At 46.8% G+C, this 1,099,153-nt stretch overlaps 80 protein-coding genes, 3 long non-coding RNA genes and 1 pseudogene across 232 annotated transcripts in view; 42 read left to right on the forward strand and 42 right to left on the reverse strand.

The window, feature by feature from the left end:
- The first annotated feature begins 788 nt into the window (after positions 1–788).
- On the forward strand, positions 789–3,153 carry LOC1269373 (signal recognition particle subunit SRP68). Its single transcript, XM_308003.6, has 2 exons — positions 789–1,082; positions 1,187–3,153. The coding sequence occupies exons 1-2, from the start codon at positions 962–964 to the stop codon at positions 2,941–2,943; spliced, it is 1,878 nt and encodes a 625-aa protein (XP_308003.5). The 5' UTR covers positions 789–961; the 3' UTR covers positions 2,944–3,153.
- A 148-nt stretch (positions 3,154–3,301) lies between these two features.
- Positions 3,302–10,735, forward strand: LOC1269372 (uncharacterized). The gene is made up of 6 exons (XM_061640591.1): positions 3,302–4,608; positions 6,388–7,806; positions 7,883–8,559; positions 8,648–8,822; positions 8,902–9,102; positions 9,177–10,735. Exons 1-6 carry the CDS (start codon positions 4,245–4,247, stop codon positions 9,779–9,781), a joined length of 3,441 nt encoding a protein of 1,146 aa, XP_061496575.1. The 5' UTR covers positions 3,302–4,244; the 3' UTR covers positions 9,782–10,735.
- Positions 10,736–10,799: 64 nt separating this feature from the next.
- Positions 10,800–12,550, reverse strand: LOC1269371 (developmentally-regulated GTP-binding protein 2). The gene is made up of 3 exons (XM_308001.6): positions 12,242–12,550; positions 11,279–12,144; positions 10,800–11,215 (listed from the first exon to the last, which is right to left on the reverse strand). Exons 1-3 carry the CDS (start codon positions 12,303–12,305, stop codon positions 11,054–11,056), a joined length of 1,092 nt encoding a protein of 363 aa, XP_308001.3. The 5' UTR covers positions 12,306–12,550; the 3' UTR covers positions 10,800–11,053.
- Positions 12,551–17,541: 4,991 nt separating this feature from the next.
- Positions 17,542–172,729, reverse strand: LOC1269366 (low-density lipoprotein receptor). Of its 47 annotated transcripts, none has more exons than XM_061644683.1 (18): positions 172,686–172,729; positions 169,179–169,930; positions 134,697–134,834; positions 77,092–77,211; positions 71,830–71,952; positions 45,935–46,161; positions 45,517–45,790; positions 45,209–45,431; positions 44,800–45,132; positions 44,503–44,721; positions 44,281–44,425; positions 43,988–44,197; positions 43,706–43,904; positions 42,161–42,421; positions 37,046–37,447; positions 24,617–24,738; positions 24,045–24,194; positions 17,542–18,813 (listed from the first exon to the last, which is right to left on the reverse strand). In XM_061644683.1, exons 2-18 carry the CDS (start codon positions 169,450–169,452, stop codon positions 18,769–18,771), a joined length of 3,465 nt encoding a protein of 1,154 aa, XP_061500667.1. In that variant the 5' UTR covers positions 169,453–169,930; positions 172,686–172,729; the 3' UTR covers positions 17,542–18,768. The 47 variants fall into 47 exon arrangements, 46 of the variants coding, with proteins under 46 accessions (XP_061500667.1, XP_061500666.1, XP_061500665.1 ...); XM_061644682.1 differs by lacking the exon at positions 172,686–172,729 and adding an exon at positions 170,226–170,331; XM_061644681.1 differs by lacking the exon at positions 172,686–172,729 and adding an exon at positions 170,143–170,296.
- On the reverse strand, positions 106,356–119,284 carry LOC133391322 (uncharacterized). Its single transcript, XR_009764826.1, has 2 exons — positions 116,039–119,284; positions 106,356–111,159 (listed from the first exon to the last, which is right to left on the reverse strand). It is a non-coding gene; the product is annotated as an uncharacterized LOC133391322 (long non-coding RNA).
- Positions 123,700–125,419, forward strand: LOC1269368 (general odorant-binding protein 45). Its single transcript, XM_307997.3, has one exon. It carries the CDS (start codon positions 124,327–124,329, stop codon positions 125,185–125,187), a length of 861 nt encoding a protein of 286 aa, XP_307997.3. The 5' UTR covers positions 123,700–124,326; the 3' UTR covers positions 125,188–125,419.
- On the forward strand, positions 125,434–127,642 carry LOC1269367 (general odorant-binding protein 45). Its single transcript, XM_307996.3, has one exon. It carries the CDS (start codon positions 125,474–125,476, stop codon positions 126,443–126,445), a length of 972 nt encoding a protein of 323 aa, XP_307996.3. The 5' UTR covers positions 125,434–125,473; the 3' UTR covers positions 126,446–127,642.
- Positions 172,730–174,626: 1,897 nt separating the features above from the next.
- On the reverse strand, positions 174,627–180,571 carry LOC1269365 (isocitrate dehydrogenase [NAD] subunit gamma, mitochondrial). Of its 5 annotated transcripts, none has more exons than XM_307994.6 (5): positions 180,357–180,571; positions 179,288–180,121; positions 179,002–179,188; positions 178,832–178,907; positions 174,627–175,048 (listed from the first exon to the last, which is right to left on the reverse strand). In XM_307994.6, coding segments are annotated over exons 1-5 (1,155 nt in total). In that variant the 5' UTR covers positions 180,414–180,571; the 3' UTR covers positions 174,627–175,047. The 5 variants fall into 5 exon arrangements, with proteins under 5 accessions (XP_307994.5, XP_061500716.1, XP_061500715.1 ...); XM_061644732.1 differs by having other exon boundaries at positions 174,627–176,647; positions 180,357–180,537; XM_003436006.2 differs by lacking the exon at positions 174,627–175,048 and adding an exon at positions 176,072–178,209 and having other exon boundaries at positions 180,357–180,544.
- Positions 180,572–181,051: 480 nt separating this feature from the next.
- LOC1269364 (nuclear RNA export factor 1) lies at positions 181,052–186,636 on the forward strand. Its single transcript, XM_307993.6, has 7 exons — positions 181,052–181,242; positions 181,363–182,258; positions 182,343–182,452; positions 184,370–184,406; positions 184,481–184,719; positions 184,816–184,984; positions 185,070–186,636. Exons 1-7 carry the CDS (start codon positions 181,167–181,169, stop codon positions 185,529–185,531), a joined length of 1,989 nt encoding a protein of 662 aa, XP_307993.6. The 5' UTR covers positions 181,052–181,166; the 3' UTR covers positions 185,532–186,636.
- Positions 186,637–188,761: 2,125 nt separating this feature from the next.
- Positions 188,762–194,099, forward strand: LOC11176158 (transient receptor potential cation channel protein painless; annotated as a pseudogene).
- A 582-nt stretch (positions 194,100–194,681) lies between these two features.
- LOC11175956 (transient receptor potential cation channel protein painless) lies at positions 194,682–202,895 on the forward strand. Its single transcript, XM_003436009.2, has 6 exons — positions 194,682–195,614; positions 195,692–195,877; positions 199,442–201,314; positions 201,544–201,674; positions 201,750–201,850; positions 201,929–202,895. The coding sequence occupies exons 1-6, from the start codon at positions 195,570–195,572 to the stop codon at positions 202,359–202,361; spliced, it is 2,769 nt and encodes a 922-aa protein (XP_003436057.2). The 5' UTR covers positions 194,682–195,569; the 3' UTR covers positions 202,362–202,895.
- A 943-nt stretch (positions 202,896–203,838) lies between these two features.
- LOC11175476 (uncharacterized) lies at positions 203,839–244,054 on the forward strand. 3 transcript variants are annotated; one of them, XM_061646586.1, is made up of 3 exons: positions 203,839–204,594; positions 214,496–216,755; positions 243,939–244,054. In XM_061646586.1, the coding sequence occupies exons 2-3, from the start codon at positions 214,818–214,820 to the stop codon at positions 243,963–243,965; spliced, it is 1,965 nt and encodes a 654-aa protein (XP_061502570.1). In that variant the 5' UTR covers positions 203,839–204,594; positions 214,496–214,817; the 3' UTR covers positions 243,966–244,054. The 3 variants fall into 3 exon arrangements, with proteins under 3 accessions (XP_061502570.1, XP_061502569.1, XP_061502572.1); XM_061646585.1 differs by lacking the exon at positions 243,939–244,054 and adding an exon at positions 237,140–237,222; XM_061646588.1 differs by lacking the exon at positions 243,939–244,054 and adding an exon at positions 220,232–220,622 and having other exon boundaries at positions 203,841–204,594.
- LOC1269360 (inositol-trisphosphate 3-kinase A) lies at positions 237,535–249,883 on the forward strand. 2 transcript variants are annotated; one of them, XM_003436011.2, is made up of 7 exons: positions 237,535–237,799; positions 247,141–247,317; positions 247,400–247,472; positions 247,668–247,798; positions 247,879–248,019; positions 248,747–248,857; positions 248,933–249,883. In XM_003436011.2, exons 1-7 carry the CDS (start codon positions 237,536–237,538, stop codon positions 249,491–249,493), a joined length of 1,458 nt encoding a protein of 485 aa, XP_003436059.2. In that variant the 5' UTR covers position 237,535; the 3' UTR covers positions 249,494–249,883. The 2 variants fall into 2 exon arrangements, with proteins under 2 accessions (XP_003436059.2, XP_061502566.1); XM_061646582.1 differs by lacking the exon at positions 237,535–237,799 and adding an exon at positions 244,049–244,882.
- Positions 249,884–250,923: 1,040 nt separating this feature from the next.
- Positions 250,924–255,079, reverse strand: LOC1269358 (cytochrome P450 4c21). The gene is made up of 5 exons (XM_003436012.2): positions 254,568–255,079; positions 253,072–253,269; positions 252,815–253,000; positions 252,136–252,750; positions 250,924–252,066 (listed from the first exon to the last, which is right to left on the reverse strand). Exons 1-5 carry the CDS (start codon positions 254,737–254,739, stop codon positions 251,711–251,713), a joined length of 1,527 nt encoding a protein of 508 aa, XP_003436060.2. The 5' UTR covers positions 254,740–255,079; the 3' UTR covers positions 250,924–251,710.
- A 1,297-nt stretch (positions 255,080–256,376) lies between these two features.
- Positions 256,377–258,608, forward strand: LOC1269359 (cytochrome P450 4g15). The gene is made up of 4 exons (XM_307987.6): positions 256,377–257,304; positions 257,375–257,444; positions 257,527–258,092; positions 258,163–258,608. Exons 1-4 carry the CDS (start codon positions 256,713–256,715, stop codon positions 258,501–258,503), a joined length of 1,569 nt encoding a protein of 522 aa, XP_307987.5. The 5' UTR covers positions 256,377–256,712; the 3' UTR covers positions 258,504–258,608.
- Positions 258,609–261,499: 2,891 nt separating this feature from the next.
- On the reverse strand, positions 261,500–264,877 carry LOC3290579 (cytochrome P450 4C1). The gene is made up of 5 exons (XM_061646590.1): positions 263,435–264,877; positions 263,013–263,210; positions 262,747–262,932; positions 262,064–262,678; positions 261,500–261,990 (listed from the first exon to the last, which is right to left on the reverse strand). Exons 1-5 carry the CDS (start codon positions 263,607–263,609, stop codon positions 261,641–261,643), a joined length of 1,524 nt encoding a protein of 507 aa, XP_061502574.1. The 5' UTR covers positions 263,610–264,877; the 3' UTR covers positions 261,500–261,640.
- Positions 264,878–265,016: 139 nt separating this feature from the next.
- LOC3290580 (glycine N-methyltransferase) lies at positions 265,017–267,333 on the reverse strand. Of its 2 annotated transcripts, none has more exons than XM_565619.4 (4): positions 267,192–267,333; positions 265,809–266,170; positions 265,471–265,727; positions 265,017–265,391 (listed from the first exon to the last, which is right to left on the reverse strand). In XM_565619.4, exons 2-4 carry the CDS (start codon positions 266,146–266,148, stop codon positions 265,122–265,124), a joined length of 867 nt encoding a protein of 288 aa, XP_565619.1. In that variant the 5' UTR covers positions 266,149–266,170; positions 267,192–267,333; the 3' UTR covers positions 265,017–265,121. The 2 variants fall into 2 exon arrangements, with proteins under 2 accessions (XP_565619.1, XP_061502581.1); XM_061646597.1 differs by having other exon boundaries at positions 265,809–266,184; positions 267,192–267,326.
- Positions 267,334–267,790: 457 nt separating this feature from the next.
- On the reverse strand, positions 267,791–302,972 carry LOC1269356 (uncharacterized). 3 transcript variants are annotated; one of them, XM_061646579.1, is made up of 9 exons: positions 302,289–302,972; positions 287,686–288,853; positions 281,816–282,332; positions 272,339–272,550; positions 272,082–272,265; positions 271,687–272,005; positions 271,110–271,594; positions 270,006–270,385; positions 267,791–269,927 (listed from the first exon to the last, which is right to left on the reverse strand). In XM_061646579.1, exons 2-9 carry the CDS (start codon positions 287,862–287,864, stop codon positions 268,949–268,951), a joined length of 3,255 nt encoding a protein of 1,084 aa, XP_061502563.1. In that variant the 5' UTR covers positions 287,865–288,853; positions 302,289–302,972; the 3' UTR covers positions 267,791–268,948. The 3 variants fall into 3 exon arrangements, with proteins under 3 accessions (XP_061502563.1, XP_061502564.1, XP_061502565.1); XM_061646580.1 differs by lacking the exons at positions 287,686–288,853; positions 302,289–302,972 and adding an exon at positions 282,643–283,790; XM_061646581.1 differs by lacking the exons at positions 287,686–288,853; positions 302,289–302,972 and adding an exon at positions 282,786–283,789.
- Positions 284,896–287,650, forward strand: LOC11175789 (uncharacterized). Of its 2 annotated transcripts, none has more exons than XM_003436015.2 (2): positions 284,896–285,115; positions 285,178–287,650. In XM_003436015.2, the coding sequence occupies exons 1-2, from the start codon at positions 285,093–285,095 to the stop codon at positions 286,226–286,228; spliced, it is 1,074 nt and encodes a 357-aa protein (XP_003436063.2). In that variant the 5' UTR covers positions 284,896–285,092; the 3' UTR covers positions 286,229–287,650. The 2 variants fall into 2 exon arrangements, with proteins under 2 accessions (XP_003436063.2, XP_061502578.1); XM_061646594.1 differs by having other exon boundaries at positions 285,204–287,650.
- On the forward strand, positions 286,260–287,650 carry LOC133391568 (uncharacterized). Its single transcript, XM_061646595.1, has 2 exons — positions 286,260–286,401; positions 286,461–287,650. The coding sequence occupies exons 1-2, from the start codon at positions 286,364–286,366 to the stop codon at positions 287,560–287,562; spliced, it is 1,140 nt and encodes a 379-aa protein (XP_061502579.1). The 5' UTR covers positions 286,260–286,363; the 3' UTR covers positions 287,563–287,650.
- Positions 302,973–317,911: 14,939 nt separating the features above from the next.
- On the reverse strand, positions 317,912–328,011 carry LOC1269354 (AT-rich interactive domain-containing protein 1B). 2 transcript variants are annotated; one of them, XM_307982.6, is made up of 3 exons: positions 327,870–328,011; positions 326,152–327,152; positions 317,912–321,444 (listed from the first exon to the last, which is right to left on the reverse strand). In XM_307982.6, the coding sequence occupies exons 2-3, from the start codon at positions 326,867–326,869 to the stop codon at positions 320,171–320,173; spliced, it is 1,992 nt and encodes a 663-aa protein (XP_307982.6). In that variant the 5' UTR covers positions 326,870–327,152; positions 327,870–328,011; the 3' UTR covers positions 317,912–320,170. The 2 variants fall into 2 exon arrangements, with proteins under 2 accessions (XP_307982.6, XP_061502568.1); XM_061646584.1 differs by having other exon boundaries at positions 327,828–328,011.
- A 1,804-nt stretch (positions 328,012–329,815) lies between these two features.
- Positions 329,816–335,950, forward strand: LOC4577452 (cytochrome P450 4c21). Its single transcript, XM_001230596.4, has 5 exons — positions 329,816–330,249; positions 333,213–333,468; positions 334,132–334,258; positions 334,354–334,590; positions 334,679–335,950. The coding sequence occupies exons 1-5, from the start codon at positions 329,907–329,909 to the stop codon at positions 335,255–335,257; spliced, it is 1,542 nt and encodes a 513-aa protein (XP_001230597.4). The 5' UTR covers positions 329,816–329,906; the 3' UTR covers positions 335,258–335,950.
- Positions 335,951–336,738: 788 nt separating this feature from the next.
- LOC1269351 (uncharacterized) lies at positions 336,739–338,285 on the forward strand. Its single transcript, XM_061646593.1, has 3 exons — positions 336,739–336,836; positions 336,905–338,005; positions 338,082–338,285. Exons 1-3 carry the CDS (start codon positions 336,783–336,785, stop codon positions 338,283–338,285), a joined length of 1,359 nt encoding a protein of 452 aa, XP_061502577.1. The 5' UTR covers positions 336,739–336,782.
- On the reverse strand, positions 338,280–340,494 carry LOC5667658 (cytochrome P450 4V2). The gene is made up of 5 exons (XM_061646592.1): positions 339,711–340,494; positions 339,387–339,642; positions 339,203–339,329; positions 338,975–339,124; positions 338,280–338,908 (listed from the first exon to the last, which is right to left on the reverse strand). Exons 1-5 carry the CDS (start codon positions 340,054–340,056, stop codon positions 338,318–338,320), a joined length of 1,470 nt encoding a protein of 489 aa, XP_061502576.1. The 5' UTR covers positions 340,057–340,494; the 3' UTR covers positions 338,280–338,317.
- A 133-nt stretch (positions 340,495–340,627) lies between these two features.
- On the reverse strand, positions 340,628–344,356 carry LOC1269350 (cytochrome P450 4C1). Its single transcript, XM_061646591.1, has 5 exons — positions 343,930–344,356; positions 343,578–343,836; positions 341,738–341,864; positions 341,493–341,660; positions 340,628–341,420 (listed from the first exon to the last, which is right to left on the reverse strand). The coding sequence occupies exons 1-5, from the start codon at positions 344,279–344,281 to the stop codon at positions 340,839–340,841; spliced, it is 1,488 nt and encodes a 495-aa protein (XP_061502575.1). The 5' UTR covers positions 344,282–344,356; the 3' UTR covers positions 340,628–340,838.
- Positions 344,357–348,039: 3,683 nt separating this feature from the next.
- Positions 348,040–349,573, forward strand: LOC11175895 (uncharacterized). The gene is made up of 3 exons (XM_003436016.2): positions 348,040–348,124; positions 348,193–349,293; positions 349,370–349,573. The coding sequence occupies exons 1-3, from the start codon at positions 348,071–348,073 to the stop codon at positions 349,571–349,573; spliced, it is 1,359 nt and encodes a 452-aa protein (XP_003436064.2). The 5' UTR covers positions 348,040–348,070.
- Positions 349,300–350,671, reverse strand: LOC5667663 (cytochrome P450 3A19). The gene is made up of 3 exons (XM_061646192.1): positions 350,498–350,671; positions 350,270–350,419; positions 349,300–350,203 (listed from the first exon to the last, which is right to left on the reverse strand). The coding sequence occupies exons 1-3, from the start codon at positions 350,669–350,671 to the stop codon at positions 349,613–349,615; spliced, it is 915 nt and encodes a 304-aa protein (XP_061502176.1). The 3' UTR covers positions 349,300–349,612.
- A 6-nt stretch (positions 350,672–350,677) lies between these two features.
- LOC133391516 (cytochrome P450 4V2-like) lies at positions 350,678–351,466 on the reverse strand. Its single transcript, XM_061646193.1, has 2 exons — positions 351,005–351,466; positions 350,678–350,937 (listed from the first exon to the last, which is right to left on the reverse strand). The coding sequence occupies exons 1-2, from the start codon at positions 351,348–351,350 to the stop codon at positions 350,678–350,680; spliced, it is 606 nt and encodes a 201-aa protein (XP_061502177.1). The 5' UTR covers positions 351,351–351,466.
- A 326-nt stretch (positions 351,467–351,792) lies between these two features.
- On the reverse strand, positions 351,793–353,953 carry LOC1269348 (cytochrome P450 4C1). Its single transcript, XM_307976.6, has 5 exons — positions 353,484–353,953; positions 353,132–353,390; positions 352,776–352,902; positions 352,531–352,698; positions 351,793–352,460 (listed from the first exon to the last, which is right to left on the reverse strand). Exons 1-5 carry the CDS (start codon positions 353,833–353,835, stop codon positions 351,879–351,881), a joined length of 1,488 nt encoding a protein of 495 aa, XP_307976.5. The 5' UTR covers positions 353,836–353,953; the 3' UTR covers positions 351,793–351,878.
- A 2,530-nt stretch (positions 353,954–356,483) lies between these two features.
- LOC1269347 (uncharacterized) lies at positions 356,484–368,175 on the forward strand. The gene is made up of 10 exons (XM_307975.6): positions 356,484–356,835; positions 356,934–357,316; positions 357,383–357,562; positions 357,644–358,234; positions 362,121–362,604; positions 366,005–366,403; positions 366,490–366,872; positions 366,945–367,124; positions 367,211–367,759; positions 368,164–368,175. Exons 1-10 carry the CDS (start codon positions 356,484–356,486, stop codon positions 368,173–368,175), a joined length of 3,513 nt encoding a protein of 1,170 aa, XP_307975.6.
- On the forward strand, positions 360,882–363,016 carry LOC4577450 (cytochrome P450 4c21). The gene is made up of 4 exons (XM_001230594.3): positions 360,882–361,246; positions 361,337–361,719; positions 361,786–361,965; positions 362,052–363,016. The coding sequence occupies exons 1-4, from the start codon at positions 360,895–360,897 to the stop codon at positions 362,652–362,654; spliced, it is 1,518 nt and encodes a 505-aa protein (XP_001230595.3). The 5' UTR covers positions 360,882–360,894; the 3' UTR covers positions 362,655–363,016.
- On the reverse strand, positions 363,255–365,269 carry LOC3290583 (cytochrome P450 4c21). Its single transcript, XM_565608.4, has 5 exons — positions 364,886–365,269; positions 364,536–364,788; positions 364,341–364,467; positions 364,088–364,270; positions 363,255–364,013 (listed from the first exon to the last, which is right to left on the reverse strand). Exons 1-5 carry the CDS (start codon positions 365,232–365,234, stop codon positions 363,426–363,428), a joined length of 1,500 nt encoding a protein of 499 aa, XP_565608.4. The 5' UTR covers positions 365,235–365,269; the 3' UTR covers positions 363,255–363,425.
- A 12,145-nt stretch (positions 368,176–380,320) lies between the features above and the next one.
- LOC5667661 (ecdysone-induced protein 74EF) lies at positions 380,321–416,061 on the forward strand. Its single transcript, XM_001687781.3, has 2 exons — positions 380,321–382,346; positions 414,988–416,061. The coding sequence occupies exons 1-2, from the start codon at positions 381,073–381,075 to the stop codon at positions 415,208–415,210; spliced, it is 1,497 nt and encodes a 498-aa protein (XP_001687833.3). The 5' UTR covers positions 380,321–381,072; the 3' UTR covers positions 415,211–416,061.
- LOC1269345 (HEAT repeat-containing protein 5B) lies at positions 386,170–455,311 on the reverse strand. Of its 8 annotated transcripts, XR_009765596.1 has the most exons (8): positions 452,407–453,115; positions 449,609–451,696; positions 449,268–449,541; positions 448,886–448,918; positions 444,234–448,155; positions 444,094–444,108; positions 443,320–443,983; positions 386,170–386,180 (listed from the first exon to the last, which is right to left on the reverse strand). XR_009765596.1 is itself a non-coding variant. In XM_061652713.1 (7 exons), the coding sequence occupies exons 2-7, from the start codon at positions 451,567–451,569 to the stop codon at positions 443,613–443,615; spliced, it is 6,576 nt and encodes a 2,191-aa protein (XP_061508697.1). In that variant the 5' UTR covers positions 451,570–451,696; positions 455,250–455,311; the 3' UTR covers positions 443,132–443,612. The 8 variants fall into 8 exon arrangements, 7 of the variants coding, with proteins under 7 accessions (XP_061508697.1, XP_061508693.1, XP_061508698.1 ...); XM_061652713.1 differs by lacking the exons at positions 386,170–386,180; positions 452,407–453,115 and adding an exon at positions 455,250–455,311 and having other exon boundaries at positions 443,132–443,983; XM_061652709.1 differs by lacking the exon at positions 386,170–386,180 and having other exon boundaries at positions 443,132–443,983.
- Positions 438,993–443,122, forward strand: LOC1269346 (protein starmaker). 2 transcript variants are annotated; one of them, XM_061652717.1, is made up of 5 exons: positions 439,009–439,213; positions 439,281–439,654; positions 439,743–439,817; positions 441,255–441,302; positions 441,384–443,122. In XM_061652717.1, the coding sequence occupies exons 2-5, from the start codon at positions 439,309–439,311 to the stop codon at positions 443,000–443,002; spliced, it is 2,088 nt and encodes a 695-aa protein (XP_061508701.1). In that variant the 5' UTR covers positions 439,009–439,213; positions 439,281–439,308; the 3' UTR covers positions 443,003–443,122. The 2 variants fall into 2 exon arrangements, with proteins under 2 accessions (XP_565605.5, XP_061508701.1); XM_565605.5 differs by having other exon boundaries at positions 438,993–439,654.
- On the reverse strand, positions 439,824–441,248 carry LOC133392280 (uncharacterized). Its single transcript, XM_061652718.1, has one exon. It carries the CDS (start codon positions 441,215–441,217, stop codon positions 439,829–439,831), a length of 1,389 nt encoding a protein of 462 aa, XP_061508702.1. The 5' UTR covers positions 441,218–441,248; the 3' UTR covers positions 439,824–439,828.
- A 1,622-nt stretch (positions 455,312–456,933) lies between the features above and the next one.
- Positions 456,934–458,324, forward strand: LOC1269344 (putative glutathione-specific gamma-glutamylcyclotransferase 2). The gene is made up of 2 exons (XM_307968.5): positions 456,934–457,585; positions 457,663–458,324. The coding sequence occupies exons 1-2, from the start codon at positions 457,382–457,384 to the stop codon at positions 458,137–458,139; spliced, it is 681 nt and encodes a 226-aa protein (XP_307968.4). The 5' UTR covers positions 456,934–457,381; the 3' UTR covers positions 458,140–458,324.
- Positions 458,325–458,618: 294 nt separating this feature from the next.
- On the forward strand, positions 458,619–462,741 carry LOC1269343 (pyruvate dehydrogenase phosphatase regulatory subunit, mitochondrial). 3 transcript variants are annotated; one of them, XM_307967.6, is made up of 5 exons: positions 458,619–459,567; positions 459,669–460,512; positions 460,588–461,372; positions 461,461–461,651; positions 462,307–462,741. In XM_307967.6, exons 1-5 carry the CDS (start codon positions 458,944–458,946, stop codon positions 462,560–462,562), a joined length of 2,700 nt encoding a protein of 899 aa, XP_307967.6. In that variant the 5' UTR covers positions 458,619–458,943; the 3' UTR covers positions 462,563–462,741. The 3 variants fall into 3 exon arrangements, with proteins under 3 accessions (XP_307967.6, XP_061497155.1, XP_061497156.1); XM_061641171.1 differs by having other exon boundaries at positions 460,588–461,360; XM_061641172.1 differs by having other exon boundaries at positions 458,620–459,567; positions 461,476–461,651.
- Positions 462,742–462,868: 127 nt separating this feature from the next.
- Positions 462,869–464,007, forward strand: LOC1269342 (large ribosomal subunit protein uL29m). Its single transcript, XM_307966.5, has 3 exons — positions 462,869–463,071; positions 463,148–463,415; positions 463,487–464,007. Exons 1-3 carry the CDS (start codon positions 462,977–462,979, stop codon positions 463,928–463,930), a joined length of 807 nt encoding a protein of 268 aa, XP_307966.4. The 5' UTR covers positions 462,869–462,976; the 3' UTR covers positions 463,931–464,007.
- Positions 464,008–465,051: 1,044 nt separating this feature from the next.
- LOC1269341 (GTPase HRas) lies at positions 465,052–471,107 on the reverse strand. The gene is made up of 5 exons (XM_307965.6): positions 470,958–471,107; positions 469,498–470,587; positions 468,483–468,623; positions 468,179–468,294; positions 465,052–468,048 (listed from the first exon to the last, which is right to left on the reverse strand). Exons 2-5 carry the CDS (start codon positions 469,634–469,636, stop codon positions 467,872–467,874), a joined length of 573 nt encoding a protein of 190 aa, XP_307965.4. The 5' UTR covers positions 469,637–470,587; positions 470,958–471,107; the 3' UTR covers positions 465,052–467,871.
- A 536-nt stretch (positions 471,108–471,643) lies between these two features.
- On the forward strand, positions 471,644–472,820 carry LOC1269339 (U6 snRNA phosphodiesterase 1). The gene is made up of 3 exons (XM_307963.5): positions 471,644–471,721; positions 471,998–472,209; positions 472,273–472,820. The coding sequence occupies exons 2-3, from the start codon at positions 472,023–472,025 to the stop codon at positions 472,812–472,814; spliced, it is 729 nt and encodes a 242-aa protein (XP_307963.5). The 5' UTR covers positions 471,644–471,721; positions 471,998–472,022; the 3' UTR covers positions 472,815–472,820.
- Positions 472,773–474,598, reverse strand: LOC1269338 (protein Notchless). 2 transcript variants are annotated; one of them, XM_307962.5, is made up of 3 exons: positions 474,314–474,598; positions 472,965–474,244; positions 472,773–472,881 (listed from the first exon to the last, which is right to left on the reverse strand). In XM_307962.5, exons 1-3 carry the CDS (start codon positions 474,461–474,463, stop codon positions 472,869–472,871), a joined length of 1,443 nt encoding a protein of 480 aa, XP_307962.5. In that variant the 5' UTR covers positions 474,464–474,598; the 3' UTR covers positions 472,773–472,868. The 2 variants fall into 2 exon arrangements, with proteins under 2 accessions (XP_307962.5, XP_061504633.1); XM_061648649.1 differs by having other exon boundaries at positions 472,773–474,244; positions 474,314–474,578.
- A 38-nt stretch (positions 474,599–474,636) lies between these two features.
- LOC1269337 (myosin-G heavy chain) lies at positions 474,637–477,404 on the forward strand. Its single transcript, XM_307961.6, has 3 exons — positions 474,637–476,858; positions 476,935–477,092; positions 477,167–477,404. The coding sequence occupies exons 1-3, from the start codon at positions 475,085–475,087 to the stop codon at positions 477,290–477,292; spliced, it is 2,058 nt and encodes a 685-aa protein (XP_307961.6). The 5' UTR covers positions 474,637–475,084; the 3' UTR covers positions 477,293–477,404.
- Positions 477,405–477,477: 73 nt separating this feature from the next.
- Positions 477,478–482,179, reverse strand: LOC1269336 (putative ATP-dependent RNA helicase DHX57). Its single transcript, XM_061648642.1, has 4 exons — positions 481,905–482,179; positions 481,606–481,770; positions 479,453–481,518; positions 477,478–479,375 (listed from the first exon to the last, which is right to left on the reverse strand). The coding sequence occupies exons 2-4, from the start codon at positions 481,671–481,673 to the stop codon at positions 477,640–477,642; spliced, it is 3,870 nt and encodes a 1,289-aa protein (XP_061504626.1). The 5' UTR covers positions 481,674–481,770; positions 481,905–482,179; the 3' UTR covers positions 477,478–477,639.
- A 7,098-nt stretch (positions 482,180–489,277) lies between these two features.
- On the forward strand, positions 489,278–504,847 carry LOC5667673 (open rectifier potassium channel protein 1). Of its 6 annotated transcripts, none has more exons than XM_061648648.1 (8): positions 489,278–489,416; positions 495,616–497,118; positions 501,176–501,355; positions 501,438–501,559; positions 501,645–502,000; positions 502,074–502,221; positions 502,540–503,049; positions 503,159–504,847. In XM_061648648.1, the coding sequence occupies exons 2-8, from the start codon at positions 496,977–496,979 to the stop codon at positions 504,374–504,376; spliced, it is 2,676 nt and encodes an 891-aa protein (XP_061504632.1). In that variant the 5' UTR covers positions 489,278–489,416; positions 495,616–496,976; the 3' UTR covers positions 504,377–504,847. The 6 variants fall into 6 exon arrangements, with proteins under 6 accessions (XP_061504632.1, XP_061504630.1, XP_061504628.1 ...); XM_061648646.1 differs by having other exon boundaries at positions 489,284–489,426; XM_061648644.1 differs by having other exon boundaries at positions 489,296–489,593.
- A 2,563-nt stretch (positions 504,848–507,410) lies between these two features.
- LOC1269334 (diacylglycerol kinase eta) lies at positions 507,411–557,079 on the forward strand. Of its 4 annotated transcripts, none has more exons than XM_061648639.1 (17): positions 507,411–508,644; positions 508,715–509,722; positions 512,413–512,523; positions 538,408–538,488; positions 543,550–543,701; positions 543,790–543,985; positions 544,076–544,573; positions 547,699–547,844; positions 548,290–548,556; positions 548,634–548,759; positions 548,844–549,046; positions 549,137–549,987; positions 550,062–550,205; positions 550,276–551,524; positions 551,613–552,173; positions 552,256–552,689; positions 552,771–557,079. In XM_061648639.1, the coding sequence occupies exons 2-17, from the start codon at positions 509,600–509,602 to the stop codon at positions 553,302–553,304; spliced, it is 5,676 nt and encodes a 1,891-aa protein (XP_061504623.1). In that variant the 5' UTR covers positions 507,411–508,644; positions 508,715–509,599; the 3' UTR covers positions 553,305–557,079. The 4 variants fall into 4 exon arrangements, with proteins under 4 accessions (XP_061504623.1, XP_061504624.1, XP_061504622.1 ...); XM_061648640.1 differs by having other exon boundaries at positions 507,411–507,716; XM_061648638.1 differs by having other exon boundaries at positions 507,411–509,722.
- LOC133391910 (uncharacterized) lies at positions 518,755–519,434 on the reverse strand. The gene is made up of 2 exons (XR_009765346.1): positions 519,149–519,434; positions 518,755–519,048 (listed from the first exon to the last, which is right to left on the reverse strand). It is a non-coding gene; the product is annotated as an uncharacterized LOC133391910 (long non-coding RNA).
- Positions 557,080–560,390: 3,311 nt separating the features above from the next.
- LOC1269333 (pyridoxine/pyridoxamine 5'-phosphate oxidase) lies at positions 560,391–561,732 on the reverse strand. Its single transcript, XM_307957.6, has 3 exons — positions 561,594–561,732; positions 561,361–561,517; positions 560,391–561,243 (listed from the first exon to the last, which is right to left on the reverse strand). Exons 1-3 carry the CDS (start codon positions 561,637–561,639, stop codon positions 560,721–560,723), a joined length of 726 nt encoding a protein of 241 aa, XP_307957.5. The 5' UTR covers positions 561,640–561,732; the 3' UTR covers positions 560,391–560,720.
- A 3,061-nt stretch (positions 561,733–564,793) lies between these two features.
- LOC1269332 (arrestin domain-containing protein 3) lies at positions 564,794–568,079 on the forward strand. The gene is made up of 4 exons (XM_307956.6): positions 564,794–565,488; positions 565,591–565,770; positions 566,508–566,693; positions 567,585–568,079. Exons 1-4 carry the CDS (start codon positions 565,033–565,035, stop codon positions 567,759–567,761), a joined length of 999 nt encoding a protein of 332 aa, XP_307956.4. The 5' UTR covers positions 564,794–565,032; the 3' UTR covers positions 567,762–568,079.
- A 730-nt stretch (positions 568,080–568,809) lies between these two features.
- LOC5667641 (uncharacterized) lies at positions 568,810–589,488 on the forward strand. Of its 8 annotated transcripts, none has more exons than XM_061645069.1 (7): positions 568,810–568,894; positions 570,641–571,132; positions 574,532–575,228; positions 583,792–584,024; positions 584,100–584,452; positions 584,652–584,819; positions 587,736–589,488. In XM_061645069.1, exons 3-7 carry the CDS (start codon positions 574,697–574,699, stop codon positions 589,174–589,176), a joined length of 2,727 nt encoding a protein of 908 aa, XP_061501053.1. In that variant the 5' UTR covers positions 568,810–568,894; positions 570,641–571,132; positions 574,532–574,696; the 3' UTR covers positions 589,177–589,488. The 8 variants fall into 8 exon arrangements, with proteins under 8 accessions (XP_061501053.1, XP_061501050.1, XP_061501057.1 ...); XM_061645066.1 differs by having other exon boundaries at positions 568,827–568,970; XM_061645071.1 differs by having other exon boundaries at positions 568,830–568,970; positions 570,781–571,132.
- Positions 589,489–595,458: 5,970 nt separating this feature from the next.
- On the forward strand, positions 595,459–598,389 carry LOC1269330 (histone acetyltransferase KAT6B). The gene has a single exon (XM_307954.6). It carries the CDS (start codon positions 595,558–595,560, stop codon positions 598,225–598,227), a length of 2,670 nt encoding a protein of 889 aa, XP_307954.6. The 5' UTR covers positions 595,459–595,557; the 3' UTR covers positions 598,228–598,389.
- Positions 598,390–613,786: 15,397 nt separating this feature from the next.
- Positions 613,787–639,832, reverse strand: LOC1269329 (D(2) dopamine receptor). Of its 4 annotated transcripts, none has more exons than XM_061644196.1 (8): positions 639,607–639,832; positions 627,362–628,778; positions 620,518–620,742; positions 620,228–620,426; positions 619,925–620,158; positions 618,121–618,406; positions 614,510–614,733; positions 613,787–614,418 (listed from the first exon to the last, which is right to left on the reverse strand). In XM_061644196.1, exons 2-8 carry the CDS (start codon positions 628,482–628,484, stop codon positions 614,232–614,234), a joined length of 2,478 nt encoding a protein of 825 aa, XP_061500180.1. In that variant the 5' UTR covers positions 628,485–628,778; positions 639,607–639,832; the 3' UTR covers positions 613,787–614,231. The 4 variants fall into 4 exon arrangements, with proteins under 4 accessions (XP_061500180.1, XP_061500182.1, XP_061500183.1 ...); XM_061644198.1 differs by having other exon boundaries at positions 627,362–628,792; XM_061644199.1 differs by having other exon boundaries at positions 618,121–618,403; positions 638,218–639,832.
- A 26,177-nt stretch (positions 639,833–666,009) lies between these two features.
- LOC1269328 (uncharacterized) lies at positions 666,010–730,352 on the forward strand. 3 transcript variants are annotated; one of them, XM_061643707.1, is made up of 16 exons: positions 666,010–666,991; positions 684,178–685,333; positions 687,887–688,050; positions 692,219–692,318; positions 701,237–701,347; positions 704,391–705,678; positions 712,250–712,340; positions 712,500–712,709; positions 713,038–713,161; positions 718,400–718,985; positions 719,063–719,239; positions 719,311–719,675; positions 719,810–719,902; positions 723,027–723,204; positions 723,703–723,714; positions 723,981–730,352. In XM_061643707.1, the coding sequence occupies exons 2-16, from the start codon at positions 684,706–684,708 to the stop codon at positions 725,071–725,073; spliced, it is 5,220 nt and encodes a 1,739-aa protein (XP_061499691.1). In that variant the 5' UTR covers positions 666,010–666,991; positions 684,178–684,705; the 3' UTR covers positions 725,074–730,352. The 3 variants fall into 3 exon arrangements, with proteins under 3 accessions (XP_061499691.1, XP_061499693.1, XP_061499694.1); XM_061643709.1 differs by having other exon boundaries at positions 666,010–666,640; XM_061643710.1 differs by having other exon boundaries at positions 666,010–666,620.
- A 1,558-nt stretch (positions 730,353–731,910) lies between these two features.
- LOC1269327 (nuclear hormone receptor family member fax-1) lies at positions 731,911–734,616 on the reverse strand. The gene is made up of 4 exons (XM_061643711.1): positions 734,452–734,616; positions 734,127–734,351; positions 732,209–732,392; positions 731,911–732,118 (listed from the first exon to the last, which is right to left on the reverse strand). Exons 1-4 carry the CDS (start codon positions 734,588–734,590, stop codon positions 731,968–731,970), a joined length of 699 nt encoding a protein of 232 aa, XP_061499695.1. The 5' UTR covers positions 734,591–734,616; the 3' UTR covers positions 731,911–731,967.
- A 2,428-nt stretch (positions 734,617–737,044) lies between these two features.
- On the reverse strand, positions 737,045–772,039 carry LOC1269326 (GATA-binding factor A). 7 transcript variants are annotated; one of them, XM_061642414.1, is made up of 6 exons: positions 771,284–772,039; positions 740,873–741,127; positions 740,576–740,680; positions 740,020–740,192; positions 738,841–739,105; positions 737,045–738,769 (listed from the first exon to the last, which is right to left on the reverse strand). In XM_061642414.1, the coding sequence occupies exons 2-6, from the start codon at positions 741,084–741,086 to the stop codon at positions 737,922–737,924; spliced, it is 1,605 nt and encodes a 534-aa protein (XP_061498398.1). In that variant the 5' UTR covers positions 741,087–741,127; positions 771,284–772,039; the 3' UTR covers positions 737,045–737,921. The 7 variants fall into 7 exon arrangements, with proteins under 7 accessions (XP_061498398.1, XP_061498397.1, XP_061498396.1 ...); XM_061642413.1 differs by having other exon boundaries at positions 738,841–739,108; XM_061642412.1 differs by having other exon boundaries at positions 740,014–740,192.
- Positions 772,040–779,873: 7,834 nt separating this feature from the next.
- On the reverse strand, positions 779,874–794,861 carry LOC4577427 (transcription factor GATA-3). 9 transcript variants are annotated; one of them, XM_061643927.1, is made up of 9 exons: positions 794,594–794,860; positions 790,911–791,016; positions 782,613–782,863; positions 781,928–782,537; positions 781,354–781,857; positions 780,994–781,281; positions 780,666–780,906; positions 780,325–780,601; positions 779,874–780,221 (listed from the first exon to the last, which is right to left on the reverse strand). In XM_061643927.1, exons 3-9 carry the CDS (start codon positions 782,861–782,863, stop codon positions 780,128–780,130), a joined length of 2,265 nt encoding a protein of 754 aa, XP_061499911.1. In that variant the 5' UTR covers positions 790,911–791,016; positions 794,594–794,860; the 3' UTR covers positions 779,874–780,127. The 9 variants fall into 9 exon arrangements, with proteins under 9 accessions (XP_061499911.1, XP_061499910.1, XP_061499912.1 ...); XM_061643926.1 differs by lacking the exon at positions 794,594–794,860 and adding an exon at positions 793,536–794,545; XM_061643928.1 differs by lacking the exon at positions 790,911–791,016 and having other exon boundaries at positions 794,594–794,861.
- A 2,931-nt stretch (positions 794,862–797,792) lies between these two features.
- LOC133391087 (uncharacterized) lies at positions 797,793–803,326 on the forward strand. The gene is made up of 3 exons (XR_009764579.1): positions 797,793–798,252; positions 798,310–801,896; positions 801,976–803,326. It is a non-coding gene; the product is annotated as an uncharacterized LOC133391087 (long non-coding RNA).
- Positions 799,964–823,101, reverse strand: LOC4577423 (box A-binding factor). Of its 10 annotated transcripts, none has more exons than XM_061641344.1 (8): positions 822,503–823,101; positions 810,765–812,562; positions 806,216–806,420; positions 805,957–806,131; positions 802,459–802,553; positions 801,949–802,113; positions 801,742–801,874; positions 799,964–801,589 (listed from the first exon to the last, which is right to left on the reverse strand). In XM_061641344.1, exons 1-8 carry the CDS (start codon positions 822,522–822,524, stop codon positions 800,838–800,840), a joined length of 3,345 nt encoding a protein of 1,114 aa, XP_061497328.1. In that variant the 5' UTR covers positions 822,525–823,101; the 3' UTR covers positions 799,964–800,837. The 10 variants fall into 10 exon arrangements, with proteins under 10 accessions (XP_061497328.1, XP_061497325.1, XP_061497322.1 ...); XM_061641341.1 differs by lacking the exon at positions 802,459–802,553 and adding an exon at positions 803,585–803,757; XM_061641338.1 differs by lacking the exon at positions 802,459–802,553 and adding an exon at positions 803,573–803,757.
- Positions 823,102–823,184: 83 nt separating this feature from the next.
- LOC1269322 (thialysine N-epsilon-acetyltransferase) lies at positions 823,185–827,994 on the forward strand. 4 transcript variants are annotated; one of them, XM_061641356.1, is made up of 6 exons: positions 823,185–823,595; positions 823,652–824,637; positions 824,742–825,033; positions 825,172–825,507; positions 825,585–825,823; positions 827,060–827,994. In XM_061641356.1, exons 4-6 carry the CDS (start codon positions 825,427–825,429, stop codon positions 827,370–827,372), a joined length of 633 nt encoding a protein of 210 aa, XP_061497340.1. In that variant the 5' UTR covers positions 823,185–823,595; positions 823,652–824,637; positions 824,742–825,033; positions 825,172–825,426; the 3' UTR covers positions 827,373–827,994. The 4 variants fall into 4 exon arrangements, with proteins under 4 accessions (XP_061497340.1, XP_061497339.1, XP_061497337.1 ...); XM_061641355.1 differs by having other exon boundaries at positions 824,742–825,029; XM_061641353.1 differs by having other exon boundaries at positions 823,652–823,685.
- Positions 827,985–829,265, reverse strand: LOC1269321 (uncharacterized). Its single transcript, XM_307944.4, has 3 exons — positions 828,658–829,265; positions 828,369–828,566; positions 827,985–828,297 (listed from the first exon to the last, which is right to left on the reverse strand). The coding sequence occupies exons 1-3, from the start codon at positions 828,742–828,744 to the stop codon at positions 828,055–828,057; spliced, it is 528 nt and encodes a 175-aa protein (XP_307944.4). The 5' UTR covers positions 828,745–829,265; the 3' UTR covers positions 827,985–828,054.
- Positions 828,949–830,817, reverse strand: LOC1269320 (zinc finger protein 883). The gene is made up of 4 exons (XM_307943.5): positions 829,908–830,817; positions 829,476–829,829; positions 829,346–829,404; positions 828,949–829,259 (listed from the first exon to the last, which is right to left on the reverse strand). Exons 1-4 carry the CDS (start codon positions 830,709–830,711, stop codon positions 829,055–829,057), a joined length of 1,422 nt encoding a protein of 473 aa, XP_307943.5. The 5' UTR covers positions 830,712–830,817; the 3' UTR covers positions 828,949–829,054.
- A 1,026-nt stretch (positions 830,818–831,843) lies between these two features.
- LOC1269319 (trafficking protein particle complex subunit 10) lies at positions 831,844–835,980 on the forward strand. The gene is made up of 3 exons (XM_307942.6): positions 831,844–832,117; positions 832,224–835,415; positions 835,484–835,980. Exons 1-3 carry the CDS (start codon positions 832,093–832,095, stop codon positions 835,717–835,719), a joined length of 3,453 nt encoding a protein of 1,150 aa, XP_307942.6. The 5' UTR covers positions 831,844–832,092; the 3' UTR covers positions 835,720–835,980.
- Positions 835,981–836,140: 160 nt separating this feature from the next.
- On the forward strand, positions 836,141–849,128 carry LOC1269318 (rabankyrin-5). The gene is made up of 7 exons (XM_061641346.1): positions 836,141–836,406; positions 836,978–837,298; positions 837,368–837,783; positions 845,888–846,022; positions 846,093–846,331; positions 846,401–848,572; positions 848,663–849,128. Exons 1-7 carry the CDS (start codon positions 836,403–836,405, stop codon positions 848,796–848,798), a joined length of 3,423 nt encoding a protein of 1,140 aa, XP_061497330.1. The 5' UTR covers positions 836,141–836,402; the 3' UTR covers positions 848,799–849,128.
- On the reverse strand, positions 837,785–844,713 carry LOC5667558 (uncharacterized). 2 transcript variants are annotated; one of them, XM_061641358.1, is made up of 3 exons: positions 842,738–844,713; positions 838,352–838,584; positions 837,785–838,285 (listed from the first exon to the last, which is right to left on the reverse strand). In XM_061641358.1, the coding sequence occupies exons 1-3, from the start codon at positions 842,805–842,807 to the stop codon at positions 838,070–838,072; spliced, it is 519 nt and encodes a 172-aa protein (XP_061497342.1). In that variant the 5' UTR covers positions 842,808–844,713; the 3' UTR covers positions 837,785–838,069. The 2 variants fall into 2 exon arrangements, with proteins under 2 accessions (XP_061497342.1, XP_061497341.1); XM_061641357.1 differs by having other exon boundaries at positions 837,785–838,584; positions 842,738–844,579.
- Positions 849,129–849,270: 142 nt separating the features above from the next.
- On the reverse strand, positions 849,271–850,250 carry LOC1269317 (cytochrome b-c1 complex subunit 6, mitochondrial). Of its 2 annotated transcripts, none has more exons than XM_307940.6 (3): positions 850,125–850,250; positions 849,847–849,988; positions 849,271–849,754 (listed from the first exon to the last, which is right to left on the reverse strand). In XM_307940.6, the coding sequence occupies exons 2-3, from the start codon at positions 849,934–849,936 to the stop codon at positions 849,581–849,583; spliced, it is 264 nt and encodes an 87-aa protein (XP_307940.5). In that variant the 5' UTR covers positions 849,937–849,988; positions 850,125–850,250; the 3' UTR covers positions 849,271–849,580. The 2 variants fall into 2 exon arrangements, with proteins under 2 accessions (XP_307940.5, XP_061497344.1); XM_061641360.1 differs by having other exon boundaries at positions 850,105–850,194.
- Positions 850,251–851,252: 1,002 nt separating this feature from the next.
- Positions 851,253–858,844, forward strand: LOC1269315 (histone-lysine N-methyltransferase SETD1). Of its 2 annotated transcripts, none has more exons than XM_307938.6 (5): positions 851,253–851,439; positions 851,517–851,670; positions 851,908–852,181; positions 852,257–857,822; positions 857,924–858,844. In XM_307938.6, exons 3-5 carry the CDS (start codon positions 851,910–851,912, stop codon positions 858,095–858,097), a joined length of 6,012 nt encoding a protein of 2,003 aa, XP_307938.6. In that variant the 5' UTR covers positions 851,253–851,439; positions 851,517–851,670; positions 851,908–851,909; the 3' UTR covers positions 858,098–858,844. The 2 variants fall into 2 exon arrangements, with proteins under 2 accessions (XP_307938.6, XP_061497317.1); XM_061641333.1 differs by having other exon boundaries at positions 851,274–851,439; positions 851,517–851,766.
- Positions 858,845–859,027: 183 nt separating this feature from the next.
- On the reverse strand, positions 859,028–860,025 carry LOC1269314 (mediator of RNA polymerase II transcription subunit 21). Its single transcript, XM_307937.6, has 2 exons — positions 859,884–860,025; positions 859,028–859,790 (listed from the first exon to the last, which is right to left on the reverse strand). Exons 1-2 carry the CDS (start codon positions 859,923–859,925, stop codon positions 859,368–859,370), a joined length of 465 nt encoding a protein of 154 aa, XP_307937.5. The 5' UTR covers positions 859,926–860,025; the 3' UTR covers positions 859,028–859,367.
- Positions 860,026–860,775: 750 nt separating this feature from the next.
- Positions 860,776–863,701, forward strand: LOC1269313 (protein claret segregational). The gene is made up of 3 exons (XM_307936.5): positions 860,776–862,638; positions 862,721–863,373; positions 863,453–863,701. Exons 1-2 carry the CDS (start codon positions 860,995–860,997, stop codon positions 863,363–863,365), a joined length of 2,289 nt encoding a protein of 762 aa, XP_307936.5. The 5' UTR covers positions 860,776–860,994; the 3' UTR covers positions 863,366–863,373; positions 863,453–863,701.
- Positions 863,702–863,849: 148 nt separating this feature from the next.
- On the reverse strand, positions 863,850–865,232 carry LOC133391086 (uncharacterized). The gene is made up of 3 exons (XM_061641359.1): positions 864,498–865,232; positions 864,208–864,433; positions 863,850–864,111 (listed from the first exon to the last, which is right to left on the reverse strand). Exons 1-2 carry the CDS (start codon positions 864,792–864,794, stop codon positions 864,230–864,232), a joined length of 501 nt encoding a protein of 166 aa, XP_061497343.1. The 5' UTR covers positions 864,795–865,232; the 3' UTR covers positions 863,850–864,111; positions 864,208–864,229.
- Positions 865,233–868,091: 2,859 nt separating this feature from the next.
- On the reverse strand, positions 868,092–952,746 carry LOC1269312 (calcium/calmodulin-dependent protein kinase kinase 1). 5 transcript variants are annotated; one of them, XM_061641350.1, is made up of 12 exons: positions 952,182–952,746; positions 944,126–944,929; positions 906,662–906,696; positions 891,877–892,005; positions 876,251–876,338; positions 875,396–876,156; positions 874,248–874,549; positions 872,692–872,865; positions 872,330–872,510; positions 871,311–872,037; positions 870,650–870,836; positions 868,092–870,163 (listed from the first exon to the last, which is right to left on the reverse strand). In XM_061641350.1, exons 6-12 carry the CDS (start codon positions 876,138–876,140, stop codon positions 870,125–870,127), a joined length of 2,355 nt encoding a protein of 784 aa, XP_061497334.1. In that variant the 5' UTR covers positions 876,141–876,156; positions 876,251–876,338; positions 891,877–892,005; positions 906,662–906,696; positions 944,126–944,929; positions 952,182–952,746; the 3' UTR covers positions 868,092–870,124. The 5 variants fall into 5 exon arrangements, with proteins under 5 accessions (XP_061497334.1, XP_061497333.1, XP_061497336.1 ...); XM_061641349.1 differs by lacking the exon at positions 906,662–906,696; XM_061641352.1 differs by lacking the exon at positions 891,877–892,005 and having other exon boundaries at positions 875,837–876,156.
- Positions 952,747–955,573: 2,827 nt separating this feature from the next.
- LOC1269310 (ubiquitin-conjugating enzyme E2 G1) lies at positions 955,574–959,176 on the reverse strand. Of its 3 annotated transcripts, none has more exons than XM_307933.5 (4): positions 959,025–959,176; positions 957,921–958,373; positions 956,607–956,709; positions 955,574–956,051 (listed from the first exon to the last, which is right to left on the reverse strand). In XM_307933.5, the coding sequence occupies exons 2-4, from the start codon at positions 957,964–957,966 to the stop codon at positions 955,697–955,699; spliced, it is 504 nt and encodes a 167-aa protein (XP_307933.4). In that variant the 5' UTR covers positions 957,967–958,373; positions 959,025–959,176; the 3' UTR covers positions 955,574–955,696. The 3 variants fall into 3 exon arrangements, with proteins under 3 accessions (XP_307933.4, XP_061508709.1, XP_061508710.1); XM_061652725.1 differs by having other exon boundaries at positions 958,960–959,100; XM_061652726.1 differs by having other exon boundaries at positions 958,495–959,100.
- A 2,132-nt stretch (positions 959,177–961,308) lies between these two features.
- Positions 961,309–968,027, forward strand: LOC1269309 (WD repeat-containing and planar cell polarity effector protein fritz). Of its 2 annotated transcripts, none has more exons than XM_061650957.1 (7): positions 961,309–961,441; positions 963,437–964,178; positions 964,265–964,471; positions 964,578–965,400; positions 965,471–967,257; positions 967,336–967,516; positions 967,605–968,027. In XM_061650957.1, the coding sequence occupies exons 1-7, from the start codon at positions 961,359–961,361 to the stop codon at positions 967,694–967,696; spliced, it is 3,915 nt and encodes a 1,304-aa protein (XP_061506941.1). In that variant the 5' UTR covers positions 961,309–961,358; the 3' UTR covers positions 967,697–968,027. The 2 variants fall into 2 exon arrangements, with proteins under 2 accessions (XP_061506941.1, XP_061506942.1); XM_061650958.1 differs by having other exon boundaries at positions 967,339–967,516.
- Positions 961,315–985,728, forward strand: LOC1269306 (uncharacterized). Of its 4 annotated transcripts, none has more exons than XM_061650965.1 (3): positions 961,315–961,441; positions 984,151–984,794; positions 984,878–985,728. In XM_061650965.1, the coding sequence occupies exons 2-3, from the start codon at positions 984,645–984,647 to the stop codon at positions 985,670–985,672; spliced, it is 945 nt and encodes a 314-aa protein (XP_061506949.1). In that variant the 5' UTR covers positions 961,315–961,441; positions 984,151–984,644; the 3' UTR covers positions 985,673–985,728. The 4 variants fall into 4 exon arrangements, with proteins under 4 accessions (XP_061506949.1, XP_061506950.1, XP_061506948.1 ...); XM_061650966.1 differs by lacking the exon at positions 961,315–961,441 and adding an exon at positions 982,722–982,863; XM_061650964.1 differs by lacking the exon at positions 961,315–961,441 and adding an exon at positions 982,847–982,968.
- LOC133392147 (ribonuclease P protein subunit p21) lies at positions 968,319–969,030 on the forward strand. Its single transcript, XM_061650968.1, has 2 exons — positions 968,319–968,594; positions 968,673–969,030. Exons 1-2 carry the CDS (start codon positions 968,329–968,331, stop codon positions 968,905–968,907), a joined length of 501 nt encoding a protein of 166 aa, XP_061506952.1. The 5' UTR covers positions 968,319–968,328; the 3' UTR covers positions 968,908–969,030.
- On the reverse strand, positions 968,989–983,810 carry LOC1269307 (3'-5' ssDNA/RNA exonuclease TatD). 7 transcript variants are annotated; one of them, XM_307929.6, is made up of 5 exons: positions 983,669–983,810; positions 981,039–981,569; positions 971,116–971,464; positions 970,917–971,028; positions 968,989–970,833 (listed from the first exon to the last, which is right to left on the reverse strand). In XM_307929.6, the coding sequence occupies exons 2-5, from the start codon at positions 981,169–981,171 to the stop codon at positions 970,522–970,524; spliced, it is 906 nt and encodes a 301-aa protein (XP_307929.6). In that variant the 5' UTR covers positions 981,172–981,569; positions 983,669–983,810; the 3' UTR covers positions 968,989–970,521. The 7 variants fall into 7 exon arrangements, with proteins under 7 accessions (XP_307929.6, XP_061506947.1, XP_061506945.1 ...); XM_061650963.1 differs by having other exon boundaries at positions 983,304–983,791; XM_061650961.1 differs by having other exon boundaries at positions 983,295–983,782.
- A 263-nt stretch (positions 985,729–985,991) lies between the features above and the next one.
- LOC1269305 (RNA-binding protein 7) lies at positions 985,992–987,528 on the forward strand. The gene is made up of 2 exons (XM_307927.6): positions 985,992–986,462; positions 986,533–987,528. Exons 1-2 carry the CDS (start codon positions 986,379–986,381, stop codon positions 987,214–987,216), a joined length of 768 nt encoding a protein of 255 aa, XP_307927.6. The 5' UTR covers positions 985,992–986,378; the 3' UTR covers positions 987,217–987,528.
- On the reverse strand, positions 987,515–990,566 carry LOC1269304 (tetraspanin-33). The gene has a single exon (XM_307926.6). It carries the CDS (start codon positions 989,972–989,974, stop codon positions 989,141–989,143), a length of 834 nt encoding a protein of 277 aa, XP_307926.5. The 5' UTR covers positions 989,975–990,566; the 3' UTR covers positions 987,515–989,140.
- Positions 990,567–990,746: 180 nt separating this feature from the next.
- On the forward strand, positions 990,747–993,793 carry LOC1269302 (mediator of RNA polymerase II transcription subunit 31). 4 transcript variants are annotated; one of them, XM_061644931.1, is made up of 4 exons: positions 990,752–991,020; positions 991,092–992,389; positions 992,738–992,827; positions 992,904–993,793. In XM_061644931.1, exons 2-4 carry the CDS (start codon positions 992,359–992,361, stop codon positions 993,587–993,589), a joined length of 807 nt encoding a protein of 268 aa, XP_061500915.1. In that variant the 5' UTR covers positions 990,752–991,020; positions 991,092–992,358; the 3' UTR covers positions 993,590–993,793. The 4 variants fall into 4 exon arrangements, with proteins under 4 accessions (XP_307924.6, XP_061500915.1, XP_061500917.1 ...); XM_061644932.1 differs by lacking the exon at positions 990,752–991,020 and having other exon boundaries at positions 991,091–991,118; positions 991,884–992,389; XM_307924.6 differs by lacking the exon at positions 991,092–992,389 and having other exon boundaries at positions 990,747–991,020.
- Positions 993,794–999,167: 5,374 nt separating this feature from the next.
- On the reverse strand, positions 999,168–1,009,907 carry LOC133391545 (uncharacterized). 2 transcript variants are annotated; one of them, XM_061646470.1, is made up of 2 exons: positions 1,009,199–1,009,907; positions 999,168–999,588 (listed from the first exon to the last, which is right to left on the reverse strand). In XM_061646470.1, the coding sequence occupies exon 1, from the start codon at positions 1,009,536–1,009,538 to the stop codon at positions 1,009,200–1,009,202; it is 339 nt and encodes a 112-aa protein (XP_061502454.1). In that variant the 5' UTR covers positions 1,009,539–1,009,907; the 3' UTR covers positions 999,168–999,588; position 1,009,199. The 2 variants fall into 2 exon arrangements, with proteins under 2 accessions (XP_061502454.1, XP_061502453.1); XM_061646469.1 differs by having other exon boundaries at positions 1,009,193–1,009,903.
- A 298-nt stretch (positions 1,009,908–1,010,205) lies between these two features.
- Positions 1,010,206–1,012,729, reverse strand: LOC1269300 (structure-specific endonuclease subunit SLX1 homolog). The gene is made up of 4 exons (XM_565552.5): positions 1,012,368–1,012,729; positions 1,012,241–1,012,292; positions 1,011,980–1,012,174; positions 1,010,206–1,011,894 (listed from the first exon to the last, which is right to left on the reverse strand). The coding sequence occupies exons 1-4, from the start codon at positions 1,012,550–1,012,552 to the stop codon at positions 1,011,202–1,011,204; spliced, it is 1,125 nt and encodes a 374-aa protein (XP_565552.5). The 5' UTR covers positions 1,012,553–1,012,729; the 3' UTR covers positions 1,010,206–1,011,201.
- A 248-nt stretch (positions 1,012,730–1,012,977) lies between these two features.
- Positions 1,012,978–1,016,209, forward strand: LOC1269299 (DDB1- and CUL4-associated factor 12 homolog). The gene is made up of 3 exons (XM_307921.6): positions 1,012,978–1,014,596; positions 1,014,685–1,014,873; positions 1,014,968–1,016,209. Exons 1-3 carry the CDS (start codon positions 1,013,529–1,013,531, stop codon positions 1,015,124–1,015,126), a joined length of 1,416 nt encoding a protein of 471 aa, XP_307921.5. The 5' UTR covers positions 1,012,978–1,013,528; the 3' UTR covers positions 1,015,127–1,016,209.
- A 443-nt stretch (positions 1,016,210–1,016,652) lies between these two features.
- Positions 1,016,653–1,046,992, reverse strand: LOC1269298 (GTPase-activating protein). The gene is made up of 6 exons (XM_061641335.1): positions 1,044,356–1,046,992; positions 1,027,156–1,029,311; positions 1,026,086–1,026,336; positions 1,024,351–1,024,549; positions 1,021,500–1,021,654; positions 1,016,653–1,021,421 (listed from the first exon to the last, which is right to left on the reverse strand). The coding sequence occupies exons 1-6, from the start codon at positions 1,044,408–1,044,410 to the stop codon at positions 1,020,749–1,020,751; spliced, it is 3,489 nt and encodes a 1,162-aa protein (XP_061497319.1). The 5' UTR covers positions 1,044,411–1,046,992; the 3' UTR covers positions 1,016,653–1,020,748.
- Positions 1,046,993–1,054,453: 7,461 nt separating this feature from the next.
- LOC1269297 (adenylyl cyclase 78C) lies at positions 1,054,454–1,091,204 on the reverse strand. 11 transcript variants are annotated; one of them, XM_061643379.1, is made up of 13 exons: positions 1,084,839–1,085,060; positions 1,064,574–1,065,015; positions 1,062,236–1,062,654; positions 1,061,709–1,062,035; positions 1,060,880–1,061,072; positions 1,059,322–1,059,548; positions 1,059,071–1,059,232; positions 1,056,978–1,058,990; positions 1,056,612–1,056,908; positions 1,056,313–1,056,538; positions 1,055,739–1,055,802; positions 1,055,054–1,055,199; positions 1,054,826–1,054,965 (listed from the first exon to the last, which is right to left on the reverse strand). In XM_061643379.1, exons 2-12 carry the CDS (start codon positions 1,064,953–1,064,955, stop codon positions 1,055,112–1,055,114), a joined length of 4,398 nt encoding a protein of 1,465 aa, XP_061499363.1. In that variant the 5' UTR covers positions 1,064,956–1,065,015; positions 1,084,839–1,085,060; the 3' UTR covers positions 1,054,826–1,054,965; positions 1,055,054–1,055,111. The 11 variants fall into 11 exon arrangements, with proteins under 11 accessions (XP_061499358.1, XP_061499357.1, XP_061499360.1 ...); XM_061643374.1 differs by lacking the exons at positions 1,055,739–1,055,802; positions 1,084,839–1,085,060 and adding an exon at positions 1,091,061–1,091,204 and having other exon boundaries at positions 1,054,454–1,054,965; XM_061643373.1 differs by lacking the exons at positions 1,055,739–1,055,802; positions 1,084,839–1,085,060 and adding an exon at positions 1,091,027–1,091,204 and having other exon boundaries at positions 1,054,454–1,054,965.
- Positions 1,091,205–1,098,149: 6,945 nt separating this feature from the next.
- The window catches only part of LOC1269296 (choline-phosphate cytidylyltransferase B), a gene marked incomplete in the record, with an annotated part of 19,668 nt that continues 18,664 nt past the window's right edge, over positions 1,098,150–1,099,153 (reverse strand). For both annotated transcript variants that reach the window (XM_061640786.1, XM_061640787.1), the window contains 1 exon segment: positions 1,098,150–1,099,133.

The following is a 1,099,153-nucleotide window of genomic DNA, read 5'->3' on the forward strand; positions in this document are numbered from 1 at the left end:
AGCATCATGTAAGATGGTTTATAATGACGATAAAAGAAATTTTTTGAATGTGCTGAAAATTTTCTGGTATTTCCGGGTCTCGAATCACTTATACACACAGCGCAAGGAATGTGACCTCTATGTGAATGGGAATGTGACGGCCGGTCGGGAGCGAAAAGGCCGAAACTTGTCACTCTCTCGCTGATAGCACGGAGCTGCCATTGGCCGTCTGGCGCACTAATACAGGCGTCTCCCGAGTTACGACCCCGTCGAGTTACGACGATTCGCAGATACGACGATTTTGATTTTGACAGTTAAAAGTTGTCATTGACAAGAAAGTGATGTATTTTTTTGAATTTCTAGGCTAATAACCGTTATACACACATTTCCAAAGATTCCACAACTACTCTATCTTGAATATCTATATTGTGTACGTCTTTTAAAATATAATTATTACATTATCGAACATTATTTTGAATAAAATACACGATATCATAGATTCCAACTCTTCAACTTCAGCTATAAACTTTATATTCATAGATATTCGACTTACGTCTTGCTTTGCGACATTTTTTCGATCCCAAATACAGTCGTATCTCGGGGGACACCTGTACATCTAAACCTTCGACAACGCCCTCAGACGAGGGGTAGGACGCGGAGCAAAGGACGGGTAGCTCGACGAGCTGATTGACAAATTAGCCGTAGGGGGGAAAAAGAAGGCATGAGAAAATGAGCGAAAGGCAACGAGTTCTTCCGTCGCTTTGCACAGCGGGATTTCCTTCGCAGGAAACTGCTCGATTTTGCGCAGCGGGCGCGCTTGAGCTGTCAACAGTTTTTGTCAACACGACAACAAACTGTCAAATGGGAAGCACGGGCCGATTTGTCTTCGTGTCCGTATAAAAAAAACATAATCGGTGAATTTGGTGTGCTCTCAGGAAAAGTATCAATTTATTCCATATTTACCAGCCAAATCGGATAAATTATGGTTGAATCGAAAGCAGAAAAGGCGGAGGTAGGCCGAGAAGATGTCGAAGCCGACAAGGAAAACATGGACGTGGAAGAACCAGCGGCGGATGCCCCGATGAAAGTGTTTACGGTGGAAAGTAAGGCAGGCACCTCTGAATGGTGGCATGTGAAAGGTTTCCCTCCCCCCGGCAACAAACACTAATTGCCCTTCTGTATCTCTGTCTCTTCCCCGTACCTCCAGTACTTCGTCTGATCAAGGACATGCAGCTACAGCACGGTCTCCGGCATGGCGACTTCCAGCGCTACCGTGGCTACTGCTCCCGGCGCGTCAAGCGGCTCCGCAAAACGCTCAACCTGCCCCAGGGCGACCGGCGCCACTACAAGAAGCGCAACGTGACGCTCGCCAACCTGGAGAAGCCGAACTCGGACGAGCGGTTCCTGCACATCCCGCTCATGCTGGCCGAGCGGACCTGGTCGTACGCGATGCAGCTGCGGCAGGAATCGAACACGGAACCGCGCAAACGGTTCCATCTGATCGAGAAGCTGCGCAAATCGTGCGTGTACGCGCTGCAGCTGCAGGACCTGTGCGCCTCGGAGCGGTGCGACGCGCGCACGAAGCTGGAGGCGGAAGCGTACTCCGCCTGGATCCATGGTTCGCTGCACTTCGAGCTGGGGCTGTGGCAATCGGCGGCAGAAAACCTGAAGAAAGCGCAGGTAATTTACGAAAACCTCGCCCAGGCCATGCCGGAGGAAGAGCAAACCGTTTACCGCGCGAAGGTGGAGGAGCTGCAGCCCAGCCTGCGCTACTGCGCGTACAACGTCGGCGAGAACGCGTCCGTGAACGATCTGCTCGAAATGCGCGGCCAGGCCGGGCTGCTGGGCAATCTGAGCCATCTCGTGGCGCAGACGAAGGCGGAAAGCATGGAAGCGTTCCAGATGATGGAATGGCGCGGGCGCAGCGTCACGGTGCGCCCGGAGAAGGTGCGGCTTTTTCTGCTCAGCATACAGGAGCTGGGCAGGAGCCTCGAGAAGGCGAAAGACTACCCGGCCAAGATCGAAATGCTGGAGAGCGTGCTGCTCGACTGCAAGGACGCGATCGCCGCGATCAAGGACGAGATCAAGCAGGACCCCAAGCTGCGCCAGCCGGCAGCCGGCGAGGCTGGTGGTCCGGCCGGCGGCGGACTGATCGGCATCCAGTATCTGCTGGCGTACATGTCGTACACCCGGCTGAAGCTAACGCTCGAGCGCAACCTGTTCCTGGTGGCGCAGGCCAAGCTAACGCTCGACGATCCGAACGTGGCGGAAAAGACGCCGCTGGCCAGCGGCGGGGGCAAGAAAACGAAACCGCAGGATCTGTCCCGGCTGTACGAGATCATACTGCAGAACGTGACCGAAATGCAGCAGCTCGGCGGGATGGAACACGATGCCGCGTATCAGGCGGAGATGGAACAGCTGGCCCTTTCGTTCCGCGCCTTCCGCTGCTACTACATCGCCATCACGCTCGTGGCGATGAAGCGCTGGCGGGAAGCGGTCGCCATGTACGAGCGGTCGCGCAAGTACGCGAGCGATGCGTCGAGCAGCAAGACGCCGTGCAAGGATTTCGATCTGCGGGGCGAGCTGAAGCAGCTGATCGCCACGATCGAGGGCTGCAAGTTTTCGGCCCACGCGTACAGCGTGCTGGAGGACGACACCGCCGACGATACGGTGCTGTTTGGCAAGAGCCAAAAATCCTCCAAACCGCTGTACGAGCGGCTGTCGCACTACAAGGAAGACGCCACGCTGAACTCGCGCAACCCGAACGTGTTCAAGCTGATCCCGGAGATGGAACCGATCCCCGCCAAACCGCTGTTCTTCGATCTGGCCCTCAACTTTGTCGACTTTCCCTCGCTGGACGATAAGATCGAGCAGAAGGGCTCGACCGGCAAGGGTGCGACGGCCGGCATGTCCGGCTTTGTCAAGGGCCTGTTCGGCTGGGGCGGTGGCGGCGCCAGCAAGTAAAGGGGGGTGTGTGTGTGTTCCGCGCACCATCCACTTGATTTTCGATTCCATTTTTTGTTTGTTCGTTATTTGCTTCGTTTTTTTAGAAACGCCCTCACCGTCGTCGCAGCAGGAGGAAGCCACAGCCGACGACATATGGTGGTCCAGCTACCCTTCTACCATACTATTATTATATATCAATAAATAACGGTCGGTATGTTTGAATCAAAATAGCAAATTGACCGAAACAAGCGAACAATCCGAAGCAAAGGCAGAAGATAGAAGATTGGGAAAAGGGTCAAAGAACAGACCGCCCCGAAACGCGAACCGGCCACCCAAACGGTTGATGCGATGATGGGATGCGAACTCTCCCTTTCACCCACCGAGACACACAAAGGTGGTCACATGCGCAGTGCGCAGCAGCTCGGTGCACTTGAATGTGTCATCTTCCGGAATTCACCAGCCGCACTCTCGCTCCCTCTCCCCCCAATGTACGTGCGTGTGCGTCTTTATCAACAGAAAGCGTTTTTCACCACGATGTTTTCCACTGTTTGCCAACCCGCACACGGCGAGAAGGTGAAGCTTTTTTCGTGGTGATTTTTCCCACACGCCACATTCGCTAGCGAACGTTGGTCTGGTGCGGACCGATTTTCACGTGTGCGCGCGTGTGTGTGTGTGTGTGTTGCCAGTGTACTTGCTGGGTGAATTTCGAGGAAAGAAAAACTTCTCCTCCCCCCGACGGCTTCGCTGTATGCACATATTGTGCAGTCAGAAGTAACGAACTTTGAATTTCCCCCATTTCTATCGGGTGGTGGTGGAGCCTGCAAGTGAAAAGTAGAAGCAGCTGTACGAAAAGGTGCATTTTCAAATCGTTTCGCGAAGCTTGTAGAACATTGCACGGACACACGGCCATTCCGTCACATATGTTAGCGAAAAAGCACCCTCCGGATAGGGGTTGAAGTTCGCGCTAAACCATGGTGTGGTGGCTGCTGGTGTGATTGGACCACCACCCTCCCCCCCCCGGAAGAAGGTCACAATACAACGCAGGCAACAGGCATTCTGCGTATTTATAGCATTGTTTGTCCGAATTGGAGCGGAAAATCTGCTAAAAGCGCAACAAAGCTCCCCCACAACACGACATCGTCCTTCGGCTGCTGCTGCTGCTGCTTCTGTCTCTTTCCGGAAGATAAAGAGAACGCCTTCGGCTGAAGGATAGACGGCCGTCCAACCCGTTATTGGTGGTTTTTGCCAAGTTGGTGCACCGGGTGCTAAGAACGCTCGCAGCGGGACGGAAGGGCGGCCGTGCGGTCCAGGCGGCCACGATGGAGCTGATACGGAAGAAGATGAAACCGTACCAGCCGTCGGAGCAGCTGGTGGTGCGCGACAGCGTCAGCCTCAGCATGGACGAGGACCTGAGCGATGACGTGGAGGACGAGGTGTTCATACGGGACGGGCGCACCTGCCGCACGTACGAGGATCGGGGCGCGAAGCGGCCGCTCATGGCACCGAGGCGCACCCGGTACGGCAAAGCAACAAGTGGCAACGGGAGCGGCGGTGTGGGCTGCGGTGGCAGCGCGGGTGGCGTGCGCTCCTCCAGCCCCATCCTGAAGAAGTACCGCCGCCGGAAGTGCTGGAAGTGTTGCGAGCCGTTCTGCTACGGGCTGGCCGCGGTGACTGTTCTTATCGGTAAGTGGGTGGTGGGTGGCGGGGGCATGGGGGTGGATGGGCAAGGACTCCAAAAACCGTAAGACGCAATAGGGAACGCAATTTGCAACCACACAAAAAAAAAATGTGAAAAGGATAAACCGCAGAGGTTAACCACGCGGGTGAGCCCACCTAGCGCCTCTCAACCCCAAGCGGGTGCGTGTTTGCACCCTCGGGGTGGGTAGTCTCGGCAGAGTGACCACATATTCACACCGGTTGTTAGTTTTAATGAGTTTATGAATTATTGACACCCGCTGTGTGCACGATGACGACGACGATGATGGTGATGATGATGAAGTTTTCTGTGTTCCGGGGGCTATTTTTGCTGTTGTGAATTTTCCGAACTGTTTCGGATGAGTTGGCAGAAGAGAGGAACCACCCATAGGACTAATTTAACGGTCCTTGAAATGGAAGTGTTTGTCCAGGGCACGTGGTAGAGCGCCGCCGTCTGGCTACATACATTGTCCAAGCGCGTTATTAGCGCACGAGTTCACGCTAATCAGCCGTCTTTGTTGTGATCCTGTGGTGACTCCAACGTCCAGGTGGTTGGTCTAATAAGCTTAATGATGGTGGTGGATGAAACAACTATTGGTCTTTGCTGCGTCTCATGTTCCTAGCTAGTTTGCCAACTGTTTGCGGTTAATAGGAGCATGAATAGACCAAACATATCTATCAGCGTATGTCTTCTTCTAGGTTGATGCTTATGCGATATGGGTCCTGTGGCTTCAACCCAGGTGCCAAGGATAATCCTTTTTAGGAAATATACTAGGACCATTCAGTTTGAGCAAATCTTTGAATTTATCCTTAACACAGACAGGATCGGAATGCCTTAGAACGCAGCAAGGAATAATCGTAAGGAATCGAATAAGGAATAAGCTTTGGGTATCAGCTCCAATTCCTGGATGATTTTTAGAAGGACGTCCTGCATCTAGATAAGGCTGAAATGATATGTAGGAACAATATATGTTCAGCCTCCAGGACACTCAGGGCCTTTGAGATACGAAAGTGGACGTACGAGGCTCATGAATAGCTTTCAATAGACTATAAATAGATTCCGACACTTTGGGATCAATTCCAACACACTCATAGGTTTCGGAAACAGTATCTCCATAATCAAGAGTTACGTGCGAAATTAGTGGAAGGACCGAGAGAAGTTAACTTTAGTTACATCTTCACTTACTTGAAGATGTCTTTCAGTATCAATATCAGAACTGGGATAGGTTTCGGGGTTAATTTCAACATCACTGTAGACTTGATAATAATTCAAGAAACTATGACATCAATTAAATAATCGAAATATGTAAGTTAGTGTTTATTCTCATGGATATGACTGATGCGGAAACAGTTCAATTAGTGAGATAGTATTGTGCCTCAGTAACTTAAATGGAATAGAAATAGGATCAGTTAAAAAGCCGCAATTGGTTTAAAATTGTTTTCAAGGTCTAGATATTGGATTAAAATCTAGGGTCAGAACAGGGATGGGGTTGAGATTAATTCTAGGTTCAGCATAAATTCGTCATAAGTTCTATATTCGTGCTAGTTTCGGGATTAGTTCCAGAAGCAGAATTTCAGATTCAACATGAAGGTAGGCCCACAATCCATTCTAAGACCTAGTGTGACGTTAAGGATAGTTCTGCCTTTACCTTTGCTCGTACTCCAGAGAGTTTATAGTTTCCCTGGGTTCACTATTACATACCCGAGAGGGTGTACGAGGGGCCCCAAACCTACCACTCACATCAATCATCCTCCCCCTCCCTACAGGACTCATCGTACTGGCCGCACTGCTCCTCACGGCTTTCCCGCAACCGCTGCAAAAGATCAAGATTTGGTTCCACAAGGAGTCCGCCTTCAGCAGTGCCGTCATCCGGGACAAGTTCAGCAGCCTAATGTACACCGGTGCGGACGGGAGCGTAAGCTACGCCAACCCCAGCACCCTCAACGGCACGCTGGAGATGGTCCCCTGCACGCAAATCACCGTGCAGAGCGTGTGGACGCGGGTCATTGCTCGCGTCAACAGCGAAAGCCCACTCCGCAAGCTGGACGTGAACCGGGACGGCGTGGAGGACGTGATCGTCGGGTACGGCATCGACGAGCTGGTGGACGAGGGTATCCGCGGCTACATCCCCCAGTGCACGTCGCGCAAAACCGGCATCACCGATCTGTGCGGCGGCGGGCTGCTCGCACTGAACGGTCTCGATGGCCAGACGCTCTGGCAGCGGTGGACCTCGTTCACGATCTTCTCGCTCAAGTGCGACATCGACATCAACGCGGACGGTGGGGCCGACTGTGTGGCGGCCGGGCGCGGCGGCCTCATACTGGCACTGGACGGGCGCAACGGCCGCATCCTGTGGGAGCTGAAGGACTACTCCGACCTGGAAAGCTACGCCGAGATCAGCATCGACCTGTACACGATCAACGTGGTGCCCGATCTGAACAGCGACGGCATCGCCGACATCCTCGCCGTACACGTGGAGGAAACACAGCGCGCCCACGGTGGCCACATCAAGCTGATATCGGGCGCGACCGGTGCGATTCTGCGCAGCATCCCCACACCCTACCGGGAGGAAATGTTTGTCCCGATGCAGGTGCTTACGACCGGGCCGACCACCGGTGCGGATGCGTTTCTGGTGGTAACGGGCGGCCAGAACTCACCCGGCGGGGTGTACGTGCTGCGGCGCGAGAACCTCATGAAGTACCCGGGCGAGAGTGCGTTCGAGCCGATCGTGCGGCTAGAATCGTCCGGCTTCATGGTGCCCGCCGTACTGACCGACCTGAACGGGGACGGCGTGCAGGACATTGTGGTCAGCTCGTTCAACTCGACCGTGTACGCGTTCGACGGTGCGAATCGCACGCAGCTGTGGTCGTTCACCATTGCCGACTCGGAGAGCGTCAGCTCGATCGTGCCCGGCCACTTCGACCACGACAACGTGACGGACTTTATGGTGAAGTACAACACGGGGCCCGGCTTCCCGATCTACTACTACTCGCAGACGACGATCGTGAACGGCACGAACGGGAAACCGTTCCTCGACAGCACGATCAAGGATTCGGGCGGCCCGAACGGGCTGCTGGGCGGCGTTACCATCTCCCAAACCGGGGGTGGCGATCTGTTCCTACACTGGCAGACCCAGTGCCGGAATCGCACGGCCGACACCACGGACGAGTACCAGTTCATACCGGGTAAGTAGTAGGCGCTTTACTGTCCTGTTTCTGTTCCTCCAGTGAACCGTTGTTTTCTTACTCCAACTTACTCCAGAAAGCGACGTCATTCAGCAGTCCCGGGCGGACACGTGCGCCCTCCGCTACAACCAATCGTCCGTGCTGAAGCTGTACGCGATCACGCGCCACGTCGAACCGCCCGGTGCGGTCATCTTCTCGTCGGACGACTTAACGATCCGGCTGAACGAAACCGGCGCCGGCACGGCGGAACAATCGCCTCCGGGCTACGCGGCACCGATGAAGCATCCCAAGATGAAGCTGCGGAGCCGCAACGACGGCCAGAGCAGCGCAACGTTGCGCAAGAACTCGGTCGAGGCGGCATCCGCCGGCGGGCAGCCGGCGAACGGGCCGGGCGACGATGTGCATATGGATAAAAAGTTGGCCCCATCGACCGCCGCCCAGCGTCCGGCTGAAGCGGTCGGTGTGGTAGTGGACAGGCCGGGCCAGGCGGCGGCGGCGGTGGGAGGGCACGGTGGTGGCCGGCGCAAGGACATCTTTCGCGAACAGCAGAGCCAGCCGATGGGCCAGTCGATCGATGCGCTCGCGGAGGAGGAGGCAAAGCGACAGGAAAAGCTGGCCCTGAACAATGTGTACAAGAAGTACATCTACAACGCGAACGATCAGGAACCGGGCGGCGAGCTGGCTGAGGAGGGAAGGGGGGAGGAGCGCAAACCATACATCTATCTGCCGTACGATCAGATCGATCAGGAGGCGGTAAGGAAGGCGTTTGGGGAAAAAGGGGGGAACGAAAAGCATTTGCAACGGTGATGAATGTTTGTTTTTTCTTTCTTCGGCTTTTCAGCGTGACCCATACTTGACGAATCAAATCCCGCCGGCCCCGGCGTTGGGTGGTTTGGACTATGACTATGGCACACCGCCCCTGGAGGTGGACGAGGGCCGTCCCATACCCGTACCGTACAAGCGTCCACGCTATCGCTCCAACGGGCGTGACGTTCGCAGCAAGTTTGGAGCATTCGGTAAGTGGTGGTGGTGCTCCCTATGGCCTTTTTTTCCTAGAAGCGATAAACACATCGGTCTTTTGTTTTTTTTTGGTAGACGACATCGACCTGCACGATCGTTCGCTGGAGGAGCAAGTGTTCAACGAGTCCAACCCGACCAGCTCGCAGATCGTGAAGAAGGTGCTGCTGAACGACGAGATCGTGGACGACCTGAAGAATGCGGACCCGGGCAGCAAGGGCTCGAAGGAGACGCTGTGGGATCTGGAGATGGAAAAGGAAGCGAAGGAAGCGATGAACGGTAGTGGGACGGGTGGCTTGAGTCCAATGGCGTGGATGGTAGTGTTGCTGAAATGTTCCTCTTTCTATTTCTAGACGTCAACGCCATGAACTACGAGTACAGCAACAGCAAGGCACGCCGACAGACGGGAACGGTCGGGTCGGTCGTGGCCACGGCGGTCAGCTCGACGGTGCCACCGCCAACCCAGCCACCGCTATCCACGTCGACCAGATCGTCGGTGCTTCCAAATGAAAACATTCTTCCCTCGATTGCATCCTCGGGCGTGTTGCTGAAATCCATTCCCAGCGCAGCTGGAACGGCCACTCCCACCACCTCATCCCCGACGCTCGATTACGTGTTTGTGATGAACGTGCGCGAATCGGAACAGTATCCGCCGCTCTTTCTCGACTCCGATCTGGCCTGCGTGCAGGAGAAGATGCAAGCGTACCGTACGTACCGCAACGAGGACATGGTACAGCTGGAGAAGAAGTTCTTCGCCCAGTGTCTGAAGGCCCGGCTGCCCGAACTGGCCCCCCAGTACCCACGGTACGAGACGCAGATCATCGTGACCCGGGTCGAGATTGGCTGTGCGTGCAGTGCCGACCTGAATCCGGCGCGGGAAGTGTGCTCCCAGCTGCACAGCTACGACCAGCAACGGTGGACGCAGTACATGGGGAACGAGGGCAACGGGCGGTACTGAGGCAGCGACGGGGAGAAGGAACAGATCCGCTGAATGGGGTGCTCTTCGTCTCCGATTGCTTCGAACTTTTTGGGGGGTTTCTTTTCTTCCACCGGATGGCTTTCCGAATGCCGGCGCTGAGTTTGACACGGCGTGCCGAGCATTTGCGTATTTACCAGCGTTTACTAACTATTCTTACTGTGCACGTTGTCTCCCGTGGCAACCACCTCTCGGTTTAGGAGCAAACTTATATCGTACAAATGGGGATTCGGGGAATGGGTGGACATCCACTTGCTGGACTGAAAGGCACTCAGTAGGCTTTGGCAGGAGCAGTGCAGGATCCTCCTTTTTACGTTTCTTTCACAGCATTTCCTTCACTGCAAAGTAGGATAGGGAGCAGCCATAGATAGGGTGGTGTGCTGCAGCTACATTGGTAGTGAATCGCGAACAGATAGGACAATCCCCTTTATCCAGAATTGAAAAAGTGTTGACAGGCGGGTGAGTTATTTGTGTACATTAGCGGCAACATCCCAGCCTCTCCCCTTGGTTCTACAACACGAGCTGGGCCGATTGGAGGGCCCACTCAAGGGGCGGGGGAGCAGGAAGGTGCCGCAAATGGTAGAGTGGAGTTTGTGGGTGATTAATTTTGCAACACACTTCCTGCGCATACTGATATATCATTCATAATCGAGCAAAAGTATTATCAGATTAGATAAAGAAGAATGAGATATAAAGAGAGAGATAGAGAGAGAGAGTGATTAGAACAGAAAACTAATTATGGAAGAGAGATAGTAAATGAAGGGGAATATTTACAATCGCGGTACAGCTATAAACTATCTATGTTTGGGGGGCTGGGAAGGTAAACGGAAGATAACGAGAGAAAATCGTCTAAGGGTGGGGGTGGAGGGGAGGCATTGATGTAGAGAATAAACAAAAAAAAAAGGTATGTAAATATAATCAGGAATGGGAAACGAATCAGCCGTGTGCAGCCGTGGCAAAACGTTACTTTCGCCGGTGAGTATCACAGACGGCGGGGATGTTTAAGTTTTAGCTGTTTTTATTGTAACGATTAGGCGGGCCCCCACAAAAGGGAACTTTGCCATTTGGAGAAAGGAAAATGGTTTCAGTCACATTCTTTTCACGCGTCCTTTCCGCGGAAGGATTGCAGACGACTAAGACGACTCATCCAGACGCTCGAGCGGGGCGGAACAGAGAGTGAGGATACAACGGCACTGGAAAGGAGGACGCACCAAAGAGGAAAGGGGGCTCTTACCGGGTGGTAGATAGGGGCGGTTACTTTTTGACGACCTGAATAACGTCCTCGTCGCTCATGATGTGCGAAATGCCGACCCGCTGGGGCGAATACTTCGTCGACGTGCCCCACACCAGCGCGTACTTGAACTGTGCCGCCAGCGTGCGATGAATGGCGTGACACACGTGCTCCACCGAGACACCCTGTAATTGAAGAAATGGTTACTGTCCCACTTCCACCACGAGGACAGTGCGTCAAGAACTTACCCTTCGCAGAATCAGACCATCGTCAAAGTCGGGCGGTGCGCCCGGCTTCTTCGTGTACACGCGGATCAGCTGCAGGTGCTCCCACAGCACCTCCAGCAGGTAGTCCAGGTTGAGGTGCATATTGCAGCTCACCACCACCGAGAACGGCTGGCGGGCCAGCCGGTCCACCTCCTCGATCGAGATCTGGTCGATCTTGTTGTACACGTAGATGCACGGCAGATAGATCCGGTTGCCGGTGACCACGTCGATGAACTCGTCCTCCGTGCAGTCCTCCCGGAACAGGACCTCCGCGTTGAAAATCTTGAACGAGTGCAGTATCGTCTGTACCATCTTTTCGTTGCACCGGGTCAGCGGGCAGGTCGCGTTAAAGCTGACGCCGCCCCCCTTCTTGATCTTGAAGTAGATGTTGGGCTTGCGCTTGTTCAGCCGCAGCCCGACCGACTCCAGCTCGTACTCGAGCAGATCCCGGTGCACGTTCGGCTTGGTCGCGTCCAGCATCATCAGCACCAGATCGGCGGTGCGCGCCACCGCTATCACCTGCCGGCCGCGACCCTTGCCCTGGGCCGCCCCCTCGATGATGCCGGGCAGATCGAGCAGCTGTATGTTGGCGCCCTTGTACTCGATCACGCCCGGGATGCAGGTGAGCGTGGTGAACTCGTAGTTGGCCGCCTCGCTCTCCGTCTTGGTCAGCGTGGACAGCAGCGTCGACTTGCCGACGGACGGGAAGCCGATCAGGGCGATGCGTGCGTCGCCCGACTTGAGCACATCGAACCCGTCGCCCTTCTCGCCCTTCTTCGACGGCTCGAGCAGCTGCGACCGGTACTTGGCGAGCTTCGCCTTCAGCAATCCCAGATGGTACTCGGTAGCTGTGTTGAGCGGCAGAGTGGGGGAAACGTGTCAACAAAGGGTTTTCTCTTATCTTTTGGATAGTTTGGACGCACGGAAAAGCCACCACAAACTTACCTTTGTTTTTCTGTGTTTTCGCAATTTCCTTCTCGATGTCCGAGATTTTCTCCAAGATACCCATGATGAGGACCGGGCTCGTGAGGCTTTCAGCTGTTGTCTAACAAAAGTACGATCGCACAGACAGATTAAGGCAGATGATTTTTGTTTCTTTTCCGACAGTAAAAGGTGCCCAACTTTAATCGGGGCAGCAGGAAAGAATTTGGTAAACTCTTCCTGCGTGGTATTTTGGTGGAGAGCCTGCCGGAGCTTCGGAAAACGTCAGTCATAACAAATGCTCCCGACCAAGGTGTGTTTATAGAAGGTGAACTATTAGCGCGTTTACCGGGCGCCAGCATTTGGCGCGTGGCCACGGAGGTGACAAAATGCTGAATTTTTTTTCAACTTTTGTCAAAATTTAAAAAATATACACAAAAACGACAAAAGGCTGACACCTCTAAATATCATCGATATTTTGTTTAAGAAGTACTAAATAGGTACATAAATCAATTAGAATCATGCATTTTAGCATTATTATCATAGCAATGGGTCACAACAACATTGTCAATATTTTGTAACCTCCGTGGCCACGTGATAATTCGCACACATACTTGATCACAAATTTTAGATCGGCAGTGCTGCCAGAAAAATCCATTTGACTTTTAATTCCCAACTGACAAAACAACCGCAACCAATTCAAAATGACCGTTTCATAACCCTTGCATTCCAACAGTATGTGTTCATCTCAAGCACTATGAGTTCGCTGTTTCATTTACCATTATTTCTCCTTTGTAGTCTATTTTACCCCAAGCGATGCGGAGGGCATTGAAATCTCCGGTAATTATTACTTTTTTGGGTAAGTTTGATATATTTATTGGTTTGGTGTTGATATAAGGATTAGTTTTGTAATTGTGTCTTTAAAATCTCTGCGATTGACTGGTGGAGCAATGTTGTTGTTGTTGTTAGTATGGTTTAGAGAGGCTTTGGCTCCTGCGGAGTTCTTTCGCCTCTTAAATGGAGCAATGTATATGGTAATGATTATTAGGTTTTCGTTCAAACCGTTAATGGGTGTCTCCAGTCATTAAATGACAATTTAACCAAACACCAAAACACCTTGGTTCAGCTATTTAACTTTGGCCAGAATGCGATAGATATATGTATGATGTAATTATGGATGTCTCTCTCACTCCGGCGCTTTTTTCAAAGCTTTCGAGCCAAAGCTCATCCAAAGCTCGCTCTTAAACTGCAGTAATTGCAGTTTTTACCATCGCCTGCGCCTCCAAATCGGTGTGAATTTCCCTCGCCGTCGACGTTTTTTTAAGTAATTGTGACGGTTTTTTGACGCTTAGCGACGGTTTTGCGACGGAAAAAGCTCGCCTGGTGTGTGTGTGTGTTGGTGGCCAAAACATCCGCTTCCCCCATCCCCCACGTTAACCACACGGTAGAACATTTCAAATTTGTGGTTTGTTTGGAATTAGTACAGTGTTGATGAAATAACTGCGACATACGGGACTAATATCTTTTAACAATTTGAATGAAAGTTTCTTTGAATGGAAAATGTGGACTGCAATTAATGAATTAAGAGATTAAATTTAGTGGCGAGGGGCCGTAAATATGAGCGCTCTCAAATGAGTTCTTGAATGTTAAGGCCGGGCTACATTGATCGTACTCGCAAGCGTAATTTTGATTTTCACTAGCGCAACTGGCGGCGGCTGACCGAAGCATTTTGCCAAACAATTTGGAGCCGCTTCAGAAAATACGTTATTTTTCCATGTTTTTTACTAAAAACGGAGGAGAAAAGTTTTGTAAAACGTAGATACACATGTTTTGCACGCATTGCATCCATTTTTGCAATGGAAAACGATGGAAAAACTACTTAATTTTGAGATCCGGCATGACCATTCCCTGGATGACCAAAAATAGCTTCCACCAGTCGCCGCCAGATGCGTTAGTGAAAATCAAAATTACGCTTGCGAGTACGATCAATGTAGCCCGGCCTTTACATTTGAGCGATCAGTCTTCAAACTGAGAATTCGATTCCAAGAACCAGAAACTATTAAGACATTTACGAGTCATCATATTTCTGGCCCTGGTTTTAGCCTACAACTTTCTGTCCCAGACTTGTAATTCTTGCCCCAAATCTCGTCAGTAGCTTACAAGATGTAGTGCCTGCACTACTGACCGTCGAAATGGCAAGATCGCCCAGCAGAACCACCACGACATTGTATAATTGCATAATATTGAAGAATGAACGACACATTGCTTTCGTTGTTTGGGGAAGTTAGTTTTCATAGCTCATCGTTTTCGTCATCACAATTTTCTGCATTTCTCAAATCTTTCCAGTACCGAAATTATAAATAGAAAAAACGAAATTCAAGCCTACGAGTTGTTGTGTGTGTTTGTTGTTGTCTTTTTTTTTTGTTTATTTATTTAATATAGTACATAGTTCCAATCTTACCACTAACGTTCCTTAGCGACTGCCAAACATGTTAGTTCCAGCCGACCGTTCCAGCCTGCAATTGCCCTTATCCCCAAAACTATTCGAAGTCAACTTCTTGGCGTTTATTTCGCCCACCTCAACCCCACTGTCCGCACGTGTCTCCGTCTCCATCCCTTAAGCGTTAAGTTGTATGTATATAACTAAGATTAAATCTTGTCTCTTTGCTATAGTCATATTTGTATATCTGTATGTACAAAAAACCCATAATTAACGTCTGTTTTCCCATCTGCCTTCACTTCACTACATTCTGCTGTATTGGGCTCGTGTTTTCCATCCGCTTTCTATTTGCTGTTGAGCGCATCCTTGCGCATTCTGCTTTGAGCAGTTTGTGGTCTGTGAGTCTGTGTGCTGGTAGTGTATGCATGATCTTCACTGTATAAAGTCGCCTTTCCCCCTTTTTTTGTTTGTTGATTGAGTTAAAGAAATGTGTTCAAAAATCGATTGATCATGATTGAACTACCATTTGAATGAATTTCGATTGAAAACATTGAAACATTGAATTCTCGGCTTGTGTCACTGTTTTGTTTTCTTACTTACGTTTCAGATGATGAATTGGACATTTTTGCATTGTTTTAACGTTCTTCATTGAACTGCGGTTGCTGTTTCTTGCAATGTAGTAAACGTCTCTATGTACAGGTCTCTTTTTTTACTCTCTTTTCATCCTCCGTTCTGTTTCTACCTTTGCATGCCAATTTTGTGTGTTGTTCTTTCTGATTTTATATCTTCTTTCCCCCACTCCATTTGCTTCGAATGCTTTACGTTACGTATTTATATTAAAGTGATGAAGTTGTTAATTTATCTATATTGAATTTGTATGGTTGGTTGCGTTAGGCTTCCGTTTTTCGTTTGTTTGATTTATTTACTTATGCTTTCTTGGGCTTGAACGATGGGAGCCGGAATTTTGCTTAGAGCGCTGGACAACATTACGTGTTTTAAATGGGAACATAATGTGGTTACGCTCCGTTTTTTTGTGTCTGTGTCTGTTAGTTGAGCGTGAATCCCAGTGAAATGTGTTTAGTGTCCAGTGTTTTGTTTTGTTACTGTGTAGTTTTCAGGCTTTGTTGCTTTCTGCCCCTGTCCCTCTCCTTGCCCTGCTTGCCTTTTGGTTCTTAATGTTGTTCCCTTACACGTCGCCTGCCCCAAGATCGTAGTACAGATAGCGCGCGCACACACACCATCTTACTACACACGGACAGACAGACAGACGGACACAATCCTAGAGTATCTAGAAAAAAATGATCTAAAATTAGATTAGAGTAGCTACAGATGATCGTTTCGAGCAAAAACAAAACGATACATTTCTTATCGCTTTGCACCACCCACCGCTCCTTATGTAGTGCAAAATATCTTTCACAATCTCCTTGCCCTCTTGTTGAAGTGTGTACCCCCCCTCTACGGACGATAATGGGCCGATTTCATTGCGAAACAGACAGACGGTAGAGCTAAGACGGTGGAGACAGGAGTGGATGCAATTGGATGGATTGGTTAGTTTGTTTGGCTGGCTGGGAAAGAAGAAACTGGCCACCTATTTTTTCACCTCTCCCATTTTTTCCTGGTCGTTGGGTGCATTTTTTGTTTTTACGTGTTATCTTTGTGTGAGCGTGTGAGCAAATGGGGGAACATTTCTGTTTAAAATGTAGCGATAAAAATATATTTGGCCTTACATGTTAGGTTTCGGTTTTGGCAAACGGGTGTGCACTCTTTATAGTGTTACAGGGAGTTCCAGGAGTTCTCATAGCTGTGGGACACTTTATTGACTCTTTCTTACCTGAAATGAACTTAATGTAATGGGAATTCGACTCTATAGCATCCTTGTTGGACAAATCCAATAGGAATTTCCAAGGAGCCTGTCCCAATAGGATGCCATGGAGTCCAATTTTCATCCTATGAAGTACACTTCCGAGAAGAAAGAGTCAAGGAAGTGTCCCACAACTATGAGAACACACCTGGAAACCCCTGTACTGTTGTTGTGTTTTTTCCCCTCCCCGCAGGAGGAGACTATCGTTTGGGAAGGAATAGTATACACCGGAAGTTGTGTGGACCTTGTTTGGGGGCTCCTGGTGACACTGGGTGACACAACTGGAAGCCTTGGGTTGGGTCAGAATTCCACTACAATACTATAGTTTTGAGCAAATGTCTATGCAACCCGACATACACACACACACACATGTACGCCCACTGGTGGCGCTGGTTGGGTATTAGAAATGGACAAGAAATATCTGAGCAAACGAACGCAATGCATTTCTAATTGATATCTTACAGCCATCTCGCCCCCCGCCACTACTATTCTACTATCTTCACTTTGACTTCATTTCTCTGCTCAAATTGAGACAAGTTCCTCGTGCTGTGTGTGTCTTCCATGATGTTCCTAAATGTTAAACATGAGTGAGTTTACAAAGCTCCTAATAAATAATGCGCTCTCGGTAGGAAACGTGTTTCAAAACGGGACGCTGTGTAGTAGGTTCAAGTACAAAGTTGCATTAACGGGTTTCGCGCTACCATACCACTGACTTCTAACGTAACAAGTGGCGATGCCACAACAGGTGAAACAGGAACGGGCTCTGTTGATAGAGTTTGCTGGATTTTTGTATCCTACTATGTCGGAGTTAAAACAGGTTCAATTTTCACTATCTACGCGCTGTGGGAGGGGTGGAAATGTGGTGCTACTTTGTTGAAGAGATGGGATGGAACGCAAAAAAATTAAAAAAAAATGAGCTCAAACAATGAGAAAACGATTGATAATCAATGTCATCTAAGGGAGTACAGAATGAAAGAAGGAAAGCAAAACAGAAAAGAAGTGAAAGAAAGAAAGGCAACAGTGTTCAACCAAAAAAACATAAAGAACTACGTGTATTTACAACTACCGCTCTAGTTAGTCGGGACTATTAATTGGACGCACCCGATCCATCCAGGTGGATCGTCTGCCTTCCCTATCCGGCGTCGGAACTTCTAACTTCCTGTGGGAGTTTTCTCACCTCCTCCTTTATACAGCCTTTACTTCTGCTGTACCTTAAAACACGCTGTAAAGTAACACACTTAAATAAACGTCACCGCGCTGGAGCATAAACTGCCCCCCCACACACACACACCTGATCACCGTTTCCCGAATAGATTTTGCTAACAAACATTGACCACCGCAGCAAAACCGGACCTCAGCGTTTCGAGCGAGCTATGCTTACTGTCAACCGTTTTCCACTATCTAAATTTAAACTAACTTGAAGCTGAAATTTGACTTTACAATGCAAGAGTAGAGCTGTTGTGAACCCTTTCCTTTGGTCGATTTACTGCCCTCCCACTCTCGTGGGTACAACAGTGCGTGATCGTTTGATCGGTCGCAACTTGATAGCAGCAAATCATTCGAAAAGGAAAGGAAGGGGAAAACCAATTACTAAACTTGAAGGAATTTTCACATTTTCTGAAACAGTTGGCGTACTTTCTTGCGTATAGCTCGAAGCCTTCGAGCGACTTGTACACTCCAAACACTCCACGATCATGTGCGCCAACTGTCTTAGGGAAGTGTGTACAGGCATTAATCAATCGTATTAGAAATTAATCGTATTAGAAAAAAAAGGATCATAAATCGTATTCGTCGCCTCGAATGGTCTTCCCTTACTACTACTGTTGCCGTTCCTGGTTGGTGAGTATTTGTATGTTTGCTTTGCTTTGATTTTAACTTAATATTGCACACAATTACACAGGTTTAACTGGTTTTGATTGAGAGCTTGATCGGAAACTATTTTGAGTTGTTGGTTGGTTTGACTTCCGTCGCTCGGTTAGGACAAAGATGCAGAATTGTTTTTGCTTTCTTCTTAGTCTACTTCTAGTTCTTCTTCTTCTTTTTCTTCTTCTTCTTCTTTTTCTTCTTCTTCTTCTTCTTCTCTACTGCTTACTACCACCGTTTTTAATTTAGCTTAATATTTGAGCGGGTGGGGTTTGTTGTTGCTTCACTCTTTGCTTCTGCTTATCCGTTTAACTGCTTACTGCTTAACAGCCACGTTGAAATTTTGTGCGCATTTTGGTTTTTGGTCAGTGCCGCGGGTCGCATCGCTCACACAAAATCGTTGGTGGCCGGCCGGGTCAGTGGTTCCTGTGCCTGTGGGGGGAGAAAACCAGAGAGCGCATTAGCAAAGTGTGGTACCTTTTTTTTGGCAAAGAAATCTAAAGCTATCGAAGAAAAAAAAAACGAAGAACTATAGAAACACTCATGCGAAGATGTGAAACAGCGATCATAGAGCTACGGTAGACGGAAAATAGCAATGAACTTTCAACAAAGCTACGGCTACGGCATCCCCCTTCAAACACCGAGTTTTGCTCACGAAGCAAAAGTTTAGAAACCCTCTTTGGTACGTACACTCAGCGTCTCATGCGTTTGAACGTCGAAGCAGAGGGAAGTATTTTTTCAAACAATTTATCGGGTTTTTTTAATCTGTTTTGTTAAGCACAAAAGTATTGCACAAAAACTCCCTCAACAGATGGCAACGGAACTTTCAACAAATACAAAAGAAAACCATCGAAAATAATACATTTTAACAAATGATATAAAAAATAAGGAAAAATCATGCAAACTAAAAACGCGAGGAAGCATGCGTTCCCCGGGTTGCATACATCTAGGCGCATCTAGCTAGCTCTAGCTAGCATCTCCAAGAACAACGAACAGCGAACAGTGAATTCAAAAAGCACATCCGTTACGTTACCTTCCCGCGTGTGGTCGGGATGAGCGGGGACACATCCGGTGTGTGTCCTTCGGTAAGTGTGCGCGATGGTGTTGTATGTGAGTGTGTGGATCTGTGAGCGCAGGCTGGTTGAGCAGTTAGAGCGTGCGGCAGAAGTTCACCAACGCCGTCATTTGTGCTGATGGTTGTGCAGTTTGGCGTGGTCGTTTCGTGTCGAAGAAAAAGCTCTAACCACACACACACACACCCACGCACACACACAGACAGCACACACATAAATTACGTGCAATCGAGGGCAGATGATTTTTGTGGCAGCAGCGGATGATGACGATCTTGCTAGTGTGTGGTGGTCTTGATAGTGGTCTTGATAGTGGACTGTACAGAGGTGCGTTTTTGGAGGAGGCAGGCCACGCTTGGCCCGCGTTGCGCTTTGTTACTTTTTTGTCTTTCACTCCCTCCCTCTCTCTTTCTTTCTCTCTTTTTTCCGTTCGGAATTTTTTTTTTTGCCGCAGTTTCCCTTACATCCTTCCGCTGTCCTAATCCGGATACTTTTAATTAACGTCTAAGCTACTGTTCCGACAAACACAGCACACACTGATTCATGTGCGATAGTGAAACGTATTTATCTGGTTTGTTTGTTTTTTTGGGGAGCAAAATCCATTTACAACAACAAGATGGTAGTAATTGTTTCCATATCCAATTGAATTTTTGGTTGTTGGGAAACGTAAAAGAAAAGCAACATAAAACACACACGCACACGTAAGCGAACCGATTCCAATTTTGCCCGCAATTCATTCGGGTGAAGGTATTAAAAATGGCAATATGTCCCATTGGATTGCATACATTTCAGGCGTTTGCGAGAGAGAGAGTGATATAGAGAGCGAGAGAGAAAGAGTATGAATGGAAGAAGGAAGTGAGGAAAAAAAGAAAGAGAAAGAGAGAGAGAGAGAGAGCAATTGTTGAATCAATAACCATCCAAGTGTGTGGGTTAAGGGTGCGTTAGCTGTCTGGTCCAAAGGGAAGGCCTTTCCTCGGAACATCCCGTCACTTCCCGTCCCAAAATCGAGCCGAAACTAAACTAGAATTTAATCCTTGTGCAATAAGACAGGAAGATGGTGGCCGTGTTCTAAGCTCACCGTAGAGCAGTACTTCCCTTTTCTTGTTCCTGTTTGTTTTTTTGTTTTCGAAAGGTGCTTGAGACTGTTAATTCTACGCCTGTTGGAGCCGTACCAAGCGGGAAGCGCCATAATCTTGATCCTTTACTAAGCATTCCCCGAAGAAGAAGAAAAAAGAGAGCGGGTATCTCCTTTCCCGTGCCAGCACCGTTCCTGAACCTTCCTTGTCAATGTGTCCCGTTTCTGCTTTTATCTCCCTTTTTTCCTGCTTTTCCATCGCCATCGCCAGCTAATCCTAATGCAGTTGAGGAGCATCAGTATTTCGGTCGTTGTTCCGATATTTGCCCGCTGCACTGGCACTCGACACCGGGGGCGAACGAGCACACATGCACACGGCTTCGTTTTATCTGTTTTATTGTGCTCCCTTCATTTCCAGAGCATTTCATTTCCAGAGCCGCAAACACAAAAGCACTGCGAAAGATGGCAAGCATGTGCGCGGGTGAAGCCTTAATCCCCTCTTTTTTCTGCTAGGTGTCAGCTGCAGCTGGTGTGTGCTGGCGCTTTTCCACCATCCTTTTCCTACTGTTGCGTTGTGCGAGGGGACAAGCAAAAGTCTTGCAGCCCGTGGGATAGAGGGAGGGGAAAAACAGTACAGACGGGCAAGCCTTTTGCCAGCACAGGGCTCGGCTTAGCGTGCACCGAAAGCTGGCAGCTGCTTCTGCTCGGCTCTGCACTGTAACACCCATCCCGCTTTTGTAGGCGGCCAGTGACATTAGACGGTCACTTTGGACGCATCCGTTTGCCGTTCGCCGTGTCCAACAGGAAATGCATTCGAATAAGAATTTTCTGGCCCTCTCTATTTGTTTCTCGTCAGATTTTTTTTTCTGTTTCTATCTCTCTCGCCTTTTCTTCTGTTTAGCTTTTGTGTGCGTCAAGCCATTCAAGTCAAGTCCTGATGCTGCTCCTGGACTGCAGCAAACCTCCGGAGAGGAAACAGATGTCAAGCGAATCGGAGTACAGTGCAAGCCTGTGTGTGCGTTTTGCGATGCACCAAGCTGAGCGATGCACAGCCCAAGGAAGCTGGCAAAACAGCTTTCCCGAACGGGGGCCACTTGAGCCTTGCGCTAGGGGAGCCACATACACGACAAATCACTTTTGTTTCGCCACCTGCTGTTTCTCTACTGTTTGTACTGCTTCTCCATCATTTACTGGTCGCTTTTGTTTTGAAGATAAGCATTTTTGGTTTTGTTTTTGGGTGGACACAAACACGGAGCTGCTTTTCTGCAATGCAAAAGCCTCGCACAGCCTAATTGACCGGAGTGTGGGGGAAAAGCACAAAGCGCTCTAATCGGGTTTCGCTCGCACAAAAGCAGAAACGTTTCTGTGGCGCGCAAAGAAGGGGCAGGAGGAGAGGAGGAGTCTCACTTAAAAATCAAGGAAAAAGTTGCACTCCACCCAACCCGCAGTCCGTTAGTTTGACTGTGTTTGCTTTAAAACTTAGCTCTCCGTAGGTTAGCTTATTTTATTATCCATCTGTGCCGCTCGGACGGTTGTGAATAATTCATACGGCTTGGTACGCAGGGCGGGTAACTGGAGGGTTGTGATGGAGGTTGTGGGAACAACTTCTAGAAGCACGAAACATAAACATACACACACACACACAGGGAGTACAAAAATCGAAAGCATTCTTCTCACACCCTTGGCAGGCGTACACACATACACAGCCGGCAAATGGAAAGGGAACGGAATCAGGTTTGGTGGAGGTTACAAAAAGTTTTTGAATCCCTCCACACTCTGCACAGGGAAATGGGATGGGTGAGAAGGTGAGAAGAGAGAGGCGGGAGAGAGAGGCGGGAGAGTGTGCCTTTTTCTGTGTGCGCTGACACTGACCCCCAAACACTTGTTCGCGAGTGCCGTTTCCCTGCTTTTGGTGTCGCTCTTCACACACACACACACACACACACGCAAGCACGAATCGGGGCATCTCGCAGTGCTTTAGTCGGGAAATGTGCCCTATTGTGTGTGTGTGTGTGCTACTTGCTCAAATGGTACGGTGGTGTACAATTAAAACAAAAAAAACACCACTTTCACACACGTATGAACAGCAAATGAATAGCGGTGAGCGGAGCTGTTTGGCAAACAAAAAACTTTTAGTTAGTGTTTTAGTTGTCCTTCCTCTGTCTGTGTGTGTGTGTGTGTGTGTGCTTCCAACACACCAGCCGGTCCTTGCGAGTACCGAGAAGCCGTCTACCGGCGGATTTAATCAGGTTAATATGCGACTCATATTCACCCATATGCTCGGAGCGCCGCCAACCAAGCGCCCAGCAATGGGTTCCACTTTACGCTCGTCCTTTTCCACCATTTTTCCAGTGTGAAATTAAATTTGAAAGCGTTGACGAGTGGCTTTCACCTTTGCGCCGGGTGGGATGTGGGTTGTGCTGGGGCGTGAAGGGAATTAAAAGGAGCTTATAAGCGACCCTTGAACCATCCCGTAGCCCGCAGCAAAAGACAAAACAGTAACACACACACACATTCACTCGGCACACAGAAGGGCTGGCCATTTAATAAATAGCTCTCGTAAGCGAAACCCACTGGCTCACCTAGACAGCTTGCAGCAGCAGCAAAAAAACTGTCCCTTTTGGTCCATTTTTGCATTGAAGTAAAGCTTGCTCCCATAACGAGCAAATAATAAACTCGGTCGAACACACACACACAGAGACAGATACACCATGGCATGCTATGATTTAATGGAGCTTTTGCCTGATTAAAAGATGAGTTGGGTTGATCCCAACCTTTTTTTTGGGGTCACAGCGTACAACCAAGCGTTACCGTTACCAAGCGTTACTATAGAGACGATCGAACAGCTTTTTAGGATAGCCCTAGGCGGGGGGATCTAATTATTTGAATTGTCCAATTAATTTCCCAAGTGGGCACAGTCGTGCTCACATAATAATACAAAAAAACAACAACACTTTTTGCTCATTTTTCAATCCACTCACTTCTTCAGCTTCATTGCATCCTTCTCATCTCGCGTTAATACTCTCATCTCCTCGCACTGCTGGCATCGCGGTTGCAGCAAGTGTCACATGCGGAAACATTCGGGGATATTACTTCGATCACTCAAATGTCCAACCAAGTGGCTTGCTTTTGTATCAACAAAGTCAACAAACATAAGCATAAGCCAAACCAGGCACCTTTTCAAGCGCATTCCCCACCCAAAAAACACGCACAACACACCTGCCAATTGGCTTCACTTCAACGGTGGCAGCCCTTTTTTCCCACCGACTAAAAAGTGAGCATGTAGTATCTACCGCCCCTACCCATCCCAAACCCATTTTCTGCCTTAATTTTTACTTTAATTTGTTTCTTTTGTTTTCTCTCTAGTAATAATTTAAAGTACTGTGGTGAGGATGATGTGACACGGTTTGCCGCTGTGAACCGTGGGCTTGCGCCTGGGACGTGCGCGCAGTGGCGCATAGAATGGTCGCGCCGTCTTATCGTATGCAGACGGTGTAGTCCCGGGCTAGCGCTCTTACCTCTTCGCCGACGGTGCTCGGGTACATGCGGCTCTGTATGTTCTTCTCCAGGCTGAACTGGTCCTCGGTCGTTTTTCGGTACACCGGATTGTCAAAGTTCATCGTGGTCGAGTTTCGATGCGTGTAGTGCCGGTAGAGAACGAACACAATCTGCAGAGACAGATAGAGGAAGGGAGAAAAAATAGAGAATTTAATGAGAAAATCAGTAAAACGAAAGTGCCAAAAAAAAGATCGTGTTAGCGTTTTTAAAACTATCAATAAGTATGAACAAAGGGGAAGAGATAAACCGATTAAGGTATAATCGAATTTGGAAGCAGCATACAGGTAAGAAGCGTGAAAAGTTGCGGCAAAAATAGATAACAATCGTAGAAGCAAAGGAACAAAAACGAAAAGCAAAAACACAATGGAAAAATAGAAAATTGAATTCATTGCATTAGAAATTGAAAATTCCCTATCAACACAAACACCTCTCCGCAGCCGAACGCGGTGAAACAATGAAATGAGAACAGGGTGGCGATAGAGATAGTTTGAGTTTACAAAAAAAAAAAGAAAAAAAGAAGCAGTTCACTTACCAATCCGACGATGACCAACACCAACGAAACGATGACGATGGCAACGAGGGCCACCTGGCCGGAGTCCTTCTCGACCACGCCCGGGTGGATGATCGTACCGTCCGTACCATTTCGCATCGTCGCTATTATAAATATCCATTTATTAAACGGGCGGGCGCACAGTGCAAAATTGAGTGGAGCAAAAAGGGGGAATAGACAGAGAGAGAGAGAGAGAGAAAAAGAAAGAAAACGAGGAAAATGTTAGAAATGTCTTGATTAAAACGAAGCGGTACCATCTTCGGTAACGAGGGCCGAGAGAGCCTTGCCTTGGTGGTGGCGTTGTGTCGTGGTGGTTTGTGATGGACGGTTCAGTTTGTTAGAACAATTACAGAACCACACACAACCACACACACACACACACCATGGGTCTCCCGGCCCAGGACGGTCGGCGACATGAATATGATAGCTAACAGGAACAGGAACAGGTTCGCCCCTCCCCGGGAGGGTTTCACCAGGGAAGTGACAGTGAACGTGGTACACATGGAGAGGCGGGGACCACCACCACCCAAACGAAAGTTAGTAAAAGTCTCGAACTCGAAACGGCACAATACACAACGTGAGAGCACAATGTGACGATAAGGTTAACGGTAATATGGCGCTGTGGCGCAAGAATGTGGAATGTGCATTCTCCGGTGGGTGAGAGGCGCGTAATGAATTGTTGCGGTCGTTGGTGGCGAGCATGGCGAGGATTATGGGCGGTGGGGCATCCATTCTTAAGTGTTAACCCAACACCTACGGGCGTGTAAGGAGTGTTGGAGGTGGTTAGTGTAACGTGGGCCGCGCCTTGCCGCCCCGGTTCTTCATTGAGGTGGGCTGCATTATCTCCACCGTGCTTTCGCGTCACGCCGATGCGAAAAGAAAACATATTAAAAAGCGACATAAATAACGACAGTAATGGAAACCATTAGTGACTCCCGTGATGGGACGTGGGAGCGATGAGAAGCGAGGGAGGATTGCTTTCGACGCGAATTGCTCCCCCCACAAAAGTGTCTAGAAGGGCGCACTTAAGGCGAAGAAAAGGCGGTTCCGCTGGCGCTTGTGGACCAGGCAGGCGAGGAAGTGAGTGGCGCGGTTGGCATAAAATGTTAATCACTAAAAAGTGCTACCGTACCGTAGTGGGCGCACCAGTGGTACCGGTGGTCAGCAATATCGGAGTTTGTACGGGTGCGGGATGCTTTCTACCGACGGGCGAAATAGAGAGAGAGCGGAAAGGATGCGTTTTGCGTGGCCTCCCCATGGCGTCTGTATAGATCATAATTAGCTTCAATTAGTGGGTGGAAATATTTTTTAATTTTAATCCAACTTTTTACTCGATGGAGGGTAGGAGCAGTAGCACTATCCTTGGGAGGAGACGGTTCGTCTTGTGTTTTTGCTATTTGTGCTAGAACCACAACGTTAATCATCTGGTTTGGTTAATTTTCCGGAATAAACTCGTCCACGTTCGGGGGTTGGCGTGGCGTTTCCTTCACTTCTTTAGTCCATAATCGCGATGAGCCGTTAACGTTCCTTAATTGCTATGTTTTTAATAAGTATATACTAGGAATTTGCGTGCTATTTTTGCGTTAATTATGGAGCATTCTTCTATTCTTATTGGCCATTTGTTGTTCCCATTGCATGGTCTTATCAGATTATCCATCTTAGGGCTTTTAAAATTGTGTGTTAAAAGCACCAATAGGAGTTTGTTATTACTGTTGATCCCAAGGTGACGATGGCATTAGAATCAAAATGGCACCACCTCCCAGTCCACTCCCAGTTACCACTCCCCCAAAACGAAAGCTTGAGAAGTTTGACGCATTTCTCCGTCCAAAGATAGACAAACTATTTCGGGCATTTGCTATTTTTGGCCGTCAAACATAACACCGAAAACACATTCCCAAGGGCAATGCGAGGCATGTCTCAAGGAAGTATCACTTTTCCCTCACACCTCGCTCTGTTGGCGGCTCTCTTGTGACGCCCTATCTCTCCCTCTCTGCTCCTTAATAATATCAACAACCAACAGACGGTTTGCAATAAAATGCAAAAAAGCCCAGCTGCCGGCAGCGTGATGGATGAATTGGTTTGCCGCCTGGCAGACACCCAAGTAGGGCCGGAGCCGGGCAAACAATGCGGCCGTATGTTATTTGAGGAATTTTAATTAAAAACCTGCAATCGAAACTCAATCCTCAATCGTCGTACGGAGATCCACCAGTACCCGGATCCCGCTCCCCAAACCAATGCGGTCCTCCTCCCTGCATACGTTTTGCGATGGTGTATGGGGTGCCGCAAAACGCGTTGGCTACCATCATTAGAGTGTAAATGTGTGTGTGTGTGTGCGTAAAAAAGACGATCGTATTGTTGCAGCGAGGCTGAGGAAAAGGAAAGCGAAGCCATAACGTGATGAATTATTATCGGCGGGAAATTTGATCATAATTTAGCGGTTTGTTGAATCCCGCAGAGACGGACGCGGATTGGCGACAAAGCGGTGAGGTTTTGAAACGTCGCCATCGTCATTTCCCGGGTCTGCCTGGGTGGGGAGGAAAGGTAGCCCGTGTCCAAGGCCGAAAGGCTCCCCTTACCCTCATGCGAATGTCCCATACGGGTGGTACGGAATGGTCAGTGGAGTGTGGCAAGAATTAAAAAGAAGAAAAAAAACGGAACCTGCAAAAACTGGCCAGTTTGTCGACTGCAGGTCGAAAAATACCGTAGCGTAGCAAAGTAAAATTGGATGTCTCATTCTGGAACCATCAATAATGCGAAATGATTCGCTCATTCGGAGTGAAGAGCAAAAAAAAAAAACACACAGCAAAACGAAAACCTCCCGAAGCAATTCTACGCATGAAAAACTTTCACCTCGGCCCGGCTAATGCCGGTGCAGGCATCATCGTCGAACCGTTTCGATACGGCTGATCGGTTCGTTGGGCGAAAATATATTCGCAACGTTTCGCTATATCCCAACGCCCCCCACGCCGCTCCAAAGCAGCAGAATCCCTGGACCACGGTCGATGGGGACGAGCCTAATTTCGAGCCATTTAGTTGCCGTCGGCTGCCTGCCATCAATGGGGAGGGTTGGCCACAGCATAGGATTGCACAATCTGAAATGGTGGTTGGGGTCCGCCATTTTCATCACCCCATGGACAGGCCGCCAAAGCAAAACTTGCCAAACACAAATTAACCACTTCGGCCCGTTCGCTGTGATTAAAGCACACAGACCTGCGCAAGCTCGCAAAAAATAAGAACAGAACTAGTACCAATGTAGTAGAGCTTTTCTAAGGAGCACTTCCATCACCAGGTTGATGCGTTTGTGTGTGTGTGTGTGTGTGTGTGTGCACGCTCACGGGTGACTGCACGCGCGCTCGGATGGTAATAAAGAGCAACAGCCATAATGAGATTACAAGTCTCGGCCATATTTGCGACACCGGTTTCCGGGTTGTGTCGTGGCGTAAAATAAGCTCGTCAATTAGAGCGTGTGGGCGAGGGCAAGGACAGGGCGTAAAACAGGTGGGAAAAGCGCTGATAATATCGCAACCGCTCGGAAAAGAATAAGGTGGAAAACCCTCGAGGGAGAAAAACAAACTTGTCTCCTTGTCGCGGCTGTGATCCACATTGATGCATCGCGCGTTTGCGAAACAGCAAAGCACACTGGCGTATGCACAAAATCCTGCTGCAGCAGAGGGTAGTGCATCGTGCTGGAAACAAATAAGTGCATCGCTTCCGGCCCTACGGACGGTTGCAGCTGAAATTGCATCAGCTGCACCAAGTGGGTGCAGTTCAAAGGGAAGCAAACTTTGCGCAAATAACACAAACAAAGGGAACGATTTTCTCCTTCGGAAAATAGTGCCTAGGCACCGCAAAGCTGTTCTGAGTTGCTTGTGTGGGGCAAAGAATCTATGGTTACCCGGGCAAATGTTTTATAATAGGATTAAAATTGCTTGTAAATAAGTTTAATTGATACCGATGGAAGTTTGCTTCACAATGTTCACACCGCAAAAAAAAAAAAATCTGCTCTAACAAGTTTAAACATTTTCCCAACAAACCAATGCACCGTTTTTGTGACTTGATTTCGGCCATTGATGCACCACCGTTAATCAGCGCTAAGAGCTCATAAATTATGGGCAATTTACGATACCCACTCCATTAACACCACCCCACACACCACTCATTTGCAGTTTGTGACGGTGTTTCCCACAAAAGCGTTTCAGATTTGCCCTGCCCCTGACGAAGTGTATCGACACGTTTGCTCGATGCTCTGATGGATGGAATAAATCACAAATAGGCGAAAGGGTGATGGAAATGAGTTTACCAACACACAAACACACACACACATACACCTATTGCCTTTGCAAAGCGGCTTCGATTATGAAAGTTGCTCCTGTCCCCCGGCATTACGTATGCAAACTGCGCACAGCTCGTTTCCCGTACGCGACCATTCGTTTGGTCGCGCCCGCGCGCGTAAAAGTTACATCAAAAAGTTTACCGTTCGCCGGCCGCAATTTACCTCTACCCCACTCTTCCTGCTTTTTGTCCTGTTATATCCCTTCCCATTTTTTTCTACAGTACCAAAAGTGCCAGTTTGGTACACGACAAACGCGGATCAAATTCGCACGGCCCAATCACGGCACAATCATGGAGGCGAAATCGCGAAAAGCCGGACAGCGCCATCAACATTCGGGCATTGCCAATTGGCTCTCGCTTCAGAAAGTTGGAAGGGAGATTCACAAAAATTACCCCCCCCCCCTCTCTCTCATCTTTCTTAACTAGACAAAACCCGGCTAGTTTGCTCGCCCATTCTCGTCGCGCTCGGGAGTCAAAACTTCCGTGTGCAAAAAAAAGGGGAATAAAAAGCTTTCCTTTGCACGCTCACTTTATATCACACTAGTATGAGTGAGTGAACGAGCGAGAGGATGAGAGTAGAGAGTGGAGAGAGAGAAAAAGAGAAAGAAAGAAAGAGAATGAGGGACACAAAAGGTGAGCAAACTGCTTTTGGGTCGTTATTATTGTTATTGTCCTGCTGCACTTGTGGCGCCAGCGCCAACGGATCCCCGAACGGATGCTGGCAAGGAGAGGGGTTTTGGGGCTGTTGGTCGCCGACATTTTCCCCTTGCTCTCCATTCTCTCTTTCCTTCCTCCTCCTAAAATCCACTCATTTCTTTTGCTTCTGTTGCGCAAAGATAGTGGTGGCAAAAATGCGTTAAGCAAATTTTTCGGGATACGCAGCAGCCAATGCATGGTGAATGGCACCGGAAAACTGCACCGTGGCAGAAGTGCGCGCAGGGAATCGTGTTGCACCGGCTTGGCAATGGTGCGCAACAAGGCAACAATGGTTTCGGGAGGGGGTGGTTTGCGCGGGATGACAAGCGCGCCTTGGGAGTTGCGGTTTACGGGATTCGCATTTGCACATTTGCATTTCCGTTGGCCGATTCCGTGATGCTTCTCGTCCTAGTAACTCTCCCGTGAGCAGTGAGGGGAAAAGGGGAGCGTGGGCAAACGAAAAACAACCCGTCTTACGTACAGCGTGCACGTGGCGCGCTCGTGTTCCCTTTTGCTTTGGCACTGGGGGGTTTTTTGTGGCGTTCCTTTTCTGCTATTTAATATTCAAGAAAGTCTCCCCCGATGGTTCGCAGCGCGGCCAAATGGTTGCTACCCGAAACGCTGCTGGTGGTTGGTGGTGGTTTTCCGGCGATGAAGTAAACTTCATCGGATGGTAGATTTCACCCCAAAACAGTCGCAGCAGCCATTGCCCCAGCCACTGTTGCCGGGCCGACCAACCATTCATTGCAATCGACCGATATCGCGGTGGCTTCCGTGGCTCTTTCCCACCACCGGTCACCGCCGCACACCGGGTCTGTGTGTGTGTGTGTGTTTTCTCACCACCACTCGGCGCGCCGTCTTCCCGAGTTCCGGTGCTCGTTAGTCACCGTCGATTTCACCCGAATACGACCGGAAATTAAAGCCAGCGGGATAGTAGCGGAAAATTGGGCAACCGCGCGCACACCGTCTTGCAATGTGGCGTCCGTCGCTGCCGACTGTGTCTGTGCCCGATTTCGTACCCGATTTCGTTACCCACCCGATTCTAGCTTGCCTGCCTGCTTGCGAAATACATTTTTAACTCAATATTCTTTTTTTGTTCTCTACCCACCACCACCGCATCTACCCACCGAGCAAACTGGGAAAACACGATGGGGCGCGCGATTTGATCGCGCCCGCAGCAAGATGAAACTTTCGATGCTTGTTGTGCGGAGTTGTGTGTGTGTGTGTGTCTGCGTGCGTCTGCGTCCCTGTAGGCGGGATTCCGTTCCCGGGCATTCCCGCGGGAAAAATGTTGCTTTCGCGTGTGATTTTTGTGTTTTTGAGTGGTGCGCGCGTTGTGTGTGTTTTTTTCTCTCTCTTCATTTGTAGCATGAGCGTTCCGTCGTGAAGGATTTGCATTTTGGTTGCGCTTCGTTCCAGGAAGAAAGCAAAATAAAAAACAAGGTACTGCTTTAAACTGCAAGCAAACACTGCACAAAGCGTCCGGTGAATTATGTTATTTCAGCAACGAGCTTTGTGCAGAAGTAAAAATAGTTGTATTGTGGTGCTGCCGCAAAAAGGTACACAACTGGGCAGAGATGGATACATACACAAACGCACACATACACACACACTAACACTAAACTCTGGCATTTGTTATGACAAAAACTGTGCCATTTCCCTGGACAGGAAAATTTTCACTAGATAAGGATGGATGTTTGTGTGTGTGCGCCATTTGCCCCGCTTTGTCCGCAAAAAGAGTGGAAAAGCAAATGGGCAAGAATAAAGGTCTTTAGGATAAAAGCAGGATAATGCATATGCATTACAGAGACGGAAACTACGTTACGGTCAATTCGCGGTTTCGAAACGCCGAAATCTAAATTTAAGCCATTTTATGTTTCGTCGTCATACAAAAAGGGGGCGAAAACAGTAAAACATTTAAGGTACAGAAAAATGCAAACCATGGTGTAAAATTTATAGTTTTTGGTAGTAAATTTTGTTCAATTTTAGGCGAATAAGTGATTTTTTTTTATCTGCGCCACAAAACAATTTGTACAACCATAGAACATTATGGAGACGCCTAGTACTTTGATCAAGTAATCGGCTGGTGTTACTGAGTGTCTGTCTAGTATGTTTTTTTGGGAAATTTATTGCACTACATACAGGTTTTCCCACGATTTATTGGTTGGTTCTAATCAATTTTTGGTGGGTTCCCATATTTTTTTGGTGCGTTCCCGCGATTTTTTGGCCGTTTTCCAGAATTTTTTTGGTCCAATTGTATTGATATCCAATCGGAAAATGGGAACGAACCAAAAATCTATGGGATACGATCAAAAAATCGTGGGAACGCACCAAAAAATCATGAGAACTGACCAATAAATCGTGGGAAACCCTGTAATTAACATGGAATCAATGGTATCAATAAACAGCAAATAGCGAAAATTTACTATTTCTCCGATATTATTACAGCTGTTCAATACTGCGACTTACCCTAGTAACAGCAACATATTAGTAAATAAAATAAAACTACTGCCTTTTACTGTGCCCCAGAACTCATTGGCAAAGAAAACACCTATTGTAGCATCGTCCGCCCAAACAAAGGCTCATCATGGTAAAATCGCTTGCAATACCTGCCTCTCCCGTGGCAGGGCAAGGTGACGCAAGGCAGCCAACCGCAAACAGACCCGACACTGTGTAAACGTTGCGTTCCAAGTTTTAAGACGGATATGAGCTGACCGAACTACGCCGCGAGCCCGCAAGCTCACCAATAAACTAGCTGTATTGTTTCCGGGCCCATGGTTGCACTCTGCCATCGCGAGAGACGCGGGACAGACAGGAAGTAGAGTAGATCCTTACTTAAGCTTCTTTGTTTCGCGTTACGCGAAAAGGGAAAGGTGGAAAGCAGCAACCACCTGCAGTCGCTGGTGGTGCACGGCCACTGATAAGAACAGAACAGAGCCGGCAAAAGTCAATCTCCTGTAAGTGTGTGTGTGTGTGTAGCAAAAACAAGAACCGACAAAAGCGTGGTTTAACAGCGCTTTACAGTACAATAGAAAAAAGGGCCCCGCAAAAGCTTCGCTTACATCCGTGCCGTGCACGTCGCAAAGGTCGGAAAGGCTGGGCGAAAAGAATACACCATGTTGGCTCGATTCTCCATTCATTGCGGAAATCATTTCATCTTTGGTCACAGCTTGCTGGAGCAGAGTTAGACAGAGAGATATAGTGAGAAAAAGCACAAAAGGGGTAGGAAAGCGCACACAAAAACGCACCCATTGGAACTGAAGATTAAGCTGTGTGCAATCCTCCTCACCACGCTGCTGGAATGCAGTGCTGCAGAATGTGCATTCACCTTGTGTGTGTGTGTGTGTGTGTGCGCGTGTGAATGGCAGTGCAGTTCACCGGTGCCAGCTGCAACAAATAGAACTGTCCTTCCGAATGATATATGAACTGCTGGCCCGATCGGTTCGCCAGTTTTCGTTCTGCCAGTATAGAGCTGTGTCCGCTTCTAAAGCTCACTACTACGCTCCCTCGACCGTGATGATCCGGGCGAAATAATTGTATCTCGTGTGTGTGTGTGTGTGTGCGTGAAGCAGGGATCGGAGGAAGGCGCTGAGGTGCAATGAGGTTTTTGCACCTATTTTGTTGGTAATTGGATTTTTCGGTTTGGTTATTGATCGACTGCATGCCGCATGATGCGATAAGAGGGGTGGGGCGACCTGTGATGGCTAAAATCCACTCCACTGGTGGATTCAAAAGGATTCTGTGTGGTGGTTTCTGAGGTTCTGCTACCTGGGGATAGGGGGAGAGGATCATGCTGCGAGCAACGGGGGTGTGCAAAAGTTTTAATTAATAAATGGTTGAGGGATGATAAATATTTCAAACTGCCGGCCAGAGCAGTGCGGTTGCCCACTGGTTGGCTCATTGTTTGGAGCGATTTTACCCCATTCGCCGGGGCTGTCTGTGTGCGTACACGTACGTGTATATGTGTTTTGTTTCATTTTTTTTTACACTGCAATAGAAGGTTCCTGTGTCTGTGCTGCTGAAGCAGTGCTATTTTCATTTCCAATTACTAGAGCAGATTGTTTTGGCATTCAGTGTGCCGGGTTGCTACGTACGCTGTACTTCGTTGCCGCATTGATGGGCATTGAGAGCAACACGTGCGAAATAAAAGCGAAAAACAGATACTTCCCCGAATGCGTGAGTGCTATTTTTCTTCCTCCATCCTGCGTTGAGTGGCCGTGAAAAAGGTACGGAGTGACTATCATTAACAGTTAATAAATCATATCATAACGCTTAACACGAAACAAGACATGCTGGCCCACAGCAAAACCGAACCTCCTCGATCTTTTTTTTCCGGCCTGTTTGGATCGAACATAATTTGTTTGCATGATAAAAAGGATGCACAAAAAGGGGTTTGGCCAAACCGTGTAAAAATAATGGTACGAGGGGCAACAACAAAAAACCCCGATTCACACCGTAGTAATGAAACGATAAATACAGCAGCAAATATTGGCGCGATGGTTTTACAGGCAAATCAATAGAAAAAAAGAAAAACCGGTTCTCCCGTCCACTTTGAACGGTCAAAAAGCTTCTGGCTTATACCGATAATTTGTGGATTTATTGAGCACTTTTACGCTGCTGCTAATTGAAAACGGTGCACAGCTCGAGCAGTGGATAAAAGGGGGTACTAGGGGGACAAACAAAAGTACTGCCAAGGTTTACACCGTGCACGCTGCTGTTTTCATCACTTTTCATCTTGAAGCAGTGGCAGCGCTGGCTGCAATGCAAGGGTTTTGTTTTTGCTCTACTTGTTTTCCAATTGTTGCTACAGCATGCTGTGTGAGGAGCGCTGGTCGCTTTTAATCTTTTAATTAATATTCTGTTCGTACCGAGCGGTCATTCAATCGACGGTGACTAAAGCCAACAGCTCCACTCCGGGAGTGGGAGGAGAGCTGGAAAAAGGCTGAATCGATCGCGGACTGCCAACCAACGGGGAGAGGAAGTGAACGGCAAAATCCATGGTAATTGCGTTGTTCATTCAATTAAAAAACACCGGCACAGAGACGGTTTTGAGGCCTGCCGACCTGACATGGAACAAAAAAGCACGATTAATTTATTAACATGTCACACTACTTCAGCGCGCGCGTGTGTGCCCGATTTTTGGTGGGAAAGGATTGTGGATGTTTTTCCCTTTTTGTTCTTTTCGTTTTACGTCTGTTTGACCGAAATGTTTTGTTTTTATTACACATCGACACACACACACAGACACAAGCCGAGGCTCACTCACATTTCGCTGATTGGGGGTAGCACACGGGGCGTTTCGATTTTACTTATCATGAATAAAGAATTCACTTTTTATTCGCTTTTTCACCCATTTTCGCTTAGCTTAATAATTGAAGTGGGACTATATGGCCCAGCCTGCTACATGACCCCGCCAACCGGAAAAAATACTTCACTCAACGGATTAACTAGGTGGAGGGGTGGTGGTAGGGAATTGAAACACAAAAAAGGCTAGTTTTCCACACCACTTGTTTGACTTTTGCGCATGCTGATAGCTGATAAAAAAAACGGTGATTGTGAGTGAGCGCTGAGAGCTGAATATAGGCCATTCCCCGTACCTGCTGCCCTCGAATAGCCCGTGCGTGCGGTGCATTAATTTGGTTAAAAGCAAAAATTATACGGGGCCTATAAAAATGTCATCCCAAATCCGCATTGTTAATGGTGCACTGTCATGCACCCGGGAGATTGCATCGTGAGTGCGTGCACTTTCGCGAACGTGTGTGAGCCTTAATTTATCAGCCAGCTCCGCACTGTAATACCTTTTCGCTCGTGGTTGTGATGTTTCAGCATAATCCAGGTGATGTTGGTAAGACGCATTGTGTGCGTTTGGGACGCGTTTTTTTTTAGTTTGAACAGGTTTTTTTTTGCGATTGAAACCAATTACGCTTCAATAAGTAATGTAGCGAGCAAATGGGCAGTCCCATAAAACACGGCTTGAACTAACAAACGATAAAACTGTTCCAAAAACGTAAACACACACACACACACGAGCGCGCGCGCGCGCGCAATATAATAGAAGACTAAAAATAGATAATACGATTTTACTTTGTCCATGGAAAACTGATTGCCCATGGCAAATTCACCCGAATCACCCGCAAACAGGCGGCGAGAAGATGAATTGCCCCCAAAATGCGCGAAACCGCATCGAACGCGAACGCGTGCTTGTCTGATTCGACGCGTCGAAGAGATGACTGACCGTGAGCAGAAGTGGAGAACTACTTAGCATCTTACAACCGTCCAGGGAGACGTTTTCCACGCCGGCCACCAGATCGTGCTTCGTCGGTTCGTGTGCGGGCGCGTGTGTGTGTGTGTGTGATTGTGCACGAATGAAATGTAAGAACGGGCAAACTATGCTGTTGATATAAAGGTTCGCCAACGCATGAAGCGTTAGAGCGTAAAATTAGCACTGCAATGGATGCTGTGGGGGAGGCTTGTCACTGTTTTGGTTTGCGATTAGTGTAATCACTTTGTTTTCCAACAGCAGTATGCACAATTGTTTATAATAAAATGTATAAATTATGGGCAATTATTTCCCATATTATTTCCTCATTCCAACAATATATTGTACGCTTGATAAATACTATTGATACTGAGTCTAAAATGTAAAAATAAATTAGCAAACTAAAATATCACCCCGTAGAATTTCACTACTTTGATATTAAGCACGATTTTTTGCTTTGCTTATTTTAAACTTTAATCTTTAGTTTGTGAACTGAAGAAACAATTAGCCAAAATACATTTATGTACCATGTTTCAGTTTTTATAGTATTCATAGTGTTCTTTTACTGTCAGTTTATGTCTGTAACCTTACCGCCACAATAAAATGGCACAAAAATGAAGACTACGCTAAAGATTGGATTAATAATTCAAACTAACTTATTAAATACGACAACCGATTGGACAATGAACGCACATACACACACGAAAAAAACCACTAGTTATTACTAACTAAAACGGATAACGACGATCCACCACATCGTCGTGTTTTGTAAACATTCATCGTTATGCAGCACGGGCAAGTGCAGGTGAAAAATTAATGGCACTTGCATAAGTCGAAAAGTCCACACGACGATGACGACAAAAAGCCGTCCGCCCTTGTGTGTGCAGCTTACCCTGGATTTCGACAAACAAGCAACGGCTTGTGGCAACTGTACTTAAAAAAAAACAATGCTCAGAACCAATCACACGTGAGCACAACAGTGAGCGAAGGTGAAAGAACAACAGCACAGGAGAAAGAAAAAGCTACACAGGAAGAACGAAACATAACCACGAAACGTACGTTACTGCACGATGGACAAAACACACAGACATGCACACACACACACAGGTACACGTACACGTTACCTCGATACTTTTCGCAAATCCACCTCACATACTGTAGCGAGGCGGACAGCTCGTTATCGTAGAGCGTCCGGTGGTCGGTCGCGGCCGCATCGTTCGCCCGCTCGATCGCATCGACCGGCGCCCGGGGGAAAAGGTTTTCGAGCAGATTGAATCGCTTGCGCTGCTCCCAGTACGAGTAGCGTGCCGGGTGCTGCCCCGGCCCGTCCACCCGGTTCATGTAGGACCGGTGCAGGGCGGCCCGGTCCCGCACCGTACCGGGGGACGATTTTAAACTCTCCATAATTGCCACCGTGCGCGTGAGGTTGGTACAGATGGCGGCCAGGTGCAGACTGTTGGCGATGCTGCCACCGCTCGGCAAGTGCCCCGGCCGGCTTAGCCCGGGCAGCCCAATGGTCGACTGCCCTGTGTGGGGGGGTCGTTTGGATGTTGCCCCAATCCCAATCCCACCGGTTCGATTTGTCCATTCGATCGGTCAGTCGATATTGTAGGGGAGGGGGTAAACGTTGCGAAGCCGCAGGAAGGGGAGGCACAGACAAATTCCCATCCCGATGATGTTGCCGAGGGGTGGAGGCAGGGAAGGAGGAAGCCAAGCGCCAGGGAAAGCCAGGAAAGTAGCAGCGGTTGCGGATGACGATGATGGTAGAAATGATGATGGTGATGGTGATGATGAAGCAAAGCGGAAAGGATGAAAAAGCAGGTTCAGGATATTTATGTTTAGTTCGTGACTGGTTTGCTTTCTTTTTGCATGCTTCTTTTTTGCCCACCCCATTTGCCGTTCGGTTGCACTCGAGAATGCACTTAGCACGCTCACGGTCGGGGTGTGTGTGTGTATGGATATTCGGTGGGGATGATGTTTGGATTTCTCAAAGGAGTGACTACTACTGCTGCCGCTGTGTGCTTTGAGCTGCTGCTACTGCTACTGACTGCATCGGCCAGTTACTCTGCACCGATCCGGTTCCGATAATCCCAAGCTAAATGGGAACCGAGGGTGGGACGTTGAGCCCCCGTTCGTGACCTCATGTTCGATGCATCAGCAAAACCCGGTGCAGTAATTGATTTGCCCAATGTAGCTCCCACGATTCCTGGAAGCTTTCTGGGGTAACCAGGGAGGGCAACATACAAAAAAAAACCTCCAACCTTCTCCCGGGTTGCGTATAGCCAGCCCAAGCCCAATTTCGAGCGCTCGATTAGCTGCCATCGAGCTAGAGAAGGGACGGGACGCAAAGGGATGGAAACGTCCGCCAGGTTGGGCAATTATTTATGGTCCCAAAACTTTTTGAGGCTTTCGAATCCCGAATCCGTTGCCGTCCCCTCGGGGGAGCGGAGATAAATCACACAGTGACCGGAAATAGATTTCCCTCTTGCCAATCGGGAGGGAGAAACAAAACAAAAAACAAATCTCCACCCACTCACATTAGCCTCCGGAGTCGAAACATCCAAGTCGGTGAAGCGTTGCAATGGCACAGGGACGACGACGACCACTGCAAGGGGGAGAAAGGTGGATAGACATTGGTTACCAATACCAATCTATAAAGTTAATTTTGCGCTATAATTCACAAATTGCTTTGACACCGGAACCGAGCTTGACCGCCCGACGGGTACCGGAGCTACCGGTGTGTGTGTGTGTGTGTGTGTGCGTGTGTTACTGCACAGGATGCTAACACGCCGCCAGTAAAGCGTATCGACGAGCGTAGGCAAATAGGCCTAAAGGTACACACATCGCTTTGGGTGGTATGCATGATATCCCTAAGCCGGTGCGAATGTACACTGACGGCAGGCGGTTGTACCGGCAGGGCACCCCCGATAAAGGAGGGTTCCGCCCAAATCGCCCCCCCCCCTCGCCCTCTAACATGGTTCGATAAATGACACAAATTATATGCACGGGAGCGTGTATTGCACGCCTTTGTCGTTTATTCAGAATCGAGATTAAAGTGCAGTTCAGGAAGTTAATTCAACAAACATGCACCCACACAGTTGCAAACACTTCCCCTGTTTTCCGGTTGACCATCCGGTCGAACCAACGATAGGGAGCCACAACCGGAGAATGGTGGAGTTTGTATAATTAGCCATGCAATATGTCCGATCACGTATCAATGGTTCGGCAGCAGTCGTTACGCCCGGCAGACATAAATTATACGTTCGCGTTTGCCTGTTGAGCACCGCTGGACAAATACAACCACACCACTGGCTCGGGGGGTGGGCCGGCCCAACCCAAGGGATTGGTTGGGTTTTAGATGGATGAGCATCGAATAAATCAACCATATTTTCCAATCCGCATATATTCCGTATCGGTCACACTAAAACCCAAGCACGGTGCTCCAGCAGACTGTCGTCCTGGAGTTTGTTTGTTTTTAGGACCATTTTTTGTTACGCTTGTAACTTCCCCGCCCCTGTTTGAACAACTGTGAGTGTGTGTTAAATTACACAAATGAAAGCACCGTAAACGAACCATGCTGTGTGGTTGAAACGCTATCTACCACGCGCACATATGACATCATGCACGGCGGAATGGTTGATGGGACTATGCTCGCTATTTGATCGATCGACATTTTCCAACTCGCGGGACAATTGTGTGCCGCACATTAAACTGCACCCTTACGCACGGGCGCATCATGGCGCAAGGTAGTAATTAAACCACGTTCCGTAGCCGCTGGCAATACTTAATGTGTCGTGTCCCCGATGCTCATAAGCACGCCACAATTGCATCGCAATGTATATTCAACGATACAAAAAAGCGCTTCGAAACCAATCCACGGTTAAACGGTAAATCAAATTGTTTTAAATAAACAGCCGTTGCGTCCTCCTGACCTGGCCCTCCAGCAGAACAAACGCGTTAAACACTCATTCCGAGGGGTATTTAAATGAGCGGCACAGTGTTCGCTTGTGTAACAATAAATAAAACAAACACACACAGGGACAAGTGCATCGGAATGGCACCTGATAAGTGCTGTGCAAATTGAATTGCAACGAATGTCAACCTGGTGCAGCGCGTTGATCAGTTATCGGAACGATTTAAATTGATGGCACACCGCAGAACCGAGCGGTCAAAAGGACACGCCAGCGAGCACGGGAGGGCGAGATTACATAAAGAAGGATCATCAAATTGTGGCAGAGTTTTTCGCGTTGCTCTCGCCATTGTGGCATTGATGGTGGAGAGCCGAGCGAGAAGTTACTGTTACACATGTTTACCTTTAGCTAATCAACCACAATGGTGCGCTTGTAGCGCGCAAAATAACCCATGCCACAGTGCCTGGGTTTGCTCATAACACAAAAGCCATCGGCGGTCGGCCGTGTGTTTGGGTTGCCACTGTGCCAAAGTGTAAATATTTGTTCGAAAAATTTCAATTGTATCGAGCTCACCGAGCTGCTGTGAGCGGCTGCTGAGCGTGTGGTAGAGAAAACGGTGCCATAATTTAACTGGCGGCTGTAATTTGGGACTGTTAAGGGGGGGCTAACAGTGGCCAATAACCAACATGAACCCTTCCCAGAAAGGCTACTAAAAAGGATGATTAATCATTCAACCTCGAAAGCATACCGAAAACCAATTCGGAAGCACCGGTTGGGCCGGCCGCACGGTTTGCTTCGAGGCGCGTTCAAAGGCATCAAACCCCAAGCAAGCAACGGTTCGAGCGGGGTTAGTGAATGTTGAATAGGGAACAAGTTTTACCCGATTTCCCAACCGGGGTTTGGCGCACAAAACAGCACCAGCGCTTGGCTGCAACATGGGCAGTGTGCTCTGTTTTTCTTGGCAAAACTTTCAAGATAGTTGTTCGGGTGTGTGTGTGTGTGTGTCCGAGGAAAGGGGATTGGAGAAGCGATCTCGCGCACCGTCTGAAGCAATTAAGTTGAAGCATTTTTCCCATGTTCACGTTCCATGTAGTCCGGGAATTATGATTCAATTTCTGCCCTGTTCCTCTTTTGTGCCCGAGACAAACCCCCCCCCCGCCCCCTCTTATGCCACTGGATTGCACACAAAATGGCCGTGTTAGTGTTCTCTCCCTCCCATCTTCTTCGGTTGAACTTTATTTGCCTTTTGGCAAATATGGCGCCGTTGCCCGAACATGCAACATGGAGTTTGAATCTGAAGTGAATCCGTGAAGCGATGCTCCCGGATTGCCGGGTTCATTCCCCGCCCCGCCATTTTGCCGCGATAAGAAGATAATAGAGCGGGTAGCTTGGAAAAGTGGTAAAGCGTTTCGGTGGTTTTACGTCGAGGGCCAACAATTTCTCCTGTGCTACTCGTAATCTGTTACAAGTCCCGGGAGGAAAATTAGCGCAGGCAAAATTGCACTGAAGCTGCCGGCGATGCCGGTTGCGGTAAGCAGTAGGTGTAGGTGAGTAGGTGGCATTATTAATTACTATTAAGATTCTCGGAACGGTGCCTGTTCTGGTAGGGCGGGGTGGGGAAAGTTTTACCACTGCTGGCAAAACCCGAACAAGGCCCGCTGGCAAAGCGAACGTCTGCATCACGTGCTTCGATCAACGTTCGTTACTGGAAAGTTTCCCCGGTGTGCATGTGCGGGCATGGTGCGCAAGGAGGAAAGATCAAATGATTAGCTAGTTTCTGATAAGAGAACAAAGTTTGTGCCTTCCCAAGTTGCCGATTGCAGGCAGAACACACAGCACCGCCAGGGTGAAAGGTAATTACACCCACGAACAACAGAGGCGGCACAATGGTGCGATGGTGCTCTTTTTCTTTTGTGAAAGGAGGTGTTAATCGAACTATTGAGTGTCAGCAGCTCTAAAGAGGGATAAAAGGATCGATTCAGCTGTGCCTAGCGCGAATGCAATCGATGCGAGACAATTGCTACCAGCGGTTAGAGCTGTGAGGGAGTTGAGTCATTTCCGTTAATAAAACGAATAGAAGCAGCAGCAGCAGCAGCGATCGGCAGTAATGAACCGTTGAGTGTGTTCATTTGAATAGCTGTGAGTTAAGAAGAGTGCATGCTTTTCTTTCCATTACAGCCGTCACCATCCACCGATCATCAAGAGAGAGGGAGAGAGTGTGTACACCTGAGACCAGCAACGGGCGATTGGTCCCCATAACGTGGCTAAACGGTCGTGCAGCCGCTTGCCACCGCACGGGCACGAACCGGAACGGAACACCATACTCACAGTTATTCTTTGCGCCGGGCGCCACGGAGGGGACAGAGCTAGACGAAGACGATGAAGATGATGATGGTTGGGATGATGTTGTGGAGGAGTTGGAGTTGGGGAAGGTGGAGATGTTTGCGATGATGTCCTTATTGCTATCGTAAATGTTACTCGAGTGGTGCTCGATGTGCCTGTTGGCACCGCTACTATTCATACCATTGTTGCTATCGATCCGGCCGCTGCTCGTGCCATCCTCGCCCGCCGGCCCGGCCGTGGGTTTTTCTAGAGAGGTCACACGGAGAGAGAGAAAGACGACGGAAAAAACGAGCCCCATTTCCCATTTCACGCGGAACGCGAAACACGTTGGCAAGCGCAGTATAATGGGGTTAAATGAAGGCGTCGTTTTTTTACGTGTTTTCCGCAGTATTGTGTGTAGGTGTGTTGTTTAACCAATTTCGTTGACAGAAAAAAAAACACGCGAGAGCCATTTCGAGGAAGAAGAATGTGATTATCACACGTACGTGCGAACGCAGCCGCGCATAGCAATTCATTCGGGCGGTGGGTGGGCAGCCGGGCGTGTGGGAGTAGTTTGTTGCACGGTGATTGCACGGCGATGACATTCCGGCGATGGTGTCGGGAAACAATCGAACACACAGAGAAAACGGAACCGAGAACGAAAGGGGAAAAAAGCATAATGGGAAGAAAGAAAATAGAGAAATGAACAAAATCAACAAGCAGAAATAAAATGAATTTATAAATAAATCAACAAACTCAAAGTGCAATCGTAAACACACATATATAACACACACACAGAAATATAAAAGGACGAAATGAGCGAACAAACAAGAGAGGGGGAATGTTAACAAACAATAAAAAAAACGAATCAAACATAAAAACAAATTAAAGAAAAAAAAATCGGAACTATAAAACCACCACGCGACGCAACAATGCTATTGACCGGCGCCATTCATTGTACCGATTCCCACGCGTGCACTGAACGCGTGGCCGGGTGCAGACAGCGGGGTAAATCGGTCGACGGGTTGGGCGAATGAAAAACATTTAAAATTCATTAAAAAACGAGCGCACAACGCTGTACGAAAAAAGGAAAAGAACAACGCCGTGCGCGCAGTAAAACAGCAAACAACTGAAGATGAATAAATAAAACCTCGTTGCAGCCGAACTGGCGAACTGGAGGGGCACGGGACCGGCATGGGGAGTTGTACACAGGAAGTTCTTCAGCCGTGTGCCGGCCACCACGGAGTGCTGGCAATGAGGACGATTTTTTCAGTGCACGATTGAGCGCTTGATTTTTTGCTCTGTCTCGCCAATTCTCTTCTCTGCTGCTTCTCCAGCACTGGTGTTGACTTTTTGTTGACTGGGACACGCGGGCATGAACCCTCCGGGAGGAAGGAATCTTCACGCCAATCCGAACCCAATTTGATGGCACCGGCGTGCCACGGACGGACAGCATACACTTAAGGCTTTAATGTGGCGGGAACCCGATTTGGGAAAAGGGAGGGCAAATAGAACAAAATGACGGCACCGTCTTGCCGCGCTCGCACTTACCGTCCTCCACGCACATCAAGCTGTCGCTCATCAGCTTCAGGCCGGTCGGGCAGGCGCAGGAAATCTTCGGACTGTTGGCGTTAATTTGGGGCGCCGGCAGGCACAGATGCGAACAGTGGCCGTTCACCGCCTGACAGTGGTTGACGCCGTCCGGCTGGCGGTACGGGTGGTACACGTGAATCGTCATCGGGTGTTGCAGCTGTATTGGATAGAGAGGGGGGGACAACAGATAGAGCGGTAATTAGCGAGTTGGTAGTGAACGGTACGAACGCCGAATATTACCATATGCATTGCCGTTACCGGCTCGACGTCTTTGCCGGTGAATTTGTTCGCCTTAAAGACGGCCTCCTTGTCCCAATCGGTCCAGTACACGTAATCCTCGAACGTGGTAATCGAGAACGGATGTCGCAGATAGTCGGCCGAGTACAGTATTACCGAGCGCTTGGAGCCGTCGTAGTTGCAGGACGAGATGACGTTCAGCTTCGCATCGACCTGAAAGTTGGTAATTAGGATGAGGAACTTGAACGGTTTGAACACGCACGCGGATAAATGTGACGGCTTCAGTAGCAACATACCCAATACACACGCTTTCGCACCAAATCTAGCGTGATTCCGTTCGGCCACTTCACCTCGTAGCTGACAATCACTTGCCGGTGGGTACCGTCCATACCAGCACGCTCAATTCTTGGATTGGTGCCCCAATCGGTCCAGTACATCCAACTGTAGACATGAAAATTAACAAAGTTAACAAGAACTGCTTCCTCATTTACGTATTTACAGCTGCACTTGAAACGTACCCGTCAATAGGGTCCAGCGCAATCGCACGTGGAATTTCCAGATCGTCCTGGATCAACACCTTGCCCATGTTGCCGTCGAAGTTCGTCAGCTCGATGGTTGACTTTTTGATGTCGGTAAAGTAGATGTGATTGTAGATCCAATCCACCGCCAGTCCGTCCGAGGTAACGAGCTGGTCCTTCACCACGACCGTCTTGTCCGACCCTTCGTCAATCGGTGCCCTGTAACGGAACCAACCAAACACACCCCGATAAGTGTCCGTACTGTGCGGCTTACCTTTCCCGCGATTGTAAACTCACTTGTAAATGCGCTTCTCCGACACATCGCTCCAGTAGATCATGCCAGTACGAAACACAAAGTCTAGCGCAGTGGCCGACTTGGTGTCGTTCACGATCGACGTCATCTCACGGTGGTCGAGCGAAATCTTGCGAATGTCGTGGCGGCGGGCAAACAGTAGCGAAGCGTGACCCTCCTTCGGCTTGCACCGGGTGTGATCGCGCGGGTCGCGCAGATAGTTGTCCATACACTCGCACTTGAACGTGCCGATCTCGTTGATGCAGCTCTGGGAGCAGGAGCCGGGCTCTTCGCACTCATCGATGTCGACACACGTCCGATTGTCGGCCAGCTTAAAGCTGTGAACGAAGGGGAATTTAATGTAAAAAAAACTACTACAACGCGCACGGTGCAAATATAAGCGCCACAACCTACCCCGGTTTACAGTCGCAGTAGAAGCCGGCTGGTGTGTCCACGCAAAGCTGCGAGCAGCCACCGTTACCCTGCAGACATTCGTTCTTGCCGCACTTGTCGGCCGGCTCGTCCTGAAACTCGGGACAGTCGGGGTTCTGGTCGCAAACCTTCGCCAGCGGTATGCACATGCCACCGCCGCAATCGAACTCTGTCTTCGGGTTGCATTTCTCACTGCGAACGTTCACTGTGGAATTTATGTACGGACATGAGTTCCTAGTACGAACAGGCTGAACATCAACAAAACAGGTACGAAGCCAAACCCAACTTACCACCACAGTTCTGCTCGTCGCTACCGTCCGAACAGTCGTTCTTGCCGTTACAGGCAAAGTGGCCGTTGATGCACGTTTTGTCCTTCTTGCACTGGAACTGGTCCGAGCGGCAGGTCACATTCTGACAGATCGGTGGCATTTCATCGTCACCGCGCGGGCAATCCTTCTCCCCGTCGCAGATCCAGCTCCGATGGATGCAGGTGATGCGATCGTTGCATTGGTATTCCAGCGGCAGACAGGTGGAGAACGTAGGCGGTGGTGGATTTGCACATCCCTTCGGGGTGAGGTAGGAAAAGGCGCCCATGAAAAAGGAAACTGGCCGGACCACACACACACACACACACACACACACACACACACACACACACACACACACACACACACACACACACACACAAAGCATCTAGCTCAAACTTACCCGCTCGTCGGAACCATCCGGACAGTCGGGTTCGCCATCGCAGCGCCACTTGCTGGTGATGCAATAGTTCTCCGCACAGGCGAACTGTTTCAGCGGATCGCACGTCGTGGTTGGGCAGTTGTCCTCGTCCGTCTTATCGCCACAGTCGTCATCGTGGTCGCACACCCAGCGCTTCTGGATGCAGCGCCCGTTGCCACAGGTGAACTCATCCGATCGGCAGGTTTCATCTGAGAAAGTTGAGTGTTCGAGAAGACGGAAGGTACAGTTTAGTAAGGGCTAGCAAGGCTAAGGTAACGCTGAAATGGTAAGGTAAACTGTTATGTGTCGTATGTGTCTGTAACCGTTTCGATGCTGGCAGTATCGTGGTGCGTGTGTTGTGCTGTAAGTAGATAAATGCTGAAAGTAAGATGCAACGTTTATGCAGTGTTCCGGTTCCGCAAATAATCCAATTACATTAATCATCATCTACCGGTAGAGAATTCCATTACATTCCCATCACATCAAACGAAGCCAAACGAACGGCAAGCTGCTAACGTTGTGAATGAAATTTACAAAATGAAACACTAAACGGCTCGTATTTCACATGTGCACAAGTAAATGCATTTTGCACCAGGTTTTAGGTTCGGCTATTAGGTTCTAGACGCTAGCTGCAACATCATAGCAACGGTGTAAGCATGAACTCAATCTTCCGCTCGAAGAAAAATTGGAAGTAACGACCATCATAACGCAACCAACTAGACACACCCCTTCTCAACCGTAACGTACCGTCCCTTGGGGCCACTGGTGGACTCGAGCCACACTCGGGCATCGGGGCCGGCAAGTTAACAAGCTAGTGCAGCAAATGCACACACGGCGAAAAACATACATAGAAAATGATAACGTTTTATTAAACTTTGCACGAAACTTTGTTTCATGTGTGCTTTGGCTTCCACGAAAACGAGTTTATCTGGGCAAAAGTGTCATCTCTGTCAGATTCGTTGCAGGGGCGCGGCGGTCTTCTTGGCCTCAACATCCTCGGTCTCCTAACGCGTGTTTGTATCGCTGCCTCAAAAATGCCGGTTTATGGTTGCATTCGGGGTAGCCGCGCGCACAGTGTAAGGTGAACACGATAAGAAAATTTGTCCGCTCCTTATGGCTCTTTCCGGGAAAGTTGGTCGTGTAATGTTGTCGAGGTGAGTTGTTTTTTTGTAGTAGTTCGCTTCGTCATGGCAACACAATGAACTAGTTGTGGAAGTAGCAGGTTTTAGGTCGTTCATTCGCTGGACTGGAGTGTAAAAGGGAGCGCAAAGTTTTGTTACATCTTGTAAAATATTGTGCGAGCATCTACGGTTGCCGGAAGTTTCGTCCGTGTACCGTGAGAGTCGCGTGCACCAGCTCCCCCATCATTCCGACCAACGATGCGACACACAAGTTTCGGTCCTCGCTTCACGCTCTAGCGATGTCAAATGATTGACACAATCGAATTGTTTGATAACTTTGTTACGCGAGTGCAACAGTGACGTCCTGAAGAACATTGCCCCACTCCTGTCGAGCTGCAGTTTTGAACAAATTTGCTGCGCGACCCAAGATGAAAAGCAGAGCGAAGGCCGTGCTTTGGGAGAATGTGTACGGGTTGTTGTGAACGTTCGAGTAAGCGTGTCACGCGCGTTCGGTGGTTGCGTTGCCATCGACAGTAAACGGTAGCATCAGAACTTAATTTATTGTTTTTCAACTTTAATTATTACCACAGTGCAAGCCTTTGCGGTTGAGACCCTGTTTGTTTGTACGTAAAAAACAGCTTTCTCGTTTGTCATTCCATCGTTCCCACTGCTCGCTGGGTGAAATTCAATTGAAAAGACAAAAAAGAAACACCGACCAAAGCGACGCATTGGGCATACCAACTTGGGAATAAGTATCATTGAAAACGGATAAACATAGTCCTTTTTTTCTTCTTTCCAGCTTCTTCTTCCTCGATCTCGCTGCGTACAGCTGTATCTGTAATATTGGTCGGTATGCATTTTTTTGTGTGTGTGCCCTTAACGTTGTTCCCAAGACCCAACACCCGAAGGTCGTGTGAAGGCAAAGTGAAGTGAAAAACATGAACATTTTGAGCCGGGAAACAAGGCACCCTACCCTTCGGTGTGTTCAAAATGTGCTTCACCGAAAGGGGTGCGGGTCCGCCAAGCTCTTTCACGGGCTGTTGGCGCAAAGTGGTTGCGTTGTTCATAGGAGATAACTTGAGCGCCACCGAAAATGGTTTACAAAACATGTGCACATGTGCTTGCGCGTGAAGAATTGTCGGTACGTCTCAATAGGGGACGCGTACGGGTGTGGCAGTGGCAGCAACAACAACAAAAAAGTTGAATGAACGGATAAGGAATGAGGCGATAACTAAAAAAAAATAATACACATAGATAAATGGATTAGGGAGTGCCTGTGTTGACCACGGTCCGTTTTAACCTCTGCTTGGTTGTTGATCCCTTTCAGGCACTCTCTCCGGGGCTAGCTCGTGCTTACGTTGTGCGGAAGACTCGTGTCGGAACATACTTAGCACCATCACACACAAACATTGCTGCCAAATCAATTTGATCCTTGTGTGCAGGATGCTCGGATAGCATAAGAAGTGTTCGAGGTCAAGCTGGTACAAAAACGCTACTGAAAAGGCAACTGGAACACAAACCCATCGAAACCCCCGATGGGTTGGCTGAGAGAATTTTAGAATTATCCAAAACGGTGTTTAGGTTACACACCAGCCCGAGGTGGGGGGTTTTTGTAGGTTGTTATGGTTATTTCATATTTTTGGCAGCAATAAAATAGGAGATGTTGTGTAGCTGGCCAGTTAGCCAACACGGTAAACCTTTCACTTTGAAGGATTTAGCTGGAGTAGTCTGAAGTGAAGGTTATCTTTGGACGTTGGATGTACGCGGTAAAATAACAGTGAACAATCTGCAGCGGGTTGGAAAACTGTGTTTGCCGTTGTGCACTTAAAAGTGTTGAAGAAGGAATAAAAATGCTTTTTATTTCGAAAGTATTTGGACCAAGCGATACACCAACAAGATGCCCACTAGCATGCGCATTAATCACTGAAGTTTGTGGAGCACACGTTGCATGCTTTTCAGCAAGACACACACGCACACAGAAACGGACGATTTTTATCTCCCAAACACAAACCCGTTGAAATATCGCACACAACACATCAATATCTGCACATGGCCAAAGCTAGCCCCGTGAAGTGCTGCGACCACATGGGACGCTGGTGAGGCCAGCTGGTGCACGCCGTTGCTGTTGTTGCCGGGGAATGGCAGGATACGTTTTACGATTGGAGCTCTCTTTTCTTTATTGTTGTTGTTGTTGCTGTACACTCAAACTGTCGCCCGACGGCGCCATTGTTGTTGTGCTTGTGCTGCCATTGTGTTAAATGATGTGTACAATCGCCGTAAGGCATTCGTGGCAGGTTCGCGGCCGTCTCTATGGGTGTGCAAGAGGAGCTAACATCTTGCAGCGATGCGACGCGCCACTATGGCGGCCATAGTTTTATGATAAATGTCTAATAAAATTCCAACTGTCTCACCCAACCCCCACCAAGGGCTGTGAGTGTGTGTGTATGTGTGAGAGCATGTGTGTAGCTTAGTCAATCGCGCGGTGCTTCCGACCTTGGGCGGTCCTTGGTAGTACACGTACCCATTGCCGTGGCAACGCGTGCAATGACAGCGAGTATGTGGTTCAGCACATTCTGCAAAACATTCCGACCAACAATGCGGCAGGAGAAGAAGCAGTGCGATTTTATGCTTCCGCTCGCGGCCCAAGCCAGACAGCTCGGGCCGGGCCGGTGGCCGTCGTTTGCAGGAATGAACTGCTTGCAAGAAGTTCTTGTACTCGGGACCCGGGGACAACCGCCTTACTGTAAGCAATTTATTTTTCACTCCAAAATTCCTTTTGAAGATGACAAAACAGTCCACCCCAGAAACGGGGCGTGACACGGGGTATGGCATGCTTATGACATGAGCACACAGCCTGCGCGCCGTTATGCAATGCGCGGGGGCGGGACACCGAACGAGGCCGACATTGTGCACAGGTACTGGAATGACCAGCCACAGGCTTGCAGCATCTTCTGAAAGGGCAGGTGTTTTAAGCAGTGTGTTAAGACTTTGTTCGGAATCCTTGGACTTTGCCGTGTCCTGCACACGAGCGACGTCCCTTCAGCTGCTAAGCCAATGATGAGGCAGCCCAACAATGAAACGGATGCTGACGGTTGCAAGCCAGAACCTTCCCGGAGGAATCCCGGAAATGTCGGCTCTATAAAGTGTGCCCGTTCCTCAAACATTTGCTCGGAGTAAAGCCCGTGGGTGGTACAGCCGGGCTTCAATGCATGACGTTTATAATGGCCTTACCTTCCTGTACCGGTTGGCCACCGGTTTGCACACCGTTGCCCTTTACCACATTTTTCAACATCATCTTCATCTTTCGGGTTACGGTGGACTGTTTTGAAAAATTGTTTTCCAATGAACATCGCTACACTTCGGAAGGACCAAAGCGAACCCCAGCTCAGCCCGGGATAGGTGGTCAACGCTTGATAAGATCCTCACCACAAACGTGACATTATTGTGCCCGGGCGGGTGCGGGTGTCCGTAATCGTCAGGAAGGCTCTATAAATTGAGACGGTTATCGTACGTGTCCGAACGGTCGTTGGCAAACCCCCCGCACACTCTCCTACCCCCCCACTTGGTGCGCAATCGAAATTGGAGCATAAATTTAAACGCTTCTCGATCGAGAGCGTCAGAAACAATTGATGCCCGTTCCACTTCGGTGCGTAAATCGTTCGCACCAAATTCGACATGGACAATCATCGGACACCGACGATCGCCATCGTCACAATATTGCCATCGTATGCCGTCATGTTTTCGATGTCATTTTTTTTGTTGTTTTGTTTTCGAGTTTTCGGTGTGTCGGGGGGGTGTACTGTGTGCAATTTTTGCATGTGACTGGTATTTTGCACACTCAACGCAAGCAAAAGAATAAAAAAAACGCTCTCGAATTTTCACAAAACATGTGCACCATATTCTAGAGCCAATGCCAATCGACAGGATGAACATCTTTTCGTGTTCGTGTATGTGTTGGTGTATGTGCGTGTGTGTGTGTGTGTGTTATTTGACAGATCCGATAGATAGGCAAAAGGCAACGCCGTACCAGCCGAGCTTACGGTACACGACAGAGGCACCAAAATGACACCACCTTTTTCCCCCAGGGGGTGAGTAGGGGACGCAATCCCGACGGTGTGCTTCCGGCCAAGTGATATGGCCCGGTCCTCTTTAGCTGACAGCGCCGGCTCTGGGAAGGGAGCATATTTGAACGCTTCCACGCATCCAGCGTGTGTGATGGCTTCGTGGAGGAGACTGATCCATTTAAGGCTTGTCTGATTCGCCCACTTCACCGGTGGGTGTTTTGCTCGGACGTCCCTTGGCCGGGGCCTTCACTTTGATGGACGTGTGGGTTTTTGGTCTGGAGTGTGTGTGTATGTGTGTGAGTATTGCGTGCAACCATGACCTGTACATACACACACACACATACATGCACGACAACTCACTCCAGCTGTGCCCGGGTGAACTTCCAAATCCAATTGGATCCCCACATGCCCACGTGCCCGTTGGGCGCAGGGAGCAGCAAAAGGGAATACACCTATTTCCCTGCATGCCTTCCTTCGCCGTCCTGGCTCGCAGCGAAAAAGTGTTGTGGTGCGAATGTAGCTGTAGGTTTTGCAAACCTTCTCCTCCCTCAACCTTCTGAGAGCATTTCCCCTGGCGTGGGCTGGTGGGTTGCGCCTTGCTTGCGGTATCGTAAAATAATAAATTGATTGTTAATGCATCGTCAAGCTTGATAGGATTTTGACGCCTGGACGCGTCGGATGGATGACAGAAATGTGTGCCCGTTGGAAGCGCATGAAGCACCGTGTGCGTATGTGTGTATGTGTGAAGGATGTCAGGAACGAACGAGAGTGACCGGAAGACCGGTGAGAGTCAGTGTTCGGGAGTGTGCCTGTGTACTCGAGAATCATGTAGTGCTCGACCATCGAGGCAAAGGGGGAAAAGGATGAACGAGAACCACCGCGGACTAGAGGTGCGGTGGTAACGAAAATAAATTCTACCACCAGACTTTTCCAATCGTCCTTCGTACACAGTGTGTGTGTGTGTCATACACCGCCCAAGTACACCGCGCTCGGCAGCTGCTGGTGTTTGATTTATGGCCAGTGCTTCATTGATCGCTGTCACAGCGCGTCGAATATGATTTATACGTGTTGGGAGTGTATTATACCTTGCAGAAATTTATTCATTCCGGTCACATTCATACCGGACCGTTTCGTTTTTTTGTGTGTGCCTTGGTGTATTCAAAACAAAAGACAAGCGGCTCCTTGACCAGGAAAAAAAACTCATGTTTACACAGCATTAAAGCGTTTGATCGAATGTATGATGCACGCGCGCATCTACGCATCTTGTGTGCCGGGCCGAGCCCGATTCTTTCCACCGTTTTGGGTTAGTGTTGTGGCCATTGTGGTGCAATTTCACGCACAACACTCCACCCACAATTGCCAAAGCTCATAAAAATTCGCCCAACCGAACGAACGAATGTAACGCGCGCATAAATGTAATATTGTCGCGGCATACCAACCCACCAACCCCGTTGTACACCGCCCGGGAAGGCGTGTACGTGATGCTTGGTAACAACAACGCAGGCAGGAATTGGTATGCAGCAGCAGCAGCAGCAAACAGTAGCAGTACCAAAATGGGGTGGCCGATGAAGGGAATACGGCAGAGCCGCTGGAAGCAATTTAGCGAACGTCTTAGGAAAGAACAACACAACACTTTCCAGCTTTTCGCAAGTTGCAGATCAATTTCACGGTGTTCGCATTGCCATTAGTATGCAGCAGCTTGGCGGCGCTATAACTCCCTGCCAGCCAGCCAGCCAGCCAGCCAACCATCCCAGCCAACCGTTCACACGTCATGGAAAACAAATAATCATCAACCATCGCCAAGCGGGTGGACGGACAGGAGGAGCACGATGTCGTTCTGGTTGAACGGTAGAGCCGCGCCCACGCGCACGCACCCGACCATCATCATTAGCAGCCGGTAATTATGAGCATAGCAATGATAGCCGAAACCCGAACTGAACCGGCCGCAGTCATCCATAAAAGTGGCACTCTTTCGAATGTGCCGAATCGTTAAAATTAGCCCGAAGGCTGGTTTTGGGGCGAACAGGCTGAATAATACATGTGCCGGATCGCGCACACCTATGTGGATGTGAGTATGGTGTTGCTGTTTTTTTTTAATGTTCTCTTCGTCGAAGAAAGGCAGAAGGATAGCATTATATTGGAAAAGTTTTACACAGTTATTTTAAGCGGTGCTGCGTGTGTGTGTGTGTGTGTGTGACATCAGCACCACCCGCGGAGAGGTATTTGTTCTTGGCGTCGAATTATTTGAGGTAAAATTTCGTATTCCATCGAAGGATAAAGCATACTTTCAATATGAGCCGCCGGGGAGAGCGACCACGAATGGAGTCGAGTTTTATTTCGCACCGATTTCACCTGCCACCGTTCGCTGGAACGTGAAATTGGTTTTGCGTGAGGAGCGGCGAGCTTTAAATTATGGCAACATTTCTCAAACGCTACGTTGTTCTTGGGAATGGGTTTAGCCGATCTGGGATGTGCCGGGTAGCACAAAGTGCAGTCAAATGTATTTCGGGGCAGGTGTTTCTAATCGATGTCGGCGCCTGCTCCTGCCCGGTCCGGATTGCCAAAAGGCAATTTTTTATTGCAGCCCATTGCGAAAAGGGGGAGCGTGGAAACAGATCGCTGAAATCGACAACGCGTAATCGATTTCCATTGCTGCTCAAAAAGTGTACGTTTGGGAGCAGGTGACAGATCCGTTTTCGCTGGGGCAAGCTTCACACCGTCGTGGCAGTTTATGGCTGCCAGGGGAAAGGAAATGGATTGGATTTACGTTTTTTATATGCACCTTGGGATAATTGATTCACGTGTAGATACATATACATAAGTTACTAGTAAGAGAGGGAGAGGTCGTAGGAAAAAATCACTTAATAGAGAAAGTTTCATCATTGTACATTGCCAAACAGTCGACACGCTACATAAAACACGGACAAACACTAAGCACTGTCTCAAGTAATTACGATCTCAAATCTATCGTACAATCACTCTTCGGTTGTTGTTGTTGTTGTCCTTCTTACCGGTGCATTAAATCAAAACACTCCTATCCGGAGACCAGCCCTTTTACCTGGCCGCTGCTTCTGTACCATTCCTCGTCCCAAAAACCTGATTCAATTCGCTCAATCTTTGTTGGAATAAATTGCATTATGTTCTTCGTATCTCCCAAACTCAACATGAGTGCATGCGACAGAACGGAACGAATTGCTTTTGCCGCTGCTTTCTCTGCAACTACTGCTACTGGAGGAGAACAAATTGCAAATGCAAATATTGAATCCATCCGGGCTGCACGGGACAAGATGGAGAGATGGTTCCATCAGTGTTGCCAGTGTGTTTGCAAAAGGTGGACAGCTTGTTTGGAGCAGCAGAGAGCTAACGCTGCTCTGCATCAAAGCGATGAATCTAGGTTTACTTTTTTTTATTGTTGTATTGCTTTGCATTATCTCGGTGCTTATGGTGCTTGCCTTCGAAAAGCTAATCCTCGTACACAATGAGGTCGGGCATGAATATTTTATTTATGGAAAGGTAAACATTCGTAAATAAAAAAAAAAAGGAAACAACGAGGAATGGGCAAACAAATTCATCGACTGCATAAACATCATTCATTTCCCAATGCTGCTGCTGATGATGCGGCTGCTGCAGCTTTTGCTGCCGAGCGGCCAATGCATCTGCTACACGTTTACCGTTGGGTTTCGGTTCGTTCGTTCGTTCGTTCGTTTCCGGCTGCAACGCTGTCAGAAACTTTCCGATCGGGCGGCACAGGCCGGGAAGCGTTGAGGTAGCATAAATTTTGCATCAATAACTTGTTTACCAATTGTGAGAGCATTCTTTTAACGTTCATCTCAATATCTGGATGGCACTGTAGGGTTGAGCTTTCGTTTGCATTGGAAGCCCGTTTGGAACTTTCGTTTGAATTGGATGAACAGAACGAATTGTATGCTACTGGTCGAATCAACAGACAAGCAAGCAAGCAAAAAAGGAAGCTAAGAGAGTTTCTAGCATCGATAATAACTTTTGATAGGCACTTGATGGAAATTGAACTGAAGCGCTTGAGATAAATGATGGGCACCAGTTTTGAGAAGAGATTTTGAAATTGTGAACATCGAAGAAAAAAAAAGGATTTGATTTCTTGACAGTTTCAGTCGAGTAACTGGAAAACGTTACGTTATCATCATCATTATCATCATCGTCATATAAAACAAAACCTATTAAATTTCGGAGCTAAATCGAAGGTTTTTTTTTAAGTTAATGCAAGTGCAAAAACGGTACCAGTAAAGATTTGCAGAGTTTGGCGCTTGTTTCGCACAGATCTTTGAAACGTATGTTGGTGATAGATGGCATCGTGACAAAAGAACAAAAACTCTTTTACATGCAAAAAGATCTCTCCAGCAGCATTACATCAGGCATGACCATTTGAGCTGAAATTGCCAATCTTCATTAGAAGAAAATGCCTTTTCCGATTTTCCGAATTTCGATAAAATACTTAATGGTTTACAGTCGTTGCAGAAAAACAATGCATATTAAATGTTTTTGAGGAAAGTGAATTGATGCATTGAAAATTGATCCTTTCACACATTGGACGATTTCTTCATAAATCGCCCCACAGCTCAGCATCAGCAGGCAAATAAGCTTTTCAATTCATTTAGTATGCTTTGTGACATTTCCATTCGCGGGAAATCTATCCTTCATCGATCATAAAACACAATTTCCGAAACACAGCCCCACGCAGCAGACTGAAAATTATGAAAACAATTGAAATAATGTTTTCAGAATTCAGCGAAGCAATACCTGTTTTTACCCGTATCGAACCACTATCATGCAGAACCAGATAGCAGCATCGACGGAAGGTTTCGCGTGGAAATCAGCACACATACAAATACTGTTTCGCTGATGCTTTATTTACACTGTTTTCAGAATCGTGAGACAGCTGGACAGTGTACGGCGTTGGAAAATGGTGAAAACACAGAAACTAAACCATCAATTCATTGATTCGCCGATGCCGCTGAGCAAAGCGGATTAAATCGTCGCTCGGCGGGGCAATACCATGCTTGCAATAATGGGAAACACGGTAAAGACCAGCAGCCGTATAACGGGTAATGCAAACACGTTTCTGAATAGTACCGACATGAATGTGGACTACTGTTAACTTACATTGCACGTGTAGTATCTTTTGACGGTATCAAACACTTTTAAAATAAAGCTTCCAACAATCAACAGCCCTACATCGAGCTGGGCGCTGGTGAGTAGTCATCGCATGCATCCTCCTTGTAGTGCATTTGATTTATTCTCCTGCTGCACTTTGAAACAAACAACAACTTGTTTGTGAGCATGTGTGTGTGTGAGTTTTTTTTTTCGAGAAAAATGGAGCATCATCATCCCGTTGCAGTGTTTCGCAGTGAAGCCATTTGCTCTATCGTATCGGCGCATTTGAAAACATTGCTGCATCGATTTAGTGGAACCTTCAGTTGCAGCAGCCAGCAAGCAGTGGACAGCACGCGAGTGTTGTTGTGTTGAAAATGCACCCACAAACACACGACTGCAAGTGGATGGAAGTGTTTTGAAATGTAGTGGTTTTTAGATTTTTTTGTATGGCGTTCGATTTCCACCGGATCTGTTTGTTCGTAACAGCATTCGTAGTAACGAGTAGCGGCAGGTAAATGAATTATCTTTTAGCTATGGAAAAAGAGTGAAATCATTCGCCGGGCAGTTTGCCAATTGATCGAAAAATGATGTTGAAATGTTTAGAGTAACATTCCATCCTTCCCTTGTTCGAACGGTGCTCAATGTACAAACGCACAAAGCGGCAGTCCTTCGGCACAAAGAAATTCGCCGAACTCATTCAAAATATTCACTCAATCGAAGCAATTTCTTCGTATCAGTCATTTCCAACTCGATTAGTTTGTTTAATTCGATTTCGATGAGCAGAAAGCATTCGTGAAGAGGAAAGCCATGTTGGGTGGTGGGATCCGATATCCGTACGCAAACTTCTGACCATTTCATGGTTCAAACGTTCTCCAATTCATTGAACCGTTTGAATAGAGCGATGCGCAAGAGAGCTGCGTCTTGTTGTGGTGTGGGTTTTTTTTAAAGTGCTGTTTGTTATGCTGAATTTCTTTTTACGTCATATCGTATCACAGCAAAACAGCCAACAGCGTTGTCCTTTTCATTGGCCCCGATTGGCCATTCCTCATTGACACTGAAAACCTGTGAAGCTCAAAACTGATAAGGCAAGTCACATTCTTCCGTCGAAAAATGATTGCTTCCATCACTTTTCTGTTTTCTTCGTTCACAACATCCCATAGCAACGTTTACGTCATTTTTGCCGTTCCCGTGTGATACACAAGCAACGGGATTGGGAACACCCGCTGCTTTGTTATTTGGGACGCTTAACGCTCGCACTGCCAACTGGCGTGTTTATGGGCGTTGGGAGCAAAAGAAAAAAAAAACCTAAAACCCTTCATTGAGACGTACACATACAGCTCCAGCTCTATTGAGACTTCTCACGGCTGGCGATGTAATCAGCGAGCGCATTTAGCTGACTGTCAGGGCATTTTTCGCTTCGCTCTCGACACCAGCCCTTCCTGTAAAAGGGAGAAGATCTCCCATTTGAAGCAACCGCTACTGGTGCAGCAACCCCCGGACGCAATAGACGGTTGATGGACCAATTTGTGGTCAATTTAATTTTCTTTTCTACCTCGTCGCCCATTGGCGGGGAGCCGGTCAAATGGAGATGGTGGTAGCGCACACTGACCATCAACGAGGCAGTGGACGATATTTTTCATCGTTTTATTTTTTTTATCGCCCTAGTCACAAGCACCTAGTCTTGCGTTACTGCAAGACAGCGCCTTCTTACGGCTAATATTGATACTGCTCAGCGAATAAAAAAGATCTGGTAGACAGAGAACACATTCCCGGTGCGAGCAGTACCACCACTCTATTCACATACGAGGGAGGTCTTTTTTATGTTTCCACAGCACTCAATGGCGACTTACCTGTGAACTCAGCATCGGCGAGTGCATTGAACAGCTTTACCACACAAACAAACAGCAATGCAACGGGTTTAGCCTTTTGTGCGAGAATCAATACAGCGAGAAAAGATCGCTTTAAGAGCGCCCGGTACTCTGCCGGTCTGAAGAGTGGATAAAGAAGGGCGCGTTCTGTTTCGCACGACCCAACAGCCCAACCCGGATCGATCGGCCGCCGACCGCCGGGGTCGTACACAAAGCGCAGCCGGCGAGAGCGCAAAAGGAACGTGGTGGGTTGTGTAATCGTAAGTAATCGAGTTTGTCATTGAACGAATTGAATTGAATCTCTTATAAACCAATTCAACAAATAAGCGGTTCGTTCGCCTCTGCTGTGGCAACGCAACGGAGATGGCGGCGCCGTGCAGATGGAGACGCCTGGTGCCTCTGGCCGCCGCCCGGTTGGTGCTTCCCCGCCAGAAGCTAAATTTGATATCGCTGCTAATATAATGCTTGCAACAATAGCACGGGCAACCATCAAGCAATAATTATTCTACACCATGCTTAATCCCCCGACCCACACACACATCAAAGCGTGTGATTAAAGCGAGCCTACAATGCAATCCCGATGGCTTCACTGGTACGACACGATGACACTGAGCAAAACAAAGCCCTCTGTGTAAAGCTAATAGGCCGTATTGTGCCTTGAATTGGTGGCCTAATCCTTTAACAATCGGGCTCTTTCATGTTGTAGTTTTTTGTTCCACTCTCAATCCCTCTCTTTCACGCACTGTGGCACACACACACACGCCGTAAAGCCTGGAAGGATCCATCAACCAAAGCGTGAGGCGCTCACCGAGGCCGACGTTCTCGGCGGCATCCAAGGATTTAATTGTTTCCAGTAGAGAAAATTAACTTCCATCCAGATCGGTAGCGCACGATGGTATTGAGGATGGAGGTCATGGGTAAGGGAAGGAGCCATCAAGACAGAGCCAACCAAACGCTGGAGGGCACGCGGTAGCACCATCGTAGCGCGAAACCGTACCCTGTCCCGGGTACCGCCAAAGTAAAGCATCATGGAGCGCGCTGGAAATAAAGCATATAAACCCGCGCTTATGTAAAGCAGCAGAGGGCACATAAACTTAAAAGGCGGGAAAAGTGAGAGACTTTATGGCAAGATTGCGTGAGGAGAAAAGAAAGGGAAAGAAAGATAGAGCGCGAAGGAAGCCAGCAACCCACTGGAAATATGCACTTATGTGTAATTATCGTTACAAATTATTAATTCAATTTTCCACTTCATCACAACGACCACCAATCCCCTCGGAACGGCGCAAGGGGAACATTGCGCTTGCTTTGGATGGCCGCAGCCCGTGGCCACCCAACAAGGGCGCACACAACTTATCACGCCTTGCAGCGAAAGCGCCATCGTTCAGCGCACAGTCGGGGGACAGAGAGGGAACGATGCCGCGGACAAAATTATATTTCATTTTCACCGATGCATGGCGAACGTGAATAAGATAATTAACTTTCACTCCCAGAGCGCGCGCGCACACACACAGTTCCCCGAGAAGCACACAAGCTGCGAATGAGTGAATTGGCTGGAAAATAAAAAGCTAAATACACTGCTGCAGGTGATTCGCTCTAAGCTGTGTGCTGTGTGTTTAATTCGCTCCCTTTATATCCATCGCATCCTTAATGGGTGATGCGTTTTGCGCCAACCACAGGTCCGAAGGGTGTTGGCAAATATTTTACCACCCTGCAGCCCGCAAGTAAAAGATCGTTTAATCGGAAGCGGGCGAACGCGCATAAGTGGGTGTAATTGAATTTTTACACCCAAACACTCAAGATCTTGCAATGAAGCGTTTGTTTTTTGTGTGTGTGTGTGCGGTCGCCACTCGTAGCTTTGTTTCTTGCCGTTCAGTTTCGTAATTGTGCTCGTTTCGATCGGTCCCCGATACATCCGGGAGCAACCAAAACGGTCCTATACACCATTCCCCTGTACCCTATACCAATATGCACAAAACGGCAAATGGGTTCGCAGCAATCAGCAAACTTCACGTCCGCAGCAGCCGGACGAACGCACGGGGACGATCCGGCAAGCGTACGGAATCGAATTCCGGATCATAATGTTCGACCATAAAAACAATAAAAATTAATAGGCAATAGGATGGCTTTGGCGAACACGTGCGCAGTGCGCCACTCACACACACACACACACACATACAAACGCACGTGTCGAATGTTTAGTGTATTTGTGTGGCAGTGCACATCTTCGTTCGGTTTGTGGTGAACGGTCTCTGGGTGGCTGCCGAGCGGCCGCAGGTGAAGCAAACGGTTACGATGGCCACCCGTCTAAAGGCTCACGTATGCTACTGCCCCTGGGTAGGTTCCCCCTATTACCAGCGCACCGCGTGTACAGTGCCGGGCATTTCTCTCTGGAGGTTTCTGCGAAGCCGTGAGGCAATCTTCCCTCAATGGTTCACTATTTTCTGAAGAGCTCGAAGCACAATACAATCCGGCGGCAGTGGAGGTGCTATTCCTGAGGAGAAGGATGACGCATCGGAGAGTAAGGAAAAGAGCGGCTATGTAGACGGAACATGTCATTTTCCTATGCGTGTTTCTTCCAGCGATAAAAGATAAAGCTCAACCTCCGAGCCGGTTAGGGACGACGGTGGTGAAAAGTTTCGCCGGTAAGATGCTGGAAAGTTCTAATTTGATTTTGTGCCGATGTTCCGAGACACAGCTGGACACCCTCCCGGTGTGCAGTTCGCGTTGGTACGGTCGATTCCATATCTTAATCGAACGAGTAGCAAACGCACGTCCGATGAAGACATTTTCGAATGGCAGCCTAAAGCACACAATACGACCCTATAAATGGAAGGTCCCGCCGGAGAAGCGTGTGTCGCCCGGTGTCGCCCGGTACGCATTAATCGAAAATCTCACAACACACACACACACACACACATTTGGAAATGTCCGGTTTTGACTTTAATTGATGATTTTCCATTATGGCTGGTAATCCTCATCCCGCTTGGTACAGGCCCGGTCGGTAGTTGCCATATGTTTCGTCTAACCCAGCTTACTGGGTTAATGGTAAATGTGTATGTGTGTGTGTGTGTGTGTGTGTGTGTGTGTGTGTGTGTGTGTGGGTATGCGTGTGTGGCAAAAATGCTTTTACGTCCCGTGGTTCCTGATCGTGATTTGATTATTGAAATCTTCGCCATCCGCACGAGCGGAAGAGAAAAGCTATTTTAGTTGAACCCCGCCGCAAGCGATGGCTCAAAGGATCATCGGCATGGGTTGCGACGAGCAATTAACTAAAATGTTCGCACGAAACCCACGAGGACATCAATGGTAGGCTCGCACAAGTGTACAAACACACACACACACACACACACACATACATACAACACTGTTTCGATATCTCTTCCTAGTGGTCACCGGGCTATTCGCAGAACCACAATCGGAGTGTGAGCTTCTAATGGATTAACAAGTGCTGCCGGGACCGTTCCTAGAATCGTCTCGCCCGAAACCCCCGTGGCGTGCAGGGAAAGGGGGTCAATGGAGGATGGATAGAGCCCAAACCCCGAACCGGAATATGGAATATGGAATAATGCAATCGATGCGCTTCCCGGGTTCCGCTTGGGGACATACGGTAATGTGGTCAGCGAGAGAGACAGGGGAACACCGTCGCCTCCGGAACAAATGGCCAGTTCGGCGAAACTTCCATTATCGTAAAATAAGGTTAATCTTGACGGATTTCAAAATTTCCATCCTGTGGCTTTTGAGGCCGTGTTCGCCCTAATCGCTATCGATGGCTATCGTTGTTAAAGGGGAGGTAGAGATTTCCAAACAAAAGGCTACTTAGGCAGATCAAGTTGGCGTGCGCCCGGCTCGGTGTCGGCCGTTGTCATTGCGCTAGCTTGTTGTTTGTGCCAAAACGGGAACGATCAGCTTCAGCCGAACGGCATGTGGTGGTTTGCTGAAATTAATTTCGCTCTGATGGAAACCCATACTGCAAGTGGCCATTAGTTTGGCTTGTTATTCTCGACGCTGCTGTATCCTTTATTCTGGATGATTGTATCCGCTGTTTTTTTTTTCAAACCACACTGATGAACCTAGGCGATGAACCAGCCACGCCACGGAAAGGGGCGTACACACGGCTACTCGCGGGTTCGGAACAGTGGGCGATAAATCTAGCGCCCAACCGCGGACACACTCACACACTCAGCCGGAGTTGATTCGCTTGCAATAAAAAGCGTTCTCGCTGTGCGTCTTGAGTGCTGGCAGGCGCACGAGGCGTTCCCGTTTCTTTTAAGCGAGAGCCCCTGCCCGACCAAAGCCGCAATCCAAAAGTCATCATAAATTGTTTCAATTCACCGGAATTTATGGAGATTTCTTATGCTCGTAGACGTTGCCGGGAGTGGATCGTCCTTCTCCATCGCCACCAGCAGCACCGCGCGGTGCTGGTCTAAACGCACAGGCGAAGCTTTTCATGAAGATTTACTTCCAGCTGCGGTTCACCATGCGGTGGCGGTAGTAGCCGAGAGTTGGGTGTTTGGACCGGCGCTACGACCCACCGAACGTAAAGATAACACCAGACGCGGACCCACTTGTTTGCCCGGCCGGCCAGACCACAATCCGGGCAAGGCTGGCAGGTCTTTTGAATGCTTGAATGGAAACCGGACCGGAGGAGGATTTTTCCTGTTTTTCGTTGCGCACGGTGCGGACCAGTGCGCGGAGGGAAATGAGATCCCATAAATCACCGCGTTCGAACCATTTTTCATACCTGGTGCCACACGGTGGAAGCGTTTGCAAGCCCGCCCGCTCTAAATCTGTTTCTGAAAGCTAAATTAGCATGTTTTGGGAAGCTTAAATGTAGAAGAATCTCCCTCGTTTGGGTGTGAACTGGCCCGGAAAACGGCACGGCGCAGCAGGTAGGAAAATGGCAAGTCAATTAGACCGAGCTTCAGCACAAAACAGCGCCGGCACAGGGAACGCCCTTACGCGAACGGAACGAGCTGCACCGCTGCCGACCGCGAATGCTGTGTCCAATACTGTCCGATTGAATCTTCCCAATATCTGAGTTCTTCCCGCGGCGAAGATTGATGGGACAAAATAAAGAAATAGCTAACCGTTCACCGATGGCTCCACATCGTTACCCTTCGTCCGTCGTTTCATCGTTTCGGTATCGACGTATCGCGAAGGGGAGGCAGGAATTGACAAAACGAGAATCGTTTCACTTGCTGCCGGTAGGCTTTGCTTTCGCCCGAGAAGTCAACAGAGTGAGTGGCGGGCCTCTCTCTCTCTCGAGAAGTCCTCGCCTTGACCTCAGGTGGCGCCGGAAGCGAAACGCAATATCAATGATTGATGATCCAAATCATGGCAGAGAGAGAGAGAGAGCTTGGTGGTGAATACCAGCCGGCCGGCAACCGGCCAGGTGGTGGTTTACTTTTCGCAATCGCAATGGCTTCGCGCAAAGATTTGCTCCGTTGCCGCCATTGTTGTAAGCTAAATGAAGCCTGTGAAATGTTATAAATCAGTTTGATACGCTCTATTTGTCAGCGGTGAGTCGCGAAATGGTATCCAGGCAGGGCGGGAAGTGCCACGGAACCTGTAGAAGACAGTTGCCTCGCACTGGTACAGCCAAACCGTGCACACCTTTTGGGCCGTGGTGGTTCGGATAAAATATTAAATCATTTGTTTCGTTCGCCTCGGAGATGGTACAGCACCCGGGGCAAGAATCCGGTGCGACGGGTGGTGTGCCTGTACCGACCGTTGCCGTTGTGTGTTGTGGATGTAATGATAATCTTTCCTAATGAGTTTTATTATTTGCGCTGATAGCGCAAACACTGCGTGTGGTAGGAGATCCCGCGACAGCTTCGGAGCGTTAATGTTAAGCCGGGCGGGAAATATTGTCATTTATTTGCAGCGTAATCATTTTATCACTTGCGAAAGCTGCATCCACCGTGCTATTAATCGCATTTCATCGTACAGATTAATGCTTTACATTCTGTTGCATGTTCTTGAGGTTGGGAAAGTTTCCTCCCTTGAAGTACGTCAGAACATTGGATTGAGATAAGCAATTAGAAAACTCTGCTCGGTCCGTTGTTAGCAACTTTCAGCAGCTTCCAGCAACATGGGAGGAAATTAGAAAACTTGCCAAGATTAGGGTAGCACAATTCTCTTCTTATCTGGCCTGTTCTTGCAACTTTGATCTTGCAATGTAGCGAAATGGACAACATGAAAAAAAAAAACATACACCCTCCGCTGTTCTTAGTAAAGTTTTCAGATTCTGGCCACGGTGAGAGACGGTGAGTGCAGTACAAGTTTTTTTGTTTTGGTCCAAGCTACGATCAAGTTTGGTTTGATTTTTAAAGCAATCGTTGTGAAGTATAGTGTAAAAAATCGTCTTCATTTATTAGCACCAAAACTGTTGGCGCTAGAACAAACATCGTAGCAAAACGTACGTACTTGGAAGGCCAACAAGTTGGAGAATTTAGCTGCTGGAAAAAATAGAAGAAAAACTCCACACAAACCTCAACGTGTGGAAAGTGTCAAATATTATTTGAATTTCTACGCCACAATTTCGACACCAGGGACACCCGGTCAGTGGCCAACTAGCACGGCTGCCTCCTCAACATGCCGAATTCTATCTCGGCCCGTCGCACAGTTACGGTACTCTTGAAGTCTCTCACATCACATCCCCCCGCTCTGATGCTGCTCTGATGGCGAAAAGCGTAGCTCTCGGTCAAGCTCGGCCGGAAAACGAGATGAGTAATTCAAAAGTTAAATAGACGACGCATAGTAACGTAGCGTGTCGGGCCGCTTCGCTTTCGTTCAAACGATCGCATCGCCCGCCGGAAAGTTTTAATTTGATGCCAAACTTCGTCCTTATTTTTCGTAGCTGTTGGGCTGCAAATATCAAACATGAAAACTTTCGCCAGCCTCCCTGTAACGATTCGGACGGCATTATGGGGCGTATACGTAATTGGAGAGACGCATGGAGAGAGAAAAAAAGATGGAACCAACCCTCCAACCCAAAAGCATACACACAGGGATGTAAATGAAAAATGTTCAACTCGTGATGGTTGAAGGGCCGACGGACTTTTCCATACCAGTGCCGATCGAGCTCGAGTGATTGGAGTTCGATTTTCCGTTCGGTCAGCGCATAAATTGGTCTACGGCGAGACCAACCGTTGGTCAAGTTCTATCGTCCAGTCCAGCAGCAGCCAAAAAAAAAACAAGCGATCGAAAGAAAGAGGGAGAGGAAGAGAGAGAGAGCTCGCGGACGAGAGAGCTAAAGCCCTTGGAAAATGCATTTGACAGCAACTGCCTGCTGGTGGCTTTTTCACTTGGCCTCTCGGTTAACTTGTGGGTCTCCCATTTCCCGGCACACATACACGGCAAAGGACTCAATTGACCGCTCTTGAGCGCTTTGATGAAGTTAGTCCTACATTTAATTTTGCTCGGATCATCATCCTGTACTCCCTCTGCTGCGGCCCACCCTCGCCCCAGTGCGGCAAATCCGGTTCGATGTGAGGTGTTATGGGGGGAGGTCATAAAGTTTTCACGTTTCCATGAAGTCACCTGGCCGTTGGTTTGGCATGCATGGAATGATGCCTTCGGGCGATCCGAAAAGCTTCTCGCCAATGGAAAGAGCTGCCATGTGCGGTACGGTGTGAGGTTCGGCATCCTTTGGCACGGCCATGCGCTGGTACGACGCAAGCTGGCAGTTGAGTAATCTTGTTTGCTCATTACATTCTCGACACGAGACCGCACACAAGCGCATACACAGTTCATCATTATTCTTACCGGAACGCAGTCAAATGCCGGAGCTGTATTTTTGGGGGTGAGTTCGGAAAATACCTGCAAGAGTGGAGGCAGCGCCACGAGAACGAGCAGTGGCAGCAAAATGGGACTTACACCTTTTTGGCCCCCACCGTAGCCACCGTTGGAGCGATTATCTGCATACGAGAAATACACATGTACACACACACACACATGTAAGAAAACTTTCATTGCCCTCGACTGACTGGTAGACGTGCGGTAGGTTCACAACCCTTGCACTACCCGGTCCTAGGCAAGCGAACACAGGGTCAACTGGAAGGGCGTTTATGTAGGGATAATTTTGACGGATCATGCCATTGGAAGCCGAGGGATATAGTGAGATTCTTTTGCACAGCGTACGGGACACGTACCTCCGGTGTTGTGTTCACGATTCCGAACACGTCGTCCCAGGGTGGGGCAAATCTTTCGACCGGTAATGCCGAAAAAGTATTTGATCCGACCGAGCGATGGTAATGAGTTGTGCTCTGCTGGCAGGATCCGTCCCTTGGGGGGGAAAGAATCTTTTCTACTTACTACCCTATCCTACGCCGCAGGTTATTATGCTCCGTGAAGTGACGTAGCATCGAAATGTGATTGGTTAGTTGAGAAGCAAACGGATGGGAAGGGTAAGTTTCCAGAAGATTTCAAATAATCTTTTTCTTCTGTGATGATCGAAGTTCCTCTTCTATTTATGTGCCTCCTTCATCTATCTCTCTCTTCATTAAACTAATGTACGTTTTTTGCTGCCAAATACACATCAGCATATGCGCTGCCAAAGCTCCACACTGTACTTTTTGCCTTTTTCAATTGTCTTCCCGATAGAAAAAGCATATTTATGCTCTATTCAGAGTTAATCAGCCTTAAAAGCCGTGCAGCAAGAAAGCTAAAATTAAAAAAATGCCCAAAAGGAGCATCTCTTCTGGCACGGGGGGAAACCCGATGCGGAGCAGTTGAACATGGGTTCAATTAGGTAAATGAAAAATCACTCATGAGATTTGGCTCGATTGCAAAGGCGAATAAGTGTGCTCAGCAACAGGTGTGCGACGGTGTGAGCAGTATAAGCAGCTGTTGTCTTATTTAGCAGAGATCGGTCGGAGGACTCTGTGCTGAGCTGGTGAAATCGTGCCTACGCTTTCCGCTGAATCAATGGGATGGTTTTCCCGGCGGATGGAAATCAACGTAAGCTTGTGCACAGCTGACCGCTTTCGAATGGAGTTCCTCGGCGAACTGAAGTAGGCGCAATGGCAGGTTTTGCGATACATGCTGGGACGATAAGATTGATGTGGGTTCCCGGTGCGCTTATTGCCCGAGATTATGCACGAGACCTGAAGTTGATTGAGGTTCAAGGTTGGCCGCAGTTCATTGCAACGCATTCGAACAGGCTTGAATGCTTCGCTATAGTTCATGCTTTAGTACAAAACACATGACATTCGAAAAAGTAATCTCAAATATCAGCTTCTTTTACGTCACAGGCAGTTTGCAACTGTTTTGAATTAAATATTTACAGCCATTGGTTAGGACATGAACCGTGGTCTAGCCTATTCCATTCATGGTCTGGAGTTACATTCGATTTAAGACGTGTAGGCATTATTATATCTAAAACACCTTGATAATGTTTTGCTACGTTTGGTTACGTTTTGAAAAGTAAACACTTAAGTCCAAACGGCATAAAAGAATCCGTCACAGAATTCATAGAAATACATAAACGAAAACTTCTTTCTGGCAATTGATTCCAAAAAACACATTTAAGAACTTTAGTTTTTAAAGCTAAAGATGACAAAAGAGTGTCGTGCATGCTCTGATTTACATTTCACTACGTCTAATCTTATTTCCTAGACTCAAAAAAAAAAAGAACTTGAAACTGTGACATGAAAGGACAGATCTCGTGGTGTTTTCCGGTAAACTTAAAAATGTTGGACACCACAATCTTGGTGCTAAAACTGAGAGCCAAAAGCATTAATAACTACGATAGGAGCAACAAAAAACCAACCGTAGCGTGCAGTAAGAAACGGCAAAAATGTTTCAAAGTTAGATTTTTTGTCCTCCTGTGTCCACACATGAAGCTAGAATATCATGGAAGTGCATCACACACAAACGTGTGGATGCAGCACAAGAGTGCTACCATGCACAGCTGTCCCAGCACACACGGTCATTCATTCACTTGCATCTTGGAGAAATGGCTGCCGGGTCGGCTTACCGATCGCCAGCTGGTGAACTGGTTTCAGGTGCCTCTGACCCGACCGAATCCCTGCAGCACCGCCGGCATCACAGCAGCAGCAGCGTGTGTGATATGAATGATATATTAATACGGCTAGCCGTATGCTGATACTATCCAAAACACCACCGTGCCACTGTACAACTGCCAGAGAAAGAGAGAGAGAGCTTCATCTTGTGGTGGTGTTGGTGGTTGTGGTGGTGATGAAGAATTCGGTCTACACCCAGAGAGTCAACGCATTGTGAATTCGAAGGTGCCATCTGGTGGGTGCTTTTCACCGGCGCCCAGGCAAAGGTGTCACACTGTGGGGTTGAAAATTGCACAACCCAATATTCGTTCGGCGTTCATATTCTGCATTCAGCTTCATCACTTCACTGCTATCGGGAGACCAGGTTGCGAAAGGTTTCATCTTTCCGGCAGCATGGTCCGCTCCGTTCGCGCCCGGAATACGAAATATTGTCTTCCACGGAACGGAACGGAACCGAACGGGACGTGTGTAGCTGTGTGTGTGCTGTGCATTTTCCGGAAACACTATCTGAAATGTTGAATGCGAGTCAGTGCTGCAACTCAGTGTTGCCCCGTGTCATGACACACCCCAGGTGAAGCACATCCATTTTTCATAACCATGCTCCTTTTGGTCGAGCTGCGGCGCGCGCGCGTGGTACGGTCGGAGGCTTTGGAAGGATTGTTCGAACCGGCCTGTCGTCCCAACAGTGTCGAGACGTTCGGTGCGGTCACTCGGCTTGGCATGGGAAAACAATTTGCGCCATTTATAGGACTGTTATATCATCTTCACGATTCTGCACTATCTTCATCCGAACGTGGAGGCCTGTCGTGGTGCCTTGGCGGCTGCCGTACAGTCAGCCACATCGCTGACTAACGCGATGTGCGAAGAATTGTTTTTGAACGTTTCACCTGTCAGGTGACTTCAACAAATCAACCCGACTCACAGAACGACATTCACTCGCAGATGGCAGCGGGCAGATCTTTCCTTTCCCGGTGTTTTTTCGGTGATACCTAACACCGTGCACCGTCGCTCAGGGTGACGGAACCGAGCAAGCCGAGTGGAAGATAGCATTTTTATGGGGTCATTAATATGAAAATTTTAAAATTTATGACTTTTCATTACTTTTATGGCCAGCAAGCAATTCCACGGAGGCTTCCAACAACCAATGGGAGCGAACTGAAGAGCTGAAGAGGAGCGATGGCTGGGGGCATACCGGGGACCACTGTCATGCAAAAAACCTGACAGTTACGTGTTTCTTTTTCTGGCGGAACGCAGAGGCTCATCTTACGTCTAAGCCACAGCTGATTCTCCGTCGTAAGTCGAGCCCGCTGCCACTTTGATGGCGAAAGATTACGACCCTCATTTTCATGGCTACGGCGACACGGCTAACGCTAGGCAGTCCCGCTGGAACACTTTATCGCGAGTGTCGTTTCGTGCACGATGATGGGCTGCTTTTCTGTATCCAGTACCCTGAACAAAGAAGACGGCAAAAGTCAAGCCAACGGGTGCAGTAAGACAAAACGACACTGCCTATCAGCATCGGAGCACGTCCTTAATCTTTCAGGAAGGCGCGACACCGCGAATGCCTCGGCGATCTGACGGTCAGTATCATAAATCATGCCCAGCATCCGGGCGGGGCAAGTTAATTAGCATGACAAAGGATTTATGCCCTCTCAAAAACGAATTCGACGTGAGAATGGTGGGCGGTGCGGGATAAAAAGTGAAGGAGAGAGAAAAAAAAATTAAAACTCAATCAACTCGTCAGTAAAAGAAGCACAGGGGTTAACAGGATCCCTCTTCCCGCCTGATGATAAGGATTATGCATCGCAAATTGAAACAACCCGCTTTGGGTGGCGCTTGACCCACTGACGGAGACGGTGGTTTTATCTATGGATCTTAAATTGTTTTAAACTTTGCTTTGATTTGTTAATCCGTTCATTTCAATTCGCTCATTTAATATGATACCAATTGAAAAAGATATTTATGACATGGCGTTCTATAAATTCACAAGAAGCGAGCAGCTTTCGAAAGGTAAGGATTCGAAGAATTGCGGAGGAAAAGGAATATTATGGTGGACAAAAAATCAAGCCTAAATCGTTGTCCGTACAAAGCTCTTGCCAAGCTCTTAAGAAAGTAAAATAATGTAACAACAGCTCAAAACAACTAAACCATACCTTTTACCTAGAAAAACAATTTCAAAGAGCCATTCTTAGACTCTGGACAATCCATCCACTGGTTCTAGGACTTGAATAAGTGGCAATTATGAACATCAGAAGGATTAACTCAAGCAAAGCTTTTTTGGTAAAACAAAATGGAAGAAAAACGAGTAGCTTTCGCAGAGATGACTAAACTAGAAAAACACCAGCATTCATATTTTGCCGCAGTCACTATATGATGGCTCATTACGAATTTGTCTCTGTTGTGGATTATTAGAACTTTTATCATGATTAGATATTCTATCGTTAGCGGCTTATTGGTTTTGTCTGCTGTAGAAACCCAGGCAACGGGTAATGCTGCTACAAACAAAATAAAACCTGTTACCCTCCCTTCCCCCAGTCCATTGGCGTGATTAATTTGCAGTCCCGAAACTCATCGATAGCATCGAGTATCGTTGGGAAATTATTCTTCCCAATACGCCGCTCGGGCGACAATTTCGGTAATGAGCCTGCCTAACGAGCCTCGTCAGCTAAACCCTACCGGCAGGATAAGGGCCCACCGTCGTTAAAGGACCACCTAGTAAGTAAGAGAGAGAGAGAGAGAGAGAGAGTAAGAGATGTCAAAAGCGCGGGCACCGCACCGACGTGGTCAAAAACGCGGCTCACACAATCACTGGCAATCAAACGGCCTAACCGTGCTGATTAAATGGGCAGTCAGTGCGGCGGCATCAAGGATGTGCGGCAGGTGTTGTTGTTTTCGATGTCAATTCGACTAAAACGCGAGAGCCCCGACGGGAGCCGCGTACTGTAAGTGGAGCCGATTGGTAAATGAGATGTTGAGTTTCCAATCACGTACGCGCCCGTCGAGCGTCGGGCTGGAGGTCCTTTTTGTCCTTTTCGATTGCGGGCTTTGCGACCTTGGAGCGCAGTTTTCGCTTCCAGAAACATTGCCCACAGTATTGATGGTTCAAACAGTGATGGGTTGAGTGAAAGGGGAAAAGGAAAGGTATGAATGAAGGAGTTTATACAGCGCATGGCAGCATGCGTTACGGGCAACTTATGCCATTAAATTAAATTATCTTTCTCATCAGGACGAATATTGATTTCATCCTGCACGCCTTTCCATCCCCGCGATAATGTACGAGGGAAGTGACTTTTTTTTCATTCACTATCTGATGCGCCCTGACCGGGTCAAGTGGGACCATAACACGTCACGCTGTTACTATAGCGTGATTGATTGAGCGCCGAATAAAATTAACTCCCTTTTAATTGATTAATGCGATTTACGGGCGGGGGCATGCTGTGGCAACCAACAAAAAAACCTCCTTCGCATTGACCGGGGTGTTGAACCGATGAATAAAGCACTGCCCGATGCATTCATCTACTGAGCAACACACTCACACAAACACACTTACATATAATACAACATATCCGAAATCTTCTCCACAGCTGCTTGGCGAGTGTTAGTGGATTGAGTTATGTGTGTAACAATAATACAAGTATGGAATGTTTGAAAGGGAAAGGGAATACTCACTGCAGGACATCTCATCGGACCCATCGGCACAGTCCCGGTTCTGGTCGCACATCCAGCCCAGCGGGATGCAGTTGCCGGTTCCACTGCGACACGTAAATTCCTCCGACGAGCACACTTTGCTCTCTGTTGCGGTTGCGGTTTTTGTTCAGCACAGCACGTCCAGCGGGTCGACAGATCGAGTTCAGTTTTGTTTGCATGCAGTCAATCCGTCGACGGAGCCGGTTCAGTTTCATTCGGAGGGTTTCGGAGATTGCGGGCATCGGAAAGGTGGCAGCATCCAGGATATTCAGGTCCGTAACGGTTCGGAAGATATGGTTTATGTGTATGATGAAAAATGAAACACCCAATTAGTATTTTATTTCATGATACCCCATTAATGTAATTATGCGAATGTGTCGTGTTTGGAAAAAAAATGGGGAGCGATGGGTAAGAAAAATGAAATCATCAGTAACCCAGATAGGTAGGGAATTAAAATGTAGGAAAAAAATGTGCAAGAAATCATGAAATGAAAAATTCACTACAGCGCGTTGATGAAAGCTAGGTTATATGGTAATTAAATACAGGAGGTCAATTTATTTAATGAGCAGTCGATGCAATTAAAAACAGAGGGATAACGCAATCAAGCAACCAGAAATCCAACTAAAACCAACGGGTAAAAATGGTAGATACGTGGAGTAATTGTTAAAACACTATTTACATTTGTACATTACAAGTAATAAGCTAACCTTCCATGCAGTTATATTTAAAGATTATTGGTTATAAGAACACACATTACATGTTATTAGCATATGTCTACACACTATTTATTTGTAAAAATGGATTTGTGGGACTACTTACTTAATTAGTGGTTTGCTTTGTTTTGCTACGTTTAGATATTATGATATGATGCCAGTTTAAAATTGGAAGCAGAATTTGAAATGAAATGAACACGTCAAACTTCGATCGTATCATCGTATAATTCATTGAAGTATGAAAGGGTAAATTGAGCGAGTTGTACAGAGCGTAAACCAGCCCCAGGTAAGCTTCCTGGGGCCATTGTTGGTAGGAAATTGATTGTAAATTAAACTGAATGTTTCTGCACATTGCCTTTTAATGTTTCCATGCCAAAGGTTACTCAATATCCAATCACATTGGCAGCATGTTATGACATGAGTTGATTAAACGAACCTCTTTTGTGTAGTCGCTGAGGTATAGATAGCCTCATCCGTACCGATACCCGGTCTAAAGTTTAACTACCATAAACTGAATGTATCGACTGATTCAATAAACGATACGAGGTGCAGGCCCTGTGTAGAGTAATATTGCAATGTAGGGCTTTTGGTACGCCAGCTTGTTGGATTGTGCAAAAGAGATGAATGTGCAGCCGAAGTTCAATTTGCATCTTATTTTCTGGGCAAGAAAAAATTAAGCTATTCAAGCGTAGACATTTAATGTTGATATGGATCGCAACGGTGTAGATTGCAGCGCCGATTCGAAGAGTTCACTCACAGGCAAGTGGGTACGAACACAGGTGGAACGGACAACAAATTTATCCGGTTTATCTTGACCATCTAACTGCTATGTTCAAGATGCCGACTTAATCGTATGGCTAATGCTTAACTATAAAGCATGTATATTGATACATATGAAACTCCTAGCGATTCCTCCATATTTGAAATTTACCTAAGAAACATTCAATTACCACAACTTTCTTTGTCAACACTTTAATAATCTCAAAATATTAGCTATACGGCTGTTCAATCTGTTTTGGCTATGCACGAGAGCAAACAAAACTTGAAAAACAGATGGCCTAGATCTAAGTTCTTGCATATGCTTTATGATATCTGATGCCGTGTTGTATGATTCGAGTTAAAACAACTTCGATCCTTCGCAATGAATTCCAAGAAAAGATGCATATAAAGGGAAACAAACAAGCCCATCTAAGCCATCTGCTGTTAGTCATTTGTAAAATTCACTTCTCGGCATGTCATTGAGCCTGGTCGAAAATATTTTTGACGTTCCTTGGTTCATATCAAACGGTTGCATCGTTCCTAACCCGCCCGGAGATTGAATCGCAACATAGTACCGAAATAAAGGATAAAACCCGAAACAATCTGTTCCGCCATTAAACCAAACAAAACAAACACACACACATAGACACAAACAAAAGACATAGATTCTCACCACTCCACTCTTTTTCACTCGGTCAGTCGCCTGTGGCGCGATTGTTGGCTGAAACTTTAATTACAAACCATAAAAATGTCGAGCCATCAACAAATGCCACCCCGTAAAGTAGCGCCAGAGTAAAATGGACCCCGCCCAACAGCAAATGGGCGGTGGAATGGATAAAAAAAGAAGACTAAGAAAAACAAAAAAAAAATACTCGCGACCCATTACTGCGGACCGTCTGTTACCGTCGCCATTGCCGATGACCGGACGGCGCACATGCTGGCAACCCGTGCCAAGTCCCTTTGTTCAACGGACGAATTAACCTAACAGAACTTTTAAACAGTGCGCTTCTTTGCTACGGTTGGGCACCGTTCTTTGAGCGACCGTTAAGAACAAAACAACGGGCGGACGGCGTTGGTGAGTACTCGGTTGAGAAAACCCGGAAGAAATTCTATCATCGCTGATCCCTTTTCACCAGTGGATGCCTGGTGTGCTGGCTCGCTCTGCATTGATTGTGCAGGCACTCGTTTACGCAAAACCGTGTCCATTCGAAACGGAAAGGATCACGTCATTCAGATGACCCTGTTTTACAACTAGCTGCGGGCATTTTTTACAAGTCTCGTTAGGTGGAGGACAAGACGAAGAGGCAGCGGACGTTGTTGATACGCTGCCCGGAGTTTCCTGGCGTACCATTATCGCAGTGAAATCTCCTTCCTGTGAAACAACAGTAAGGATGGACACAGTTTGAAGCTGTTGGCAGTTTTTACGACTTTACAGTATGACTCTTTTTTACTTTCTTCTGGCCAATGGAGCTGGTGGTATACAAAAACCATGGTTCACAAGATGATACTTGTTCGGTAAGGTTAAAGCTTTGCTATTCATTTGCCTTTTAGTGACCAAAAGTGTTTCATTTAGATACCTAACCTTTGTTTTTTTGCCGTGTTCGGTATTCTCTGCACCCTAGGTTAAACTCCGCTGGCTTATGCCAACAAATCACGTCTCAACCGTAACGTTGGAGCTTGCGGAAGTAAGCGATGCAGTGAATGGTTTGAAGCAGTGAGCAAATATTGCAACCATAATAAGGATGCATACAGTCATTAAAAGTTGCTGTTCCTGCAACATCCGCTCGTTCTGGCAGGAAATGGTGGCAAAAGCCAGGTCACACTTTGGGAGCCTCGAGGACAAAGTTTGAGAAAACGAAAAACAAAAAAAAAACAAGTGAGGGAAGTAAAACAAACTTCCCATTCTGGGATGAAAAAAAGATACCACTACAGTGCGACGACACCAGCAACACCAGCAGAATGGTCGCATGTAAGCTAGGGTTGAGTGAGTGTCCTGCTGAGTACATCCGGTGTTAATTCCGTTACGGAAATGGTAGAAAGGTGTGAACATTCCGGATGGATTATCTCCGGAGAGGGTCACCGGAACCGCTCAAGACAAGATGAGATGCTCGACGCCCGGAATCGGGTAAAGGAAAAGACCCGGAGGTGAGGCCGCAGTGAATTTGGAAGATTGGTGGTGCTTTGGGCACAATGTACCACAGGCAGACCCTCCTCTTCTCCCACCAAAACTCAACTGACTAAATTAGGCAACATAGTTTAGGGGATGTACCGGTAGACAGGAATAGATAGTTGAAGGGTGCGGTAAAGGTCATCCGGTAAATTGGTGATCCCTATATATATCTATATATACCACACCCAACTAAGGGGCGTCGGGGTAATACATTCTCCGGGGCGGCTTAACCATTTTCCGGAATAAGGGAAAGTAACGATTTTCGCCAAAGGTGGTCAAATTTCAACCAGCCTATGAGGGGCAGAAAAGCGCTACAGCAACGAGAGCGGTCCGGGCTATCGGTGCGGGAAATCGTTCCGGATACTCAGGTAGAACGGCGTGCGAGTTTGCGGGAAACGAACGAGAAGGCTCGAAGATTTATTTCCTCGAAGATATACGGGCACCTTCCCGGGAAGTTTCCAAATCTTTCGTTCCGCAACGGGTCGGTTCCGATTTTCTCGGTGTTGTCGAAATTTTGAGGACGGTTCGATCGTGATTTAAGCTAAGCCGAGCCGACTGGGGGGATTGAGTTTATGTACTGCCGGGTTGAAGATTCGCAGGAGGGACAGCGGGTGAGACACAGAGATGGAGGCGGCAGAAACGGAGGTAGTGTGTACGAAGGCGTCTGACAGTTTGGGACGGATATTGATCTCCATCAATTTGTTGCCGGAAAGCGGGTGCGATTACGTGCGTATGTATGTGGGTTTCTTCGATTATGTGCCATAAGTGGGAAGTAACGGAGGTCATGTGTAGTGTACAGCAGGTCGAGCGCCTCCTGGGATGTGTAGGCTTAGCTAGGATGTGCTACATTACCGCCCTGGCGGTGATGCTCGTCGTGCGGGTCCCGATGGCTGGCAGCGCGTTGTTTGGCAGACGACGATACAAACCAACATCGAAACGATTTGTTGGTTTTTGTTGTTACGTTTGAGGTAATGCCGGGCTACGTCACGATTAACTTACCACAGTTCTGCTCGTCCGAACCGTCGGGACAGTCCGCCTCCCGATCACAGAGCCACGTTTTGGGGATGCAGCGGTCCGCCGTCTTGCAGAGCACCTCGTTTGCCGGACAGGTTTTGACAACTATACATACAGCGACAGGCACAACACGATCGCAAAACCATAAACCGCAAGCATTACACAAGCATTTAAGCACGAATTCCAAAGCCAACATAAAGACGGTGGGTTAACATATTAAAGTACAAGAGAAAGGGATTAGAAAGAAGAAAAATGCATACGAAACCACAACACAGAGTAAAGGATAGTAGTAAAAAGAGAGCACAGCGAATAGGAAAAGCAAGAAAAACCGATCAACGCGTGAGCTAAAACGATAAAGCATCGATCTCATCATGCTGTAGAGCTGTTAGCAGCGGAAGCACGGCATGATACTAAAGCGAACGTAAAGATGTGTGGGTCGTTTGGGAGCAAAAATTATAAAGGTGAAGGTGTCACAAGGCTGTCCCAAAACATAATCTCCACCATCCAACACCGCGGTACAAAAAATCACAGCGAGCGTGTAGAAGGGTCGATAGGACATGGCGACGACACTGATGGATTTCTACTTACGGCATTGCTGGGCGTCCTCGTCCGATCCGTCGGCACAGTCTCGTTCACCGTCACACTGCCAACGCTTCAGGATACACCTACCGTTCTTGCAGCGGAATTTGTCACCGGGACAGGAGCTCTCTGGAGAGGGGAATAGAAATAGAAAAGGGCGTGTATTAGAAAATGCTTTTCACATCTGTAAGCGCGATAGCCGAGAAGCTTCCCACAGATTCCCACAAATAGGACATTGCAAAGTGAAAACCGAGGAATAGAGGAAATATTGAAGTAGTACGTAAGAATTAACCCCCTAACGGGACTTAGGTGGCTTGTGAACAATCATATAGTATTTCCTCGTATCCGCAATTATAACAATAAGTCATTATAGTTTGTTGGAATCTCATAACAATGGCTCAAAATTATACCCCATGGAAAGATAATCCCATGGAGGAGGAATGCCAACCTGCACACCGTGCTGCATGAGATGACAGAAACACAACAGAAACAAACACATCAAAAGACATTGATGCAAACCGGCACCAGTTTCCGAACGTAGGCGTTGTCCTAGATCAAGCGAAAATTAATTAGCAACAAATGCTAGCCCGGCCCAAGCACGACTTCAAACGGATTTCCAACCCCCGCAGTCTCCGCTCGTGTCGTATATTGATTCACAAAGTACCCGAAATTGATACCGACGCCAGGGAGAAAATCCTTTGATAGCGGAAACCGCACCGCGGGCAGATTAAAGGGGTTACACTGCTCCAAACCGCAGACCTGCAGCCGAACGGCGCAAGCCGAAGCACACGTACGCTGCCTGCACACGTGCTCCCGTCGCAATAATGGTGGCAAATTGTCACTTTCAGCTGACAAATTGGCGCGAGTTATTAACGGGGCTTACATCAGCCGCTGCGACAGGAACATGCTCATTTCAGCCGGCATGAAAAACAAAAAAAAGGACGAGCACATGGCAGGAGCGCTAGTTACGCGTTAAATGGCGCATGAGAAACGTACGTTTGATGTTTGTTCGGTGGAAACGAGGATGTGTGGTGTGGTTTGCTTTATTTCTCGTTTGAAGGATGGACATTGTATACGCTTTATTCGTGCGACTTTATATGCTGCTCCAAAGTGTCATTCAGTTCACATTTAATGAAAAAAAGAAATATAACGATCATTCGATTACTGTGCAATGTGTGCAACCGAAATGACCAACTTACAAAAGCCGAGTTTTCCGAGCGCATGTTTATGGTTTTCAATTTTTGCTGACAACCAAGCAATTTAGTAGCACGTAACGCGAAATGCAAGCAAAAACAAATGAACCGAAAGCCACAAATACATTTTGCTTCGTGGAAGGTCCCGGTGCCAAAATTGTTCCCCCCTTTCGGCAAGTGGTGCGGTTCGCCGCTAACATGTGGCAAAATGGGAAGCAGCGTTCGTCAACGAAAAGTGACACTAAACTGTCGGGCTGTTGCAGAAGCATTTTGTCGTCATGTTGCCACGAGCGTCCCAATGTATCCGAACTTCTTGCTCCGGTGCCTTTTGGCCATGGATATGGGCTATGATACTGTGTTGTGTTGCCCTGTCCATCCACACAACAAACGGTCGCTCTTGACGGTCTTTGGCGGCAGCCAACAACCAACCAACTAACACCGTATTTAATTAAAAACTGTACTGTTCTCCTCTGGCCACAAGTTACATGAGCCCGCCCCGAAAGCCCAGCACGTTGTATCGCTAGCCCGCGAACGTTGTATGTTGTGGTGTTGCATTTTTTTACACATTGCCCCTTAGTTGGTATATCATATCGGGGCGTACGGGCGTACGAGGAGTGAGTGAGTTTTGATTAAAATTTATGATAACATAATAAGCATTGAGCGTCAGAGAGGGAGAAAGAGTGTGAGGAGCCAATTAATTTTTGGGGAAAAATAGGATACATAATGTGATAGCGTGCAAGGTTATAACATAAATTAAAGTCTTTTGTTTTAAAATCATCAATCGAACAATTGAAGTTCCATTAAGTTGAGAAAAAACTTTTAACATATCATATTTTATGTCGAAACACTAAAAAATTCATTCATACATTTACAATTAAGTTAACAAATTGTATTAAATGTAATTAAAAAAAAATTTAAACCTTATCTATTCTATTTAATTAACTAAATTCATTGTTAAATCGCACTACAATACGTCTTCAGCTCATGAAACGTTGATTGGCGCTAACCATCAGTAGAAAATAACCTACAAAAACAACTATATCGTATGGATAGAGAAAAAAAGCAAGGCATCCCCCGTATCTCATAATATGCACCATTGTCAATAGCATCTTTTCCATAACTACATTTCCATCGGTGCTGATTCAGATACGAAACCATCGTAGATCCTTGCAACAAACTGAGCAGAGTACAGCAGCGTCCGAGATTTATAGAACTGCTCGGTGTTCCCCGTGTGCCAGCGCACAGATAAACTACCTCTCCCTTAACCGTATCACTGCCGGAGGTTATCATTCCGATGGTCTTTCGGTTAGGTCGATGAGTCGTTGCGCTCCGGTTGGAGAACGTGCCGCACCAAGACACGAACGTTGGCCCAATCAGACGTTGGCCGCTCGATTCAGGGCGGCCACATCATGTGTTCGTAATAATCAAGCATTCTTTCGCCCGCTAGCCCTGCCTATGTCCAGCACTGGCAAGGTACACCGAAACGGCCCCAACCACCAATGGTGTATCGTATTGAAAGAGAGAAAAAAGAAAGCACGAAGACGAAGAAAGATTGCCAATTGCCGGTGGCCAGACAACAAAAGCGTGCGCCACTGTGTTTGGGGTTATGATTGATTGCATTTCCGCTGGCTTCCGGTCGGCTTTGGCAGGGCGAAGCATTGAATTGATGGCCCGATGCTTTGCACGCACTACACTGCCCGCCGTTGGGCGGGATGCGGGTTCGACCGTCTTATGTTTGACGGGCGGCCAGGAGGCAGGCCACGTAGGCGCACTGTCAGTTGGGTTTCCACATAAATCTGCTACAAATTGGTTTTCGGGGGCAGATATTTGGAGCGGTTGCTAACAGGTTTCGTGATTTCCTAATCGGACCGCTGGCGTGCGGTACCAATCAGGACGGTGCATCGCAGAGGGTGCATCTCGTCTACCGGCTAATGGTTGGCTTTTGTTTGGCAAGCCTGTCAGTCGAGAAGCTAATAAAAACAAACTTTGATTTTATGCCATGCCACGAGCCCGCATCCAGTGCCGCTAAAGATAACAAGGGTCGATGATACATACACACACACACACACATCGTACCGCAGAAAACCACAGATCGTTTTGCGTGAAATAGCATTGTTTGACCTCTCCTTGGCTTTGATGAAATGTTGCGAAAAGCTAGAGCAGCTCTGTATCTATATTTAGCAATAAAATTTGTTTGAAGAAGAGCTACCAGTGCTAGATTATGAAATGCTAAACATACTGCAACCTCGTTATCGCTGGCCCTCTTACGTTGCACGAGGGGAATAACCTACCGAGAAGATAAGAGTGCCCAAAAAGATTGCTACATATATTACTCGAATTTTTTTACAATTTCATACATAATGACTCGTTGTCGGACTTTCTTTTACGGTTCTGTCGACAATCAGCGAATAAACCATTCATGTAAACGCTTTGTTCCGTGTTCGAAGAACTAAGGTAAATTCCTTATAAGTCATTCCTCACGGTCGCTCACGAGTACGTATCAAAACCTAGTTTTCGCATCACAACCTTACTTTTCTTTCACAAAAACACAACCTCAAGCGACAGCCATTCACATTCATGTGCCTGAGAGTTTTTCTTTTTCTTTCTGGTTTGCTCGTCCTACATCTAGCCGTCACTGAGCTTAAAGCGTACCTTCCAGTGGCATCACACATACCACTTTTCCACGTGGTTTAGCAACATTAAGTCCCACCGTCACGTGGCTCCACAAACACGAAGGATACACATTGGCCGTGTTCATTGGTGCTGCTGGTGCTGGTTGCATTATTAAATACTTATTTTCAAGATGTCAGCGGGATTAAAACTTCACCGTAAATTTTGCCCCTCACCGGTAAGCCTTCCCTTTTGCAACTGACTGCCCTGTTTATCTGGGGCAGCGTGTTTATCATCAACCTCTTGGAAAGCCATGAGACCGGAGCTGACAAGTTTGGGGAAGAAATGTTCAAGCTTCCGAGAATCTCCGTGTGCAAATGAAGCTCGGTGGTACTAACTTCGCGAGGGAACAGTACGCACGTACTGATGGAGGCGCCTAATGATTTTTAGCTGTATGTTTAAGAAGAACTTTATTTAAAATGACATTCTTGGGCCTGCTTCGGTAAAGCACCACCCTAGCAGGTACGCTCGGGCACAGTACTGGTGTTTGTCGATTGTGCTACAATTTCGTTACGACGATTGCATAAACGCCCCGACGGGCACCGTTGTGAACAAGGCTGAGCGTTGCGAAGAGGTCACAAAACAAGTTTAAATTAACCCTTCAACACATCCTGACCTTCAAGCCTTGTAGTATGGAGCTGGCACAAGTGTCGGGGAAACCGTACCTCAACGGACGATATAATAAAACCGAAACGTAACACCTTTCGATGGCACTTGCTTCTACATTGCGCTCGCTGTAAATTTGCTAACCTGTTCACAGTCAATTATTCGGTTGCTGGTTCGCTGGGAAGGAATGTTGGGCCCCTTCCCTCCTCCCTTTCCATCATGTGCGACAAATTTGTGCTAACAGTTTCGTTGCGGCAGAAAACTGAATAACCCTGTTAGGGGACGTTGATGGCACCTCATCTCCGTTTTGTGGTGGGCAAGAGTCCTTCGGGTTGAGAACGTTCGCTCTGCTCTGTGAATTACTTACAACGCACGCCATCCTCCCCCCGACCCAGCTCCCAGCGGTTCCAAAAGCTTCACTTGGGTATGTTGTAATGCGCTTGTCGAAGAAGCGCTGCGTTGTGTTTTTGTGCTAGAATTTTCCTATTGTTGTGGTGTACCTTTGAGAGAGGGGCCAGGAATGGTCGTAGCTCCCCCTCGGGATGCAGTTAGACCTGCACGAGCTCACTGAGCGAACGGCACAATAATAAAATCATTAGATTCTATTCTCATTCCAGTCACGTACCGGTACCAACGACGACCAGCAATGACACTGTGGGGTGAGCATTTTACAGCGCGAGCGCTTTCAATGATAGCATTTTGAAGTTCTTCGCCAACTTTACGCACACCCAGTGGAATTAGGCCGGTTGAGTGCTGGAACAGGCCGAGAATAAATGGGAAACAAGCGCGAATGTTCGTGTGATATAACAAAAAAAAAACCCCACAACACAATCACCTATGACCCAAAGGAACCGAATGTCTTGCGAAAAGAATTCCTCCCCGAAACTGGTTCACTATTCCAGCGTGTGAGAGGAAAATTCGTTTATTGGTTTCATTTCGACGCTTTTACAAAACGGTATGGCAAACTTCACTCGAGTGCTAAGGCTTTTGGGAGTAGGGGGCACAACAGAGGGCAGTTCGCCGTAGGCTTCGGATGCGAGGACTTCGCCACCTTTCACCGCCATCCCAGCCGGCCAACGGGAAGCAAAACGGACATCCCGTCTTAGGCTCCCGTATACGAAAGAATCAATTTTGTGCCACTTCACAGACACGATTCCCTTTTGCTTTCCTTTCCTAATCCCTACCAATATTTGGCCGTCGGCTGTAAGAAGTGAAAGGAGCAAGATAAAAAAATGCCCGCCCGTGTGACCTGAGTGTCGTTGAGAAGTTTTCATCTCAACGCTGGCGCGTGGTTCTAGATTGTTGCAATTTTACACACCAGCAGCTTGCAAGGGAATGGTCCGATCCTATAGGGCGGTGGTACAAGGGGAAATGTTGCCACTGCTGGTCGGATACTGCCGGCGGTGTTTCAATTTTCACCAAACCCGATAAACACACTAACGGTCGGCAAACAGCAAACTACACGAGCAAACAAACAGTCAAATAAAATGTATCAAACGATGGGCAAAAACTTCACAACTTTTTACCCCGCGGAGGGAAAGTTTGACCATTCGATTATCAAATCAAATCAAACGGAAAACAAGTCCTACGGGAAGGAAGGATTGCGTGCACGAGGGCAGCTAATACGAGTATTCGCCTCAAGATCACTGCATTCAAGAGTTGTGTGTTGTTTACTTCGGATTGGATTTTGTTTTACTATTTGTATCTCTCGCATTGATATTTTGTAACTTAATATCTTAAATGTTAGACGCTAAAGGGTTTAGTTTACCTCAAAACGAACATCTTGACTAAGCATATATCCTTGCGTTCCTTAGCGTAGCTTTCGAATTATGTTTTTAACAAATGAGCTTTCAATTTACGAAAGTACGATTCAAATACATTTTGAGCAAAAACTATGAAAAGGAAATCAAAGAATAACATTTTACAACATGTGCACTTTTCTCTTAAAAGGAAATATATTTCAAATGTTTATATTGCATACCTTCCGGCGCTCGCAAAACAACCTACTGTAGGTAACGCACACGCCTAGATTAAACATCAAAATCCTTTACTGTTTCGTTTTGTATCAGATATATTCTTCTCCCTCCATTGACAACCGGTTAAGCCCAACTCTAGCCGACCGTAATCCGCCTTATAAAGAAGAAGTGTAACGAAATATCCTGAGCAATATTTTCCACGCTCCTAGAAACAACAGCACCATTTGAGCCTAACGCAACGGTACAAAATACTATTCAAATACTTTAAACGAAAGCGTGCTCCCGGCGCGTACACTACTCAGGCGGCATCGTATAAGAAAGCAAATACCGAATAATCTCCCACAAATCTCTTTGATGTAGCAGTGCAGGGGCGCGCGCCCGCTTCACACAATCTATTTTGGGGGAGTTTTTTTTTTGTTGGTTCCACATGGCAGTCCCTGCGTCGGCTTACAGACAGGCGGCGCATTTTTTTCTATTATTTGTATTTACCCACTCGCCTCGCATGGGAACCTTCGTTCGCCCGGTCTTAACTGGTGTTTGTTTTGGTTTATAAACTTTTATCTAGGAGAGATTCGTATGTCGCTAAAAGGCAACCTCCGTCCAACGTAAACCCTGCATGCTTATACGAGGACAATCTACAGGCAAAGCGCGCTGTGACGACGGCTCAAAATCCTCAGGTTTTGTGGAAAAATATTGTCCAAATTTACGCACAATGAGCATTGGGATGGAGTTATCGTTTCCAATTTAAAGAATACTGCATTACATTTCTTGGCATAATTTGCAAATGGAGGTCTTTTTGTTTGGGAATTTTTCGTAGGGTTTTAACTCCCGGAAAATGATGCTTTTTGACAAAGTTTCGTTTCAAATTAATTTACTCTGTTTTAACAAATAATTGGAAGTATATTGTATCAAATTTGTACCGGCAACCGTCAATGCCTCGGAAAATAATGCGCAAAAATCTTGGCTCACGATGCGCGACTAAGTGTTGGAAATCAATCCCCGCCACCCCCTGTACGAGTACACGATTAAGGCGTAACGCAATCATGTTTGATATTTTTAATCGTCCAATTTGATGCCACTCATCCCGACAACAATAACAACAAACGCGGCAAACGGGGCAACGTGAAAAACAATGGATATGTGTTTAAATATGCATTACCTCCCAAACGCCAGATTGTTGTATATTGACGATTACATTGAGTTTCGTAGCGAGGTGCCGAAGCTTGAAACATTCTCTAATCACCAATGTACACACACTGACACAAACACACTCGCAGATCAACGTCAAAAAGCTTACCGAAATGGTTGAAGGTGGCTGGGCGTGTATGCTTTACCCCCCCTTCCAGCAAGCTCATCCCTTTTCCCTCCCAAACTGCTTGCTATGCTTGCTCAACGATGAGAAATGTCAGCTTATGTTTTACCGTAAGCCAGAGCGCGCTGTTTACATATCTTCTCGTTACGCGTTGGCAGCAAGATGAGCGCACCCACCACTACACGTTCGCCATCATAGGCAGCTGAAATTTTGCTCTTTAAGCTGATATCCACTCCAGGCTGGAGCTTTCCCGCACCCTCGCCTCGTTGTCAGACGGGTTTGTACTAAATTAATTCATAAGTGACACTCTAACACGATGTCCTTGTGACTAGCGCTTCACGTCTCGTTACGGCACGATTCGGAAGAAACAGTAAGAACCTTCACTTTCAGTCGCTGCTGCTGCCGAGGTGAATTTGATCCTACGCCGTCAAGAAAAACCGCTCCGGGACGGGTAAGTGAAACATGCGGTGATGCCATTACAAAGCAGAGTGTCACAGTACGCCACGTTTCATCACGATGCCAAGAAAGTGCTTGCGAAACAGCCAGCATTGCGTATCCTGTTACACCTGTCACGTGTGTGAGTGCGCGTGTGGGTTTAGACAGTTGAGCAGCGATTGAGTGAAACGATAAAACCTCTCTCAGTGGCTTCTTCTTTCACCCAAAATACCAGATATGTGTGTGGGTATATGTGGATGAAGGTGCTCATTATCATTATCGGCCCCTGCGACATGATACTCATCGCAATCGACACAAGAATTTGCGAAAGCCATGATGCATGAACGCTACCACGTAGGGTAGTGCCCAAAATTGGTCCTATTAGCTGACATCGATGACTTTTCACTAGATTTTCTTCTCCCCGTCACTCGTGCAAATGGGTGCTTGACCGCAAAGTATCCATTCCATCAACAAGCATTTACGCCCCGAAAAGAGTAGCCTTAGTTTGCTGCCATGCTGAACTCCGGGTTTCTTGCTCTCCCGCAACGTAGGCTGGCACTGTCCCCCCAAGCCAACCGGTGCCGCTGTTTCTAGCGTGCACTTTTATCGTGCACTTCATCATCTCTTTGCCGGCACCTCTATAGGGTTCCGTTCGACACGATTCGATCGACCATCAAAACCGCATCATACCGGTTCGGGTGTCCCTTGCGCCCCGAAATGACCGAGGGCACGTGAAACGATAATGGACTATCATTTACCACTGGCTAATTGCTCGTTGAACCGTGCGCCTGGGACGAGTACGTACGTGTGTATGTTTGTGTGTGTGTGTGTGTGTGTGTGTGTGTGTGTGTGTGTGTGTGTGTATATGCAGCATTATGCAGCGATTTTTCTTGCTCCATTCTTTTGGCGTTGCTATGCTGCTAGGAAATGGGCAGCTCTCCCAGCACGGCAGCAGGGCTACACTTACAAGGGCATCTGGTTTCGTTGTTCGGGGCTGTGTTTTATGCTTCTCTTTTGTCTCCTTCTTCCGCTTATAGACGTCTTCCTCGGAGGGGGTCGGTGGTGAATTGTTTTCTTTCGCCACCGATCTGCATCCGACGTTCGATCGCTGGTTGCACTTAACCACCGGTTGCTCTCGGGGAAAGGCTACCACCGTACGGGCGCGAGACAATCATCTCACAGTGGTTCGCAACCCGCGGACCAGTATGTAAATGAGTATTAATTAAAACATTGTCCCGACACGCCGTCAGTTCACTCGCTGTGTAACGCGCCCGACAAGATGTGCCATTTTGCGTGGTTGTGTGCTTATTTTGCACCAGTTGACAGCGGCACGGAAGCAAAAGCGTGTACACTTGGTGGCGGTAATTTATGTGGAAAAGAAATTCTTACACTAACACATTAACGTCACTCGTCTTGTTGTAGTTTCTTAAACACTTCAATCCATATCGTTTGAACTAATTTTCAACACAAATTAGTGCATCAATGTTTTATAATGCAAAATTGCTTATCCCACACCAATTAAAAACGCATGACAGCTCCTTATTCAAAACAGTTTGCATCGCTACGTCCTGAACATGCGTTCAGTTTGTCAAAGGAGAGACGCTTCCAGGTAGAAAGAGAGAAATACTAAAGAGCAGAAGTTCCTCTTTCAGTTCCTCAGTTCCTCTTAGAGGCGGTATGAATATGAATGGAAACGAATTAATTTATATTTATGCTTAAGATAAATCATTCACAAACGATTCATTCGCATCCGAATGGTCGCATTGCTGCGCACCGTGATTGCGTGTGAAGTTTCGAGTGAAATGTTTCGTAAACAGCCATAAGCCATTGGATGAACCGCAACTCCTACACGACGTTTGCTGCAAACGAACATCTTGCGAACGACGACGAACGAAAAGGAATGGAAACGGACGGTGTGGGAGGATGCAATATGTCATTCGCACGAGCGCATTCGCAACGCCAATGCCTTGGACTTTGTCGTTGCACTGCCATCCTCTGGTTCTGGTTGCCTCATGCCGCCCACTGCCAACAGCACACTCGGGGAGCATGATGAGACCGATGAGCCGGTGGCTTGAAATAATTCACTTTTCAAAATTGGCCATTTGATCGGTTCGTGCGGCACACACCGTTGCTGCTGCTTTCTCTACGAACTAGAGTACTTTTTACTCTGGCCGACCGTAGCGACGCTACTCAGTGGCAACGTCCGAAGAAACGCCATCGATTCGTTGCGCACCTTCAGTGCCGTTCGGTTTTTGTTTGTGCCGAATGCAATTAACAATAAACAAATAATCATAAAATCACCTATCCCCGATGCGCCTTTATTTGAGCCACCAGGATGCGGGTCAGCCTGCGAGGATGTGCCTTTTGTTGAGCAGCAAATTAAAACGACAGCTATCGTGCCGCTACGTGACGTACCTGACACGGGCCTACCGAGGTACGAGGTGCCGGAAAAAGGATGCACAAGCAACCGTTGATTTTATTGTTGCATGTTTTCCTGCCCTTTTTTCCTGCCACCGTCGCTGCTACTTTTAGTACGGAAAACATCACACACCGGCACCGTTTCGGTTGTACATAAACAGAGCGGCACATGGCAAACACGGTCGCAAAACGGTACCGCCGCCTTTGCGGATCTCTGCTTCCGGAAGTGCGACACATTGGTCAATCATTATGCACAACAAGTGCAGGGTAGACGTTGCGCTCCCCACAGCTCTCACGCAGGACCCTCTCTGTCGCTTCCGGTACAAGTAGAGTGATCGGGAAACATTTCCGTTTGTGTAGGCACATGCTTCAGTGATTGCTTCTCGATTGCATCCCGGTGATGCAATTATTGTACGCTGCAATGTGCGCCTGTTTTGCGTGCGGCACGTTCACCACGGGCCAATCTGTTCATTAACACCGGAAAGAATCGAGTTCGGTTGTGCATAAAGCAAACAGTATTCGGGGAAAGAAATGTCAGCCCAGGTTTGGTCCGGTACGGCGTATAGACATAAAAGCCCTGCAAGGCAAACAACTAAATGTTGATTGTATTGATCATGCATACAGCATGCGGATAGGAAGTTTCTTTTGAAATTTTTGATTGGGCGTTACATTTATGACCATTTTGAATCTCGGAATTTAAATTACCATTCTTAACGGGATGTTTGTATAGTAATGAAGTACTTTGTTGCTCGTTTATGTAATGAAGTTATGCTATATAACATCACAATGGTTTAAGAAACGATGCCCGAGACAGACAATAAGGCAAGGATTTGAGTGAAGTAGAAGCTAGCTGTAGAATGTTACATTGAAACAAACCTTAGCCGTTAATAAACTGTTTCCAGAGATGTTAAGTTTTTCTTAACCAGTTATAGATGCAGATTTCTAGAAATTACCACCTCTTGTCGAAACGATAAGCCGCAGTGCTTCATTTATCGGAAACTGTTGTCATTAAAACTGCAACAAAAACACTCACGACACCTTCGCAGTCGGCTGCTTAATCGTCCATACGGTTCAGCGTAGTTTGTCAACACTGAAAGTCTCCCACACCATTGCAATCGACTGGCTTACCTGCAATGAAAGAAAAGCACAAACAGTCGGTTAGAAACTTTATCTTCTGTTGGCAGCAGCATTCAGGGAACGGTTTGCGTCTATCGAACGGAAGCTAAGCACTAGTTCTCGCAGGTAATTGTTTTGTCAGTACCACACAAATCGATGTGCGGTCGCCGCAAATAAAGCGATGTGTTGCTGTGAGTTCCTCTTTAGCGGGAGGGAGAATATCTCCTCGAAACCGCATCCAGAAATGCATTGAACAACGCGTGATCGATAGATCGGTTCGAAGCCATCAAACTGTTTCGGTGTTTAGGAAACGGAACCACAAGGATACGTTTGAACGCACCCGCAGCACGTCTGGCGGACACATATTGGTGTACGTGTTGCCCTTCTTATTTTTGTGTTGGAGGAGCAGTTAAGCAGGCAACCTCCCTGGGGGCGTAAATGCTGGTCGTCAAAACGGTTCGAACCACGCCAATGTGGCCCAGAAAATACCGAGCGGGTAGACTGATTGGTCGCGTGAACCGTTTCCTGTGTTTGTTTGTTTGTGTGTGTGTCTGTTTCCTTTGCTTTCTTTGCCTCGGGTTCGGATCAAATATTTATCAAATTCACCGCTTTCACACATAAACACACATACCCACACACATATGTTGACACAATTTCCGAGCAGGCAAGCATAGAACGCTGGCCTAGATCCTTCCCAGTAGGGGGGAGGGGGGGGGGGGGGGCGAGCAAAAATTCTCCCGTAAAAGAATGAGAAGAATTTCGTCCGACTTTGGCCAGCGGCGAACGGAAAGATGCGTAGGCTGGGACAGGAGCGAACCCAACGAGGTGGTTTGCAAACAATCACTCTTCTCCTAACTAGTATGGTACGAGATGGTACCCTGCCATAGTGAGTCAGGCGCTCTAATAAAACCCTCGGATATGGTGTACTCTGCTGCCGGAGGGAAGTTTTCAAAAGACGCACACTGAAGGACGACAACGAAGCGATGCTATTTGGCGAAATGCATTCCAGCCATCGAAAAGGACGACGACGACGCTGTCGTATTCAGGGAGCCGTCATCCGAGCAGTACCCAAATCCGGCGTTGGAAGCGCGTTGGATCGCTTAAGTGATCAAAACCATCCATAAGCGACGATGCAAAGTGTGTCCCGCGCCTTACGTCCTTCGTGGGGGCCGCGCCTTCTTGTCGCACGACTGAGCATGGCTCTTGGAATCCTACTCCCTCCCACATCTCATCGTACCCAACGGATATGCGCCATTGAAATGTATCCGATATCTTCGTGTCACGCGCGCCTAGAAGAGGTTTGCGTAACGCTCACACGCCTTACTCGCGAGGCAGAGGAAATGGATGTGCCACTTTTTTTCTGAGAAAGCACTTTTTCACCCACCCGCACCGGAAGCTAAACGGCGGCTTTTGCCACAAGTCAGTGAGCGAGGGATGGGTTTGCGCGTACAGTTTCGGCGTACAATGCGCTCGCGTGTGCAGAGCGTGTATCTAACAGCAATGGGACTGTGCACGATGTTTCAATTGCAGTGATGCTGAATTCGGACGGATACTTGAAATGGCATTTTCCATCAACACTAGCACTTTCTTGCAGAGCAACAAGAGTAAACCGAGTAAGTAAACACATTGGGATCTGGAGAATAAAACAAAAAAAATCAACGAACTGTCTCATTACAAAGAGTGTAGCAAAACTTATTCAAGATGCACATCATCGGTATGTTTCTGTCGCTTTCCAAAGAACCAAACGAACTTTCTTTTCAAAATATGTTTGCACATCTTTGGTGTTGATATTTTTGATATCAGCACCTCTTGGTACATGCTGGCCTTGTCACCGTTCCAATGAGTGTGGGTGTTTAGCAGCTACTGTGTGTTTGCTTTTAAGAAGATAGCTGTAGACGATTTACTGTAAAATGATAGTTTCAATTTCGATCTCTTCGTACTTTCTCTCTTTTTATCACTGCACTAAAAAACACATTTTCGTTTGAGAAATGGGGTTTCTCGTGAAAAGCAGCCAGATCACCAATTCAAGCGAAAGCGACAATAAACCAACTTTTATCTACGCAAAGGAAAACGATGGGAAATTGAACGAAACTTATGCCAGCACTATTTCTCCGACACAAAACTACCGACCTGTGCTACGTAGTCAAGAAAGGACCATGGAAAACACGGGCAAAGAAAATTTCGTCCCAAGGCAAGCAAACAGATGCGGTAACCTTCACAAATGGGGCGAACCGGGAGTTCACCAATCAGTGCCAAGCTGCCAACCGCCGTCCTAAACCTAAACGTTCGATCACACTCCAGTTCGGAATGGCTTCACACAGCTCGGGCAGCCCCCATCACCGGGAATCCCTTGGACCGCCAGTACACGGAGTGTAGTTTCTTGCGATTTCAATTAGACGACTGCAGGAAGAAGGGACAGACAGTGAGACGGTGTGCCCGCACGCTCGGAAGATTGATTGGCGAGGGTGAGAGTTTTCGCCGGAATCACCGGAATACGAAATATCTCGCTATGCCCGCTGGATGTTTCTCAGCGCAACCAAATTGATGGCATCGATCGGGTACCACCGATACACCCGACACGCTTCGGTGACAGTTTGGTGGATCGTTGCCATTTGCCGAAACTTCCGAAACGCCCAACCTTCTTGGAAAAGTTTGCCAAACATGCTCCGATTGCGCAAAGGCGTTTCCCGGGAGCGCAACGAGTATTATCCTTAAATTGGTAGATAAGTGAACCAAAAAAAAGTCATAGACACTGTATATAACTTCATCCCACGTCGGGAGTCCACTCGCCACAGACGGCACAAACGGAACAGGCCGAACAGGCACATACATCTTGCGTTAGTGCACGCACCGTTTGCCCCGCTAACTTTGCACAAGTTCCGATTTTAATAGCCTTCACCACATTTCGTTCAATCTGATTGCACAACGTATTCGGGGTGGCTGTCCGGCCATAGTCTCGTTGTTCCTACCGACGCCCGGGGACGCACTCAACCAGCTCTCAAAGTAACTCTCGAACCCTGGCACACCAGAACAATCGACCCATTGCCGCTAGCACTATCGATGGCTCTCGTTCGATGTAATCTACGATTCATTATCTGATAACTGTCATTAGGATTACGACCCAAAATCCAAATTCGACCCAGGTGACCCGGACAGAGCATGAGACTTTGAACGTTCTATTCACGGTGGGACGGACGGTGAGTGGAGATCTGCACTTGGTTCCTGGTTTAAATCGCACTTAGTTGGCAAATATTCCAATCATTGCGGGCACTGTCAATTCGGCCATCATAACTACGTCCTTATCGATGCTCTCCACCACAGCTACAGTTCCACCGCAAGGTATCCGGAGCTGCACAAGGACGACGATCTACTGTAATCCACTAATAATAGTTTTCGTTCTGTTTTGCCTCCCTCCTCATGCCATTTTCTTTGCAACTAAGCTGCTCCACGGCGGATGCACTACTTTGCCTCTCCCGTACTCGGTCGAGTTTGTTGGTTTAGCAGGATTTTCGATGCCGTTGCTAAAGAAAGACCACATCCCGTACCCCTTTACTAGTGCCTAATAAAGTTCAGGTGTTCGCCATCGTCGAAGATGAAGCAGCATTTGCGTTGGTGGTCTTCGCTGCCGTTCCGAGTATCGGATGCGAACCGTTGCTTCCTCTTTTCATGCAGAAAATTAACAATTTCTACACTGCAGAGTCTGAAGCCACCACCGGTAAATGGGGTACGACACGGGTCAGTGCCGTCGAGCTTATAGAAGGGCACATCGGTGCCCCGAGTCGCAATCCCAAATGATCTTCTGCTGCCCCGAATACTGCCCTCGTCCTCGCTCCAAAACCCGTTCGCTCGTGTCCGGTTCAGTTCGCCATCGGTCGTGTCGATATAACGCAAGAAAACCGGATCAGATGGCTAACGCGCGTTCAGTCCACTGATAGCGTACCAATGATCGGAGATGACAAGTAGCCGAGCGAAGAGTTCCACCCGTCCTTGGCGCACGGTCGCTACCCAAACCGCCAGGTGCTTCATTATACGCGACCGTTTCGTTCCGCCAGCGCAACGGTACGTGGAACGACCGGAGGCTGGTTGACTGATTGACTCAGGATAGGATGGCCACCACGGGCGAGCTTACCGAGGGTTTCTCGACGTTGCGCTGTGGTGATTTGTCCGGTCGCGCTAGCGTCTACACACGAAAAGCCAACGCTTTTCGCGCCACCCGATATGAGATGCATGATAATGACCTGTTCTGTAACGTGATGCATTTCAGTGGTAAGCTCAGCGTTCCATTCCTGTCGTCTAATTTTCATCACCCCCCATCCTCCATGAGCCTTCCATGTAATGTGGGTAAAAGCTCGTGTTCGCGAGTACGTCACACCTAATGCGAAATTAATTAATCAAGATGGTAAACTTGATAAGACAGGTCGGGGCTTGGTCTGGCAATGAAGCTTTAATCAATGGTATGCAACGATTGCATCGAATGCAGATGTATTCATGACATCCATGCATCGCACATTCACATACAAAACCCTCTTATTGCGCTCTTGAAAACCATTTTTCTCCCATTTTCAATTTCAAAATTCCCCATTCCGCAATCGACGTGACGCTGGTTAATGAGATTTGCATTTGTTCGATTACAGGGTTTCCCACGATGTATTGGTTGGTTCCCACCAATTTTTGATAGGTTCCCATATTTTTTTGGTGCGTTCCCACGAATTTTTGACCGTTTCCCAGAATTTTTTCGTCCAATTGTATTGATATCCAATCGGAAAATTCCAATAAATTATGGGAACGAACCAAAAATCTATGGGATACAATCAAAAAATCGTGGGAACGCACCAAAAAATCATGGGAACTGACCAATAAATCGTGAGAAACCCTGTAAACATAAAACGCCAAACCCACAGCCAGCACAATCATGTAAAACGATTGTTCCCCAGGGGTCGAACTTTTATTGACCGATTTTATAGCCGCGGCAATGGTGTGCTTATGGAGTCGGAATACGGTGCCTCCGTCAACCGAAGCACCGTAATGTTTGGTTGCGCCGGCACGATTAATGAGCCCTGACGCGGTACGAACGGGGACGGGGGGTTTTAACGCCCATCAACTGCTAAGTGTTTTGTATGGGGCTCTGTTTTGTCCGTAATCGATTCGAAACAACTTTTTTCCAAATAAGTCAATAAACGCCGACAAAACACTCAAACACACGGTTTGGCAATCAAATAAAAAAGGAGGACCGTAAAGTTTGAGCACTTCGTTACTTATGCGTAAGAGGGTGCGCGCCACTAACACGGAAAGTAAAACACGCAGTGGAAAGTTTTGCACCGATTAAGGAGCAGCAGTTACGCGAAAAGTGTTGAATCGGCTTTAAGGCAAATACAAAGAGGCTTTTTTACAGTGTCAAGTAATCACTGGGGATGCTATGTCCCTTAGAAGGTTACGTTTTAGTTAACAATGCTCTTAAACATTGAAGCACTCCTCGTCCAACCGCGTGAGATAAGTTGTGCGCGTTGCACAAGCTAGCATATTGCGTCGACATTAATGCACTGCAATTTCGCTACAATGTATCGATAGACTATGCTTTAAAGTACCACACACACACACACATCCCAGCTGTAGTTGCCCGTGTGCAGCATAATGACAAAACCTGCCCCGCACTATTTGTCGCAGTGATTGATAAAAGCGTTATTAAGGGAACCGGACAAGGGAAGCAAAAAATAAAAAAATAAAAGTATCCTCCATCGGTGCCCAAGCGCAACCCTATGCCCGCGTTAATCTATGTAATCAACGGCAAAGCTTGCAGCAGACCGGTCCTGTTCGACGAGGGGTCCAACAATTGCGCAAAACGGGCCGAGCGTGCGCCCTGGGCTCGTCCCATTCGCCCCACCGTTTCGCGCACACAATGGCACGCAGGTAACAATGGTGTAAACGAAACCCGTACACGGTGTTGCACCAGTGACCTTCACCGGAGTGCACCTGCAACACAGGTAGCTTGCATGACATTCATCATACGTCGTCCGCGCAGCGACTGGCTTTGTGTGCATCGTTCCCATTTTGGGGAGTGCAAGATGCATCCAAGTTACCCCAGAGATGGCTGTGAGCCGAGTTCGGTAGCGGAACCGGTCCGCGAAAATGGGTGGTCGCTCGGTCATGGCACACCGCGTAAGGTCACCGGGGAAGTTGATGAACTCCCTTTGCCAGTGTCGCTTGAGATCGATCTGCTTACGGCGGAAGCACGGAAACCAAAACCGGTACGCGGCAGCTCCGTCGTCAACAGAAACGGGTCAAGATGAAGGTACCGGCTCGTGCGGGATTCATCGAACTCCCGGAGGTCCCGAACGGGCTCCATTAGATGGCGTAGTTGGTGGGGGGGTTAGGCTGGGTAGTGTAACGAGCTCATCGAGTTTCAAACAATGGCAACACGGTGTACGGGTACGAACTGTACCACGATAGCGTTTGGCGCCTATGGCGTTAAAGCGAGGGCGAGGAAGCGTTTTTCGCTGGTTTTAAATGTCACCACACCACCGCCACAGTACCGTCGGCGATAAAGTTTTAGTTGTAGCTATTTCGCTTTCATATAGCCGGGAGATAGTGCGGTGATAAAATCAACACACCAAATTTACACACACACAGACAAACGCACACGTGGCGAGGGTCTACGGGAAATGGTCCAGCCATTCATTTTATGAGCGATCCGACTGCCAGAGATTCCGTTCGCCGTTGGTTTTGCCATTTCACCGGCAAAATACATGACTCACTCATGCCTTCGGGGCGGCAAAGCAGCGGTTGGCACCAGATAACCGCAGAAAACTGGGCACACGAAGCTGCTGTATGCTGCCGAATCTACGCGCGTTAGTTTTCCCACGGGGATCACTAACTTTCGGCGCGAAAGTAGTACAAGTTCGGCTTTCGGGTTCACAAAACGCTGCACAGCGGAAAAGGTAGGTCCGTGGAGATGGATGTACACATGTGTGTGTGTGTGGGTGTGTGTGTGTGTCTATGTCCGCTTGTTTAGCCCACGTTGGTGGTGGCGGTGAAGGTAGAACCCGGGTGGCACAAGATCTCGGTATTAACTGCTCCACTATCGTACAATGGCCGGCGACCATAAAGCCCGGTACCATAATACCCGCAGTCATCCAATAATTTATAGCAACTCATTCCTTCGGACACCAACGGGAGAGGAGGCAAAGAGGACGTGTCCAGGGATGCGCTTCGTTCGCTTAGCACGATTACTTTCGGGCGATGTTTGGTTGGTGCAGCTTACCGGTGTGTCGCCAGCTTCGTTTGTTCCCGTGTGTGTATGTGTGTGTTCATTGCAACCGGTGTCGTGCGGCCGAGACGGCACTTCTTTGGCCAGCACCGGTGGCACACGGTCGGGTGTGGACGGTCACACAAAAATCTTCCCATCCGAAAGCGGAGGGATTGTGTTTCGCCACAATGGAAACGACATCGTCACCGTCCGTAGCCGTTCTTCTTGGCCGACGCCCAGAGGGAAGGAGGGCATCGGGAAGACTCGTTGTTCATTTGCGGCTAGAACCGAGGCCATCGTCAGACGACGGGGACTCCGAAAATAGAGCCCACAAAACGATAACAATAGGTCCTGCCCAGGTCCACACGGCACGATGACGGCGATGATGAGCGAAAATTGGGCACTCCGGTACTCGGACGCACCTCCTTGGGTCACCTGCAAACCCCCGCTCTCCAGTTCCAGGCTCTATTTAGCGTAATATGCAGGGAGGGGTAGTAGGGCACTGATGAACTGTGCACGATAACACCGTTCGCCAAGTGCTCTATTTGTAGCACATTCCCGTAGAATGCTACCTACACTCTTCGGACCGCGGTGTAGGTCCGGACTCGGATCGATGTGCCGAGTACCATGTTTATTTGTCGAGCGTTGCGTTTAGGACATTGTTTTCTCTTTGTTTCTACTTTCGTTTTGTTGCCGGTACTGTTTTCCTTCACAATTGTTCCCCACTTTGTTCCACTCAGTTCTCGCCCCCGGCCGAACAACGTAGGTAACAGTGGTGGAGTGTGTTACATACCACATTATTGTAAACTTCCTGGCTGCAATTTTGCCGTACAGTGCAGCAGCTTGAAATAGACCACTTTTCTGGGCTCTCCGTACGTGTCTGCGCGTGTGTACATGTGTTGTTTCAAACTGCCCAAATGCCTGCAAACATGGCGCAAAGTTGGAGTAGCTCCAATTCAATGGTTGTCATGCCGCTTTTCCAATGCCCCGGACATTCCCTGCCGTCCCGGCGTCGAGCCGGAGTGCCGGAATGTTCGTTGTGCCAATTGTGTTTGCGCGCCTTGTTTGATCCCCCTCGGCCACGCATACTCACACACACACACACACACACCCATACTTACTGTGGACTTTACTGTTCCGAGCAATGTTTATTGAGTGCGGAACTTTCACTGACTTTGATTTATTTCCGGACGCCGGAGCTGGCCACAAACGCAGCTGTTGCTGAGCTGGGCCGGCGGTCGGACCATGTTGGTCAGTTTCTTCTGCGGCCGTGCACTGCTGCTGGCTGCTGGTCGGTTTCCAAACGAGCAATCCTCCCACCCTCCAAAACGTTTGGTATGTGCCTTTGAAGAAAAGAATGGGACGAACAAAAAAGAAAAGCAACCGAGCAGACAAGTTCCGCACAGTTTTTGATAAACGAAGCCGCTTGCTAGGCCGGCGAAAGCTTTCTCGCTTCGGTGCTGCTCTTCTGTGCTCCGATGAAAGCCGAAAACGCCAAGAAATATGATATTCTCGAGCACCGTTTCGCGTACCTAGCAGGGAGACAGGCACGATGTCTCGATGTGCGTGCGGCAACGGCACGGTTGCCATCAGCGGAAATCTAATTTGGCATTTGCTTTTCGCACTGGACGTGCCCAGTTTCGCCCGTCATCTCGTTTAGCGCGGACTCGGCTTTGACCATCCGATATTTTTCGCACATCGTACGATAAAGTTTTGCGCACTTCATGAGCGTGCGTGCTCTGTTCGTGTTGGACGTTTCCCCTGTTTCCGCTGGACTGCCTTTGGTCTATTCAAATGTATACTTGGCGTAGGCTGGGTGTTATGTTTTGCGTTGGTGACATGTATGGATAGTGTTTTGTTTTGGCGCACATTTTCGTGGAAATGTTTCATTCTATCTAACGAGCCAAATGGTTATGGACAGGTAATTCAACCACATGGTGTTTAAAACATCTTTCGCCTTCCATGTTTGTTGTGTTTCGTGTGCGTCAAAACGATACGTAAATATGATTTGCGTGAGTGCAATTTATCGTGAAACTCGTACATCATCTCCACTTCAGCTCGACCGTAAAAAGATATATTTACCAAATGTCCTATAAACCCTGCCGGGGACATTATGAAAGGACCATTTGCTATTGTTTTGCCGTGCTTTGCCCATTTCTCACACCCTAAACACTATTAGGAAATAGAGCAAAAACCGACGGCTACAAAACACGGCCTGTTTGTTTAAGGGTCTGAATTGGCCCTTCCCGACACTTCCTAGAAAAACCGTTCGTCTTTCCTTCATTTTTTTCTATCTCTCTCTTGTTTGTTCGACCGCACCAGCCGAAGCTGCTTGGCTACAAAACTGGACGTCTGTCATTGCCAAGTTGCGTCTAATGGAGTGAGTGAACGGCAGGAGCCGGCCATCGGTACGGTTACTCAGGCAGCAACATCGTGAAATATGCTTTCCCGCATAATGGGAATCCGAAAAATGATAATGCAATTTATGTCCACGGTATACGCCACGTGTCCCGTTTTCCCCCTTTCCATTCCAGGTTATCGTGCAACGGTGGCATTCCTTTTTGTGCTGAAAAATAAGGCGCCCTTAAGAAAAATATTAATTTAATCAATCTCACACAAACCGGACATCTATAATCTTAAGCTGGACGGCATTCGATATAGCAAAAAACATAACCACAATTTCATGGTTTGGATGATGAGAAAACCCTTAACATTGTTTGGCGAAGGATTTAGTAGACCGGTACGACTTCGTTTCCATTTACCAGAAAATCAAAATGTTTCATCTTTGACAACATTCCAGTTTGGGGCCGTAAGTAAGTGTGTCCAAAATCCAAATACATTTGTCAAGACAACGCATCAAAGTTCAAAGCGAACAGAGATTTAGTCGGGGATGACGATGAAAGATTACTACTTGTATTACCCTTCCATCCTTTCTATCCTTTTTGACTTGGACGACGAAAGCTTCGCATTTCGATGGTTCGTAATGTACTATTTAAGAGGTTAATATCAATTTGATTAGTTGAATATTTAAGAAACACGTGTAAAAAACAATGTATACAGTATATGTTTAAAACTGGTTTCTAATTCATACTTTTATATCGTTTCAAAACAGTTCCACTTCACGTATATCATGCAAATCTATGTACTTAGGTTATGCATGCTATGATGATAGCGCCTATGCTGCTCCAGCAATTAAATATTCTTCCAGATGTGGTTTGTGAACAAAGTGCTCCACGTCGGCTGTAGTAATGTGCCACAAAAATGTTGATATAAACCCAGTCACAGCTTGCAAACCAACGTCCAAAGGCATTAAACTGTCTAATCCGATGGCACCGTTTCCTACTCCTTCATCCACATAGGGACAAATGTGAATGCGTACCCCATCACGGTTCATTGCTAAAAGGTTGTATCCGATTTTCCATCGGCAACATCCAACCGAGTGCTGCTGCTCATAGCTCTTTCTTCACAGGGTGCAAGGGATGATGCGCTCTCCGTGCATGAGACAGCATCACACATTGAGGCCGACAATGGACACTATGGAAAAGAGATGCATCTCCGAGTTTCCATTGTAGGCACCCCGATGCGTGCAGACACGGGCACGATGGTACGGTGCTTAAAGCACTGATTTATGCATTCAGCCAATGGCTTTGTGCAAATTAAAAGCTTAATCCTCACACACTTACACACACTGCGAGGACGGAGCGACCGAAGTGGGCCACTCGAACCAATCTCTCTTGCCGGTCGTGACCCGAGACCCTGTTGCGATTTAATGGCTTCGTTTGCGCTCGGTGCGCTTGGGATAGTTTGTTTTATGACACATCTTGCAGCACAATGCTCCTATTGGGTTTCAGAGCAAGTGACAATGATGTAAGTCTGCTTTGTGTAAGGATACACTCGCAGGCAATTGGTGCGACCCTTCGCTTCTAAGCATTCCTCCTTGACTGTTGACAATCGAGCTGGAAGGCAATCGGGTGTGTGGTACAATCGGTATGCTTGGAATGGTAACAATTATGCGGATCTGAGAATCATATTTACGACCCGTGCTCTCCACTATAATTACTTTGTAAATATTTGAATCGTATCAGAGAAATGGTTCATTTGGCAATGTTAACGCGGTGAATGGAGCGATTTTTAAAGGGGAAATAAGGTAATTTACTGAAACTATGCACAATATTTTAGTGTGTACCGTTGTTTATTGAGCTGAAATGTGCGTGAAAAATTATGATAATATGTTTAAAAATGTTTGCATAACAATGTCACCTGTTCAATAAGCCAAAGGAATGCATATGCATAATCCTAAAAATAGTTCCAGTAAAAGTAAAAGCAGCAATATTTCATGCGTACCTGTACCATGGCAACTTGGCGCTGGATAGCAATCCCCATCGCAAAGGACAAATTTGAATGAGCTCCAATTTATGGGCTTCACAAAGGGAGGCAATAAAAGAATCCTTTATTGTTCGCAGATAACAATACGCAATGGGTAGAATCAATAAAAAGCATTGCCGCGAAAACCACGTTGCCAGGTGGAGCGAATAAAACAGCTTTTATTATATTCAATCCACAATCAGGAAACCAACCAAAACCAAACAAATAATATCAATCGATCCAGCAAACCTCTTACTACTTCAGCGTCATTCGGGAGTGAAGCTGAAGGATTGAAGACAATAGATTTGTGTTTTCCCCGATAAAAATCAGCTCGAAACGTCATTAATTACACAGGTTACTAAGGCGAGCGTCTCTCGTCAGCCGAGCTAAACCGTAGGATGAAAAGATTCCGGACTTCCGGTTTGCTCTGCCACAAAAACTGCTTCCTTAAAATATAATCAATATTGAGCGCTCCAACCACACTGCGACGGCCGTGTCCTATCTAGCCCGCACGCTTTTTGCAAGTCACGCCCAACCAATAAACGATAGTGACCTTCACAGTGCTCCACACTCCGGCACAGTGCGAAAACTTGCGAACCTCCAAACGAGGAAACTGGAACGCGGAAACTGGATTCTGCAAGGGATCGATGAGAGTGCAGTAACGCTTGCGAGAAACCAGCGTCACGCCAGAATCGATGGATCCGTTGATGGGCACTCCGCGGCAGACGGGGCAGAACGAACGAATGAATCCATTACCACTAAATGGTTGTCAGTGACTGAGTGGCGACAAAAACGGGTTGTGAATTTTATCGGTCGTTGTGCATCTCCTGGCCGGGCCCGGGCCAAGAACACAATGGTCGGGCAGAAGATAAGGGCAAGCAAACGCGCTCGGGAAGCGAATGCGTCCGCACAGGGGAAAACTTCAGTTCAGTTCGACACTTAGCTCGCGCGCAGCATTCATAACGATCGGGCCTGGCAACTTCATCTTCATGTTAACTGGTTCATTAGTTCCGCCGAGATGCGTTTCAAAAGTAAGTCCAATATCGAACGTTTCAAGGTGTTGGACAGTTCGCTGCCAGTTTGCCGGGTGGTTTGGGATCGATACGATTGTTCCCGGCGCGCGACGTTTACGTAGGGAAGTAATGGGTAAAGCGGACTAGGATACTCAACTGGTGGCAAGAATTACATCAGTCCAGCCGGTCTCGCCCGCAAGGAGAAGTAACACTGGCTCATTACACCTCGTGTCCCCTCTTTCGAATGCTCCACAAATCCGCGCCCTCTGATTACATTCCTCGTAGGCTCTTTCAATATTCATCCCAATTGTAGTTTGCGTCAGGGGCGGTGTGCTACCACGGTTACGCATACAAGTGCTATTCTTTCATCCAGCACTATAAAATGCAATTAAGTTCAATGAATTTACACTAACGACTGGACAGCCGCCGATTGCAGGTACGTCGGTACGAACCTTGCACAGCGACGTTGAAGTGACTGCCCTAGCCCGAGCTACACCGGGGAGCCTTCACACTTCCCTTTTGTGCGTTTCTTTGGTAACGTTTTAAATCGAATATGATTAAGTGCTGCAAGGTGAGCGACAACTGTCACTCTTTGCTACTCATTGTTTGGAGCGCAGAAAGAGACGATTGGCATTGAGAATCAGCGTTGATGGAAATCATTTGTCTGATGCAATCACCGCGCCGGCCCTCAGCGTTTGCATCGTTGCAGACGATACGACCATTTGAATATGGACAAAATGATCTTCCTGCGATGTTCCTACACCAAGTACCAGCAAAAGCCACCGCCGGCGTATTCCCGCGAGAATACTCCAACCTATGTACACTGTTGTAGCGAAAGTCGCTTCAGCTTGCCAGTGCCATGGTTGCAGCCTGTTCTGAAGCGCCGTATGTTTCGAGTATTTGGTTTACAACATGGAAGAGAAAGATATCGTACAAATCTGTACCGGAAGCAGGATGAATAAACAAATTGATCACTTGAGACTCGCAACAGCAGGAAGCAGTGTTTGGCCCTTGGTGGAAAACGCAGGACGTTCGCTCGAAACGGTCTCAAAACGATGACGGCTTGTTGTGATTTATTGTGCAGCATTTCTTCCACCCGTGCGCAACATTCAGCCAGTATGGCTTGGTGCAATATTTTGCTACACCTTAAAACTATACGCGCGTACGACACTCGCGTGGCTGAATAATAGCAGCCGCACTAAGGTTGCACACAGTGCAACCGGTTATTTTATAACAACTTTCCTACCCGTGCTCACACACTGTGCAGTCCGCCGGTGCAAACGTGGTCCGTGGATTGCGGGTGGCAACGTGTAAACTCCTCTCATTAACCTAGCTAAGCGCTAAACTTTACTCGTTACCTCCGCAATCAAATTAGACAGCTGTGCAAAATGAGAAAACTTTTTTTTTTTTTTGCTCGATACACCCACCCACCCACATACAAACACACATTAGAGTAGTCCGGCATGCGCTAGAATGGGAGCACAATTTAAAATGCTAATCCAAATGAGAGATTTATACGAACAGCGCTGCTTTGCTAAATTGTATTTCCGTTTCTATTGCCAAAGCAATGGGAAATCTTTAATAGGATTTCGTAGCGGATTTGGGACGATTTCGGGTCTGGGTCGCTTAGAGTAAAAATAAGAAGAAAAAATATAGGACACAAAGTAAGGCGCACAAATTGCTCCAAGGTTTTACGCACCGGACGTTTCGTCACTGGCATTACCGAGAGCAGTCTTCGCACCAGGATTTGCCCGCGATGTAGATTATCCGCTGTTTGTAATAAATGTTGTGGTGGTTTTTGTTTTTGCTTCTTCGTTCGTTTATCGCTATCGAAGCTTGCCACTAGCGGAGCCGGGCTGGCAGCGCACAAGAAGTAACCGTATCACCATCTATAGCACCGTCTCACCCAAAACCGGTGTCTTAGCGAGCGACTTTATTTCCATCATCGCGCTTGCTTTCGTCGAACGAAACTTTGCACCGCGGGGACCGGAGAACGGCAGCACGGTAGGAACCACATTACGCGGCAAGTTTATGGAAAAAAGTGAGCGTAAAAAGCTAACATCGCACTGCTTTTCCCAGCGCACAGAACCAGAAGTTTTGCAACAACAGTGTGCGAGCAGTTGCTGCGGCTCTTGGACTGGTCACCCGACTGGAGCGCCACCAAGCGTAAGATGCACAAACAGACACACACAAACCAACACAGATCTCCTTCCTTCCATTCCATTCCTTCCATTAGCTGGCACGTGTTATGGTGCCTCGCCGCCCCCAGTCTGTCCTGTTTCCAGCTGCCGGTAGCTTCGGCCAAAACTGCGAAAAGCCAAATCATGCATTATGTTTAATATTGAAGTTTTTCGCTTACCACAAACCACAAAGCGCCCCCCGTACCGATTGATGCGCGTCCCCGGATCGTTGCAAGCCAAGACGGCGATGTGTAAAAACGAAAAAAAAAAACAAAATGGCAAGTATGCTATCGATGGAACTGCGGAGCGGAGATACGACGCTTACGGTCGGAGCGAAAGTGGGATATGAGCCATCTCGACGCGCCAAGAAACGCACAAAGTTTGTGCCGCGGGCAGCACCACGAAGATGGCGGTGATAGCGCTACCATCGAGATATGCATTCTGCGGACCGTTTCCCTATGCAGGAGCCCGCGAGTTTCATGATCACCACGGCACGGCAAAGCTCCCACAAGAGTCCCGAGCGTGACACTGTAACGATGACTAATCACTTTTGATGAAGTGATTTGTTGGCAAATGTCATCGAGAAAAGTTCGAGAAGCAGCAACGGCAGCGCTAGTCAACCAGCGCCGCACACATGCCCCGGGCGGCCCTCGGGGAAGGATATGGTTCTTGCCGCAAACTTTTCAATCACCCTCCAACCTGGCACACTGGGTCAACCGGACCGGATGGAAGATTGATCACAGCCCAGTCGAGCCGCAAAACTTCTTGGCCAACAAATCAACCACTCGTGCCGCCGCACCTCTCAATAGGCCGCCTGATCCAGATCCGACCTGCAGCAACACACACACACGCCGCGACCCTTTTCCGTACCCGGGAGAGCTTTCGCATTCCATCCGTCCGCTTTCGGGGTTTGTTGGCGGCTCGGACGGGGGAAAGGAAAGATCGACAGCAACAAAAAAAAAAAAAAAGTTGTCCGACATTGCCCGGGCGACGACGGGGCGGCATGGTGTGTTTGTTTTAATAAAAAAGTTTTTCGATTTTGACGAATTAATTCATTGCTGAAGTTTGACGGCCGAACCAGTGCAAAAGGGCAATGCGATGGTGGCTAGACGTGCTAGAGGGAGGGTAGCTTACGCCTGTCCGTTTTTCCCTGGCTCTATATGCGGGTGTGTTGTGCCGATGTAACGATGCGAGGGAGAGCGCGAGACGGACTATCGAACAACGACAGCGAACTACACAAGGAAGAACTCTTCACTGCCATGCATCAGACCAGACGGAGAAGAATAAACATACGTGTAGAAAAAAATACGAGGATAAAAACGGAGAAGCATTTACACAAATACCGAACCAAGCGGGAAATGGTTGGCTTAGTTTTGGTGGCGTTCAGCGTTTTTTCTCCCTTTGCAGCTGTTGGGATAGTGACTCCAACCAGCGCATTTATTTCCAGCTCTCCGTATCTGCTCAGCCATTGCAGCCATCCCGTTTGGCTGCTGCTGCTGTGGTGTGCCGGGAAAGGAAACAGGGCAGACGGAGAACAGCATAAAACAACAACATCGTCCTTCCGGGGGCCGCACCGAAATTTCTCCCCCAAAAACAAACCACCAACTCTCTGGTGCGGATTTGCTGCCCGGACTCGAGACGTTTCGGGAGGGAAAACATGGTAGGAGAAACCCCCTAAGCCAGGCGGGCGCAAAGTTTTGCTTTTTGCTTGCCATGTTTGTTTGTTTGCCGCCTTCGGTATTAATTCGTAGCCGTTTTGTTTTCTGATCCGGGTTGGTGGACGCGGCAAGCGTGGTGGACAGACCAAGATAAGAAACTTAACTTAGCTAGCCAAACCGCTTCTTCCCCCGACTAGGTCCGATTTTGCAATACTTTTACTAGGCTGCTGCTCAGTTTCTAACAAGCTCGAAACTTGTTTAAAAGGAAAGAATCACCATCGGGCTTGCGCTTGGGTAGCTTGGAAATATCGTACGATTTTGCTTGATCACTTCGAGCAGAGTTTGCCCTTGCAATGCTCACTTTATATCTTTTGCCACTCGAAGAGCGTTAAGGGGTAAAAGCTTCCTGCTGATGGGAATATTCACAACTGCTTGATGTGGATTACCTTCACTCGATGACGATGGTTTGCCAAAAACCCTAAGCGATGGTACCGCGGACGTAGTCGCCAGTACGCTCTTCGCAGTGGTTGTCGTCGTCGTCGTCGTCGGTTGCACGGGGATGGCCGATTGGACGTAGTTCACCAGGATGGCACTGATCAGCCCGAACGTGACTGCCACACGGAGCTTCATCGTGCTGGCCGGTTTCGATTAATCTTTCACACTGCCAAGACTGTCCCCCTCCGGTAACAGGGACCCGGAGTGTACTGCAGGACGGTTCGCAAACACCTCTATTGGTGGGCTGGTGCCGGTACACTTTTCAAACAGCCCAACTTATCGGCCCAAATCGAGGATCACCTTAGCGACCCCTCTGCTATATTTTGCTTACGGCTCGGTCAGTACCACAACACATATGCACTCATGCAACAATCACTTGCCACGGCACGGGATGTCGAAATGTTTCGTGTGGGCTAATCAATTCTTACACTCTGCTGTAATCTTGCCAGAACGCTACGATGCTAGGATGATGTGAAGAAAATACTATAAAATCATTTATACTTTTAGCACCTTTCCGTCTTATGGTCAAAGTGCCGCCGCATAAATTCACTCTCTTTCTCTTCTCTCTCTCGCTCTCTCTCTCTCTCTCTCTCTCTCTCTCTCTCTCCCTCTATCTATCTCTCTCTCTTTTTATTGATAGCACACACGCTCACCCAAGCGCTCAGATACACTTCAATCACCACAACACGTTCAAACAGCAACTTATCATATGATGCAACTGAGCCACTGCAACCTATCAGTTGAATTGCAACGGAAGACGAGGTCGGAGATCGTCAGACTGGATTGGAACGTTGGCGCGAATGTCACGTTGCTACGGGCTGACAACTTTCACATAATTAATCAATCTTTCTTTGCAATGACACGGCGTCTACTGTATGATGCAACAAACTGCTCGCACCAGGAAGATAAAACAGATTAAACAACACAGGACAACTCAACGCTAAATATCTTCTATCGTCTTTTCAGTTTGCAGTAACAGATTCTCGCTGTGAGAAGCGGAGATGCTGCTGGAAGGGCTGCATGAAAAGCCACTTAAAATAGTTTTACATGCAGTTATAGTATTACAACACACAGATAAACACTTGTACTAGTGTTGTTGAATTGCGTTTGCCAACGTTCGTAGCAAATCTCTCCCAAACGTACCCACTTCTCACCATCAAAACACTACACTCACAGTTTTACAGTCCTACCGTGCAGCTAGTTTTATTTTCTTCTGTTGAAATTGCAACGACGGAGTCAGCACACGACTAAGGACCTCGCAGTATGAAGCGACCGTTCAGACTCGCAGTCATTACGCCACGAGATGCACTAACATACTGAATCGGTCCTTTCGTTGCAAACTTCTGCTCTCTGCTCTGCAGCGGGAGATACCCAGGTCCGAAGGGCTAGCACTCTTTCAGGGACGACGATTATCATCGATTTTTCCCCAGCATCTCATTCCGATTCGGGCGCTCAGCGATAGCTCTCGCGGTTTTGATCTCGCACGGCGTTGGATGCTGTGCCTGGTCTCGTCTCTCTTTCTCTTGTGCTCTCGGGGTTCAGAATGTGGGAAGGCCTTCTATCCTCCATGCTTATCGGTGGGCGCCTTGGACCTTGTTGCAATTCATATTACTAGGGAATTTCGTGTTATCACTGCAGGAATTGAGCGACTGGGTACCGTGTCGCTTCCAATGTCAGATTGGTTAGCCACCACTCAACGCGCTGGAGATGCCTGTGGCTCGCGGCAGGTCTCTTCAGCTAATATAATCGAGTGACTCGACTTGATAAGAAATGCCCCAGTGGAAGCGTCGAAATGAGTGGTAAGCTTATTCTCACTCATACTTTCTATGAGACCTATTCGTGGCGCGGGAGCCCTTTGCCGTCGGCATCTATTATTGAGCTTAAGGACAGAGGGTTACGGGCTATCAGTTAAGAAAGGTTACACGATATGAACACCGGAAGAACCATACGTCCTTTGCGGAGCACAACGAAACATAACTGCAAACTTTACGGTAAAGTGTGTTGAGGTAGGTTTACTGATTAGGAAATATTTTAATTATGAGCTTTTGAAGTGTTTAATATCTGTAAGTGCTACTAATATGCCATACGCAACGATCATTATATGCCAACAAATATATTTAACGGAGCTCGTCACAAGATCGGCTTTTTCTTACATCAAGAAAATCATAATGAAATAGAAAGTTTTATCGCACTTACAAAGACAACCAACGAAACTCAGAGCTAACAAGCTGTTGAATCTAATTATTTATTCATGAACGTACAAACGCCAGCCACCCATATCACGTTCGGCCCGATAAATACCGCCCAGCACCACGCCATCAGCTACAACTGCTTCACTGCACGGCTTTTCACTATAGACAGCAGCCAATCAAAACGAGTTCCCTGCAGCCCGAATTGGAAGCTTGTCAACCAGGTTTTCCCAAGCGTCATCTCTGCCATGTGTTCATGGATGCTTTTTTATTCTCCCATTGCAAAACAGAACAACAAGAAAAGTGTAAACCAAGTCGGGGCCGTGCATTGAAGCAATCAGGTAATGGACATTTTTCACAGTCCGCACGCTTTCCACACGTGAAGGTAAATACACCCAGACGAAACGTGCTGGTGAATGATGGCGGTACAGGTGCTGAGCGCGATAGTTGTTCCACAATTTCCCCTGGTGAATGCATTGGCTTCAGGCAACTCAGTTTCCAGTGAGCGGTGGTGCCTTTAGATAGCCTTTTTGTGAGAGTTTATCCATGTATGCGAATGAAACGAGTGCCATAAGCGGAGATGCTGTACAATAAAGGCTCACGTTGCTCCCGTTGCGATAGCAACCTTACGATAAAGAATGAAAATAATAGTATCCTCTCCAGAGATTCGTTTGAGCGAGAAGAGAGGGTGGAGAAGGACCTGCTACCCCGAATGTTTAAGATATTTTGTAACGTTCGTGTCAACTGGGATAAAGTTGCGAGAGGCCGTGAAAGCTTTTTTTAGAGCATCCTAGTATTCGACTAAACGATTCCCCTGCGCATTTCGACCCGGCATGGTATTATATTTTCCATAGTGCCCATGTCCGTTGCGCGCTCTCACCCTCCATCTCTTTCGCTCTCACTTTTGCTCTCTCTCTCTATCAGTCGGTAGTGCAAGAACACTTCCCAGTTTATGACCCTTGAATTTGGTTAAATTGTCACATTTTGTCAGAGTTTCGACATGTTGCTCGCTTTTAAGATTGCTGAAGTATGCTCTCTTGTAGCTAGTGTAATATGTTTAGGTAATTAAGTTGTATGATTTTTTATTGTTAAAAATTCTTCAAATTGGCATGTTTCAAACCTACTAGCGTCTTACTTTATATACGTACTTTTAAGGGGTTTCGAGGCTGGCTAGATGCTCCGTAATTGTACTCCCTTTTCCGTTTAGAAAAGCAAATGGATGAATTGATTGCCTATTGCGCAAACTGTGATCTTTAAAGTGCACACAATATTACCAAAAAGTAAACTACACGGCTATAATTCCACTACTGGCTGTTTGTTAAGAATCAAGTTCTACTTCAAGCTGAGAGCAAATGTTTTACAAATGGCAAATGATGGTACGGTCGTCGGTGACCGTCGGCACTTATCGAATTTCCATTGCGTGTGAAAAAGGTAATGACGCATTTTTGAAGCACCCATCACCAATCTGTCTTCAGATCGGTTTGTACAGTCGGTACCAAGATAAACATAGCACCAGCAAAACTTTAATCTGCAAAAAGTTCCGTGCGAAAAGCAAGGAACAATAGCAGCCGGCAAAGAACAACAAACACCGGTGAAGGAAATCGGATCAGGTCCTTGAAATACGCGGACATGTTAAGGCATCATTAGTGGGAAAACTTTGGATCCCGCGCTGAATGCTTTTGTTCGCCGTCGAACAAGACAGATGATGTGCACACTCGCGTGCGCCTAACGAGTGCGTGTGTACAGTGTGCCTTTTTTGTGGCCTTTCGCTTTTCGCTTTTGCTAATAAAACCGTAAAACAACTTCGGACTTTTCTCCCTTTTTCTTCCCCAACACCCCTTCTCACCCTTCAAATAACGCCCATTGGAACTGAAATCACCTCAACGCGGACGAGGACAGTTTCTTCTCTTCAGCACCGAATATGTTTCCCGGCGATAGGCACAAATATGTTACCCTCGCACTTCTTCGTCCCACGGTACGCACGTGCTGAAGTGGCAGCCAAACGTACGAATTCGTTCTTCGGTCCAACCCGCAACTCCACTGCTACAGCGACATCGACCAAGGATAAAAATTCGAGCTTCGGCCCGAAAGTTTTTACGCGGGTGCACACGGGGGGGGGGGGGGGGGGGGCTGGCTGGGAGGATTATCTTTTACGGAACAAGAAATTCAATCAATGTCAACGACGCTTCCACAACGTGCTCGGTGGCGCTGCCTGCCACCGTGACGCTCTTTGGTGTGCCTTGCGTACGTATCGAGACAACTCGGTGAGGTTGTCTTTTTTGCCATCTTCAGGATATTCTATACCTTAACACTTCAGCCTGCTGCTGCCGTTGTGTGTATGGGATAGGTTGAAGAAGTCAACCCAGAATGAACTTAACCACACCTTACATGTGCTTGAGCACGGTCCTCAGCCGGTGTTGTTAAGCTCGTAGGTTTTTTTTTTTTTTTTGCTCTTTTCCACGTGCTTCAAATGTCAAATATCATCAGCCACCTGTGTGTTCCCTGGTGCAAGAGAAACAAAATGGAAGCACTGCGAAGAACGGTGATGATAATGTACAGGGCAAATATAAGTATTGAAGATACATTTGGCACCTAGGTCGAACATGGGCTGATAATGCTGGGTGACAGCGAATGTGAATTAGAATTATGTGTTTGTAATTTTAATTATAGCACGCGTGAGATGGGCTAATAGGTGCATTGATAGAGCATTTTGTGAATATTACAAATAAAATTGAAGGTAAGGCTCAACAAATGCCAAGGATCGCTAATGTATTAAATTTCAAAATACCGGTATGAGCTTTCAGACTACAACATTTCTTTCCTTATCGCAACACATGGTCATACACCAAGGCTACAAATTAAAAATTATACCAACGCCTTAAATTTTACCCTAGTGCCGCCTATACATAAAACATTCTTTAGGAACTTACACCGTAAGGAAAGAGACAAAACAATCCTCAAAAATATCAGCCCCCGGATCGTTATGAAAAACCCTCCCCCGGTAATAGTGATAAAGCATAAAATATTCACAACATGACGGCACATCCGCTTGATTTCATGTCTTTAAAAATCGGCACGAGCTTATGTCCAACGAACCATGCCCACCGGGGCGATTGGGGGATGGCATGAACCACCGGTCGTATCTTTTTCCATTCCTTTTTTTTACTAGCGCCTGAATCCATCAGTCGGCATAGGTGTCACCTGTGAGCTGTAGCGAGGAAAAAAAAAGGAAAATTTCACCACCAATGTCACACACTTAGATTCTCTCGTGAGGGTGTCAGCTTTATCTTTTTGTTTGCGTTTTTTTGTTGTTGCTTTATCGCATACCACTGAGTGCTCGTTTTAGCTCTCGCAGCTTGTTGCTTATTAAATTTCCTATACACTGGTAATTTATTCCAACATATGCTAATCATAGTCGCAGGAAATGGATCTCCCAAACGAACTCCCAAGGAAGGGGAAGAAAATAAGCAACAACAAAAAAACTCATCCCAACAAAAGTGTTTTGTTGAAACTGTCAGCTTCTGTGAGGCGTATAGGCGTCTTGGGGGAAAAGAACGCTCATTTCTTAAACTCTTGCCGACGGCATGGGAGGGAAGAAATCATGCAAACGACGCGCTCATGTTTCACGAAGGGAGATTGAAGACATTCTTTTCGAATTTTTGCCACGCGAGTTCTATGTCGACGCTTTTTGGATGTGGAATATGTCCAGCATCAGGTGAAACGTCTCTATTACCACGAAAGGGTAAGGCTATAGAAAGGCTTTCTATGTGTCTAAAAAAAATATTTTGGCGACATGATCAAATGCACGAGAGGGTTGTTCTTTTGCTGAGCGAATAAGTAAAATCCAATGAGTTTTCCTTATAAATTCATAAGCTCTAATTCTTGTCACATTCAGGACAATACTGTACACGGTAAGGATTTTACGATAATCGTACTAAATCTTTAAACCATACATACCTTTCATCGATAAAACGATGATATGTATTGAATCGGTACGAGCCTGTGGTTAGACGCAAACGAAACCCACGAGATTCTCTTTTCATTCGCATGATAAAATCTGATAACCAGTAAGTCTCCAAATTTGACATTTCAATAGTGCGCCTGGTGGAAAAGCTTTCCCGCAGAGGGCGCTGCTGACTAGAGTTTCGTTTTTGCTCGCGGGGGTGTACGATTAGAATTTTCAAATGCCTTACAACACGTCTTTGTGTAAGCGTCGATGCTACTTGAATGTCAATTCTTTCTTCACATGAATTCAACACGCATCGTCAGCAGCAACACACACGATTGATTGGAATGCCTAAATGGAAGGTTGTGTTGTGATGGGATGGATGATCTAGTTGTATTATAGGATGCTACTAGAGCACATGATTTTGTATTAGTTTGTTCAACAAAGGTTCTGATTAAACACAAAATTACAGAAGCTTATACTTCAAAGACATCAGAAGATAAGTGAGTAGGTTTAGACTCTGTTAGTAACGTAGTAAAATGTAGATGTAAACATATCGATCACTTCTTCCACGTAACTATCTTCACATAACATTATCAAACTATAATTTTTCTTCTAAATTTCCTAAGAAGCTCAGTTGGTTGTCTGATCTACGGAACAGGTCACATCTTTGCTTGATGGCTATACAATCATGCGCGACCCATATATATTGCGTTTCAGTATGTGAGATAGACAGGACGCTAATCCAGCCAACAAGTAGTACAACTTTAACCCTGATCAGGCGGATTCATCAAATTACACACACTTGTGAAACGAAAACAACGTTCCTCGTAGAAATCACCGCCTCTGATTGAGGGTTAGGACTGAGTGATTAGCCGCAAGTAATAATTGTTTTGCACACTAAGCGTTGCTTGTTGTTTAGCGCATTAGTTTGATGTGGCGATGTTGATTGTAAAAAAAAATATTCCATCTACGTCTGATGTTGTTCTACGTCTGATCTACGGTGAAAAATGTTCTGATTATCTTTGTTGGGTCAGCAAACAAACCTATCGTTTGCCTAGATGTTTGTAAACATCAATTTCACACGTCCCGTTGGTCAATTCTAAGCAGGATGAATAGGATCTTTTTTTTATTTTGAAAATAAAAGTACATTGCAGGGAGGAGAAAAAATCCATCTGATGACTAATACCATGCTCTCAATTTCAAGCCAGAGTGCTCGTTCGCATAGATAGTACAGTTTTTTTTTTGTTTATTTTGCTATTGCATGCCTCTAACGGCAACTAACAGCATCTGAAGTTTCACGCATTCCAGCGTATATTGTAATTGGCCACGAGACGCGCTTCATTAAAATCGCGTTTGAAGATAGTGCCGCGATTCTGCAAGCCGACACATCCCGTGTTTAGCCCGGTGGCAAGTATCGCAGCTGGCCAGGACCTCCACCAGCTGATCCGCCACCGGGTGCTTGCGGCCATCCCTACCATGGTGCACGCTCGCAGGATGAAACTTTTCGCGAAACTCAATATCAATTACGCACCGACCGCACCACAGTCAAGACTGTGTGCCTTTTGCCGCCACCGACCGCAACACGCAACCATTTGCCGGGGGGGTACTTTTTGTGGCATACCAGGCCTTGGCTCGCCCCACACAGCACCACCGTATGCCGGTGGTGGCGGCACAGCAAGCGAGCACAGGGTAAAAGTTTGTCCCGTGCCTGCTGCCATCTCGCCCACTGTGGCGGTTGTCGTCGATCCTTGCGGGAAACCACCGATGGCTAAAACTGAACATTCGAGTGGTAAAATTGGCGGTGCGGGAGTGGCATGAGCGGGCGTTTGATGATTTCGCGAAAGCGTCATTTAGGGAATTTGAATTGATGAAGCTTCACAGCGCGGCTTGCGTGGAAAGGAGCGCGGACGGTCAACGGGACGTCGTGCAGAATGTCGTGTGGTTTTAAAAGCCAAAGCAATTCACCAAGGCTATCCCGAGAATTGGTACGAGGCCGGGTGGGGTCATGATTATAATTCCTTAACGCCCCAATGTCTGGTATAATTTCTCGTCAAATCTTATCAAAATTATGATGATAAGAATGTGGGACTATAATATGGCGTTTTATGGTGATTGTGGCATAGCAGGCAATCATCAAAAGTAACCTCAAATGGCGAGTTATGTGTTGGCACCATATTCCAGGAAACAAAATTATCCATTGGTACCCCTTACATCAACACATGATAGGACGATACTTTTTGTTTCATCCTTGGCTGTATTTCTCCTTCACTTTTATTCGTATCAGGTAAAGCAACGACTTTCGGGATAACGAAACATTATTATATAGTAATCCAATACAAACTACGTATAAAATTCCATACATCATTGCTCAAGTTTTACAAGCGTAGCATTACGTGGAAACCTTTACGAAAACCGAATTATTTTAAACTAGCAGAGATGATGTTTACATCCCGTAGTATAATTTATTCTCTCAAAGGCACTCGCTTGACACTGTAGCTTCGCTAATTTCAAATATTCCTCAAACCCATCAACTGCTTCAACAGTGCAGAGCATTCCATTTTCAACGCACTATACTGCTGTGCTGAGAGCTCTGTCCTCACGCAGTGCACACTAAATTGCTGGTAAAAGCTTCCTATCGCAGACACAGTGCTTCGGAGGGAATGTTTACCTTTCACGCTTTCAACAGGCCAATCCATCAACTAAACTACCATCATCATGACCTGTCTCATCTTTGTTGTCATCGACGTCCCTCGTTCCTTGGATAGCTTAATTGTGAAGCCCATTTTGAAAGCCCAAACCACCAAACACCGTCTCCCGCTCCGAAATAGTCGGTTTCCTATTATGACACGTAATTATTAGGCCTGCAGTCCAGGGTGGGTGGGACGGGCCCGTAGTTCTCCCACGGGAACCACGCGCCTGTGTGGCTTCGAAGCGGAGCCCCGGTGGACCATTTTCATTTCATCAACGCAGACATCGTCCATGCCGGCGACCAATGCTGCCGATCCCCGGGCCAAATTGGTTCGGGAATGCCCCATAGCTATGGTAGTGCCAATGATGGCTCTTCTGCCAGCAGTGAGATGCTACTGTCCCCAACACGGAAGGACACAAAAGTACCGACCCGAGCAACAGTGCTCCTCCTTCGCGACGTTTAGTTTGCTGCTTTCCATACATTATCTATACACACCGAACCATGCCACCGGACTAGACAGGCATAAGTCGGCCGTGTACCGTGCGAGACCAGCATCTTACGCCCTCGCTAGTCCGGTTACAGAGCTCACGGATGTTGACCGACGACATATACCGACTTGGGTCCCGGGGCTGATGTGGACAGTGCATTCCTCTCGCCTGGTTGGTATGCTATTTTAGGACGCTACTGCGTCTGTTGATGAGTCATTAGAAATTTAGATAGAGAAAGGATTGAATTGACGGATGGTAGAAGCATATACACACATACACCGTCAGAATATGTTGTTCCAGTCGAGGCTAATTCCAATTAGCCGACGACATGTGACACACGGTGCCGCAGCGTTTGCATAAAACATCATCTCATACCTACCGACGCAGTGCATGAAACTAATCGCATATCGGTGGCGAGGCTGATTTGCCCCCGCGTTCTCGGTGGTTTGTCACCCGTTTCGTTGGAAGTCGCATCATAACGGCCTATTCACAAGCACAGCTCCCTTTCCGAATGAGGCTCAGTTTCAGCGTTTCTGCCAAAGGCAGGCCCAGAAGCAGTGCTAAAAGCGACAACGAGTGCTGCTAATTAATTTGCACGTCTTACTCACGTACTACCGCACACCGGAAAACCACACACACACATACGCGCCGATCGCTGCAGATCATAATTATTTCAAACCCAAATATGATGCTTACGGAACTGGGAGCGGCGGACGTGATCGAACTGTGCACCGAGGGCTGTGCTGCCCTCGCCTCGCTCACTAGAAATTGACCCACATTACGAGCCCGTGGCTCGTTTCGCCCTTCGCTACAGCTACAGCAACCGTAATGAAACAATGCACACACGATGCACCGATCGGTCGTCTTGAGCGTCGCCATCGGCGCGTGCTGCTGACGTGAAAGGTTCGCTTGCCCACCGGAAATTTCATTGCGATTTGCCGCTGCCCTTTCCCCTACTAACCTACAAAGATAACACACCAGTAGTTGCAATCTGCGCACTTTCTGCGCCCGTCGGAAAGGGCGAGCGGGATCGCTGAATTGCGCAACAGCTCGGCCGGAGTAGCCGTGGTCCAAAATACGCGGAAGTTAACTGGAGTGTGCCGCGCCTGCCTGACGACGCTAGACGTTAGAGATTGATTGCGGGACTGGTTAGAAAAGAAGCAGCTCACAGAAGACTGTCAGCACAGCAGTTGGCGCGTACAGTGCGCCCGTTTCGCTCGCCAGCTTGCGATTGCGGGCTTGAGATGACTGTTGCTGCTGCTACTGCTGCTGCTGATAAGTGATTAGCCTAAGCAGTGGACTGGACTGGGCAGGTTTACAGGCGTCGGCACTCAAACTGCAAACGCTGCAGAGCTAGTCGCTCATCAGCTGAACTATGAGCAACGATAAGCAAACGATCATATTTTGCTTGTTGATTTGTTATTATTATTCAGAAGAAGTTCGAAGAACATTTCAATCAACAGGAACCAGAACCAGAACCAGAAATGAGTATGTCATCACAACGCACAGCCTGGAGCAGCATGGAGATCAGCGTGGAGTTCTCTGTAACGCAAATTTATAATGTCACGAGAACAGAATACCATTATTTGTTAAGCATTTTGGAAAACTTTTGCAGTGAGAGATATTTTGAAAAAGTCAAAATACCTGTTCCACAAGAGTGTTTCACCTGCATTGCAACTCATCTATCGATTTATTTATACACGCTGAAATCAATTGCATTGTTTGAGTACACAGTAAGAGCTCCAAATCTTGTACGGATTCACACAACGCGAACAGTTCATGGGTATGTTTTGCGCTGTATAAAAAGTGTATTTATTTTTCATTAGATCTTATGTCAAACACCATACATCATCAACAAAGCAGTTCGCCAGCGAGCACAGATACACGTGTCACAAAGCATCAAGCAAAATTCAAACCTACTAATGTCGACGCGATCGTTTGTGCCTTATCTATGACTCGCTTTTAAGCTTCCGGCTCTTTGAGGTGAACCGCGAGAGGCGCGAACTCTAAAGAAAGCGAACACTCCACAAAGAATACATCACAGTTCGCTTTCCGTGTGTGTGTGTGTGTGTGTGTGTGTAGGGTCGCTTTGAATCGTTCGAATCAAATGGCCACACATTTGAATAAAAGAAACTCCATTTTCCTTTTCATCGCACAAGTTGCTTCCTTAACACACAACACGCACATATAAATACATACACACATACATTCTCAGGAAGGTTTTGCTCCAAAAATTCTATACCTGATAGGGACCGCTGCCGTTCCACTGTTTTCCACCATAAACCCGAAGCCTATCACACTGGCAACTGATTCTCGAGGAAGCACGGCGCCCACTACCCACACATGCTACATATATGCTAACACCCCCCCCCCCCCCCCTACGCTCCCACCAACCTTCACGGTAAAACGGATGCAGAAGGAGCATGGTTAAACGCAAATGAATTTTAATGATGTTCGATTCGATTTCGCCTCTTCCCGCCCGGTTGCCGAGCTCGTTTCAACGTACGAGCACGCTAAACAGTTTTCACTCGCATGGAAATCGAACTGTGCGGAAAGAAAAGTCGAAGCGCTTGAGATGCTTCATGGTTTCGGGTGTGCCATTTCATGTTTTCCTCCCGTCGTTTAGCTCGCCGCAAATCGATTTCCTCCGCTGCCAAGAAGGATGGCACACATCTGCATATGCGAACCGAACGTTTCAGCGCGGCGTTTTTGCTAACTGCAAAGCAGTACAGCGACAAAGACATCGTCCGAGACGACAGCTATAACATTTTTTTTTAATACAGAAGTGAAAAATTCTTGCACGTATCGTTCAGGAATAAAAAAAAAACAAAATCGTCCACTCACTCGATTGAAGAATAAAGTAAGTGTTAACCTATCAAAGAAGACATGAGAAACGCTACGTTATTGTTCATTATTTGAGTAAGCGTCTCCAAAGATGATATAATGAACGGATTTATCTTTATCATCGTCTTGTTACACCCAAATGTAAAGTAAATGGAGTATAACAAGTCGAACTTTTCATCGCATGAAGCATTGAAATAATTACTAAAGTTATAGGCTCAAGTTGATAATCCAGTTAGTAAACGTTCAAGTCGTCCTGCTGTAGTATTATAAATGTCATAAAAACATAAACAATAATTCCATCACTTCAATCCTTTCAGATTGCAGTTATAGAGGAATGGCTCTCAATGAAAATATTCATCGCTTTCAAAAGTCATCAAGTTCAACGCTTCCCAGCAGCAGATAAAACACGATAAAACAGAATTGAAAAAGGAGAATCGAAACTTTCACTTTACATTGCGGCCGCGCTACCGCGTTCAGGCGAACGACGAATACGTATCGCCAAAAAGCTATTTTACTTCCAGCAGCGATCGTAAGAAAATGCTTTCGTCGCCCATGATGGTCCTTTATAAGTGGCCTACTTTAATGTGTGCCGTTCGAGGTTCGCATTCGCAGACCCAAGATTTCACACCAACGCGCGTCGGAGGTGGGAAATGGAATAACTTTACGACTGCTCGTGAAAGTTCACGGGCTAGCAGCAGCACGACCTGTCTAGGCAGTTTCGGTTCGGAATGGCTCGAAAAGAAGTCAAAAAGTGCGATTTGCGATTCTTCCAGCGAACGGATTTTACTGCTGTTGCTATTTCAGTTCACCGGCATCTGCTAGCGAAATGGTGAACCTTAAGAGCCAACCCTCGAAAGGGGAGGTGAAAAGAAATGATGAATTCAAATTTTTGAAAAAGATTATGCCGACTGCAGTAGCAAATAGCCTCGAGACGAAACACATCCCGAATTCTGTGGAATGATTCCGAGGCAAGGACGACCACCTACCTAATCAACAATTCTTTAGTCTGTGGTACGTGCTAGCTATGGTAAATTTGTTTTATTTTCAATGGGTCTTTTAAAGTTTATCCTCTCCACTGTGGGGTAATTCCCGATTGTCAGGATTTCTAGTAGACTTTTTTATTTATTTTTTCAAAAGAGAAAATAAAAAATATGCTTTTGAATCAGGTAACTTGAATGCAATGTGATATAAAAAGTAAGCAAATTTAGCAAAACAACATTTGGTTCGCCCAATTTTTAGCCAGCTTCGTCAGTATTTCGTGCCAATGAATGGCTAACGCGTACAGTCACAATTACAATGCACACATTGCATATCTTCAGGCGTTTAAGATAAACTCATGCACATTAGCATTACAGGCTGCTCTCACAATTTGAATGCAATATTAGCCAAACAAGAAACAGATATTTCATAGAAGTAAAGGGGTTTTCGGTAATAGCTTTGAAACATAAGAGGCACATTTGAATAAACTTTAGTGTTTTTCGTTTACCTACACTTTCAAACATAAGAGTATTGCAAATTGTACGCCAATTACATTACTTAGATCATTCATAATAACGACGAAACGATGGACCCTCATACGCAAAACACAGTGCCTACAGTAAACTTGTTTAACTTGATTAACTTGTTTAACAAACGAACTGCTGAAACCTTTTGTCTTACTAGTGTTGTGATACAATAGTGAAAACAAAAACAAAGATCCAATTTCTAACAAAAGAAACAACCAACCACCACACACAACAGAAACCATTTGCTTCAAGAGAGAAACAATTCAAAACATATTTAATTACAGCGTATTTCGTTAAGTTGCTGATTAAGGCTATTGGTAATGGTGTTACCCTGACACTGATTTAAGATTAGGTAAGCTTTTTCGCAGTTGTTCAGCGTACGGCCTCGCAGTACATTCCTGATGCAGTTCTTAACGCCACGCTTGTATGTGTCCTCGTCAACCGACAGCCGGTCTTTCACTCGTTCGTACTGCTTATCCACGTCAAATCCTTTGACGTCATCGTAGATACCAAGCCGCATTCCTAAACATCGGAACACGCAGCATGTTAACTGATCGTCGGGAAAGATGCGTTTCTTGTACAGCTCGATTAAATCCTCGGGGACAACCAAATCGCGAGCACAACCAAACAGGGGATAGAATGCGGCATCCAGCGTAACCTTAGATATGTCCAAGCACTCGCCAGGCGGTACTAGACTACTAACGCCAATCAGAATTAATAGCCACAGCAAGAAATGATATCTGACAGGTGCCATGCTGTTGAATAAAAGTCTAAAGTGTCACTGCAACTATTTTTAGAAAACCCCTCATATTATATGGGTAAAAACTCGCCTGGTACTGGTGCGGGGAACAATAATGCGATAAGGCACGTTATGGTTTGATTCTTTGTTTATGTTTTTATTGACAAACTAATGCATAGAAGACAAACATGTGTTTGTCTAGGGGTTTATCAAAAGTTTAAAAAAATATGTCGAAAATTAACAAAAACACAATGGCACACAAGAAAACAAATGTGTTGCTGTGCAAGCTGTGACGGTAACTAACATGTTGTTATTTAAAAATAATTTATATTCATAATGTATAATATAGGTAGAATGTAACAAGAGTCCTCTAAACTAAGATTTAGTTTCAGACGAAAGCATGCTATTAAAAACAGAAATAATGTCGAATGTATTATACAATTAAATTGTCTTCTACTGCCGAATAAAAGAGAATTGTAAAATTTGGTAGCTTTTCTCAAAACTTCCATCCAATCATCAAATCATCAAACCAAAACAATAAGCAAATATAGCAAAACTGTAAGCAAAACTGTAGCGTGTGGCATGCTTTTACAGCATACGTTGTACGATGCAGCTTTTACAACAAAAACTTTTTCCCATGTAACACAAACAAGTGTAAAACATTTTATCAAAAAAATACTCAACGGTCCTTCAACTGGCTGGTCATTATTCAATCACAATCTGTACGCCCTAACAAGCGGAGTTTAACACACGCTACGCGCGCCTGCTGCTGCATTGTGCGCTTACCATCGGCTGCTCAGTGCGATCGTTACGTACGGATCGAACATGACAGCTCCAAAGCTAGATTGCACTATCATGCGACATCAGTTAGTGTTTCGGTCCAATTTTCTACCAGGAGATTTCAATCCGATAGAGTTGCATGCTTGGAAATGCACGCGCGGGGAAGTGCGACTTTACTCAGAAGGAAGTGGATAGTTTATGCTGCCGCTGGCCCATCCAAATCGCAAACCATCGCTTTTCCCTCATGCACTACTTCTAAGTAGTGTTGCCGATCTCACGCCATCTCGTGTTTTTGGGCTCACTTTCCGGCCGAGCGTTACTACTGCACGCTACACAGCGCCGCACCTACGCGGGGCGCTTCTTAACGATGGATGCTTTATCACTAAGCTGTGGACGATTTTTCAAACGAGTATTTTCCAATAACCGTCAGTGCCAGACGGTTGCTCGTGAGTGCAGAAAGCAAGCAGAAGAGAGCGAGCGTGCGGACGAGGAATGTTCGTTTCTTGCGCTTCCCGAACCTTTTTACAAAATTGGCCCTCTTTCGGTGCAAGATCATTCGCTTGCCAATCCCGTTGTCGCACACTCCGTGCACTGCAATCGCTACGAACGACGCTGATGGTAAATAGTGCAATGTCACCATGGCTGCTATCCTAACGAGCTGAAGCGAGCTCTGGTGGGTTGCTTCTTTCGACCGAATGCTCTTTGTGCCGAATCCTAACAAATGTGTGTTTGGCACACGGTAGCTTGTTAAGTGGCCATGTGTCGACCGGACCGAAAAGCGAGACAGATGAACATTCATCAACCACGTAGCATTGCTCCGTGCCGGCAAGAATCATTTTTAATACGTCAACACACTTCGGTGCACATTTCGATTAAGTTTCTTTGCCATTCTCGGGCACTTATAAGTTGGTTTGAAGAGTGATTTTTATGTTTGATTGAATAATAGTGCTTACATTTCGATTTAATAGTACAGCATCGCAAAAAGGGGCTTCACGTACCTGTAAAAAAAAGAAGACGCTCAAATTAGTTACTACTGGCTGTTTGGCTAATTAGCGGTATTCAAAACTTTATCAAACATGAAATCAAACTACCAAATAAAGTTAACACACATCTAAACCCATTCCAATTTCAGAACATATCTACCAAAAGTTCAACGCTCTACAGTATGTACATAATTAGGTTGCTAAGTGTTATGGCGCAAGGGTTGTCGTAACAAAGGCAGCTGAAACTGCACGGGTACGAAAATTGCACTTAAAAATTGCAACAATTTGTGATACTTATAAAAAAAACGCTTCCTCATAACTTATCCGTACACACAGTTGGTATGCCTGCTGCAACAAAACCCAATCTAGGTTACGTCTGACAACGGTTGAGAGAAACTCCGAACAAGCGCAAGTTCTACACAGCGAGCGGAAAAACATGTACGAAACAGTAACTTGCGGTCTCGGCAGAACTACTGCCCCCCTTTGGAAAGTGCTTTCGCCAACAAAGGCTCCGACGGCCACATACAGCACATTGGCACACCGCTGTACTGGAGCACCGGTACGGACCTGGTTTGGCGGGGGAGATGCAGCCGTTGAAAAGTTATACAACACAACCAAGTTTCGTCTGAAAAGTTATTTTTTACACAACAGGTGCATCTTCATTTTTCTTACATTGTGCAAGAAGCCAAAGCGATGGCGTAGACACAGATTTGTAAGGGAAATGTTAACAAAATTTATTTATTTTATAATTGTCAGAGATTAAACAGTTAACCTAAATTCACCGCACTCAATTAGCACGGCAGAAGAGCTGAGCAGCTCCTTTGGTAGACAGAGTCGAATGAAGTGCCCCTTTGTTCGCGTTCACGACACAAGCCAAAGTTTCGAGTTTTGTTAGCAACAGCACGGCGCGCTTGATTACCGCCCCGTAAGTAACTCCTCAGCGAAATATTGGCTGAACCAAATAAAAACCAAATAATGAACCACCACAAAACGGTGGCAGGCATTTGGTGGGGAGGGCCTGTTTATCCGACACGCGTTCGACTTCCTGGCTGGATGCCTGGGCGCGCTACGATAAGTTGTTCGCCCCAGTACCACGTCTACATCGACCCGGTTAAATGATACCAACCCGTGTGGCGATGCCCCGAACCCGCTCAAAACACCGCTCAAAAGTTACGCTATAAATATCCTGGCCCTGCTTCTACGATCGGTACTACAGCTGCGGCAGCCACCAGCAAGCGAGGCAAACACACGCTAGCAAGCCAGCTTTCCGATTCATCAATCAATTCTACTGCCCAAACATGAAATCGTTTCAAATCGCCACCCTAACCGTGCTGCTGGTGCTGTTGGCCGGTACCGCATCGGCCAAGAAAGCGTCCACCATCTTCGGCATGCCGCTGCAGCAGGATCCAGTGCCCGCCACCTCCACCTTCATCGTGTCCGACTTTCTGCAGTTCCTGCAAACGGCCGTGACCTGCTTCAACAAGCTGCGAATCCCAGAGGAACGGTTCCCGCTCTACCTGGCCGGCGTGTTCCCGAACTGTCCGGAAACGCAATGCTTCGTGCGCTGCCTGTCCGCCAACCTGAACCTGTACTGTGACGAAACGGGCTCGGATATCGACCGGCACTACCTGCAGTACGGGCTGGGCCAGGACTACAACTGCTTCCGCCAGAAGGCCGAGCAGTGTCTGGCCGCTAACACTTCGCCGTGCAACGATCCGTGCGAGGCTGCGTACAAGCAGGAGCTCTGCTTCCTCGACGAGTTCCGCAAGTACGTCGACTCGAACATGAACTCGCTCATCGCGGCCGTCGCTGTGGAAAAGGCCGAACAGAACCCGGTATACTACAACATGCTGGCTCACAACTAAGGTGACGCACTGTCGAACACAGGAAAATAAACTATAGTTCATTAAAGTAAAACAAACCTTTCTGTTATTGCATTCATTTACTTTGCGCAACCCGCTGTTGTTCAGCTGGTAGTCCATGCGGCAGGTCGATCGTGTTTATGTCAGGGAGGCTCGACCAATGCGAGTGTTTAGCCCACGACAGGCATGTTGAGCGATCACTGACCTTAACCGCCGCACCATGGGACCTCCGGGACCGGAAATACCTTCACCAAACATCACCTTCACCAGGTGTAAATATTTCTGCTAGTAAACTGTTTGCTTGACGCGGGATGTCATCGGTGCCGCGAGCAGGGCAAGTGACGCTTTTTGTCCGTCAGTTTCTTCCAGTAGTCATGTTATGATACAACGTTTCAGTTAGTTGTCTACATTGAATGTATGGCAACAACACCTTGGCTGTGTCCAGGACCGTCAAGCTCAATGGCAAGGTTTATTATAAAAACTCTCCCAATGTGTTGTAAAGCGTTCAGTTACAGCGCAGTGTCTAGCCTGTACATATGATGGCAAGCAGTGGGCAGGTAGTTGCCGCGGCAGCAGTGCTGCTGCTGATGCAGCTACAAACAGTAACTTCCGCGACATTCGGTGCTCGGGATCCTCCTCCACCGGCGCTCCGGGAAGCGCAGGCAGCGTGTGTGAAATACTTGGGCATCTGCGAAAACCGTCTCCACCAGTACAACAACAGCGTCTACCCAACCGACCAGGACACCATGTGTATGGTGCGCTGTGCCGGCATCATGGTCGGGTTCTGGGACGACTGTCAGGGACTGAAGCTGGACGGACTGGCTAACCTTTTCCCTGCGCTGGCAGCAAACGATCGCGTTCGGTATCAAATTATGAGCTGTGCAGAAAAGCGCATCGCCACCTGTCCGCCCCAAGATACCTGTGCCAGGGCGTACAACGGGTTCCGCTGCTTTCTGGATGCACAGAAGGGTGGATTCGGTGCGAAGGATATGCAGCCGCAGCAATCGACTCCACCGCAACCGTTCGATGCGCAGGAATTCATTCGCTCGCTATCGATTTGTGCCAAGCTGCAGCGCATACCCAAGGACCGGCGGGACCTGTACGTGCAGGGCGTTTTCCCGAACGACGACAAAACCCGCAGCCTCATTCGCTGCGTCGGCATCCGGACCGGGCTGTACGATGATGAGCAGGGTCCCAACATCGCACTGCTGTACAGTTTGTTCGGCGCTGGTCAATCGGAGAGCGAGTTCCGGCGCAGGGCAAACCTGTGCATCGACGCCAACCAGCCACTGCTGGAAGCGCAGGACAAAAATGCTCAGGCGTACGTTAAGCTGTACCGTTGCTTTGCCGACCAAATCAGTGCACTCGTACGGGCCAACGCTAATGCCATGGCGTAGAGCTGACGGTCACTTGTGTGCAAAACAAAATAAACAACACTTTTACCGCCGGAAACTACCGTATCGCGTTTCCTTTTTTTGTTTGTACCTTGCAAGCATTATTTCCTACCACGCTGAACGTACTACGCACTCACGGTAGCCGAAAACGTGTCCTAGCCTCCATCTTTGCGACGCAGCGCGTGTCTTATCAGGCGGTGCGCAGGTAACGCTTTTTACATAACATCCGCCTTTAAAACCAATCCTAGAAGGTAGCGTATGCCCAGTACTGTACCGTCCATCAGCCACCATGGAACGTGACCGCAGCAGCTCGTACGTAGCAGCAGCCCTGCTGCTGGTTTGCATTTCGCTCGCCTCCGCGCCACGCGGCACCGAGGCCAACATCTTTGGCGGCAAGCTCTACCAGAAAGCCCAGCAAGACTGCATACTGTTTATGGGTATCAATCCGCTCCGATTGGACCAGTACAAAAAGTTCGTGTATCCACCGGACCGGGACACGATGTGTCTGATCCGCTGCATCGGCATCTCGCTCGACTTCTGGGACGATATCTTAGGGTTCGACGTGGACCTGGCGGAGCAAGAGTTTAGTCCGCTAGTTGACGCCACCTTCAAGAAGTATCTGGCCGGCAACATTACGCTCAAGCTGGAGCTGCTCGATCCGCTCGACAACTGTGCCCGGGCGTACTACGCCTTCCGGACGTTCCGTGCGCAGATCCGTCAGTTTATCGGCACGGGCACCACCACCATGGCACCGAGCGTTAATTTCCAACCATTGACGGCGGTGCAGATCCTGGACATCATCGTGGATTGTGCGCGGGAAGTTAATCTGCCTCCGTCATTCCTGACCAGCTTAACCAAGGGCATCATTACCGACTGTCCCGAGGTCCAGTGCCTTATTCGCTGTGCCGCCGTCCGTACTGGGCTGTACACCGATAAGGACGGAGCGCTGCTCGCCAATTTGCACCGTCAGCTAGACCCACCGGGAGAGGATCTGGCCAGTTTCAGCCTGCGCCAGGGGATGTGTTTGCAACGTAACCAACAGCCGCCGACGGCCGACTGCTGTACCCGTGCGTTCAAGCAGTTCTTCACCTGCCTGCGTCCCGATTTTGAGCAGTTTTTCATCAGAAACCGAGAGACCGTGATGCAGCATTTCTTGTATAAAACGGACCAGCCTGCCGAAGGACAGGCAACCCCCGTGGTGCAGAACAATGTGTTGGATCCGTTCGGGGGCAATATGGGTATGATCTTAAGCTCGTACTAATCGTAGTCACCCTCACGACTTATCCGCTAATTTATCCGTTAGGCTTTGTAAATATACAAATTTTGTCTGAGTTTATAATTAGAGCTGATAACTTAAATTCTTACTAGATTTATGTAGTGGGGATGTTTTCGAAAATGAATATTTTTTCTTATTTATTTATCAACTATTCCAACAACCACCTGCTTGCCTTGAGTAGAAATAAAAATTGGCAATTAAATGCTTATTCCAATAAACCAACTTTCTTCAAATCCCATCATGTTATAACTGTCAACGTGTTTCACACACAGCTGTCAGAAATATTTTACTTTAGCATATGACTGTAACCAAATAGACATCCTAACGGAAAAAGTGTCGAAAAAACCCCGTCAAAAGAACAAAAAATTTACATTTAATGCAAACAAAACTCTGAAATGTGGTTCTGTGCAGCGGGTGCATCTTCCGGGAGCGGTTTAAATCCTGCATTTTTCGCCTTTGTTCCTCTCGCCCACTACCGGTACAGTGTGCCCAGCAACCAGACCCTTTGAATACGTAATCGGAACCCGGGAAAGCTGCTGCTTCTAGACTAACCGTCGGAAGCGGATAATGCACTTGCACGGCGCAAAGTATGAGCCAATGTGAAAAGCGACGGTAAGATATGCAAAGGCACACCAGGGGAACCACCCGGACGCCCAAAACGAGCGGCCGGTGCGAATTGTGAGCGTAGCAAAGCTTCAACACAATGTTGCTGTAGCCGTGCAGCGGGTGTAGCTCCACACCGGGGGGTTTTGAGCGCACTCATACAAACATACCGGTAAGAAAATAAGCTGGGCAAGAAAGAAAGAAAAAAGTGCTTACATTTACATTTCATTACACCGAGTGCTGCAAACCGATCATGGTGTGTACGGTATGAGAGCAAATAAGCTCGCTAACGAAAACTTTGCTACCTTTGCCTAAAAATAACGATGAAGAAAGAAACAAAGAGAAGAAAAAAAGAGAAATACCCTTGAGCATGCCGGCATCTTCACAATAGAGGTATGAATTCAAAACTGCTGCGAGGGCTAACGAAGTGCATGAAGTATGTCTCTGTGCGCAGAAAGGATTCATCGCTGATAAGGGGCAAAGTAATCTTGTTGCGAAAATTTGAGTTCGTTTAACAGGTGTAAGGATTTTACAGGTCAACAATCTTTATTAGTGAATGGAACATACTTTCAATCTATCGTTGACAAACTCAACTCCAATACGACAAAATCAGCATAATTGATGTATGTAAAGCAAATCGCTAATATTTGTATGCCATTTTCAGATTTATATAAACAAAATCATAAGCAAACATCGCTTAAATGAAGGTTTCAACTTTGACGCTATGCTGGAAATGATGTTGTGATATTCATGTGTGTGTGTATCAAAGTTCAACAGTAACAAAAGATAAACCAAATAAAACCGTCTTACCCGTGCATCAATCAAACTGACAACACCAAATTTTCCCTGTTTGGGCTTTTTTATTTTCAGTTACTTCCTTATGATAAGACTTTAGCCCTTTCATTGCTCTATGGTGGGTTGGTTGGATGGTTACGTATCTGCTGTACAAATCAAATGGATGAAGCAGCTTTCTCAAACACGTGTTTTGTTGCCAACAGCCTATACTTTCTATCTGTTTTACCAGCGTTTATGCCTGCCGTAAATTATGTTTTACGATACACCGAATCCTACGTGATCCCTACGAAAGTCAAGTCATGCAATGCGATGATAAAAAAGATACACGTGTTTCCAGCTGCACAGCACAGCCTTGTGAATGAAACGCCAAATCTGTTTTAACCATAAGCGATCAAAGAAAAAAACAAACCACCACATATTTTTATAGTCAAATACGTTCAAAAATATGTGCGCAGTTTGACCAATTTTGCAATGATATCAAATGTGTGTGTAGTGCAAAAATGAAATAATATAAATTAAAGCTAAATAAAGTTATATGCAACATAAAAGTAAGAAAATGAAATTAGGTCACAATGAAGTACTTTCGATCTACTTCAGTTGGTCCCTTACACCTATTGCAAAATGATGTTCATTATGCGTCAATGATAAAGGAAAATGATTTTGCTCGTTCAGATGCCTCGTTAACATAGTGAAATGAATTTCTCGTCATATCTCCTTGCCTAGTTAGCTACTGAGCCTCTACACAATAGAAATGCTGGAGCATCGACGGTCGAACATTACCATCTGGCTGGTCGGAAACCCTGACCGAACCTACTGATTCCGAATGCTCACCCAGGCCAACATTTCGTTCGATCTAGTTTTCAATTCGATAATATTTACTCGACCATATGTCAGAACTGCTGCACCATGCACCACATTGCCGGCGGCATCAAACGCAACGGCCAACGCTACCGTGTGGTAGACAAAGCGCAACGGAACCATTTGGAAAGGGTTCCGGAATGCATATAAAGCAGTGAAAAGAGCCGATAGAGAGAGAAAGAGAGATAGAGAGAGAGATCAATTTTCCGACCAAATGCGACTGACCTGACCGTGCCCAGTTTCTACGATATCCAAAAAGGCCGGTACGAATACACCAAGTGATTGAGTAGGCTTTTTATCTGCATCAGACAGCATGGGCCCAAGGGAAAATACCAAAAGGATAAAGCTTGTATTTATGCAAATTCCAAATAGGCACTAGCCAATTTTCGTTTTGCTACTGCTCCGTTCCCAATAACTCACCACATCTTCGCACAACGAACGGTGCCGACTATTCGTGCATCTATACCAACCGTCGGCCCACGGACAAGATTTGCTGATTGAGAAATCGTTGCAAATATGTTACCGTTATGTCGACAATGCACTATACTAGACTGAACTGCGCAAGAAGAGCTTGGTGCTAGCATTTGTTTCTTATTTCCTGAAAATCGACCATTCTCGGGATATTTTTCCTGCAATTTTTTCGATTCCTGTTCGAGTTTGTTGAATGGTTTCAACATTTCGAAAAAGACCTACACAAATTTCATTTGTAAAAGCTGCTGCTCCACGAATCCAACTGAATTCAATACAATCAATGTTTCCTAAGAATCATGACTATCACAAGAAAAACGTCATTCTCTGACAAAATTTCGAACGTTTCGTGGTATGGTCTAGCAAGAAAAGTATGGAATCAGTTAAATGCATTATTTTCAAGAATAAACGTTTCTTTTCTGAAATAGAACAGCTGAGAAAGGCAAAAAAACATTTGATTCCAATGAACAATAGGAACACCTATCAATTGTTGCCAGGTTAAAAAGTTTTTTAAGCTTAACGAAAACTTTCACAAAAGAGCTCACAGAGGAATTTCATTTCAAGGACAGGAAGCTTCAAACCTGAACCAGAGTGCTTAGCTGGTAGCGGTTCGATAACGGAAAATGAATTTAAAAAAATCAACCAGCATTATCACAAAAACTCGCCAGCTAGCCGCATGGTAGTGGTAGAACATATAACTTCGACCGACGGTTCAGTGTTTTATGAATTTTTGGCTTTGAAAGCCTGAAAAAATCAAAAGAAAGGATTATCTTTGCAAACTTAGAACATTCAATATTCAAGGAAATTTGGTAGACAAGACAGCGCAGGTAGAAAAATGCCGAACAATTTTCAATTTCCAAGCGACAGTTGAAACTTTCGACAGACGAAACTATAAGGCTTTTTTACTTTGAAACTGGCAGAGAAACCAATTGCAAATTCGATTGAATCAAGAATGCGATAAAAAGGAAAAAATCTTGAAAATGAAAAGGATAATTTAAGATCAATTGATTTATGTTTTTCAAGCTGTGCATTTTCGATCCGGAACTAAGCCAAAGGAAAGGTCGAAACAACATATAGAAATTCCCTACAATCAATCCCAACGTGGAATGTTATTCTGCGAAAGTTATCAACAAACGGAAATGTAAACTTCAAGCAATGTAAGCCACTTTACAACATAAATCACCGCTCAGGGTTTCACGAGCGTTCGTAGGGATGGTATCCGACCAGTGATCAACATTCCTGTGGCACATCGTATTGTTCAAAATCACTAATCATCATCACCGGTGTAATCGGTTCTGTCAACTCGCCGGTTCAGCGGTATGATCCGACCGTATCGAAATCGTCGAAATGTCACAATTATTTTGATTACCGATTTTATGGGTACGGCAATCAAGCGCCCACCTGCGTAACTGGAGAGCAGGAGTGCACGTTATACACCGAAACGTAACCGAAATGCAGAAATTCAGAACATTTGCCTAATTACAGCGAAACACGTTGCTAGTCGGCCGTGTTTGCAGTGGTTACTGCACGGTACACTCATCGGATGAAAATTTCGGTTGATCACTATGTTCAATAGAGCTTAAAAGCGATTGATTCAACATGAACGTCTGTGCCGCTTTGAGCGCCCACCGTTGCAAACAGCTCATGATGATGAGTTTTAATAGGTATCTTTTCATCGGTTCCATTAGCCGATGAAAACCTTCTCGCCTCCTTTGGCTAGAACTTCTGACTATTCAAATGGAATTGAAACTATCGCGTTAGAAGATGAATCATTGCACTCTGGGTTCAAGTACGAACTAAACCTCGGATTCAATCGATCCGCTCAACCGTGATGGCAGTATCTTGGCATTCTATATGCAAGTAGCTTCATTCGACCCATTCCTTCCAATCTTGTAACATCCTTTGTTCTTTTGCACTGGCCCTCGCTGGCCACCAATAAATGCTTAAAGAGAACGTGAAAAATGTCCTATCCCTTTCCTATTGTTTCCATCCCGATTTGATTTATGACCTACTTTCAGTTGTGTTTGCTATAAATATTTACGACCGTAAAGGGTACCGTTTGAAAGATTTAACATCAGCACGGACATACATCACCTGTTATGCCATCGCTGCTGTAGCTTTCCTGCAGCCACCTGCCTGTGTGCTTCTTTGGGAAGGACATGATCTGAATTCAGCATTCCAACGATGCAGCAGAGGGCCGTGGTGAATTACTTGAAAAATGTCTAAAGCTTGACAACGGTAGCCAACCAAGGTGGTACCGCATAGCAGCAGAATTGTTGGAAGAAAGACTCCGGATATATGATGGAATCATAACAACTTCATGTAGTTTTTACAAATATAGCAAGAAAAATTATCTCTACGCTTAATCACATTTCGGGAACGTTCACCTGCGAGCAGTACCGCAGCTACTCAGGACGATCGTCCTCTGTAATGCTCCCTCCTCCCGACTGTGGTCCCAGACTGGGCTGTTTGGGCCAACTGTTTCATCACGGTGGTGTCAGATGTTTGAACAGCGCTTCGCCGGCGTAACCACGAGCTGGAAAAACATGATATATCGGTGTATTTTCCAACGGTGGCGAAATTTATGCGCCCATTCTTTTTCGATTCCGAAGCGCTTTACATTCGTTGCCGCCATCCTTTACGTGCCCAACAAAACGGATGCACGCGTAATCTTCATAAGCTGCCAGTTGCGAGGAGGTAGTACTAAATGTTTCTTACGCAAGGTTTTTTTTTATAATGGTATTCCATCTACCAACCCCCATTGTTTACAAACCGCTCGCTCTGAGTATCAGCCACAGGAACGTGCGGTTTTGTGGTGAGTGATAATACAAAAAAGGCGCAACCCTCATTCAAACACAACGAAATGCGTAAAAACATATCAGTCCACTTATTTCTATTTTCCCTCTCAAGAACACTTAAAGAGCTTTTGTGGAATCGTTTCCACGGCAACCACTGTCTGAGGCAGTAGGTGTCGGTTGGGTGTATTGAAGCACTGCTGCTTTTAACAAAAGCAGCTTCAGCGCACGTGGCGAGAAAGACATTTTCCAAAATCATACATTTCGCATCGCTTTTCCTTTTCCGAGTGGGGGCCCGCCCATGATGTGATGGTGGAGCGAAACGAGAAAAGTGCTCAATAAAATGTAATCGCCAGTGCAAACTTTTTCGAGCCACAATGCGGTGCGCAAAACCTCCTAAATCCCATAACTACCGATTACGGCCGAGTTGCCGATGACAGGGGAAAACAAGTCCGTGGAGAGTTCTTCGCGTCAGCTGTGCATACAAACCCGCATTGGGTACGGGAATTCAGAGCCGGCAATTGAGATGGCCTACCAAGGGAAACTGTGCGATGGAGAACGACGAGTAGCATCAAACACACTAACACACACACACAAACACAACCCGGCAAACGAAGCGATAAACACGAGCCTTTGCCAAAATAAATAAGCGTCTTGTTTATCCTGCTCGTTATCTCCTGGCGGAGTGTAGTATCGGCGAATAAACCACACGCATATTCGAATAACCGCACCGCCACCACAGCAGGAACCAAACGCAGCATCCCTCCCCGATCATGCTGTTTGGTATTCCCACCAATTTGGACCGATTCGAGGCGATGCAAGCGTTTGGCCTCTTTCACAGAGTCGCTTGTACACATACAAATCTGCCTAAAATTATACTAAAAATGATTACACTCATCGCTCAACGAAAGCGCACGGGCAAACAAAACAGAAATGTTCCTCACGCATACCAACCGTTCGGTAGCGAATGGGTGCAAAGAGTTTTTTTTCTTGTTTGTTCATTTTCCTTCCCGGAAGCCGCCTAGTTTCCACAAAAGACACACGCAAAGCTCTGTATATATGTGTGTTTGTGTATTTTTTTTATCTCTAGATCTCTATGTTCACAAGATCATCATTTTGTAGGAGACTTTTTCTGTTCGTATTTTTTTTTTTCGCCCATATATAGTCGATTGGTCGATAACTGTTTTTGTTAACGAATCGATTTGGGGGAGGTAGTGTTTTTCTTTTGCATTGGATAGTACTTTTTCCCCAATGCTATCCCCTCTTGCCCGGTGAGCAAGACGGTGGACGAGCGAAGAACAAATTGACGCAATTAGGGCCACCACTTATTCGTTATCTGCAACGCCTACGTCGGTTGGTGCGGGTGTTTGGTGAATATATTACACTTTTTTCTTTCTCATTACCACTGCCCGGGGGATTACCGGAAGATTGAAGATGCTATCCAATATCGATTTGAGGTGCAAAACCCATTAATTTAGACGCCGTTTGTGTAAGGATAGCCCGTTCGAGCGAACTATAAGTCAACCAGGAGCCGTAAAATCGTATGATTAATCTGGTGGTCTGTAATTATTATTAACAAGTTGTATGCATGTCATGAAACCCATGTAAAATTGTGCAGTAAACTTATTTGATTTCAAGAACTAGACTATAGAAATTAAGTTAAAAAATGTCATTAATATAGATAGAGCTACACATGCGTAATCTTTTTTAGCGAGTCTAATCAAGCTATAACCAATAATAATAAAACCAAATAAAATTTAAATATAAATCTATGACATATTAATAACATTCGTGCTGAATGAATCTTTCGTATTCATTCAACGAAAACTTATCCCACCAAATGTTACAGCTAGAGCTTGAACACAGCTTTACTAATGAAAACTGGAAAATTAAGTTACTTCGAGTAAACATAAGACTATTCGGATTATCTTAAGAGTCTCAAGGCGTGATCTACCATCCACAGCAACTAAAGTTTATCAGCGCTCCAAATATTCTTTCAGCTTTTCAACCCAATAATGCATTGGTAGCTATTCTGACCATCCACTACTGTAGCTAGCTCTATCAGCCAGCGTAAGATAAACTTTTGGCGGAATGTTTCGGTCTGGTTCAATAATTAACCGTAAAGTTCCATTTGCAAAATCAAACCAAAACTCAGTGGGCACCAGCCATACGTAACCTAAAGGCAAAGGCCAGGGAAGACAACTCGATTCATCGGATCTATGGAGAAGATCAACCAAAACTTTCTCCAAGTTCACTACCGACGTTTGAAAAGATAGCCATTCATGCCCTAAGTCCATCCGGCTGCGTTTGAGGCTGTTGAGATTGTGGTATAAAATACTGTAAACAGTAGCTACACATTTGTAAACAATTTGAGCGCTGGTCAACCATCTAGTCAGTGACCATCTATGCAAAGATCAATTTCGTATGGAATACTAATTGATTAGAGAGCTTCTGGCTTCTCCGTTGAACTGTATGAACATTTCAAAAGCTGATGAATTTTGTATAAGCTCAAACCTCGTTTCAGTTGTCGGTGGGAAGCTTTCTTTGTAAAGCATTGCTTGCTTGAAGCAGCTTATTTATCTTATCTTTAGTATGGTTTACTGATTTTGGATTAAAATTCCCATAAATAAGGGGGTTTCTAGGGCCTAAAAGTTGCTGCACTTTATACAGAACACATGGTGTTTTTAATTTATATAACAACGCTTCTTCCGACTTACCTGTAATTTTGCACACGTGTACATCCTCATCACTACCGTCGTTACAATCATCTTCGCCGTCGCACACGAAACTTATATGGATGCATTGGCCACTGCCGCAGCGAAATTGACGTTCAGCGCACTGGAGAGTCATATTAACTAAAATAAAAAAAAGATACAAGAACAACGCGTTAGATTCATATAATTGCTAACTACATGTAACAATCAATATATATGGTCCCGTATTTTAAATTACATTTTTGCTTTACGATTTCACTTTATATGCATGAATGTCTGTAGTGGAAAGTGAATTTAAAATATTTTCCGTAAAAGCTAAAAAATCAACCCCCCCCCCCCCCCCCCTTTAATCGTCGCACTTCATAATTGGCAGTGAAATTAAACTCATCTGTTAGAACCACCACATAATGCCATCACAATATTTTATCAAAATATTCCTTCTCTCTTGTTCAAAAAAAAACTAGTGAAACTAATAGATGTTGGCTTTAAATCCCACATGATGAAACGGACCGTTAAATAAAAATACGGCTTTAATACAATGATTCTCGAGAGGAATTGGAGATGTCATCAGTAACCGGACACTCAGTGAGGTTTCTGTACGTTAAGTGGCATGGTTCAATATGTATTACGGATGCATGAAGTTAACGGAAACTCACATATTGTTATCAAACAATCAATCCTGCTTCTGCCATATAATATAACGCAATGAAACACAGTCAGAGCAAAGTCAACTCCAACATGCATGTCAATTCCATGTCAACTCCATGTTAATGGTAGTTTTGACAAAACATCAAAACAAAACCAAATAAAAGATAATTAAAAATATGTATTGTCAAACCATTGTTTTTTTATAATGATGTGTGTATTATACAAAGAGCTTCAATTATTTTTTGATAAATTTTATGACTAGATAGATAATTCTTTTTTCGGGTGTTATAACGCAAACAGCAAATCAGTCAAATTATTTTTCTGTCTCGCTACATACCGCACACCATACAGTGCTTCTTGAGCAATCATGGATGGTTTATGGTGTTGGTACGTTTTGATCATGCTAACAACATTCCCCCATCCCACGGAAGCCATTATGAAGGTTTGCTTGAAGTTTTTTTTTTGTACCACCATTCCAATGTCAGTGTAGAGATTGCGCTAATTTAATCATTTTCAGGACATACGAATCAAGCAGTTTCAATGTTACGATCTTCCGTATGCTCTCACAGAGTTGGAAGAATGCACCGTGCATACACCTCGCAAAGGACCTCAGCTGCTGACACTTTTGCTGAAGACGCGAAATCTAATACATCGAGTGTTCATGGACGTTACGGTCTTCTCGCAGTATCAACACACGCGAACGTACCTGTTCGGTACCACCTTTGACTACTGTGAGTATATGTCCTCGACCGAATCATATCACAATCCCGTTGCCAAGCTCATTTACGCTGTGGCAAAGCTAAAGTTTCCTCAAGCCCTGCTCCAGTGTCCTGCTTCCGGGGTGGTAAATATTACCAACATGAAGATTGACGAAAATTTGGCACCGCCGATAATGCCGACCGGAAGGTTTCGTACCAACTTCCGAATGTACAACAAGCGCAACCAAACACTGCTCGCTTGGCTATGCGATTCAATTATCTCGGAAAAGCCGTTGAATTACAGTGTTGCTATTTTAGGTTAGAGTTTTCGGAAAACGGGCAATATTAGTTTTTATTATTTTCTATTTTTCTTCATGAACATAAAGAAATCAACATTAGAATATTGAAACGACACATTTATAGACTATAATGGTAAAACATTATGTCCGTGTAAAATGTTCGTCTGCTTGAATAATTTTTTTTTATTTTTCCCAAAACCGCTAAATATACCTGATTTCTATCTAAATTTGGCTTAATAACACGGTAGTTATTTCTCAGGGTTCTCTAATTGCATCAACAACAAGGTAAAACGACAACGATCTGTTTCATGGACCGTGGTTGTCATTTACAACTGATCCAAGCGATACCGATATTCAATGCGACTGCTTGCCATCAGCTGCAACATCTCATATTAGATTAATCACTTAAATTCTGGTTCTATTTTAGCCATTAGCTAAGCATCGGTGAATACCAAACGACACTACCAAAAATTCGAGCACCTAAACAGAGCAGTTTATACTACGTTGTCGAAACGAACTGCAATGCTACGGTGTTTAGTTGTGTGTTTTATAACAATTAGTATGTTTGCATCGAAAGACGCATATCAGAAAAGCTCTAAAGTAAGATGTGAATTATTGAACCGAAAATAATTCAACTATTACTATATACTCTCGTTTTCTAATTTGTGTAGCCAGTCTTTTTCAAACGATTCGAATGTGTTGGACAACCTATCCCCACTGTAAGACTAGTGAAATGCAATCTAGACAGTCCTCGTCATGGCCCTCAGGTAATAAACATCGTCGCCAACGTGGAACAGCCACTTCAAAAGCTATACGTCAGCACGAATATATACGTAAAGAATCGTCAAAGTCTTATAATTGTTTACGGTACCACATTTGAGTACTGTGAGTTTCTGATGCGCAACGAGTCCCGATCAAATAATCCTGTTGCTGTGCTCATCTACAACTATGCCAAGCACAACTTCCCCCAAGTACTTAAACCCTGTCCAATAGTGGGCTGCTTTAATGTGAGCGGTCTGGTGGTTGATAAAAACCTGATTCCTCCGTTCATTACGCCCGGCGGGTACTTCGCATCGCAACGGTTCCACAACAAACGAAACGAAACTGTGTTCCATTACGAAACAGAGTTTTCCGTTGCCACACCATCAATATTCAACAAAACGATGTCTTTATTCACATTATAAAAGGAAAATTTAGCGATTTGAATGCAGAAGTGGTTAAACGCTTTTTTGTAACAAACCGAAACGAAGTTATCCAGGAAGTACAAAACTGCTACAATACTATACACATCAACAACATTGTTAAACATTAAAAACAGGGAATTCCAGGACATCCTAAAATGAGACATATTTCAAAGCATCGAAAGAAAATATTGTTATAGTATGTGCGCTAAACAGTAATAAATATTTTCCATTTTCATCAAATAAACCCCTTACAAAACAAATAAATTTTAAGCAACAACCCAAATATCTATCTATCTATCTATGTATCTAAATATCTATCAGACGAGCTTTTAACGTTTTCCACTATGATTGTTCATTCGCATCAGAAAAAGAATACAGTCTAAATTTACCAAGGCCAGCATTAATGTATTATTGTTTCACCTATTGCGGAAATACAGTAATTGCTATCATCGTTTACTGATTATTATCAATAAAAGTGTAATCACATACAATAGTGCAATTATTTACTAATTTGTTAATAAAAAATTAAGATTAAGGAAAGATGTCCGAAGAAATGAGAAGTAATACAAATTATAAATCAGTCCAATATTAACTGCACATCATGAAATATCTAATATTCTTGGTTACAGTACAGGCAATCTTTTACTTCCCTGTCACAGTAGTCAGCACCAGAGTATTACAGAGCATTTTTCATACTTTTGGCTATTATAATTTATGCAAGAGGAATTTTTAACTTCTTACTTCCAGGTCAATTTGAAACGTTTCCAATGCATCGATCATCCTTACGAGATAAGCAAACTGCATTACTGCCATATGGAAACGCTTCGCAACGGTTCGCAAGTGTTAGGAGTGATACTGGAATTTTTAAACAGCTTGCAAAAAGTAAACGTCGCTGGCGGCTTGTACATACAGTACTTTCGCACCCGTACTCCACTGCTAGCGACCACTATGGAGTACTGTCAGCAAAACAAGGACATACTGTCGATCAAAAACCCGGTCAACAAATTTGCGCTGGATTACGCGCAGAAACATCTGCCACAGTTGCTTACAGACTGTCCGATCCGGAAGGGCAAGGTGTTCAACATTACCGGGCTGCTTGTTGATGACCGACTAATTCCAAGCTTTGTCATGTCAGGCACATACTACGTGGAATTTCGTGCATATAACAAACGCAACCAAACCGCTTTTAGTGCATGGTTAGAAGCTGACATAAAATGATAGAAAAAAGGTAATGCTACCTAGTTGCTTAAGAAAAATGATACACCAGTAGATTTATTTTTTTGAAGCAATAAGTATTTCATGAAAAATTAAATTTTAAAATTAATTCGCTTATCTTAACGACTATCACATCTCACTAAAAGCATGTATACGCGTTGGATTTGTCATTGATCACAAAACTCATGAAAGTCATTTTGAATTGTTATAGTATTTAAATACGATATATCCCTTGAAAGTCGATAGGTATAAAAATTGTCAAAATTCGCATTGAAAAAAGGTTTAAAAAATGATAAAAAAGAACGAAAAACAAATTGGAACTTCGTAAACCCCTCAAAATACCGGCCCGCTTATAATTGTAATTGATAAAATCTGACGCACTCGAGAAACAAACTATGGACTATGGTAATCAGTACTGTTTTGCCCCAATTACAACTATTTGCTGTTCTCGTTAATGCTGTAAATGTAACCGACATTGATGGAATATTATAAAGGATTACTCTCAATTCCAAGGGAGACTTCAACCAATCCGTTTCAGAGTACAAACAATCGATTGCGAAGTTAAAAATAAACACAGAAACAAACCACAACTCAAAACAGCGATTTGTTAGGGGCAACATAAGAAGTGGTAGCAGAAATTAGAAAAAGTTAAAATGTTTTTTAAACTCCCTACATGTTTATCCATCATCATCCTATTTCTAGCGACGGCCGTACACAATGATCATCGCAACATTACTCGTGTAAGAACATAAAATCCACATCGTTACGAAAGGTACTTTCAAACCAACTATGCTCGAGACAAAATAATCTGATTGCAGCCACTTCTTATAAAACGTTTGGACTGTTCGGATGAAAATTCCAAAGTGAGCACACTTATGCTAAGCCGACTCTTAACGCGTCGTAACGAACCGCAAGTGGTCGACGTGATGCTGGACATTCTAGAACCCACTTCGAAGCTGCTGATCATCTTCAATCTCTACACGCAATACTTTCAAACGAAAAATCTGCTGTACGGAACAACGTTTGAGTATTGTCATCTGACGAAAAATCTCAACACGCAAATAAACCCGGTCACTAGAATTGCTATCAACTTGGCTAGGGAGAATTTTCCCCAGGTGCTGAAACAGTGTCCCCTCTACGGGCTTGTTAATGTGACCGGTCTGGAAGTCAACAGTAGATTGGTACCTCCATACGCTCCCCAGGGATCGTACTACTTTAGCATACGCGCGTCAAACAAACGAAATCAAACGATTGTAGCATGTACGTCTGAGTTTCACATCGTGCAAAAGGCACTATTCACTCGAACTTTCTCGTTGCTGGCTTGAAAATAAAGGCTTTTGGTTTGAAAAAGAAAAAAAGTTCGTTCCAATATTTTTATCTCATTTGTTGTATCGCCATCTAACAAACTTTCATATTTTTTCTAATTTTTAATATTATTACTATACCGCAAAGCCAAAAATGTGCTCACCCTTTGTACCAAAAAAAAAACACCATAAGCAACACCAACCACCATGATACGACATAAAAACACATTACCCCATGGGCAAACTTTAGCAAAGTAAATTACATACCTCTCACATATCGCACCACATCGACCGCCATAAACTCGGGCGAATTAGTGTAACCACACAAGGCACATTTTCTTCTCTCGAATTGCCACGGCAGAGTACGAAAACTTCAGAGCTAACTGAGAAAGGTCCGAAGTCGATAATAGTAAAGATCCACAATAAGGGACCAGGAGCAATGGAGGGCCTCCGTTTTGTAAGATACACACTGAAGTTGCCCCAACGATCCCAATCCGTACGTACCCTGCCATCACGGATTGTGCCGCGCACCGTGCTCAAGAAGCTTCTTTCCCGGTACGAGTGGCACGATTCTTGTCGGCCGGTACCATCATTAAAATCAAATTAACTAAGCACACTGGGCCGGAGATCCAATGAACTTACGAACTTGTCTACTTTTAGCGGTAGTTTGCCCAAATATGTTGCTCCAAACAGCCGACACCGGGACAACAGCACAGCCCCGTGTGCCGATATTGGCTGGGCAGTGGACATCTTCGTCCCGGGATCGAGACGCAAGACGTTCAAGCTGTACACTTAGCAGCATAATGGCGTTAGTTTTTCCGCTCTCCCAGACTTCCGCTGATGGATGATATAACTTTGCGCTGGAATATCATTATTCCGGTCACGTCACAGTCATCCGTGAGGGGGGAAAATAGTTCGGTTTCATCGATGCCAACCCTCGATCTCCTCGCAGCACCGTAGACAACGATGAAACTCTTGTGACGGCGTATGCGAACGAAAGACACACAAAAAATTATACGATATTAGTAAAATGCAGTGGTAATTTTCCACTGAACTTCCTTGCCGAACTGTTCCGCGTTATGTTCGCTGTTAGACTTTACTTGCTCTTTTTGTCATGCTGGAGATCGTAAGAAGGTAAAAAGTTTTTTTCCGGTTTTACTGGGACAGCAACGTACACTATGCAAGGTAAGTTTTTGATCCATCGTGTAGCATTAATCCGTAGAACTGCTAGAGCAAAAGCAAATCACACTCTTCCCCTTACCATTCTTAAATAAGGTTTAAAATGTAACGGCAGATTATTCAATTGAATTCACAGATGAATTCAATTGTGATGATTTATTTTGACTTTACTGGACATAGATTTTCAGCCCCATACGTGATACTAGGTTTAAAGATTATGTGAAACATGGAAGACTTTCTCTTTTGAGATCATAAATTATATAAAAAAAATTACCTGGGTGTTACAGTTTCAGATTCCTTTGTAACACTTTGTATTGAAGGAATGTGTAATTTCAAAACAGTAGTGTGATAACTTAATAAAACAATCAACCGCCATTGTAAAACGTTGGTACGAAACACATGAATGGAACTAGCTCGTTTCACCCACCGAATAGTATTCATACCTTCTTAGTGCTCTTTTCTCAAGTCATTACGCCAACAACCAAACATTCTCCATTTACATGGTCATAAAAAGGGTCGCTACTAAACACACCGTGTAGCATGCTCTTAGAGCCTACAACTGACAATATTTCTTCGTTTCTGTCTCCAGCAATTCTCGATGATAAAGTACGAGGTAACTCCGAGGGTCTTCTTCACGGTTGCAAAAGATTGCACGGTACGTATCAAGCATACTTAACTCATTCCAAACAAGGCTAGCAAACAGACGACGGGTATTGGTTGAGATACCATCCTGCAGGGTCGCGCAAGCAGATCAGGTAACCAGCCATGTTTAAGCGCTGAGGATTCTGCACAGAAATCCCCAATCGGTTCGGAAGAGCAAATACAAACACAAACAAACTTCAACGCGTAACCCACCCAAACTTGTAGACAAACAAGAACATTCTGTTATTCTGCAGATCTCGGGAATCTCCATGTTTGCTACCATGCATTCTTCCAGTCCAAGTCTAATCCCTGTCCCACCTCGGACCCGGCCAACTACCTTCCCTGACTGAACAATGTTGTTATAGCTACTACGGCGAACAGAAACTACTAGTGGCAAGTCGAGGAGATACGCGTGTATGTAACCCCAGGACTCCCAGTCTATACAGTCGCCCGCAATTCACCTAAGCTCCGGGAACCAGGGTCATGTGCCCTTTCAATTATTTCCATTATTTCAATGATTGCTTGTCCCGACCAATCCTTCCCCTGAAACTGGTTGCTTCTGCTCCGGAGCCATCGTCACCTTTTCAAGCATATTCTACCCCTCGACCGTCACCACGTGTGCGATTTCATGTGGGAGACCACTCGGCCACGTAGAGCTGCAGTCACAAAGAAAGACAGAGAGAGCAAAATCCTCGCTCCGGCACATCCCCTGTGCCGTGTTCCACCTGTTTTACACCCCAAACCGTTCCACCATTCCGTTCTGCCAGTGCAAAAGCACCAGAAGCCAGGAATGTACACACCGAAACCATTCTCTCACGGTACATACACATAACGACCCCTCTCGATGTTTGTTCAACGAGCTATTCCATAATTAATGATGGAGCAAATTTGTTTGTCGAAGACGCGTAACAATAACACCGGTGTTCCATCCCTTTTTGACCCTTCTTTCTACACCCAGCCTCCGGCTTTGCTGCAGTGCACTCCGTTTCTTTGAAGCACTCGTTAAAATGAAAACATGCGGAAAACCGTCGGGAAACTGCCAGCAATATTCCGCTTTGCCTTCGGCAGCCTATTATGCCCGGTACACTACCGGGCCCACTTTGCTCAGGGGTACAGGGAATGCTTTGCCGGGCGCTATTAGCACAGTGCTCGTGTGTTTGTTGATTGAAGAAAGCATTCTGTTCAGTTGATACAATGTGAAATACTCACGAAAGAATCATCGCACCGTTCCAGGCATGCCATACCGTCCCAAAGGGTAAGGGAAAGGTATCCTCAAGCAAGAATTCGGTCGTGACACTGCCGGCTACATTCGATGTATGAAGCAGAAGAGAAGCAGAGGCGGAAAAGTACACTCATTTATCATGGTACCTAAGTCGTGCAAGTGGCAATCAAATATTGCCGCCAATTTTGAGCAATGCTTCAAAAAGCGGTCTGTAAGTGCGTTTTGCCTATTCATGTGCTTTCGAGCAGAAAAGATTACTCTTTGAATTCCCCATCCTCTGATTACACACAGCAGGAATGAGGCTGAGCTTTCTGATGTATTTCGGAATAGCTTCTGCACACAGGTTGGCAGGACAATTTGAAGCGTCTTGACTTAAACCCACTGTGAAATGATTTCCCGGTAAGAGCAATTGTGCAGCCACGTGTTTTGCCAACTTATTTCCAACAACGCTAAACTGCCACTTGCGCAATACCGCGCACCTTCGGTTATTAATAATAATATTGGTTGGAAATGGAATCCTATTCCAAAAATGAGGTCTTTGTTGATCTCTGGCAAATTAATCATTTTCAATAGACTCTAATGTGTTACTATACCTATGAAATTCTCTTATGTAATATGTTATACATCTGAAGAAATGATCAGAGCAACTGGAATAGATAAAACTGAATCTGTACGGCTAAATAAATTGAATGTGTTCATGCATTTATATGAAGCGTTGATTCGAAAAGCTATTGAAACGCTTATGAAATCACATAAATCCCTTAATTAAGTGAACTGCCGTAAAAGTAAGATTCAGTACAACATTATTTTTGCAACTGAATCTGCATTTCATGAACGGAATAGAAGATTCGTTCGCAAGCGGATTTTAATTAAGTTTTTTTGTTGCTTCTCTTTACACTTTTCCTTTTAGTTCTAATATTAACAAGCCTCGCATAAAAAATATATAAAAATTGAGAGACATGCCAATCGTGTCAGCTGAGAAAAACAAATCTAATAATTCAAAAAAACTTTATAGCAAAACGTACAGCAACATCATGCTCAGACCAAAACAGTGCTGTTGCCTGCACCAAACAACTAAAGCGAACCATCTTGCTTCTTCCGCAGCTCTAAACAAATACAAGCTTATTGCTAAGCTATGCAAAACGGCGAGTCTTTGCCATTTCCAGTTGATTCCCCTGCTGTTTCGCTCTAAGCTCCGGCGGAACAATTCCTCGAAACACCAGCACATAAACGACTTTTGGAACATTTTGACACCAGTCCACGGTTAATTTGCTTTCCTTGCCGCAACAACAAATTCATTTCTTGCTCGCTTTAATGTGTACAAAGCTGTGGTTTTCACTTCCCATGATGCACGAGATAGAGGGAGAGAGATAGAGAGAGAAACAGCGACAAAGCGAGAAAGAACAGTGGTTATAAATGAGAAGGAATCGTGTGCGAATAAATTTCATTCCCTCTGGCTTTCCGGGGCAAGGTTCTTGCTCGAGAAGGTTGCCTTTCGTTGCTGTCCGGATTTGCCGCCGCAACAGAAAGTCTCAGTTAGTTTAATCAATCAGCTCACACAATGCTGTCGACCGTGGTAGGTACAGCCAACATTGCCTAGTTTTGTAATAAGATTATTTAAACTAAATTACAGAAGAAAACTGTTGCTGAGCAAGTAAACGTTCTTACTTGTCAAAGTGTGACGGTAACCAAAACAGTGAGTTCGTTGTGCTACTTACTTTTTCTTCCTTTATTTTGAATTCCAAGAGTGGTTCGGTTGAACATAACATTTTGAGAGAAAAACTTTTGACACAAACAAGGCTTACGTTTACATTGTGTGATTTCCAGCAAATACAAATCTTAAGCATTCCACTTCGCATTAAACCTAATAACATGTACAATATTTTTAAAGCCGTACATGCATCATACTTCTATGAATTTGAACAGTTCCATGGACTGCATCACTTTAACGCAATAAAGTTATGGCACGGAACACGAAGCTGAACAGTTAACAGTACAGACAACGGGTAAGGTAGTGAACATGGCATGAGAATCGCATAAATTTTCATGATACTTTATCTCTATCAAGGTGCGTTGTAGTGCCTTCCTTGCTCAACGATAGGGATCCCGACCACGGGATGCTACCCAGCAACACCGGCTTTTCCGTTCTTTTCAGCTTGCATTTTCGCCTTCATTCCAACTAACAGCGCCCTGTCCAAGGATGTCACTTAACAGATTACGTTTTTATCTTACCACATTCACCCACAATCTTCTTACCCAAGGAACACACATAAAAAAATCACGATAAAACTTCCATTTGCGGAACCAATGCTCATCCAAAGCTCATCAGCTACTGAAAGTGACAAAAGTTGTTAGTGAAAGTATTTTCGTAGTATAATAATACAGCCACACCAGAAAAGCCCCCGTTTCACCCGAATTTGTTGACCAGTGTACCCACGGCGATAGGTGTTAAGGAAGTCTGCCAAGATGGAGATAACGAGAAAATGGCACGGAGTAAAATAAAGCAATAACCAACGATGACCTTTCGATCCTTACTTTATGCCGGGGAAATAAAACGCTAAATGAAAGCGAATAAAAACTCGGTCAGGTAATGCAAATTACGTCGGTTTGAAACCGTCACCCGTAGCAGAGGCAGAGAGCAAAGGTAATACGTAAAGCATAAATAGACGGCAAAGGCAACCATCAACGCAAACGCAACGCCATGAACGGATCGATAGGTGCGCGTCAGTTCCTTCAGACCTTCAGGCTCATTCGCAGAGAAAACTTTTCGTAAGCAGCATAAGAAATGTGCACCGCCTCGAAAGAGGACTATCACGACCGTTGCCAGGCCCCAGCAGTGATGAAATAACGAAAAACGGCGACAAAGTAGCTGATAAACGCACGAGCTACAAAATGGGTAATTTCTCGCCATTTTTGTCATTAATGTTGATAGCCACGGCAAACCAGTGCTGCGCAAGGGCTTGGAAAACGGGCACACGGTGCGTAAAAAGTTGGCCAAAGCTGTTGTACAGTAGCTCGAGCGGTGTGAGGTTTCCATCTGTTCGAGGAAACTTCGCTACGCTCATCATCTTTTTGCCTTTTGCCATCAAAACCAACTTCGGCTTGATAATTTCATCGACCAGTACCTCACCGAAGATACTGACAAGCGAACGGAATGGAAATCATTAAAAATCCATCTCGCTGAAAAAATATACAATAGACAACATTCTAGTTACAACATTGCACAAAAATATACATTTTGTGCTAAAACAGTTTGTAAACTAAGCTTACTTCGTATAAGAAAAGAACTGTGGTGACAAGTACCAAGAATTGTACTGCGTTTTCAAATTTGCGGAAACGTCTCTATACCAGCCCTACCCTTGATATCTCAATATCAAACAATATATGAATGTGTATCATTTCGCGCGTATGAAAGCAAAGTGGCCGTCTTTATTCACTCACGAAATGTTCACACTGCCATCATAGCTTAGAAACATGTTGAAACATTAATCAGTGCCCGTTGTAAGCTGATGACATTTGCTCGTTTCATGTTCCTTCCACGGTGCAAAGAAGTACATGGCAGAGCACCTCATGACCAAAGTGCAGAATATAAATGATAGTAAGTTGTCCTGGCACAACCGGAATAGGTACGATAAAGAATATTCTATTAGCAAACAGACCGTCTCTACCAAATTCTCCAGCCTTTTTGCGCTACCTTACAAAATGAGTCTACAGCAAAATCACCATTTTACTCTACGCGTCAAGAAAATTTCGAACTTTGCTGGTATGAAATTCATGTTCAGTTGAACATCAATAGTCATGATGAACAACAGTAGTAATCATGAAAATCTTCATTTTGGAGAAAACCATACTAAATGGCAACTACAATTACAATTACATTACATTAACACAATTATTAAACATGCATAATCGTGGAGACGCCTTGTATCTCACGAGCTCATGTTTAACGCGCTGAACTGAATGAAAAGCAACCATGTTGGCAAGCTTAGCGAACATTCCTTTGTTGTACATTTAAGTGTATAAAATAAACAACTTTCAAAAGATAACTTGCTGGTAAAACTCTACGTCTCAACGAATATGATTTTACAAAAACTATACTTACATTATTTTTTTAGCAACATTATTACTTTTATTACTATTAAGGCCAATTTTTGTTGATTATTAATTGATACTTGGCAGGGAAAGCAACATATTTTAACTGATAATCCCCAAATTAAGGCCAACACGTTCCTTTTCAAAGTCATCTTTCAGAGAAAATACAGGCCAAGTGTGCTCCACCATTTTATACATCTGTTCAAAGCAGCACCTCGTTATAGTTAAAATCCTTCAATTAAGTGAAAAATCATTCATCACGTCAAAGTATCACACCAACAATCAATCAACCCATTCCAAATTCCGAGCTGAACCCAGAAATTCAGCTTTCGAGTTCGAAATTTGCAACGTCATTGCATGTCAGGAAAAACACTGAAGCTGTGAATTAAATCAAATAAATTGTTGGACGGGTTTGATATTTTTGAGCAGCTCTGCCTTTTGTCCTTCATTAAGATGTATCAGAACCACTACATCAAGCTAAATTAACATTGTAAATTATTCCTTGAATAAAGTTTTCCAGTCTGCTAATTCCTCAAAATAAAAAAAGCGAACAAGTTTTATTCGAACACTGTGGAAAACATTTCATATACAGTGAACCCTCTCTTATTTGACACCTCTCCAATTTGAAAAATCTCTCTTATTTGAACATTTTGCACAGTCCCTTGATTTCCAGTACATTTTTGTTCCTCTAATTTGGAAAACCTCTGAAATCTGTGTCCCTCTTAATTGTGTATGGTGTTGCCATGGTTATTGAATGATGTATGCTCAAATTGGCAATCGTATGCACAGTTTCCTATAACAACAGTTAAGGCTGCATACTAAATGTTCTGTCTCTTTCTTGTTTGTATGGACCTTTCATTCACTTTCAACCTCTCTAATTTGAAAACCCCTCTTATTCAACAGTCCCATCGCCTCTCAAATAAGGAGGGGTTCACTGTATCTACTTTAGAGATGATTTGCAAGTTAAATCTATTTAATTTCGCAGCAGTTCTTTGTTGTTCAATCTTTTTAACTCCATCATGCTATGGTGTGGTGAAACTTTTCATTTATAAAATATAAAATTGTTGTTGCATGACGCAAAGCAAATGCTTTACCCAATTTACTGCCTAATTAACCTTCCGTTTGAAATGTCTGTCTTTCATAAGGCATGACGAAAGGAAAGTACATGCAAAGAATTTTATTACTTGCATCAGTGACAAACATATTTCACACGTTTCAGTTGACCGTCAGATGAACTCGGCACAACGTTTGGCGAGACAAAAATTCAAACCATTTTCCATCAAAAACATCGATTGCCTGCAACATCAAAAAGCCAACACTCTTTGATGTTATTTTGGCGCACATATGCGAACAAAAAGCCAAAATAAATAATTCAACATACGCATCCCTTCTGTCGGGACTGTTGTTTCATTCTTCCGTGTCAATAATTTACACGTGCCGAACCTAGTCAATCAGGTACATCATACAGTGCTATTATTGTCGTCATGGCAAGCATTTATTAATTCTCACAACACAACACCACTGGGGTGTAAAATGCCGTTTCATATAAAGTATCGTGCTTCGCTTGATCTTATTTCACGTCCCACCGAGGCGCCGACTATCAGGCGTTCAAAAGAATGCAATAAATATCGTGGGTGAAATCAAACAAAGTGAAACAAGTGCCTTTGAAAAGGAACTAACAACCTTTTCAAACGCATTGACAAGCGGTTGTGTCCTAAATGCAAAATGTCAAACTACTCCAAACTACAGGGTGCACAAGTAAATCAGACCTTTTATTATATTAGAAGAAACGTTGTATTAAACGTAGGAAATGTGTGAACAGCATAGCTGAGTTAAAATGTGTCATTCTTTCATAATATTAAATAATATATTAAGCTTAAAGATACTTCCCTAGTCCCTAAATCTAAATCTCAACTAGATAAAAAAGAAGAGAGCTATTAACGGAAAATATAAGACTATTCCTAGCAAATAAAATGTCGTCAATAGCGAAGAAATCTAAAAACTGTTTTCTCCCAACAGATAACCAGTTGCCGTGTACTGGTTACGTTTTGTTTTTCTTAATTTTTTATGCATCGACAGACGCTCTAGCAGCTAGCTTACCTTCCGCCTGGCGGAAATTACTTTTCATCAATCGAAGTTTCCGGTTCAACAATCAGTCCCGCCCGCCGTGCTGATCGGACTAAAAGTTCAGTGTTTTATGATAACGGTACTGACAATTCCACCGCTTCCACTTCAGGTGCATTTTTTTTTTATATCGCGCTTTTTTGGTGGAGACTTTTTTTGGTTTTGTGTTTGCGCTGTGCTTTGTACTATATCTACTCAACAAGATTGCTGTATTTTTAATGCAACCAAGCAGGAGCAGCAGCACGATCCAGCATCAAGAAGCATCATTTGAATTCAATATCGCCGCGAACCCAGTCCCCGTGACACCAAATCTCCACAACCGGAAAAGGCAGTAAATTATTTATCTTTCCGCGATCGTGATGGGATGGTTATTTGGTAGCCATGAATTGACAACAGCGAGTTTTATCCTGCCGGAAACCGGCATACACAACCGTAGCGCGCCGGAAGTTTTGCTTTCATCTCGATTTATATCTCGACTGTTCGCTGGTACACCGCGCGGGAAGCGGAAGCCTCCAAAAAGTCGGGAAGCGTTTGCTCTCTCTTTTTATCTCCCTTGCTCCCCCAGCCACCCACTTTTGGTAAGCGATTCTTTCACTCCGGTAGCCGGAAGTCCGATACCATGGTTTCGGATTTTCCGTTATCATTGTTTTTCCGCACCGGTCCCGCCAAAGCTATGGCTCCCAGCAATCACTCTAGCGGAAGCAGGAGCACTTCCACGGACATTGCCCTTCTCTTCCCTGCATGCTGGAAGCCAATGCCGTGGGTTGCGTGCGCGTGCTGCATACCCTTTCCCGAATTTTCGTTTCTTGACGTAGAACGGGCACTTTCCACGCGGTATTCGAAGAAATTCGATACTCCCACAAAACTCACTACCATCATTCACTTTGATGCTTCTGTTTCGCGTTACAAATTGGGTTAATTTTATGATCGTCATCGAATCAGCCGAATTAAGATTGATTGAACTGGACCTCCCCTTTCGCCCAAAGCACCGATTTTGTCTGTGCCCGGGCAGCGCTGCCCTGCTCTGCCGAAACGAACCTAATCAAGGCGCTGCCAACGAATTTCTTCTCCTGCTACAGCCAGCGAGTTGTCCAACAAAGTCGTAAAAGGACAAGGATTGCTGGCGCTGCGCTTAACTCTACAGCTCTACCCTAGCAGCAGCGAGGACACGGCAGCCATTCACGTAAACCGATTCTTTCATCTTCTTTTTGAAGACTGGATCAAATGTGATATGAGTCACCGGCGCGCGCTGTGGGCGAAACGAGGCAGGCACGGAAATCCTTCTTCAAAAGTTCCCGCCGAAAAGCAATAAGAGCAGACAAACTCATAATCTCAACCCACGGTGTCTCGAACTAGCATCTCGTTTTGTGGGGCGAGTTTGCAAGCAAAGTCCTTTTTCGATTGAAATCTTTCCCCGTAAACGTCTGCCTTCCTCATTGTGTTTTCAGTTTTAATTGGCTTAAGTGAGGCCAGCGGATTTGAACCATCTCCTCGCCAGAATTCGAAATGAGATCCTTTTTGTACCGCTCCCTTCATCATTCTAACCGTGTCTTCCCTTTCTCTCGGCTGTACGAAAACTTTTCACATGCACACCCCTCCGTTACGTGTACGAAGAGCCTTTCGAAAAAAGGTAGAATGTTTTCATACTTTTTCGTTTGTTTGTTTGTCATCGCAGTTTGAGATTTTGTTATCAATTGATTACCCCAGTCGTTGAATGGTTTCCGCCGGGCTACATTCCGTTTCCGTTTCCTTTATCTCCCGGGAACACTGGCGCAGCATTACGTGGTGGAAAAGCTTACCATAAACAAGTCCAAAAACGTGACAAAAAAGACATTATTATAACAGGACTGAAAAGGACTAACGCGAAATCTTCGCACGCGCACCCACATTTGCCATATTTGTGTTTTCTTCTTCTTCTTCTTCTTCTTCTTCTGTTGTCAGTCATTCTCATCAAAAGAATTTTCTACAAACATTTGTGAGGAGCAACCGAAATAAAAAATAATCAGAAATACCGATCCTGGTGTTAAAGTGGCAACAGTATACCCCCCCCCAATGCCCCCTCTCACTAGGGGCGAGCTCTTTTAATCTGATTAGGAGATTGAGTCGTCCAATCATTTTCACCGCCCTATCGCAGGCCTGTCGGAATGGTTACGCGAAACGGAAACCCCGAAGACCCCGTGTACACGGGGATAAGAACAAATATTGAACAAGTGGGAACAAGCGCTTAGCAAAAAAAAAGCTCCAAACCGAATAACCTTTTTCTCTGCTTCTTCCACCTCAAAATCCCCCGCCTCCCACCATCATTGGCTTACCGACTTCGGTCACGAAGGAGGCGGGGGGAAACTGTACTTGATTGATTTTCATTTCCGCTGCCCGGGGTTTTGAAGGATAAACAAAGAATCAAAACCTCTGGCCAGTGCGGAAGAGAGCGAAAGCAAAAGCGGGCCAAACGAACGCTCGCACTCCGGAGCGGAGCAAAAGATTTAGCCACAGCTCCCTGCCGCCACAACACCGTCCGTTTGACTGACGTGCCAGACAAACACGGAAAGTGGTGAGCGGGCGAAGTGGAGGGAGGGGGGAGGGCGGTTGAGAATCACCGACCGTTTCATCGTGGTTTTGGCTTGATCAATATTGACCATTGCGTTTGCGAGAGCGTTTGGAGGGGTGCGAGAGTTCGAGGAGCGCTTTCCTGCAATCACGATGATAATTTATTTTCATTGAAACGTTATTACATTATCAAAAACATAACCCCTAACATGGTCGGCGGTGATTCTCTGCATGAGGGCATTTTTCGGAGGTGTATCAAACATAAATAAAGCAACAGTTATGAACAATATAAAGAGAAGATTATATCGTGGGGAAAAGAAAAGCGAGCAGGCGACTGTACGTACTGTGCTTTTGAATTCCGAAATTCCGTGACCAATTTCAGATGGATAAAACAAGACAGTTGACTTAGATTGGTTAGTAAAGAAACACATTGTGCAACTGTAGTAGAAGTTTGAGAAATTCTACGTTCATAATTTGTCCACGCCGTATCGCCCGATCATTAAACATGCATACAACTCAACGCTTTCGAAAGTACGGTTAAAGTAAGCTAGAATATAGAATGTAGAACTCACCCAAACCGTGACTCTTGTTCTTGTTTTCGTCGCTCTCTTTTTTTTCGCCAGAGACTGAAAATGCCCACTTATACGGTCAACTTTTGCTTGCTCGGTACCGTTTACCTACTTCTCCACGCTATTATGCGTGGTAAACAAATTTTTCAAAACATAATCACGGTACTGTGGGAGGCAAATATTTACCATTATGCTCGCCGGACTGCGACCACCAAAGTTGAAGGAGCAGGCAGGGAAGGAAGATGTTTTGGAGGCAATGGTTTGTGAGGTTTGCTCCAGTCCGTAACCAGCAACCGCTGACGCTAGACCAAAAAACCAAAACCGTACCCAAACAAAGGCAACAAGAAGCAACAGAAGCGGTGTGCTAGCAAAAGGATTCCATTAAGGTTTCCTTTTCCGTTTGTTTAAAGCTAGAAGTTTTTTTTTATCAAAGTATTTTGTTTTTATCATAGCTAGCTAACTAAGTTCGGTACATTGCCTTTGTTATACATTTTCTAAGCACACAAACTCTGGTAAACAGGGGTCGCTTCAAATGCGCTAATCAATTTTTTATTACACCTATAACATTCTTAAGGAGTATAATCATTGAGAAATGTTTAAATGTCACCGAACCCATTAGGATGGTGACGCAGATTATTTTTGAAGCAGCTTAGTAAAAGACAGAAAGAAACAAATTAGCTCATTCTGTATACAACTCCCAGCATATCATATTGTAAGATAAATACAACAGTTCTCAAATATTAAAAATAAACTAACGTGTAGAAATCAGACCGAGTTTCCGTTCTGCCAACACCGATTTTGATGTTTGCCATGAACGTCAGAAGTAAACGTCACGACATTGAAAAGCTCTAATCCTCAATCCTCAAACCCTTATCTTGCCGTATGTATCTAGTCCTATACATAATTCTAGATCCCGCCCAACACATAAAAGGGTGTTGGGTTTTGGTTTTTATATTTGTATTTCACAGTACGCACATACACCTACACATACATTTCGATATCCATCACTGCGACAGAGGCTCTATGCAACGCAAGCTACGGAAAACTATTTCTGTTAGCGCTGCTTAAAACCGGCACACTGCACTGCTACTAAGTACCATAGTGTTGTTATAACTGAATTTGTGGCACTTAGTCAACAGTGCCCGGAAAAGCTATCGATGCCACGGCAGCCAACAGGATGTGAAACACGCTTCTGCCGGCCCAGACCGACGGAGGACAGACCATATCCTGCCGTGAACTACAAGCGGTAAAAGCCAGTGCCCCAGTTTAGTTTAGAACATATGCGTGTACGTTCCAAAATATTTTGCTACATCATAGCTTACAATGTCGAGCTAACCGGGGCACTATACTCGCAACATATTTTGGCAAAATATATGCACATAAATGGTCCAAGTGCTAAAGCACTAACATCGACCAGGACATCCTTGTCCACTGTAAAGCGAACGTAAAACTAGCTCTTTGCGAATGTTGCTCTGTTTTTTGACAGTTTGACAAGTAGAGAAAACAGGTAGCAACGGTGTGGAAACGAAGTAACGTTTTAGCTTCGGATAAATAGCAATTTTACAACATAAATAGCAGCCATCTTCGGATGCCTTTACGTTTATGCACGATTAGAGGCCAAACGTTTGAGAAATGAATGCTGCCAATGTATTTGAACTAGAGACCTCACACATTGCTATTTAATCTATTCAACATTGCTATTTAATCTATTCAACAGAAATGTACCACAGAATACCGTTACAATAAGTAACATTTGACCTGCATTCTTTAGGCAACACAGGTTCAAAGTGCTCTCAATTTCAGAAGCTTCAGAAGCTTGCATATAGCAAAACTTTTACAACAATCTATCTGCAGCTGATTGGAAAAATGCTAATAGGAATTAAAATTTACAGTAAATCAAGAAAAAGAGAGCAAATTCCTTACAACTCTACCAGTTACAGACGCGTGTCCTCCGAAGTTATGATTGGGTGATTTGAATCGCGATACTCACCTGAAAATAGACAACAATAACAAAAAAAAACAGTATTAAAATTATGCAAATCAAGGTGGTACAATAACTAGAATACTTTCCACACCTCTATTGGTCCTAAAACTTACATCGGTATGCATTCGTCTTACTAGTGGAAAATTGTTATATATAATAGAAATATTTCCACTAAACAACATTCGAGACAGGAAATATACGAACGAAAACTGTCCAACAATTACTATCACGAGCTATTACTAAAATGTCCATCAGGCGCCAAATCGAAGGCAAAGGGCATGTCGTAACAAGTGACACACGTCACTCCATTTGTCACCTTTTATTTCGGGGCTATTTTTTCGAGCGTGACCTTCTGCGCAAGAAATACGCAGCGCACTCTCTACAACAGAGTAACTAATAAAATTCATCTAAAAAAGATTCCCCACGTAGCATAATCATGTTGCTAGCACAATGTGTCGAATATATAACCTTATCTTGCATTACTTATGTTGTCCCAGTTACCACGGAAGCTATGACGTGTGCTTATAGAGGGCAAATGTCGCACGAATATACCGTAGCACACAGTAAATAATTTGACACGTACCGGAAGACAACATGCTTCCAGGGCAGCCAAAGATGGATGGATCGTATAATTAACCAGCATTGATTAATTTGTTACTTTGTCAAGCTTACCACCGGCGATGCGGGTTCATAACCCCATTAATGATCGTCAATTAACCCATGTCAAAAATCAATTAATATGGCCCAGTGCGAAAGCTACTAGGTAAGCGACGTGAAAGTGTCTGGTACGCGTCGGATACACTTTTTAACACATATAACGTTGCCACTAAGCCGTTCTGCTCTTTGATCCAATTTCGCTTATCAGCCTATAATTTGCGTATGCTTTGTTGGTGAACATAAATTCATTAATCATGAACATAAACCATACAGAAGCCCACCCGAAAAGTTTCATAAAAAGTTTCAATCAAGGCGGATAAAATTACGAAAACCCGAACATGACAATGCAGTTCATGAAAATGTACTGAACTTACATTTAAACAATGCGTGGGGCTTTGAAATGTGTATTTGTTTCTATTCCTAAAATCCTAAACGCTCAAAGGATCAAATATTGTTCTAGAGAATTAAAAAAGACGCAAACAATTTCGGCAACATAATACTAGATAAAATGACGAGAAAACATAACGTCGACTACATTGGAACAATACGCAACGGGCTACCAAACCAGACAGCATAAATTAGGTCAAAAAATAAACCTACCCATAATTGTACGCAATTTCGTTGCGGTAGCATATAGTTTTCGCGTGTTTTTGTTGTTGTTTTTATCCTATTATTAGGAACACACGTTATTTAATGGTTCACAAAGCCGCGCTTCGGTGCTTCAGAAAAGCGTGCAGCACAGGCATGAAGCAACGAAAGTTTCCCAGCCATTTCTACCGCACAATCAAACCGAATCTAAACATAAAACCATGACTAAGCACATCGAACAACAGCAGACAACACTCGAACATATGCAAAAGCTTTTGCACTGCAGCTCGCATAACTTAAAAATTCTGTTTTCGTTAGTAGCGCTCGCTCAGTAGCCAGGTATTTGAATATGTACTTATATGTACTGCATTCCGAAACATGTGTTTTCATTTTGTTCAATGCTTAATATGAACAACCAACGCAAAAATCTCTTTCTCTCCCTATATGTCTATAATTCTCCCTTGCGCTCTCCTACTAGACAGTTAGCAGGAATTTGGGCAAACTAAAGACGAATAACGCTTCACCTGCCCACATTAACGGAAAAATAAATCGGTTTATCTGTACTAAACACAAGCATTCTCACTCCGCCACCAACACGCACGGCATTGCCTTCCACGCGCGTACGCTAGTCTGCAAATATTACTATGTACCGAACTGCTTCACATCAACACCTTGTATACCCTCGAGACCACTTATAGCTGTTTTCGAAAGCCGACCAATAGACGCCTTATGAATTTTCCCGCTGCGACCCAACGTCACGATCGTATGGCTACAGAGCGTGAGGCGTGGTGCCGCTGCGTTACGGCTACCGTGCTCGGCGAAGAGAGAAAAATCAGCACCACTTTCCTTCGCTTCCGTTGATTAATCCTCCCGAGGATACGCGTCGCCATCGCGATTGTCCGCATCGTTCTACTGTCCAGTCCGGTAGCGCACAGCGGCGTGCCGAGTGGAGCCGTGTATTATACAGCATCGTGCCGAATAAAGAACGCAGATGTCGGCTTCATTACGGCAGCCTTGATGGATGGTCTGTGTATGTAGTGCAGAGTAAGGATTCAGTTGATTAGAATCAGAAATGCTATTCCCACAGTTACGTTCATGCCGATTGACAATGTGAACGCAAACCTTGTGCTGCTGTTTCTTCAGGGCTTCATCGCCCAATGAACCGAAGTGAAACCGTACGAAAGGCGGCCGCAATATTAGTACAACAACTACACGCCTAAATGTAGGCAATTCGTAAAGCGTACAAAATAATGAAGCACGGTCGAAAAGCGCAGCGCACGCTTTACCCGTAACCAGCGAATTAAATTCAACGCCAAGCTACTCAGCCTTCATCTTTCATCATCGCTCGCAGAAAAGTGAAAAAAAGAAGTAACGACTTTCCTTTCTTCGTTGTACTGTCTCGAATACGCCCGAGCACGTGCACGCAGCCTTCAACTGTAACAACTTAATTTGGGCCTGTGCACGTGTTGTTCAAATCATTCACTTTCGGTGACGTTGAAAGAACAATCAACCAGAACTGGATGTTATTGCGCTGGACAACAGCGGACGACCTTTGATCAGTTTTTGCCTTGCTCTTTTCTCGAGCGGAACACGTGCGCTCCATAAAAATGGCGCATTGAACTCTGTCATTCGCCAAACAAAGCTCCACTTGAGCCGATCGATCAGCATCGATTGTCCGGTTTGCATTTGGCGATAGAATTCCTCTATCTTGTAGGCGTAGCGCATCGAGTAATAACCCGTGAAGAAAATGAATAAAGTAAGCACAGCGATTGCATACCTTTCGGGCGTTCATCTAACACCAGCCGGTAGAATCACAATGCGTTATCGCACGTTACGGCCGTTATGAACTTGAAGCTGCGATGAGAAATAGTTCTGTTTGACTACTGTACTTTATCATGCGCTCATGCTATTTCTTTCCATGGCAACATTTTCTTTCTTTTGTAAAAGCACAATTGTTGATATCAATAAAAACTTCATCAAACAATCAATCCTGTATTCTCAGTGAGCTACATCTGACAAATATGTCCCAAGTGAGTTAGAAATTTCTATTCTGCCTTAAACCTGTCACTGTCTCGCATCATCTTTTTCGAGTATACTAGCTTTCCTATGCTGAGGTGAAAAATCTAGCACACAGGGTAAGTGATATAATACAACGAAGCATGAACAACATTTTTGCCAAGTTTTCAATTGAAACAGAATGATAAATTTGATTCTTTTTAAATCTACGCAAGGTTACAATCGTAAAAATTTAAGCGTGGTACTGACAATACTTCTTAGATTTTATTTCCTTTTGATTTAACACAGTACACACACGCAGTATCTCATTTTAAAACCAATTTGGAACCGATAGTCTATCAATTTGAGCAAATCAGGCAACGGATCATCAACTTTAGATCACCATCTCAGTGGCGCCACTCTTCTCATCTGTGTGTCTTCGTCGCAAGTCGTTGATTTTTTCAATCTCACTGTAGTGTGATTGAAATCCTGTCATGCCTTTGAGCTTTACTTGATACAACAAAAGAAAACACCTCCTAGCAATCATCCTCCCGCAACAGCGATTGAACAAATATGACCGTAGTCTTTCTATAAGCTTGCGTTGCAGTATTTGCTCTCCAGCCATGCTATCTCGAAAATCCAAAGATTACATTTACAGAAGAGCACAAACTAAACCATAGACCAACAATGACCACTGGTGATGATAGCACGGGTCAACCATAAAGGGATTGTTTTTCTTGCACTCAACACACACACGCACCATAAGCTACTCATTCGAACCTCACTATTGAGCTGGTAACACCTTTTGCCAAGAGTACATTCTTCCAATAAGATTAACAGAAGCACTTAAAAAGGTTGGGGTTTTGGCTGTCTTTTGTTTAGCTTAAAGCACCATGATTGCATGTGACAATGAAAGCTATGCAAAGCGTATTAGATTTTTATTTCAGATCTATTTTTACATGTTTATATCTATAATTTTTAAGCAGTTGAGCAGAGCTTTACTGATACATGTCTTGCATAGTAGAAGAATTTTGCAACTGTTACAGGTGTTCTTTTCATATCCTACTTTTAACATTTTAAAATGTTTATAGCAATCAAACCGAGAAATGCGATGATATTCGCATGCTAAAACCTATAGGTAAGCAAAGGCAGCAAAAAAAATATTTCACGACCCTGCCGATAGTTGTGACGCGCATTCGTTCGATACTTCCGTAATTAAAGTCAAACGATCAATTGAACCGATACAAAAAAGTAATGGCTAACGAGCAATTGAGTTAACAAAAAAACAACTCGGGACCTAGAGAGTGTATAAAAAACACGAAATCAACTGTTACACGAAGCTCGTAGTGCCCCCAAAATTCTTTTTTTGCTATGAACGTGAGGTTAGTTACCTTGTGTTTCCATTTTTCTAAAAAATCACTGACGTGCTTTGCCTCGCATCTTTTCACACTGGATTTCCTTTACAAAAGACTTGTCAGCTATGCGCTCTACATGTAGCAAATAAGCTAAGAGTAACGTGAGTTATATACATCGAATTCGATTAGAGTAATTTCTTATAATGTTGTATGATATTTGAAACTATATAAACCAAACGACTTTTATTTGAAGCTTCTCTGTCCACACGAAACTCAAAACGAATAACAAGCGCCTGTGCGTCAGTGTGTGTATGTTGGGAAACTTTCCTAAGAATGTTGTTTGGCAACACCTAATCGCTTCCAATGTATCAAGCAGGCGAGATGCTACCTGAAGCTGTCACCAAAGCAACTATTATCGCCATCAACAGAGCCATTATTATCGTCATCATGGCAAGAGAAGCTCTCATCCTCGTCCCACGCTCGCACATCCTTATCACACGAGCAGTATTTCTTGTCACACTTCGGAACGTCATCTTCACACCATGTAAATAATAAATCGAGTGGCTACTTTTCATCGCACCGCGACGTACAGTAGCGAGCACATTTCGCCTCAAGCGACCATTGAGCATTTGTTGGCAGCATTCGACAGGACCAGCACTGTCGTTTCTTTCGATTGGTGTGTTTTCTTATGACTTTAGAAAAGGTGGCACAAAATTCCAAACAAGGATTTTGTAGAATTGAGCCAGCAGAATTGAGACTATATGACTGTTTTGGTGTACTTTAAGAAACTATTTTTAAAGCTCTATGGCATTAAATTGTGTAACGTCTTTGCACTGCTAAACACTGTAACACGGGTAATATTATAATCATTCTTTCTGAGATAACTTTCATGCTACCGTGAAGTCTTTATAATATAACTTTACATGTTAAAATTAGGAAGAAGGAAAAATGTTGTGTCATCATAGCAGCTGAACCAATACTCTATATCTACCTTAGATAAAGTGGCAATCCAAGAGGAATTGTTATTTCACATCACAGTGGTAATAGGCATGGACAATATGTGCAATGAAGCATGGGAATGATCTCAGCATTACTCGAGTGTCTGTCTGTATACAGGATCAAGGACCGGTCATGATGGTAGCGCCCCTCCAAACAATACGCGTTTAATGGAGTACCTTTTTACGATATCCTTCAAAACGGTTCCAATCATCGCAATACGTTGCAGTCCTGCACGGTTCCTGCTGTTACAGCCCTTTAACGAGAGAAATAAGCTGCTCATACGAATAAAACTTCTTGACGATTCCAGTAAATCCGCGCGCAAACAAACTTTCGCCCAAATGGCAATCATGAAAGAAAAGGTTCCCCACTTTAACTGATCCTATTTTTATTGCAATGATCTCTCTAACCAGCTCACATGAACGAACGCAGAGATAAAGCTAAATCTAGCTTATCAAGCCGATTGCAGAAGTAGCATATCGTGCTGGAAAGGGATTTTTATTTTTCTAACCCACTGGCTGATTTGCAACACATTGTACCATTACATATCGCTTGGTTACTAGTTCTTATTGAAGTTAGTGGCTCTAACAAAAAGTAAAGAAAAGCTCTTCTTGATTCGCAAAGGAACATGAGTGCTTCAATGCAGCCACATGTGCTATCAATTAAACTATGTATTATAATCACAAAGACTCACTTAATGTGTCGTTTTGCAACATATTTAAATGTCGAAGCAGCCTATTGGAAAGCGTTCCAGTATGTCACGCGAACAATACAGGATAGTCGTCTTGAAGGATAATCTCTCCACAGGCACCAACCGTCCAAGAGAGCAGTTAATTGACACAACAAATTAATGATCCAGATTACACCAACATCAAACGCATCTTGAGACTTTTTTCAAAGAAAAGATTGAACTGAAATTGCTCCTATTTTCACAATCAAAAGGAAGAATGGTAAGCGGTAATTACACCTTGCAAAGTAAAATACTGATCAATTAATGAACATCGACGATAATACGACACATTTCTTTTGCCCCCATTAATACGCCGCTGGCCCCGTTGTGGGACAAGTTCTCACAGCAACTACCAACAACCCACAACGCCGCAACAATTATAGCTGACCTGGCCATTCAAATGATGGCAGTTGTTATTCCAGGAATTTTCGCAACATGAATAACAAACACTCCCATCACGCACTCATACGCACTCGCAAGTGTTCTGGTGCTGTTATTGGCTCTGATTGACATTTTAATTAAATTGGCCCGATTGACAAGCATGCAACGCCACAACTCGTCATACACACTTCTGCCCATTTATGTGTACCGCAAGGTACACGCCATGCTTCGACACCTCAGCTGTCAAGGCATCGAGAATATGGCTGCACGAAAACCATTGCGAAAATGGACGCATGAATGTAACGTCGCACGGTTATCGTTTCGTTCCAATGAATTTCCTATACGAATTTCACAGTGCCAATTGATGTCAGTTGTAGTCAAACGATTGCCGATTTCTCTTTCATAAATTAATGCACACTACCTTGCTAATAACTATTAACAACCTTTAAAGCAAACTATCAGGTCCGATAATCGTCCAGGTCACCAATCGTTTAAATTTGTTTACAAAAACATTTTTTCATTGTGTGTGGCATCGGTTTTTTTCCAACGGTAACTAAATTAAGCTACAGTATAAACATTCGTTGGGGCTCAACTGCTAACATAAACATGTTTTACAGCGACACTAGACACCACCTCAGCACATTCTGGAGGTGAATCAAACACTTGCTCCCCACACAAACTGCACGCTACCATTGGAGCTCGTATTCAGTGACATTTGATTAATTTGATATACAGAGAAGATCAAGTGCCACCGTGTCGTCTAGATCAACTTGAAGCCTGCTGAAAACAATCGATCAAGCACAAATTTCCCTCCAAACAGCATTGTCTAGAGTTCTGCGTGATAAAAAGCCATCTCAACTTAGTCTGTTTTGATTAAGATTGTAAAAATTATGTTTGAAGATGTGTTTTTCGAAATTAGATAGTTTACTTTTCATGTTAAAAGGAATTAAAATAATCACCTTCATATGTTAACGATAACGATTTAAACATTCGAATTATCGATCAGTCGGATTGGTTTCGTATTGTATTGATATGTACACATTGACCGTGTCAATGTCAATTGCATGATGCGTACACATTGACTGATTAAAAATCTAAGTTCTGCTTTGAACGTACGTTTGATCATTAAAGTTTTTATTTGATTTTTTCCAGTAAATGACAACTCGAACAATTAATTTAAACGATGAGCATTTGATAAGCGTATACGTCAACTGAACCCTCGTTGTTTATTCTTCACTTCTGCACAAACTCTTTGATGAAATTGCTGTAAATATACAATGTTAGTACCATGGTTTCAATTACACTCCAGTGATCCAGCTTTATCGAACGCATTTTGTTGGGAGTAATGCAATGATCAAACACTGAGCTAATGAAATTGGATGAAATCTCTTTTTGTGCTTTGCATTGAAAAGCTCGAGTCCTTTGATATGCTTCTGGCACAAACCGTGAACAAAAATAAACTGATGGCTTGTTTTTCTTCCAATGCCAACAGCGATTAGATTACATCGACAAAGCGTAATGATAAACATTTGCAACCACAGACAACCCGAGCTAAAACACGTTGTTCAATCTGCAGACGTGTCAAATGAAAATGTTTGCAGCCCTTAAGGGAGCGAACAACCTTGTTAGCTAACAACCGTTAACAACCAACCAAACTTCAAAGCTCAAATGTTCAAGTCTAACTTATTATTTGCTCTTTGCCAACTGATTACAAGTTTAATGGAAATTATAATTTGATTGGATACATACTTGACTTTCTTTTCTATGTCTACTGTCTTCGAACATACCTAAAATCCTGACTTCTTACACAAGAAATGTACGAATCGGAGCGATACATAAATAGATCGACTTTTCGACACCTATTTACGCACTGCAGCAATAGATGATGAACGGGGATTTTACAAAATATTTTTACACAAGATTTAGATTTGAAGTTGAGAAGCAATTTCGTGTACAATTTTCATATAAGCAGAAGGTTATGGTTTTTTTAAACATATTTTTAATTTGCTAAACTTCATCATCATGATTATAATCTACCCATTGCATCAATTCATATACAATGCTCACCACGCAGCAGATTTTCAACTAAGCTAGCTTGAACCGGTTCGTTAACAACCGTTCCCTCTTCAAGAATTTTGCGCAGTGTTTGTTAATAATTATCCGAACCTATCCTTATCATTCCCAATCGTCGGCAAACGTTAAGTGCTAATCTACCTCGATTAAGCCACGATTAAACGGTGTTAACTGGGAGCCGCAGCTTCGATGATGCGCGGTTAGGGATCAATGCTAACCAAAGAGCGGCGAGTCACAAGGCACCACTTTGACGTGTGCGCACCCATCCTCGGCAACCCATAACAACAACACCAACAATCGTCCTTCAAATCGTGATTCAGCCCTTCCTCCGACCGAAAATTGCATCAGTTCCCGAACCGTATAATCCTTCCGGTGCGGCTTAGCCACGGCGACGACCTCGATGAATTGGATTAACCGATCCCGAGACCCCAGAACGGTGCAACCACGGACTGTAGATAAAGATTGTTGCCAAGGCCCCTCGAACTTTCTCCAGAAACCCCCCGCTGCTTTCTGCTTCGATGGCGTTTATAAACGATTAAGGATTACACTGTTGGCGTGAGTGACAGCTACCGCAGAAGAAACCCCGCAAGAACATGGTCAAAGCAACAGGACAGCTTGATTGAAGCGATGGACGATGATAAAACGCTGACATTTACCAAGATGCAGAATTTATGTCTTTTTTTAATTCGTTGTCTGGTCTGGTCACTGTGTTCCGTTAATTGTCCGATCGTCAAAATGATGAACCTCAACCCTCATCAATTGGAGTTACCACGCTTACGCTATGGCACTTTCGTTGTAAACTTCTCCCCCGTCTCTGAGTTTTCTTTCCACTTTGCGCCATCACAAATGGGAATTATGTGCTGTGCCCCAAGATATCATATTAACGATTTGAACGAAAACTTAAAAAGTTATAGTTCATGCACTAAAGGCAGCATCGGTCGTGACGTCGGCATCAAATCGTACTCGGACGTAATAAAAAGGACATCAAATCTACTGTCACTCCTGCCTACCAATTCCACCGTACAAATAATCTTAATTCAATGCTTTAGACCCACATTATGTCCTACATTTCCATGCCATCGGACAATATCACTCCCATTGCTCGCAATAACAAAAAAGAAAACAATAATTCTCCATTCTGTACCTTATCTTCTTCCCTGCGATGCTATGGTTTATGCATTGCGGCGGAAACCGGCGCCGATAATATCATAAACTGGCGACAAGCAATTTGTGACCATTTCTCTAAATCGTCCCCTAGATCCAGCACATCCGATAACAATACACGATCGGCATATTTTTCGCAGACAGCATCTTTCCGTCATCTGTCGCACATAACCACCACCACCACCAGCATCACCATCATCATCACCATCATCATCAATTAATTGTACCACAAAGTTGACCTATTCCCACAGAAACTATTTACAACGACGACTGGGCAGCCGTATGTCACAGAAAGCAAAGAGAGAACTAGCAAATGAGGAAAGAAAAAAAAATCAATGGGTGGGACACGAACCAGCAATCCCTCCGCTTGTGAAGAAATCGATGATGTGTGTTTATTGTGTCCCGATGGGTATGGTTGCTGACGAAGCAAAATGCTCCTGTGCGGACGATACGATACATTTCATCAGCCGCGCCATCAACCACTGTTTGAATTCTTTACCGATGCGAACATTTGCCGCACCGACCGGAGTTGACACTACGCCAAAAGGGAGAGGAGTGCCAACGTCGGGAAACGCAACCTAGCACAACGTGAACCCTCACTTCCGTACGGCTCCGGGCATCATCCGGACATTGGCACATCTCAGTTTACATCCATCTTCCGGGCCTCAGAGGGTGAAGTTTAGCCTGCCGCTATTTGTGCAGAGAAACCGCAGAGTCTCAACAAGCCACAGCCACAGACCGCTACCCAAGTTTGCATTAGAGAGCTAGTTTCCCGTCCGCCGCATGGGATGCGATGCGTTCGTTCTTGCACGCCAGTAGCCCCTGCTGTACCCTAACCCAACTCGGAAACTATCCGAAGGGGAAGCGAAAGTAATGAGACAACTAAAAATAACTTGTGAAACTTAGAGCACATACACATGGTATGTTGGATCACTCGCGTGAACCATTCGTGAATGAGCGAAGTGCTCGGCACGCTGACAGAACGGTGGCGTGGTCTCTATCCATCTCGCCAATCAATTACCGATTGCTTCCGCACACTTTTAGCGCTGCCACAATTATTGGCCTTGAAACTAGCGCGGTCGGTCGATTGCTTTTGCAAGGCACCGCAACATACGGGAATAGCGGCAGCTGAGGCTGGTAAAGCATCTCTGGGCCAGGTAAAGCATCTCTTCCCGCAATAGACACTGCTCGTCAACAGTTTACTGTTTTTATACTTTCCAATATGATTGAATGTACCGTTCGGTAACATAACGCAAAGCGCATCTTCTAGCAGAGCCTTAAATATTGATTGAAAAGAAAAATCGAACGTTATTTTGTACATTTTTTCAACACACACACACATACACAAAACCTCCCCAAAAACTAATTGGATTATAACCCCGTCATGCAGCGGGCTATGCTTCATGCTCGATGCGGATAAATCAAACGCCAGTACCAAATCGTGATACATAACTAAAATTTAATTAATTTCGTACTGCGTCAGGACAAACCGCAACGGGAGCGAACACATCCCGTGCCCCAGAATGCAGACTGGTGAAAGCTGGGCAGCAAAAATGGCTAGGCGAAGCATAATTTTTCGCCTCCGGATTGCACAAAAAATATAAATCAAATTCTTCTTAATTTATTCCAGCTCATCCACTGTGGCGCAATTCATCTTGCCAAAGGTTTGCCTCCGTCCAGATTATCAGATCAATAATGGTGAAAAATGGATAAGAAAAATTAAATATGCGCTAGCGATTTTCGCGGAATGGATCAATTCTACACCAATATATGCGTCAATCAGAAGCCAGCATCCGATTTCCTTGCAATTTTCATAACAATGGGAAGAGGTCAAGTACAAATAAAAGAGTGTCTTATAAATGGTTGATGATTTTTACACGAAAACTCATTTGCCTGCCACCGGTCTAGAGAGACCAATTGAGAAAACGTCTTTAAAAATTCAGTTTGTTCCATTTAATAAGTGGAAGCATAACATTCCCGAAAAAAACCCAAGTTTTACAGCGAACATGCATTCATTATGAATTTCAATGAAATCCTATTTATATCAATGACCTTGGAACGCAAAGTGCGTTGGTGCATTGCGTGCTTAACATCACGAATTCAAATGAAAAATTCCACGTAAAAATGAATATAAACTCAATTCCTCCAGCATTACAAACACACAAAACGAACGAACAACGATGTTAGAATAGCCTGATGCCAGCCTCACAGCTGGTGGCGTACAGTGGAAATAAACTCTCAATTCGGCACGATATTAATGAACCTGCACGAGTCCGATGCACCTAACATGGGGCAGCAAATGAGAAGAAAACGGTCTGTACGGCGTTTTGCAGCATGGTGCAACATATGGTGCATCGAGTGGAAGCGAGTGGAAGCGAGTGCTTGCTGCCAACATACCGAGCATGTAAACTGAGATCTCCCGCGTTCTTTACGTTCTGGAGAGGAGGCACCAGTAAACCATAAAGCATACGATGCGACGAGCTGGAACTGAAAATATCAGCAATAAAAAAAATAAATAAAACTCGCACGCACTCGGGCCGAGAATGCTGATGCGCTGCACCAAACATTAATAAGTATATACGAAGGCAAGTTATTGTGTGTGTGTGTGTGTGTGTGTGTGTGTGTGTGTGCGGGGGGAAACTAAAGTTGAGGGTTAAAATTCCAGACATAAACACACACGTGCTGCGTTTCGGTGAAACGTGAATAAGGAGAGAGAAAAAGGCATTCAGCCACGCTACTTATATTGCACCGTAAGCAGCAGCTATAAAGAAACAAACCAAGCTGATGGAAGGAGTGTAATTTTGCTTAGCATTGGAACAGAATGTTTCATTCCTATTGATGATTCTGATGATCAATGAGCTGCGTAATGAGCAACACATCAACTCGACCCGAAAAAGGAGTAAATTAGAATTGATGATGAATTGATATTTGGTAAAATATTCATGGTTAGAAATTCAGACTTTTTAATGCATTTCAACATCGCTATGTTCACATTATATTACACAGCCCAGAAAAACGCTTCTATCCACTTGGCAGTGATAATAAAAGCCTGCGCTTTAATTCGATCGATACTGCATCCTTGAACTCGTCGAGAACCCGTCACGCACGGGAGACGATAAAGAATTGGAAGATTGTGCCTAGTTTGCTCGTTTCAAACGAAGGTAGCAAAATGCAGCCTGCACTCAAGCAACCGCACTGGAGTGGGTAAGCATACGAGTGTAGTGTAGTGGCCAACCACTACAGTCACCCCCTCCGAAGCGACGAGTATGAAAATAAGCATAATTAAAGCGCAACCAAGTTTCGTGATATGAGCTTGCCTGTTATGTTACTTATTATGCTGCAGCAGTTTTCCCTTCCTATCCCACCGAGTACCGAGAGACGGGCTCGTCTCGACTTGGGCGAGAAGTTAGACTAAGCAACAAACACAAAAGCTTCACATTAAGTTCTGCGCCATGCAGATCCGGCAGATGCGGGCTGCACGGGAGCGTAAAGTTTGCGTTGCCGCCTGGGCCAATATGTGGCAAGTGTACATTTCAAGGTTTGCAAGCATTAAGAATGAAAGTATAATGAGTGGCGGGAAAGTTACAACAATCACGCAAGAGGACCGACGTTGCTGGTTCCTCTCTCAGCAGCACATCGATGCTGCTAAACTTTCTCTATCCAATTCAAACTCATTAAAACACTCTCCCGGGCACCGAAAAGGGATGAATTTTAATATTTTTTACCCAATTATTTTGCTTCGTTTGTCGGGACGGGATTGCATTATTTGTGGATTTAATTTATCCCGTTTTGGTGGTGCGAAAGGAGACTAGACCATTTTTACATTAGCTAACAGAAAACTAACCTTATAGAAAAGAGCCTAAATGATTTCAAGTAAAAGTCCAATTTTACCACATTATGTCTCATTACTGCCGTTGTACTACTTTCCATAGCAGAAGCTCTCATAGCGTTTGTTAGACTGTTAGTTCAATTCTAGCCTGAATTGATCGCTCTTAGCTTCTTCTTCTTCTTTGGCACAACTACCGCTGTCGGGCAAGGCCTGATTGTACCACTAGTGGGCTCGGCTTTCAGTGACTTATTTATTATCATAGCAGAACAGTCAGTCCTACGACGTATGGGGCCACGTTCTATTCTGGGCTTGAACTCATGACGGGCATGTTGTTAGTTGCTCTTAGCTAAAAGATTTAGAAATGTGATAAAGCACATGAATTGATACAGGTTATTTTAGGTACTCATCATTATCCTCATAGCTCATAAGACTCATAGCTTGTTAAAGTTCTAATTTCTAAGAAAATCCCAACAAAACTAAGAACTTTTAAGATTGATTTGCGCAAAGCCTTTGTAAACGATGTTTTTTGGAAAAAGAAATCCTAACTTTTGCGATGGAAAACACCAATCCAGAAAACCCCTCCCCAAGTTCTCAGAACCGTCATCCTTGCCACTTCGTTCATCACATTACATCTTTTGCTTATAACATGAAAAATTTTACCAACCCCCTCAACAACAACAAAAAAAGTAAAACACAAATCTAATTTAACACACGAATAAACAGCAAACGCAGTGCAGCACAACCGTGTATACATCAATCAAGTTCCGGGGGCCGAGTGTTCGCTGCTCGCTAAGGTTTAGGGAAAGATTGTGCATGCCAAAACAGCATCCACTGGAAGGCGATGCTCCATCCAGCGCCTGGGAAAAGATCAAACGATAGCGGACCGATACCGAACGCCCGGAGGCGCCGCTGGTTTTACGGTACGAGGCTGTGTGCTTGCTGGAAACATTCGGAAAACGCAAGAAGAAGCAGCAGAGCAGCAAACGCCATGCCCACACATTCCGACTTACATTCGCTCGGGAGTCCTGTCGTCGATTTGGCCGCACCCGCGGCCCCACCGGTGGTACCGTTGCCGGACGCCAACCTGCCTGCCGTAGTGATGGTGGTGGTTGTGGTAAGTGTCGGCTCCAGCACCATGTTGTTCTTTAGCACATGCTCTTTCGCTTCTTGCATCGCCAGCTTTTCCAGCTTGTCGGTGGCACCGGCACCGAGCGACGGCGGCACAAGGACGAGCAATGTCAGAAGCCACGCGCTAGTAACCTTCATCTTCTGGTGGTGCCCCATTTTGCACGGCCCGCCAGGAACTGTCGCTAGCGTGTCTGGTGTGCCCTCCTCCTCTTCCTTCCTCCCGCCTGTCGACCGTGCCACGAACAACACCCCGTCGGGTTAAACTGTGTTAACACACACGCCGCCGCGCACACACTCCGAACCGAACACGTTTTGGGGGCAGTAGAGGAAATTTGCTTTGAAAGCCGGTACAGCTTTTCCGAACATTCACACAAAGTAATACACAAACTCTCTCGCACACACACAGGTACACACGTACACAAGTACACACTTAGGTTTTCTTCACAAAGCACATGTTTCAACCGCAAAGCATGGTAACCGAACGACCAGCCAAAATGGATGATGCATTTCTATTGTCGCCAATTTTCTTCACGATTGGTGACGTTGTACGGACACATTGAGGTGCGGATGGATTCACAGTAACAAACTACACGCACGGCACAACACACAAAAGCGAAGGACTTTCACTTTGCCACTAAAAAAGAAAGAAAACGGAACACTTATTTATCCTCTTCACGACACGGCGTAAGTTTTCCACCGCAGCACTGCACAGAAACTCGGATTTGGACAGGCAACGTGGCCTACTGAAGCGGCAGTACGGCCAGCACCTCCAAACACGGAAGCTCTATCGGGCCGAATGGTTGCTGAGATGTATTTTGATGTTTAATATCACTGCCTTTCACCCACCACCACTCGCCCTCGGGCTCCTCAGTGCGTTATCGTAGCTCTCAATATATCTGCATATATCTATCGCCAAACTCTTATCGTACGCCTAAAGGATATCGGCAACTTTCCGCCTTGACACACCACCACTCGGCACAGCCGGACCTTTCCGAATGAGACAAACACGTTCAGCTGCGAAAGCACAATCCATCCATATCCCCAGGGATTCTTTCCTATTCTGCTCACTAACACACTCACCCCAATACTACCACTAATACTAGCACTAGCTTGCGGAAACGTCTAGCACGGGGCTGTTATCAGTCGGTAACGATACGGGGAAGAGCCAGTCGCACAGCACGCACACTCGCACACATTTCGCCCGTACCATGGCAAAAGGATACACAGCATCCTACGAGACGGGTCAACGGCAGATGAATGCTCGCGTGCTACGAGATGCATACGGTTGCTTCCGCGCATGCTTGGATGAGACAGGGTTTCCCATTCCATGTAGTCAGATGCGTTATTTTGGGCACGGTTTTTAATATAAAAAAATCAACAATTTTTCCAAACATGCTGGGGTTTCCATACAAACGCATGCTTTTTAATTGAACTAAATCGAGCGTTCTAAACTAAAAAGTTTCTCAACTAAAAAGTACGCCAACTAACAAGCGTTCAACTATTGAATTCTAACTGTAGTGCGGAACCATTTATTGTGAAATACACAGCGAAATGAACGGAAATGCGAAGCGAAACAGGTGAAATATCTGACGACAATCAGATGATGTGAAATGTGAACAAATGATGTATACAAAAGCGAAACCAAATCCATTCCAAGAACTTAAACACCAAGCATTTTGTAAATTTTCGAAAAATAGTTATCCATTTTTTTCCTATTTTGTGAATGTTCCGCTTAAAAAGGTACGAAATGATTAGAATGATTAGCGAAAGCAGATGCTGTATACCTCAAAACCCATTAGCAGTGCTTATAAGATATATCACCAGTCATTAAAAAACCAGTCATCAATAGTTCATTTTGCTGTGTATTTCATCGTTAAAAGAATGATTACCCATCCCTCATAAACATTAAAAGGATTAATTAGGCGTTAAAGAAAACGATCGGCGGATAAAAATATTGATTGAAGTTTTTACAACAAATATATATTGTTATCTCTTTTAAAGAAAAAAAAATAGAGTAATGATAGTTCTTTATTATTCGTTATTCCTTTTTTTAGTCCTTTTATTGTCAGCTTTTGTATTCTTTTTTATCTCTAGTTATTTGATAGAAATTAACAGCGAATATCCCAGAACTAGTTTGAACACTTTCCGATCCGACTTTCCGAAAGAAAGAAAATTCCGAAGTCGATTTTACAAAAGGATATTAGCATTTTTAAGTCAATATTTACACCTTCCAAATAAAACGAACGGAACGCCCCTGCAGCCACGCTCGATGTGGTAGTGGGTGATACATACGAATGCCAATACACGCGCTGTAGAGGACACTTTATTTCTTTTATAACGCTAGGTGTCAACTACGCAATTTAATTACACGGCAGTGGGTAGTAGTGTGTGCAGAAAAAAATAGAAAAAATCACATTATTTTTTGGAGCACCATTTTTCACCACCAAAACGAAAAGAACACTTGTTACTGGGTCATGCACGTTTGTAAACAATGCCGAAATCTCTATTCCTACTCTTCGCACATATCCACTGTTTCATGCACAGGCCCCATGGTTACTCTCTTTCGCTCTCCTGCCTGGGGGGGGGGTAAATAACGAATAGCAACTATACATAAGGTACAGGGCGCTGTACGCATTGAGCGAAGTAAGCGCAGAACGCACTGCCAGTCGCTTGGAGCATGCTGTCGGATACGCACGGTGCACGCCGCCGGGCAGGGTGCATGAAAACAATCGTATCACACGTAAATGAAACGTAGTTCCGTTCTCTTTCTTTCCCTCTTAACTAGGGGGTGTATATTTTCCCCTATTTCTCATTTGACAGCAGCAGCAGTAGCAGCAGCTGCCTCAGGTAGGCCGCCTTCGGCCATCGGTATTTCCGGACGGCAATCGCCAATCAATATCGAAACGTTTAAAAGATAGCTAAAAATTTCACATTTCAGCAACCGCAAGAAGAAAGTATGATTATGCGATACACTTTATGATTATTTGGCATTCCTTTTTTTTTCTTTCTTTGAAAACACCGCATCATCCGACTCTTACGCATTCACGCACACGCACGCACACCTTTAACAGCATTGCATCGAACCACCTTTTGGGGGGCGAATATGCTATTGACATAGCAGTGGTGTGATCGGCCACAACACAATCGTGGCTCAACCCGAGAACCTTTTCCTTGCGATACTATCCCACACAGTGCTATATGGTTATTTGCGACCAGCCCGATGTGGTGCTACTAGCCGTGATAATAGATTTGTTTTTCACACATTAACAAATAAATGCGCACTAGAGCCCTAGAAGGCCGTGTCGCGATTTGCCCGGTTTACAGGTGTATCGAAATTACGCAAACCCGGACTTGGACGGATGGACTTTAGCCGAACACTATGCACGTACAACACACGGAACCATGACAGTTGTTTCGCCGACCTGGCTACGAGAACTGAGCGAGAGTAAATTTGGATCTATATATTAAGGGTGCAGAAATACACAGCCGAGCAGTGTGTGGCGAACAGCGTTCACCCTGCTGTCCACGGTATAACCAGCCAGTGTGTAATTGACAAAACTAACTGCGTTTCGGATATGCTTATTCGATAAATAAGTTGTCTAAGGCGCCACGGCATATTGGAAACTTGAAGTAGGAGTTAAGGATTTTTGTTCGAATTATATTTTTATAATATTTGATTACAAATCGCATGATTCAATGCTCGCAGTCGCCATGGCAACGATCCACAGGAAGGGAAGGATCGTTATTTTGCCGACAGTGCCTTGCTAGTTGTAATACAGGTTAATCTTGTTCAACGTGATAAAACATGTTCTAAGAGTACGTTTAAGGCATATTATAAATTTAGAATACATAAAGTTGTTGCGAACAAAAAAGGATATAACTGTAGTACAATTTGAGCTAAAACAATTTTTTTTATTTAATTCTATTTTTACGCTTTACGATATTCTATAAACAAGTTAAAGTAGTTATAAAACCGATTTGGTCTGTAAATGACAGCGGGAAGAGCCATTTATTACGGTGCGATGAAATTTCTTCCTTTATATCTTGACAACCCAAAACATCAGCCGAGCGCCGCATGCAGGTAGAAATGATTTCAAACTTGTTTTTCATCGAATTTCATCGCCTGCGCGTCTCTGCCGTTTACCGATCTGTTAAGCCCATAGGCGGCTACGAGCCATTAAGCTGTGTTAGTGTTGAGTAAATCTGATTCAGATTCATGAATCTAAATCTAATTCTAAATCTCGATTTCAAAGATTTATGAATCTCTAAAGATTTGTGGATATCCAAAGATTTATGAATCTCAAAAGACTCATGAATCTCGAAAGATTAATACATCTCGAAAGATTCACAAATCTTTAGGGATTTATGAATTTCAAGAGATTCATATATTTCCCAAGATTGATAGAGCTTGAGCTTTTCATTATTCTTCTTCTTGGAGTAACAACCTACGTGATCATGCGAGCCTATAAAGGCTTTAGAAACTTCTTGGTAAGTACCACGCAGTCGGATAGTTTGTTTTACTACGGGGAAACGGTCCAAGCGACGCTCGAACTCACGAAGGGCATGAAATTAGGCGGGATCGCAAATTCAATAATTGTGATAAATTCATAAATCCCTGGAGATATAGGGATTTTAATGGATTTATGAATGTTATAGATTCATGAATCTTTGAAGAGTCGATTCAAGATTCGAATCACTCATCACTAAAGATTCATATGAATGAATCTCAACGAAAGATTCTTAAAACCCAACAATAGTTAGTGTATCTATTTGAGACGTTAGTTCAACTGCTAATACTTAATTCATGGACGGTGAGTTAGTTTTGCTTTCATGTTCTTGTTGGAGTTTCACTACTATGTAACGCATTCCAACATGCTTAAAAGCTGAGCGCCTATCCGTGTAGATTTCAAATTCGAAGTTGATTTTGGTTGATAGTGCGCTGGAGATTACGAGAGAGAAATCTACCTTGGATGCGTCATAGCGCCAAGCCACGGGGCCGTTAGGAGCTGTCTTTAACAGGTATCGTACGATGTATGTCTATTTGCACTTCTTAAAGTACACCTTGAGGATTGCGCAGCAGTTACGCGAATCCCACCACAAGAGCATGATAAAACGTCAACTCTCTCTCTCTCTCTCTTTCTCGCATCTCGAGCGCGATAAAAAAACACGTGTCGGAAGGTTATGACGAACAGATAAATCCAATATTGGCAAAAATCATATGATTGAATATCAGCATGTTAGTAAATTTATTCCAAAAATTAGAAGCTAAAGGCATGGTGGATACCTATTGTTCTTTCAACATTATTTTGCAATCAAACAATTACTAATCATTTATTGTATCTTACAGTAACAGTATCTATTTCGTTTGCAGCATTCATCCTTCTCGGGGCAATAATGTGTTTGTTTAATTGAAATAAATAAAATTATCATGATTTGTGAATCATTTTTTTGTCTTGCTTCCCTTCCAAAATTAGCTTGCCTTTGCGGTTGACCATACAACTCCTTCACAATTTTGGGGGTTATAATACTAAAAAAGAAAACATTTCAAATCTGCCGAAAAAAAATCCAAAAACATCTAAATACAGAACAGTGTCCTTTTGCTTAGGTTTATGCATTCCGATCGAAAGAAGATCTAATCTAACGTAAATAAGGCAACATCGATCATTTCCAATTCCGCGCTCCACTTTCTCTTACTCTCTTGATGCTCGCCAGCTCATCCCTCGGCGTTTGGGATCCCAGTTTGCGCTCTTCTCTGTGCATTCATTTCCGCGTTCGGCAGGGGTACACAATTTTTCGTTGGTAGATTATGGATGTATTTTTTTGTTGTTTTTTACAATAAGTTCAAATACAAAACATAAGAAAAGAAATGTATCAAAATAAAGAGAAAATCAAATAAAGAGTCATAATTTCACAGAAAAGTGAGCAAAAACAATTTTTTCGTAGTTACCGAGCGTTCCTTGCCAAACTGATACTAAACGTGCCAATGTTGAGAGATAGGTTCTCGCCAATCGGTTGCAAATTAATTTTGAAAAATTCAAATTTTGATACTTCCGAAGGATACAACACAAGCTCGCTTTTCCAATTACAAATAAGGTACATAAGGTATAAACAAAACGTCGTAAAACCAAGACAGTGAGCAGACGCGTCATAAATCGTCTGCCGTATCGAACGCTTTAGAACGCAACGGCACAAAAATCCCACACGCGCACACGTTCAATGGCGTTCAAACAAACCGTAACAGGAACCAGGGGATGAATGATCGAAAAACACGCACAATAATGATCAATGATCGTCGCAGGATGATGAGCAAACATTTCTTTCCACGCGCCACTAGCTTGTATCAAACTGGCTCTACTTTGTTAACTAACACTTCAGGCTGGAGCCCGAGCCCGAGGAGAGAGCGTTAGTCGGGGTAACAGGGTAAAACATTATTAAATATTTGATTGCAAAGATTAAATGATCGCTTTCACGATGCTATCATTGATCATCGGGGACACACGGGACGGATTAAATAAAAAAAATAATGGATCACACACCCACACAGAGTGCAACGAAAGAAACTACAAAAAATGTACCAAAACAACATAACGAAAACGAACAACAAGATACGCAGACGGTCATTATTGGAAGGTGTTTGTACCAACGCATGATGATGATGATGCAATTGTTGGTCGCGGCCAACAACTACCGTTCCCTCAGCCCCCCCGAACATGATGGAAATGAGCAGGTGAAAGGTCCCATGGGTGGACACAGATTTGGAAACAGAGAATCTCGGGTTTTTGTTTGTTTTACGCCAAATTTTGAGCTTTTATATTGTGTTTTCCATATTCGTTTGCCGATTGCCTTAACTTTTTACCTAATTTTGCCAACTGGTCCAAAACATTCTCAAACGCTCTGCTTCCTCACCTACGCACACACCGCGCACGGTTTGATCGTCTAGCTTCACAGCATTATGCTTCCTGATGGGGTAGGGTTTTGTATTGTGTTGTGTTTGTTTGTTACATGATTTTGAAGTTGTGTTTCCTCGTCTCGCAAAAGGGGAAAGAAAGGAATGGCCCATCCACCGAGAGAATGCCCCCTCACAACAAAACAACACACCGACTTGCAGGGGGGAGATTAGGAGCTGTTGGCATGTGTGTGTGTGTGTGAGTCAGATGTTACAGACCGAAAAGGGAAAGAGAACGGAAATCGGGATCGGAAATAACAGTTAAGCAGTTAAAAACGGGATGAACGTTTAAGGATTTACGCTTGGAAAGGAACTATTTTGGCTTTGGTTTAGGGGTGTTTGGGGTTGTTTTTTTTTTTGTTCGGTTCTAGCCTAACTTCTCAGATATACGCATACGCCGGGAACCTGTTAGAAGAAACAAAAACGAACGATGAGGGAAAACGGTTGGTGAAAGGAACAGAACACGGAGGTTTTCCGTGCCATTTGCGTTTAACAGAAGCGTGCGGTGGGCAAGTGGGCTTAAAAAAAGGTGGCAGAAAAAAGAAGCAAATAATAAGCTAGATTTGATAATAAGAGCAATGGATTTGCGCAGTGGTGCGTGTGCAACATTCGACGATTAATGCGACAGTGCAACATATTACTATTACCGTATTGTCACGGGCTGCAAGCTTGAGTTTTCGAATATCAATCGCTGTTTGCAAACAGCTGACCGGTTTATAACAAAGCGTGGTTTAACACCCTTCTTCCTCTATTAGATCTAATTGCGTTTGCTTCACATCGATCGTGCTAATAATGTGTTTTGCTGTTCTTGGTATCATCCGCAGCTGATGATGCATGCCACATGCCGTGTTATTGACGTTGCTTTCCCCTTTTTTGTGTTCAATTTTCCTTTATAACACTCCTGAGAGAAAGATCGCCCAAAACAGGGGTGAAGGATGGTTGTGGGGCAAACACAAGGGAAATGTTGTGCAAGTGCGCCAGGCAGGAAAATCAGGAAAATAGGTAGGATGTTGTAGGACGGTGGGGGTAAAGGGGGAGATTAAAAAAGAAAGTTTAAAGTGTAAACATTAGTGCCGATTCGTACGCCCGAGTGCATTCTACTCATCCAAACGACCGATCGCTACGTGGACATCTATCAAAAGCAAAACTTGATTCACACAACAACATTTCGTTTCGCTACGGGTGCTTTGTGCTACGAAGAAAACAGTGAATACAGTCGATCATATAATAGCTATAACATATTCTATCCTAGCATTGCACGTTGGATTGCAAATGGAGCAATAGAAATCATATTGTAAAGTGAAATTGTTCCTTGCAACTGAACAGTGCAAATAAACCACACAGCATTAGCACACCTAATTGATGGATGATGGTCAATTAATTGAAGTGGAACATTATTTACAGAACCAAACTGCTAATCTCAACACTCTAACTACACAGACGGGTATAGTCTGGGTATACATGATCTATATCACACCAATCGAAAACATAAAAATCATAATAAATATACATTTTAAAATGCTACAATACAAAGCAGCTATTAAAAAAGGAATGGTTTGGGATAAAATAAACCCTGTGTTGCAATTTGTAATTATTAAATCTCCTTTCTATTATAGATCGTCTCAGATAAGTTGTAAGAAATGACTTTATAGCTATGTATTTGTTTAGAAACGTTGTGTTTGCTCTCTTTCATACAGATTTATTCCTTGCATAAATAGAAAAGAAGCCAATAGCTCCAAGTTGTTGCCTTCCTTTTTTGTGTTATTCACACACCTCAATTCCAGTACCAAATTGGTCATCAACATTGCATAAGGAATGGAATCCACCGTACGTAGCGATAGTCGTGGTTGTGAGTGTGATTATAAGCGTATTTAAATTGCATGATTATTGAGATCGTTGCGCACCACACGTTTTAGTCTGCCAGTTTAAGCGCCTGCGATTAAATATTGTACAATAGTCCATGTTGCCTAGTTAGAGCAGGTTGTTGGTTGGGTGAGGGTGTTGGGTTTGTGTGTTTGTAAGCAGTCGAACAACACGGTGTTGCAGGTGACGGAAGAAAAAAAAATGGAAACATACAGTTACAAACTATGTTAGCGCAAATTCACAGCAATGTCACTACACGGCTAACGAGAAGCGAAACGGGAAGCGTAAATGGTAGGGAAGGAAGCGACGATAAACACATGGGAACAGCGTGGCAACTAATCTACTGATCTGTATAAGCAGTATTCGAGCATCTTTCCTTTTTTATGCTGTTATGGTTTTGTCCTACAACTAAATATGGATATTGGCAGGTGGGATGATTGGATGGTTGGCATGAATGAACATGAACTATAAACAATAAATCCCTACTAAATCTATACCCGAAACATAAAGTCGTACGAACACTTGACGGGCATACACATACACACACAAACACTAAACGAACGACAGCGATGAACGCTTAACGAAGAAAGCGTAAGTAAATCAACATTAACTGCTAATAGTAAAACAAAATAAACAAAAAATCTGGCAAATAATATATGAAACGAATAGACGAGCAACACAATGCAACACGCAGACAAGACGGCAGGCACATGCGGCCCCACTTACCAGTACGTTCTCTTCTCGGCCAGATGCTTCAGAACGTTCTGGACAATGTCGGTGCTCGTGTTGTTACCGCCAAGATCTAGGCGAAAGAAAGACAAAATACAGCTCCGGTGAGTTCCAAACTGTCGCAATCCCATACAAACGACCCACGGACGGGGGTTTTGATACGTTACCGGGCGTGTGGATTCCATCGATGTCGATCGTTTTGTGCAGCGCATCCGAGATACAGTCGGCATGGTAGCGGTGCCCCAGATGGTACAGCATGTCCACCGCCGCGTTTAGCATGGCGACCGGATTGGCAACGTTCTTGCCGGCAATTGCCGTACCGGTGTTACGAGTGCCCGGTTCAAACACGGCGTACTGTGGGAAATGGTGCAAAAAACACGCTCATTGTTACTAGCAGAACAGTCCCCTCCCCCCTCTCTTTCCCCATAATCCCAAAACAATATCAGTACATACGTGGTCGCCATAGTTACGGCCAGAAAACAGGCCGGCACCACCGACCAGCCCGCACAGCACGTTCGACGTAATGCTGCCGTACAGGTTGGTCGTGTTCATCACGTCAAACTGGTGCGGGTTCGACACGAGCTGCATGCAGCAGTTGTCGATAATCATATCGTTGTGCTGGATGTCCGGATACTCCTTCGCGATGTCGCGCGCCACCTTCAGGAACAGCCCGTCGGCCAGCTTCATGATGTTCGCCTTGTGGATGGTGGTCACCTTCTTGCGGTTGTTGTTCTTCGCGAACTCGAACGCAAACCGGGCCACGCGGGCCGCATTCTCGATCGTGACCACCTTCATGCTTTCCACCACGCCCCGCACACTCTCGTGCTCCAGCATCGCGTACTCGCCCTCGGTGTTCTGCCGCACGATCACCACGTCCACGTTCTGGTGGTGGGCCGGGATCGCGTTGAACGATTTGCAGTGCAGCACGTTCACGAACAGATCGAGCTCGTTGCGCAGGGCGACGTTACGCGACAGAATGCCGGTCGCCTCCGACTTGGTCTCGATGTTGCCCTTGATCGCCACGCCGTTACGCTTGATGGAGGTGATGGCGTACTCGAGATCGTCGTTGCCCTCGCTGGCCGGATCGATGTCGACGATCTCAAAGTCCACCGGCACGCCGGCAAACCGGAACACCTCCCGCACGTAGCTCATCAGCTCCGGGCCGATACCGCCGCCCGGCAGCATCGTCACCGTGTGCCGCCCGCCATACTGCGCTTTCGGGATCTGCTCCACCTTCCGCTGGACGGGGTTCTTGTGCTGGAGCTCAAACGCTGACACGGTGCAGTTCTGAAATCGGTACGCCCGGGCACGGAAGGCAGCGAAAAGCGCTCGATTAGAAGCAGGTTCGATCACGGTTTTATCCACCCACAAACGTATATCCCAATTATGTAACGTTTGTCCGCGATGTCTGATGTCCGCTGAACGACCGTCAACACAAACAGGGTGCTGCTGCCCTGCTAGCCATCCGGTGGAATATTTTGGCCTTCCTCGGGAGCGAAACACTGACGCTTGTTTTACTTACACGTTTGATCAGTGGCGTAACCACATCCTGGCTCAGGCGGAACAGTCGGAGCGCCATCGTAGCGATTTCGTGTACACTTTCTCTGGGGGTGGTTTTCACGAAATAGTGATACGATGGGAAAACTGGATGCAGCGGTGTTTTTCACAGCGACAGAGAACGTGAGCTACCAACATCAATAATAACGTTGACAGCTGCCTGCCTGACAGCAAACGCACACGATGTCGACATTCGAATTTACAGGTTGATATTTTTTGCCAGCTATCTGTGTGACTAATAATAACACAATATTAGGGCAAATTTAATAATCTGTACAATTATTTTACCATAAACACGTTAAAGGAAGGAATAAAATGGTCAAAAGAGAAGCATTACATTTAATTTATGTTATTTTTTTTGTCAGTCACTGTACCTCGACGTACAAAATTGACAGTCGACATAATCTTGCGCAGATAACATGCCAGGCTGTACGAAACAAATGCCAAACATTTCAATAACCCTTTGCTTTGCATGAACGATGCTCATTGTTCCAAGAGTTTATAAATGATTGATCATAAATGTTTCGTTATTAAAACTGTTCAGCTTTTGCTTTGATTTTGAGTGCTTAATATTGAACCGTACACAGAACAGAATTTTCTACGCCAATCTGTCAAAAGTTCTTTGCAGCGACACACTTGTCAAACTGATGAGGGCCCAACCAGGCCATCACATCGCATTTGTCACTTCGCTTGCAAAAAGTGAGAAGTGTGTCCGTAACGTGGTGCAGGATTTGTTAAATTTCGTTCTTGTTTTCCGTTCTAATCGTTGTTAACCATGCCTAAAAACACGCGCAATGGCAACTTTCGTGGCCGCGGCGGTCGCAATTACGGGGGAGACCGGTTTTACGACGGTAAGTGCAAACACAGGCCAGGATTTCGATGCTGTGACGCCGCCATTTTGGTGGTGGAACGAAACAAAGCGATCGGATGGTGAAATACGGAACTGACCCCTTGTGGTTTGTTTACCTTAGCCAATGCACCAAAACACGACCACGACGATCGAACGGACCGTAGCGGCGGCGAGTGGAACGACCGGAACAGAAACGATCGCATGACGGACGTGAAGCGGCGGGTCAGCTTCAAACCATCGAACGGTGGCCGTGGCAAGGGGCGCATCACAGAGAACCACCTGCGGGCGCACATGAACGACGACGATGAGGCGATGGGTGGCGACATGTTCGACGGGGGCGATCTTCGCGTGCGCATGAACAATCGCAACTTTGATCGGCAGCGGCGCAGCGGCTCACCGATTCCGCGCGGCGTACCGCGTGGTGGCGGTGGCGGTGGTGGTGGCGGCAATCAGCGCAAAAAGTTGCTCCCGAATGCACCGTGGTACGAGGTGCGGATACCGTACGGCAACAAGTACGAGAAGGAGTTTATTCTTCGCTCGATCCAGCAAGCAATCACGCCGCAGATGTTCATACCGCTGTACTACAAGGCGAACGAGTCGGGCGCCGTGTTCTTTGTGGAGGACTTCCAGGCGGCCGATGCGATCATGCGGGCCAACCGCAGCATTCAAACGCCCGATGGCCGTCGGATGATACTGGTGGTGCGCAACAACCCGCCACCGACGCAGGTGAACGAGCAGCTGAAGATGCGCATGAAGCAGGCCATGGTGAAGCGCTACAACCCGCAGACGAAGGGGCTGGATCTGCAGAAGTTCCACGCCGATCCTGACCTGAGTGACATCTTCTGCGCACTGTTCCGGCCGCAAATCATGCTGGCCGCGATCGACATCATTGCGGAGCACATACCCGAGATAGAGGCACTGAACCTGAACGAGAACAAGCTGTACATGTTGGACCATCTGAAATCCATGACTACTAAGATGCCACACCTGAAGGTGCTCTATATGGCCAGAAATCGGGTAAGTTATGCGATGGCTTTGCCTTCTGCTGCTGCACAAAACATGCTCGTTAACGTCGTGTGGTATCCGTTTCCTCCCCTCCAGATACCGTACCTACACTCCTTGGACAGTCTGAAGGGGCTGAAGCTGTTGGAGCTGAATTTGCTGGAAAATCCGCTGTGCAAGCACTTCGACGATAACACAGCCTACGTCAGGTATATCAATACATACGAGATCACGTGAATAAGTGCTGTGTTGTCTTATATTTGGCAGAACCTCGTGGGCCTGAATCGGAGCTGCTTCAAGCCTGCCATCCTTGCACACTTCCCATCGTTCGGTGTTGTGTATGTGTGCGCGTGTGTGCGTGCAAGTGCGTGGTGTGTGGCGCTGCCCCCGTTCGATCATCCTGGATAGGGACGTTCGGCTGACGGGTGTGGCGGAGCAAAACGAACAGGTGACACTTGCTTCGCGCAGGAAACACAATCCCGCAATGAACCGGCAGCGTGTTGGGAGTGAGGAAATGCATTCCATCTGCACGGTGGTCGATCGAACAGGCCGAGAAGTGAAATCCGTTTTGTGCCCCACTTCACCTCATTAAGCTCACCAGCGACTAGCAATCTAGCATTGTTTAGTGCCTTATCGTGCATCATTTTATGAATTTTAAATATCCCTTTAACCACAATTTCAATATTGACTATAATTGTAACATCAAAATAGTTATCTTTCTTTCAAAAAACACGTTTGATACATTGATCATGTCGTCGGTAGTGGACAGTATTTAATTATAAAATTCAAGAAAAGATGGCATTGTCGTTTGTATGAATGCGATCGCTCTGAGACAGGAAACGATCGGGTTTCGGGAGTACGTAGTACAGTTTGAGTGCAATTCGCCTTGAGACTTGTAGCTAAGCGAAAGATAGCTGGAAGAGAGTTTCAATTTATACTTTCAATCACAATTTGTGATCAACATGAGATTGATGCGTGAATTTCTTTTTGCTGTTTCTCAGCTCATAATCTCATAATATTTTTAAAAAACCCTAGAAAGTTTTGTCAGAGTAGACATGCGGTCCAATGTGCCATAAACACTTGCGAACGGTCAGCATTTCCATCGTATCACTACAGTACAGCATCAACTGTGTAGTGAGAAACATCTCCAACAGCTGCACAAACAAACGTTTCAAGTAAAGCGCTAAAACCTACCCGGCCGGTACCGCGGAACTTCTTGTGGCTTGGTATGAAACGCGGCGCTGTACGGCAATGCTTCTACAATAGCTCACATGGATTATGCGGCCGGTTGCCACTCTCTCACGGACTGGTGGATTACGATCCACTCAGCTCATTCAGATGGGCCCAACGAAAACAGCTGCAAAATGTCGCCCCATCCCCATAAATAAGACACGCTACACGTAATGTACGCGTAATAGAACGTGTGTGCCGAATGTCATAGCGAGAATTTCTCCTATGACGGTTTAAAAACGCACCCAACACGCCTTTGGCGCCTGTCGTCGACCAAGTGCTATGGGGAAAGCGCTACAAACAAATAGGACACTGAAATGCAAGACGTTTGCGAAGGTGTTCGCACTACACCGATTGGCGCAACGTTTATTTTGACAAAACGAAGCAACTATTCAAAGGAAATTGTTTACTTTTGTTCAACAGAATTTGCCTCGGAGAAGAAAAAAACACGCTTCAATCTCTGTTTATACTTCAAAACGAAACCTATATTGTACCTTTAAAAAGGACACACATGTCGGGAAGTGTGCATATGAATGCACTCACACTTTCCAGCTAGCTTCAACAAAACGTTACATGTCTCATCGGCGCAATCGGGTCGTTCCACGGTGTTGCTTATAGTCCAACTGGACTGGTCCATATCGTTTCCATCTTGTTGCGTCGCTCGTACAAGGACAATTTAGCGACAAAATACTTTTCCGTATGACAATTCACGTCTACGGTCCTGCGTGTCCTGCGTGGCTACGGTCGGTACGATGCTCCCTTACCGGCTTCATAGGAAATGTATCAAACGCCCTCCCCGTTTTCTCTGTACTTAATATTTTTTCTCCGCAAATTGAACATGCTTTGGCAATATCAATTGAAATGGATAATATACATTTTGTACCGTCTATTTATAGTGAAGTGCGCAAACGCTTCCCGAAGGTTATCAAGTTGGTAAGTAGCTTTGATCGGCTTTAACTATTCCTTTGTTACTCTGTGCTTAATTATTCGGTGCCCATTGTCGTTAGGATGATATCGTTCTGCCGCCCCCAATCAGCTTCGACGTGCCGGAAGACGATACGAAGCTGCCGGAGGCGAAGGCCTCGTTCCTATGCGACACGTCCGGTGCCGATCTGGTGCGGCAATTTTTGGAACAATACTTTACCATCTACGATTCCGATAATAGGCAACCGCTGCTGGAAGCCTATCACGAGCACGCAATGTTTTCGCTGACGGTTAACACAACCTACCAAAGCAATCAGCAAAAGTGAGTACATCTTCCACTGTTCCGTGCGTTGTCTGTGCTTTGTGATACATTTTAGACTATAAATCCACCCTTTTTTTATTGTTGTCAAATACTTAGGTTGGGTGCGTACATATCCGGAAGTCGCAACATTAAGCACAAGACAGACCTGGACTCTCGCTGTCGGTTTCTGAAGCAGGGACGACTGCAGGTCGTATCGCATCTGTCCTCACTGCCACCAACCAAGCACGATCTGACATCGTTTGCCGTAGATCTAACCCTGTTCACGGTATGTAAGACTTGCGGTATTAGCTCCCCCAACATTCAAAGCATTTCACATTTCGTTTCCAACTGTTCGAATGTTCACTTCACAGCCGCACATGCTGCAACTAACCGTCACGGGCGTGTTTAAGGAGCGCAAGGGCAGCGGCAATATGGAGCAGATACGATCGTTTCAGCGTACGCTCGTGATCGTACCGTCGAACGGTGGTTTCTGCATACGCAACGAAATGATGCACGTGAACACGGTGACGCGGGCACAGGAAAACAAAGCGTTCAAGGGGGCAGAAAACGGCATGCCGCAGCAGCAAGCGGCACCATCGGCCGCCCCCACCGTACCGGCCGTGGTCGGCGTGGCCGCGACTGTCCCGCTGGTGCCGGACGACAACACCAAGCTGCAGATGATACAGGCGCTGTCGGTGCAGACCAACATGAACGCCGAATGGAGCAAACGCTGCCTGGAGGAAACGAACTGGGACTATCCGCGTGCCGAGTTTGCGTTCGCCGAGCTACACAAACAGAACCGGATACCGCCGGAAGCGTTCAGAACGAATTAAACCATTTTTGTAGGCGGAATGTAGCGGAAAGTAATTCATCAATCATAAGTTAGTTTGTTTTAAGGGTTAGCAGACGTTAGCGGACAAATTTGGTCGGTTATTACAATAGGTTTTAGGCTTTCTCGTACAGATCATGCGTTGTACTTTTCCCGTTGATTTTTTTTTTCTTCCTCACACACACACACACACACGCAGCCCAAAGTAGTGCGCCCCGGCAAGCAAATATGTGTTGAGTTAAGGAAGAAAAAAAAACCCACAAAAACAACATATTACACGCACTTTGTTCGGGCCGGAAAACGCACTACAAGGTCGCTCGTTTGCTACACATATTTTCGTTACCCAAAGCGCAATATCTCACGGAACATGGTTCGCGTAAGATATTGCACTTCGGAGCAAAGGACAAAGCAAAGCTAGTTTTGTTTTGTCTCTCAACAACCGAACGTGACGAGCAAATGTTGGAAAACAGATTGTTTGTATGAATTATGCTGAAAAAAAAAACTTTCACCTTACCAGCCAGTCACGGTGATAGGAACGTTTTTACTCTCTACGTTCCAACGTAATATGTCCGGAACATTGCAATCATGTCGCAACGAGTTTGCTTTTCGGTTTCTCCTATACTAAGATGTACAGAAAGTTGATTAAAGATTCACAATTTCCACATATTTTTTAATGCTAGCCAGCAATTTATTCTCATCACATCACGGTGTGTAGTGCGTGTGTTACGGAGAGCGTAGCTTTGTTAGTTGTAGACCGGTTGCGTCATGATTACCAGCTAGGACCTGAACACCGCCACAGACGACCCAGGTCAAGTCAAGGTTGAGCTTTGAATTTGCGTCTGTTCTGACATTTTTCATTCGACTGGAAAGCAAACTGTGTTAATGTTTATATAATATGCCTAACAAAATTGAACCTGAGCTTTTGAGGAATTTTATTTTTATCTTTTTTTGCGTGTATTCAAGCAATTCGTTAGCGGAAATAGTATATGAATTTTAACTACGGCACACACTACATTGTACAGCTTATTTAGAACGAACATGAATGAGGGTGAATATGAAAAAAAGTAATATAAATAATACATGGTAATTCTAGTAATGACAGAAGCAAATGCTGATGCGGATTTTTTTTTCATTGTTTTATTGAAAGAAATTATTTAAGTTTGTAGGTGTATTTGTGCCATTTTCAGTATGAATACTGCTTTAACAACTTGTAGTTAAGTTTGCAACAATTGTTTTTGTTTTTTTTTTTTACTTTTAGTTTTACGAAATTCTATAACAACATTAGCAATGTTACCAATTTGATTAAGTTACATTTGTTCTTTTTTTGTTTCTATAACAGTTACCATTATTCATGAGGCATTCTACTGGTGTTTTTTTGAGCTTTAGCTTTTGACTTCATGCGTTTATGGTTTCTTTTAATGAATTTGAATCCGCAATTTAAAGATCAAGTGAGATGAATTGTTTCCTCAGTTTTCAACCATTTTTCTTTTTTTTCTTCCTTGCCTTTTCTAGCCTAATATTTGAGGGATACCTATACACCAGACTATCTTTTTATGTAATCTAATGTCTCTGGGATAATCCAAAAGTTATTACCCGTGTATAACGACCCCCTTAATTTGATGTTGGACATTTTCGACCTAAAGTATAAGACACTAAATATTGTTTTAATTATTTGCCTCTTTACCTGCGATCATACCTGTCGAATAGGAGAAACCGGTTGAAAGAATCTACTCAATACGTCTTTTATGTAATTCTATTTATTTCATAATTATACCCGTGTAGAAATGTTTTTCAATTATTCGTAAAAACATAACATTCAAACACATGCACATCAGCCTTTTTCTTTGGTTTACTGGCTCAATTTTTCATCGGTATAGACAGACAGCGAACAAATCACTTGCAAGATTTACGTATTTACATAATGCATATTTAACATATCTACTTTCAACTAATCTTATTTCACTCAATCATTTTGTAAAGCAATTGTGTCTTTCCATAGCAAAATCCTCTATTTAAGTGAAGATTTAAAGGCAATGATCGGAAGGACATGCACCATCGCTCCACTAAACTTGTTGCGTTACACAGTTGCCGTTACATGGTAGCGTTACAAAAGTTATCTTGCGTGTTACAAACATCAACGCGCGTTACTGCTTTGTAATGAATAATTAAAAAAACAGTGAGCAAATATCTTTACTTTAAAATTCCTACCAACGAAAACAAAACCAATCTCATCAGGCACATTCTGAGAGCCTCGTAAGCCTCGTCAGGGAGTTAAACGGTAGGACAACAAGGGGCCACATTTTGTCGACTACTGTAACTGAAATTACATTGGTTGAGGCAAAGCAAGTGATAAATGGACGATTGTGAAGCCACCGTAACCTAACAATGATAAGCGATCGCAAATAAAAGCGAGAGCAGGAGCGCAATCAATCAATTGTCGTCCCGGTAAAAGGGCGTAGCCTAACGGGATTTCAATGCTTAATTAAACGCCCAATGGCGGAAGGAATAAGATAATGGCAACGAGGGGCAGTTCATAAAAAAATAAATTTAGTATGATTGGTACGAAAAAAAAATATCCTTGGAACTTAAACCACAGCTTCATTGTCGTTTAAGGCAGCGTTTACATTAAAGCCAGAAGAGGCTATATAAAATAACCAAGTAATGGTCGATTATTAAATGGATATTCAAGAAGATTTCAGTTTCATGTAAAAAAAACACACGTAATGATGGCAGTACACGTATACTAAATCCACTAATTATTTAGTGTTGCTATTTGGTTTATGTGATAAAGAGAGCTCTTACAAGCTGCAAGCTGCAATTGTAGAATGGAAGACGCTTCAAGAGGATACATATTAAACACAAACAATTGCATTAAAAATAATCACTTAATGCATTACACTAATTTTACCAATTTTCCACAAAAACGTACCAGTTAAAATAACGTACACCAAAAGAAAGTTTTTCCCTCTCCTTGTTTTAAGAACACAACGACCAAAAAGTCCTCCCTCAATGCATGCAGGATTGCCTACCGGTAGGCGCAATTGAAGCTGAACTCTCTTGAACGGCTGAGTACAAAATCTGCTCTTCCCAAAAATGTGCCTTCTGTCGGAAGAAATAGCTACGCACGCACACACCAGAACGATATTATATACTTCTATCTACCAGCTTACCCTCTGGCAAAGGGTTGGTCAGTTGCCGGTAGCAGAAATGATATCAGTCAATGTGCGACCCGGTGTTAGAACACACACGCTAGGGCCCGAAAGTGAACCGACCCGCGCCTTCCAAATCAATTGCGAACGTGCTGTAGAGCGCACCTGTGCTATCTGTTGAACAAGTCGTACCGAGAGCCAATGTTTGACGCTGTGAAACAATAGTGTGTTGTAGGTTGTGTCCACAAGTAGCAGCTACTTGCAAAAGGGTGCCATCGAATTAGTTGAATTGTGTTTTAGTGCAACCGTACAGACCGTGTGGTGGTTCGCCGATTGTTCACTGGTGTCGCAGACAAACGATCCGATCCAATCAACATGACCGAGCGACGCTGGTCAGGCAGTGTACAGCTAGTAAGGAATGATTATCCACTGCTTTTCATCGTGTACGCCACGTGTACTTATCCCTGCCCTGTTCGATGTAGAAAGCTGAGCGGAGTTTGCTGGAGAACAACTTGAACCAGTTCATCAAGGCGCTGGCGAATGAAGCCGACGTTAATGGGAAGATGAGTAAATTTCCGTATTCAAAGTATTCGCTGTTTGAGATGGCTTGCAAAACACCGGGAAGAGCCAAATTTATTGCGGCCTGCCTGCATCGTGGTGCCTTTGTGGCGCAGGTAAGCTACAGTTGTCGTATTGATTCGTACCTTAAGCTGTACCACCTGCTGTTCAGGAGTCAGCAAGCGTTAGAGTAGTCAAAGAAGAATGCTGGGAATTAGTATTATGTTATACTGTCTATCGCAAGCTTTCATTAAATAGTGAAAACCAAAACTTCTGCGTTTATGTAACTAATCTAGAAATTAGCCTGCGCCATAACGGAAACCTGCTGAAAACCCAATGAAGGCGTGGTTGTGACCAATCTTACACATTAGCAAGTTTCTGTACCGGTTGCTCTATTCGATTAAGATTAATCAACATGAATTTGGTGGTTTAGATATGTAATTGTAATGAGATTACGGTAGCAGCAGGGGAATTGCCATTTTATACTACACGTTTATCGCCCGTAGCTATATCTGTAAGATACCTTGAGACACATTAGTTTTTGTATGTGTTTATTTCAAATGTATCGCTAGCAGCTAGATCAAGAAGGGTTGATTGATTTACTTAATCTCAAAAAGTAATACAGCAAAAATGTCTTAGAGCTAGACCACCTCTAAACTGTGCTGATGGAACTCTTCTCCTATGCGTGATTATTATCATCATACCTTCGGTTAGGCTTTACAGACTACCCAGAAATGAAACGTTTTATCTAGCCATTAAAGTAGTGGTTTGAAGAGAGCGGATTGATGCGTCAGTGTTCCTTGATCGTCTATAGCAAGCGGCATCATCGGAGTGACACATCTCCTGTTTTGATAAGAGGAGCATGGTTTTCCTTTAAATGTTCATAATTTGAAGTCCCTCCATTAAAGTACCTCAAATATTTTATTGTGAAAATGGCAGCAATTTTTGTTGAATATACGCGTGCACTTAGCATTTAGTTCATTTCACGGCCCTGTTTGGAGCACATCTTGGACAAATTGTTAAACGGTCGCGCATGCAGTTTAGCATATCATGAACATTATCAGCAGGCCATTAACGACGTTATCGGTACAGTAACACACACTCAGGCACTAATCCAAGACACTGCTTTTGAGCAATGGCCACAATAGCCACAAGTAAAACGTTGGAATGTTTCCTTCTGATACTCAACGAACCAACATTGCATAATTGAGTCAACATCGTAGCAATGTATGCAAGTTGTTCCGTGATAGAGTGATTTGCAGTAGAAAAATAATAATCGCCAACTTCTTCTTCTTCTTCTTCTTTGGCGCAACAACCGTTGTCGGTCAAGGCCTGCCTGTACCACTTGTGGAGTTGGCTTTCAGTGACTTATGTATTGGATTACCCATCCATAGCAGGATAGTCACAGTCCTATGTATGGCGGCACGCTCCGTTTGGAGCTGGAACCCATGACGGGCATGTTGTTAAGTCGTACGAGTTGACCACTGTACCACGAGACCGGCTTCATCGCCAACACTTTTCCAAAAATAATCTGCAGAACCAGTACGATAAGTAGGTCGGAATGTCTTGATCGTAGATAATTGCTTAGTGCACTAAGGGTCGGACAAAATTATACATTACGCTTTTTAAAATACATACTTTCCTCCTAGAAAAATCCCTATACCAACGAGTATCCTATCCACCTGGCCGCGCTATCCTTCGACTGCGCAAATCTTTCCGCACTACTCAGCGCCCCGCGCATTCAGGTGGACCAAAAGTACGAAGATCGCACAACGCTGTACCTGTTGTTCGAACAGATCGACAGTGACAATTGGAAACATGTGTTTGAGTGTGTTAAGTTGCTGCTAGAGTACGACGCCAACATAAACACAACCGATGAGAACAGTGTGTCACCGATAGCTCTGCTAGTAACAGCTGGATACGACGATTGGAGAAAGGAAATTCTTGAATACTGTTTGCAGAACTACAGCGTGAACGTAGACTACCGGGGACAGCAGGCGAGAAAAGCGATCGTGAAGAATTTCCCTGGCACGGACATTCCCATCTACGACATGGAAAAGGTTACCGTGGATGTGTTGCGGAATAACCTGAATGGCGAGACGGAGGACGAGTTTATTGCGGCATACGAGAAGTATTGTCAGCAAAACAATGGTCACGTGCCGCCCGAAGAAGAACGCGCCGAGCTGCTATCCGTGGCCGTGTATCGAGCGAAGCTGACCGCCGCTCAGAAGCTCGTTGAAGGGCAGATAGTAGAGGGCAAGTTTACCGGTAATCCAAAACTACTTTCCGGTCTTCTGGCTAAGTGTTGTAATCGGGGGAACGTGCAGATGCTCGAATGGTTGCTGCAAATCATACCGGATGATGAGGTAGCGCTAGTCAATGAAGATCCGTTGCTCTCGCTGCTCGTGAAGCAGATCGACGTGTACACGGACAAGAGCTCCTACATCCGCATCATGCGCATCTTGCTGAACGATCCGCGCCTAGATATCGACAAGATCGATGGGAAGAAATGTGCGGCGATGCATTACGCCGTCAAGTACCAGATCGATCACGCCCAAGAGCTGCTGCTGGACGAGGGAGCGTACATCTGGGGCGAAAATATATTCGGCGATCTGCCGATCAGCGAGATGGACTCGTCCCTGCTGGAGAAGCATCTGGACTCGTGCGTCACGAACAACGATCGCAAGCCGGGCGACGAGGACTACGAAGTGAGGATCAGCTTTGCCAACTTTATACCGCCAGCCCTCAATCCAAATTCCGAGGACGAGATGCGACCGATCGTACGCATCGCACAGTCACCCAATTCTAAGCATCTCCTCTGGCATCCCGTCATATCGAGCATCTTGTTGCTTAAGTGGATGAAAGTGATCCACCTTCTCTACCTAAATTTGGTCATTTGTACCGTGTGTTTCGTTTCGTTTGCGATATACATCGTGTTTTGCATTGCGCGGGAAGATACCATTCTCAAACAATTGCTGTATTGCCTGTCAGTGTTGGGATGTGTGTATTTGATCGTCCGTGAAGCGTCCCAGTTTAGACTAAGCCCCGCCACTTACCTGCTATCAATGGAGAATTTAATGGAGCTATTGCTAATCGGCGGGTATGTTGCGGTGCTGGCGCACGAGTCAGCCGATAAGACATGGTCAATGGTGCTGGTTGGAGTGCTTCTGCTGCTAGGGGTGGAGCTTACGCTGCAATTTGGCATGCTCCCGGTGAACTCCATTGCCACCAATATGGTCATGCTGAAGACGGTTACGAAAAACTTTCTCATCTTTTTGATCTTGTACTCGATCATATTGGCGTCGTTTACGTTAAGCTTTTACACAGTGTTTAAGATGAAGGATATTGCTCAGCTGCGCAAAAAAACGGACTCGAACAAGCGGCAGTCCATAACCAGGACATTGAAGATGAGCATCTTTTCCACAATTTTGGTGAGATTCAGCTGGCGCTGATAAAAACTACAGTAATGTTCACTGGTAAGTACACGGTCGAATTATGAACGTAAATGGTCAAATATATCAAATTTCGAATGTAAATCGAATTCGGTAATAGTCCCATTCAGCAAGACAACACGACCTAATGTTTCTGTGTAAATCTTTAGGAGAGTTTGATGCGGCAGACTTACCATATAAATCATCCTGGCCCATGTATGTGCTGTTTCCAGTATTTGTGTTCTTCGTGACCATTGTCATAAACAACCTGATCAATGGTCTGGCCGTCAGCGACACAACGGTTCGTAATGGCTTGCTGTCGGGGACGGAACTCATTTCTAATAACTTCGCATATCAATTACAGACCATTCGGGCAGAATCCGAATTAGTAGGCATTACGGAGATGGTATCCATTATCTGCCGGTATGAAAAGGCACAGAAAGGATTTGAGTTCATCCATTCAACGTAAGTCGTTTTTGACAGTTGTTTCTTGTTCATTCTGGTTGTATTGAAGTAATCGGTAACATTGTACACGCTTGATTAGTTATTAACAAACAAACGTATTAGATTAATTGTTGCATGCTGGCTGAACTTCAAATTTATCATTTCCCCTCCCTACAGATTGGGCAAAATTAAGTTCCTGAATCTGGGATGGCTGTTTCCTAATTTGAAACTTTTTTGCAACGAGAAACCGCTGCATCAAATTGTGCTGAAGCCTAGCGATCAAAGCCTATCCACAATCCGGCAGGATCAACAAATCATCGAAACGGTTGAAAATGGTGGAATGCGAAAGAAACGTACGAGCAGCACGAATAATACGGCTGCAAATAGTTCGGAAATGAGAAATGGCCAAGAAGAAATTCAACTTATCACTACGAATGAAACTATTTCCAACATGGAGAATGGTCAAGAGCGAACTAGACGTACTAGCAAACATTGTCAGCTTCAGACGCATAAGACCTATCAGGCAGAGAGTTTACTTTACAAGCCTTTTAAGGGAATGCTGAACAAGATAGTTACGAAATCGATCGAGATGTTGAACTCCCGCCAAGTGCACGGTGAATCACAGGCGCATCGCCTATCACGCATGGAACAGAACATGACAAATATGATGCAGGAACTAAAGGAGTTGAAGGAATTGGTACGGGGCATTGGGAAAGGGCGTCGTGGAGATGATAAGAAAAGCTAAAATGTAGCTCCTGAGTTTTGTGAGAACGGCCTGGCCGTGTTATCAATTATAGTTACATTCAAAAACATAAACCTCACCTGACGGGTAAATAAAACAAGACCTTGGGTACAATTCTACACAAATACTTGCAAGGATTTAAATATTGATTAGCTAAAACGATACCAGAAGTTAGGATACGTTTGCATCTATCTGTCAAGCACGTTGCATACTGTTAGGCGCAAACGCATCATGATTTTAGATCAAATCTTTCTCGCAAATTAAAAATTTGTATTGTTTTATAAGTAAGACACGAACGGCAATCGATACAATCGATATGAAGCATCTAGTTTAAACCGACATGGGACACGTCCCGCAAAGAATAGTTATATGTGATTCAATAAATAAATATAATCGAATCACAGAACAGTGTTATTTGCAAACTACCAATCGCAGAAATTAATTAAAGCTGACTCATAAAAGAATACAGCGCCTCTCTGCCATCAGTATGGTCGCTGTAAATCAAGCAACAAGTGGAGCCAGCATCCTCCGGGCGCAACACGCGGAATGATGACGTAAACATTCCGTGCCGAAAGAACTCATACCAAGTGAAAGATATCATCCGGCACGATAGCATAACCGCATGAATGGGGAAACATATGAGGGAAACAGACAAAAAAAAAATGGGGGAAAATAATAAAAGAAAGACGAAACAAAGCAAATGTGTGCGTGGGTCAATCGCGACCATTCTGTCGTGGTGTTGGTTTTATCTCGCGGTTGACATGTCGGCTGAAAGTCATGACGCAGCATCCAATGCGTCGAAACCGGACAAACGGCTTTTTTCCTCCCGGTTGAATGTATGGTCGCGATCAGTCAATGTCGAAGAGAAGAGATGGGTCCTACCCACAATGCACAACAAATGTGTAGTATGTATCAACAGCGACTCTAACGCCAACCTTTCCTGCTCAGTCATCCCTCAGCTATTCCAAGCTATTGGACCGCTAATCGATGGAGTTTAGTTGGTGTCGCCACGGGTCCCCCATATCGAAGCGAAAACCCCTTATGCACAAACACATATGAGCGCTGAGGTATAGCGGGTTAAGTTTCAAAGTGCTCCTCATATGGTCCCCGATTGGCGTGGTTAGCTGGTCCACTGCATTCGTTCGTTTATTCGCTCTGTGGCCGTGCGGCGAGAAGCAACTGGATTTGCGTGCCCCCGCGCTTAATTAAATCAGAGTGGGTTTTTTTGGGTCTCTGTTCGTTCATAAAGATTCCCAATTCGTACTGTGTGGTGCATTGTGCGGTTTTTATGTACAAGTATTGTGATAACAACTAAAACAGTGAATCCTTTGAGAAGCGATCCTCTGACAAAAGCATAAAGTTTCGAAGCAAAAAAATCATCCGAAAAAAAAAACAAAAAGCAAAGTGCGTCTGTAGTTTGACGATCGTTTCAAAGTAGTGGTGATAGATGCGTATGGAAGACTCATAAAATTGACTGGACCGTGTCCACATATGGAACGTCGTGAAACGGTTCCTTTCCCTTCACGCCGCCACCACAGTCTCTTGCTGCTCTCGTGGTACTACACACACTGAGTGTGTCGCCGTCCAACAACGGAAGTCGTTCCGGTGTCGTGCTTGAACTGGTGTCATTTATCGACGGGCTGTGGTGGCTATTGTAGCATACATTCGACAACCTACCACGCAATTCTTCATCGCCCTGTGTACATCGACAGCACAACATGAGCTCTCAAAAGTTTATGCATCTAAGCCTCACTAGCCCGCAGGTACTGCAGTCAGCATTGTCAGCAAAATGCGATGCAACCGCAACACGTTACTCTACACGTTCAATTCCCAATTTTAGCTGGCGCTTGCTGCAAGCTTCGATGCGAACGACCTGTCGGAGTTCAACCGAGCGCTTCGCAACGGGGCAAACGTGAATCTCCGCGATCGTGACTCGCGGTACACGGTGTTCGAATTAGCATGCAAAACTCCCGGCAAGAAGCAGTTCATCCGAGCCTGTCTGAATCATGGAGCGGTACTGTCGGAGGTACGTATGGCGTGGGTTTTTTGTCTTTCTTTTTTTTTTTGTTTTTTATTTGACATGAAGTGACTTTAATTTTACGACTACTAAATGCTCGAAGGTGCGATATGCTGATGCTTTTCCAGCACGTACTGGAAGAGATCGTTTGTGACCGGCCCTCAAAGAGATTTTTGGGTGGGGCCGCTGGGTTGGTCATTCGCACTTTGAAACGTTGGCTCAGCGTTAGGAGCAGCGCCCAGAGTAAACAATGCTATCGAAAACGCTAGCCGCCGTTCCGGAACAGCTGCAAACATTTGCTCAAAGCTGCCCCGGAGTAGTAGCCAATGTTTGTGCGATCGGAGTGTGGGCGGGCAGCAGCGTTATTAGTTTAGACGGCGGAAATGCGCTTGCCAGCTCGAATTGTCTACATATACGGTATGGTGGTTGGTACATGTGCCGTTGATTGTGGAGGGATAGATATATTGAAACTCATCTTGATATGGTGCTCCAGTAAGGGAAGCAACGAAAACAGCACTTGCGTTTGAACTAGCAGCTTTGCATGTGCAGCTTTATAGTTAAAATATGAATTCGATCTAAATTAGCCACTAAATTGAGAAGGAAATGAGTCATTCTAAGGAAAAATAAATAATTGTAGGCGGAAATTATTATTTGGTAAACATTCGACGTCGATGAGCCAGTGATCAAGTGCATGTCAGACCGTTAAAAGTAGCTATGAAGGGCATTTGACAGATAGAAACATGTCTGGATGCGTCCATCAAATTTTTAACAAATTTTGAACATGTTCTGCCCGGCGAAGATAATAATCTTAGAAACAATAATAAGTCCAACATTCTCTGATGTACATGTGGATTTGTAATTATAACTAGAAATTCTTCTATTTGGCGTAACGTCCTACGCGGACATGCCGTCCCCTATACAGAATAGAATCTAATTTGAAATTTCTGATGACGGGTTTTCCTGTTTTTTTCCTAATAGATTATATACCAATGATAACGAAATCTATAACGTTTAAAGTGTTATTTGGAAACAATTGTTGGATATTGGATTGAATGCCCAAATGGTTTGATAGTGTCTCATAATGTATACCAACTAGGCGATCGCCTGGGGCTTCGTCGATTGAGGAGCCCCGTAGATTGATAGTCCATAGTATGCAGTATGTATGTATATTGACAGAGCACTAGGTACTAGGGCCCCTAAAGGATGGACGGTGGGGCCCCGAGACTTGCGAAACATATGCACCTCTCTCCCCCCATCGCTCGAAAATCATTTTGGTAGGACCTGGGCCCAATGGCCATCACTCCATGAGCAACAATGGTCGACATTGCAAAATATACTGATTTATAGGATTATTTCCAATACAGGGCAATATAAACTAGGGATGGTGAGGCAAGCCTATCTTTAATAATGAGGAAATCCAAAAAAATACGAACAAGATTTATTGAATTACTTTGTGAAATGTTTCTCCACAAGGCCTTCAACCACATACATCAATCTAGAAGCATAGCGCATTGGTTGTGATTTTATTTTGAGCACAGCCAGGATTAGAATCAATGTTTCGAAACGCTGCCTTATGAATAGGACGATGACAAATCATTTACAACAATAGCATGGCTTGTGTGGTATACAGAAAAAAGTGTCATCTAAGCATAGTGTTTTCAGCATAAGTTTTATCGATAGCATTTATCGTTGCTCGCAATCGCAATCAAAATATGGTTGAATAACAAACGCCATTATTTCAATTCAGAACGAATAGACCTATGCGCTTGCGCATGTGTGTGTGTGTGTGTGTGTGTAATGGGTTTGCCCCTCGGCTTTTGACTCTTTTTTTTACATAAATCATTTTAAACTCACTTGTTTAAAAGATCGACGGTTAAGTTGATCAACAGTCACGTCTGAGGTGCTGAACACGATCAAGAAAAAGACCAGAGCGACAAAAAATAAATTATTCGTGAGAAAGCTATTTGTTCTATGTCATCGTCTGGCAGTTGCTATTCGTTATAAAAATCAAGGAAAACAACCCAAGCGCCACAGATTAAGCTTAAACGACTGGAAAATTTAATATCCATAGAAAAAAAATGAAAGCTCCACAGCTTCATTGGTTTGATCAATAGATGGCGTATTAAAACTGATTATTATATTGCTATCCTTTTCTTGCAATGTGTTTCGGCAAGTTTCATCTTATCATGACCTATATAGCCTTCTAACTTTCCGTACAAAAATCTATATAAATGGTCGTGTGGTCAGATGCGTGGGTATCAACACCAACGACCATTACTCAAATCTCACTTGCTTCAGTGCTGATGGTTCCCATTGGAGTTTAGTATTTAAACAATTGTATCGCCGTTCTAGTTCTAGCGATGCATAACTTCAATGCATAACCATACAACAGTACAGAGGAAATGAGAAAGCTCTCCTCCAAGCGATGAAGCTCAACTAGTTGGGGTATCCCACCAAGAGAGAGCGCCACCAGCTTTTTCGCTATTTTTAGAATGCATGAGTCGTTTACCGTCTGCTAAACGAAGTCTTTCTATATTCCGTTTAGGTAGAGAACTTAAGTCGTTTAGAAGCCGTTTAGTGGTCGTTTAGTGGATTTGTGGCACTTCCCAAGTGACATTTGCTCGAAATTGTTTTACCATATCTGCTCGATTAGTACTCGATACGCCTGAAATTGTGGATTTGTATGTGATCAAGTGTGTTGAAAGCGCCAAGATTTGGTGTGATCGTAAATTAGACGTTCCTCTATCGATGGATGATGCCGTCGAGCTCATTTTTCATTCATAGCTATGGTTTTTTGATGAAAAACAAAAGCTAATTTTATGTGACGTTTTTCTATAAAAATGGTTATTATTTAAGTATAAAATGGGTACATGACCAACTATAACGATAGGAAACATCGTTTCCGAGCGAATCTAGAAGAAAGTTACGAAAAAGCCGCATCACATTTGATTTAAAAGGACTTTTTCTAAATTCCCTTAAACTAGTGCAGTTTAAGGGAAGTTTAAGGATCCAGTTTAAGGAAATTTGCTCGAATTCCCGATTAATCGTGCTATAAAATGTCAGTTGGGTTGGGAAGTGCTTTGTTGTTGTTTTTCGTAGAATATCATTTTAATAATTTACATAGTATAAATGAATAACAAAGCATATTTTTTTCCTAATCGAAGCGTACAAAAGTTTTTCAAAACATTTCAATTCACTCATGTATGTAATATCTAGGAGATAAAGCATATAATTTAAATTTATTCAACAAATTCAACATGATTTAACAAGAATACAAACAAGAACTTACAATAAGAAAAACATTAAAATCTTTTATTTCTCCCATTTCCATAAAAACATAAATCACTTCGTTTGTAACGGATCATTTTTGAAAATGTGCCTCTCGCACGAATAACACTCAAAACGCGATGCGTAACGCACGAATAAGCGGGTTGCGGTAGCTTTGTTGCTTGGGTCTCCATCCTCCAAGCAACTGGTAGGGCTTATTTACAAAACAAACCCTTTAGGGCAGTGTTTCCATAGATACGCATGCATACAGACGCACGCTAACGATACGCTTGTTTTCTTCGGCAGAAAAACCCCGAAACCAGTGAGTATCCCATCCACCTGGCCGCGCTATCCTTCGACAGTGAAAATCTTTCCGAATTGCTCAGCGCCCCGCGCATTCAGGTGGACCAAAAGTACGAAGATCGCACAGCGCTGTACCTGTTGTTCGAACAGATCGACAGCGACAATTGGAAGCATGTGTTTGAGTGTGTTAAGTTGCTGCTAAAGTACGACGCCAACATAAACGCGACCGATGAGAACAACGTATCACCGATAGCTCTGCTAGTAACAGCTGGATACGACGATTGGAGAAAGGAAATTCTTGAATACTGTTTGCAGAACTACAGCGTGAACGTAGACTACCGGCGACAGCAGGCGAGAAAAGCGATCGTGAAGAACTTCCCCGGTACGGACATTCCCATCTACGACATGGAAAAGGTTACCGTGGATGTGTTGCGGAACAAACTGTCCGCCGGAACGGAGGACGAGTTTCTTGCGGCTTACGAGAAGTACTGTCAGCAAAACAATGGTCACGTGCCGCGCGAAGAAGATCGCGCTGAGCTGCTATCCGTGGCCGTGTATCGAGCGAAGCTGACCGCTGCCCAGAAACTCGTTGAAGGGCAGATAGCAGAGGGCAAGTTTACCGGTAAGCCGGAATTATTTTCCGGCCTGCTGGCCAAGTGTTGTAATCGAGGGAACGTGCAGATGCTCGAATGGTTGCTGCAAATCATACCGGATGATGCAGTGGCGCTGATTAACGAGGATCCGCTGCTCTCGCTGCTCGTGAAGCAGATCGACGTATACAAGGACAAGAACAAGTGTCCCTACTTCCGCAGCATGGGCATCTTGCTGAACGATCCACGCCTGGAGGTGGACAAGATCGATGCGAAAAAATGTACGGCGATGCACTACGCCGTCAAGTACAAGATCGATCACGCCCAGGAGCTGCTGCTGGCCAAGGGTGCGTACATCGGGGGCGAGAACATGTTCGGCGATCTGCCGATCAGCGAGATGGACTCGTTCCTGCTGGAGAAGCATCTGGACTCGTGCGTCACGAACAACGATCGCAAGCCGGGCGACGAGGACTACGAAGTGAGGATCAGCTTTGCCAACTTTATACCGCCGGCCCACAAGCCCAACTACGCCAAGCCGGAACAGGTGCCGTTTAACGGGCTGCCGTACGAGGACGAGATGCGCCCGATCGTACGCATGGCCCAGTCGTCCAGCACCAAACGGCTGCTGCGGCATCCCGTCATATCGAGCATCCTGCTGCTCAAGTGGCTGAAGCTGATCTGCTTTTTCTACATCAATCTGGTGATCTGCACGATATTCTTCGTCTCCTTCACGGCGTACGTTGTGTTTTGCTACGGCCGGGAAGATGCACCGTTCAAGCTGTTCTTCTACTTCCTCTCGTTCGCCGGCTGGATATATTTGGTCGCACGCGAGCTGATCCAGTTTCTGCTGAACATGCGCGTGTACGTGCGGTCGATCGAGAACGGGATGGAGGTGCTGCTCATCCTGGCCTCGGGCGCGGTGCTGATGCGCGAGTTTGGCGACGAAACGCGGCGTGTCGCGTCCGCCTGCGTGATTCTGCTGTCGGCGCTAGAGTTTACGCTGCTCGTCGGCACGCTGCCCGTCCTATCGATCTCGACCCACATGGTGATGCTGAAGACGGTGTCGAAGAACTTTCTCAAGTGTCTGGTGCTGTACTCGATCATTTTGCTCGCATTTGCGTTCAGCTTCTACACGCTGTTCCGGGCGAACGGCGGTAACGGCGAGGCGGGCGAAGCGACCACAGACAAGACGGCCGCCGGTCAGGACGGCGATGGTGATGACGATCAGTTCAACCAGTTCGGGGAGGTTCCGCTTGCGTTGATGAAAACAGCGGTAATGTTGACCGGTGAGTAAACGGGCGTGGGAAAAACGGGGGAATACCCACTTGGGGTGATTATTTTTGCACCCTCCCCCTCCTCTTGCATACCATTAGTAAAGCGCCATTGTAGCAGGTGTACATATGGGAACGCATATGTTTAATCGATACAGCTACGCGGTCAACGCGCACTCGACATGTTATAAATAGCATTTATTGTTGCTGAAAATGTGTTGTAATGTGTGAATTACACTTTCAGGGGAATTCGAAGCGGCGAACATAAAATTTCAACAGTCAAGCTTGAGCTACTTCGTGTTCGCGCTGTTTCTGTTCTTTGTTTCGATCGTGCTGTTCAACCTGATGAACGGTCTGGCCGTGAGCGACACGACGGTAGGTGGCTTGTTTGCGCTACACAGCCCGTGTAGATGACGTCTTTTTTATATTCTTCTTTACACTATTACACAGACCATCAAAGCGGAATCTGAAATCATCGGCATTACGCAGAAAGTGTTCCTCATCAACAAGTACGAAAATGCACTGAAAACATCGAAGCCCATTCGCTGCATGTAAGTAGCAACGTTTGCCGGTGCCTGTTTTCCCAATGATGACTCATCTGCTAAACGATTACCCTTTCCGTTTCGCAGCACCGAGCGAATGGCGTGGCTGTTCCCGTCGAACAGTTTGCAGCTGTTCTCGAACAATCAACCGCTGAAGTACATCGCGGTCAAGCCAAACCAGTCGAACGCAATCATGGTATCGTCGCTCGTGCCCCGGTACGCGCAGGACGTCGAGATGGGTGAGTTGGTGGTGCAGGACAAAAAGCTGGAAGTCGAAGGATTGCTGGAGCGCAACACCAAGTACGGTACCGAATGCTGCATCATGCCCTGCCTCAACAACATGGATGGGAAGATAGTGAAGTATGCGCTGGAGATTTTGCACTCCCGCCACGAGCACGTCGGCTCGATCGAGTACCGGATGTCGCGCATGGAGCAGAACATCGAGCGGATGGCGCAGGAGCAGATCGAGATGAAAAAGTTGCTGCAAACGCTCGTTACCTCGTTGCATGCTAAGGCGTAGTCGTTCTGTATTGCGCACAGGATGGAAGTTGGGATTAATTTATGTTTTTTAATGCTTTAACTGACTCAAATGCATTTGGTTTGCATTTTGTGAACGGCATTACTGTACTGCTTCATTTGCACCCTTACCTCACGCAGCTATTATTGACATTGAAGTTTGTAAGTCTATTTTAACTAGCACTCAGTTTGCTTATAATTGTTACCTTTTTAAAGCGGAAACAAGCAACGTTCCTGTTCGTCTTAAATCGCGCATGAATGCTAGACTGAATCAAACCGATCAGTCAATATAACCATCACAATGATTCTATCTGAATCATTACGCCTTAACGATACCTGCAAGGATTTATGAAATGTTATACCTTTTTACACCTTTGAATCTCTACGGTGGTCGTTACACATGAAACGATTGCACTTATTTACACTCATTTCCACTGTTTGTATAGGACTGTTGGCATTGCATTGTTAGCGAATTGCGTTGGTTGTATTAATGTAATTTTAAGCCCCACAATAAACCATTCAAGTGTAACAATCATAACTATTGAATATATTTAATTTACAAATACTTGCTCCTTTTTAGCTCGAACGTGTAAAGCCTAACCTTTGCCGAATTGAATTTCATTCGATTTATTTCAAAGATTAATTGAAAAGACTCACCATTTTTGTGGAAGCTATCAGTATTATTTCATTTGACATTTTATTCACTAAAAAAGATGTAAATATATCACTCATGTAAGGAAACACGTTTATGGGGATCATCTATCAGTTTGTTAAATAAAAAAAGATTGTTCAAATAAAAACTTAAATAGGGAAGCTTCTACTGTTTCTTGATGAACATATCACAACAATTGAGCTATTTGAACGTGTTATATTAATATTATTTTAACGTTTTATTTTTTTTATGTTTATTTCCATGTTAAATGCTTGTAAAGATCTATACATTTAAAATCTCAGCTTATTTGTCATTATTGAAATTATGACGCAGAATAGTAAAAATACATTTGTTAAACAATTTGTTAAACTATCATTTTAATTAATTAAAATATTTTATATTAACACAAAAAGTAAAATGAAACCAAACACAACAGCAAATTGAATTATAGTACAAACATATTTGAAACGTCAAAAAATACATACCCTTTCAAAAAAGGATCTTTAGAATATGAAAATGAAATAAAAAAGGAGAAAATTAAGATAAAATATTTTTTTCATCACATATTTGCAAACAGTTTGTCCACCGGGTGCACCCACGTTGCGCGATCGCGCGCAATTTCGAATTAAGGGTAGTGCGAAGCGTAACAAGCGATGGTGGGGTGTGATTCCAGCAAGATCACCGGCGCGTGAGTGATTGGCCCCTTCCTCGGTAGTTGTTGGTGGGGGGGTGGGGTGAGCAAACACAAAACACAAAAAAAAGAAAACCAGCCCACCAACCAGTCACTCAGAGAGCGGGAGAGTGCTTGGCCGGTTTCGCACAGCCTGCACAGTCGCGGCTAGTTTCTTCGGTCTCGAGTCATCGGATTCGATGCACGTGCTTCCGTAAACGCGCCCCTCGGGTCGTTCGGTGCGAATTGCGGCTGGGCAGCAAACCTTTACGGTGTATGTGCGGTTCCAGTACTTACGTACGCAGCATCTATCAGCCAGTGGGGGAAGGGAGCACGCATCATAGTGTGTGTTTGATGTGCGAATGCTCTAAGCTGGCCAGGGGAAAAAGTAAGGAAAGAATAAGCGTGTAAATTTAGTGTGAAATTCAAGCTTGGCGGATATTGTTAGTGACAGTGTGTGTGTGTGTGCTACATTGTGTGTTTATGGAGTTGCACCAAAGGAAGATGAAACGTGGCCGCAGATCGCTTTTACAGTGTAGTGACGAAGGCTAAACCGTTTGTTGATGAAATAAAACGGGGGAAAATACGCGGTCCTAAGTGAAGTAGTGCGGTGTAGCATAAGCATTGATTTTCTCGTCGGTGAATTAAGCCTACAGTGCCGTGTCCAATCCAATCAACCGATCGAGTGAGCAAAGTGTAGATACAGAAACCATAGTGCCGTTTCTAGTGGATCGTTCCCTTGAGGGGGTTTTGTGCTAGCAGGCGCACGTGAATACCAGATCACTCATATTATTCAGTTAGTGCAGGTGGTTTACTGTGTATGCAAAGTGACACGGCGCAGCAAACTTGCGTGTTTACATCAGCTTGGGTCGGAAGGGGATCGCGTACTGCATCAGTAAGGCTGCTTTCTTCAAGGTAAGACAATGCGCTACAAAAAAAGCTAGGTGCATAGGGCAGATATACAGACATGTGTTGCGATGTTCCTTTAAATATTATTTGAAATGTTCACACTTACCTTCGAGCCTTAGTACCATAGCATACACTACTTTTCATGCTTTAAAATAGCTCAACGAAGAGACAATCCTTATTGAATCATTGTTCTTATCAATGATGCTTTTTAAAAGCGTATTGTTATTGTTCAACAACCCACCCAGCTCCGTTTCTTCCTTTTGCCTTCTTGCAACCTTCGTTGACCTTTACCTCGCATCGTTTGCGAATATGCTGCTGGATGCTAACCCGGGCCTTCTTCTACTCCCCTACCCTCCCCCCCTCCCCCCCCCCCACCCATTGATTATCTTGCGCTGCACCTTTGCGGTTCCAATCTCACCTCGCGCGGCGTGTGCCGTTCTCGCGCAACCGAATGTGTTGGTTTTTTCACCATTCGTTTTTGGAGCACCATTCGATGCACGACCACAGTGTCACAGCCGGGTGGTGTAGTGGTCTCCCCTTCGCCCCGAACGCCGGTCGCCTTCCAGCCCCATCGAATGCGTTAATCATATTCGAGCAACAGGCTCCGTAAAAGGACATACGCACACGACACGACGGTACACGGCGGCTGCCCTGCTGCACAGATACCTGCTGATCAATGTCACCGGTTTTGGAACGTCACAGCGACCACTCCACTGCAGTTGCCTTCCCCATTTCTACTTGTTGCTCACTTGTTTGCACCCTTCCACGCGGGCTCGGAACACCCCGATATCGGATTTCAGCTTGTTTGGTTTTGGAGTCGTGAGTCGTTGGTTCCCCCGTTGGTGCCGGTGGTGGAGTGATCCGTGCACCGTTTTGCGCCCCAAAAGTGTCGGCAACATTCTGCAAGCCGCACGGTGGAAAGGAGGCAGGCTGGTAGGGAAGGCCCTGTTGCGGCAGGTAGACGACGAGAAAGAGACTTTAATTACTTCCACTTCGCGTTAGCCAATTGGCCGTGCTGTTGTTGTTGTTGTTGTCTCCTCCAAACCCCTCTCTGTAGCACGGGCGAACGAAACCAACCTCCAAGATCGATTGGGCCGGATTTATGTGGGAACTCTTGGTTGTGTGTGGTTTGCCACTCAACAGGAAACGAAGAAGGTGAGAAGAGTGAAAGAGCAATAGTGCGATGGAACTGTTGCCGAATGAAGGAAGGGAGCGGAGGTGGGGCCGCCCGAGCGGTAGCAGGAGATCCTCCGAGAGGCATATCCTTGAACGGGCAGCATCGACGCTCACGCTCCACATTGGCAGCGGCGTGCAGGCTGCTGCGAGCGTGGCGCAGTCGTGGCGCGTGAGGCGAAAGGTTGCCGTGATCGTCCATCACGGCGGCGGCGATGGTGAATTTCAGCTCCGACACTCTGCACAAACCTGCGAAGTTGTTTTGCAGTTTTCCAGTTGAGTCGAAGTCAAATAATTGCCGCTTACTGAGAGGATTTAATTTTGCAGTGTTTTTTATTCAAAAGATAAATCATACTATTTTTTTTGTTTTGCTTATTTGCTGTTTTGCCTTTTTGATACGTTTGTTAGCTTTTAACATTAATTAATTAATGATTAATTATTCAAGAAAATTCGATAATTTTGCAAATATGTTTATCTTTTTTACTAGGAATTGGAGCGTTTTTAAAGGATTATATGACTAAAATTTGCTCTGTAACTAAATTCTAAACATGATAGACTTTTAATGTTGCTTCTATGTTCTTCTAGTCCCTTATTTTATAAAGTCCTAATCAAAATCCCAACTGATGTTTCTGCTCTATATATGTTTGAAAGTTAATGTATTCGCAAGGATGAAACCTTATGCTTATTATTGTTTTAGTTTATTATTTTAGTTTATAAGCATTTCATGTGAATTTATCCAGGTTATTTTTTTCAAAACAATTTGAAATAGTTAGAAAAAAGTTCTTGCTACGTTGGAGTTTTAAATTTGCTGTTTTGTAAAAAAATTCCAACGAGAAGAGCGTTCAACAACGCGTCGCTCTTAAGGCTGTAACATGCAATGTTTCTCTAGCCAGCTCAACATTGTAAATTTCATTTCCAATACGAAAATAGGGAATAGGGATATTCAACATTGTCAAAAGTATGTCGAGCGTATACCAGAGCAACCAATGACAGATCATTCTAGTTTCCATTTTTATTGCCGCTATTGTTGTTTATTGTTGAAATGTATTTAACGGGGTTTGATTTGTTCGCTTACGATGTTAAGCTGGCCAAAGAAACCCTGTAAGTTCATTCGTAGCAAGGACTGAAGTCCCAAGTAGCAAGGACTGACTGTCGTGCTGCGTGGTATTAAATGAAGTGCCGAAAGCCTTTATGTCCGCGTAAGACGTTACGCCAAATAGAAGAAGGTCTTTGGGCAAGTCTTATGTTGCCTTACATCTAGGGTAGATTTAAAAGCATCTCAAAATCAAAAGTATAGCAAGAATACACCAACGTGCATTCTTTGCGCCGGAAATTCAAATGGGAATCGAACTTCTCCTTGCTTTTACAGAGATCGGTTTGATTATTTAGGCCGGTAGTCTCTAGTCAGTTTAAATAGCATTTGTTTTAATATATGCATACAAAGCAGTACTGCCTTATGACAAAAGTTGCGTCAACAAGATATGGAAAAAGCTATTTTGCTGTGTGATTTGGTACACACTATTAACTGAACAATATTCTATGTAAAGCAACATGTGTGTTTTTTTTTCGGATCAGTTTACATAATGAATACACACGATTACAACAAAATAACAATTAGCTAACCCTTCTCTTCCGTAGTGCAGCCACACATCGAGCAATGCCACACTTAATCCCCCTCCGCTAATTGTGTGCTATCGTTTGCCATTGGAAAAGAAGAACAGAACAAGAAGTAAAACACATTTTCATCGCAATCAATCGCCATCAAACGTCTCGTACGTCGTCGGCCAGCACCCCATCCAGCCAGCTGGGTGCATCTTCCTGTGCCGCAAACCTGATGCACATGCTGCTACCAGGCCGCTAATTTGCGAAACGCTTCACACCCCGTAACCGTTGATCGTTTGACAGCGGGGTTCTGATTTTATTTTTTACTTTTTTGTTCGCTGCTTCTTCCCATTCCTACTGCCCGTTTTGTGGCGGGGTGGAATGTACCTGGTCTGGCTTTTTTGTTGCTGCTGCTGCTGCTCATTACTGTCAAGTTCACACGTGACGCGCTGCGACGTTCGACGTGTCGGTGTCGGGCGGGTATACCACCCTATACCAGACCGCAAAACCGCTCCACTGCTGCTCGATTGTGGCCACAGTAGCCCCACTTCGGCGTGCCTCGAACGGTTTGGGTTGACGTGGTGGTGGTTGTGGTGGTGGTTGAGGCGCTGTTGGCACGTACAGATTGACGTACAGCGTTGCCCGCGCCGGTCTCGCCGCTCGCCCACCCGGCCCATTTACGAGCAGGTGGTGTCGCATAATAAATCGCCAATTGATATGTTAATGTGGGGTGCACGTCAAACACATCGGCATCCACAATGCCACACGCCCGTGTCGTGACGTGTTGTGAGCGGTTCGTTTCGTGCGGCCCGGTTGCAGACTACTGACTACTGCTGCAAGATGTCTTTAAATTGGCTGCACTTAAACAGAGCCGCACTGTGTTTTGGTATCGTGTCTGGCCGCAGCTGCCAAGCAAACACTGCTGGTGGTATTTTGTCACATCGCGATCAGCTTGAAGCGGTCGTTGCTAGATTGAGCAGTGCCGTGTGGCCTATATTATTCCATTTGCTGCTGCTGTTGGTGCCCCAATGGTGCCCGAGTAAAGTGAGATGAGCGCCCGGGTGGAACGCGGACTCGCCCTAATCTCGTTGCTGGATGAGAATTGGATGAACGATCACATCGGTCACTGGACTGTGACCCCGCCGCCAGTTTGTATGTATGTGTGTGTGTGATCAACGACACCAAGCCAAGCTGCAATCGCCCACACTACCCATCCCACCCAGTACCCACAGCCGCGACTACACGGATTAACGAATAAATTACAATTAGGCGTAAAGATCGCGCACAATAGATAAATTACGACCGCGGGAGGGACGGATTGCGTTCGCTTCATATTGGTCGAACCACTTTAGCACGATGCTAACGATGCCGCGAATGCCGTCACAGGGTTTCCTTTTTTTTACTTTTTAGCATAACGACCAAGAGTGGCTCGCATCGTTGACGCCGCGTATCGTTCTCGTGTGTTTTTTTGCTTTCACAGCAACAGTAGCAACAAGCCGACATTTTAAGAGCAATCGCGCCAAGTGCCTGCCTGCTGCTTCCCCCCTTTTATCGCCCGGGACGGTTTCGGAAGCTGGTTAGCGGTAAGTAAAAGTGACATTGCCGCTACCCGTGCAGGCTCCAAAGATGGAGCCGAAAAGGGGCAAAACATGACCGGTTTGTTTTGTATTTTGTTTTTGTGTCCCAATCACATCGATGCTAGCTGCTCTTTCATGCGCTGCCGCACGTCGGTGCACTGGATGCAAAGGGATACACACCAATCGATTACCGATTCGTGCCGATGCATTTGCATGCTTTCGATCGGTACAATGGGCACTGCGCATGTGCGGCTGCGTGTGTGTGTGAACATGCCGGAACATGCGATCGGCATTGACCCATTTTTGGAATGGGGAAGAGCACCATTGGGTACAAGAAGGCTCGCAATCATTGGTGCCGTGGGTTTCATCTTAATGCCGATGGGTTGCACCGTGAGGCTTAAGGGTGTACACATGTAAGGTTGTTGCGATACAAGGGTTTGGGATGTTATAATTCATTGGGAATGGCATTTTTCCTGAGCATCATCATGAGGGCTCACGCAATGTATGCGGATGTTGTCATGTTCCAGTTATTGTTCTTGGCAAAAGAATTATATTGTGAATTAACATGGCTTATAGTTGTGAATTAACATGGCTGAATAGTTCGATGATATTTATATTATTGAAGCAATCCTTTGCTTGCAAATAAAACAATTACTTCTGAGGCGTTAAATCATACAAGGCACAAAATTTATGCAGATTATAAATTAAAGTTAATTTTATTAGGTTCATTATCAAACTCTTTAGGAGTGTATTGTTTATCATCAAAATTCTCTCGGTTTTGGTATTAGTTCATAATACTGCCATACGCGTAGGACTGCCCAATTAGTTGGTTTAGCCGTTATACAATTACGAGCGATTTGAATTGCATGGAGTGGGGAATAGGGAGAATCTATTGGACGATGTTTTTATATTGTATGTGATTCAATGATCCAACTCATTTGAAAAGTATAACAAATGGTATAAATTATCAATTTACATACATTCTAGAAAAAACTATCTTCGTTTGTGAATGTTGAATTTTGGTCTTCACAGTCTGGTTTTTGGGTTATGGTTTTGCAGAAGTTCCTTAGCGCTTCTCAGTTCATTGTTTATCTTTTCCGGTTTTACGAAACCGTACACCTAGACCATCAGATACTCGAAAAACTCGAAGAAGTTGACTTATCTTCAGCACGATTAGAGAAATTGAAAACAGTATGTCTTCAAGATTCCGGAAGACTCCTTGTTTGAGTACTAATCTCTATAATTAAGTTGAATAAAGGATAAACAAATCGTATCCTCGGAGCACTTCTTGCAGTATTTCCACTCATCTTTGAAAGGGTATAGTATTTCGAAGTAATGGATGTAGTCTATGAAATCAAAAGTCATCAGTTATGTCATATAATCTCAAAGTTAAACCTCAGATTCATTCAAGAGGCACAACCCGCTCCGAATCTGTTTTCATCTGTTCGTTGTGTAGCAAGGCTTATGCTTATAGGAATAAACTCTACATTTTAGGGATTGAAAAGATGCTTATTGAAATAAAATAACAATTTACATGCAATTGGCACCAGTTACTAATGCACAAAGAATAGCGCACGGTTCAAGGAGAATCAAAGCGCAACTGAAGTGATCTTGTGCCACATACGAGCGATGATTTGTACAGATTGCGTACGCATTAGCCTCCAATGCCACGCCGATGGAGGGGGCCAATTGGGGGATTCGCAATTTGGCGTAACGGCAGCGCCATTTGCGACCACCACCAAAAAATGAATTCCGCCAAAAAGGTGAACAAACAAATCGATACCGATACAGGCCCCATCTGTCGATCGTCGACGTGATCGAACAGCACAATACAACAGATTACCATCAACAACATGTGGGAATAAACAACAACACACACACAAAACAGACACACAAACATCTCCACTACACCCATGATCGTTTGGTACTTTACAGTCTCGTTCGCGCCAATGTGCCAGCGCTGTGCTTTGGGTAGGCCAATAAAATTGAATTTAAAACACCAATATGCATTCCGTTTGGTGCGCTGCAAGCAGGTGGCAGGTGAATGGTCTGGGTACGCGGCTGTGGGATTGCCGAGACCAACCAGCCAGTCGGCCAGCCAACCAGGCTCGGTTGCGCGTGCCTTTGCCCGAGCGGCTTGATGTTCAATTTCCTTGCCCTTCCCGCAATGTTACGCTTTCGAGGGGACCCTCGGTGGTGGGTCCATTGAATTCGAACGTTCCACCGATCGATCGATTTGGTCGTAAATATTTTGGCGACAACGAAACGGTCCGGGTCAGGTGAACCGGGGGTTTGCCGAGAATGAACGAAGAATAAACAACGCGTTTCACAATCACCTCTGTTCGATTGTGTTTCCCCACCCTTCAGATCACGACAGGCGACGGCTTAAGACGCAACCAGTAACATCTGTATTTCTTCCAAATGTGTGTGTGTGTGGATAATTGAATCTTAAATCATATAAACAATAGGGATTTACGATTCGATTCGATTGTACCACATGGCGATTTCGTAGCAGTGCGCTGGCATGGAAATGGAAAGGCATTGCATGGCTTTCAGTGAGGAATTTATCATTCCACGCCACAGATTTGGACAGCATATCGTCACTAAACTGTGATGGTTTTTTTTTTGGTGTTTCGGTGTTGCCAATTTGGACACGAGCAATTTTTCATTTTTTTTATGCTCCATGATGCGTCGGAGGAGATCGATACTTATGATACGCGTAACAGTTGCGGTTTTAATCGTATGGTTACGATCTCCATCATTGCACATGTGCTGCACAATTAAATAGTTAAAAGTAACTGGATAAACTGATGTCTTTATTTGTCTTTTTATCTTACCAGGCTGCTAATAAAGTGTACAACTTTAATATATATTTTTTTTTAACTAAATTTCAACAAGAGCGCAGCGAAAGACACTGAAATAGAAGCAACAAACGCACCTAATGGTTCAATATTTAGTCATCAAAATGTTTTGGCGTCATTGCCCACTAATGCATGGTTTGCATTACAAATCCCCACAGCCGTGGGCTGTGCACAACCGTTCACACTCCCTCTCTCCCTTTCTAACTCTCTGTTCTCCACTCGACTTAGTCATGTTAGATTCTCCTTGCCGTGCCTACGCTTGCCCCCTGCAGCCGCCTAGTCTCGGTGGTGGCAAAACATTGACCTACATATTGGGGGTGCACATGATCGGTGTGTGCCTTTTTGCCAGAACAAAACTCACCCCACGGCATGAGGCACCGGGCTGACCGGGTGGTGGTGATGCTGTGAGTGTAGTTACGTTATGTTAGCCGTGTCTCTCCCCCGGTAAACGTCCGGCACGAGCGGTTCGAATGCGAAATGGGGGTCCGCTGTGTCGGTGCGCCGATCTGTCTCTGCGCGCAATGTGCGTAAAGCTCCAGCGAGCGATGGGAGCCGTCTGGGAACTCAATCTCTGAGTGCTTGGGAGAGTGGGGCGACACAAACAAAAAAAATGCTGCCATAAAATTTCTCTTCTCCAGCACAGCTGTCTTTGGGGCTAACGTTTTTCTGTGTGTGAGTGTGTCCGCGAATGTAGCAGCACAACACTGGAACGGAGCAGTATCCACATGTTTTGTGCGAGCGTATAGTATTATGCTGCTGCCTATGCTTGCCTCCGTCGCTTCCGAACGCCAGGGCCGTTAACCCGACCCGGCTATCGGATAACCGTTAGATCCGATTCGGACGGAAGAGAAGAAAAGCGAGAATGGGGTTTTGGATTTTGGAGACGGAAATAATGCTGAGTGGATTAATGTAGGGCTGTGGATATATTTTAGAAATGGCTTGAAATAGTTTTTGTGTACCAAAATTGGTGGAATATGCGAAAGTACTTCCAAAATGCAACGTTTTTAACATTATTAAAAAAAAACATATAAAAAACAATATATTGAATGGTGTATGCATTTGAACTGAACTTTGCACGTCGAGCTGTGCAGCAAAGCTGGACAGACAAAAACAACAACATTTATAACAATAATTACTTTAGGAACATGTAGGTTTTGAACAATAGATATTGCAAAATAACATAATGTTAGTTGCTAAGCAGTCAGGCAATGCTTTAATAAAAAAAAATGTCGAACTGGGGATCGCTGTCGAACACCTTCTTGTGGGGCATGAGTCCGGCATCCTCATGACATGCCCCAGGCATCATATCCTGCCAGCCTTCGCCACCGTCAGGATGCTCGGTTCGCCGTACAGCTCAGCAAGATCGTGGTTAAGCCTTCTTCTCAATGCTCACCGCCAAAGATGGTCCGGAGGATGCGTCCCTCAAACACGCTTAGAGCGTTTACATGCTCTGCCCGAATGGTCCAGGACTCGTGTCCATAAAGGACCACCGGGCGAATCAATGTGTGGTATATCTCATATTTCGTGCGGACTCGAAGTCTTCTTGATCTCAGAAGTCGATGAAGCCCGTAGTATTCACGATTTCCCTGCACAATGCGTCTCCGGATATCGCTGCTGCTGTCGTTTTCCAAAGTAACAACCGTCCCAAAATAGCAGAACTCCTTTACTACCTCGCGATTGTCGCCGTCAACTAATACACCGCTTCCTAGATGGTCTGAGTCTCCGGCAAGCAGGTACTCCGTCTTCGTCGCATTGATTCTCAATCCAATTATTGCTGCTTCGAGCTTTTATCGGGTGTTGTGAGTTTTTTATCGGGTTTATTCGCTGTTGTCCTGCTGATGATGTGGATGTCATCAGCGAATCCAAGAAATTGGAGAGATCGGTAGAGGATCGCACAACGGATGTCGTTGTCTAGCCCCGTACTTCGAGCTTCAAAACGGGTGACATCTGAAGCTATGAGGTATAAAATACTTACAACATAGTGTACAGGTTTGACCACATCACATAAGGGCGTAATTGATGTTCTGAACGGCTTGAAAAAAGCTATTTTCTTCTTCTTTGCACAACCGACAAAGGGGTCAAGGCCTGACGACTACTCAATCACTAATATGTGTCTTCACTTACACTGACTTATTGATTACCCACAGCAGGGACACTGTTCATATGTATTGAGACACGTTCGGGACTTGAACCCATGACGGGCACGTTGTTAAGTCATGCGAATTGACGACTGCACCACGAAGAATGTGATACGTACTAGGATAAATAACATTATTGAGTTTCATTTATTGCTTTTACAATTTTTAGTGTTATTTTACCAATATTACTTCGATCATCACTACACGTGTGTCTACTCCATATGTACTTCCAGTACTCAAACACAAAACATGATTGTTTTAGAAGGAATATTCATGGTGAGGGCTTCCTTAGCTTTTAAACCTTTTATCAAAATATTGTGCTTTTACATCACAGAAAATCACAAATAAGGGGTTTATTTTGTCTGAGTAATTGGCTAGTGGCGTCCTTTTAACATTTACCGAATTGTTGTGTATTTATTCAATTTGATTGCCGTTCGTGATTCCAGGCGCTGCTGCCACAGCTCTTGACGTACGATCGATTTGTCAATAAAACATTTTAATGAGTTCTATTTCATGTGTTGTGTCTGTTTTTTTTTCTCTCTTCTCCCTTTCACAGAACCCCTTCCGGCAACCCTTATCAACGGCGACAATCGGCAAGGGCAAGGAGTTATTAATGTCACACCGCCCCCTAGCCCCCGCCCGCCATTGAGTAATCCCGCTGACAATGAGCAGAGCGTGCAGGGCGCTGCGTACACACCTCGGCTAAGGCAATTCGGTGTCCCAAGCCAAGTGACTAAAGTTCAGCGGAACGCGGGCTTACGGCACAAGGTGACAAGTGGTTCGCTGCTAACGGCAAGGATGAGTCCCTCGTTCGTCATCAGCCAGATAAGCGCTTGGAAGCAGCAACAACCACAACAACAAAACCCCCGCAAGCCCTAATGCCGGCGATGGCCCACAGGTGCACCACACCCGCCGCCACATCTTCACCACCAAGCGCACCCAGCTCATCGCCGTCACCGTTTGCCGCCCAGCGGGAAGGGCCAGCGTTGCCAAACGGGGCCGAACACGTACCAAAGCCTGCCAAGGGTTCGCCGGTGGGAGCGGAGGTAGGAACGGTCCGGCCTGCGGTGGGTACAGTGGTTGGCGGCCTAATTGGAAAGTTTGAGTGCAGCAGGGAGTGCGCGCCCGCTGACGTCAAAGTGACAGCAAACAGTGGTCGAGCGGGCGATAGCGCGCTTATCGCCGATAGGGACAGTCCCATCACGAACGGGCGAGCGGGCCCGCCCGCGTACGACGGACAAGTGCGCACCGCTCGGTACCGGGCGAGCGTGACCGGCAGCGAGCGGCCCGATAAGCCGGCGATGGGCGCCCGCGGTGCCACGGGGAACGCTGGGCGGCTGTGTTCGGGCGACACGCTGAACGCGGAGATGAGCGCCGCCTGTGTGCGTAGGGCGGGCGGGCGGCAGCGCAAGACGGTCGTCTACAGCCGGCTGTGCCTGGACGATGCGCTGCTGCTGGAGGCTGGCAATGGTGCCGACGGGTCCGGGCGGCTGGACGGCTGGGCCACCCGCCAGGCGGAAGTGATCCGCTTTCCCTGCGTGGAGCGACTGATCGAACTGTACGCAAACATCATCCGCCAGAAGGAGGCTGAAGTGCAAAGATTTATGAGCAGTATTGTAAGGAGCGGCGATAAAAGTCGATTAGATAAGGGTGCGCCGCCGGCGGAGCGTCGGTGGCAGGGGGAAGCGGACGAGCCACACGGCAGCAAACGACAGCGACAAGGTGACATGGAGCGCAAGACACTGGCAGCGCTACCTGCGTCAGTGTCGCTCGAATCACTGTCGCAAGCGAAGACGCCCGAGCCCGACCGCACCAGTACGATACCGTCCGGCGACGACGCGGCACGTGTCAGCCGCACCAGCACCAGCCCGGCCCAGTCAGACGAAGGTTGGCGCAGCGACGACGAGGAACGGGAGCGCGCAGCCCACCAGGACCCGGCGATGAAGAACCGCGACAAGGTGACGCGCTCGGCCAGCTCCGATTCGGCCCTCGGGCTGGACGACGAGCTGAGCGCACAGGAGCAGCAGCAGGCGATCGCAACCGTCGGCAAGGTGCGGCGCCTCACGCTCGGCGTGTCCGACATACCGCTGCGGGCGGCCCTGCTGCCCGTGCCGGAACCGGCCACCCTGCCCAGCCTCACCCTCACCGACCAGCACTGCCCGACCGTGGTGCGCAGCAAGATGATACTGGAGGCGCAGCTGATCGAGCTGCCGCTGGCAGGCGGCGAGCTTCCGGCGGAACAGCAACCGGGGCAGCAGCAGCTCGGCTGCCCGCCGAGCACGTCCGTGTCGCGGCGCGAGTCCGCCCAAAGCTACATCAGTGACGCGGGGACCGAGGGCGTCCGGTACGTCCGCACGCCGTCCGTGGTCGTGTCGGACTACTCGGACGACACGATGTGCGGCATCACGCTGGAGGAGATCGAGTACTTCCGGCGGCACCGGTTGCGGCGCGGCTCGGCCGACTGCGAGTCGGACATCAGTGCGGCCTCGTCCTGCAGCAATCTGAACTACTGCGGCTCGTCCATCAGCGCGCTGGACGGGTGCGAGTACCAGTGCGGGCTGCGCACGCCCGAGCGCAAGGTGTCCGACTGCTCGACCTGCTCCACCGTCAGCTGCGACGAGGACGAGGGCTACTCGCGGGTGGTGCGCGCGAAGCTCGCCACGCTCAGCTGTCTGCCCGCGGCCGACACGGTCGCGGAGGAGACGGAGCAGCTCCCGGCGGTGCCCGCATCGCCCGTCAAGCCGGTGGCCCCGGTTGCAGCAATCGCCGAGCCGGACGAGACGGGAGCGGACGTTCGCGTGTGCAGCAAAAAGAAGGTTAGTTCCGTTGGCAACAGCTGTGGATAGGGAGGGGGGGGGGGGGAGGGGGTATTACCTCTGCCTCGTAGGATTAAGTTAGTTAAGCTATGTTTATTCCAGACACACACAACAGCGAGTTGTTTGTATATTTTGTAAGCAGCTTTAACGCAATAAACTCAAAACTAGTATTACAATGGTACAATGGTAGCGGAGTTAAGGTACGAATGCAATCGGTGCAACATTTTGCGCATACACTACCGAACGCATTATGCATTTTTTTTTTCTTCAGCCAAACAAATCGGGCCAACCAACATCCCAACAAACCATCCCACACAGCCACACAGCTAATGATTATGCGCGGGTTTTTTTTTTTGTATTCATCAATCGTTCCTTCCAGTCCCCGTCCGCGGCGGAGTCTGTGTACGGGGAGAGGGGGGGAGGGGGTTTCGTCTTCTTCTTATTGTTTTTATGTGTCCGAAGCTACCTAATCAGTAAATCGACCGCCATTGACGTCACGGTGCGGGGTGTAAACAGTGCCCGTACCGGTAATGGAGATCGGCTGTGGGCCGTTCCAGCTCCGGGCGAGGGTTTTGGAATATTTGTGTCAATTAAACCGCGCCGTTTAGGCAATCGGGGCCAACTGGGGAATCATGGAGATGGACAGGCGACAGGGTAGCTAAGCACGTGTCGGCACGGGCAGAAGCGTACGATTTAGAAGTGTAACGAAGATTCTTAGCACCAACTGATGGACCAAACAGATCGGTAACAGCTCCATCTTGGAGGTAGATTGTGGCGTCCAATATCTATTGTCAGCACTGTCAAATCAATGTGTGTTTGCACCACTACCACCGTTTGCACAGTGTTGTCGTACCGATAATGGTTGCTGGCAGCAGTCACGAAGGAACATCATGTAGTGTCATAATATTTGGACAGGCGGTCCACGAGCGACGGAACAAGTAGCAGCACCCGCGTGAGGCGACGGTCCCTAGAACGGCCTGTTCCGTTTTTGGTGTATTTATTCCGGCACTAATGGCCCCGCCGTGTTCTCCAATAGCAAAAAGGTAGAATGAGCCGTAAAAGCATGTGTATGTGTGTGAGCATCGCGCTATAATGTTGCAACGAAAGTGAGAAGCTCGTACAGCGGGGGCTCATGAGCTTGGTGAGCAGCGTCCGCTACCGAGCAGCGCGGTGATTCGCGGTTCCAAACGATTTACTTCTTCGGGGCGGCCTCCGCTTCACCGTCTGATCCGTCTCTCCTTGAGCGCTGATTCCGTGCGCGGTGGCGGAATGACGTCAATGGTGTGGCCGCTACATGCTGCGCCGCAAAGTTTCGAGCTGCACAGCACAGTGTTGAGTTTGGCCCATCAAGTGGCATTTGATTGGAGCTTGTACGGGGAGGAGGTGGGAGCGAGCCGCCAGTGGGACTTATGGCCTTTATCGCAAGCGTAACAACTTAATGACCGATGCGAGAAGGAAGCACACACAAACGAAAAAAAAAAGCACCAGAGAGTTGTAACGGGTGATGACGGGATCAGCCAACTGTAATGTGGGCACGGCTTGCACACTGGATCGGGGTGTCGAGTACATCAAGAGCTGTTCGTCGAGGAGTATGGATTGATGAGTAATCGGTACCGAACGGTAATACAAAAAAAAAAAACGATTAGATGAGTTTAGTCCACGGCCGGCTTAAGCCACCATGGACACCTCTTATGCTGTGATCGGGACTGGGCAGAGTCATTATGCTGGCAGTAGCTGTGTGTGTGTTCCGCTTTTCTTGGCCAGAAGTGTAATAAACCTAATCCACGGCGAGAAACATAGCACCCGACCAGAATGTTTGCAAACACGGGCCGTTATCGCGTTAAAAATAGAGAGCGTTGTCATGGGATGGTAAACGATTCAGTCACAAATGGCAACCGTGGGACACATTTACATTGTTCCGTGTTGCGATAAGCCCCAGCACAATTTCAGCCGTAGCAGCCATGAGGCCCATGCCTATCTTATTGCTCCCACAGGCCCGGATTGACAGCAAGACGGGGTTTTCGTCTACTAGCACTGGTTTGCCCAAAAAAAGAAACGCGTTATCAACCGATACGGTTCCCCGTTGTATCGCCAACGATTTCGTTATTTGTTTTCGGGTTTGTATTGGGTGCGTTTGTGTACTAATTCTTTGGTTGGCACGATAGCTCATAATTGAAGCAAAACAAAACAACTCTTAAAGTAAAAGAACACAACCATCACTGGTGGTGATGAAATGAAGTAAGTAATAAATGAGTAAATAATAAATAAATTACTTAAAGCAACAAAAATCGAAGGAAAACAGTCGCAAGTCAATAACTTTGTTATACTAAACGTTTCCCAATCACCTTTTTGTGCAAATCTTTGAAAACGAAAACCGATCATGAAGGGGCAACGATCAAATAACAAACAAACAAACAAACACTGCAAACCGAAAAACGGAGGCATGTAAAGTGAGAGGGCGATGTTAACCTGATTATATCCGCCAAGTAGCCAAAATGCGAATGAAGAGGAGAAAGCGAATTAGCAATGACGCAAGCAACAGCGCACTGGAAAAAGGATTGGAAAAGATTATAGAATTAGATTGAACTAACAGAAAATGTATTTCATCAGCTGTAAATTGACCAGCGTTGACGTCAGTATCGTCGGTCGGTTACGGACGATGGGTTGAGGCCGTTTTGTGCATTTATAAGTGCAATCACACTTCAAACGAGTGTTTATACGCTACCATCATAAGAAAGTTTCATTGAAAAGGAAATATCGTACAACAATCGTTGTAGCGGCTAGTGTGGTGCTATATGTATTTACATATCTTTTACTGATTTTGCATACAATGTTAATGGTTTTAAATTAAGTAAATAAAATCAGTTAAAAATGAGGTGTAAAAATACCAAAAAAACTGATTTTGGGAATTTATTGAAATGAAACACCATTAGTGTGTGTGTTCGTTTTTGTCAAGCCCTGTACGGCTCACAAAGCTTTTCACGCTTTTGAATTGCATACTTTTAGGGGCTTTAAAGCTCGCGGCTTTGGCGAGCCATGCAATATATTTTACTGAGCAGAATACATCATATCAAAGAGTAAATCAACATTTGAAATAGTTATTTTGAGGTTATAGAGATATTAAATAGTAAAGAGCAAAATGTTTACCTGTTCAAATATTCCTGAAGTGTTCCCTGAGTGGAACCTTTTGTTGAGCCGTAAGCGTGCTTTAATCAATACTACCATTGCATATCTGTAGAGCATATTGCTTCGACAGGTGTCAGATCATTCACCACCGAATGGAGAAAAATAAATATTTGTTGATTAATGTCCTAAAATATGGAGCATACGATTTAAATTTTGTATTTATGTATTAATAGGAAACCATTGATTTATTAATTATTTCGTACCGATATCGAAAAGTGCAATACATTCAAAATAACGTCAATGCTAAATTGTAACATTCACTTTTCTTCTTTCTCCACCCTTTTTTCCAGGTTAGTATAGCTAATATGAGCTGAATGCGCGCTCGATACCGGGCAAATCGAGGGTTCGTAGCTACACGCCTTTTGTCCGTGGAAGTCTTTTGTTCCCGACAGATAGCTGAATCATGAACGATTGGCGTGAACCGTTTTCATTCATTGCAAGTGAACCGTAAGTAAATGAGAGTAAGGTGCTGTTGTGCTGTACAAGCGAAACATTCCGGCAACCGATACAGCCTTGACATATGTGTGTGTGAGTTTGCTGAGTCCCGTTTCGAAACGTGGAAAGGTTAAAAGCAATTGAAAAATATGTAGATTACTTGTGTTTCGGTTGCACCACATCGCAGTCGGTTGTTACACATCGCTCGAACAGTTTTGAATTTTGTAAAAAAAATAATAATAAAATAAAAATATAATCCGCCCAAGTGAGGCTGGATAACTCTGGAGATCCGGCCAAACTGAAACACTCCCGCGCTGGTAGCGTTACCATACCGGTCACAGAAACAAATGAGGATCAGCCAAGGCAAATACAGCCACATTTTTTTTCCTTCGCCCAGGACTATGGCAAGAAAATGATAAATCGATTATGTCTGACTCAGTCTGACGGGCTGTGCGTTTGCCTTGTCTAGCAAATATTTGACTTTCTTTTGCTGCCTGCCTTTTGCTTAGCTTGCAAACTCTCAATCATTCATTAATATGGGTCAAAACAGGGACACTAAGGCGGTACTGAAAAGCACGTTATAAGCGTTACAGATCACGGGACGGCGATGGTGAGCGACAGCACAACATCGTTTGATTTGTTTTTTTTTTTTGCTTTGAAAATGATCTGGATGAAAACAAAATAAAGGGAGGGGGGGGGGGGGTGAGGAGGAAAGATAAACAAAACGGGCGTCGATGTTAGTGCGACATGTATAGCACGGGTAAAATTAGCCACCCGAAACGATTAATCTTTCCTTCTAATGGCAACGCCATAAATGACTGCGAACATTAATGAGATTGATTAATCAAATTAGATGAACTAAATTACACGTTTCAGGCGGTTTTGCTGGGACAATGCTTCTTCCCAACTTAATGGTTGTCTTGTGTCAAGATGATTTTGCACTTTAGGCGTCAGATATAAGGACTATAATTGATGATAATGATGTTATTAAAAAAAAAAATAACGAAAACAAAGCAAACCATGCTAAAAACATTGTCTGCTGTTGTTGTTCAACAATAGAGAAGATAGTTGCTGAAGATTGTTAGAGCACGTGTGAATATAACATACTATAAAGCACCTGATGCTTAGTTTAAACGATTCGAGTAGTTGTGTCCTTTAATGCAACTTGTGAGCAAACTTTAAATGTTACATACAGCACTCCGAGATCTATTTCAGATAACTGTTTGTGTGTGCATGGTTTTACAAGATCTTTAATTATTGAAACAAAACTCTTCAAGCACTCCTCAACCTCCTAATCTAACACCAACCTTCTGCAAGCAAGATGGAGCAAGAGAGAAAACGAGCCCAAGATGCACATTCAAACGTATGAGTGCGTAGTAAATATCGCATTGTATCCTGCCATACCACCACGCAAGGCATACACAGAACCGAAGCGAAATAGAGAAAGGGAGAGCAACGTTGCGCGTTGATACGGGGGTAAACAATCCGCTTTCAAGAGCGGCGAGAGAAAACATCGTGCCCGAATCGTGAAAAATTCGTTTCCATTCTGCGGGATGCTGTGGCACAAACCTGGTCGCCACGATCTTCGCAGTCGCAAAGTCATCGCCCGTGCATCCAGTCGCGCGTTTCGCTCGCGGTCGGTGAATTGATGTGAGTGTGCGCGTCACGTTCATGATAGTCCGGCTGGTTAAGCGGACTAAGTCGTGGTTTTTTTAGATAATGGAACAACAAGCTCGACGATGATCACCATCGTAGTGTACGTGTTGATTTGGTGTGATGTTGTGTTTGTGTGTGTGCGTGTGGTCTATGGTGTTAGACGTGCATAATTTGTGTATCAGACGATCATTAGCCTGCTTGATGAGCTGCTACTGTTTAAGAGAAAAAACAACAAACCACAAAAGTGACACAAACAAAAAGGAGTGCTGCGATGCTTCGGCATTGTTGTTTTCCGTTTGGCGTGGCCTGCTGCATCCACCAGCATGGGTGCTCTCTCGGCTCTCCACCTGCCACCGCTGATTATTAAGAGCGACTCGAAACCCAACCGACCGCCATGCTTCCCGGTGCCACCGCCAAATCAACGCGAAAGCTGCAGCTGCCCTGACGTAACGGAGGGACAAATTGAAATAGATTTAGTGATTAGCCGACCGACAGCCGCATGTGTGCCGGCTGTGTGCACCGACGATTGCTTCGTGGGGTCTTTCTTCAGCGCACCCGCCCGTGAAGGGTTTAGTGCGCTTATTTTTTTTCTTCTTGTTTGCATTGCTGCGATACTGCGGGTGAAAGAAGTTGAAGAGGTTGTGGGCAAAAACCGACGGGATCACGGGAGGTGCAAAAGTGGCTCGCGAATCCTTCGTTTGAGGCTCAGGCTTTCTTTTTCCTTTCCTTTCCTACTCGTAATCGGCCTCCCTGCGCATTCGTTAGCGTCTTTATTTCGAACCTGTCGATCGTGTGAGTGTGTATCGATCGTAATAATCAATTTACATTTATGAAATATATCAACCAGTTTTTGCCTTTGATTGATTTTGATCCAGGTGCGAGCGGGTCGCGCTCATGTACACACACACACACGCGCGAGCCCTTCCACGCTTCACGTTTGTCCTGCTCGCCCCCCCCCCCCCCCCAAAAGCTCGCCCTCTATCTCTCTCGCTCGGTGTATCTCGCGCGATCGTAGTGGTGGCGCAGGAGATCTCGTCGATCTGTTCAGCAAAACTGACGCGCCGAAGGTGCCAATGGAGGAATGTATGCAGCAGTGCTGCAGGGACCTGGTAGGGACAGTCGGCTGGCAACGCCTAATACGGAACGGAACGTATCGAATGCTACAAATTGTTTACATGCCAGATGGATGGCTGCAGTAGAAGAGGTTGTGCACGGTAGAGGCAAACGAATGAAAGAGAAAAGAAAAGCGACTAGTTGCAGTTGCGGTGTGATTTGTACCTACATGTACGTGAGATGGTACGACAGTTTTTGCTAAACAAATTCATATGGTTCACGCGAACCTGGTGCAAGTTCGAGTGTGCTAGAATAGTTGCTGACAGGGTAAGAGGATCTAATTTGCGTCCAATTAGCTACCTCACACAATCTTAAATGGGATGGAAGGTCTTTGCGCTATGTTTTGTTAGCATCTTTAATGTGCTTTAAAGCATGAAATATGAACATCTCGTGATTTTGTGCTTAATCTTCTTGCTTAACCCAATGTGCACGAACAAACACACAACCATTCGTATACAAGCAGATCACATTGAAACCGAAGCAGGCACACAACAAAATACAATTAAATCCTTTGGCAAAAGGCAACGACAGCTTGCGACGCAGAAGGGAACGTGTTGTTGTTGTGTTGCTACCTTGTCTTAGGTTGTACCACAAAAAAAGAAGCGAAACAAATGAACTATTTTTCTGCTCTTTCTCACCTCCCCAAAAGCCGATCACACTACTGTTTAGCTTTTGTTGTTGAGCCCTGCTGTCAGAGCTAGCGCGTGAACCGCGTGTAGCGCCTTGGCGGCACACTAATTTACCATAACAAAAGTGTTCCTAACAATCGTTCGAGTGCGTCACTCGCACCTCTCGAACTAATGTTGGAGAAGCTGCTAGAATAATGATGACAGGCTGAGTATACAGGGGGGCCTAAGGTAGAGCCGTACGGTAGTGATCGGAACCATTAAACACTATTGTAAACATTAGTAGACAATTTAGTACATTCATAATTGGATGCAAAATGGGCTTTAAAATTTAAAATTCTAAACGATTACCATCAACTTCCTCCATAAAAAATGCTTACTGATAGGTATCAGTGAAACGAAGGTATCGTAACCTTTGCCGTCCACACTGTTTACGCACCCAGAAGGACAAAAGGGCTGTGAACTATCATTCGAGTATCTACGGCGGTGTCATGGATGTTGGAGCAGTTTCAAGATAATGTAGCCCGTATGACCAGCAACAAAAACAGAGCCCTCCCGAGGCACCCAGCAGCACCAACAAACAAACTAGACACGTCTAGTTTCCTACCTCGAGTGGAATAATTTTAACCCCCGCCCCGAGCATTCCGCCCTACATCAATGGTTACATCTGTTTGTTAAAGCCGTTCGGAGGCCCCCAGGTTTTGGGGTAAAGATCGTTTGCATACCGCGCCGGATCTTGAGCTGGGCTGTGACGTACGTTCCCGTTGGCCGAGCTGTCGAAAATGTTGTTCGGCCTGCTGCCGTTGCCTCCACAGCTTTGTTTGACACAGCCGCACACCGACGAACGCAGCGTGATCTTTCGATGCTTACGACACAACCACTGCAACCGGAGCCCAAACGCTGCCCCGTTTCGTCGCGCTGGCAAACTATTGTTGTTGTGAGATCCCTCCTAAACTGAGCGCGAGTGCGTGTAATATAGCGCGTGATCAGTGCTACTCATAAATCCTGAGCATAACGAACCATGCCCAAACGTGTGTGTGTGTGTGTGTGTCTGTGTACCATAGTGCGATGGTTCTTTGCTGCAGTCGTGACGATGTCGATACCGAGTCCAAGGGCGTCCTGTGGATCACGACGAATTGGGTGATTGTACGCACGATGTGCGATCGGATGGCTTTGCAGGCTCTAGTGCTAGGTCTCCTTCTTCAATTCCCGCGAAGCGTGGTGGCCTGCTGGAGGGCAAGAAGAAAAACAAAAACATAATGAAACAGTTCGCCATTCGCTCAGTCGTACGCTACGGGGCAGTGTGAGACCGATCGGTGCCGATCATTACACCTTTCGAGCCCTTAATGTGGCACGGTGCGACGGTACGGTACTCTAGTGCGAGTTTTTGGGGGTACCGTAGATTTTGGGGCGCCCAGCGTTGAAACTGAAAGGCTTCAACACGGCCCCCTATGATTGATTGGGGGCAATTTGAGTTCGGGTTTGGAATTTGGTCGATGCAAATTAAGCGAGTGGAGTTGTACAAGTGAAGCGTTCGATCGCACCACGAGGTGAAGAATTGCACAGTTATTAGCAGCGATGAGTGTTATTCGAAGCACCGTCACCAATTGCCATCAGCTCATAATGACAATGTTGTAAATCAAAATGGCACCATGGCTGATGGTGCCATGGATGGCGGTGCTGCGAGCTGCGGCCACAGTGACGCTGATTTCACGCACCAGCAGTTGCGAGACATGTGTCAAAGGATCCGGTGAAATGACGGACAAAAGCGCTGACCGTGTAGGACTGACGGCGCGTTTCGCTGACAGACTAATTTACGTCTAGCTGCACCAGCCAGTCGGTAGTAGAACCGGCTAATGGATGGACATTGATTTAGGCTTTAATTTCTGGAATGCCCATATCGGGCGGATCGTGGCGATCGTGGGATGCCGATGCCAAACCTCCAAACCGTATGATCAAAAAGCCTGCGACTTCAATCTGCCTGCAAAGCGGCCCAAGGCTCGAAATAAAACGATCGAACCCGCCGACTGCTAGGCAGTGACGGCGTCCTTCATCAACGCTTCTGGACGGGTCTGTAATTTGGCGCATAATTGCTCACACCTGAAACAAAAAAAAAGACATCCATCTGGATAAACCTTTCCCATTACGCGGTTGTCACCCGGGCCGGCGCGAACAGACGAAATGGGCCTTTTGGCACTTTCGGGATGGTATCAATTAAATCAGTCAAAACCCTCTTTCCAACCACTGGCGATGCAGATCTTTGGACAGTTAACGCTGCCCGCGCGCTTCATTTGTCACGTGCACTAAACGATAAATTTGAAGATATAAAACACACACAACACGCCCGCGAACAGTAAATAGGCACACGCTGGAAACGTTTCAGGCTCACTAATTACCATTTTGGTCACCGCCGTTGTGTCCGGACCGACCAGATTTTGGGCCGGCTTGTTTGGGTGGAAGGGTTTTCTTTTTTTTTTGTAAAGGTTCTGTCCACCACTTGATGACTTGCGACCAATCTTCCTGCTCGCGTTGGTTACTTTTTTGTGCGGTGTTGCTTCTAGTTCAAATGCACAAGCGATCCTTTTCGCGCCAAGTTTGGACCCAAAGGCAATAAACTGCGGCACGGCACTTCGACTGGGGGAAGTTGTGCCACGGCTGTACGGCCGTGCACTTATTTCATCCTAATTTGGTCATCGCGCGATGAAGGTAGAGGCATTTGGTTGCCGCAGCCGTTGTTTTGGGACGCCGCGCGAAAACCGCCGAACCAGCAAAGGACAACCGTGCCTGTGGCTTCTTGATGACCAGCGGGTATTGCTTTGTCCAGTGTTGGTCCAGCTCGTTCGGTGTACACGAGAGTTGGATGTCACTTTGATTCGGCTGTGGTTGATCTATTGCTGAGTTGAATTTGGTTTTTGGGGCATCGCGTTAGTATCTCTTTCGCTCATAATAGCTGCATTTTATTGGTCAATTAGGAAGTACACAGTTACATACGGACAGACAATTTATGAGCAGAGTCGCAGTAGTTATAACATATGTATACGACCATTGACGGGAGTCACAGCGGGTTATACTTCATGACAGATCCCAGAGACGAACAAACAAAAAACAACTTCATCTTTCGTCTACCGCTTCGTCCAGCAACATAACGCGGGATAGTTTGACAACTGAGCACGGAAGGAGCAGGCTGCCTGCAATTGTAGCAGAGCACTGCCGGTAGTAGCCGGAGTTTGTCAGTTTAAGAAGATAGTCGCGCATGGACCGCGCATCACGCATTGAGCAAAACAGGGCCTGAGGTCCCACTTTTTTTACTTGCCTGTTTGTCGATTTACATTTCGTACCTTTTTTCACGTTTGCTACTGCCGATACCGTTTCCGTTTTAACATTAAGTTGAAAGTGGAATTGTGTCCTTTTTGGAGCTCGCCGGCTTCCGTCGTCGCACAAACCAACACACGATGAAATGTGCTACAAAATGTGTCCGATCGCTTTTTTGATGAATGTGTTTTCATTCGCTAAGGAAGTAAAAGAATCGCGCGCCAACTTTCGGGAGAGATTTTATGTGACGAATGATCGTTGTGTGTTTAACAAAAAAATGGGAATGTACTTTGGTTTTTTTTTGTTCTCCTTTCCTGGTACGATCCGGTGGCAACTGAGCGCTCCCAACTGGAACAGTTTATCGGACTGCGATAAACGATCTCAAATTAATTCATTTACGGCCTTTCAACCGTCGTGCGGAATGTTTATTGATTTATACGATGAAATTTATAAGGAACGGAATGACCAAAATAAAAAAAAACAACCAACTTCCAAAACAAACACCGTTTAACTTCTTGCAGTTTGTTTGTGGCGCTTTTGGGGGGACCTTGCAGCACAGAGGCATTCAATTAAGCCGTTTCAGAGCGGTGCGCTCGAAGCGATCGCATTTTATGCGGCACAACTTAACCGTGCAAAACCTTTTCCCCCGTATGGGTTAAAAAGGAGTTTGCATTGCAGGCGGGAATTGTGCTTTTGTGAAATAAGTATCATAAATAAGGGTTATTACATCGTTGTCAGGGTGTACAATGCATTATTATTACGGTGGAAATTACGCGTACGCACATCCCCCCGTCTCTTCACGGATTGACGACATTATTATGTTGATGATTGTTGTATTCCCGCTACGTCTCGCTACGGTGTTCATCCCCGGTGCGGTGTTCACAACAACCATCGGGAAATTCTTGCTTAGTTGATATCTTTATTCAGGGAGGGGTCCTCATGTTAGCTTGCAGGGGCCCAAGGAGGAAACCCAATCCGTCGCACAAAACCCCATCGCCCCACAGCGAAGGTTACATGGGCGATCGCCTTCTCTCGCCCGCTCCTACATGCCGTCTGTCGTCTACATGCATGCAGTGTACGCATGGTACGCCCGGTACCGGATTCCCATATTGCATGCCCTGGTGCCCTGGAACGCACGAAGCAATTCCGATCGGTCCTCCGATGGACAGCGTTGATTAATGGCTTTTTGATGAAATTGACATTTTGCAGCTGTCAACAGTGATTTTCACCGCAGTTTTGTTCGGGTGATCACTTGACGGGTCCATTCACTTTCCTGGCCAATGGTTCACCGAGGGGAGGAGGTAAGGAGAGCGCACTCGCGAATCCCTTCTCAATCGAAGGTCCCGTCGGCACAATATCCGGAGAGAGAAGGAGAGAGAGATAGAGAGAGAGAGAGAGAGAGAGAGAGAGAGAGAGAGAGAGAGAGAGATAGAGAGCGAGAGCAAGAGCTTTACTCTTGTCACCCCGGCAGCGTCAGGCTACCAAAAGCGGATGCAGGATCCTGTTTTCGGCGAACGAAGAGTGAACGATATCTGGATTTTTTGTTGTAGTTTTCATCATTTCTCAACTGCAAAGCTTCCAAGTCACTCGGTTCGGTATATTAATGAACATACACGTTGTGCACTGTGTGTGTGTGCGTGTGTGAATCCCGGGAATGGTTGTCCGGGAAGGGCTGGACCATGATTGATGGGTCAACACTCAAACTGCAGCGCTGATGCGCTCTCAGCGCTCGATCGTTGCTACCCTTATCGGGACAGCGAGCGCCTAGGGTTTATAATTTATTGGCAATAGTGTGTGCGTTATTTTCCTCGATGCTGTTGCGTTTGGTCGATCACTAAAAACATTATTCTAAAGCCTGCAAATGACTCGCACTCACGAACGGACCGAACAGAAACCGGCGGAGGCGATAATTCTTTGGCGGGGTTTACGAGCGCGCTGCCGTATTTTATGGTGACTTCGACGGTTTCGAGCCTTCATCCTGTCCCATCTCCTTAGGCGGGAGCTTTCCGGCACCGAACCACACGGTGCACGGTGTGCGATGGTCGAATTTCGCCGGAATGCGTAATGATGGTCGTAAATTATGATGGGAATGTACAAAATGTTCATAATTTTGATATATATTCGAGCGGTGCGATGCGCACGGGGAATCCATTTTTGGGAGGGCTTTTGGCACGGGAGTGCTGTTTTCTTTTTGCTACGCACTGTTTTTTAGGAATAAATTTGTAATAAAATTGAAGCGTGGTGTTCGCGTTCCGGTGTTTTGATGCGCACAGGAACAGCTTGAAAGGGTTGAAGTAAAGGTTTGCAGAGACAAACGATAAAAAAACCCGTTATGGTGATATGTCATGAGCTCTTACAAATATTTTTGAACTTGGTAAAATGTGACAACAATAAAAAAACGCAGGTTGCATGGTAGTTTTGAATGTTTGCAAGCAAGTTTTGTGCTCTTATTGTAATGCAACTAAATGAAACTTAAACTTTTAACTAAAAATATTCATTTGACTCAGGGAATGATCTTAAAATCTGGTCAAATTGCATCACCGATTGGGGTAGAACCGGATAGACGGCCACTCAATGCAACATGGAAACCCCTTGTCACAGCGTCCCGCAAGAGGCATACAAACAAAACCAAAAACCTTCCCTGCCTCCCGTAAAAGGACACCAAACACGGCGGAGAACGGAATTCCGAGCCCGTAAAATGGATTACATCTGATAGCGATTTTGTCATAAGTGAGCGTAATTTTCGCTTCCCGGCAGGAAAGGAGATTCTACGATTACTGCGACGGGGTAGCTCTAGTGGAGCAAAACCTTTGGCAGCCCTTTTACTAAACTCGACGCCTGTAGTCCGTGTCCTTGGTCCCTTTTTGCGAGCACATGTGTGTGTGTATGTGTGTGTGTGTGTGGCGACACGAAGCGAGCGTGATCATCAACACTCACCGCAACGGTGGGCAACTTTCTCGCACAATGGCCGCCGATCGTCGTCACGTGAGTGCGCGAGGTCGTAAATTACAACAGTCAATTAAGTTTAAATAAACGAGTTAATTTAAAATACGACCCGGCGCATGGGCAGCGGGCAGCTGATCCGCGAGCGATCGATGCACACAAACCATCACGATCGTTCGTGTGTTCGTGTGTGTGTATATTGGCATCGTACAAATTACGGGCAAATCGGTATTTGCAATGGGAATATTTATTGCATTTGTTTCGCGTGCCGTGGTGGGACAATTTTATTGGCGGACGACGCGGTTGTAGCGGATGGAAAGCGACAACGGGAAGGGATGTTGGGGCGATGTTATCCTGCTGGTGCATTGAATGCTCGTACAAGATGCAACCCGTCGGTAACAGCCCGTGCCAATTAGTGATGGATACGGTTGCGCATCGGGATCGAGCGCGGGTCAGGTGTTGGTTTTATTGGCAAAAGAGCGGTTCCCCGGAAAGGGTAAACAAAGTGCGCAAATAAACTGTGCACTTATCGTATGCACAGAGTTGCACAGTGTCGTCGGCTTGAGAGTGATGATGAGGTATGCATTTAAATGGAGCGGTGAAGCCATCGATCTGTGTGCACGATTGTATCAACTCAGTGTTTGACGGTGCGGTTGGAGTATTCTTCAAGCGAGAGGGAACTTCGGTCAAGCAGTGTTCACTTAACTGTGTGTGTTTTTTTCTTCTGGTTTGCACAGACTGCGCATTGCTCAATCACAGCCCCATAAGCGATTGATGAGTGATGAATTATTCAGCGCAATGCCAGTGCAGCTGATTGCGGAAAGATGCAGGCAGTCCGCCTTTTAAGATGAGACCACCGTTCGTGCGGGCTAAGCCACGAGCTGCCCGCTAAGATCGATCGAAGCCATCCAATTTCGCTTCCTACTCCCAGCGCTCACTGCACCGAGAACTCGGAACACCGGGATTTCGGTTAGCGTCAGCTGTTGGGTTGATAAATTAATTCAAACCCCGCAGCTTCAACGACCAAAAACGCGCGCTGCGATCGATGTCATTGCGCTGCGCGAGGTACGCAATGGCGCGCAGATCGATTATGCTGTCACCGCGGTTGGTGCGGCGCGAAGAGATTGACGCCACACCTCTCGGAGTGGCATCGCATTCCCCGTGGCTGGTGGGACGGTGCATGGCGAGCCTTGAAATTCCCCACGTATCATGTTATTAATTTCTCTCACTGCTGCCCTGCTGATGCTGTTGCTGCTGCTGCTTGTAGTGTTTGCCAGGTCGAGTTGCGATGAAGGAACGTTACCCAACCTGGCCCGGGCTGTCACGATCGTGGATGAAAGTGGCATTCGATGCCGAGGCGCATTTTGTGCGCCCTTACCAATACGCACCGGGAAAGAATGGTATGGAACTGTGCGGTTGTAGCGAACGTAGGATCCCTCCACAGATCACTGGCTCGCGGAATTCATTGAATGGCATCTGAAACGTTCGATTCAAATGGTAATCGGCCCCGAGGGCGAGACAAACTGCGTAAGGGCAAACGGCTTAGGCTTCTTACGATCGGACGGAATTGGGAATGCTTTGGGGGAGAGGGCACAGTGCTCAATACCCCCAACCAGGTCGAACAACGGATCAGTGGAAGGCGGTCCGAGTATGAGCAGGCGTGTGAAACAACGATTGATGATGAACCAACTGTTGAAATAGCTCCGATGCGTCCAATCCGTTCGGTTCAATGATCCTTTGGAATCGTGGCTGTCGGAGAGCTTCGGAGAGGCTTGGCCGTATGATGAATAAGCATATGCTTTTCTTCTCGGTTTAAGTTGCAGAAATCGGTATGATTAGGTCATCCCGAATGTTGACCCACGGGGTCCGTTGTATTCGCTTAATCAGCGAATGAAATTGCGACTAACGAAATTGTTTGTGGTGAAGTTTTAATCAAACTTTGTGACGAACGGAATTGGTAGTGCTGCATTCCCTGATTGGAGCTGATTGTTGTGCACTAATGGATTTGGTGAGCGCACTGACAGGCTAGGCATTAATTAATTCATTGATGGGATGGGCAGAGTTATGGATCATTTTCTGCACCTCCAGTGTACTCTGCGCCGACGATACTTCTTCATTACGCCTTGTTGATTACCTACCCCGCCAAAGGGGGCCGATCCACTCCGAGGGGATGCAGGCTCGCTCCGATGCAGACGTTGGGTAATTATAAATAATTATTTTCATTTGCCTGATAATAAAACACCGATGGTAGAAAGATATCGCCCGGCCTATCATCTTTCGAAAGGATTTATGAATATTATATGATTAATCAGGGGCGCACGGCACAGGGTTCCAGCGCACCGTTCTTGGCGCTCCACGCCCGACCGGCCGGGCATTAGGCCTGCAGCTTTGAAAGTTAAACCTTGTTAGCGTTGATCGGAGATTGTGCTATCGCGATAAGATAACACGACAACCTGACAAGCGTTGTAGCATCGGACGTATCCACATCCTTAGGCTGGCGCAACGGTCGCACCCGCCGTCCTGCGGCGCTACGAGTGAATAAGTTATTAAACGAAACAATGCGCGAGATGGATACTCTGCCGGCCGTTATGTTGATGTTTTTCCCAGCGTTGAGTTGCATAAAGATGCTCTCCGTTGATGGGCTATGTTTCGACCCATCGGTTGGTCGTGTTTGTCGCTGCTCAGGTATTAGCTCACCCCGCCACTATCGAACATATGTTTGTCAATATGTTTGCTTCTTGTGTTGTTGGCTGTGTACTACAAACGCTTCCTGTGATAGGATTACCAGTGGAGCGTGCTGGTTCCCGCTCCAAAACCGTACACGGGAAACACATTTGCTACATTTGCATGTTTGCGGTTGGTTTCCGTTCGCATGAATGGGAAGCCAAATGGCAAAGCGGAGAATTGATTGGTACGGAATCCAGATGCGAACGCCACGGGTGTCTGGCCGCTAGAGTGTGTAAACATGTGTGGATTACTCTGTAGCTGACACGGCCATGGGAACGAGCACGAGCACGAGCTTGTACTAACAGCTTTTGCTGGCGGATGATACATGTACTTGATATTGGAGCTAAAATTTTAGCAATGTTAGTTTATCGGTCGTTTTACACAGGATTAAGGACCAGAGCTTGTAAATCATTTCCCCTATCATCTGCTGGTGGTACAAGAGTGATTCTGCCATGCGTGTGAGCTCTGCACTTCGAATCCTTTCGTTGTGCTGAATTTGAACGAATGAAATTACGATTTTGCTAATACACGATGAAAGGATTTTATTTCAAGCATTACCGTAGGAATTATACAATCCCAATTCTTTATATTTGGCAGAAGTATCAAAGAATTTCAAGCCCACCATCTTAAAAGCCACGATTTTGTTCCTTATTTTATGATTTTAAAAACAAATAAACAAAAATTGTATAAAACTGTAAATTCCATCGAGAACCCTGTAATTAAGTACATTGCTGATTTTATTCAGAAAGATGTCCCAATTAAAAACACTCCGAGTGTAGCTTTGGGGTTTATTCTATGGCTTTATTCAACCCCAGTTTCAAACCAAATCGGTCTCAACGCTTTCATCCTGACGCCATCAAGTAAATCTTGAAAATACCCATTCTAATGTATTGTTAAACCGATAACATCAATAATACCGCACTAACCTCAGTACGTGTGAAGCGGGCCGTTCGCTAGGTAGCACTTCGTTCAGCTTAAGAAAGTCATAAAATGCAAGAGTTTATGCGTTATGGGCAGCAATTTTCGGCGCTACTTTAATGCCGCACTGCCTGCTATCTCCAAAGCTGTTGGCGTTCGTTCTCCCGCAAACCGACCCGGCAGTTTCACCAACTTCACCAAGAAGTGAAAATGTGCCAACGATAGCTTTAGCTTTGTGGCGTTTTACGCATGTTCTCAACAATGGCGTGAAGACAGAGAGCGAGAAAGAGAGAGAGAGAGAGAAAAAAAAAGACCATCACGAACCAGCGCCGGGCCCTGCGCAGCAAAGCCGTCGTGCAGATTTAGTGTTTGTTTATCGTGCCAACCGATTGTTAACCGGAACCCGGCAAACGGGATCGGCCGGTCTCGGCTACCGTTACGCACGGATCCATGGTTAATCATTAATTAAAAATGTATCGCTCGGTCGTCGGTGCGACGGGACGGAGCTTCAAGAGGAGACCTTGGGGCCGGAGTCGCCGGGTATGCTTTCTGTCTGTGATTTTCCCGGGTGAAATCAGTATTTGGACGGGCCGCTCGCGTTGTACAGTCGTTCATACCCGCGTACCCATTCGTCCGAAAGGGTGGAGGGGGAAGGGGTGTCAGAGAGAAGAGCGGGGGATTAGAGTATCGTCGCCCGGGCCCGTCAATCGATGACAGTCGGCAAACATGGCAAACCGTATGAAGTCGATCAATTTATGCAAATATGACAAGCGGCTTCCAGGCGTGAGCAGCGAAAAGCTCTTAAGTGTCGACCGTTGGGTCCGGGGCCGGATCGGGAGCGCCTGGGCGGCGGCGGGACGGACGGAAGCGGTCATTTTGTTTGCGATAATTTTTCACACCATCTGTCACACTGGTGGTGCCGGTGTGCGATCGTGGCGTACTAATGCTCGCGCTGGTTCCTCTTCGCGGGCCCGTGATCGTGATGGAACGGGTCGCGTCCGGGCTGGATGAGCGTCACCGATGTCAGCCGCAGATAGATTTACGAGCTCACACTTCCATGCCCTGCCGGCAGACTGGCAGGTCGGGCAGGTATGCTGTCACTGCTTACGGGCCGCTCCGGTGGATGCCTTTTTCTTGACCCACCACTCGGGAATCACGGCTGATACGAATCTGGTTCATAAAACGTTTTTGCTAATTTTCTGTCAAGTTGTCAATTGTCTGACTTCGGCTCTGATCGGGACAGGGGGCAGGGTCGCAGTTACGCTGATCCCTCAAACGATTGCTACCGGTTTTATAGTTTGATTTGCTATCGTTTCCCAACCCTTTTGATGCTCACCTAATGGACTTGCATGATGGTTTTTTTTATAATATTGATTTAATGATCGAAAAACTAAAGAAAAGTATGGCTGGATGGCGATCTAAACTGTGCCACCGTTTTAACTAAGTAATACACAAGTCAACAGTTTGGTTGATGCGCAAAAAACACACACCACTGTGTACGTTTAATCAACATTCCTTAAGCGCTCGTCGCAAGCCTTTTAGCCAGCCGCTAATGTTTGATGTTTTATGATTAGAAACATTCAGCCGGACAAGAAGTCTTTTAAAAGATTTTCTGCTAAATGAAGTGGAAAAAAGAACATTCAAAAAAACGATTGCCCCCGGGGTAAATGAATCCGCACTTTTAATGGTGTGTTTGCGCATGCTAATACACTTTTGGGGTGCAAAATGATTTGGCAAAAGATAGCCGATAGGCGCCCTCTGGCATTGGCACTGCATAATGGAGCTGATTCATTGGATGTTAAATGGATTTTTCTTTCAGTTGAAAAAAGCTCATTTAATCTTTCACTTTCGATACCTTTACGTTCGATTTGAAAAGTTCCAAGAGCCTAATGAGCAGGTCTGCTCAATTTCGGTGATAGTTATCAGGACATTATAAAGACTCTCGCATGCTTTTTGTTTGATTCTTACGTTTGGACTATAAATTCAAAATGCCTTGCCACAAGAAGCTTAGCTCAATGCAGTTTTGAAATCGGCACAACATTGTTGTTTGACCCGAAACACATCTTTCAAGAGAGCAGAATAACAGACCTTACAGACCTCAAATTGTTGTCCGTTTCATGTCGCTGAAATGCAAATATTGCAATTTGCATGCATTTGCCCATCACGTTTTATTTGACAAAATTTGTAAAGTCGTATCTTTTATGACAGTTCATTTGAGCAGCAGTAAAAGTAAGCACATTGTAAACACGTCATTGTAATCTGTTCGGACATAAAAAGGCAATACACAGGAAAACGGTCGGAATTTTTCAGCCAATTTCAATAGCGCACACCTACCTCACATACGAGCTCAAAGTCGTTACGAAACAACGAGCATGCAAACCATACTGCTTATGTATGGACAGGGTACTTACGGGTTAAGGTGACTCAGAGACTCGCTGCCAATTTGCACGTTGGGTTTCATTTTATGCTTCACATGGGGTGTTGACAATGCCTCTGAGATTTTGTTTATTTCCGTATCAATGCGATACAAAGAATTTTACGTAGAATGGGTGCAGTTCAAGGCGAGGGTGCAGAAAAACGGACAAAAAACAAGTTAAACGATCATCGTTTTAATGTATCCCGTGCTTCAAAATTTGTAGACGGAACATAACTGAAACTTATGGAAATAACTAATAGCGCAAGAATACATTAGATATAATAATCTTGCATCTTCCCCATGCTCACACAACTTCATATACGCTTCCATTTCTTCATAATTTAAAGACGTACGTAAAGACGAAACCCTGAAGCAAAACACGAAGCCAGTAAAGCACCATTCACGATTAAATTGATATTAACTCAAGCCGCGCCCGTCCGCATTGTCGGGTATACGAAAATGAGGTTACGGCGTCGTTGCATTTAATGATGCTGCTGACAAACGTGGTCTCTCGTCTCGTAGTTTCCGTACAATTCCGCACCGAGGAACGATGTCATGCGCTCAACGTGTTCTGCAAACGATGCACACAAAAAGTAGGAATGAAATCATCAACATTTTTTCGTACCGCGACTAACTAAGCGGTAGGAGCAAATGTGTGCCGAAGTATTGTGGTGCATATTGGGGTGCTGCCACTCTTGCTGGTAATCTCACGATCAGGAAGATATGTTCAGTCTACAGACGATCAAAAGGTAACCGCTCCGGTTGTTCGTCCTTCTCCCCCATTTGCAGTAACGAGCCGACCAGTCGCCTCAGTCGCTTTATGCTTTCTGCCAAATTCACATTGTTAGCCATTCGGTCGCTGCAGTTGCCGTTATTTCTCAATGCTTTCGCCGGTTTCGTGTAACGGGGAGGGCCGGGGAGTTGCATCTTTGCTGAGATAGTAGGCCACCCTTAGCGATTGTTGTGTTATCAAGGAGGGGACCCACACCGAGGGCCGATCCCGACCGTTAATACCCATTCGCATCCAATCTTTTTTCTCCTCCCGTCGCTAGGTTTACGGTGTGCAATTAGGTGTGATCATCGATTAACCCTTGTGTGAGAGTGAGCAGAGCCGGGACGTTAATTACACAACGACGGTTAACGATTACAATTTAATTAATTGCTTGTGTGATGTGTGTTTCGTGGAGTTACTGTTTAGCGTGCACGCACTGGCTGTACACTTCCGGTGCGTCGTAACGCCGCCCGGAGAAAACTGCACCACGCTCCCGCCCAAGGTTTCCTCCGGCGGTGCCCCACCAGATAAAGCATATCGAAATAATTCAGCCATTGGGTGCATTTGTGCGAGTGTGCGTGTGTTTGTGTGCGTATGTAAAGAGAAGATAAAGGGAAGGAGTGCCGCCGTTGAGAGCAGAGTAGTGTGTTGAAACTGTGATTGCCACCGTCGCACAATGTCGCTGTTTACGTCGAGCAACAGCAGGCCGCGATCCCTGATGGAGGCGCTGCTGGCGAAGAAGATCGAGGCAGCGTCACAGCAGACGGGCCCGGGCGGATCGCGGCTCATCCGGACGGATTCGATGGATTCGACCAGCAGCATCGGCTCGCACGGATCGCTCATACTCGGTGACGATGTGTGCCGGTGCGACGACTGCCTGCTCGGGATCGTCGATCGCTATACCATCGGGCCGAAGGAAACGGCGAGCGGTATTAAAAAGGTAGGCGAAAACGTTTTGGCAACCGGGAGCGAGGTGGTTGTGATTGATCTGCGACAGAACGATGCGTTTGCGAAGTCTTGTTACTTTTGCAGTAGTAGTACAAACATTGTGGGCGAATTGTGCCCGCCGGTAATACTGGCATGATTGATCATATCCATTTGAGCAACATTAATGTACATGATGTACGATCGCAGTCTACATAATGTTTGGAACGATTTCGGTCAGATCTTTTACACTGATTTTCTCATTTAGGCTATATCCAGTATGCCAGGGTGACGACAGGTCGTTGTTGCTCATTAATTATGGCGTTGATATGGGATCTATTCATTTTGAGTAGCCATTTTTATGAAATTGAATCCTCCACTAGATCACCGGGTACCTTTGCATGAACATTTGGTAGCGTAATAAAATGTCGAAACATCGTTCAAAACTAATAACAACGAAAACATATGTCTGCTTGGAAAAGGTCAAGATGGAGGAGAGCAAAAATAAATTAACAGTTTCATCTGGTGTGAGGTAGATATTAATCTGTTGTTGTTTAAAGCATCAACTTGCATTGATGTTTCATATTTATATTGACTCAATTTATTTATTATAATTAAAATAATCCTGAAACAACAGAGTATGGCATTCATCATAAAATGAATTTGTGGAGCGTCTTAGTTTTGTCTTATTATTTGCTTGCAAGATTTATTTCGTCGAATGCATGCTACCCAAGCTTGCAAAGTGGAGCTTTTTCATGACGTCATAACTGTACATGCTCCCTCTAGCGGGCGCTTAATGGACCAAAGGCTTATTCACCACGGCAGTCATGAGGTGAAAGCCCAAAATAAGATCAAGAGCTATGCTCATACAATCGAAGCTGCTTTGAGCATACATACATTGTGATGAAAGGTGTTTATGAATGAATGTGAACTGAACGTTTGAAAATTGTGTGTAATGAAGCTATTGCAACACAAATTTAAAAAGCTTTTCGTTTGTAATAGCTAATTGTATGGAAATCTGTAAAAATAACAAGTTCTGGAATAAGATGCACAGCCATGTAGTTGCAAGGAAACAGATACAATGTTCAATGAAGCACAGTGCGATTATTCTATAAAATAAATAAATAAAATATAGTAATTACTGTTAGACATTACAACCAAAAGTATTGGTTTTATGTTGTGAAATTCGAAACCTAACAAAAAAGGCTTTATTCATTTCATAGTAATAAAAGCTTTCGAACAGGGTACGCAATAAACTCTAGCGATCAATAAATATTATTTCCAGTTGTTATCAGAAATTTGAAATAAATGCTCAAACCGATATGTCCGCACCGTTTTCACTGTGGCATCCCCGTTGCTATTGTTTTGAACGTGCCGGAATCGAGCGCTCCATCGACACGCACACAAACGCAGCAGCAAACACAACCCCACGGCGCAGGGCAAGATCGGTGAGCGTGAAGCAGCTTCTGGGGCAAACAAACACCAACACCAACGGCCCGCTCCTATTGCTGATAAAGTGGAGCCCAGTGTGTGAAGCGAACGCAACGATCAGCGTCACCATCGCGATCGTTCGCCCTACGCCGCACCGAGCGTCGCTCCGAGTCCCGCTCCGGTTCCCTTCGGCGTAAAGCCCGCCTGCGCAAAACTCGCCCGCAGCCTGTGCGCGCTCGAGCGCTATTGTTGATATTTCAGTCTAATTCCGACCACCGTTCGCAGCGAATGTGCGTCGCGCGTTATCGCAGACGAGACTTTGTGCTTTGCATCATCATCCAGTCGCGCCCGCTCGCCTGCGTGTATTCCCCAGTCCCCGTCGCGTCTCCGAGCCACGAGCTCTCTGTCGCGTTTTCATCAACCTTAAATCGAATCTAATTCTCTAGACACACATACGCACACATGAGTGCGCGCGTTTTCGTGTCGTGAAGTAGTGTTAGCGAACGTCTATCGATCCCCGGGGACGGCGATCGAACCGAGAGTTGTGTGTATTTCGTACGGTTTTGCCTCGTGTCGCAGAGCATCTGGACACGTCCAGCAGTTGTGTGCAGTGTGCCAGCGGTGTATTCGCGTTTCCAGGCGCGGCCAAGATCTCGAGATCTCTCGATCGTGTAACTGCGTGTCGGTCGGTTAGCCCGTGGGTTCCTGGCCGTTTTTGGAGACACTGGAGGCAAACTTTCACTTTTGCATCCCATTCCACACGTACACAAAAAAGAGCACAGAAGGCGAAAATTTGGACGGAAACGTCGCTACCGGTTTGTTAGTTTTGCTCACTCTCTTCGACCCTACAAAGACCGTCCGGACAACGATCGGGCAGAAACAATCTTTGCGAAAGATGAACATTCCCGTAGTGCGCGATTGTGTTGCTCTTCGGCGGTGCATGTGTTAATGCGCGACCGTGTGTAAGCGCCAGTTCCAGTGTACGTACGAGTGATTGAGCTCAATGAGTTTTGTTGTTGTGTGCTGCATCTTGATGCAATTCCCTCCCACCTGATGCAGACTCATCTTTCCCCAAATCTTCCCTCACCAAAAAAAAAAAAAACAAAACCAGGCAAAAAGGGTGTAGTAAACATGGCCGTAGGCAACCAAACGCCAACTTCTCCGGGTTTCAAACGCTCTGCTTTGCTCATACTCTCTCTCTCTCTCTCTCTCTCTCTCTCTGTGTTGTGTACAGCACTCCGTGTATTTATCTCAACAAAAGCCAGCCAGGCTAAATATTTGATCTGGAGATTAGGGTGGGTGGGATTGGTGCAAAACAATACACGCCGCCCTGTCCGGAATGTAGCGTTACTACTACTATTTCCCCATCGCAAAACTACATCGCAATAGACCGGTGTGCAGTGCGGTGGGAAAGTCACTGCCTAGATTTACGAGCATCCACCGTTGGTGGTCGGAATCGGAACTTTAGCGTGTGCCTTAGTTTCCGTGCCAAAGTTTGACCGACTTTTGTGTTCGAACGTACACGCGTTGGCTCCCGCGCGAATGGAATTATCTGACTCGCAATGGGCAAAGGTGCAGGGTCGAGTACGAATAAAAGAAAATAAAACTACAATCCCAACGCGATTCAAGTAGCAGAAAAAAACCCTCCCCACACTCGGCGCCACTCATACTAGATTGTTTAAACAACGCTGACACTATCAGTGCCCGGGGGCGGCGTTAGACTGGCGAACGAATAAAAGGTTACGTATTTGGCAAAACATTCTTCCCAGCCTTACACCTGATCTGAGGACCTGAGGAAGATAACGAGGCGAAATCGTTCTGTTCTAGAAAGCGTTGTATTCTAGCAGAACCTGACAGGTTGTACATTATTTTGTATATTTTGGGTCGCTAAGATTACTTCTTTAGGCTACTAATTCCATATTGTATAGAAATATCACTTGAAAAATATAGCAGATCCGATGCGTAGGCAATAATGTCATTGGATGTTCAAAAACTGTATCAAATGACATCGAAAAAAGTGTGAAATCTTATAAATGAGTTCACACCTCACCGAATTCAGATGAGATGCTTCTGAATGCGGTGAATGTATGTTAATGACTTCCGGCTAGCTTCTTCACCAGGAACCATTCCGAGCGAACGAACTTCCAATGTCACCGGTCGGCCAACGCATTTCTCGCAGGGTATACTACATACATTTTCCAGCATTTAGAATGCTTCGCTAGCAGTGTGGCGGACCACACTGGAAGAGCATAGGGAGCCACATCTCCCAGACACGTCAACTCCTACGGGTTAACCTTTTTCGTCGTTGAAAAGAAGCGCAAACGAAGCATGGGCGGACGGCGGTCGAATCATCTCGTCAGTGTTAGGTTTTGCCCCAGTGCTTTTGGAGTATTGGTGCGTTGGAAGTCATTGGACATTCCGTTTTCGGGTCAACAGTAACGTCTGCCAATCATTAGAACGCTCTTGTTCTGGTGGTTGCTTCGGTATTCTACAGTTGCAATTGCGGTGATGACGTCAAGATGAGTCATACGCCATACTTTTGCATCCAGTTTTGTTCCATTGTTGTTCAAAAGACACGCTGCCCTGACTTCACATCTCTGGCTGTGTTTCTGCATGGCTGTGTCACAGCTGGGGGGCGTAACTACGTTCGCGACGCGACGTCATCAATTAGCCATTTTCACACCACACTTGCTAACAACCAGTTTTGTGGTAGACGCGATGTGGACGACGATCAACCGTTCCGTTCCGAATCAATGGGTCACCGAATGGCTTTTTGCCTGGGTGCCGTGCTGGTTCGGCTTCACCATTCTTCACCTGAGCAGCGACCGAAGCTTGCGTCAAACGGGTGTTTTAAAATTCAAAGCATTTCAATCGCTCACATGCTAGCAACGTGTATGACGCACAGGAAGTTGTTCTATCGGTTCGCATGTGAGCAATTTCCCATGATATCTCACAGGCGAAGGTTAGTAGTGTTTTCGCCAGTTTTCGACTGGGATTTTGTATCTGATTTACAGTTCCTTTGAATGTTGCCACCGATGGGGGAACTACTGTCAGTCCCGACTTCACTCTCTGATCTTCTGTTGAATGCTTAAATTTTCACGTATCAGAAGGTCGATTAAAGTAAAAACTGAAACTTCACTATGGCATGTGCTGTCGTTGCAACAGTTGCACATTGCACGCAATAGCCAGCGTTCCGTACCAGCATCGGAACCGGTCGGCATCTCTCTACTGGTTCACTAATGGCGTCTGTGACGTTTCCTTATCATCGTCAAGTTGCCCCTCGCCCCATATGCCAAGCGCACGAAACCGTCTTTCATCAAACGACCGGGCTAGAAGATACTGGTTGCGGGTTGGGAAATAAAAACTTATTGCCCCAGCCTAACCTCACTTGTCGCACAGCTTGTTACACAATAGTGCGATGCTCCAAAATGGAAGACTCGTTCGATGTTCAAAAGGGGAAGGGACTTCGCGCGCGCGCGCGAGCCCTGCTGCAATCGTCCAATGCATTTGCCCTGTGGCGCTCCAAACCTTACCCAGCCCAGCCCTTTACCAGACACAGAGAAGAATGTACAGCGCATTTTTTGCGAAGATGGCGTGACGCCGCAGTGACGTCCGCCGCAAAATGTCATCAAGATTGCGAACGTTGTGAAGATGGTTTATGAACGGGTCTCTGCTAGCGCTGCGCTAGAACTCGGACACGGAGACACAAACGCGGAACGAACAGTAAGGAATCCGGCGAAAGGAGGCAGGCCGGGGCAGTACAATTTGCTTTCTATTCGTGAGAGCAGCGCTGCACAAGTGGCGGGCATGATCTTGCAAGATAAATTGAGTGCCTTTCACTTCACCAAGAAGCATTGTGCGAAGATTTTGTTTTGTTTTTTCTGTTGTTGGGATGATATGGTATGTGGCACGGATGGGCTGATGGGTTATGTTCGCCTGCAACAGGTCCGAAGACAATGCCATATTTTGCGCAAAAATAACAAAAAACCTTCCATTGATCGATTATACCATTCGTGGGGGTAATTTCAATGAGTTACAATAATGCAAAGCTGATTACTGCTGATGCCTGCGCGCCTCGTAGCACATGATGGCCCGCGTCTCGACCATCGAGCAGTACAACCTCCGCCATCATTCGGTAGCCCGGCCATGGCTCCTTGCGATGCGGTTTGATTTGCAAGTACGCGTCGCCCGGCAGCCCATCCGGTGGCCCAGAGCGACCGGTTCGGCGCGGCAAACTACCAAATAAGTCCTTAAGTACCGCAATAAATTTCCCTCGCTTTTGACCTGCCACTCGGACCGGTGGTAGTTTGGGACGGTGTAAAACAGGAGCCAGCGGAACGGCGTCCAGTTTCCTGTACCAGGGCGTGTGTACCGGTACGGTGAAAAGCAATTTTTACCCCCGCACCGATGGCCGGTAAGGTCCAGCATTCGATCGATACGGTTATGGAAACTTGCTCCGGCGGTTGGCGTGCCTTCGCGAAGACAAATTAACTTCGGAAGCAGGTTGAGATCAGATTGGAATTTGTTGTTTTTTTTCTTCTTCTGTCGTTCGAGATTGATAAGTGTAAAAGAGAGTGGAGCAATGAAAAAGAGTGATAGAGAGAGAGAGAGAAAAAAAGAGAGTGAGAGAGTGTTTGTGACATGTTTTGGAGCCCAGTTTTGCCTGGTGAATTGGGTACCGATGGTCCTGCAATTGATCTGACATCTTACCCCCATTTTTGCAGTGCTCCTCCGAGCATCTCCCGAACTGAGCAGGCGGGTTTTGGTACGAACCGCCCAACAAAACACCCCATCACCCCAAAAGCAACGTTCGTCACCGAGGATCGACTGAACGATGCCTATCTGTACGCTACCGACGGTGACAATTTACGAGGACTTTGACAAGCTCAGCGCAAAGGAGGTGTACTTCACGGAGTCGGGCGACAAGGTGACGGTGAAGCTGTTACACTTTCCCAACCTCAGCCCGGAAGAGCAGGACCATCTGAAGACGATGTCGGACAGTGGGGACGAGCACGGTGCGGCCAACGCCGGCACGGCCGGCCATGCCGGAACGTCCGCGGACGCGGTGCCCCGCACCCGCAAGAAGTCCTTCACTCGGAAGCTCTCGAACGATGCGCGCAAGTTTTCCGCCCTGGCCGCCAGCCGCAAAAACTCCAAGGACGCCGACCTGACGGCACTGCCCGGTGGGGCCAACGCAGCCCAATCGAGCCAGCATGCGGCGGGGCAGCATCATCACCATCATCACCACTACCATCACCATCACCATCAGTACCAGTACCAGGCGGCGGTGCCGGCGGCACACTCGCACAGTGGGCCGCCCCATGTCCAGCAGCAGTATCAGCAGCAGCCGGTGCGGGCGACGCAGCGCACACACAGCACGTCCCACTCGCAGTACCACTATCAGAGCCAGCTGCCAATACTGCAGCATCCGGCCGACGGGGCTGGCCGGTCGGAGTGTGCGGGTGGCGGCTCGCTGCGTCACCGCATCGGGGCGCACCGGTCGCCGTCGCCGCGCCAATCCGCCAGCCTGTGTCCCGGGTACGAGCAGTACCAGATGTCGCTGCTGGAGGTGCCGATGCCACGTGATTACGGCGATGCATCGAGCGACGATCTGAGCTCGGAGTGGGACTCGGACGTACCGGACGTGCGGCATGAATCGGGCACGAAGGTAAGCCGTGGTTTGGAGCCCGTTTCCAATCGCAAACGCCCCTGCACAGGCGGGCGCAGTGGCGACGCTTGTGACGGTGGACGACGATGCCACAAAAAAACGTGATGCTGGTTGAGGGTTTTGTGTTGCAAACGAAATGGGTTGTTAGCGAGCATTGTGCTGGTAAAAATGGACTAAGAAACAGTAGTGAATGGTTTGCTAAGTGAGTATTCAATGTCACACTGCTCTGTCGTCATAACATTCGTGAGCTAGTAATCAAATGCGTCGATTTCGTCACAACGATGACGCACAAGACGAGCTTCACCAAGGAATAGTTTGCATTTGAATCTTCATTCGAATCACTTTCAATTTCGAGGCCATGTGTCACGATCGTAAAGTTGTAAAGAAGGATCGTAAAGCTGCTTCACGTTTCGCGCCAGCCACAAGAGCGTTTATTTAGACTGCCAGCTCGGTCGAGCGATAAGCGTACGCCCAGCACAGCTTCTTCCAGCGTGCTAAATCCATCGAAGAGACAGCTTGAGCCTGACAAGCAGGCAGATGTCATGGCAATCACTTTACTGGTTTGACCCTCCCTGGTACATTGGGTCAATGAGCTAACGATTAGTTAAACGATGCCACATGACATCGGCAAATGGTAGTGATTTCACGTTTTCTTCCTCTTGCAAACACTAAAATAATAGGCGAATTGCACAAAAGCAGCGCTCAGGGCATAGTATCGCAAGCACGAGCCCAAGCTGTCCCGTTAGCGAAACGCGATCGACACGTTCCCGCCGCTAGCACGTGCTGCGGTTTGAAGCGAAAAGAAAGACGAAACCCGACAACAGATATCAAGAACCGCGTGCAAACTTCAAACAATCCTTCCCTAGCTAGCATTTATTTACGTGTAAATGTCATCTAATGCACTCCGAAATAAGAATCGAACCAATTGTGCCCTTGCCACAAGCCGTAACCGACCCATAAGCTTGTACCAGGTGTCACGCAAATCGATCGCAACGTCCTGTCTGTGTGTCGCACAAGTCTTCCAGCAAAGGCTAACGAGCTTAATTTGCCAACAGGTGGTGAAAATAGCAATCCACCCTCTCTCGCTCTCTCTCTCTTTTTTTGAGCCCTCACGCCGCCAACCCAGATCCCCGAAATGGGACATCGTCAGTTGACGGTAATCATCGGCATATCGGCATATTTGCTACGCACGACGGCGCCGGCAATCGTAAACGCTAAACGGGCTCGGTTGGGGCGCAAAGGTGTTCGCAGTCCCATCAGCGCGTCAGCAAGCCAAAGAAATGTGATATAGCATCAAGTGGTATTTACGTAACATCGATGCTCTTACGCATATACGCCCTTGTGCTTGTGCGGGGAAGGTGAGCGCGAGGGAAAGGTGCCCCGAGCAATTGGCGCTACAGCAAACGCGTTAATAAAAATGCTACACAATTGGATTCTTGGGTGAAGCCAACGGAAAGGGGCGTAGGGTGTAGGTCCCCACGCACGACACAATGGAGGGTGGTAATTTAAAATCTGTCTCATTTCGTCACATTAAATGCATTTTTAACATATTGTTTGGACGTGCAATGAAACATGCAAACAGTGTCGTAAACAATTGCCGGGCCGGGGTGAGCGGACGTTTGGCTGCAGTGAATATATTCACATGTGGTGACGTCAATTTAGGGGGTTTGGGTGACAAAATGTTCACCGAATGCCGCAATGTGGCGGGAAATTTGAACCAGCGATCGAGAAGAAACCTAACAAGTTGTAGATTTGCAAGGAATGATTGAGGATGATAAACAATGTTAAACCGGTTCCGAATATTTCAGGCTGAATATTATGGGTACGGCTTTGGAGTTGCGTGCTGTGTGTTCAGGAAACCGAATACGACCCATCCCACTCAGGTGGGACCACTCAGGTGAACCGTAACGAATGTTGATCGATGTGTGGTTCCATCGCGACACCTTCGCACCAGAAACGCAAAGCTGCGGTGCGGTATGGCTTTACAGCACCGCGGCAAACAGAAACAACGGTTTGCGATTACTGGCTGGTTATTGCGATAGGGTTACACTCAAAAACCGAATCGTCTATAACGTATCTAGAAGATTGGAAGCTTCTGTGCTCTTTGCAAAGCAACTTTAAATGACACCCTTACATAATGCGCTCCAATAGATTGCATCTGTGGCTTCGATAAACGATTTGACATCTATATTTATCTTCTCCGTTTCTCTCCTTCTCTTTCCATCCCTCTCTCTTTATGTGCCTTCGCTGATTGACAGCCTTCTGGATGGCGTAAATTGCGCAACATCGTACAGTGGACACCGTTCTTCCAGACGTACAAAAAGCAACGCTATCCGTGGGTGCAGCTAGCCGGGCATCAGGGAAACTTCAAAGCCGGACCGGACCAGGGAACCGTACTGAAGAAGCTATGCCCCAAAGAGGAAAAGTGTTTTAAGGTGAGTGAGACAGCTGGTTGTTTCAATGACTGTTTTTATATCAGTATGTTTTTTTGTGTTTATAATCTGTCACATCTCGCAGGTACTGATGAAGGATGTCCTGAGACCCTACGTTCCCGAGTACAAGGGTCAGGTGAATAGTGAAGATGGCGAATGTATCCTTTTCGAATCAAATAGAATTTTTTAACTTCAAACGCTTGTGCCACAATATTCAAACATATATTTTGATAGATATATTGGTACAGTTTTAAACATCATTTAAACTTGTCTATGCTTTCCAAGGGTTTTTATATGCTTGGAAATTGCATATGTATCGTTTTCCTTAACTCTCTAGTTTTGCAAACTATCAGCAACCTATATACAGCTGCAGGATCTACTCAGCGATTTCTATCAACCGTGCGTGATGGATTGTAAGATAGGCGTCCGGACCTACCTAGAAGAGGAACTGTCGAAAGCCAAAGAGAAGCCGAAACTTCGAAAAGTGTGTATTGTGGTTTGGTCACTTGGGTCCACCAGCACTCTAGCACTGTGATACTCATCACATCTCGTCGTCTTTTGCAGGATATGTACGAAAAGATGATACAGATCGATCAAAACGCCCCCACCGAAGAGGAGCACCGTGCTAAAGGTGTCACCAAGCCACGCTACATGGTATGGAGGGAAACCATCTCCAGCACGTCCACGCTCGGATTTCGAATAGAGGTATGGTGCGCAGCGACGCCGTTACTCATCAATCAAGCCAAGTGTTCGATTCTGCCGCTTCTTCCGTCTCTCTCTCTAAGTCTCTCCACCATGCCATGATAGAACCAGGATGTGGGAACAGTTTTGTTTTGTTAGGGGTGTTGTTTAGCTGTGTCATTCATATCGATCTTACGTCTAGCGGAGCGGGGTTTTCCACACACTGGATAGAAAGTGGCAGTTTAATTGTTTGAATAGTTGTTCAGTACAAACATTTGCAGCAGCAAAACGAGGGCATATCGCGAAGGTATATACAGTATTGGTAAGCTTTGAACAGAAGGAGGTCTTGCTGGTGCTGATAGTTGTATGGGAAAGTTGACGAAAGTCTGAGATCATGTTGTATCGTTTGGAGAACTAATTACAGTTATGTGAAAAATTACTCAAAAACGATGATAAGTTTCTTGGTAAATAATACATTTATGCATGAGGTCTATTTTTGAACGGTCTGAAAGTTAATAAGCTGGATAGTTAGTTTTTGAAATGGCCCAGCGACTCTAGGCTAAAGTTCTTCCTTTCTCCGTTGCAAATCCTAATTACCAGATTGGTCTGGTTACGTGGTTAAAACCTTCATCGCTTCGTTAACATAGCGTCAAGTTGATCGCGTAGTTTATAAAGAACGTACAATTATATAAATTAACACCAAACTCCATTGATATTGCAGGCTTACTAATGCTTTCTTCCATACTTTTAGGGCATCAAAAAGAGTGACGGCACGAGTTCAAAGGATTTCAAAACGACAAAATCGCGTGATCAAATCTGTGAAGCATTTCGCGAATTTACTGACGGGTTCCCGCATGCAATGGTAAGCAGCTAAGATGAAGTAAAATAAATTAATTCAGGCTAACATATTTATATCTTTCCGCTTATCGCTCTCTAGCCTAAATACATTCAACGGTTGAAGGCGATTCGGGCAACGCTCGAGTATTCCGAGTTTTTCAAAAGCCACGAGGTGATAGGAAGCTCACTGTTGTTCGTGCACGACCGTCACAAGGCAAGCGTCTGGCTGATCGACTTTGCCAAAACGGTCGCGCTTCCGGAGAGTGTGGCCATTACGCATGACAGCAAGTGGAAGGTGGGCAACCACGAAGACGGCTACCTGATCGGGATCAACAATCTGATCGACATCTTCAGCGAAGTGCACGATCGGCAAACACTGCAGTGCCTGACGGAGCGAATACCCCGGCTTTCGCTACCGGACGACATCAACGGTATCGATGCGAATTCGGATGATCCTCTGCGTCACGACGGGTGCAATCGGAACAGTGAGATCTCGTCTGCTGCCGTACCCGCCGTGCCGGACCGATGTGTCGATAAGATCGGCTGTGTGAATAACAACAACAATTACGACTGCAAACCAGAGGATCAGCAGCTGGTGGGCAACAGCACGGCGGACACGAGCACAGGCCTGCGTGACTGTATCGGGTCGAGTTCGGGGTAGTGCTGGCAGGTCTGGCCGGGCGGGTACGCTGCCAACCAAGGACTGAATCGAATTAGTATGTAAGATTTTTGTTTGTGGTCAACCACGAAAACACATGCAGTTGTCGAATGATTGAGAACCGTTTGTTCATACTCCGGCATCGAGCGAGTGAGAATCCTTTGTTAATTTATAAAATACTACGATCAAACACTCTGAACATTAGGATAGTAATGGTAGCGTAAAGTACAGAAGACGAACATACAGTTTAATATATTCAACTCTATTATGAAAAAAGTTTATGTTTGTATGTGTATGTAATCGGAATTGTAGGATGTAGTGATAACTTCACATTTTTGGTAAGTAGCTAATAAGTACGTACGAAAAAATATAGTAATTGTTAATATTTTGGTATACTTTTTTGAAGTCAGTCATGCCGGCCTGCTCAGTCATGCCGGTTCTATAAAGGCTTGCTGTACTTATCTGAGTAATACGCCAACGGATAGTCCTTGTTATGTGAGGTCAGTCCGAATGAGGATCGATCAGGTTTGCGATCTTTATTGTGTCTGCCCTACAATGTGGTTCATGTTTCTGCTCAACAAGTTTATATAATTCGCCAAAGATCGCTTGTAGAATGTAAGCCTTCAAAATCCAAGAACCTAAGAACTTGTGTGACACAGTAATCCATGATCTTAGTAGCGAAATTTGAGTTCCAGGGGTTCTAAATGTTGAATGTGGCATCTCCTTATGCTATACTTTCTTTCTTCGGGAACCCAGATTAACGGTTTAGTCAGCTTGTCATCGCTTACGTGATCCATAGCAAACCTCCAGGGTACATTTATTACAACTCAGATGTCCCCAGATCTCGAAGGCTACATTTTGCATGCATCCTGCTCAAACGAAACGGCTGCCTAGGTGGTTTTTAAACCAATAGCCTATTTGAGTAACATACTATTTTTCCTATTTTGCGTAACGACCTACACGGTCATGCTTGCCTATATTGGCTATCGAGACTGATTTAGTACCATACCCACCACTAGATAGTCAGTATTTCGTATAGAAGGACAGTCAATATGAGGCTTGAACCCAGAACGGGTTTGTTTTTAAGTTGTGTGAGCTAACGACTATACCACGGGACCGCTATGTCTAACCATAAACAACTATGTTATAATAGCTTATGCCGGCTCTAAGCTGTCAGCTGTAGTAGCGATTTAGTCAGTTGTAAAGTACGCCTTGGGCCAGTCTGGTGGTACAGTCGTCAACTCGTACGACTTAACAACATGCCCGTCATGGGTTCAAGCTCCGAATAGACCGTTGCCCCATACGTAGGACTGACTATCCTACTATGGTAACAATAAGTCAAAGAAAACCAAGCTCACTTCACTAGTGGATACAGGCAGGCCTTGACCGACAACGGTTGTTGTGCCCAAAGAAGAAGGAGAAGAAAGTACGCCTCAGTTGTAGTTGTTTAATTGCTAGAGATTGTAGATGGTTGATCATTTAACAAAATATTAAATTTCTGATTAAAGGCATAACACAGCCACTGATCTTGGGGAATTCGTCAGTTGTTTAACGAATCTGTGAACCTGATTCTCAATGCTGGTAAAGTCTTTCGTGCGTTCAAAGAAGTACTGAATGAAACCGATCGTACCTTTACATACAAAGCAATACCATGCACAAGTACGTGGTATACAGTTTAATTTTTTTCTAAAATTACATTTATTTTATATAAGCGAGAGCTTCGATGACTGACTGCATTAGATTTAATGATGATATACTCGTTTCATACACGGATATTAGAGTTGGTTTTAACATATTATAAAGATTTATAGGAAATTCTAACAAATTAATTAACCACACTACGAATGGTTTATTGCACATTTGGAACTTTTGTATGTATTGCAAACGAATTTAGGGTTTATTGCATGTAACTTACGATCTGTACTTATTTCAAGGTGTAAATTATTAGGATGGGTTTGCTGTGCCTCTATAGTAGAAACGCCTTTTTTCGTTTTGAGTTTCATTTTCATCAGCCATTTCATAACGCTTTGTCACCGCTTTGTGCGATCACAAGCCGTTCGTTTCTGGTTATAGCGATATAGGATATCAACTCAAGAAGATCATCTAGTTCGGAAGTTAGCGTTTACACAGTAGCTGTAACCAGTACGTATGGCATATTACATTATGCTCCTGGACACAATTTAATCGAGCCAGCTGCTACAGCTGGTTCAGGCATCCTAACTAAACAGGACTACAGCTACGATCTTCAATTGACACGAGACAGCCGTTCATGATTCTTAGAATGATTGCAAACTTTATCTCCAAGTCCTCCATCTTGAGCGTCGTCTTGAAGCGATAGTTTCGCACCAGATGTGCGATGAGAATTTTCATCGACAGCCAAGCATACCGGATACCGATACAGTTCCGAGGTCCTCCACTGAACGGTAGATACGCGTACGGATGTCGCTCAGCTACCCTTTCCGGCAGGAAGTGATCAGGATTGAACTTTCCCGGCTCGGGTCCCCAGATCGTCGGGTCTCGATGTATCTGATAGATGCCGAGCGCTACACAGCAGCCCGCCGGTATGGTATGTTTATCTGTAAAATGGATTATCCAATTAAGGCTGGTATACCTGGCCCAAACGAATCAATGTTTCAATTCCTTACCATCCAGCTTAACATCTGCAACACACTTTCTGCCGATCAGAGGGCCAACAGGAAACAGACGCATCGTTTCTTTGCACACCATCTCCGTGTACACGAGATTGTTGACATCTTCCATCGTCACAGGTTTCGATTTGTCTGGACACACGCTCATCACCTCCTGGTACACCATTTCCTGCACCTCGGGATGCATCGCCAGCATTAGCAGCAGGTTCGACATGGTGGTGGCAGTCGTATCGTGACCAGCTACAATCATCGTATCTATGTGGTCTTTTATATGATCTTCTGGTAGGGAGGGATTGTTTTCTGCCAACTCAAACAAATTTTCAGCAAAATTCAGAGCCGGCTTGCGCTCGTACGCATCTTCTTTCACTGTAGCCTTAGAGTTTTTGTAATTTTCTTTCAACTCTTTCATAAGGTCCAGCGACATGTTTCTGATGATGTTTACACAGTTCGTTTCAAGCTCGTAATCCTTCGTAAGGCGATATATACTTTCTGAATAGCGTTCCAGATGAAGAATGCGCTTAAACACTAGCGAGAAAAATGTGTCTAGACAATGCAGGTACTCGTCAGCGCCATCGTTTCCTTGCGTGTTGAGATCCTTGCCAAAGGCCGTTCCTGAAACACAACAAACAGACTCGTTATCCCTGTTCATCTCAACAGCAGACCTGCTTTTACTTACCAAATATCGAATCGATGGTACACTTGGCTATGTACAAATGTAAATCAACTTCACCATTTCCGACGAATTTCCGCAGATTCTCGACCATTATAAAGTCTTTATCGTTGAAAATATCCACAAAGCTGGACAGCATCGTTGGGCTGAATGAGCGATTTAGCAGCTTGCGTTCATTTTTCCACGTATGATCTGGGAAGGAAGACGGTGGAAACAAGTGTTTTACAGTGGTCGGACAGGAAAAGTGTGAATTCAAGACCTACCTGGCGCAGCGAAAAGTCCATTGACAATCCGGAAAAAGTTGTACTGATCCATTTTGTTCAACATGTGCGGTGAGTTCATGACCGTTTGGAAATAATCAGGATTGTCCTTGATACCAACAATCAGCTGTGGTCCCATCCATATTCCGATGGGGGATTTATATCGCGGTGCGTATCGGTCCAATACCTGTAAAATATCTTCTACAATGTCCATAAGAGAGATAGTAAGAAAGAAAAAGGGGGACTGTTATTTTGTTTGGCTCGTAGATTAGTTATAATAAGGTAAATGGGTTTCAATATAAATGTGCAGCTTGCTTAAAGATCCTTAAATTAGTTACTTTAACATGCAAAAGGTGTGAAACTCTCGTAGTAGCTTTCGAATAAATATTAGCTATTAAAAAAAAAGCTTTAGTGGTTGCGACGCAACAGCTTTTCTCCCCTTATTATATGGCGCTAAAACGTCTAGGCTTGCCTTACTCACTATGGTATGTTATTACCAAATCGTGTATGTTGATAGTACCGCAATATATTCGATATAATAGCCGATACAACACAGTTCATGGTAATTAAAATGTGAGAATACATGAGCATACAAGTATCTGCGGTCAAGGCTTGTACCTACAACTAACACAAAAAATAAATAAATCCGTTGTTTACTGTTGTTTAAATACTGTGATCTAGTTAAAAGAAAAGTTTGAGCTTATCCAGATGCAACAATGCCATATGCTTAGGATCGTGAGCAGAGTTCAAGTTCAAGGTTGTTGTAAGTTGTTCTAAATACCCTGAAAGAAGAACTCATTTTCAGAATTATAAAAGTTCACGAACGTGAAAACAAATAGTGCTCTGATAAGTCTTATAAAACACTCAGATAAAGAACTTACTAACTAATACTAGAAAACACGGGATTGCTCTCAAAATCAGTAAATTGAACTAAGACTTGTATGCATACAATTATGGGTGCAATTTTGATTGATTAATACTTTCACGGACCTTCACAGCACGGATACCACTAATTAGGCGTGTATATACACACACACATTAATATCTGTACACATCACATGACTAATATTAAAGGGATTAAATTCTATGTTTGAAATTTTGTTTTTAAAGCTTCTGTTGATGGTGACCGTTTTGCATTTTTGGAGGACATTTCAACTCGCATTTTATGTTGCACATTTTATACAATAAACTGTTATGGGTAACTTTTATTTGATTCATATTTAAAACCTAGTGAACTTTATTCTAATATTAACTCATACAATTTTGGAAAAAATACAAAAATAACATGCCTATATCTGTTTCACTTAAAGATATATCAATGTTTTTTTAACAAACAATAACAATTTGCCCCGATTGAATAACCATAGCACTATCAAAAACTCTCAAGACTCTTAAATTTGCAAGACACGCACAATACACACACACACGCACATACATATACACACTCACAACCGTTGACATTATGTGCCTTTTGGCCTTACTGATACGGTAACACACACCTCCACATCTTTTGCCGAAGATAAGATACACATGACCTAGCAGCGGCAGGCACGGTGGTCCATCCATCGTGGCGGCCGCCGCGTACAGCTTCCGCCGTTTCCATCGCACGCAAACCAAGGTGGCCAACGCCAATGCCGCACTAATGTACAGCAGCACCAACTGCAGCGCCATATCCTCTGTTTCACTAGCGACACTCCGAAACGACCATAAACACACACCAGCCTGCCTTTGGGGGGTTCGGTGCACAGTCTCGTGAGCACGGCCGATTTAAACACTCCGTTCGCACTATCCGCACTAACACGTTCACCATGCACTACACTGTCTAGCGCCTCGCCAAGAACTGAACCGCACGAACAGCAACGAACCTCAATTTATAGAACGCTACTACGAAATGGAAGGAAGCGCTCTCGCTACGATTTGCAGGCGAATTACTGCGTCTCGACTGCGTCAGCTGATCTTGATGCATTTGAATGTGCGATAGCATCCGGAGTGGGCAGTCCGTACACACTTTTACTGCCGCGCCACGTTTGGCGGACGGTGAAGTTTGCTCCGTGCGACAATGGCGTTCGGGGGTGGCGCCCCTTTCGCGCCCCCAACCTTTTTAATCACTTAGGAAACGAACGCTAAATACGCCGTTCGCCGTCTCGTGGACCGGTACGTTGGGCTGGTGCGTCCGGCACGGGATGGGCTTACATTTGGTGCGGTTAATTGGGGTGAGGAATCACACAGGCAATAAAATTGCCGTTCATAAACACACAATGGAAGAAATTCTTCACATGCAAGCTGGTTGGAAAGTGTTGATGGTTTCAGGAGCTGAGTTCGAAAAGTTACTAGTAAAAGCCCAGTCGCGGCTTATTGCGCGCATGCAATTGTGCTCGAGCTCAATTGTGCTTGATTTGCGTATTTAGTTATGCACATAAACCGGCCAGCTTTGATTGAATGTGCAGTTGTGGAATGATCTTTAAACATGTCAGTGTCAAAGCTAAAGCCTACCCTCAACTTATGTACAATTAGGGCTCAAGGATAGCATTCCTGTTCGTTTACAAAGTGCAAATAAAATTCATCCTTCGATTTTACACTGTTTTATGGTTTATTTCACAAGTTGCATGTGCAGTCGCCGGTAATGAACCTTTGTCACACCTACAGACTATAAGCTTTAACATCGGAAGCGAGGCACAGTAAATAAAACATCAAACTCGGCTAGAAATCGTCGGTGGTTTTTCTGTAATAAATTATGTGCGGTTTTAGCACAGCAACACAACAAAGTGTGAAAATTGTTCGTGTATATTTAAGGTCACATCACATGTTCCACCGCTAAACGACGGGTATATTTGGCTTATTTGAGTAGTAGATTTACCTGTCAGTGCGATTTTCCCTATCATTAGTTGAGCAACAAAATGCGCATTTGCTAGTTCTGAAATCAAAAGTTATTTGAATACTGTCGCTTCGTCCGTGTTTATGCTGCTCGTTTTCACACGAAAATATATGTTGACGTTCTAAATTATACGGTTCACGGGTAATTTTGTGCGAGCTTCAGCTTAGGCAGAACCACGCACGAATAACTAGATGTAAGGGATAGCAATTTACGATGCAATTTGGTTTGTTTACTTACACGCGTGTACCCGCACATGTGAGTAAATGATGAGTGTGTGAAATTTAGCCGTGAGGTGTATCAAAATATGTCGTCTCACCGTTGTAAGACATGCTGTAGTAGCTGAATGAAAATGAAAGTTGATTGATTGGATTGCAATTGCATTAGTATTAAATCGTTGCTATTAGGTAAAGATCTGATTTATTCAATATTTAACGCATATTGACTCAACAGACGATATGTCAATTGTCTTTTTTTGCACATCGTAATTTACAAGAAGCATGGCAGCTTGTAGTGTAGTAACACTTCTCACCAGAACGTGGTGTTAATTGCATCCACTGGGGGTGTAGCATCCAAACCCGATCCAATAACAACGCATGAGTGGGCAAATATCTAGACCCATCTGTGAGAAATTGCTCCATCACTGAACCCGCGGGGACAACTTCAACAACACTCAGCATTAGGCGGATGACTTCCGGGAACTTTATGAGCCGTAAAATCAGCCTATAAAAGCTACAAACAATTAGAGGTCCCGAGTTTAGTGTGACATTGAATGTCCGTGCCCGTAGTACTCCTGCTCCCGCGATCGACGATGATCGACGCATCGGTAGTGTTTGTGCTTTCAATTGCCATATCGGCACTCTGCTGGACCGCATGGCGGCTCCACAAATGGAAACACTACAAACTTTCGGCCGATTTGGATGGCCCGCGCGATTTCCCGCTCATCGGCAGTGCGCATCTGTTCTTCGGGAAGAACACGGGCGAGCAGTTTCGGTGCATTCTCGACATCACCAAGGCGCATCAGTCGCCGTGCCGCGTGTGGCTCGGACCGAAGCTGTTCGTCTTCATCGACAATGCGGACGATCTGCAAACCGTGCTGAACGCCGGCCAGTGTCTCGAGAAGGCGGACGTTTATCGGTTTTTCCAGTGCGAAACGGGCCTGTTCTCGGCACCGGCCCCCGTATGGAAGGTGCACCGGAAGCATCTGAGTCCGTGCTTTAATGCGAAAATATTGGCCAGCTTTGTGGCGATCTTTAACGCGAAGAGTACCATCCTGGTGGAACAGTTGAGGGGGTACGTGGAACGGGGCGCGCTGTTTAATGTGTACGAGTACATTGCCAAGTGCACGCTGGATATGGTTTGTGGTAAGCGCGGTGTGGTTTGCAAGATTCGGTCAACCGTTTTGTGTGTGTGATACTATTCTTCTCTGTTCAGCTACAACACTCGGCACTAATATGCAGCTTCAGAATGAGCAAGGCGATGAGTACATTGCCGCCATTGAGAGGTAATGGTTGATGGTGGAGGTGTAAAACGTTGCATTACGTTAATCGGAACGATTCTCGTTCACTGTGATCTTCATTTTTAAGAGCATCGGAGCTGCTGAACCACAGACTGTACAAGGTGTGGCTACATCCCGAGTGGATCTATCGCCTAACGTCTGACTACAAAGTGCAGCAGCAGTGTTACGCGACCGCATATAAAATGTCCCGCCGTGTGCTCGCCTTGAAAGGAGCCGAGCTGGCGACGATTCGAAACCGTTCCACTGTTCCGGTGGCAAAGTTGGAAGCGCCCACAACGACGGACGAATATCGCAAGCCACAAATTTACATCGATCAACTGTTTCGACTCGCCAAAGAGACGGGCGTGTTTGACGAGCGCGCCATCAGGGACGAGATCGATACGATCATACTGGGTGGAAACGAAACGTCCGCTCTGACTCTGTCGCACGTAGTGCTAATGCTGGCCATCCATCAGGACGTTCAGCGGCGGGTGTACGAAGAGATGGTGACAGTAGTAGGCAGCTCCTTCGGCGAGGTGGAAAACGATCATCTCGCCCAGCTAACCTACATGGAGATGGTGATGAAGGAAACGATGCGTCTATTTCCCGTCGGCCCAATCATCGCCCGCCAGTGCACGGACGACCTGAGGATTTGTAAGGTGTCGCAATATGAGCTATTGAATCGTGGATTGTCTAAATAGTCCCTTTCTCCCTACCACCGCAGCTACCACAACCATCCCGAGCGGTGTGACGGTGGTGCTGGGGATCTACAACGTGCAGCGCAGCGAGCAGCACTGGGGACCGGCGGCGAACGCGTTCGATCCGGACAACTTCCTGCCCGAACGCACCGCTCACCGACATCCGTACTGTTTTCTTCCGTTCAGTGCGGGGCCACGCAACTGCATCGGCTACCGGTATGGGCTGATGTCGATGAAGGTAATGCTGTGTCATCTGCTGGCGGCGTACCGGTTTTCCACGGACCTCACGATGGACCAGTTAGCGCTGAAGCTGGACATTACACTCAAGATAGCGAACAAGCACATGGTACGGATCGTGCCACGTTAATGCATTAATTGCAAATAAATCATTAAAGATGGAGGTTCTTTTATAAAATAAAATCAATAAATGGTTAAATTTACAATTATTGCATCAATAAATTGCAATTAATAAGTTCCCACTGCATAAAGCATTTCGTTGCGTAAGATGACGCAATCAAAATCAGCCGATCGTTGTGTTAAAATTGGTCAAAAGCACGCCAACACTTCACAGCAAACAGTACCGTCACCCGCTTTGGTTTAAAAAGCACAGCCTTTGCCGTCGATAGCAAATCCGTTTAACCCTGTGGAAAATAATCATTGCTATCGAGTGCAAGGTTGACGCGCTCGTACAAGTTCGGCGACGATGGCTTAGCCTTAGGACCAGTAAACAGCCGGACCCGAACGGATAGAACGTTTGGGAAATCCCCCATCGCAACAACAGTGAGTATCTTTTGGCCCACTGCAGTGTCGGTCGGACTCTGAGTGCCTGTAAACAGGCGAAAGGATCGTCGATAGACGCGTACATTGTAGAAGGTCGGTTAGTAGACGCTAGTCGGATAGTAAATGTTAGACCCCAGAGGCTCATGATGGATTGGCTCTCCGGAAGACTGTTAGCAATTTGTTCGAGGAAGGTATGCTGGTCAACAAATATTGAACACATCCTGGCCCTGGACTTTTGGTTTTATGTTTGAAAAGTGTAGCTTGAAGCAAAGTTGATCCAGCGCAACTGCTCGCAGTTGAAGCGCTGACATGAGGTAATTAGTTGTCGTGGTCATTATGCTGGAATTAGTCATGCCACTTAGCTGGTTAGCTTTAACAAGTTCGATAAATTACACTAAAATGAATTCAATAAGGTACGGCAGCTATTGATTTGACAAATATTACATTTACGAACATTTTTTGTAAGAAAAAAACAGAACTTGAGAATTGAAAAGCCTCTTTTTGTAATGTTGTGTACTAACATAGCTTTGGGGTGAACCTAAGAGATGTCCATATCCTCACCGATTAGTTGTTCAACCCAATTGATTTGTTTATTTTTTCTCTATAAATTCAATGTAACATACTTATCATAACTTTACTCAATAAGCGCAATGGTAATTGTAATGTGTTTGAAGTGTTTTTTTTCTAATTGGAAAAAAGGTTTACTTACGCTAAATAGGGCAATAAATTACAGCAAATAATTCCACCGGTCAATACTAATTAGAGGTCAATTTTCCAATCAGTGCATGCATTGTACACCTGCAACACACACATCACATTCAATCATCTTCCCTAGTTAGTGTACGGAAAACGTAACAAACGAGACCGAGGATCTGTGAGAAAGAATTCTCATTTACGTAATATGCATGTTCTGTGCCAGCGAAACAAAAAAAAGTCATGTCTAGCGCGTAGCAACATGTTTAACATATACCGATCCGAAGTGTACGAGAGTCGCTGTGCGTGCTTTTTGCCTTGATGGAGTGTATGAATCGCCTGAGTGCCTAGGTGCTAACTGTTTCGAAATAAAACGTGCATTTCACGCTAAACCATCTAGCGCCAATTTTCTCCTCCTTTGTTCGAACCTGGCGGCTACACAATTACACATTACACAATAGCTACAATAGATCTGTTTAATTGTTTGTGGACGTCCGATTGAAAGTTCTGTTTTGTGCTTTAATTGTAATTGCCTTGCGGGTGTGTGAGTGAGGAGTGAAAAGTGCATTTCAACGCGGAAATCTAGAGTAATTTGAAACAGTTTTCTGAATACAGACAGGCGTGCTGCTCCCGATGGTGCATCCACTGCTAATCTGAGCATGCCGTCGCATAGCTGACGTGTGCACGCGGTGCACAACAAGATGGAAGATACTACTATCTGGTTTCCCACGTGCAAGCGTGCGACAAAACGACCGACCCGCGTTATCAGTATCGACACGCTGGGTCCCAGCCGCCGACAGTAACGGTAAATGTAGTGAAAACTGAGCAACATCACCCAGACGCACGGGCCCGGTAAACGATTAGCCGTATCGTCCTCGTCATCGTCTTATTATATGTGGCCTGCGAAAATGATCAACTAATCGGCAGCTTTGATGGCTTGCTGCCTGTGCCGTGTCAGAAAGAGAGATGGGTAAAGCGTGCACTTTCAATGAATCTATCATAGCGCATCGCTACTGCACGCGGAAGTGCAGCGGCAGTTTAAAGCCCACCTCCGTCAATGAGCGGTAAAAACGTGACGAAAAAAAATCCCAACGATGCACCGCAACGCGTGAAATGACTACTCTTCTCGGATAACTATCCCTTTTAAGGCTCGCACTGTAGGCACACTTCATGCAACCGGTCATTAGTCGTTGCCAGTTATTGTACGAGCGCGTGCTACCGCGTGTGTTGAGGTGTCTTCTTTGCACGGTGTGCTATAAATTATGGCGGGTGGAATTTGATTTACAGCATGCGTTTCATGGCTTCTCAGTTTGTTTTGCATCTTTCTGGAGGCGTGGAAAGAATTCGTAATGCTAGTGGAGTTAACCCTGACATGCTGCTTGTGAACCAAATTTCCTTCAACTGTAGACCTTTGGGCTTGATCGAAACCTCCTCATTAGTGGCTTAATGAAACATACATGTGTGGCATCATTCGCGGCATCAAAACTGTGGAACTAGGCAATTACATGTAAAACATTTGTTGAAACTATCATCTTGGAAACTATCTTGGTATTAGCAGCAAATGCAATAAAACTAGCTTGACGATAATAGTTGAGTGAGGATTCAATTTCCTTTGACAGAGATTGCATAAGCCAAAAATGAAAAAAAACCCTCCATCATGTTCGTTTGTAGTTCCTTGACTTGAACGGGGATTCTCCTGATGCCTTACCGCACGTACTTGATTTAATTGTGCACTGCGGAAATTTCTATAACCCGATCTGGTGTTTGTGTCTGAAATAACTGCACTGTTAAAGCATCGCGTTGGGTGGAGTAAGCTCGAAATGACCTGCTTTAACCCTCACCTCGGTCACGGTCAAGGATCGAAGGGTAGGTAAGAGACATTTGTACATGTTTAGCAGTTGCACAAGTTTCCTTGTGTGAGCAGTGCACTTTCTTACCACTTGACTGTGCGTTGTACACACATGGTTCAAAGCGAGTTGTCCAGTGTAATGTTTGTTGCGTTTTATTCCCTATATCTTTGATGTTTCACTATTAGCTAGAGGGACGATCTTCAATCGATACGAAACACCCATTCGTGATTCTGAGCACGATTGCAAACTTCAAAACTAAGTCCTCCATCACGAGCGGCGTCTTGAAGCGATAGTTCCGCACTAGATGGGCAATCATAATCTTCATTGATAACCAGGCATACCGGATACCGATACAGTTCCGAGGTCCTCCACTGAACGGTAGATACGCGTACGGATGTCGCTCAGCTACCCTTTCCGGCAGGAAGTGATCGGGATTGAACTTTCCCGGCTCGGGTCCCCAGATCATCGGGTCTCGATGTATCTGATAGATACCGAGCGCTACACAGCAGCCCGCCGGTATGGTATGTTTGTCTGGGAGGTATTCGAAAAATTATACGCTTTTTAAATATTGTGCTACAGTTTTTGACGTCGCACTACTACCTACCATCCAGCTTAACATCCGCAGCGCACTTCCTTCCAATGACTGGTGCTACAGGGAACAGACGCATCGTTTCTTTGCACACCATCTCCGTGTACGCGAGATTGTTGGCATCTTCCATTGTCACAGGTTTTGATTTGTCTGGACACACGCTCATCACCTCCTGGTACACCATTTCCTGCACCTCGGGATGCATCGCCAACATTAGTAGCAGGTTTGCAATTGTGGTGGCAGTAGTATCGTGCCCAGCCATGATCATCGTATCGATATGATCTTTGATGTGGTCTTCCGTTAGGGATGGATTGTGCTTTGCCAAGCTGGATAGACTGTGAGCAAAATTCAGAGCCGGCTTGCCTCCGTACGCTTCTTCCACGGGTTGCTGTTGAGCTTGGTGTGCATTTTCTTTCACTTCTTTCATCAGATCGAGTGACATGTTTCTGATGATGTTTACGCAGCTCGATTCGGTTGCATAATCTTTCGTAAGGCGATAGATGCATTCTAGATAGCGTTCTACATGAAGAACTCGCTTGAACACGAGCGAAAGAAACGTGTCCAAGCACTGTAGATATTCATCGTGTCCGTCGTGTGCTTGAGTGCCAATATCTCTGCCAAAAGCATTTTCTAAAAATAAACAAAAATCGGTATCACCAAGACTTTTTCAAAATTAAGTTTTAATCTATGACACCAACCAAATAGCGCATCGATGGTACACTTGGAGATGTATAATTGTGAGTTAAACACTCCAGCTCCAACAAATTTCCGAAGATTTTCCACCAATACCAAATCCTTCTTGTTGAAAATATCCACAAAGCTGGACAGCATCATTGGGCTGAACGAACGATTGAGCAGCTTGCGTTCGGTTTTCCACACATGTTCTACAACGAGATGGCGTTTGTCGGATTTTTGTTACAAACGTTGCATGTTACAAATATGCTGAACAGGTTGTCACACATACCTGGAGCGGTAAGGAGACCGTTCTCCGCTCGGAAAAAGTTATACTGATCCATTTTGCTCAACAGATGGGGTGAGTTCATAACCTTTTGGAAATATTCGGGATTGTCTTTGATAGCGACAATAAGCTTCGGTCCCATCCATATTCCAATTGGAGAGTTGTACCGCGGTGCGTATTTGTCGAATACTTCAATAATGTGTTCTGAAAGAATTATATCCATTATAATACAAGTTACAATTTATTTTGCCAAAAAGTTAAATAACAGCGGAACCTAACTGGCTATATGAGAAGAAGTACGGCCATAGTTTACAAACATTGAAGATAAATGAAAGAAATAAAGAAAAACGCCGTAGAAACAGTTTCCGTTTGGAACACTCAACTGATTTTTCGTTTCAGTCAATTCATATCTTATTCAAATATATCACCTCCAGTTTGCTTGCCAAAAAGAAGATAGGCATGCCCGAGGAACGGCACACACGGTGGTCCATCCATTGTGGCTGCCGCTGCGTACAGCTTCCGTCGCTTCCATCGTAGGCAGAGGAGGGTGGCTAACGCCAACGATAAAACAACGTACATGAGCACTAACTGGATCGTCATCATTATGTCAAACACTCGAGCCTGCCATTGAACCTGAATCAATTCAAAACACAATTACGTCCGACAGAGCCTTGATGCACTACTTGGAAGGTGGTAAAAATTAACGTGCGATACGACACTACTTGTATTGGACACCCTTTTCTAAGGTGTACAAAGAACTGACGCGTGTGGACAGTGACGAACCTTAATTTATAGACTTCAAAAAATGAAAGGAACCTTTCGTCGGGTGGGACTAGGGCTAATGCTAATGCAAAAAAGCTAATGTAAAAAGTGCATGTGCAGGTGCGTGCAGAAAAACTTTACTCTCGGGTCACTAAGTGCTTAAAATCAAGTGCTGATAGATGGCTTATAGAACTGGGTGGTACTTTGATTGCTGCATTTAATGTTCTTGAACATCTGGTAGTTTGAGTCTATCTTTGGTGCATAAAATGTTTTTGCCATAAAAGACTTATTTTATTGATAATCAATTAAAATCACCTAGTATAATTTACATTTCAATAACGCCAAATGTACCATATTACCCGACTGTCATTATCTTGGTTAAAAAAGAATCATTGTCGAACAATTGTGTGGCTATGCTCCTCCTGAGGTTCCCACTCTCTGTTGTTTGTCAACAAAATAGCACGCTACGTTCCAAAGTGCGTTGACTTTCATGTCAACACGACAGATGACGCAAACCCTGTTTGCGATACGCATACCGTACGCATTATTACGCGCACTTGTTTGTGGCACACGCTCGACACTATGATCCTTGCGCAGATAACCAGTAAAGCATGTACTGTGCCGTTTCAAGTGAAATTGAAGCGTACAACAGCCGCGCAACAACGATGATCGTTGTGATACTTGCTCTGCTCTGCGCAAGATTTATACTAAAGTAGGAAATTAATAAAAACTGCATTAGAAGGCAATATTTAACTTGGTATGATTGAAGTTGCTGAAAAAAGACTTACGTGAAAGGAAAGCTTGTGAAAATTTATTTTGACCATTTAGGTAATTAAAAAGCTGTTCCAGCGTTATGAAATATAGTAAATGTCGCAAAATTTTCTTTAAGCTATATTTTGAAATAATATACTGATTTACTTGTATAAGAAATTTGCGCGTTAGTGTAATGTAACACATTGTTGTTCGAAAAACAAGTGCGCAATTAACATTGTCCAAATACTCCTTGAAGATACGTTTATGTCAAAACAGAGATACCAATGGGCGTCATCATTGATCTAAATTGCAGCGAAGCGCTTGCAATGTCGTCCACCCGTAGCAGTGTTGAAAATATTAATCACTATCGAGTGCAAGGTGAACGAGCTCACACATCGGTTCGGTACAACGCCCGTTAGCCACGTAGGTCGGAGCCTGCACCATGCTCAGCTAGCGTTCGAACCGAAGCTGAAAACGAATGCTGGACACGCAGGGTTTTGTAGGGCTGGGGAAAAAACCCACCACCCAGTAGCAGTGAGTTACGTTTATTAAGGAGACCGTTGCATTGGAGATGCAAAGCTAGCAAATACCTAATGAGCCTTATGATGACGCTTTCTGCACTACATGGATGTAGAATGCCGGATTCGATACACCGGTCAGTGGCTTGAAGTCGCCGTAGATTTCGTGCGACTTGGCGCGCTTGAAGATGGTCTGCAGGATTTCCTCGAAGATGCGCAGCTTGTGCGGGTAGTATGATAATCGGAACTCGCTCACATCGCTACCCGTGCTGATCTGGTAGTCCAGCGTGACGAGCGTCGGCTTGGAGGCCACGTACAGTACCGACGTTTTGATGTCCGTCGTGTGGCTGCTCTGTAAGTGTCGGAGGCAAAACGGTCAGTGGGTCATTAAGTTTAATGGCGGGGGATTAATAGTGGATTAAAACACGCACATTGTAGTAGATGCACTTGGCCGGCGTTGCACCAGTGTTCATGATGTTGTCGTAGTTGCGATGATCGATCAGCAGCAGGCCGCCCGGCTTGACGCACTTCTCAAAGTTACGAATGGCCTGGATCTGTTCGCGCTGGTCGCCAAAATTGTCCAGCAAGTGGGCGAAAGAGTTGCCCAAGCACATGACCGCATCGAAGCCACCGTTCAGCAGATGCTTGATGTCGTCGTACAGGGTGAGCCAGTTTGCTTCCTCGATAACTGCGTCGTTTAGATTTTTGATTCAACGAAAACTGTGATTAGTGTCGGTTAGCGATTTCAAGTCCACCGCCATCACCTTACCCCAGTTGTCAAAGCTTGGTTCTTTGCGGCGGTTCCAACGCTCCTTCAGTGCGTACTTGAGCATCTTGTCGGAGGCATCGATCGATACCACCTCGAACCCTTCCTCTAGCAGCATGATCGAGTCGACGCCCGTTCCGCACGCAACGTCCAGGATGCGCCGAACGCCATTCTCCCGCAGCTTTTCCACCAGAAAGTTGCGATAGTTCTCGGTGCGGGACTTTTTGTCACCGATGAAAATTTCCCACACCTTGGCCGCCTTACCGTCGGCGTACTGGTCACGCACACCCTCCGCCGAGATGCCGTCCGAGCGGGACTGGAAAACGGTGTCGGCCTGCGGCATGTTGAGATGGTGCTATACGGTTCTGTAGGAGGAGGACTTGCGATGAATCATTGCATTGCGATTATTATATTAACGACTTGTTTTAATCACACCATAAGTTACATGGTTGTTTAGTTGCGTTAATGTTGAAGTTTGAAAATGTGGATAATTAGAAAATGGAATAAACATCGTAATATTCTAACCATGAATCATACATCTTTGGATGTTGTGGATTGTACTAACTGATTTAGGAAAATAAAACCATCACAGAAACTAAGGAAACTATTGTACACAACAAACATCTTTTACAGGCAACTATTGACGTTTTCTAGACAAAAACATGTTGACATCCAGGCAAAACTTCAAGACTTCATTGCTAAAAAAACTAATTTGCCTTGCTCAGCTTATCAATCTACACGTCAACTTGTTGTTACTATGCTGAGTAAATAAAAAAAAACATCCTGTTTGTATATAAGTTGTATGACTTTCTGGGTTTTGTACAGGATTCCAAAGCAAGTTTTACTATCGCTGTATGATTCTCGCTCCAGACTACGAAAGATAACCTGCCACAGAAAGGTCAGCATAAATCGTCCCTTTGAAAGCGTTACTATTTGAACAAAAAATTACTTCAGCTCCTAAAACTAACTCCATATACTTGTACTACACGACTAAAACAACCACAAAATCCTTTCATAACCCTGACGTGTCACAAATCACACTGTAGAGACCGTCCCTCCTGCAGGCAACGGTTGCATAAGCAAAAATCACACCATATCCATACGCGCACAGTTCCTTCGCAGCAGTTTGTTCTCATGACTCCGCCTATCTACGATTTGCTAATTGTATGCTTGTCATTTGCACGATCTATTCAGCACGAGCCAGTTTGGCCGGCATCGGAAATACCCGCACTGCCACAGTGCATTCGTGCAAGGTGGGGTGACTTTTCGAGTAAAAACCTGTGTACAACTCTCCGTCATGGTCACGGTCAAGGATTGGCCCAAGTTACAGCACCATGCTTACACGAGCAACGGAAAACCTCCGGCGGCTTCAGCGACAGTACTTACCACCTTTGTTTGCGAGGAAGAAGTGAGGTAATGCTAGGACCAAAATCTTGACCACTCGCGACCAACGACACTTGCCTACTGCCGAGTGGCAAAAGACTACCCAAGCTCCTGTGCAACGTTTCCGCGAAACCTCTTAAACCACGCCACGTACGGATCAAGACAGGATGGCACTGGCCGCACACTGGACGAGCTCGTTATCGCACCAAAACAACGACAAGCACAACAACAACAAAAAAACACACAAACCGAGACAAATAGCGTGATAGGGCAGAATTCGGCTCCGGCAGTTCTGTCCGGCCCCTGGCGGCTCAACTATGTACAAACACGCGGCGTTCGCAAATCTGAAGTAACAGGAATTAAAAATAAAAACGCATAAGAAAACAACAACAACAACCACTTGCTTCCATCAGCTGGCTCTGTTCGCGGTACACATCGCGCACGGTGATAATGCGGAGCCGGCACACAGCACCAGGTCGGCGATACCCTCTGAACTCCTCTGAACGGAGCAGGCAAAGCAGTAGCGCTTGCCGTACGAGTGTGCGTGGCCAAAGGTGACTTACATTTGTATCCAGGGCTACTGGTAAGGAAACACAATTCAATTGCTTTGAATTAAAGTTCTTTATTGCACTAAGATTGTCTTTCCATACGATTAGTCCCATCCGTCTACTGCCTAGCTTCGCTAACAACGCTTCGTTCGCCTTCCGAATAGCATCGTACATTGCACATGAATACCTGTTAGTTTCTAATTATGTATTGCACCGCTCCATTCTCTTATATTGCACATATGGGAAGAGAAAGAGAGCAAGAGAGACAGAGTGTGTAAGTTTAAAAAAACAAACAAAAGTATTTCTAAAAAATAAATAGTAAGTCTTTTTCTTTCCTCGTTTCATTAGTGCTGTGGAGACGCAAAAAAGTAAACCTTAACGCTAGAGAGCTCACTTTGTCTTTGGACAGTGATGCTGCTGCCCAGAATGGAATGCATTACCGTCGCCATGAGAGACACAACACAGTGCTCTGCACGATGGTGCTGCTTTCGGTGCAGTGTGGAAATAAAGTACCAACCCCCCTGAACGTTGTACCATGCTGGAGGTCCTTAATCTACTGTGGAGACACCGCTCATAACCTACATTGCCTTGCATCATATTGCTACGTATATACGCCTATTGCCCGTTCGATTCGCCATTAAAATAACTCAACCAAGCTAGTGTGTAGTGTATTCCCCAGAAAAACTGTCACCTGCCATTGTACAGCGCTTAGCAGCTAGTTTGTCTAATACGGTTAAAACCATCCCCACGAGGCGCGTTCCTCTCTCTGACACACACTCACAAATTTCGGTCTCACGCACGACACCGTTTCTTAGTGGGTACGTTAAAAATGAAACACACAATAGCGCAGCAGCGTGTTGATGCTGGACGCCACTTTTCCCTTTTCTTGTGTGTTTGTGAAGGAAACGTTGTCAAACGTTTTCCCTTCACGCCTATAAATGCGCGATACGATAACGGTGTGTGTCCCCGCAATACATACGGACAGGGTGTGTAGGGCAGTGCAGGGCGCAAATGGTGGGTGAATGAAACAACGAAACAAAAATGGACCACATAAACCTCGGAAGCTCGTCTTCGCTGAGAGTAAACACTGAGGCTTGTTCTTCCTCGCCGCGAGGTGAAATCGCTCGATTTACTTTCAGGAAAAAAATATAGCTACATCCTACCTGTGCCCACAAATCAACCCGACTGTAACCCGATTACCATCAACACCCCCTACGGCAGATAGCCCAACGAGTCCTCGAGCCCAAGCGACGAGCTGACTGGCCGACCCGCCTGATAGTAGCTCTCCGATTTGGTCAACCGTTTCGGGGTCTTCAGCTCCTGCTTGGCACCGCGCACGATCAGCTCGGACTGCGTGGAGTGGATGTACTGATAGTCGTTGCCCGGCAGCTGCACCGGCAGGCCCTTCTTCTTCGTGCTGGTACTGTAGTGGTGCCGGTGGTAGTGCAGATTACTCGTGCTGCTGGCCCCGCTCGACCCCCCATTGCCGAGCGCCGGTTGCGGCCGGTGATGATGGTTCCGCTGCTCGCTGCGGTGCGCATGGTGCGTGTGGTGATGGTTGTGGCCGTGATGACGACCGGCCGATGCACCCCGATGGTCGGCGGACTTTTTCGCGGTGGACACAAGCGACGAGCTGCCGGACGTAGCGCTGGACTGTGCGTCCGCCTTCAGGTTCGTGATGTCCGTCGTCTGGCTGAGCTTGACGTCGGCAAACTCGGCCGCCACCTCGACCGTCTTCTTCACGCTCAGCGCCTCGGACGCTTTGACCGGGCGGCCGCTACCACCGACCGTGAACAGCTCGTAGTCTAGCGCGAGCTTGTCCACCTTTGCCGATTTCGCCGCGCAGTGCTTTTGGCCGTGGACGCCGGCAATGGTACCTTTGCTGGCACTACCACCGGAGGCGGCAGCGGCACACTTTGCGACCTGACCGTGGCGCGTGGAGCAGTAGCACTTCTCGTTGCTTATGCAGCTGTCCGTGTCGCACCAGGTGGTGGAGCCTTCCTCGTTCGGCGTTTCGCCCATCGAGCAGTAGCACTTGTCCTCGCTGCGGCAGCTCGGGGCCGAGCTGCGGCTGCTCGCCTGGTGCAGCTTGGCGTTGATGTCGTCCCCGCCCAGGCTGCAGTAGCAGCGGTCGGCCGACGCACAGGTGCACGCGTCCGAGTCGTAGCTACACTCCGAGCACGACACGTAGCTGGAATGGTGGTGGTGGTGAGAAGAACACATTCGCAATTAGTACACCGTTAAACGGGGGGTTACATTCTGGGCTTACCCGCTCGAGCTGTTACGGTTGTGCGCGGTCAGCGTATGCTCATGTCGAGCGTCTGAAACTTCCGAACCACTAGTCGCAATTCGGGATCGGTCCTTCTTGCCGGCCGCCTTAAGATCCAGTGACAGCTGGTCCGCGAGCTGATGTGCCCGGCCACCCGGTGCCGAACCGTGCCCGCCGGTCCCGTGCCCGGCAGCAGCTGCAGCAGCGTGCCCTGCACCTCCGTTTCCAGCTCGCCCGCCACCGACGCCATGGCTGCCGCCGGTGCCGTGCGACCCGCCGGCTCCTCCGCCGCCGCCGGCGCTCTTTTTGCTGCGAAACTTACCGAACCGAAACACCTTCTTGAGCCCTTTCGCACCGATCAGCAGCTTGCGGCGCTGGTTCTAGAGAGGGTTGAAGGATGGGTGGGATGGTAAAGGGGAGAGCGAGAGAAACGGGAAAAGTGCAGAAAATAAGCGGAAACCGTTTAGCAAGATCGGACAGACACGGGAAGGGTGTGCTTTTGCTTGTTTGCTACAGTTTTGGTGTCAACAAAATCGTTCACTACGGAAATGAGGTTAGCAAAACAGCGATAGAGAGTTTGGTTTTAGTTTGAAAGATTTGGTAGATTTATTAGTTTGCCGTTCGTTCGTTTCTACACTGGTAGTGGTGGTGATAGTGGTCCAGTATGTAATCAGTGGGAGTTGAGTTTTTTGTTCTGTTTTGTTTTAATGTTTTGGTGCGTCACGCAGTCCTTCCTAGCCCCGAATGCCGAACCGTCGGGCAAGTCGGATTTGCTTATCATCCTAACAAACTACGGCGGAAAACGCGGGTCGCAAAGTGTCGTAATGTTATGTTAGCCTAAATCGCGTTCGTTAGTTGCCATTTGGCGCTCTCCGCGCGTTCACTCCGACCCTCTGCGTATGTCTACAAGTCTACAGTGCAGTTTGAAAAGAAGAAGAAGAAGAAGAAACCCGCCTCCCGGTGCGTCGCTGATGCGTACTACAACCAACACTTGTACTAGCTAAAAATGTCCCCCCTCCCCTCCCTCGGTCGTGCGTCGTGCGGTCGGTTTCATGTCCGTATGCGTAACCGATACCTACTCTCGTACACCGCCTCCCAGCTTACCTGCACGTTACTGTTTCTTCGCTTCAACTTCTTCTTCTTCTGCCGGCGCATGATGCTCTTCGACCGCTGGTACAGCTCGTCCTTGGTCAGCGTCACCGCCAGCTTGAGCAGAAACTCCTTGTAGATCGGCTTCAGATCGTTGAAGGACATGCCGTCCGAGTTGATTATGGCATTCAGGATCTCGTCCAGCGAGTGCAGGTTCTCCTGCAGCCGGAACTCGTTGAACAGCTCGCTGAACCCGAGCGGCGACCCACCGCCCCCGCCCACCTTGCCCGTGTGCCGGCGGGTGGCGCGCGATTTGTACCTGGTCAGGCCGGCCGTGTTGAGGAAGCTGCCGGAGCGCGGTATGGCCACCCGGGTCAGTATGTCGCCGGTCGAGTTGTCGGTGAGGGCCGGGTACGGGCCCTCCTTCCCGGCGACGCCCTGCTCGTCCGTCGAGTGGCTCCGGTCGGTGTAGATTTCGTCCAGCAGCGGTCGGTTCGATACTGTGTTGGCGAGAAAAGCGAAAGTGAAGCAGACGGGAAGGGAGAACCGATTAGGATGCTGTTGCGGTGTGCGCGGATCGCGTGCCACTTACTTGCCCGCGGCGGGTTCGGCGGTATCGGTGGTGGCCGCTTGCTCTTCACGTTCTTCTTCCTTCGCTCCTCGGTCGACGATTCGTCCTCGTGCGGGCCGGCGACGGCATCGCTTTCGCCGCTCAGCGAGCTCGTCGCGCTGCGCTTCATGCGCGGCGGCCGGGGCGGCGGCGGCAGCATGCTGCGCTGGCTGGCGCTCGATCGCCGCGACGACAGCTTGGTCGAGCCGCCGGGCAGATGGGTGTTGGTGGTGACGGTGCTGCTCGCGATGCTCATGCAGCTGACGCCGTTCCGGTTTTTGGGTCGCTTGGGGCGCTGGTTCTGCAAAGGATGTGCACGGTATGAGCGACACAGTACATCGTGGCTATACATCGTAGGGACTCGCAGCATTACTTACATCGCCACTGCTCATGTGCGCCATCAGGCTTTGGTAGAGCGTCGCCGCAATCACGATGGCATCTTCCGGCGTCTGGCAGACGAACCCGTGGCACTCCAGCTGCCGCGGCACGCTCGTCGATCGCATCACGATCGCAAACAGCGGCGAATGGATGCCGGACGACAGGCGGCGCTTGTCGGCGGCACTGTGAACGGAGGGTCAGTTGAGCACACAGTTGCAATGGTAAGCAAAAAAAAAAACAGACACCCTTTTCTTACCTTAGCGGACGGAAGAGCGTGCTCTTGTCGATGTTCTCCGGATCGGTGATGAGCGGCAGAAAGGCAGCACCGCCCTCGGCCCCCGACACGACGAACTTTACCGCCGACCAGACGGCGATGTTTTGAAAGGGCGTTACGGACGGTTCCTTGCCACTGCCTGCCCGCACCCGCAGCCCGATCGGGCTGATGTCCAGCGAGCCTCCGGTCTGTGTCTGTGTGTGTGTGTGGCAATGAAAAATTGAGAGTGTGAAAATTCATTAATCTTCTCTGTACGATGCCCGCGCTTTGACAGGTTCATCCCGACCCCGATCGGACACTACGGTTACTTTTCTTTATCTCTCTCTCTATCTCTCTCTCTTTCGCTCTCTGTTTCTCCCCTTGCCCAATCCACTCGAGTAAAACGGTTGACCCCGTGTAAGCTGACCCATTTCCCGGTGTGCTTTTTTTATCGTGTACAAGGGGCCTGTCTGATCGATACCCGAAACATTGGCCACAATCATTCCAATTTTGGGCACTTTAATTGAAGGAGGCTTCGTACAGAAAGTTAGGGAAAGGAAAGGGCATTGTATGCGAAAACACACGCACACGCACAAATGCGATCTTTACTAGCAAAAAACCGTCCAAAACGCTGCACGAGATGCGCACGAGGTCAGCTTACGCCTTAAAATGCCAAAAAATCCAGGTTGGCTCGAGTGCGCAAACGGTTGCGTTGAAGTAAAGAAAAGAAACCCCCCCCCCCCCCATCGAAACCGGACCGCACGTTCGTTCGTCCGTTTTTTTTTGGTTTTGTTTTTGTTGTTGTTATTGGTTGGAGTTTCTCTTCACGGACGCCGGATTTTATGTTTTCCTCGTGCGCTTCTCGGCTGCTATCGAAAACGGTTCGAACGGCGCTCGAACGCTCGCCCAGGGTAAGTGGCACAGCCTGTTGATAATTAACGTTTAACACAAATATTGGGCGCCCTATAGCTGTTCAATTAACCGGCCGCTGCACCGGGGTAGCCGCATGCACACGGCGCAAAGGGCTCACACGCCACCGGGACTGTAGTAACGTACGGAGATAATACAGTTGGGAAACACTAACTAGACAGAGTAACGCATGTAAAGTGTCCAGCTAGTGCAGTTAACGGTTAGATGATTACTAGTTTTACTCGAAAACGGACTACAGGAAAACGGACAATGAATCAAAACCTGCAGGTGGGCAGAAAACCCCGCATCTACCTTCACTCGACGGCACAAAACGTTTCGCGCATCGCGCTAATTTGATAATGCGTAATAGTGCGCCAGTACGCCACACAGATTCAAAATGCGCGGTTGTAAATTTGGCAAATTTGGCCACGCTTAGCCGGCCTTAATGAGCACTGCACACCATTATCACGTTAGCAGTTTGCCAACCCTCCCTTCCACCCCCATATTTCGATCGAGCCTGGGAGCGATGATTAGCTGGTTAGCTTTTGGCACGCTCACCCTCCACCGCGCTTTAGACTGTGCGGTGAAATGCTTAATTTGATAATCGGTCAATTAATTAAGCTGGCTGGGAATGTGCTTTTTTTGCTCCAGAACGGTGAGATAATGCTACACCAGCCACATACAATATGCGCACTTTCAGGCGCGCTCGGCGCTCTGGGAAAGGGTGAAATTTGTACAACCGAGCGAAGGTGCTTAATTCGTCCGCCGTGATAACTGTATTTTCTCTATTTCCTTACACGATAACACGCTGGCCAGCAGGTTCCCGAAACACCACGATATTGACCTACGCCGGTCTACGCAATTATGTGATTCTTCCAATGCAGCGCGCAGGAATCGTTATTATCGCCTAACCATGTCTTGTTGGTACGGCCGGGCGAGTAACGGGTTCCGGCTGCCACTCGAAGCCCATAATTTGGGTGGATTGGGTTCATAACAAAGTAAAAAAAAAATGAGCAAATGAATCGAACGATGAGATGAGTGTTAGTTGCGCCTAGGAAGTACAGTGGTTTGCACCGATACGCCGATACCGATTGGACGATGGTCGAACAGGAAAGCGCTACACAAAAGGTGCCGGTTCGGTGTTCGCAGGGCTTGAAAATTGCTTAGGAAAAACATAATTTGAGCGAAATGTGGGTCATCATTCTTTTGAGTGGTTCCCGCTTTCGATGCGGCTAGGGTTAAAAGGCAAAAGTGTAGTGTTGTTGGTGTAGTTATCGGTTTGTTTCGATCTTTCATTGACGTATTTTAAAAGGTGTAAATATGTTTTTCGAGCTCGAGTTGAAGAAGTGCTTCCATGTACTGAGCGTTGTACTATTCTTTAGATACTGGATAGTGGATAGTGCAAAGGAGTGAAGCTGAAAAACAAGATCATCCCATCTACATACAAGAGGCTGTTGGGCACTCTTTTGCAATTTTTTGAATTATTACAACTTTAAATTGATTTGTTATTTGTTATTTATTAATTAAAATTGAGTACTTTTTGTGCTTGAGTAACTTGAGTACCAATTTTGATCGATTTCTGGTTAATTAGTGATGAAGTTTTCGAGTCTGGTCGCTTGGCACATCTCGACTACTAATCCTTTAGGTCTGAACGAATGATATGCTTGGCCTAAGCCGTTTAATTCGATTAGTATTACAGGGTTTCGAATCATATAAGGGAATAGTTCAATCACTTATGGGAATGTTGCAAATCGGTAGGGAAATGTAGCAAGAAAGCTGTGGAAGTTTGCAACCATATAGGGAAGTGTTGGATACAAGGAGGCTTCGAATTGATACCGATGATGTTGTCTAAAAAACATCATTTGAAGTTGTTTTCGTCTTGCCTTCAGCTGTACACATGACAAACTAAATAAATCCACTAAATCCAAGATGACAGCTCCACAGTATGCTTTCAAAATTCCCCTAGTCTATTGCAACACTTCCCTACATGATTGCAAACTTCCACAGCTTGCTTGCAACATTCCCCTACCGATTTGCAACATTCCCCTAGGTGATTAGACTATTCCCCTATAATGATTCGAAACCCTCTATTTTTCCTCTTTAGTTTTCCGCTGGAAACGTAGCAAAACTGTTAACAAAAGCTGTTCTTTAAAAAAAAAAAGTCAAATAGAAAACACCCACAACCCCAAGGAGATAATTTAGAGAGGCGCTTTTGTTCATTGAAACGCTTGTACCGCCGGTTCGGGTGACAATCGCCCGTCATTAATCTGCTGCGTCAGTTCAATCAATTAGAGACTCGACTCAAACTCATTTACGTTTTGTTTTGTTTTTTTTCTTCTTGTGTTTTTTGCATCATGATACTTAATAGCAATCTTCTCGTTAAATAGCACTTTCACTCAAACGCGGGCCACTGGGATAGTTAAAAACGGGGAAGAGTAAATTTCTTTACAGGCATGAAAAAGGCACCGTCGAGGCTGGTGATCTTTCCCGCCTGGTGCCGCTTTTGGTTTCACTTTTTTTCTGTCTTACCCGCTTGCACTTGAACGTTAGTGCAAAATCAGTAATTAAACCAAAGCAAAAGTCATTTTAAAGCAGGAGAAGGAGGCGCGGCGAAGGGATGACCGAAGCTTCAACGCATTTACCGTACCACCCGACATTGATCCTAAAATGTTCGTTGTTATCCCCCCCCCCCCCCCCACCCCTCCCGGTTCTTGTGCAGCCCCTTTTTCATTAGAAGAGGTTATGCACAAATTAAAACCGAAAGCACGTGTGCCGGGCACACCGCGCGCTCATTAAACCAAACGCACTGGGAGGAGCGAAAGTGTAATGCTTCGCTTGGAGTGATTGTGCAAAAGTGGGCTCTTTTTTTGGTGTTAGTGTTTAGTCAATGTCTATGCGGCGCTCTAGTGCACGATCATCATCTTTTGGGCACGTATCGTGTATGCAAATGGGGCATGGAAAATCGTTTGATGCTCTTTACCCGCGCTCCGCGAAAAGCGCGAGTACTTGCAGGGCCAAGGGAGGAGCGAATGCTGCGGAAGAAGGTTATCGTAATAGGGTAAATCTAGCGCAATTCGGGGAAATCGCTGCTTCGCCGCAGCTGAAGATCGGTTATTGACATAAAACCCGCTCCGAAAAGTGCGGCACACGCACAGCACAATACGCGAGAGAGTTTTGCGGTTGGCTCGTTATCATGTGCCCAGTGCCGGACATTGTTTTGGCCAGCAAAGCGAGAAACAAACCCCTATGGTCCGGATTGCGGAAGGCACTCTTGTTGGGACGGTTTGTTTGGGACTTGAGCGCTGAGTAAACACTGATACCGTGTGCTGTCCGAATTCAAAACCACATACAGCAAACCCGATCCCATAAACTACCCCTTAATGAAGCATTTTCCACCACCATCGCGCCCGCACTAAGCAGAGCTTCGGCAAGGAAACGGAACGAGAAAATCACAACATCCCAAAACTGAAATAAAACTACCACTCACGAGGAGACTCGTTGGCAGTTGTAGCGCCAACACGGTCCACCAACCGAACGCGCAAACGGATTCGACGTATCACTCTGTCGGTGGCGCTTCGGTGCGTATTTGGGTGAAATTTTGGATTTCAAATCAAAAACCTTCGTCTGCTCTGTGCCCCTCGCGATGGTAGGTTCGCCTTTCTCCGCGTAACCATTTTACCATTTAATCAGTGCAGCCGGATCAGGGTACGAAATCGTACGAAATAGTTGTGTGCTCGGGCGGGGAAAATGAACACTGGCTGGCAGTTTCTTCCGCCGCGCGCAGGCAGCCGGACATTAAAAGGCCTTTTTCCCCGATCGATCGCAATCAAATTGTCAAACCGTGCCGCTGCCGTTCGGTAATCGGTAAAATGATTTAATAATTAACAAACCATATTTCGAACCAAGGTGATCGTCATGGACAAGCAAAGCAGAAAAAAACCTTAAAACTGACGCCACACACTAAGCGGTATCGGTCGTTATATGGAGTGAAGCAGCTATTTTTATTCCCCCAAATAATGTGCCATTAGAAGAACAGCAATATCATAAAAAAGGCTGCAATTGGCACACTCAGACCCACGCACACACACTAACAACCTTTTGCCGTAATCTTTCCCCACTGTTTGTGTGTGTTTACCATTGCAAATACTGTAATTAGAGCACGTGCAAAAAAAAAAACAAACACACACCACCGCTTTGAAGCTCGGCTCGGGGAATGGTCCCTGTTTGGGAAAAATGGCTACGAAGGAAAAATCGAAAACCAGACTGCCGTTAGTGGCCGCGGAGGCTGCTTCTTGCACCCGGTCTCCAATCACAGCCCCGATGCAGGCAGCACCGTCTAATAGGAGCAGCGCCGAACGGAACTGGTTCTGCATTGATTTGGATCTTGATTTTTCCTCACCAAAGACCGACTCCGGGAGGGAGGCTGCAGAAATGATTGTGGGGTTTTGTGCCTTTTTTTGCGCACCCGTGGTGCAAGTGTTGACTATCTCAGCGGGAAGGTGTACAGGGAAGCTGAGCTGTTTTATTTGCTGTTCAGATTCACTGGTGGTTGTTTTTTTGCGCTACCCTATGCGCTCTAACCTTCAATAAGGTTTCCGTTTTACTTGCACCACCAGTTGGCAAAGTGGGTCGTGCGGCCGGTGTTGAATCGCCACCGTTTACTTTCTTGCAAACGCGGATGCAACCCACCCGTCCCGGGCGTGTGGCCGGATGGATGGTCTTCGGACCGACTGGACGAGTTTTCCTGTTCCGTACCAGTTTCCAGTTCCCCGTTTCCAACGAATTCAATGCCACATTCGTCGCTGGTCTAGGATATCGCTATGTGTTTCGCCGATGAACGGAAGGGGAATTGTAATTGAAAAATTGTTGCAATTAAAGTGTGTCAAACTGAACCAGTTTGAGGAAACGGACCCCCGGTGGACCCGTGGCGCTCACTATCAGCGTTTGGATCGCTGGACTATCATCGGGAGCGTTCGCATTGGGGGTGGGGAGCAAAAAACATGCGCACATACGGATGTGTTATAAGCAAGATCTCCGTACTGCATGCTGACCTACTTTGGGCCGGTAACACAAAGAGCACAAAAGTCCAGGGCAGATAGAAGTGGTGCACACGCACGCACGCTGAATGTGGGTCATCTCTGGTGAGGGTGAGGACACCTAGAAGGGCCCTAAGTAGGACCCCAGTGTAGTTAGATTCTCCTTTCGCTGGTAGATTTAGTTCACGGCGCGCGCTGTTAAAATGATACCTTTGCCTGAGGAAAATGCTTTTGCTCTCATTTAAACGATAGAGGGATAGAAGTTCGGGGGAGGTCAAACACATCCTCTGGACGTGAGTCAGAGCTCCTACAGCTTGCTGCAATCTTTCAAATTGATATTGATGTATTTACAACACACCTAACATTCCAAACCCACCTTTTTAGCTGTGCATGTAACCCACTGTAACACCTTCTTTTTTGTTCCTCTTCTACATTGACCAAAAAACTCTTCAAGGTTTGTTTGTAGTGGGAGGAGCTCGCTAACTCCATGGCACTTGCGTCAACCCCTTAGGTCCGTTACACGGCGGGTGATGATTTATGCACATTTCACAGTTCGTTAAGCAAAGCTGGCGCTTGCTGGCCACCACAGATGAGAATGTGTGTAACAGAGCTTTACTGTGTGTGTGTGTGCGTCTTCTCTATGTGCCACCTTCAGCGAGCGATCATAATTAGTCGCATTATGAGATTTCTTTTCGGACCCCCAAAACACTCTTTCCCTCCCGCTATCCGGTAAGGCCCGAATCCTTCCGAAACGATAGGATTTCACACGATTGGACCGTGTTAAACCGTCCCGCCGAAAAAAGAGAAGAAAAAAAAACCGAGCACTACCGATAGGTGTGAGCGGCCAATTTCACTTTCCACCAATTTACGCTCAACGGCCCGCTCCACCCCGCTGCCCATCGGGCATGCGAGCGTGACGAGTCGTGAGTCGTGAATCGTGCCCCGGTGGTGACGTAGTACGTGCGTGCTGCGGATGGTGGTGCGATGCTGAGGTGCTTACGACTCTCGCGGGTACGCCTTCTGCCTCAAACCCCCCCGTCCCACCTTCGTTTACAAAGCACGCGCCTCATTCACATGCAATGTGCGGCGGGTGCGCAAATGAGGGATCACTTTGACGGTGCGCATGAATATGCGAAATCGTTAAATTACCCCCACGGGCCGAAGCGAGACGCCGGCGCACTGGAAAGCAAACGCTAAAACATTAAGATATATATATATATTCACGACGATCTTGTTTCTTTCTTTTTTTCTTTTTTTTTTTGTTGTTGTTGCTTTGATTTCATCTTTTACATTTTATGGATTTTATGACTATTTAAAACAGGCCCACTCATCGGTGGTGCGATGGTGGCGAACGAGCGGGTTTGGGAATTTTAATGATCGCCCGGGAAAGCTGATGCAGCAGCGGGCCCCGGTTTGCTCGATGCAATCATGCTCATTGCAATCATTGTGTTGCGAACGGCGAAGCTTTACAGCGGAAACTTGTTCGATGCAAAACTCCCAGTTGGAATTGCTTGCAAAATCAAAATCAATCGCTTATATAACTTGACAATGTGGTTTTCTTCATACCATCTCAAGCTGACAGGAATGATATCTCTTCAGAAAACGAAGATGCTCGTTTGGCATCTTCTTTTGCAACGAAAAAGAATAGCGGCTCAAGCAGCAACATCCAAACCAACCTTTCCCCAATCGGCAAAACAGTACGCGATGGTGCGGTTATGATCAGCTGAAGTAGCACGCCAACCACAGGCAACAGGCCATTTGTGTCAGCCCTGTGACATGCCCATAAAACACAATGTACACCGCAAGCACCTAAAGGCCATGCAAGATTGTGGGTCGTTTTGAATGGTTTTTCTTTTTGCATCTAAAACATTCCTCCAGGAGCGATTTCTTTCACCTGTGGAGGATAGATTTTCCTTCCCGGCCGCTAATTGCTTGGCGAAAGATCAACCGTCAGCATTAACGATGGTTTTGTACCAAAAAAAAAAAATGGTTGCTGTGGATGAGTTGTGGAGGAAAAAAAACCCCTCCCCGCATCTACCAACAACGGCGGACAACGGCAAGTCGTTTCCGTTACGGCAAGATGAATTTCTGTGCTCGAACCTCTGTGCCCTCCGGAACGGCTTGGCACGGTTTTTTTTTTTTTTTTTTTGGTTTCGTGCTCATGGTAGCTGTATTGTTTTTGGACCTGCTTTGGGGTCAATCTTTAGGAAAACGAACCTACTTGCACGTTTGGAGGAAGCGGCAGGGAGCGGACGGGAGCGTTGAGTAGTCGGGAGATGAGCACATCGAATAAAACCCAGCGAACGGAACTATCTATCTGGTTCGAAATGAGACGATCGGTCTAGGGTGAGTGATATACTGAGGAAGATATTTCAATCCGTTCCTCTTGCATTCGCCCGGCAGCGTGCGTCGCAGCAGGTGAGCAAAGGTGCAAATATCTTCATCCACCTTGTTCGTTGTCTTAATCGTTTAATACTGTACGCGAAAGAAGACACATGTGTTTAACCATCAAACACAGCAGCACCAATGTGTAAATGGTTAAAGCTGGTTAAAAACTCGCCTTTTCGCATCGCTTTATTCCCCGCGGTTCGTCGCTTTAGCCTTTAAATCCCTGCACACCGGTCCATGGTCAATGTGCTTCGTGGCTTGCATGCGCATCGAGGCAAACCACACACTCTAAGGGGCAGTTTAATTAACACGCGTAATTTTAAACACGCACACCGCTTCCTCGTTCGACCGAGAGATGTTCAATTGCATCTCCGCTTAAGGAAACAAAACCAGCAAACAAACAAACGAAAGCAACTTCAGACGAGTGTTTGTCGACGAATGTCTCTCCGGTACCGGTGAGCATGCTGGAAAATGAAAAAAAAATAAAAAACGATTTAAAGCTGACCGATGCAATGTTTTGCTGCACGCGCCAGTTCCATACACACACACCATTTGCCCCGAACGCTGCGAGCAAACAAACCACGATCGGGCATCCATCTGCGCGTGATTGGATCGATTGTTTTGAAAGGAAAAGAAATTTGTCGAACAATCAACACCGTTTGTGCGCTTTGTTGTTGATTTTGAGCTCGCGATTCCGAATGATTTTCACATGGTAAAATGGGTGGCCGGCCAAATACACTGCCGAAAAACATGCACACACACACACAGCTTTTCCTCATTAGCGAACGTGCGCTGGTGATAAAATCTTTGTTTGCAGAAATGTGCGATCCGTTAATAAAGGTGTGCGTTTGGTTCACTTCCGGAACCAGGGTCTCACACGGTGCACGCGTATATGTGCGGCTGATGCAGCTGTAACAGCTGTGAGATCGAAATAAGCCAGCCCGTAAAGGGAGGGGGAGGAGGTGGTTAGGTAATCGAGCCACCAATAACACCGGGCTGCAGCCGAAAACTGATCCGCTAAATTTGTGTTAATAAATTCGATCATTATTTAACCATGCGAATGATGTTAACGATCAGGAGTCTTGTCAAGTCGTTACAATCGATCACTCTGAGGTTACGGTAACACGGTGGAGAGGTGGTTACTTACCCCGTGTCCTGCACCGCTCAGGTACAGCTGCCTCAGAGGCTCCTGCAGCCCGACCAGGCTGGTCACCTTATCCTTCAGCGGCAACGATCCGAGACACCGGACGCTGAAGCTTTGTACATTGGCCGTGCTGCCACCGTTCTCCTTCGCCACGTCCGTAAACATGCGCTCGATCTGGGCCTGCACGCTGTTGCTGATCTCGCGCCGGGCATCGCTGCCGTGGCGGGACACTCCGCTGGCCGCACCGCCGGCCGAACCGCTCGCACCGGCCGCACCATTGCCGGCGGGACGTTCGGTCGCCCCCGGTGGTCCACCGGTGGCCGGGGGCTGTCCACCGGTACCGGCCGCACTGACGCCACCGAAATCGCGCAAACTGCTCGCCACCGCGCTGATGTCCAGATTGTCGCGATCGTTTATGATGGCACCGGCAAGGCTGCCCCGGCTCAGCCCACTGATCGACGAGGAGCGGCGGCGGCCGTTATGCGAACTGCGATCATCCAACCGCTGGCTTATGATCGATCTGCAAAGAAAGACGTGAGTGAAGGGAAGATCATTGCAATGAGATAGATGGTAAGAAGACGGCAGTGCAGTATCGGTGGTAGTGTATCCTCCCAAGTCCTCTAGTTCCCAATCTAACCCCACAGGGAAGGATTCAGTTAATGGTGGACCGTTTGCTACGATTGTTGCTCTACCCCGCATCGCATTCTACTGCAACGACGCGCTTCTTCTCGCTACAATTAGTACAGCTAGGCTAACGCGCAAATGGGAAGGAGTGGGACGTGGTTAGTGGACTTAGTCTGGGGGCACAACAACTACCGCTTCCACCGTACCCAGTGTGAATAGGATCATCGCCGCAGCCGTAAGGATAGTGGTGGCTACTGTTGCAGTTAGGTTCGCAGCCGCCGGCGTTACTGTTATTGTTATGGTCGTAAAAGCATAGCTGGTGGATTAGGTACACAAAAAAATCACTAACTGTTTGCCACATTGAACCGAAATGTTCGGATGACGATCATCGAGCACGCACTGCTGGTTGCACATTTAAAGCTCTAACGCTCGGCGGGATCGGGCGACAGGCGGTAAGCGACTCGCGACGTGTCGCTTGGCGTTTGGGCACACGGATTCTGTTCTGGGAGGTGGCTGTCTGGACCTGACTTTTACTGCCGTTTCTGTGGGGTCAGTGTCAGTGGGCTGTGGTGTGCTTTCGGGATTAGCCTGAACTGAAGATTAGGAGGAGCGAACACTACGTCAAGTTTGTGCAACACTTATCCACTATGACACTATGGCACTGCGACACGTTGCTTCGTATCGATTCGTACAGCTGCGCATCTTTATCTGCAACAGAACAAAACAGGACCCCTTTCCTCAGGTCATTTGCACTGCTGTCAATGATTTCGCGAGGCACACTTCGCTCCGAGGGAAAGCTTCACCCTTGTTGCACCACTGTACTACGCACTTCGCGGACGCACTTACAGCCGAACACTACACTTTCGCACACTGGCCAAACCGTACTAACAGGAGCGTAACCCAGTCCAGCGTCCAGTGCTGACCCGCTGCTTTCGATGAGGTCGGAAAATTTTAAACATTTATGAGCGATCCACCTTAGTGATGGTTTCGAGGCTTTCGAGGTGTGCCGCCAGTCACGGAATCTCGGTCAATGAAATGCGCTATCAGTTCAAGCTGAAACACTGGCGTAAACTGTAAATTTTGGTAGTGCTGGACGCTACACCACTCGCCCTTGTGCTGGTAAATGATATCACGCCAAACTTTTCACAACAAATTCTGACCAAACAAATGTACAGCAATCCACTGGAACAATGCACTACGCCAATAAATTGTCCCACCAAATGCAAAGCACTACAAATGCCCGTAGGAAAAGATGCAATTTTCTAATCTTCTCAAAAAGCCGCAAAGCAGGAGAAGCACACCCGTACGGTACCGCGCACTGTAAGCTATTGAGCGTCGGGCATCGGAAGCACCGTACCCTAGGTGCGAATAGATCTTCGTTGCGCTCGCTACCACCGCACGCTCGGGCCTACGCTGCTCGAGCACGCGCCACCGACCAAGGATTGTCCATTTCTTTTCCTCTCCATCTTCAGCACACTGCGTGGAGGAGGGGAAGGATGAGGAGGGGGAGGGGTGGGCACTCAGGGGAGGCATAGAAAGAAAAACTACTTTCTAATGCACGAAAGCTTTCGCGAAGCGTGGGCTTTTGGGCTGGCTGTGCTGCGCACGCAGCAACCGCTTGCCTACCTTCAGGGGTTTACGCGCGGTTCGAGCTCGAATTCCAAAGCGCAAAGCGCGGCTTTGATGCGGCCGTTGGTGCAGCGAGGGCCGCGAACGAGGATGTAATGCAACCAGTTTTTCCGGCCCGATGCGATGCGGTGGGGGGGGTGCCCGGAAGCGAAAAATGTCGTTCTCCTCGATCCGAGACCCTATTCCGAGCGGGTTATCTGCGCTGACCCATATCGCGAAGCGGGCGGGCAGCAAGACCTGGATGCTGGCACAAGTGTACGCGCTGCACGCGAAATGACGGTAAGTGTCATTGAAACACGAGCGTAATGAAAATGGGTGACCCACATGTTTCGGCCGCACTGGAGTGGTTTTCCACCAGTCTCCCAGTCCTTGCGCGAAGGACTTTTTGCGATAAACATATGTCACTGTAGTGGCAGCGCACCGAGCCATGTTCACTGCGAGCAACGGGACCGAACGTAGACGCAGACTTACTTACAGAGGAATGCCATTAGAGTGGCATGACACCTCCGGGGTAGAGGGAAGGAAAAAAGTGGCTGTCAGATCGAATGTCTGTCGAGATTTATCTTTATTGCTGTCGAGTCAGTTTTTTTCTAGCGGTGAACTGATTTATCCAGGTCTGGACGACAAACGGCACCTTCTCACTATCAAATCGAGTTGACAAATTAGGATCAAATGGATTTGCTGAGCTCGTCTTTCTGCTATAAGAAAAGAGCAGTTTTTCGTCCTCGTTGAATTGATATTTTATGCGAAATTATTGCTTCATTTAACATAAAATGTATTATAAATTGAAAAAACATACTTCATTTTCGTTACTACCACTTCCACATCAGAACGTTAGTTGGGAATTGCTAAAAGGTAATCAAACATTACCAATGCTATGGTTCTGTGTTTGTTTCGCGCTAGTGTTTGTGAGCTCGCACGTTCAAAACAATCCATTCGCGTACAGCACTCGTGATCAGCCTGACAGCAATCTCTCGGGGAATTTAGTTCATTATCAACAGCCCCATTCGTGGCAAGTGTCAGGAAGATGTTGTTTCTTACCCCGATCAGGTAAGCTTTTATTTATTGTCAAACCATTAAAAAATCATGTCATAGTAATCATTTACTCTCAGTGCCATCTTTCTGATACTTTTTCCAGTGTCCAGCGATGCTCTAAATCTCAGCTGCAGCATCATCCATCCACTGCCGATCCCGGCCGAACGTTACATGTGGACACCGACGCACGGTGTTCCCGGCAAGCAGGAAGAGCACGAGGAAGTTTGCATCATCGCGAGTGCCCGACTGAACAGCACCACCGCCACCAAAGTGCGCTTCCCCAAGCAGCAAACGATCGAACTGTTCTACGCCTCGATCCCTTCCTTTGGGCCCGATCTGTTCGTCCAACTGCACAACGCCACCCTGGCATTGGAGCTTCGCAAGGGCACCGTGACGGAGCTGCGGTACGGTAGCAGCACACTAAACCACTTGAAAATCAGCGACACCGGTCTGGACCATTTCGAAGTGCTGCCCGAGCGCGGCATCCCGCTGCAGACGCTCATCATTCACGAGCGGCTCATTACCGTGCTGCCAGTGAGTGTGAACGTGCTGGCCGGCCTGAAACTGCTCGACCTGTCCGGCTGCTCGCTCACAACGCTTGACCTGAGCGAACTGTTCGGGCTCGATGCACTGATCGCCCTAAACGTTGCCGACAATCAGCTGGCCACGGTTGGAGCGAGCGGCCCAGTGAATCTAACGGCCCTGGCCAAGTTCGATGTGCACCAGAACGAGCTGTCCCAAATCGACCACTTTCCGGACCAGTTTCCCGCCCTCCGGTACACGCGCATCCTGCAGAACCGGTGGGACTGCGAGTGGGTCAGTGCGGTGAGGGAGAAAATTTGGCACCGCAACATTACCGTGCTGGGGACGGACTTTCGGTGCGGCGGGCGCCGAATCAACAACGGTGGGCTGTGCTGTACGTACGCCCACCCGTCCCGGGCACGGTTGGCGATCGCGAAAGCGATGCTGTCCGTGCTGGAGGAGCTGAGTGCGGCGGCGCCCGATGCGCCAGCGATCGGTCCGCTGATAACGTTCAAGGTGTTCGAGAACGAAACCTTGGACGGGGTGGTCGGGGTAGAGATGGAACGCGTTGGAATCTATTTGCAAGATCCGATCGGTGCACCGTAAACAAGATGTCGTTGGTTGTGTGTGTGTGTTTGAGTGCGTTCGGTGTGTTGCTTTTAGGTTTTATTCTTTCAGTCACGATAAGGGATCAGTACAGCGCACCAGCTTGTGATCGGAATCGGTCCAATCGTTCTTGAAATGATCGGTTTCACTCCATTGCCCTTTTTACTATTCATGTAAGTAGTACGCATACACACACACAGTAATCATTTCACCCCTTCTGGTTTCTAATTAGCTCTCTTCTAGCGATCCCACCCTCTCCAGCCAGCAGCAGCAGCAGCAGAAATGCGATCGAATGCTCCCGTGTGCAGCCCAACTCCACCTGCTTCATCGAGGGCGTCGCCTTTGAATCCACCGCCGACGAGTACCTGGCCATCTTCCCCCCGGCAACGCACATAATTATGCAGGCGAGTGAAATTCTACACTTCGCGCCCCATCTGTTCGATGCACTGCCCGGGACGGTCTTCCTAACGCTGAAGGGCAGCATCATTCCGGCGCTTACCTTCCGCTCGGACGAGCTGCGCTCCCTTCGCATCGACGCCACCGAGCTGCGGGAGCTGGCCGTCGCTCCGCTCGTCAATCGACACCTCAACACGCTCATCATCACCGGAAACCCGCTGTCGGTCATTCCACCCACCGTGCGCTACCTGACCGGGCTGTCCATGCTCGACCTGTCCAACAATCGGCTGCAGCACGTGCAGCTCGGCTGGTTCGAACCGATGGCCGGCCTGCTGGTGCTCGACCTTTCGGGCAATCGGATCACACGGCTCGACGTTCACGCGTCCCTGCGGCTGGTGCGGCTGGAAAACTTCTGGACCAACCACAACCAGCTGCGGCGGATTGAGTTTTTCCCTCGGTTTGCACCGGCCCTGCGCCGGGTACGGCTGGTGGAGAACTATTGGGCGTGCGAGTGGGTGGCGCAGGTGCGGGAATTGATTTGGGCCAACCAAATCCAGGTGCACGGTGCAGAGCATGCGTGTCCGGAGGCGCAAGATGGAGGGCTGTGCTGTTACGAGGGTCAACAGCCGTTTAATGAGCTGGACAGTGGTTTGGAGCAGGAGGCGAATGGTGACGATGAAAGAGGACAGTTTGGGAAGACATACGCACGTGTGGAAAGTTATCAGCAGGCGCGGGACCAAAACCACCGGGACAGACAGCCGGGCAGAGCGTGCAACGTGCTGGAGCAGAAGTATCGCACGCTGGTCGATGAGAAGGAACTGCTGGAAAGGCGTTTCATCAACACGGTACGGGAGCTCGAGCGGACTGTGAGACGTTTGACGGCCGAGCTGACCGAAGCACAGGACAGGCTGCGCACGCAGCACGTTCGTTTAGCATGATTAGGTTTGGGTATGGTTACCCGTGTTACGATAAGTCTACAAAAAGTACCAGCCAACACCCCCACTAAATAAATGCACCACAACCACATACCACCGCGAAGCGTGCCAATGTTTCCCACTCACCTCGTGTCGTCGAACATTGCGTCTATCCGCAGCTTGTAGATGCTGTTGCGGCTCACGGTGGACGTGGTGTCCAGCTGGTCCGCATCCATCAGCCGGAAGCCGGACGAGACACTGGAACCGCGCCGCGGGCGGCTCATTCTTTGCGAACCGTCCATATTGTACGTGACCATCGCTTTCATCCAGGGCGTGGGGAACCAATGCACTATTCACACACCACACATGACTGTGAGGCCCTGTTTGGGGTTCGGTGGTCAGTAACGCTTACAACTTTATCCACCAAAGCGCTCCAATCAACACTTTTCTCGTGTACAGTATTCTTTAGGAACGACTTGAAATGTAATCATGTCAAGCACTTCAAACACTTCTCTCCAAATTTTGTTGTACTCACTTCAGTTTAAATCTAATTACACACACCACTTTGTGCGATGATATTCGGTAAGTAGTAGTACCACTTGCACAGCCTTGTTTTTTCGCCTTCGGAACACGAAACAGCTGCTCGGTCAAAGGTAATCGATTAGCGCGTTTGACACGTTAGTTAACGCACACCGAACAACTGCACACTTGACCCATTTAGTATCCCCATTTGCTTGCAAGTTGTTTCCTATTCGTTCCTACTGTTTGTTCGTCTGCTTCTCGCCCGGCAAGCAGCGCACGCTTCGATCGGTAATCAATGCTTGATCGCGATGAGGTCGCACTATCAGTCGAACATGCTGGTCAGCACCGCGAGTACGAGTACGATTGCGCGAGTTTTGTTTTGTTTTTTGTTTTTTTTTTTCTCCACAGTACAATCCACTTGTGCTTTCCCAAATGGGCACTGTTCAGAGGCTCCGGTCCGTGTAACCCGTAACGGGAACGGGTTTAGTGTGTCGCCGATGCTCGCCGATGCTCGCTGTAGGGCTCCGGTGTTTCCCGTCTTTCGTACGCCCTTGCGGTTGCAATAGCTGTGGTTAGTGGTTATTTCAATGCTCCGCGGAACGAAGCGGTTGAAGATCCGGCCGCATCCAATTGCGGGGCGATTGGGTGATGCTCAAAACGCGCGAAGGCGATGAGCCGCCGAGAAGCGCACGGGCATAATTTTCGGTACTGATCGTGGACGCGCTCTTGTTTCAAGTTCAATGACGCAAACGGCTGCTGGCGCTGTCGATGATGGCGACGCCGAAGGCCTCCGCTTGATTGATGGAAAGGAGAAAATGGCGAGAAAGAGGAAGAAGGTTACTATTGCGTTACGTCTGTCCGGGTGCCACGGATGTGCACGAGCCACGAGCCGATCGGAGTCGGTTTTTTTGTGTGTCTTCGCGTAATTTGTGTTTGCCCACGGCGTGTGGGATGGCTTGTTTGGGTTGCTGCTCAGTGGGTAAGCCGTTTTGGTGGCAGCAGAGAAAATTGTATGGAATCAAGCGATGAAGAAGAAATGGCACACGCTGACCATGGCGCCCCAGCGAGCCGTCGGAAGTTCGAACGAGATGGTGCTTCTCTCCCTGCCTAACCTGCTCAATGTCAGTCAGCTCGGAAGTGAGCGGCGGTCGATTAAAACATCAACACTGGCTGGGTAATGAATGAGGCGGCTTTCTAGAATTGGTGGCTGGGCAAGTGAACACGGCGAGGTGAAATTTGTAGGTTACATTGCCCAACGAGTGTAGCGTTCATTAGTTAGCGGATAGTTCCGATCTCTGTTCCATCGCTGCGAACTAGGCACGTAATTGTTTTTCTGGCCTTCAATTAAAAGGAAATTCATTAAAATATTGATTTAATACGATGGTGGATGTTGGATGTTTTTGATTGTTTTGAACATTTCAGATCAATAACATTTTCACCAAAGTATAGCACTATTGCATAGGTAAATGAAAGTTTTGATAGTGACCTTAAAAACATGAACGTTAGACAATTATTGAGCTATAGAATTGACTCGTTACAAACAAATTTGTCTTTCTTGATCACGATTTACGCAATTTAATTTAAAAGAATGTTCTTCAACATGATACCATTGGTTTACTCGTGTGTTTGTGATAAATAGTGAAAAACTCATCATGCAATTCTTCTGAACTATTTCCCTCCACAAATTGCGATTCAAAAATACTTTGTTGTTTTTTGCAGTTGTTTTTTTGTTTGTGACATTATGATTTTCGTAGAATATGTCGGATCTATGTTACGTACATATCAGACGCATACTACTGATCAGATTGTACTAAGTTTGTATGCTTCATGCTGTTTCAGAAATTCCACTCAATATTCGATTCCTGGCAGTGGCTTGTACTAAAGGTTCCTCTATCAAATAGCGAAATTTCTACCACAACGATTCTAGCTACTAAATTTTAGCTACCTACCACAATTTATTGAATTACGTAGTTTGATAGTCAACTACTTGCTAAAAGGGAATGAAAGGCGGAAATGGTTAGTTACTTCAACGTTAGTTCTTCAGTAAAGCCTACAGTTGCTTTAAAGAACGCTGCCATTCTATTAATGTTTCATTGCAACGAAAGCCATCGATTGAATGGCCTCCTACTCTCCATTTTAATTCACTGGTTTCCTTCGTTCTCATTCAAACGAAACGAAATCCCGCAGCGTTGACTTTGAAACCGGGTATGTAGGTTGCGTCCCTCGCAGCTATCCACACCAGGCTCGCGTGTTCACGCTTACACAAATACAACGACACACTCTTTACCCATTTCCCTCCCAGATGACCACAGCCACTGTCCTACGTCACGGGAACGAGTTTCACGCTGGCCAGAGCGATGATCATTCCCTCTTTGCCGTAAGTACCGTTTTAGCCTGGTTTTGATTTTTATGGCGCAACTTGCGTTCGGTGCGCAAAGAACCTGTTTGTTGCGCCGCAGGGAAGAATTCACAGTGCGGACGCCGGTATGTAGAACCCAATCGGGGAAAATAGGCCAGCATCTGTATCGATAGACCGATCGATTGTGGTTGAGAGTGGTTGCGTTTGACAAGCGGTAAGAAGAAAACGAAAGTTCCGAAAGACAGACAGGAACATTGCGCTAGGAGAAATGGAAATCTGCAAGACTCACTTTTGTGCTGGCATCGTGTTTGCCCTTTGCTTGTCTGACTATTCGCACTCCTATCATTGTTTAATATGGCCGACCTTCCCTCCCATCCTCGGAAACATTGAGCATTGAGCAGATTTTTTTATTCACACACGCTTCACATAAACACGGTGAGAGACTAAATGGTGTTTGACATTGTATTGCCACCACCCACCTTCGCGAGCCCAACTTCTACGGGGTGACACACGGAATCGCACTGAATGCGCATCACATTACGCCCTTTTTTACCGTCTCCACCCCCTATGCTAGAGAAAGCTTTCGTAATGTGATTGAAAGCGTCATTATATTTCCCTCGGCGTCGGAGTTGATCGTTTAACTAGTCAGATCTACCAGGTGTACTCTTCACATGATGGAGACGTTCCAGACTGCGAGACAATATCTGATGCACCTTTTTGCCTGGTGCTGTCGAGATGCCGATTGTCCGCTGCTTTCTCTCAAAGCACCAATATCGAGCATGCATGCATTCCGTCGACTAATGAGCTAACCGGAGGGTGACGCGGGCGTCAACAGTCGGAAAACAATCAAGCCCTTTTTTTATTTCCCCTCCATTTCCTTTCAAAGCACCAGCCAGGTCCAGGGCGACAATAATGTCTTCTCGGTGGTTTAAGACCTCTCTCTCTCTCTCCTTCTTACTTCTTACTTTTCCCTCTAAGCAAGTTTTTCCATCCAAAGAGTTGGGAAAATAGGTCCAAAGCGACGCTATGCGTTCATTACTATTACCAAACGCTTGGCCGAAGGAAATTTGGATTTCTACGGCTATCAGCTGAATACAATTTGTGTAATCGACCGATGTGACGAAGCCAGAGAAGCCGAAAATTGTATTCACCAGCTTGCTATGGAGCCCTGCAGGCATAATAAAAATATTTACTACCCCAGCAGCAAGGTAGTCCGATCAGTTGCCACCGGTATAATGCTCTTGTAGCAAAACTCTCGAACGACGGGAGAAGGAAAAAAAAGAAAGTCTTTGCGTAATGTGGACATTTCTGCCCAAATTGAAGCTACGCTGTGCAAGCTTGAACACTTCAGTTTAAAGCCTCTTATTCTCTGGAAGGTAAATCTCCAGAAATTCCTCTCGGTACCACGTCCCGGACAAGCCATACCACCTGCAAGGTCAGGAACGGGCCTGGCCCAAAAGGGTGCTTATTACGGCATAGTCCACCATGATCACCGATCGCTGGGTAACGAGCATGTTAGAAATGACCCCTATATATAGCCAACGGGGCTTCGCCATCGTGCAAGATGATCAAGATGCGCGGACCGAACCCTCTCAGCTGGAACGCGAAGCCGCTGATGGAGCAATCGGGCAGCCCGCGAACCATATCGTACCGCTGGCTGGCAGTGGCCGAGGTTTGCCATAGCGGGACCCGCTCAGCAGCACCTGGCCTGCGTGTGCGTCTTCAGTACTAATTAGCTATTTATACGGCACCACCAGTTTATGACTAGTTCGCGGTGGGCTGAAACCGTTTGCTGTGTCAGAATTGTGAAGACGTAAACATCGCTCATGGGTCGTGTGTGGGTTGAACCGTTCTTGACTTTCGAAATGCTGCCGAGCCGATTAAAGGCTGGGTGCACCGGATGCCCCTGATAGTAGGTTAGTAGTTGATGTGCAACTTAGAAGCCTGCGGGTATCACTGGCCGGAGGAGGGCTGAGGGCTCATGCATAATTCACCGACACACCGGCTTTCCCTGTAAGTATGGGGAGGTGGGTGCTGCTGTGGCTACGCTTGCATAGTTCGCATTACTCAAATTGCATCAGACGGCAGACGGCGTATGTGTGCCACTTCAATGCCTGGATATGGCCAAGAAGGGTTCGAGCTGGCAAACGGTCGGAACTGTACGCGTTGCGCCTTGTCCACTTCATGTTGCAACCTGCCGCTGGTTGCAAACGCACCCCGCTATATGTGGAGATCGTGAAATGCTGGCGTGTTGTGGCGTCAAAGTGAAATGGCCAGGTTTGTTTTTTTTTGCGCGCGCACGATTGCCGAGTGAGCTTGTCACAAACAAAAAAGAAGCGTGACGGCGCACGTTATGCAACGCGGCATACCACGCACGGTGGCCACACTCTTGGCTATTATCGGGGCAGACACTTCCACGTTTGGATTGGAGCTTTCCGCGTATCACAACAATGGTGCGTGTTTTATTTAAGAGCTGTAAGGTTTATCAAACTAACGCGCCTTTGTTTGGAGAACATACATTTTTTGATTACCTCGATTACTCAGTATCGAGTTGAGAAAATTCAATGTGATTGAAGTTGTCAAATCATTTCAAAAATAACCTTCATATCTCACAAATTACAACCGACTTTGAGTACATTGTATCAATTTTGAACACGTTTTAAATTAATCCTCCTGTACCCTGGTGCTTTAGCGGTTCTTTGGCCTTCTGAGTTATCGTATATACCCGCCGGATTCGTAATCCTGTTCTTCCCACTTCAGGTTCCATGCGAGAAAGCATCTTCACCAGATTTCCATTTGCATACTTATCATTTTTTTCCCAGCAAACAACTCCTAACCGTCTTCGTCTTTTGTGTCTCTTCCATGATCTAATAAACTGCATAATCGCATCGTTGACCGATTGAGCTAATTTTAACAACCGGCAGGTATCATCACTATCGCCTTTCACCAGCCACCAAGAACCAGTGTCATAAAATCTGGCCAGGAACAGCAGAAGATATTGCATGTTGGTGCCGATGGAACTGGTTCCACAAACAGGCAGCCGTCTGTACCAATGCAGGAGAGTTGAGCGGGCAGGTTCTTACCGTAAGTCGGCGCACCGTGAGACTTATCAAGGCACAAGCAGCGATGAAAACAAAACCTGCTCGATGGCGTTTCGCTGAGAAATGCTATTATTTTCCAAGAAGAAGCTAATGCCATCGAACAACAAACTAAACTTGTAAAGCTTGCACAGCTGTCCGTGACATCGTTTGCATGGTGGGGTGCAACACAGTCAGCTGCAACTGCTGTTTGCTGAAAAAACAAATAACCAGATCCACGCATACCCGACACACCGACACGCGCATCCTAATCACAATGATCACAAGCGCAAAGGGGAATTCAATGCTTGTGCGGCGGCAGCTACCGCAAGAAAAGCGCAAGTGAGAAATGGCCAGTGAAAGGGGCATGCATCAATGCGCGCCAAAACGTAGCCGATCGTGATGAACGACGGGGATGCTAATGCAGCCGCTGCACAGCTCCGGAGGAAATTGCACACCACGGTTCTATTGTTCCGTACGGCAGATGCATTCCGTCGGATATGAGGCAACGAAAGTGCATCGGACTTGCAACAAACGCGTGCGATTGTTGTGAAAAAAGGGGGGCGGAAAACGCAGGGTAAAGAAAGAAACAACCAACTGACGCTGATTAATTGTCGCCCGTACTCGTGTGGCGGCCCGTCCCATGGCCACCTAACCGTGGCCTAACGCTGGAATGGATGGTGGTTTTCTAGTATTTAAAGAAAAGCTGGCTAAAGAAAAGCAACGTTTCGGTCCTGCACTTGCTTGGCATTGGTGGATGCACCGTTGTGTGGGTGTATTGATCGCACAGTAAACAAATGGTGATTCTTTCCACCGATCTATGTCGGCTCGGAAGTAGCCGCTCTCGTGCTTACCCTCAATCCCAGCGCTGGCGGTTAGCGGGTTTCTCCATAAGGAAGCCATTAGCCACTCGATTTACATACGCTCCATCTACTGTGATGGTTTCATTGAGCTTTAAGTACACACCCTAGGCACATTTGCTTCCACCTTGGGAGGGAATCTCGCCGCACATCGTTACCGCAAAACAGCTGATAACGGCCTCCGCGGGAGGCACTTTGAATGCTCCGAATATGCTACACGTGCAAATCAACACATTTACAAAAGCCCAAATAACAGCATGCCATCATCGACACACACACACACACACACTCACATACATAAGCACAGCTGAGTGCAGTTGGGTACCTTCCGGCTCTTTAAGTCGTGCGTGCCCACATCTAAGCCCACCAAAAGGAAGACGGTTGCATTTCTCCGAGGGTAAATTAGTGGCGCAGCACACCTGATTAGCGATGAAATCGTGCCAAAGCAGAGGCGGTTCGATAATCGCCGACAGTGATGTATGTGTCTGGGCGATAACGTAATTACACTAATCACGATCAAGTTTAGCGCAATAGTTTCACTGCCATCAGTCAGCGGATTAAGCAAACAGCCGAAAGCGGGATAGCTTGCTGAAACATTTTTGCAGCTTTTATCTCACTGCATTTCATAGCTTGAAAAGAAATACAAACAAACAAAAAAAGATTTTGTTACGGTCATGGGATGGGTCCAAATTGTAAAGAATTTTGATGAACTACTGATTTTTGTGATAGCTAACGAAAGAAATATTAAACAATTGTATTATAATCTTTACTCCTTACAAATTTGTCAATTTCTTTTTGAGTTGTTTGGGTACAAGATGACACAAAAGAGTAAACTATAATATTGTTCAACTTTTAATTTAATATTATCTTCTAATTTTACTACGTTTGCTGGATATCTGTTTTCAGGTGTTATTAAAAATTGATATTTTGTGTATAGAATCAGAAAGCATTCACAAAATTTGTTTATTTTTACAGCATCTACTGTAAGTTGAGTCCATACGATGAGGTAACAGCTTTCCCTGACAATGAGCCCGTTTCTATTTAAATTTATTTCTTCTTTTTACCATCTCAACCAGCCCCACCATTCCGTATCGAACAGCCCGCTTATTTCACCTCCGCTTTCCCCCGCCCTCCACTTCTTCCTCCTCCAAAGCAGATAAAAATCCCTCCCACCGCCATCGTTATCACCCCTGATAAAGGTAAATTAAAACTAGTTTACGCATCGTGCGTTTCGATCGCGCTTATGCAGCTGTTGGGCGCTGATGGTGGTGGTGGTGGTGGTGCGAAGCGATTACGCCAGCGGCAGCGGAAGTAGGTGAAAGAAATTTAATTAACGTACCCCAAAACCCCCTTCTACGAGCTCATCCTCTGTTATCAGGGCGGTGGTTTGCACGATCAAGCAGCCCCGGCCACGGTCGCCGAGTGACGAGAGTGAGCAAAATTAGCAACAATATGCATACACCGCGCACCGGTACCAAGCCGTACCGTTTTGTTGCCTTTGGGTTTGCTCAAAGATTTGGCCAAATTTCACCACAAACACTTCCCGGCACAGCCCCGGGAAAAGAGGTGCCAAAAAGGAAGTGCTGTTTTTCGCACAGCAACGCTATGTGCGCGTTTTGCGTTCAATATCTTCATTAACTTTCGACGTTCCCGCTACGACCCCGACGTGTGGCTCGCCGGGAGCGTACGCGTACGGGGTGCAATCACCGGCCAACAGCAAATAGGAACCAACTTCAACCAACTCCCCTCGCTCGCTAGCGGCAGCACCCCATCGCGCGATGGTTTACGATGCGTCAGCATGTGAACGCCCGTTGGCTCGAGTGGCCGCCCGGTGCGGGAGATCGGATGAAAATAAATCGTTTGACCCACTTCCCTCCGAAGATGCGCCATCGATTGCATGGATTACATGGATCATCCGTGGCTGCCGGTTCGATCAGACAATCAAAAACTAACACAAAATAGAAAAAAGAGGTGGAAGGGAATGGGGGGAATACCATCACTACATAGCTCACACGCATCTTGAGGAGGGAAGCAGTCGAAAAGCCCTCTTTTCTGACCACTTGTGGGCCCGGTTCATCAACTATCATCGAACCGCTATTGGTAAGAGCTATTCCCAATCCGGGATGCTTCATTGTTTGGAGGACCTAGAAAGCTGGTATGATACACTGGAAAAAAGAAGAAGAAATTACATACACCTGAAACGGTGCCTCCGCATGTTCCCGAAATTCAGCACCCAATCTGGCTGCTGCTGCTGCTTTCGAGCATGGAAGGAGGGATCCATATGTGTGATCACAAGCTGGGAGAAAACTCATCATTTGTTCGGGATGATTTGCTGTTCGATTAGTGGCGCGCAGGAACGAAGAAAGACGGCAGCGTAGAGGGGCTGCGGGTTGTTCCATTTTTTTTTGCTTTGGCCAACAAAAAGCTAACGCTGCTTTACCCGTTGGCTCACCAGCCAGCATAAATTCTGGTGAACATGTTTTTTTTTTCATTTTTTCGTTGGGGCAACCTACCATCGCAAGAATGAAATATCATAATCCGTCGAAGAAGCGGGTTTGATTGTGTAGCGTGCCACAGCATATTTGGGGAATAAAATTCAAATCACCCAAATCCTTTCACCTGTTGCTGCGGGAAGAATGTAGCCCAAGGGCAAATTGATCCGTTTAGGAAAACGGCTATTTACTCCATCGATTGCGCCGCCATTTCCTGGGGGAGGCCATTATCGATAAACGGGATAAACGAACGATTTGCATAGGGGGGAGTTTGTTGAGAGGATTGCGTTCCAAATTTACAACAAGTGGGCTCAAATTATGGCGCCTATTTGGGAGGAAACTGTTTAGGGGGAATAATTCACTTCCCCGTGGTGTATTGCACCCAAACTGTTAAGTTATTAGTTTCTCGAAGTTATATGATTAATGATTGCACTTAGGATGGAACTCTTTTCCTTTTGATATGAACACAATTCAGTTATTAAAATAATAAAAAACATAAGTGCGTACAATAGACGTTAGATTTTCTTGTACATTTAATCGTGTGCCAATAACCAGCGTGTTTCAAATAATAAATCAAAATTAGGTAGACATTTGTAATCATTTTCAGGATTTTGCAATAAATACATCCATGAGACACGCTCCGTTACTTTGATTGAAAAACTTTGGCTCACAACTTAGCGATAAATTGGAACTGGTCGCACATAAAGATAGTAAACATAAGAGTAATTTAGGGTTTTAAAAAACATTTTTGCGGAACAAATCGTAAAATTATCCGTCTAGATAAGATTAATATGTAAATAATTATCGACAACATGGGTTGAAGCTACGGCGTGACCGTGTCCCCCGAGTCCCCATCGCCCTGCAATCCATTCAAGTTACTGATCATCAAGCCATTAGTGTCTAAGACACTAAGGCATGGATTAGAAGATTAGGAAAAACTCACGCACATTCCTCCTTTTTACACCAGTCTTCATTATAATCAATTGATATCATTACTCATTTTTGTGAAATCACAATGAAAAGCTTACCGTGTTCCCTCTAAATTATCACTTTTGATTGCTTTTCAAGATTTGCCCGCAGTACCACCGACCTGTCTGCCTACAGAGTTGCAATGCCCATCTCGGCACACATTAATCAAAAAAGATTATTTCCCCTGCAAACACACCGGGAGAAGCACATATATCGCGGAAAGGGTGTACCGTTATCGAGGAGGGAAAACAAATTGTTTTGATTAAACTTCCACCGGGAACAAAATTTGCCAAACAAAAAACGCTCGCCACAGGTGCGCTGAGCAAATAGGTACGCTCGGTGGCGTTTACTAAAAGGTGTCAGCATTCCGTTAAAATATTTGATCTAAACCACTATCTTGCGCATCAGCCGTAGGGAAGCTGGCTAATCGTCGTTAAAAAGCCTCTTTTTCTCTACAATAATTGCATCGCTTCAGGTACCCCGCTGGACCCCCGCTGGACAACTGTGCCAATAGCGTTTACTACATCTGCAAAATGAATGACCATTATTTTAGTTTCATTTCGGCACAGATTTTCATGAATATTATAAGCCCGACGGCGCACATGAGGATGATTGATGCGTTTCGGCCGGGGCAGATGTTTCGTAACCCTCGTCCGCACCGATAAGCACCGATTAGTATCGGAACGTCGAGATGAGGCAATCAAATGTCTAGGACTTAAGCTGGGCTTTCCACTCTCCTTATCGTGCTACGCAAGTGCGCTGCGGCCGCGTATCGCGATTTCGGATCGTGCATTAGTCATCCGAATTCAGATCAACCGAATTCCGAGCCAAATCAATCATAGTTTCAAGGGGAGTAAAAGTAAATCTCCGATTTCTTGTCCCGGCTCGCGTCGCCTTTCGTTGCGAGACCCACATTGTTGTGACGTCTGTTTCTTTGGGGTTCGGTTTTGGGAGCGAGTGTCGTTGACCGCTCTGCTAGGTTCCGGTTAGCACGTGTAACCTGTTGCTTAATTTTGACGCCCTGCGGTGGCTTGATCAGCTCCAGGATGTGGTTGGATGCAAACGATCGGTTTACAACACAAACTTTCTCATCCCCAGTCGCGCCACGTGTTGGTATTAAATTGAGGCGACAATGTTTCAAATCCTCATTCAATCCCGCTTCATGCTCAACAGACATTGGCTGACAACCTCTTTTTTGTAACAATTGCAAACAGGAACATCTTTTGGAAGCACTCCTACTGGCCACCTCTGCCTTCCGCGAGGCGAACCATTCCATCTCTCGCTTCGGGCTTGTAGCTTAACGGACCAAATCTTGTCCGATTGGTGTTAAAAAACGTGTAATCGGCGGGTGTTAGCAAACCGTGAGTAAGATCGATCACAACGCCCAGCGGCACCCAGTGTGCGAATTAGTGTTTTAATACTGTTAACCGGCTGCAACAGTGTCACGCTGCAGTGATCGCTATCTGCTGCTTTCCGCCCGCAAACAAACAGGCGGTCCGGGGTAATGTACCGTGCCCAATTCAATAGGCAATTCCAGTGCCACACAAGTGAGTTCTCCCTTTTTTTTCTTGCGGGTGCGGGTGAACGAAACAATGCATAAGGACAACGTCATGCTTACGGCGTGGCTATGGAAGCATTTCCAGCATGAATGCTTTATTAAGTCACTAGCAATGCACGTGTAAGACAAAATGGTCCAGAGTACATAGACTTTAACTTTACTTTCACAAAAGAGCTCATATATTATCTGCTGTCGCTGGTAATGGGGTCAGCAGCTTAGCAGAACCATCGCAAAACCAAAGCACTAAACCCATTAACTATAATTTTGTGCAGCTGCCGGGTTTTTTTGTTTTGTTTTCTCCCCCAACTATAAACAAAATTCTTTCCCCATTCACCAGCTTCCTCCCGGCACTGCTTAATCCGTTACATCCTTGGTTCATCGATAATGAACTCTCGGCGATCTGTTTGCTGTATACCACCCCTACAAACTTCACCCGATGTCGAGTGGGCAGGAAAATGCCCGCGAAGGGGTGCGCGCCGAAATTCTTGGACCGAGCTTGATTATTTTCCCATCCTGTGTGGTTGGAGGTTTTCTTCCCCCCCCCCCACTCTTGCGCTACCTCTACCACACAGTTATTCTAGGTGCACCAATACTGTTCACACACACACACACACACAGTGCAAGAAAAAAACAATATTCACACCCCAAAAAGCGGTAATGAATCTTCTGTTTTCGACGCCTTTCATCGATTGCGGGGGAAATTGATTATTCTCAACGATTAAAGTTTCCGAACCCGCTTCCGGGCCTCCGGGCAGGCTAGTTGATTGAAGTTAGCGGTAATGGAGCCTCCACTGGATCCACGTTGGGTGGAGGAGAACCACACAAATCTAGCACGGCACTTGTGGGTAATGGCGAGGAAGTGGTTGTGTAAATAATCGTGAAGTTTCCACTGCAAGATGCTGGGAATACGTACACACATTTGCCTTTGACCTGCTGATACCAACCGAAAGGTGAATTAGCTTAGAGCAATGGACGCACCAAGAATTTGACCTTTCGGAGAAGGCATTTGATTGCCTTTGGTTCGTGTAGTTTTTTTTTTTTTTATATCTCTTGGGCTTTGGCATGTGTACTGACTCGACAGGTGTTTGTCAGAGTTCGGGCGCCTGTTGAAGGTCAGAAAGCTGTGAAATTGCTTAGGTACTGTGTGAGATTCACACCTTCACCTAAGCCATCTTCTCAGTAAATGGGCTGTAGAAATAACTTTCATTTGTAGATGACAAGCAAACATGTTGTACTGCAACAGCCAGGGCCTTTTCTTACACGCACTGCTTACTTTCTGAGTGTGTCTATCAATCCAGTATCAATGTATTGTTTTAAACATCATTTTCTGCCCCATCCATACTATGAAAACCAAAACTAAAACACAAAAACTAAACTCTCTACATTCCTACCTTTACATCGCTTGTCCGAAAAGTTTTTCGCTTGCAAAAACCTATAAAGCGCACACAAAAAAAACAGCTGCCCAAAAATTAAAATGTTTGCCGGAAAAGTGGTTTCCACCGACCCCCGCAGCACACTAACACGGGTCCGGTATGGTTCAGCCTCCCCAAAATTCGATCACGTTGACAGGCGCAACTAATCGTTTCCGGTTACGAGCGGCACAAAGTGAAATTATTTGCCCGGGCGCTTTGTCGACGGTGTTGGTGTGCGGCTAAGAATTTCGACACTTTCCTATCGAAACAATTTTCTATGTGTTTTTGAGTGTTTTTGGAAACGGCCGTCGCTAATTGCGAGACCACCGGACCAGACGAGCTCACCAACCCGTTCCAGCCGCCGCCTGGAGCCGAAAAACGGGGCGGTTAAATTTCGTGAAAGCGCCTAGACACTCGGCCACAAACACGCGCTCGTGGAGCTGTCAGTTTGAAAACGGTTTGACGGGTAGCGAGACTCCCCAATCGAAGCGATCTTCGGTTTGGTTCGTTTTTTTTGTGTTACTGCTTTTGCTTCACCCTTGTTTTGGTTTCTCCTTCTATCGTCACGACGTGCCAAAACCGGCCAGTGGCACGCCCGAAAGCTTCCAGAGCAGAACCCCACGCGCGTGTGCACACACACACACACACACACACACACACACACACACACACACACACACACACACTGTGGCCCTGCCGAGTGAAACTGGCTCCCGCCTTCCCATCGCGAGGAAAACGTCATCCATACCCGCCAGCGCCAGGGGAGGGCGTTTCCGGCCGGGAGTAGCTGCAAATTTATCGACCGAATGCGCGCCGCCACCGCGCCGCTGATGAACCGATAAACAGGGGCAACGAGCGGGGGCAGAAGAAAAACGCCCAAGCTCGCCCTGGAACGCCGGAATCAGATCGTAACAGTGCGGGGCAGGGGAAACGAAAGCGAAATGCCTACCCCGGCAGGCGAGATTTGCAAAACAGCTCGATCGGGCAGATTAGCGGCTACGATGGCTTGCGCAGTGGCCAGGCTAGGCCCTATAATAGAGTAGGCAAAGCGGCGCACAACACCGTATCATTCGCTCGCAACGTTTGTCCAACGATCTGCAATTCAATTGGCGGACGGTGCGCTGGGCTGGATCTTGCCGGTACGGTTCCGTCCCGCACATCGTCCCGTATGGTTGACAACGAAACTTTCGACCAGCCAGCTGCTAATGGCTGTAAAACTTTATAGAATACAAGATTGTGTGAGTGTTTTTCTCGGCCAGTGCAGGTGACATGGATGGCCGTTTTCAAGCCTCACTGGCTTTGCCGGTGGTTTTTAATGCCCCCCCAATAAACCGAACATTCCGATGGAAGATCGAACACGAAACACAAGGTTAGTGGAGCTGAAACACGCACTGGCAAGGGTCTGCGAAAGGCGTTCTAGCGGGAGAAAGTAGGTTAAAGGATGCACGCAACCATTGAGCAAAGCGTTTTTTTTTTTCTTCTCATACTAACCAACACTTACAATGATGTTTGCTAGCTGTAGCAGCAGCTTGTTTTTGCGTTTGTTTTTGTTACACGTTGGTCACACGGATGCTTTGTTGGATCGCCGATGCTTTTTGGAGATTGCAGAGCACTAAATTTTACACTTGTTTTTCACCCGATCTGTTGGCATGAAATTTCTATAATAGAAAGCCCTTCACTAACGACATGTTTGTTTTCCCCCACTACAACACACGAGCGCAAACACAAATCCCACTCGGAAGGACACTCGGGGCGACGAAAGGCGTGTGAGTTCCTGTTCCCGCACACTAGGAAGCACGATGCATAATGCAAATACACACTGTCACAAACACGCAAATGGGACGCTATAATCGAGGCAAAAAAAACTTGATCTAGCTGCCCTGGGCGAACCTTGGTTTTGTTTGTGTATAGGCTCTCACTTGATCATCACACTGCCCGCCACTTTCCTGCTGCAACCGGATACATTGGCATGGGCGCAACGGATCACCACGCTCGACGCAAACGGGATTGTCGTAGTCGCTTGATGAAGCAAAGCAGCAGCGACGAGAAGAAAGAAAAGAAAAAAAACTCTACGATCCGTCCCTTCAAGCTAAACAAAGCTCTCGTCACCGTACCGAACTGAAGCGCAGCCCGTTCCGACCGTGCAGACCGATCGCGAGACGCGTTCGAGGAAGACTGACGCAACCCCCGTAAGTTGAGCGAGCCGGCAGCAAGCGCGAAGAAAGTTTCCCCCGTCGGTGTGTGAGAAACGGTTCACCACACAACAGCAAAACCACCCCGAAGTTCGGGCGAGTGGCAGACAGGTGAGTTTAGGTAATGCATGCGCGCTCTCAGTATGGTGAGCCGGGGAGTTGTGAGATGAGTGAGCTGAAATGCAGCGTCGTCGTCGGAGGGAGACGCATGTTGATATTTTGGCCGTTTTTTTTTTTTTTGTTGTTTCTTGTGCGCGTCTTATACCTGATGTAAGAAAATGATCACCGAGACGTGTTGTTTTGGACCAGCAAACTGGTGTCCGCTGTCGTAGCGAGATGGAGCCGTCGTCCCCTCGCAACCACTTGAGCGGTGTGATAGTCGAGCGTAAAAATGGTCCAAAAAAGTAATAAAGAGCATAAGCCTGTTCACCGTTTTATTGTCTATCTCGGGGGAATTACAATTCAGCAAACTTATTTCCTCTCAATTGAGGAAGGATGGGAGTGGGGAGACGCTCTGTTTTGCGTTAAAGCAATCGATCGATTCCCCGGTGCTGCTGCTGCTGAGTGTAATTTCCTTGCCTGCCTTAAACGACCGCCCGGGCGGTAGTATATTGACCTGCTTTAGTTTTCGGCGCAAGTAACCAACCCGATTACCGCGGTAACCTTGCGCACGAGAGGAGCCGGCGGACGAGCTGAGGATAATTATTTCTCGGGAAATTTGGCCCGTCCCGAACGAACGGATGCCGCGGTTGGGGTTTTCCGACCTGCCTGTCTGGGCGATAATGGTCTTACGCAAAACTGGGATGCTTTCGGGATGCTGTGAATGAACTGGTGGAAAACCGATCGGATCGATATCGTTCGGCATTGATCGGCTTGGGTGTGTGGAGTAACCTTTCCGTGGCAATCATACTGCCCGGGGGACGCTTTCCACTCCGGTCCGGTTCCAGCGCGACGTTTAACAGGCAGTCCCGGGGCCTGGGGTAATGATACCAATTACTCAATCCTCATCAACATACTTGATTCGCGGCAGAGTTGCACTCGCCTCAAGTCGCTGTTCCCCTGCCTGTGTGCTTTGTAGGGGAAAATTGTACCAGTTCGTTGGCTTGCATTTCCTCCCTGCGCATGCACCGTTTTGCTTGCGTTGAAACTAAGTATGCGCTGTTGTTTACATCGATCATCGGGCCTGTCGGAAGGGCTGCATAACTTCCCCGAATGTTCCGATCTTTCTCTCGCGCGCCGACGAGTTTGTCATTGCGCTTCTGGCCACCGTACTGGCGGTAATGTCCGCATCGGGTCCTCCATTCCCATTACATTCCACCGATTCGTGCGGTGTCATTGTGTGCGATCAAAGTGTTTATGCCAGCCGTTGGTAGTTGGTTGGAGGAGTACCGTTTTTTGTGCTGTGCTGTTGTTGCTGTTGCGAGGAGGGCGAAAGAATCAACAGCTGCAATGGAACGGGACCAAGCGGCCCATCGAGCACGGAAACGATCGATCGCAGCTCGGCGCAATCCGTGTGCGCATCCCATGGACCTTGACACATTTCACTGCAACTGCACTGCGGCAGCGCGCGCGGTACGTATTACGACAGCAAGGGGACTCGGCCCATCCCTCTCCCCCCCAATCGCAAGGGTTGCCTCATTGTTTGGCCAACCCCTCCCGTCGGCCTTACTTACCACACCGTAACGGTGGCGAACGGCACCCAACCACACGGTTTCGCGCATTGCAATCACATAATAACTCGAAAGGAGAAGGAAAAGGCAGCAACACTCCACCTTACGGTCGGCTCGGGCATATGGGCATACCCAGTGGTGGTGATTTATTTTGGGGCGGAAAACCATAACTTTGTCCCGGGCAAGAAAAGGAAAAACGCAGTAAACATGTTGGGCCACGAACATTGCTCAATTGGTTGACAAATTTTTCAACACGCTTAAGGCTAATTTAATTTACAATCTACTTTTGGGGAGAGTTTTGTCTTTGATGGAGTTATATAATGTGTTAACCTTGCTCAATCGTTAGTCTTAACCATTTTCCGGGGTTGGATTGGCACCCGTTACCGTTTCCAACTGCTTGCATTAAAACGGAGTCATCTTTGCGCTTTACTAAACATTTACGTTTAGGTACGTTCTGAGTCACTCGTGTGAGTCATTGGGATAGAAAATTAAAACAATTCCCTAATGGAAAATGCTAGTTCCGTCGCTCCCGAATATGAAACCGTTCGGTCGCTTCGATGCTCATTAATGTCCACGGTCAGCCACGGTCCAGACCCAGAACGGTCTTTTTTTCTTCAGTTATTACGCAATTAGCGCGGGCGATAATTAGAAACCACCAACATGTGTCAATCCGGAATCCGGCGGTACAGCGAACGGTATCAGACATGAGTTTTCAATTAACGGCCTAACTTCTAACTCTAATTTCTTCATTTTTGTTTGTTTTTCAACACGGGGTTCTGTTGATTTGAAAAAATCGAAGAAAAAAAAAACGAAAAAAAGAGAAAAACAACACAATTCTTCCACCGAATCGTATCGCCTAATGGGGCTCTTCCTTCATTCGCCAAAAACCGAGCACTGCTCGACTGGGGAGCCACGGTGCGATACTGTTATAATCAGATATAGTTTGCTGCCCTCCCTGCACTGCCCCTCGTGGCAGGTGAAAATGAACCGTCCGGCGCGATAAGAACGTGCAGAAATAAAAGCTTCTTCCCGGTTTGTTCCGGGCACACACATTACACCCGTGGCCGCAATCAACGGTACAGACGATTACGCCTCGGCGGGTCCGAAGATTTAAGGCCGATGTGGGCGCACCGATGGCGCAAAAACACTGGCAGAACGTACGAATGGGGTGCAATTAGCATTTGGTTGGTTTACAACAAGAGTTGGGGAGTTGGGAGAAACCGGTACTGTGTCACCTTTTCGGAACTAGGCTACGCTGATCGTGGAAAATGCAGATATCGAGCATTACGGGACATATTATCACGTGCAATCGCACACGCAAGCCATTTTGGGATTGCAAATGCGATGCGATGGTTTATGGCAAATTTGTTCCAGTGTTTACTCTCGTTCTTTCTCTTGCGCTTTATGATCAGTAATGGGGCCCAAAAGCTGCTTAAAATATCACTAAATTAGCAAGAACTTACATTGTACCGCATACCGCTGCATCAAGATCTCATTTGTTAATCGCATAATGGAACCGCGCTGCTTACAAAAGCCGTAAAACGTGTTAACAAAAAAAAAGGAGCTTGTGCCGCATAAACAAACGCTCTTATTCAGATCTGTTCACGGGATGGCACAACTGGAATGGAGAAGAAAGAAAATCGATCGATGGAAAATGATTAATAACAAAAAACAAATAGGCACAATTTAGGCTATCGCGCTAAACACGCCTTAACAATACCATTAAGCAATGTGCACGCTGGTTTGTGAGTGTTTGGGGTTTTTGTTTTCTTGTTTTTGTCTATGTGAAAAGGAGGGAATCATTTCCCGAAAAGCCAATTGCTTCAACGAGAGATTTTCTCCTGCCCAGCAAACACGCACGATTGATTGACCAGAATCAAGCTATCGGTACATCACACGAACGATTCCCGTTAGTGCGCCGTAAAGAGGTGCCAAGTTGGGGTGCCCCGCTCACTGTGATCGCATTTCACTCTGCAGCGATCGTTTTCTTTTCCTCCTCTAGCGTTTTACTCAGAGCTGAAATCTAGTGGGAATCGAACGAAACAAATCCTCCCCCCCCCCCCTTCTCCCAAATTCCCCTCAATCAAGGGCGGTGTGAGAAAGACCGAGCGCTGACAGTAAATGAGGAAGAAAACGCCAAACTCTGCACCGCTGGAGGCTTCCCGCTGCGGGTGCTTCTTCGGGGAGGAAAATAAAGAAACGTAAACAACGCTGCACTTCGTCAAACAATATGAATGCTTAGCTGGGCCGGCGTACAGCGGCGACCCCTCTCACTATCGACGCGAAAAGTGTTTGTGGCCTGCAGGAAGGAATGTGTAGCAGCGAGAGCGGAAGCATCAACCGTAAGGGCAAGCAGTTGCTCCGTCGAGGTAATGCAGTTGCCCGCGGGGTAGCGGATTTGCCGATAGGTTTGCAGTAGAAGTTTTAGGAGGTGCGACACACATAGTTTTGCTCGCTCGCTCGTAAGCATTGCCGTGCCGTAATTGATGAGGAGCTTGTTGGGTAGATTGAAACTGTTGGACTCTGTTGGCATGTTTTATGTTTGATTAGAAAAATATGAGCAATGAGCAAAAATTAAAGAAACTCCGTTTGACACGGTTTATTTGATAGTATACATCCAAGGGGTTCGTCGCTTAAAAGTTTGCGCCAAGTCTTTGGTATTGCGGACTCGTTCGGGAAAGACTTTCAGTGGTTTGCAAAACTTGTTAGAGATTTTGCTTCAATATATTTTAAAGACATTTCTCGTTTTACGTTTTGCAACATAAGAAACGTGTAGCTTGTACATTAATTATCAGATAATCAGAACACGCCTTATGCTTAATGCTATTTAATGAGGCTTAAAATCAATTTGGTTACATCTATGACAGTTTTGTTTTTTAATCCCATCGTTACACTAGTTTCTGGAGGTGTAATCGCAGTTTACAAAGATTTGTTTCTAATTTTAAACATTTTTTTAGAAAAAGGTTGCCACTCCTGAAAGCGTTCCGTTTTACTTGGTGTGCAGATGCAATCCGCAGCACACGTTTATTTCTGTAGTCCGCAATATTATTTATACAAATTGTTACACAAATCCATATGGCTTGGAATACATAATGAATTATTTGATTTTATATTCAATTTAGGGAATTGATTAAAAAGAAACGCATGCAGATATTATAACAAAAATCCCAAAATCGACCACTGTGTATAACGATCAAAGTCGATGTTTCTACGTTTATTGTTGTTCTAAAACCAATACGCCCAAAGGTATACAATCTGCAACACACGCAAAGTAGCACAACGGGAGGCGAATGTGTCATTAACGCCATGCAAGTTTAAAGAAATCAATAGAAATTGTTGTTTAAATTATTAAAAAAAGGGCTATTCAGTTTCTATATGGTTTTGTTAAACAAAATTCTTCTTTGTTTTTAAATTTTATAAATATTCATATTCCTATTTATTTAACGAAGAGCTTATCATCCCCGAAGAAAATTCTCATCATAATCAAGCTAGTGCTAGTCAAGCTCTGCTTTCCCAGTGCAAGCGTGACTTACAAACTACTTCAAATGGGGATAGTAATGCACTAGAGCTTCCCAAAATCCGTCCTTTACGAGAAATGGCGGTATCACTTCGGTAGGGGATTCTTGATCGAATGTGTACAACTCCCGTGTATCCGGTCGGAACACTCTCCAAGCTCTGACAATTTCGCAGAAGCAAATTCATCAATACCTTAGGCACGTGTATCATCTAGTATAAATTACTATGCCGAATTTCTCTAATCTGATCCAGTAGTCGGTTTGAATTATTTACTGTAATGATCTTATTTCATGATTCGAACAACTTGCTGACAACTTATCGAATGATGGCCACCTCTCGGTGACTTTTTTTTCTTTTTTTTTACTTTTTGTCCAAAAGTACAGCAAAATGAAAACATCCAACTGGCTTCTTGCCACACGCCACACAAACAGCGATCTTGTTTGCCATCGCCCAAAGCAACATTTTGACGGTACGGTGTTAATTACAGACTAATGCTGCCGTTCTTACCTCGCGCACGGTGACCACGATGCCCCTTCACGGCGACAGGTGACATAATTTCTTTGAGCCAGTTTTCATCCCCACCGCGGCTTGCTTAACTGTTCTGCTAATTTCAAACTGCTCAACTGACCAACATCTTGCCTGCTGGGCCTCATCGTCTCGGGCCTGCGGGCCGGTTCACGAAAGCGGCGACTCGGAATGCCGTTCCGAGTAAACCAATACAAGCAACGACACGCGACCGCGCGCACAGAACATTCCTGCATGGAAGCACTGTACCAACCGACTGCAGTTGGCCGTCGCGCCCAGCGTAGCTGGTGCACCGAATAATTGGATCACGATGGAGTGCACTGCTCAGAGGGTTTTTTTCGAAATTTGTTATCTAATTTCTGATGCCGATTCGTCCAATGATAATCGAATACATTTCAGCTATCGTTTCGATGCGCTCGAAATACAATCAATGGCATGCAGGAATTGTGGCGTGCTGACGAAAACATCACCGAGTGAGTGATTATTGCTCGGTTGCATCTATTGCCCAACCACCAGCCACCAGCGCAACCGATCTTTCCGACTGATCTGCATTGTTTCACTTTCAAGACAACGATTAAGGTTAAACTGTTGCACGCGCACGGCACGGAGGAGTGCCTCCAGAACGTTAAAGGTTGGGTTCGAAACGGAATGTTGGCTTGTGTCGCCGGAGCAAGCGGCGAACCGGTAAACCACCGGCTCAATGTTTTAATTGAGCCAATCCTTCTGCCAATGCTGTCACTTTCCAGCCAGGCACATATTGTGCTGGTTTTACATTCTATTTTTACGAAAAGAAAGAACCACACCTGCCACACACACATACAGCAAGCAGAGGAAATCAACAAATGATCTAATCTTAAAAATATGCAGCTTCCAATCGAACACAAACACATTCCATACACTCCTGGTTCTCTTTACAGCTCTGATGTCCCCCTTTTCTTGGGCTTTGTGTGTGCGTGTGTTTTCTTCGGCACAGGACACGTTTACATATAAGTTGGTGTCAACACACAAGAAGACGCATCGAATCGACCCGTTTGAAAACTTGTTTTCGAAATCGTTTATTTTTTTTCATCCCCCTGAACTCTTTCGGCTGAACGTCTCTGCGACAGCGACGACGACGATTGTGACCGGTCGCAGTCGAGTCGGCATGATATCATGATTAAAATAATAAAAATAGTAATCATCAGTTTCATCATCAACCCCATCATCATTATCATCGTCATCATCGACAATCAGCAGCCCAATCATCATCGACGAATTGGGGAAGACTATGTAGCGGCCCTCAAAGACCTGCCCGGTCTGGGACATGGGCTTGGCCAGTCGTAAATTGTAAGCTCGACGCCGATAATTATACCCAAGCAACCCACAGTGGGATGAAAATTAGAACAAAAATGTTCTCAAACTCGGTACGGTGGGCTGGTGGAGAAGTTGAGCAAGGGCAGCATGTTGACATGAATATTCAAATCAATGCCATTGCTGCTTTCAATCGGTTTGATTTGCATGTCTTGGTGGTAGAAGTTTGAACGTTTTTCTTTCTTTTTTTTAAATGATTTATAGAAAAATGAAAGAGAAGAATCAAACCAAAACGCTGATTTAAATTTGATTATCTTTATTTTTTATATTATCAACAAACACAAATAATTTGATAAGATGTAATAGCTTAGCTGTAAAAATATATTAAAGTTCTTCAAATGAAAGTAGTTCAATGTAATAAAGGGTAGTTTAAATCAAGACTATGTCATATTTATCAGTTTAGTGCGACATTTCATCCCAAGAAAGACGTTAAAGTTAATCTTTAAGAAGAGGATGCTTCCGTCTTACGATACCGTCGCTCACATAAACCATATAAAAAGTACTCATACTTACGCAGACACCGATGCGGCCAATAAAAGTCACTTTTCTTTCTATATTGCAGCATCGCCCAACCTAAGCAGCTGATTAATAAGGTGCTTTGATCGTAAAACAAAACTTTCTGCCAATAAAAGTGACGATAGAAAGTACGGAATCTTCCTCCTGCAAAACACTACCGATCGGTTAGATGAGCGATGGTCAATCAGCTTCCTTCAAAGCCGGCCAGTGAGGACTGGGGGAGTGTTGCCACTGCCACGTTTACGAGCCCGGAAAGGTTTGTGAATCGCATCTGACTCGAATGCAGCCAGACAAATGCGTTTCGGCGGGTCGAGCTTCCCAGCAACGCGGTAGCCACAAGGCAAGCACAGGTTGGCAATGCTCTTGAACGCTTGTTTTCCGACGGTCAAGGTTCTTCCTGCTGGGTGGTTTTTATGGTTCAATTAACTTTAAAAAAAATGAGACTCAAAAAATGTATATAAACACATTTACCACGACTTTCTGCGTTGCCGGGTGCGAACCGGTGGGGGACCGGGAGGGGTGATATCTTCCACGCAGGTGCTGCAATCAAGCGCGCAAGTTCAGGGGTGCGTCGTGCTGGCAGTGTTCCGGGTGACGGGTGGAAAAATCTCAACATTCACTTGAGCACCGATCCGTGTCGGTGGGTCCGCCCGTTGACCGGTCAGTCCAACAAACTCGTGAGAATGGTCTGCGCCGGGGTCACGATTAGAATTGAATCGAAAGCTATCTAAAGCATGGGAGCTTCTTGGCTGAACGATGGGGATGATCTTGTGATTATTTTTTCAAAAGTAAGTTGAGCTGCATGTTTTGCAGAAAGAAGTAGTTCAGTTTCCGTTGCCACTGGTGCCTAGTGAGGTGCGGAGAACGAGATGATAGATCGCTAGAATTAAGCAACAATGTACGAAAATCCGTGATTAAACATCGTTGTTCTGTTTTCCTTTTCCTGTTTGTTTTGTTCTTAGGTTTTGTGGTATGCATAATCATGTCAAATCATATAATAATGCAGCAAATGTGTTTCTAGATGGCTGGAGAAGGAAATACTTATGTTTTCATGAATTTGTATTGTTTTCAATCATGCACTAAATCCTGTTAAAAGTATACTAAAAGCCTTAGGAATATTTTCATGGATTATGTAGTCACTTTGTAACATTCTTCGTTGCATATGAAATAATTCGAATATGTTATTAAATTTGCACCCAACATTTTCTGGATCAACTATTAGGAATTCATAAACATTTGCCATACTTACTAGTTACTTCAAGCTCAGCTTTTCAGTTACTTTAAGAAAACCGATAATCTAGCATGCTAAAACCTGATCTCTTGGAGGCATCCGATTGTAAGCTGTTATGTTAAAACATTGCCTCACCGAACCCTCCCTATACCCACGCATTGAATATGTTTCAATTAACCGCCACGCCACTTATCATCAACCGCTTGTAGGACAAGCAAACGCATCACTGGAAGGGAATTGTGAAATGAAGTACAAAAAGCGAACAAAAAAACAAACCGCCACTGCCAATAGACACGAGAGGTTGTCTCGTTCTCGTCTACTCGGATGGGCTTGCTGCCATAATCCTCCCGATCACCTCGCCCAGCCCCGATCATTACACTTCAATGTATCTTTTTTTCCTCCCCTCGCCCTGCTCTAAGTCCGGCCAGCTTCGTTGCGATCCGCGGTCGGTGCTTCTTCGTTACCGATCCAACCAGACGCTCCGGGCCTATGCTGTGCTTGGATGGGGTGATGCTTTTTTTGTGCTATGTTTTTTTTTTTTATGAACGCTCTATGGTCCCGCAGACCAACCGCAGCAATGTTATGATTGAGTACCATTTGGATTTATTATGTATTCGATTATCGGACAAGCGTGCCAATGACGTAGAAGGTGCGGTTTGCGCAAGCCCTTCGGCAGAAAAGGTTTGTTGATAAATTGGAGCGCTACAAGTAATAAAAAAAGCTCTACTGCTTGCACATACGGATAGGAGTTTTGTTCGTTTGATTGGGGCAAAGAATGTTGCTGCTAATTAAAACGCTGACCGTTTGGAATTGGAGCTAGTAGAGCTAACTTAACTGTGGAAGTTTGGTTGTTTATTCATGATATGCTGTTTTATGTTCCCGTTGAAACTGTGATAGTTGCTTTGTTGATATAGATCTTTTTATTTTTATTTTTTCCGATAAAGATCCCCTGAAAAAAGTGGGCTAATTGTTGATCGCCAAATTGATAGTGATGCCCTTGATCGCTCCGATGCACAGCAATCTTTCAGCCAGGCAAATTCTACCTCTTGAAGCCAATGTACAAGCGCACCTGCACGATTACAATTTGCAAAGAGGATCGTGATCGAATCCACCTGTAAACACTTCAACACTTCGCTCAACAGTAGCGGCGCAAAGCGTAAACAAAATAGCAAAGCCAGCTATTTACAAACTGAACCGTAAGCGGCGTTCGGCGCAATGGTAGCTACCCTTTTTGTGGGGGGCCGTTCGGTACCGTTGCGATGTACCGAAGGAACGCGCTCGCACATAGCTGCACGTTTGCCAAACAAACGCGCCCGACAGATCGGGGCAAGTAGAAAGCTGCCGTAAGCGGTTCCTAATTTTGGAGCTATTAATTGCTTTCGGAATCGACCGCCGGTGGCCCGCCCCGTACCGGGCTCGGCGGAAGCTTCTTTGGTTGAAGGAAAGATTTCGGTTTTCCTCAAACCAGCGATCTGAAACTAGTCGCTCGCGTAGTGGCTCGACTGCAGTGACAGGAAGCACACGCATACACATGCTCAGACCACCCTAATTAAAGCTCCACTGTGTGCACTGTTCTCTCCAACCTGCTCTTTGAGCCACAGCAGCTTGTTTTCGAACAAAGTAGTTTTGGGCCTATTGCTCTTGATTGGAAGAGTATTTTAAATTTCCCTTCCGTGTGCGGTCCAACACGTGCGGCCGCGTTTCGATTTTAGCCCGGCACGGATTGCTTTTGATGCGCGGGAACAATTAACAAAAAAGGCCCACGTGGTGTCTAAAGGAACGAGTACGATTAATAGAAGCGAAGCTACAATGCACACAGGTTGTGGCGGTGGTCAACGAAAGGGAAAGTGGCACGTTGTAAGCAACTGTCTCACACCGTGCCGATGTGTATGTGTCTCTAAAGCTTACTGCTGTCTGTAAAGCCATACATATTCATCGCAGGTCGTTTACGAAAGTAACTGGCCAATTTGTGTGTTGCTGGTCGTATGCAATGAACCACATTCTCAATGCAATATCAATACAGTTTGCATATCTGCTTGCCCAAAATGCTATCTTTCCCTCCATTCAAACTCCATCTGCAAGAGAATGCAGTTCGGTTTTCCGTGGCATAACGACGTCTTCTGGCACCTTCGCTTATCTGTGCAGCCCAGCATACAACTTAATAATCGCGAGCCCTGCACACACACACACGCGCGCAGACGCACGCCTGCGGTCACCACATACTCTTGCCACGTTCAACCGTACCGAACGTATGCAGACTTTAGCCCGGCGGTTTCGCCACGTCATGGTGAGCGTATGTTTTTGCACACCGCAGCAGCGAAGTACACAAGAAGAAGAAGAAGAAGAAGCAAAAGAAGAAGAAAAATCTTTCCACCAGCGAGAGAAAAGCCCACTGCCATTGCAGAAAAGTAAGCCAACGGGTAACGGCTGCCCGCGAACCCTGCCCTGCCACCGACAACATGGCCGGGCGGCTAACACGTTGCTAAACCGGTATGTCGTGGCGTTCCTCACTCTCCCGTACGACTCGAGGGCACGGGAGGGGGAGGTACAGGCACAGTGCAGAGCAGAGAGGACAGGTTCAAAAAGGCGAGACTAACGTACACACTCACACACACACATACTCACACGTACACACTGACACACCTCACAGATCGCGCACAGCTCTCTTTGAGATCGTGGAATGTCGTTTGGTATGTTTTCCGTTTTGACGGTGTATACACCCCCCTGCTCCCGAGCTCCCGAAGTGTTGCGTCCTTCAGTTTTCGAAAACCAAGCATTTTGAACGACGCACCAGACACCAGATCTTCCCAAACTCCCCCCGATGGGTGGCACATCGCTCCTAGGGGATGGGGAAGACTGCGGACGATCATCGTACCGTGATGGTACGAATGTCGCACGCTTAGACGCACGCTAAAACAGTTTTGCGGGCTTTTCTCCCATCGGGCGGGTGCGCCATAGCGTGTGTGTGACCCTAACGCTGTGCTGAAGCGAGACGCTTGCGAACCCGCAGCCTGGAGCCGAGAAGTGAGAAGCCTTCAAAATGTGCAAAGTGTTAGGCTTGTCGGGTGGCAGTGTCAGTCCGGGGGGGGGGAAGATGAACAGGTTCCACATTCCACAGGTTGGTCGCTTGCTTACAGTCTATCGAACTCTTTCTATCGCTTGCCCACTAAATGTAGCTGTCTCACTGTCTCTCTTTCACTCTCTTTCTCTCCCTTTCTCTCTCTGTTTATCTTTAAACCTCGTGACATTCTCCCTTCTTTTCACTATTTTTTTACAAATCCCCGAAGCCTTTTAATTGTTGACAGTCGACCAGGTTGGGAAGCAACAGGTTCATAGGCCATTGGGAATAAAATTTATTTTATTACTTCTTATGAAAATTTTCATATAAAAAAAGATTCACATCCATTAGTTGAAGAGTTAGCAACTAATTCTTTATTGTTTGAGCGGTGTTCATTTTCGGCAAGCATATTTGCAGGATCTGAAGGTTTGTTGGGATGATATGTTAGAAAGATTATTTGCTTTAATTCGACTAGACATTCCAACAGTCACCCAACTCTGCTAATTGAATTTGACAGCCTTATTGAGAGCCTGCTGAGTGCAGTTTCACATCTTGGACGTCAACACATCTATCAGGTATCATATATCTGTTCACATCAATGCTTAAAACAAAATTGCAGAATCTATCAACAAAAATTATTCACAATTAACTTTTCTAGTCAAACCTCTACTACGATAGTCCCAATATACAACTCACACTGATATGAATGACTTGATCTTCGTCGCTGTCAAACATTTTTGGAGATCCTACAACAACAAAAAAGCGCCAGTACCTTTTGCCCACGGGGCCTGAACGGAATGCACAGAAAAAGAAAGCGTTTTCCCTTCGTTGCCGATTTCCTGCCAGAAAGAGAAAGGTGCAAACACACACACACACACACACACACACACACACACACACACACACACACACAGGAGATACAGCGGCCCGGTTTGCCCCGTGTGCTCAGCACCGACAACAGCGGGAAAATCCATTCGGGGCGACAACATGTGACAACTGCGAGCGAATCGAATGCGCCCGATTGCCGACCGGCTCGAACAAACCTCGACACTTTCCAATTTCTTTGGCCACTCTTCAAACAAAACTCAAATTCTTACCGTGCGGACCTTTGCGGGGGGGGGGGGGGGGGGGTTGAGGTAATGAAGTAGATATTCCAACCGTCATGGGCCGCCCGAAAACCGTACGCATCGATTCGAGGTCGATCATCGATCGACGACCACCTGTTGAACGATTTGTTGACGATTTCACCAGCCGCATTTGTCCGGTGCCGGTTAGAGGGGCGATGAGGGGAAAAGAGAAAAAGAAGCGGGCGATGTGTACGAAAGCGAGACCGAGTGCTTGAAGAAAAGTTTCTTCTGAGAAGCTTAAGCGTGTGTGTGTGTGTGTGCAAGTGCAAGAAAGGAAAGGTAGCGTTTACTTCCCCGCAATTAATCACAGCGTACATTCAGCGCGGCGATCCCCCCCGTTTTGTCACCACGGCTTGCTGGACGGTTCATTCACAACTTTCCGAACGGCCGATACGGCACAGGGAAAATGATGCCACACCCTGCCGCGCCGTCGTTGCTCCATCCCGACCACCGGTTGGCGTTTTGTCGTCCCGATCGGGTCAGAGTGAATCGGGCGGTAAGAAAGTATCCAACGGGTGAAAATGGTGTTAAGTGACAAACACTCTGACGGACGGACGCTGACCATGACCAAAAAGGGTTTTGCGCGACGGTGCCGGAGAATGCTCGGTGCGATATGCTCCGGTGGCCAATCGTGGGAGAAAAAGGGGAATGGGAAAACAATGCCACTGGGACAGGAATGCTTGTGTGGTATTGAAGGGTTTTGTTTTTTTACTTCTGCTGAGCGATGTGAATGGGCTGGACGGTTGAAAGTAAGGTTTCAGGTTCGGCCCCATCGGACACTGCTTTTGGAGGAAGAAACGCTTAACTAAGGGGTAGTAAAATAGCATACTTTCTCTCACGAGAGCGTGTTCTCTACAATCGACGATGAAGAGATCGTTTAACACAACCAAAACACCACTTTTTGGAGCAATTGAAAATAGCGATTCGCATAAACACTACAAGAGAACGTTCTAAAAGCACTTCTGGGAGCGTTGAGGGCTTTCATTGCTTTGAGCTTTTAGATAAGGCAAATTGTATTGAGTGAAGTAGATGTAAACACAATCTTTCTTTTGAATGTTTCTATCCAATCAGAGTGAACTCGGAAAACTGGAACGAGATCGTTAAATTTTAAGGAAAATAACGTTTAATGTTCATACAATTTTAATTTATGTTGTGTCAAAATTTGATCAAAATGAGTAAAACATTCCCAAAATTGCTCGCCAAATCCTATGATGCCACGACGCAGTGCTATCAATCGGAACCTTCCGTATGCTGTTGAAGATGAAATTATTAATCGAGTGTCGAGTGCACTTACCCCGAGCGCCACCGATAAACAAATTGCCCACTCATGGCCGGAAACGTAGCGCCTGGAAAGTGAAATGCATTATCATACCTACCCTACCGGCGGCAGCGTACGCGTACGCTAGGCGGAAAACAAACACGGCACCCCTGCACGCCGAACAGCTGCGACTGTACGGGTAACCATCCACCGGTTTGGGATGCAAATTGCTCACACCGGCAGCACTGCTAATGCCAATTGCACTTTATGCGGAATTTCCTTCACCTTTTATCAGCCGCGGGGCTTCCGGATCGGATCGGGGACGGTTGCCCATCATCCAGTCGCTGGATCCGTGTCCGTGTCGCGGTCGCTTTTGTGAGCAGGGATGCGAAACGTACCCGGCTGGTAGCAGAGACTTCACTTGGCGTAACAAATTGCCATGCGAACAAGGTGCAAGGTGGCGAAGCGGCGCATGAGAACAAACCGTTGATTGCAAGCTTTGGAAGAGAAACGACCCGAAAAAGTGGATGGGAACGCAGAACGGTGTGCTTCGTTGCCTTCGGCAAGTTTATGCGACGTTGCGATGGAGAACAATTACTGAACCCTATTTCAAATCAACAATCATAAACCGGCGTTCTGCACTATACTTAGCGTTACGAAAAACAAAACACAACACAGCCATTTATTCGTTGTATTGGAGTATTTTTGTATTTTCATGACATTAAAATGATTGGATAACAATTCGTATGTAGGTTTCCTGCTCTGCTGTACGGTTTAGGTTGTTTAATGATAATAATAAAAAAGAAGATTTGGCAAACTGCCGCTTATCTGTCTAGCGATAGATGTCGCCCCCAGGTTCGCTCCACCCTGCGCAATAGTGTGCTGCTGATGCTGCTTCTACCGTTGCTGTTACTGTCTTTTGAATGGTACTAGTTTCACTCTAAAACATCTCTCTCTCTCTCTCCCTCTCCCTCTCTATCTCTCTCTCCCTCTCTCTCTCTCTCTCTCTCCCTATCTACTGCTCTACCGCCATTAAAGTTCGTAGCGTTTCGAATGTGAAGAACGTCAAATCAAAAGTAGCTCGCCTGCAGTGTGCCGCGGGGCGTGTGTGTTTGTGTGCGGTATTTGTGTGGCTGTTACCTCTCTATCGCACCTAGAAGAAGAAGGAACGCGATGCGAAAAAAACACACAAGAAATGTGTCGTGTTGGCGTTTGAAATGGCGAACTGAGGAGTTTTTTTCGCTGCTACTTTTCAGCATCTCGCAACTCCCAAATTGGCTTGATGGAGAAATTTTCTACTACCTTCTCCACCTTCGCCGTCTGTCTATGTGTGTGTCTTTATCAAACACACTACACTTGTTTTGTCTTTCCACCATTTCTGAGGATTGTTTTTTTCCCTTCTTCTGTTGTTGCTTTGGCGCGTCGTTCATTTCTCTTTCGAACCATGCGACTGCGAGTATTTTCTATTGCCTTCATCTTTCGCGATTGATTGACGATCGCGACTCTATTGACGCTCCCTGTATGTGCCTGCTCCTCATACATTCTCCATTACCCGCACACACACACACTCACACTCACTTTTCCTCTCACCAATGGGTGATGAAGGTGTTTTTTTGTTGCCTTATAGCTTTATTTTCTTCCGTTTTCACTTTCCAAGCGCACTTTCGGCTAATGGCAGAAGCGTACCCACCCACCGCGAACACTTTTCACCCTCAAACCTTGGTACACGTGCCGCACTTTTGTTTTCCGTGTGCAAGAAAAGCTCTTATCAGGTGTGGCCACACCAGGGGCACTTATTCGTCACAACGTTCTTGGGGTTATTGCCCTCGGTAATGATAACAATTTTCCAATATACGGCTATGAAGCTGCAAATTGCTCTCCATGCGATTGTGCAAAAAAAAAACAAAATCGCCATTAAAGTAGACTTGTAAATTACAGCAAAGAAAGCTACACCATCACTATTTCGCCCGCTTCCCCGCTTCGGGCTGTCTATTTCAGGGTTCCCAAAAAACACCGAGAAAGTTTTTTGTTTCGGGTGGAGCAAGATCCTCCTATTAGTGCAGCGCCACAGTTTCACTTTTCTCGCGCTTGTTGGCTAGGGTTCACTTGGCGCCGACAGGGGGGGGGGGGGGGAGCGTACCTGCCAAGGGCTTGATTATAATTAAATTATCTAATTACCTAATAAGGCACATTCATTTCTTCTTGTAATTGCATTCATCTGCTGCTTCCTTCCATTCCTTGCAATACTCTTTACAGGGGTGCTGGTCAACAAACCCGCTCGCTCTTCGGCATGTGTGCGTTTTGCAGGGGGGGGGGGGGGGAATGGGGTGTATGTGTTGGTTACTGTTATGCGGTTTGCGTACGTACAACTAAATCTCGAGACACGTGTTAACATAAAACCAATTAAAACGATAAACGCTAAACAAACGTTTTCACCTGTCTGGAGCGGCGAACAGAAGTGAACAGTTTCTTTCTCTCTTTCACTTGCTCTTTTTCTCGGTGTAACTGTTAAATTCATTGATGCTCTACCACCATGACTACAATGTGAGAATGGGTTCGTTTTGGTAATAGAGGAAACCGTCTGCTAATTTCGCTCCACTTCTGTCTGTTCAACTGTCGCCTGCTGCCCATGTATCATCTAATGCCATTTTGCTGTGATGCTCCATGTCGTCCCTCTTGATCTGTCACCTATTTTACAACCCTATCGATTAAAACCTCTCACACACACACACATCTAGCCGTATATATGTACTTCGTTGTGCGATAAAATTCTACATCTGCTTCACCTACCCTTCCCCCAATCCCATTTATCGCTCGCAAATTAATCGGTTTTGTGATTGCTCGCTTGCATGTGCATGTGTGCTGCGCGCTGATTCGCGTGCAGTGTGACTTCAACGCAACCTTCAGCGCCGAACCGGACCGGAGCGCGTCACGCGCACCTCATCGTCTCGGCTTGCCGAACGTGCCGGACGAGCCGGCCACCTCGGACCGGCGCCGCAGCGTCGAATCGTCGCTCAGCTCGAGCCCCGCCACCATCTGGGCGATCTCGCGCTCCTTCTTCAGGTCGGGCGGATTGAACTGCAGACTGGCGAGCGAACCGTGGCTGCGGCTGCGATGCTCCTGCCGGATCGAGTAGCTAAATGCCCGCTCGTTCAGGTGGCCCTTGCGCCGGTAGATGCCGGTGCCGCCCGGCGACTCGGCGCCCGAGTTGCCCGACAGCTCGTCCAGCCCGCCCGCCGCCGACTGGGCCAGCTTCCGGCTGCTCATCGACAGCGGCCGGCTGTCGGCCAGCGAGCCGGGCGGCGGCCCGCCCAAGCTCCCGTTCGACTGCGGCGGGTAGGCAAACATCGGCGGCACGACCGGCACACCGATCGGGATGCTGCCGTTGCTGCCGTTGAACGTTTTGCCCTTGTCCTTCTTCTTTTTGCTGGTGCGCGGATGCTGCAGGGTCGCGTACTGGGGTGCCATCATCATCGCCGGCAGCGTCATGCCGGCGTGCGGATGCATACCGGGATGCGGGAGGCCCATCGCCGGATGCATCTGGGCGTGGTGGGGATGGAGCATGGGATGGGGAGGTAGACCGGCGGCCATGGCCGCCGCCGCTGCCGCCGCCGCACTGCCGTTCATGCTGCGGTGACCGATCGTGTGAAACTGGCGGCCCGGGACCGGGGGCGGACCGCCCGGCCCGGGATGGCCCGCCATCGGGTGGTGCGGATGGTGGTACATCATCATGCCGTGATGTGCGGCTGCCGCGGCGGCCATTGCTGCGGCAGAGTTGGCTGAGGCTGGACCGGCAGCCGGCCGACCTAGTGGATTCATGTGCATGGGACGTGGTCTTATAAGCGTACCGGATAAACTTTGACTGCCTACCTGCTGCTGCTGTTGCTGCGGGGAGCTCTTGGCCGCTTTCTTGTCTTTTTTCGACTTTTTCGGTTCTTCTTTCGGTGGCGGTGGTACCGGTACCGGCGCACTGATCTGGCGCACGCGGGCAGGGCGGCCCAGCGTGGAACCGCCGCCGCCGCCGCCGCCGCCACCGCCAGTGCTGCCACCGAGCCCACCGGGGCCGGAGTAGATATCGTAGTGACCATCGTTACCAAAGCCGATGCCATCGATCTGATCGGTGGAACCGTTCCACACTTTGTGATTTTCGTCGCCATTGTACAGTGAGCTCTCACCGTCGTCCACCACCTCGAGGTCTGCGCTGCTAGCATAAACTGTTTAGCAGTTCGGAAAACACATTAAGAGAGAGAGAAAGAGAGAGAAAGGGAGAAAAAGAGAAAAAAGGGAAGAGTGAGAATCCAGTATTTAGTAAAATACTTTAATAATATTAAGCAATTGATAGCAATGCTCTATTGCTTCCAATAGGTCCTTGAGAACACCCAACGACTCTGCCCATTATGACACTCTACACAGCATACGTGGTAGTGGTTAATTGTAATGTAAAAAAAGCTCACACGATATGCACATTAATCACTGCAGCCGATATTGAAACTGAAAATGAATTCATTTAAATTTTCCTATTACATCTCGTAATACACTTTCATCTATCCGAAACTTCCACTGAAACGAACCAACAACAAAAAACATGCCCAAACTTTCAATCCCCAATTGCCCAACCATCCGACGCGAAAAAAGGGAAATTCAACCGGAAGCAACCCTCGAGCTCGATCGAATTCGGCCTCTCAGGTGGCCAATTTCACCGGTCGGTATGGCTTGTGTGTGTGTTTGTGTGTGTGTGCGAGCTTATGAAAGAAGTCAGGGCCTCGCAAAAAAACAATTCGAAAGGTGTTAAGTACGTGTACACACACGTAACTCTCCATCGCAGTGGGATGCAAAAAAAATCCGACTCCGAAGCAAAAGAAAGCGCTTGTGCGATCGGACCTTTGTGCGAGCCTGCGCCATGCGCCCCGAGGCATGGTTGTGTCGGCAATATCAGACGAAACTTTCTTCCCTCCAGCCCACGGTTTCGGGCGAATGTCATCTCGACAATCGCTGTCAGCATCTGAGTAGTGAAATTCGGAGTGTTAAAATGATTTTTTTTTAATTTTCATGGAATTTTTGCCTTCAAAATATGACGTTGTGACTGATGTTTGACTGATTCCCACGTCTCGTGGCACCATAGCGAATCGATAACGATCGATTGTAATCGCTGCACAGTGCATTCCGAACCGGCGGTATTTAGATGCATCCATTCCCGCTTCCAATTTTGCCTTTTTGCACACACACACACATACACACACATCTATTGTTGTTTGGAAGCAATCCCCATGCAACAATTGCCCATCATTACGGCAATCGGGAGCACACGGAGGGGCGCGCTCGACAACAATTGAGTGATGAGCGGTTGCTTCACCGAGCTGCCCGCCCCGAGTGCATTCCACGTTTGTCGTTAAACCCAATTCTTCCCATGCATTTTCCCCGGACCCCGGGGCGTCAAGTGCATGAACTTGAGGCGTGCTGACGAATCCGCACGAGATGGGAAACTAGAAGGCGGCCGTCAAGGGGACGTGTGCTGCCGTGGCACACCACACGAACAGTCGCACACTGCCACACAGCGCAAAGCGGGACACCAGAGTACAATAGAGCTGGGCGAACGAATCTAGATCACAAAACTCAAGACTCATCGCGCAGTGCCGCGGTTGCCCTTTTGCGCGCGAGCGTGTGTGTGTTGTTTCCCCCCATCTAATGAACAACGTCAGCAAAAGCGCAGTCGCTCGACCCGGTGTGCGGCGTTCCACTTCCGCAGCCACTTGTTGTGCCCGGCAGCACCACCGCCCGGGGCCTCAAGAGCCGCTCCCAAGAGCTCGATTCTGTCGCCTCCGTTTGCTTTGCGACGACGGTCCCAGGGGACTGGTTGCGATCGCAACAAGGTCAGCATGATTCCCACTCGCAGGCAAATGATACAGACGCTCAAGGGGAAGGCACTCGCCGTTGTTCCACCGGCTTCGGTTCACAAGACGCTGTCAATCGGGGACAGAAGATGGGGGAGCGAAACGAGCCATCCACCCTCTTTGCTTCCGCCCTGTCCTGGACGTTTGCTCCTGTTACGAAATTGGTCACGTCATGTTGGATTTTTCACTTCACAGTTTCACTTTACCGTGTTATCTTTCCTTCTTCCCCGGCTTGCTACTAGATTGGATCTAGTTCGGGTTTGATTTAGGCGTGTACGACGGTGAAGCCAGTGGAGCCTACTTTTCACCAGCCCCAGCGCTTGATGGAGCGGAAATTATTAGCTCAATAGATTGGACGTTTCTACAATTGCATTAGCTTGTCAGGCCAACAGGCTAAAGCGGGACATGTTCGATGCTATTTTAAGTTAATATACATTGTACAAAACAACAGACTAAAGTGTGAAAAGCAAACTCCTGAGTGAGAAACTGTCCAACTTTTGTAAGCATGATTTATACTTCAATTAAAACACGCACAAACGCGAGGGCGCAGCGTGACACAATTTCGCTGACGAATGCGAATCATATACCGATCGATTCATATACTTTAAATTCATTTTTGATTTCACAACACGCCGCACGGTACGGACCATTACTTTGCGGGCGATTTAATATGTAAAGCACATTCTTGCATTGCTCCAGCACGCTGCGATAGTTGGCTTGACGTAAGGCGCTTGCATCATACGCGCAGCCACAAATAAGGTTCGGCAACCATTCGGGGAGACTGTTGTTGAACCAAACCTGGCTGGTTAAACATTACCTATGGGCGATGCTGCAGCGAAACACTCTAAAAATAGGAAGCAATTTTGTCAATTAATGTGTTGTGTTGTACTTTATTGCACAAACTGTACACTATTTGTAGCACTGTAGCACCAGCATACGCCACTTAACACGTTCCACCGTCCATTAGCGTGCAATGTGTAGAAATGTGCTAATTGTTTGTCCCTTTCGAATCCATGCAATAGCAGTTGCTGTTGTCACTCTATGTACCCAACTGTTGCAAGCGGCTGGAAGGCAGCCTTAGACAACCTGTACACATATTGGCTGCACCCCTGCACAGGCCACGTGCTACGGTAGGGGACACGGCGAAGGCTCGTGAAGGCTCGTGAGCAAAAAAAAGCATCCCAACGTGCCGATTGGAAACAATTTAGGATGTTCGTATTTGCGTGTCCATCTCCTCTACTTACAACCCCCACACCAGCCACAGCACAACGTTTGTGTGTGTCCGCTTCCTGTGCCACCATCACTGTGGCCCCTTACGCGTTGTCGGTTCGATGTTCGGTCGCTTGGAAAGCTTATAAATGTCCGATTTGTGTTTTATGGCAACCCGTTTCGAACGATTCCCTATGCAACACGTTCAGTTCGGTTTTCTGGGCATGGGCTCTGCTGGTACCCTCAAACGTAGCCACATACACACACACACTATCCGCGGATCGTCTTCAGTTTGATCGATGTTGTGCGCTGTTCAGCGATGGGTGAAGGACTCGCCCGCACTTTGGTAGGCGAGTTATGAAATTTGCAGACAGCCCCAAAACAAAGCCCTCGGCTGCCCCTCGTCTCGATTTCACGGTCGTGCATTTCGATCAACGATTCGGAATGAAGGTTTGCTGCCGGTTGCTTACAAAGCGAAATGAGTCGTGTTGCGGTCTAAGCTAATCGGCGGCTAAAACAACGAAAATCAACACACCAGCGATGGAGATGGAAAGTCGCAGTTGCTAGAGCGGCGCAAGGGTCAAGGCTAAACTTTGCGTACGGCATTTAAATGCGGTTCGTTTGGGCTCGGAAGCAAAACGCTTCCTTCGCTCTGTGTAGCAAACCGCTAAACGTACTAAGCGTACCCACCGATTGCACAAATCGTGTGGCTGGCCTTCACACGGTACGATGTTAACCTTTTCGGCAAGCGGGGTAGCGCAACCAGTCGCTGCTGCAAGATGCTGCCGTCCTCAAAAGACGCCACTTCGAACGGAACGGTTCCACGATGCTGCTAAAGATCACCGATCGCACGCAACCGCCATCATTCGCTGGCTGTGTGACTTTTGAAATTCAATTCGCATTCAATTGGTACCACCGGTACAATTTGTCGATCACGAATGAAAACCTCGCCGGCGGAACATCTTCGCTTCTCGTGGCATCTTCGGTGATCATCACATGCCCGTCCTTCTCATCGTACGAACAATACACGTAGCCAGAAACAGCGTGTCCACGAGGGAGCGGTAAAAGCGGTGCGTTCATCGCGCCGTCAGCCCTCACAGACCGCGGGAAACCGGTTTTTTTTCGACACAAACCCTGGCCCAACCGGCTGCTGACAAAGTGAATCTATGTGTGTGTGTGTGTGTGTGTGTGCTTGTTTCACTGTCCACCACCCGTTGACGCACTTGTTGATCAGCGAGAAAAAGGTTTCGAAAAAAATGGTCTCAAACAACAAAAAACTCAAAGAGAGAAACCTTTTCGTAGTTTGTTCTGCATGCAATCGGCAAGATTCGGGGTACGATTGTTTCTGGTTTATTTTTTTCAAACTGTAAATTCCACTTCCAATGACGACGGAAGGTCATGTAGTTGGAAGTTTTGCACAAAAAAGAGCATAGCCCGAAACAAACACACACACACACTCTTACCCAGTTGAGCAGCGTTTGCAAACCACTTGCGGACCGTGGCGGAGCTAGCTCGTGCAGCGATGCATTTTAATGCGCTCCATAATTTGGTGTTTCGTGTTTTTTTTTTCGGCCAGTACTGTGATTGCCATTTGGTGCTGACACAAGCTTCGGAACGTGTTGGAATTCGATTACCATGCGGCAAACCGTTTCGTTTCAGGGGATCGATACAGAACGGTCGACCCACACAACTTTCATAGTTAGCCTAATTTCGCTAGCACCCAACCAACCCACGACGGTCGCGTATTGAGACATTCAACTTCAACCCCCCCCCCCCCCCTTCCCTCGCCCCCTCCCGCCCATGGACAAGGCCGATACTTACGATTTTTCACCGTGTACGCATCGCCGACGCCATTAATTGCCTGCCTGCTGACGCCGACACTGTTGAGCGTGGTCGTGCTGCCGGCACGTGATCGCCACCCCTCGCCGGTACCGTTCGATTTGCCACCGATCGTGCCGTACACGCTGTTCGAGCTGCCACTTCCGGAGCCGCCGTTGCCGCCACCGCCCTCGAGCTGCCGGGCGTACGAGTTGTCTGCGTAAGCGTGGAAGCAGCAGCGGACCAGCGCATTGGCGGCCGCCTCCCGCTTGCAGATGAACGTGTGGCACTCGAGCACCTTGATGCCGGTCGTCCGGCGCAGGATCGCGGCAAAGATGGGCGGATGCTGGGCGCGCGGGGTGCGCGCGAACGGCGAATCGAGCGGCAGAAACTTCGGCTCGGGATTGCTGTTGCCCCGCTCCGGGATCAGCACCTGCCGGACGGCGGCACAGTAGTGCAGGGACTCGATCGGGAAGAAGCGCGTCACCTGCTTGCGGTTTTCGTCCACGTTCTCCAGCAGTATGCCGTTGGACCAGACGCTCAGCCACGAGTCGATGCCCTTCGCCCCGATCGCACCCTCGGACGGGTACAGGCTGCGCAGCGGCTCCTGTATGCCCTGCAGCCCGTCCTTGCTCTGGCGGGGCACGGCACTGCCCAGGTACAGTACCCGGCAGCGGCAGATCGGTGTCGACTCTCCCATCGCGTTTGTCGTGTCCTTCATAAGATCGCACGCACGAGACTGTCGGTGTGTCGGTGTGTTGGTGTGTCGCGGAAGGTTGCTTGGCAAAGCAAACCCCGTCGCTGGCTTACGAACCGTGCGATCCCAGAAGACTGGTCACCTGTTGCGCACCTTCACCACCGCAGTCCCACTCACACGCACACAAACAGATACAAAGATACACGGTACACTGCAGATGCACTTTACACGTTCAAAGGCTACAGAACTACACAGAACACATTCTCCGTTTCGAGGGTTTTACGCCTGTACAATCTGGGTGTTTGCTCTAGAAAATTAATAGAAACGAATTATTCCCCGACACACACACACACTCACACAATCTTAGCACACTTATATTTAACAAACCCAAACATACCACCTGTATTACTTAAAGTAAGAAAATAAGTGCAACAAAAACGAATAACAAAGCCAAACAATGGCTTGGTTGTAGGACATTCTCTCTCCCAGCTTATGACCGAGTCTTCAAGCATACGCTGAAATCTCTAGACCTTTTTCTTCCCACCGTCACGACCACACTCAAGCGGGCAAGATCTTACTACTCTCACATTCACACTCACACGAAAGCACACACACACACCCTTACATCGCACCATTTATCACCAGCACCGCATTCCAGTTACTGCTGGTTCCGTCTCAAGATAGCTGGCCGCCGCTTGCGTTTCCTCGCTTCTGGAGGCATTGAAATCTTTTGACTTCCAGACCATTCTACGGGCGCGCAAGACGGGCGCTAGCATTTTCAAGACGAATGGCACACCACGTCAGCAAGCATTAGCCAGCTGCATAAATCAAGATGACATTTTATTGCCTGTCTTGTGCTGTAGCTCCTTCCACCTTAGTGTAACAATTAAAACAAAAAGTTTGCTTCAGATTTTGCACCCAGCGTTAGCACTAAGCAAGTTTTTGTTCTTTTTCCGACTAAATATTCACTTCCAACAGGCACTGGCAATGCACGGTTGTGTTGTCCACCTTCCACACAAATCACCTTGTGATATCTTGAAGTGTATTGGTTTTCACTCAGCCACAGGGCTCAGCACCCGGGAGGCTCCCCTACTTTCTAGGTTCACTCTGGACAACACACGCAGCACGCGCGGACCGTGTGTTGCCACGGCAAAGGCTCACAGAAAAATGACGTGGCTGTGATGATTTTACCTGGCGGCTTCGCTGGGTGGTTTGCGTTCGGCTCACCGTCGGAGATACTTTCAAGGGGTGAACCGACGAGTCACTTTATGCTATGGCTGAACATAAACAATATAACAATTTAGATTCAGGATGTACAATGTTAGTTAATGTTAAAAATTCATTCAATTTATATTATAAAAAGCATGATTTTTGACATTGTTAACAATTTCGGGCAAACAAATTAACAACTTCTTTAAACAACGTATGTATACATAGTAAAACGCCAACTACGTAAAACCGAGCAACTCTTTTATTTTAGGCTGATAGGAATGATGTTTGTTAAAAATGTTTGTCCAATATAATTGTGATGAATAGTATTCAAATAGTTTTGTTAGACATTTAATTCAATAAAACGATGCATGATGGAGCTAAGCGTAATATGAGTCTGAATAAATCTAAGTTTATTTAAATATTTTAAAACTCTAAAACTTCTACGAACGCTAGAAAGATTATTTTGTTTCCTTTACGTGCGACATAATTTGCCCATAGTCTAGGTGTGAAGCAGTACGATAAAAACCTACGGTACAATTGGGACTGCCTTCAGACACCGAAGTAAACCGATGTTAACCGAAGCATGGGCGACGGTTCGAACATGGTGGCTACATGTTTTCGAATATGCATTCAACATTTGAATGTGTAAGATTCCTACCCCTCGGAGCAGACTTGTTGGTTTGCCTATAGTTGTGTTGTACTTTTCAATTTTATATGCTACAACAGAACAAGTTTTAAATCGTTTTTTTTTGTCTAGTTTGATTCAAATAAAACTATTAGTTCCATTCGAAAGCAAAGACCTAAGATTATTCCATTTCATATTTAGGTATTTGTATTTGTATGTATTGGGCTTCATTCGATCTTGTAAGAGTAAATCACAGAACTTTGAGCCGCCCGATGCACTACGGTAAGCATGTATATTCTGAATAATGATAACTCCTAAAGAACTATGCAGAGTTCATTTCATGATCGGCAAAGGGTATATTTAATAACATAACAAACATTGCTCAAATACATCAATATATCTCCCTAATTGACAAACAGGTATATAATTTTCGTTCATAGCTAAATTCTCATCATATTCCACATAATAAACAAACCCTCATATTAATCCAAACCATGTCATGCATCATTACTGTCCTAGGTGACATATTAATCGGAGACTTTTTCTACAATTAGCATATGAGCATGGATGCAGCTGATCACCTCCACTAAGCAACGCTTAGTGCTAATGTTTGATCACACACACGTACATCACTTACCCATAAGTAGCTCAATCGATCGCTTTACATAATGCGCGACACATGTCAAACCACGCAGAAAGCTTCGATTTCGTACCGAACGAAACGGAGGGCGTCGCCGCAGGACAAGCCGCGCGGCACCGAACGCGCACCGAACCGTTTCATCGTCGCTGTTTTCCTCGAGTGGGGAAACTCTGGTCTGGCTGGTGGCGCGTACGCCTCTTCTTTATCGTTTGCGGTACACGCACTAGCAGTTTTCCGCCTGCCTCACACCGCACCGATTTGTACAATTGCATGAAACGCAGTAAGGACCGCTTGTACCGCGTGCCGGCACCGTTGGGTCAGTGTGGGGCATTTTTTTCTTTCTTTCTCATACTTCTCTGCTGCCTTGAATTGCACTTGCAGGCAGCTCCGTCGGGTGCAAAGGGTTGGGAAAATCGCCCTTCCCTTCTGCGAACGGACGGTTGCCGCGTTACGTCGATTTATTCTGGGGGCTCGCTCTGAACGGTTGGAAATACGCTTTCCGCGCATCAGTTTTCCTTGCAATCCCGTCGAGTGCAGGTCGGTGTTGGCCGGTTAGTTGCGTGCGTGCAGTTTTCGGAGCAGCGATGATAACGCTTCTGTTGCTGGGTTTTGGCGCCCTGTCGCTGTACCTGTACTGCAAGATCAAGTTTAAGTTTGCGGAAAAGATTCCATGCGTTGAGCCGCTGCATCCGATTTTCGGCAATGGGCTGGAGTTTGCGCAGAAAAATTCGTACGAAATTTTCAAAAGTCTCACGCGTGCCTACAAGGATAATAAGCGCATCTTCAAGCTGTGCTTCGGACCGATCCCGGTCATCTGTCCGACGCATCCGGATCTGATACAGAAAATTATGACCGAGCAGGCCAGCATGGACAAACCGTTCGTGTACGATTTTATGCGCGTGGACCACGGATTGCTAACGGCGCAGTGTAAGTTTTGAAAGATGTGTGCTTGTGTGTAGGGTTTTCCTTCGGGTCACGCAGTAGACGGAAAGTTCTCGTGTTGTTTCGTTAGGTGTGTTAAGCTGTGTTAGGGTTGTGAAAGCCCAAAACGGTAATTGGAAGGTAGAAAAGCGTTTGGAACAAATAGTATTCTGTTCGATAAGACGAAGTTGATTTTGGTTGCTGCAAGCTCAAACATTCCAATACAAAAAGAGACACAATTGTAATGTGCTTTTTCAGGAATTTTATGGTGAAAAAAATGCTGATTTGTTGAATGGTTGAAATACTTATCGATTAGATCTTTAAAGTGATATTTTAACTATTTCATTTGAGTATTTCAATCAATTATTATTTCTTGGAAACAAATCGGTCAGTTTAGTCGCGTGTAACTACTCACATTGAACGACCTAGCACAAAAATGTTTATATGGAAATGGGTCATAACGGGTCATAATGGAGAATAGCAGTCAACACTGATTAAGTGATTTTTTATTCAAGAGGAACGGCTCAAAAAGGTCGTAAGTAAATTTAATTAAAGGAAAAAAACTACTCATCTCATGTACATACTCTTCGTTGAAGAAAATTAAAACAAATGATCTCTAAATTTCATCAATCTACCACCGTGTTTGCTCTCAATCAAATAATATGAGGAAACTTTTTACAGCTCTGTATATTTATTTAAACTTCGGCAAATGATATAGATATAAGACTAGTTGCATGGTAATGACTGCTATCTAATACAGACCCATAGGACTAAACAGTCAAAGTGGCTAAAGTGTGGGGTTATTAGTGGGCTGGCAAAAGATCTCGATTTTTGTTTGGGATAATTAACCTCTACAAGTCGCTGATTTCACCACACTTTAATTTTTGCATGTTGATTCTATTTCTTGGCAATAAAGAACAAATTAAAAGGCTTCAGATATTGCAAAATCGTATTATGCTGTTGGGGTGTGGCCGACGTACACCGTCTGTTGTTATGCTAGATAATCTTCGATGGATGTCGGTAGAGCAGAGGATTGTGTATCAGACCATCACCACCTTCATATTTAAGCTTTTGGGGGGCCTTTTGCCAGGGTATTTGGGGGAACGCATTGTTCGATCATTTGATGTTCATCGGCACTGTACACGCAGAGCAAGTGAGCCGAGGGTTCCCAACTTAATTTCACATGGCGCCAGAAACTCTTTATTTTTCAAGGGGATTCAATGTTACAACAGATTATCCGAAAAAATCAAGAATGCGAGTAACTTGTCAGACTTCAAACGTAGGTGTGGGGCATATGTTAAACAAACTGTGTAATGTCATATTTGTGTAGAAGTCCTATGCCACTATGTTATGTACAACTGCACTTGTCATCATGAGCTTGGCGATGATGATAAGATTTTTCTTAACATGTTAAAACTAATTAGAAATAATATATAAGAAAGAGACAACATAAGTTCGAGATACGCGCGCGTACAAGTGTACAATCGGTTTTATTTTTGAGGAGTTTGCTGGCTGCATGCAGTCTGGGAGGTCACAGTGAGATTCACTCATTGATGATAGTAAGTAGCCAATTCCAGACACATAAGGTTCTCCTGCTTCAGAAGATAGTGCCCTGGAGCCATCGTTGGTACCAGCAGAACTGGCCATATGCATGTTGCAGTGTCCTGATAATTTCCAATACATAAGGTTCTCCTGCTTCGGAAGGTAGTGCCCTAGAGCCGATGTTGGCACCAGTGGAACTGGCCATATGCAAGTCGCAGTTGTGTCCTGATGTACTCGATGGAGTTGACCCATTTTTTCTTGATGAAACTACGTCGGTCGTCTTGGGTGTGTGTATGACTCGGTGGATTCTTTTGAATGACGTCCGATGCCACCACTTGATCGTAAATTTTTATTTTATTCTAAAACTGCCTTAGAGTAATATTATTGTAAAAATACTTGCGTCCTTCTCAAACCTGTGCTGGGTTAAGAGGTGAGACTTATCATCAGAATCACATATTCATTAGTCGCTTTTGTATCTTACTCATTTCGAAAAACAAAACTTTAGCAATACTATAAAAAGTATACTTTCCCCATAGACTACCATAAAAAGTGCTAAGGAAATCTATCCAGTTTTTTACACCATCCACGCATACTGCCCATCTCTGACAAATAGCTGAAATCCAGTTTCTGACATGGATAATCAACGCTATCAAGGTGCACTTTCACACCGCTGTTACGTGCATAGAGAATTGCAGAGGTTTGCACCATTTATCGAAGCCGTCAATGCTCGCCAAAAACAAGTTTTCACAAGTGCTTAACTTTATATTGCTTTGTTAGCCTGATGTTAACATCCTATGGGATGATATCGGGGCTAATAAACCATTCTAATCAACTTTATGAGCCGACTCCGTGGAGCAGGCGTCAAGTAGAACGAATTACTAATATGCTCATTTTAAATACAAATCTTGAATGGACCGAGCGTAAAAATAACTATCCTGTCATGAGTAAATACAATATCCGATAGCTTCCCATGTCCAATAATAGCTGACTTCGATGACCTTCGTCCGACTACGGTCTTGTTGCGCCAAATAAGTAGAATCAACTAAATGTGCAGCGTATTGCTACACATTGAACCACATTTAGTCACGTACAAATCAAGCATAATCTTCCTTTACCAACAGCTCATAGTAGAAATATGCTACAACAGCTTATCTCACCCAACTAGTTTGTATAGATTTGTGAAAGGAAATGAAGGCTTGCTGCATTTGGCTATTGATTTTATTGCTACACCAACTGCGTTAACCGTAATTCACCGTCGTTTGATGGAGTTCTTGCAAGGAAAACTGCATCGCTGGACTAGATTTTCATTTGCAGTAAAACATTTTATGACAGTTGGCGTGAGATAAAGTGTTGCTTCACAGCTACTTTGTGTATGATTATTGCAATCCTTCACCATTAACACAACTCTAAAACCATTCCCCCAACAGACGACGAATGGCGCGTACATCGGAAGGCACTGAATCCAACGTTCAACACGCGCATCCTGAACAGCTTCATACCGATCTTCACCGACTGTGTTGCGAAAATGATCGCCAACATGGAGAAGCACGCTGGGGACGAAAAACCGATCAATGTGCTCGAGTTCACCTCGCCCTGTACGCTGGAAATGATCTGTCGCACTTCACTCGGCGGGAAGGTGCTGGAACGGGAAGGCAAGCAAGAGTTTATCGAAGGGCTGGAAATGTAAGTGAACACAGTTAGTGTATTTTTGTTTTATATACCACTTCAAACAACACCTAGAGGTGCATTGAAAAGCTAACGTATTTAGTGAAAGGGAATGGATGCAAGTACCATTGTTTCGGTGAAGATAGCGATCTCGATACAGTTTGAATTGAAATGATTTATGACCGTCCTATTAGCATTAGTGTTATTCCACTCAGCAGTGAGTTTTAGAAAGAATGCTACATAATCAAAGCGAGTAGCGCCAGGTTAGATGAATCCACTATCGTTGAATCTAGTTGTTCTATTGCAGATGATTTTATTTTTTTTTTTAACTTTTGCATTGCAACCGTTGTTTGCTAACAAGCATTGTTCAGCACATCGCAGCTATGAGTCAAAGATTAGCTTGCTATTTATTTATATCATTCATTTTATTGTGTATTTATAGCAAAGTCTCTTTGTTATGAATATTTTATTTCTAGCAACGTATTCGTTATATCTTAACATATGTGTTGTAGTTTCGAGGACCGTCCAGGAGCAGTTAGGTACATGAAGGCTGAAGTGAAATTCATAGAATCAAACTTGATAGATAAGAAACAAACACATGATGTTTGCTGTTTTCTATCAGCCTTACCCCAGTTCAATCAACTTACCAGTTCTCGTTGGCATTCGGTTTTCCCTTCACAGTATCCTTCACAATGTAGGCCTTCGTATGTTCAACGCAAATCTCTACCCCGACATTGTGTACAGGAACACACGCTTCTACAAAGCGGAAATGGACGCCCGCAAGATATGCTACGCTTTTACGGACAAGGTAAAACTCGGCAGCGATTTTCTCCTCCCTCGATTGTTCTAGAAAAAATGCTCATAGTAAGAATTGGAAAACACTACCATGCAAAACTCCCACAGGTAATTCGCGAAAAGCGTGCCAAGTTCGAGGAGAAGCTGCGCAATGCGGTCGACAGCAATAACAACAGCACGACGGCCGACGAAAATGGCAACGTCGTCTTCGCCGACGAAGAAGACGATATGCTGAGCTACAAGAAGCCCCAGATCTTTGTCGACCAGCTGCTAACCATACCGAACGATGGTAAACCGTTTACGCACGAGGAGATTACTGATCACATCTACACCATGATTGCAGCGGTAAGGCAAAGTGTTTTCCCATTTGTCTTGACCCTGTTTCTAATGGTTGTGTTTGGCTACTTTTCGTTTGTTTTTGTCGATTTTGCAGGGCAATGAAACATCCGCCACCCAAGCAGCTCATGCCTGCCTGCTACTGGCCATGCATCCCGAGATACAGGACCGAGCGGCGGCCGAGATTTGCGAGCTGCTGGCCGATGACGTCGAGTACACGCACGAAACACTGAAGCAGATGCAATATCTGGAGCGCGTGATCAAGGAATCGCAGCGGCTCTGCCCGGTGGCAGCCGTGTACGGGCGCAAAACGATCGGCACAATCCAGCTGGATGAGTACGTCATCCCGAAAGGATTCATCCTGCTGCTGAACGTGTTTGCGCTGCACCGTCAGAAAGAGTTCTGGGGCCCGAACGCGGACAAGTTCGATCCGGACCACTTCCTGCCGGAACGCGTCAAGGCAAGGCACCCGTACGCCTACCTGCCGTTCAGTGGCGGTCCACGCGGCTGCATAGGTAGCCGCTACGCAATGATGAGCCTGAAGATTATACTGTCGCAGATACTGAAAAACTATCGGCTCACCACCGACATACCGTACGAAAAGATGGACTTTAAGTTCAAGGTCTCGATGCATCTGTCCTTCGAACATTTGGTCAGACTGGAACGGCGGGTCTAGTAGTGCTTCTAGGGTCGTGCCAACCACTCTTAGAATTCGATCATCACTTTCGACTCGCATTCGACCATGACACACGTGTGTGTATGTGTGTGCCTTAGTGAAACTTTATGCTTGGTAAATGCGTAAAATCGAATAATACCGTTTTGACGCTTCTCGAACAGGCGATACCGCGGCGAAACAATCAACCTAGACGAGCATAGTCATGTTATGTAGTGAGTGGGTGTTCGTATAACTTCCCCCTAGCAGTACATGCGCTTTGAATGCAGTCGAATGAAAATTATACACCCAGATGGAAGGCGCGAACGTGCGATGTGTTTATTGTTCAATGCTTTTTTTCTGTTACATTTTTCATTTGTGTAAGTGTAAGCAACACGCAACAGAATGCGGCTTCAACTCACACAACCAGACCCAAATGGATTCGATCATTCTATGATTGAGCATTCTGTGTTTACAGATTCGTTATCAAAATCGGAAGTACGTCGGAGCAACAGATTTCAATGTTTGAGTTGCGTGTACTTCCGATAATGAGATGCAGCTTCCTTGTAATTATTGTGATATTTTTTCTGCAAAAAAAACTCGTTCAGCTTTGATCCAGGTTTGATCGAAATGTAGATTGAATATATTGGAAAACAATGTATCGTTTATTGGCCAACTCCGTTCTTTCTGAATAAAAAAATTGAAAAACAAAACAAACTGTATCTATATTTATACAGCAACAATAAAAATATATTTCAAAAATACATCATAAACCCATAACCAAACAAATTTGTTACATTGCCGCGTTCACTTTTACTTTCACACCGCAAATGTATGATTTGAAGCTTCTCTCGCTTATTGGATTTAGCTAATTGTTGGTAAACTCCGCCCCGCTATCGAATTAGACATGCTCATTTGCAAGTCAAATAGGTTAAACTCTGGCCAACGGGCGTTGTATCAATATTAGCTACAACAATCACACACACGTGCGAGCCTTTTACTGAAGTGTTTGAACGCGCTAGCATAATGGAGATGGTGTGCTTTTACACAATTCACTGGACGGCTATTAAGCAGGTTATAAATTATCCAACCATGACAACAAGGTGTCTGGTACAATATTCACCTTCTATTCCAAACTTGTTTACAGCAGATGTTGTGTTTACCTAAGAACTTATCCATTCCCAATGCTTCGTATTGATTTTATACGCAATTTGTGAAATAAAGCAATCACTGTACATACATACAAACCTCACTGATGCTCCACCAGAAACACTCACTGAAGAATGACAATTGCTCATGATGAGCTTCGCATTAAATACATCCCAAACCGCAATAGCTCACGTTTGCACCACTCACCGTTACACTTTCGTTTCGAAATGTGCAAGTAATTTCTAGCAACGCGCTAGATGATCCTATGATATTATCAACCACCCCTGATTGCATGATGTCGATGCAGCATTTGTTTCCGGAAGTCACTACCGTTCCATCAAAACTTGATACACTGGTGACAAACCGGCCCACTTTACGGTTGAGCAGAGCACCAGCCGCAATGGATCACCACAAAGCATTATCCGTATTGCTAGTGCTGCTGCTACATGGAAGTGTAAGTTGTCAAGTCGTAATTCTACAATTCTTCAATGAAAAGGGTGCCATAATTCCTTCCAATTTTAGCTACAGGCATACGGTACCATATCTCCCAAGGTCATCGCCCTGCAGCAAGTGCTCTCCAGCGAGCTACAGACACTGGAACGTAACGCACTGCTTACGGGTCCGTTACACGCCGAATCATCCTCCGATGGAAGTGCGATTAGTCGCCTCCGAAGAACGTTTCACGAATTTGAACGTCAAAATCAGGAAAGTATTACTGCGATTTTGAGGGTACTGGCACTGATCGATCATACGCTGGAGAACACCATTCAAGACTGTGAAAAAGTGTTCCATCTTCCGTCGCTCTACAGTGAGAATGTATTGTTTCGCGACGTTACCCGACCGCTGCTGCTGCTGGTGGAACAGCTCTGTCAGCAGATAACCTTAGAGGACTTTGGCCAGATAGAGTCATCGTTGGAGGTGGTAGAACAGGCAGCCACCCTTTACCGATCCCGGTTGGATGAGACGAAACGCAGCATGCAGGTTGTGTTGGACGAGCTGGATCACATTATGGGAACATTCTCAGCCCCATTACAGCAGAATGCGCTGTTCGATCAAATAGAACAGGTAAATGCAACAATCCGTAGTTCGATTGCAAGGGCGACAGTCAACTTGCTCGATAGGCAACACGCTATCAGTGACAAGATACTTCCCACATCCGAGGGGAATAACGATATGTTTGTGATTGTTGAGAGCTTTATGACGTTTTTGGCGAACGAAACCGATATTTTGGCGGAGGATCTAGCCGAACAGCTGGACGATTGGTTCAATGAAACGACGAACTTGATTAACATCGTAGCGGAAGAAGTGTCCGCCATACCGCAAACGCTAATGGAAGCTCCCATCGAAGCGTTTCTGAGACAGGAAAGCTCACTCAAATGCTTGGCGGAGTACATCAACAAAAAGGCTGTGGAGAAATTGTGGATTGGATTGGATCGAATTCTGCAGTGCTTCCACGTTGGCAACGACACCGAGCGCCCGTTTGAAATGGCGAAACAATTGCTCAGCTTAGCGGACAGGAACATTCAGCTCACTTTGGAAGAGATTTTGGAGTGTCACCAGAGCACTTTGCGCGTCGGTTACGATGCGAAGGTTTATGACGAGATGGCAAGCTGCTACGAAATGGTGAGCATGCATATTTAGTAGCTGAACCAAATCACCAGAACTGAACAATTTTACCACCAATTTGAACTCTTTTCAGTCCAAACCGATTCTGGAAGCAATGCAGGAGTACGTTGACTCAAAGATGGATGAGATTTACTTCCATGTTGAGCTTTCAATGTACTTTAACGAGCTCAAAATGGAATCGTGCGTTTACTATCGGGCGAGAGAGATGATGTTGGACATGTCCGAGGTCAACCAACGCTATCGAAAGTGTAACGAAGAAGGCCAAATAGAGTTGTAAGGAATAACTGATGGAACATATTTATAATTCCTTTAATCACTTTCAACTCTACGCTCGAACCGTATTAAGTATCCCTGCTCCTGCTTTAGAGCTATATCGAACCGAAACTGCATCTGCTCCATAGTTAGCTCGGTGTGGAGCTCATATCTCCGAATGATCTTGCACAAAATAATCTTCATAATCTGCATGGCGTACCGTGAGCCAATACAATTGCGACTCCCTGTGTTGAACGGCATAAAGGCACAGCCCATTCTATTCTTGCACTGTTCGGGCAGAAATCGATCGGGATCGAACCTCTCCGCATCGGCACCCCAGAAATCCTTTCTGCGATGCAGTGCAAATAAGCTCACGACTACCGTTGTACCGCGCGGAATCAACTGTCCTTCGACTGTTAGGTCTTCTTGGGCTTCGCGCGCCACCGTGGCGCCCGGAGGAGCTAGCCGTAAGCTTTCCTTGATCACACACTCCATGTAGCTTAGTTGTTTCAGCTTTTCCTCGGTAATGGGCTCATCGGCAGTGTAAAACACATCGCGCAGCTCTTGGTACAGCCTTCTCTGTACTGCAGGATGCATCGCAAGGAATAGGCACGTGTGACCGAGCGAGTGTGCCGTCGTATCGTTACCCTTGAAAGGAAAGGCGTCAATCATTAGAAATTATAGGAATACACATCTCTTACGTCTGCTACATACAGCACCGACGATTGAGTAGATGTTTTGTACGATTTCTGTATCCGACAGTGGACCGTCCTCATTCACCGAAAGCAATCGATCCAACATGGCTGGCGAATCGTTCGCTTCGTAGAACTCATTTTCTAAGGCGCTTCTACGGGACGCAAGAACCTTTGCAAAACAAATATTTTGTTAGTAGTTTTTCTCTACTGCTTACACCAAACTAAGCAGAAACAGCATACCACCTACCTTATCTACTACGCTATAACACGCCGCCCTGGAAGCGGATTCTATTTTGCAATTGTTTGTATGCTTGTAGACCCAGTCGATGTGGTGCAGTGCATTTATCGCTCGAGCAGATATCATCTGAAATAATCTATGGAAAAAAAAAATATCGATGCAAGTGTGCTGATGCATCCGCATGCGTACTCACATGTCTAGATTGTTTAAAATATGCTTCGCCTCGCTCTCTTCCACTACATTCGCTCCCAGAGTAGTGGAAAATATCACATTAAGCAAACACTCGCTCAAAACCGGAGCCAGCGAAACTGTTGAATCATTCGCCACCATTGCCTCTAGCTTGGACATCAAATTTTCCGCACACATTACGAACAACGGTAGCGCATTGGTCACCTTGCTCGTGCTGAAGGCAGGACTCATCACTTTTCGGTACCGCTTCCAGTTTTGATCTAAAGCAATCGAATAAAATCGTTTAACACCATTCCCCTATGCATCTTCCTCAGCGACATTCACATACATTTGCGTGTCAAAATTCCCTGCTCGAGCTGCACAAAGCTGTAGAAAAATGGCTTATCCAAGCACTTTGGATGGCTCAACACCGACTCGGCCAGCACTGGATGCGAGGTGCACAGCATCAGCTGTGGTCCGAGCCAAACTTTGAACCACCGATCGAACTGGTTAAACGGTTGCACCACATTCTGGAACAGTTTGACCGGTGACTTTTCCAGGAACGATAGGCCGTTCCCTATCAGTGGATAGCAAGGCTGAGCACAGGGCACGTCCTGTGCAAACCGAGCGCGCACGACACAGGTGTAGTAATAGCAGCCACACGCGGCGATGAGGAACAGTACGATTGCAAACATTCTGTCCCAGTCGACGGTTCGAATGCAACTGAATCGTAGTAGTTGCGCTACTGTATGCGCTGTAGATGCTACTAGTGGGTTAAGGATAACAAGCGCATGAATGTGTGTGCATGCATGTACCGTTGCAGTGCGTGTGAAAAGATCATGATTTATCTCTTTATTAGAATGCGTACGCTAGCGCACTGCTGAGAATATTCTCGCAACTGAGATTTAATCAAATCTTCAACCAGATTCTAATGTCTAACATTCACTCACGCTAAGGTTGCTGTTTAGTATCTTGGTGAATTTCTGACGTGTTTTAACAAGTTTCCACTCGACATTTACACACACGAGGATTGCACGGTTGTTTCTCAACATGAGCATAAATTATTTTTTTCGCCTAATTTCAGGAAGAGAGCAGCGGAAGAAAAATCGAATCGTTGATATTTTTCTGTTTTGATTGTAAAATTATTGGAAAATGTTAAACAAGAAGGAAATTATACACGCAAAAATAGAATGCAAACTAATGAAACAAATGAAGTACACAAACACCCTTTTATCCTGTTACACGATGACAAAAACACATACAAAATCCATTGAAAGAGCAATTTTTTTTGAAAAATACAACTATAGTAGATTACATTACTACCACAATGCAACGTTTTTGCTCATGTAAATGTATATTACTATTATATATTATATATTATATAGTGTAATATTACTCTCTCTCTCTATCTCTCTCTCGAAAAAAAAAAAAAACACACACACACAGACACACGCTCACACTCACATACACACTGCACCTACATCCGCTTCTCTACCTGTACAAAATATTCAGACTCAAGCTTCAGCGTCAGATCGAACCGAAACTGCAAATCATTCATTTGCAGATCCGACCGAAGCCGCAACCGGCGCAGTATGCTGGACAGCATCACCTTCATGCTGAGCATGGCGTACCGCCCGCCGATACAATTGCGCGAACCGGCACTGAACGGTATGAACACGTTCGTGCTTCTGCCTTCGCTTCGCTCCGGCAGAAACCGATCTGGGTCAAACAAGTCCGCGTCCGGGCCCCAAATATCCTTACGGCGGTGCATTGAAAATATGCTCATCACTATCAAACTGTCACGCGGTATGTGTACACCAGCTATCTCAATGTCCTTCATCGTTTGACGTGCAATGTTCGGTCCGGAAGGGGCCAGCCGAAGGCTCTCCTTGATTACACGCTCCATGTAGGTCAGCTTCTTGAGATCCTCCACCTCAATGTCCTGATCGGGATCGGGAAACACGTCCATCACCTCGCGGTACACGCGCTCCTGTATCGCTGGGTGCATGGCAAGGAACAGACAAGTGTGTGTCACCTGAAGTGCAGTAGTATCATTGCCCTACGGTGGAAACCATTGTTGAGCACTTGTTGATAAGCATAAAGATTTGTAACATCGATTCTCCACACTTACCGCCGCTATCATCGAGTAAATGTTGTGCGTAACTTCGATGTCGGTAAAGGGATTTCCGTTGTGCTGCGCCGCCAACAGCTGGTCGGCAAATATGAGTGGCTTTTTGTAGTCCTCACACTCATGCTCAATTGTGGTAGAGTTTTTGCGAGTCTTTGCCTTTTCAATTACCTATTCAATAAAGTATACAGTCCGATGAGATTATTTTTGTGAGTGTCAATTTCACTACAACCATTAAGAGGCTTTACCGTTTCGAAGAAACGATAGCAAGATGTGCGAAGCTCAGACTCCTCAATGCAGTCACGCGAGAACCGATAGAGCAGCTCGATGTAATGATGAATGTTGAGCATACGTTTTGCCACCAGCTCGAAGCATCTAAATAAGCTCGCACAAAATGACGGAACAGGAAAAAAGGAAAACGAGTTGTGGATGAGTAAACGACAGCAACAGGAGCCGTAAAGTATATGTAAATGGAGTAATGTAAAATTGTAAATGTAAAGCAATTTAAAAATAGCATACCGGGAAACAAAGGAAAATGGATCGTGGTTGAATGGTATATTTGTCAGTAACGGCATATTTTAATGAGTAATAAATACCGTGGCATGTCTTCAGGCCCGGACAACATTGGTTATCCAATGCTTCAAAATGTCTCCTACCGATCCAAAACAGTTCTCCTTCAGATATCTTCTTCTTCTTCTTTTGGCTGAACAACCGTTGTCGGTCAAAGCCTGCCTGTACCACTTGTGGACTTGGCTTTCAGTGACTTATTGATTTCCCCCCATAGCAGGATGGTCAGTCCTACGTATGGCGGCACGGTCTATTCGGGGCTTGAACCCATGACGGGCATGTTGTTATGTCGTACGAGTTAAGGCTGTACCTCGGGACCGCCCCTAAAGTCTAAAGTCATACATACTGAAAAACGCCCCCCCCCCCCCTACAGATATACAATACTTAATATTTGGTGTCGTGATCGAACATTAAAAGATTTCATTGGAACTCTCTCTTCTAACCATTTTTGAATGTTCAAGAGCATGGTGTTACCTAGGGTGGAAATTCTCTCTCCCACTATTTTTCTGATTTGTGTGTTAGTGTATCAGTTTATTAGTCTCTTCCAACTCATGCCTAGTAACATTAAATGTGTATGTATGCTGATGATATTGTTATTGTCTTTGCGTCTAACAATAAAACTGAATTACGCAACTGAATTTTACAGGAAGGAGTTAATGTAGTACAGAAATGGTCACATTGGACAGGTTACACAATTTCACACTACAAATCCAACATACTTCAAAACTACAAGAGCAAATATCATATTCTAAAACCCGTCACATACTTGTAACTTAGCAAAACCAAGCACACGCACCGCTGATATCTTGGAAATGACTTTTGATCGCCACTTAACATTTAAAGCACACACTACACGAGTTAAAACAGAAGCGAAGAGTCGTATTAATTGTATTACCGTAGTACCGGTCATCATCGCGCCTCCCGTCAAACACAACTTCAAATCATCAATGGCTGGCTTATACCAAAATTACTCTACGGCATTGAAATAGCTTCCAGGCAACGGGAAAATTTCCAAAAACAAATAGCACTACTCTACCATTCGTTACGCTGCTGGGGCTTTCGTCGCAAGCCCCATAGCATAACTTCTATGTGAAAGAACTCTCTTCAAATGTGAACTTCAAACTCTCCTCCACATCATAACCGACAAGATAGTAACAGCTCCAGGATGAATTATGGAGAAAAACACCTTCCCCCAGGTACCAAACTCATCCAAATTGATAGTCACTCGTGGTACTACCACCCCTCACAAATCTAAAATCAGCCTCGGGCTAGTTGCAATAGTCTCACTGTCAACCGTCATATGGCTGAACTTGTTCTGCAAAAATACCATAACCACTATCTAATCTACACTAACGGATCAGTACACTGTTCCACTGGCTATGAAATCTACTCCAGCATCAACAAAAGTGCCATCCAAAAAAGAAGTTTATAACTAATTTACTGCTTAAAAGGGACGAATGAGAAGAATTGGCTCACAGTCTCTATAAAAAATAGTAATAGAAAATCCGACGTATCGCTTACCGGTCGACATTCTCAATGAACGTTTCCTTGCCTGGCTGCTCCATCACATCGCAGCCGATCGTCGTCCCGCACACCATTTCTAGCGTACATTTGCTTATGAAAGGGAAGATGGATATCGACCGGCCGACGTCACCCACACTTTGCTCCATATGCTGCACCATCTGCCTGGCGCACTGCACAAACACCGGAATAAAGCTGTTCAGTATGCGCGTGTTGAAGGTCGGATTGAGCGCTTTCCGTTGCGTTTTCCACGGATGATCTACGAAGGAACGGAAAACAAACACACGCATCACTTTTATCTTCCTTTTCACCAATGCTCCCACTGCCACTCCTCATCACGCTCTGTCCCTACAGTGTCCCGCAAAGATCCCGTGCTCCAGCTTCACAAAGTCGTAGAAAAACGGTTTCTCCAGACAATCGGGATGGCTAAGTACTGCATTCATGATGTCCGGATGCGAGGTAGCCAGCACCAGCTTTGGACCGAGCCATATCTTAAACCAACCATCATACTGCCGGAACGGCTGCAGTAATTGATTGAACAGATCAACGCGTGACTTTCCGATGAAAAGCTGCGCATTCCCTATAATGGGATAGTACGGCTGCATCACCGGCAGGTGGGATGCAAACCGATGGCGCTGTACGATCCACACCTGCCACAATCCGAGGGCTGCTAGCACCAAAGCCACCAGCCAAAGCCACCACATCTTGTTGATCCTTACACTTGCACTTCTTTGCACTGACTGGCATGTAAACAGGGCGCTACTGGGAATATATATTCTCCATCTATCTGGCCGCAGCCAGTTCCACGGGTTCTAATAGTACCACGAGCGAACGTCGCAATGTCGCACCAAAGTTGAACAGCATTGTGCGTCTGGTTCTCGGCGACAAAACGGTGCAGGCACAATGCCGACACTGAATGCATTTGCATTATTTTGAGACGCGCTCAACCTACGCGGGGAGAGATGAGAGGGCTGCAAATTAAATAGACCATCAACCCTTATGAACTTCCGCTAATGTTGGTTGACTGTAGGGATCAGGGTAAGAACATCGCTGCAATGATGCAAACCAAGGGATCAACAGTTGAAGGTAGAGCGTGGAGAGAGTGTGTTGCATCTAGGCAGCAGCATCAGCAGTAGCGTGCACTTGACGAAATCAGAATTGTTGATTGCGATACAATAGCCGGTCAAGGTGTGTATCAACACATAACAAGTGTTAGTGCTCAATCTCCTTCGATTTGGGCACCGAGTTATTCATTATTAGTTTTCACAATCGAATGTGTTGTTCGCCTTTAGCTTATCAACCTGCTTGCCTTATTGTAATACCCGAACGACATATGGCAGCGGTGCATTCCGCCGCGTTTGGCGAGGAAATGTAGGCGAGTGGAAACAAATCGGAATTCATTCCAGTAGCTCAGTGTAACCAGGCAGTTGGCTTACGATAAAGTTGAATTATGATTCTGAATACCGGATATCGCTATTTACATTTGCAAATCGAGTGCAAACTCTTTCCAGTGAGAAGGCATCGCACTGGGTGTGAAATGTAAGGCACAACCCATTAGAATATGTAACTGTAATGCATAGCTCTGAACCGGTGTAGTATTACTCTTGTGTTGTTGTTTTGCTTTCGATGTGGTAATAGTGAGCAGTATAACAAAAATGCAATCGAACTGTTTTGCGTTGCAGCAGAACAATCCGACTAGCAAATGGAAGCTTAAGTGATCGGAACATTTTTTTTACGCAGCTGCATCAACTCTACTATTTGCTTATTTTTGTAAATAACGCAGGCGAATTAAGTTTTGTACAGTTCTTTTTTCGGTGTGATCTTCACAACAACTTCCGATCGCGACTGACCGCTCCGCCATTGTTCCCCTTTTTATAGCTATCATATCGTTTTCTCTTTCGCACACTCCACTCTTTCTTTCTCTTTCTCTCGATATCCTCAGTCCTCTGAGTTTTCTTTCTTTCATAACCAATCTTAAAATGACTATAGTTTATCATCGATCAACCATGGCGATTAGTTGTTTTGGTACAAGTCAAACAAAGTTTTACTTTTGAAACAAAACAAACGAAAACAAACATACTTTCAACGTATCAGCAAGCGTTTAAGTCTTTCAAACAGAAAACATGAAAAAATCCATTTCTAACACCCTGCGCGTTGTTAAACTAGATTTATTCTAAAGTTATATAGCTCGCTGGAATCTACTTTGACAGCCGAAGTCGGGGAGGCGTCCCTTGGTCTTGAGATAAACAGGCCTATCATATACGTCGAACGACTGTCGAATCCGTCGGAAGCTCCAGCATCGAACGGGAGAATATTTGGAATCATATTCGCCGTTCTAACCAACGCAGGTTTCGTCGACTTTTTTGTGCTTGTTACAAACACAGTTAGGTGAAGCAACCGGTAGACGACGTAAGAGTAAATACACTGATCCAGCACTTCTTTTAAATCAATAATTTCAATATTTTGGTTACAAATGGGTTAAATGTGAGACATGAAAGTGTTATTGGACATGTGTTGAGTATAATTACAAATGAAGACTGCTGTGCATCTAATGATTGAATTTGCGTGTTTCCGACAACTTGAGCTGTCGACAGAAAATCACTTGAATCTGCCTCGATCGAGATATATGATACGAATTTAAGTTTCATCAACTCGGAACTGCCGGCGGAAAAACAATTTGTCTTATGATAACAATCTGTGGAGTGAATTTTCTTGAATGCCGAACGGAATATGAAAGACATGATAGTCTAATAAAAAAATAGGAGTTGATGAGCAACGGTTCCGGTTGGCTCCAACGTTTCCGGTCGTCTCTGGACGGCTCCGACGGTTCCGACCGGCTCAGAGCGGAAACGTCGGTTTTATTAGGCCATGAATCTGAGACAGAGTAGCAATGTTCGGAAGCGATTTCGAGCCGTGGATGCGATTCCGATAACCCATCACTAGTTTGGATGCATTTGTCCTTCCGTGCGGTCCATCTGTCGTACCAAACACCCTTAGAATTCGATCATCATTTTCAACTCGCACTCGACCATAGCACACGTGTGTGTGTGTGTGTGCCTTAGTGAAACTTTATGCTTGGTAAATGCGTAAAATCGATTAATACCGTTTTGACGCTTCTCGTGAAGGCAATACCGCGGCGAAACAATCAACCTAGACGAGCATAACCATGTTATGTAGTGAGTGGGTGTTCGTATAACTTCCCCCTAGCAGTACATGCGCTTTGAATGCAGTTGTGAATGAAAATTATACACCCAGATGGAAGGCGCACACGTGCGATGTGTTTATTGTTCAATGTTTTTTTTCTGTTACATTTTTCATTTGTGTAAGTGTGAGCAACACGCAACAGAATGCGGCTTCAACTCACACAACCAGACCCAAATGAATTCGATCATTCTATGATTGAGCATTCTGTGTTTACAGATTCGTTATCAAAATCGGAAGTACATCGGAGCAACAGATTTCAATGTTTGAGTTGCGTGTACTTCCGATAATGAGATAATGAGGTGCGGCTTTCTTGTGATGATTGTGATATTTTTTCTGCAAAAAAACTCGTTCAGCTTTGATCCAGGTTTGATCGAAATGTAGATTGAATATATTGGAAAACAATGTATCGTTTATTGGAAAAATCCGTTCTTTCTGAATAAAAAAATTGAAAAACAAAAAAAACTGTATCTATATTAACACAGCAACAATAAAAATATATTTAAAAAATACATCATAAACCCATAACCAAACAAATTTGTTACATTGCCGCGTTCACTTTTACTTTTACACCGCAAATGCAGGATTTGAAGCTTCTCTCGCTTATTGGATTTAGCTAATTGTTGGTAAACTCCGCCCCGCTATCGAATTAGACATGCTCATTTGCAAGTCAAATAGGTTAAACTCTGGCCAACGAGCGTTGTATCAATATTAGCTACAACCATCACACACATGTATGCAACTTTTACTGAAGTGTTTGAACGCGATAGCATAATGGAGATGGTGTGCTTTTACACAATTCACTCGACGGTTACTAAGCAGCGTTTAAAAACAATCCAACCATGACAACAAGGTGTCTGGTACAAGATTCACCTTCTATTCCAAACTTGTGTGCAGCAGAGTTTGTGTTTACCTAAGATCTTATCCATTCCCAATGCTTCGTATCGATTTTATACGGAAATTTTTAAATAAAGCAAACATTGTAGATACATACAAACCTCACTGATGCTCCACCAGAAACACTCACTGAAGAATGACGATTGATCATGATGAGTTTCGCATTAAATACATCCCAAACCACAATAGCTCACGTTTGCACCACTCACCGTTACACTTTCGCTTCGAAATGTGCAAGTAATTTCTAGCAACGCGTTCCTATGATATTATCAACCACCCCTGATTGCATGATGTCGATGCAGCATTCGTTTCCGGAAGTCACTACCGTTCCATCAAAACTTGATTCACTGGTGACAAGCCGGCCCACTTTACGGTTGAGCAGAGCACCAGCCGCAATGGATCACCACAAACCATTCTCCGTACTGCTAGTGCTGCTGCTACATGGAAGTGTAAGTTGTCAAGTCGTAATTCTACAATTCTTCAATGAAAAAGGTGCCATAATTCCTTCCAATTTTAGCTACAGGCATACGGTACTATATCTCCCAAGGTCATCGCCCTGCAGCAAGTGCTCTCCAGCGAGCTACAGACACTGGAACGTAACGCACTGCTTACGGGTCCGTTACACGCCGAATCATCCTCCGATGGAAGTGCGATTAGTCGCCTCCGAAGAACGTTTCACGAATTCGAACGTCAAAATCAGGAAAGTATTACCGCGATTTTGAGGGTGCTGGCACTGATCGATCATACGCTGGAGAACACCATTCAAGACTGTGAAAAAGTGTTCCAACTTCCGTCGCTCTATAGTGAGAATGTATTGTTTCGCGACGTTACCCGACCGCTGCTGCTGCTGGTGGAACAGCTCTGTCAGCAGATAACCTTGGAGGACTTTGGCCAGATAGAGTCATCGTTGGAGGCGGTAGAACAGGCGGCCACCCATTACCGATCCCGGTTGGATGAGACGAAACGCAGCATGCAGATTGTGTTGGACGAGCTGGATCACATTATGGGAACGTTCTCAGCCCCATTACACCTGAATGCGCTGTTCGATCAAATGGAACAGGTAAATGCAACAATCCGTAGTTCGATTGCAAGTGCGACAGTCAACTTGCTCGATAGGCAACACGCTATCAGTGACATGATACTTCCCACATCCGAGGGGAATAACGATATGTTTGTGATTGTTGAGAGCTTTATGACGTTTTTGGCGAACGAAACCGATATTTTGGCGGAGGATCTAGCCGAACAGCTGGACGATTGGTTCAATGAAACGACGAACTTGATTAACATCGTATCGGAAGAAGTGTCCGCCATACCGCAAACGCTAATGGAAGCTCCCATCGAAGCGTTTCTGAGACAGGAAAGCTCACTCAAATGCTTGGCGGAGTACAACAACAAAAAGGCTGTGGAGAAATTGTGGATTGGATTGGATCGAATTCTGCAGTGCTTCCACGTAGGCAACGACACCGAGCGCCCGTTTGAAATGGCGAAACAATTGCTCAGCTTAGCGGACAGGAACATTCAGCTCACTTTGGAAGAGATTTTGGAGTGTCACCAGAGCACCTTGCGCGTCGGTTACGATGCGAAGGTTTATGATGAAATGGCAAGCTGCTACGAAATGGTGAGCATGCATATTTAGTAGCTGAACCAAATCACCAGAACTGAACAATTTTACCACCAATTTGAACTCTTTTCAGTCCAAACCGATTCTGGAAGCAATGCAGGAGTACGTTTACTCGAAGATGGATGAGATTTACTTCCATGTTGAGCTTTCAATGTACTTTAACGAGCTTAAAATGGAATCGTGCGTTTACTATCGGGCGAGAGAGATGATGTTGGACGTGTCCGAGGTCAACCAGCGCTATCGAAAGTGTAACGAAGAAGGCCAAATAGAGTTGTAAGGAATAACTGGAACTGAATGGAACATATTTATAATTCCTTTAATCACTTTCAACTCTACGCTCGAACTGTATTGAGTATCCCTGCTCCTGCTTTAGAGCTATATCGAACCGAAACTGCATCCGCTCCATAGTTAGCTCGGTGTGGAGCTCATATCTCCGAACGATCTTGCACAAAATAATCTTCATAATCTGCATGGCGTACCGTGAGCCAATACAATTGCGACTCCCTGTGTTGAACGGCATAAAGGCACAGCCCATTCTATTCTTGCACCGTTCGGGCAGAAATCGATCCGGATCGAACCTCTCCGCATCGGCACCCCAGAAATCCTTTCTGCGATGCAGTGCAAATAAGCTCACGACTACCGTTGTACCGCGCGGAATCAACTGTCCTTCGACTGTTAGGTCTTCTTGGGCTTCGCGCGCCACCGTTGCGCCCGGAGGAGCTAACCGTAAGCTTTCCTTGATCACACACTCCATGTAGCTTAGTTGTTTCAGCTTTTCCTCGGTAATGGGCTCATCGGCAGTGTAAAACACATCGCGCAGCTCTTGGTACAGCTTTCTCTGTACTGCAGGATGCATCGCAAGGAATAGGCACGTGTGACCGAGCGAGTGTGCCGTCGTATCGTTACCCTTGAAAGGAAAGGCGTCAATCATTAGAAATTATAGGAATACACATCTCTTACGCCTGCTACATACAGCACCAACGATGGAGTAGATGTTTTGTACGATTTCTGTATCCGACAGTGGACCGTCCTCATTCACCGAAAGCAATCGATCCAACATGGCTGGCGAATCGTTCGCTTCGTAGAACTCATTTTCTAAGGCGCTTCTCCGGGACGCAAGAACCTTTGCAAACCAAATATTTCGTTAGTAGTTTTTCTCTACTGCTTACACCAAACTGAGCAAATCCAGCATACCACCTACCTTATCTACTACGCTATAACACGCCGCCCTGGAAGCGGATTCTATTTTGCAATTGTTTGTATGCTTGTAGACCCAGTCGATGTGGTGCAGTGCATTTATCGCTCGAGCAGATATCATCTGAAATAATCTATGGAAAAAAAAAATATCGATGCAAGTGTGCTGATGCATCCGCATGTGTACTCACATGTCTAGATTGTTTAAAATATGCTTCGCCTCCCTCTCTTCTACTACATTCGCTCCCAGGGTAGTGGAAAATATCACATTAAGCAAACACTCGCTCAAAACTGGTGCCAGCGAAACTGTTGAATCATTCGCCACCATTGCCTCTAGCTTGGACATCATATTTTCCGCACACATTACGAACAACGGTAGCGCATTGGTCACCTTGCTCGTGCTGAAGGCAGGGCTCATCACTTTTCGGTACCGCTTCCAGTTTTGATCTAAAAGAATCGAATAAAATCGTCTAACACCATTCCCCATGCATCTTCCTCAGCGACATTCACATACATTTGCGAGTCAAAATTCCCTGCTCGAGCTGCACAAAGCTGTAGAAAAATGGCTTATCCAAGCACTTTGGATGGCTCAACACCGACTCGGCCAGCACTGGATGCGAGGTGCACAGCATCAACTGTGGACCGAGCCAAACTTTGAACCACCGATCGAACTGGTTAAACGGTTGCACCACATTCTGGAACAGTTTGACCGGTGACTTTTCCAGGAACGATAGGCCGTTCCCTATCAGTGGATAGCAAGGCTGAGCACAGGGCACGTCCTGTGCATACCGAGCGCGCACGACACAGGTGTAGTAATAGCAGACACACGCGGCGATGAGGAACAGTACGATTGCAAACATTCTGTTCAAGTCGATGGTTCGAATGCAACTGAATCGTAGTAGTTGCGCTACTGTATGCGCTGTAGATGCTACTAGTGGGTTAAGGATAACAAGCGCATGAATGTGTGTGCGTGAATGTACCGATGCAGTGCGTGTGAATAGATCATGATTTATCTCTTTATTAGAATGCGTACGCTAGCGCACTGCTGAGAATATTCACACAACTGAGATTTAATCAAATCTTCAACTAGATTCTAATGTCTAACATTCACTCACATTATGGTTGTTGTATAGTATGTTGGTGAATTTCTGGCGTGTTTTCACAAGTTATCACTTGACATTTACCCACACGAGGATCGCACGTTTGTTTCTCAACATAAATAACGGAGGAAAACTCGCTTTTGCTCGATTCTCTTTTTCTGTCTCACTCTTTCTCTCTATATATATATATATATATATATATATATATATCTCTCTCTCTATCTCTCTCTCTACCTCTCTCTCTATCTCTCTCTCTCTCTCACACACACATACCCATACACACTGCACCTACATCCGCTTCTCCACCTGTACAAAATATTCAGAATCAAGCTTCAGCGTCAGACCGAACCGAAACTGCAGATCATTCATTTGCAGATCCGACCGAAGCCGCAACCGGCGCAGTATGCTGGACAGCATCACCTTCATGCTGAGCATGGCGTACCGCCCGCCGATACAGTTGCGCGAACCGGCACTGAACGGTATGAACACGTTCGCGCTTCTGCCTTCGCTTCGCTCCGGCAGAAACCGATCTGGGTCAAACACGTCCGCGTCCGGGCCCCAAATATCCTCACGGCGGTGCATTGAAAATATGCTCATCACTATCAAACTGTCACGCGGTGTGTGTAAACCAGCTATCTCAATGTCCTTCATCGTTTGACGTGCAATGTACGGTCCGGACGGGGCTAGCCGAAGGCTCTCCTTGATTACGCGCTCCATGTAGGTCAGCTTCTTGAGATCCTCCACCTCAATGTCCTGATCGGGATCGGGAAACACGTCCATCACCTCGCGGTACACGCGCTCCTGTATCGCTGGGTGCATGGCAAGGAACAGACAGGTGTGTGTCACCTGAAGTGCAGTAGTGTCATTGCCCTGCGGTGGAAACCATTGTTGAGCTGTTGTGGATAAGGAATGCTTTGTAACATCGATTCTCCACACTTACCGCTGCTATCATCGAGTAAATGTTGTGCTTAACTTCGATGTCGGTAAAGGGATTACCGTTGTGTTGCGCCGCCAACAGCTGGTCGGCAAATATGAGAGGCTTTTTGTAGTCCTCACACTCATCCTCAATGGCGGTAGAGTTTATGCGAGCCTTTGCCTTTTCAATTACCTATTCAATAGAGCGTACAGTCCGTTGTGATTATTTTTGTGAGCGTCAATTTCACTGCAACCATCAAGAGGCCTCACCGTTTCGAAGAAACGAAAGCAGGATGTGCGAGTCTCAGACTCCTCAATGAAGTCGCGCGAAAACCGGTACAGCAGCTCGATGTAATGATGGATACTGACCATACGTTTCGCGATGAGCTCGAACCATCTGAAAAAACTCGCACAAAACGTCGAGACGGCAAACAGGGAAACAAAGGAAAACGTTGCGAATAAACAGTAAATGAGTAAACGAGAGCAACAGGAACCGAAATGTAAAAAATAGCACACAGAGAAACAAAGGAATATGGATTGTGGTTAAAGAAACAGGACAGCATCAGGAAACAAAATCTTAAAATAGCAAACAGGAGAACAGGTTGCAGACCATTCGCATCGCTTACCGGTCGACATTCTCAATGAACGTTTCCTTGCCTGGCTGCTCCATCACATCGCAGCCAATCGTCGTCCCGCACACCATTTCCAGCGTACATTTGCTAATGAAAGGGAAGATGGATATCGACCGGCCGAGGTCACCCACACTTTGCTCCATGTGCTGCACCATCTGCCTGGCGCACTGCACAAACACCGGAATAAAGCTGTTCAGTATGCGCGTGTTGAAGGTCGGATTGAGCGCTTTCCGTTGCGTTTTCCACGGATGATCTACGAAGGAACGGAAAACAAACACACGCATCACTTTTATCTTCCTTTTCACCAATGCTCCCACTGCCACTCCTCATTACGCTCTGTCCCTACAGTGTCCCGCAAAGATTCCGTGCTCCAGCTTCACAAAGTCGTAGAAAAACGGTTTCTCCAGACAATCGGGATGGCTAAGTACTGCATTCATGATGTCCGGATGCGAGGTAGCCAGCACCAGCTTTGGACCGAGCCATGCCTTAAACCAACCATCATACTGCCGGAACGGCTGCAGTAACTGATTGAACAGATCAACGCCTGATTTTCCGATGAAAAGCTGCGCATTCCCTATAATGGGATAGTACGGCTGCATCACCGGCAGGTGGGATGCAAACCGATGGCGCTGTACGATCCACCACTGCCACAATCCGAGGACTGCTAGCACCAAAGCCACCAGCCAAAGCCACAACATCTTGTTGATCCTTACACTTGCACTTCTTTGCACTGACTGGCATGTAAACAGGGCGCTTGTGGGAATATATATTCTCCATCTATCTGGCCGCAGCCAGTTCCACGGGTTCTAATAGTACCACGAGCGAACGTCGCACTGTCGCACCAAAGTTGAACAGCATTGTGCGTCTGGTTCTCGGAGACAAAACGGTGCAGACACAATGCCGACACTGAATGAATTTTCATCATTGCAAATTTAATGATCTTTGGAGACACTGCAAATTAAATGAACGTCTTGTAGTATGAAATTTCATACCACCCGAGAAACATTTCCTACACCTTTTTACACTTAAACTTAATCTTTAATGTCTTAAAGATGATCTATTATGAGCGTACTAAGCCACATAGTTTAATACGTCTTTTGAAGGTGCTAAACAGTCTTTAAAGTTGTAAAACCTTTAACCTCTAAACGTTCTGAAGATACTTATAAGACTATTTGTAAAAACTAAAATTAAGGTTTTGATGGCTGGCTTTAATCAACCTGCAAACGTGTGCTTAAGCATGCTCAAGATTTTTTTGTTTGAGAGAAAGGCATCAAGATCAACTGATCTTATAAAATGTAAATTAAGTATTGGATGAAAGGAACTCGGAACAGACTATACAGACTGTACCCGAGATACGCTATTAACGCAAAATGTGGAGAAACCGAGAATTTCTAATTTCAGCGTAAGTTGTACTTCCTTGTTCCTTGATTTAATTAAGATATTTAATTGTTTCGAAAGTGAAATTTTCATGTCATATATTTCTACTCATAGACGAGCGATTTCAACAAACAAATATCCAGTCAACATTTAGCAATCAATCAGAAACATTATTATAACTTCATTATCATGACTTCATTACCGTCCCAAGAACATATCTATCAATATAAGCAACAATTTTGGTTTGTTATTTGTGCTTCACATCCTAGAGGTCTAGAAATGGTTATAACTAGTAGTCTAAACAGAGTTCTGTAGATGGGCCCTTTCAGTCGTAAGTAGATTTTATAATAGTCTTATAAGGTCATAAAAAACATCCCTCTGAAAAAGTAAGATTTAATGAAGTAGGTTGAACTTTTCCCACTTTTATTATCGAAATATAAATTGACGGACGGACGAATAGGTTAAATTTTCAATACGTAATTCAAACATGAAACCAATGTTTTATAAAAACTAACATAAAACCACGACATTTAGATGAGCATTTGGAAAAAAGAAACGAATATTTAAAAACCGGACATCGGATTGTTGTTTTTACGGCTATGACTATTAAACACTGTTGCTTTTTACGATTGTAAAAAAGCTTTTTCATAAGGAATCAGCAATTTGACTGATTTGACATCACTTCATAGTAGCATATTGTACGCTTGTCTCAATAATGTTTCAGCCGTCAAGGCTTTTGTACTTTTTTGAGTACCTACAAACATTTTTGGCACCAGGTACGATGGACATAAAGAAGCGATATTTTTGCTTTTGCTTTGTCGTTTTGGCTCATCACACTTTTGCGCACTCTGTTGCCGATTCTTATTGACTATGAGTAATAATAATTTAATAATTTTTAGTACCAATTTTTGCCTTTCTTGGATGATATAATTACAGAATATAGACAACAGTAAAGCACACAATATAGAGTATGGACAGTTTTTCGATTTCTTAAAATTAAAACCGATAAACCATGTACTGATACAAGTCCGGCACAGTTTTACTATTGAATTAAAACTTGTAAAATTTACCATTAAGTAAAAATCAATTAACGGATCGACTTCAACATTTTCATCCTCACGATAGTTTTCGCGTGACATCAAACTTGGCGACCTTGAGGTTGACTTTGAATTCGAGCAGGAACCCGAACCTGTTCCGCATCAGCTCCCCTCACATCTGTTCTTGCTCTGATTGTACAGAGCAAAAAAGTAAAAGTAAAATGTTGTACCTTTTGGTAAACTGATGCTGATCACCTCAGTGGCATCAGTGAAAAACATAACTGCAACCTGCATGAGTGCGGACTTTTCATCAATCCTCGACCAAATCTTGGTGAGAAATAAATTTATACTTAACGGTGCTGCTCTCAATACTACAATTTATGTTTACTTCTTATTTGAAGACAGTCAGACGATCAATACGAAATCCAATCAAACGTAATACTAAGCACTTCTCTCCCTCGATAGTATGTAACACTTTAGTTAGACTTCAAATAAAACACGAAAAGCTAGATAGTCATGTAAAAGCTATGTGACCGAATGTAATTTATTCAAAAGTTAGTGTTCACAAGATCTTTTTTTTGCAAACCCCTATTTTACATGCTCATAGGACTATGCATAAGCACATAAATGCATCGACTTCTGTCGATAGCATGCAATATATATTTTTATTTCTATTTGTTCGACCTGTCCGTTCAACTTCTCTGCTTCTGTTCTCTTTATTCTCAATTTATTCTCTCTCTCTTTACATGTGGAAAATCACATTCCTTGTGGAAGGACTTCTCCGCATTTTAGAAAGGCCTGTTCCCATATCTGCATTCTGCTATCGGATGCTGCGGTCGTGCCTTACAGAAACGATACAGAACACTTCAAGACACCGTTGAAGCTCGGTCGCATTTAGTTTGTGGCTGTCGGCCGGACGAGAAGGAGCAAAAATGTTCTTCATACCTGCACTCATCGTGCTGCTCGCGCTTGTACTCTATTGGAGCAAGCTTTCCCGCAAAACCAGTGCCCAGTTGTTCGGCAGAGATATTCCCGGTCCCCGGTCTTATCCGCTCATCGGTTCGGCCCATCTATTCTTGGGCTCAGACGAGCGAACCTTCAGTGTGATAAATGAGCTGTTCCGCAAATACGGTAGCTTTTTCAAACTATCGCTCGGCCCCAAGACGTTCTTGTGTCTGTCCGATCCGGATCTTATTCAGCAAGCGCTCACATCGAGCGCCTGTCAGGATAAAGCGTTTTTCTACCGTTTTATGGAGCTCGACTATGGATTGATTTCGTCTCGCTGTAAGTTTCGCTCTCAAGTGTGCGTGTGTGTGTGTCATGAAGTGATTGCAAGTGAAATATTCTAAAACACACAATCGTTGTGCCGCTTATTCCTCCAGATACCGATTGGAAGCTGTACCGAAAGTCGCTTAATCCTGCCTTTAACCAACGCATCCTTATCAGTTTCATATCGATCTTCAATCGATGCTCGGAAGTAATGGTAGCACGCATGGCAAAGGAGGCAGATCGTAGACAACCGTTCGATGTACTTCATTACACCGCTCAGTGCGCGCTGGAGATGGTATTCGCTAGCTCCCTTAAGAGCGACATTACGGACGATGCGCAGCTGCAAGAGGCTTGCGAAGCTATCCAAAATATGTGCACCATCATGAGTAGCCGTATGTTTAATGTGCTGCTTTACAGTGACCTGCTGTTTACGTTAACGCATAAGTACCATGAGCTACAGAAGATGAAGGTAAAAGTGGAACGAGTGGTAAATCCGGTGAGTGTAACTTTGATAACATACATGGGTTTGCAAATTTAATGTTCTTGAATGCTACCGATTCAGATTTTGTACGGAAGAAGAGAGAAACTTTCCAAGCAACGATTGGAAAATGCACACTCAGAGGACGAGGAGCATTACCGGAAGCCGATGGTTTTTCTTGATCAGTTGCTGCACATGCAGCGAGGTGGTCAAGACTTGGAAATCCAGGAGATTGAAAACCATCTCAACAACATCATTGCAGCGGTGAGCCATTGTTTGTGTACATGCAAATGTGCCAATGTTGCTTTCATTTTCATCGTAAACATTTTTACATTGATTGTGCAGGGCAGTGATACGACAGCCAGCCAAGTTGCATTCATTCTGTTGATGCTTGCAATGCATCCCAAGGTGCAAGATCGGGTCCACGAAGAAATCGTCTCCATCTACGGTAGTGCCGCCCCGGACTTTTCGTACGAAACCATTTCGGCTCAAACGTATCTCGACCAGGTGATCAAAGAAACGATGCGAATGTATCCTGTGGGTCCAATCATCGGGCGGCAAACGATCGAGACGGTGAAGCTGGGCGATGTGATCGTCCCACCCGGGGTAACGCTGCTCATCAACATTCTAACAGTGCATCGCAACAAGGAGCTGTGGGGTGACCGAGCGCATATGTTCGATCCGGATCGATTCGATCCTGCACAGTACGATGCCAAGAAGCAACATCCCTTCAGCTATATTCCATTCGGTGGAGGGCCCCGAAACTGCATCGGCTATCGGTACGGGATGCTTGCCATGAAAATCATGGTAACACAGGTACTTCGCAAATATCAACTGTCCACACCGCTCACGCCAAGCGATTCATTAAGACCCTTCTTCGCGATAACACTCAAGATTGGTACAGGCCACAGTATATGCGTAAAGCGTAGAACAAATGTCTTACTCTAGCTTTTAATCAAGAACAACATACACCGCATGTATGTTCATGTTAATGCTTGTTTCTGTATTTGTTATGTTTGTGTTTCATCTAAAAAGAATAAAAAAAATCAAACAATAACAACAAATTATTTCTCAAAAAGCATATTATTTTATTCTCTAGTTTTACTCAGTAACAATGACTGGGCCGTTTTGCTTATTAAACTATCATAATATGATAACTGCTTTATTTTAATCCTAGAACGCAAAGGATGAGTAATTGAAATATTTATGGGTTGATTTCCTTTATTTTTTAATCCATCTAAAAATGGCTATGGTCCTTCAACGATAAACAATGTCGTTTAGTTGTATAAGTACAAGTCAGGTGCAGTTTTACTATTTCAACAAAACTTGTAAAATTTATCATTAAGTATCAATCGGTTAACTGATCAATTTCAACATTTTCATCCCCACGATAGCTTGCCGACCTTGAGATTGACTTTGAGTTCGGACAGGAACCCGAATTTGATCCTCATCCGCTTCCCACACATCTGCTCTTGTTCTGGTTGTACAGTGCAAAAAAGTGAATGTAAACTTTTATAGCTTTTGTTAAACTGATGCTGTTCACCTCAGTGGTATCAGCGAAAAACACCACTGCACAATGGGGCAAGGGCGGTCGAAAATATTATTTACTTTTACTCAAAAATAAAACAACAGTATTCCATTCTTGTTGTAGCATCTTTTTTATTACAAACAGAAAATAATCGAACTATAAACAACATTTTTCAACTTTGGAAATAAATTAAAAAATGTATACATTTCTATATCTTTATTTTTTCTCCAAACCTCTTGTCCAAACCTCTCCAAGCTTGTAGTCAACATGCTGTCAAAAATTCAGACTTATTATTTAACCTCAATTGTGGAAAAAATGCATTCAAACATGTTTGGAGCGCGCGCTGTTGTACGGTACAGAAATTGTTCATCTGCACTACCGCACAAACCATAGAACGCCCTGTACTTTTAAAAATTCCACAGTATTTTGTGTATACATGACATTTTGTAACAACAAATCCAAAAACCGTAAAACATGTTTTGTATCTAACGTGGGAAATTTCAGCGATAATGACGAAGATATATTCAATAAACTATACGACTAAAAAGCGTCTAAGCGGAACTATAACCTTAGATCATAGAGGATTGACAATATTGGATAAAATAAATTACTTGAAATGTTTTTTTTTCCTTAAAAATGTCGACCGAGTCTTTTAATTTTTAAATAACGAATTATCTAATGAAGGGTTCTATAAGTAATTGTAAAATGGATGATACCTTTTTATTTTTAACTACTTGATTTATGAATGTTTGAAATTTTGTGTTGGTTATTTTGATCGTTTTTTATTAAAACCAATACAATGATTCTCAATGATTGCCGGTCTCGTAGTACAGTCGTCAACTCGTACGACTTAACAACATGCCCGTCATGGGTTCAATCCCCAAATAGACAGCGCCGCCATACGTAGGACTGACTATCCTGCTATGGGGGGGGAATCAATCAGTCACTGAAAGCAAAGCCCACAAGTGGGTACAGTCAGGCCTTGACCGGCATCGGTTGTTGAGCCAAAGAAGAAGAAGAACAATGATTCTCAAATACAAAACTATGTTGATGACGATTGTATCCACTGATTGAAATACGTGTCTGTGGCGATGTACAGCAATGTGATACAGGGTTTTTACTAATTAGAAATACTTTGGCACCCAATATAAAGACTTTCTCTAGAGCATGAAGACCAACACCTAGAGTATGACGCAATGACCCCCTTGCTCAGCCTCGTTATTGGGTCGAATGTCTATATATTGTGTGCCAAAATATTTTTAACATTTGACAGTCCCTGTAAAAACGCTGTACAGTGCCATCTAGATTTCCAACGCTTAAAATCATGAACAATTTGAACAAGATTCGATATAATACATATCGTAAATAGTACAATAATGACTTATCACCGCGGTTTGTTCGAGGCCGCTCCATAGTGCACTGCAGCCTGTAAGTGTGGTGCTAACTTTTCATCAGTCCTCGAACATACCGTGATGAGAAATAAATTTAAAGTTAACAGTGCTGTTCTCAAGACTCGAATAAATTTTTACTTCTTATTTGAAGAAAGTCTGGTGCAATCAACAAGTTCGTAATAAGATGCACTTCTCTCCCTCGATAGTATCATGTAACACTTTAGCTAGACTTCAAATAAAACACGAAAAGCTAGATAGTCATGTAAAAGCTATGTGACCGAATGTAATTTATTCAAAAGTTAGTGTTCACAAGATCTTTTTTTTGCAAACCCCTATTTTACATGCTCATAGGACTATGCATAAGCACATAAATGCATCGACTTCTGTCGATAGCATGCAATATATTTTTTATTTCTATTTGTTCGACCTGTCCGTTCAATTTCTCTGCTTCTGTTCTCTTTATTCTCAATTTATTCTCTCTCTCTCTTTACTTGTGGGAAATCACACTCCTTGCGGAAGGACTTCTCCGCATTTTAGAAAGGCCTGTTCCCATGTCTGCATTCTGCTATCGGATGCTGCGGTCGTGCCTTACAGAAACGATACAGAACACTTCAAGACACCGTTGAAGCTCGGTCGCATTTAGTTTGTGGCTGTCGGCCGGACGAGAAGGAGCGAAAATGTTCTTCATACCTGCACTCATCCTGCTACTTGGGCTTGTACTCTATTGGAGCAAGCTCTCCCGCAAAACCAGTGCCCAGTTGTTTGGCAAAGATATTCCCGGTCCCCGGTCTTATCCGCTCATCGGTTCGGCCCATCTATTCTTGGGCTCAGACGAGCGAACCTTCAGTGTGATAAATGAGCTGTTCCGCAAATACGGTAGCTTTTTCAAACTATCGCTCGGCCCCAAGACGTTCTTGTGTCTGTCCGATCCGGATCTTATTCAGCAAGCGCTCACATCGAGCGCCTGTCAGGATAAAGCGTTTTTCTACCGTTTTATGGAGCTCGACTATGGATTAGTTTCGTCTCGCTGTAAGTTTTGCTCTCAAGTGTGTGTGTTTCAAAGTGATTGCAAGTGAAATATTCTAAAACACACAATCGTTGTGCCGCTTATTCCTCCAGATACCGATTGGAAGCTGTACCGAAAGTCGCTTAATCCTGCTTTTAACCAACGCATCCTTATCAGTTTCATATCGATCTTTAATCGATGCTCGGAAGTAATGGTAGCACGCATGGCAAAGGAGGCAGATCGTAGACAACCGTTCGATGCGCTTCATTACACCGCTCAGTGCACATTCGAGATGGTGTGTGCTAGCTCCTTGAAAAGCGACATAACACACGATCCTCAAGCGCGCGAGGCTTGCGGAGCCATCGAGAAGATGTGCGCCATTATGAGTAGCCGTCTGTTCAATGTGCTGCTTTACAGTGACCTGCTGTTTACGTTGACGCAAAGGTACCGCGAGATGCAGAAGGTGAGGGCTACGTTGGGACGAGTGGTAAATCCGGTGAGTGTAACTTTGATAACATACATGGGTTTGCAAATTTAATGTTCTTGAATGCTACCGATTCAGATTTTGTACGGAAGAAGAGAGAAACTTTCCAAGCAACGATTGGAAAACGCACACTCAGAGGACGAGGAGCATTACCGGAAGCCAATGGTTTTTCTTGATCAGTTGCTGCACACGCAACGAGGTGGTCGAGACTTGGAAATCCAGGAGATTGAAAACCATCTTAACACAATTATTGGAGCGGTAAGCTATAGTTAATGTACATGCGAATATGGTAATCAATCATTGTTTTCATTTTCATCGTAAACATTTTTACATTGATTGTGCAGGGCAGTGAAACAACAGCCAACCAGGTCGCTTTCATTCTGCTAATGCTTGCAATGCATCCCGAGGTGCAGGAACGGGTCTACGAAGAAATCGTCTCTATCTACGGTAGTGCCGCCTCGGACCTTTCGTACGAAACCATTTCGGCTCAAACGTATCTCGAGCAGGTTATCAAAGAAACGATGCGAGTGTATCCTGTGGCTCCACTTATCGGACGGGAAACGATCGAGACGGTGAAACTGGGCGATGTGATCGTCCCACCCGGGGTAACGCTGCTCATCAACATTCTAACAGTGCATCGCAACAAGGAGCTGTGGGGTGAGCGGGCGCATGTGTTCGATCCGGATCGATTCGATCCTGCACAGTACGATGCCAAGAAGCAACATCCCTTCAGCTATATTCCATTCGGTGGAGGGCCCCGAAACTGCATCGGCTACAGGTACGGGATGTTTGCCATGAAAATCATGGTAACGCAGGTACTTCGCAAATACCAACTGTCCACACCGCTCACGCCAACCGACTCATTGAGACTGTCCTTCGCGGTAACGCTCAAGGTTGGTACGGGCCACAGCATATGCGTAAAGCGTAGAGCAGGTGTCGTACTTTAGCTTTTCATCAAGCAAAATTTACAACGCTTGTATGTTTATGTTACTGTTTATGTCTGTATTTGTTATGTTTGTGTTCCATCAAAATAGGTATAAGAAAAATAAAACAATAGAACCAAATTATATCTCAAAAAGGATATTATTTTATTCTCAAGTTTTACTCAGTAACAATGACTCGGGCGTCCCCACGATAGCTTTGGGGTGACATCAAACTTGGCGACCTTGAGGTTGATATGAGTTCGAACAGTTCGAACCCGAATCTGTTCTGCATCAACTCCCCTTATATCAGTTCTTGTTTTGATTGTACAGAGCAAAAATGTGAAAGTCAAAATTGTGCATCTCTTGGTAAACTGATGCTGTTCACGTCAGTGGCGTCAGCGAAAAACATCACTTCTTATTTGAAGACAGTCCGGCTCAATCAATAAGTTCGTAGTACGATGCACTTCTCTCTCGTGGTGGCATTTATTTGTGTTTATTGTGGTCGTTTATATGTAAAACTCTTAACTTCAAATTCAACTAAAAAGTATCATAACATAAGTTATATAGACAATGCCGTCTGATGCATGAAAGATTTTTTTAAATTATAATATTCAATAATCCAAATGGGTTTTATTCATTCATTTGTTCTTAATGTTTTTTCAAGAACGTGAACTGGCAGGTTTTAACATTTATATTGTATACCTAATTACATGTTTAGCATCCACTATTTCAAAATCAGTACAATCTAAGAAGTATTCCTTCCATACTACCATACTGAAAGTCATCACTCAACACTCAAACATCAATTGATTGGATCTTAAATTTATAGCCCTGCGACAGCTTCAGCGTGATATCAAACTTGTACTGCACCTGCTCGTACTCCAGGTCGGTATAAAACCGAAAACTGCGCAACAGATGGACCAACACCAGCTTCATCCCTTGTATTGCATACCGCTTGCCGATGCAATCTCTCGATCCCATACTGAACGGTGCGTACGCATGCGGGTGGCGACCTTGCGACCGTTCGGGCAGAAACCGATCCGGATCGAAGCGTTCGGCATCCGGTCCCCACACGTCTGTTCTTCGGTGCAGCGCAAAAATGCTAAACAGAAAGTTCGTCCCGCGCGGAATAACGTTACCATCCACCTCGATGTCTTCGCTGCATACCCGACCTAGTAGTGGCCCAGAAGGACACAAACGCAACGCCTCCAGAATGCATCGCTCCAGGTACGGTAGCTGGCTTAACGCTTCCGGTGTCGTCTCTAGCTCCACTCCGGTAGGAAAAACGGCCATAATTTCCTCACGTGCTTTCTCCTGTACCTTTGGGTGCATTGCCAGTAGTGTAAGGTGATTGCATAGTGCTAATGCCGACGTGTCATTGCCCTACCAATGATAAGGTTGTATAAAGTGCGAGAATAAAAACATACTTCACACCGTAAAAGTTAGCAAATGCTTACCCCCACAATTATTGTAACAGCGTGGTGCAGTATTTCGAGATCTGGAAATGGTTCACCCGCACGCTTTCCCTTTACCAAATGTTCGACGAATATCTGTGGCTTACGATACTCGATGTCATCCTCTGCTTCGTTGCGCTTGTCAGTATTTTCGTCTGTCAAGGAGGCTCTTTTTCTGTTGATAATCTACAACAAATCGAGTCACGGTGTAATTGTTTAATGGTACTCGATAGGCACTCTACATTACAGCACTTACCGAGTACACATATTCGTAAAACGTCGATCGTAGGTACATTTCTTCTTTGTAGTCGGAAGTGAGCTTGTATATAAATTCGGGATACTTCGATACAGTCACAACGCGCCTTGCGATTATTTCAAATGCTCTGCAAATTATCCAAATTACTATGATTAATCTCTGCCGAAATTTGATTGTTTCGTCGCTTGTACGCACTTATCTATCATAGGAACAAATTTGTTCGCTTCCGGATCGTCCAGAATGTTCGAGCCAAACGTTGATCCACACACCATGTCCAGCGTGCAGCGGCTACAGTGCTTCATCACATCCACTCGGGACAGATCGACCTCCTGCTTGATTGCGTTAACCATTTTCCGCGCACACTTGTCAAATAGCGGAAGAAAGCTATCCAAAATTCGTTTGTTAAAGGACGTGTTGAGCGTTTTGCGCTGATGCTTCCATAAACCATCTTTAAAATACACAGACACACACACACATATTAGATTATTTTGATATTGAATTATCATTTTTCTCCTATTTTTTGCTATTTGAATTCGTTCACTTACAGGGTGTGGCAAACAATCCCTGGTCGAGTTTGAAAAAATCGTACAGCATCGGTTTGTTCATCGACTTTGGATTGTCCAGCACCGCATGCATTATATCCGGATGAGACGAACACACAAACAGCATCAATCCCAGCCGCAATTGAAACAGACGATCATGTTGCAGGTAAGCGCTTTTGAATATTTGGAACACTTTTTCGGGCAATTTGCCCAGCAGCAGCAATGAGTGGCCAAACACTGGCACGTAGGAGTGAAGCATCTCTATCTTCTCCGCAAATTTAAACATTTTCTGATGCTTCCGGTACAAAACTGCACCGAAAATAACGACAAGCGTCAGCAGAAATAGCTGCATGATCACACTTTTCTTATGACGACACTCGCACACGTACCACTACTGAGCGACGAGTAAATGATTGCAAAGCCTTATATCTATTCAGTACAAGCTGTTTAACAAGCGAAAACAAATTAAGTCTTGGATCGGAAGTGGAATTAGGTTACATTTTTAGCTCGTCTTCAGACGGAATTTTTTATATCGTTGTTCTCATGACGTGGAACGTTTCGTGCCTAAACAACATCGGTCGTCAGAACTTTGCCCTCAGCGTCATTCGATGTCCATTACCGTAGATTTTACAAGCTCGTTACTACCCTGCCACTTTTGTACCGCAGTACTCATTTCATTATCATGGTTATTCTGCTAACCCTGACGCAAGCTCGGTGTCAACCCTAAGAGTAGCAAAAAATATTAGAATAAATAAGAAAGTTTTCGCGAAAAGAACATATTTGACGACAAAGTCTGGTGGTATGGTTTTACCCAAAAACAAACAGAAACCTTCAGCATCAATGTAAAGATGAAAAAAAAACAACATCAGAAAGAATAACCTCACAGTGAACTATTAAACCTGCCGCCATAAATGTTTCTTTTTTGCGACGGTACTTTAACTCGACCGGTCTTTTATGATTCAGGGGAATGGCTACTAAATCCTACAGCATCTAGTGCGGTAGACTGCTTAAAAGAGATGACCAATGTCTCTAACCATTTTGTTGTCTGATGGAAGATTGAATGTTAACTCAATTAACAAAAAATAATAACATTACAGAACACTTCAAGACACCGTTGAATCTCATCCGAAATTAGTTTGTGGCTGTCGGTCGGACGAGAAGGAGCGAAAATGTTCTTCATACCTGCACTCATCCTACTGCTCGGGCTTGTACTCTATTGGAGCAAGCTCTCCCGCAAAACCAGTGCCCAGTTGTTTGGCAAAGATATTCCCGGTCCCCGGTCTTATCCGCTCATCGGTTCAGCCCATCTGTTCTTGGGCTCGGACGAGCATACCTTCAGTGTGGTGAATGAGCTGTTCCGCAAATACGGTCGCCTTTTCAAACTATCGCTCGGCCCCAAGACGGTCCTGTGTCTGTCCGATCCGGATCTTATTCAACAAGCGCTCACATCGAGCGCCTGTCAGGATAAAGCGTTTTTCTACCGCTTTCTCGAGCTCGACTATGGATTGATTTCGTCTCGCTGTAAGTTTCGCTCTCAAGTGTGTCATGAAGTGATTGCAAGTGAAATATTCTAAAACACACAATCGTTGTGCCGCTTATTCCTCCAGATACCGATTGGAAGCTGTACCGAAAGTCGCTTAATCCTGCTTTTAACCAACGCATCCTTATCAGTTTCATATCGATCTTCAATCGATGCTCGGAAGTAATGGTAGCACGCATGGCAAAGGAGGCAGATCGTAGACAACCGTTCGATGTGCTTCATTATACCACTCAGTGCACACTCGAGATGGTGTGCGCTAGCTCCCTCAAGAGCGACATTACGGACGATCCGCAAGCACGTGAGGCTTGCGGAGCTATCGAGAAGATGTGCGCCATTATGAGCAGCCGTCTGTTTAATGTGCTGCTTTACAGTGACCTGTTGTTTACGTTAACGCAAAGGTACCGCGAGATGCAGAAGGTGAGGGTTAACCTGGAACATGTAGTAAATCCGGTGAGTGTGGCTGTGATGACATTCGTGGGTGTGCAATGCAGTTTTTACATTGTTTGAACGCTATCGTTGCAGATTTTATACGGAAAACGAGAGAGACTTTCCAAGCAACGATTGGATAACGCACACTCAGAGGACGAGGAGCATTACCGGAAGCCGATGGTTTTTCTTGACCAGTTGCTGCACACGCAGCGAGGTGGTCGAGACTTGGAAATGCAGGAGATTGAAAACCATCTTTACACAATTATTGGAGCGGTAAGCTATTGTTAATGTACATGCGAATATGGTAATCAATCTTTGTATTCATTTTCATCGTAAACATTTGTACATTGATTGTGCAGGGCAGTGAAACAACAGCCAACCAGGTCGCTTTCATTCTGCTGATGATCGCAATGCATCCTGAGGTACAAGATCGGGTCCACGAAGAAATCGTCTCCATCTACGGTAGAGCCGCCCCGGACTTTTCGTACGAAACCATTTCGGCTCAAACGTATCTCGAGCAGGTGATCAAAGAAACGATGCGAGTGTATCCTGTGGCTCCACTTATCGGACGGGAAACGATCGAGACGGTGAAGCTGAGCGATGTGATCGTCCCACCCGGGGTAACGCTGCTCATCAACATCCTTACCTTGCATCGCAACAAGGAGCTGTGGGGTGAGCGGGCGCATGTGTTCGATCCGGATCGATTCGATCCTGCACAATACGATGCCAAGAAGCAACATCCCTTCAGCTACATTCCGTTTGGTGGAGGTCCCCGAAACTGCATCGGCTATCGGTACGGGATGTTTGCCATGAAAATCATGGTAACGCAGGTACTTCGCAAATACCAACTGTCCACACCGCTCACGCCAACCGACTCATTGAGACTGTCCTTCGCGGTAACGCTCAAGGTTGGTACGGGCCACAGCATATGCCTAAAGCGTAGAGTAAATGTCGTACAGTGAGCTAGCGGAAGGTGAAATAGATACGGAACAAATACTGATGTGAATTTTTTGCTAAACACAACAAATCAAGCAGTATTGTGGAGTACAATGTTATTTTAAAAATTTAAACACAATTAATACTACAAGAAGTAGGTAATACCAATTACTCAAAAGTAATAACAAATGAAGAATAATGAATAACTTAATAAAGATTTACTTAAAAAAAACCTGTTAAATCTTGGACAAACGATAGATGATGAAAATAACAATAATGCTCACATGAATCACTGATTAGTGGAACAAACAAAGAAATTGGAAAATCCCACACATCTTTTGACCATGTGATCGTTTTCATTTTCATTTGCTTGCAGTGCTTGCCATAAACGATATGCGCCTGTTGCTAGGCAATCCGCATTACATTCAGCATTTGTTCAGCAAACATGTCTTCAGTGGAGGGCAATCGAGGAGAAATTTTTAAACAATTAAAACATCGGCATAAAAATATATAAATAAATAAACAAATATCGGCATTAATAAGGCGATTATTACTTCCTGCTATTTTTTAGGTGGATTTGCTAACGATTTAGTTATACACATTAAATGCTAAATATGCTTCAAAACACTGCTTTAGCAGGAATAGTACCAGGAAATTATAAAAGTTCTTAATACAGCAACAAATATTGTATTTTACCACAATCTATTAGGTATCTTTGACGATGAAATAAGAGTAGTCCGCTTGTGGACAGAGTATTCGCAAATCAACCCTTTACAGCTTTGTGCTCTACACTTAATGTCGACCTTGAACTGTTTAATTTTTGTTTGTCCCCTTCAATTTTTGGAGAGTTCGAGTGTTAATGTGCAGTTGATTAGATTATATGATAATTACATTTATGCATCAGTTTCATAAATTTCTCATTTTACATTACCATTACCAAATTACATGTGACAGCGTATTCGTATCGAAAAGATCCGTGCAGAACCCAAAGGTACTTTCGAGAATGACTTCATTCGTCGGATCCAATTGCAAATAGGTTAAATTTGAGCACAGCAACGCCAACCATGTTAACCTAATCTGATAATCATCTGTATTGCATTTCACAAGTGCCCATTTTGTCAGTCTGATCCAGATTCTCTTTCCCCGAAACCAACCACGATCAGATCTGTCAGCCAGCAAACCAGCCAGCCACACACTAGCACGTGTATCTCCGTTCAACCACGCCACCACCTGTGTGCACTTTGCTGCAAGCCACAAAATAAGCCACCGCCAACAATATACGCACTGCCTCCGCCGGCACACTTCTACCGCTGGCTCGAAAAGAAAGTATGCATCGGATGAAAAACTACTCAGACGCAGCAAACAATGCAATTTACTGCGTCATGTCGCGCAGGGAAGGTCATGGGAAAATCGGTGACAGACGTGTTAGCATGCGGATGCAGCTGCAATTGCAAGACACTGCGCGACACTGCACACATACACGCACACGTATACAGGTCGCTCTGATGCTGCTACCGATTTGACACACATTTTGGCCACACATATATCATCTGACGACTCCGCCGAACGGCTGCATGTGCAGGCAGAGCGAGATCTGTTTTTCTCCCCTAAACGTAGTGTTAATTTTTTAACAGATTTTAAGAAACCACTATCGAAATAGAGTTTCATAAAAGCTCAGCAGAACGGTAACGAAACTCGCAGCTAACAGCTTCGATTTCATTTTCAGCAAACTATTTACATGTTTACCAAACCGCCCCGATTCCAGACACGTTCCAACGCCCCGGCGATGCTCGATTTTTTCCACTTTCTTGCTGCGAACTATCCGTGCGGAATCCGTAAATCCCCACCGACACCCAGCGCTAACATATGCATCAACAATGTGCAATTAACCGTTGCCGATGGCTCCTCATCCTAAGCACCTGCCGGTGCAGCAGTTGCGTGGAGAAACAAGAAGTGAACCAAGAAATGGAGGAGGGGGCGGGGCGAGGGGTGAACCGCTGATGAAGAAATGAAAGTGAAATAGCAAAACAGCAACACCAGAGATGCATCTACACAGACAGAGGGGTTAGGAGAAGTAAAAAAAACCGAGTGGTAAAAAAAGAAACCCGAATACAAAACTCGACCCAAAGCACACAAAATAGCCCGCTCTGATGGGGAGGAAAGCTTTCGATGCCTCGATGCGTACTGGTATGGAATGAGGCGCAGAGAACAAACAAATACACGTCGAAAAAGATGTAACAAAATGTTGAGAAAAGCTCGGACATGCCGCCCCCCGGCAGCCTTAAGGCCGCACTACTAAGCGAACTACAGGATTTGCTAATACAAAAACACCAATCAAACGGCTAGTCATCGTCCGAGACTTGCCAAACCGGTCGATCGATAAACTTTGATGAGTGTTTCGTGGTGGAAAAAGAAACACGATTAATCGAAATGCAACTAAAGTGCAAACATTGGGCTGTAGTAGCAAAAACGAAATCAACTAATGTGTGTGTGTCGATGTGGATAAAGGCTATTGGAATTGGGCAGGATGCACCTGTGTGCTCCTGTGTGCGGTTTTTGGCCCAGTGGATGCGCTTGAGCCGCGTGGTTAATGATGCTATTGCATAATGCCTGTGGTCTGTGCTGGAGGGGTCAAACTAATTAAGAGCCTGTGCGCCGGGTTGATGGGGAAAGGATGGTAGGAGCGTCTGTGTTTGACGGACGGTTCCATGTTTACCTCACGTTTGTTTTACTAACGCCCTTTAGCTAGAGTAATGATACGTTTCATTAACCGCTTCGGACAGCACTTGAGGGGAAAATAAAAAAGAAGCAGACAGGTTGAAAATCTCAACTACTGAAATGGAATCAAAGTATCGAAGAAATATTAAACAAATATCGAAAATTAAATACATTGCTGTCATGATCAGCCTGAATTTTTCATGTCTTTTGATTTTAGAAAACATAAAAAATATCTTCCATGCATAGGAATTAATAACAACACGCACATATTCTTTCTACACGGATTTAAAGATACAACTGAAAAGTTACTCAGAAAGTATCGAAGGTTTCACTCGTAACACCAATCTAAACCGCCTCAACGAAAGTATCTTTGCAATTGCGTTGTTCTCTCGTCATGACTCGTTTCGCAATGACCTTAGCAAATGAAGTGGAGCAGCATGTGGCTCGAAACCTTTTTTAATGTTATTTAAAATATTTTAAAAATAAACATCAATCAATATCAAAGGTAGGGTACAAGTCAGGTGTTGTGATGAGATAAAGTCATTTCTATTTTCTACGCAAGATCAAACCTGTGCAACAAGCAACATTCCAATACGCAATGATACGGTTTATCAGGTCACTCAGGCCACTCACCATCGCTACACAAAACTAGACGGGGAATATGCACCGACCCAAGCCCATTTGGGGGGGAAAGCATTTTGCTGGACTGGAAAAGGGCACCACAGCCAGCCACACAAAGCAAGCAAGCTAGCGGGCCGGACAGGCAGGCTGCCAGCACACCAGCAGTACACGTTCCAGAAAGAGGCCACCCGTGTTCCGGGTTTGCCGTGGAAGAGTGCCGTGGAAGAGTGCCGCATTATGTAAGTGCCAGAGAACGTGCGTTTGCCCGCGTTTGGTAAGAGCCAGCAGCTAGAGACAGCAGCCCCCCCCCCCTCCCCTTGGTCGGCATGTCGACACAAACACCGAGAAGCGAAGGTTTGGCCCGGTTCTGACCGACGGGCGATTCCGACCGCGGCTGACCTGAATTGCGTTTCGGTCGGCTACAACGCTTCCGACGCCCGGGTTCCCTCTAGCTCCGATTCCGTTCTCAGCCGCACTGGCAGTGGGCTGGCAGCGGAAGGCAGCAAACAAATGAGATCTTGATTGAATTAGGTGCAGCATCGCATGCTAGTTGCATTTGCACCTTTCAGCCGAAGCCGTTCGGCCGGGTTTGGCCCACTCGCAAGCGTTCACACGATCGAACCGGCCGGCCGGCCATATCAGAGCGTGCACCCCGCGCGGATTGGAATGGATTGGAATTTCACCCGGGCATGCAGCGGCCCCCACTGCCCACTGCCGCAGCGGTATGCCCCGGCCGGACGATTGACCTCGGGGATCCCGGGAGAGTATGATTATGCGCTGCCAATGGTTGCCGTGGTCGCCGTCGCCGTTGCGGCATAAAGAAAGCACCCAAGGAAGTGGTGAATTATTAATGCTTCCACATTTATCATACAACGGGGGCCTGCCGACATCACTGCTGTGTACCCGGTGTTGCGACCGTGCCGGCGTAAGAGAAAGAATGAAGCCCCTCCCTTCCCCATTCACGCGATCGACGCGATCACGAGGCGTGAAAAAAGGGCCCCAGCACCGCCCGCCCCGGAGAAGAGTCGAGAATGCGGGAGAGAACGAGATCGATCCCGGCGATCCCTTCTGCGAAACCCTGGTGCTGCGCAAAACCAACGGTACCGCAATCGCGGTACTGACCGCTGACAAACGGCTCAACACGCTTGTTTTTTCTTGTGCCGCCAGCCCACCATGAGAATGGAGACACGAATGGCAGAATAACAAAAAAACGAAAGAAAATCTCACCTTTGCCAATTTTCACTTTTAATAGCATCGGCGCATCATAGTACCACCACCAGCTGCCCGACGCCAACACACACACACACACTAAAAGTGCACCGTTTCGGTTGCAGTTTAGTACCGGGCTTCCGTCGCTGGCAATGCCTCAGCACACCGTCTCCGCCCGCCTTGGCAGTAAGATAAGCTATCCTTTTTTGTGTTTTTTATTCGCGCCCGCTTATCGCTTGCACCATACCGGTGTCCCGCAATCGGTACCGTTCTACCTACATATGCCCATTTCTTTGCCCTGCTGCTGCCCATCATTAGGCTGCGGCCTAGTCGTTTTGCGCCTCCTTTCATCCATTGCCACCCGGTGCTGCGATGGTGTGCGGAGGAACAAAAACGCACCGGTAGAATATATTACGACCCTCTCCCGTCTCGCTGCCGCATCATTACTACGGCCAGCGATCCAAAAGTGCATTAGTGTGGCATTATCATGGGCGAAATTTATTTGAATTATCTTTCCCGCTTAGCTGGTACTATTGAGCGGAGCTTTTTAAGGTTGTCCTTTATCCTACACGGTAAGCTAACGATGGAGCAGCATTTAAACTGTACAAGTGTTTTCAACGATTGCCTCTAATAGCTGTTTATATTAATGGAAAAAGCTGTAATTTAAATTATGTTTCGCTAGCTGACTGTTTGCTGCACCGACTCAACTCGAACGTTTGTATTGAATCCGGTTCGAAGGACCAAAGTTTTGATTCCTATTATTTCGTTTAAATGGTATTGGTATACAACCTTAAAAGATACCAAAACTGTACCCAATCATCTAACTCACTTCAATTGTTCGCTATTTCTAGCGTTCTTAATACAGCTTTTACTGTCTCACATGAATAATTGTGTTGCTTTGTTACACTATCAACAGACGTGAAGCAATCGGCCGGGCGTCTAAGCTGCGAAATGAAAGTGAAACGATAGGTCATCCACTGATCACCGGTATGTAAACTACCGCAATCGCAAGCGGGGGGGAAACAGACACCCTGCCATTGTCGTCACCAGGCCCAGCCGTCACCTGACACTTCAAGGAGAGGAGGGCGCATCCGTAATGTTACGGCTGACGAAACAATCAAGCACAGCGCCACCTGAAAGCCCATAACCGAACCGATCCATCCATTGCGGTGTCAACCTTACGGTAGGTCGTGTATCGTTACAACCCCCATCAACCTTCGCTGTCACTAATCACTCGAATCGAATTTCGATCACTCTCAGCCGCGAACGCAGATCGAGACCCTTTAGGACAAAGACACACTGTGGCACGGTGGCTTTCAACTGATGCGCAAAGGGTACAGATATCGGGTTAGATGGGAGCTGAAATGGCAAACATGAACATGGAAATTGATCCAAGGAATGTTTGCCCCTACCGACTGCTAGTGCCACTACCCATGATGTCCAGGCCATGCTGCTCTGCCTGCCTTCCACGAACCGAGTCCGCTCACAAGTCGGGCGATTACTTTCGACATTTTCCCGTTCGCTACGTTGACCTCTAGCGCTCATTGCGGATCATCCCTAGATTGATCCCGTTAGGATTGAGCCATGTTTTGTTTTTTTTTTTTGTTTTTAGGCATAACAGCAACCACAACGAAACCCATCGGCAGTCCCCTGCGCAGCATCACAGTGATCAAATATAAAGCAAAACCATGTTCTACAGGCCTACTGAGCGCAGGCGGCTGCCCAGAATGTCCGGAATGATCGCTTCATCCGAAGTCACAGACCACTGTCGTCCGGCTGATGATGATCCGCTTCGAAAGCTCCGCTCCGAAACCCCTTAATTGGGTCCCATTAGCTTCACTTAGCTTTTGGTTTATTGCTTTGTCCAGTGTCCACCCGGGGTCGGTTTTCATCCTCCCACCAAGTCACCGTTTCTCCGACGAAAACCTCTTTCATCTTGGTTGGTTGGTTGCCATTCTTTGGATTCTACTTCCGCCTCGCCAGCCGAAAGGCAAATTCTTCTCCAAAAGCCACCCAAACGGTCGGCCGGAAGAAATCCACCCGGTCTAGCTTTGTGGCACACCGACACACAGCCGGCGGACACAAAATTTCACTTCACCGCGGCAGTTTGCGCAAAGGTTCTCGGTAATGTGGCCCCCCCAGAACAAGCACCGTTGAGGGGTGCGATGGTGCGAGGGCGCATAGGGCTAGCTGTGATAGCTATCACGGAAACTCATCTCAGCCACACATATCGGCTAATAATTTGTTGTGACTAAATATGTCCCAAAACCTTTTAGGGGAAAGGGTGCAGCTAGTGGGGCGGGTTCGCTGATCGCCCACCGCGGAAGGTACGAACGAGGGCTAATGGCCATCAGGCGGAGAGTTATGGCCCATTTAGCAACTACCAAAGTGGCCCGTTAGCACCGTAAGCACCGTACGGAGGGAGTGCTAAAAACATATCATGTTATCGTGAGCTTGAAGCTGGATGGAATAGTGGATACACAGTAAGCGGTCGAATGCTTGGAAGGAATGTGAGTTGTTGAAACACACACGTTTAAAGGAGCTTTGTTATAAAAGATATTCCATATCTTCTTAGTTTCCTAGGTTTCCAGAGTCTTAACAGTGTATAGTTTTTGATTTTTGGAATATAGTATTGTGTATTATGAGAGTCATATTTATCACAATCCAGAATCTAAGCTTTAATATACATATTAATACCATGGGAAATGTACATTAAGCTTTTGAAAATCTCGATACTTTAATAACCAGTTTTTTCGTCAGACATCTCTTCAACATAGCGATATAGTACTCTCCCAATGAACCCCTTTATCGTAATGTAGGATGCGATGCTGATGCATTCGTTGCTAACAGCTAATAATAAATATCAATTACTCCTTGTTTAGCTCGTTGTCTACGAAAGTCTGCGGCAAGTTAATGTATGCGTCTGAACTTCTTTTTGCACGATTAATTAATTTCTATTATTAACATTTATTCCCTCACTACTTATCAGTCGTGCGTCAACGATCATCGATAATCATCTGTCTTGGTACCTGGTTGGGGAACGTTACGTTCTCGAACCAACCAGTGGCCTCGCAGCTCTTCATTTATGAGGCGTTGATTCTCGCCTGAACCACTTACTGGACCACTTTTTCGTGAGTTCCAAACGAGGCAGCAACACAACGCACTGGGTGCCACTCGACATGCCCCCCGAGCGCTGCAGGACATTGCAGCGAACGGAGAACAAATAGCACCAGCACCAACAACAAACTGTGCTCCCAATGTGCATGTCCCAGGACAAGTTCAACTAGTCGCTCGTTCTGCAGAAAGGTTGATCACCACGCATACGCCTTCAAGGACATTCTGTTTGCGTTCTGCGGACATTCTGATATGCTCCGTCACGATGCAATCCAGTTGGTGAGATAGGGAACAGCACAGACAAGGCCAATATGCAGCAAAACGAGCAGAAAACAAAACCGGCTAGTAGCAGACCGATTCTTTCCATTTACGGACTTCCTGAACGCAGCCCCGGAGCATGTATTTTGCTCTGTAATCACCAAACTGTTATCAACTGCTGCTTAATAAGCGCGAAACGATAAGCGCGACTGGTTGCAAACAGCATTCAAGGCCCGGGGCAAAGGGCTGAATCGCTTACCATGTGCCTTTTGTCATTCTGTAACGTTTGCCGAGCTAGGCGAAGAACAGTTTCAAATCTCCACATCGACACTTTCATCATTCGAAAGCCTTCCCAGACGCAGCCACACTGTTGACAGAACGCAGGTGAAACCGTTTGCCATACCCGCCTGTCCGCACGTTTGACTTAATTCAATCCATCCCAATGCTTTGCTACTTTCCAACTATTGTTTGCTGATCGGTAAATGTGGCGGGAACGTTTCTGAAAACAGCTCCGTCCTCGGTCTCGCAGATGCGCTGTGACGCTTCTTTCCAGCATGAAACATTCATAAGCCACCCCTAGGTCGGTGTGTATCTTTTGGCTGCCATACATTAACGAACTGAGTTTGAGAAGCTCCTTCTAAACAATATCATTGACAGGGAGTATTGAGTTTAAAATAAAGCGGCGCGTTTCTTCATGTTTAAACATACATCTTAACGAAAGTTGCTTCAGCAGCTTTGATTTTGGGAGAAAGTGCATCGCACCGACCGAGGATCGGAACCATAATTGAAGCCAGCCATCGCGCTGGAATTTAGAAATAAAATCTTAACCTTCCATCGCATAGGTTACGGGGCAGACGGGTTCGTCAATGAAACGTGCCTCGTGGTTAACAATAAAAAAGGAAACACATCTGTATCCCATGCTGCGTCCAAACTCCAAACCCATTGCAACGACCCGGCGCCGTGCTTCCTATCGTGCTTCCGCCAGGACTCATCGCGATTCCGTTCCTCCTCCATACACTTGGCCCGCAGGCATCATTCGGTAAATGTCACTTCCTACCGAAACCCTTGGCCACCATAGGGCCACCTGAACCCAACCGCGTCGTGTTTTGTGTTTATGAAGATCGGCTTGACATTTCATCCCGCCGCTCGCCACGATCGTGCGGAGTGGCGAAATTTGAAGACGAACTCGCAAAACGAGGATCACGGATGGACGGGAGAAGCACAGCACACAAACAAAAAGCAAATCTCCCAACATATACACGAAGAAAGTTTCGCCGATCGTGGCCGACGCAAAAACGTCCGAACGTATGCCATTAAAAGTCGTTTCCCTCATTACTCATCGCGGCAAACGCGCGCCACGCTGATAGCACACGGCCGGGTGTCTCGCTCACCGACCGGCTTCGTCTATCCTTGTCTCTTTCGGGACTTTGGGATTTCGTCTGAAAGGGAGGAAAAAAGGTAAACTTGCACAATCTTAGTGGATGCATCCTGCCGTTACGCTGAAAGCGAGAGTTTGATTGCGTTTGATGTGTCGCAAATTCCGCACAAATCGCCGACGGAACAGGTGTCTCTTGCACATCACAAAGCCTCCGGTTAACCGTTATTGATGCACGATCGATCGCTCGCCTTGCCGCATAGAGCATACCGCAGCAGCAGGGAAGTGCAATAAGCACACTGACGCGTCCCGCTGTCCTCGGCGACAAACATGCATACACCAAGGGGGGAGTTCAGAATTCAATTATCCATTGTGGAATGCATGCGCACTGCTGGGCTGGGAAATGCATTGCCCCCTCACGGCACAGTCGGTAATAGAAAAGTAAACCCCACTTTAGGCACGCAGACAGGGGAGCATACCAAACGGTTTCGGAAGAAGAAAGTTGTAGCCCCCTCCGCACGAAGCTATCATATTGTTTGCATGATTTATTAACGACAACCACAGGGCTCTGTAAACAGCTTGCCTAATTGATTGTCCAGCCGACTGCCGGCTGGCCAGCTGGCTGGGACGGCACACGATCGCGCGGCGCCAGGAGGGAGGAGAATATTTAGTGTGAGAAAATTCGATGGAAATCAAACAATTTGCCCCCTCCTTTGCTCTGAGCCTCTGGTAACAAATGTATCTTCCAAAAAATAACATTGGTCAGTACGGAGAGTTTCCCCGTGGTTCAGCTGGTTCAACTTTCAATTTGAGGTTATCATCATTCGCTCACGCAAAAGAGATTCAACACTGCTGTAAAGCTTTAACTTGAACGAAAGAGAAACTGTAGCCACTAACAGATACTTTATTGAATTTCACGCCCAAGAGAGGGCTTTTAATTAGAACCAGCGAAAAATTAGACCCACTGCCAGGCAGCCCGGGCTCTCAGGGTCACCAGACGCACATTTTCGGTGATTAGTGAGTGAAAAGTTTTTCACTTTTCCTCCGGTACGGCTTGAGTTTGTTGTTATGAGCTGAAGGTAGGAAAAATTCGACCTCCTATCATAAAATTAAGCCCAACCAACCAATCGTACGCGGTGAAAGTGACGCTGTGATTGTGGTGGATTTGTGTGTATCATAAATTCTAGCATCAAAGCTATGAGAGCAGAAACTCTGACTCATCTTAAACGACATTCGATTTTCTTCACCGCCACGAGAACGCTTGATACATCCAGCCAGCCAGCCAGTAAGATGCACTTTCAATTTTCAATCACTTTTCCTTTCCAAAAAGGAACCATTCCCGCCAACGCCCATTTCCGTGGTGGACGATCTTTTTTTTAATTTGTCTTTTCACTTTTCCCACGTGTCGCTTCAACACCCTCTGTCGGCGCTGGAGCGCGACACCCCCGAATGTCCCGTAGTGAGTGGGGCGAAAAAATCAATTTCCTCGCACTTTAAAACCTCACCTGCGATCGATCGTGTCGGTTGTGATGGGACACACACACACACACATGGTTAATGGAAAGTCATCATCACCCGAAAGCGCACACCAAAGGGTGGAATGATTTTCAATTTCTTGTTTGTTTCTGTCTTTTTTTGTGTGTGTTCTATTTTGATGTTTTCAAGGAATCGCCGTACATTTGTACTAAAGTTCCGCTCACGATGTGGCGTATGCTTAGTATTTAAATGTTATTTCCTTTCGGTGTTTGTGAACCGAAAATGCGCGACACATCTTCCTCATCATACCAGCACAAGGGGAGAGAGCGGGGTGATTTAATTCAAGGTCTTGCTCCCTGCCAACCCGGCTGTATCTGCAACGCCCGTCTGAAATGTCACCCAATGTCAAACAGAATCAACTCAGGTCCCCGGTTTGCAGCGGCCGTTTTTTGAACCGCACCCGCACCCGTATGAATATTCAAATTTGGAAACGGTGAGTGTGGCTTTTTCCTTGTTTCAATGCTCACCATGGCTCACTCGAGCGTCTCGTCGATGCTGCATCATTGATTAGGATCCGGTTGTGCGAAAATCTAGCTCATCCGAACACTACACCCTCACAGTTAGGACTGACGATCAGCCGTAGCTATCGAATGGTGTCGCTACAACAACAAATCCATACTCAGCTATCTAAAAGTAACCGAAGGAATTCAGTTTAGTTGAGCAAAATAGCTTCATTTGTTACGAGTTTCGTAGAAGCTTTTGTCTAGTAGATTCGATCCATTTCATTTTCATAATTGCTTTTATCTAAAATTATGGCTAAGCAGTTAATTAATTAAAGAATAGTTAAAATACAAGCAGTAAAGCTGTAATCAAAACTCTGAGAAACAATGTAACATACAATACTTAGAAAAACAAAACATAATTAAATAAATAAACAAATAAATAAATAAATACATAAATTACAAACATGGTATATCCAAAAAATAAATAAATAAAGGACAGTATGATAGCAAGAACATTGTTTAATAAAACTGATTAACACGATTGTTAAAATATGATAGAATAAAATAATGTAATGTATTTAAACAGGTTTCATTGAAGTCAATCAGAACTTTTTTTACTCTCGGCTGTTGTCTAAAAGAAAATGTATTTCATAATACTCCGACTGATCGGCAACATTCCACCAGGATCACCTATTCTTCGTACGACCCATTCATGCCCTTTCAGGCCCGAACGATCGCATCGATAGGTCCCGTGCGAGCCCATGGATGCCCATTCATACTTATCTCCCGGGTTTTTTTACACTTTAGCTTTCTGGTTTTCAACCGACTGCTTTCTATCTGTGCCTAACATCGCGATCACACCCCACTTCGCTTCCCCCCTGCGTAACCCTCCATTGGTTTTGCCCTACGTGATAAACATTCTTTTCCGCCTATAATGTAACCTTTTCTCTTCTCTCCCGCTTACCTTTCTCTCACTCTCTCTCTCTCTCTCTCTCTCTCTCTCTCTCTCTCTCTCTCTCAGTATCTCTCTCTCGGTATCTCTCTATTGACAACCATCCAAGCTGGATTGAGTACTGCCCTTTCTCCAATTGAAAAATTCCAAAACCTCGCGATACACGCTCGGTGGAGGTCTCTCCTAAAACCCAAACGCTCTCGGCGCTCTCGGAGCATCCGGATAACCCGTTCGGCGTTACGCTCTCTCGGCAGGGAAGGGGGGAAACCGCGAAGCGCAGCAACGGATCGCAGCACTGCGTCAAGTGGATTCACGCGCCAGCTAGTTTTCTTCCAGCAGCCTTCAGGTGTGCCTCGGCGGTCGTGGCTACAGTCGGCACTACGCCTGTACGTGATTTTTCGCCGTCGTTTCGACGTTTCGCAAACGAATCTCGTGCTCTCCACGCGGGAACGAACTTACCTTCGCCTTCCGCGGCTGATTCGCGTTCGGTTTGTGTGTTTGTTGTAGTTTTTTTTTTGTTCACTCTTCTCTCGCACCAGACGCTGTGTGAAAGTGATGCGTTTAGGAAAGTGACGGCGCAATCAAATATGTGCAAATTGGGCTCCCATGGTGTTGGCCCGTGCGTATCACGCAAACGAGCGCTGAAGAATGCATGCTAGTGTAGGGGAGTGAGTGTGTTGCGTGCTGTTCAGCGCAAAGTTCAGTTCAGATTTGGCTAACGTTTCGAAACTGTGTCGTTTGTGCAGAAGTGCGCCCTAGTGCTTTCATGATAGCGGATTGATCGCGGAAGCTTTCAAAAATTTAGCAGCAAACAGTGAAATCTCATTTTTTGCCACACATAGTGACGATATTGTGAACGGTGTGAACGTGTGAGCGTCTGCAGTGTCGTCCTGTTATTTGTCTTGTGTGTGTGCGCGTCTAAACCTAAATTTAACGATGATCATGTCAAGTTCCGGTGGTGACACGGGCAGCCGCGAGTGATCCATTTCTAGCTCCACTTTCGAAAAGTTACATACCGTGTACGTTCAGCGCATCCCCGGGGATCGCAGCGGCATCACCATGGACTCCAAGACCGAGGTCCGCTCGAAACCGATCCTGAGTCCGACGCGCTCGCTGGACGAAGGCTTCGAGAGCGACCCGGACCGCATCTCGACCGACTCGGAACTAGCGACGGCGCAAACGACACCGGCCTTCGATGTGCTGCAGCGTACCGATCGCGATGGGGTGCAGCACACGCAGATCGCACGGCGAACCTCGCCCACCACCACGCAGGACTCGCAGGGCTCGGCCGGCTCGAAGGACAGTGGCCCAGAAAGTATCCTCTGCCTGGAGGGTGAAATCGAAAAGGAACTTCGCACCAAGCTCGAGAAAACGACCCTCGGCCGGCCGCCGACCGGACTGCCGAAGCCGAACACCGCCACCGGTGGACAGCAGATACGGTACCGGCGAATAAAGACGCGTGCGCCACCGCCCCCAATCGGTTCCTACTACTACCAGAAGCGTTCCGCATCGGTTGACAGTGTGAACCGGGCGGGCGGTGCCTCCGCCCACCACGGCCCCAGCAGCCTGTACAATCTTAGTCTCGATCCGGGCAGCACGGCGAACCTGCACCTCGATCTGGCGTCGGGCCCGGTTAGTGTTGGGCCGCCTGGCACCCAGACGGGGCACGACGTCCTGGCCGGCCGGTTCGTGCGCGTCACCGTCGATCCGCGGCACCATCAGCCACCCGCCTCGCTGAACCAGTACCGGCTGGCATCGCTTTCGACGAACAACATCTACAAATATTGTCACGCACCGGCGCCAATGACCGGCCACTACCATCATCTGCACCAGCAGCAGCAGCAGCAGCACCAGCAGCAACAGCAGCAACCCCTCCCGCATCATCCGCTGCATCCGCTGTCCCATCATCACCATCATCATCCCTTGCATCATCACCATCACCAGACGCAGCACCAGCAGCAGCTGCAGCAACACTCCGGCCTGCACCATGGGCACCACCATCTCAGCTACATACCGACCTCGGTTGCATCGGGCGGCGGCGCGGTCGGCAGCGGTGGCAGCAATCGCAACAATTTATACTCATTACCACCCCAGTACGGATTAGGCGCGGCCGGGATGGGTTCTGGGCTGAATCAGTCCACCGCTGCTGCTGCTGCGGCGGCCTCCTCGATCGCACCGTCCTCGATCGCGCCGTCCCACCCGCAGCCGGGCGCAACCGGATCCGTCGCGATGTCGGGCGTCGGTCCTGCGGCCGGCTCGGCGGTCCGGAATTATCAACATTTCAATCATGTTCCAGTTTGCTGGACTCAATCGATACCCAGACAAACGCGAAGGTAAGCGCCCCGGCGGAAAGTTCCGCACAAAGTTCTCATACCGCTCTGGGTCCACGCTCGCACGACTGGGAGAGGGGAGGGGGGAGCGCACACATTGCGCCCCTAAGTCGCACACGCACTTGACATTGCCGGTTTCATTCCATTTCGTTTCGAGCACGGCATGCATGGGATGCATACAAACGAACTCGCTCGCGCGCTCGTTTGCGATCTGATTTCAGCAGCCACGTACGGAACTAGGGCTAGTCCGCCGCGAGTGTAGCCGATTCGGTTGCTTTTTAACCCTATTTTTAGTGCACTGTCGACCACACACACAAATTACACGCTAAAAAGTGGCCTCCGATGGCCGGAAAAGTTCCAACCTGTATGCCTGTGGCCTCTGCTTATGCTGTGCGCGTACACCACCTAACCCAAATTTCGTGAGCTAAGTGAGCCGCGATAAAGCGCGTTGATAAAGCGCTGGCGTACAGTATCTAACATGTGAAACAGGAGCCGTTTGCTGGCAGCAAGGGATTTCTGTTTGTTTGCCGTGCCCCATCTCCCGGTGCAGTCGTGAGTGTGTGATTAGCACGGCGCACAAGGGCAAACTGCTATCAATCTCTTTCACTTTATCGGACGAATCGAATTATAACCCCATTTTCAGTGCTTCTTTAATGATGTATAAGTGTCCTGAATTGACTCTAGACCTTACTACACACACGACACACACACAAGCTGAACAATAAGGCTTGCATTATTGATATTCTTGGTAGTCTCTGTCCACTGAGTGCGCTACGTCAAACGGATGTTTCTCGGTCGCCGTAAATAGCATCTTCACAGAAAACAGCTAAACACTTATCGTTCACTTAGCAACTCGCCTTCATAAAACGAACCATCCGTTCTATTGTGTTCCTGTTCACAGCTGAACGCGGCAGCTCGATGTACCGTCCTGTTGTCACTTTGGGAGTGCACGCAATTGTCAAGCGGTTGTCAATAGGCTCATCCTCCCTGGTGGCAATAAGCACAGTACCGGTGGTAAGATAGCAAACGGGTACGAAACTACCGGACGGATGGCAAATTTTAAGCCAAATAGCGACCTAAGCCATAAAAATACCCATTATCTGTTCATTAGCCGTCATTCGCGCATCTTGCATTCCAACCTGGGGGAAGGTCGATAATTCGGTGATACTCATCTTCGAATCCTATTGCTGGAAACCACACTACTCGTTCTAAGTCTCATCACACTGCTCTTAAGCAATCCACTAGGCTACATGAAGCGCTGCGAAAGCGATTGCTCCCTCACATCGTTCTCTCTAGTTTTTTTTTCGCCAAATGCTTATGGCACGTCGTTGGTCAATAAAACCGTAAATTATGTTCACCAACCGGCGTAACAGGCATGGTTTGCGTTTTTGCTATTGCCGCGCGCATGGCACTCTTTGCCTTTGATCTATGCAAACGTGACCACTTGTGCGCTGCCGTCCGCCATCGCTTAAACCGTCGTAGTGCGTCCGCAGAGCGTTGTACGCAAATCGATACGGTACGAAAGATTCCACGGTGACATCAAGCGACGAACCTGTCATCTGAAGTCGGTATATGCGGGAACCAACATTAGGCCATCGTCACTATTCCCTGAGTGCTTGCGTGCGTGTGTGCGTGCGTGTGTCTATTTGCTGATGACATTTTGGGAAGAGTCGTACGTTGCGATGCTTCTCATGTTTAGTGCTTTTGTTGTTGTTGTTGTTTTGCTTTCGGTTTTGCTAATGAAAATGCCAATCGAAGTCTGTTGAAGTGGTAGCAAATATGTTGATTTGCTTTCTGTAAAGGTTAAACTATGAACCGTACCGTGCATTGTAATTTGTATGTATTTGTGCTTATTACACACTTTAATGTTTATATTATCTTACGGATAATGTACGGCACAGTAGATAATAGTAAACATTTTATTACACGTTATGAAAAGATTTACCCCTTTTTTGTGGTTTATTGGAAAGCTATATCTTTTTTTAATAAAAATTACTCTATCATAAAAAGTAAGGATGAACAACAATCGTTGAACTGGTTCTTTTCAAATTTCAACCATCAATCTTCGAAATAAATAATCGTCCCATTCGAATTGCCTCTTTATGTTTTTTTAGTTCCATTCTGAACATCCCACGCACGCAAAGCCCTTTGCTTGCCCTGAGCACACTCACACACGTATCTACCGGCTAGCACAAATTCCCACGAATTTTGGCGGCCACTTCCGATCGGGCGATTTGGTGTGAAAATCGCAGCCCCAAACGATATGCTGAAACGATTGACCACCAAGCGGACCACCCTGTAATGGTTGTGTTCCTGTGCTGCCATCGTTAATCTCACCCATCCCACACTCCTGCCCCTGTGAACGTTCTGTCAAGGGCAGCTTCTACCCGGTGTCGAGAGTCGGACCGATAATTGCCATCGTTCATCCCTTGCGGGCACACTCAATAATGTACGACAGGCAGCAACAAAGCGGCAGAAGAAACACCATCCCATCCAATCGGAAAACAATTCACTCCCCAATCGGATCGAAATCTCGCTCTCGGGGGGGGACACCGTACAGCAAGCGACGAACCCTCCGCGAGCTTGCCCAGCGCTCAGTGCACACTCAGGGCAAGGCAGACGAATGTGCCCAAAAGCAAACAACTTTTACTTTCACGGCCCAAAGCATCCGATCCAATCGATCTCTTCAGGCCTTCTCTTTCCCTTTATGGAAGCGTTTTGCGCGCATAAACATATACACACACACGTATATACATACGATCGAAGAAACAGATGGGAGTGAAAACTGTGCAGCAACTCCAACATCACATCACATCAGTCATACGGTTCTGCAATGGCTCACTGACCAGCAACAACATGCTAATGGCTCTGGTGGGCTGCTCCCCCGTTCCCCCATCACCGCTCCATCTGCAGTGGGACAGGTGAAATGTTTGCTCAGCCGCCAGTCATGCTTGAATCAAAAGCCGACTTGCGATCACACCGATTCGCGCAGATCATTTCTTATAATGTACCGCGCTCGGTGAGGGTTAGTACTTTTGTTGTTTTGTTTTTGCTGCCGTTTCGCGCGCCCATCGGAGATAGTTGCTGCCCAATTGTTTAATTTACAACCATAACCTGAATTTCACCGGCTCGCACGCGTGTAGCTCACCAGCGGCAAAGGGATGGCTGCGAGTGGAAAAGAAGTGAGATCGGCCAAGGCGGTTAAAATGGCCAACACCCATCATTCAGTCATCCAAAACATCGCCAGCGAGGGGAGCGATGGAGGGAGGCATAAAACACGCATTTCCATTCCGAAAACAAAAAACTACAGACGCACCGTACCAAAACTCGATCAAGTGTACGAATTATTCGATTTTGCCTACGCACGCTACACTCTCTGGGTTAGCACGGCCGGGCGAGCCATTTTCGATTTTCGCTCGTTTTTTTTTCATTTCCCTTTCATCCTCCCTACCGCTGCGCGCAAATTGCACCAAACACGAGACCGAGCGCAAAGAACAAGCGCAATCGAGTGATAATTAGACCGGGCAAACCGGAGAAGGGGGTCTGGGTTGGATGTGGCCGGAACGATGACGAACCGAAAGATGCGCTTGGAAAAATTTACACACAATCGACACTGCCGGGCCGACACGCCGCCCGCTGCCGATGCTGCGCAAACCATCTTTGCGGCCAACCATCGGGCTCCAATCGGGCAAACTCCCCTTTGAAAAAAAACACCCCATTACAGACAGTTTTTCGAACAGTTCGCGATGGCACCGCTCGATTCGGGCGCGAAAATGTGCACGCGGGGAAATTTTGTATAAACTAATGAGGAAAAAAAGTGAAATTAGCCACCACCAACTGAACCATCCCATCCCCCTCGGCGGGCAGCGCCGACGGAAGTTGATTGCCGCCTTGCTTTCGATTTCGTTTAAGGGCAGGCAACCGAAAACAAGAAAATGAACACGCGGAAACTTCTGCACCGGTTTCCGCCAAAATCCAATTTCGTGGGGTGGGTTTTAAAAATAAGATTCCCATTTTATGCGCCCCATCACACGGCCACCATTACTGGGGCCGTAAAACATGGTAAAAATGACGATTTAACGCAGCTTTTCACCTTCAGCGTACGGAGGTGGAGTTTGTAGCTTGTTTGAAGCTGTGAAGATGCTGTGCTTTTATTTCAGATTGTTGTTGACCACTACTTCCGCCCAAACAAGAGTGCAATTAGAAAAACGTGATCATAAAACGCGGGTGCGCACAACACACCGGCCCCGCGCATTGAGCGCTTCATTTGCAGACACTAAATTCCGCATACACACCAAACAAACAAAAAAACATACACAACAGTTCACCCCCGGGCGGTAAAGTAAAAGTAAACCAACCTGATTCTGGGTGTAGCGTTTGATCCTTCCGCGATACGGCTTGGCCACTTACGGCACGCCGGGGTGGTCGCAGACACAATCGCTTCCCCCCGCGCATGCATGCCGCTGGCTGATTTCCGGTCTTGGCGCAGCGCGCGCGGCAGGGAGAGCCCGATGTGCATTGAGCAGTTTCCTCTTTCCGCGCTTATTAACCGGTTGGATAAGACATTCGGCCGCGCGTCAGCCGCCGTCATGTAAGTCACGACGGCATATGCATACGCGCCGCTCACCAGCCGGAGTCGGGGTGTCTTTGGCAATCGTTTGTCAGAGTGCAGTAATGCACAACAAACGACCAGTACAATATCGGTTTCCTCAGGGGACAAGGGGGAAGAGCAACCGGTATGCAAACGTGCTTCCTCAACCAGCATTACCGGCTGGTACGTCAAATAATTGCACTGTTTAGGCTATTGGCAAGCCTCAGCTACTACAGGGAGACCAAGACGGCGCGGAAGAAGGAGATCGCAAACAGGTTGAAGCTTCACTGCCTTCACCCATCCTTGCAGCGAGTCAAATATTCGTCCCGAAAACATGGTATAATAAATGTGTTTAAAGCAAAAACATAACCAAACCAGCTGAACCAAAAAAACATATCCCCAAGTCCCAAAGGAAACCTGAAAGTAAAAGTTTCTCAACGTGCCACAACCACCACCATCACGGCATGCAGCACACACACACTGGGTCTTTGAGACTGCACGCCGTAAAGATGTAGATGTGTGGATTTTCCATCAAACTTGCAACACGCAAGAAAAGTGTTACAATCGTGAGTGGAAATGATCATTTTTCTCTGGAGCTTTCTTCAAATTTGCGCTACCGTCCGGGCAGGAATAGAACTGTCTTCCCTGTTGCATAACGTCCCGTTCGTGCGCGTTACCACTGCACTACGGTCGACGGCCCAACACCACCATCGGTGGCTGCTGGGTGGATAGGATTCCGGTTTTTGTTTTTTTTTTATGCTGTGGTGCGCCAGCGCGAGGAAGTAAGGAATTTTTGGACTCGCGCAAGCAGGTTTCGTGCAGCGAAAGTGTGTGGAGCCGAAGGTTTTGGACGGACGGTTTTAGGATGTTTTTGTTTGCGAGCTGAAATCGGAAGCAACTTTTGCCCCCAAAACCGGTTCACGGCCGCTCCACCGGTAACGGTTTGTTGCATTATGGGAACACCGGCCGATTTGGGAAGATCGCACTTGGCAGTGTTGGCCAAAACGATAGCGAAAATGATACCGCTTCGCGTTGGTTGCGCTGTGGCTTTTGCTACCATGCACCGTTGACATTTAAATCACTGCACTGTAAATGTTAATTTTCCCTAATTCTATTAGCGCTTTCGTTACCAACGCCATCGTTACCCATCGTTAGCCGTCGACCGCAACATAATTATTATTTGCATTTCGTTCTAATCTAACCGATCTAACCCTGCGATGGTTATCGTGCCTAATTGTTGTTTGCTGCTGCCCGGACGACACAACACGCAATGACTTCAGCCATGTAAATGATTCGTGTTACGTGTCCACCCCTGTCCGCTAGCACACTGAACGACAATAAAACCATATAAAAAAGCCCCGTTGCATTTCACGTAATTAAACATGGACCGACCGACCTCTGCCACCTTCCGTCGGTTCCCACGGGCCGCTCGGGTCGGTGTGGACTGGTGAGTCGCACCGTTCCGTTAATTATAATCTTATTCCGAACGCAACGAGAGGAAAGCATAGAGGAAAGGAGGGTGGGGGGAGATTTTTCACCCGGGCTTTACATAAACTCGCAAAACCTATACGAAAATTACGCATCATTACGCTTTAGCTGCAGATAAAGTGATATCGTACCGGCTAATTAATTGCCTGCGTTTGGGTGAACAAGGGGAGTGTGTGTGTGTACGTCATTTGGAATTCTTTCACCCGATGGTCGATTTCTTGCAATGCAAGGGAGCAAAACAGAAACGAAAGCCAACAACAAAACTGCCGAGGGCAAACCGAGGATGAGCGGGAGGATGAGTTTTTCTTTTGGGAATGGGCACTTCTCGCTGACTCTTCGAACCCGCTGGTTCGAGCAGTGGTGATGATCATCCTTCTTCCTCACCGTGATGCACTTTCAGAATCGTGCGCCCATTCGCCCATTCTAGACACGCGATCTTAGCTATTTTAATTAGCATTCCATTCACCATTCTCTCCCACCAAGCGTCGGGGGTCCTGGTGTCATCTAGTGTGCGCGTTCGGAATCGTTCGACCGTAGCATTCAATGAAACAATTTTATTGGCTGCCCTCGTGCGCTCTGCTGCTCTCTCTCTCTCTCTCTCTCGCTCTCTCTGTATGTCTCTGTGTGCGTTTTTCAGTGCCCTTGCACTTTAAATGGTCCCTGCTCTGTGGGACAACAGCTTAAGAGCGGCTAATCTTTGCCACTTCTACAGCTTCAAGTAACTGCGGCTTGGGAAGGAAAGAAGTAGGCCAGCGCAAACCGATTTTGTTTGGTTTTTTTCGTCGTTGTCAGTTTCATGTTGTATGTATTGTAAAGTTTGGGACAATTATAATTTTTACGTACGATATTGAATTGAAACATTCAAACAAACAAGAGAACCAGCTCAAGTCCGATACCATGGGCCATTGACCATTGAAAATTGTTAACTTAGACTAATACGAATGTGTGAGGTCGTTTGTCGAGAATCATGCTGGGTACAAAAGAACTAGAAGTATCCGTTCTTAGATTTGCCTAAAAATACAAAAAACCAAATGCAATCACAATACTCAACAATGCTTGTTTTAGCTCATTTTTGTATAAGTGAAAAGGCTGAAAGTACAAACAGATCGCGCAGCGACTGCCGCGACATTGTTTAAATTGCCAGTCATGTGCTTCAGCGCCTTCATCGCCCTCCTGGCCCGCATCAAGTGCTGTGCAAATCCGGTGCAGCACTACATTAAATGCATAACCAGCCAGCCACAGTTACGACGCGACCCTTATCCTACTTACTATTGATGATGTAAACGCTCTCAGCGTGCACCCTCCAGCACCGGCAACACTTGTTGGCACTTTCTTACACACCCACAAACGCACACACACACACACACACATACGAGCACATCTACAGGAACAGCGTAAAAGTATAAAAGGCTTGATTCAATCTGCCTACTAATGGTTCGCCCTGTTCCGCATTGTTTATCGAATCCGAACCATCGGGGCCTGCTCGCGAACGCATCACCCCAAACATAAGGGCGGTTTCGTTACAATTTGCGATCGCGTTTTACCCACCACCTGTCTGCGCGGACTCACTTCCCCTTTTTTGTTGTGGCTTTCCGTTGCACTGTTTTGTTTTGGGCCGCATTCAGTCGTCTGTGGGTTGTGGTTTTTTTGTTGCCTTCCGGGAGAGTTTTTCCTACAACGAAAATGTTAATTAGTATCGCGATCATCTTTCAGCTCGGGTCGGGCTCATGCAATCTTGCCGTCGTCTTAATCTCGCAAATTCGGTTCCCCGGCTAGGGGTTTTTGCAAGCTCTGCAAAAGTGTCCCTTCCGATTCAGAGGAAACATAAAAGCCACCCGGCATGGGAGAAAGGCACCGGGGCAACAATTACCCAAAAGCAAACGATCGGACGTACTCTGCGGCAGCGTTCAAGCAGCTTTGAGGACAATGTTTTGAGATGATCCAATTTTGAGGCTAACCCATCTTATCCGGGTACACTACATCGCATCTCGATGCTGTGGGGATGCAACGGGGATGCGTGCTGCTTGTTGAGGGTAGAGATCGGTTAGCGCCGGCAGTTTTGTGGACAATGTTTTGAGATGATCCAATTTTGAGGCTAACCCATCTTATCCGGGTACACTACATCGCATCTCGATGCTGTGGGGATGCAACGGGGATGCGTGCTGCTTGTTGAGGGTAGAGATCGGTTAGCGCCGACATGGATACACGGAACGATGAAACCTTTCATCAAAACCACTCTCCAACCACGGCGAAACATATCCGCGCCAAATGGACATTCACCACGACCACCACCATCACCAAACCGGCCGATTACAGAACAGGAAAGGTGACGAAGATGATTATTTTGCACTCTTCCCGTACCCATCGCCCGGACGATGCTTTTGGATGATGTAACGAAGAGAAAGGCGACCGTATTAACTGGATGCACGAAACGATATACACATACCCACCGCACGAACAACAACATCAACAAAAAACGAAATGTCGTGGCTTTCGCTTGTTTTATGCTTTTATAACAGCGTGCAATCATAATTTGTGCATGCTGCTTCTTCCTCGTTTATTGCGCTAATAATGTGCTCTTCTGATGGTGGTGGTGGAGGTGTGTGTTTATGTGTTTGTGCGGATTGGACCTTCTTCAATTCACAGCAATTCTTGACGGGGCGTCAGTGTGCTCCGGTGCGTATGCTCCAGTTGAAACTGTGCGCGTTAAATATTCTTACGCGTTGGCGAAAGAGATGGTTGGCTCAGTTGGATGATTTTGGCACGTTTTGTGACCACGATGTGTGTATGCATCGAGCGCTGCTATTGTGGGCTTCGAAGCGTAACCTAGCCGAGTGTTGAATTGTAGTCGAAATTTACACCTCAGCGTGGGGCTGTTTCTTTGCAGCTCTGTATCGAAACAAACTACTCCCTCGAGGTGTCATAAATACTGGCGTGATCGTCAGAGTGTGGTACATTGAATGGGAAATAAGTAATCAAGTTGAACAATTGGTTGAAATTAGCATTATTTAATTTTATCTTGTTCAATATAAAAAAACATGCAGATCTTTAGGAAATAATTAAAGGCTGAAGATGTGTATGATATTCCTTGCTTATTAAGGGGATTCCACTCAGCTTATGTGTTATTTTCTCTCATAATTCTTTGAATATAAACTTCCTTACATCAAACATTGCAAAATTTACGATACGATCACTTTTATCTGCAAGGAAGAATTCCCGTTTAGAATTCCCGTTACGTACTCGTAATGCAATATTTAAAAGCTACTCTACTGTTAGAAACCCCCAATTATTTGGTTCCGGGGCGATCTTCAAATTCCGCTCATCAAATTGTTCCAAATGTCCACTCTGTCTGACCATACACCGACACCGGTGGTGAGATAATCGCCCGTTTAATCAGCGGAAGAGCAATCGTCCAACCAAAAAGGCCAACTGAACCACCCCAACCCCGAACGTCTGCTCGCGTGTGCCATCCATCTTCCTCCTGCAGCCGCTGCCGACACTATGTCGAACCCGAAACAACATACTCTACCAATTACCTTTAAGATGTCTCCCGAATCTATGCTTCATCTCTCGTGTACCGGGCTCGTTAAAACACCGCTAGAATTCAACCGTACACTTTGCCCCGTCCCGCAAGACTGTTGCCAACTGCTACTACCCGCCCGTGTGGCGGGCGGAAGCAAGATGAGCCTATCCGCGCGGGCGCCTTGGCAGCGTGGCGTGAGAAACCATGATCCTGTGCTGCATCTCGCGCTCGCTCGCACACGGCAACCCCGGCGACGACGACAACGACGACGAAAATGGGCATTGCTGTCCGCCAAAGCTGCCGGCAATGGGCCAATGAGCTGACGTCCCCGGCACGGTGCGGGTATGCCCACGAGCCGGGTATACCGAAACATACAGCATACAACAATGTTGCGTCGCTTAAGTGAGATGTCCAAATGAGCAATTATCGGGCAAACGGTTTTCTATTGACCCAGTCCCATCGAGGATCTCGGGGACGTAGAACAAACACGAACCTGCGGGGCGGCGCGGATCCGAGAATGATCTGCCCCGGCCTGGCTCGCTGAGCTTTTGCCGGCTCCGCTATACCTTTTCCCCCACTCTAGTGGCAGCTACAATTGGGCCACAGCTGATGAGACACGCCATACCGGTGCACCGCACGAAGTCATCAAGTGGTACCGAAACCGTTCCGTGCACGCTAACGGAACAGGAATGCACTCGAGAGGATCCGGCGGATTGGGACTGGGAAGCAAGAGTAAGGAGAACCCATTTCGTTGAGGCAACATTTGCCATGCGCTGTGATCTTGCATACCGTTTCGAGGCAGAGCTGCAGCATCGTATCGGAAACCGTATCGAATCGAACCGATTTGAACCGAGAATCTGCCTAGCGTCCTCGATGACGATGACACCGAGAAGTGGCGGATAACGAACACAAAATGGGATCACTTATCCCGATGGTAAAACAGGCTGCAAACAGGCAAACGATACAATCTGGGCCATCACCATTGGCGTAACAGAAGGTACCAACTATCTGCTAGCGTTACCAGATAGCTGGCGTTGAAAGTGGCTGACCGTACCGACTACCGCAACCACGGGACAATCCCGACCATAGGCATAATAATCATAATGTTAAAAGGGGGGGTAGCGAATCCCGCTGTTCATTATATTCGTCAACGATCGGAAGCAGTCAGCGGAGCGGGGCTGCGAGGATAAAATTTAATTACAAGCGGTTACGGAATCACGACAATTTATTTCCCACTCGTGCGACATGCGGCACCCATGCCGATATGCATGTGAAGAAAGTGTAGAACATGCTGGGTTTTTTTTTCGCTAGCAAGCGGACAACAAAGCTGGGCGAGAGGCCCACCCCATGGAGGTGGTAGTATATGGGCAATAAATTTATTCTAGATACCGTTAGCTTTTACCGTGCGCCAATGTGCTACCGAGGCTCGGTTATATCCCCGGAGGTCACATGACCGTGGGGTATGGCACTAATTTGCCTGTGGCATGCCTAAAAGATTGGACGATCGGTACTCTGTACAGTCACGCCACCACATTGGGGTTGTTTTTGCTTCTAAAATACAAATTGATTACCTGCACACATTTCGGATACAATATCTAATCATTGAATCTTAAAAAAGAGGATCTCCAGAAGTAAAATTGAAGCGCTCTGCACTGAAATTCGATGTTCGGGGCCATTGAGTATACCATAAAAGGTACTGCTAATCATTTAAAAACGATCTTATCTTCACCTTGAAGGGATTTATGGTTTAAAAACAACCGCTTCGGTTGTTTTTAAAATAATAAAAAGTGGTCTCATTTATTTCATTTCACCTGCTCGCCAAACAAACATAACCTTCATTGTGCCGCTGGCGTTTACAGCACCAGCGAAAGCCCACCAAGTTGATGCTGTAAACCCAGCCCTCCTCTCATTAATCGGATTCTTAATATGTTCTTAACGTGGTGAGATACAGCTATCTAGACATCTAAGCCGTTCTTCTTCACACAAACACTAGAACAGAACTCACGACTCCCACTCGCCGCTTCTTCACTGTCAACCAACACACTCTGAAAAGCGATACAACCTCTCAGCTGCATATAAATCACTGTTCATTAAAATTATTCAATAATTTTATCATTCCATTTCGCTCGAACGTTCGGTGGCTGTGTTCGGCGGCTGGCGAATTAGAAAACGGCCAGTACCGTTCCATTTTGCTAACGACCCCGAACCCGTACAATGTTTGAAGCGCACGATGCCGGCGACAAAAGGGTGGTAAGATAATTATCCTAACATCGTGTCTTCTGCTCTCGGAAAGCGAACAGTGCCATTTCGCTTGGGCCGTGTGTGGGAGCAGCATTCACAAAATCAATACAATTTCCGCACATAAACTATCCCGCAGCTTGATTATACATTAGACGTTCTTGTGACATTGTCTTTAGTTCTATCATCAATATTTTCGTTCGTCGGCATGCTTCCTCCCAATCAATGAGCTGGCAAAAGTCCCGGTTTGCGTCGCTGAGTGGGCATATTTTTCATCTTCCCAAAACGTTCCAGGAAAGTGGTGTCCAGCTGGTACGGGGTTGTTTCTATGTTTGGTATGAAAATAATCATTCCATTTCGTAGCGGTTTTCATCTCCAAACGCAAAAACCTCTCGCGAACGAGCCAATTGAGCTTGGCCATAAATCAATTACAATGGTCGAGAGTCTAGACAATTGTCTCACTTTTTTGTGTGTTGCTAGAACTCACAATTCTATCCTTAATGAATACAAAAGAGGGAAGCGTATTCGCACTATCCGGATGCAGGAACGGCCCGAATCTATCGGGCAAGGGAAATGCTCATTAAGCTGGTTGACTCGGTTTTTGTAACATTATAAACCATTTCATCATTCCTCTGGCTTCATGTTAATGTTAGTAGTGTGAACCTTATATTAGGTTAGAAATTAATGCTTTGTTGTTCTGATTACTCTGCGTCTTTTCAATCGAATCTGAACGCAAGCTTGGAAGGAAGTCTTTCTTCCACTCCTCTCTGATGGTATTTAATGAACTTTAGACAGTTTGAAGGAGGGTGGGTGAGCTAACGACGAAAACAGTCATTCCCTTTCGACCGACCGACCAACCGACCGAACACACAGCAAATTACGTCGCAGTATCACACTCATTAGAATCTCATCCAGCAGAGACCATCGGCGGAACACCCATGATTCCCGTGATTCTGGAACGCGCCCGTAGTCGCTGAACCTGCTGCGAAGATGCTCACCAGCGACCGAGAGAGAGAGAAAGAGAGCGTAAAGAGAGAAGATAAAATAATCCACTGTGAAATTAATCTGATTTTCAGCCATTTTCGCTAAGACGCACGACCTCGCCCTCTCAAGGGCATCTCGTAAACACGGCGTCAGCGTACTCTGGTGCTGTGTGTGGTTCAACATATCTCGTGCTGATTTCCCTCCCGGACGGGGCATTTCCCCGTATGGAATGTGCGCGGGAAGGAGATGGTTACGGTGGTTCCTTTTGTACACGACAAAGAGACAAATATCATTCGAAGAAACCTTTCTTACGCACACGACGCTTAACACGCGGTTCTAAGCTGCGGTGTGCCTGTGCCCAAACTCTTGCCAGCGCTCAACGGACAGAGTCATCGAATCGACAGATTTGCCGGATCATTGAACCCGCGGTTTGACGTGTGGGATCTGTTGGCAGCGTTCAGAAGATCCGCGCGAGCGCCTGCGCTGGAAACACGATCCCATGGCGACGTCATTCCCGACGCCCCAAAGTAGCTCCGATGGCGTTCCGTCCACTCGAAAATCAATCCACCATGGCGAACACCCAACAAGTGGCCACCATCGTCCAAAAGCCCAAACACTCCCCTTCCGTACACGCTAAAAGGGTCTTAGCCTCCCGACTCGACTCCTCCAGCAGTTGCCTGAGCTGGCGATTTCGATCGACTGTTGTTCCGGTAGGTTTGGGGCTGGCGCGTCCCACGATATGCCATCGGAGTTCAGCGTAAACGGCCTGCCAGCAAAACAAACCCAAGGCCCCGAACACCAAACAAGCACACGGGCATGGTCAAACAAAAACACTTTCAATTTGCAACGCCATCGCCAATTGCTCGCTTCCTCATTCTTGGCGCCAGCGCTAGTTCAATATCCGGATCAGGCCGATGTTTTGCGAACGTTCACATTCACCTGGCACGTTGTGCGGTTGGGCACCTGGGCACTAACTGAAGGAAATGTACTTACTGGTCTGTTCGACTCCGTTCAAAGTCGACCGTTTTACGGTCAAATAGAGAAATCAATTACAAAGGCTACATGAAGGCAAATAGTTTTGACGTTTGCTAGGTTCCATCCGCATTTCTCTCTGCCGAAATGGGAACTGAAATGTATTGCAACGACTCCCACCCAGCACTGATCACTCAGCTCAGGTGTCGCAACCCAGTCTTCAACTTTTCGGACCGGTACAGCACGCACAGTTTGCAGCGTTTGCGCTGCGCCAATAATCATCATTCCATCCACGGCAGGCGGGCATTTAGTTGCGCAGACTACCGCGACCCCAAACCCAGGGCGCCCGTTTGCTTTGTAAACGTAATTAGATATGTTTTGATTTCCCATGCGCCAGCGGACGTATGATGCAACCTTGCGCCGCCACACACCGTTCACCCCGCCCATCGTGGACATCTTCGCTCACAGTGCTCAATGTGACCCTTCTCGATGCGTACGACAACATCCCTTTACAAGCGGCAGCTCCGAAAGATCCGATCACATACAGACAAATCCGGCTGTCGAGGTTTCGATCTGTTCCAGGGAGAGGAGTCGATGGAGAATGGCAGTTTTACGATGCCCACTTGGGGCAGCATACTTTCCCACGTGTGTTCAGAGGCGCAGACAAAACCTTCAGAGCCGTTTTGGCCGAATGTGTTGCAAAAGCCGGGTACAACATTAAGCTCAACGGCTGGTGCAGCCGGGCAAGGTTGCCAGGCTTTTGCATCGCCGGGTCCACCGGTGCTCCGATCATCAGCGCTCAACATTTTCTTAATTTTATTTTGGTTTACCGAAACTGCTTACCGAACATAAAACGAGCGACATGCAATCGATCTACGCTTTGGTGGATTTGCTGCTAACGTACGTGGTTAACGATTTGTTGCGCCTAAATGATGTAGCGAGCTTCCAAAACAACAGCCAAGACAGTAGCGGTTGGGATAATTTTTCACTCACTCTTGTCTCGTGTGTATGTCTATCTTTTTTTTTTTTGCTGTAACCGCTGTCACTTTTAATTAACTAATGCAATGCCTTTTTTTGTTCTTCTTCTTCCACTTTTACTTGCACGCTCTGCCCAACTCGTCCCATAAACAGGTAAGTGTTTCGTGCTATTTCAATGTCAAATTTACATCTCCAAAAAAAAATGTGACCTTCAATCTAATTGACCCTAGTTTAACTGTGCAATATGATAATGGATGATGATCATCCGGTTGAGCTTTTTTTTTTGCTACATCTATACATGATTGATGGCAGCGTTATTCGCATAGCTTTGTACAGGTTGCCCCAAGTTCACTCAAGTTCACTGAGATCACGTAGTGACCTTTCCCAAATAATGACCCTCCGAACCCTTCCAATTCCGAATACTGCGCAAACAGGCCAGTGGATTGACTTGTTAATCACTGTGTTTAATTAAAATAGCTTCACGTCTGGTACCCACTTTTACCCGCAAACGATCCAAGAACAACGCCGTGTTTAATGCCAACCAATGTTCACGCTGCGTTTTAACAACCTCGATCATCATTTAGCGAACGGTTAATTGATTACGATCACCTTCGCTGTTGTGCAAAAATTACGCCAAAAACATACCTCCACGAAACAACAGCTCGACGAATGGTTTGGGACCATTAAAACTCGAGACTCCTCCCTGCGACGTGCCGTGACGATGGTATAATTTTCAATTCGTACCATTCTTTTCGTCCAGCCCCGAAAACAAAAATATACGCCGGGTGCGTGATCTCACAGTTCTCGTTAAGGCGTAAGCCACCGTACACGGTATGACCCCGTCAACACCGGGCGTCCCGTCATCGGGCGTCCCAGTGTCAGTGAAAGTTTTTGAAACATTTTCCCACATCTCTCTCTCGCTCTTTCTCTCCCGGGTGCGCTGGTGCACGATCGCGCTCGCCGGTACAGCGGTACGGAATGAAAAATAAAGGTGATACATATACATAAAAGCCGGTGCAGCTTTCTTTGCCCAGCCTTCCTCCTCAGCACGAAATGGTCGAAAGTTATAGCCACCAAATTAGTAGCAATGGCAATCGTCAACCCATCATCAGCCAGTCGTCGACACAGCGGGAAAGCTGAGCACGGTGCCTAGCCTCACCACTCTCGGCTACATTCTAACAATTGTGTTCGCTGGTGGTACACCGTCGACTTCTCATAAAATTCTCATTATTGTCTGGCCCCACCGAGGGCCTGCTGCCGATGCTCAACGATGGCAATGGTGACAATGAAGACGCGACGAAAAACGCATACGCGATTCAACGCTGACAATGTGGACGCGGGAGTACATTGACGCGATGCGCTACTCGCTCAAACACACACAAACACCGTTGACAGCGTGGCCACAGACAGCGGTGCGGTTTGTTCGCAATTTCACCCCGAAAGGGCGAAGGGGAGAAGATTTATGCGCGCTTAGCTATAAACTCCGACCGGTTAGAAAACGTTGCTACTGTTCCCCGCCCTCCCTACAGCCTACGGTTGTCCCTGCTCGGTTGTCGCTCGACTGAGCCCCACCGGCGTAGGAAATGATAATAGTTTAAAAAGGAAAACCACCAACGCGCCAACGAGATGCTCTAATGATGAATTGTATGGAAGCGCATTAATGCAACTTTGTGATTTCCCACGATTCTGATACAGTTTCACCTGCATAGATACGGAGCGATGCATAGCGCTCTATTTATGCGCTTGCTTTTTTTTTTTTTTTTCTTCAACACGTACCGAGCCCGAGCGCGATAATCTCTGGCGTGCGGAATCACGCACAACTTTTGGGGGTGCACTCGTGCTGTGCGGGAGAACCCTGCACATACGCTGAAACGTGCGGCAATTCGTCTAGCGCTGGAATGACTTCCAGCTGCCCGGTTTAGGATGTTTCAATTTCTATGCGATTTCACCGAGTTCATCTCACCCGAGTTCACCCGTTCGCTTGCTCGTTAGCCGCCTGCAATTAAGCGTTCGGATGTGATTGGGGAAGCAGTTAACAAACGGGAGCTGTTTTGCAAAGCTACAAATTGGGGGCGAAATGCAGACTTTTGTCCATTGTTCGACTGGCTTTCCGTTGTACTCGAACTGTGAAAAGCTGCACGATTGATAAGGAAACGGAAGCGATGATTTTTTTTCTTTCAAGCGGCTTAATTATGTGATGAAAGATGAAAATCCATTTTAGATGATCGATGTTGGGCCACAGTTTGAAATTTATCTATACTGGATGACATGGAACAATAAAATTGAAGCATGTTCTGGACCATAGAGTAATTCGATGATTGGCCTGTAATTAGCTAAGTGGCAGTGCATGTTTGATAATGGTTCTTGATGCTGTTTTGAGACCAACTTTTTATTGTTTACGTGGACATGTTTTATCAGCAGTCAAATTGCTTCACACCAGGTATGTCATCTGCATACCTACATACTTGTACAAAAACCTTACTGTTAGGTTGTATTTAAGGAAAGTCCAAAAAATATCTAAATTAATCGTAAATTGCGGACAACACGCTGAATAATGAATGTGTGGTAAGAGAGCTCGATTGGTAAGAAATGTTGAACATTGTTGTATATTACATCAAAACTGTAAGAGGGGTGAATCTAACACCTGATTCTGGAACATGAGAACCAATAAGTGCTATCATAGATTCAGTTAACATGGTTCATTTCCAATTTATTATAAAATCTTTTGGGAAAAGGGACATAACGTCCTCTCTTTCCAAAGTTATGTAAAATGTATCTGAATGTTCATAGTTCAGTACAGTAGCTGTGAAGGATGCTCAAAGTATCAGCATGTTCTATGTACTAGAGCAAACTACATGACTCTGCAATGCAGCAATTATCATCCTTAGATATTGTGGTAATTTGTTGCAAAAGAAAATGTTAAAAAGGAATAATAATAAATAATAAATAATATCCCGGATAAGTACTTCATCGAAAACATTAATGAGCCTTAACATTTTAAACAACAGAGGCTCTATATTTGAAGACCTACTAATATCAGCTCAATACCGTTCCCAACGTAACTTTGAACAGTTGTCTCACGCAGTCTCCATGAACTGACCTTTCGGTGTAAATAAAAGAAACCTTTTTGTTTTGTTTTCTTCGCTACCAATGTTCCTCTCGTTTCACATCAAGGCCCGCCCCGTTTATACAACCCTAAGCACACATCCGATAGTCCATCAAAACGCTTTACAACCACCGTGCACTACATTACCACCGGCGATAAGTATCCGGTTAGCGAAAGTTACTGTTTGACCCTTCCATTGATCATGACTCACCGTCGTCCGAGTTTAGGCTAGCCTCGCCCGAAGGTCGAAGCCTTCAAAGTTGCCGCTGAGTGGCCGCGTCAACCAGATGTGTGATTTTGTGTCGCATTGCGCAACGCCCTCGAGCGATACTGCAGTATCATGTTTCGTTCGCGAGCGGCTCAAAACACCAAGATGAATGCATTTTGGTTTTAACGAACCTGCACCTACGGACAGCTTTTTTCCGACAGCTGCATGAAGTTTTACACCATTCTTGCTTTCCGGTTTCTATTTCTTTTTTTTCGACAGATTTATACTTCCGATTTACGAGCCCTGCTTTGCATCTATACCAACACGCAGCTTTATAGCTGTTGAAGGGAAGCATGGGGTCGGCGGTGGATGGGGCCACAACACGCTACGTTTTCGTTTCATATCCTCACACATTCGCATGCCGGATATATTAATGCGCTAAACACTGAAAATAACGAAAAACTTTCACTAACAGGCTTGTTAGGCTCTCGCATCTCGACGCCAGCGCTGGGATGGTCGTCGTCTACCCCATGCTCGTGCTGGACATTCCTTACTGCCGGAGAATTTCATCTCCTGCGGCTGCTTCTAATTTACATCAAATAAATATACACACAGCACAGCAGCACGCAATGAGGGAGCGAGCGTGCGAGTGCTTTTAACCTTTAGCGGATCTAACTCTCGATTTCATTCCCCAGGGTAAAAGGTGAGATAGCCAGAAAAGTGTTATCGCTTGGCATACATGCAGGATACAGCATCAAACCGGTTCCACCATTTTTGGTGAACATTTTTGCCAAAACATATAGCGCCTTTTACGTCAAACGAACGCCATTCTGCCTTGATGATATGCGACTACGTCGACGGTTCGCGAAATTCACCCAGCACCGTGCCGACATTAGCCACCGTGACCGCGAATTACTTAGCGCACTTCGCGCGGTAATAGGGAAGTCATAAACCCCACCTCCCGCATTTGAAGGATGACTCCCCTCAGGGTAGGCTCGCGTTTTGGAAGGCCGCACCGCAGCCCCAATCAGCATTCCGCATGTCACTAGGTCGCTAGTTTACGCGATGCGATAGAGCTTTTGCCAAACCGAATGTTTGCTAGAACGGATCGCTACGCCTAACCATCGCTTCGATGCTAGAGAGCGCGCCGGCAAAATCGACCGTTGAGCTGTCGATGGAAACGATTTATAGCCATCATTAAAACTTCCATTCCTACAGCCAGCGCCGCGGTGCATCGAGCTCATCCACCAGCCTGCTGCTGGTGCTCCGTCAGTGCCGGTGCTTCCAGCTACCGTACACTTCTCAGCACTCGGGAACTCGTGTGCTCTAAATTCTACTCCACTCGACTTCTAGAAAGTGGCCCAACGGCAACTCGCGAAGTGACTCAACGTCATCGGACAGCCAAAGCCACCTGGGTCCTGGTTTGGTATGTCGGACCGCCAGAGGTCCGTCGCAGGTGTCAGAAGAGGTAGCCGTGCTGCTATCTCCCCCATTGCATCTTGGCATGATTTATTCCGAAGCAATCGTTATGTCAGTCGGACGTCGGACGGTTAGCTTCTGGTTCCAGCGGCATCCATCGACCGCCGCCAACCCGCCGAATATGTTCGCCCGGCCAGCTGCCCGTCACCCGGTAAGCCCTGCGGCTCGCCGTACAATTCGGTAACGGGCTCTGTCAATCCCCCGAAAGGCATCGCTTTGGTCGCGCAGAATGCAGACATCCTAGGCGGTCTCACGCGGGCGGTTTGAAATATCTCCATGAGGTTTTTTTTTTTCTTTCACCCCTCGGCTATTGCCAGACACTCCCACTCACCTACCCGAATGCTTCGCGTGAGCCACGCTGGATGTACGGGAAATCGATGGGTATCAGCCCATTCCGAGGTTTGAATATTTATGCCAATTTTCAATCCGATTCCCCTGGCACACGCTCCGTCACCTACCGCTCCGGGAAGCTTATCTGGATCGTTCTCTGAACAAAAACTAAAACCTGGTTACGCCGGCACTAGAAAAGCATCGGGAGAGGGAAGGGAAACAGGCAAGCAAATCCCAAACTACCATTAACACTGACCGGTCCGGTTCTAGGCTACAACTAGGCTGCAGATTCGGGCAGACGGTTACATAACCCACTTCCATGCTGCGACGACCGACCCCAAACACACGAGCGAGAAGACAGCCCATATCCCCTGCGGCCCATCAGGGGCAAGAGATCTCGCAGTACGATTCTGGGCTCGCTAGCAAACGAGTTATATGCTGGTGCTGAAAGGGAAGTGTGGAATCACAGGAGTGACCGAGCGGGAGAGCCGGGTGAGAATCCTTTCCACACGAAACTGTGTCAGGTGTAACTCAGCTGACCGTTTCGTAACGGTTCCCGACCACCGACCAGTGCCGCTTGCACTTGCACATCCGCTTCAACGGCGTGGATTAGCTGACGATTGAGCTTTCTGCACGATTCACGCCCGATGGCAACGGGCCAGAACTGTCCTACTTCTTCCCGTAACGCAAACCGGCATCCCGGGCCCCTGAATGATGATCGTGTGGTGCCGGAGCGGTTTCGGAGCCCAGTTTTGCAGTTTTTACCTCGCAACTAAATGGTCATGGTACACGTTTTGTGTGGTATGCTCTTGGGTTGCACCCCGTGGCACTTGTGAGAGAATTCCAGGGACAAAATGGGACAAAATTAATACAACATTCCAGACTCTCCTCGGAAATCATGAATTAGATTGGGATTTTTAAAGTTAAAGCATAAAGCACCTCCAGCAAATACGTTTTTTGTTGAAGTTGTTGTTTGACTCTCCTTGCTCCAAGAATCAATGCACTTTAATGTTTTACTTCTATTTGGCGTAACGACCATTGTGGTCATGCCGGCCTATAAAGGCTTTCTAGACTTATTAAATATCACGGAGTCCTTGCTCCTGGGGTCGGTCCATATGAGGCTTGAGCCCATGGCGGGTAAGTTATTAACTCGTAAGACGTGACGACTGTACCACGGGACCTAATTCTATATGTGACATTTTGGAATTTGTTATGAAGATCAGATAAGCATTCGAAGAACATGGTAAAAGAGTGAGAAGAGCTCTTGCCTATGCCATACGATCTTTCAAAAGTTCTTCTTAATTCAATCACATGTGGCAAACATTATGTATGGAAAAATGTAACATATTATAAGATATAATTCCTCACAACAACTAGCGGAATAGAGGCACTTTGTAATATTTGGCACATTTAAAAACAGTAGGAGCACTAGTAAAATGATAAGAATCTATTTATATTTCACTTTTTTTTATAAGGTCTCTCTTTAACTAATCCTTCATTCGATAGGATTCCAATCTTAAACATGATACAAATAAATCATTTGCAGATTCATTTAAAGACTTGAACAAATCTAGTTATAGCTATGAAATAGCTTAAACAAATATGCTTACGATAAGACAAAAAAAGGCAATAAATCAATAAAAAGCTCTTCAAAAGCAATTAGTTCTTTTGAACCTCCTGATGTTAAGTAGCAGTGCGATGGTTACCCGATTATACAGTTTTTCTGACCGTATCCACCATCGCCGGCATTGCATCGGTTTTCTTACTATCTCGCGCTCATTTAACCATTACGATCGTTTATTACGATGCTCGCCAGTGGGCACTCACAATCTTCCGAACCGGACTCTCGTTGCACCGTTATTCAACTAATGCCTGCGCAAAAATCCCATTCAAACCGCCTATACCCCACCGCAATTGATCCAGCGCCGGCTAATTTCTGTTATCTAGCTCAATCTCCTAAAACATCACTTCACCAAAAATCATGCCGACTAGCAATGATCGCCTGTTATCGCACCAGCTCACCGCCACATGGCTACCGCTGGTGCAGAACAGCAACTACTACAGCAAAAAACAGCACCACCATCAAAACTATATGTCTCCAAATTGAAGGGTGAAAAATGACTCCACACGCGCCCGAGTTCGACTGGCTCTGCATGACTAATGGTTTCATTTGCTGTCGTCTAAATTACATCGCATTTGTCTGGCAGTACTTTGTTGTGTGTGTTAGTGCTGCCGAGTTGGTTGCTTTTTCTTTTCCTTTTCCTCCTGTTTGGCTACTGTCCAGGGGGATGATATTTCGTACACAAGAATAGTCAGCGACACAATAACAACAACAAAAATCCCAACAGCAACCAAAAAAGCAGCGCGACATAATTCCCCTTTAGACGCCAGCCCGTGAGAAAGTGAACGGATTTAACTTTTATTTTGGTGGTTCGGTGTTTTGCTATTACCGTGATGTTTTTTTTTTACCCCCTAGCTAGTCCAGTAAAGTTTGTCTTTATTTCGGGACATAAAAGATCGACCCTAAGACAAAAACAAAATGCGCGCCGAGCACGAAGTGCGAAGAAAGTTTGGAGCAATTTGTGCTCGGGGGCATGCCGGAGACACCACCGGCCAGCCCCAGCAAACGCTCGGAGAACGCCGGGAGGACATAAGCGCTGGAACCTTTCCCAGGTGTTGATAAAAATGATTGAAGTGCGTGTGACGCAAAGAAACGCTTGGTGGGGGAGGGGTGGTCTGTACCTTACGCAACACATTGCTTCTTACCGATCGATACGAAGATGAAAGAGGCGAGCTGAGAGGCAACCAACGGGAAGCACATAATTCAACCTAAAACAGATAAAAAAGGGAAAAAGAAAGGAGCACAACACAAACTGTCACTTTCATAATCGCCACCGGTACTGCTGGTACTGGATTACACGGGTGAGTTGCGTCCCCCTGCTCACCCCCACTGCACGAAAGGTGCGGCATTAGGCCGTGGCGGAAGACCGCACACGGCCGCTTACATTGCACCAATTGCGGCGCCGAAGTTATACCCGGCAGCCCGTTTGTGGCGCGTTTCCTGGGCCTACTACCGCCGCGGCCACTGGCCCACGGGCAGCGCGAGGCGCGTAAGACGCGTAGACGCGAACGCGCAATTGTACGTACGCTATAATTAGGTGCAAGCGATCGTCATCGGCATCGAGATGAAGACACGCGGAGAAAGAAAGAGGTTCACAGGCAGGGAGCAGGGTAAAAGCACGGTGTGTATTACGTATCGCGTTAGATCGCATGATCGAAGATATCCGACCGATGCGAATCTTCAATTAAGCCTTTGCAACCGATCGGAGGCGCGCCGCCGCAGCATTTCGCGGACGATCGATCGATTGCCACCGGGTGTCCGAGAGCCCCGATAACTCAGTCCCCACTCCCCTTTCGTCGCTGATAACATGCACCGCTCGGAATGGGTGCGATTGATTTATCGCTTTACCAAACCGCCCATCGAACGGCCTCCCAATCAGGAAGAGAGGTTGAACCGTTTAGGTTATTACGTTTTGCTTTCGCACGCTACGCCCGAGCTTCTTCGCCATCCCCCAAGGGCAAGGAAAGAATCTCTTTGAGCTAGCCGAAATCTCTCCCAGCTACCTCCCTCCCCCATGTGTATGTGTGTGTGTATTAAATAAATTGCAAACAATCAAGAGCCAACAGGCCTCGCCGGCACCATTTAACATTCCCCGAAAACGGTGATAATAGTGCAACAGAAGTGCAACTGCACCCGTACCTATAGTACGCAGTCAACCGTAACCCGTACAAAGAATGGCCGATCTTTTCCATCCCAACGTGGTGGGCAGCAAAACGGTACCAGCGCACACGTTAAAGGCACGGGAAACAAAACAACCATACAAAACAAAGCAACGGGTGCAACATCGGACGGAAAGATTTTAAGCCCCACGGCTTAACGACGGCCAGCGCCGAATCGCCCTCGAACAGCATCTGTGAAAGTGAAAGCCCATTCTGTCGAGTTTTGTTTGCCGCCCGGCAGGGATCTAGTTGGCTTTTGTTCACTTTCCATCCATGGCACGTAGCCAAGGTGTTTATCCGGCAAGGTGTACCGCTTTTTGCGCTAGTTTTGTGTTTAATGTTTCGGGTGCGCCATTTGTCGAGCAGAATTAAACACTTTTTTGAGCTGGCTCAATGATTTGGTTCAATTCTGTCACTATTGCTGTAATTTTTTTACTGTCTCGAATTATCCAAAATGTGCCAAAAAAAACTGATGAAAAAAATAGCAAAACTTCATTTACAATTACGAGATGATGATAAAATGTTCAACATTTCGGGGAGAAAGGATTTCCTGCCGCGCGCTCGTACAATGCCGGACACTGTCGGCCGTGTACTGCATGAGCCACGAAGGGCGCAAGGAGGGTTACACCCATGTTTCGAGCTCCCCAACCAACTATAGTGCGCTATGAAACGAAGCATTGTTCAGCCCGCCCAGCGGTAGCGGAGTCCTCAACCAAACCGATCATGTGTTTCGGCTTCTCCCTCGCGTGAAAGGCGCCCTTACAAGTGGTGCCTGTTGTTGTTGTTTTTTTTCTTCTTCCTTCCCTTACCACCAGTTCATCGTACCATGCGATAAACTTGAAAGAGAGCGATTGCACTCACATTCTTGCACCAAGACGGGGTAGTAAAGCGATAAAGCAACAAAACATGTGCCAGCTCCCGATTGCATGCCCTGACAGACAGCATGAGTGCGAAACGTGTGTTACCATCGCAACCGATTGGAAGTCGATGTCGATCGACACCAGGCTAACACGCCCGGGCCGAAAGCGATCGATCGAGGGCTCGATCGAAAGTGAAGCATGTAAGGCGCGTGTATGATTTATCAACCACGTGTCGATTGTTTCGCACCGCCCCCGGGGGTGGCTGTATGCTCGGCGGATTTTCCCCTGTCTCAACCCCATCGGGGGATGGACTAAGCGCTACACACATCGGAGAAAGACCGTGTCCGGGGCCCTTCCGCACTGCGTGTACACCATCTGCTGGTATTGCTTAGTACTAGCCCCGTTGCGGTAGGTCGACGATCTGAAGGTTGGCTAGTACAATCGACGCCTCACCAGTACGGTACGGACGGTACAGTGGCTGTAGGAGCATTTGCGTTGCTTTGACCTGCTTTCTGGGGCCGTGTATGCTCAAGTGCTCTTTCCCGCCTAGCAAGAGCTAGTTCCAATTCGTACGCATGCTAGCTTAGACACCTTTAAACGCGCTGCCAGCTTGCGCCGAAAGCTTGCGCAAAGAAACATTTCGAGCAACCAGAATTAAAATAAAAAAGACATTAAACCTAATTGCTACCGATCCGGGCAGATTGGGGGAATGGTTTTGTGAGTCTTTTTTTTTTCTTCTTTCTTCATTTACTATCGCGATTGATAAATCGATTTTCCACCGCCGATTACACCCATGCACTTAGCTGCACGATTTGCGCTCCGCTCGGTGGCTAATGCAATCAGCGTGCGGGGGAAAAGAACGATTAAAAAGTGGTAATTTAAAGGTGTGGCTGCCATTCCGCTGCATTCCGGTCAGTTTTACATTTCTCTCTTTTAACGGCCACAATTAATGGCCATGGGAAACGGAGATGTAAATGTGTGCGCACACTTTGTGTTCGCTTTTAAGCTGAATTTCCATCGATAAAATGGCTTCTTTAAAGTTTTCAGTACAAGCAGGCAGTGTGAGCTGCTTTTCTCAGACTTGCACAAACAATTTTACATACTTTCATTTTCCTCGCTCGCTTGATGGACAATTCGCCAGAGCGAGTGCACGAGCCAGTATGTCATCAACAGTTTAGGCACACTCCACCGACCAACCAACCCAGTCTGTCCCAGCCGTGTCTGGCACGGCCGATACACCGTGATTGGGGAGCGTCTGTGGCCCCGAATCGAATAGCTCAGACCGAAAAGTAGGTAATGCGAGCTGCACTTACCGTAAGCAAATTACGGTTGTTCCTGTTTTTATTTCATCTTCGCCTAGATTCAATCCCAGGGGGGTTCGGGGGAAGGTTTCAACGCGTGTGCTCGCGTTCCTTCTCGCCAGCACCGACACCTGTTCCAAGGCTACGGATGGTGGCTTGAAGTATCGCACGCCTTACGGCAAGAGTCACGCGGGAGAAGGCCGAAGGCCGTGTAAACAGGCGAAAATGATTAAACAAGAATTTACAATTACCCTCGCTCTCACCATTGCTTAGCTTTGGGGTCGAAAAGGATCATATTACCCCCAGCCGGGTGACCGATTCTATGGAATCGGTAAATACTTTGTGTGCTAACAACTGGCATAATGTATTCAGCAACTTCTCGACCAGGCTGGTATGGGTAGCGTTGGGTGCCGGATAGGAAAGAACCATCGGCGTAGCATAAACTTGTTTCGCTTGTTGCTGGTTCCATCGCTTTATAAGCTGCAATAAATTGAAGTGTTTGGACTGCAATCCAAACCGTCCGCGTGTTGTGTGACAACGCGCCAGAACCAATCAATGTTTGTCGTATTCTGCGCGCTTCTTGTTCCACAGCACCAACAACACCACAACAACACCGTTGATTGTTTAATAAATGGGTGCTCTAGGGTGCCGATTTGCATAATCATATTCGCGCAGACACACCATCGGCACGGCAATATCGATATCATTTCAGAATCATCGTCGACACATGCCAAACCCTGGAGCTGGATTTATAGACATCCACAAGAGCCATTCTCGGACCAGTTCCATTTGGGCTGCCCGGTACAGTTATGCCCATAAAACTGATACGAATGGGTACTTAATGAACCATTTTGACAATCTACAGTTAGCGAGATTGGTTGGCAGAATGTGTGTAAAAGACTGGAGAGGCTGTAAATGAAAACGGCACCTGTAGAAGACGGTGCTCTGGAATGTAGCTGGTAGATGGAACAATCGTAAACGTGTAGATACAATCGATGCTGATCAATATGCCACTATCCCTTTTATAGGTTTAAAGAAGTCATTTCGTCTGCGCGTCACTATCGCACACCAAACAGAGGGGTATAACATTTGGCTCCTCAATGTGGCACCTTTTTTCTTGTGTGAGATTTTGTAGCATTGGCCAATCCGACTCTCGGCTCGCTTACAAGCTGGCGGAAAAAAGCAACAGGAGCTGTAAATATTCAGCGTACACAGAAATAAGTTTAGCCTCGTTTAGCTTTTGCCCCCTACTTTTTTGTGCCTCACTCATCCTCTTTGGTGATATAATTGCAATCCTGGTGATGGAAGCCACCATTCCCCAGTGGCCATACGGCGCACGGCTAATACTAAACTGGTACGACAGCAAAACAAACACCATTTTAGCACCTACCGGTCAAACACTAATTCATCATCATTTATTTCCAACATTACTCATCACTCTGGCCACGCTGGTCGGTCCCTGGTTTGCTGGACGCTGGTGGGGTCTCCCATTTTTTGACACCTTGCCGCGATCTTCAGCGCGAAAGCTCGATTGTTTGAGCACCAACGTGCTCACGTACCGTCCAGCTCCTCATGCGGCGAACTTATGATTTCATCGTGCCATTATGTGCTCGGCACGACACCTTCACGGCACATGGCACAAGTGCCTGATAGTGCTGTGTGCCCTCCGCCTGGCTCGATAACCAGGCGCTTCTTCTCCCGTACGGCTGTCCTCCTTGGCGTTGGAAACGACTTTTACTTTCTGACACCGGTCTGCACGCCCAGCTTCCCAGCAGCTAATCGCGGTAAGTTGGCAGACCAAGCCGACGGACTTGCATTACCTCACACAAGTCAATGAGCCGTTGACCGCCGGAGGGACGGCCACTCGATCATTCGCACCGCCGCCGTTACGCTGGTACACCACGTGTGCCGGAGGACGCATCTTCGCAAACAGAAACGCGCGCTCTCGCCCGCTCCAGAGCTGCTCATTAGCAGCTGGTCGGGCAATAAATCATGGGTCCACTTGGGGGTCCCACCGTTTCCCCCGTGGCCGGGCCTATTATGCCGCCGCAATTATCGCATGAAGGAAGAAGCACCTAGGAGCTGGATTATTACAGCCAAGGGAAGACACACACACACACACGGCTTGTGATGTGCAGCTGGAACAGGTAACTTGCAATGATTGTTCAAATCTTTTCGCCCGTTCGATTGATCGCTCGATAAACGGCGCAGGCGGAGTAGTGGTACTGTTAAGTGTGGGGTTTCCATTGCACCGGACAATTGATGGGCGGCTCGACATCCCGACGGGCCAGTCGACTTATCAATCCGCTCGGTTTGTCTGTGGGCGCTTATCGAGCGTAAAGTGTGCGTCATAGAGCTAATTAACGTCCCGTGCCATTGGTCTGGCCATTGGAGTTAGCTATCACCTTGGGAGAAGGTAAACGCTTCCTGTCCGCTTCCTTTCACCATCAGGTTATGCAATTGGATGGCGCAGATGCAACGATGTACGTTGAAAGTGCCGCTTAAGTAACCGTGTGCATGCTTAAAACATACAACTTTTCTTCACCATTTTTTACATTGGTCAATCGTCAATCAAGTCTCGAACGCACACAACACACGACAAAGCTCTTCAATTCTGCCGCCAAATCTTATTCACCCCGATACGTTAAATGTGATTCAAAAGGTCACTAATCTGCCATCTGGCCCGACCGACTGAATGGTGTTCAGATTCAATTACGTCCCCGGCAGCACTTTTCACTTTTCATCTTCACTAAATTGCGCCGATGTCACGGCGCGAAACCATCCCGAAAACGGGGGTACCAGTTTGGTCACGGTGACCTGCCCCCCCGAGCCCCCGCGTCCTCCCTCAAGTGCAATGCTCCTAATTTGCATTCGATGCGAACTGTGACGTAGTCCGGCACTGTCGGCGGCGTCGTCTGTAAGCGAAAATGTCACGCAGTTTGTCACCTGCCATCCGTGGCCGTGCCCGTTACGGCTGAATGCTGCGGAAGGCGAAAACGACACCGTTAGCGACGGCCGCATCACTAACCTTAGGGCGCCCGGCTCCGCCACAGCCGCAGTTAAGCCGGCTTACGCGCGGAGCCGTGCCGAGAAAGTGTGAAACAGTGGTGACGGCTAATCGTCGTTCCCCGCGTGCCGAAGAAATTGGGACAGAACGGAGCCACTGGGTCAATCGCACCGACTCACCGACTTATGCACGGGACGCTTCGTAGTGTGGGGTGCCATTTTGTGCGAATCGGTTTCATTTTTCGGTCTGAGGCTAATGAGCTTTACTTTTCAACACCACGCTCGCCCCCCACGGCTGCCAAAAGGCGGGCGAAAAGCGAAAATGTTTCCAATTTTGTTTTCATTGCCGTGTTTGCTCATGCTCGGGGTTTTTCTCTCCGCTGCCTTAAAGCCTTTTACAATCCCGTTTAAAGTAGTTTATGTATTAGTTTGCAAGATTGGAAAATAAACAACAACATGCGCGATCGCAACCTCAGACGCAACGGATTGGCTGCTGGCTAAAGCTACTTCCGATGTTACTCGCTAACCAAACGACCTCTGCCACCGTAACTGCAGCCCGTGGCGTGGCACAAAGCAGCATGAGCGGAGTTAGAGAGCAAGAGCGAGGGGAGAAGAGACCCCCCTCCCCACCGGTCGGTAAACTGCACTGATTATGCAAACCGTCAATCATGCGGCCTGCAGCAGCTGCAACATGCCAAATCGTTCGATCAGTAGCCAGCCTCCCAGCGCGAAGGAAAGCACTGACTCCCGTGTCTGGTCTAGCTACCTTGAGCCGGAGGACGCAGTGATGGCGGTAAGAGTGGCGCTGCCACGAAACGCAACGCGATGTTGTAAAAAACTGTCGATGGATTAGTCAGCTCAGTTCGTGACGCCCGTCCGTCCCCATGTCCGTCGCCGTCCTGTGCCGCTCACTCGGCTAGTGTGATCGGTAATTTGCATACCTGGCGTGAGCCTGAGCATGCAATAGCCAGCTTCTTCGCACAGTGCCACCTACCCTTCGGGTCACGTCAGCTGGTCGGAACAGGTAGTCTGGCGCTGGACGGACGCCACCACGTGAGCAGTTTTCCTCGCGCGATTAGACGGTTACGCGACACCTCAACGGAGCCCCCCTGCCCGCACTCATTAACCGTCCGCAATGAGCAGTTTCGAACCACTTTCCTTCGCGTGGTCCGGCTGCTGCTGCTGCTGGGGTTCATGGTCCGTCCATGAAAAGTTGGCCGAAGATCGTTGCACGTCTAGTGTAGTGTTGGGCGAGCGAACGGTTTGATTTGAAGCACGGTTTTGAAGAAGCCCATAACCGCTCGATAAATGCAGCCAATTGCGATCGATGGCCGTCCACTATGTTACACAGTTACACCCACCCAAACGCTCTCTGAGGTAGCTTGAGCGTGGTAGGCGCGATAGTCAATTAGCCATTATCCGAAGCGTCAAGTGACCCTTCTTTGGCAGCCACTCGTGGTGTGGTGTATGGGGCAGTAGTATTACCACCACGACAAGTGATTTTTCAACCCCCTCCCAAACGGGTCCGTGTTCCGTCGCTCGAGATCCAGTCAATCACACGCCACTTCGCGATCAGCATCCAGATCGAGAAGGCTTGCGCCCGAGGCTGTAGGACGCGGTGCTCCGTGGCCGGAGCCATTCGATGTCACAATTCACTTTCACGCTCACGCGCAAAGGAAATTAATAATTACTTATTTTTGTGCGGTACAGCATCGGCAAACTGTATAAGTGATCAGCAGAAGGTGGTTGGTGTTCGGTTCTAGCTTCGGGCCGCTCTGTACGCCGTGGTTTAATTAGCCATGATCCAATTTCTTCCACACTACACAAGAAGAGTTTAAGCAAATAAAAATACAACTCATGCCGTGTATGCTTTCCTTTTGCACTTTGCTGTCCTTCGCTTGGCACATCCATTTATCAACCATTTTTTGACAGCGTTCAGTGTCATTGGAGTTAAAATCTTTAACAACCAATCGAGCTGGCCAGTCAGACAGCGATTCAGTTTTCCCTTCACGTGACTAAAATAACTCTTCCTTGTGTACAAACCAACAAAGACAGTAGACAGCTACGTTGCGCAGTGTGTGTAATTGATTCCCAACCAGCCGACGACTTTGTAAGAAAATAATTTAATCTCACAAATCGCAAAGAGCAAATCTCTCTGTTTCGAATGTTTCGGGCTCGTTGTGTTGTGTTGTGGCTTTGCTTGCAAATAAAAAATAAACACAACTCGCCTGCATACAAAAGGTCCTACCCAATGACATCGGTTTCGTGTGTCGGGTTTCAGCTTTTGTAACAATCATTTCACTGTTGGGAGGTGTTTCTTTTTTTTCTCTCTCTCTCTCTCTCTCTCTTAAACAAACCTTCAGATGCAATCAGCTTATGTTTCAAGGGATTGCGATGAATCATACACCTGTACCGCCCGCGGGCGGACACCCGAATATTTTCAGCAACCGGTCGGAAAGTACGAAAAATAATCACCCGTCCGTCAGATGGATGGAGGCTTTTGTCATCGTTACCAACGATGGTCATCGTCACTGTTCAGGGTCGGTCAGCTGCAAACAACGTTGGCAACCGCAAACTTTTTACTCCCAGACGCATCCTTTGCACGCGGCCCCACTACGGCTGCCCCTCCTGTGCGTCGGTTGTGCGCAATTTGTCAATGCAATATTACCGATCAACCTTTTCCGTGCTTGCTCGCCACAAACAAATCACGCTTTGACATTCTTCCCAAGGTCCGCGCTTGAGTGTGCCTGTGCCGTGTGATGAAACCTTCACAGGGAGCACGCAAAAAACCAATCGAAATCTTCCATCCGTGCGGTTGCGGTAGAGGGAAAGGATAATTTCTTAATTAAAACAACAATGGGATGCTCACGTTCAGCATTCCCCTCCGAGCGGGGGGCGAGCGATCAAACATGAAGGATGATATCTACGAGCGGATATGTCTAGCAATTGACTGTGTACGCTGATGTCGATCAGCGCAGCCAATAGATGAACATGGGAATCGCGCTCGACTAAATTGCCTTCGGAGCAGCGGTGGTAGAAGGAAAAAACTGCTCCTTGAATCCACACTCCCCTCCAATGATGTCGGCGCATCCGCGTCAGCAAGATTACGCGTTCGACATGATCTTCGCCATTGGGACACATCAACAAACAACACACAAAGCAGCCCCACCGTAATGAAGACGACAGAGTTAGCATTTACACGCTAGCTACGCCATACGTCTAATGATCAAATATTTAGACGCTCATCGACGCACATTGCTGCTCTTGCCTGGTGGGGTGGCGATCTAGCGTGACCGTTCGATTAACATCCAGCGGGCCAGCCAGAGCGGGCAAGCCACATTACATAGTTGGGCAACGATGAATAAAGTTCACACTGTCGGGGGTCAAACCCTTCGCGAACCGATCGGCTGTCCAGAGACGCATCCACATGTGTTCCGGTTGATGGGAAACTCCGGTTCATGAATCACAGGCGTACAAAACGATCTAATGATCAAGATTTTTTTAAATGCCAGCTTGCAATCTGATTAGAAGTATATAAAAAAGGGACTTATGCGAACAAGTTTTATGTTTATTTTTGTTTCTTGAAGTTTAACTACTAATTCCTGTTTTAATCGACCTTACTGGTTGTTTTCCTTGTAACACATCAGGCGATTGTTTTCCTTTCTTGTTATCCTGGCTGCATTTACCTTTCAGCCAAATCGCGCCAGCAAACGGCCAAACTACTTTCCCAAACCCACCCAAACCCAATGTCACCGGTTTCTAATCTGTTTGCTTTTGTTTTCTTTCCCCTTCTTACGCAGATACATCACTCCGACGACGCTGCCGCAGGTGATTGCACCATCGAACAAATCCACCAGCACCGGCATATCGCAGAAGCTGCGCGACCTGGCGACCTCGGCCGGTTTGCTCACTGCCAAACCGCGGCCACCGCTGAAACCGGTCATCAAGACGCGCGGCTCCAACAGTACCGAGTTCCCGAAAAAAGTCACATTCAGTGCTTTTGCAACCGTGCAGGTTGTTTGAGAGGACACGCGGAGGGAAGGGAGCAAGACGGGGGGACATCTCCGCCCCGGATCAGCACACACACACTCCAGCACATCATCGTCACCGTCATCCCGCACCAGCACTGGCGTCATCTCATCCCGAGGACTCCACGCCCGAAACAACCCACAGAACGGAATATCAACTATTTCTACCGCAGTGTGCCAGCGCACCATGGAAATAGTTTCGTTATTCTGCACCCCCAAAAAATCGACCCGCAGCCCGCAGACCACACAACGAAATGAGCAAAAAACCAAAAGATGTATAGCTAAACCCTCTGTGGTGAGAGTTGGATTAGCTGGACATGCATCCTGTGCGTAGTGATGAAAAGACTGTTTTTTTGTTGTTTTTGCCTCCTCTAACATACTCTCACACATCCTCACTTGAGTTTGACGTTTGCTACTAGTAAGCGTGATGTGGCTGGTAGTCAAACAGGCCAGAGAAAAACGAGCGCAAAGTCTGCACCTAACTCGATCGCAAATCGATCGCGGTAGATGCGTGCCGCGCAGATTGGCTCCTTCGGAACCGACGCGTTACATCATGCGCCAACCTGGACGGGCACCGTACCCTTTCAGACCGGACTGGCTCTGCTGCATGGCACTATCAGCAGCAGGTTACACGGTGCAATCGATCGTTCGATCGCGTTTCGCGCCACTTGTGTAGCAATTTGTGATGTGTTGTTTTTTTTTTCCTACCACTCTCCTCTCTCTGAGCTTCTCTCGGTTGCCCCGTAGACCTTTTTTCTTCCTAATTTGTCCCAGTCTGCAGCTAATCTTCAACATACTGTTCGGCGGTGTAGAATGTAGTGTAGCACCAACAACAACAACAAAAACTGAACCAATGAAACAATCGACGAAAAACTAAAGGCATAAAATTAGCTGAGATTAGCGAGCAGGCAAGCGGACTTGGGTAGTGATCTAATCTACGGCAAACGTTGTAAATCGTAGCCGTTACACTGGCTCATGTTGATGTGTGTGTGTGTGTTTTTTTCTCTCGTTTTTACATCGTGCAAGATATGAGATACCTTCTTCGTGTAAATGAACAGCTTTTTTTATTATACACATAAACAATCTCCAGCCAAAAGCCATCAAACTATTCGACATCTTTGCGTTGGTTTAGCAAGCGAAGCACAATTAGAACCAAATAAAACGCACCAACCAATGGACCGCATCCAGCAGCATCTAGTCGGCATACGGGTTGGGCAAAGTTAGTAGGACAACAATTTTGCACAACCAGATCGAGATAGGAAAATGAAATCTTGCGACTGGAGCAAAACTCGAGCACTTCCCGCTCGCAAGGCGCTACGCGCAGCGAACAATTAGATCAATTAAAGATAACAGGAAACTGACGATCGATATTTTTATTGGGAAGCATGCATGGGTGGAAAAAAACGGTGAACTACTCCAACCGAACCATTTCGAACGCATCCGCGCGGTCCACGATGAACAACCAACGGGCATTTTGAAATGGAACCAGGTTCACCGAATACACCGTGACGCAAAAAGCGAAGCACAGCGATTGATCGATCACCCAATTATTGGAAACGCGCATTCGGTGCGATTGGGCAATTTATGTGTGTGATCTACTGCCCTTAATGTTGCAGCATTGTGTCTTGGGACCGTTTCCAACCCAAAGTGATTTGTCCGTTGTCATAAAATCGGAAGCCATCAAAAGTAGAATCGAGACGACAGATTGTTTGATGAGGTTGTAAAAGTGTGACAACTCTTCGCACGCAGCAGTTGTGACATACAAATTGAAATAGCGCTCGGAGAAAGCTGATGCGTCTTAAGGTCTTACCGTAAACAGGCGTTTGAGATTTGAGTAGAGTTTTTATCGTAAAATATTCTAAATAAGGTTGAAACTCACATTCCATAATGCATCTGAATGCACAATCCTCCAAAGCATCACCACACATTCGCGTGGGCCTCTGTATACGAGCTGCTGCTACTCAAAATAACAACACAACGATTTGCAACATAATTAGCTTTAAATCGTCGTTTAAATTAGATGACGCAATCATCCTCCGCCAGATGTGTTTTCCCAGCAACTTACCCATTACCAAACTGATTCCGATAGGTAAACAAAAAGCGCAGAAAAAAAAATCACAAAATGAACTAATTCCAAACACAAACGAAGCAAAAGGGTGAACTCCAAAAAAAAACAATCAAATAACGAACACACAGCTTACGCACTGCACAGCGTACAAACGCGGGCGAGGGTGAAGCAATAGCGTAAGCGATAGTGGGCCAAGCAAAAGGAAGTGAAGCCGACGATTAAAACCCTATTATCTCTCACGGTTTTATTTTATGTAAATACTAATCTACACTAAGCAGAAGATAACCGCTTGATAATCGTGTGCAGTGGGAGTCGAGGCGCCCGAGGGCACGGCTCAAAGCCGTTTGCCGTCTTGCGCCTTTCCCATGTGTGTAGTAGCTGTGTAGTAGAAGTTAGCAGAAGCGGCTTCCGATTCCGTGTAATAACACTGTCTGTAAAAACAAAGCAAAAACTAAGCAGCGTTCACTTACGTGAGCGTATTTGAAATAAAACTGAAAATATTTCAAGTGGCTACAACTGAAGATCATGTGTGTGTGTGTGTGTATATATATCGCCTATCGCCTCCAAACATCCGAACATCTCAAGCGCCCCCAAACTTGTTCGCCCCAACGTCATTAGCTTCCAAACCGTGTGAGTGTATGTCAATCGTGTTCCGCTTCCCTTTCCACTACAGTTTTGTACACGAGAGCAACCAACAACCGTTTCGTATTACATCCATCAAGATGTCATCACGCTAAACGAATCGCGTTTGCGTCGTACCACCTGCCACACGCCGCGAGGCTCGTCGCGCATACGCGTCCCATGTCCGGATATTAATATTCATAATCTGCGTACCGCTTTTATTTTGCGTAATCTACATTTACCCCTAGCGTGTCCCAGCGCGCCCGCGCGCCCCTGTGTGTGTGTGTGTATGTGCCAAACCGCCCGAAAGCTGTAACCGAAAACTTCCCCCAAACAACCCTAAACCGGGCAAAGATGTTTCGGATGGTGCAATGACATTTGGAAGAAACGCTCGAAGCGTAAATTGTGCTGGAAACAACGATGACCAAAGTAGCAGTGGAGTGGGTGATATTATGCTTTCAATACACATATCCCTATCCTTTTCCTCTTGGCAGCACGGGGCATGCGCTGGTGATCACCGTCCAATTGCACACTGTTAGTAAGGTTGCCATACCAACACCACGAAAAAAAAAACCACTACTCTAGCTGCACATACTACTAACGATCCATTGCAGAGGTTTCTCGGCATATTTGCTAAGCGTTTCGGGGTCTTGAAATCTTCAAAGCGCTAAACCCAGCGATCCTGACCGGGCGGTTGCCATCGGTTGCCAGGGCGTGCAAAAACGCAACCACAGAGACACAATCACAGCCACAGTGGTAGGAAAAATGGTCGCTCGGTATGCACATGCCCGCGGGGCGTATCATTACACTTGTTCCAGTGATCTTTTCACCAGTGATCCAGTTTTTTTCTTCCTCTCCTGCCATTACGATTTCTGCTCCCAACCTGCATGCAAAGGGTACGCGAGAAGAGAAAAGCATAAAAAACACACGTACACACTGATCGCAAAGCGGTTCGTACAGTTCGCACGGAACGCCGATCGCTAAATAAGAGGGGGACGGGGGGGGGGGGGGGATTTGGACGGCATACAGTCGCACAATCGTTGGACGTACCGTGACTGTGCGGACTAGGGGAGATGTTTAAAATTTTGGCAGTTTTCTTACGATGACTTCAGCCGCCCTTCCGACGGTACACCCCAATTCGAAACGGCCAGGCAGGGAATGGCATCGACCGTTTGCTGATGAGTTGAGCAGTGCAACCTTCGTCATTTTTGCTGCAATAATGGAAAATGGACCAATGTACTGGGCTGTGTATTATGCCATAATAGCTTCATCATTGAGGTCAGCTGTAAGCTAGATGTTATTACATGTGCAGATTGGAAAAAATGGGCTTAAACGGTTGGTGACGATCAGGGAAGATTCGATAGGTTCGATGGTTTACGGTTTGTGTATGTTTTTGATTTATTCTAAATCTGTCCCCAGATTTAAGTTATCTTTGCTGTCTTACCGTTTGACAGGATTCAATGTCTTTGTACCGTTATGGTTCAAATTACGGACAGCTTCAAATTCCGGACATTCGGCTTGTTTTTTTTTTCGAATATCTTCATACCCAGTCCCTGTACATGCTGCTTTTTAATTTTAGATATTTGCCGTGATGTACTAGACTAAATTAAAAATACGTCTGATAATGTGTGATGATAACAAGCAAACCACGATATTTGATGGATGTATGTGACAAATGCATTGATGGCCGAACGGGAAAACCCGTCAATTCGCGTAGCATTTCTTCGGTTCTATGCATCTACGATTACAAGCGAAAAACAGCACCCAAACCCCGATGTATTTAAAAGACCATCGTTCTGTCGGTCTAGCAGGACACCAACATCCAGAAGAAAGTGTCCAGACCTTTAAAAAATTAAAAAAGTAGAAAAGGTGTAGTGTGTGTGTAAATTTGAATTTTGAGGCTGTCCGGAATATGAATCAAATCGTCCGTAATTTGAAACATGAGCCCAAAACTGTCCGGAATATGAATCAAAATATCGTTGCGGTTTTATGATATTTTGCATTGTTTCTAGTTAAATTATTGTTTTTTTTTTTTAATTTTTTTGTCAAATGTGGAAGGTTTGCTTTAGTATATAGAATAGAATTCTAAGCAATACGGTATACATCTCACCAATCTATACAAATTCTAGTGTTTGTCTGAATCTCAATAAACTATGAAGTCTTCAGTCCCTGTTAATGTTTTCTTGTTAAGGTCCATGTCGACAAGAGTATTTTTAAAACAAAACCTTCTAGTCCTTCAATCCTGGGTCCGTAAATTCTCTACATGGTGTGCTTCTAACGGTTTAGTCCTGTGTCCTGAAAAATGTTCTGTCGTGTCTTTCTTCCGATCCTCTACAAGTATAACTCATGCTTATAGTGTCTGTGATGCCCCTATTCCCCGTGTGTCCTTGTCTAAGGATCTTGGCGCCTTCTTTGACCCGAGTCTCTCATTCAAAGATCACACGGACTATGTCATCAACAAGGCCAACAAAAGTCTTGGTTATATTTGTTGCATGTCCAGTGAAATTCGTGATCCTTTTTGTCTTAAGTCCCTTTATTGTTGTTGGGTCCGTTCCGTACTAGAATATGCCTGTGTCATCTGGTCTCCTGTCCAACTATCTCTGCTCCCAAGGATTGAGAGGATCCAGAGACGTTTTACAAGGATCGTATTTCGTAGGTCGCTGGGTCATCACTCTATTCCGCTTCCTTCGTATGACGATAGATGCACTCTATTAGGCCTTGCCAAGTTGGAGCACTTCAGGCTTCTTTCGTTGCTGGCATATTGCTAAATTCGAGTGATACTCCTTCCCTTCTATCGCGCTTACATTTGTATGCACCTTGTCGCACCTTACGTTATCGTTTTCGTCTCCAATTACCTATATGTCGTACACGTTTTGCTCGCAATGAGCCTTTTTGTAAGAGCTATGTCGTCTTTTAATAGTACTTCAGATCTGTTCGATATCCACCTATCCTATCCTGTCTACCGATCCCGTCTTCGCTCCTTTTCCGTACCATAAACTCCTTCCAACTCCTTTGCGAATAATTGTATACTACAGTCAGTAAGCACTATTGCTGTAACCCAACGTGGCCGAGCAATTAATACAATAAAATAAATAAATAAATAAAATAAAACGTAGCTAGGTTGGTGTGGATTTAAAAAAATAAAATCATTCCTAAAAAAAACAATATCTTCCTCCAATTGCCATTCCTTGACTACGACCTTTCATTCAACACATATCACAGGTCTGCGAGTTTCAACATAGATTCATTCACTGTTTACGCATCTCTTGTGAAGTGATCAGGTGTTTGTATTTGTTAGAAAACGTGAAAAATGGCTAAAAACCTTCTCGGAGCAGCAAAACGGTACAACGAACCGGAATCATGCCTTACCCGCACACACGAGCACACACACACACATTCTGGTCCGGTACGCCAGACCGTGCCCGGATGCGTACTTGTGCCACGGTTAGTGTGGGACGCCGTGTGCGTCGCTAAAAACAACTTGTCACTCAAGATAGCTCTTCACTTTCTTCTTGCCCAAAGCCGTGCGCCATCCATCTGCCGAAAGAATCTGTGCGGTATCAACAACATAGACCCGCACGGCGACCACTGCGAAAGGGAAACACCGGAGCGGCCCAAAGCGAGCTACGAAGCTGGACAGCCGTTGCCGTTTCCAGCGAAAGAAAAAAAAAACACACACACAGTCGGTGCCTCACACGACCTCACCGCTTGGCGGCTCTGCTGGGCTCGTGCCTTTGGCCGTGCTTCATCGTTGCTGCTGCCGGTCAAAAACCGGTCGTTTTATTGATCCTCAGTTTTCGCTTTCGTTCGCCTCGGCCACCCGGGCTTTGTGGTCCGGACCTGGACTGCCGGACATGGTCATCCGCGGATGTCCAGTCAGTGAGCGGGAGCTGCACCGAAAGCTGCACCTTCGGCCGTGCGTCAGTTTTTGCTAGTAGCTCCCAACCACCGAAGCCGCACAGTGAACCTGTGCCAGTGTTGTGTTGAACGAACGATCTGGAGGCACACAGTATCATAGAAAATGGGGGTTTTAAATGTGTCTCTTGCATCGATCACTTGTTGTGCTTTTGTGATGTATCCCGCGCCTTCCGATGAGTGCGTTAAAGGGTGTAAAAGGGGGAGGGAATGGAAATACTACTAAATCCGTAACAAGACTCAAAAACGGAAAGACTGGATAGAAAGAGAAAGAAAACCTCACCCGCTCGAGTGCGGAGTCGCAAACGGCTAGGTGAGTGAGTTAGCGTAAAACAACGACACAGGGCAAGACAGCACACACACGCACAACGCCTTCCGTTGCTGTTCGATTGCCAATTTGGTACATCTACTATCACTTCTACTTTTGGAATGTAGGTTAGCTGAAGCCCGCTGCTGCCCATCGGCTGCCCAGCGCTTGATTCCGGCTCCGGTTTCCAGGGTCATCGAACGGTTGATCGATTTCTGATGGATTTTCGAGCTGCCTGGTGGCTTCCAGCTGAATCGTTCACCCAAAACTGGGGTGATGAAGGGATGGGTCAATAGGGAAGCTTGCCCGGATCGTGGATTGTCAACTGGCAACTGGGGTCACGCGTGCGGTGCGAACTAATTAATCACCCGTTGGTCTTTGGTGCATGGTTCGTCTTCCCGAGTACGTGTTATCATTATTTCTGGGTCTGTACAAGAAAAATAAAACGGAATGAGAAATAATTCCTCTCAATGAATGGTGAATCAGCTATCTTCCACAGATGAATAGTTGGAGAAGTTAAGAACTTCACCAAAAAACCACCGGATCACTTCACAGCTTCACACCAATCGTCTGAATCGCACGCAATGAGGGTATGAATGAAACATACAATAAATAGCAAACTTACTCCGGATTCAACCAACGTCCATCCAAATTTGTCATTCCCCAGTGTTCGTGCCCTCAAGAGAGTCATACATCAGCTCTTTCGCTGACGATGACAAACTGTTCTGTTCTAGGAATTTGCCCATCCGCCACCGCAAGATTGATGGTTTCGTCCGTTCCTCTAATGAGGCTCTTTAGATAAACGGAAAAAAGCACTACGGTTTGCGGTTTCACGTGCATGACCCCATGTCCAGTTTTGAAAGTGTCTCTTTTTACTGTGGCAGCCAGCGAGAATGAGAATGTTCTGTTATGAAAAATGCTTTAAAATTGGTGTTTTGTGTACAGCACAAAATGAACAAGAAACCACACGCATTCCAAATTTTGTACGAACTCTTTAGCTTTTCAGCGCAAACGGCGGCTCAGACTCTATCGCGCGCGCTCACAGTGTACCGCCAAATGGGTCCAAATTCGAGTGCATTTCTTCCACTTTTCTCACACATTTGGCGTTATGTAAAATATCACACTTGCCAACTTGCCACCGAGGCGAACACGTTTGCATAAATAAGTGATTCCAGCTCGCACGGACTGTATGTTCGACTGTCGGGCGCCCCTCCGAACAACGCATTCCTGCCAGCGCAGTGTGCTGCTCAGCACCTTTTTCTCACCCAAACCTGTCAACTCCGTCAAAGCGGCAGGTTCAGCGGCGCAACAACGGCAGGCCCGAAATGCATATCATTTCCAATTTTAAGTAACGAGAGCGGTTTTCGTTACGAATTCAAATTCTTTTGCTTCTTCGCTAGCGTTTTGTGTGCAATTAGCAGATCGTTGGTAATGTACCGTGGCGCCCGGTAAGCCTCCGCCAAATGCTTCGATCACGAAATGGCACTTGTGGCGAATGAGCTTCAAACGTCACGAAACGCGTCCCGGACGGCATGTACCACGAGGGCGAGTGTTAAATAGTTGGAGACCGAATTCCAAAGAAAAAAATGACTCAACGCTCACGTGTGTCACGGTTGCGCAGTAAATGGTAGGGGAAAGCGGGGCAAAATGGGCATGTGGGGCAAAATGGGCACCCTCTATTTAAGCATTATTTCACTACAAAGCTACTTTCCAATGCTCAAAATGTATTCATTAGAGTGTTTTATGAACACCATGTAAGTTTCATAACCCTAACACAAAAAATAACCAAGAAAAGTGCAAAATAAGGTTTAGTAGCATATTGATGTAATTTTTGTCACTTCGAAAATAAGCTTAACCCAGTGTCACAGGGATGCGTTGAAGTTGTAAATGATATATTCTTAAAGATATGATTTTTCTATATAATTTGTCTGAAGAAAGCAAGGCGATTGAATGCGTATTTTTACTAATATAACAAAAAATACAAAAATGCTTCATGTGGGGCAAAATGGGCAGTTACGCTTGGGGCAAAATGGGCAGATGCTTTTGACATACGGCGCTTGGTGAGGCTATGGTGTTGTATTTGTCGCCTCAATAATGATATCAGGCACAGATTAAAAACATTCGATTTTGTAGATTGAACCGTGTAAAAACTGTTTTAATTTTGATAACATATTTTTGGAAGAATTTTAAGGGCTTTCCTGACCAGCAAAACAAAAGATAGAACGAAAATACAATTCACGAAACGGTGCGCAAAAGCATAGACCATTACCTAAGCGCAGTTGTTGTGGCCCATTTTGCCCCAGTGTTTTGACGTTTCACAGTTTGTTTACATATGCCCATTTTGCCCCAGGGCTATGCCCATTTTACCCCGCGTGTCAAAAATGCTTCTCGTAAAACATCAATTTTTATTTTACATTATTTTCATGTTTTTAAGTTGTTTTCATTCTATGTGGCAATTTAAATCCATAGATAAATGGTGGAGGCATGCAATAATGAAAGAAAAATTGTGTTTTGTGGCATATTCATAGGAATATCCAGTAAACTGCTTAACATGCCCATTTTGCCCCGCTTTCCCCTACCATTGTACGATCGTTATTTAGCAGGTGGATCATCGTTTAATAATTTAGTATAAAGATTTCGGGTTCAGGGATGTTTAGAATAGAAGGATTTACATTATTGACATTTTAAATGAAATGCAAATCATTACAACAATGTGAACAAAACTCTGTAATTTAACTTTCCTCGTGCAAATTAAATTACAAAAAGTAGGAAGCGTCTAGAAGTACTTAACCCTGCAACGGACACCATTTTTACTACCGACAGACGACTGTGCTGCCGGAGAAAGAATTGCGCAAGCCGCCAACAGTGATTGCCAGTAGACAAATTGTTTTTAGCCCCCTATCAATATCTTTCTCTCTTTCCTCCCGCCTATTCATACCCTAAATGAAGCTGCTCCGGGACACGGAAAATGGATAATCTGTACCGCCGTGCGCACTATTCCTATCGGCATTCCACACGCACTTTTGACGGCGGCCAAATTGCATGGTCAATACCGCTTCCATGCGTGTTTCAATGCGCCACCGTATTACCTCAGCATTAACCACTTACGTCCATTTTTCCTGCACAGCATCAAGCTTAATTTACGAAAATCGAGGCCAATGAGTATGCCGTGGAACACGGCCATTGCATAACCCTTGCTCGCGAACGCTCAGTTTTCCGGCACCGGGCCACACTGGCGCGGTGTGTTATCAGTGCATTCCTGGCAGGCGGAAAGAGTTAAATTAACTTGTTATTTGATAGGTGGTTTTGTGTGTAAGTGTGTGTGTGTGTGTGTGTGTGTGTGCTCTCTTTTCATTCATTTCCTTTCAGTGCGTACGCATGAAAGCAAACTAATGATCAATATGTGTGTGTTTTTATTATTTAAATTGTATGTTAGGAAGATTTTATCAATGTTATGTTAGGAAGAGAAAAAATACATTCAAAAACAAGAACACAAAAATCTTCAACCGATTCAACACATTTCTAGCTTTCCTGTTGAGAGAGGTGCAGAGCTTTGCTTATGCAACTGCAAGCCGGCAACTTCCTTCGCTTTCGGTAAAAACGGATATCTAGGGGTTCGTCGCTTCGAGTCTTTCGTGTTTTCGCCACCATCCAGTCCAATTCGAACGAGACTTGCGGCCCCAGTTTAACCGGATGCCGGGTAAGCTCCCGCTAGCATTAGCACTTGTGCTGTAAAACTGTTGCTGTTACTGCTGCTGCTGCTGCTGCTGCTGTTGCTGCAACATTGTATTGGAACGGCACGTTAATTAACATCTCCGGTGTATGTATTTGAAGTTAGTATTTTCACATACTAGCCAGTAAGGTATAACATAACGCTACTAATTATGTTGCATCGTTATGCTAAAGCAATGCGGCAAAACATACAATCGTTTCAAAAAACATACTTTTACTTTTACTATTTTCCCTGTCTCACCCTCTCTCTCCTTCTACCAGAGTTAATAACGGTCAGTTTTACTGTTTGGTATTAGTTTTCAGAAAATGGCCAAAACGATCATTATCATTAATTAGCAAACGAGAGGCTTGTTGTCTTACTTTTCTGCGGTGTGTGATTTCTTATCAGCCGTTTATTACAAAACGCTGCGACATTTTGCTTCCTTCATCCTATTTCTTCTGTGAATGTTAATATATCCATTAAAATAAAACATCTCCTCGCTATGCGAAGCTACACAAGACAATAATCAAACTCATCCAACAGGGAGAAAGTCATAGGTCAACCTAATCAAGCCGCGTGGCGTGTGATTCGTTTTGCCATTGCTATGCACACGATTATGCACGATCTGATCGTTGGCTAATTTGTAGCCGCGCGAAGATCCACTGATAAGACCAGGGAGCCGACTTTCGCCTTCCCCCACCCCAGTAACCCAGGCAGTGCCATTTCTCGCACGGCTGCAAATCCTGTCCCCTGTCTGCGGATGACGTGAGCATGTCGCATAATTCACCTTCGCCGAACGGCCAATGTGGAAAAGCAGCCAATCCGGACACACGAGAAACCTTCATCCCGTACCGCAGGCTGCGACGGTCCCTGGTCCCATGGTCCGTAATCGCGCAAAAGGTGGCGGTTATTTTTTTTTGTGTCTAATATTTATCATATTCGATTTCACCTTCTCCGTGGTACGATCGGTGTGTTTTGGCCTTTTCCCATCGGTGAGCCCGGGTACGTAGCCGCGACCTGACGGCGCGAAGGATTAGCGAGCCAGCAGTGCAGTTACGTGAGTGCATAATCCAACCGTACCGGCATTGCCGTACGCGTTTTCCTTCCCGATCAAATGGATCCTGCAGACGGCTTCATTCAAACGCTCGAAAAACGCTCATCCCATGAATTTCAGGTGAATTCCTTCCTACACATCCGAAGCATTCCCTTTCGGAAGCCAACTGCCGGGACGACTTTGGTTGCTTCGATCGCTGTCGCACATACTAGAAGGGCGGCAGGCAGAGAGAAACGCAACCACGGTAGAGAAAACAGGAGAGATAGCGAGCGAAAGAGATAAGGAAAAACCGATCATAGCTAGCTAACGTACCCACCACCGTACGGCCCCCGGTGACCGGTCAGTGAATTAGAAAGTCATTGAACTGCCCACGGTGCGATGTCTCCCGGTGGGCCCTTGCCGGCACCGGGACCGGAAGGAAGGAAAGATGAGGCAAAGATGCTGCCTCTGGATATGCGCGAGCTAAAGGAGCAGGGGGGCGGCAGGGATCCCGGCGACGGTGCAGACGCTGGCAACGACAGTTTGCACGCAGCCAACGGCTTTTGGGCCGGCCAGCAGCTCCAGTACGAATGGCCCCCGAGGGCTCCCATCGCATGGCACTCCGCGGAGAAAGGAGTCCTACCGCTATCGGCGTAAGAGAGTGAGCCTGCTGGGGTTTTTCCCCTCTTCTTCGTTTTGTTTCGTTGCAGGGGAAGCAGCAACATTGGCCATTGGCGGCTGTCACTTGAACGGGACCGTGCCAGTAACTTTACATCGGAACTTCCTGATCGCTGCACCTCGATCGAGGATGGCTTACAAATTATCAAACACCTGGCAATAACTCCTGGTGAAGTATGAGAGCTGGAAGGCAGTTTGATTTGCAACCATTTCGAATTTCACTTTGCAACGAAATGTAGCATAGCTTTGAAGAAAAAACGATGCACTTCATGCGTGCAGAAGCATACACTCGATTAACACACTCAACAGCAAATAAACGCATTGTACCGTGATACATCATTGTTGCTTGTACTGGTGTACGATGTTCCGATTGCAATCAACCAAGCTGCACTTATCGTGCATGCCACAGGGAAATGTTGATAAATCGATCGGAAACTGTGCAGCGAAAATTTCCCTGTTCGAGAAAGCGATTACAAATCCGTGTTCGAACATCAAACGGCCTGGCCGATTGGCCTGGCCGCGGAACCATTCACCAGGAAGCAAACGCTAGAACACATTCAAACCACCACCGCTGCACATACATTTGCCCCGTTTGCCAAGCACACACGCGGGATGATGGCACACACCACCCCAACCCCCCCCCCCCTCCCCCCCGTCACAAATGCGGCAAACAATCGAAGCATTTGTTCGCATGACATCACACACCCGGCACCCGGTTTGTGTGTTTTGGTAAACATTTCGGCACAACCTTGAATCCATTTCCTTCACCGCGCTATCGCGCTCGCGCTTGCCACCTTCATGCTTTGCGTAATGGAAAAATTAAAACGCTTGCGCAACGCGCATGCGCATGCGGTGTCACCGAAATGGAAATGCACTGCGCGCAGGTACACGACCATTTGCGCGCGCTGCTCGACGGGAAGTCTAATTAACGGCTGCCCAGTAATCAGGATGATGGTTACGCACGAGCGTTGGTGTGGTGATATGCAGCCGGCGCATGTCGTCGACGGGTGGCTATCGATACTCTGCCCTACCCGGCCGTCCAATCGACAAGGGAATCGGACGTGAGGCGAATTCGGTCACCGCTAAACGGTAGCAGATCTAATTTGGCAATCGCATTATGTTAAAGCGCATCGCGCTCTCCGCAAGGTGCCGAGGTTGCGTCAAAGCAGTTGCACGTTGCAAAAATTGCACATCGTGCGTGTGTAAGCTCAGCAGGTCGCAGTCGGTTACAACTCAAATATAAAAAAAATAACAGATTAATTATTTTGTAAATTTGAAGCGACTTTTTTTAGTACACATTTACACATCGTTTAGTTTTTTTGAAGAAGAAAATGCAAATAAATATAATTGCTATTGTAGATATTATAATGATTATATATACAATTCGCATTGGGTGTTTAATTAATTGTTAACTACTATCTGGGCAAGAGCAATAGTTTATTATTAATCATTATGATTTCATATCGGAATATCGGCACAAACATAGCATTTGGCGTACAAAAGACCTATATTCTGCCACCTCTGAATTCTCGGCTAGTAAGACAAATTCATTCAACAGCACGAGCAAAAAAAAGGCCATAATGCTTGTGCGGTGGTGCCACCATACCGTTGGCCACATTCGCTCTCAAATTGACCCGGAATGTGTAGTCCCATAAATGGACTGCTTCCATCCCGGTGGGCGATTATTTAACGGGCAAAGTACTTAGGGCATTGTAGCATAACTTCAGCACGCAACAGCCATAGACAGCCAAAGTGCAGCACACGCACGCCTGCCGCCCTAAACATTCCTTCGCCTACACTCACACTGATAGCACGTACCACATTTCGCTCCGCTTTATTTCCGTTTTGTGCACTTATTTTCGCAAATTTCGATCTGGTTCTATCATTGCACTGTGTTTTGATTATCAGTTGTGCAAGCCTCAATAAACTGTTCATATACTCAAGTGCTCAAAGCCTGTATAAGTGATATAAAGTGTATACTCCTTGGCGCGGTGAGCCTGTTGAATCGTCATGGCTGATCACTGTTTGACCTGCGCCCGTGCTTCGTCATCCGAGGAACTTACTTACACTTGCGACGGCTTCTGCAAGCGATGGGCTCATCGTTCGTGTCTTGGTGTGAGTAGTGCCGCAGTCAAGGATCTCATCAAAGAAGATTCTCAAATTCTGTGGCTTTGCCACAATTGTTCGGAGAATCGCCGCAACGGACACTCAGTGATGATTGCTGAGCTAACGGCGGCACTCACCGATCTCAAATCTCAGCTGTCAGCTGAGTTCCAAACACGTATGGATGCTGCCGCGGAATCGCTAAAACGCACGATGCTATCCTCACTCGATCAACACACAGATACTCGTCCTGCTTCACACACTTCTACATTCACCATTCAACGCAAGACATCGACATCCAAAGCACCAGTTCTTTCGTCAACACCAGCCACCGAACTTAGCAACCCGGCAAAACGTCGTTTAATGGACCGTTCTCCGCCGTCCGTTGTCGCCACCTCTCCGCTTCTAAATGGCACCGCACCCATCGCCACTTCAGCTCATGCCACATTGCTCCTACCACCAGAAACGCCTAAATTCTGGTTGTACCTGTCGCGCTGCCGCCCGACAGCCACAATCTTAGAAGTGGAGACTTTCGTCAAGGAGCAAATCGGCATCGAGGATGTCACCGTTTTTAAGCTGGTGCCACTTAACCGCGATGTCCGCACTCTGACTTTCTCTTCGTTTAAAGTCGGTTTGTCGCCGGATTATAAGGAGAAAGCATTATTATGCTCATCGTGGCCGATCGGAACTGTCTTCAAAGAGTTCACGGATCGTAGGAATGCTCCTATTTCTACATTGTCGACAAATCCCCTGACCACTACCACTACAGCACCAACAAATACACACGTACCTGTCACCACAAACACTGATGTATCTATTCATATGGAAACAAACAACAACATTACTGCCTCCACCAACAACACTGCAGTCTCGACGTCACCTCCTCGATCATCACAGCAGCAATAGCAACACTACTTACACACTCGCACTCTAAATCTCCGTTAAAATTTTACTATCAAAACACTCGCGGTCTCAAAACCAAACTTTCGGATCTTCGCATCTCTCTCGAAGTTGCGAGCTATGATGTCATAATATTAACTGAGACATGGCTGGACGATTCGATTCCTTCATCCCTCTTCTGTGACCGAAAGTATACCGTCTATCGTTGTGATCGTTCAAGCGCTAACAGTACCTGCTCTCGCGGCGGTGGTGTACTCATTGCCTGTTCCGCTAAGCTCTTGTCGCTGCACATTGAAGTATCCCAATGCTCGTTAGAACTTTTATGGATTCAAATTAAACTGAACGGTCATTCACTCTTTGTTGGTGGTGTGTATTTACCTCCAAACCTCAGCTCGAATACTGACACGTTAGACTCATTCTTCAATACAATTACATTAATACAATCTCGCATGAAAGATAGGGATTTGTTTGTCTTATGCGGTGATTTCAATCAACCTGGACTATCGTGGTCTCAAAATGAGGATTATTTCGCACCGCTTGCCGTTAACCCTGCCTCATCCTACTTTATAGACGGATTAGCTGAATTCAATCTGCGTCAACTTTCAGGGGTCGTAAATATTTTTCGGAGGCAACTAGATTTAGTTTTTGTTAATGAGTTAGTGACATATTCATGTTCACCAGTTTCTTGTAGTATTGACCCTATTGTTAAATTAGATCATTATCACCCACCTCTGGAATTCGTAGTAAATGTTCCTTTACCGCATAATGGTAATAAGAGATAACAAATCTGAGTTGAATTTTCGGAAAATGAACTTAGAAAAATTTAGGGAAATCATAACCAACTCTGATTGGAATTTTTTAGAAATTAGAACCGATTCTCCCTCCACTGTGGACGTAGCGGTGGAGCAATTTAGTAATATTGTTAAGGCAGCTCTCCCTTTATGTTGTCCTCGTTCTAAACCCTCCTCTCGCCTTCCTTGGTATGATGCTACATTGCGGTCATTAAAGGCGGATAGGACACGTGCCCTCAAAAAACTCGGTTCAACTCCTTCTGAGTATAATCGTAGAGTTTTCAAATATGCCGCTTCTGCTTTTCGTATTTATAATCGGGCCAGTTATAGGTTGTATCTTGGAAGGCTTCAATGCATGTTATACCGTAATCCTAAACTTTTTTGGTCTTATGCCAAGAAGCGTCGTAATCCCTCTTCCCTTCCTACTTCCATGTCGCTCGGTTCGGTCACTACGGACAATGCTGCTGACACCTGTTCTCTATTCGCTGAGCATTTCGCCAATGGTCTGTCTAGACCGGAGAGTCAACCTTTGACAGAATCTGAGGGCATATGGCCTAGTTTAAACTCCGTCGCATGGGCTGAGGGTATTGTCAATGTTAATACAGTCTCTGAAGCTCTTAAAAAACTTAAGCCATCCTTCTCCCCTGGACCGGATGGAATACCAGCCTCGGTTTTAAAAAAGTCACCTTTTCTATTCGTCCCTCTATTGGTAAAATTGTTTAACCTATCTTTGTCCTCGTCTTCATTCCCTTTATTGTGGAAGCGAGCATGGCTAGTTCCCATTCACAAAAAAGGTAACCCGTCTGTCATTTCCAATTACCGTGGCATCTCAATACAATGCGCAATAACCAAGGTATTTGAGCATATTATCCATACCTATGTGTTTAAACTCACCTCTTCTACTATTATCCCTCAGCAACATGGCTTTTTTCCTAACCGTTCTACAACAACTAACCTTATGTCCTTCACCTCTTTCGTATCATCCCAGTTAGAGTCAGTTAAACAAGTTGATACTATTTATACTGACTTCAAATCTGCATTTGATCGTATTCCTCATTCCTTACTTCTAAATAAAATTTCACAACTTGACGTCAATAATCTTTTTGTATCTTGGTTACGTTCTTTTCTATGTGATCGTTCCTACAGTGTTAAATTTAATTATATGTTTTCGACTCCCTTTTCATGTAGTGCAGGCGTACCGCAAGGTAGTGTTCTAAGTCCTTTGCTGTTCATAATTTTTATTAATGATGTCCGTACCACCCTCCCTCCTGAGTGTTTCCTCTGCTACGCAGACGACCTCAAAATCTTTCTCCCAGTTTCGTCTCCTAGAGATTGCATTTCCCTACAAAATATTCTTGATCGTTTTTCGTCTTGGTGTTCTAGTAATTCCCTCACATTATGTCCTGATAAGTGTAACGTCATTTCGTTTAGTCGTTCGCAGTCTCCAATCACTTACTCGTACGTCCTAAATTCTGTACAAGTCAATCGTGTTTGTGTCGTAAAAGACCTCGGTGTCTTGCTTGACAGAGGCCTCACCTTCAGCCACCACATTGACTCAGTTGTCAATCAGGCGCGGAAAACATTGGGTCTCCTAAAGAAAATTGCGTGCGATTTCTCCGACCCAATGTGCCTGAAGACTCTGTTCTGCTCTCTGGTCAGATCGATTTTGGAGTACTGCTCAGTAGTCTGGTCCCCTACAGCTCGAACCCACGTGGAACGTATCGAGCGGGTGCAGCGATCGTTCACCAGGTTTGCTATATGTAAAATCCTGGGTGGATTGTCCTCCCCCATACCTCCTTACGAGGACAGATGTCGGCAGCTTGGCCTGGAACTATTGGAAAACCGCCGTTCCCATGCCCAATCCTCCTTTATTGCCGCATTACTCCTTGGTAATATTGATTCTCCTTCCCTTCTTTCTTCTATCCCTTTCTACGCCCCTAACCGTGTTCTTCGAAACCGCCCTCCCCTAGTGATCCCTTCCCGCCGAACTGCAGTGGGCCGTAATGACCCCCTTCTTCGTGCAATTCGTCGATTTAACTGTGTATATTCTATGTTTGATTTCAACCTTCCCTTATCCTCTTTCCGATCCCGCATCAGAACCCTCCATAATCCCGTGCTGCCTTAATTTTTAATTTTTAATTTTTAATTTTTAAATTTTAGACTCTAATTTTCTAAAAAAAAAATTTTTTTTTTCTCAAATTTTGATAATTCGTGTTTATTTTTGTTAGGTTAGGAACATAGGTAATAAGTATTATTTAAGCATTTGTGTAACCAAAAGGTAGACAAATAAATATGAATATGAAATATGAAATATGAATAAACGGGCCGATGGGTCGAGTGAAATTACTTCCTAATTAAAATATAATTACACTGCCCCCTCACGTCCAGCGAACACACACACACCCCAAACGACGGTCACCATTGGGGGTGGATGTTACATAGACACATTCACACACGCACACGGGACCGTTTAGCGATGGCATTAATTTTGTGACATATCGATCGTGTAACGATCGCTAACGCCACCTTTGGCATTCTCACGCTTCGATGCAATGGCGCAATGAGCAGACCAAGCGGCAGCGTGCCTCTTCCTATATGAATGATTATTCCAAAATGATTATTTGTTTTCCGGTACTAGTCTCTGATGCAATCACAGATCAAACTGCATTGAAAAAATACCGCAAAACATTACTTTCTAACGCGTTAAACTATTTATTTAATTATGATCGTTCAACCGTTTCATTTTACTTTCAGCCACAACACAGCGACGCATTCCTGCGGCCATTCTCGTTCACTCTAAAAAAAATAATCGATAAAGCGCTCATCACTAGAAATGCGCGACCAATGTTCTCACGGACAATCCGCCCCGGCCCAGGCTCTATCCATTAAATCGTCCCGCGATAACGTTATTTGCTGGCGCGCGTAATACGTCATTAAAGCAACTTACCGTGCAGTTTACCTACCGTATGGCCGTCATCATTCCGGGAGCAAAAAAAAAGAATTCCACCGATCGATCGCGATCGCACAAACCCGGGCGATCTAGCACTAATTCACTCACTTACACCTTCGACCGGGGGTCAAACGGGGCCTGCGCCGCCTTTGGCCGCGACCAGTTTTCTTACTTTCATTGCGAACCGCGAACGGTAATGGCTCCATTACTGGACACCGGCCCGCGGATTGTCCACCCCGGGGGATGAGGTGGATGGAAATGGAGAGGCATCGCTAATAATCTTCAAATTAGCGTCGCTTCGCCACCAGCGAGATCCCTTTTGCGAGTGACCGACCAAAGAGACCACCCTAAGCAAAGCCAAAGCCATTAGGATATTCTTGTCGCGTTGGGATGGCAGAACGTGACACCAAAACACACACACACACATCCCGGAGTACGTTGGCCTTGGGATTCATGCGCAAAGTCCATCGCACGGGACGGGAATTTACGTCGCGGCGGCGAAAGCGAAAAAAAATTAATTACTCTCCCGTACCGGCAAGTGTCGTCTCCCCACCGGGGCCGGAGTGTTAAGCGCCGATCGGTTCTAGACGGCAGTGTGGAAAAGCGGTCGGGACGTGTGGGGAGAATCAGTCGATCGAAACTGAAGATCGAAATAGATTCCATCGGTCTTTCGGACGGAGAGATGATTCTCCGATGCTTGTCCGAGCGATCGACGGCCACGGCACGGGGTGGTCACTCTGACAGGAACTGTGCGAGGCAGGACTTTAGATAGACAGTTGTTTTTATGTCCCTCGATAGACTCCCTTCGGCAAAGCAAGGGAAAGAAAGAGAGCAAGAAAGCGGATTTCCATTAGCTCTCGATCCACAACTTTCAATTACATTCTGGCGTAATGTTGGAGCGTTTTTTTTTTTTGCTTTGAAGCATTTAATTTTTGCTATGCCGTGGACGTCATCCAGTGTGACTTATCAAGCAGCGATAGCATTCCGATGTTTTATATCACCCTGAAATATTCTACCAAAACCCTCATCCTTCCCTCGCTTACGGATGGGCGCAAGGTGTGATGGGCGAATATTCTAACAAGCGCCGTCACCGATCGCTGAAGCCATCGGAATGTGCTGCAGAACTCGCGCTATGCCGAGAAGCACGTGTCACACTTAATTAGGCAGCTCCATTTTCACCTCACCGTACGTAAGGTAACACGTGAGCGTCTTGAAAAGCGTTAAAAAAAAAGAAACAGAACGATCCTGCGTTGGATTCGAATCCAAGAGAAAAACTGCCCCAGCCCGGCTGCTGACAGCTTGGCTACGAGGCTCCATGGGTAAGAGAGCAGAGAGTTTATCCTTTAACTTTGAATTACACATTCCCTCGCCCGTCTTAATAAAGCTGTCAGCTTTCGTTCGATGTCAAAACACTAGCGCAGGCGCGCGCGGGCACTCTTGGCAAGGGTGCGTTCACCTTTGGTTGCCGGGGAACTGCACCAAGCTGGGTGAAACCCGGCTGAGGGAATATCTCCAGAATGCAACGGCAAGAACTCGATCCTGGTGAGGTGTAGAGTGTGTGTGCTGCCCATCATTCTGAAGTTTGCCCAAGTGGAAGCTGAATTGCTGAAATAAAGCTCAAGCTGTAAGGTGATATCATTTAATTAGCGTGCGGCCAGAATGGAACGAGAATTTGACCCATCGTGAAGAAACGCATCCGAAGAAAATGCGTGGTGCGGTTGATTACTATAATTTGCAGAACGCTTTTTTGCCAGTACTCGTACTTGCCTTTTTTACTCCCATACAGACGGTTTGCCTCCCCCACGATAGCAACGATCGCTTCGCGCCACCTTCTGCTATCAAGGCAACGAGGGGATGCGGTATCCGCCCTTTCGATGCACAAATTTGACACCCGCGCGCCCTCTGACGCTACGTGCATCGTAGAAACAATGTTTCACTTTATGCCTTTATCGTGCATGAATTGTATTTAATCTTTTTTTTTTCGTTTCGGTCTCTCGGTTGCGACCGTTTCTGCTGAAATGTGTGAAAATGGCTGACAGTCTCGCCGGAAGGTAGAAAGGTATGAGCATCCCAATTAGCGCTGCTAAAACCGGCGTTGGACAATTTAATAACACACACCCCACGCACGGTAACACGTTCTAGGCCTGCAAGTTTGTAGCCACGCGTTCATACACACGCAGATTGACAACATTACCCAGGTCTATTCTGGAGATCGGGCCAGCGAGTGAACAACGGGATTAAAAGGATTTTTGGTTTGTTTTTTCTCTTAAAGATTTGTTTATCAAAGCCACGAGATGCAGTGTCGTCTTTTGTGATTCATTGGTGCTGTAACCGCGACTAGATGTCTCGATTTTGACTTAAAACATGATCAAACTGATGATCAACATGATGAATGTTTCTGAATAGGTATGCAAACGCTCGATACGAGAATTATGCATGAGCGTATTCTATGATTTCTGGAATCGGAATCGGCTACGGAATCAGAATCGGTTTCAGAATCGAACTTGACCTGAGAATCGCAATTTGCTCCGGTAACGAAATCAGAATTTACTCCAGAAGTGGAATTAGCTCCGGAATGAGTATCAGTTCTTGAATATAAATCAGAAGCTTCAAAAGCAATATCAGTGCGGGAATCTCCATGAGAATTGATCGTTAACAAGTAAATTTAGATTCTTTGCGGCTATCAATAGGTAGCATCAATGGATCCAAACGCCTGTTCTTATAGAGATTTCGGAGCCAATTCCGATTCTGGAGCCGATTCCAATTCCAGAGACGATTCTGATACCGGAGCCGATTCTGGAATCCATTCCAAAAAATATCGGAGCTAGTTAGAATCGATTCAGATAAAAACTTCATTTTTCCCATCACTACTATGAATTCATTGCATAATTTGAATAATTCCCCATGCCCACATAGTGTAACCAAGCATAGAACCGTTTTCGGTTGACTGGCCCATATTTGACAACTTTGCTGGTAATGATAATACTTCAATAATTTAATAGCAAAATTTGAACAAAAATATACACCATAAAACTGTTCAATTGTCACCAGTATCGCATCAGCTGCAGTTGCGCGTTAACAACGAATTTCAACCGGCAACAGCACGCGATGATTTGCGAGCGATTTGAAATACCACCACAATAGCGCCCCCTCTCTGTCAACATTTGCACTAGCGCCCGACAACAGCGCTTGCGGATGATGGCTGTACCTCCTGTCAGTGTGGCCAGATTATTTGGGCGGTTTTCGGTAGGCGCATCAAAATTTTATCGGTAGTTTTCGGTAGGTTAAAACTCGAAACTTAAAAGAAGTAAAAGCGAAAGAAATGTTAAGCGAGATGGGGGAGGGAGGGGGGGGGTGCTAATGCGCAAAATGAAAGTGCCATCTCACGAGAATATGCATCCTTTATCTAGGATATGGATTAGATTTGGTTCAGCGATTACACAAATGAAGATTTTTCTGAAGTGTCGATCTGAAAATTGGAATTCTAAGCCAAATCTAAGATGCACATTTTTTCTCAGTGGTGACAAGTTCTTTTTCTCTAGGCTCCACGCGACCGCAGCAGTGCTCCATTGGATACGATTTACCCGGCGCTCTAGCAGCAATCGAACACGACATCGAACATGAAAAATGTATGGGATTTGACATGTTCGATTTTTTGGTTATCAAATCGAACATGTCAAATCGCATATATTTTTCATGTTCGATGTCGTGTTCGATTGCTGCTAGAGCGCTGCCTTAATCGTACGTGCTGTCATTTGATTTTTGCTGGATTATTTAGACTGATCCCAAGCGCCACAGATTAAGTTTAAACGACTGGAAAATTGAATATCCATAGAAAAAAATGAAAGCTCCACAGCTTCATTGGTTTGATCAATAGATGGCGTATTACAACTCATCATTATATTGCTATCCTTTTCTTGCAATGTGTTTCGACAAGTTTCATCTTATCATGACCTATATAGCCTTCTAACTTTCTGAGCAAAAATCTATATGAATGGTCGTGTGGCCAGATACGCGGGTATCAACACCATCGACCATTACTCAAATCTCACTTGCTTCAGTGCTGGTGGTTTCCGTTGGAGTTTAGTATTTAAACAATCGTATCGCCGTTCTAGTTCTAGCGATGCATAACTTCAATGCGAAACCATACAACAGTACAGAGGAAATAAGAAAGCTCTCATGCAAGCGATGAAGCTCAACTGGTTGGGGTATCCCACCAACAGAGAGCGCCACCAGCTTTTTCGCTATTTTTAGAATGCATGAGTCGTTTGCCGTCTGCTAAACGAAGTCTTTCTATATTCCGTTTAGGTAGAGAACTTGAGTCGTTTAGAAGCCGTTTAGTGGTCGTTTAGTGGATTTGTGGCACTTGGGATTTAATTGTTTGGCTGAGTTTTTAAATGATTTTCTTTGATGAGCAATTCTCGGAGTCCACGCAACTGACATTTTCTACTTATTATGAACATTAAATTTTAACGGATAAAAATAAAAAGTGCCAGGCAAACAAACGTGCATCACCGCGATAAGTAACAAATGAGGTTAGCAATCCTTGAAATAGCATCCCAAGCGCTACAGATTAAGCTTAAACGACTGAAAAATCAAATATCCGTGATTTTCTGTAGGATAAATGGAAAATCGGTAGTTTTAGGGCTGTGAATCGGTAGGCATATAAAAATCGGTAGGAATACAGATAAATCGGTATTTCTGGTCACTCTGCCTCCTTTATTGGAGGTTTCGCTCTTGGCGTTTGATAAATTGGATTTTGTTTACAAAAGTTCGGCACAAGCTTGGCCAAGAGATTTTCCTCATTTTTCGGTGCAAAAAGTGTACCTTGTAAATTAAACATAAACTGCAAAGGGCTATAGTGTTCACACCAAGCGGTTACACAACTTTTCCATTAGCTTGTACACGCTCACTTGCACTGTAAGCATCGGATTTCTTTCACCACTGTGAACTGCGCTGAACCGCTCCGTGATATTCCATTCGGCAGAACTACTCTCGTAAAACCAGCCTGCAAAATGCCAACACAGAAGAAGAAAGTGAAAAAACCAAAAGAGGACACAGAAAGCAAAGCGCCAGCGGCCAACGTGAAGCAGGAACCGGAAGAGCTGAAACCGCTGAGCGCGTACGTCGACGACCGGCTAGAGCTGATACGGCAGGTGTTTTCCTGCGTCAAGCCGAAGGAAATCAAGTATCTGCTGCCCGACTTCCTGGAGGGAAAATCGAACGACGTGATCAAGGAGCGTTGCCTGGACGAGCTGCTCGGCATCTCCACCAAGCGGCTGCACTCCATCATCCAAAACACGAAATGTCCCACCGACACGGAGTCCTCATCGGAGGGGTCGGACGTGGAGAAAATCGAAGGTATGTATTGCTACAGGCTCTACGTTATCTACGCAATGAAGTATCTATCTATTTACCAGTAATTTATTGTCACTCTCCACCCTTTTAGAGCACATTTCTTTGGATGAAATTTCGTCCGATTCCGATGTCGACTCGAAGCGCACCGCTAAGCGGAACAAAAAAGGTAAGCACCGTTCAGACGGTCGATTCCGACTGCAGAGCTTCTGGCACCTGCGGTACATAGCGCACTTCCATGCCAACCACATCCGTGTCCGATTCTAACTCCGCTCCGCTCACGATACAGTTACCAGCGTGTAAATAACCGAACCGTCTGCCGTACGCAATTGCGCGGCGAATAAGCCGTTGCTGTGGAATGGTAGAAGCGGCCAGTTCGAGAATCGGCACTACGTACTTTCGCAGCAAAAGTGTGTTCAGCTCCTGGTCGGAATTTGTGATTACTAGGATGTTACAAAGCGGGTTAATTGAGCAGATTTCATTGGCAAGCTTTGGGCTTGTAGCCGGCAAAATGATTGCACTCGCGTTCGCTTCCTTGGAGGAAAAATCTAAACAGTACGGCAGTGCGCTATCGTCCGGTGAGATGGTTCGGAGTGGCTGTTGGTTTCTTTCTAGCTGCAATCGGTTCACATCCCTTAGGAAGTCTTGTACGCGTGCAAGCTCCTTGCCGTTAACTATTATCACATCGGCCGCTTCGATCGGTGGTGGTGTTTCTTCCTTGTCCAAATGAAACAAAACAGGTTTACCGGAAGCTTTCATGTGCTCCAATAGTTCGATATTCTTCGTAAGGTATGAATTAAATGATTCTTCCAGCTCGCTCAAGAGTTTAAATGCTGAAGAATCATCTGCCCGTAGTATGATTTGAAGGTCCTTATAGAGATCGCTGCCTTTAAACAATTCTAATAATTTGCGCAATGTTTTTACATTCATTTCTGGAACTATAACAAATTTACACCCGTTTTTCGTAACACACTCCAGTTCAGTGAGGCTTGAAGAAAGATTCAACTCCCCATCGTCTTCTGTGTTACCGGCATTGGGTGCACGTGTAACGATACTAAACGGCTTCAGCAATCCTCCTTCCGTTACTTTGCATGTTAAAAAATTAACCACAATTCTTTCCACCGTCAGCTTCACCGAACCAATCGATAACACGTCTCCAACGCTTGAGCCGGTTAGCTGCTCGAAGTTTGTCACATACTTTACCTCATCAAAACATTGACTATCATACCGTGTATCACCCGTTAGTGTAATTATTTGTTCTTCAGTTACACGGACATCCGCTTTGCCGACTGTAAACCACCGTACACGTGGTTGGGGTCCACTGAGCTCACACATAATTCCAGTGGCCATCTTCCACGGGTAGCACAGCTTGGTGTACGCATCGATCGCTTCGTTGCATCGCTCAAGTATCGTGATGCATTCCGGTGGCGTGTAATTACCGCAACGAATGTGTAAAAATGTGGCACCACTCTTCAGAGCATGCTGGAGCTCTTCCACTGTAGTATCACTCTCCACGGTCACGGCAAGCTTTTGCCAAAGCAATGCGTTTCTTCCAATAAAGTGTTCCATTGCTTCCTTTTCTAATCAAATTGCTTTATTCTTCTAGCCGACGGTGGCAAGCAAGGAACGGAAGAAAGGAATGGTGAACCAAAGTGTAAGTGTAAATTCTAATTATTCCCTTCCCATGGCAAGTGCGATCCGCTAACTAACAAATTTGGCTCCTTGTTTACTGCAGCGGAAAAGGAGATGACTGTGCTGGAGCTGCTCGAGCTGCAGGCCCGTGCACGTGCGATCCGTTCGCAGCTGGCGCTGGAACCGGTAACGAAGATAGAAATCGACTCCGAGCATGAGGCAGAGGACGGTCGCCATGGTGACGTCGATACGGACGACGAGACGAAGCTGCCCGCAAGAGCTCGCACTGGCTCGAAAGCGTCGGACGGGGCGAAAAATGGCACTCAGTTCAAGAATGAAAACAACGCGCAACAGCTCACGAAACGGGTGCGGCTGAAACGTAACTTCCGCATACGCAAGGTGGGCGACGAGGAAGATGATGAGCAGGAGCTGTCCAGCAATCCGCCCGACACTGGGCGGGAAAAATCGACCGAACTGGCGATGGAAGCGATGGTAGAGGAGGAGCAAGAGAAGGCACCGGAAAGTTCCCCGCAGCAGATGGACGAAAAGATGGAAGAGGATGGAGAGGAAAAACGCGCGCCAAGCGTCACACAAGCTGAGGAGGAAAAGCAAACCGAGCCGGACAGTTCAGCGGTAGAAAAGGAAACCGAAACTGACACCGCGGAAGCGAATGCGTGTACGAACGTACCAGTAACAACAACGGAAGCAACGGATGCTACTCAAAAGGATGATGCCGACGCTGAACCACCTCAAACCGTCCGTGCTGGCGAGGAAGGGGACCGGGAAAGCTCTCCGGAAGTGATCCCCGTGGAGGCGAGCCCGGAAACGCTGTGTATTTCGTCCGACTCGGAGGAGGAAAGGCTAGCGAAGGAGCGTGCATCGATCTTCGTGCCCAATATTGAGGAGCTGGACCGGCAGGCAAAGAAACCGCCAACCCCGGTGCCGGCACAACCGGCAGAGGATACGGAGCCGGAGGAGGGTGAAATATCGGAGGATGAAGAACCGGAACCGGAACCGGAACCAGCAGCAGTGCCGGAAGAGCAGCCGACCGAAGACAAGGAGCAGTCGGGTGAAGCGGAAGACACCGTACAAATGGAAACCGCGGAAGGGGAGGAACCCTCTCCAGACGCAGCAATGGAACAAGATACAGCAAAAGCAGATACGATGGAGGCGGGGGAAGCAACGGTAAAGGACAAAAGCGTGGTACTGTCCTCGGGTAGCAGCGATGAGGGTGACAGTGGCGGTAGCTCATCATCGGACAGCAGCTCGTCCTCGGAGGCGGAGCAGGACGACGCGAAAGATGACGCACCGACAAAGCTGGACCACTCAGCCCAGGACGACCACGACATAGTGGAGATACACGATTCGGGCGATGAAACGCTGCTGCTCGAAGACAAGCCGCCCGAGGAGGAGGCCAAGTCGTGGAACTCGCGCTGGCTGAAAAGCAACCGCGTGGCGAAGGTGATGGCCGCCTCCCGGCTGGGCAACAAGGTACGGGAGAAGCTGAAGAAAAAGAAGCAAATTCAACAAGCAGCTGAACAGCAGCAGCAGCAGCAGCAGCAGCAAGAGAAACCAGCGGACGGTCCAGAAGTCTCGTCGGAAACGATAGCAAACGCGGGCGATACGACGACGACCCCGACGGAGCTGCCCGCAAACGTGGAACTCGGATCGGTCGAGCATTATCGCGAGCTGATAGCACAGCAGGAAAACAAACAAAACTAGACCACGCAGGCTGCTCCACCGTCTGTAAAGCATGCAAAAGCAACCCATTTTCCCATGTCGAGGAAAATGGTTTCAACTCGATTGAAAAAACAAAACAAATAAAACCGAAATAGACCGAAACGGAAGATGTTTGCTAGATTCCGATACATTACCGGGAAAGGGTTTAATACTTTATTGCCTACCATGCCAATTTATATTTAACAAATTGTTCGTCTACTTACGGAAAGGGGAAATCGATTGACGGTTAGGAGAGGGGTGAAAGCGCGGCTATGTCAATGCTCTTGTCCCTACGAATCCTAGAGGAAGCATACTACCACCACCACCACATCCGCCCATTGTGTATGGTTGCAGGAGCGGTTGTGGAATTGACTGCACACATCTAAACAGCCGGGACGCGACTGGGCGACATTTATAATTGCATAAATAATATAATATACTAACGTACGAATAGGATTAGGAAGGATTGGATGACGGGGGACACACGTTTTAGGTTACATTAGCACATCATTACATCCTTTCACCAGGCGAATTTGATCGATTAACTGTATGTCGCGCGTGAGATAGTAGGCCATTCCATTTCCATCCGCTCTCTCTCTCTTTCTCTCTCGCTCTATGCGAAGCTAAAATTGCTGAAATCCGTCTTCAGCTGTATCGTCGGCTTCTGCTGCTGGGCGGCACTGTTCCGGGCGGCCGCATTGGCCGCCTCGCTCTTGCTCTTCTGCAGCGTGGCGTTCATCTGGTTGCGCTTGATGGCCGCTTCCAGCTTGCGGCGCAGGTCGGGCGCTTGTGCCATGAACGTTTTGAACTCTTGCGGATACTTTAGCCCGATCTTCATTAGCCACTGTATGGCGTGATCGTTCAGTGCGGTCACGTACTTCGATTTGGTTCGTTGTTGTTGCTGGGGCGCTAGCTGCTTCGGTTCCTCTGGGTCGTCCAGGTAGTTGATGAGGATGGGTACGAGCAAGGTTAGCATCTGGATGCCTACGAAAACGGAAACAGAAGATGGATTAGCACTTAGTAAATTATAATGCGAATGGAGAAGCACTCCATGTGTATGTGGCGACTATCTCCTATTCAACCACCAGTACTACCTTGCATCAATTCTCCTAATGAATGCGTGAAACGGGGCAATTAAGTGACTCAGTTAGTGGAAAATCAGTTTTACAAAACTAGCTCCATATCACCAAGCTTCCCAAGAAAGAAACCTCAATCCCCAAATGGCAATACTTACGATTCTGCGGTTCCGCCAGCGCAATCAGCGTCTCCACCGTCGTTATACCTTCCAGCACCAGCGCCAGCTCGTGTTCGTTGGTTGGGTTGCGCGCCTGCTCCGAGTACAGCTGCTCGATCAGCCGGGGTGCGAGCGCGTGTATGTACGGCGTGGACACCCGCAGCTCGCCGTTCGCAAAGATCGAGCGCATCGTCTGCACACACTTCAGGCGCACCGGCAGCGAGGCGCTCTGGAAGCACTGCCGGAAGTGGTTGATGCACGGGTACTGCAGGTTCAGCACCGACACGACGCCGGGCGGCGAGTGCAGCAGAAAGACCGCAATCGCCAGCATCACCGTCACCTCGTCCATCTTCGTCTCCTCGCAGCCCGTCTTGGTGAGATCGATCAGGCGGCCGAGGGCGCTCTGCAGCAGCTTGCACCACTCGTCGCCGGACAGCTCGTGCCGCCCGTACCGGTCGGTGGCGAGCGTTTTCAGCAGCTGCACCGCCGCCTGCACCACCACGTTCGTGCTGGCGATCGGCGACTCGTCGTGCACCGATTTGGTCGCCACCTCCTTGATGACGCCCGTCGTTAGGTATAGGATGGTGGGCAGGATGGACAGGGCGCCGAGCGGCGAGCACAGCTTCGGCAGCTCGTTCAGGCTTTGGATTGCGTTCGCCACCAGCAGACAGTTGTCGTCGCCGAGCTTGATCAGCCCGTTCTGGGCCTGGGCCAGCTGGCGCTGCAGCTGCTCGTTTGCCACGCGCGTACTCTGGGAAGGATTCATGCCCGGTATCTGGCGCGCTAGCAGGCACAGAACGACCTCCAGCACCGCATACACTAGCGACTTGCCGGGCAATATTTCGCCCTCTTCTCCGCCTTCGCCGAGGAAGTCCAGCTCGTGGGATGGCTCTTCCGCCGGTTCGTCGTTACCATTATGTTCACCCACTGGCTCGCCCGGCTCGCCGCCAGTAGTGGTGGTGCGTGCCACCTTCTTACGCCGCTCCACCTCCTTCTCCCGCTCCAGACACTCGTTGGCGGCCGCTATCGTTTGCTTCAGTATCGAAATGCACAGGTACTGTACCTGCACGCTGTCCCGCGTCAGTATCAACCGATGCAGCACGTTGCACAGCTCCACGGGGAGCGTTTTGTTTTGCATTAGCATCTCGCGCGACCAGGCCGAATCGAACACCGTGTAGAGCGACTGCAGGCAGGCGATCACACTGTCCAGCTTCTCGTTCGTGCGCGTACTGCACAGCGCCTCCATGCAGATGCCAAAGATGAGGTGGAACCGGTCCGCGCTCGGGCTACCGTGCGATATCGCAGTGGCGGCGGTGCCACCGTTCGTGACGGACGCCGTTTGTCCCTTCGCGCTCGGCACATCGTTCGCGTTCGCTCTGTCCTCTTCCTGGGCGCGGGACAGCTGGCCCTCGTCGTCGCCCTGCCGGAATCCTTCCGCGTTCAGCCACAGGGCGGCCGCGTACAGGATCGATGGCCACGAAATCAGATAGTGCGGTTTGGAAAGATTCATCGTGTCGTTCGTGTAGAACGCTCCGCCGTCGTGGGGCAGCTGGCTCGCGTACTCCGCCGGCAGCGACAGCAGTGCGTAGTCTTTCAGCGCCGCCAGCCAATGCTTGGACAGATTGTCCAGCTCGGGCTGCACTAGCGAGAGCAAACTTTCGCCCCGGCTCTCGAAATCGCCAAACTCGTCGTCGAACGCCAGCCGGCTGAACTCTTTCGGCTGGGCGGCGGACGCACCAGCCAGCTGCGAAGGGGAGCCGGCGGACGAGCTGAGCGCCTTCAGCATCTGGCTGGCCGGGGCGGCACCGTGCCCCACCATCGCCATAATGTACACCTGGCCCCAGGCCTTCAGGATGCTCAGCTTCTCCAGCGTGGCCATGCTTTCGTTGTACAGCTGGGTGCTGTTGGTGCGGCTGCTCAGCTTGCTCAGGTTCGACACGAGCAGCTGATGGACGCGCCGCAGATCGTTCAGATCGCGCGCGACACCGGACCCGATCCACGCGCTGCACACCTCGCACGCAGCCGCCGTCACGTGGGACGGCGTGTCCTGCGAGAAGGCGGGCCGGAGGGCCGCCCCGACCTGCGCCTGGAACTGCTCGAGCAGCAGGTGGCCCGGGAACTCGGGCTCCGGCACGTGCGCAAACTTGTCGATGATTTCCTGCAGCGTCTTCAGGCCCTCCAGCCGCAGCTGGTCCGAATCGCTCGTCGCCGCCATGAACGCCATCCGGATCAGATCGGACAGATGCAGCACCAGGAAGTCGCCGCGCGACTTGGTCATCTGCATCTCCTTCGCCGCCAGCAGATCGAAATGGTTCGCGCTGGCATTTTCGCACGTCGCAATCACCTTGCGCACGCACTCGGCCGCAAACACGCGGGTCGGCCAGCGCGGCTGCACCGCCGGGTGCGTTGCCTGGTGGTCCTCCGCATGGAACTCCATATTGTCATCGTCATCGTCGTCATCGTCATCGTCGCCATCGTCTCCTTCGCCCCGGTGGTCCCCGGCAGCGCCATCCTTGCCGGCTGCCCCACTACCACCACCACCACCACCACCGCCAGCACCGCCGGCCCCTCCGCCTCCTCCTCCCGCTGCACCGGGCAGCGTGCCTTCCGCGCCGACCGACGCATCCGACGCGACGGTAAGCACATTCTTGCACATGCTCAACCACTGGGACAGATTTTCCGCGGCCAGTATCTGCAGCATCGAGGTGATGGTGTCGTGAATGTTGCGCACCATCTGGCTGTCGCTTTCCGTGTCGAGCATGCCGAACAGCACGCCCGGCAGCCCGTAATCCGACAGCGCGTACCGGTCCTCGTCGCTCACCAGGTTGGCCGCGTGCTCGCACACCTCCTTCGCTTCGCGCGTCGTCAGCTGGCGCAGGCAGGAGACGGCCGCCTTGCGCAGCATCAAATAGTTGCTGCTCAGGTTCTGGCACAGGTTCGGGACGAGCGTCGACAGGTTGACGTTGCGCGGCGCGAACAGGTGCAGCTGCTGCAGGCAGCCCGTCGCCTCCGCCTGCACCAGCGGGTCCGAGTGCGCCTGCATGATGGCGGCCGCGCACAGGAACGACGAGCGCGCCGTCGCAACGGAGTTTGCGTCGCCCTGCAGCTCCGGCCCGATCGTCGTGATCAGGGCGCTCAGCACACGCCCTATGCACTGGTGTACGTCCACGTGCGATTGCGGCACGGTCAGCAGCAGCTTGAGCGCGAGCGACAGCGACGGCTCAACGTACCCGCGGAACATGGGACCGCCGGAATCGGCTATCAGCGACAGTGCGTAAAGCGACCACACCTGTACGACCGGCGAGCTGCCGTCCTGGGCGAGCGCCAGCAGTATCGACACGCTCGTGTTCAGATGCTGCGACGAGCCCATCCCGCCGACGTACCGATGGAGGCAGCCGAGGGCCAGCGAATGGCCCGTGCGCGTCACCACGTCCCGGGCCGACTTCAACCGATCGAAGCTGGTCTGGGCCAGCTCGGCCGTTACGCGCGAATCGCCCACCACCTGGGCGATGCGGCCGAGCGCCTCTCCCGCCGCACAGCGCAGTATCGGATTGGCGCTCGTCAGCGCGCCGATGATCAGGTTCGTTGCGCTCTTGCGCACATCGTCCTGCCCGATCGCTGACTTCGTCTCGGTCAAACCCTTCAGCCCGCTGAGCAGGGCTGTGAAGATGTTCATCTGGACCGCTTCCTGGCGCGAGCTTTTCGCGTGCTTGATGCACTCGCCAAAGTGCTCCAGCATCTGGAGCCGGTGCTTGTTCGCCACCTTGGGGAAGATTAGCCCGAACAGTATGACGGACATGTCGATCACGGCGACGCCGAGCGGCAGCGGGCCCGGGCACTGCTCACCGGCAGCGATGCCACGGTACAGGCAGCAGGCATCGTGTTCCAGAGCACCCGAACCGGCGGCACTGTTCGGTTGGAGCTGGAAAAACACACACACAAAAACAGGAGATTAATTGCGCGTTTCCGCTGGGTTCCATTGTGTCATTGTCATTGTGCCAGGGATCGTTTCGTTTGCCTGTGAGTGAAGCACGTACACTACCACACACACGCACACAAACACACACACTCTACAGAGGTAAAAACATAATAAGCTGGACAGTTTGTACAAGCTGCATGATCGTAATAGTGATTCAATGGTGAAGTAATAAGGTTCCAATTCAACGTACGGTTGCAACACTGGTTGCGATTGAGGTTTGCCCATGGTACTTTTGAGGTGCAGGAAGGTGCAGAAGTTCATTATAAAAAGCATTAAAAAAGGGTTTTAGCAGAAATGGAACGGTTGTGTTGGGCAGAAACCAAAAAACAAAATCAAAATAGATGCTTCTTTGCAGCAACTGGGCCGTATTGTACAGCATAATAATGAAAGGCAACTAAATACGAGTTGATCAACACAAACAGGGACAAGCCGAACGAATGGCATGGACAGCGAATGAGAAAAGAGAGCAAATGGATGTGATGGATGCATATAGCGCAGGAGTTCAGGAAAACAAAAAAAAAAACAAAACAAAACGAGCGTCAGTCCCGTCAGTTCGAGAGACCGAATTGGAATTGTGCACTGTAAAAAAGGTACGCATTAAAAAAGATGGCAAACGTTTTGGGACAAGCAAAAGTCACAGGGGACTAGAGGCACTAGAAATGGTCGCACTTACATAGTCACCGTCAGCCTTACGGTTCGGTTCCATCTATACATTGGGGCGGGATGTGTACGGTTTAGGTTGCATTGCCATCGCGCATTTGTACCACACAAAAATAAAATAGGAGTACACATACACACAGCGATGACAAAAGTAAGAGTAGGGATCGCAAGTAGGGTGTGGAGGTAAGATAGGAAGAAGGAAGAAAACATTTAAGTTTACTCGATTGTTTAACAAGTTGCACCCTCCCATTGAATCGGTTGTGATAACACTACCCCCCACCGTTGCGATGCTATCACACACCCACGATCCCACGGTCGGCTTCATTAAACGGCCGGTTAAGCCGTTTATCCGCAAGCCCGGGGACGATACAACCGTCGCCGCGCGGAAAGCTCACCTGATCTTCGATCGTGCGATGGTCGGTGTCCTGCAGCCAGGTGCCCAGTATGATCGAATCATCCCCATGGCACATCTGCCGCAGGAAGGAGGTGGTCGTGTTGGCCGGATTCTCCGTCAGCGTAAACTCCGACACCAGCATGCGCAGCAGGTGCGTGTACGACGATTCTAGCGCGTTCGCGGGCAGCAGCGATAACGTTTCGTACAGCCGCAGGCGTACCATCGCCGTCGGTGCTTTCAGATGCTGGCCGTAGTTTTTCAGCACGGACGTTATGCTGCAACAACAAAAAAACACGTATTCAACAACTCAACTATAGTTTTCTTGCAACAGGTTGAACTCACTTGATCAGCATCGCCAAAGCGCTCTCGATCGGTGTCAGCAGCCGGCGCGTTATATCGTCCGTCACGAGCTCGGGACAGTGCAGCAGGAAGCTGTGCATCACGGACAGCGCTCCGGCCCGGCCCTCGAGCGTCACCTGCCAGGTGAAGGCGTCCCCGCGTGCCTTCTCCGATTCCAGCTCCTTGGTCGAGCGGGGAAATGCGTTCCTCCAGAGCAGCAGCATCCGGGGCAGCAGACCCTTCACCACCGGCACACCCAGCGTCATGATGGCTCCGATCAGCAGCCAGCCGGCCTGCGTTCGATTGAGCGACAGCCGGCTGTTCTGGCTTGCCGTACGCAGCAGCTCTTCGGCGGTGTTGAAGATGATTTTTCCGCGCGTGTGCGGTATCCCAAGCGGTGAGTACCGGACGCCACCGAGCACGGCCGCCAGCGCTCCACTGTACCCCGAAATGGCGTCCGGCGAGGTGCGCATCTTCTCGATCGCATCGATAAACCGATCGATCAGTGGCGTAATCTGCCCCGGCACGGCAACGCAAACGCACCGCAAACACCAGGCGGCCGCTAGCCGGGCCGCCATGCACGGATGGATCAGCACGGCGCAGATGGCGTCGATGAAGTTGAGCGACTGGTCGGCGAGCAGGTTCTGCGCGGTGGTGCCGAGCAGCAGCACCAGACTGCCCAGCTCCTGCAGCGCGCACACGAGCAGATGCTGGCTGAACAGCGTCTCCTGGTTGGAGTCTTTCGCGTTCTCCGGATTGAAGTCGATCGAGTTCATCTGCTTTGCGATCAGGTGGATCAGCTCCTTGCAGGCGGACGATTGCGCCTTCTCGCCCAGCATCTTGCCGATGACGGAGCGCAGTATGAAGTTGATGCACTTGCGCGAGTACACCGCATCGACGTGGGACGAGGCCGCCTTCGGGTTGGCCACCAGGTCGAGCACGTGCACCAGGAACGGCTGCAGGTTGCGCTCCAGCCACAGCCCGCCCATCGTCTGCACGAACACCACGTACGCGTGGGTGACGCCGACGCGCACCTCCCGGTTCACGCCCGAGCTGCCCTTGATGATTTCGCCCGTGCCCTTCAGGAAGGAGACGCCGCCGCGCAGAAAGCCCGCCATCAGCACGCCGAGCGCCTCGTCCAGCGACACCGGCCGGAGCGATTTCGTGCTCGAGGCCGACGCCGTCATGCTGCTAAAGTTGCGCAGGCTGCCGTTCTGCGTGCAGGCGATCAGTGTGCCGAGCAGCCGGGCCACCGCGCACCGCACCTCGTAGTTGCAGCCGTCGAACGCGCGGAAGCACAGCGAGGCCAAGCTTTCCAGCTCGGTCGTGTACAGGAACGGGGCGTGCCCGGTCATCTCCAGCAGACAGTTGGAGGCGGCCACCCGCACCGCCATCACGCGATCGGTCAGACAGTACCGCACCGCCTTGTAGATGTCCTTGTGCACGTTCGCGATGGCCGAGCCCATGCCGGCGCACACCTTCTCCAGCGTCATCATGATCTCGATGCGCGACTGCGATTCGGCGTTCTTGAGCGACTTGAGCAGGATCTGGACCGTCTCCTCGTACGAGCGGCCCATCATCCGGCCGAGCTTCTCGTACATGCAGCCCACCACGCAGATCGCGGCCAGCCGGGTCGGTAGGTAGCTCGGCGAATCGTCCTTGTTTTTCAGTATGTCATTGCACTTGTTGACCGTTTCGAACAGCAGAAACGTGTCGCCGACCGAGAAGAGGGTGGCCAGACAGCGGGCGATCAGCTTGCGCGTGGGCGGCCCCGGCGCCCCCTGGATATGTTGCGTCAGCTGCTCGACCAGCTTTTTCTGGCAGCCCTTGATGTCGGACTTTTGGGCCGCGACCAGCACCTTGTCCAGGAAGCGCAACCATTCGAAGATGAATACGGGCCGCTTCTGCTCCGGCAGCTGGCTGAGGGCGGCCTCGTTCAGCGTGAGACTGTGCGACAGCTCCATTCTGGCGCTTAGATCCGCCTCCGCTTCCTCCTCTTCCTGCGCTTCTGCGCCGTCGGGGCTGCTGCTGTCGAACGGGTGAAGCTGCGGGAAGTGTTTTAACGACTGTGTCGCCGCGTCGCGAATATAGCTGCCAAAGAAAGAAAAGGGGAAGCAATTGTATTAAACAAACTCTTTTAATCTGGCGGTAAACAATTCGTATTGTAATATTGATCGTTCTAGACATAGAACAGGCAGGTGAAACAATTTGTATCTAACGTTATTCGAATGGATGCAATATGGTTTTCCGTTTACCACCAATGTCACCGACGCGCACATACACAAGCGCTAGTTGATTGGTCAGTTGGCGTGTTTCACGGAAGCCTTATAAGGAGTTTAATGTCCAGCAACTTTCCTTATATTGCGCTACCATGTGTTCGGCCGGCCGAACTTCTGGACATGGGCGGATTCAAAGCCTTGACGTAACGGAATCATTCCTCTGCGCATGATCTCATCTCACGCTTCAAATCTTTATTGCAGCCAGAACCAGATTGAACGATCGCTTGGAGTGATGCTATTAAATTACACGACTTTTCGAAACACCTTATGTTACATAGAAAATGTCTTTACGGCTTGAGGAAGGGATAGATAAAAGTGGTTACAAACAAACGGATCAAATTGCATCGCCTAGTCTCGGGCAAAGGTGCCACAAGCCGATATGCCCATCATTGATGATGACCATGACCATGTGAGCAGTGAGCGATTCCATGTTTTAGGTCCCCCACGACCTACAATTCCATTTATACGATTCAACTTCATTTGTTTACGATACATTTGTGAGCACGCAGTTGTTTTATTTACCGAAATAGCGACAGATTTTCGATGTGCCCCATTTTGCTTTTGGCTCAAGCACGACATGTGGTGTGAACTGCAATTCGAACCGTTTGGCAAATCGCTTATGCCAGCACAACAAATGCCCAGAATAGCGGACGCGGTGCGACTTTTACAGTATGGTGGTAGAGTTCATGATCAATCCGTCCCCGTTGTGGAAACGATTATTTGCGATTTCGAGATGCGGCCGAGAAATGAGAACACGTGGACGCGCACATGCTGCACGATCGCGCGGTCGAGAGATCACGGCGTACGGCGCGCGCGGCGCTTTTTGTTTACGTTTGACCTCTTTTTTATTTGCACTTTTTGAAAACTTGCAGAGCACCAATCTAGAGCGCGCTTCGAGTTTTATTTTAACTTTTGCACACAGCACCAACTCGGCAACCTTTCGCGGGATCCTCCTTCTGCTACAGGGCAGGTACACGGGGAGAAGAGGTTGCACACACAATTTCGCAAGACAAAAAAAAAAACCGGTGTTCCAACTATTGATCCTGTTTTTTGTAAAGATTTTAGTGGAACAGCCCGAAAGAAACACTGAACCAACAAAAAGAAGACAAAAAAGGAAACAACCGAAGAAAAAAAAACGTGATCCGAAGGACAACCGTGTGCAGGCCGCGAAAGGCGAAAGAAGAGTTGCGTTCGTCACGCGACACCGTTCCGGGGCAGACTGAAAGGCAGAACTGTAAAGCCTGGCAACGCGCGCGCTGTCCCCGGCAGCCGGGAAAAATTGACCACGATGCATTTATTACCGGTTCCGTCGGTGTGCTACACATTGTGCTTCGGGGGCACTGGGCAGCTTACAGCTTTGGAGCAGGCGAAGCCTTCGGGTTCGTTCGTTCGCTCGCTCGCGCGCACCCGACAGCGAGAACATCCGAAAGCGAAACGTGCGAGCATAGAAGGAGAAGTCCGTGCTTATGCTGTGCATCTTTAGCGGCTGTTTTGCGCGACCCGGGGAAAGGTTGAAGTATGCTGGAGCATTCCTTGTTTTTTCCTCCCGCTCTCTCTCTCTCTCTCTCTCTTCCTAGCGAAGCCATCAACCCAATAAAGCTTTGGGTAGGGATTTTTCCTTCTTCTGTTCTCCTGCACGTTCGCTTTATCATTTAATCGTCTGCTTCTCTCGCGGTGCTTTTGGCTTCACTCAGGAACTGTGCGACCCGACCGTTTCGTCAGAGTAGCCTTTTTTGTTTTTTGTTTTTTTTTTGTACCTTCACAGCCTTACTCCTGCCCTTCGGCGGCAATCGGTGCAATCGGAGCACTGTTTGCTCTTCATGTTAGTGCGTAAAGCGTAGGAAAGCCATCATAATCATCGTCCCTTTTTTTATATTGTGTAACAGAGCGCGTGTTAACGCCCGCACGGTACAGATTCGTGTTATTAATAATGATCCGGGGGTTCGGAGGGGGGGGGGTTTAGCTGTTTGGTATGATATTTAACGACATTAACATTCCACAGGATAAATCAAAATGTGTTTCCCAGGAATTTATATGCCCGCCGAAAAGGCGTTTGTTATCGAATGAAAGCAGCATTCTTGTCGTATGCTGGAATAGTTGCTTCGCTTCAGAGTTATTGTACACCTGTGGATCCCTTTAAGGTCACGTAAAAGCCATTTTCACAGTGCTTACATTAACAACCATTTCTGCTTTGCTTGTGAGAAACTACCTCAACACCTAATGAAGCGGCCCTGACTGTTTGTACTGCCCCCGCCAGTACATGAAATACAACTACCGAATTAACCAAAAACGATAAGCATATTTCTTACTAATTGCCCTCACTAACGTTACACGAACACGAAAGTTCGTTTTGCTTCTAAGGCCGCTCGACTTGAGGTTAACAATCGCTAAACACGCCACCGATAACAGGAACAAACTCTCCTCTGCGGGGAGGGACGGATCTAACTGCTGGCTCCGGTGCCACAGCATCCCTTTCCTTCAGCCGGCACCAAACAAGCCGGCATCAAAGCGACATTTCCGTACAGACAGTGCTGTGCAAGACGCCGAAGAGAGTGTGTAGAGAGAGTCACTTTAATAGTTATCTTTGCTGTGTAGCCACTCTTCGCTGTCGCTGTCTGCCAAACGGCCCATAAAAGCAGACTGACGCCGGTCGGTCGGTCGGTGGCCGCCGGTTCAGTGCGCGTGTCTTTGCAGAAGCTGGGCCTGGAGGGAAAAAAATGTCGACGGAGACGACGGAGGCCATCCATAAAAGTGAAATCTTCCTGCTTTTTGGCAAATGGAAAAGCAACCACCCGGCGAGCCCGGCGAAGGGTGGTCGAGAGGATGCGATGTGACTGACTGACTGTGCGTTCGAACGGGCAAACAGTTTTAGCAAAACAGTTGCCGAACTCATAATTCACCGGTCTGGCGAAGGCGCATTTAATTTATGCGAACCAATGGTTGCATCGATCGGTAACGCGTAACGCGCAGCTATCGTGTGTGTGGTGAGGGAAATTTCGCATTCAGGAAATGTGAATGGAAACCTTTCCGCGTTCGAGCTTTTCAGCGGCTACACGGAAATATATTTTTTCATCCTAAAAAGAAGCATTTTTGATTATAATTTTTTTTAATAAACTTTGTTTAAATCTGGCTCCCGCAAGCTTTTTTTTTTCTTTTGCTTCGGCCTTCTTTTGCAATAACTATCCATTGCTTATGGCCAGTATTCTGTTCGTGTTCTTGTAACATTTTGCAATTGACCGTGACACGTTCGCATGTATCATCCGGCACCTTGCCACCCCCTCCTTTTCCGAACCCTCTCTCCTCCCCTCTTACTCCGCTTTACAAACACCAACCAAACGCTTCTACTCTCGGTCAATACCACCTACGCGTTCGGATCCGTTCTTAGAACCTCCTCCCTCAACACTTTGCTGCCCAAATACGTACACCAACTGCGCGAAGGAAATGGACAACGCAATCGTGGAGCCCCCCCGGGACACACACACACACTTCTGGTTCTGCGCCCACACAATCTTTTTGCTTCTCCTATCTTTTTTTTCTCTCTAGCTTCCTCACGGACTGGTCAATCAGAGCAAAGCAGTGAACGGATGGTATGCGATTAAAAAAAAGAACAAAAAAATGATATCATCCGGAAATGGGTCACCAGCTAAAGATAGTGGAGAAAACGCACTGCCCTCGGGCCCACCCCACCGACCACCACCCAGCCCTTACACCACCATGGAAAACATGCAAAATAACAAGCAAACACCCTCGTCCTACTGCACTTACTGGTTTCACTACTCTTGCAACATAATTTTCACCAAACTCCAGCTGATTTTAGCAACACTCTGCCACAGCTCCAGCACACACACACGCGCGCACACGGGGACTGGAGGTAGAAAAAATGCGTGCGCTTCTTCTTCTTCGTCGGCTTTCGCTTCTTCTGCCTGCCTGGGTGATGATGGTGACACGATGCACACAGTTTGCTGAATTTGCACCACCTTCACTGCACCGTGCACGCTGCTGCACACGTATCGCGATGGAATGGAACCGAGCTCTTTAGGAACTGACTTCGACACATTTCACAACTCCCATTTTTGGGGGAAAAAGTGACTATTTTTTCGCTACTGCTTCGACTGTGGCTTTTTCCAAAACATTGATTTTGGCAGATTTTACCCGTAAAACATGGCGGGGATTTTTGACGTTCGAATACATTTCGCTGCATCTCGCTCATTTTCTCTGCCCTTCCTTTGCTCGTCTACAGTGGTCGTTTCAGGCCGCTGCCAGACAGACCAAAATACCTCCGCAACGAAAAAATTGGCAACTGAAATATAACGCATTGTAACGCCCCTCTTTCCGGACGATCGATCTCGGTCCACCCGTCGGTGGGTGAAATCATCTTGAACCCTCAAAAACCCTCACAACGCCTTTCAAAAACGCTCGCCAGCGATACGTGCATTGCATTGCACACGAGCTCGTGAAAACCGTTACACCGTTTTTGCCTAGTGAGGTCGCAGGGGGTAGGACAGCTCGGCAGCATCACTCCTGGCGTTACATGCGTTACATGCCGAATAAATTGAATTTACAGGCGGTCCCCGAGATACACGGTTATTGGGGACCGAAAACGGCCGCAAAATACCGCGTATCTCGAATTTCCGCGTAAGTCGAATCTCGTGATTTCCAGCCAAAATATCACTAATTTTCGTGCAATTTTGCAAGTAGGGGGTGGTTTTAGCCACCAAATTAATCATTTGATATGTTTCTAATGAATTGAACAGTTTTAAACCTTTTTAAATGGTATTTTACATTCGATCAATACGGAAATTATTTGGTATTTCACAATGGATGTGACAAATCAGTACAATTTGCTCAAAGAAATGTCAAATTTTGAAAACCGCGTATCTCCGAATCCGCGTATAAGAGGTACCGTGTATCTCGGGGACCACCTGTATTTGATTTTTGTTTATTGGAGATCATTTTTTCTGATTCACTTCAAACCATCAAAAAAGCAACAAAAAATAAGACACCTAATTGGTATGCTACCAAACTGAGGGGCTGGAAACCCAGACCCGCAAGCGTTACACGAGAATAACGCCACTGCACACGAAGCGAGGTGCACAGTGAGCGACTTTGCATTGCATTGCACAATGTGAAATTTCTAGTCTTTTTTTGTTGTAATTTGTCTTTCACGTTGTACATACATTATTTTCTTGCTGTTTTTTAGTTTTTATCGCGAATTTTTACTCATTATTTGAGAGAAAACGAACACACGTTTTCAATGTTATCCTTGTTTGTCTGTCCCTTTACTAGCCCGCACTGCGCATGTACAACCATCGCAGCAAACAGCTGATCCGGTGTTTGCAAATTGTAGCGACTCGCGTTTTGACACAAGGCCGTAGCGAAAAACCCCCCACCACAACAAAGAAAGCTGCACACAGTTTTCTTCGGCAGCTCTCTTCTACATCCCACAGTGGCGCTAAATTTCACTCGTTTACTTAAATCCGCAAAGCTTGTACGCACGATGAGCGAGGCGGCCCACGGAAACCGGATACCGCAGGCGTTCGAGGGCGAGGAAGACGGCCAGCAAGACATTTGGATCTTCGGGTACGGATCGCTCGTATGGAAGGCCGACTTCCCGTTCGAGGAGAAGCGCACCGGTTACATCAAAGGATTTCTGCGGCGCTTCTTCCAAAACAGTATCGACCATCGGGGCACACAGGACCGGGTAAGTGCAAATCCGTGGGAAAGTTACATAAACGAAAAAAAAAACATAACTCACACACTTACCTTGGTTTGTTGCAGCCTGGCCGTGTGGTGACTTTGGTACACTCGGACGACCCGGAATCGAAGGTGTGGGGCATGGGCTACCGTATCGGTGCGTCAGAGAAGCAGCAGGTACTGAGCCACCTTGACCACCGGGAGAAGAACGGCTACGATCGGCACTGTGTGAAGTTTTATCCCTACCCGCCGTGCACGGCACAGTTGAACGAACCGCAACCGATACTGCTGTACGTGGCCACGCAGGACAATCCATCGTTTGCCGGGCTGCACGACACGCTGGACGAGATTGCGGACCAGATACTGGGGTCCGCTGGGCAGAGTGGGAAAAACCCGGAGTACGTGTACAAGCTGGCGGAAGCGATGAGGCAGCTTTACCCGGGCGAGCGGGATGACCATTTGTTCGAGCTGGAGCAGTTGCTGCTAAAGCGTGAGTGTAGGCCAGAGCCACCGACGACGGATGGGGATACCAGCCGGTCGGAAGCTAGTAAGGAAGGCTAGTGGGAAGTGGGGAACGAGCCTTGCGGTGCATATGCTGGCAGTGCACAATAATTAGCCGGTGATCTCGTCTCCGTTGCCGCGCGCAGCACCAAACACGTTCCGAACGGTAATGTTTCACAATAGATCGGTATGGTTTTTGAAACCAACATTTTGCTGCACAATACATTAAACAATTGAGCTGCAAATGCGTAGGATGTCTCGGTGCGTAATGTGAAAATCGAAAGAAAGCAAAGCAAAGTTCAATAGATCCTATAGCACGTCCTTGAGGGTTCGTTTTATGGGTGAAAGAGAAAAGCACCCTTCGCGGGAAGGGGAAGAGGATGTAAACAACATCCCACATGGTTTTGTTTACAAACACTGGCTCTCACACATACATGCACGTCCTTGAATTGCACGCGGTAGTATGATATTTTGTGGCACGAACGAGAGACCAAATCAACAAGAAAAAAAAAACAAGATCCACCAACTGCGCATGTGCCTCGCCAAAACCAGATTTTCTTCGACAGTTGACTGACGATAATATCGGATATCGATCACTGTCAGGCGGTCCGTGAAGCAACCGACCGTGTTTTTCAACGCACCGTGCACAATCTCGCGTACCTCGCGTACCCCTGCCTGCTATTAATGAGTCAATTCGCGCGACAGCACGCGATCAGTTCGCGCCGCTCCGTCCAAAGGCACTAGGTGGAAGATTTAAATTGCATTATGTAAGCCCCGAAATTGTGCGATTGGCAAGATACGCTCTCGCGCTGGTGAAGCCAGTGGATTAGATAGCAGTGCAGCACAACCGGAAAAGTCGTGGAAATGTGGAACAAACTACTTAAAACCGTCCCTGGGCCACGGGCCACGGGAAATCATACGTGCGGAACCGTGGTTCGGCTGGGCAGCAGCGAAGCGACCCCTCAGGTCAGCCGCCAGGCACGTGTCGTGGTGGCAGGGGCAGGCCTGTTGGGCAACTCGGTTGCCTACCACCTGGCGGACAACGGGTGGAGCAATGTGCTCGTGCTGGACCAGAGCAAGGTGGGCAGCGGGACGTCCCACTTCGGGTCCGGCACGATCGGGCTGTTCAAGCCGACGCCCGAGCGCAACATTGTGGTGGAAAGCCTGAAGCTGTACCAGCGGCTGCAGGACCAGGGCCACGACATTGGCCTGCGACGGTGCGGCAGTCTTAATTTAGCGCAAACGCACGATCGCGTCATCGCGCTGCAGCGCCGGGCGGCTTACATTCTGCCGACCGGCATGGCGGCCGAGCTGATCGACTCGGAGACGGCCCGGAAGCTGCACCCGTTCCTCTACACGGACGATCTGCAGGGGGCGGTGTACGTGCCGGACGACTGCATTGCCGATCCGGCCGCCGTCGTGCAGGTGCTGGCGAGCGAGGCGAAGCGCAAAGGCGTTAAATACTTCGAGGGCTGTCAGGTGAAGTATGTAAGTAGGCTGTGGCTGTGAAGGGGTTTAAAATCGTGAGAAAAGTATAGCGATGCTGCAAGATCGTGTAATCTTAATTTATCCTCCGCTTTTGTTTGCAGATCAATACAAAAAATGAGCGCGTCTACTCGGTCGAAACGGACGTCGGCACGATCACGTGCGAGTACTTTGTCAATTGTAGCGGCATGTGGGCGCGCGAGCTCGGCCTCAAGTGCAAACCACCGGTCCGGGTGCCGGCCTACCCCGCCCAGCACTATTACGCGCTCACGCCCACCCTCGACCTGCCGACCGACGACGACAACCTGCTGCCCTGCATCCGCGACTACGATTCCAACCTGTACGCGCGCCAGTACGACCAGTCGCTGCTGGTCGGCTGGTTCGAGAAGGACGCCAAGCCGGCGTTCGAGGAGACGAAGGACATCCCGAAGGCCTGGCAGGAGCATCTGCAGGACGATCCGGGCCACTGTGCGGCGCTGTGGGAGAAGGCGGTCGATCGGTTGCCGGTGCTGCGCGATCTCCGCATGCCGACGGTGCGCAACAGCCCGGACAACTTTACGCCCGACGGGCGGTTCATCTTTGGCGAGTCGGCCGAGGTGAAGAACTATTTCGTGGCGTGCGGCATGAACGGCAACCCGCTGCAGGGCTCGGGCGGCGTGGGCAAGGCGCTGGCAGAGTGGATCGTTAGCGGCACGCCGACGATCGATATGTTGCCGTTCAATGTGCAGCGCTTTCTCGACCTGCACAACAACCGGCAGTACCTGCAGCAGCGCATCCGGGAGGTGGTGGGCCGCCAGTACGCGATCCTCTACCCGAACCAGGCCGAGTACAAGTTTGCGCGCAAGCTGCGCTGCTCGCCGCTGTACAGCGTGCTGGAGGCACGGGGCGCTGTGTTCGGCACGAAAATGGGCTACGAGCGGGCGCTCTACTTCGATGCGGACTATCGGCGTAAGTTCCCTTAGGGGTGCAACATTTGCATTTGAATGGAATTGGAATTACAATACTGCTTCCCCCGATTTGCAGGTGGTGATCCGCTGCCCACCCTCCCAGAGGGTAGCTTCTACAAGCCCAAGTTCTTCCAGCACATGGAGAAGGAGTATCAGGCCTGCGCGCAGCACGTCGGCATCATCGACATCTCGTCCTTCTCGAAGATCGAAATTAAGCCCGGCATCCAGTCGGACGCGGCGGGATCGGGCGGCAACGCCGTGCTCAGCTACCTGCAGTACATGTGCGCGAACGACGTGAACATCGCGGTCGGCCACATCGTGCACACCGGGATGCTGAACGAGCGCGGCGGCTACGAGAACGACTGCATGCTGATCCGCCAGACCGAGGAGAGCTACTTCATGATATCGCCTTCCTCGCAGCAGACGCGCATCTACGAGTGGATGTCGCGCAACCTGCCGACCGACGCGTCCGTCCAGCTGAACGACGTCACCTCGATGTACACCGTGATCAACGTGGTCGGACCGAAGTCGACCCTGCTGATGAGCGAACTGTCCAACTCGGACGTCCGGCTGGCACCGTTCAGCTACCGGAAGCTGAACATTGGCTACGCGAGCGACGTCATGATCATGTCCTTCACGCACACCGGCATGCCCGGCTACTGTCTGTACGTGCCGTCCGAGTACGCGCTGCACGTGTACGATCGGCTGATAACGCGCGGGCGCGACTATGGGGCGCGCGACGTCGGCACGCTTACGCAACGGTTGCTGCGCATCGACAAGTTTATACCGTTCTGGGGCGACGAGCTGACCAGCATGACGACCCCGTTCGAGGCGGGCGTGTTTTACTCGGTACGGTTGGATGTAAGTACCGCTCGTATGTGTGTATCCGTCTGCATGATGTGTGTGTGTGGTGTGTGGGTGTGGTTTTTGTGTTCTGGTCGATTCACAGATTTCCCAATTGAAGAAAAAGGAAAACTTTATCGGCCGACAAGCGCTGGAGCGCCAGAAGCGGGACGGTTTGCGGAAGCGGCTGGTGCTGTTCCACGTGGAGGACATCGACATCGACAAGGACGTGTGGCCGTGGGGTGGTGAGCCGCTGTACAGGAACAACGAATTTTGCGGCACCGTTACCTCGGCCGGGTAAGTTTGGTGTAGTGGTGGTGGGAGCTCGGAATCGGACCTACACGATTCCAATTCCGTGTTCGGAATCAATTCCGGAGCCGATTCCGATGCTGGATACGATTCCGATTCCGGATTCGATTCCGATTTCGAGGTCGATTCCAATTCCGGCTACGGAGTCGCCGATTCCAGAGTCGGAATCGGCTCAGGAATCAGAATCGGCTTCGGAATCGGAATCGACTTGTTAATCGCAATGTGTTCCGGTAACGGAATTAAGATTGACTTCAGAAATGGAATTAGCTCCGGAATCTTCATGAGAATGGATCGTATACAAGTAAATTTTAAAGTAAAGTAGCATCATTGGACCCAAGCGCCTATTCTTATAGAGATGCCGAAACCGACTCCGTTCCGAAGCCGATTCTGATTTCTGAGGCAATTCCTATTTCGGAACCAATTTCGATTCCGAAACCGATTCCGGTGCCAATTCCGGAGCCGACTCCGATTCCGGAAACTGATTCCGGACCTACTATTCGGAATCGATTCCAGAAAACTTCGGAGCTAGCCGGAATCGATTCCGACAAAAACTTCATTTTTCCCATCACTAGTTTGGTGATCGATCGCCCATTCGAAAAAGAGGCCTATCTATTCACTCTTTCTAATCGATGTTCTCCTCCAGCTATGGATTTGCGTCGGAAAAGCTCGTCTGCTTGGGCTACATTAGTCGCCCGGACAGTAACGCGGTGCGCACGATCACGACCGAGTTCATCATGGACAAGGATGCGGTGTACCACATCGACATTGCCGGCAAGCGGTTCCGGCTGACGCAATACATCCACCCGAAGGCGGCAATGGCCAGCGCGAACGAGCGGCAGGATATGAGCAAATCCTATCGCCCGACCGTTGTGAAGGAAAAGAAGCAGCAGAAAAGTTAAGTTTTTTTTTTCGTTGGAAATGCAAACGGCCTGGCCGAACATCTTATTGTATACTAAGGGTGATTTGAGTGAATGTACAAAAACAGCTCCTCGCAACTAGTACATAGTAAATATTGTTAAGCAGTGCACAATAAAAAAGAGATAATTTATTTTACAAATAAAGCAAAATACGAAACGAAGGAACGAAGTGGTTGTTTTATTTGAAAAAGGCCCTGTCGACTGTGATTCACAGGGCCGCGACACAACCCTCGCGAAAGGCAGACATGCAATACAACCCTGCACAATGATAGAAACGTCACAAACGTCAGGCCGCGCGCGACGGCTGTCAGCAGAACGTAAACATAAAAAATACCAAGGCAAAACACATTTCGCTTCTCCGGAAGCCTTGGCAGAAAGTTTAATCGCAAAACTAAAATGAATATTTTAAAACACATTCTTCCGATTTCACAGCAGCTTTACAAATGCCTCGCAACAGTCAACACACAGCAAGTGTTTGCCGCGCTGCAAAGGTACGATTGGGGGGTTGCAAAAATCCACCCCTCCTAAAGTTACATAAAAACCGACCGGTGCATTTTGTTTTTGCAGGCACGCATCACCATCAGCAGTGCGGGCGATTTCCACCACCGCACCCCGCCACGATTTGATGCAGTTTTTCGACGATAAAAAGAACTGGGGCGAGCAGGAGGTAAAGCACGGGCGCGGCTGGACGAAGGACGATCTGCGCATCAAGTCGAACAGTGACCTGCACCAGCTGTGGTTCGTGCTGCTGAAAGAGCGCAACATGCTGCTAACGATGGAGCACGAGTGCAAGGAGAAGATGGAACTGTTCCCCAGCCCGGAGCGCTTAGATAAGGTACGGTACGCGTGTTTGTGTAATGGTGCAGGCGGAACGGTGTAACTAAACAATAAATCCCCTCCCCGCAGGTAAAGGAATCGATGGAAAATCTGGAAGAAGTGGTGCGCGAGCGGAACCGTGCCTACTACGAGCTGGAAACGGGCGAGACGGGCGAACGACCCGGTAAGGTTGTGCCCAACGAGCTCGGCATACGGTTCTACTACCGTGCGTTCGAGCACGTGATACCGAAGTACGCCAACCGGAAGTGGAACGAGCGGCACAAGTTCACGTTCGGCGGCTCGGCCGTGTGGAAGTTTCTGCGCCTGTACCGCGAGCGACTGTACAACGAGAAGCGCAAGCTGCGCAACCGGGAGCGCAACGAGGTGGTCCATCTGTTGCGCCGGTTTCCGAACATCGATCGAGAAACGCTGGCCCAACGCTTCCCCACCGTGGACGTGGAGAAGCTGTACAAGCTGGACAAAATTCGCATGAACCATTCGGTGAAGAGTGGCAGCAGCAGCAGTAGTACGTAATAGTTCAAATAGCTCCCTCTGGTCAGTGGATGCGCCATGGGTGAATAAAGCGCATCATGCAGTGCCCCTCGATCGTACGATGATTGTTGTTCGCGAGTTCGCGAGAAAATCCGAATGTAGAATACAGTTTGTTATTCTTTTTTTGTTTATTTGTTATCTTTACTCCTTTTGACCACTCCTTCTCCTGCGACATGCTACCTCCCCGCACACTGCAGTTCGCAAATTACAGTCCTTTTGTTTTTTTTTCTTCTATGCAGCGCAGAACGATTGTATTTTTAATGCTGAATATGATAGGCGCCTGCTTACGCCTCACCATCAGATGGCAGAAAATAGAGGAAACACACACACACGCACATGTCTTGTCCCTTGTTTAAAGGCAATGTTTTGTTTAAAGAGATCTTCCTTCACCCCATGACAATGAACAATCCGGTACGGGCGGTGGTGGTTGAGAGGATCCATTCCATTCCTCATGGAAAAGCATGGAAAGTGCAACTGCTCTGGGCTTATTGCAATCACTGGCCGTTGCAAATAAACCCCTTTAAGCCTTCGCCTGCGGCGTTCATTCCATCCACCACATTGGACATTGTCCATTTGCCCTGCAGCTTGAACTACTGTAGGTAAAACAGTGAGCTTGGTAGGATGTAGTATTGCGTACAGCCACCAACCAAACTCCTGTGTGCTGTTCTGCTCTTGCGGAACACAAACTTGAAAGTCAGAAGATGTAGCAGGAATCGCTCTACCATACACCTGCACCCTTCAGGGAAGCGTGTGTACTACCTACTGCGGACAAAGCATCACTTCTTGTTTTCCTCCAATTCTTCGTTTTTACTTGTCTCGAAAGAGTAGTATTGATCGCTTTTTGTTTGTTTGTTGTAATTTTACAAATTTAATCTATCCTCTCTCTGCTCCTCTCTCTCTCTCTCTCTCTCTCTCTCTCTCTCTCTCTCTCTCACACGCCGGCTCTTCCCATTTCTTCTCACCTCCTTCTATCTAGCCCAGGTTTGCAGTATGTGTTTAGTATATAATTCGTTTGTGTGGTTTGCGTTTGCCATTTTGGTGGTATGCGGATTAGATACACATTTTCTGAAGATTGCAAAACGTTCACATATTTTTGTTATTTATATATATATATATATCTCAATATTATGATTAACCCTGAAAGATTTCTGCAGAGGTTTCACACACATACACACACACATGGACAGAATCTCTCTGGCAAAGTACCACCACACGCCCATATTCCTCCCAGCTTATGTTCCGTCCACGTCCGTCCATGAGTACACGTTACCTTTGTTGCCATTAGTTGAATTTTTGCACATAATATTCCTATATCCATTGGAACGCACCTGGCATGTGTCGTGCACATGGGGCCCCAATGCGGCCTGAGTGTTTTGCTCCTACTTACAGTAGATTCTTTCCCTCTACCTTCGCGGTTCATGCTTGTGGTACACATTGTTTCCCCCTCACCCCTCTAAAACATTGCTTCATACCAACTGGAGTAACTGAGTGCAGCCAGAAAGGGCAGTCCTAAACGATCACGACGAACAAAATACCAATCATACCAAAGGGGTCCCGAGTTCCCGCCTCGAGTGTGGGGGTAGGTGGAAGCAGCGGGTACAATTATTCCGATGTGTTTTGTACAAATTGACATACTATAACTTTTGAATGTGCAGCTAAAGATGGGGTGGGTTTCTTTCGAACCGACACCGCGAGTGCGAGTTTGAACACAATTGTGATAGTGTGAAAGGAACGATTCGAAACACAACGACAAATCAGACATAAGCAATACCACGTCAGTTTTGTTACATCGTACCCCTATGGCCAAAAACCACTATCCCGCCCCATCCCATCTGTTGAGTTCTCTCCCTCGTATGTAATAGTTATAGTAAAGCTGTAATTGTGCTATCCACGTCCGGAACCGATACCAACGATCCGGCATCATACGAGATGCGAATAGAGCGAACCTTCTTGCTGCTGGGAGTGGAGAGTTATTAGTGTCAGCCAACGCACGAAAAGTAAATGATGTAATTAAGGTCAACTTTGTTGTGTTTGTTTTGTTTACTGTCATACTTTTTTTTCATCTGCTTTTCGCGTTCATGGTTCGATTAATATTAAAACCTAAAATATCGGATTATTTATGGATTGCGTGTCTGTAGATGTGTGTGTATATGTATGTCGTTTGCTTCCCGTCTCAATTCTCTTTATCTAACACACGTCGGAGCACTGCCTGGCGGGTTTTCTTTTAGAAATCTTACTAATCTATTCAAACGCATCCGTGCATTCTGCACAACCCGGGCATAACGGTTAGCCTGCACACCTCGCCCCGGTCGTCCTTACCGTATCCCGGTCAAGGATACCACCCCTACCCGTGGTGTGTGTGTGTGTGCTTGCGTGTGTTACAGTGAATGTGTGAATGTTTTACCGTAGCTGTTCGTTTTCATCCTCCGGACAGTGAGTCGTAATTGTTTTTGCTTCTTCTATGTATGTTTGCTTGTGAAATGCATCGTCCTTGCATCAGGTTAACCAAACCACATACACACACACACACATTTGCGCGCGCGTACGCACACACCATTGGCCTATACTACCACCGTCCGGATGATTTCATGTAAAGGAACAACAAACAACATCTTCATCATCATCCAGAGAAAAAAAAAGCATTTGGATTATTTCGCAAATTCGTGCATACTTTCGTACTTCATTACACGCGTTCGTTCCTCGGGTAGTAGACACATGAGTTTAAGAGCAAAAGAGATATCTAAGATTACCTAAATGGTCGTAATTAATGTTACACCACCCCTTCCTTATGTTTGGCGCTCTTTACAGGCAGAAAAGTGAAGAAACGTTAGCTCCCGTGTTGCTGGGTACAAAGATTAGATACAAACATTGCCTATACATATCGCCAGCTTGTTTCTTCTTATTTGTTATATTTTTTTCCTTCTTCTGCTTCTTCGTTTTGTAACATTAGTGTTATCGTAACTGCCGGCAAAGGATGTTTGCCAGAGAGAAATAGCGGGCGGGAGAGAAAGAGAGAGGGAGAGGGAGAGAGGGGAGAAAGTTTCAGCCGTCCACATTCCGCACCTTTCGCGTTTCAATGCAGGTATATACTAGCGGAATTATTTTTCCCTCATCCACAAGTCTAAAGCGCGCACTGTTGGATGCGACTCTTGTAAGATTCCCGCTTCAAAATGTATACCCCCAACTCCCACCCTCCCCCTCCCCCTCAAAACATGTGCATTGCACTGCCGCTCCCTAACGCGACCCCACACTTTATGTGGCAAAATGAAACTTCTTGCTGCTAAATTTGTAACCACGGAACTATCTGCTTTGTGCGTATCAATCACGGTAAAATGGCTAAATGTTACGAACGAACGCTCCACGAATCCCCCTCGCCCCTCCCCTCCCCTCCCACTGGAAGCACCTGTTCCCGGGGGGAGGGGTGAACCTCTCTCCCTTTAACGCTCCCCCTGCGACCACCTCGTCGCACGTCGAGTTGGTTTGGCCGAATGTTGTTATCTAGCTACTGCGAAACGCGGTTGGCGATTGGCGGCGTTTTAAAAGATGTGTGTGCGTGTGAAACTTCCAACTCTACCCTCTGCTCGAATGAAGCATTTCGCGCTTTACCCTGTGCCCTGGCGACCAAAGCGAAATAGTGTGGGACCCTGCAGGACAGGGTTGACGATGCACCGGAAACGCAGGACACAACGTCCAGGCTCAATAATAGGCGGCTTGCCGTGTTCTGCTACTGCTGCTACCTCTGCTTCCTTTGTTTTGCTACGGCCATCTCTTACACACGTATCGAATTGAATAAGTCGAATATTAGAAAACGAGGCGCGGACATACTGTATTACTGCTGCTGCTGCTGGCTTGCTAGCTTGCGGTGGCAGAAAAGGGGAGAGAGGGTGGTAACGTACGGTGATCCCTTTTTTTCAAGCGGCCCCTTATAGCAGCTGGCACTTGAATCGTCTGCTGGATACCAGTTTGTGGTGCTTTCGATTCTTCTTCCCCCTCTCTTTGTCTTTGCGAATTTCGCGCACTAGCGTGTAGAACGCGTCGTCGACGCCCATCCGTGTTTTGGCGGAGGTTTCTACAAACGGGACACCGTACTGTTTCGCCACCTACAAAAGAAGAAGAAGAAGCACAGTTTGGAAAGGGAGCGGAACCATGAGTATAATACCATTGGCATAAACGATATGCTGCTGAAAAGCCAGTGCTACGGGGCGATTGGGGGAAGAAAAAAAAACTTACATCTCTGGCCTGGTTCATATCCACTGCCCACGCTTGCAGGTCGCACTTGTTGCCAACTAACACCATCGGCACCTCTTCTGCGTCTTTAACGCGCTTAATCTGTTCTCTGTAGGTTCCTGAGGTAAGGAGGTATGAGAAAATGGAACAAAAATCCGTGAGTGTGAGTGTGAGTGCGTGTGTGTGTGTGTGTGTGTGCAAACAAACAGAAGACACCCCATTGCGTCCCCATCACACACACAGCCCACTGTGTGGTGCTAATAATACCGCCGGCATTCCGCCTCCCTGCGCAGCCACGCATACATACCTATATCTTCGAAACTTTTGGCACTGTTAACAGCAAATACTAGCAGAAATCCTTCACCCGTTCGCATATACTGATCACGCATCGCGGAATACTCCTCCTGACCGGCTGTGTCCAGAATGTCCAGCAAACACGTTTCGCCATCTGAATGGGGAAGAGAGAAAAGGCAACGATGCGGAACGATGGAATTATTGGATGCGATTTTGCAACAACAACATCAATAGAGGGTGGGGTGGAGAGCTGAAGGGTGGAAGGTTATTAGAATTTGGTTAGCGATAAGATTAGATACGCGTGTGCCCTTAGGCAGATACAATAACACGCGACGGTTTGTAGTCGGCGCGCAATCGTTTTCTAGGAAGTTTCATGTGTTTTTTTGTTGTTGCTCGGCCTCGGCCTTAGCCAGTTTTAAACGAGCAAGAGAGAAAAGCACCGATGAGTAAGAGATCACCATCATCATCGGCATGCAGAAAAGAATAAATGCATGCATTTAATTGAATTCAATTAATGTGAGAAACGCCATGCAAGCGCACCACCAGCCGAGATACTCTTGATTCGCTGATTCATTGCTTATGAATGCAGTAAACACAAAAAATGGAAGACTAGTGGTGTTGGTGCACCATACTTTGTGCTGAAGTTTTATCGAATAAATACACGAGCACAATGGGACGCCACAGCAACAGCAACAACTGCAATTTAATAAACTGCAAAAGTCGTTATAAAATTAAGACATTTTTCAATGAAATTCAACCCATACATTGATATTATTGCTGTACAAGTGAGCCTCCCTCTCTCTGTATTGGCGCAACAATACCTTTGCGTTTAATTTGCGTATATGCTTTTTTTTCTATTTCAATCCTATTTTTTGCTTCCCATCCTTCGCTGTTGCATCAGAAGGGGGAGGGAGCTGCATTTGTGTACATACTTTCCCTCCTCCTTCCCTACCATTCATCCTTCACCTGCTGCCGCCGCCGCCGCCGCTCCCTTTTCGCAGTGCTAAAAATAACAATCCAAAACTTACCTATAACTACTTGCTTCCGGTAGGAATCTTCAATTGTCGGATCGTACTCATCTACGAAATGGTTCTGAATAAGCTGTATGGTCAGTGCCGACTTGCCGACACCTCCAGCGCCTACTACCACTAGTTTGTACTCCGTCATCGTACCGACCGGATTGGTGGTGGTGGTGGTGGAGGTGGTTCGCGGCTTCGATTTTCAGCAGGCGCACGCACGGTGACGACGACACACGGAGGAAAGCGCGGAGAAAAATGCTTCCTCAACAAAGCACACCGCGGCGTGGCTGTAGCAACCAACTCCCCAGTGCCTCGGCCAGGTAACAGATGATGACGATGATGTCGGTGATGATGTAGATGAGTTTGGCACCCTTTGGCCGTCTAGTTTAGTTAGCACCACACGCGCAGTATGGAAAATTTCGCTCACTACAACACACCACTGCCGCTTCCTATTGCCAAAATGACCCTTTGGGCGTGAAAGGACGACTCGTTGGAATTCGGGGATTTTTGTTTGTACTTGATGTGTATCACCGTTTTAATGACACTTGCACAACTCCTGCCGGTCTCGCCTTCTTCCACACTTCTCCCGTGCACTCCGAGCAGGGCTCACTCACGTCACTGTAGTTTGCACACTTGCAGCTACCACACACACACACACTCGCACACGGCTGAGCCAAACGATGCTCACTTGATTTGTTGCTGACACGGGAATGAAGAAGATTGTTGCTAGCACTACGTTCTCTCTCCTCCTTTATTCTTTGCAATTTTCGCCAGCCACCACACCAGCCTGCGATGACTGCGATCGGGTTGCTCGATGACCGATGATGACAATGATGACGATAATGACAATGACGACGATGAAGTACAACGCCCGTCGTTCGACGTTGTGCTCTTGCTCTCTCTCTCTCTCTTTTTCTCTATCACACACACATACGCACGCACACTTCTTTCTCTGTTGGCTTCTCTCTCACTTGTTATACCACCCGTCAGCTATCCAGCTCGCTCTGGCTCACGCGCGGTTTGTTTCGCCCTCCTCTACACACCAGTGTGCACTGACTGCTGTTTGGCTCGGGTGTGTGTGCGGATCTAGAATTGAGCCCTGCGGAAGATGATGATGGGAAGAATTTGTTAGCGTAACTTAAATTGAATATTTGGCACTACGGGCTGCGTGATGGCAAAACAACTTCTTCTTCACACATCATAATGCTATGGCCGGGACCATGCCAGACCGCAGGCAGCTAATCATTTCTGAGGTGGCTTATTGTGCATTTTACTCAGACAATGGTGATGATGACGATGATGATGCTGCTGCTGCTACGGCTGCTGGTAAATCGCATCTTCTCTGTGCACAAAAATCTGCACCGAACAGCAGGGATAGGTTGCCTTGTTTTGGCCCTGTTTCGTTAGCGTTTTCACAAGCACTACGGCATTTGCTGCGCACTCTTCCTACAACACACTTGGTAACTTACCTAGGCAGCACGAAATACACCAAATGCAGTGTAATTTAGAGCCAAAGAACTTCTACATACGGACCGTGCAGTGTCTCCGACTTTTACGATTTCATTGAAAATGGCGTCGGCGTGTTAAGAACTCGAGTCCAGTGTAAACCTGGGAACCGACCAACAGAGTGACCAGAAATACTGATTTTTGATATGCCTACCGTTTCACGGTCATCTGTGACCCTAAAACTAACGATTTTTCATTTATCCTACCGAAAATCACAGATTTTCTCAAAATACTAACCGAAAAATCATGAAACTACTACTCAGGTGATATAATGCATTATATTTCATATAAATATATGGAAATCATTTGCGACCAAAACCATAAATTCAACACTGACAACTAAGGCCCGGGTCTGTACTTCATGAGATGCGATGTAATCGGACGCTCTGATAAAATTGTATATGGGATTTTGTCATATGTTGGAATAAAAATAAATATATCGATAAAATTGCAATTAATTTAGCACTCCCACGGTCCTAAGCGGCCGCGTGGAGCCCCGAGAAAAGGGAGTCGCCAGGGAAAATAAGTATTTCAATTCTTCGTTGGATAAAAATCCCCTAGTATTAAAATCTGGCCACACTGCAGAGCAACGCCCGAAGTTTGACGTTTTGGGCCGAAAATTCGTGTTCGCACAATAACATCAAGGTTTATAGATACATTTTCGAAGAGTACCATGAACGTTGGTGGCGCATAAGTTTGGCCAAATTTACGGGTGCCAGAAATAAACGTAAGTCATAGCTATTTTTTACTAAATTTTCTTCAAAGTATCGTTTTATTGTACTAGAAATATAATATTCTTAAGAATATGTAACAAAGTAATGCAATAAATTCAGCAATTCAGCTGGTAAAACTCAAATAGAAGAAGGATGACATTTCATTCGACCGGCTTGAAAGCGTGCCAAAACAACACGGCGCCATCCAAGCGCTTCTGCCGTTTCTCGCGCTTCTGATCTCAAATAATGAACAAATTTGTATAACCAGTGAAACTTGAAAATGCTTTCAGTCCAAAGAACGTAAATACATTTGCAATGGAGAACGAAACGCTGAAGAAAACTACCGCGATCGTCCCTGCGTTACCCTCGCCAGCACTTTGCATCCCGGGCACCACAGACGACACGGAACCGGATGAACAACAGGGCCTCAGCAAACACCAGGGACGAACACGTTCCTTTCCCCACGAGCGTGGCATCTGGGCCAGTTACGTCTTCATAGACTGTGAGTAGCGACTTGCAACCCGACGACGATAACCACTAACGTCCCCAACAACTGTTCCAACAGATGGCGACTCGGACGGTTGGCTTGAAATGCAAAACGAGTGCAAAACCCTGCTCAACGATGCTACCACCACGCTGGAATTCAATCCAATCGACCGGATGCATCTGAGTCTCACGAAAACCTTCACCATCCGGCACCACAACATCAACCCGTTCGTGTCGAATCTGCGGGAGCAACTGGCAGGTCGGCGACGCTTTCGGCTCGAGTTTTCCGGCGTACAGGTGTACGTGAACGAGGAACGCACCCGCACATTCCTCGGCGTACGTGTGGCCGAGGAATCGTACGGTGCGCTCAACGCGCTCGTCACCAGCCTGGATGAGTGTTTGCGCGAATACAAGCTGCCGCTGTACTACACCGATCGGGCATTTCACGTCAGCATCCTGTGGTGTTTGGGTGATCGAGAAGCGGAAGTGCGGAAAGAGCTGCCCGCGCTCACGGCCGTGTTCGAGCGGGTGTACGAGGAGGAGTATTGTGATATTAGCCAGCAAGTGAAAACACTGTGGTTCAAATGTGGGAATAAATCATTTCATTTCGATCTTATTTAACATAAACCGGAGCGGTATGGAAATGGATGTGGACGTAGTGTGTTGGGTTGTGGCTTAATATGCCCACCTAAAAGAAAGAAAAATGGAGAAATAATTAAAAAAATAACATCGTAAAAGCTCTCGACTAGCATTCCCACAAACAATACGTACAGTTTTAACACCTTATCTTTGCCACCGGAAGCAACGCGGGAACCGTCCGGTGCCCAATCCACGCCGTACACTTCGTCCGCGTGTCCGGGCAGCTCCTGCACCAGCTTGCGCTCCTTCACACTCCACACCTTGAGGGTTGAGTCCTTGCTGCCGCTAAGCACTAGCCGCGAATCGGCCGACCAGCTCACCGTGTAGACGGCCAGCACGTGACCGCGCAAGGCACAAATGAACGCCCCATCGCCGGCCCGCCACAGCCGGATCGATTTGTCGAACGAAGCGGACGCAATAAACTTCACGTCCGGCGAGTACTTCACATCGTTCACCACATTCTGGTGGCCGGTCATGCGCGTCACGAACTGTTTCTGGTTCGCGCGCCACAGATACAGCGTAAAGTCGTCCGAACACGAGACGAACGATTCCACCCCGTCCGGGCACACCTGCTCGTACCGCTCGAGCGCCAGCTGCTTGAGGGCGTCCTTATCCGCGCCGTCCCCGTACATCTTAAATTTGTCCATCACCGGGTGAAACGGGCCCGTCCGCAGCACGTAGTCCGTGTTGAGCGCCAAATTATTCACCCAGTGCGCGTGACCCGTGAACGTTTTGCACAGTACGCCGTCCTCCGCTCGCCACATCTTGACCGTCCGATCGCGGGACGAGGTGTAGAGCAGCCCGGAACCTCCCCAACGGACGGCCGTGACAGCCGCTGTGTGTCCAGCGATTACCTTCACGCACGTGCCCAACACCACGTCCCATATGCGCGCATCGTTATCGTTGCCCGCGCTCGCCAGATACCGGCACTCCGCATTGCGATGGTACGGTTCCCAGGACAGGCAGCTGATCCACTTCTTGTGGCCTACGAGCGGTCTGCCGAGCTGCTTGCCTGTATCCGGGGACCAGATGCGAATCTCGCCCGCCTTGCAAGCCGACGCCACCTTCAGCGAATCCGGTGCCCAGGCCACACACATTACCCACTGCCGGTGGCCGGTGCAGGTGTAGTGGGGCGTCTCGGTGTTCAGATCCCACAGCCGTAGCGTTTTGTCGCCCGAGCCGCTAGCCAGATGTATGCTGTTCGGGCTGAAGGCGAGCGAAACGACCGCCTCGGCATGGCCGGGCATGGTGCTGGTGCAGCGCGACACGGCCCGCACCCGAAACACGGCCTGCGGCTGGTACACGATGTCGAGCACATCTTCCGCATTGAGTCGTTTGCTGTCGACGGTTTGCTCAACCGATTCCTTGATCTCGTCGTCGTTCACGAAAAACAGGTACGGCGTTTGTTGCTCCTGGAGAAGAAAAGGAATACAAAAACAATGGTTTAGTGCTGGGAGGATCACCATTGCATTCCTTCCTACATTCTTCAATAGTGCGTTGCAGATCAGTTCCAGCTGCTCCTTGGTGACGTTGATCGGCAGCGCCAACGGTGGGCCCGCTTCTTCTCCAACATCCGACACGAACCGGGCCTGCACCGTGCGCGTTGTTGGTTCGTTTTCGTCCACTTCCATCGTCGTGCTCAGTACTACACGAAGTTTACGTTCAAAAGTATTCAAAAGCCTCGCACAAAAATATGCTCCGCCGCACGTGCGTGCACAATCACGAGTCGACAAATGTCAAATGTGTTTGTTATTTACAATTGTCACAACACGCCTGACAGAGCGCACCGCAGCATCTATGCACCTTGCACAATGGGCATGTCATATTGCATGACATTTGGGTGTATTTTTTTTTTGGGGAACAGCAAAAAGAGAAGAAAATATTTTCATTCCAACGTAAAATTCTGTCTGTGTTGATGAGTTTTGAGTGAAAGTTTAATCCAGTTTCTCGCCAGTTTTCGTTTGTAGAATATCGCATTCTGTTAAGTTCACTTATCCACCCAAGGTTTTGGCTGGATAGAAAGAAAGCTTTGCGCACTGCAACGCTGTGGCCACTGATGCAGGTTCTTCTCGCTACAACAAAAAATATGAAGGCCACGACGACCAGTGCTGGACGGTGTACAAAGGATGTATGATAATTTAATTTGCTTCTCGGTCGTGCTCGCTCGGATGGAAGCACGGTAGAGCAGGGTAGGGTTTTGCGTGATTTTGGTGGGTGCGCCAGCAGTGGCAGCAGCAGCAGCAGCAGACGCGATGTCCCACAGTCCGCCCAACTACATGGACGGTGTTCCGGTGAAAATATCGGAACGGTTTAAACCGCCGCCGAAGATAGTGCTGCCGCAGGGGGTTGTCAACCGTCTGAATCAATACGATGTCGGGCAGGTGCTGCATGACTCACGCTACGAGGGCGAACTGGAGGACACGGTACTTAAGCGTATCGCGGAATGCAAAGCGGTGCGGGAGCGCGAACGCTACGAGCGGAAGGGCCGCCTGCAGGCCAGGGAGCAGGAGCGGATGCGTATGATCGAGGCGGAGCAGAAGCGAAAGCTCAATCAAATCTCGTACCCAAACACGGACGAGCTGTCCAGCGCGAGCGATGATAACGATGGGGATGGTGAGCGGCCCGCCCGAGCTGCCCGAATGATCGCGAACGGGTCCGACGAAGACGACTACGAGGAGGAGAACGATGAATCTGCCCCGTCCGGGTCGTCGGACGAGCGCACCACCACCGCTCAAGCGAAACCGTTCGACCATATGAGCCAGCTAAGCTCGATACTGGTACCGACTGTGATACGGGACACAGTACCCAGTGCTGTGGCCGCGCCCGCTGCTAACCCAAATGTACTCGCGAAAGCCACGAGCACCACTATCATTCCAAAGACCGAAATGGCCGCCTCGCCGAATGCCACATTTGGGAGCAACAACAACAACAATAATAATAATAACAATAATAATTATAATAAAATCAATTACTCGGACTTTGAGAACGATACCTCGAGCCCGTTCGACAACATGGAGTTGCGTACGATCAACGATTTGGATATTTTGGCGCAAGTGCTGAAGCAAAACACTACGCTCACCAGCCCAGCGAGTGAAGCGGTTAGGCCGGACACGGGCGAAACCCCGAAAGAGCAGGTGGAAGATACGAATCGGCAACCGGTGGCCAATGTGCAGTCACCGGCTTTACCAGCCACGGAACAGCGGCAGCTACCGCCACAACAACAATCGCATCCGCAACAACAGCAACAACCGGTAATTCAAAATCCAACTCCAATTGCGACCAATCCGTATGGTACGGCGTACGGCACGAATCAACAGTATTCGATGTATCCGGCCCAGTACCAGCAACCGCCAGGCGCCGCTCAAAAATCGATTGCCGGTGTGGCCGACTATCTTCCTTCGCCCTACAGCACCACTTACCAGCAGCCGTACAGTAACTATAGCAACCAATACGAAACTACACCGCTGGCAGCTTCCGGCTACTCAGCGGCAAACACCGTCGATACGAGTCGGTACGGAATGTCGAACTATGCGAGCCCAACATACCATCATTCGGTTCCGGCCGTTAGCAGCAGTAGCAACCCGAGCGCTTACACACCAACCGTCACCAACTACACGTACGGATATCAGCAGCCGCACGCGTACGTCGTTACTGCACCGTCCACTTCCATGGCGAGCGGCACCAGCGGTGGTGGTGGCACGTCGACCTATGCGCCGAACTACGGTTACACCAGCACACCGGCGACGGGCACGACCGGTGGCTACTACGCGCACTATCCTCACCAATCATCGGACGGTACGGCAGCTGCAGCAACAACAGCGTACTCTTCCATCTATACTACCGCTGTCACCGCCGGCAGCTTTGCAGCTGGTCCGGATGCAGTGGCGGGCCTCAAATCGAAGTCTAGAAGCGTCCCGGACATTATGCGGCAGCTGGATGACGACGTGCAGGATTCGGCGACGCGACGAACGCGGAACAATAGTCAAACGATTGCCGATCGTCAGACTGCGCGCGAACAAGATGCTGGTAGGTTGAAAGAAAGAAAGTTTTAACAAATCTCGTTGTTGACATATACATTTGCCCTTCCCATTTCTTGCCCCAGTATCGAGCAATGCCGGGGAGCGAAGCGGCGTGGACTACACTATCTACAATCAGCTAACGCAGCCGGATCAGAACACAGTGAAGCGCATCAGCTCCATGGGCTTTCCACTCGAACGGGTAGTGTGGGTGCTAAAACGAATTGGAAACGATGATAAGAAGGTAAATCGCGCAAACGCTCACGCTGCGTTTATCCATCGGATGCGTTACTCCTCCCTTTTCAATTGGAATTGCAGATAATCGAACATCTTATACCGCTGAGTGAGCTGCTGGATCTGGGGTTCGAGGGAGAGAAAATCTCGGACGCACTGCTGAAGTTCGGCAACAATAAGCATAAAGCGCTTGATTATTTGATTTCGTAGGAGTGTTTTTCCTGTGCCCGCGGGATCGGCTTGTTGGTGAAATGGGTGATTCGGGTGAACTTTGCGGAGAGAAAACTTAAAGCCAATAAAGTTGTGTCGATTGTAATGAACAGATTGAGCCACGAGAAGCGAATCGAAACGCATAAAGATGACTGATGGACGGACTCAACGGTGCAAATGGAAGGTTTTTTTTTTATAAATTTGATTTATTATAAGTTATAAACAACATCAAACACAAAGAAGTGTATATGTATACAGTGGGAATAACTGGGGGAATAAGTAATCGACCTATACAATATGTAAAATGAAGAACACATTCATTTATCTTCCTGCCCTTTGACGCACTACTACTCCTTGCTAATGAGGCGCACGATCGTATCGATGACGCGCTTCCCGTGCTCGTGGTTCATCAAGTTCAGCAGCGGGTCGCTAATTTTGAGCTCCAACATTTTCGCCAGCTCCAGGCGCAGGAACTTCACCATCTCCGCGATCTGATGCGTCGCTGCCTGCAGCATCAACCAGCCACCCTCGAGCAGAATCACGAAATCGCCCCCGTGCAGCTCGATCGCCAGATCGCTGCCCGAGAACAGTACCATCGGCAGCAGCGGCACCATCGTCGTCTCGCGGATGAAAATGCGCGACGTCTTCATCTTTTCCTGGTACACCAGAAACGGCGAGCCGAAGTAACCGACGGTCGCGTTCACCGACGACGGGTGCAGCGCGACGTAACCGTCCTCCTGCGTTTTGAAGCGCAAATCGGACGCCTGCGGCAGCCGCGGCACTGCACCGACCGCACCGGTGACGAAGCTTTTCTCCGGCGTCAGAATTTTCACCACGTTCGGGTAGAGGGCGGCACACAGGATGGCCGCCAGCAGCCGATTGTTCGTGCCGTTCACGTTGATCTCCGCCCCGGTCAGCTTGAGCAGATCGTCAAGCTGCTGCCGTTTGGCGCGGCTACGCCCGGACAGATCGATCGGCACGAACCCGATCGAGACGAGCAGCTCGAGAAACTGGTACTTCATCTCGCCGATCGTGGCCAACGTTTTGCCGGACAGATAGTTTTCCTCCGCGAAGCACTGGCCGGCGTAGCGGCTTTTCTGGGCCGCCTCCAGCCAGCGGCGGTACGCGCTCAGCATCGTCAGATGGTCGCTGTTGGCGATCGCAAACTGGCGCTTGCGGTTGTCGGCCTCGTCCCGCTTCCCGAACGGCGACACGAACGGGCTCTTGTAGCTAAGTATGGCGGCCATCGTGAGCACGCTGTCCAGACACTGGAAGATCGCGCCGAAAAGCATCAGCTTGCCTATCCGCACGTCGACCGGCAGGGCGGACAAATGATGCCCGAGCGGTGTGAGCTGCTCCTCCAGGTCGAGGGCGCCCACGTCGATCAGTCGCTTCTTGGCCGCCTGAATGTTTTCCACGCTCGGCGGCTCGATGATGGCGCCGAGCACTTCGTTCAGCGCACGCTCCGCCAACGTGGGCAGGGTTTTGATGCGCAGCAGCAGCGGCTCGAGCGGTATGCGGTGAATTTCCGGCACCGGCTGGCCCAGGATGTGATGCGTAAAGCGGGGCCGGGTGTACAGGTGTATGCAGACGCCGGGCATAACGCGACCGGCACGGCCTTTGCGCTGCAGTGCGTTGGCCCGCGACACCCATACCATCTCGAGCGACTCCATGTTGCGGTTCGAGTCGAAGCGCTTCTCCTTCATCTGGCCGCAGTCCAGCACGAACACGCAATCGTCGATCGTAACGGACGTTTCGGCAATGTTGGTGCTGAGCACGATTTTCCTCTTGCCCTTGGGAGGTTTGCGAAACACCAGCGCTTGCTCCTCGTTCGTTAGCATCGAGTGTAGCGGTATCAGCACGAACCGATCGCCCCTCGGACCAAACAGTTTGCTTTCGGCGAGCGATTCATGCACGGTTTGTATTTCGGCCAAACCGGGCAGGAAGATCAGTATGGAGCCTTCCCTTGGCCAGCCGTGCGACGTATCGTCCACGATGTAGGTGAGCACGTGCTCGATCAGTTCCGGATTTATGCGCAGTGGATCCATCAAATATAGCGCTTTGCACGTTTGCTTCGAGTAGTCTGAAATGAAAGATGAAGTTTTTGTAGCGCACCTATGCTTTATAATACCAACCCCGTCCAACCGTTGCTACCCTTACCCGCATATCTTGCAAACATGTCAGCCATTTTAAGATTTTCGTCGCGTATCGTTTTGGCCGGTGCCGCATTCGCCGCCTTCACGTCCGAATACTCCAGCTCCTGCAGCAGCAGCTCCTGCTCACCCTTGCGCAGCTTGCGGCAAAACTGCGAGTCCGGCTCCAGCACGAACCCGCTCCGCTCCAGTATGTCCTCGAGGAACAGCTGCTCGACGGGGAACGTTCGGCCGGGGATGTCCAGCACCGGTATGTCGCCAAAGTAGCTCGCGAACAGGTTCGAGTTGAGCGTGGCCGACATGAGAATCACCTTCAGGTCCGTGCGCTTCGTCAGCAGCTCCTTCAGTATGAGCAGCAGGAAGTCGGACTCTTCGCTTCGTTCGTGCACCTCGTCGACGATGATGTGCGTGACGGTCGCAAGGGTCGGATCGGACTGCAGCCGCCGCAGCAGGATGCCGGTCGTGCAGAACGTCAGTCGGGTGGAGGAAGAAATTTTGTTCTCCAGCCGTATCTGATAGCCGACCGTATTGCCGATCTTCTCGTTCCGCTCGTCGGCCACTCGCTCCGCCACGCCAATGGCGGACAGACGCCTCGGTTGGGTGCAAATGATCTCTACGTGGCGCAGCGGCTCGTTCGGCTTCAGCTTGGACGATTGGAGCAGCCAATCGTCCAGCAGGAATTGCGGCACTTGCGTTGACTTTCCACAGCCCGTCTCGCCACTGATCACGAGTATTTGATGCGCCTCCATCAGGGCCACGATTTCGCTCATCTTCGTCCAGGCGGGCAGATTGCGACGGTTCTTCAGCATCTCCTTGTACGCCGCATTCGTCTGCTTGTCCATAAACTTGCGCACTATGTTGCGGTCCTCCTTCATCAGCTGGTCGGGGTTCAGCTTGGGCCCGGTTTGCCGACCGGTTACGCCCCGCTGATGGTGCGTGGGCAGATTTTCCCCACTCCCACCGTCGTCCGCGTCCTGTTCCGGGACGTAGAACAGCGACCGGCGCCCATCGGGGAACTGGTAGCGATCTTGCTCGATAAACCGCCCAATTTCCTCGTCGTTCTGCAGCAGGTCGGCCACGGTGTAGATGCACGGCATGCCGTCCTTCGTCAGCTCGATGCACTCTTGCACCAGCCGACGGTTCACTCTAAGGCACAGCTGCTCCGGGATGTCGGAGCAGGTCGTTTTCAGCAACAGTATTGGCCGCTCGAACGGGTACCGGTTGCCCGGTGGGAACCGTATCTCCAGATAGAACCAGTTCGGATCCTCATCGGCCGCTTTGTCGGTTCCTCTTTTGCCGGGCTTCTTATCCGCCTCGTCCTTCGGTTCGTCCAGTTCATGAGAGTAATGGCACCGATTGCCATACCGGCACTTTCCCTTCGCAAAGTTCCAACACTTTTCACGCTTCGCTTTCTTCTTCTTTGCCAGCGCCTCCAGCATGCGTCGCTTCTCCTCCTCGGCCTGCTGCGCTTCCCGCTCCGCCTGCTTCTTCATCTCCGACGGGCTGTGCGTGAGCAGATGGTCGATTTTAAACTTCAGCTGCCACACGCGATTGTGTTCCTTCTCCACGAACAGCTTGTCGTAGATCGATTCCAGCGCCTCCCGCTCGTCCGCGCGCAACGTGTCGAGCTCGTCCTCGTTGTGATCTTCCGCCACAGGCGGCAGATCGTTCGGCGGGGGGAAATACTTGGAAAACAGCAGTGCCAACGCTTTGTCCACGTCCCCGTTGTGGTAATCGAGCGCTTCCTCGCAGTGCGAACGGTGGAAGGCGTAGCTGTGCAGCTTCATCACTGCGTACATCCGGAACTTGTCCTCGTTGCTGTTGCCAGTGCGGGGGATGTTGGAGTAATCGAAACCGCCCTGTATCACCAGGTTGCCCCGATCCTGCCAGAAGCCTTTCTTCATCCGGCCTCCCTTGTCCTCGTACTTGGAGATGTCGCCCAGCTGAAAGGACTCGCCGTGTATTGACCGCAGCGTGTCCATGATGAGGGTTTGCGACTCATCCTTAAGCCGCAGCACTTGCAGCTCCACCTTGACGGGTTGCTTGGTGGGCGGCGGTTCGAGCGGTGCATTGCTACGAAAGAGGGAGAGACACCGACCGGTTCGAGTTAGGCACGGGACGATAGCCGCTTCCTACCGAAAGAGAATGTGTGCTGCTTACGTGGATCTTGGGTCGACGATTGTTCTCAAAAAACAGTCCGAAATCAGCTGCTGGCTTTCCCCGTCCATGTTTCCGTGCGCCGCCGTTGTTTACGTAGCTCCGACTGACAGGTGTCACGTTGGTTGTGTTTTGGTTCCAAAAAAAAAAAAGCGGAAACTTTGGCCACTAAGTTGCCCATAGTTCAGCCAAAGCGAATGAAAGAGAGAGGGCGTGGAATAAAAGGGAATAAAATAATTTCCGGTTAAAGAGAGACACTTTTTTGAAATCGAAATTGCATCGAAATTGAAATTAACACGTACCGTAACATGATATGGTTTTATTTTTTAGTATTTCTGTCTGTAGCATCGGGAATATTTGGATACAATACGTTGCATCAAACTTGTGTGCAACATTACATTCAACAATCACGTGCTTGCAATAACACGTTGGCGCCAATTTCAAAACGCTTGTAATGCTCTCCAATGTTGGGCGTGGAAGATTTAAAATTAGTTATTGTAATATACACGGTTTTTTTTAGTTTTTTCACAAGGAGTTTATTGTAGGTCTTTTCCCAAAGCTTATTTCTTTTTCTTCTGCTTTGACAGCTCGCACACTGTCACTTCTTCGGACATCGTATTTGTCAAAACCCAAGATGCTCACAAACCCAAGATTACTATAAACTCAAGATGTTTACAGCTCGGCCTTTCCTGACATGATAAATTGCCCTCAATTTACTTATAGACTAAGTGTTGCCAAAGATACGCAAAAGGAAGTCAATCACTGCCCGGGATCGGCACAATCCACTTTCTCAACTTATTCGCCTCCAACACTCCGTCATAAGGAAGTTGGGTCTGCTGGCACCCATCGATGTCCCGAACAACATAACGATCGTTTGGAAGCCGTCTGTGTATGACATAGGGGCCCTTGAATCTAGGGATAAGCTTTTTGTTTGAGTTTACCGTATTATCTACGTTTCGTATTACCACAAATTCTCCTTCTACAAATTCAGGGGCTGGTTTACATTTCGACAGGTGTTGTTGCTCATTAACTTGTTGATGTTTCATTATGTTAACTGATGCTTGTGATCGTATACTATTTAAATCTACTCTTGAATCGTTATTTATCTCATCCAAATGTTCGGTTAATTCATCGATCACTGGACCTCTCTGTTCAATGCCAAATAAAAGAACTGACGGAGCAAAATGTGTAGATGTGTGAGTAGTATTGTTAAGAGCATACTCTACGTTAGGAATTTGAGCGCTCCAATCCGCATGGTCTACCGGGTTTGAAAGTTTGCTCAGTACTGGTCGTAGGACACGATTCACTCTTTCAACCTGTCCGTTCGCCTGAGGTGATCCTGTTGCATTTAAAATGTGAGTAATACTACGCGACGTTAGGAAATTTGAAAAAGAATCAGATGTGAAACACGTTGCTCGATCGCTAATGATGCGCCTAGGGCGGCTGTAGTACATAAAATATTGCTTGAGAGCATTACAAACTTCACGTGTGTTTGTAGATATCGTAGGATACAGCTTTGTAAATTTAGTAAAACTATCTATTACTACCAGTAAGTGCTTCTTTTTTGAATGAACAGATGGTAAGGGGCCTAAAAAGTCAATGTGCAAAGTATCGAATGGAATAGGTGTTTTAGGTATACTGAATAAATTTCTATTGTTAACTCTTGCTGGTGCAGAATACATTACACATTTCAAGCAATTTTTTATGTAATTAGTGATCCTTGTTTTCATTTGAGGGAAATAATAATACTTGGAAATCTGCATGTAACACTTGTCTACGGCAAGGTGTCCTATTTTTTCATGAATGTGTCGTATTAAGTTATTGATCATTTCTGATGGAACATACATCTTTAATTGGCTTGTTGGTGATTGTTTGAATACTACTCCATCTCGGATTGTGAAGCCGCTCACTCCTTTAGATTCTATTTCAGTTTTTAAAGATTTAATTTCAACATCACGTGCTTGCGCTATACGTAGTTGAAAATCTATATCTAAGTCATCAATTCCTGCAACCTGTTCTAATCGACTAAGCGCATCTACATGTGGCATTGAAGACCCAGGGCGATGATGCATGGTGTAGTCATAATCTTCAAGAAACAAGGACCAACGAGCTATTTTTGCTGAAACATTCCGGTTTTTTAAAGTTTGTACCAAGGAGTTACAATCTGTGATAATCTTAATCGGAATCCCGTGGACGTAAGTATGGAACCGCTTCAGCGAGTAAATTACTGAGAGCGTCTCTAGTTCGTAGCTATGCAATTTAGCTTCATCTGCTGATGTTGTTTTAGAGAAGTATGCTATTGGGTGATACTTTCCATCATTTTGTTTTTGTAGTAGTACAGATCCAAAGCCTAAAGAGCTTGCATCACAATGCAATTCAGTCTCACGGCTTGGGTCATAGATCGATAAAACAGGTGATTTTATCAGTTCATTACGTAATGTTTCAAAAGATTTTAAGCAGGTTTCATCAAAATCAAAATTTACTTTATCTTTTAATAAGTTTGTTAGAGGCTTTGCTATGGTTGAAAATCCTGGTACAAATCTACGGAAAAATGAGAACAATCCTAAACATTGTTGAACTTGTTTTTTAGTCTTTGGAACGGGGTAATTCTTAATTGATTCGATATGATGGTCGCTAGGAAGAATGCCTGATGCATTAGCTTTATACCCGAGATAATTCAACTCATTTTGAGCGAATTTGCATTTGTCCAATCGCAGTTCTAGACCATTTTTGCGTAAGGTGTATAAAACTTTCCCAATCAATTCAATATGATTGTCAAAATCATTCGAGGCTATAAGAATATCATCTATGTACACCACCAACTGTCCACGATCAATGAATTCACGGAGTATTGAGTTGATAAAGCGTTGAAATTCTGCTGGTGCATTTTTCAGCCCAAAAGGCATGCGCGTGTACTCGTATTGTCCATCTGGAGTAACGAACGCTGTGTATTTTATAGATTCCTCTTGCATGGCCAATTGATGAAATCCACTCTTGAGATCCAGAAGCGTAAAATACTTCTTGTTTCCCAGATGTTCAAGGCAATTGTCGATAAGGGGTAATGGGAAATTGTCTCGGATTGTAATTTTATTTAATGGCCGATAATCAACGCATTTACGAATTTCACCGTTACGCTTGCGAACTAGAACTATTGCTGAGGCGTATGGAGAGTTACTTGGACGGATGATGTTCTTTTCTAACAGGTTTTTTACTATATCTTTGACTTTAGCTCTTTCGGCGAAGGACAAACGTCTAGGTTTGGTAGAAATGGGTGTATCGTGTTCCAAATTAATTTTTACTGAATAAGCTGGAGAAGTGACTTCTTCAATAGGAAATTTGTGATAATTTTGAATAACTGAATTGCTTACTAATTTGATTTGATCTTCCGAGAGGTTAGTACCAATATCAATCACACTAGATTCATCAGTAATCTCTATCATACACAGACTCCCAAAGGTGTCGTTGATGTCACATAAATCACGCTGTTTAGAAATCGGCAAAATTGGCATATTGTCTTCCCCCGAGCCCACGATAGACTTCCGATGTATGTTTAGTGTATGGAGCTTTTCGATTATATTCTGATCTAGATAGCTAACCCTGACATTTTTATTCAAATCTTTAAGTTTTTTCATGTCATAAACGTATTTAAATTGGGTAAGGTGTATTTTAAACGTCCGCAATGCATCCCTGCCTAGAATCAGAGGCCATGCCATGTAATGTTTGGGTAGAATGATAAAAGGGTGTTCTATTGTAGTTCCATTAAGTGTGATACGTAATTCAAGTTTTCCATATGATTTGAGCTCCTGGCTACCTATTCCACGCATATTTGAAGGCTGTGGCTCACCTAACAGGTTTTCCGGAAGTAGTCCTGCATTGATAAAGCTCTTAGGACTGCCCGTGTCACAAAGAGTCAATGATTTTAAATTAGTGCTCCATACATCATTACATTTATAGGCAACACTTACCTCCTGATGCGCATTCATCTTAACAATGGTTTGGTTATTGTGAGGTTCTTCCTCTTCCGAATCGATAACGTGCATGGTTGCTGCAGCTTGTTGTACGCGTTGGGGGCAGTTTTGATATATGTGGTCTTCTTTGTGACATCGAAAACACGAACCGGGTGGTCTGGCTGGTAGTCGACACTGATTCTGTGTGTGTCCCATTTTTCGGCAATTGTAGCATCGGGGGGCTGCATAATTCTCCTTACTAATGTCATGCTGTTTGTTGACAATTGTTGACGTAACAGGAATCAGAGGAGCAGTAGCACGATAGGTCTCGTATTTCTTCAGGAGTTGTTTTAGTGTATCCATTGAGGTAGCTGCGAAGCGCACAGACGCCATGTTTACGGGGTCGCCGATTCCATCAATTATGATGTTTATCAATTCTTCTTCATCGATGCGTTTTCCGGCGATTCGCTGCATCTCAAGCACATACTTCGTTATAGTTTCATTGCGTGCCAATCGTCGCGCTCGCAATTGTTGGTAGATTTGCTCCATGGACGTTGTCTTCACAAATGCTTTGTGCATTTCCACCTTCAGTTTTGCATAAGTATTGATTTCAGTAGATTTGGCCAATAGTGCTGCAGTTCCAGTGAGCAGCTGGCGCGTGTTGTAGTATTTAGATGTTTCATTCATATTGTACGGCTCGAATACACGCTCCAATTCCATGAACCATTCATCCACACTTTCATCATTGTCACCGCTAAATTTCTCCAGAAACTTGTCGAAACCCATAAAAAGTTGCGGTGGTGTATTCATAGGTTGGAATTCAAGGGCAGCGATTTGTTGGCGAAGCTCAAGAATTTCCAGTTTGGTACGAAGAGCATGAATTTCATCACGGTCGCTCATGATTGCTACACTCGGCGTTCTTCCTACATCACTGGCTGTATCGGCATTGTTTCCTGTATCACACATGATGACAGGTGCTAGCTTCATCTCTCCCGCTTGATATGCTTCGGGAATCTCATCGCGGCCATCTTGCTTTTCACTGCGAACACATGGCGGTGCGTATGGTTCGAACAGCTTTTTTATCTGCGACATTGTTGCTGTAGGTGGCACTTCAACGCCATTACTTTGTAACGTACACACCATTTCCTCCTTTGTCGGCATGTTCTGAGGTGAATCCCACTTCTGAGTTGTAATATACACGGTTTTTTTAGTTTTTTCACAAGGAGTTTATTGTAGGTCTTTTCCCAAAGCTTATTTCTTTTTCTTCTGCTTTGACAGCTCGCACACTGTCACTTCTTCGGACATCGTATTTGTCAAAACCCAAGATGCTCACAAACCCAAGATTACTATAAACTCAAGATGTTTACATTATTTTGAATTTTTGTTCGTACAGGTAGGATTTTGTTGCTGCCTGAAATAAATACCGAAGGTAAAAAAAAATATAGTATAATAAAAATATAAAAAAAGCAAAACGGACTTTCATACAGCTCCCAAGTTTCTTGAGACCTTGAAGAGTTCATGTATTCAAATATTTTTGTCGTCATAGACTGGATGGTCTTGCCAGTATTATACATGATTATTACACTTATTTTACTACCTAACTGGATGGGAATTATGCCACGTCCGTGCTTGTAGCAGCCATAGCACTTCTACTATTAAGTCACAGTTACCTTAAACGATCAGAAGATGTCAAGTGAACTGCGCCTTGGGTCGTGCAATTTTTAAACATGGGTTAGTTTTTTTCTTGTCTATATTTAGAACAACCAAACAACGGAAAAATACAAAGAAAAATCACAACGCTCAAAACATTTTAGGGGCGATTCCAGACGATTCCGACACTTCTGAACGATTTCGGAGCTGGTTTCGAAATTTGATGGAACCGTTCGGACCCAGTTCCGTTTTTTTGTGAATTTGGCCCAACTCTACTACAAATCTTATGAATTATGGAGCAAACCCAAAGAATAGTTCAATTTCACAGGAAACGAAAAGCATTTAAAGAAGCCAGTTGATATTTTAAAAAAGATTCTGCTACGTTTTTTTGCAGAAAAATAGTTATAAGCTACTTTTCATTGCATCTGACGACTGAAAAATGTTGTGCAATTGCGTTTTTTAAATATAAATCCTTTGAAATCTAATTAAACATATGCCAAACGTATGTAAAAATCAGCTGCATCTAACCATCAAACTACTCCGTTAATTCAAAATTTTTGACAATGTGAATCATTCCAAATCGAAACCCCCTTAATTCTACCCTCTCACCAATCAGATAAACCACAAAAAAGTGCACACAGATAATCGCACAAAAATAGAACAATTCGAACTGCCATAAAAATCTGTTACAAACCATGGAAGGGGTTTGTCAAGGCCAGGCAAAATATTGGATGTGAATCAAAACTATCCGTTGTTCCATTGTTGTTCCGGTACTAGTTCTTTTTGTATCAGCTGCATCCCAACCGCCCTCTTCTCGCTCGCTTTACCAAAAAAAAAAAAAAAAAAAACATACACGAATTGACATTCAATTGCGTGTGGCTTGTCTGTGGTTCACTGATCGGAAACTTATTACCCGTCTCGTGTTCCGACCATTCCGCGGTTGTGGGTGCGGGCGCGCTGGTACGATTGAAGCACTGTCACAATAGGAGCTCCGCGTGCAATGTCAGTGTCACCGGGGCAGTACTGGACCCTCGTTGTAATACGACGACACGTACATGGATGAAACGTAGGGGTGGTGTCCTGTGAGCGTAAGTACCACGTTTATTGCACGATCCGATCGTATCACAAGAAAAGAATTCGATTGGATGAGAATCTATAAGAAAGGTGTCTCCGGATTAGCTGTAAATCTTTCTCGCCGTAAAATGCTTTAATCGATTTTAATGATTACATAAGTTGATATGAAATGACCAGCTTTGATGAGGGCGCTTTGATAAGCCTTCCGAATTACGTGAGCCATTTATGAACATGAACATATACTTCGACATTTGATGTAATGGAGGAACGTTGCGCTAACACCCGGCCGTGTTTGCTTTTCGGGAAGGATAGCTCTTATCGTAGACAGGGCAGAGCAGTCACCACGGCAAGGCCGGATTGGTGATTGTGTTTTCTTTGTTTGTGGACGCATCGAAAGCATTGGGGAGAAGGGACTCACGAGTTTGCCGGTTCGCGCCTGTGCAATTTGCATATCGAATCTTGCAGCCGTCATCTTTGCCACCATCTGTACACTTTGTAGGATTCTTTGTCGAGAAAAGGCTAACAATCGTCACAAATCGTGTCGCTTGTGCGCTTTGTGATCACAAAGATTATGCGTACGCGGCTGGATGACGCGGCTGGTAAGTTGGGTTAGTAATCGAGCAAACGATCAAGGAGGCAGGGGTTGCACATTTTCTGTTCCATGCCTTTGTGTTGCACCCGGTTGCACCTGTTCTGTTGTCTGTTGCCCTCGCCGTCAGGCCATCAATTGGCAGAGCGTATCGATGCTGCGCCAATGACACTCGCTGCGCGGGTCAGCCGCGGATGATAAGCCACCGTGGCTGGGTGGGGGAGGGTTGTCGAAAGGGTCGTTGCATTATCACACGGATCATTGCGCTGGGTAATCGGTCGTGTGGCGCACACCGAACACGGGCGCATCTGTCACAGCATAATGCATGCTGCCCCGACCGCTGCTGGCTCGGGGCTCGCACGAACGACCGATTGATAAGGCGGAGCGAGCCCGAGTCGAGCGAGTGAATCGAGTGGATCGAGTGGACCGAGTCAACCAGCACAGCACAGGGCAATAGGATCGTGCTGCAGTGTCAAGTGCAGCGTCAATGCAAGAACCGTCGCAGTTCATCCGCAGCCATTAGAAGGGTTGGCATGTCAGCTTCGTCAGCTCCGGTTCGATAGAGTAACAAGAAGAAAAAAGATACAAACGGTTGCGTAAAAAAGGGCACACAATCGGGTGGCCGTTTTTGTACTGCTGACTAGACGATTCTACCGCTCTGCTAAACTCTTCTCCCACCCCCGCCCCAGTAGTCGCGATCACTGATTCCTCGGTTCTCTGTGTGTGTGTGTGTGAGTATTTTTTTCGGTTTTTTTACGCCTTACGCACCGATCTTGTCGTTGCTTTTCGCGCATAGAGGTCTCGTGGTCGTGTTTCCACTTGATCGACGCGTTCGACAGCGCGGTGGTGGTGGTGGTGGTGCGGGATTTAGCTCGATCGTGCGGTCGGATTTCGTGCTGCCCGCTCGCGGCCTATCAGTCGGTGCCGGTCGCTCGGGTACGTTGCAGAGTCCGCAGTTCCACAGCCTTCGCGAAAAAGCCTGCGCGCAAACCTCGCCTCGCTGAGTGCGGTTTTGGGACGGATCGGTGCAATAATGCGACTCTGGTTAGTGTTTGTGCGAGTGTGAGTGTGTGTATTTTAAAGTGGTGTAATTTAAGAATGTGTTTTGTTGTTTCCCTTTCGTCTACCATCTTTGCACGTGTGATGGTACGAAGCGAATGGGAGGGAAAAACCGCCGGTGCAATGATTCAAGCAAAAAAAAAAAAACCTACCCTTTTCTAACTGAAACCGTTTCTGTCCGATAGTTCCTGGCGGTAGCCATACCCAGGCGCGCTGATAGTAGCAATAGGCAAGCTGTGTGAGCGCGTGTAAAAGCCGTCCAACCTTATCACATTCCGACAAAGAGTAGGCGAGCGTGTGGAGCGTTGCGCACTGGCTGAGTGTGTGCCTGTGTTGGACTGTCCCGTCTGTTCCGTCGCCAAGTTGCCACCGTACTGGTCAAAGAAATAAAAAAAAAAAAAAAATAACAAAACGATCGACAAAACAATTCGCAGCAAATGCAAAACGGGTCACCAGCCTCCCCCCGTGTGGGTGTGCGCGAAAGTTGCCTGGCTGCGCGCCGATTCTCGCATAACCGTTTAACCGATCGTCGATCTTTTCGAGCATCGATGACGATCGCTCGCTCGAAATCGATCGCATCCGGCCGTTCCGGATGAGCAAGGTTAAAGTGACCGTTTGTCGCATCGCAATCGTGGATGATGGTTTAAAAGTTGGAAGGTGAAATCCGGCCGCATATCAGAATTTGGTGCTTTTGAGTGCTGTTCGATGACGACAGCTCCTTCGGAGCCGTGTTGGTCCCGGCTGGACTTCCCGAAATATCCCCCTGTCGACTGCTGCCCCTTCAAAACCCGTTCCACGTGATTGAAACCGATCATAGTGCTTTTGGCAATCCTGCTCTCTCTCTCTCCCTGTCTCCCTCTCTATCCGTTTGGATCCGATTGTCACGTGATGCGCGTTCAGCGAAGTTTGGTTTATATTGCGTGAACGATTAATAACTAATAACACGCGCGATCGGATAGCGCGACGAAGCGAAGAAGTATGTCACAGTCACCCAGCCTCGATGCCCTGACCTGTGATCGTTTGATCCGAATTTTTATGCCGTATTGTTACTCATGGTACGGTTACGATTGATTCATCCAGCATTCTACCAGCACAGGCTTACACATTGTTGTGCCAAGGACAAGATAAGGATGCCTAAGCAAAACAGCACCAATTACCCGATTTTACAATGCAACCATACCAGTATCAGAAGTCGGCTGCATGAAAATGCATGTCGCAGGGCAGCGGTGTATCCGATACCGTTTAATCGCCGTATACTGGTACCCTGCCCTGCCCGACGGGGTGGAGAGCTCGTTTGTGAAATATGTTCTAATCAGCGATTCTAGTTTGTTTTTTCTGCTTCTTCTCTTCACTCGTCCCTGATACCGTCCCAACTGCGACCGTTTCCAAAGACCACCACCAAGAACACCGTACCTTAATTGGCAGCCTATTCCGATCCGTCATTTGCATTGTTATGAAAATTCCAACGGTAAACAGAATGTAAACGTACTGCCCGTGGGCCTCCCAACCGCTGCACAAACACACTTGAGCAAACGAGCCGAGGCGCACACACAAGGGCAGGTGCAAATAGATGACACGAGAGTTCGATAAGTAGGGTCGCGAATTGACGACCCGCCCTGCCCGGGATGGTTGAGCAGCGCGCGCCTGGTCTAGTTATCGATTAGCATAGTTAGCATCGTGTTCCCGCGCGATCGGATCTTGCGAGCGAGGCAGCTAACTAACGATCAGCAGCATCTCTGATACTGCGATGATCGGCTATCTTGTTTTGCTCGGGAAGAGCGAGAAAGAGAGCCACTTAAAGATGCCCCCCCGGCAGTGCATTGAGATGTATAATGGATGGGTTCAGGGTATCGGTTCGAACTCTGACGTGTGCTGGAGCTGTTTGGAAGTGTCTAGAGAGTGACCACGATCACGGTCGGGCACCGTGCAAGTGTCTCAGTTTGTGGCGGATGATCGTACCCCTTTCGATGACCCCTTCGGACATCCATTCCAAGTGTCAGCGTGGTGATCGGATGGCTTCAGAAGCAAAACAAAAAACACACATAAAACCCTCGCACACAAACACACGTGGGCGCGGGTTTGCACTTGTGCCCGTAGCATAAGCGCTCAGCTGGTGGGCAAGTTCAAGTTTTGTTTTCGATGTCTTCTTTGTTTTTGCATTCTCCCAGTGCCCTTCGTTCGGTGTTGCGTTTCGTGCTTTCGTGGGCCGACTCTGCCGTAGGCGAGCGAGTTATTGTGAGCATGAGAAGATCGAACACGATTTTGGATGCAGCACATGCAGCAGACAGCAGCTCCCGCTCTCGAACGCTTCCGAACGAACGAGCTGCACCAGGTTAAGAAAGTTCACGTTCAATGCCACTCGGACGATGATGGTTGCCACGATGGAAGTGTTGTTTTCCTCATTCTAGCCGTTTCTTGTGAGCTGTTGTTTTGTTGCTGCTGCTGCTGCTACTGCTAGTACCAAGCAGCTTCAGCGTGGTCAGTTCTTCCTCACTCGGCAAGACCTTTGCCGCACGGCAATTAAACATTACCAGCTACATTACGTTTTGTTTTTTTTTGTTTCTTTCTTTTGTCTTGTTTCCTTCTGTGTTGCTGCTGGTTCATGTTTTCGGATCATCGAAATCGCACCGCACAGCGACCTTGGCCCACATAGCAGGCAAAATACACCATTTGGCCTAGCACGTGCTAGAATCGGAAAGAAAGCTTTACAGCATTTGGTTTCGGCACCCGTTTCGTTCGCCATACGTTCTCAATGTCGACCGATCCCGAACCGGAACGCGAACGCGATAAGCGCTCGGCAACATTTCACGCGACATTTGCTTTGCTTTGCCTGGTAAAGATCGAACCGGTCACTGGGTGTCTCGGTGGGCCGTGCGTGCCGCCGCATAAAGCTTGTGTCTGAGCCAGGCCCCGGAGTTCACGGTTAGTTTTGGGGGCACACTGGCTGTGTTAGTGGTGGCCGGTAAGCGACGAACCTCCGCGTGCTCTGTTATCTTCGCGCTGCTGGCCCGAGCTCACTTTGCCGCTGCAAACAAAAGTTCATGGATGAGTGAACGTTTCACGGTGCCGGTTGGTAGCCGGTGTTTGGCAATGGGCAATTGGAACTACATTTACGCAAAACAAAAAGAAGGAGAGTAAAAAAAAGCCAGACTGTTGGTTCCTTAGCGCTTAGAGCGATTTAAGGCCACTTCAAACAATCAATATCATAACGCTAAACTTGGATAGTTGGAAAATGGACAGCAGGATGATAAGAAATAATGAAATGTTAATTCGCTGTGATCATTTATCTGCTTGTTATAATTATCTGGTAGCCTGCTAACCACAATGATTGAGTTATAGATCATTTTATCTGAATCGATGGCCATCACCCCGATCACCCCGGCTATTTAATACAACCGCCAGATTAGCAGAGGGCAACAATCGAATCAACAATCGTGCGATAGACAAACGACACTCTATCTGTCCATCCATAACGTACAAGATCTCCGATAAGCCGATGATGATAAACCATTTGACACAGCTGACCGAATCGACGGGTGCAGCGTTGCACCTCTCAAGCAGTTGCGAATGGTCAAGGTGCTCTTCGTGCTTCGCCGATAAGACATTTTATTCGCGCGGGCTCCGCCGGAATGGTGGGAGAATAGAACCGGGACAATCAATCACGCGGGTGGGTGAAATTGGTACCAATAAATGCACTCAAAAACTATCCGCTGACCATCGTCATAGTGCCGTAAAACTCCTCGAGCAGCTGTCGAGCTGCGAAACGAGTCGCTAGGATGATGCGATTATGGCAGTAAGATTACTGTCAGGATAGCGCCATTGGATGACGGTTCACCACTCACGTTGGCCGGTTTGTGCGTCAACGAAGGGTGGATTAGAACTTCCTATCACACTTGCAAAGGCGATTTCGATCGATAGTATGCCCGGTGCTGGTGTTATTTCTCCGCATGTTTGAACGACCCACTTTGAACTGGGACTGGGAAGCAAAAAAGTGTTATATTTGCCAAGCGAATAGGGTGAAGATGCTTCACCCCAAGCAATAAATTAATTCACCGCTCTCCTGCTGGTTGGTGGTTTCTACCTTGCAAAGCAAGCCAGTACAACACATTCTAAACTATAATTTACCCAATACTGTAGCTCCTACTGGCACACACCAGCTCGTCGTATAATGTGGCTTGTTATGTGTGCTTTTTTTCTTCTTTGAGTGTGTGCTATCGCCTGCGAACGCTTCTTCTGGACGTCACAAGAAGGTGCGTTTAATCGCACCGAGTGGGATTTTAAAATAATAGCAATTAGATCGAGCTTACGAAGTAATTTATGGCAGACGGAGGAGCTGGAATTCTTGTGTTACTTTGTGTCCGACTTCCGGCCGGATTCCAGCCATCGCCATGGATGACCAACGGTCTCGGGCGTTGTGATAGGTTGGTGTGTTATTTTCTGACCAACGATGAGTTGTACTTTTGAGTCAGAGGCACAAGCGCAAACGATGTATCGTCTTCACGAAATTGTAGCCCAATTAAAATGGCCCACGTTTGCAGCCGGTGTGGCCGGCTATAAAATACGCTAATGGAACGTACGGCTTCGTTCGCGGAAGGAAGCAAATGATGTACGAACAACCCCAGAAACTCACTGGCCAGTGTAGCATTGAGCAAGAGAATTTCGGAAGAAGCTGTAAGACCTTGTGCGAGTGTGATGTATTTTTTGTTGTTGTGTATAATTTTCATAAAGAGCGATCGTCGCATTTTACTACCATCTTCTTAGAAGATTCCAACTTAATTGGTAGCGTGGATTGTTCCATCCAATGTTCCACACCTGAACCATTGTGCTGGAGCATCCACACTGCCTTAGCTTGCCCATTGCCTTCACCGCAATCGGCATAGAAAGCAAGTTAGCAGCAGTTTGATTAAATCACACGTGCCGCATGAAAATGAAGTCGTTCGGAAGCGCAGACCAGATTGGGGACCGGGTGGGCAAGATCGAATTGTGAGTTTTTGCATAGAAATCACAGCATAAATTATCAGCCGCATGGTCGTATCCCGCGGGGAGCATTGGGCTACCATCTCGCGATCAGTCGGTGTTGCTTTTTTTTGAATGGAAACCAAAATACAGCCCCCCCCCCCCCCCCTGTCTGCATCTGCACCCAAACACGGACGACAAGGCAAAAATGGAGAACGATCGATCTTCACCACCGAGCTTCCTTGGCGGACTGCAAATCTCCGCCAATTTGTGTTACGGGCCCTGTAGGCGTTAACTGTGCCGCTTTTGATCACGTACGTCGCGCAGGGTAGCGTGATTTTGAATAATGGCGATCAGTTTCTTGGAATGGGTTGTTGTTTTTTTTGTTGCTGTTCGCTCCAGTAAAATTTACATAGATAAACGGCCATTCATAAATATTGCCCAGAGAGGGTGAAACTAGCAGAGCAAAATGTAAAAACATTCAAACTTGTGCGCTGGCGAAGATGACACGAGCATCTAGCTAAACTGCGGGAGCGTTAACGATTATCAAAATCACGGATAGAATATCAGCAGTTTAGCATAGCATAGTATTGGAGCGCAAGCCGCTAAGTTCAGTGAGAAAGCAGGCTCTGTTTTGTTTCTACACAATTTACATACAATTACACAAATTAAAGCATTACGTTCGGCAGTGGGGCGCAGTTAATGCAGTTTGCATCTTTTCACGATCATCCCTTTCAGACCGATATCCAGAGCGATCCTAATGCAGTAGGCGGGCACGGCAGGCCCAACCAAAGGGAAAGAGTGGAACCTGGCGGAAGATGTACTATGGCATACACTGATAATCTGATCAACTCCGTCCCCGTTCCGCTGTACGTACGTATACTGTTGCTGCTGCTGCTGCGATTGGATCTTCCGGAAAGGGCTGGCCACTATCGCGCGATTGGCGTTCGCTCACGAATGATCGCAATTTCCGCCTGTTAAAGGAGCTGTACGTGTACGTTTTTTTGTGATCAATGCGCTGTGTACCTGTGCTGTTCTTACCCGGTGAAACAATACTCAGCCCTCAAGCCCTAATCGGATCGCCGGAAACGATCACACCACGAGCGATCGAAAGTGTGGCCACGCATCGAATACATCATTTTTTGTGAAGTGGTAATTGATTGCATAAGTAGTTGCAGCGTGAGTGCGTGCAAGCAGTGTGTGTGAGTGTGTGTGTGTGTGTGGACCTATGGGTCAACTATCTCCTTGATCGAACCGGTGCGTTCGCGTTCATGCGGAGATCTGGATCGGTTGTGCTGATGCTCTGGGTAGTGAATTTCATTAAATGTACGTACCTGATGCGTAGCGTGTGAGTGTGTACGTCAGTGTGTAATAGTGCTTTTGCCCAGCGTAATCAGTGCATCGGAGACAACAGTGTATACCTGCACATCCTCCGATCGCTATCGGAGGATAAACGCGATCAGCCTCAGCACCTTAGGAAAGGAGATAACCGACAGGTAGATCGCAGCGACTCTCGCTTCAGCTGGCGTAAGGTGAGAAGCTTTACCTCTCCGGTTCGCTTCGAGTAACTGAAACGAGTGAATCTGAACGTAAAACCAGTACCTCGGGGCAAATGTGAATGAATGCGCAAAGCCGGGAGAAGGAGTAGCATGGAATTCTAGTCCCAGCGGAGTGGTTGATCCCGCACGGTAGACCTCCGCCACGTTTATTCCATCGTCGGAGCAGGTGGAGTGATGTGGTGCTGATCAGTCTGACGGTTAGAAGGAGAGAAAGCTTACACTACCGTGCGTGTGTGTGTGATTTTATTTGTTTGATCCTAAGCATCGAGATTTTCAGTTTTCGTTTTTACTGTGCGTGATCCCGCGTGTACTGCGCTGCATTGCCGGTGGAATCCCGTGGAAAACGTGTCGCGATCGGGCACAGTGTTGTGCAAAAGTGTAACGAAAAGCCTCGACTAAAGTGAAACCCCTTTTTGCTTGCTTGCAAGCCTTAATGAACATCGTCGTTTGGTGCGTAGAGCTGCAGTGCAGGGAGAGTAAAACCCGTTTAGCTGTGTGCGCTGTTCGGCGGGCTAGGTAGCCCAGGCCCAATGCCCAGACATGACACCGAAGGAGTGGTTCGCTTTGCTCCTGTTCTACGCGGCGTACCTCTTCATGGGCGCCAGCGTGTTCTATCATGTCGAAAACGATCTGGAGACGGAGCGGCGGGCCGAAGAGTTGGCCGAGCGGATCGAAATTAATGGTAAGTGTGCGTCATGGGAGAAGCGGCAAGCGAAAACCGAGAAAAGGAAATGGATGAATGGATGGCCAATTTTATGTGCATATATATTTCGTTCAGCATCGGTTTATCGAATTGTTAATATTGCATACGTGTGAAGTTAACTTTGTTTTGTGCTTTATTAGAAGTTAGTTCTTGCTCGTTGATATTCTGCATTCGTAAGGAGTTCATTGCTATCAATTTGAAGTTGAAATTTTGCTCCTTGGTAGAACAAAAAGCATCTATTGGCTACCATGATCATTGTTTTCACGGTTGTGTAGTGTCCCAATGATTATTTCAGTCTATTTATTTATTTTAATTGTTAATATTTTCGTGTATACATTTTCCATATTAATAGAAATAAAAAAAGCTTGGGATTTCATGTTATCATCTCAGAGAACATTTTACAATTGCAAACTCCTTAGAAGCTTATTAATTTTATACACTTTTTATGACCATTTGTAATATAAGATTGATGCTAGACATTCGTGTTCAATAGTATGTTCACATCCTAGGCCTTCCAGGCACTACACTCTTTTGTAAAATCGATCTGACAGATGTTTACTGGCTATAGATGATTTTCTTGTAAATAGATGAAGTGTCATCTCATATCAAATTTCAGTATCAAGAGATCACTGAAACACTTCGACAAAAAGTCGCCAGTTTATGAGGACTAGGCAGTGTTGCTCGTTTTTATACCACCGTTTTATCGGTTCGCTATCAAAAGTCAGCCAAAGGGCATACGCTAGTTTGATGCGCCCAGCCAATATATGCCAGGTATATGCATAGAAGATCAGTGCAATATAACACCATGATAAGTACCTATAGGTACCTTCAATGCGAACTATTCAATAATCTATCTAATCAATCAGAAACCTGTAGCATCGCATGAACAAAATCGTGCATTATTGTATTCTTAGTCGCTGGAGCTGAGCTGTCTAGTGAAGAAAGGACACGGCTCTAGCACGTCACCTAACAATTGCCCGTAAAATCCTTCATACATTTTTTCTCGCTTCTCGTGAAGCGCGGTATCGCAGATCGTACCACTAATTCGCTTACCCACCAGGGAAACAGCACGTTCGCTGTGATTGTGGCCTCTATCGCGCGATCATGCAAATTCAATCGTACCCGTCGCACCGTAACCGAACCTATTCATCACGCTTCGGGTCAGCAGAGGGGCGGTGCGCGCGGTGACCAATTTCCTGTTGCTCATAAATCATCAAATTGCCAGGGAGACAACACAACTCCCCCCTCTGACGGTATCGACATGTTTATTCGAGAGTACAATTTAAATTTTAATGAGCCTGTAAAAAAACCGCTTCTGCGCTGACGGTTTAAAGTGCGCCAGTGCCGCCGACCAGTGAATGAAATCGATCTCCGGCTCGGTAAGGTGTAGCGCGTATCGGTTTACACTAAGCGCCACGCTCCAGTGCTGGAGCTGGAGAATGGGATGCATCGCGTACATGCTGGTTGCAAGACGGTTCAGTCTAGTGCAAATTATCGCGGCCCATGCCTGCCCGGTTCGGCGCACGGGTCTGTGGTTTGTTGTTATTGTTTTCCTTGACGACCGCTTGCAAACCCCTTATCAGCCGGCAGACTGTGCAGGTGTACGGGGGGGGGGGGGGGGGGGGGGGGGGATACGGGGTTGGATGGGCCAGCTGCTTCACATGCACGTGTTCTGCCCGATGCCACTGACTGAGGACACACTTGAGGCTGGATGCGCTGCTCGCGATGTGTGCTTTTCGCGATCCAGCTACAACTCTCACGGGCGTGTGTGGTTCTGTGCATTGGAATCTATTACATTTAATGACAAAATCGTGTTAAACTTTGTTTGTAAATACCGTTCCCGTTTATCGGACAAATGAATAACAAAAGGGCAATGCTGAGAGGTGACTAGTCGATGGGCTGTGATAACAAATATACCTTGGAAGGGATCCGTGATTGATTGCATATTACTTGCGTGCTGACACTCTTACGTCCACGGTAAAAAGTTTTGAGCTTGTACAGGAAATGTAAAATAGAATTTTATTTACACAGCAATAAGTATGTTGTAGTCTTTGCAAATATGTACACTATCATCACACGATCATTTGCTATAAAAAAAATTCACTCATTTCACTCATATTTGTAGGATGATTGAAGAGCATCCAATTCTACTGGATCAATTTGCGCTAACCTATTCTCATCTATTCACAAACAATCCCAATTCCGATACGAATCCAATGCCACCACCACAGCAACATTGTATGCCTTCGATCATGCTGCCCGATGCTGCGGATACTCCAGCTTGGATCAGCTCATTATCGTACCGTTGCAATCGGCTTCCAGCACACGATCCGCGTTGACAGAAATGAAGTGATTTCAATTAAATCGTTTGCCCTCCCCAAGCTCAACTCAACAAGCAAGCTCACTCACTCGCCAGTGTCAAGTGCAATCGAATGGCACTCTAGTGCTCGTACCGGGCTCATTCCCATTACCCAGCTGCACACGATTGCTTAATTTGAATACTACAATGCCCGGTTTGTAGTCGTTGTCGGGCGTACGCGTGGCAATTGCGTTACACATTTTGCACCCACGGTGTTGTAATGAGGAAAATATGAGTATGTATATCACGCCAACTTCCCGGTCGCCCCAAACGGTTCAGACTGTTGGAGCGATCGGGCAAGACGCCGTTAACGGCAGGGTAACAGGGACTGCCGTAGGGGTGAAATAACTAGCGGCACTTAATTAATGACTGGTTTGGCGCGTGCCCATCGCAACTAATCTGCACGTTGCGTTGCGATTGTAAAGCTCGATTTGAGTCAATAAATCAGCGCGGAATGCGGTATATGACAGCTGGGTGAATACGTTTATGGTTAAGTAGCCCTAGCAGCGGGCAACACGTTGAATGACTACTTTAGATAGCGCCCATTGCGCGCTCCGATGATTGAATGCACAATATCTTGTTTCTAAGTACAATTGCAATAAGATAAAAAAAATAATCAAATTGAATTGAAGGTTGAAGTTTTGGTGCCACCAATCTCGTGTTCATCGTGATCTAGAGATCCATCTGGAATCGATAATTGGATATTAAATATAAAGATCAATTCGCACGGTCGGGTGAATCTTCACAGTAGTCGCGCCAGTCGATGGCACCACAGCGACGGCGTACAACAATGTACGACCTAAGGACTAAGGAAAAGCGGAAGCCAGAAAAAAGGGAAAAGAGTTGAGATAGTTGAACAGCGTGTGGCTTGCGATCAGCTCTACCTGGGTGTCCATGGTACATGTGAACAAGTCATTAAACACCAAACTAGGCTATCATTTTCGTGATCCAATTAGCACTCGCTTCCTTGTTCACAATAGTTGGGCAGATCGACTTTTTTAATGGAACATCGATATTTTGCGACCACACCGTCAGTTTCTATTTGCGTAGCCATGATGCGGACTTTGGGTGTTAGACTGCTATGCGAGAAATGAACGGACAAGAAGCTGGCGATAAATTCATTCGCCAGATTAGTCATCCTGGTGGAAAGTTGTTGAGCAAACAACGATTTAAATATTCAAATATCAAACGTTGAGCTGTGAGCGTAAAATTTTGGAGAAAGTTGAACGTCTTTCTTGGTGTGCTCTTCTCGTATTGATGAAATAACATGAATTTTATGGATATTTTATTTTATTCGTAAAAATGTTCCACCTGCGATTGCGATGCAGTAAAATGCAACATATGGTTTCAAATAGGAAACGAATGAAAACGTATCTCCAATAAGAATGACATCATTTGATTGGATGCAATAGTTTCTGCTACGCCCAAAGCACTACTTTTTAGCTTACCTTTGTACTACAGGAAAGAAACCGTCGTAAAATAGTGTCAAATGTTACACTGCGCTATAACAGTCTTGTAGCACTTGTGTTCGAGCAAATGCCATACAATCTACATACCATGGTACAGGTGCTAATGGAACGTGTTAGTCTCGCAACAATGAAGAATAAACGGGCTGAAACGAATTCAAACAATCCTTCAAAACGTCATAACGAGCTCTTCTCTCCCCCCCCCCCACAGAAATGCTCGTTCGCTACCTGTCACCGGAAGATATGGAGCTGCAGCGCAAACTGATCGGCCGGCTGGACGAATACTGCGGCAGCAGGGTGACCAACTATACCGAGGACGAGTATGAACCACCGTACGTGTGGGATTTTTATCATTCATTTTACTTCGCCTTTATCATTTGCTCTACCGTCGGTAAGTAGGGAGCAAATGGACAAGTACGACCATTTTTTGTTGTATTGATACTCCTAACATCACTATCCTGTTGCTACTTCAGGTTACGGTAACATCTCGCCGCACAACACGTTCGGGCGCATCTTTTTAATATTTTACGCACTGATCGGCCTCCCGGTGAATGGGTTCTTCTTTGCGTACGTCGGCGAGTTCTGGGCCCGTGGGGTAAGAAGACAGTTTAACCAATAATAGTTAAACCAACAACAAACAGCTAACCCTTCCTAATGAACACACACTCGTTCTCGGGCAGTTTGTGCGGCTGTACCGGCGCTACAAGGCGTATAAATTATCCGCCAACGCCGGGTACGCACCGCGGCGCATCAGCTTCATCGGGCAGATCGTGCTGTACCTGATACCGGGCGTGATCGTGTTCATCTTTGCGCCGGCGTGCGTCTTCACGTACTTTGAGCAGTGGCCGTACGACGTGTCGGTGTACTACTCGTTCGTCACGCTGACGACGATCGGATTTGGCGACTATGCCGCCTCGTTCCAGCCGTCCCAGCAGCACGAGTTCGGTTCGCTGTTTACCGTGTACAAGATATTCATCATCTTTTGGTTCTTCGCTGGCATCGGGTACATCTTTATGATATTGGGCTTTATTGCGAAGTGAGTAGTGCGACAATCGGAGCAACTGGAAGGCAGTGGTGAAACATACATGAATCATCTTGAATTCTTTCAGAGGCATATCGCACAAAAAGATTCAACAGCTGGAAAAGCTGGTCGCTTCCAACCTGAAGGAAACGCAGCACCGTGTGTGGAACGGAGTTACCAAAGACATTAGTTACCTGCGTAGGATTCTCAACGAGGTGTACATGCTAAAGTTTAAGGTAAGTTACTACCGCTGCTTTATTTTGCAAGAAACACGCTGCCTTCCTTGTCGTCTGGCGAAGCGTGCTGTTTGCTCGGCTCGGCCACATTAACTTAGCGTACTGCTGGTAATGGGTGAAATACAATTCAAACAAACATTTTCTTCCAATGCATCTACTCGCCCGCCCAGTGGACGGAACAAGCTCGGTAAGGGCGCTCGAATTCTTGTCCTCCTTCCCACACACACATACACACACAGTAAACATAAAATCCCCACCCAACGCTTCCCATTGAAGCGACGGTTTTGGCATTGCAATTCATTAGTGTCCTATTTGCAGCCCGTGTACGAGGAACCTTCGGACCGGTGGTTAAGCCTGTCGAAAAGCAGATCAAGCTCGTGCCCGGAGCTGTCGATGTACCGGCCGCCGGAGCAGCCCACCATTCGGCGCAAGCGCGCCAACTCGGAAAGTGCTCTCGTGTTTGCAGCGACACGGCCGGTGGACGGTGGATCGCTGGTGCGCCGGCTCTCCGACACCGACCTGAACCGCATCAATCGGGAGAAAACGTTCGGCGTGCAGGCACTGGTACAGCCGGCCGAGCTGCTGGCGCGCGTCGTAACCGCGCTGGGCAACATTACCGCCAACCAGGACGACAACCAGAGCTTCCTCGAGCGAGCCTCGCTGAACGCGGGCGTCAACTGCTTTTCCGACTCGCAGATACTGGCCAGCGAGCGCACCTGGTCCGGCTGGTCGATGAGCGGATCGGACAAGAGCGCCTACCTGACGGCACCGCCGATGCGGCCGCGGGCCGCATCCGACATTGGCGTTCCGCCGCATCTTAGCTCACAGGTAATGATGATGGAAGTTGGTGATGATGATGGATGAGTTTTTAGTTTTTTAAACGTAAACAACTGACCTCTTGTTTCTTTCGCGTCTCTCATCCAACCACCTGCAACAGGATGCGAACGAGTGGACGTGGAGCGGCGGAGACAACAGCCAGATACAGGAGATCCTGCAGGTACGCCAGAAGGTAAAGCAGAAGGACAATCTGCTGCGGGCCGCCCTCTCCAACAACGTCAACTTTGACTCGAGCCTCACCATCAACATGCCACCGACGGGCCGGGAAAGCAAAGCGTCCGCCGTCAACCGGAGCGTGCTGCAGCGATTGAACCCGTTCCGTAAGCGCTCCAAGCAGCTCGCCCCGGCGGACATCGAAACGGCCCCCGGACTCGATTCGTACCTTGCCGCCACCGGCAAGGGGCGCAGCTCGATGTTTAACCTGCCCACCTCGTCCTACCTGAGCGCGACGTCGCGCGGGCGCGGCAGCATCCTCTCGATGCCGCCGCAGGACGAGCATCTTCTCGAAACGACCACCATTGGCGATCTGTTGCGCGCGCTCGAGCTAATGCACACGGACACGGTGACGGCCGGTGCGGGCCAGCACCGGGGAAGCGTCGGCACGGGCGAGCCGCAGGCCGCTACACTGCACCACCGGGCGGGCCGCCACCAGTCGCAACCGTTCGCCGGCGGGGCGAGCAATCTGCCGTCGCTGCTGACCCTGTTCACGCCGCCGATCGAGGCGGGCGGGTCGCGCCGTGGCTCGCTGAAGCCGCCGCTCGGTCGCACCGGCAGTGCCGATTCGGCCCCCTCCGTCCTGCGGCGACCCTCGTTCCGTCCAACGAATCCACCCTCCTACTCGGCCACGGTGTCCGGGTCGCCGGCCGGTGGCGGTAGCCCAACGCTCGGCATTATCGGTCCGTCGCCCAAGCCGATCCGGCGTCGGTTCAGCGTCCGCCCCTCGAACCTGGCCTATCCACCGGGGCACTGTCCGCGGCCGCCAGCCGGGCCAACCGGTGGGCCCGAGCTGCCCGGCTCGCCGCACATCAGCTCGTCGTCCCAGTCGCTGCACAATCTGCCGACGACGACGCTCCAGCGCCGGCTGTCGTCCCGTCCGAGCCCGCTCGCTACCCACCAATCGTCCCATCTGACCGTACCGTCGGCCGGTGGCACGGCTGGCGTCGCACCAGCCGGACCCCAGGGACCCCAGTTCCGCTGGCGGCCGAATCTGATGCGCTCGGACTCGGACCAATCGACCGCGGTCAGTGGGCTGACCGTGCCAAACAGTGGCCGCAACCGGCACAGCAGCCTGTCCAATCTGTTCGACGAGAAGCGTTAGGGTGCTGGGGCACAACCGCGGGTAGAATTAGTAGCATTAGCAACAAAACACCAGTGTGGAAGGCGTACCACCAACATCACCACAACCACCACCAACGCAGCAACGTATCAGTATTGTAACGCTGTCCCGGTGGGCCAACAGGGGGCGTTGCCCCGGGACAGCGCGTAGAGATGTATGAAATTATTTATGCCAGAGCAGCAAGGGGGAAGACAACTATCTGATGCCATTCCAACCAGTCATTATGCGGTAGTGCGGAAGTTATTGCAGTAGCTTGTAGGTTTACACAGTGGCCCATCGAGATCTATGGCATGCGGACCAGTGGAAGATTGTGGAGCGATCGTGATCGTCAAACAGTACACAGTGACAGTTTTGTGAACGGGAAAACGGAACAAAAAACAGAGCTAGCTGAGCGAAAATAAAGCAGCCAAGTGGCCGAGTTGCTTACCGGCCACTGTCTACCGTCCCTTTAAACTGATGTGACGCTATTTGTGTTTTCTTCTACTTCTCTTTTCTCCTAGCAATAGATTCTAACCGTTTGGTTGTTATTTCCGTTTGATTGGAAATTGAGTGGAGCGGCGAGCACCAGGCGAGCGACAGGGGCAGCTTTTGTGCATTCTAATTGATTCTGTGCATTTGGCACGGCGCCCACCTTCGGTGGGAAGGTGTTGAGCGAGCGTCAGAAGGGTTTTTTTTGCTTTCGTTTTCCATGGTTGTATTTTTATCGCAACCATTCAAATGTCCCGCCCCTTACTCTCCCTCCGGTTCTGGTTGTGGTGCAAAAAATGGGAAAATCATTCAACCGAGCAGCAGCGGGCGAGCATTGTGCATGCTGCCGGTGCTGATGTGCCTGGTGATGGAGAGCTGATGTATCATTGATGGGCTTTGTGCTTTTTTGAAATAGCCGTCAGAGCTGGAGCTTTGTTGCCATGTTCTGCTGGCAGACAGACGGAGGGAGCATTTCTCCCCCACATCCCACACACACACACACATCCCCGTATCCGTACAGTGGTCGAAAACATTGTTCGGAAAGATACAAACGCTCGATTATAGTGTGAAGGATCGATTTAGAGCCTCACAGGACCGTGCGTTCCGGTAAAATTGTCCGAGCCCGATTTGCACTTGGTGTCTATTTTTGCACCGCACCTGCAAAGTGTTCCCGAGAATGAGTCCTTTTTCAGATTATTTACACCTCTCGTAGTGGAGGAAAAAATATGAGCTTTTTGCTATTGCCCAAAACACAGCACCAACAGGCTGGGAAGCAATGTTGCCGATGTTTGCCCCATAAAAATTCACGATTGACTTGCCCAGCGTAATAGTTCGCACTGTGGAGCCAGATTCGAGGAAGAGTGCTAGAGCATTGGTTACACCGAAACGGGCCGGCTTTGGGCGTGGGACCAAGGGTGGCGCTGCACAACAAGGACACCGGCGAGCGGTTCGCCCAGGTGGGGAGACGAAGCGCCAAACAGAAACGTAAAATTCGTAGTATCCGCCTAGCGTTACGGTGTGCGGTGGGCGACCAACACCAACACACCGACAGCTTCACCGTACCGTTCGTGGAGCAGGTTTTACACGTCCAGGTTTCATCACTACACGCGAAGGTACAATTTTCCGGTTGCCGGTGCGGCCCGGTGCCAGTGGGGAGGTTGAGCGCCGCGTGGCTTGGGGCCGACGCGCTCGCTATTTTCATCGCTCGCTTTGCGCTGCCGTGCTCTCCGGTGGCACTGGTGGCAACAGCGCTCAGCGAAATCAGTTACACGAAACCGGCACACAAACAGGCAACCATCGGTGCGTGACGAAAGGATACGCACTGCCGTCTAACGCGCGTTGTTTGTTACAGCATTTGACCCACATCCCCCCGCAGTCATCCCCGTTGGTAACAATCGGAGAGCGTAGCAAAGCGTAGTGCGAGCAAGACCCCATCACATCTGCCCCACTTACACCGATTCACACACACACACAGGCACACAGCCAGAAACTTAATAGCAACCAAATGGAGACGCATGGTGCTGAGAGTGGAAGCGATTAGTATTAGTAAACCGTGAAATGAAGTGAGAGAGAGAGAAAGAGCAATTTTATACAGAGCACGAGAAAGCGCGCGAGAGAGCGTAGAGGAGAAAGAAACATTGGAAACTGTTTACTGCGTTCACGCAGTCCATACAGTTTGAGTGTGTGTGTGTGTGGAGTTGGCACAAGAATGCTTTCCGTTTTTTGTTTCACGTGTGTATGTGTGCATGGTTGTGTAGTAAACTTGTGTATCATCGAGATAAATGTAATAAAGCGTCCAGTGAGCGACACTTGCTTGTTGTTGTATGGGTGAGCAGGACCGTGTTGTATTGGTTCCCGCTATTTGTGGGAAAACGGCAGTGCTGAGCGGGGGTTGGAATTTTCCGACTCTCCTGGTCGCCAGTCAACAGCACAGCAAAGTGCACTCCGATCCTTCCCTCCGGACAGCACGTCACCACCGCGCCCCGGTGCTCGTAGTAAGGCAAGACGATCTATCAAACTCCATCGGTTTCGGCTGCCTGCAAGAAACGGACGGAAACAGTTCCGGTGTTTGTGGGTTAGTCGTCCTGTGCGGTAGTGTGCGTTGCCGCGGACAAGCCTGCCGATTTTACCTGCGTGCGAGAGAAGGGTGGCAGATTCCTGTTCCAGTTTGTGATGCGGTTTGTGCCAGGATGTGAACGCTCTCAATCGAGTGCTCTCTCTCTTTCTCTTTCTCTTTCTCTCTCTCTCTCTCTCTCTCTCTCTATCTCCTTCTCCATTTCCCGACTCTGGATCGCAAGAACACACACACACACACACACACACCTGAGAGACAGCGCAAGGATAGCGTTTGCAAAACACACGGATCCTGTTGCTTCTCGGCGGTACGCGGTGGTTGGTTTCGCTGTGCTGGTATGTGTGTCCCAGTGCCGAGCCCTGCATGGGTGCGAACGCGCGCCCGGTCCCGCGTCTCCTGCCCCGTCCCCTGTCCCCGTTCGGTCCGTCGGTAGGAACTGAGCGAACCGACTGGCTTGCCTGGCGTAGCGCGACCACACCGCAGTGGGAGCAGTGCACGGGTTCCGCTGGCAAGTGGATGTGCGTTTCGGGCCAGTAGTGTAGGCGCTGCCGTACTGGTGCTAGCAACGCAGTGCAGTGTGTAGTGTCCTGTTTTTAGTCTCCACCAATGGTTCCGCCATCTCCAGCCCAGAGTAGTTCGGTTTACTTGCTAAACGGAAGAAGAAGTGTTTTTTTTCTGCTCCTTCTTTGTGTTGTCCGGTGTTCGGTTCTAGCGTACCTTCGCCAGGTTTTGCCGCAATACGTAACGCTTCTTTCTCCTTCCTCTCCGCCAGTGGGGCATGTAAGCTTTCTTCCCGTATCCGTATCGCTTCCACTGTTTTTCACGCGAGAAACGTCAAATCCCAAGGTGTTTGTGGATAAGTGGCTGTCCATTCTTGACACCGGAACATTTGCGGTCCTCAAACCGGATGTAGCGAGTGGCGATAGAATGGACGAATAAGTTCCGACGGCTGTCACAGGATGGCTCGCAGCGTTATCCGCGCCGATCCGCACTTGGTTCGAGGGTTTGAAGAGTGCCACTTGCGACCAAGGCACGGCAAGCACTGCCAGTAAGCTTGGCATTCGAAACAATCTTGCATTACGAACGAAATCGTCCAGCGCCCAGTACTGGTACGACAAAAAAGTGCATCGAAAAGGTGGCAAATTCAGGCACGGTGTGAAACTGTACTCATGCTGCCTCTCCCGCAAGTTTGTGGCTGTGAAAAGCGACTCCTTTTGTATTAGCAACTCCCGGGAAGTTGTGATTTCGGGAAGTGGAGCAAGAAGTACAACGACAAAGAAAGGTGGCTCGATTGTTACAATTTTTTATCGCAAACAGTGTATCAGTGACAAAGGTTTGGCACACTGTATGGCCCTCAGTTTGCATAAGAGCATCGGAGCATCGCTACTTATCAGTAACGCAAATTTGACATTTGAGAAAATTCGCTCCTCGGGATGATGCTGTGCGTCTGGGAGGTGTGTACCGGAGAGCTAGAGTACGAGACAAAGAGAGAGAAAGAGATAGAGAGAGAATGAGAAAAAGTGAGAGAGAGATTGCTGCTAGACATTGCCAATTAATTTCCCAAAGCTATGGTTACGACCGATTTCTTATCGTGAAGAATAGAAAAGTGTGAAATTTAGAAAAAAACGGAAACGGAACCGGCGGCATTGGTCTACAGATCGGATCTCGTAAAAGTATCGGTATTATCAAAGTCTTATTCTGACGAGGAGTAAGTGTACATTCAGGATGGAATGATAATTTCGAAATGAATTAAACCTTTCGTTTGTTCGGTGCTGTAGATTGCTTAACATTTCTTCCGGCAGTTCGCGAGAACCCCTCGTTAGCAATATTTTGGCTCGCTGTGCTGCGAATGTGTGTTACAGGATGTATCAAAGTAAAGTGCGAGAAAGAGAGAGCGAGAGCAAGACAAACCATACCGGTCTACATGTGCGCCTGGGCGTGTGTTTGTGTGTGTGCCTCTGAAGGATCCGTACGCCGTTACGATGAAGCGAAGAAAATGTAGTAACACTAAGAAACGAAGCACCGAGAGCCAAAACTAGGTCAACACAGAGAGTAAAGAGCAAAAGAGGGAGAGAGAGAGAGTGACTAGACGCAATACTGAGACCTGTGTCCTGTGTGTACTACGGGGAACTTTTTTCGGACACAACATAGAGCGCGCGAATCTTGCAGGACGTGCTCGGTGCTGCCATGCACACGCATCGAAGTAGCCGGCAGCGAAAAGTCTGCGCTCCAGTGCAAAACGCGCCTAGCTTATCCGTGTATCCTCCGTGGGTTGGTGCAGCTTTCTGATACTTGAAGTGCCCTCGGTTGCTGGTGACAGACACGGAGGTAATATAAATAAATTATCCTCAACCCTGCAAAACAAACCCTTCACGTCCGTGTGTATGTGTGTGCATGTCCCACCAGAAATGTTGGCTTGTGTGTAATCGGCTGTGCATCATTCCGTTGCTGTTTGGTGTAGCGGTAAGCCCCTGCAAGAGCTAACGGGCACCAGAAGCAGCAGTTTCAGTGTGTGTGTGTGTGTGTGTGTGTGTGTGAATGTCACGTCTTCGGGCAAAGTGGAGGCTGTGTAAACACAATTAGTAGTGCGCACCCACCCTCACGCGCCCCGCCCGGAGCGCTCTCTAATCCAGCAGCACCGGAAACCCGACCGGTCCACCGGTATGGCTGCCGCCGTTCAGGGAAGCCCGCGGACGGGCGACGAATCGTCGGAAAGTGAGAATGAAACCGAACCGGCCAAAATATTCCACCGGAAATTGTCTACCAAGAAGGACGTCAAGTCAGCGGTAGGTATCGTGGGGAAGGAAGGAACTGAAAGGTCTCGGGGCGGGCGGGTGGCTCGTTGCATTTCAGCTGGTATAATGTCGCTTCACAGCCGTGCAAAATTCGATTGCTGCCGGCGGCGGCTTGCTGTGAGCGTGATAAGCGAATGAAAAACACACCACTTCAGGCGCTTGGAAGGGGGAGGGAGTGAGGATGATTAAATTTCCTTCGTTTCCGGTGCCGAAGAATGCATCGGCGCCGTGGTTGTGCTAGCCGCCGAGGCCGGTGGCTCGTTTGCAGCTTCGTTAAACTGCCGCAGAACGGAGGTGCCCTCAAGCGTGGTGCCGTTTCGGTGCCGCAGCTGGTACAGCGCAAAGGCACTTAAGTTGCATAATAACGTTGACATTCTGCATCAATTATGCCACAATCGACTTGAGTGTGTGTGTTTAAAATAACCCGAACCTGGTGAACTGGTGTGCCGTCAGGGCAGGGAAGTTGCGCTTTGCGGAAGTGTGGAAGTTGAGGTAATGAAGTTTATCTATTTTGGTGCATTCTACCGTATAGATGCGGCTATTGTTGGCAGTGGCTTTATTTACATCGTTTGGTAGAGGAGTTGAAGTGTAAATTTAGTGAAGAATTGTTCATTGAATTATTCAATCTATCTGACTGGGAGAGCCCTTCCAGGATCATGGATAGCAAGAGAGTTAAAAACGGTAATGGAAAGCTTGGGTGGTAGTGTACTGACACCAGCACAGAAAGGATATTGTTTGATTAATATTGGTTTGGTTATAAACTTGTTTGCTAGGATAAAACTCGACTATTGACTGAAACATAACAACGGAGTTACTTCAAGCATCATTCTTATTTGTATGAAAAAGACGATGCATAGTGGATATGGAAAGTTGAGAAACTGTAAGGAACTAGTTGTGAAAAATGTGCGGAATTTGAACATCCTTGATTGCTAGGCGAGATTTATAGCTAGGGGACTCGCAGTAATACATCCTCCAAGGATTATTTGTCTAGGGCTCAAATTTTGAACGAAGCCGAACCTCCATTCGCAGTCCATTCGGACTAAACTATTTTGCTATGGATGAGCTAATGATTCATAGATGGCCAAGCCCTTTTCAAGTCGAAACAGGCCAATGACGATTACGTTTGTTGCGTCATATAGGAAGTATTAACAAGAGATACACATAGAGAGCTCTGTAAGCGGTAGTATAGGAGATATCAACATGAAGGGGGCTGGAATGGACCCAAAACACAAAACGAATGATACTTCTATCACGTGTTGGCTGTTGGAATACATCAACCACACCTCTAGTTGACTGTAGCCTGTAGTTTTGAGGGATTCAAGATAAATGAGCGCATACGCTGGAATATGGTGTACCGGAAGGATTTTCTGACCATTCGGCCTTCTAACGAAGCGATCCGTAAAAGTGTTACCTTGTAGGTGCTACACCAATGGTGTCCGTCATCATTTACCCGAGAGGTAAGCATACACACACACCCACACGGCACACAGACCGAGCGCGAAGATGGATGGTCATGATGATGTTTCGCACGACTGCAGGACGCCAGCCGTCGCCTTGATTGACCTGATTTCGTGCAGCTATGTGACGCCAGGCTCACCGCTCTGACCTCATTTGCGATGGCGATGCGTCGTTTTACAGCCACCCGTCTGCACCCACCGTACGGTGTAAGGACGGCACGGTTTCCCAGCAACGCACTGTGCTGAAGCGTTTCCCTGTATGTAACCAAGGTGGTGAGCCCCACCCGGAAGTGACGATGACGATGACGTGTGCACAAGAAGCGAACACGTTTGGCGCTGACAGCAAAAGCTGACTGACGGGAGAATGGTAGCGAGGGGGGGGGGGTTGAGGGCTTTTTTCAAATTTTTTTTGAGCGCTGCTCTAGGTTTCGATCCATCCCCGGGACCTCGGACGGGTGCGTTATTCGACGGGGGGGAAATGTAGCAGAAAATGTTGATTGTTGGAAGGAGGTTTGCCCATTCAGCTTGCCCAGCATTTGATAGCGTTGACACACAATGGACGGATGGATGCTGGCGTGAACACAAATTTCACTCCCTTACGCTTTGACGTTTCGTTTCCAAGGCCCACCACCGGGCGTGTTCGGGGCTGCAACCATAGTGAAGAGCGAAACAGTGCCCAGTGGGTCTCGCATTGCTGGACGGGACAGGGTACGATCCGGTCGTGTGCGGGACTGCTAGGGAGAATAGTATAAAATGGAACAACCTGTCCAGAACAATCGAGGTGATACAAGACTGCCAATGTAGCACAGATATGGGCCGCTTGTTCCGGGACATTGGTTCTGCATTGTTTGGAACGTGGAAAGGATGCCGTAAATGGGTACCCTGTGCGTACAGTGAATTTCAACCCTGATGTCAGAGCTTCCGGGAACGAAACGATATTTTGGCTCTGGAGATATGCAAAAGCTGTCAGCGACAGTGACACCCAGTGGCTGGCCTGACATTGGGGAAAACTAATTTTGCTATCCACCAGCAGCGATATTGTGCTTAAAAATGACATGCAAAAAGAGGAGTTAAAATTTTCGCAAACTATTTTGCGAAAAGAGTTGATGTGCCACTCGACATCGCACAAACTTCTCATGATCCTGGTTTACATCTCACACGGTTGAATAATTAAAAAAAGAAACTCACAAACCATTTGTATGGCTGACATTCTTCTCTTTACAGACGGCCGTCAAGGAAGGTTACCTGATGAAGCAGACCTGGTCCTTTCAGCGCTGGCGTCGAAGGTACTTTCGACTGAAAGGACACAAGCTGTACTACGCCAAGGACAGCAAGGTACGTATTACGGCAGTCCCGCTCGCCATTACTCGCACCTCACACACCTACACATCCCAGTTCCGTCGGTTCGGCAGTGTTGTGGTTAGACCGTTCCGAAGGTTTCTCCACCACGACCCTGACCAATTTTCCGCTCCTTAATGGTTAAAGTCTGAGCGGGCAAGGGAACGATCACTGGCAAGGTTTACACACGCAAGGTGTCCCTTCACGAATCTAATCTGTCGAATTGACGACGGTCACGTCGAGTCGAGTGGCGGAAAAAGGCGACTCCGCCTCAGTAGCAAGAGGTTGTGGCGGTCCGGTGCCGATCTGCTTGATTGACGGCGGGCAACATGTTGCATGTTAACGTTCACGTTTTGCTTGCCTTAACCGGCGATTGCGAGACTCTTTTCGGTGACTAGGTCCTCCACCGCAGGCGGAGGTAGCGGAATTTCGATATTCATTCCCGTTCGTCCTTGGGCAGGACAGCGGGAACGAGTTTGGGGATGGTGGGGGAAGGTAGGAATTAATCTAAAATGCTTTCGCTAAGCGAGCAACTGGCAATCGGCAGACTATGAAAAAAAAAAACAAAACACAAAACCAAATCAAACGGATGAAACGCGCTACAATATTCACTTAAGCTTAGTAGCTGGCCGTTTTCGCCCAGATCGACGTACCGCTGCACGGCACGGATGGGGGCTCTAGCAACGCTCCAGATATAAACCTATCGATAAGGGTCTGCCAGCAAGGGGTGCGGCATGAGCATTCGACCCGATATCGACAAACCACCGCGGTAGCATACGGCGAGCCCATCACAAGCATCAGCGCCACTGCTGCAGAGCGTCCGTTTGCTTCGCTCAGTTTCAGCGTTCACCCGCCGCGCGGAAACGTTAAAGTGGTTTGTGTCGGCAATAAATGGCACGCAATGCGGAACACGAGCCGAGCAGTCGGTCGGTGTAGCAAAACAATGGCTAGAGTTTTAGTACCCCTTAGCGGACTCGAAAATCGTTTCCTCGCTGTGGCTGGCTACCGTGCTACTGGATGGGTGGGAGTCGCATCCGTCCAGCAAGGTCCCCGTACGTCCCCGTAAAACTGCCTTGTGCACTGAGTTATGGTCCGGCTACGATACCGATTCCGTTTGCTTGGTACGGTGTGTTTCCGTTTGCCGAGTAGTTGCACAGCCGGAACGATTGCACACAGGACGACGCGAGTAATGAACACTCGCGTTGGGAGTGGAGCAGCCACACCGGTTGAAACATAGCTTCGCGTACGATCGCCCGGTAGTGCTGGGAGAGCGGAGAAAATATGACATGCAATCAAATATAACAGCCGTGTTTCTGGTTGGGTGTGTGTGTGTGTGGGTGCACAAAGTTCGAAGGCGCATAGAGAAACCACTGAAGCACCACTTGGGACTGAAGTTGTGTTAGGACATTCGCTGCTGTTTGCTGCTACTGGAATCCATCAAGGATTGGCGTGTGGCCCGTGTACGTTTCAGACGGACTTTGAATGTGTCCAATGGTGTGCGGAGCTGTGCACATCCGGTGTACATTTCCGTGGCAGTGCGTGTTAGCAGCAGCCTCACAGCAGCGAGCATTGCGAGGACGCAGGAACATCGTTTTACCCTCACCCATGCCATCATTCTCCATCAACCTCTTGTACGGTTTGGGGTTAGAACTGAAAGCATTTTCCCGTGCGCACCTTTCCCACTGTGAGCGATCGAGAAAGTCCATTATGCTCCGTTTTCAAACCTTGTACGTAAGGTAAGGAAGAAGTGCTCTACAGAAGGAAATTGTACGGTGGTGGCGGCTGATCCAGCCTTGCACAGGATACGAATGGTACTAGTATCGTCGGTATACATGGTTGCACGGCAAAAGCATTTGCTCGGTAAAAGGAAAATTAGGTTTGCGCCGCATAACCTTTGACCGGTCGTTTTGGTCAATTGCACACGGCCGTTCCAGCGGCTGGATGGTGGTGCTGGTGTTCGTCGTCGTTGGTGGACGGCCAGGCTTCATCACTCGGGTCCTCCTTTTGGAGGTAAAGCTACCGAATAGCTATAAATAATTATCGGCAATGGTAATGGTATTCTGGTCACGGATGTAAAACGCTGAATAGCTGGTTGTTAATAGTAGAGAGCCATAGCGGGCAGAGGAACATAAAATAATAATAAACATTAGACAGTAATGCTGTGCAATACTGTGTTATGTAAATGCTTAAATAAGAATAATACTCCTTCAAAATGCTTACTTATTAAGTGGTGGGGTATTATTACACTCATCGGGCGCTTTGAATTGAATAACTATTGGTGGTATTATTTTGAAGTAAATCCTTGTGTGTATAGCGGCCATATGAGATCATTAGGTTTACATTCGTAATCATTACGCTTATCATTAATAGGTTCTATAAAAATAAAATTCTGCATCTTAACTACTTTGTCTTTGAAGATTATTTCTACTAATTAAATCATAAACCCCATGGTTTTATCGCCTGCAGCAAATGCGTCAAGTAAATTCACCCCGATAGCAGTGCAATCGGTCCACAGCTAATGTACACCATTAGCAAATGGAAGCAAATGCAGCGGTAGTTGGTGGCGGTGCGTCAGGTTTTGCACCAAGCAATCCAACGCACGGACCGAGAACGGTTTATTTCTCCAGCCCGTTAAATCGGTGAAGTGTAGCTGCACTAATGCCTAAGAATAGATTGCAAGAGCGTGAGACCGTGGTTAACCGACGACTAATGAGCAATCGCGAACACGGCACTACATCGTGGCTGCGACGAATACTGTGCAATAGCATCACAACACATGGGGGTTTTTTTATGGCATTACCATTAGCAGCCATCGGTGTCGTTGGTGCATTTGGTCGTTGGTGAGCGTTGGCAAAGGTGTTGCAAATAAAAATAATCAATCACTTTAAAACGGTTAAAGTTTGTTCGGCAGTGGGCCTGAAATGCAATACTCGATGGCAATGCTGCTGCCACTCGCACGAGTGTCGTCATACAGTTTGTTTATTATATTGCCTCCGGCTTAATCTGGTATCTGTTACCGTGATGCAGAGCAGAAGCAGATGAAAGAGAAAATGCTTCATTCATTGCATATTTTTATTGCATAACGGACTGAATAATCACACGTGTGAGGGTGATATTTGGCGGTTCATTTTTTCTCTTTTCAATTGTACAGTACTGTTAATTAACAGTAATAAATTTTCAAAGAGAACAGTGCAATGCGCCGTTCGATGAATTGCAGAACTGTGATTATGATCACAGGCTTGTCGTAATGGAATGTAGTACAGTATGAAATTACAGGTATTGATTTTAAATATAGCAATACTAATTATAAAATACATGAGTTGTGCATTCATTAAAAGATCCTGGAATATAATTGTTATATGAATATATTTACTGTCAATACTCTGAACAAGATCGACATTCATTAAACTGTCTATAAATAAATGACGAAAACCTTAAAACTGCTTGCACACAGGTGTGTATTTTATTAAATACATGCATTGATTGAATCTAATATGTCGTGTGTATTAGTGATAGTATTAATTCTGTAGTATGGTTTATATGAATTAAAGCTGTTTAATACACTCTGTATTCAATTCTTTTGAAACGTACTATTCCACAAAATCTGCACGCCCAATTATAAGCGCACGCAATGTGTTGAATTCTAAGGACTGCATGCGTACCGACGGAAGTCAGCGACCATGCGCCTCCATGCTAAAAGAGGAAAAAAAAACTACACTTGAAAAAGATGGAAGCAAATACTATCGAAAGTGGCTTCCACGTGCATGAATTTTGGCGTAATGGTGCTGTGAAATTGTGCCCGTTTGGGGGAGCGTTTTAGCTAACGTGAACCACCCACAGTGTCTTCCCCTGCTCCAGCCCGTAACGATGCGATACGGGCAGCTTGGATTAAAACTACTTCGCTTTCGTGCTACTACCACCAACTAGGGAAAGACCCTACTGGGATGGGAAGCAAGGGCGTAGAAATATCTTTGACACGTGAGCAATCGCACCGGGAACCGGTTCGAAACCGGCGATCGGAGTGGAATTCGACGGCGGAAAGCGAAACGCTACCGGCCGTCACAAGCAAGATAAAGAGCTGCGCTATGTAAAAGTGGCCCAGAGAGATCGAGCGTGAGCGAGTGCCTGCACCACGAGCAACACACCGTACACCGTAGTCTCACGGCAGAGAGTTGCTTTTCCTTTGCCACTGGTGCGAAAATGGGAGCGAAAGGCTACACGCTGCTGGAAAATGAGTGCAAAAATGGAAACGATCGCGAATGCGGGGTACGTGCAAGTGGAGCACACTCAGCGGTACGCGAGTGGCAGGCAGACGAAAGTCTCGTGACCGTCGTGCTACGAAGCGTACACATCGATCTGCGTTGCTGCGAGAGGAAGGAAAAGAAGGCAGCCGACGACAACTCGCTACGCCGTGCACAGGAGACGAGCGTAATCGTAATCATGTGTTGCGCATCGTAAAAAAGGCGGACTAGCGAACGGGGACCAGCGTAAAAAGTGGAAGAAAGCGGAAAGGAATATGGTATAGACAGGGTAGTGGTATCGATTAGGTTAGTGATTTTTTTGTTTGTTTGTTTGTTCATATTTTTCCCTGCCTTCCTCCAGTATGGTTTGGTAAGTTTTTGACCTTTGAGATGTTAGTAAAAAAGAGAGACCCGGAGCAACTGGCAGATACAAAGAGAAAGCGAGAGAGTGGATGAGATTCAAATAAGTGGGAACGAGTGACACAGTTGTAGAGAGACGCTGCGAAACAAAGATAAAAACACTCAGATTACTGATAGCTAATATATAAAACTGTGAGTATGTAAACGAGAAAATTTGCACCGACAGAGTTGTACAAATTGAGGGTTTTACCTACAGGTTCAACACAAGATTTTAGTGTATTTGGAAGTTGTAACGACCGATTGCTTTACACTGGCATTCCTGCAAGAAGAATCAATCATGCACTTTCATCTGATCTGAGTTTGAGATGATGGAGAATAATTATACTAAATAAACATTGATTAAACATTGGCGCGGTACCGTGGTACAGTCGTCAACTCGAACGACTCAATAACATGCCCGTCATGGGTTCAAGCCCAGAATGGACCGTCCCCCCCGTACCAAGGATTTACTATCCGGCTACGTGGTAATGAATTAAGTCTCGAAAGCCTGTATAGGCCGGGCATGTCCGCGTAGGACGTTACGCCAATTAGAGGAAACATTGAATAAATTATTAGAAAAGACTTATAACATAAATAAATATTACGTTTTGTTTTGGGCAAGGTTTAGCCATCCTAAATAATACCGAATCAATGTTTGTAGACTCTCATGTACAACATCATAAAATACAAAGAAAAACATACCCACGAAGAAGTGAAGGCTAAAATCCAGCACCCATTGAAAGGTACACATTTTCCTTTAAGTTAGATACGTACAGCGTTTTACCTGCTATTGAAAGGAATGGAATTTTCTCCTGGTTCGTGGACTTCAAAAGACTTACTAGATTAATGGCAGCCGTATTGATTATAGTATTCGTTAGTATCTCAATTTAAGCATTAGATTTAAACTTTAAGTGTTTTTTAAAAGCATGTATAATCTGAGGAGCCAATATTAGAAATTGATAAATTGTTGTTTCTCCAAACTTAACATCAAGACAAGGTTTGTAAACATTTACAATCAAGATTTTTGATGATTTCAGGTGTTCATAAACAGTATCAAATATTGTAATTCTCATTCAGCTTTTTAAATATGAATGTCAAAGTGTTGCAATGTGAAATACAGAGTCAAACAGAGTGGCTCAGAATTTACAGCAAGCGAGTCAGGATGAAATGTTTTCATAAATTATTCAAATTGTATAACATTCATCGTGCCAAAGTACGAAAGAATGTATCATTACATTCAACAGTTGATAGTTTAATTTAATTGTTTTGGACGTTTCATTTTTCCGATTTAAAGGAATTGTAAATGATGATTGAGGAATAGAGGTTTCGATAAATAATAATCGCACAAAGTGAATGATTCATGTCGGTGCTTGCCCATTTTCCGCTTGAATGCCCACCATTCACGAGATGGACGGACGGAGCATTGTGCGACCTTAGGATAGCTAAGGGAAATACATTACAGCTGCCACAATGTAACGTCTGCGGGCCATTTATGAACATGCTCTCAACTTTTACCATGTTTTATCGTGTAATCGTGTAACTCGTCTGGTTCGGGTGAAATGAGAACAAGAACCATCGGGGCACAGAATACGTAGGAATGGGAGAAAGTTTGTGCTTTATTAAATTGACAAGATGAAAATCCTCGTGTACCGGTGCTCGTTCGGCTCGCCTTCCCCCCTCGCTAGATGATAGATGAGGCAGAAGGTGAGTTTTGTGCAATTTTGAGGGTTGGCTGCAAAAGTTTTCCATCCGCCAGGCTTATCCTTGTTCGGGGTTTAGACCATCGAAGCATACGTAATAGCGCGAAGCACACGGGTAGCCTGGCGCATTTGGGAAGTTCTAATGCTGTATGTGGCTCAGATGTCACACCGGTAAACTCCATCTGGGATGGTATTATAGAGCGAGCAAGAGAGAAAGAGAGAGACAGAGAGAGAAAATACCATTTACAACTGACACGGACGAGTATCGAACATAAAAGCTACAGCGAAAGGTTGGCGAATGAAAAATGGACGGTAATATACGGGTAAGGCTAGGGCAACAGCATAAAGCATGATGCTCGGGCCAAAAAGGTTCCGTCACCCGGTGTGCGGTCCGTTTTGTAACTGTTGGATTAGGTTCACCGTACTCGTACCGTGACCTGAGCTACTTCATTTTAAGGTGTATGTGTGTACGGACGTTTGCCGCGCACACAGTTTGTCTAGGCTGTCGTTTCGGGCCAGCCCGTTTTGGGCGCGAACTCTTTACCGAACGCACTCGAGCGAGCGTGTGACTAACGATCGCCGAAAAATTTACCCTACCCTTTCCGGTTGGGCGGTTGGAGGAGGAGGGAAATTTCGGGAAAACTCATCTCCCGATGCGATGATGCTGTTATGTACTGCCTGGCCCCTATCCGCGCTTCCTGTATCCTCCTTTGCTTTGGATTTTCCCACGTTTTTCCCACGTTCAACGGAAAGAGAGTGAGAGAGTACACTTTTTCCTTACCACTCTGGGAGAGGATTCGGGCGCACGAACGGCAGCAGCAGCTCGAAAAGGACGACCAGTACTATCCAAACGACAATGGTTGCTCTTTCGCCCGTACACACAGCGATGCGTAACTTCACCGGTGCGGTTTCGCTTTCACCGTGTTGTTTTCCCGATCCTATCCTACCCGACCACAGACCCATCCGGACAGAGCCATCTTCTCTTTGCAGTGGTGGTTCGCAGAGGTTTGGCTCTCTGCTCCACCGCTGTGCAATGGTTTCGCGCGCTGGAGCGGAGAGTCGGATCCGAAGCGAATCTCTCGCAAAACCCGTACCGTGGCCGGATTCCGATGTGGTTGCCGCAGTACCGCCAGGAAAGAATCAAAACTAGAACGCTTGCCCTGGTCGCCAGTCAGTGCAGAAACAGGGTTCTAGCGAGTCGCGCTAGCCTAACCAAAACTGCGCACAGTCACCGCCTTCATCGGGCACGAAGCTTGCCCCAGGCCAGCCAACGTTACACACGGGACCGGGACCACGTCGGTGTGTTTCGCAGCGGTAGAAGAGGAATTGTTCGCACGGTGGTTTTGCTCATCCAAAACGTGCACGTGGCCGACAGCTAGCAGAAGCTGTGTTAAGCAGGACAATCAGGAACTTCTTGGCGCTCGAAGTGAAACCCGCCGGCAAACGGGACAAGTTTAAGCGCGCACGTAAGTGATGCTGTAGTAGAACGTTGTGCAATCTTGGTGAACCAACGTTAGAAAGCGTGTCATCGTGCAGTGCCAACAATCGGTCGAGAGGGAAAACATTTTCCGTGAAATATATCGAATGTGAGAAGAATTGTGTGTGTGTGTAAGTGTGTTTTACACTACGTCTGATCTATTAGCAACTCGGAATTACGAACAAAAAAAAAAAAACGATGCCATTAAGCAAAATTCTAAACATTTTAAAAATAAATTAACACTCTTCCGTAAGCAATATCAGCGCAAAACTGTAGCCTGTAGTGAGCACCGTAATATACGTAGGTACCAAACCCTCTATCGCCAAAACCACAAAACAGTGAATGCCTTTTCTCAAACTGAAGCCTCCAACAAACTAACCGAATCAAGTATAAAATCAAAGCCTAGTTATATTAAGCATTAGTGATACATTAAGTCGTTGCTGTTATACCCGTATAGCTGTTCAATCAATCATCTCACTAGTAGTGACCTTCCAAAGTATGATACATATATAAGCAATAATCGAACCTACAAAAGACAACCTATTCTAACTAGCGCTAGAATCACTCCACAAAAGTAAAACAATTGAAGAAAGAAACACTTTAGAATTGTGCGTTATTTCTACAAAAAAGAAAACCTGAGTGGAAAATGTTTAAGACGCTGGCTGTAAAAAGTCATTAGATAAGAATTTCTGCCAAGCTGATGTTTTTGATGGACAAGTTTTTAACGCGAATGTGTAATCGGCCGTATACGAACAAAATCGGTTAACGGTTTGTGAGTGTTTGAAAGTTACATAAAAAAGAAAATAACTGATGCTAGGGCACAGTCCAAAACTTATTCTTCTTAGACAGTGTATGTGAGTGTGTGTGTGTTGTTAGAAGTTTTGCTAATAGTTGTAGCCAATGTAGTAGTTTGTAGAAGTTATATGAACACATGCAGCAGTAATTTCAGCAATTTGAGACCTTTCTGAAGCAGCACAAAAAGTGTTTTCGTGGTTTGAGGTGAGTGCACCAAATTGATGTAAAAATGTTGGGAGGTAAAAGCATTTATCGGGCGGTTAAACCGCTTAAGAGGATTATACATGTAGCGAAGTTGACACAAATAGCTGTTTGAATGATGGTGAAAGAAGCATTTAAATGTTTGAATGTTTAAATGTGTATCTTACCATTTACTGACGGTAAAAGGTACACACTTACGACACAATATAAATGCAAAATGTAGCTTCGTTCCTTTGTTTGATGAAGGATACAACTACCTATGATTGGATACAGCCCCAAAGCCCGAACGGTGTGCCCGCAAACGTTCACTCGTGTGCATCGGTTTGTGTCAGCTCAATGAACATCGTGAAGCATAACATTATTTTTCACCGAATGAAGGTGGTGAACCCGTTGCACGGTTTTCGATTTTCGATTAATACTAACGCACAGGTATGGGGGCCCCGGGTGTAGCGCATCCCACACCTCGTGGGGTGAAGATGTTCCCGAGCGCTCGAGCGCCCGTAGTAGCTGTGTAATCCACGGGCGTACCTTTTTCAAAGCGGTCCACCGTTTCCCTTCAGCATGGTCGGCATCTCGATTGAAGATTATCAATGCGTAAAATGTAGGTACGCTAAAATAATTGGATATTACTATTGATTTTTATAAGCGCTTACCGGCTAAACCGGCCGATGCTTGCGATTAGAGAGCGGGGAAGAAAAAGAAACGCAACGATCGATTGGAGCTGCTGTATTTATTTATCTTTTGTGTGAGGCAGCATCAGCAAATGGTAGCGAAAGGGGATGGTGAAGGCGGAGGTTGTGCTGACCCGTGCAAAAGATAATGCTGCGGCAAGAAAAGCACCGGCACACGAGTGCGAAAAGCGAATCGGTTTCGAACGCATCACTTCATTGACCCTTTTCATGGAGCGGTTTGATCATCAGACAGAACAAAAAACCATGATCCGTTCCTTCACAAATCGTTTAACGATCGGAAAACCATCCCGAGATAAGAGGGTTAGATGATATTGGACGTGGATGTAAAAGGTGCGATGGTAGGATAGTGAAGTAACTCGGAATTAAATTCGATGAAATGTGGAAACAAAATCGACAAGCGAATTTTCAAGACTCCGTTGATATCTTAGCGAACAGGATGGACTATTTTCAAAGAATGCTGCTTACTCGACGACCAGTGTTCGATAGTTTTGATAGTGTTTTTGATAACCAATTGATTGACAGAACTAGGACATGGCGTGCTGCTAATTGGTTCGTCGCTTTGCGTACCTAAGGCATAACGAAAAGTGTTCTGTACTTCCGAATGCAAACAAGACCGCAACAATTACTCACACTACCTTGAACGCTGCCGTATCCGGTGGACATTTGTTCAATTAATATTTCAGTACTCTTGCTAATGACGTAACAAGCTGATGCGCTTCCGTGGGCCTACGATCTGTGCCATGTGACCTATACTGTTCGCATCATTACGCCTCTGCCCGCGCACAGACCGGTACGATATCCTGCGAATGTTGGATCGAATGCAGGACGGCTTCACCAGTATTCATGAATTTATGAACGTGCTACGTTAGGGGCAAACGTACCCAGAGCACATCTTCGCTCTGTGGTACTGACAGGCTGACAGCATACTTTTTTTGTTTTGTTTCGAGCGATAGCATTACCATACGTAAGGTGCTCTGGGGCTACCCGCCAACTACAGCGACGGAACAGCTCACATAAACAAAACAACAATGTTTATGCATATTGAATGAATATTGATTCATTCTTGCTCCAAGTGGTACAACCGAAACGTGAGATAGATCCAAACGCGAACGAATTTCCTTCTTCGCTCAAGTAAAAGTCGCGATGGGGCGAGATGCATAGGTTAGAAGTTCTGCGAGTGTTTCAGACTGTACCACTTGTCCCGCTTGTGTGTTACGTTAGTGCAGATTGAGCAACCATTTTTACCGAATGGTGATGCGAAAAGAGATTGTGCGTTGCGGCCATCACCCAGCCAGCAGTCGTGAGAGAATTTGCAGCTAAAATAAACAGGAAAAAACCGTTCCAGAGCCTTCATCATTCGTGCACTGTTTCGACGTTCCTTTGCGAGTCAGGTGGCAATGGTTGGCGGTGGCATAACATATATGCCGAGATGCCTATAATCGTTGCTCAGGACACAATGCACGAGTACAATGAAGGGCTAATAGCATCGCAAGGTAATGAAAATTGATGGAAAAAACATTTCCCACCCATTTGTTCCGCTTTATGTATCTCCCCAGGCACGCCACCACCGCGCCTCGGTCTACGAAGGGCTGTACGCTGTGTGCATTGCTTGAGCAAGCGCTATTGTGTATCCTTCAGTTGGCAACACAAAAGTGCGATTATTGTTCTGGGGAAAGAGAGAAAAAAGAATACCAAGTGCACCTATCTTCATTAGTTTGCTGTTTGTTTCAGACCGGGCATGATTGTATACATGCACCATAAACCGGTGGGTGGGTGCAAGATACTATCAATTTCATCGCCCGTTTCTGTGCCCGCAGGCAAAGTGTGGACGGACGGACAAAATAGACATCTGTGGATGAACCCGCCCGCCCCCACAGTGAGCACCGCCAAAACACATCAACACAGCGGCCCCGCCACATCCGCCGGTGGTCTTATAAATGACCTAAATAGCTGTACCAGCTGACCTCAATTGCGACCTCGACGCGCAAAGGTCTCGCTGGACCGGACTGGAGCAGGATATTTGGCACTGAGTATCACGCCAGCGCGCTCTGCTCCCACTCTTGTCTCTTTCGTTGCTCGATTGGCCTTGCGATTAGATGAGATGAACCAAAATGGGATGGGTGTGTGTGTGTGTGTGTGTGTTAGCAAGCAAGATGATCTAATTACTTGGTGTCGCGTCACACTACCCGTTGCGGTGCGTACCGTTGTGCCCCGTTTTCAATCAATCAAAATGGTCCCATGCCTCCCTTTATGGCGTACAATAATTTCCTTTCATTTCCTTGCTTGATTGTTTCCAGCCTGACAATGGTTTTCCCCGCGGAAACTAGCGAAGAAATTGAATTGGGAAATTGCGTTCGGGCAACATATTGCATCACTTAGCTATTGCCTGCAATGGTGATAAATTGGAAGCTGACTCTCAATCAAATGGTTCGTTTATATAGCGTTGTAAAGCATGCGCAAGGAAGGACAATGTATAGGTCTTGAGGATAGGGAATTGGTTCGCTCATAGTCTTTTCGCTACGCAGAAACACCCACTGTACGGTGTGGTTGCGGGCCATCGGGGCTAAAGCTTGATGGATTACCCGCTGCAGAAATCTCAACCGGCAGATGTTGAGAGCAGCTTGCTCAGTGCGCATAGTTTCCTAAACATTCTTACTGACGTAGAGTAAGATACAGTTATTAATAGTTAATACCTCCCGGATACGCCTATAAATAATATCTGCCGCTAAGAACGAGTGTTGTTGTACGGTGATGGTAGAATCCTTCCAGTGATGTGTTGTTGTGTCGGTCACCTTCCTCGATGCAATCGCCTTTTTGATATGATACCCCGAATGTGTGTGTGTGTGTAGGTTTGATTGTCTTACAGATATGTATTTTCGAATGTGTCCAAAATCGCTTTTCGTTGGAAAACCATTATGTCCAGCGTTTGATGCTGAATGAATGGTTGGAAAGAATGAGCGTGGCCAGCTTTGTCTTTGTCGCATAAAATCAATCACACGTGGATGATTAAATGTGTAGCTAATTTTCCATGAACTGCCTATATTGTTCCATTAGTAATACCTCTCCAGATTGCATTTCGATAGTATTTGCCGGATTGTCGTGGGCCGAGCAAGATAGAAGACAGCATGGGCCGAGTAAGATAGAAATTGATCCATCTGCCTGGAAATTGTTTTGCTTACCACGCGTACTTATTTAATGCTACTTACTTGGGCTCTCTCTTATTTCTGAACGTAGTTATTTATTTAATTGGTGGATTTTTGGTTGCTGCATTTTTAAGAGTTTGTAAACATTTACAAATGTTAAGCCCTTATTTTTAAAGCATTTTTTAAATACGAAAAAGTCCTTACACACCGATAAATAGTTTGTTTTCCGCATGATCAATCCGTACCGTACCATCGTGCAGCTGATTGATTGATACAACAAATTCTACCTGTTGTAGACATGCGGCATAAAGCTTCGGATGGAGCAAAAGCTACAGAAGAAATGCATCACCTTCGAAGGAACGGGAGGAAACAAGATTGGCCAGGCAGCAAGATTGGGTGCCGTGTTTTTGTAACGGGATGTTCACGGCATGTACGTCACTGCCCCATCCCGGCACGAACCAAGCGCTTTGATCCGGTGTAATTGACTTTGTATGAAATTTCTAGCCGAAAGCATTGAACTTCAAACATTCCATTGGTTTTCCATTTGTATCCAATTTTTCGGTTTCTCTTATTTCTTTTCTTTCTTTTTTTGAGTTTGTGGCGATAGAAAGGGCTGCCATCTCCCGGTCAGCGATTGTAGGGACGGTATCGGCCGCAGACAGGTTCGATATTCGATTCCGCGTATTTTAGCCGCCTGGAGACTCGTGTATTTGATAACAGCTCCGCAAATATCGATGTTTGTCATAAAGTCAATTCCTATTTTTACCTTCGCTCCGATCGGTTTTCGCGGAACTGTTTAAACCAAAAAGGTACGGCATGCAATGGTGAAATTGAATTCATGTGGTTTTAACAGATGTGTTTGTGCATGGCGTTAGAGTGTTAAGCGCATTTGAAACACTGCAAACGCAACCACGGTCATTACGAAATGTCTGTGACGCACACTGCTCATCAAAGGTACGGAAAAGCAGCAACTACTGTGTGCTGCTATATAGCTTTCTGTGCATTCGCGTTTCTTTACTTACTCCCGGTGAAGCTTTGCTAAAGGTAAGAGCGAAGAGAAAGATTAATATACTCAAAAACACTCACCGGATATAAATTCGCAACGAAATGCAATCAAAACTCGTTTGCCAACTGTCGGACACTATCCCAAGCCGGTATTAGATGGGAATCACCATCATAACTCATGGTGCGCATTTCTTGGTACGAATATTCTCCCAGCGATGGAACGGTAAATGTCAATAATGGCGTCAGTTTCCCAGAAATATCCCCTACCAACTCTCGCTCAACCTTCACAGCCCAACAAATGATTCGGCCCTTGGCCTTTCGTCACTTCTGGGATGCATTATGGGTGGCTTGATAAGGTTTCACGACTCTCGGTGGGCAGGTAAAGTATGCACAACTTGTAACCGTATCGGTTAAGTTACAGTGTAGTAGTAGTGTTGTGCGTGAGGAGGTGAGGAGATACCGGGTGAAATGTTCATAATATGATATTAGAAAGTTCTGCATTGGGTTTCTTGTTGTTTCTGTTGCCTCGTTTTCTTTGGTAATGTGAATTCATACGGCATTTCCCACCGTTGGCAGCTTGTTGCAGAGACCCAAAACCCAAACCAAACACGGCCATGAATGTCACTCTTGCGTCATTCCCCGCGAGTTCCTCTCGTGTATGTGTATTTGGGCGATGGGCAAAAGTTATCCTGCTCTCGGCAACACGGCAACCACTGATATCCGAAAGGTTGTAGTTTTTCGTGTATATTTTTATGATGCCATAATTGGAACGGTGTACCACGATAAGGTATGGCGATGAGCCGTTGTGCGAGGTGTTTCTATCATGTGCACGGTCCCAAAATATGCTCCCATGGAATCGGCGTCACCAAAGGGATTGTTTAGGGCTGAGCGTGTATGTTTCAACCTAGTGTACCTGATTGTATTTTCACTCCGAACTTAACTTTACGGGTGGAAGGACGTGATGTAGAAAACGGGTGGAAATTTATGTTTGGGACCGATAGGAAAACCATTCCCAATTTGCACCAGTGGTTCATAGTGGCAAATGATCATAGTGTGGTTTACTCTTTTGGTTTATTTTTTCATGTCGTTCTATAGAATCGACATGTTTAGTAGGGGTGAACAAGAATCTAATGCTAAAAAAATCGTTTATACATACATTCGGGCAATGTACCATAGTGTACATCGTAACTGAATTGAAACATCTTGATTTGTAATACCACGTGACATCTGTTGCAAATGGAATCGGGAAGCTCTGTCACACGCTTAAATAGCTCATTGATAAACAATTCGATGTAAATCCCACTAGCAAACCATACGTCAAACAACGCTCGACGCGCTTGTTTCCATCAACTCTTGTCTAAACAACCATTATCTGTTCTTGGACCCAGTAGCTTGACTACAACTTCGGACAGTTCCTTTGTATGCTGTGCTTGAAGCAATCGAGCTCACCATGGTGTAGAAATGATGATGACGGCACTATCGATCGGAAATTAGAGTGTTTGCTAAATTGAAATCCCTTCCCACAAAGCATCGTTACCGTGCCGTGCACATCACGGCTGTGCTGCTGACGACGCAACAGAGCATAAGTCTGATAGTAAAGTTTTATGCCTGAGCAGAGCACTGTGCTGCGGTGCCTGGTAGGAGCGATACGACCGGGCAGAGCGCAATCTTCCCGGCTGCGTTAGCTAAAGTTCAAACTGCACAACAACCAATTCGTGCATGCTTGATGTGTTGCAGGTCGCTTACCATCGCTTACACAAACGAAGTGCTGAATTCAATTTCTGCTCTATTTGTGAAACGGCACGGGAAACGATCGACCTATGTAAACGTTCTGACAAAATGGTTCTTATCGGCATATCGCTGTTACAAGTTTAGCGAAGCGATAACAAACATCAAGTTGAGTTGCAATCACCGATATATACATATGTGTGTGTGTATGTGCGTTTGGGAGCATGCGAGGTTAGCAATCTAAAATCGTTATTATATCAGTTGATTTATAGCTAGGTGAAGTTATTAACGTAACACAACGCCAGTAAACAATGAAAACCATATTACGACGGAATATTTCATTTATGGGTTTCATTTTTCTTTGTACAAAAGAATGAATGAAACAAGCCATAAACTATAGGATATCAATAAAGTTATCAAATAGTAAGAGAATACATTAGAGGTGAAGCAGAGCTTGATCGAAAAGTTTATCAATAAAGCATTATAATAAATAATAATAGTTGTGGAACATATTAAGCTCTCATAGTTCGTGTGGTTCGTACTTTATATTGAAACGTTCAAATTCAATTCGTCTTTGAATATGTTTAGCTCATGCTAACATAACAAGCAACTCCGATGATTTCTCACTTTGTTATCCTCCTCCCTTCAAGTTCAACAAGTTAACACACACATTTAATTTAGCTTCACGTGCAAACGGTGTCGAATAAAGCATAGCTCAAACCACTTTCCAGCCAACGGTTGCATGGTATCATAAATCGATCAATTTTTATCGCCAAATTTGCCTTTTTCCGTGTCGCAGCCACGGCAGGAGGCGGAAGAGCAGGATGAAAAATTGCTTGCAAACAGGAAATTAAATTTACACCGATATCGAACGGGGCTTGAAGGGAAAGGAAGAAGCGATCCGTTCCTGATACGGAAGAAGATGGCGGTCGGAACACGGATGCAACCGGGGTTTGAACGGATAAATCCGTAAAGAATGTTCTAGGTTTCTCAAATTGGTTGGATCGGGAAATGTTACGTACGAAAACGTGAAAGAACATTTGCAAGAGGAATAGTTTGGTGGCCATGTTTCAGTAGCACATTAAACGTTCGTTACTCTTTTTCCCAAAAGGTATGGAATGATTCAAAATGATAATAAACTTTACGCTATGCTGAGTGTGTTATCTATTTGTGATTCCGACTATTTGCAAGGAGTGGTACTGGAAACGTTAAGTTCTTTTTAATAATTCATGCTTTATATTCGAATGCGCAGCAGCTTTCTATACCCTCACCATGTTCGTGTGTAGGAACATTAGCTGCTCAAGGAACTTTTAATATGACCCCCAAGAAACAGGCGCCTTTCTAAAGCTAACCACAAGGTCGGACTACCCATTTGTAATAATTTTCCCCGTGCAAAAGGTCCGAGTGATACAATGTATTGATGTTGTACCCTTAGTTCGTAAAAAGCTTGCTTTAACTTTCACGTACTATCAGAGGCTGCCAAAAAGTGTGTGTTTATTTATGCATACTTTTTCGGAAACGAAAATCGGGTCTGTTGTCTTCATTGCTAGGTTGTGCATAGAGCCGCCGCTGTAATGCGGAAAGAACCCATTTCCTTTGAAACTGAGCGAATCCTTTCGCTGGTTCGGCGAATCCCATGGTTGGGTTGGCGAAAGTTGGGACAGCATTTAGACGCTTTTTTACATTCACCTTACCAAGAGACCAACATCAAACACAGCCCGAACTTCTGGTGCTGACTTTCGTGCTCCGATCGTGCTAGCGGCAGAGCGAAAACGAAAAACCTTCAGAACCATTGACACCGGCGGAGCACACTGATTAAAACGCAAATGCCCTCGGAGGGGCTCGACCGCAGTTGTGTGGGAAGGAAAGTTTAGCTGCGTGCGTAAAGATTACTCTGTGCGTTTGGTGCAAACTGTGTGTGGCTTGGTAGAACCGCAGCATTAGCCCGAAGCCGAAGACAAGCTACCAACTTTGGTGTTGCCTTTAGTCACTGGCTGTAATTGCCAGGCGTTGAAAGTAATTTCCATTTCAATCATTGCCTACCACACTGTGTTCCCTTCTTAATTTGGGGCTCTATTTCGTAAACATCGATGTCAAAACCTGTTATCTGTAATGCTGGCAGAGCACGAATATTATTTATTTCCCCTTCTTGCTCATCGCTGCACGCGTGAGGGAAGGGATGATGAGAACGCGGACGCAGATGTTGATGAATATTGTGTCATCGTAATTTTGGTAAATAACTCGTGCAATCACCCTTCTCTTTTTGCTCCCTATACAAAGCGTACACACAAACACACACACACACATTTTGCGCTTTGTGAAGAAAGCTTTTAAAATTATTAATTCAATTTCCAACCCAGGCAACTGAGAAAGGTTTCCCAACAGCACGGTAACAGATAAAAGGTTCCCCTTGGCTCAACTGTCGATGATTAATAAACGAGAGTGGCGGTATAAATGAACGCTTTGATTTCGGCTGGCGGGATTCGGCCCCAAAAAGCAGGGGCAAGCTTTTGAAAGGTTTTCGTTCTGGTCGACATCCCTCCAATATCGGTTTAGAAATCGAATGAAAGATCTCTGCTGCTGCCTTCCGTCTAGTGTGTCTTGTTGGAGCTCCTTTCTCCACATCTTTAAAAGCTGCTTAGAAATATTAGCGTATTAGCGAGGCCACGCTGATGAGGGGATTAATTCAAGGGCATTGAATCGTACTCGACCTCTAGCAATGATTCAAATACCTGACCAGCCAGCATACTGGAAACAATCTTTCATGTGAGGACAGTTAACCAATATGGCGAGGTTTTTCCGTTTCTTCATCGGAAAACCAAAGCTGCATGCAACGGCACAAATAATGCTTATGATGGATATGTTGCCTATAGCGGTTGGTTTGGAATACGCAAATTCACTTAATTTCGAATTGTTTCACCGTGCTCTTTTAGCCCTTTGTGCTGCAGGGCACGTACAATAAATAGAGGCCAAAGTGTTTGCTTTAAATTAACTTCTATCGATGGGAAGGTAGCGGTTATGCCGGGAGATTCCACCAGTGCGTGACTATGAGATGAAGGAATGGAAAGAAGAACAAAAAAGTGAGTAAAAATGCGGGAAATCGCTAGGGCGATACCGCCCAGCGGTTTTGGTGACCGGCGTGCGGTTTTGCATTATGATTTGACAATTTAGCACGATCGATATCTCTTGATAAACGATCTTAACGAGGGAAAAATGGTTGTCATAGGAAAAATATGTGTCCGTATTGTTCTCATCCCTCTTCATCTTTCAGTTGACTACTAGCTCTCTCTCTCTTTATCTCTCACTCTTTCTCTCTCTCTCTCTATCTATCTATCTATCTGACACGAACGCACCGGAGACGAAGCATATTTATACCCGTACTTTGTAAATAACTTTCCTTTCACTCGATAAAACCTGCACCCTGCTCCGTCCGCAGATTGTAAAATCAACAGGCGATGTTTTCAAATTGTTGTGAGGCTTTCCAAGCTACCCATTTTAAGCTCTTATTTGCAGAACGGCCGAGAAAGACAGCAAGAGAGATAGCTACCTTCGGTAAATTGGTGCGTTCCCAGGGGATTATATTTTAAATACCTTTGCATCTTTATCGACGTTCGGTAAAACGTGAGCATGTTCCAGGATGGTGCTATCGTTGCCGGGCGTTGGCGTAGTCCTAATGTGTTGCTGCAGCATTATAGGGCATTGCTCTCTGCACAAGAACCAGGCACAAGTGGAAGCTTCCGGACCGACTTCTACACCACCAAACGCTGTACGGTGGGGACATGACTCTCGAGGGAAATGTTCCATTCCAAGCATAAAATGGTGATGAAAAGTGGTTGACAGAAATTGGCTACGATTCTTACGTTCATATGAAGTACGAAGGAAAGCATATGAGGCCGAAACAAACAGGAGTCTTTGTGAAGGAAACGCAAAAAAACAGACGCAGATCGCACCCGATGGTGACAAAACGGTGGCCATGTTAAGAGTTCTAATGGTTTGTACAAGCTTAACGCTTCACTGATTTTAACACAAGTTATAAGCTTTGCGATTGTAAGCGATATATGAGTTGTATCACCTCCTATTTTCTTCCCCTTTCTTGCCGATACAACGTCATCCGTATTTAAAAGCTCATAAAAATCTTTAAGTGAAGGTTTCTAACAAAGAAACACACGATGAAAGTGTCTCGAAGGCTCAGATTTCAAATGAAAAGAGACATTGGCGTTTCTTGGTAGTTGCATTGGGATTGAAAGCCAAGTTTTACGTAGAACACGTGGGAAAATAATCCCAAAAGGCGCGTTACTGTGAATAAGATAGTACGTACGTAAGTACGTTTGCTTCACAATGTGGTTTGGTTTGGTTTTGCTTGGAATTCCTGTGTAAAGGTGAGATTAATTACCTTCAAGCCTGAAACATCGTTTTCAATTGTGCCAAATTTGATAAGGCTTTCATGGTGAAAATGTAAGAAACATATTTAGAAGGTGTTCTGCAACACAATAAAATCTCCTTGTCGAAGATTAATACTACAAAAAATGTGTGAATAATGGAAGTACTATTGTCTTCAAAGATCCTATATTCTTTAAAAACTAAATAGCAAAAAAAAAAACACTTTTACGGCTACCTGTAACGGAAAGAAGACTGAATTACGTTCGGAAGCTAACCGAATCGGATCCTTGTTGTTCATCATCCGGGTTCTCGAACGGCTAGGTTGTAGCGCACCGGCTAATCTGAGTAATAAATATTTAACGAAGCGAATTGGAGTTCTGGGCAAATACATTAGCTTCGGCCAACAGTTTGGCAATGATTGAGTGGGGCGCCTCGCCCGTCATGGTTTTAGTGGCTAGGCCGGCGACCGTTTGCTCGCAGTCGACCGTTCTGCCCTTTCCGGGTATTTCTTAATTTCGATCGCTTTTTCCACTCCGGCACGGTTGGCACCATTTGGAAAGCGTTATTTCTTCATAGCTTTATTACACACCTGTACAGCCCATCGCGAATTAGGTATGGTGTGATGCTTTCGCTTAAAGGGATTTATGCAATCCTATTCAACGGTAGCCATTGGGGTTGGGAACATGCGGTGGTTATGACGTCAAACAAATAATCTTCCCTTGCACGCCTTTAGACCAGCGACCAGCTCACTGTAGTGCGTGTATAGAAGATTGCTGAATATGAATGCGCTCCCAGACACATACAGCCCCACGTACAGGACGGAAGGGAAAGCATCGCATTCTCACCTGCAGCGTCCCAGTATAACGAAACATCCTTTTGAAGATTCTCCGCATTGGGTGTGGGTGTGTGAAAAGTTGTAAGCCTCGGAGGAATTTTGGTATCCTGACTTTTTTAATTACAATAGCATAAGAGCGATGATTCTTGGGAATTGTTTGGACACAAGCATCCCTCAAAAAATGCCTCGGGCCAAGCAGGAAGCTCGCGTGAAAGCAGGCATAACAATGTAATATGTTGGTTATGGAGATGTTTGAACAAAATATTTTTAATATTGCTATTACAAAACGAGTGGAAGTAAATGAATTTATCAAGAAATGTAAGTAAAACAGAGAAAATTCATTCTTGTCTTGATCAATCATCAGTAAAATATTCCTTTTTGCATTACTTTAAGAAACAAAATGGAGAAGATTCCTTATTGTACCTACATTATACAACGAAATTAGTATCTTCCGATGACCATTCTAAAATGGAATAAATTGTAATGTTATAAACACACAAAAACTTTCATATAACCACAAACACTCGCAAGAAGTTGTACGTGCGATGTGTACATATAGTGATGTAGGTACCGAAATAGAAGTTTTCCCACCTGCGGCTTGGCAAAATGACAATCCGTTCCCTGACATGGCAGGTGACAGTCGGGCTCGGGCAGAAAACTAGGTCGTTTGCCGTTTTTCCCTGTTGAGCTTTGGAAAGGAACGGTATATCGAGCCTTGCCGAGAGGCTTGTTATTCAACGGCGAACCCGGAGAAGTTGAAAAATTAAATAAAAGCATCGCCCGAACGTCCCTAAGCGTGGTCCATTGTTTGTAAAGGAGCGTTCGAGAAAGGCTACGCTTTCTGGTTCCCATGTTAAATGCCCGATGTACAGTGCTTGTTGGTGGTGTTTCTTTTAAATTTAGCTGATGCTACTTTGCAGAACGGGCGCACAGAGACAGACAGAAAGAAAGGACAAGCTGTTGGTATAAATAATCAACACTAAACGAAATGAAAAATGATCACTCGCGTAAAGCAAAATTAAACGACATTAGAGGGGGGCAGTTAGTGGAAACTGGGCAAAGACGGAAACTGCCAGTTAAAAGGCTGCCAGCCGCCTGCGTATGCTTTACAAAGTAGCAAAACCCTTTCCGTTGAACGTGTTACAGCACAAAAGTTTCTCCACTACAGCATCCTAACGGCAAACATCCGCTCGATACGACCGGAAGTTCCTGCCAAATCACTTGTACTAACGGATTTTCGTTCGTTGTAGGTCGCGTGCTGGAGTGCAGTGACGACCGAACGAACTATTCGCATCAAATTAATTCCAAAGAACGATTGTAACTTTCTACCAGCGAACGGATTTTATGGGGCGTTTTGTTCAGTCGTTCTTTAGTGTTTGAGTTGTTTGTGAGTGTTGTTTTTTTTTTTGTTTTGTTTTGTTTTGCTTGTCTTCACCGCTAACCTTCACGGCAAAAGCTTGAGCCGGGAGCTTTTCAAGCACGAGCGCTAGCATCTTCAGCGTGAGAAGATTTCCTCGTCTCCAGAGGTGCTAGAGCGCGTATAAGCGGGAAAACATCACCCAACAGTGAGGTGGGACTTCCCTTACTTTTTCTACTACCTCAGCAAAGCGTGCTCCGGTTTCGTACATCAGTCGTGAAAGTTGATGCCACCATTAGTGAAATTTAATATAGGGAGTCGAAAATTGAATTACACGCCATCGCCTTCTCGTAATAGAAGGTGTGTGTGTGAGAGAGAGGGAGGGGGAGAAAGAGAGAAAGAAGGAGAGAAGAAAGTCTTAGAAAGAATAAATTTAAGCAGAAGTAGAAGGAAAAAGAGACAGAGAGAATGATTCCAGCCCCGCACAGGATTGGCGAAGGCATCCAGTGTACCGTGCGCCTCCACTATTGCCTCTAATTCCCACAGAAACGTATCCAAACCTTCCTAAAGGTGAGGTGAGGTAAGTCTTCGTTTACGCGTTTGCGATTTTGCGCCGCTTACTGTCGCCCGCTTCTAAACATCACGCACAGGCAATGGGAGACGAATCGGGGTTTACTACACCAGCAACGACCGCACGGTGTGTGTTTGATGCGCACCGTTCACGTCCGTCCCAAACCCCACATCCCACTCAGAAGCTAGAATTCTTGGAAGTAACAGAATCCTCCACCGAAACTAAACGAAAAACGCAATAAAATTGTCCTGTGTCGGGTGGCACCAGGACTCTGGAATACGGGGCCGATGAGTAGAGCAAGGTGGGAAACGAGCGGGTACGTTCCAAATATGAACGTTACGTGAAGTACGGCACAGCACAGGGATCGTATAATCAGGATTTAGTTGCCCCGCTGGAAAGCTGTATCGAACGGCGAACTAGGGTGACCCCATGCCGGTCGGTGATTGCGGCAAGAATTATTATTATTTTATTTATATAAATTGGTAATGAAGCAAACACACACACACACACACACACACACAAAAACGCACGGAACATGATATTGCTTTCAAACGGAGTATGTAGAAAGTTCCCACCCTGGAGAGAGATAGATAGATAGATAGAAAGCATAAGAGAGAGAGAGAGAGAGAGAGAGAGAGAGAGAGAGAGAGAGAGAGAGAGAGAGAGAGAGAGAGAACGCGCGATGTGCTTATTTTAACTCGTTCTGCCACGAATTACGAAAATTTCAGACCGTTGAGCGTGCCTTGGAAATGGATATATCCAACCATTCGTACATCAACGTTATTCGTTGTGTTTCGTCATACGTGTCTGTATATGTCCCTGTGTGTAAAAATAAGTAAAGTGAGAAAAATTTGAACATCACAACTTAATTCGTTCGCTGTCCGCGTTGGAACCGTTGACTGGCATTTGCTTTGCAATGACGAATAATTTAATGCCATGGTCGGCGAACCTTCGCGATGATGTTTAATTCACCGTGTTCCGTTGAAGGAGTAAATTGAAATACGCCCTCATACAAGGGGATATTTTTGACATATAGTATAACAAGTCACATTTAAAGTGGTATTAATAACAATATCTATAAAAGATGAACACGAAAGCCTGAGCTGGATAGTGTTTTCCCCAATTTCTTGGACCCCAACAAATCCATAACATTTAACAAGAGGATGTTGTTCAAACATTAACTTACACGTGTAAAGTACGTAAAGCCTCTATTTATAAAAACAATTTTTATGGTTTATGGGAAATAAAAAGGAAATAAAAAGCTGTTATACAGCTCTAATTTCCTTGAAGGTTTGCTAACTTATCGATCACGGCAGGGCAAAGAAACTCAAAGTGCTGTCCAGTCCTCAATAATATAATCTGTGCCATAACGTGAGAACGATTGTGGGAACAGATGTGGACAAAAGGATTCACGGTATTCAGCAAACATCCCCCACCGAGCACCAGGTGTTGCATAAGCATCAATAACAGCTAATAAAGACATTCCTTTACGGGATGGCAGTTCGGAGGCCATATGGTATGTCGTTGGGTTAATTGGTAATATTGTACGCAGCATTGGCGATGGGCTAGTAAATGCCTGGTCATATGTGGTTGGCTATTCCTATATCTTTTGATGCACGACGTTAAAGACGTACGCCAATGCAAACTATGCCACTTATGATTCTACTATTGCGGGGGTATTGTGAAGTAGTTTTCCCGTGCTTGAACGGCCCTCACCCTCTCAAGACACTCGCTCCACGCTCGCTGAACAGTGCTTGACTTTGAGTGGTTGTGATCGCGACCACCGCCATCACCACCATCCACTGCTGTTGTGTGTTGAAAGCTCTTTCCCCATGCACATCCTCCGCTAATCCTAAAAAGTGTTTGTTTTGAAGTACACGGCGCTCAAGGATACACGTTGGCTAATAAACGTGCTAATGGACCCGATTTGGCGTGGAAAATCGCGTAAAAAAGCACATATTTACATAATGAACGGCTATCGTGTAGCCGCCGGGTCGCGGTTCCCATTCGTCTCGACAAGTTTGTGGGTGCACCACCCGTGATGGGTACGGGAAGCATCTTTTACCATGCCGGATCATTAAAACGGTGCCTTCTCCGCGCGGCTGCTTTATGATACCCGCCGGCGGTTTGCTTTATTTGTACCATTTCCCATTTTCGGCCGTCAAACCAGCATCCTCCGGCGCTCAGCGGTACCGGCACCGGGCTCGTTGATCTTTATTTACTGACATTTTCTGTTGAAAGTGACCTTCATGGGATGGGTAGCAGCGGACTCCAGCTAGCGGCAGCGAGTAAATAACGCACCGACCAGCCAAGAGATTATTCATTCAAAAGGCAATCGGATAAGAATTGCTAATTAAAACTTTTCTCTCGCTCTTGCTTTCGATCCGGGCGCTGGGTGCTTTCTCACTCGTTTGCGGAGCGGGAGTGCTTATTTATCGCCCTTGGATCTGTGAAGTGTCCTATGTCCGAACGGCATCCACACCCGGTACCTACCGAACCGATATTGAAAGAAGGAACTTTAGCCAGATAACAAACTTAAGACCTCCGCCGTGCACGGGGCCTGAACGGGACACCTCCCGGGCACTTACGGGAATCCTTACGCAAACCACTTCAGCTAAGGCAGTGCGGTAACTTCCACTCTGGCGCCACAAACCATCGAGCACAGCGGAGTCGCATTGTTGAGGATTTGGAATAAGTGGCGAGTTGTGCGTAGATTGTATGTTCTATCGCTCTCTCTCTCTCTCTCTCTCTTTCTCTCTCTCTCTCCTTATCTCTCTGTCTGCCTCTCTCTTTTCTATCATCCCTGCATACACCACTGATCCCAAATCACTCGATTATACGGCTCAAAGTGAACTTTATTCTTTACGAGCGCGCTCGCGCAAATCTAATTAACAAACCGTAAATTGACATTTTATGTGTTTTTCGCCGGTCCTGAAGGAAGGTTTATTTAGCGTAATTTACGACTGTTGGTATCGAGCACTTTCCTCGCCGCGCCATCGAATGATCTGCTCAAAGCTTTAGCTCAAACAGAAAAAAAAAACAAAAAACAAACGGATACGACCGAGCTTCGTCAGTCCAAAATTAAAACGTTGATTTTTAAGGGCCAGCCATCAAACGTTCGGTCTGGGTGGGAGGGAGATGATAATAGAATCACCATCAAAATAGGACGGACCACCTTAACCTCACCCATACACTCTCTTTCTCATGCTCATACATAACCTAATGAATCTACTGCTTCAAAAATCGGGCGCACAAACTGAATGCTAATTGACGGTACAATTTGTTCCGGAAAACTTTGTCCTCAAGTTGGGTTTGACGTGTTTTTTGTTTCCTTTTCTCCATCCCCTCCATTTTCAGAGTGATCTTTTCGATGAAATCGACCTCTCCAACCTGTGCTTCGCCGAGTGCAGTACGAAGAATGCTAACCATAGCTTCCAGGTAAGTTTGTCACGCAATTGAAGAAACACCGTTCCGTATCGATTTCTTCGGTGTAATTTAAACTGGCGCTTTTTTTCGTTTGATTTCACGACTTTGAGGTTTCCGAGTAAAAATACAGCAAAGCTATAAACTGTGTAAAACATATAATCAATTAGTTTTGTAATGTTCGCGGACGTGTTTCTCGTGGTTGTTTTTGTACCGGCAGTGGCTATAACAAAAAGATATTAAAACATCCATTACACAGTTCATTAAATTGTTCGGCTACAATCTCCACTGTTGATGGGAGATGTGGTCCACTTTTTTGATGCTGGATTTGCTAACTAATGATCAAAGTGTAATAACGCAAAAGGAAAAGGTTCAGCTTTACTGCCAGTGCCGTTGAGAGTCCGTTTTTTCCCCTCTGCTGCCTAAGCACAGCATGTAAATTCTTAACATTGCCAAAAACCAAACCAAAGAAGAATGATTTCCCCGGAATGGTCTAAACGTCGCTCATGGAAGCGGGCGTCTCGACCGGAACATTTGCAGCGTCGACATCAAAGTTGGAAAAGCAATAAAAAAGCGCTGCACTTGTCCCGGATCTTGACATTGTCGCTCGTCTAGCATCTTTCTGAAGAGTTCATTACGAACCATCAAATGCTGCTTGATGTCGCCATCATCCCGCTCTCGCGCTGTCGCGTTTCGTCGGCGCGCTGTCGGCGAGACGAGGAAAACGCAAAGGACAAGCAAAAGCTCTTCACCATCATCCCCATAATGCGTGCGTTTTGTTGTTCAGATGTTCGGTTGTCGGGGTGGATACACAACGGGTCCAAAAAAAAAGATTGCTTGCAGTGCAGTAGGAAAGACAAAGCATTGACGAGATTTTATTAGACCCATGTTCGTCTTTTGCTCCTTACATCTGTTTGTTTCATACTAACACATACGCTCGAGGTCGAGTATCACAGTGTCTTTCCGACGCACCATTAGCACCGTTGAGCACCTTGGGGAAGAGCATAAAGTCGTCAGCGTAAACCCTTTATTGCACCCAAACCTTCGCGCGTGGGCTTTCGGTTTTCCTGGGAGTCTCAATAGACTCGGAGTATTTCGGTTGCCAATGTGACGATAAACCATGGCATGGATTAACGACACGCACACACACACACACACACACACACACCCATCGGTAATACATTTCCGATACAGTGCTCGAGCGTGGTGTTAACAATGTGCTTTTATGACGCGTTTAATGCGGCTAGAGTGGCTAGATGGTTCGAACATTATGGAGCAGAAGTGTGTGTAGTTGTGGAAAGTTTACTTACTTATTAGGCGATACATCCAGTTCGCCACTTTTTGACTTTGACCGTAGTGACTGAAACTGTTCCATGGTATAATCGTAATCGTCTGGCATGGTGCATTACTATTAAATGCCTCACATGGGACCTTTTACGTCACAAGTTGTTCCAGGATTTTAACAGCGTTCGTGTGGCAAGAACTTCAAACGTATAGGGTCGATTAGGAGGATTGAAATTCTTTCATTCGAACTTGACGTATTCTAAGTTGCAGATGAGCTGTACGCCACTTTTATATCACATTTTATAGTTTAATCCGTAGCTATCTTCTGTTTGATATATTCTTTTGGTGGGACTAAGGGCGGTGGCAACGCTCATCGGATGCGATTTTATCGGACGCGATTTATATGGGATTTGACAGATAACGTCGGACGACGAAATCGCACGTCCGACGTTATCTGTCAAAACCCATATAAATCTCGTCCGATAAAATCGCATCCGATGAGCGTTGCCACGGGCCTAAGAGCCGTGCGAGAACCGCATGCGAATGAAGGATTTATTATGATTGCTTAGTTTCGGAACGTTTTATGCAAGACCACGACCTGCACCAAGTGAGAAATGCTCCCAAGACGATTTCCTGCTAATTAATCTTTGTTGTATTGAGCTTGGCAGGAAATGTGAAAGACCACAACGCGTCATAAGGTTAATCTAGTCAGTTCTAAGTTAATCAAGCCAGTGTGGAATGAGTTCTAGTTAACTTCATCCGATTTGATTGGAGCATATTTGCATGCTACAGCAGTAAGCCATTTTTATTTGCCGTATATATTTAACCGGCATCCTTTGCCCCTGAATTCAACGCTACGATGCCACTGTCACGAACGTGAAACAGCACTTACACTCGACACTGGCAGGCATCATATGTACAATCATTGGCGCACAATGCTGCTTCGCACCGCTAGCTGCAGTTCATTGAAACAATCATCACACGTCGATTGTACTGCCATTCGTTCTTGTCAGTCTCCCATTGCTTTCGCTACAACAAAACCCTCCGCAAAGCTACTTTTCGAAACGCTACATAAAACGCCATAAAATGGCAATGCCAGACCGCTCGGGAGCTCGTTTCTATCTGTCATCTAGACAGCGAATTTACGCGCTTGCTGGCATCGGAGTCGAAACGCAAATAGTACAAAAAAGCCGCTGCCGGTGGGAAAAGAGCAAACGGCAGGCACGGTAGACCTTTACCATACCATTGAAAACACACCATGAATAGAAAGAGGAAACACGGCGAAAAACAAATATGGCAAACCAAACCGGAGCTCCTGCTTATCATGATGGGCCTCGGTCGTACCTTACGGTCGGATTGTTGTCCGCATCGCGCGGTCGCACACGGGAAAGAACAGGGTGCCGTTGGACGGCGAAGCCGAGATTAAACATTCTACACGGCACGGATCCACACCGTTGTGGTCTAGTTAGCTCGAAGATGGAAATGGGAGCTGTTGTTTGTAATTTACCGCCCGTATTTCCATGGGATTTTTTTGTACACGTTTCGGAGCCCGGGTCAGGAAGGATGAAAAAAAAAAAACAGCTAGCGGGCGTATGTGTGTTTGTGGCCCTGCTTTGATATTGCCTCATGCCTTATGTTCGGTACAAACAGCCTCGTGGCTCGTAACTGGTTTCATGCGGAAAATATGGAAAATTTGCCCTACCGAAGATAACACAACCCAGCCGAAAGACGGTTTACACAAGAGCTCGAACAGCGAAAAACAAATTTTAATTTGTAACCACACGCATCGGTGCGTTTGCATTTGTCGTATCCGCCTGAGCGCACGTGAACGTTTAAGGGTTTCTTGTCAATTTTCGATGGTTCGGAGGTCCCTTCCGGAGGTCCTTTCCCCCATACTAACCAGGACCGGTAACAGGCGGCATCAGTGTGACACAGGTACGTGCACTCTCGCTAGGATAGAGTGTGCTGGAGATAGGAGAAAAAAAAACAAAGCTAAACAACAACAACAAAATGAAAACCCCGCCACATCTTAGTACACAAAAAGGTCGGTATTAAAACAAACCTTCCTAAAGGCTCTGTTTGCACAACAAAGCTTTCGCTACAAAATGTGCTTTGCCCGCACACACACACACACACACACAAACGAGATAGCGAGACAGTAAAGTGAAGAGTGACGGGCTGAGCGTGAGATGCGTTACAAAAAGAAAGCCTCAAATGATGCTCCGGCGAGCAGAAGCACAAGGTAAAGAAACCCCTGCACTGCAGCATTGTACCTGGCTCCGGTGGAAAGCTCCGGCTGAGGAAAGCCCGAACCACTACGGACGATGCTATTTACATACGGTGGCGGCTTCTGAGACGGGTGGTTGCGGTGGAGCACTGGGGAATGGTTTGCTTTTCGACTGGTGGACTATGCTGGCATTATAAATGGTGTAGAAACCACAGCACAGTCTCCATTATACCTTTTGTTTGTTCGGTTGTAGCACGAGGTTGGGAAGGATTTTTGTCTATCTGTTTTTTTCTTCTTTCCTTTTTTGTCGGGTCGTCAATTTACGCTTTTCCACTCGCTCACACTTGATTTCGGAGGATGGCAGAAAGGCAGCGAAAAAGGGGAACGAGATAAAGCACTAACACACACACGTACAATATGCGGCGTGTGATCTGATGAAGATGAGCTCGAGCCTTTGCTAATTGGAAATGGTCCTGTGCTATTGTTAAGGGTATAGGGTATTGGTAAGGGCAGGTCCTTGCGTGATATTTCATCACTCACCATGGAGCGACATTCGAGCTCCGGTGCGTGATGTGACGTTGGTGTTTGTCTGGCGCATTGAATCCAATCCAGCGAGCCCCTTACAATTCCTGCCATCCATGACCTGGGTCCCTCATTAATTGTGCGGTGTTAGATTCACTAAACGTTCGTAGTACGGACGGAAGGAAACTACTATCCACTCTTCGCTTGGTGTGTGTGTGTGTGTGGGTGCTTCAGTTCAGATGGTGACCCGGTGTAGTATTGCACAAGTGCCAGGCACACGCACGCCGGGCGCCCAAATTTGTCCTAATGAACAGTGATCCCGTTACCGTTGCTCGGCCGGCATTACCGCCTTGCCAGGGGTTTGGATTCTTCGTACCGTACCGTTCGGTTCGGTGTAAGTGGTTGCTGATGTTACCGTTGAATGGAATGGCATGTCAGCTTCACTACACGCAGCTACACGTTACGATAATCGATGTAATGACGCTTGACGATGATTGTGCCCGGAACGGGGTTTCTTTTGTAGCGCGAGTGCCAGGCAGAGCTGGAAATGCGTGCCGGGTAAGAGGGCCGAGCGGTAACCTAACTGCTACCCCACTGTGCACCAATTAGGCATGGGAGACAGCAGAGTGGCCACCTTTCGATCGGATATCGATGAACTGGAAATTAATTGTCATCGAGCAGTCTAGTTAAACAACGCACCAACTTCATAGCATAGCAGGGCTACTGGACCTTTTGGGACACTTGATCGAGGAATTTGGATTATCACTGGTTCTTAAATATATTTAAAATGATTTTACAATTCATTGCTACTGCAACCGTTATTAGGAGTGCCTGCAAAAGAGTGTGTAAAACATAATGAGACAAAACTTCCTACGAAACCCTGCATTGTACTTTCTAATCGAATTGTCTAACCGCAGAAGCAAATGAATGGGCTCAGTTAGCCATTCAGGTTCAGTCAGTCAGCTAGTTAGCCAGTTGTACGCTTAATGCGATTGTATCACTGTTAACCATCCCGGTGTTGCTTGCTCCCCATTTTTTTGCAGCTAATTACACCGACCCGTTCGCTAGTGCTGTGTGCTGAATCACGCCGAGAGATGGAAGACTGGCTGCAGGCACTGAAAGCCGCTTCGGCGCGAGAATTTTTCGAGCCGGGACCACCCGATCAGCACGATTTCCTCTCCGGGCATCATCACTGGTACGTTGTGCATCTCCCTCCCCTAGCACTCTGTAGAAATGTAACGGTTGTTTTTGCTTCATCATCAACAATATCTCCCATCCAAAAGGTATGCCACATCCCACGCCCGCCCGACGTACTGCAACGTGTGCCGGGAGGCACTGTCCGGCGTCACCTCCCACGGGCTGTCCTGCGAGGTGTGCAAATGCAAGGTGCATAAGCGCTGCGCCGCCAAAGCAATATCCAACTGCAAATGGACAACGCTCGCCAGCGTCGGCAAGGACATCATCGAGGACAGCGATGGGGTAAGTAAGCGGGATGGTTCCGTGCAAGCCGACGTTAGCTCCTACGAATGCTAATTGTGCGCTCTTCTGCCTTTCCCACCATCCGCACAGAACATCGTGATGCCGCACCAGTGGATGGAGGGCAATCTGCCCGTCTCGTCCAAGTGTCTGGTGTGCGACAAGACGTGCGGGTCGGTCATGCGGCTGCAGGACTGGCGCTGCCTCTGGTGTCGCTCGACGGTGCATACGGCCTGCCGGCCCCAGTCACCCAACTCGTGCCCGCTCGGGCCGGCCCGCGTCTCCATGGTGCCGCCGACATCGCTCCACTCGATCGGGCTGGACGAGGCGTGGGACGTGTGCAAGCCGCACGGCAGCTTCTCGCCCCTGCTCGTGTTCGTCAACTCAAAGTCGGGCGACAATCAGGGCGTAAAGTTTCTGCGCCGCTTCAAGCAACTTCTCAACCCGGCCCAAGTGTTTGATCTCATCTCGAGCGGTCCGGGCCTCGGGCTGCGCCTGTTTCGCCATTTCGATCCGTTCCGCATACTGATCTGCTCCGGTGATGGGTCCGTCGGCTGGGTGCTCAGCGAGATCGACCATCTAAACATGCAAGTAAGTGTACCGGTCGTTTCCTATCCCCGCCCCCCCCCCCCCCCCGGAAGGGACCGTCCAAAGCCCCTTCCGGTGACTGCCGGAGCAAACTGTGTGACCATCGTCGGTTTCGTCGTCCACCGTGGGTAAAATGATTGGGCAAGGAAAAAAAAGCACATCTCATTAGTAACCGTCCGGCAAATGGTGTATATGCTAATAAGGTGGTTGTCCATGATGTTTTACTGCTCCAAACGGCCGGAATCGGGGAGGTTTGGTCTGGCTCGGGACTTTCGATACTTTACAGCTTCTGGCAATTGTGCTGCTTCATTTTCACTGCCCATGCCCACCAAGGTCTTGCCCACCAGTTGAGCCGTTGAGGTTGCGCCCAAGGACACGGACTCATTCCGACCGTGACCACATGGGGCGGGACCCAAAATGGCAAAGAAATTACGAGAAATGGCAAAAAGAAAAGCGTTCACGCTTCTACTATTGCGATTCGGTCGTGCCATTCCAAGACGGCTGCAAATTGAAGGTCTGCAGTAAAATGTCAAGGGTACGAATTATGGCACGTTATGGAGCGAAAAAGGGAAAAGTGCTTCCTTCGGTAAGAGGGCCAGCCGGGCAGACTTTCACAGCAATAGCAGCAACGAAGCGTTGCGCCTGAAGTGGCTAACGGCCAGGGGGTCTAGTATGGGTAGAGTCGAGTATTTTATTATTGGTTGTTATGCGTAAAGCACACTCCGGTGACCAAACGGGGTTTTTGGGGCAAAACTTTAACGAAGTTTTAGATTTTTACGACAGTAATCACGATGCTTTTATCCAAATAACAGTTCTGCTCTGAACGGTTCCAGCTTGCGGGAGGGATGTGCTTTGTGTAAAGATATCGATCCGAGCACAAATGGGCTTGATCAAACTTTTGGGATCAATCAACTCGTCCAGATAAATATTGGTTCTATCGCAACGAGATCGTTGTCCCTCCTATTACATCCGGTTCCCCGTCAAAACGCTGCACACCATGCAATGCACGGAAAGACTGTCACAGCTAGTGCTGGATGTGAAACAACGCACATTTCGTTGCGACACAGCTACTCCACAAGGAGATGAGGACCCTTCTGCTGGCGGATATGAAAGGCCCCCGAGGGCCAGGAAGTGGCATGAGCGCAAGAAATGTGTCCTGAACCGAAAACGTCGTGCTGCTGATTTGGTCACGGTTGGATGCGAGAAATCATTCCCGCCCGCAGGAAATGAGTTATGTGAAACGTGTACACTGGGACAACAACAGCGTTCGGGAAAGGCTGGCACGAAAGGATATGAAGAATGGAGAAAGAAATAGAGCAAAAAGCGGGGAGATAGGAAAGGAAATGTAGCAAGGCAACACACGGAAGCTTACGCACCAATATCAGGATGAAGCATCTAAACGACCCATTCACCACCTATCCTTATCGGGGGGGAAGGATTAATATCTAATGAGCATAACAGGTTGTATGTGTTGTAGCCAACAGAGAAGAGCTGCTCTGATCGTGCGACTACACCAAAGATGGTTAGGTGCCTTTCGGGGGGGTTTTCCAGGAGAATTTGCCATATTTTCATCAAGACGCTGCTGGCGGTTCCACGCTTCCGGGTACCAGTTTCCCCACGGCACGGTATTATGTGCGGTGGGGTGTGGAAAGATAATGCGCTATTTGATGATTAAAGAACACTGCCATGGTGCATGGTTTTGTTTGATGTTATGTGGAGTTGTGTTTTGGAGCATGGTTGACACGTTTCAGTTTCGGGGAATATAATCTTTAGACAAGTGTACGGGGAAGAACAAAGCAGTCGGATTAGGGATTTGGAATTGAGAGCTGCCATCCTCTAGGCGTGTGCATACACGGATGTTGTTACACATGCTCTTTATTACACATGTGGTTGGATAAGATAAGAATTAACAGAAAGGTGGGAAACAATTAGGCCACTTTACAAAGTTCAGCCCACAGCTCAAGAAGGTGTCCGTGGCGTTAGTTTAGGTCAGTTGCGCAATTGCTCTTACCTCACAATTATCAGCTGATTGGCTTCTGTTTGCAACTAATGATCACATTTTCATTTCGACTGTAGTGACAAACTGCAAATTAGGCACGCTTGTTGTGCTGGTAGCCACCATCGCATTCGCGTACTTCGTCGAACTTGTCGTCGCCAGATGCTGGTAATTTAATTTGCCAGTTCTCAACCGTTTTCACGATTCTGCTTACGCCCAAGTACGGAGATACGATGTAACGCCAGACGACGGAGGCAACCGTTGCCACAATGGTCTATAGGTGGAAATATTGCGTTAACATTTTTGAATATTTTTATTATAAAAGTTTTTGAATTCAGCAAAATAGTTATTTGGGAAAAAAAATCATCTTCCATCTATTTTTTTTGTTTTCCAGCGTAAATCATTTTGGGCCTTCCTACTGGTTTAGATTGAATCTAAAGCACAAGCTCTAAAGCACGAGCGATGTACCTAGCATTTTTTTTGGTCAAATCAAAGAATTACCATCCATGCGGCTCGCAATGTCTAGCCAATCAAATGCATCTGAAAGCTTCCAGTGAAAGAGCGCGCTGTGAATGTTTGAACTTGCGACTTATTTATAATTTTCCACAAAATTCGTCTCCATCTGCTACCGCGCGAGAGATCCTTTCGATGGCGAAGCGAATACCGTGTGTATTTGTGTCAAATGACAAAAGTTTAATGCATATTTTTACTGGTTTCTAGAAAATGGTGAAAGTTACCGGGCTGCCAGGGGTGAGAGTTTTGCCAACTTGTCAAAAAATTTCCTTCCAAAGTTGGCATGTGTGGCACCGAAATGGAGACAGCATTGTGAGGGAGCACGGCTGTAAAGTGTTTGTACAATTTTTATTTTTCCAAACACACACACACACACACTTTTTTCCTACTCGCAAATTGATGTTTGAGGGACACCCGACACCACCGCATGCTTTCTCTGCTGTCTCTCGCTCATCTTCCAACTCATCTTTCGCATCAGCGCTTAACGATGGATCGGTATACGCGAATTAAACTTTCCCAATTCTAACAATTCGATCGGGGTGCCAAGGACAAGTGGGTGATGATGCTGGTGAGCGATGTTTCCAGCGAGTGTTTGACTTTTGACTTTTCCCTGTTGCAGAAACAATGCCAAATAGCAGTGCTTCCGCTGGGGACGGGTAACGATCTGGCACGCGTCCTTGGCTGGGGCAGCTCCTGCGACGACGATGCGCACCTACCGCAGCTGCTGGAGCGATACGAGAAGGCTAGCACGAAAATGCTCGACAGGTAAGTTTTGGGACCCGGTGGGATGCTGGTGTGAAGCACAGCAAGCGCGAGGGCGCGAGTAATTGAGAGCCCCAGTGCGAAACGTACCGCAAGGACGAGAACGTTACAGGCGAATGATGCCATTCCATCAGTGTGTACATGAGGTGTTCATTAAAATGAGATGGCTGCCGCGCCATCTTCTAGCTTGTTCGGAAACTGTCTCCGTGCGGTACAGAGGCACGGTGCGTTCAATCAATACCATGAATTGGTAATGTTTTTCTTCACCGGAATTGTGTAATGAGAGTTGCAGCGGAGTTCGGTTGCAAGGTGTGGGTGAGAACAGAAGTTCAAACTTTGTCACTTAATATTCGCACTCGAACCATTTCAACCCTCCTCATACAAGTGCATGATACTCATACTGTATCGAATTTCACCCACAATACCGCGCTTGCTGACATCGTTGCAGATGGAGTGTGATGGTTTTCGAGCGCGACATTGGCATCGCCTCGACACGCACGCCCAAGATGTCGATCTCGCACTATCCGGACCCGCTGCTCTCCCAGTACGAGGACAGTGCGCTGTGGCATCTGCAGTCAATTGTCTACAACGAAGACACACAAATGATGATACAATCGACGAGAATCCTGTGCGAAACGGTCAATGACTTTATTGCTAGAGTAAGAGAAACCAGCTCGGAAGAGGAGCAATTAAGCGTCAAATGTGATATTTTAAGGTAAGATTCCACCGGATTTGACCATTTCAATATGCAGGCTGTAGCTCTCCTCTCCTCTTGCCGGTGCCTATTTGCAGACAAAAGTTAGGAATGTTATTAGATACTCTGAAGGATGAGGAAGCTGGTCTTCACGGTGACGACGAATTATTTAGAACACTGAAAGAAATTGCTCAAAAAAGTGCCTCAGAAAGACCAATAGATACGTAAGTAGTTGCGTTTGTTCAGCTGACCATATTCGCCATATTCGTACTCCACCGCTAATTACGGGGTACAACTTTTTTTTGCAGAAAAACCATAGAGAAAAACGAGAAAGACAAACTGAATTCCAAAGAGCGCATCAGTAGAATAGACCGTCGTTCGGAAAAGGAGGCACTTTTATGCCGGGCCAACAGCCTCAAGCGAGCAATACATGAAGTGGTGGAGATGAGCGAAAAGATCATACCGTACGCACCACAGAAGCGCCTTTCGGTACCTATGAACACACTACGAGGTAAGCGTTGCGACGTTGCGGCTGTTGCTCGGACCGTGTGAGCATTGAGATTTTATTTATCTTTCCCTTTGCCATTTTTTTCCTACGCAGCCACCGCTTCCTCATCGGATAATTCAGTGAACACGTCGCCGGCCACGCTGCCACCACCGCCCACCGGCATGATGTCGCCGTCGGTGTCGACGTCACGGCTGACCTGCATCTCACCGCTGCCCGACATGCGGCGCGACTCGATGGATGAGCACTTCTTCAGCACGCTGAACCTGCCCGTCCCGAAGCAGTTCGCCGACGGTGGCAGCCGGCGCAGCTCAGGCGTCCCGGAGTCGTACCGCATCTCGAGCATCGAGGAGCTGGAGGAGAACAGCGTGCACACGGAGCCGAAGCTGGCCGACCGCATCCTGGAGCCGCCGATCGAGGGCGAGTCCGAGATGGCGACCGACAACCAGGGCAAGGATCAGGACGACACGCTGAACCAAAAGTCGACCACCACCACCACGTCCGATTCGCAGTCGACGACGGCACCGTACGACTTTTCGTTCGAGTCCGACACGAAGACGGTCAAGTTCGATCTCGATCCGAACAGTGCGTTCGAGCGGCTCGGCTTCAAACCGTTCAAGAAAACGATCGAACAGCACCATCAGCAGCAGCAGCAGCAGCTGGGGGGTGATGGACAGTCTCATCACACCGAAGGCGGCGGCTATCTGCAGTTTCAACCGATCGAAGTGTACGAACGCAACTACTACCGTACCCATGCGCAGCGGCTGGGTATCGGTGGGGCAGGGAAGGCCGGGCTGGCTGGTGGTTCGGGCGAGGCAACGTCGGCGAAAGCGGGCGCATCGTGCAATATGCTGCAGGTACCTACGATCTGCATTCCCAGCCTGGAGAAACCACCGGAAAACATCTACTTCAGCGAAAACATTACCATCATCGATACGGACATGCCGGTAAGGGGGTGGGAGTGTGGGAAAATGGTGTTTTTTGCTTTGTTAGTTAACCAGCCAACATTCGATCTTGACAGGAGCGTTCGTCCTCCGATGAGGTCCCGGGCGATGGCAGTGATATTCTTTCAGCAATAAGCAACGAAGAATGTAGCGTCACGTCGGAGATACTGGACAGACAATCAGACAACAACTCGCAGGTTCATGTGGGTGACATTATACAGGTTAGTGTGTTGTGTTGTGTGTGCGGCAACCACGATACAGGTCGGTTCTAACCATCCCGTTCCTTCGCAGGATCTGGACAACGATCGCTTCAGCCATATCGATTCGCCGGAAACGAGCGACACGACGGAAGCCCTGCACGGCGAAAGCCTGATGGACGACATCAGCTCGGTGCTGGGGCAGGATTTGCTGGGCGCCCTGCAGGACAACACCATCACGGAGGACACGACCACACTCTGCACGCTCGAGCACACCAAGCGGCGAAGCTTCAAGGTCAAGCGCACCGTCGCCGCCGCGTCCGAGCCGGTCGAGCTCGACCAGTGCGGGTTCGAGAACCGCGTCTTCGACATCGACAATCGGTGCGACGACCAGAAGGTGAAGGAACCACGGTTCTGCAGCCTGGCCAAGTTTGTCGAGGGCAACGACATTGCGCGTAAAAGCTTCAAGCGTCCGCACCGTGGCGGTGCCGTGCGTAACCTCGGCCCACAACGGTACGCCAACCGGCTGTCGGTCGGCGAGAACGAGTACGAAAACATTAAAAGCTTTGCGCGCAACCTGCTGCCGGTGCACGGTTCCCCGTCCGACGTGTCCGTGTCGGAGACGGACACCGTGCGGTCGTCCGGCTTCGAGTACCGGAAGCTGGTGTCGGCGGCGAACGCGGAAGATGAGGACGAAAGCCTGCCGGACGACGAGCTCGGCGAGCGGTCGTTGAGCGAGAACGAGGAGTCGCGGCCGCAGCATCGCGCCCACGCGGATGACGATGAAGAGGGCGAGGAAGACGATGAGGAGGAAGAGGAGGAAGAGGAGGAGGAAGAGGAGGATGAGGACGGGGACGAGAGTTTGCTCGGGCGGGACGATGAGCACGAGAAGGACGACCGTAGCGAGAAAAGCTTCCAGCTGCCGTGCATTCCCACGATCAACGTGGTGGTGGAGCCGCCCTCGCCGGCCATCAGCGACGAGCTGCGGTCGCTGCGCGTGCCGGACATACGGCGCCACTCGGAGCATACGCCGAACCTGCTGGCGCCGCGCGAAATCGACATCAATCGGCGCCACTCGAACAACAACCCGAACCTGCTCGGGTTCGACTCGGAGCACATCCGCTTCCTGAACTGCTCGCCGGCCGCGTCACGGCGCATCAGCAGCGGCAGCCTGCTGTTCAAGCCGGAGGGTTTGGGCAGCTCGAAGAGCAACATCTTCAGCTCCAACCTGGGCCTGTTCGGCACGGACAAGGATGCGGAAGAGAGAAAGAAGGAGGAAAAGGAGGAGCGCGTGAAGAAGCTGCCCATCATCAATCCGCTCGTCCGGTTGCCGTCCTGGCCGAGTAAGTATGGCAACGGAGAGGGACGATAGTCGTTGACGTTGTTAAGGTACGCACGTTATACAATTCCACCCCTTTTTTCCCATTGCAGACGTAAGCACCGGTACGGGCTTCATCTCGAAGTGCTTGCTGGCGAACGCGGACACGCTGTGTGCCGCGGTCAGCCCGCTGATGGATCCGGACGAAACGCTGCTGGAGGGGTACTACGAGAAGGCGGTCATGAACAACTACTTCGGCATCGGTATCGATGCGAAGATTTCGCTCGACTTCCACAACAAGCGCGAGGAGCACCCGGAGAAGTGCCGGTCGCGGGCCAAGAACTACATGTGGTACGGCGTGCTCGGCTCGAAGCAGTGGCTGCAGAAGACGTACAAAAACCTCGAGCAGAAGGTGCAGCTCGAGTGCGATGGGCAGCGGATCCCGCTGCCGTCGCTGCAGGGCATCGTGGTGCTGAATATACCGAGCTTCATGGGCGGTACGAACTTCTGGGGCAGCAAGAAGGAGGACGACTGCTTCCTGGCGCAGAGCTTCGACGACCGCATCCTGGAGGTGGTGGCCGTGTTCGGCTCGGTGCAGATGGCCGCCTCGCGGCTTATCAACCTGCAGCACCACCGGATAGCCCAGTGCCAGAGCGTGCAGATCAACATCCTTGGTAGGTGGAGACTTCGCTGGTGAAGCTTGTGCTGAGTTTGGTAACAACACTCCTGTTTTTCTTTTCCTTCCTATCTGTGCAGGCGAAGAGTGCGTGCCGATACAGGTGGACGGTGAGGCGTGGCTGCAGCCGCCCGGCATGATACGCATCATACACAAGAACCGGGTGCAGATGCTGTGCCGCAACCGCAGCCTGGAGGTGTCGCTGAAGAGCTGGCAGGAGAAGCAGCGCCAGCACAGCATCAGCATCGCCCGGGAGCAACCGTCGACCGCGTCCGAGCATCACGTCGCGCCGTCCGAGGACATGTTCTCCGAGCGCGAGACGTACCTGCTGCTGAACTTTATCGAGTGCGTCAGCACGCTCGTGAAGTGGGTGAAGTTTCTGATCATCTCGCACCCATCGCTGCAGCCGAACCTGTACGTGGTGGCGTCGAAGACGGCGGACGCACTGGAGTCGATCCACCCGGGGGGCAAAATCATCGAGGGACCAAACCTTCGCCGACAGCTGACCCAGTTGGTAAGGTTAAGGAAAGCAAGCAGCTACCTCCAATGGTTTGTACCAGACGGTCTTTCTTTTCGTGCCTTCTTCCCCGCGCAGGTTCGTTGCGCCCGGCAGCTGTACGAGGACACGTGCGAGCTGTTGCGCGAGCGCAGCCACAGCCTGATACTGCGCGAAGATCTGGAAACCAAGCTGAGCGTGTCGCTCGCCAACATGGAGATGGAGCTGGGCAAGTGCTCGCTGCAGCAGTCGTCCGATACGGGCGAAACGAAGGTGTATCTGAACGTGCTAGCCCCGAACGAGGAGATCGATCATCGCAAGAAGCAGAAACCGTTCTGGTTGCGGTTCCGCAGCGGGCACAGCTCGCACCACAGCCCCGCCCTGAGCGGTGCCGGCCCGAAAGCGGCCGGCACTACGTCGCGCGAAACCGTCAGCAACTGGGGGGTGGGTGAGGTCGTCACCTGGCTGGAGGCGATGCAGCTGGCCGAGTACGTGGACAGCTTCATCAAGAACGACATACGCGGCAAGGAGCTGCTAACGCTGGCGCGCCGCGATCTGAAGGACCTGGGCGTGACCAAGGTGGGCCATGTGAAGCGCATTTTGCAGGCGATCAAAGATCTTGGAGCAGGATAGATGTCACCAGTGGACGATAGGTTGGGCTTTCTCTCAATCGCCGCTGATGGCTTAACCCCATGCAGTGAGCCAAGCTAAGGAACATCGCGCTACATCAACGAAACAAATCGAAACCTTAATTTATGACCATTCGTAAGCAACCACAACTAGTGGGACACAAACGAAAAGGAGCAGAAGAAGGTATATCTAAAAAAAAAAACTTGAAGACATAACTAAAACTTCGATAAAAGTAACTGAAAGACTTTGTTATCTGTCGTGTTTAGTAGCAAGTGCATCGTAATCTATCGTAAGCATCGTTAAACGTAAGAGTTTAGCTTGTAAGGCCAAACGAGAAAGAGAAAAGAAGACCTGCTGCATCGACTGATGAGTGCAGGCAGTGTTAGTATCCTAAATCTTCCTGCGTCCGCATTTATCATTAGCAATGGCAGCATGGTAGTGCTGTTTTCCTCCCAATTTTCCATTTCCAATCCTTTACAAAACTTGTTGCTGTAAAGGTAAAAGAAATCACGAAAAAAAGCCCAGAAATGAGGCGTGTTTTGTGTTAAATGGAAGCCTATCAATATATCAGCATATTATATACATCTGTAAGGAATAAGCAAACAAACGATCTCGTTATACCCACACTAACAGTTATACACATCGTATAGACTTATATGTATGTAGATACATATAGATATAACTAGGTTAAGTGTAAACTATTGGGGCTGTTGATTGTGTGTGATTTAGTTTCCTCCCTTTAATCGTTGCTTGAACCTACCGTCGACGATGTCCATGCCATTTTACGCCTATGGCGTCTTCGTCGTTCCCTTTCCCACCTTATACAGTAAGGATCACTATTCCAACCACACATATACACACACATACAGATTGTATGCACAAATTAAACAAAAGCAAAAACGCCACCACTTGGCGTACCTGCGGTCTTTGCCATTTTTTGTGTTCCTGTTTAGTACTGTTGGATGTTTACTAATATTGTGTGGTATTGATTAAATGTGCAGCGTGTCGACAGTGTAATGCACCTGTGCTAGCTATGTTAGGTGTGTTAACAAGTTAAGCTATCGATAGAAGGAAATGGGTGACCGAACATTGGGCCTGAGATAAAGGGCCAACGTAACAGCGCGGTGCATCTAGTGCGTCTAGTAGTCAGCAGTTAGTCTATGTGGGTATCCGCCGGACAGGGGCAATGTTATAGCTCATCGAATATTTAAGCCAGATATAAAAAAGAACAGAAAACCAAATACAGATCAAAGCAACCAATTATACACTTTACATGGTTAAATATACTAACTATCGTTTAAGGATATACTAAATCTTATACAAACTAATAGAATATACATATATACAATCCGCCGGATCGAGTAAGCTTCAGCCCCCTGAAAAGGCACGACGCACGAAAGATCCCAGGCAAGAGGACAACTAACAATGTTCCATGCTAAGCCGTACCCGTAATGACTCTTCAAGATTGGCAGGAAAATGACCGATATTAATTAATTCCCGCTCGGGAGACAAAACAAACAATCTGAACAATCTGACCAATCGAAACCGCTGATTAGGGGACAAAGATGCGGAAGGAAGTAAACTGCAACCTTATGCAATTAGAAAGCAAACAAAGAAACAAAGAAAAACCAAAAATACTGCGTAATGAAACAAATCATGAAATTAAATTCTAACGATCCGCGTGCTAACGACAGTAGTAGTAGCATTCCTCAATCAATTTATCACTGTATTCCGAAAGCAGAAGACCAGATTTTAATAGAATGGGTAAGGTGGACGAGTGGTGAGTGTGCACCTTCTAGTGCAGACACCGGTAGTAGTGTAGGATCGATTGCAGTTCAAACCTTGCAAATGGGATCGAGAGGTAAAGTGTACTGTTGTTAATATCATATATCTAGTAAGAAAAGACATGTGTAACAGAGAATGTTCAGAGAAAAGCGCAATATGCGAGGAAGATGTAAGAAAAGAATAAGAAAAAGAAGCAAAATAGAGGCTAAAACATGAAAACGAAGAACAGAGCACAATTGCAGATTGAAAGCAAAAATAACGAACCTTATTCGCAATAACGAATAACGAAGGATATATTAGATATAAATATTATTGCTAAAAAGAAAAACTATAAATCTCAATTGAAACTAAAATACGCTTTCCGCAATTGGAATGTTTTCCATTCGAAAAAGACAATCGTAGTATGTGTAGTTGATCGTTTGAAATTATAGGCATGATAAGAATAAGAATAAGAAAACCACACACACACATACACAGTATCACACAGTAAAATTTACGAAGAAATTAAATCCCAACATAATGTAGTGTTAGCAAGTTTAGCAGAGTAATGCAAACTGTACTGTAATTGTTACCTTTTTCCGATCATTTTTGCAAAGCAAACCTGCCTAGTTTTCGTACAATTGTTCATATTTCCCCCAGTTTTGGAAAAAAACAACGTATGCTGCCGTGAGGCATCAAAAAGAAACGAAGTGGACAAAATCGATGCCTTTGGTTTTTACTACAAATTTCTGATAACGAGAGGATTGTGTCATTGATTCCTCCAGGCGAGGTGTGCTAGACTATTTGCCATTTCGGTTGCTATGCAAAACCCTAAACTCGTATGAAGTTACTGATAAGTGTCATTAGTCGTTAAAGATATCCAACAGAAAGGAAACACGGGACGATGGTGGTTGGGCGGTAGAGAGAGTTGTGAAGTGAACGAGAAAGAGAATGCTACAGTGCTAATGGAGAGAGAGAGAGAGAGAGAGAGAGAGAGAGAGAGAGAGAGAGAGAGAGAGAGAGAGAGAGATTTAGAAAGGGAATGGTTACACCTATAATGCCTATGAATTAAGGTATATGTTTCAATTATGTGAAAAAATTACGAAAATCTACGATTAAAGGTAACAATTTAAACAATTGATCTTATAAAAAAAGAAACAAATAAGTAATAACCATTAAAGAATACTTTAAACAAAACAAAACCCTCAAATATCCTTGATACTGATATTGGCAAATTTGTTAGGCAAAAATGGAACAGATAGATGTTGATCATTTACTGTTTCGCATTAAGTGTGTTAGAGTATTGTATCTCCCTCTGGTAGTGTGATATCCGGTAGCGCAAGGCATACAAGTTAATCAGTTAATACATTGTGAAGTCTACACAAATCATGCATAAGAAAAAAAAAGAAATAAGGAACGAGAAACAATGCATTCAACTTTCAATCACTATTTTGAATTTGTTTTGCAAAACAAAGCAAAGGAAATCGAACAGTAAGACAAAGAGAATGTTTCATTCTTTCTTTAATTATTGGCGCAAGAAGTGGTGTAATGCAGTAGCGGAGTGTTCGCTACCCTGTATTCTAAGCAAGAACAATCATTCGAGTGGGGTGCGTGATCAGTTTTCGGAATAGCGTTGATTTAGCGTGGTACCTTTTGTACATTACTTTTCTGGTTTTGTTTTAGTTTGTAACATTTCACAAAGTTCATTGCAATAGAAACAAGCGATAAAGGAAACGTGCAGATCTTTGCTCTACAACACTCTACATATCAGTGTGATCTAGCATGATCGTACTGCTGTTTGTAGCAAACACAAGAGGCCATAACGATTACCATTACTAGCATAGCAATACACACGCTACACGGCGCTGACGGTCACCGCCGTATGAGCCCGTAGTAGTGGACGAAAAAAAAACTATTATGAGCAATATTATGGATCAGTTTCAACGCAATCGGTAGTGTCATCTGTATCATTAAATTTATGTTCCCATTCCTTCCCCTTTATAATATTACGAAATTTAGCGTAACTAATTGGAGGAAAAGCAAAATTTAAGGTTTGTTGCATTATCACAACAATCTGTAGAGTAAAGCTGGAACGGAACAAAGCTGAGGAACGATTTCGATGCAATAATGTATGACATTTTTGGCTAATGGGCGACTAAATAACGCATCGGTATATAATTAGCAGTACATGCACAACCAAAATTGTAACCCTCTGCCCTGGTGGCATTAATTGTATCATTGTAGCTGTAATTGTAAACTGTATGCAATCTGGTGGCAAGTCTGCACATTCCGAAAACGGTTAGAGCGGAAGCACCACCGTACACACTGCTGTGAAGCAATGAAACACAGGACCGCCCCTGCTATCCGCGATCACGCCTTGATCACCATGGTCTGTTTGATGCTATTGTTCATAGGTTTGGTTTAGTTTGAAGGCGTCGCCCACAATGTGTATGACATGTGGTGGACAATGTATTGGATAGAGAATGTAGGCGATGGTGTGGTTTGATCAATGTTTTATGGTTAGCTAATCAATTGTTAGATTTTAGCCGATATGGGTGAAGTGACTGTTTGCTGGGGTTTCAGAGAAGGACGGGGACACAGTGTCAGCACAATGAACGGCAGATAAGCAAGCGTAGAGCCTAACCTTCTTGATTTTGCTTAAAATGGTGAAACAAATCGTACTTTTCCAATGACGGATGCTTCTATTCATAGCAGAATAAGCATATGATCAGCAGCATAATCTGCAGGCAATAGGTAATCGTCTTAAACTTATGCTTCTATATACTATTTCCAAAAAAACTAAGGACCAATTGCTCGCTCTCTCTCTCTCTCTCTCTCTCTCTCTCTCTCTCTCGCTCTTTATCTCGTCGCGTCTTAATAACGAGATACCTGTAAACGTACCAGACCAATAGTGCTCGATTGCCGCTGATTTGTTTCACCATTTCGCCTGTAAAGACCAATGAGCAGAAGAGCAAGAGAACCAAATACCAAAAAGTGACAAACCAAAACGTTAAACATTATAATCAAACCCAAGCACAATCAAAGTTTTATATCGATTCTGAACCCTCTGCCCCCACCCCATACTCATTCCTGACCACATAAAACGCATCAACCATACTAACAGTGGAAGGCTGTGTGAGGGGCGTAGAGAGTTGGAATGAGGCAGAAAGATGGAATGAATTAATGTAATTAATGTGTCGTTTCTCATCGTTGTTGTCGTCATTATGTTTCGGTCTAATTGTAAAACGCAACCAACAACGCAGTCGAGTACTACGGGTAATTAACCAACCAAAAGGTGTACACATTACCACACATACACACACAACCATAGAAACACTCTCATGAGAATTAGTGCAATCAAGCTACTACTATAAAACAGGACACGGGACATGGTTAAACGAATAACTGAAAACATTTTTGTAAAAAGAGATTGGACAGCATACAGTGGGACGCGGTTTATCCGAGCTCCTCGGGACTTGACCTCGCTCGGATACTTGAATAACATGGATGATAAACCCAGGTGTGTTGTTTATACGCGAATTCGTATAAGTTTTAAAAGTTCCATCATGTTTTGCAAAAATGTATTAAGTGTAAGAGTAAGCAAACAATTTGAATATGTTCATTACTTTTATTGGTTTTCGTTATACTATTAATTGTAATAGCGGTTTATTCAAACCTTCCGCTCGGCACATTATGTCACCTTTTTGTTGAGCTGTCATTTCTGAGACACACGGATATTAGGACAACTGGATAAATGGCGTCCCACTGTAATCTAAAAATGTCTTTGCCTTTGTTTTTTTAAGAAAACGTATTTCAACTCCCTTTTTAAAAGTTTGCACATCAAATTACTATGGTGTACACAGTTTGACAGTACGTTAACACCACATGGTTAGTTGCATGTTCTTAGAATTGTATCCGCAAGGTGTGGTATGTTTGACGCAGACTTTGTAAAATTGGGCTTTTCTTATCAATAAGTTCTATAAGCTTCTGTGCAATAATCATTTTGTGTGCAAATAATGATGGTTTATTAGAAAAATTGTTGAATTATAATACTTTATTTGCTTTTTGCTTTTGCGTACTGTAGCGCGATAACAAGTTTGGCGTTTTATTCGCTTAATCTTGCGTATTTTTTGCGTAATGTTAAACACATGGCTAATAGTCCCTGTTTTTGAATTTATAGAGGCCTCCTTGAGTCGTGCCTTTTACACGATAGAGTTAAAGGTTATTTAATAATTGTTTAGAAATCACAAATTCAGTTAAGATTAGCCACGTCCATTTAGTAAAATTTGAATTGGTTTATGTTTTATGTTTATTTGATCTAAACACATAGCAAAAATCAAGAAGATCGCAAACAAACTAAAATAAACTTCGTTAATTTTTTCCCTTTTTCCTATATTGAGACGAGCAGCATACTGTTTAGAGGTAGCGAGTAGGAGTAGGTTTACACAACGGTGTGTGCGTGTGTGACATGTGTTAGCGCACATATATTAGTATCCGTATGTAAAATGTAATGTAATACGAGCAGCTGCTGCTGTTAAATACGACAAACACAAATCCTTACAATGCACACATTTCGTACAATTAACCGCCCTGCACTCTGATGGATTAATAATAGCATAAAACGGATCTTGTTTTGCTACGTTCTTTAAAGTAACTTGCGCTGATGCAACGTTCCATACATGCAGCGATGCTTCCTTACTTGCATTTTGTACCAATCTTTACCGCTAACTGCACACATAACAAAAGCGAACAAAACAAAAATGAAAGTTTTCTTCACGAATGTACATCTGTGATATTTTGCATTCTTTAAATCTTTATACCCACCTTTTTCGAGCAAAAACAAAATTGCCAGATTGGAAGCAACAATCTTCAAACACTTACACACATCTCTCCCACATTCTAAAGTGGTTCGTTTTGGGAATTATTTGAAAGAAAACAACGTGTCATACGACACACGAAAAACGAATAATACAAAAGTAACGTAAGCGACTTTTTTACTCATTCATACAAGTTTACTGAGGGGTGCAGTGCGCCTTCTCCCTTTAAAAAAAAAAGATAGTTTAATTTTCTACCCAATTGGTAAAATGAAAATGCTTGCCAAATCGGCATAAATAGTACCACAGCCACTGCAGAATGAGAGGTAGTTAGCATTAGTGCGAGGGTGAATTCCCGCACCGGAACCCACAAACCCTTCAAACAACATCTCGTCTCTGTTGTAAACGGTTTTACCGCTCCTACTTATTCGAATGGGATATTACTTGTTCCCGAGATTTAACACTGTTACAACCTTAACACAGAGCAGAGGACAGACAGACAACAGAAGCGTTCCGAGCGAGGTTTTGCAGCAAACCCACAGGTTTTATTGTAATTTAAATAAGCGATGTCAAACACAGACTTGTTTTCCCTACCCACTGGTCGAACAGGAATCCTTACAAGCAAACTAACAAACAGAGAAAACCCGGTTTAACATTGTTCCGGAAACCAAAATGCGTGTGTAGTTCAGTGAGGTTGTTGATTTTTCCTGCTTACAAAATATCCGAAAACAAAAATGCAGGACACCACTAAGTGGTCCAGGTATTTCTTATCGATCGTTGGAAGACTTTTGCGTTTCTCTAGACTGCCGTCGCTAGACTGCGGTCAACCAGTTCCGGCTGTCTATGGTGCCAGCCGTTCGTACACCCACCCTTCCTCACCTTGGTGCAGCAGCGTTCCATCGACTGCTTCGCCCTCCTTAAGCGCCTTACGGAACCGGATGCGATCGTGCAGACGGTTTGTCTGTCCCTGCCAAAATTCGATCGCTTTCGGGCGTACCATATAGCCGCCCCAGTTCGGCAGGGGCACTTCCGTGTCCGGTCCGAGCTCCTCTTTGATGGCCTTTTCCTTTTTGTCCAAAAACTCCCGGCTCGGTATCGGTTGGCTCTGCGGGCTCGCCAGGGCACCGATTTGGCTGGCGCGCGGCCGCTGATGGAAATAGGTTTCCGACGCTTCGCGCGATATACGCTCGGCCGTACCCTCGATGCGAACGGACCGTCTCAATGGTAGCCAGTAGAAGGCAAGGGCCACGTTGGGATTTTCGGCCAGCTCGTCCGCCTTGCGGCTTTCGTAGTTGGTAAAGAATGTAAAGCCTTCCTCGGTAACATCTTTCAGCAGCACAAACCGTGCCGACGGTACAGCATCCCTGCGTTTGCGGCGAAGAAGAGTGGCGAGAATAACGTTATCAGTCTATCGCATCGTAACCACAGACCCAACCCACGAGTGAGATAAGCGAATGTACGATTTTCAATTGTTCTCTTACTTTGTTGCTGTTGCCAAGCACATAGCGTTCGGTTCGATGATTTCTGGAGTTTCGACGGCATCTTGCATCCACTTGCGAAATAGGCTTATCGGTTCTTTTCGCTCGATGCTTGATTCTAGAAAGATCTCTTTCTCCGACTTGTACTTGATTCTGAGCGCTAGAATGGAATAGAGCATCAATTAGAAAACAAGCATTGGTTTTTTATTCAAAGCACAAAATCTGCTGCTACTTACACGCAAGATCTACGAACGACATCCTTCTCAGCAGCGTTAATCTCATAGAGAAACAGAATAACAACTAACAGCTCGGGGGAAGTTCGGATTTGTTTTGGAACGAAAGTTTTCGCACCGAATGACGTTTATTGAGTTTGACGTTCCGTCGCGCGTCATCGATTGACGTAAGAAGCCCAAGCATCGACAAGGGTTTAAAAAAGTCGTTAATACTAGGTGTACAACTAAGTTTCTGCGTCTTTTTCAGCATCTGAAATGTTCTGCAACTCTCTCTTGCTTCGAATTATTTTTAATAAAATTGATAATATTTGAGTATTTTTAGACCATGCTTTTTTCAGTTATGAAGCATAAAATTCTGCTGAGATTTTTTTTTATTTAGACATTTAACAGAAAATAAATAAACAAATAAATAAATACTAAATGATAATAGTAAATGAATAAAATGTTAGTACGAAAATAAATTATTAATAAATAAATACTACATATAATCAATGTTGTTAAGTATTTTCTTAGTATCTAAGTGGAGATATATTGTGCGGCACTTTGTTTACAAATTCACCCCTCGCCTCTTCCTAAACCGGTTACCAATGGATAAACTGAGTAGACATAGTTGATGAAAAAAAAGTAAAAAAACGGAATCGGATTTTCAAAAAAGACAACTGTTCAGTTTACATTATTATTTACTTTTAAGTTTACGCTTTCGTTTCGATGTTAATACGCAACCAGTTTTGCTCGCTTTGGCAGCTTTCATCTGCTCTCTGTACTGTAGTAAGGTTTCGCATTGAAGTTTTCAATCGCTAGAACTACAACGGCAATACTATTGTTTACATATTAAATTTCTATATGAACTACTCTGTGCACAAGTAAATGAGAATTGACTACAGGCGTCCCCCGAGTTACGACCCCCTCGAGTTACGACGATTCGCAGATACGACGATTTCGATTTTGACAGTTGAAAGATGTCATTGAGACGAAATTGATATATTTTTTTGAATTTCTGTGCAGATAACCGTTACAAACATATTTCCTCAGATTCCACAACACCCCGATCTTGAATATCTATGTCGTGTAAACGGCTTTTGGAGGGAAATTAATACATTATCGTACATTATTTTTAATAAAATATACGATTTCATAGATTCCGACTCTTCAATTTCGGTTATAAACTTTATATTCACAGATATTCGACATACGACTATTTCAACTTACGCCTTGCTTTAGGACATTTTTTCGGTCCCAAATACAGTCGTATCTCGGGGGACACCTGTATTGATCGATGGTGTTGATACTCATGTATCTGACCAATCGACAATTTTTATTAATTTTTGCTCGGAAAGTTACAAGCTAAGCGAAACACATAGTAAAAAAATGACAGCTATTTATTGATGAGTACTAGAAGCGCCATCTATTGAGCAAACCATATACCGAAATAGGCACGAACTCTCGACGTACTCGCGAATTTGAAAGTTCAAACGACTTGTTTCCTAACAATAAATGTTAAAATATGTTACATAAAATTGTTTACTAGTATTTAAAACATTTTCATTAATCAAATCAATTTATAATTACCTTTTTTTTATAAAGTTTTTGATTTTTAATTTGAACGTGTAACCGACAAAGTTCGTGTTGCGTTCACACATGCAGCGGGCGCGAGCACGACGAACTGCTTGATTTTTATTTATAAATTTGGAAATGAGCTAAGTTCGCCGGACGCACATGCAACGATCTGTACAGGCGGTCCCCGAGATACACGGTTAATGGGGACCGAAAACGGCCGCAAAATACCGCGTATCTCGAATTTCCGCGTAAGTCGAATCTCGTGATTTCCAGCTAAAATTTCACTAATTTTCGTGTAATTTTGCAAGTAGGGGGCGGTTTTAGTCACTTTATGAGTTATTTGATATGATTCTGACTGTATATAACAGTTTTAAACTTTTTGAAATAGTTTTTAACGTTCGATCGAAATGGAAATTATTTGGCAATATACAATTGATGTGTCAAATCAGTACAATTTGCTCAAAGAACTGTCAAATTTTGAAAACCGCGTATCTCCGAATCCGCGTATAAGAGGTACCGTGTATCTCGGGGACCGCCTGTAAATGAAGCTTATTGTCGTTTTTAAATTCTTAATCTCCAAAACAATAATTTATGTAATCAATGTCTATTAGACAAATACGGAATGTTCACATATACGACAGTACATCAATTTAGGGTTAAAAAATCGGAACTTTTTCGATTAAAACGCCTAGCTGCAGAATTTGCTGCAAATGTTTGCCATCACAACAAGTGATTCAATATATCTGCAGCGACTAAGATGTTGGCGCCAATTTTTTAAAATAAAATTTTGTGAAAATTTTAACTTTTACGTATACGACGGGACATCTAATTTTTAAATGCGGAACGTCTGGTCAACCTACGGATGGAGGATTTCTATCGGTGGGGAAGATGTTCCAAAAAGGAAATGAATCACATTTTTGTCCGTTAACTAAACTATCCAGCTGCCCCTAAAACGTTAAACATTGATAAAATTGTTGAAATTCTTCAAAATGTTTAAATATGTATCTATACAGTGCTGTTTACAAAAAAAAACCCTTGACTATACGATATCATAATGCAAAGCTGTCTGAGCCATCAAAAGTATGTAGATTCTCGTACAAAGCTCCAATCAGCATAATAAACGATTGCAATTCATTCATTGAAATGTACGCTATTGGTGAAGCCTAATTCAAATTTTTAAATGAATTCAAGAACATGTTCTTTAGAGCAGATCGGTAAGAGACGAAACATAAAAAATGAATCAACCTTCACGGGTGCGTTAATTTTAATCGCACCTTCAATCCAAACTCACTCAATTGAGCAGTGGATATTGGACATTGTAAAATCCGTACGCAACAGCAATTGGAAAGCAGTGGAAGTGGAATCGTTACGAAAGGGGAATAAAATCCATTTGGCATGATTAGCAACCGCCAGTAGCTTTTTAATTACTACACCTTATTAACCCAGGATCCCAACGGTCGGTCGGTCGGTCGGTCGGTCTGTCGGTGGTGGCGGTAGGAATGAATTAAACTCTTCACTCTTCTATTGCTATTTTCTCATTTAGATTATTCCAGCCGACGGCACCCGGTCGCGGCTCGCACAGGTAGGCAGCATCAGCTGTGCCGTGAACGCCCACCGCCGCTGCCGTTCAGAATTCTCATCACAGCCGAGCAGCACCATGACGCGCGTTTCATTTCAGTTCGGATTCAGATTCGTTCAAGAAACAGCGTGCGTTTAAAAAGTTCCGCCGTCTGTTTCTGCTGGTTCGGAGATTCGGAACAGACGTGTTACGCTAGGTTGTTATTGTTGGTGTTTTTATTGGGTGGAGTAGTGGGAGCACGATCCATCGTCGCCGTATCCCGCCGAGCCGTATCCCGCCGAAACATCCAACATCCCGACGACGAAGATGTCGAAAAAGTTGACCAAATTCCAAATCATCCTCGACCGTGGCGCCCTGCTGTACCTTCCCGGCCAGGTACTGTCCGGGCGAGTGCTGCTCGAAACGCAGGCCGACACCGCCGTCCTCGGGCTACACTTTCACGTGCTGGGTGAGTGTACCGTGCACGTGCCGAAGGGGCGGCGTGACAAGTCGTACGATAAGGAAAACTACATCGACTTCCGCATGAAGCTGCTGGACGATTTCGACAACAAGCCAATCCTGCTGTCGCCCGGCATCCACTGCTTCCCGTTCAAGCTGGGGCTGCCCGTCTCGCTCCCGTCCACCTTTCTCGGCCGGCACGGTTGGGTGCAGTACTATTGCAAGACCAGCCTGCAGGAAACGTCCGGCATCACGCACAAAAACCAGCAGGTGTTCATCGTGCTGAATCCCATCGATTTAAACCTGGAGGTGCCGATCATGAGCGTAAGTTGTGTGTGTGTGTGTGTTCGTGTGTTGGTCATGGTTGGTACACGTAAACGGAAAGTCGCTAATTCCCGCTTGCTGCTGTTGTGTTTCGCCTGCTAGAGCCCGCTTGAGGCGAACGTCGATCATCGCGTAGGCGTCGGTTACATTGGCGGCACGGTGCGCTGCAACGTGGGCCTGGACAAGCGGGCGTACGTGCCGGGCGAGAGCATTCTGCTTACCGGCGAGGTTCACAACCGTACGAATGTGACCGTGAAGCTGCTCAAGTATGCACTCATCGAGGTAAGGTTGTTCGTCCCACGCGCTCCAAGCGTTGGTTAGTAGGTTTGCTTGGGTGCCATGCATACGGGTTTGAGTTGTCACGTTATATGGTCAAAACGGGTATCAAAGTTTGGACATTTCTGGTTAATGGACGCGTGGCTGGAGAATCATTTTTAAACATCCACAATTATTGCATTGTGCTGTGTTAGGGCTTTTGGCGGTTGTTGCAAACCGTTTTACAGAATGGTGGTCAGATTTAGAAGCAGTTTTGTTTCAGAATTAATTTTGTCTCACTTAGCTTAATAACTTACCGACTTACTGACTGTGCCGTAAGTGCCAAAGCAGTTATACAGGGGTTTTCAGCGTTTCTGATAATTTTAGCACACTTTCTGGCCACTCTGTGACGTTGTGTGACGATCTGTTAAAGCACAAACAAAGCATACAAGCTTCACTTAATGTCACACAGAGTCCAGAAAGTATGCCTACTTTATAAGATTATGATCAAAAACCGCTGTAATGGATGGATTTACTGTTGATCACGAATGGCCAAGGCTTAAAATTGTTAGTCTGGACTGTTCGTGCAAGACTCGTACAAATCTGATCCAAGTAACCCTCAAGCCCGTCATGGCAGGAATAGCGAAGGTCACGTTTGTACGGGACGGATGGAATAGTACTGCCGTTGTAATGTTTCTTTCTCTTCTGTTCTCATTTAATCCTGCTCCTCTTCATTTGCCTCGGAATACCGAAAACCCTACCAGACGGTAAAATACTTTGTGCATGGTAAGCTGGTGCACCAGGAGCGCCGTGAGCTGGATGCGGTTGTGCGTGATAAAATAAAGTCCGGTGGACGCGACGTGCTGCAGAATGGGCATCTGACGGTGCCGCCACTGCCGCCCACCAATCTGCTCGGTTGCCACCTGATCAAGGTGCAGTACAGCGTGTGTGTAAGTATACTACGCCACAGACGGTCAGAATCGATTTGGCTATGTTTACTTACCTGCCATTAACAAAGTGGTGCTCAAGAGCCCAACATGTGGCCCGCGATGATTTGGCTAAGAATGAAATAGGGTATCGTTATGGCTATTTAAATTAAAATTTGTTTCTTTTACTTTTTTAATATGAAATTAACAATATCAATAACAGAAAGCTGTGGAAATTGTATAATATTCAGTTAGTATTTTCTTAACGAAAGGAGATTTAAAAGTTATCAAAGTTAAATGGACAAATTGTATTATAACTTGGACTATTGTGGACTTCCCTAGGCACCCGTGGCAACAGCTGTACTACAATATTGTGGAATAGATGGGAAGAATAGACCTGCAACTGCTGCGTGGTAAACGCTGCTTCTGTCACATTTTTTATTCCAAAAAACAACGCAATAACAATATAAAATCGTTTATACCTTGTGCATACGATGTGCTTTTTGAGATTGGAATGGAATGGAACTTACATCAAAAAACGATGTTCTTTTACCACTGATGCTTGGAACAGTTGTCTATCATTTGGTTGCAGTAAAGGCATTTGGTTGCATGTAACTTCAATTATTGCTCTAAATTTTCCATACTCTAATTCACCTATTGTCATCCTAAGTTACCCCAAAAACCTCCCCATATTCCCATCAGCCTCTAGTAACTATTACCATGCATTTATGTTAGCATTACTGTTCCATATAATTAAACTAGAAAGTCCAGAAAACTTGTTGCTTTTATCAATTTACGTAAGTTGCTTTCTAAACTATGTTGTTAGTTAAATAATAGATTGCTGTTGATGCTTTATTTAACGACCACCACCAGCGTCCGAACAACTCATACGATCCATTGTGTTCATCCTCTCAGGTGCTGGTTGAGCCGAATTTGATGGAGCGCCAGGAAGCTATCCGGATACCGATCACGCTCGGCACCTACCCGTTCCGGCGTGACGATGAAAATCTGCAGGAGTGGGTGGACAACTACGTGCAGTATCCGGCAGCGTTGCCCGTCTCGCGCGGCACTCCGTTCGAAGTGTTGCACTAGGGCAGTCGCACAAACCGACCTGGGATGTGAGGAATCTGTCACTGTCAAGATTAGTAACCGTTTAGCTCCCTCCCCGTATGGATGTACGTAGATTGTAAGCTCGTACAGTCGGTGGGTACGTTAGCAGATTTAGCGTTTAATTAAACGGCAAAGAAGAGTTGGTGGAGGCAAACACTCAACCTAGCCCACACGTACATCGTTCGAGAGCGCACGGAAGTGCTCCGAGATTTTAAAATAAAATGTCATACGAATTTCTATCAAGTTGAAATAAAGTCCTTAATAAAAAAAAAAAATAAAGTATAATCCACCGGACAGCAATGCAATGACCGGTTGTGGCAATGACCGGATTTGCCGCTCATCGCAAAGGGGATGCAGAGATTTTAATAATCTTCAAGATTGTTTCACCCGCCACCCCTCACAGAAACTGCACAGCATAGCGTCGTTTCGATTTACCGACCAGAGCGATGAGAATCTTATTAGAGTACGACACAAACACATTTTTGCAGCACTCAGACCCCGGCAGCTCTTGCCTTTCCACCCTGACAAAAGCGTCCACCGATCCCTGTGATGCTGTCGTTGGCAGCCATTCGCCCTTGTAAAGCGTTACATTTTAAGACAACACCCGCTAGCGGAACAGCCATACCGAAGTCTAGGCAAGTACGGACCCGGCAACTAGTGCAGCGACAAAACAATAGCGACGGAAGTAATGATCGGGAAGATGCGTACGCTGTTCCAGTTCCGTTTTTTTTTTTTAATACTTCTCAGGCACACAAACACACACATTAATTTATGCACGAGATGCATTTTTGCCAAGCGGGGTGAAACGATGAAACCGAATCCCGAGTAGACAAAAGCTTGCCAGAACGATTCCAACCCCTAGCGAGTGAATCACCGTGCGCCGTAAAGTATGCAAGCAACGGGTCGTAGTACAGGGCGCGCGCGACCAAACCGTTTCGCGAAGGATAATGCGCGTTCATCCGAGCCGATGTCGGTTCGTGCGCCGCTCGGGAGCGGCGTGTGCTTCTGTGCTTTCAAATGTATGCCGCCCAGCGAAGCAGAGCCCGATCCCGGTTCAGTTGCGTCCGAAGCGCCAGCGACACGGGTGTCTCCTGTTCTGTAACCACCCGGGAAAGGTAGAGAGCAACCTGTTCTCCCCGTAGCTTCATCGTAACGGTTTCCTTCCTATTTTGAAGCTTTTTGTCTGAGACTGTATGTGTATGTGCGTGTGTGTGTGCGTTAGCTAGTGTTTAAGTAATTCATTCGAAGCTTTCCACATGAGTCGTTCCATCAATCGTGCCACATCCCGTGCAGTTACTGTCTGTGTGCCTGCGTTGCCGTCTGAATTATTGAGCAGCTTAAAGGCCGCATTTGAATGATTGGAAAATGCTTTCCCTCACCGTTCCGTTCGTTTGTGGATTGTGGTTGATGTGTGTGTGTGTGTGTGTGTGTGTGTGTAATGGAATAAAAATGTGGCAATGTGGCAATGTGAATGAGCAGTAGGAGCTGCAGGGTCTGGTATAGAAATCCTCGTGGAAAGTGCAGTACATGTACAGGGGGTGGTAAAGAGCCTCGTGCCATGAGGTGAAAATTCGATGCTGGGGCTTGTGTTTGCTTTTCCCGCCTCTTCGTATACGTGTGTATGTGCGCGTGTGTTTGTTTGGGTAGTTCGACAGATGAAGTAGTTTCGGTGAGCTTTCACCGCGTTGTGTGTATAGCGCGAATGCAGTTTTCAGCTCAGTATGCAACATAGAGCGAAGAGTGTGGTGCGCTGGTGAACATCCGTTTAGATTCCCCAAAACCTCCTCCCAACACCCAGCAGCTTGATCAGCGAAAAGTCTCGAGAGAATTTAACAAAAGAAGACACAACCTGACTTGGAGGATCTCACAGCACGGCAATACCGTTGGGGCAATACCGTGTTGCCAATCCATCGGGCACCACAAAGAAAAAACCGTGCAGCTCGTACACTCAACAAAACACTGCCGTTAGTGTGGGTGTATGTGTGTGGTCTGCTCTCACTAGTTGGTGTTTGGGAGAAATGCATTTCGCTGATGCATTTCTGCTCGGTTGCTACGAGTTGCACCACAGCTCTCATCGGAGCACGAATCCCGGGAACTGGGTGAGAGCTGCATAGTGTGTGTGTGTGTGTGTGTGTGTGTGTGTGTGTGTGTGTGTGTGTGCTAGGGAGAGTAGGTGTATGATAAGCCACGAGCTACGCGTATGCGTTGAGGAGCGGGTGGAGCACCGCTTGCAGTACTTCGTGGCAATGTGATACGATCGTTACCAATCGCGCGCGTGTGTACCATCCATTGAGCGATGAGTGTACAATTTTACGGTTAAAATGATTTCCGTCTGTCGCTCCAGTGGACCTGTACGGGGAAAATGGAAAACTAACCATCGAGCTATAAAACTGCGGCGTGGTACAAGCGTTCCCTGGTTTTTGTTTTGAAATTATGAACAAAAGAAAAGAAAAATAAAGTATCTCGAATCTATTCGCGAGTGAGGATGGCGAAATGGTGAAACATTTAACTTTGCAAATGTATCTCATAAAGAGTTAACTTATGATTGATTGATTGATTGAAAAGAAGTGTACCGTATAGTATTTATGTTTAAAGTTTGAGAATAAATTATGAAACATTGCAGTTCTGTTGGCTGTTCTCGTTGGCTTGCAAAACGGCTAGTTTTTAAAGGACGAAAAAAAAAACAACAACAACAATAACACGTCTCGTTAGGCGAAGTAAAGTTTCATGTTACACGCATTAGTTTTGGATATTTGGCGTGCAGAGAAGTGTCTACATTGCCCCATATTGGCCCATCTATAACGGTAAAAGTGTTAAACAAGCGTAAATTGAAAAAAAAACTCATTCCTTCTTCATGCTAGTTATGTGGAATATTCCGATACTTGTACACCATTATAAGTACTAGGCGTCTCCTTCAAAAGTTGTACATAGTGATTATGAGTGTTTGTTGTAACTCGCTATATGAACAAAAAGAGTTCATCACATTTTACCATTACTTCAGTTCATTACCGAATGTTGTCAGTGCAGTCGAGCATCCCGGAAACGTAGCCGCGCAAAATTTTTGTGCGAGCGAGCATATCCGGTTGTAAACTACTAGCAAAACGCACCATACCAGGGAGCACCATATCATAAACTGTGCGCACTTTCGCTAAGAGACGGCGTACAGGCCAGTGCACCCATTACAGCCAGTACTCAATATAAAGGATGCAACAACATCTTGCGCTTCGGGTAACTTCGAACCCAGCCGTCAGCAAGGATCTGTAGGAAATAATGCAAGCCAAGATGGCAGCAGAAAACGGTGCAAAACATTTCTGTGATTATTAACACGGTGTAGCGCAGCATTACACATCCCGGTAGGTAAAGGAAGCCTTGCATGACTGAAGCAAGAGCAACGCCTGTTGATAACACTTGTGAAGTAGTTATTATGTTGTTTTCTTTTCTCCATCATCTCCATGGTGCCGCTAGGCACCACTCTCAATTCTACACGGTTGAAGGGCATTGTAAATGGACGAGGAGGGCGTTTCGTGCCCCAATGCTAATGAAGCTTATGATGTGTGTTTACGCCAAATGGGTTCATTATGTGGTGCTTCCTTTACTTCCAAAGGAAAGACTTTTGTTGCAGGTGATTCTTGCTACTTTTAGGTGATTTTTTTTACTGTTTCTATCGCATGTATGTTTGCGGTGCGGTGCTTTTCAACAAAGGTCATCAAAAAGAGGGACAAATCTCAAAATAGATGCAAAAAGATTCCATGGTAACTCACATTGGGTTAAATAAAAATCACCTACCTGACTCTCCACTGTAAAATTAACCTTTGTATCATAGTGTTGGTCGGCCAGAATGCTACTGTTGAGCCCATTTTAATTATTTGCTTTACTCGATGTACACAGCAACACATGAGCAAATTGAATGTGTGGAAACAAAATTTCCACGAACACTACTGCACACAAAACCCTTCTGACCCCCTATCAACTTTTGCAACAAAAAAAAAAAAAAAAAAAAAACGACGCTCTAACACGAGTTGTGCATTTGGTAGAAGCTGGACTGTTTTTGTAGCGAGAGCAAACGGATGGCCGAAATAAACAAATGGACAAATTTTCGTTCGTTGCGGTAAGAGGGTCGTCCATCGTCGGACCAATGGCTCCCTCGCGCAAGGTAGCCCGAACCCGAGTGTTCACGGGAGCTTTGCTAATGGATGCGTAAATAACCCATTCATTCCCGCAATGGGTGTTTCGGAACGGTAGTGCAGGTAGGGGGCAGCAGCTGACGGCCAATCCGTGACAATCGTACCCTTAGCGAAAATAAACCGCTTTCACTCAAATAAAGCACCGCCCGAATGGACTGCTCCGTATTGTGTCCTGCCAAACTGGCTGGTTCCTCCTACCCCATCGTGCACCTGCCGCTGTAACCCTGGTGGGGCGACCAGAACCGTGACCCTCTGATGAGCGTTGTTCATCAGCGAGAAATGATGCATTTATACTGGGGCTGGTCGCATGGTTGCTATGTGCCTGCTAATGCGCTGGTTTACCACCTGCGGGGCGGCCGGAACGAGCAGGATGATCGAGCGAGAAACAAACACACACACACACATACACCACCCCCGGGAGAGGGTAGGGTAGCATCATCAAAGAAAAGGGGATGGCCATAAACGGCGATCCAATAATCGGCAGGCGACCCTTTTTCCGGACCCTTCCGGGCAGGTGCTATATTTCATACGCACAACCGTGCCGTACAAAGCGGCCGCATTACCAAACAGGGCGTCCCGTACGCCTGTAAAAGCGTGTTTGTGAGCGGATGAAGAGCATGAGCGGCGGCGGTGGGTGAAATGAAACATCAAATTAATCGCTAATAGCTTTCGGAGATCGTTGCGGTTTCCGGAGGGGGAGGGGGAGGAAGCGAAGGGCAGGAAGTTGGACAGGGTAATGGTGTCACTTTTGAGCACGGAAAAGATGCCGCTTCACGAGGCTGCCGGTGGGAAGGGGCGAACGAAATAATCCCGTCGCCCGTCGAGAGGTGACGGCAGATGCGACTGATCGGCCACGCCGCGTACGGGTGAAGTAGGATTTATTAGTTGACATTATGACAGTGCTGGAAAGTCGCTGAGGGAGAGAGAACAGTGCTCCATCGGGAAAGCTTTACGTATTGCTGTAAAGCTGAAACGGGGATAGAAACGTAAGCGTGTTGCTAACAATCGCATAAAGTGTTGGTTGCGTGAACCTGCGCATGGTGCACTCCGCTGGGCGTTTGCTTTACTGGGGTGTTGTATTTATAACCTCTATATTAAACTTTTTACCGGTACCGACTCTTGTCTGATTTGTTTTGGGTGAGTCATACCCTGCATTGAGGCATTCATTGATGTATGATAAATGTACCATATGTAAATGTAAGTACAATCTGCAAATAAGCAGGAATTTTTAATGTTATTTTGAGCTAACAAGAAATAAACAATTTGAAAACGTTTTGACGTTATCGAAGACTAATGTTTTTCGCAACAAAATGTACCAAACAACTTTACCGAGCAAAATAAGATTTTGTCTACTGCTATGTCGCTCCCATAATGGAGTTTATTACCATGAATGTCTGTATTTTATAGGTAAAACTACCTAGCGTTTACTAGCATTGAATGCAGGGTTTCGCAGGACTTATTTATTAAATTCCGAAAGTTTTTGAATTCGCGTCATGATTTTTTCACCGCTTCCCATGTATTGCTGGATCGTTTACACGATTTTGTTGGAATCGCATCCATTGCAAATCAATACAAATGATACTTTTTTTTTTTGTAAAACGCCCATTACCGTGAGAACGGATCAAAAAAATGTTTGGAGGAATTTAAAAAAACAACAACAAAAAACCATGGAAAACCCTTGTAAGTAATACCATGTAAGTTTATGAAGACCAGGTGGCCTCAAAGACTGTTTTTTAAGACAAAATTTGAACGTCACTTCTTGACAGAACGGGTGAAAACTTTTCCTCGAAAAAAGCTTTCTGGCAACCTTCCGAATACACAAAAACATTCTTAAACTCTTCGCTCTTTTCAATAAAATTCCTTCAAAAACACGTAAAATATTTCCTAATTGTATCAAAATAATGCCGTCGATAAGGACACCAATGTATACTACGTATGTGTTGCTAAGAAAAGCGAACCGTTCCTATGGAAATTCATTGCACCCATTCTGTGAAAAGGAGCTTTTTTTTTGTTCCGAAATTAGTTGTCAATTTGTATGGGACGAGACTAGCTGGTCTAAATACACTTTAAGAAATACTGTGAGCTTCATGTTGAGTTTGTACAGCTTATTTGTCAATCATAGTGGTAGGAGAATGTTTTCGCTTGTTTATTTGCTTAGTTACTTACTATTCTACACTTGCTACCAATATTTTGGGCCTACCATATCCCTTGCGTTCTTCTGGACGGTCCAAAAGTTTATTGGAATTGTAACCGCATTGTCAGTTATTTGACTATTCCCTGAAATCATGAGGCAAAACTAAACGGAATTTAATAACCATTTTGGCCAGAAACCCAGCGAGAGCTCAACACTATTTAATAGGCATAAGCTGTAGAAATAGCAAAAGACAAACAGGAAATAATACGCAATTCAAATAAACTATAGATTAACTATTCCGATTGATCGTTTGCATCGTGCTGTCTCTAACGCTCTATAACGCTATACAAATTTACACTTGCACCAATTGTGGAGTTCTCTATGATTGGGGCGAACAAATAATTGATTTGATTTTCCTTTCTACATTTCTACAGGATGTCATCAAACCTACGGCTGACGGCCATTACATCGCAAATACGTGGGTAGAGTGCACTGTGGTTAGCAGCAGGACGAAGCGATCCGTTCGATAACTCCACTGGCGCAGCAGGATCGATGTGCAGGGAAGGCTAGAGGTTCGCCACACGCCACGTCAATGCATCATGGGACGCTTCCCCTACAATGACGATCCGGTGGAAATGTGGCTCTGGTCATCTAGAAAGCCGGTACAATTTGTCCGACTGTCGTCGGTTCCGTTTCCGAGCCCGCATCTTTCCGGCACGGCGACGGTAACGCTGGCCGGTGCGACCGTTGGCGTGGGCGTCCGCGGTTTGGCCGGAGGTTTGGTCCGCCCGCCCGCCTACACCGGGTACGTTAGCTACATGAAGCAATTTAATTTCACCGGCAACCCGATCGACAACCGGACCGGAGCCGAAGCCGGCCTCGGCCCGGACCGGATCGATGCGGACGACGACGAGGACGATGGGTCGTCGCTGGCGCTGCACAACTACTGGGCCCTGCTGGCAATAATACTCGTGTTCGGTACGGCCGCCGGCAACATTCTCGTCTGTCTCGCCATCGTCTGGGAGCGGCGGTTGCAGAACGTCACCAACTACTTCCTGATGTCGCTCGCCATCACGGACTTGATGGTCGCACTGTCCGTGATGCCGCTGGGCATCCTAACGCTGGTGAAAGGTAAGCCGGACCACTGTTGTGTAGTCAATTGTTGGCCCCTTTTGCTGTGATTTGTGATGCGCGCCACGGCAGCCGCTTGCCGTGTATTATGGGCGGTGTGGGTGGTTGTTATGAAGTCATCCTCAACGTGTGCCAACGAGCGGATAGATCAAACCCCTTCCCAAAGCTTAAACCTCTGTTTCCTATGCGGACGTTCGGTGTCGATGTAGCTGTCCGTACGATGGTGCCTATACCACGTTGTGCATCCATTAGCAGGGCATCACTGATAAAGGGCCTTTCATCTTGTCACTGCGTTGAAACGTTCCACAATCGGGCGAAAAGAGACTTGCTATTGACTAGTGACTGTACCTGTGCGATACACTCAGGCACATAGATAGTGCATAATTGTATCAACGAAGTTAGTACGGAGTTTTTACAAGCGTAACCACAACCGATGCGCTTTTAAACGGTGCTTTTAAAGTTACAAAAACAAATTATCTTAGCAGTTTTATTTGATTGGTTCGTGTATTGGAAAATCGTGTTTCCTTTTGGTATCTATACTTACTATACTGCTTTTAAACATTTTCAATCACATATGATTCGGGGAAACAACCCATAATGGGAACTAATCGTTCACAAACAAACTCAACAGATAGAAAGTGCACAACAGCTCTTACTAACAAAATGGTTTTGAATTTTGTCGTTTGTGCGAGCGAGAGAGAGAGAGAGAGAGAGAGAGAGAGAGAAAGATTGGGCAAGAAAGATATAGAGAAACTCCGTTGGCTGCTGCGATGCGTTTCGGTTCCATACAAACAGCGTCCAATTAGGATAATAGCTGGTTGCAGTCGGTGGCACATTCGCACCGAAACCCACACCTTACCCATGACTAAGTTTTACGCCAACGATTGAGCTGTTGATAGAGGTGAACTGAAAAGCGTTTTTCCTGGACTTCTCCGAAGCATGGGAAAATGAACAACACCAATAGGCATTCGATCGAAATTTGGCAATTTAGGTGTGTGTGTGTGAGTGGTTTCTGCATGATGTGTCCATCGGGTTCATCAGATTGTCCCAAAAGTTCCCAGAGCGAAAGGCCCAAGGGGTTGTGTAATAGAATTTGCTACTACAGGAAAGCGGAGCTGGCATATGAGTATGTGTTCTTCAGTAGAAGTGTACCATGGCCATTGCTTCCCGCAAGCAACCCTCGCCTAAGCGGACGGTCGGTTAATTGCATTCATATACAATTTTCCAGGGCCCAGAACGGGATCGCCCTAAATGGGAAATGTGGCTTCCATTGCCTTGGGTGTGTGCGATACTGCGATCAAAACACAAGTTTTGCAATCCCTCGTCGCGGGTGTTGAACATCGTTTGCAGCCCATTTCCACAGCAAGGGTACATTTCCACTGTTCCACGTTACTCCACCTTCCCTCCAGGGAGGTGATGTGCCTTATTAGTGGTGACCTTTTATGGTTCGTGATGACTTGGGGATTTCCTGATGTGTCGGTGCTGTTCGCTATTTTTTTTGCATTTTTCTTTCTCTCTCCCTCTCTCTCGCTCTCTCTCTCTCTCTCTCTTTCTCTCTCTCTATCCCTCTCTCTCTCTATCTCTGCGGTGAATGTTTTTATAGGACATCGAAACCATCCCCAACGGCTTCGCGTTGTCTGACCTTCGTAAAAGGTTTTCCCTCCATGAATGATCACGTGATGCAAACACAGTACAGCCCAAACAAAAAAAAAGCTTCATTTGTGGAACTTTTGCTTGTTTTTTTTGCTGACTTTTGTACCGTTACACAATGGCTAGCGCTTCCCCCGTGCCGTACGTGATGTCCCGACGATGACGGGCGATTGTGATTTTAACCTTCGGTCGCTACCTCCCAGCTAAGCTGCCAAAGTTCAATGAGTTCCGCTGTTCTTATTGTCTTTTTTTTTTGCATCGTTGCATACCCACCGCACACAGGGTTTAGGTGTAACCATAAACAGCAGCAGAGGAAACAAAAAACACCCCGACCCAGATATAAGCTTATAACAACGAGATGATCAGGCCATTGGTCGCATCGAGGAAATTAAAATGGGGGGGTCCATTGTTACGCGTGGTCTAAAAAGTATTATAGAAATAAATGAAAAAAAAGAGACGAATCCAAACAGTTTATTTAATGCGGCGCACATTTGGGAAGCGCAAAACTTTAGGCTCCTGTCCCTCCCAGTGGAAGCATTTCTCTCGTTCTGTATGAGACAAAAGTTATGCTCACGCGATCTGTAGAAACTGTTCTACATGCATAAATCGATTCATTCGATAAGCATAAATCGATTCAACGGCATTCGTAGTTGATTGCAATAGTAGATCGAAAGTAATTTTCTTGATCTACTATAAATTATGTTTAGAATACTAAACGGTACTGCTAATAATATTAAACCGAAATACCGCACTGAACCACAACTGAGAAGAATCAATGAGACACCATCCGGCAGGACGGTCATATTACTACGTTAGCTGCGTGACTATTAATATGATGCACGTTTACACTATTGATTATGCATTAAAATCACAATCGCTTTGGCGTTGTATGAAAGTATGAAATCCTTTTCTCTCATTGCAATAATTTTCTACTGATTCTTTTTCAGTGCAGCTGCTCAATAGTTTTACAAAAGAAACTATTGTGCTAACCGGTCATTGAAGGTATGTTATGCTTAGTCATTCTTTTAACGACTTTTCTTGTCGTTTGAGCTAACGATCAGTAGAAAAACAGTATCGACGCTAACGTGCAAGGGCAAAGCTCAAGGACGAGAATAATCCAGACCTCGACGACAAGTGTCGTGAAAAACAACACGACCTACAGCGAATTTTCTATTTGTTCTTCCACACACTTATAATCTAAGCAATTCATTTGACGTAGCGGAACTTGGGGCAAGTGTGCCACCTTAAGCATGTCAAGTTATAACTCACTAAAACGTGTTTTTCAAAAGCCGATTTAAATCTCATAACCATTTTACATCTATTTCCTCACTTATAAATGAGTTTCGCTTGAAAAACGTGCAAACAAAATTGTTTTTGAAGCGTTTTAAAAAGGGTCCAAAAAGACGTTGTTTTTTGGGCTATGGGGCAAGAGTGCCACTCGTATGGGGCAAGACGGCCACCTGGTTAAAATAACCGTATTTCTTAGATAATTGGAAATTATTACGTTTGTACCACTAGTGTATGTATTCCTACATGTATTTAGTCACCAATGAACCCTTTTTGACCACCAACTGTACCACAATATGGTTTTTTTACTGTTCTGTTTTTCTGGCGTGGAATCCGCTCACAATAGCGCACCATTCCGCAGCACGCTACAACAATGTTTACATTTTTGACAGCTCGCGCCTATGAAAGATGGTGGCACACTTGCCCCAAACAGAGATGGCACACTTGCCCCAAAAGTTGTAACTTTTTTGAAATTGAATTTTTCAGTGACAAACAGAAAGTTTTTTTCAACTAACCCCACAAAAAATTTCACGTTTTCTCAGCTATACGGTGGTGTAAATATTTTCTCGGTTGATTGTTCGCATGATTTTTGAGAGCTTATTTGGTTGGATTAAAAAATTATAATATTCAGCTCAATTTTGAAACTCAATATAAATCAATTCAAAACAATGGGGAATATCGATTGGTCTATATGTAATTCGGCTCAGTATACCTAGTCATTGGAAAGGAACCAACTGTATACACAATTGATCATTAAACTAAAGTTTTTAAGGAAAAATGCTAGGTGGCACTCTTGCCCCGTATGGCACACTTGCCCCAAATTCCGCTAAACATGTTTACGATTATTTTTTTAAACAACAGTCATACAAGCATAAAGTTAGTTAAGTAATTTAAGCGTTCAACCGCTAGCTCGAGCTGTTTTCCCGTTGTTATGTTTTATTGCCTTGCTGCTGGTTCATGATCGTTTTCATCGATCGCCTGTGGTTCAACCTCACGCACCGGTACGTCCTGTATAAATTGAACAACATTGGAAAAAAAGTGCTGATTGTACATTTGCTACACACAACTGCTCAATACGTCGATGCAATTTGGAATGCGTTGAGGCGTTACACGCTACTTGCAATAGTACTGGCACAAGGGAAACAATGTTGAAATTACACTTTAAATGTGAGTACATCAACAGTTTATCAAACAGGCTACAGCATGGCACATCAAAGGCTGCACTAGTGCTGAATGAAACTACCGTTAGTATGAGTATGATTTCGCTACTCTGCTCATTACGCTAGGCGTAATCTTTTTTCGCAACCAACAGAACATATATATTTATATGGGAATTCTGAAAAACTCCCCGCAGCAGAATCTATCACTGTTGTTGTGCGTGCGAGAGCGAATAAGTGAGGGGCATGGTATAGAAAATTATTTTATTTTATTTTATTTTTTCAGCCAAAAGGTCACTTGCGCTAGATTGCTGGTTGATTGGTTTTGAAAACGATTTCAAACGTGGATTAAGCCACGACAGCTACCATTTGCGACCGTGGCACACAACAAACAACCGGCGTCCCACAGACGTACACCTAATGCTTCGAAAACGTTCAGCGAAACACACACACACACACACACACACACACACACACAGCTGTTTATCTCTGCTCCGGGCACAAAAACCGCCATCACCCGCGGGCCGGAGTGTGCAATTTTCCAGCAGTCCCGCGACACACTCGTACGGAACCGACCTGTAGCGATCGACCCACCAGCCACCAAACAGACAGAGGTGTTAAACAATTGTCAGTATGTTGTTTAAAATCTATTCACTCTTCGGTGGGAGGAGCAGGAAACACACGTGGGCACAATAAAGTCAGATACGAAGGGAAGGGTGAGCAAGGATGATGGCGTTGGAATTTGCAAACGTGAGATGATCTCGTTCGGACGGCGTGTGCGTGTGTGTGTGTGTGTGTGTGACGCGCTCCAAACGCTAGCATCTTCCCTGCATCCTACATCTTCCCCTTCCTCCCTCCCACCCCCTCCCCCCCTCACCCCGTCACATACACTCGCTTCCACATTTCTCTAAACCCGTCGGGCGGGGAAAGCATTACGAATAATATTATGTAAATTCGAATCATGAAATATTTATACACCGGGTTCCACACGGACGCCTTCCGGCCCGATTGGTCGGACGGTTGCTCAGCCCGTGCGGGAACCGTTGGTCCTTTTCTTTGTCCAACATGCGACAAGGCAATCCGCCACCGTCAGTCAATAGCCGGCACCGAAGGGAGGACCAAACGCCGAGTCAAGTACACTTGCCCCGTACCATCCGCTCTGTTCGGCCCCGGTCGCCCCGTGGTGACAGACGGGAGTACCACAGCATACCTACTACGCCCACCCAGCCCACTGGCTGGGTGGGCAAAAAACACTGCCGTAAAACATTGGATAAGAAACGAAAACAAAACACACATACAATACACACACACACACACAGGCAGACATTTCCGGACTAGGCAGGATCCTGTCAAACGCCTGACTGACAGTGGCAGGCAAATCTCGCCTCGCCGCTGTCTGTTGGCGTTGTTTATCATCGACAGAGCAGCACCCAACACGAGGCCGATGTATGTGGGTCGGTTGGTGGTTCGCTGGTTCCGCAGGATTGTGTTGGATGGTGTTATTCTTCCGCTTGTACCATCTTCCAGCGCGCCCCGTTGTTGAAAGTATATCGCAGGTGGTGTTTGATGGTCTCCACGCCTGCCCCTCTACACACCTCGGCAAGCCCCTAGCCCCGGCAGTCGGCTTGCGGACGCGTGCAGAAGGCGGGAGAGGATGAAAAATGGTTTTACTTGGAATGATCCTGCCACAATCTTCCAGCTACCCTCACCCACAAACGCCTTCTGCATGGGTAGCTGCTGCGGATTTCCGATGAAGCTTGTGTCCGGAAGCTATGGCAGGGGGAGGGGAAAAAAACATGAGAAACTAACCGAGACACACACAAACACAAACACACACACACACCCACATGTATACACAGGCACACTCATATTTTCACGCCTTCATCCCGTTCGAGCGAAGCAGAAGAAAAGGAGAAGAAACAAACATTTCCCGCGAGACAGGAAATGAACGGTTTTGGCCGTAGCTTCCGTGCCGGGGTACGGTGTGGCCGCTAGCGAAACTGCTGAAATCATTTACACGAGCAATTGTTTTTTTTCTCGGGTTGTGGCATGCTCCTAATTAATGATGTTTCCAGGCAAACAAAATGAGAGAGAAAAAACGCACAACAGTATGGCTAGCACCAGCCAACCAGTCAACCTGCAAAGTGAGAACTTTATCAGCCTTCCCGGCTCGGCTCGGCTAAGAGTCAAACCGAGATAGCTGGGAATGACTGTTTGATCGGGCTGCTCGATATTTGCAGAGAAATTAACTGAAACCAAATACTCCACCAGTGAGTCGCGTGTGAGTGTGGACATGTTTCGCGCCCGGAAGCGTCCACTGTTCCACACTGAGAATGAGGCAAACGATGCGGCGTCTGGCGTGCTAATGGCAATTAAATTGCCTTTAACACTTAAAGTTATTACATGATAATGAACCCCTGGGCGATTGGCTGCAGCAGGTCGCAGCGCTGCGAAAGCGCATCGGTTGATTGGATGGATTGTTTAGGCTAATTGATTTCATTCGTGATTGAATGCTCCTACACTGGTGTATGTATGTGTGTGTGTGTTTTTTTGTTATTGGAAATGATACTTCGACACAGCTCTGGAATGTTCGAGTTTAAGCATTCCTAATTGAATCATAGGAAATTAACATCAAAACCTTTTTAGCTGCCCATTTGACTACATTACAAAAAAGCATTTTAAAATATGTGACACGTTTACGTATTTTTCGTAGATGAAGGCACGAAACCGTGTGCTGTTTTCGAAGCACAGAGCGCAAAGCGGTTCTAATGCCGGGTTAGTAAGTAAGTCTTACTCGCGGAGAACAGCCTTTGTCATATACATCGCATTCTCGACGCTTGCGCAACTGTACAATATGCCCGTCGTGGGTTCAAGACTCGTATGGTCCGATGTTTGGGACTGGCTATCTTGCAATAGGAAATCTATTAGTCACTGGTAGCCAAGACTCAGGTCTAGCCCGACAGCAGTTGTTCTGTCAACAAAGAGGAAGGAGTGTAAGGACCTGTGGCTTGCGCAAACTGCAGCAGAAACCTGGCAGTAGGAAGATTGAGCGGTCAAGCGACACTATTTGGTCACAAGGTAACGTGTCAAGCCTAAGGACGGAACATCGAACAAACAGTAGCCGAAATGAATATTAATAAGCTTCTGAGCGTCTTGTGGCCGGATCTGGTGAGGCAGCATCCCGTTTTGCTGACGTGATCTGCTCCCACTTTGAGTGTCAACAACGACAAAGCTACCAATTGTCCGCCCCTACCATGCCGAAGAACTTAGCACTGAATTTGTTGCACCGAATTACCTTTTCGGGGTTGCTGTCGACATTCCTTGCCTAGTTCTAAGTTCAAAAACTCCGCTGTACACTTAGCACACACCCACCGTTGCGACAAAGTTGAGAGCGGTTCGCCTGTCCGATGGGCAACTTTACCGTGTCGCGTTAAGTATTTCAGCTTTAAGTTTTCGTACTTCCACGGCACTCGCTGCGCACTGTTCACTCTTACAAACGAAAAAAGAAAGCACGAAGCAAATCCATCCAATGGAAAGAAACAGACGATGAAAAGGGAAATGCTCGGGGGGAAACTTTCGTTGAGTATCGATAAACTATTTATCAAACAAGATTAATCAGCATTCTTCCGAACATGATGACGATGATCATCATCACCGAAATTGCTCATCACTTTATTTATCAATTTCGTGTACTTTTGGACGCTCCAGCATTGTGAAGACTAACTTTTTTTTTCTTGTTGGCACTCTTTATATTTTGGGCGGTCCATTATGAGTAATAGTTTCGATTGAAGTGTTCCGCTTCGGTTACAGGTTCGTGTGTTTCGCTTTATTTATAATGCTTTCTTCACGCGAACAGCCAGCAGAGGATGAAGTCTCATACTAATGGATTTGTTGAGGAAAACAAAAATTCTGCCATCAATTTATATTTGAATTCGTGGAATAAAAGTACGCTGACGGGTCCTTCAACTGGGAAACCGGAGAAATTCCACTCCTACTCGAAACGTCGCTGGCTGATGGTTTGATGGTTCACTGATTTCAAATGCATTGAAAGTGATGTAGAGGATGAAACACGTTTTACGTAATGCAGGAGCAGAAACATACACGTAACACGTACATGTACACTGGCAGGCAGTGCTTCAATTACTAGGAAGCGGATCGTTTTAATCACTTGCGCACCCATTGTGATGCTTGCTGGAAGGAAGCTGCCTGAGGCAGGCTATTCAGTAACAACAAACACAGAACCATCAAATAAATTGAAATAAAGAAGACTAACAAGGAAATACATTTGTAATTAAAGGCAACTTGTACGTCAAATCGTAGTTGAAAATAGGATTGAATCGACATCAACCAAAGCAAATTGCGAATGGTTTACCTCATCAAACGTACTTTTTTTGAGTCATTGTGCAAACCGATCATGTAACCGTGGTTTGAACTGATCCATCGCAACCTTCGTCCACCCATGTTGGCAGGGCACTTTCCGCTGGATTCGGAGTACTGTCTGGTGTGGATCTGTTTGGATGTGCTGTTCTGCACCGCTAGCATCATGCACCTGTGCACCATCTCGGTCGATCGCTACCTGTCGCTGCGCTATCCGATGAAGTTCGGCCGGAACAAGACGCGGCGCCGGGTCGTGCTGAAGATAAGCTTCGTATGGTTGCTGTCGATTGCGATGAGTCTGCCACTAAGTCTAATGTATTCCAAGGTAAGCGCAACCGTTCCGGTTTGTACCAACCAACGTCAACGGCACCATCGCTCGCTCGCTCTTTTCTGCCCACAGAACCACGCGTCGGTGCTGGTGGACGGAACGTGCCAAATACCGGATCCGGTGTACAAGCTCGTGGGCTCGATCGTGTGCTTCTACATACCGCTCTGCGTAATGCTGATCACCTACACGCTGACCGTGCGGCTGCTGGCACAGCAGAGCGAAAACCTGGGCGGTGTCGGCAGTGGGGGCGGCTGGTCGAGCGGGTGGCTTGGCCAAGCGCCCGCGTTCGATCGGCGCAACACCTGGAAGCGCATCATCAAGCTGAGTCTGCCCGCGGCCCAGAACCCGCACGCACACTCGGCCGCCTCCACCGATACGGAGCTTTCCACGCTGGACAATCACGACCTTTGGCTGCTGGAGTCTAGGTAAGATAATATGCTAATGTAATAGAAGTATTAATATAATAGAAGTATAATATATTAAATAGAAGTATTGACTGACTTCTATTGCATTGCTAACGGGGGAGCAAAGCGTACAAGGCACAAACTACCGTGTGCACGCGTTTCTTCCATACATTGTAAACCAACTTCATCGGTGCAGCAAGCAAATGTATTTTGTTTTCAGCATTCCAGAACCGAGCTCGATTACAATGACGGCGATGCAGCGATTCGGCGAGGAGATGTTGAAACTTTCCCAAGGGCTAGAATCGGTGGCGCAGCACAGCGATCGAAACTCGGGCCAGAACGGTAGCTCGCGCTCGCCGGAGCCATCACGTGAGAAGGAATCGTTTCGGTAAGTGGGGGAAACTTTCACTGGCTTCACTGGAGGAGGAACAATAGGTGGTGTAATTGGTAGGACGTATGTAACTACGAGTAGGAGGAAACCTCAGGAGTTAGTTGGTTAACCTTCCCAATGTGAGCATGAACATAATTCATTGTTTGGTATATGTTTTTCGACAGTAAAACCTAGTAAAAGGTGAACGGAACAGCAACATAAACCTCTGATCGCATGTAACCACGAATCCGGTATGTGCCTGTTGCAATCGCTCAAGTGTGCTGTACAGCGGTAACAGTATGTGTTAAAATGTATGCTGTTTTTAAATAAAGCACGGACACAGAAACGAATCTGTTTCAACCAAATTGTGCGGCATTAAAATGTCATTAAACTTAACTCTGATTTCCTAAACTTAACTACTAAAGTAGAGTTAGTAGTACTTAATAATAGTACTTTAATGAGAAATCCGTGCCTTAGCACACTGGTTGGCAACGGTTGGACATGCTTGTAATGCGCGGAAAGCACTTCAACGTACTTTCCTGAATGATCTCTGAGTTTGTAATCTGGAATGTGTTAGTAACTAGGACTGTATGTCGGATACTTTTAGATATGATCTGTTCACGAAATTCAGATCATCGGTAGGAAGGTTTAGTTTTTAATCTGATATCCTTGAATAAGTTTAAACAGACAAACTGGTCTAAAGTACTATCGTCGTAGTTGTTCGTGAAGCTAAGACAGGACAGGTTCCAGTACAGAATGCATAACAGAATAGTAGACTAGTCATAGATATTCAATACAGGCCACGCTCCGTATGAGGCTTGAACGCACGACGGGAGGGTCGTGCGTGTCGTGATCGCCCCAAAAAACTTTGTTGTCTAAAATCGTCCTAGAGAACACGCGTACGCGTACAGCGACGACGCGTGTAGTAGATTGATTAATCGTTAGCTCTCTACCTCATTGAACCCTTCCACCCTTTGGCACCAATAAAGCGCTTCCAGGAACCTGGACAACGTTCGAGCTTAGCGGATTTGAGCCATAAAATAAAAGCCATTCCCTTTTTGCTCTAAGAAGGATTTTATCGCAAATCAAAGATGGATGAACGGCAAAGTTAAGAAATTGAATGGCAGCAAGCAAAAAACAACGAAAACTGCTTCTCCACAGCGGGGTAGTTAGGGACTTATATACACGATACCGATACCCCGACTGATGGATTGATAACTTGGGGAGACAAGAAAAAAAACCCCGAAGCTGAGAGTAACATGACTAACGGCAGCACATACATGAACGTTTGATATTTGGCTCGTCCCTGGATTCCCCGATACTAAAAAAAAAAAACCCAAACCCAACCCTGTCTTACTTTGGCGATGACGTGAAGGAAGTTCCGTTTCATGTTTGTCGCATTCCTTGCCGTCCCGTCCTCGTTCCTTTCCGCAGCCTTTACAGCGAACAGTGGCGATGCCACGCGACCGGCAAAGGCTTATCGTTTGCCAGCACAAAAGCACACCGAAAAGTTGACTGATGCCGTAAGATTAATGCTGAGTTGAGGAATTTTCAGCAATCTTTTACGTATGTCATCACTTCACGCACGGTTGGCGCTGGCAACCGATGGCTTTGTGGCGTGTTTTCGTCGTACGTCGCACAGCAATGGGCCGTCGTCGTAGCGCTGACCGTTGTAGTGGAAAGGAGGACATTGAATAAACATGCACACATTGGGCTATAAATTGTCCCTTTCCCTGTTTGTGTGTGTGTGTGTGTGTGAAGCCGCTGTGTTTGGTGTCATTTTCGTTTTAATGGTTCGGTGTCGGACGAACAGTAAATGACCGAGGTACAGTTCGGTCTGAGGTTGAAAAGCCACTACATAAATGTGCCACGATGAAAGCTCAAGTGTTCTACGAACCGGGTGCCAGGAAATTGATATATTCCACCGGCCCTGGGATCGTTTGATAAACACACCTGAGTGTTTTCTGAAAACTACCGCTGTGCCAGGGGGGGGGGGGGGGGATGAGCAATGTTTACAACAACATCAGAGCAGCGAGTTGTTCATCTGTCAACATCTGTCCTCCATGGTTTGAGTGTGTTTGGAATCGTCTATGCTTTATGTCGAGACTTTGAAGTGACATGCGACACCGAGAAAATGCTGCTGCTGCTGCTCCGTTTTGGGTACTGCTGCTAGCCCCTTCCTACCAGACGATAAATTCATTACATCATCCTTAACATGATAAATTTACCTTTCCCTCCGGTTGGGGCAGCGGACACGGCAAAGCTGGCGTCGCAGACGTTTCGGCTCTCTCGTCCAATTCGGCACGCATTCCCACATTTCCGTGTTGTCATGTCGTGGGGCGGCGATAACGACGAGGCGCTGAAGTGTATTACATTACAGCTATCGTTGCTTCGATAAATTCAATTCGTTGGCGCTGGTTAACAAGTTTGCCAGCATTGGTATGGTTTTGACTGTGTGCTGTGCCTGTGTTTCCCACCACCCGGACGCGCGGTGTATGACGTGCGCGGCTACGCCGTTATGAGTGTAATAACATTTTCTTGCCAAAATATGTATGTGTGCATGGGGTTGTTCTTGTGGATGATGTGGGCCGATCGGCGGTACAAGCGTACGCTCTTTTTTTCGGTCTCCCGCAGCAAATACAAAAAAAAAAACACCTAAAAAAGCTACTGATTTGCTGGTGAAATTCATCATGCTTGATAAGGGAATTCGATTATCCTGCCTTTGTTCTCCTCCCGGTGGTGTATTGATTGGGGGATGAAAGGGGGAGGAAGACAGGGGATGGGAAGTAGCTCATCGCGTTCATTGAACGCTTCACACGAAAAGCTCTTGCGGTTTTTCCTTTCACACCATTTTCGCTACCCGCTTTTCACGTATCCCTTTCTGTTTGCTTTTCTTCTCGCCCCTCACCGACCAACCACCCGCTCAACCCGCAGCAAAAAGCCAGCCAACGCAAAGCATGCGCCGACGCCGGTCACGATGGTAACCGTGCGGTCGCCAGTGCCGTCGAAAAAGCGCCGCAGCTCCACCTCCACCTGGATCGCGCGGCGCAACTCGGGCACGCCGCCCCCGGTGCGGCTGGTGCGGAAGCGCTTCAAGAGCCTGCCGCACGCACTGCCGCCCCCCGCATCGGACGACATCGAGGTGGACGAGCAGTTCATGCAGGACGTGCTGTACGAGCTGCGGGACCGGGAGGACCGGGGATCGGTGCACGGCTCCTCGGCCCGACCCGGTGCCGCCGGGCTGGACGGCGTGCCAGCCGCCGCCAGCAGGGCCACCAGCGATCGACGGGAGGGCCGGGACGCGGGCAGCAATCCAGCCGGCCCCAGGCAGGCGCATCCACTGGCGGCACCGAGCCAGACGGCGGCCACCCTAAAGCTGCCCCCGCCCTGCAAGTGTCCGTTCTTCGGCGAAGGTGCGCCCGGCCGGCAGCAGTACCTGCGCCCGGCCGAGATCAAGATCGTCAAGACGAGCACCGACTTCGGGCCGATGGGCGGGGCGGCATCGAACGGCGACAGCCTCGTGTACAGCACGATCTCCATCTCCTCCGGCTCGAACGTGACGACGCAGCCGACCCGATCCATCTCGAGCAGCCTGTCGACCCTGCCCGCCTCCGCACTGGCGTCCCCGAGCCGGAAGGGCAGCGCGCCGAAGGGCATCTCGGTGGTGACGTGGGATCAGCGGCGCCACCAGCGGCGCGGCTCGAGCTTTGGCGGGGCGCGAACCTCCCTGCTGCTCACGCCGACCAAGGCGAGCCCGTCGAGCGTGTCGCTGCGGCGGTCGATCAACCTGCGCCACTCGGCACTGGAGGGCGGTGGCGGCGGCGGCGGCGGCAGCGCCGGCGAAACCATGTTCCGCGGGGCGCCGAAAAAGAACAGCTCCTCGCCGTGCCTGATGCAGCACCAAACGGGCGGCGGCGGCGGCGGTGGCGCTGTTGGCGGTGGCAATGGCACAGCGGTAGCGATGATGGCGGTGGCGGCCGCCTCGTCGACCGTGCCGACGCTGGCCACCACGACGATGGCCGTCCGGTCGCACCACTCGCGCAACTCGAGCATGATCTCGCGCAACTCCTCCCGCCACGGGCGCATCATCCGGCTCGAGCAGAAGGCGACCAAGGTGCTCGGCGTGGTGTTCTTCACGTTCGTCATCCTGTGGGCCCCGTTCTTCGTGCTCAATCTGCTGCCGAGCGTGTGCAAGCACTGCGAGGACAACATCGACCAGTGGGTGTTCGAGTTCGTCACCTGGCTCGGGTACGCCAGCAGTCTGGTCAATCCGATCTTCTACACCATCTTCAACAAGGCGTTCCGGGACGCGTTCCGCAAGGTGCTGCTGTGCCGGTACGGGCTGAAGGCGCGCCACTGGCAGCCGAACAGCTAGTACGCGGCCGGTACCGGCCGCGGTCCGGACCACAGCGAGCTGTAGCTGCATTTTCCTCCTCCTGCTCCTCCTCCCAACCACTCACCCACGCAAGCACACGAACTCCGAGCACAAACGGTTTCGGTCGGTTTTTGATACTTCCCGTTTAGGGCTTCTCGGGGGGGTCTCGCGTCACGTCCCGCTTGGCGAAAGGACGACGGCCCTGCACGAGTTTGTAGATATAGCGTACGGTGTGTCGGCGCGTGTATGTGGTGTTGTTACCTAGCAATAAATGTTTTATACCTTCTTCGTAGTAAAAAAAAAAATGAACCGCTCAAAGCCTGTTTTTATTGCGCTTTTATTTGCCCAGAAATACAGCAGCAGAAAGTTGTGTGTGTAATTGGTAAGTAAAAGGATTGAGAAACTTGCTGCACTCACAGATGCGTTCCGGTTCCAAAACGAGAAATGCCGAGAAGTGGCACCACCTTCCATTGAAAACGATCATCATCCTTCCCGTTGCTAGTACTGCTGGTTGAAGGGGCCGGAACGAATCCAAAGTGGTAGAATACGTAATAAGCTTTTAATTACAAACTTTTAGCGGTGGTTTTAAGTTCAGGTTTCCACCGAATGTTTTCTAGGTTAAAATAGTGATAGTACGGATCCGTCCAAGAATAACTTCGTACTGTTGGCGGTGTTTATATATATATATCTTGCTCAACAGGGAAACGCATGTTTTGGTGTCAGTTCCAAGATAGGGCGTAAGTTCTCCAGCACCATCAACAGAGTCGGCAAAATCAAGACGCGACGTTGCCAGTCGTGGGTCACTATTGCTATATGTCGGGACGATACGATGGACGAGTTAAAATGACAAAGAAAAAAAAAGAAAATTACATTTATTTTCCTTGTGTTGCACAGCTCACTAGCGAACAGCTTGTAAAATGGCCATCGTTAGCTTGGCGAATTGAACTGTACGCCGCCGCGTGTGTGTGTGTGTGTGTGTCAGCCTTATCAACGAACCAGTTCGCCATAGCGGAACCGAAGCGAAATGGAGGTACCGACACACACACACACACACACACACACACACACACACACACACACAACAAAGGATAACGATCCTGGCATGACGGAGATATCATCGTTCAAAACAACTTTTCATCGTTTACCACCGACTTACGAATGATTTCCCATCTAAATCCCTTTCCGTTACGGTTTGTACCGCCCCCCCCCCCCCCATCCTCGCTCCATGTGCATTGCCGTTCGAGTTGAATGTGAAAATGGATGGATCAATCAGCACAACACACGCTCTACGCTTCCTGCACGCGGTAACCGAAGCAATCGACCTTAGGAGCTTCTTGCTTCTGCTGCTTACAGGACTTCGCCACCGGCGAAGCTCTTTTCTCTCTCTCTTTCTCTCACAAACACATACACACACACATACACACACACACAAACGTACAAGGAAAGCAACATTGTGTGACGAATTGTGAAACGTCCACTGGCGCACCAACCGGTGCAAAACCCTTGGCCCCTGTTTGCAGCGGCGATCGATCTGCGGCAAACCCCGAGCCGGATGTAAGGACATGCTACAAGAATAGCCACAGCACTGCAAGTGTCAACCATCATCTTTCTCCAAGGTACGGAAACAATGTGCACCGGGTTCGGGTTGCTTTTGATGAAAAATTGATCCCTTTCCTGTACCACCATTGTGGAGCATTGCATTGTGTCTCCTACGTGTCCGTCCAAACGTTTCCTTGCAAACGCTTGCACACGCTTATTGCCGATTTGCTGCTGCCGAGTGGAAGCAAACAGGCTCGTCGTCGAAAGCCCTTGTCACTCCAACCAACTGTCTTAAGCCGTGTAAAGCAGCCTGCTGTTGTGCACTTGCAACACTGTATTGGCGAATAAAATAATAAAAATAAACGCTTGGCCAGAATTTTACCGGAACATACTTTTCCGGACCCGTGCCCTCTTCCCGCTGCTTTTTCCGTCATCCGCGCCGTCCCAGCACTGCAAGCTGGTTTCCCATCGAACCGGCCCAGAGCCAGCAAGCGTCCGGTAACGTGGCAAATACAATTAGCGCTGCGTAGCGCTTGCCTGGTTGGAATTGAATTTGATTAAGATAAATGGTATTCTGTTACACGTTGGCGTTACTTAGGTGTGCAGTACCCTGGCCAAAGGCGGGCACCGGTACGAAGGCATCGTGCCTGCTCCACCGAACAACTATGACGACGACGACGACGCATCTCCGGTGCAATGAGCTGCATAACGAGTTTATGCTACCGCTATTCCATTACACCAGCGTGCGTTAGGGCAGTGGCCGAGGTTCCGAAACGTTCCGAAGGTAAGGGCGGGCAAACTTAGTTAAGAAACTTAATCTCGCCGCCTCATGGGTACGCATCTCCGCACGCCCGGCAAACCCATTACCGAACGAGCGTAGCGAGGCGCCGCGATACCGTCGGCCTTTCAATAATCAACTCTACAACATCCCCCACTCCGCCCATCCATGGCGGTGTCACCTCGGTATGCCGGTAACAGTCGTGTTTTACGACCGGAGGCATTATGGATGTCGGGCAACAGGTCGGTATTCTGCGCGACACAGCAAGTGTGGCAACATAAAAGGTGTTATTCGCCAATTCAATTTACGGGCTTTTACTTGCTGTTGGTCATGTTTGGTGCGTTGTAAATGGTTCCCTCGACCCGGCAGTAGAGCGTGATTCTGTTCAGCTAGTTTCATCGTCCAGCACAAAATGATAATACTGAGACGCGATGCACACGGGGTATTGTAATGTAAATGTAGCGTTTGGTATTAGCATGAAAGAGTGATTAGATGCTTGTTAATAATCACAAACAAACAAGTAGAAAAAAGTGAATCGCAAAAGCATTCAATTTATGATTCCTTTTCGTGGCCTAGTTTTGAATCCCGAATAAATCCGGCTTTTAATTCCGTCGCTCAATTAAAACGAACCGATTGATTTCCCTCCATCGTTTTGCGCAAGAAAGTGTAACAACAACAAAGCCAAACTTTACCCACAGCACTCACTTAATACCCATCCCGAAAAGCCATTTCGTTACACGGAACTGTGCCCCTATCGGGCTGGGCGGGACATCAGCACAAAATAATTAAAACACAATCAGCTTTCGTGGCTGATTATTACGGATTCATTTGCAGGTCCGGAACGCGTCCCCGTCCATTCTTCACGCCGGGTCTCGAGCAGCCCCCACCCTGGGAACGGGTAACCCGATACGACCGTAACTGCTGCGTTACCGCGCTGCCCCAATAATCGGTAGGGCTTGGGGGCGGCATCGTTAATGGGCACACAACGGGTATTAGCAACCTTTGCCATTGGCCAGGGGCGGGGGGAGGGGTGGGAGGGGATGTAGTGAACCGTGAAAAGCACATCAGACGAAAGCCAACGTAGTGCAGCAGTGAGCCGTGGCAACATTGAAACCGCTTTCGTTCTCACAGCCACAAGTTCTTTGTCTATGTGTATAAAGACCCTCCTGATCGTTTTCGCCGTTTGCTGCCCCACAATCTCCCTTTGCGTCTAGTGTAGTTTTTGTTGTTGTTGTTATTGTTTGGCACTCCACCGCAGAATCATTCCCGCAGTAGCTGTAGTGGTGGATGCAAAAGATGGTAAAAAGTTTGTATCGATTGCGATAAGGGGGTCTTGAAGCACCTCCCCAAGCGCTTACTGCTTGATTGGTTTTCCAGTGCAAACAAGAGGCAAGGATGGAAAGCTTCGGACGGAACTTTTGCCCTCGTCGGAGTGGCGGTCGATGCCGATCAATGCCAATGGTACGAGAGCAAAAAGCAACTTACTACACGCGCCCGCACACACACACACACACACACACACACACGTACATAAAGGTAGAGGGCGGCTTTGCAATTATTCATGACACGGGAGAAAACTGAAAAACGTTCACCCGAGAAGTTAGGGGACGGAAGGATGGTTTCGTATCGTACGCTAAAAACGCTAAAAATAAACCAAGAAACGTAGGTACAAGAATGTCCCCCCGCGTCTGTCGCAACTATGGGCTGGAATATAGTGAATAAGACAGACAGCACAAGGGCATGGGAATGGCAAATGGACAGACGTCCCTCGGCACGCCCTGCTGCACGCCCTACTGCACGCCTTCACAGATTACCGTGAGTAAGTTTCGCCAAGTTGCAATACTACTACTACTACTACTGCGACGACAGCGACAGCCACTGGCAGCGCTGTTCCTACTGACAGAGGGATTATTGTTGTTGCCTGTCATTATACTCTTCGCTCGGGCCGTAACGCACTCACCACCGTTCCCGAGTGTCCTCGTGGCCGCCGCCGGGAGACAGTGTGGCGCAGCAAACGAATCACCGGAACTGGCAAACTGGTCGAGAAGCTCGTGCGACCGACCGACCTGGCTGGCTGGCCGGTTTTTGCTTTCATTGCTCTTCACCGTTCCGCATACAATTATGAATGAAGGAAAACGATCGCTTGCGACCGAGTAATTATTTTCTCATCCAATATTCAAATCCGTTCCGATTGGTTGCTTATTTGCTTTTGGTCGTGGGGTTCGGATGCGCGTATCCTGCTGTTGCACGGTGCTGCTAGTGTGTGTGTGTGTGTGTGTGGGTCGGGGGTTTCTTGGCCAAGGACAATTTAGCGAAAGGTATTCAGGGGGACATACAGTGGGAAGATGGTAGAAACCAGCACAAAAACAAAGAAGAACACAAAAAAAGGAATAAATATTTGATGAAACAATGATTTTTTTTTTCGCTAAAAATCGTATTACAATATTATTAGTGTATGTTGTGGTCTGTAATGTACCATGAGGCTGATACTGGGCCATGGAAATTAAATTTCATGAGGGGAATTTGGGATAAATTAAAAAAAGGAAATGGTAGAACTTTTTTTCAACTTTCAGTGTAGAAGTGCTACACAAGTTTATACTTACATATTCGACACTATGACCACTTTACGGTCTTGCTTTGCTGCTTGAGTGTCCGAAACCGTGCTGCTAGCAACATTAGCCTACTACGCTCCCTGCGTCTTTAAGGGATGGCATGGCCAGTCCACTCGAACTTGGGAGGCTCGATACGATACACGACAATGATATCACCGTACAGCTCGTAAAACTCGTCGCTCTAGCGGCTCAGAGATTCTAATCACACGCTAACCCATACCGATTGCTCTACTTACGATGACACTAACACTGTGCTATCTGGCTCATTCTCTGTTTCTCTGGCAGTTTTCGGCCAATGTATTTCATTATTTCTGCTGAATCGATAATGACATATATCAACTTGAAAAGGGAATGGGATTTCCATGAAACGCACAAAGTAATACATTGCCTTCACCTGTATGCACGTAGTAGTTGCTCTAAACCGTCTTTTCCGCACAAACGCACCAAACGGGTATGCTGGGGTTTTCCATCGAACGCCCAACCTAACTAACATGAAACAATTTGCAATTACGCCCCATTGGCACAGAAACTTTGCTTTCGGGCTGCGTTCTCGTTGACGGACAGTTCTTGTAACAGAACGAACTTACAACTCTGAAGCATCACTTACGCGATTGCTGCTTGCAAACTTACTCTATTCGTACCACTCAAACGATCGAATTCGATGGTGGGATTTTCTTATGAATGTATCGCGACAGCGCATTTCATGCTTAAAAGGTCACTCTTCTCGCTATCGTATTTTGACAGAAAGTGTCCCATGTTATGGCCAAGAAAGAGCCAACGCATCTGTCCCGTGATTCCGACGGCAGACAATTCCAGTACAGTGAACCCTCTCTTATTTGACATCCCTTTCCAATTTGAAAACCCCGCTTATTCGACAGTCCCATCGCCTTTCAAATAAGAGAGAGTTGACTGTATTTGGAACTGTATTAGAATGGGTATGGTTGGATGGAATGAAATTAGAGTTGCAGCAGCAACAGCAGATCCTAAAATACCTTGTACTACAGGCCTTATAATGCAATTTTTTAAAAGCTTTGTTTCGACTATTTTGAAATCACGTTGTGCTTGATAGTTGAAATGTATTAATAGTTGTCAAATTAAAGAAGACTTCCCAAAAGGTGCTCAGATGAAAACTGTGCCCAGATGCCAGCAACAGTTAAAACGTTGAAATAACACTCGACACTGTAATCATGGTGCCGAATGATGCTGTGTTTTTCACCGATGTAGTGTGTGCCTGTCGCTTGCCTGTACCTGCCGGAGTTAATCGATTGTAGGGAATGAATGGTACCTTTTCGTAAAAGTATATCTTTACCCGTTACTGCAACGCAGCATTACCTCAAGTATGGTACAGTTTTATTTTGAGGGTTTTTTTTTTGCTTTGAAACCATATTTAAACCAGCTGCGGTGTCCAAACTATCCGTAGTTTATGAGCGAGTGTTGAGTGACGGTGCCATCATGCCCGGCAAAGTGAACCATGTTAGTGAGGACCGGTGGCGAGAATGCATCGTGGACGCGATCAGCTTCGTCCTGCGGCAGAAGCAGAGCGCAACGCTGCCGCGCATCAGCTTCGCGTTACGCAAACGGCACAACCTGCCCGAGGACACCGTTGCCGACCGGCTGACCGATGCGGTCAGCAGCGGTTGGATCGTGTTGCGAGTGCGCGGCCAGGAGACGAGCTACCGCGTGGCCAAGCAGCAGCAGCAGCAGCAGAAAGCACGCAAAGTTCCACCGCCGCCGGCGGGCGTGCTGCTGTGCATCGAGTGTCTTAAGCCGGGCGGACAGAGCAGCCCGGAACCGATCAGCTCGTGTGACCGGTGCGCCATTGCGCTGCACGACGCTTGCGCGAACCGATCGAACGGATGGGAAGCAGCTGCGGTCCCACTGTCCCGACTAGTGGCGGCCGGGAACCGATGGTACTGCGAAGAGTGCCAACCGTGCGATGGCTGCAGCACCGCCAACGAGAGTCTCAGCCATCCGCAACGGTGCGTGGTGGAGTGTCTTGACTGCCGGCGCCGGTTCCACTTCCAGTGCATGAATCCGTCGGTGCGCCTGTCGGCAGTGCAGGCGTGGCACTGCTCGGACTGTATCGGGTCGGAACATCAGCAGACGGTGGTGGAGAAAATCAAGCAACGGCAGGACAGTGTGAAGATAGCGAAAGGTGACACCGGTGCCCGGTTCTATCGCTCCCAGCCTACCGAGGCCGACCTGATCGGCGGACGGATCGAGGCGATGCGGCTCAGGCTGGGCGATCAGGTAGCGGGCGACGATCTGGACATGTTTCGGGACGTGCTGCTGATGCGCTGCCGGCTGGAAGAGGACGATCTGGCCCGCACACCGGCCGCCGTGCGGTTGGGCCGGTACGAGATCGAAACCTGGTACTCGAGCCCCTTCCCGCAGGAGTACGCCAAGCTGGCGGTGCTGCACATGTGCGAGTTTTGTCTGAAGTACATGAAGACGGGCAACGAGCTGGCCCGGCATCAGGGCAAGTGCGGCCAGCGGTGTCCACCGGGGTGGGAGATCTACCGCGACGGCGACCTGTCCGTGTTCGAGGTGGACGGGAACGAGCAGAAGCTGTACTGCCAGAGCCTGTGCCTGCTGTCGAAGCTGTTTCTCGACCACAAGACGCTCTACTTCGACGTGGAACCGTTCCTGTTCTACGTGCTGACCGTGCGCGACCGGCACGGCCACCATCCGGTCGGCTACTTTTCCAAGGAAAAGCAAAACCAGCTGCGCTACAACGTGTCCTGCATACTGACGCTGCCCCAGTACCAGCGCCGCGGGTACGGCCGGTTTCTGATCGACTTCAGCTACCTGCTGAGCCGCGTGGAGCGCAAGCCCGGCACACCGGAGCGTCCGCTGTCCGAGCTGGGCGAGGTGTCGTACCGGCGTTACTGGTGTTCGGTGCTGCTGGCGTACCTGTACCACAACCGGGACGAGTCGCTGACGCTCGCGACGGTCTCGCAGGAGACGGGCTTGATCGTGGGGGACATTGTGACGGCACTGCGGCAGCTGGGCTTTGTCCGGTACCGGGTTGAGCGGGCGGGCTGCATCCGGACCAATCGGCCCTTTCTCTGCATCGACTGGGACCGTGTGGAGCAGCATCATCGGTTGCGCACGGTTGCGGACCGAGAGCGGCTCGAGGTGCGGGAGGTTTGTCTCCGCTGGACGCCCAACCTACGCCTGCGCAACGTGATGAGGCAGCTCGAGCTGATGCAAACCACTCCGAACGTTGGGGAGTCAGTGGAATGTAACGTTGAGTGGGAGAAAACATCCGACCGATCCAACGACAGTGCAAGCTCGACGGAGCGTCCGGTAACCGTAACGAGCAGGGGCAGGACCAGGCACCGGTGCCGAAAGTATAGCGACAGCATCTTCGACCTCTCGCTGTCCCTCACGACGGGCACGCCCAAGTCCGGCCGAAACGTCAAGCCGGTAGCGCACACGGTGCCCATCACCAAGCGGCGGCGCATCAAGCAGCGCCCCATCGCCGCGGCCAGCTTCCTCAAGCTGCCCTACATTGTGCTGGTCCCGGTGAAGCTTTCGCCGGCGGCGAGCGGCTCACCGGACGCCCCGTCGCACGACAGCGTGGAAGAAATCTCGCTCGACAGCGTGGAAGCGTTCATGGGCACGCCGAAAAGTGAGCCACAGCAAAAGTCATCGCCCGAGAAGCAGCCGCCGGTTGGGCCCGCGGGCGGCTGTTTTACACCGATCGCTCCCTTCCGACAGCCGCCGCAGCATGCTGATCGAACCGATACCACTACCGTCGGTCCTGAGCACTGTGGCACACCGAAAACAACCCGCGGCCGAACGGTGATGGGAAGCTTTGCCAAATGTCGCAAACGCATGCACGATGGCGAGCTGCTGCTGCTGGGTAGCCATCAAGAGGGGGAGTGCAAACGGTTGCGGCTGGACGAGATGATTGCCTGCAGGGCAGAGTCAGACCATCGGGCGACCGAAATGGGCTCCCTGGCGACGAAAGCGACGTTCGAAAACGCACCCGTTCGGCAGGTATGGGCAGGTTCCGCGCGCCCGGGTACCGGGAATCGGGCCAGTTTGGGCTCCTGCAGTGTGGAAGCGAAAACAGCGCAATGCTTAATCGGTAGGAAATTACCAAGAACCGTCTAATGGTCGATGGTGCCATACCCTGCGTCATGTGTGCATTGCTACCTGGGAGCCTCAAACCCAAACAACTAAACCACATCCCGAAAGGCTTGATGCGTTTCGCGGCAACGGGCTCCGAACCAATTCCAAAGCATGCTACAAGATTTATGGGTACAACGTAAACGTAAAGGGTAGAATAGGGGAAAAAACACACACACACACACACACACACACACACACACACGCACTTGTATAAACGATAATATATTTCTAAGAAATAAACTCTGTGTTATGCCCTCCCTGCCGTTCGCCTCATCGACCGAAACGCTCGATTGCTTGGCGTCTTCTGTTCTGCCTCCTGCATCAAATCGCCTTGCTATTGGAGTTTGTGTGTGTGTGTTCGGCTGTCATTTCCGGGATCAATTTTTCAATGGCAAACATCGGGGACCGCGTTTCTGGTGCAAGAGCTTACCAGCCGCGTGGGTGGGGTTTTCTTAGCAAATCCCGTAGCCACGCATGATTCGTTCGGAGGGAAACACGAATCACGGCGGTGCTGCTGCAACGAAATGATGGCGCTGTTGGCAAAACCTGCACACCATTCATTTCCCGTGCAGCCAGTGCAGCGCATACCGGCACGATGGCGCCCTCGCCCAGCTTTCAAGGGCAGACAAATGGACGGGTGCCATGTACGCTCCTGGCAAAAACAGGATACAACGTGGACAACGTGGCACGCGGGCATACGCGTGGACGCAGTTCGGTTCGTGTGCCCGTCGCGCGCACTCAATGTGTACTGCCTTGTCAGTGTGCCAGCACTTGGGCTACTTTATGGACTCCTCACGGGCAGTGGTGGCGAAAGGGAGGGGGGGGGGGGGGGTTGCTAAAAAAGAAACTCAGTGAAAACCCGAACCCCGCGGTATCTGGATTTGCAATCTACTACCGTTGGGGCCGGGAGAATTTATGCGCTGATAGCACCGTTCTTAACCTACGTTCGTGTACGTTTGCTTGAACCAACGTTTTTTTTTTGTCGTTGTATGCACCTTTTTTCTCGTCCCCAATTCTGGGCAATCGCTCAATGCCACCGCGGGATATCAAGACTTCAGGACGCCGTGTAAAGCTCAGTTTTAAAGCAATCATGTAGGTGAAAAGTTTTCATTTTAAACTACGATTAGAATGGGAAAATTAAAGCATATTAAACCAAATCCTTGCAGCGTGATTGTCTTTTTTTTGTTTTCTTCGCGAGTCCCACTGACGGTGTGGCTGCTCATCCAAACCTAGGCCAGCGGTAGCCCGCGGAAGCTAGTTGCGGCAGCAGTAACGCTACCCGCACAGAGCAAAGTGGTTTCAATCTTTGCCATGGGTCGGAAAGAAATGACCGCCTAATTGCATTAAGATGCCATCCTCTGACGGGGTTTTTTTTTCTTGTGTGTGTGCGAAAGCTTTCCTTCTTTGCGTTCGTTCGCGTTCGTCGGCAGGATACAGGTTGAGGCTGGCAAAACCACTCGGCGAGAGAAAAATAGGATCGGAACAAATCGCAAGATAAGGGCCACGGAGCTGTTCGGGTTGGAAATGAAACCACCCCCGGTGGAGGATGGAGATGGAAGGCGAAACGGGGGGCTGACGGAGGACACAATCGTTCATAACGCTGCACGGGAGCCTGAAGGATATTCAACCCACCCACCTCCCCCCAAGCCACATGAAAAACGGGACGACTCTTCTCGGAACTGCGCCGTTGGTGTTGGTGTGGCAGTGTAGAAACGCGGAAACGCCAACAGCTATTATACGTAGAAAGAGAGAAAAAAAAAGTGGAGCTCACCCGCTGTAATTCAAGGGCCCCGGGCGCGGATAGCGGATATCGATTTTACCTTCCCTTATCGCGCGACTGACACGACGCTGGAAGACGCTGAGTTTATGTGATGGCCGGGGGGGAAGTGGGGCCAGCCAGTAGATGATATTGTCCCGTTGTTTGGGGTTGTTTTTTTGCTGCTGTTGCTTCACTGTTGCTTACCACCACCATGCCTTACACTTTTTTCCCCCTTACCCCGCTACGTTAGTTCCGTTTCCGTGCCGTGGTGCTTCGCGTGGCCTGTGCAATTGTGCAGCCTCACTACGAACTCGGTGCTCCAGGAGCGTGTGCAGGAGCAAATGTTTTCAATTAATCATACAGTGACGAAGGGGAAAGTACTCCTGTGCTCCGGGACTTTGCTCGTCTTCCCCTTTTGCATCAGCGTTTCCTTTTTTCGGCGTGTGTGTGTGTGTGGTGGTCCTTTGTGTGGATGTAATTAGTGTAAACTTCCACCACCAGTTCAGTGCGCTCGCCGATTCGGGGCGGATATCGATTAACCTTAACGACAATAGAATGGCCTGAAGGATGTTTTGTGAACGCCAAATGCGAAAAGAAAGTTGGGAAAATGCCTCGACGCCAGTCAGCACCAGTTCACTCCCCTGTAGGCCATTCCGTGGGTAGGTGGGTGGATTATTATTTACAGCTTTTTTGGTTTGGTGGTTTGTTTGCAAAATTGCATCCCCAATCCGTCGCTTTCAATTGTCGATGTAAGCTTCGCTGTATGGAAGAATTTTCCAAATTTAGCCCATACTATTACTAATAACTACCGTTGATACTACTGTTTTGCCCGCAAGATCGGCCTCCAAACTGTTGTTGCGAAAGATTGTTACTTGGTTTATCAAAAAACAGTTGATAACAAAATGGATCATCTCATATCGCTATGTTTTTCTATTTTCGTTGACTTGGGGCAACATATTTGATGATTTAAAGTCGACAAACTTTTTCTGAAAGGACTAGTTACTTTGCAAAATATGTTGCTCAATCATAGCGAAAGGTACGCTACACTCTGCCGCTACTTGCCTGGCAAAAGTAGCAACTTATTGGAGAAGTTGCTTGCACGTAGAGCGACCACCTACTGGATCTGGCAGACGACGAGGCGACGAGTGTTCCATTTCATCGCTAGAAATAGATAAACTACTATCGAACACATTCAAGATGCATCAGCTCCTGGGTGTAGGTGTTAGTAGCGCGAAAGGAAAATCGCAAACTTATCGCTGCTCTTTGCAACGCGCATGGAAGCGAAGTAACGAACGAACATCCGGGATATGGGGACGAGCGTGGTGCAAGCTTTATTGTTTAGAAAAAAGGAAATTAGTACCTGCCCTGGTAGCTGTTGTGTGTCGTGTATTTTATTATGCAGTCGTGATCGCGAATTCCAGTGATGGATTATGAAACACTAGAATAAAAAGAAGATGGAAATTTGATATACGCGCAGTGGTAGTTTATGGTAACGTGTTGCTATATTGAGTTTTGGTAAATGTAAAGCAAAACAATCGGCTAAACAATGACCAGGGCTGGCGTAGGGATAAAAGGAGCACACGGGATGATGGAACGAAATGGGCACTAGCAATGGGGCCCTTTTCGTTTGAAGTTCGTAGGCTGAAATTTCAGCCAGTCAGATATTTGCATTGTATAGCAGTTTTCGAGCAGCTATCTATGGGAGTATAATATACAGATGGGATTATCCCAAGGTGTATGAATGTAGAAGGCTGATTTTTATCGCTTCTGTTTCTGAATGAAGATTTTAAGAGTGTTTTGTGAATTCATCAAGCCTCCAAAAAGCTTATTTGAACAAAAGTTTTCACTCATTCCGTCAAAAAGAGATATTCATGCTATGAGACCACCTGAACTACACTTTGACTCTAGATTCCACCACGTGATCTCTTTAATGCATGGCTTGGAGTAAATGTAAACAACACCGTGTTTTCGAGCAGGTACTCGAATCTTATTCTAGCTTTGAGCCTAGTATAATCTAGACTGAAAAATACACACTAGTTTTATATGTGGTTTTGTATGGAGTGTTTACATGATTTCAGCCTCCAACTGTCGAACTCCATACAAAAAACCAAAGTATATGAAGACCAACTGGTCTCGTCCAATACAAATTGGCAACCAATTTCGGAAACAAAAAAAGCTCCTTTTGACAGAATCGGTGAAATGAATTTCCATAAGAACGGTTCGCTTTGTTCTTAGCAAAGTCTATGTAACACAGAGGTCGAGTCATCCAGAACATTTGATCAAAAAGCGTGGGAAAGTTTTGACAGCTGGATGAAAAAGCTTCAATAGTTTCATCGCAGCATACATTGAGGTTTTAGTTGTTGTGTATGCAGTGGTCTGAAAGCATTTTCGGTCATTTTTACATCATTTGTTTGTAATATTGTACTTAAAAAAGTTGAGGAATATCAAGTAAATATAGAACTATAGTGAAATTTTCAATTACAACAAGATCAGTGCTCTAAATTACGACGAAATCATGTGCAGTTCAACAGGATCAAAGCTAAGAGGCTAGATTCCTGATTGTGGTCGTTTTTAAGTGATGAATTACTGAAAAAAACTGCTCCATGCCACGTTTATGAGAAAGAAATGTAAAGTTACACTAAGTTTTGTGCACAAAATGCACAAGTAGCCCTGAAAAGTGTTTGGTTGTTTGGAATCGTTTGTGAACGCTTTTTCATCTAACTGTCAAAAATAAGCTTTCTAAATGGTGGACCAATATCGAGCTATGCACCCATGCTGTCAAAAAGTGACGTTCAAATTTTGTCATAAAAAACATTCTTTGAGACCACCTGGTCTTCATACACTTTGCAAAAAACTGACTAGAATCGTGAAGGGTCCCAATATTGGAAAATGTTACCGGTAAAGCTTGTTTCGAAGCACGTTTAATACACAAGTTTAAAGAGAATGGCAAATGAAAAGTAATGAAATGAACTAGAGTATTCAGAAGACGACACTAGCAACAGAATATATGCAGTGAACGCTTGCAGGTAGCTTTCAGAAGCTCCTTGACATTGACTGTACTTTTGGCGAGAATAAAGAATGAATAAACCTAGAAGTCGATTATCGGCTAAACATCATTGGAATCTGTTTCACTCCCTTGCAATTTCCAGCTAAATTCATTACATAGCCATTTCGCACCCTATAGCCCCAACAAGAATTGTAACTGGTGTATAAATATATCCTCCACTGGTAACCGCTAACGAAAAACATCCAACGTCTGGATAACCACGGTTAAAGTGCGAACTAGTAAAACATAAGATCGATACAGAAGAGTCGGCTGATTGAATTGTACCGATTGAAGCGTCTCAAAGCGCGAGAAAACCTTGTCGCCGGCATATTTTGCGGGCGAGCTCGGGTTGAGAAATAATTCAACCAGACAGCATCCGCGCTGGTCGGGCGTATGGAAGGGAGCCGGTTCCTGTTTGAGCAGGGAGGGCAGCGGGGAGAAAAAACGGCCACGGCGTAGGTGGCGGAACAAAATGACTTAAAATTTCCGATGGAACTTCTTCCGCCGTCACCACGTCTTCGGCTGCCCGTCCCTGGCATGGCGAAGTGGCACCATTCCCTCCTGCGCTGCACCATTCCTTCCTGCGCTGCACGCGCTTAGTCTTTAAAACTCATGAAATCACAATTTCCCACCGGCAGGCGTTTACGCTTTTGCGCCGACTAATTGCGTAACGATGTCAATGGTGGGAAAGAGATAGGTATGAAGAGATAAAGGAAGTGTGTGTGTGTGACAGAGAGAAAGAGAGAGAGGGAGAGAGCGTTGCTAATGTTGAGCATCCCGTTTTACCGCACCATTGTTTGATACTCTTTCGAGGACGATCGGAATGGGTATCCTTTCAGGTTGGAAATAGGGCCGCAGTGGCCCTTTGGCCTTTTTTTGAGCCACTGCGAGAGGTGAAGGCACACGGGGCACGAAATGGGTTTCCCGCATTCGTTCGTCCCCCGGAAGCGTACCGCGCGGCGGGCAGGCGCAGCGGACCGAGGGATGCATGGCTAATTGTCTTGAAAAAGTCAGAACAAAGGTAATCAAAAACGGTTTAATTGATTTATCATTCGCTTCGAGCGAGTCCTGCTGCTTTATGTTTCACGCGCGCGTGTTGGCAGATGCTGCTGAGGCAGAAAACGCTTAGCCTTCTCTCTGTCCCTGTATCAGCACGCGTGGGGCCGCGTTGCTAGCTGGAAGGAAAGCAGGAAAGGACCAACCGAGAAGCAAGTGTTTGCTAGCAAGGGCTGCTGCCTCGTACGATTTCTAACTGTCCCTTAGTGGATGTTTTAGCAAATGGCACCGAGAACCGGTGCGGCTCGCGTCAACGCAAGAGGCGCGAAGCAATCAAAGTTGCAATCTCAGAATTAAACACACTGTTTTTTTTTTTAATTGCTTCCAGTAAGAACTAACTAGAGGGTCGTCCTGCTACACATAACACGCTAGCACCTTACAAAACTGGGGGTGAATTGTACGGTGGTACAGTTACGAACAAGTGTGTGCATGCTGTTCTCTCGCAAAACGCTTCCTCTTGTTGATTTCTGGGAATAGGTTGAATGCTGTCCCGTTATGTTTGTCCCGAAGCACAAAACAGATACACAAAATCACACACACACACACACGCACACATACCTGCGGCGTACCAGACATTATGCATGCGCCCGGTACGGTACACCAGTGCCAGTTTTAATAATTTATCTCTGTGCACGCTGTTGACGTTATTCACAACGAGCTACATGCTGCGTTCCTGCCGCTACTACTGTATACAGGCGTATAATTATAAGCGCTCGCGCTATAACGAATGTTTGAGCGGCTTCATAAGTAGAGGGGCAGCATTTTGTGCACGCCGTGAACGTCACGGCCACTTTTCTTTTGTTTGGGATCACTTCTGCTTGCCCGAAACCACGGACAGCGGTAGTGATGCTTTTCGTGAGAACGTCTCAACATACCGTTCCCATTCACGGTACAGAAACAAGGAGCTGCGTTCAAGAGACGAATAGCGTTGGTATGAATGGTTTCGCAAACCGGCATTATAGGGGCACGGAATGAGCTTTTTCTTTGCGTCTGGTATCGCTTTAACCTGATGCGCCCTTTTTGTTTTGCTTGATTCTGATTAATGAGGAAGCACATCCTAATGCTTAGCAAGGGTCTGGTGCTATGGTTCTGGAATACGGTGCAGAAAATATTACATTCTCATATTTGAGCTCACCTCAAATCGCAAAGTCAATACAAGAACGTGCCATAGCTTTGTTTTGCCCCAACACATAGATTAGGGATTCGAAATTTAGCTCTCTCAGTGCTGGGCGTATTCATCTAAAAAAAAAAAAAGGCTCAAAGTAAGAGACTCTGTTAAGTTGGTGCTTTTATTTATAAGCAAATTCAAACAAAAACTGTACTCATTTATCTTTTTTTAGTTAATATATTTTAACTACAATGCAAAGGATCTCCTTAAAATAAATGGACCTTTTTGCACCAACATCCTACACCTTATTGGCCGATTCGATGCATCCTGCTTTTTAGTACACAAACACCATAACAACTCAACTTGAAATATCACAGCACGCTATCGTATTAAAAAAGGAATAACGAAAAAAAAAATCAGAAAGACGTACGTACTTTACACCGAGCTAAAACAGCATATGGAGGACTGCGTAGTACAAAATTAACTGATTTTTACTGATTTTCATAACTTCTGGTTGTGCAAATTTTCTGCACGACAACCAGCATCGATTAAATGGACAAAACCTGGAGCAAAACTACACCCAGCAGTGCCCAGTGCTGCCGGAACGCTTCTTCAGTCCACTCAGTCAATCATTCCACTCCAAAACCGCACAACCAAAAAAGTGGTGAAAACAAGTGCTACATTTTTCTGCTGCTTTGTTACGTCCAGCAATAACATTCCTCGGGGCGCGTTCGAAAGCGCGGTATGAAGCCTGGGTATGGGCTTTGCCGGCACTGCAAGATCGGTGGTTTCACTTTCGCAGAGCTAAAGAATGCTCCACAAATAAGCCCCGTAGAATGCAATAACACCCAGCGCTGCGGCCACAGTTGTGGAGCAGTTTGGCAAGCGGTGCCTGGGCCGACAGCTGCCGTTGGTTGCGTTTGCTGCGAGGTACCGCGAGCCAAACGAATCGTGCTCGGTGGTCGGTGGGATTTATGCTCCTTGAGCGAAGCACGGTTAAGCGTGCCCGGGCATCTCGGATGTGTATGTAAGTTGGTGTTTTCATTTGGTTTATTCGTGCTTCCAGCATTCCACAGCGGAAACGCGTTCCACACTCCGCTTTATTACATTCTACTAATTCGGCATCCGAGCGTGCTGCTTTCCCGCACGCCCGACACTGCCCGACCGCCCTCTGGTACTCTGGTCGTGGGAGCGTTTGCAAGAGACCAAAACGCTCCCCTTCGTTCAATCATCCCGCTGTGCACAGCATTTACGGACCGTCGCCCAAGGAACGTATGCGAACCGAAAGAAACTCGGCACGGATTAGGGGGCGATTTGGGTGTTCGGCTAAGCTGAAATTTGATCACCGGGTGGGGTCGCTTTCGGGTCGGCCAGTGCGAGGACGCAGTGCGCACAGCCAAGTCCAGGGTCCAGATTGAATTTCGACATTCGCTTCTTGATTACGTATCTTACGGCATTCCACAGTATGTTGCCTTGTCTGCCTGCCATCCCTCCAGGTTTGATGGATCTTAAATCCGCCTGTACGGGCTCCACTTCACTTCCCACGCGAGAGGTCATACACCCTGGGAATAGAGCGTTGGTGCGTGTGTGTGTTTGTGTGTGTTGCTTTGTAGTGGTGCAACCCAGGTTAATTCTATGTCCGTGTGGCCCAAGTGGTGTAGAGTTGCTATTGGGCAACGCTCCCGGCCAAGAGCTGGCAAAGGATGTAATATGTGTTTACCTCCAGCCTCTGGGCTGCGAGCATATGTTGCCGTTCCGACTCCTTCCTGCCGAGAGCGATCTCTCTGAATATTTTCGTAAGCAGGCAGCACTCCAGCTTGGAACTTGACTAGCTTGCAACTAGCGATGGAACTGCTTAGCAGTGCTTGCTGCCATGGAACGAAACACTTGGTTAGATGAGTGAACGAGAAGTGTGCGCGCTGGCTCGTGCGCCCTCGTTCGCATACATACCTCGAGAGAGAGAGTAGGGCGGTTTCTGATTTACCCTGTTAATGAGCATAACGCATTGAAACGCCTTTGCAGTGTGGCTGAGACCCACAGTCCCTCTCCGTAGCAGTGGTAAGGGTTCGCAATTAAATACACTGCACCTTGCGATCCGTTGATGGACGCAATTGAAAACGAACATCCGGGTTCTGCAGTGTTGTGTGTTGTTATAAGGAGCGATGTTTAGAATTGATTTTTACCTAGCAGATAATGCTAATGTTGCTTACGCTTCCCCAACCCCCTCCGCTGCACCATAACTGCTTACTCGGGACGGTAAAAACGGTGCGATGGGAAGTTGTGGCCGCTTACGTAGAGCACAAAAACATCACCGGCTCCGTTTGGCCAGTTTGATTCAATTAAGTTGGCAAAAAAAAAATAACACAAAAAGTTATTGTGATTGACGATTGCCGAGCTCCCGATGGTGGCTCATTCGCTTTGCCACTATCTTGATCTTACCGTGAGGCGGACGAAGCGTACCGGGGATGGTAGAGTGTGCCTCAGTCTTCCATCACGCGAGCACCAGCCGGGGTGCATGCTGGCGGCACTGGGGACTATCTTTCCCGCTTGCTGGATTGAAAGCACCAGGTCGGCAGTCGTTTTGGACTTTCCACAGATGGTGCAGGACGGCCGCTCGATGTTGGCCTTCACGACAAGGAAGCGAACTCACGAAAAATACGCGTCCCGAGCCGGCGCTGCTTGATGTGCTTTACTTTATCTTCCCTCGAAGGTGGCCCGGTCCCGGTTACCATCCTTACCCTTAGCTACGGGTACCGTCGATGGAACGTTTCCGCAGTCGAGGCACGAATCGGTTGAATCGTGAATCAGCAGCTTTTCCTTGTTTGCCCCTGTGCTACCGCTTCCCTTACTAACTGTGACGCCGCTGCTGGGTGCAACCACCCGAACAAGGCAGACACGAGCGGGGAGAGAGACGCGAACAGAATGTACAGAAAAAAAAAAGAATCTGATGGATCACCGGTAATAATGGGTTTTAAAAACAACCATAATTGGTGAATGAAATTGAAACTGTTGGAACGATGGAGCAAGCTGTCTGATTCTGATTTATGTTGTACGGTGAAAAATTGCACGCAACGGGAGTAGCACCAACTGGGCCGGGAGTGCCGTGATGGGCGGACACTTGCTGTAACGTGATCGTGGCAAACATCTGCAACGAGCGTTATGGCAATGGCTTTCGTAAATGTGGTACAACTTTTAGCACAACGGAATATGTTGCCCATACATACAAACGTACACACACACACACACCTTGTGTGGTTCAACGTTGAGCATTTTACGTACAGTGAGTGCAATCGGTGCTGGCATACCGGCTACCCGGTGCTCCCATTTGCCAGGAATGTGAGTGTAATTATTCCAAAAAGTAAACAGTTTCCGGGTTTGGTTGATACGTAACGGGATTGAACAGGATGGAAACATTATCGTACTAGAATTTCGGGCCCAGAAAAGCCCGACAACGGCGTACGTCCCGACACACACACACACACACACACACACACACACACACACACACACACACACACACACACACACACACACACACACACACACACACACACACACACACACACATTTTCATTCATTGTTTTCTGCCGTTGGTTGCTTTATTTAATTGCCGAGACTATCCCTTGAATTGTGAATGAGAATGTGTACGTTCCCGCTACGGACGGATGCAATGATGCCAGCCTACACTGTTTGGTAAGTTGTCGTTTGACGACACGTGTTGGTATTTCAAATCGGTGTATCGATGTTTTTTTTTCCCTCAACATACCAACGTCACTTGTGTTTGCTGAGAAATCCATCGGAAACTGGTTGCGTCCGGTTCGCTCCCATTTCCCAATAGCATTTAAAGAAAAGCGAAAGGAAGCTCTAGCAAGTACGAAATTCAATTGCCACCACTGTCTAACGCATGCAATTATGGGTCCGATGTTTATCTCCCTCACTACCGATCGTGCCCATAAAAAGTGATCCTGTTGAAGGGAACTCTTTTTTCTTTCGCCTTGTTGTTGAAAGGTGAAATGCTTAGCTATTATTTCCCTTCACACAGCTCCCAATTAATGGTGGCAAAATTACACACACACACACACACAAAAAAAGGAAGCGTTTGGTTCCAATTACCACTAATCACCCGCATCCGAAACGGCGGAACGTTGGCTGCGCTAGTGAATACGCCGAATGCCCTCCACCACCGTGCCGCGCGCGAAAGTTTCCTAATCCTATCAACCGATCCAGCATGAAAGTGATGCAAAAATCAATTACCACAATTAACCCCTCGAACCATTCCGCTTGCTCGCCGACGCACGGCATAGAGTTTCACTTTCGTTCGATTCGATTAATTGGGACCGGTCGGTTACTGTAAATGTTTGGCTCGCGCGAGAATAAGCGCCCTGGCCTTGTTCTGCCGTTTCGCGGACGGTTTGCTTTCTCGTGGCCAGGAAAATCGAAACAAACAAAAAAAAAACCCCCCCAGTAAGCTCCGATCGGCCCTTCCCATGCCTTGCTAAGTATGGCCGTAGTTCATAACCGGAACACTAGCCGTCGTAATTGATAATAATTGATTCAAATATTTAAACGGGTCGTACGCATGATATATCTTTCGCACAACGCCTGTGTGCACGGCCGTACGGCGCTCGTGGATGGTGCCGCTGAAAGCGCACGATTTGGTGCAATAATTGATGAGGCTACAGTAGCAAAGCGTGCGAGCGAAAGTGGAGTGCGTGCAGTGGTTGCTGGCAGTAGGGTCAGTCTACGGGGAAAGTTTGGCTATTAGGTTGCATCCCGTATGCTAACCATCCCCATACAAAGCCCGGAATGAACGGGCACCACGGAGCCACTGGGAAAACCGCATGTGTGTGTGTGTGTGTGTGTGTGTGTGTGTGTGTGTGTGTGCCGTCGCATCCGACGGAAAGGGTGGTTTCCTTCCGTCCTTCGTTAACAATTTCGCCAATGTGTTCTCGGTGTAGTCGAGCGTTTTCGCTTCGTATACAAAAGCGCGTTCAAACACACACACACACACGTTCGCTGAGCAAACAGTTGAACCGAGCCGCGTATCCTCCGGACTGGGTTTTAGGGACGGAAAAAGAGGGTTAGAGAGTAGACCCACGGAGAGGACACTTCAAACAAGCATGCCAATCGCTTCGTTCAATAAACTCACGTACATACACACACGTATACAAAACACACGTACATGGTGAGTGTGGGAGAGCAGCAGGTGGCCGAGGGCATCTCTAACCCTTGCGCGAGCGGGATGGGGATGGTTGAGCAATGCCCTCCTCGTCTCACTCGCCCCTATCGGCCATATACTATCAAGCACGTCATTTTGACGCATTCGATATTCAATATCTATCTTTCCGGCTGCCTGACGGCGATGCGTCCCACTTGAAATGGAAAATTGATGACCGATCGTCGAGCGGCGCTGCTGGTGGGTCAGATCATGTGAATGGGTGGTGGTGGTCAGGGTCGGGAGGAAAAATCCATTTAAGTAAGCAAAAAAAAAAAGAGAGAAAGTTTTCCACCCTCGGGAAACGAGCTGTTGCGTATGCTTAGTCTCGCGTGTACATGTGCGAGGGGCGCGAGAACCATTCAAGGGCCAAAAGAGGGGAAGGAGCCGGGTAGACCCTCTGGGTGGCGGCCCTCTCGGAGACTGATTGGAGCTGTGGGGCAAAGGTTTTGCGAAGGACAGGAGGCACTCGAGTGGAAGCGTCCGAAGAAAGGCATGGCAAGAAAGCAACAGCACGGGACACACACACACACACTCAGTCACACACAGAGAAGGGGACGGGACGCTCCCCATGGGCCATGATGGGGGAGGGGATGAACCCGGGCGCGTTAGCGTGCGATAACGTGTCGGAAGCTGTCCCGTGGGCAAGGTGCTACGCCAAAACAGTCGGCAGTAAGTAGTGCATATATCTGTTAGTGTGTGTGTGTGTGTGCTGTTTGCAGATGGGGGTAGGGGTGGAAGAGGGAGGGATAAAGTTTACGATCTCAGTACGGTAAACTTTTCAAGCCGAAGGTTAGTTCATCCCCATTTCACGCGCGCGTGTGTGTGTGTGTATCTGTGTTTCAAGAGAAAACGTGTCGGGAGATGATGATCAGATTCGAAAAGTTGCGTACCTGCGGGCCAGGCAGCGAACGCTCCCACACTGACGGTTGCAGTGAAAGTGCTCGTCCTTGTGACGGAACGTACGCGCACTGGTACAGCGTCGCGCTGGGCCTCCAGGACGTCTCAGCCGTTACCCTGCAGCGTGCGATGTTCTAAGCGACTGAAGCAAGCCCGAACGAACCCCTTCGCTGCCATCTTGGCCAGCCTGCCAGGCCCGGGAAACTACACCGGGGACCCGTTTGCGGCTGTCTGTCCTCTAGGTAGGTGTAAAAGAGAGAGCCAAAGAGGGAGTGAAAAAGAGATGAAGAGAACCTGCTCGTGTGTGTGTGTGTGTGGCATATGCGTGGTGAGATAATTTGCGTTAGATGGAGCGAGCGGCGCTTTGCGGGAGCAAAATTGCAAACCGAACGCTGTGGGACCGGAAGCGTAAGGTATGCTTGGTGGTGGTGGTGATGTTGGCGGTCGGTTGGCGATACCGGAACATGTATGAAGGGAGGGGCAACAAAAGGCAACAGTATGAAAAAGAGCAGTTTAGCGGTTCCTCCCAAGCGATCCAACAGGTCTCTCCGGTCGCTTGATGCTCAACTGCTAAAAAGGGGCCAACGGTACGGAAACATTCACCACCACCACCACCAACATCACGCCAGTGCAGGGACCGGTGGGAGTGTGAACCTGTCTTAATTAATATTCTTATCAGGTATCGTTTTCGAATGCGGAGCAGCGTGTTTTTTATTCTACTTGTGTTTCCTTTTTTTACGTTTTGGTTTGCTGGAAGGCGGACGCACAAAATTCTCGCTACTCGAGCACAGTGGGCCTTTTATTTGATCTCAGCTCGACGCACGGCCTATTACGAAATGGGTATTGAAATAGAGTGGAGAGGACAAAAAAACTAAAAGCAACTGCAAAATTTTAAACATCACTACACAGCAAGGCTGGTTCGGTGGTTGTAAAGACCTTCTTCACCTTTTAGACACAAAAAACACATACAGCTGTATGGACCAAATGGTTGTAATATGGTAGGAAATGTACCATGAGTTGTAGACAAATTGTATACGTCCTTTGTTATAGGAAAGATATTTTCAGTCATATTGTAACACATTGCAATCATTCACCAACGGCGACCAAACGTCGGATGTTACACTTGCCAGCATGATGGATGTTTACACGTCTTGCGGTGGGTTGTGGTTGGTGCGTGACGACAACAGCAATCGGTATGTTTGGAATGCAATCAAAATGGAAAACATAAGTTGAATGATTTTTTTGTTTATTATTTCACGAATAATGATCCGTTAATAATTGATTATCAAACGAGACAGTGTGCGGATCTTCGTCGTATTTTTTGTGGTTTTGATGCCGACGGTTGGTTGTGAACGTAAATTGTCAAATTGCATGTGTATTAATTAGCAGCCACACTCGATCGCGCAATCATTTTAATTATTGATGTCATATATTTACTTTGCCAGAGCAAAGAATAATTTGCTGGTAGTTCTGTGTATTCCGTTCCGTATTGTGCGCTGTGTTGCTTGATAATTATAACATTAAAACGATAGTTTCCACCATCTGTACACGCGTGATGTGTACATTCTGGTACATGCCTGCCAAATTTGCACTTTAATTTATGGAATCCATACAGCATGAAGCATTCTTCCAGAAAACGTGTTTCTGCGTTTTACAACCGAAAAAAGAGCAAATTGTATTGATGCTATGCACTTCGAACCATTACTAAATATAGAACTGCACAGAACACAGCCGTTCGGACAGCCGAAGGACTGTGTCGGCACTTGTTCGTGAATTGCTTCGTAAAATTCATTGCACGGTGTTCATTCGCAGGGGAAGTTCGTATGGGTGGTGTTCAAAAAAAAAACCGTTTATTTTTCTCTATGCTAGCTCATCAATGGAGCAGCCTGGTTGATGACGTTTCAAAGCTGTAACGAAATATCCAATGAAATGTTTCATACCACGAGCATGAAAGCTTGCTATAAATTTCAAAAGCTTCGAAGGGATATTTGAAATATTTCTGCTAATATTTGATCCTAAAAAAGAACAATCGGTACTATTTCTTTTCATTAGTCTCGTAAAATGTCTTGCTTTATGTTTGATGTTCAGTAGAACGCTCTGGTATTTATTATCTAAGAAATAATTCTTGCTACTACTTGGCCCCACAACCGATACACCAATGAAATGAAGTCGTTATGAAATATTTCAACGAACAGTTGATCTCCGAGTTATTCAAATTTCAAATTGAATAAAATCAAATTCCTAGCTTAAAAAAATAATAATAATACAAAAATAAGGAAAACCCTTAAGCATTGATGACAACATTTGTTGCTTTAATATTGATTGTAGATGTGAAGCAAACATAAATAAACGATTCGATTTTTTTGAATTTATAGTTGTTGCACAATCGACAACCGTTGTGTTGATGTTCGGATGCAACTATCAAACGCACCAGTAGCATGTACATTGACCAGCACATTTTCGTTTACTTCATATATATATATATTATATATTATATAAAATCACATTTAGGGTTGTGCACAGTTCAAACAACGCTAACCGTGGAAATTGTTCTTACAAAATACTGTCATTTTCTTACATTCGCTAGTCTCTACCGTAAGCCCTATTTGGTGGAGGTTCAATAACAGCTACGACACATTGCTACACGACGATTTGACTTCAAGTTGATTGCTGTTCCGCTGCCATCGGTAGGATCGGTAGGTGAACATGTTTTGTACGTTCCGTGGCGGGTGTGTGGGTTGGTGAAGGGATGAGGCATGCAACGGCCGGCTGGAAGCAGCAAGCTCCGACGCAGGGTTAGGGTGTGTGAGCTCCCACCAACACCAAGCAAACTAGTACGAAGGAGTTGTGCGAATGTGTTCGGTTCTCTGCTTCTGAATGGATTCCGAGCGTCATCGTTCGCTCAACAGTCATCATCCGTGATTTCGTAGCTGCCCCGAAAGTCACTCAGCGGGGTGGCCTGGGTGGTGGAGGGCGTGAGCAGCGACGAACCTTGCAGTGATATGGCCAGCGGTAGGGCGGACGGTGTGCACAGACTGATTGCACCGCGGCTATCGGTTACCGAGCGATACCTTGGCGGCCGACCAGACCTGTGGAACGGGAACGAACAAGTGAGCGCGTGTGTGTGTGTGTGCAATACAAGCGTACGGCACTAATCAACTAGGTATCGCAAAACCCTACCGTTCACATCGGCAGCGCAGCAAACGGATGAACGCCGCTCGGAAGGTTTTATTGAAGATCGTATAAATGATTGGATTTATCGTGGATGAAACGTAGCCCAGCCACAGACAGATGCTGACGATCCGCTCCGGTACCTTCGCCTCCGGCCATGCGGCAAAGATGATGTTTAGGATGAAGAACGGCGCCCAGCAAAAGACAAAGGTAAAGAACACGAGCCCCAGAACCTGTGGAGTGTGGAAGAGATAGATGGAAGAGTAAGAAAGTGATAGATAGGAAATAGCGGAAAGAAAAAAATATATACGTGGCCGAGTCCTAACTAATAATCCTTTGAAGTGGGCATTCGCTCGGTACGGTCTGCGCTTCGCGATAAAAATCGCATACAGACGAAACATAAATCAATGCTTGACGGTACGTGGCAATAAATGTCGCTGATTGTACAGGCTCATTAAATTGATTGGTCGCAAACGTGTTGCGAACCGTTTCTTCGCACCGTCAGGCACTGTCTGTGTTTGCCCATCCTATCCCGGGGCAGATAAGTAACGCCGTTTAGCTTAGCCTAATCTACTCCCTACGGTCTTTCGGTGAACTTGGGCCACCGGAGCAGGAACTTTTAACGGGCGCACATTATTGCTCTTTACAGACAACTTTTACGCAACACTTCCTCGCACTTCTGTCTCCAACGTACACGGTTTATGCTTGTATGCGTGCGTGTGTGTGTGTGTGTGTGTGGTGGAAAACTTTTAAATTACTTTTTAATTTCACACACTCTTTTGGTGCGGTGCGGGGTGGAGAATCGTGAGAACAAAATTGAGGTGTTTGGTGCCGCACGTACAGAATGTTTCAGAAGTAATTGTTTGAACAGTGTCGGCAGCTCGTGTGGTGATGTATGTTGTAGGTAAGGGAGGATCATTGTATGCCGGATCACAATGGCAAGATCAAAGTGCTCACACCGGCTCTCGTGATCCTTGTGCATGTTGTGTGCGAACATACTTTGTAAGAAGCACCATGATATACGGTACAGCTATAAGAACACACTAATTTACTCAGAACGTTTAATGAACGAAAGATAAATAAAAACTGAAGTGTTTACCATGGCTCAAGATTTTGTTAGCTTACTGCAACATCGTGGCCACTGTCGCTGAGGCATTCGCTCTATTTTAGTATAGGTTGGGAAAGATCTGGAAGGATCATTTATAGACCGTGGGCATTAATATCAAACGGAATTTCAAATACAATCCAGAGAAGAAACTTAATTTTTGGCGCAAACAGTTTCCATTATTAGGTATTTTCCTGCACTCTGGAGTAGACGGAAAACATTTACGAAATAAGTGTATGCAACTAGTTTTGATTTGATTGTACGAGAGGCTGCTTTATTGGTAACCAATGCAACATTTGACTGCCTTTCATTCGATGCATTTGGATTCGTTAGTACTAATTTCCACTTCCAGGTATGATAAAATTAATTCCACACTTCAATCTGGACTTTATTCGGGTTCACAGAAACGCTGCTTACACACGCAGGAAAACATTTCACATTCAAACATTTAATCCATTTTATTGAAGTGAAAATTCAATCTAGTAAAAATGTCAATCAGCGCAAAAAAAAAAAACATCATAGCCAGCACTCGACGCGTTGCCGCATAGCGTATAAGTGAGGTTCAGAATATTAAACATCGCAAATCAAGTTATTTTTCGTGTGCTCGGCTCGGTAACGCTGGTTTTGGAAGTGTGCCACCAGGCATAAGTTTTTAGTTTAATTCCAATCGCTAACTTTTTGCAGCTACCGAGCGGAAGTTTGCTCTCTGCTGCATGACTGCATGAACCAAGCTGCTCACAAGCGGAAGAAAAGCTGCCGGCTGGGCCGGCTTTGTTTCACACTTAGATACGTAGATAAAATTTAAATGAGATAGTTTGAGTAAAACCAATCTTTGCACTTTTTGAGAGTTGTACTCTAGACGAACCTAGTTGTTACATTTGTCCGCTATAGTAACGGGTTTGCTCACTCGAACTGGCCAATCAATTGGTCGAATGAAAAATCGAATGTTTTGTGATTGTGATAAATATTATAACCAGTAATGCTGCTTTACGGAAGTTTTACGAAACTGTACATTGAAGATTATGATCATGAAATTGAATACGCATGCAACGTTTTGCTACTGTGTCTGACGTGGACTGTATGGACGTGAAGTGGTTCAAATCTCATGTGGAACAGGTTTTTTTTATCACTATTTCTGACACATTGACGCCAGCTGTCACTGCGAAAATGAATAATGAACGCAAGATTCTGTGTAAAAGAGTGTCCAGAAAGTATGTCAACTGGAAAAGGAAACTTATTTATCCGAAGGTGAATAAGAAAACTTCGGATAAATAAGTCCATTTGCAGCTTTATTGAGCGGCATAAACTGGAAATATCTGTTAACACAATGGCAATGGATGACGACCAAAAAAAAAAAAAAAAAGGCATCTCGTGCTTACTAAAATACTTTCCCAGCATTAACACCACAGCTTTTCCATCTGGCTTGGTTTGTGCTGTGCCATTTAACTTTGTGAAAATTTCCCTTCTAGTTTGTGAACAATTTACATCATAGCATGAGCGCACACACACATACACACACACAGGCGCAACCGGAAACTGGGGAGAAAATTTATGGCACAAACTTGATTTGCGTGAAGCTGCGGAACGGAAACGAAATGAAATATAAAGGAAAGAAAAAAAGAACGTCAAACCCGGTGACAATTTTTCAATTCTTTCCTGACCACTGTCTACGTAGACACCTTTTTCCTTCGCCAAGCCCATCACCATCCCGTTTTGCAAGAGTTACTATCTCAGCGCCTCTCGCTGTCCACCTTCATTAGGTGTTGGTCTCTTGTGAAGTTTTGTTTCGGCTTTCCAGCCGGAAGTAAGAAACGTCCGTGCCGGGGACTTTTTGCATTGTGCACTGTTTACTTCTACTTTTGCCGCACTTTGCGATGTGGCCCAGTGCTGGGCCGAATGGTGGATACCGGTGAATTAACGAGAAAGTGGACTGTTGCCTCTCATTAATTTTGGCTAGTTTTAGGAAACACCCCCTATCCCGGTGGCCAGTCCAGTCTTCCGTAATAAAGAGGCATTTTTGCTCAAGAGTGTTTGAAAAGGAGTCGTTTTTCCTCTTCCGTCGGTGTGTTGCAAATCTCATTTCCCTCAATCCCAGTGGGCGAAGTGCCGTCCTGTTCTGTTCTGCATTGCAAAGCATCCTCATCGACGCGGTGCACGTAGTAGCAGTAGAAACGCGACAAAGTGTTCATCGAGCATAGTTAGAACTTGCTACTTAAAGTGGGTGCCGTAATGTCATTTCGTCACCTGCAGGCTGCAAATGAATGTCATAATGAAGCGTTAAAAATCGCGCCCAGAGGCAGTGTTACAATGAACCATTTACCAAAACCGGAGAGAGAGCGAGAGAGACAGACAGAGAGAAAGAGTGGATGTTGGTCAATCCATTTAGCACCATGATGGCAGCATCCTTCAACCTCTTTTTCCCCCCCCCTCTACACACTATTTAGCCGGTGGACCGGAAGTGGTACCGTTCGTGTTCGCGAGCCGCGTCCCATTACCCTTTCACTACCTGCCTTACCTTGGTGGCCTTCTGCTCGGTGGCGACCGCGTTCGCCGACAGGTTGGTGCGCTTTTTGCTGCCGAGAAACTTCAGATTGAAATTTATCGCCGGCGTCGGTACGCTGTTGAGGTGTATCCGGAAGGAGCAGAACTTTTGGCGCCTCGTTTCCCGCTCGATGCTGTCCGGCGTTTGCGTGCCCTGGTCGCACACGGTTCGCGACCGCTTGCCCGCCATCGTGCGGTTGCCGCCGTTGCTGTAGCCCAGGTGCGGGTGCGACATGCTGCCTTTGATTGAGCTCATTCTGCTTTGGTGGTTGGCCGTGGTCCGTGGGGGCGGTTTTGGTCAGCGGAATGAGCAAGGAGAGAGAAAAAGAAAAGCGAGGGTGAAAAAGGAAGAGCAACATTACGCAGCAGCATAATTGAGCGAGAGTTAACGTTATTAACGCCCTTTGGTGCGGTATAAAAGGTTGGCTGCAGCGTGAAGCAAGGTGAAGGTTGCTTTCGCTTATTATGATTGGAACAAAGGTGGAACGTTGCCGCTTTGCTGTTGCTGACAGTTAAGTGCAAGCGAAGTAACAGGAAACATTGTGCGATCCCTGGGTAGCAAATGTATGTATTCTTCTTGTCTGGCAATACTATTAAAAAGGAAATGTAGCACGAAGATTCAATCGAATCGCACCACCGGGCCATATTTTCCAACTGCACTGGCAATGACAATGGTGGACTTACTTTTTCAACTTTTAAAACGATCAAATTTCTGAATGGGAATAAAAAACGCACTCCACACACCCACACTGCAACTGTTCTCTTTCAGCATACATCAATGCGAAAGGGGAATGGAAAACCTCATCCCAATGGATACGAGTCGCAAACTAAAGCAAAAAAGCAAAACAAAAACGATTTTCTACAATGTACATCGTTTACAGCACTGTTTTTTTTTTTTTTTGAGTGCCCATTTTAGTATCTGCGTAATACGTAGCCTTCAATCGTTGGCGGTGTCGATAGCATAGAAATCCTTCCATTGTGATAGAATGTCGAATCGTTGAGCGATGGACTGTGCGGGAGGATCGAAACACTACGAAAAACTCAAACACACAAGCGTGGTAGCTGTGCATAAAGGGGCAGCCAACTGGCAGCATTTCCATTCCGTGGTTGAGATGCTTGAAATGGTTGAAAGCACCAGAGTGTCCACTGCGCTTTGTGGGTGTGTGTGTGTAAGGAGGGTGGCGGAATGGAATGACGGAAACTTTTCCTTGAGCTGGCGCCACGTAACGCGAACGCAAAGTCTGGCCATCTGCGACCTTTCTCACTCGGATGCTGCGGAATTATTGAGCACTCGAGCACTAGCAGCGGCAGCCCACCGGCAGCCAACACTTTGTAATGGAAGGACAATGGCGGGATGCTGGTGCGATCATTGCTTCATTTGACAAATTGAATCAGCTTGTACTGGTGTTGCTTTTTACGTGCTGCTTGGTTGCGCGTTTAATGTGTTTATCTTTCTCAATGAAACTGCATTACCTTGAGCCTTGTGGGAACTGCAAGAAGAAACAAATCCTACCAAGTTTGAGCTTAAACATTATGCACTGTAGTTGATGTAATGTAGAATAGGTTTAACTGATAATGGCACCCCGCCGGTGAGTGTTACGATAAGGAACTTAATTGGAACTATACATATTGCAAAAAATAAAAATGCACATACAGGCCTAACTGATGTACCACTGCATCTGTGAACATTTCAATTGCCACACTATCCTATCCGTCCTTCTAATTGGTCGCCTGTTCGCCAGTCACAATAGCACCGGGCTTACCGCGCACATACATACCTGTCCATTTTGCCGGTCCCAGCGGTGGTGCCGTGCCATCGCCAGGGCAGCGCACTGTGCCCGGCCGCCACCGATGGCAGCGAGGACGGTGGCGACGAATCGTGCTGCCCGTACGCCGGCTGCTTATTGTTATTGACGGTGAATTTCCTCATCTCGACCGCTTTGTTGGAAGTGGACGAGCCATCACTTTGCGAGTTATTGGAGTGTTTGGAGGATGCCAAGCGGCCTCCCAGTCTGTGGACGAGTCAAATACGGTTCAGCTGGTCAAGCGGTATGCCTGCGGTGTGCGAAACGCTCCCATACCTTCGAAATAGCTCACCCTCCGGATGCTGCTCGAGAAAGCGTGCCTTCTTGCGGAGTAGCTGCACGGTGAGAGCGTACGTCACCACCATCATCACCATGGGGATGTAGAAGGCGACCAGCGAGCCAAACACGAAGAAGGCCCGATTGTTGATGACACACTCGTTCGGGCCGGGCATGATGTTGTTCTGGTTGATCATACCTATCCCGATCGCGGTTGGAAACATGATATCATCGCCGTTTGGTGCAAAATTATTGTACGTGTGGGTGTGTGTGTGTGTAAGACAACTCACCTAGCACGGTTATCGAGCTGGAGACCAGCATCGCCAGCAGCCACACCAGCGCGATCTTGATGCCCGTCAAGCGCTTCGTTGAATGGTGCCGACTGCCGAGCGGATTCCGGATCCCCAGGTAGCGGCCGAGACTGATGAAGCACATGTGCAGGATGCTCGCCGAGCAGGCCAGCACGTCGCACGTAACGTAGATATTGCACCACGTAACGCCGAACGGCCAGTAGCCTGAAATAGTCAATCGATTGGCTTGTTAGTTTGAATCATGGAGATGTAAGAACATACACCGAAATTTCCATAAAAGGATTTTCAGCAAAAATTCACAGAATAAATGTTAAAAAATATTTAGAATTTCTAAAATTTATGAAATAACATGTGAATATGTAATGGGTAAATATATATTATTGTGTTAGAAGTACCACTAGTGGTGGCAGTGCTCTGAAATGCGTTCCGTACGACCAATTTCAAGTAAATACGTTATTTATGATACAGCAAAGTGTTTCCTGATCGTTTACAAAGGGTTTAGAGGGTTTGAAAATTAAATGATGCCATTTCGATACATAGCGGGAAGTGAAGAGTCCTTCCCGTCACAGTCAGCTCGAGTGAAATTGAACGTAACATTTTGGGATTTTCTGCTATATTTTATTAAAAACGGGTTATTGTACACCAAATTCACAAAAAAAATCAACTATGCAACTACTTAGACTATAAAACATGTTAGAATGACGAATTAAATGCATTTCCTTGTGATTTTCCACAATGTTTCCGGGGAAAAAACTAATGTTCAACTAATACTAATACGACAAAGAAACAAGCTGGATCACAGTACAGTCAATAAATATGATTTTTTCATATATTTGTTGCATTGTATTGTATTATTTATTCGGGATGAGTGAAGTGGCCTTATCATGTTGTGGTTTTGGTATAAAATCTATTTCAGTGACTTTATGTAGAAATGTGCATACACCGTATTGCTTCGAATTGCGGACACTTAAGATATTTTTGACGTTCAATATTTTGTAACTAATTCAATTTCAATCGGTCTTTATAGATCCTTTTACTAAAGCAACCCTTCTTGCAAACCTTGAAAAAAAAAACGAATGATTTTACCAGTAACAGTGCAAAAAATCATAAAATTACAACGATATTTTGATTCATATTCCAGATAGTTCCGAGCTCATGTTTCCAATTACGGACGATTTGATTCAAATTCCGGACAGCCTCTAAATTTCGACTATAATCTTCAAATTTACACACACACACTACACCTTTTTAGTTTTTAACTTGTTTAAAGTTCCAAACACTCAATTCTGAGAGAAGATAGTTCCTTCTAGACCAACAGAACGACGGTCTTAAAAACAACGGGGTTTGGGTGCTGTTTTGCTCTTGTACTCTTAGATGCGTATAACCGAAGAACTGCTACGCGAATTGGCGGGCTTTTCCATATGGCCATCGAGGCAATTGTCATATAAATCTTTAAATATCGTTGTTTTCTTGCTGGTATCATTGGCTAAAAACATATTTTTATACAATTAACCACAATTTTCTTCGACTGTCCGGAATCAAAAACAAGAAAGTAAATCTTGCTTCGAATTCCAGAAAAATTAAATGATTCAATGAAAATCAGAGCACAATATTATAAAACACTGTTGTTGTCATGTTTTTAACTACTTCTGTAATAGATTCCACTTTCAATGCACTTAGATGCGATTAACAGGAATTATCGAAGAAATAACGCTGATATTGGATTTTAGCAAAACTGCATCCTAACATGTCGACATGTTCCCAACACTAACAATTGATTGATTTTGTCGCTTGAGATCTGGTGATGAACTGACCGACATAAAATATTTGGCAAATAAATCATGGCAATCATATGAAATCAAAAAGTGATATGGTCAGGGACAGGATTTTCTGACATTCAATAAAAACATGACGAATGTTTGGAATTTGAAGCTGTCCGTAATTTGATTCATAATTGTATCTAGCTTCTTGTCATTTTAAATTCATTAAACTATATCTGTACCACTAAACTAGCTTCAATAGATTTCTATATTTACCCTACCAATTATCCGGTATTATTCAATTTTGAACCAAAAATATTAAATATATGCTCATTGTTACTTTTTCTACTTGTAACTGTCTAATTGTTCTATCTCATTCGGTCGCGCTGTATCTCAATCAATTAGTCACTGATAGCCAAACCTACAACTGATAAAGGTAGTCCTACAACGTAATTTTTGCACCAAAAGAAGAAGAAGAGTGATAATATCTCCATATTGGAGTAAGTCGCAACACTTCCTAGAAGGTTTTACACAAATGGTTTCGTAACACAACTGAACATGATTACAACGTGAAACCAATGTATTCATAATCCCTTTAACGTTCCATCGCATCAATCAGCGTACGTCAATCACACTCATGTTTAGATATTCATTTCAATAAACTGTTGTTTTTTGTTGATATATTGAATAAAGAAGTCCCTCGTACGGCGTTCTGTCATCGCACACAATGCTCCACCCAGCGCAAACAAGCAACCCCACCAACACTACCAGCAGCCGAAACCGTAGCTAGAAAAGGGAACACCCGAAATCACTGCCCGTGCGTTTGTGTGACAGATCGGTCTTCATTTATATGCACTGACCCGCATTAATAGCGATGAATCTCCGAGCGAGCGAGCGAACCGGGTGAGCCAGATTGGAGCACATTCACGCACTTAATCTACCTCCTGCACGGCCACACTCTGCCGCCGCCGCTTCGACCGCACGCAGGCACGCAGGTGTTGTTGTATCCCACACGGCCCACGCGCGGTGGAAGACGTCACGGCAACACGTGAACCCCTCGGCCACGGCCACTCGCAAACAACTAACGTGCGAGAAGTTGATTAATGTAGCCCATAATCTGCTCCAACGGCATAACTTTCTGCAAAACTCCCATCCCGCGTGCGAGCGTGCCTGCGGCATGACAATGCCGAAAGCATGGGGACGGGCGACCGGATCCCCTGCCGGTTATGATGCCGTAGCCATTTTTCGGGCGTATCACTTTTTTCGCCTTACTGCTGGAAGGTGTAACGTGTGAGTAAGTGTGTGTGTGTGTGTGTGTGTTTTTTTTGTTACTTGTTTGTCAAAATCTGTGTCTCACTGTCCCTGTTCGGGGTTGGGTGACCGTAGCTGGCTCCCGGCGCATGGGGTTGAACATTTGAAATAGTAAATTGTACCATCGGGACCGCACTCGTAGGGTCGTTTGGTTTATCTGGCGCGTATGTATATGTGACTCGGTAAATGGGTATGTGCAAGCGTGAAGCTAAACAACTGAGAGAAAGTAAAAGAAACCATCCATAATTTTTCGCACAGTTTTCGTGTTCCGTGTGCTGGCAAAAATGCTTTTACCGGAGAAGCAGATGATTCGCCCGCAACCCACAGCCCATTTATCACCGGTTAGCACAACCAGTGCCAGATTTATTTGACACACACACACATACACATACACTTACAGCAACACAACCACAATTTCACCCAGCAAAGCAGCAAAGCGAGCAGTCGGGTTTTTGGGAAGGAATTCTTTCAAACCTTAACCGTTACCATCGTACGGACGGCAAACGAAAGCTGCTACGCTACGAAAAACGCAACAGCCGAGCATGGGTGCACGGTGGACGAAACATAATTGGGACGGTGGAAGGTGGAGGCTGCGTTTTCGGGCCCCCTGTCGACGCGGAGGTGCAGTTACGGTTGCAACAGTGCTCAAACCGCGCACCGCCTTTCGCGCAAAGTGAAAGCGAGCGGATCCCACAATCCCCATTCGAAACGTGATATAAATAATGGCGCATAGGAGAAAATGCCACTGGCCGCCATAAATCTTTCGCTCGCAGAAGTAACGACCACCGTGTTACCCACCTACCCATGAAGCGGTGGCAGCAGCAGCAGCAGCAGCATCATCATCATCACCATCCCGTCCATCCCGTTACCGGTGGGTTGTGTGTGCCGGGAGTGCGGTACGGATGTTGCCAGGCTAGCATAACCCTGCCAGCTAACGCCATTTTGAATGTGGCATCAAACGGAAGCTTTCGCTTTTCTTCCTGCCCGGTGCGGTACTGGGCGCCTCCATCGAGGTGTAGCGGTTGATGCAGCGGGTCTAAGGGATGGCCGTGAACCCGGCCTGTTGCCATTCTCTTTCCTTCTCCCAATGGTTGGATTTACAATTCAATTCACATTTTTTCCCATTACACGCACTTACAAACACACACAGACACAGCGCAGCAAAAGAGTTCGCGTCACTTGATGCTGCTTTTTTGTTGCCAGAAGTGCTAGAAAGTCGTCGGCGCTACACTGTGTGTTATTGTGTAAATGTTTTGCCCTTCCTGCCGTACCGCCCGGCGTCATCTTTCCGCCTTCCTTGCTACGACCACAAAACTTTGATGGTATGTTTTTCGCATTCACACAGCTGCGCATTTGGCCGACGGAATGTGGGGGAGGGGGGGGGGTGCTTAGTTTTGTGTAGCACAACAAAAGCCAATGCAAGGTACAGGGGAAAAGAAACAACAGCAAACCAACCCGAGCACGTGGCCCGAAAGTTGCAAACCAGTTAGTTTCGGTGCACGGGCACGGATGGACTGTGGGTGGTAGAGCAAAAAAAAAAAAAAAAGAATGCACAGAGACGAGAACCATCCAAAAAACACCAACAATCCCGGGGCCGATGTTTCTTGCACAAACTAGCAGAGCGCATAAGGGCGCTAACAACAAAAAGCTAACATTTTCTTTCATCAAATGAAACGAAAGAGAGAGAGAGAAACAAGAAAAAAAAAACGTTGAAATAGAGCGACTCTTGGGGCAGTGTGGAAAAACAATCGTGGGAATTGTGGCGATAGCTTGTTTTGAATAACCAGGGGGTATTTTTTCCGACCAGTTTTGTCGTTAGGCTGCCATTTCAGAGAGATAAACAAAAAAACAAACCGCACACCGACCGTGCGGTGAAATTGAACGGATTTATACACAGCAGTAAACTGTCACCGCCCTGAAATGGACGTCCCACCAGCACCACAAGGCAAGGGTGTTGCTTGGAAGCTTGAAGCGGTGTGTGTGTGTGTGAGTGTTGGGACGGATATCTATCGAAGGAAAGAATGTGCTTTTCCCCCGGTTGTACGATTGATTGATATCCGTTCTAAATGGTCCATGAATAGAAATGTGGAAACACCCCGGCACGATCCCGCGGTGGGTGGCAGCAGGCCGACAAATGGGTCGAGCGAGGGATACACCTTCCCCCCCCCCCGCCGCCTTTAGTAGGCCATGATTTACCGGCGCACCAATTCCACACGGGAAAGTACCCACTCGGGCGAACCGGGCGTACATCAAAGCCGTCGCCACTAATGATGATTTGTATCTAGTGGACGCGCGGGAATATTGGCCACTCGAATGCCGGCCAAACCGCCTGCCGGGATGCCATCTTCGGAAACCGAACAGGGCAAAGCAATAAAGAGCAATAAATAGGGTTTGTTTTGTGTGAAAAGTGAGACGTGCAAAAAACCCGGGCGATGTGCTCTAATGATCCTCAGCTTTCGGGGCACGAGCGTAACGAACCGGTTTGGGCGATCTATATCGATTGGATGGATAATATACTCTGCTAGAACTGCTGGGCGTGCTGGTGAGCATGGGAGGAGTTTTGTGAACAAAAAGCAACTTTTGAAAAAAGATTAAAATTCAATGAACTATGCCAAATGGAGCTAATTTGATTTCAACATTACACGGAGTTTATCACTGCACTCCAAGGCTGTGGGACCCCATCCTGATACGTTCTAAAGCAATATTATTTCCCTCATGGCGCAGCGCGACCCTCACTACGGTACTGGCGAACAAAGAATGCTCATCTACTGAAGAATGTTCATCTACTGTTCATCTACTGATCTTTGAACTGAATGTTCAAAGGCTAAAATGAGCTTTTGTTCCAATCGCTCGTATTCAATCTGCAATTCAGCATAAATTAAATTTACTTCGCATGGATCCTGGAGTATCATCAACATCGAATGTTTTGAGTGTTTTAACTTGAAATGAACAACAAAGCACACCTCAATACGTCTAGCACATTTCAAAACCATGTTAGCAAAACAGTATTGGTAAATCTGCTACCTTCATTATTTTGCGCTTAGTTATTACTTATTAATGCGGTTGTTATGAAAACAGGACAAATTAAAACTATGGGGCCCTTTCCGTTTGAAGTTCGTAGGCTGAAATTTCAGCTAGTCAGCTGTTTGCATTGTATAGCAGTTTTCGAGCAGCTATCTATGGGAGTATAATATACAGATGGGACTATCCCAAGATGTATGAATTTATAAGACTGTTTTTATCGCTTCTGATTCTGAATGAAGATTTTAAGAGTGTTTAGAGTATTCGTCAAGCCTCCAGAAAGCTCGCTGGAGCAAAAGTTTTCACCCATCCTGTCAAAAAGTGGTATTCAAAATTGTTTCCAAAAAAATGCCATGAGACCACCTGGACTAAATACACTTTGATTCCAGATTCCACCACGTGATCTCTTCAATTCACCTTGGGATAAATGTAAACAACCCGGTGTTTTCGAGCAGATAATCGAATCTAATTCTAGCTTTGGGGCTAGAATAATCTAGACTGAAAATTGCAGGCTAGTTTTATGTGCGGTTTTGTATGGAGTGTTTACATGATTTCAGCCTCCAACTGTCAAACTCCATACAAAAAACTAACTAGAATCGTGAAGGCCCCCTATGTTAGAAAGGAAACATAATGATCAAATTTAGCATGAGTTTGCGCAATACACATATTGTCACCTTGAGCTGGAGTAAAAGAAAATGATCAAACGATAAAGCTCCCACTCCAGCACTTACCTAGAAATCCTGGTATGGCACCGAGCGGCATCACGAACAGGCTAACGAGCAGGTCCGCTATCGCAAGCGAGAGCAGAAAGTAGTTGGTCACGTTCTGCAGCTTGCGATCGAGCGCCACCGCCAGACAGACAAGGATGTTGCCGAGCCCGCCGGCAAAGATGAACAGGATGACGAATAGGAAGCTCCACTCGTACCGGCCCGGGGCCGTATCGCCACCCGCCGGCAGCTCCCCGAGCAGCTGCGTCTGGTTCCAGCCCGCGAGCGCCGCCACGGCATGGTGCTCCGCCCCGTTCAGCCAGGTGGGGCTGACCAGTGCATTCCGCAGCTCGACATTCATCCAGCACTGGATGGGTTCGAGCAGCGATACGCTTACCAGCTCGAACGCGTCACTTTCGAACAGTGATCCCGCGGCCAACGGCGACTCTGTCGACACATTGCCACAGACCAGCCGGACGGACTGCACGGGCCCCGGGACCGCCCGGGCGGTCTGTGACGGTTGCGCGGGCGTCGGTCGTTCCGCGTCCAGTAGCGCCTGCGACGCATTCCAGCAACCGTCCACCGTCAGCCGATCGGTGTCGATCGTGTCCAAGCTGCCAAAGCTGACCTCGTTCAGCTGCAGCAGCAGCTTCGGCAGCTTCACGATCAGCTCCGACACGGGCTGGAACACTTGGCGCGCGATCAGCGTGATGTTGTGTGACGCGGCGGTGCGGCAGCTCGTGCTCGGTAGCTGCTGCCAACTGTCCGGCGCAACCGGTTCCGGTGCACACTCGTACAGTGCATCGTTCCACCGCACTTCCTCGGTGTGTCGATCGCCACTAACACCATCACTGCCGGACACTATGGAATGCAGGCCACACTTGAACGTCTGATAGCACTGGGTGGCGGCCCGGTAGAGGCTGCCCGTACTGTTTCCTGTCCGTAGCTCGACCGCACCCACGCTCCCGGGCGCGCCTAGCGGGTGCGATCGTGCACTGTCAGCACTGTCGTCGCCATCAAACCGGCACAGCACATCGGGACCCCACAGCAGCGAGGAGGAACTGTTACTGTAGCTGGCGCAGGACACCATGTACCGCCACGCTTTCCAATGATCACACCACCAACCGAAGGACTCTCCATCGTCCATGGTTGACTGGTTCACACGTCACTTTAAGCGAATTCGTTCTGATGGTGCTGACTTGTTTTTCTGTGTGTGTGTGTTTATGTGTGTTTAAACCGGTCTTGTATCCTAGAGCACGCCACAGAGCGGGTGAAAGAGAGCTGGCCGGGAATGCCGAGGCTTCAGCTCAGCTCAGCGGTGGCTGCCATAATTCCGCCGATCCATCGTAGCACGCGCCCGGCAAAGTGAATGTGCAACCGTACAATCATCAGTAGGAATGAAATCTAACAGCAGCTCGCGTGTCTGGGAAGCGGAACCGACCTGCAGGAAAGATACTGTATTACACATCAGCACGAGCCCGGGCCAACTCAGCACACAGTCTAATAAATATTTAAATTGAAATTGCACATGTGGATGGTTCCGGTTGGCTCGTATCGTTCACGCAAGGACGAGCGAAGGAACTGCCGCTACATTCCGCCGTTCGGCCAGAGTTTGGTTAAGGAATTACGAAATATGCGATCATTATGCGCACCGCTAGTGGTATGGTATGGCTGCAGCCGCAATGCCCCGGATTGCCCGTCCCGTCCCGTGTTCCGGCCAGCCAGTTGTAGCGAATGGTTCGGGCGCTGGGCGCGCATTCGTTTTGTGGAACCGGTTTGATGCCGGTGTTAAACACACCTCGTGCCGTTCCGAAACGACCGTTTATGAGTTTGTGCGACAGATGCTTCACTCAGATGGCAGTGAGGCTGATAATTGCCAACCAGTACTGCCGTCGTCGCTTGTCGCTGTTATGCATGGGTGCAATAAAAGAGGCAATATTGTGTGCAGCATTTGTTAAAATGTGTTGAAATAGCATGTCGAATTCTTGAAGATAATGGAGATACCCCAATTGGATTGGAATATTTGAATAGCATGTGTGGCATTGCTTCGTGCTACTAGCAATTGGCGTTCGTAGACTACGCGTGCTGATCATTTATTTGTATTTTGAAAATGGAAACGTCTACACCTTGTGTGTGTTTTGGAATAAAATTGTTCTTGCAGATAGTCTGCCACAGCTCGGCTTTTAAGCTATCAACCTTTAATTCGTAAAAAAAAAACAAACCACATAAGTAATTAGTTCGATTTTAAGCCTATGTTGGGCCAAATTAGGATCATTGGAAGTCGTATGCTGCTTCTTTCATGTGCTTCATTTCAATCGTTTGACCCCTCAATCGCCTCAGTGTATTAATTGCTTGTTTTATTCTAGCGAAAAAACTGTGACGAACTTTAAACAAATTCACTTGCGATTTTATTTGTCCCATTCTTTAACAAGACGCACGGAGCTAAACATGATTTTAGCCATTTCTATGAGGGAGAAAGGGCAGCTTTTAAAAATAAATGTGATGAGGGTGGAAGTAATAGGAATGAAGTTACCATGTGTTGGTGGAGTAAGATCACCGTGTGTAGATCGTACACAAATAATGTTAGCTTCATTTAAAAAAAATCTTTGAACCACATGGAAAACCATGGCAATTATTCAACATGTGATCGAGGGGAAGAGTTACTCGACTGGGCATAGCGAATTTTCGCTTTGCTTCAGCGATAAAATTTGTTATTCATTTTTGGCGTAAAGACTTTTTTCGCGAATCATTTGCCAGTTTACAGACTTATTGTACGACACAACCGGATATTCTAAAGTTTAGGCTGCGGGAACGAAGACGGCAATCGGGCCTTTATACATGTGCCGGACCGTTTAACGATCCTCAGCTCACAGCTTACACTATCTAATTACACCGAATTTCGTCGTGCATAGTCTTGAGAACGTTTTAGCCCTGTTCTGAACGTCAATGACTGCGGGCCCGAGAGTTCTTGTAATTTGCAGCACATAATTAGATTTCTATCAATCGCTAACAACTGTACTTAGCACACAGCACAGCACATTTAATTAGTACGAATCGACACGCCATTTTCGTGCCTGCGATTCCTGCGATTGCATAGGCACGATAGGCTCAATTTATGGGCCCCAAACAGCAATCGGTAGCATTCGGTCGCAGTTTGAACCACCAGCAGCAGCGGCATGTTGTAACGAATCCGGCATCGGAACGCAATCACGGCGATCAACAGCGGGTTGGGCCCGTTTACGAGCAGCTCGTTTTAGTTCTACCAAAAACCAGGGGCACGGTGTTGGTAGTGGTGGTGGTGCACTATCCGGTACCTGGGTTAGAAAAACCGCTGGTTAACATTACCGAACACTGGCTTATTCCCTCTCTCTCTCTCCCTCCTCATCCCCACCTCTCTTCCCACAGCACTCGGTCCAGCGCCAACCACCCTATCGGTATGTATGTAAAACGAGCCGGCAAATGGCATTGCACGAGGATCGTATGTGGCTACACGGCTGCTCGAAATCTAAACTTTCCGCGAGTACAAAGTGGTAACATAACCGCAGATTATCTCCAGCGCGATCTGGCAGCAGGTAGTGGCAGCGGGGGGGCGGCACTGACACAGCAGCATGGTGGTAACCTCTCCCTCCCCCTCCTCTAGCAGTGTTGGCGATGACAGGCAGGCTGGTTCGCCGATTGCATCGCTGAGTGGCTTTCAACCCGGCCCCTGGTGAACGGTGGCATGATACGGTAGCGCTGGGTGTAGCTGGAGAATGGGTGTGTATGGGTTGTATAATGTGGCGTTTAGATTTCACAGCTGTGGTCTGTGGGCTTCAGGGTCAATGCGGGCGGCACATCATCGCGACAAATCTTTTCCAACCTTTTTGCCGCGCCCGGCTTCCCCCACTGCCAATCGAATGTCAGCTTCATGCATTACTGCCAATAAGGCTGAAATGCAACGGAACATTATGTGCCCCGTACACAATCAGGCGCTCATTCAGTTTGGAAAATCCCACCACCCTCTGTTGTGCAACGGAGCAAACCCTAGCGATCGACATTAACACGTGTAAAGCGGGGGTTACAAATTGGGTACGGGTGTCTGTTCAACAACCACTATCGAAACCGACACACGTTCTCACCTAAAACGCTACACCCCCGGTAGCAAGATGCACGTTCGAGCTGTGGTTAAATATGAATAAATGGACACCGGTTAAACATGGCCGGTGAACCAGTGAACCGAGCACATTTCAATGGGCAATTGATGCTGGTGTCTGCCGGTTGTGGATTATCCTGCAATTATAATGAAAAGGTTTGTCCGCAAAAGTGCCATTGTTTCGAGTGGCGTGTTTTTGACCACCGTAATTGAAGGCCAGCAATTTCACCAATCAGCATTCGTGGTTTTGTGTTTATGGTTGGCGTAATTAGATTGCTTCTATTTGTTGGGTGTAATTGATCAAACGAAGATTTAATTATTTTATCATAAGTAGGTTGTGTAAGCTTGCGCTAGTTGGTTAACTTTCGGAATAAATATGGATATGAATATGATGTCGGGGCGGTCCCGTGGAACAGTCGTCAACTCGAACGACTCAATAACACGACCGTCATGGGTTCAAGTCTAGTATGAGCCGTATCCCCGTAGCAAGGATTGACCATCCGGCTGCGTGGTAATGTATAAAGCCTCGAAAGCCTGTATAGGCCGCCATGTTTTCGTTACGCCAAGTAAAAGAAGAATGAATATGATGTATGTTGATCTGGTTGATGTATCTCACTCATCGTAGTCTGAACAAGTTTTTCAACTCGATTTGACCACATGTCAAATCACATCAAATTTTATGGTAATGAAATTAAAACATATGAAAATGTGTTTATCATATCAATCACTTCCGAAAAGTTCAAATGATACATTTTATGGCAATGAAATAAAAATATTCTGAAAATATGTTTATCATATCAATCACTTACAAAAAGTTCTAATGTTCACTTACAAAAAGAATGTTTATATAACGATTTTAAGTTGAAATTAAACAATAATATAATGTTTAAAACGTCTTTTCTTTTTCATACACAATGGGAATAATTGTAGTGAAAAAGACCTTACCAGGCCTTTGTTAGTGCAATATATAAAGCATTTTACAGCAGCACTACTCGAAGCATGTTACATCGGTGTTATAAATACATCTTAAATTTCCGATAGCAAAAACTACATATTTTGAATAAAATGCTACACATATGATGAGATAAGATTGCATTCAATTCAATAAACGTACAACACTCAACGCTGCACCTGTGTGATTTGTTTACAAACAGCTTTATCAACTTCATAAAAAGTTAATTTGCTTTAATACAAAATATATACAACTAAAACTTTGCACACAAGGTTGCCATTTCTACCTTCTCGCGCCCTTGCCCGCAGAAGACAACCACACTTACCTGGAAGCAACCAATTTGTTTGCGTATCCTGCAAACTACACAGTCGCAAGCATTATCACCAGCCATCGCCTGAAACGCGAAGCGACAGCGACAATAAATTCAATAATAACTACGCATTTCGCTTCCATCCCTTTTGGGTAAGCCGACGAAGACTTTCCAGTGCCCACGAAATGTGTCGATCGCACCACCGATGATAGCGAAAAGTGACGGCACAGTGGAACGATAATTTTGCGCTCATGATTCAGCGGTAAAGTGTAAAATTGACGGTAAAGTCTATAAATAGGTGTACGCTACGCAGCAGAAATCCTATCGGATCGTAGCCAAAAAAAAACCGAGGAGCGACGGAATAATGCGAGAGAAATATGAGCCCGTCCCAAGGTGCACGCTAGTTGGACATTGTTTGCATAGCGTCCTCGAGTAGCGTAACTTTTTTTCAATAATGTGTTTGTTTAAAGTTCAAAGATCAGGCTACTGAAGGTGCTGCCTACACGGGAGCGAGAGAGAGAGAGAGAGAGAGAGAAAGATAGTGCTGAAAATATAATGTTCACAAATTGGCAAATACCTTCTACACCCATCACACGGAGCCAAACAGCGGTCGAGTGGTTCGTGATGGGTGTCCATTTCAAAGCAGCTTGTGGGCCGGTACACCCAGCCTACCATCAAAGATGTCATCGTGATCAATCAGGTCTCGGAAGTAGCTCTGGCCCGGTTTCGAGGAAGCTGAAGCTGTTGCATACTCGATACGCATCTCAACCGCACTCTACTATATACATACTTTATGCTTAAGAATCAAACATCGTCTAGCTTGTTTGTACCGGTGAGTGAATCCCGTCCCACAATAAGCAGGAACACTAAAGTGGATCACTTCCCAATGGCAAATACAACACTTCGTTTCGTATTGATTGGCAATATCGTTGTGGGTTTTCGATTTGCCAAACGTGCAGGAACGCTAACGAACTAGTTGCGAGTGGACGATGATGGGCGGAAGGGAAAGGCTAGAGCCAAGGTTTTGGTTTCACAATGCCTTCCCGGTGCGGCTATGCAGCTACTAACGATGCCAGTGGACAACGTTCCCTACTTCCGTGACCGTCGGAAACTAGAAAGTCTTGCTTTGTTTGTTATATTCACTCTTCAGTGAACGAAATGGAGGACAAAGCAGATGCAAGGATGGATTCGATAAACAGCATGGTTCATTCAATTTTCAATCGGTTCGATGGAAAACTCAGTGGCATGCTGGAATGGAAATGTCTAGGTGTGTGTGTGTGTGTGTGTGTGTGTGTGTGTGTGTATGTGTGTGTTTTTCTTGTGATGGAATGTTCTCAAAGCTTTTTTGCGGCAGTGCTGGAAGACTCGTCCCGAATGCATTGTTGTCTGGACGGGTGTGTTTTTTGCAAGCTAAAACAAGAATCGTTTTTTGTACAAGATGCAAAAGCAAAATCTCAAAGTGTTCAACCAATCAAGCTACTCAGTTTTCAAATGGTGACAAAGAATTATGGGCGAACTTGTCAATCGAATGTTTTTTTTCTGCTTTTGCAATTTGATTTGCTACCAAGGTCTTTAGTTCACCGTATTGCTTGTGCGCGGTGATCTGTCAAGATTGGTTGAAATAATTAGATAACTTTTCAAAACATGATTTGTTTTTTGTTTAACTGATTTCTAACTTAGTATTGGAATATTTAAATCTTAATGTTGTGTAAAAGTTTAAATATATTCAGATAGTATCTTATATCTTTACAGGGTAATAGGAACGCAATGTGTTACAACGTGTCGAGTACAGCAATGGTATTACAACTATTGAGCCGTAAAACAATGGCATTCTATTGCATCAAGATTCCTAGGATTGAGCAAGCTAACAGGGACGACACTGAATAAATTAAATGTTCTGCCAGGCTTCGTACTGTGCTATTACGCCTGTAGATGTAATAGCATACAGTACAGTAAACTAAATTATCGTGTTCTAAACATCATTGCACAATCAGTTTAGAATGAGTTTCCAGTGAATCTCAGCAAGACAAAGGTGTGCAGATGCATTAATCTAATTTATAAAATATCTTCAATTGAGATATATAAGCGATCTTCATGTATGCTTTTCTTTCCATGAATTTTATAGTAATATACTTTTCTTTTGTGAAAACATAGAATGCTTCGTCAACGGAGGAAAACTGTATGTTTGTAGGAAGCAGGTGCTCTAAAGGTGGGGAAAGGTGTGTAAATTGAAACAATAATTTTCTATTAAAATTATGTTGCAACAAGGGTGCCTTCACTTGTCACGGGCAATCTTTCAATCCAATTTAGCCATGCGGTACTTCAACTTACCATCAATAAAGCAAAATAAATAGAAACAGGTTCTAGGAAATGGGCAAATTTTCCCACTGGCTTACCCGATCAGTGTTGAAAGAAATAGCGTAAGACGTTTTTGCTCCCCTCGCCCCGCAACAGCATAAACACAAATCAGTTTAAATAAGTTCTGCGAAATAGCGTCTGCCTCTCGGGGCTGCCCGCAATAAAGCCATGTCAGCTGGGTAACAGTTCGCATCTGACAGACATCCGCCTTGTTGCTGCAGCAGGACCCTTGTCTCTTGATTAAAATCTCATCAAAACCTTTTTCACTCCGGCTGGCAAGTGGTGGCCATACCCATGAACGCACGGACAAACGGTAGCACCCGAATCTTCACTACCTCCTTCCCTCTCACACCCCGTCCACCACGCACTTTTCTCGAGCCTCCTTTCGAAGCTCAAACCTGCCAAATCCGACGTAAGCCATCCTGCGTGTGCCAAGGAGATTAAGCCCGGCCAGCAAACGGAATCCGAAGAGGAAAGCGAAGGTCCCCGGGAAACGAGGATCAAAGTACAGCAACTTCTTAACGCCCGCTCTCACGAACCCGTTGTTGTACCAGCGCAAACAATAATAAAATGCTACAAGCGTGTGATGGCTTTTTTCGGCAAAGCCAAACGCAACAACAAAAAAAGCTGCCAGCTCCAGTTAGGTCGACAATCGGACGGATCGGGCTAGGTGAAACCGGCCTGCCGTGGGGACGGACGGCATGGATACAGAAGTGTATCCTCAAGAATTAATTCTCGAGGAATGTTTTAGAGCGTGGCAGCACCGTGAAGGTTTGGATGAAGTGTTTTAGCGGTTCAGTTCAGGCGAAAAGGGATCGTTTTGCATGTTTTTAGCAGCGTTATTTACGTGTTTCGCCTCGCCCCTGTAAGGGGTTATTGAGTTCTTATGGTTTTGCGCACCCACAAACAAACACAGCCATGCAAAGGGAGAGGGGGGGGGGAGTCGATGGGGAACTTGGAGAGGCCCTTTGGGTTAGTATCGCAGGGTTAGCCGGATCTTTCTTTTCCCCTCGTCGGCGGTAAGGTGCAATCAACCGAAGATAAGATCAGTGGGATACGGCGTGATTTAAGCCTATACGGGTATTAGCAAAACCCCGAGCTGGATACGATGGGTCCGGGTGGAGGAGTGAGGAGAATTTGTGGTGCCGGAACGGAAAGGAAACAATCCGAGCGTCCGAGGCTGGCCTGCCGAACCCGCCGGCAGTGTAGACAGAAAAATCATTGTCGGCTATTATCGGGAGCAATAATCAGAGTTAATTGCGTAGAAAATAGGGTTTCACATCTGCCAAAAGTGAATGCGAAATATAAAAAGGGATAAGTGCGAACCTTAGCAACTGTCTGAGCGTGTCAGAATGTGTATGTGTGTGAATGTGTGCATGCGTGCTCTGAAGCTGGACAGGGTGGTTCGCAGACGGCTGCAAAAGAAACGGTTTGCAGGGGTTGAAGTTTAGCTATCGCAAGGCAAGGAAAGATTTAGACGCATTTGTGAGCTTCGTTTTTAGTTTAGTATGCCAGCAAAAAGGCATGAAGTGATACTCGTTGACTTATTGATTGACCCATACCAGCATCCTTACAGAGAGTTTATCACATAGAGGTGTTCAAGAATTCAGGATCAGGGGTTATCTTCAGAGGACCCTATAATGAAGCCTGGGATCACTTTGTAAAGCTTAAAATGAATATTTTGTTGACTTGTCTTATGAAAACGAGTTTTAATGGTCGCTCATTAGCTAAAGATAACGTTAAAATTACCCTTAACAGCATTATTTGCGAAGCAATGCGGCCCGCAAATTATAAAGTTTGAAGATCCCTGTGTTAGATCAATGTTTTTTTTTTTATAGAAATTCAGCTAATTAAATATCATGGCTTTGCTGCATGATAAAAATAATTGAAAAGCAAAATAAGAGTACCTGCAACTACTACTACGTTAACAAATACTTTAACATATACTCCTCAAATTATTGTACTTATTGAGCTTTTCAACACAAATATAACCCTTTTCTCGTCGTCAAAATACTAACACACAAGAAAATAAAAAAAAAATCAGTTGAACCGGACCAATCACTGTAACTAAACCAAGGTCAGGTCGAACACTTGTATATTTTCGACAGTGGACAGGGTCAACATTGATACCAAATGCATTAAACCGACCAATTACCAGAGCTAGTCTACTACCGCCAAGAAGTGGATGGAGTACCAACGACTGGAATAAAAGTGTTGAGTTTTTCACCGGGTTTCCGGCAGAACGGGCTTCCACACAAAGGAACACAACAGGAATGGTCCGCAAGCTCTTTAAATCTTATGTTGACATCGAATTGGGGACATAATGATTTTGGATTTTTCCAGTTTTGACAAAAGCATGTAAACATTCGGAAAAGTAGTACGAAATGTTTGCGGCATCCTTTTATTTGGTCGAACGGAATGTTGGAGTTGGCGATACTAACCAACGAACAAGCATATTACCAATCCTTTAATTAGTAGGACGATCTTTGTACTGGTTACATTCAGCAACGATGTTAAAATATAAACAATATTGTCCATTAGCTAGAATGTTAATCGATTCCCACTTTCTGTAAAACTGCTAATTGATTTGTTTGATAATGCAACCCTCAACGCACCAGTACCAACGCCTAACATTGAACATATCAACCAGAAGTGCACTTCTGCTGCATTTATGGTATCGTACACACGGCAACAACCACAACAACAGTAATAACAAAAAACTGCATTTACACAGCGTTACACAGCGTGTGTGCCGTTCATACCGAGATAGCCCTGAAGTAGTGCAAAGAGCTCTGGGAGGCAGATGCATTAATCAACACTGCCACACGCCCCCGTCCAACCACACTCATACAGTGCACAGTACGACAGCTGGGTGCTAATCGAGTCACTTGAGCGTATGGGCGGTTGGGCAACTGACCCGTACAAACAACCTGTATCCACAAAACGGGCCAATGCGACGAACGACTAAGCCTTCTCGGTAGCCAGGTCGTCGATACGATCGGCAGCACCGATAAGCCTGCAATCTGGGCAACGGGCGGGCTATGCTTTGTGTGTGTGTAAGGCGATTTTTTTGTGTGTAGAATTAATAGTGCAATGGGAAACATTGCACACCAGAAAGATCCACTTACACTTGCGATCAAACTTTTGTGCGATGGTTGGAGACGTCTGGTAAAGAAGTACAACCTTCACACTCTTCTCACCTACTCTGGTTATATCACTTGCACGCTGTACTAAAGGTATCAGAGTGCTCCGTTAACCGGTACAATGGCAACAACGCGCTGCACTGTGCTTGACAGCGTTACTTGTATTTCTCCCGTTTTTTTTTTTTGTTACCAGAGATTTCGGACACTTTCACTATTAATCACACCGTTGCGCAGGTAGCTTTGATTGATCGTGTGCACTGCTGCTGCCGCTGCTGCCTTTTTCTGCACACTGCACACGGCGAGCAATCTAGTCGTCTGCTTCTTTCACCTAACTGCGAAACACGTACTTCCGTACCAGTTGAAGGGGACCGTTGAAGGGACGGTACGGCACATTGAATAGCGAATTTGAGAAACCAATTTACACTGGCCACGAGGCACCACAGCTACACCGACACCGGTAACGATGATCGCACGGCAGAGCGCTCCATCCAGTTGCGTTGCACTTGCCTGCGCAGGATTATTCGCACACGGCGGCGGAAAACAGCATCCCCCACATGGGCCACACACGGATGCACACTACAGCGGTTGACACTGACTGATGCTGCATTTCATCGACTTCCGGATGGGTGAACTGACAACCAACAGCAACAATGCACACAGTGCACTCACTTACTTATGGTGCTGAACGTATATTGAGCGGTTTCTTCAAAGGATTACCCATCAGAAGCTGGGAATAGAGGGAACCAACAGAACTTGGTTGCACCTTGCTCTTTACACACGTACCACACACACATATACAGACATATATACACACGTACCGTTTGAGGGTGGATAAAATGAGGAGCGGGGGGGGGGGGGGGCGAAGATTTTACCCGCTTTCGATTCACTGCTGACTTGCCGGCGGTTGTCGACGAATCACGCTTCAGCTGCACTTTTGAGAATGTTGCGAAATTGAAAGGTTGCAACGAGCGCGCGCGTATGATAAAAAAAGGGAAAATCCCACCGTACCCAAACTTTGCAAATGATTCTCGAATGCACACCACAAACACACATACATGAACGCATACACACACACACACACACGTGGGCGCCGTATGATAAATTCACGACCGGCAGGCAAAGACCGGATACGTTCCGAGGTGCTGGTCGGGCCGGGGCTGTGCTGTTGCTCCGGTTTTGTGAGGAACGATCGGCACTAACGAACCGTCGGTGTACCGGGTTTCTGCATCGCTTAGTAGAGGATGCTGACGACGATGCTAAGGGCGAACAGTTGCCGCAAAGAAACCACGTGGTATGCGATGCAACTTCTGCTCACCATATTTCCACACACACACACACACACACACACTCTTTCTGACACCACTCTTGGCTCACCGATTTTGATCCGTTGTGTGGAACACTTTTACGCTGGTTTTGTTTCACAAAATTTGACAAGATTTGCGTTCTGCGATCCACACGGCAGCGGGCTGACACAGCAGACGGGTTGAGCTCTTCCACGATTGCCACCACCACCAACAACAACAACAACAACAACGTACATACACTTTGGAGCTTGGCCAGTACGCGCGCGTTCGCCACGTCCGAACCGTACGGCGGTAACAGACGGAATGTGAGTGCTGGCGCTCACACAAACGCTCGGTACGCGGTGTGCGCGTCTCTTCGTTCGCTACGGAGTGGCGTTTTGGTGTTCTGTTTGGGTAGGGATGGTCCGGAATCGGAACTAGGTTTCCGATAGCAAATTGAAATGATTGCTTGGGACTTTATCCCTTCCTATTGGATCTTTTATTCATACCATTCCGAATCTTTATCGAGTTGGTTTAAGCGTTGCAGTACGTTGTATTTTGTAAAGGGAAAAAACCCCGCTTAGCCCTTGCTTGAAAGAGACAAAAATAATGAATAAACATTGTTTTATAAATTATGAAAAAAAAATATATTTTTTTCACCAATTGAAATGCGTATGTTCCGACCTCAAGCGAAAACATTAGTTGCAATAGCGAATTGCTCTTTTAGTAAACACCCATCTCTAGTGTAGTTCTAGGTCACTCACTCACAGTAACTCACCCGAGCACGTGAAGACGTTCTGCGGACGGTAATTTGACCGTACGCATGGTAGACGCTACGAAAGAAATATATATAAAAAAAACATTTCAAACAAAATTACGCAAAACTAAATAGGCAAAAAGTATAATTTGTATGTTTTAAAACAGGGTTTCACTGTTAAATAATGAGCACGATACGTATTTTCATCCGCGTTGAATGTTTGATGACTTGACCGAAAATAATTATTATAATGGAAGTTATAATAACAAATGAAACAGAGATGAATAATTATATTTCGTTTTCTTTTAATAGTTGTGTTCTTTTTGTTTACTTTTGTCTCTGGTTTTCCTTCTCTTTCATAGACTGTCCCAACTGTGGGAGCTCACAGCTCAAGTGAGTTATGATCTAAGTACGAGCGTATCACAGTGAAATTGGGAATTAGAAAAGTAGATCAATCTAGTAGAGCTTGTTTTTATTGTCATCCACTGCTCGTTCGAGAATTATTGATAAAAGGAGATACTAAATGTCGCTTGCAGTTACTGTTTATATGAATATGAAATTCCACCAGTGGACAAATTCGCCCAGCGACCTAAGCCAATGAACGGATAATAACAGGCATGCATATAACCAGACTCAAGCAAGTAATTAGTGTGCGTACTTGCGGCCACTTATCATCTGCTTCGGTCCCAACGATCACGCACCCTAATGCCAGAACTTTTCTTTGAGTTTGTTGGCTCACTTCACTTCAAGTTTATTAAGCTAGAAAAACAATCCAAGCATACACGAAAGCAAAGACGAAATACTACCAACAACAAAAAGCTTACCCAAACATAATTCCCTATCGATTAGGCTGGGGGAAAAAAACATTGGGAAATTATGTGTTTGACTTGTCTGTGGAAGTTTGTGTGCGGAACCGAGTTGTGTGTGTGTGTGTCTTTTGTCCCGCAAACTGTTTCCTCACAAAACTAAAGCCGACCACCATTGGGTCTTCCGAATTATGTCCAATCATGCCCGCGTTTGCGATGGGCAATAATAATTCTTCTGAAGTTCGCTAAACCCTCTCCGCGTGGATGGATGCCACAGAAAGACACATTACAGGGCCAAATTCGAGATGAAAAAAAAAGATCAAGCCCAATAAAAATGTGCAAGAAGGCGTTTTGTTTTAGCTAGTTCATACGGGTGCAGAAAAACAGAACCACCCTCCACACAGTACGGGATGATGTGATCATGGACTGATCCATGAAGCGTTGTGTAGCAGCAAAACACAAAACCAAAACATGTGTATGCAAACCACAAACGAAGCTACACGAAACCTAAACCACTACATACGGATAGATAGACATACACACACAAGAGGCTAATGCTAACGACATGAGTATCTGATGGGTGCCCTAACCGATGCTCTCCAAAGAGTGGTAATTGTACAAAAAAAAAAGCCAAACATAAAACAAACTGCAAAAAAGAACCTCGCATTGAACAAGAACGCACACACATCCAGATTGCTTGGTGCATGCCAAAAAAAAAGTGATAGTAGGAAAAAAGGCATCACACGACTCGACCAAACAAGCTAGCCAGCTCTTCGATCCAAACCTCTTCCGCCGCTGTGCGGTGGCTCACCGTTCATTAATGACTTCTAATGACTTCTCACGTGGCGCGCAAAGGGTAGCCAACAGCGGCCGGATAAAGACAGGTGTTGAACATCGCCGACTCACGGTGACGCATCCACACACGCGCATACACAAACCGTGCCCACCATACCGGTGTGTGTCAATAGCATCTCAAAAGTATACCTCTACAAACGGTGGGGGTTTTCCGGAACGTTGTGCCTTCCACGTACATTTTTGGATGCGTCTCGCTCTGAACTGATCGAAGGCTTTACCTGGAGCAAAGAAAAAAGAAAAAATAAACGTCGAAATCAAGGTCTACCATATTGTCATGACGACAAAAGCGCAATTCATTCGATCGACCGTTCTTTTCAGCGACTGCAACAGCAACATTACTGGACCAGTCTGGACCAGTTGGTAGATTGCATTCCAACCCCAACCATTCGCACACGGTCAGCGAAGCAGCGCCGAAGAGTGTTTGCCCACTCGTCGGAAGTTAATTATCTTATAATAGTGCACCGGGAGTTGTATCAGACCGTTTCAGGTAGCCGATAAAGCAAATATTAGCCAAGAACGACGGCTCGTAACGAAAGGATGTTCAAAACATCCATTTTGGCATTGGCATTGCAGTAAGGTCCGCTCGGTACTTGCTACTGCATCGTACAGGTATTGCGTATTTTCGCAAGAGTAAAGCGCAGTGTTGGTAGCGGTAAGGCAATGAATGTTACAAACTACGATTTATTGGCCCAATGGAAAAAGCGGCCGTGGAATGCAGCTCGCATCAAGCGTGGCAATCCGTGGAAGCTGAAGATGAGATTTTTGGGCCTGTAATAACCTCACCTCCGGTAGGCGCTCTGGACTGTAAGCCACTGTTTGACCCGCGTGTCTGTATCAAAAACTATTTTAAGCCCGCCCAAGCTTACACGGAACACATGTGGGCCAGGATTTACCAGCATACGGATTTCGTTCCACCGCTTATTGCTTATTTCAACATGTTTCGTTGTGTTCTGCACACTTCTGCAAACGCATAGTCGAGCAGGCAGGCCACGATAGCGCACCGTGGTGATTTGTGGAGTCTTCCGTTGGCAAGCAAGAAGATGCTGGAGTAAACGCTCTACCCCAAAAGCTACTCACTGTAGCATGGTGAACCGTTCGCTGAACGTGCGACAATGGCCGCAGCGAGGGTGGGTAGTACTAGAGCAGCAAAGAAAAACACCCGCTTCGTACGTCCAGCCATGGCTTGCTTGGCGAGCTGACAAAGATAAATGTTTTGCAGAAGAGTTTCAGTGGAAAGTGGAAATAGTGAATACGGTGAAATAGGCATTCTTTCGTCCTTGGTTCGATTAACGTTTTGGAGATTTTTTTTTTTTTGCTTTGCAAAATCGATTTCGTGTCCGCAGGTTCGATTGCCCCACGACACGGCATCCAAGGCTCATGCTACCGTTCGTTGATGGTGTGCACTAAAGGGACGATCGACTAAAACGGCAGCTAAAAGATATACGAAAAAAAAGCATACAATTTAAGAATAATGCTCTATTGAGGCGCTTTTGCAACAACAGCGACTAAAAAAAAAATAGGGTCACATTACATACCGTGCAATCTCTTCCGCTTTTTGGAATTTCTTTTTGCCCGACAAGTGGATGCACTTGCAATGGAGGAAAATGGTTCCCATCTATCTTGCTTCCGTGCGGCTCACGCGAATAGGAAGAGTGGACGAGCGGCACTCGGGTTGTAATTCGCAGTGGCATATGTAATTATTCATTCCGATCGCTGGCTGCCTGCACTCGGAACGAACACCATTGGAATCGGGCCGGCCGACCGGCTACACATTATCGGATCAGTTTCGATGGAGTAGCACGCTGGCGCTGGCGTTACACTGCAAGATGGATGCAATGGTGCACGGGCGAACCGTTTCGCTCGTGGGTTGATTAATTGCTTTAAAATGTATCCAGCTAGCGCCAACGCTGCCAGTTTGCTGGTGTCGGATCATTTAGCATAAAGTATTTGATGTCCCGGTGAAACGTGGAAGGGTAGATAGAGTTTGTCAGCTTACCGAAGCAGCTATGTACAGGAGTATGGAGTAGTATGGTCATGCAAAAGCTGTTGCCTAACGTTTCGTTGAGTAATCATTTCATTTAGAACAAATTTTATGAAAATTATCTATAACATCAGGGCGTAAATCGAAGTTGCGATTGAGATACGGGTATAAAATCCAATTATAATTGTTGGTTAACCAAGCCTTACAAGCCCATCATACGCCTACCATACAATGCTATTATATTCTCATCTTCAACATACATTAATAATGAAAAAATCTGCAATCAATCTGCAATATTGACAATATTACGTGTGGCAAACGCGGTAGCCTTGTGATCATCATATCCCATGGTCCAACGTAAATATTATGTAAAAATGGTGCAATACACTACACTGATTCAAACAACCATTATTTTACAGCAGCTTAATGAAATTCCAGCACCATGCCACCGCACCCCAGCCAACCCCGCACCGTACGCTCTTGAGAATCAATTAAAATCGGGTTGTGAAACGGCCATCCTCCGTTTTTTGCCGGCCTTTTTCTGCTTGCGTTTCGCTCGTACATGATCGATGTGTTCGCGACTGAATCTGGGCTGGGATGAGACTGGATGCAGCGAGTTCATATCGATTCCTCCACCAGCATGGGTCACCCTTACGGCTGGCTGAAAATGAATCCCTTGCGCTATTGCAGGAATCGGAATGCACTTGCGTTGGTTAACGGTCGATAATTGTACGGCCCCGACGATACACTTCCTGATTACGCATAAATAGCTGATAATCGGATTGTTTCATTGCGGACAGGGGGTAGCAATTATGTTTCCATTTTCTTCGATCGGATAAAGCCTTTTAATACGCTTTTTTTTTAAATAGCAAATTACAATCTAATGAGTCAATTGCCGATAACACGTCGCTACATTTGCGTTGTTCCTTTTTTTTGTTGAAAAGCTTTCACTACTGAGTGAGTGTCGGTTTTGTAACGGGTGCTCGTTTGTCCCTTTTGCTCTGTACGCATCATTTGCCGCGTGAAACCACCCGTACGCCTCCGACAACATGATCTCAATCGATAATGGCTCGTTAAATTTTGCCACTTGCAATCATGCCGGGCGTTGTTATTCCATTCCTTGCAGGCCGGTATCTTATTGCAAAAACAGCCCGTGCCAGCCCAGCATAATGAGAAGCTGGGCGCCCGAAAGGGAGAACAAACGCACGGTGGCAGAAGGGGCTGCGTAACAGCATGATTACAGTATAAATCCATTCCAGCCAATACAGTTTAGCGTTATCAAAATCGCACAGCACCGTGCTGCAGCGGTGGTGGCCCGAAACACTGGCCCCGGATAAAAGCAAACACAGCCACATTCCAACCGAATCGTAACGGGCATCACAATTTGATGCGAATTTGGCAGACGATCGATGGTTTTGGCAGCTTTGCGGTCAGGGTTTGGTGCTGGCTGGCTGGCGACACTGAGATGCACACTTCTTGCCGCGCCGCGTGTGCTTTTCTTATGCCGCTTCCGTACCGGAAATTCAATTAAAGCAATGCTTAATGCTCCATTTGCCGCCGGAATCGGACTGCTAACCGCGCGCCGCGGTTGCCGCGCAGCGCACTGAACGGTTTGGCGGACTTTACCACAAATCGCACCACGTGGTTGCTGTTTATCGTTTATCCAAATCCGCCACCGTTTTCGCCACCGACCCTTAGCCCGACTGGCCATTGTTGGCATTTGATTTATGTGCCCATCCCGCGGGCGCAAAGCTCTCGGACGTGCCGGGGCCCGCTAGTTCGCGCGCGCTCGGAGCGGTTTGAAAGTGTGCGGAAGCTTTTGCTCTTCACTTGTGGCGCACTCGTCTAGAAGGAAGCGCGTTAATGTGCTGAAAGCAAAGACGCATCAGCGATGGGCAACGGTGCGGCAGCGGTGGAGCACGAATTCACGCGAACCCATAATAGAAGCTGGCAAACTAAAAGCGTTCCAAGAACGCACAAACATTTGTCCTGCGACGCTTTGCAGATGATATTCTCTGCGCCCCGGTGGACTTGAACAGTCGGTGCAAATCCAAACGCTGGCGCTGAAGGAAGGCTAGCCGAAGGTGGCGCTGTCACTTTTGCCTGCCACGGATTTCTGTCGCATTTTACGGTTCGTCGATAACGTGCTGTCGGGGTTGCTCACTTTCGCACGCGTTAAGCCACCTGCCACAATTCCTTTGATTATAAAAACGCGAAGAGGTTTGGGTCCGCTGGCTGTTGATGGTGGCCGTAGCGGTGAAAAATTGGATTGGATTTGCAAAGAAGGTACGCGCTGGGAATGGTTTCGCAATCATATTCAATCGCATAGAAAGAGAGCTTTTTTTTTTGCACTGGAAAGGAGTTTACAGAAAGCTTCTTTTGATGGATATGGTACGTACGTGTGTAGTAAAACGCTTGAATGTGGCGCAGGTGGATGTAATCATCGTTTCGGAAAGCTAAGTTACATTTGTGCAATATTTGAAATCTCTTGTAACTGTGTATCTTCGAAGTTGGAATGCGCATAGCGTTGAATGAAGAGAGGGAGCAAACTAGCTACCCGGTTACAGTGGGTTTGCCAACTCATCAATATCTGTTAATATAAAGCAAGTAATACCTTGCATTATTTCCTACGAACCAAGATAAAAGTATACTAAGCAACAGATGCACAATTCCTCCTATTTTCTGATTCAGCAATGGAATATGTAATAGTTTCTGAAAGGAATTTGACGCATGTTTTCAAGATGTCAAAACTGCATTGGATCACAAAGAATATGCTTTCAAGTTTAGAAACCAACATCCACTAACTTGATGTAAGCTATTTAATGTTGCTCATGCTTTTGCAGATGCTGTTGTACCGCTGAAAGCCTTTCTCATGGGTTTGTAACAACTACAAATTATGCTTTACCTTGTTGTTCTGGAAACTCTAATACCCACAGCTCATCCATATCTCGATAAAAGTGCTCCAAGTGCTTGTAGTATTGATACAATACATTGCAAACTGTTTAAAGCAGGAACGTGCTGAATGTGTTCATCTTAAAAATCAACGCAACATGCTTGTAAAGTTAATCGCTTCTAAATATTGCATCATTTATCATGCACCACTTTACTGGTGCAAACGAGAGACAACCAATGAACTGTACGACGGGAATCGGTTATCCGGCGAGATCCTTGATCCTGAGCAACCAGCAAAAAAAAAAAAATCGAGCACAGTACAGCTTTTCGTAATCAACCAATATCAAATGAAACGAAACCTCAACCCCGAACGCTACCAGCATCACCACCGAATCGAGCATCTTACATATACGTCCCACAAACCACCACCCCAAAGAAGGTTGTGGTTAATGTTTTACACCTTGCTGCCGTGCTGTCACTGTGGTTGCTAATGGGATTGCCCTTGCTGTCATTTGAAAATCGAGGCAAAAATAAACAAAAAAATCAGCAACAAATAAACCAACTTCCACATCCTTTAGAAAGCAAAATTCTCGGCGAACGCAGGAGGCTGGGGGCGATAAGAAGCACCTGGGAGAACTTCGTTAGTTAACGAGTGTTACCGGTGCTGGAGTCTCCCCCCGGCGGGCTTATCGGAGGCTTGCTTGTTGTGATCTGCGGTACGGTCGTCGTTCAAAGCACACTGCTTCCACGGTGCCCCAGTTTTGCGCTCGCGGCGGGGAGGTTGAACCGGAGAAAGGCGAGAGTGTGTCTGCGGTTCCTCTTTGCATCCTGTAGCCTGAAGCGTTTGGCTAAGGTTATCTCCCCAGTGCCACGTGTGGTACACGCGTTAGCATTTTTTTTGCTTCCCTTTCCCGCTCCGAGGTTCTTTCTGCAAGGAATTTGAGACGCTTTGAACATGGCTCCAATGGGGTTGAGGTGGGTCTCGTGCGGAAGCAATGAAAACATTTTATGTTGCTTTGATTTTCTGTTCACACGAGCACTGCAACAAAGTCTAGGCGGATAGCGCTGCGGTAATGGCGGTAGCGTGTCTGTGAAATGTTACTTTTCCTGTGCTGTCTTACTACAAGCGGTTTAGTAGTACGAGAAGATTGTATCCACTTTTGCTCCACTCTACGACACATACACACACAGGAACCAAAAATGCTATTAAAGGGTGTTAGTGTGTGTGTGTGTGTGTGTGTGTGTGTGTGTGTGTGTGTGTGTGTGTGTGTGTGTGTGTGTGTGTGTGTGTGTGTGTGTGTGTGTGTGTGTGTGTGTGTGTGTGTGTGTGTGTGTGTGTGTGTGTGTGTGTGTTTAGAAATGTTTCTTTAGGTTCGCCAACACCATCGCTAGCAACGGAATTGAAGGGCAATCCGAACCACAAGAGACGTTCGAGCAGACGATCAGTTTCTTGTGGTTTGATTTTGTTTTATGTTGTTGTGAATAGTCGGTTTGTTTGCTACAACACACATACACACACACGCCATTCCGCTCGCTTCAACACGTCTCTTAAGTGGCCGTGCGATGAAGGTGAAGGTGAAGAGCTCTCGGTCGGACGGTGGCACGAAAATAGCTCGCCATAACGAAAAAAGCGATGAACGCAACAACAAAAAATGCCACACAATAAACAAAAAAAAGCACCACCAATCAATGGGCTAGGGCCGTTGTGGGAGGCTGGAGTAAAATAACGGACGAGTGAGGAAACGTTTTATTTAAACCCTTTTTATCGTTTTTAAAAACTTTTTCAAACACAACCATTTCGTAACATACTGAACGCAGCCCGGGCTCGTTGGGCTGGTGGAAAAAAAACATCAAAATTCTATACCTTTTCTAACCGTCGCAAAATGTAGCCTCGTGCGCTTCGGTGTGTTTGTTTTGAAACAATCAATCGACAGCGAACGAGCAAACCTTCGAAAAAAAAACGCACAGCCCCACCACACTACACGGTACGCATGCATGAAATTGTTCGGCCGCGAGAGTATCGGCTGAAGTGGTGATCGTGAGTCGAGACACAACAACACCCGGAGCGTGCGGAACATCGCATTGCGGGCCAAATTATCCGATCCGTTCCGGTGCCCACCGTCCCAGCGTGCCGTGCCCAGCTCGGGCTCGATCTTTCTCGTCCGGCAAGTGGGGCCACCATCATCATGACTATCATCTTCCGCCATCAAGATGACGCTACACCGGTACACAGGTACACTGTGAAGGGGCAAACAAACACACACACATATACGCACGAAAAGCTCGACGGATAACTGCCAAGAGTAAGGTGCGTAACGCGGCGTAACGCTCGCGCTTTGCTTGGATTGATCGCTGGAGCGGTCTCAACCACTAGGGCCGACCGTCATTTGCTTAACCGGATAACATTAAAGTGACACCTGACAGTGAATGTTTACCAGTGGGTGCAATGTAATGGTGATAATCGTTTTGTCTTCCTTCTACTGAAAATAAACTGGCTGCAGATGGTGAACGGCGCTCGAGCATTTTTTTGCTTTCTTAAACTTCAAATTATTTTTTTTTTGCAAAAAACACAGACGTATCCACAGCGTGCGGCGTTGGTTGGGGCAGAAAATGTCGATAAAAACTCGCCCTGCAAATAAATGGCAAACTCGCAAGCGCTGCAAACCCGCTCCTGTCCGCGTACAGTCCTTTACTCGTTCACTGGAATGGATTTGCGCGACGCTGCTAGGTCGCAGTTTTTTTTTTATTATCATATTTCGGCCTTTTTGTTTCCCGTCCTAAGACCCATGGCTATCGAATCGACCACAAAAGGATTAATCATTCTTTCCTCATCAATTGTGTGTCCAAACAATTATACAGCACGTCAGTTTTGGTTGGCCCATTGGCTGGCGCTGACACGAGGTAATAAATGGTAATTTGGAGCCGGGCAACCATAGCTCATTACAATCAAAATCGATTTTTAGCCAAAATCAAAACAAAAAAAAACACAGACTGAACTTCACCACTGCGGGGCAACAGTTTTCTGTACGCCCTAGCGAGTGGGGGGAAACTAAGCGAAAAGTATTCGTTTATACAAAGCATTGAAAACTGTTACTCGAACTGGTCTCATTGGTGGACGTGTATAAGGTATTCTCATGTGCGATTTTAAATTACATTTATTAATAATTATTTTCCCTGTATTCATTATTCTTTGGTTCAAAATGATCAAAACCATTTGTAAGTTTCTCACAATTCCAAAGTTCTGGATCATGTGAGATATTTTACAAATTTAAATTAATTTCACTTCACACGCTGAGGTTTGATGGTAATGAACAGCAATAACAAATCTTTCATATTTAATTAAAGCAAGCCATTGTTGAATATAAACAAACATATGCATAAAAGGTGTGTATTGTAAGTAATACAAACTTTAAATTATTGGTAAAGCATTGCATAAAAGGTAAAGTATTGCAGCAAAAAAACATTGTGCATATTGCAACTGTAAATTAATGTGTAGCATATCTGCTATACAGAACTTATTATAATACACACTATCAGCTATAGACACATTGTAATACACTTCGGAAAGCCAAATCACACCATTGCGACACGTTCATTATAACACATCAGCAAATCAATCCACACCACTGTTCATAGAAAAAAACCATTGAGACACAATTATCGAAAACAACCGAAACGCGCAACATAAGCAATTCAAGCGTTGCTGCAGCAAAGTGGACAAACAGAGAACGCATAGCAACTTATTGCTAAAAGCGTAGTGTAGGCAAAGATCGACCAACGCACCCGTTCCTTGGCTAGAACAGTTGAAACTTTCCAGAACCTTTGTAAAAACACTAAAAGCGCAGCATAGGCACAAATTGACAGACACCTCACTCCAATACAATGTATGAATTGCACCTCATATCAATAACCTTTAATTAGGACAAAAACACATTCCAAAACCAAAATGTACGAAACCCATTGAGTATAAATAAAACCAATTCCGACCGTGGCAAGACAGATTCGTTTGGATTGTCAAGATAGGACGTTACGCTTCCTAATACTTCGCCTTCCATCTTATTTCAAGAGTTTAGTTATGTCCCCCTACCCAAGGTAAGGCTTCTAAACTCCAACGTTTCCAGTAAGGGAAACCTCCTAAAGGTTTCTATGATCGCCTGGACGATCAAGTGTTGAAAAGTCCGCTTCGAACAAAAGTGTTATTCCACCTCGGCTCATGTCAGTAAAAACTGACCTACCGCGACGGTACTTGAGGTACAGCTGTACGCTCATCACATGGCGACCGTAGCTATCGCCTAACCCATTACAAATGTTATTATTCTTTTTATTCTCACTACTATTGTACTGATTAAGGAGAACAAAACACACCGAAACAAGATTAAATAAAAACTGCACCATTATTCCAAGCATACCACTTCCACTTGAGCACAGTTTTTAGCTTTTAAAACTCTCCTAACCTACACAAACGTGGTTTTTACCTTCCCTGCACCGGTTACCGGTAATGTTAGCTTGTAATGTAATTAACTGCATTTAATATCAGCGTACGCTTAAAGTGCTGTTTCTTCCGGTTCCGAACCGCCCGCCCGGCAGTATGCGGCCACCTCAGTGAAAGTTATGGTTCCTTTTAAAACCCGTCCGCAAAACGAGCAGCTGTGTAGCGTTTGCTAAATCACTGTGCTCAGAGAGCGTTAGGATCAAAGCATAAAGTGGTTACACAACTTATAAATAGCTTCTGTGGTCGGTTTCAACTCCAGGCAAGCGGCATGCTCGGTCGGTTCGGTTTCGCAAACCTACGTGTGCGGTTTTCCCATTCTGCGAAAGGCTTTAATTGAATTTCCGTAAAATTCATACGGTGCAATGGGCCAGGTGGGCCGATACGATACATGCAGGTGCATTCGGCAAGAATGGCAGGAGGGTGGTGACTGCGGCAACGACGAAAGCTGGATTACAATGGAACGCTCTTGGGGTGGTGTATTGAAACATGTATGCTGTCGGTTGAACGATGACAGCAACGCTCGGAAAATGAGAATCATACTCAGTAGCGAACGATTAGAAGCATGTAATTTCCGTTTTCCGTTGTTGTTAAATAACACACAAATGGAGATCAGCCTTATGAAGCCAAACCATTATCACCAAACGTTATTAGAGCCGGTGTATATTATCCGTACTCGCTAGTGTAATTTCAATTTTCACTATCACATCTGGCGGCGGCTGGTGGAAGCTTTTTTTGGTCACCGAGGTCGTGCCGGATCTCAAAATAAAGTACTATTTTCAACGTTTTTCGGTATTTGATGCGAAAATGGATTCAATGCGTGCAGAACACATTTAGGTACCTTTGTTTCACTTCCGATTGAAGTAAAAAACATGGCAAAGTAACATATTTTCTGGAGCGGCTTCAAATTGTTTGGCAACAAGCTTCGGGCAGCCGTCGCCAGATGCGCTAGTGAAAATGGAATTTATACTAACGAGTACCGACAGTGTATCCCGGCCTTTAAGCCAGCAAAAACTAGCGAAACATTTATACATGATGTTATATTAATATCTATTACAAAATATTAAACCGGGCATGCATTTAAAACGAGCTTGTGGTAGCTTTTACCAAGCAATAAATCTTCTATATCTTCCGTAACTCATTTTCAACCATTGCCAGGAGCGACCAGAGAAGTTCGACCAGAGAAGGTAATATTCGACCGCTTTTAGAAAGCTATTTTTCAATAGCAAACTTTTTTCCCGCACTCCCACTCACTCACTCACTCTCGCTGATGGTGGTATTACCTCGACTCAGCTATAAGAATGGTACCATCTTGTCACACAGTGTCCTGCCCGAGGTGTTGCCGAGCAGGGGTTTTTGAGGCAATGCGATCGGCTTAGCATTCACTCTCCAGGCTGACGGAACCACACGGCGAAGTGTCGTAATAACGTTCCATTAAATGATTGCCGTAATCTATGTGGATTGTGCTTATGAAATGCTGGCACCTTCGTGTTTGCAGCCTCACACACAGGGTCGAACTGAGGTGACTGGGGATGTAAGTCAGCGGGATGGTAGGCACCCCCCCTCCCCCTCCGGTTAGCCGATGTTACCGTCCACTTTACGGGGTCGATGACGTCCTGGGCAAAAGAATGGAACTCGTCGAGCCTGTCATAACCACAAGGCCCGGGACGGAAAGATCGATTCGCTGCGGCGTGTGGTTAGGTAGGCGAGCCGGGCGGGACGGTTTGAAGTCCGTGTCGTTCGGGGATGGCGATGTAAAAGCATCGAGCTTGTTCTCGGCTCGCCAGCTGGACAGGACAAGATGGATACGGTAAACGGCTTTCTCGGTACACCGATGATGACGACGGCGACGATGATTGATGAAGGAAACGGAAACCGTGGGCGACGGGGCTGCTGCTGGTGCGTCGGCAACAAGCTCTCCGCACCGAGGATGAAAAGTGTTGCTCTTGGCATATCCACACACACACACACAGGCACACGCACATACCCATAGAGAGCTAAATCGATCAGCCAAAACTTACCTTTACGGACACATCCGGTCTGTGAGGAGTGGCGAGCATCAGGGTGGTACGTTTCCTGCGTTTTGTTTATTTACTTTTATTATTCCCTTCCCTCTTGACACCCAATGTCAAGTGGAAGTATGTGGTTGAGTGTATGCGTGTGTGTGTGTTGTACGAAGAGCACTACATCCCTGGCCCCGGCTGCAACTATCAGTGTTTTCGGGCTGGCTCGTTGTTTTGTCAGCAAATATATGCGTGATGGGAGTCAACAGTCTGCCCTGACACCTAATCCTATAAATCATATGCATCAGTTTTCACTCATCCTTTCGGGCCGGTTGGGAATGATGGGTAAAACGGACCACTCTGGGGGCCCATCGGGTCAAAGTGGTTTAATGCTGCTGAAATAGATATTCCCGGAAGCCTCCGGGGCATGCTTGGCTGGTAGTAGAGATTGAGATTGATATTTTGGTGCGCCTGGACTGGCCACTGTTGAGGGTGGAGTATTTCATGCCATTAAAGTATATGTTCTAAGGTCTCTAATCACCTGTAGCCCTTTCGCCTTAGGAGTGTTCACTCGACTGCGATAAGATTGCATTGCATCTGTGGTTGAATAATTGTAGTTTGAGTGGTTACGAAGCAGCTACTTTATGCAGTTACGGAGGATAAAACTTAACAGCTTAGCATTGAAAGTGGCTTTGTAGTACATTACAATAACAAACAAGCCCATTACGTGAAAAAGTTTAGCTTCAAAAATTCAGCAGAATATTTGCCAGATTCATGGGACAGTCCCGAGATAGAGTCGTCGAGCTGTACGACTCAATAACATGCGCGTCATGGGTTCAAGCCTTGAATGGACCGTCCCCACGTAGCAAAGACTTGTTATCCGACTGCGAGGCACTAAACAAGTCTCGAAAGCCTTTATAGGCCATCATGGCCGCATAGGACGTGACGCCAAGTAGAAGAAGAAGAAGAAGAAGAAGAAGAAGGTTTCAGCGTGCTAGCTAAGCTATTTCCCTACAGTGGTGATCTTCAAAATGTTATCATTAGCAAACAGTATTTCTATTCATACCATAAAGCTTAATACATTCCATCTAAAGTAGATTTTTATTTGTTTATCTTGTCTCTCTATTTTATCCCAAACACACCGTCGCGCTCCGTCCTGGTGCACAGGGCTTTAATTTATTTGATTACTGTCTTACTTTCTTACGCCAAAACAGGACGCAAGCCAATGAACGCCTGGAAGGCAGCCAAACGGTTAGTTTCCATATTCGTATGCTGAAGCTGAAGCTGGAAGTGTTTTTTTGGGATTACAAAGCATTTTCTACGCAGTATTCGTTTTCTTCTTCTTGTCTTCCAAAAAGCTGTGGCCTGCCGTGGCTGAAAAAAGTAATTTAACTTTGATTATGCCTGGTTGGATATTTGGACGTGTTTACCTGTTTGAGAAGCAGCAAAAAATACCTTCGCCAATTTGGTGTGGGATTTTTTTTTATTAAGCTCAAAGCATAGTTTTATCTTGTTGATGAAATTGGGCGTACTTTTGCAATACTGTGACAATGAGGTGGAGCTGTCAACAATATTTAGAATTATATCCTCTAAGTTCTAAAGCATTTCTCATGCTTTGTATTACATAGTTTCCGTTGCATTTGATATCTTTTGCATTTTGCTATTATTTTTTATCCTGAGTTTCTAACAACCATTTACGACAAGACTAGCACGTAATGCACGTTAGCCATGGTAATGCTCTTTAACTTTCATCAGTGCTTAAAACACGGTCAAATTTACTTAATATTTCTCATTCCCTTTTGTTTAATCAAATTAATAACACATATTGAAAAGAAGATGTTACGAGAGAGCCACAGAATGCAAAAAAAAAAACATCTCTCTCCTCCTCACCATTGTGCGAAGTGGTACGGAAAGCAAAAGAGAAAAAAAGCACCGATCAGTGCTGGGATTAGGCAATGCTCGCCAAATAATGCCATCAACCTTCTCAGTACATTCTTCAACTGCCATGCACACACACACACACACATACACACAATTTTGCCTACCGCCTGAACATCGTTAAACACTCAACTTTTACCACCAGCGAAGCACCATCATCAGCATCATCACCCTCATCTTCAGCCTCGTGGTCGTCCTTTCCACACGTCGATCGTGTGTGCCACTTCGCCTTTGAACCGCTGTACCGCGGGGAGCCGATGGTTGGGAATGTTGCTGAAACACAACCGCAGAAACCGCACAGCTTTCTAATAGATAGAAAATGAAGATATAACTCAATTTTCGTCATCCGCAACGGATATCAACGCTCGACAGCCCGAAAGCGCTTTCGGGCGTAAAGTGCTGCCGAAAAAAAAAAGAAAAAACTAAGAACCAACTGACGATCCTGCCTGCTTGGACTGGGACGTTGGGCTCACGTGGAAAACGTTCGAGCACGTGAGGAAGAGATAGAGCGAGCGAAATACAGACAGAGAGAGAGAGAGTGATGGTTCGGAGAAAACGGACGAGCACAGTTCTGTAAACCTCCTTCCGAGCAAGAAAGCGTAAAAACGGATACAAAATGATTCTTTGCACACCGCTTCCGTCTTCCGTTTTACACCTTTCCTTGTCCCATTTGTGTGTGTGTGTGTGTGCGCGGTTCTCGGTGCCGGTGATAATCAATGTATTTTCGGCAAACACATTCAATAGTGTGCATCCCTACTCCAATTCTCCCCACCCATTCAAAAGCTTTGCGTTTGTCACCGGTCCGTGTTTACCTAAGCATTTATATTTCCTTTCGCTTCCTAACTTCATTTAACGGGGCCATTTTTTTCTGCAGCTTCGTCCTGTGTTTGTGTGCTTGCTGGTCGGAGGTGTGTAGCAGTGGTCGGTAGCTCTCATTTTGAGCCACTTTTAGCCACACGGCTCTTCTGCAGGGTGGCCGTACTGTCAGTTTTGTCCCATCCGCAATACAGCAAACGAAAAAAAAAAAAATACCCCCGACACACTAACAAACAAAATAAAGTGCTCCGGAATGCCACGGGCGTGGGCAAATATAACCGCAAAACCGGACGCGGTAGCCGGAAGCCGGTGACACGCTACGAAATGGCACGATAAATAGAAAAATTATGCCGGCCCGTGTTTTGCGGACACTTTAATTTGATAGGATGATGATTACGGCGCACCGAGCACACTTCGGCTCGGACGAATGACCAAACCTCAGCACCTCCCTCTGGCCTACACCTTCATCCTACTCATCCTGTACTTCCCGTTTAGGGCATCAAATGGAGATGCTGGGTGTACGTATCCTGCAGCGGTACCGGATAAACGGATTTTTAATAACTTTAGCAACGAATCCGTACGAAAAACGAACTGGTTACGGTTTCTGGTAACGAACCAGACCTAACGGAAACGGACTGTGTGTTCGCGTTGTCCAGTGTGCCCCGTGTGTGGCCAGTTTGGTGCAAAATTTGTGCTGCGCATCGTCAGCACAACTATTCGCAAGCCCGTTAATTCAATCAGATAAATCGATTGCAATCGTCGTATCCCAGCAAAACCATTGCCCGGCGGCGGTCTGTATGGCTGTGAACCTATTAAGTAATGCCTTCAGTCCTCCCACCGCCCGGGCTGGGTCGCCGATGTGCAGTGTGGGGCTATCCTTTTTTTACACTTTATCGCAGACCTCATCGCTCGAGCGCAAGATGAACGTACGAGCCAATTTTGCTGCCATTTGTTATTAAGTCGCCCCGGCATCATGGTCGCCCCCTGCATCGCTACTTGTGCGTCTCCGGTGCGCCGAGTACAGCGTATAACTTTCTTGTTCGAGGTTCGACCGACCGGCCTGCCCCAGACGGACTGTCTGTATGCTCATCCATTACGCACAACGAGCTTGGTTGGACGGAAAGTTTTACTTAACGCACTTTAACCAGATGGCGTCGATGTAACTTTGTTATTGCTTTGCATTACGGGTTCTGGGTTCCGGAAATCGGAATCGGGTCCCGTCCTGTCCCTACAGCCTTGAGTCTGGGTCGAAAGGGGTAACAACGTGGTTCGAGCACTGGGCAAAGCTATCTTGCCTATCGATAGCTGACCAATGGTAGAGTGGTAGTGTGTTGTGGGCATGTAGCTGCGTAGCAAAGGGTAAGGTTAAGCGGTATTATCGAGTTACGGGTCCCTCCGACCAGTCCATTAGTAAGCATTCCAGTTGTGATGGGCCGGGTAGATTGTATTTTCCTTCCGCCTGCTCCGTGCTTTCCTGGCGCCGCCCAACGGTACCGGGTTTATCTGCACAGAGGATTAAGCATTTAACAGTGGCCGTGACCGTGAACTGCGGATCGGTTGCGGTTGGCGCACAATGGAACGGTAGCTGGAGCAATTGAAATAGTGAATATTTCTTTTAACTTATTTAAAATTTTAATTTATGTAAAATGAAATGAGTTATCATAAAAAATGTTTCATTCAAAGTTATGGTTTAGTACTCGCTTAAGACATTTAGGTTTATTTTTAAGTTCAATTTATAAATTTTTCTTCTTCTTTTTGCTCTCATTGTTCTTATTCTTCTTCTTCTTATTGGTATAGCATATTTGTTTCGTTACTACTCTTCTGCGGCTTGTTGCAAACATTGTCTCTTGCCTGTCGTGTTGCATAGACTCACCGTGCATCCAGACGAATAGTGAAGGTGATGCCAACATCGATGACATTGGATGATATTCGATGACAAGCCTATATAAAAACAATTTGTTACACGGTGAATATTTTGTGGTTGCGAGAAAAAATTGGCAATTCATCGAACGTCATCGCACCATACAGAATGACTGTTGTGTACAAACATTTAGGCGAGGATTGTTTCAGCCATATTGATTCAACTTCTATTTGACGTAACGTCCTACGCGAACATGTCGGCCTATATACAGGTTTTCGAGACTTAATTCATAACCACATAGCCAGATAGTCAATCCATGATGGCTATGTTATTGAGTCGTTCGAGTTGGTACAGTCGTCCACGGGACCGCCCCTTATTGATTAGGGTTTCTTTTTCACGATTCACAGCGTGAAATTATCTCGACATGTCTGGTTGCACGGTCTGATGTCAGCTATCACGTTATGACGTTTATTTTATGACACATTTTTCCATTAACAATACTATTTTGCAATCAAAATTTTGTTTTACATGATTTATTACGAACTCAGCAGCATTTTACAAGAACAATCACCAAAATGCATTAGAAGTTCTATTTTGAAGTAATTCTTCACGCCGTATTTGTAAAGCTACGAACACATTAAAAATCATTTTTGCAACATGCCTTATTCACTTAAATTTATTAACAATCATTCAATCAACCTTCTCGCTTCATCATTCATACCACTGTGTAACCATTTTACTTTGCTAAGGAGTGTACCCAGAGCGTGTTCCAGAGCCGAGCCCGAAAACTCGTGCATCGTTCCCAATAGTTCGACTTGACTCAAGCATCGAAAACCGAACGGATACCGAAACCTAACTGGCACGGATTTTAATGATTTTTACGTATTTCATACATCCGCCACGTTACATAAAACGGTTATGCTTTACAGTCTCGCTCCTCGCAGCACCGAAACTGCACTTACCAGATTCGGAATTTAGGGGGCACAACTCGCTAACACCCTGCAACTGGAAAGTCACCCAAATCCGGGATCCCCGTACTCGTTTTAACGTGTAACGTGCATCGAAAAAAAAAGCATCACGCTTTATTACCAGTCCCAACAGTTGATTGGCAACCGTGATTCGATCGTTTCGAACTCCCAGCGGAAAGTGAATCGTTGGATCGGCGTACCGTTTACGGGTCGTTTTGCGTAATGATGGTAATCTAAATAGTGCCTAGTGGCAAGAAAAAAGGGACCTCGCCTACCACACACGCCCGATTCCCGACGTCCGTATATTGGAAGTGATAGTTTTGCAGGTTTTGCTCTCAGATGACCCGGCTATAAAACTTCCATTTCTGTGCTCCGGAAGCATATAAATGCACGCACCAGAGTACGCGTAGTGTAAACGATCGTGATGAACGCTCATCAATTGCTGTACCATTTGGTCGTCCATTTTTTTTCCCGGGGTGGGAGAGATAGAAGACAAATCATCTCAGCAGCCAAACCGGGCGCCTCCGTCTCCCAGTACACTCTGTTTCGCAGCTGTATCCGTCGTAATGTTTGATGTTGTCCACTCATACACACACACACACACATACTGGCATGCAGGATGCCGCAGCGAGCGTTTGCCTTTAATGAAGTGCTGAACCCGGGCGGTACACACTTAAATCCCAACTGGTTTTCGCGGCCGTAACGGTTGGATTGGGTCATAAATAATTATAGGCCGTCGTCAGCAGTGTGCCGGTCATGGGACTGGCACGTTTATCCTTTTGCTGACGTTACGGCTGGTGTATGCAAATAAACCTCCAATCCACCCTCGTGCTCCATGTATGGATGGATCCATCCCCGGGATGGTTTCAAACGGGAAGACAGTTTCCAGGAATGTAAGGCAATGTTTAGCTAAATTTGACCGCTTTGCATCTCCGCCGGGTGCTTGCGGAAAGCGGTTCGATAAACAATATGTGCGCGTTGGCATTTTAGCATAAATTTTAATACTATTTTTTTTTAATACATTTTCAACGCGGGAATGAGTTTTGTGCACGTCGAAACCAACAACAAAAAATCCACGACAGCTTTATTATAGGATCAATTTCAATCGCATACCGCCGGGTGGAGGAAATAAACTCAAGAGAAACACAGCGTAGCGTTCGTGCATACCGTGAGTGGTCCTCGTTTTCGGAGCACTCATTACCGTGAGCAACGATCGGAAGGTGAGTGTTTGTTGAATCGTTGGAAAAACGTGGGAAACTTGATTGTGAGTGAACCGTTTGTCGCGGCCGAAAAAGTGTAGATCTCATGATATTGCTTTTTTTTAAATTAAACTATACATCATAATGACTACACAATAGACTCCTGAATGTACAATTGAGAAGTGTTTTAAGCCAGCACGTATTAAGCTTTGGTTGACGATAGAATAACGTCTGAAAAATATAACTCGTAAAGTATGAAAATGGGTCGGTCGGGTGGTACAGTCGTCAACTAGAACGACGTAATAACATGCCCGTCATGGGTTCAAGTCCCGAATATTACCGTGGCCCCATACGTAGGGCTGACTATCCTGCTATGGTAACAATAAGTCATTGAAAGTCAAGCTCACTTCACTAGTGGGTACTGGCAGGCCTTGACCGACAGCGGTTGTTGTGCCAAAGAAGAAGAAGAAAGTATGAAAATATTGTTTTATTTTTATTTAGAGTTATCTTTGGCTTCGTCGAAAACAAATTGACAGTAGTCGAGGTTGTACATTAAATCATTTTGGAGTTCAAAAGTTTTTAATGAAAATTAAATTTCAAAACTTTTAAATCATACATTATTTTTCCACGACTTTAACTGTCCTCACAGTAGCGAAAGAAAACTCTTGGCCTTACGGCTTCGGAAATGTCATTTGTTAAAGGCTTTACGTAGCCACGCAAGCCAGAAAGTAATTCACTAGCTTACCAACCAACCAAACATCATCACCACAAACACACACATACACAGCCAGTTGTGGTGTCAGTGTTGCCACGGTAAACTACCGGTATGTCATTTTCCGTTGCACATTCACGCCCGTGCCATTTTTATGCATGCACGCCCTTCCGACGGCCCGCGGGCCCGGTGCGGTTCCTGTACGGCTCCCCAAGCTAAACAACTGCACAAAGCACCACAAGGATAGGTGATAGAGCAGCAGCAGCAGCATCAGCAGCAGCAGAAACTGGCCCGTTCCGCCATCGACCGTTTGTCACTAAATCGAAAGTGGGACAGATAATAAATTCATGAAACTCATTAAATTCCCATTTTTACCATCACCGCAATCGCCGGATCGCCACACCAAAACCACCCAGCGTCAGTTGTTTGTGTGCATGTGTGTGTTTGTATGCAGGGAGAGGATGTAGCACGGGAGAGGTCGCACGGACTGCGACCGAAAAGGGAGCGTACGATGAAGCGGAGTAGAAATTCATCGTCAGTGTTTGTTATTATCGCCTGACCTCCGTCCTTTGCAGCCGGATGCCACCCTCGTCCAGCCGGTTCGGAGATGCTGGTGCGCTGAGCGTTGCAGAAGGTGCAAATTGAGCATGCACTTCACTGAAGGTCACCTACACATCCTATCCGCAAGCAGGAGCGGTCGTGTTCGAGGTGTGCGGTGGGCTCCGCAGGAAATCGGCACAAATCGGTATGCTTGCTCACTGGCAGGTTCACATCGGAAAAATACTTTGCGGCAGAAATCGGTGTTAGTTTATTCCGAAATAATCGTGTTTTTAAGTTCTTTTCCCATCGATTATTCACCGAACGTGCGTGCAAAGGCAGGCTGATACGTGCGAAGGGTGTCTTCGCCGGCACGGTGATTGCTCGGGGAAGTATTTGCACACTCGTCTGCTCGAGCAACCATATCCGCGCGGCACGCGGTTGTGTAAACAGCTTCCCGACAGCCCGGCCCTTGTCGTTAGCTGTTTGACTAACATGCGTTCGACAGCATAGTTCCGTGTGCTGGCAGTGTGGATGGTTGGGTTGCAGCAACGCTTGGCTCGAAAGTTTGAATAATCTTTCACACACACACACACACACACATACACACAAACGCGAACGCGAGTAACCATACGCCTTGTCAATAAAGCATCGGTACCCGTGAGGCTTACCAAGACCGGGAGCAACTCGCACGAGTACATGATGAATAATTTATCAACTTTCTTACCTTGAAGGTACTTGACACCTTCTTGCTTTTTCTTACTCCAACATAGTTCGGCTTTCTCTCTCTCTCTCTTTCTCTTTCTCTCTCTTGCTCTCTCTATCATGTCTTCTGACCTTTCCTGGGGCGAATTACAATATACACTCACTTTGTTCCTCCCACTGAACTGAGCCATACCGTGTCATCAATTTGTTTATCGCTACTGCTAGCATGATGTTTATGAATTTTGAGCACCACGCACACGACCAACTTACACCTTTGCGCTTTTTTCTCCACCTTCATCCCTCCCCCCCCCCCCCCCCAGTTGAAATGTCCTCGTTTTGTAAAACAATGGACGGGTGGGATGATAGCGGATAGATAGACACACATTATTCAACTGTGGCGCATCACTTAAATCGATTTCTTTAAAAGATACTGATGAACTGCTCGCAAACACCCAGCTGCATTAAGTCTCCCCCACAGTTCTTTGTGAAAGTATAAGACAAAAGCTATCGCTGTACCGACTTGCCTTGATTTCTCGGTGGATTGCCTCGTAAAAGCATCACACCGCCCAGTTTCAATTCACTGAGCTGACTTGAGTGCCATAAAACGAAATTTTATTTTTAGTTTCACCGCCCGACAATACTCGCTATTCCCGTATCGAATAAAAGTACGATAAGCAGGGAGCTGCATTTTAAATCATGATCATGCTCCCCATGCTCAATACATTGCTGTTGTGAGGACTGATTGACAACTTTGTCGTGGTGTGCGGTAAATATAGTTTTGTTCTTCTGGTGCATAAACCAGGAATGGTGAAGGAGAAAACCTTTTTAAGGAATCCTTTTTAAATTATTGAGTTTTCTGCAGAGTTTACTGAGGGTTCGCTATGTCTGAGTATTTAATGCAATTATGCTCGAAACGCTAAAGCTAGATACAAAAAATCAAAATAAGAATGATCTTGATTTCTGATATCTGTTTATGGATGATTGAAGCAGCATTGCTTGTACATTGTTACATTTTAACTCTGTTTAATTATTAATTTAAATTTCTCTTTATTTACATTTAACCACATCAACAGAGAATAATTACGATGCAGTGGAACGAAATTGTTGGGTGGATGTTTTCCCTCACAGGTGAAGCACGTATACGCGTCCAAACGTGTACAATCCCAACCAATACAATCTCATCGTATCGCTGTGCATTGGCACTGTTGCTGTCTGCTGCTGTCTTACAGCGGCAAAGTTGCGCCAGAACATGCATCCCAGGGAGGGAAGGAAAAACAACACATGCCGGTACAATTATTTTCAAAACAGCCAAGCCAAACTTTAAACCAAAACGGAAATGAAACGTAACGGAACGTAACAGCCGTTTGCTTTGCACAATTTCTTTAGCCGCACTTTTTGTTTTTTTGGGGTGTGCTTGTCCTTCCTTCGGCGCCGACCGTGGATGCCGTTCTCCTTTGATCAAGTAAACAAGTAAACAAACAAGCATTCCATTCGATTTTCGCACCCACCTTCGACCCTTCCTCCCACCAGACGGGTCTCCCTCGACCAAGGCAACAAAGGAAAAACGGCCTACAGCTCCCTCCCCCCCCCCACCCTCCTACCGGTGCTGTTGAACTCCAGGGCTCTGTGACAGGTTTCGCCGCGCCATTGCACCATCATCCCAGGACAAGGTTACACGGACGTAAGGACAGGCGGAAAGGCGACTAATGGTAGCTGGCCCGAGCTGACCATTCATCGTTCGGCTAAATTGGACCATTGGAACAAGCAAAGTTTTTGCACCCCGAAGCGGGAGCACCCCTTCGAAGGGAACAAAAAAAAACGGAGCGCTCCTTATAAAGCGACCCCAGCGCTTGCCGTTTGCTGTGGAAGACTTTTAGTGGGCAAATGGAAGTTGTTTCAGTTGCTTTTGCTGGCAGTGTTTTTTAAGGCTAGAATTTGGCCCTCCATCACTCAAGCAGCACATGTTTGTCGGGAGCGAAAGTCACACGCTTGTTTGGTTTGATCCCATCTGTGCGGCCCCTTGCGGCGTGCGGCCGGCTAGTTAGGAACGGGGAGGCGCTAGAAGTTGCGCTTCGGAGGCATCAAAGCAAAAAAAGTTACCAAACAATTGTTTGGCGTGCTTTATTTGTTAGATGGAAAGATTTGATGCTTTTTTTGACTATTTTATTTTAACAATGATTAAACCTTTCCATAGAATAATGCTAGTGGCACCTTGTTTTATATAATTTGCAGCACTATTTATAGGAATTTCTACGAATAGACGATCCATATGCCTTTTTAAACTTGACTCTGGATGGAGAGAAAGAATGTACCGCGAGCAAAAACGTTAACAATTTACGCTTACCCCCTAGCGAAATTGACAAAATATAAAAGTGGGAAAAAACTAAAGTATATGTGAAAGTAGTATGTTTTTACTTAATACAAAAGATTCATACTTTCCCTTTGATTCAGCAATTTATGCGTACGACACCTTCTGTTTCTTTAACGGACCGTAAATGCTACTGGTTTTACTTTTCACCGCAAGGATTATGTTGCAAATTTCACACATTCGTAGAGCTTTTCGTTCGAAGCTTTAGAACAGCAGTTAGAAACAAAAGCACAGGATAAAGCTTTCTCCCACGAAAGCTAAGGATGTGTGCCATAATAATTTGCTGTGGTATCGTTCGACAGTGCAATCTTGTTATAGCTGAATGTTGAAAAAAGTGCATTGAATAATAATTTAAATTTTTCCCATTTTTATTCTAATATTTTCTAACTTAACCAAAGGATTCAAAGTATGTTCAAAATGTCTAAATGCCGTTTCTTAAAACCCATTTCAATGTTCTATCTCCGTTCTATAGTTATTAAATTTCTTCCGTGTAGCGTGCTATTAAAAGACTAAATTCCAAATAACTACATCTATGCAGCCCTACTTTCATCAACTAGAAATTAAAAAAAAATTAGCAGGGTTTAATGATAAAATAAAGATTAAATAATAAAGAAATATACAAATAATAAATAATAAAGAATAAATAAGGAAAAATAGTAAGCAACATTAACAGACACTAATGAAAATGAAAATTCTTTATAAATGTGTTGGTGTTGTTGATACACAATCAAAGAAACACTCGTAAGTAATTTCTTTTTTCTTCTCATCTTCTCATTTTGCTTGTTAAGATTAATTTACATTAAAAATAGAAAAACACACACACATGTAATGTATCGCAACTCGCTCAATATACGCAATACAGGGTTTCCCACGATTTATTGGTCAGTTCCCATGATCTTTTGATTGTATCCCATAGATTTTTGGTTCGTTCCCATAAATTATTAGTATTTTTCGATTGGATATCAATACAATTGGACCAAAAAATTCTGGGAAAAGGCCAAAAAATCATGAGAACGCACCAAAAAATATGGAAACCTCCCAAAAACGTATGGGAATCAACCAAAAAATCGTGGGAAACCCTGTAATCAGATCCAATAACGGGCACTGTCGTGCACCACACTGTTCCGGTTGCTCCGCAGCTTCCTTATCGCTCCTTCCTGATCAAAGCAACATACATCTTATCACACAGGATAAACATGAGCGGATGCAACGGCACCCTGGGACGGCTCCGTGTCCCGGTTTCGGAGAAAACGTCGCCTTGCCGCGTCGGCCAAACCCGCGTGCGAGAGTCGAGACGCCAGCGACCGCACATTCCTTCTACCCAGCCCATCAAAACAGAGAGCATTCCGGAAGGGCTAATGTCGCACAGTTCGGCCGTGTTGGGTTCCCGAGCAGTAGTAGTAGCTGTTTACCAGATAAGGGGTGGGATGCATCGAGATAAGCGGATGTCCTGCGAAAGCGAGAGCGAGCGAGAGCAGGCGAGCACGGCTGAGAGTATCTTGTCGCCCGGGAGAGCAGCCGCACGAAAGCTCATCGTGTCGTCCTTTGCCCTGTCGAAAAAGCACACGCAGCAACCGCGCGGTGGCTGTGGCGGGCCCGATCTTGCACGGGTTCGAACGAACTCGCGTTCAGTTACGGTGAGCAGCTCGTGCGATACGGACCAGACTACGGGGCTTTCGTCGAGTGTCGTGCGCGTCCTGCGAGTGTCCTGACTGGCTGGCTGGCTGGCTGCTGTTGCTGCTGCTGCTGCGGCCCTGCTTTAGTACCTGCTTACCAGCGCCATCACCAGTGGGACATCCAGTTTGAGTGTGTGCGTGCGTGTGTTTGAGTGCGTTTAGTGTGAGGTTGCGTTGAATAAACAGGCTCCAGCAGGAGCCGTTTCACGGGCAGATTTCGCCCGCTCCATCTGCGCTCGGATTTACATCCCTTCGCACCCGTGAGCACCCGTGCCCGCAGTTGGTGGATTTTGAGCAGGGAGTAATGTTTAATTGAATTACCCTATCAGCACAGTCGCACACGGGTTCGGGTTTTAGTTCGGTGCCTCTGCCTCCGCTACCAACAGTTGGTTCCGTGGAAGTGTGGGAGCTTCCGGGAGAGGGTGGGCAAGGTTAAGATTTACGACCGTGCTGGGAGGAACAAGGGGCGATTCCACCCTGTTTCGTTCCCTTGACCGCGTGCGTATGTGTGATAGTGCTTGATGGTGTTTGTACGATCATTGGTGAGTGCGCTAGTTTTGAGGTGAGCAGCAAAACAGAAAATTGAAACGTGTGCACAAAAGCGTTTTTCCATTTTGATTTCATTACAATTCCATTTCCATCGCATATGTGTGTGTGTATGTGTGTGTGTGTGTGTGTGTGAGTGAGTGTATGTATGAGTGAGCTGGCCCGTTCAATGTGTATACACGTACTGCTCGTGTGAAAAAGCAGTAAAGGGGGAAAAGCACAGCCTCCTGTACTCGCACGTGGCTGCCACACCGTGCCACGTGGAGGGAAAAGTTGTCCCCATTAGTGTCAGCGCCAGTAAACGCAACACAGAACCCATTTATCCCGGAGCATTTTGCGAAGGACGACGGCACAGGGCAGCGTTCAGGTATGCCATACAGCTTCCGGGATACAAACAAAACATAAGAAAAAAACACACAACGAACCCACCGCATGCAGCAGTAGTGGAAGACGGTCTTTGACGGTCTGGCGGTTTGATTCATTTCTTTTCCGCTTTCGCGGAATCCCATCCAGCCACAGCCACCCACGCAACTATCGGGTAGCTTAACCCACCCGAATCAAGCTTATTGTTTCATGGCGTCCCGCCTTTGCTAGAGGAGTGGGAGGGAGCGTGACTCTCCCCCACGGTGAACCGACGCTAACGCAACCCACAATTTCTCCCCCATGAGAGCGAGAGAGAGGTGTGAAGGGTTGTGTATGTTTATGTTACGTACCGTTTATTATGTTCACTTAGCTTAACGAACGATGTACGGGGCGTCTATTGCCTCCCCCCCCCACCCCTCTCATTCCGGACATTCTAGGATTGGCTGGGAAGAAAAGGCTACTTCGCACACAAACACCAATAGACAAAACCCTCCCCCTCGATGTTGCTCGTTTCCTCCTTCCGTGTGCGTCTTGGTGCGTTGTTCGTTTCGCTAGCAACGCCAAGCAAGTGAAAAGTGAAAAGGGTCAATCGGGTAAAGCCACGGCCCTACTACCATAGCTACAAGCTACTGGCCAAAAGCTACCGCTTGCCCACCACGCTCGATAGTGGCTCCACTAGCTAGCCGCGCGGGTGGCTCTAATTCCCACCCGTAGGGGGTGGCATCAAACCTCCCTCCCCAACTCGGTTCAAGAATCACCAGCAACCGAATAAACATTGTCCATTTCCGAAACGGGCGCAAAGATGTGCTAGCGTGTGCTCCCGCTCCGCGCACAGTGAGCTGTTTGGGGCGAATGTGTTGGGCAATTGTTGGTTTCAGTGCGATTTTACATGATTTAAATGTTTGAAAAATCTACTATTGTATGACGATATGAAAACATTAATGAAACAGTGTGCTATACTCGATCGAGATTGTAACCTTGAACAAAGGATTGAATGGAGAAGAGCATTGTTTTTAATTTATAAATAATTTATTACCAAACACAACACCTTTTGTGGACATTTCGCTCGCGGCAAGCGTTCATTGTGCGCTGGTGTGCCTTTCCATTCCACCGTTGCCGTGCCTCTTAAGTGGTTACGGGTACGGGAAAAACGGACCGTATCCTTCATTTGCTCCGTTGCTTTGCAGCAGATGCCCGCGTTAGCCCGTCGTCGTCTGGGAAGAATGCTCCGGTGAAAAAAAAAAAAGAAACACTACGCTCACACTCTCCCTAGTCGTAGGGCCATTCGTAGTTGTAGTAGTTTGCAACAGTACCCATAGTTTCGACCAAACGCTTCCAAGAGCGAAGGAAGCTATAACGATGGACAGGCGAGGCAACAAAGAGTGTACGTGTGTTTGTGATGTGTCCTGGCGTGTTCAAAAGGAAACGGAGAAAGGACAGCAAAAACACTTAAAGTGACACAATTTCCATGGGGCTGGCAAAGGCCGTCCACGGTCAGGCTAGTGCCAGCGGGTAGCGGAGCTGTAGGGAACGACTGTGTACTGTAGTTCACCCAGGCGAGTGAGACGATCGGTACCGACCAGCCTCCCGACCAGCACAAACAGCCTTCCGGTCCGGCTTCCTGGGCAAGGGGGTTTGTTGATGGTTCCGTGTTTGATGGAATGGAAAATATCGACGACGGCCCGGGCACGGAGCAGCTGCTGCCGACTCTCACGCCGGGCGGGACCGTGCGGGCTAGCTGCCCAGAACGGATGCGGTATTGCTTATTGCTGAACTGACGAGCGAGAAAGGGAAAGAGAGAAAGGGAGAGCTACACAGAACAGACAAAAAAAGCAACGTCCCAGATTGTTCGGGAACAAGTGGAAGCTGTGTGAAAACTCGACCCCGAACCAAACTCGAAGCAAACCAAAACAAAAATGGATCCACAGTGGTCGACGATGGTGTTATCGGCCGGATTTGTCCGGGTATCTTATGTGTGTGTGTGTGTGTGTGCTACCGAAGCATTATGAATGTGCACAGTACCGTTTACACGCTTCTCTGAAGGGAGTTTCGTTAATGTCGCCAGGTGTCTCGTTTCGTGGAACACAAGTGCGGCCGAGTTTTAGGAACGCATTTAGATAAGGCACCGTCACAAGAAACCGCTCGAATGGTTTGAAGGGGGTGATGTGTTATCGGGCACAGCGACCGGTCAGCAAAAGTATCTTCAATCTTTTTTGTACATAAAAAAAAACAATATCTGTAAATGTATTCCAATCTCCGTTCGGCCACAATATCAATTGCATATTAATTGTTGATATTCGGTTGTTTAAGCTTAATACCATTTCGCTAGATAACAGACCTTTTCGAAAGGGTAGTAATCTACCACTTGTTGTAATTGCAACATGAATCAATGTTTTATTTTCCACAAAACGCTTGAAGAATAGTCCACAATCATCTCATTTGTAGCTCGATTCATTGTATTCATTTTCTTGTTGAATACTGAATGGTTTTCGCTACGGAAAAACTGTCCAGCTAGTCCAGCCTGTTCATCAATGTGCCATTTTTGCATTAATCTATTTTACTGCTCCCTTGTGTACACACGCTCAACTGCACGGTTTTGCACTCCCGCTCGACCTAATTTCCATGAGCAAACTGGTTATTCTTTTTTTCCCCCCCAACCGCCGTTGAACGAAATCGAAAACGAAAACGGAAATGGTATTTATTTTCGAATTGATTCTCGCAATTTAAACAAACCGATCGCTCATCACAGTGCCAATCCTTCGGTTCGCGTGCCCATTGGCATTGGTGTGTTTGTGTATGCGAGTGAGTGTTTGTCGGCCGCCAAATACATGACAGCATAATAAAAGCGGCACACAGCCGCAAGACATCCGGCTGGCAGCGGTACGGCGGCCGCCCCCGGCCGACCCCAGCACCGGGCCGTTGTTAAGAGAAATAATTAAATGCAGCCAGCTCGCCACCCTGCTCCCAACCAATCCATGAAACACACCCACAAACACACACGTACACTGTCTAAACGAGGGACCGCCACGAAAGGATGGTTGTGTTGTGTACTCCTCCCCGTGCTTGCCAACGCAGACAACCCTCCCTTCCCAGCAGCGAATGGATTGCGACGGAAAACTCAACCCAGCGCCCGTACTACTTCGGCTGCTGCTGATGCTGCTGCTGTTTGCTCAACGAGGAGCGTGGAGGATGTTGCCCGGTCGGCGGGGAATTTTATACGCTGTCAAACCACGGCACGGCTCGATGCCAAAGCGAAATTGAGATTTCGTGGGTAATCGTGCCGCGAACTCCGTTGCCCCCGTGCGCCGTGTGTTTCGTACCGCTCGCGGGCACGTCTCGTTTGCATTCCCGGGCCGTCAGGGCAGCCCGATGTCATCATTGACTAACCATCTTTGTCAGGTTGTGGCCCCGATGGCATACTATGGGACTGGGGCAGCGGTACAAGTGATGGAGGAGAGGGCACAGTTCGCAAGCGGTCTTGTCTCACACTGCACGGCCGGGGTTTTCTTGCTTGCGGGCGGGCTTGCGATGATCGATGGCACAGGTCCGATGAAATGGGAGCAATTTATCTAGTCGACAACTGTTGTTGTCCTTTTTTTTGTTTTCATATTCCTTTTCTTCTTCTTTTTCTATTTTTTTGTTGTTGTGTGGTCTGCGTAACTGGCGTAAAAACAGGCCACAGGGTCTGCCGTGCCGTGGTTGGCTTTCGATTTTCACGGTCAGGGTGATTTATGGTGTGCTGATTTCCATCGATGATTTTCTGAGTGTGCCCGGGTGCCGTTTCCCTAGCCCGGAGGCATCGCTCACATGTGTCATAACAACAGCACCCAGGGTGGACCCCACTGGAACGGTGTCGGAATGGCTTAACTAGACGGTAATTAACTGGCAAATGATGATATTCATTAGAGGGTTGATATAAGAGGCGATACTTCGCACTTTGCCAGTGGATTCAACCGACGGCAAAGCAGAGACAGAGAGAGAGAAAGACATGGTGACAGTAATAACGATTATGACACGCGCTAGTTGACATTTTGACCGCCGGGTGAATTTGTTCCGCAACTCGCAAACGAGACAGGGAGGGGAGAAGGAAATAGCGTAAGCGCGTTGGCGTGATTGATGGAGACGCCTGGTGGCCGTTTTACTGGCAGATGGTTTTGGTAGTTAAATCTTTTATTTGTATTTGTGCTGTAGCTGCAGCAATCTTTTTTTTAATTTCAGTTTTTCTAAATGTTCAAGGAAGTATTTAATAAACAGCGTAGAATGAATATGGATTAAAATGAATGTGATGTGTGATTTGTTGAATTAGTTTGCTCTGTGTCATTCACATGAAACCGCTTGATGGGGAATGAACTATAGAGAAACATGTTGTTCAATTATTTGAATGCCTCTTAATCCTTGTAGAAAATTGAAGCTGACAGCAACTGTACTAATTGCTGTTTGAATAATATACATTCAGTGTTGATAATATAATTCTTAAGACAGTTTATTTTATTTGTCATGTTCAATTGCAATGCCAATCATCTTTGAAAAATACACACTACATAATTTATTTGTCAGAGTTATGTATCCTACCTCGACATTGTACTTCGATACATTTCACTTGCGTTTGACTTAATCTATGGCATTGCGGGTGCACCACTCTTTGATGTGTTTGACAGTGCAACATTATAATTACTAGAGCTTGCTTGCTTATTTAACATAGGTCGACCAAAAGGGTCGTTTAACACAGTTTGCTATAACGCACACGAGACACATGGGCTACCTTCTACGTTATAGATTCGTTTGAACTTTATCGATCAAACCGAAACCGCTGAAAGATGACAAATTGCAGCGTATTGAACGAAGGGAAATTAGTTTTGTGGTCTACGATACGATCCTGCCAGTGGCAGCCAGCCATCAACTTCAATCAAGGGTATCCCTATTTGGACACCTTTTGCTTTTACAAACCGAAGAGAGTATTTGAGCGAGCTGAAGAGTGATGTGAACCCCGCTCTACAAACCCGTCTCACAACCTTTAACGTGGGAAATGGGTGTGAGGTTGGTTGTGACATTAAGTCTAAAGCGTGGCAACTGCACAACGAGAACCATACATTTGTACCGCTTCTTGCCTGCTTCTTTCACACCGTAAGCCTCTTACATTTTGATCCTTGGGCACTGAAGCGCATGCTGTTCCTTAAAATACACGTTGGTAAGTAAAGTAAGCGTAACTGCTCCAGCGAGCGCCGAATCAATTTGCCCAACAGTGCAAAACTCCCGAAACGACCAGACGAAAAATCACCCATCAACTCCCATTCCCGTCCCATCGGCCACGGTTGATAGATTAGTGATTACTGTTTGTGTAACAAATTTAAGCGGCACATTAAACTGTCTCACATTTCTGCACAACCGATCGCCGGCCTGTCAATCAGCGCACCCATTTTCCATCTTTTCCAACAGCGCGAACCGGGATAGATATACTTTTTCCCCTTCCACACTCACACACACACAGTTGCTCCATGGCAGTTTAACGATTTTCGTGCAACGTTTTTTTTATGCTTGTTGTTCCGCTATGCTCATCCAATTTTTTCTTGACCTGGTCAGCGTCACGATTGAAATAAAAATGAACGACATGAAGCGCAAAAGGTTCACACGCCTTTGCATCCCTCGACCGCACGGACTGCCCGGGGCAGATCCATTTTCTCACCTGTTGCACTCCGGGCATTGGGCCGAGCGCCGCGATCATCATCCATCCCCCGGAGCGAAAGCATTATAAATTTTCAAGCTGTCAAAACAAAAGGCAAAAATAATGTACTACACACCGTGGCAAGCTCTTCCCTTCCCCGGTGGAGCCGGTCGGGGCCGGTCCGATATGGTTGCCAGATTTGTGTACCGTTCCGCTCTACTCCCTTCCCTTCCCATTGCTCGCGCGGGTTTACAACATCAAAAACTGCACCAACCGCACGGAGCGACACGGTGGAGGCGATGGAGCGGTTTATTGTTTACATCAGATCATACGGTGCACAACGCACCGTAGTAACTCCTTCTGAGCGTTTCCTTTCCCTTCAGTCTTCGGTATACGGGTTCGGGATATTTCGCGGGTTGGTTTTTGCTTCTGTAGATTATTCTGTTTTTTTTTTTTTTTTCATGGAAACCATTTTTATTGTACATCTAAACTCTAAAAAGATCGACTTCGCATCGGTTGCACGGAAGAACCATGGACGAGCACAACATAAACAGAAAACTCACCCCCCCATTCTGACTGTTTGTGTACGCGCGTGAGTTTGTGTGCGTGTGTTGTGTGTTGCGAACAATCTCGGCTAGGAAAACAAGTCTGGCGCTATTTTTAAGCAGTTCACCTCCGGGGTCAGATGTTTTTTGCTTCTTCTTCTCTTACTTCCTCACCTCCATCAACCCCCCGTCATCACGATAGGTCAAACCCGAAACGTGAGCTCCACTCGAAACAGCTCAGGAAGTTCGGTAGGAAAAAAGGGAGCAAGTGTGAGAGAGAGATAGAGAGAGAGAGTGTGTGCCCGATGGGTCACGGAACTGGCACGCTGTCGGTCGGTCAATGTTTGAACTTTTCCAGTCAGCATTGATAAATTTTATGGACTCATAAATGTTGAGATGTTGTGTGTCCTGGCCTGACCACCGCTCACCAGCCCAGCCCAGTGCACGCTTTGGGTCGCCTTTCAACGCGAGTGGGCGTTTTGGTATTAAAAAAAAAAAACAAAATCACCCATGCACCCCCCGTCCATCCGTAGTCACGCGGCGGCCAAGGGGAACGACATTAGCCAGCGCACGAACCAATCGGCAAGCGACGACCGTGCAACGAGCCATTAAATTGGAATGGTTTCGGAATGGGGCAATGGGATACGGCCAAAGTTTATGTAATTGTTAGTTCCGATGGTGCTGTTGTTCGTTAAGTTTACGTTTACGCTGATGGGGCACTGGCTCTTACCCCGGCCACGTTGCTCGCTTCCTTCAAAGATATTTGTACTTTGCTGGGTAGGAGAGTAAGAGTGGCTTGAGAAGTTAAAAGGTTGCGCAATTTAATTCAAGGAAGCTTCCTATCAGAATGTGTGCATGTGTGTGGTTCGGTGGCTGTTGCTGGCAAAATGTCGACAGTTTTCTTAGTGCAGCAAAACCAATTGGTTTCGGGAGTAATTGAAAGAACTGCTATCACTAAAGCTATGCGAACACTACACAATAACGCAACTGGTGTACTGTATGTCCCTACGATCAAACTTCTGTGGCGATGTGTTGCGAATCAGCGTTGCATTCTTTGCAAACTTTTTATATTGTGAAATGAACAAATTCATTGTATGACAGGTAAAGCTAATATCCTAAAATAAGAATGATTTCCTATTTTGTATTAAAATATGCATTGTATTCCACTCGAACTTCATTGGAATGGTAGGTTCAAATCCAACGTGCACTGTTTAAATATTCTGTCGCTTTAGATTGAGCCCATTTCGCAGAAAATAATGCTTGAGTAAATGTGAACAAAATGCGTTGCTATAGAAAACTCAATCCAGTCTAAGGAAAGGAATTGAGTTTAGTCGAACATTTATGCGGTGGGAGAATAGGACAACACAAACCATCAGATTTGTGAGATCCAATTTAATTGAAAAATTAATTGAAGGCAATGCATTTGTTCCAAACAGCAGGTTTATACAATGAAACCTATACGTTATCCATGCCATGCCACTACGTTATCGAAGCACTAGAAGAATCAAGCTCGTCATATACAAGCATCATCATATACATCTGGGAATAGCAATAGCACTCTAAGAAATATGTTGGTCATAGATGTTTTGTACTAATAACTTATCACCTGTTTCATGTGCTACGGAAAATTTCACTTGTAAATAGCAAATATTGTACATCAATTCAGTTTAATTTTAACTCTTTTCCAATATGCCAAGCGCACCACACCTTGAGGTTCCTGCGAGCAAAAATATTTCAAAATTCAAATTAGAGAGAGTGTCATTAACCCATAGAAACGGAAATAGATCCGCTAAACTTATAGAGTAACTTAGCTCGGATCTGAACTTTAAACAATCTCGGTTAACGAGCACTACGTACCGGATTGAGAGCGCTAATGTGAAATAGAAATAAAACAACTTAAATTCTAATGGGGTTTTCGTGTCTTTTGCGCTATCTTTCGTTTACTGTTGATTGGAACGCATTATCAAATTACCAAATTCTATACTTAAACTGCGACTTTAATGCAAAAATATTGTTCTATGTGTTCGATGATTAGCGTGTAGTTTACTTGTTAGCAGTTACAATTGACACTTTCGCATTTAATGCCTCACCGAGAGGGAGAGTGTTCCGACGTAAAATACCACCTTGTTAGTTGGCTTGTGTCTTCCTAGCTTCGTTGATCTGCCAACAATTAAAGATCATAAAAATCACATCCCAGACAGCAGCGGACCTTCAAACAGCGTACAAATTGCGGGCTGCCCGTTGCACAGCAAAGATCACATTTCGCAGTTAGCATCAACACACGATCCGCACACTTGGCGCTTATTACGGCAAGCCACATGGGGCACGGTGGTCCACTGCTGCCAACCCGCATATCGTTCAATTATCACTTCACATTCGTCGCACGCGCGGATCCGTGTGTGTGTGTGTGTGTGTTGAAACTAAATTAAATTTGAACAAAAAAGCAACACTGCAATAAGTACCTTCTGCACTGTGCGCCAGCGAGCGAACCGAGCAAGAGACCCTGTCTACCGCGACCCTACCTCTCATAGATGAGGAGGGGAGGGGGCATGAAGAGCAAACTAGGGGAGCGATCACATTCCCGGCTTGGTACGCTGCCAATCCGATACGGTTGCATCCACACCGTACAGGTGTTGTATTTTACCGTGCTTTCGGTTTCGGCGCACGATCTTGCGGTTTTGCTGTGCGAAGCGGTCCAACCCCAATGGACCCGGGCGCTGATGGTGTTAAATTACACGCGGCAACTGGCCGGTGGAACGATGCCAAGATTTTATCTCGAGAAATTATTCACCAAACCACCCAGCAAACGGTCACACTAACGCGTTTTTGGGTAAATCGCTTTGCCTATACCTGACACTGTGACTTTCCCTTCCGGATCAAAACGGATTCGATTGGACGAATTGCAGCATGCTGCCCGGCCCGGCACGGTGTACCAAAATGTGCACACTGGCATAATCGAAAATGGCATTCTGGCGTTCTGCAATACAAACACCAAAAAATGAAGGCAACAACAACAGGTGCAACAACTCGGCCCGTTTCGAGGGGCGCATTTATTTTTAAACCCAACCGAGAGTGAAATGTCGATACCCGTTGATGATCGGCATTTGCCGCCGGAAGCAGGACCGCGACCGCTCGAGCACGTTGACGCAGTGCTACGCGGCGTTACGCGGCGTCAAGCTGACGTCATCGCTGTTTACCGTGCGTCGATTGTTGTGTGTTGCGCGTGAAGCAGTCGCGCGGATGATGATGTACAATGCTGACAACTGCGGCGCACTCCATGCGGAGTGCCATGTGAGCAGGCGCGAATGGTGAACGCCGAAAATGTGGTCAAACTTTAAAAATATTCGTTCAATCAACCGTACGTGTGCGCGAGGGGCAGCGGCTCTGAGCGACCGGAACCGAGCTGGAGCTGGTAGACCGAGCCCGCGAAGCTGTCGGAGAAGATGCTCGTCGAAGTGTTGACGCGTCGAGTGCTTGAGCACTTGAAACCGAGATCTTGAGCAGCGAGCGACGGTGCGTACTGCTCGCATGGCGTGAAGCAATTGGAAAGGCAAGTTGATGCTGTGAACGAAACATGACGCTGGGGAAACGGTAAGGTAGCATGCGCGGGAGGCCAGCACGAACCTGCAAACTGCTTCATTTTGCCTATTCATTCACGTTTCCGGTTATTCCGTCCGTGCTGCCTGCCATTGCGCCCCCAAAACGGCGGCATTTTGGTGGCGGAACCGCTGAACGCACCCGGTGCTGGGGATTGAAGCGTGTGCTCATTAAGTGCGTCCGTCGGGCGGACTGTCGTTGGCCGGGGCCGGGCAGACGCGCTGCTCGGATAAACTTTGCTCCCTTTGCACCACTTTAACAAGCTGCTAACCGCAGCTAACATGACAGGCGCGCCATCGTGACAGATTCGCTACGAGCAATCGTTTCGCGCCCGCTGTCGCTGTCGTTGCCGCTTGTTTGTCGATCAGCTCGCACTTACTTGTGTAAAATGTGTGCATCCGGCTCAGCCCGCACCCTTCTAGTCGGTCGGTCGAATCCTTTCGTTTGGTTTGGTCTCGTTGTCTCAAACCGCAGGAGCGGGGTGTGGTGGATGGCTTACAACTTGACGCTTCCGTTTTGGGCAGGTCGCGGAAAGGGCGGGTAAATAAACACAACAAGCACACAGCCGCATACAGGCCACAACAACCGGCTGCGGTTGCGGGAGCACTCATCGATAGTGTACGGTTTCAGATCTTGCAGCTGCAAAACTCTCCGCTCTATTGTAAGGTGCAGTTACGCTGTCACCTTCGACAACGATGGGGGAGTTGATTTTTGTTTGTGTGTGTGTGTTTTTTTTTTTCATAGCTTGAAAAGGTCACTGTAGCACGAGTGATGTGGTTATTGTTAATTTTCGGCGAAGAGGAGGTTGTAGATTAAGGGTGTAAATTATTGTATGTCTCAGTTGAGTAGATGTTTTATATGAATTATTTGGTTTTTTTTCATAGGGCCCAAAATCAAAGTGATGCATATTTAAATTTCATTATTTATTCTTTAGTAGTGTAACATAAAATTTTTCGAAAAAGACAGGAGCTTTTTTAAAAGAATAAAATAAAATGCAACTGCCACACGAATAATTAAAAATTCCGAAAGGACTGGTATGGGAATTCAGCTACTTGTCTAGCATAGATATGTATTCGGGATCATGGCTCGGAGCTCGGACCAGGTGTTCTGAACCAGTTCGAGGTTTTAAAGAGTTTGGATCAGTTCCAGGACATGTCTCCAGTGTTAGATCCTGGTTTAGGTTCAGTCTCATTTCCAGGACTGATATCGGTTCCAGATACAGTATGAGTTCAGCATCGGTCCTTCGATTTCCTGAAGTTCAGAATCAGTTTCAGAATCAGAAATGCATTCAGTATCAGTTCCAGTACCAGAAAGTACGCGTATAAGTTACAGGGGTACGGCATGAGTTTAGGAATACTTCAAGTGCTGGTATGGATCATTTCTGGGACCTATTTTGGTTTAGGACCAAATTCACGTCTAGTATTGATAGAGATCAGTTTCTATTGTTGTGCTCCTGGGAAATAAGAGGCACGCTGTGTTTTTTAATAACCCATTAACTATTAAAATGATCATGGAAATAGTCCAGGAATATATAACATAACCGTTGTTCCAAAGCCTGTACGTGACTAAGGCTAGATGTAAATAATCAGCAACTCATTAAAAGTCCACCAGAAGCATCATTAATAACGAGACCACTCTGTGTCCTGCTACACTAAAATAAGTACAAAATCCTTCATGTCTGTCATGCTCGATATTGATTGCAGACCGATCATGGGCTTAGTATTTAATTTTATCTGCTATCATCAACACTCGAGCGTTCGCACGCATTAAGCAGTGATCTTAAATGAACATTTACAAATCCCCGTTACGGTATCATCAATTGCCGCGCATCAGTACGGTACAATACCACCAGTTTACTTCGCCATAAGCTTTAATTGAGTTGTAAAATCCCACCAAAGCGCATATAAACATGAACCATCTGGCAGCAATTAACGGCAGCGGTTCTGTACCACACTGACAGCCCTATCAGCCCCCCTCTAATAATGGTCCAATACGGCGCAAGAGCGTTTGCTTTGCGTTGGCTCACCTTCTCCTCCCTCTTCTTTGGTGAAATGATCGTAAAATGAGCATCAAATTAACAGGCCCCAATCTCCCGGTTAATCATGCCCGTGCCGAGGGGCTTTAAACGGACCCGGTGCAGCAAATTTAATTCACTAATCCACGATTATGCGGCGAACGGAGCATCAAAGTGACAGCGGTTTATCACCGGGGCAAGGTCACAACACACGTATGTAAATGCAATTTAGTGCAATACAGTTTGCTGCACGCGTGTACGATTTGTGGTCACACTTCAGCACGACATAGCAATTCAATAGACGCCGCTATAAAAACAACGGAGCAGGAGGGCGAGAGAGAGAGAGAGAGAGAGAGAGAGAGAGGGAGAGAGAGAGAGAGAGAGCGAAAGACACATCAGATGCGTTGGGAGCAAACATTCACTTAAACCGTCAGGTTTATATTTATTGCGCATTTTATTACAAAGTTCAGGCAAAACCACGCACAGACACTCACACACAACCAACGGATGCGACGGGCGTTTGTTTCGTGCTCGATCGGTGCAATAAATTCTGGCTCCGTCTGGACCGAAATAACGTCAGCGTGCTGGTATGAACTGGCGGTGCGTATGCAAGTGTGCGAGACGGAAGTTTGCAATCATGTACAAGCAGATGCGTTTACAACAGCAAGCAACACAAACAAAAAAATGCGGTGTGCATTAGAATTTTCCCACCTTTCGCTATCACACAAGGTTACGGTGGAAAGGTGATAAATTATGTACTTTTATGTACAAATTTTATTATTTATTGCGAACTATGCAGAGGAGCACTTCGGATGTTGGCCCCTGATAGTGATCCTACTCTGGTTGGTGATGCGGCAACTTTACGATCTGGTTTTTTTTAAACGCACACAAACGTGCCTAGAACCTAATGACAAAATATGGCTTGAACATTAAATTGTACATGCACGCTATGTGTAAAAAGTATCGCTGTTCACTTTGCACTAGCACTGCGGTAAATGCAATCGGGATCACTTGTCCTTCCCTAATCCGAAGCGAATCACTTGATTATAATCCAGCCCTACAAGTCACAAGAAACTCCACTCCACTCCCGACAAAGAGCCTGTGGATCCAATTAAGAAATGGTAAAAGGGGAACTCATCCACTCAGACTCACTCTTATCCTTTTCTAATCTATTGCATCATCTAATCTATTTGCCAGTAATCCTTCAGCACACCGAACCAGTGCCCTAAGGCTTTTGCAATAGCTTTCAAACCACAGCACAGTGAAGCACAACTGGCCGCACAAAGTGACCGCCAGGTGCAGGCGCACAAGGTACAAGGCCACAATAAAAAAGAGTTTCCATCCATAAGCCGTCATCGAGCGCATCGAAACTTTAAGGTGCGCTGGATACTGTCATCGAACCAATTGCTGCTGCTAAAGTAACGAGCAGGAAAAGGCTCACTTTCCGCTTCGGACCTGCATTTGTCCACCAGTCCCTTTGGCAGTGCTACAATTCCCACACGGTTTGGCATCTCTGTCGGCCCCTTCCTTCCTTGCATGCCGCCGACAGGAGCCTTTTGATCAACGGCTTATTAATATTTATGAAACGGTGCAGCGACACAGAAAATGCAACCACAATTGTGCACCGCCCGGAATGCACCTGCTACGGACAGCCGCAGCATCTTGGCGCATCCATGAGTTTGGAGCTCAAATGGCAAGAAAGGAACAAAACCACAAAGAAAAAAACTGGTACGATGAAAAGTGGCCTCATTCAAACTTCAACCTCTCCGTGTGCTGCAGGTCCTTCCCGATTATGAGGCATCGCGGTTGGGTTGGAAAATCTTTACATAAAAGCCTCAAGCCACCAGCCACCCCATCAAGTGCCTTCCCGAGCCAAACTAATGTGCCACTGTTTTCAAGGGCTTTGCAAAGTGGTTCTAACTTGCAGCGCAAGAAAAAAAAAGTTACACAAACACACACACATTTTATTTCACGCTTCGCTTCATTTGCACCAGCTCGCGCACAAAATCAACCCCTACGGGGATGTGGCGCATTCCACATTCAGTGCACCGGCTGTCAACGGGACCGGCAATCATACACCTTATTCGCAGCAGCAGCAGCAGCAGCAGCAGCATCGTCGCTCGGCTACATCATCATCGGCACATCGTTGCTCTGTGGTTGAAGATGCGAGGCACGGGGGAAAGGACGCTGAAGGATTCATTTCTGCAGCCCTGAACACGATGCCACCGACAAACGGAACGGGGCGGTTGGGCATGCTGGCGCGCCCCGCACGAGCAGGACCAAACGGACACAGGGAGTAGCGATTATGCGCTTCATTACATATGCATTTATTTTTACGTAACCAAGTTGGCATCCCATCCAGCCCAAGAGCCTTTCCTGGTAGAGGAGTATGTACACACCCCGTCCGTCGCTTCCCCTTCTCATGACACTCACCGGACCCGGAGCGGCAATCGGTTATGAATGTCTTCCCCGTCTCGCCGACCCTGGGTGGTCGTGTGCGCCGCTGGGTTCGCGTGTATGCAGTTCCAGCATCCAGGCAGGAAGTGGAGCTGGTTTGACGAAAGATATTATCCTTCACTTCACTGAAGACTATAAAAGAGGAGAGGGATTGAAACCGAGAGCACGGCAACAACTCGCGTGACACATAACGCTTTCGCCGAGCATCCTTTCTACCAGCCGGGGCTTGTTTTCGTTTTGTGTGCGGCACTTCCTTCGTTGCTTTCTGCCTTACTCCGACGGTATTCACATTCACCGGCGCTGGTGTGCACTCTTTCTCTGTGTTACTATACTTTCTGCGTCGAAGGTTAAACGTCGGCTAGGATTCCTTTTGGCCCCCCCACCGGAGGAGGCTCACCTTCGGCACCAAGGGCACCGCGGGCGTTACGGAGTGCTTATGAAATGCAGTGCTTAACTGAATGGTTTTCTGCTGAAACGTACTCAGGATGTGGCGAACCGGTGTGCGAGCTTCTTAGTCAAGCAGAGTCGCCCACCCTCCATGCGTGCCATCCGTCCGCACCCGCGTACGGAATTAATTAAAAGTCCTTTGAAAGAGCTTTTGAGAAAAGTAATTATTTCAACATTTGATCGGTGTATGGGATCTTTGGTTGTTTTTTTTCTCTCTCTCTCCTTTCGCTGCTCTGGCGCTACTCGGTTCTTTTGCTGATGCTTTAGGCATCATGAAGTCGACCTTCGCATTGAAAGAATTTTTGAAACCCACAGCAACAAAGTTTGCTGTAAGCGGCAGTGGAAGTGAAAGGTGTGAAACAAACTCCTCCGTTTGTGATCGCTTCAACACCAAACATTGCTTTGCTAGCTTGCTGTTTCTACATAAAAACCGGAAGTGTGAACACTTTAGCTGTACATTACTACCTGTATTTTATGAGGTACCAGTAAACACTTGCAGGTATTGCGCGACTGTATGATGCTTGTGAACAATTATGGTGCTTTTAATTTACAATTATTCCCTTGCGATTGAGCTCAATTGCCGTTCGTGGGCTTAGCTTTCAATGGAAGCGTGTACTAATTTCCACAGCGTATGTGCAGAGCAGCAAGCAATCCCATCTGTGAAATTGGCACCGTCAGGCATGCTGTAAAGACTTTCAAACCAATTTTCATACCAACTCCATATCCCTTTCCCTTCATCAATCCGGTTGCAAGGACGTTGAATAAAAGGACCGTTGGCTTTTCCATTGCGAGTGTGCTTCGGGTTACCTACGTTTGTGAAATTTCAACCACAAAAAAAAAATGCGGCGAAAATTTACCTTTGCATTTTCTCCATGCCATCCCCATATTTGAGCCGCGCCACATTCTAATGCCATTTCACACATCAACAAGCGGGCACGTTTGCTGGGTCGTTGATTGAATTTCCCCCATAAAGCGGTATGAGCGAGAGCGGCGCAAAAAAAAATCCATCATCGTTTGGGCGCATTGTTAAAAATAAATCACCGCACCGACCTGCCGAACGGCAGAAAGGTTGATAAATTTCCCATTTCCATCCATAATCGGCGTTCGGGCTGCTGCTGTTCACGGTTTAGCTTAACGTGGGCGCTAACTTTTCACACGGTGTGTGGTGGTGGGGAGAGTTCTGCCGTGCGGATGTAGAGAAAATCGCAAACTAGAAGCCGTGTATCGTATGAATTGAACAGCTTTTGCATCTGCTTATTGATACCGGTCTTCAGAGTTATGTTAATAAAGTACGATTTCGTTCGACAAATTGATGTTTTGGAATATCATTTCAAAGTAGTAAATAGAATTATCATCGAGCTAACGCTATGTGTTTGAGGAATTTGATTTATGATAAAAGAAGTGACTTGGTCTTTCAATGTGTTTGTAGGATATCATCAGCATTATTTAATAATAAAACTTGAAAGTTTGCTCAAATTATTGAATTCTATTAATGTTTTGAGTTCGATGAAATCATACTTTCAATTCAATTCAATGAATATTTTAATTTATTTCGGGTTTTATTAAACGTATCTACCGAGCGTAATGGATTAAACATGAATAAGCAGTGATGTACTTACCTTTTCAAATGTTTTGAACGATTTAGTTAGATTTGGTATTTTTCAGTCATTCTAATAAGAATGAACAAATTTACCATTTTAGTACATTTAAATGGTATTATGAAGCGCTTTTTAGCACCATTTTATGGCATCATCAATACTGTTACTGTTTCTATACTGATCAATACTGATGCTATTTCATACACATTCTGTAAAAAAAGGTAATAAATAAAATCAAAAATTGTTGGGTTATTTGAAACAAAAAAATTACAAATGGTACATAACACTGAAGCTCTTTCGGGGATTATTTTGTGATTGTGAATGATCATTGTTTGGAATGTTTTTTTTCACGTACGAAACCTACCTTATGCTGATAGATTCTTCTTCTTCTTCCTCTTCTTCTTCTTCTTCTTCTTCTTTGGCACAACAACCGCTGTCCGTCAAGGCCTGCGCCTCTGTACCATTTATTTATTACCATAGCAGTATGTCCCACACGTATGGGGGCACACGTTCCCTGTTCGGGGCTTGTACCCATGATGGGCATTTTGTTAAATCGCACGAGTTGACGACTGTACCACCAGAACGGCCCTGATGCTGATGGATTAAAAGATGTTTTATACTTTAATATACCTAAGCAATAGTGCTGGCATAGTAGATCAATCCCAAAAAAGGTCGTTGATTCTGACTTTTATCTGCTAATTCTTGTCGACACTACCTTAGAGTCAAACAATACTTGCTAGCAAAGATTAGCAAACGCGCTTCTTCTCCTTGTTATGTGTCATTCACTATATATTTTCAAAGCAGAAACGAATGTGATACCAATTACTGCTCGCTAATAAATTCCCGCTTTCCATTCCACTCTCGTTCCAGGTGCCGGCTATAAATATGCAAACTCCGCTACTGCTAATGTCCGGATGAACGCAGCTCGAACGCGCTCCCATGACAACGGTGCGCCATTTGCACTAACGATCCCCGACACTGGCACCATGGTAATGAGCTGATCATTCAGTAGCACTAATTAAATAATGCAACACTAGGAGCGCACCAGTGCAGCGGGGTCTGTGCAGCGGTACCGGTACCAGCGTCGATGCCACCCAGCTTGAATCGCCCGTGTTCGCTCGTGCTGTGTGCGCCCAAAGTGAGCTAATTTATCATTGACCGCGGAACAAAGCGGGCGCGGAGGCGAAAACAAAGCGAAGGCAAAAAAGGAACACATATCAAACGATATTTCGTGCTGGTGCTGGAGACAGAGCGGACACACAGACACACACACACACACACACGGCACACGAGTGGGGTATGAAAATCGCTACCCCCTACCGCCGGGGGTTTGCACTGCTGGGCTCAGCGGGCCAGGAACGGCTTCGAGACGTGCGCTAGCGGGCCGAGAGCGAACCAATGGTCACCCACAGGAAGCCACCGTTCTACCGCATGTGCAACGACGCCACCCAACGACGACTGCCGATCTTTGCAGTGCTCTTCCTCAATTTGTTCATTGATCTTACCACTATCGATGGTCACGTCCTTCCGCGTCCTCTAGCCACCAGTACCGTCACTACCTTCACGACCTCAACGTCCATTCCCAGCACTACCAGCATCAGCAGCACCACCACCACCACTGGCAGCACTGCAGGCGAGCGTAACTTTTCCACTGCTGGCAGCAATACCGCGGGCACGAGTGCCACACCATCTCTTCCATCCCGCTCGGTACCGTTCGATCTTTCCACCCTGACCAACATCGCGCCATTTGGTACGCGCACAAGTGCTACGAATTTCTCCACTGAATCAAACGTGCGCGCCAATCAGCATACCGGAACCGTGCCGTACGGTGAGAGCGAGGTGAACAACACTGCCGGCGGTAGGGTTTTGGTGGTCGTACCTGACAACTTTGGCATCGGGCAGCTTCGCCAAGGATTTCGAAACTTTGTCACACTGCTCCAATCGAACCGGCCACCTGTGCCGAGCGACCGGATCGACCAGAACGGTACACTGCTCGACAGTCTGATCCAGTTCCGCCCCTGGCGAGGTAAGTGTTGCTAGCTGGGTTGGGTGGTGGGAAAAGTTTCGAGCGATCATTTCTGTTACGCAGTACGTCGTGCATTCAGTTATTGCCGTTTGTAACGTTGCACTTGCTAGATTCCCTCATTGACAAACGCTCAATCTGAGTTAGAGCGGTTTGTTGTTGACGAACCTTTGCTCGGGTTTGCTGTAACAATCACCGTAAAAGGCTAAGATGTAAACGATACTGGAGAAACTTTTTTCAAGCTTGTGAATGGCGAGCCTTATATGTTTCATACAGACTAGTGTTGGGTACCTCTGATTCAGCTTCATGAATCTGAATGAATCATTGAAATGATTCAATTAATCTAAATCCCGATTGGTAAGATTCATGAATCGCAAAGATTCACGAATCTCGAGGGATTCAAAAATCTCCAAAGATTCATCAAGCTTGAGCTTCTTATTATTCTTCTTCTTGGCGTATCAACCTACGCAGTCATGCCACCATATACATACTTACGAGACTTCTTGGCAAGTAACAAGCGGCCGGATAGTTTTTGTTTCGCTACGGAGAGACGGTCCATGCAAGGCTTGAACCCACGACGGGCATGTTGTTGGGTGGGATCGCGCCAACTCAATAGTTTGAAAATCATGCATCTCTAATTCCTTCATGATTCATGAATCCTTGAAGACTCATGTATCGATTGGGATTCATGTATTCTTGAAGATTCATAAGTTTTTGTTTTGTTTTTGAGATTCATAAATCCGTTGAGATTCATCAATATTTTGAAATTCACGAATCTTTGAAGAGTCGATTCGAGATTCGGATCATTCATCACTGAAGATTCATTGGAACGAATCTCAACGAAAGATTCATGAAACTCAACACTAATACAGACGTGTCGCTTCCAAACACTTGTCCCTGGCGAAAACTCGAAGGTGTACGACCTATTAAAAACTCACCGTATCCTACAAACTTATTTTTCTACCCAACGTTCCTCTGCAGTAAAGGATCTTTGAGCACTTAGTTTCCAACTACACTCCCCAGCTGTTCTGACATTGTAACGAAATACAAAACTTTCTTTTCCCTTCACCGTAGTCAGCAGAAGCTCGAAGTCGAAAGAAAAAGGGTTTAAATTGAACAACGAGCAGTGCAAAGTTTCGATTTGGTTGATTTCGTGCTGTCCTTTCATCCAGCACAACTGTCAATCTGTCCGTGTTACACTTTGAGCTGTCACAGCAGTAGCACAGCTGTGCCATAAGGTTGCACCAATCTTACAGCAAACTTTCACATAACCAGTGTTTACTAGATGATGCAGTTAGCGGAGCACACCCAGAAGTAACCCAGTGTTCGGTTGGCATACACCCGCTGGTTGTGATATGACCCGCCCAGCACTTGCCCGACTTGCCGTGAAATGAAATGATTTCGAGCCTGTTGACGTCAAGTTGTAATTACTTTAGCTCGAATCGATGAATAACTTCATTTTCCTGGAAAACGAATCCCGTTCCCGTTCGACTTCATTTCCTTTCCCAGTCGCAAATCCATTCGCGCTGTAAGGGGAACGGTGAACCAACCACTTTCCGCGAAACATCCGCACCGTGCGCGGACGATCGTTTAACGTGTATCGCACTTTGCAATCGCTTTTCCAAATTCCACTCCCTTCCTTCGCCGCTTCCATGTCGTTTGCTTTCGCGAAGAAATCGGCTTCTTTTTTTTCTCTCCCACAAAACGCTGTAAAATCGCTGAAGGAAGTGGTTTTCATTCCCGATTGGCGCTCCGTCCTTCTCACGCAACCCATTGCGCAGCCTTTTTACCCCACCGGTTCCTGCGTTGTTCCGGTACTCCAGAAGACACCACTACTGGATGCCGGAACAGCACCCTGCCCCAGTAATTGATTTATCTGTCTAATATATTTGCTTTTTTATTTTACGCAGACGTAATCCAATTTATCCGTCATCGACGTACGGGTGGTGTGGCGGCATTCCCCGTCATGGCATTTCGGCTCGATCGGTTTTGTGCCGCACCCTTCTTTCTGGGCCAATGAACCGGTGCACGAAAAATAAACCCGGGCAAAAAAGACATCCTCCACCCAAATCGAACCAAACACAACTCGATTTCAGCCGTTGTTGGGTCGTTTTCGGGTTTCGATTTTCGTCGCTTACAGGCGCACGTTGATGGAACGGTGCTTTTTGCTGTTGAAAGTCCGGAATCGATTCCGACAGCGATGGAAGGTGTCGGCGGTGATGAACCTTCCATCAGCTGCGGGCGGGAAATTTAACTCATTTCCTCAGCTACTCAACCCGATCCGCTTCCCCCCAACCCGGAGTGCGTTTGCTCTGGTTGCATGTCATATTCGCCATGCCTTTTTTTTATTTCAAGAGCGAAGTGGAGGTTTAAGTGCTCCGATACAATAAAAACGCCAATCGGGCCCCCATCGACGAGATTATTTATGTTGTTTACCAACCGTTGGACCATACCAATCGTCCAACCCGCTGCTACACAGTCTCTCTCCCTCTCTCTCTCTCTCTCTCTCTCTCATTCGGCCTTTTACTAACACTCTCTTCCTATCTCCCGCCACAGATATGGTTGCGTTCGAGCGCTGGCTGGAGGATCCCGCCTTCGCGACCGTGCTCTACATGTCCGACGAAGGTGACAGCTTCATTGGATACTGTGACAGCCTTTCGACACACTTGTCAGCCATCTACCGGAAGTCGGTGCTCTTCTGGCCGTGCCCACGCATGAAGGTAAGCGAAAGGGGAAGGATGGTATGCGCTGTATCGGAGCGTAGGCTCGCACGTTGCGAACGCCTGTTGCGTACGTGTACGCACGAGAATGCTGTCGATGGGTGTTTGCTTCTTCGAGAAGGGGATGTTTTCTTTGTTTATATATTGTTTTTACTCCGAACGCCAAGTACACGATACCCGTTTGGGATGAGATTGGAGATTGTTGGAAAAGCACAGACACATTATTTCAACTGATACGAAAGAATGAATTATTCCAACGACAAGGGAAATTCTGTTCCGACAGCAATGCATAGAGCACAGATTGATAAATAGATTTCTACCTAACATATACTCGCTCCATCCCTGCTTGCTACTTTTATCGATTGTAGACTGCTTAACACTACCCACGAATCATCTCACTAAATCATTCACTCTAATCCACAAACTACTTCTCAGCGTACCATCAATCTGGTATCGCATGGGAAACGGTACGTTTTTATTAAAGACTTCTACAGAACCAGACAGTCGAAGCGAAGGTCTGCTGGCGCGTGATTTACGTTCCAAGAATCGAATAAAAAGCAGCCGGATTTTCATTGATAAATGTGCAGCGGTAATCGGATCTCGTTTCGGTCGATAGATTTACCACCGGGCAATTAACGGCTACCTGCTGTGCCGAGTTTGGCTAATTGTTGGCGGGGGGGAGAAAAGTGTTGCCAACTGCACAGAGTACAGAAACTGGGAGGTGGGAAAGTTTTGTTTGCTTTTTTTTTCTTCTACACACAAACTTCTTGGCCTACCGATTCACACACCTCTGCCCATGCTACCGAAGCCATTAAAACGTTACACACGCTCTTTTCTGCAAATTTATCATCCTAAAGTTAGGCAATCATTTTGACATTCGCGTAGCAGCACATAGAGCGTGGTACGATTGCTTAATAATGAGTAAAGTCGAATGAAGCGCCTCCAGCCCGCTCTCTCTCTCTCTCTCTCACACACCATCTCAACCAGTTTTACTATGCAGCGAGATGATAAACACAAAAGGTGCGAAATAAAAACACCGACAGCCGAATTCGACGAACCAAGGCGAAACATATGGGGCCGAAACTGCCGCGAATGCTTCCGGCCAGTCGGGCCGGGCGAGTTCAAAGAGCGAAACAGAGAGACCGGTACAAGCGCGAAACATAATTTATGCAGTTTTATTTACATAATCACGCCGCAATCAACTTTCGAAACTGACAGTGGGGCGGTAGGACGGGTGGGCTTTTTATATATATTAAACATTCTTGGTGAGAGGTTTTTTTGTTGTTGGTGTTGCTTCTTTTTTGTTGTTCTTTTCCTTCTATTTCTGTTCTGTAGAATGAACGGCGGAATGGAGCGAACGGAACGAAATGAAATACAGCACTCGTAATGACGATAACGTTGATTGTGATGGTACCAGCGCATTGCCAAACAGTTCCCTCCCCCAGCTGGACGCTCCAGCCAAAGAAGCATACTTTGGTCGGCCGAAAGTATGCAGAAGAATTTTGCTTTCCATTATATTACTTTTCGTGTTCGCGTCCGAAATGGATCCACCTTTTTGATGCCGCAAAGAGAGAGAGAGAGAGGAAATGTGATGGTTTAACTCTCCCAGCGAATGAGATTTTTGTGTATTGGATCCATTTTTTTCTTCCATACTGGATCACTATACTTTCTCAAAGAATCAGTTTTTTTTTCATTTTCTACATTTAATTGCTTTATATAATGTTTAAACAGTGCAACAGCAAAAAAAAACAGATTTAAAAAACCTGTTTGAAGATCTCCTTTTCATTTTTTTTAGTGCTTTCGCGTCCACAGGTTCCCGCACGATAAGGTTCGGCTTTGATGTTGCTTCGTTTAGATTATAAACATTGCATTGCACGGCAGATTTTCGTCCCTGCCTCATCGTCTTGCAGCGTGCGCTCGATCGTGCTATTAAAATAGACCAGAGGCACATCTGCGCGACAGTTGCTGCACGGTGCCGTCTGCTCTCTTGTTGAGCGAATGAGCGAAAATTGGCCACCAAAATTAGCCGTACTTGTCTATGTGTGTGTTTGTTGTTCGCGCACTTTGCACCTTTCCCCGCATCCCATTAAATTGCCCCAAATACTTACATTCTACATTTGTGGTGAAGAAACAAACAATAAATTCTACACGGGAGCGTCCCGCATAGTCGGGCAAACAGTTGGCTTTGGCCCCCTGCCGTGTGGCAACTCGAAGAGCGAGTGCGTGTGCAATGGACGGTTTGCGTCCAGGGAGCCACGGGCACCTGTTAATTGATTACATCATTATCGTAATGAGCGCAGGCAGAAAGTAAACACACACAAACACACGCAAACGAAACGGTACTGCAGCTGGACAACAAACTTCAGCGAGCAGAATCTGTTACGCGTACCAGGCTGGTGGAGATGCTGGAGATATCATCACGTTCTGTTGCGTCGATATGGCGCTAATGGTGAGTAGCGGCAGCACCATTCTGCATCTGGCTATCAGTGATTATACCGGCCAAATCACAATTCCGAATAGACCGTGCCTCCGTAGGACGGGACGTGGGACTGACTATCCTGCTATAGGTTATCAATAAGTAACTGAAAGTCAAGAACACTATGGCTACAGGCAGGCCTTGACCGACCACGGTTGTTGTGCAAAAGGAGAGGAAGAAACCACTATCGTCGCTCGGGTATTTAGAAGGTACAAGATGGAAATCATCATCAAGTACGCGGTCCATAAGATCAACCATAGATGGAAGACTCGTGAACTGCCGGACATCTGCGCTATTAAATACGCCTTTGAAGCCTCTTTTTTCCTGGTTGAGGAGATACCACGTTGAGGTTTGCTACGCTGAAAGATAGCGCAATTGGAAAACTTTTTTTTTAGGCTGACAGCTTCCCGCAAGTATTACCAATCGTACCACGAGCGGTACACCACAAGCGTTACCGCAATCCCTGGCTCCCGGGGTGGCTAAGCAGATTTCGTCAGAGGGGCTGTATAACGAGCTGCAAGATGAAAGAGACCATAAAAGAGAATGAGAAATTACGACACCCAGAAAGCAAAGTTAAATGACAGTCTGACGTACTCCCCATTTTCGGTGGCATAACGACGCAAGGGATGCTCTCCCCATTTTTTTTTTTTTTGTATTCGAAGCGACAAGGCCCGTTAAATATGTTTTCTTCCCGCGTCAAGAGTGGGGTGAAAAAGTTTGGCTGCTTGATTTTTCACAGTTGTCCTACCACTGAACCCGCCCCAATACTCGCGCACACTCTACTCAAAGTCAATCAAACGATAACACGCGGCCTCGTGAGTGGGTGGGTGGATTTTTTGTTCCCGAGAGTGCTCATTGAGCCTCTTGCCACTCTTACCGACACTCTTGGCACAGTGGGAAGTTAATGTTTTTTCAAGTGTGGTTTACTTTAGTGCTGCCCTGCTCACTGGCGTTTTGGAGCAATTGAAAAGCATCAAAATCAAATTCACAAAAAGCCGCAATTTATCAATTTAATGGTACCTGCTTTTAATGCCTTTCCTGTGGCGTGGATCGTTCATGTTCCTGTCTTCATTTTATTAAGCTTTCTTTGGTCCAATTATACAATATTAACTTTTGCAGAAATAGATCCTATCAAACGAGCCATCTTCTGATGAAACGGCTGACAAGGTGACAGGCAATGGCCTCTCTCTCTCTCTCTCTCAAACACACACACACACGAGTAACATAGACGCTATCAACAACGTGGTAATAATGCTGCAGCAGCGACGTAAACTTTCCGTATCGTGTGTCACTCAGCGTACGAAAGAATGAAACGCTTGTCAAGGGCACTTTTCGCCCAGGCAGGCAGGCGAATGCTCCATAGCAACGGTCACGTTGACCGCACGGCTGCCCGTTTCCGGACGCTGTATCGCTCGGATGGCTCGTCAACTCGCATCCGAGTTTCTCGCCCGAACTCGTATTTCAGCCTTGGGACGGTTCAAATTTCCAGAACTTAGAAATTGTCACTTCTCCTCCTATTCACGCTGTCCGTTCTGATACCACCCCCCAATTGCTCGCTGTTTCTCACTTCACTCACCCGGTACCGGGGTGTCGGTGACATTTCCATTGCCATTGGTGTGTTTCTTCCATTTCTTGCATGTGTTGTTTATGCGGCGTCTTCTTACCTTCACTTTATCTCTGTTTCCATTGCAGGCGACGGAAAAGTTCATTCCCTCTTACGAAACAGTTTCGTTCGCCGTGAAAAGCATCGCGCAGCAGCTTAATTGGACCGAAGCGGTCCTGCTAGCGACAGGTAAGTGTCATTTGCAGACGGTTTTTGCAGGCGTACACTCTCCGCCAGCAGCACGTGCAGCCGGTGGTGAAGGTGAAGTACGAATGGGGAGGGAAAAGGCATAAATAAATCAATCTGTTGCCTACACACACACACGCGCCCGCCAGCGATCGGTTTAAAACGGTTTTGATATTTTGCCATTTTTCATTCGGCAGTGCACCGAAGTGTAGTGTGTGCGTGTCTATGAGGCTATCGATCATCAGGGTGGGAAGAAATTGAATTGTTTTTGCGTTGTGTTAGTGTTTGTATAGTGCTTTTGCTAACCCGTTATATTAGAGAAAGGAATAGCCAACTGTCGAAGCAGAGTTAGATGGCAGTGGTTTGTATATTGTTGAGGGAAATGTATGCATGTAAGGAATTGATGACGTCAGTAGTCATCTTTTGACAATAATACTTCCGTTATACGATTACACCATAGTAATCATTCACATTTGTAATCTTTTTGGTCATCTTTCTACGTGATTGATTATATCTTAAAAATAGATATTAAAACAAGCTAAACTCCTAAAAATATTCAAACAATTTAACTGGAACTTGCGCATCATTTATTTATTGTGGTGTTTTATGTTTTGATTATTTTAAATTGTTTTGCATTTTCTTCTTCTTCTTCTTCTTCTTCTTCTTCTTCTTCTTCTTTGGCACAACAACCATTGTCGGTCCAGGCCTGCCTCTGTACATCACTAGTGGGCTTTGGCTATGTATACGTATGGGGGCACGGTCCATTCGGGGCTTGAACTCATGACGGGCATGTTGTTAAGCCGTACGAGTTGACGACTGCACTAGACCGGCTTTTCTTGACCGGGATTTGAAATTCATAAAAACAGGCAGATTTCACTTCAATGTTGTAGTTCCTTTACTAACACACGAACGAAAGTCAATAAATAAGTGTAGATTATGTTAAAAATTCAAGACCATATGCTGTAAAGGTAAATCAAGATTTTGGAATTGTTATGCAAACTTTGGATAGTATTACATAATGTTTCAATAAAAGCGAGCCTACGCTATGTACTTGATAGCTCTCTACGATAAACTTCACTTCCCTTCATCGAGAAAAATTGGCATCCTTTTCAAAAAGCCGTATTAAAATGTATTTTCCTCATCCACTTAGGCTCGTTTTTTTTCCTCTCCTTCCCCCTACTTGCCTCTTGTTGCTTCTTGCTCACTCGATATCATCTTTTTTTACGATAGGTCTCTTAGGAAATTTTGAATACTGCCGTGTGTACTGGTGTGCTGTGTAGGCAACCATAAATATTGCCGATGATGAAGCCACCCGAAGCAGCCAGCACAAGTACACCGGCTCCGTACCAGGGGCGGGGGTGATCCACCCACCGTTCGCTTGTTGACGGTTCGAATTACATGAAAAAGTTGTTGCATTTGCTATCGTCGTCCCACGGCTTACGTGCCATTGCGCCCGAAGCCCAATAAACGTAAAGCAGCGCCGGGCGGCCCAAACCATGCCCGGCCCCCTCCCATCCGGTAATCAAATAAAATTTGTTGAAATAGGCTGCCGTAGAAAATGGGCGCTCCCAATCCAAGACGGTAACGATCCGTACGGCATACATGCAAACAACACGAGAGGGCAAGATCGGGCAGCATGGTCCTGTACCTAATCCGCTGCAAACGATCCCGGTCAAACCGATGCGGCGAAGGCGTTCCGTTGCTAACGGACATATTTTGTCCGCCCGGCAGTAGCAGAATGCCTTCGCCCTTTCGCCGGCTGTAAGCTGGGAGCTTAAATTTTGTGTGCTGGCGCTTCTTCGTGGCGTTCCGTGAGCTGCTGCTGATAAGAAGATAGGCAAACAAACCGAACCGAAGACTTGGGAACGCTTGCCCTAGTCAAGCGTACACCCTGTACGCAGATGGACAAGAAGTGTATATTGTCCAGCATCTTGTCCAGCATGAGCATGGGCAGTAGTGGCTGGTTTTTTTTCCCTAATAGCTAGGCAAATGGGTAAGCAGTGCATGTTGCGATGCGCTCCGTTTCGAATGAGTTGTGCCCAATAATGCTCGGGCCGGGCCTCAGTTCGGCAACTTTAAGTAGTAACACACAAAGTCCCCAAAAAGCATGAGCGAGTGAAAATTTGATCCCCGTTTCGAGGCAAGCTGCATGACCCCATGGCACACAACCGGGCATGAAAAATGGAGGCTTTAGCAGGTCTTTGCAGCGACCGCCCGAAAACCAAGCTCCCAGCTCTGGGTTTCCATTAAAACTTATCAGCGAATGAAAAATGGAACACTTTCCTTTGGCCGTGTCCGAGGAGGATTGCAGGCAAGCAAACGGTGGTAGTCCGTAGTCTCCGTGGTCCAATCGTGATCCCCGTTCCTTTATCCATTCCCTCGACCCACCAACGCCTTTCCAGTGTGTTGGTGTTCGCTCTGAAACCAGCAAATTCCCGGTACCGCGCGTTCCATCCTGAGAATGTGCGCACGTGGCATTGCCGCAAGTACGGCATACCCATTGTTTATTTAGGTTCGGTTGGACATTTTGTTTGGATTTATTTGCAGCTTTGCAGTGAGTTCGCGAGCGTTGCGCTCGCTACCCGATCTTCAACCAACGGGCTGCACCAACGCTGCCGCGCCTCTTTCCATTGCAACCGGGTGCCAACAGTGGGAATGAATTTTGAAACCGTCCCCTGTGTGCTGTGAGTGAAATAATAAATGTATTCCCGGTTTCAACTTGGTCCGTTTATTATTTTGAAACACGTCGCTATTGTTTATAGCCCCTGAATGGTGGTGGTGCGGGGTTGTAGGGTCATGAATCTGCCAAATGTTCATCAATCTTTGAAAATTTTACCAAACGAAGGAAGCTGAACGGCACGTTGTGGGAAAAGGTGGACAAAAGTCAAGCAGAGATAATATTTTACTCGAAAAAGAGCGTCTATAAAGATAAAAGTAAGCAAATATAAGGTAAGAAAAGCACAATTTCCTCAAACCTTTTTTTTCAATTGAAATTTTTCACAGTTTTTTGTTAAAAAACCGAACAATTTACTAACAAGAATATGGAGGTGCCTGGTACTTTGTTCAAATCGATTGAAAACGACACCAAGAAACAGACAAGAATATCATAATGGGTTCCATGGCGACCTGATAAGAATTCAAGGCCTTCTAAGAATAATCAGGTAATACCAGATGGAGTATGCTTGAATCCAAAACGATCTACGACCGGACCAGAAATTCGCAAAGATCATCCTTCGTTGAGCTTGATGATATTATCTACTAAGTTAATATCTACTAAGTTACATGTCTGCTAAGTTACATTACTAATTTGTTTGTTTCGTTTAGTTTCAATTTAATATTTTCTAGTCATCAACTGCTACCAATCACCAAAAATGACCCCCTGTTTGTTCACAAATACACCACTGTGCGGCCCTGATTTCCATCAACTCCCAGCGAGCCGTACCATTTCCACTACCGCTCACAAATTACATCGCCTCAACGCCACAACACTTTGTTGAGCCGCAATGAATTATTTGTTTGGGGTGAAAAATCAAATTTAACACGCTCCATTTTCTTTCATGTCAGTTTGTGTGTGTGATTTGTGAGAGCATTGCAATGCACCCGGGTCCCAACATCAACCCGGGGCAACATTTTAGCTACAAAATTAACAAACAAAGCACACGAGTGTCGGTATTCGTTTGGTCTTTGTTGGGAAAATCAGAAATCCCTTTTTTTTGGCTATTAAATGGTAGAGTTTATTACCCGTCGCACTTAATCTAATGTGTCGAATACGTATTTTTTCCAAGGCGAGAAAAGCCAAGTCGTACGTTTTAAGATTCGGTGAATCGAAAGAACGGAAATCGATAGCGAAACTGATTAAAGTTTGAACCATTCCTGTTCGTGCGGTGTTAACAAGCATGTTAACGAGCGGTGAGTAACACGCTAACTTACAGACAGTTCAGTAAACTTACCCCACTATTGCTACGCTCGAACAGTGTGCTACGGATGTGTGCATGTGACAGGCATTGTTACACCTTCAGTTGCAATTTAAATATTCATTCTTCACCAAGCAGCATACCACTGTTCGGGTCGAAATCGATGCTGAAGCGAAACGCGTTTTGTTTCCATTTGCCCTCCTTCCATCGATGGAAAAGGCTTAAGGTGCTCATCGGGGCCGAACCATCCGTGCCAGCTTGAAGGGCAAATAGTTTACGGCCAATCTATTGTGTGAACTGCAACCAAACTGCGGCTGGCAAAATGGAGCTTGTCGGAGCCACGGAGAAGCCGCCTCCGAGCGAACAATCGAGCTAATGTTGGAAGAGTTTCGCTTGTAAAATCACAGGCTGATTTGAAATTCCGTCCCGCCACAGCGCTCAGCTGATTGAAAGGCGGTACGAACCTTGGTACTACTTCAGTTGCCATCGAGCGCAACGGCTGGCTCATTCAACAGGCACCGCTGAGCTGAGATGAAATTGAAATCCTTTCTAAGGATGTGATTGTGTTGCCGTTGCCATTTACCTTGCCGAGTGACGTACTGATAAAGAAGCTTACTTGCCAAGACCCTCGTCTTTCGCTCGTGCGCTGCTAGTTCGCAGAAAACGTACCAAATTTCATCACTGCCTCGAGGAGCGGGCGTTCTCCACTCCTATCGCTGCGAAAGGTGTCCAAAGCTGAATATTTCATTCCATAATCCGGCCACGGTCGTTCGTCACCTTTTTTTGCTCGAGATTTTAAACCTCCGCATCAAGCTCATTCTTCGGACAGCGTCCACTGGTCAGACTCATGTGTCAATCGTTTGCCTCTTTGTGCAGTGGAAAAAAGGGAAATAAAAGCCAGGAATGCAATAAAACCAGAACGTGCATCATTTTTTATTTCGCCAACAAACCGAAATTGTAGCAAAGAGTGGGAAGTCTGGATCAGATTGAGGTCAACGAAGAAAATGATGTGCCCAAGACACACTCCCACCCAAACAAAATATATGTGCATACCGTTCATATCAGCTGAAGAAGGTGACAGCTGTACGAACCCATTGCCCTTCCGGTTCAATTGCGCTTGGAGCGTCTCCAAAACTCCTGCCAAAATCAAACATCAGCCCACGGACAGCCGAAAGGATAGAATAGCGCTAAGCTCCCTGTTCAAGCCGTTGAAGAAGCTTGGTGCCGTTGTTTGTCAAACCAGCATCCGACAGCGGCTGCTCCTTACGCCAAGCTGTAGGTGGGGCGTGTTGTGCCGGCACAAATGAATCGCTTGCGCTGGAATGCTTTATTTCGTCGTTGCGTCGATGGTGAGCGTGCGAGCGAACGGAAGCACACAGCACACGGTGGTGCGATCGGCATCGCGGCAAACGACGATTCGCAACGGGCGCAACTGGCAATAAGTTAAACGGTTGTTATGGAAGGGGAAGTGGATTGTATTTTTGGAGCAAGAGTTAACGATGTGGTCGCTATTCAACGCATTCAAGAGGCGTTTTTTGTGAAACTGCCTTCGATAGGCATGGCACGCGTAAGTGAATGGTGTAGTGGAATAAAACCACTCATTGAACAGGAACATACAGCGAACAGCTTTCAGTTTAATTCTTGTTTTGTTTTAGAAATGCTGCTATTTCGTTTAATCTTTTGAAACATTATAGCTTTTTCAGATAGCAGCATGTAGTAAAGAATACTGACGTTGTTTCACTCTAATTATTCATGCTATAGCTATAGCTAACTATTGCTAACTATTACTATTGCTGTTATGTTGATTTAGATGATTCATGGTCAAACACGCTGCTGGAGACGCACGCGTCAAACACGCGATTGGAGAGTTACATTTTCATTTGCAAAGCGAAAAACAATCCAATTCGTCAGACATCAACAATCTCCCGGACGTAAATTGTTGCAAGCTATCTTACCGTAAACACTCTCTAAAGCCCTCACCATAGCACTCCCGTGAGAAGCGCAAATTACAGCATTGACCGACACGTGCAACCAACTTTCCCAAGTCCGTCGGGACTTTTCGCTGACAGTGGATTACCGGATTGAACCGAATGTTGATAAAATCAAATCGATTCGAGTCCATTCCGTTGTTAAGCTGCACGAGCGCGAGTGAAGAAAAAAAAACGCACACACACACACACCCATGTCCATGGAATATCTGTCCAGAAACGATACCGGTACGAAGCCCCGGCCGTCAGTGGGCAGTGGGGAAAACAATTTCCACTGATTGAAATTTATTTTTATGCGATCTAGCTGTCACGTATTGATGACGATGCGTTTGTTGCGCAGCATCGGGATGTCGAACGTGCGTCCCATCCTACGCACCGGAGAGGACCCAGAGAGGGAAAAAAACGAAGATTATGAGCTCATAAGCGAGCGCTGGTGTTGTCATGCCGGTTCTCACTGAACCGCCCTTGTGCAAGCGTTTGATGGTGCCGCTGGAATCGTCCTTCGGTGCCATCAGCACAACCGTTTACCGGCAGCGAACAGGGAAACACCTCCGGTGCTGGGTGACAAATTGATACAAATTTATAACCGGAGGAATTAGCTCCGATTGCGAGAGAACATTTCCACGAACGCTAGTCGTTTCTTGGTACTGAAATTCGAAAACCGATTCCAGTTGGCTTCCTTTTTCCGGTTACGGTTTCACAGGACCAACGCTGCAATCTCAGGGCTCAGCCACAGTGGGCGATCGACCAACAGATCGTAGGTTTTGAATTTGTATTTTAAAATATCATTATTTTTGTATATTTTAATATAAAGGTAAGCGCCAAAAATATGTTTTGATCTGCTGCCGATGAGCTTGTTCTACTTCTTATTAATTTCTTATACACAACATATGTTATCTTGCCATGTTAGAAAAAGCAATCATTTCCTATAAATTATACCAAGTACTGAGCACCTTCATTATGTTTACACCAATTATTGTGTGTTTGAAGTAGTCGTATTATTCGAAGTTGAGAACTAATTAAAATCAACAATTTTGATGCCGAAGAGTATTTTCAACAGTTCACTAGAACATTATTCGCCGACTTTTAGTAGTAATCGATTCGAATAACTAATTTACCCGAGACGACCTGTTGGGCAACTTAATTGGCAAAATGGAATATGTTTGGCAAAGACTGGATGCCCCATGGAGTGAATAAATTTGTTTTTAATTGTTTTGTATGGTGAATTTCTGTTAATGGGAGGTTTAACGATTCTATCCAGTTGGATTTTATATGGAGTCTGACACGTGGTGGCTAAAATCATGTAAACAATCCATACAAAATCACACGTAAAAGTACTATTAGAATATAACAAACGAACAAGTTGGCTCATGAATGATAGATTTATTTTTTTTTTGCTGAAGCATAATTAGTTTATTAAGCAAGGTAAAACGCTGTTTGAGTCAATATTGTTGAACATATTAAAAATATTAAAATCCATTTCCAACAGAAATAAATAAAACAAAGCGAATAAAGAAAGTTTTAAAAGAATCTTTTTTTCAACACAAATGGTTTAATGCAATATGCCGAACAGTTATAGTCAAACAAATACAGCCTAGATGGTGAATATTGTTCCTCTGAAAGGTTAGAATTTTCAGCTTTTTGGCTTCAAACGGAAAACGATCCTATATCGGAAAACATGTGATCTAAAAGATTTGTAAAATATGTAAATGAAATAAGCGATCTATTTGCAGACTTCATACACAAGATCATTTCAAACATGCAATGTAAATGTAAAAACAAGTAAATTGTACAAATTTTGACCACCGTTACCCTCATTGTCAAAGTTTTGAGCGTAGAGGTTTTTCAACAACCAAACCCCACAGGCGATCGAAATGTTTAGCCTCAGTTCCAAGAATCACAGCCCGGCTCGGGCTGTGCGATTGCTTTCTTTCATCCTGCAATCGATACACAACACACATCAACTTCGCTCGCGTCGCACGGGCTTTTGGGCTGCGATGTGGAGGGCAAAACAAAACATCTTCCAGCGTCTGGGCAATCGAAGTGCGCCGCTTGGAGTTGATTTATTTCGTCACTTTACATTATCGAATTGTACTGAGACTTTTCGGCATCTTCCGTTCCATTCCCGGTATGGCTTAATTTGGAACAACAACAAACGGGGCTTCGGCAACACTTCCGGGAGTTTGGTGTTTGTGTGTTGGAAAATCCTACACACTCTCACCACACTAATGCTAGCTTATTGCTGTCGATTAATATCGATCTTGGAGCGTTGAAAACTCCGGCAAGCAGTACAGCAAAGACTACCGCCAGCGTACGGCGGAGAGGAAGCGTATCTTAACATAAATCATAGCTATCACCACAACAGCAAAAAAAAACAACAACAACAACAACGCATACATACAAAAAACACCCAAAGCGGTCTAAAGCAAATTCAGGTTCGAGAGTTTTGCTCCTGATTTTGTCTATTCCACCCCATTGGCGCTAGTCGCCCACGCCCAAGTGTGTTTGTGTATGTGTGTGTGTATGTATGTATGTGTATAGACGATATTTCTAACAAACCCCCGCGGTGCCAGCCAGCACCCCCGTATGTTGCCATCGGTGAAGCAAATATTTACAATCTATAGAAGGACGGAAATTTGTTCGGCAAAAGTCAACACGATCGGGTTTGCGCCACTGTTTAATATAGCGCTATCGATGCCAAAAACCAGTGCGAAAGAGTGTTTTAAATTGATTGGCTTTTTCGTGCAAACGCCGACGGGGGAAGCGGAGTTGGAGGAATCACGGTGTGTCTCGGCAGCGAGCTCGAGGAAGTGATTTTGGGGATCTATTTACGGGTTGAACTTGTATGCTCTGCGCACGCGGAAACTTTGGTGCGTTTAGCTTCGCTACTGTGAGGGAATGTATTTTTTCCTTAAATAAAAAAAACAAAGAAAAACTACTATTCGGTTGATACTTATTTTGATAGTCTTGTGAAAATGTGTATTAACAGTTTATTCTTCTTTCACTCTCCATCTTACAGACGCTAACCGAGCGCTATCGCTAGCGCTGGCCAGCAATCTACACATACCGTACACGATAGCAATGGATGCGACCAGCATTCCGTCCTCCTTCAACGATAGCAATGGAAAAGGTAACAAATTGGACATTTTTTCCACGCCTCTCAACTCATTCCCATTGCTCAATCATTTCTAATTTCACCTCAATATCGTAAAAACCCACTCGCCCAAAAAATGCAATACGACCATAATTTCACGCCCCATTACCTGCAATAGCTTCAAATCGATCGATCGCTATCCGAGCAAAAATTTCCCCCAAAAACTCGCAAGCCGTGAGTGAGTTAAGTTGTGAAGAAAAAACATCCTCCTCCCATTGCAATTCAAAATTGGTTAAACCGCACGGCATATTATCATCCAACGATAGGAATGAGAAGAGCTAAGATGGTTCGTCCATCCACTCAACAACCGACCCGATCGAGTTTAGAATGGAGAAATGTGAATTCAAATTTCAATTATTACATTTTCTCTTCATCTTCCACTGAACCACCACTGCGCACTGGATCGGTCGGTCGGTGGAATTTCCATCTGCTCTTAGCTCTTTGCTTCAATGTGTTGTGCATGTGGTGGATGTTCGCCTTCTTTTGCATCCCATACAACGTCTATGGCCAAGCGCGGGGCAAACCGTTTTGTGTATGTAAACAAGTTGAACAGCCAGGGCGAGTTGTGTGCATGTGCATGTGTGTGTGTGTGTGTGTGTGTGTGTGTGTGTGTGTGTGTTTGGTGTTTAGTCTGCGAAGCGGTTTGCATGTGTGCTAGTATATATGCGTGGTTCGTCAATCAACAATCGCAACACCGATGATTACCATAATCAAAATTGGATTCCAGCAGCAGCAGCAGCAGCAGCAGCAGCAGCTCAACAAAAGGCACCGGCATCAAATGGAATCCTTTCGACTTTTCTTTTCCCTCCCTCCCCCCTGTGTGCCCATCGTCAGCTTGTCGGCTATTCGCCAAATGTTAGCAATGTTTGCCTGAGGCACACGCTGAGTGTGCTTCAAATGAAGAACGAGCACGGGATGGATTGCATTGGATGAATGAAGAGAGTGATTCTTATTTTCATCGACAAGCTTGTGTTTACGTTGAGATTAGGCTTTTGATTGTTATTACTTGCTCATCAGTAAAACTACCCTTTTTTGCATCCATTATGTGAATAAAAGGCAACACTCATGTATGCAATACAATTATTTACGCCTACAGCTATGCAATTCTTGCTAAACGTGAAATAAATGTATCAGCAATATTTTGCTGGACATGCTAAGCATCACTTCATCTTAATCATACTTTCCAACCTTTTGCGATTAATAAGTTGATTAGTTTGTAAGTAATAAAACTCAGCTTATGCCATACTTTTGCGTAGAAAATCACAGCCCACGCATTACTGTAATGGATTACTCCCGTTTTGTTACTGTTTCACAATCGGACTAAATTTTATCTACCACAAACACAATCAATCGTAGGGCTGGTGTATAAATATCTACCGTCCAACATTGCTTGCTTTTCGTTCGACCACCGGACACAACAATAAAACTACAATCTTGTTAGCCCTCCGGACGCAGCTCGGACTACGTCCAGGCCGGCTGCTTCTACATCCTTCGGGATGGAGATTCTAGAAATTTTCCCCAATCTGCTCCGACACCATCACAGTCACTGTACGACGTTGGCATAGCGAGAAAACAAAAAACAATGACCACAACTTTGGTTTCTCTTTGCGATTCCTCTCCTTTTTTGCCGTGTCCAGTTACCGTTACCCCGCCCGGCACTAATGTGTGCTAGCACAGGAAAGCTAGCTAGCTAAGCAAGCAAACAGTAATACCGCAAGATTGTGTTTCGATTCACATTGTTTCTTTTGCTTTTCTCATTTGGTTTCCTGACGCTCATCGTCCTGTTTGCTTGCTCCCGGTAGAATTGTCCGCTTCCGAATTAAGACGCATTTGTACACCAAAGTGTTCCCTTGGGAGGTTTTTTTTCGATCCGCAAAGCTGTGTGTCTGTTTGTGTGTGTGTGTGTGTGTGTGTGTGTGTGTGTGTGTGTGTGTGTGTATAAGTAACTTTGTTTTTCTTTCTCTCTTCCTATCTTCCTAACTTGTTCGGGCAGGACTTTGGCCTGTTATTTACAAAGCGTGTTGACCGACTTACCATGCTTTCCTTCTGGTTTGCTCTCTGCCTCCGCTGTACTGTAAGCTTCGCTTGCGTCTTATCCCACTACGACTACTTTATCTCTTGTTCCTCGCTTGCCGCTTAACTTTGAGATACTTTTTCATATCCAATAATCTTTTCCTCTGTTTCCGCTTCTGCAAATCGTGTAAAACAATGAGTACGGCTCGCTGCACTGCGTGGCAAGCGATTTAATTAGGACTCACAGGGAACAGTGTCAGTATTCCGTTTTGTTTTCCTCTTCTCCGTCCCGGCTGTTACACGAAGGTGGTTGAAACGAACGCGCCAAACTGTTCTCGTTCTCGAGTTTTACCACACTGCTGGCTGCTCTACCCGGCCGACTGACTTCCGTTTTTGGATGATAAACTTTGAAAATTACACTCATCAAATCTTTACATCTTAACTCGGGCAAAATCTCATTAAAATCCTTATCGTTCATTAGGAATCTAATTTTCGCTCGCCCGCTTTTGTTCGCTGTCCGCATCGAGGATTGTGCAGCATTGTAGACTTTTTGTTGTTGTTCCCCTTTCTATACCATTGGTTGTAATGAAGCGTTCAAAGTATCGCTTGTTTCATCGCAATTATCACCCCGGCTACGGCTGTGAAGCGAGATATGGGACGGATTTAAGGCCCGGCGCTTGCAACACAGCTTTATCTTTAAAACCCGCGCACGGCTTCAACCCTACCGAAGCTGCACACAACTGTCCTGGCTGGGGCGGGGGCGATATGGTTTGATGGCGTCGTTTGTTTTGCTCACAATGTTACCACCCACAGCTGGCATAAAGGCTCATTGCAGTGCCCTGGAGCAGCGCGCAATCAATTGCGACATTGATTGGCGACAGCTCGCAGGTGGAGGGAGAAAAAAAAACGAGAACAACTCAAAAACGTTTTCGACCCATTGTGCTCATCTACGTTTCGCTTTTCATCTTTCTTCCCCTCCCCCCCCCTTTTCTCTCCGCCAAAACAGTGGTAATCATCTGTTCGTCCATCAACTCCCCACAAACAATCAGCGTAATCAATCAACTTAAGCAGTACAGCAGGACGAAAATTCTGCTCCTCGACCTGGTCGGCACGATTTTCAACAGCAACAACGTGCTGTACCGCCGGCTGGCCGAGAACGGTGCGGAACCGTTCGGCGAAGTGCTGCGCCACCGCCGCAACCTGCTCGTGCTGACAATACTGACGGAAAAGTTTCGCTCCTTCCTGCACCGGCTGCACGGCGTCGATCTCGGCGACTACAAACATATCAGCGAGAATTTGCTGAAAATACGGCTGATGGACGACAAGCTCCCGCGGGACACCGGCAACGATGACGATGGCGACGGTGCTGATGGCTTCAACGCTACGACGGACGATGCTGCAGCGCCCAGCGCGTACGGCGATGAGCAGCCAGCGCCCGTGCCGGACCTCCCACCGCTTCTACCCCCTCACCCGCCCGAGATGCTGCTCGAGCTGCTCAGCCTCGCCACGAACGGGACGAACGCGTCGGAAAGCTGCGACTTCCACTATCTGCTCACGCAAGTCGCCAACTGGTACGAAATTCTCGCCCAAACGTTCGACACCGCCCGCTGCCAGACACTGTTCGGGAGCTATTGCGAAGCCGGCGCAGGCCACGGTGCGGACAGTGCCGGCGACCGCAACCTTCACCATCCATCATCGTCGCCGGTGAACAATGAAACCGACCGCGCACTGGCGAACCGATCGCTAGAAGCAACCATCGATGAAATAGAGCGTTTCTGTGACCTCTTTCTCGCCAGCTACGACCGACTGCTGGCTGACGAGTTGTCCACCATCACCACCACCAGTAGCAGCAGCAGCACAGCAAACGCTTCCTGGAGTTGGGGCGCTGAAGCGACACAACCACCGACCACCGATCATCTGCTCATGTTCGGGGAGCACTTTTACTTCTTCGACTATCTGCTGGCGGTGGCAGAGGATGCCCAGGCACGGGACGGCCCCGGGTACGGGCCCCACCGCAAGTTTCAGTTCGATTTTGTAGCGTTCGACTTCAAAAACATCTCCCACCGCCGGACGGCCGTGATGTGGCGCCCGTTTCTCATCCTGCAGCAGAGCCAGCTGCACCGGCACCAGTTCAGCATGCATCCCGTACCGCCCGGGTACGCCGACTGGGTCGTGGAGGCAACGCTCGAGACGATCTGGATCTGCGGTGTGCTGTGCTGGGCGATTGTCGGGCTGGTCGGGCTTATCGCCGTCGCGATGATCGTGGGAAGCATCGTGTTCAGCATTGCGGTGCGGTAAGTTGGCAAATTGATAGGGTATGGTGGGCGGTTAGAGCGTTTTTTTTTTTTGTTCTCTCATATGGTTAGAATAGCACTAAAAAAATTCCCAGAAAATGCACCCTAAACGCCATCACACGGGAACCATTAATCATCGTGCGCCATGCACCATATCGGCATCAATTTTCATTCAAGCAATTTTCCACCCGTTATAACGTCCCGTACGATAACAATCGTGATATGTGGATGGCGCTTGCGTTGGCACTTTTCATTGGCTTCAGCGCACTGTACCATCATCCTGATGAAGCATTCCTTTGAACTGGTGAGAGTTCATCAAATTTGTTCACCCAAAACCTTTAGTCCATTGCGGGCAGCTGCAATTCAACCGCAACTGGAGCTGACTGTCCCGTGCCTACGGGGAAGAGCGTTTGCAAAACACTTCCCAGAATGCGTGGTTCCAATTTACTGGTGCTGCTTTGCCGTCTTGCTGGGTGATTTCTGTTCATTTTCCCAGCAGAAAACAGGGAATTCCTATCCCTGGAAGAAGCACTTGACCTTCTTCCGCTCTTGAACGTGTACTTTTGATACGCCTAACGAAGTCAACATGGTTGGTGCTACACTCGAAATAGGGCATACCAAACGACAAGGCCCCAATGTGTACGGTCGGATTTTTTGTCTTTTTGGAAACATTCATTCACTTAACACCTTCGACTATTTTTGGCGTTTGCCAAAAACCTTCCCTAATAGGTGCGCCCGCTGTGGGCCCCACCATCATGCGCTGCCGGGTGACGCATTATTATTTCAGCACTCAGCACTTCACTTCCATCTCGCGCCAGTTGACCGGTCTACCCGGGCCGGACCTTTCGCAAGGTCCGGAGATGCCCGGCAGACCCATCAAATTACGATAGACCCCGGCTCCCTGCTTGCTCGGTGATCGCCGACGGGCAGCACACCGTACGCAGCATACCGTATTAGCATAGTGATGAATCGTTCCTTTGCATCGGTCCTGGCTTGGGATCCCCGTTTACGGCCGGGGCACGAACGACAACCGTGCTGCCCTTTTTGATTTGTTTAATGTTTTCATCCACTCGTCGTAACGCTGAACGTTTTCAAGTGCTCGGGTAGTGCCGGAACCGACGGTGGTATGGCGGAAAAGTGGAAGGCCAAAGTTGAAGCACTGCTCGAAACGGGACGGGGGAAGGTTTTTGTTTTGCTTCTTCCTACGGAATCTGACTCGCAAGCCGGAATTGATTCCCTCCCTAATTTTGGTGCTCAGCGACGGCCCAGTCCCTTCGTCGTATGCAGAGCAACGTGCTATTTCTGGCCACATTGATTGACATGCAGCCGGGTGAAAAACATCAATGTTTAACCACCGTGACCTGAAGTTTTCTTGACTGGTGTTTGGTGTGTTTTTCCCCCAGTGAGCGCTGTTCGACTGATGAACCAAGTGCGCTGGTTAGGAAAGCGAAGGAAAAACAACACGAGATGGATAATTGTTTTTCGGTACAAAGTTATTCAATCAGGCCCCGGGGGCTTTGTGTTTTCCTCGGTGCACAACAACAAAAAACAACACCCACCATTGTGGTTTTGTTGCGCTCAGTCTTGTGTTTTTGCTTTTGTTTTCAACTTCCGCTAGCATGTTACCCAAATCTTGCCGGTACGATCAGCCACTTTGCCGTATTAAACTCTTTAATGTCTGCTAAAGCCTTGCCCTTCGCCTAGAACGCCACTGCCACATTAAGCAATTATGATAATAAGCCGGTGCGAGCTGGCTGGATGAAGGATACGGTACGGTTCTCACATTTTACTAATCGCCCAATTTCCTGCCCAATCGGCCAACCCATGAGCGACCCCGCAGCTCCGAGGCGTATTTGCCATGAGCTATCGCACGTGGTTGTTTTAATCGGCTCGGGAATTTATTTATTCAATCACCGAGCATCCTTCGCCGGAGATGATGGGGCAATGAAGGAGAGAGTGGTAATATAAGCACCTTCCCCCCTGCACCTGCAGCTAATGCGTTGCGGCAGCCATCTCTTTCCAAAAACCACCAATCATCCCCACAGCATAAGGATGATAAATAATGCAACCTCCATCCCCGGGGTTTTGTTTGGCTCGACCTGTTGCCACCGGCCCGGATGCTTCACGGACACTCCGAGATCTCCACAGCAAAGAGATTACGCTTCCCGCATCGCATCGGCGCCAAAGTTTGCTTTTAAATTCGTTCCGAGTCAATCCGCGTGTTCGGGAGGTGTTCGCAAATTTATGATACTTTTTCCACCACCGCATCAAACTTCCTGAATCGTTCGGGATAGATTTTTAAGCTCATGGATTGTGATGTTGTTTTATTATTTTTGCACAATGAATAATTAAACGGTTTGTGTTTGGTCATTATTTTGGGCCGGATGGTACTGGGTGTGGGATTAATTAAGCCAACGATGTTAAGAATTGTTTCGGCTTCTTTCCAGTGAAACATTGAGAACGTTTTCAAAAGGTCTATAATGATTCCGTCGACCAAAGCACACGGCCCTTTTTCTGGAGTAAATCTAATTAATCAGCTCCAAACAAATTTCGCTCTCTATGATTTCCGTTGAGCCGGTCTCGTAGTACAGTCGTCAACTCGTACGACTTAACAACATGCCCATCATGGGTTCAATTCCCAAATAGACCGTGCCGCCATACGTAGGATTGACTATCCTGCTATAGGGGGAAATAAATTAGTCACTGAAAGCCAAGCCCACAAGTGGTACAGGCAGGCCTTGACCGACAACGGTTGTTGAGCCAAAGAAGAAGAAGAAGAAGATGATTTCCGTCATTCCTACGTCACATTAAAACCTGTATTAAAACCTTCACGATTCTAGTCAGTTTTTTGTATGGAGTTTGACAGTTGGAGGCTGAAATCATGTAAACACTCCATACAAAACCACACATTAAACTAGCCTGCAATTTTCAGTCTAGATTATACTAGGATCAAAGCTAGAATTAGATTCGAGAACCTGCTCGAAAACACGGTGTTGTTTACATTTACTCCAAGCCATGCATTAAAGAGATCACGTGGTGGAATCTAGAGTCAAAGTGTATGTAGTTCAGGTGGTCTCAAATCATGAATATCTCTTTTTGACAGAATGGGTGAAAACTTTTGTTCAAATAAGCTTTTTGGAGGCTTGATGAATTCACAAAACACTCTTAAAATCTTCATTCAGAAACAGAAGCGATAAAAATCAGCCTTCTACATTCATACACCTTGGGATAATCCCATCTGTATATTATACTCCCATAGATAGCTGCTCGAAAACTGCTATACAATGCAAATATCTGACAGGCTGAAATTTCAGACTACCAACTTTAAACGGAAAGGACCCCAATGCCAGGATCGTATATTCATAGATTACTGGGTCACTGTAGTCTAGAATCAGGGGGTAACTGCGAAACTGCTAAAAGGAAAGCCTGAGTAAATTGTACAAATATTTAGCAGGAACATTTCCCAAGAAAGCATATCCGTTTAAAACCAATCGATCTTAGTTCAACAGGCTATAATACAGCCGCGCTGGCTAAGCGCCAATCAAACCAGAATCCATAACAGAAAGGTTGCAAACACGATAGACCTCACTGCTAAGCGACTTTAAGCACTAAACAATTACTCAACCACTGTGTTTACCAACAACAACTCCCATCGAAACGAACCATCGCGAGGGCTTAAAGAACGATTGCCAACAGTATCAAAGGTACTTCCGAGAGCAGTTTCCCATCTTCAAGTACCACTCAGGAACCATCGCCCTCCGGGTACGAGATCACGGACAAATTACCTCACTGTCCATTTAGAACTGTCCGTATCGCAAAACTGCGAAAGCTAGCTAGCAGGTGTACCCAAAACATTACACCCAAATCCAGCGGCCGAAGGGTCGACTTCTAGCCATCGGTGGATCACAAAGTTAACCGACAAACTTATCCGATCGCTATAGAATACACCCACAAAATAAAGAGAGAGAAAGAGAAAGAAAAAAATAACTTCAAATTTATTACACCACCCTCACAGTCCCCTTGCTGGCTGAGGTTTCGATGGATTTCCAAGAAAAACTTCTTACAAAGTAGTCTCATCATCGGATAGCGCGTTCAGGGCAGCGCAAAACCGTTGTAGCCAACGGGTACCAGGATACAAGGGACGTCGGCACGGCCAACCAGCATCAGCAACCGGTCGTAAGTAAACCGTCCTCCCGGCGCCCGGCCCGATGGGGTGTTTATCTCTTCTCCCGTCTCTTGGCGATGAAAGTATTTCCAACTTTTAATTCCGAACTTTCTAGCTTCCGCCTGTCCCGACTGTTCCAGCGCGCCTGGTGACGCGCGTATGATATGATGAGGGTCCGGGTTTGGAAAAGTCGAGCGTCCGGAAAATTAATTGACTTCGATTAGGTTGATTCGCGCGCGCTTTCACTCTGCGGTGTTGAGCTTTCCGAGGTGGGAGTTTCAGGGCAAGCAGAAGCACCATTCAGTTGCGGTGCCCAGTAAACGATCCCTTTTGCTAAAGGAGAAACAACAGCTTAAAAAGACCATCGGAACGATCGCTAAATCGTTGTCGTTTGTGTAAAAAGTTGAACTGACGAATCGTTCGTCCTTTGTTTAGTCGGTTCGCTTCGGTTATGAAATTTTAGACTCCCTCAGGACACCCAGAGCAGTGGCAATGTGGTGCGAGGAGAAACTCACACGCAAGAAGAAGAAAAAACGGCGTTGGAAAAATATCTTCCTGCCGCCGCGAGGTCCACACGGGCATAACTCACTCAATTAAGTTTTCATCGGCCAGCGATGGGAGTGAAAATGAAACATTGACCATCGGCCGTTCCTTACCTTTCTCGCTGCTTCGTACCGTGGTGATCTATTTCCCCATGCACAGTAATAGGGACGCTTTGGGACGCGTCTTTTTTCACTTCTTTTAGTGCAAAGTTAAATTCTCTTCGCACGCTTTTCCGAGAGACTAGAACATAAAATTCAACCGATGGTTTACAATTTCTAAAGCGCAACCTAAGCTGCAGCTCAAACTCCTGCAGGTGATGGAAGGCTATTTACGTTACAAAAGGTAGTCAAGATCTTGATCTGAACACATTTCTCCAGCCTCAAGCGGCTTTGTATCCTTTGTTTGAGCTTATTCTACGCCTCTGGGTGGAAGACCGGCACAAGAACGCCAGGAAACGGAGCGGTTGCTCTCCGGTCAGCTAGAAAAGATCAACTTACAATTACGTACTCACGTTACCGGAATGCCCCTGTCACGGGGGAAAATTATGATGATTTATGAGCGGAGCAGCAACGGAAGCAACGTCCCCGTCAAACAAGGATGATAGTAAATTATTATCTCTGTGTGTGAGTGTAGGGTTTTGGGAAAGAAGGTTTTTTTTTTGCTGATCGCGCTCCCGGCTATGCAAATTCGGTGAGCAAGATAATGTTTTCCATCGCAAAGAGGGGAAAAACGTAATAGACAAAGGCATGAGCACTCATTCATACGGGCAAAATGGAGGTTACATTATTTAGTTTTGCTGTATCGTCTCACAGAATCATAGTATATAAAAGAATTAGCAATATAAAAATGTCCAGTTTAAGGTATATTATCCGTTTGGCACTGTGGTTTGACGCTTTGTGGCATAACTTTGATTACAGCGTAAAGTAAACAGCAATCTCTGTTCAGTTGAATTGAAGAATTTTTGCTAAAAATCAGGTGACGACATCAGGGCACCTTTAAGAAGAATTGTACAACGACAAGAAGTTTGTATCTGCGCCTCACGCGCGGTTAGAATTAGCTTAAGCAGTACCTTGTTCAATTAGATCAACAACGTCGTAATTAAATGCCTTCAAAGTAATTTTAAATCCATCAAATTGATATTTAGAGTTTTGAAGTTTAATTGTCTGAAAATAAATATTTCCTACCCTTCTTCTTTAGCGCCAAACACGTTGATGGTCAAGACTTGCCTGTACCACTAATGGGCCTAGCTTTCATTGACTTATTGATTACTCGTAGCAGGATAGCACGAAGCCTTGGTACGTAGGTCCATGCGGGGATTGAACCGATACCGGGCATGCTGTTAAAACGTGCAAGTTGACAACTGTACCCTGCGACCTGTCTAAAACACAATACTTCCTTAAATGTACCTACAAAGAGCTATACATAATTGCTCGGTATTTATTCCGCTTCCATGACTGCCGTTTGCACAACACTGTTTGATGTGTCAAACTTCCGCCCTGGCAGAACTGTTTGATGTGTCAAACTTCCGCTTCACAGCCATCAGTGGTGAGCGTTGCCCATCTGCGGAAGCAATTAAACCAGAACCATCTCATGAACCATCTGCCAAAAGAAACGATCAAATATGCCTCATCGGAACGGAGCAATCTTGTAGCCGCATTTTCACCGGCTAATTAAAACGTTCTCCACTCGAAGCAGAGCCATCCACTTGAAAGGTTTGAGCTTAGCCAACATTTTAGTGCATTTTAATACTTCAACGTTCGCTCTGCCTCCCCGGGTACCAGGAGGCGATATAGAATTATATTACGAACGTTCTCTTTTCAAGGCTCTCACTCTCTCTCTCTCTTACTCACTCTTCCCTCACAGAAACTACATCATCAAGACGCGCCTCTCGAAGGGACCGAACAAAATCGTGCTCTCCCCGTCGGATTTTGTGTTCCCGGTGGATATGCGAAGGGTAAGTGTTAACGTGACCATGTCTCTGCCACTCCCGTAAGCCCCAAAGGCTCTGACAGCCACCATTGTGGCGAACGCCTCTTAATGAAGGTCTAATTTGCATGTATTTTTGGCTTGGGGGGGGACATGGGGTTGGATATTGGGGTCTATTTTCGCGCAGGTTGACGAGGGTATCGAGGCGATGCTGTGCTGCTGGCTCCAGCAGCTGCAGGAATTCGGTGGCCCCGAGGTGGAAAAGCCAGATCTGCTGAAGGGATCGATTGGGTCGCTCAAGAATCTGGGACTTCCGGCACCGACCAAGCCAAGCTCGGGCAGTGAAACGCTAATACGGCACAGCACCGCAGCCATCGATCATAAAGCACGGTATAATGTAAGCATCCTTTTTTTCCCCGTCTCGGTTAAGCTTTTGCAATGCCGTTTTCCCCCTCTTCTTCGTTTACTTTCCCGTTATCCTTTTGTTTGTGAATTTTTCTCTTTTTTGAATCGCACACATTCCACAAGGTGACATGATTTTTTGTCACCTCGTTTTATTCACCACAATCGAGCGTACGAAATCCCTCGCTTGACGGTCCCATTATAAACGGACACATTCGGCACACCCGGGAAATTCGAGTCGTTCTGTGGGCATGTTGCTTTCATCTCTTTCTATCTCTTTTTCTCTCGCTCTTTCTTTTCATGGGTATCCCCACTCGACGCAGGGTGATTTAGTGCAGTTGAAGGAAATCCCATCGAGCTCGGCATCCCACGAGCTGAAAACGAAGGCAATGGACTTGCTCGTGATGGCGCACGGTTTACGACACGAAAACATAAATCCTCTAATCGGTAATTTACCTCATGTTTGGCATCATGTTTTCTCTTTCACAGGTTTACGTTGTTTACCTATGGTGATGTGCTTGGAAAGACGTAACGTTTGCGAGCTCACCACCGTTAGCGCCCATCCAACCGGATGTGTCGCGTTTAGTGCCGTGTAAACAGCCATAGCACGCGCGTTTTTTCTCTTTTCTTTATGGCGTACCTGTGATTCGTCAATCCCTAGGAAGGAAACAAGCATTGTGGAGCATTTCTTCTTTACCTGGTGGAAATACGTTCCCGAGCAGAACGACCCATAACGTACACAAAATCATGTCACAGTAGATTTACGGGGCCGGCCCATCTCCCAAAATGCTCAAAACACTCTCGAACCCAATGGAGCACAAGTGTTGCTTGACTGTGGTTTCGGTTGCAACTTTCTTGACAGCTGCCATGAGCATCATCACCACCACCGCCGCCGCGCACCCCATCATTCCCCTAAAGAACGCACATAAACTCAGATCATCTTATTCGATCTATTTGTCATCATTAAGCTGCCTGTTTTATCGAGCACTTCCGCACTGCGCAGTAGACGGGCAGGCAGGCTTGTTGTGCTTCGTTGGCTGACGGCTTCCAAGGTTCGCTGGTGGAGACCCACCGTCAGTTGCGATTAACGGGACCGGGAGGGATTGCGCTCCAAGGTGCGATGGGTTTTCAAGATCAAATTCCCACGGCAAAGATACATTCATTATGTGCCTTGTTTGCGTCTATGCTCTCACTCTCTCCCTCTCTCTCGCTTTCTTGAGCGCATAATTGTGTCCCCGAAGTGAGCGAGGGAATCTTTAAGCGCACGTAGAGGCACGGTTGGGGCTTTTTCGTTTCCCTTGTCTAGCCGTAAGGCTTTAAGTTTTGAAAAAGCTTTATCGAGATCGACGCCGCCTACTGTGCGACAGGTGTTTTAATGTCAAACAGGAGATTAATTTTCGACAGAAAGAGACTACTTTATGGACAAATTTGAACTGAAGAAACAAAAACAGATCAAAAGATTGCTGTTCGAGTAGATTTCTGTAACAATAATTCATAATGCAGACACACATTTCATAGCTAAGTACTCTTGCGTAGTTTATGTAGCGACAACGTTGCTTCGTTCACCATAAATACCTGCTGTAATAAATTGCTCTTTGATGTGTTTATAGCACATTTTAAAATTGTTGCTCAAACGAAACCAAACAACCAGATTTAACATGTCATCAGAGATTTATAAAAACAATTCCAAACGAACGCATTCAATGCTGTTAGGTGAGCTTAACCCTTCATTGTATGTACCTCCATTATCTCATTACGCGACGCGAAGCAGGAGCTAATTATTGTGGCTCCTCCCTTAGCACGAGCCATGCAGTGTTGCCCAAACTCGGGTTGCAGCCGTTCGACACAATCCACTGACCATAAATTCCAATTATTTAGCTATCAAATTATTGACACTAGTGAGGCAACATTGTGTGCGAACGGGGCAATGGGTTCGTAACTGCCAGCAACATGATTTCGTGGAAGCGACTCTCGGTTCTTTGAGCCTGTACCAGTGCGAAATTATATATCGGTACAGAGAATGTTTGTGAATGTGTGTGTGTGTGTGTGTGTGTGTGTGTGTGTGTGTGTGTGTGGTTATTAATTTACTCCTCGAACCCTACGGCGAAAGCGTATTATGTACCGCCTGAGCATCTCCTGCTCCGTTCCCGTATCGCTGCGCTGTGGAGCTTTCATTATTGCACCCAATCTAAACCCAGTAGCCCGGTGGCTTGTGATCGAGAGACGATGAAACACCATCGTTAGCAGGTCCCCGGTATTGACTGCCCGGGTTCTCAGCAAGACGACCCAACGACACAGAAGCAACAGGATGAAGAGGCTCCCAGTTATGGAGCTTGATGAGTGGCTTCTGCTGCCGTTGTACAACACACACTCTGTTGTCTGTCATTGTTAATTCTACAGCCTCCGTCCGCTTCCTTCCATCAGCGTCATAGTTCGAAGAAGTGTGATATCTGTAGCTCTAAATCTTATTAATTAGAGACGTCTCTGTGTGGTGCGTTGCCCGTTGCACACGAACTCCTGGCACGGTGCATTGTTGTGACAAGATCAATCTATACGCATCAATTGAATATCGGGCCACATCAGCTTGAACCATTGAAAAGAGCTTTTTCTCTGGTTGCTGGTAAAGGTCACACAAGCAATGTTCAACAGCTGGCAACATATTCATTTAAGTTTAAAATAGCATATTTTGTTTTCTTCTACTTTATGGAGCACTGTATCGTTAGCATAATCACGCGGCTCACTGCTTAATACTAATAATACTTAAACATCTATTTAAACGTGCTTACAACACATGCATTACCTTCCTCGTATGCTTGTTGGAGAGCAGAAACCTAATCATGCGTTTGCATGTGTTTTTTGTGTGCTACCTTTAAACAACCACAACAGAAAGCTTTAAATATAACGGCCCTCGATTACGCCAAACAGCCTACAGGGACAGTTGGGATAGTATCCCACAACCTAACCCTTGTCTTATTTTATTGTTCTGCCCAGTAATTGACCCTTCAGAACGATGGCAGCGGAGGGTTTCCACCTTTCTCTGCAGCTTCCAAGTGTGTTGTCCTGCATTGCATTGTAACATTGTTTAGTGAAGTGGAAGCGATGGGACGATAGCTACAGCGTTAACCTCTCAGCATGGTTTAATTACTATCAGAGGATATCATACAGGGTGCAAGGGTGGTCACCTTAGCAGGGTAAAAATAAAAGTCTCCAGAACACCCTCGTACACCCACTTTGAATGCTGCCAAAACCGTCTAGCGTAGGCGGCCTAGACGAGGATCAAACAAACTAACATGTCCATTACGAGGGGGATGCCATGTTTGCAGAGCACATGCAATTGCTCCCAGAGCTTTTAACCTTTCCACCGCCATATCAGCGGCCAGGTTTGGCTCAGCCAGGCTCGTTGTATTGATCGAGATCCAATTTTGGGCTCCTATTTGCGAACCCCTAACACTCACGCACAACACACACCGAGAAGAGAAATCAAGAGTCATTATTGTCATTGAAGATGTCATTGCCACGCTGCATAAAGTGCTCGACTGCACACTCGGCGCCCAGCGTGGGACGAATGCGTTTCCAATACGGCGGTCTACATATGTCCGCTCGAAGGAAGTCTCTAGGCAGACCGTACCGCTGCCATCTCATCTCAGTGGACGGGTTTGTGCATGGTCTCGGTTGGTGCTGACAGGCGATAAATTTATCCAACGGATTAACTCACCATCAACTCGTCGAGCCGTTGGCTACACCGGGCACCTACACAGCAGCACACAGTAAGCGCTATAAATGACGGCACCAGATACTGTTTCACCCGAAACTGCAATGCGTTGCAAAACGTGTAAATTCCCAGAATCATGTACGGGGCTGTACGTGTGCCGTGGAACGACTGGCTCTGTTTGGGTTCAATCTTGCACCGTTTACACCTCACGATACGACAGACATGAAGCGACAGACTGCATGAAATATGTTATCGATAAAACCGTACCGTAAACGCATCACCGAACCAACCGGGTACAGGTACAGGCCGGTTGCACGATGCAATTACATGCCCAAATTCAAATCAAGACACACATCGTCTGCATTTCATTCACGGTGCACACACCCCACAAGGCAAGATGGTAAGGTGGATTCGGTTTTCCAATTTTAATTAAATTAAAATTGTATGTCTGGGCTGTAGTGCAACAAGAACAGAGCCTCATGTACAGCCAGCTTTGTATCGTTTCTTTTTATCGTCTTGTCGACAGCGCTGTACAATGACGCTTTTTCTCCTATCGAGATGCACTCACAGGTTGAATAAACACCTGTTTACGTCATCCACCCAGTGCAGCGGGATTGTGGTTGTCCCTACGGGGACAAAAGTGCCCTCCCTACCGTACCGTTCCGTACAATCAAACCAAATGATGCTATCAGATATCAACATCATTAACCTTTTGCCGCGCGCTGACAACGGTGAGCGTTGGTCCCGCCCTGTCTGTGGGACTTGGTGTACAGCCAACTAACTTTCTTACCCGTCAGTTACTTTACAAAATGGTGATGATGATCATCTCACCGGTTGAGCAAACAATGCACACCGAGCGGTGAAACTTTTAATGAGCGTGACTCGTCCACCGACACGGCAACCACGGCCGCACCGTTTCGGCTATACAGCACTGCAAACGAGCGAGGTGGAATGGAATGAAAGCAACATTTGCAAATAATGATACTTTTTTGTGGTTTTTATTTTGTAACTGGGTGGTAAAACCGCTGGCTACAGAAAGTCCGACTATTGCATCTTAACAGTTTCATTAACGAAGCATTTTTGGCGTTGCTTTATTTCGTTGCTCGGTTTCATCTGGATCATGCACACAATATCACTTAAATTCATCCACCGAACCGTGGAGGTGGTTTTGCGTTTGGGCGTAATATAGCAGTCTGTGATCAGCTTGAAGTGCGGCGAAAGCGCTCAAAAGTTGATTATTTAAAAAAGTTCCTGTTACTATTTTTCTCCAAACACATCGTCGCCGTTCGCCATCATCGCCCGTTGCATGAATAAATCACCCGGACCGAACAGTGCAGCCAGCACTCGCATTGCCAGCGCCGCAAACGCAATCCCTTGCTGCATTCTGAAGCTTTATTTGCAATTTTGTTTCCGGAGAGACTGCTCAGCTGAGACCTGCCGGGAACAGCGGTGAATGAGTAGAGCAAAACAACAAAAATAGGATTAAAGCATTCCGATACAAAAAAATTCGTGGAAAAGTTTCACCGTGCTACTGATATTGTAATATCCTGCACTTGTTTCTTTGTAGCTTGTTGAACATGTATTGCCCTGTCCCGGGTCAAGTAGTAGCAATTGGTGTGGTGCACCGGGTCAAACGGCCGTACGGCTTTCGCTGCTTTTAGCTCGACCTGGTTCAGCAGAATTTATCATTAAAATGGTATTATGCTGCCATCCGACGCCAGGCTCAGTGGTGCAATTTGCTAGATTCAGGAGAATTGTCCTAGTTTGTTGTCCATAGTTTGAAATAGAGATGGATATTATTCATTTAAAGGCAAACGCACACAATATCTAGGATGATTTGTTTCTACTATTACTATTACTGAATGAGTTACTAATCTCAACGTAGTATTGCATATTGCATAAATTCCGGCGCAATACTTTATACACCAGAGCACACGTTTTACGTTCCTCATTTCAATTGCACCGCTTTGCAGGCTGGCTCAACGAACCAAGCCGCACCGCACTCGTGTTCGAGCACTGTTCGCGCGGCTCCCTCCAGGACGTGCTCATCATGGACGAGATCAAGCTGGACTGGTCGTTCCGGTTAAGCTTGCTGACGGACCTGGTGCGCGGCATGCGCTACCTGCACGCCTCTCCGCTCCGCGTGCACGGTTCGCTCTCGTCGCGCAACTGCGTCGTGGACGCCCGCTGGGTGCTGAAAATTACCGACTACGGCATGCTGAGCTTCTACGAGGCGCAGGGCATTGCGCCGGCACCACGCAACGCGAAGGAGCTGCTCTGGACCGCACCGGAAGCGCTGCGCGACTCCAGGACCTACCCCAAGGCGGGCACGCAACCGGCCGACGTGTACGCGTTCGGCATCATCATGCAGGAGGTGGTGGTGCGGGGCGAACCGTACTGTATGCTTTCGCTCACGCCGGACGAAATCATCGCGAAGATCAAGAAACCACCGCCCCTGATACGGCCCTCGGTATCGAAGGGTGCTGCTCCGCCGGAAGCGATCAACATTATGCGCCAGTGCTGGGCCGAGAATCCCGAAATGAGACCTGATTTCGCCACGTAAGTCCTGTCCTGCTTTATCGGAGGTAAGCGAAGTGTGGTGTAATAATGTTCGAGCCGCCTTCCGATTTCCACAGCATCTGCGAGCGCTTCAAGCAGTTAAATCACGGCCGGAAGGTAAACTTTGTAGATACGATGTTCCAAATGCTGGAAAAGTATTCCAACAACCTCGAGGAGCTGATCCGCGAGCGGACGGAGCTGCTAGACATAGAGCGGAAAAAGACTGAACAGCTGCTAAACAGAATGTTGCCAAGGTAAGCGCCCCACCGTTCGTTGCGCGCAAGCTCGCCTACTAATCGTTGCACCAATCCTTCGAACCTGCCAGCTCGGTGGCGGAAAAGCTCAAGCTCGGACTGGCGGTCGAGCCGGAAGAGTTTGCGGAGGTGACGATCTACTTTAGCGACATCGTGGGCTTCACCACGATAGCGGCCCACTGCACGCCGGTCCAGGTCGTCGATCTGCTGAACGATCTGTACACCTGCTTCGACGCGACCATCAACGCGTACAACGTGTACAAGGTGGAAACGATCGGCGACGCGTACATGGTGGTGAGCGGGCTGCCCGTCCGAACGCCCGACCATGCCGAACAGATCGCTACGATGGCGCTGGATCTGCTGTCCCAAAGTGGCCACTTTAAGGTGCGCCACCTGCCGGGCGTTCCGTTGCAGCTGCGGATTGGGCTGCACACCGGTAAGTAAGCGCAGCGAGTTGGAATTAGATGCGAAACTACCGTTCTGTGAGACAACTCTCTTTACACGGATGGCTTTGCTAACCGTGCGTTAAACGTTCTTCTTCGTTTTACGGGGAACTTCATACCCTTGCAGGTCCCTGCTGTGCCGGTGTCGTTGGGCTAACGATGCCAAGGTACTGTCTCTTCGGTGACACGGTCAACACGGCGTCCCGGATGGAATCAACAGGTATTTGGTGGCGCTGTGTTTATGTTTCCCCCGGAAAAAGGGACATGCATTCATTGCTACACGTACAAACGAGCACACACACATACATACTCACATCTGCACGTATGCCATCAATCATTCATCGCATGCTTTTCCAAACTCATTTCCCGCCAGCACCAGCACCGTTCGGCGTTCAGCTAACTGCGGCCATCAACCCCGTGAAGGTGGGTTTTTGGTCGAGCAGAAAATTAGATTTGGAAAGCAAAGCGAAACCTCCCCAGCCCCGGGGATTTTCCCTACGGTGTTTGTGTATGTGTGTTCACTGTGGAAACACAGTGTGCGTTTTGTGTATAGTGCCAATTCCTTCACACTGTCTGCGCCAACGTTGTCTCGACAGTTCGAGATTCGGTTTGGTTTTTGGGGTTTTACGAATGGTTTTACGAGCAGCAGGAAAATGGAAATAATAAAAACAAGAAAACCTAGACAAAGTTAAAAACCGAACTTTTTTATCGCTTTTAGTGTGTGTCCCACTTGGTTTTGGTGTGAACTGGACGAAATCCTTTAACAATGTATGCCCATCAAATATGCAGCACGCCTGCTGGGATTAGCTGTTGTCGGTGGTTTTATCAAAGGGGTTTTGTTCGAAATCGACCGCAGAAAAAGCGATCGAACTATTTTATCTTTTTGCTCTCTTTCCTTCTTTTTGTTACGACTTGCGCGATGATGTTGTCCAGCTGTGTAATTGTGTTAGCTTCGCATAGATTCACTTTGCTAGGGTGTGGGGCAATATTATTTGCTGTATGTCTCACGATAAAATGTACGTCCGTATGTAGCTCATAACACTATACAAAGCTATCGATAATTTGTTGACGAAATCACATGCGTTGAGCTTTGGAGGACTTTTATAGCTTTTTAAACAGTATATATCTATATTTTTAACTTGTGAGATATCTCGTCTCTGATGAATATCAATTATGAGCTCATTTCGTATTTATTTTATTCATAGTATTTTTAAACCCTAGAGGATCCGTTTAGTAAGAGCCTTTTTATGCTTCTCTATAATACATTATGCGATCTAATATGAGTACTTCCGAGTATCCATTTAGCTATGATTTACTAAGCTCGGAAAAGTAGTTCGTACGCTCGTGAGCATTGTTCCTTTCACCTGCAACTCGTTCTAGCTGGAAACGTTCTACAGCAATCTCAGAGCGCACCATTGCTGCATTAAAAGTCCTATAGTTTATTCAGATGAAACACTATAGCAAATGCATCGTAATGAATGCGGAAGTAATTGAAATGTGCTTCCGTTATTATCATTTTCCAGTTTCTTAGGCAGAACAAATGAATACCCGTGTAAGGCTCTGAGAAAATGAAGAGAAATTTCTTTATGTAAGGAAGAGAACTTTGAATTTAATTACAGCACTGGAATACTAAAGTGATTAAAATTAAATTCTTTTTCGAGGTGGTTCAGGCAGGACCCAAAAAATCAACCTATAACCAACAGGATAGCACCAGTTGAGTGTTTAATGCATCATAATCTGTCAATGATGGTAATCATTTCATCTACCAGTGATGACTGCAATAAAGCACACTCGACTGTGAAAATCAATCGATACAACTCGTTTACGCTGTTTCACTAAAATGATACTTATTTCATCACGCTTAGCTACCTTTCACTGCTACCAGGCGATACTCTATAAAGTCCAACCGATACGGGCCAATCAAAGTCAACGCAAATAACACATTATCACCATTACCAAAACACTCACTGCATCAATTGAAATAACAAACACAGCGGGTTTGCGGACCTTCGTTCTTGCTGGACCTTCGTTTCACCGGATGATAAACTGTCCAAACGGATGTCACCCGAACCCCTACGATCAATCTGCCATCATCTGCCCCTACCAAACCCGTTGAGCAATAAAATAATGATCGATGATTAATTTCCGCCACCCGCACACCGGACTGACAGTATAGAAATCAATTACGCCATTCACAGCGTACGTTCCGGTGCCTCGGGCATCGGGTAGGAGCATGCTGCAAATGCTGCAGCCCCTTATCTTATCGGAAAGGTTTAGCGTTTTCGGTTACCCCCGCACGTACGGAAATAAGCATAGTTAGCCCGAGTTACGGGTCGCTGTCTCTTGTTCCACCCCTTTTGCAGACAGCGAAAATCACATTAATTAGCAAGCGTGTGTACCAATCACGTTCTGCTGCACACTGCATGTGTGCTGCACATTTATCAGCGTTACGGGGCTTTTTTTTTCATTTCTTTGCGTCCTATTGCACTCGTCGCATGAATTACGAGCTTTATTGTGGAACGAGTGTGTTATCAGTGTCATTTTCAGCTTCAGCAAACCCTCCCGGGTGTCCCGGGAGCGACGAATGAAAAGGGCGGTAGCACAGTGGTTTCGAACGTCATATGCTGTGGTTTCGACGTTCGCGAGTTATCGCTACAGTTCAAACCCACCCGCAGCCCTGACTGTACAGCCAAAGGCGGTTGACGTCATTCAGGTTGGTTCGATGCAAAGCACCCTTCCGGCCAGCCAATAAATGATTGCAGTAATATAGCCGGATTACACTATCCCTTGCATTTGCGCAACATTTCTTTTCTCCCACTGCAACCGCGTGGACGAACACGTTTTCCCATTAGAAGCGCTCCTGCCCGCCGCCCAGGAAGCTTCGTCGCCGTACAAACGACCAAGCGTCTCCATCGTCGTCCGTCCGGGCGCCTCCATCAGGCAGAACGGCTTCTTCGTGCACCATCATTCTCATCACTCATATGCATTCACCTTCATTCACGTACACCCGAATGTGAAACCACGTGCATGTAACTGTATGTGTGTATGTTTTTTTTTTTGCTTTTGTTTTCAATCTACACCCGCCAGAGCGTAGAGCAAAAAAAGCAAATTGTTCACCATTCTCACAGTCCCACAAGATTAAAAAGTAAAAAAAAACACACACACACATACACCGAGTGAACGATTCTTACTTGTGTAACCCGCTAACCGCTGGCTCGCTTACGGTGGTTTTGGGGTTATCTTTTTTTTTCCTGTCGTTCCTTTCCCCAACCTACGTGTTCTGCCCCCGACCGAACGTTGCACTTACAAAACGTGCGCAAAAAAACGCACCCACACACACCAAGGCTCATCCTGGAGAATTCACATGTCCCAGCAGACGTGCAATTTGCTGGAGAAAGCCGGTGGATACGTAATCGAGCCCCGGGGGCCTATCGAAATCAAGGGCAAAGGCAAGATGCACACGTACTGGCTGCTGGGAAAGAAGGGCTTCGACAAGGCACTGCCCCCGCCGCCACCGATCGGGTAAGTTGATGACCTTGTAAGGCTTTGAGTGGGATAGCGAGGGCATTTTTCAATCTAAAAGTGTAAACCAACGCAAAAGCGAAACACGGTAATCATTACTTCAAGGTACAGCAACTGTATTTTTGTTGGCAATTGCTAACACATCCGCACACAAGCAAACCTTCCTTTTAACTATGAGCTGGTCGCATTGGAAATGTCGGGCAAAAGCAAAACATCAGCACAAGCTGTTACCCAACGGTTCACTGCTAATCTTTGCTTATCAAACAAAGGTCAAACAGGGGACAGAAACTTCCCAGCACAGTATCCAGCGCGCCGTGCCGGAGATTAGAAACATCAACCCACAGCCACTCTCACCGTGCCAGAGGATTCTAATACTAATACAGCACACACACTCACATACCATTTTCCGATTTCATCTCTTTTTCTCGCCTTGTTCACCTTCAACTATTGGCCACCCCGTTTCGGTCGTCCATGCTCGATCGGAATCTCCTCCATCAGGGAATCGCACGGGTAAGTTTTAGGGCAAACTAATCCATCCTCTTAAGCAAACATTTAAGGAACTGCGTCCGAACTGCTGCCAAAGGGAAAAAGGGGAAATTTGGGTTTACCTCAACACCTCCCCGGGAACGCCTTTTCTTTTCCAAATTTATCTTCCCCCAGTTTTGCTTTTAGTCCATTTTGCCTTTTCTTGCCTCACAACTCTCGCTCTTTCTCTCTGACTCTCTTTCTTTTCTCATCTCTTGTTTTATGACCATTCCTTCGCGCGGCTTCTTCAGGCTTGATGTGGCAATCCTGAAGCATTCCCTCTTCCAGTCGCAGCAGAACCACGGTGCCAAAATCAATAACGCCTCCATCCAGAGCAACACCTGCTCGACGGCGAACCACTCGTCCAGCCATTCGCCCTCGGTCGCGGGCGAGTCGATCGATGTGAAGGTGGAAATAACGCCACCCGTACCGCCCAGCCTCGACCCCGGCCAGCAGCAGCAGCAACCGGGCCAAGACACGGCAGCCGTCCTCTCGACCTCGTTCTCCATCGAGTCGAGCTCGAGCAACAACACGTTCACGCTTAACCTCGGCGAGTTTGGGCAGCCGAAAGCGTCCCCACTGCCCAGCCCGCAGGCCCGCAAGCTGTCCGAGGTCATCGCGGACGGGTCGTTCCTGAGTGCGGGCGCGACCTTTGACCGCCTCAACCCGTCGCCATCGTCCGCGTCCGCCAGCTCGACCCGCCTGTTCAAGCGCATCGAGGAGCTGATCGACCTCAGCTCGCCGTACAACTACTACAAGTGCTTAAGCCCGAGCGAGAACAATCTGTCCCAGTGCACGGAGTCCCGGTACGGCAGCTACCAGCTGCGCTCGGACAGCTGCTCGAGCAAGCCCGGCTCGACGCGCTTCCTGCGGCGCCAGTTCAGCCTGGACAAGGACGACGTGGGCCCGTCGTCCGGGGGCCACGGGGCGGCGACACTCAGCGCCAAGGCAACGCTCGACACGATCTCGTCCATCTCGGTCGACCGGGAGCAGCTGGCGCGGATGGGTACGCTCACCTCGATCCCGTCGATCAGCTCGACCAACTCGGCGACGCTGCCGGGCGGCGGGCAGAAGCAGCGCAGCCTCGCAATGCACCGCCAGCAGTCGGCCAGCGTTGCGCAGGATTTGGAGAAGATCGAAGAGATCCCGCTGTCACCGCAATCGTTCATCATCAATCATACCGGTGGTGGTGGTGGTGGTGGTGGAGGTAGCAGCAGCACGTCCAGCCTGCAGTCGGAGGTGAACGAACGGGGGCGATCGTTCCGGAATGGGGCGAGCACGGCACCGAACGGGCACAGCGGGAAGGAGCTGCGGCTCAGCGTGGAAGCGCTCGGGCTTCGGTGAGTGCACCAGGTCAGTACGGTGTCGTTGCTGTAACGGGCGCCGCGGGACGGGTGAAAAAACAAAAACAAAACAAAACTTTGACTGAACTACAACAAACGGCAGAAAACTAAGCACTCACACACACACATTCGCTCTCTATCATGTAAGCTACGTAGGTCGAGGAGGGAGGGATGAAGCTCGCGCAAGGTGGCCACGGATGTTACCCGTGAGCGCTAGATAGATATTATTTACACTGTATACGGTGCCAGGCGCTAGCACGTGTTCAAGCATGCGGCTATACGTTATCCACTACTCGACTATCACACGTCTCCACGCTCTCCACTCGCTAAAACTTTCTCTGTGGACTCGCATCCCCCTGTTATTCTCACCCTTACGCTGCCTGTAGAGTGGGTTTGCACGCACGTGGCTATATATATGTGTGTGTGTGTGTGTGCTTGTTGTTTATTTTCCCGCTGGCGCACACGGAAAACAATCAACAAAACGTTAGCAACAACAGGGACGGTTCGCCGCACCGCCGAAAACACCGGCAAACGTATCAATTTCCACGCCGCAAGACACTTTTCCAGCGGAATTATTAAACGGAAGGGAGCGAAAGAGGTGAGAGCGTTGTTTGTGAAAGTGAAGGAATGGTATGAGCGCCCCGGTGCCCTGCCTGAAACGGTGAAACAACACCCGAAACCTATCGAGCAAGATCGATGCCCATCAGCTTCGTTTGATGTGTGTGCAACAGTGTCGGGGCAGCGAGGGAAATAAGTTTCGTTGCGTTGCGATTTTCTCGCCAACCTTGTCACTCTTTGTTGATGAGTACGCTTGTACGTGAGTGTGCGCGCGTGTGTGTGTGTGTGGGTACTTTGTTCTTGGAATGAAACAGAATCATTTCCAAACAAACGACTTCCACGTTTCTGGCCCGTGCCAAATAAACATGTGCACAGGCGGGTAGAATGTACGCTTTTGTTAATTAAGATAATCCAAAAGCAAAACAGAAAGAAACACTGTAAGGCTGTTTGCACATCACGCACAAGCATTGCCTAGAACGTTTGACAAGGCGTATAAAAACGTGTAGCGTGTTTTATCTTTCTTTTCATCAATATTGCAACTTTATTTTAATGTGAGGTAAAACATTGACTACAAACTCTTTGCATATCTTTTGGCCTTTTGAACTGAACTTTCGCAACTAATGGGCACGTGGTCATGATAACGATCAAATGCTGACTAGTTCGTCAACTGTCTGTAATACTTTTCAAATCTTCCAGTGGCTACATTCCTGTCCGAAGCGTCTCCCCAGACGGAAGAATTTCTTAAATATTTTAGCACTTTTGATTGCATACTTTCCACTATTTAGACGCTTTTCCTAATTTCCTGGAAATCATTTGGTTCCTCGCTGGGGTACGACGAAAAACCTAAGTCAAAATGTTATGGTAAATACATACACGTGTGTTTCTAGGCAAAGAAAACAAAATGTTCAGAAGTGTACCATAACTTCGGTTTGATTTACTCCCCCGCCTTGAAGGTAATCGAGCACATCGTCTTCAAATTTTCCCTGAATTGTCACCCGCAAGACACCGGTCAGGAGGCTTTCCCACGCCAACTGCACACGGCGAAGAAAGATTAACGCCTTAATACGCAGCCTTCAGCACGCTCGGAGCTTTCAACTGTACCTTATCACCACGGGAACGACGTCCCAAGTTGCGTCTGCCAACAAAAGCTAGCCGTTTTTCCTTAGTTTCCCACGGTTTGTTACAGTCCGCTGCATCGCAAAAGGAAACGGCCACGCACACACGCACACTCGCAAAGAGGTTAATCCTTACGATCCGCTAATGCCCAAGCATTCGAATTCCTTTGCCCCTTTGTCCGGCACCCACATGGGTCCACAGGGGTTTGCGAACGCAGCATCATCATTTATTAATTCAACGCTCACGCTTCGGCTGACTTTTGCACTTCCCGTTTGCACACGCAACCACCCGCCCGGTCGGCGGACGATCTCGCTGGAACGGTCGCGGCAAACGAGAGCCCCCGAGTACGTAATCCGCTTTCGACCAACCCGAAACCGAGGGTGGCTACTTTCGCTGCAAAACGCTTCCTGCTGTTGAGCGGTACCGCTTCTCAAAGGGCGAGCCGTCTTCCGGTGCTGGTGATGGTAGTGGTAATTTAATTTAAACACTACTTACTTATTCACAACAGTCAACAAAACCGTTTCGCCTCTTGAACCGTGGTGGAATGCTGTTGCTGCTACTACTACGAGCACTGGATTGCTTGTTTGTGTCGCGTTAGAATTTTCTGTACACGGAGACACACACACACACACACACACACACACACACACAGCTAGAAGGTCAAGCTCGTTTGGTACCGCACGCTGGGGCACGGGTGTGGAATTAATTAGTTGAAACTATTTTCACGACCACTTTCACACGCGGTGTGGCATGGCACGTGGCACGATCTTGCGAGCGAATCTCGGGCCAATTAGTTCTACTGATGGAGTTACGGATACTGTGTTTTTTTTATATCTCGTCTTTATTTTACTGTTTCCAACGACCCGGCGATCTTTGCGAGCAATTTACAGGCCATAAATCGTCCAGCAGGGCCCATTTGTGTGAAGCGTCCCGTGGGAAAATCCGCAGCAGCAAGCGTATTGCAAAGGCAATAAACGGAATCAGATTCGACAATTAGTAGACTCTCTGCGCTCTTTTTTTCTTCTCTCTCTCTCTCTCTCTGCCTCTCTTTCTCTCTCTCTCTCTCTCTCTCTCTCTCTCTCTCTCTTTCCTTATTTCCATTCTTTCTCTCTTTCTCTCCTTTTAATCGTACACCGTGTTTACACACAGGTCGTTGGATCATCGAGAACGATTCGTTCGCTAAATAGGCACATTTGCCGCCTGTTGGCTATAAACCGTAGCATCATTTCGGATAGGAAAGTATCGCAACAGCTGGTAGGAAGCAGATTGTGCTGTTCCGCTGCTATCCCTTCGCTGAATTGAAGCTGAAACAAATCCAAACATTCTAAAAAAGAAAGGTCAATTTTTTGCTTCCTTTCTAGGTGCGTTCGTTTAGATAGCTCAATAACTATTTAAACTCACTATTACATTGAAGAACTCACGTTAAAATCCACGCCGCCTGATGTACCTGTTCTCAGAGTACTTGCCATTATTGCTATGCTTTTCCCTTCGTTGGGTGTGTTGGAAATGGTGAAAAGTATGACACAATTGCATAACTTTAGGCGCCAATTACACGGAATGTTCTTGTTCCATATAGCTTTTTTATTTCATTTCACCTACGATCCTGCAACTTTTACCATTCGATTATTAGGATGTAATCCTATCTGTTGCTACTTCTGTTATATTTTGTTTTAAACAAATAATGGCTTCAGTGGGTCCACGTCCACGAAGCGCTAAAGAAAAGTGATAGCAAAAACCGTAAAAAAGACACGCTAAGCGAGTGCCACATTAGAAATATTGATACGATTTTTATTATTATATTATTCACGTGTTTCATCTACGTATATCACGGGAAATATAGAAATCAAGAAATGAATTTTTTTTAATACAAACATCTACCATGTTAGTACTTCTGATTCAATTTGTTACTAGGACAATTGTGTAGCTGAATTAGTTTTACCAGTCTATTTACCGGCTAAAAAGCGTCTGCTAATCTATCATTCCCCGCGTACTCACGTGCCCATGCCGTTAGTGTAAATAAAATGTAATTAATGCATGTAGTAGCTGTGACTGTCTCTATGTGGCCGAAAATGTACGTGTACCTAGTGAACCAGGAATGCTCTATTGTGTATGGTAAAGTGAAAAATTGTTAAGCAAAAAAGCAGACGCAGTATAGCGTGCAATACGTCACCTACGTTACGTTTGTTTCCCGTTCCGTTTATCAAGAGAGGCTGATGCATTATTACAACAAAAAGTAGACAAAATTACACACTCACCGAAACCGAACGGAAGAAAGAAAACTGTTAAAATGTTATTGCATATTACAATAGTCTATACACTTAAGCCCAACACTGTGTGTCAAATCGTGTGTCAAAGGAACGAAAATAGTGACGCTTCGGCGAGTGCTCCCGACGTAACGTTAAGCAAATGTAAATCCATAGCCGCTTCCCTCTCTCAGCCAGCCAGCAGTAGTATTTGTACGTGTGTGAGCTCAACTAGTTTGCCACTTTGAGCGCGTTATACTTTCTATCATTTCGGTGTTGCCTCCTAGGTAGGTTTCCAGTAGTGCGGATACAGACAAGCCAAAGCCATAAAATAAACAGCAACAAAGTCACACGCTTACCTGTTCTCAAAAGCCGTCTAGACGATGGCATAGTACGTGTAAGTGTTTTTAGCTACAAGACAGCCAAGTACACACACGCAAGCAGAGGGCTTTTTTATTGTTTTCCTAGAACCAACCTTCCACCCATTTGCATCCATCCTCAGGCCCGGAAGGCACGATGGATTGGGAGTAGATGCGACGTGTTTTAGCTCCTATCCTAGCTGTTGACTATTGTTTCAGTAAAGGCGACAGTGTAATATGCCACACAAAGCAAACCAACACACACAATGCCGCAATCCCGCCCGCTTGGCACACACACACACAGGGCACAGGGAGAAGAAGGTGGGAAGCGGTATTAAGTTAAGAAGTTAAGTTTGACGCCAGATTGCTCGATTGTGTTTCCGCTTTGTGTGTTAACGCCCTGCGTGGTGGGAGTTGCTCCTTTGCCGTTCCGACTCTCCTCTTCCGTTCTCTTTACATAAAACCATGCCTACCATGCCAAGTCAAACACGGAATAGAAACATAATTAAAAACGCATCTGTGTGTCTGTTTGCGCGCGTGTGTGTGTATGTGTGTTTGTGTGTATGTGTGAGGGTGCAGTAGCAATCCGGTAGTAGTGTGTATCGCGATCGCACTCTCAGCTGAAACTATTCCACTACCGTAGTGTACAGTCACGTCTCGTAGAGAGTACGATTTATATCATCTTGTGCTGTGTAGAATCGAGAACTGAGCTGGGATGCAGTTTGGAAGTACACTATTAGTCTATGCGGGCGCGTGTTTGTTTGTATGAGAAGGAAAGAAAGAGAGGGAAAGAGAGAGAGAGAGAGTGAAAGAGGGAGAAAGAAAGAAAGAAAGATAGAATTTACAGATACTATACATACAAAGAGATTGGCGGGGGAAAAAAGCGTATAAAACCTATTCAATCATGTTTATATGGATGTTAGAGATTATTTTATATTTTTTCACGCTCGAGAATATTACTGAATGGAAATAAAGACAGAAAAACAAAAATCATACCGACTTTACTATGATAGAGATATGGAGTTAGTGTTTGTGTGTATGTTTTTCTTTGGTATATTGTTTTTCTTTAGTAAAACTGTACATGATGGTAGGAGCAAACCATGTCTAAATTTCAGTATAAAGCGTAAAAAAAGGTTTTGATTATTGGGTTTATTTACACTTACACTTACACGCTGCGATTATTCCCCGCTTTGCAATTTGTCTAGATTGAGATAGACGGGATCAGATGTCTTCTTGGCAAGTGCGATCGTACGGTTGGAAAATTGAAGTAAAACATTTTCTTTATTTATTATAAATTAAATTGTGATTGTTTTCCTATATTTTACATTCCGCATTCTTTCCTTTTGCGCATCATATTTCGTATCTTGTGCTTTTGTGAAGGTGCGCGTAGTTAAAGTATAATAATAAACTAACTGGTGCTAGCATCAAATAATAACAAATCTAAGAGAAAAAGAACTCCCTGGAGTTTTCGTTATAATTGTATATTCAATAATATCACCTTATTCAACTGAAATAACTAAATCTATGGTGAAAACACGACATTGATCCCATGGTATACATTATAAGAACAAAACATGAATATTTTGAGAAACACAATACAATAAACAACCAAACATGCAGTTTATTTTTGAAACGTGAATGCTCTGTATTAAACCAAATTGTATTTAAAGCTAAAGTACATTTATAATTCCATTTACCAACATTTTGTGCACACTTTTTTTTTTCAACCCAAAAACACACAAACTTTACACTCATCTTCGTAAAAGCTTTTCGGACTTCCTTTCAGTGTCATCGCCATGGCCAGTTTACAGTATGATTACGAAAAAATAACTTTTCTGCACGAGCCGGTACCCTCGGAGGTGCTCGGGGTGCTCAGCAGCTAATATGATTGCATTACAAAACTGTTACTTGCACACCCTTTTTCTACGTGGCCGGCAGCATTCCGGTGACCTTATTTGGCAGGTGGGTGTGTCGGCGGACATCGTGCCGTACCATCCCTACCCAAAACTTTCTCAGACACACTCACCGTAGCGTAGCACACTGTGCACAGTGCACTGCGTGTTTCGTGCACATAATTAGATTCTTCCCACTCACCGCTCCAGGTACTGCGATGCGATGCGTAATGCGTTGCCACTTGGAAGGGTTGCCTGCCGGAGGGCCCCGTTTGCCACTTACAGCTTCGTGAGAATAGTTTCCAGGGCCAGCCCATCGTCACTAATTACCTCCCGCAGCATCGCACGGACGGCAAATTCGTTAAACCGGAGCGCAACTGTCCGCAGGCCGAGCAACAGCTTCCCCAGCCGGGCCGGCGCCGGAAGCGCTGCGGTAGGCTCTGTACAGGTCGTCCCGCCAGACGTACACCGGACGTCCCGGAACGGTATACCGAGCGCAATGGGAAGCTGTTTCGCCGGTGCAAGCTCGTTGGGCGGTTGTTGTTGCTGCTGCTGCCAGCAATAGTGACCAAGGGCAACAAGAGCCCGCTCGGCAAACTGTTCCAGCTGGGTGGCTTCCCGGGCACTCAAAGCAAACTCTGTTACGCCCGGTTGCATTCCGGAATGTGTGTGTGTGTGTGTGTGTGTTGTGCAGCATGGAAAAACGACGGGGAATGGGAAGGAGTCGTTAGCAGGAGAGTTCGATCGATTGCGGGTCTTCACCACAAAACAAACCTTTCCGACACAGTATCAGCGTCTCGAGCAGCGATAGTTCGATAAGATCCACCCGCAAAGCCTTGATGTCCTCCATCACCGACCGGAGATGGCCGTCACAGCAGCTGAAGGGAAGGATATACGGTCACTGTGTGTGTGCCTGTGCGTGTTTGTTTGTGTGTGTGTGTGAAATGCATTAAAAGAGCAAATCTTACCGTTCGACCAGTGACGAGATATCGATGGACCAGTTGGCTACCCGAAGCAGAAAGCATTCGTACCACACGTGCCGCAGGATCTCGTTCTGCTGCGCCCGGCCAAAGATGGCAAAGTGCTCGTTATGACGCACTTGCCGGATGCACGCCATCAGCACCTGGGATAGAATCTGCACCGACAGCCCGTCTGCGCTCCCCGAGTGGCCGAGCGGGAAGGAAGGAAGGAGCGTAAGTAAGAACAAACAGACGAAGCAGACGCTCGCCGTCCACCGTGGAGCGACGGGTGTTTGATTAGCGCTATTTGCAAACGGTGCAGAATAGCAAGATTCACCCGGCACTCGTCCAAGTGGAACGTTGTGGGGGCACTGCTCCCTTTGCAGCGCACCGTAGCACTCACGGCAAGTGAACTGGTTCTGCTGCATTGATTACATTACTTGGAATTCGTTTATCCTGCACAATGCCGAGTGTGAGGGCGATTGATTGAGGCGAACAGGTGATGATTGCCCACCCGACGCCCAGCCCACGAGTGCAGCCGTAACCGTTGCGCAAACGGTGCAATCTCCCGCAAACATATCACTCGCCAAAGTGCCTGCACGATGCAAAGCAAACCGATTGATTAGCGGAAGCCAGCAGGGGGTGGCCGTTTGGTGGGTGGGAATTTTTCAAGCTAATTATTCGCTTACTTGTTGGATCGATCAAGCACAATCGAGAATGTTTCCCTGCATTCTTTCAGAAGCATAAGCACATTCCGATCTGGGGTAGTGCACGCTAGGTAAAATGTAAAACACGTGTTGAACAGAACGCGTCACGTGGTTTTCAAGAATTCCAAATCATCGGTTTACATACCAAGAACCTGTTGGCACGGCAAGTGATATGTAGTTGAACAATGTTACAGGGAATCCCACGATTTATTGGTCAGCTCCCATGATTTTTTGATCGTATTCCATAGATTTTTGGTTCGTTCCCATAATTTATTGGTATGTACCGATTGGATATCAATACGATTGGACCAAACAATTCTGGGAAACGACCAAAAAATCGTGGGAACGCACCAAAAAAATATGGGAACCCACCACAAATTGATGGGAACCAACCAATACATCGTGGGAAACTCTGTATGTATTTCACCTCTTACAAGAGATTACGAAAAATTATCTTAAAAAATAACATCTTCTTAATTTAATACCCCGAAACTATACTTTAAAGACTGTTCGTTTTAATTTGGTTATGACTGTAGTTTAAATATGTCTTAAATAACTGCAGAAGCGTGCTGTTCCGATCAGAACACCAATCTAGGTGCTAAGCAGAATTATAAAAGGGGAGCTGTTCCTTACAATTCCCTTCCCTCTAATTCGTTACTGTTGAAATTATTTTGATTGCCACCCAGGTTGACTCCAACATCGTGCTTAAAAACAAGTGCGGAAATACATTAGCGGAAATGAAGGGAAAAATGGTTGTAAAGTTGTTGTTAGTAAAACTGACATTTCCATTTTTTTATGTTAGTCAACAAAGGTAGAATTCAATTTCAGACCCACATCCAAGAATTAGCGAAAATATCCATCCTAGATAGACTCACTAAGCCAAAGCTATTGATAGGCTGTTGGGTAAAAAAAGAAGAAGCACCAGTTGTTGGTAACGCTAATCTACACCAACACTGAGAGTACACGTACATATTAAAACAGTATAAGATGTTGCTAGGCATCGATGTCGTGAGAAACGATAATAAAATTTTCAAAAAATAAAACCACCCTGCTGCTGTTTATTAACGGCTGAGTAAACGAGAAACATTTATCTAGCAGACAATAAAAATGAAATTTTTGGCTATCTTTTTCGTTTCACTCAATAACATCTAATTATTCTAGTTTGCTGTGCTGGTGGCCAATCATTGCATGTGTACACCTCATCCTCGCCCCTGTCTTACCTCCATTTCCTCCTCCTGGCGACACTTTCCTCCCCCGACTTCCACCGCTCAGTGCCACCCTCCTAGGCTGCACTTTTTGGGGTGGCACCATTTTCCGTCCCTTTCTCGGGCCCCGTTCTTGCTGCACGGCTGCGGCATTCATGCCCACCAGGAAACATTTCTGCAGCCGACAGAACGGACACCAGTTGCGCCGTGCCTTGTCCACCGAGCATCCACCCTGGCCGGCTGGGAAAGCGAGAGAGCGAGATAGCCAATTTAAACGGGCCCTTGCCTTAAAACAATCACTCACGATGGGCTCACCAACGGACCGTGCCGATGCACTTACAGATGCACGAGTACACGGCACGTTTGCGGATGCTTCGCTTGAAAAAGCAGGAGCATCCGTCGCAGCAAACCGTACCGTAGTGCTTGCCGGAGCTACGATCACTGCAGACGCGACAGATAAGCGCTGGTGAAGCGGACATTGCTATCCGCTTTTTGCTGACCGCCTGCCAAAACGCAACTATCGGGTTGCCGTGGCCGTTGGACACGTTTTTATACTTCCGGTACGGTGGTCTTCACGACGCAATTATTGATTCGGCCTATTTGCTTTCCCATCGATACACACAAAGCCCCTGTTAGTCTAATAAACGAGCGTTCTCCTTCGCCAAAGGTGTTGATTGTCAGACACTGGTCGCAAGAACGGTTCTTATCGGCGGGAAGTGCGGTACTTATGCGTGTCAAATCGGAGCAGTTATTTTGTTCATGTTTACATGAAGGACGACGAGGTCCTTATGATGGTGTCCGGCAACAACGATAACGGTGGTCGATGCACGATATGCAAGTCATACTTTGCCAGCGGGCAAAGGGTGAAAAGCACGATGAAGACAGCAGCACCTCCACGCATTGGGCATCTGACCAACGTGTGAGACTGTTGGGACATTCCTGTCCACTTGAGTCGTTTGGGGGGAGAGTGTATAAGTCTACAAACAATAATAATTCAAACATCGAGCAAATGCCTCGTGGTAGGTATTTAATTGTGTTTACGCTTTAAGGCAAGTCAAATCTTAACTAGTAAATGTGAAACGTACCTTCAATATTACCATACAACTCGGAGGACTACATTCACCGTACGGTAGCGAAAAAGAAACGCTAACAGGTAAGCCACCCTTGAGGTACCGTCCCCCTAACAAGACGTCACCTTTCTGCCCGATTTCAATCAAACGCAATCGCAGCCCGACGTTGGGACGTTGACAATCGACACAATCAATTGACGTTCTGTTTGGTCTTTGATCGGAAACGTAACGATGGTGATGGTGCGAAAAAAAAACACCCCTCCCAAGAGCAGGACATTTCTACCGCCTTCCCGATCGATCATCCGGCCTTTCTTGCTTCATTTCGCAATCAAATCGAACCCACGGTGACAGCAGCGTCGATCCAGGGTGGGTGGATTACTTCCGCTATGCTTTGCTCTCGTTACACACACACATACACACATTCATCTTCGAACAATCACACCGATACGTACTTTTACTGGAGAGGAGAAAGGCGGGGTGGAAAATGAGCGTTATGTGATGGCTGTAGATTACGGTGAAGGAATCATCCACCCGTCACACCGGGTGACAGGTAGGTGGGAGGCAACATTTCGTTATCGATGGGCGAAAGATTGACACATTGTGTGGTTGGGAATGAATATTTACAGCAGAGTAAACTTTGTCTCAATCCGAGCGACAGGGCAAGCGGAAGAAAGGAGAGAAAGAAAAGGAGAAGAAAGTTGTGGCAGGAAGCTCATTAGAATCATCCACACGGTCAATCAAACAACGGCAGTACGGTGTGTTTGGCTGGAAATTTTTAATGAGCGGTTCTCTTGAAATGGTAAGCAATGTTCGCTGCAAAGTTATTCATGGCAGCAAAAAAATTTAAAAATGGATTAAAGCAAGAAACGCGCAAAAATTTGCTCATTTTCAGCGCTACGGTTACTTACCTTTAACCTACGGTTACTCGCCTTAAGGTATGCATTGGTTTACGATCAAACCATATAAAAACAAATTTTTCAAGAATAACAATAACATCCAACGTTTTACGTTAACGGTGCAATATTTCTAATATCGTTACACATGAAATAGCGAATAAATTAGAATACCGCTTAAACTACTATATTTTATCCCTTGCATGCATACATTTAGCATACTTTGCATGCATACATTTAGGCGTAATTCATATTCCATTACCATTCACGAACGCAGCCATTAACCATTTACACTGGTTGTGCTAACCAAAATGAAGCAAACGCTACTTGAGAAGTGGTAATAGTTGAACGATTACCAATGTACAGAATAAGGGACAAACTGACATATCTATATGCCTGCAATAAGCCATTCTTACACAAATAGTAATATACCCTCATCACATGTAATCTTCAGACCATAACTCTCTTGCGTTAATATATAAACTCAAGCCATAATGGTAACAACCACCTTTAGATTTGACCACAACGTAGTACAGAGCATTTCAGTATTTAGCGCTAGAAACTAGAGATTCTTCTGGTTTTCTTTATTTAAAACAATTTCGCTTTCATTGGAAGACGATCGATGGGAGGATATTCCGATGGATGGTAATACTTTAACCTTACTCGTTCGATGGTTGGGGTTCAAGAGAGTTCTTATAATTGATTTTCATCCCTCGAATCGAGGACTCTGCCGTCTGCCTTCGTATAGCGATCGGTGTATCTTGAGCCATGCTCCCGTAACGATGCCCAGTAACGCTATGTAACGCTACTTGTTGTCCATTGTTACCCACATGTCTATTCTGCACCTTAGAATAAATTAACTTATTCGCACCACATTACCATGAAAGTGAAACGTGTTCGTAACATACTACAATAACACACACCAACTAGAAGACTCAATTGTTCACCAATAACCATACATAAACCCCAGTTTTTACAGTCCATCTGCCTCAAATAGTGCTTTATTTTCCAATACTTTTGTTTTTACTGCAATGCAAATTACCACTAATACCGTACGTTACGCATCGTAATACAGTTCTCGTTGCACTAGCGGCATATATTAAATATGTTGCTACCGGTTACGCTTCCTACCGCTAAGTGCTTACACGCTAAAGTCCACTAAAAACCACACTATCTTCTTATTGCAGCGCCAAAACAAAGGCACAACGCCGATCGCATGCTACTCCTGCTCGGCGCTCCTAGGGCAGGCGTCTTACCTAAGTGTAACGATACTCGCTTGCAGTAGTGCTCATTTCAAGGAATGCAAATGTGAACAGTTCTTCTCACACCAAACGCGGCCAAAATGTAAAATAAATGCACATTCGTAGCTTAAACTTTCGTACCTTAAACGTAACACCTCTTCTGGGTAGTGTGCGGGAAGAGAAGATCATATATATTTACAAAATTATCCTTTACTTATCGTATTGTATAAAAATTGCATTTCGTGTATTTCTAACAGTTAGATGAGGCACTGGTTTCCTCTGTTCTGCTACGTCTTACAGTAATACGATTAAAATACTTGCATAGATACTTTTGCCTTGTTTTGCACAGCTCAGAACCGTGCCTCGGTGTAAGTACGGTACATTCTTCTCGATCTACTACTTTACAGCTTAAAGAGGGGACTCTACTACCTTATCTGTCAACTTTACAGTGCAAATGGGATAAACACTGTCTCGGCTCGTCTTCAAACCACACTCCTTATCCTAGCACGCGATTGTGGCAAGCAAGCAACAAGCGAGGAACTTCGAATGGAATTTCTTGCACAAACGTGTCAGTACTCATACTCTAGCTCCGGGAACCACGCTACCTTACGAGGATGCCATCAGCTTGGCCGCCTGTATAACATTATGCTGATGGTGATACCCGGCCAAATCGGCCGCCGTCGGATGATGATGATGGTGATGGTGATGATGGTGCGGATGGGCATGATGGGAATGGGTTAGGGACGCGCCATTCACCGTGCTGCCCATCCCGGGCGACACATGGTGCGGGCTGTGGTGGGAGTGCAGCGAACTGAACCCACCGCTAAAGTACCCGCTCTGGAGGCAGTTGTTCATGTAGTCACCGTACCCGTTGCTGGACGGCACGGAGGTCGGTGTGGTGGACGCACCGCCGAGCGGGTTCGATTCCGATTTGATCTGCCCGAAGGGAGTTTGGTTGCCGCCCGCATTGTTCTGGGTGTTTCCGAGCGCACCATGGTTCGATGGTGTATTAGAACCACCGCCACCGGCCCCACCATTGTTGTTGCCCGGTAGGTTGGATCCACCCGTGGGATGATTGTTACCGTACCCGTTAACCGGCGAATGGCTGTGCTGTGTCGACAGCGAGTTCGAGCTCGGCGTCGTGTAGATGTGGGACGAATTCAGGCCAGCGGTAGTGTGCTGCTGATGACCGGACGAGGACACGATACTGCCCGGCACGCCGCCGAGCGATCCGGGCGGCGACAGGGCCGACAGATCGTACTTGCCGACCAGCGAGCCGAGCGTACCGGCGCTGCCTCCGTGATGGGCCGATCCGAGCGACGAGCCCAGCCCGTACGACTGTCCATGGTGGGGCGAGATGTGCAGCGAGCGGATTGCGGGTGACGAAAGGTTCTGCGATTTGGGACTGCCGGTGAGATTCTTCGAGTTGCCGTTCCGGTCAGTTTGCAGCAGGCCTGTGCGAAGCAAAAAGAATATTGTCAGCTTTGATTGACCTTGGGGGAACATGTGCCATTAAACCACTTACCGTCACCAATTCCACCATCGTCCTTTTTGCCACCGACCAGTGCCATCACGTCCGCCGACCCACCGGAACCGCCCGTTTTCTTTGGCTTGCGCTTGCGCGTCTGTATGCCATCCTTGCGCATTGCCAGTGGTCGGTTGACGCCGTGCAGCTTGAAGTACAGCCCGCAAGCGTTACACACCGGTTCGCCGTCGTTGTTGCGTCGCCAGAGTGTGGTCGTGCGCGTGCCACAGTTCGTACAGCACAGACCTAGCCGTCGCGTGGCCGTCTGCTAAAAGAACGAAATTGAGATTGCCATGGAAGAGAGAAAGAAAAACGAGAACAGCAAAGTGCTCATATTAGTTATGACTGTTTTAGGCGGTTGTCGAATCGAAAGCACCCTCCCCTCATGTATGCAACTCTGCGAGCCAACTTCAACACCGGCAACCTGCGTGCAGGGTGTGCAGCTGAAATGTGTGGAGCCCAATGTGAATGCTTCTTTAGCTACTTTGAATGATCCTGCTCTAGCTCTGCTGGTTGGGTTATTGATATTTTAGTCGCACGATTTTTCAGACAAACCTAACTTCTTCAAAATGAACCAATCCTCCCTGAACTACTGTATGAAACGTTAAACTTGTTATTGATTTTATTAGGCAATAATTATTTTTAAAGCGATTTTCTGATAATTTTTTTTTCGTTTTTCTTTTTTTGGTATAAAATATGAAATTTACTTATTTGTTAGAAATTTACATTGATTGGAAAATAGCATTAGGAACCTTCGTCCCAAACGTGACTTGGCACGCTCGCTAGATGGCAGCACCAATCTAGCAAAGACAAGACCCGTTCCGACAACAAAATCTTCCGACACGGTACAACGGTCTAATCGCATCTCAAAAAAGGGCAAATTTCTTATTTTGTTTTAGTAATTTATCTCAGTTGCATAAGAACAGATTGACTACAATAAAATAGATCTCCTTTTTTCAATAATTGTATGTGTCTAATTCTGATTAAAAACGAACAATTATTATAACATGTTCCGGGACAACACAGTTCGCCTATTTCTGCCTTCAACCCTTTCCCCTACCTTTCCCATTCCTGCCTAGCCTGCCCCTTCTACGCGCTATCGCTCAGTGTAACGCACGTACGAACTAAACAGTTAATGGACAGAAACATGTGGTAAGGAAATTGGATACTCACACTCACCAGTCTCTTGCTGGGCTTTATCAACGGACGGTTCATACCGTTCATCTTGTGATAGAGCCCGCATGCATTGCAGAGATAGTGGCCGGTGCCGTCCCGACGCCAGAGCGGTGTTGAAATGGCCCCACAATTCACACATTCTCTTCCCTCGCCGAATTGGAAATCCATTGCGCTGTCTGCGTGTTGGTAAATGCGTGTGCGTGATTTCGATTCGCAACAAAAAAGCGCGAGAAGAAGGGTTTTGGGTTTGGGGTTCGGGGTTCATTCGCGTAACGTTTTGAGGGACATTAAGTGATTATGAGTTTTCCCATTGGGGTTTGGGATTTATTTTTTGCGAGAACGAGAGAGAGAGAGAGTGAGATTGAGTGAATGCGCACGCGTTTAGAACGTGAATGTGGAGCCATCGCCACGATTCCGCGCAAAAGGGGGTCCACGCGAAACCGGAGCAGAACACGGGACGCAAAGCAACGACAATCAAACAAAAACCGGGGAGGGAAAGAGAAAAGTGTGTTTTAGTATGATTTATTCGCTCTAGTTGCTATTACCTTCTTCAAATTACCATATGGCGAGGTGCGCTGAAAGCCGGTCGGATCGTAGGCGCGCCAGGAACCCATCATCACGTTCTGCGCGTAAAACTGCGGTGGAAGCTGCGTATGCGTCGTGCCTGTGTTTGCGGAGGAGGGGGGGGAGGGAAAGAAACCGTCCAACAGGCAGGGAGGTAAGCAAGAGAAAAAAGAACCAAAAGCAAGTTAGGTACAAACTGGCAGGCAAAGAAACTCCCTCCCCACCGAACGACCAAATAGCAAATGGTGGACCATCGTCCGTCGTTTGCAAAACAGGTCGTCGGCGAACTTACCGAATCCATCCGTCGGCCAGCCATTTTGTGCGGAAAAGTTGGCCGAATGGGCACCGTACTGGGAATGGGGCAGGGCACGGCTCGAGGGCACGTAGACGGGTGCGTTGGCGGCCGCGGCTGCCGCTGCCGCCGCGGACTGATGGTAGGAGCCCGTGTTGCCGGTTGCGACCACAGCTGCCGTCATGTCGGAGTATGCGGCAGACGTGTGAAACATGATCCTGGCCGGAATGGTGCCACTCGTCGCTGCTACTACGTCTGCAGGAAAAGTATGATGGAAATAGAGAGAAAATTAATTGCCTTACAGCACAGGCATGCTTGGGTCGATGACGGTAGCAAGGCACGAGCTGTCGTGCGGACGATCGTGCGATGAAACCGGGGAATGTGAGCTATTTACGCCACCGTCTTGCAAATGAGCTGAACACGTAGTTCACAACCCCTTTATCGGCCCTGCTGCACCTGCATCGTGGGAGGCCTTCTAGCTCTCAGAACACCGACACCACATTCATGGTTAGACAAATTATGTACGTTTTTTTCTAGTTCTCTTTTCATTGTGACCTTTGTGCCCGAGAATGATCCAGCTGCTGGTGACACTGGGTGTTAGAAGTATTAATATCTGCGTCGGAAACTATGCGTAACATCGCGGGAAAACGGGGGTTTAAAAATTGTTTGCTCACGATGGGAACGGTCTGGAACACCTTTGTAGCAAAACGTTGGATTAGATGTTGTTGGACATCTTAACCAATTATAAAGACTTTCGGTAGACTTTTTGTGGTTTGTACTACCTTATCCGTGGGATGGATTTCATGCTAAAGCCACCATGATAAGGCCTTAGCAAGGTATTTAATTCTCAAAGGTACAAAGGTGAACAAAACTACAATAAAATTCGTTAAATGAATCCGAAAGAAAAGCTGTACTCCTGATTTGCAAACAAAATCTTAAATTACACTTAATAAACAGTAAAACTAAATTACCTGCAAACTGTGACCCAACAATAATCTGCTTCAGTGCATTCCTTCGGTTTTAAAATCTACCATAAAACTCCAACCGAACTCCAAAATCAAAATAATTTCATCGTTTTTAAAGCACTCCCATTTCCTCCCGATAACTCGATCGTGCCCAACTGAAGAAGACACCAAAAGTCTGGAGCCAGAGGGGTACCAGAGCAGACCGTCAAATGCTCCCCGCCCGCCCCCTCTCCCCTCTATTGGATCGAATGTTTTGGAAAGCATCAGAATCGCTCATCGTTCGCCCATAAATTGGAATTAAGATTAGCGACGCCAAATCTCCATTTTGTGCCCGAGAATGAATCGGCTGCCATCACAAAGATCACAGTTCATTTCCTCGATCGGTCGGCCGATTTGCGATGCACACACCAACCAACGTATGCGCAATGCAAAAAAAAAGTCTGCCACAAACAACAGCCAACAGCACGAGTTTAATCGAAGGCACGTTACAAACGCCATTAGACCCATTTGGTGCTGCTTCGCTCGCTCGCTGCGCAGTGCGCACGTCCCTTATCGCATCCATGCAGCTCCACTAAGCTTTCCTATCGCGCATTTGGACACTAATTTTGGTAAGCAAAGAAAAGGTTGTCCCGCACACTCACTATCAGGGTCTGGAAAGCGTGCTGGATATACATAGTTGCGCTCCTGGGCACACGTTACTACGGTTTCACCGATCCAAGGCAAGGGAGGCCCCCTCCTTCGTATGGAGGATCCGTTACGAGGTTGGTGGTGGTCGTTATCGCAGACCGAGCCACGTACCACGTGTTCGAAAGGGAACAGGCAAAACAGGCAGCTCCAAACTGGTCGCCCTTGCTTGCCGGCCACGATAAGGATGACAAAAACCAGACCTTAAACAATAAGGCGGTCGACCAGTGAGGCGTACCAATTTAAAGGAAAACAAAACTGGAATCATACTGAACCGAGAACAACCGAAACGATCAGACCGGAGAGAACCCGTACACCAGCATATCTGTGTGATAAGTGACAGACAGTTTCCAACAACGCACCAGCGGAACAATTGAACGGGGTGGACTGGCGCCCGTTGCTTCGTTGCCTCTGTTTATTCTTCCTTTTTATTCAAAATTCATAACTTCCGCCCCCGGAGCACTAAATTGGGGGGGGAAGGAGGAGTGCGCAGTCCCATTACCAGCACACCATTATGATAAGCCCGCACAAGTGCTGGAAAGTGCCGACGCATGGAACAATCCACGGTACGACACGCTGCACGGATGGATGAACTTATTCGCCTCGGTAACGGGAACCGCATTACCCCGTCGATCGTCAGGTACGGGGAGCATTCTGATCGGTGTGGGCTCATCGGAACAGAATTGGCGCAGCAGTAAAATGTTGTCCTCTGTAGCGTGCACCGTACCGTAACGCTGCGGGTTCTAGAAGGCAAGAAGTGGCGGATCGTGCAACTCAGTACCCATGCCTATGCGTTCTGCAGCGCTGTATTATATGTGGGTACCTTTTCCAGGTTTCACGCAACCCAGCTCGAGGTTTTATTCGGCGGGTGCAAGGGCGACTGCAAAAACCGTTTCCTTGGAACAATTATGTACACCCTGATAACTACTACCGATCACGGTTTACCGACTATGCCGTTTCTACTCTTCCCGATCGATCATACAACCGATGTGCACACGTGCATGCAGAAGTATCGCTGTTGCTTTGTTGTACCACTGCACTATCACGTTTTCAGTGTCTCATCAACACCCCTGAAAGCTGCTAGTTATTGTGCAGGAATGATACGCCTTCAAAGCTCTTCACCGATTGCTGTCAAACCGTGTGTCACTTTCTAGCCGAGCGATACCACCATGGTTTGACACGCGTCGGCACGAGGGAGGAAACGTGATCTGCTACGAGATCGTTATCAGGTGTGATAAATATCTCACTATCGTGCGGTCGTCAGATTGTGCTATCTAGCATGTCTCGGTTGCGGCCTGACAGATGACATGTGTTTTAGCACCGGCTTTTTCCTCTTCTTTTTTTTGCTCCTTTTATCTAGCGATCTCCGAAGCGATCCGTTTGACCGATTACTGAATTGCTACCGGCAGCAGGAAGGCACTCGTACCGTACACGATTGGATGTTACTGTAAATGATTATCATAATTACATGCCGCTTTGGAATGATCGTACATTACGTGCAATGGCAATGACATTGTGTATTATTTGCTTCTGCCGTGTGAGTTACTTGTGAGTCGTACATCAAAATAACTTTGAAGACTTTATGAACCACATAACAGAACTTAAATTCTTGAAATAGTGATCAATATCACAGTAGGTTATTTCGAGGAACGATCGAGTGGATATTACAATTATACATTATGACAATAGAGTCAAATTAATCGACATTTTAAACTACAATTAGCAGTTAGAAGCTTAAAAATATACCAATCATTCCCAGTTATAGAGAAACAATTCCAAATTAAAATGTAACAATTAATCAAAAGTACAGCAAAAAGTGTTTCCAACAAAAGCTGCTCTTTTAACAGCAAATTGAATTTCAACAGAATGCTGCGAAACCCTTTTATCAATGCTAGAATATAGTAAAGTAAAGTAGTAATGCAATGCACAATATAAAGTAAAATGTTTGGAGTAAAAAATACACCCTTACCGTCAATACATCGTAAAACGGCATTAATATGATGACATGGTGGCGATTGAACAATAGTTAAAGCTACTTATTTCTATAAATAAACTAGACTTTACCAGAAATAAATAGACTTATTAACAAAAATAAATAAGTTTTTGTAAAAATATCATCTACATATGTCCTTAGCGTCGTCGTCGTCGTTCTAATTTCTTATTTACAATCATACCAGTTTTAAGGTTAAAAACTGACTTCTTTCGCTGTGATAAACATTTATTAAGATCTATTTAGCATTAAAAAAATGAAGCCAAAAGGACAAAGCCCAATCGAACTAGCAGCAAATTTTCAAACTTCAATGCCCATTCGTGCCCATTTTTATTGTTGCTGTTGTTTTTGTTTTTCCTTCAGCATGATGAATTGAATACGGCAAAACACCGTCCCATGCTACATACCTGACCGCAAAAATGCTCCCCGAAAGAAAGCCTGAACGCGTTAAGGTGCACATACATTTCGGTGCATTTCAGGCCGCCTCAACTCAACACTTCCCCACCGCATACCGTCCTGAGTTGCACTCGCTCGCTCACAAGGCTGACAATCAGGCTGACCCGATAAGTGTTTGGCGCACGATGCAAACGATCAACCGATGGTGGTCACACCGGGGCAACACGGACGGAACAAAAAGGCAAACGTGTCTCGCGGCGTCCCGAACATAAAACAGATTCTTTCCATTAAGGTTCTTATCGAACGGGTACGAGGCGCCACTCGGTGTGCCTGCCCCCTGTGTTGTCCTGCCCTGCATCCCGCGTTAACCAAGGGTGAACTCTTAAGAATTCGTTCATTTGCCCCGGGGTCCACCCGCCTGTCTCTCTCTCTGCTTACTGTTTCAGGTAACCTTCTCTTACTTCCGAAACACCCTTAGCATCCCTATCGCTGGTAATATCCCCCCCCTCCCTCCGTACGTATTGATCGTATGGCTGTCATCAACTACCCGTTACCCAATGATACGGTCACGTTTTTCCGATCTTCTGTTCCGGTGCTGCTTTTCTTTACTTTCCTTCTCCCATCTCCCTATCCCTTACTTCAAAGCAATTCAAACGACACTGCCTGCTGTCCACGCGCTCATAAGCTCATTCGCCGGCACGATCGACCAGCCAGCGAAAGGGCAACATAACAGCGAGCATAGCCGCGTTTGCAGCCACATTTCCACCAATAAGAACGGACTGCACCAACTCGATCGCGAGTTCACCCCGGCGGCGGCAGCGCACCACGCCGACGCGGACGGAAAAGAAACGGGAACAGTTCGAGCGCAGCACCAGAAAACCCAGCCGCAAGACAAAGCTCACCATAGGGCGACAGCTTTTATTCTCGTCCCTCTTGTCTCCGCTTTTCGTTCGGTTCGGTGCGGTGGAACCTACGCCACCGGCTGCCCGCGCCTCCAACACCCGCGAACGACGGAATCGATGGAATAAATGCGATGAAAGATGAAGATTCCGGAGATTTCGTGTTTCCACCCGTTTCGCCGTCGCTTGGGGTTGAAGCAAACCCTATCCGCATTCGACCTACGCGATCGAAACTGGCCAATGATGGTAAAGCAGACCGGATTGCCATTCCCGGGGTTTGCTTCGTTCGTGTTTTCTTTTAAAACGTTCTCCCCATTCCCAGGCACATTTGCACTGTTCCCGGTGCATCCCTTTTCTCCTGCGCATTTGCATGGATCGCGGTCGGCTTATGGATTGCTTTTTTTTTGCTCCCCAAGCGATCGCTCGATACTTATACAGTGGCAAAGGGCTAGCCAGACAGCCGTGGCGGTGTGGGGAGCACTGGCTAAAGTATGGCGACGGATAATTTATTATGCACAGTTGCGGCCATAAATTATAATCCTTTGACAAATATGATCTCGTTTGGTACAAAACAAAAGTCGGCAAAGGGGTTTTTGGTGCATTTGGTTTTTTTGTTGCTTTTTTTGCTCCCTGGATCAAACGCACGTTGTATACATAAGTTGTTTTAGTTTTATATACTTCAAAGAATAAAGTTAAACAATAATTCATGTAGTAAATAATTTTTTTTTTTTTTGTAATAAGAAGCCGCAAAACTATTTTCTATTTTGTAAGCGATTTTCTTATGTGTTGTTGTGCTCATAGAAGATTGAGTCGTGTCTATTCTAACATAGCTTAAAATTTTCAGCTTTATTAATTAGGTCTTTAATTAAAAGACTGATTTCTTTCCTATTTTATAGATGAAAAAATATTTCCAACTTAAGGTAATCCATACATATTATGTGATTAGAGTGTTATAGAAAATGTGACAAAAATGATAATTTTGTACTATGATGCATGTTAGACAAATTGATTTGTGTCTGGTTTAAAAACTGAGCGAAGAATTTAGTCGAACATTTGCATTTCCTGTTTAGTTTTAATGCTGTAACCGTTTTAATACAAGTAATATAGTTGAATTATATCATACAAATTGCAAGAAATTACTTTCGAATAATTATCTTTTATTGCAATACAAAGTGTGAAAATATTAAAATGCACAATGTATGGGAACATTATAGAACAGGACAGAATTTTCATGAACAGATTTAGAAAAAAAAGATGAGCTAATGGAAAAGATTATTTGACTAAAATAATAATAAAATGCTGCTTGTGCTTCTCGTCGGTGTTTGTTTTGAAGAATCAAAAGCATTGACGGAAGAATGTGAAAGCAAGTTCTCAAGTCTATGAAAGAAATATCTAACGAAATTTCTATTTCTTCTATTCATATTTCTATTTAACGAAATCTTCTATTTTATGGATAAAACTTCCGATTGTTCAAAGAGGGTTTGTTTGACTCAGATAACTGATAAACCAAAGCATAGATTGCTAAGTCCATTAGTGGCTTACGGAAATAGATCGGTTTGTTGGGTGACAAACAAGTTTATCAATAAAAAATATGAACACGTTAGAAAGTGTATAAAACATGAGCAAATAATCAAGAAAAAATCACCAGAAGTTGATGATTTTCACAATTATGCTCGGTCTAGAAGCCGTCTCTTTATGTTCCAGTGCTCAAATATCCTAAGTATATTGAGCATTTATGAGTCGTTGCAAAGAACCCCCATCATCCACATCAAGTAAAATATCTATGAGAAATTATAAATTTAGAATATATGTTTTTCATCAACTTTTCCTATTTAGTATTCTAGTACAGCTGCTTCATAAATCCCCTATAAAATTATGACTCTCTTCTCTTAGTAATTTTTTTTAATTATTCCACGCGTTTTCTACGCAAAGCACGGGATTGAAAAAAAAACAAAAGTTCCGAAAAAAAACCTTTCTATGCACTTGTCATAAAACTACATTCTAGTTAACAATTATCACACCACTACGTACCATCATATAGCGTTATCAGCCATTTCTTTCGGTTGCTCGTAAAAACGGCAAGCTTTCCCGAGTGCAACTTGAACCAAAAAACGCTCTCAAGGCTGAGGAGCTGCACTGCACCTTCTAACGCTGTGGACCGATACATCAAAGATACTTTTAAAGGGTTTTTTTTTACAACTTTTTGATTTGCTTGCCGGCATTCTGTTGCCCTGCTGTTGTACTCCCCGCAGGGCCGGTGTGCCTCTGGGTGCGGTTAAATGTATTCATAATTTTATGATCCATCGTTTTCGCTCCCCGCACTGTCCCGGCATAGCCCAAACCAACCTCATCACTCCTTTTCCAAAAAGAAAAAAATACTTAGCACAAAACTGCTTCAATTTGAAGTCCATAAACAAAAGCGTACGAGCCAACCTACAGTACCACTAACAATACACTCCCAACTCCTGCGGAACTGGTTCGCTAACGCGTCCTATCAGCGGGTCGTAAAACTCGAGCCGATAGCATCCACCGAACGAAAGGAACAGTTTTACGACGGCGGCGGCATAGACTAAACTTTATAACCCTCGTATCGTATTTTTTCCATACTTATTTTTTCGTCCCCCTTTGCTAGATGTGTTACGCGCAAACGAGCCGACTGGGGACGGTGGGGATGAAATGAGGAAAAAAACACACTTCTTGCTGGAAAAAATGCACGCTTCCTAACGCTCATTGGCTCATATTGATGGTCGTAAAATGGGCGAAACATGCCCAGAAACAAGAAGCACCGAGTGTGTCGAATTAGAATGAGGCCTAAGCCGTTCTAAGCCAAGCGAACGATTTTATTGACCCGTCTAACTGGTCATTTTTCCACTGCAGGCTTCAATTAACGAAATTTTCCCTGCAACCACCTCCTCAGCTGAATGATTAATCACACCCTCCCGCAAAAGATATGGAGGCTCAAAAACTCTCTTATCAAGTGACCGAACGAAGGCGTCAGCCCGTTTTGCCTACCTATACCACCAGCTCCATCGTCTCCTGGACCTTCCTTCAGACCCCATAGCCGGGTGGGCTGGACTGTGCGAAGTGATTTCTTAATTTTTACGAGCCGAAAAGCGCAATTAACTTATCTGATACACCAATCTACGCAATCAAACCCGTTAATGTGTGATTCCGGGAACACTGCCCCGGGTGAGAGAGAGATCTTCATTTTGACGGCTACAACCCGAGGCTCACAATTCCAGCAGCCAGCCGCAACCATGCCAGGGGGGGAAATTCCTAGAAAATGTATACTAAAATACCATCCCTCCCTCCCCATCACCCAACCCAGTTGACCAGTGGTGATTGGTTCGCTGGACCGAGAACGAAAACGCTAGACGAGGCCACGGAATTGTTTCGGAATTTCTAATGTTTCCCTTTTTTCTCTCACTGTTGACTCGAGGAAAACTCCCCATCCAACAACGGGCATAGGGTAGTTCCGACGTCAAATGGGAGAGGCGCGCTCCGCGGGAAAGGGAACAGGGAGGGTACGATCAAAAATTAGAAGCCCAATTTTGGAGCGTCTCCGGTCGGTTGCGTTTGAAGTCCATTCCATTTCTTTATCAACTCATCCATTCTGAACTGCGCGCTCAGCAAGACGACAAATGAAACGAGTGCCACCGCGATGAATAATTCGAATTCCGAACAGTTTCTTACAGGGCGGCCATCTTTTGTGTTTAGGGAGGCGGGACGGGTACGGCTGGTAGACCGGGCCATCGAGAACACAAGAACACATACCGGAAGCGTACAAACAAGATTTTTACGACCGTTCCCATTTGGCGTTCCGCGATGCCAGCTCGTGTAAGGGCTCGTTCGGAAGGCAACTTTGGTATGTGTGTGTGTGTACGTGTTTTGAGGTTAAATACGGTGAAGACTTAATGTGAAGTGTTGGCGCTTAATACCTAATTGCAATTCCATTGCCACTCGGAACGGCTTGATAAAGATTGAGTAATTTTAGAAGCGAAGAATATTATGTTCCGCATATTCGTAGTGATTGTTCCCGTTCATAAACGCAAACCACCGACGGCAGTTTGTTGAAGATATAAAAGTTTAGTAAAATCAATTGTTTACAGAATTTGGCAGACAAACGTAATTTTATACAGTTCTTCTGTAAATAAATAAAAAGTACTGCCAACACTGTGATCTTATTCATTAAATCTTCTTCTTCTACTTGGCGTAATGTCCTACGCGGATATGCCGGCTTCCAAGGCTTTATATATAAATTTTAAATAGTATACTGATCATCTTCATAAGCTATACACTATTTATGTTAAAGGAATGTGTCATATTAAATACAATACTTATTCCTCTTGGCTTAATCATTTGCTTTATTTTGTACAGAATAGTTACTAAATCCTCTCAAAACATTGTTATAGCTTACTCAACGCTCCAGTCAACCGGTCTAGCGATGGTTCATGCATCTTCTAAAATTATGTAAACCAATTCTGCCTTGAACGTCTAAAATTTCAACTTCAGCCAGCTTTCACCCCAAGCCCATGCTCCAATTTGCCATTGCCAAACTAGCCAGCCCCCCCAACTCCCTGTCCGACCGAAATGCTTTACCAATCGGTCACTGTTGCAGAACACTGGAGATTGTGGCAAGCCGCCGCCACCGCGCGTTGTCGTTGTTTTTGGAAGATTTTGGTAAAATTATTCCGAGTGTCGTTCACACCAAGGCTACCAAGGCTACCCCTTTCCCATACCCACTGTATTGCCCAATGCAGCCCCACCGCAAGAGAGTAAGAGAGAGAGGGTGACACAGCGATCTCCGCGGATGTCCACAAACAGCCCGACACCGCCGCCATACCGAACTCTCAATCGATCACCTGTCACGACGGGGTAGGCCAAATTGGTAACATCAAAACCCCCAGCGCGCCCAAATCGATCCAACCATTTGTCTCCGGGCGACGGATGACGCTTGATGGTCGATAAAGGTGGCGCACTACCGCTACCGGCTCGGAGCAGGGTAATCACCCATCCCAGAAGCGCATCACCCTTGTCATCTACCGACACACACACACAAAAATCGGTGGGAGGCCCACGATACTTCGTGGCCAAATCCCTGCTCTACCCGCTCACGCGGTGGTGCAGGTGACCTCGCTCGCGTTTCGATTCCGTTCGGGGCTTCCGTTCCTTCGGAAATTATGTATGCCACTTTTTCGACACGCACTTACCTCACCTCCTGACTGGCCATCTTCATGCCCTCGTGCCCTGCGGAGGGAAAAAAAACCGCCCCGCGGGGTCTGTCGGCATCCATTAGTCCAGCTCGACACCGAAGCAGTAATTAAATCATCTTAAATCACTCTCCCAAAACACCACACTCTTGCCCACCGGGCACCGGGCTAGCCGCATGATTCGAAGGAGCGAAACCCGAAATGAAACTCCCCTAATTGATTCAGCGAACGCAGCCAATTCCTTATGCAAATTCGAACCATTCGCGCTCGCCCGTTCGAACATTGTATGTGTATATTTCAACACACACACACGCACGAGCGCTTGTACATTGGGATGCCAGAGGGTAGAGAAAACAACGCCGCAGCCAATGTGTCTACCACCAGTGTGACACCACGAGGTCTTCGGGTCTCGGGCGGGCCTTTCCAAACGCATGCACGCATGAGCATAAAAGTGTGTGTCCCATCAGGGCGGATTAACCGACATTGGGGTGTGGTGGCGGTATTGTATGCGATGGTATCATCTGGTCTGCTACAAAACGTAATCATATCGTACGCAGTAGAAATTGTACACTCGGAAATAGCTCACATTCACTACTGGCCACTACACCACACACTAAGCAAAACACGCAAACACGCCGAATATGCGGTTAAAGGAGCGAAACGAATAGGGCGGTAAGGTTTGAAGAAAGAGCTGCATGGCGGTAAGGAGGCATGGAGGTCTAAAACAAGGTGTCGGCTTCCTTCCTTTGTTGTTTGTTTGTTTTGTCTCAAGTCGACGGCTAAGCCCCAAAGCATCTCAAATATTTACTCACCCCCGAACGGTGGAATAGTGGTAAATGCTTCCGAGTAAAAGTGGTCAGTATTTAAAACTAATAGTTGAAGAAAAAAAAGGTTTTATTATTTTAACCAACAACAAGAAGCTAATCCACACTGTTTAACAAACTACCAAAACTACACACATCCCATGCAGCCCGTAAATTTGTCCACCGCCCAACGCCCCACAGTGCACAGCATTCGGAGCCGCTCTGTGTGGTGATTAATTAATTCACCATACCTGATTCCCGTTAGTGTCAACGCTGACCGCGCTCCGCCCGATCTTTCACATTTCGGCACCGGGTCTCGTTTGTGTGTCGATACGAGCCGCGATACACGGTTGGAACAAAATCTCTCACCCTGCCCCTGCCTTTAGCATCTCATGTCTACCACTCCTCCCCTTTCCCCCCCCCCCTCCCTTCCATAACACCCCATCGTTCACTCATTGACTCATTTGCAAATGAGACATTTTTACGATCACCATAACCGTATATTATGGCGTACTTAAGACCAGGGCTTTTACGACGTCGGTTTTGCCTCTTAAGCTCCAACCCAAGGCAATAGTGGCAACGGAGAAGGAGTGGTGAAGGGGGGGAGGGGGGGTGGAAGAGAAACACACTCGTCACCTGCCGCCGTTACCATCCATCCTTCCCCTTTCGCCTTGCGTTACATTCTGTCGCCCCAGCAACCCTGCAAATCATAAAACAAAGACAAAGGACATCAACGGCCGAACGCGCCACGAACGTACCCGGAACCCACTCCCCCAGCATCTCAGTCAGCGTCAGCGAGAATCGATCAAGCAACAGAACGACACACTGAAGACGATCGGTAATGACAACGATCAACACCATGAGCCAAGCACTCACACTGCGCGCCCTGGTTGCTGGGTGTCAGTTGGCGGCAACAAAACAAACGAAAAAAAAAAATACTTCTGCGTGTGTGAGGTTTCGCCGACCGACGAGATTGATCACTGCAGCGAAAGTTATCGACATCAACCCGTACGACCGTACGCGCGCGCACTCAGGCACACACACAATCAAACCGCAGAACCGCTGAAAGGGGTGGAACTGACGGCACAAGCGCATCCAAAACGGCTACGGATTTTTTTTTCTTCTGTCCCTCCCGGACAATGCAAAATTGCTCGCTCGGGAGCTGGCGAGAAGGGGGGAAACGGACAACGCCTGAGGCGCACCGGGAAGACCGGAAAACGACAAAATGCATATTATATGATAATTTAGCACTCGATCATTTATTGATTTTAATGGAAATTGTATGTTTTATATGGTCACATGGCGTATGGGCATGGCGTCGGACTGATCGTTGTTCGGTTCTGTGTCCTGGTCCTGTGGGTGATTGTTTGTAAGTGCCGGCATCCTTTCTGGGGGTTGTTGCATTTCTGTTTTTTTTTTTTTTTGGTTTTGGTTTTGGTTTTATTTTATTTTCTCCTTTTGTGTGTTGCTCTGTGACTGCACTTTGGGCTAGTGATTTGCTTCTCGCTGTTACTTGCTCTTTTTGTTTCCGTTTTCTTTCGCCTCACTCCGGATGTCTTTCACTTTTGAAAAGAGTTATATGTACTTTGTTTTATTCCCTACATCTACTTCTCTGTAAAGAATGCCATAGAATCACTTTATGCTGATTTAAGTTTAAATTATCGGAAGTCCATTTAATTCTTCTGCGTTCAACTGCGCCTATCTTCTCAGTGTCCAGGCTAAGAATACCCCATCCACAACTAAACACCCGATAAGAGATGGCTCTCGATCGACAAGGTGAATAAAATTTGCCCCCATTCTGCCTGCAGCCACTCACTGATAGTGTGACAAATAGAGCGAACGGCAGGAACAGAAACAGAAATAAACAGAAGAATCCCCCGCCCTGCCATTGGTGTGATTCTGTTGTGCAAACGTAGCACAGCCACAGAAAAGCAGCCGATCGCCATCGCAGGGGAGCGGCCCAAGCACGGCTCACTGACCACCGCCACCCAAAAGAAGAAATATTAAGCTTTCAGAGGACAGCGCAAACGTGCCGACAAATTTGAAAAATGTTACCAAATATTTCTTGTCCCCACGGTTGTGCGCACGGAACCGCCATGAACCCCACTCACGCCCGGGATGACGCGATCGCACAATCGGAATCCATTACGCAAGCCTCATCGAACGCCACCGGTGTGTTGGGAGGGTATCCGGAACGGCGCTGCGGATGCGTTTCACGAGCCCGCGCGACCCTCGGAGCAAACTCACGAGCAAACCCAAGCGGAAGGAATATCTATATAAACTAAATCACTGCAATTAATTTCGTTAATGTTTGTTTTTCTCCCCACCTCTTTTCCAATGGCAGCCGTGAAGCCGGCGTCTCGAGCGCGAACACCAGACCACGTTTGGTAGGAGTGCGGTGCCCATCTTCGGCAAACTTCTTCGTTGTTGTTTTTTTTTCTCCCTAATATGCTTAATCGACTCCGACTGAACGATTGAGGTCCATTGAGGCGTCACCGGAGCGATCAGAGCACTCGGCCTGTTTCCTTCCCTTCATCTTATACTCCGTTTTTCCCCCGCTCAGCTCGCTCGATCGATAAAGCAGATGGAAATGGTTGCTCACGAAACCGCTTTCGCTCCTTTCGAGATTGATCAGATCCCGATAGGGGAGGGAGTTTGTTGCTACGACGGTGACAAAGATGCTCCCCAACCGATCGCGACTTAAGTGAGACCGAAAAGGATTGCCGACGATCGTAAAACTGCCGAATATATCAATTCCTGGGCCTGGGCCAACGGTCAACCATTTCCCGCCCGCCACCCGGACCCGGATCCGGAATCGAAGCGCACCATGATTGATCGCACACACGTTCTGGTGCCGTGCAAAGGGATCGTCAGCGCTGATGCTCCGCTGCCCAGCCGATAGACTTGTAATGTGCATCTGGCGGGGCCGTTTGGGCTGCTAGAAGGAAGCTGCCAGCAAACGGTGCTGGCGGATGTGGCGGAAACTGTCCCACCAAAACATTTTAATGCCACTTTCATGCTCTCGGAGCGTTCGAGGGTGCGCCGGATGTAAGCGTTTTATTCGTTGTTTTTCCTTTTCTTTACAGTTTTTTTTGTTAGTAGACATCAAACGCTCTCATCTCAAGTAAAAGCAGCTAGAGCAGAAGCTTAGCACAAAACGAAGTGAAAAGAACATTTCTCTCTGATCCATGCACACACGTACAATCTCAAGCCTGGCAGAAGAACGAATGACATCCGAAAGAAAGTGCCCATCCACTGGCTGGGTAACCCTTCGCTTTTCGGGTGACATGTACAATCCGAGCGGGCGCTTTGTGGTTTGCCGACGGCGGGAAAGAAAAATGAAGCCGAGGCAAAAGAATCTTCAGATCATCGTTGTCGCCAACAGCAAAGCCAGCGATAGTACGGCGCCGATCGTTGCTTCAGATTTACGCCGCTACCCCGCCTAGAGACGTTCGGTTGATACAAATCGCTTCGGAATCTTGTTAATCGAAACCTTTTTATTTATTGAGCTCGCGGTATCCGCCGCATCTCGTCACCTTTTCGCTGTATGTGTGAGGTTTTGTTTTTCTTTATATTCTCCTTATTTTTTTTTCAAAGACACGGTTGACAACTCTAACCAATATCAACCGCTTCTCCAGCTGATGAGGATCGTAGGGCTGTGAGCCGTGATGGGGGATTTCGGGATTGATCTACCTCGGGCACCTGAAATCCCACGGTGAAAGTTCCCACTGGCGCCCGGTCACATTCCTGTCCGGCACGCCGGAATGCCGGATGGATGCTGTAACACGAGTGAGCGATTTTTCACGCGGCACAGGAAGTGTAACGATAGTAGCTGAAAGCTTTTTCTGTTATACAAACCTCTCGCTGACGGTGGTAGATGAGTTCTCCCTTGGGATAGTTAGGAACAAATAAATAAATTCTCACAGAGTGAGAAATTTAAATCTTTAATAAATCGATTTTTCTCTCATTTATTCTGGGAGTTGTTTAATAAACCTAAATTTTTAAATATTTATCTCTTCATAAAGCATAGTGAACATGTCCATCCAGTTGAAAAACTCATTTTTATCGCGATTTGAACACTGAGCATATTATACTGAATTTAGTGTATATGGTTGCCGATGACTTTCTGCACACAAACCGTTAAACGAAGAGGAAATTAACCTCTACCTAGTATAATTACACCTCATGAGCAAACAAGTACATACATCTTACATAAAATAAAACAATATTTTAAACGTAAGCTCCAGAAAGCTTACCGAGCAATTAGCTAGCCTATTTGTCCTAATTACGGTGGAAAGTTATTAAGTGCTTCAATTAAACTGTAATGCGTACAAAGCGCATCTATTTGCAGCTACCATTACAGCTGCATTCCTTTTTATTACCTCCATTGTCTGTTAAACTGCTACATCTATCTACTACTGCGTCGGTAATCCCTTAAGCTCTTCCCGGTCGGAAATGATGCGCGTCTTAAATTTGTACTCTGCTCCACACAGCGTCAACTAGCGTGGCGTCCATCTTGTTACAATTATTTGTTAATTAATGCTCCCTACGCGAAGATCGGACCGCAAGCCGTGTTAGCTGGGAATGGTTAACGAGCAGCAAAAATGTACAATTCATAAAAATGCACTCAAATTTTTGTTTCCCTCATTCCTTACAAACCCCCCTCACCCGAAACAGGCGCGCCAGACATACAGTGCGCTTCAGACGTCGATGGTTTTTGTAGTGCATCGTGGGGATGGTGGTGCACCTATTCCGATGCAGCTATTAACGAACTGCGCCCGGAACTCCACCCACCAGCAAATGGGCCCAATGGTCCATTGTGCAAACAGTTGCTGTATCTCACAGGCCATGAGTTATGGTTACGAATGGAAATTTATGTGCTCCCAATGGCGTCCGGTGCGCCCTCCGCATGCAGCCTTGCACTCCGTACCGGCCGAGCACTGGCTAAGAGGGTGCGTCATTCTGGATGCATTCGGTCGATTGGTTAATTTTTGGTCGCCCGGAAGCTATGGCAAATATTAAACCCATTAGCAAAAACATACCGGGAAATTCACCTTCCCTGCCCTGTATATCGTCTGCACCAAACGGCCTCGCGAGCACATTACGCCTGCTGCTTTGCTCCAGCCGATCCGTCGATGAGCTCATGCCCTCGTAGTACGACGCCACGTCCCAGTGAGTTGTTTACCACCGGAAAAATGATTTTTCATTTCAGAACAAATGCCCGCACACACCGTTGAAGTGCTCTTTGTCCAGATGCGCACCCAGGCGGATGGCAAAACCTCGACTGTGAGACCGGGCTAGCACCATCATCATCGTGCGGTTTCGGGGGCATTATTGAGATGTTCAATTAAAATTTATAAGTCCCGGCCTGTCTCGGGATCTGACGGGCCTGTCTGTTCGCCGAAGCCACGAACAGAGCGTTTGACGGTTCAGACCAGACATACACTGCCACGTCTGGTTGAGTTATGGTCCAGTTCGCCTTTATTATATTTTTTTTGTATAGCTATGATTCATTCAACTCAAACAACTTCCATCGCTCACTTGCACGGGGAGCCATTAGAAGAAAAGTTATGGTTTTTTCTGTGTTTTTCCCTTTCTTGTCAGCCCAGTCACGAGACCTTGCATTAGTTCAACACACACACACAAACTTGCTTCGATTTAAAATATGGGATCTTGCGAAGACAGTGCCCAGACGCGATGAAAAATTAAATTGTTCTACTTTTTATAAGTGGTACGGTATTTTTTCAACTATAGCCTTCGTTTGCTACTTTGAGGAGAGTAGTGATTTCCCTGAGCAATTTTCCATAATTTGTGGGTCGTCGCATATGGACTACTCTATATTTGGCGTGGTTTTATGTTAACGAAGTAATAGGCAATTTTCCAGTGCAATTTATTTTTTGCGATCAATTTTTATCAAAATATTTGAATTCTATTTTTCAAAACCGAAGATCAATGCAAGATCTTTTGAAATAATGCTACGAAATAACTGAAATTTAGAGTAATCAATAAAACAGTACTCATTACAATAAGAATTCTACCTTCGTCAATGAATAATCATCTACAATCTTCCTAAAAAGCTGGTAATACAATCTTATTTGAAAAGCTTGCCTTCCTGTATGATACCATCGTTTTCCCGGTACTAATGTGTAGTGAAATATTCGATCATCTTTATGGATGTACGTGGATGCCATTTTGAAATCATATAATCCAGTTTCCCCAGACAAATACACACAAACATATTTGTTTATGTATGCAACGAACAACACACTGCAAGCAAATATAGTGCTTCCCTCTCACCATCTGCATATGAACGAATATGCTCGAAAATAAGCACCACTGGCAGATGCATAATTATGTGCATCCAGTAGAAACATGCCACTTTGCACAGGTATTGATCGACGCACACACAGCACACAACACATATACACCAGCCGACCAGCCATAGTGGTCAGCATGAAAGGGTGAAATAAATTACCAACACGCATGAGCTACACATTACGCTCGCAGTTCGGTACACCCCAAACAACGCAACTGTTCCCACGAAATTATGTTTCCAGCGTGAGCTACATTCGCCGCACTGCCGTCTCTAGCACTCTGGAACGCTGCTGCAGTGCATTTTTCATCCCAAAACACATCTCTCCGCTCGCGATGCTGTAAAGTGTTGGGAAAGCAAGCCACAAACCAGAAACGGCTAGGGAAGAAGAAAAACGACGATCCTTCCCATAAGTAATGGCCTTCCGCACGCCGGAGGAGGTTGCACTTGAGAAGTGAACGGTACGGTCTGGATCGCATGTCGCTACACTGGCGCCTGTGGCCAGATTCCGTGCACCAGCGTGTTTCCGTGTTCGTCTCCGTGTCCTACCGATCGGGTTCGAAAATTCGAATGTGTCCTTTTTTTTGCTTCTTCTTCCACACACCGTCCCAACGGCGTGGCGTGTCAGCAGGAAACATGGAAGTGCTTTATCCCAGCTGAAACATTACCTCTCGCACGCTGCCAGCACGCACTGTGCACACCTTTTTTGTGCACACAGCGCAGGACGGCCGAGTGGCCAAACTGGAGAAGGGCAACCAGTTATGAGAAAATTTCACGCCGCTTCAACATTACGCCATCGATCAGGTAGCTGAGCGCAATCTGTCTTGCTCCCAGGCGAGCAAGGGAAAGAACTTTTATGGCCATGCACTGCAATCCTGTCCTCGGAAAGCCTTGCATGGCCGAAAGGCACCCAGGGTCTCTTCTCCACCGAGCAGTCGAACATGCGGCAGCAGCAAAACCGTTGCCATAAATTTTTGCAAACTCACAACTCACCAAACGAACAGCGCTGCAGCTAACAAGCACAAAACTGCACACTGTCAAAGCGTATGCACAATTCACATTTCCGGGCTTAGGAGTTGGGCCGCTCGCTACTAGCGCTACCATTCGGGAACATCAGCTTGCATGTGTTTCTCCATCACTCTCCATCCGTCTGTGGCTTATTAGTCTTCTCCATTCTCAACAAGTCGCGTGATTTATGATACCTCACGCACGCACGCAAACACACTCGCTCGTTCAACCAAAAACAAAGCCAGCTCAACCGTATCGGAAGCACCAACAACAACTTAGCAGCGAAACAAACGCTAACCCAACGCCAAACCGCACCAGCCCTAGTGAGTGAGGTAGTCCGATCCGGTTGACATTTACACCTAATATTCATTACCGCAAATGGTGATAAAACGATGCTGAGTGTGTGTGTTGGTGTCTGTGTTTTGTGTGAGCACAGTCCCCAGACTCTAATCTCGTCAGCAGCTCTAACAGTGAGATGCCATCAATCATCCATCGCTGAGACGCATCCTATGTGGGTGCCAACGCCACTAATGCCTAAGTACCTAAGTTGCCGCTGATTAGCTACCGGTTTGCAGCGCCACCTTCTAACCTCACTTCCATGCCAGGGGTCAGGTATCGAACTGTGTGCCTGCGTGTCGGCGGCGCTACAGCTGCAACCCGTTCCCTATCTTGCCTCCTATAAGCCTATTACGGACATTCCACCCGGGATCGAGTGCACCCGCCGACGAAAGATCAACGACGAAATCCCGGACGGCTGCTGTCAACGCACCACCAACACATCGTGGATGATCACAAATGCGACCGTTCTTGTCAGCGGGCATCTTCCGCATCAATCACTCCGTCCGCAGCTCCGCTTTTGGACGGGAACCTGTCATCAACGTCACCCGGGTTGATCTGCCGTTCCCTGCGCTAATGAATGAGCCGCCCGGCACCGAAACATAGCTCCCGTGTGCGCGCCACGGTCAAGATCTGGATCACTGCAAACCCCGCTCACCGCTGCTGGAGAGATCACTTCAAACAGTGAACAATAACGATAACAAAATCAACAAAAAACACACACACACACAAACACCAGAAGCAGCTCACTCTCGGGGACTATCCAAACAACAAAAGTTACTTATCTAATAGCGCTAATATTTTGAGCCCCGCTCTTCAGCAAACAACATCAACAACCATCCCCGTGCTGCTACCGGCCTACAACACCCCTTTTCGTCACCCGTGGAACATGAGCTGAAGGCATTGAAGGCATTATAGCATCAGATAACCCGCCGCTACCTGCCCGATCGTGCTGGAAGGATGGTTGTTTACTCTCCCTCTCTCTCTCTTACTGCTTCAATCGATCGACTCGAGGAAACGGTTGTAATATTGCAGAACAGACGCCAACGCAACCGGCCCGTGTCTGGAGCCAAATCCGAACATACGGATCGTTGTCCCAGAAAGATCCCGGTATCCCGGGTAAGTGCCGACCCAGTACGATCAAGATCTAGTAGCACTTGAGATATTTTTGTTCTCTTCTAGAGATCGTACCTGCTCGATAAATTGCATGAACGACGAATCGACGACTGTGAGCAGTAGATACGAGCTACGAGATATGAGTGTTGAGCCGGGTGAAGGAAAATAGAATCTCAGCTCACACACGCCCTCGCAACTACCTGAATTACGGGTACGCTAGGTTTAGGGAAAGCGAGTGCTGGCAAAGTGGCAAAAAACCGGGAAGATGACCCGTGACCCTGCCGGAAATGATGATTTATTGACTTCGTGTTGAGAGTTTTTGAACTTTTACAAGGATCGTTGTGTAAGTGAACGTAACCTGCTGTTACTGCTGCTATTGCCGTCTGCGTCTACGCGTGTATCCTTGAGCGTTGACGAAGGTGTTTGCCATTCTGAGGATATCAGGTATACCGGATGTTTCTCCAAGTGAAACATCACAAAAAGGCAATGTTTCAAAAAAAGGTAGACATACAAATAGGCGCACTATATTGGGCTCTGTATTTCAAAAACAAACATTAAGATCTCAACACAAAAGATTAATTATCGAATGAGAAAGCGTCTAATTCCATATGGTTGCAAACGGAATGCGACTATTACTGATAAGGTTGATTTTTTAATCCATGAAGTAAATTTAATGGAGCATTGCAAGAAGCCCAATAATCCAATTTTTGACAGTTGTAAACACTTTGTAGTTATTTAATATGCTTTTTTTCTATTCCTGTCTAATTCCCTGTTTTGATATGCTGAGATACTGATGACCATAGCTGAGTACATTATTGAACGAGTTGTCTTACTGATGTGCGATAACTACGCGGCATAAAACAGTTGTCTTACCACTTTACGTTATACATCGTCTGTGAATGATACTCACTAATTGGGTAAGTTTTGATAAATAATTGTTTTAAATTAAAGGTAGTAACAATCCTTTCGAGTAAATTTTAAGCATAAGTATTTGATGATAATATTCTGAAATAAATGATACAATTAACAGTGGATTAACACTTCTCGCAAGCTTTTCTCGATCCATTTCCACTTTTTCGAAAGATAGTCTCTTCTTTTAAAATATTACATCGATTCATCAAAAAAGAACCTTCCAACCATGCCCGCAAAACCGCAACCCGCTACCCCATCCACCATCACAAAGCACGACTGAATTATTCATAACCAACCAGTGCTGTACTGCCAGCGCCGGTCTCGAAATGTGCTCGAAAACTTTACACTAATTGTACCACCGAAGAATGTCGTAACAAATTGATGCAACCCCTGCCGTTGCTCGCCACTATCACGCCACTAATCATCTGCTGCTCAAAACTCAATCCTTCCAAGCACGGCGGCGGCAACCCTTTCGAAAGTGACCCGTGTACAATGTTTCTGGCACCAATAAAGTGAAAAATTGATGAGGCTTCATTGGAGGTTTCATACACAGAGCGAAAAAAAACGACCGGCGGGTGAAAAGCGAAAAACCACTCACTCTGGGCCGGCCCAAGTGGTCGCCACGTCCGTGCTTTGCTTCTTAAAATGCACGGCAAATGGGAAGGACGGAGTTGGCGTTTAATTGCATCTTCAAACGCAACCTTCGCATCGATCTTCCGGCACGACATTCACGAAAAAAAAGCGAGAGAATTAATATCCCTCCACACACACACACATGCGCACTAGCTCATTAAAAGCACGAAATACGGGATGCTTGGCGTTAAAGCACTTTTCGCGTTGCAAATTGATGTTAACTTTCGTGGTGCTTCGAGTGAGTGAGTATAGTGGGACAGAAACCGCAACGCGGCCGAAAGCCCCAGAGGCGTCCCACATCAGGTAGCACAGAAGCTCGCGGTTAATCATTCCCAAATTGCTTCCATCAGTGTACGCGTGACGCGCAAACGCACGGACTGGCCGCCCCCGAGCGCAAGAGCGACTTTTGCCAAATTAGGAAGCTTATTAAGAAACGTTAATTAATTGCCAAAAGTAGCATAGCTGGGCCCATATTTTGAGCCGCCTTCTTACTCCCGTGGGTGAATGGTCGATTTTGTTGTTGTGCTGCTAAACCGATTACACCGTTTCATTTGCCTCTCGCTACTGCTTTCAAAGCATCGTCCACTCCCACGGGGGGAAGACGAGTGAAGCTCATTACGCAACCCGCCACCCTCGCTGCTAAGCGCTTCATGAGTTCAGCATGGTCAACAAATTGTCTTACGACTGGACCGCATGCCATCGGCCCATTTAATGCCACAAATTATGGTGCTACAATGGTGCTGTGCCGCGTGCGCCCACCATTTTCTTCCTAGCCGACTGGAGGGTTCTGACTTGTGAAAAAAGGGGGAAACAATTTTCCTCCCTACATCTTTTCTAATTGCTAGCCCGAAAAGGAAAGATGGAAGCAAACCTCCTCCCTGGTCCACGTGTGTGTGTGTTTGCTGTGTTACAAATTTTCACCTCTCGGGGAACTCGAGCGTGCGCAATGGCGGCCACAACCGTTCGCCCGTGCGTTCGTTAATTAAATTGTCCAACTGCTTCTCGTTTGCGTTCTTTAGCACCGCTGTTAGAACTCTTCAGGGGCGATGATTGTTCGGAAACATTTTCCCTCTAAAGGAGGAACTAAGAAGAAAAGCTTCACCGAAATCACTACAATATGGCGCTTTTGGCGAGTGCCGGATTGCATGCAACCGGCCAATATATCTTCCACCTTTTGCCACAACCGTTAGCGCTGTGTCACACGGTGTGGACAGTTTTATGGCCCTCATTCAATTCAAACCTTCGGCGGGTTCGGGACATTGCCTGCTTGTCCACTATCCCCACGGTTTGTGTTGGTGTTTTAGCTTGACACTTTAATTTCTTTCCAAACAATCGTGCCCGCCCTGCGGCACCGTTCCGTTCGAGCGCTCCCTACGGTACGGATCATGCTGACGCCCATAAAATTTCCCCGTACGGCTAGAAGTGTCACCGCCCGGCTCTTGATAATGATGATGCTGATGATGGCGCTCATTATCAGCAGCGACATTCTCATCATCAGCAGCGCCAGCAGCAGCAGCAGCAGCAGCAGCAGTGTACACTTTATGTCTCTATTTGCTCGAAATGGAAAGAAAGAAGATGATTTGTCCTCGAGCGCAGTACAAATTGCTATGGGGTCGGAAAACGCGTCATTCCCCGCTTTGTTTCAGGCGGGAAATAGGCCCAATAAAAGAGTACAGTTTAAATAAAAGCACCAACGGAGAGAGCGAAAGAAACACACGCCAGCCGCGACACTCGTCATACAAGCTGTCGCTGGTAAATAACACACACACACACACACCAAAACGTACCTCTGGCAACTAGCAACTGGAGGGGCCTTTTTCTTTTTCGGCCCGATCCATCCCACCGAATGTGCCGCACCAGTGTGGGCAGCCCCGCGGGCCAGATGGCAAGGCGCAAGACGAGCAACGAGCCAGCGGAGTAAAAACAGAACGAACCCGATGAGTTATAGGAGAATGCCATTAAGCGGCCCAGCCGACAGAGGAGCAGCAGCAGCAGCAGCATCGACGATGGCGGCGGCAAAAAAAAAACTGCGCCTAACATAAACACATAAAACCCACCGCGTACCCACTGCGGAAGAAGCTCTAAAACCTCGCCTTAAGTGCCTCCGAAAGCGACGGCAAATCAGGCGCTCTCTGCGCGTATGGGTGTAACGGGTCGAATAACGACCAGAACAAATGACTTCTCCCGGTGATGCTCTTGGACACGCCAAGATGTCATACACGGGTGTGTGTGTGTGTGTGTGTGTGAGTGTGTTTTTTTATACGTCTGCTCCTTTCCGAAACAACTCGCCCAAGATGATGAAGAGATCTCTGGCCATGAATTCTAAGGTTCTCAAGGGCTTTACGACAGACGCGGATCCAGCGGATAGGATAGGTACTTGGTAACTAGCGTGCGGCCACATGATCTATAAACAGTCACGGTGAATAATTACGATTCAATAAAACAGTGATGACACGGTTGCATTAAAAAGGAAATGGAAATGTAAGCTATGAGTCTAAGATAACTTCGTCCTCGTCCCAAGGCTTGATAACGGTTGACCGTGCAGCTTTGCAGCGTGCATCATGGCCCGATGATTTATGACACTTGCAAAGTGTCTTGACTAGAACCAAAAAACGATCGTGTTTTTATGCTGCAAGCAGATTATCGAAGTTTTTACTTTAACTTGTACTTCCTTTTACATTACTCCTTACTTTACGTGCAATAAACGTCCTCCATTTTCTTCCAAAAAACTACATTTTCACTTTGATCGGTATCCAGTGCAGATTATCAGTGCGTTTATTGAGTCGTACATTTGTCACCACGTTTACCGATTGGTTACAAACGTTTAACTGGTCGTGAAATTGGATCCTTATCATCACCCCGTTCGATCCGATCGTCAGCCAGATCATCGCAAAACGATCCCGAATAACAATCATTCCAGCAATCTACCAGCACAAGCTCCACGAAATGACAATCTGTCCTGCTGTTGGGTCCGGTACCAGGCGTCTTAAGAGTTAAGATGTTCCACATCGATAACTTCATCTCGCTACCAAACGCACCCGGAGAAGATGATACACACGCTGTGCAGCGGCTCACCCCATTTGCGGGACGACTATTATTCGATCGATCGATGGCAAACGAATAAAACACACAGCGCCACGATCACGATGCCAGCCGTATCATATTTCAACCACACACAGCCGAATCGAATGAATTCGCCACCGTTGATGCGCGGTGCGAATGGCTCTTACACGCTGTTTTGCACACGTTTCAAAACTTCCTGGCTTTCGCGAAACTGTCCTGAGCCGCATTGGCACCACGATTCAATAATGCGCTCGCCTGCATCCACTGCACCGGGTGCACATTTCCTCGAGTTTATACGTGTTTTTGTGTGAGTGTTCTTTCTTTTTCCCTTTTTCGGTGGTTTATTTTTATGTGCTACGTTCGGTTCGGACACACTGCGGTGGGTTTTTAGCTGACTTGAGGCCCACTTGAAAAAAACGCTCGAAACGGTACGGAGTGAAAGCCGCTCTTAACCGGACCGCGGTATGCAATGGAAACTCCGCACGCGTAAGGAGCGCACAATTACAGAAATTAGGCCCCGGCGGCACTTAGCGATACCACCACCGCGGCACGGAACCACTTCACCCTGAGAGGACGGTGCGGTGATTTACTTGCCTGGATGGCACGGAAAGGATGCACCGAACCCTTCGTGGGGGGAGAAAGTGAGCGTAAGAACAGCGGTGTTTTAAAATAATCGACTATCAAGAGTGACGTTTCGGTAGGCCGATAAGAACACGCAGGGACAAATGAGTTTCAGAAGAGGAAACAAATTCCGAATTTTCTATCCTTTTTAACAAATGGTGAACTGTATGGTATGAATATTTTGGGGTTAAATTTAAATCAAAAGCCAACTTTTAACACGCATCACATATCAAGCATACGCTTTGGCTTGGGCTACGCTTTAGCCCAAAACATGCAAAGACGACACGCAAATAACAACAGCCGTTCGCTTACGCGTCCTACCTAGGCTAATGTTCTATTCCGAAATGTAAATTAGAGTTGATGTAATCTTAAAAGGTTTCTTTTTTCGTTGTGCCGTGCTCTAATTTTATGTTTAATCCTTTTTACCTCCAAACCGTAGAGCGAGAGGTAAAGCCAGTAAATGAAATGAACACACAAGTTCAAACCGCAGCACGAACGTAGTAAAAACTGAAATCTCCTAATCGAAGGCTTAAATTAATAAACCAGATTGCATTATCACTCGGGTCTATTTAAACCACCGAGCAAGGTCGCGTGTTGTTGTGCTCTTGGCATAAGCTCCGTATTCAAAAGGATCACTTTTCTCTTTGCGTGCTGCAGGGTTACTGTTATACACTAGATTTACTACAAAAAGGAATTAGCACAAAAAAAGGGGTTTCGATGGCATTTCTCTCCCTGCAGGCTATGATTGACTACACACACTCACGCGCGCGTACACAAACCACACATTTCCGAATCGCACCGATCCTTTTGATCGGAACCGACCGAACGCGCAAAACACAAATCCCCAAAGTCTACCCATTTATCACTGCTGCTGGCATACCGCACATACCAAACAATTCACCGCAAAGCAAAAGCATCCGTCGGAATCCCCAGCGCCCATGGCGGCAACAGCAGCGCGTGAGTAAGAAAGCATTTTCCGGTGGGCCGGCCAGGTCTTAATTGAAAATTTCAATCAATGATCAATTAAAACAAATTGTTGTCGCATAAAATTTGCATACATCTAGGCACTGGCCACGCACACAACCGGTGCGAAAGCACTCAAGCCCAAGCAGGGTGACGCTAATGCAGGAAACTGAGAGAGAGGTAGAGAGAGAGAGATATTGAAGCGAAAAAACCATCCACTGAGGCGTCACTGGCGCATTAGTGGTTCCTGCCAAAAGCTTGGCACAAAAGAAGCCAACAAACGAAGTATTGAAGTTTTTCTGACCGGCAACTCTTGGTCCACAGAATGTGCGCAGCCCTAATGGAGCCATGCGCGCAGCGTAGAACGAATGGCGGATTGTGGGCAGATCAATCCCCCAAAATCCCCGAAAAACGAAATCATAAAAAAAGAAAGAAAGAGCCGAATCCAGAGCCTAGCCGAAAGCGAAAAAGCACTCCAGCAACCAAAGCGAACCGGCCGATCGGCAGTATCAAAGGCAGAGGGTGCCGCCAATCGACAACACACAACCAAAGAGTGTGTCCGAGCCGATGGATTTCAATGTATTTTGAATAATTTTTCAAGCCCAAGCACAAGAAGGAGGGGAAGGGAGAATGGAAGCGAAAAAGTGATGCCGATTTTCCTTCCCATTCCCACCGGACAATTCGGCAAAAACGGGGGAAAGAAATGCCCGCAGCTCGCGAAGGATTCTAGTCTCCCGCGTTCCCGCCAACCGTTTCCCGCGCGCACCTACCATACTTGAGCGGCGAATTAGCAAGAGCTTTTCGGGTAAGGTGTCGCTATGGCATTCTCTGTTGTTTTTTACTCTTTTTTTCGTTCGTTTGTTTGTTTTTGGTCTGCCTTGGGATGCCGCGTGTGTCGCGGTCGGGCCGGTCGGGCCTACCGTTTTGGCCGAGTGCCGCGAGTGCCCCTTCAAAGGCGAGAGGCCGAAAATAATGTTTTAAGTGAAATTTTATTTCCTAATAAAAGAATAATTATGGTCGTTTCCATCGACAGGCGGTACAACGCCGCCGACAGAAGGCTTGGCAGGGAAGGACTTGGCAGCGGTGGAAGAAGTGGCCGCGCGCACCAGTAGAATCAAGCAAGCGGCGTGTGTGACGGTTTGTAACAGCATTTCGACTCGGTTCTAAAACGAAGACACTACGATCTAAGCATCCCATCTTGCCGCAGCGTGCCACTGGACCGGACTGGTCGTCCGAGCACACACATAAAAAAAGCTTTACGAGCGGCCTTTACTCAAGCGAAGGATGCATCGGGCAGTGCCGGTGGTGGTAGCGGCAGACGCACCACCGTGTTGTGACAGTGCCTGGGTGCCGGTCAGTATAATGTTGTCTTAAATGGGCCCGGTTGACGAAAGGGAGGAATCAATCATTCGCTTAATACACGCTTCTTAAAGGCGCACGCAAGGAAAAGCCCGCTCGGGGAACGCACCGGATCGGTTTGGGTACTCGTTTGAAGGGAACTTGCAACGAAGGACCGATACGGAGGGTGGCGTGTAAAACGGCCCATTAATCTGATCGAGCCGGTGAGCCGTTCTGAAAGGGATGAACCTGGATCGGGTTTATTTCTCACCGCTTTAGCAGGCGCACCAAGCTATTGCTTGGGTTACCAACATTGCCGGACGGTGGAATGGACGTTCCGTGACGCATCTGGGTGTTGTGATTTATTGAGCATTCAGGCTCGTTGTACTTGGCAAGCGGGAGAAGAAAATACAAATCATAAAACCAGACCGTACCATGCCTTGTACCGCTTAACCATAAGAGCAGTTTGTATATGGTTTACTTAAAACAAGATTGCTCAACTATTTGCCTTATTTAATATGACGAAACACATCCCCATAGGCTACACGTGCTTCCATAATGGCTCGATCTTATTAGATGCGCAAAACTCGCCACTAGCCTATTCTCGATCTACAAATGCCATCAGCGCCCCAGGGTTTTGACATTTCCGCAACATTATTCGCTCCAAACCCTCGCGAAGCGTTGCCTCTGTTCACACCTTTGCGCGTTTGCGGTGTTCACCTGGTGCTGGATATATACAAACACACACACAGTCCGGACCCTGTGCTCTCGCAGATAATAATGTAAACAGTCGTAAAAAAGTTTTACGATCTCAGAGATCTCCGGATCGTTTTGATTGATCCAGCAACCAGTTTATTCTTTTTTTTTTCGTTCATCAAACGTCTCTCCCTCTCTGCACCAGTTCAGCTTCAACTCAGACAGGATGAGCCGTAGGTTCTCAAACGATGAGCCAAATCCATTAGTGCATTGATGCGTTGGAAATAAAGCATAACTTTAAGTGGAATATCTGATGCACGATGATGATGATCATGATGATGACGATGATGATGGTGAGGATGTAGTAAAGCAGCAAACAAAAAGGTTCCATAAAGTCGTCTACCACCTACACAAACCGATGGGGCAGATTGGTGGTGGAGGTTATGATGCAGTCCGTCTAAGGTTGAGTGGCGGCCTTTTTTCTGGTTTCGCACAAAACAAACTACTTAACAGTTTTGCGACTCCCTGGAAGGGGGTATCGATTCGGGGCACACCTTTAGTGAACACATTTGGTGGAATTAGATCAGCCAAGAGGCATACAAAAATAATTTAGTGATCTCACAGCGGCCTTCCAATGAGTGTTGGTTTGTTGTTGTATAGAAACGAACATTATTTCAATGAAATATTACAATACGCTTTTTTTCACAGCGATACTTTTTTCTTAATTTATCCTCACCCATTCATGCGAAACTCATTCAACAGTTCATTCATTCATCGGTAACATCTCGCTTAGAAGCGAATCCCTTAATCGGCGGCCTACAAAGCGGAAAGAATGCGTACGAGCATTAAGCGTCAATCGGCTTCAGTGTGTCAGCACACTGTCACAGCAAACCGAAACCGCAAAGTGGTCAGCACCGCTTGCTCGGTTCGGTGACTAACTGACGGTAAGAGCCCGGTGATCGTCGGTGACAACATCCGCCGGCAAGATCACTCGTCGGCACGGTGGCGTGCGAAAGAAGGAAACGGTCGAAAATGCGCGCGTCCGCAAGAACTGGTTGCCAAATATCCGACCGCGGCTGTGATACACATTCCGCCCCGCTAGCGCGTCGCACCTTCTCCTGTGCGGTGTGCTGCGATTAATCCCCGCCCGCAGCTCACCTCGCACGATCGACGACAGGCGAGGACGAGGACGACGATTTTGACTAATTTTCACCGCCAAACTAGATACACGATTTTGGACTTAAAGGCTTTTTGGGAAGAAGGTGTGCAAACGAGCGATCCGCTTTTGCGGCAGAAGTTTGCCGCCCTTTTTTTTTTTTTTTTTTTTTTTTTTTTTGTTCAAGCAAGATCGATCGCCGGTGGTCGTCCGTTTGATGGAGAGCTCCCGGATTTTGTTCTCATTCCCTTTGGCTGTGATTTGGTTTGTGTTTTTTTTTTCTCTTCTTTGTGCATGTGCCAGTGGATGAATGAAGGAAGCGATTGAAAGCCTTCAGCTGTGGTGCTCAGTTCAATAGCATCTTCTACGTCGGATCCTTCGCTTGATCCGTTTGTCACGTACAAATCTTCCGACAATGGTTCAATGATATATGAATGAATCGATTTGCTGTTTGTGTGTCAATGTTATTGACCGCGGATTAGGGCTCGAAAATAGTGTAATGTGTAATAGTTGTATGACTTCCATCCAACAAAAACGTTTTTTTCGTATAAAATGTATCCTCCGTATCTTGTGTCTTGACCGCAACCTGTCCCGCCGGGCCAACAGTTCAAACAAGTCCTCTCTATCTTATAAACAAACTCATAAAACAGCAAGAAAATATGATCTGATTCCATTTTTATTCCAATGGGTAAATCGATTTTTTAGTATTCTGCCATCTAACATCCTTGAGCATTTCTATTACCCCTAATCATTGGAATCTTTTTTTACAATTAACAACAAAGTAGGCTCGTTCCTCCTTCGTGCGCTCATTTATTAGTAGCACCGTGATGATTATGATCTTGCCCCCTCTCGGCCATCCAGTTATGACAGCTCTCCCTGTCCATAGCCGACTCGATCCGCCACCAAGCCACCAGGTATTACTGCCACAATTTGATTGCCGTCCCCTAATTGGGGCCATTAAATTTAATGATTTACGTACGACAGACTTTGTGGCGTGTGTGACTGTTTGCATTAGAAAAAGGTGCCACTTTTATCGGTTACTCCAATTCCATGTCACCATTCCCCGCGTTCGGTAGTTTGCACCCGCTCCGACACGGTGCCACTTCTTTGGAGTCATGTACTTAGTGTCCCCAACAACGTTGCAAAGAACGGGTCCGTGCGCGGAAGGTACAGCGAAAGTATTCACTTCAGCCACATTATCGTAAATAAGGCTACCATAGACCGGGCTGCGGGAGGCACTAATTCCATCCCCTCTGGGGCGCAGTATGCTCCCGCTAGCCTTCGCTATAGAACAAATCAATTTGCTTACCTTAGATCTTGTTGACACGCAGTCACACAGACAGGCAATCACGGGTACTATCTGCCGAAGGACAGCTCCACTTTCCTCAAGGCTGGCTAAATTACGTACTTTACTGTGTATTCATTGGCAGACGATTAGCACACGGTGACCCACAATCAATGGCTCTACTGCTTTCAGTGCTAATTTAAGTTGTGTATCTGGGTTTTTTAATTGCTCTCTTGCGATCACTTGCTTTGCTTGCACGAAAGCATTACAATATTGCACTTAATTTCAAACACTTGCCAGATTTGCCAGAATATTTGCCACACAAATATGGTTGCTTAAAGATTATTTGCTTTTTTTATTAATCTAAATCAAGTTTTACACACATGTTCTAAGCCCATTCAGCTGGTGAATACTTTTTTATTAATTACACTTAAACCACAATGACACCCTTAGAAGCAGTTTGTTTAACAATCACTCGCTTCCCGTGAATCTCAAATCGATGGTATGCAAATGTACACGCAGCACGAGATGCAATTGAATTTCACATTCACCCACTCACTGCCACACACACACCGATCACTAATTACCGAAAACGCAAATCACTAGATTACTACTCGCCTTATCGTGCAGTACAAGATAAATGCTGATAGCCTTTGTTTGTTGTTGTTTTTTTTCTTCCTTTCCTTTTGTCGTTACTAGAAATACGCACCACCAACCAGCACCGACAAGCGCTTCCGTTCAAAACAAGCGACGAACGCAAACTGGTCGCCATCTGATGAGGAGACCGCCGACTGCTCGATGCTCTACCGGCCACGCCTCACACGCTGCGACGGCACTAAAATGGCGGATGCACAAAAAGAGGGCGTGGTTGTGCTAGGGGGAGAAACTGGAATTTTCCTACCCGTGCTAGAGGAGCATTTTCTTTCACGTTCACGATGAAACATGAACGCGTTAAAAGGGGCAACCTTAATTAGGAGGGTTTTTAACATTCAAATGGGTGTTAGATTTTGATAACATTTTAATTTAAAAAAAAATTTTAAGATTTTTGAAATTTTATATCGATAAAAGTCATGTTACCGAGTAATGGGGGCAATTGTCATGAGCTTTTAATTGATAGACTTGTAAAAGAGTCCCATTATAATAGTTTAATATTCAAAACAACTCATGAACTGTTGATTCATCTTACCATACACATATAGCAAAATACATTGCTGTGAAGCACATGGAGCACACGAAATTCCTAACAAACAACCCTCTAGCATTCATTTCAAAACATTCTTTCTGCGGGCAGGTTTTCGTGTTATCAGAGCACATACGAGCCGTGTCATACGCCTGTGTCTTATCGGCACCACTCTGTTTCCGACTCGTTACCATATCTCACGACCGATACCCCTCCCGGGCGTTGATGGAAGAAAGTCTTTCATGTCTCTATTTCAATCGCTCAAAAATGCAGCCTAGTGATAGTTTTGCATGTTGTTTATGCTCCTAATGGAATATAACAAAGCATATGTGCTGCCCTGTTACTTTGCTGGTCAAATGCTTTCAATTGTTTGTAGTCAACGCTTACATACCAAACAGAAAGCAATGACATTGCGCTATACTCAACCTGTTAGCTTAAAATGCGTGCACAGCTCTACATCAAAATAATTCCATATCATATCTATCTAGCTAAGCCTTCCATTCATCGTGTCTGTCCGGTAGGTTACCATAGATCTCCAACCCAAACGCACAGCGCATGCGGACGCAAGCTGCTAGAACGGGCATGCTAAATCCACGCGTCGCCTAACCAACTACCGGGAGGCGCCATCCAGAAGCGTCCCACAATCAGCCCCTTTTTCTTTAACGTGATCGATCCCAATAGTCCGATTGCAGACAATAGACACATAAAACTGTCACATAAAATCCCAACCTACGGCGTCCTAGGCGCCTCGGGGCGCAGGGCCTTTCCAAATGCTGCCCGGCCCGGAGGTTGCGTTGCGTTGCGTGCGTCCATATCCACCTGAGCGACCTCCTGATCGAATGAATTGGTCTGGCTCCTAGGCGATGCACCTTGGAATGCGTGCGTTGCGTAACCATTCTGGGGTTTCTTTTTTTACAGACACCAACCCAATGCTGGCGACATGCTGCGGTCCCTTCCTGAATGCATTTTTTTTTTCATTTAGTATGCTGTCCCTTTCTTACGCAAAGGTATACTTCCTTATTTTGATGATTTTTTGTTGTCTTGACTGAAGTCTTTGCTGGTGGATATACATGGCTTCTAACGATCCCTCGATCCCCGATCCCAAACCAATGGCGATCACGCCACACTGACGCTGAGCCAGCGTGAAATTAGCCCCGGATCTGTGGTGGTAACCCATAATTCTTATACTTAATGGGATGTCCTTTGCAAGTAGGTGATTGCGAAGAGTTCCTTTCTATGAATGAACTCAAGAAAAACAAACATCTATAGCAAAGCAAACGGTTTCACTTTTCATCTCTAATTATTTTAACTTTAATTTTTTCAAACAATCGCCTTAAATGTACCTAAATATAAATAGTTTGTGTATAATTAAACAATACAAATTTATAGATAGCGATTTTGATAAAGATATAATGTTAGTCACATTCGAACTTATGACGCAACAACTGTGGTCTATGTGGTACGCTTGCCTTTGCTTTTAATGCTTTATCTGGCTGTGACTTTGGGTTATAATCAAAACTAATGACTAATTGTATTCCTGTGATGTTATATATTGAACAGTCATTATTCTACTTACGATAGACTCCATCGGACGTGATGTGACTTGAACAAAAAAGGGAAAGATTGTAAGTTCGTGGAACAGCAGTACCTCGTGATATGTCCAGTTTCGTAGTTCAAGCAGTGATAATCTAGGAGCGTAAAAGTTGTATTACACAGTATGAAGTAACATATTTATTCCAGTAATGAAAAACACTGGCTGAACGTTGATGAAATAGTCGAACAATTTAAATCTTTTTGCAGTAATGTACGACACTACCACTTTAGCTAAATGTGAGTACATTTATGTCGTTCTTAGACATCAAATCACTCGATCTGAATGGATCTACGTTGTAAGATCTTTCGACACAAGGTCTCACACATTCTACAAAAACGCTATGAGCTTGAAAATTTTTAGAAATAGATTAAAAGTACATATGTTTAGTACAACTTCTTTGATTTTAAAGACAGTTTAAAAAACTAAAGTAACTTTAAGTATTTATTTCGCACATTTTTCGACACACGTTTTCTTACCAAACCACTTTTTAAATGGCAAATGGCTTTCATTCGCCATTGCAAACACACAGCCAACACCTAGCAGGAGTTTCCACGGACATTCGCTCCCATTCGCAACCGTCTATTAGCTCTGGATGTGTGTATGTAGTCGTGTTGCAAGCGCTTCTTATGCGCCCCCTACTTTTACACACCTTAAAGCATTTTAATGTTCGCTTAATGTATCGGTGACTATGTACTCAACGCCACCGCTTGCTGTCGCCACAGTGATGCCACACCACCGCACCGTAGTTGCATGATTTATTAATCCGAAATCCGGCTAAAATCACACACTAATCTAATCCTTCGCGGTAAATACAGTTTTACTCGTTTTGTGATACGAACGTGCAAGGGTCCGCAGCAAAAGGGAACCACATACACCTTTCCAAAGTAAAGAAACTCCATCCATACAAACACACACACACAACAGCACGATCAGCAGCCATCGGATCGACGCTGATCGTACCACTCCTTTCCATTACACCCTTGGCTCAAGCAACCAACGCTCGCTCTAGGTAGCTCTGGCCATTGCATTTAATTCAACGTTTGCTGCACTTTCGCGGCCGGTAGCAGCTTTATTAACAACGCGCACAGTGCTTTTATGGCCAGTGCCAGCCGGTATCGGTGCCAATTAAATTTTGGTTTTATTTACCGATAAGTCCATCCAATCGGCCTGCCGCACGCCCAATACGCACAGCCCCCACTCGCACACGCTCCTGCTGTAGTATGGGCGTAGATATGCGTACCTCTACCAAAGGCAGGCCTCCCAAGCTTATGGCGCCAGTTTTATGATGGCCCTCCTACGCGTTTTTTATCATGACGGTTCACATTTCTTCGATAAGTTGCCATAAAATCGACTTACCGGGATAGAGTTGAACGGGAGAAAGAGTACGTAAGTAAACCAGCCCCGAAAAATAAGCCTGAGATTGTTTGCAAGCAAAGATTCGTTTTGTTTAATTCCCGATTCTTTAACCGTTTGCCGATTCAGGGACTTGCTTACCGGCACTAACCCAACTTCATGGAAACAATGTGACTACGAGTGCGAAACAATGTGCGGTTTAATTTTATGAACTGATTTGACTCGATGGTGGATTCCTTTTTTGGACCACCATACCGAACTCACGATTGTTTCTTCCACTAGGTCACGCCATTGTGTGCTAGAATCGTCCTACTGCAACCAACACCCAAACTACCGCCTTGCACCACGCATTCCAATGAAAGGCGCTCTCTCTCTCTCCCAGCATCATAACCCGAGCAAACCCGCACAGCGTCACAGAGGGGAAAGAAAGCCTTTCTATTTTTGAACTTTTACGACCCAACAAAATAGATCGTAAAATAGGCCTCCCTTCGGATGTTCGAACGGGCCACAGCCCACCAAAAAGGAGCAGGGGATGCGTCGTGTGCCTTGTGGGCTTAGCGTTATTATGGGTTTACGTTCGGCCGGTGGGCTAAAAAGAGAACAATTACGCCACGCAACCATTGTGACAAGACCAGAGGGAGTCTTCTTTTGGCTTTTCTTTTTGGCGGGACACGAGCGGACCTTTGGCGGACAGCGCCGTAGAACGTGAAGACCTCCGTACCCATCACGTACCCCGATCGTCAAAGCCTAATGGCGGTAATAAAATGGGTTCTTATCATGCACGGTGGCATTAAAACGGAAAAAAGAGGGAAAGTAATGAGATGGAAAACATTTCCCCCGAGGTTGTGTGCGGTTTCTGGGGATGATCTGGGGGTGATTGGTGGTGAGGAAAGCTGAGGAGGTGGAAAAACACAATGGCCGAAGAAAGGTGCGTTTTTTTATGACGGTGACAGTGCTTTCAAGTTTCCCGTTTTCTTCAATTATATCATTACAATGGCCAAGGTAATGAGAGTGGCTTACATCATTTAACCTCATCTTTCTTTTTGATGCTTAAATCATTCTACTGTTCAAGTAATTCGCATCCCTTTTCCCATTTCTATAACATTCTATTTTTCATTCGTTTTCATTTTCATGTTCATTTAATGGCTAAATGTTTAAATCATACATGTCATGTTTGCTGATTGTTTGAGAATCTTGCTGTCTTTGCAAATGCTTGTTGACCGTTGCATTCTATCAGCAAAGCGTGATTCATTTATCTTTACCTGTAATTATACAATAACTTAACATTATTAGCCATCCACAGAAGGTCAATTAACATCATTCATCGTGCTGCACGTGCGTTTGCAATTGCACTACGCTTGCCCCTGCTTACCCACCGAATGTCTGATATCTTATCCAACGCTCGCCCGAATGACTCGCTCACACCCATAAGTTCTACACTTATACAACAACTTTATTAAGGTGTCGAATTAAACATTCGAATGTGAAAGCTCAACCTCAAATCCAACCGAATGAATCGTCCACCACTTCAGAATTGAAAATGAAACACATACACACATAGCCACTCAAGCCAACTGGAAAGGGCTGACCAACGCTGGGTGCAATCCTGCTTGATTAACAACGTGGAAAAAAGGACGCTTAGCTCAGAGAGTGTTTGTGTGTGAGTTTTTTTCTTTTCATTTACTATAACTTCTCCGCTCCTGACTGGAAGGGCTGACCAGGGAAACTTGCACCACTACCACCACCACCAGCACGCAATGGCGCTATCAGGTTCTATTAATATTTATGTGTACCTTCGCCAGCGCGAGCTTTATTGCTTTATTTGACCATAAATATTAATTGAAACGTTTAACTGTCCATAAACTGGTACTCGTTGCTTGCTGCGCTTCAGGAACTCATCGTAGCAAATAGACTGTTCGGGTGTATGCGCTGCATACTCGTTAAGGTGGAGAGGATCGTCCGTCCGGATCGATTGAAATTGGACAGCAATAGAAGGTTTGTCTCTTCAAGTCCCATTTACGGCAGGCATAAGTGTGCTGTAAAACGTTTTACGATCAACAAGCGCTGCACTAGAACTCGCCACACAGTTCAGGGTTGGTGCGTTTGGAGCCGTCTTTTCGACTGGTTTTGAGTTATAGAAACAAATAAATAACTTCATTCCAATCTAAATTGATATTGCCCTGATTAGTATCCAAATGTATTATTCGTTGAACAAATTTGATTGAAAATATGGTAAAACCAACATAAAAATATTGTTAGAATATTGTTGATCAAATAAATTAATGATCTTAATTGATTGAACCTGATTTTGAACATAAAACAACGATCTGCTTTTTCAAGCATTTTCAAGCATCTTCGGATTAGTATTTATTGAATGTTTTCCATTTAAATATTTAAAAAACGTAGCACTAAAAAAAATGTTACATTTTTAATTGCTTGATTATTTCTATACAAAATGCCCGCGCGTGTTTAAAAACATTTCAAACCGCAACCACTTGCAACGATTTATGACGTTTTTAGTTTAGCCCGTATGTCTAAAAAATAAATAAACTCCGATAGCTAGGTTCATCTGAAGGAATCTTTACAGCATAGATCATTTTTAAATACCATAAATCTCACCTTGCTGCATCGGTTGATAAGTCAAAGCCGTATTTAAGCCAGTTTATACGTCCCCAACATCGCATACCGGCGACGGTGGGTTGCGGGATAAAAATTAGAAGAAAAAAATAAACAAAGAACCAAAGCTGCGCTATCCCGAATGTAAAATAATCGACCGCGCCAGAACGACATTCTGGCGCCTCCTGGCAAGCAATCGCATCCGCAGGAAAACCAACACAAAAAAAAACATACTCAACAAAAGCATTCATGCTGGCCATGCCGCAGTTGCGAAAAGTGCGTTCGTAGCGCCTCCCGATCCGCTGCGAATCCATCCAGCGAAACTATCTGCGAAAGTTCTGCGCCGCATCGGGCCGGGCGAGCGATCGGGAACGCCGCGCCACAGCAGTTCTGGTAAAAGCCATTCTATGTTGTAGTCTGAAAGCATGTCGCGACGCATCGATCGTCCCTTCGCCGCGACAGATCCACGCTCCATTTCCCTTGCCCCCCCCAGCGAGGTTCACTTCGATCGCAGCCGGCCGGCCAGGCTCTGTGAACGGCACGAGGGAGAAAAATCGCTGCCTCGCACTCGTCGCCTTTCTCATAATTTCCGACGCATCATTTCTGCCCACTCCCTCCCTCCTCTTTGGAACCCACAAACACACACACATACACGGCGTCATGGTGGCCGTCATGGCGACCATTATCTGATTAATTTCCCGCATCCTTATATAAACGTAAATCAAGTAAACCTCCCGAAGTACCCGTAGCGCCCCGGTGGAATGTGCCACCACGATTTCCATCCGCTCCGTGTCGCGGTGAGACGGCACCATGCTCGCACGAACGGTTCGACCGAACGATCGCACAACGAGCGGCAAATATCGTTTCCCGATTCTTATCCTACAGCCATGGCATCTTGCCTCCATCCAGAACGGAGGGGGGGGGAGCGCTTCATACAGATCTTTGCCTGCCCGCGCCTGCCAACCTATCGAACGGGCAGCCGAATGCGACCCCCAGGGCTAATGCAGACGCGTTGCAGCTTCGCATTAATCGCCAACAGCAAACACGTTACCATTCGTTGCTACCCTGTTGCAAAACGCAGACTCCCACTTCTCCCGCACACAGTTCGCTGTTGCTGGTTTTGTTATTCTGTTTTATTGAAAATTCGCTTTCTTACAGCACCCAGCAGGCTGTGCGGCTGCCTGCTTTGAAGTTTGTGGTTTTTGCACGCATTCGTTCGCCCCATCCTCGCAACAGGATGCAATTTTGCGAAAAGGAAGTTAGCATCGCTCGCAGTAGGAGCGGACAGTTAAGATGCAGTTTCCCCGATGGCGCCAATCGCCACACAATAGACGATTATTGCCCACCTACCACCGAGATTGAAAGAATTCAATGCAAATGAAAATTTTCTTTTAAATTTACATTCAACGCTCTTCGGCGCTAGATGAAACGGTGACTCATCCAACCTCAGACGATGCTGCCGGAAAACTCAGACCTTCGTGCGTTCGTAATCCCAATGCACACAGCCAACCTCCATTCTAATTTGTAAGCCATTTGTTCGTGTGCCTTTGAGCTTTGAGCACTGCCGCGGACCAAATCTTCCCAAATGATCTTATAATGTGCACCGAAAAAGAATCACTTCCCGCCGCACAGCATTAGTTAAATGGGGCGAAGATAAACACCCATAGACCGGACCAGACCTGCGCGAGATAAGTAAAGCGACAATTGATCCTGCGCTCTGCGTTCCTGCGATGCAAGATGTGATCTTACAACGTTTCTACTTTTTTCGAGGGTTCGAGGGTGCACCGTTAACTATTTTAGGGAGGAATTTAGAAAACAGAATGAGTCACCGGGCACGGACGGTTCCTCGGGTGAATGGAACGCTATGACCGTTTTAAGTACGACTTTGTTTTGTTTTACTTTATTAATAAGAATACTTCCACACACAGTCTTCCCCAAGCTCGCTATCTAACCGTCTGTACAGTGCGTTTGAAATGTAGCTAGTGTTTACCTTTCTACTGCTATTTCCTAGGCGTTCGCTTAACTCTAGTTTGTATTTGGCACACGACGACACGGACATGACACTTCTTTCGACTGCCACCTGAAGTAACTCCACTAGAGGTCGATTTTCATTGACCTTGCACACCTAATTTCCCGACCGCTCGGCCACCGCCGTACTGGTAATGACGCTCGTAATCTCTCCATTCGCACCACGGCTGCTATCCATCGACACTGGTACACTGTGGATCGGAGTTGAATAGAACGGAGGAAGATGTTAGCAAAGGTTGTTCACTTTTCCAAAAGACACCCGTATTTGCAGTTCCCCCCCTGGACGATACCTACGATATTGGTATGTGGCGTGCTAGATTACCCTGAACGGGCGGAAGATGCGGGGACGAGTTACCACCACCACCACCACCACTACCACTGCCACTGCCACCGCCTCCACCAGGTGCTCCGGGTGAGCTGTCCACGTACCGCGGGTCCTGCCCCGGCGAGCTGTTGTGCAGCTCCATCGGCTGGGACGTCTGCACCAGATGGGACTGAGGCGCGTTCAGTAGCTTTGGTTCGGTCGCGATCGAGTGATACTGGGACGGTATCATCGAAGGTAGCAGCTTGCCTGCAAAACACGACCCTGTTAGATTGCACTCCAATCCCTCCCGCACGGCAATCGAATCCCTTACCCGTCGTAAGCCCGTTCATCGGTTGAATCTGTTGACTAGATTTTGGTTTGCGCTTGCGCGTCTGGATGCCGTCCTTCTTCATCGTGAGCGGGCGGTTGACGCTGTGCAGTTTGTAGTACAGCCCGCACGCATTGCACACCGGATCGCCCTGATTGTTCCGGCGCCACAGCGTGGTCGTGGTGGTTTGACAGTTGGCGCAGGTCACGCCCGAACGGCGGTTTCCTTGGGCGGGTGGTGTTTTCTAAAATCAACAGCAAAACGATCATCATCTACTCGTGGCCGTGCGATCGTAGGCCAGTAGCAGCCGAAAACCATCTCAACCACTTACCACAGTTTGTTTGGCTTTCTGCGACCGGTTGGGCGGTCGGTTCGTGCCCGGATTCTGTCTCGTGTACAGGGCGCACGCATTGCACAGCGTGTGACCGACGATGTCCCGCCGCCAGAGCGGTGTGTCGGAGCTGCCACAGTTGACGCATTCACGGTGTTCCGGTGGCGCTGCCAGCTGCGGATCGTACGCATCGTTCAGCGAGCTGATCTGCCAGCTATGCTGCCCGTTCGTCGCGTACTCCCCCACATTGCCGCCCGCATTGTCCATCACGATCGTGCCGGTAAAGTTCTGTGGATGGGAAGAAGCTGGGTTAGATCGCGCAACGAAATGCTACTGAAGCCTCTCTATTGAGCTACTTACAGTGTTGTAGTCTACGCCCGCTCCATTCCAGTAGCCCGGATAGATCTGTTGCGCACCGGGCGAGCTACTGCTGTGCCCGGTCGCATTTTCGTACATGTTCTGCGTGCCCGGCAGCGACGGCGTGTAGTGTATCTGCTTGGTGATGATCGACGACGAGGTAAGCGTCGGATCGCCCTTGTACAGGACCGGGTTCGGGCTCGGCGAATGGTAGTAGATCGTCTCTTTCTGGGGCAGAAACGTGGTGTAGTTGCCGGTCGCGTACCCGTCCGACGCGATGTAGTAGTTCTGGGGCGAGGCGAGCGTGTGCACCGGTTCCAGGTTGGTGTAGTGCGTCTTCGCATCGACCGTCCCTTCGGCGACCTGCTGCACCTGCTCACCGCCCGGTCCGGAGCCGGGCTCGTGCGTTTCGTACACCTGTATGGTTTGCTGGTGCGGCTGGGCCTGCACCTGAATCGTCGTGCCGGACTGGGTGGCCACCGCGACACTCGACGGATGCTGGGAAACCTGTGGCAGAGATGATGCAGAGGGAAATTAGCAAGATCTGCACGGGAAAATGCATTCACGAATGTCGTACCGCTTCTATCGTCTGATGTACCTGTGCCGACTGTGCGTGTACGTGGTGATGGGTTTGATGTCCCGGCACCATCCCATGGCCGTGGTGCGGATGATGGTGATGGTGGGCATGGTGCGGATGGTGCGACAAATGTGGATGTCCCGAGCCGGTGGAATGTAGAGTTGACGAGAGCGGCAGTCCGCCGGGCGGCTGCTGATAGATGTACCGCGAGTGCGGATGGTACTTGACGTCCTCGTACCGGTTCACGTACCGCACCGGTTCCTCGCCGTCGTTCTTGTACTCCACGAAGATGGTTTGCGTCTGCACCGGTATGATGGTAGTTTCTGGCGGGTTGTTGTTATTGTTGTTGGCTGCTGCTGTGGCCGCCGCTAAAGCCGCTTCCTTTTCGATCATCTCCCGCTTGACGACCTGTACGCTTGAGGCTTGAACGGCGGTAGCGGCCGAGCTTACCACCACACCCTGCTGATGCTCCTGGCTGGTGGTATGCGTCGGCTCGTAGCTATACCCGTGCTGCTCCACACCGCCCGCCGACTGTACCGCTTGGTGATGGTACTCGACCGCATCGTAATCCGATGACTCGTTCGGTGGTTCCTGTCCTTCTGCGATTTCCCTGCAAAAACGCGCACTGACTTAGTAATCGCGTTCTCTAGTGGACAAGCCACCAGTTCAGGATCTGTCCACTCACCTTATCTGGCCCGTGGTCGTGATCATGCGCTGCTTGTGCTGGTTGATGATCACCGCCGTCTGCTGGCCGGGCGAGCTGCGTTCCGTGTGTAGTTCCGAGTTCACAATCATCCCATCCACCGGTACGTCGGTGAGGGTATGCGATGCTTGTGACACGCTTACCGGCTGATGAGCAACTGGCTGATGCACGCTGGACGTCACTTCCGAACTGGGCGTCTGGTCCTCTCCCTTGGGCTCGTTCGTCGCTTCCATCTGCAAAGAAGCGGAGCGGAATGGTTCGAATCGTAAAGCCATGCAAAAACAAAACCAATCCCAACTTCCAGCCGAGGAAGTACCGTCGTGAGTCATGGCTCATCCTCTCAAAACAGCGGTAGGGTGGAGCTGGTGAATGTATTTCAAAAAAGGGCTCGTCGCTACACCCACCACACGTCACTGAATCGATCACCTTCCGGACTGGGACGTCCGGAACACTGCGGATGAGTCGATGAGCTTGCTTGCGTTCGACGGCCCAAGTTGACGTAAAATGTTGGGGATTCCGTTAAGCAATCACCTGCTCGAGCAAACAACATCGGCTAGATGGGTTTGCCGCGCAGAACGTCAAATCGCGAACCACGCACGCACCTAACTGCCAGCCCCGTGCTCATACTATTTCCGCCCAAACAAACCCGTTTCCGGTGTGCTGTGTACCCAGCGAAGAACGAGAGAGAGAGAAAGAGAGAAAGAGAGAAAGAGAGGACGTAGTCAAGGTATTTTGGTTCCGCTGCGTGCAATGAGTGGACGAGGCAACAGCAGACATTGCCGAACAGCAGGAAGAAATCTTCCAGAATAAACACCGAAGCGGTGTTGGTGTTCCGGCCGACCCAAAAAACGATCATGACCCGCAAACAATCCGACATATTGCATAGCGCTAGAGGAGCGTACTATGTAGAGCGCATGCATACGTTCTCAATCAACTGGAGTACCGGTACTTTTGGTGAAACTATTCCTAACCTGCTTCTAACTTTTACACCAATTAAATGGGGGCTTTTGAGCAACAAACTTAACAGTTTAGAAGTCAAGTTGTATACTATTGGACAAACAAGCCGACATAGTGCATAGCGTAAGAGGAGCGTACTATGTAGAGCGTTTGCATCCGTTCTCAATCAACTGGAGTACCGGTACTTTTGGTGAAACTATTCCTAACCTGCTTCTTACTTTTACACCAATTAAATGAGGGCTTTTGACAAAACAAGCTTAACAGTATAGAAGTCAAGTTGTATACTATTGGACCAATGGAATATAGTTTGAGACCATGCTATCGTTTTATATAATCGATCAATCAATCAATTATGTAATACAATGAATTATTATAATATATAATTTTAGCCACGCCAAGACGGTTCATATTAAGGGGGACACCCAATCAACTGTTTTATAAGTTCAAGGTTCAATTGTGAATCTCATGTTCCAAAATATGATTTACTAAAACAAATTTTATAAAAAAACAATCAAATGATTCTCCCAAACATAACAAAGTTTCATATAACCAGATTCATTTTGATACGTTCAAATACGTTTTTAACAAACTAAGTCTAAATACATGTATCGTTCTGTTTCACATTGAGTAGAACGTTGTACTAGATGTTTCACCGTATAATCCGTATAATTCACGTTATTCTATAGATCGTCCTATTTTTTGTATCAAATACATTTATTTTCTAAATTACTAATTTGCCATTTTGCCACTGTTCAATCGCCACCTCTGTCCATGAAAGTGCTTGTTTGTTTTACTCATTTCCTCATACAGTGCCAGCGGCAACGCAAACTGTCCTGCAAGCTTCATTTTATGCCCTACCCGTACAAGCGTCAAATCTGATCATCTTGGGACGCAATTAAAAAACACTGTGCCTTCAAAACATAAAGCCACCATTATTAATTCACCATTCAATATGCATGCGTGTCACGTGCGCAACCGCTAATGAATCTATCTCTATTACCCCAGAAACCGAACCCTCTGGCAAAGCATTCGGGCGGTGGGCACGGGAATAGAGGCACCTCCGGAGCCTCTAGCCCCGAAAGGAGATTGTTGCAATGCGATAAGAAGGTAAACACCAAAGGTTACTTTCCATCAGTGTCCACACACACACATATGGTGCCGAAAAGGACCCCCTGCCCTGCTCGAAATGGGCACACCGGAACACACGCAGAGAGAGAGAGAGAGAAATGAAATGTACCCTGTACCATTTTCCCTATTTCAACCACGGACAAACGAACGCGTATGGGCGTAAACGGCGTCAAGAACCCGCGGGCCATTTGGGACCTTTCGTTTGCCGCCATGGCCAAGAAGCAAAAAGAAACGTTAGATAAATTGAATTGAGAAATAGCTCAAAATGGAACCAATAAAGCAGCAATCAACGGCGCGCCACGGTCATATCTCATGTGCTTTCTAGGGATTCTTCTCGGTTTCCTCTATTCATTCGTAAATGCCAGCAGTGTTGCGAGGGGAATTAATTTGTATCAAACCCGTGTCAAAGCGAGATCAACATTCTAACGCTTTTCAATTGCACTTAATTACAGGGCTGCTCGTTCCTACCGAACAATTACACGTTTGTAGAAAGAGCTGAAAGGGCAAATACAAGCTGTCCTCTTTCTCCTGCTTCCAATCCGTACAGATCCGCCCGGTACAGAAACCAGCGGAAACAAACAAACAAAACAAAAAAATGGGAAGTGATTTCCCAGTGCTGGAATGTTGGCTTTTGACACCTGATTAGTGTTTCGCTCCCGCGATTAGCACTCGCATACAAAGCGTACTACGGACGGTCACACTAAAGTGTCGGTGTCCATCTAACGTCCAACTATCGATACCGGGTGTGCGTGTGTGTGTTTGTGAGTGTGTGATAAAGCTCATATCTTATCCGATCCCCGACCTATGCCTTCCACGGCCGATAACCCCGACCGGCTCGGGGTGTTCCCGTACCAGCGGGACCGAAGTGGATGATTTGCCTCACCGTGATAAAAGCAGCGCGCGCCAAGTGTCTGCTCTCCAGATCCGTCGGCCTGCCTACCTACCTAGAAAACGAGCGACCAATCCCTAATAACACGCACTGTGTGTGTAAGTTCTACAACCTACCGCCTGTTCCGTTTTTTTTCCTCACCCGATATCTCAGCTCTATCCCTAAGCTAGCCTTGCTGTGCGTTGCGAAACGGTCGTAGCAAATCGTCCTACGAAAAACTCCCTCAACGAACAAACTAACCCCTTTAATGGTGGCCTTGCGGCCATCCCTAAGCTTGGTGGGTTAGCTTTAGAGCCTTACGAATTCCTTGCGAACATATGGCTATGATGATGTGCTACGTATCAATTCCACGAAACAAGCGGGCTTACGCGTTCCTGCAACTCATTCCACCCGGGCAAACGAACCAAGCAACTGTGCCGAGCCCGATTCGCTCGTTCGATGCGCGGGAGCTCATAAATGTCAGTAGCGTTCGTAAAATTTCCGTCTTATCTGGCCGTCTGCACGCAGTAAAAGGAAGGTACAAAATAGCACAGAAACGGAAACAGCAAGCGAATAAAAAAAATCAACCACGGGCAAAGCTACAAAAAAGATTCCTTCGATAAACACACACACACACAGCCACATATGAGCCGCTCCACCCTGGGTTGGAGGTGGACACTGGGAGTCTCCATTTTGGGGTGGTAATTAAATACGCTTCGCACGGCCACCTCACATCTACCCTCCCCGTTGAGCGACTTTACTGCTTCGTGCTTGCCGGCCACGGAAAATTTACTTGCCACATTTACGCCATGACGGTACGGTTCGGATTTTGACCGACCGAGAATACCGCTGCTGCTATCACAGTCGCACTAATTAAATGGTTTCCAAGGAAAGTAATTTGCCCGCTAGAAATGATCGCCTCTACCCTTCCTCGAAACGTTAATGAGAAAGCGTTTGCCCAACCTTAAAGCCGTTCCATATTTCCCGGTGATTTACGCCACAGTTCATTGATCACGGGAGTTCGTTTGCGTTCCCACTCATTGCACCGACACCTATCAAACGGCCGATCGCTACTTTCCTTTGGCGCCAGTGTATACATATGGCGCCCGTTGCACACTACACAGGAAGGTAGAAATAGTTCGTCGCCTCTCTCATCGTCCACGATGACTCAACGCGCATGGAATGCGTTCTCCGGCGAGAGAACGCCCGTGATGGTCCAGCAGCAGCAGCAGCCTACTTACTGCCCGTCGGCTATTTAGGAACCGAAAAAAACTAGACCATCCATCAAGCCACCACCCCGGGTGCCCGGGCGCATCTTCGGACGCAGTGGTAATGCGCCTGCGCTCAGGCGTCCGAGGCGTCGTCAACAATGCAACCCGGGTGAGGGGACACCGGGACAGGTCGACACTCTAACTTTTACATTCCCTTTTGCGATGACCGATCGCACATGCAAGTAAGATATCACTATCAGAAAGCTATAAATATGGTGCCGGGGTAACAACAGATCCGAAGCAGAGGAAAACTAACGAAACGTGTCGCGGTGGGCTGTATTCGAACGCGATCAACGCTCGGAGCAAGATCGCTTCCGATCGTCATCATCATCATCATCGCCATCATTGGCGGCCGCGCATAAGACGCACACAGTGTCACAGGCTCGGTGCCCGATAAGCAGTAAAATCTTACCCCGGTCCGACGGTTCTTCGGCCCTTGTCTCCGAGCTGAGCGATCCCAATTTAAGCGATCCTTCGCGATCGAGGGGAAAGCTCGAGGGGAAATGCATGTTATCTAACCAATTTTACATAGGTTTTTATGCCGTGACGTGACGCGCTGGCCAGCGCGTTTGAGGTCGGTGCGTGTAATTCTGAGGAATCGGGCTCGCTCAATGTTGATGCCAACGGTTTGGACCACAGTCTGCTACACAGGCGCCGAAATTAAAGGTGCCCGAAGACATTGCAGACAGATGTGACGAACCGTGTTACGCCTCGTTCGGATTGGTGCAGGTGCAGCAATGGTAAAGGGAAGAGTTTTTTGTTACACAAATATCATCATTTAGGGAGAGAAAAAGCGTACAAACCTTCGTTAATATCTAATCGGTTTGCATCTGTACAATTATTGGACAAAACATGTAAAGCGCACGTATTAAGAGATACATTAGGTGGAGTTCTTTTCAATTATTTCGAGATAATGTAGCGCAGTTAACAGTTTAGAGAGTGTCCCATTGATTTTAACTAGCTTTTCTTTAATTTGCTTTTATGATAGTTTGCTACACTGATGATTTTTAATGATAATTATCATCTTTCATTAGTTTAGAAATAAATCCCAAGCGTTACAACCAGATTTTAATTAAAAACATAAAACATGGCAAAATTAAAAATAGCACAACAAATATGTGTCATTAATGCACGACAATAAAAAGATGAATATGGATACAGTATTTAATGTTCACGCTGATCAAAAGTTATTGCCTTTCTTTCTTCTTATAAGTAATTTATCTTTTTTTTTACTCCACAGAGCATTTTGCATAGAAAGAATAGTAACTGAAAACAGGAAACAACCACTACTATTTACAACCAATATAATTTTAACAATAGGATGGAATAATGTTTTTACATTGATTGTAACAGTATAATTTGGATGCTCGTTTCGTTACAAACAGCAAACAGCATCCGAAAGCACTCAACAGTAGCGCTTCATTGGAGAGTGTTGTAAAATTTTTAACTCTAATTACACCAGTAAACACACAAGCAATATCTTTTGCTCCAAATTTCTATAACAGACAGCAGGTATGCTGACTTATACCCCATTCATTTCCTTCCATAAAGCCAACGGTACCGATATGCGCCATATGACATTCAGAAGGTTTACACAAAAAAAAATCTAATAAATCTCGACCTTGACCATCATTACGTCGTAAAGATCCGGGATGCGTAAAACAGGAACATACAGCAAAAAAACGCACACACACAAAAACAGTCAACAGCCGTTCTTTGTTTCACCTTCTCACCAGTCCCTTCACCCCCAGCCAAACCCAAGGCACTTGTTCGGGAGGCGCCACAAGTTATGATTATTACGCCTTCCCGTACACTGCATCGAGACACTTTATTGAGCGGTCCCATTGGCATTGATTCCTGGTCTGGGTTGGTCTACCACCTAGTGTGAGGCGGAAAAAGGCACAATCTGCCCGTTACGCTAGGAACGTTACCTTATATAATGCTTACAGGCACATGCTTTTACCAGCAAGAAAAAAGGCAACCATTCATACTTTTCGGCGTTTTGGGATTTTTTTTTTTGTGATTTATGCGTTTTCCCAAAGTGCAAACCATCATGACGTAACATAGGCATAGGGTAAGGCCCACTTTGCTTCCCTTATCCTTCACCATCAAAGGCATTGCTCCTCGAATGGCATCTTCGAAGATGCAAACGCTGCTTAAAACACTGCCCAACGTTTGCTAATGTTTCGTAAAACCAAAACAAACCGCCACACCGGCGCTGGCTGCATGCGTACGTGCGTGGGCTGGCCACTTTTTTATCATATTAGCCCAACAACACAACCAACACGCCAAAGTTCCGAGATTACTCGTCCGGAGCCGATAGGGGGCCAACCAGATAGGGCTAACCCGCGGGACCACACGATAACCATCTTGGAAGCTCCTACAAACATACAAACACACACACACAATCACATGGAGTCACTCCCACATGCTTGGGACCTTCCGCCAACTCCAGGCGGACTATCATCGCCAACCAACCGGGTCCGGGAACAACCGGGAGTATGGAATCTTCCGATAAAAAAGCGGGCCCATTTTATCTCCATTTGGTGATACTACTGGAGAAGCTGCTGATACTGGTCCGGTTGGTTGGCACGCTTGCCGGCCTATCGGTGTGTGGCAGCGAAACCCACAAGCAAGCGTCCCACTGATTAGAATCCTGCTGTAGCGGCGTCCTCCGATTAGGATGCGTCTTGTGAAACCCCCGGGCAAGCCGGCCGGCAAATCGGCTCGCCAGAGTGCCCTTTTTGAGAAAGCAGAAGAGGAAGTGCGTACCTTCGTAGCAGCATCATCGGACGGTTCGTTTAGCGGTGGTGCCGAAGGTGCAGCGGGATCGACCATCGCTACCGGGCCACCGGAAACCATCGCGCCGCCGACCGTAGTCGTAGACGCGGACACACTAGTGACGGCCGTGCTCGGTACCGGACCGGACTGGGGACAACTCACCGCCACTCCGACACACTTCGAATCGGATGAAACGGCCATCTAGCACGCCTAGTTCTAGTGATTGGCCACGTGACGCGGTACGCCCGTATGTGCCAGATAGTCTGCTCTGTCAGCGGTCGTTTGTCGTTTGGTTTTGCGCGAAATCACTTCACCAGCGTGTCACTCACTCGCAGCCGTATGTTCCGTAGAGAACAATAACTTTCTAATGGTTTATGGTCAACTATTTGCAAACTTCCATCGACAAACTGGGCGAACTATGCTGCTAAGTGCGAGATGCGTTAAATGTGTGTGTGCGCGCGCGCTCACTAATCACTCCTCACTAATCGATGCCCGAAACGCGCCACCGATATACCACCGATCACACCAGCAGGAGCATCTCACTGCGACTAAGGACGCCGCACCGCACGACATGTGGGGACGACTACCGCACCGCCACAAATTATGTACATATTGGAACGAATTTGATGGGTAACAGTGTGGAGAGCACGAACAACAGCAATAGCAACAGCAGCAACAGCAAAGCGGCCCCTATTTTTTTTTCCTTCTATATATATTATCGACACCTCATCGACAGACCGATCGGGCCGATTTTGGCGGGAGCGCTGAGGGCTGTGATACGACGGTGCCCCGCGCGCCAGTGTGTTGTGGTGTGGAACCCCAGTACCTTCGGGATGTCGGATGGTTTTGCCGATCGGAAGGGGTGTAGGAGGCCTCCTGCTCCTTATCTTATCACTCACTCACCGGGGACTGAAGTAACAGTAAAATCTCACACCTTCCCGCAGCGCGCACTCGCGACGATTGCACATAAAACGCACACAGCGATACCCGACTTACGCATCGAAGGCAACACAAGCTTACGCACGGTAAACAGCGCGACGACGACCGTTTCTACATCCCACCGATCCATCAATCAAACCCGCTGAGCGCTGTTCGAAGCTCCTCCCGGTACATAGCCCACACATGCACTCCTTTCGGTGCCACGATGCTATTATCGTACGCGATCGATCGACACACTTCCGAGGTCGGTCGATCGAGTCCGGTGCGCTCCTCCGAAGCTTTTCCCGCCCAAAAGCACACTGAACGCCAGCCCGCCAGAACCGCGACCGTACTTACCGCCCGCAAATCGTGCTCTCAAACCAGGTCTCCAGGATGACCGTCCCTAGGCAGCCGCCTCACCGGTGTGCCCAAACTCCGCGTACGTACATGGTGCCCGCGTTTGCTAAGGGACGACAGAGAGCGAGAGAGTGAGCGTGTGAGACAGAGGTGAAGATGTTCCGGAGCGGAAAAAAACGCTGCCACACAACATACAAATAATATTGTACAGAAGAAGAAAAAAACATGAAACAACACATACACCCCCACAGCTTTGAGGTAAAATCAACACGCGGCCGACCGTACGGTTCCGTCCATCCGGGCTGGCCCCGCAGGAAAGGAAGTGAGCCCCGCCACACCCTTCGCGCTGCCGGCGAGTGTTGCCATCGTCATTGCCCGCTCTGAGCGGTGCTGTGCTGTTTGTCCAGAGGGTGCAGATTTCCCTGCTGAGGTTCCTTGCCCCGTCCCCCGTGTCCCATCATCACACCCGTTTGCGGCGTTTATGTGTGTGTGTGTTGTTTGGACTGCAATAAACTCCAAAGGCACCCCTCGGACGCACGTAAAGAGCTTTTGCCCTCCGTGATGCCATCCGTCCGGTCCGGTTGCCGGTTGTGTTTGTCTACGAGGTTTTCGGTCGTCGTTTTGCTACGATTTTGTTTGTAAGAGCGTTCACTCCAGCACCATCATCACTCGCTGCGAGCAGTTGCGAGACAAACAAAACCCCCAACAAGCGACCCGCACCCACGTGATCGTGCTCGGGACGCCTCTAGAGCCGATGCGGTCGTCTTCCCGGTGTCGTATTGGGGAAGGAACAAAAACAGACTGACAAATTGAGAATAAAAACTGCCAAAAATTGCATTCCCTACCACCTGAACCTCGCTTGACCATCCTTCAACATGCTTTTGTTTGTTGCTTTACCTCGTCGTGGTCGGCCGGACTCGTGGCCCGTGCTGAGCTGAGACAAATTTGTTATTTGCACGTACAAATCGCCCGCATCGGTCGTCGATATCCGCTTGCACATTGGCCCGGGTAGGCCCCGGGGCCGAGCAAACAGAGATGTTAGCGCACGAGCCCCGGCCAGCACACACGTATCGCACGACAACGCTCACACTATCTCCGATCAGCGATTGCGATCGGATAAGCTAATCGAAAACAATCACGTCTAGCTCGGGCTCCAGATTAGCTGGCAGTGCATCTGGCGGAGCGCTGTGGCGCGGAAGCAGTTTGGTGCGTTTGGTACAGCAGCTGCAACCTGCCACTGTCAACCACGAGGGGACGTCACGATTTGGGTCTCGTTGGGCTGCACAAAAAAAATGGTAAGGAGAGGAGCAGGGCTTCTCAAGGAAGGCAGGGTTTTACCCCGAAATCTGACCCGGTGCTGCTAGCTCCACGAATTGGTATCGATTTTCGGTAGGCTAGTAACGTGCTCTTATCTTATCTAGCGTGTTAGCAGCGGGGGATGTTGGGATTGAGCCGCGGAGCGACTCCTAAATGCATCAAGAGCTAGCGGGAACGTGATGAGAAAACATCCGTCGCCCTTACTCACCCGTCCCGTGTGCCATAAACATCACGGTATGAAATTATAGCGAATAAAGAAACATACATCATAACACAGCGCAGGAAGGATTATCATACGGTAAGGCACGAACCCCTTTTCTGGATGTGTGGCAGGCTCGAATTCATCGAGGCAAAGCTACCACTAATTACGTTGCCTAACCGCGATCGATAAGCCTCGCCTGCTCGTTTAATCCGCCCATATATGCCCGAACGGTTTGCCGGACCGGTCGAGCGTGGTATTAATATCGTTCGTGAAGGTTTGGCCCCGGTAGAAATGGCACACCAGACGCAGGTACAATGTTGGTGCTTCGGCCCATTGTATTGCTCCCAAAACAAGCGTATCATACAATTGCACCTATTGAAATGCGCCCACGGGTGACAGTTATGGTTATTGATTGATCGTGGAGATGAACAGCAGCAGCAGAGAAAAAGGGGGAAAAATAAGAAATTCTGCCTTCGATCAATCTTTTGTGCCAGTCATTTTCTTTCCTTTTTTTTTTTTTTGTTTGTTTTGATAGAACCCTATTAAAGTGGGACTTATAATGAAATCTCCCCGCAAGCCCATTCTACGCACAGTCGTGCATGCCCAACGCTCATAACCTGCTGAGCAATAGCGCACGTTCCCGGGAGTTTTGAACGCGCGAGCACAAAATTGCACCCAAACCGTGTGCGGTCGGAGCAAAAGGGGAAAGAGGGGTGGGCCTGGTCGGATCTGGAAACCTGGGACAGGAGATTCAATTCTCTCGCCGCGCGATTCCTTCACCTGCAGAAACTGCGCAACTTGTTTGCTGTAATTGTGAGCCGCGCGCTGGTGCCGGCGAGGTGTTTTGCCACAATTGCTTCATTTCAGGGGTGGCCCCGGGGAGGGTCTTATCTTTGCATTGCAACATACACCACAGACACACACACACACGCGCATATACCCCTCGCGCCAAATGCTCATTAGGTAGGGTAAACACACACGCGCATACTCTCACACCCTTACACACAAGATAATGACCGGGGTGTCCCGGAGCCCTCCGATGTAAAGCGTGATAGCGAACCGAAAATGGGGTGGGGGAGTCAGGGGTACATTACCTGTAAACGTACCTTTTTTTCGTTGTTCCTCCTCCTCACCAACACCCAACTGGAGCGGTGGGCATGTAGTAAAGAGTTATCGATGGGATTTCATCGTGGTGCCCGAAGCAAAGCGTTCCTGCGGCCATGACTCGGCACAAGCTACTCCATTTTGTGTGTGCACATCGCCTTGATTGGAAGCACCCGGTTGATAAGGGAAGGGTAGCCGTGCCGGGCCAGGGTACGTAAGAAGCGGAGCTATCAATCGAACACCTTCCTCGGTACAGGGAGCGGCCCACCTGATAAAACACTCCGCTGCTCGGAACAGGTCGTTTGGAGTCGCAGACATCCACCGGTACACCGAGGCAGTTGTTCTGCGGCGTAAGGCATACTCCACGTCAGCATTGCGACAGCAGCGCACCTCAGATCTCGTCACATGATCGCACAACAATTGCCAGCGAACGAGCAGACACCTCGACAATCCTGTACTTACACTTACACGACGTGGCGCGCGCTGTTAAGCGACGGAGACGGGACGCGGGCTTCGTAGAACTGAGTTATATGACATGGCCATAAATTTCGATTCACATCGCAGAATAAAACGCCGCCCCGGTAACGGCTCTCTATCGCTCGAGCGACATCTAGACAGCAGCCGCACACAAAGCAACTCATCATTGCACCACGGACAAACATCCCGGCTTGCCATAGTTAGCTAATGCCAAACGTTGTAAAACACTGCCCAACATCACAATTGATCACATCAACAACAGTCACATCACTACCACCAAAAAAGGATACACTCATCCGACTCGTCGATTGCCACACACGTGAGAAGTGCATGACTTCCATCCGACCCACTGGCCCACCCGCACTTGTACGCACTTTCCAAACACTGTGCGCCGCGCCCGAAGCGACCGACCTGCGGCAATGCTGTCCGCCGGAGTGTGATGCCTCAAATATTGTGATAATATAATATAATATAAAATTTAGCACTCGCTGGCAGCAGAGGGTTCGGGTTTTCGAAAAAGTTATATCTCAGCGCAGATAGTGAAGTGTTGGCGTTGATAAGTTAACATATCAACTTGTTGTACCTTGATTTGCGCCGGTTACGCTTCGCCCGTCCGCACGGTGCGTACCCTCCAGCGGAGAGCCAAACCGATGCACGTACTTCTGCCTCGACCGGAACCGGATGTGCAACGAGGATACACACTACCTCACACCTCCAAGAATTGTGCGCCATCCACTCCGATCAGGACGATGGACAGAGAGAGTGAGGGTGAAATTTGAACACTTTTTTGCTTAGTAGATGCACGGCCGCTCGGGTTCCGGCTGCTCGAACGCAATGAACGCCAAACGGCGTTCGAAAGCGATACCTTCCTCTCCCAGGCAACGGACAGTTATCTCCTATCATACTAACCTTATAATTTCTTACATGCAAAAGGATGATAACTCCCTATCTCTGACAACAGTTTTATCAACCTATATCTGGGTGGGCGAAGTGGCCAGATAGGCGCAGAATAACTACTCTCTATGCTACTTGAAAATGCGGGTTTTCCGCCCCACGGACCGGATCGGTACCGGTAGTGCATCGGGCACGGTGACCGGATGCGCACCGCAGGATGCGGAAGTTTGCGCAAAGTGTTGGCGTTGGAACGGGTCGTATGTTTTTGCTATACAGGAGCTAAAGACGGCATTACCATGTTAGAAACCATGTGTTGCCTTCGGCGCAGCAGCTAAAGTCAGGCTAGGCCCACCTTCGTGTGGTTCTCTGTGACTGGTTGGTTTAGTCATATGGCATAAGAGAGTTCAACCAATGTACATACATGTGTTGTTGTTCGGTCGCAAGCTTAACGGTCATTCATCGGCTAGCGTAATTATAAGACTTATTAACAAGCCCTTCATGGGTTCAAATCTAGAATCTCCCGTAGCAAAAACTGGCTATCCGACTGTGTGGTACTGAATACGTCTCGAAAACCTGTATAAGCTGCCATGTATGCTTAGGACGTTACGCCTAATAGAAGAAAAATGAACAGCAAAGAGTCGATTGACTTAATTGTTGGGTTTCAAAAATTAATCCTGCAGTAAATTACTAAGCAATAATCGATTTAAATACAATCTTTCACCCTTTAATTCATGGAAGTAGCAAAGAGAGGCGGATGTGGTAAAATATCATAGCAGTTGCTTGTGCTAACAGCACATAAACAGCACATGGCACAATAACTTTCAAAAAATCATCTTTAAATAATGAACGCAATCAAGGGAATTTCCGCCCATAGTAGTACTCCCAAACGCGCATTAGCAAATTTAGAGTATCAGGAGCTCTTGACAGTTACAATAATGGAGGCCTCCTTCAGGTGTTGAGCAGGTTACTTAAATATGCTGCATTTACATTCCTCGTATTCCCCCCACTAGCGATCGCATAATCCACTTATCGTTAAAGTCACTACTACAAAAAAGTAGTACCTACACTCAATTCAACTAATAACGGAAGGTAAAGTTTAGTAACCGCTAGCTGTCTACGAAGATTTTTAAATTAATTAAATCTCATGACGGGCACATTGGTACAGATTTGGATAGTTGTTTCCTACAAGAATAAAACATTTTAAAGGTATGATAATATCAAACAAACAGATTGTTCAAAGTACACCAAGCGAAATCAAACTCAATTGAAGACCAACTTTTGAATATTCGATCTACAATCGATCATCTTACAAAAAGCAGAAATTGCATCTATAGAAGCATAAACGAAATCAACTAATGACCATTATTCTGTAAAAACGAATCTTTTAAACTCTGCTGAATGACTCTCATCACTTAGAAACTCATCACTAGTGCCATATAATTCAGTTCGTGAGAAAGATGCCGAACAATCTGTCTTCTTCGCTACCTACAGACACATTTGCTCACCATTAATTGACCAATAGGATTTCAAAGGATAAAGGATTTTTTGGGGACCTATGGCGGATTAAGCACTATGCAAACTAAGCGGTCGAGTGGCGAGCTCCGAGGTCACGAAGTGCCCCGAGATGACCGCATAGGGTCTGCCACTCGTGTTTATCCTCCACTGTAAAGGACTCGTTAAACATCCCGGACCGAGTTGGTTTAAGGTTCTAAAAGCAACTCTATACAGTATATTCATACGTCCCTAAGAACCAGATCAATAGGAAGGTGCATGGGTATTAGTTATTTTGACGAAATCCTAAATCTAAAATTCCGTCTAAGGACATAAAAGTTAATGCCTTCATTAAGTAAAGGGCTTCAATACTTCGGACTGACTATCCCTCATTGGGTGTCCACTAAGTCACAGGTGACCTTAAACCCAGTGTCCCGGATTAAAGGTATCGGGAGCCCTAGGCGGTAAGACGAGTTGAGGCCCCTGTAAATGGTAGCTGATGACCGGGGGAAGGGGACACTGGCACTAAGCTTGCTATTGGAAGATAGAACAGTACACTTAAATTGCCGGTAGGGAGTGGCCATGGGACTCCTACGATCATCGTTCATAGGTCCTAACATTGTTGCCGAAAGTGAGGGGAGAAGGGGGGGGGGGGGGGGTGCAAATCATTCTCCAGCCACATGACCCCAACAATCATCTTACCGGGGACCCTTGTCACTAATACTCTGTACAGTTTTGTACATACTGCATACTACAGACTAGAGATTGGTGGAGCCCCAAACGACTGCCTAGTTCGCCTACCGTTAGATCCGCCGCTGCGTAAACCCGTCAACTGTTTAGTGAAGTATTACGCAAAAAATATGTAAAAGAAGAGTAATAGCATCTGAAAATAAACTCTTGGGCCAATCAGTGACGGAGTTATAAAACCAACTACATCTAACATTGCGTACCAGCATGCAAAATGTTCATCTCGTGATGATACCCTAACTGTTATAAAAACTCAAATTATTGCCACACAGCAGTATAAATAACCTGGCGACGTGAGTATGAGATTCTCTTGCCACAGCAAAAACAAGCTCACCAACATCTTTCCACTCAACTCTTCGCGCCCAAGACGGTTTTCAGTGCGAACACCCGTCAAGAACGCGTCTCTGCACGGTTTGCGTGTGGATAAAATTATGACATTCCGTGTACATGCTCGGGTCTCCGTTGCTTAATCGGTGTTCAAATATTTATCATTCTACAAGGAAGGCCACATTTTCTCGGTATCCAGGGCTGCACAGTCTTCGAGACTCGTCATGCCGGGAAAAGGAGTTAGTCAACACAGGCAACACCACACCAACACGCATAAGCAACGACCAAACGTACCACGGTGATGACGTTGATGCATCCATACTGGCCCATCCGTGGTACCAGTGAATAGCGTTTGATTCATCTGTGTACATTAAGTTTATTTAACCTTCCCCGTCAACTACCATTCCCCGGGGTTCTTGGGTGTGTTCTACAAACCTTTCTTCGGTTAACCCTGTTTCCTTCTTGAATTCCACCATTAAATGTTCTTTCGCTCGCTGTTGCCGACTTTAAACCGTACCCGAGATATAGACAATCAGTGCGATTGTACAGATAACCCTCAGCCAGATAGAAAAACGTTCATATCTGCCCCGATATGGTTCTTGGGGCACAAACCGGCAACCCACTCGAGGCAGCATTTTGTCGCCTGTGCAAACAGATAAAATCGCACAGCGGACAACCGGCAGTCCGGAGAGCCGGGAGCACCTCTAAGACGAAGTGTTAGTTTCGGGCTTGCGGTCACCCCCTCCCGCACGAGCCACCGGGGTGATGCAGTATGCGGGCACGGTATGCTATAGTAAATAACATTATCAAACTTATTATCTTATAATATGATTATCGCAGATATTCATTACAATTTTCCCTGTCTACTTCCTGCGAGCGCCTATCGGGGCCGTCGGCCCAGGTTTTTACAGTATCAGAACATCAGTTTTGAACTGCGCGTGTCAGTTCGATTACGGCCAGAGGCGCATATGGTATGCGGATCTGTTGAGAAAGTGTTTTGTGCGGTGCATTTTGATCTTAAGTTGCGCATGATGGCATCGAGGAATTGCAACTTGTCCCCGGATTGGGCAGCGCGACAGCGAAGTGCATGTGCAGTGTGTAAAGAAGAAAACCTATCCACAGCTTGGTGACCAGTCGGGCAAACTAGTGACGAAAATGGTGTGTGCAAGCCTTGCCACCAGGCGAACGCCTTTCGGTAGCCCCTTTCGTGTTTGCGTGTGATTTATGGTGGCTCGTCGTCAAGAAGTCGAACAAATTGAACTGTTAGGATGGAATGTTTTTTAAGCACTTCAAGCGGCTTGGAAAAATTGGTTCACAAATCGTGCTGCCCGATCTGACGTACAATAAAATGTATGCTTTATTGAGCTTGTGGTTCCAAGTGATTGCACCACCGTTACATCTACACTCTCTTCACATTAACACACACACACACATACAAGTAAAGTTCGGGGACGTTGGTCGGAAAAGAGTGAGAAAAAAAGCTGCTACAGTACATAAGCGTTATCTATATCACGCCCCATATCAGAAAGCGCTTATATTCACCGTCTTTACAACACCAACAGGCAACAAATATCTGTACTGTTACGCATACACATACACAGCTCTTTCCTTGAATAATGCCCATGGTGATGATGATGATGATCATGATGGTGGCTATGATTCATGGAGAGGAATCTGCTAACAATAATAATATTAACATTAAAAGTTATTATTATGATTGGACTGGGCGCATTACTAATTTCGTGGAAATTTTTAGCATGGTGGGAAGCTAACATGTCAAAATTAACTCATCGCAACGTTGGGAACAGGACTTCAAATCCTGCCTGCCAATTCAATTCAAGTCACACGTGTACGGAGAAAAGGTTCAAATCAGCTATCAGCAAAATAAGCAAAGTTGCTCGCTACAACGTTGCTGCTTACATTAGGAATTTGTTCCTTTTGACTCTATTTGCCGCAAAGTTTAATAACCTCCGGCCTAGATCATCTACAAAAAGTGACCCGTTAGAGGATGTGTCGCATGTATACGGCGGAGAAAGCTGCAGTGTTATTATTTTCTTTTTATTACTTCAAATATATTTTCCCGAGATAGTAATGGTGCAGTAGGAGATACCAAAATAAATTTTGCACAAATTTCATTCAAAGCTCAGCACTGACCTTACACGAGCACACATTTTTTTATGTTTTTCGCAAATTACTGAAGCAAGTGATTCTAAAAATGCAAGTACACTGTTTCCTTGTTTGTACGGATTCCCTAAGGATTCCCTTGTTTGTACGTAAGAAGGTGTAAATGAAACGTTACAGTGGCTTTGTTTAGTTTTGACCTTCTCTAGGTGATTCGTTGCTCTTCAGACATTCGATCTAGTTATAATATATCTCTTTTCATCACTGCATAATCACAAGAATCTGTTGGGTCTTGATCGTACAATTTACAATTACGTCGTCACACAACCACTTCTACAATTGTTTGCTAACGGAGCTCAGTAAATAACACCAGTTTATATTTAAAATTATGTTTATTATTTCATGTTGAATTAAATGTCTAGAATTATTACGAGTTGTATTGATTGCTCATTTAAAAAAAAACCTAAAATTATCTTGCAAAAATAGGACTGAACAAACGATTATTATACAAAACTTGGCTAACTGTTTTCCTTTTAACACACATTCCACTCGCCAGCACTTTTCAAACTTAATGCTATGCTACTGTATGCTAAAAACAAATTTGGAACGATTGCGAAGTATCCAGAGAGCAGATAATTTCTGTACATTTTGTTTTGCTTTCCAGCTCGATGCTAGAGTAATTCGGAACATTATATACAGCTATTCTAATGTTAATATCCCCTGCATTCGATCAGATCAAAACATTTACATCATAAAGAAATTGCATAATATTTGCTAAGAGATTGTTACTCATTGACGTGATTAGAAGATACACTCGACCCATCCTTTCTGTAGCTTAAAGTAAATGACAACTAACCAAACGGTGGTAGAGTGTCGGATAGTGTTCTTTTTTTGTGTGGTTGTTGCTTTATACTACATTACACCTAATGTCATAATTGCACTAATTGAGGAATGGACAATATCGCACTCCTTTCGGTGGATATGCATTGTTCCCATCTTTCTGCTGCATTGCTCCACCATCTTCTTACAGCTAACCCATTGTGCGTGTGCGGTGCTGTACGTGCAGTAGAGCTAACGCTTTAATCCTACATTCTTAACATGTTCTTAACATTCGTCGAGTCTTTTGCGTTATTCAGTTCATTTGGTATGAGAAGCTTCCCTGAAGACAGAAACAAACGACCATTCGAGATTCGTCCATCTGTACACGTGTGACAATTCGCGCCATTCACGTCACCTGTTCCAGCACCTTATCGCGTCATCGATACCACGGTCGGGCGGTTGATGTTGTGCTTGCTCTCGATCATCTCCTGCTGCCCGTGAGCCTGTTCACTCTCCTCATCCGCGACCGAAGGACTGCGGCTGTGATTGTGCGCTCCCGGTGCGTGCTGACCGTGGCCAAGCGTTCCAACCATGTGACCCTCGTGGTGCAGTGCCTGCTGGTAGCTGGCGTAGTGATTTCCACCCATCGGTTCCATCTTTACAATCGTGCCCAGCGAGTGCTGATCGACGCTACCGTTCACATCGGCCGGCAGCATATCGTAGTACAGCATGTCCTCGGGCGATTGCGGTGGGCTTTGCTGATACTTGGAGCTAACGATCGATCCGTTATTGTTTCCATGCCCAACGCCCGCCATACTGTAGCTCACCGGGCTCAGTGCCCCGGTGGCAGCGGCAGCCGTGGATTGATGATGCTGATGGTGGTGATGCTGACCCGACCCGATACCGCCCGTGGGACTGCCGACGAACATGTTCATCGGTGTGGGCGACTGTAGCAAAAAGGCATTGGTGGCTTTGGGTTGCTGGTTGTTATATTTGCTGTTGCTGACGATTGCGCCGCTCGAGGAAGTGCTGGTGATTGGCGAGGGGACCTGCTGCGTGTAGCAGATCGGGGACATATGGTTATGGTGCGCGGGCGACTGATTGCTGCCCTCGCTTGACGGTGACGATGGCAGCAGCTTGTCGAAGGAGGAGTTTTCCGCAATGTTCATCAACTTGAGGCCTGTGACAAAAAAAAAAAACATATCATTATTTTAACAATTCTCATTGCGTTTTTTTTAACATTCGTTCGTGAATCGCGAGCGCCAACACAAACACATTCGAGCAGCCAGCCCATGAAACGTATAAACCCCTAAAAGTATGCAATCTACTTACCATCTGTTTTCTTCGGTGTCTCGGCTAGGCTGCTACTGCTCGAATTGGTCTGACGGTTAGCCGAAGCGTTACTAGCGTTACTCTTGCCGTTACCATCGCTATTTTTGCTTCCCTTTGGTTTGCGCTTACGAGACTGCAAAGGAAAATGGATTCAGGTACATTAAACTATACTTTACTATAATGTCACAATTGCTTTTAATTCCCTACCTGTATGTTATCTTTTTTCATCGCCAGTGGACGGTTCACGTTGTGCAGTTTGTAGTACAGTCCACACGCATTGCAGACTGGTTCACCGACTTGATTGCGGCGCCACAGCGAAGTGTTGGTTGTGTTGCAGTTAGAGCATTGCAGTCCTACACGTCTTGCCGAGCTCTGATGAGGATAGTTAAAACAGAATCAGTATTAGAAACGGTTTTTGTTAAACGAACATCGAAACAAACAACACGGATACATGGGGACATTTTTTGTTACAGGGAGTGTGGATGATTAGATTACAAAGCGATAATAGGTAAATTAGTAAGCAACAGTAACTAAAAGATGCTAGTAAATGTTAGAGTTAGAGCATCTCTAAAACAATGGGAAAGATCTGCGAACTAAACTACGCTAAGGGAATTCGGGGTCATTCGGAGGGGTTCCAAGCAACAACAACAACAACACCAGGATAAGGCTCTAATGAAATCCGTTCCAAATGAAAAAGGTCCGAAGAAGGAAACCTACCATCCGTCGACTTTGCTTCTCCTCGGTGGTGCGAGTGGTCAAGTTACTGAAGGTATAGTTGTTCTTATAGAGATCCCCGCCCTGTTCTGCGGCCACTGGAATTACAATTTTGGGATATGGTAGACTTTGATTAGTTGCTCACAAACAAACAAACGGGAAACAAAACAATAGGTAACCTGACGAGTACGAAGTGTGTATTTAAAAAAAGGAATTAAAAAAAACATAGGAATTTGGAAACATCATTCAACAACACCAATTTCGAGTACGAGCAAAGTTCGAAACTAGCTATCAGCAGCAAAGCAAAACGGGAGCATTTTTCACGATGATGGCACCAACGCAATCAACAGAATGGCAACCGCTTGGTAGACGCGTAATACAAAAGTCTATCATTTGCGAGTACTAGCAACAATGGCATACAAAATAATAATAAAAGAAACACACACACACACTGAGCTGCTGCTACTACTGCATGAACAATGGTATCTAAATTATGGCCGGGCGGGGGGTACACATTCAGCTTGAAATACAACTAGAAGCCAACTAGTATCTATCCCTTCTATTATTTTAGATTTTTTTTCTAGACCTTCCAAATTGGAATGGATTTCTGAGGAGCATTAAAATGATGCGAAGCTTTCACCCTCTCGAACCCACCCCCAACTCAGGGACAAATACCCAAACACACACAGACATATAAAACACATAAACAAATCTTATGTAAATTGCAAGGAGAAAAAATGATACTAATGAATTGTTCAATGATACATTAACTAATGAGAAAACTTTACAGTTGAAAGTAATGTAAAAGAAATAAAAAATAAACAATGCTCCTCCTAGAGCGCAAATCATCACAAAATGTGATAGAACTAAATTTAGGATAAAGCTTTATTATATATAAAACACAAACAGTTTAACGTATTTGTAGAACAGGGTAAATGGAAGTACGAAATAAAGCTCACAAAATTAACAAATTTAATTAAAACAAAGATATAAACAAAGATGAGCACGAGAAGGAGCTAATGCAGGCAAACAAGACGACAGCAAGGTAGGAGTGATACAAAAAAAAAGACATAAAGAGGTAGTAGAGAGAAATAGTAGTTAAGAAGCTCTGGTTTACAGGATCTTTTACCAAACGTCTTGGTTGTTTCACCAGCGGACGATTCATGCCGTTCATCTTGTGATAGAGTCCGCACGCGTTACACAAGTAGTGGCCCGTTCCGTCGCGACGCCAGAGGGGCGTCTGAATGGCACCACAGTTGACGCACTCTCGTCCCTCCGTAAACAAGTCCGCATCGAGGCCCACTGGGGTGAAGTTAAACAGGAATTATTAAGGCATGAATAATTGGTGTCGTTTTTTAATGTTGTTTTCTTTTCTTTTTTTCCTTCCAAATAGTATGTTGCAGTACTGTGTACCCACTCGGTGCTTTGTAGCGATCATTTGCCATCACCCATTTGCCTTCCGCTATTTATGGCCCGTTATCGTACCATTGTACCTCCATGGGCCATGTTTGCACTACATTCCGTTTGCTGTTTTCTATACAACCAACCGACTGAAGCATGGTTTCTTTTCAATCGCAAGCATAAATTAGCATGCACTACCCCACTACGCAAAGGGAAAACCGAACGCGGCCACTAATAAGGGGCCAGAAATTGCCAACGATCGACTAATAAACCGACAGCAACTATGGCACAGATCGCACACCGCGTGCAGCCCATCCCCCGCTGGTTGGCCTGTATGACAAGCTATAAACCCCCAACTATACCGCCCTGTTTTTTTTTAAGTTGCCCACATCTACATCTCCTTTCCGGACGACACGGCCCGAGTGTTTGCCCTGGTGCTTTCACTGCCCATACGTCACGCTCATACGTCACCAGGCGAAGGCTAGGGGTTTCTATGAATAATTAGCGCACAAGAAAAGCGGCCAACTCGCGCCCTGCACCCAGAGTTCGTTCGTTCTTCGTCATGCTCCAGGGGAAAACGCACACACACACAACCACTTTCGGGCACGCGGGTTGACAAACCTTGCCAGTGATGTCCGCGGTCATCGGTTTCCCATGAGGCTTCCCAGTTGTGTCGCTTCCATCTGAAGTGCGTCGCCTGGGCCCGTTTCCGATAAGCGCGTGGAGCAGCGCATACAACAATACTAAAGTACGAAAGCAAAGAACTAAAGAAGAACAGGAACCATTTCTTCCCGTGTATTTCCTCAATGGCGGCGACGGGTCGGAGCCTTTGTCATAAAGATTCATTTAATTGAAGAAGAAACATGCACAATGCTCCCACGGATCACTCAAGCCTGTAACGCTTCCGGTTTGTGTTGTGTTTGTGACACATTGGCAGTACACCTCTTCCCTCCAATCTTCGTACACCGTTCGAATCTTCGGACCGTTGGCGGCAAAGAACCAGAACGATCCATTTCCCTGGGTCGAGGATCGGGCCCGCATAAGACAACAACGAGAACAGCTCGTTCGTGCGCGATCGTCCCGGTTTCGGTTGCGTTGGGCGCACGGAAAGAATGTGCCATTTTCCACCCGACTCCACCGCGCCAGATATGCCAGAGCCCTGTGGCCCAGGAGGGGGCGTATAAATCTGTCATTCCGTGATCATTCAGACCGTGTGGGTGGGGGAGAGGGGGCGAGAGGTGCTACGGGGTAGCTTTTTTATCGCTTGTTACCATTTTGCTGTTACGCTGTGTACGTGCAGAATGCGACAAATAATGCTCGTCTAACCACGTACCACACAGTGGCGGTGGCTCGTCAGTTGCAAACCGTGACGACAAACAAAGTTCAGCTTCTCAATCCTACCTTCTTTTTTCCATTTTTTTTGCACCTATTTTTTTAACCGTTAAGATGTGGAATATGGTTCTTCTGTGTTTCATAATTGTTGTCTAGTTGTATCTTAGTTTTCATTGCAATTGCATTAACGTAAGTATTAAATGGAAGTTTGCGAAGCTTTCCAAGCTTTCTTTCAATCCCACAGAAAAGCTCCCGGAGTTGGACGATGAACTCTGTTACGCAAAAAATAATAACATGATAGCATAAAAACAAAACATAACAACGCGCTTCCGCTGTACATGTTACCCCTGTAGCTTCATCGTTGCGTATTACGTGATGATTAAGTATCGAGCGAAATGCAGGTTCGTCGCTTATCACATGTACGAAAAACGTCTTACACGCACACATATACACGCACATCCTGCGTTTTCATTTGTGAAATTTAACAACTGCTTAAAAACCTGGGGCCCAAAAACAAACAAACAAATCCCCTGCCCATGGGTATGGGCAGAAAACAGCGCAAGCAGCCCGAGCGCCCAAAAATCCGTTGTGCCCAAAACGCACAACATTCACACGCCACAATGCCAGACATTTTGGCGCGTTGGCCTGTGCACGTGGAAGCTCAGTGCGAGCTGTTTCCAAGCAAAAAAGTGCCCAAACTATGCTTCCAATAGTCGTACTCCGCTACGCGTTGGACGTCAAACGGGAGAAGAGGGAAAGGATGCTTACGTGCTGTCAGGGAGGCGGCCGCTGGGAAGTGCGTGGTGGTGGTGGTGGCCACGGCTGCCGCTGCGGCCGCTGCTGCCACCGCCGCCCGCCTGTTCACCGTCACCGGGGTCGTGCTGGAGGTGGCCACACTGTACGCGATGCTGCCCGTATCGTAGTGCTGCGACCATGTGTCATTCTACAGAGAGCGGGAAAAAACACACCAACCATTGGTACCAACTATTGATTGCTTACTTAAACCGTGCGCCCACGGAAGGCTTACCTGCTGCTGGGCGTACGACGTCGAGACGGCACTGTACGGATTGGTGCGGGACGTGTTGGTACCGGAAACGATCCGCTGGAACGCGGGCAGGGAACCTTTCATGTAATCGTTCTCCAGACCGGATACGCCGCTCGACCAGAGATGATCGGTCGGGTTGCCGTTGAAGTACTGCATGCTCGGGAACGAACAGCGACCGTACGAAGGGCTGCAGGGAGGGTGGTGAATGGGAAACGGAGAAAAAAAACGGAAGAGAAAAACCGCCCCGCGGGAAGGACAAAATTAAGTACTGTGGGTTGATAACAATGGGCTGTATGTGGTTGTATGTGTGTGTGTGCGTTAGGGTGGGTGTACAACAAGGCACTTCAATGGTCCTTTTTATGTTTCAGTTGTTGCTCTTCTGTCTATGCCATTCGTACACATTCCTGCTGCAAACTTCGCTCACGCTGTGCAAGGTGCAGTTTTCAATGCAGTTTTTACTATTCTGCTTTCTTCGTCGACGTAGATACGACTAATTTGTTCACTGCAGTTATTCACTGTAACCGGCCTGTGCGGGGTAGCTTGTTACGTTTTTAAAACAAAGTAAAAGAAAAGATGCCGAAACCCCAAAACTAGAAACAAGAGCAGCAGCAAACTGGTCTTTTTCTTTCCACTTTAAATCACGTGCATTCATTGCCGACACGACACGACACTCGAAAGGAATGTTTCCAACTAACACCGAATGCGCAAGAATGCCTCCACAAGCAAAGATCGCTACATTCTTCTGGCGCTGGCCCTGTAGCAAGACTAATAACTACAAGCAAAAGCGCAAGAAAGTGTGCTGACGGGAGCTATCATTGAGTAGGGCAATCCGTTCAGCACAATTCAAGCGAGTCGAAATCCGCCAAAGATCAACTCCACCTTCTCTCTAGCTCGCATATTCTCTTTGTATTGGCTTGGCGATCGCTTCTCTAACGCAACGGAAGCGACATGTTTATCGTTTACCGATCAGTTTTGTTTACAAACAAAGCATTTTGCAGTGGGCCTCCGCTGCCGCCACCCACCCCGTAAGCTTCGCCATAACCGTAACCGAGGTGAAGGGCATTAGTTTCTGATTTCGTCGGCAAATATTCACATTACACACGTTCTGGCGTCAAGCGGGTCCGCTATTCAGCACTAATTCAGCAGCAAACGGTAGCGCGGACGCACGCCATGCGAACTTACATGCGATAATTCATTGCATTCAAGTTGGGGGTTTTTTCCCCCAGAGCCGGTTAAAAAATTTCGATTCAGTATCACCCGTCTGTGTGTCACTTGTCACGGGCGTTAGGGGTTGAAGTCACAGGAACACGCTCACTATTGCTCACTATTGCTGCATATTGGAACGGTCAAGCTGTTTGAGCTCTTCGTATCTCACAACAAACAGTTGTCCCAAGAACACACACACACACACACCGAAACTACAGATCAACTGGCCCGACAAATGTGCACGGTCCTTCCACGGCACACACCTATCGATGGCGACCGTCAGCGAGCGAATATCAACCCGGAGCGTGGCGAGCTCCAACAAAACTCCGCCGCTCGGTTGGGCTGCGATGTGTTTTGTTGCGATGTGCACCGAGCGAGAGGGACCGCTTGCTTGACCGCTTGCCGCGCGGACCGCGCCTGCCTTGTCGCTCGGCTGTCGGCCCGGTCGGTATACCTTCGGTCACTGGGCGCGAACCGGACGATACACTGTAGTTCGCGCTGTCCGGGCGCGCTGCGTGACATTGCGATCGTTGGCGATCCGAGCCAATCAGGGCCCGAGTCAACCTTGAAAGGTGGTGGCGTGTAGGTGGTGGTTCGTAATGGCGTACAGGACGAAATTTGGCCATCCCCAAGACCGCGGGGGATCGTTCTGTGCTGTTGTTGTTTCCCCGCGCAAACCGCATTGCTACGATATGGCACGAGCTGTGCGCTCACATAACCGAGCCCGGGCAACGTTTGCCACCTGCACAATAAACAACAAAAAAAACCGGCCCGCTTGATGGTGGTGGTCAAGTTTAAGTAAACCCCATGAGCGCTTTTTTTCTACGTTTTACGTTACTCCTCCAACAACAGCATGAGCGAACGCTACACGTGTGCCTCTCATCGCCGGGTGTGGGCGATCGGGGGAAAAACAAACGGTGAAAGGGAGAAAGGGTGTAACGAGCGTAACACAAAAAGTCCCCCAAAGAACTATGATACGAGCTGCGGTTCGTCACCGTACCGACGACCAACACACCATACGCGACAGGCGCGAGCGTTCTCGTAACCAAAACAAAAGCCAGCAAAGACATTAAATAATACTGCGAGGTGCGGCCACGCTTGGGGTTTCGGGCCCGCTGGTGCGGGGTGGTATGCATCTTACTTAACCGATCGGACACCCCACGAGCACGTGACAGCGGGAACGGATGGGCGAAATTCTAGGCCCCCCCCCGTCCCCGGGGACCGGACTACAGGGGTTACCTACGTAAGGGGTGGAGAGAAGTTGCTAGTTTGTAACTTTTGCAAAAGCCTTGCACAGTTGTAATTTTATGTTCGCTTAACGCATACGCTTGTTTTGCTATTGTATCGGTTCGTTTGGAACGAGCGATCTTTCGAGTTCTCCATTCATTCATCACCTGGTAGCTTCAAAACGTTCTATATAGGTGATCGCGTGATCGTAGTTACGTAATCACGATCGCACCCTGACCGACCCGACCACATGCCGATCACATTCCCCAGGGGATCGAGTAGGCCGGCTAGAAGGGGGTGAAAAAACTGCACCAAAAGCACGATCGTCAGGCTGAGGCGCAAAGTCGTGCTTGAGAAGACCAAATTTGTCACAACCTTTCAGTAGACCGATCGCACGGCCGAAGGAACGCATCATAAACGCTCGGCGGGGTTAGGTGAAAGCACACAAACACACACACACGCACATACACAAACAAAGCTTGGTTTGGCACGCGAAACGCGAAATCTCTCGCGAGGCACGTTTGTGGATGGTGTATATTGTGTTTTTGTTTCTTCAGTTTCCAGTGCACTATTTTCTGTTTTTCTCTCGCTCGGTTGACAAAAGCGTGTTTAGTGTTGTTGGCTTTTTTGTTTCATTCTCAGTCTCCCTCTCTCTCGCTTTCTCTCCTTTAAGAGCTCTGGCTTTGGGGGAAAACAGCACTGTGTGAGAGTGTTGATTTGCTACCCCCTTTTTTGTCGCTGTTGTTAAGTAATTGTGTATGATAACGCTGCATGGGCAGGCATGGGAACGTGTGAGGATCAATTGTGCCGGTGTGCCGGGGCTTCGTGGTGGGAATTGAACTGTGCGAAAAGCTTACACGAAAGCCTGTCTGTAGAGTGCTACTAACATGGGCCCGGGACAAACAGCTAGCGAAATGGTTTAAATATTTCGTTTCCTTTGCCCCGATTAAGTCCCAGCGCTAGCCAACGTACAAAAAAACATGTCTTTAATCATCCCAGCTCCCCGCAAAGACGTTGCAATATCACGGTTGTGCCAAGAATAATCTGCACAGCGATGCTTAAGAATAGCACCAGCATCTCCTCACGGGCACTGACTGATAAGAACCTAGGGGTAATCACGATCTTGCTTGTTATGCATCCCAAAAACCTTCTCATTGGGCAATCGGGACACCACGACTGCACGATCGACCTCTCTGGCCGTTATCAGGTTCGGGCACTCGACCCGAAAACTGTAACCAGTACAGTGCCACGGGGTAATATAGGTTTAACGTGATACGATGGAAGTGTTGTCACGGCACAAAACCCTGCCTAGATGGTAGATCGCTTCCTGCGTCACCAAGGACGATGGGAGCAAACCAAGAATCGTAGCAGCAACCCATATCCCATATCGAGCGGCGAGCTACGAACGAGCAGACAACGAACGCGTTGGCCTTTATTCTGTCAGTGCACAGCAAGGTCACGGCAGTGGCAAGGCTAGGGGCGATACGGACGTCCAATCGTTCCCCGGGCCATTGAGGATCGTGATCAGTAAGCCGACACGAATCTTCAAACTGCCAACGAGAACGGATTCGCAAACTTTGCAAAATCTGATGTTTGGCAAAACGTTCAAAGACACCCTTTTGAAGCTCAACCAAAAAAAAAACAAGCCGGATACAATCAAACGCTTTGTCTGACACCCGACGACGACATTCCGCCAGATGGTTTCATATGTCACCACACGGGGTTGGCGCGTTGTTTTGCAAGTATCGTGGGGCACCGTTAGCAGATTTCTGAATGCAGCACAGACAGCTTCCTGTCGCGCCAATTTGCACACTTCTTCACCAACACTTTACGCGAATCATTAGAATCATGGGAAAGGAATGTTTTGTTGAGGATCGATTTTCTGCCTTGTCTGTACTGTTCTATCTAACAAGCCTTATGTGATCATTCAATCAAGAAATTCAAAACAGTTTAAGAAAGATCACTCTCCACACGTCTCACACGCCCTCTCAACGAACGCAAAACCCGAACCTTGAATCTTGCTTGAGTAGTATGTCACCCACAAACACACGCACACACAGGGGTCTTTCTACGTTTGTTACACGGTTTGTTAACTTACCCGCCCGCCAGAACGCTCGTATGCAGCGTGTCGTACAGGGAGATGCTGCCATCGGTGCCGGTAACCGTGCCCGGCTCCTGGGCTCCCGTACCATTTTCGACCGAATGTAGCAGCACGGCACCGGGGCCTCCCGCCTGCGGGCCTGTCCCACCGAGCTGCACCAGATGATCGGCCGGACCGGGCGACGAGGTGGCGGTGTTGGTGGTGGTCGGCGTTTGGCCACCGTTCGGCGTGGCGCCAGCGGCCGTACCGGCATCACTCTCCGCTGACATCGGGTGGCGGTGGTGGTACATCGACGCTGCCGTATCGCTCGCTCGAGGCACATTTATCAACTGAGTGAAGCTCTGCAGCCCACCGTCGTACTCGTCGTGCGCGTGCGAATACTCGGGACTGCGCGAATCGCCACCGCTGCTGGTATGGGTGTGAGTGTTTTGCTGGTGATGGTCGGACTGCTGCTGCTGCTGGTGATGCGCTGCCGCGATCGTGGCCGCATGATTGTAGTTGATCACGCTCTTGTCGTTGTTGTTGTGGTACATGCTGGCGTACTCCTTCGATTCGTGCATGCCGTGCTGCTGCAGGTGATGTTGCGACAGATGCTGCTGCTGCTGGTGATGGTGATGATGCTGCTGCACGTTATGATGGGTGGGCGAGTCACCGAGATGATGGTGATGATCGCTCACCAGCGTGGGGGTAAGGTAGCTGTCGACCATGCCGCACTGTTCGTCTTTGAGCGTGTCGGCAATCATGTCGTCGATGCTGTGCTGCTGGGCAACCACATCATGATGATGGTGATGATGCTGTGCGTGATGCTGCTGCTGCTGCTGCTGGTGATGTTGCTGGTGCAGATGGTGATGTATTGCCGACATTTCGTCGTCCCCTCGCAGATGCGCATCCTGCGCCTGTACGTGATGGTGCAGAGCCGTGGCCTCGTCCAGGTGGTCGTGCTGGTGGTGAGGGCCACCGCCCAGCGGAGACGCATACGAAGAGTACATCGAGAGCAGGTTGCCGCGCATTCCGCCTAGCAGGGATGGGTCCGCCGTCGAGCAGACCAGCGGATTCAGGTGGCTCACCACGGCCAGATGACCCTGGGAGGGCGAGGAGGCCACGTCCGGTTCGCCGATGTAGGCGCCGCGCGATGGCGTTGGGTGACGGGTAAGCTCCCCTGCGGACGGTTCGCTCGAGGGGGACGACACGGGCCGATGGTCCACCGGTTTGTAGGTTAAATCGCACGGCCAGTGGTGTTGGTACGCCGCCGGATAGCCGCCAACACTGCTGCTGCTGCTGTTGATGACGGTTTGCAGGGTGGAGAAGCGGGGCGGTGAGCTGGAGCCCGGGCTCGCTTCCTGCTCCTGCAGCGGCTGTTCCGCACCGTACGCCGGCCCCTTTACCGTGTCCGTGCCGAGCAGCACCTTCGAGCAGGACGTTATCACCGAGGGTGTGTTACCGCTCGCCGCACTCGTCGCACCAGCTTCCGCCGTTCCGCCACCGGTCAACGTGTCGTGTGTCGCACTCGCGTCCGGCACCGTCGCTTCCCGATCGTCCGCTTCACGTGCCCGATGGTCCGCACTATCACTTTCCGCACGCGACGCGCCCGGAGATGCTCGTTCCGATACTGGGCGCGCACCGGGCCCGATAATGCCAGTGTCCGGTGGTTCGCTATCGTCCGCCGCCTGTTTACCTCCGTTATCGATGCCTTGCTGCTGTGGCTGTTGCTCCTGCGGGTGTTGTTGCGCACCAGCTTGCGGGGACACTAGAACTGGCGACTTGTACGCACCCACGATCGCACCAAAACTCGGCTCTGCTGGCACAACGGTTTCGTGTGCAGTAGGGTGCAAACCGCATACCGAAGGAAAGAGAGGGAAAGAAAGAAATACGGAGAACGAGAGTGAGAGAAAGAAAGAGAAAGAAAGAGAGAATGAAGAAAACAAATGAGACGGTAGGGAAACAAATGGGGAAAGAAAAGATGCGTAAGCGTATGCACAAACGCACACATCAACACAAAAACACACACACACACACACGCACGCATACCCGTACGGATACAACCGAAGGGTGCGAGAGAAAGCGAACCACCGCACGGGCAAGATCGATCAGCACGAAAGAGAAACCAATAACAACAACAAGGGGCAAACACTGCGAAAAGAGACGGGGAAAGGGCTACGCTATACGTGACACACGAGAGAGAGAGAGAGAAAGAATAGATGTCTGTAAACAATAAGAAAGACGGGGTGAAACGGATAGATTAATTGCTGTGTGGACGGTAGCAATTTTCTTGCACCGTTCACCCCCGACGCAACGGGACGGGAGAGATGTGCCAAATGGAAGACGTAAAAATGGGCTTCACTCTCCACTGTCTAACACCGATCGAGACAACAAACAAACACAGCAATAATCGGTTTGAAAAGCAAATAACCAACACGGAAAAGTCCATTCTCTCGACCATTACCCATCCCACGGTGTTGTGCATGCTTCAACCCCGTACGATCCTGCCCCTGCAAGAAGGCAACCGGTACGGGATTTATGATCTCCTACCACACACACACACACAACATCTTTGCGTATCAGGGCAAGATAAGCAAGCTCAAACCAAATCAAACAACATTGCTCAACCGTATGGGTAGGTAGCTCCGTCTTTGCTGGCTGGGAGCATTTTCCACTACCCCTCGTTTTGCAGGGAACAGGGTAGTCGAACTGCTCGAAACAAAGTGTGCTACCCCTTTCGGTACCGATCCGCATGACTCATTTATGTACCTTGGAGTGTTGTATAAAATGAAAAAGTGCCAACCACTTTCCAACATCATCATTTCCTAATCAAATGATGCAATGAAACTACCACCACTAATTCAGCTAATCTAGTACGCGGATTATTATGTCGAGCAAAAAAAAACGTGAACTAACTCCTCCATTCGATCGCGTTTGCCACTCCGCTCCGATTTCGAGTAGTCTCGCTCATAGCTCCGCCCCTTTATAATTGTAATTCAATTGCCCGCATTAAATGGCGCTCCTCTGTCCGGCTGCTGTCGTGAGCTGTGGTTTTATGCTCGACCGTGCTCACCACCGGTCTAGGCGGTCTCGTTTGTGGGTAGGAAAAATTTAATTTTAATTAAACTCTTAGCTTCTTGCGCTGCTTTCCTGTGAAGGTCACAGCTATCAAGCGAGCGCGATTTCGCAGCTCCGATTTGCCGATAAAAGCAGCAATCGCACACACGTTAGTCAAGGTGGATTTAAAAATATCAGGTGGTGGACTCTAGTGCATTTTGACAATTCGTCACTTGACGTAAGATCCCCAGGATTCAAACTTTGTTTACATTTATTAAATTTGTTCATATAATTTATCTACCCCATTTTTTCGATTAAATATTAATAAAAATATGTCGGATAATTATTTTGGACTTCGCGAGTTCTTATTTAACATTAAAACATGGATTAAAGTGTGTTATTTTGTGTTATTCTGTGAATTTATTCTATAATTCATTGTGTTTTCGACATTTTTGATGATAAAAATTAAGAAAGCATTTTTTTTTTCAATTTTCACATTAATTCCTCATTATTTACGAGCCGCATGGACAATTTACGTGAGATTAGAACTCTCACTCACATGATTTTACATTTCATGCATGAAAAAAATCATCAAATCTTTTGTTAATATATCTCATTTTTTCGATAAAATCAATAGAATCACAAAATTGCACGTAGTAACAAAGAAATCTGTTCTATTTGCTAAGCTTTGTGTGCGGAAACCAATGGTTAACGGTTTTAAAATGACGTAAAGTCCCTCAACTATGGCGACCCCCCAAAGGCCCTAATCCACCACCTGATATAATTAATCCACCTTGCACGTTAGTCAAATATGCGGGATTTGGGCAGGTTGTTTGCATTATTGCCCGGCACAGGAGGGTGCAGGTAAGGTTATCTGGGATCAGGTGGGCACCATGCATGCTTTTTTTTTTTTTTTTTTGGGAAACCGTCCATTGCATTTGAAACAGATTTTGCATAACAAACGTACGATCGTGCGGCTCCGCGATCATCAAAACGTTCACCTTTGGCCACAGCATGGTGAAAAGGGCAACTGACTGCCTTTTTTTATTACATATTTCATCGCGATGCAAAACAACCATCGCTTCATATTTAGCAAGTTTTGCAACTTCACTTTGCTGCACTTGTGCCTTCGTTGCAAACAGCAGTTGCAAATGCGTTTATTCTTACGCATTAAAACGATCATGTTCCATTGTTGTTGCTGCAGCGTTTTTTTGTTCATGTCCAACCCGGTTTTTCGTGCCAATAACCCTTTCAGCTTCGCTTATTACAAGCAAACAAAACCTCTTTAACATGGCCACCCGACAGCGATAAGCATACAGTCACAAATAGGAAAATACACCCAATACATTAGCAAAAGCGAACGCGCGAAAGCAAGGAGTGCTGCTAACCGGTTTGTTTTATAGTGGAGTGATTTTCATGCTCCACTTCCATAAATTACAGCATGATGTGCCACCCATTCTGCGTATGGGTGACCCAGCGGGTGAAAATTAGTTTCTACCGGTCGCGCACCATCAATGCGCCTGAAGTGTAGCAACTAATTTCCATTCAAAGTCCCCGCTACCCTATCGAGCGCATAAGTCGATGTGCATGTATGTGTTTACCCCCACCCTATCGACCAGTAAAACACCTTCCACCAGTGCACCCGGGAAATTGCGCTTGAGAAGTTATTAATTTAAGTGAAACGGCACACCGTAACTGCCGTGACGTTCAAACAACAGGCACATGTGGAGCGTTTGCGTTTGCGCAAAGAAGCAACGGGAGCACGCAGGTCGATGGCAGGAGCGGCGGTACGGGCATGTAGGCTAACAATTACACCCATGAGAACCGGTGTAACAGAATTAACGCGAGGTAAGTTATGGGAACAAATTTTTCAATCCCACCAAACGAGCAATTTGTAGTGCTGCAGCCTGGGCAGTCCGTATGGTGCGCAGGCATACGCAGCGCGCACTTAGGATGCAATTTATCAAACCGAACGTCCTGCTCCGGCAGAGTTGTTGTTTTTTCACAGCTTCACAGCCACAAACTACACTGCAACAGCAAAAAATGTTACACTCTCCCGAACAGCACGTAATGACTTGTACGGGGAAGAAAAAACAGAAAGAAAGCCAACTATTAGTGCGAGCAATTGGAGAGAATTTTCACACCACGCAAAAGGATGCACTGCGCGTACAGGATCGTTGAAACGTAGGTACATCCATCCCGACGCAGTGCGCAGGGAGTTTGCCTCCCGAATGTCAGCGCAACTTGGCACAAAGCGCGACTCAAATTTCACAACCCGCAACACACACCAAAAAAAACATAAACGCACTCGCACGCCCTTTTCCCTCTTCCTGCAGGACTTTCTCCAGCATCAGCTCCAGCATGCTGTAAAGACAGTGCACCGGGATAAAGGATAACGAATGAAATATTTACGACCGCAGCAAACAGCGTTCCGCGGGCCGTGCGACAAGTGTTTGCCGTGTTTGCAGGCGCACACACTAGCAATCGGATCTACGCCACTTCTACTGCTGGCGTTCCGCGGGACCAGGATCGTCTTCCGTCAGGAGGAATGATTTATTCCCTTCCCGGGAAGTGATAATTTTATGGTTGAATTAAGCGATGGGATCCTGGCCAAGCTGGCTAGCACTGGCAAGAGGCGACGGCGACGGCGGCGGGTGCGATTAGTTGATAACCGAATGTCTTAAACACGCAACAGAGCGGTTACAGCTTGTAGCAAGGGAAAAGAACGCATAATTGACCCATAAAACCAACCAGTAATGGTTCGTTTCTTGTCGTCTACCCATTCTATTGCCCAGCACTACTACCTAGAGAGCTAATCGAACAGGCAAAAATTAAAACAAACTATACACCGTAAACGATCATTCACAGCGCTAGAGAAAGTCGTCTCGTATCGTTGTCTGCCACCACCTTGCACATGGTTACGCAGTGTCAAACGCGTTATTTACGACAGGTCCTGTGGGGTCAAGATCATCTACCATTAAAACGGGAGGACTTTAAACAAAAATACATAAAACTAATTCTCGCATTACAAAATGGGATGGCCTTCTAGCTTACACTAACCAGCGCCCGGCTTGGCTGTTCAGCCGAGATCAGCCAAACGCAACCAAAACGCGTAAATAGTTAATGTCATAGCAAAGTTTTATGCATTTTCGGAAAAGGTGCAAAGGCGTAACACCAGATTTCTCCGCTTCCCGTTCGTCTGGATTATGTCCTGTAGTGTAGTGTCCTGGTCTACTTTAATTGCTTCATTTGCTGCCATGGCCAGGGCCGCAGCTAGCTATACCGCGTGGCTTCCTGTGCGATATGCATCATTTAGCGGTCAAAACAAATAAAAAAACAAAACACCACTCCACTCGGTGATAGGGAAAATTGGAAAATGTACAACCCCGGTGTCCTTTTTTTGTTTGCCTAATGTCCCCAGTGCAATCCGATGCAGCAGCAACAGCATCCATAATGAACGACGGAGGAAAGAGTTGTCGTTCTATTCCCCCGACGGGGTGTCACACAATCAGTTTGTGCGTGGAGTGCCCAATCCTACCCACTATCAGCTCGGCATGAATGGAGTGAGTGATAAGAAGGCGGGAAGATTTACGATCCTTTCCAATAGATACGGAGGTCATAGTGGCTGTGGCCGAAAATCTAACCAACAAGCTTAATAAAGAATGAAAAACTAATCTCTTGCGGGATTTAAGTTTCAGTTTTGGTGTGAACTGCTTAGAAGAAGAAAAAAAACAAACATGAGCCGTTATTTTGGCTGGATCCATTTTCTATGCAGCCTTATCACGAATTGAACAACTTGTTCCCATGTACAGCATGTTAATTTTTTTTTACAATTCGACCACTAATTAACCAAGCAAACTCTTCCCGTTCCCGATCGTATTTCATTGAGAGTGGATTACTTTTAAATGCCGTTCCAAGATCAAAATGGTAGTGATTCCCATCTATGAGGATGATGAGCAGCGATGACATATTGGTAAAAGATAACATCATTCATTTCAATATAAAGTTTAAGCCATAACACAATGGACCAATGGCTTCCAGGAGCGAAATTGATCTACAAGCTCCATGCATGTGACGCAGTTTCACGAGTCTTGATTCATAGTTTAACCTATTTGAAAAGGTACGTGATCAGGCTATAGGTACTCGCACACGGGTAAACACGTTTCCAGCGCACAGATTCTTGGTTGTCCCTCTACACATACTCGTGTCAACTATCCTTCGAAGCTTCTGATTTGGTATTGATATCATTCTATACAACTCGTACATCTACAATCCAAATGCCTCCGTCGCCTTATTCCTACGCCCTCGTCTATATAGCATGGAATAAGAAAACAAGAGCTAATAGCAAGCTTAACAGCAAGTAATAAGAGATTATTTAATTATAAAAAAAAAAACAGTAATTATAGTCCCAATTGGATCGCTTACATAGTACAATAAGACCGACACAAAACTAAGAACTAAGAATAAACTATGCCTTTCTAAATAATTCAGCAAATTTTGCTTACCATCTTCTTCGCCCTAGCATTCCACTAACCCAGCATCCTCTTTCCTTCAGATGATTCATCTTACCCTCCCAGCAAGTAAAGATAAGAAATGGTGCTTGTTGCATCTTTTATCACCAGCACCCACCGGGAAAAGCCCTTTGTTTTGGCAGACCGTAAACACATTTGGCAGGTCACCCGTCACGCAGTCCATCGGACTGACGAATGGCTATTTGTGCCCTCGAGACTCCGGCTGCGAGTCCTTGTGAGTCACACAACAGTTCGGTAGGATTTTCTGTTTCTGGTAAAATTGCCCGTCACCACTGTTGATAAAACTTCCGTGCGGGATGTACAAAATTTAGAAACAAAATATTGTTGTGCTTTCCGTGATAAGCGTAAAAAAGGGGCTGATATTCGAGTTTGGTGGATGTTTTAACATCTGCAGCGATGGAACTCGTCCCGATCGGGGGCGTATACAGCTCAGCTCCACGTGTGAGAGTTTTTGCTTAGCGCCTGGTTTAATGTTGGCTCGCTGCAACATGCCTGCCCATCATACACAAGCTCATTTGCATTCGGTTCGATGTCCCGCTGCTCGTTCGAACCACCCACCAAACCACGAACGAATCATACTGCCAACTGCCACAGACCGGAACTCAGCAACGCATCAAATTACTGACCAAGCGCCAATATCATGCTGTGCGGCGTCGGCGATCATGACGATCGGGTCCGTCGAAGCGCCTGCACCCGCAAAACGGGGAGGATCTTTTATAGCAAGCGACACTCGATCATCGCCCCCTTTTTTTGTTTGCTCTCACCCAAAGACACCCTTTCTACGAGAGCGCCTTGAACCTTTTGGTGTAAATTCACCAACGACACCTTTCCTGCTTCACTCGGGGTTGGGTGTGTGCGATTTGAATAATCCGCAGAACCGATGTTTTGGCAACTGAGAGGAACCACACATACACACATACTTTCCCTTTTGCAAACCGGCCGGGACGTGATGGGTCCGGTTGGTCCAACAGATGCGACGGGACGTTTTACAACGGGCAATAAATCATTACCATTTTCTACGGTGATTATGATATGTGTGCTCTGGGATATGGTTCAACATGATGGTTCCAGGTCTTCTACAAACGTTAAGAAAGTTGAGGATGTGAATGATCGATTGCAGTTCTCCTCCGCGAGACAGTTAGCTTCTGATCTTTCATAGTAGATCTTAATAAAATATCAATTATTACTATTACGTTGAACTCTGCAACCTTTTACAACCTACTCCTCTCTGATGATTTTTGTCTCGAATACGTTTGATCATCGTAAACGATTTGGTTAGAAATTTGAAACTGTTGCGCGAGGATCACACGAGCCGTAGCCCTGCTCTTGAGGACAAAAGGACAACCACTTTCCGCCACGAAGAGCCCACACTTGACGAGTGTTTATTTCGTCGCCCAGAAGAACCCGCTGTGAAACAAGAAGATCACCTCTAGTTCTTTTATGTTGCCGTTCTTGAAGCCATACGGACGATCATGGTTGTAGCTTCAACGTATGCACATTTCAAGATGATCAGCCTAAAGAACGTCTTCAAAGTTCATGGAATGTTATGCATCAAAGTTATGCATCAAACCAAAAATGTTACACACTTCCTCCGGGAAAACAAGGTATCCGAGGTACAGGGTACTTCCCACAAAAAATGCCACAAAAACAAAAGAAACACTTCCGTCGTCGCTCGATTGCATGACGCTGACAGTGTGTTAGTTAGCGGTGAAGAAAATCCATAACGTCTAGCCCGAGCCAAAAAGGCCACCAAAACGCCCAACCTGAAAAGCAGGAAGTGGCTCTGACCCAAGTAATGTGCATCACGTGTTTTCGGTACCTTTTTCCCGCACGCACCACACAGCCGTCGCTCGAAAAGCCAACAGTCAGGGACGCGCCACCCCGCTCCGGGCCCCGAGCTCTTGTGCTGACAGCTCTTTATTGCCCATTTTATTGCAACTATTTGCGTGTCCAGCCCGGCCCAGCGGGACATACGAAGCGTACCAGCGTGCGGTGGGATCGAATGTCCGGAAAGGTTCTGCTTACGCTAAGCTCGTTACACCATCGGGCGATGTATCGAATTGACTAATGGAGTTCGTAAAAAAAAAGAAGATCCAACAAATGCCCACAACGCATCCTAACCTTTCCTTTACAAACAACATACTAATGGGCAACAAACTTTTTAAAGCCCTGTTTACCTGCGTCAATCATAATATTTGCTGCTTACCATCTCACGGCCTGCGTGTCCTGTGTCAACAGTGATCGTATATCGATCCTTCTCGCCGTGCGCACTATGGCGTGCGTTAGGGGCAAATAATATACTTGAAAATTAGAAAACTGTCGCGTGGCTTTTTGGTCCTTCAACTAAGCTCTATGCCTGAAAGATGCTTCAAAGTCTTGCTTGAGCAGACCCTTGTACGAATGTTAGTCTCGCAGTTCAAACCCGGAACAAAATGCAACGAAAGCCAATGATGCCGATGAACAAAGTCGGTATATCCATGAGCTAAGGTTTCCTCTAAACACAGAACTCTCGCTACATGAAGCTATCGAACGGAAGCTGCAACAATTTTTGCCCACCCACGGGAGAACCGAACTCATGACCAACTGCACTGGGCTCAAACAAACAGGCACCAACAACAACAACAACAACAACAACAAACAACCAAAACTACAAATGCACCACAACGTTGTGCATCGGTTGCATTTCTTCCACCTCCCAACGTTTGCTTCATGCTTCATCATCTGCGCAAACGCCTTGCACACATAAAAGTGCACATAACACACCACTTTTACGACCCCGCCGGACCAGCGCACCGACGCGACATAGGCGATCTTCGTGTTGAGAAACGTTCGTTTCAAGGTAGACGCTACCACCTTTTTGTGGCCCTATTTGCGTTCGCCGTCTTCAACCCACCATCCCGGTCTCGGGAGCGATGGCTCGGGAGCTTCCAGGTTCGCAACGGGGTAGCGGGACCATCTTTCCCGCGGGTGGTTACGAACCCAACAAACGCATCCAAAACGCGTACAGCAGCACGCAGCCTTACACACGCAAAAGGGAGTAAAAAACGCTACCGTGACGGTCATCCAGCATTTAAAACACCACCTTCCCGCCAGCCCGGTGACAATGATGGCGGCAGCGCATTCGCAGTGTGTTCGGCGCGTGTAGCAGCGGACGGCTCGTTGCATCGTTGCAGCTGCAAAGTGCATTTCGCAGAGGGGGGAGGGGAGTGGAGTGAGGAACTCAATGCAGCCATATTTTCCACACAGCTCGCCAGTACCGAGCAAGGAGGGGGGGGGGAGGAAAGCGCATGCACAAATGTTTTGAACTTTTGCGATTCGTCACGCCGGCAAGGCGTTGCCAATTGTGCACGGTGCGATTCTAATTTCTGACCTGCACAAAACATCGTCAACGTACTGCTGCTGCTGTTGCTGCTGCTGCTAGGGCTGTAAGTAAAGCGAATATTGCTATTTGCAACAGCCTGACCCGGGTAGACGAGAGCGACGTGGAACCGGTTGAAAGTCAACTTCAACGGTAAGCCACGCAACGGACGTATTCAAACTAGCCTTTGTCGATGGCAACACTTTGACAATTATTTAAAAAAAAAATGCCACAGTCACACAGACACACACACCATACACCGTCGGATCTGCCATTCGAACTAACCGGTCAGGCGAACTGTAGTAGTGCGATCGTGCGATCGCTTCGATCGAGCTGCCATACCCGAAACCGGCGACTTATCGTTCGCGATAGAAGTTTTCAATATGTTCACGATAACACAGCCCCGGGGCCTGCTGAGATAGCAGCATCACCACCACGGCAATCAGCACCTTCGATTGGTGGAGGTGGTGCCACCACCCGGCACCAAAACCGGCACTCCGGTACCGAGCGGACCCACGATACAACCGTCACTGGTCACCGGCGGCACTGCTCGGTACGGGGTTAACCTAGCCCCATGTTATCAGCCCGGGACGCAATCAAAGGAATTCCTTTCCAACCACTCTCCCTCTCTCTCTTTCTCTCTCTCACTCTGTGTCCCTGTGATATGGAGGTACGACTCGATAACTCGGTGCGAGACGCCGAATTGAAACGACAACAAACCGAACCGAAGATAGCCCGAGATAATACGACTACTACTGCTCCTTAGTATGTACACGTGCATCCCCACGGAACCCTTTCCATCTACGTACCGTAGCAATCCTTTCCCGGCATGTTTTATCGTTGGCCACCGGGGAACGGTTTCACTGCACACCGGCAAGATAAACACTAACCCGCACAACAGGTTGGAACAGGCGGGCGCGTTTTGTTATTGTTTACGTGCGCTGTGCGGTGCGTTTATACCGACCGGATTCGATAGCACTACACAGATAAAGTAACTAGTACACAAACACCATAAACTGAGCCAAGTGTCACCATTCGACGCTCACACACACACTGTCGTCACTTGTCGTCACAACTACACCGCGAAGGTAATACGGCAAATACACGGCTGCCTCTGCTCCTTGAACGCGCGCGTCAGGATATGCGCGACCAGTTTGCGCCAGCACCGATCGCAGCAGGAAGAACACGTCCACGCAAGAACGTCGCAACACTACCAGCGACGACGACGACGACGATGACGGATGGAGACGGCTTGCGCACTAATCGTTCAAACTGAACTGATCAGCACGGCCGCTGTGTTGATCTACACAACCCCCTCTGCGCCCAACGATGACGACGACGACGACGTACGACGTACGACCATGCGAGTGCGCTGGTGGTACTGCTGCCGCCACCACGACGACTACCACGAAATCGCGTACATTTAACATCCACATGCTCGCTTGCGCACACCCAACGGGGCGGCCGGACGGAGCCTTATGCTGTGCTGTGTTTACTTCGCTTTGCGCTCTGCTTTCCCGCTCTGCTTCGCACCTCCTCAAACATGATCACCGCACGGGGGCGTCGATCCACATTCCCTCAGGATGACCCATCCAGCGAGAGAGGAAGAGGAAGTGGAGCTGACCATCGCACAACGTGCCCCGCCATCCCGTAACGGCCGTCGACGGTGGAAACAGAGCGCACCGATGAAGCCAGCCAGCCCCCAGAGCGCCAAAGTTCAACGTGGAGTCGCGCTTGAAGGACATTTCGAACAGTTCAGGTTTCAGGTTCCGGTTCTTCCTCATCTTCATCATCGTCGTAACGGGGGGAAACATTTGCTTCTAGAACGTTTACAGTAGCGCAGTCTGCGCTTTCTCCCCGCTGCTGCTGCTGCCATAGAACCGTTCGACTCTTCCTTTGCGTGTAATGCTGCGCAGTCCATCTTTAACAACGGTTATAAACTCTCCATTTTTTTCTAGTGAAGCTGCTGTTCTGCTGCTACACGAAAAAATGGTTCAACTAAAAACTTTACATTCCCATTTGCGCTCAAGCGCATTGATAAGCCGTCCACGTTTTTTTTTTAATGGTTTCAAATTTCGACATCCTCGAGCGCGTGTTTTTCGTGTTTTTATTTCATGATTTTTTGTTGTTGTTATTGCTTTTTCTTTAATGTTGTTTATTCATAGTGTTGTTGCTTTAGTTCTTTTGCTGCTGCTTCTGCCGGTGGTGCTTCGTGCTTCTTACCCACTGATCGACCTTTTCATAAACTTTCGCCCTATCACTAACCGCGCGCTGCTCGGGCAGCAGCAGTCCGTGAGTCAAAGATTTCAAAAAATTCTGACCAATTCGTCCAATTAACAACGTTCTCTTCAGCATCTTCTCGCTTCTCAGGACAGGGACGCTGTTGGACTGCCATGTTGGTCCGAAGGCACGCTGGTGATTAAGATAATGAGGTTCAAGACACACACCAACGGGGTTAGGCTTTTTTATTCTTGCTTCAATTTAAAGCGTCCGTGTAGGATCCTTCGAGTGAATACTGCTAATTCCAATGGAGCTCCAAAATGTGTTGTTCTGTAAGAGGATGAAATGTCACTATTCGATCCACTACCCCGTTCAACAACGTACGATCATGGACATCTCAGAATTATCACCCAAACGATGACAACAATAGCTCCTTATCCTGCTACACACTACACACGCTTGCAGGAATGAATGGGAAAGCATAATCAATCAAAGCAATCCTCGCCAATCTCGGTGACTCTCGGTTGACAGGCCGCTAGGGGCAGCTAGGGATATGTTGATGGTGTTGGTTTTTGATAACACCACCGAGTCTCCTGATAGTAGCTCTTGCAAGCAGCAGGTGTGATAAGCTATCGGTTGCATAATTTGTACCACCTTCCCCTGCTGCTACTGCTGCTACTCCTCCTCCTCCACTGATTACCAGCCGTAAGATAAGCTATAAATGGTGAACTTGAAACGGTCCTACTACTACTACTGCTACAATCTCCCGGTTTTTCTGATAACTCTTTCCCTCTCCTGTTCTCTTTCGCTCTCGCTCTCTTTCTCTAGACTCAGCCGGAACGGCGCGGAAGTGATCGAGTTTGACAGATCGATAACAACAGCCACCCGGAGGATCCGGAGGGGGGAGGTTCGAGGCGAGGATGGGGACATGGTTGGCGAATTTCCCAACCGCCACCTCATTCGAACAGCTGTTGTGTGCTGATAGGAAGCGGCACGGACATTCCCTGATGTCTGATACCGCGGTACAACGTGGCGGACTCGGTGCATCTTCCAAGCTCCCGAGCGTCACCAAAAGGAAGCCCTCGCGTGTACCGATAGCTGATTAGTAGTAATCGGGCAAGTATGTGTGTGTATGTGTGTTTGTCCTCGAGTGTATGTGTGTGAGGTGATAGGGTGTTGCGGGGACGCGCGAAAGGGAAAAACGCGCGCCCGCGTGCACTGATAAGATAAAATTTTAATTTACAAACTAATTTGATAGTACCCGGGGCGGGCGGGCCCGCGCGCGCTCGCGCGCTCAATTCAACCAGTTATCAACGGGGGGCAACCAGTTTTGTCGGCCGGCGGCCGTTGTGCAGTTCAGTCTTGTGCCGTTCGCAGAAACGGCCGGAGCCCAGCCACCGGTGGCGAGCTAGAAAACGCGGAAAACATTCGGAACTCTCCTTCCTTCCAGGAGATTAGTGCTACTTCCGCTAACAAGGCGCAACCAACGGGTACACCCAGATCCGTCCGCGCAATGGCGACCGCGAAGGATAGTGCGGTGATCGTGCGCCGGACGCAGCGGGACGATCTGCCGGAAGTGATCGCTATGATACAGGTATGCTATTCGTGGAATTGGAGTGATCGCGCTAGCCCATCAACATTTTACGAGCGAACCTCCATTGCCCTCGGCAGGAGCTGGCTGACTTTGAGAAGATGCCGGACGGACCGCAGCTTACCGTGGACGATCTGATACGGGACGGTGGATTCGACGGGCGGCAATCAGTCGATGGTGATGGTGGTGCCCCAGTGTTTCATAGTTTTGTGCTCGAAGCTACTGCCGATGCAGACGACCCGGACGGCCCGGCTAATCAGGAACAGCTACAAACGTCAATGCCGGGCCCGGCCAGCAAGCCAGCAAGACCTCTAACCCGGTAAGACGTGTTATTTATAAATACGCAGCAGTATTTCAGCACTGCGGCGCGCACTCCAGTGGCCGATGGTTTTATTTTTCAAGCTCGGCAAAGACGGGCAAAGACTGTTGTGGTCATGGCGGCAAGGGCGGTGGGTTGGCAGGGCGCAATAAATACAGGGCCCTGCTCCTTCCATCCAGTACATCGGGGGCCTTGTGTGTTCTCGGTGCACAGTAATGATGCATGATGTATGGTGTATATAATGTCCGCGTTTGCTTGGCTGCCTGGTAAGAGCTGATAAGAGCAGCCGTACGGACACATAACCCCCGGTGGACAACCCCGCTCCCTATTCGATTCCGAATGCTGCCGCCAGTGGTGTTTTGATTTCCACAACAGTTATTCTTCTTCGCCGGGGTTCGACTTCTTCCCACCGTCCATCAGGCGAGTCATCATCATGCCAGACACACATACACACGGTCCAAGTCGTCCTATCAGTTGGGCTTTGTTTGTTTTCTATCCGTCTTCTACCCACCCAGGGGCATTGGCGATCGCTGCTGCTGCTGCTACAGGACCCAACAACCTTCGATCCTTTCCCGAGAATCAGGGTACAATGGGACAGGGAGGGGAAGGGTGGGGGGATTTGCCTGTAGCTATTTGCACAGTGCCGTTGCACCAGACCCATGTCCACCAGCTCGATCGCTCGGTCTCGGTCTGGAAACCGCACCCGCAGCTGTCGATAACAGTGTTGGACATGGATTTTCCCAGCAGTCGCGTCGGAGGGCGTTTTGGGGCGGGGGGCGTCATTGTCGCCGTTAGTGCGTTGTCAACCATTTTTGACGCTGGACATAACGCTACCATTCGCACGCACCACGTTAGAGGGTAGAGGGGAAAACGCTGGAGAGCTGCCCTGGAGAGAGGGTTGCATGCCTTATCTTATCATTAAGCATATTTAACCGCGATGCTTGCCTTCCTTCACTGCCATAAAGTGAGTGGTCTTCTTGTTGTCCCGATGGCCGAACGACCCAGGGGCAGGGCGTCAGCGTGCCGTGCTCTCCAGCTCGGCGAAGGAATGTCAATCACGCATCGAGATTATACAAATGACAACCAATTACAATACAGTTTGGTTCACTCACAGCTCAATCATGCGATACTGCTGTCGTCATCATTAAAAATTAACTGCTCAATGACGACGCGAAAGGATCTTAAAGTTTCATCAATGTTTTTCTTTTCTTTTTTTGCCCATTATGCTTTATACAGCAAGCTGATCGGATACGCCATTTGCTACTACTCGTACTCGACCTGGCAAGGAAAGTCGCTCGCACTGGAAGACATCTATATCCGGCCGGCCTACCGGGGCAACGGGTATGGGGAGCTGTTCTTCCGTGCCCTGGCCAAGCATGCAAAGGAAAGTCGCTGTTCCAGGGTGGATTTCCACGTGCTCAACTGGAACCCGGCCACCAAGTTTTATCGTCGTATGGGTGCGCTGGATTTAACCGAAGCCGAGAGTTGGCACTTTTATCGGTTGCAAAAGGATGCCATCGATCGGCTGCTGGCAGATGATCGGCAGTAGGAAAGAAGGGATCGGCTTTGCATAGGAAACGAGTGTCAAGTATTATCGAGAAATAGCAGGGCAGCACAGAGATGACCCGTTTGGTGTAATGATGAACGCGCCGGTTTCTGAGAAAACCCTTCCTTAGTTCGATTCCCATCTTAGGACTAATAGACTTTATAATTATTCGGTCTTTGTATTTATAAGTAAGATCTAGCAGAGACCTTTACTTAAAGGCATCTGGGGTGGGGACATGTGATCAGAGTATTACGGATATCGTTAACGCTCAAAGAAGAACAAGAAAAAACCCGGATATTCTAACTAAGAAAACAAAGGCAAGTGTTAGGAAAGATATTACAATTTGTCTCATTCCTCTTGAACAATGGATTGCAAATAGATTCTGTGAAATGTTGTGCAATAAGGGGATTTAAATCACTGTTAATTCATTATGGTGATTGTTATGTTGTGATAAGGCAGAGGAAGAAGAGATGAATTAGTAAAATTTAGCATCAGATCCGGATAATAATGACACATTACCGTAGCCTTTTCTAGTCGCGGAATAATGTATTATTTCTCAACATTATGTACCCTCATCTGACCAATTGTCACAAACATAAAGAATTGAGGCGTAACTGAAAAGCAACAATCTTCTATAGTGCATTCTTCTGTAAGGATAATGTCAACCGAAACAAGTGGAATCACACTATGAGCTCAAATCAGGCTGTGGCAAATCGACCACCGGAGAGATGATCGATTTCGTATGCTCCAGCATCAGTTGGCACTTGTTCTCGGCTTCCTTCAGCATCAGCACGCTCCCAACCAGATTGACCATGTACACAATCACCACCATAAACATGGACGTGTTGTACAGGCAGTTGAAACAGCCGATCGGGATTGGTTTGCTGCATCGAAACCGTCCGCACAATCCCATGAACCCGTGTATGAACTATGGAAAACGGGAACAGGATTAAAAATCGGCCACTACTATCAACGGCCTGTACCGCCATCGCTACCTACCAGCACCACGAGCGACACACCGAACAGACCGAGTAGAAAGTAGTACAGCCATCCCAAACCGGGGCCAACCTTCAGTATGTAGCATATTTGGCAAAAATTGATCGTTATTAGCGTCATGTCGAACATGCTCTGCACGAACATATTGCCCTGGGGGCTCTTCTGCTGGTGCCGGGGCCCATCGCTCCGGGTGTCCTTGGTCTGGAAGGCACTCAAAAAAAAGGTTAAGCGCGCTGATTATTAGGTATCACAAGGTATCACTACAAAACCGGCAGAAAGTATCGTTCCTCACCTCAGGTGGTTCCGCAAGCTCCATCTGCGGGATCGTACGGTAAGTTTCCGTATTCCAATCACTGTCCATCACTTTGCTGTCACTCATTTACCACGCCCAATGGGGGAATACAATGCGAAAATCAGCGACACTGTTGCTTTGCCCGTCGCCTGTGTATTTACTGTGCACTGTCGTCGGCGGTGGTTCGGACGTGTGCGCTCCTTTATCGTTGCACTTATCGGCAAACGGTGTTGATTAGAAAGATAAAGTAAAGCGTTCGGCTCGAAAATGTGTCTATGAGAGGTGTAAGGCTTATTCTTCACAGTGATGAGCAGTTCTGGCAGCGCAATGAAGATGCGCTACTAGCTGCCAAAGTTTTATTTCGTTACGATCTACTAAACACTTAGCTTGCTGGTGGTTACGTTCCTGCCATACTAGGTTTGATCTTTGCTTTCTGCATCGATTCCAGCGTGCTGGCTGCATTGTCCGGGTGATACTTTTCCAAATGTTTTTTCAGCTGAGTATACCGATCGCTGCATTGATCACAGTGAGGACATTTTAACATTTTCACGCTTCGTTTCGCCTTGCCGCTGTGTGCGTTCAGGTGCTGGACCATGTTGTACCTGTTGAGAAGAGGGAAACATATTGATTACTCTGCATGAGTCAAAAATGTTAATGAGCTGTTGAAGCCGGTCCCAGCCAAACATACCTTTGTGAAAACTTTTGACCACACACGGGGCAATCGAACGGTTTTTCACCGGAATGGGTCTGAAAACGAATGAAGTGGTTGGAATTTACGCTTAAACAGGGGGACAATTCGCAATGCTCGCGCAACTTACCCGCATGTGTCGCTTTAAATGGGAATTCGATGTGAACGAATTCCCACAGATGGTACACTTTTTCGCCCGCACATCCTTGTGCGCCAGCTGATGCATGTAGAAGGATGAGTAGTGAATGTACTGCTTCCCGCACTGGTCGCACTGGTAAGCCTTTTCGCCCGTGTGTATCGCCATGTGCCGCTGGAGGGAAGTTTTCTGGGTGAACTTTTTGCTGCACACGCTACAGGTTAGCTGCGATTCGCGCACATGCTTGCCCAGGTGACTGGCTAGGGCAGCGCGAGTTTTCATCGTAAGGCCACACACTTTGCATATGTTCTTTTCCAGATCGATCGGGTGGCTTGTTTTGAAGTGTTCCTGAAAGCAATGAAACACAATTCCGATTATAAGAGCTAAAACTCATGAACCATGATGACCGGGCGCTCTTCTAATTACCTTAAGACTAACTTTATCCTCAAACGTGGCTTCACAGTAGAAACATGCCATTCGGCGGTTCTGTTCGGGACGAGTTTCATCTCCCGCTTCCTCCTCATCCTTCATTTCCGTTTTGTAATACGGTTGCACACAACCATCCTCAGTGTACATCGAGTCGCCAGGCTCGTCACTCTCTTCCGGAGCTGCGTCGGCGTGTATGTGCTCCGTTCCGATCGTTTCAATAACTAGCATAGGCGAAGAGTTGGACGATTCCTTGAATGGCGGCTGCTCCTCTTCGGAAACCTCGTCATGGGTGTGCAGATCCGCATCCTGTAGGTTGTTAAATGTCTCCCCGCATACAGCACACTCCATGCAAATGCGAATGGTGGGCAGGGCATCGACGGAAAGCATTCTGGCCGTGGGGTTCGCATCGCCCGACTGTTCAACCTCTCCCGATTGCTCCCATTTTATCTCGCCATGCTGCTCATCCACCTTTACCTTCTCATCGTCGTCCGACTGGACGTGCAGCTCTTCGAATAATCGCAAGTTGCTGTTTTGCAGCAGATCCGTCAGCTCTTGCTGGATAATTAGAGCTTTCGTGTAGGCCGCATCGTAGTCGTTTAGCTTGGTGTAGCACTCTTTGCACACACCCGATTGCTCCAGTTCGATGGCCCGATCGGACAGCTCACGTTCGAAGAAACGCTCCAGCAGCTGCACCACCGTTGTGCTGGAAAACTTCGTCTTCACCTTCTGCAGGTTATGCTGAACCATTGGCCGTATGTTTCCGCAAATTCCACATTCTTTCTTTCGCGCAACGAGCGCCATTGCGTGTGCGAGCCCCGCGTTCGGTATGTTTGTACACAGTTTGTTTTCATTAGGCAGTGGTCTAGGGCTGACTGCTGTCAATGCTAGCGTGACGTTTGGCCGGGCTGAAGCCGCAGCTAGAGTGACCAGAAATACCGATTTATCTGTATTCCTACCGATTTTTCATATGCCTACCGATTTACAGATAAGCCTCCTAAAACTACCGATTTCTCATTTAACCTACCAAAAATCACAGAATTTTGATTTTTCAGTCGTTTAAGCTTAATCTGAGGTGCTTGGGATGCTGTTTCAAGGATTGCTAACCTCATTTGTTACTTATCGCGCTGATGCACGTTTGTTTGCCTGGCACTTTTTATTTTTATCCGTTAAAATGTAATGTTCATAATAAGTAGAAAATGTCAGTTGCGTGGATTCCGAGAATTGCTCGTCAAAGAAAATCATTTAAATTTGAATTTGAATCTCGCTGTCGGCGGTTAAAGCTTACCCGACAGACAAAGAGAATGAAATTTTCAGGCGAGGGGAAAGTAGAAACACACGGTGGGGGTCCGGCCCAAGATCGGATCCGAAGTCCGTTGTTTTGGGCTAAAAATTGAAAATGGCGGATAGAGCGCTACCACGGAAAGAATGCGCTCTATTGCATGCCTTTAAAATGCACGAGGCGCTCTCACTGAAAAGAACGCTCGCTCGCGCTGTTTCATTGTATTTTCCTTATACCCCTTCCTTTACACGGACTTGGTGCACCCGAATCAAAAGAAAAACTTTAACACATCAAACTTGGTTTATAAAAGACGCACACTTTTTCATTCAGCCGTACCGGCGAACTCGTTCGACGAGAAACATTCGTCGCTCATGAGTGGACAGGGTTGTACCACTAGGTTGGCTAGTACAAAATCTATACGGTTTTCTAATTTTTGATCTAGAGGGCTAAGAAATGAGTGGCAATGAGCGTTGCGGCGAACGTTCCCAGGAACGAACGAGTTCGCCGGTACGGCTGATTCTCTTTGCTAATAGGGTAAAAAGAAATTAATCATTAAAATAATGGATTAAATTTAAATGGTTGCGTTCTCAACAGTGCTCCTGCCGAAATATGCCAAAATAATCTGGCCACACTGGCTGCAGCCAAAGCCGGAGAAATCATCGCTGTCAAAGCAGCCGTGGCAGTGTATTGGTGATCTCCCCCTCCCCCTTGTAATCGCATTGGTGCAAAAGTTTATTTACATTCCTGCTCGAGGGAAAAAACTACAATTGTCGTTTCCGCGGCACGGTGCTCGAGGCAAAATGTTTGTTGCGCTGCGGTGCTAAGCCTATTGCATCGAAACGTACAGTGGTACAGTGAGAGTTTTGCGCACAAAACCTTCGCAGCCAGGCAAGCGGCCGTACCATGAACTGCAAACCAATACTGACGTGTACGTTTTTGGGGCGGAAGGACCTGGTCACGGTGCCTACCGGACTACGTAAACACACTGGTGCCACGGTGCAATGATTTGCTCGTTTTCCCATACCTCCCCACAGATTCCGGCGACGTGCGGGTTTTCAAGACACTCGAGCCACACATCGTAGCCGCTCTACCATCGGACACGGCGGAATGGAAACGGTCCTACGGGCGACCTGTGAAGAATGTGCGCGTCGAGGCCACCTTCAAGCCGTTCGACCAGAACGCCCTCGAGCGGTACAAGGATGGCCGGTGGAACATCATCGATCATCCGGTACTGCACATCTACGTGACGGAGTGTACCGACATCGAAGCGTACCGGGCGTCGGTAAAGGAGGAGATTGACCAGTGGCTCAAGGTGCTGAACAACTACAACGTGACCGACTGGATGATCCTGCTGGTCGAAACGTTGGACGTGAAAAAGTCGAAAAACATCCTGCCGCGCACGACGGTGCTGGACAAGATACGGCTCGACTTTGCCTCCAAAAACGGGGACCGCTGCCTGTCTGTACTGAATCCGGCCAAGTTTGAGATGAAAGCGACGGAATCGTTCCGCTGCTTGCTGCAGCGCATCCGGCACCTGATGCTGACGGGCTACAACCGCACGATCGTCAAGTACGAAGAGCTCATTCGTACGAACAGAGAAAACCGCATACAGGAAAACTGGAGCTTCATCGACTACTTTGTGCTGCAGGAGCAGCTCGCGTTCGTGCTGGAAATGCTCGGCCAGTACCCGGAAGCACTGGTACAGTACGACGAGCTGGACGCAATGTTTTCCCAGTTCATACTGAACTCGGTGTTCGGGGAGAAGCAAAAGTGGCTGCAAATATTCGATCAGCCGCTGTACGCGTTCCACGGCATCTCCCTCAATCCGGCCAAAATGAACGAAACGCGCGAAAAGATCATTGCCTGCAACGTGACGCTGCTCGAGTTTCGCAGCTATCTGTTCGAGCGGCAGTGTATGCTGCTGGACGCGGCCGACAAACCGTGGGAAATTGCCGAACGGTTGCTGCCGTTTCTGTTTTCCACGCTGCGGGAAATCGAGGCGCTGAAGCTGGAAACGCCCCAGGGTGCGCTCGCGTGCTGGGAGTTCGTGTGCGCACTGGAGGTGCTGAATCTGTGCGACAAGGTGCTGGAATCGAAGGACATTTATAAGTGTTCGCAGTTTTCCGCCCCGATCTGGAACCTGGCCAAGGAGAAGCTGTACGCGCTCGGCAAGCAGTGCGGTCTGCTGCCCGGATTCGTGCCGACCTCGGAACAGCTGCACACCGTAGTGCACCTGTCGGCGGGTATGGGCGATAGTGTACCGGACACGGTGGCAACGGCTCGCAACCTCGAGCCGGAAATAGGTGATCGCACCAAGTCGGGCCACTCGCCGGCAAGAAAGCCGAAAAAATCGGCCACCGATACGCTAAAGGAGGCGCTCGGTTCCAATCAAGCGTTTACGAAGCTGTACCTCGAGCTGAGCGAACTGGCCATCAGCACGTACAAGCACGTGTCGCGGTTACGTTCGGCCCGACTGGTCGGGCTGGATCTCGGCAACTTCTACATCACGCTCAACGAACCGCAGAAAGCGGTCAACTTCTTCACGGACGTTTTGCGCGAGCTCAAGTCAGAAAACTGGCACTATCTGGCGAGCCAGACACTGCTCGATTTGGCCTCCTGCTACCGCAAGATGGAGGACAACGTAAACTACACGAAAACATGCAGCACCATCGCCTGCTGTCAGGATTTGGAGCTGCTCGTGCGGACGTTCTACTTTGATGAGTTTGCGAAATCGCTCAAAACGCTGCAAACCGTGCGCAATGTTGATATTAACGCGCTCAGCGTTATCAGCACGCTGGAGGATCATTTCCAGGTGCTGGACGTAGTGCTGGACAGCACCTCGATCGTGCAGGATGACTACATTCTAGTTACGCTCGAGCTGGTCAGCAATTTCCCACGGGAACTAACGGCCGAACAGGTGCTTCTTTCGTTCGAGATGAACGCCAAACAGGCGATTGAGCCGGCAGCCGGTACGGGAACGCCGAACGCGGAAAAGGAGGTCGGTTCCAAGCTGCCCATCATACTGCATCTCGATTACAAGCAGGATAATACGCTCGCCGGATCGTCGGTAGCGTGCGATAATCGCGCCAAACAACCGGTACGGCGCAGTAGCAGCACGCGGCGCAAGATATCGCCCACCCAGCGGTCCGATTTCACCAACAGTGTGAGTAGCGAGCCACGACTTGTACTGAAACCGGGTCGCAATACGATCACCCTCAGAGCGAAAGCCACGCGCGTCGGTACCTGGAGCTTCCGGCAGCTCTCGATACAGGTGGACACGGTGGAGTTCCTTTCCGAGGCATTGCCGCCGAAGATCGGTAACTTCGAAACGATCACGAAAGCATCCGTCGCCACGATGAACTTCGTAAACCTGGTGGCGGGTGTTGAGCAGCCGGTCGAGCTGGTGATTTCGGCGGGAAGCTTTCGCTTCCCGAAGGATGCCACCGCAACAGTGCGCTGTTCGAAGAACTTGAAGATGCGACTAGCCGCGACCGCCAACGGAGCCGCGGACGGGGAACGGCTACCGTTCGAAAAGGAGCTGATAGTGCAGTTGGCAGAGTTTGCGCCGTTCGAAAAGCGATCCATCGCGCTGGAAGCGATCTGCGATCTGCCCGGCAAGCGCGAGGAACGTGCGATCGAGCAGAAGGTTTCGCTGCAGGTGCCCTGGAGCAGAAATGAAATCACCATCCCGCTACACTTTATGCCCGCGCTGATCGCGTCCTGCCGGCTACATTCGTCCGGCGCCCGCAAGTTTCTGCAGGTCGTCCTGAAGGGCGTCAGCGACTATCGGCTCGTGCTGCGCGATGCGCGCATGACGTGTGCGGCCGAAGGTGTCACCATCATCGACATCAATCCGCCGGAGCAGCAGGAAACGGTCATGAGCAAGGCGCTGGCGATTTCGTACCTGTATGAGTTCCAGGTAGAGGCACTGAAGGCCGAAACGGAGCTGCCAATCGTAAACGTCGACTTTCGAATGCGCTTTGCCGATGCGACCGTGCCGGAAGAATGCCGCACCTACCTGCCGTACAGCGTGACGTTCGACGTGATGGACTACACCACGCTGTTTACCATCTGCGCGAAGGTGGAACCGCAGGAACTGTGCCGGGTGAACTCGGTGTGTCACCTGAACCTGCGCATCTCGAAAGTACATGACAACCCGTATGCAGATCTGATGTACGAAGTGCTGGCCGATCAGAACATGTGGGCAGTTGTTGGACGTACGGCAGGTAATGGAACAGCAGCCTTCCTTTCAATCGCATGTAGACATTTAACCTCTCCAATTATTCAATTGCAGGAGTCATCTCGATGGAAGAGGTGGAAAGCCACAGCATCACGCTAGATGTGCTTCCGCTGACGGCCGGCTTTTTACCACTGCCCAATATTCGTTTGTCGAAATACATCTCGGCCAACAAGTCCAAAAACGACACGCACTCTCGACTACAACCGTTCCCGCCCGGCCAGATCTACAACTCGACCAAAAGCATGCAAATCCATGTCCTTGCTAGCAACAACAATGACCAACCCCAGTAGGTGTGCGCGACGATGCACCGAGAGCGAGTTCTACTGTACACTAGCTTCTACATGACGCATTCCACACCTCGACACTTATTTAATATGTTGCAAAAGATGGTGTTACAATACGGGGCTATTTAGCAAGAAGCCCCAACGGGAGAAGGGCTTCATTTAAACGGCATTCATCTGGAAGCTAACAGCGCAACGCTGGAACACTGTGGAGTTATTGAATTTTCGAAAAAAAAAACAAAATAAAATGTTACTCGGCCGTATAGCAAATGCTCACGTAAATCGTAATTACCGTGTACAGAGATGGCAACTGTATTTTCCTTACTAATCTCTCAATTAATCGCTTTCCGTTATCTTCCTCCAGTCCGAAACTGTAACGTACAAATTCAAAATCCAGAACTGTCAAATACCGGTTGATAGGAGCTGTCACTTTGTGATATTGATAGGAGGGAGGGGGCAGCCGACAGTCTGGCAGCGATTTTGTGTTTTCTCATCCGCTGCAAACAAGTGTGTGCCTCAACAAAAAACGTAGTCATGTTATTGTCCTAAATTCGCTGCTCCGCTGTACATAGTTGCAGTTTGTTTCCTTGTTTCTGTTCCATCACCGCGCCATCACGATCGCAATAGCATCATCCGGTTTCTAAGCGGTAATCTGAAGCCGTCGTGCCCGTGTGTTCTGAAACGCCGATACGATGGGTAGGTGGAATTCATGCTGCAGTGATTTATCTACCCCAGGGTGGGATAATGGCTTTATGCTGGGTAAAGAATGTCCCGTGCAAAGGTGGTAGAGTGTATGTGTGTATGTGCGCAAACAAAACAGTAATAATTGCATCGTTGTAAGACAAGTGCATCGCAGGAGATGCATCAAGGAAGGTGCATCAGTGTGTGTACCGGGGTCAGTGAAGCATCCTCCCCCCGGTTGGTTGGCGATGTGGCAGTGCATAGGAGGCAGCGCACAAAACGCAATCAACGAGCATAGCTCGAGTGCCACAGCTCGGAGCGCAAGAGTGTGTGTGTGCGGAAGGGACGAAGGGGTCGGGTCGGTAGCAGGAAGGGCGTTTCTCCACTTCCAAATTAACACCGATGATCGCGGTTGTGTGTCGGGCGTGTTATCAGAATCCGTCAGAATAAACAAATCCACCAGCGCTGCCAGTGGCAGATAACGCAACTACAATGACATACGCAACTTTCATTGTGGCAGTTGATAAAGGATACTTGTTCAAAAAATCAAACTGTTTAATTTGCACCGTTTACCGTTTCTTTTTAGCTACCAGCAGCGATAGTGTTAAGCTGGAGAAACATCTGAAGCTGCTGAAGGAGGAGTACACAAAGCTGCAGAAGAGCTATGCCGAGCTGGAGCGCAAATACAGCCAGGCGGCGGCAGCGAACGAAGACCATGATTTGTCCGGCGAGTTTAGCAGCTTCATATCGCGGCTGGTTATGACCGTGGCCACCCTGTACGGCCGAACGACGTACTCGGATATAACGATCAAGCTGAAGGACAAAACGATGCCTGCCCACAAGTTCGTGCTGAACGCGCGCAGCGAAGAGTGGCGGGAAGAGGTTCTGATGGACAAAAGTGAACTAGGTAAAGTTTGGCCCTCCATGCGTGAATGATATTTTGCAGTCCCTAAAACTATCCCTCCCTGACCCACAGATTGGTCCGATATGGATGCGGATGTGGGGTACGCGTTGCTTCGCTGGATTTACACCGATGTGGTCGATCTGCAGCATGACTCGCTCGCCCTGGAGCTGCTAAAGACGTCCCACCGCTTCAAGCTGCCCGGTTTGATGGGCCTGTGCGAACGTGCGCTCGTATCATCCGTATCGGTGCGTTCCTGCGTGCGCTTTTACTGCGTGGCGGAAGAGGTGGGTGCGGCGAACCTGCTGGAATACTGTTCCGGTCTCATCTCCACGCACTGGGACGACCTAACGCCCCAGGACTTTGAGCACATGTCCGGTGCGCTGCTGTACAAAATGCTTAAAAGCAAAACGAAACATCCGCTCCACGCTGCCGTCCGGTTGTTGCGCGAGGACGTTGTGTTTTTGTGCTTAGTGGAAAACAACGGTTCGGTAAGTGTTTTTGCTTTTTATTTTATTTTTAGTCCATCCACACCACACGATCCATACAGCTAATAATCTCGCTGGTGGTGCAAAACTCGTAAAACGGTACAACAAATCGCTATTTAGTTTTCGCCGTACTTAAAGTCGAGGCATATTTTTGTGAAGTATTATCCCCGTTCGGACAGCACTTCAATATCACATTTATGATCAGATGTTGAAACCTATCGATCATCATTCTACTATACGTTAATGTATACGTTAACATCATTCGCCCACCACCACGACCAGCATGTGCTCAGTGCTCTATGGTGCGGATGTATTTCATCACGTTGAACACAAATATTACGGCCATCGCGTCCGCATGGTAGTTGCCCCGGTCGGACGTTTTCGTGGCCGAATTGCAGAGAGACCCCCGGCAGAAGCAGTACGTAGAATCGTCGATCGTTTGGCAACCCTCCGTGTACGGCTCTTCGATGTTGTGCTGCGGTGTCCAGGCACCGGATTTGTACACCTGGCAAAGAATGGGGATAGCATCAATGGAGAACGGGGTCTGGGTTTTTGTATGGCAAATAATTACCTGTTCCGTGTTCTTTTGCTGGGCACAGCCACGGCTTACCGTTTCCTGTTCGCCCTTTAAAAGTTTAAGCTTAAAAATGCGCTTCATGCACATGGTGGACCAGGGACAGTCCACCTCGTAGTAGCTCGACTCGTCAAACTTGGAGCATAACTGTGTTTTGGTGTTGTTTTGATGCCGGCTCGGCGGTGCCACTGTGCAATGGTAACACTTAATTGCCGAAACATTGTCCAGCTCTGTGAAGGGAGAGAGAAGGGGAAACATCATGTTAATATTAAGTCAAAACTGTGATTGAAATAACATTAGTTTTTATTCTGATTTCGTGAAATTGTTTCTGAAAGTTCCCATTCAGTGTTTCATTCCAAAACCCCTCTTTCTTCTTTCGATGAGTTTCAAATTCCTACCATGAATGTTCAAGTGTGCTCTAGAGTGCGCCACCAATCTTATCGCTTCCGGCTAATGCCATTCAAAACAACAAACGCCCCTTTGATTATTTTAACGAGCCATGTATCAATTTAATGCGTATCAATGCTCTAGTTTAGGGCAGCTTTCTTGCAGCACGAAAAAAAGAAAAGAAATCCCACCAATGAATAGCTCGTACGTGATTGTGGCGAGAAACAACTTCACCCGAAGCGACTGAAACCCCTTTTTGTGTGTCTCAATGATGAACACTTCAAGCCCGCCACGTGCCTGATCATGCATGAAATGACTTTCCCCGCCGGAAGATGTTAAAAAAGAAGCTAAAGAAAATCACTCCAAACAGCCAGCCCCCTTCAAAAAAACGCTAACCCAAAATGAAGAGAAGTGTGTCCGACCAAGTGCATCCTCGAAACAAGAATGCAACGAATGACGATTGCACTTTTTTGACTTTTATTTTTCTAATACCTCCCAACGTCTCTACAGCGGGCTGGAACTTCTTTACACTCTGTTAGTGTTACAGCAGCAGAGTACAAGCATACGATGCGATAATATCAACATTTCCGCCCGGAGCACGCACCCAGCACTTTGTTCGTTTGCCCATAATACAAGTGGTCGTCGCTCCCCTGGATCCCCTCTTCTAAAGCTTTTTCCGCTTACTATCCACAGTAGCTTGATTCATTCATGGATGCATTAATGTTCTGACGCAAACAGTGTGTTCGTCATCTCGGTTCCGTGCATCGGATATCGTGAAACGAGTGAGTTAGAATGACACGAAACTGTTCTCTTGGGCATGTTGGAGGATATCTCTCTCACTCTCCCTACACACACACGAACACACACTTCGGAAAATTAAGATACTTCTCTCTGAATGTTTTCCTTCGAGCAAATCGGTTCCTACCCCGTTTCCGGTCCGAAACCGACGCGATGACGAACCATCCCAACCTTTTCACGGTTGCGCGTGAGGCAAAGCACTTTCTCAGCCAACGACAACGACTTCCAAATCGCCGTTAGAGTGCAATTGAGTGGTAAAAGAACGTCATACACCATAGCCAGACAGGCGACAGAAAGCCACTTCACTAGTGTTAACCTCTAACGCTTTATACCCTTACTCTGTGACGTCATGCGAAGGGTGCGGTATGCTGGTGGGTTGCGTGATAAACACCGGCAGCATAGCTTTTTTTGGTGGTGGACTAGCTGGCATGATTTTATGGGACATGACACACAACGATTTCGATCGGCGTTTGGCACATCCATCGGGTGGCTAATGTTTTGGAATGAAAATATGGGATGGCCATAACCGTAGCGCGCGTGATGATGTCGTTGTGGGAAGCGCAACAATCCGGTTAGGCTGTGCTGGGGTGTATGCTAGAGCACTAAGAAACGATCACGCTTAAGATGACTTTAAGGCGTACCAGAAACGTTCCTAAATGAATTTCCTAATAATTCGGCGTGATTTCTTTAGTAAATATTGCAAGATTGTAACACTTCAAACATCTTTACAAAAGAACACTATTCATGACCTCGCTTTGGTGTAAATCAAAACAACCAGCCCCGCTCTTTCTACTGTTGATCTAGGTCGTCTCACTCGATCCATCCATACCACCACGCGGGTAACTTCTATTTTAAGCGATTCTGTACTGCGAATGTTGCATACACATGGGGCCACCGTGCATCGTTTTGGATTTGGCAGCACAAAACATACTTTGCGCTTGAAGCATTCATACTATGAAACAAGTTGCACCGTTTGCTATCAAAGGTACAGTGGACGCCGATTGCAAGAAGGTTATCAAGTTCGGTTCGAATCTCAATCCCGCCCCAAAAAAGGAACTCTGACCAACAAAACGTTAGAACAGTGCGGCGGGTGTGTACCATATACAGGCCCTTACGCTCCAAAAATGGTAGAACAGTGGCAAGTGATAGTAGCTTCATGGTGTCAATTCCTCCACTTTATACCGTCGCCTTACTAAGGGAGCGACGAGTCACAACAAACACACGGTTGCTGCTTGTGGAGGAGCTTGCCGTACTCCCAAGACCCTTGATTAAACATTGTAATAAGGTACGGAGGTCACAAACATTACGCACACACACACACACACTTCGCCCTGTACTCGGTAAAAGAAATGCCGTCGTGACACTTTCCTCGCCCTAGCCCCGCTAGACGCCGCAAACAGGTTATGACCCAATTCCCTAATTGTCCCAGTTGAAGCGTGCCAAATGGCAGATGCATTTGGAGTGCTGCGGAGGCTGTTTGCCGCTCGGTCACACACATACATGTGGGGCCACAGAGGATCGACAGCGCCCGCGGTTGAGGCATAGCAAATCAAATCGTCGTGGTGCCTGGTGTGATCCCGTTTTAAATGTGGCACAGTTTTGTGTGGCCTGTGCACTTCGAAAGGTTCGGTGGTGCAATAATACGAAAGAATTGCTTGTACTAGGATCTAGGTGAACAAAAGTCGCTTCCCGGTTCATAAAACGACCCCGGCCCAAGGAGCTTTCCTTCTGCTGACAGAAAAACCTGTTTCCAGCGTCCACTCACTTACAGTTGCGCTGCACTCGGTCACTTGGTTATCGCTCTGTTCTGCGAAGTAAATGGTGACTGACTGTAGGCCGCTGAGAAACCCTCCCTCCCCTAGGCACTGTAAATCAACTTTCCAAACCCTATCTCTTAGCTCCCCATAACTTGTCCTACTGGGCTACACACGATTCGCCGACGACGGTCAGTAAAAGTACGGAAGTGAGAACTGTTTCTCGAGCAAGCTGCAAGGCCAATGACGCTAATGGCTAGCACGGCCGGAACATGTGTCGTGTAGATTGTGTAAAAAAGCGGGCAGAAACACACTCACATTTTGCAAAAACCAAAACTTTTTTGGAAAATGACACTGATCACCAACCAAGACTATTGTGATGGGAAGATTAGCTATATGATGTTCCTTATTAGGCATCACGTCTTCCTACGGATCTTCTGCACTCATCCCATGACAACCGGCTTGGTATTCGCTCTACCAGCTCTGCGCACTGTGACTCATCGGGAATCGGATCGGATGAATTTGTATGAGTAACCAAAATCGTAAACACCCACAGTTACTCAGATGACTGCAACTTGCTAATTGGCTATTATACACCAAGATTTGTCGTGCGTGGTTGTGCTTTGCTCTCCCTATTTGTTCGTTGTGATTGCCAATTGCACAAATCTTTGCACTATTCACACGGCTATTTGATCTGGCCGGAATGGGCGTTTTAAGCGGTTTCTAACACGTTCGATCGTTCGGTATCGAACCCGGAAGATCAACGGAATGCAAAGCGAAAACGACGGAAACGATTCTGTTCCTATATCGCTTTATTTCTTCGCCCTCCAGGCACATTATGGTGATTATAAGCTACAAATATGCCTCACCACAGGCCGCACATATGCGAGCGGGCGGCAGACAACACCAACAACATGCTGTGGTCAACGAACGGATGGATCGTCCATCCTAACGCGTGCTCTCTCTCTCCCAGAGCCAGATGTCGATAAAGAGATGCAGAGAAACGGGAAGCTGAAAGAGGAGCTTAATTTGCATACCATCTTTATAAACTGGCGCATGTGATGTTGTGGCTGTTTGCCTCGCGCACAGACAAACGATGCCATTTTAATTTGCGCTTCACGCTAGCAAAACGGGGTTGGGCCGGGGAACGGAATGTTTGGTGATCATCTCGTATTTTTAAAACCACTTTCGCTCACCCAACAAAACAAACCGTGTAGTGCTCTGCGGGGACCTATGCTGGCACAAATTGACGCTCTGCGCATACACAAACATCACGATTGATTAGATTCAATATTCAGTACCATTCGCTGTAGTAAGATTGATCGTTTCAGTTAAAGACATTGCACTCGAGATCACGAAGAGATGGTTAGTTTCAAGTCTAAGAAGTTCCCCAAGAACGGGCTCCCAACGGAACAGAGCAAACGAAGCAAACCATAATAATTACCTGCAATAAATAATAGAAGCAACGCTACCACGGCCACCATACCGTTGGGTCTGCTGCAGAACCTGTCCATTGGAGCGCGGGAAATTGCGGATTTTGTTTTATTGTACCCTTGTGCCGTGTTCTTACTTGCCACCGGTGCCCCGCAGTGGCTGCCCAGGCATGCGCGATCCTATGTAACAAGCACACAAAAACCGAAGCAAGCCTGCGAGATCGCGACGATCGCGCTCTTGATCGCGTCGCAGTACGGTAGAATTTTGTTACTTTCTGCAGTTTAGTACGCCGTGATCTGGAGTGTTTGGATTTGGATTTGGCCAGCAACAGAAGGTACACTCAAGACACACACACACACACAAACCAAGCGATGCAAGCGATTGGGGAATGATCTTGGCGCGTTATTGTTGAAGCTCACTGTTGTTTCTGCTTTCGTGCGCAAGAGGTGCGCTGTTATTCCCGTTAGGTCTGCTCGGTCTCTTAGGGTCGTTTTTTTGTATTATTTCTTCTTCCCCTGAACTCCGTTAGCCGGCAGTTGTAGCACAATGCTTCATGGACTTTGCGTTTGTGCGCAGTGCTCCAGAAAGAACCTCGTCTCGTCTGTGTGGAAGATTTGCAACAAACGGACTGGATGCACTGGTGGACCACAAAGTCCGATGTGATGTGCGCGTCGGTGCCGTTCTCTGACGATCGCTCTGGACGATCGAACACACTTTCTAAACTACATCCGCGACAGCAGTGTGCAGTGGTTTGCATACATTCGGCCCAGTGTGATGCGGGACCTAAAACACATTCTTCGTTGGATCTTTGTTTTTTTCTAAACGCACATAAAACCGACCGTTAAATTATACCGATAAGCACACAGGCACACACCGACACACAGAAACAACTTTCGGGGCGATGAAATTGGGGCTGGGAAAAAGGTTTCAACCCAAACAAGGTCACGGTCGGCCCCGGCCAGAGTACCTCAACCACCGCGTATCACCGGCGTTGTCGTCGTGGCGTCGGTTATTGTCGGTTGTCGTGACCGGTGGAAATACATAAAAACAAATAACAACCACTGGGTGTTAGTGTGACGTTGCCAAATTGTCGACACGAATTCCTTGGTGTGCTGGTGTGGTGTTGCTCCTTCCTTCCTTCTTTTACCACACCGCCGGAGTGGGAAGGATTTTAATTATAGAATTGCGCGCTTGAGAGCCGCAAGTCCAGTGTTGTTCGGTGAGCTTGGGTTTTTGATGGGACAGGAAAAACGTATGACTAATCGTGTCGCTGCTGCTGCTGCTGCTACAGTGTTCCTTGCGGTTTAATTTTTTGTAACGCACGATCGATTAACACGCTACGGACGGGAAATGCGTGGAGCTGCGAATTTCTAATCTGTAACTTCCCGCAAGGGCACACAGGTTGGCGAAAGTGGCGAAATTGAAGCGAGATGCCCGGTTTGCCGATTCCGGTTTTTAAAAACGACGGCCTAAACGCGATCCGAACGCTTTACCGTGTCTCTATCGCTGTATTGGACGGTGCGGCGAACCAACCGACGTGAAAGTCAACCATCAACTGAGTCTCGGGCGGTATCATCTCTTGCCAGCGAGCACCGGCCGTTTCGGGAAAGAGAACGGCGAACTCTGTCGCGGGCCCCCGGTGCCCCGGCTCGGAACGGCAACCCCGTGGTTCGCCCGTCAACACGCGGAGAGACAATCGTGCTGAGAGCAAAGCGCACTATGCTCTGGCCGTCGGGCAACGCGTGTCTACTCCGGTGCAGGTTCGTGCTCCGGCGTGGTTTGGTGTGTAGGACCGAGCAAAGCAACTGTGGCGAAAGCGTGCGTCGCGAACAACGCAAGCCGCGATAGTACAACGTATCTCGTGTGTATGACGAACGCAATTCCAATGTTGCTCTAGATGCGGGCTCTCTCTCTCTCTCTCTCTCTTTCTTTTATCCACACTCTCTTCACTTTATGTTCGGCAGACTCGGGCTGATGGGCTTTGCATGAATGGGCTTTTGGCGTTTGCTTCTGTTCCATCTCCGGCGGCTGCCTGTCTTGTCGGCGGCGCCGGCCCGTGAAGAAGCTTCCCCTCTATCTCCTCCCCCCAAGAGTGCATTGCACTCTTCAACGCCGGCAAGTTGCGGCTCGGTCTCGGTCATTATGTTTTGGTTCCTTAGCCCCCTCTCTGGCAGCTTCCGGGAATCCAGTGCGCTGCTGACGGGGGAACTGTTGTGCAGTAGTTGGAATCGGATGGTGCGGATATAGTTGCGTGCGTCCTTCGTGTTATCCTTGACCCTGTCCAATGATCCGTCGCATGCGGGAAGGAGAAGGGATTAAATTATTCAATGGAGAAACCATCATGCAGTCCGGGCACTGTTATGTTGGAGCATTGTGTGTATGTGTAAAGCTTTGTTTTGAATTGTAAATTTTAATCAAAGAGAATATTTAGATAAGAGCCTTTAAAACATCATATTCTTTCAGTATTTTATATGTATCTTATTAAAACGCGTATAGGACAAGAATTAGTTACGATAAAAAACACGCTATCCGTTCCGGTCTGTTGCAAGTATGTTAATGATTGCTAATAGGGATCGCCCGCCTGTCTCGACAGTGGACGATATCCTTGAAATCCGTTGGAAATAACACAAAAATGAATAAATAAAATACATGCGACATTCTAATCAATTTTTAATCAACTTCTAACGGTTTCATGTCACTCGCTCAACAGGTAAACTGTAAAAAAGCAACACACGTATTCAATGTTTAATGCTAGTAGAGAGTAAAATCCCACCACCCCACAGCTTCGGTGCGCTGGGCACACAAAGGCGTGACACATTTAAAGTGAACGAAAGCACGTGAAAGCGTAAACGCACGCATGCACGCCTCTTCCAACGGCGTATGTGATGCGTGCGCTGGTGTGTAATCGTGTATCATTTTAAATGTGCTCGTAAAATGCACGCCTTGGGACACACGAACTTCATCCGCCTGGATGGTGTACCCTTGACGTTGTTTCGTGGAGGAAAATGTATGTCATAGCATAAACGGGCTTGTTGAAAGTCAAATATTTAGTGATTTTCTCCTAGGTGAATAATTATCGTTTGGTGTCAAATTAATGCGTGTGCAAAGGCACTGTTGGAATTGATTAACATTGCTTGATGGTATTGAACTTTCGTTACAGCTACAAGAAATCGTTAACAGCCTATCGCCGCAGGGCCAGCTACCGCTAGGGCTGGCCCTGATGGGTCGCAGCACGGCCATCGCCCAGACGCTGCTCGAGACCGGTGGGGCCGATATTAACGCATACACTACGGAGGTAAGAACGCGTTTACCCCAATAATTGGGATTTAATTGTAATGTTCTTCCCTTGTTCTCCTCCCTCCCAGGGCAACACGCTACTCATCGATGCGATCAAACGTGGCGACAGCTTTACGGCACAGTTTTTGCTCGAGAAAGGATGCAACGTAGATCTGGTGACGCGGGACACGTCCGACACGGCGCTACATCTCGTGTGCACATACGCCGAACGTAGCACGGATGCGGAAACGCACCGCGAAATGCTTAGCATCGGCCGGCAGCTGCTGAAGCAGCAGGCCGATCCGAACATGCAAAACAGCAAGGGCTAGTAAGACACTCACAAACCTCACAACTTTCGATACAGCCCTTCGATATCATGCCTTTCCACCACTTTCAGCACCCCGCTCCACGTGGCCATCATGTCGCAGCACGTGGAGATGATCGACGAGCTGCTGACGGAGGATGGCGCCGACGCTGGTTCGTGCGTGGATACGAACGTGCGAACGAAGGATGAAAAATGTGCCTTACAGCTGGCACTGATGCCACCGCACACGGATGGGCCACCGTATGAGCTGGCCCGCCGCCTGCTGGAGCGTGGAGCCCGCCCGAACGTCATCCACCCCGAGACGGGCGACAGTTTGCTGCACAGCCTCGCTAAGCAGCAGCTGGAGGAGGCCGCCGTCTTTCTGACCGATCACTGCAACCTTAGCCATATCAATCGGGCCGGGCTAACCGTCCTGCACGTGGCTGCCTCCCAGGGGCTGGCCAATCTGACCCGTGCACTGCTGGAGAAGGGCGCACCGCCGAACGTGCAGTCCGGTGTGACGGAGCTGAAAACGGCCCTGCACTACGCGGTGGAAGAGAACTGCGCCGCCGTGGTGGAAGCGTTCATTGCGCACAAGGAAGCCGATCCCACAGCCGGGACGATCGATTTCAACGTGAAAAACGCTTTCGGCGATTCGCCGCTCAGCTTGGCGCTCTGTCTCGGGTACAACGAGCTGGTGCCGCTGCTCATCAAGGGCGGCGCGGACGTGAATGCGCGCAACGGGCAGGACATGACGCTACTGCACCAGGCGATCTTGAAGGAGGACGCAAAGACGGCCGTGTTTCTGCTGAGCCAGGGTGCGGACATGAACGCACTGACCGCGGACCAGGAATCGCCGCTGCAGCTGTCCATCCACTGCCGGCTGGTGGACGTCGTGGATGCGCTCTGCTCGCGGGGCGTATCGCTCAGCGCGCCGGACAATAAGGGCGACTGTCCGCTATGGAGTGCGCTCGAGTCGGAACAGTTCGAGATTGCCGCGGTGCTGGTGCGGCACGGCGTCGACACGGACTGTTGGGGCCCCGGGCCGGACGGATGCTTGCAAACGCTGCTGCACCGTGCGATCGACGAGAACAAGGAGCAGGCGGCCGTGTTTCTGATCAAGAGCGGGTGCGATCTGGACTCGCCGCGTCAGCCCGGCCCGCAGGGGCAGGGCGGCGACGAGGCAAAGGATAAGGCGTCCCCGCTGCATCTGTGCTGTCAGTGGGGCCTGCGGAACGTGCTGCACACGCTCATCGGGCACGGTGCGAACGTGAATGCGGTCGACTGCGATCTGAAGACGCCGTTGCACGTTGCGATCGAGAACCAGCACGAGGAGATCATCGGCATACTGCTGTGCCATCCGGGCATCGATCTGAAGATACGCGACAAGACCGGCAACACGCCGTTCGCGGCCGCGCTGCAGGTGCGCAACAACAAGGCGGCCCAGAACATTCTCGAGCGGTTGCCGAACGCGGCGGAGCAGATCGACCAGCGGGGCCGCAACTTTCTGCACCTGGCGATCATGCGGGACGATCTGGAGTCGGTGCTGTTTCTGCTGTCGATACAGGTGGACGTTAATTCGCGCGTGCACGATGTGAACCAGACGCCGCCGCTGCACCTGGCGGCCGCCTCCGAGAAGGAAATGCTGATCCGCAACCTCATCCTGGCCGGGGCGCGGCTAAACGATCGTGATGCGACGCAAAAAACGGCCCTGCACGTGGCAGCGGAGCGGGGTACGGTGGGCGCGGTGTCGGCCCTGCTCCAGAACGGGGCCGACTTCGATGCGGTCGATGGGGACGGCAACAATGCGCTGCACATTGCGGTGCGCGAAGGCCACGTGGCGGTCGTGCGGGAGCTGCTGACGGAGTCGGAGCTGAACGCGGAAACGGTCAACCTGAAGGGGCGCAATCCGCTGCACGAGCTGTGCCGGTGCGGCAAGGACAATACGGCCGCGGCGATCCTCGAGCTGTTCTTCGAGTGTATGCCAAAGTATCCGATCAACAATCCGGACCTGCAGGGCAACACGCCCCTGCTGCTGGCGTATATGCGCGGCCAGGCGCAGCTGTGCCGCATGCTGGTGAAGAACGGTGCCTGCCTGGGGGCGGAGAACAAGGAGGGGCTGACGATATTTAACTTTAAGCTAGCGACCAACCAGCTGCTCCACCGTCTGCTGGACGAGCTGCCGCAGGAATCGCCCTGGGCTTCGTCGGAGCTGTGCCAGGAGTGTGGCACCAAGTTTAGCATCACGATGCGGAAACACCACTGGTAAGGAAGGGCAGGGAAGTTTTGGGCTGGCTCTAGTAGTTGACCGTACTCAACGCACTGTGCCGTTTTGTGCTTCTCTATTCTCTCTAGCCGTCACTGTGGAAGAAATCTCTGCAGCCGATGTTCGAACAACGATGTGCCGATCATTAAGTTTGGCATCAACAAACCGGTCCGCGTCTGTTCGGTGTGCTTCGAGGTGTTACAGATCGGAAGCGGTGTCGTTTGAAATTGTTATGCAATTTTGAGCGACCGTTTCGGTAGCAGTTTACGACGCGCGGAAGCGGAACTATGGTTATCACATGGATGGACGATTTGTAACGCAATAATCTGACCAACTACTCAACGTGCGAGCGCGCGTTCCCTTGATGCGTGCGGTGTAAAAGTCCTCTTGATCCCTAAAAAATCAAGAACATTCTTTACTTTTCTTCTAGCTGTTATTTTTGAAAGTAACTTTTCGTTATGCATATGGAAAAAAAGATTATTTATATACATGTAACACACGAGAGTGGAAGTTTTTCCATACATCAATATCAACACGTACAAGATTTAAAACGAACGATACGAGGGGACCGACTTTTACTGACCTTTTGGAGCGATGGATGACATTAAATGTTCTTTTCTTTTGCTGTTTGCGACTTTATTTCCCTATATTTCCCTATCGAAACCTCCCTTTTCACAACACGCCGCACGCCAACTCGTTCGTTTTTAAAACTCAATTTTATTTACTATTTTTTTTCCATTTCGAACAAAAACCACTCCGACGAGGCATCTGTGTTTTGGCATGTATGCATTTTGGATTTTGGAGATGCATATCGCAGTTAGTGCACGCAGCATTTTGGTAACGCAGCAACAACGCAAACGATGTTCAGTTTGCGCAGTGCCCTAACCACTTTATCTTGCCAAACAGATGGTCAAACTGAACGGCGTTTATGACGCGAAAAATTATGTGTGCGACATGCCTCGTCCTCAAAAAGTTACTTCACCCCCCTGGGACAGTGGTGAACGTGCTTACTTCAGCTTCGAAAACAGGGTCTTTGTAACGCAGTGATCCAGCTCGTGCAGGTAATCGAACAGCTCCTCGACGCAGGTTTCGGCCGTCTGAGAACGGCTGCCAACACGTTCGTTACATGCCTGGTACTTTTCCCACAGCTGTGGTGCGCTTCCGTGCTGGGCACACTTTTCCTAAAATGAACAATAACATCAGGTGTTAGACAACCGGCGGCGACCGTCTGTGTAGTGGCCGAGACGTTGGAGGGACCCTTCGATCCACGTACCCGCAGCACCGTCTGTGGATCAACGATATCTTCCTCCTCCTGGGCCTTCACCGTGGGGAAAAAGGACGAGAACCACTTCCTGGCAGCCATCGTGTCGGTCTTTCGATCGCGTGCGGGTTCGCTCCGATATCACCGAGACAGTCTGCGAAAGAGACGAACACACGGTGAAACTCTTGCCATCCTCTTACCAAACGTTATCCACGGTATGAATTTGTGTATCATGTAAGCAGTATTCTACGGTGGATAGATGAGTTGTACCCTAAATGCTCTATATTTACCAAAAATTGCAAAGTAAATTGCAACCAGGCGATGATATAACTTTTGACAAACTCGTCGCTGACTTTTGTACCAACTTGGAAAAAGAAGACAGAACGTGGCGAGGAAACAAAAAGAAGCAGTTTGACAATTCGCGCAGTTTGGTCGAGCAGCGCGACGCAGCAGTCGAGCAGATTGTTTTGATCTTTGTTTTTGGAAATTGTTGCAATTAACGATCTCTTCATCGTGTAAATGTTTCTTTTAACCTTCGTTTCTATGACCAAAAATACACCCTCATCTTTATGACCACCTACCCGGGTAGGTAATACATTATATAAGGGAATTTGTATTTTTATTAGTCAAAAAATGTCTTATTTAACTTATTCTATGCAGCTATAATAACAATACTTCTTTTTAGTTTATAAATATATGAAGTATGGCTTTTAGTTACATAAATTGAATGCATAGCAATTAGTTCAACTGACACTAATACACCGCCATGTCTTCCCGACTGTCGGGGCAATCATTTCAATCTATGTGACTTTTGAAGAATATTAAGAGCTAGAAAACTTGTTGAATAGATTCTATAAATATAACTACATGCATTGCTATACATATCATTACAAAATTAGCGACTAATCGAAACCAAAATCCTTTATTGTATGTATTACCTACCCGGGTAGGTGGTTATAGAAGTAAGGGGTAAAAGTTGATTTTATTTTTTAAAGCACATTTTAAAAAATTGAAAAATTCTGAACTTTTTACCACTTTTGTAAAACATGTTTCTCTAGGCATTCTAATTTTTTTGCATCGATTCGATAATCCAATAAAAAGTTATCATAAAAAGAATAAGCAAAACATACCCGGGTAGGTGGTTATAGAAATGAAGGTTAACGCACAAATATAATTTATCACCAAAACATAATCCTGTGTTGGTAGTTTTCCTTACAAAATTAAAAAATAAACTTTTCAAAATGACCAGCGTCTGTTTAAAGTACATAGTTATGTTCTCCATATCATGGTAGTTTGCGCGAACAACAATTTAGCATCAACATAATTTAAATATACCACTACTTTATCGAACAGCACATTAAAACGTATGATTTACCCTTAAATTTCATTTATTTATTTTTATTCTATTTTTAGGAAAATCCTTTACCCCAAAACGTCACCTTCATTTGTCCGCGCATGTTTAGGTGATCACCCTGTGTGCAGTGCTAGCTGAAAAGAATCCCTGACGTAGGTGAAGCAACTCTGTAAATATTTCCATTTTTAAGTCGATTTTGTGGCTCATGTCCTTGTAAAATATCATCGTCCGCATCGGCAGAGCAGCCTCGAGTAAGTCCCGGTCGCGTTTCGATGAAAATCCAGCAGAACCGTCTCATTTGTAAGCCAATGTTTTTGTTTCTTTGCAGCACTAGGGACGGGTTGTTTTGATATGGAGCATGTTTGTTCGATGCGGAAACGGGATTCCGTGTTAACGGCACTGCAAGGATTGCTGATGGTTTAGTCCGGTGGCGGTCAGAGAAACATTATTTTCGCTCCGTCGCTCGGTTAACACCCTGGAAGGTAAACGTTGGCGCAGTATGGTAGCAGAATTGAAGCTCTGGGCGGAATCGTTTCGCGTTTTGACATTTACCCACAGCTAGCTGGTAAATTTGTGAGGTTAGGAGGCAGGTGGTGGTTTACCTGTGTGTATTGTGCGCGCGTTTCGTTCCCCCGTCGATAAACAAATCTTCCCTAGTCGGGAGAATGTCCGTTTTCTTTTCAATGCTAACATCCCGCTTGCTTGTGTGCTTGTTACAGCAATGAACGGCACGGTGGAAAATAATCCGATGGCAAATGCCCCGCCACTGCCAGGAGCATCGCCCGCCGCTAGTATGGTAGCGCAGCAGAAGGCGGCACGCAACTTCAAACTGCTGGTCGATCCGTTTCTCCACAGAGGCACGCAGAAGATCTATCGCTACGATGGTGTCGTGCCGGGCGATCCGAACCATCCGCCGGTGATACCGCGCGACCCACGCAACCCGCTTGCCCGCATTCGATCTCGCGTTGAACCGCTAGACATCCCAGTGCCGAGGTATGTAAACAAACAACGCAACGGATGCGTAAACTGCCGTCTAACGTGTCGGTTGCTCTTTGCATATACCTTCAGGTTCAAAATCGATCAGCACTACGTCGGAGAACCGCCGGCAATTGAGATCACAATCACGAACCTGAATGACAACATCGACAAGCCGTTTCTGTCGGACATGCTGGCCAAATGCGGAACGTTCACCGAGCTGTACATTTACTACCATCCGGTGTCGAACAAGCATCTCGGCCTGGCCCGCATCGTGTTCGAGCAGGTCCGGTCGGCACTGCTGTGCGTGGAAAAGCTGAACGGTACCTCGGTGATGGGCAAAGTGTTGAACGTGTTCAAGGACCCGTTCGGTGAACAGTGCAAGCGGATACTGCAGGAGAAAACGTCCGAAAAGAAACCGTCCCAGCCTCAGCCCCCGCTGCCGCCATTGCCTCCGGCCAGTACCAACCATCATTCCCTCGTACCGAACGCCTCGGTGGGCGATCCACTCGGGCTGAAGGCGTCGCTAAGCTCGAGACCGCCGGCGCCATACCGCAAAGCCCCGCCGGAACCGGACCACGCTCCCGAGCCGTGGGAGAAGAAGGGACACCAAACGCTTGGCGAAGACTCGGAGCTGTGGGATGGGGACGAGTTTTCGGGCAGTGCGGGCAACAGCCAGGATTCGAGCTACTACAGCAAGGAGAAAAGCGCAAGCCGCAGCCAGTACGGTGGCGAGTGGGATGACGATGGTCGCAGCCGGGATGGAAAGTACTACGACGAGAAGGAGCGTAAACATCACCATCATCACAAGAGCGATCGGGTGCGGGATCGTGACCGGGAGCGCGAGAAGGACCGCGATCGGTATCGGGACCGGGAACGGGACCGAGATCGGGACCGCGATCGGGATCGTGAGCGGGATCGGGACCGGGAACGGACGCGCGACCGCCATCGGGACCGTGATAGAACGCGCGAACGTGACCGTGATCGTACGCGCGACCGTGAGTATCGTGATCGTGAGTTTGATTCGAAAAAACGAAGCAAAAGCTACCGGGATTCGTGGTACGGTGGCGAGACAGAAGGCTACACCGGGGGAAGTCGGTACGAGGGTGGTGCTGCGTACGACTACTACTCCACGCCGTCAGCATACACCGGTAGCGCGGAGTACGGCAGTACGTACGGGTACCCGCCGTCCGAAAGCAGCTACGGGACGCCCTCATCCTCCGCTGCAAAGTGGGCTCCACCGCAACCACCGGCACCGCCACCACCTCCGCCACCCGAGGAAAGTTGGGACAGTGCATCTAAACCGCCAGCGCCGCCACCGCTCCCGATCGGCGGCAGTAGCAGTAGCAACGCCAGCAAAACCATCTTGGACGAAGGTGAACTGTGGGACACCGACACAGTGCCATCGTCCACCGGTACGAAGGCGGCTCCGCCCCTGCCAGCGTCATCCCCCCCGCCCGAACCGAAAGCCCCGAAGGGGCCCGGCGCCAACGACGAAGACAGTGGCAGCACGCTCGATCTGGACACGCGGATAGCGCTGCTGTTCAAGGAGAAAACGTTCGGTGGAAGCTTTCTGCAGCTCAGTGACGACGAGGAAGAGGACCGGAAGCAGGAGATAGTGCCCGGCAGTGGTGGTGCGACGGCCGAGGACAGCACGCACCCCGACACTAGTCACCTAAAGGAGGAGCCGATGGACTTGGATGATGCCGTGCCGGTCAGCCATCGTCCCCCGAGCCCACCGCCCCCGATGGAAGCAGCGCAACCACCTCCGCCCCTGCCGCCCCCCACCGACGAGGAATCGAACGAGCCGAAGCAACCGAAGCGGGAACCAAAAATCGAATGCCTCAAGGAGGAGGGAGCGAGTGACATTTCCTCGAGCGACGACGAGATCCTCGCCAAGGACGAGGACGAGAATTCCCGCTCAATGCCGTCCGGTGAGGCGAAGCTGGCAAGTTTGGACGATGCGAAGCTGGGCCCGTTGCAACCGGCGGCACCGCCCCTACCGACAGAACCTGCTCCGGCCGTTCCACCACCGCCGGAACCGATCGAAGGAGCCGGCTTTTCCTTCCTCTACCCCACGAACCAGTACTACAGCTACGGTGCGCAGCCGGCTTCGGCCACCTCCGCCTACTATCCCGGCTACCCGACCGGTTTTCCTGGTGCGCCCCTGTTCAACTCGTACGGCATGCCAGCGTCCGGCGGGATGTACTACGCTTCCGGAAAATCGGCGGATGATGGACCGTCCGCACTGTTGGAGGCCGCTGGTGCAGCCGGCATGAAAGATCGGGCTCGCGGTACCAAACGGAACCGCTACGAGGTGGTGATCGATGCCGTCGTCGAGCGGGTGGTGACCGAGCTGAAGCAGATCCTGAAGAAAGATTTCAACAAAAAGATGATCGAAAACACCGCCTTCAAGAAGTACGAAGCATGGTGGGACGAGGAGGAGCGTAAACACAAGGGCGGCGCGGGCAAGAGCGCCGCGGGCGAGTCGTCCGGGCTGGCCGGCAATTCCGCGGGCGCCGCTGGTACGGTCGGCGGTGCAACCGTGGCGGGCGTGGCGCTGAAGATCGAAAAACCGCCCGACATTAACCATCTGCTGAGCCAAACGTACGACAATCTGGACAGCAATAGCGGTGGGTTCGTTGGGCTGGGCCTGCGCGCCACCATACCGAAGATGCCGAGCTTCCGGCGCATCCGCAAGCAGCCGAGCCCGGTGCCGCAGGACGAAGATTCGCGCAAGAGCGACCAGGACGATATGGTGCGGGGATCTGACTCGGAGAAGGAATCTTCTAGCGGCGGCGGAGGCGGCAGCGGTGGTGCTGCGGCGGGACCGTCCACCGCTTCCGGCAGCGGCGAATCGTCGTCCGCCGGCAAGGGACGCGACGCGGAACAATCCTCCCCCAGCCACATGACCCCGAGCAGCAGCAGCAGTAGCAGCAGGGCCGGTGGAGTGTCGTCAGACTCCGCACCCGGCAGGATAGCGCAGGCGGCGACCTCCTCTGCGGTGCCGGGTTCGTCACGGGCGACCGAAAAACGCATGCCTAGCGTTTCCTCCTTCACGTCGAGCAGCGAAGAGGAGGAATCGAGCGTGAGCGATTCGGACGACAGCCTCGAATCGGGCTCGCTCTCGGACGTGGACACAAACGCGGTGACCGCGGCCGCAGGGTACGGAGCGAAGCGTGCCCGCGAGCGGCGAGAACGAGAGAATCGAATTTACTCCGACTCGGACAGTGATACGGGCGAGACACACCCGATTAAAGCCCGCCCGGGCAACAGCTTCGCCGTGCGGCGCTTGAAGGAGGGCGGAAAGGTGGGCAAAATCTACTCCGATTCCGATTCGGACGAGGTGAGAGCGCCGCCCCGGAAGGAAGTGCTGCCGGCAGTGTCGACCGAGCGGCGGCGAAGCCGGACGCGAAGCCCATTGGATGGATTGGTCAAGCCGGCGGGAGAGAAACCAACCCGGCCCGTCGATTCTTCCCAACTGCCAAAGCTTTCGTTGCAGGAGCTGCACGAAGATTTCTCGCCCAGCTCGGGCGACGAGATGCTGCTGATGAGCGACGATCGGGACGAGCAGAAGGAGCAGGATGAGGAGGAGAAGCGAAAGCAGTCCAAGGAGCACCAGGAAGCGCCACAGCAGACACCGCGAACACCGGGCCGCGAATCGCCAAAGACAGCGAACAGCAACAGTGTGACAGCAAGCAATAGCGATAGCAATCGGCAGAACCATCAGTCCTCGTCGGCGTACGGTATGCTGGACCGCATCTACAGCGACTCGGACGAGGAGCGGGAGTACCAGGAGAAGCGGCGGCGCAAGGCCGAATGCCTGCAGCAGATCGACAAGGAGTGCATGGAGGAGTGGGAACGGATGGCAGTGGAGATAGGGGCCCGCAAGGAAAGGGACGCCGGGCTCGCCAGAGGCAAAACGTTGGCGTCGCTTGACAGCAAGAAGGCATTCGCCAGCGGGGGCAAAATGTCGAGCCTGGATGAGCCGCTTACGCCGAACCTTACCCAGCCGCCACCCACTCCGGGGGCGGGATTGGGCGAGCTGCGTAAGCATCCGCTGAACTCTCTGTTCCCCGGCAGCACCACCGATGGGGAGGGCGCGGATCAGAAAGAAGGTGGCGCGAAGGACCAGACGACGAGCTTACCATCGACGAGTGCGAAGAAAAGGAAGAGTGGTGGTGCTGCTGCTGTTGGTAGACCGCCGAAAGGAGCCGCTCGCAAGGGAGGAGTGAAGGAAGAGCTGAACGGGTCGGAACCATTGCCAGTAGCGCAGGGAGAAAGCACAGCAACGACCACGGTACGGACGGCCCTTGTTTCGAGCTCTTCGGACGACTTCTTCATGCCTGGCGATGAAAGCGTACGAAGGGCGGCCAAGGCCTCACCAGCCTCCTCGGACGGTGGCTCGAGCCAGGCTAGCCAGGTGGCGCTCGACCACTGCTACTCGTTACCTCCGTCCGCCTCGCCATCGTCCTCATCGCCCCAGCAGCAGTCCGACTCGTCGACGACGGCCACCAACAGCACACACACGAACAAGTATGCTCCCACGTCCAAACATGTGCTCGCTCACGACCATGGCTACACGAACAGCAACGATGGTGGTGAACAGCAGCCGGTCGCTCCCAACAGCACCAGTACGCTTCCTCCGTTGGGTTCGGATGCGGCGAGTAACGCCACGACGGTGATCATGACCGTCACACCACAACCGGCGGGCAGTGACCACCCGAGTGCGGATGGTGGCAGTGCGGCAATGAAACCACCCATCCCAGCCAAGCAGAAGAACCTCGAGCGCAAACAGCGGCAATCACTCTCCTTTTCCGATTACGACCCGGACACGGCAATGCAGCAGCAGCAGCAGGTGGAACGGTTCGTGCCCGTGCCGAAGTATCGGCCGCGCGAGCTGGCCACCGAGATGGGCATTCTGTTCGACTTTCTGACGCGCGGCGTCGATGCCGAGGACGTGCGCTACATCCGGCAGAGCTACGACATGCTGCTGATGGACGACGCGAGCAGCTACTGGCTGAACGCGACGCACTGGGTCGATCACTGTGCGACGGATCGTAACTTCGAGCCGGCGCTGCTCGCACCGCCCCCGTCCAAGCGCCGCAAGAAGGACAAGGGGGGCGCGGGCGGCAGCTCGCTGGCCGACATCAAGCTGCACCGGACGGGTTGCGCCCGGACGGAGGGCTACTACAAGATCGATCCGCGCGAAAAGGCCAAGTACAAGTACCACCATCTGAAGGGTACGGTGGCCGCGAACCACCTCACCAACCTCGAGCTGGCCAAGGCGGTTGCCAAGATGCAGGGCATCTCGCGCGAGGCCCGCTCGAACCAGCGCCGGCTGCTGAACGCGTTCGGGGCGAGCACCGAGTCGGAGCTGCTCAAGTTTAACCAGCTCAAGTTCCGCAAGAAGCAGCTCAAGTTTGCGAAATCGGCCATCCACGACTGGGGCCTGTTCGCGATGGAACCGATCGCGGCGGACGAGATGGTGATCGAGTACGTCGGGCAGATGGTGCGACCGTCGGTGGCGGATCTGCGCGAAACCAAGTACGAAGCGATCGGCATCGGCAGCTCCTACCTGTTCCGGATCGACATGGAAACGATCATCGATGCGACCAAGTGCGGCAACTTGGCCCGATTCATTAACCATAGTTGCAATGTAAGTGTGTTTGTGCTTCGTTTTTCCTCTCCGCCGTTAGCTCTGATTGATTGATTAATGCCCGTTTTATGCTCGTCTGATTGCTTTCTCCTTCATTTTAGCCCAACTGTTACGCTAAAGTGATTACGATCGAGTCGGAGAAAAAGATCGTCATCTACTCGAAGCAACCGATCGGGGTGAACGAGGAGATTACGTACGACTACAAGTTCCCGCTCGAGGACGAAAAGATCCCTTGCTTGTGCGGTGCGCCCGGTTGCCGCGGTACACTCAACTAAACCCACACACGCTTCAAACGATCGTGCGCAACGCCGGATGTGTCTGCCCCGGCATCGGGAGGAGAGAGCAGTAGCGGCAATACTGCCCATTGCCCAATTTATGTACATTTTTGTAGCTGTATATATACATATATTTACGTTTTCATTAGGCGCAAATGCTCAACAGATCAAAACACTGGTCCCGTATCTGTGAGGCGGAACCGTCTGCATCTGCACATTAGTTTACCGCTACACAGCCCGCCAGCCAGTCAGCCAGTCAGTCAGTCATCGGTCCCTCACACCCACTCACACAAGAGACAGGACATTGAGACCGTTTTGTTCGCTTTCCGTCATACGTTAGACACACTCGGGTGTCGGTCGTGTCGTAATGCAAGAACACACTACAAAAAATACCAACAGGAAAGTGAATGTGAACTCTTTTTTTGTAGCTAGTTTTACTGTTGCGTTCCGTTCTATTCCCTTCCCTCCTCGTTGAATGTGATTTTTACAACGTTTCCTAGTTTGTTTTCGAAATCATATGTGCATTCAGGAAGATTCCCTTTTCAGTGAGAACGTTTGCCGGGAAGTCTGCTTCAATCGTGTTTGAAAGGAACGAGTAATCAGTGCGAACTAAGAAACTATGTGTTGTGGAATCTAAATCTAAAACACCCTCGGCTGGAGATACTACGCATAACTAAACCAGGAGATTTAATCTTGATCATACATAGCTTAGGTAATAAAAAGGAAAAAATCGTACGATTAGTAAAATATTATCAAAACTCTAACAAAGGTGTAGAAGAAAAACAAAACACAAAAACGTTTAACCGCATCACTCAACACACGCGACTACGCAGGACGAAAGAGAACACGCAACTACTGGGGCAGTTGGTTGATCATGATGTGCAGTTGAGAAAGTGGATGAATTGATGCTTCGAACAATACGTGCACACGTTGTGTAAATCAATGATACTTTATTTGCTTCATTAATACGCGACGCTTGGGATGCGAGCATTTTAAACAGAAAACACATACACACGCGCAAACACATTGGGGGAGGGTGGAGGAGATCATACAGAGAATGATACCCACCGGTCAAACATTTGGCTAAATGGTGCCCATCTTCTGGGATTTTCTCGATTTCTCTAGGACTCCATCAGCGCATCACACACACACACACACAAACCTCACGGTAGATCACAACCTCACCCTCCACGCTTGGGGCCAGCGCTCATCAACGTTGCGACGATGGAAAGTACAAACTTGTCCCGCATGTAGCCCCCGGGGCGGGTTTTCACGACGAATACTGCATGTCCAGCTGGGACTGGGCTATATCACTGAGCGCGGCCTGAATTTTCTCCAGCAGCAGCTCGCCCTTGCGCACGATCTCTTCCAGCTTTTCGGCCGACTCCTTGTTCTCCGCCTCGAGCCGCTGCAGCGACTGGACCTGCAGCTCGATCGAGCTTTCCTCGCTCGGCAGAGATTCGATCAGCGTGTCGATGTCTTTGGCGCATCGGGAGATCAGGGTGGAAAATAGTTGAGGGAAGTCCTCCTGCTGCTGCGGCTGCTGTTGCTGTTGCTGCTGCTGTGGTAGCTGTTGCTGCTGGTGTACCTGCTGCTGAGGCGTTTGGGATCCGGTACGCTCAAAACCGGCAAACTTGCTCGGAACCGAGCACTGCTGTAGGATACCGATGCTGTTACAAAAGTGTTCCGCTTGCTGGTTTGACAGACAGGAGAGAAAGAGAGAAATAGAGTGATGCTAGTACGGGTTGTGAGGGTTAAGGAAGATGTGTTCCGTCCCGTTTCCTACCTGGTTTACCGTGTCCTGTAGCTGAGTGAGTCGGTCAGCCATCGCTTCGAAGACTATTGAATAATCCAGCTTTCCGACAATTTTGAAGTAAAGAAAAAGGGGAAAAGAAAAAAACCAAAGAAAGCAAACAACCTAACGCTAGCGGGTGGTGCACCAACAGCCCCTGAGGTAGGTTTGTTCCGGTTGGTTCGGGAAGAAAGTGAAGGACCAAACGGAACTACGAGCCGCGGTGCCTTGTGACGGATGGACACACACACACACACAGCTCAACCAGCAGGCCAGCAGGGGTAACGAATAATGCTGCTGCTTTTGCTAAGCACCGTCGATGCTCGGTATCCGGGACGCGGCTTGGTGGCAGACAGGCGACAGTCTCTCAAGCGCACCGAACCTTGGCCTCTACGGTGCAACAGTGCGGCTGGTTCCCGACACTCGGTGACGTGCGGCTTCTCCGGGGGTCTGCCGGGAAAACGGGTCGGCGTGATTTGTTAACCGAAATCGTTGATTTTCGTGACTTTTTTTCCGATGGATAAACAACAAAGGTACAACCGATCGGTATCAGGCCGCGTTTGTTTTGGTTTCTTTTTCGCTCGCCCTCTGCGATCCCCCCCCCACCTCTCATCTGACAGTCTGATTAGCTTGCTGTCAGTCAGGAAATTTCGCGCAGAAACTTGCTGGAAAAGGGAAAAGTTTCGATTGAGAAGTTTTGTATCGATTTGCATTATTTTATACATGGTAAATTATGCGAAAAGTAACCTCCAAGTAAAAAGATAAAACGCATTTTTATTGTTTATCTCTGCATGATTCAAACCAAGTATGTATACACCTTGGTTATGCGCGATTCCATTTTTCGAGCAGCTGACATCCATCCCAAACTGCTCGAGTCCGCCATCGTTCAAAATGTAACCGAAAATGCGCTTCTTTCAGTTGTCAGCGACGGTTTCAAAAACAAATTCAGCAGCCAAACGAACGCACTGCGTCGCGGACGCAAAGGGTGAACGAAAAGTGTCCCAAAACAAAACAATAATTACCGTGAAAGCGTGCAAAATATCTCTTCCGTAACGAAAAAGCAGCCGCCAGAGAACGCGTATCGGGTTGAACCAGCTGCCCCAGGATGGACTCCAGAATTCCCAAACCTTCGTTCCTGAAGAAACCTACCGGCCCGTTAAGCCTGCCGGGCAATGCTCATCTGCCGTTGACCAGAGACTTGCTCAACTTACCGTCCGCAAATTCGACAATGTTTGCCAAAGTGCGTATGCCCTCGCCGGATAAGAGAAGCGAGAGTGGCGCAATGGTGAATCGTGCCAAGCTGCGCCGCAGCCGCTCGGCCATGGATCTGAACAGGCCGGACTTTCATCGGCCCAAGTACACGTCTACCCTGGCACCGGTAGCGTCACGGGCGGGCGGAAACATCAATGCCAGCACGGTCGCGATGATGGTGAGCAGCGATTTGGTGAAACCGGTACAGACCAGCTCGAACGGGTCACGGGTGCACCATCTGCGAAGGAGCCGCTCCGCCTGCGACATTGCGATGGCGTCGAACGTATCGTGCTCTACAACTTCATCATCGGCGAGCGGGATGTCATCGCTGGCAGGGTTTAAGCGACAGCCGCTACCAGCTGCCCATACAAACTCTCGCACTGCCGTGCCGCCGGCCAAGGTATCCAAAATGACCACCACGAGCACTACAATTCCACCGAGAGGAGCGGCTGCAGTTTCCAAACCGGTGACACACAGGGCAGCCGTCGCTGCTTCATCGGTTGCCACCGCTACGGCCAGAAAGGTTGCTCCGCCAGTCAAAAGCGCGGTAGGCGCTAAAGTGGGCAGCAGTGCAAAATTAAACGGATCGGACGCATCGAAAACGAGCGGAGTAGGCGCAAAGACGGCAGCGAAAACGATGAACAAGCGCATCCCACCGTACGACTATAAGGCCCGGTTTGCAAACCTTACCGAAAAGCACAAAGCGCTGATGGAGAAGCACGAAAAGTTGCAGGAAGAACACGCCAGCAGGGAATCGCTGCAGGAGCTGTACGACGAATGCACCCGCGAGCTGGAACTGCTGAAAGCGGAACACGCACAGCTGAAGGCAGAGCTGGAAACGATTCGTCAGTGCAACGATGAGCTAAGCCAAACCAACCAAACGCTCTCGGCCTCCCTCGATCGCACGGAGTCGGAATTGAACAAGCTGCGGGAAAGGTACACCGTGACCGATCGGGAAAATGTGACCCTGCGCATGCAGCTGAAGGAGCTCCAGGAGCGGGCCGCTTTCCTGGAGAAGGAAAACCTCACACTGCAGGATGCGAACCAGCGCAACACGGAGCTGCTCTTTCATGCCAACATCGAGCGGAAGGATCTGCACAACATGGTGATGGATCTGCGCGGTAACATTCGCGTGTTTTGCCGTGTGCGGCCACCGCTCCCGTCGGAAGAGCACCGGATCGAGTGTGGCTGGAAGTATCTGGACGAGCAGTCGATCGAGCTGATCGCGATGGACGGCAGCAACAAGCGGATGGACTTTAGCTTCGATCACGTGTTCCATCCGCGCACGACGCAGCAGGACATTTTCGATAACGTTTCGCCGCTGATACAGTCCGCACTGGACGGGTACAACGTGTGCATCTTTGCGTACGGCCAAACCGGCAGTGGCAAGACGTACACGATGGACGGTGTGCAGGACAGTTTGGGCGTCATTCCCCGCACGGTTGATCTGATTTTCAACGCCGTCAAAGACTACAGACGCTTCGGATGGGAGTATGAGGTAAGGTTTTGGGGGGTATTTCACCGGAGGACTCTAGTTCCTTATCATAGGATGCTTTCATATTCTCTTCTTACCCACACAGATCCGTGTCACATTCTTAGAAATCTATAATGAAATACTGTACGATCTGCTTGACACTTCCGGCACGACAAAGGATCTGGAAATACGGATGGCGAACGCGAAAAACAAAACCGAAGTGTACGTTTCGAACATCATTGAGGAGACGGTGGACACGACAGCGCGACTACACCAGCTAATGAACATTGCCAAGCTAAACCGGGCGACGGCCGCCACCGCCGGCAACGAACGCTCGTCCCGGTCGCACGCGGTCACGAAGATAACGCTCATCGGCACGCACCAGGAAAAGTGTGAAACGTGCATCGGGTCGGTGAATCTGGTCGATTTGGCCGGCTCCGAAAGCCCGAAAACGAGCACACGCATGGACGAGACGAAGAACATCAACCGGTCGCTGAGCGAGCTGAGCAACGTGATACTGGCGCTGGTGCAGCGGAACGAGCACATACCGTACCGGAACTCGAAGCTGACGCACCTGCTGATGCCGAGCCTGGGCGGCAACTCGAAAACGCTGATGTTCGTGAACGTGGCCCCGTTTCAGGACTGCTTTACGGAGACGGTCAAGTCGCTCCGGTTTGCGTCGCAGGTGAACTCGTGCAAGCTGCAGAAGGTGAAGAAAAACAAGGTCCTGAGCGGTAACGGCGTCGTGTAATCGCACAGGTAAAACGATCCCAATGTATGAGCATCTATTTTGTAGCTTAAGAATTATTGTTTGTTTATTCCGCTCTTAACCTAACAGTTTTTACTGCTTCTTTGGACCATGGCGTGTTGGGTAACTGTAACTATCGCCTCCCGGGTGTGTAAAACAAACAAAGGGAGGGAATGCGCCAAATGGGAGAGCGAATATTATTCAAATCCTTTAATTAATGCCCAATCTTTTACTATTCAGCGACAATCGTTGGTTATGCGTTTATTATTACAATTTAAAGCAAAAACGAAAGGCTAACACACCAGCGTACAATAAATTAACGTATTTCCTTTTTAAGAAGGTCTCGGACGCAAGAATCTTGAAGGCAAGCAGAAGCAGCTACCACACTACGTAGGGATATCACAAAAGAAGGACATTTCGTTGAATATTTGCAGCACCAAGTTGAGCGAAACGAGCGCAAGATGCATCACAACACTAACGTCGCGCGTGTGTAGTATGTCTATGGAGCGAGTCCGCGCCGAACGCTTCGGCCAAAACAGTACCATTACATTGGCCACCAGCAACAGCGCTACGACTATAATGGCCAAAATAGCGAGCCAGAACAAAACACTAACGGCTGTGCTGCTGTTGTCGCTGTGTGCACGGTGATAGTTGATCGTTTGTGCCACGTTCACGGACAGTATTGTGGCGAATAGCAGGATAATGTGTAGCAAGTCGATGCATTCCTTGCGGCGTTCAGACCATGGCCTCTGGTTTTGTCACAAAGGAACGGAGAGAGAGAGAGAGAGAGTATGCATTAGAACTGCACTTTAATGCGTTACACTAAATCGTGCAGCACTACCCACCCGAATTCGCTCCATTGCCGGCTCAGACGGCACTGCAGTTGGGTGGCCCCGCCGGTGGTAATGCTTGATTAAACAGAGCGGTACACTGTGCGTCCAAGTCGTTGAAAATCTGCAGCGTTAGATTGATGGTGAAGATGATCGCCATCAGCACGAAGCTGGCCCAGTAACGGCGTGGCGAGGGCGCAATACCCTCCCCCTGCAGCATGCGCAGCACTAGCAGCGGGTACTGGGGAATGGTTTCTTGTTTAATGCTCTCTACCTTACCACAGTCCAAACGGTAACCGGCTTACCACACAGACAATCGAGATGGCCACCAGCACAATGTTGAGCCAGAACTTGAAGCCCAAATCCGAGCCCACCTGCAGCAGCGACTCTAGCTGGTGTATGTTCACCGTCAGGATCGTGATTAGCCCCGCAATGTTGTGCACGTCGATCGTGGGTGTGCGAGCTTCATTCGCACTATCGGTGGTACCTCCTGCCACCTCCACACCGTGCTCAACCTCTTCCCCTTGCTCCGCGGTTGATCCCTGCTGCTGCTGCGGTCGGCGCACTGTTTGAAACGGTAACGATTCGGGCTCACGAATCATTATGTACACGTCTGGGTAGAGGAGGGCAGGGCAGCCCGATGCTGTTCACCGTTGACCTACCGTGCCGTGCACGAACGTACTACAAAACGTTGCTATCGGTAGCGTGTTTAATATAAACTGAAATCAATGGCATCATCAAGTGCCCCCGCCGTCGTCTAGACAAGCTGGGCATGGTTTAATGCAGTTTTGGTTTTTTTTACCATTTCTCGTTCACGATAAGATAAACAATATCAGACCAAAATTGCATCCAAATTGTGCAAAATAGGTTAAATTTTTGCTTGTTATCTAGTGACGACGAAACCTTCCTTCGTTCATAGATAAGAAGGGTTTGAATGCATTTATGGCAGTTTGGCGAAATTGGGCCAGTTTCATAGGAGGAGGATTAGGTTTGTCTTAATGCGTTTAAAAATAGGAAAACAGTAGTATATTAGGTCAATATTTAACGTTTGAGTAAAAATAGAATTAACAAATTAATAAACAAAGTTTAAATCTTCTTTGTAACTTATGTTAAGCTGTTCGCAACACCAAATAATCAAGCATAATTAATCATTTAAGTTACATTAATTTAAAATTTAGAACTCAAACTCGAACGAGCATATTATTTTGTTTCGGATGTTACACCAAGTAACCAAAAGTTGCATAAAAAATAGGCCATTTTACATATTAGTAAACAAAACGCAACACCAAGCAGCTGATTTAAAATAGAAAAAACGAATGATTTTTATTTGGATCAATCTTAACACATTTCAGGCTTTGTGTAGAATCTAATATATATAATATACATATCATATATAATTTTGTTGCATGATCGATTGTATAACTTTCTCATCGCTTTTACTTGTTTTCTTCTTTTTCTTCTTTTTTTAGTACTTAATTAAGAACAGGGGAAGTTGGTTCTGCTGTTAAGTTTCACTTGCGAGCTTTTGTTTTGTTTAATTGTGTAAGTTAATTATGCTATCCTTGTCCTCCCGTCGTCTCCCGTTTGTTTCGCCTACTGGCATTTAGTTCAGTGTTGGGAGAGTGTCGATTACACCTGCTTTTTTATTCTCTGTTTTGAAACACGATACCGAATACAATACGGGGCTGGAGAGGAGAGTATTACTATTGCACCAAATGGCATTTGTGTGTGTGTGTGTGTCCATGTGTCCTAATGTCCGCACCGTGACGGTCAGCTCCGCGTCCATTACACGCCCCAGCAGCAGCTTTGTGTGATTTTTCTATCTTTTATCCCATACTATTTCCTTTTCGTCATTATTTTGGTTTCATTTTTCACCGACAAGTGGGTGTATTTTGTTGCTTTTTGCAATCCACCACGCGCCTGATTGTCTCTGGGGGGAGGGGGAGCGGGTCGAACGGGCGCGTAATATTCGCATAAGTGCAATGCGCGCCCCTTTACGCCACGTGGACGTGCGATCGAGGGACAGAGGACAGCAACAACCACCACACCACCGTGTATCAGATCCTTTCAATCCACACAAAACAACACCCGTGCTCCGGTTATTGCTATTAATTCACTTACAAGGATAAACTCTTTTTTTTTCGCTTTCTCCTTTACTTAAATACTACAACGATTTGAGTTGAGTGGGAAAAATGCACCTTTAAAATTGTGTTTGTGCGTGCTTGAGCTGTGCGAATGTTACAGATCGATTAAAGAGTGTTGATGAAGAAGACACAAAGCGAACAAGAAGACAGATGGAAAGAGATTGTGCAGTTATTATAAAAATTGTGCTTTTTTTTAAGTGCATCTTTTCGCTTGCTTTTGTTCATAATTGTGTATGTTTAATTGTAGAAATGTTTAAATGTCGAGACGGCGTTGCGCACGCAAACACGCAAACATATGCGCGCGCTCGCGCACAAGCTTAAAAGCTTTCGCTCATCGCACGCCAATGTTCTCTAGCGCAAACATGGACGATTGAAAGAGAGAGAGAGAGAGAGAGAAAGAGAGTATGTTGTAAAGTTATGCGTGTTGTTACCGTTTTTAATTATTTTTGGCCTTCGTTTTTCTTCTGCTTTTCCAGTTTTCTGCTTTAATCTCCATATACTAATAAACTTCTCTTTTTTTAATATTAATTTTCTTTAATTTATTTTGAAATTGGAAAAGTCTTATATAAAAGTTTACGAGTTTTCGCTTGCTGCTTGCTTGCTCGTGTCGCCCGCTCTCTAGCCCGCTGTTTTAAAGGATGCACAAATCTACTAATATGGAGAGTTTTTCTTTTATCAGATTTTATTAATTTGCTTCTCTTTTTCCTCTTCTATTTGCACCCAATTTTCTTGCTTTTTTAATCATTTTATCACAAATAAGGAGTTTTGTGTAGTAGTAGTTATATGCTAAAGCTTTCCAAGTGCTTACTCGCAATGGGTTTCTCTCATGTCTTATGTGTGTGTGTTTTTTAAGTTAGTTTTAAATTTTATGTATCTTGTCAACTTGATATGCTTTCGGTAGTAGTTGTTAATATTTATTAAAAGAGAGAGAGAGAGAGAGAGAGAGAGACAGAGAGTTATATAAAAACTGAGACACAAGTGTCATATTTTCCTCTGCATTTCCCATTGCACTTCTACGTTTCTCTCTTGTTTTTTGTTTCTTTTTGTATTAATATCATCTACGCTTAAACATTATTTAATCTGAAGTAACTGAAAATTTGTAAAATATCATTATGCTTCGAATGTCGAATTGTATGTTGTTCTTTTTCTTTTCCCCACACTTATTATTAACATATTTTAAAAGGGATTTTTTGTATCCTTTCTCTTGCTTCCTTTCTCACACTTTCCTCCTACAAAACACGGTTCAATTTTAACAAACAATTTTTCAATTTCCCGTCTACACATAGACACACACTCACAAACACCTTTCTTGCTCGACTTGTGTGCTTTCCTTTTTCGCCTCCCCTTTTTTTTCTCAACGAGAGGTACACTGACTCTAGGTTTAACAATGCAACAATGCCGTCACGCGATATGCTAAAGTGCATTGGGCTGCGCTTTTTCCTTCCTTTTGATGTGTGCTTGTCGATTTTGTGTCGCTTGCATCATTTCATCGTTGGTGCAATTGTGGGTGCAGATAGGTAGGGTGGGGAGGGGATGGGGAGGGAGATTTGGAAAGAAAAAGTCACACAAACAAACAATGCAGACAAATGCATCCCTATGTGTTCCCCATTTTCAGTTTGGCGCGGGTTGTAATAAAGACTCTTTAACATTGCTTTATTTTATCGCTTTCGCTTGCAGGTTTATTAACAATTTTCAATGTTTTTTTCATCTTCTTTTTCTTCTTCTTGCAACAATTAAAAAACATAACGATCAGAGTTTTGCTTCTCGTTGTATTGTGATCACTTTCAGGGTTTTAAACCACGGGGTGGTGGTGGTTTATGGCGGTTATTGCTAACAAGCATGGGACTGGGTGGGGAGTCATTACTTAAAGGGATTTTCTATTGGAGAGGAAAACCATTGTTCTAACTATGATATCTCTAAAACGAGCTTGATAAGAGGAGGATCTTTGATTCGGTACCGTTCCAAGAAACTGTGTAAGGGTAAACTGTCAATAATGTTAGGAGTTGGGACAAAAGGGATCACAAGCTGATTCCTGTTCCTTTGCTTTTCTACATTTTAATTGCTGACTACTTTCACCCTACCCTACCTTTTTCCTCCCTTTACTCTAGTAAGTCTATCAGCCCTTGCAAAGCCTAACAAATGTGTCTATATTTTGCGCTAACTTCTTAACAGCCGTTCTTACCGATTAGCTTTTCTAGATCGCGGGAAAGCGAGGAAAATGGGATGGGGGAGGGGGAGTGTGAGGGGTAAACAAAGCCCGAGGAAAACTGTACCATAAATGTATCCGTAAAAATGGCTATCCACTAAAAAAACCCGTCTCTTTGGAGGAAACTCGTTCGATATCGTTTAAAAAATCTATCGCTTCTGGTTTTGTTGCTACTTTATCATCTACCTTAGCATACGATAATAACCCGCGTCATGCGAACGGCGCGGGTGGACGACAACGGCTAGCGGATTGGTCTTTTTCTGGTTCTATCATTGTGATTCCAACTTTGAATTTTGCTGTGGCGTGTGGTGTTGTTCGTGTGTTGTTGTGTACTTGTTGTGTGTAGGTTAAATTTCCCCCTTACAATTCCCGTTTTATTTAATTATAGTACGAGTTTATACCCGGTTCTTTTTTTTGTGCGAACGTTTTCGATAGCTCGATTTATTTTCCTTTCTTATCATATATTTCATATAAGTAGTATTAAAGCGTTTTCAATTCTGAATTTCCACGGGAAAGTTTGCCACAACACAGGTGCACCCCTTCCCGCGGTCTTAATGGAATGTTGTGTGTGTGCGTGTGTTTTATTCATGTACAACAACAGTTAGAGAAAAATGTAAGAATAGCGTTAGTTGTGCCGTTGCAAACGGTGACGATTTTAAACATTAAGATTTTTACGATGCCCGCGGTTTTAGCGGGTTTGACGGGTAGTGGGAGCTATCACTTAATAAAGTACTGGAAATGATTATTATTAAATTTTGTATTGAAAACAAAGTTAAAGCAGCAGCAGCAGCAGGGTATTATTGCAGCCAAGCTGTCGTGTCTGTCTCTTACATGCTAGCGTGCTTTTTGTTTTGTGCGTAGTAGTACGAAATAGTAGTAGACGGTCTGATATTACAATGTCTATAGTAACTCTGATGACTTGTGCTGTGTTTATTACAGCGTATGGGTATAGAAACTTGTGCGGGGCCTCAATTAAAACCTGGATCACTTATTAACTAATCAACTATCGGTATATTAAAACTAACAAAACCTTTCCTCCAAACGAGCCCAAACCTCCACACCACACGGTCTGGGCAGTTTGTTATGTTTTTTGGGAGCGTCCTATTGCACACTGTGGGATGCGTGTGTGTTTGTGTTTGCACAGCCCTTATTGCCAGAGGCTCTGTCGCTTAACCAAACGCTTCTACTTTGTTCCCTTCTTTGTCACAACGCCTTGGGGCGCGTTTCGTATCAATAAAACAATTGCAACAAACCAAACATTAATGTCATATTACGGCGTTTTGTTTTTGTGCACTACGCACAGACGCTCCATCAGCTAAGTCGCCAACTGTCAAGCGGTGACAGTTGAGGGTGCGATTGTTTTTTTTAGTGCGCACTCTACTCTACTATCTACACACACACCACACACACGTACACACTACACTGCACACTCACTGTTGGCAGAAACGGTGTACGAAATCGGACGCCATCTTTGATGCCCGCGCAATCGATGGACGAACCCTGTACCATCGGGATGGTGTTAGCTCGCGGGGCAGCTAGAAAAGAGAGGCAAGTGGGGGGATGGAGGCTGTGTGAAGCTACTCTACAGCAGTACTTCGTAGTAGGAGGTACTAAGCAGGGACTAGAAAAACGGCACGTGGACAAAAATCGAAACGAAAAATTTGCAAATGCAGCAGAGAGAAGAAAAAAGAGAGAGAGAAAGAGAGAGAAAGAGAGAGATAGAGAAAAAGGAGAAAAAAGATTGAAAAGTATAAAAGATGTTTGCGGTTAGTAACAAGGAGATAGAAAAAGGAATTTGAAAACAAAGCCACTACCTGCACTACTGTAGGTGTGTTGGTATGTGTGTGTGTGTGTGGTGTACGTTTGTACAGCAAGCCCGTTGCTAAGCCAACTCCTCTCACAACCTACACAAGCGTCTGATGCGTCTGTAACACTTTCTAGCCACAGGATGGCCATGACGAAACTACGAAGCGCACTAACAACAGCCTACGCGATGTGCGAGTGTGTTGTGTGCTGTCTGTGTCTGTCTGTTTGTGTGTGTGCGTATGGGTGTCTCTCTCTAGCGGCAAGCTATCGGCTACTCGGGCGGAGTGGTAATAATTGTTACCGTGGCCGTATCGTTGTCCGTGCTGGAGGATGGGCACGATACGTCCGACCGAAGCGTGAGACTGTCCAGCTCGGAGATGATGCTGCCGGTGGTGATGGTGGCGACGGTGGAGGTGGCATCCGGACTGCCGAGCGGGCTGGTCACCCCTTCCGTCACCGACGGAAGCAGCGACTCGCTCGAAGGTTGGCTGAAAGCAGATTGGCAACGGAACGGTAAGATTTACGATATCGTAGAATATGAAATTCTTGATATGAATATCAAATTATGAGACAAATGAATTGACGAACCTAGAAGAATTCATTAATCTCGAAATGACTACATCCATAATAGATAATATTTATGAATTAGTAAAGATACATGAGTCACTAAAAATGCATACATCTCTACAGATTAATGAACCACTTAGAAATCATCTCGAAAGAGTCGTCATCATCTGAACAGTCATATACCTGGATATGTTTGAATCTTTCTTAGTTTTAGAGATTTATGAATTACGAGAGATGCGTGAATCTTTAAGAAATTCATACCTGTTAAGAATTCATAAAGTTCTTTGTTGACTTTTGAAGATTCGTTTGAAGAATCTTTGGAAATTCGAAATTCGAATCATTCAAGATTCATTCGAACGATTCGTTCAATTCAACAAAACCCACAAAACGCTTACCGTTCCGAGGTGTGATAGTCGCCCGGCGCCGAGTTGGAGCGACCCGAGCGGCAGAACCGCTCCAGCCGCGAACCGCCCGCCTGCGGTGCCCGCCCCGAGATGCCCTTGGTGAACGGGTTCTGGAACGAGTGCTTCTTCAGCATCGTCTTGATCAGGATGAGCGTGTCCAGCTTCGGTATGCTCTTGACCACGCTGCTCATGTCCTCGTCGCTGATCTGCACCAGCCGGCAGTTTTCCTCCTCGCTCGGCAGCCGCACCGTACCGTGCTTGGTCATCCACGGGTGCTCCTTGATCTGGGGCAGCGTGATGCGCTGCTGCGGGTCCTTATCGAGCATACGGCTGATCAGATCGCGTAGCTCCTCGCTGATGGTGCTGGCGGCGGCACTCGAGCAGTTCGCCGGAAACTCGAGCGGATCGTTCTTGATCTTCTCGTACACGCCCGGCACCGAGGTGGCAATGAACGGGACGTTGCCGTGCACGAGCGAGAACAGTGTAGCGCCCAGGGCCCAGATGTCGGCCGCCTTGCCATTGTAGAAGTGTTGCCCGGGCAGCAGCGTTTCCGGCGCCCGAAAGGCGGGCGTCCCCGCCGTGGAACCGTTGTTCATGGCCGCATCCTCGCCGAGGAACTCGTTGCAGACGCCGAGGTCGGCCACCTTGACGCTGCCAGAATCGGACAGCAGCAGATTGGCCGGCTTCAGGTCCCCGTGGATGATGCGCTGATAGTGTACTGTGGGATAAAGGGAGCAAGGGAGGGGATTGTTGAAACCCTGACGCTAACTGAATTTGCCGGATGTGCGTGCGTGTGTGTGTGTGTGTGTGTGTGTGGTTCCTAGCCTCAGGGGAAAGGATAATCAGATTCTCGCTCTCTCGCCCACTCGGGTGTTGATTGTTTTTCGGGTGTGATTTAGCGCCACCCGTCGGCGGAATCAATCACTATCCCAATCCCAAACCGACCGTACAGTAAGGCCCCGCCGGCAGGGAAAATAACACCCACGCACACACACACACGTGTTACTTACGATATTCGACGCCCAGCAGCACGTCTCGAAACACATTCCAGGCACGTTCCTCGCTCAGGGGTGTTTCGGTCGGTATGCTCAACACTTCGCCCTGTTGCACCAACTCGAAGACTAGATAGAGCGAATCCTCCAGCGGATCGTCCAGCACCTCCACCAGCTTCACCACGTTCGGATGGTCCAGCTGAAAGGCGGGCGCAAAAGGATTAAAGGAGCACGTTAAACCGAGACAAATCAAGCAAAGGCAGATACACACAAGACGTGACCTTCCCCCGGTTGCCCCTTTAGGGCGCGGTGAAAGCTTTATACTCCCGTGGCTCCGCCAGGGGTCACTGCATTCAATGGCATGGGGCAATTCATCGTACCTTCTTCAGCACGGCAATCTCACGATACACCCGGTCCAGTGGCGATGTGCCCCGCTTCGGTCCCCGGCGCATCAGGCCCGCCTTGCGAAGGAGCTTCCTTTTCGACAGGATCTTCATGGCGTAGTGTGTAGAGTCTTCCTCGGAGTATGCCAGCTTCACCAAACCGTACGAACCCTGCGCGGAGAGAGAAAGAGAGAACCGGTGGTCGGTATAATCAAGTTGTGCAAATCTGCTATTCTTACTGCATTAGGTCGAAATCTAATTTGTTACCGCCGTGAAATGGAGCATAATCTCTACGGTAAGTGACACGAGAAGTAGTAGTTATCCGTGAAAGTTATCGGTCTTTTGTAGGTTCTTTTGTAGCCGGAGGCGCACTGTGCTCGACATAGTGTGGTTGTAGTACGGTTCACGCTAACTGTTTCCAATTTACTCTGGTACCGATTATTTTACGAACGTGGCATTAAGTCCGTTCGAAATCTGGACAAGCGAGATTCGTTTACACGAGAAAACTCGATAAGGTATTACAATTACATCAAAGTGTTTTGATTATTTGTGCTAGTGAATGTTGGATTAAAGGCAGTTTTCAAGTCCATCTTAGCGAGATTATTGTGCGGTAACTCAGGTTTGTCCATGCTCTGGGGAAAAATGCATTTATCCTATGCATTTAGAAACAAAGACTGCTTAATTTTCAACCATACTTAAACATCTTTTTCTTCTTCTATTTGGCTCAAAGTCCTACGCGGAGACATGCCAGCTATTTACAGGCTTTCGAGACTTATTCAGTACCGCGCAGCTGGATAGTCAGTCCTTGCTACGTGGGGATGGTCCGTATGAGGCTTGAACCCATGACGGGCATTTTAATGAATCGTACGAATTGACGACTGTACCATGGGATCGACATAAAAATCCCAAAGGTGTTATCAAAACAGGTACATTACATTACATTACAAAAGTAAACATAAATTCTTGGCCAGCTTTGCAAAACGCCTGAAAGTATGCAACATGCTGGTTGATTGATTCAATTCACTCTCAATTATTTTATAAACAATAATGTAATTATTGAAGCAACATGTATTTTTACACATTCAAGCAAAACACAGCAGCAAGCTACACTTCACTAGCACTTAGCATCAAAAATAGTGCACGATTGTAGTAAATCTATTTACTCATAGATGGCGCTGCCGGTCATGGCATGACTAATCGTTTAGCCGATTCTACAAATGTATCTTGTTTATTTTGACTGCTTTTTTCCATTTTTTTCTTTTTCTTCTTATTTGGCCAATCAAGTCTTGTTGAAAATCTACGATTGCCTTGGCCATTAGTAGATTTAGCTATCACTGAGTACATTAGTAGTAAGACCTGCCAAGGGTGGCATCTCGGTTCATGCAGAGCTTGAACCGATGACTTTGCATTTTGTTAGGTCTTGTGATTTGATGACAGGACTAGCTCAACATTTTCTACGGTAGTCAACGTTCAACGTTACACGGGGTAATACAAAAAAAATAGCAAATGGCTTCCGCCTAGACCCTCTCCCTCTCCCCCTCCCTCCGACTCACCTGCCCGATCTGGTCCAGCAGTTTGTACTGGTTCAGCTGCAGAAAGCTGCCCGACTGCTCGATCGACACGCGCCTCGACTCGCGCAACGGTGTCCGGCGGCGGCCACTGCGCGGGCTACCGTACGGGCTGTTGTACGGGCTGTACGGCACGTTCGGGTAGATCGGGCGCGTCGTCTGCTCGAGCGTCTGCAGCTTCGGCAGTACGCGGCCCCGCAGCCCGCCCGCCCCCGGCCCTATGCCGGCCGCACTGATCTCGAGCTGCGATTCGGACCGGTTGGACGCTTCCAGCATGTCGTCATTATCTGCCAAATCGAGGGATTGAGTTTTGGGTAGGATTTTAATGTGCTGCGTCATAAAGCGGGCACTATGCGACCGATAGGTGCCACCGCCCGCTACCATCGACACTGCTGGTGGCACACCACCACCACTGCTGCTGCTTCCACAACTGTCAGTGGACAGCTGATGGTGGTGGTAGCTCTGGTAGTGATGCTGGTAGCTATGGAGCGGCGGTTTACTGGTCCTTCCCGTCACCGTGTTAGTGGCGACACTGGTAGTACTGGTGGTGGTGGTGGTGGTTACGACGGGATGATGGTATTGGTGGTGGTGGTGGTAATTGCTGGTGGATGATGGGACGTTAGCAGTTAGTTCGTCGCATCGATCTGCATCGAGCGGCACGTTAGTGGGTGGTACGAAAGGCATAACAACGGTTGGGTTAGAATGATGATAATTTTGTTGTTGTTGATGGTGGTGGTGGTGGTGGTCATTATCACAGGATTGGGTACTGGGTCCCGCCGATACCTCACGCCGAAGCTCATGCACGGTTGGGTTAGTGGTAGTAGTAATAGTAGTAGTAGTACGGTTATTAGGGTTAGCAGTGGCGTCCACGTTATGGTCACTGATGGTTATCATAGGATGGTAATGCACGGGATGATGGGCAGGCGTCGGCGCCATCGGTTCTATGCTGGGTGGTGGTAGTGGTGGTGGCAATGGGTTATCGTCACCGTCACCGGACGCACAAGGGGTTACGGGGTTTTTTGCTCGGCTGGGCGACACGGTTGCAGCAGCCGTCGTTGCTGCTGCTGCTGCCGCCGCCGCAGTCATCGCTACAGCCGCCACGGCTGCTGCCGTTGCGTAGTGGAAGCTAGTACCTGCTGTCGGCGTGCCTCTCGGCGCCACTCCGTTTCCGCCCGGTCCGGTAGCGCAGCAGCTGACCGTCACCGGCTGCGGCACACTGGTCGACACGCGCACTACATCCGCAAAGCCGCGTGCCAGCTCCGTCATCCCCGGTTGCGTTTGGGCGGCCTCGGCACAATCCTCGCTGGCCACGACCACGGAACCACTGGTGCCCATGTCTTCTTCCCCCCTTCCGCAGCTAAAGCTATGATTGACGAATTGATTACTCTTTGCACTATCTACTGTGGTTGTTGTTGTTGCTATTGGCGGCGACAACGGCGGCGATGGTGATGATGTCGTCGTTTCGAAACCACCGTCCTGTACTGTCGTGTTCGAGATGCAGCCCTGGCCAGATGCAGGATGAGTATTGCGAGCGGATGCGTGGGGCGAGGTGGTAAAATTGAGACATTTCATACTAGCACTGTTGTTGTTGGTGGTAGTGGTGATGCGACTACCATCAGTACCACCATCGGCGGCAGCATCCGCATCGTTATGACACTCAACGACTATGGTGACGGACCCGGGTACGACGACGACGGGCGACGGCTGGAAGGCGGTGGTGGTGGTGCCCGGCAACCTAGGATGGAGATCGTCCGCAGATCCTTCCTCCTCTTCGACTGCTTCCGCTACCTGCTTCGCTACTGCTACTGCCGACTCGATGTCCGCCTCTGTGTGTACCGTTGGAGACATTTCGTACGTGAGCGGTACTCTGCTGGCCATAGCAAATGGCTCGTGCCTGTGTTCGAAAGGAATGCGTGGCATCATGAATAATCCTGGTTGGGAAGTTGCCCCCCCTCGAAAAGCGGAAGCTGCGCGTGGCCACTACTTACCCGTATCTGGATACGATTGCAATTTGCTGAGTGCATTGAACTTTGCTAATCGTTTGATCATTCCAGCGAGTCCCTAGCACGGTTCTATCTGCAATTGTAAGAGAAGGGAGAAGCGATTAAGTGAACGTCACAGTGCTTTAGCTTCAAATCGTAGGTTATTGTGTCGATTAGGAAGAGAGGCTACGGGAAATCATGTGCTGACCTCACATTAAGCTACAAGAGATACGTTTTTGTGCGTGAAAATCCTTTAAGTGCCATGGCTGGATATTTTCGATGATAGTGGCAAATGATGCATTCGGAATTGTATTGTCATTGTATTGATTGTCTTTTGAGTGCCGTTTTAGTGTCTGGTGATAGTGGGGCATGCGATAACTTTCTGGAATTTGGGTCAGGTCCAGAATGTCCATTTGTAGAAGGAACCAGCAACCATAAGCCGGACAACAAGAAGAAAAAGAAGAAGAAGAAGACGATAACTTTTCCATAATCCCACAATTCCAGGCACGTACCCAAACGATTCTTTGATGAAGTTAGTGGAGCAATAGCTTGACAAGTTGTTGGGATCTTGGAAATCTACAGCTAAGCTAACATTTTCCCTTTGCATGATTTTGCAATGTGTCTGATAGGCTATATGCTATTGATAAGCTCTGCTAGCTGCGTGACGGAGTTGTCTTTAAGACATCTAAGACATTTAAGACATCATTAGGGCTTTGTTCGATGACTTTATCTATGACTTTCAGAGTTTGCCACGATTTTCGGATGCCCTTCGACCGTTTTTGTTGCAACAATTGTGGAACCAATCCACTGGCTTTCCCGGTCTTTAGCTTTTTGTGTTTCTAAAATCCTCATCTCTAATACGAATTGTGTTTCTATTATTTTCCATCAAAAGGTGCACTAAGCTTTACGAAAAAGGTTCTAAGCTCAGTCTTCGGTAGGAGTTATCAGAAATCAATTCTAAGATATCGAACGATGCGAGCACTGACTGTTGAACCGACACAAAGCGTCATCGTAATGTAAAAATAAAAGATTTTCGAAATTCCTCCTTAATGAAATATAGTTTCAGCAGCATCGTAGCTGAAGATCCTTATCTGCTTTGCGGAGTGATATTAAATCATGGTTCCCATTTTTTAGAATCCCGAGTAGGTCGCTTGCCGGCTAGGCCAAGACCAGGTCTGACGCTCTAATTGATTTATCTAAATCAAATTGAGCTCCACTCGGGTTTCCGCTTCTTTCTTTGTGTGTGCGTCTATTTTTTTTTTTATTTTTTTTTTTGGTACAATTGTTCTGTTCTGCTTGCTTTTCCCACCCAGCGCCTGTAACAAACGCGCATATACAGCACCGGAAATATTTTCCCATTTCTTAGTTCCCATTTGTTGCTGCCCCATCTTCGCTCGGAAGATTGCGAATTGCGCACAACACAGCGTCACCGAAACAAGCGTGCTGTATTAGCTTTTATAGCGCCGAGCTCTGCTCTAATTGAATTCATTAGAGTGTGCGAATAAATTGAGCGAGAGGCTCTATTTTTTGCTATTTCGGTACAAAACAGCACAACAGAGCGCATCTGTATCCTGCCGTGCCTTCGCTTTTCCGTACATTCGGCGACATTCGTTGGCAATTTTGGAGGGATAAAGGTGAGCACTAAAATATTTACACTCGACGGCGTTGGAGGATGTGGGCGTTGGAAAGACTCACTGCAGTGGATGTGCCCATACAGAGCAGTGGTGATGGTTGTGCGCATAACATAGTGCACATACACACCACCTGTAAGGGTCTAATTAATGGTACTACAATGTTTGTGTATGTCATTAACGGCCACGCCAGTGCAATGTCTGTACCTGTAGCAAAATAACGATGATCCAAGCAAGCGTTCCCTCTCCTGTTACGCGATGTTCTTGCGCTACCTGAAACCGATCAACTCGATGTGTACCGCGTAATGGTGTAATGGGCTCTGAGGGGTTCTACCTACCGACTCCAAAACAATCACGAAAGAAACCCCCCATCCCCGGAAGGCAATCCGGCAAACGATTATTGGATCGGACCTTGTAGCGTATCAAATCTTTCGTGTCATCTTTCCCGTGTGTGCTTAAGTGTCGCCGCGCACAACAGGTCTGTGCGCGCGTGAAGAGGAAGTTTATTTACGCAAGCAACTGCTCCGTCTTTTGCGGGAAGTTTAGCAAAGCAAATACCCGAGCGGCAGCAGTTCCCTGCAGGTGTATGGATCAAAGTACACAAATCCTGCACACGTACAACACGTGCACACATACAAGGTTCGGTTTTGCACCCGAGACAGGAGGAGTGTTTATACGGTGTTAGCGAGGGAGTTTGATATGTTGTCTTGCCGCGTAGTACCGCGCGTGGCAATGTTCAGTCCACTGATCCTCCGATTTCAGGATGCGACCTCTGCGTGCGCGTGTGTGTGTGTGGTTCGTTACCTGGTGGCCAAACACTTTGCACTTTGAACCGGCTTCACACACACACACACACATTGGAACACACATAGAAAGAAAGCAGGGGTGGGGGGGGGATAAAGTTCAAAGAGAAAAAGTTCAAACCAAGGGAGATGATGTGCTGGATTGGAACATTGCCGCCGGATCATCATCCCATGCACCGTGTAACATGACTACCATGCCAGCTTCCCCCCCCCCCCCCCTCTCCACGCCATCTTTTTACAGCAGGTCATGAAAAGCTTTTTTTTGTTTGTTTTGAAAGCGTACAGTGAGATAAAACAAGGCACACAGAAAAGTATCCATAACAGGGTAATGAAACACTCTTCCGCCTCTGGCTGGTGCCTCTAGCAAAACGTGATATCAATCGTAATTTAATCATACATTTAGCACAGGTGTAAATAGAGCATCATGTACGCTTGTCGATGATCGTGTGTATTCGTGGCGCTTTATTCTTTTCCTTTTCTGATTTCCTGATCGCACCACTACCACAACAAAGTCAGGATCAGTTTCATGTTTTGCTCTCATTTCTCTCCCTACGGGTGAGTGTATGCTGTTTTGCCAAATTTGCCCAATCAATTTGAGAATCGAGATGAAAACGGAGCATCATCATCGTATGCAGCCAGCGAACGTAACAGGCAGGATAAACCATTTTACCCTCTGACCTTTTGGTGAAGCGCACTTGGGGAAGTTGAAACCAATCAAACAGACCCGATGCGTACAGAGAAACAGGCCAGTGCATTAATCTAGACCCTGGTGTGTGTGTCTGTGTGAGTGTGTATGTGTACTGAGCAGAAAAATTAAAACTCCATTTTCATCCAAAGCCCACTCATCCGCGAATAGATCAATGGGTATTAAAATGTGCAAGGAAATACGGGCCCGCACGCAGATGATGGTGTGGGAGGGATGTTCTACACGCGAGCTCGGTACGGCACGGAAGGAGGAGCCCCAATCGCCCATCAACGCGCGATTGGAAGCTCAATTCCACACCAGTGCTGTGAAGTGTGGCCAACGGTCGCCTGTCGAACGGAACACTTACCGGACCCGTTCCCTACTTCCAGGTCAGTGGGCTTGTTGGCGGATTATGTCCCTAGGCCCCGAGAGCCCTGTTGTTCGTCGGCTTTGTGCAAATGTTAATAGAGGAGAGGAGAGCAGAAAAAAACAAGAGAACGTCCACGTCCATCCATTTTGCATTATCCAAACCAAAATAGCTCAGGAACAGGCGTACGGCCAAGGGGAAGGCTGTCACCATGGGACAAATTAATCAGCGTCATAGTGAATGGATTGTATTGAAGGGAAAAAAAAACTGCTCTAGTGGTAGAGAAAAATGTGTTCTCCAGGAAAGTAATTAAGTACCGTCACCGTCACCCTGTAGGCGGCTGATTGCTTACAAGACATCACACAAAACGTGCTGCCCCTTCCTGGGATGGAAATAGTGCAGGGCACCACCTGCAGGGCTCCATGGTGGTAGTGCATTATGGACTGTAATTGCTTTATAAAGTAGTTGATCGAAAATTAAAATACGTTTCATCGTTAAGGTTGTTAAGAAAAAGTACTCCAAAAGTACACGGTGAAATGCTCCGAATGGAGTTGATGTCAATTATTTGTGACTTCGAATTCAATGTTAATTCTTTGCACTAAGGTAAGAAGTTCATTACTTTGTAGAAGCCAACGGCAATGCTTTGCGTTTGGTTGATCTCGTTTCTACACTCAATGGAACTCTTTTCCTATTCCCGTTTTCCTATGCAACGTGCTAGAATTGTGCAGTGAACGACCAGAACTTGAGGTGCAGTGAACTATTGAATGCTTGGGTGCAGCTACCGTTTTGCTGATTGAAATTGAACCTGATCGCGACGACCCCGCTGCTGCCCTCCTGTATCTGATTCGAAAATCGGGTTTCTAAGAAGTTGTTTCGACGGATGCAATAAACGTTCAAAAAGGGGGAAATGCTATTTTGCTATTTGCTATGAGTGGAATGGAATTTATTTATTTCATTTCTATTGAATGAGTACTTTCGAACATGGGGCTATATTACAAAGCGAATGTAGTTTTATTGCGCGTTCAATCATAGTTCTGTCGTGTCTGTATAGATAAACTTTAAACGATAGTTGAGCAAATGAACATTGCCTTCAGCGCAAAATTCAGAGAATTTTGGATATTAAACACATTCGAATGTTGTTTCATGTACTTTCCTTTTTAATTAAAATGTGCATCCTGGAAGGAAAAAGTGCCCGGGACCTGTACGGCAAACAACTACCCCCGTTTTTTGATACAAAGGGAAATCATTTGTCGAAGGATAAGTTTACCATCAAAGGCACACGGTGGCTTTGGTTGGAATGATTATACCCTGGGCTAGAAGGCACAAAGTTCGTGTGCGAGTGTAGCATGTAAATATACTGTTTCTCGCTCTCTTGGTAACGAAGCAATACACAAATGTATAGATTACATTTACCCGAGCCACATCCTATTTGCTGCATCCGGCCAGATTTGCGGGACGTCTTTGCACTGACCATGACCGTTTCCGACGTTCGTTCCAAAGCGTTGTACAAAGTTGCCACGAAAAACTAACAGCAAGACAAACAACTCCTGCGGTGAAGATTTCGTAGCAAATGTAAGCAAATACAGTAACGGTTTGCTTAGTAGCAAGCAGGAAAAGTAAATATACTACAACACTTGCTTAAAGTATTGGAATCGTACAGCTGCATATTTGCACGGGTAAAACCTTGTACTGCTTGACGGTTTCCGTAGGGAAGCATACAGCCGAGCATTAGATTGAGAGCCAATTAGTGAAACGAATTGAGGCTGGCAACGTTTCGTGCCATTGTAAAAAAAAATGCAAGAAAAAGTTGATCAACAATCACCGACCCGTGCAACACAGGCACACACACACAGAATGACAAATTGCCTTTGCTCTACTTTGCCAACTCCGAGTGCTTTGTGTGTACAGTGTTGTACGGGGCCGGTAAGAAGCTGATTCAGGCAGATCGATCGGGTCCTTAACACTGTTCGCGAGGCTCCTTTATCTGTATCGACATTTTCCGCCTGAATGGAGCTACGCTGTTGTTTTTACGCTTTATGTCCCCCTCTTCCTTATCACCTTCTAAGGATTTACGATGGCTTTTGTTTAAAGTTGGTCTTTTAGAAGCAATCCTTCCGCTCCAGCATATCCTAGGCCCCATAAAAGATAGACGGTGTGGCAGAAGATGACACACTTAAACTTAGAGGCAAAGATATTCATCTTGTCTTCTAATGGAAGCTGACCTTTTTTTGGTTTTTATTCTCTGTAAAGTGAATACAGATTCAACTGAAGGGATAGTCGGGGTTGAAAGTGTTTTGAAAACAGTGTAAAGTTTGGTTTCTATGATCCGCCGTCTGCTTTGTATTTTAGTAAAGAAATATTAAAATAAATATTCTTTTCTACATTCCGCCCTCTACTTCACTCGTGCCGAATTGTAAACCATGTCTGATAATTATACACTTGTTATTGTGGAATGTTATATCGCTAGCTCTCCCTCCCTTGGATGGACCACCAGTTTATTGCATGGAAAAAAATTGCACCTCTTATATACATCTATTGCATGCATACTTTGCTGGCATGGCATTTATTAAACACAATCCTTTGCACTAAAATTGAAACCGTGGGAACGTTGAAAAGGCACAACCACACTGTTTCTATCGTAACTTCCACCACCATACCACTAAGGGGTTGAATTTCTTGATCGCCATGCTGCAGCAGTTAGGCGCGCAGGACGGTGCAAAAGCGTTCGAGACTAATTTGTCCGCGGCGACAAGGCGCGAGCCGCCGGCAACCTTACTCGATACACTTTACGCACGCTGTGGCTTCTTATCTCACGAACGAGCCGACCAGGCGGGCTACAAACCAGCCACAGCGGTGTCAGCAAACGAATCGGAAGTTCAATGTTCGTATCGTATCTGGGATGTCCTACCGTGGGACTGCACCATCATTCCACACCCATGTACGGAGTGGATGCTGTGATAAACCGCCGAAACGTGCAAACATGCACCACCGAAGTTCACCGGCCAATTACAACGAACGCAACGGCGCAACGGAGTGTGCGAGTGCAGAATTTTAATTGACTAAACTGTTTACTTTCTCACAAACTGGTCCGTCCGTGCGAGGGAAGCGGCGTCGAGAAGTTAAAGCTCGCCAAAGCAGCTTTTACAAGCAGGTGTTTATGTTGAGGTAGCAATGTCCAGCGCGTGATCGGCCTAGCATCGTCAAAAAAGATGTCCATCGCCATTTTCAAGCAACCCTCTAGTGCGTTAATGTGATTGTAATTAAGCGTGTCAAATTATTGTGCACCAAAATTGAGGAGATATTGGTGCCCATTTAATGCACTAATTGTGTCACCATTTTGTGCTACGCGACAGGTACGACCGACAACGTTGACGTCCGACTCCGTACCATTTTCTGCAAATGGTGAAACATTCAAACTTGATTGGATAAAACGCAATGAGCGACACAGATGGAAAGCGACACGCCGACGGCAGCAATGCTAATTAAAAGTGATTTATGGTTCACTTTGACGTGGTTGGGATTGTTCGGCGAGGCAGGAGCTTTTCCTGATCAGAAATGACAGACAAATGAAACGTGTCGCACTGCTGCCCTGATGGTATTGGAATGAAGGTGCGCCATCAGTACACTAGAGCTGAAAATACGTTTTTTTTACTACATAACAATGGGGAAAACCAATTTGTAATACCAATCGAAGCACGTTTGATAATGAAAGTTAGCCACGCCATTCTCCGAATCTGTTCTACACTCGCTGCCTACGGGGTCAGGCGAACAAATTGGCAAAACACGGTGCGTGCGGCAACCCTTCTAAGCAGACATTGTATGTTGGTGTGGGAAATTTTGATTCTCGGAACTGTTTACACACAGAAAAGCACTGCACAAATCAACGATTGCATGCATCGGATTGTTAGCAAAACTATGGATTAAGATAAATCAACGGGATTGTCATTTGTTTGTTACGACGTGGGTATGATTGGACATGCGTGGCAAGCTCGAATTTCAAATAATTTACTGAGGTATGCTACAAAAAAAATTAAAACATTCAAACATCTCATAAATCGACCGTAAAGTTAAAGGTTTGATGTATCTTTGGGGCAATTCCCATCAATTACTTGATTGGATCCAACCCTCAATACGGTCTGGTATACCTTTATAACGGTGTAACAATCAGCCCCTTACCTACCAGCTAAACTTGTTGAAAGCTTGCCAAATCGGTAACTAACTTTTTGGGTATAATTAAGAAAAAAAAAAACCTTCTTGATTAATAAACCTCCCAAGGTAGACCGTTTCGCGCTTTCTAACTGGTGAAATACAAACGAAGCAATTGACTAATTTCGATCAAATCCAAGGACGGGTCAACTAATGGGTTTATTATAAAACAACAAGTTTCGCAATGATAAGAAGAAAGGCAAACAATGTTCCCGCATGATTTAAAAGCTTTCCTTTTCGTTAATGCGCCTGAAGTTATGCTATTTGCTAAACTGTGGTACGGGTGTGCTTGAGTTGACAGAACGACAGACCAACAACACCATACGGGGGCTAAATAAAATACAGTAAGGTCTATCTAATTGGAATTTTCTACAATTGCTCGAAATACTCAATTCACAAAATATGTTGTTAAGCAGTTCTACTAAAACCCTAATTTACACGCACAATACATTCCACACAGTAGAGAAGCATTACTTGCAGCGATACTAGTGAGAGCGGAATATTCCATTAGTCATATTCCTCAACAATTTTCCAACGAAAACTGAACCGCTCAAATCCGCCTCTGCGAAAAGTATTTCCCACAGCCTCGATCTACTACTGGTTGGTTCTTACAAACTCTAAAAAGCTTTCTATAGCTCGAATTACGCACCAACTAACCACCAGCCCCCCAGTGGCACGTTGATTCGTGGAATTATTGTTACTGACCACCACACCACCAACACCGCCCAACCCAGCCAGCCCTTTTTACTTGCCCTTTTCGCCTGCTGCCTGGCTTCTTCCCCTCCCCGCACTGAATAAGGTACGGAATCAGCAAATTATGTTTCACTTATTAAAATAGATTGCCATCGGGCTACAATCCACCCGGTTCAGAGCGCCGCCTCGTTGCTGAACCATGCACAATTGGCTTTTTGGGTTGTTTTTTTTTTTGCCAACCAGTGGGAGAAGGTAAATAACGAGGGGAGTGTATTATACTACACACACACATACACGTACATTGCTTTCGGGGCTTTGAGGTAACGGAGGGTTTCCGTTTTGCGAACGGAACTCATTTTTGTACCTACACGAACCTTCCCGAAGAACCGGGTTGTGTACGCGGCACACCAGCTGTCACGTTCAATGTGACCTCCGAGAGTTGATCGGAAGAAGATTGCAAACCCTCTCCCTGCGTCCCTGTTTTTTTTTTTCAACCCTACATTTCCCTGCCTATGCCCCCTCTCCCGCTTAGTTGTAGTTTTCCCGTGTTTCTGTTTTTGCTGCTCGAGATTTCTGTGCCTTCTCTGTGCTTGTGTATGTGCGACCACTTCAATCAGAAATAATTCCTTTAGCCCTCACGCCGACACGCAATGCCGAGCTGCCTCGCTTGCCCGACTGACCCGATGTGGGTGGGTGGGTCATTCGGTGCCGAATGACGGTGACCTTTCGCCTGTTTGGCTTTCCTTCACCCGGTTGTATTTCCATCAATCTGCCCATCGCTTGACTTGTAGTGCTATGCTCCGCACGGTGGTCACCGGCAGCTGTCGGAATATGACTGTAGCGCCATTAATTTATTCCGTCTACAAAACTATGCTTTCTCCTCCTCTTGGCAGACTTGGGCCGCTGTACACTTTACGCCGAAGGGGATTTGGATTTTTGCATTTTGTTTTGTTTTGTGGGCGATAAACTATACTCAGCATAATTTGAAATTTAAAGTGAACTACTCTAAATTCAGTCTCACGGGATGGGGGGGGCAAAAGGTTCACCACCTGCCAGGGCGCTGTAGCGTTCGGCCAAAACATGCCAAACTATGTAAATTATGTGCTGTACCAGAGAGTTTGGCATTTGGGGATCGTAAAATTTGACTACCGTCTGTAGTGTTGTGTAGTGCACTGTTGCCGCACTTTTGTTAAGTTTCAACGCAGCAAGCTGTTTCAATTATACCGCTAACCATTTCCAACGCGCGTGTATATGCTAGCAGCTGGTGTGATTTCGGGTTGAAATCGGTGACCGGAAAATGGTTGCAAGCCGAACAGAAATTGCATGTAATGAAGGTACATGTTTATGTATGGAAATCCTGTAAAAACCTTTTCTAATGAAATTGGTAATGGTAAGCGATTATATGCTTTAAAAATGGAGAAAATAGCAGTGATTTTATAGTGTTGCTGCCGTCTCGAAAACTACCAGGCGTCTCCTTTAGCAGTGAAAGCTTGTACTACTACTTTTCCTAAAATAAACGGGAGAAAATGTGTACAATCACGTAAAGGGCTCATCTGCAGATAATACGAAAATGTAACTTTCAACTAACATGAATTATCGTGAATTTTTGATAATATTATATGTTTATATTCTTTTAAACTAATTTGTCTTTGTATTCTTATATATTGTGCTACATTTATTATTATTATAATACTATTTTGTGCTTCCTGGTTCATAAGTTTCTAATTTAGTTCTTAGCTTTTGTATATTTGGTATAACTCATGAATATATACAAATATTACTTTTCAGAAATCGCAGATAAAAAAGCAACCAAATGCCTCGATTAGGCTCATTAGCTAAAAAAGCCATCACGATCATTTCCTAATTCTTGCAAACTGATTTACTTTCCAATTTATTTTTCCAATTATTAGTTTACTCCCCCGTTCCAAACAGCAGCAACCGCGCCACCGTGTACCATAAAAGATAAAAGGTTCTTTAATTTATTTTACTTTCCAATGCCGTTTCCCAGAAAATCCTTCAACATCTCTGTGAGTGAGTGTGTGTTCAAAACTGGGGCAAAAAAATCGTTCAACCAGCCTAGTCAAGCGTACAGCGCAACAAGCATACAAAACGAAACATTAGCCCCACTCCACCTCACGATACTAAACGGAAAGGTAAAACAACGCTGACAAGGTTGGAAAAAACATTTACAAAAAACCAAACCTGTGCTTGCAGCATCCCAAAATCGGTCCCCGCATGTATCGCATTACTTGAGCACGGCTTAAGCTGATCGGAAACAACCTCCGCAAGAGCTTTAAATTTTGCTCGTCAAAGCGAAATTATGGCTGCTATCGCAACCGCTTGTCCTTTTGGCGTGCCCCGTTCGTGCTCGAAGCGATTTGAAGTATGTTTAAAATTATTAAATACCAGCGCTGGCGGGGAAGATGTTGCATTTACAAAAAAAAGACGTACCGACGCAAGAAAGCAAACATTGTTTACGAAAGAATGCTTGGTTCACAAAACTTTCACTCTTCCTTTTGCCAGCAAACGGCGAGTGCTTACATCCTACCGCTGGGCTGTCGGTGGTACCGTGGGAAGAGCAACTCCCCGCAGCGTTGAAGTTATTTTTCATGGCGTAAGTATGGCAGAACGCAGGGCTTTGTTGGTGCAGCGGCTTTTTGTTTGCTTTAAGACATCATACAAGGCTTCACCTTTCTTAATCCAACAAACCAAACGGTTGTTTCACCTCTTGCTTACTTTGTTGTTGCCATTTGCTCTAATAATCAGTATTACACGATCAACTAAACTGACACGCAGCGTCGTGGCGGCAGCAGTGTAGGCCACACCACCGGAGGCCGCAAACAGCACCGGTTGGATTAGCTAATTAATAGCTAACAACAATCATCAAGATACGCCCTCCAGGTTCGTTAATACAAACATTGACAGCTAAATTCGCAAAACCCCGCTGCTATCCATGTACGGTGTTTTCTACCGTTCGACGATGTTCGATATCAATTATGCAAACAGTGGCAAACCGGTGCTATCCACACGCAGCCTGCCCTCTTACCCCTTCTCCCCCTTCCCCCCATTACCATCAATCAGTGCGTGCGTAAGGTCAGTGTGCTGCAGTGTGGCACTAAAATGTTGCATTAAGTCTTTGCAATAATGTAGCCAGGCCTCACCGAGCGGGCGATTTATTCGCAACCGCCGCCAGCCATACAACGGATTAAACACGATTTCTGCCTCAAGACTCCTCTCCCTAGTGGTGTGTGTGTGTGTAATTAATCCATCCGAGGTTTGCAAAAGTGATCGTTTAATTCCATAGCTCCCGCCTCTGTCGCTGTAGGGTTATGATGTTTCTTACATGTTTTTGTTTTGTTTTGTTTAATGTTTGTTTGTTTGGTTCTGTTTTGTTTTTTATCCCCTTTTCGTTCGTGTTTGGGCTCGGTGCTTGCTGAGTAGTGAAAGGAATGATCGATCTATTCCAATCGATTTTCTATTAGACGCCCAGTTTTTCTCTTTTTAAGCTGATTGCAGTTCACGATCAAACGCTGAATCTTAACATTGCGTTTACTGTATTTATTAACAGTCAAAAAATCTCATCGTTTTTGCAATTATTCTGATTTTTATCTTCCCCTGTAGCTCCTCAACCGCCCATTACTTCTGTCAAAGCTTCTAACCCAACAGAGAATAAGACTGTTTGCGAATCTCGCTATAATCAAATCCCCATTTTTTCCCGCATTTTACTATGCCAGAATGACCGCGCAGCATACACGTTGTGCCTCATTGCTTCAGCAAATGGACGCCCGACGATCGGGTTTTGTGCGCCAGGGGTAATTGCATGTGATTGCAATTGCATTCACGAGTAACACCTTCCTTGCCGTGGCTCGTCCAACCGGAATCGGAGGCGCCCATCTTCCCGTCCCTCCACCGTTTTGAAGGGGCGTCATAAAACGTACCCTTACGCTGCAAGCATCCGTTGCTGCTGCTGCTGCTGCCTGGTGTATGTGGCTGCGGTGCCAATGCCGTGGCCGAGCGCGAGCAAATGGCTAATTACCGGCCTGTGTGTGGTCATTTCAATCAACCGAATGCAGTGATCAAGTGCGCCACGACGTGTCATAATATCTCTGTTGCCGGCAATAACAACGCGCTGCGAATATGGCTCGCCGAGCAGGGTGCTGATATCTTAATTATGTTTAATGTTCGCAATATCGTAAGCGAACCGATGTGTTTGTGGTTCGGTTTTCACATTATAACACAAATTAGCCACAATTGTTGTTTTGCAACGATCGCATCGACAATCAGTAAACCTACCTATTGCATATATTTCATCATTAGATTCCATCCCAAAAAGTCTCATCATCATTGAATTGTATCATTGAAACAATAACCTTCCTGCTTGGTGATTTAATAAACGGAAACCAGCATAAACCGGCCTATGATCCCGCGCTCGGCACAACAATCATAGCTCACTTTACATGTTAACGGTGTTTTCTATACATTCACTTAAGCTACGGTTGATTGAAAGTAAGCGTTTTTGTACCGCCGTCCCAATGACAAAGCCATTTACCTTTTCCTTTACAATACCCATCCGGCCTTTTATAGCGAGCGTATGCAAATGTTATGCGCCATGCGCCCCCCCCCCCCCCTTTTTTTTTGCAAACTGCACACCTCAAGGAGCCTTCCTGCGCGGTGTGAGAGCAGCAGCCACGGGCCAGCACACGGCCTCGGTGTCCCACACTATCATATCGCTCTCGCGGTGCATGTTTTCGCGGTGAGCCATCACACGCGGCCCGGAAGCACGCGGAAAACTTCTATCTCACGCGCGTTGCGTGACTGAAAAAAAAATGCACACGCGCGCACGCACACATTGCTTTAGATTTCAATTAAGATTAAGCGCATCTGGAGCCCGCCCCGTGTCAATTCTGCACCATTCTGCTTTTCACGCCCCCTTTGCGCAAGATCGCAGGTTTGCAGCCAAATAACCAACCACACGTTCGATGTACCGTTGCAGACGTGACAGATTTCGAACGTCTTGGCGTGGTCCTCCTCTCCCGGTGGCGACAGTTTCAGGTGATCCAGCGATCGGAAGCTGGTCGATCGCCGGCCGGCCTCGCTCGTCTGCGTTCGCGTGATGTGTCGATACGTCGTCGACGTTTTCGCCAGTCGCCCGACCGCCATCACGCGACGGGCTCCACGACGGGCTGGAGGTGGTGGAGAGTTCGCCTAGCTAAACCGGATTAACCAGTCCCAGTGGGATGGGAAGTACCGCACGCTGCTCCCGCCGTTCCCGTCGTCGTTGGAATCTGCCGTGCAGCGCAAAGTGTGAGCGCACTGCAGTGAAGGTCCAATTTATGGGGCTGCTTTCGTTTTGCGGAGCAAAACAGGAAGATATCAAGATGCATGACACTTTTTTTTGTGCTGCTGCTGTTGTTGCTGTCATGACAAAGCGTTGCAGCTGCACGCAGCGAGATGACACGGTAGCGTGTGGGAATGCTCTCGATTGGCTGCGAAATTGCGACAGCATTTCGTGGGCGCATTAAATATAAAATCCATTCCAAACGTGTTCACCCTTTTGCAGGGGAACTTTTTAATGGTATTGTTTGGTTGTTACAGGTCTACAGTTGGGTGAGCTGAAATCGAAAATCTATTTCACTGTATTAGTTATTATGAGCTCGTGATCGGCAACAATTGGTAAATAAAACCCGTTAAAGCCAACAATCTAAGTTCATGATTGGGGCCCTTTCCGTAGTATGTTCGTAGGCTGAAATTTCAGCCTGTCAGCTGTTTGCATTGTATAGGAGTTTTCGAGCTGCTATCTAAGTGAGTATAATATACAGGTGGGCTTATCCCAAGGTGTATGAATTTTGAAGGCTGATTTTTATCGCTTCTGCTTCTGAATGAAGATTTTAAGAGTGTATTGAGTATTCGTCAAGCCTCCAGAAAGCTCGTTTGAGCAAAAGGTTTCACTCGTTCTGTTAAAAAGTGATGCTCAAAATTGATTATAAAAAATGCTTTGAGACCACCTGGACTACATACACTTTGATTCTATATTGCATCACCTGATCTCTTTAATGCACCTTGGGATAAATGTAAACAAACCCGTGTTTTCGACCAGGTACTCGAATCTAATTCTAGCTTTGTGGCTAGAATAATCAAGACTGAAAATTGCAGGCTAGTTTTGTGTGTCGTTTTGTATGGAGTGTTTACATGATTTCAGCCTCCAACTGTCAAACTCCATACAAAAAACTAACTAGAATCGTGAAGGCCCCCATTATTGGTATTTGGCGCCGCAATGTATCTGTAGCTCTATGTATTCAAACTTTGTCTAATGATGTTTTCCTGTTTACATAAAATTGGAACCTCTGCATTGGCGTGCAATGAAGCGTCTTCTCGATTGTACAAATCAGCCGCTGTATCATTGCAAAAAACAGGTGTGGGCGATAGACATTCCCGCTCAGCGCTCGATAGACCGGACTTGATAGGGTTGAACGTTGGCGAGGGATGTCATGTGAGTGAAAACCCCACTCTGCCCACTGCTCCGACAACAAGTTTCCGAAACTAGCTTTCGACTGGCAACATCTGCTCTGCAGTGCGCTCATTTCCAAAGGTTCTCCCTCCTTCCTGCAACGCCACGGTCGCGGTTGTGATGGTGTCGATAAACATATTGCCTATGCGCCATTCGGCGGCAGGCAAACATAATTAATGCAACGACCGTAGCAGGACGTGATTTCATTTCTACCCCGAGCGGTGGACCGTATTTCCCTCGATTACCCGCGTACACACAGTGCGACCCCAAATATGTTCGAGATGCGGCCGTGGGATTCTAGCGTACATGCACATGGACCGGACCAGTTCATTTGCAAACCTTTTCGGTGACAGACAGAGCGTGAAAGTGTGCTTCTGCACGGACAAGAGAGCAGCGCTTGCCTCTCCAAGAAGGTGTAGAGTTCGCGTTACGCTTGCACGCATATCGCGTGGAACAAGGGTAAACACGATCGCCCACAGTACGACCACGGGTGATGCCGCTGTCACCAGTCTCGGGCGGTGAAATACCACCCGAAACTGTGGACGACGCATGACGCGTGCCATCGAATTGAGCAGGGATTACTAGGTGAAATAGTCTCTTGCAAAGCATACACAAGCAGTTAAAACGCTCAACAGCGCTGGATAGATCGATACAAGAGCTATGTGTTAGTGATTTTATGATAATTCTCCACTCAATGTAAATCATTACTCAATGTAAATCAATCATTTATAGAGATTACCTGATTGCTGAAAAAACAGTCAATGTTTTCAAGCGTCTATGTTGCGGCATCAACAAGTAACTTTTTTATTGTTACTTCGGACTTCGTGCATGATCGCACTGCACATGGGAATGGGTTGATGAAGGAATTCTGAAATGGAAAAAAGGGGAACAAAAATATTTTTTAAATAACCAGACGGCTTTAAAAAGCTTTCTAGATTTTGTTTGTTTTCAAAATAAAGCAATATAAATGTTTTTTTTTTTTGTGGCGTCATATCTTCCATCGCACGCAACTGCTGTTTTTTTTTCCATTCAAATCTTCACATCAGACAAAGCTGCTGCCGCTGAAAAGCGATAAAACTTTTCACCAAATCCCTCACAGTCATTCAAGTGCAACGGAAAGCCCTTTTGCCCGGAGCACTCATCTCCCCACGGCAGACGATCCTGCCGGATGGCTATTGAGACGCCACAAAAGTGCTGCTGCGCCCGCCGGTTTCGGTGGGTTTCGGTCGAGACGAAGATCGTTGAAATCATCCACTAAAGCTTAACCTTTAACGCAAATAAAAATCATTCACCCGTTCGCCCATCACTCGGCAATCGGTTTCCAAAGCGCCCAACCACCTCGTATTCTCTCGATTCTTCAACATTTGCCCCACACGCAGCTACTCGCTTTTGGTTTTTGCTTGAGTGCTATCATCGTGCTTACTTCCCAGGTTTTTTTCTTCTCTCTCTCTCTCTCTCTCGGTCTACACTATTTGCATAAGGTACAAGAATTTGTGACCATTTTTTGTTTTAGTTTTCAGTTCATGCAAGGGGTTTCTGCTTGAGATAACGTGAACGGTTAGTACACACGAACGAGTTGTGTCTGTTGGTTTTGGTTGCTCCACGCCTTGTTGAAGTTGCTGTTATTCACGTCTGGAGGGCTGTGGCGTAGGATGTGTGTTCCCGAAAGGAAGGATTGAGCGAAACGAAAAAGATATTAGCGGTTGACCGAGTTTTCCGATCGTCAACCTCGGTGGGGTAGCTTTTACACATCTACTCACGTTAGAAGTTTAGATAGTTCCAGAATCGCCTGCCCGATTTTGAGCATACTGTGTATGGTTGAAATTCTCAACCAATGTTTGATGTGTTATCTTTAGAGGATTTTTTTTACAAATTGCAGTGTTATGCCAAGCTGTAATAATAACTAGCATTGAGTTTTTATTGCTTCGTATCATTAAGCTAGCCTTTGTGAGCAATATTTGGCAAGCGCGATGAACATTTTCTATATAAAGGAATAAATTAAGACTTCCAAAAAGGAGAAAACCAGGCTTAGATATGCACTACAGTCTCTGCATTCACTGTCTTTGAATGTTAAGCAATGTTATTGAATTATCAACCTTCAGGCTGTAAGTAGAGCTGAACAGCCCCGTACAAGAATTGAGCTAAAGTTAATGGTATGGTGGAACCAAACTCCCAAATTGTGTTTGATTTATTTGATCCTGGATAATCCTTCCCCGGTTGGTCGACACCATTTCACCACAGACACACGTGTGGTAAGGATGACTTCACTTCAGATGGCTAGCCAGTGAGGTTGCAATCTGCTTTTCGGTTGTGAAGCAATAACAAAAAACTCCCAACCCCAATGCTGAAGCAAAAACCTATTGAACAAACCACACCAACAACGACTCTATAAAAGAGCCCAAATGGAGCGCTTTTTGTATCCCTCTTGCCTAAATGTTGAACCACATTGGCAAACCGAAATGTTTGCGGTTTCGCTGCAAGTTCCCTGCTGGCACACTCACAGTGCCAGTGCTTGTGTTTTGCTCCGTCGTTCCGACAGTCACTCGCCGGATCCGCCGGCATCCTTTTCACAGCTGTGCTTGCTGCGCTCAACGGTCTACTGCTGCTACTACTACTTCGGGCACCTCGGGCTCCGGCATAGCACCATATTTAACAATGTTTTGAATGATTTACTGCTAAGCAAACGCAACGTGCGGCCAGCCATATTTACCGTCCATAACTCGTAGCCAGTCAGTTAACTGTCGCAGGTTCAAAGGAAGCAGCCATATATTCGGCCCGAACCCTTCCTTACCCCCAATGCGGACTCCCCTCACAACGTTCCGTTAACGCGCCCGCTCGGCGTAAACCAGTTAAAGAGATTCAAAGGAAAATGCTACTAACACCGTGTGTGCAATGGGTGGAGGAAACATCCTTCCTTATTTCATGGTTCTGCTTACAGTACAAACGCTACCGTTGCTTAAGTGCGGGGAATAAATACACAGTAAATACTTGCAAATAAAAGTTTAAGTCAATAGATAACTGCAATTACGTTATATTTGTACTGTACCATCTTCGTGTTTCTTTTTGTAGATTTTTAGTAAAATTCTTCATCTGAGAGAAGAAATGGTCCTTAATCATTTTGTCTCACTTGAACGTACACAAACACACATGATTCCTTACATGAACGACAAGTAGCAATAATGCTCGGGAATTTTAGGCTTCTCCATCTCCATTCGCTCAAAACTCAATGGAATGCAACCCAGCTGGAAACTTGGCCAGGGAATGCAAAATCACCCAGCCAAAACTAATTATTGCTTGTGGGAAAAGTTTTCACCAGCTGCCTCCCTACCACCTGTAAAGCTCCATCGGTAGCGTTCAGTCGGAAACTCGAAAAAGCTCTAATATATTCACTCTTTGTGAAACTTTTTTCCCCCTCTTCGTACATATCCCTTCAACTCCCTCCACCGTCTTTACGCTTGAAAGCCCAGCGTGCGGAAGAAGAAGTCAAAGTGGTCAAACGATAAACTTTGGTGCAAAAGTTTGGATTTTTCTTTTCCTGTTTACCGGAACACGATGATGATGATGATGATACGTCACCGTATCAATGTTTTCCATTCCACCGCAAGGGGGAACGCCCCCCCACTCCACCCCCCGAAAGCGGCTTGAGAGGTTCATATTTTGTTGTGCTGCTGCCGTGTTTGTTTGTTTGTTTGTTGACTCGTGTTCGTGTTGGTTGGTTTGATAGTTGAAGCACCTGTTTTGTGCTGTTTTTGTGTTTTGTGTTCACCAAACCTGAAACCATTCGCTCACGACGCTCTCGAGTTATGCTGACCGGTGGCGGCCGTGGCAGCTATGCATTTGGCAAAGTTTTTCCCAGCCCACATTCAACTCGGGCTTCCCAATTTGCAAGTATGATTAAATTTACTTCCTCGAAAACTTTCGTCCATTCCGCAGCTATTGGTGGTTTGTGGGCCAATTCCCCCTCCCCTTCATTGGTCCTTCTTCCTGTCATGCGAAACTATGCCAAGAAAGTTGGATAACAACTAAACTTGAATCATTAAGGCTAGATTGGCTTAGATGTCAAAAACTCCGTCTGCATGCTTTTAATGGAATCATTAGGAGAGAGTGGCGTGTGGGCGTTGTTGCCTTCGAGAAAATTATATCGATACTATCTTTTTTTGTTAATTGAAATGAGGACACTTTTATGCTGGACTGTGGAAAACAAATATCCGTTTCTGTTCTTCACTTGCAAGGAACAGAAACAGAAGAAAGGAGAAAAGAAAAGCGCGTTAAACCACACATTGTCTACATAGATTTTGTTCTTCTAATAGAATTATAGTGTTTAGTGCTGTCTTAAATTCACGTTCATGGTTTCGAGCAAGGGAAATGTGATTTAAGCTTACACCTTTTAAACCATTCCTCGTTTTATGCTTTTGAAAGCTCCATAAACCTCTTCTAGGCAGTGAAAGTTTTGGCTGAAAATGTTGCACCAACTTCCATAAGGACATATACATTTGTCTCGTCCTTCATCCTTGCTCTATTGTTGCTTTCGGCTTCTCGCTTCTAACTTGTGCCAAGCCGTTTATTAGATTAGTCGTTTCGCTGCAGTATCCGGCAACGCCAGGGCACACCGACGACAAACTGTCAAAGGCCCAATTTTGGCCGCGCTTTGTAACACTTTTTCCAATTAACTGTGAATTCGCGAAAGGGAATAGAAGGCGAATTTGCGACCCTACGAATCTTTCTCTGTGTGCAGTTTTTTAGAACCAAGCCAAAAAACTTCGCAAACGCGTATCGTGTCCCTAACTTAAATTGCTAAACCAGCTGAAGCAGCGGCAACAGCAGCCGCGGAGTCAAATCGATATTCTATTTTTAGCCTTCCCATCCTTATTGAATTCACCACCTTCTGCTTTCCAGCTGCTTCTGTACGTGTATGGATGTATCCTACTGTCATCCTATCTAGTTCGCTTTAAGAGTCCCGAAGGACTGTTACGTTCCCGTTCGCTTCGTTCGTGCTCCGCGTCCCAGGGATATTCAGTCTCAGAACTTTCAACCGATTCGATCCGAACCCCAATCTACCAGACACAGACAAATAAACGCAGGCAGCGTAGACAAAAAAAGGGCAACAAAAGTTTGGATCCGTAATACGGTCAGTAACTGTTTGTGAACCACACTTACCGGCGTGTTTATGAGGCGTGTACCACAACCCCGACGAAAACAGTGTTGTCCCCCTGGCACAAGCAATCTGTATGCAATCAGCTGTACCACCGTTCCCCATTAGGGTCAAGCCATGGGCGATGGCCACTTTCTTTCTCACTCTCTCACACACATACACATTTTTCTAGCCCTTAGAGGCTGTCGCACAGGAAAGCACAATCAAATGTTGTATGGTTTTACCCTCCACAAGACCTGCTCAGAACTAGTCGGCGGCGTCACGCGACGCATAAAATAGACTTGTGCTCGACCAGCGGTCGCTCCACTGGTGTGGGTTGCTATGGTTGCAAATGAGCGTGAAAAGAAGCAGTTCGGAAAAATCGCTTCATAAACTTCACCTATTGGTGCCATTTCCTTCCACTCTCCCTTGTACGAAAAATGGCATTGAGTCTATGTGTGTGTGTGTATTGCTGCTGCCAAATGAAAGGGAAAATATTACCCTCCACCTCTAACCGATGATGTTGTGGACGAGGCGAAATTTAGCTCCCACAAGCTTCCAAACAAAGCCCCTGCTGCCTTACGTTGCTCCGCAGTTCGGTCATCAATAGCAGCGGCACAAGGTCGCTGTGCAAAAGGAGGACCAAATTCGTGACAGGATGCATTGTAACGTTGTGCTGGATGGGAACGCTCGAAAGATGATTACTTCCAAGAATATACACACACACACAGTCGCAATCAAACGGCAAACTAGCTACAACCACGCGTGAACTAAAGATTAGTCGCATGGGTGGTACACGGTGGGGCACGATAAGGACCATCATGATGGTTTATGATTATTGCACCGGAATTAGGAGGAAATGGGCAAAATAGCTTAGGAAAAACAAGAAACATCACAATTAAAATATTTTATCCTGACTATTAGATACATTTAAACTAATTTTAACGACATGCTTGAAATATTGTAAACATTGAAGGTGACAGACTGCGGAAAGATAGTTTAAAAGAGTCAGCAAGAGAGGCAAGTTCCAGCATTTTGATTGGCAAGTAGGCTTTTTATTGTTAGGGTCGGAGATTTTTCCATTATTTTATATACAAAAAAGGGTTCCTCAGATGCTGTCTTTTGCTTGGCGAATCGTGCACAATTAAATTAATAAAGCAGCAACGATTAAAGGAATGGTGTAGAGATTTATCAAAGCCCCTTTACATCATCGTATCGCGTCGTGAGCACGGACAGGCACAGATCATGAACGTTGGCGTAGGTCACCGTAAGAAATTACGCTAAACGATCAAACACCTCGCCCGACCCGCGTCCATCTCACGATGACAATGCTACATTGACAAGATCAAGATCAAGATTAGACGACGACTCACAACAACCGCTGTGCGTGTGTTAGTGGATGGAATGGGGGAGGGGGCCAATTTGCCGCAAACGAGACATTGTACGCGATGCAATTGTTGCGACACGCGAACATAACAATCATCATAAGCTGAGTGGGGGGGTGGTCGGGAGCTTATGTCGTGATGAATATGTGTTGCTATCGGCGATGATAGTTCCAAGTGGTGTGCTCAAATTACTGCTTGCTAGCGATTCGTTACGAGAAGAGGAGAAACAGCTTGGTTATTGAAAGCAACAAAATCGATGAAACCGCTTGTATTGTTCGGGAGAAATATTTTCCTTCATATTTGGTTCTTCCTTGGTTGGTAATTTTGGTAACACGATGCGTGCCATTTTCACACCTCTTTTGAACACCACAAATACCACATACACACCCGTACACATTTCGCGATCATGCTAATAGGACGGTGCTAAACAAAACTGTTTGAAAACCACCACTAATTGATTTAACACATCCGTTTCTAATGGACATGCCCGATGGTAATTAGCACGCTACATTATCGACCGCCAGTGTGGTCATCAAACAAACAATCGTGCCATGCCATGTATCACTTTCCCGCGGAGTGCGCTATCGACGTTACAACAATGTGGTTTTGATAACCCGCCCTTCGGGTGTGAAATGTTGGTTAAACAGAAAAAAAGCATTAAAAACAAACAAACTGTTTCATCAATTTGTTACTCCGAAAAGAGTTCCATTCCTTTCTCGATTGAATGATAAACACACCACAAACACACAAACATACACACTTTTAAAGCAATATACCAGAAAATCAATATCAAAACGTTCATTTCCTTTCACCGTAAACTGGTTGGGGGAGGGAGGCGGTGTATCTAACCGAGAGCGCTGCCCAGAAACTAATTTACGATGTTGACCGTCTCAATCAGTCCCCGTTCTCGGTAGTAGTGTAATAGTGTGATAGTGCATTTTCCAAACAGGCAGCCGGGAAGAAAGGTTGCCCCGGCAGCGCTCGAACAGTATCATGAACTGACAGGAGGGCAGGGTTGTTATTGAAATTTCCGGCAGCGTGCTACACCGAGTAACAGGTGAAAGAAGCCAAATTACCAACCCAACCTATAGCAATGGTTTGTGTTGTGTTGTAGACCCGGGAAAGCCCCAACCGCTTCGCTCGATTCTGCCCAAAGAAAGAACCAGAAAGAACGCGGTAGAAGCGTGCGGACTGGCTGGTAACAAACAAACGCAAACGAACGAACAACAATGCCGGAAATGCTCACTTGTACGTACGTACTACCTTAGCCCTTGAGGGTTTACACCCCAACCAGTCCCTTCCTTGCACTCCTACTTCTACTTCTACTCCTACTCCTACTCCTACTTGATAGGTTAATGAAGTTGGCCTCGACCTAATTTTAGGCTACCTTTCTCCTGCGGGCTTGCGGGGCCTGTAGATGGTGAGTTTGGGGATGGAGAGGAATTCAAAACAAGGACATTTTAGAGGCGAGATTAAGTGGCGCTGGTATTAGATTAGCAGAGTGATGGGGGGATCACTGATATTACCAGCAATCTGATTGGCATAGGCAAGGAAGAGTACTGTACTGTTGTTAAAGTTAAACACATTAATTCGTATAAACAGTCAAAGAGGCTTTTGTATTGTCAGGGGCTGTAGATTGAAGTAGATGAGTTCTAAGAAGATAAGCACAACTGATGTCCTAGTTCCATTTGAAGAAAATCCTTTACATTAATCAAATCATCATTCTGTGTGTAGCACATTGACTCACATTGAAAAGAGATTTATAAAATCCTGATCCTTTTCAAGTGTGTCTCATGAACCTAACAGGATCGAGTCAGTGGGGGATAGTGAGTCTTAATTAACTGCAGTGTTTTTAAGCACGGATCAAGATCCGGCACAAAAGCCGGCGCTTCACTGCACTGTGCATGTGACAACAGCGGCGATGTGTGATGAAGTATCCACCTGGCTGTGTTAGGCGTACCTACGATACGTCCGTTCATTCGTTGCAACGGACAACGCTCGACAACCGGCACACTCACTGCTCTCTCTGCTGATGCTTGACCAAATCCTACTACAAAACTCGTACACTTCATCCCGTGTCGGTTGTGTGAAGCGTGCTGCACTTGATGGCTACGGTGATGAAAGTGGGACAGAGCAAACAGTCAACACCTGCGTTTGATCCGGCAGGCTCAGGATAAACACAATTGTGCCATCGGAAAAGCCATCGACAAGAGTGTGCAGCTGAATGTTGAGCTTTCGCACTAAACAAGAGCTGTAATGCGATATGCTGATACCGTTGCGAAGCTGCGCTTGTTTCGGAAGTTTGCGGAGTGAACGTTGCTAGGTCGTTGCGGGGAAAAACAAGCCAATACAGAGGGAGAGACTTTTCAATAAATTGTTCAAGGTAGGACAAAATTCCTGTTAAAAATACACTTCCACAGCACCTACTGTAAATACTATAAAAGTACTTGAAAAGTATAGTCTTCCCACACGATTCACCAGTTTTAATAGGCAAGTTGGAGTTTATATCTCTCATAATGCTATTAATATGATCAAGTTGTAAACTTTGGCTATTATTTGTATCACACAGTACGGCTTAGAAAAACAAAATTACCCAAACGTGCCTAATGTACCTACGTGCATACGTACTTTTTACGGTAGCCATTATTTACCTACCCTAACCGCCACCCAAAAAATGCCCAATAGCCAACCTGGCAGGCGATGGATGGATGGATCATTTTGAAAACATCCTCCGGCTGTTTGCTGTTCGGCTCGTTCTGCTCTATCGCTGGCAGCATGCAAAACGTTCAACTATGGCGTGACGCGCACCGCTGGAACGATCTATAGCGTGCCTTAGAGGAAGATTAGCAGGAGTTATACTGTCTGCGTGAGTGAAACTCACGTTTACCATGAACCTTCTCCTCATGGCCCATGAGCGTCCAACAGCATCGCTTCCACTTGTAGCCCACAAGCATGCCAAAGCTTCCTTCGCTATTTTTCTATTTGAAGTTTGAATATTTTCCCCAACCAGTTTTCGGTGCGCAGCATTATGTGATGGCTGAACACAACGCCATCCATTTCCGCGCTGCAAAACTTTCGGGTGGTGTGCCTAGTAGTGAACTAATAAATTATACATTGCTCTCATTTTAAGCGCTCACCGAATGGTTATCGCCCTCCGGGGCCACCAAAAATTCCGGCACGTGCACAAATAATAAAAACTATATATATACACCGCCACGTACCATACACCAAGCCGAGCCGAGTGTTCGTGCCCGGAAGGGGAGTATGTGTATCTCATAATAAAGCGCGCAGCACCAGCATACCAGAGACCGACCGATGGAGCTTTTAGCCTGGCCACGGCACCGCAGCCTTGCCGTGACCACCGCGTGAATCTCCCCCACGGTCATCCATTCTGTGTTCTCGTGTCGTGCGTTTACGAACGCCGCACGTCGAACAACTTCATTCTTGTGCTTCGGGGCACATTACTTACGCTTCTAATCTTATTGGACAGCATCGGCCATCGGGTCTGTGCGCACGGTGTTGTACGGTACTACGGGGAAATGGCTAAACGAAAGGGTTGAAATTACTGGAACTGGAATTGCTGGATGGCGGTGGGGCGGTTTGGGAGGAAACGTGTTGTTTCTTTACTGCTTTACTGTGGCGAAACAGATTGTGCAGGGGCCGGATTCTAAAAGGCTCGACGCTTTATTGTACCACGGGAGCGAGAGACAGAGAGAGAGAGAGAGAGAGAGAGAAAGAGAGCTATGGAGAGAGAGTATACGGCTAAGTGGGGTAATCCGTTTATACCTGACAAGGCAATTGCTCATAAATTATCTTTTGTGAAGAAACTGGTGGAAACTAATTACTCTGAAGGGTTAGCAATGCACTGGAGGGTGTAAATGTTTGTAACCCTGATTTTTTTTGCCAATCAAAAGCAGAGAGGATATAAAAACGAGTATAAAAAGCACCGTTGTTAAATTGTGTTGTTAAATTAACCATTGACTTAAATCGTACATCCTGAAAGTTCCTAACAGGAAAGTTCCCAAAAAGGTATCATCATGATCGCTTCAAACATAATCTAATACGCCATTTCAAATACCGTACAACAAATGTTTCGCCCATAAATTCAACAAAATACCAGACTATCACCCTCCTGACAACGCTCAATTAGGGGTTTATCGTTTCACTTACTAGATGGTTTGTGGAAAAGCGCTGAACTAGCGCCAAACTGGGAACCGTACCGACCGACATGTACAGCGAAAATGGCTCGATTTCCGACACACAGCCGCAACAGCGAGGAGCCACCACCACCACCACCACTAATTCCCAGCTGCATGCATGCAACATTTAAATTAATCTTCTTACGTACCAGGCTTATCGCGCGGTAAGCTTTCAATGCGCTTCCCCCGGTTGTAATATCTTCCTTTTCTTCACTGGTGGTACTACTAGGTGTTTAGCTCAAAAGGTTAGAACTAATTTCCCCGTTCACCCGAATGTTCCGTACTGCTTTTCACGGCTTACAGTAGTGGTTGCTTTCCTGGATTGGTTGTAGAGAAGGAAATACGTACAAGGTTTGTGCTTCTTCTACCTTGTTGCATGCTATTGCGGTTGCCGAGCAATATTCGTTCGACCATCGTGCAGCACCCCGGAAGTATTATGAAGCAATTTTAGCACATTATCTGTGCACACCGAACCGTGCCCGTAGCCCGTACCACTTGACACGTTGCAGTTTTTGGAAAATGGTAAACTCTAAACGATTGTTATGGATGGCCATTGTTTTATCGAACAAGTTCCACGATGTAATATTAGTATCATTTTAGCTGCCTAGTTTATTATCGTGCCGTGAATTGGCCAAATATTGCTACACACAGAATTATTAGAATTATCTGCCTGCATGTCATAGATGTAGGACCATTTGGTAAGCAAACACAGCAAACATTGCCCATCAATTTCAACAACATCAAAATGCAAATTACAGCGCAACCAGAGCTGGTCTTTGTTCAATGCCGCACCATTATTATGCTAAGCACACAATCGATATGCAACTGGGGATGTGCAGGGATGTGAGTGAGTGCGTGTGCGCGAGATAAAACGTTTTCCAGCCTAACAACATGTAGGTGTAGCTGAAATCATTTAAATATTTCACAATCTGCCTCATTGCGTGGAAAATGTTGATTTTGTTTTTTTTTTGGTGCTCGCTTTCAGCATTTGGAGTGCGCTCCTCGTTTGGCTTCGTTTAGCTAGATCGATCGTTCTGCTTTGATTCGCGTGGCGAATGTTTGCATGTGCATTCACATCGAAACGCGGTACCATTATCGATCGATGCGCTAGCGATGAAATTTGATATCCATTTAGCATTTTCGATTCATTCAAGCGTCGAGCGAGCAAGCTTCAGCAATGATACAATTGCTCGACAATCAATAGCCTTACTATTCAGGAAAGTTAGACACGTTTTAAGGGTTGCACTTTCAAGGAAGGAGTTTTCGTTTACTTTCAAACCCATGGCAATATGCAAAACTGGCTGTGAATAGTGGTGAAACGCATTCATCATAAATTCAAATCGATTTTTTTTACCTCACACCCCCCCCCCTCCCCCCCGTACAAAAGAAGGATATATTATACGGGAAGGAAACCCGTGATTTTCAATTAATGACAAATCATCCAGATCAGTGTAATGTTTTGCCGAACAAAAAAAAAAACCCCGCTCTAAAATAAATCCAAACATTCGGACCGGATTTTGAGGCCATTTAAAGCATTTTATACTACATGCCTGCTGGCAGCTGTGGGGCAACAGCCCACTCAAAACCCAGTTCAGCGCACACCCGGGTCCGGCGGAACCACATTATTCCGCTCGAACAGCTGCAAAAGCTTTTGTTTAGATGATTGAGTTTTCTTCCTGTCCTGTCCATCGAGCTGTCGAGTATTGGTCACATCCGGACATTCCGGGCAGCAGGCGGGACGGGGGAAAAGGACATAAGCATCGTCTCTTTCCCACCCCTGCCTGTGCGCTGCCACCCGGATGCCACTGTGTCCGGGGGATCATCTTCATTCTATTCCTATGCCACAGCCAAGCGAGAGCGAGCGAGCAAGAGACCCGATGAGTCCCCCACAAGCTCATTCGCAAACGGTTCCTACTGTTGCGCTCCATTTATCCTCGTCGCCGCTTGCCGAACGTGAACAGCTGACAGTGTAATTTTCGCGTAGAGCTTCGAGGACGGGGGAAAAAGGTACAGACGGGCGACGATGATGATGATGGGACGGTCAACAGTGAAGAAACTTTCATCCGGCCTAGCGTGGGTCGAAGTGCCGAGAGTGCCACACAGTGACCTTTTTATATCGTTTTTTTTTATTGTTGTTGTTGTATGTTTCACAGTTTTTCACTTTGCGCCACCCGGGGGCCGGCTGTGGTTATCGGTTTTCAATTTCCCACCGGGCGATCGGTTGCACCCGGGAGGACAGCTGCTGATGCTGCTGCTACTATTCGCGCGAATGGAAAACTCCATTCCGCTTTGTGGGAGTTTTAATGGAGAAAGTAAAGTTGTGCCATAATAACGGTTGATAAAGTTTGGAGCACGTTTCAGGCATCAAGCAGCAGGGTAAGATGAAGCGTTTGCTGTACCAATTCATAAGTGCGATTGTCGCACGGGCCGAGCTGGTGGCTTTACTAAGTTTTCGTCGTTCGTTTCTGAGAAAAGCTCACTGGGTTTCTTCTTCAACTTGTGTATCCTCCCAGGGGTATTTTAACATAAAGTGAAGATCCGGAAAGCAACTTGATTTCGCTTGATGTTTTCATTCGCCCTGCTTTGACGCTCTGACGAACACGAATGGGGGCAGTGAATTATGTATTGCTTATTAAAATAAATTACTACCACGGGTCACCCACACTATCCCCGGGACTCCTTTTGGCAGTGCCAGTCAGTCGCCAAATTGTGTGTGTCTGTGTTTCGTTTGCTTTGCCCAACTTCCAACAGTACGATAAGCAAGCGAAGATGAAAGCTGGAGGGTCAATAATGTGACTGGCCATGTGCTTGGTTTACCCGTTTCGTTTTGTGCCACCCGCGGGCGATCGTGGTTATTTTCACGCAGCGATAGCTTTATCTCTAACCCCGCTCGTGACCCGAACCTCCGACCTCTCTCACCTTGAATGTGACCCTTGCAGGCATCGAGCGAAGCGGGAGAAAGATTGCAAAAACCGTCGTCTCATTCTGCACTTATTTTTTTGTTTACGCTTTGTGCGTTTTCTTTTCAGTCAAAATGTCACTTGCCTTCTCGAAAGCTGGGTAAGCATTGATGTTGTAAAGGGGAGGGCGCAGGAAGTTTGGGAGGTCGACCCTGTCGCTTCTAGTTTTTGCATTACCTTTTTTTTCCTCTTGCTTTCTACTTTTATTACTTCCGTTTCGGACACATCAATCAGTAATAATTCCTTTGGCCACCAGCCCGACACGCAATGGCTGCTGTGCTGTGAACAGTCAGTCAGTCGGTCGTGTCGGTGGGACGGTCGTGAAAGCAAATGGACTTATTTCTATCGCTCACTTTGTCATGCAGCACAGCTTGACTTTCGGTCGCTTTTCGGGCAATGTGTTCACTAATTCGGTACTGTAAGTAAGTAAGCGCACTGAGCAGTACTAATAATGATAATAAATTATCAACAAAACAGCCTTGAGAGCCTGCGAGCCTGCTGAAGCACTGCTGGGGGATGATTTATGCGAATCGTACCACACACTTTTACCGGTAAAGTTGCACCCCGGGTTAAGCTTTTACCATCGCAAAGGAAGTGAACCGATGGTGGAAACAAGATAAGGGTTAGCTTTTTGTTTTGCGGGTCTCGTAATTTAAATTTCCTCCAACGCGCAGCAAGACGATTCATTAGTCAACGCCGCCGACTACGGGGTCAGGTAAGGTTGCGAATGTGTACGCTGCCTGCCCTGCCCTCACTTAACGATCTTCGCTTGGCCGTGAGCGTGAGGAAACATACTTAGGCAGGCTAGCCTAGTCATGCGAACAGTCCCATCAAGCTTCCTGTGTGTAATTTTCAAGAGAAGCTTTGTCCGGTTCATTGTGCTGTAAAGTGACCATTCCAAGTGGTGGTTTGCGTTTGAATGGAAAATTAAAAGTTACATTAACAATGCCGCATTATTATCATCATGAGCACGCTACCAAGGTGTTTGTGCGATGATTGCGCTTTTTTTGGTGCTTTTTTTAGAGGAATATTTGAGATTTTCTCCGTGTTGATAATTAAATAATTATTCCATTAAATTATTTCAGCTTAAATTCTGACTGTTTCCTTTAAATAGTGTAACGCACTGCCCGCAATATCAGCTACAAACTACGTGTACTATCAAACATGCAAATCAGTACTGCGAAATGCTACACACCATCATCACACCAGATGTCGATAAATCGTGTCAATTTTGCAGCACAACAGCTGTCATTCCACGCCACTAACAAGCAGCGAAGTAACGGAAAGCGATGCGTAGCGTAAAGGTTGCTGCGTGCGTTTGCCAGACGCGTCGAAATCGTGCCTGAAAATGTGACACGGTTGCATTTTGCCGGCCCAATTCTCATTCGATTGGCGTTGTCAATTGTGCATAATGCTAGATGCAAATGCTGGTTTGTGAAGCGTGCAGAGCAAAACGGTCGAAACACACAGTGTAGCCCAAACATGTCAGCAGTCGTCTAGCGTGCTCAAATCGAATGTGATTGTGAAGGGAAGGAATTTTCGCAAACGTTTCCAATTTTGTTTCACACATACATGTGAGTGTTTGTGCATGTGCTGATAATAATCACAATATGTGAGGCTGGTTGATATTCCGCGCTTCTGGTGTAGAACGAATCCGCGCTGAATAACTTGATGGTGGCCCACGTGTTACTTTTGTGTCATTCACCGGGCGTCTCCATTTCGCTCTAGCTTATCTTTATTAAGCTCTTGATCGAAAACAATTGCTGCAATTCGCGTTTAGCAATTTCATTCGATTGGCTGTTATTTAAATTACAAATAAAGTGTAGTACTAGCTGAATACTATCCTTACCATTAATACCAGATAATATTTCCAATGAATGTACCCTAAAAAACGCAAACAATTTCATTATTTACCGTTCGTTCCCACTACGTACTGGAGTGCACCATTGCTGATACGTTATAGTGTATTTCAATCGCATCATACGCCTTACCTGAAACAAATAAATGGAAAAGCAAACCCGTTAATACACATCCTGCCCACACACAGCGAAAGCTGAACAAACAGACGATATATGCAAATATGCAGCAAGTACAGGTAGGAAAATATGAGCACCCCCGTGTATCCACTGCAACGGAAACGACTTTTTTTCTTCTTCTTCTTATGCTTCTTCTTTGCATTTCAGCAAACCTCGTTACTACAGGATTTCCCACTGCGAATCCAAAACGTTAAACGAAGTATAAATTTGCCCTTTAACCCTACAGAGCAAAGCCGTGCACCGGGGGGACGATCCTGCCATTGCCATCCCCCGTTTCAACCCGGGTTCGGGCATTTGCATTCGAGGCAAAGGTGAGGAAATATAATTCTCACCACCATTCATGGTTATAATTTTAAACGGATGCGAACCCGTCGCTCGGTGCGGTCTGCCGGATACGCTCGGGGACGGATGTTGGGCAACCTCGTGTCCGTTTGGCATTGCAAAACGCCGTTTGCTTGCCGTGTTCGTTTACTTCGAAGTTGGTGCAGCAATAAAGCGCACTGGGACGAAATTTATATCCCAACCGCAACCCACTCGCCGAACCCAAACGGAAGCACAATAATGTAAAGGGAGAATTGTAGCCGGTGGATGAATATGTGGGCGAGAAGCGCTCGGCATGCACGAAAACAAATGGATTGCGGGTTTGAAAAGCGGATCAACTAAAAAGTAGAACGTGCATTATGCAGGATGCCGTACAATAAAGTTCCTGTACAGCAATTTAACATTTAAATGCACTCATGTAGAAGTTATGAGCGTTGCTGCTGCTGCTGCTGCTGCTGTGCATAACATTGACGTTTTGGCGTAAAATGTTTGGCAATTGGGCAATTGGAGTAATCCCACCAGCGTTTGTATGTTTGCTCTTTCATCATAACGAATCGGTGCTGCAGGGGAGAATGGATTGAAAGCGCTGGTTTATGGAAAATTGCACACTATCAGAGGCAAATGGGAACTAGTAATGGAAAGCAAATAATTGAATGCTCTAAGCTTGATAAACATTGCATAAAATCCAATTGACTATATTGGTTTGCTCTAAAAATGTGTCACACATAAATCAACATTTAAAAACTATCTTTTCACCAACAAAACAGCCTTCAGTAACAAACAATTCAACTACGCACAGCAAATTATTTGCGTTTTGTAATATTGCGAGTAATGCTTACTTATTGTAAGACTGAAAATGGAATTCTTCCATACTTCCGTAAAAGTTTGCAAACTTTTTATTAGTATAAACATAACAAACACCCTTTTCACTCATGCAACTGGTTAAGGGAAGACAATTAATTGCACAATACAATAAAGCTGTGTACCTGTGATTACGGTCGCAGTCTTTTAAAGGGTCATAAACTGCTCGAATCTTCGTACCATCGCTCCATCCTAACGCTGCCGCATAGCCACCATCGTTTGCCAAAGTTTCATCAACTTAATTACCATATTAATCTTGTGAGTGCAAAATAAATTGCCACACAACCGTAGCGTCTTGGCTTTTGCCACATCCATGCTCTTCCCATACACACACACACACACACACCGACATATACAAACACACAAACGAAAACTCTTCACTGCACTTGCTTCTGCTGTGTGTGTACGCGTGTGTACTCGGCATGACGTATGCGCGTACAAGAAGCTGGCACGCTGGCAGTACTCCCTTATTCCCTCACGCATTTATCGTTTTCCGGTGGCGGTGGCATGGCGGGCTGTCTGGACCGGGTAGAGTGTAAGAAATCGAAACCTACCCTCCACTTCCTCCCCTGCCACTCTCTTTGCTCCTTGTGACATTGCAACATTGTAATGTGGAGTGCAAATAAAAAGCCACCGCTCAAGAAGATGTATGTACCCTTTTTTTCTGCCAAAGGCGCGTTGCGTCGCTTGCGTGAGCCGCTACGGCGCACGCAAAGTGATTTGAAGCGAGCCTAAATCATGCTGATGGCACCAGGGTGTAGCTGACAACATTTCCCATCATTAAGCGCTGGTTCGAGAAGTTCGAGCTCGTTAGCGTACACCTGTCCCCTCTGGTTCCCTCTGGCTCCCCTTAAAATATGGTTGAATTAATCACATTTTAACTGCACTCCGCGTGACAGAAAATGGCAGTTGAAAATGGAATGTATTTGAAACGTTTTTTTTCTCGCTCCACTAGCCTAATGAATCATTGACCATTTCATTCATTGGATGAGGGCAGATATGTTCACAGAGGAGGAGCGTCACTTGCGCATCAGATAAAAGGAAATCATTATCGTAAAGATGAGCAGCCGCTCATAAACCGGCACATTTTATTAATGGACTTATCACGCTCCTCTCCGTGAGAGAGAGAAAGCGAATAAGAAAAAGAAGCAAGAGAGGAAGAGCAAGATGGCAAGGCACCTTTGGCGATAAGACGATGTTATCCTGACGATGTTTTCGCTTGATAAATCGAGCCATCATTGTAACACATTGTTGTAAGATTTCGATGCATTAAAACACTACCAATCCAATTTTCATGAAATAGAATTTCCATTCCAGTTTCAAAATCAGCGGTACGGCACACTAGAAGCTTTCCATCATCGAAATAATTGCTTAGCCCTACGTCAGCAACAGTCAGCTCATTGATGGAGTGCTAATTTCCGACTAGCGCTCGGAAGCACAGCCCCTACCCTTCGTTCACCGATACAATGTGTGATGTGTTGAGGTGTGCAGTAAATCGTCCCATTTTGGGCACCACACTGGTTTACAAATGTGAACAAATGGTGCAAACCGACAAATGAAATCCATTGTTCAATATTGAGAACCGCTGCCACCATCAGCATCACCCGCCGTCACCTCTGTAGTCACCGTCATCATCAAAGTCCTATCGGTTGAACCACGTGCACCGCTTGCACCGGTAATTGCAAGTGATTGCAATTGCATTCATGTGTTACCCCTCCGCACTCGTGTGCTCCTTCTCACTAGCGATCCACTCACTTCCACGGCAATGGCGTTTGGCGTTAAAATGTACCCCATCGTCGGGAAGTCAAGCCTCGACAGCGGCGGCGAGCAAACGAATAATTACCGGCCAGGCATGTGTGTGGCCATTTCAATCAACCGAATGGCGGAATCACGTCCACAGGTGTAATTTTATCAGCGCCGTTCGGTGGGGGCCGCAACTGTTCGATCCGGGTGAAGCGGTGGACGGAAAAATCCGATTCATTTAAATGGATCCGCATTCTACGGCTGTGGGGACGACCGACTGCGACGACCCCGACCTTGGGCATCGATTGAATGTATTGAAGCGTGCATGTTTGTTTTTGTATTCATTACCGGAGGAAAAATGCAATAACCATCCGATACCCCGGTGGTGGCCAATCAATCGGCAAAAGTATGTTTTAATCAGCGCGTGTGAATGACGATCGATGTGTGCGAAAGAATCAGTTTAATGGGAAATATGGTATACGTGGACCGCAAATTGCTCAATGATAATTTCAAATTGTAAACAAATAAGATAAATATGTCATATCCTGTTATAGTTAAGTTGTATTACGTTTAGTGTAAAATTGTGAAGCTCCGCAAAAGCTTTAAAGCTCGCGTAAACTTAAACCTAGTGTTGGATTGGTATTAGTGTTTGCATTTCGCGGATTGCGTTGCTTCTGTCCAATTAAGAAATTTCAGTCAAACTACCGCTCAGCTCAATAAATGCCGTTATTAAACATAATTATTTAAACACACCTCCCCGAAAAGGGCCAAAGTAAACATCCCAGTAACGATCGGTAATGCAGTGGAAATCGGTGGTGTGCAAACACAACCATAACCCTTCGAGCGGAAGCTGCCCGCCAGCAACAGCACTGTTCAAACAGGCACTGTCAGCAAGACAGGGAGGAACTCATCTTGGACGGTGAGATTAAAGCATCGGGCTGAAATACAACCCCGCAAGCCGAACCCGTCCAGATTGGAACGCTAAAGGACGCATATTTAGATGACACTCCGGCGCCTGCAGACACTAATGCAACCCCGGGGGACAGCTAGCTGCAGCTAGAAGCAGCGGATAGGGAAATGAAAAGCAAAATTAAACACGAACGAACGGAACGGAAAAAATACAACACTCTAACACCAAGGTCGGCAGCACAAGGATTGGCGCGTTGCTGTTTGCCTGTGCTCGCTTATCCGGGTCAGCAGCAACAGCAACACGCCTAGCACCATCACCACCACCACCACCACCACCACTACAGGCACAGAGCAACAGCTGTTATCCGTAATACATGGGCATTAAAAATCAATTACAGACGCGTGCGCTCGCTCGCTGTGCGTGATAATTATGAAATGCGTGAAAGTTTAATGGAGTGCGAGTTTTATTTGATTTATGCAGCCCGGGAGATGATTATCTCGCACTATGTTCACTAGGACACTTGTGCGGTGATGATGTTGCTGCATGAGCAATTCCTAAAAAGCTTTTTATTTATTTCTTTCTTTTTTGTAGCAAGAATTCACGCTTTAATATGTCCACGTTGGATTTAAAACAAGCTTTGATTAAAGGTTGCGCGGGGGACGGTGGGGGACCTACAGGACATAAAATGTACCACTCACAACAAACCACAAATCGTACGAAAAAGAGCAGCAGCAAAAAACATACTCCGAAGAGGCGAGCAATTAAATTGCAATTAAGAATAAAGCGGCGCCTGGTCCCGGCGCTGGACGGCTATAGCCTTGCGTCCCCATGTGAACGTGATTTCATTTGGAATTCCCCGCACGATCACAATCCTGGTCGGCGGCCTTGACGACGATGGGGTCCTTTGATCGCAAAAATGGTTGTTCCCCCATGATTCACAGAGCTCGCACACTACTCACAGTGCGAGTTTTGTTCGTCCTCTTTGTGGCTGCGTTCGCGCTATACACCCAGGTAACGGGATGAAACGATAGCGAACATATTGTTCCATCAACTGGTATTTCTTCTTTGCGCAGCGAACCCGAAAGCAGGCAACGCAAAATATAATGCTGAACTGAAAGGGAGTGACTGTCCGCAACACTACACATCTGCGGACTAATTACGAAACAATGCGAACCGTCCGGGTGGCGGCGGCGACCGTTCGCATCGCTGAAGTGCTTTTAATGGCCCGCGACCGACCGCGGGGTCCGGGTGAAACAATGTTAAACATATTAAGATATGTAACGACCCCTTATGCCGTATTCCTTCGAGCTGAAGAACTCCCCACATCGGCCCGCTGAAAATGGTCCGAACGTGATCGTGATCGTTCTATCAGTTACGGTGGTGGTTGCTGTAACTGGGATGGGCGCACTGCAGCGAAACCAACCGACCGAGCCTGCGCTCCACTTGCCATTGCTGCAGCAACCCTCATTCGAAGGTGCTGGCCAAAGGAGACACGAAAGCTTTCGGCACCAGGCACCCAAAGTGATGATGGATAGATTTGTTTATCTCTTTGTTAGTCCGTTCTTTTACGTTCAGTCGTTACAAACAACTTCACTTCCCGGTCGGTCGGACGGATCCGATCGGAACGAAGTGCAAAAGAGAGTCCGTCGCATGCCAAAACTCCAAAAATGGTTCGTGACTGCCGGGAGCACTAAAGGGTAGCGTTTTTTTTTTGTGTTATTTATGTTTTATTTCTGGCCGTTCCCCATCGGGCACCCGTCACCCGGAGGCTCGCTCCTTTATTGGTGAGCACATACGGTGAGTTATTTTTTTTTGTGATGGTACTTCAAAAATGCCATCTGTGAATCCCGTTCCGTACGGGTATGAATCTTGCTTTCGAAACAACACACACACACACAAAACGTTGCCATTGTGTGTTGTTGTTTCCTCCCCTCAGATTGGTAGCACAGCACAGGCTCCGGTGTATCGAGATGGATCACCATTTTAATTAATGCCTTTTACGGAAATACATCATCAGAATGTGGCCTGTTTGCGGCCTAACGTTTCGCCAAACCATCACTTGGAGCAGCACACAACAAGGACGTATCGCGTGAAGGCAATTTTAAATACCGTACAACACCGTCACCCATATACGTACGTGCCCGCTTCCAGCTGAATCAACCAAAGTGAAAGGAGCACCCACCGCGAACGCAAGCCTTCCGTTTTGCGCACTATGCACCCCAAAAACATATTCATTTCGCTAATCTCGGTCGATCATCATCTCCTTTCATAAGCCATTAAAAAAGGCGCTCCCCGGTGGCAAGGGTCGTTAAAATTAATACACATCTGGGTACTGCTTTTGGCAGTGCACACTCGCTCCCCATCAGCCATCGGTGATGGTTTGCAAAAATAAAACCAAAAATAACAAAAGACAAAAGTTCGTGTCGTTAAACGAAAAATGATGCCCATTTTCACTTTTGGTTATCTTGCGAAGAGTCGTTAACGGGTTTCGGTTTGCTGTTGTTGTTAGCGTTGGTTTCTGGTTCTCTGGCTCACTTGGCTACACACATCTTAATAAGGGGAACACTTAAGCCGGTACGTTCCAGTCCAGTTGCCGAAATTCGAACATGTTTTATGCCTTACCGAATGGTGTAGTGCTGTTGGTCGAGTCGTTAATATATTGTGCATTAAGCTTTCGTTCGGTTTGATCAAATGAAACGAAATTAAACATATTGAGCCAAAAATTGTATCGATCAGCGCCTCCATTACGTTATTAATCCTGTGTCCGCTCGTATAAGCTTATCTACGATTGCTATTATAGCTGGGGCTTATACACGCCCTGTACCAGCGCTCCAGTCTGACGCACGCTAATGAGAGCAAATAAATGAAAGGCGCCAATAAATTAAGCGACATTTCCCAGCGAGCATAACGCCCCGCACCACCTCGAGCACGCGACGAGAGGGGAAGATTAATTGCGGCACTTCGTTTTAGCACATGCGATGAAGTACACCAGACTGGTGGAAAACGGGACACAATTAAGTATATCACACACACACACTCACATGCACGCACACCAATCAGCGAAAAGCGAAACCGCAATTCGTCAGCATATGCTGGTATGAGGGGGGTGTGAAAAAAAAACTATATTCCTTTGCTCCCCAACACACATTCTGCACCTTATGATCCGTAAAATCAGGATCGATCAGGGAGCGACACCGGGCCACCGCCACACAAATCACATTGGTTAAATTTAATTAAAACCAAACCCATCACATCGAAACATTACCGTTTCAAACTTGCTTTTACCATCCACATCCCCCTCCCAAAAAGCCCAAACTTACACAACTCACCATGGGAACGGAACGCGGAGAGCAATGGGAGGCAAAGCTCCGGCCAAACGCCTGGCATGTGGAGTACGGTTTGCCGTGCAGTGTGTGAAAGGGCGAACCACCACCAGCCGTGCGCCGAACGTCGCGTAAATCGTGAAAATTTATGGAAATTTATTATTCGCTTTCCCCAAAAATAGCGCCACCAAATACAGAGAAGTGCTCCCGCTCTCGCCCAGCCAAAGGGAAAGGCAATACAATACCCTCTCCCTTGGTGGTGCAGCGCACAGCTCCTAAATGTGCCGGGAAAGTCGCCTTCAGTTGCGTCCATTCATAAATTTTAAACTGTCGAGCGCACGGGAGCATAAATTCACGTTTCGCGGCTATGAAAATAATGCGAACCATCGGCTGCTGCTTGAAGCCTCCGGGAGCTGAGAGAAAAGCTTTCGCCAAACTTTTCCCTGTTTTTCCGTTTTTTTCTTCTTATTCTATAAACAATTCAATTGTACCCCAAATGTTATTCTCCTGCGCGCTGGTAGCGGTGGTGTGGCTGGACAATCAATTAAGCAATTCCTGCAACCAGCAGGCCCGGTATCCTCGCAACATGCCCTGTCGGCAACGCTAACAAAACGCATCGCACTGTACCTTTCGTAAAACAACTTAATAACACACTAAGTTGAACGAGAGCCGCTCGTTGTGCTTGCCGTCGTGCACAAATCGTGCCGGAACGATCGAACTTTTTCTGCTTTGTGTGTGTGTGATTTTTTTTTTGCCTTTTACTCCACCAACAAGATATGAAATCGATCCCCCCGTGGTTACAAACGAAAGGAAGGCTCACACACACACACACACGGACACATGTGTGCACCCCCAATCACGCGATATCAAATCAAGTTCACACGTGCCCTTTACCGTTCTCCCCGGGGGAGATTGGTGCTGGAGGACACGAGATTCCTGGCTAAAGTGTGTAATTGATTTCTACCTTTTAATAAAGCCTTCGCTTTTACAAACTGGCGTGTGAACGCTGTAATCTTCCCGGCAGGGGATAAGCAAGGAGAGAACGGTGGGATCAAGTGAAGCTGTAATCAATTGGCGTAAACATTTTCCGAACGCGGTGGCGGCTCGTTTGCGCTATGGGAGTGTGTGTGTGTGTGTGTGTGTGTGTGTGTGTGGATACAAAACATGGAATGTAACCTACTCTAGCTTGAGTCGGCATGTGTTTGATTATAAATAAAAAAGGAAGGAGAAAAAACGAGCCTCTTCTAAAATGATGCTTGTCGGAAAACTCCCTTCACTGTGTACTGGATGATAACTAGCTGGAAGCATAATTTATCAGCTTACAGCAAGCTTTCCTTCTAAGAAAACGACCTTATTGAAAACCATTTTTTTAACGATATGCAGGTATATTATCTCTGTGCGTAGAGCATCAATCGATACAGAGAAATGGGTAGATTAAATCAATTTAAAAAAAATTGCTTCAACGATGTGTTCCAGGAACTTGAAAACCACCTACGACAAATACATAAGATCTACACGGGTTTACAGGAGTTTTAAAGCTTCCAGGTTATCCCTTACAAGTTCATAATTTGACATTTTCAACCTGACTCTGTACATACATTCATCAAACATCATGTTGTATTATCCGCCCGCAATTGAAAGATCGTTGATTAGAATACTACTCAAACTGGTCTAAAGTTATTCTAACGTTTTCAATCGTTCTTTTAAGTTAAAATTACATTAGAGATGATTTCTGCTACCACATTACATGTTTTACTGTGCAAAATAGCACATCCTTTGTCCATGCTAAAGTGCTATGGTAAATTAAAAAAAAGTTTAAATTTGGAAAAAATGATATGTTTAGAAGATAGTTTACATTGACATATAGGCGATAAGACGTCCTAATTCATCAACTGCCTTATTAGGTGAATCAACTGCTTTATGCTCGTACTAAAGCTAACTCACACACTAGTGTTATTTACGATAAAAATTTAAATTTCAAACCATTCAGCAAGGTCTCATGCCCTCATGCGCAGCAGTTTGATATTCATGAGAACTCGTATCATATCTTTCGAGCGCATGTTTATGGCAAACCGCTGGTGCACAACACTTCTATCTCACGCGCGTTGCGTGACAACAAAAATGCACACATACGCACGTTGCTTTAGATTTCAATTAAGATTAAGCGCTTCTAGCGATCCACTCGTCCATGCAGGCACACCTTCCGCTTTGCAAACGCCCCCTTGCGAAAGATCGCAGGTTCGTTGATCGCACACAACCTTTGCCGCGCTGCACAGACGCCTTCAATTTGCCCGTTTCACAGCGACAGAGATTTCGAACGGCTCGAACTCGAAGCTCCTAGAGTGTTGCTCTTCCTTACCGGTGGCGACAGTTTCAGGTGATCGGAAGCTGGTCGATCGACAGGGCTGGGCTGGGAGATTCGCGTGATGTGTCGTTTCGTCGATACGTCGACGTTTCGCCAGTCCAGCGGTTCATCACGCGATCGCAATGCTACTACGCGATGGCTATAGGAGGGTGGGAGGGGGGAAGGGGTGGAGTGGTTTGAAGAGTTCGCTTAGCTAAACCGGATTAACCAGTCCCATGGGTGGCAGAACCCACTGTTGTCTGTACGGGACGTGGCGGACGCTCTCGACGGTGGTATCTTCCGAGCACGTTAAATGCGTTAATAGATGGAAGTTTGCACGAGAGAGTAAAAACAAACCCGAGGCACAACACAAAATGATCTTTTTTTTAGTAAATCGTTTGAAAATCCTTTTTGTTGCAACAGCTTTTGCTTCTGGTTGGTCTCATGTTAACCACTTCCAAGCCTAAAGCATACTGTTGCTACTTTTAAACTCTCAAGAAAGGAAGAAATTCCTACAAGAAGGCCAAGATGCACACAAAGCTTACCATTTGGCGCACACACACAGCTCTGCATCACACTGCACAATGTTGATCGATCGCTGAAGGCTTTCTCTACTGTGAACGGCGTTTGCCAATTTTCCTCTCGAATGCGGAGCAATAATAGGGCACATTTAGATATCACCGTATCATTGAGTCGAAGCGAACTTCACCACAAAGCGGCTGCCCTACCCCAAAACACACCGTAACAGGGCGAACAGGTCTAAAATAATGCTGCACCGTTAAGGTAGTGTGATGGTGTACTGGTGGTAGATGCTGTGTGCATAATTTATGTTTCCGTACTTTCCGGACCCTTTGTGTTGCAGCAGCAGCAGCAGCAGGTTAAACATATTCGCCCTGCCATTCTTGGAGAATGCATAATTAAAGATGCAGCGGGCGGGCCGAGGCTTTCCAGCGTGGGAGCCGGTGTGGATGTTTGCTTTTCCTTGCGTTTACATTACAGCGCGCGTGTGTGTGTGTGTGTGGTATGTGTGCTCTCGCGTTCCACACGTATCCTTAGCGCACAGACCACCCACAGGACCATCAACGAACATATAGTCGCCTACACCCACCAAGCAGACCTCAAGAGTGTACCGTTCCGTTCCCACATTGCCCTTAGCTAAGCTTTATTGTACGTGGGTGTATGTGAGTAAGAGAGAGAAGGAGAGAGAGAGAGAAAGAGAGAAAGAAAAAGAGAGAGAGAGAAACAGGAGGAACCAAAACATTACGTCGCATTAAGAGCACAGCCGAAGAAAGCTTCTTGCCTTGCTTGCTTGCAAGAGTAAGCTTGGTTGGGTAGTAAGCAAAACAAAAGGTACCCAAAACCCGGTGGAACATTTCACTGCCCATCCCAACAAATACAATCATCCACCCTGATGCTGTAGTAATCCTCTTGCTTAACAATGTCGTTCAAAACAATTCACAGCACAAAAAGCTCTTCGGTGGGGAGATGCGAAGTAGTCAAAGGTTTTAATAAAGACATCACACTTGAATGATGCTCTTTACAACCAAAACAAACTAAACACACACACAAAAAAACACATTTTAAAACAGCCCAAAACCGTTTAGCAGCTAAGTCAAGGGAAAAACATTTCTAAACGCATAGTACAACCGCTTAAACTTTGGTTGAAGCAAAAGAAAGCATTGCAGGAGGATCGAACTCCGGCTTCCCCAAGGAGAAAGTTTTCCGAAAAGCAACTATTGAGCAAAAATGCTTGATGTTTTACCACATCCTCTGCAGCGTGGCCGTATAACGACATTTCACATTCCGCACTAACGGCATGGTATTCGATGGTTGTGGTGCGGCAAAACTTTGCATCAATCACTAAAAATGGAAAAGTTTAGAACTAGTACAGCCAATACAAGTAGTTGCTGGTCCGAAATAAACCTTTCAGGTTGGTAAATGGTTTCCAAAGTTTTGAAAAAATATGGCTTAAGTTTGCTACCATTTTGAGTTTGTTTTTACCAGTTGTGGGTTTTTTGTGTATAACATTCTTTTTCTACAGCACACCACGAACACAAACAACACGCAAGGGGCCATTTACTCTATTGCATTGATATGGTTGGATCCGTAATATTCTAGAAGGATCAAGTGTGAAAATACATTTCAAATTAAAAACTGTGTGTTTTAAACGTTCCTTTTTTACAGGACGTTTAAAAAGCTGCACTGCCTTCTCTTAAAACAAGCACAAAGCAACAATTACATCCATAATAAATCCTCCCCCATCTCTTTCCTTTTAAATATATAATCACTCTCTTCGTAATAGCATCGGAAATAAACCTTCCCGAGATAAAACGGAAACAGCAACTCCATCACACACACACACACACACACCTACATCACACTTATAATCCCTCCTTTCAACAAAGCAAAATGCTTATCTTGAATGTGTTATCACTTCACTTCATCACCAACGCCTTGCCGAGTGGGCTGAAGAAGGTGGACGATTCAAACAACGGCAAGAGTCGGCAAGCATCCTTTTCCGGATGCCAGGTGGGTGGGTGGGTGGGTGTGTGTGTGCCAGTGCCGAACACAGTGACGAACAACCGGAATCCGAACTTGTCTGTTGCATCTGTGTCTTCGCACTTGTCACATCACACTTGGTGTGTGTTGGTCCTCATCTGCCCATCTGTGCCCCACCGTTGCACGCCCTATGGGATATGTTTGTTATTTTAAGAGCCTCTTTTCATTTTACGCTACCATTTGCTCCCGGCTTTGCACACGTGTGTTTGTATGTTTGCAGCATCCATCTAGCAGGAACGTGGAAAGAAATATGCAAAAGGGTGGATAAATAGAAGTAAAACGAAGCAGCAGTTGATGGTTACAGACAACCAACCCACCCACCTACCCACCACAGTTGCTCTTTTCGCTTGCTCCCACCATTTGCTTCCATTGCAACCGTGCGCGGCGCTTTTCTCCCTCGGTGCGCCCTGCAGTGCGTCGAGAGTGATGAGTGGAGTAGATGCGCGCAAGCGACATGGCGTGTGTGTCACCGAAATGGCCATCGTTTTGATGTACTCGCCATTGGAAATGAGAGTGGCACTACGCAAAAAGGGGTAAGCAATTTTCGAAACGTTTTCCCTTTTTGCTTGCGTCGGTTGGGGAGGGCATGTATACCCACACGGCACTGCATGACATGGGTTTAATGAAATTGCAGCGTGGCGAGCGCATTCAACATTGTTGATTCGCTCCTGTTACTTGCAGCAATCCTATTAAAGTTGGAAAATTGAAGAGAAGTTCACTCATGGAAAAATAAGCCAACGGTGCGGAGTTCACCAGCCAACGGTGGGTTTTTTTGTCACGTTTAGTTGTAAAGGTCAGCTTCGCGAGGGATTGATATAAAGGCAGTGCACTTTACGTTCAAATTAAGCTCCAGCAACTCCCAAACGAACAAAGTTTCAGATGTTATTTGCTTCCCACTGTTCGTAGATTCTGTCTACCCAACCCAAGCTGCTGCTATTGCATTGGCGCTTCCAACATTCAACAATTTCTGGAAGCATAAGGGCATTCCAATTTCAATCAAGCCTTACTCAACTCCTTCACAAGGCGTCCCCTAACATGCATAATCTGTTGGACAGTGTCTTTAACAACATCAATCACTCCACAGTAGAAACAGTAGCCCAACGTCTATCACCTTCAATGTGCAGGCATTTCCTTCTTCCCGAGGATAACGGGGTTCAGACCCAACCCATCGCCGATTCTCTCGCATCAATTACCTGGAATGAAAAAGAGATACAAACAAAAGGGAAGGTTTAGTTTTATCGTTGATCGTTTGATGACATAGGATTTTCGATGGGAAGATGGTTTGAAGATTGAAAACATTAAACCGCCTTTTCCTCTTCTTCTTGTACGTCAAAAAGGGAAAGAGCCAAATCCAAATATTCCATCGTCCAATGATTTTCCAACAAAAAAAAATCCGATATTTCCCTAACGTCTCATATTATCGAACCTGTTTAAGGCGGGTAAGGCGTATTTTCCCAGAACGAAGCAGCACCGATCCAAAATGTTTAGGGATGATAGCAACATCCCAAGAATTTCATTTAAACAATCATATTTAACCGGATTGCTGCCGTTGTTGGTGGTGGTGGTGCTGCTGCTGCTACTGCTGTTGTTTTGTAATGCGCCAAAGGAGCAGGACAAGCAGGATACAATTTTCCGTTCGCAACTTCAATTCAACTTCAAATCCAAAGCGTGCTTTACAAATCCAACCTGCGATGGGAGGTACAATTTTCCGACGAATTTTCCTGCTCCACGAAATGCTCCCGGGCAATGTGGCAAACGACCGAACCATTCATAACGCTGTGCTCTCTGTGCGTAGATTGCGTTCGCACGTTCCGTGGAAAACAAAAAACCCATATCTGGAATAGCTAGAATGAATTTTCTCTAAGTGTGTACCATCAACCGTTTGGATAAATGGTGATACAAATTGGGCTAAAGTAAACGCGCACCAATTCCTCATAAAATGGTGTCGCGATGTTGTTGTGTACGTGCTCGATCGGTTGGAAAACAGACTGCTGAGAGCATGAAAAGCTGTTCAATTTCTGTGTGGGCTCCATTTTTTTAAAGAACGTTTGGAAATTTGTTACAGTTATATATTTTTTCAAACGATAGTTTTAAACCGCTCTGCTGGAAACAAACTACCATCATTTTTTTTAGTGCAACTTGCCATCCTGCTTCCCCAAACCACGATGCTTGATGGATGTAAATATTTGGAAACACAGGAAGAGTCGGATGCCTTACCAAATATTTATGCTACTCTTCCGTGCCGCCCAAAACGCCCATTGCTGCTGAGCGGCTTCCAATTTTTCGACTCACCGACTCTTTGCGCTCCACATAAAAAGCTATCAAACAAACACTAAACCAACGCAGCAGCAGCAGCAACAACAAAAGTCTACATAAAAACCACACAACCAACGACGAGACGATGTTCCGCAAAGCCGACAAACGACAACACAACATGTACTCCCATCGATAACGTACACGTATTCTACTGCTTTGCCTCCCGCCGACGGTTTTCCCCCACCGTAATCATCACAATCCGGCCACCGGTAAACAGCCGCGACAATGGAACCAATCTTCTGCCGACCGAAGACCCCGGGAGACGATTTGTTGACAGACCTGAAATCTGGTCCTAAAATTGTCGCGCAAAAAATCGATCGGCAGTGAATCCCATCGCGCGGGTGTTCAAAATATGTTCCATAACGATGCTCCCCAAAAAAAAACCAATTCGCAGACAGGGACCTGTTTGTGTCATTCGAACAGTCCCAGGGGAGCGTGAGAACGCGCATTACAATAACAATTGTTGGGTTTTGACAGTGAGGCTGCACCACCGGTTTGTCAATCCTTTCAATCAGTGCCTTTCAAACGTTCAAACGATCGTTCTAACGACGAGTGCGAGTACGGTGAGCATTGTATGCTTTAAATCTTTAAATAACAGCGTTAGACCGATACAAAACCACCGTCATTACACGAACAAAACAGCACAGGAAACGGGAGTGGCAAGTTGAGTTTGCTTCCCCGCCCCAGCGCACCAAACGAGCCCGGGAATCGTCAGCGGGTAATTACGGCGAAAATACGAAAAAGTACCTAAAGCCGACGCCAACATAATTATCTCTTGTTTTGCACCCCGGAGCCCCCGGGGTTTGTGCCTCTTCCTCCTCGGAGCAGGTCGCGTCGTGTTGGTTTTATTACGATTTCTTATTTCCGGCCCGAGTTTCACGGCTCAACAGCTTCATATCCTTTTCCCTTTTGGAGGATTTTGTTTTCACTTTCCCTCCCTCTCTCTTTTTCGTCCACTCTCGCTCTGCTTGCGATTCTGCCGCGCAAGGAAGTTCGTCCGGCTGGCTAGCAGAATGGAGAAAAAGTTAACAGAGTGTCAATTACTGGTTTGTGAATTGTTTGCTTTTATAATTTTCTGTTCCGTCAGCTTCAGTTCGTAATGACTGGGGGTGCTGTGGCAAAACTACAGCAAATTATGTTGTTTTATCACTCCTCTTAAAGCAGCTAAAATTTTGCTCCCCTTTTTGCATTGCCTTTGGGCAGGGGCGTTGGTACTAGAATTTGAACAGAATGTGCATAAAGCAGGTTTATTGCATATTTCTTATTTCAATATATATTTAACTGTTTGCCACATGGCTGCACAAAGTTCTTATATACTAAACCTAATGTAAGCCTAATCATAAGCAGTGCGATACTGGGCAAGGAATTAGGGAATTGATAGTAGACGGGAACGAAAGGTAAGGAGAGTTTGAAAACGAACAAGGTGGATGTGGAGTTGAACATATGCAGCGCGCGTAACAGAGGATCTCTGCGTCCTATTGCTGTGCGACGAGAAGGAACAAGTAATGGGGGACGAGAACGTAGGTTACGCGCTGGTACATATAAGAGGATAGACGAGAGCAAGGATGGTGAAACAACACTGTGGAGAAGAAGTGATGCAGCGAAAGAAGATTGGGCAATGTATCGGCGGAATTCAAGGGACAACAAACCTAACAGACGACATCTTTCGTCGCAAGAAGGAAGTGAAGAAGAGCTAACACCGAGGATGTTTTGCGTGCAGCGAACCTTGTAAAGAACCTCTGCACTCTCACGATACGGTCCTCGATATTGATACTAGCCAAAGACCACCGAACAGTATTCGAGTAGAGAGCGGACCAGAAAACAGAATAAAGTGTTAAGGCATAGAGGGTCAGTGAAAACACATGCGACACGTTTCAGTACTCCAAGCGTTTTAAGGGCTCCCTGTAGATCAGGGAGTCAGTATGGTTGGTGAATGTAAGACCTACATCCAGCCAAACACCAAGGTCCTTAACGACCTCGACACGGTTTACAGGGACATCATCTATGGTATACGGATAGAGAACGAGTGAACGAGATGACATTACATTTACTAGGACTGAGAAAGAAGCCTGTTTTGAAGTACAGAGCAATCACCGAGAGAGGAAACAGGATAAAATATTTTCGTCAGCACAGAAAACATGCATTAAGTAGAACAGAACTGAAATAATTGATGAAAAGAATAAATAACAGTCGACTTAAGATAATCCCTTAAGGTACACCCGTCTTAGAGAGGATCGGAGAAGAAAAGGAGGAGTTAAAGTAAACTAAACTAAACTTGACATAATAGGAGCGATTACGGAGGTATGAACGAATCCAGGAGATAATGAAGACATAGATGCCGAGTTGCGATAGTTTATACGCAAATTTGAAATCTGTACAGACGAAATCGAGTGATTTCTTGTTAATTTCTATTCAAAAACTTGTGCCATGGTATGAACCATAACAGGTGTTATAACAGAGTAGCGAAACCTCCATCATGTAACATCTATCCCCGCTTCACTCCGGACGAGAAACCCTGCAAATTGTATGCATTTCGTTGCGAGTCCAGTTTGACCCATCCCGCCGTGAATCGGGCTACATTCCACAGGCATAATCATGTGTGTTGGTTTTGTGTAATGAGTCTGGCGCATCTTGGAGAAGCAACCGTACGTATTACACCCTACCAGCTGACGCGATTGCCGCCGCCCGCAGGGTTCTGTATGCAAAAGCGCTTAAGCATTATTATTAACCCCGAGAACCGATCGGAAGTGGGAGTCCCGGGCATTGGCAAATGATTGAACATTGCCCGCAACATGCGTTATTTACATAAATGCGACGGGAAGCATGGGCCCCCGGGGGAGGCCGGCCTCCGCCACAGCACTACTGTATCTTATCGCGCACGGTTATGTTACCGAGCGCGTAACACGTAAAACAATCAGCCGAGCGAGAGCGCGCGCGCGCGCATACGTGGCCGCGGCTCCGGTTTGCTGTATCTGCTATCGAAACGTACATCTTGTCTACGCACAGAAAACAACATCGTTCCAATGTTACCGGCCTGTCTTAATTCTCACTCCTTTGCTCCGTCTCTGACCGTTCGTTCGCGCGCCCTCACTCTCTTTCCCAGTGCGCAGCAACAACATCCTTGCTTTGCTGTAAGTACGCGACGGTTCCCAAGCCTACAGCAACAGACACACACACAGCGCGCGCCTACCAAAAGCAGAGCAGCGGTGCTCGAAATGTGCATATAAAATCAGGTTATTGCTGCTAGCTGCTTGCGGCGTGTAACGACGGAAATTCCCAGCATTTTCTACTACACCACCTTTTCTTGGTGCTAATATATTCCGAACCAATTGGTCAGTGTGCGCGCCAAGTGGTAAGTGGGGAAGAGGGGGAAAAAGGCACAATCGCGTGCGCCCCATGGGTGGACGGTGCTCCGGTGCGTGTTTTATGCGTTTGACCCGCGTCGATTCGCGTTGGATACGATAGGTTTGGAATGAAAAATGTGTGGAAAGCGTCGTGTTTTTTTTCAGTACCCCTCTTGCTACTTCTTTTCTCCAACATTCCGGGCGTGCCCGGCTTGCCGAAACGGCTCCTACTTACGGAGTTAAGCGATTGGTGTGTTTACTTGAACTTTTCACGTCCTAAAGAAACAACCCGTCCAGTAACAAGGGCGCAAAGCACACTTCATGAGTACAATGGTGAGGCAAGGCAGTGGGGCCAAAACGCCGGGGGCATAATCCGAAAAGGCGATCATTAGAAGCATATTTAGATAACGGATACATACAGCCAAGGAAAAGAAATGATATTGTTATCTCCAAGTAAATGAAACATAAACTTAAACGCCTTACTGTAAGCTTTAAAGAAGCAGAAATAGAAATGAGGACGGACAGCTCCAACAAAACGAACTCCCAGGTTGAATGAAATCGCACAGAACCAACTAACTGCAACGAAAGGTCATAGAGAGCGGTAAAGTACAGACTCGCCCGCGTTAGGGCCCCACCCATCGTTACCCGTTAATCCACCCCTCAAGCTCAACTTTCACATCAATTGATTAAGTGTACGACGGTTTTGACGGTCGTTGCGCGCAGAAAAAGGGTAGAAACACACTCTTAAGAACTTCGCTCCTCCTTGCTTTAACACACTCAAACCGACACGATATTCGCCATCCCGGATCCAGGTTCGTTGTCGTCGTCGCAATGTGACAGACAGCTTGCCAGTACCAAAGTGTACTTTCGAAAGGGGAACTGCACTTCCTTCCTTATTTTTTTCTTTTCTTTTCCGCTTCCTGACACGAAACTGTGCCCGTTCAAAGAGGATAAGAAAATATATGCCTCATATATCAAACAAGCTTAGCAGCACGGTGTAGTGTAGCAGCGAGCGGTGTGGGGCGCTGGGTCACCTGACACCAGAAGGAAAGCGGAGATACTACTACCGGCAGCTGTGTCCCACTGAAGAGCAAGGCGAAATAAAAACACGCTCACGAACGGAGAAAACTGTAACTGCTGTGTCCTTTGCCGCTGGCGGGGCACAGCGTTCCGTTCATTTCCGCCCTATATGCTGACAGAGCGAACGATGGATGGAGGGGTGTCTTTAGAGGGCGACATTGCATTTCGAGATGATATGCGAGTCGTTCGTAATGTCTTCTGCTGGAAGAATCGTTCCATCGAGTCGGTAGCTTCTCGCCCAGTGGCAGAGATCCCAAAGAGAGGGGTGCGAAAAAAAGCACATGGAAATAATAAGCGAATGTAAGGAAATCAAACAAAAAAACGTTTTTTCCTAACTTTTACCAAAGCGTACAGACGGAAATGACTCACGCGGTCAGCATTACACAGCACAGTAGAACCCACGGCCGAGTGCGAGCTGTCGCAGCGAGATTTGTGTGGCAGCTTTCCGTTCCAAAAGCCCGGGGACTCTATCTCCTGCTATAAGGCCAGCCGGGTCAGCTAGCAAAGGCGCCCACCCCACCACTCATCGGTTCTCGGTTCTCGGACGGTCTTGCCAGAAACGCTACGCTGACCCAATTCCACCGTGGGCGGTGGACCATTTGGAAGTGACCTTCATGTCCTGGGCAAGGTACACCACCACTTTTACCCGGAGAAACGCAAACAAAACGAATGGGTTGGCGGTACGGGCACTTACATTTGGGGCACGATATAATAGAACTCCAATCGGAACGATCAAACAATCAATTGAATCGCAATAAAACGGTGAACAGCCCCATTCCAGTAAAGGGATGTTTTTTTACGAACGATTCTAGATCCGGTAGGGGTTATATGTCAGAAGATTCTGGCGGTAGCTTTGTATCTGTTTACAAGCGTGCCACCGGTATCGATAAAAGCGGACAACACACACACACACACACCAACTTCCAAACAGTATCAACTTGTGTTAAAATTTAATCAACCCATCCCGACAACCCGCCGACGGTTGCTCACCCCCTCTAGAGGCAAGTGTGGTTAATTAATTTTACAAATTTCTTACTAATCATCAGCCTCGGTAGAAAAAGCAACCACCACCCTTGCTCTCCCCCAGTTTCCAACCGGGGATACGTATTATCACGAAGGGGTAAGGAATAAATTACACCTCCTATCTGGCGCTTCGTCGTACATTATTCACGTTTGAATTATTAACGAACGATGTTAATAGCACACGGGGCACCGTCACCCTGTCGGCAAAGGTGTGGGACGGCGGTGGGAAGCTTGAATGGTGAAAAAGATCCTCGGGCACGTAGTTTCGTAGTTTCGCGCTTAGTAGGAGTGCGCGGGGCAAAATGGGCACCTTCTATTTAAGCATTATTTCACTACAAAGATACATTCCAACGCTCAAAATGTATTCATTAGAGTGTTCTATGAACACCATGTAAGTTTTATAAGCCTTGAATAGCGAAGAAAAATGCAAAATAAGATTAAGTAGCATATTGATGTAATTTTTGTCACTTCGAAAATAATCTTAAACCAGTGTACACAGAGATGCCTGTAAGTTTTACATGGAATATTTTCAAAGATATGATATTTCTATACAATTTGTCTGAAGAAAGTAAGGCAATCGAATGAGCATTTTTACTAATACAACAAAAAATGCAAAAATGCTTCACACGGGGTAAAATGGGCAGTTACGCTTGGGGCAAAATGAGCAGATGCTTTTACTATATGGCGCTTGGTGAGGCTATGGTGTTGCATTTGTCCCCACAATAATGGTAGCTGGCACGGCTTCAAAAGATTCGATTTTGTAGATTGAAACGTGTAAAAACTCTTATAATTTTGATAACATATTTTTGGGAGCATTTTAAGGGCTTTGCTGATCATGTGTTAAGTTATTTTCAGACTATGTGGCAATTATAATTCGTAGATAAATGGTAGAGGCATGTAATAATGTAAGAATAATTTGTGTTTCGTGGCATATTGAAAGGAACATTCAGTGAACTGCTTAATATGTCCATTTTGCCCCGCTTTTCCCTAAACTCCTCTTCGTACAACGAAAATTGTGCTGCTCTCAGCTTCGCCTTTATGCCAACGGAGGGAAGCAATAGAACAAAAGGAGATTTTTTGTAAACATTATTTTTCAACCCGCATGCATGGGACATCGAATTGAACATGACGCCTTGAAGGGTTTAGCCTTTTTTTTTTCATGGTACGACACACAACAACAACAAAAAACGGACAATCCTTTTTTGTGCTTTTTAACTTCCAAAGGTCGCATCAAAATGAAAAAAAGGCCCCAGGAGGAGCGCGTGGCTGCGCGAAGAAAATGGGGGACCATCACAAACGCGTCGGTTGGTTGGCCTTTCGGCAAGCTTTCCGACCCGATACCGCGAACAGGTCAGGGGTTAGGTGTTTTTTTTACACGAATTGAGGGTTTTTTTGTATTTTGATTTTTAAGGGGTTTTTTGGGACAATCAAAGAAACACGAAAACATCTCCAAAAAGGAAACAAACTTGAATTTGCGCGTTTTGTCTGGGTAATACATCGTGAACGTCAACACTGTATGTGGGTTGTGTGTCTGGGTGTGGGACGTGTTGATGGCGATAAGGACCGATCAAACGCCGGCAGCCATCTCTCGCTCCCCTCGCAGGGGATGATGATGATGATGATGATGTCCCATCTGCCAATTTGGGACTCAGTTTTACAACGCACCCTCACACATACACACACAAATAGACCACTTTTGCAACTGGTCCTCACCCAACAGGAGAGAAGAACACGAAATCATTAGGCGCCATCATCAAACGGTTTTATTAAATTAAACCAGAGAGCGCAGTCAAGCGCAAAAGTTTTGTCGGATGTGCGCGCCTGCACCCGCCGGTGAGCGTGGTGGCTGGTGGGCGGGTGTTTATGCCCCCCCTCCTGTGGGGGAGGACAGTTAACGGACAGCGCGCAAAGGAAAGCGCCATCCGTTGTGTATGGAACACTGCACGCAAAAGTTAGATCGTTTGACAGTTTTAAACGACGCGGCGATGGGCTCACCGGGAACCAGTGCCAGCCAGTGCTTTTAATGCCATCCCGCCTCTGGGATGGTAAAACAACTGCTACGCAGCCTGCCAGCACTGCTACGATGCCTCTGTTAGCACCGGAATTCCGTCTTGCGAATCGTAAATTATAATTCACTGTGGGAAAGTTTTGCGGGAAGGTTTCGTTGTGTTTCGTGTCACTCGAAATTACTCGGATGGACTGCAGTGGCACTGTGACACTGAATGCATGCAAACCAAGCTGCACCGATAAGGATTCTTCAATGGATCATTGTTTGTTAAGGTGATAGGACAAGGCTAGGATGTTCGGAACTTTGGAAATAAAAAAGACAGATTTGATTCGTCCTCTTGCGGCTCGTAAAACTTTCCCCGGAATAGTGTTAGGCAGCGGGGTTTAAATGTTTGTTTTTGCGTAATTTAACAACAACACGCTACAAATTTAAACAATGTTTACTAAATTTAGTATGCTTGACAGTAGTGGATGTATTTATTGTCTAGAGTTTATTAGATGGTTTTACATTGAACTTGCGATGCGATAAGATCGCAACTAACGCTATTGTAAAGCTGTAAAACATGTGCAATTAATGACTAACTCACTAATGTGAGAAATACGATTCGGTCACAATAAATCAAGAGTTACAATATTGTAGAGGTGTTGTGGACAACATAAATTGTTGTATCGGCGTCCATAGGTTAGACAAAACAGTCGCAAAGGGAAAAAAAAGAAAAAAAGCAACTTTGTGAAGAGTGAACTGCATGCTGCCCTCTTGTACTTACGGCTTAACCTCACCATAACGATCGCGCGAGAAAGGGATTTTTTTATATTTAAGCTCCATCAATCTAGGCAATCTTTAGCACATTTATTTGTCTCATTTTTATGTTACCTACTAGCGTTGCGTCGCCTATTTGCGTCATGTAAACTCACAAGTCCGTGCACAAAGCACTCAACACATACCCAAGGCACTGGAGTTCCTTTTGTGGGAGAATAAAATATTCGTAAAAAATACACACACACACAGCCCCAGAAAAGAGCATTCCAGCAAAACGCTACAAACGGCAAAGGTTTATAGATTAAACAAACCCAAAACGGAAGACAGCGGTGGCGACGGCAGGGAGCCCGTTAAAAAGACTATCTTTCCTTGGGCAATGTAACCGGCGCGAACATATCGTTACATCGGCCATTATCGTCAATATTATTACATCTGCGCGGTGCCGGGGTTCACTGTCAACCGAAACCAGTTTGCCCCCGCGGCCCGCGTGCACGATATTCCCCCCCCCAGCCCTTGTCGAGCGCAGATCCTCACCTCAGTCCCCATATGTTCCTTGTCATAAGCAGCAGCCCCCGTGTGTTTCCCATTCACGACGATCGTTCGACTCCTGTGCCGTACGTTTGCATTGCATTACTCCCCCAGTTGGCGGGGCAGTTTGTCCCCCCCCCTCCTTCTCCCGGTTGTGTTAAGGGGCCCACAATAGAGAACAGTATTGTCACGTTATTACACTGTGGGGAGCATAAGAGAGGGGAAAGAAAAGTGGTGGAGTGGGTTTTGGTAACAGAAATTGATTATGAACATAGCGCGTAGCCATTTATAGCTTGCCGATTGCAACTTGTTGCAGAATATTTCCAATGTTTCCACCACCACCCTGTTTGCGGTTGTGTGTGTTGGAATGAGGATTTGGAGAAAGAAAAGCAAGCAAAATGGAGCTTTTTTTGTTATCTACATGCGCGTTTGATAAAACTTTACTTTACCTTTCTCCTCTTTTTGTTGCAAAAAAAAGACACACTCACACACAATCAGCTTGAAGTACAAAGAACTTTCGTTAGCGAGTGAGTGAGTTTAATCGTATTATAACTGGCGCACACACAGACAGCTTTTAGCATACCCTAACGAGCGATAAAATGTTATGTTTCCTCAGGCCCAATTCTCTTTCTCTCTCTCTCTCTCCTTCTTTCTTTCTCCTCCGCCTCCTCCCACACAAACAACCACCGGGGTAGATAGACAACATGCATACGACACGGCTGAACCGAACCGTAACCGATAGGCGAGGCCTCTTTAATTGGCATCAAATGTCAAACCCGGTGGCGGTGCAGCTACATTATTGTCAAATCGGGTCCGCGCGTACGTTGTTACCAGCATAAATCATAGCAGGCTTCAAAACGGTTGGCAGTTTTTGTTTTTTCGCTCTCGCGCTCGCATTCTTTGAGAGAGCTTTTCTCCCGCCCGGCTCGTTTGGCAGGGTAGGAGGAGGACGCAAAAGTACGCCAACCCGACGAAAAGCTTACCAGCAAAAAAGCATTAAAATTTCAGCGACGTCCGATCCAGCGCACAGTGCAACCATAATAATCATGTTTTGGTGTGTAGCATTTGTGCTGTGCTCTTATTTTTAGCAGCCATCAAAAGCAGACAAAATACAGCCTCGTAGCATGCGTAAGATCATGGGGAGCATCGCAGCATTTACTGTGCCCGGCCTGGAAGCCACGTCACTTGCCAGTGCTCATATAAGCCTGACAGCGGATCATTTCCTCGAGCGGAAGTGTGTGTGTGTGTCGATGTATTTTTAACCACATGAACAAGACATGAAACGAGCGTTATGCTGTTACATCGCCTAACAAACACACAAGACTTTAACCACCGCTCCAGCGTTGGCAAACATCTTATGATGTGTCTTTGGAGTACTTTGTCCCTCCTCCACTCCGTACCCCCCCCCCCCCCCCGCCCTTTCCTATGCAACGTCATTTGGTGGTACTTAATCCGAATTTGGTGCTGTGCTTTCTTGTTTCTTTCAATCCAGGCACCAAAGCACCTCACGGTCAGGGGCTTCCCATTTTGCAAGCAAATAAACCAAAGCCTTTCAGTGCTGATTTGCATGCTTTGCTAGTGTCAGGAAGAGGAACAAAAAAAAAACACGCATACCGGCAACACTTCAAGAGAAGGAAATTTATTTCCCTCCGTCAAACGTTAAACAGCTCCCTTAATATCCTTCCTTCTTGAACTTTCACCTCTCTCTAGCAACAGCCGCGCAGCAAATAAAGCGGGCAAAATTTGCTTCACCAGCAAACAGGACATAATTATTCAACCAGTTCACAACCGCAGATCGTTTCAACCGACTCCCCCCTTCCCCCTCCCCATTCGGTTAGGTTTCCTGGGACTGCGGGTTAAAATTTGATTGCAGGGAAAACCGCAAAACCCTGGGCAAACCTGCTCGAAATGAAACCGTCCCAAACCGCGCGCCGGCTTCTTCAGCGTCCGCTCTTCTGTGTGCTTATCCGTTTCAAAGCCCATAATGGAAGGGTAGGATTTAGTTTTGCTTCCGGATTTCCGGCTCCCTCTTTCATGGACACGAAAGTGGAGCGACGGTTGGCACTCTTATTATTGTGGTTTGCTCATTTCAAAGAAGAAACTAATTTGTGCCAAATGTGGGTTATAGGAAGGGTGCAATAGCATTTTCAACTACACTTGCAAGAAGCTCACCAGACACCCCCATGTTTTGTAGTTTTTGTGGATGAAAGGAAATTAAAGGACTTTTTGTACACTGCATTCGGGCAACGGGGTCCAGACTGATCCGCCAGTTTAACGCTTGACGCGCTGCCGCTATTGCCGTGATTGTTAATTGAATGGATTCCCATTTCCTGTCGTGGATAAAATCGGAACATTTGCTTCCGCCAATCATTAGCAGCATAGCATTGCCCGCTTGGACTGAGACCGCTTTACGGGAGCGAAAGGGCAATAAGCCTCTTTAGAGGACGCGAAGAGACAAAACAAAATAAACGCGAAAGGATATTTGTATCTAACGATAGAGTAGAGCAAGGTTCAAGATTAAAGGTGCGGTTGCGATTATTCCAAAGGTTCAAACATTGAGCCGGGATACAGAAAGCTACAGTTTGGCACTCCTTTCCTAGATTATGAATCAAATCCTTACCATTATCCCATTTCGATCGATCAGGATTGTAATGCAGGTGCTCCCATAGCGTGACGGAAAAAAATACGCAAAACAATCCAGCGTAGAGAAATGTAGAAAGTGAAATCATTCGATTGGCTTTTATTTGCGAACCGATTACCGTTCTATCGATCGCACTGCTGCTTGGTCATTTAGGTTATGCAGCATCGTAGCATTGCTTCCAATGCACAGATTTCCAATTCAACCAAATATAATGGAACAACAACAATAAAAGCTAAAGGAATGTAATCAAGGAAAGCGCAGTTTTCCTTCCTACAACAACTGTATTGTTCCTCCCACCGCTGAGGCCACGCTGGTCATCACATTTTCTAACTTTTTTGATGGTTCCGCGCACCAATTCAACACGGTCGCGAAGCAAAATTGTCTTCACAAACCCGCTCAAGCGTAATGCCGCTCGTTAACAAAGCATAACAAAGGGCAGCCCCGGCCCAGTGAAGGTGTCCGCCCTGCGATACCATTCCACACACCCCCGCCAACCAACCACCACCCACACCACGCTATCTCTCAACGTTACTGTTACTGTCATTCGTCTAGTTTCGCTTTTTTCTGCAATCTTTATTTCTCAATGCTTCGCGTTTAATTTGTGTGTTCACCCTCGCTTAAAGATTTCATCAACTTCCTTTTCACGGGGTAATCAAAACAAGGCAACAACAAAAAAAACTGAGGAAAGGAAAGCAGCCAAACAGAATAATGCCGGAACCGTAACCGAACATGACCCGGGCCCTAGCGATAGCACGGTACCGGCCGACCAGCATGGCAGGAAGTCGAATCGATAATCTATTTTTAGCACCACCTCGGGCATTGCATCATCTTTCTTCCTGTCCTGCAGCAGCAGCAGCAGCAGCAGGTGCCCCAGTCTGCTTGATGGGGGTGATAGTGGTGATGACGCCTTCGTACTACCGCTGACACTTGCCGCCGCCACTGTGTGTTCCGGGACGACCGGGGTGGATAAAGGTCCTTACGTTCTCGTCCTGCCCGAAGGCTCACGCCTAAAGCTTTCCTTTTCCTTTGCTCGCAACCGCGTACAGCGTGCGCTTTGAAGTTTCGCCAGTCTGTCGGTAGTGCTGTGTCCCTTTCTTTGGCCGCTTCCAGAGAATTGGGTTGCGCTTTACCTTTGAACTGTCAATCGCTTCCGCTAATCTGACAGACAGACAGTCATTGGGTGCAAACACAACCAGTTTCCGAGATTCGGTTACCGAAATTACTCCCTAACAAAACAATCACCCCTCTTTAGGTGTGTGCGTGTGTTCCATCGTGCCTACAACGTTGGCGGAAGGGCATGCTTGGCCCTGATTTGCCGGCAAATCGACTAGACATCATCGAAGTAGACAATCGCGATGGGAAGGGTAAATTATTGAGCTACTCTAAGCCAACCCAAGCCCCACCTTTTTTCCCCCATACATTCGCTTTTTGATGTTACGACCCTGGAAAATAAACAGTGTTGGCGTGCTGCTGCTGCTGCTGCTGCTCCCGTCATTTCTCACGGCATCCTTCTGCTGTTTTCTTCCTCTTTTTACTTGCACGCGATGGGCCGAGCCGCACCAGTAACCCTGACCATGGTTACCATTGGAGACGGGAAAATAATGGCCCATTGAACATAACCACACACACTGCTGTGACAACGCAGCCGGTAGCATTGGGCGAGCATTACATGGGTTCTTCCACTGCGATGCTCAAGGATGGATGAATGCGGCAGGAAGTAAATGAAAACAAAACCACAGCTAATTGTCGCTAGCAACTGCACAACATCATGTAGGTTTTCTCGGAAGCTGAGGGCTAATTGAAATTAGGTACGAGGTTTTGTTTTGCTTTTTTTGTAATTTGCAGATGTAGATTCCTTTTGAGAGGCGTTACAGCGAACTTGAAGCGCTATAGCATAACGCCAGTCCAAGATTGTAAAATCAAATATAGTTTAAAAAACAAACCTATAACTTCAAACTTTGACTTCACGATAGCTGAATTTCAGAAGCCTATAGTTTCCCTCTGAGGGAAAATGGTTGAGCTTTAGATGTCACGATGAGAACTAAAACATTGATTTTACAGGCTTTTAACAAATCCATAGCAAATCGATACTTCACGGAGCTATATTTTTAAAATATTAACCAAAAAAACTGTTTTGTACCAGAAAAAAACGTTCTGAACAGAGAAAGATGCCTTGACAACAAACTAAGACGAAAAACAAGCTTCGATAATAGAAAGCTGTAGACATTTGATACAATCAGTTAGTATTTTCTTATCAATTTAACGTTAGACCTCAACAAACTTATATGCGAAGTAGTAATGCGGTGCGCGAGCTGACAAGTTTGGAGACTACTGAAATAAAGGAATGACAAATAAAATTCATAGTTTCACCATTACCAAAACAAGTCTTTCTCCTCAAGCATTTACTCGTTTACTTACTTCAAAATTCAGTCACTAAACGTTGCCACACCAGTGCATTTGCGTACCATTTCTAGCAAACTGCATTCAGCTCAGCATGGGAAGCGCACGACCACCGTTTATTACATGGCGGATAAGCATCTTCACATTTCCAGAACATCCAAAGCGAAATGGAATGGATTGGTACACGCCTATCTACCAGATCAATCATGACCACGTTGATGATAGCAGACCAAATGTCACAGATATATCAGCAGCACACCCACACACCGAGGTTGAGTGTCCCCGTGTGCAAAACTGCGCCCGAGTAACGAAGTGTTTCATGATTTCTATCATGGCAGCCCGCAGACGTGATCGTGATCTTCATGGGTCACGTACAAACCGTGCGTAAAACACACACCTCTTTCTTCTTTCGCACCTTCCTCCCCCCCCTCCATATAACCACCTGGGTGTATCAATTACGTGCCACCGCATGCCGCCGCTTCCCTTTGCTTTATGTTACATTGCATCAAGATAAACCGCTCCCATGGACGGGCATCGGATGACTGACCGACCGACCGGAGCGGTGCGCCGAAGATGTCGTTGAAATCATTCATGCATGGGGAAAGGGGGGAGGTAGTTTGCGGTTCACTTAGCGTCACCGTGAATCGATACGCAGTTACTCACGCCACACACGATTGAGTTCAAATTGTAAGATTTTAGTCACTGCCGGATGCGGGGCAAGATTGCTACTATGTATCTGGCAGGTGAATGAAATGAAACTGCAACGCAACAAACGCATATAACACACTAAAGCATACAATAGCGGTTCTGCAATGTGCTTTGAACTGATGAAACAAATACCAAATGAAAGCATTTCATTAAATACAAATCTACCCTCACACGCAAAAGCCCTCCTGGTGTATGATACGGCACTAATTGAATTGAGCAGATCCGGGCAAACGGTTTTCAACCTTTCAAGCTTAATTGCATCGTTCTGAAATGTACAATAAGAAAAAATCCATTCAATTTAATTAAACTATATTTTCATACGGAAAAGCGCTTTCCATCAGTAAAACGGCTATTCGTGTTCCTGTTTTGTTTGTTACACCATTTTTTCGTCGGAAAACATTTTGTTTTTGTTTCCACCTCTCCACCAGCGTATTGGTTTTACTGCTTCAAACCTGTACAGAGAAAGGAAAACAACCCCGGACACATCAAATCAAATCAACGCGCGCTGGCTTGTGCGCAAAAACAACACACCATCTCCCGCCATTCGCACGTTATCTGGACGCTCCATGGCTGCGCCATGGGTGCGCTGGGGAGGTCATCGAGCGACGGTTATCAGACGTCACGAGTTCAATAGAGGGTATCAGCAGAAGCTGATGCTGTAAAACACGGCCAGCAATTGGGGCTACCCGCAACCCGGACCTAGTGGAGGAAGAGAGCTCGCTAAGCCAAACTCACAACCATGCTCACTAATCTCGCTACGATGACATTGCGGTGTACGGAGGCCATCCATCGGGTTCTGTGTGACCCCGTAAAACGGAAAACGCACACACAAATATACACAGTGTGTGTGTGTGTGCTATCTGTTGGAATGTAACATCGTACGAATCACTCTTGCTAGCTAGCAGCTAGGCGGTGTTGTAATAATAGAAATCAATCGTGTCATTATGACCACTCTCCACAGTAGAAATCGAACCACCCGCTAGACTCCTTACATTGCAGGCCGAGTTCGATCTCGCATTTCCTTCCGCACTCAAAAGGAAGGGGCAGTAGGAAAATGGCACCCAACACAATTTCCGATTGCGTTAAAAAACGCCTGAACACTCAATACACTACCAATTACGGGAAGGCTTTCATCACCTTCCGTCTGGTGCTGGCCGGCTTGGTAACTAATATCATAACTCAATTTAGCTACACATAAAACCACGCGCCGACTCCGAAAGTCGGGCGAAAGCAGAAAGGAGGATAGTTTACCAATAAAAATGGATCCGATCGGCCCACCCCCCACGGCCGTCCGAGGGACACGACGACAACCCGTCTAACCCATTCAGCAGACACACGTGCAGGCACACACACACACATACAGGGCAAGTAATTAATATCATAGCTCCCATGAGAACTCGGCTCGATTAATGGACACCCATTCGTTCGTTCGTTCGTTCGTTCGGTTTGGTTCATCAGTCTCTGCCCGTCCCAGAACTCTGAAGGGGGAGTAAGATCCAGCAGCAGGTGGAAGGGCGGGACAGTCTCATCAGCGCGCCGAGCACAAAACACATCGGCCGTCCGCTCTCCAGAGGGAGTCTCGGCTCTCCGGCCAATGCCACCGATCTAAGTGAGACAAATAGGCCCATCAATTACGCGCGAAGGTTACGCGCGCTCCAAGAGACTGCACTCTGGTCCCTGCTCTTCCTTTGGCCACGGCTAAATTGGTTGGCGTCCAGCTATCGTCTTTCTCTCTGCGACGACACCACTCGTTCATTAGCATCATTGGCACGACAAACACACGCAAGAACTAGCGCATCTTGTTTGGTCCGGGGGTGGTGAGGTTTCTAAAGTTTAATAATTGAAGTGCGGATCTCGCAAACCAATCTAACTCTGTACCTCAGAATACAGAGCTCAGCTTCCCTCCTATCCTATACCCTGCCATGCTGGACAGATATTTCCAGCGCTCCATATTGACTAATGCTCGTTCCATGTTCGAAATTTCGTTAGTCCTTTTCAGTTTTATCCAATTCTCCAAACGAAGCTCAATCTGTCCAGGCTCTGTCCTGGGAGGCTGCTGTGGGTAAATCAATAGGGATCGGCATGGAATCGACACGGAAGCTTTGAAGCAATGGGCCTACGAGCAACGTCCAGTCCAGCCCGCGTTGGCCAATGGATAATTTATTCAAATATAAATTAAACATTATGCCAATTACGCATCATCAAAGGCCCAAGTATGCAAAGTGGACAAAGTGGCTATTAAAAATGCATTCAAAAACAAACTTTTTTTTTATCCTCACTAACAAGCCGCCGCCTCGTACACCTTTCGACGCGCATCGAGCTTAAAACGGCGTGCAGCACACCATTAAATGGGGTTTCACTTTAAACCAACGGTTAAGGTTCGTTCAACTTCTGGTACAACCGGTACCACCGGCGGATCGGGAAGGTGTACAATTAAATGAAAATAAATCTTGCCGGGTTTGGGCTGAGATTCTGTGACCGACGGTCAGCATTGGAGAAGCGCTACGTGCGCACCTATGCAATCAATTCTCGTTCACCTGCAGAGCTCCAGACACTGTCCCAACGTCTCCCGATGGTGTTCCCTTCCAGCCGCTCGTGCAATATTGGAAAGGAAAAGCGTATTTTCGAGCAGCAGCAGCAGCAGCAGCAGCAGCAGCAACGGCACACGAGCACACTAAAGATAATTGACCGCCAAGTGTCAGGCCGCCGGCTCAATGTTTCAGGGACAGACAGACAGACACAGTGCCGTTGCCTACAGCAAAATGGAAACATGAAGGCACGAGAAAACATCACTCTGTCCCAACCGAACAGCAACAAACGTCGCATACCAATTCCATCCGAGCAGCCGAGAACACTTGGGCAGTGGCAGCATCCATCGAACAAAATGATTCCACCGCACGGGGCGGTGTATAGTACCCCGAGGTTCGTGTATCTTTATCTTTTGGTTCGTTACGAATACGAAATCCTCAGTCAGTCTAATTGAACGAAAAGGAAACACGCGCGCTCAATCGTATGGAGGGTTTTTTTTTATTATTTGACCAAGGAAAGGGAAGTTGCCGCGGCGTAGAACTTTCAATCATCCCCGGCCCAGGTCATTCTGGAAACTGAAAAAACGCGAGAAAAATACCACCTGAAGCGATAAAGCTACGTCAAAACGATACGAGCGCGCCTTATTAAGTATTCAGATCGCTCACTTTTCGCACATCTCTCGCAGCGCTGGCAACAAATGCCGAGGGCCCGCCGCAATGGGCGAAGCGAAGAGCAAACGAGCAATTTTGCCAGCAACATCGCGCTGGAGTGATCTTTAACGTGGTTAGCTATTTTTAACACCATCGGCAGAGCTCGCCCTCTCCAGCTGGAATTCCGTGCGTACGGTACCCAACTGTTGGAGCGCTGTCCCACTGCCTGCATCGCTCTTGTCTGTGTGCCCTTTTTTCAGCGATGGAATCAATATTTTTAGACACAGACAGTCGGTACAGGCTGAAGAGCTATAGTAAGGTGATCACTTCATGCACGCAGTGGTTAAATGACAGTTCTTCAACGTCTTCAAAAGTCACTTCCACCTTCAATTGATGGAAAGGTTTCGTTTTAAAACAAATGTAACGATTTCTTACACATTTTACCGCGTGAGGAATGTTTTGCTGCAAGCAATTAGTTATCCGTGAATAAATAACATATTCTTACACTTAGAGCTCATGAAGTTTGCTAATATTTACAATTGTAGATGTTTTTTGGCGACTCCTCGCCCAAGTATATCGTTCCGAAATCTTCCTTTCCGTTGCTTTACCTTCTATCTATTGCTGCTTTTCCATACGTTTGGTTGCGTCATCAGCCCTTACGTTTCCTGGACTAGGCTAGCATTTTTATATTAGAACAAAACGGTCCATGATGTATGGCCAGATTTGTAATAATAAACTTATAGTTTCAAGATGTTAAAGACAAGGTAAAATTGACAAGCCGGTCTCATGATACAGTTGTCAACTCGTACGACTTAACAACATGCTCGTCATGGGTTCAAGCCCCAAATAGACCATGCCGGCATTCGTAGGACTGACTATCCTGCTATGGGGGGGGGGGTAATCCAAAAGTCATTGAAAGCCAACCCCACAAGTGGTACAGACAGGCCTTGGCCGACAACGGTTGTTGAGCCAAAAAAGAAGAAGAAGAAGAAGAAGAAAAAGAAAATTGACACAAAAAATGCTTCATCTTTCAGCCCCAAACATGTCGTAGTTTGAATGTGTCTTTTGGAGATGTTAAACAGGATGTAAAGTTGCAACCTCTTCATAAAGTTTTTAAAATTCATTTTGACTAAATTGTCTGTTCCCTTTTACTAAAATTGTAGTATTGATAATTTGATTTTAATCAATCTATGCACGTGATTTTGAGTACGTCTTAAGGCTTTTTATTTACTTCAGACAGTTCGAAGATATTAGGATCATATGGATATGGACCATCAAGAAATGGAGCTCGGAAACGGACTGAAAAAGAATTGTAGCTATAAAGCTACTTGAAAACAGTTACAATACGCTTAGGAAAGCGTCAGTAATCGTCTAGGTGAATTTGTGTGGCATTTGGAGGCATAACTTATTGAAATCATTAAAAACAAACACAAAAAAACAAAAGCTATATGCTGTTTAAAGTGATTATAGTCACCGCAAACTACCTTACAATTGATTTAAAGATATTACCAAAAAATGGCCATATGAACATAAACTAGAGAATTCCATTTTTATGTTCATGATTGTCGATTGCTGCAGCTTCCAAAATGTGTCAGCCATCTTGATATTTAGAGCAAGTTTAAGTGTCTACCGTTTGCCCAAAAACTTAAACAAACAACCGTAGTAATGGCCTGGACAGTCACATACCTAAACTGAAATAGGAAATTATTCTGAGCTTTTGCAGCTGAATGAGCTGAATAAACTAAATACTACCCACAGAACCAAAAAATGCAAACAAACTACACGATCACATTTCACATTTCCTGCTCAAAACTAACTCGAAACACATAACATGCAGCGCCAGGCACACAGGAAACGATTTGAACTTCGCGAACAGAGCAACTGTGTAGAACGTTCAAACAAGATTACTCCCATTTGCGCTACTGATACACTCCCGCGTGTACCGAGTAGGGAGCACCCCGAAAAACTGTGGAGAGTATCAGATTCCAAAGTACATGAGTTCTGCCACATACTCATAGCGATCAACAAGTCTGACTGCTTCAAAACTACACCGTCTCCTTTCAAAAGCAGTCTATCGAACGTTCGAAACGTTTCCGCTCCCTCCACTGCTGCCACATCCGTGAGTTTTTCCTCTGCAGCTGCTTTTACAAAATGGTACCGTTTAAACTGCAACCAATGCATTTTCCCCTTTTCCGCTGGTTTGCCACCAAAGTGGAGTGAAGATCCATCTATCCATCCATCTATCCATCCATCCATCCAGTAGCAGCAGCGCACACGGGAAAACCACAGGATCATACGGATTGCTCGCTACTGCGTCTATCGCTCCCTTTCTCCACACAGTGAGTGCACCAGAAGCACTTGAAATGAGTTTTCCCGCATCAAAAGTCAGCGCACGGGGTCCTTGAAAAAACGGAAACTAAACCACAACATTCAATGCAGCGGGGGACGGTTCGAGGAAGGACAAATGGGCGAGAAAATGCTCTTTCAGTCAGCCAAACTCAACTCCCCAAGCTCGCTGCGTTCGTGCACAATTTATCGCTATTAATCATCGATCAGGAGCAAAAGGTTACGACGCGTCCGACGTATACCACACACGCGGGTCGGCAGCTGACACGCATTGTGTCACTGTGGGATGGGAGCGTTGTGGAAGTTGGTTTTTGTAGCCCTTGTAGCTTCTTTTATTGTTTTTTCTGTTTTTTTTTTCGTTTTACATTTCACTTTTCACTCAGACCCACAGGAACGGGAACTGTACTGCGGGACCGCAAAACTGCACTGTAAAAGGGCCCCGTGTATGTGAGCCATGCGGGAGATTAGAGCCACCTTTTGACCTTTCCCGTCACGCGCACAGCCACAGACACGGAACTCTCTATAGCACAGTGCACTTGCCGTTGGGTGGACGGTTAACGCAGCAGGATGGGTGCAAAAGTCAACCAAACGAACGAGCAAACGATGTTCAATTATTTCCATCCATCGATCATGTTAGCTCGCTTTGTTGGATAGATTGAGTGAGCTGGCAGGAAAGGAAGGTCAGCAAAAACAATGACACGAAAAAAAAATGCGCCCACCCGGACGAACGACCAAACCCGATCGACTAAAACAACAAATCCCATTAATTGAACCGGTCATTTTAAAGGCTGTGATAGAGAATCGGGAAGAAGGTTGTTTTGCTGTTTCCTCCCCCTTGTTTCCAATTTCCATTGTTTGCATGGGACAGCAGGAGGAAAGGAAGGAGTAGTGGGGTGCAGGATGAGTTTGTCTAAAAAAACGACACTGAATTTGATGCGCAATGTCGTCAGAACTCATCAAGCCAAATAGCGCAGTAGATGGAATCTTTGGGCCAATATTTGTTTAACCGGGAGAGTGTGCCTGTGTGCATTTTGTCTTATCCTACGTAACTAAGCAAATAGTGCGCTGACGCATTGATTGAACACTGCCCATTAGGCGACACTCTGGTTGGATTGTTTTTTTTTATATTTGCAATAGAAAATGTGTATTCTATTAGTTAAAACACTCACGTCGGGCCGGGTCCAACAAGAAAAGCAATATTGCTTGCGAACGTGTCGTGTCGGGTGGGGGTGTCGTACTGCATCTTCAACTATTCTAAATGACAAAATACCTGCCCCACTGGTCACAATCACCATCGCCAGCGCCTTTTGCCTTTCACTGTCACGAGAATGACCTTTCCACCGCACTACTAGTGATAGGGTATTCTTGATCGTGCATCTACGTGAGCAATTTCAGTGTCCTTGGAGATGGATACCCTGCTAAGCCGTAGTCCCTTTGCCTCGCAACGTTACAATCCCTGGACGCCGGTGATGGTCGCGCTCACCTTCGCACAGCGTTCGGGAATTTTTGCCCATGTTTAACGAGATTATCGGGAATTATTTGCCGCACGTGCTGCTATGAGATGTGCTGCAAATTTGTCGCTCTTTGGCGCCGCGGCTCTTGTGGCGCCAGAACCGCTGGTTCTGTGGGCGGGCTTAGTGCTTTTGTAGGGCGATGAAAGCAATTCTACGGGAGGTGCAAAAGCTCGCAAAAGGACCAGCGATGGGATGGAAAAAAACGGAACGAAGTTTAGCTTGGAGCAAAACTACATCGCTTCCCGCCACAAGCCAACCAACCAGCCATTGCTGATGCTACACTGAACTGAAAAGAACGACAGTTTGGAACGCTTCTCGTTTTTCGCTTGCTTTTATTGCCCTAGAGCCGTTGTTATATTCTTTATCCACGCGATCATTGTCTGGGCCGGGACAATATTTCCTCTGTTTGATCTCGGAAACTGTGCTACTCCCGTAGCGGACATGAATCATTTGGTTGCAGAGCTATTTTGATTATCCTTTCAATGCGCGGCGGGAAGGAAATATCAAACAAAAGCTCGGGCTCGGGATATTACCAGCAGTAAGGGTGGCAATAAGGGTGGGCCGAAAAGCAATAAGCTGCGCTTTGCGAACGGTGGAGTGATAGTGTGGCACACATGTACAGGGGTAAAGGTAAAGGATGTAGCGCGCACAGGCAGCTGTGGAAATTGCTTGCAGCTTTGTTATAGAACATGTATAAGGAAACGGCAGACAACAGTGCGCTTCAGCAGTCGATCATATCGATTGATTTTACTTCCAATCCTTCTTTTCGTTTATTTCTAAAAAAATGTCTATTTCAGTGATTTTTAGTGAGATGATTTTTGATTCTTTGAACCGGGAAGTGATAACTGAACCGGAAAAGAGGAGACCAAATAAAACCAACATCAAAATCCATGCAACATCCGATCATGTTGTTCAGCAAATCATCCACCCAGGCTAGGCTAAGAAGACATCGAAGCAGTTTTGTAGAATGGTTTATATCCCGAAGAGTCTAAGGAAGATTTTCGACGAAATGTGTAGCCTTTTGAAGTTTTGTCACTTTAAAAGCATTCGAGATAGGGTACCACGAATATGTAGCAAGAACTCCTGGATTGACGATTATTGTTGAGATCTTCACCAATCCAGTTTCATCATCATCATAACCATACTTACATCGGTAATTGGACAATTATCGACCATTTCCCCCATGGAATTGATTCCCAAACTGTATTCTCTCTCACACACATACAATGGCAAACAAAGGACACGATGCTTCGAATGAAAACGACGGAGCTGCTCGAAGGATACGTAATAATAGCAAACAAGAGGATAACAAAAAAACGGCTCCCGAAAATCACGCTCCCAACAATCTGTTCCCAGCAACATAAACTCACCTGCGCATCAATAAAGCCCGGCCTTCATCAGAATGGCTTTCACGCTCATCGCTCGATCGAAGATATTAGTCGCAAATTAGCACTTCATTCGCTGGCAGTTGTGCGCTAGGCAGCGAATAGCGGCACACACACAGCCGGCCCTTACGTTTCGCTCGGTTCGCGTATAATCACTTCCTGAACTTGGCAGACCAGCGCTTCTTCTTGGCTTGCGTTAGACACTTTTACTCTAGCGAATCAAACGGTGCAAACACTCACGAGGGCACACACACACACACATAAAAACAAAAACACAGACAACACAGGAAAAACCGAGCTTCACGATATCGCGAGCTATCACTCCTTTGCACGCTTGCTCCATCCAAAGCCAGACAAAGAAAAGGGCTTGCCCGTTTCAGATAAACATTGGATCAATAGATATATGCGGCACACGACGATTGCACTCACCACCGGTCGTTGTTGTTGTTGTTGAGGCAGAACTGACGGCGGACCAGGGTCCTGCTATCCTTGCAGCGATTCGCCTGCTGGCTACCCACACTATCCGCAATATATCGACATCGATTAGCACCGCGTGGACCGTTTGGCAGGACGTTTCTACTTTCTTTTTTTCCTACCTTCTACTATTAAACCATTCCACACATACACACGATTGCACGAGGCGTAAGCAGTAGTTCCCGAATGGGGCTTTACCCCTCCTCTATCCTTCACTAAAAACAGCTAGAACAACAATAACAAAAAACACTGCCACACTTCTGCCGATATTCAGCACTGGCCTATTTTTGCACACGCCTCTTACAGTATTGATTGCTGAAATGGAATTTTAAAAAAAAAACGTAGAAGCATCGTTATTAAATGGATTTATATCGACCCGCTACGGGACACGGTATTACGATTTCCACGCATACAATTCCTATAATTATTATTGTTTCACTTTTCAAACAGCACTGCACTGCCCGTACAGATTGAAATCTGGATCCTTTTTCCCCAACGTTTGAACGTATTTTAAATTATTCAACACAATCAATACCGTCCCGAGCGTAATTATGGATTGGAAAGGACACATCGTTTTAAAGCAACAAGCACACCACCTGTGTGGAAGCGAAATGATAACAATATACAATATGCACTGCTGCTGCTGCTGTTGCTAGTCCCTCCCATACCTGTATGCATTGGATATTTAAATCATTGTTATCAGTTCCAGGTCAGAACATAATTCTTCTTTTGGGTTTTCCACCCCCAATAAACCTCTTTTTTGTGTTGATAAACTACTGTTAGTAGTAGGTGATAGTACAATATCACCATGGTAGTACAGTACAGTTTGGATGGTTTTATGTTGGCCTTTTAATATATTGATAAATTGTCAGTTAATATTTAGATTCCTAATAGCAAAAACTTTGGTTCAGAACTCAGAACACGTCCCAAACTACACTATTAACTTTGAACTCCGTTTCAATAGCTTTCTGTGGTCCTAATGCCTGATACCGACTCCGCAAACGTAGGTTAAACTAGCATTCGGAGTGCGCAGGCATCGTCCAGGACCATCCGGAGTCGGAGTCAACTAGAATTGGAGTGACCCAAAGACGTCTGGACTTGGAGTCGTTCGGAAGAAAAGGATGTCCTAACAGTGATCCATCAAACTAGAGCGTTTTCACTGTATTGTAATGAAATGCATTTAATCGGTGTTTATTTTACGCCCATCTCAACTGCAAATTAACGCACTACACTATTTCTTTCTTTCCTTGTTACTCAACTTTCCCCAACACATACATAAGGCAGATAATCGTACCTAATACATATGCTTCATTTTCAACCCACCCGACCAAGGTTCATCATTATGTCGATCATTATCCTTTGGCACCAAGCCAAAGTGCTAGCGAGCGGGGGGGGGAAAAACAAAACTAATCATTAGCTCAGGTCCGGCTCAAAGGATCCCCTTGATTCCCCTTGCCCAAACAAACAAACTTTACTTCATTAGCTCGCACTCCGACTCCTCAGCAGCCACACTCAGATTAGATCGTCGCCCCTTCGGTGCCTAATGCGATCGTACAGAGACGCCCTCATTGCGCCCAAGTCAAGCTCAACCCCATCTTTCTGCGAAGTTTATCCTGCGAAGACGACGACGTCGTGACGACGACGTGTACACCACCTTCGATGGCAACGACGCCTGTACTAAATGCTTCATTAGCTCGTTTCGGTGCGAAACGTCACATTCGCAGAAACATTTACTCCCTGTGTGTGTTGGCGGCGTGTGAATAATGGCTGAATGCCGGGCCGCATGATTTACCGCATGCACATTCTAATTATCTCCTGCTGCGGCGACCCCGAACTTTTGCGAGAGGATGGGGGTGGGGAGGGGGTTTGTCTCCCTCCTCCAGCTGGTACAGTAACAGTAATTACAGGATCCATGTGCCCATGTGCGACGTTACAACATGCCGCCAAATGCACTCCTCCAGCAACGTCGTTCTTCGTCGTCGTCGTCGTCGGCGACTAGGCTGGATAGTGATGAGTGATTAATTTCGTGGTGTCATTACAGCACGCTGGCCGAGGAACGGAGAGTGGAAGGCCAAATGCTGACATCTTCACGTTGGCACATTTTTCGTACGTGCGCATTTTTAGCTGACTATGAGAGATCAAACAGCAACAGCACGGCTTAAGAAGAGTAAGCTGCAATCAATGGCACCAGCGTTGCACCATAGCCTTGGGCTTTCGTTTATTCGGTTGATGAGAGGATGAGAGGTATTTTTTTTTGCTAATTATTCCTTCTCCATTCATCCCCCCCCCCCCCCCCCCTATCAGGAGCCTAGTGTAACGATTCCGTTCGAAAAATCATTACAAGCCTTTCCAAAAAGGTAACCTAACCTTCGTCAAGCTTATTAAAATGAACGCTAATATCTCATCTTCACAGATGCGATGCAAATGAGTTGAGAATGTTGAACAAAACAAAAAAACGATTCTAACCTAGCTTAACTAACCCACAACTTGTCCGGTGCGATGAAACCCTTTCGAAAGTAACTGATGCCTCTGCTGAAGCTTGTTAATTTCGAACCATCATCCCCTCTGCCGGTGACACGTTTGACGAGCGAAGTTGATGAAGGAATACACACCATGACATACTACGCACCCGGTTAAGTCAACATTAAGTCACAACTTTGGAGCCACGGGTGACAGCAGCGTGGGAGTACATGCGTTGGGTCGCAGAAAATAAGTTCGTTTCTGACTTTCTGACGTTTTGTGTTGGAAGTTTTGTGACCCCAGATATTCTACCCGGACCCATTCTGGGTCGATAAAATGGACCTATCGGCATCGTATGTGGTGTTGATAACGATGGAAAAATAAGCAATTGGGCCTGAATAACAAATTATACTAAGCAATATCAAATAATAATAAAAAAGTCTTTTCTGATCAAGAACAATAGGATAGGATCATGATATGCGTCTGAAGAGACAACGACGATCGTGCACTTCCAAACGATCAACAACAATACAACAATCAACTCAAGTCATCCAAAACGTGTCCTGATCAGGTCGAATGTGACGCACATAATAATCGTCAAACTCAATGTAATGCTCTGAGGTAGGCATGTATAATAATGGGGAATTGGATTAATTAAAAAACAATTAGCCCGTGATCGATTTTGGCCCATGATTTGGACTTTAAACAAAAATAGCGCAAAAACAAACATCCTTCTCTCTCGCACCCCAAATACAATCCCAGACCGTTTGAAGCGAAACAAATCGAACACACCCTGATAAAGCACTGTGTATGTGTGTGTGTGATGGGGGACTAAGCGTTTTAGGAAGCCCATCAAAGTCAATCATTTTATCCGCTTAGTGCTTCAACATCCCGGCGCTCTGCAACAGGCTAAATTTGCCACCGTTCGTGTGTTGTGGTGTGTTGGGAGAAGTCTTCTCTTTTTTTTTTTTTTGGTGGAGTATTCGCAAGAAATCCTAACGTTATCGATCATGCTACGGCAGGTACGGCGTGTTTTTGTTCGCGCTAATGTAAGATTTATTGACGTCAAAAATAGATCCCCTCAGCAACATGGGCCGGAACAAAACAGCAGCAGCAGAAGGCGCTACAGCAAAAAACCAAAAAAGGGTCGGATTGTTAGCAGGCTTTTTGTCTATCCCACACACCCTGCAACCCTGCTAAAACGACCGAAAATGATTGTAATTTGTGCCATTGTAGCACTACACACTTCATTCTTTCCAAGTTTACAAGTTGATCACAATCAAAAAGCATGATGAAGCAAAACCGTACACACAGACACATACTGGCTGCGCTGCTTGATGAAGCTCTTTTATGAATGGTTTTAAATGTGAAGTAGCGTTCTGTTCTTTGTTGCGTTGTCCCTTGTGGTGAACTTGGGAGCTGTTTTTTGTTAATGTTTAACAGGATCATCTCTACGCCGCCCTGAGAAAGGTCGCACAGCGGGGGCACGAATAATTGCGCACAGTTAATAGCGCGATCCATGGCGCCAGTAAGCTGATCATGTAAACGCAACTTCCGCCATTGATACAGAGAGTTTTTTTTTTCTTCTAATCTTCTTACATTATGGATACGTTTTACAATTTTTGTTTCTTTCCATTACAGCGGGAGTATAAAAGTCAGCATGAAGCATGAAGAGTCAAGCTTCATGTTTACACTGTTCGTTTACGCTGTTGCGCGAAAACTGAGTTGTTTTTTCATCGGTACCCTGAATATCTCAATAACCTGTACAGAGATTAATCGGGACTTTTTTCATCATATTATCATTACATTATTCCCTACTCTTCCTCAAGATATTTGTGAAAAAGAAAATGTTTCTCTTGTTTTTTGCATTACAAATGCTGACTAATTTTAATAAAAAACTCTTAATTTTTAATGCAACTGCTTTGTTGTTAAAAAAAGCTTCTTCGCAAAGATGCTTTATAGTCCCATGTTTAATAGTAATTTTACAGTTTTGAATGAACTTTGTTGATTTTTTAATAACAAGGCAAAATTCCGTAATATTTAATTATTAATCCTAAAGATTTCGAACGTTTTCTACCCTATAATGGGATTTTGAAGCATAAAACAAAGCATTTGTGCCATTACAATTCCGACCAGCACGGTAACCCAGTTCAGCCAAATGGTTCAAGACCTCAAGAGTAGTGGCCCAATCGGGCATTATGCGTTACCCCCTTTGTCAGCTGGCCCGTGTGTGTGTCAGTGTTACGTGAGTTTTCGGCCTCCCTTAGCCGGCGGATTGCAGCGACTCAATGCTCTATTCATAACCATATATGTATGTATGTATGTATGTATGTATGTATATGCCCAGTGTATGATAGTCTTGGCGCGGCGCGGCAATACGTGGTTCTTCTATGCATAAATCTACCTCCGTGCATACTACGCGCCAGCCCCGACAACACGATTGCCGACGAGACGCCCGTGTCTTGGGCGAAGTTGACAAAGTTTAATTTTGCGCTTGAAGAAAACATTGCAGAAGGGATAGAAAAGCACGCCTTCCTGAGACACTTCTTTTAAATTACATTATCGTAAGAAGGTGTGTGTTGGTGTGAGTCTCTTCAAAACCAGCGGGAATCAGTTGCCAGATGTACAACAGGCCCACTCTCCTCCAGCGGTTTGTCTCTCTCTCTCTCTCTCTCTCTCCTCGTCCTTTACCCTCTCCTCCGATCGCCTATAGACGAAGATGTATCATCATCGTATGCAAATCGTTACGCTGAAGTTTCAGGAAAGGCCGCCAGGCCCCCCCCCCCCTGCGAACGGCGAACGCTTGAAGTTTGAAGCAGATCTGGAGATTGGATTTTCTGCTCAACCTACTTCCTGCCCATAGAATGGCGTAGTTCATTCTACGCAAGCCAATCGCTTTAAATTAATGCACTTAAAAAAGTGCAACCATGCAACACCAAGGTAGAAGAAGAGGAAAAAAACAACGTGCCCTAAAAACTGTCACGAAACGTTTCTTCCTCCCAAAAATAAAAAAAAGAAAAAAAAACAGTACATTGGTAAGAATTCAGCCACCAGAAAATCGGTGCAGCGCATGATGGTGCAGCTGAAGCAGCCCCCCCCCCCCCCCACTTCCGCTTGCAGTGTTCGTTCCACTTAAAACACCCAGCACGGGTAAAAATGCAAAAATCTGGGTCATGCACCGATCGATTATCGTCGATGGTAGTAGAAGAGCGAAGTTAGAGACGACACGGCTGCTGTGCCATTCACGGTGGAAGCCAAAAGTCGATCGCTTTGCCACCTTCACCACCAATCCCAGGTCGGAACCAGCCGGAAGATTGTGCTCATGCTAAAACGACCGGCAAGAGGGCACGCACACACAAACACACACCGGGTGAATCCTTTCACTCGAAGGGAAGCGAGCGGGAAGAGTGGCCAAACACGTGTGTGTGAGTGTGTATGTGCATTTGTCAATGTTATCCACTCTTTCTGTTACCGCCAAATGAAAGAAGAATGAAACAAACCCTCCCGCCCCAAAGCAAAAGAATCAAAGCAAGCATGGAGATGACGATGGCAATGATGCTGCTGGGATGAACGTGAAGCAGCAGCAGCCAGTACAGAGGTTCCTCGCCAGCATGATGTGCTTTTCTGACATCACTACGTTGTACGGGGGGCTGTGTGTTCGTGCCGAAAAGACGGAGCTGAATGGAGCAACACGACTAAAATGAGCATTCTATCGGCACACTTAAACGAGAACGATTAAATTAGGTCACACTTTCGGTTCTCTTGGTTTTCTTGCACCTACGATTCTTTGGGCTTTTTTCTCTTCTTTTTTTTCATGTCATGCTGTTGGCGGCTCGCTGTGGGAGGCGGTACGTAGGCGATTCTTGGGTGACGGAATTATGCACACATACACACACAATTTAATTAAGTTTCATGCCACCAATTTCCGAAAATTTCAATCATACAATAAAGTAAAAAAAAACACGATAATTGAAAATCATTTAAGGAATATGTCGCCGTTAATTAGTTTGGTGGTAGCTTTGAGCCCAAGCGATGGTGCGTTATTTTTAAACATCATCATTTATGGCAAGCAAAAAAGAGGGAAAACAATGTAAAATGTTGCGGTATGACCACGCTGCGGAACAAGGTAATAAAACAGCGGCCGGAATTCGTTCCACACCAATTTTGCAGCAATGTTCGAAGAAACTGTGCGATCGACGGAGGAGTGGGGGTAAAAAATCCGGAAATTCCCAGTATTCTTCATCCGCTTCCCACGTGTAAGATGGCAGCAAAAAAAAGAAGAAAAAAACTCCGACGAAGTAAACGACATCAAGCACAGAACCAAACCACACCACAAAAGCATGCCCCCAACTCAACCGAAAGAAGTAAAGCTCAAGCACACACAAACACAAACACCCACACAAAAACATGTTCACAACCACTTCGACCGGCATCGAAGGCCAACATCTTGGAGGTCATCCCGCGAGCGCACCGGCACGGCGTGGCACGAATCATATGGTTTTGTTGTTGCCGCTGCTGCCGCTGCTGCTGCTGCTGCTTCTACTTCTGTCGCTTCACAGGCACGTTGTAATGCGTCTGTTTTGTGTTGTTGCCTGTTTGCACAACTGGGCTACGTTTGCCGGTTTGCCACCATTGCGCGGCCCTGTCCTCATCCATTTTCGCACATTTCACGGTGGGTTTCGCGGCCACCGTTAGCGTTTGGCAGCACAGCCTCCTTCTCTTAAGCTCATCTCCGTGGTGTTTAGTAGAGATCGTATATGTGTGTGGTTGGTTGTGTGTGTGTGCATGCCACTCCACCCCTTTTCCAGTATCACCCTGAGAGCGACTTTCAAAAGTTGCTGCTGTTTTGTGTTTTTTTACGGTTTTTAGCTACTGCTGCACCCAATTTAACCCTCTTCTGCACGAAAACAATACCCACAACATACGAAAGCGCGAACGAGCGCATACACCGAGCCAAAACAACAACAACACCACCACCACCACCACACAGGCAAAGAGGCTAAACCACCTGAAGACGAACCCCCTCGCAACAAGATCGCAGCAACTACTGGAAGGAACGTTTTCGTTTCACCTCCGTCTTTTTTTTTTTGCTTTATTCTATACCAACCTTGCCGCCACACGCCCAGCACACCTTTTGGGGTGGCTGCTGATGCTGATGCTGCCGCTACTGCTGCTGCTGCACTCCCTCCCCTTCCGAGCGACGGGGCTGTTCTTTCGCGGTGACTCGCAAACCACGCGGTTTCAGACACACAGCCCCACAGAAAAGCCACAAACGGCCAACGTTTTTGCTGTTCGGCAAAGGGCGCAGAACGGGGAGTGTTTGGCGCCGCGTTCTGTACCAGCAGTCAGCCAGCCGGTTTGCTTTTCTGTTTTGTGCGTCTTTCGCCCGTTTTTCCGCACACAACAAAAAACAGCAAGAACGAAACAAAACCGAAAACCCGTTCGCACTCGCGAATATTATACACGCTGGGACGCACGCACGCACGCACGCCTAAACACGGGTGAGCGCCCCGGTTGGTACGCGGTTTCGAACGTGTGGTGTTGTTTGCCGCGAAGCCAAAGCTTGTTTGTTTCGGGCGGCAGCGAGCAGCCTTCCCTGGACACGACGTCGCGGCACACTAGAACGCGCGAACTACACACGATCGGGCGTGCGCACGCGTGCTTTCCATCGCAGCACACGCAGCAACAGTAGCGCGCCAAAAGCCGAAGGAAAGAGATGGCAACGTGTTGCTTTGCTCCCGCATTACTGCTTGGCTGCTACTACGCAGCGCGCTGCTTCCACAAACGGCTCGACCGGAGCCGGTGCAAGAGGGAAACAAAAGTTGTTCGGCTGTTGTTTGGCTTTCTCGCTCGTTGCTGGTTTTTGCGGGGGTATATGCTTTCTCTTTCTCGCGCGTGCAAGCCGGTGCATTTATGGTAGTGCTCGATCGGTCACTTTAAACTGTTTCGGGGAGCTTTGCAACACTGAAAGCACAGCGAGAATGAGGAGCTTTCAGTGGGGAGCGAGGGTTGAATTTCAAATTTAATTTTAGTGAATTTCAAACGACTTCTTTAGTGAAATGTAACTTTTCTTATCATTTTCTAACTGCAGGTATGTATTCGAAACTTTGTTCTCTAAAGATCATTAAGCTGATGATGCTGTAACCCCATTTTAATGATCGTATATCCCTTAGATGCTATCCGGAACAGTAATATTCACATCTGCACTGTTCGGAATGTGTTTTATGTGGCTTTTAGGTAACTTTTCAAACTCCATATACAATTGCATTAAAAAGAACTCGGTTAGATCCATATACCCACCTAACGACACTGAGAGAACAGATACTGGGTAAAAATATAGACAATGCTCCAAACTCACAACAACGGCTCTCTACTGTATGTAGATCATCTTTATTTGTATTTTTTTAAATTGTTTTACAATTGTCTCACTTATGGTATCGGCCAATGCATGTGTCTCCTAAATGTTAACGCGTGAGCCCGTATTCGCTCACAGTAGTTGTCCGTCGCTTCACAGAGATACACGCATACATAGGTGTTGGGTATTTGGGACAGGGAAAATTATAGATTTTTTTTTCCTTTGTAAAACTGTATTTGAACTAACTGGAAACGCAAAAGGAACATACTGATCATACACAAAAACTGAACACAAAATGAATGAAAATGCAGTACATCTTTAGCACTCACGTCTGAATCAGTCTGAGGGCTCGATCGTTCTTTTATGCTGTAGCCATTGGGTTTATTATTGTTATGCTGTTTTATGGTTTTTTTGCTAGTTTTTCTATTACTTCACTACTCTTACACAGGTTTAGATGCACGATCTTTGCCCAACACTCATCACTTCGGTATCAATAATCTCACCCACCCACTGCATAACTCGTTTGCCGATACCTTTTTGTTTCCTTTCCTATTCCTACCTAAGCTGCCTTTATTTTTTTTCTTTTCTAAACTTCAATCATCGTTGCTATCCTGCCGTTTGAGTCATCTGGAATCATCTGGCCGGCTTAGTATTGCATTATTCGCACGTGTGCCTGAAACACAATACTTCTTATTTCCTCAGTATGATTAAATGTAGCTGTTGATTCGTATTGCGTTGCATAGTTATTTTAAATCAGTACGGGATAATGGTCTACCACATCCAGAAATAAGGTAATCCGCCATCTCCTAGGTCGCATGTATCATAGTAACTGCCACGTGTTTACAATCCTAATCATGTTCAGGATTCATCATGGTGTTTAGCCTACCCTGAAGGACCCTGCTGGCTGCTGCTGTTAGTCTACATTCCCACACTGACCACCTCTCCGACCAGAGCAGAGTGCACGTTGCACGTTGACCGCCGGGGCTCCGTTAGGTAGAATCGAGCAATCGAATCAAAAAGGTTGGGTGATCTTGTGAAACAGGGCTATTTACAACGTAGAAATGTGACGGGAGCTCATTCAAACAAAACTGATGTACATTGCTTGTATTGAACGTGTTGAAGCACTTTCGAACTGTTTCATTTTAAGAAACGAGAAAACACGTCGATTTTTGAGCCGTGATTACACACACAGTAAGCACAATAAAGCGGATAGATTCGTTGATTATGCAGGGCTTTCCTTATTTGTCGGCCTTTCCGGTTCGCTCTTCGTGGAAATTACACACAATCCACAAGATGATTTAGGGTTGTTTTGCTTTTCATCGCATTATCATCATCTCTACTTCTCTTTCCCTTTTCTTCCTTTCCGGTTCCTCGCGTAATTGTAATAAGTTGTTTGTAGTAGTTTTAAGTTCCTGAGTATCAAATGTTCGTCGTCCTCAAAGCCCAACCCGCCGTAAAGTATCCAGACCACTGTTCAGTTTGTGTTGTTTTGATGCAAAAAGGCGCTATAATTTTTTAAAGATACAATAATAACGCTCAGTTCGTTAGGGGATTGCGTCTGATGGTAGCTTTAAATCCCGTGTCAGTCACATTTGCGAAATGCTCACGACGCAAGCATATACGTAGATAGGCGAAATAAAGCATAAAAGTAACACACGGAGCCGTGATCGGCGATTCATGCGCAACGCTTGGTTTATAATTCGCATCTGGGCTTAAGATTGTGATCAGCTGCAAAATGTGAAGCATGCTCTCCTCGCTCAATCACAGTCCATACAACTTCACATTTTGTTAGCAGCGTTTCTGGAGACGCAAGGAGGGCCATACAAAAAGGGGCTGTTTAAACTTTACTGGTACAGATCACCTTCATCCATCACACTACGGAGTTTCTTTCCGTTTACTCACACAACCAGCGCACGACAGGCACGACGACCACGCCAAACACAAAAGCGTTCGAATTTTCCTGATAGTATACTTTCTTTTGTGGAAAAAAAGTTTGAATGTTGATCCATGCGTGTGCGTGTGTGTGTGCAGTTGCAGTAGCGAACCGTCCATAGTACGAGAAGGTAAGTATAGCGACACTGGCAGCAGTTAGAGATACCGGTAGGTGATAGTGGGATAGAAGAATAATGGTGACACACTAGTAGTAGACGTGATAGCGATACTTGATCCTTCAATGCCTTTCTTTCGTTCATTTTAGGTAAGTGTAATCCGTACATTAATTAATTAATAAATATAAGACAATTTAAAAAAAAGTATTATAAATGCTACTAACAATCTTCCTGACTCTTCCGAACACACCGGGCTACCTTTCGCTTAAATTCCGGATACGCCTCTCGCCACTCCTTCGCCGCGTCTACGTTCGCCGGCGACTCGTCGTTCGGATCGGCCAGCATCGAAATGACCGATATTAGAATCGTCTCGACCGTGTGCACCGGAAGCCAGCGCTCCGATGCCTTCTCGTAGCCCCACTTGTCATCGCCCGGCTCGTGCAGGATGCTGATGCAAACGTCACCATTGCGGTCGATGTTCGGGTGCCAGATCTCTGTGACGAACTTCATGCGCGGCGGTCTCAACGGGTACTCCTTCGGGAAGTGGAGGTGTGCCTTGAAGAATCCGCCCTCGCTAAAAAGTAAATGCGGTAAGTTTACGTTAGATGTTTGCTGCTTAAATCGTCTGAAACGTGCAACGGTAAGAAACGAAGAATTCTGAATGATACAACGGGTTAGGCAGACACATTGTTAGACATTCATGCAGGCAGGATCTGATTGAATTGAGTTCTGCTCACACTCAGACCATGAACTAAGATGGTGATTCTATGTCTGTCTCATCCACAAGCACGAAGATTAAAAAAACAGTTTTATAGACTTGATTGATTGTAATCATTCGCTCTCAATGCCCCACAGCATTCGAAACGTCTAGCAGGACGGTTTGAGCAAAGATGCAGGTTAATGTCCCTCATTGTTAGCACACCTGCATTCGGCGTCTCCATGCCAAGTGCTTTCTGATGAGGTTAGTTTACAAATGTTACAGGTAGCCGGGTGATCAATGAGCTAAGCCAAACACAATTTCACACATTTGCATGGGCAGCACTCTCTTCTAGATTAGTTCAATCGAAATAGCTTCTTTTGTTTTTTGCAAGCAATACGAAAAGTACGTTTTAATTCATGGATTACTTACTATAGAGTATCTGGAGGTCCAATGATGAGTACTTCCCATCTGAAGATGTCATTGTCGTCGATCAGACCGGCTGAAAATCCTTCCACAGGATTTTTGCTCAGCTCTACAAAGATAGAACAATCGTAAAAATGATAAGAAAACAATTAGAATCGTAATACTTTTGATTGTAGCGCTTCCACTTCCGCACTGATTGTAATGTTTCACAATATTTCGTCATAATTTTTTAACCCGGAATTTTGGAATCTTAATTCCATTCAATTAGTTCAATTCATATTCAACTTTACATTTCGTACCTTAGAGCACGCCAAGAGAAGCAAATGAAAAGAAAATCCATTGCCACATTTCAGTTCGCATCAACTCAATTAACTTCCAACCTCCTCCATCCCATTCAGGGGTTTTAGTGCGACTTATCTTTTCATTCATTTTGTTCGTCCATTTCACTTTCACAAAGGTTACACAGAGTGTAGCAACAACAACAACAAAAAAGGGACATTCCTTTGCCCCTCTGACCCCCTGGTTGCGGGGAGGTCGCGAAAACAAAGAGACATCAACCAAAATATGCATACGGTACGGAGAAGAGCAACTGCTGATGGTCCGTTCGCTCAAGAGATGAACCAGAAACATGAACGAACACATTACAATGTTTTAATCAATTAGAAGATTTTACATTACAGACGCAGCCGTCGTGCATGCGAAAGGAAACGAAGGTGCTTTTGCCACCGAGAACATGCCGACAGAACGGTACTTTCCCCTCTGACAAAGTTCAACGACGTACGGCAGCAGCAGCAGCCATACGCACGCGTCTCTTCGCGTCCTCCCCCCTGACACCCTCGCAGTCTCACTAACCCCTCGCTCTGCGGCACAATTGCTCTCGCTCGCATGGGCGTCTAACACCTGGTGTGTGGCGTGTGACGGCTAGGGAAGTGAAGGCAGGCAAAAGGGTGACAACAGCAAGAAGCCCCACTGCTGCTCGTCCCGGAACATCTGCACCCGTACCCGGCAGCAAATAAAATAAATATAACATGATAATATGTGCTTATCGATTTCGCAGTGCAAAAAGACTATCGTCCGGTGCGCGTGTACCCTCTCCTTCCTCCCCGGCCCATGTATGGTTCACCAATAATCATTACACCGGCACATCCACACAAACCAGCCATTTAAACACACGCACACACACAGAGAGAGACAGACACAAAAAGCAAGGACGTCGGCAAGGACCTTCCTCCGTCTGGGACACCCTCGGCGCTTTTCGCATTGCCCAGTGACCCCCCCCCCCCCTCCCCTCCCCCCTCCCCCTCTGACCTTTCTACTTACCCGCCAGTTGTTTCTTAAGCAGCAGGGACGACTGAGGTTCTGACATTGGACGTCCGGGATGTTGGGGTTGAAGAACTTCCCCACTCAGTCAGCCGATCGGTCGGGTTGGACGAGATGCGACGTGCACGCTGTATGCCGCGGACAGATCTTAGGCCCTACCGTCGACGTAGAAGTAGTAGCAGCTATTTCAGATATTGGGGTTTTTTGTTGCCAATTTTCGATTGCTGTCGAGAGGAAGCCGCGTACTTCGTTGCCTCTTTGTCTTGCTTCGCTATTTCTCCCTCTTTTGCCTACAGCTGGTGGCTTGAATTTTTTCTCACCACTTTGCTCCGTGCTTCCAACAGCTCACACACACACAAACACACTAACACACACGTACACACACGCACACCAGGTTCCTCTTCCTTTGTGTTCGTTCCGCACGTTTTACGATTCGTGCGATGTTCCAGACTCCTGTTGAAATTAGATGTAAATTAATGTTTCGTTTTCAATATCCTGCAAAAATATGCCTCTTCCCGATATTGTACACGGTGCGCCTGTATCGTGCGGATGTGTGAAAATGCTCCAAAATTACCGGTTCATTTTCTTCGTCCTCTCTATCTCTAGCTGTCCCTTTCGTGCTTGCTTACACGTTCTCACTCGCCCTGTCTCTATCACGCTCTATCTTTCTCTGGTCCTCTCTATCTGCTCCGCTTTCTGCTGCTGCTGCTGCTGCTATTTGCGAGTTAGCAAAAATCTATTTCATTTCCAATTTTGACAGGCTTATAATTAATTATCGCCTCGTGCACATGCAGTGCCGAGCTCGCGAAAACCAGACGGAGCAAATCATTAAGCTTTAATTCAGTTTCTAGATGCTTCTCTGCAACGAAACTGCTCTTGCTTGTGCACAAAATGTAGCAACAATCGACAAGCCGCTATAGCCCGATTTCAAGCAAGGGTAAGAGAGCGTTTCGGACCAGCACCATCCGGAAGCCAAATTATGTCAAATTAATCAATGAATGGCCCGACGATGGAACCGCAGACGGTGAAAGAAACGCACCAACTATCGGACGCACGTGCACGAACCACCGGGATGCAAGTAGAAAATAGAGGAAAATCACGTACTTTTCGCTTAACTCCAACTCCAATTCGCTGTTCTGTATGATGAGTACGCAGTCCTGTATCTGGCAAACACAAAACGGAAGTGAAGCAATTCTGACAGCAGTGCTGCGAAAGCGATTCCCACACTGCTGCTCACAGCCGTCCGCACACTGGGCAGTGAGCGAGCGAATTTGACCAAAATGATGAGAAGTTAAATTTTCTGTTTTGTTTTGTATGATTTATTGCAAAGAACAGATAGATTAATACAACTGTAGTACGAATCAAATTTCATTATCAATACGACGTTTAAATTATGTGCAATGAATGAATGAAGAGATAAGCAATTATGCATGTTTGTCGAATTTGAAAACAATATTTTTATCTTCTATTTTGACCACTTCAAGGCACATTCAAGATAACCGGAAGAGCATGACCGGGTTGCCAGCTATTGTAAAACATTTTGAATTTACCGGCACATATCACTTTTCAGCATAGAATCGGAAACTTTTCTTCTGATTTATCGATTTTATGAAAAATGTTGCAATCCAAATATTTTTTTAACATGTTTTTCGTTATTCAGTAGTACAGTTTGTACAGCCAAAGAACAAAACTGACCCCTAATAATTTGTTAATTATAATGCGCAGTACGGAAACGAAATGTTCAATTCATACCGAGATGATGGGATATCAATTTTGTTCCTATTAGTTTTTCTGACTTTTCCACTAATTTCAACACCCGCTAGTTTTGTGTTCTCATGTCAAATTCACCATTTGTACTTTATTCAGTTAAATATTCAAAATTCTACAAATTGCAAAAAAAATCGTAGAAAAATGTTAACAGCAAACCGTTCTTCCAAAGTTTACCGGTTCAAAATGTAAACAAGCACCGGTTCAGATATGACAACACGTTGACAGTTTCAGTTTCCCTCCATCCATGCATGTTCTTTCGAACGAAAGCGCAGTTTGCATTCAACATCAACAGTTTAAAGAATATCTTTTGCAAATGTAGTGCAAGCTTTATAGTGAATACCACGAGCATTGGAGTTTTGTAAATGAGTTCGTTTACGCTTTTCGATACGGTGGATTCGCTCTTCGCAAGAATCAACCAGTCAGTGCGCGCCAACCAACAACAAGCCGGTCTGGAATCAGCTGATCGTAAGTGTTTGCTTTGTGAGTTAGTTTAGTTTAGTTATTAATTTAGCGGCAGTACAGAAAAGTGGAACTAAAAAAGAGTAATGCACTCTGGATTATCATGTTTTAACACGTTATTTTCTGACATTAACTTGATAAACATAACATTGCTGCTCGTTGACTGGAGGCGTTGTACTTCTGTCGTAAACAAAAGGCGAACCATTTTCTCTCGAGCCGTATTTGGATATGATTGGTTTTTATCCGCCTCGAACTTCGATATGATTAAATTTTATCTTAGTTTTAGTTCCTACATGCACCCATTACCACATTGTTTTATTTCATTTCTTGTCCAATTGCTACCCGTTTGTGTAGCTCCAACTCAGTCTCAACCCGGAGCGTGTAAACGCGGCTCAGGTACGCAGGTACGATGAAGAGAGAAAGAAGGAGAAAGAAAGGGTGCGATGAGTCGGGGGACCGCGGAGAGGTCGCGATCGCGATCGTGAAACGCCAAACTGACAGCAGTCTGTAAAGATGGCCCCCTAATTGAGTCGCGTTCGGTCACAATCAACAGGTCGCCAACCATCCGCGCTCGGTTCTATGTTTAACGCGTGTCGGTTCACAAGTGCCTACAGGGAATGCAAATCGTGCCCAAGTGATAGTGAAATAAGGATCGAAGCAAAGTTTGCGTTGTTTGCATAGTGTGTTTGTTTGTGTTCCTAAGGTTGTGAGCGAAAGTGTATTTTCCCGTGTGTGTGTGTGTGTGTTGTTCACCAGCGGAAAGCATCCAAAGCAGAGTGGTTGCGTCGATGGTTGGACGGAGTGCGCGTGCAGGTGTGTGCGTTAGTGGATACACACATACGTGATCGAATAATAATGATCGCCAAGGGCCACTTGCTGCGGTTGTTGTTGTTGTTGCATCGACGTCAGCGAAGGTGCTCTCGGGTGTCGTCGCTGTAGTGTGTGCATCGAAAAAAAGTGTACCCCTTGATCCTAGTATACCGTTCCACTACCTACCAAACCGATGCATCTCGAAGCAAAGTAGTGCTCCCTGAATGATCTACAGAGGAAAAATCAGCCACACAAATGAGGAAAGGACGGTGAAACGACGACGACGACCAAGTTGAAGCAGCAGCAGCAGCAGCGTGTGTTGGTGCAATTGTTTACATACGATCCCGCCGAAGAGGAGGGAGGGAGAGGTGCAAAAAGGCACAGGAGGTCGCTCGCACCATGTTGACGCTACTGACGGAGCTGCGCTTTTGGTCCACCAGGGAGGACATCACCATCCAGGATACGGATCTGGGAACGACCAAGTAAGCCACGTAAACGAATCGCCTTTAATTGCGCACCAAAAAACTGGCTCCGAAGACGGGGGAAGATCGTTTACTGCCGCGCACAGGCCGAGATTTCCTAATCGATTACGCCAGCAAAACCGTCCGTCACCGTCAGCAGAAATGTTGATTTTGTGGTGTGTTTTTTTGGTGTGTGACTTTCCCATCGCATTGCGCACGAAAAGTGCGTCGTGCATCTTTGCATTTTAATTCCGGATCGCGCAAGACGCCGAAGCTGGCGTGAGAAAATGGCTGCAAGAGGAGGGAAGGGTAGGGAAACGAACACGATAGTAAACCACGCCAGTGGGTGCAGTGCTTTTAATGCTATTGTCTTTTCTGGGGCCGGGGATGATGATGTTGCCGCTGCTGTGTGACGTGCGGTGTGCGGTTTTGCTAACCAAGGGGTGGTGGTGGTGGTTTCATTTCGCCTCGGCTGCTTTGCCTACTTGGATGTGCAGCGGGAGGCAGCAGCAGCAGCACCGGCAACTGTGATGCCCCCATCTTTCTGACCCGCCGATGGGGGAAGTGTGGGAAGCAAAACGGCTTTTATGTGTGTGTGTAACTGCATGGCTGGAAGGCAGGGCTCAGTATAACCGAGCGGTACCATGGGTAGAAGAACCAACGTGTGTATGCGAAACGAAAGGCACACACAAAAAAAAAACAAAATAGCAAGGTACAAAATCGAGCTTAACGATGTGCCGCCCAGAAGGCGGATCACCCACTTAGGCCCCGCGGGGAGAAGGAGCAATGAGGGAAAACAACAGCAACAACAAAATAAGAAAAGAATGCACGAAACCACCTGCTCTTCGCTGGCACACCCTCCTCGCCCCCACAACCGGTGATCAGATGATCCTCCTCCGTTTGTGTTCAACTGGATGCTCTGTGGTGGGGCTGTGGAGGGAAAAGCGTTTTTTTTCAAAATGCAACGTCGAAGAAGCGAGTTTCGGTGATTATTTTTCCAACCTGCACGAGTAAACACACGCAAAATTAGGGTATTTTATCAAAGACACGGGTTTGCGTGTGCATTGTGCCAGCGGTAAAAAGGTCTCACAGCGCTATCGAGTGCGATCCGTACACGATCGGCGCGGTACAGACAGAATGATGGGTAAAAGGAAGGAGCAGAAGAGGATATTAATTTATGCTAAATTGCATTATCAATCAGACGCAGCAGGGAAGGAAAGAGAGAGGGAGAGGAAACGGGTGGATGTGCTCCCATCACCTCGGGAATGTACTAGTTTCGCCCATTGATCATGTCGCTTCGATCGTCGCGGTGTGTTATGATACAATCCAGCGCCGTGGCAAGTGCGCTCGCGCGCGCCCGCTCACGCCCAGGGCTGGGTTGTATGTCGCCGTGCCCCAAGTACCAGCGTACAGCGCCGTTTGCTTCTTTGCATGAGCCTCGCGCGCCAGCCAGTAGTCGGATGCGTGCGATCGTGATCTGCAATTAAAATGTACCGTTCGTTCATTATTATACTGCCGCACTTGTGCCGGGCCTGGGTGCCTGCCCGCGTAAAGGTCATCGCGAGCGACGCCGGCAATCATGATGTTGGGGAGCAGCAAAATGCTCCCTTTCGTAAGTGGTGGTTCTTCCCTTCCGAAGGAAGAACAACACCGCCCGTTTCCCCTGACCCTGCACCACACACACCGACACAACCTGCCGTACAATGTTGCCCCATCATCAAGCATACGTTTATTAAATCGTATGTTTGGAAGGGTTATGCAATTTCGCCCCCCGCCAACGTCATAATTGGTGATTATATTGTACTGTTTTCAATTAACTAGGCAAGGTAAAATCCATTTTTTTCGCCTCAAAATTGCTCGATACAAAGTGAGCGATTCGGGGGATGCTGTATTGGGGCACACAAAAGCAAAGAATTTCTGCACACTCATTACCGCATTTGACGCACAGCCGATATGGCGATAGAATGGCGCATGCATTTGCTACAACCACGCACCGGCGTCAATTCCATTTCACAGGTACTGCGAGAAAAAAGCGGACCCCGGCCGAACGGTGCTGAGCGAGGGCAAGCGAAGCTACTGTGAATCGCGCGGCCTCAAATGGACCCTCGACAACAAGAAGCCGAACAAGCTGCGCCACTCGCTGCGCCTGCTCGAGGACGAACTGCGCCAGCGGCGGCTCGTGTACTGCAAGTGGAAGAACAGCGTGCTGCTGCAGCTGATGCTCGCGAACGGGCTGCTGGTGCACCTGTCGATCAATCCGTTCACCGGCGACCTGAACCGCATCTACTTCGACAAGTATCTGATCGGGAAGCTGTGCTCGGAGCACATTACCGATGTGGTCATCACGCAGCACCACATACTGGTGGCGTACGCGGAAAATCAGATCACGTTCGTGCAGCTGCAGAAGCCGACCGCGCGCAAAAACAACCTCGAGAAGATTAGCCTGATGGATCCAAAGATTTGCAACGTGCTGCTGAGCGGCACGGGATCGACGACGCGCAAGGTGCCGAAGCGGCTGGTCTGCAGCAGCAGCCTCAATCTCGTGATCGTGTGGACCAAATCGTCCCAGAACGAGGTGTACCCGTGGCGGCCGACGGTGAAGGATCAGGATCGGGCCAACCTGCACGTGTACAAGCTGAACGGGGCACGGATGGAGCTGCTGTGCTACTACTGGACCGAGTACGATCCGATCTCGGTGCAGTTTTCCCTGATGAACGACTACCAGGTGCACTGTGTGGAGCAGAAAATTTCCAAAAAGGTAGAGTTTGGGTCGAGTGTCTTGGTAGAGGGGGAAATGGCGGACACTCGTTGAGTTGGTTACATTTTTTTCTCTTTTATCCGTAGGGCGAAGTGACGATCGACAGCTGCATCTATCAGATCAACAAGAGCAAGATGCGCCGTGTGGCGGTCACGTCCATACCGCTGCAAACGCAGGTTTGCTGCAACGCCCTCAGCCCGGACCACGAGAAGCTTATGCTCGGCTGTATCGACGGGTCGGTCGTACTGTTTGACGAGGGCCGCGGCATAACTCATCTCGTAAAGGCCGCCTTCGTAAGTACACTGCGCGTCCGCCCGCTTGTTTTTGATTGCGCAAATATGTTTTGCTAATGTTCTCGTGTGTTGGCGCCCCGCCTCTCTCTCTCTCTCTCTCCTCCAGATTCCTACATACGTTGCGTGGCACAGTGACTCATCGGTGGTAATGATCGCGAACGAAAAGTGTCAGCTGCAGTGCTTCGACATTGCGCTTTCCTGCGTCCGGATGCAGCTGCTGAGCGAAACGCAGGACGGCATACCGTCCGGCACGTTCGATCTGTCCAACTACTTTCTCGGACACCATGCACCGTCGATTCAGCTGGGGCGGCTGTGCTGGAGCAAAAAGCCGGAGCTGGCAAGCCATGGCGAACCGTACGCCACGACCGATTCGTTTCTGTTCTGCGCGTTCGAGCAGGGACCGCTCGCGTGCGTGCGCGTCGTCGGCGGATCCGGCCTGAAGGGTGACGTGCACACGTCCGGCCTGACCGCGGACGTGCTCGTGCACAAGTACATCTCGCTGAACCAGGTGGAAAAGGCGATCAACATACTGCTCAGCCTGAACTGGGACACGTACGGTGCGATGTGTTTGCTTTCGCTGCACCGCATAGCGAACTACATCTTCAAGCAACCGCTCGGGACGGAGCGGGAGCTGCAGCTGCAGAAAGCGCTCGGCAGCTTTCTGGTGCCGGTCAAGTCGCTCTGCTACGAGACGGAGCTCGAGTTTGGCGATCAGGTGAACGATATTACGCTCAAGTTCTTCCACTATCTGCTGCGCAATCGATCGTACAACAAGGCGTTCAGCCTGGCCATCGACATTAACGATGCGGATCTGTTTCTGAAGCTGCACGACAAGGCAAAGGTGGACGGGGATGTGGAGCTGGCGCGGGAGGCGCTCCGGAAGGTGGACGATATCAACCGAATATGCACCGATCGCAGCGATAGTGAGCGTAAGTGTAATGGGTTAGATAATGCTGAAAACTTTGGCTTTGACTAATCGCTTTCTCGTTTCGATTGCAGATTCCCTCTGTTCCAACTCGTCCTGCTCCCTGTGTGCGGACAGTTTCGACGACGACGATGACGAGGAAGGCGATGAGGAGGACTATGACGACGGTGAACGAGTCGAGAATGGTCGTGACGATGGGGAATACATTGCCGGTGAAGAGGAGGAGGAGCTCGAGCGGGAAGAAACGGAAAGTGTTCGCGGCGATGTGTCACGACGGGTAAATGGTACAAACGGAACTTACCAGCATCGAAGAACCGAACGAACAGGGGCCATGGAAAAGTTACGGCCTGACCCTCGCGAGCCGAAATTCACAAACGAAGCGAGAGAGAAAAGCTTTCGAACGTTCTCAACCTCCTCCGGTTCGTCCAAATCTTCCCAGGTGCAACGATGGAACGATTATAACGATCGTTCCAAATCAAAGGCCCATACCCTGGCACATCCTCCGCTGCCGAAAATGGGTGAACAACAGACTTCCAAATCGATCGCTTCCAGCAGCACCACTACCACCAACAGCAGCTTAAAACCTTCGGCCAAGCAGCCGGACTCCTTCTTCGCCCACCAGGACAGACCGCCGCTGCCGTACATTTCGAAAAAAGCATCCCCCGGCCAGAGCAAAGCATCCCCGGTCGCCGTGCCGCCACCGTTTGCCATGCAGCGCAGCCAAACGGCATTAGCGCTGAAGCTGTCGAAGCAGCAGCAGTCCCGCATAGCGGAGTCGAAGCTGAAGGGCAAATCGTTAAGCTCTAGCAATCTCTTGCTACTGGACGATAGCCCGCTGGCGTATGCGCACGCCTCATCCGGAATGGCAGCACTGGGGCCGGGAACACGCTCCCGCCAGATGGTGAATCCGCGCGAGAAAGCCGCCAAGTACAGCTGGCAAGCGAACAGTATGTCGATGGATCAGCTGAATGCTTCGACTGCAGTGACGAGCCGTGGGGCGGCCGGCGGTCCTGCGCCATTGGTTGCACCTCACTACCTCGGTGAGCCGGCGTTAGGAAACGGTCGTAGTGGGCTGCCTCCTGCCTACCATCCACATCATCATCATCATCATCTGCACCATGACGTTCCATCGCCACTGCCACCCGGACAACAGCACATTGTTATCGACGTTGTGCCGAAACCGTCCCTAAACGGATCCTTCCCCGGTGGGCCACTATCATCCTCTTCCGCCTCCTCCTCCTCCGCCTACCACCCAGTGCCACCGTTGGGCGCTGTGGTACCAAACATTCTCGATCAAACGATCGGCATACCGTTAGTACAAGACGAGCCGGACTTTATCCGACGACCGACGGGAGGGGTACGGAAAGCACCGCCGCCGCCCCTACCCCAGTCCCCCTGGTATCCTTCCAGCGCAAGCCTCCCGTCGGGCAGCGCTGGCAGCAACAGCAACAACGCACCCCGCACCATCATCCACCAGTATCCGCTCATCTCGGGCAACATTCCGTCCAAGTTTCAGCTACAGTCGCAGCAACATCAGCCACCGTTCGAGCTGCAGATGGCAACGGCAAGCACGGGGAAGTATGGCGGTACCCGCAAGAAGCTAGATGCTCCCACCGCATCCATACTTTCGAACGGTGGAAGCAGTCACTCGAGCGCCGGTGGTCAGCAGTCGCAACAGTCACCTGCGGGTGGCAATGGAGGAGGCCCGGGAAGTGCACTGAATCTGGGGACGGCGGGCAGTGGTTCTGCAGCAGGTGGCAGCAGTGGGGCTTCCACCTCTTCCTCGGCCACTACCAAGCGAGACGGTGCGGAGAAAAATAAAGTAAAGTTTTCCGACACCGTCACGGTTGCCGTTGTGCCGGTAAGCATTGGAAGTGTGCGATGAGTTGTGAGGAGAGCGGGGACGTTATGATTGTTTTTTTTTTGTTGCTCTTCCAAGCAGGAAATACCCCGCAAAGAGAAGCTGATCGTCGAAAAGCTTCGCAAGCAACCGCTCCAGCCCGGTCCGGTAGGGTACGGACCGTACACGTCCATTGCCGATCCAAAGCGCGAGCTGGCCGAAAGTTTGCCCCTGTGCCATCCGAACGAGGACTATCTGAAGGATTTTACACCAATGCAAGGTACGCGCATACGATCACTTTTGGGCAAACTTTTCGTGGTCGCTTTTAACGTTATTCTTTAATGTTGTTTTTCTTCGGCACATTCCAGATCTGATCAGCAACGGAAGTGGAGAAATGGAGAAGAAAGAAGAGGAAAAGAAAATTCCCAACATCAAGGTGGTTCACTTTGGGGTCGTTTGATCCACGCGGCGGGAAAGCTCTGATGCTTCTTCCCTTCCTTCCCTCATACAAAGCAGTATTCCCTCCTTGGTTTTATGCGTGTAATGTACTTTGTAACAGTGTATTTTATCGATGTAAAATTGATTTGTTATCCGTCCACCCGCACAGTATGGGGTTAACACACATTCCAGTTACAGTGCAAGCATATTATTATTATTATAATATTATTATTATTACGTTTTGAGTTGTATATTTATTATACCAGTGCGCTGTGGTAGCCACTTGTTTAGATGGTAACTAATGCGATGTAATAAATACCTCTTATTGGGTAAGAGAATTAATTATAAACCTATACAACGTCTAAAATCTGGTTCTTATCCGAAAATGTGTGTTATCGAAATTGAAATGCTGTCAATAGTATCGTTATAATCGGGAGTTATTGCTTGTTATTTTCACATTTGATGTTTGTTTCATTATAATTAATTTTCAACGTGGCTAAATTTAACACACAAGAAATTCCTTTTGAAATTTAACGAAACATTCCAAACGAAGCACACGTTCGTCATCCAAGCGATCGTTGTAGTGTGGTCGTTTTGTTGTTGGTGCCGTTCCGCTGTGACAGCTGTTTGTTTACAAACAGTACAGCTCGCCGCATGCGGACGTCAGTTACCAAAGTTCCCGCATCTTGCTACGCTAGTAAAACGTACCGATCCGCTATGGCTTCGAACGAAAAGGAAGCAGTAAAACGTCCCCAAAACGAAAAAAAGAAACAACCTAAAGCGTGTGCCGGCCGTGAGCTGCACGAACGAATGAACTTTCTCTACCAAGCGTCCGTGCTGATGTCGGACACGTGTCCGCAGCTTTCCGCTTCGTACGGAAAGCTAGCGAAAGCGATCGGCAAAAAGGCTGTGCTACGAATGTAAGTGTTGCATGTGGCGATTGTCTTCCAATTCGCTTCAGCCATAACTTACTAACGTTTGGTGTTTGACTGTTTTAGGGAACCGGCGATCAAACGCACCCTCTGTGTGCGGTGTGGCGTTCTGTTGAATCCGGCCACCACCGCCGACATTCACGACTTTCGCCACAAGCAACTGTGCTACGTGCAGGTAAACTGTAAGCTGTGCGGGTACTCGAAACGGTTCTACAACAGCAAAAACCATCAGCTGTGGCTAGACAATCCCAGTTCGATCGTAGAGCGGATAGAATTTCAAGCACCATCCAGCAGCTCGTAGAAGGGGGGACCACCGTAAGCGACGATTGACCGCTGTAACCGCTGTATGAATTGTGATAATAATAGAGGGAGAACAAAGTGGTTTTTTTTTACAAAAATAAATGATTCATTTATTGAGCTCTAATAGGTAATGATTTTCAATAACTTACACAAAACAAACAGTGTTACCACTTTATACAATTCAAATGTTACATACATTAGCGTAGCTTATTTGAGACATATAAAGTATGGCACTTTCCGGCGCTGTTCGGCAGGGATTTTATACGATTCTAGATGCTGATTACAACACTCCCGCCTCACTCCCTTGTTTATGCGGAAACGTTGTGAATCATCCGAATAATACAGGAGTTGGCGCGTCCATCCTATGACGACGGAATCCTGCCGATCTTGGCTTTGGTTGGCTCGCAGGAAATTGTCACACCCCCGCTTGGGGTTACCCTAACCTTTATCTATCTATCTATCTATCCTATCTGTAAGCTGGAAGACCATCGAACAAAATCTTCTCGCCATTGACATACGCTCTATTTTCTGCATCGCAACCATACGCTTCGGCATGTCTCCGATTATTTACGCCACTCAGTCTTTCGCTTGATTTCGGTATTCTCATAGCATAGCAGGTTCATTTTTCCATTGATTTGATTCAATCCTCACTGTCTCTCTCGCTCCCTCGATGCTAAACATAAACTAAACACAATAAACAACCTCTAACCTCTAGGCGTCGTAACTACTATGAGAGTATGAAAAAGCACTTTTTTATGTTGTTGTTTTCTCAAACAGTAACAGTAACAGTAACAGTTTGTAGTGGTGGTAGAAAGTGGTAAAAAGGAGATAAAGAAAATCGTAAATTATGATCACACAGTACGGCTACATGTACGTAGATTCGGGATGGTCCTTATGGATTCTCACGAAATGGACCGTTAAGTGTGTCTGTGTGTGTGTATGTGTGTATGTATGCTATCTAACGCTATCTGTATCACCCATATTGTTGTGTTGCCTGCTATATAGCAAAACTAAATAAACAAAACGTTTAACAAAATACTCCTTAACGATAATAGCATCCACAATACCTTTCACATCAATTCTCTATTCCCCTTGAATGCTGGATGTGACCATGTAAAGGGGGTAGCAGCACGTACGATATAGAGCCCGTATGCTGATAGCTAATCTAACACAAGAACCCGAATATTATCAATTTCATCAACAAACAAACTGTTACATCTAACCCTATTTTCGTTCCCGCTTCTAACAGCGCGAACGTCGGCGTCGTCTTCGTCGTCGCGTTTGTGGTTGATTCGCTGATGCGTTTTGCGTATTTGCCAAATCCCACAAAACACACAGACGCACGCACACATACACAAAAGTAATCAAAACATCAATCTAAACATCAAAGCGAAAAGAAGGATGGGGAAGGGGGGAAGGGGGGTCAGCATAAAAAGCATACCCCTTTATATTAGTAGGATCGAGTCGTATAGTCGAAATCGCTGTTAGAAATATCATCATCCGCGATCTGTGTTGGCGCTCATGTTGGCACAACAGAATTGGGATGCTGTCGTTCGTCGTTCGTTCCAAAATGGGGGGGGGGAGAGAGAAGGGTTGGGGGTGCTGGTGATGATGATCATTGAGACAGTCCAAACAGCTTCAGTGCGTTGAAGGCGGTGGCCAGCGCGACATCTTCCGGCTTTTTGTTCATGAACGCCGCTATCATCTCGACGATGGCCGGCAGGCTGCAGGGTTCGTTGCGCTGGAACGTGCAGTAACGGTGCAGATACAGCAGCGATCGTTCCGTCAGGCCGCCCTTCACGTGCTGCGGCAGCTTGGAGGCCCGCGTGTTGGGATACATGAACGGGGAGTCCGTCTCGACCAGCAGACGCTCCATCGGCAGCCGGCCGTCCTCGAGCAGCTTCCGTACGCCGGTGTCTGATTTGTCCTGTTGCAAAAGCGAAACACAACATACAGCATTAGAGCGCGCACACAGGTAGTAAACGAGGAAGGCAATGCACAGAAGCCTACCTTGCACAGATAGCCGGTAAGTGAGATGTAGTAATCACGCTCCAGATACTTTAACGCTTCGTCCGTCGTGCTCATAAAGCCGCGCACGATGATCGGCTGTGCTGGCTGGAATCTGGAAAGGAGAGAGATGGATTGTGTTGAAAATGTTGTATGTAAACAACTGGACATAGAGACACGTGTGCCGATCAAACCCCCGTACTTCGTTAGTATCTCCAGTACGTCCTCCTGGGCCGATCGCTCGTGGATCAGTATGGGCTTCTGCAGCTCGCACGCCAGCTTTAGCTGCCGCTCGAAGATCTCCTTCTGGACGCAGGGCTCGGAAAAGTCACGCTGGTAGTCCAGCCCGCACGGCCCGATCGCGACACACTCGGGCGCACCGGCCATCAGCTGAAAGTCGTGCCAGGTGCTCGGCTCCTCGATGATCGATTTCGAATCGTGCGGGTGTATGCCGGCGGTCGAGTAGATGATGCCGGGGTAGATGCGCGTTAGCCGTAGTGCTTCCTTGCTCGATTTTACCGACGTCCCGGGGACCATGATCTTTTGTACGCCTGGTCGAGTTGGGTTGAACGAGGGGGGAAAGAAAGGGGGAAAACAATATTCATTAGTTGTTTGTACGCTTTTGTTTGAAAGTTCTGTATAAGACAAAGCTCAAAAAACGCCTTTTCCCTGCCCCGGGAAGGAGCTGTCTGGCCGTAAAGAAAAACAAAACAAAATTAAACACCCTTTGTTTCTGGGAAAGCAACTACACAACACGCTATCTCGTCGTGTTATACCTAGAACATGAGCTTTCTACTACAAATACAACGAACGCAAGCACGTACCACCACGCGTCCCCTTCTCACGGGATCATCACGCTCGACCGACCGGAGCAAAAACATAAATATGGACATCATATGTTTTCGCCTCCCAAGCACACACACACACACACACATTTGCCTTCCCGAGCCACCGAGTCTAGAAGGTAGTGCAAAAGTAGTGCATGTTGCTGTGAAGAAGGGCTGCACCACATTTCGTCGGTGGACTTAATTTCGCGTGCGGCGGAGATGCACCGGCGCTCTCTCTCTTTCTCTTCCACCCGCTTGCATGTGGCGGCAAAGTTTGGCCCCTTTTTCCCTCCTCTCTGTCTGCTGTCTTCTTTATCCGCCTGTATGTTAAAGTACATGCAAATAAGCGTACTATAAGCGTCAGTCAAACGGAGCGACACACACGGTACAATGTACCGAGACCGCGCAAAAGAAAGCAGAACCAAGTGAAGCAGCTACAACAGCAGCAGCAAAGAACGGAGAACGTGGAACGTGCAACAACTACCCGCCGCCGCCGCCGCCGCCGCCGGTGGTGAACGGGATTGAAAAATCAATGGCCGCTTTATGTATGCGCCCCCACGCGCGTTGGTCCGACGGTTGCATGGCCACAAGACACGGCGCGCGGTGAAAGGCCGAAGTTGCTGCTGCTGCTGCTTTACTTTCTTCGTCATAAGAACGGACGAACCCACGTGTGTGTGTGTATGCCATTTCCGAAATGGAATGCCATTCCGGTGCAAAACGTCGGTACAACTACCAACACTTCGTCCAATATTTATTTCCCTTTTTTTGCGAACGTGCCCCGACGCCCCGGGGACAACTCCCAGCAATCTAGTTGTGGAGCTTTGTGGTTGTGGAGCTGTTTAATTTGTCATTCGTCATCATGTCGTCAGTGGGGAGTAGCAATGTTGGTAACATCTGTTATGAATTTGGTTCGTACCTTTCCCCCTGTCTGCTAATGACCTTTTTCCCACCATAGAAATGGGTTCGTTTGGGTTGCAATTTTGTTTTAAACATATATTTTACAAACATTTTTGAGTGCGCTTATTTATAAAAGCTTAAAGCTCAACAGTAGCAACACAGAACGGAGCATTCAAGACAAATGCAATTAAATTCCCACCGATATTGATAGCAACCGCAAACAGGCACGACAGTTTTATCGATAACGGGGGTAAAAATGTCACTCAAATGAAATAGAATGCACCAAAATGTCCTTTGCGCGTCGAAAGGGGGGATTTAAATATGAAAACGAAAGATATGATCGATACACTACGGTAGTGAATTAGCATGGCAATGGAACTGTGGTGGATTGCTTATAGAAATATCTTAGTTGAAATCCGGTAGCCATTGGTTACAGCAACCGTGGTTACACTGAATATTGAGTAAATGTAGTTAGTCTTAGTTCACTCTTAGAACGGTGTACATCGTCTTTCAATCGCTCCCACAGAAAAAACACACACACCTCTTAATGAAGTGACCAGCATTTCATACAATTGTTAAAGAAAGGGCTTATTTTTCCACCCAAACCTGCAATTATAACACCTTCGTTTTTCCTTCGAAGCAAAACACACAATCCATTTTTCGTTTTAGTTACGCATCATTTGACGCGACGATTGCACGTGGCACGGCGGCGGCAGACAGCAGCAGACAAAAACCATTGGGAATGGGGAAAATCTTTTCGCCCGTCCGTGCCGTGTGTGTCCGTGCTCGGGGACGATTTCTATTGTTCATAAGGTGGTGGAAAATGTTGCCAGTTTCTTCAAAGTCGTTCACTTTCGGCACAGTTCGGCGAAGAAGGAGCAGTAAACGCAAGCAAGCAAGGTTGCCTCCTGGTCAGTGTTAGTTTCGGGGGGGGAGGAGTTTGATGGAAGTCATTTTAGCATAGCTTTAACGCTCTCTCTCCCTCTGTTTTAGTGGGGCGCATCCGACCGATAGTCGATTGTAAAACTTTATGCCTTGGATGCCTTATGCCCCTCCAAAAACAAAAAAAGGTGACCTTCACTATTATTTGTTCGCTGTTGCATATTTTAAACCATTTTTGTTTTGTTTCGGTCGAATGGTCCACCTTTTCCGCTTTACGGTTGTAATTATAACACCATAATTGCAATCATACTACGTTTAAATACAGCTCATTTTTCACACCAACCTTGCTCTGTATGCTCCTTATTACCTTCCGTATTTATGCCAGGGAACCCCTTCTTCCGTTCCAATGCTACTTTGTAATACAAATGACTCAAAAAGGCGAACCAAATGGGTATGATATGATGTGGAACCTGCTGTTGCACTGCTGGGGCAAAGCATATTCAATGCTGCCGTGGCTTTGGGTGACTTTTTTTTTTCTTCTTCAAAAGCACAAAACACACACAGCACCATATTTGGAAACGAGGAATAACGATCCTCTCGCAACAGTTACCCTCTCATTCAGTAGGAGACGACATAGTGGTGGCATCGCCGCACCGTTCAGGGTTAAAGCAATGCCACCCCACCGCACGGCTAGAACCAGTTTGTGTGTGTGTGTGTGTGTGTGTTTTAGAATGGCTGTTTTAGCAAACGTATCTCGCCCACCAAGCGCTTGTTATGTTGCATAATGTTGCCAACCGTGCATTCTCGTTACCGGCTAAAGGCGAAAAAAAGGTTCCAATTAGAATCCCACCTGTTGGCAGGTTGGAAATGGCCCAAAGCATTCAAATATCGACACATTGGGCGTGTACTGATAGTAAAAGCATCGCGGTTTTACTTTAAATATTACACTTTTTTGTTAGCTCAGTGTGACTTCTTTTGGGCGCTTCGCGCGTGAGGCTAGTTTCTCCACGTGTCAACCATAAACACAATATCCCAAACGGCGGAGGCCCATGGTCCGCGATCGCTGACCCTCGGGAGGGTGTCACGGTCTTGATTGAGTTTAATTTCTCAGCCAACGTGCGTGTGCTTGGTGGCCAGTGCAGACCGAGAGCATCAATGTGTTCCTATATTCCCCCTTCGGGGACCTGCGTCGACACACACACACACAAGGCAAAAGGCACAACAGTTTACGTTCAATGTCGTGCGCTTGCTGCCGCTGCTACTGGGCCTCGCCTCGGGGGGGTCCCCCGTCATCACTTGGTCGAGCGGGAAGAGAAAATTAAGTGCATCGCCCAACATTCTTTTGCTTTCTGCGCTCGCCAGCCCAGTGGAAAGAGAAGAAAGAAGAGTAATTCTACATACGAAAGGAGGTATGTAAAACAGAGCTCGAGAGAGAGAGATGCCCGGAGGCATGTATGCACATAAAAATGCACACACTAATTTAAAGTCGTAATGAATGAACGCGGCGACACAGCGCAAGGCACAGAACGGCAAGAAACGGAACGCCTTTCGCCGCGTTGAAAGTGCCTTCCGTAGGCGGCCTCACTTTAAAGAATTACTCTTGACGCTTTTCTGCTTGACCTTATGCTACCTATCCCCCTTTCTTCACATCGCAAAGAAACGAGAATGGATCTCGGGGACCCGATTCCAACGAGCAACGGCCCCACATACCATTCGTTCCCGGCAAAGTTCGATTGTCAAACAAACTTCGTGCTACTCGTGCGTTTGTGATACGAGTGGATTTGTCTTCTTATGGGTCGGTTTGGAAGAGGGGATTTAGATGATTTAAGGGCAGCATTGATAGATCGATCGATCGATCGCCGAACTCTGACATACCTATCGGCCCCCGCCCGTACGGATTGCAAACAAATCGAATGCGCATGCGAACGTGACACGGACGGTTTGGCCAGAAAGCGTTCGCATCATCACAGCCACCACCACCACCACCATACACACCCAAAACAACACCGATCCTTTACACGCTGTTTGTGGTCGAAAATTTTGGTTTAATTTTAGAAATGCGATCATATGCGATCTCAAAAGCAAGCATCGCATCATCATATCATATGGCGCTGGCGGGTTAGGGTTTGATTGTGAGGGACAAGAGTATATGGGTGTGTGTATGTGTATGAGTGACAAGGAATGTGCTAAGGCCACGCACGCAGACATATTGCTTCCATTTCACTCTACGCTGCTGTTGGCGAAATTTTATCCGATCTTTGTCTAAGCAGCGCCAGTCTGTGGGGAAATGTAAAATGCGCACTATGTAAGGCAAAAAACAGGAAGATATTTAAGTCAACGGAATGATGTTGTGCTATTTTTGGAATTCATTGAAAATGAAATAGAAAAAGATGGTAACGATAATGCACCATTAACGACAACACAAACGACGTAATTAAAACGTGCTTCGCTACTTGTTTAAATAAAGAAACTGAATTAAATAACAATATGCAATTGAAAAATAAAAAGAAATCCATTCCGGAACCACACCAGTACCAGTAGGAAGGAAAAGTAAATGCAAATTTTGTGCCAACGCTATTGCACACGTCAATCTTTTTTTTTATTAAGCCATCGTCGATCGATCATCATTATCAGCATGCCGTGATGCATCAAGTTCCGACAAACAAGCTGCGAGCGTCAACTAATCCTCATTGCACAGCCCAAAACGGCCCCCTACCAGGTGGGGCAGGCAGACAAGATCCAATCCGATCGCAAACCCGATCCTCCCTCTGATACTGTGAATTCGTAACACGTGTGTGTGTGTGAGATAAAAAAAATCTCCTTTTATTTACAACAGCATAAAAAAAGGATCGAATCGAAAGTGACCAAATCGCTACCGGAACCGAACCGGCCGCCCCAGAGCTGCTCTTCCATCCGGACCGGTGGCTTGTGCTGAAAGATGCTGCTGCTGGAAAAGCGCGGAAATAAATCACCCTCACAACAGCCACCGCCCCCTACACACACACACACACACATGCTTCTTATAAATGCCTTCAACATGATTTAGCCAGCATGAAAAAAGCAATAATAATGATACACGCTTTTTTTCGTTTCGTTTCGTTTTGTTTCACCCCCTCACCCAGAGCGTGATTGAAAGTGAAAATCAAACACTGGTGCTTCCCGCTAGCAATACTCTTCTATCTCTATTTCTCTTCCTTTCTCCGCTCCGTTTGGCTTAAAAATGAGCAAAATGTGAGTGAGTGTGATTCCAATTGGAGATTCCGTGATTCCGGCTCGGAATAATTCCAACAACGACCCCCGGCCGCGTGGCAACTCAATTAAGAAGCACTTAAACAAGCGCGTTTGCTAATGTTGAGCAGAGGCTCGCGGGCATCGGAATTGAGCTTTGACACACACGCGGAACACCGCCGGTGCGCCGAACCGAAAACGAAACCGAAACGACTCTTCCTGTTCCACCCCTCCCCACGGCTGCATCCCAACCAATGATCATGATCGGTGGCCGGAAACTGCCCGCGATCAATAGCGGAGACAAGATGAGCTTCTTTTTTTTACCAGCAGCCGCCTAGTGGCTGTAATAAAATGTAAGCTACACACACCACTTTGCTGTATTTTTTGAACGCTTTTCACTTTTCCTTTACCGTTCGCTCAAGCCTTCTCCCCCCCCCCCCCCCCCCCCCCCCAATTTGGGTGAGTTCAATTGTTAATGTTTTACAAAAATATACCTCGCGAGCGCGCTCCCTCTGTGCGCAATGCACACGAGATATACACACGGTTGCAAGAAAGACCAAACAAAAAAAAAAAGCCAATAAACGATGCACATTATCATAAGGAGAGAAACTGTTGAACTTTCCAATTTGTTTTCTGTGTTGCACGCAGAGGATGGTTTTTCCGCTGAGTTCGAAACCCCGCGGCAATCGAACGGCGACGACGGGGTCGGAAAATTTCGGAAGTAAGGAAACAACGCGATCACTGCTACCTACCTTTGGCGATACATTTTTCATAGCAATAAAATACATATTTAATTGCAACGTTCGTCGTTATCGGGGCGGTTGTCGTTTGAGTTGAACCGGAGTGAGTAACGCAGTGTAAATGGAGCTTACGCAGTTTACCAGTACGCTGTGTGCTTATTAAAATGTTTACATTAAATGAATAGTTTCACGTCACCTTTTCGTTCGGGATTCGTGTTTGCGGCAATCGCTCATCTTTAGGATCAGAAAATACGCTTACCATATCTGGCGCGCTAAGCCAGACAAACACAGTCGAACCAAACAAATGAGCGTTTCTTCCTCCCGTCGGAGGTGCTAAAACGTGTCTGGTTATGGGGTTTAAGGAGCGTCACGCATCATACAGCACATGATGCATGTGATATTAAGGCCTGTTTCGATGCTTCAGTTCCTTCCCTTTCGCAGGCAATTGAAAGGGAGCGGATCGTGTCGGCACCTTTCAAACATGCTTAACATTCAACCGCGTTGCGCGTCTCGCAGCCGATGGAGGGAAGGGCGGGTAACAACAACGACCACGGCGGAGGTGTGGTGATCGCTTGATCAAGCAATCGGACTTAGCGCTGATTGTTCGATCACTCAATCACGACGGTGTGGCACGGGCAGGAATGGTGGGGTATAATAGAATAACAGCAACACAGTACATTTCCCTTCTTATCCTCCTGCAGGAAGCAACGAGGGGGGGGGGGGGCGTTATGGACGATTGGGTTTTTGGTGCTTTATTACACCATCGATCGTTTAATCCATATTCAGCGCGCTCGCTTAGAAACGTTCAGCCAAGCGTTCGATGATTGAAAAGCGTTAGAGTTGCACCGATTTTGCAATAATGTACTCTTCATTTCATTTTAGTTTAATGGTTTTGTTAATAAAATTAACCCGCAAAACGATTCGTATACCGAGCGCGATTCATTTAACGATCGTAGAATAATTTAAACAGCGTTAAGTGTGTACTATCATCACACTGGTTTTTTGGAAGCAATTTCCCTCCTCCCACCGATGTAATTTCTGTTCACGCCAGGCCAGGGGTTTATGCAGCCCGATTGTCATATGCCGGACAGTCCAACAGACTGGTCCGCGCGTCACGGAAGCCGATTTAATGACCCACCACCCCGTCTCCATCACATGCTGCTGCTCTTTTTTCCGTCCATCCATTTTCGGACACCGGAAAACTGTACCCATCATCTATCCTTCCTTGCCTTCCCTCCCAAACACCCTCACTCGTGCTATCTTCACCGGGCTATCGAACCCGACGCTCTGCTATCTGTTGTGTTCGCCCCAAACTTTCACGTGTGTACAACTGGCGGGTTCCAACCCGCCGGTAGAAAATTTCGATAGTCTCTAGACGGCCCCCGCGCGCCCGTCAGCTGATTGCGTGATATTGCTCACTTGCCACTTACAGACCACGGGGGTGCAAGATTGGGGAAGGAAGCGCAATCTTCCACTCTTTGCGCGGAGCTTGCGGACGTGTCGCATCGTTACGCACGAAAATTAGGCACTTTGGACGATCGATGTGTGGCGTAAGAAGCTCATGATGAACGCCTGCTCCACTCCTGTCTGTCGCGCGCGATGTTTTTGTAATTAAAATGTTTGTACACTGATTGTGGGCATCATACACAAGATGATAACGAAAAGAAGTGTTTTGGCTGAACTAGAAGAAACTAGCCGAAAGGTTTACTAGATTCCAAACCATTGGAAACGCTTGTTTGATTGCATTATTGAGTCAGTCTTCAGGTTTGTCAGCGACATAGTAGAGCACATGTTTGGATGCAATATTCAACGAACATACAGTGGAGCCCCTCGTAACGAACGGGTTTAATCCGTTCCAGTGACTCACTCGCTATACGGGAGAGACTTTTTCCAATAATGTTGTTTGGAAATTGAAATAATTGGTTCCAAGAGCGTAAGTGCGCTATACACATCGAAATGGAATGGAAAAATATCTTCACAATACTATTAATTTTGAAGATATTTATTGTTCACTGTTACTCTGTCATTATTATTGAACCATTTTCTTGAAGAGTTGGTCGATTTATTACGAATTTTCTTTAAAATTTCTCAAAAAGATCGCTTTTAAAATGATCTTTTATCCGTTTAAGTCTAGGAGAAGTAGGTTGCTGCGCTGTTAAGCAATTGAAAATAAATAAAATAGGAATATTTGTAGAGCATTTAGATTTGCTCGTTATGGGAAAGACTCGTTACAAGCAGTACTCGTTAAGAGGGGTTCTACCTGTATATTATTCCAATTAGCATTTTCAAAATCACCTTTCCAAGCGGATCATAATCGAGAGCATGATGATCGTAGCGAGTTTTAACTAATGCTGCAATTCTACCTCTATACGTATGCCCTCTAGCAAAGGTTATCTTCATACACCAAATCCCGACTGCTATCAGGCGCAATGGTTACAACATACCGTATCAAACGCTACCACTATCTACTGTGACTAGTATTATTTGGGTGTGTTTCCATTTTAACGTTTTATTTTGCCCCAAAACAACAGCAAACTGCAAGGGATTGGTGGGTAAAATTGGCCATTCTTACTTTGACGTTGCATTTTAGACTTTATTTGTGTAAAAAGGAAACAGAAACGGCATGTTTCCTACGTCGCCCAGCATTGTACAATAGAAATCTTAACACGCACTGTCTGTTCAGAACACTTCCACACGCTTTCTAGCTGTGGCTGTGGTTTGCGGGTGAAACTTCTACTTCGACCCCCCCGGTGTTCAAGGATAAACAAAAGCTCGCCGTTAGAAGTACAAGCGAGGAAAAATCAAACGCCCCCTGTTGTCACCTTGTTTTACCTTGCCAAGGCGCGTGTGTGTTTTGTGCACTTTTAACCACAAACCCATCGCGGGCTGGGCTTTCACCGCAGAGCCAGTTGCACGGTGCCCCTGCGTAGTAGCAGCACCGACGAAACCCGATGTGGTTCACCGGTTCCGGGCCGCGCACCACCGTGTTACTGTTGCAATAATCACCCTTGGGCCGGTCGGCCTATATATATATATATATATTGCCCTTACTACGCGCTTTCTGCGCTTGCGAGCAAAAACGGCAAGAAACGTTTTGGGGGGTTGGGGTAGTTTCGCGTAACTCTACCGCGCGCGCACTCGCTGCCACGAACCTGTTTCCTTCACGAAATCTTTCCCTTTTGATACGGCCAGAGCTCGGCCGTTGTTTATGCTGTGTTTGTGTCGCGCACACACACACACCACCGTGCCATCTCGGTGGCAAAGCTGGTGCCCGATAAGATTAGTTCGAGGGCCATTTGATAGCGCGGCCTGCCCTTTTTCTCCTGCCACTTCTTCGCAAGGGGCTGTTTTTTTCTTGTATTGATGGAGGTTTGCGAGAAGCGACCTATCTCTATTGGATCGCAGTAGGCAGCGTGAATCGTGATGTGTGTCACTTTACTGCTTTACTGTGTTACATCAATATGGGCCAGCCCTTGCCACCTGTCCCATTTCTGTCCCTTTCGAAGGGGCTCGGTGGGTTTGCTAGTACAGGGGGAGGAGGGTTTACTCACCGGAATCCTTTGCGCGCTGTATCACCGAATCCAGATCACGGATGTACTTCTTGTTGGTGAGGTTCGCACCGACGTCGACCACGATCAGGTTCTCGTAGCAGTGCTTCATTTCGTCCTCGTGCATGTTGGCCATGATTGTAGGTCGCGGTCGCGTCGTTTATTGGTATACGGGGAATGTGTAACCGTCTCTTTTTTTTTGCTCGTTTCGTTTCTTGTTTGTTTCGTGTTGGGGGTGTCTACTTCACTTTGGAGCACAAAGCTGCTGTTCCGCAGAGGGCTTGTCGAGTAGGCAATGCTTTACTACGATGACAATGTTCCGACGCAGACGCAGGTTTCCCTCCACCCTTACACAGAACGGTCGTATTGCGTGCTGGCGGATCGTTCTTTTCCTATTTCACTCAATGTATTCCAGCAGCCGCCAGCCCGGTCAAAGACGAAGCAAACGGAAGCAAAAGGCACCTTTTCTTTACAAATGTTGTGTCGGTTACGGCACGTTTCGTTCCCCGTTGCCACTACTCCGTATGGTTAGAACTAAAGCAAAACGATGTAGAAGAGAGAGAAAAAAAAGCGAATTTGTTGACGAGATGTTTGGGCAAAAGAAAAACCTGATCGCGCCTAACGATCTAAACCGCAAAGGCGTAAAAAGGGACGGCGGTGTGTGTGTGTGTGGTGACGTTGCAAAGAAAACACCGAAAAACCACCACTATTTTAACGCACACCACCGAGGGAGAGGGAGAGAGAGAGAGCGAGCGGAGAATCCTTCATGCCCCACAAGATAAACGTGCGAGCACGCCCCACAACCCGGTCGAGGTCAGAGATTCCGACAGGGGGGTTTTGCGGTGGGCGAACTTGAGAACCCCACAGGCGCCAGGAAGGCAACAGAGCAACCAGCAGAGAAAAAAATTAACAAAACAGACACCTGGCGGCGACACGAGTGCGATGTTTTTTTTTGTAGAGCAACCTCATTGGCAGATCTGTCCAACTGCCTCGTGAGGGAAATTTTTGGCCAACAAGGGACGAGCTAAGCTGTGCGTGCGCGATTTGGTGCCCTTCGGCTTTCACTGTCTCCTGTCTCTCTCACCATCTCTCGCTCTCTAACACACACAACCACTGTGATCATCTGCTGATCGTCGTTACGTATGCGTTCTGGGCAAAGGTTGTAGTGTTGTACTGTGTCACGGCCTGGCCTGGTTCCCTTTGTTTGGCTGCAATCGTAGTGCGGCACGGGAAAGGGAGAGCATTTGTTTAGGACGGGACACGCATCACCGTCTGATACTAATTTCGCCACAATCGAAATCTACACACAGACACACGCGTGCGCACGTACACACACAGATATGCACAAACACACACACACACACCGTACTTTAGCAAGGAAGCAAGCAGCAGCAGCACAATCTCTCTAACACGCTGTACGTATCCGCACACAAATCCGCACCAAGTATGCGTCGTGTCGTTGCGCGAATCGGACCTTCCACCGCGGCTGTTCGAACTATTCAGACGCGCGTCTGCTCTCGAATCCGCGGAGTGGTTTTGTGTTGCGTTCGCGATCGTCAAGTGAGCGAGAAAGAGTGGCAGCTGAGCATCCGGGAGAGTGTGTGAGATTGCGTGCGTGGATTTGATCGCGCGCTGGTTTCCTGCCTAAAGGGCCTCTTTGGCTTCGGCGAGCGTTAGTTGTTCTCGCGCAGCTCGTTTCTTGGTGTGGATGTTGCTCGCGAGCTGCTTTGCACTGGTGGATGGCGGTACACACATGGAAGCAAGAGCATTCTGTCCGCACAAACACACAAGCAGCAGCAGCAGCAGCAGACATGATGCACACGCAAAGGTTTGATTCGAGAATGTAGAGCGAATGTGAATGTGAAGGAACCGCAAAAAGAAATGTAACAAAATCTCGTGAATGCTGGACGTGGTGGATGCGATCGTTTAGCAGGTACGATCCCGGCTGTTTGATGATGGTGGTGATCAGTGTGGTGTTTGGTGATGCTTTCGACACGATCGCTAATTGCAATTTGCACGTACAATTAGAAGGAGCTCGCTCGATTCGTACGGAGCAATATTTGTTTACAGAGACAATTACAATTCGGACAGTTTTGCATCTTCTCTGAATCGAACATTGCGCGGGGTCTATTGCTTTGTATTCGTTGATGGCCTCTATTGTAACTATTTTATCAATTTTCGTACCACACTAAACACACAGTCAAGCTTCAGTTTTAACAACATGCAATCAAATCGAAACGTTCTTATCGGCAAGCCTACACAACATACAGCACCAGAACCACAGAGACGGGCAGCGCGGTTCGTTCGCAGCTGTTCATCGATTGAATGCGTGATGATAAGCGCGCGAATTCCAACACACAGACACAGCGCTTGACTGACACTCTCTTTCAGTTCTGCTGCACCGAAAGGGCCCTAAACCCCTAAACACACCATCACCATCACCAATAGCAACGCTGCCCACTGCGAGAGCAGTGTGCGCGCGGCTCTTCCCTTCCCAAGTGTCACTTGACGCTGTGTTGCTCATAGCATTGGAATGCGTGTACGTTTGATCGAACCATACACTGAGACACGGTAATGTAATAGCACCACCGTACGCAAATAATGGAACACTGCTTTTTTATGTTAATTCGCACCTAAAAAGCTGTAGACTAGAGGTACGGGAATGCACGGGAGCTATGGTTTTGCTTTTGTTCTGTCTGTCGATCTGCTATTACTGTTGTGCACGGTACACGACACCATCACCGACTGCAACACACGCAACAGCGGCAACCACGAGCATTGGTTGTTTTTAAAAGAGCGAGAAAGAGAGAGTGAGAGCGCATTTCGTACGGCAATGTCCTAACGTGGCTTAAGGTACAGATCCACGATAGACACGTCGCATAGCAAACGAATTTTTACACCAGTTTTTGACTTTTTTTATCCCTCCAATGCTAATGCTGGCCGTCATTTGTTGTCATGGAGAACTCATGGCAATTGTAGATGCTACGAGTGATCGGGTTGCATCCTAATATGTATCTAAAGTACACTTTATTATTGCTTCTAAAGCTAAAATAAAATAAAGAAGAATGGTTAGAATAAAAGCAGCTAATTGCTCACCTCATTCCTTTCTTTGCAGTCGATAAAACACACCTGCTGGAGCTGGAATCTCTGTTCGGGCAGGCGCTACTGTCTCGCGCAATCGGCATCGTGTACGGCAAGCAACCCATCACCGCCTACTGCACAACGGACGACAGTCAGTGTGGTTTGCTCGAGGTGCCAGGATCAAAGTACGGAACAGTGTACAAAGTGTTCCCGGGCATCAATTTCTGTGCCTGCGAATCGTTTCGCGACTGGCTGTTGAAGCAACGACGCCAACCCACGTGCAAGCACGTACTAGCTGCCCGGCTGGCACTAATATTGAATAGGAAAAAGGACGTTCCACTTGCCTGTGACAGTTTGCACCAGCTAAAACAACAATTTGTGGAAGACTGCTTGAGTTTGGGTGGTGCAGGTGGAAGCGCCGTAGCGCATCAGCAACCAGCATCAATCTCCTGCAACAACAACGCCGTATAGTAACTGATTTTAAACAGGCTTTCCCCCTCCATCCCCTCTGCCTGGCTGTACAGTTTGATGCAAAGGACGAAGCGTCTATTTGGCAAAGGGATTATTTCAAACCCCAAAATGGTGACGCAGTCCCAGTTTAGCCAGATACAGTTTCAGGCCGTGCTGAACAAATTTTCCATGCTGTACAACGTAATGAAGGCTGCGAATTTCGTCGATGTAAGAATTGCGCTATAATTTAAATGATTTGAAAATGTATTAAAGAAGCTTTTCTCTACCAATTCTCTCTCTCTTCCCTTTAGAACGCCATTGTGCAGCTGAGCAACGACGGCATGAAGGTTATCGTTGAGGATGCGAAAAGCATCCAAGCATCGGCCTACATTACGCGAGCTTGCTTTTCCGAGTTTAAACTGGCCATTGCGCGACCCTCTTCCGTGGCGGACGCTCCCAACAATCCTGACGCCACGCTGCCCTTCATTTCGTTCGGGCTCAACCTGAAGGTGTTTACGGATTGTTTGAGCATGTTCACTAGCGGTGATTACGATTCGAGCCTGAAGCTTATCCAAAAGGGTACCGGTGCCCCGCTGATCGTGATCCTGGAGCAGCACGGCGAGGACGAGCTCATTACGGAGTGTTCGGTGCGCACGATGGACCCGTTCGACTGTATGGAGCTGGACTTTGAGGACGAGCAGCAGATAGTGAGCAAGCTCAACGTGAAGGGCATGGAGTTTTTCCAGCTGCTGAGCGAGATGGATCGCAACTGTGACGAAATTGAAGTGATTATTTCACCCGACGCACCGCACCTGATTTTACACTCGTTCGGCGAGCTGCATTCGGAAACGAGCGTTGAAATAACCAACACGAGCGACATGCTGATTACGTTCAACTGTACCGATGCGAGTCGCAATCGGTACAAGTTCCATCATTTCCGGCTTGCCATGCGTACGCTCGCATTGGCTTCCAAGGTGGCACTGCGCACCAACAGCGAGGGCTTGCTAGGGCTGCAAGTGATGATCGAGAATAGTGATAGTTCGCACATTTTTGTGGAATACTTTATCTTGCCACTGATGTCGGACGGTGATCAAACCGCTCTGTAGTGGATCGTTTGTTTCACTAGCGTCTCTTGAAAGATAAAGAATTAAAGCACACGCAACTTTCGTTGTGAAATTATTCTGTAGAAATCTCCGAAACTAGTAAGAACCACAGATAAGATGAGTTGACAAACTGTGCACACTTCTGGGAAAATTTAAAATGCTTTGATGTTTTCAACGAAAGCAAATAATTGTCAACAACCTTCAACGTACAATCTACCCTTGAGTTACGCGGTTCGACATAAGTGGTGTATGAGTTTTACGAGTTGGCTATTTGGGAAACTCTTGGAGAAAATTGTTTCGACACATTTTAATTTTCGAAATTTTAATTTGACTCATTCTGCCACGCCGATATCGTAGAAACACATTAACCGCGTATCTAGGGCACATACTGTATACTGAACGAAACATATGTCAATGTCAACCTATCGAACGAAATTAGACGAACCGTCAATGACAGCAGGCCAAACAGTGCTGTCAAAACAATTCTGTCGACGGCGCACGGCGCTTGAGTTTTAATTTTGCAAGCAACTAAAGTACAAACAACCGAAACATTTTGCTTTTATTTTAAACAATTCCACTTGCAAATTTCAACAATACGGCATTATTCGTTAGTTTGTGGCGCATTTCACAAGACTGTACATCCAGTTGGCATTGAGTGGACGTGTTCGGCGGTACAGAGTTTAAACAAGCGCGTGCCATCACCACCATCATGAGCGAAGACGACAGAACGCTTTGGTGTGGAAATCTAAGCGAACGAGTTACGGAAGAGATGCTGTACGAACTGTTTCTACAGGTATGGGCGCATTTTTGTTTTCGCTACGTGCGAATGACAATTAAACTAAAATCCCGTTCTCAAATTGTAGGCTGGACCGGTTGAAAACGTAAAGATTCCTCGCGATGCAGATCGGCGCCAGCGGAACTATGCCTTCATTACGTTCGCACACGTGTGCAGCGTAGAGTATGCGATGGACATATTCGAGGGTACGGCCCTTTTCCAGCGTACGCTTACGTTGCACCGGAAAAATCGCAACGGTCCGAATCCGGCAGCTTCGCCACAGGTTAATTTCAACTATCCAGCGGGCGGAGGTAGCAACAACAGTAACACATCCAGCAACAACAATCTCCAGCGATATTCGGACGATTCACCAATCCGAGCCCAGCAGCATCCGGTGGATGTGAACCCATTCATATCGCCGGACATTCGGATGGAAGCGTTCCCCGCACTGTATGCAGCGATGAACAATTCGCCAAACATCTTTACGCCAGACATTTTGGCCCACCTGGGGCAACAGTTGCTTGGGGCCGACTTTCCACCGTTTGCCGACGAAGCCGACCAGCAGCAGAACTCGCTGCGAACCAAAGGGCAGCGCAGAGAACGATCTCACCATCACGATCGGCACAGTAAGAAGCCGTACTCGCGGGACGACCGGTACGGCCACAGTAACGATCGCAGCGAGTCGCAGAGTAGCCGCAATCGGTACGATAATAGCAGCAGACGGAACAGTAACGACCAGGACCACCACCGAAACAGTCGCAGACGGAGATAGTGGTCGAGGGTTGCTTCGCTGTGTATATGATGGTACAAAAGGATGAACAAGCAAGCAATGTTTACTATAAGTATCCCGAAAACTACCCCCACCCGATCGGGTGTGTGCGTGTGCGTGACGATCAGTTTTAAAGAGTTGTAAAGAACAACGACAAAGTTGCGTGTGTACATAGAGCGAACGATCTTTTTTTTCTGTCCTCTAAATCTATTGAATAACGACCTCCAGGACGTTTAAGAACCTGCAAATCTTCAGAGAAACGATTGACGATTATAACAAAAAATAAATAAATAAACGTCACTTTTTAATGCTGTATGACACGGTTTACACCTTTGCTTTATTCATTTTCAAATACCTATTTCATACAATTCTATTGAGCTTTACAAATATATGACATAGAATTGGCTTATAAGTATTTTTTTGTGTTATTATTTTTTTTAATCCTTTTTAGATCAAGCACAGTCCTTACGTTCTGATTTTTAAACCTTGCCTCCGTTATTCGATTTCAAATATGCTCTCCTGGCTGTCCCTTACTTTTAAAACATGGAATCATGAAAACATGGAGCGAGCAAGCGGTACAGCTTCATCTGCTTCTTCTTCTCGCTACTACATGCACGCTTTGTTGGAATATTGTTGCTGTTACACGTTATCTAGTATATCGCTAACACGAATCAGGAAGAAACATCACGAAACGTTTTGCGTTGCCGCGCATTAAAAAGATACATTTGATATTCTGCTACCCAGCCACGCGACACGTCGTTTTGAGATTGTATAAATTGAGATACACGAATCCTTTTCTTGTTTTGTTTGTGTGTTGAGTCTTACGGGGGTTTTGCGAACGAGTGCGGTCTTGCATTTAACTTTAGCTGAACACTAAACGATAGCGCCTAAACACTTTGCGTACGTTTGAAACGGCTTGTCTTTTGTCTTTCTTTGTAAATCATTATCCAGTCTGCTCTTGTGCATATCAGTCGTTCTTGTGCAGCGAAAATCGACGCGAACATCCCACAAAAGTTCACCTTTCACTCTGGCTCTAGTAGGGGGGAGGAATAAACTTTAAAAACTAGCGCTTTTGTAAAATTCGGAGCTGAAATAAAACAGCGACAAAACGGGTTTCACAAGGGGAAAGGGAATGGAGCTAATAGTGAGTATGGAAAGCGGATTCAGCAAGAGCAATAATACTAAATGCAATAGAGGGGGGGGGGGGGGGGGGGGGAACAAACAGTTTGCTGAATCCAGAGTCCCACCGAAATATGGTGGTCAGAATAACTTACATGCGATTAAACAATCTCACCGAACAGTGCATTATTTGTTGCAAAATTTTGAATCATCGTCGGTCCACACCGCCCAACTAACCAACGTCTGTGTGTGCGCGCTCGTGCGCCCTCGCGCGTTTGCTTATGTCTCAAGATAATTGCTTAACCCCCGAAGCGGCGGAGCGTTTGCGCAAACTTTTTAACCGCAAATGATCATCTCACAGCTCGTTGACGGTGGCGCGCACCGAAGGGTGGAGGAGGGGTGGAAAGCGGACACATCTTTAGCAATGCAGAGCGATGGATACTTGGATGGATAGATGAATGGAGCTGGACCGGGGAGGGGGAGGTTGCATTTACTATTACAACCTCACTCACTCGCCACCGCTTTGCTATGTGGTGCGTGTTGTGATGATTATGCTGAATGACTGCGAACAACGAGATGAAGGGAAAATATGTGCTGCTGCTGCTGCTGCTGCTGCCTTGCGCTTGTACGACGACAAAACACTTCCATTGTGCTGGGTTTTTTTTTGAATTTTGTTTGCTTCTTCTTCCTCCTCAGTCATGTCTTGCTTCGATTGTGTGTTTGCGTTCGCGCTTGCAGTTTTTCTTTACACTGGCCGACCGCAACCACCGCCACCGCCACCACCAGCACTCCACCCGACGTAAATTCACTATGACCAGCTACTCTTCTGCAGATCGATCTGTCCTTCGAGCGTTTTGGCGAGATAGATGACGAACAGCTGGCTGATGGCGGCCCCGAGCGCAATGCCCGCAATCACGTACAGGTTCCTTTCGGCCCACACGCGCACGATCTCGATGCACCCGTTGGTCCAGATCTTCTTGCTGGCCGCGGCCACCGACTGCTGCTGGATGTGGTAGCCGCACATGATGTTCACCAGGCCGGAGCTGATGTCGGTCGCGTTGATGCAGCAGCTGTACGGGACGCCGCACTTTTCCACGCTCGGCGACGAGCAGTTGAAGTACTCGTTCTTGCCCCAGTCCAGGTAGCCCTCGTTGCTAAGCCCGCAGCAGTGGAACTCCTGCTGCGCAAAGTCGATGAGATTCTGCAGGTCCGGATCGTCCCGGTAGGTGGTGATGATTTTGTCGGTGAACGATTCCTCCAGCACCGCGTTCACCTTGTGCGGGAACACGAACGCGGTGATGGCGATGGCCATCTCGCACAGGAAGAAGATCAGCAGGCAGAGCGAGTAGAACTTGAGCAGGCAGGTGTTTTCGCGCAGCGCCCCGAGACAGCCGGCCAGGCTGACCACAAACACGATCGCCCCGGCGATGATCATTACCAGCGACAGGTTCAGCACGATGTCGTAGAACGTTTCGAGCTTGATCAGCCCGGTCGCCTGCCATTTGTCGACGAACGCGTAAAACCCGATCCCGATCAGCAGTCCGCCAAACAGCCAGAAGATGAAGTTGAGCAGAAATATCATATACTTCACGCAGGAGCTGACGTACGTAAAGTTGTGGGTTGGGTAGCGGTACGGAGGCATCGTGTGGCTGCGACGGTGCTGGTGCTGCTGCTGCTGCTGCTGCTGCTTTGCCGTTCCGTTGCCTGTTGTCCTTCGACCGTGCCTCGATGCCCTTATACGGATGAAGAGCGGGGAGGTAGGGGACAGGAGGAAGGGGGGCGGTGCTCCAGTTGGCTTTTGGTCTCAGGTGTGATGCTGCTTATCTGGGCTCGCTGGCATTGGCCAACACACGGGCAAATCCTTTGTTTACTAATTCAGGCAGCCCAGGCACTGCACTAAACAAACCGAAAACAGTCCACACACACAGCACAGCAAACTACACCGTGCATCGATTATGAATCATCGCCACGGTCGGATCTACACAGCGCGAGCGGAATCACTTTGAACTAAAACAAAATCATAGAGCAAGAAGCTCCTTCCCACTTTCGAATCCGTGCCTACGGAAAAAATTTGCTTCTAAACTTGGTTGTCTAGCTTTTTTTTCTTTTCTTCTCTCCTCCAGTCAATGATCTATTTGCAGGGGTCGCCGGCTGGTACGCGCGGTGACAGTAGGGGCAGCATCTTTCGATGGGTTTTATAATTGTTTATTGTTCTTTCGAAGCGATTCAATCCACACTGATGGACCAAGAGAAGATATTTTAATTTTCAGTATATGAAATAGTAAAATTTAACACTAAATAATGTCATAAAACAATAAAACATTGCAGTTTATTCTTGACGAAACAACTGTCAAAGCTGCGTGCCTGGACGAAACTGAACGAAACATCACCGCTCGCCCCGGAACTGTCAAACAGAGGTGCCAAAAAAAAGAAGACAAGCGATTTTGACGCGTCAAATCGCAGTCCCCGAAACGAAACAGAACCGACACACAGAAAGCGGCAAGGAAAAAGTGCGTGCGTGCTTCAATATCGATGGAAAGCGACCGTTCGTCTGCGTATTAGCGTACAAATCCTGGTGCCCCCGGCGTTGAATCGCCCACCAGCCTGGAGAGGAGACCGGATCGTTCCACCCGTCATACGGCAGCAGTGCTTACAAGGCAGCAAGGGCTATCATGAACCCCTACGGTAGTGAGTACGGTTTTTGCCCGTGTGCGGACCATAAATCATCTCTTTTCTTATTTATCTCCCCTTGTTTATAGATGGTTCCCCGTGTATGCACCAACTCTGTATGTTTCTTTGTTTATATGTGTAACCTGTGCGGGGGGGTTTGAGTTTCGTTTGCAATTTGCTGATTTGCGTTTCCTCCCTGCCCGTGTCCGTGAATTGTTAAATCCTGTCGGCGGGTAGCACACCGCACCGGGCTTGCTACTGGGAGCTGCTTGGACTAGTGCAGACCGGCTCACGCGCGCGAGGACGGTTGTTCCCGGTTAACGGTGAAGGTGGTTTCAGCTGCCGGTAGCCAGGAGCATCCGTCCTGTTCCATCGATGTTAGCCTTTGTGTTAGATTATTAGAGCAATAGTGTTGTCCTCGTGATCTTTCTCGATCAGCTCCGATGCTGACGATCGACAGCAACTTTTTGCGCAGGCCGTGATCGTGATCGCAGCAATATATCCTGCGTTTAGAAGTAGCAACAGTTCAATTCAGTAATTGCACGAATAATTTAAACTTCAGCTCCTTATGTCTTTCCCGGGGAAAACTTTCCATCCGACCGCGATTTTGCTACCAGTGAACCTACAATCCTACAGCGCTGCAACATTTCCGTGTAGAGGCGTAGAGTTTGCCCCATTTCCTGTTGTAATAGTGTACATAAACCGCACACAGCATTACGTTACCTCTTCTTTCCAGCACCGTTCTTCTGTTATGTTGTAAATAATGAATTCCTGTTTTATTTTTTTTTCTTTCTTTTTCTCTCTTTTCTCTTCCTCCTGTTTGTATGATCGTTAAACCCCGTACAAAACCACACCGACACACACAAAATATCCTGCTCTAGCTATCGTAATCGACGCGAAGAAGCGGATAGCAAGCGAATAGCGAAATAGTAGTGAATAGAATCTTGAATAGCAAGCCTCGTTACAAGTTATCCTTTTTGCGGAAAATTTATTTGTGCCTAATTTTGGACAGACACGCCACGTCTGCGCATCCCCTTTGCTGTGTATAATTTCCGCGTGTTTCAACTTTCTTAGCTTCATTCCCGCTACACCACACACCGTTCGATCGTTGGGCGTTTTGGGCTAGAGCACTCTTTCAGTTCAGATAAATAGATTTTTTGTCAATCAAGCACCACACACTCTGCTCCCCCTTCTATCCGGTAATAACGGTCACTCACTGCCGACCCACACCGCTCTAGCACTGGAAACTCTTTCCGATCAAGTTCAGGAAAACTGCACATACATACCACACACACACACGCCTAGACATACGTAAACAATCGCACACATACATTAGGGTAAAAAAACAAAAAAGCCATGGCTAATAAAATGGTCGGGAAGGGTAAATGTAAGTACTTTATGTTATTCTACCTTTCAATCTCCCTTTTTATGTTTACCTCCCTGTACTGAATGTCCTTGTGATCTGCATTTCACTTTACATTTTAATAGTAATATTAGTGATTAAAAACTGTAATGTTCCTTCATTACTACTGCACATAATATCCCTTTGTCCTATTAATTATTCCTTCTGCCGGCATGCAATCTTTCGTCTGTATCTGTATTTCGTTGTGTTACTGCTTAACTTACCCCTACCTCTTTGCCCGTGTGTACAAAAGGGTGCCGATTTTGAGTTGTATCAAAATCAATGCAAATAATTTAATAAAACCATTACACTTGCCTCTTCCCCACCTTGCAGTACCTGTTGAATCGGAGGACGCGCAAAAGCTTCGGTTTCAGGTGGAGCTGGAGTTTGTGCAGTGTTTAGCAAATCCCAACTATCTGCACTGTAAGTGTACCGGAGTAAGCTGCTATTGAAGCGTTTTTTTGCTAACCATTTCCCCTTGTTTGCGCCCTATTTCTAGTTTTAGCCCAGCGAGGATACTTCAAAGATGCTGCCTTCGTCAACTACCTTAAGTATCTGCTGTACTGGAAGGAGCCGGAGTACGCGAAATACCTCAAGTTTCCCATGTGTCTGTACTTTCTCGATCTGCTGCAGTACGAGCACTTTCGGCGCGAGATCGTCAGCGCACAGTGCTGCAAGTTTATCGACGACCAGGCGATCCTGCTGTGGCAGCACTACACCCGGCGGCGCACGCGGCTGACCGCGCTCGGGACCACCAGCCTGACGGGGCTGGCGGTGGGCGGCCAGCCGGTCGGGGGCGGTGTCCAAGGGACGCTACTATCGAACGATCCCGCCATCATGCCCAACAGTAGCAGTAACAATGGTAGCAATAATGGAAGCTCGAACAGTAGTAACAACGGTGCCGGCGGTGGCACCGGTGGTGTTGGTGGCGTCGGTGGAATCAGTAACGCCAACAATGGTAGTAGCAACAACGGCCCCAACAGTGGCAGCGTGAATGTACCGTCGTCGGTAGGGCAGCAGCAGCAGCAGCAGCAGAACGGTGCAGGAATCACACAGCACAACGGAGTCGGCGGTGGGGGCGGCGTGGTGGGTGGCGGTGGCATGCTGGGCAATCCAATGGGGGCGTTGGGCGGTGGTGGCAGCAGTTTACCCGGTGGAGGCGGCATCAATCAAAAAGTTCCTTAAAGCGCGGAGCGGGACTCACTCGAGCCAGTGTGCAGAGCAGCGTGCGGGGTCTCGGACCAATCTCGGAAGAAACGGCAAATGCCGCTTGCAAAACGTGTGTGTGACGTTTTCTTTTTTGTATAAAGACTGTTTTTTTATAAATACTGTATAGCCTGTATGTGGTGTAGATTGTAAACGAACAATATAGAGATAATTAAATTTCAATCCTTATTTGTGTCTTTTTTGTGTGTGGCTGTAAGAAAGCGGTAATTCCCCTGGCGCACCTTATGGTGTCAAAGTTGTTTGCAGAAGTGTCCAAAATTAAGTGCGCTTTCACGCCATTTTCGTCTTTATGGACGGGCTAAAAGCATAGCACGGGTTAGGTTGTCCAGTGTCATGTGCATGGTATGCTTTCTTGCTGCTAAACAGTTTTTTTTCAGATTTGGGCTAGGTTTATATCTCAGAAGCGTTTGTGAGTATTGAACTTTGTATTGTCTTGTATTGTAGATCTAGCAATCACGTAGTTGAAGCAATGCAAAGGCAGATCTCAGTAGTCTGTACAAGCAAGAACCAATAGTTTAGTTGTAATAAAACTACCAGCAAGAACGGACATCTTTTGGTTGCGGGCCCAGACAAGCACAAAGAAGTGGCGGTCCACGGAATCCTGCAGTTTTCGCGAACAGGCTACGACACCTTGAAGATTCCGGTCGAAGTATATTTGAAACCCTCGAAGATGTGGGACGCAGTGGTTAAGCATGTTCCAGCAGAGGCTAGTGAAGTGGCCAAGTTCGAGGAAATTGATGGCCAGGTCATTGCTGATGAGTTTCATCTCGGATGAGTACTTGGGATGTATACAATCCTGAGAAGACCACGGTGAAAAAAATGTGGAACGTTCTCGAAAATACATTCGCCAAGAAGTCTTGGGGCAGCCAGATAGTTATACGAAATCAGATCGCTCGTCTTAAGTTGAAGGAAGGAAGGAATACCGTTGCGCGCTCACCTTCAACAATTTGAGGATCTGGTTCGGCAGCTCCAAGTAGCTGGATCGTAGCTAGAAGAAAGCGATGTCTGCTCCGCCTTAAGCTTAACCCTTCCGGAGCCTTACGATCCCCTGATGGCTGCATTGAAAAACCGAATTCCCGAATCTTAATTAACTTGTGAGTTAACGAAGACCCGGTTGCTAGGCGACGAATGTAAGCGCTCGGAAAGAATAGAAAATTTTGAAGAGAAGCCTACGGCATTCGTTGGAGACAATCGAAAAAGAAACGGAAGCGAAAAGTGTCATAACTGTGTAACATGAGAACACATGAAAAAGGACTGCTGGATGGGGATGAACGTCAATGTTGTCAGTGGAACGAAAGAGGTTGTGTTCATGGCGGATGGAACAGGACGAAAGAACCACTCATGGGATAAGCTGGAAATCATACTGGATTCAGGAGCCTGTTGAACAACACGCCAGAGAGAACTTCTCGGCTGAATCGATCGGCTACTATGATGTCCAGTCGTGGCTGACCAAGACTCAGATGGACGTGGTATCTAAGGATACGCTCACCTCGCAGCAAACATTAGATAAGTTCCTGAATAAGCACCAGAGCATCCGAAAAAAGATCGACAACTTAACGGAGCACTACAAGAAGATGATGAACTTCGACGAGTTCTTGTGTGAGCGTCTGAAGTCATGCAATTTAATTCAATGTGATTTCAGATGTAATACGTCTTCTTTTCACAAGTAAATCTTTAAATTGATCGCTTAGCTGAATCAAAACCATTTAGAATTACTTGTAGAGCTAAATGATGCATAAAGAGGACATTTATTATGTTTCTGATACATCCTGCTACAATCGTTACCAACGGTTGTTGTCAATTAATTCATTTGCATGATTATTTTATAAACGATACCTTATCAACTTCATACCCGTCTTCAGCAGCACCATTTTAAACGCAACGACATGGAAGAAGTGTGTCTTGGTTATTTTTCTTTTCTGGAGCATTCCACACGTGCTTCCAATTGGAATCGATCGTTCCCACTGCGACCAAACGTTTTCGATCGGTTTTTCGATCGGTTCTTCGAGAGCAGTGCTTATTTATCGCCCGGTGCCCTACTCCGCAGCATCCGCGAGTGTATGGTTGTTCCGTCCAACGGGTAACGGGTTGTTCCGATATTTATCGGCACTGGTGTTCAAAAAAAAAATTGGAACCCAGGTGAACGATGGATTTGGTGCAACGAAGAGCAAATGAAACAAGAACAACAGGCACAAATCAACTCCACATTCCCCCCTCCCCCTTCCACCCGGTCCCGGACGTTACTGGGACGGTGGTTGGTTGGTGGGCCAGAGCAATGTTTGCTCATTAACGGTCACCCCGGTAGGAAGAAAAATCACTTTCAGCAACAGCGTGCTGCTGCCAAGACGAAAGAGAAAAAGGTACAGCAGAGGGCGATGGGAACCGATCGCAAACACGCATGGAGTGGATCGGATTTTTGCAGTTAGATTTGATGACACTTGAAAATCGGGATAAGATCAGCACTGAATCAAAATTGGACCAAATCAATAAAGGCATCATAAAACAGCTGTTAGTCCGATTGTGCGACAGATTGCTAAGCTAATGAGATACGGTCTTTAACTAATTTTCTAAACCCTCGTTACAATGAAATTAAGACACTAATACACAATTTAAAGCCACTGCCTATCGCAGGGGAAACCATCTACGATCGATCATGTGATCACGTGTGTGTGTGTATTTGCTGAAAGTGACAATGTTGGCTTTCACTGGACCAACTGTCCGCTCATAGCTCCCTACTGTGCCGGAACGAACGGTCGGTGCAAAACCATCAAACAAAGGTCACGGTAAACCATTGCCAGCGACCTAGAGCTTGGGTGGTAACGATGACACTTTCTTCTTTGTTCCGGCCCTGTTGTGCATCCCTTGGAATGGTGGTTGTGGACAGCTTCGGCACGATTCGAATCGGCCACATACCGCCACCATTACCACGGCAGAGAGACAGAAGATGCATCCAAATGTAATTGTGTCGGCGCTTCAACATCATCACCATCATCATCATCATCACGATCATCCCCCGTCCCGGAGCTGGTGCACGATCGTCGTGGGGCACCCCTTTGCCATGGAAAGCAAACAACATTACCCATCACACCACAAGCGACTGTGCAAAACCATCCATGGATTAATAGCAACCGACTGGCGTGTTGTCATTCGCCCGTCTCCGGCCGGCCATCGGAGGATGGGTGAGGGTCGCTGGGCTGGGATCTATTCTAGCTCTGTCCGAAAGAGAAAACGGTGTCGTCACGATCGCTGTGCGAAATTCCAACCGGAGAGTAGCTAAGTTCGCTCGTTCGCGGCTGCTATGCGGAACCTTTTTCCCTTTGAACAGTGGTAAAAGGGTCGTATCGTATGATACGTCGGGGAAATGTGGTTCCCCCTCCGTTTGCTTTCCCACCGTTTCTATCCCCCTCCTTCTAATAAGGGTGAAAATTTGAATTCCAAAATGGTTAGTTCGCGAAAACCGCACGATAGCGCGTTAGTAGGACACAATAATTAATCAATTCACGGTACAGAAAGCATCCCGCGCAGAAGCAACGGGCTGCATTTTTTGTTTGTTTGGCGGCAACATGTTAACATAAAGGCAATTAAAATAATTAAAATATTATTTGGGCAAACCTTTGCTTTGGCTTTGGCAGCTTTCAAGCAAACAAGCGCGTACGCGTAAGCGGTCATTAGTTGTACCTCGCCGGGTATGTGTTACAAGCTTGGTTTTGATTTATTTGGCAAATCTGCATTGTTTTGCTTGTTTTGTTTTTTTAGCCACTTATTAGTTTGGCTGTTGTTTTAATAAAATGCGATGCTTATTTCTATAAAAAAAATCATTTCCAAACTATTTTAGGGTGGATAGAAAATTAAAGCTTTTGCTTGTTTTTAGCTGTGCAATATTTATTTTTCTTCAGTTGCATTTAACCCACTCAAAGATGCAATGATTCGCTACTAATTACTTACCCATTTTATTATCCTTAGTGTGTCATTTAAAACTTTTTCGTGGATGTTCTTAAATATTTCTTTCATGTTTCTGCCAAGTATTTTTTTTAACAACAAACAACACACAATACAACTTTTTCCAATGAGTTACACCTTAGATCGTATATTTGTATGACATATGTTACACTATTTACAGCTTTTGGGCGGAGGATCTACTGCCCCTTTTTTAAATACGCTTACATTACATTGTCTACTGGTCCGGGGTACGTGGTAAGGTTCGTAAATCGATTAATAAATAGCTTACATTTAACCATGTTTTTTTGTGTGTGTTGAGCATACCCTTCCTACGGCCCTTCAAAGCGTGCAGCAGTTGCAAGAGTGTGGAACGAGGGGCATTACAGCAAAGAACATTCTAAACCACCGTGTAATTTGTAATTAATTCCCCCTTCCCATTTTGGTGTTTGTTTTTGCTGCCTCCCTCCGCAGAGATTCCACGCGCAAAAAGGGGCACTGGTAAGTAAAAGGTACTTAAAACTAAAGAAAAACAACACTCCCGCGACCGCACAATTTTGTTGGTAGCACCTTCGAGAGAGAGAGAGAGCCAACACCCGCCCATAAAATTGCCCAATCTGCACCCTTTTCCTCTTAAGCTGGTGGAGGGAAGCAAATTCATAAAAAAAAAAACCCCCAAAACAGAACAGAAATAAACAGTTAGCAGAGCAATTGTTGTACCTGTAAATAGTATAAATACTAGCCCCTATAACACACTGATGGTGATGATGGTGGCGAAAGAGGGAATAGAAACGATCATCCCTTTTTCTCCGTTTTTTTTTCAAAGCGAGGATCATCCACGATCAATTACGTTAGGGGGGTTGTTGTGCTGAACAGAATCGATCGTTCGATCCGCCTTGCTGAGAGAAATTCCTCCCAAGCCCCCTACCCCCCACCCCCACCTCCAAAAACCCACACGTCACGTTGCTGAGAAGGGGTTTTACTTTTCTTTTCAATTACTTTAATTGCCAAAATCAACGGCCGGGCTGGAATGAATGATGTACCTTTTCAGCTGATTCCCCCCCAAACGGACGCGAATCTTAAGGCAGCTTCCTATCATCCTCCAGCTGGGCTCTGGTTGGATCGTCTTTTGCCCTATCCCTCTCACCCCCTACATGTGATCGATGTGTGTTATAACAATTTTAAAAGAAATCAGCAGCACAGCACTGCCCCGGGAACTGCCAGTGTGTTGTTTTCCTTCTCCCTACTATTGCTCTTTGTCTTACTCTGCTCGTCGCTGTTTTTAATCATCGTCACTGAATAGTGCTTTCATTACTGTGTGTGTGTGTGTGTGGCATGTGGCCTCCCATCAAAGCCCGATAGAAGCAACTCGATAAAAGGCAAAAAAAAAGTAGACCGTTGTCCGGTAAGATCACTTTAAACCAAACAAAATCAACGGCAACCTTTAAAAAACGGCAAACGATTACACTATCTTGCTGCTTCTGCGCATGGTTCGTTCCGCTGGACAGCTTCCTTCCTGCTTCAGCTTCTACCTACCTCTTCCTCCCGCAGTCCCGTAGTGGAGTGTTTCAAGGGTGTGTGTGTGTAGGGGAACAAACGAACAAACGGTACGGAACAGTCCGCAGGCAATCCCGCGGAAACGTTGTCCCGGTTGGGAGTTTTGCGATTTAGAATGTGGCTTAGAGGGGGGGGGGGGGGGGAGGGTGTGTGCTAAACCCCCCGCGGCAAAGGCAGTGCACTTCCGCACACACGGAATTGAATTTATTGTATTGTAGCTCGCGTGTGTGTTTTGTGCTGCTACCGTTTGTGATGTGGGTTGCAGTTTTTTTTCTCCTCTCTGTTTTTTTTTTCTGTTGATGCCATCCTTGAGCTCAGCAATCGGGTTGACGGGTACGGTTTTGATCGTTCCGTTGGTTTTTTTCCCCACTTTCTTTGGGCTGGCATCCGTTTTGGTGAGATGGTCAGTAGCCCGCTCACTAGACTGTTGCGTTTTTGTTTGTTTTTTTTTTTTGCCGTATGTTCTGGAAATGTAAATGTAAAAAAACAGAAAAAGAAAGACAATTGAGTACCATTTGCGGAGAAGTGGTTTGTACGGTGGTGGTCATTTCCATCAAGCGATCAAATCTGCATCTTTGCTGTGTCTTTATGGCTTCATTATGAGTCCCTTTTTCTCTCTCTCTTTTTCTCTCTCCTGCTTCTTCTGGCTACCACTCGTAACGACTCGCTAGCCCCGCTGCCCCGAAGGTAAGTGACGGGGAAGAGGGGCAGATAACGAGCGTATGGGTATAGAGTTATTTAAATCAGTTCAGCACCACAAAATTAGGCCAACACTCTAGAGCGATGATCACTTCCGTGGCGACGGTGTATGACTTGCCGGAGGGAGGGAGGGAACACACACACACACCTCCCGGCGGAGAGACATAGAACCGATTATGCATTCCGCACAGATCGATGGAAAATGTATGCTAGGGAAGCAGCGTAGCGGTTAATTGAATGCAAAGAAAGGCGCGAAAGAAAGGCATAGGGGAGGGGGGGGGGTAAGGCACAAGCACGAACGCACATTGGTAGGGGAGAAACCGGTGGTACTGGAGACAATAATGAAAACGGGTATTATGATGATCCTGGCATGTTGGTTCCCGTCGATCGATTGGTGTTCCAGTGCATGGCAGTTAGCATAGTATTTGTTTTTTAAATATAAAAATTATTCTTTGGAAAAAAAAAACCACAACAGAAACATCCAGAGTCATAGGAGATTTGTTTTATTGTTGGAAAATAAATAACAAAATATTACATTCCAAATCTTCTGGCATTTTCATCGTTGAACATAACTTTTTTTTACAGATTCCATAATAAAAAAACCATTATTTTCCAGTTATTTTGAATAGTTTAGCCGTGTTGCTAAAATCAAAATAATATCTTTTATAATAATATTCAACGGAAATATACTAGGCTTGCTTTAAAATGCTTTGAAATGCAGCTATCCTTCTCGATGCCTTCTATTGTAGAGGTAGAGTTAGGGTAGAAATAATATTATATTTAAAATGTCTCATCAAGCCAAATCAAGCCAGACAAATATCAAAACAAAATAGATAATAACATTTAGCATTTCAAACTATATTTATTTATTTTATGTTTATAAAATTAAAAGGTTTAATTCACATCGACATAAATATCCCAATACAGTGCTCAAACCCATGGACTATGCAGGAACGAGGTCAAGTAGTAGCCAAAATCGGTTTGGCCATCTTGGATGCCTTTTGACAGCAGCAACAGCCCTGGAAAACTCATCGAACTCTTAAACCATTATTATTAAAAGAGGCATCAATACATCGGGTGAAACATGCAATAACCAATTTACAATTTTCTTCTGATGATCAGACCGATTTATCATTTTTATCATAATTAAAATTTGAATCGAAAATGGCTCTTAGATGTCCCACTTCCTGTAACGAACTTTTGGCCACTTGTCAAATCATTCTATATTACTTAACCTCGTTCCTACACAGTCCTTGGCACAAACCTCAAAAGCCAACGCGTATGTATCAACGGGTCTAATACTTTCCGCCTTTTTTTGAGCGCCTATCACGTACCACGACCACACTCAGAACAATGAAGATCATATTGTTTCTATTTCTGAGCGTTAGGTTTGCAACTTTAACGCTGAAAATTGTGATGCAGCACCAATAAAAAAAACAGCTGCATGAACTGGTTACATTACTTAGTATTTACACAATCACATCTATACTTGGACCGATGGTTTAAATCATCTATTGATTGCTGTTACCTTAATAAGCTTCGCAGATGTGCTCTTTTCTTGTGAGTTTATCAAAATTAACCAAAAAACACAAACAAACCGCCCATTTAAAGTAATTCCTATCTATTTAACCAACTAAACCGTTGCCCTATCTCTTGCTCACCTCATTTCTAATCTCCTTTTAATACGTACCAGCTTTTTACCCTGTACAACAGCTGTCTAATGCGCCCCCCAAAACCAAAAACGTGTGTAACAAAATCAATACACATCAACCAACACAGCAACTCAACAACAGCGGTACAGGCAACAAACACTACACCGTGTAACCGCCGTATTGCGAATCACAAGCCACCGCCTGGTTCATCTCTTGCCTGCTCAAGAGGCCGTGTTGCGTGTGTTGCGTCTGTACAATGAGGTTAAATGTGGTCTGGTCGCGACTCTACCTCGCGGCAGGTGGTGGTGGCGGCGAGAAGGCAGAGGGCAAGCCAGAACAACCGAGCAAAGCCGGCGATGTAGGCTACATTGAGGTAAAAACATTCCGTTAGCGTGTCTGCACGGTGTCTTCTATGGTGCGTCTCACCCCGCTCAACAATGAAACGGGATTAGTTTCGGCGAGCGATAGTTACTTGCCCCACCAGCCAGCCAGTGTTCCCATCCGGAAGAAGCACACACACACACCCGAGAGACGCGGCTACAGGCTAGGGGAGGCAATTTGGAATGTGACTTTAATTTAGAATCAATACAGAAGCTAATTCCCCGTCAAAATTGTCGGAGCGTTGTGATGTCACCCAATTAATCGCTTCATTGCATCACACGACCTGCCAGCTACCAGCTGAATGATCAAGTTCAAGTTCATCTTAGCGTTCGTCTTGCATGTTTTCTTTTTCCTGCGGAAAATGTAGGTTAATTTGATTGCCGCACACACACACACACCTGGGATGACACCTTGGTACGCGATGGAGCGAACGCAATCGATCCGGTGCCGTGATTATGCCCTCCGCATCAAGAAATTACGTATACAAAGTGTTTGAAGTGGTACTGCTGTTAGGAAGACACTCACTAGCCACTGACTGGGCACTGAGGTGAAGGAAGGGTTAGAGAGGTAACTAGAAATTAGCTTCATTTCATCATTTCATCATCCCGTCCCGTCGCCAGAAGCAGTGCCCGGCTCCGTCAAATGGTGGCATACATTATTAAACAATTTGTCAAGCCAGCTGCCAGCTGCCGTTCCGGTTCCGTGTCCGTGGGCGCATTTGTGTGTGTGTGTGTGTGTGTGTGTGAGAAAATGTGTCAAGATGTTGTCATAACGCCCCTCCCCCTTCCGCCGGACGTAAGCCACCACTTTGCCGGGAGTTGGATGGAAGAATGGGAGGATGGTGCATGCCCGTGACGCGCCACCATCGTAACGCTATGATGAAGCAATCAGTTAAGCAGGCGTTAAGTGTAACCGCCTAGAAAAAAAGCATTTCTTTCGCTCTTTTTTTTTTGGGGTATCAAAGCTACTCCAAATTATCTCATTTACGCTCGTCGACTTTGTAATGTTTCCATTGCTTGCAACCGCAGGAAATGATGAAAGAAATGCTTCCTCAAACGCTCCAGGTCTACTTAAAGATGCTTACGATGCGCGATCGTGTGCGATCGAGGTTTAACCTTTTTTTGTTTGCTATTGTTTGGGTTTTACTTCTTTTTTTCCTATTTAAAGCACATCTAGTTTGGAGATGATCTTCGAGCTCTAATTTGAATGTGGTAAACAGGGGGAGGTTGAAAACAGCATTAAACAAAATGGACTAAACGGCGTCTACCGGTACCGATCGAGCGACTACGACTAGCGTCCAGTGAAAGTTACAGCACGGTAAGCAATTAATGCTAAAGCCCGTGTGTTGAAGGGCTGGTAAACATGATAATTGCTGAATGATGCTGTTAACGTTTTACTGTCTTCAAAGGTGTGCTCTGCCAGTCTTCTTTGCTTCTGTGTGGCAAAACCTCCCCAGCAGCATCAAACCAGCCTTTAACCAGTCTAGTGGAGCATGAAGCAGCCCGGAGGGAGCTATTTTTCGAGTTTCTAATAAAAAACCGCCCATGGCTGAGGGGAGAACGTGAAGAATGATTACGATGCAGAGGGGATGGGGAGTCCAGTGCCGGTTTTTTGTTTACCACCAGGTAGCTTGCTTAATTTCATCCATCCGAGGACGGAATTATGGAATGATCCAGTCCAGCAGTGATGATGATATGTTAATAATAATCTCTAGCCTTAGCGTTGCTTTCTCCCATTTTCTGCCCCGGCAATGTTTAGGCAATGGCGAAAGAAAGCGATGACAAACGGCGCGATGACATCATTGCATCAAAGCTTAAAGCCGTATCAGCGTTATTGATTGTCCCAAGAATTCTGTGCCCCCAATTTAGAAGTATAGAAGCGTACAGAAAGCACACTAATGTTACATTATTATGGGAAAAGATTAAATTGTACACAAATTAGATCACGCATACATTAACCTCGAAAAGCTCGAAAAATCGAACTGATAATTATCGCTCCGATAAGACGCACATAAATTGTCTCTATGTGAACAAGTGAGTGTGTTTGTGTGTGAGGTTAGAAAAGAGGGGCGGATATAATGAAATTTGCATACCTTCAACCCGAACACGGCCCCGAAAAAAAGTCTATAAATCTATAATTGGTCGATTGGCTTTTTATGGCTTTTTTCCCCACCCGTTTGCTTCTATCAGAAGTGAAACTGACCCGTGGTGTGTGAAGAAAGTAGCAGCAGCAGCAGCAGTAGGGTAGGGTAGGTGAGTGAGTAGCATATTTGTTCCTTTATTTGGGAACCATACTTCATTGATTTCTCCAATTCAGCCAATTAGCATAGGTGTTTTGCCCTGTCTTATCATCATCATCTGTTTATTTATTTACACCTGCTAATACAAGGCGCCCGTGTCGAGTCGCCCAGTAATGTAGAACACAGCGCAGCGTTTGAAAATGCACCGAAAAAATGCTTCAGTTTAAAATTGGGAAAATTAGGAAACCACATTCCGGTACAACATTCCTGCTGCAACATCGCGTCGTCACGTTCCTTTCGAGCCGCATACACGTATCACCAACCACGAGCTGCTGCCCATCGCTGCGCCTACTTGTTTGATACGCGCTTCGATCAAAAGATTTCAACGCGCGCGCGCGTCGCTTAACAAGCGACGAACCCGCTTCCGCGTATAGCCCTTTACGCGGTGGTTTACGCGACAGGCGGAACGCGCCAACACGTACGCACGTGTGGTACGATGCGTCGTTCCCATGTTTTGTTTTCGTTTTTCTTTTTTTATTTTGGGGTGGGTGAGAAGAGAATTTCATTTTTCACGCCGGCTTGCGGTAGTATTCGTTATGCAAATTTAACCAACCCCCAGGTACCGGGTTTTGGGGGGGGAGCGGTAGGGAAAGACAATACACACCACCCGATCACGTTTTCGATTATTTTCACCCCGGTTTTTGTTGTTGTTGTTGTTGTTTCGATTGCTTCCAATTGAAAGCGAACCAGATCGTCAGGTCCGTTAGCCAGTTTTATGCGCTTCCGTGACGGAGCTTCGTGAACAAAACCTAAACTTCCACCAGCCGTTTATGGGATACGCGTAGCCGTAGGAAATGGTACGTCTTGCGCAGACCGTTTTGCACCGGTATCATCGAAAGTGTCCCACTACCCGGTGCTGGGGAGCTATTTAGCGGGGTTTCACTTTTTCACACACCACATCACCTGACTGACGCCGACCGGGGAGGCAAGGCAAGTCGCCAATCGAAAAACCGGACGTACCGAAATTGGACGCTAAAATGATGGCAAAAAAAAAATGGCAGCCAAAATAAAGCAAGAAACGAACCACCGCCTCACACAAACAGATTCACTTGGTGCATATTTAAATAACGCGTCATCGCTGTCAAGCGAACGTACTTTCCCTTGCATTCGCTCGGCTTAGTGTCGCCCGTCGGTGGCACCGTGACTGGCACCGTAAAGGAAACGTTTCCTACTCTCGTTACAATATTCTTACCCCAAAACAAAAAAGAAGCACTGCAAACACCTGCACCACCCCACTCACTTCCCTTATTGCTTTCCGTGCTCAGTTTTTGATTATGTTTCCCTTTCACTGCGCTTAAACACACTCGGCAATAACGCCCGGTGTCTGCGATCATTCCCACACACACACACACACACACACACACACGCACGCAAAAAGGCATATGGATCGGTGCTGCGATTAATTTTTAGTATGCTTTTACCAGCATGCCAGCGGTGGCCAGTGGTGGCTGCTGGAGGCTTTCCAGCACACGGTGAATGACGTCTGCGGGCATGTTTTTGTTCTCCTTCCCTTTTCCCTTAATGCATCGCAAGGTTCTCGTCTCAAGAAGAGAGGGAGGAGGTTCGTCGTCTCGCCACCCAGCTGCCGTGTCTGTCGGGCAAGGGCAAGCTTTTCCTCCCACCGTTCAAAGCAGCAGCGAAGCAATTGTGCATGTTCCGACCAACTCCTTCCGTTTTCCCTTCAGAATAACCGTTTCCGTTGCTATCTCGGTTTCGCTGCATTGATAACAAAGCTGTGAACAACAGTGCCGGTGGTGCTGGGCCCGCGTGGCATAAACGTTACATGGCTCACTGACCCCAAGGGGGGGGGGGGCATTTTATCACCGGAAAATTCTGCCCACACCGTTCAGAATTGACCATGAGATGGATAGAAGAAAGCAATGGAAATCTGAAGCCATTATTCTTCGGTTCCGGTGCACGGAACACTGTGTGGTATGGTAAGCCCGTTAGGCTACTACATGCTACGCATGTTAACTTATGCGCAGCAGTACACCGTTTCTGTGTGACACGCAATGTGTTCTGGGAGAATAATTACACCATGATCAATGGTTGCGCGAATCAGTGCGCATGAAATGCAATGTGCAGCTGGAGGTACGCTTTTGCTATTGCGTGACTGCAGAAGCTCTAATGGTCATCTTCAAGAATGTTTCTACTGCTGAATGGGGTAATTTTTAGGTGCATTTTAAGCAAAAAATGCCGCATATAAGCGGGAAATGTTATTGAAATCACTGAAACGTTTGCATTTTACAAAAATGAACCAACAACTGTCGATTTTTCATGGAATTATCTTAACCTACACTAACGAAACGTTAATTGCACTTTAAATAATAGTATCCTATGAGTCAGCAGACAAATTTTGACACCTCTATCAATCGAATTCTAACTATGATGACCAAAAAAAGGGAAGCAACTTCGTTTAGAAGCGTGCGCGATCAAAGAACGGCATCCCTGTAGCGTCCAAAATGGACTTTGTACGGCAGTTTGTGGACGTCGTATAAGTCTGTGCCGCAATCTACAACATCTTTGCACTATTAGACAATAATCAGGACATCGAGAGAAAGCCTCGGTGCCGAATGGCCGACGACCCTGAGCGACAAGAAGCTTCAAATGATGCTGTACGTCAAGACCGTGGGACATGTGGCTACATTGCAGCATTTGTTTGGCCGGGAGGTCGATGCAATCGTCCCCTGGGACCTGGGAAACATTAACAAACATATCAGGAAGCTGAAATCGCGTTCACTGGCAACGGAAATCAATGACGCCCATTTTAATCGAATTTCGGCGAAATTTTGATATGACACCCTAGCCGGTGAACCGCTCCAACATCTCCAAGCAAAAGCTCTACTACAAACAAGTTTGTCGCGAAAGCTGAGTAGGTAGATCTTAAAGCCATGCCTACATGGATGACTTTGTTCGCCATGGTAAACATTCCAGATAACTGACAAAAGGCAGCTATGGCATGGTCGTAGATTTATGTTTGCAAGTAAGCTTGAATAATTTACCTTCCAAGAGGTGTTTGTGGAAATAACTTATCTCTCTTAGTTTTATTAAAACCAGTCGAATAAAGGCCATTTTTGTACATGTAAACATTATTTATTTATTAACGAAACTGCGGTCCAAAACGGAAGTGTTTCTTAGGCGATTTTGAGACTTTGAATCGATTGGCCTCATTCTCCTCGTTCAAGATTCTTACTCAAAGCACAACTTCCATTTGAATGACAGTATCGTAAATAAATATTTGGGATGGAACTTTATTAAATTACTTCTCTTTGTATCTTCGTAACATATTCAAATTGCGACAAGCGACGAACTGCACTAAAATTTCATCGCTCATCATACCCTTCCCAACACTACAATTGCGCATTCTTGTACCATTTCCCCTTGTAGCGTTGTTTTGTTAATCACGATCCTGCACCGAGGACACATACATGTTTGCCGTCTCTTTCCGCCACTATTCACTCTTCAGTGCCATTTGTGTGCCAACGGCAACAACCAAACCCCCAAACAACACTTTCATTTATCAACATAAGCGTCCTAATGACACTTTCGTTGTACAGTCTGAGACTCAGTGTCGCTCGTCCATTACCATTACACTGCTTACTTGCCTTTGCACTTGCTGCTAGGTCTTCTGCTGGGCGAAAGGCACACAGATCGCACTTGGACACTTTCGACCATCAGCATCTAAAAAACGGAGAGATTCCAGCGACTAACACCATCCGCAGCTGCCCTTTCGTTCACTTTCTGCTTAACGTTTTCCCCCCTCTTTTATTTGGATACGTTTTTCCTGTCCCTGTTTTCCCCGCACTTAGGGTTGGTCGAAAGGTAAGGTAAGTGTGAAATCGAATAAACAAACATTCTTCTCGTACAAACAACCCCGACCGCAGCACGATCACACTCGGCGGCAGGTGATTAAGCACACACACACACACACCCACACGTGTTAAAAATAACTCATCCCACGGTCCCACCGATCGGTAATGATCATCGTTATGGTGCCGTTCTTGCAACTGCAGTTGCATTCTTCCTAATTTCTTTTTCCATTGCTCGTCTTTCATCGATCGAAAGCGGAAAACACGGTAGCGGTAACAATCGATCGACGTCGACTTTTTAATGCTAGTGCTCAAATTTGGGTCAGCACAATCGCTCGCTAAGAACAAGTTGCCCGAGAGCGTGGATTTATTTTGGGACGCTCTTTAGCGTGCCTGCTTTCGAGGTCACTTTTCACACCCCTCCCCTCCACCGCAATCTCTCTCGCCCGCCACACAGTCAAAATTCGATCCGCTCAGCCGGCATTTTCCGCATCATTCGCGCAAGAAGCGGGACGGATGGAGTTATTAAAGGAAAAACTCGTACACAAATTGTAAAGACAAAGCAGTGCCGAGGGGGGGGGGGCTCATAAATGCGGGAAACGTGCGCAAAAGAAGAGAAGGGGTGCAGTAGTGGTTGGCGCCATTATTTGTATTTGAATTTTTACTCTCGTTCGGATCGAGAAGCGGATCGAATGAAAATTGCGATGAGGCAGCACTGGAGGAGGTTTTTTTTTTCTTGGGGAGGAGAGAGGAAGACAGGTTATTTAATGAAAATTCCTCCCGGTGAGCGCGTCCTTTCTTTGCCCTGTTTCATCACTTCCGAAACAAGCAGGTGAGTCGGGGTCCGGGGGACTGATCGATGATCGATGTTATGTCGATCGTACCAGCAGTCGAACGAAACAAGAGAATAACGAACAACAAAAAAAACGGGTACACCGGATTAGGGCAGGGTGCAGTGGTGGAGCCGGTGGCACAACAATTCATCCAGAAAAAAAACACAGAAGCCACTTTCTTTTTGCGCCAAATACACCGTTTCCATACCGACACCCGAACGCCCGGTGACGCGCCGAAACTCCAACGATCGACCGGTTTTGGGACCCCATTTACAAGCCAGCCGTGAATAAATGCATTGATCCCCCCCCCCTCCTCCCCTGAACCGAGCAACCAGCTCCGTCCACTGTTGAAATGTGTGTCATTATTTGGCAACAGGACTTCAGGTCCAACTTACCTTTACCTCACAGGCCGAAGCTAAAGTCTTCGCCGCTTTCGTCGCTCAGCACGTCGAAAAAGTCGGAACTGTCGTCGCCGGCGTTCGGCGGCACGAACGCACCGCCGAACACGTTGTCCAGCCGCTCCTCCACGCCCATCTGGGTCGCGATGCCGTAGATCAGCCGCATCAGCACCAGCCGGACGAAGTTGGGCGTGTTCGTTTCCCGCGACTCGTAGTACAGCTGCTTGAGCGTTTTGCGCGACGGGCCTCGCCGCCGGTTCGGGAAGCGGCGCCGCGCATCGCACACGCTTGCGACGGCCAGCAGGACGATCAGCCCTATCGCGAACAGCTGACGGGTGTTCATGGTTGGCGGTTTGGGTTGTTCCGTTCTAAGCGGGTTGGAAGAGTTCACACCACACGGTCTGTCACACGGCTGGAGGTCTTTAGTCTGCACTGGCACACGATTTCGCACGCTTCTTTACGGCACTAAACGCACAGTTAGGGTCGTACCGTTTGTTGTGATTTGAATTTGACGGTGTCACTTAAGTCTCGTATTACTTTCCGATCAAAGTAAACTGATCAGTAGTGTAAGCTGATGCTAATCGATGCACCTAACATGCAACTTGTTGCAACAAACCGGAAGCAAACAAAGCAAGCGGACGGTTTCTTCTGCACAGGCTCGAGCTCGTGCTACTAGACTGGTTGCTAGGGACAGAATGATCACCGGCAGCTAAGACCGGTACCGTGGTAAGCTCCGGAAGCTCGTTATTGCCATTGCTCCCCGTATGGCGCGCTCTCTTTCTCTCTCTCTCGCTCGCTTTCTTCTCACGCTCTCCCAATTTTCCACCCCTTTCAAAGCAGTATGGGAGAAATGTTTCTCGCTCAGGGTTGTGCAACACACAAATAGGGGCTTTCTTCAGAGAAGCTGACATGAAATTGAAGGAAATGTTAAACATTGGTAACAAGCGACTGTATTATTTGGTGGTATATTTTTTAACCTACAGTATTAAACCAGAGTACACTCAAGCAACTTTTTCGATGGATTGGGCAGTATTAAACTATTCAGTTTTTTTTTTATTTAGCTTTTATAGTGTTCGGTTATTTATTTATTTATTATTATTAATTCCAGTACGGAAGAATCGTGCTTTTGATGCATCAAGTTGATGCATCGTTGTGGATTTCATAGTAATTCCGAGATCATTTTTGTTTTCTCTTTTCTTTTTTTTAAAGATCTGGTAATATGCGTACTGTTGGCTGTAGCTCAAAGGTTTTTTACAGTCGTTGCTACTAAATATTGACTCTAACTCACCTATTTTTGTCTCTAAGGCATCAATTTTTTGGTTGTGAGTCAATCGCTCTATTTAGAAAATTTAACTGCATTTTTGAAACTGTGGGTTTCAAAATTATAGAATTTATATTGAGCAGTTAATAATGTAATTGATAGAATTTAAAATATAACAATTGTTAAGCCAATTTTGGAAGATTTAATGGAGTGCAAAAAGTTGGCATGCATTTTTAAGTGTAAACAGGGGCTTTGAAATTTTTTTAAATTTCATGATTTTTTCACTAAAAACTATCAAATTACACGGGTTTTGTAGTGTTTATGTGATGTAAATGTGTTATAAATCTGCTCAAACACTTTGTAGAATTGTCATGATTCCTAAGACAGTAAACATTGATGCCTTAGCGCCAAAGTTTGGCGGCAACGAATGTAACTTATTAACGATTAAGATGGAAGGCACATGCAGTTCTAGTGGGATTTTTCACAAGGAGGCAAACACTGCTAAAGTTCCTGCATTGAATTTGCTCAGTATTTTATAGCTTTTATATAAAAATTTAAATGTGATTTTACACTGAAATGCCGTTGTCTAGCTCCATTCTTAGAATGATATCAGACAACGCAACGAATCTCGATGATGTGACTACATAAAATGTGTCACACATTACTTATTATTTAATTATCTAATAGTGGTAGATCTTACCGTATGCTTCTCCGGAATTCCAACTTTAAAGCTTCACTTCCCAATTTATTCACCTTCATCCGACACCTCATTCAACACAACTGGGTCAACGTTGTCTGTATCGTCTACCAAATCGCTACAACCGTTCGCTTTGCGTATGATGTCACCCCACAGAAAGTGTCCCTCGCAGTGCGGACAGTCGCCTTCGACCGGAACGTACTGACCCGGTTCTAGGACCAGTTCGGCCAAACACTCCACATGACAGGCCAACGGACATCGTGACTGTAAGCATCTTAAAATTAAATCACTCTGCCGCTGTTCGGCGTCCTCCTTCATCTCCTCCTTCTCCTGCTCCAGCATTAGCTCACCAGCGCAGATGGTACACTTTTGCGCCGCAGATTGTGAAGCATGCTCCCCTTCAGCCCTGCCGTTGTCACTCTCGGAGTCGGAACTAATCACCACACTCTCGTCGGCTGGCATTGTTGTCGCTAGCATAATCGGTGGCACACTGGGGCGGTTTACAGCATCATCACCAGCATCATCGATTTTCTCACCACCCATCACAAGCAGATCGTACTCATCGAAATCGTAATTGATCGCTATTTTACTATTCTTCGCCCGATTCGATACGGTTTGTTTGGCCGCTGACGGATGCACAGTGTGCCGCCCTTCTATCGGTTGCTTGTTCGCTTTCTTCCGCCTCACCTTCTTGATACGACCGAAACAGATGGGCATGTGTAGGGGTGGCTTTTTCCCAACCTGAAACGAGGATTAGATACGGCGGTTTTAAGATACGGCGAATACGCGCGCGGAATGCAGCCGCCGGTAGCGTCAATCGACGTGCCTCGAATTTCCGATGAAATTCATCCGCAAACCAGCGGACGACGAGTGGCAATCGGTTCCACGGTCCCATTCGCAGCATCTCCGTCAGTATGCGAAAGTTGTACTCGAAGTTCGATTCTTTGCGTAACTTTTTCTGCAGCTCGGGGATTTGCTTAAGCCGGCGGGAAACGCGAGGCTGCTGCCATGCCCATTCGAACTAGAAAAGAGACAATAGCATTAAATTGTGTTCCTTATTAGACTGTTTTCACTCTTTCAAACCTACCCGTAGTGCAGAGATGTTGTTCGGAAAGCCATGTACAATTAGAACCATCGTCCTGGGAAAAGGCAAATGAGGAAAAAAGCAAATTAGAATAACAAACCCGGCCAAGCTGAAATAGAGGATGCTTTACCATGGACCACGGTTGGATGTTCGTCTAGCACCGCCAGCGTCTTCTCCGCGATTATGCTGTTTTATGCGTCGGTTCGGATCAACAGTATAGCCAATGTAGGTGCGACCGGCAAACTTGGGATTGGGGCTTTTGCTCACCAACAAATACACACCGTAAAAATCTTCTATCTCTTCCACGCTCTTCATGTTTAAAACACATTGAAACGGATGCAAACAACACAATACTTAAACAAGACACAACATACACATGTAGTGACTGTTTCGGCAATAGATAAAGGAAAATTAAAGCTTAATTAAAATGCGTATGCGGATGCAAAGGAAGCGGACGCTCATCGTTTGTTTTTAAATTGTAAATAACAACAAAGCCTGCACTATGGGCGCTTAGTGGGTCATTCATTACGCCGGCGAGTGGAAAAAAAAACATTTTCAATAAAAATAAATCAGATCATTGTGTTAATGTCGAAGAAAAGTACCAACTACTATTTCCCTTTTTTAAATTCACAAACTTCAAAAGATTATCCAAGAAGATTAAATAAATTTATTTCATTTTTTGTTGCTCCAAACACCACTGTCCAAGCGTGTGGTGAAGCAGTTCGTGTCATCCGTGCGTTTTCATTTCTGACGCTTTCAGGTGAAAACAAACACTCACGTTCGGAGGCACCCTGTGCTTTTGATTGTCAAATCGAAGTAAAGAATTTTTCTTACGAAAACCAGAACTGCACGACCAGTGATTTTTCTTACCAAATTTACACCCTACGAGCTGCGCAAAGCTGAATGTAAACATTTTTCTTTACGTGTAATTTGACCAAAGTGAGTGATAATGTTAAAAACCGCGCTCAGGAAAAGCTACGGAAGGCCCCGCACCTTCCTATGAGAGTGGTCTGAGGCTGCTTGTGTCTCCGCTACGTTGTCCCATTTTACCACCAGCGCTTCTCGGTGTCGCGCACTCCACCGCCCCACATACACACACACCCCGGTCACTACTCGCGGTGGTCAGATCCGTTGTGGTGTACACGGCGGAAGAGATACAGCTGAATGTTGCGGTGGTTTCGGTACACTGTTCGATACCTTAGAGGGGCGGAACGACTGGATTGACGGATACAGGGGGCAGCGCCGAAGCAGAACCAGCTGCACCACCAACCCGTGCCACACACGGTTCAACATGTCCAAAACGTTAAAGCGGCCCGTGTCGGGGCAGCGGCCGAGCTGCTACATTCCGAGCCGGCTGGAGGACCGTCGCATCCGGAACCGAACGCTGCGCCAGGAGCGCCGCCGCAAGCCGGACAAGCCGGACGACTTCGTCACGTACGAGGACAGCGACAGCGAGGAGGAAACGCCGAGCCAGCAGCACCAGGTGCTCAGCACCTCGTACAACTTCGTAGACTACATTAGAAGCAGAGAATCAGACTTGAGCGATGAGCGGACGATCGATCCGGCGTACGCCAGCAGGCACATCCTGACGCACGACATGTTTCGCGAAACGCCGATCGCGCTCGGCAACATCAACAAGGTGTTCTGCTCGCAGTGGCTCAGCAACCGGCAGGTCGTGTTCGGTACCAAGTGCAATAAGCTGATGGTGTACGACGTGAACATGCGGCGGGTGGACGCAATACCGACGCTGCCGAACAGCCACGGCGCCAGCCCCGACACGCAGTCCGGCATACACGCGTGCCAGATCAATCCGAGCCACAGCCTGCTGGCGACCGGCGCGCGCCACTCGGCCGACATTGCGTTGTACCGGTTGCCCACGCTCGATCCGCTCTGCATCGGCGAGAACGCGCACCGGGACTGGGTGTTCGATATGTGCTGGCTGGACGATCAGTTCCTGGTGTCCGGGTCGCGCGATACCAAGCTCGCGCTGTGGCGCGTCAACGAAGATCTGATGGACTTCCCGGTGGCGAAGGACGCCGAGGAGGAGGGGGACCAGCAGCACCAGCAGCAGCAGCAGCAGGACGTTCCGAGCTATGCGCACATCTCGCCGATCGCGGTGAAGGAGTGCCGCGGAGCGCAGAAGATACGGGCCATCTGCTTCAACAAGGAGTATCGCGAGCTGGCGCTACTGTCGCTGAACGGCTATATGCATCTGTTCAACGCGGAAACGTTCTCGCAAAAGCTGTCCCGAAAGCTGCCGAACTGTCAGGAGAACGTGTGCATAGCTTGCCAACCGAACGGTCTGTATGCGGTAGGGTGTCGTTCGTACACGTTGCTGCTCGACCCGAGGACACTGCAGGTAATTGGAGCAATTATTGGACGCGAGGCGGATGGAGTGCATTCGTACACGTATTAATGTTCGTTCCTTACTTCCCCATACCGCACAGGCTGTGAAAAAGATTGCATCACGGTACAGCGGCTGCGGGATACGTTCGGCAAGCTTCCAGGGCAACATCCTTACCATCGGCACTGGCATGGGAATGCTGATGTTCTTCGACATACGGGCCGGCAAATATCTCGAGTCGTGCATTAACTCTTCCCGTACGGTTGTACTGAAAGCTAGCAAAGGCTATGTGGTACGAAGAAGTTCGATTGGGGTGTTTTTGTTTGTTTGTTGGGATCGAAGGTGATTAGATGAATGACCCGCTCTGTTCGCTCTATTACTTTCAGGCCCAATTTCCGGACGAGGAAATTGACGGTTTCCAGCAGAACAAGTACTCGCCCGCTATCTACACGCACTGTTACGACAGCAGTGGTACGCGTCTCTTCACCGCCGGCGGACCGTTACCGGCCACACTGATAGGAAACTATGCGGGCATCTGGCAATAGTAGCTTGACCGAAGTCTATTCTCATCCGGATTGTGGTAGCCAACTGATCGCACGTCCCCCTGGGTGCAAATGCTTTCTAGCAGCAGCAGCAACAACTACACCCACCACTGTCTTCGCACGTTTCTTTATTTGATACGATTTTGTTTTATTATTTCGACAGTGGACTTTGTGGAAATTGAACCTTGTTGGATTCGTGATTTATGTTCTAACATTTTCTCTCTTGATTCAAGTTTTTTTTTTGACTTGGTGACATGCATTGTCCCGTGAAGTAGCCGATAAACCGTTCATCACAGGTTCAAAGCGTGTATCAATAGAAAGAAACACGCTGTTTAAATGTAATCCCCTACGGCTAGAACGAGCATGCGACACGGTTGAACTTTTTTTACACTTCTTTTTGTATGTAAAATCTACAGTTTTCATTACACATCACGTACATTAGCAAAGTATGTACCAACTACGTGGGATCGTCTGTCTTATCTGGGGGGTGGTCTCGTAATGTAGCTCGCATGCATCAAGCCTCGGCCAATGCAAACGAATAGTTAGAACGATGAACAAAAAAGATCAAGCTCCAACCAACAATTGCAGTAAAAGAACACTAATTAATGTAGGACAGTGTGTTCGATATCGGTGAACGATAACGGCACTATCCGTCGGCAGACAGAAATATGTTTTTTAGGGTTAGCTCGCAAAATAGTACGGCAAATCAGTACATCAAATAGAGAAAGGAAGCACGGCCGTCGTGTGAAATATAGTGTGACGAGATAAAGGGCAAACGTATTAGGTACGCTAATCGGGATAAGTTCTAACTAGGGGGCGAGTGGAAAAGTGTAGGATGGTAAACGAAGGTGTGGTAATGATTGGTGATGTAAAGTAATTCGTGCAGAGAAATGCTACAGACAAACAAACAAAATAACGACTCAGCTCTGATACAACGCAAGGTGTTTGTGCGAAGATCCTTGATAGTTTCGTAAGTTGATCACAACAATTCGTTTAGGCAAGGTAATGATTGATGATAAGCTAGAAATTTCATAAAAAAGCTAATAAAGTCTAACTAGAAAATCATGAACAAGAGATGCAACAATACGTGTGTGTGTGTGAGTATGTTTACTATTGTGTAAAAAAGCGCTCTATTCCGAAATGTACGAACGGTTGCAAACACAGTAAAGGATTGAAGTCCCTTTAGTACACTGTCTCACGGCTAGATGGCGCTACCGTCCAAACATGCATTTGAAAGTTTTAGTCATCGTTTTTTAATGTGATAATTGAATAATGGATAATTTAATAACATAACAACTATAAAGCTTGTAGAGGTGATGTTAATGGCCTCTTTGCACACTTGCTCGAGTACATCTATTATGACTAATGGTACCACATTAGGTTGTGCAATTATGCCACACACTCGAGGAAGTATGCCCCAACTGCCAACTTTTTGTACTGTAATTGCCTCTACAAAGCGATACACCGAGTCCACCCCATCAATCCCTGGTTTCTTTCTTTGCAAAGAAAAAGTATACTGAACCACAGTATTGTTTTCACATGTTTGATTTCTTATCCTTTATCTCATAATCAGGAGCAGTGAAGTATTGTTTTGTAACAGTTCACTCAGTGTTTGTTTTTAAGTTATCTTTTCCACGGTCCTTCACTTACGGGCTAACAAACAAACCGACACATTAATAATGTATCTACAATAAAATTAATAATATTAATATAATAATAATAAAAATAAAAATAATAATAATAATTATATAATTCAATCGATCTATGTATAGAATATGCGTCAATTATTTAGCATATTTTCCTAATATTCCACAGGTTCCTCATTTTTCCTCGCAGCCCTTCGTTTCGTCTCGTCGCTCTCTAAACATCATTCTCTCTCTCTCTCTCTCTTTCTCTCTCACACACACACACACACATCCATTGCTTTCATTGTGCGAAAGTAGAGTTTCCGTTTTGTTACTTTCTCCTACCTAAAATACAAATTGCCTGCCTTTCTTGCTCCTCTTCTCACTACAGTATACTTCCTTTGCCATCTGCTCGCCCTTTGCCCTTCATCCGCTGAACTTAATCGCCCTTTATCCCCTTTTCATCCACAATAACCGAATCTGCTGAACATTCACACAAAGAAAGAAACACTAATAGAGTACTACAATTTTGCATTATACTCATTCTACAGCGTTCTATCGTTTTCTTAGCCAGCTTTTTTACCAAACTGCTACACAACCAAACCCAAACAAACAAAGAAACAAACAAAAAACAACACACATTTTTGTGCAATGCAGCGACATGTTCTGGATGTATCGCTGGTTCCCAGAAATGGTACCGTAATTAAACCAACTAGGTGCTCCAAACGGCATTAATTGCTTTCTTTAACAACTTTAACCCATCGAGTGTATGATGATGTTTTAATAAAAATGTGTTACCTTTCATAATAGCTTCAAAAAGACACGTTTACCAAGCGGCCACGTGTGGGGATGCATTTTTCGGTACACTAATATTGAGATTCGAGAAGGATAGCTCTCACCAAACCAAAGTGCAACAAGTACACTGACTGGTCTTCTCTTTTCACACCAATTGTCTCAAATGCAACTGTGTAGAGAGGGGTTTGCGTTTCACTTCTCATGCTTTTCTGTTTTGCTGCTTAAATAGAGTCCTTCACCCGCCGTTCGCTCATCTCATCGCTGTGTAGCTCTTGTACAATCACATACGCTTTTGTTTGTTTGTTTTACACTAAAATGAAAAAAAGGTTGAGATGATGAAACATTTGGTAATTTAGTAGTACCTCTCCTAGTAGGTTGTCTTGTAGTACACCACAAATATGGGTGGGATTATTCTTTGCTGATGGTTTATAATAGTTTTTTCTTCTTCGTTTCTTCTTCATCTAATTAGAGTTTCTCTATACATTCAGTACGCTGTTTCTGTGTTTGTTTTCCCTAGTTCCGTTGGTGTGGTGTTTGTTTTCCATTGTTTGTAAAAAGGCTGCTGCTGATGCTCTATCTTACTTCTTTTCGGAGTTGCAGGGGTTGTTGGTGCTCTACACATCATCAACGCTTCGCCCCTCCTCCTCCTCCTCCTCCTCCTCCTCCTCTCTGCTGTCGAGAGATCCATTTTCATTTTCACTCTCACCCACCCGCCGCGACGAGAAGAAATTCAAATTGTGGACATATTTCGGGATCCCTTTTTTTCTCCCTCCCGTCGTTATATCTTACTTAGTCTACTCGCCTGTCGATGCAAATGTTGCATCTTGAGTACGAATTTGCTTTCTAATAGTTAAAACTCGCTGTGCCTGGTGCCTGGGGTGGTTGTTTTTTGTTTTGTAGTGTTACGGTGCATATACAGTTATTTTGGTGCTGGCTTTAACCACCTTGTGTGCGCTGCTTTCTTCAACGCTCTACAGTCGCGCTAAACAACCCGCCACATTCCGCCTAATGTCAACATTTAAGAAGTCATTTAGTCATATATGCATGTATAGACGTGTAAAATTTAAATGATCAACAACAACAAACATCGGTCGGTTCTCGTTTTCCTCACCATGCACAAACGCATTGCTGGTGTGAATGTGTGAAGGTGTGTGTAGAGTAGTCTTACGATATAAATTCGAATTATTTTCTTCCTTATCCTGCGGTAGGATTAAGGGATGCGCCGCCACCGTACGTCCTTGTGTACTTGGGTGCGTTTGTTTCACACGCACGTAACGTACAGAGTTTTTTCGGTGGTTCTCATAGCTGTGGGATACTTTCTTGAACCCTTCTTACGGGAAATGAACTCTATTTGATGAGAATTGGACTTTATGGCACCCTTTTTGGACATACTCATTGAAAATTCCTATTGGATTTGTCCAAAAAGGGTGCTATAGAGTCCAATTCTCATCATATAAAGTTCATTTCCCGTAAGAAAAGGTCATGAAAGTATCCCACAGCTATGAGAACCCCTGAAACCCCCTGTAACATTCAATATCATCTGCCAGGTAGTCTACTGAATTGATTGGCCTTTTTTGTTCGGTCGGTCACAGGAATGCAGATTTATGTAAAGTTATAGCAAACAACAAAACAAGCACAAAAACAATACGCTGGCCGCTTAAACTACCATTTGAGATTGCAACCAAAATTAGCAAGCCACACCTCGACTCGGTGGACTTGATACTGACTGTTCCTTTCGGGCACAGGCCGAGAGTAAATTCCCGCGTATAGTATAAGTCAAATGATCAGATTTGTTTTGTAGGCTGTTTGTTAATTGTGTAGGGCGGCGCGGTAACAGAATAGTTAGTCTAGTTGCTGCTTATACTTATTTAAACGTTATTCATTCAGCTGATGGGGGTTTTGGTTTTCCTATTTTACATAACAGTGTTTTGCGTTGCTTCACTTTCTGTGTATAGTTGAGGCAGAATCGTGTGTTACCAGTAATGCGCGAAGAATGTATAGATCTGTGTTCCGTGTTGGGTTAGGTTTATGTTTAAGGGGAGGCCAAAGGAAAGAATACAAGAAATAGCGAGCTATTCCACTTATCGCTTTAAATTTGTTCAATAAATGCCCACACCACCTGCTAACATTAAGAAGGAAAAAGAACAACACAAAAACACTAACCGATGTGTTTGTTGCGTACGGTGTACCGGTCCCTGCTGTGGAATGGTTTGTTGTTAATCAGACTGGGGGAAATGTGCGCACACGACACACCTTTTGTTTTGTGCAACACAGTTCGTTCTGTGTATTAATGGCTAGAGAGCGCTTAACGTACATGTGTAACGGTTACCCCAACTCCCCCTGACGGTAATTAGTATTGCAACGCACAGTCAGAAAACTACAAAGGAAACATTTCAAAGTTTCTTCTATAAAGGCCGCCTAAGCTGTGTAAAGAAATGTGTCTAATAAGTTCAATTAAAAATGCACACAATTTACAATCCTGCAATGATACAATCGTTTTAAGTGTGTTGTACAACATCGAATGATTGCTAAGCCACTAGGCAGGTTTCACAGCAACAGCACACCGTGATTGTGTGCAAACCTTCGCAAAGATATCCCGTCCAAAAGTGTAAAACAAGGATTAACAAAATCAAAAACTTTGTGATTGAAAACTCTTGATCGACCACACACATACGCACTAATTTTGAGGTGCTAGAACCATAATGCTGATTGTTTCCATTTCCCTGCTACTACCACCCGTTAACGCCATGGGCAATCAATATCGTGTCCTACACATAACTCACTATCATTCGACAGGACATTCAACCATTGCGCCACTGCTTAAGGCAAGAGGAGAGTGGGAATACGCTAACGTTAACACCTAGGGAAACATCCCCTAGAAAAAGAAAGAAAACAAGCAAACCTAAACAAATACTAAATAAATTCTCCAATCTATAAAAATAAATAAATTAAACGCGTTCGTCCTATGGTTCTTGCTGTGCGCCATACGTCCAGAAAACGATCGTGTGACTGCGTGCGTGTGTGTCCGTGTGGTTACTTAATGGAAAAAATGGGAGTGTGTCGTTCACATGATGATTGTCCCGTGCGGTTCAGAGCACGCGCTTTAGCACGCCCCGTCGTCGTCGTCGTCGCCTTCGTCGAGTATTGCGTGTATCGTCGTCGCTGCCGTCGCTCGGACAGTAGGCCCTTCCCGGCCGTGTCGCCGCTAGCATTGCGTGAGCGGATCACCACCACCGTCCGCGCTGCGCACCAGCATGCCCCGGTGGGGGAAAAAGTGAGCCAAACCGGCATCGGGATAGTGCTGCGTCGTAACGGTGATGGGAGTAAGGCCGACCGTTCCGGTACCGGCACCACCACCACCACCCATGATGCCCACCGCGCTACTGCCACTGTTGGAGAGGCAGGAGGAGGAGTTGTTAGATGAGGAACCATTAACACCAGCGGTGTTGGAGGCGCCGGTGGTGTTAGTGGTGGTGGTGGCGGCGGCTGCTGCTGCCGCCGCTGCGGCTGCCATTACCGCGGCCGTAAAGCCGGACCGCGGCATGTGTAGATAGTTGTCGTCACCGATCGGTGCCTGCCGGCTGCCGTACTTGAGGTCGCGCGCCAGCATCGACTTGTACTTCCGGTGGATCTGCTCCAGCGTGGTAGCGATCTCGTTCAGCTTTTTGATTGTTATGCGCGCCGCCATCGGGTCCTCGTAGGCCGTACCGTTTAGGGCCGGATCCAGCACCTCCAGGCTGTTGATGTTGGCAATGATTAGCGAGTGGAGCCGCTGAAGGTCCCGAGCCGGGTCGAGCGCCGTGGCCAGATCCATCTGGATTGGGCTGGAGGAAGACACGGGCGTACAGCCGGGCGCATACTGATCGCTTTCGTTGCAACTGCAGGTAAGAGAGGTAAAGGGGAGAAAGAACTCGTTATTTACTGTTCAATTTTCAGAATCTGCTCCAACCACTCACCATGTCCACGCGTTGTTGATGTACGCTCGGGGGTGAAAGTTTACCAGGCGGGCTTTGTTGTTTTGACAGATCTTACTGAGCAGATCGATCCACTCCTTCTCCTCCACACAGTTGGCCGTTTGTACATAGAGGGGTCGCTGGTCTCTTTTGATTATCTACAAGAAGAAGACGAAATAAATTAAATTACAGCAGCTGTACGAAGCTATCGCTACAATTATCTAAACACTATTAGGCGTTGCAAGATTTTTCAATGGAATCCCCAAATGCCGATTGGCTTCATCAAGGCTGCTTGCCCGCTTTCCCAGACCCCCTTGGGACTCAGTTCGTTCAGTTCAGTGACCCAATTTCCAAAACGGACGTAATTATCGCGGTCGAGCATATATGAAGCTTCACGAAATAGCTTCACTAGCCCAAAAAGGGGAAACACCACGGCGCATCTTTCTCCTTAAAAGGGGAAGGTGGTCTGGAGTAGTGTTCGCTCCACGTTTCAAACCATAAACGCTGGCGCCATATATCACGGCCACACTGTGATGTTCTCATTGTTGCCCCTTTTCGGGAGAGAGCGTAAAGATTGCACGACTGCATCATCCTCGCGTCAGTGTTGATCTGCCAATTAAGAGTTGCATCGCAAATTGGGTTGCGTATGTGCTCGGAATATATAACCGAGTGAATGGCTGGCACTTTTTTTTGAATCGATAATCACACATTTGCATGTTTAAAATGGTGCGTGATTGATTTGGCGCATGCACCTCCAATTAGCAAACATTCTCTCGCCGGGAGAGGGCTACAATTGCATACATATTAGTGATATGCACCAGTGGGCGAAACAAGAGTGTGCAGCCGGATGCTGAAAGTGCCTGATTATTAGTATTTTTAGAACAGCGCCAACACCGTATTCGATACGCTCCCTATCCCTGTTGTATTAAGCCAAGCATCCGTAGTGTAATTGCAACAAACACTTTATGGAGCGTGACAAGCTGCATACATAAAAAAATCACTTCTTGTGACCGAAAAAATGCATTCCCTTTTTTTACTTGATATTTTGATTGATTTTTTCAACCAACAGACTCGTCGGTCGAAAGCACTCTAAAAGATGGCCTTTTGTCCAATTTGTGTGGTTTTTTTGCCCCGAAAAGCCCCGTTGAAGGTTCGTGGTCTGGGCCCGAAACACACAAATTCATCCTTGGCTGACCTCGCGGTCCTTTTGCATCATTACCACCACACTAGTGTGCGCGCGATTCCATGAATGGGGGTTGCTTCTTCCCTTCCCATAAAAACCAACCACCTCAAGTGCGATGAACTCCGGGTGTGCGCGCCTTTGTCTTCGCAGCAGCACAGCCAGAGCGTGCTAACAATGAATGAAGTGGTTGTTTGCGCGAACCAGCCTGCCACCCTTCCCCGACGTTTGCCAGAGCGAGACGCACACACACACAAACGGCTCGGCTATGAAAACAGGCGCTTTCATGAATGGGAAAAACATTTTCCCACCATGCTTGCTGCTTCACAGGGGGACACGCTTGCGCACTATCGAGTAGTCTCCTTGTGAGGGGGAGAGTGCGTGTATTGCGCTATCAATGTGACTCCCCCTCTATCAGCACGGGCACTGGTAGCAAATGCTCTAAACATTTCTATTGGTGGAAAGCCTGGGACACATATTTCATTCCCGTTCGGATCCATTAAAGCTCTCTAAAGCTTCTTAGTTGCGCATATCGCGTGGGGGGGGGCGTTGTGTCTTGCGAGTGGCCCCAATACACAGGCTAAGACATGGGCGGTGTTGGCGGGGACCAACAAAACCAATGGGAAATAGTAAAAAAGGGAAACTATTGCATGCTCCATCTTTGTAAGAGCTGGTTAGCGGAGGCGGCACGGTAAGTGGTGTATTCGTCGTGTGGCGTGTGTGCATTGCGTTTCTTCGGCGAACAGTGTTGTGTCTGCTCCCCGCGTTTCTTGAATCGTCATCTCCGGCTGAGGCTCATTCAATTGTTTTCTCGAACCATTGTTCGAAGCTTCTTTTCCAGCGAGCAGCAGCAGCAGCAGCAACAACCATACCATCTCGCTTTGCGCACAACCTTTTTGGACGAACACACACACACACACACACACCCATTTGGAAACCTGCGCCCGTCTCTTGTAGTGCTTTCATGCGGTTTGCATGTGACTCGCTCTGTCAGGCCAAATTCTTTTCATTTCATTCATCTCCATTCTTATGCTGCACCGATGTGGGCCAAACGCATAGTGCGCCTACGGCCCCTGCGAGCAGTGTATAGGGCGCCGACGCGATTGCCGCAATGTACCTTCGCATTCCCATCATTATGTTGATTGTAGGCCGCTCCTCAGGTCACTCCACCCTGTTTAGGCCTGTCACTCGGTTTTACCCCATAATAGATAATAAAGACGGCAAAAGCGTACGGTTCTTTGTGCCAATCCTTCCTCGTTGGCACCTCTCGGCATCAAATGCGAGAGTTTCGAAACACCTTTAAAGTCCCTCACACATTGTACTGGTGAAGGTGTGTTAGAGACATTTTTTTTGTTCACCCTTTTGCTTCGATAAAATGGAACCATATGCAGTATTTTATGGAGGTTATACAGACGCACGTGCTCCCATAACTCTGTATTGGGAAAATGGGGAAGGAATTGTTTTCAAATGCACACAAGAAAGTGTAGCAACATTCACAACGTTCGCAGGCACACACACACACACATACATGTATTGGCCTACAAAACTTGCAACAAGTTATTCCTACCCGTCCCCATCACATTGTGGCACAATTAAACAATTAAAAGCGCATTAGAAAACGCGAACCGCCGCTGTTCTGTAAATGCGCAACGGCGGGTATTTTCGAAAGCTTACCTGAAAAATGTTCTGCATCTTAAAGCTCCGTTCGTTGAGCCGTTCGACAGCCAGTATGTCAGTTAGCGGTATATCACAGATGGGTCGTTTTCCCTTCGCCTTGGCGTAGCTAAGCGATTGCGTCGTCAGCCGGAAGTAGCGCTGCTTGAAGTTCCGCCTGCCGAACCGTCTGCGTCCTTGGGCGCGTTTCGTCATCATCCTGTGTGCGCGAGGGCAGAACAAAAAATAGAGAAGAAAACAAAAACACACACTTTGCATTAGATTGAGGGCTTTTGCGTGGTTCCTTTCTATTTCGTGTCTCTCTAGGGGGACTCTATCGATATCGGGCTACACGATGAATCAAAAAGCGTACAAAATTAATACCATTAATACAGAGAGTGCAGAGTAAGCGTAAAGAAAATGTAAAATGAGGGCATACAATTAATGAGATGATTGTTTATTTGGTCCTATTGTCACCAGGTGGTATTACTCCACCAGTTTGAGGTGCTATTGTCCTCGCTTGCTTACTCGACTTGCTTGAGGGGCGCTAATTTTTCAACAAATAATAGGGATGTTTAATGGATAGAATAAAAAATACGGTAAGTGATGTAAAATTACCATAAAATTAATGATAAGGGAAAGATTGCCCATCATTAAAGGCACGAGGTTGTCTTGGAGTTGCATGCGCGGATGGACAAAAACAATACCCCACATGCTAAAGCATTACAACAGCGAATGGCGGATGATCAATGATGAGCAAAGCAACACTCATGAACTCAAGGCTATGCGTGTGTTTCAAAATAAAGTAATTGAAATTCAAAATAAAGTTGAAAATTGGTAAATTATATAAAATGACGTAAGGTACTGTTGTTCAAGTCTGAAAGATCGAACGCTCGATCGATCGATCAAAACAATACAAGCAAATCAAATGAATAAAATTACAAATAAACAGCAAATAAATGCGCCTCAACATAGGCCATCGAACAGAAGCCTAAAGAAGCGAATGCGAACCAGCGGTAACTAACGTCTTCCAGCCCACACTTACCATTCACTTCCGGGGATATCAGAACGTAACCAAACGTGATCATGCCCCATCAACGACATATTGAGATGATAAGTAGGCGTAGTGAAGAATTTACATTCACGCACACACACAGAAACGTGTGCGTAAGATCGTATTTCAGGGATGAAATTTATACATATTACGTGGGTTTGTTTGATTTTGTTTGTTATTTAATGTTTTGTCCAATTAGTTGAATGTAAGGCACGGATCGTTTCAGACATTTGATGAGAGAGTTTCTCTCTCAAAAAGATAAAGGGAAGAAAGATAAAGGTGGAAGAGAGAACAGAGAGAATAAAATATATAGATACTAAAATAGACCAAAAGACAACAATTGTGTACAGACAGTAAAATTGTTAATGCTAAACCAAACGCTAAACCACGTGCCAACGAAACGGTACGAGCAGTGGAACAGTGAGAGAAAGTGTACGGCCGGCTGTGGGACACATTCAGGCACAAAATGAAGGACTTGTGGAAGTTGAGTACTTGACATGAGAACACGGAGCGAATGATGCTGATGAGGAACTAGGAGTGTGGTATTAATAAAAGCCGGTTAAGGGGAAAAGGTTAAAAGACACAAGAGGGGAACACATTAGTGCAACATCACACTATGGGAGGGACCAGGGGACCACAAGGACAGGGTTTGGGGGCGGGGGAATACCTTCTCTGCAGGGCATGAGCTTGCCGGACACTTACCCTTCCTTCAGCACCACCGGTTCCAGGGCGCTCGATAGCCCGTCGCCACTGTCGCCGGTGGCACCGACGGTGGAAATCACCTCGAGGAAGTGCTTGATCGCTTCGACGTGCTGCTCGGTGCAAAACTTCTTGTACAGCTGCTCGGTGTACTTCTCCTTGCACGGGTGCTGTGCCGATCGCGAACTGACCAGGTTGCCCATCGATTGTATCGTTTTAGAGATCAGCGTTAAGGTGCGATTTATCTGGTCGTCCTGTTGTGAGAAGCAAAGATAAGGGAAGCCATTAATTGCGGGGCACCAGGCACGTGGGGAGTTAGTGGAGGTGATTTGCGCTGTAGTGCACCATCGCATTTCATTTCTAAATCATCCGGTCACAAATCTACCGACGGAAACGGCAGCTGCTGTTTTTTTTTTTTTTTTGGCAGAATTTAAAAACGTCTTATCGCCACATTTAATGGCCCCGGCGGAATGGGCTTCGGGTGCGCATGCCCTGAGCAGCGGCGGGCAGGGATGCGCCAACGCTTTATTCATTCACAAATGGCAAAGGTTTGCAGCGCTATTAAACAGGAGTGTCGTCTTATCGAGCAGAAAAGCAACCCGCAACGCAAGAAACGGACAGAGGCATCAATGAAAACCGAACAAGCACACTTGGTGAGCTGTGTGTGTCTGAGCGCAAAAAGCGTGCGCTTGATAAGATAAGATGTTTAATCCTCTCGTACCCGGCGAATGAATGTCTACCGCATGTAGAGTTTTCGCACCCCGTTCGCGTATCTTGAGCCAGCGGTCGCGTCGCATGGGCACGGGCAACACCTAAAATAGGCTCCAAAAACGTGTCCAGACCGCGTGTAACTATATTTTGCCGGTGACGTCAAAAAAGTCCAATCGAACCGACGCGATAATCGCACCCTGAGAAACAGGAAGTTTGCGAGTTTATCAGTCCAAAAATAGATGGCAACCGGAGATTGATAATACGCAGTAATGATTTATGTCTATGAGAAACCTACGATAACAAAAGAAAAAAACCTGCACGCACAATCACCAAAAACAACTGCCACAGCCTAACATACTTACCCCCGGTTCGGTCGTCAGATCAAACAGCTTCGGCCCGAGGATGGCCGGTGCGAAGAAGCGCAGAAAGATAAACCCCGACACGACCGAGTAGCGCACCTCCTTGTTCTGCGGGAAGTACTTGGCCGCACACTCGCGCAGATTGTGGAAGATCTCGCACAGTATCGCCGGACACTTGACCGCACTCTGCGTGATCGCCTCGAACACCTTGCCGACGTAGTCCTGCAGGTTGTGCAGGTTGCCCTCGATCGCGCCGACGTCCTTCACCCGGGACGGATCGATTTCGCACGGCTTCCGCTCGGCAAAGATCTGCTCCACGATCGGGCGCAGCGTCGCGTGCAGATAGTGCAGCCCCGACAGCCGCATCGCCTCGTCCATCATCTTCGACACGAGCGTGTTGCCGCGGAAGATGGTGGTCGGATCGGTGAGTTTCGAAATTTCGTGATCGGCCAGCGCCTTTATCATCGGCGCAATCACGTTGGTGTGGGTGAACAGGCGCACGAGCGGCTGCGCCACCTCCGTCTTGTTGTGGCTAATCTCGCCGAGTATGTGGACCGCGCTGGCCGTGATCGGTTTCTGCTCGATCGACTGTATCAGCACGTTGTACAGCTGGTCGTAGGTCGCGAGCGGAAACACGTGGTCGGAGGTGTAGTTTAGCTTGAGCCGCAGCGACCCGAGCGAATTGTCGCACGACAGCCGGGTGCCGGGCGGGGTCGCGCACGTGCGCATCGGCCGCGACTGGCTGGTGCGGGGCTGCAGAAAGTACCAGGCGCTCGGCTGGACCGCATTCTGCTGCTGCTTCCCCCGCACCGGGATGCGGATCTCGCCCAGAAACACGTCGTCGCCAATGCCCGGGCTGGCGTGCTTGAAGCTAATGACGACCTCGCACAGGTCCGCACCGCCGAGCGGCATCACCGTGTACATGTTGTTGCTATCACTTTTCGCCGAGTCGCCCCCGCACGTATCGATGCACAGATCGAAGCAGAACGTTTCGTCGAACGACGGGTTGATCGTCTTCTTCCGCACCTTCGTTCGCTTGGTGATGGTCTTTTTGTTCGAGTAGTGCGCCGCCACGACCGCGTACGGATCGCAGAGCCCGTTCTTGCGCGCCAGCTCCACACACTCGGTCAGCTTGATTTTGATCTGGCTGCTGTAAGCACCACCGCCAACGCCACCGCCACCTCCACCAACGCCACCGCCACTACCAACGGACGACAGCAGTCCACCGGAACCGTGCCCGTGCCCTAGCTCGCCATTGCCGTTGGTGTAAAGCGACAGCAGCAGTGGGGACGTGTGGGTAGGGTCGAACAGCTTCAGCAGGGGCGCTATTTGGCCCGCACCGCCACCACCACCACCACCACCACCACCGACGCTGCCATCCACCGCACCGCCGAGGAGTGTGTGCGCGTTGTTGCTGCCACCCTTGGTCGGGTAAAATAACTTTAGGTTTGTACTATTCACGGCACTGTTTAGCTGTACCGCCATCAGCGCATGGTTGGACGACGGGTTGGGCGAGTGGGAAGGAGGCGGATGCTGGTAAGGAAGGATACCACCGTTCTCCTTCGACTCACCACCACCACCGACCCCGGACGCGCTGTGCAGATGATGGTGAAGAAGATTGTGCTGGTTTAGATGGTTTTGGTGAAGAAGAAGCTGTTGCTGCTGCTGCTGTTGCTGCTGCTGCTGCTGCTGCTGCTGGTGCAATCGGGATAGCGTGGTCGGCTGGGTCAGATACCGGTAGTCCTCGAACTCGCCGGTATGCTGCTTCAGGTTGCCCACACCGTCATCGATGCTGATCAGCAGATGGGCCATGCCCTGCACCTCCGAGTCCTCGTCGACCGGCCGCAGCGGGAACCAGTGATCCTTGTGATTGTACTGGTGCAGATCCTCGCGCCGGATCGCGATCTTGCCGTACGGTTTGTCCTGCTTCAGGTGCCGGTCCCGGTCCCACACGTACACGGACAGGTAGCGAAACGGGCGCGGTATCTCGAACTGGTACTCCTCGCCAAAGAACGGCGACAGCGTCCGCTCGATCGTGGGCGTCCGGCATATTTCCTCCTGGTCGAGTGCGATCGTGCAGTAGACGTCCCGGTTTTCTTTGGACGACGTGGTGGTACCACTGCCATTGCTGCTGCGTCCTACGAGACTTTTCGCTTCGCCTGTTAAAGAATGAAAGAGAGAGAGAGAGAGAGTGTGTGTATGAGCACATTGTAGTGTACCATAAAACAAGGTTTTATATGCAATGAGAATAAATTAAAGGCAAACAATTATAATGCCCTTAAGCGCAAATTCTGCTTCGCTTCGAGAGCTTCGCACACCGTTGCCATTTACTGCGCTAAACTCCGTCTTTTTTCAAATTTCAACAGTTGATATTCTCAACACGTGCAGCAGCACCTAGTAGCAACGGCAGCGCAACCATTCACGCCACACCTCGCCACCGGGAAGCCTCCGGAAACAGAGGGACATTCAAATGACATTGCAAGAACACGCCGATGATGGTGGTGGTGCTGTGTTTGTGTGTTTTACCCTCCTGTCCTTAAATTGAACCACAACGAACACCGTTTTGCACGTCTCTGTATCGTGTGTGTACGTAATGTGTAAACCACGCTCCTGCTGGCATGATGACTGTGTGCAAGCCAACTTATTCTCGTTGCGGATATGGGAAATTGATAAGGCCAATGCCGGCACGGTTACAGCACGCGACGACGACGACGATGACGAGGACAATGCGGGACGGAAACGAAAACCCTAGCAGACCCGCAGGCGACGACGCTCTGCTTCGTTGCGCGCCACCCGACTGCGCTGTCCTATAGGAATCGCGCACGCGAATGTGTGATGTCATTCTCTATTCCTCTACGAATGGGGCACACACACACGCGGGAGTTAGACGGAAGTTTGACACACTTTGTAGTGGTGGTTGTGACACGGTGGCAAATGCAATCCTATTGGGCGATTCGCTATTCGCTTCCGAATGGATTCAGCACGTGTTCGCGCATTAGCAACAAAGTGAATCATATTAATGCATGAAGTAGGAGTGTAGGCCCCGTGCGCTTACTGCGCTACACTCCATAGCTGTTCACCCTTTTTCACCCAAAACCGACCCTTCCCTTATAGTTAGTTACTTGACATGGACACCATATTCTAGCAACTGAGCAAACGAAGCAAAGGAAGCATGTTGAGGAGAATTCCACCATACCACAGGGGAAAAAGGTCACCCCCCAACGGGGGATATAGACTACATTTTCCAGGATGGGGGGTGGAGAGGAAAGGTCCTCTAACGAGTTGTGAATGATTGATATCGGCAAACGAAGGGGGGCCCGATATCCGCGCGTCTCACTGCGTTATGAATGAAGTACGGGCGCCCACCGCACTGCCACCATATCTCTGTTACACGTTTTGATTCAAAGAAAGTGTCGACCATCCTTCCACTCCCCCAAACGGGTGGGTGGGTGGGTCTTTGCGCATGTCACACGGTTCTGTCCGCAGGTATACCATGCTTGGGGGGGGGGGGCGGTTTGCCAAGTGGCTGCAAATAGCAGTATAGCGAAACACGGTTAATGGCCTGCGATGGGCGACAAGAAAAGCGCCAACACGACGTGTGAGTGTATTTGCGTGTGTGTGTGTGTGTGTGTAGCTCAATGCGATTGACAATAATTGACAATAAATGAAGTCATCCGGCAGGGCGGGCCGGGCCGGCGGGCGGTTGGGTGGGCGTAGGGCTACCCAAACACCCGCGCAAACCCGTGCCACCCGCGCCCGCAGCTGTTGGTGGTGGGTTGACATTCATCCACCCATCGTAATGGATTCCTTCTTGCCGGTCCCCGATCGGTTGCGCGTTGAATGTGTTTTCTTGGGAGTGCCGCAGGTCGCTTGATCTCCCCTTAACTCTCACTCTCTCTCTCTCTGTTTCTCTCTTCAATCTGCTGTCAATTTTAATCTCCATTCATAACGAAAGGTTCGACCCCTCCACAACCACCCACGCCACACGGATTGGAGAGCGTGTTTCGATCGATTTTGACATCAATTCACTGCATATGTGTGTGTGTGTGGAGCGCGAATGTAACCAACAAAAAAAAATCGCGTCAGTATCATCGAAGCGTTACACTTCACGGCGAAGTGGCGATTGAGGGAGTTGAGGCGATCCCCGGAGAAATAGTCTGCTTCGACTCCTGTCCTGTTTCTTGTGGAGAGGGATGGGTGGTGGTGATTTTACTTTTATGTTGGCGTGTTGTTGGTGTTTGGTGGTTAATGTAGTCGTGTCCACATCGTTTTGAAGGACTTTTGTAGGATGTTTGCTGCTCTAAGCGGTTTGGTGAGGCACAAACGCGCGCACACATGTTTGTGACAGTGTGCCTCCTTTAAAAGGTCAAACTAACGTGCGTTAGCCTGTTGCGGTTAATGTTGCGGCTGACACGTTCAAGGGCGAAGCGCGTGTTCCGCAACGGTGGGTTCAACATAGCTAAACATTACACACAGATAGTTAAGCAAAAACAAGCAGCTTTTAGGCTCCGATAAACCAACTTTCCCTTCGCCATGTACGGCTTCTTCTTCTGGCATGCGCGTTGCAAGTAAACTCATTTTAAGCAGCTGATTAAGAAAACTCCGACCCCATCAATGAAACAAATGCCAAACCGGGTACAAGCACACACATCGTTGCGCTGTGTCGTCTACCAGTTTAATGTATTACTTTTCACACCACCATCGGCACGATGTAGCGCGAAGGGGGCACACGATGACCTTGTGGGACCAACCAGCCACCAGACCAAGCGCACGCACTGCGCTTCGTTACCATCGCGGATTATGTACACACACACAAAAAAGGCTATGAAACTGAAACCCCCAAAAAGAGGGGGGAAAAGAAGGAGATAGCATAGGAAAAGACTCTCACAGGGAGAAATTAGAAAACAAATCCACACTAAAGTCAAACACACACACACACACGCTCGTGAAGAGTGTAAGTGCTAGCATGAATGAATGAATGAACAGGTTGTTTTGAACAGGTATAAGGGTTTTTGATGCAACGTGTGTGTGTGTGTGTTTCTGTGCGCCAAAAAGCTTAAAACGTGCCAAGCAAACGCTAAACACGATCGTGCCTTTCTTTCAAAAGTGCGATCCATTTTGTCTATTTTCCCATCGCCCATCAACCCATCTCACACTCTTGTTTCATGCACGTGTTTCATGTAATGAGCCAACATGGAAATTATGAAAAAAAAATTGTCAAAAAGAAGATTTATGGAGAAAAACAGAGAGAAGGAAGGGAATGCTGCCTGCCTGGTTCACACGACAAATCGAATTCAAAACCCTAAAACTTGCTACACTCCTTCGAAACGCTTTTTTTGCTGTTGCCCATTTTGGCACGTCTGTCTCCCGACTGGCTAGCGCAGCAAGGGCCTTTTGCACGGGAGGAGGAAGGTGTTTCAGTGTGTGTTTTACTAACGAAAAAAAAAGAAAAAAGAAAAATCCACCCCTCTGTTTCACGCTCGCTTGCCACTGGCACAAAAAACGCTGGTCCGGGGTTTTTGGTGAATGAAACTCATTAACAGCTACATGCGACAAACGCTACTACACACACACACCTCCGATAGTACTCCCACCATCGAAACCGCTGCTCCTCGCCTTGGTCTACACCCTTGAAGCCTTTGCAAGAGCCGGGTTCCTATTTAAATTACACAACTGAACATACACAACACCTCCCACCACCCGTCGTCCGTGGCACTTTCTGTGCAGTGGCATTCAAATTAACTTGAAATGTCTTGACACACACACCCTCCACCCATCAACCATGCTCGATTGCAGGCGCGTCTCCCCGCGAGCTTATCGGACCGGAAGCGATGAATAACACCGCCTCCCCATGCCTCCCCGCGGAGCGAGAAGATCGAGGGCTATGCGACAACGGTCAATAGACAAGTGGCTCCTCGATAGATAGTGGCGTGACGACGGCCGGTTGAGTGTGTGTGTGTGTGTGTGTGTGTGTGTGTGTGTGTGTGTGTGTGTGTGTTTGTGTGTGTGTGTGTGTGTGTGTGTGTGTGTGTGTGTGTGTGTGTGTGTGTGTGTGTGTGTGTGTGTGTGTGTGTGTGTGTGTGTGTGTGTGTGTGTGTGTGTGTGTGTGTGTGTGTGTGTGTGTGTGTGTGTGTGTGTGTGTGTGTGTGTGTGTGTGTGCTTGATGCAGAAGGGGCCAAACCGGGTGGCAAAGCGCCATCACCATACAGGCCCACCCCACCAACCAAAATCAAGATGATGCAACGCGATCAGTTCCGCTACGAAGAGGATGCGCTCGACATAACCCCCACCACCCCCTCCCACCCCTTCTGGACCCACTGGACCCAGAACGATTGATTATATTTGTTTGTTTTTTTTTGTTGTTTGTGTGGCTCATTCTCAACCGAGGCAAAGTAGAGAGCAGAAGCTTCGTTTGATAATGTTTTTAATTTGCTTTTGATACATTTCACACATTTTGATACGCACGTCATACGTTACTATTTGCAAGAATGGTTTTAATTATGTCAACCACACATTCTCAAACAAACAAAACATTGCGAACGATCGCCAGGAGACAGAGAGAGAGGCCGTGTACTGCCCAAACAGTCAACTACTCAACACGAATACGCAACGTTCAGGTGAGTTAATCTCGAGCGGGCGCGGCTGACAGTAAGGGGACACATGCGGCCATGCAAACACAGTCCACGGAAATGGAAGAAAAACTAAAACACCAACCCAATTACTGGCTGGCTGGTTGGTGCAACCGGAGACTCTCGGATACGTTCATTAGAAAATATTGAACATACAAAAAAAAACAAAAATCAAGAAAATCCAACATGTGCACCAAACTACTTGCTGCTCTCCGGTTACTCTACTAGAAGAGGCCGCGCGACGTTGTGGACCTCCGAATGGGGGGGAGGCACAGTTACTGCTGCAGCTAGGGCACTACACGGTACGCCGCCTCGAGTAGGCCTGGCACAGTGTTCGGGTGTACGGGCACGTAGAAGGAAGTGCCGCGCCGATTGTGTATCAAATTACCATCGAGGCGGCGGCGGCAGCAGTCCGGCTTGGCCCCCGGCTTCCTTTGGCTGCGTTAATTTGTGTGTGATGGTGTTGGTGGGTCTTTTTCCTGTTGCAGTGCAGTTTGTGCATCGTTGTTGCTTGGTTTTTTTTTATCTCATTTCATCTTACTGCGAAGCCCAAGAAGCTTACAGATCCGGATGGTTGAGTTTTTTCTTTTCTTTTCGTTTGTATGTGTCGGCTGCCCACGACGACTATGTCTACCACTGGCGACGGTAATGAGTCAGATCAACAAAAAATGAGTAAAGAATGAATAGAACACACACACACATACTCACACGCACAGACAGACAGACATATGCGTGTGCCATCAGAACAGTTATCGTGATAAATTCTTCCGTTTTTCTTTTTTTAAATAAATATTGTTCGAGAGCTTGAAAAACGTGCCATTGACCGTTTGAAGAGACAGCGATGAATCATGGCCACCAAGTAGTGTGGCACTTGGGCAGCTGGTAGGCGAGGGATGCAGTAGAGATAGTGAACCTATTTTTACAACGATTATTGATTTTCCGCTTATTATAAACTGTACTCGACCGCGCAATAAGGTAAATGCGCGGACGCGCCACTAAATGTACAGCAATGCAGTAATAAATACAAATATGTTTCCGATTTCTTTTGCAAAGCACCACAAAACAACAGTAATTATAAATCATTTAGCAAACATATCAAATTAACCGTTAAATGGTAAGATCCACAATCGAAAAAGAAAAGAAAAAACACTTCCCAACTACACCAACATCATTTGCAGTTCCTTTCGTTCCTTTCCGATCTCCCTCCGGTGGCCTGGCTGGAGGCGCACGTTTAAGGGAAATGACGATAAATGGAACCACAATTATCGTGTTTACGCTACACCTATATCCCCCCTCCCCGTCCCACACCATTGCGCGCGCTGCACACATCGCAGTGTGCGTGCTTTTTTGTTTTTTGTTTTGTTTTTACTGATTGCACATTTGCCCAAGAGTCAGTAGTCTCCCCGCCAGAGGAAGGAAGCGGTTCCTTTCGTTCCGATTTCTTTGCTGCAGCTACTGCTGCTTTTCTTCCTGGTTGGTGCGGGGAACATTAACGGCTGAGTGGAACGGCGACCTTTTCAGTAGGCAAAACATTTACGGTCAAACGGGGCCAGTACTACACACACGGTGGTCATTCATCATCAAGAATGCCAATTTGTGTTACGGGGTGTAGAATCAACGTTCAGCAACGAGCAGGTGATTTGTTAAGAAATGCTGTTTTTTTTTGCAATTTAAATGGTTGGATGAACAACAGACGGTTTAACCGGCGATCTAAAAAAAGCCTAGCATTTGTGAGTTCAAATGGTATCTGGAATGACCTTCAGTTCGTAACGGAGAGTTAATATATGTTTGAATAAGTAGCATAAAAATGAAGCCCAACCTTTGCTACATATAAATTAGGTCAATGTAACCGGATGATCATCAACGAAAAGAAGAAGAAGAAGAAGAAGAAGAAGAAAACACATTGCTCAAGTAAGTGACATTCTTCCAAACCGACCCATCTGTGTGCCGTACTCGCGCGCGCGCTCTCTCAACTTGAACGGACAGACGCGTCCGCTAAGAACGTGTGAGGTTGGCCACCTCACAGCACCCCGCGGCATCGATGATCGGGGACAGCAGAAGCCGCAGCAGCAGCAGCAAGCAGGCATGTCTCATCGTGTCTAAGGCGCAGAGCGCTCTCGCACACCACCCGACACACACACGCACACACCACCACCATGGGAGATAAAGTAATTTCCTGACCGATAAGTGGGCGCGCACATGCACACACGACACAGCCGAGGAAACTACCATCATCCTCCTCTCTATCTCTCCTTAAACCCCTTCCCCCCCTTCCCACCCATCGCCAAACACAGGCCGCTGGGCCTCATCATCAGCCATTATCAACCCACGTTTGTATCAGCAACACTTCCGGCCGCCGTCCACACGACAGACACACACACACACACACACACAGTGCGCTGCCGCAGCGGTTGTTGCTGTTGTTGGGTAATATATTGGTGATTTTTGTTTTGTCTCTGGCCGTTGGTATTAGATTGAGCTGGCCGCCCAGGCCCTTTCCCGTGCACCCAGGGCAGGGCTCTCTTCGCGCGCGCAATGGCGCTTGTGTTCTCGGCTCGGATGGACTTCGGTTGGACATCGGTATGTGTGTGTGTGTGTGTGTGTGTGTGGATGTTTATCGTTGTAATGACCAGCCGGAAATGACACTCTCTGCTGCTGCTGCTTGGCATCCGCACACACACACACACACACTTGCGGTCATCTTTTGTAGATTGTGCGGGGTGGTGGACTCTTCAACCCATTCCTGGCACTGGCAGGAATGTTGACGTAGACGGTGGCAATAATAGAAGTAGCAAATGTGCCGCTTCCTTCCTGCGAGGGATCAAACGAGGGCCACCGTCGTCACACTGACGTTGTAAACACGGACGGGGGGTGTGGCATTCAGTCCCCCGGCCGGCGCAACAAAGTAAGATCCCTCACAGGTGTGGCACTCTTCAGCGAACGCCACTGGACTGCCATACCATACCAGCGTTGTGTTTTGGTGGATGGCTCTTATCGACGACACATTAGAATTCCAATAGATTACAGATTTGTTTCGGATGCCCCCCTCCCCTTGTACCACACATACACAAACACATCCCACGGGTGGCTTTCTGAAGTCAAGAAGAGCCAAGCAGTGTCGCAACCAAAAACAACGCCAACCCCAAACACACACACAAGCAAAGCTCATTTCCTCGCTCGCTCGCGCAAACAACTTCCGCCCGCGGGATTGACGCTTTTGCGTAATGTGTGCGCGGCGATCGATTTCAAGCACGGAGGCGTTAGTGCGCGCATTAGCGACCCTGCCGGGAGGCGATGGGAAAGCCAATCAATTCCTCGAAGAAAAAAAAAAGAAACCCGCTCAACTTTGCTCTTACATACGGCGCGCGGCCAACCTTTTCCGTGGGCTGCGCGCCCCGCACCAAAAGGCGACATCGTGGATGTTGGATGGCGATTTGGATGACGACGCTGGTGGTGGTGTTGATCATGCACACGACGATTATGTGTGCGTGGGTGTATGTCGGTGTGTGTGTGTGTCACCCACCATCCGAAGCACAATCAATCGTTACGAAACTTGCGTGAGACCAGCCGCAACACCAGCCATCTGGTGCAACTTTAATTTGGATAGTGTTTTAAAGGGAAAGGGCACGTGCAATACAAACTTCAGCAAACACGGAGAAGGATAGAGAGGGTGTGTGTGTTGGAGACATTTTAATTTCGCACTCATTACAAATGGGTGAAAGCGATCCGGGAGGAGCATCCACCGACATCTCCCAGCCATCACCGTCCTATCCCATCCCGTCGCGTCGCGATCATCAATGCCATGGATCGCGTGTAGCTGTATAGCTCCCTGTCGATCTGTCCCGATCAAGCAGGTTCCCCCCTTCCCGCACACACACACATACACACACATTTTACGCACCCCAGCAGTAGCTCTTGGGACGTGCCAACGCTGGACAATGATGATGATGATGGTGATGAAAATCGATGACATCGGGTGGCCCTCAAGAGGAAGTGAAGCAAAGAAGAAAGAAGAAAAAAAAAACTTTCGAAAAATTGAAAGTTTCTTGCTGTACTGCAGCAGGAGAAGAAGGGAGGCGTGTTGCTCACAGCTCTCGTGGGATGAACGATGGTCCCCGCCGCCGAAGCCGCCGCCATCCACACATCTGGACGACGGCGGAGCCTTCTGGCAAACAAATCGGGATCGACCTTCCCCAACAGGCCCCCCAATATCTCCACTGCCCCTCATAAGGAAAGCGAGGGACCCGCTGAAAGGCAAAACCAAAACCCCGTATCTTCCGTGGGCCCTTTTGAATGAGAATAATCCCCTCATATGCGCGGATAGGTTGGTGAACAGTGTCGTCCTACGGGTGGAGCTTCCAAACAATGCAAACAGCTCGTAATCTTGGTTCGAGTTCCCTTAAATTTTGGAATCTGTATTACTGGTTGGTTAAAATAAATCAATTTTGAAACTACCACCTACGTTTTGTAGTCTTTTTGTGGATGGAATATAGGAAAGGAAGACTTTCTCGGAGATTGTTCAAATTTGACGATAAGTGGTCCCTTGAAGAGTCACATGTGCGCATAAAACAGCTTTTAGCATAGATGTTACACCTTATTTTTGTAATAGTTCACTCCGAACAACTCCTTGCCGCCAACCGTGTTGCTACATCGCCCAGCTGACAAGCGCAACAAATAGCAAACTACCAGATTAGAGACACTGGGTCTCTGTTCGGGCCGCTAGTTATTGATTAGTTTTCCCACGTGAACCGACAAACGCCAACGAGACACACACACACACAGTGCGCCTGATAAATTATGCATTCGCAAATGAGAAACGCCTTTGCCAAGCGGCAAGGTCCATGCGTATGTGCGATGGTGTGCTTGACAAGCTCTAAAATGCGTTACCATGGGTAACGCCAATTGGATTGCCTCTCCGTTAGGCGTGTGCGACTTCAGCCCAGATTGCGATCATCATATAATCGTCCTACGCGTACCCGATCAACAACAAGGTGCAGCAGAGCACAGGACAGTTCTTCCGCCCCGGTTCCGATATTTCAGACCCACGACGACCATAGGTGGTGTTGTGGTGTGTGTGCGTACTACCCATCAACCCGGTTGTATGTGCTAATTAAACCATTAAAGGTAAGGCACGTACAGCTGGTTTCTGGGGATCGAGCGCTGGGAGCTCATTTACGCCACGGAGCTGGAGGGGGGGCCTGGAACGGAGCAATCCGTACGAACATTAAAAGAAAATCGGTAACGCAACTAGCAGCAGCGGCAGCAGCACAAAATAGCACACAGCTAGCCCCCCCCCCCTCGGCATGTTGAGAAAATGGCCGTAAAAGCTCACCCGCGTTTGGTGCCGCGTCCTGTATATCCAGGTCACCGTAAGGGTACGGGCTGTTACTGATTGACAGCCGGCCGACCGTGCACCGGGTGATCGAGACCCCCCTTCCCCCCCACACGCCACGCCAATGTGGTGCTTCAAAAGTAGTTTCTTCTACTTCTTCAGTTTTTGCTCACAGTTCACGGGTAATGATATGGTGTGGGGTCGGGGGACGACCTAGTGGTAGACTTCTTTTTTTTTTGCGCAAAGGAATAGCAGCACACATTACCAACGGTTAGAAAGTGCACGCAGCAATAAAAATTGAGCTTAAAAATTCACATTTAATATGCCGGGGCAATAATTGCTCCATTTTTGGTGGGGGGTTTTATGGTCGAATTGTAGGCACTATAGGCACAGTCCAACTTATTCAATCACCTCGATTCGGTGGTGGTGAGTTTGGAAAGCTGCGGCAATTTTTTTTTTCGATCATTCATTAAGGCTCTCTCTCTCTTTATGGCTGTAATTAGCCTTTAAAATACCTCTTTTTTGCACAACTTTAGTCAACAGATGGTGCTGTAAGTGACGATGAGTAATGCTGCAAATAATAATGGTAGAAGTATATTCTCACACAAAAGTCATGTGCGTGTCTAGGGGGGGAAGCGACAACAAAGCTTCGATTCGATCGGCATCATAAATTCGATGATGAATCATCGGCGAAAAGTGTCCGTACAAGGCATGGGACAACAATGGCGCGGTTGGTTGGTTTCGATCAGTCTGGCATATGCACATTTGGCCGGCGCGAGGAGGATCGAGGGGAAACGCGGTGCGCTAAAAGTCGTGCGCTTAAACTTTACCATTGGCGCGGCGTGTTAGTCTTTGTGTGAGTCACATTTCTTTGCTATTCTTGCTGCTGCTAGTTTGTTCACCGGCCAGGCTGTACCAGCAAGCAGAGTCGTTCCGCCCAGTCGGTCGGCTCTTTAAAAGGGAGTAGTAGGCAGGCGGATGAGGAGATGAGGATGATGGCGTATGGTCAACGGGGGCCACCCCCCGCCTAATGAGCGTTTCCTGTCTCGAAGCGAATGATCTAAGCCGTTAGCGATCGCACGTAGGAAAAAAACAATGTAACCGATTGTTGGAAGCTCAGCTCAAGCCCAGCAGTACATGTTTTGGTTTTGTTTTTTTTTTTGGTTTTTGTAAAAAAAGCCCATTAAACATTGCTGATATAAAAATGGCCAACTGATCACTGATTGTTTGCTTATTTTTTACAACCATTATGGGCAGGAAAAGATTCAATAATTCAGTAAGTTCATCTGTTGTTGTTGTTATCAAGGGCATAAAACATTTAAAAGAACTTTTTTTTGTGTTGTTCCTTCCATTTTGTTGCCATTTCCGTACGATCTCTGCCGTAAATCTATCGACACGCAAATCGCTAAAGGCCTTCGCTGGGCTGGCCGGTTGTTGCTGGCACAAAAAAATGGCACGTGGCTATTTTTGGTTTTAATTAGAACGAAAGCCTTTTTTTATTGTTGGCGCTACTCGAATCCGCTGCCCTTAGCCTGTGAGCGTTTTGTACAGATAAGACAAGAAATGAATGATTAAATTGACTACTGATTGAATGCAGAAGAAAGAAAGAAAGAAAAAAACGGTGCAATGTTGATTCGAGCACATCCCGGCAGCCCTTTCCCCAGAGCAGACAAACAAAAACACACAAGAAAAAGGGTGCAACAAAGCTGCGCACCGACGGCTAGAAACAATTGAATTGTGACGCGCCCCGTGTGACGCGTGTTTGGGGGGATGGATTTCACCCTCGCCAAAGCACAAAGCAAAGGGGAACGGATGGACGGTGGTGGTGGTGTGTGGGATGCTGATGATGATGGTGTCGTCGGATGGGTTTGTGGTTGACGTCACACCGGGGCAGAACCGTGGCGCACAGTGCGCCACAAGCGAAACGCGAATCAGCGCCGTCGGTGCCGTGCTCATCAACGTCAATTAACATCTCTCGCAGCCAATTTGCCACTTTCTATTTCATTGGGATTAATTACGAGGCGAGGCAACGGCACAACACGGTGTGGTGTTCCGTCCTGCCGTCCCCCGTTTGTTTACAATGCCCTGCACATACACACACACACACCGGCGTCTCGGAGTGACCACAGGCGAGCGATGGCGCGAGAGTTGGGGCACAGGAAATGACGAGAGGCGGCGAGAGCAGCACACTAGGCAGAGGTTGTTGTCGGAGGAGAAGGCCGGGGCGCCAACATACAACACAAGCGCGCAATAAAAATGATGGCAAATGTTGGGGAAAAGAATACACGAAGAAGACCCAGGAAAGTGTCATTGTTAGTTGGTCACTTTCTTCATCGCGAAGGGGAATGGGGAGGTTCGTTTTCCCTCCGCTGCGGTTACACGCAGCAAACAAACAAACAAACACAAACAATAGAGTGTCGCCGGAGCTTACTACCAAGAACACATCATAAAGCATAAATAAGTCATAAGTCTCTGTGGGCGGGACGGCAAATTTGCTTCAAAATCTCGTTAGCATTTCATGAGCTGGTGCAGCAAAAAACGATTTAAAAAGACAAAGACACGAAGTTAATTAATTAAATGCACCTCCGTGTTTTTCACTTTCAACTGAAGAAAGTGGGCCCCCGCCGTCCCCGGCCCCAAGTGGAAAGTGGCAGTGAATAGTTGCAAGGCAAAGGGGTTTTCCGCCCTGGTTTTCTCCCAAGCGTCAGAAGGAGGACGAGGTTAGAGAGCTATGGTTCGGAAAAATTCCAAACCCGGAGGACAATTGCTCTTCTTCCAGATACGTGCCAGCCCCCCGAGAGGTAGGAGGGTACGGGGGTAACAGTGCACAGAGTACGGCGGGGGGGGGGGGGGGGTCCGTGGGAAACTGTTGCTGGGAAATGGGCCCAAAAACTATTCCATTGTGCATTGTGCATTTTCCGACCCCGAACATTCCAACCGCTGACACCTCACTGTTTCTTGCCCATCCCTGACATGTTGATCCCAGCGCGAGAGAAAGTGAAATATGTTTATTTCACTAAGTAGTTAAATGTTTATGAAGCATTTGAAAAAAAAGTGTAACGACAGATGCAGGGGAAAACCACTTAATAAAATGAGTGAGAGTTTTCCTAGCAAAGCGCAGTTGCATGACAATACTCATGCACGGAAGCATGTGCATGTCACCATTTTTTCCACACATTTATAGGACATCTTCTTCCCGCATATATGTGTGTGTGTGTGTGGCTGTGCGTGGATGTGGTTTCTTCCTTCGTGAGACGCCCGTCCTTCGAGGATACGGGACCGCTTCCCACGGTCATTCGAGTCGCCGCCGGAAGTTCACCACCTGCTTTATGGCTTTGTGGTGGGTGAGGGGGGGAGGGGGTTTTAAAGCAAACTTGATCCTGGTGCATTTTTTTTTTTTGTTTCTGCATCGGTTTTTAGCCCACGATTTGCGGTTCTCCTTCCATTCTCTTCACACGCAAAACTACACCAACGGCAACCGGAAACAAGTGGGCAAATGTGGAACGGGTGTGGGCGAGAAGGAAGGGGAGTGTAATTAATGCATTGCATTTCTGTGTGTGTGTGTGTGTTTTTTTTTGTTTTCTTTCCTTTTCGGTTGTACTAGTTGCATTGACACTGAGACACACTATTGCGCGGGTTGCTGTGATCTTAGGGACGACCGTGTTGGTGAATTGTATGTTTTTTTGTGTGTTTTCATCCCCAGATTCACGCCGTAGGCGCTTGCACGAAACAAGTTTGGTTTGGAAGGCGACGATCGATCGGGTTCGAATCGGTGTGTGTGTGTGTGTGTGTGTTACACATCGCTTCTATCACGATTTGTTTCTTCGACGCACGCTGGTGCAGTATCAACATCACACACAATTCCGTCACGCGGCGGCTTCTGTTGACATTCAAATCTGTGGGACGAGGGGAGGAGGGGGGAAGAGATTGGCATTGGCTTCCCACCTTCCACACCACCTTAAAAAAAACGTAACGGAGCATCCTGCCTGTGTCTTCCTACACACTCGCGAGTTCTTGTTACATTAATAGACGCACACACTCACATACACGTGTAAAATCACGCACACTGGGATATACGATTCCGCATGTACAAACTCACACCACCACAAGCGAACTGAAACCACCCACCCACCCTGATCTGCACCAGTCCGCCCGCGCCACCTCTTAACACCCACCAACGCCACCACGAACTTGCCCAGTGGAAACATTCTTTTACGCCACTGTGTCAGAACTTGGTGAATTATTTTAAACTATTTTTTGTAATATTGAACATTCACACACACAAACACGCACACACATCTTCCATGCTTGCACAAAGGCCCAAATGTTGTTGATGGTACGAGCATTCCAGACAGCGCGCGTTGCTAATCACCAACTTCCGTTGCACAGAGTTTGCTTCTTCGTCTTCTTCTTCTTCTTCTTCGTAGTTCAACACAGTGCACACACCACAGCAGGCGAAGTGGAACGGGTATTGAAATCAGACCCCCCCCCCCCCTCCCCTCCACTCTCCCCACACCCAACACTTCCTTCACAAACCAACACACAAAACTGTTTCGATTTCCAAATAGCACTTATCCCCAAACCTACCCTGCCCCCCCCCCCCCCCCCCCCCCCCACCCCTTAACACTTATGATGGGTGCGAGCAGTAACACGGGCACACACACACACACACACACGTGCACGCTTTTTCTTCATTCGATCGTATCAAATACATTTCAAATACACACTGAATATTACATTTTTCTCTCTCCTCCTCTCTCACTCTTTTTCTCTCTCTATCGACGCACTGTTTTGCTGGAGATTTTGAAGTTTTCCAGCGCGTTTAGAATCATTCACTCAAGAAGCAAAGACTGACTTGTTTAATTTCCTTTCTTTACTCGAAACCTCATACAATCCTCCTTCCCAGTCCATATCAATCCGTACCCCCCATACGACCCAACATCAACCGCCCGCAAGGGGACAGGTAAGCACAGTAGGCACAGTAAGCATAGGGATACACACAGTCGCAATCACCGTTTGCTACGACGATACTGCTTCTGGAACAAACCAATGCCGATGGTGGGTAACGAACACAGGCCCCCTTTTTTGCGGGTCCACCACAAGCTCACACTAACCGTAACGCACAACACAACGCAAACACTAAGTAACAACCAAAAAAAAAAAAAAAAAAAAAAAGAACAGCGAACGGCAAAACCACCCTACAAATCACTGAACACCTCTCTCCGTGTGTGTACACACTTACCTATTTTGATCTTCAGTTGCTCCTCGACACGAACTTTACGTGTGTCGTCAGCCATATTGAATCCATAACTATGTGCTGCTGCTATGGATCGGTACGACCAGCGCGGGGTGTCGGGCGGGGACTGGCGATTGGATGTGTTGTGCGTTTTCCGTTTCTGTTCCCGAATTTCGAACGCGTTGCGGTTGTGATTTTTTCCTGCGTTGGTTGAAGATGCTGTCACCACCACTCACTTCACCATACAACCACCACCACTGTCACCTAAACGCTACCTTTCCGCTTTTGTCCTGTCAAGCGCTTGCTGCTGCTGCTGCTGCTGCCTGTTTGTTCGCAAAGTGTGTAGTAACACACAACACCTCTCTACACTCTTCTCACACACAGCTCAGCGAAACGCGATTCCGGTGCGTTCGAACCGCTGGCTCAACTGCTATTGATGATGTCTAGTGTGCGTGATACGTTGTCTGGCTGTCGCTGCTGTTGCCGTTGCCTCGTTTGGCGTTGGCGTTGCTCCGTGGCCACTGTGGGTGTGTACGTGCAATATCACACCCGTTCCTCCAGCCCGCGCGACACCGTAAAACCTTCTATACTTCCACGCACACACACGCACACACACACACACACACACACAAAACACTCACTGACTCACTCACACTATCGTGTGGCGCTTCGTTTCGCGCATGCTACTGCCTGCTCGCTCACTCATTCGGAGCAGCATTCATTCATTCTGCATTTCCATTCAAATTACCAGCAAACCCACACACACATACACACACAGCCTAACACACAGCCATGAAACAAATCAACACACACATACACTCACGCAGCCTGGTTCCCTAGTTCGCTTTCTTCTTCCTTCTGTCGTGTGCTCTTCTTTTTCTCACTTCCTGCTTTCCATCGCTACTGCTCGGTACCGTTTCTAGTTGATTCATAAATCGGGCACCAAATCCAAAGCTGCATAATACACACACATAGTACAGCCCAAGTTTTCTTCGCTTTCAGACTGCTCTGTGGCCTGCTACGGTCGCAATGCGCTGCTCGGCACAGCACACTTTCACTTTATTTGTGACACTGCTACCACCTTCCAGATGCTGCTGCACGGTTTCTTCACAGGTTTCTGTACAATTAAAATCACTGGTAGGCTGCTGCTGCTGCCTGCCTTCCTGCCTGCCTGCCTGCCTGCCTACGAACACGAATGCGAAGCGTTCCCGTTCACACTTTGCACAAGAGTCTTGTCAAAACGACTGGAGTACACTGGTTCCAGCGCAACAAAACTGTACAGCAGCTCGCTCGCTCGTCACCTTCCGTCACAAATCCGTTTTATTCGCGTGCTCTCTCACTCTCTCTCGCTCGCGCCCGCTTACTAGCGCTGGCACACTGGGATAGAACGATGTCTGTAGATGGTAGAAATTCAATTAATTGAAATTCTTATTTTATGTAGATTTTAGTCATTTTTTATCGAAGGCATTGCAAAATATCACTTATGCAGCTTAATGAGTTTTTTTTTCTATCCAAAAACATGTGTTTTACGGTTTAAATTAACGGAAGGAACAATATGGAGACATTTTCCCACATTCATTCCAGATGTGTGTGGGTTGACGTTCCGAGATTGTGCGCGATTCGAGTTGGTCTCTCTCTCGCTCTCTCTCGCTCTCTACCACTCGCACGCAACCACACACACACACGTATATACGCATCAGCTAGAGTAAAATCAAAGTATTGGTGAGCATAGTTCCATACACACGCACACACAGGTGCGCGTGCACGTACGTTCCGTTGCCTGCTGTTCGGTCGCACGCAGGATGTGTCAAAATTTATGATATTTTCATCCTGCACAGCAGACCGTGTCGATCAATTGATAGAAAATATCACTTTTAGCTGTACTGTCTGCACCGAAAGTGCGAAGCGAGAAGTGTGTCGACGCCTTACTCCCCGATCGTGGCAAGTGACCAGGTGTGTATGACAGCAAAACAAAAAAAAACAACAAACCAATGAATGAATGTCTCTTACCCCCCCACTCGATTACGAAATCGTTACGGGAAACGAGATCGATCCTAGCATCTGTGCAGATGATGTGAGGAGATGTGTGGGAGCCGAGGGGACAGACGTTAAAATTGTGAAAGAAAAAAAAAATACAAATAAAAACCACACACAAACGCACGCACACAAGCACACGCATTGCACAGAAGGCGCGCAGAAGGCATTTAAATTCCGATGTTTACTCCTACTTCCCTCTTTTGCTTACCCCGCAATCCCCGCAATCGGCGGGACCTGACGCGACACGGCGACATACACTGCAGCACGGGAAAGGAAAACGAGGAAAACACAACTCGGGGCAGATACAAAAATAAACAAAAACAATCGATTTGACATAATCTGCTTCAAATCCAAACAAAACTTTCGCTTCGCGCACCGCGAAGGTCATCGGCACATTTTTCCTCGGGTTCGGTGTGTTTGCGCGAAGGTTGCGCGAAGAATGCAGCGGCGGGGTGGCGATCATTCATTGGCAGATGGTTAATTTTGCCCACTGCACTCGGAGTTCAGTTGGGAAGACACATTTCGTTCTCGCATTTCGTTTTCACCCGTCGTCTTCGCAGTGGTGGCAGCGCAACACAATCAAAGCAAGCCGGAAGCATTAAAACACACACCCAGACACACACATACGGTCGATTTCTGAACCTTGTCCTGCTGCAAGGGCCAGCGCGATGTAGAGAGACCTTGAAATGCGCGAGTGTACGCGACAACGTGACCAACGCGAACGGAGGCTATCGGCAAGGTGTAAAAAAAGGTGCAAAAGAACAGGCTCGGTGCACGGTTGTATTCGGGCAACTTGCACAAGCAATTGCATTCGCTGCTGATTACATTTGCTTGTGTTACCTCTCTCGCTCGCTCGCTCGCTCGCTCACTGGTTGCTTCCGATCGTTTGTGTTGCCTCTTTCAAGCAGCGACTGTCGTGTTAAGTTGCTGAATTTGTTCTATCAATCACGGAACCAGCATCAGTTGCTTTTGCGCGGGGTGCCACGTGCAGCTGTAACGCTAATCTCCGGGACCATGTGTCACCGGCCGCGATGCTATGACATCCTAAGCTGCATTGTAGAAATCCCGTAAGCTTTTGCTGGCGAGCGAAAACCACGCAAAAACCAAACCCCTGGCAAGAGGCAGTGTTCAAGTGTGTGTGTGTGTGTGTGTGTTTCTATTTCCTCCCAGCACCTCTGCTGCCCTTGCGTTGATATACGCGCGGGGGATGATGCATTCATTCATGTAAATTCATTCATGGCAGAGCGAACGTGTTCGATTCTGCTACTTCTTCTTCTTCTTCTTCTTCTTCTTCTTCTTCTTCCGTCGCCTTCTTCTGCTAGCGATGGTTTCCGACGAACTTCTTCTCTCGCTCTAGCTAGCTCTCTCGCGCTCTGTTGCGCACCGGTGGCGCGAGATGAGCTAAATTTTGCTTCCCGCTCTCTATCGCGCTCTCTCTCTCTATCTCTCTTTTCCCCTTTCTTTCTTGCATCTATTGCGCTTCTCTTTCCCTCTCTTGCTTGATGCTTTGTTCCGGATTCGAAACGGTTCGTATGAATGAACAATGACCGCCGTACTTCCGCCCATGCCTTTGCCACTTCCGACCGAGCTCTTCGCTACTTCGCGGCATTTTCTAATTTCGGTGGTCGCTCGCCCTGCTGCGGCTAATGTTTTCTCCTACATTTTTTCAAACACCATTACCAGGTGCCGTCTGCTGGATGGATTTATTGATTTAGAAAAATACCATGACAATCAATAAATTTCAAACACTTCCCTTGCTTGCTTTATTGCTGCATTTTATTTATTTTACTTATTATTCACAAGTCCCGGTCATATTGCTTTCAAAATTATTGCATTTTATCATTCTCATAATTACCATTATTAATTTTTGAAAACGCTCGTCAGCTGCCTATGCAGTTGTAAGCAAACGATGATGAAAAACTAAAAAAATCTCATAATTCTCTTTGTTTTTAGTGTTTGTAGAGAGAAAAGAACAATTTCGAAACATTTCCGAAATGTCTATTATCTTGTTAAAACAATTCTCCAAAAATAATATTCTTCTAGCGTTCTTTTTGTTTAATATTAATCAATTTAAACCCAATTTGTGCAAATGTCTCTGCATCTTCAGTGAAACCCTTCCAATTACCGTTGACTTAAGTGTGTGCAATCGGATACAAAAACACATTCAAACGGTACCATCGCGTGCAAAAAAAAAACGGCAGACCGCTGTGCTATATTCTAAGCTGATCGTCATCATCATCATCATCATCATCTTTACCTCTCTATCTTCATTTCCTATCCTTTTGTGCCCTTCGCCTTCTTGCGTGTGCCCATTTTCTAGGACGGGAATGAGGAGTGCGTTTTTTTTGTTGGTTTCGTTTGCCCAGCATCTTCCATGGCCTTCTTCGAGAACGTCACATTGCAATGGGAAGAAATGTAAGCCAGCGGAGTGCGCATATGCTTCAATTTTTATTCCCGCGCATCTCAGTGCAGCAGCAGCCGTTTCCTTCCACGTGTGTGTGTGTGTGTGTTGTACAATTTTTTAAAAAGAAAAAAAAATACCCAACGTCACAATACAGAGCGCAGGGGTACAAGACGAACGGGCAGACACGATAGACACGGACGGATATTTTAGATGCGCGCCAGGCTGTTGCCACCGTGTGCGATGCTTAAGGGTAGCGACACTACTTCCGGACCCACGCGCAGCCATTCCAACCATTCGCTCTGTGTATGTGTCATTCCCGGCCGATTTCCCACGCTTGCGCGCAAGCGTACCAAGCCGATCCAACCGACAGCTCTATTTGCTTCCCTCCCCTTCCTCTCCTTCCATCCGCTGTTCCCCCCCCCCCCCCCTAAACCAACCGTGGCGTGCATGGGTTCGTGCGTGCGTGCATTACTGTGGTGCGTGGAGAAGCGTTGGAGAAATTCAAATAAGGCTCCGTTTGTCGACCGTTGGTTTTGAAATCGAGAACCCCAACCCATTGCCTTTGGACTGGGAAGGGGAGAAGATGGTGGTTGTTTTAGTAACGTAAAAAACCAAACACAAACCCTTACACGGGGGAAAAAGCAACGGACCCCGCTAAGCGAGGCAAACGGCGGGGGTAGGGTAAAAGCTGTAAAACCAACTGATATACAGAGCAAATAGCGGGAGCAGCCGTGAAAAGAAATGAAAAAAAAGCCAAACAACAACCCCTGCCAGCTGTCGTCACGGGCTTTTGTCCCTTAAGGCTAACGCAACACAGCGGAAGGTGAAGAACAGACACCCGGGCCAAAGGTAAGGCAAACAGGACCAACTGTCCTTTTTGGTCTTAGGGACAGGGTGTGCGACGTGCAAGAGCCACTCAGGCCGGCATAACTCTCGATCGATCCATCGATCGATCAGATTATTGATCGTTTGGGTCGAAGAGGGAAACTACGGGGTGTATGTGTGTGTGCCAGCGTGCAGTTTATCGCAACGGGCCCAACAAACAACTGCACACATTCCACGCAGCTGCGCCTTTTCGACTCGTTGCGAGCAGCAAACCCTCTACCCTCCGGTGGGTGAAATCCGACTTTCTTCTTGCACTCGGCCTGACCGACAAATGTGTCTGTTTTCCCGTGCGTGCGTGCGTGCACAAGTGTATCATCAAGCGAAATCGTGAAATTCATTCGATGTTTTGGAAGTTGGGAAACAAACGGCAACAACAAAATGAGGAATAAAACAACGATACAACCAGTACAGCTTTCGATTTACGATTGCAGCAACAGCACCGGTAAGGCAAATGAAGCAATCAATGCACTTACCACCATTACCTCCCTTCTCGCTCAGGTATGCGCATCGTTTTAGGCAAGAAAAGCGCTGTCATTGAACGTAACACATTTTTCGCAAAACAATTGCCCGCCGATCGTGAAGGTGGCAAGAAGGTATGCGACGAGGGCATTGAATCGATGAAGGCCTCCTCTTCTTTCACCCCCACAGGCGCGTGAAGATGCGCTAGCAGGGGCGTGCTGGCTGGCTGGATGGAAAATGATGGACAAACGGCCAAGCAGTGTGTTGCAAATCAGCGAAGCTAAGGCAGTCGGGTGCGACAGGCTGGTCAAGGTTGTGCTGGTTGGGCGCCGGTTGATGTAATTTATGAAACGGTGTGCCATTGGTGGCCATTGTGTTGGGGTTTTTTAAGCGGTCTGTAATGATCTAATGCGGTAAAGATTGTCAAATTTTGCAAGGGAAGGTGCTATCAGGCGCTGTCGTTCCAGTGACCTCCTGCCGACTTTAATGAGCCTGCTCGAACCGATTGCCCCGGCTGCTGCGATTGTGTTTTCCGAAGCGGGAAGGGATAAGCTAACTTTGGATAGGAACAGCGGGATGGCATGCACGAAGTATGCCATGAAATCTTATTGGAAACTTCACGAGAAAATGTCGAAAATGTAACATAAACGTAATGGAATTAGTAAATGAATGGCAAGTATTTAATAATTATGTTGCACAATCTCTCTTTTTTTCCAAAAACCTCACATCCCTCTTCGAACAGGTGTTGTTGGTGTGCAGAATTGCATTCGCAAATCACAAAACGCTACCACAAATCCCCATTGACCTGCGCCGTTCAAAACCATCTGCGCGCTATCAGGTTTCACCCTGGGCCGTCACTTTACATCCTTTCGCACGCGTTGTTTGCAAAGAAGTTTTGTGAAAAAGAGAGAGAGAGAGAGAGCAAAAGAAGGGCTTAAATAGAGTGAAACACAGACACAAAAAGCCGACCAGCAGGAGCAGGAAATAGAATTGCAAGGGCTTCGGGCGAACGACCACATGCTGCTGGTGCTGCGCGAACGAACTACACGTCGTCAGCTGCTGCCCCCCCCCCCCCCCCCCCCCCACCCGTTATCGAGCTGCACTGGAGCTGCGGGCATCCGCATCCGGAATGGCAAAACGATTCTTGAAACCAATTGTTTTTTTTTTGTTTTCTTCACTGTGTTCACTCTCTATCTCTATTTCTCTACACAAACAGTTGCATTCTGCATTCTGTTACACATCCGCGCTGCCGGGGTAAAAATGGTGACGAAATCAAGGCCAAGACACGGCGGTGTCCCTTGGCGACTTGGATGACAAAATGTTGCACGGAGCGCAAAAAATACCGAACCAAACAAAAACTCCCCAATCGCAAAGAGGGTATGGAAAGTCCGGAAGTCACGAAAGCGAGGCATTCCACTTTGTACTGCTGGCGCTACTTCCGGCTGCTGGCGGGCTTCCGATCGGAATACGGACGGAATTTGTATTGACTGTGCTGTTCGGGGTGCTGATGGCGTGCCGTATTCTCACTGCCCTACTTCCGGCCACTGTATGGGGCACGTGCGTTTGCTATCGAACTGCAATGGGGCATAGGTAATAACCGGGCACCCGCCCGGCGTGAAGCGTTTTGTTGTAAACCCCTTCTTTTTTGTGTGTTGCTGCTGTTTTGTTACGTTGACAGCGGTGTTCTATTTACCCAACTGCATCGGACCAGAATGACCCGAAAGTGAGGGGCAGTGGAGTGCTGTTGAAAAAAAAAAAACGAACCGGATAATGGTAAGTTACAAGGGCTGTAATTATTTATACTGCTTGTTAGCTTTACACCAAACTAAACACCGTTTCCGGCACGGTTTCGTACACTTTAACGCCGCTCGAAACCGTATTCCAGGGGTCCGAAACAACGGTCAAGGGGTCCGAATGCTGTTGGCGACAATTTTGCGACATCTATTTACAATTCTCGCCAACCAATCTCGCCCGACCGATCGAAAGTGTGGCCAATGCGTGCGCTAACCATCACCACCACCACCACCGTCATACCACAATAGGCTGCCATTCAGCGGGGGGGAGGGGAGGTGTGTCTGGTCTTTTTCTGCGGTCGATGATCGACGATGGCCGTTGCGTGAAGAATGCAGCGCGCTATGGAATTTCCAGCATGTACCGCCACGACGGAAATGACACCATCAGCAACGTCATCGCTCCCGCTGCCGTCATCATCTATTCGGACGATGGGCCGGTGCTTCCGGTTGCCATCCATAGCTGAACCCTTTACTAGCCACGATCCACCACGATCGCGTTCAAGCACGGGAATGCCAAAGCGGAACTGCTTCTGTTATATGTTTTGTTTTAACTTGTATTAATAAGGAGGGGAATTTACGATACTGTGCTGTCTGCCCAAAACACGGATTAAGCTTAAAGTACGAGCTAAAACATGTGATTAATACAATGCCGGCATGATTCATTCGCTTCGCATGGAAAAGCAGGTCGCCGATCCCATCGCGTCACAGTGGTAAAAATTAAAAGTGGCTGTTACGAAATTACGCGCGGGAATAGTCCGATCCCAAGGGGGTTCCATCGTTTCATTCCATTGCCGAGATCCGAGAAAGTGCAGCATAAATGTGTGTGTTTATTAACGCCGCCGTGAAAGGCAAATCGATGCAAAGCGATCGATATTGCGTTCTGGGTGCTCGCGCGCGTTTTTAAAGCATCGATTTTGCACCCAATTTGGGATGTTTAAAAATAGAAAAGAGAAAATACCAGCAAAACACGGGCCGACCACTGACTGTAAGTGATAGAACGCATGCTTAAGGTGATGCCGGTGGTTGGCGTGTTTCTGTGCGCCACAGGCCAAAGAGAGCATAGGAAAGAATGATCGGTTGGGTGAATTGAATGTGAATCGATATGTGGAAAGGTCTGCTGGATGATATGTTGCAGTGAACTGTGCTTCAAATGATTATTATATTTTTTTTAGTTTTGATATTCTACTCATTGAGTACATCAACTGGATCGAGCGTATGACATGCTAATATATAAGGAAAGGCATACACAAAGTAAAGAACAACTGTACAGCTTCGTTTTAGTATGGTTAATCACTTTCGTTCTTATGTCCAAGTTATGGCCAAACAACATAACAACCAAATTAACAGAAAGCCAAATTATAAAACATGTAATTTAAATGCCAAAATCGGTTCATTTTCAGTAAATATCGTAGCGTGCAAGCAAGCAATGAGAAGTTGCATGCAAATGTTGCACACGGGTTATGTTAGATAGTTCGCATATAATCCGATAGAGGACGCGACGTGCATAACGCAGTTAGACTAGTGATGGGCTCTCCGGAGTGCACCTAACCCGTTCCAACTATTGTTAGTTCGTTTCCGCGCGACAACAGATCCACCGGTTCCTCCCGGAGTTGGAGTAGGAGTCGTGCGGAGTAGACTAGAGTCTGTCCAAGGTGGAATCTTCCGCCGTCGGAGCCTGTCGAAACCCGTCCGGAGTCAGCTGGAAATGGGATTGATTGCGACTTTTGACAAGCTCGACGCCAAACGGTTTCGGACGGTTCCTACCGACTCCAACTATGACTCCGGATGACTCCGATTCCAGGCAGTACGATCGACTTATAAATATGCTGGCCGAAACTAGTTGCCGGAATGAAATCCAACATCATCGAGGCCGAATCGGAGTCGCATTTTCGTTCTCTAACCTCTTTACCCATGCCCTAAGTTGGATATCCTAAGAAATGATAATTTATTATATTAATATGCGACTCTTCAATCGTTTCGAAGTCAGATAAATGTATATTACTAAAAAGGCCATTTAGTTTGCTTTGGTTGTACGGCAATTTATTGTACAGCATTCTTCAGTTCACAGTTTGTTAAACAAAACACAAACACGCACACCTTTGGACGGTGACATTAAGTACCACGGGTTGATTTGTTTTTTGTTTTGTTTTGCAGTTGCTGTGTTTCTCTCCATATTATATTTACTTACAGTAGAAGCTACAAATACTGAAAACCCCAAAACTACCTCCCCTTTTTGTGCCGTTAGTTTGTGGTTTGGCATTTGAATGGCGTCGTAAACAGTCCCAGTCGTCTTATATCCTACATGTCTTTTCCATTCTCAGCTACATCTCGTACAAACTGTATTCAATACTATCAGTAGTGCATCGTTCCAAAAACAACATAAAGGAATCGCTACGAACGATTACATTAAAAACTAAGCGATCGTCACAGTGCCACACCACCACTGTCATCCGTACGAGAAGTTAACATCTAATTGCACAATACAGGACGAGTTTTTTGTTGTGTGTGTGTGTGTGTGTGTGTGTGTGTGTGTGTTTTGCTTAATTTGTTTTGTTATTTACGATGGACATTGACCTTAGTCCACAGTCTGTATGTCCTACACGATATGGCTTTGAACAGGTTGCGGCTAATCATACTACCTTTTTCTTCTACAATTGCCCTTCCCTGAATTGTGGACGCAAACACAAAACCTTTTTGTTTGTATCCGGCCACACCTGTCTCGTACATATCAGCTACCTAAACAGTCAGTTTGCTATTTATTCCATTTAAAATACTTGGCTCCTCTTTATGGTTGACTAGAAAATTTGGCTGGAACGTCATACTCGATGACTCCATCCCGAAGCTGATGACGTTCAGGAGTAAAGAGGGGATGGAGATGGGGATGGAAGGGGCAGGAAAACGACTAGACCAAGCGCTCACAGGCCTGTCTGGTGGGATTTAGCTTCCTGGTGCAGCTGCCGAAACGATGGTATGTGTGGGCTGACACCAAAGTCTTCCGCCGGCAACGTCATGCTCGTCGGCGATGCCACGGTTGGATACTGGAATGGAGCGGAAGCCAAAGCGATACGCGACACTGGTCAGTAAAGTGATCCTAGACCCTGTAGTGCTGCAGCAACGACCACCTACCTTTTTCATGGTGTAGCTACGGCCACGGACACGCGTCGTGTTGCGGCGTACCGGATTGTTAGACGGGGCTCTCTGATTCAATCTCACTGAGCTGAATGTGCTTCCCCGTCGCCCGAACCGGGTTTTCGGCGATGGTGTTGCGGTTGCTGAGAATGCAGACAATGGAGAAGGATTAGATTGCGATTGAGACAACAGAGAGGCAGAGTTGGTGCGGAACGGAGGTTGGTTTAGGTTTTAAATGTTATACGCGGGATTTATTTCACACACGGAACGATTCGATCGATCAATCAAGCTCGATCATTTTGGTGGTGAGGATATTTCAATTTCCGCAAGAGGAAGTAGAGTTACAGTACACAAACACACAGAGAAAATTACCAAACAACTTCAACACATACATGCGGCAGTATTACGGGTAACGATTAGTTGAGTGTCATTCGAAAAGATCACGGCCACTGAACAAAATGCATAAGGATTAGACGGCTTTTGAACAGGTACCTTAGCTACTGAAAATTGATTGAGAGTCCAATGAGAGCTTTAGTAGGGCTACTACGCATTACAGGAACCACGTGGGAAATGTGAGTACATAACCAATGGTGTAGTGAATTAAGGGAACGACCAATACAAGGAGGTTCCAACGGATTATTGATATCAGTTAAAGGGCTTGCGGCAGTAGCAAATTACGTACGGTGGGAGTAAACGCATCTTATTGACGGTCAAGTTTTTCGCTCGACTCCAGCCACACTTTTCAGCTGCAACATGTGGCACATAGATAGACATAGACATAGACATATAATCAGAGAAATATAGATAGAGAGAGAGAGAGACACACACACACAGAGTAAAGATGATATCGAACAACGGCAACCACGTGCGATCGCGATCGTGTGTGTGTGTGTAGGTACGGCGCGTAAGAAAGTTATTACCAACAACAATGCGTACACAGGTACACGGTAGAGTAAATAAAGAGAACGAGAAAGAGAAAACAGTGAATATAATGATATAGTTTAGAATAACACAATGTAGACAGTAGATAGTAGGCAGATGTGAAAGTGATATAGAACGGACGGCAACTATTCTACATCAGGGAGAGTTCGGGGAGAGTGTGTTGGATAGTTGTGAGACAGTGGACTAACACACGATAGTCCTGAAGATCACCGATGTACTTGAGAAAGTCTGCCTGACCATATGGATGACAGTGATGATGATCACATTTGTTGATGCCGGTTGTAGGACACACTTGGACATCTGCAGAAACTTACGTGTCGTGTTGATGTTACTCCGTTTGGAGGCTTGCATCATGCCGAATACGACCGCCGCCAGCGAACTGTGCTGAGAGGTTTGCCTCTGCAGCGATGGGGTCTGTGCCTGCGGAACACCGGCCGGTACCAGGGCCGGTGAGGTTAATTGACTGGCCGATATGTTCTTGCCCAGCACCCAGTAGGTTAGCATCAGTCCCTTGCCCTTTACGTTCACTTCACCACGTTGCTGCGGGAAAGGTAACACAAGAAGTGCATCAGTTAACGCACTGCTTGCAAAGGATCGTTATCGCTCCACTTACCACACAGGTGTAACCCTTCGTTTGCAGCAGTGCTGCCGTATAATCCGGAACTTGCACCTTCCAGTTTTCACCGGTCGAGTCCATCCGGGACGCGACGTTTACCGTGTTGCCCCAGATATCGTAGACGGGCTTGCGGGCACCGATCACACCACTGACGAGCGGCCCACTGCTAATGCCAACGCGCAGCTGAAACGTGTTAAATGCGTCCTTGTTTACCTCCTGTAGCTTCTGGCGCATGGCTAGCGCAAACTCCACCAGATCGCAGACGGCTTCCTCGTCGCGCTCATCGACGTGTGACTATTGCCAGAGAGTGTTAGTTTAATATCACAAAAAAAAAACAGAAACACCCCATAAAAGCACACCTACCTTCTTGGTGGAGCACAGATTAGAGGCGGCCATATAGGTCGCACCGACGGTTTTAATCTTTTCCACCGTCTCGAACCGGGGCTCCTCTAGCAGCGAGTCAAAGTCCGATATGATCTCGTTCAGGATGCGTATGCACGCTTTCCCATTCTCAATGTCCTCCGAGTAAAAGTCCTTAAAGTTCGGTATCGAGGCAAACATCACCCCGCACAGCTCGTGCATCTTCGCGTACAGCTCGTCCGTGCGCTCCTCGGAAAGGTAGTACGTGGCGACGTGGTCGGGCAGGATGTTCTTAATCAGCAGATCGTTCAGATGGCGGTTCGATCTCATGTTCGACAGCTCCTTCTCCGCCTGCTCCTTCCAGATGAAGTCGAGCCGGGACGTTACCTCGACTAGGCGGGCGTGGTACGTGACCATCGTCAGGAAGACGCCGAGCAGGATCATCATCTGGGCGGCCAGCGGCATCCCGCTCGCCTGTATGTACTGCAGATCGTACGAATCGAACACCTTCTCGAACACGAGCAGTATGAGAAAGGAGTAGCAGGCAACCATCGCGATCGCCATGAATGTTTTCACCAGATAGTACAGCTTCAGGGCCGTTGCGAGCGAGATCAGGCACAGCACCCAGGTGAACACCACGTACTCGGGATGCACGCAGGACGGATGCAGTATCGGTGGAGTGGACGTGGTTTCATCGTGGTCTAGCAGCTCATCCGTCACCAGCTCGGTAGTGTTCGCATCCGTCTCGCTCACTGTCCGATTGATCAGCGCACCCAGCTCCAGTGCATCACCGACGGCACGGCGCAGCAGCGTTATCGCCGTGCTGTTCACGTTCAACTGTCCGCCGGCCTGCCAGTAGTACGAGTAGCTCGGACTGACCGTACTACGATCCGGAACTGCGTCCACCTCCTCCAGGTCGCACATCATCAGCCCCATCGAACTGGCGATCGACATAAGGATGATCGTGAGGCAGACAAATATCGTGCGCCTGCTACGATCGTGCACCAGCGTGGAGGAGCTTTGCTGCAGAAACTTGGGCAACCCAGAGAACTCCTCCGCCATCACCAGAATACAGCCGACCGTCAGCAGAAACGTGGTGATCGACAGGGCCACGATCAGGATGGTGCAGCGCGGTATGATCACCGCCTGGCAGAGCACGATAAAGATCCACACCACGAACACGCACAGCATGTTCGACCGGAACATGTCCTCGCGCAGCTGACAGAAGGTGCCCTCCTGCGACGAGTCCTTAAACTTGAGCGTCCACGTGTAGAGATACTCCTGCCGGATCTGTTTGTTCGAGTTGATCTGGATGCTCTGGTCGATCATCTCGTCCACCTCCTCGGTCGAGGTGAACACGTCCTCCCGGTCGGTGTGCTTCTTGTCGCGGAAGCTTTCCGCCGCATTCACGCCCCCGCCGCACTCGTTCAGATTCTTGAACGGTATCTCCGGTATCCAGTCCGTGGTCGTCTCGTCCTCGTGGATCGTCGACTTGCTGGTGCGCTTCGTGATATGATTGTTGTTGCTGCTGGTGGTGTTATTGTTATTGTTATTGTGGTTGTGCTGCACCACCGAGCCACCCGAGCACGTCGCCGTCGTGCCGGTCGTGTTCGTGCTGTTCGACGTAATGCTGGGCGTTTTCGAGTCCTTCCGGAACCGGGACTCCCCCGCCCGCATGGCCGCCGTCTCCTTTTCGAACTGCACCGTGCTTTGCCGATCCATCAGCCGTTTGCGCGGCCGCAGCGGTTCCGTGCGCTTGATGAGAAACGTTTTAATGTTCATCATCTTCAGATGGCTGTCCCGGCTGCCGCCATTGCCCGGTTCCACCTCGTACGTATCGTTCAGACACTTGAGCGTCGCCTCGGAGATGTGCACCCGGCCCGGCACGCCGCCCGATTCCATGTGGTTCGCAATCACCACATCGTTCGACCAGACGTCAAAGTGCCACTTCTTCTCGCCCAGCACGCCGCACATTACCGAGCCACTGTGGATGCCGATACGCATGTCCAACTCCACCTGCAGGGCGGGAGTCAAAACATACAAAACGTAAGATTAAGACCAGATTAAGGATGGTGTGCAAATCCTCAAACACTCACGTTCGTCTGACAACGGACGTCCTTGATGGCCTTGATCATGTGCAGACCGGTCTCGACGCTACACACCGCATGATCCGGGCGGCTTTTCCAGCTTTGACTGTCAAACATCGACACGCAGTAGTAGCAATCGCCGAGCAGTTTAATACGCAAACAGTGATTATCCTGGGCGGGGGGTATGGGAGACACACGAGAAGAAGACGCTTAGTTCACAACCCTGCCCTCATGCCTCATTCGCACATTCATTCGCTTACCTCTGCAATCTTGTCGAACCGTGCGAAGAGATCGTTCAGTATCTTGACCAGCTGCTGGGCGGACGTTTTGCTCGCCAGCTCGGTAAACCCCTTGATGTCCGCAAACAGTATGCTCACGTTGTCCATGTGGTAGATGTACAGCTTCTTGAACTGCGTGTCGACCTGGGCCTGTTCGGGCGATTTGTACATCTCCTTCCGGATGTCATTGTTGACGAACATTGGCAGAACTGTGCGTGTGGGAGAGAGAGAGAGGGAAGGGGAAACAGAGGATGATAATGAGGCACACCACACCCTACAGTAAAAGGTGTTTATTAAAACAGGAAGAAAAAAACCTCATCGTTTAATTATGACAGCATTCCCCACACTTTCATCGTTCATTTATGCAGTAAAGTTTGTTTTTGCCGAACGCTGCAGGGGGCAGACAACCCCCGCCTCGCATTGTATCGTTATGAGGAGAGTTACGTGAAAGTTTTTCATAAAAATTATCCAGTATTGTCATGCTAGTGAGACGACCGACTGTTAGAAGCGGCCAGGCACTAATGGTGGAAGGTACGAATAATTATGCAAATCGAGCGCTCATGGTGGCAGTCGTTAGTAAGTTAGTAAACTGTTCGCTTGCAGCAGTCGGAATGGGCAGCAGAAGTTTGGAATGGGTGTTCCCGTGAGAGTAAAAGAGAGAGAGAGAGAGACCGAGCGAGAGGGCGAGAGAGCTAAGGGCGATGCAATTGAAGAACACAGTAGGGACGAATAGGGAAGACATTCAAACAGAAGTACGTGCGGAACTACTGGCAAATGTGCTCGGTGTGTATCGTTGCCCAGCGTGTCTTTATAGTCCTGTTTTTTTACATACAAAAAGAAGTAAACAGTGCACGTTAAGGGTTTGAGCAATTAATTAAACGGGGAAAGCATTTTTCGTTGCCTCTCCTGATTCGCACGACCTAACGAACGTAATAGTGAACTCTGAACTCACTCGGAACAGATGATATACTTGTAAATCATGTAAGCATCACTTCAAGAGTACGCAAGAGCTCTTTCACGTCGACGTCGGTCATTGTGTGCCCGGACAGGAGCAACAACAAAAAAACCAAAACCCATCCATACCTTCAGCGGACCCATTAATTGAATTACTATCGAAAACCTCCTCAACCAAAAACTCAACCCCGAAAGTAATTCGATTTCCGGGACTCACGGGATGCACTCTTCTCTGAACCGCGTGGGTTGAATGTTTATAGGTTCGTACGCAATGTGAAAGTGGAAAACCTGCACGTAAAACGAACGCACGGAGAAATAGGTTAAAAAGGCAAAAAAAACCCAAATCTTCTCCGAGGCTCAAAAAGCTTAAGTACCGAAACCCTACCAGTTCAAGAGATGTGTGGAGGGAACCGTAGGATCCTTTAAGGATCAATTTATGCTGCAAAAACCTCTGCTACTGTTTCGCGTGTACAAGCGTACTAGCTCGTACTAGTCCAGTACCAAATGTTGCTGCGGAGATAACAAAGAGAAAGCTTACGGTGGTACGCCCCCCCCCCCCGTATGCTCCCGTGACGTGGTTACTTACTGGAGTCGAGCAGCCGTTGCGTGCGCTGGTACTCCTTTTCCGATTCGCGCTTGTGCTCCATCGCTTTGTGCGTTTCGATGAAGGCTAACCGTTGGCCGCGGTCGGTCAGATATTTGGTGTACATGCCGGCAAAGTTGATGGCCAGGTAGAGCAACAGATTGGCAATCATCTGTCGAACGATGCAGCTCGGATCCTGTTGGATGAGGGTTTTCGGGTGAACCGAGTAAAATAGGGTAGCGGTTGAAGGGTTGATGGTTGAATAAGAGGTTTAAAGAGAAGGGTGTGTTTCGTTGAAAATACGGACCGATCAAATATTTGCTTATTTAAGCATTCACAATTCTGATTATCTATTTAAACATGAAATGAAAGTTGATTTATTACTAGTCACATGGACTTTCAATGTACTGTTATGATGGTTTCAAATGTATTTCGTGGTGAATTGGAACTCATGATTATTTCGGGCACTTTTATCATTTAAACTAGTATTTAGATGAAAGAAATTTTGATATTTTAGACCTTTTTCGTTTGTAAAATATAATGTTATAAATAAACGATTATCAAAATCCTTCAACGTGACCATAATTTTCAGCTGAAAACCTTTTAATTTGCTATATTCCCATCAGAGATAAGTAATATCACATTCATACACGTAGAGCTTTGGGCGAAAATCCCTGCAACCCTGTTTGATGGGTAGCTACTTTAGAGCTATTCAAACAAGCTTCGTGCTTAAATTTTCCTTTTTCATTTCAAAGAAAGTCAAACAAGCTTATGTGTTTGGATACGAGCGAGCGAGCGTTTTGGGCCCACGGGGATGACATTCATACCATACCTTGTCGTGCAGGAACTTGTTCAGCGATGTCACCACCAAATGGCATATGGCCGTCATCGAGCCGGCAATCATGCACCACTTCAGTGGGAGCGGCAGCATAGCGTACGGTACGAAGATAATGAACAGCACGTACCAGATCAAGTATTCGCGCTCGGCAAAGCCCAACCCTTCGCCGAGAAATCCCTGCAGATTCAGCAGCAGCCAGGTGCAGACGGCCGCCCAGTGCAGATAGTTGTTCGCGAACAGCCGCCAGCTGCCCAGCACGCAGATCAGAAAGTTCGAGATGATACAGCACACGGACCAGGTCACCTCGTGCGGCTTGATTGTCTGTGATGCCGCCCGATGCCGTTCGCAAATGGGGGAAAAAAACAAAACGTAAGCAAATCAGCAAGTCGTGCATCGATGTCCGCCACGGATGCAAGGACCATCCGTTAGTCAGTCAGAGTCAGCCGGTCGGGTCGATGGTGGTGTTATCGTGTTATTTATTGAATCACTGATAACACGATAACGCTGCCCTCGCCACTTACCATGCCACTGTTGAAGCCGATCCAGACCGAGGCCAGCACCACCTTCAGCACCAGGTCGACCACGTTCACCAGGATCAGCGACTTTTGCCGCTGGCGGTGGGAATAGGTTAGATAGGACCGCTCGAGGGACGGCGCACGGAACGAGTTGGTCATGGATGGGCACAGGATGCCCTTGACCACGTTGCCCCGCTTGAACGCCGAGTAGGTGTTGTTCGTGTGGGGCTGGGTGTGGGATGCATTGCCGCCACTGCCGGCTGTCACCGCCCCCGGATCCCCCGGATGTGGTTGTTCTCCTCCGCCCGGCGGTGGCGGTGGTAATGGATCGCCACCCTGGCCACCCTCCTGGTAATCCGGGCCGCACTGCTCGATCGTGAACGATGGCGACACTATCCCGTTCGGTTGTTGTTTTTCATTATTAGCTAGTTGGAGAAAGAGAAAAAGAGAGACAGAGCGAGAAAGAAAGGAATAGAGTAGGAGAGGATATTGCAGTTTAATTTATGAACATAAAATTATGTTCATTGATCGTGAGAGGCTCCTTTAGGGTCATTAAACAATATGTAAAATTTCGTTATTGGTCGTGGTTTCAATCAAGGATGGATCTAATCCTGAATCTGAACCAAACCGTGGGTTAGATCTAGATGTTGGCTGTAACTTTGGTTCGATTTCAGAGTTTATAGGGTTATAAAAAGATTTTGTTAATTTAATTTCATTTAATTCGTCTTTCCATGCCACCCCAGACGCTGGATCGAATCAAATCTCAACCACGCTGTTCCTAAGGCTTTCTGTTCTTCACCATTGTGTTATTAAAAGTCTTCCGCATACACCTTGCTTCCAATAACTTCCTACTCTATGAACGAAACTTTCCAATCTGCTTAATAGCAAACGAATGTCCAACCGGCAAGGAAACGATTGGCCGGACCAGACCGTTCGACTTTTCCTTCACACAAGAAAAGTAATTTGTCTTCAGGACAGGCTTTTCCTGCCATTCATACCATCGGAACTATGTTTGTGCTTTGTGTGTGTATGTGTGTGTGTTGTGTGTATATTATATACCTAGTTCCTTTGATTCTCGCATGTTTTGTTGTGCCTGTTAGTCGCTGTGTCATCGGCACCATTTCGGTTCCGTTCCTATGCACAGGACCTCACCATTCACTCTATGAGGCGTGAAAATGTCTATCCCTCCCCCTTTGCTAATACTATTCATGAGCGGCAACCGTCTTCGTCTTCGTCTGTAGCCGCGTCTAGCTTTTACTTTCGCCTGTGACCAGTGCCGACCGGTGCCGGTGCCGAAGGACGACTGTGTGGCCATGCTATTTTTAGCCCTTCACTCCGGTCTACCAGCACTGACGTGAGTGATGCGGATGCGAAAAATGCTCCAGCTCTTGTGCAGGCCAAAAAGGACAAAGGAAACCACGGCTGAAAAGAAGAGCTGAAAGCGATAAGCAACTAACAGAGGGAGGACACTGCCGACGAAACCATAAAGAACATCAATATGTTCTCGCCACCTGAGACGGCACACTACACTACACTGTGGCGCTTGTGGTGAGGTGAAGGAGCTTGTTACACATGGCTGCGGGAGAACAAATTATCGATTATTCAATTTGGCCGACCGTGGCCACTTCGCGAACGATTGACAAGAGGGCCCTGCCGTGCCGCTGCCAGCGGACACAGCGTACCGCAGGCGGATTGTGGTGCGGAGGAATGACTTTCCTTTTTTTTGCCGCTTCGCTATCCCTTGGCACAATAACATGGCTATACCGTCTTCCGAGGGGCGAATTTTATTAATAGGTTGGTTGGTCGTGTGGGGGTTATCTTCTCCCTGCGAGCTTCGGTGCTCCACCTCGGGCTCGAGGGCTCGATCCTGCCCCTACACAGGATGTTGATACATAAAGACGTGCGTGCTCAGGAGCTTAGCGAAGCGAAAATTATCCTATCTAGTTAGATCCCCTGCACAATGGCGTGTTTTGTGCTGCTGTGAGTTGGTGGAAATTTACATCTCCCTGCCATGCCATGTTCGGGTATGTGTGTGTGTGTGTGTGGGAGCTGTTTGTTCTTGCCCCGAGGGATTACGTGGCGAACGTTGGGCCGTTCTCGGAACGACTCGGACACGGAAAACGAACATCCCTGGCGGTATCGATTCTGAGCTGTTAGTGCGGCTAGTTTATAGATTCATATGAACACGTTATATCTTCTGAACTTGATGGTTTTAACCCATCAGGCTCAGCTTGACCTACACATACACTAATTTTGAACTGGTTTCTTAGAACAATAGCTCATCGGTCAGTCTGAGATAAGATTAGCCATTTCGAAAAGCTGGTGATTAGGTGGTAATACTCACCTATTTCTAGATTGTCACCGGGTTCATCTGGTGTGCGAACAGGATCATCACCCTTAGCCAGAGCAGCTTCATTCAGGTGTCGCTCACAGCCGGCAAGGGAAAGCGATCGCAAACGATCGCCTCTCTCACCGGGCACTGGTTGAGCCTTTGAACGGTGATCGTTGGTGGTGGTGTCCGGGGTGTCATCCGGCGCTTGGGCACCATCTCCTGGGATGCGCGGTAGCTGCGTGATATCAACCGCTCCGTTGCTGTCAGGCTGTTCCTGATCCAGATCGATGGTGGCGGCCGGATTCACAATACCACCCTGAGGACCGTACGCGTCACGATCAAGCACGCCCGCCGCAATGTTACGGGCCGCATCCGGCGAAACCAGTAGCTCCATCTCGTTCCGAGCAGTTCCGAGTGAAGCGTGTGCGAGTCTTACGGCAAGTTATTTAAGCATCTGCTAGAGCGATAATAAAACACCAGAAAAAGCATGAAAAAGCAGCAAAACATATATCCTTCAAACAGAGCGATCTTTTTAATAACAGTCTCGCATAAGCAAAGCGTTTTGCTGATTCTAATCCCCAGGGGAAACGTGATATTCTTGTGCTGAACAAGCGCGTGGAAGATATTCTTGAGCCGTTTCCCTCACTCACTCCTGCAGCTCAAGCAGTAAGAAAACGTAAAACCACATCACCACAGATGAGTGGGCAACGGAACACAATAGGAATCGAAAATCAATACAATATCAATGCTCGGAGGACAACGGCAAAAAACACGGCGACCGTTTTGGGAACAGCTTCAGGATTGCCTTTCACTATAATGACGATGCGGACGACGGATCGATTTATATGAGTCCCGACGAGCGTCCCGTGGTCTGGCGTTCTTTTAAAAGCAGTGTCTCTTTTCAGTGCCGGTTTTTTTTTTAAAGCGTCTTCCTTATTTCAAAGAACCGAGACGAATGTCTAATAGTGCTTGTGTGTGTGTGTGTGTGTGTGTGTGTGTGTGTGTGTGTGTGTGTGTGTGTGTGCACGTGTCGTTGTGTTTTGTAGTGAATTGAATGCTTAATGATGAGTCGCCGTTGCCCCAAGCAGTAAAAGTTAGCCCCATGCATATTTGTATAAAGTTCTGCGTTTAATTGAGATTCATGTGGAAATCTCATCATTCATCACAACTTTCTTGGAATAGTTTTTTTCCCATATGTTATGTTAATCAAGATCCTTTCTTATGTTTTCTCTTTTCTTCTTTTAGTAATATCGTTTGCATTTAAATTAAATATTAGATATTTTGCTGTTCATGTTTGTAGTATAGAGACATATATTATTACTGTATTGCTATATTAATATACTATCACAACTTATTTTATAAACGAATACACATAATATTTTACACATACGTTTTTACGGTTTTGGTAAGTTGTACAATATTATGTATTATATATAGGTAACCTGAAATAATTCGATATTACCTATCTTTCTTTAACACAACAGCCGCAGGGACCCAATCTATGTCTGCCTAGTAGTGATGTGCTGTATGGAGCGCACCTACGACTCCGATCCGACTCCGACTATTGTTAGTTCGATTCCGACTCCGGCAAAATGGAACCACTAGATCCGCCCGGAATCGGAGTCGTTCGGAGTCGACCGGAGTCGTCCGGAGTCGACCGGAGTCGTCCGGAGTCGACGAATCCGAACGACTCCGAACGGCTCCGGACGACTCCGAACAACTCCGACTCCGAACGACTCCGGACGACTCGGAGGACTCCGAACGACTCCGAACGACTCCGAAAGACTCCGGACGACTCCGACTCCGGGCGACTCCGGACGACTCCGAATGAATCCGAACGACTCCGAACGACTCCGAACGACTCCGAAAGACTCCGAACGACTCCAAAAGACTCCGGACGACTCCGACTCCGGGCGACTCCGGACGACTCCGGACGACTCCGAATGACTCCGGACGACTCCGAACGACCTCGGATATTGCAGCACGGACCTACCTTCCGGAGTCGACTCCGATCCGACTCCGATTAATTCGGAATTTTTGCCAACTTTTGATTTTTGATTTTTGCCAACTTTACCCATCACTAGGATGCCTAGCCCTTCTTTATACATGTGTAACGTGGCTTATGCAGGGCGGAACCGTGGTACAGTCGTCAATTCTAACGACTCAAGATCATGCCCGTCATGGGTGTTCAAGTCTAGAATGGACCGTTCCCACGTACCATCCATCCGTCTGTAGCAAGGATTGACTATCCGACTATGTGTGGTAATGAATTACTTCTCGATAGCCTGTATAGGCCGGCATGTCCTAGTAGAACGTTACGCCAAATAGAAGAAGAAGAAGAAGAAGGCTTATGCATAGTAAGATAACAGCCAAAGAAGGAGTGGTTGTGGAAGAGTCATCGTGCTTATCTTCTATCATGCCTGCTTAATATCCTTTCCGCTAAACCATAACTTGTTCTTCTTCTTTTGGCTCAACAACCGTTGTTGGTCAAGGCCTGCCAGTACCACTACTTGGGGGCTTGGCTTTCAGTGACTTATTGATCCCCCCATAGCAGGATAGTCAGTCCTACGTATGGCGGCACGGTCCATTTGGGGCTTGAGCCCATGACGAGCATGTTGTTAAGTCGTACGAGTAAGCAAAGATTTTCTTTAATTTCTTTTCAACTTTTAAAATGGTGTTTTTTTCCATTGTGTAAAATAAAAATACCATGGAACTGCCATCTAGTGTCAACTGTTCCCAAGGGAGCAACACAACTCTCCCCTTCCTACTTCTCCCGCTGGCGAAACCGGATGTTAAGCATGTCCGGGGAAAAGAGAAAACAGCCCTTTTACAATGTATGTCATTCGGACGTATTCGCGTATTGGCCACTGTTCCTGCGGATCCTGCGGTTAGGTGAATGTGATTCGCTCACAACGATAAAGCTCGTTTGCCACGAACCGTAGCCGTGCACGGTACTTCCGTTCCGTTCTAAAGCGGAAATGTTTAGACAAGAAAAATCGTTATTTATACCGTTTTCCCTTCCCTTCGCGACAGGTTGGCTACGTACCATTTGCTGGACACCGTGCTGCAAGCTGTTACGACAGCTGAGTGAAGGATTTAATACACCTTTCCTTTTTTTGTGGCAAGTTTTTATACACTCAACTAAAACGAAAGCTTTGTGCGGTACGCCAAGATACACGGGCACATGGGCAAAAAACAACGGCCAACGTCCCTAGTTTGGGGGGTTGGGGTTGATTTGGCTCACACAAAACTGGCTGAACAAAATGATGTGTGTTTCGTGTGCATTTCGTGCAAATGCTGCCCATTTGGGAGGGACATTTTCCTGTTGAATCGCATTCACTTTGCACTCGCTCGAACGAACGAACGAACGAACGGTCCAGCCCTTTGACCCTTTGTTGCAGCAGTGGAGTCGCTGGAGCCGGACTAGCTCGCGATGACCGCCAATCCGCTTAGCGGCAAACGCAGGACAAAGCAACCATCCACAAACGCTACAGCTTTGTGCGATGTAGCGAACACATTGTAAAGTGGTATTGACACGGGGCGTGTATTTACCGACCACCACCGGGCGGGAAGGAAGCGGGCCGCTAGAGAGCGGAAATAATGAACCGCCCGCTCCTTCACAATCCCGGAAGCCATTAATGGAAGGAAAGTATGTTTTTCTGGTGATAGTTTTTCCTTTTTGCCATTTTTACGATGAATCCCCGCCGGATTGGATGGAAAGGCACAACTTGTATTGTGTGCAATTTTCTTGAAATCATCGCCATCCTCCTTAGCGGGTACATTGCCGGCGGATGCATTTCCGTCCTTCCGTCAGCTTGCCCCGAATCTGAATACGATCGATTTGCGTTTTTTTTTTGGTGCGTTCTCGAAACGCTTTGGAATTGGTTTTCATTTTGCCGTTGTTGATTTTTCTGCTGCCAGAACTAGAATCAACACTTTGCTGCCGGCAAATCTGTGCAAACCCGCCCCATCCTGCTCCGCGAACCCGGTTGGGCTAAGGTTCCGCCAACTCCACAAACATTCCATTGACGCTGCAAATTTAGCTCGATAAATCTTTGCCGCCGAGGGGCGACAGTAAATGGATGCAGCTTTTCCCCCTTTCTCTCGTTTATTTTTTCTTCTTCTACGTTCCATTTGTGATGAATATTTCTTTTCAAAAAGCTGGCACAAGAAAACACAAACACAAACCTCTACGAAAGGGACGGGCCATCTTTTCGCACAGCTGCGTGTCGCGCTGCGTCGTCGGTTGCGAACATGCGGCAAGTGCTTCGCACGGGACGAAAAGGCGGCGCAGCCAAAAGCAATGGACCGTAAAGAGTTTGATGGAATAAATAGCCCGTCGCCCTGTTGCCCTCCAATGCAGCGGGGCAAATCGGGTGAAAGTTCTAAAACAAAAAAACCTCCCAAAACCCATCCGCATAACGAGTTTCCGACCCCGTCGCAGGAGGATCAAGGGCCTGTGGGGCACTGTTGTTTTCGGGTATCGGGGGTTTCGGTTCAACTCATTCATTTTCACTTTCTTGCGCAAAGGGTTCCCAGGAAGAGACGGACAGGGGGAAACACTCCATTGCGGGTTTTGAGTTTGGTTTTGCATAAAAGAAATCCAGCAAATCGTAAGTTTCCTGTTTTTCTTTTGCGGAGCGAAACGGCCGTATCCATTTCCCGATCGCGTCTATTGTGTCATTTTTTATGTAATATCAACATATTGTGTGCTGTTGTGACCTTTGTGACTGTGTAGAAAACATGAAACAGAACACTGAATGGGTGTGATAAAGATGATTGCTGTAACGCTGTAACCAGCAGCCTTCACGCTCCTCGAACAAACCATTCGACTGATGGGTATCTTTATCAAACGGGCCCGCACAGGTAAGCTCGCATAAAGCCTTCTGCTCAATGTTCCATCAATTTAAAGAGCTTTCCGTTTGCAAAAAGCTAAATCCGTATAATAAATGAGTCTTTTATTGATTATTTTCACAGTCAGCGGATTCGGATTCGCCATGCCATGCTCGATTGTTGTCATCGTCCACTCGCGGGATCACATCCTGTTCGCAGGGAGCTTGAGAGTTCCATTTTTTTGTTTATTTATTGCCCCAATCCTTCCGCTCGGGGGATGGAAATCATCCACAAGGGACCCATTTTTTCTCCACAAGTACACAACCGAATAAAGGAAACATTTGCCAAAGCTGCATTGATGTTAGTTTTCGCAGTGTTCCATGTTCCATTCACACAACAATGAAACGCACGCCAAAGTGGCGAGCCTAGTGGAAAAGAATTAAGCCACTACATAAGCGCGCAAGCAAGCGCAGTATTGAGGGCAGTAGTAATAAAGTGTCCATACACTGGGATGAAAAATGCTACATCAAGAACAACACACACAAGCGCGTATGCTAGGTCATTTTGGGTGATAAACTACGAAGCGTATGCGCTGCGCGATGATTCACTTGGACTGGTTCCATCCATAAAAAGACGGGCATAGAAATAGTATGCTTCTATTCTTTTATTCGAAATAATCCCTTTTGGGGCACGGGTCCGGGTACAATGCCAAATCGTGTGCCAAGTGGGGTTAACAATCTTAAGCCAGCCAGCCAGCCCGACAACAGCGGCCAACGGACGTTACTGATGCTTTACTCTGTGTAAGCTTGTGATTGTGTTTTTGCCATTTATTTGCGCAAACAAAAAATGGAGTGCAGCTGGGATGAATTTAATGACGGTATGGCTCCGTTTCATGCGAGAGTGGCGTAAGTTGGCAGGTTAATGTGATAATTTTGGACCCATTTTGGGGAGTATGTGGTGTATGGGGGGATGTATGCTAAAGTAGACCACTATTTTTTGGCATTATGACATATGTGGTCACAATATATATATTGTATATTTATTTTACCACGTAACCGGATTGGGAAAAGTGTCACGTCTTCTTACAGACCAGTTTTACCGTCCCGAAAATAAGTGAGCTTGATTTAACAAACACAAAGGGCGTAGGAAGATCGTTCCTCACGAGCGTAAGCCGGACAAAGTCGTTCGGGCATGGTTCAGCATTAGTTGAAATTCCCAGAAATGGGTGATTTTGGAAGGATCTCAAGGACTCTTCTAATGATGAAACCAATAATGCTTAATGATTTTTCTTGGAGTTTTATGAAGCAGTCGTCAAGATTGGAGAGCTCTAAAGATCCTAAGGGCGAGCGCTAGACTGACTACAGTTGTCGTTCGAATTAAGAAGTACAGTTTCCAGTCAACATTCAGTTGTGTGAACTGTCACAAAAACAAAAAAAAACACATTTTATTCCGATGTCTATTGCAGTCTATTGCAGCAGAATGATGGCCGAAGGTGCACCAGTGTCTGATTGAATCACTCCACAAGAAGGGCAACCCCACAATACCCGTGTGCACCAGTGAATTCGAAATTAAATGCCATTTTATCACTTCTGAATATTTGAGGATTACAAATTAATTAAACCACCTTTGCCACCTGCAGAAGCTCGAAGCTCCCTCGAGACTGCAATCGAAATAATGGATCTCCCTTTCTAGCGAAGAAAGCAAAGCCCATAGGCATGCCCTCGCAAACAGCTGTAAAGTAACGGCCACGGGTTGCAAAATTACAAATTCATCAACCGGAATTTCGTGCCAATCGATTGCCATGGGAACTAAATCAAATCATTATCCTGAGCACTTCATCGAAGCTCAAGAAGCTCTCCTGGCAGCAGCTGGCAGCGGGTTTGTAATAAAGCACAAGGAACGTGATTAAACTTCCAATTCGTTCGCCTAGCGGGAGGGGGGATTGGAAGCGATAATTTGAGAGGACCAGCACGGGCGAAAGTGTTCCTACAGAAGGGTTTTATTGTTTGTTCAAACACAGAAAGTAATAAATTACAGTTTTATATCTTTACTTTTGCTTGGGAAATATCAGTAGGAAACATCAGTTTTGATTTGCATCGTTTGTTGCAATGCCAGAAAGCGGCTGTGTGTCGTCGCCATCGATTCCTCATTCGAATGAGTCAACAGACCTCCGCCCCGCGAAGAATGCAAAGGTAAGCTCATTCCACTGGTTCGGGCGCACCCTGGCTGCCACTCTGGTTGTACAGAGTGCACAGGACCGAGGTAAATTATCGCATTCGATTCCAGCAGCAGTGGGAGTTCTGGTGGTTTCGGAACCTTGTTGTGGTTAAGCACAAAACCATAAAGTGCCTGACTCCAGTGTTGGGTGGGTTTTGAAATGAATGGATAATAATTATTTAATGAAATAATGGTTTGCCATCAGCAGCTCACGAGGAGTGACTATTGTAGTTTGTAGCGATTATAGCTGGTTTAGAGTGGGGGAATTACATGCTCAATGAAGCACACGCTTCAAGGAATTACCATTGACCACTAACACCGGCAGATTGCAAACAGGGAAGAGTGATTGGAGTTCCTTTGTTTGAGGTTCACTTAAAATGAACAATAGCAGAGCTTGTTACCAGGCTACGTTAAACTCAACTATAAGTGACTTTCATTCCTAATTTGCAGAACTAAACGTTAGGCAAGTGTGTAACGCTCTGTAACGTAACAGCGTTACAGCTGCAAGTTAAACAACGCAAACTAAAGCGTTACTTGTGTTCTAATCCTTTCAAATGCGCTATAGATGCAGGCTAAAGTGTATAACCCTTCCGGTGCGCTTGTTGTTACATGTGATGCTCCATCCAGTACGCTGCACCTTCGTGACCACAGCTTTATGGTGGCCATAAACATCCCACACAACCTCTCCCTCGATCTGCTGCCGATAGTGGGCGTCTCACCGAGTCGCTCGCAAAACCACGAGCTAGATGTATCACTCTACACGGCAGGACAAAGCGTTCGCTCTGGAAGGTTGTTTTTTTTTTTGTCTTGCACTCTTTGCCGCTCACCTGAGCCGTGTTTCCCTTCAAACAAACAGAAGAGGAAAAGAAAAAAAGTCCATGGTGACAAGCGCGCACGGGTTTCGGGACACCGTTCAGGGACACATCCGGTCGGCCGGGTTGAAGGGTCAGCTACGTCAACAGAACTAATGAACGCACCGGCACCGAACGCACCGACCGGAAACTGGCCGTAGCTCGTGGCTCCCGTCCTGCACACACACACTCTCTCTCCCCCTGTGTGTCACCGCCTGCAGGACACGAACCAGGACGCGATCATAAAATTTAATTAGAGTAAAATGGCTGTCAGTAGCGTCTGATGACATCAGCCGTGCAGCCGTATCTTCTGCCGCGCGGCCGCATAATTATTGACCGCACACTCCCAAGCGGCCTCCCAAGCGTGCTGGCAGGGGGACAACGCTCCACGTCCGGCTCCTGGTTCGCCGCTTCCACACTTTCATATCCTTTGCAATCAGGCAATTTATCACACTCTAGCGAACGGCAACGTTACCCCGTTGCGCCTGGCGGGGATCGCAAGGGACAGTAAGGGCCAGTGTAGTGATTGTGTTACGGTAGGTGCACGATGCTAGTGAAGATTAACTATGTATGTTCGTGGGCCTGCAAACACTGTTCGTTGCGCTGCTCAGGGTCGTTACATAGATGCTCTATTTATTGCGACTATTTCATCTCGAGTGGCCTTTGATGCGGAGCCCTGTGTTTTGCCATGCAGGGTAAATCGGTTTTAATTACTACTCCGTGCATGATACTCTCACTCTTTGGTGGAAAGAAATGCTTCAGTTTTTCCGCAGAGAATTGTTAAACATTTTTACCTACACTAGGACAACAGGAAAGCTCTTCAGCACACCAAGGCAGGAATTGATGAGTTTTGTCGCATCAAAACTGTCGCATCATTTGTTCGAAGAGAGAGAGAGGGAAAAAAATCTTTCGAATCAAAATGAATTTCCGGCTCACTAACTAATCAAGCCCGAGATAAGATACGGCCTATATACGGCCGAGGGAAAAATATTGTGATGTATTATCGCACCCGATCGATAAGATAAACAACATCGAACCATCAATTAGTGATGGGAAGGGAGGAGAGGGGCGGGGGTGGAATACAGCAGAGTGGATTGCTTCTTTTTCCAATGTGGCTTTTCGTTTCCCCCCCCCCCCCCTACTGGGTTTATTTTTGTTAATTTTGTAATAGGCATAGTTCAACGCAAAGCATAATTTAAAATTGGCTCCAACAGAAGAAAAAAAAACCAAAACCCCAGGCCACCCTCACAGAGATGAGCCTTTCGCCTTGTTTCAGGACCTTTTGTGGCCGTGATACAGCCGGTCGGAAATGTACCACGGCCAGGGCATAGTGGCAAAAAAAGGGTGGCCCCTATCGGGAAAAACGCGGCAGATCGATACTGCCGCTACTCGAGATAGCGCGCGCGGGCCCCGTAAGGTCGATAAGCAGTCGTCAGGAGCAGCAGGATGTAGCAAATTAGCGACCAGTACCAGAGTCAGACAGAGAAAGGGAGAAAGAGAGAGAGATAGCTAAACAGAGAGGAGATTGGAGGTGATCGAAAGGGCATGGAAGCGAAAAAAATAGATACAGATAACGGCTAAACGCCACTAGAGAATGTGAATCTGTGTGGCCGGGGAATTTATGGGGAGTGGTGGAATAAAAAAAAAAAAGAAAACCCCACTGTAGGTGGAGGTAGGTTTTCACCATGAAAGGCCCCGTTTCCATCCTAGGTTCAAGGCGGAAGGCCATCTCTCATCGTCAGCCGGGAGAGGGGCGAGAGGAAAGCAGCATTACACTGTTGGTGGAAAATCGGCGCAATCGTGGCGCATCGATCGAACCCCCGTTAGCGCGAAGTAAGTGTCAAGCACATGGGGCAGGCCGGGGCAGATAAATTATTTTCAACAAGATAAGGCAAACGATAAATTCTCCTTTCACGCCAATCGATTGCGTCGGGCTTGGGATGGGCCACGGGGCCACTCAGCCAGCTACCTGGCTAAAAGCGACCCTTCCATTGAGCTGTTGTGGATCGTGTGGATGGCGTGGATGGGGCTGCGGATGGCGATCAATTTTCCACCCGCCGTGTTGATGTGTGGAGGTTGGGCGCCGATGTACTTTCGGTTAAGATTGATGAGACTGAGATGGAAATTAAAAGTTTTAAAAACCCCATAACTCACCAGCCGGGGGCTGGGCCATCGTATCGAGGGGGCCCGGGGTAAATTAAGTGAGTGACGTTAATTGATTTAATTTGCGGGCATGTTTGCCAGCTAATATGGCGCAGCGTTGACACTACAAGGTGGAAGATACAAGGACTGGGCAAGGATCGAAAGTTTGTTATTTACTATTTCTAGTACTTCATCGAGGAGCAGCCAGAGCAAACCAACTTCCTGGCGTGGTTATCCGGACAAGTAATGAATTCCGCAACACCATGTACATCAAAGCTGTCTACAATAGTATCGTTCGTTCGGTGCTGGAATATTCGTGCGTAGTCTGGAGCCCAACTACTGCTTCTTCAATTGCTCGACTTGAGGCGATTCAACGTAAGCTCACGCGATATGCCCTACGCCTACTTCCCTGGCAGGATCGCAATAATCGTCCTCCATATGCTGCGCGGTGCCGTCTTCTAGGCCTTGAACCATTTTCGGTTATGTACCTATGTACCATCCCGAACACTTAGGTCTAGAGAGACTCTACGGGTCGCTCAATCTCGTACCAGTGCTGGTCGGTCTGACCCTATGTACCGCATGTCGGCTGTTATCAACACTGTTTCCGATTGCTTCGGCTTCAACATCTCAACTCAGTGCTTTAAGGAACGTCTTCGGTTTCAGTCGTGGCTGCAATGAATTGCGATACCAATCTTAATTTTGCTATGTTTTTTTTTCTTGTACTGTTACTTATCTTAATTAGGCCATACGGCCCGTTGAAGATTAACCAATAAATAATAATAACATTAAAAGGAAAAGTTTTTAAGCTGTCTAGCGTAGAGCATAAATCTAGCGAAGAACAGCAACTAGAACTTAAACCACAGTGTAAGATAAGGATAATGGAGACTGGGTGTAGCAATCTACTCAGTCTTACAGGCCATTCACAGGCTTATTAGACTTCGTTGACGACACAACCGTAAGTCAATTCTTCCTTTTTCCTTTCAAGTAGTCAATATAGACACTTATATTATGGTAGATATTGCTGCAAATAGGAGATGATATGATCATGTATATGTAATCGGATTTTTTTATCAGAGGATATTTGCATTATTGGAATCCTTTTCCAATAACATCGTTGTTATGAAAGGTTGTTCATAATGAGAAGATGCAAAAGTCACGTCCATATGAAGCGTTATACTTTTGTGCTCTTTTTGAAAACAGCACCACAAAGAGCATGATTAGTAGAGAAAGTAATGGGCTCGTGTAGTGTCAACTCTTTGGAGTATCCTGATTTGTTATTGGAAATAGTGGTCGTATAGTATTGTTTTTTCCCTGTCTACTCACCAACACATTTGTTTCGTTGCTGGCCAGCTGTCAAATGTGCAGCCGTGCTTTTCAAACTGCATGCACACGTTTCAACAGTAAGCTGTCCGTGCCAGTTGGACACATATCAATCATTTTGTGACTCGAATTTGGTAAACAGTCATGCAGTAGTATTGTACTAAGCACGAGAAATATGCAAAACAAAAAAGACTCAAAAATGTTATTATTCTAACGTCACCAAATGGTAATGGAAAAGTCGCCAAATACGTTGGTTTTTCTTGCACTTTATGCAAAACATTCTGCCACCCGGGCTAGACTGCAACGCTAGACACACCACAACACAACAACACACTGCACAACTCACACAAACTGCTGGCTGGCTGGCTCGCTGTAGATAAACTAGCTTACCACAACTGTTTTCAAACCCAACCGTCACAACAGATTGTATCGCCAATGACAAATTGTTTGACTGGCGCCGCATGAAATAACCCCAGACGCACACAACAGACACCCGCCCCATGTAAAAGGGCCTAAAGAAAATAGATTTCCCCGTATGCCCCCTTCTTCAAGCTCACAAACATTCCCAACGCGAAAGACAGTTTGGTTTCGTGTGAGGGGTTTTTTGCCGTTCATCAACGTTTCACGGCAGATAGCACACAATAGCGTTTATTCATTCATTTGTATTGAGATCTGCTGGTGGATGTGATAAGAATGCTTTAGCTTTCCATCCCTGCTCCCTGAGTTGTGCTTTCGATTGTTTGATAGCGAACTGTAACTGATTTTACGTGTTGTGCAATGGTAACTTAAGCTTTACTCTTCGGTAGAGAGGTTGGAAAAATGGACCAACAATACCGTACAGCCCTGTAGGGAGCTGTAGTATTAAATTATCCTCCATCTGGTGCGCATTGTTCGTCGGAAAGGAAACGTTCCCGGGAGGATGGGGCGGATGGAGAAATGTCATTTGTTATCACTTGGTGTTCGTGAAGCTGGTGCTGAATTTGCTCCGACGAGTGGAAGCGAAAAACTGTCAATACTGTACGTGTGTATGTGAAAAGTGCGAAACGAAACAATTTGTGGCCTAGGCCACTGCTCGCCTAGGGGACCTTGCCGCCGGGACGTGCCGGATGTTGGATCACGGATTGGCAGGATTATAGCATCACGTTTTCCGTGCGTGAGAGTATGTGTGGAAATGATGATGATATGTTTTGGCGCATGGGGCGGGCGGCCTGCCAACAAAGCGGCCACGTTCATCGTGGCCACCTCCGTACGAGACCTTCCGTTCTATCGGCACGATTGTCTAGACACGGTGCAGAAGCTTCCGCTTTCGCTTTCATCGCTATCTATTGCAAGGATGTTTGTTTCTCTCTATTAGTGTCTCGTGATGTGGAGAAGATTTCGTTGGTGCTTTGTGAATTTTAAATGTCATTAAGCTTCGACTCGACTTGATTGGAGTTTGGAGTTTGAGAATGGGTGCCATACTAGAGAAAACCCGATTATGCATGACCAGTGCTGCAAAATGCCATGAGCATCACGAGATATTCACCAACGAAAACAATGAACATCTCCGTGGTAGCTTGATGATCATTGCTGACACTCAATAAAAGTGCGTCATGACATACCGAACGCGACATGCGAATGCTTGAGTTTATACAGGGTTTTCGAGGATTATATAGACATGTTCAGCGAGTTGTAGATTCGTTCAGGCATATAATAGACTCTTTCAGCGAGATATAGAATTGTTCGGATGTAGGTGTAGACATGTTCGGTTATACTGTAGAGCTGTCACTTTCGTACCCCTTGGACTGCAAGTTGGATCATTCTCATCAGAAGGTAAACAAAAGGGTTTCGAAAAAATATGCTTTTTTCAACTAATTTATGTATTAAACAGCTTGGAGAATGATTATTAGCTACTTTTAGGACTTTTAAGAATGAAAAATTGAACCCTGCGGCACAGTTTGTAAACAAAACAAATGACAGCTCTACAGAATCGCTGAATATGTCTACACCTACATCCGAACAATTCTATATCTCGCTGAAAGAGTCTATTATATGCCTGAACGAATCTACAACTCGCTGAACATGTCTATATAATGCTCGAAAACCCTGTAATCATGATACAAGCATAATCATGATTTTTTTCTGGCTGTGAACAGTGCTGCTAAATGCCACTGTTTCAGTCATCAACACTCATGACTGAAATGAAGCTCAAATCAGCTCACGTACACAACTGAAATGATAAAAAATGAGACTCAAACAGTTGGAGGATCAATCACATGCTTGGTGACATTTTGTTTAGCATCCAACTCTTGGTCACTCACTTGGTCACGTCATTTTCTGTCTGTGATAATCACGACATTCTTGGAATATACTTGGCATGTGGTCCTAAGCTCAAAATGGTCATTCTTTATCGCTCTGTCAGCTTTGATTGTCTGACGGGTCAAACAGAGCGAGAAAATATGCTCTTTTTATTTCTTGGAACCACTCGCATGCACCGCATATCTCCCATGACTATCGGGATGATCACCGACTGAAAATGTCGTGACCAAGTGACTGACCAAGAGTTAGTTGCACACAATGTCACCAAGTATGTAATGGTCACACCAGCTGTTTGAGGCTCGCCTCTGATCATCACAGCAGAGCTCGTGAGGTTGACATGATTTTGTTTCAGTCAGAATTTGTCATGATTATGTCAGTGACATTTTGTAGAACTAATCACAGTAAAAAATCATGACATAGTGACTGACCCAGCGTTTCGCAAGCGCTTTGTGTATCACCATTGATTATCACAATTGAGTATGTGACGCCGACATGGGTTTTGTTTCAGTCAGATTTTTTAATGACATTGACAGTGACATTTTTCAGCACTGTGCATGTTAATCTTGAATGCTCTTCATCTACAATTACTCTTCAATGCTTAACAAAAGGTTGATGCTGGATTTAAATTTGTGCAAATTTTCAACTCAACATTGCATAACTTTAGGCGCAAAAATATCGATTTCTGCGTGAAAAACGGTGTATGATGATTCGCCCCGTCCAAGCAATTGTATTCCTTAGTATACAATCAAAACCAAAAGGGCAAAAGCGTCCTGCAAAATCAGATTAATTTCATTGCGTTATAATTTTGCCCTAACATACTGTTGCTTCCGTTGTATTTGCTTCCGTGCAGCTGCTGAAACGTAACCGTAAACTAGCATTAACCTTTGCCAAGCTCGAGATAAATTATTACATTGTGTAGACACATTCATTCGCGTCCGTAAATTCAGCTCCTCCCCCCTCCCGCACGAGAATGAAGTGTTTCTTGCCCGTAAACATTTACTAGCACGGGTTAAGCTACCTCAAGAGCGCCGCAGTACTGCAGTTGTGTTTGCGGGTAGACATTTCCGCCCGACCAAGCAAAGGTTGCCGATGCAACGCGAGGCATCGCTCATCGCTAAAGGGCTTTCCGAGGGTTTCCTGCTCAACGCATGTGTGTGTGTGTGTGTGCCGGCCGTCTTTCGTTATCTCCGCTGGTGGCGGTGGGTAGTAATTTATGAAGTGAAAGGATCAAATAGAATTATGGAAACGCGTAATGTATGACACGCAAACCGACACCGTTACCGTATTGTGCCGGGTACGAGCGGCTTACCGATGGTAATGTTGTTCAGAGAGCAGCGTGATACGACAGCAAACAGAATAGACAGAACTATTTTTGCAAACTTTAACAAACTGTACCAAAAACACGCACAATATAATCGATAAAGCTCAACAGGAAGGAACTCCTATTGGTTTGTTTGCTCATTAAAATGGATGGAGCCGCACAATTGTTTGCCTTCGTTTGTGTACATGCAAAAGGTGGCGTGTTGATAGCACTAGCTGAGCAAGATAGATGTGTCATACCTTCGGTTTTGTGAGTTTCTTATACGGAGGCAAAGCACCATTGCTTTGTTTGTGGTAGTCTGCCTCATTAGCAAATAACATGTTTTAATTTCGTTAGTTTTGTGCGACTTATGCGGTAAAAGGTGGATTAACCGTACCGTTTGCCAATATGCTTAAGCGCTCGCTGCAGGACGATAAAAAGCGCCAACAAAGGCACAGAAACATCAGAAACAGAAACGCCTGGGATCGCCAGAATCTGGCAACAGGAGGCGAAAAGTTTGCGTGACGCCTGATTTATGGTCTTAACAGCAACCGTCCAAAAAGACAACTTGCCGTGTATTTTCTTGGTTTTCCTATCTTTTGGCACAACAGCACAGGATAGTTGTGAAATTGTAGAAAAGGGTGTTAAAATAGGACATTTCTTTACAATTTCAATACACACCTGCAGTGGACTCGCTTTAAGAAAGGGTGAAAACGGAGAGGTTTTCTGTTCTGGTTTTCCGTTTGACGCTATCAAAGTCATGGAAACATCTTTACGATGGGGCAGAATATTTACTAGAAAAATTGAATTATTATTACTGCAAGTAGTTTTCTCCTCAGCTCATATTTTAGAACGATACATTTCGAAAATTTGCAAACATCCCATCCAACCGACTACAGTTGAAGGGAGACTATTATTTAAACGAACGGCAAAACTGGACACCGGCCAACGAAACGTTTCGGCTCGCCCCCCTTTTTTTCTGGGTTCTGGTATTTTAAAAGCGGCCCTAAAGTAGTCATCCCACCCATTGACGCAAATGTAATAAATTCCTTGCTTGGCTACAAATTAATAGCAACAAGAAGCTCTTCCACCTTCACCAACATTTGTTTTGGCACACGAAGCACAAATAAATAGCTTTGTTTTATGTTCACAAATCGTCAAATGGGGTGGTTCATTTATTGTTGAAAAAAGGGCTTAGAATACACCAAACCATCCAGAACTGTTCTACCATCTGCACCACATCAAATCTAAATCCATCGAATGTTCCATTTAAATCCCCCCAAAAAAAACCCATGTCTTTCAATACATATTGTATGATGTTTCCTTTCTCGCCGGCTGGCTTTTCGCATCCAAAAACGACAGCAAACACACACAACACCATCCTTGACCTATCCTCATGACTGAGCAAGTACTGGACGGGTAAAAAATAGAATTAATGAAGCACTTCCGTCCGCGGCAGCCGATGATCGCGCGCAACAAATCGCAACCTGTTGCCAAGAAAGCGGGAAACCCATTACCCCGTCCGCTAAACCCGGAGCACTGCTCGAAACCGAAGGTTGATTGATCTTTCCCTATCCCCCCCACCGCGGCACGTACCTCCCCCCGTAGCACCCCAAACCCACCGGACGACCCAGCGGACAGAAAGCCAAACACTCCGGAACCTCCGAACCGAACCGGATGGAAATGCATTTGACGTTTATTTATAGGTACTGGTACCGCCGCACCCAGCACCATTGCCACAGTTCAACTCTCACGTTTTGCCGTGCTCGAGCTGACTCGGCAGCTCACTTCAAAATTTCCTCATTTTGCTTCCGAACACACAAACATGCACACACACACACACATGTACACATACATACGTACGCTGGCGGAGATATTGTAGGGCTTTGGCATTATTACGTTTTCCCGTAATAATTGTTTTATTTACATGGAAACGTACAAATTCCCAGCCCGTGCCTACCCGGTGCGGCGATGAAACGATACCAGGGCCCAGGATCAACATTGGATCGTGAATGCGTTTGTAGGGGGATAAAGGAAGGAGGTAGAAGAAAGGGGGGAGGGGAGGAAAGGGGGTGTTTATAATTACAGTTTACTTCATTTGTTTAGGCTTTGAGATCGCAGTTGGCGTATGCCGAAGCCAGTCGGCATGGTCGTCGTTGGGTTGGAGACTCACAGGAGAACGTTTTACGAGAGAGAGAGAGCGAGAGAGAGGGAGAGAGAGTGAAAGGGAGAATTGATTGGTAAAACGGTTTGGTTTTTAATGAGGATTTTTGAATTATATTTTCACAGCGCCGTGTCACGTCGGGGAACACATTCGCTTCGGAGTGGGTGTAAGGTTTCTGATTCTGAGTTTCTGAGAACACTTAGAAGAACGCTTAATTATGATGAATTTCACTCACCCCGAAGCAGGGCAAAAAAAACTGTGCTAAATTAATGCAAATGTAAGCATTAAAATCAATGAAAATCAGTAGAAAAAATAGAAATATAAATGAGTACTTGCTGCGAAGAAACGCTTATTTTATGTGAAAGGTAATTAATTTCACTGCGACGTTTTGCAACCTCATTAACGTCCGATGTTTCTGCCCATTAAATCCGTCATCCATTATTCTCCAATGTAAGCAGTTGTTAATGTAGCTTGTTAATCCCAATCGAATGGACGTTGGTGCATGTAATGGACACACACACACACACACACACACACACACACACACACATCCATTGCAAACACTGAATCAAGGATAAAGAACAAGCGCTAATGCTTGTTAAGCACATTTTTGGTGCATTAAATTTGGTTTAAAACACAGAAAGAGAGAGAGAGATAGAGAGAGAGAAAGAGAGAGAGAGAGAGAAAACGGACACCTCACTGCGGCAGAAAAAGGCACACGCTAAGCTCGGGGAGAAGGAGAATGGATTTAAATGGAGCGCACTGTAAACTGTTGACTTAACAGCAGCTGCAGTCATAAAATCATTTCCATGGCACATATTACCCTTGCTTGGCTTTGCTTACCGGACAGAACACACACACACATCATACCAAAAAACGGGCATTTTGCAGCCTGAAACACAGCATAAATCTCGTGCCGTTTTGTGAGGGGCTCAGTACCGCTGGACGTGTATATTTGCTGTGGAACCGAAAAAAAACGAACCAAGACAAACAATAATCAAGCAGAAAAACGTGAAAAGCTGCTGCTTGATTCGGGTTTTATGTGACTTTTAATCGAACGCATTCTTTAACATGGCGCGATTTTACGTAGGATGGAATTTTGGCGAGGCTTTTGATTGGCAAAGAATGTGTGATCGTCTACTGGCCAAGGGAAATCGTTGAAATGGAAACTTAGCGAAGTGAATTTTCCTTTTTCCTTTTTTTGCTTTGCTCACCTTGCCATAAAAAGCTAAGAAAGAAAACTAAAACAGCCAACATACACACACACACACACACACACACACACACACACATATACTCACAAACATGATGACACGTTACGTGACGATGGGGGCTTAGATGAACCGATTTCGGTCCGCGAACTTGCTGAGGTGGGTGGGATGGGTGGGTTGGGGTCATCGCGTAGACGCGTGCAGATAAAACTTTTATTACATCCGTAAACGCTGCCCCGCCAAGCGGCAAAACATGGGCTGGGTTTTTTGGCGTTTTTGTGTATTCGTTCGATTTTAGGTTTTTTTTTGTTGCTACTGTTGTACTATTTTGCAAACAGAAACAGAACAGAAGGGGGAGAGAGGGAGAACCTTGCCAATGGGTTCGGCTCATCGATTCGTTGGATCGTTGCGCCTCTGCAAACCCGCTGGAGGAACGCATTGGAAAGTAACGCACGGAGGGCAATGCGAGCATCCTCATCGTTCTACCGCTCGTTTGCTCGCGCGTGTGTGTGTGTATACACACCAAATCAACAAACAAATGGATCCGCACACATAGTGGAACGGGCGGAACGCGGAACAAGTGTAGCCCACAAAACCCCCAAACCAAGGGAGCGAACAAAAAAGAGTTAGATCTCAAACTCAAACAATTCCACAGTTTTACTGCCACCGTGCACGATGGACCCTAAAAACCGGTCCTCTTTGGCAGTAGTTTGCAGACACAATTCACCGGCCGTGATGACGACGATGATGATGATGATGATGATGGCGGGGACCGATCGTCCCGGCATGATGCGTAACGGTCATGTAACATGTTGCAAATCAAGCGTAATGTCGGCTGGAGCGGCGACTGCTTAACACCGTTTGCTCCTCACTTACTTGTACTTTTAACAAGTCCATAAGCAAAATAAAAAAAAAAAAAACCCCACAAGAGCGAGAGGGAGTTTAAGAGGGGCTTTGAGTACACGCTCAACTGATCAGTTTGGGATGCGCACGCTGATCGTGTTGATGGGGGAGTAGGGGGGGGGGGAGAGGTGGAAGCAAATAAACACTAATTATCGCCGCAGCAAGCCGCAGCAAGCTTCGCGAGGAATAATTTGGCAGCTGGCAGGCATTTATTTGTTATTCGATTACTTCGAACCGAGTACTTCATACTTGACCGCGCACAGGCACTGGTGGAAGCAGACGGGCTGGACGGGCGTCATTCGCCGATGATGATTGTACAGCTGTGACTTTTACACCGGGGAGGGGTGGCTTTTATTTCTCTTTGGCGGCAGTTTTGTTGTTCTGCACTTGTTTTGATATAAGATCACTGAATATTTGTACAAGCAGCAGTTTAAAGTTTTGTGTATCCCTCTTTTTTAGTTCCATTCCACTTATCTTTAGGTTTGCTATTTAATTTCCATATTTTTTTTAAAGTTGTACGATTTTAAACATTACATTTCTTGTGTTTAAATGCTGCTTTTATATTTTTCTGTGTTAATTAAAACTACACGAGTAAGGAAGTACGTTCCATCACTTAAATGCTACAAAAGTGCACACTAATCTAACACTACAGCAGCTCACTTCCGCGAAAACAGTCGAGTGGCACTTTTTTTTGTTTTGTCTCGGCATTGAACAGCATCTTCTAAATGCATCTTCTTTTAGCACTCACAATTCACAGCACAACGTGACTTCCGCACAAGTGAAGGAAGCATCAAGAGGAGCGGGAAGGGAGGATTTAACTCACTACTGCATATGGGTTTTTTTTCTCGCAGCAATTATTACTTCTCTCATCCGCTTCTGTACTTAAAACAGCGAAGAAATTCATACTCAAATTACTCACAAACACTTTCCGCAATGCAAAACCATCCAGCCTCACACAAACGCTTTAACCACTTTATCTTCATCCCATGCAGAAACGCCCGCTACTTATCAGAAACGCACTCACTGCTAAACACAAACCTTAGCGTCATCCGATCCAAGCTTCTGGGGGTTTGCACCGTTGCTGTAGCCTGGAATGCAAACACACTCTTTGCAAACACTGCACTGCAACTGCACCGCCTGCAACACTGTCAAGGCAGGGACTTATCTAGTAAGCCGGCTCTGTTTAGTAGGCTGGCCAGTGGAACGTGTTGCGTCCGCACGGTTTGCGAGTGAAAAGGGCACTGGCATATTATTGGGGGAGCGATCGTGCTGTAGCCGCGAGGTTACATCTGGAAGCTTTGCGTCGGTTGCGCTTCGGGCCGGTTCGGTTCAATTCGTGCCGCGACATTCGCTCTCCTCTTTTCGTGTTCTCTCTTTCTCTCTCTCTTTATCCTATTTCTAATCAAGAATGTCTAGGCTTGCGGTGTGAAAGCTTGGGAGAAAAATCACTCGCATGCTTTGATCCGATGGCATGGTAGGGAAATGGTAGCACCAGCTACGCGCTAGTATAGAGCTATGTTTGTTGCTTGTGCTTGAGATAAGTGGCGTTAAAATACACTTCAATATCATATTTTTAAAGGCTAAAATACTACAAAACAACTCTTATAAGTGTACAAACAAAAACACACATATGAAACAGCATAAATTTAGCTAAACAATCTCGTCTCGAGGATGCTCACCGTACCGTAACGGCTTTCAAAGCATTGCAGCATTGTATTCATTCATTTCCACCGCTTTCCATATCCATCCTATTGCTTTAACGACCCGTTAAACAGGGATGTAAACACACACTTCGAAACTGTCTATATATATATTTTTTGCTACTTTCGTCAAGCTTTCGCTTTTATGGCTTCCCTGCTTCACGGGAACACAATCACTGTAATCATTGGGCTCGAGTTCGCCGGCTAAATGATAGGATTTAGTTTACATGCTTGTGCAACTACACAACTCATCTTTTGCGGCAACCCGCAGGACTTGCTTGGCATTGCTCTTGAGACCTTGAACCTACCTGTGCCATTCGGTGGCCAGTTTTAAAGTGGCGCAAGCCTGCAAGAAGCAAAATTACGTGTTAACAGTATATTGCAACCGATTTCTTTTAATGACACCTGAACCTAATTTTATCTGCTCCACTCTGGTTGTATGTTGCTTTATGTAGCAGTAGCTTGTATATAAAAACGAAGGAAGGTACTCAATAAAGCATTTTATTTCATTTTTGTAGCTAAGTGAAACGCTTCCCCCCGTGCCTTAAAATGGTTGACTTTATCGGGAGAGAATCAAAAGTGTAACAAAAAAAAAAGTACATCGATATCATCGCCTGAGCTAGGCCAGGCCATGGACCATCGGCATGGCTAAGCGGGGCAGGATGTAGCAAATTAGCGGACCGAGCTACAGGATTGCACGAGGAAAACAAACCGCGTTGCATGATAACGTCGAAAGGTCGGCCCAACAGCGCGAAAGCATACCCGGGCGAATGAAGGAATAAAAACGAAAAGAGGAAACACAAAAAAGGGTTGTTTTCTGATTCATACCCGTTTTTAGCCGAAGGATCGAAAACTGTCCACAAACTGGATGGAACGCTCCAGCAAACCTTCAACAGATTGACATGCATCCCTGCATCTGCAGGCGGAGGACGTCAAGCACGAAGACGGACGGGCCACAGGATGGTAGATAATTATTTGTCCCATGCGCGGCCGGCTGAAGGATTGAAACTTTTGTTTTCCCTCTGGATCTACGGTATATTAAAATCAGATTGGTTTCAAGAGCTGCCGGAGGAAGCCAAGCAAAAAGGATGTTGTTTGCTCCCCTTTTTAAGGGGGATGTATTATTGCGCACTTTAAATATTGCTGATAAAGCATCGAAACTCATTCACCGACACCGACTTCAACCGCAAACCGAGTCCAACAAAACACTAATTAAAACGAAAAGCGTTAATCTTAGGAAAAGTTTTTTTTCCGAATATGATACTTGACTGCAGCATTAATTGAGTTGCAATGGAGTTGTTTGCCCGTCCAGATTGGTGCCAAACCAAAACTCACCAACACCAATCCTAATGTCTTGCGCCACAGCGAACGCCAATATCAAAAGTTTTGCAAACATATTAGTTTCTCCTGAGCGCCACCCTCCTACCCGCCGGTGCTGTCTCTCGCTCTCTCTCCCTCCGGTTAAATGATACCAATTAGGGAACGATAAATAAGTTTCCGCTCTTTGGTGATGTACTAAGACTTCATTATTTACGACACAAGCCCCTGGCCAGGGACTTTATTTGTGTTCTCACCGCGTGGCAGGAATATTATTATTAATTGCCAAAGTTTTAAGCTCGCTTATCAGCATAACTTGGCCACTGGGGGTAGCTAATAGGAGGCAGGCGAAGCCTAGGTTGCCTAGGTGATGCGGTGAAGATTTATTATCCAAACAGCGTCACAGGTATGGTGGTATGGCGGTGTGCAGTGATGGCACGGTAAGTTAAACCGTGGTTTATTTCTCATCATTCCCCCTTCCCCCCCCCCCCCCCTCTCCCACCTCGGAAGCAATCCATCATATGACACAATGTTGGTGCTGGAGGAACTATTTCTCTGTTTAATTGTTCCGTGTTTTGTCGATGATGGTGTGCAAAACTGTGGCCAGTTGAAACATGACACTGTTACGTGGCTTCGAATTGTACGGTGTAATGCAATGGTTTCCTTCCGATAACCTCTTGAGTGTATGGTCCCCCCCTCCCCCCTGTGGATGGAAAAGCTTTCAAGAAACTTACATTTTCCATGCTGTGTCCAGCACCATTAAGTGTGTTTTGGATAAGCTTATCCACACAGGAGACCATTACGTTGGATTTGATTTTGCTTTCTGTTGTTTTATTTCGTCAGCACTTATGATATAAGCTGAATTTCCATTTCGCTCCTTGTCGATGGAGGCGCATGGTGCGCCATAAAGGCTTGCCACGTGGTAGTTGTAGTTTCATCAAACAGACCAGTGCGCTCATAACTGCACTAAATGTGAGATTAATTTATTAGCTTAAAATGAGTCAAGATTTGTTTTTGAAATCTATTAAAATATCCAAAGAATAATGTAATTACAGGAAAATCCTCACATGTAGTACTGCCACTCGCTCATAGATGGCGCCCCGCAGAGCAGCTTGAAGCTGGGGCCACTTAAATCGGCTGCATTCGTTTAATAAGCTGTAAACGCGAGTAGCATTCAATTCAATACCAGTTATTGATTGTTTTTGTATAATATTAACGAACAATTTTCGTATTGCTACAGCTTACTACATTTGCTTGCCGCGCCAAAAATGCTCCACCCCACGCCACGTGCACAGTTACACGGTAGAATTGCAATTTGTCAGCATCAATCAAACCATTCCAACGCCAAGCGACGGACGACGGGATTGAAGCGCTCCATTATGCGGCCTCCGAATCGAAGATTACCGATAGCATAATATTGATGAAGCGTCACTCGCAAAGCAGCACGCAGCACCGGACCGACCGGGACAGAATGTGAGTTTATTATACACAATGAATCAATCCTCGGACGCTGAGGATTTCTTCCCCGAAGCGATCGGGGCGAAGCAAAACTGTCAATAGCATTGCCGCGTAGCGTATAGCGCGTCGTTGTGTGAAGGTTGTAGACTCGTGCCACCATCAATCTTTGGCACGCGCCACAAACCAGCGATTCAACAGAGCCAGATTATGCAGCCCGTTGCCGTTTAACTGGCAAAGCTTGTGCTTATTTTTGGTGACAAAGATGGGAGTAATATTTTAGTAGCTAATGTTCTACTCCATCCAATCATCTCTCCTAATACACTCGATCCCTTGTTGATCACTCATGCATGCATCACAGGCTGCTTTCGTTTTAGCTTAAAGCAACTGTCCCACTTGGTTGGAAATATCTCTCTCTTAAATCGCTTACAGCTACAATGACTAAACAAAGTCTAAACTTTTGTCAAAAAGGAGCACACTCGCCACTGCGTCTAGCCACGACACACTCTGCATTCACCCCCTCCCACAGAGCCAGCCCGGGCCATCCGGTAGCACGGTGTGACTTGGCGAAAAGTTTGCGTGCCGGGTGATTTATGGAAGTAGCCAGGTTTGTGCCCGGGCGAAACCGGGAAAACTTGAACCCGGCAAAACGGAAAGTGGCACCGCCGAACGGGCCGCAGTGTGGAAACCAGGTGGAAACATAAATATTCAATTTTTGGCGCTACCACGTTGCGCTTTTTCTCGGCGTGAATGTGTCTCTCCCCATGAGTCGAGGGATGCGACTTCTTTTTTTTTTGTTTTGGTGCGACCATGACAAGGAAAACTGTTTTCTTTACGCCAATCCACTCTCGTATTAATGTGTTTTTTTTTTGGTTTCTTGCATGGTGGCTGATTAGAATTACGAAGAATTGCAAAATAAAGCAGCACCAAACAAAACCGTTGGTGGTGAATATTTCTCTTTTTGTTGTGGTAAAAATGTGTTTATGTTGTTGTTTACAGCAGACGTTAGGCCTTTTTTGCTGTAAGTATACTGTCTGCAGGAGGGGAAAACACTTGAGACACGGCCTGTGTTTCCACTGTGTAACCCGTTCTACTGCAGTGAATGATTTGTGGGACGGTCCATCTTCACATTGAGCTTTACTGGGCCAACTGAGCGTCGTTGGGAATTGGCCAATTCATTCCCATAATTCTTATGATCGATACACAATCTCTACATTAAACTGCCCTTTACAGCATAGGCTTACTCAAACACACTTACCCCACAACACACTGCCACCGTTGGGGGTTAGCGGTTTTCAAACAGGTTCATTTATATCGGGAAAGCCACTGACAAAAAACAAAATACCGGAAACAGCTATGGCTGGTCATTTTACACGATCATGACCACGTAGCGAACATTATTAACTGTGACCCACCGAGGGAGGGGAGGTGGGAAAGGGTGGTGCAGGGTAAACACAACACATCAAAGCGATGGCTGACCGTAGCAAACTTTCACGGTCCCATGTCCGGCAAAAAAGGTTAAAATTTATGCAAAACCACTCTACTTCATTTCCTGTCCATATTGGTACGTGTGCGAGCGAGTGTGTTTGTGTGTGTGTGTAAGTATATCGATCACAAAAACAAAAAGCGTCAGCTGTGATCCAAAAGTGCACTGCATATGTGAGTATGTATTATAATCACATTGTTTAATTTACGCAAAAAGGCACATTGTGTGAGGATGTTGACGTCCAGTTTTGCTTGACTTTGTAACAATGTTTTTCGTCGTTTAAGCAACGGCATTGGTTTTGTTTTTGTTTTTCCAACATTACAGCATCATTTCATGTCTCCCAAGAGTACGTTTGAACATTTTAAATTAATAAAAATAAGTCAATCATATTGGGACGATCATATGTAAAAAACATGCTAAAAAACTTCACATCGAAGGGAAAAGGACCCTTTTTCCCCCATTGACCTCAAACTGCCAGCCAACATTTGCGCTCAAAAACTGATCAAAGCCAAATCAACAACAGGCTACACTCGAACACCGCCGACATGTGGATTGATCTCACGTACCCCCTTGCACCGTGTATTGTGTCTCGCATGGGTTGACCTGACCATGGACAGGAGAGTATTTGCAGGTTGCGCGTTGCTTTCTCGCCTAGAAAAGTCATGCTTTTGAACGAGTTTATTTATAGAGTAGTAGAAATGTACGTACAGGTGAAGTTGTTGTTGCACTTGCACTCTTTCGTATTATGCATTACTCGATGCACTTTGCATTTTGCTGGCTTTCTTACCCTTTTGTGCAGGGAAATATTCTTGTCGTTTATTAGAAAAGGAAAGTTAAATGTAATTTTAAAAAATAATCTCTTTTTTTAATATTTGTTTCCTGATTGATTGTAAGCTTTTTACAGGAAAGCTGCACACTGTTAATTTTTGCATTATTCACGACAGGGAGCTTAAAACAACAACCACACACATCTTTAACAACCACACACACACACACACACGCACTTTTCTATTATTTTCACCCGAAAATGTAAAGGAGTATTGTAACGTGGAAAACAATGGCCAATTGTAAGCGAAGTGCAAACGACAAGTACAATGGCAGCCTGCCTATAGAAATAGGTGAACCCTGAGAATAGCACACGGTCTTTTCACGGTTCCATTACCTTGCCCGAGGAATCACCTTCAATTTGGGACGTTATTGTTAATAAGGATAAACTATAATAGAAACTTTAAACCCACAAGCAGATGCTATAACAGCATGATAGATACCGTAAAACACGATCAAAACACTTCCTTCACGTACATGCTGCGTGATATATTCGACAGCCGTATCACTCACATCACACTATACACGGAGCAAAGCGCCAAAGTCCTTTCGAACGGCACACGGTTTATCCTTTCAAAAGCGATCCAAGCAGTCCGACCGGTACGCGTGTGTACGACCAACTGAGCGGACGACGAAAGTGTGCAACATGCATTGAGCGGAGTGTCGTTCGGTCGAACGAAGGTTGAGAGACACTTTCGCTCCCATCGAGTGCGAGTTAAGGTAGGGGAAAAACTACCAACACAGCAATCGCTGATGCCGCCGGTACTGTAGAATGGAGAAGTGGAGTAGCACCAGCTACGAAAGCAATGGTACAATCTCCTACGCTCGTGTTGCGTTGCTTACATTATCCTTTCAGATTTGGAAGAAAAAAGTGAGCCAAAAGGAGCGTAACTTTGGGAGCACTTGGGGCGAAATCTATTAATTGAAACAGCTGATGCGGAGTTTTGAATCGTAAGTGTATTTATATTATTTTATATACAATGTTATATGTTTTAAGATATGTATTTTCTGGTTTATTTCTCTATCAGCCTAATAAGATTGGTACACTTAAGTTAAAAATAATGTTCAGTCGCCCCATTAACTGATGAAGTAGCACCCTCAGCATCGCGCACATTTTACGCATTTGCTGGATAGAAATTCAATTTGTGCGCCTCATTATTTATGCTGTAAATTTGTTGCTGCAACTTCACTGCCTCATTAAAATAATAAAAAAAACAACACTTAAATAAAGCTTAAACTCCCAATACAGTACGGTGCCATAAACCGGGGCGAACAGCCATTTAGCTTCGCTTTTCTGCCACTTCCACCCAAACGGCTAGAACAAACATTTCGTGGGTTGGGGTGGAGTTGAGGGGGAAGGTGATGGGGATTAGCTTCCATCCCTCTGGCTGCCCTTGAAGTCTTGAGACAAACGGCACAACTTGCCTTGCGCTTCATTCAGGGTCCATTGCGGCACACAAAAGACACCCAAGACGCGCATCACACGCCGTCCGATCGCGCTGGCATGGAAATTGGAACGGTCCTGCAGCGTTGCATATTAAATCTCGGGTGTGTTTGTAGTGTGGCGCGCCGCCACATTGGAACTGGAAAAGTAAAGTAATTTCCCACTTCACTTCGCCGGCGATGCGCTTTAATGGGTCTCTCTAATGATGGTGAAGGAAAGTTCGTTTGATGGTTGCATAAAGTTGCTGGCAAATGGTGGATCCACACGACGGGAGCAACTCACGGGTGCGACTACCGCGGCCGGGTGCCTCATAAGGGGAGAGCATGAATGAATGATCCATTTTGAAGTGGTGGGGAGAATGGGAGAGAGGGTGTTGGTTAATGTATTATCATGTATTACAGTAGCATAGAACGATAAAATAAATAAAATAAAAACTGTCCATAACATAATTATCAAGGGAATAGGAAAACTTAAGCCATTTTGCTAGATTTTGATCGCTCTTTAGTGAATGATATGTTGTAGTCCAGATGGTATATAGGCCTAGATATGCAATGTGTATGATTGTTGATAGTATGTTCACCAACTAAATTATTAATAAATTATTGTCATGTTTAATTTCACTGTTTTGTACGCAATCATCATTACAAAACATTGCATACCTTCAGGCGAAGGGACGACACGGGATAACAATACAGTCGTTGCCGTTAAATTTTGACACTAATTCACCTATTTTTGTCTCTAGGGCACCAATTTTTGGCAGCGTGTCACGATTCTTGCCTCGAAGGCATCAATTTTTGTCTCTGAGACATCATTTTTTGACTGTGAGTCAATGGCTTTATTTTCAAAATTTTACGTAATTTCTTAAACTGTGTGTTTCGAAATTATTGAAATTAAGTTAAGAAGTGAATAATTGCATTGATAGAATTTAAAATATAACAATTGGTAAGCCTATTTTGTAAGTTTTAATGGAGTGAAATAATGGCATGTATTTGTAGGTGTATACGACGGCTCTAGAATTTATTAAATTTCATATTTTTTTCACAAAAAAAAAAGAAAATACACGATTTTTGTACTGTTTATGTGATTAAAAATTACATTTATTAAAAATGTGCTCAAATACCTTATTAAATTATCATGATTCCTACAACAGTTAAAAATTAATGACTTACAGACAAAAATAAGTTGCAACGACTGTAACATCTCAAAACACAATTTAGCAACTATTTGGTATGGAGCTCAATAAATATAAAAATAAATCTAGTTTATCGTGAAAAGGGAAATTATGTTCCCTTATTATGTTTTTAATATTTCCTAACACAAAAAAGACCTCTTTGCTCTTAATCCAAAAGTAAAAGGTTCAGATACTACAACGATATACAAGTATAACAAGCACTCCAAATTTCACTAGAACCGGTCTGATCCGATAAAACCCTGAGTCAAGCTTTTAGTTACGATTGATCGAAGAACCGTACATTATTCTCCGAAACGTCCGAATACCAATAAAACTACATTTCAAGCTAGCTAGCGGGCATCGGTTACGATATTGCTGCTACGAAAAGCAACTAAAACACGGAACACGGTACGTGTACCTAACCCGGAAAGCCAACATTACGCATTATTACTACTTCGTATCGTTTCCACGCTGTAATTGTTTGTAGACATAAATCCTTGCCTCCCGGGTGTGTTGTTTCTGCTCGTATGTCCAGTGATCCTCCCTCTCTCTCTCTCTCTCTCTCTCTCTCTCTCTCTCTCTCTCTCTCTCTCTCTCTCTCTCTCTCTGTATCTCCTTCTACTCGAATTGACGAATCGAATGATTTATTTCCAACTCGCTGAGCGTCAGAACCTCCAGCAACCAATACTCATCCCAACAATTTCGGAACGATGATTTCGAAGGGAATAGGATCCCCCGGTTCTGTTTGCCATGTCTGTCTGTTTGATTTCTCTAGAGAGAAAGAGAGAGATACAAAGAGAGGAAGTGTACTACTTCCTTATTTGTACACTCCATTGAAGCTGCCCGGTTCCAAGGAATCTCACAAACACGTGTTACACGATTACCAGTTAAGTGGTATCTGTTTTCCACCAAAAATGGCAAATGTAATCTAACACCAGTGGTTTACCAGTGTTTCAGTGTTTGCTTCATGCTAGAATTATGGTTTGCTTCTCTCACCTTCACAAAACATAGCAACGGTAAACAACATCTCGCACCTTAAACCTTATTCAAAGAACTTTCGATGTTGAAGATGTCTTGAAACACTCTGATTGAGTATTGCTCACAAAGAACTTCTTGAAACTCTCTTCCGGTGTGTTGCATTTTCTTACGTACAAAGCAGCAAAGCATTACACACACCTTATGCTCACTGAGTGTGCCAAAAATGGACAGCAAAGCGCATTCATCTGTGGCTGTTGCTTTGCTTCTGGTGGCCCTTTCTGCTTCAATGCACGTTTGCACCTTTTCCGGAAAAGCTGTGAACCTCATTCATTTGCGATGTAAAGGGAACCATTTTTTCCATCCTGTTGGTTTCATTTCGTTCTGGAAAATGAGATTATTTTAGTTATAAGATTTTTTTATTGAATTTTGTTAAAAAGGTAAGCGTTAAGTAAATAAAAGACCTCGAGCATCATCAATCGTTCGTCCGACAACATCAACACATCGACGTGTTGGATCTTCTTCTTCTTTTTCTTCTTCTTCTTCTTCTTCTTCTTCTTCTTCTTCTTCTTCTTCTTCTTCTTCTTCTTCTTCTTCTTGGCCTGCTCATGTACACTGGTGGACATAAAAATAGGAACTTTTTTCTGTGACCGAAAGACATAGTTCTTGTCAGAAATATTTGGTAGCCCTGAAAAGGACTGTTTAAGTGGTTGTTGGGAGGAGGTGTTGCGGTGTTCCACTGAGCGAAAACACATTCTAACGGTCAATCTGGTGACCGTTATTCGCTATCACTTCCTGACAGCGTTTGGCCATATCGCCGATGAGATTACGGCATTCGCTTCTGTCTATGCGTTCCCACATAACCTTGCAGCGTGTCCATAGATCATCGGCTGAACGTGCAGGCTGGTTCTTAAGCTGACGCTTGAGAGTTGACCACAGATTTTCAATCGGGTTGAGGTCAGGACTCAACGCAGGCCACGGTAGAACTTGCACATCCTGGTTTGCCAAATAACATTTAACTGTTCGCGATGTGTGCTTAGAGTCGTTATCATGCTGAAAGATGTAATGCTCTTCGTCTCCGAATTGTTGTCGGGCGTATGGCAACATCTTACGACTAAGTATTTTTCTATACCCTTCCGAGTTCAGTGTCCCGTTGATACGGAACAAAGGACCCGTGCCGTGCCAGGAGAAGCAACCCCACACCATTACGTGGCCGCCTCCGTGACTAAGGGTTTTTATCGTATTTTTCGGATGATACGCCTGATTAGGAAAGCGCCAGACGTATTTAATGCCGTCCGAACCATCCAGATTGATTCTGGACTCATCCGAAAAAATGATTTTGCTCCACCAAAAGATGAATGCAGCTAAATGTTCTTCGGCAAACCGAATGCGCGCTTCTACGTGGTGCGGCTGCAGCTTACGAACCTTCCTCGGTCTCCGGGCACAGAACCCAGCGGCGTGTAAACGGCGAGACACCGTTTTCGCCGAAACTTGCAAACCAAGCTCCTGCTTGATACGAGTGCAAGTTTTGAAAGGATCCGCCCTGATCATCTCAACAATCCGCGCGTCAACGTCGGCCGTTGTTTTTCGCGGCGACCTGTCGATTTACCCGTAGCCTCGCTACGAATGGCGTTGTCCACAAACGTCCGCGAACGGCCGAACGCCTTGCAGATTGTCTTGATTGGCACGTTCTCACGATACAGCCCCTGAATGTGTTTTCGCTCCTCTGGTGTGCAGTGCTTTCCGCGACCCATGATGATTTTGTGGAATTTTTAAACAGCAACCTTTCACCTTGACCACTGATGGAAGAATGAAGCACAACACGGTTTGGCTCTCCTTTTATACTGCCGCAAAACGCTGCCGGCACTCAAAACTCACCTAATCCGCTCCTCTACGCCTCGTGCCGAACGGGTCGCTGATAGTGATGGGTAAAGTTGGCAAAAATACGGAGTCGACTCCGATCCGACTGCGATCCATCGTCCGGAATCACCCGGAGTCGTTCGGAGTCATTCGGTGTCGAAGTCGTTCGTAGTCGTCCGGACTCGTCCGAAGTCGTTCGGAGTCGTCCGGAGTCGTTTGGAGTCATTTGGAGTCGTTCAGAGTTATCTGGAGTCGTTTGGAGTCGTTGGGAGTCGATCGGAGTCGTTCGGAGTCGCCCGGAGTAGGCCTTTGAAACAAACATATGAAACATATAAAGTGCACGTGCAAAGTAACAACAAAAAAAACACAATGAAAGGAAATATCTGATCACAAGCACATTAAACCACACGGCCTCTGTTGACTCCGACCAACTCTGATTCCTCAGAGACCGACCAACACCGACTCAGACCGACTTCGAACGACTTCGAAGGATTCCGGACGACTCCGGACGGCTCCGACTCCAGGCGGATCTAGTGCGTTCCATTTTGCCGGAGTAGGAATCGGACTAACAATAGTCGGAGTCGGATCGGAGTCATGGGTGCACTCCAGAGATCACATCACTGAGTCGAGCACCTTCCTGGTGGGGCATGAGTCCGGCATCCTCTTCACGTGCGCCAGCCATCGTATCTTTCCTTTGCTTTGATGCCCTTCAGGATATCTGCACCGCCAAACAGCTCAGCTAGCTCGTGGTTCATCCTCCTTCTCTACACGCCCTGCTCGCACACACCGCCGTTAGAACCCGCCGTTCGAAAATGGCGAGTACATTGGCGTCCTCCGTTAGCATAGTCCAAGACTCGTACCCGTAGAGGCGATATATGGCTCTTATAATAATGTATTATTATTTTATCCTGGACTGGAAACCATTAGCTTCTTCACTGTAAAGTCTGTATTCTACTGAGGATGAAATCATTTCGTATTCCTCGCACACTTCCAGCATATTCACATACCCTTACCAGAGACAGTGATCGAATTAGGCACGAATGTAACGATTGATGCATGTAAGATAAATTATTCGTTTCCAATCGCAGGAAAAAACAAGCATTCTCGATTTGTCTGAGAATGATGGAATTGAGATTGGAATTTCGGTAGAATGCAAGCTTTTCTACTGGAACGGCAAAATAAAATGCACACTGTGTAGGGGAACAAAAAGAAAGATGCCTGAACTTGGTCGTCCTGAGTTGTAACGAAAGTGGAGCTAAAATGTTGTTCGACAATGGAACCGCATCCATCGTGTCTGGGTGCCGACTCCGCACACCATTAAACACTATTTCCGCCGACAATGTGTTGGATGAGATGGTGTTTTATCACATGTTTAATATCAATAGCGTTGCATAAACCAAAGCCGAACCGAAGTGGGCCCATTCTCGCCGCTCCATTCACCGTGTCGTCCTAAGGATTAGCATAAGAATTCAATTTTGTCACCATCAATATTCAATGCCAAAGTGGCAAAGGCCGCCAAACCAAAATGGGCATTTGGCAAAGTGGCCGTTACTATCTTCGTTACTCGGCTCGGCGCTGGGACACAAAGACAATGTTTCACTCCCCAGCATCGGAAAAAATAATGCCAAATTCATAGCAAAAACAGAAAGCAAAGAAAGTTCCGCTTCGAAGTGGAAAATAATAATTTACAATTTGAAAAGGTTTGTTTTTATGGTTTTTTTGCTTCTTGTTTCTTTTTTAGTGGTTTTATGAATCAAATGCCGACAGAGGAAAAACAAAATGCATACGCGTGTGGCTTCGCCGGACTAAAAGGACTGGTAAACAAATCAAAATTGAGTTGATGATGGAAAACAAAACACTGTGAAAAACAAATCGTACAAATGTAGTTCGAAATAGATTGAATTCTACGTTCCTTCTGTTGGTAGATTTACATTAAAAAGGAGAAATAAAAAAGGGGCACTTTAATGATTTAATGAAAAAAACAACAATAATTACTTATCACGTTTTGGGAAAGCACCAGCCTTAAAGTGAAACTTGAATTTAGTTCCTCTGTAATAAAGCTAGCTTCAGCAGTGTGTTGGGCAGCATGCAAATCAAAAGCCAAACAAACGCTCGGTTGAACGATGTTCACGATGTGTGAGTAGTGATCTTTATTCTAACGCTTCCTCCTCCCATCATAACAATGCTCCTCTTATTCACTAGTCAGCGGAAAATTTGCATAACGATATTATATAGTTATAGAGTGTTTGCTTTGGATTGTTTTGGGGGAAAAAACGAGAACTATGTGTGTGTGTTTGTGAGTGTAAACGGAAACGGACCTACACGCTACACGGCGGTTTGCATTGGATTGCATTACATTTTGCATTTATTTTCGGTTTTTGCTTGTTATCTTTAGCATGCAGCAGAGTAAAACAAATTGCGCCGCCCCGCTGCTAAAACCATTCCCAAAAATTGTGTTTATTATTATTTTTGTTATTTTAATATTATGTTTGTATGTTTATGATAGATGGAATCGGTGTTTTTATTTTTAGATTTTATTTTTGTATCATAATCATAGCTTTAATTTAATGTCGACCCTCTATTCTTTTCTTCTCGTCACTGGTTTTAGCAAGCTTTACCATTTCCAACCCAAAAAAACTCCATATGCGAATGATTTCAGGTCGTGTAATCGTGTTTCTTCAGTCAAAAAAAAAGGGATTCACCGGACTGTCATCCTCCGGTCCATCATCCTTACACGTGATCGCTTCCACCACGCTTGTGGATTGACGCATCACGGTGCGTATCCGAGTTTGAAGATCATTAATCAACGAGTTAAAGGTTCATATTCCAACAAACACACTCACACATACACACACTCGCACACAGACGCACACACTCACACAAAATCCCACCGAAAAATACGTTAACTTTCGTTTACCATCACGGTGCACTTGGTAAGCAGGAATTACTTTCGCCATTTTTAGCAAGACCCGTCCTTATGCACGTTATTTTTTTTTAAATTGGACATCATTTAGCGTCAAACGGTGGGGGGAAAGAACATTTTCCAACTGTCGGCTGATCGGGTGATCGGTTATAATTTATTGTTGGGCAACAAAACCATTACAGGGTTTCCCACGATAT

This window comes from Anopheles gambiae, chromosome 2 (genome assembly GCF_943734735.2).
Source record: "Anopheles gambiae chromosome 2, idAnoGambNW_F1_1, whole genome shotgun sequence".
In the NCBI taxonomy this organism is placed as follows: Eukaryota; Metazoa; Arthropoda; class Insecta; order Diptera; family Culicidae; genus Anopheles; species Anopheles gambiae.

What these genes read in the sequence shown, in the direction of transcription:
- LOC1269373 (XM_308003.6), top strand. Translation starts at nt 962, where the DNA reads ATGGTTGAATCGAAAGCAGAAAAGGCGGAGGTAGGCCGAGAAGATGTC. An exon ending in GAAAGTGTTTACGGTGGAAA is followed by an intron (nt 1,083 to 1,186) that starts GTAAGGCAGGCA and finishes CCGTACCTCCAG; the next exon opens with TACTTCGTCTGATCAAGGAC.
- LOC1269372 (XM_061640591.1), top strand. Translation starts at nt 4,245, where the DNA reads ATGGAGCTGATACGGAAGAAGATGAAACCGTACCAGCCGTCGGAGCAG. An exon ending in ATCAGATCGATCAGGAGGCG is followed by an intron (nt 8,560 to 8,647) that starts GTAAGGAAGGCG and finishes TCGGCTTTTCAG; the next exon opens with CGTGACCCATACTTGACGAA. An exon ending in AGCGAAGGAAGCGATGAACG is followed by an intron (nt 9,103 to 9,176) that starts GTAGTGGGACGG and finishes TTCTATTTCTAG; the next exon opens with ACGTCAACGCCATGAACTAC.
- LOC1269371 (XM_308001.6), bottom strand. Translation starts at nt 12,305, where the DNA reads ATGGGTATCTTGGAGAAAATCTCGGACATCGAGAAGGAAATTGCGAAA. An exon ending in GAAAACACAGAAAAACAAAG is followed by an intron (nt 12,145 to 12,241) that starts GTAAGTTTGTGG and finishes CGCTCAACACAG; the next exon opens with CTACCGAGTACCATCTGGGA. An exon ending in ATGGTCTGATTCTGCGAAGG is followed by an intron (nt 11,216 to 11,278) that starts GTAAGTTCTTGA and finishes CTTCAATTACAG; the next exon opens with GGTGTCTCGGTGGAGCACGT.
- LOC1269368 (XM_307997.3), top strand. Translation starts at nt 124,327, where the DNA reads ATGATGGCAAGCAGTGGGCAGGTAGTTGCCGCGGCAGCAGTGCTGCTG.
- LOC1269367 (XM_307996.3), top strand. Translation starts at nt 125,474, where the DNA reads ATGGAACGTGACCGCAGCAGCTCGTACGTAGCAGCAGCCCTGCTGCTG.
- LOC1269366 (XM_061644683.1), bottom strand. Translation starts at nt 169,452, where the DNA reads ATGGGGCACCACCAGAAGATGAAGGTTACTAGCGCGTGGCTTCTGACA. An exon ending in TCGGAGAAGCGCATTTACAA is followed by an intron (nt 44,722 to 44,799) that starts GTGAGTTTACAA and finishes GTTCCGTTACAG; the next exon opens with GGCACCGATTGACGAAGGGT. An exon ending in GATTTGCGAAAAGTATCGAG is followed by an intron (nt 24,739 to 37,045) that starts GTAACGTGTACG and finishes TATTTATAATAG; the next exon opens with CGACGATGCGAAATGGTACG.
- LOC1269365 (XM_061644731.1), bottom strand. Translation starts at nt 180,413, where the DNA reads ATGGCGCTCCGACTGTTCCGCCTGAGCCAGGATGTGGTTACGCCACTG. An exon ending in TTACGCCACTGATCAAACGT is followed by an intron (nt 180,122 to 180,356) that starts GTAAGTAAAACA and finishes TACCGATTTCAG; the next exon opens with AACTGCACCGTGTCAGCGTT. An exon ending in GCCGTAACTATGGCGACCAC is followed by an intron (nt 179,189 to 179,287) that starts GTATGTACTGAT and finishes CATTTCCCACAG; the next exon opens with TACGCCGTGTTTGAACCGGG.
- LOC1269364 (XM_307993.6), top strand. Translation starts at nt 181,167, where the DNA reads ATGCCTAAAAACACGCGCAATGGCAACTTTCGTGGCCGCGGCGGTCGC. An exon ending in GGGAGACCGGTTTTACGACG is followed by an intron (nt 181,243 to 181,362) that starts GTAAGTGCAAAC and finishes TGTTTACCTTAG; the next exon opens with CCAATGCACCAAAACACGAC. An exon ending in TCCCGAAGGTTATCAAGTTG is followed by an intron (nt 184,407 to 184,480) that starts GTAAGTAGCTTT and finishes CATTGTCGTTAG; the next exon opens with GATGATATCGTTCTGCCGCC.
- LOC11175956 (XM_003436009.2), top strand. Translation starts at nt 195,570, where the DNA reads ATGAGCTCTCAAAAGTTTATGCATCTAAGCCTCACTAGCCCGCAG. An exon ending in TAAGCCTCACTAGCCCGCAG is followed by an intron (nt 195,615 to 195,691) that starts GTACTGCAGTCA and finishes TCCCAATTTTAG; the next exon opens with CTGGCGCTTGCTGCAAGCTT. An exon ending in TGGCCGTGAGCGACACGACG is followed by an intron (nt 201,675 to 201,749) that starts GTAGGTGGCTTG and finishes ACTATTACACAG; the next exon opens with ACCATCAAAGCGGAATCTGA.
- LOC11175476 (XM_061646585.1), top strand. Translation starts at nt 214,818, where the DNA reads ATGCCGGCGATGGCCCACAGGTGCACCACACCCGCCGCCACATCTTCA. An exon ending in GCGTGTGCAGCAAAAAGAAG is followed by an intron (nt 216,756 to 237,139) that starts GTTAGTTCCGTT and finishes TCCCGTCGCTAG; the next exon opens with GTTTACGGTGTGCAATTAGG.
- LOC1269360 (XM_061646582.1), top strand. Translation starts at nt 244,049, where the DNA reads ATGCCTATCTGTACGCTACCGACGGTGACAATTTACGAGGACTTTGAC. An exon ending in AGAAGCCGAAACTTCGAAAA is followed by an intron (nt 247,799 to 247,878) that starts GTGTGTATTGTG and finishes CGTCTTTTGCAG; the next exon opens with GATATGTACGAAAAGATGAT. An exon ending in CGCTCGGATTTCGAATAGAG is followed by an intron (nt 248,020 to 248,746) that starts GTATGGTGCGCA and finishes CCATACTTTTAG; the next exon opens with GGCATCAAAAAGAGTGACGG.
- LOC1269358 (XM_003436012.2), bottom strand. Translation starts at nt 254,739, where the DNA reads ATGGCGCTGCAGTTGGTGCTGCTGTACATTAGTGCGGCATTGGCGTTG. An exon ending in CTTCGGCAAAAGATGTGGAG is followed by an intron (nt 253,270 to 254,567) that starts GTGTGTGTTACC and finishes TGGACATTGTAG; the next exon opens with AAGATATTTTACAGGTATTG. An exon ending in TGGACTTTTCGCTGCGCCAG is followed by an intron (nt 253,001 to 253,071) that starts GTAGGTCTTGAA and finishes CTTCCTTCCCAG; the next exon opens with ATCATACGTGGAAAAATGAA.
- LOC1269359 (XM_307987.6), top strand. Translation starts at nt 256,713, where the DNA reads ATGTCCGTGCCCGTAGTACTCCTGCTCCCGCGATCGACGATGATCGAC. An exon ending in TACATTGCCGCCATTGAGAG is followed by an intron (nt 257,445 to 257,526) that starts GTAATGGTTGAT and finishes TTCATTTTTAAG; the next exon opens with AGCATCGGAGCTGCTGAACC. An exon ending in CACGGACGACCTGAGGATTT is followed by an intron (nt 258,093 to 258,162) that starts GTAAGGTGTCGC and finishes CTACCACCGCAG; the next exon opens with CTACCACAACCATCCCGAGC.
- LOC3290579 (XM_061646590.1), bottom strand. Translation starts at nt 263,609, where the DNA reads ATGATGACGATCCAGTTAGTGCTCATGTACGTTGTTTTATCGTTGGCG. An exon ending in TACCATCGATGCGCTATTTG is followed by an intron (nt 262,679 to 262,746) that starts GTTGGTGTCATA and finishes GTTTATTTTTAG; the next exon opens with AAAATGCTTTTGGCAGAGAT. An exon ending in TGCGGATGTTAAGCTGGATG is followed by an intron (nt 261,991 to 262,063) that starts GTAGGTAGTAGT and finishes AATACCTCCCAG; the next exon opens with ACAAACATACCATACCGGCG.
- LOC3290580 (XM_565619.4), bottom strand. Translation starts at nt 266,148, where the DNA reads ATGCCGCAGGCCGACACCGTTTTCCAGTCCCGCTCGGACGGCATCTCG. An exon ending in ACCAAGCTTTGACAACTGGG is followed by an intron (nt 265,728 to 265,808) that starts GTAAGGTGATGG and finishes TAAACGACGCAG; the next exon opens with TTATCGAGGAAGCAAACTGG. An exon ending in CCAAGTGCATCTACTACAAT is followed by an intron (nt 265,392 to 265,470) that starts GTGCGTGTTTTA and finishes CGACACTTACAG; the next exon opens with AGCAGCCACACGACGGACAT.
- LOC11175789 (XM_061646594.1), top strand. Translation starts at nt 284,938, where the DNA reads ATGCTATGGTTCTGTGTTTGTTTCGCGCTAGTGTTTGTGAGCTCGCAC. An exon ending in TTGTTTCTTACCCCGATCAG is followed by an intron (nt 285,116 to 285,203) that starts GTAAGCTTTTAT and finishes TACTTTTTCCAG; the next exon opens with TGTCCAGCGATGCTCTAAAT.
- LOC133391568 (XM_061646595.1), top strand. Translation starts at nt 286,364, where the DNA reads ATGATCGGTTTCACTCCATTGCCCTTTTTACTATTCAT. An exon ending in TTGCCCTTTTTACTATTCAT is followed by an intron (nt 286,402 to 286,460) that starts GTAAGTAGTACG and finishes GTTTCTAATTAG; the next exon opens with CTCTCTTCTAGCGATCCCAC.
- LOC1269356 (XM_061646579.1), bottom strand. Translation starts at nt 287,864, where the DNA reads ATGAAAGCGATGGTCACGTACAATATGGACGGTTCGCAAAGAATGAGC. An exon ending in CGCACATGAGCAGTGGCGAT is followed by an intron (nt 272,006 to 272,081) that starts GTAAGTAATGCT and finishes CATCCTTTGCAG; the next exon opens with AACCAGCGCCCCAAGCGACC. An exon ending in GAAGAAACAGTAACGTGCAG is followed by an intron (nt 270,386 to 271,109) that starts GTAAGCTGGGAG and finishes AACCCTCTCTAG; the next exon opens with AACCAGCGCCGCAAGCTGCT.
- LOC1269354 (XM_307982.6), bottom strand. Translation starts at nt 326,869, where the DNA reads ATGAAGGACACGACAAACGCGATGGGAGAGTCGACACCGATCTGCCGC. An exon ending in TGCGTACACGGTGAAAAATC is followed by an intron (nt 321,445 to 326,151) that starts GTAAGTATCGGC and finishes ACTGCTAAACAG; the next exon opens with TTTATGCTAGCAGCGCAGAC.
- LOC4577452 (XM_001230596.4), top strand. Translation starts at nt 329,907, where the DNA reads ATGATAACGCTTCTGTTGCTGGGTTTTGGCGCCCTGTCGCTGTACCTG. An exon ending in TTTATCGAAGGGCTGGAAAT is followed by an intron (nt 333,469 to 334,131) that starts GTAAGTGAACAC and finishes TTCCCTTCACAG; the next exon opens with TATCCTTCACAATGTAGGCC. An exon ending in GCTACGCTTTTACGGACAAG is followed by an intron (nt 334,259 to 334,353) that starts GTAAAACTCGGC and finishes AAACTCCCACAG; the next exon opens with GTAATTCGCGAAAAGCGTGC.
- LOC1269351 (XM_061646593.1), top strand. Translation starts at nt 336,783, where the DNA reads ATGGATCACCACAAAGCATTATCCGTATTGCTAGTGCTGCTGCTACAT. An exon ending in TGCTGCTGCTACATGGAAGT is followed by an intron (nt 336,837 to 336,904) that starts GTAAGTTGTCAA and finishes TTCCAATTTTAG; the next exon opens with CTACAGGCATACGGTACCAT. An exon ending in TGGCAAGCTGCTACGAAATG is followed by an intron (nt 338,006 to 338,081) that starts GTGAGCATGCAT and finishes AACTCTTTTCAG; the next exon opens with TCCAAACCGATTCTGGAAGC.
- LOC5667658 (XM_061646592.1), bottom strand. Translation starts at nt 340,056, where the DNA reads ATGTTTGCAATCGTACTGTTCCTCATCGCCGCGTGTGGCTGCTATTAC. An exon ending in GGGAATTTTGACACGCAAAT is followed by an intron (nt 339,643 to 339,710) that starts GTATGTGAATGT and finishes CGATTGCTTTAG; the next exon opens with ATCAAAACTGGAAGCGGTAC. An exon ending in GTTATAGCGTAGTAGATAAG is followed by an intron (nt 339,125 to 339,202) that starts GTAGGTGGTATG and finishes TGTTTTGCAAAG; the next exon opens with GTTCTTGCGTCCCGTAGAAG.
- LOC1269350 (XM_061646591.1), bottom strand. Translation starts at nt 344,281, where the DNA reads ATGTGGTGGCTTTGGCTGGTGGCTTTGGTGCTAGCAGCCCTCGGATTG. An exon ending in TTCATTGAGAATGTCGACCG is followed by an intron (nt 341,865 to 343,577) that starts GTAAGCGATACG and finishes GAGCTTATTTAG; the next exon opens with ATGCTTCGAGCTGGTGGCAA. An exon ending in TTTACTCGATGATAGCGGCG is followed by an intron (nt 341,421 to 341,492) that starts GTAAGTGTGGAG and finishes TTTCCACCGTAG; the next exon opens with GGCAATGATACTACTGCACT.
- LOC11175895 (XM_003436016.2), top strand. Translation starts at nt 348,071, where the DNA reads ATGGATCACCACAAACCATTCTCCGTACTGCTAGTGCTGCTGCTACAT. An exon ending in TGCTGCTGCTACATGGAAGT is followed by an intron (nt 348,125 to 348,192) that starts GTAAGTTGTCAA and finishes TTCCAATTTTAG; the next exon opens with CTACAGGCATACGGTACTAT. An exon ending in TGGCAAGCTGCTACGAAATG is followed by an intron (nt 349,294 to 349,369) that starts GTGAGCATGCAT and finishes AACTCTTTTCAG; the next exon opens with TCCAAACCGATTCTGGAAGC.
- LOC5667663 (XM_061646192.1), bottom strand. Translation starts at nt 350,671, where the DNA reads ATGCGGATGCATCAGCACACTTGCATCGATATTTTTTTTTTCCATAGA. An exon ending in GTTATAGCGTAGTAGATAAG is followed by an intron (nt 350,420 to 350,497) that starts GTAGGTGGTATG and finishes TGGTTTGCAAAG; the next exon opens with GTTCTTGCGTCCCGGAGAAG. An exon ending in TCTACTCCATCGTTGGTGCT is followed by an intron (nt 350,204 to 350,269) that starts GTATGTAGCAGG and finishes TTTCCTTTCAAG; the next exon opens with GGTAACGATACGACGGCACA.
- LOC133391516 (XM_061646193.1), bottom strand. Translation starts at nt 351,350, where the DNA reads ATGTTTGCAATCGTACTGTTCCTCATCGCCGCGTGTGTCTGCTATTAC. An exon ending in GGGAATTTTGACTCGCAAAT is followed by an intron (nt 350,938 to 351,004) that starts GTATGTGAATGT and finishes CGATTCTTTTAG; the next exon opens with ATCAAAACTGGAAGCGGTAC.
- LOC1269348 (XM_307976.6), bottom strand. Translation starts at nt 353,835, where the DNA reads ATGTTGTGGCTTTGGCTGGTGGCTTTGGTGCTAGCAGTCCTCGGATTG. An exon ending in TTCATTGAGAATGTCGACCG is followed by an intron (nt 352,903 to 353,131) that starts GTAAGCGATGCG and finishes GAGTTTTTTCAG; the next exon opens with ATGGTTCGAGCTCATCGCGA. An exon ending in GCTTTCGTTTCTTCGAAACG is followed by an intron (nt 352,699 to 352,775) that starts GTGAGGCCTCTT and finishes TCTATTGAATAG; the next exon opens with GTAATTGAAAAGGCAAAGGC.
- LOC1269347 (XM_307975.6), top strand. Translation starts at nt 356,484, where the DNA reads ATGTTCTTCATACCTGCACTCATCGTGCTGCTCGCGCTTGTACTCTAT. An exon ending in TGGATTGATTTCGTCTCGCT is followed by an intron (nt 356,836 to 356,933) that starts GTAAGTTTCGCT and finishes TTATTCCTCCAG; the next exon opens with ATACCGATTGGAAGCTGTAC. An exon ending in GCGTAAAGCGTAGAACAAAT is followed by an intron (nt 358,235 to 362,120) that starts GTCTTACTCTAG and finishes CCCGAGGTGCAG; the next exon opens with GAACGGGTCTACGAAGAAAT.
- LOC4577450 (XM_001230594.3), top strand. Translation starts at nt 360,895, where the DNA reads ATGTTCTTCATACCTGCACTCATCCTGCTACTTGGGCTTGTACTCTAT. An exon ending in TGGATTAGTTTCGTCTCGCT is followed by an intron (nt 361,247 to 361,336) that starts GTAAGTTTTGCT and finishes TTATTCCTCCAG; the next exon opens with ATACCGATTGGAAGCTGTAC. An exon ending in TGGGACGAGTGGTAAATCCG is followed by an intron (nt 361,720 to 361,785) that starts GTGAGTGTAACT and finishes CTACCGATTCAG; the next exon opens with ATTTTGTACGGAAGAAGAGA.
- LOC3290583 (XM_565608.4), bottom strand. Translation starts at nt 365,234, where the DNA reads ATGCAGCTATTTCTGCTGACGCTTGTCGTTATTTTCGGTGCAGTTTTG. An exon ending in TTTACGAATATGTGTACTCG is followed by an intron (nt 364,271 to 364,340) that starts GTAAGTGCTGTA and finishes GATTTGTTGTAG; the next exon opens with ATTATCAACAGAAAAAGAGC. An exon ending in CTGTTACAATAATTGTGGGG is followed by an intron (nt 364,014 to 364,087) that starts GTAAGCATTTGC and finishes TATCATTGGTAG; the next exon opens with GGCAATGACACGTCGGCATT.
- LOC5667661 (XM_001687781.3), top strand. Translation starts at nt 381,073, where the DNA reads ATGGACTCCAAGACCGAGGTCCGCTCGAAACCGATCCTGAGTCCGACG. An exon ending in ATACCCAGACAAACGCGAAG is followed by an intron (nt 382,347 to 414,987) that starts GTAAGCGCCCCG and finishes CTTCTTACGCAG; the next exon opens with ATACATCACTCCGACGACGC.
- LOC1269346 (XM_565605.5), top strand. Translation starts at nt 439,309, where the DNA reads ATGCCAACACAGAAGAAGAAAGTGAAAAAACCAAAAGAGGACACAGAA. An exon ending in CGCTAAGCGGAACAAAAAAG is followed by an intron (nt 439,818 to 441,254) that starts GTAAGCACCGTT and finishes TTATTCTTCTAG; the next exon opens with CCGACGGTGGCAAGCAAGGA. An exon ending in AAGGAATGGTGAACCAAAGT is followed by an intron (nt 441,303 to 441,383) that starts GTAAGTGTAAAT and finishes TGTTTACTGCAG; the next exon opens with CGGAAAAGGAGATGACTGTG.
- LOC133392280 (XM_061652718.1), bottom strand. Translation starts at nt 441,217, where the DNA reads ATGGAACACTTTATTGGAAGAAACGCATTGCTTTGGCAAAAGCTTGCC.
- LOC1269345 (XM_061652709.1), bottom strand. Translation starts at nt 452,438, where the DNA reads ATGGGGCACATCGAAAATCTGTCGCTATTTCG. An exon ending in GAAAATCTGTCGCTATTTCG is followed by an intron (nt 451,697 to 452,406) that starts GTAAATAAAACA and finishes TTTCTTTGGCAG; the next exon opens with CTATATTCGCGACGCGGCGA. An exon ending in ATCGCACGATCGAAGATCAG is followed by an intron (nt 448,919 to 449,267) that starts GTGAGCTTTCCG and finishes CCCAATGTATAG; the next exon opens with ATGGAACCGAACCGTAAGGC.
- LOC1269344 (XM_307968.5), top strand. Translation starts at nt 457,382, where the DNA reads ATGAGCGAGGCGGCCCACGGAAACCGGATACCGCAGGCGTTCGAGGGC. An exon ending in ATCGGGGCACACAGGACCGG is followed by an intron (nt 457,586 to 457,662) that starts GTAAGTGCAAAT and finishes GGTTTGTTGCAG; the next exon opens with CCTGGCCGTGTGGTGACTTT.
- LOC1269343 (XM_307967.6), top strand. Translation starts at nt 458,944, where the DNA reads ATGTGGAACAAACTACTTAAAACCGTCCCTGGGCCACGGGCCACGGGA. An exon ending in CTTCGATGCGGACTATCGGC is followed by an intron (nt 460,513 to 460,587) that starts GTAAGTTCCCTT and finishes CCCGATTTGCAG; the next exon opens with GTGGTGATCCGCTGCCCACC. An exon ending in TTTACTCGGTACGGTTGGAT is followed by an intron (nt 461,373 to 461,460) that starts GTAAGTACCGCT and finishes GTCGATTCACAG; the next exon opens with ATTTCCCAATTGAAGAAAAA.
- LOC1269342 (XM_307966.5), top strand. Translation starts at nt 462,977, where the DNA reads ATGAATATTTTAAAACACATTCTTCCGATTTCACAGCAGCTTTACAAA. An exon ending in GTGTTTGCCGCGCTGCAAAG is followed by an intron (nt 463,072 to 463,147) that starts GTACGATTGGGG and finishes TTGTTTTTGCAG; the next exon opens with GCACGCATCACCATCAGCAG. An exon ending in GCCCGGAGCGCTTAGATAAG is followed by an intron (nt 463,416 to 463,486) that starts GTACGGTACGCG and finishes CCCTCCCCGCAG; the next exon opens with GTAAAGGAATCGATGGAAAA.
- LOC1269341 (XM_307965.6), bottom strand. Translation starts at nt 469,636, where the DNA reads ATGACGGAGTACAAACTAGTGGTAGTAGGCGCTGGAGGTGTCGGCAAG. An exon ending in CAAAAGTTTCGAAGATATAG is followed by an intron (nt 468,295 to 468,482) that starts GTATGTATGCGT and finishes TCCTTACCTCAG; the next exon opens with GAACCTACAGAGAACAGATT. An exon ending in ATATGAACCAGGCCAGAGAT is followed by an intron (nt 468,049 to 468,178) that starts GTAAGTTTTTTT and finishes CTTCTTTTGTAG; the next exon opens with GTGGCGAAACAGTACGGTGT.
- LOC1269339 (XM_307963.5), top strand. Translation starts at nt 472,023, where the DNA reads ATGGAGAACGAAACGCTGAAGAAAACTACCGCGATCGTCCCTGCGTTA. An exon ending in CAGTTACGTCTTCATAGACT is followed by an intron (nt 472,210 to 472,272) that starts GTGAGTAGCGAC and finishes CTGTTCCAACAG; the next exon opens with ATGGCGACTCGGACGGTTGG.
- LOC1269338 (XM_061648649.1), bottom strand. Translation starts at nt 474,463, where the DNA reads ATGGAAGTGGACGAAAACGAACCAACAACGCGCACGGTGCAGGCCCGG. An exon ending in GCAACGCACTATTGAAGAAT is followed by an intron (nt 474,245 to 474,313) that starts GTAGGAAGGAAT and finishes TTTCTTCTCCAG; the next exon opens with GAGCAACAAACGCCGTACCT.
- LOC1269337 (XM_307961.6), top strand. Translation starts at nt 475,085, where the DNA reads ATGTCCCACAGTCCGCCCAACTACATGGACGGTGTTCCGGTGAAAATA. An exon ending in TGCGCGCGAACAAGATGCTG is followed by an intron (nt 476,859 to 476,934) that starts GTAGGTTGAAAG and finishes TTCTTGCCCCAG; the next exon opens with TATCGAGCAATGCCGGGGAG. An exon ending in TTGGAAACGATGATAAGAAG is followed by an intron (nt 477,093 to 477,166) that starts GTAAATCGCGCA and finishes TTGGAATTGCAG; the next exon opens with ATAATCGAACATCTTATACC.
- LOC1269336 (XM_061648642.1), bottom strand. Translation starts at nt 481,673, where the DNA reads ATGGACGGGGAAAGCCAGCAGCTGATTTCGGACTGTTTTTTGAGAACA. An exon ending in ATCGTCGACCCAAGATCCAC is followed by an intron (nt 481,519 to 481,605) that starts GTAAGCAGCACA and finishes CCTCTTTCGTAG; the next exon opens with CAATGCACCGCTCGAACCGC. An exon ending in CATGTTTGCAAGATATGCGG is followed by an intron (nt 479,376 to 479,452) that starts GTAAGGGTAGCA and finishes CTTTCATTTCAG; the next exon opens with ACTACTCGAAGCAAACGTGC.
- LOC5667673 (XM_061648648.1), top strand. Translation starts at nt 496,977, where the DNA reads ATGACACCGAAGGAGTGGTTCGCTTTGCTCCTGTTCTACGCGGCGTAC. An exon ending in ATATTGGGCTTTATTGCGAA is followed by an intron (nt 502,001 to 502,073) that starts GTGAGTAGTGCG and finishes GAATTCTTTCAG; the next exon opens with AGGCATATCGCACAAAAAGA. An exon ending in TGTACATGCTAAAGTTTAAG is followed by an intron (nt 502,222 to 502,539) that starts GTAAGTTACTAC and finishes TCCTATTTGCAG; the next exon opens with CCCGTGTACGAGGAACCTTC.
- LOC1269334 (XM_061648638.1), top strand. Translation starts at nt 509,600, where the DNA reads ATGGCTGCCGCCGTTCAGGGAAGCCCGCGGACGGGCGACGAATCGTCG. An exon ending in TCAGAAAGACCAATAGATAC is followed by an intron (nt 548,760 to 548,843) that starts GTAAGTAGTTGC and finishes TTTTTTTTGCAG; the next exon opens with AAAAACCATAGAGAAAAACG. An exon ending in CCGGTTGCCGTCCTGGCCGA is followed by an intron (nt 551,525 to 551,612) that starts GTAAGTATGGCA and finishes TTCCCATTGCAG; the next exon opens with ACGTAAGCACCGGTACGGGC.
- LOC1269333 (XM_307957.6), bottom strand. Translation starts at nt 561,639, where the DNA reads ATGAGATTAACGCTGCTGAGAAGGATGTCGTTCGTAGATCTTGCGT. An exon ending in GTCGTTCGTAGATCTTGCGT is followed by an intron (nt 561,518 to 561,593) that starts GTAAGTAGCAGC and finishes ATTCCATTCTAG; the next exon opens with CGCTCAGAATCAAGTACAAG. An exon ending in TGCTTGGCAACAGCAACAAA is followed by an intron (nt 561,244 to 561,360) that starts GTAAGAGAACAA and finishes CCGCAAACGCAG; the next exon opens with GGATGCTGTACCGTCGGCAC.
- LOC1269332 (XM_307956.6), top strand. Translation starts at nt 565,033, where the DNA reads ATGTCGAAAAAGTTGACCAAATTCCAAATCATCCTCGACCGTGGCGCC. An exon ending in TGGAGGTGCCGATCATGAGC is followed by an intron (nt 565,489 to 565,590) that starts GTAAGTTGTGTG and finishes TTCGCCTGCTAG; the next exon opens with AGCCCGCTTGAGGCGAACGT. An exon ending in AGGTGCAGTACAGCGTGTGT is followed by an intron (nt 566,694 to 567,584) that starts GTAAGTATACTA and finishes TCATCCTCTCAG; the next exon opens with GTGCTGGTTGAGCCGAATTT.
- LOC5667641 (XM_061645069.1), top strand. Translation starts at nt 574,697, where the DNA reads ATGGGACGCTTCCCCTACAATGACGATCCGGTGGAAATGTGGCTCTGG. An exon ending in CATCCTAACGCTGGTGAAAG is followed by an intron (nt 575,229 to 583,791) that starts GTAAGCCGGACC and finishes CCATGTTGGCAG; the next exon opens with GGCACTTTCCGCTGGATTCG. An exon ending in CGTGAGAAGGAATCGTTTCG is followed by an intron (nt 584,820 to 587,735) that starts GTAAGTGGGGGA and finishes CTCAACCCGCAG; the next exon opens with CAAAAAGCCAGCCAACGCAA.
- LOC1269330 (XM_307954.6), top strand. Translation starts at nt 595,558, where the DNA reads ATGCCCGGCAAAGTGAACCATGTTAGTGAGGACCGGTGGCGAGAATGC.
- LOC1269329 (XM_061644196.1), bottom strand. Translation starts at nt 628,484, where the DNA reads ATGGACGATGGAGAGTCCTTCGGTTGGTGGTGTGATCATTGGAAAGCG. An exon ending in CAGCTCGATAACCGTGCTAG is followed by an intron (nt 620,427 to 620,517) that starts GTGAGTTGTCTT and finishes CGATCGGGATAG; the next exon opens with GTATGATCAACCAGAACAAC. An exon ending in GAGGGTGAGCTATTTCGAAG is followed by an intron (nt 620,159 to 620,227) that starts GTATGGGAGCGT and finishes ACTCGTCCACAG; the next exon opens with ACTGGGAGGCCGCTTGGCAT.
- LOC1269328 (XM_061643707.1), top strand. Translation starts at nt 684,706, where the DNA reads ATGGTCACCCACAGGAAGCCACCGTTCTACCGCATGTGCAACGACGCC. An exon ending in CCAGTTCCGCCCCTGGCGAG is followed by an intron (nt 685,334 to 687,886) that starts GTAAGTGTTGCT and finishes CTCCCGCCACAG; the next exon opens with ATATGGTTGCGTTCGAGCGC. An exon ending in ATCATAAAGCACGGTATAAT is followed by an intron (nt 712,710 to 713,037) that starts GTAAGCATCCTT and finishes CACTCGACGCAG; the next exon opens with GGTGATTTAGTGCAGTTGAA.
- LOC1269327 (XM_061643711.1), bottom strand. Translation starts at nt 734,590, where the DNA reads ATGTCCGCTTCACCAGCGCTTATCTGTCGCGTCTGCAGTGATCGTAGC. An exon ending in TGCCGTGTACTCGTGCATCT is followed by an intron (nt 734,352 to 734,451) that starts GTAAGTGCATCG and finishes TCGCTTTCCCAG; the next exon opens with CCGGCCAGGGTGGATGCTCG. An exon ending in GCCAGGAGGAGGAAATGGAG is followed by an intron (nt 732,393 to 734,126) that starts GTAAGACAGGGG and finishes CGGGGAGCGCAG; the next exon opens with ACGGGCTGTCGGTGCAGATT.
- LOC1269326 (XM_307949.4), bottom strand. Translation starts at nt 741,086, where the DNA reads ATGTTTCACACGTCTGCCGCATACTCCGACATGACGGCAGCTGTGGTC. An exon ending in CCAGCAAGAGACTGGTGAGT is followed by an intron (nt 739,109 to 740,013) that starts GTGAGTATCCAA and finishes TCGTTCTTTTAG; the next exon opens with CAGACGGCCACGCGACGGCT. An exon ending in CGATGGTGGAATTGGTGACG is followed by an intron (nt 738,770 to 738,840) that starts GTAAGTGGTTTA and finishes TGCTTCGCACAG; the next exon opens with GCCTGCTGCAAACTGACCGG.
- LOC4577427 (XM_061643921.1), bottom strand. Translation starts at nt 789,836, where the DNA reads ATGGCCGTTTCATCCGATTCGAAGTGTGTCGGAGTGGCGGTGAGTTGT. An exon ending in TACATCAGACGATAGAAGCG is followed by an intron (nt 781,858 to 781,927) that starts GTACGACATTCG and finishes TCTCTGCCACAG; the next exon opens with GTTTCCCAGCATCCGTCGAG. An exon ending in GCACGCCACATACCAATATC is followed by an intron (nt 780,222 to 780,324) that starts GTAGGTATCGTC and finishes TCCGATCCACAG; the next exon opens with TGTACCAGTGTCGATGGATA.
- LOC4577423 (XM_061641336.1), bottom strand. Translation starts at nt 822,033, where the DNA reads ATGGCAGCTCGATCGAAGCGATCGCACGATCGCACTACTACAGTTCGC. An exon ending in TACTACAGTTCGCCTGACCG is followed by an intron (nt 812,563 to 821,978) that starts GTTAGTTCGAAT and finishes TTGTGCCAGCAG; the next exon opens with AGCCGAGTTTTGGTGCGATC. An exon ending in GACGTTTGGTAAAAGATCCT is followed by an intron (nt 802,114 to 803,572) that starts GTAAACCAGAGC and finishes TATCCTCATCAG; the next exon opens with AGCTCGGCAAGACGTGTAGG.
- LOC1269322 (XM_061641356.1), top strand. Translation starts at nt 825,427, where the DNA reads ATGGCGACCGCGAAGGATAGTGCGGTGATCGTGCGCCGGACGCAGCGG. An exon ending in AAGTGATCGCTATGATACAG is followed by an intron (nt 825,508 to 825,584) that starts GTATGCTATTCG and finishes TGCCCTCGGCAG; the next exon opens with GAGCTGGCTGACTTTGAGAA. An exon ending in CCAGCAAGACCTCTAACCCG is followed by an intron (nt 825,824 to 827,059) that starts GTAAGACGTGTT and finishes TGCTTTATACAG; the next exon opens with CAAGCTGATCGGATACGCCA.
- LOC1269321 (XM_307944.4), bottom strand. Translation starts at nt 828,744, where the DNA reads ATGAGTGACAGCAAAGTGATGGACAGTGATTGGAATACGGAAACTTAC. An exon ending in AGCTTGCGGAACCACCTGAG is followed by an intron (nt 828,567 to 828,657) that starts GTGAGGAACGAT and finishes AGTGCCTTCCAG; the next exon opens with ACCAAGGACACCCGGAGCGA. An exon ending in GTGTGTCGCTCGTGGTGCTG is followed by an intron (nt 828,298 to 828,368) that starts GTAGGTAGCGAT and finishes CGTTTTCCATAG; the next exon opens with TTCATACACGGGTTCATGGG.
- LOC1269320 (XM_307943.5), bottom strand. Translation starts at nt 830,711, where the DNA reads ATGGCGCTCGTTGCGCGAAAGAAAGAATGTGGAATTTGCGGAAACATA. An exon ending in AGGATAAAGTTAGTCTTAAG is followed by an intron (nt 829,830 to 829,907) that starts GTAATTAGAAGA and finishes CATTGCTTTCAG; the next exon opens with GAACACTTCAAAACAAGCCA. An exon ending in GGTCAAAAGTTTTCACAAAG is followed by an intron (nt 829,260 to 829,345) that starts GTATGTTTGGCT and finishes TCTTCTCAACAG; the next exon opens with GTACAACATGGTCCAGCACC.
- LOC1269319 (XM_307942.6), top strand. Translation starts at nt 832,093, where the DNA reads ATGAACTGCAAACCAATACTGACGT. An exon ending in CTGCAAACCAATACTGACGT is followed by an intron (nt 832,118 to 832,223) that starts GTACGTTTTTGG and finishes ACCTCCCCACAG; the next exon opens with ATTCCGGCGACGTGCGGGTT. An exon ending in AGTTGTTGGACGTACGGCAG is followed by an intron (nt 835,416 to 835,483) that starts GTAATGGAACAG and finishes ATTCAATTGCAG; the next exon opens with GAGTCATCTCGATGGAAGAG.
- LOC1269318 (XM_061641346.1), top strand. An exon ending in TAGTGGAAAACAACGGTTCG is followed by an intron (nt 837,784 to 845,887) that starts GTAAGTGTTTTT and finishes CTTTCGTTACAG; the next exon opens with CTACAAGAAATCGTTAACAG. An exon ending in ATGCAAAACAGCAAGGGCTA is followed by an intron (nt 846,332 to 846,400) that starts GTAAGACACTCA and finishes CACCACTTTCAG; the next exon opens with CACCCCGCTCCACGTGGCCA.
- LOC5667558 (XM_061641357.1), bottom strand. Translation starts at nt 842,807, where the DNA reads ATGGACAGGTTCTGCAGCAGACCCAACGGTATGGTGGCCGTGGTAGCG. An exon ending in GCTTCTATTATTTATTGCAG is followed by an intron (nt 838,585 to 842,737) that starts GTAATTATTATG and finishes CTCCCTTCACAG; the next exon opens with AGCTGGACAATGTTTCGGCA.
- LOC1269317 (XM_307940.6), bottom strand. Translation starts at nt 849,936, where the DNA reads ATGGCTGCCAGGAAGTGGTTCTCGTCCTTTTTCCCCACGGTGAAGGCC. An exon ending in ATCCACAGACGGTGCTGCGG is followed by an intron (nt 849,755 to 849,846) that starts GTACGTGGATCG and finishes TGTTCATTTTAG; the next exon opens with GAAAAGTGTGCCCAGCACGG.
- LOC1269315 (XM_307938.6), top strand. Translation starts at nt 851,910, where the DNA reads ATGAACGGCACGGTGGAAAATAATCCGATGGCAAATGCCCCGCCACTG. An exon ending in CTAGACATCCCAGTGCCGAG is followed by an intron (nt 852,182 to 852,256) that starts GTATGTAAACAA and finishes ATATACCTTCAG; the next exon opens with GTTCAAAATCGATCAGCACT. An exon ending in TCATTAACCATAGTTGCAAT is followed by an intron (nt 857,823 to 857,923) that starts GTAAGTGTGTTT and finishes CCTTCATTTTAG; the next exon opens with CCCAACTGTTACGCTAAAGT.
- LOC1269314 (XM_307937.6), bottom strand. Translation starts at nt 859,925, where the DNA reads ATGGCTGACCGACTCACTCAGCTACAGGACACGGTAAACCAG. An exon ending in TACAGGACACGGTAAACCAG is followed by an intron (nt 859,791 to 859,883) that starts GTAGGAAACGGG and finishes CTGTCAAACCAG; the next exon opens with CAAGCGGAACACTTTTGTAA.
- LOC1269313 (XM_307936.5), top strand. Translation starts at nt 860,995, where the DNA reads ATGGACTCCAGAATTCCCAAACCTTCGTTCCTGAAGAAACCTACCGGC. An exon ending in GCTTCGGATGGGAGTATGAG is followed by an intron (nt 862,639 to 862,720) that starts GTAAGGTTTTGG and finishes TTACCCACACAG; the next exon opens with ATCCGTGTCACATTCTTAGA.
- LOC133391086 (XM_061641359.1), bottom strand. Translation starts at nt 864,794, where the DNA reads ATGATTCGTGAGCCCGAATCGTTACCGTTTCAAACAGTGCGCCGACCG. An exon ending in CCATCTCGATTGTCTGTGTG is followed by an intron (nt 864,434 to 864,497) that starts GTAAGCCGGTTA and finishes ACCATTCCCCAG; the next exon opens with TACCCGCTGCTAGTGCTGCG.
- LOC1269312 (XM_061641348.1), bottom strand. An exon ending in GAGAGGCACGCCGACAGCAG is followed by an intron (nt 874,550 to 875,395) that starts GTACTAGCTTCC and finishes TCGATTTGGCAG; the next exon opens with ATAATGACGACATGCTGGAA. An exon ending in GACTATCACACCTCGGAACG is followed by an intron (nt 870,837 to 871,310) that starts GTAAGCGTTTTG and finishes ATCTGCTTTCAG; the next exon opens with CCAACCTTCGAGCGAGTCGC.
- LOC1269310 (XM_307933.5), bottom strand. Translation starts at nt 957,966, where the DNA reads ATGTCAGAACCTCAGTCGTCCCTGCTGCTTAAGAAACAACTGGCGG. An exon ending in GCTTAAGAAACAACTGGCGG is followed by an intron (nt 956,710 to 957,920) that starts GTAAGTAGAAAG and finishes CTATCTTTGTAG; the next exon opens with AGCTGAGCAAAAATCCTGTG. An exon ending in GGACCTCCAGATACTCTATA is followed by an intron (nt 956,052 to 956,606) that starts GTAAGTAATCCA and finishes TTTACTTTTTAG; the next exon opens with CGAGGGCGGATTCTTCAAGG.
- LOC1269309 (XM_061650957.1), top strand. Translation starts at nt 961,359, where the DNA reads ATGTTGACGCTACTGACGGAGCTGCGCTTTTGGTCCACCAGGGAGGAC. An exon ending in AGCAGAAAATTTCCAAAAAG is followed by an intron (nt 964,179 to 964,264) that starts GTAGAGTTTGGG and finishes TTTTATCCGTAG; the next exon opens with GGCGAAGTGACGATCGACAG. An exon ending in GGATTTTACACCAATGCAAG is followed by an intron (nt 967,517 to 967,604) that starts GTACGCGCATAC and finishes GGCACATTCCAG; the next exon opens with ATCTGATCAGCAACGGAAGT.
- LOC133392147 (XM_061650968.1), top strand. Translation starts at nt 968,329, where the DNA reads ATGCGGACGTCAGTTACCAAAGTTCCCGCATCTTGCTACGCTAGTAAA. An exon ending in AAAAAGGCTGTGCTACGAAT is followed by an intron (nt 968,595 to 968,672) that starts GTAAGTGTTGCA and finishes TGACTGTTTTAG; the next exon opens with GGAACCGGCGATCAAACGCA.
- LOC1269307 (XM_307929.6), bottom strand. Translation starts at nt 981,171, where the DNA reads ATGGCCAACATGCACGAGGACGAAATGAAGCACTGCTACGAGAACCTG. An exon ending in ACAGCGCGCAAAGGATTCCG is followed by an intron (nt 971,465 to 981,038) that starts GTGAGTAAACCC and finishes CAACTCGACCAG; the next exon opens with GCGTACAAAAGATCATGGTC. An exon ending in TTACCGGCTATCTGTGCAAG is followed by an intron (nt 970,834 to 970,916) that starts GTAGGCTTCTGT and finishes CTTTTGCAACAG; the next exon opens with GACAAATCAGACACCGGCGT.
- LOC1269306 (XM_061650965.1), top strand. Translation starts at nt 984,645, where the DNA reads ATGCAAAGGACGAAGCGTCTATTTGGCAAAGGGATTATTTCAAACCCC. An exon ending in AGGCTGCGAATTTCGTCGAT is followed by an intron (nt 984,795 to 984,877) that starts GTAAGAATTGCG and finishes TCTTCCCTTTAG; the next exon opens with AACGCCATTGTGCAGCTGAG.
- LOC1269305 (XM_307927.6), top strand. Translation starts at nt 986,379, where the DNA reads ATGAGCGAAGACGACAGAACGCTTTGGTGTGGAAATCTAAGCGAACGA. An exon ending in TGTACGAACTGTTTCTACAG is followed by an intron (nt 986,463 to 986,532) that starts GTATGGGCGCAT and finishes CTCAAATTGTAG; the next exon opens with GCTGGACCGGTTGAAAACGT.
- LOC1269304 (XM_307926.6), bottom strand. Translation starts at nt 989,974, where the DNA reads ATGCCTCCGTACCGCTACCCAACCCACAACTTTACGTACGTCAGCTCC.
- LOC1269302 (XM_061644931.1), top strand. Translation starts at nt 992,359, where the DNA reads ATGGCTAATAAAATGGTCGGGAAGGGTAAAT. An exon ending in AATGGTCGGGAAGGGTAAAT is followed by an intron (nt 992,390 to 992,737) that starts GTAAGTACTTTA and finishes CCCACCTTGCAG; the next exon opens with TACCTGTTGAATCGGAGGAC. An exon ending in AAATCCCAACTATCTGCACT is followed by an intron (nt 992,828 to 992,903) that starts GTAAGTGTACCG and finishes CCCTATTTCTAG; the next exon opens with TTTTAGCCCAGCGAGGATAC.
- LOC133391545 (XM_061646470.1), bottom strand. Translation starts at nt 1,009,538, where the DNA reads ATGAACACCCGTCAGCTGTTCGCGATAGGGCTGATCGTCCTGCTGGCC.
- LOC1269300 (XM_565552.5), bottom strand. Translation starts at nt 1,012,552, where the DNA reads ATGAAGAGCGTGGAAGAGATAGAAGATTTTTACGGTGTGTATTTGTTG. An exon ending in ACATCCAACCGTGGTCCATG is followed by an intron (nt 1,012,293 to 1,012,367) that starts GTAAAGCATCCT and finishes GCCTTTTCCCAG; the next exon opens with GACGATGGTTCTAATTGTAC. An exon ending in AATTTCATCGGAAATTCGAG is followed by an intron (nt 1,011,895 to 1,011,979) that starts GCACGTCGATTG and finishes TCCTCGTTTCAG; the next exon opens with GTTGGGAAAAAGCCACCCCT.
- LOC1269299 (XM_307921.6), top strand. Translation starts at nt 1,013,529, where the DNA reads ATGTCCAAAACGTTAAAGCGGCCCGTGTCGGGGCAGCGGCCGAGCTGC. An exon ending in TCGACCCGAGGACACTGCAG is followed by an intron (nt 1,014,597 to 1,014,684) that starts GTAATTGGAGCA and finishes CATACCGCACAG; the next exon opens with GCTGTGAAAAAGATTGCATC. An exon ending in AAGCTAGCAAAGGCTATGTG is followed by an intron (nt 1,014,874 to 1,014,967) that starts GTACGAAGAAGT and finishes TATTACTTTCAG; the next exon opens with GCCCAATTTCCGGACGAGGA.
- LOC1269298 (XM_061641335.1), bottom strand. Translation starts at nt 1,044,410, where the DNA reads ATGGCTGACGACACACGTAAAGTTCGTGTCGAGGAGCAACTGAAGATC. An exon ending in CCGGTGGTGCTGAAGGAAGG is followed by an intron (nt 1,024,550 to 1,026,085) that starts GTAAGTGTCCGG and finishes TCGCGCACACAG; the next exon opens with GATGATGACGAAACGCGCCC. An exon ending in ATCAACAACGCGTGGACATG is followed by an intron (nt 1,021,422 to 1,021,499) that starts GTGAGTGGTTGG and finishes TCTTACCTGCAG; the next exon opens with TTGCAACGAAAGCGATCAGT.
- LOC1269297 (XM_061643374.1), bottom strand. Translation starts at nt 1,064,955, where the DNA reads ATGGAGCTACTGGTTTCGCCGGATGCGGCCCGTAACATTGCGGCGGGC. An exon ending in GCAACGGCTGCTCGACTCCA is followed by an intron (nt 1,059,549 to 1,060,879) that starts GTAAGTAACCAC and finishes CCACACGCACAG; the next exon opens with TTCTGCCAATGTTCGTCAAC. An exon ending in ACGTCCGTTGTCAGACGAAC is followed by an intron (nt 1,058,991 to 1,059,070) that starts GTGAGTGTTTGA and finishes CCCGCCCTGCAG; the next exon opens with GTGGAGTTGGACATGCGTAT.